The following is a 920,019-nucleotide window of genomic DNA, read 5'->3' on the forward strand; positions in this document are numbered from 1 at the left end:
AAATATAATTTTATTGTGAGAAAAATGTTCATGTCCTGCAACATTTTCAGATCGGTTTTCCCAAGACTTGCCCTCATCACTTGGGTGATTGCTTCCAACTGCCAATTTTGTTGCACTTGAATCACTTTTGATCTACTAACAGTGGGAACTTTATCTTTTAAAGTGTCTTTATTCATCTTCTCAGCTGTCAGAAATTTTTTCTCAATTGGTGCTTTTAGTGAATTTTCTTCAGAAAATACACTATTTGGTTTTAACCTGGGTATCATTCAACATTTTGTGTAAATGTTTTAGTCCATAGAGCTTTTACACCTGGCGACTGACATAATTTTAATCATAGCCAGAGTCATCCATTAGAAATTTCAAAATTTATAGGTGAAAACTAAGTCTGTGAGTGAGGTGAATCAAAAATAGCTCATCTGCTGCTGCAGAACATTAAATATCTTAATTATTGAGGTTATTAGAGAAAAAACAATGTACCTGCAATTTTTGTACCATTGTTTTAACCAATACTTTACATTGTTACGTCATGACCATTCAAACAGCGGCAAATATAAGGTTTGCTTGTAACAGGCATTCTGAATTTAACTAGGTCGAGGTTAGTTTTCTGGGAGAAACAATTGATGATAAGTCTTCCATGCAGGGATAAAATTTTGGCGATTATGTTTTCTCACTAGTAAAATCACCGGAGTTGAAGAACTTAGAATTTTCAATTTCTAGTTTTTCGGATCTTAATATACCTTGCTCTATTCTAACAATGGCCTAGAATTTTGCGAAGGACCTTGTTTACTGTCTACTTCTAAAAAGAAAACGAATGCTAAAGGATGCAAAAGCTCTATTCTGGATGTTATGTGTCGATGGTGAAACTGCAGAATCAGTTATCTCAGTTTCTGACGTTGCAGACTGCCCGTCATACTTTGTTCTCTCGATATAAAACTACCCCACGTCGTTTCTTGAAGACTGAGGTGATTTTTCTACTTTGTATGAAGAATATCCTGTGAAAATTTCAAGTCATGACTCTGGTTTGTTCTCCTTTTAAAAAATGAAATCAAAGCGAAGATTTTGAAACATTGCAACTGATTTTAAGATACATGTTTGTGCAGTCTCACTGTCAGTATTCTTTTACTGGGTGGCCACAGTTAGGGAAAACCTTGGAAAGGCAGGAGAATAAATTGGGCCTAGGAAAATCCGAAAAAGTCAAAGCTCGAAGAAAATTGCGATCACGGCAGTTACAAATTTTTATGCGCTACCTCAGCTTGTAAGTTAGCTGGATCATAAAACCTTAAAATTATTATTTATCGCCTTGCATCAGTGCAATTTCTCCAATTTGGTCAAGGAAAACATGGAAAAGTCAGGAAATTTCAACTCAAAAATTCTGTGGCCACCTAGCCTCTAAAATGGCAGACTTGGTGTGAGTCTGAGTGGGAAAGTGTACTTGTAATCCTTCATCAACTGCTCATGGAAATCATTCAACTCTCCTCGATTGAATTTATTTATGCTGAAAAGAACTATATGCCTAGGATTTTTGTGCAACATAATTCTTTTTAGCATACATGCGTAAAATTATAATTATGTTGTGTCTGTGGAAATGATCTACTTTTCAAAAACTTTAGACTAAAATTTATGTTGTCTGAGTGTGTGATTGAAAAATTATTACCTATCATAATTAATGTGGATACACTCCATCGATATTGCTTTAATGTTTTTTATCCTTCATTTTCTTAAAATATTTAACTTTACTCTGTAAACCTACTGTAAACTTTTCGTCTATATTTTTTGGCCATTATTATTCACAGTTTCTCATCTTAAGATTAACCTGAAATCTGAAGGTTATCTAATGAGTTGCACGAAGAGCAAATATTTTAGACTTTAATTGTTCATTTTTTAGCTCCCAACCGGAACAGCAATGACAGATATCAGGCCAAAATTGTAAGAGGCACATTAAAATTTCCCGAAGAGTCTAGTATTTGCATTAACATCTTCGTTCTGAAGGCAATTTCTAAGTGTCTCCAAGTTAGAGAAATTCAAAGGAAAATCTTAGAATTTCAGAGAATCTCAATTATGTTGTCTCGTCATACATGACTCATCTAAATCATGACATTTTGTCAAAAAGCAGGTTTAGAGTGGTGTCACCTACTGAAAATATCTTAAAAGGCTTTTTGCATTTTGAATGTTACGTTTCTAGTTTCCATTGTATCGTCCATTTATTCATTCACTCATCTCATTGTACGTACAATATTTGCCCTTTTGATCCTGCTTCAGAAAAAAATTTTGAAAACGAGAATTTCCCACAATCAATCCTGCAAAATGATTATGGCAAACTATTGATACTGGCTTGAGTCGAGTGTCTGGATACCCAACAGCTGATGTTACGAAACATCAATTATTTTCGCAGGAAAATTTGACTTTTTTGTTTAAGGCAATCTCAGTGAAATTGATGTGTGATAGTATTGGTTATGATCTGTTACATTATTTTGTTTGGTTCTGGATATCAATTCAGTTCCTCTCATAAAACTTATTCCAATTTGGTGAAGCATCATGTTGACAGCGACATTGCAGGAATGCATATTCTATATCACGGTTTGTTATGCTGCAGACCCAAAAAATAATCAACATCATTCCTTGAAAACTTCCCTGATCTTCCTCTCTGCGTTAAGAATATTACCAAGGTTGTCCCATAATGACCTGGGCTGGCGCTTTACCTCAAAAACTAATCAATGAATTGAGCTGATACTGAGCTTATTCGAAAGATAAAGTCAAAAGAAAGCAATCAAAGATCACTTTATTTGGATGAAAATTGACAAAGTTATGACAGTTTAAAAACAGGTTGAAGAAAACACCCTACCGTTTTTTAAATAAAAAATTATTTTCAACAAATTCAAAGTTCAATCTTCATTTTCGCTTTCCTCTGGGTCTTCAAGTACTTCTCTTTCTTTCTCAAAGTATTTACCTTCAATTTGAATACATTTTTCCATCTGCTACTTCCATTTTGTCAAGATTGTCTTCTAGAAATCTTCTTTGGGGATGCGTTTGAAGAATGCGTAGAGTTCGTTCTTGATCGTGTCCTTTGATTCAAATTGCTTGCTGCGGAGAGCTTTCATTTCTTTAATTACGGGAACAACCCAAAGTTGCATGGAGCAAGATCGGGGCTGTACGGCGGGTGCCTGAGGGTCTCAACTCTATTCTTTAACATAAAATTGCCGTTGGCGCTCGAGGTGTGAGAACGCGCGCTGTCCTGACGGAGCATCCAGGTTGCTTTCAATCGCGGACATATTCGCGAGATGTGCTTTCGAAAATCCGTCAGGACTTTGCCATAATAATCGCTGTCCACCGTGGTTTTATCGGTTACGAAGTGCTGATAAACAATGCCCTCGGAATCAAAAAAAGCAATTAGCATTTGTCGCCAAGTTGTTTTCGTTGGGGAAAGATCACCGGCAAAGTTTGATATGTAAAACGAAAAGAAACAAGTTGAAAAAAACGGTAGGGTATTTTCTCACAACCTGTTTTTAAAGTGTCATAACTTGTTCAATTATCATCCTAACAAAGGGATCTTTAGCGCAATTGCTTCCTTTTGACTTTATCTGTCGAATGAGCCCAAGATCAGCTCAATCCGTTGATTAGTTTTTGAGTTACAGCACCAATAAGAGTCATTGTGGGACAGCCTTTGTACTATGCAAAAATTTCAAGCAATAGCATTCGTTTGTTCTTCATTGATAAAACAAAATGGAGGCAGAGGTGTTAAAACACCGCGAACGAGTCATGCCTTCCTGCAGTTTCGCCGTTGGTATGTGGATTTATTTGGTATTCAATGCTTTTGTTTTTGCTATCTGTATTTTGTTTGTACGTTTCACATTACAAAGGCTACGTATGTAAACGGTATTGATGTCACTTTTGGTTTCATAATTAAGATAATCCACCTAGTGCAAGTTTATAGCACAGAAGTGAATTTTATGTAGAGGTCATTTTCGTTTCGTGCTTCTCATGGTTTTATTTATTGGCTGGTATAAGCATCATCTTCCATGTCTCTCATATTCTCACTTCATCAATGCATCCGGGAGGAATTCACACCATTCAAGCGAGCTTTCCAAGCAATAGGCTCCTAGTGGCACATTCAATTAGGATACAACTTTTTGCGTTTAAATGCACTGTGTTGTGTTTCAGATACGACTTATAGAACTTTCGGTATTCGCACTCCACATCGGCTTGGAACAGAACCTTAGGATGTAAAGAGTTACTTTCTTTGAAGGAAGATCATACCCTGTGATGTTAATACCCTCCAGAATTTTCAAGTCCTGTAAAATGTGATAAAGGCTCTAAGACTGTGAATTGCAAAGAAAGCGGGTGAGCTCAAATTGTTCAGGCTCAATGAATTGAGTTGTTCACCAATTTGCAATAACAAGGTTTTTAGTTGATCAGTTTGCTGGATTGAAGGATCTAATGTATGAAGTTAATAGCAAAACTTTCCTAAGTATGAGAAAAATGGGTTTAATTATAAAAAGACAACGCATGGAATACCAGGAAATTCAGTGCCAGCTAAATTTAGATTTCTACTATATGATTAGATGTTCCTTGCAATCTCCTAAGTAAGATGAGCCTTTACAATAGAACTTCTTTTTGCCTATTTTCGAGAAATACTGGTCTGAAAAGAACGTTCTTGGCAGTTTTACTCGCACTATCAAGTTTAAAATAATTAATCATCATTAAATGTAGGTGATTGAGGGATTCCTTTCTCCTCGCCTTGCACTGGCCACAGAAATTAGTCGGCGCGTCAGTTAAAAACAAAAGGCTTCGCATCTTCGACTTAACCACTTCTCCAAATGAACACACTTTAAACTGCAATCAAATGCACTTTTGAACTTCCTCTAAATCATCACCTGGAAATTTCGATTTTCAAATTTCATCAGACTCAGGAGATTGTAAGGAACATCATATCAAAAAATCTCAAAATTCGGCTGATGCAGAATTTCTTGGTATTCCATGCGCAATCCTCTTATTGTGCCATGGCTTGAATGAGGTTTGAACCGATTTTGACAATTCAATTTGTACAAGCTGTACTTAATTCATTCAACTGGAAATAATCAATGTTGTGACTTTTTCGAATATCTCACTGACAAACTTCATACACTGACAACGAGACCTTTAATTATACAGAAAAACAATTGAACTGATTGGTAATTAATTTTGCCTAGTCTAAATGCAACTTTGTCCAAAAAAGCTTCGATCGAGAATTTTACTCTTTGCAGGGTTCCAATACAAAATACAAGAGAAATTTTGGATGATCTCGAAAAACATAAATTACTAGTCTATTATTTCGGCAGGCTTTAAGTTTTATTGATAGGTAGGCGAAAACAGAAAAATTAAATATTTACATGCGAGGCAAACATAGTGAATAATTTTCATAATTGAGGATGAAACTTTCTGGCTTCATTCACCTCAGGTAAATCTTCTTTTCCTTATACATCGCATTTCGTAGAGTTTTTTTTGTCCCACTAGGGACCTCTCTTGTCTCGTTTGTTGTCGTTTCTCCCATAGATCTATGCATTAACGCATGTCTATTTTTCATGCAGAATTATTGATCAATCCTATGGAATTTGAATGAAACCTTTCTTGTTTTTAGCAGCGGTTGGATATTAATTATGGAATCACCATTCTGTGTGGGGATGGCAAATATGACGTTTTTTTATAAGATAAAAGAAATTCGACTCCTTTCCACTCGACTCATTCCATTAACAGTGCTCTTTTTCTTTGAGCCTCACAGTCATTTTATATATATTAATAGCTTGTTGGTTGTTGATTTCTCTATTGTTACTTTTTATCCTGTACTACAGTCTATCCATAACCTAAAATTTTAAGATTCATTTAGCTGATAAGTTAAATTTTCAGAACCCCCTGCTAATTTTTTAGACATCATGAGGGTTTTTGATGAGAAGCAAGGATGCAAGAGAAATCAGAGCTGCGACAAGTTTGGCTAGGGTCACTCATTTCCAAATGCAGCAGCCTGATCTGAAGGTGTATTTGTCCATGCAGCCCAGGAAAATTAGACTGCTTGTTTAGCATATTGAAACAATTTTGGCCGGAAGAAGAGTTATTTAAATTATCATTATCAACTTAGAGTGTATTATTCCCATCAATCGATTCTTGTTCCGCTTATGTTTCTCATTCTCCCCTCTCTTGCCTTGAGTCTTTACGCTGATTTTAAGTTTTAAGTGCAAATGTTACGAATTACATCGAAGCATTCCAGTTTTTCAATATTACTAACCAGTTTTAGCTTGTGCCTGAATTCCTAGTGACCTAAGTGACTTTCATGTTGTATGGTACTATTTTTATACAATACTCATTCACATTTTTCCTAAAAATTTTAACTGTAAGTCGCTCATCCAACTTCTGGAGAAGATTTTATCCGGTTCAAAATCTCAATTAGTTTAATTAGTTTCGACAATCATCATAGGGTATTTAGGTGAAGCATCTCCAGAATTTTATGAGTAAGTGTTTTAAAAATAATTTGCTCCTCATACTGATATAGAGCCTGGACGTTTTTTTATGCATTCTTCAATAGTTTTAAAGTCATCATACTTTATCTATCACTAAACTAAGACTTTCCATAGACAGCTAATTTTTTTAAACGAGTTACCATTACTATTTGATGCGATTTTTAGTTTAATGAAAGCATCTTTTTGTGGTGCGCTAGTATTCTATCCTCTAATTCAAAAAGTATAGTGAATTTATAGTTATCTAAGCATTCTGAATTTTGACAATAGCTTTTCATTCATTTCAATGCAGCTTTAAATGTATGTAGAAAAATCGAATTCAAAACATTTTTTGTGCAGGGTTCCATTCCAAATAGGTACACATAATAATTATTTTGAGCTCAGAAATGCACGCCTTGAGTTGAAGTCATTTTTTAAGCAACAGCTGTTGAATGGGATGATTTCATTTGCTATAAGCAGACAAGGTCATTCAAGATTGGCAAACTGCTTGGTTTGCCAAATGCCATTATTTTAAATTGTGTTCTAAAAACAGAATCAAATGGATTCGCTCAGGAAGCTCTGTTTCTGGTTCACTGTTCATTCAAGGTCTTTTAATCTAGAATCCATTGAAGTTCCAAATGATTTTTCTGAACTTTTGTCTTGCCTAAAAGGCTGATTTTTTTTTCTCTCTCTCTTCACTTTTTTGGTCCCCTTGTTATTTGTCTCCCCTTCCCTGCCTCCTCTTAGCCTGTTTTCCTAGTTTTATTTGTTGTTCTGTTAGATTTTATATTCGTCATGTTTTGTATGTAAATTTTTCACACATTTTATTTTATTAATTTATTCTAGATCATTGGATGTTCATTCAATCAATTAAATTATATTAACTTTTAAGTTTTTTATATATTTTATTTGTTTCTTTCCATAATTATCAATGAATATGAATAAATTTATCAGTGTTATAACTTTGTACCTATTTCTTTTTCAATCTCAATTTTAATCACCTATTTTATATCCTAAGCCTGACACTGTACTGAGAATATTAAATCTATAAAAATTTTAGATTCCCTGATGTGGATGAAAGGGAACGTTTCAACAAGTCATTATGATGAAGTAAAATTTTATGTATTGGAATTTATATGCACTATTCTAAGAATTATACACCACCAAAAAGAAGGTGTAAGAACCTGTGAAGAAATAGACCTGCAACATCTTCTCAAGAATTATGAAAAGAAGTGAATAAAAGAAGTATTATTACTGATATTTCGAAACATTGTGATGAAGTTTCTTAAATTCTGTTTTTGCGGTTGTAAATCTAAGACCTTTCCTCCTCCTGCCTGTTTTTTTTTTTTTTTTTTTTTTTTGGTTCTTGTATTGCTAGGATAATGACCAAATCTTCCTTTTGTACTTCCAGTCAAGCATCATTCAAAAGTCTACCAACTGTTGGAAAGTAGAGGTTGGGTTCATTAGGAGGTTTCAGAATGGTTGCCCACCTCAATCCGTGTTTGAAAGTGAAGGTTGACTTAGTCATGTTCTAGTGGACTGAGACTCATCTGACTGAAAGGGTGTTTGCATGTACACGCATCAACTGATCCATTCACACAGTCAAAATAAAGAGGGCTATTATTGGTCAGCACTCAGTGCTTTATCCTCAGGACCCATATCCAGCCTTCTCTGTTGTCAAATGGGTTTTGGAGAAGTCTTTTCCCAAACTGGAAGGTCGAAGGTGAAACTTCAATATTCGGTTTCTCCATTACCATGTTTCGAAATGTCTTTTCTCATTTCATTTTTTCAAAGAGAGTTATAATATTTTTGCATGAAATTCCAAGGATATATTCGGTGGGCAAGGGAAAACCTGAGAAAAAACACTAAAAAATGGCCTGAAATGTAAGTAACAAGGTGGTGAAATAGTGCTGGATCCACACCATTTTGCGGGGGAAACAAAGCCAAAAATTTCAAGTGGAGTCAAAATTTTTGAGCTCTAATGAGTATCGGTACAAGGCTGAGGGGGAGATGGTTAGCTCAGGCAGCTTACGTACGAATTACAAGCTGAGGTCATGATGAGAGATTTATAACATCAAGCCCCTCAAATGAGGGGCCTGGAGGACAAAGTGCGAAGGTAAAGTTTTCACTATTTCGAAAAATACATGGGTGTTTGAAGTTTCGAAATTACATGGATCCTTATGGCGGAGAGAAAGTTTAAGCTGACTTTTTGATGCTTCTAGTTGGAATTCGGGAGCGAATTTTTCATAGATAATGCATCAAAACTAGCTTTACTTGAAATTATTAAGATCTCAATCTTTTCAAAAACTGCACTTATGCGCCTTGTCCTCCAAGCCCCTCAAATAAGCAGGCCGGGCAAATACCTGGCCTGCCCCTCTTCAAATGACGCTCCTGGGGTCATGTAGAAATCTCTAAATAAACTAAAAATACCCTAAAATCAACTAAAACGGTCTTAAAACATGGTCAACTCCGAAATAGAAATAACTAATGAAGAATTTACACACAAATATTTTATTGCTTCATCTGAGAGTGCGTTATTAGCTGAGTTCGCAGCATTTTTCGTTATTTTTTTCCGACGTACATGGGAAATTGTCGAAAAATAGATTCAATAAAAGTGAGAAAATTTGCCGCCTTGTGACGTCATCCGGCGGCATTTTCCATTTAAACACATGTATTTTAGCAGCGGACCGATTATTGAAACTGATGGACAAAGCGATAGACAAAGAAGACATAGGTAATATGGAGCGATCCTATTGGTTGACATGGTTGGTTCTTATAGACTAAGGAAGAAAATGATGGACTAACTGTCGGGTCTTCAGTGGGTTTCCGTTAGTTAGTCCATTACCTACCTTCTATTTCCATTGCCACCATCTGCTTCCACCAATAGGATCCCTCCAAATCCCTTTTGTCGCCTTTGTCTATGGTTTTGTCTATAAGTTTCAATAATCGGCCCGCAGATGAGATTATTTAGTCATATTCTCTCCAATATTTGTCCAATTTTGAAACCAAGGATATCCTCGTACTCAGTTTTCCTAGCAGTACCATTTTACAGATGAAATTCACAAAATTTACGAAACCTGCAAATTCTCTATTGTCTTCCTTCCTACCTCCCTCCCCCCCCCCCCCCAACAGCACCCCTGACATTTTGAATTACCCCAGCGGCGTGGCAACGCGGAGAATATCTTGCCGCCGAGATAAGTTCATAATTGAGGTTTAGTTTAGTGTCAGGGCTTAATGGTTTAATTGGAGGGGGAAGCCTTCCTCTAGGATGTTCATAATTGGCTCCCTGCACCCTGCCAAGGGACGGGGCTCGCAGGATGCTTTGGGTGACCCCCATACCCGGCAGATGCACACATCTCCCGGCTTTTGACTTTGACCACCACCAACCAGCCCCCCCCCCCCCCCCCCCCCGGTCGGCGCGATGCGGCCGGCGGCGCCTCGGCCTGCGGTGCGTGGCCCTTTTATCAGTGCTCCAGTGATCCGAAACACGACCTCGCATTACTCACACGTTAAGTGTTGTTTATCTGTCATGCTGACTCCAATTTGCGGGCGGTCGATTTTCTTTCGATCTCGTCTATCAGGTAATTGATATTGAACTGATTCTTGCACCATCCGCGGTCCGTAATCAAGTACATTGTGTCCCAGGGTTCATTAGACCCTGCACCCTGCCCCTTGGGCACCTTATGATCTTTAGGGTGGTGACCGACCCCTTGACCAAATTGAGAGAATGGAAAATCATAGCCTACGATGCATGCAATTTTTTTTATTGCTTCATCTGAAAGTGCTTAAAGAGCTGGTTTCGCATTATTTTTTATAATTTTTTTCTGATATGGGAAATAGTATAAAAATAAATTTAAAAGTGAGAAAATGCACCGCCTAGTGACGTCATCTGGCGGCATTTCCTATTCAAACATTTTGCAATTTAGCAGATTAGATTATTTTGTCATATCTTCTCCAATAATTGTTCAATTCAGGAACCAAGGGTATTCTCGTGTTCAGTTCACTCGGTAGTTTCCATTTAAATACGAAATTCATCAAATTTCAGACACTTGCAAATTCTCTATTGGAGGGGCAGGTAAGACTTACGACCGTTTTCTCGTCCCCTCCTCACTTCACCTTATTTTTCAGTCATTTGTTTCTGTTTCAAAAAAGTGATGTTAGTGGTAAATTTGCTCACAGAAAGCGAACAAGCAGTGAGGGGGCTGAAGCAAATTTCCTACCACAGGCGCAGCATTTATTTTAGCAAAGTATTTATTTTAGTAAAACTTTTTTTTTTTTTCATTTGGGTAAGTAGCTTCTAATGTAATTTTATCTCCAACTCGATGATAATTCCCTGAAATTTAAATTGATAGTGTTTCACAGCATCTCCTTCTCGTATTAGTTATTTTTGAGTGTGATAATTATTGGTTTTCTTTCCGAAGGTGATTAAGAAATCCTTGTTTTTGGTTGAAGGTGTAAAAACACAAAAAGAAGTTGTACAGTTTGAAAGTTCCATTTTCTTTTCTTTTCCTTTTTTTCATACCACCCCCCCCCCCCCCCGCGGTTCCGATCTAGCTTACACAATATATATTCAATTAACTAGTAGAGGTACAAAGATTAAAAATTTTAGTAGATTTTTAAAGAAGAAGTTACCTTGGTAATTTTCCCAATGAACATCAGCACAAAATTATGCACACTTGAAATGATGAATCTCAATGTTTCATTGAAACCATCAATGTTATTTTTCCTCATTTTTTTTTTTATCTCACTGATAGGTATCTAATATCAACTTGCTATTCATAACTCTCTCTTACAATACATTTAATAAAAGCTTTCATGATCAAATTGGTTCAATACTTTTTCCCATTTTTACTATCCACGTTTTATCATTAATTTATTTTTAACCCTATCTGTTCCAGAGTTGAAAGATAGGAAGGAAATCACAAATGTCAATGATGAAAATTGGTGATCCGCCATTGCCTGACCATGGCTTTCGTCATAAAAATTAACAAAGTCAACCTAGCTGCTGACATCTTGTGTATATTTGTGCGTAAGTCTTTACTTTTTTAAAGTAGTTGCAAAGCTTTTTGTATTTTAAAGCCAAAAATATTATTTTTAGATACTTCACTTTTTCTCACCCCCACCCCAAGGTATTTTGCGGGAGTTCAAAACATAAAAAAACGATTATTTTGGTTTCTACTTGTAACAAAGCACAGAAAATTATAGATAACTTTTCTATTATTTTCTTAAATTCTTTGACACAAAGTGTAGATACTCGACATTTTTAAACACCTTAATTTAACAAATTTAAAAATTGATCCGGAAAATCGAGGAACTTCTCCTGGACAATTTCCAAACAAAAAACTTAACAAATTCTCTTTTTCCTACTTTTTTTCAGTGGGGTTCACTGTTTTGTTGATCGGAGTGTTTGCGCAACCACGAAAAATTGGTTTCCACTGTGATAATGAAGACATCCGCTATCCTTACAAACCCTCCACAGTTTCAAATTTTGCCTTAATTTTATCTTCACTCTTCTTGCCAAATGTTGTGGTAAGTCAGTACTTAAAATTTCGGAGATTGAACAGTCTAAAAACTTTTCGGAGATTACTCCTTACAAACTCAAATTAATGAGCTCACATTTTGTCTTTCAATGAAGCTTCAGAATTCTTGGTTGAAAAAAAGAGCTGAATATTTCGGTTTTTAAGGTCTCAGATCAAATGCTTTCCTTAATTTCTTATGTTACTTTCCCTCCTGCGCAAGTTGAGAGATCTGAGACATTGCAGAGTAATAATAGCCACTAAAACTAGCAAAACCAGATTTTGTCATTTTGCTATCTCAAGCTATGTAAATTCTATTCAATCTGATTCTGAATGTGACACATTTTTTATTTCATCTCAAAATTTTTAAAAAAATTAATAAAAAAAGTTTCTGAATAATAGCATCCCTATGAATTCATTTTTAAAATGCAGAATCCTGATATGCAACCTCGATTGAAATCAGACTCTGTTAGAATAGATTGCTGGACTGCTTTCAATAATTTAAAAGCTTAAAATTGATTGAGACACTTTTCTCATTCGTAGATAGTTCTGACAAACTTGACATGGGGCTCAACGATTCAGGAGACGTTCAATAAAAATGCATTCACTATTGCTCTTCTGGAGTCATACGGATCGATAGCTCTTTTTTGGATGGGTATTGGTTTTACACAGATAACAGTTGACACAGCTAAGAACAACATTGGCCGCCTGCGCCCTCATTTCATTGCTGTCTGTAAGCCTAACATTGACTGTTCGCTCAGTGAAAATGCTGGTAGATACATCACAAGATACCAATGTACAGGCGCTGATGGGGAATTGATGAAAAATTCGCGGTAGGTGTACACAAATTACTGGATACATATTTTTCAGAATGAGAAAATAGCAAATTAAATTGTCATGTTACAGTATCCATCAGTACAGTATTTTTCAGAATGAGGAAATAGCAAATTAAATTGTCATGTTACAGTATCTATCAGTGCATCGTCAAAAATAAGAGGATGAATGCAACCGATATTCCAAAAATTAAAAATTAATTAAAATTAAGGATGTAATACTCAAATTTTACGAAAAAATTTGTTGATTTTCAAATCAACAAATTCAGCTTCAAGAAAAATCAGAGCTCATTTAAGTCAAATTGCGCATGTAGAATATATTGGTTTCAATGCAAGACAACTGCAAACCTGTGACAGAATTAGACCACTTATAAATTTGATCATTAGATAAATATATGTAATGTCTAGCCCATGACACTGCCCTACACCATATCCATTTTTCCCTCCTGAAAAATAAACAGATTCGGAACCAGTATTCAGTGAAGTAGACTGTACTCTTAATACTAGCTGATCGGAAGTATATCCAGACATTAACTTCTTGCTGTATAGTTTACTTTAGTCTCAGAACTGTTGTGACACCTGTCATTTTCTAGGACAAGAAATTTAGAATATGAAACCTACATCACAGTACTTTATTTCACCGCTTGTTCATTGGTTCATTCATACTTTGAATTGGGCAAAACTTTCATAATATGCAAAAAAATTTCTTTATTTTTCATTTTTTCAGTGTATCTTTTCCATCTGGACACGCAGCTCTCGCCTTTTATTCGGCCGTGTATGTTGCGGTAAGTTTAATAAGCAATGCTAAGTACCTGCGAGTGTGACCGTCAGCAGGAGAAGAGACCTTAGACCACAGAAATTCTAAATATCTGTATCAGAACTTGAACAATGATGATTTGAAATTTTTTGTTCAGAAAAACAAAGTGTCAAGAAAAGCTATTTAACATTCTAATCTGCCATGTTCAGGGTACAAAATTTCCTGTTAATAATGTAACTTTACGGCCTCCTTCAGCAAGAAATTGACCTGAAGTGCTTGCAATTTGTTTTTAAGGACACCATGACAGATTTGTGAATAAAGCTCAAAATCCTATTTTTTGATCAAGCTCGACAAAAATAGTTTGCATCGAGAGATCAAGTAATTGATGCATTCTGCTCAGCTGAGAGTTGGAAATTTTGTATTTACTTCAACATATAATGAGAAAAATATATTTTGTTCAAGGTGTATCTGAAACAGAAAAGCAGCGAGAATGGCTACAATGTGCCAGTTACGATAGCTTTCATTCAAGTTTGTTTACTGCAAGTTGCATGGTTTACTAGTTTGAGTCGCGTTTCAGACTACATGCATCACTGGAGTGATGTCCTCGTGGGAGCCATTGCCGGAGCACTATTTGCTGTTCTAGTGGTGAGAAAAATTTAACTTAATTAAGCATTTTGAAGGAGCACAAATAATAAATTTGTGGGTTCATCATTCATGTGTTTAAAACGAGTGTCTTTGGAACTTCACGTACCTAATGCAACAAATATAGTTAACTTTAAAATGTTTCATGGCTATTATACATTAAGAAAGGTTCACTTCCAACAACTCCACAGATCATCAGATCAAGTTTTGAGAAAGGATAGGACTTGGCATCACTACTGTTATCAGGGTTGTTACTAACAAAATTTAGAAAATGGAATTCCCGCTCACTTCCTCGATAACGTTTGGCAATTTTTCCTGGAATATGACGATATACTGACGCTTAAAAAACTTTCACTCCCAAACACAGACAAGAAAAATCAGTTGTTCAAAGCGTCAAACAGATTCTAGGAAGCATTAACATTTTCTCCTAACATTCTTTAATTTTCAAAATCCCCTGACATTCTGCAGTTTTTCTTGACTGTGGCGATGGTCTATTCCAAACCATCTCATTGGAACCGTAGTCTGATAATCAGATAATCATTATTATGTTTTCATATTAATCTTTTTGTTTTTTAATTTTAAATCCGAGCAAATCAAATCATTATTTTTTATTATCATGATGAGACTTGCCTCTCGAGCATCTCTCATTTGTTTGTAAAGTCTTCTCATCCGGAGTCTCGGCCCGATGAGACTTCTTAGTTTCTTGCCACTCAGCTCAACTCCCGGCTTGCTCCTTGTCATTTTGGACTTTCTTAATCTCTTCTCTCGCATCTGGTGATGAACCTTTTGATTTCCATTCTCTTTTTTCCGAAATTTCCTTTTCTTTTAGAATAAATTGTAAAACGCATCTCTTTCGACTTTTTCATTTACATTTTCAAAACGTCTAATAGTCAATTAAATTGATTCTTACTTTCAGTTTTCTAATAGCTTGCTCTTCCACAATATTTCGGCAGAAATAATTATCCTGTCCCTCTGATTTTCACTTTGAGGGTGAACTTTGGAGATATTGGTTAATTATAGCTTACCAGCCGCTCCATTAAAGATAAGATTTGCTTTTGTGTAAAATTTTCAGCAAAGATATGTGAAAGCGGGTCTGTCTCTGGGGTAAGTGAAGGCCATCCCTCACAAAGTTTTCTTGATTTTTTTATACATTCTTTGCCTTCACAGTGGTCTATAGACAGTAAACCAAATGGACTACATTTTGCAATTTGGACCTATAAATTCTGATTCATCCGAAAAAACACTTATGTGCATAGGGAAACTAATGGCACATACGTTGTTTTTAAACCGGGCTAGAATTTATAGTTCCTAATTGCAAAATGTAGTTCAAATGAGGTGGTGCTTATCTTGGAGGTATCCTGCCCTCTCCTCAGCAAAATACATATAGCATATGTGTTTTTACTTCTTTCTTCTGCATAAAATTTTGAATTTCAGAGATTCTTTCGCGTTGCCTTCTCTTTCTCACTTAGCGGTGTTCAAACGAATTCTTGCCGGAACACTATCGATATCCTCTTATTGAAACTGGCGGCAGTGCCGACAGTGGCGATGATATCGTTAACAGCCGGCCTTATCGGATTTTTGAGAGCTCACACTCAATGCATTGGAGCCCCTTGCGTCGGTTTATCAGATTGCCTGGCGCAGCGATGCGTGAAATAGATGTACAAATGGCAACAGCTTATTTTCGTCAGCTCCGAAAACTCTGATCGCTATCGGCAAGAGCGCTCTTTTCGTAACTTTTTCTTATAGGAACTGTTTCGGTAGCTTACCGACAACCAATAGAACAGCCCTATTCTCACTTGCATTCCTGATTGAAGTATTTTCCAATATACTTATTTCGTGTTTTCTTTTATTCCAGATTACTTTTGTTCAGATACCAAATGATAGATTAACTCTAGTCGAAAAGCAAGAAGAATCACAAGCGGAGAACGTCTAGCAGCCTGTACGATCAAAATTTTACCTCCATATCTCTGCTGTCTCTTCCTCTTTTTAATGTAAATAATGTTATATAGGTTTATGTTAATTTAATGCTAATGCAATACTGCATTGGTACCTCTGCATAACTTTTATACAGTTTAGTCCAAATAAATTTCTCCAATGAAAGATTACTGTCCTTTCTTTATGAAATAATGATGTGAATGAGAGAATCTATGAAAAAACAACCTTAACCACAATTTTTTTTACATTAAAGCTAGGTGGTCCTACAAACGTCTGTGACCTGCATTTTCCTTAAAATTACCTTGGGTATGGCGATTTCAATGCCCATGACTACTCGTTAACTCTTGAAAGATTACAAGGCAAGGTAGTTTCGAGGTACATCTTAAAGATCCTACCTTAATCCCCTGTTAAATCTATTAGAACAAAAGAGAACATCATAAATGAACCACAAAAAACAGAAAACGGCCAAGTTGCATAGGCCTGCGCCAATTTTTTGAGAGAGGCTGACCAAGGATTGGTGAAGCATCTGTGGTAGTACGAAAATTTGCTGCCATCTAGCAAATGCTTAACCAAACAGCACCTACAGGGTTATTCAAAAGTTACGCACCACTGGCCATAACTTTAGTTCTAATTATGATATCGATTTGCGGTTTGTGGCGTCCTTCCTCATATCGAGGGGGAAACTTTTTGAGGTACTTTTCAGTTCTTCACCCCCCCAGGGGGAGGGGGGGCGGGGGGCAACTCAAAAATTTCAAATGGCAACCCCCATCATGTGATACATCGTTAGAAAGAGCATGAAAAAAGAAAATTTTTGGCGCAAACCGGAAGTCGATCTGACCCCCCTGTCAAAAGTTAGGGGGGTCCAAAGGTTATTTAGGGGGTCCGTACCTTAATTTTTTAGAGTAGCTTCGGCGGCTCTTGGACATGCCGTTTCTCTTTTCAAAGAGTCCTCGAATACTCCAAGTCTGATACCGAAGTCTTCATATTGCCCCCGGGCCACCACAGCCCCCCCCCGTAGGGGGGGATGGGCCTGTTACAATGAAACATTGCATTAAAATGCGAAAAGTCACAGAAGAGCTTCAAACTTAGCATTAAATCCGAGTGGAACTTCTTGCCAATGTTAACGCAAACGCAGCCTGCGACTTTAAAGTGAGTTTCCAAAACTCTTAGCCCCCTGCCCCCCCCCCCTCATTTTTGGTTGCAGAGCGGGTAAAAACCGGGAAATTCACTACAAATAATGCCCGAAACTAATGTCCAACTTGAGGAGGACCCTTGAAACGTTGCGATCAGTCGGAGCTTTGAAATACAAGGACTGCCACCCCCTTAAAGTACGGAAACATCCAAAACACCCCCGCTGCCCCCCTCATTTTTCTTGCGGAGCGGGTAAAAACCGGGAAAATCTCCAGAAATGATGCCCGAAACTACTGTAGAACTTGACGAGAACCCTTGAAACGTTGCGCTCAGTCGGAAAACTGCAACACAGGAACTGCCACCCACTTTAAGGACGGAAACATCCATAAAACCCCCGCTGCCCCCCTCTTTTTTCTTTGCAGAGCTGGTAAGAACGGGGGCATCATTTCTGGCGCATTTCCCGCAATGATGCCCCGGTTCTTACCAGCTCTGCGAAGAAAAAAGAGGGGGGCAGCGGGGGTTTTATGGATGTTTCCGTCCTTAAAGTGGGCGGCAGTTCCTGTGTTGCAGTTCTCCGACTGAGCGCAACGTTTCAAGGGTTCTCGTCAAGTTCTACAGTGGTTTCGGGCATCATTTCTGGCGATTTTCCCGGTTTTTATCCCCTCCGCAACGAAAAATGAGGGGGGCGGCGGGGTTGTTTTGGATGTTTCCGCACTTTAAGGGGGTGGCAGTCCTTGTATTTCAAAGCTCCGACTGATCGCAACGTTTAAAGGGTCCTCCTCAAGTTGGACATTAGTTTCGGGCATTATTTGTAGTGAATTTCCCGGTTTTTACCCGCTCTGCAACCAAAAATGAGGGGGGGGGGCAGGGGGCTAAGAGTTTTGGAAACTCACTTTAAAGTCGCAGGCTGCGTTTGCGTTAACATTGGCAAGAAGTTCCACTCGGATTTGATGCTAAGTTTGAAGCTCTTCTGTGACTTTTCGCATTTTAATGCAATGTTTCATTGTAACAGGCCCATCCCCCCCTACGGGGGGGGCTGTGGTGGCCCGGGGGCAATATGAAGACTTCGGTATCAGACTTGGAGTATTCGAGGACTCTTTGAAAAGAGAAACGGCATGTCCAAGAGCCGCCGAAGCTACTCTAAAAAATTAAGGTACGGACCCCCTAAATAACCTTTGGACCCCCCTAACTTTTGACAGGGGGGTCAGATCGACTTCCGGTTTGCGCCAAAAATTTTCTTTTTTCATGCTCTTTCTAACGATGTATCACATGATGGGGGTTGCCATTTGAAATTTTTGAGTTGCCCCCCGCCCCCCCTCCCCCTGGGGGGGTGAAGAACTGAAAAGTACCTCAAAAAGTTTCCCCCTCGATATGAGGAAGAACGCCACAAACCGCAAATCGATATCATAATTAGAACTAAAGTTATGGCCAGTGGTGCGTAACTTTTGAATAAGGCCCTCGAAGTTCCTGGCGTGCGCGCGGTACGATCTGAAAACGCCAAAAATTCTGCACTTTTTGATTGGAGATGGTAGCTTTCAGGTGTATACTGGACGTATTTCTATCAAACGGAACTAAGCGCCAATTTGAGTTCCTTAGAAGGAATTTAGAATGCCGGATAGCGCGTTCTGTCAAACGGACCTAAGCGCCATGGAAAAAGCATAGCGAGTATAAGACGGAATAAGCCGGACGCCCGATTCCGCCGCCAATCCAAGCCCCCCTCTACCTTCCTCACCCTATGGCGCTTAGGTCCGTTTGATAGAAATACGTCCTACTTATTGTCGTTAAAAGCTGTTTTAATAAGGAGGGAAGCACTCTTACAAATGCCCCCCCCCTTTTTTTGACTCACTCTGGATCCGCCACTGCTTAGAAGGTTAGTAAGGGGTCTCTGAAATATATTGTCTTTAGGAACACAGTGCATCAATGTAGGAACGACTCCATAAAAAAAAGAGCATGGGAAAAAAAGTGTCACAATCCCAACTATTCTGCTGGCTAATTTTGACGCCAGATTTCAGGTATGGTTGATCCAACCAAACTTTTGGCGGACTCAACTGTACCTCTGGTTGGTTCAAAAACTATTATATCTGGCGCCTAAATCAGCCAGGAGGATAGTTGGGATTGTAATACTGTTATTTCCGTGAAAAAGAGGCAATTTTTCTTCACCTGACAACTAGGCCTCCTAGGCCTTTAAAATAATTGAAGGCCACGACGGCTAGTGTAGAAGTCTTGGGCGCTGATTGGGAGAGCCCTGCAATTTCGGGACCGTCACTTCCGTTCTGCGGAAGAGTTTAAGTGGAATTTGATTCGAGCTCAATAGTCACTCGCTTGACCTGCAATCGAAGCCAAGGTCAACCGTGGAAACGTACGCATTGTTACTTCTTCAAACCTCCGACAAGCTACAACGAATGGAAGGTTCCGTTAATTCGTTCAGCCACAAAGTACTTGAAAGAACCTATAGAGCCTAAATAAAACACCGAAAACAAATTCCAGTGCGATTCCTGCGGGGCGATTATTGAAACTGATAGACAAAGCGATAGACAAAGATGACATAGGGGGTATAAAGCAATTCTATTGGTTGAAATGGGTGGTTCTCATCGACTACGGGGAAAAATGATAGACTAACTGTCGGGTTTCTCGTGGGTTGCCGTTACCTAGTCGATTACCTACCTCCTTTGTCCATTGCAACAACCCGTTTCCACCAATAGGATCCCTCCAAATCCTTTTGTCGTCTTTGTCTATCGCTTTATCTATCAGTTTCAATAATCGGTCCGCTGGTGGTTAGTAGTCGCAGAGCGCCCTAGTGCGCTGTAAAAGCGACTAATGCATACATTAAAATTGTTAATAAACAATTTTAGAAAACCACCTGGGCATTCTTAGTCCCAAAAACCTTTTTATAAACGTGGAAAAAAAATTTTAACTGGATTTCAAAGATAAGTAATGGGTAAAACTATTTTACAGCCCTGCACTAAAAATCTGAGCGACGTAATCAAGAGAGATAAAAGATAAGTCCGGAGGCTAACGCTACTTTTCTCCTGATTATAATATTGATGAGCAACTTTTGGAGCAAAAAAGAAAGAAAAAAATTCTCCTATTATTGACGCATAAATATCTAGGTGAGAACTTTGCTCTGCGAATTTTTTCAAATTAATTTAGGGTCGCTATAGCAATCGCTCTATCTTTCATCGGTCATCGGAAAATGAATCGGACCGATTATCTCCAAAGGAGTTAGTTAGTTAGTTTTAGTAACGACGATCAGCATCTAGGCTATTTACGTCGGGGACTAGGCAATTTGAAATTTTTAAATTTAAATTCTTGAAGAGTTTTAAAATTTCTATTAATGTATGGTCTCTAAAATATATAAATTCTATTCGCGTATGTGTAAAATTTCACTGAAAAAACTTGTATTTTGATTCTGTTTCTAACCTCGTCTAGCGCAACCTTGTGTAACTATCAAACTCGACAAGGAAAAGAAGGGAGTAGGAATAGGGGAGCGCTACACTTTCTTCAAACCAGAACTCCCCGGTTGGTTTACCTTTGATGGAATTTACTGGCGGCCTTGAAAGGCATTTCAATACGGTCTGCTGCGATTATTTAAAGCTCCGTTTATTCATGTGCAATACCCGTTGCTTGGATGATTGGATCCACTCCCGAAGGCGGGCGGGGAGGGGGGTGAGGTCCTGACTGCTCCCGCGCTTGCCAGTTTTGATAGTTTTTCATTCAGACGCTTTAAAATTTAAAACCAGTTTCAGAAGCCATCGGAGAAAAAGTTTTACTTCCTAATTCGCTATTCAGTGACTACTGAACATCATGAGGGTGTGGGACTGTTCTTAAAGTTGGGCGTATTCGATTAGAATCAGTCTATATTTAACTGAATTTTAAAGTGTCTAATTTCAATGATGATCTAATCACTATCTAATTTCAGTAATTTAATTTTCAATCGCTACACTGAACAAAAGAACGCCTTGAAAAATTCAAGTTTTTTTTCCAGTGCATAATAAAAACTGACTTTTCGATGTAAAATGTCTTTTGGTTTTCGTGCGAAAGAAAATATAACATGAATGATATTGGGCATAGATTGAAGCAGTTAAAAGGAATACATTTTGCAATGAGGAACTACTATTCCTAGCTCATTAAAGAGACAAGAGACGTGCCGTTAGAGTCCCTATGCAGAAGGGTGCTTTGATAGATAGCCAGATTTCGTAGTTTTTGCACTGGAAAAAAAAAAAAAAAAAACACATTGGATCTAGAGTCCAGACTCTTGAAAACATTGACAAGAATAAGGACTCTTGATTCAATCAGATTTAAGCTTAAATCAAAAGGAAATCCGCTCAAATTAAGAGGCACGGTTCTTGATTTAAGCTTAAATCTGATTGAATCAAGAGGATTTTTTCTTGTCGATGTTTTTAAGAGTCTGGACCCTAGATCCAATGTGGTTTTTTTCCAGTGTGATTGCAAAATGACGTTGAATGGATTCTGCTTAAATCCATCCACATGGACTTCATTTTTCAATTAGGTAGAGCTTTAAAACAGGCGAAAAAGCATGGGCGTAAAGTGTTTTGAGATATATCGATTAATCTACCTTTTGAACCTATGGAAAAGGATCAATAAACAGGGTGCTCGTTGAGAACACCTCATTAATCGATTCTTTACCGAAGTTTCAAATGGGGAAACATCGAAAATCGATCATTCACGCCTGCTTACTGATGGGGAAAATTTTTTTTTTGAGAGGCTCTTAAAGGTTTCGCTGAAGTTTTATTGGCAACACTGCGACGGGTTGAGCGAGTTTTTTCGAGCGCGGTTCGCCGATTAGTGGAGTGGTAGGCGTATTTGTAAATAAATTGAATTTGCTGATCGTTTAACACCCTTTAGAGGCAATTGAAGGTCTTTCAGTTTTCAACTTGGTAGTTTGAAATGCACACGAGTTGATGTGCAGCTTTGTAGTGAATAATTTTTTACAATTTTAACGCGCAGATGACATAGATGAAGGAAATTTTTATCTTTCACGTGAAAATTTTTTCATTCGCAGTCATTGAGGTTGTCTAAACCAAATGTTAAACAGTGTACACTGGGAAAAAAAAAACACATTGGATCTGGAGTCTAGACTCTTAAAAACATTGACAAGAAAAAATACTCTTGATTCAATCGGATTTTTGCTTGAATCAAAACAAAATCCGCTTAAATTAAGAGGCTTGGTCCTTGATATAAGCTAGATTCTGATTAAATCAAGAGTCCTTGTTCTTGTCAATGTTTTCAAGAGTCTGAACTCTAGATCCAATGTGCTTTTTTCTTTTCCAGTGTTAATATCACATGCAGTTCATGGACTTAACAATCAATAATTTCACCTTTTTCGGAGCATTGTCCGATTTCCTAAAAAATTTTTAAACTCATAAACCTGGAACAAAAACCTTAAAGCTCATTTCGAAAAATGAAAATATGCAGCGATTGTGGAACTAGGGAAACTATTATCCGGATTGTGTATACTCAGAATCGTTTATCTATCAAAAATTTGATTTCACAATGTTAAAACCACTTGGTGCGACAAAAAAGGGAAAAATGAAGAAAAAAAAGAGATTACCATTCGCATTTTATTTTCCCCAGGAGAAAAAATTCCCAGTACTTTTGAGTGAAATTCTTAGAGAGTATCCCTTAAAAAGTTAGAAAAAATCACGAGGAATTTTGTGAAAATTCATCAAATGAACGTATTTATGCTAAAAGGAACTATGTTGCACGCAAAACCTATGCACATAGTTCCTTTTAGCATAAAAACGTCCAAATGTATTTCATGTACCCAGAAACTTTGCCGCCGTTGGATCAAATCCCCTTGCTGTGGACGGTAATGACAAAGAGACACAGGCGGACATTTGCAATGCTTCGAGTAAAGATAACGCGATTTTTGGATTTCACCGAGTAGATTATAGGTGCAGTGCGACTGTATATTTAAACCATTTAACCATTAATGTTACATGTTCTCCTCCTATTACCTCTCAGTAATAGGCTAGGTCTAGCATGGGCAGAACTGATTATGAGGCTCCCCCCACCAGATTTCTGCTTACACTATCCTTCGGAAAATATAAGGAATTTGGCGACATATCTGCGCATGACACTCCTGTTATCACAGAACTTTTATTTCAAAACAGTTCTCACTAAATACATCTCAAAATTGCTCATGAACCGTCTCAATTTTCAAAATTTGTATAAAGGGCCCCAGAACCACCCTTAAAGCTGGGGTAGTTCCCCAACCCTCCATAGAGAGTGCTTTACTGTGCCCCTTTGACCTCCCTAGACGAAATTCTCTTCTGTGTCCACCACAAGAAATTCCCAATTCCACCTTCCTAGGCTTGTCCAAACCTTAAGTCGTAAGCAGAAAATTAGCCTTACGCTAACCTCTGCGATATACAGTGATCGTCACACTGGAAAAAAAGTCGCTAGGATCTCTAGTCCAGACTCTTAAAAACATTGACGAGAAAAAATAATCTTGATTCAATCGGACTTTTTGCTCGAATCAAAAGGAAACCCGCCTAAATCAAAAGGCTCGGCTCTTCGATTCAAGGGAAAATCGGATTGAATCAATAGTATTTTTTCTTGTCAATGTTTTTAAGAGTCTGGACTCTCTCTGGACTACTTTTTTCCAGGCAGTATTGCTTGATAGAGCTGGAAAATCAGCAATTTTCTCCACTGAAACCCATGTAAAAAGCCCACATTTCATTCCACAACCTCGCAACCTCACTGGAAAAAAAACACATGGAATCTAGAGTCCAGACTCTTGAAAACATTGAAAAGAAAAAATACTCTTGATTCAGTCAGGATTTTACTTAAATCAAAAGGAAATCCGCTCAAATTAAGAGGCTTGGTTCTTGATTTAAGCAAAAATCCTATTGAATCAAGAGTATTCTCTCTTGTCAATGTTTTTAAGAGTCTAGACTCTAGATCCAATGTTTTTCTTTCCAGTGAATGACAGTCAGACGGATTTTGAGTTTTGATGGTAACAACTCACCAACTCGTGCACGGAGCAGCTAACCAAAGGGACACTATAATCCTTCGAGCTACAACACACACAACACAGACCCGCTGAAACTCGAATTGTCACGCGGGTAGCCTACCCGTCGGGGGCACTTTCTAACCAAACAATCAACAAACAACACGAGCCACGGCCACAGACGAGCGAGAAAGACTGAGTGAGCAAAGAGGCACTCGTGCCGAATGTGTGCACAAGAGCGGTTACGCGGGTGGCCTAAACGACCAGGGGCATCAGACGCTGGAGTTGAAGTGTAGAAAACAGCGGGGGACCCGGAGGACGTAGGGGGGGGGGGGGGGGGGGGGCGGGAGAAATTTGCATGCAAGCACTTGAGCTGTTATCACCGGCTCTTATTCTTTTTATCAGCTCCAATGACACTAAAGCTGCTTCGCTAATCGTTCCCGACTGCCTACCGCGGCGCTAAACCTAGTGTCCCGCTCTCTGCTGACACATCACACTCGTCACACTATATTAGCCACCCGCGCAGCTGAGTCAGCTTTGGCGAGGCAATGGGCCACTGGGCAGGGTCTGAACTAGAAATGGACGTATTTCTATCAAACGGAACTATGTGCATTAAGACATGAGCCCTGAGAACCATAAGAATACACAGGGCTCACGTCATAATGCACATAATTCCGTTTGATAGAAATACGTTCAAATGTGACAGGATCTAGTCACAGATCCTTAGAGACCACTAGAGACCTTATCTTACAGAAGGAGACTTTTCTCAACTTTTTGCAAAACACTTATACACCACGTTTTTCTACAACCTGGGAAGCTCTGTCCTGAGACCTCAGGGCCCATATCTCCTTCAATATCTGAGCTTTCAGGTCAAACCTACACCACTCAGAAGTATATTTTGTGGTCTCATAACGTGTCGAAAATAGCTCTTCTGGAAGGATATTTGTGTTCTTGTGTTACTTTTGGTTGATATAGGAGGTGAAACCCAAACCAACACAAATGTGTTGATATTGGTACAGTTTGCAGTGAATTTAGCGAAGAAAACAATGGAGAGACTGGGAAAATGCATTTCTCAGATTGCGACGTTGGTATTCACCACTCGTTTTTTTATGAAATTTCTTCAAGAAAACTAACAGGCATTTTCTCTTGAAATTGTCGACGAAGAGCTAGGGTTGTTATGTGATTTACTTCCCGTATTGACCAAAATTTTGCCATCGAACTCCCTGAGAAAAGGACTAAGAAGGACCTTTTCTGCCATGCTATGCTTAGAAAGAACGCCGTAAGAACATTCAAGAGTTGCCAAATTTCCCCAGTTAAAACAATAATATTTTTGGGAAACTTTGCATTTAATTTCTTGAAATTTTCAGATATTTTAGATTAAATTGCAAATAAAAATGTCTGAAAAATTTGAGATACATTTTCAAAATTTTTCAGTAAATTCGTTTTTTCATAGACGGAAATATTATGGCGATGTCTGGAGGCGAATACGAACTTCTTTCTTAGCGCAGCAGTATGGTGCTGCACCTAATTGAGGCCACTCTAGGACCCACCCCTTGAGTCGTTTTTCCATGCAGCCTTGCGGGCTGATTATTGAAATTGATAGGCAAAGCGAAAAAAAAAATCAGACGATAAAATAAGATTTTCCAGGTTTTCAAGAGACCTGTCCCACGTAGCATTTCCAGTTAGCTGTTTTGTTGTTCAACAAAATGTACGAGAATGAGGCAAAACTTTGACTGAAGCACCAATGCCGCTTGAATCTGTTGGCATCGATATCAGGATTGTCGACAACAGCAGTGCTTTATCAGTCGAAGATCTCGTTCGGGCGCATTTGGTAATCAGTAATGATAGTGAAGATTATGGGAATAAGGAAAGCCACGCGCCACCCCCAACCCGATAAAACCAATAACGACCGCAGGGACACCAACACCAACAGCCGTCGTCGGCAGCCTTCGAAAGTTTTTCTGCCAACATCATGTCGAAGTGGACGAGAGTGTGGTCACCGGTTTTCAGAATCTAGATGAGCATTTAATTTCAGACATGCTCAAAACCAAAAAAAGCTCAAGGATTGTTTGAAGTTTTTCTTAAAATTTTAAGATTCTTTTTAGCAGTCGAACTTTAGTTATTTAAATCTTCAAAAACACGTTTCACCGAAGGACATTAGAAGTCACGAGAACGCAGGTACGTTATCTTACATTAGTTTGATATTCGTTGTTTAATGGTTTATTTTACGTTCACATGCTCGCCTTCAAAGTGGATAGGTAGGCAATTTCTCGACCTAGGAGCACGTTGATTTGTATCCTGTTTTACATACCACCAAAAAAGCGGCGCGCGGCGTGGTGTCCATACTACGTTCATCTGTTTGCCTTCACTGTGCATGGATAGGCAATTTCTCGACCTACGAGCACGCTAATTTGTATCCTATTTCGCCGTACTTTTTCCCGTCATTTTCATAATCCTTGATCTTCATTATGGCGCGACGCGACGCCTTGCCACCTATCATCCGTGCTCTCCAACTTTTATGCTAGGTTCTATCACCTCTTAACACAACAAATTAAAACTTCAAATGCTGGTTTTGGAGATCTTACAGCTTGGATACTATGGGCCAAAAGACGAAGTGCGAATTTAAGGCATCTGTTTCAAGTGTTCTAATCAAACTTTTACGTAGATATAATAAGATTCGCGCATCAAAAACTACTAAAATGCACTTCTAGGCAAGATATTACTGTTTTTCGATGCATAAAATCATACTTCCCGCTCTTGAAAACAATCGAAATCTATATCCTTGAGTCGAGTCGCCCACTAAACGTTGCCGTAACAGTCTCCGTGAAAAGTAAAAAAAAAAAATCAGGGAGACTGCTGTAAGAACTGCATCAGGCACTACCTCCAAAATGGAAATCCGGAAGGAAACTTCGTCACTAGTTGCATGCGAATTCGATGGTCACGCGGTTTTCCCCTATACTTAAACTGGAGCGATCCTGAGCAAAGTTTGAACTTTCATTTAACTTTTGAGTTAGAGCAACTCGATTTTTCAGCGGACCCGCTATGATCATAGTGGTGGGTTATTATAAGCCTGAAAAGTTCTAGGAAATCGTTTGTAAACTCTGAAGTGTTCACACTTCATCATCACTAAAATGTTTATGAAACCATTCCAAATCTGAATGAATGGAAATAAACTTCGCCGATGAACTCAAGCAAAGATAAATAAAACAAAGGCGTAAATTAATATCCCTAATAAAAAGTAATTTATTTTGTCTCTATTACTTTTATCACTTAGTTATCTATTTTAGTTCGTTGATTTATATTTCGGTTCAGTCCGCGGTTTATATTTTTTTCGTGCGTCTGACCTATAAGAATGTTTATATTTCACACTGGAAGCTAGAGCTTGAGCTGGATTTAAAAGTGTATCAACAACGCTCTCATTTCTTTTGATATTGTGTTTGCGGCTGGGTTGGACTTCATACTTTTTCTTATAAGTCCTCAATATCATTTCCCAAAAATTTTCTTCCACATTTACGTGACAGCGAACTTTTTCATTAAAAAATGCAGCCATTGTAAACTATTGGAATCAAGATGAGACCAACTTAATTTGAAACGAAGATGAAAAATTCGACCGTATCCCGAAAATGCTCAAAAAATTAAAGACAGTGTCTCAGAAAACACACTTAAACTTATGGTACACTGGAAAAAAAACACATTGGATCTAGAGTCCAGACTCTTAAAACATCGACAAGAAAAAGTACTTTTGATTCAATCAGAATCAAGCTTAGAACCAAGCCTCTTAATTTAAGCGGATTTCGTTTTAATTTAAGCAAAAATCCGATCGAATCAAGAGTATTTTTTCTTGTCAATGTTTTCAAGAGTCTGGACTCGAGATCCAATGTGTTTTTTTTCCAGTGCGGGAACGGATTGAGATTTTTCCGCCAGAAAGCTAACAAAAAGCGAACTTTCACTTCCGAAAACTGTCACCCCAATTCCGACTCACTACTTCTTTCTTAGGGTGTCGAGTCGCCCCCTCTCCTTCCTCTGTGACCCTAAAGTCCTTATTGGACGACTATTAAATACAAAAAAAAGTATTAAAACAAGTATCTATAAAAACCGCAACTGACCCATTTTTAGTGCTCTCATCTCTTCTCGAGTTCAGTTCAGCATAATAGACTCGAGTCTAAAAGTTCATGGAGAGACATCGTCAAGCCAAGTGGGCCGAAAAAAACAACCCACTTTCTATTTGTCGTGCCATCGTTTTAGAGGTGCGTTTCGTTTCACGAGTGTTTGACTAGCTGCTAATCCGCCAGTTTACTACGCTCTCAAGTTGTTTTGTGGGGAAAATTCGCGATTGAAAGCTCTGGGTGATAAGCATCGCGTAAGCACATCAATGACCGTTTGCTGAATCGCCGTTCAGATCGGATATTCTGAATATTCGAGGGGCAATTAGACGTATTAATGCTAAAAGGAACTATATTACACGCAAATCCTATGCATATAGTTCCTTTTAGAATAAATACGTCCAATTGAGTGTGACAAGTCAGGTTGAATGCACCTAAGGGCAATATGATGTTCGTAGCGAACTTCTGTACTGTGCTACGTTGCACCTATGTAAACCGGAAAATAATATTTCGTCACCTTTCGGCCGAAGTACCACAAGCGGCATGCGACGTTCAAAAATTTCCGCCGCCATTTTATTTTTTTACGGAGAAATTGTTCAACGAAGCTTTTCGAAAATTTCACTGCATTTTCTTTGAGCTGCCGATAAAATTCAGTGAGATTTTCAAACACATTCAAACAACGATTTCTAAAAAAAAAAAAATGTAAAAATTTGTAATAAAAAAAAAAAATGAAAAGGCGGCGAATATTTTGAAACGCTGTATGGCGCTTGTGCGGCACTTTGGTCGGAAGGTGACGATGTGGAGTTATTTTAGATACGTCAAAAATTGGTTTATCTTACAAAGGCTATCCAAAATATCGGTTGTTAAAGTCGAAAAATATCGGTTGTTAAAGTCGAAAATTGCGTACCTCCATTGCAACATTTTGAAAGTTGTACCTAGACCAAGAAGAATGATGGTCAGCGGAGTTATTTTTAATCGGTCGGAAATTGATTTGAAACGCAGACGTGATAAAAATATCGATGGCCAAAGTCGAATTTTGGGGCCATTTGGCCGAACTTTCACGCAATTTCGCGGGATTTTTCTCTCACTCACATCCGAAAAACTTTGAGCTGGCGCACAGACTTTGCGCGCTCATATCTAATTTGGCAAGCTGTCTTTACAAAACCACCCTTGCACGATGCTTTGAAACTCCAGTATTTTACAAGTTCTTCCTTTTCTTTACAATCCCCATAGAAAGATTTTAAATTTAAAATGTCACAAAATTTCCTACGATTGTATTCAAGTTATACCCTGCAATACAGAGAATCTTGATTTGGTATCCAGTAATTTTCAGTTCATAAATAATTAATTATTTTTCCGAATGAACTAAGCGAATGAAAAATCGAAAATTATATTGCTTTCACTAATCAGAGCCTTCAAATTATGCATCAACCCTAAAATTTATGTCAAAAGGACAATATTCGTTAATTAAAGGCAAGAAGAAAAACACTTGACTACGGCCTACTTCCAGTAAGTAATAGGATGGGTCCACTCTATTCTGCGGGGAAATCAAAGTAAAAAATTAGCAATACAGTCACAAATGCACTCTAATGAGTTTCGGTGCAAAACTGAAGGGGGGGGGGGGTGTTTGGCTTAGGCAAATGTATTGGAATACTAAGCTAGGGTTACGCAAAGAGATCTATACCAGTTTCGGTCTTGTGTCATGTTCATAACTGCTTTTCAATGCAGCCCAGGACTTTGCGGGATGCTAAGCTAGAACTGTCGAGTTTGATCCTTTGATGTTGTCTAGAAAGACCCAAATCGGTGTAGATCTCTAAGCCTGACCCTATCTTAGTATTCCGATGTATCTGCCTGAGTCGAACACTTTCTCTCTTCAGTCTTGCACTGAGAGTTCATTTCGCGACTCAGAAGCTAATTTTTGACATTTTTTGGCTTTGATTTCAATGCAGAATAGTGTAAACTCGACACTATTCTACCATCCTGTTACTTAATAAAGTACTGAACCACGATGGATCTGTTGATCGTATAGTAATGGAATTTGTTTTGACTAGGTAAATTTTAAAACTTTCCATTCATGAATATTGTGGAAACGTCTATAAAGAAAAAAAAAATGATTACATTTACTCTAAATTAGTTTATTTTGTGTAGTAAGTCCAATAATTGAAACGTATTGACAAAAATAGTTACAACTCTTGCAAGGAAAAATCGCAAAAAATTCAGATCCAAAGAGGTATTTTACAAAGAAGAGTATGTAAAAATGCAACATTCCCTTACACTAATTATACAAAAGTACCAAACTTATCCAGTTCGACCATAAAGGAACTGCTGTGCTGAGCAACAAATTTAAAACTACTGTCAAGTTGCACTTTCTGAGTGATCTCCAAAGGCTAATATACAATTTTTGCTTTTTGTTAAGGAAAAATGATGTCAATGATAAGAAGTTACAAATAGTCATCTAAAAAAACAAACAAGCATCGTCAGTGAATATTTCCCGATGGATTTGATAAAAACTTATTTTCAACTTAAACCAAGTAAATATTTACACAAAAAAAAGATAACCACATAAAACTTTACCCAGGTTTTGAGCTGCCGGCCTAGTCTTTTTTGGGAGCTTCGTCCTTCATTTGGTGCGGACTTGGAGACGCTGAATTCTCCGAAGAAGCACCTGGCCCACTTTCAGATGTTTGTTGTTCTTGGGCTAATGACAAAAGAAAAACCCAAAATTTGGTAGAAAAATCAACGAAGCTTTATTTTGGTTATAGCTTGAGGATACTGCAAGGAATCTGCCTGTTCTCTATCCTTTACCAAAAAAGGGGAAAATTCGTTACACTTGTCTTTAGTCCGTGGAAATTCTTTCCTGCTGTCGGGACGAATTATCAAAAAACCGTTTGACCGTTTTAAGCACCAGGATGAAGCCCAGAGGCATCACACAGCTCTGCTGATTTCAAATGTGTAATTGAGACTTCCGCTAATCTCGGCAATTAGCACGAATATGGACGCGAATTACACAAATTTTAACACGAATTTGTGAATTTCGACATATTTTATCGAAATTGGCAAATTACCATTATGATTAGAAATGATCTTTTTCGTGTTGGACGATGTGAAGTTTTCCAACGAGTTTTTATTTTTACAAGTTTTTTTACTTGAATGAAAAAAGCTTCCTCTGTGATCAGAGGATCCTTCCGTTTGGTATTTATGTATTCGAGAAAGAGTTTCCAGACTGTATCTAAAATCCTTCAATTCCTCATATTTTAGTAAGCCAGATTGAGACTTAGCTTGATTGTGTAAATAGCATTGATTTTTTTCAGATTTTAAGTTTTTTCCAAATTTCCTGTTTCTTTCATAAAATTCCCTGATTTCCATGACCTGATGAAATCCCCAGACATTTCACTGTTATTCAGGTTCTCTTGACTCGTAGACTTTCTGTTCATAACTGTGTGGTTCAATATATTTAAAAAAACTTCAGCCAACAATGTTTAACTTGCACTCAATTCATCACGTTTCATCTCCTTTCAAAAGTTTTACATCAGTGATTATTTTTCGAAATCATAACAGCTTTTTATTCTGTACTGTCAATGAATGAAAACAATAACTCACTTTAAAGTACTTACTGTTATTTGTCACCAAAACTTACGAGTCATGCTATTGCGGGGATACTTCAAAAGTCTTAGAAAAAATTCTCTATTGAATAATGAATGATACACAGGTGATCAGTTGCTCAGTAATGCTAGTTCGGATTCCTAGCAAAAAATAAAAATCCGGTAGTAACAGGATTTGAAAATGGTGGGAAAAATATCAAAGTTTTTGATTACCTTGATTATTTTCTTGTGACCTTTCCGGGTGGTCTCCGCTGGAGGTCTGCATTTCTTCACCATGCCTAGATTCTGCTTGAGAGGGCTGTTGCTGTTGTTGCTGCACTTGGGCCTGTTGCTGCTGTTGCTGCGCTTGCGCCTGCTGCTGTTGTTGTTGCTGCGCTTGCTGTTGTTGTGCTTGCTGCTGTTGCTGTGCCTGCTGTTGTTGTTGCTGCTGCTGCTGCTGTTGTTGTTGTTGTTGCTGCTGCTGAGCCTGTTGATGCTGCTGCTGTGCATGTGGAGGAACAGGATATCCACTTTCCATTCCCGACTGCTTTTAAAAACAAAAAAAAAAACATTTGTAAGCAGCTGCCACTTGACCAGCATTTCATATTTTATGGCTGATGACCCTTCTTTCTCTGATTTTGTGTACAGTGTTTGGTTTTGAATTTTTGGCTGCCACTTTTTTAACACTTTATCAGATCCTTTAGGGTTAATTTTTCTTCTTAAGAGTGTTGGTAAAATTCTCTTTTTCATTGATTCATGATTGAATATCCAAAAGCTAATTCTACAGACGATTTATTTTAAATTTTTCAGAATTTCAACTGGAGATGAAAATCCCATGGACAAATCGGTGTAAAAAGAAATAAAAGAACCTCAGAATGGCATGATTGAGTTGATGAAAAAAAGGATAAGTAAATGATTTAACAATCTAGTCTAGACGAGGCAACACAATACAATGACAAAGCAGCAAGAGCTCATCAAAATCAGGATGAACCATGAAAGATTAACGATCAAAGTAAAATAGTTTGAAAGCCTGAAAGATTTCTGACTTCTTCGTAAAAAATATTAAAGAAGGAAACAAGGTCACTTTCGGGCGTAAAAAGGTTGTGTAGATTGTTGAACAGCTAGATTATTTCATTGAAAATCTTTAAACAATCACAATAACTGACCACTGACAAAAACAATGCAAAATATACATAAATAAATTGCTTAGAAGACCAACCTGATGAGGCATCTCTTGATGATGAGGTACTGGATAGTGTGGATGTCTTGGTGGCATTGAGTGGGAAGGATGGAGAGGATACTGCTGGTATGGTGCAGGGGGCTGATGATAGTATGGGTGCGGAGGATACTGGCTGTAAGGAGGTTGCTGTGGATACGGTTGAGGATACTGGTGTGGGGGGCGTGGAGGCAGTGGTTGTGAGGCTCCAGGGTATTGTTGAGGCTGTGGATATGGTGCATAGCTTGCCTGAGGTGGTGGCATTGAGGGTGGAGCATGGATGGATTGCGGACCAGGCTGACTGGGTGGGGCATTGGGGTGAGACTGAGGGCCTGGCGGATGCATGCCAAGAGGAGGAGTAGAAGACTGGATCCCAGGAGCACCAGGAGGAGTTTGCGGGTGCATTGATCCCATCGGAGGAGTCTGTGAGGGAGCAGGGACACCTGGTGGAGTCTGTGACTGGCTTGGACCCATCGGTGAGGAAGCTTGAGGTGGAATTTGTGGCGATTGTCCTGGACCCATTGAAGGTGGATGCATTGTAGGACCTGCGTGGCTTGGTGGTCCACCATGACTTGGCGGTCCACTATGTGAAGGAGGTCCGGAGTGACCGGGAGGTCCACCATGACTGAGAGGTCCGCTATGTCCAGAGGGTACACCATGACCAGGAGGTCCTGAATGACTTTGAGGACCACCATGACCGGGTGGTCCAGCGTGCCCGGGTGGAACGCCATGTCCCGGAGGTCCACCATGACCGAGAGGTCCGCCGTGTCCAGGGGGTCCTCCATGCCCTGAAGGTCCACCATGACCTGGAGGTCCACCAAGACCTGGAGGTCCTCCGTGTCCTGGAGGTCCAACATGGCTAAGAGGTCCGCCGTGTCCAGGAGGTCCGCCGTGCCCAGGGGGTCCACCATGTCCTGAGGGCCCACTATGACCAGGAGGTCCACCATGTCCTGGAGGTCCACCGTGGCCAGGTGGTCCACCGTGTCCAGGAGGTACTCCATGCCCTGGAGGTCCACCATGACCAGGAGGTCCACCATGCCCTGGAGGTCCAGCGTGACCAGGAGGTCCACCATGCCCGGGTGGTCCACTATGTCCTGGAGGTCCGCCATGTCCTGGAGGTCCGCCATGTCCTGGAGGTCCACCATGTCCTGGGGGTCCACCATGTCCTGGGGGTCCACCATGTCCTGGGGGTCCGCCATGTCCTGGAGGTCCACCATGTCCTGGAGGTCCGCCATGTCCTGGGGGTCCACTATGGCTAGGAGGTCCACCATGTCCAGGAGGTCCACTATGTCCTGGAGGTCCTGTATGTCCACCATGCCCAGGGGGTCCGCTATGCCCAGCAAGTCCACCATGACTAGGAGGTCCAGCATGTCCTGGAGGTCCACCATGCCCAGGTGGTCCGGCATGTCCTGGAGGGCCACCATGACCAGGAGGACCACTGTGCGTTGAGAGCCCACTATGACCTGGGGGTCCATTATGACCTGGACCGCCGAGACCTTGAGGTCCGCTATGGGGCGGTCCACCATGACCTGGAGGTCCACTGTGACTCAGGGGCCCACCATGACCAAGAGGCCCACCATGACCAGTAGATGGCTGAGATGCTTGATGGTGAGTTGGCATTGTTGATTGAGAACTGACAGGAGGTTGTCCTGGCAAGCCCGGCCCGGGAGTAGATTGTGCTTGACTTGGAGGAACCATTGGTCCTTGAGTCATGGGAGAGTATTGATGATGCGGAGGGGGCATCTGTCCGTACGCATGGTTTTGGTTTGGGCCATGTGGATGATACCCATGATAAGGATATTGAGAGGATGGTGGAAAATTGGATGGAGGAAGAGGCTGCTGAGTGGGGGTTGGTGCGCCAGGTGGTGGTGTGGGGTTCAGGCCTTGTGCTGGAGGAGTTGGTCCTTGGGAAATGTTCGGTGCTGGAACTGTTGGAGAGGGAGCAGAGATAGGGATCTGACCCGGTCCGGATGGAGCTGGCGAAGGAGTCGTTGGGGCTGATATTGCCGGGGAGGGTGTTTTCGGAGGTACAGCACCAGCAACAGGCACAGGTTCCGGTGTTGTTGTTGAACTCGGAGGTTCTGATCCTGCATCAGTTTCCATTGGAGTTCCTGCTGGTTGCGGGGAGGAAGTTTGTGAGTCTCCAGACTTTTCTTCCATAGGCTGAAACAGACAAAATGACATAACAGCTGAATTGATAAGAGAGAGCCGATCACTTAATGAGGAGAAAGACCGCATTTTGACAGTAAAACTACCAAAATGCGCACCTCAGTTGCTGTGTTTCAAAATCTTCGCTCCTATTTATTTCCTAAAGGTGGACCGAACCTTTATCATGGATTAAAATTTTCTCAGAATATTCTTCACACACAGAAGAAAAGTCATCAAAGTTTTCAAGAAAAAACGTCTGGTAGTTTTCCACGTAGAAAAGGAATTATGACAGGAAGTCTTCAACGCTACAAACTGAGATGCGTTTTTCCTCAGATTCACCATCGATTTGCTCCTTTGTCCAAGGGTAAAAAGCTACGAGCAACCTCACCAAGGTATATTATCCTTCAAATTAGTAATGATTATTTTCACCGCAACTTTTCATTTTGTAATCAGAAAAAAAACAAGTCAGAAAAAAACATGTCTCAGATGTCATTCTATTGTATTTCTTCTCTTGATTGTTCTTCATTTTGATTTGTATGGTCAGAGCGCGACTTAATTACTATGATGCATTATCTAACAGTAAAAAAAAAGGGGGGGGGGAGAGAGAAAATTTGGTTTAAATAAAAAAGAAGATAATAATACAAGATAAAAAAACAGTGATTCTTACGCCAATATTCAAAAATGTTTTTCTGAAAGAGAGGAGACTACAGCTGCATTTTTTCAGAGACTTAAAAATACAAGCAGGGTTACTAATTCTTCAAAGCTATGATAGACTCTTAATCGACCTTATGGTATAGTTAACAGAATACTAAACTAGATTTAAAAAAAAAGATGATTCTATAAGTATGAACAACGAAATTAAGAAACTACCTATCGATTACATTCGCAATAATAAGATTAGTGTTAGGAAATTAAGGAAAATTTTAAAGAAAATTACTTGGAAATTGCTGAACCCAAAAATTCTTGCTCCTTTATAGGCGCAATGAAAAAGATATTTAAAAAATTGCCATTTTCAGAATTAGAACTAATAAAGCTCGACTAGTAATGAAAGTAAAGAACCAGAGATTCAAGAAAATCAATTTTCGACACCTTCTCATGGTTCTTTTGGAGGAATGTTCAGCGTATTGTCTAGGGAAAAAAGAGATTTGCTTAGTCAAAAAGGTTGGCAAAATTCCCTATTTATTCTTATAGAGAACACCGTTGGTGTCAAACAATATTATTAGAATAATTTAGGAATAACCTTTTCTCGTATTTACGAGGGGCGTTCAATAAGTAAGTATCCCCCCTCTCTAAAATCCATAAGAATGGACCAATTTTAAAAAACTTGGGCTCAAAATCTTCCTTAGGATATTTTGAGTTCAACAAAACAAACCGCAACAAAATCGGACTATGTGCGGCCAAACGCGAGCCGTTTGAACGCGCCGAGGTGCTCGACGCTCCCGCCGAAGTGCTCGACGCTCCCGCCGAATCTGCGAGGATTTGAAGTCCGCTACAGGAAAAGAGCTTCTCTGCCAAAGCCTCAGTCGTTCATCACTGACGAAAAATCAAAGACATTTTTGTAGAATAAGGGGCTTACCTCACTTCTCCACATAACCATCTCGATCCAAGCAAGTCTGATACTGAGACTAAGACTAAGAGAACAGCTTTTGGATGCCTCGTGCGTGGAAGTCTTTCAGCTGACCGCGGATGAAAGAGTGGACGGCTTGTTTGACCTCTTCCACTGATTCAAAATTAACTCCTCCAAGTTCAGATTTCAGGAACGGGAATAAATGGTGGTCTGGTTTGCCATTTATTATCGTATCTGAAATCTGAACTCGGAGGAGTTAATTTTGAATCAGTGGAAGAGGTCAAACAAGCCGTCCACTCTTTCATCCGCGGTCAGCTGAAAGACTTCCACGCACGAGACATCCAAAAGCTGTTCTCTTAGTCTTAGTCTCAGTATCAGACTTGCTTGGATCGAGATGGTTATGTGGAGAAGTGAGGTGAGCCCCTTATTCTACAAAAATTTCTTTGATTTTTCGTCAGTGATGAACGACTGAGGCTTTGGCAGAGAAGCTCTTCTCCTGTAGCGGACTTCAAATCCTCGCAGATTCGGCGGGAGCGTCGAGCACCTCGGCGCGTTCAAACGGCTCGCGTTCGGCCGCACATAGTCCGATTTTGTTGCGGTTTGTTTTGTTGAACTCAAAATATCCTAAGGAAGATTTTGAGCCCAAGTTTTTTAAAATTGGTCCATTCTTATGGATTTTAGAGAGGGGGGATACTTACTTATTGAACGCCCCTCGTAGTAGCAAGAAAATTGATATATTTGCTCAATGAATGCTCACTTATTTGGTGGGTATCACAGTGGGCAGCAGTGATCAGTTAAGTCCCATGACTGTATAGATAGTGGAACTCAATTCATTAAAGGGAATTAAAAGGAAATTGATTCACCTTATTTGTTAGCAATTCTGCCAACCAACTGACAAGCAGACCTATTGTTACCTGAAGTGCTAAGTTTCTTTTCAATTCAAGCTGCTCATTTGAGACGGACCATAACTTGTGGCTTTTTTCTAGGGATTGCTCAAATTCTTAAGGAAATAAACATTCATCAGAAAATAAATGCTGCTTAAATTAATTTTTGTTTCCATTTCTCTTTTTGCGTTTAACTTTGTTGCGAGCAAGCGAAAACTAAAATAAAATAATAAATTAAGATTGAAACATTTCGGTCCGATGTCCTAATGCAAGTGACAAACATACATTAAGCTTTGAATGAATTGTCAGAAAAAGCCTCCAACTCTTTCAAAACTGAGAGGACACTTAAACTGATAATTTCCAGAATTCATAATAAAAAAGCAACTGATGAGATTAATTCCTGACAGTACGACAAGGACTGGCATCGGAATCGACAAAGAAGGAAAAAAAAACTGAAAGCCATGCTGCACACTGATACGATATTTTCCTTTACAAATAGCAAACATTTACACATTATGACATCTTTGTCAGTTTCTGTACGGTCGCAAGGAAACAAAAGGGCAGCAAAGAAAACAACGCAACAAGGAAATTTGATACAAATTCAACAGCGCCAGCCTTGACTAAGAATTTGTACAACTGGGGCGCAAAAAAGATAACACGGAAACTGGGTCTACTATTGCACAAGACAAGGAACACATACAACAACACAGACGACAACTGCTGGACAGGGAAAACAAGGGGGATAGTTGATTACCTGGATGTAGTGCAGCACAACCATCTATTAAAAACAAATTTGATGTGAATATAACATGGAGATAAAATTGCGATAGAAGACAGTGTGTTTGTCAATTTAGCAGAACCCCTTGAATTTAAATTTCCTTTTCTGCCAATGCATGTATTAGACAATGCATGTGTTGACAGGACTTTTGAGCAAACAAAAATGCTTTTTACTTAAACTTAATGCATTGAGCTACTAACTTTGTGGATCAATTTTAATATTCAAACTTGGGGAAAAAGTGAGGACATAATTATTGTTTGATTAGCGATTTGTCTAAGACCGATTCCTCCAAATATTTAACTCATTTTCCGATTGCCAAACACTCTGTAACAACTGCTGATGAGAAGCACACGCACACACATAGATTGGGTAATTGAAGGTGTAGTATTCAATAACCAGACATTTTCCTCACACAATTTGGTATGTATGTACTCCGAAAATAAATACATGAACCAAGTAGTAACAAATGCAAAAGTTAATTGAATAATATAGTCTCAGAAAACAGTTCATCCTGCAAAACACAAATTTTAGATGTCGCACAGGTTGAAAGAGGGCGGAAGTATTCGATCAACCCGATTGAGAAGCAATGAGGACAGAAAATATTAAGAAGCAACAGAGAGGTGCTAAAAAATCAGTAGATTGGCGGTTTTGTGCAATGATTGTAGTGGTAACAATATTTCCACCATAAAAAAATTGAATACTGAATGAGAAAAGGTGGAAAAACAGGAGGGAAAACCAAATATTTGTAGCACAGATAAAATGGAGATGTTGAGTGTGTGAGGAATTTGCGATTTGACAATTAATTCCTATGTTAAAGTTCGTGAGAAACACGATGGTGCCACTGGTTTTCCCTGAAATCAACTCCCAAGCTCAAAAAAAGCTCTCAAGTTGAGGCCAAAATGGAGGAGATATTCCACGCTATTCTCGAGTCCACCTCTACATCAAGACAAACTCTCCATGCAAAGATAGGGAGCAAATACATTCACAGGGTTGCCGTGTTTTCAGTTGTGGAGTCCCCAAATAAAGTGGCAGCCCTGTCAATGTATTTGCTCCCCATCTTTGCATGGAGAGTTTCTCGCGAACTTTTACATAAAAATCAGTAGTCAAATCGCAAATTCCTCACACATGCAACATCTCCATTAGGTCATGGAAAATATACTGCAAGGAAAAATAAGAGGATTGCACACTTTTCGGGGGGTACATTTGGACATATTTCTCCCAAAAGGAACTATGTGCATTGAGGTATGAGCTCTGAGACCCATAAGAATATATACTTAACAGGGCTCACGTCATAATGCACAAGGTTCTGTTTGACAAAAATATGTCCATTTCATCTTTGACCTTCTGTCAACAACTCCCCATTTTTTTCTTAACCTAATATCAATTCTATTTTCTTTATGTATAATTGTTTTCTTCCTTCAGTCAGTTTTAACCCCAATTCTGTTCTACAGTCCCCTTTTTGGTTCATTCAACTCTTAATCATACTAATTATCTCATAAATTACGATGACTGGATCTAAAAGATTAGACACAACCAAGAGCCCATCGACTAATGAGAATCAAGCTATTACACTCACAGCATCTGACTCAAGCTTCCCTATAAAAAGGCTAAGGCGCTTGAACTCTTGGTCCTTTTTATTACATCTTTTAGACCCACAGCTCTGTGTTACACTCCTCACACATTTCTAGGTGTTTTCAGTTTAAATCTTTTTCTATCACTCAGGCCCCTAGTGCATAAAAAAGTAATCTCCATCTCCTGCATTCTCTTGGTTGAATTTCGTGCATTTTTTGTGAAATTATACACTTTCTCGCCATTTAAAAAATAAATTAGTGATCATCAATTTGAAACTCGGTGTGGACAACATGATTTTGCTCATAACTGTCAATATAATGATGGGAAAAAAATCATGAATTTGAAATTTTTACATTTTTCTCGGAACTCTTGCCCAGTTACCCAACCTCACCTTACCGAGAGAAGCCACCACTCAACATGTAAAAAATATGAGTCATTGAAAATCAATAAGAAGTAATGGCGTACTCTTGTGAGTGTATAGTGCAGGCTTACGTAATTTTGTTGCCACATCTGGAATGCCCCGCGTCAATTTTTCGGTCCTCACGTATGCACATTTTTAACTAACTCAGGCAACATTACAAGAGCCGTATCACCTCCAATCGCTAGCTACTGTGACAGCAAAACTTGCTCTCCCAGCTTTGATTAGATAAAGGAGCGGTCTGCGTCTTCCAAGCTCCAAATGGGTAAAGGAAACACAAGGCGAAAAACGCGGTTGAAATCACCCAATGTTTTGGTACCTACATCACATTGTGGCGGGACGGCACATGCATACATCATCTCAATGATGCACATGGCGTGCTGACGCGCCTGCTTGGAGAAGTTTCAACTTTGGCCACTGGTTACAGTTCGATCGCTCGGTTCCCTATTGCAAAGTTGTGAAATACCAACCTGGTGGGGAGTCGGCGAAAAATAGAGGCCCGGGCATAGGCCGGGCAACCAGTACTAATGTGAAATTCGAAGAGACAACTTCTATCATTCTCGGCACAGACTCGCACCCCAAACACGGCCTGGGCCCGTACCCCCACCACGGCATATACCCATACACAGAACCTAGATTTAGAACTTTGTATATATACATGAAAACCATACAATTCATACAATTTAAACCTAATATATGTCAGTAGCCCTTGTCATTCAATACTACCCAAAAACCATTACACCACCCCCCTCACAAAATTCCATTGGTTCCAACACAGACCACCGGCTCAATTACTGAGCCCAATCTCATGACAAACTAGACCGTCGATTACTGCGGTTCACGACCAAAAAACTATCGGCTATCAGTGTTCCCAGTATTTCACCAACTGCGAGACCCAAAATTTCAACATCACAAACCAGAAAAACATCACCACATACCCTGTTAATCATGGCAAAGAGTAACACACTGGCTAACAATGAGGCAAAGAAAAAAAGAAGATAAGGCGACAACAACGATTTTGCGGCATGTTAAGTTGGGTTCACTGCCGAGTGAGATCTACTGATGAGGTCTAAAAAGGCCCAAACCGGTATAGATCTCTCGACGTGACTCCAACTTAATATTCCATTGCAAACTGCCTGAGCTGAACACTCTCCCTCCTCAGTTTCGTACTGGTGCGCATTAGAGTTCAAAAAATTATTTTTTAACTCTAATTTTAATTTTTGGAACTTCTTGGCTTTGATTTCCCCACGAAATGGTGTGGACCCAGCACCATTTCTCCACCTTGGCGACAACAACCTCACCTCACCTGTTTCCCTAGGGTTCCTGCAAAAACCCAACTAGGGATAAGCCTCCAACAACTAGTACTATTAGCCAACAAAGTTTCGTACATTCCACGTAGAGTACCTAATTCCGGGCTGGGTCCATTTTTCGCCTATATGAATAACCCTCTTTCACAAGAATTAGTGCGGTGACAACTTTTAAATTTTGATGTTTCTTTTACTAGTGAAAACTTAAGAAAGAACCAAGTAGTAACAAATGCAAAAGTTAATTGAATCATTAGTGTTAGGAAACAATTCATTCTGAGAAACACAAATTTTGGACGTAACACAGGTTGAAAGACGGCAAAAGTATACGACCAACCCGATTGAGAAGAAATGAGGACAAAGAGTATTGAGAAGCAACAGAGAGGTGCTAAAAAATCAGTTTATGGGCGGTTTTGTAGTGACAACATGTTTTTTTTTTTTTTTTGGCTGTTGGTGAGTCAACTGACGATTTCAGCCTGGAAAATCTCCCTCCTGAATGAAGGTGCATCACTTAAAGTTTTTATTTTGATATTGCTATCTATTAAATTAACATGTTTTCTTTTTATGCATATTACAGAGTAAACTCAGGCCCTCTTGGCTAGGAGGCGGTCAGGCTCCTAGTTCAAACTTGTAATTTGCTAGTAAACTTGTTAAAAAAAAAAAAACAACTTTGGTTTTCGCCACTATAATTTACATTCCTGTGGACGATCACAAATAAATATGAATGGAGGACTCCCTCAAAATTAATGATAAATGTATGAAACAACTCATGACAAATGTACATGAGTTGCTTAAATGTTTAACGTGCGTAAAATGATTAAACTGTTATCAAAGTACACAGACAGAACACTTATAAATTACGGCCAAAAATCACAGATTAATTATCTTCAGATAGCCACTCCTAATTACAGTCCTACAAAAAATTATAGTCCTCATCATATTAAAGCAGCATTCTTCAATCTTGGCTGATTTCACAGTGAAACTCATTTCTGGTCTTAATTTGCTGGATAGTCAGAGTTTGTCCTGTCAATAATAATGACATCACAAAAAAAGTTACGATTGGAAATTTTGCTGGACACAATTAGGCACTCATGAAAGAAGAACTAAAACAAGACGAAATGAAAATACAACCTATCAGACCAACAGAAACTGTCTTCCGGATAAACTACGTAGATGAAGATATATCAACTGAACGCATATTTTATCATATATACACCGAGAACATGAAAGGTTTCGTGGGATGGATCGAGGAAAAAGTTAAAGATTCGATTACCGTTTTTGCGGATAGAAAACAATCTTGGAGACTAAATGAAAGAGAAAATGTAACAAGATGGATTTTGATTAGGGCAAAAAACGGACTCGAAAGATTTCTGGCTACTGAATCAAGGATTTTTATACGATTCAGTAATTGCCCCATCTGCCCTACAACGGTAGTTACTCCCTGCAGGAAATGCGGCTCGGTATATCACAGCACCAAATCATGCAAGGAGAAGGAAATTTGCTGGTCGTGCGGCAGTACGGCACATAAAAACAAGGATTGTAAAGATAGGAAAACGAAAAAATGCACAAATTGTGAGAGAGAAGGAAAGAAATCATCACATGTTCGACGAAGGAAAATGGATTTTATATAGGAAGGCAATGGAGAGAGCAAGAAGGCTGGCAGGCATGTTTGAAAGACCCGAGGAAGAAATAAGTACTTCAAAGGTGGGCAGTTTCCAGTATCAACGTTACCAAAAAACCATGGACATGGAAATTGATGATACATCATCTTCATGTTAGGAAATAGTAATACCTTTATAAAAGATAAAATTAACACAAATAATGTTATTAATAATACTAGAAGAAATGACCCCATTTTTTCAACTAATCGTTTTGAAACTTTTTAATATGGACGCTACTGATAGATTAATTTGTCAACACCTGCGGCCCATATCTAAATGCACTATCTGTCTCAATCATAGAACTTATGAAGATTTAAACTGTATATGGTGTAGGCATAATTGTAAAATTAGAAATTGTACAAAATACAAAAACTCATATTTACCGCCTTTAAAAATGCCAGGTTGAAGAATGATTAGACTGTTATTAATACCTCCTATCTGATCAAATAAAAGTAATAACACAGATGATACTGAAAATGTTAATAATAATCGAAACACTACTCTCAAATACCGTGATTGCAACAGTGATTATCAGAATGACAAGGATGACACGTTCTTAACTGCAAGAGATAAAATAATAAGTAAGAATGTGGAAGCAAAGACCAGTTCATAATACATCCGAAATTGTTAAAACTTGTAACCAATTTGCATAATCTAAAGTGATACCCATAGTGTATAAGATTATCTTTTGAACTTTTACTATGTTACTTATGTGCTTTCCTCAAATTTAGAATGTACTTAAATAGGCCTTCGGGCTAGCACCTATCTCTGCTAGTTACAATTTGTGGATATTTAATAAAGAATCTTATTACACTAAAAAAAAAAGAAAAAAAGAAAAAAAGAAAAAACAATTATGCACTGATCGTAGAGTGGGAGCTGGCTACAGAAGAACCAGTGCATTATCCTTCGGTCAAAGTGATAAAAGTCAATCCTTGTTGCAGCAACTGATGCCACCTCAAGAAACATGGTTGTTTCCACGTGAGATCTGAGGAGTAAACTCTGGCAATGAAACTAATAAAAAACAAGTTGGATTTTGCAATCGCTAGCGATAGCAATATTCGTCATGGGAACGTTAGCTTCTGGGATATGAAAATGTTAAGGTACAGTTCGTTTGTAGTATCTTCTGAATTGAAGGGGCTATGTAATTTTGTGTTGACATCTCTTTTTTAACATTTTTAATTATTTTCTTTGCATACAAGAAAGCTGTTATGTACCAATTATTTATTTTCGTTGGATTATATATGGTTTTCGGAAGTTAACGCATTTAAGTTTCAGGTTCGCTTTTTCGGCGTAAAGTATACATAAGGTGTCCCAAAAGCACCGGGACTTGTTCTGTAACTTCGAAAGTAAGATAGATACAGACATGATCTTGATCTCATTTTAAAGATCAACTCAATACCTATCGATTAAAACCAAGATCAGCTCAATCGGATAAAAATTGACCGAGTAATGGCAATTTGAAATCAGTGAGGAAAGTTTACCCCTACGGTTTTTAAGGAAGATTCTTCATCGCCGTGAATCGAAAAATCGGCCTGTAAAGTGATGCTTATTGTGTTTTTTGATTTTCGAGGTGTCATTTATCAACATTTTGTCAGTCTGGGAGGGGGGGGGGGAAATTGGGAGTTTATGCCGATGATACGCTCGTGCTAGCAGCGTCGAAAAGTTACAGGGAGGCTCGTTTTAATGCTCAATCCCACCTAAATAGGATTAATAAATGGACTAACAAAGATAAAACAAAACTAAATGCGTCTAAGTCGGTAGAAATTGTGTTCACCAACAGACCTTTTGTTCACATTCCTCTTCATTTAGGAAATTCTGAAATTCCTCGCGACACAGTCGCCCGTTATTTAGGCCTCCATCTGGATTCCAGGCTCAAATGGGGTGCACACATAAAGAAAAAAGTCGAACAATTAAGACTTAAATTTCACGATATGCAGTGGCTGATAGGCCGCAAATCCAAGTTACCCTTAGAAACCAAAGTGCTCCTCTACAAGTCAATGTTGAGACCGGTTTGGAGTTATGGATGCCAGTTGTGGGGCTGCGCATCCAAATCTAACATTAAAAAGATAGAAATCATCCAAATGAAAATTTTACGAAGCATTTCAAAAGCCAGATGGTATGAGAGAAACGTGGATATTCGCGCTGATCTCAACATTGACTCTGTAGAGTACTACATAACAAAAATGTATAACTCTTATGAAAATAGGTTGCATTGGCACCCCAATCCTGAAGCGCTCGCACTTCTCGAAAAAGACCGATGCATCCGAAGATTAAAACGTCGTAAACCCCACGAGCTTGGAATCCAGGGGTTCTCAAAATTTTCCATCTTTTAAATCAATGAGCCTCCTTGCGCTTTTCGAACGCAATCAGGGGTTCTTGGGTCTTTGACCGATCTCGGTCTCCCACCGTCCAAGTTAAATCAAAAAGACATTTTTACTCTAAAGCAAAATTGTTTTTATTTTTCTCCTCACTACAAAGAGGGTGTATATCATATATTAATTTGTTTTAATATATTCCTAGTTACTTAGCTAAAACAAATATTCGTAACATAGTATAAGTTTATCTTATAAGTTAAATTTAAGTTTTTTACAGATGTATCAACATCTAAAAACCATCCTGTACATATTATATTTTGTGCAAATAAAAAAAAAAAAAAAATCAACATTTTGTACCATCAAACACAACAGTTGACAGTGCGTATTATTGCAAAGTACTAAAGGAGTTGAGAATGCACATTTCCCGGAAACGGTCGGACTTGAAAGCTTCGTGGATACTCCATCAAGACAATGCGCGGCCTCACACATCGAGCTTAACACGTGAATTTATAAGTAAAAATGGAGTTGAAACAATCCCTCATCCCCCTTATAGCCCTGACTTGGCTCCATGTGATTTTTGGATGTTTCCTACGCTTAAAAAGGAGCTTCGCGGACGAAGATTCGTATCGAAGACCGAAATCCAGAATGCAATTCAAAACTTCTTCAACTCCATCCCAGAGGAAGAATTCAGGAAAACAATGTTGGATAAGTGGCAAGAGCGCATGAAAAAGTGCATCCGGTTTGATGGACGGTACTTTGAAAAGCAAAAGGAAGTTATGGAAGATTCGGAGGAAAGTGGATACGAATATTAACTTTTTGAATTCTGGTAAGGGAAAAATCTTCCTAAAAACCGTAGGGGTAAACTTTCCTCACTGATTTCAAATTGCCATAACTCGGTAAATTTTTATCCGATTGAGCTGATCTTGGTTTTAATCGATAGGTATTGAGTTGATCTTTAAAATGAGACCAAAATCATGTCTGTATCTATCATACTTTTGAAGTTACAGAACCAGTCCCGGTACTTTTGGGACACCCTACGTATGATATGTTTACTCTACACATATGCCCGAATACGCATCATAAGGGACCTATGTGCTTCCTAAGTTGCCAAGTATTAATTATTGTTAGATGATTGGTCTAAAACATTCAATACAACCAGTAAAAATTAAGTGTCCCCTACGAGATTCGAACCCCCGCTCGCACAAAAGAAGGCTATTCTACCCGCTTGAGGATGGTGCCGTAGTCATCTGAGCCATCTCGTCGCACGGAGAAACGGGGAAAAAAGAAAACAGTTAAGTGATCTCGGACGCTGAGCGGGGCTTCACAAAAGAAGTCCTTGAGACTTTGTCCACTGATGTGATATGTCAGGACGGAGTAAGCGCCTTTCTCTGTGAGACATTGTTTGCCTATGCCCCCATGTGTCTCAAGGTTCATCTCAACATGCATTTGCTATCGCGGCAGTAAACTGAGGCAATATTTCTGTATTCATGGATTAAATCCATCAATCGAGTTCTGATTTTGGCTCATATATCCGTAACGGGTCCTCCAGAGCAATTTTCCACCTTGTACGATGGTTATTATTTCTTTATATCTATGTTTAAAATTTGAGGTGGGATAATGGCGGCTTCTCAAGAGCAACGAGGTAGGCGATCTTTTGCACCAACGAACAGAAAACTGATGGCGAAAAATAACCAATCGGAACCTCCCAAAAAAAAGAATTTGCCTAAAAACGGAACTTCGTGGTTCTGCGCAGATTTACCAGTCAGACACGACATCTCAAAGTGGAAAAAAACTCGCTGAAAGCGAATTTTAGAAATCAACACAACTTGACGTAGAGACATGATTGGCTAAAAAATACAACGGTTTTTGATACATCGGAAAATCAACCAAAAATCGGAGACTGGGCGAAACGCTCAAGGTCGCAGAGGTATAGGGAATCCCATAGCGAAAGCAACGGAACGATTCTAATATCATGGGGAACTCCGTTCCCATGACAAAAAATCTTAAAAGAGACAAGGGGAGAAAAATTACCTCTTGTTGAGAGGGGTTTAGCGCTTCGTCATTGCTTGAGGGTGTAGCAGTATTCTGAAGGGGCTGGGCACTGGGTTGCGAATTAGCATTGCCTGGTGCTTGGTCTGGATTTGCGCCTCTCGCACGCTCTTTCAATGCGAGCTCATATTGTGTTTGAACCATTTTAGAGAACGTTTCTTCGTCCACAGCTTTTTGACAGTGCTGTAAATTGATTTAAAATGAAGAAATGCCTGTGAGCAAATTACTAATGGACAGTATAAATTATAGCCATGAACAGTTTAGATATAATTTTTTTACTGGAAATTTCCCAAGAGAAGTCAGGCAAAGATAAAAACAAAATTATCACAACCCTATGCAAAATATTCTTCTAAATAATGAATGATATCTATATATCAAGGAGCTTTATAGAATTGGAAGGAACTGATCTAAAAATTGAAAATTTCATGATAATTTTTGACAATGAGTGATCATAATCAACCAAAAATCAATTATAGTTAGAATAGGTAAATTAAGTAATCAAAATGAAATACACTGAATTAAGATATCAAAAGGGTACGTGCAAGACAGGTCGTTTCACGCTTGTGGCGGACAACTTTGAGACTTGTCGTATTCATTTACCTAACAATGTCCCATCTTCTCCTTGAATTTCGAGCCCCCCAAAAACTTTACGGAGATAAGTTGGGGGGGTCAAAGTTGAAAATCGGCAAAATATTCGCAAATTTTTTACTCAAAAACGAAGAAGTTCCGCAAAACTCCGTTTAGATTATTGAGTTCAAGTTGTTCAGCTGCCATCAGCTGTCACTATGAACATAACCATCAGAGACAAAAAAAAAAAACCCAAACTAACAGAAAAATCGAGGTAACATGCTGTGAACTGGATGAAAAAAAAGAGAGGAGAATCGGTAAATTAGTAAAACTTACGTTTACAAAATAAATGAACATAAATGCTGGCACGTTTGAGAATTTCCTTGTTTATCACTTTTCATTCTCATTTTTCAAGATATTTTGACCTAAACCTAGGTCAAGCTTTTTCAAAGAATACACTTTTAGCAGATATCGGCCAGCCTCAAGAAAAACGAAGAGGACCTTCCGTGTCAAATTAGAGCTATCAGAAAGGAATTAGGAGACAGAAAATCTCACTAACCTTTTTCAGTTCTTCTTGGAAAGCTTCACTACTTTCAATGAATTTTCGCTTCTTGGCTTCAAATTTTTCTTCGATCTGCTGCAGTTCAGCTTCCAGTTTTTTCTAAAACAGCACAAAAGAAGATGAAACACTACTAATCAAGTGACATCATCCAGTTTATGTCATTTTTGGCACTTAAGGACGATTTTTTTCGAAAATTTGGCAATGTAGAGAAAAGTGACAACATACAATATGCATGCATTATTTACGTTCTGTCCGAAAATGTACACGGTTTTTAGATTGAATCAAGTTTTAAACATGTAAACTTGAAAAAACCCCTAAACATTGGTAAAAATTGGCAACAATGGAATTGTTTGGTCTGATAAAATTCACAGGAAGCCATTTATATGGCCAGATATAAAAAGAATACATAAATTACCCACCTCTGGAGGGTGACTAAGGACAAAAAACATTCAAAAGAGCTACCTTCAATAAAAAAAGGTCGCTAAAATCGACATCCCAGTCAATTTTCACACCGTGGGAATACAGGTACAACTATTATTTTTTGATATGCTGTATATATGGGTAAGAGCTGTTATGTGCGTCAATATGAAAGTAGTATCCCACTTTCTTGAACCTTGGCGTGGCAATTTATCGAATTTTTGCCATTCTTGGCTTTTTGGAACGATTTTTCTCAAAAATTTGACAACCTAGAAAAACAGTTTCACTGAAATTTGATTATTGATGACTCAGAAGAGGCCAATGGAAGTTTTAGAAGTTTTCAAAGAAAATACTTGACATTATTACAAAGAAAAAAGTCGGAGCGTATTCAAAAAGCAATCAACAATAGTAAAAACCCGTCTAAAACTCTGTGGGATCAAGTGAAGAGAAACTCAAATTTCAAAGAAAAAAGTAAAAATAATTTGATTGAAAATAGGAATAAAATACCACCGCATGAAATAATGAGTGAATACAATACATTTTCAACGACGATAAAAGAAAGGGTTACTCTCATCAAAAGCAATCTAGATCCACTAGCAGTAGTGCCTAGAATAGAAAATACATGTGTACTACATCCGACGGATATCTATGAAGTGGAAACCATTATAAATGAACTGAAAAATAAAAGTTCAGTGGGTGAAGATCAAATCCCCATCCAGGCGTTCTTTTCAAAAACGTACACGGTTCTTGGTTTAAATTGAGTTCTGCGTGTGTAAAATTGAAGAAAACAATGAAAATGGGCCAAAATGGCAACAATGGACTGTAAGGCCCCTTAAAATTCATTGGAGGCCTTTTTAAAAGCCAGAAATGGAAAGTACGCAAAAAAATACATAGAGATCATCTGTTGAATAAGTGAAAACAGTCGAAAAAGTCAACGAAAATAACGATTTTTCAATGCCAGGATTTTGGGTTTGAGGCGCTGCTGCACCTTTGCACGAACTCCGTCCGGTAAAATATTTGACATAGAGTCTATCTAGGACTAGTACTTTGAAAATATGAAACATTCAGCAAAATCCAGGTGGGGCCGGAAAAGGCCCAAAACGATACTCCTCTTTAAAAGACAGCAGCAGATATTCTGGTAGAAATCACTTCGGAGTAAAATTTGCGAAGCACTTTCCGAGAAATCTGTGTTTTTCAATTTCCCTGATGTTTCCCCAACACGAAGATCGCTAGCAAAATTGAATTCCCTGACATGCCAGGTTTTTGCATATTCCCTGATTTCCCTGAAATTTCCCGGTTATCCTGTTCGCTAGACACCCTTCATTTCTAATATGTCTAATGCATTACTCTATATAAAGCTGCTGTTCCCACTCACTCTGCCCCCCCTAGAGAAAAATTGGCCGAAGCGATTTCCTTTAAAATTGGTACACGCTTAGCTATTGTAATGAGGAGTTGATTAAAATTATTCCCATTCAAATCCGCTGCCTCGGATGCCCGCAAGAGCGAAAAGTTATTTCTCCATATAGTATTACATTGGAGATACGCGGTTGTTTACGCGCATCGCGCCGAACAGGTTCAATCCTGTTGCGTGACGTCACTGCCTTATAGACGAAATTTAAGGTTTTAGGAGGTATTTTTCGACGAATGTTTGTGGAAATTGGTAAACGGGGGTATTTTTCTCGGGGGATCTCGAATTTTTGGTCGGATTTTCAAAATCTCAAAATCCAAGATGGCGGCCGTGGCCTAAAATGCTAAGTCGGCTCCTGTTTGATAGATTTTCGTGAAACTCGGTATACATAGGTATTTTTCGACGAGAAACTCGAATTTTTGGTCAGATTTTCAAAATTTCCAAATCCAAGATGGCGGCCGTGGCCTAAAATGCTAAGTCGACTCCTGTTCTATCGATTTTCGTGAAACTCGGTATCCAGGAGTACTTTTCGACGGGGAACTCGAATTTTTGGTTAGATTTTCAAAATTTCAAAATCCAAGATGGCGGCCGTGGCCTAAAATGCTATATCGCTTCCGGATATCGATCGATTTTTGTGAAATTACTCTATATAAAGCTGCTGTTCCCACTCACTCTGCCCCCCCTAGAGAAAAATTGGCCGAAGCGATTTCCTTTAAAATTGGTACACGCTTAGCTATTGTAATGAGGAGTTGATTAAAATTATTCCCATTCAAATCCGCTGCCTCGGATGCCCGCAAGAGCGAAAAGTTATTTCTCCATATAGTATTACATTGGAGATACGCGGTTGTTTACGCGCATCGCGCCGAACAGGTTCAATCCTGTTGCGTGACGTCACTGCCTTATAGACGAAATTTAAGGTTTTAGGAGGTATTTTTCGACGAATGTTTGTGGAAATTGGTAAGCGGGGGTATTTTTCTCGGGGGATCTCGAATTTTTGGTCGGATTTTCAAAATCTCAAAATCCAAGATGGCGGCCGTGGCCTAAAATGCTAAGTCGGCTCCTGTTTGATCGATTTTCGTGAAACTCGGTATACATAGGTATTTTTCGACGAGAAACTCGAATTTTTGGTCAGATTTTCAAAATTTCCAAATCCAAGATGGCGGCCGTGGCCTAAAATGCTAAGTCGACTCCTGTTCTATCGATTTTCGTGAAACTCGGTATCCAGGAGTACTTTTCGACGGGGAACTCGAATTTTTGGTTAGATTTTCAAAATTTCAAAATCCAAGATGGCGGCCGTGGCCTAAAATGCTATATCGCTTCCGGATATCGATCGATTTTTGTGAAATTCGGTATTAGGGGGTATATTTCGGCGGGAAATTAGAATTTAAGGTCCGGTTTTCAAAATTCAAAAATCCAAGATGACGAACGTTGTCTAAATTGCTATCTTGGCTTCCGATCCATCAATTTTTGTGAAATTCGGTATTAGGAGGTGTATTTCGACGGGAAATTAGAATTTTAGGTCCGATTTTCAAAATTCAAAAATCCAAGATGACGAACGTTGTCTAAATTGCTATCTTGGCTTCCGATCCATCAATTTTTGTGAAATTCGGTATTAGGAGGTGTATTTCGAAGGGAAATTAGAATTTTAGGTCCGATTTTCAACATTTCCAAATCCAAGATGGCGGCCCCGCACGAAAACGCGGTCCGGACTCCCAGAACATCAATTTCTGTACAACTTGGTGAAAAAGAAGATTAAGACATAGATGTTGTCTCCTCATCAATGTTAAAAACTGTGCGGGGCGGTGGCGGCTCGCGGAGCGAGTCGCAAGTTCGTCGCGAAGCGTAGAACTGGGGTCCAGGGGCACTCCCCGGCTAGACGTGTCAGCTCGCAAAGCGAGCTAATCACGACTAGTTCTTGTATAAAACTTTTGCCACAAATAGTTACATGTCGACATTACAATCTCTACAATGAGATTCATTTGAAGCGTCACAATGAGATTAATTTGTGTGACGATCCGTATTGATCATTGCCAAAAATACTCTTGGAAACAATCTCGAAGGGTTTGTTCGGAAAAGTTACTAACCATGAGTGATCAAAAGTAGTCTTACCTGATGCATTGTTAGAGACTGTACTTGTCTTTTCAGTACTTGCATCCTCGTTGTTGTGACAACAGAACGAACATCTGGCACTACCGAGTCAGAGAAGATTTCATTTATCAACCGATGATTACGCAGATACCTTCCGTAGGCAATGTGTTTCACGCTGTAGCTTTCATCTTGGTCTGAGGCAAAAAGAGGTATTAGTAGCAGTAAGAAGTTTCATACTTCAAAATTCAAACAAAAACGGTAAAAATGGGTCATATAGACGTCAGGAAATGAATTATTTAACAGGACTAGGGACATAGAATGCATTTTTATACTTTTGCACTTCACTTGGAGAACACAAAGTGTGCAATACAGTGCTAGTTGAAACAATTGGCACTGTAATAAACATTTATCAAATTGAAAGAGCTAAAGGAAGCAATATATTTTAAGGGCCATAAAATACGCAAAAATATCAATATTTCTTGTTTAACTGTTACTGACAAGCTCAAGCACAAGACTGCCAACAGAGGTATGTTCTTCCTAGGATCCACAAATACTCAGTATTATTTAATAGTTTTAAAAATCCTGAATTACAGTCATTTAAATTAATTTTAGATGTCATCATTAATACATACAAAAAAATTTGTGTAGGAACACATTGCATCAGTTGATATTATAAAAATCAGAGCCATTATGGAGAACTGAAGTGAGGAAAGTCAAGATAGTGTAAATCGCTAAAACAAGCTCCTTCGAGAGCCGTTAAAAATCATATCTTTGCGGACGGATATTTTCGGAAAGGCTTGCTCATGAGAAAAATGCTTCAAAGCTCTCTTTGAAAGATGAGCTAATCCTGCTTACCAAATATGTACACAATGGGCCTGTTGAAAACTTTTACTAGGGCAAAAATAAGAGTTGTTCCTTATTAATGATGTCTCAAAAATCACGATGAGTGCATCAACAAATTCTGAAATACAATCTGAACTTCACAATCTGCGTAAGAAATTTGCGTTCTTTTAAGATTCCTGCTTCAAAAAGGATACTACGGCACAAGTGAACATTTCGTAAGAGGAGACGTTTCATTCAATCCCTGCTCAACATGGCCGATGCTTCAGCGTGCAAGTTGAGGAGAGCACGAGGTCAATCACGGCAGATATCTATCAACGCGAGAAAAATGTGTTAATGTAAACTTGCCGACTGTCATCAGGTAGTTAGAAGTAAGAATAGTCGTCCCATCATATATGTTTTGGCAGATTGGCGTCGGCTTTGTTGAATATTGCGTAGTATCCTTGTGAGCAGGGGTTGGATGGAATGACTCATCTAACGAAATGTTCACCTGTGCCGAAGTATCGTTTTTGAAGCGGGAAGCTCGAAAAAACGAAATTTCTTATGCAAATTGTGAAATAAAGAGTGCATTTCAAACTTGGCCAGTGCGCTCATCGTGATTTTTGAACCATTTTCTGTGAGTAACAACTCTTATTTTCGCTCTAGTAAAAGTTTTTAACATGCCCATTGAAACTGGCTGGATGCCGGACATGGCAACTCCTCTGAACAGTGGTGCAAATACCTCAACCTTGAGTTCTTTGACATAGTCCTTTTTTCTCTGCGTAGTAACAAAGATATTTAAGTAATGACAAACTTTCTCACCATCTTCATCTTCTGCAGGCTGTATGTCGATACGTCGGTCTGCTGCAGATTGTTTACCGGATGAAGAGCGAGTGTTTTCTATTGTATCACGGTCCTCCTCTTGTTTTTGATCTGTAACAATGAACTTTTCATTCTAAACACTGCACCAAAAATTGTTTAAAAAATTTCAGCACTTCAGCTACTTTGCAGCAAGGAATACTCGTAAGACTTAGGATAAGAAATCAAGAGTAGAGGTGTAGACACTGAATGAATTAAAAAATGACTCTTCTCGCTGGGTATTATTATAGCTTATTTGTTTTTAGTCACTCCTTGGGGGAGGGGGTACAAATGACAGGTTCAACATCGTTCCATTATCTCACAACTGACAGTATCTAAATGGATGAAAACTAAGGCCATTTTAGAATTTTTGAAGATAAGAGTTCAGGCTCCATTCTATACCCAAAATTTGGCAAGTGTAGTTGCCGTGCATTTAGGTAAATTTAATTATATAATGAAAATCTGTAAAAATGGCCTAATTAGCACATCAGATAGATCTACAAAACTTTCATAAAAGAAGTTTCTATTGAGGCCTGAGATTTACTTGTAAGGAAGTGGCAAACCTTTATACTGTCTTTTGACAGAATTTTAATAGACCTGAATATATCACATCATTATCTTCTAAGGAGAGTTCCCATTGGACGCTCAGAGATATCATATGCCAATTTTGAAAGCACAACAGAATATTGGTGAAAATCAAATAAAACACAAGAAACATTCCTTCAAGGAAACAGTTCTGACCAGTCCATCCTAAAAAATCACTCCTTGCTACCCACCCATTAATCAGAACACAACATCTTTTCAGTATCTGACCCACTAAAAGGACTGATAAGAGTTTTGACTCATCCTATCTTTCGATATTGCTGCACCGCATTCAAGCAGTGATCTGATTCATGCTGAGAATTAGAGGCTGATATTTCCAAAAGGGACACATGGATTTCATTTTGCAAGAAGGAACCAAGAGCATTCCAATGTTGCTAAGATTTAGCAAATTGCTTTACATTGCAAATATAAACTGATCATCTAAACAAGTGAATCAGTATCTCAGTTTTGTATTGGTACGCATTAGAGTTCAAAAAATTTAATTTTGACTCTAATTGTAATTTTTGGAACTTCTTGGCTTTTTTTCCCCTGCGAAATGGTGTGGACCCGGCACCATTTCTCCACCTTGTCATCTAAACAAGTTGTAGCTTCACTTCCAATAAACTATGAATTCAAGATAAATCACCTTTGTAAATTTGATTTTTTGCATGATTTCAGTAATTTTATGCATAAAATATAAGCTGCACATTCCTAGCAACCAGTGTTTGAAACTCACCTTTGAGTTTAAGGAGACATGTGGCGCATCAAGCCTGATTTTTAGGCGCCAAATTGACTTTTTGCCTGTATATTACGGCGCATTTAGTGAAAAGTTAGACGCAAGATGTTTTCGTAACAGAACTAGTAAGTAGCTGAAACTTGGGGAAGACAAAAGCACTGAGAATGAAATCGTGAAGAATAGAAAAAGCAAGCTTTCACTTGTAGTGCTGAAAATTCTGAGTTTTTTAGATTCAAATAGATTTGTTTTTCTTTCCTCGTGTGACTTCCTGTGAAAATCCAGATTTTTAGGGGGCAATTTTTCTGGGCCACGTTGGCGCAGAGCCTTTATTTTTTAGGCGCATTTGGCGCGTTGGCGCCTGTGAGTTTCGAACACTCCTAGCAACACTAGAATGCTCTTGGTTCCTTTGTGCAAAATGCAATCCACATAGTTGGTGAACAACTTTTATTTAGGAGGATGAAGAGTTCAGGTTTCGCATCTATTTAATCCTATTTATCTTCATCTAAATCTTATTTATATCGTCTCTGGTGATAATCTAATCTTATTCAAGTTTCATCAAACTTTCCCCCAAAAACTCCTTCCATCCAACACAGTCTACCCTTGTTTAAAGCCAAAGAGAACCAAAAGATTTCAACAATATAAGATTGACTTACTTTTGCTCGAAGCACTCTGCTTGTTACGATTCTTGGCCGTCATGTAAGCTTGATATGCCGGCGAGTTGTGATAGATCTTGAGAGCCTTCTCATATTCCGTCTTTTCAACCTCATAGTCATCGATGTATTCCGCTTTCTGCTCATCGGGCAGATCTCGCCACATCTGCCCGATGATTTTCCCAATCTCCCATAGCTTCAAGTCTGGGTTTGCTGCCTTGACCTGATCCCATACTTTGCGACTGTATCGCATGTATGGCATCAAGGGCTTTTCCGGAGCCTTTGGAGGTTTCGGTCCGCGGGCATCGTTCTGCGCACAAAAGAAAAGCATGAGAAGCTGCAATGGAGGAGATTCCTTTCGGAATATTTTGTAAGTAGCGGATGTTTGAGTTTTCATAAAAAGAAATTCAGGCTTGAGCTATGGTCATTTACAGAAGATTCGCCTGCAAACTGCAGAGAGATGGTAAAAAGAAAAGCAAAAAGTTCCAAAATGCTGACTTTTAGCAGCATTCCAGCTATTTTACCTCTTAATCACAAATTTCTCACTTGCCTCCTACAAAAACACCCAACTTTAAGGTAAAAAGTGCTAATTGCTTCAATTTCTTCAGTAGGTATTCAGCAAAAAAACAGGTGAAGATTAGGTGATTACTTGATACCACTGAATGAGATAGGTCTGTGAGACTGTTTGAATCCTATGTAAGTGTATAAAAACAGTACAACCAATTGCAATGGGCATAATGTCAAATTACATTGTTTACATTACTTTTTACAAAAGAGATTGACGTTGTAAACAAATTGCCTATTGTTCTTATCAAAGTTATTGACAGCCAAGCAAACACAGACATTCAGGGGTATGGACAAAAGAAATTCAATATTTAATCGATAGTAATAATTATTCAACTAAACTTACGCCAGTTTTCCCGACTTTTTGGGGATGGAAGTTCGGATGTGAATTAGGTGACTGGATGAAAGGGCTTTGATTAGACGAATCTTTCTGCAAATTAAAAAAACAGACAAAAGTTAGTGAGGAATTAATAAGACTGAAGACCGAAGATTGGTTTCCATGATTGGCAAATTTTGTGTTCCTAATCAAATTAACTCATTGCGTGACTGTGAAAGTACAAGCTCCTTACCTATGAATGCGACAGTTGAACTTCGTGTGAACTTTTTTATATTCTTTCCTTTGCTGACTCTTAGAGAAATTTAAAGGACAACTCATCAGCCCGGAACAATTAAAGAAATAGAGTATCATTTTCCAAGATTAAAGCTTCAGGTGATTTACAAAAAAACTAGACACATTCATATACTGGAGAATCACCAAAACCACTGCTCAGTAAACTCTAGGAAGATTGTTTAATGTAGCATATTGCCAAAATATCCCATATTTGTTTCTAATTGAATCACTGACTATTGAGAATTCTTGAATTGTTTTCAATACAAATGCCTCGAACTGTCATTCTATGAACAGTAAACAAAAAAAGAAAAAAAAAATATAAATGAATAAATATACGTTCATACCGAAGCTGATCCTGATGATGACTTCAGCCGCTCTAAAAACAGAGGAAAAAAACCATTCGATTAGAATTTCTTTTCAAAATAAAATATCTGCTTTTGAATAAAAGAAATAAAATGATTTCAACAATGGTAAATCGAAGAAGAAATGCTGGAAAGGCACTGCAACTAAAACGGTGAACCCTAAATTCACTTGTTTGCAGGAGAAATCGGACAAGCACGCATCAAAGACACTTAGTTGGACTCTACAGGTCTTAAACCATTGCGCACAAATTGATCTATATTTAAAGGCTCAGAAACCATTATTTTTTCAGGTCATCTTGAAAACTTAAGAGCCATTTCCAAGTTTTACTTACCCAGATGTCTGCAAAACTGTTGAAAAACCACAATAGTATGACGCAAAAATAATTGATGTAGCTTCAAGAATTTTGGTCACTTTGCCTCTTAAAGAGAGGCACCCCGTAAAACGTACTACCATAATTATATCATCTGCACAAGCTTTTTGGTCAGTGTCCCAATAAGCATTGAGAATAAAGTTGGTCTGAAAATCAGGCTTAAGAGTCTGCAAATACGGGGCACTGGTAAACTACGGCACATAAAAAATAAAGCATTCTAGTTCCGAGCAAAATTTCATCTTGCGTTATTAAAAATCGTTGCAGCTCCTAAAGTTTGGGGTGAAAATAGAAAACTACTTTTGGCTCTTAGAAATCATTATATGTCAAGGTGGAAAAACAGTTCTAGAATTAAAAAAGTAAACAATGCCAATGAATGGCTGTGAAAAGGTGTAAGACTAAGGCGGTTATGTGTCCCAGAGCATCAGAGACCAGCGAAAGCAGATTTTATGTATATACACAGTGCCAAAAGAGTGTAAATTGAAAATATATAAACGAAGGTGAGAAAAGTCACACATAATAATACTACGTGTGAAATATTTGTGTCATTGACCAGGGTGCAATACTTGGGAAGAGCAGTTAGTAATTGAAAAAAAATCATTGTCTGAAATTATTAATGAGGGGAATCATTGGAGTTCACATGGGAGGAATCAACCCTTTCTAGCAAGCCCTCAGTTAAATGTAATTTGTTAATCAAAAAGCAATTGTGAAGCGTTAAATGATACTGGTGTTAAAAAATCGCAGAGAGAAGTAACCAGAGAATTAATAGACCTCTTTAACAAAAATAATTGCTTACAAATACTACAATTAGTGAACTCACAGGGAGGGCGCCCATGCTTTCGGAAGTCGCTACCTGAAAATTTGACCATAGAACATTCTACGGCTATCATGGAGGTAAAGTCCATCGATAAATGGCACAACAAAAGGGATAGAAAAAGAGATAAAAATTGAACATGGGTTACTGGTCAAAAAACTGCAATTAAAAACTCCAATGCAGTATGAGAGAATGACTCCCTCCCGATGGATTTTTTTGAAGATTTGAGTATATTTGAATGAGTAAAAACAATTAAAAGATGCAAAAAAACATACTGGTGAGAGTAAAAAGTAAATTCAAAAAGCCCATTTTTCAAACGATACCCTCACAGCACACAACAACTCACATATGGAGATAAACTAACGACTGACCATGATATGGAAAACACAGGATCAAGAGTTCGGTTGGGAAAACTTGCAGTTTTTCTTCAAAATATCAAGTTTTTTATCAGATTTTAGAGCAGCGTTTTCCAATTTTATCAATATGTTGGATTGGAAAAATATAGAATGGGATCCCATAGTGATAAAGATGGAAACAATTTGCTACATCGAAACAAGAGATTGTGAAAATCGAGAAGATTGAGAATTTGAGAAAAGTTGCACTAGGTGACACAAACCATTTAGGGTGTTGCATACATGCATAATTTTTTGCCAATGAATTAGTACAGGGAGTTGTGGCTACCCTATTAAAACTATGAGATCCAAAAAGAGAAGACATTGCTCCTGTTGTTTCATTCATAATGAGATGTTACTGTGAACGTATACCTGAATCATGCTAATTTTCCTTGCCAATGTACTTTCTGTGATTAATATGGTGTTGTGTTCATACCAACCTCAGATGTAATGAAAAATGTTTTTCGAAATATGTCATGCACAAAAACAACACTGGTGCAGAGAGCAAAATCTTCTGTCATTGGTTAAATTTTGACTCTAAATAAGTTGATCCGTTAAATGTGAAAAAGAAGTATAAAAGAACTTGATGATAAAAAGTTGAGTGCACCTCTATCACATCCTTTTACTTTCTTTATTGTTTTGTTTGAAAAAAAAATCCTTGATTAAATTGTGAGCGCTCATTCCCCAGGTTCCTGATGAGATGAGCAGTTTTTGAAGGTCCCCATTATTAAATAATATTAATTAAGACTTGCTGAAGCGAATCTACTAGCGGAGAAAAAAAGGAGTCTTTAGCTCAAAATATGATGTTTGAGTTAGTATTCAACTATGATGGTGATCACATGGGTGCAAGTAATTGTGCATAATTCAAGTTACTAATTTCTGAGGTGCAGTGGGTGCCTGGCATTATTTTGAAGGCACCTGTAGAGGTGATTATGTTTTCATTTCCAGAGGATCAGTACATCAAAACATTTTACACTGTCTTGTGTAAAAACTTAGTACAAGATGATGCGTGCGGTAATGAGAAAGCATTTGCATGGACGGAAACGCAAATGGAATCGTCACCGGACTCACCTTTAAGGATGTTGGTAGCCATGGGCGCCCCTGGAGACAGCATCTCTGAATATGGAAACACACAATAACGCGCAATCACAAAAAACAACAACTACAACAAACTGAGCTCAAAGCTAAGAGGCAAGACGATTACTAGTTGCTAAAAATACTGATCAATACTCGATCAATGCTACACTCAATAGATACATTCTTGGTAATTGTGACTATCTATATATTCAACTAACAGGGGCTCTTTTCAGAGATTTCAAGAGAGGCAAGACAGAAACTGATCAAATAAAACGCTAGTAATGCTACATGTAAGGATTACGACTCTCAAAATTATGATAATCTTCGAATGCAAATGTCAGGTGCCCCGTATAGTTTTCACCATAATATTTGGGAGGGAAGCAGGTCTGAACACATTGTTGACGCAAAAAAATTGAGTACCTGGTTCCAAAAAAACAAAACAAAGAGGGAATAAAACAAAAATAAAATTTTTTTCTTCTTTTATGTATTTGTGATTCTTTGCAATTAAACGTTTACCTCTTCAATCGTTTTAAAGGTGCATTTAACTAGATGATTAACAAAAGAGTCTATAAAACCATATAAAACATGAGGGCATTGCAATTTTTAAGATGAGAGCTAGAGAAGTTAGAGGATATTAAGGTAATGCATTTATCTCAGTCCCCGTTGAAAAGTTTTTGATTACGGAGGCGAGTTTAAAGAAAAATTTTGCCAGAACACTTCTCCTTTGCAAAGTTTGAGCAAGGTTTATGAGCGAATTATGAGACAAAAGAGCATGTGACGGAGTCTAAGAAAAAAGGAAATTAAGGTGAAATAAGGGACAAAAACAATATGCTCTCTCTGATCATCAAAAATTTGAAAGATTCAGTTGCCAAACTCCACTTTTGTCATAAGCGCAATTTGCTGACATTCCAAGTTAGTTTTATTGTTAGTTGAAAGAGAGGGTGATAAAAAACATAAATTGAGTAAAAAGTAGGAAACCCAGATGTTAACATAGCATTAATAAAATAAGATAAGAGAAGTATTTTAGGAGGCAATAATTTTGATGAAAAATACAAAGCATTAATGGGAAGTAGAAGGTAAAATTTTGAGTAAGGAAGTTTTGATTTACAATTCTATGTGTTAGTAACTAGCCTACACAGCGAATACCAAAGTTAAAAAAAGGTTTGAGCTTTTCAAAATAATGAAAACACTGAAACTGAATTTCATAGCTGAAAACATTAATTGCAGATCTGGAAGAGAGTATAACATTCTTATTCATCCTTTCTCACACGTTTTTGAGACCAGTGATTTTCCTTCTTACTATCTTTCATACTACTTTTGAAAAAATTAAGTACACATCAGAAGGTGAAACGTGCAACATTGTCATTTTTGGAACAACCCCTTTTCAAGAAAACACGTGCGTACAAAAAATTCATAAAATTTAAGTGGAGGACAAATTTGCCACACTAAAGAACATAGAGTCCTCTAAAGTTTAGATACCTTCAAATAATTGCTTTTAGGGGATTTGCAGGGCTTTTTTCAAAATAAATTAGCACGAAATATCGTAGCAACCACTAAAATGAACAAAGAGAAGCTGGGAGGATAAAGATTGAATAAAACTGACATCAGCCAAAGATTGAGTTCATACATGAGTTGCATTTTTCATGCAATGTCTGAATTTTTAAGGATTCATTCAGACAAACAAAACGTATATAATAAATCTCAACAACATTAATCAACATATTTTTGTAAACAAATCATAAGATCTACTCAAGTCAGAAATCTAGTGTTGATGTGTGATTTGCCAACACCAATGGTAGGTATGCACACTCTACATGTTAAAAATATGGAATATGGGAATATTCCGGTAAACAACCTGAAGTAGTTACAATACTTTTAAATCAAGAAAACAGACGGTAAAGAAAGAAAACCAGTAAAAAATCACTAATAGTATTTTCCAACTTTGCAAACAGTGATCTTTCAACTGTCTTGATCTTGAATAATTTTTGGCAACAAAAGTAGGTAAGTAAATAAACTCGTCACATTATGGTAAGCTTTAAGTAAAATCTGGGGAAGTGGATGTTTTCTAGACATGCAAGATGCTAAATAGTCCAAAAAAGAGACAATGTGACAGAGCAATGATCCAAAATAAAACAAGGTTCTACGATTATTGACACACTTACGATTTGAGACCGGGCTGGCTGCAGCTATCTGCTTGTAATTGGCCGGAAGAGACATGATTCTGAAACAGATTAATGAGAGATGATGATGCGTTCACTTAACGTTTACATCAAGGACAGAGGATGACCAGATTGATTTCATATTGATTTATAATGCTCCCCAAGAAATTTCTCTGTACCAAAGACATTGAATCACGTAGACCGTGCGTCCGGCTCGGTTCAGTACAGTCGGAGCGAGACAAGTCTCTCGGAGCCCTGTGATAGGCGGGCGGGGAAGGTAAGAGAGCGTGTGTCCCAAGCACACGAAGAGACTGTAGAGAGGCAATGGAGAATTCATTCCATCGCTCGGTTTTTCTTGAATATCTCATTTATAGAGTCCATTTTCAGACAAAGTTCCTAGGAGGAAAAGTTTTAGAACTTATACATTTTACAAGCAAATAGCAATGTTTCCCTAACTAATTTTTGACTGAGGAAAAAAGCCTCACAATTCAACAGAAATTCACTGGAGCCACTACTGCGCATGCGCAGATGTGCACAACCGGGAAGCACGAACTCACCGATGCGGGTCAGTGCCAACACTCATCGGCATGCGAATCTTTAAAAGTTGTCTCGCCTTCCGTAACACGGGATGCACAGTCTGCGTGATCCAATGTCTTTGCTCTGTACATTGCTCACACAAGTGATCAGTAATTTTTTCTTGGAGGAATGAAGAGGTGGCAAAAATCTTCAAAGGCTGAAAACTGAAGTTTCCAGAGTATCAACTATTCAATTACACTGGAGCCCGCGCCAAATTAGGATATGCACTTGTCTGGTGCTACAGATGCTCCGCCATCTTCCTCCTGGCACATACTTTCAATACTAAAATGAGGGTAGTCTATCTTCCGTCCCACTCCGGGGATGCGTTAACTTGTACAGTACCGGCCCTGTTGCTCTTTAGCCGTTGAATCATATCGCTCTGTTCTAATTGCTTGCTAAATTATGCTAATCATGGAATTTGAGAAAAGACCTATTACAGGAGGAGTCAATAATCTTCCATGCTTTCCGAGAATATTTAGATCGAGGTTGCACACCTTCGAAGGAAAGTGATGACTATTTTCTTTGTTGGGAGATATGGGTGAAGATAGGAATTAATCCAATTAAATCGTTTTGGAGACAAAATTCTAAACGATTTGGCGAATGGGCAGGAGAAAAAAATCCTGATTTCACGAAGGTACTTGGAATGATTTTCTTGTTTTCGCAGCTTCCCAAGTTTCCAAAGTTTTGCGTCATCCAAACTTGAGCAATCTGGAAGATTATCGACCCTTATGCCATTGCTTCATCTCTTGCAATCAAAGCACCTTTTAGTGCACTGTATGAGTATATTAGAAAAATACTGCAGGGGAGTTCCCCCGTCTCCTTTATTAAACTTGTGAGAAGAAGCAATCAGTGAAATGAATGATTTGCTGAAAGGATTTTCACCGAGCTATAGTTTCATATATGGTGCAAACGAAGCAACCTTCGACATTGCACGCGAAATTCAGCAGACGTTGTAAGAGAATACTCGGCTTCTATAATTTTGGAGATATACCGTGCCTCGTTCCAACATCATCGTACTACTTACTACTTACAAGAGATTTAAGAGAGTAAACTGACAATGTACCTGGAATTATTAGAAGTGGAGGGTTTCAGCAGATATATTTCACCATTTGAGTTGCAGCATTCACATTAAATAAATTAAAGAAAGGTGTTCGAAAAAATTAATGGGCTTCGTAAGCTTCGTTTGTTTATCAAACGCCGACAATATGGCGGCGTCTCTGCACCGGTTTCATCAGAAAAGACGCAGAACTGCAACAAAAATCACTGTGACAAAAATTGTTGCAACGTTGCCGCTACAACCATGTTGATAACAAATTTTGTTCCATTTATTCTCCGTAACTGATCAAATTTGAGTATTAATTTTCAATTCAATCATAAAAAATTTTCAAATTATACTTACATCCCACCTGAGTGGAACGAAAGTACTTTTAAAAGTTTAGTTTTGACTTGGCAACCATGTGTTTGTTTGTGGCAGGAGAGCGCGAAAAGGAACTGAACTGATAAGGATGAAAATCAACGAGCGATTCATACAAGTGATCGATTTTGTTCATTTATTCTGAAAAAAGGCGTTGGTCCACGCGTTTTTTAATCGTTTTTTGTCACTGTCAGTTTTAAAATTCAGTTTTTCAATCTTTGTAATCACCTACTAGTCTGCGTATATTCATTTTTCAAGGAAAAGCAAGCTCCAACTTTGTCCTTTCCTCTGAGGTTATTTTTGGAAAATATTTGTATTCTCCGATCTCTTTTTCTGTAGTTCCCTGCAATCTCTTAGTTCTTCAAGTAAATATGGATCCACTGCAATTGCTAAGCGACACTTTGAGTGTTATCACCATCTCTATGTGCTGTGTCCTAAAGGTGCCGCAAATCATGAGTTTGCTGAGAGTCAAATCATCAGCGGGCATTAGTCTGACAAGCTTAGGCTTAGAGCTTTCAAGGTATGTATATTACCTCCCCTCCTAACATTTCTTAATTTGAATATAATCGCAAGTTCGGAGCCAACTTTCCTAGCAAATCAAGAAGTATAGCATTTAACCTAGGCAAAGATTGCGAAGAAAAAATCGATGCGACCTCATCAATCTTTTGGACAATAAAAATAGTTGCAAGTATCTTCAGTCATATCATCAGCAGTTCTTTAAAGACATTTTTGTAAGCAATTTGTTGCCCCACGATTGTCTTTGGATGATGTGGTAGGTTTGAGGAGGAAAGAGTTGGATGGGGGCGGTTGCCCCCTAGTCTGTCCTTTGAAAGTGGTTTACTTAAAATTCATCAGTTAAACAAACGATGTTTCAAAAGCATCGACCATGTGTTGGGCCTACTCATGAACCTCCATTTCTGTGACTGTTATGAGGAAAAATTTTTCAGGAGAGAGATTTTTGACCCTTCTTCCATCGAAAACCGAAAGCTACATCTTTACAGGAAACACCCCCTAGTACCTGGAAAAAAAGCTACGAGTCATGTACTTAAGTTTTGTTCTCTGCTTATTGGCTGCTTCATAATGCAACGATTTCATACCGGGAACATGGCTTTGAAACCGCTTTCAGCTTTTCTCGAATCCCCGTTCCTTCAACTGTAATTTTTCAACCGCCATAATTTTGATTTTGCTCTGTATTTTTATCTTTCATAATACCCCTCTAATCTGGGCTGCCTCCTCATTTATTTTCAGTTTCTCTGCACCAGGGTCTCTTTTCTCTTTTGCGGACTGTTGCAATCTCTGATTACATGAACATAAGGAAACATTGCAAGAACTGAGTCGTCGTATATTGAGACAAAAGTCAAGTATTGTTTATGTCACCACTCGTCAATGGTGCTATCTGACTGCATGTATTAACCTGTGCTGATTCACAGCTAATTAGAGATTGGCACTTGTCTCAACATATGATGACTCTGTTCTATACTGTGAAATCGTTGTAGTTGCGCTTTTTTTTTTCCTTCTTTTTTTTGTTGTTAAAGTCCTTTCCGCTGATGCAATATATTTTGCTAGACTGCTCACAAACATGCCATCTCCTTACAGCAACCTCTCTGCTATTTTCAATCCAGAGTTGCAAAGGAATGGCATGATTCTTTTGTATAAATTTGAAAACTATTTAGCTCATGTGAAGAATTAATTTTCCAAGGTCACACCAATCAAACTTGTGATGCTTCAAAAGCTCATTTCTTCAACTTTACGCTGTCTTTTTAGTTGGGAATTACCGAATAATATTCTGAACACAAATATATTCGATGTACTCGTTTCTGTTTTCAGTTACACAACAACAATGCTTTACAATTATGTCAATGGTTATGCCCTGCTATCTTACCTTGAGTATCCAATAATTCTCCTCCAAGAGATTGTCCTCATTGCGCTGGTTCTCAACTACAGTAATAAGTTGAATAGATCAACCTTCTTTCTAAGTTTGGTCTACTTCTCATACTTGATTGGATTTGCAACTGGGATCTTTCCTCCAAAAATTCTGATGCTCATCATTGTAAGTTAACTCTCCTCAAATCTTGAATGCCCTTAAATCAAGACAATTTCATGGAAAGATTTTTTTGTTTACGGAAACTCACAATACACCACCAAAGAAAGAAACCCACTAAGTTTACTAACAAAAAAAAAAATGATTGCCTATCTAATGGGCCTCCAGACAGGGTATGAAGTAACATTATACAGCAAGTTTTCAATTTGAAATTTCATTAGAAAAACTAATCACACAAGTCATCATCAAGTGGGAAGTCTGAAAATCAATTCCTAAACATGATATAAGTGTTTATAATCAAAATATGTTAAAAGGCAAAAATGAAAATGAGATCATTTATATTATCCAAATTTCGTTTGATCTCTCTTAAAAATATTCACTAACATCTTCTTCAGGAGATGATTTCTGAACATCTCATTGTGTGAATAGCTCTCTACATAAGATAATGTTTCGTCAGATTTGTTTCTTTCTAGTTAAGACTTTGTCCAGTGACCCATTAGCTGCAGAATATTCATGTCAAAGTAAAATTTAATAGTTTGCAGAAATGCTATGGAATCTACAATGATTTAGCCACACGTCATCTCTAATAGCTACTGGGGCAAAGGTTAATCAAAATTTTAATCTGCTGTAAGAAGGGCAATCTGGGGAACTCTAAAAGTCAGTCAACTTATATAGAACCTTTTCCCTAGTTTTTGTCTTTCTGGTTTTCTTGAATGTCTTCTACAATGGACCATGAGACAGGGTACAAAATATAGCACCACAACACAGGTTTCTTCCAACACTATCAAAATTTCAAGTAGAATTCAATGGACGCCTTACATGTTTTGTAATTCAACTCATAAGTGTTAATAGTTCTTGTCAAAGTTAATTCACACTTCCTGCCCACACAAAACCTGAGTCTACTTAAGTGAAATCCAGCATTAAACTAATTTTTGTATTTATCATGATGGAGGAATTTTCCTGTGTCCTAACTTCATTTGGATAAAATTAAATGTACCCTGTGTTAGAAGAGCAAGAAATAAAGTGCGGAACCAGGCTTTAGTCATTTGCACTGTGTACAGGTTGATTTCAATACTGAATTTGGCTTTCCTTGATTTTAGTGTTCGTGAGTGGATAGTTTTAATTTACAGTTTACAACGTAGACGTGTCATTTCTCACTAATGAGTCAATTTTGATGGTTTTCAATGTGCTCTGCGTAAAAATTTAATGAGAAAATAGGCACTGTGCTTTAAAGTATTTGATTTTTTACCCTACCCTGTGGTCTCTTGTGCCTATCATTTATGGAGCTATTGTAATTAATCTTCATAGTTATAGTTATCCCTCACCAAGGGTTTTTCCACCAAGAAATTAAATTTACTCTCGTTTGACTTACAGCCTCTCTGCACCCCAGTATCTCTGTCTAGCAAGAGTATTCAACTGTGGGAAATCTTGCGAACACATGATGTTGAATCTTTAAGTGTCGTATCTTGGCTGATATCTGCTCTGACCAACTTTGGTGAGTTCTCAATCTAAATCTCTTTACTCTGGCATTTTTGTTCAAGCTCATTACACCTTAATTTCTCATGTTTGATGTATTTTTTGAAGTTTTTGATATCTTCAATGTATTCTGCGTAGACAAGGAAAAGTATCTATCAGTGGTCTAATTCTCACCTTGTCTATCAATCCATTACTAGGTATTTACTTTTCAATTAAGCTCCCAATTTTCAGAAAAATGGAGGATCTTGTGTGAATATTAAGGTTTATCTGTCTGGGAGGTATTTCTATTTGATACAGTATTCAAGGTAGTATTTTATGTGGATTTATGCTGTGAGAATTCTTCCTTCTGATTTTTCCATCACTATAAAAGGTCAGTAGTTCGATTATTCAATTATGACCTTCATTAGACGTTAATTTTGTTTGGCCATGCCAGATGGATTTCCCTTGAGCTAAATTTTTCGTGGGGTTTCCTATTAGCTGTCGTTCAATTTTTGGAGATAGTTTTTGTGAGAATACCTAACATTTAAACTGTCAAGTAGTCAACTGATGCTTCAAATTTAATTGCAGTAGCAAGGAACTTAAAGAAAGATTCTAATTGAAATTTTTCTTTTTTGTCGCATGCTGCAGCGAGGGTTTTTACGATTGCCATGGATTCAGCTGATCGGATTCTTCTAGCAAACGTTACGCTTTCGACTGCACTTAGTCTGTGCATCATGTTCTCTGTGATGTATTTCGGAAAGAAAAAGAAAGATTAAGCTGGTGTTGAGATAGTAACCCAAATCATTTTAAGGGTAGCTAGTGAGATTATTTTAAAGTTACCAAAATGATTTTTTTAATTTTAGTCTTCCCAGGATCAAATATTTTTAGTCCAGTATCACGCTGTGCCCCTAGTTGCCATTTGTTTTTTCCTGCACGTCTCGTCCATTTTGAATAAGCCTCTTGAGTAAGGTCAAAGAAATGTTCTTTCTCTCAGTAATGAATCTTCAATTTTTCATTCTCGTTGGTATTGCAGAAAAGCTAATACCTCTGACATAAGTAGCCTTGAACTTTTTTCTTTCTTTCTTTTTTTTTCTGTAAATGCTTTCTCCTCATCAAATTGACCTCCAACACAAATAGGAAATCGTGAAATTTGTTTTTTGAAAGGTACCTTTGCTGAGCGTTATGGCCTCTTTCCTACAGTCTCCAGTATTGAAGCATCAAAGGCTCTGATATTACCCGTCAGTACGGCAAAAAAATGTGAATGAAATTACTGGAACTCAGGCAAATATTTTAATTATTTAGCGTTACACTGTACTTTTGAAACTAACAAGGACACATTGTGTAAAATGGAGGGAGGAGCCCAAAATTGTTCGCCGTAGGTATTTGCTTGTTTTAAGTCTAAGCTTTGCAGCACTGACGAAATGAGGATTTGTTAAATTGAGAGGGAAAAGTTCTTTGATTTGCCCCGATTAAGTGGCATTTGTTTAACTGTTATGTTGTCTATTGCCAATTCTGCTTTGCTTGCGCCAAAAGCCCTTTCTCATTGTTATCAAAGTATTCAAAGTCTTTGCAAAAATAGGGTGATTTTTTTCCGGGTGTACATTTGTATGGTGTACAAGTTTCATAGTGTATACGCTAAAAAGTGTTGTTTCTTATGTTGCAAATTTCCCTTTTGATGGAAGTATTATATCCATCTATTACATGCCTTTTGGCTAACTTAGCATTCCAGTCTATGTTTGAATGTACTGTGATTTTTGATCAAACTTTCCTGTTGGGAGTAACTCGTCAGTGCCATGGGGTCTGTATCATGCAAGCGCCCTTTCAATTCTGTTTTGCTCCCTTATTACATTTTTATTAACATAATCTAGTCAATATGTGTTAAATGTATTATTTAATTGCATGCATTATGAAAGTTTAGGTAAGTTCGAAAATTAAAGGTGTTCGACAATAGCTTTAAAAGAACAAAAACTCCATTGCTTTAGTAACACCTTCTCAGCAAGGATCATAATTGAAACTGGCAAACACTCTGGTTTACACTTGTATTGTTTTAACGGTTGATACTTGTTTTTTATTATTATCATTTTATACAGACTGTTGGCTGAAATCCTAGAATGTTATTGCTAAATGCAGCAATAAATGCAGCCTTTTATTCTTTAGTTGCTGCCTTGAAAGTTTTAAGCTAGTGATTAGATTTTATTGTCGTAGAAAGAACAAGGTTTAGGTATGAACCAATTCTTTTTCTTGCTTTAATTTGATTATTTCTGGTAATTTTTAATATAATTTGACCTATCTCTAGCTCAAAAACCATGACTTTACTTTAGATGAGACATGTTTGTAGATTGGAGAGTTTTATTTTTTTAGCCAATTCTAGTGTAAAATATCTGTCGGAATTAAATCTTGTTTTCTCATTATCGAATAACTCTTCAATTAATTTTTCTACCCAAAAATGTTGGAGAGGAATTTATAAACAAGGAATATTGTTATAATTAAATATAAAGTTGAAAAAATTTTCAAAACTCATCAATTCCTTTATCTTATTCTAAACGGGGCATGTCTCATTAGACTCCTGCCTATGTTCTTCAGCGAGCTGCAAGTTGCGACTCACTGATAAGGATAGACAGGAGTCTATCGAAACATATGCCTGTCTAAAATGGACTGAGTTAAGCAGAAAGGAACCAACCCACATTTTTGAAAAAATTGAGTTATGAGTGGTTTTGAACTCAACCACTACCCTACTATCTATCGCCAAAAATTCAAAGTTTTTGTTGGAGCAAATTTTGCAGAAATTGAACTTGAAGTTTATCTTTTACATTGAGTCTTATGCAGGAGCCAAACTTTAAACCTCCTTTTCTTGGTTCGATCCCGATTTGGCTTGGCTCCTTTCTGTTTAACTCCGTCCAAATAAGGTAACGGCATTCATGAGTTTTTAAAAAAAATTTCAACTTTATATTTAATTTTGTATCCAACTTTTTTCTTCATTTTTTCTCAAGTCGTTCGGTTTATTTTTTGTTTTAGTTTAATGGGTGCTTAACTCATTCATTTGAAGTTGTCCTGTAATCTAAGAATCGTAAAGACAAAACAAGAGCAGTAATTTAAATTACAAGTCAAGTGGAATTCCCCACCTTTAAGGCGATGAGGTGAATTGTCTCTGATTGGCTCACCTTTCCTGTCATTTTCTGATGTTGACTTGTGCCAAAAGTTTTAGTTCATGTGGAAAAGAAATGTGTGTTTTTTTCTGACGTATAATAACGCAAAACTGAAGAATCTGTAGTTTAGAATGAACTTCAAACATCGATTATGAAGTTTTTTCAAAGAGATTCGATTAGATTAGATTCGATTAGATTAGAAAAATACTTAATTTTTGCCTTGATAAGGCTTAATAAAGGGGGAGTTTGACAATATTTACATTCTTTTACATAACGACTAGGGGCTTATGAGGCTGCTTCGCAGCCCCTTATTTTTCATGTACACCATTCCCTTTCACATGTCTTTTTTTTTATTTATTTATTTTCATTTAATTTTCTGGTTTGTCTTTGAATTGGTCCTAATTTTTTATTTGAAGTAATAAGCATACCAAATTTTTTCAAAAAATTGTAAGTTGATTTTGTAAACTTAAAAAAAACGCGGGAAAAGAAAAATGTAAGTTGATGGCAGTTGAGTGTTGGAGGTAACCTCATTTAATGATGATTGTTGAATGAAAACAGCTGATAAAAAGACGGCCAATAGTAAAGTAAGATGCGTAGCAACAAAACTTTTTCCGAAAAACAAAAAAAAAACCCTACTTCCCCTCATCCAATTTATGAGTTTTTAGGGTTTTAAAAATCGGGGACAAACCCCAGAAAATAATTTATAATTTTCCCGAAGCATTGAGTACAACACCTTTCAAATGAACTAACGCCCCTTGCAATTAGTACAGAGGTTAATTCACAATTTCATTCTATTTTTCAATTTATATATTAGGATTACTACTTACATTTGATTAAATACATAATAAGATTCTTTAGCGCATTTTTTAAATGAATAATTTCATAATTTTACAAGGCCTTAGAAAAAAAAAGATTATTCATTTATAATAAAGGACCTTACTCCAAGGATATAGGCAAAAAAGTTAAAAATATCGTTGAGTTGTTGTTCACTAGCGTCTTTTTTTAGAACTTCGCACATGTCATCATGGTATTGACTTAAGAAAACTTTTCTTGAATGCTGGTGAATTGGGCATACAAATAATAGGAGATGCAGGTCCTCTTGATTTTGGGAATTGCACAACAAGCATAATTCCTTAGGGTCCATTTTACAAGTTATTTGGTTGAAAGTAAGGTTCAGTGAATGGGCGTTTCTCATTCGAAGCTGACTAAATAATCTTTTTTTCACAAAACTAACATTTTGATAGAGATAATTCTCATCGGTAACAATTTCCTCAGGGTTGATGTCTACAAAAGTTGAGTTTTGTAGCTAGGAGATCAATAGATAACTAAACAATTTTATCCTTCATTGCATGAGAGATTCTTTGTCGCAAATCCCTAAGTAATTCGATTGTTCTCGTGAAAATTCGATCGCAATCACTTGACGCAGTCTGTTTCGCGATGGTACTGTCACGCCGCACTGTGAAGACGCGCGCCGGCGCGCGGCGCTCCCATGTTGTAGGAGCGTAAATTTAAATTTGGCGCCACTACAGAACCGGAACGTGACCAATGACGATCCGCCCAGACTCTGCGTTGCCATAACTCGGCGAAAACCGGACGTAAGGGGAAAAGCAACAATGTTCCACTACTAACTGTGTAAAACTAACTAAACATTTTCCATCAGTTCCCTATGCACTTTGTGTTTTACCGATGAGCCTTATATTGTAGTTTCTAGTTGCAAAATTTTGTCCATCTGTAATTTGCGGAGGGAAATTTCGGCATGAATAAATTTCATGAAATTTTCCAGTGCGAAAGGAAGAATGTTAAGCAATTAAACTAAAAACTTACATTTCTTAATGTTTCTATAAAAAAAAACGGAATTTTATAATTTCTGTTTTTTAGACAATGGTTTTATTACACAACGTTACTCTGTAAATATAATGAAAGTAGTTTAGTTTTAAATCGTGTAGATAGATACAAAACATGGACCGTGTTCAGCAGAAAGGACCAAGCCACATCAGCTATTGCCAAATGAAACTGGACAGTTTAGTTTTTTACACGAGAAAATTTATGCGAATTCCTTTGAAAATTTCACGGAATTTACTTCGCACTCTGCAGAAAATTCACTGAAATTTGCACAAAAATCCGCACAACCGTTTTTATGTAAATATTTAATTGGCCCAATTAAATTTGGCAATAGCGGATGTGGCTTGGTTTCTTTCTGCCTAACGCGGTCCAAATATTCTTGGAGTTGTTACGTTGTACATGAATAAAATTTTCTTCTTCCAAAAAAAAATAAATAAATTCCATCGGTGTTTCTTTGGAAATTTTAAAACCACCTAGTGCGACTAAAAAAAAAAAAAAAAAAAAACAACACATTACTGCGTGGATGCTTAAATTGATACCGCGAAAATACGACAACAGTGCCCCCCCCCCATTTTTTTGTAAATAATTAATTGGTCCCATTAAATTTGACAGTAGCAGATGTGGCTTGGTTCCTTTCTGCTTAACGCGGTCCAAATATTCTTGTAGTAGTTAGGTTGTGCTTAAATAAAATTTCTTCCAAAACAAAACAAAAATCTCATCTCTGCGTGGAGGCTTAAATCGATACGGCGAAAGTACGACAACAGTGCCCCCCTCCAAATCCGCCTCGACTCGGGGAGGGGAGAGGGGGCCTAGGCGAGCGCGATAGTGAGCGGTAGCTCCAGTTCAATGAGCGTGCGCGATGGGCCATGCGAGGGTCCTAGATTGGGCCGCGGCCCTGGTTCTGGCCGTTTTGGCCCCGGCGTGTGTGATCTGTGTGGTTTTGACGCCCCCCTATTTCAACTTGGCCGCGAACCGGAGGGTGACAGCGTCGGCGACCTGCGGGGTCGGAACCCCCGGCCCGGAACTCTACTGCAAACTCGTCGGAGCCGTACCCCTCGTCGACGTCCAGAAGGACCCCTTCAGCAACAGCCATCTCGTCAATGGCCAAGTACGTACCCCCTTTGAATTTTAGCCCGAAACCTTGAGGCATTTTTTTTCCCGCCCGCAGAGGACCAAAAAGTGCTCGATAGATCGATCGCAGACCTATCGCGGGGCTAATGTGAAGACACCTGAAAAGGGGTAAAAAATTCGAGGACGTCTGAAAAGGGGTAAAAAATTTGAGGGCGTCTGAAAAGGGGTAAAACATTTGAGGACGTCTGAAAAGAGGTAAAGAATATGAGGATGTCTGAAAAGGGGTGATAAATTTGAAGACGTTTGAAAAGGGGTGAAAAATTTGAGGACGTCTGAAAAGGGGTACAAAACTTGAGGGCGTCTGAAAGGGGGTAAAAAATTTGAGGACGTCTGAAAAGGGGTAAAAAATTTGAGGACGTTTGAACCTTCGAAATTTAGCCAGTAACTCCGGGTCCTTTTAATCCATGAGGCAGAGGTGTAGAAAGTGCTCGATAGGGCGATAGCAGACCGATCGCGGGGCAGATGTGGAGGCACCTGAAAAGGGGTGAAAATTTTGAGGACGTCTGAAAAGGGGTGAAAAATTCGAGGACGTCTGAAAAGGGGAAGAAAATGTGGAGGCAGAAGGCATAAGCCTTCGAAAAGCCGGGAACTTCCGATCTTTTTTTGGTCACTGAGAGATGCAGAAAGTGCTCGATCGACCAATCGCAAGACCACTGTGTAGGCACCTGATAAGGGGTTATAAAAATGTGAGGGCGTCTGGAAAATGGAAGAAAATGTGAAGGCTTAAGGCGTAATTTTCGCGAGGAACTTCTGGTTTTTTTGTCGTTTTTTTTGTTTTTTTGTTTTTTTGTTTTTTTTTTGTCACGGAGAAGGGGCATCATTAGCGAGGAGAGAAAAGACAATCATCCCTCCCCCTCCGCGGTGTAGTGGGAGCTCAGGGCATCTTAACCCTTCCCTACGACCAGAAAATTTCCCCCGAAAAACGTCATTTTTCGTTTTTTGCAGACATTTTTTGCCGATGCCCCCCCCCCCCCCCCCCCCCACCTATGACAATTTGTCGACTGATTGTGATTCACTGCCGCTATCCTCCAAACCGTAAGTGAAATCATTCACTGGAAAAAAAAAACATTGGATCTAGAGTCCAGACTGTTAAAAACATCGACAAGAAAAAATACTCTTGATTCAATCAGAATCTAGCTTAAATCAAAGACCAAGCCTCCTAATTTAAGCGGATTTCGTTTTGATTTATGCAAAAATCCGATTGAATCAAGAGTATTTTTTCTTGTCGATGTTTTCAAGAGTCTGGACTCTAGATCCAATGTGTGTTTTTTTTTTTTTTTTTTTTTTTTTTTTTTTCAGTGTTCTACAACTTCTATAGCCACTGGATTAATTATTTGGGCAAGGTTACAAGTTCTTGAAAAGTCAAGCAAAACCTGGAAAAATCAGGAAGGTTTGCTGCGGATCGTTGAATTTTTTTCTTCCTGCCCAAACGTTTCGTTTTTTCAATTTTTATACTGCGCGTAAATTTTCTCGTAAAATGAATTTTTAAGTATAAAGAATAATTCAGGAAAAAGGAAAACCATGCTAACTTGTGTATTATTCTTGATAAAAGAAAAATAAACATTGAAAAGTTAGATCATTTTATATTCCAAATCTCTGAAAGGTTAAGGAAAAGCCAGAGAATTTTAGAAGTTAACCACATCCAAGACGGCACTGTCTTCAATAATAAACTTGGTAATACTACTAAATACAATGAATGCGAGTAAACGCCGTTAACTGTCACAAGCAACTATTGCGGCTCTTGAGCCGCTCAATTTGCCTATTTAGATTTCGAAGGCGCACTGGTTGAGAAAAGGGTGCGTTCCGGCACAGGATAATTTAATAGTTACCACGCTTACAGGTCAGGTAGACTAGCCCTGAGCAACTATTAATACTCTTGAGTCGTTCACTTTGCCTATCTAGATTTCGAAGGCGAACTGGTTGAGAAAAGAGCGCAGTCCGGCCCAGGATAGTTTAATAGTCAACACGCTTACAGGTCACTTTTAGGTGGACCGATTCCGAGCAACTATTAATACTCACGAGTCGCTCACTTTGCCTCTCCCTGGTTTTGAAGGCGAAATGGTTGAGTGCGAACAACATGCGGCAAACTGCCGTAAAATGAATGCTAACCTCGCCGCCGACTTTCCACATTTGTCTCATCTTTCCACAAAATTTCCCACCCATTAAAAAAAAGGATGACCTTTTTGTTCTGTTTTTCGTTGACTTTCGACAAATGACCCTTCAAAATTTTCCCTCCTTCCACATTTTTGGGAGCTGTTCCACATTTTCACGCGCCTTCCCCACAGTGGATCGAGTCAACAGGAGAGGTCGGACAAAATTTGGCAACTTTAAAAGCTTGCTACTCCGTTTACACAAAACTTTTAGATTCTAAAAGTGACTATTCACTGAAAAAAAACCACATTGTATCTAGAGTCCAGACTCTTGAAAACATTGACAAGGAAAAATACTCTTGATTCAATTGGATTTTTGCTTGAATCAAAACGAAATCCGCCTAAATTAAGAGGCTTGGTTCTTGATTTAAGCTAGATTCTGATTGAATCAAGAGTACTTTTTCTTGTCGGTGTTTTTAAGAGTCTCGACTCTAGATCCAATGTGTTTTTTTTCCAGTGTTGGTTTCCTCATGAAATTTTCTTCTGGGAGCTCCTCTTAAAATTTAAAATGTGGCGAATTAGGTACCTATCAAAATTTGCAGTTTTAGTTAAAAATGTCATGTCCGATCTCTCTGATCGTCTCGATCCACTGTGCGCCCGGGCGCGTAATCAAGCATTTTCTGCACCCCTGAGCACCCCTACTTTCAAATTTTAAAACTTCACAATATTCAACGGATTTTTTGTTTAAATTTTCAGGTGTGTGATTATTGTGACCCGAATGTGCCGGAACAGGCTCACCCCCCGGAAAATGCAGTGGACGGACAATCCTCCTGGTGGCAAAGCCCGCCCCTCTCGCGAGGGATGAAGTACAACGAGATCAACCTCACCATCGATCTTGGACAGGTCAGGATCTTCAAATTTTTCGATTTTTCTCAAATTTATGAATCGTATTCGATACATCGAACAGATGAAATTCTATCGATATCGATTGGTTCAACGTGTAAACATAGTCTCACTAGTCAATCGAGGGAATGGGTTTTTTTGTGATGTCAGTGATCATAACTACCCCTTTAATATCCCGTTCTGCGAAGGAAACGTCTATGCGAATTTGTCCCAGGTCTAGCACCAGATTTACTGGACTAATAGAATGATAGCTGGATTGCATTTTGCAGAAAGGAACCACTAGCATTGCAATGATGCTAAGATTGTGCAACTTCATCTTTTGCAATATAATTGCGGAAATCGTGAAAACCTATGAAATTTAGATGGTAATTTTTGTCTTAAATTTACAGTTTTTAGCGAGTAAAATAGAAACTATTAACGGATAATCGGGTTTTTCCTCCAAGACAAAAGAAGTTGCACAATCTTAGCAACATTGCAATGCTAGTGGTTCCTTTTTGCAAAATGCAATCCAGCTACCCTTGAAAACAAAATCTCTGGTTCTCACCCTTAATTTCACGGTCAGGCCGCGCCGCGCCGCGTCGCCAGATCGGGGTGGAAACTAGCCCCTCTAACACGTAAAATTAAAGCACTGTCGCCTCGAGAACGCTGGTCCTCCATGAATACAGCTCATCTCTTGCGTCCCTTCAACGTTTGGAGACCAGATGTTGCCCCTCCTGCCTCTTCGTTGGATATCTTCGCGCGCTTCACTCCGGCTCGGTGATTGATGGAGGGGGTGGTTGTTTAAAAGCCTCTGCTGCAGGTGGATTTATTTTTGACTCTACGCAGAGTAGCTGAATCAATAGCTTATTGATGGTGTAACTGCCAAGACGTTCCCTCCCAACGGAGTTTGGTTTAAGATGAGAGGCGAAGAAACAAAATACGCCGATGGTTTATCCCGGAGGCTCGCTCAGATAACTTCAGCCCTTGTTTTCGAGTGATTTTAAACCGAAGAATGTAGTTTTTTTTAACCTTGTGAGGGAAGGCACGCAAAATACTTGCACAGGGTGTCTAGCATCAGGAAAAACCGGAAAAACTGGAAAATATCAGGAATTTTGGCCGATCGGGAAAATCGGAAAAAGCGGACGTTTTATCAGGAATTTTTCCTACGCGAATCTCCTCAGCGGAGAAGTCTTACTGCTTTTTGCCTACCGTGCCAGGAGTCGTCGCGCCGTCTTAGTTGAAAAATCAGGAATTTTCAAAATTAAAAAATACTAGACACCCTGTTGCAGAAAATTTCGTCGCCCCCCCCCCCCCCCCCAGAAGAACGAACGAAAGAACGTAACTACATTTCAATGTGTTGCCAAATTTTCCCTAGCAAATTGTATTTTTAACTGAAGAATATGGGGCATCTCTAACCGAAAAGTTCATTGATTTTTCACACTCATGCAAAAATGAGAAAAAATTTGGACAAAAATTACACCGGTACATTTTTTTAAAAGATTGATTTGTTTAAGTCAATTTTGCAACCTTTGAATGGAGTTACGTCCCTTCCTCCGGGAAACGTTGATTTGTGACCCAAAAAAAGGATTGAAGTAATGTTGAAAGCTCGGGTTTTATGCCACATACTCCCGAACTTCATCAAAATTTCTTACCGCAGATCTGGTCACGCGAATTACCCGTTAAGAACTACGATTGGACCGCGTTTACCAGAAATGAACCAGGTCACATCAGCCATTGCCTATAACTGTGCAATTTAATTTTTTACAAGAGAACGTTTGTGTGGATTCTTAGGTAAATTTTAAGGAATTTTCTTCATACTATGCAGGGCCGGATTCACCTACTTGCCGCCCATGGGCCGCCTTTATTCTGCCGCCTCCTTCTCATTCGTTTTGAAACTCGATAAAAACCATCAAATGAACGTGCCAGCGGGGGAAGGGGTGCATAAGACGCATTTACTCGTGTTGAACACATTTTTTGGGAAAGCCCTATGTCAACACTACTAGCAAAAGTTCACGAAACTCAGCGCAAAAGTTAAGTTCCGTAAACCTATCTCTGTGTGGACAAGGCCTTCCATTCATAAGAAATGAACGAAAAAATCATGAAAGAACAAACATAAATGTGGTTCAATGATTTTAACTTCCGCCGCCGCGCCACGCAGACCGCACGGTGTTGGACGCAATGCGTGAAGTATTCACGCAGTCTTGTAGGCGCTATGCGTTTCACGCTGACCGCACTGTGTTTGGTGCAATGCGTGAAGTATTCATGCATTCTTGTAGGCGCTATCCGTTTCACGCTGACCGCAATGACCGCACTGTGTTTGATGCAATGCGTGAAGTATTTGTGCAGTCTTGTAGGCGCTAATATGTGTTACATGCCGATCACCGCGCCGAGGGCTTCTCCTTTTCATCTCAAGTCCTCGTTATCATTTCTCTCTAAGTCGCGCCGTTCTAGGCCAAATTGCGTGTTTGGTTTCTCTCGTAACTCGACATATTGAGGGTGCTGTCTCTTGTATCACTAAGAGACGACAAAATTAGAAATTACTATACTCTCAGGAAATGAGAGATTTTGTCGCCTTTTCTCGTTTGTAATTTTGTTTTTATAAATCCGATTTTTTTTTCATACCTACACTTTAAAAAATTGCAAATTTTTGTCGCCCCTTAGATTTGCCGCCATGGGCCGCGGCCCATATGGCCACCCCCTTAATCCGGCCCTGATACTATGCCGGAAATCCACTAAATTTGCGCAGAAATTCGCACTACCGTTTGCATGTAAAAAAAACTGTCGAATTAAATTTGGCAATAGCTGATGTGGCTTGGTTCGCCTTTCTGCTTAACGCCGTCCAATTAATTACCCCATCGTTGCTTATTTCCTTTCCCCAGATCTTCTATTTTACGGAAGCAAAGTTGCCGATTTTTTTCCCGGTGAAAATCTCGGATTTGTCTAAAACAAAAATTTTCTCTATAAAATCTACAAAGATCCCAAGAGTAAGGGGCCGTCGTTCAAGTACTACTTAAGACATTTTGGCCAAGTTTATGACCGCCACTTCCTCCTGTATAAGGCAACCTTTCTCTCGTCTTGAATTACGCAAGACTAGCCTAAACTTCCCCTCCAAGTTTTCAGCAAATGACTGAGAAAGCTTGGAAAATAGCCAAGGAAAATTCGTTTTCCTCGAAAAACATGTTATTTTTTTATTCATTCATTTTTTGAAATTGAAAAGTGAGAGGCTTACGCAAGACTGGGTTTAGCTCCTCTCCACCATAATTTTCTCGATGAAGTTCGGTCCACAGGCAAATCTCAATATTCCGGAAAATTCGGCGGGTGCATTTAAGGAAAACAAGTTATCTTTAGACTCAGCAGTGCTAAAAATTACATACATCAACCACCCTATTCTCAGCGTTTATTCTTTTTAAAAAAGAAAGGCTTGCAACCCGAACGGTATCGATGGTGAAACTCCAGAAATGCGTTTCTCGCTTTGCGGCGTTGCAGACTTCCTGTTACACTTTATTTTCTACATGGAAAACTACTCCACGTCATTTTTTGAAAATTTCAGCAATTTATTTTCTTCCTATGAAAAATATTCAGTGAAAACTTCAAGCCATGGTGTTGGTTTTGTCTCCTTCCAAAAAATAATATAGGACCGCATATCGACGGTGAAACTACCAAACCACGTATCTCGTTTGCGGTGTTTAAAATCTACGCTCACATTTATTTTTGAGTAGACCAATCATATCATTCTTGAAATTTTCACGGAATTTCTCGCACAAGAGGAAAATCACAGAATTTTCAAGACTGGATGTTAAGTAATTTTCATTTAAAAATAAGTATGACAGGAAGTCTGCGACGTCGCAAACCGAGATACGTGGTTTGGTAGTTTCACCGTCGATATTTCGAAACACTGCGACCGAGTTACGCATTTTTGCAGTTTCACCGTCGATATGGAATTTTTCAACAAATAAAAATTTCACATAAAAGGTTATTTGAGAAAAGGGTGAAATTTTGGCGCGCCTACGGTTGCAACCCCTCGGGAGTGCGCCATTTTTTGCGCCCCTCGTAACGACGGGCCTGACTGCTGGGCTGGGGTTTATGAGAGCTTTTATGACTTGTTGCTCCAGCAATGATTGGGGGGGGGGGTGTTCCGGTCGCAAGGATCCCGAACTTGCCATGAGCGATTTGTTCGGAGGAAGAGAGTTATCTTATCGCAAGGGAAATGAAACTTTTATGATTATCTGTGATCTTTGCTCCTCGCGGCCCCGTCCTCTGTTGCCGGATTGTGGTTATTAATCACTCTTTTCCCCATACCGAGCTATATGAAAATGGAAGGATAACCCGAATCGCGATGCGACGGTTGCGCCCTGGCAGGGCGTTTGCCTAGCGGTATCAATGGTCGTTGCTCATTACGTAAAAAAAATGGCCAGTAACTGAAATCGTCTCACGAGAATGACATTTTTCAACGGGTACTATATGCCTTGAAATGAAAAAGTCGATCGTATAGTGAAAGCTTGCCAAGTCGAATAGCGTAGGGACTGACAAAAAATTCGACTTAAGCGGAAATTCATCTTAACCGGTTCTCCATTTCATTTATGAACGTGTCTAGGGACCGAAAAAAAAAATTCGACTTAATCGACATTTCGTCTTAACCGTAGTTGGACTTAGCGAGCTTTTACTGTATTATATAGTCGAACGTTCGGTTCCTACTTACATCGATCGAAATTTTCGGTTTGTCCAAAGCGGAATTTTGGTTCATAGGATCGAACGTTCGATTCGTGTGATCGAGCTTCTTCCAACAGTTCAGTTCAATTTTTAGAGTTCAATCTTACGAACCGAACGGTCCACCCTACGAACCGAAACTCTCAGGTACGAACCGAATAGTTCGATCGATGTGGAACTTGACACATTCAGTATCACACTATCACACGATCGTACTTTTTTTCGGCATTCACGCACAAGCCACTATCGTCCGTGGAGTGTGTGAAAATTTAAATTTTTCCAATTTTTTTTGCGTTGATAAAAGAAAATCGAAAAATGTCCAAAAAAAGTTAGGTACCCAGAACTGACAGCTCAAATTCGTTAGTTCTCACAATTTTATGCCCAGCAATCCCCTCCTCCCCTTTCCTTCTTCGCGACAAAATATTAGAACCAGAGACAGCTTCCCATAGTACATTTCTGGCAATCCCATACCCTTGCTAGTTATTTTTTTACCGGATGCAAAATACTGCATGATCTTATAATATGTAAGGGAAAATTACCCCTATATACCTCGTACGTAAGGTGTTTTTTTCGGTCCGTTGCGGAAGTTTTTCCACGATCGAGCGCTGGACTGATCAACGGCTGTACAGGGTGGTTTCACGATAACTGGAATAGTTTTATCGCCGTAACAGACAACACATTTTTCGGTCATATTTTTGGTAGAATGATAATCACTCGAATTTCATTGCATTAATCTACACAGGATTACGTTTTTTAACGCTTTTCAAAGATATTTCGTTCTACTTTTCAATTTTAATTTATCAATGACCGAAAATGTGATGTCTGTTACGCTGACTTTTTACCGCGTAACAGACAGCACATTTTCGGAATTTACATATTATATAGTAATCGAGAAGTAAGTATAGAGCAACAAATCATAAGAAAGCGTTGTAATACGTAACCCTTTGAAGATCAATGAGAAAAAATTCGAGTGATTAACATTTCTACTAAAAATATGACCGGAAAATGTGTTGTCTGTTACGGCGACAAAACTATCCCAGTTTTCGTGAGATCACGTAAGTTGGTATTTCGGATTTTGCCCCTCTATGTTCTGGCTCTATTTAAATGGGAAGACCCCCTTTGTGATAGCTCGTTCGAAAGAGCATAAAAAAAGAAAACTTTTCGCGCAAACCCGAGGTCAATATCTCAAACCGTTTCAAAATGGCGGCCGGTTAAAGTTCAAAATGGCCGAAAATTCACACCGGTTATTTATCGATGGATTTGCGCGAAAATCGGTATGTTGGGGTATTTTGACACGAGAAAAACGAATTTGACGTTAGCTTTTCAAAAAAACCAAAATTTCCAAAATGGCCGCCAGTTAAAGTTCAAAATGACCAAAAATTGATTTTTTTAGAAATCTAAGTTCAGATTTGTTTATCTTATGCCAAAATACTCTCAAATTCCAAGTTTTAGGCAAATCCATCAGGAAAAAACCGAGGTGACAATTTTCGGCCAATTTAAACCTTAACCGGCGGCCACTTTGGAAATTTTGGTTTTTTTGAAAAGCTAACGTCAAATTCGTTTTTCTCCTGTCAAAATACCCCAACATACCGATTTTCGCGCAAATCCATCGATAAATAACCGGTGTGAATTTTCGGCCATTTTGAACTTTAACCGGCCGCCATTTTGAAACGGTTTGAGATATTGACCTCGGGTTTGCGCGAAAAGTTTTCTTTTTTTACTATTTTTTCTAAATTGTTTATCTGTTTAGTTCTATGTTCTTCTAATTTTTTCAGATGATCTGAAATATCACATTCATGTTGCACTGAATTATTTTGCAGTGCTCGTGCGACCGCGACATGCAAAAGAAAATTAGTAGAAAAACAACTCACCGAATGAAATTGGATGCTTACTTAACATACTGGATGCGAAAAAAGAGTGCGACAGCTCAAAAAATGCTGACTTAACCGCCACAGCAGCAGTGGCGTGGCTTGAATAATCGATTATCGATATCTCGCCATTTGAAGCTATGGTAAAGAATCGATTACTAAGGTGTTCGCTGCGAACACCCTGATAGTCGATCTTTTTTCATAGGTTTAAATGGCATAACAATCGATATATCGCAGTTAGTTATACGTCTCGACGTTGCTATAGTGACTGCTGTGGCGGTTAATGTAGCGTTTTGTGAGTTGTCGCTCACTTTTTTACATACAGAATGTTTAGTCAGCATCCCTTTTTTTCGGTGTACACAGTGACAGGAAAAAGAGTGGTGGAATCGGTCTCTCGACGAGAGAGGCGGATCCAGCAATTTGGCAACACCGGATTTCCTCCATTTAAACCTATGCTAAATAATCGATTCTTTTCGGAGCACCCGGCCCCTCCAAGAATCGATTCATTTCCGTAGGTTCAAATGGAGAAAAGACAATGTTGCCAACTCGCTGGATCCGCCAATGCGACGAGAGAAAACTCGTCCTGATGATTTTCCCCGTGATTTCGCTCTTCCTTCTGTCGCCAGGGTGTCTACAAGTCCGCGATTTCTGGCAAGTCCGAAAATAGTGCTGATTTTTTAAGGACGGTCCAGAAGTACTGACCTTCTACAAGACGGTCCGGAATTTTTTAATTTTTTGTCATTTTTGTAGCAATTCTAGCGAGAAATTCAAATTTTTGAAATTTTTCGAATTTCGTCAAACGGAGGGATTGAAAAAGTACTGAAATTTTCTGTTAAGGAAGTACTGAATTTCTTCGGAATGTACTGTAAAATTACTGATTTTTGGCGAGTCTGTTTTAGTAGACACCCTGGTCACGCCTCTTTTTTCCTTGAGATTTTACTCTTCCTGGGAAAAAAGATGACCTAAACACCTATACCTATCATGCGCGCCTAAATTACAATTGAATTAAGCTTTAGCTTTGAGTTTCCCGCCACTATGATTGCCGTACCCCAAGACGATCACGAATAGTGAATAAAAGAGTCCGTTCAGTCAAGATCTGCCCTCCGTTGCCATGCGTTATACGCAATCGACAAGCATGCAACTATTTTAACTCTTGAGTAGCTAATTTTGCCTATGCGTCGAATTGAAGGCGAATTGCTTTTCATGACTTCATGTGAGTACTGAGTGAGTATAAATGGAAACAATCAACGCGGGATGAAAGGACATCGAAGGTGTTAGTCGTAAATTGCGAGTTGCGATTTGCGACCTACCAAGTCGTCTCCAAAATTGGGTCTGAATGTGTGTGTGTTTTTGCGAGGGTTTGTGTGCGCTCGGTGTCCCTTTGACGAGCCAATGAGAGTTGCATCCTATCAATGAATGCGAAAGAGATACAAAACAGCATATGGACCAGACTTGATTGAGCCTTTCTTCCCATTAACGGTCGTCCTTTTGGGGGCTCATGCTCATGGTCGAGAAGCAGTTAATATGGTTTTCCCGCAATGGATTTGCATTATTACCGCGGATAAAATACCAGCCTGAGCTGGTGAGTGCTGAGTGTGTATGTGTTCTCAATTTTTTACGATTATTTCTTAAAAATTAAGCATATTGGTTGATATCCATTTTACAATAATTGAGCATGAGTGACATTTTTGAAACCCTTCAATTATTAAGATAAGTTTTTTTTTAGAATACTGCCAATGATTGGTCAATATATCATTTGTCCATAGAATTTACTTTTAAATTTTCCAGAGAAAGTATTTGAAAAGACAAAAATATTCCCTAAAATTTATATCTTCCTTTTCCCGTAGATTGTCGTATGATAATATCGAAGAATATTAGTGCACAATTTCGTTTCAATGGCTGAAGAGTGCGCCTCTCCAATTCTGTTTTTAAAAATCTCTGAATATCTTTAATTCTCCTACTACTGAAAATTAACACAAATATCCTCATAAAATTTTGTTTAAACATTTTTTAATGAGTGATAAAAATTCACAGACAGTCTTTTTTAAAAAAATTGATGGTTTGTTTTTTTTTTCAAATAACATTTGTTGTTAAAATTCAAGCAAAAATTCGAAACATCGCAATCATAGACACTTATTTTTTTACTTTACTATTGAATTGCTTCTGTAGCTGGCTTTGTTTATTACCCTGATGCAACCACCAACTCCGACTGATTTGTTGAATACATTCTTTTCCAGGAATTCCATGTTGCATATGTTCTCATTAAGATGGGAAATTCGCCTCGACCTGGAGTATGGGTGCTGGAAAGATCAGCAGATAATGGAAAAACTTACCAACCTTGGCAATACTTTGCTGACACCAAAGCGTAAGTATTTCATTTCAACAGTCTTCCCATAAAATTTGAATAAATTCAATCTATCTTCATGGATCTAAAAATCTTACATCTTTTCTCAAAGAAAGTTCATTTTACTATTGTTTACGTGCTACTTTTGCAATTGTCCAGTCTGGAAGATCAGTTTAGACGGATGAAGTGCAATAATTGCCCTAGTAGCCAAAATATTATTCTTAATACTTATCGAAATAGCAATTTAATATGTATCCAAATAGCTGTAAAATAGGGTATAAAATAGTCTAAAATAGATATAAAATATCCTATCTAAATACCCTATATAGTGTCCTTTTTTTCAACTATAAATACCGTATTTTATAGCTTTCTCTATAGCTATAAAATAGGTATCTGAATAGCTATTTAATAGGTATATGGAAACCTATTAAAAAGGTATTTTACTTTTGAAAGAGAACCCAAATTGAGACCTTGAAAATCATAAGGTGGTAAGTGTATTGATACGTTGCCAAGATTGTGCAACTGTATATGATAAATACAAAAAATCAAAACCATGTAGAGGCGAAAGTTTTTTAGCAACAATTCCCTGGGCTATGCTGTTTTATTTTTTTTACATTGAAGTTTGCGATTCTATATGATTTTGGTTTGCAAAAAATAAAGTTGCTCTATCATAGCAACGTTGCAATGCACTTATCATCTTATGGTTCTCAAGGCTGCAACTAAGAATAGTAAGAAAATTCACTAACATGTTTGAGAAAATACACAATAATTCTTGGGTTTCTTAAATTTGAAGGTTGAATGATGCCATTTATTCCACCCATTTAGTGTTTTAAATTATTCACTTTCCCATAAAGTACATGACTTCCCTTAATTTAATAGTCCAAATAAAGTGTTAAAGTCAATAAAGACTTTTTGTGAAAATATTGTCCGCAATATTCTTAAATGACGTAAAGGTGCTGGATTTTGTACGGATATTTTCGGAAGATTAGATGCTAACTGGGAACTAGGTATGTAACCCTTGCAACAGGATGAGTGGCTTGTAAGAAGAAAAAAACGTATTAAATAGCTATAAAATACATATTCTCAAACGGAAATTTTAAACCAAGATAAATGCGCATGGAATATCTATGAAATAGCTATAAAATATGCTATTTGTACGATATCGTATAAAATAACAAAATAAATAGCTATAAAATAGCCCATCCGGCCGATACCTATTCCATAATCCTATTTTGGCTACTAGGGTGGGACTGCAACCAAAATAAATTCGGATCGAGATTTACTAAGAAAAATTCTTTAAATGTTATGCTTGATTGTAAGATATATTTCTTAGTGTTTTGGCTAATAATATTTAAAATCATTCATTTTCCATCTGAAAATCTGATGACACATGCCTGTTGTGCACTACAAATACTGTGCACCTTGGCGATACCCTGAGTGAGAATTTTTTAGCAGATCCGTGAGGCCTTTAATTTACTGTTTCATAAGAAAGAATTATTTTTCACAAGTATTAATTTTCTAACTTATTACTGTATTTTAAAGTAATTATTATTTTCTTTTTCAGTGACTGTCTGACGTACTTTGGTCCGGAATCATTGAAACCCATTGAGCGAGATGATTCAGTCATATGTGAAACAGCTTACTCAACTGTGCTGCCCTTAGAGGATGGTGAGGTAGGTTTCTTACCTCTTCCAATGCTGGAAGAGGTTTTTTCTGACACTCTACTTAAAGCATAAAAATAAATTGCCATGAGAAAATTTAGTCTCAATGGGTCAGTTGCACTGGTCACTGAGTCGTGTTTCAATGGTTTATGCTTATTTATTAGCAAACAATAATAAGATCTATTCTAATACCAAGTTTCTGCGTCTAATATCAACAGAGGTATCGCTCCTTGAGAAACACAGCATATGACAGTACGCACTGCAATGTTTGACATCATATGCCAAGGTTTTTGAAGGGCGATATCTCCGTTTATATCGGACTTAAAAACTTAAAGTTTGGGCAGACTTTTTTTTTCTCACTAATCTATAAGCTCAGACCATCAAAACCTGATTCTGTGACTAGCAAAACTGACCCACTGTTTGTCCAAAATTAAGGAGGCTCAGGCACAGTATTAACCACTTTTACTGATCTTTTTTTCTGTTCCTTTTTTCTAAAGATTCTCTCTTAAGGAGACATTTCTCCGGCATCAAATAGTTTCCTTGAGATTTTCTAAAATATCTCAGAAGCTGTATTTTGGTCAAAAATGAGATGCCCCATGAAATGTAAATGAATGGCATCTGATTTCTGCTACATTCTGCGCAGTCTTACAATAATTTTAGCAATGTTCAAAGACATTTTCTAAACTCTTTATTACTTAGTGAACTATATACTTTAAAGTACGGATGCTCAAAGATTTTCATTGTGATTTCAAATTCTTTGTTTTTACCCTCCAGATTGTAGTATCTCTCCTCAACAAGCGGCCCTCGGCATCTGAGTTCTTTAATTCGACTGTCCTTCAAGAGTATACGAGAGCAACCAATGTCCGGCTTCGTCTTCTAAGAACTAAAACATTACTGGGGCATTTAATGTCTGTATCTCGGCAAGATCCCACTGTCACCAGAAGAGTAAGTGTTTTATTTTAATCTGTCAAGTATTTTACTCAACCATAATTTTTAAGTTTACCTTGTCAGAGGTATTGATCAATGTCATTGATACCTTAAAATTTTAATTTTTGCTCTACAGTTTTATGTTAATGCTTTCTGAGTTCTGTCGTGTTGTTACTGAAGCACTATAAACAGCAAATTTTTACCAACTCTGATCATTTCAAAGTGGAACAACTTATTAGACAAACCAATGAGCGTCAATTGGACTCCTTGATTAATATGAACAGCGTATGGCAAAATCCAATGCATAACTTTGGATGTTTGTGAACCAGGTCACACCATTTGCTCAAAATGGCAGCCTCCAAGTATCTCCTTTTAAAAAACTTTAAAGTTTGAACCAAAAATCATGACTTTTCACACATCAGTATTAAAAAACATTGAAAAAGGGTTCATGTGTGCATCAAAATACATTGGTGTTACAAGGACTTGCTTACCATCTTTTTTAAAATGATGTCAGATCATTTTCAATTGAAGTTTTTAAAAAGCTATTAATACCTAAGTTTAATGCTATAGATTCCCTGACATATACTGAGACCAAAAATGTGGGAAACTCTCAACATTTGCTTTTTTACCCTAGCTTTTTTTTGTCCAAATTAATATTCTCGAACAAATGAACCCTTTACCATTATACTATGAATGCTATCAAGGTTTAGATAGGTGTACCTGTCAAAACATGTAAATAGGTTTTCAGAATTTTGTGAAACAGTCAATGTATTAAGACGAGCTTACTTTTTAATTTGAAATTTTATGATTCCAGTATTTCTACTCAATCAAAGATATCAGTATTGGAGGACGCTGCCGATGTAATGGACATGCTGATACTTGTGACATCACAGACCCAGAAGACTCTTACAAACTCATTTGTAGGTGTCAGCACAATACATGTGGTCACAATTGCGAGTACTGTTGTCCTGGATTTGAACAGAAAGCGTGGAGTCAGTCAAAAAGCAACATTTCCTATTTCGAATGCGAACGTAAGTTACAGAATGCATTATCATGTTGTGTTATAACTTGTGGAGAAGAAGCTAATTATGCAATTTTCAACAGAATTTTTGGACTCAAGTTTAAATGGAAAGAAGGTTAAGCATGCGACCCTTGGGGGGAGGGGGGGGGGGGGGCTTTTTAAGACAAGAATTCAAGATGTATCAAGTAGCAGGAAATCATGTCTTATCTCAGTCAATGGGCCTGTTGCAAACTTTTGCTAGAGCAAAAATAAGAGTTTTTTCTTATAGACAATGCCTCAAAAATCACGATGAGCGCATCGGCAAAGTCTGAAATGCACTCATAACTTCACAGTCTGCGTAAGAAATTTGCGGTTTTTTGAGCTTCCCGCTTCAAAAACGATACTACGGCACAGGTGAACATTTTGTAAGAGGAGTCGTTCCATCGTCGGCAATAATCATCATGGCCGACGCCAATCAGCCAAAACACGTTTGATGGGACGAGATAACACCTGAACTGGATTAGACTAGATAACAATCGGTGTGTTAACGTTCATATTTTCCACGCCCGAATTGATTGACCTTGAACTCTCCTCGAATTACGCGCGGAACTGCGCGCAAGCGTCGGCCATGATGAATATCGCCGACAATGGAGCGACTCCTCTAACAAAATGTTCACCTGTGCCGTAGTATCGTTTTTGAAGCGGGAAGCTTAAAAAAACGCAAATTTCTTACGCAGATTGTGAAGTTATAAGTGCATTTCAGACTTTGCCGATGCGCTCATCGTGATTTTTGAGGCATTATATACAAGAAACAACTCTTATTTTTGCTCTAGCAAAAGTTTGCAACAGGCCCATTTTTGAAGTGATAAATTTATTTATTTATTTATTTATTTATAATTCGTGTACATAAATGCCACACGTTGTGGCTATAATACTTGTCAACCTGTCATAAAAATTTGATTCGATCAGAGTTTTTGGCAACTGAGCAAGTTGACGCTATTTCTTCTGCCATTAGGCTGAAGAAAAATTGCAGAATTTTGCAAGTTTCAGAGTAATAAAATATACACTTTATTCTGTGTAGAAGTTTATTCTAAGAAAATCGGAAACGGAGATCAATAATCTTGAATGCCTCTAAACAATCACGATTATGGATATTGAGACAAATAAAACAGTCGAGACAATCTATGTATCCACCCTTTTAGCAGGAAAGCATGTCTTATCTCAGTCAATTTTGAAAGTGATAAAAATTTGATTTGATCAGAGTTTTTCCCATTTTGTCTCTTCTATTTGGACTTATTTCTGCTAAACAGAACTAAGCGTCAATTTCAGTTCCTTTTGAGGATTTTAGAATCCTGGATATCACGGTCTGTCAAACAGAACTAAGCGCCATGGAAAAGCATTTAGGGCATAGGACAGAGAGCTCTGCGGCCCGCAGCACTCGCCAATCCAACCTGCATTCCCCTTCTTCCCCCTGTGGCGTTTAGTTCTGTTTAGCAGAAATACGTCCATTTTTCTCTTTTTCTTCTTTCGTCTTCAAATTGTCAATTCTTGTTGACATAGTTCTGTCTATTAAAATAATGGATAAAACTTAGAAACCTTGAACATTTAGTATTCAATATTCGTTATTTCATGAACTTGTCTTTCAGTTTGCACATTTTCATTGTTTGGTTTGTTGGAACAGCTTGCAATTGTTTTGGTCACTCGGAGCAATGTGTTTACAACGCAACAGTAGATGAAATGAAATTATCACTGGACATTCACGGGAAACTAGAAGGAGGAGGAGTTTGTCAAAACTGTCGTGACAATACAGAAGGCATAAACTGTAACAAGTGCAAAGCAGGATTCTATCGCCCATATAACAAGCAATGGAATGAAACGGATGTTTGTCAACGTGAGTTTCCTCATTAAATTGTAATTTCTTTACCTAGGGAAAAGTTTGAATCTTTCGTAAAAATTTTAACATCTGCAACTGCATGAATATTTTAAGATTTGTAAGTGCCCAAAGGCGAATAGACCTTATGGTCTAAAAACTACAAGTTGACGTATTGACATTACCATCCAAAGGGATGTTTTAAGAATACTGTGGTAAAAAAAATGTCCAAGAACGTAAAATCAAACCGATTTTACGATGCTTACATTTATAAGCTTCTACCTAAATACGTAGTTTTGAGAGGAAGTCATTTAAAGTTATTATAATCTAATATGTTGAAGGCCTAAAGTCACCATGTTAAAATGCAAAATTACGTAAATGGCTCTGAAACAAACTCTACCCGTCGCAACTGATGCTGTTGGATGTGAAAACGTATATTTCTTAGAAAATGTTAAATTTCAATTCCTTCTTTCAGCATTTATTTTCCTCCGTCAAATTTCTTGACCCAACTCACAAGAACCATTTTCATAAAAATTTTGCATCAGTGCAGTAGTATAATTTCCTTCCTTAAGGATAGTCACCATTTTTGTCATTATCTTTCCTTTCACTTGAGGATTGAATTTTAAAATGATAGAAGAAATTATTTATATTTTAAACAAATGAATTCTATATGTTTCGAGGCTGTTAAATAATTTATCTCCTTTTTTTCCACAGCTTGCCAGTGTGGCTACTTTTACGCAACGGGGAACTGTGCTGAGGGTTCTGGTCAATGTGAGTGTAGGAAAGAATTTCAACCACCAAATTGTGACAGCTGTAGTTTTGGCCACTATGATTACCCCAATTGCAAGCCATGTGACTGTCATCCCAACGGAACAGTTGATTCTCATTGTGAGGCAACGGGAGGGCAGTGTCCTTGCAAGTCGAACTATGCTGGAAAATTCTGTGACAAGTGTGCTGAAGGATTTTATAATTTCCCCGAATGTCTTCGTGAGTAACAATTTCAGTTTAATAATAATATACATTACATTTTCATGGTAAATAGTTTTATTTGGGTTCAAAAAGTCATTTCTGCTTGAATCCTCTATTGTGGTTTCAATCATTTTATTTTTCTATCAACTTTGTAACGAACCTAAAATTGATATTTTACCCGTTGCAAACAAAATTTTCCAATACTCTGGATAAAATGCAGTAAGAAAAAAGTTCAACGGAATATTCGTCTCAATGAATCTATTTTGCGATGTTCAAAATTGTCAAGTCAGTACCTCTTGTATTTTTAATTTAGGTCAATGAAATATGAAAGCAAGGTTTGAGGAGAAAAACACTTCTTAAAAGGCTCTTAATCCACGAGTGCGGAAAGCCTAAAAACCTATCTTCAATATCTCTCCAACAGGTATTCGGAAAGATCTCAAGGATCAAGAATTTAAAGTTGTCACTGTGAAATGAGTAAAAATAAAACAAAAATGTGAAAATGTGGAGCAGTATTCTTTTGAAAAAACAATGTAGGAGCAGAAATTTTCAAACACTCAATCAAGATCTTTGATTTGGTATTTTCACCATTGATATGCAATTTGCGCATGTGAAATGTGCACCTCTCAAGAAATTTAGTATTTTCAAATACGTCCGTTGTTTTGTTGTATCTAGCCTGCGGATGTAACGTAGCAGGAGCTCAAACAGATATCTGTGATCCAGAAACTGGTAACTGTCCTTGTGTTAGCAGTTTTGGAGGCAGAACTTGTGATCAGTGCAACAATGGTTACTATGGATTTCCTGGCTGTACTTGTGAGTATTCCAGATGTATATATTTTAATTTTCGATTTATGTGTATGGATACAACTATCGTGTTCATACCGTTTCTGTATGATTTGCGACACTCCATCGCCTCTCATAGTGATTTTGCCAGAGTTTCTGCGGTAGATCGCACCTCCTCATTTCTTGTTTGATACCATTAATCCACGAGTTGGCAAAGCATCCTCTAAGTTCTTTGCCAGGGAGATCCAGTCCAGAACCTTCTTAGGTAACCTATTAGCCAGCATCCTTTGCGCACGACCATACCGGACAAGCTGTTTTGTGAAAATATTGTGTACAATGTTCTTTTTGGCACCTATAATTTCGTATCCTCTTTCGTTTGGATTTGGCTCTACTTTGAAAGTCCAGCCAATCCATGCCAGATAGCCGTATTGTTTACCTTAAGAATGTCTTGAAACTGCTTTTGTAAATGCCGTGTTGTTGCCATAGATGATCGTACCCTCAATAATGGAGTTGCATATGTATTCTTTTTTTGTTCTTTTTAAATGTTTTCTACTCTCAAAGAATCCCATTCATCATTCTAACGGCCTTCCTGTGCAGATTCTAATCTTCAATTTCCCTGTTATATGAAAAAGAACGAGGTGTTCTAAGAAGGCTCAATAAAATTGATTGATCTTTTCAATAACAGGCCCTGTCAAAACTGACTCATCAAATCAAAAAGTGACTTTCTATTCATGAACGAGTTCATTTGGGGCTCATCATAGTAGTTTGACATAAATCCATGTAGACAAAGGGAAATTGAGGAAGGAAGATATATTTCTAATGATGATTTTTCTTGAATAATTTTTCAGTTTGCAGCTGTGATCAGAAAGGCACAGTGCCAGAAATTTGCGAGAAAAACTCGGGGAAATGTTTGTGCGCCGAAGGTTATGAAGGAGACCGTTGCGACAGATGCAAGGTTGGATACTATGGATTCCCCAACTGCAAGCCTTGCAACTGCAGTCAAATTGGAAGTGTTTCAATCGGTTGTGATGGGACAGGGAAATGCTCTTGTTTGACCAACTTCGCTGGACAAACTTGTGAGATGTGCACAGCAGGCTACCACAAGTACCCTGAATGTTTACGTAAGTTTTCCTTGTATGAAATTAGGAGTAACAGCTTTTGATTTTTAAAAACAATAAAAAATAGTACTCAACTGGTGAGAAATTATCATAGAAAAAGAAATATTTAGTTTCCCAGCGTTAGGATTTAGTGTTGGGGTATTATAATTCAAGTGGAAAAAAACCGATTCTTTGATGTATTTTTGTTTAGAATCAATTTTATTTCATTGGTAGGGCTACTTGCCTCTTGACAATGATGGAACAAATGAACTATCACCATAGGCCAAGCCAAAATTTTTGTTTTACCAATTTTTTTTTTTCTCACTCAGCTGATTTAACTGCGGCTGTCTTTCTAATTGGGCTTGAAAAGAGAACGATTTGGCATCAATATACTCTTCCCCCAAAAAATTTCAAATTTTTCATCTCCTTCCCCTGAAATTTTCCACCGTGAAAAGACCAAATCTGCCTCCATTTTTAGTGCAAAACTTTTAATTCAAATCGTAATAAAATGAGAGGCAAAACTTATATCAGTTATTATGTAGCAAACTGAAGAGGAAAATAAAAGGGAAGAGAAAGGGAGAAAGAGAAAAAGAGGCCGCATAGTGTCAACTGCTTAGTAAATTATGAACCAAAACCTATTTTTCTCTTAAATAAAACAATTTCTATGAGTAAATGACTGAGTTTTTTTCACCTTTCCCTTTTTTTCAGCATGTAATTGTGATCCAGATGGCTCAAACGGAAACTCATGTGATAACAATGGCCAGTGTTTCTGCAATCCCAACTTTGAAGGCATTCAATGTGGCAAGTGTAAAGAGGGACTCTACAATTTCCCACTCTGTGAAGGTATGCTACAATCTTTGTAGGCAAAGATAAAAATCAGGACAGCAATTGTATTTCATAAAAAACTTTGTCTCTTTTTACAGGAAAAGTTCGTAACAGCTTTTTAAATAGTAGGTTAATGATCCTTTTAAAAGCGCAGAGTCAATGAATATCAATACCTGTATTTCCATTACATTGCACTTATTTTGATTTAGTTTACTTTACTATTTTCAAATAGCTCTCAGGGGCTAATCTAGGGCTTGGTAGGAGTGTTCAAACGAATTCTTGCCGGAACACTATCGATATCGTCTCTTATTGAAACTGGCGGCAGTACTGACAGTGGCGATGATATCGACAACAGCCGGCCTTATCGGATTTTTGAGAGCTCGCACTCAATGCATTGTTGCCCCGTGCGTTGGTTTATCAGATTGCCTGGCGCGGCGGCGCGTGGAATAGATGTTCAAATGGCAACAGCTTATTTTCATCAGCTCCAAATACTCTGATCGCTATCGGCAAGAGCACTCTTATCGTAACTTTTTCTTAATGGAACTGTTTCGGTAGTTTACCGACAACCGATAGAACAGCCCTAGGGCTTGGTTCCCCAGTTCCCATACATCTAGCTCCAGGTGACCCTTGCCTGAGACCATCAAACTTAGATCACCTGGTCTGGAATCAAACCCAGGACCTCTTTATCATTAAGCCAGCGCTACAACCGCTACCACATCATTGCCTTGCCAAAGAAAAACGCCGCATGAACATTCAAGAGTTTCCACTTTTCTCATGATGGAATGTTTATTTTTAGGAAATTCATGAGTATCTTTCCTTAAAATTTTAGATACTTTAGATCAAAGTGCAAATAAAATCCTCTGAAATATAGAAAGAAAAACATTCTCGAATTTCTCAAAAAATTAGTATTTTATGAGGATAAATTTAGTAACACCCGAAATCTCATGCAGTGTTCTTCTTAAGCATGGCAGATCACCAGAGGCTGATAATTTTACTTATATAAGAAGTTCCTCATACTTTACACCTCCTACGTTTTATTTTTTAAAGAATCATTGAATATTTCTAACTATATTTCATTTGGTAAAAGTGTAAATAAGTTCAGCTCTTAATCATGGTCAAATTTTATCAAAGATAGCTGTTAAAATATGTATTATTATCAGCTGTGGAACGATTTTTCAGAGTGTAACTGTAATCCGGCGGGTATCAAAGAATCTTTTGCTGGCTGTGGTACTCTTCCTGCAGGCTCCCTTTGTGAATGTAAGCCACGCGTCCAAGGGCGCATTTGCAATGAGTGTCGCGAACTTTTCTGGAACCTACAACCAGGGAATCCTCTTGGATGTGAAGGTCAGTTTGTATTCTTATTTTATAACAAAATACAGAAAAGCCAATAACTTTGTGTTGATCAACTAAAGTAATTTTTTCATCTCAGTGTAATACATAATAAAGAAAAACTAATGCAATAAAATAAGGTACCAGGGCTAAAAAACATTCAAAATGCCTGGAACGTTTCGGAGTGAACTTAAGAAAAATCAAAAACCCTCAGACCCCATTTGTGATAGCCTGTTCAGAATAATTACCGCAGAACCATTATTGTTAAGAATAAACCAATATTTTAAAAATCGATTAATATGGTTCAAAATTTGAGGATATCAATTTGTAATTTTGAGCAAAATCTAAACACTGTATGTTGTTTTTTTTTTTTTTTTTTTTTTTTTTTTTTTACTAGAAAAAGTCACTTCTACATCAATAATACAAATTATATATTTCATGTAAGTATTTTTAAATCAGAGAACTCTCAATTGAAAATCTTTTTACTTTTATACATCATCATACAACCAGAAAATTGTTTTCCTCGGCTAGAAAATAATTGACCTGAATAAATGAAATTTCACATAAAAATCTGGTATGAATTTTAAAATTATTTTTTTCTACCTTACAGATTGCGACTGTTACATTCCTGGAACTCTGGGAGGAATTGGGTCTTGTGACACAAAAACAGGACAGTGTGTTTGCAAGCCTTCCGTTACCTCACGGCGCTGTGATATTTGTGCTGATGGCCACTACAACCTACAGGAAGACAATTTATTCGGATGCACAGGTTCATAACCGTACCTCTAATTATTCATTTTAATATTTATATTTTCACCGGAGGGTAAGCCTCCTGGCTGCTACACAGCCCAACCTCCAGCCCTCTAAGGCCCTCTCTGCAGGCCTCTGTGAGTTAATCTTAATAGAGCAGGCTCATCCAGGGACTATCTCCTACCAATAACTGCAGAAATGAATGACTTGTACCATAGCCCAATAAGGCTTCTGTTTACGAATTGTAAAATAAATAAATAAAAATCATGAAAATTAGCCTGGGAGATCTTCAGAAGAACAAATTTTGATAAATGGACATACATCTCGTTTAAATGGAAGAAGTCATAACTTTATCACGAAATAAGAAAGATAAATACCTGGGCCATATTTCTAAAATATAAATAGAATGGGCTGACCTAAGGACTATTACTGTTGGTAGCCGCAAAAATCATGGAAATGGGCCTAGTAGAACGGTAAAACAAACTGTGACAGAAAATGAAATTTAGGGGATAGGAGAGTCTCTAATGATGATTAATATTAATTTATTTCTGTCAAATTTTCAGTAATTTTCATTGGAATATCATATCTGTTCAAATTTAAGTAGACTCTACATAAAAAATTATGAAATCTACTTTTTACAGATTGCGGGTGTGATATCGGAGGTTCTGTGAGTACAATCTGTAACAAGCAGACAGGACAATGTCAGTGTCAGCCCCGAGTTACTGGAAGAACGTGCCGTGAGCCACTTCAAGCACATTATTTCCCCTCGCTACACCAATACCAATTTGAAGCTGAAGATGCGCGGACGCCAAACCTTGTTCCCCTACGTTATGATTTCAACTCGACAGTTTTTCCTGGCTTTTCATGGAGGGGTTACGCTATTTTCTCCCCAATTCAGGTTGGTTTTTTAATCAAATTGTTTTATTTTATTGATTTTTTTAATTTATTTTTTGACAGCTAATTCACTTTAATTTCAATCGTTTCCTCAGCTATTACCCGTCATCATAATATTGTTCCATTAATCATTATCCAGTTAAAGAAAAGTATTGAATCCCTGTATTACAATTATATATTTGAAATGAGGTTGCTAACTTTTATGGAGTTGAAGCCTTTTTTACCTTTTTGAAATTAAATTTCAATCCCATCATGAAGAATGTCAAATAAAATACCTAGATTTTCATCGTAATTTACTGCGGGAGATCGTTCATTTCTTTAAAATTATCATAAACTTTTGTCAGATCAAGAAATCAAGAATCTTGTTGTAAAAATGTTTCAAATGATCATAAATTCTACGAAACTTTAAAAACCTCAAAAATTGTTTAATTCTTTATTCTTTTAAGGATGTTTTGTGAGATCAAAAGCTCATGAAACCGTCTTATATCACTCTAAGCTTGGGAGTCTCCTGAAAGCTTCCTCCCGCGAACTTTGTTAAGAAAGAACTTTTTCATTGAAACTTCCATCATCGAAATGATTGTAATAAATCAAATAATTTATCGATTATTAATTCTATGGTCTTTGTCTTTAGGATACAATCATCAGCCAACTGACGATAGAAAAGCCCTCTGTCTACCACATGATTCTGCGATACGTCAATCCTTTGGAGGAAACCGTCACAGCAAACATTGCTATAACACCAGAATTTTTCAGTAATATTGCCACAGAGCAGAATTTTAAGGTAGCTTTGCAATTTATTCAATTCAGCCGTCTTTGAGAGAAACTTTAGGCCTAAGCCATAATGATTTTTAAATATATGATTTTTTATCCTCCTTCTTCAAAGGTAGAAATTACGTTGACCACAGTATCAAATGTAAAAAAAGAGAGACTCTACCATGATCTTTAATGTTAATTCTATTTCCATGGAAGAAATAAATATTTCAATTTGTTTTAATTATGCGTAAGAATAGCCATCTCCGTCCGAGAACCATAAGAGATGAATCCTATGTTTGGAAAAATGAGTTTCTTTATTCTGAATACCCACAGTTTTTGTTTCGCAAACAAAAAAATTTAAATAGTCTTTAAATGCTGTTGAGAAATCAAACTGATAATATTCTTAAGGGCTCAAGCGCCAAAATCCAATGTGCCTCTTGACATGCGTTTTATTTTTTGGACCTATTTTCAATAAGTATTTTTTAAACACATTGAGCATACGCCAAATGGCACCATTTTTCTTGAAATTTGGATTTTGGCCCTTGGGCCCTTAGGAAACACATCGCTTCAACTGAGAAGATATTAAGCTTCATAATTGCATTGTAATGTTAATGGCAACGACTAGTCCAATCATTCCTCCTGCTTGCTAAAAATAACAAAAATTCATGAAAATTATCTGGCTATAAAGACAAATTTAGGAAGTATCTTGTTTTGTCACCAAGTTGCAAGCACTTTGCTCCATTTTGGGCGCTTCTGGGTACCAGATGCGCCCTTTCCAACCGTTCGACTCCCCCGATGTAACATGTACTATACTACATGCCCTTTTGCCTTATGGGTAATGACGCCATTCTGGTACACCCGGGAAAATTTCATTTTTTTCTGCATCTGGTATTCGTAAAAGTTTTCGTGAAATGTTTTGCTTTTAAGCATAACAATCTCGCACGGGCGTATTACCTGGTTAAACTATTTTGGGGCTTCGTTATGCTTAAATGCCTCATATTCGAGGTTGTAGTTTCAGATTGATTCGAAAAAATCACGAACAGTCACGTGATCTCTTCATTTTAGTGACGTATTACTGTGCTATTTTGTGATTGGTTCATTTTCTCGGCGCAGCATCGTCAAGCGTCAGCTGTTTGCGGCTCTGGGTTGAACAACGGGTTGAAGGTTTAAGGTTATGTCAGAGAGAATAGAAAGTTAGAGGCCCGACTCGATGCTAGGTAACTGAAACAGATGCGCTCGCAGCGCGCTCGCTGGCAACGTACGCAACTACTATTTTCTATTGTTTTCCAGAGACTAGCGGCGGGTATGTTGCTGCCGGACCACCTTCACGTAGGCAATTTGTTATACATCGTCCGTCCGCAATACTCTCGCTTGGCCGTATGAAAACGTTCCTCGCATGCGCAGTGTTAAAGGAGCGCCCTCCAACGCGTTCGCGTTGGAACTGCTTGTTTTTTCTTCAACTATTTTCAGGACTCTAAAGGAAGAGTCTCAAAAAGTTACTCTTTCATTCTCAGCTCATCCATTTAAAAAATGTTCCAATGTGTTTTTATTTTTATTTAAAGTATCATTTCCTGAACTATTGTATCTGTGATATTTGTTTTTTTAAAAATTAATTGTTATTTTTTCTTAAATTTGTCAAGGTTTTATTGAAACCTAGCCGAACTCCAACATTTATGACCGTTTCTGGACCCAGTGAGAGTATACCTGCTCCGTTTGTGATGGATCCTGGTTATTGGTCTGTCACCATCAAAAGCCCAAAAATATTTTTCCTCGTAAGTTTTTCATCATTTCATAACAAAGTATTCACCACTCATGTATGTGACACTATAAATAGCTTGTAATGTGTAGTGAAGAATCATCTCTTTCATATGTGGCGCAATGTGTTCACAATATATATTGTATTGCAGTAAATCTCACTGCTTTTCTAGAATTTTTTTCTACATTAGAGTATAGTCATGTTAAGAAGTTACCTCTTGAGCTGTTTTCTGTTCAACAACAGTCTATTGGCAGAGTAGTCTTGCTAAAATTTAAGATAAGCCGATTAGTGTACTTACAAACTTTTCAAAGTTAAGGAGGCTTTTCCGCAGAAACTGCATCAAAGAATGTATGAATAAAAGAATACATCTTGCAAGGATTCGCCAAAACATGAATCACAACTTTGCTCTTTTTGTAAATATTCTCAATTTTTAATATTGATTTACTTTTAATTGCTCAGTATAGCACTTTTTGAACATTTACCCTTCAAAACTTTTTGTTTCGGCATGTGGTACAGTAAAACTAATTTTGGCTTTCAGGACTATTTTGTATTACTTCCGGCAGAATTCTACGAAGCTGATATTTTGGTTGACAAAGTCGTGTACCCTTGTGTTTCTGGAAACGAGACCATTTGCCGTCACTTCCGATACCTCGATGATAACACGTTTGATGTTGTGAAAACTGACAATGGATTTACATCACCAGATGGCCAGTCTCGTGAACCTATCAGATTTTTCTTCACCGAGACTGAGGTAAGGTTTTGAGAAGTATCTTGTGCCAAAAGTAACCAGAGGTTGTGCTGAAATTTATATTGCCACAGTTGTTCAGTTTACAATTTTGACACAGTTAACTCAAAAATTGATCGTCAGTGAATTATCTATAACAGTTAGTGAACTAATATCTTGTGAAATGTCTGTTAGGGATATTTCATATTCCCATAATTGAAGAGGCAGCTGCAAAACTAGACTCTTCGCAACAACTTTTTTTTGTTCAATTACAAATAATTCAATGCAACTCTCCTTTAACGAGGGTTCTAACTATAAGAATGCAAGAAAACTCATTCATTTTCTCAAATTCGCAACGAGTAATGGACAGTTTTAATTTTCAAATGCATTTTTCTTAAAACTTGATTTTTGCGTATGGGTTGTTTTTGCCACCTCTTCAATTGATTTTAGCCTCTGTAATTTTTTTGGGGTTTTTTTTTTTTAACTTTGAATTTCCTCTCGTCTCCGTCGTAAAGATACAGCTGGGAAATTAAGGTTGTCATTTCTGCTTAATGTTGGGAAGGGGTCAAACTATAACTGTTGAAGTGAAGCAAAATTCTTGAAGATCTTTGAAAAACCTTTAAAATTGACCTAAATTGTAAGAAAACAATGTCAAATTTCCAAGTTGTTGGTCCATTGCTTTTACATTTGATGTTACATTTGATTTGAAAATTTAAATGCATGAAGTTTAAGCACTACATTATGAGCAGAACTTATTCGCATCTTGGCAGAAAGTGAGAAAGAAGCAGTCAACATTAATTAACTCTGTGCGTTACAGAAAAAGAGAGTGGAGAACGTGTATTAAAGTAGGCCAAAATCAGGAATTTGCCGGGAACAGAATCTTTCTATTGTATAGGTAACCTAAAATACCAATAAAAATCTCATTTTTTTTATTTTAGGGCGTGGAAAATATGGAAAATAAGCCAATCCCAGCTATAAACAAAGAACAGCCAGAACTTCGTGTGGATTTACGAGTTCAACGTCCTGGTCCACATGTACTTTTGCTCAACTATGGGACGCCACAAAATAACACCGAAAAACCATCCAAAGTCCTTATCGAAGCTTCCTCTCAAAACAAGCAGTACCGTGGCATTGCATTCCTCAACCAGTGCCGCTACTCTACGCTCTGTCGCCAGGTGGTTGTCGACAAGAATCATACTGTCGCAGTTTTTGATTTTGATACCAATTTCATAAACGTTGTGCTGAAAACGGAAGAACCAGAAACCACTGTTGGCGTGGAGTCTGTGACTGCTATTCCGTATGATAAGTGGTCCTTAGATTACATTCTGCCAAAACCTGCGTGCGTTCGTAAAGATGGCAAGTGCATCCCGTCTTCATTCCGAAATCCACCCGAGTCTGTGAAAGTTGAATTCGAAGCTGGTGCACCGGAGCAGGTTGCCAAAGAACTCCCTACAGGTATGTACCTATCTGTCTCTCTATTTTTGCCCGATTCCAAAAGTTTCATGTGAAGGAAAAACCGGTCTCAAAGATAAATAATAACTTAGGGGCTTAAAAACTTTCAGTATTTTTTGACCATGAATCATGTTTATAAGAATCAATTGGATTTTCAAGTTTCATACTATCATATCAAAAATATCCAAAGAAACCTGAATGAAAGTGCAATTTTAGTTAATTGAATGATTAATACCTGAAGGGAAAAAGTTTGCATGCGTCTGTCATTGGTAGTGAACTGAACACTAAAAATATTTCATTTTCAGCTTAATGCACGCAAATTGTCAATGTGAAAAGTTAGGGAATTTTTCTTTTTTTGGTTTGGAAAAACCTAGAGAGGTCAGGGAATTTTTTCCTGCCAAGTGTTTAAACACCTCAAATGCTCTTTGGCTCTAATTTTTTTTTTGTTTTACCTATTTTGATTTTTTTTTGAAGAAGAAGAAGTATTGTTGTTATATGTGATTATATCCAATGAAATAACGAATCGGTCAATTTTCGTAAAATTTGCATTTTTGATACCCTCATTCAAAGTGCATATTTCTTTTTAATCAATCGAGCACCAATCTATTTATAATCTATTTCAATGGTTTCAGGAATCTACGACAACCAGACTGGTCTCATCTTCCTCAACCACGCAGACCCGATGATTGACGTACGAGCTAAAGTCCCAAACCCGAGCTATTACTCATTTGTCGTCCATTATTACCAACCGGATCATCCACAGTTTGACATGGATGTCATCATCCAGAACGGTCAGTTCTACGAGGCAAAACTCCTCGCACCTCATTGTCCAGCCAGTTCAGGCTGTCGATCCGTCGTCAAGCAGGCTAACGGCAACACCCAATTCGCTTTGACGGAAAATGTTGTTTTGACACTGAAGGAGCCCGACCACAAAAGTATCTGGCTGGATTATGTTTTGATTGTCCCAGTGCGCGATTTCACCGACGATATAATTCAGGAAGAACCTGTCGATTTGGCTGGACTTTTCATCTCTCAATGTGGTCAAAATAATTTCTTCATGAGCTCAGATACCTCTGGTGACTATCTCTATTTCATCATTATCACTGTTATCACTTAATTCTTTCCTTTTATAGTTTAAAATTATCCCAGGAGTTATCAGTTGAAATAAGTGAAGCTAATCATCAGTATGATTTATTGGTTATTATCGGGTAATCATCTCTAGATGAGCTGGCTAACTTCAAAGTTTCAAAGTATGACTCAGGGTTTTTATCCCTGTAAAGCTGCCCTCCAAAGATGCCGTTGAACCACATAGCAGCTACGAGAGACCTCTTGGTTTTTATTGTTAGAAATTCGATTCATTTACTGAGGGTAGACAAAATTGAAATGCAGTTGCTTATGAGAGAAAAATTAATAAATTCCAACTGGATGAGACACTTTTATTTTCATATAAGTTGGCCAAAAATTTACTAAAAATAAAAATATTTAATTTTGTGTGGTTGGCATCATTGCAGTCATTTTTTGAATTCCAGAATCTTTCTTTAATTTTGTTCAAAACTCTTGTTTAATTTTTTTGAATTTTAATCATAAAGCATACCGCAGAAAAGTAGATGAAATAGTCAAAAATTTTGCAGCAGAGATCATCGTAAACATCAGAATATTGTTGTAAATAACCTATGTTTTTTGAGAAAAGACAAAATTTCTTCTTTTTGTTAATGATTTCTCTTTCTCCCAACTTCATCAGGTTTCTGTCGAGAAGCTGCATTTTCAGTTGTGACCAATTATAACAGTGCAGCTTTACCTTGCCAATGTAACATCGAAGGTTCCCTAAATTTCGAGTGTAGTCAGTTTGGAGGTCAGTGCAAATGTCGTCCTAATGTTATTGGTAGACGCTGTGAGCTCTGCGAGACAGGATATTATGGTTTCCCCAACTGCAAACCTTGTGATTGTCCTGCCAAACTTTGTGAGCAAAATACTGGTAAGTTTGAGCTTCAACTACATATTCTCTGAAAACAATTTTCTCATAGTAGGATAAGCTACATTGAGACACTATAAAAGTAAACGATGCTTGATAAAACTTAACTCTGTCTTTAATCAACCTACCTGAAAACCTCAATTCTAAAACGGAATCTTTAATTTGTGGGAAAATCTAAACTAATTTGTTGTTTTGACAGATCTTATTATTTTTTGCTTATCTATTTGCTCAAACCATCAAAACGTGGTTCTTCACAGTTGACCCATTTGAACCCTGAGCATAGCAAAAACCTTTAAATAGCCATGCAATACTTCGTTTTTTGACAGCAAACTTGAAATTGTCCTCACTTTTATTTTGTTTTACTTTTTTAAGCACGTCCAAATATTGAATGCAAATATTAGCTACATTTGCATTTTTAAATCCACAAAGAACCCTCTGGTTCTCTCTGACACTTTGTCCTTTGAAATCGCATACATTTTACTTCACTTTGTTATTCATCCTTCCTGACAAATAATATAATTCACTAATCTCTTTTACAGGTGCATGTCTCTGTCCGCAAAATGTTATTGGTGAAAAGTGCACAGAGTGTAAAGAATATACCTACGGATTTGATTTACTGGTTGGATGTACTGATTGTGCGTGTAATGAACAAGGAGTCAAGAATGGAAACCTGCAATGTGATCTGCTAAATGGAACATGCGAGTTAGCACCCACCACTTTAATTTGAATACTAAAATTGGGAAAAATGTAGTCAAGTATAGAAAACTTGAGCAGTAGAGTAACTGATAAGTATAAGAAGTCTTCTTATCGTCAATTTGAATTTGCAAATGAGAGACAATCCTATCATCATCAAACAAGTCTGTAAAAATTTTATGATCTCTAAATTCTACATATCAACCATGAAACTCCCAAACCACATAACTCGTTTGCGGTGTTTTAAAATCTCTGTTTTCATTTTAGTGTTCGAAAGGAGGACAAATCAACATCATTCCTTGAAGTTTTCAGAGCTTTTTTTACACAGAGAAAATGAATCACGGAAGTTTTTTAAGAATTGATGTTTAGTAGTTTTCCATTTAAAAAATATAGTATGAAAGGAGGTCTGCAACGTCGCAAACCAAGTTTTGTGGTTTGGTAGGTTCACTGTCTGATTAATCTTCTAATCATCAAGAGGGGGCCAGTTTTTGTAGGTCAACATTTACAGCGACTGACTGTCAGGTATAGGGTTGCATATTGAAATCTGCACTGTGCAACTTTGTAAAAAAAGAATGATCTTTTGGAAATACTTACAATCAAAATAATCATATTGAACTCGCTGAGAGGATCCCGAACTATGTCTGTTCATCAATGAAAGTTTCAAAATGAATTTTCTTTTTCGTAGCTGCAAGGACCATGTCGTCGGAAGAGCTTGTGACCATTGTATGGATGGAAACTGGGCGTTCCCCCATTGTGTAGCCTGTCAGTGTGACTTGCGTGGTACCATTCCCGAAATCTGTAATCAAGTAAGTTTATCAGGCATTAATGAAAATTGTTATTGAGACTCGGATGTTTTAGAAGAAGATGATCATGTTTTGTTTATTTATTTTATTACATCTTCTTTATTCATTGTGGAATCCAAAGAAGAACCTCTTACATCTGTTGCATTATTTCAAATTTTTGGTTTTTTTTTTATTTGTTTTTTGTAAGGGGACGTGTTTGTGCTCCTGCATATAATATTTTCAAAGATTCCTAACAGAAAAAAGGGGTATCACATGCATTTCTGAAAAATAATAAAAAGAATGATTGTTTGTACTGTACCGTCAAAATATTAGGTGTCATTAAATTTTTGATATTTCAACCCCAAAAATACCAATATTCTGAACTTAATTCTGTTGCCAAAATTTTCTCTGGTTTATTTTTAAGGCGATCAAATAATGAGTAAAATATGTTAGAGAATTTTTCGATAATTTTTTCTTAGCCACTCTTCATCTAAATTTTTATCTGAAATGAACAAGAACAAAAATCGGATCCTATTGAATCATCTAATGTTTGAAAACTTTGGTTCTCTCCTACCGTAGAACAATGCTGAATGTTTCTGTAAACTGAACGTCGAGGGTCCAGCTTGTGACATCTGTAAAGAAGGAACCTTCAATATCCAGGCAAAGAACAATGATGGATGTACCAAGTGTTTCTGTTTTGGAAAAACAACCAGGTGTACCAGCTCCAACCTGTACCGAACAACGGTTAGTATTTTGAAACTCTTGTGCAATAGTTTAAATAAAATACAATTTCATCAATTGAAAGTTAAACCTGGTATAGCTGACTCAATATGGCAGTCTGGTTGATTTGATGATGAAATAGTCGGATAACCCAGAGTCTAGCAGAACCTTGAAAGTTTGGCAGATGCTTTTTGCTGTGAACTTCTTTGATTCACTACCCTTTTTATTTTTTTGTTAATTTAAAATGTGAAGTACAAATTAAAAAATGGAAGAAATACTTTAAAATTTTGTACGGTCACTTGCTTCCTCAAAAGAAACTTTACATTTGCCTCGCAGTAACAATTGTGAAAACAACTTTTATAATGTTAGTTGTAGGAAATCCTTCTTGAGTATTTTCTTGTGCAAAATTTATAAGAGGGTAAATTTAGGGGGGGGGGATGTTTAAAACTCTTAAAATATCAACTGTAGTTTTTCAATGACAAAAATGTTCTAAATTTTTCTTCAAAAGGTCTTTAAAAATTTTCTTTTTTAAAAGCACTGTTAAAGTTAATTTTTCAATTAGTCAAATTTCAAGTTTAAAAAAATAGCCAAAAAGCTTACCTAAAACAACCGTTTTAACAGTTTTTAAAGAGTTCTTGTAAATTGCTTTTTAAAGGTTATTTATTGCTATGAGAGTATGAAATTAAATACATTCTAATGGAACAAACAATACATCATTAATTTTTTTGGGCTAAGCAATATCTCAACAGTTTAATTAAAGTTCAATTGTAATTTTATTTTACTTCCAGATTCAAGGCATGGATGGTTGGAAACTTGTGTCTCTCAATGTATCAAAAACAGTAAATGTAGAATCAATTGGCACCCTGCCGCAGAAAATTGAGTCAGGGCAGGGGCAAGCCATTGGTGTCGATCTAACTGCTCTTGAAGACAAGATCATCTACTTCCAGGCACCAGAGAAATTCCTGGGCAACAAACTCACCTCGCATGGAGGAGATTTGAACTTTACTCTTCTGTACACCAATGGATTATTTGGTAAGAAATAAAAAAATAATGCGGTTACATTTGGCAGAGTCAAATTTGCTCATTTATTTTTATAGAAGTTAGAGTTTAGCTCTAATTTACTTTGCAACAGAGTTTTCAACTCAAAATTCGAGTGCTGTATTTGTATCATGTACCCCTGTTTAACGCTCTGGCGTGTACAAAATGAAAAAAATGAGAAGAAAAGTCAAAATGGAAAACCGTAGTAGCCCACTAGAATTTTGAAATTCCTGAATCATTTCTAAAGTTTCGTCGTACTCCTGTATTGCTGTGATGAGGAAAAACCCTGTATGAACATTTGAAAGTTGCCGAATTCCCTCCAAAAATGTTTCTTTTTAAGGAGAGTTTTGAATAATAACTGTCGAAATTTTCAGATAAAATTGCAGGAAATATTCTCAAATTTTCCTAAAAATTCGTACTTTATGAAAGGAAATGTAGGAACGTCTGGAGACTCATACAGCATTCTCCCTTAGCAAGGCAGTGCAAGCCTATTTAAACTCATCCTTTAAAGGTTAAAATTAGTTTGGAAGAGAAGAACATAGTCTTTGAAGTGCAAATAGTTGTTTCTTTGGTTTTGTAGACTTTTTAAAAATATTTTTCGAACATTCATACCAATACAAACATCTACTTATAATTTTTCATATCCCTTAAATAGCTGTTTTTCTAATCAAGTCGAATTCTTTTCTCGTGGTTCTAATTTATTGTATTTTGTGTTTTATTCTAAGGAAACGCCATCAGTCAAGCTGATATTGTTCTATATGGTGCTGGAATATACTTGCTTCACTTCTCCTTTAGACAACCAGCAGCCTCAATCCCATTCGATGCTTCAGTATCATTGGTCGAAACTAATTTTGTCGTACCATCTGGTATTCAAGCCACACGTGAGCAACTCATGCAGGTCCTTCAAGACTTACAGGCCATCTATATTCGTGCAACTTTCTGGGAGCAAAGTGTTACCACAAGGTGATCATCTTCAGCTCAAACCTACACGAATTTTTTTTCATCAGTATACAATGGACCACTAGACAGGATCTGAACTAGAAATCAACGTCACATGAATGGAGAATTTGCACGCAAAATTTTTATTGCTTCATCTGAAAGTATTTAAAGAGCTAATTTCAAAGTATTTTTGATAGTTTTTTTCTGATATGGGAAATAGTATAGAAATAAATTTAAAAGAGGGAAAGTTCTCCGCCTAGTGACGTCATCTGGCGGAATTTCCCACTTAAACACATGTATTTTAGCAGATCAGATCATTTTGTCATATCTTCTCCAATAATTGTTCAATTCATGAACCAAGGGTGTCCTCTAGTTCAGTTCACTCTGTTGTTTCCACTTAAACACAAAATTCATCAAATTTTAGACACCTGCAAATTCTCTCTTCTCTTCAAAATCTTACACAGAAATCAAATCATACAACGGGAATTTCGGAAATCGACTCCTGAACGAGATATTTGCAAATATTTTTAACACAGATCAAATAGAAATCATACCATACAAATGACGACTTTTGATTTTCGCCATTTAACCTATGTTAATTTTAAACACTTATATCTTATTTAGGAGTTGATTTTCAGACTAGTGGTTGCGTGATTTGTTTTCGTTCAGAAATTTAGAAGAGAAAACATCAAGCATAGTGTTTTATTCGTACCTTGTCTAGAGCCCCATGAAAAGACCAGCTCTGTCTTACCGACAAGCTCAATAATTCTTAAATAATGAGAACCAATGGTCTTTATGTATCAGGCAAAACATGGAAATTCAATCTATTGGACGTGTTTCTGTCAAACGGAACTATGTGCATTACGACGTGAGCCCTGTCATGCATATGTTCTTATGGGTATCAGGGCTCATGTCTTAATGCACAAAGTTCCGTTTGGCAGAAATACGTCCAATTCATCATGAAAAACTAGAAAATTTGACTGAATTCAAGATTCATCAGTCACTGCATGTAAGTTTCACTGATGAAGGTCTGGAAAGATAGAAATCGGGGTACAACAAAAAAAAAATTCTGACTCAAAAAAGTCTGGATTTTTACAGCAAAGAGACACAAAAATATTTGGAAATCGCCAGGATTTTTTAGTGTGCAGAAATAATTGTCACATTGTCACAGTTTTATCATTTTAAGTGTATTTTATGCTGTTGAATAATTGAAAATTCCCCTTGAAGTCGAATTATGTGAATTTAAGGTGTCCAGAACCTTTAAAATGACCTATCAAATTCAAGCAACCTACACTGGCAGTGAAAATTCCAAAATGTTGGCGTTTTTCCGGTCTCGGTGCAGAGTCTTACTTTTTTCACTTGTGCCTACAGAATCATGTTTCCTCTATTAACTTCTTCCAAAAATGACGCGCATTTTCTCAAGTCCTAGCCAATATTTTGACATTTTAGCTTTTTTTGAAATAACGTCCTTCCAGAAGTAACGCTCTACTTTTAATTCCCCTTTGAAAACATTATAATGAAATACAACTGTAGTTTAATAATTCATTCATTTTGTAAAAATCTTCAAAAAAATACTTAAATTAAAAAAAAACAAAAAAACGCAAGGTTAATATCTTATTGTTATTTTCAGACTTCAAGATGTCAGCTTGGACTCCGCAACAGACACATATTTCCCAGACGCAACTTTTGCTCTGGACGTAGAACAGTGCCAGTGTCCATCGAATTACCAAGGTCTCTCATGCGAAGAGTGTGCAGATGGATACTACCGCTCATCCCACTCCTCCTTCAAAGATGTTTGCATCCCATGCCAGTGCAACGGCCACGCGACCACTTGTGACAAGAGCACAGGCATCTGTATCGACTGTCGTCACAATACCGTCGGTGATCACTGTGAGAAGTGCGCAATTGGTTACCATGGCAACGCAACCACTGGAACACCAAATGACTGTCTCATCTGTGCTTGTCCATTACCAATTGAATCAAATAACTTTGCGACAGGCTGTGAGGTGACTGATGATGGAGAACGCATCAGCTGTCAGTGTATTCCTGGCTACTTTGGAGCCCGATGTGAATCTTGCTCTGCCGGGTACAGTTTACACTTTTTATCTAATTTTTTGCCAATTTTTTAACCGACGTTTGTTCTATTTTTGTGCTAGCCCCTCTTATATCCCGAGACTCCATCCCCTGAGCTCTCTTCCTCTTTGTCAAATTTTAGCCAGATTAAGGTGATTCGATGGACACCATATTTTTTGTCAGAGCGGCATGTGATATATCGCATCAATTGGTTCCATTTTTTCAGCTACTCGTCATTTTTCTCCAATTTTGAGATCGCAATTCTGCTATCAGGAGACTAGAGTACTCACTTATCAATTTTAACAAAGAAATTCAACGTAATAAAGGCGTGGTTTTTTTTAGAGAGAAAATATCGCATTCGAGTGCAGTTTCGATATCAGTATCGAATGCGATGTTTTCTCTCTAAAAAACCACGCCTTTATTACGTTGAATTTCTTCGTTAAAATTGGTAAGTGAGTGCTTTAGTCTCCTGACAACAGAATTGCGATCTCAAAATTGGAGAAAAATGATGAGTAGCTGAAAAAATGGAACCAATTGATGTGATATATCGCATGCCGTTCTGACACCAAATATGGCGTCCGTCCATCGAAGCACCTTAAGGTAGCAAAAAAAGGGATAACTTAGAGAAGTGGGGGTCTCTTTGAATTTAAATTGCACCAATTTTTGGTAGTCGTCAGACCCTCATATTCTTGGATTCGTAGCTCTTCAGGAAAAAAAAAGTGAAGAACACCTATAGTTGGAGGTTTCGGTAACTCATGAGGCTCCGTCACACTTATCTGTATTTTAAACTTTTGAGCTCACCTCTGAGCTAGCATACTGACAGTAAAACTGCAATAATGGCTTTCTTGGTTGGGTGCGATGTTTCAAAATCTCCGTTCCTATTTAATTTCAGTAGAGGAGACTGAGCAAACATGGTGGCTTGAAATTTACACCGGTTGTCCTTCACATAAAGAAGGAAAATCGCCTAAGTTTTCAAGAAAAGATGTTCAGTAGTTCTCCACTTAAAAAATAAAGTATGACAGGAAATCTAAAACGCCGCAAACCGAAAAATACATTTCTGCAGTTTCACCATCCATATATCTCCCATCTGTTTAAGAGGAGGTAAAACTATGAACTGTTTTCAGTATAGATTTCATCGTTAATTAAAACTGTGAAAATAAAAACATACCATCTGGAAAACTTATAAATGCCCCAATTTCATTAAAGATACCCAATTTTCATAAAAGCCATGGAAGATGGCGCATCTATGTCAACTTGGGGCTTCAAAGTGTCCCAAAAGAATTTTCCTTTGGCATCTAAAACTTTCTCTTTGACCAACTTCTTCACCTACTGTGCAGTTTTATGCGTCTCTTGGACATTTTCATTTCTCTGAGTTAAAATGTTTTCATTCTCACTGATTCAATTACCTGCCAGAGAATGCAGAATATTTTTCAAAGTTTGTTTAGTTCTATAAGACTTCAAGTTCTGCAGAAAACAAGCTGATTCTATTCAGTACAACGACCTTGATTTCTTTTCCAGATGAAAAACTTAATCTAACGAATTTGCATTGGTTCTGTTTCAGGTATTATGGAAACCCCGAACATGAAGGTGACTTCTGTAAACCTTGTTCCTGTTCAGGCAACATTAATCCCAGTGACCCAAGCTCTTGCGACTCCATCACTGGTGAATGCACGCACTGTCTCAATAACACCTTTGGAACTGCTTGCCAATACTGTGCGCCAGGTTACTTTGGAGATGCTGTAAACCTCAAGGACTGCCAAAGCTGTGCTTGCGATAAGTGCGGAACAGAAAAATGCGACGACAAAACAGGAATCTGTCAATGTATGACAAACGTCATCGGTGAGAAGTGCGATCGTTGTGCTGACAAGCATTACGGATTTTCAACTTGCCATGGCTGTAGGGCCTGCGACTGCCAACTCGCATCCGAAAGCCTGCAATGTGATGACCACACAGGCCAGTGCAAGTGCAAACCTGGGGTCACCGGTCGCACTTGTGATCGTTGCATTTCTGGATATTGGGACTACAGTGCATCTGGGTGCGTCTCCTGTGGCTGCAACTCAGAGTTCAGTGTTGGTGTAGGCTGCAACCCTAAAACTGGTCAATGCGAATGTTTGCACGGTGTTATCGGTGAGAAGTGTGACCACTGTCCTCATCGTTGGGTATTGATTCCTGATGATGGATGTTACGAGTGTGATACTTGCACTTGGGCGCTGTTAGACACAACGGATAGTCTTTCAAACCAGTTGGCTCCTATTTTAGATGAGTTTAAAACAGTAGCTAAAGGATATTTCACAACGCAGAGATTAGTGTACCTCAATGAGACTGTGGAAAAGCTTCGAAGCAATGTCAGCCAAAACTCTATTAAGAGCATTGATATCGCTCCAATGACTAAAAGTATCGAAAATCTTGAATTTGAAACGAGGAATTTGCACAGGAAGTCTGAACTCATTATTGAGAAAGGAATTGAGGAAGTAAACAAAAGTGGTATATTATTGTCAAAAACCAATGATGTGGAAACATTGATGAAGAAAGCCATTGATGATTCTAGAATTATTGTTTTTGATGTTAAGACATTGGCGTCAAACCTTGCGGACAGTACTGGCCCTCAGATTGACATTGCAATGGGAGAAGCCAAAAGCATCTTGGATAGAATACAGCGTAATGAAATGGATGAAGAAACCATTGATAGTGTGAATGAAAGTGACACCAAAGCGAAAGAGATTCATAAGCAAATGATGGAGTTTCGAGAACCTGTTGATGGCAATGCAGAGTTGCTAACTCACTTACGTGAGCGTATTGAGTTCTTTAATGAGAAGTTGGATGATCTTAAAAAACATCGGGATGTGACAAAAAGTAAAATCCAGGAGACGCAAGTTTTGAACGATTTGAACCGAAGCGCCAGACTAAAAGGCAAAACTGATATCTTAAAGAATTTGACGATTGAAGCAAGCTCTACTCTAGAAAACGTCAAAGAATTGATTGAAAATGCAACCAGCTACAACAACCGTGCAAACAAGGCAATCAGCGACCTCAGCATTGGACTACCTGCTCGCAAAACATTAAATGCCCAATTGAATGAAAGTGTAGAAAACCTAAGGAGAGAATTACTAGAAGCTCGTAATAAAGTGAGAGATGCGGATGCTCATGCGCATCAGCTCATGGAACAAGCGGAAAATTTGGACTTACTATTTGTGGACACGCGATCATTGTCTGACAATGCTTATTCAGCTGCAACGGCGTACCAGAAGATCATAAGTAAGGTGAATGATTCGTTCAACATCGCACGAGATGCCAAGATTGCGGCAGAAAAAGCTGAGCAAATGCTAACAGGCCTCAATGACCGCTCCAGTCTTTCTGATAACAGCTCCACTGTGTTATTGGGTGAGGCGAAATCACTTCTGTTCCAAGCGCAGTCAGAACTTGCTCCGCAGTTAAACATGGCCGAGGAAAAATGTAAAAGAGTTGTCCTCTTAAATAAGAACATAACTGCCGGATTTAATGACATCGACCAAGCTATGAGCCGAATTCCATCCACCTCGCCGGAAAATAATCTCGACAGCATCATTCCAAAGGCAAATGTGGGTGAAATTGCTGCTGCAAATGTTCTGGAATCCCTAAACCCCATCTCAGCAGAACTGTCGGAATGGTCAAATGCTACTAAACAACTGGGCAAAGACATCGTTGATACAAACATTTCAGTCTCCCAAGCAAATAATCAGTTGGACAGTTTTGCTGCAGCTCTACTCAACGTTTCTAGTTTGATGGAGAAGTTGAAAGCACGACCGCAGGAACTAGACGGACGGAGCAATCAGTTGAAGATGAGTATGGACCAACTGAAGAGTAAAATTGCTCTCGCGCGTGACCTGGCTAACAAAATTAAGGTTGGAGTGAGTCTCTACGATAACTCAACTCTGGAACTGCGTAATCCTGAAAATCTAGCTCAGCAGGGAATCAGCACAGATATTTCCCTCTACTTCAAAACGGACAAGAGAAATGGACTCATTCTTTTCGTTGGAAATGAAGCTGGCTCAAGAATGAAAAGACAAACCTCGGTACGTTCTAATGAATCCAAAATTTCAGTTAACTAGGTAACAACTTTAGCGAAGTTGAACGGAAGCTAAACATAATTAAATGTCTGAAAATTATTAAATGAATTTCCAAGTTTTACATCTGTGGTATAGAATAAGAAGATCTTAATGTAAAGTAGGAGTAGATTTGTGTGGTTTTTGTAAACACTTAAGATGGATAAAGCCAGATCAAAATCTGTGGGGATAATTGCCAGTATCAAATATGGTTTCTGACCATCAGGAATTTAGTGGTTTGGTTCTGAGGTCGAGTCAATTCCTATTTTAACCCAATATTTTTAAAGAATCTTTCTTTACCTTTGAATATGGAGCCAGAAATCATTGAAAAAATATCAGCTTGGATGTTTCTCCAGGTTTCATTTTTAATTTTTGAACGGTCAGCAAATTTGATTTAAAGTAAAAAAAATGAATCTGTCCCGGCATCTGTTCTGACCAATGTCTACCAAAGCTCATAGATTTTAGAATTCTGCTTTTTCTCTTCTTAAATTCTTCCTTCAAATAAAGTAAAATTCTAAAATCCATGAGCCATACCTGATATCATGAACAATGAATATTGAGGCTCATGTGTTTTTTGCATGTCTTGATTCATTTGATTTTTGATCTTGTAGAGTCAGCAGTCGTATTTACTCATTGGAGTCTTATTTTTTCCTAAATTCTAATACTTTATTCTGTTTTCAGGATGACTATTTGATGCTTCAAGTCGAAAATGGTTATCCGAAGTTGACGGTCAATTTGGGATCGGACGAAGGTCCTGGAGTTTTACAGGTCAATAAATATGTTGCTGATGACACGTGGTACAAAGCTGTTATTGAAAGGTGAGCAGTCTTGTATCTTATGCAATAGTTTATTGAAATGATATCTTCTTTACTATCAAAGGTAGAACCAGAAAATCTTGAATTTCGGTTCGAGATATTGTGGATTTTTTGCCATGTTTACTTTTTTTAAGAAACACCAAACATCTTTACCGCACAAACTTTTGTGTACATTGATATTCTTGCATTTTTTTTAATTTATTTATTAATTACACTTTAATACATAAAATGCACTGCTTTTGCAGCTGAAGGTGCCCGCTTAGTTTATTTTACAACAACTATAATTATTCAATCAGACACTTGATCTACATACAATAATTTACTGCAAATTACAACCGAAATTTTGTATAATATATACAGTATATTTTAAAATTGTGTACAAAATTATTTTTGATCCTCTAAAAATTCATTCTGGATACCGAAAGGCTTTTCTTCGAGATATTCTTTTAATCTCTTCAAAAATTGTGAAGCCGAATTTCCTCCTTTCATGATTACATTCAACTCTTTTGGTAGATTATTAAATAGACAGAATCATTCTCAACTGTAAGTGTATGAAATATACTTTTGCAAGTGTGCTCTAAAAATTGTTTCTGATGTTTCAAAAAGAGTTTCAAAGACTCATCTCGATAACAGCAGGTATGTCTTGTAATTGTGAACAAAATTATCGTTGAGAACTCAGCAGTTTAGTTTAGTTGCCCTCTCACCTTTTTTATCTGTTGAATACAGCTATTTCTAATCAATTTTTTATCTATCACGCACTTCAACGTTTAATATTTAGTATACCCAATTACCCACTGATAAATATTTCGATCAAGTGTTTTTGAATTTTTTCATATGTCTTGATTGTATCTTTTGAACAAATGTACAGGATCTTAAAGAGTTCATTATGTTACTTTTAGCAAGTTTGCTCTCTGCTTTCTTTAATTTTATTAATGACTCACCCCAAAAATATTTTTCAGAACTGGCACAACTGCAAGGCTAAAGATTATTGACGATCAAGGCGACGTGCAGAAAGAGGAAGCTGTCGTGAAAGGCTCAAGGGCAGTGCTAAACTTGGACAAGGACACATCTCACATTTTTGTAGGAAGCCTGCCTGAATCCTTCAAAGGTCCTGAATCAGTACCTGTCATCCCATTCTACGGACAAATCCAAGACTTATCCATAGGCCGCACGCCTATTGGTCTGTGGAATTTCGTTGATGGAGATCACATTGGCGGCTCCCGGGATAGGTGAGGAAGCACTCAACCAATACAGATCCTATGCCTTGTCTACACGCGCAGAGTTCCTGGAACACTGGCAGAATAAGTCGTAGCTAAGTTATATCTTATTTTGTCTGCATACAGAAAAAAGGCGGGAAAAAATGGGCTGCTGAAAGTTCCACAAACCGTTGCTCGCGTGGACAAGGCGAGCCTCAGCTTTTTCATCAAAACCAATGGACTCAGCGCATTCTTCGCTCCCCTGTCAAACGAACCTTGCCAAAAGAAATGCTCTCTTTGAGTTACCTGTGTATCGAACTGTAAGGGCTCAGCTGTTAGATTTTGCTTCTCAATAATTTTTAACTTATTTATCGGGGAGAAGATGATGCAATATGTGCCAACAGGGAAAATTAAAGTTTTGTTCCGCTATCCTGAAAAGTCATCAAAATTAAGGAACAGTTTTTCTTTGAGAGTTGTTGACTATTTTAACAGGGTGTCTAGCATCAGGAAAAACTGGAAAAACCGGAAAATATCAGGAATATTGGCCGATCAGGAAAATATCAGGAAAATCGGAAAAATCGGATGTTTTATCAGGAATTTTTCCTACGTGAATCTCCTCAGCGGAGAAGTCTTACTGCTTTTTGTCTACTGTGCCAAGAGTCGTCGCGCCTTCTTTGTTTCCCATAATTTCTCAAAGAAAAATCAGGAAAATATCAGTAATTTTCAAAATAAAAAAATCAGGAAGTTTTTATAAAATATCTGGAAAAATCAGTCAAATATCAGGATTTTTCAAAATGAAAAAATACAAGACGCCCTGTTCAAACTCTTTACTCTAGTTCAAGAGGCAGGTGTACCAAGAACTGAATTTTTTTTTATTTTTAAGGCCTGTTAAGTATCTTCTAATGCAAGCATGGAAATTACAAGAAAAGTCAATCTTCTTCGAAATTGTTTGTCAATAGAACCACTATGAATAAACGAACGTACTTATGTTAAAAGGAACTATGTGAAAATGAATCTAATCAAAAAAGAACTATGTGCATATGGTTTACAAGCTATATAGTTTCCTTTGATATATGTAATTACTTTGAATATAGTTCCGTTTAGCATAATTTCATCCAAATCACCTTTGTTAGGTGTGGATAATTTCAGCACAGATAGGAAGAGAATTATCGCTAGCCTTAGTGGAATAACGGGTTAGATAGTTAAATGAATTTTTTCTTTTTTGACTAAAATTTTGCGAAGATAAGGGTCACTAGAAAATAAAAATTGATGTCATGCTAAGAAGCATGGATCAAGTAAGCGAGAGGAAATCCATCAAGAGATTTCTAGAAAAGTACAAGGCCAATGATTTAATAGAAGTAATAGTACCAGAAACTACAGAGTTAGAATGTTACTGGTAATGAGTGGTGAAATCTCTGAAGCCAGAGGTAAGGTTTAAGATCTCCTTTGTTCACCAAAATATATTCTTCTTCATTTCAGAGATCAGCTAGTTCACGAGATGGTTTCAACTGGTTATCGACTGAATGGGGACGGTTATGTAACTCTGGATGGTAAAGACTACAAGTTACAGGGTCAATCAGAGATATCATTCAAATTCAAAACGAAACAAAAAGAAGGTCTTCTCTTCTTGGCTGCCAAAGATTATTCATATCTCTCTGTTGAGCTTAGAGATGGCAAAGTCCTGTTCCAGGTAAATTTTCACTTTTTCGAGCAAAGCAGCATTAAAGAAGATATATCGACGATGTAAGTCAGCAATCACATAACTTGTTTGTAGTGTCTGAAAATCTCCGCCTCTATGTTATTTTTTTAAAGGAGAAAAAATTGACATCATTCCTTGAAGTTTTTGCAGAATTTTCTTTGCACAGAGAAGAAAAATCACGGCAGTTTTAAAGAATTGCCGTTGAGTAGTTTTCTGTTTAAAAAATAAAGTATGCCAGGAAGTCTGCGACGTCGCAAACTGAGTTATGTGGTTGCCGACTTACACCGTCGATATGTACCCTCAGACTATGATACTCTCAGTCGTGCAGAATTTGACATGCGATCTGAAGGAATTTCATGGATGCTTAAAGCATTTAGTCAAATCTTTGCATGGAAACATGATGCTAATTCTAATTTTTTCTCTTAGGACAAGAAGCAAATTTTTCCTGTAGATTGTGCAGACTTCCCCTTAACATTGATCATAACAAACCATCAATATTTTCAGGTCCCTACTATTACAGTAAAAGCTCGTTAAGACAAAATACGGTTAAGAGGAAAATCCGCTTAAGACGAAATTTTTTTCAGTCCCTTGACACTTCCATAAGAGTCAATGTAAAAAAAATTCGGATAAGACGAAATTTCGAAATTTTGACCCGTAACCAAAGCCGGTTAAGACGAAGAAAAATTTCCGATTTTTTCCCCTGAAATTGGGTGAAAACAACAAAAAGAGCCAATTCTTAGGGAAAATAGACTTAGTTTTACGTACCTTGACATAAAAAGAGTAGGTTGAGAGTAGATCTTGTGTATCCTCTGTTTTGCTGGATGACTGAGATGCAATCAAAAGTTGACAATAAATCGATTTGCGTATTTTAAAAAAATTCAAAATTTGGATTTCGTATCGTATAAAATTTAAAAATTTAAAAATTTAAAACTGAAAGATAATAATCTAAAATTTACGTCTTAAGCGCAGTTGCCGCTTATGCCGAAAAATTTCGTCTTAAGCGGAGAACGGTTAAGACGAAAAGCCGCTTATGACAAAATTTTTTTCGGTCCTTTCATTTTTCGTCTTAACGAGCTTTTACTGTACCATGGGGTGTATGTTTTGCACATCTTTTCATCTTCAGTAAATGGCCCCAAAGGAATATTTTTTGTTTGGTCTTTCATCTTTTTAATAAAAAATTGCATTTCGCTTCAGTGCTCTGCCAAGTTACCAACGAGAAAAAAAGAATTCAATGCAAGCAACTTATTTTTGACTCGCTCATCTTTCACAAAAATAAGTTCTTCATAATTTCTCATGCGACCACTTTTTAAAACAAGCTTGAACTCTGTAAATTTTGATTATAAAAGAATTGGCAATTAAAAGACTCAAATTTATGGAGGTTAAATTTATCCAAACTATAATTTCACTGGCATTTAATCACCCACATTATGCTTTAAGAAAGAATTTTTCAAATTTTTATGGGTTGATACAGATATCTGTTTTGTTATGGTAATAGTAATCGTTACTTTTAATTCTGTAGCCCAAAATATTAGTATAATACCTGTAGCTTTTTCCATTGGACTTTATTAAACTCAATGGTTTTTTTTCTTTCAATTTACAGTACAACCTTGGTTCTGGCGCAGCACAAATACTCTCACCAAAAACTTACAATGACGATCAATACCATTCCGTGGAAGCTGTCCGTCAGGGAAGAGATGGTGTCCTTAAAGTTGATGGTGTACCCATAGAACAGAAAACTGCGCAAGGTGAACTTCAGGAATTATATGTAAGTGCTCATCTTGGTCTTGTGACATTTCTGTGAGGAGAGGCAAATGAGTGTGCGAGAGGTATTCAGCACCAGTAGGTTCCTCGGGTCAGCTCTCTCGCAATCTGTCCCTCCGAATTTTAGAAAACCTGACACCCGCAAATGTTGAAAGGTTGATGCATGGGTGTGCAGTTTGCTTTTAAAAGCTTCTTCTCTATTTATTATGTGAGCCATTCAATGAGGGCATATTCGATGCGGAAAAATTCTCATATTTTTATTTAGTTGCATTGCAACAAAAGTATTGCTCAAAAATTCTTTGCCATTTATAGTCCATCGTAACTTCTTATGAGTTCAAAACTCAGATTTCCTCCTCTGCTGGTGTGGTGTATGGTATGTAATTGTAAGAATCATCATTTTTTGTAAAGTCCTTTCTCTTTTTTAATAACCCTCTATGTTGTTCTTTGTTTAGGTTTCTGATCGCCTGTATGTAGGCGGTTTTCCAGGTGAACATAAATTACCTGACATCTCCAATACTGGTTTTGATGGGTGTATTGACAATGTGCAGATAAACAGCATAAGTGTAGATCTGAATAAAAACATCAACGCTCATGATGTAGTCCCTGGCTGTCCCGACAAAGTAAGCCTCATCAATTTATCTTTGCTTGCAGCACAGTAACTTGAAAAATTAGAAATGAAAGGAGAAGAGATTGCCAAATGCAAAGTTTTTAAATTTTCTGAAAAAAACTGATTGTTTTGAAATTGTGATGCATTTAAAAATTGAAAAAAATTAAAAAATTAAACACTGTGGCCCGAAACTGTAACTGTTTTTCCTGAACCCGAACTGTTTTTCTCGGGTTTTCCTTGTTTTGTTATGAGAGTTGTTCAGCAGCGACGGTAGATGGCGCGAGGATCACACTTTTGTGTCATGCCTCGGGTCATATCCATGACGGCGTTTTAATGCCGTCTTGGATATTGCGGCATGTTAAGTTGGGTTCACTGCTGAGTGTGATCTTCTGATGAGGTCTAATAAGGCCCAAACCGGTAAAGATCTCTCGGCGTGACTCCAACTTAATATTCCATCGCAAACTGCCTGAGCTGAACACTCTCCCCCCCTCAGTTTCATACTGGTGCGCATTAGAGTTCTAAAAATTTATTTTTGACTCTAATTTTAATTTTTGGTATTTCTTGGCTTTGTTTCCCCGCGAAATGGTGTGGACCCAGCACCATTTCTCCACCTTGTTTAAAAATTGACTTATATATTTTTTTTTTTATCTATTATTTTTAAAATTTTGTACATAATGGTTTGGAGATATTTTTCAATGTATATTTTAGCTCCCATTCCTATCATTGGCTTAAATTTCTGAGAGGCTTCTTATTGTCTCCTAAAATGCAAAGATATTTTTTCTTTATCAGTTGGGAATTGACATTATTGGGACATATTGTCGACTTCTGGCTGAAGTATCACAAGCGTCATACGACATTTGAAGATTTCCACCGCCATTTTATTTTTTTATAGAGAAATTGTTGGTTGAATCTGTTTGAAAATTTCACTGAATTTTATCGGCAGTACAAAGAAAATTCAGTGAACTTTTCGGATAGCTTCGTAGAACAATTTCTCTGTAAAAAAATAATATGGCAGCGGAAAATTATGTTGCATGGCGCTTGTGATACTTCGGCTGGAAGGTGACCATGTCAGAATAGACTTCTACAAAGGGGGAAAATAAAAGCACAGTAACAGGGTCTTTAATCAAAATTTCATCCAGAGCTTGTTTGACATTTTAGAAATTTCTGAAAACTACTCTATAAAGAGATATTAGTGTTACTTACTTACATCATAACTAGTTGGGTAAGACTTTCAATATCAAATCCAATAGAAATCAATTGAAGTCAAATCGTTTGCTGGAAACCTATGTATCTATTGGCAGACAGCTGGATTAAGTTTCGATAGCCTTCTCCTCCCTATTCTGATGCACTGTATGTGTTAATTTTGGAGATAATTTCAGGATGTTAAGAAAAGTATTTCCTAGCAAAGTTCACTAAAATTAGTTCCATGTCCAGTTTGACCTTAGTAGATTTTCGTTTTTTATCACGAGAGAGGAGGTTTGATACATGAACACATAAAATGTAAATTTTTCACCCATGAATTAAAGTTGGAAATGTTGACTCTTTATTTCTAACTTACAATCAGTCCAGTGCCAGCGGTCCTCCACTAAGTAATTCTGTGTAAAATCCATTCAATATTATCAAAGGGCTGTGGAGGATGTGGGCTTTAGTTTCCAGTTATGTAAGACAAAAATGAACTATTGTAATTCTGAAACAATGATGAAGCACTGTCATGTAAACATCTACAGATCCTGCATCAATTCCTCCTAAAAATCATTAGTTGTATCATTATTTGTATTAGTTATTGTATCTTTTAATTAATTGAATTATTCATTGTTTCTTACAGTTCGTAAGCACAGTCTCATTCAACAGTGGGTCCCATGGCTACGTTAAGCTTTCAGGAGTATCAGCAATGGATAACACATTCCAGCTGATCCTGCGTTTGAATACAACTTATCCCAACGGGCTCATTCTCTTTGCAACTGACGGAACAGAGAACTTGATTTCATTGCGCATGGAGAACGGAATCTTAATATTCAAAACAGGCCAATCAGAATTGAAATCCAGTCAACTAAGGCCATATGATGATGGGCAGTGGCACGTTGTTTTTGCTAGCCATAATTCTACCGATAATTCTCTCCAACTAGTTATTGATGATTTTGATGTATTCAATCAAACTGAGTAAGTCACAACCAACAATCAATTTAGAAAGGATCTAGACACAGCATCTGAACAAATACGTTTGTTATGTAACCACAAGAAACTTTATTAAAAATCCAAACTTTGATCAAATTAGGAAAGAGGTGTCCTCAGGCACATTTTATTTACTTCTGGGACGCAGATTTTACGTCCAAATAGTGCAAAGTCAATTATTCTTTCGATTAGCATCAAAGAACAATCACTGGTCGATAATATTGAAGCCTATGTGATTTCACGAATAGGAAGTATTTAACTCTGACCTTTGGGGCAGAAAGTCTTTTTCTGTGTCATGTATGAACTTTTAAGCTCTTTAATAGAAGTTTCTTTAAAGCAATTTTTTATTGCCATCAGATCAGATATCTAGATGAGTTTTTGCCTTTAATAAGTTTTATGATAAACATGTGTCTTATATACTCAGGCGTAAATACACTGAAACTTTCAAAGGTCAAAAAATTTTGTGCGGAGATGCACCAAAGTGTTTTGTACTGGTGCGGTTAATTCCCTTTCAAGCTCCCAAAATTATTATAGTTCTGAGGGTGCTTTGTTTCTTAGCAGCTTTTTACATCTTCCATTCCAGATCAAGTACGTTTCGTACTGTTTGTGTTGTAATGGATTATTTAACATCTAACACATTGCATGCCAACATTTTTTCATGTACGAGAAATGAGTCGCATAAAAAACTCGAACTTTCAAATTACCTTGATATTTACAAAAAAGGGGCAAATTTTTTTGGGGAGCCGAACTACTCCCATCTTCAGCGGGTGACAACTGAGGCGCTCGCAGCGCATCCTCGGTCATATTCCGAAACTAGGACATAGAGTAGTGGATCGTCCAGCCCTTCAAGATCCTCATTCATCAATCTAGCTCTCTTCTTGAAAATGAAAATTTTCTCCTGTAAATCTTCTCGTGTAAAAGTCAAATTTTTTTATGTATCTGTCTCTGTGACGTCAAGAAAACTTGTAAAAAAAGGGCAACCCTATGCAAATAAAGAAACACTCGACAATTCACTTAAAAAAAATTTCACCCAAAGTTGGCTTGCAGTTTGCCCATAATTGCAAATAATTTCCTGATAGTTTTCAGTATCAGTTGACATCGATTCACTGCCAGCCGACATCATTTAAATTCAGATGACAAAAATGTCAGATGTCTGTTGACTTTGGTATCTACCATCAGTTTGTGTTGGCCTCCTGAGCTCAAGAAGACTCGTAGAAGGTAATACCATGACTTCCTTTTCAGCCATGCAGATTTTAACTTCCTCTTTTCTTTTTTCTCATCAGCATCACCCGAAGAGCTGAACCAATCAGGCTTGTGAACGGTAATATATTCTTCGGAGCTGTGCCATCTACGATAGATGCATCAACAATTGGTACAACGTATCCTTTCTCTGGGTGTATTAGTGATGTCACCATCAATGGAGAAATAGTCAACTTTGCTAAAGCAAAAGCCAATAATGTTATTGTTGGAAAGTGCATGCATGGAGAAGGCTCACATCTCAGACCACCTCCAAGTAAGTTCTCCGGTTATTACAGCCACAGAAACAATGCATTTGTTAAGTTGAACGCAATATTTCCAGAACTACCTAACTCTTAATTGAGGACACTGCACCAAGAACAGCCTATAACTGGAAACCGCGTTTTGAGAAAAACGCACTTAAAGTTTTGCTTTTAATGTACTGCGCAGACTTTTCCATGCAGTTTTGGTGTTTTTGGGTGACCTAACCCTTCTATTAAAGGATGCCGGGTAGATTTTGCGATACATTTTGGGTTTACACTCTAATATATTTAATTTAAAAAAGCGGTTTGTAGGCCATTATTTTAGGCCCAACAGTCATTTTGGTGGCAATATGAAGTATAAAAGGCCCTCAAGTTTATAGGCCCGTTTATAGGTCGTTCTTGCACCCATCGATCCAGAGGCCTGACTTAACTCGGAAAAAAAAGGTTTTTCGACCTCAAGCCGTTACTTATCTATATTCTATCGCTACCACAGCATACTCCAGGGTACGTAGAATCCGAATAGCAGATGGGCGTAATAACGACCTATACGCCTATAGGCTATTCTTGGTGCGGTGTCCTCAATTGGTTTCTTACAACTTTACCATGAATATTATTTTTCTTTCAAGGAGCTACCTCAAGAAACATTGAAGTGCGCCACTTTATGAAAGTATGAATCTAGGAAAAATAAATCATAATTCTTTAAAATTTTCTCATGACCCAAGATTTGCTTTAGTTTTGCCACTATCCTAGGAGCGTAAGATCAAGGATTTTCTTCATTCCTGTGCACTTAAACTATCGCACGTTTTTAATGAACTGAATTTTTTTCAGAGCCAGTAAAGTCTGAGGATGAAGAAGATTTCGATTTCAGCCCAACTTCTCCATCAACACCTGCTGTACTCCCATCAGTGGCCCCAACACCAGCTGGTTTATGCGTCCTCCCAATTTCTCCTCTGAATGATCCAAATGTTACCGCTGAAAGTGGTCAACGGTTCGGTACAACAAGAGGTAGTCGAGTGGAATATCTACTGGCCTCAAAACTCAAAAGCAAATTTGATATTTCAATACAATTCAAGACTATCTCACAGTTTGGAACCATCCTGTATGCTGCTAATGAGCTGCATGCTGAGTATGTGGCTGTGTACCTGGTTGATGGGAAGGTAATGCCACTTATGTAAAATTGTTTCCATTACAAACTATTTTATAGCTGCAATAGAAAACGGACAAATTTTTCCCTTGTACCGTATTTGGATCTACTGTTTATTAAGGACTATTTTTTGCAGAAAGGTCATCGGGAGTTTGAAGAATTTTATCCATCATATGGGGTAGGTACTAAAATCAAAGTGATCAGGAACTCTGGAATTTTCCTGTCAATATAAAGACTTACTACTGAGTCCTAAGTATTTTTTTCATCTAAATGGAAAGTGTTTGATGTAATCTGTTTTGTTAATAACCGTACTCCTAGGCGAGTTTACGCTTTTGCAAAAAGTCAATTTAATGTGTATAGTCACATCAAATTTCTCATCCCATATTTTAATGAAAATGATAAAAAAAAAAAAAAAACTAAAAAATGTGGTCTAAAAGTTTTCCACCATATGGATCAAGAATTATATTAATGGTAAAAAATGTGAACCACTAAGACAAACCTTTCCTTCAAAATTTTTGTGAGTCTTACAATTTAAAAAAAAAATCAAAATTTTATCGATCCACGATGAAACTAAGGCCGAAGTTTAGAGACTCACTTCAAAATAGCTCTCATCAAGAATCCTTGCCAACTTTCCTCAAGTTAAGGATTTCAATACTTAAAGTAAATGAGAAAAAAAAACACCAAGAAGTGGCCTGAACTGTACGTAACAAGGTGGAGATACAGTGTTGAGTCCACATCATTTCATGGGAAAAACAAAGCTAAGAAGTTCCAAAATGTATAATTAGAATCAAAAATAATTGTTTTAATTCTAATGAGTACCAGTACAAAACTGAGGGGAGAGAGTGCTCAGCTCAGGCAGTTTGCATTGGAATATTAAGTTGAGGTCACACTGAGAGATCTATACCAATTTGGGTCTTTTTAGACCTCATCAGTAGATCACACTCGTCAGTGAACCCAACTTAGCGTCCCGCAAAATCCAAGATGACATTAAAACGCCATCATGAATATGACCCAAGGCATGACACGAAAGTGTGATCCTTGCGCCATCCACCGTCGCTGCTGAACAACTCTCATAACAAAACAAGAAAAACCTGAAAAAATTTACTATCAAGATTTTATTATTGATTATTATAGTGTAGACCCAGCACCATTTCTCCACCTTGTCTTATAAGTTAAATAATAGTATAATACTTATAATACATCTCATTATAGTGTAAGGGCAAGTTTTTTTTACAGTTTTAAGAAACATCTTAAAATTCCTTTCAAAGTGTGACTCTACCTAAAATGGGGCAGTGGCAAGGAATCTTTGCAGGGTTATAGTATAATTTTTTCCACATAAAATTATGTGATAAAACCAAAGAGTTCATTAAAAGTTCAAAAAATAATTTCTAAGGGGAGAAAAAGTTGATCAAAATTCTTAGAAGCTGGCCCATTCAGAAATCAGAATTGATGATGTGTCTTGTTTTACAGATCTTCTTTCTAAAATATTTTGGAATGTTTGGAAGTGGTAATGTTTTTTCGCAGAGTTTTTCAACAGAGTCTTAGCGCATTTTTATTACGTTTATTAAAAGAATTTTTCTGTGTAATCATAAATGAATCACTATTTGTCACACTTTTTTGTATGTTTGTTACAGGTTCACTTTGGATTCAGTAGCGGTGGCCAGGCAGGTCTCCTTCAGTCGACAGAAGCATATAATGACGGAGAATGGCACGAGCTTTCATTTAAAAGAGTGGGACTTGTTGGTGAACTGCTTATCGATGACAAATCAGTCGCTGCAGGACAAGCAGGTGGCAATAAATCAAGCATTAGTCTAATTGATCCAGTGTACATTGGAGGGCTTAATCCAGAACTGATCGAAAAACTGGATCCAAAACTACAGGAACAAGTCATGAGAAACATCGGCATCAGTCAAGAGAACATTGAGGTAAAATCATCTTTTGGCTCTTTTTTTGTTTATGAAGCAAATTTATTTCTACGGAGTTTCTAACTTTTTTCCTTTTCAAAAAGTTTTTAGACTGCTTGATGCGAGCAAGTTCTATTCCAATTGAATGTCAGGAACAAGATTTATTTGAAGTAGACTTTTACGGATTGTGTGTTGGTGCATCTGAGGAAAAACTTAGGAGGTGATGTTACTGTTCACATAAAAAAATTGTCATAAATTTTAAAGGGATTTCTTCGCTCAAATGTGTACCAGAATGTTCCATCTTTTTTTTTTTTAAACGAAGTAAATATTTTTAAAACTCTTAATAATGGTCTTTGTTTCTTGTTCAAAACCTTTGAGCCTTTAAAGTTAAATGGACAAAGTTGTTTAAAGGTTTTAAATTATTTTCACAGAATGCCCCAATATTCTTCGAAGGATGTCTCAGGAACCTGCGAAAGGATAGCAGGCCCATCAAGAGTGCCAAGAATCCATCAACATCCTTCGGAGTCATCCCTTGCTCTGACAGGGTTGAGAGAGGCACATACTTCTCCATGGAGGGTGGATACGTCAAACTTGGTAAGTAAAAGAATAATCTCTCCATAATGGACATGTGAAATCATCAAACATTTTCACTAATTTCTAACTTGATAGCTCCATTCAAATTTTGTCTGAATGAAAAACTGGTCTTAAATTTATTTGTATTTTCGCTGTTCAAGTGGTCTAAAGGACAAAAAGTTCAGCTCTCTTTATGAACCGTTGGAACCTCTTTATGCTTGTACCATTTTCAAGCTTCTACTTCAAAATTTACCTCTGAAAGCACAACGCCCTCCTTGCATCTTGGTTTTCATCCAATTTTAGGATCCTGTCTGCTTTTTTTCTTCTATGATATTTCCTGCATCAAGCTTAATCCATCTTTAACAACAGTTTATGAAAGAAAATATATTGTGAACAAAGAAGTCTTGTGAAATTTTCAAATTGGTGTTTTTATATCTGGAAAACTCATCCAATTATACACTCTGTGCAGAATTTGAATTTTAAGGTTATCGGTTTCACTTGAATGATACAACTTAAAAGATATTCAAGCAAAATATAAGCTATTCTACTCGTATTCAATCCTTATGGAAAGTATATGAAATTTGAAAGATCTTATTACGTAATTTGTTCTTTTAAAACTTATGAGCGAGTCAAAAGTTCATTTGGGTCATACATCACCCTTTAATTCCCCAACTTTAAGCACAATTTTCTCATGATCACAAAAATGTTGCTCAGTTCTTTCATCCGACGCCTTTCAAATATCAAATGCATGATTATTTTACAATCATGTTTAAATTCCTCTGAAAATCAGTCAGAGGTAAAGTTAAAATACTTCTCATGCACCTTATAATACAAACAGATATTTTGAAGGCCATAAAATGAAGGTTTCAAAATTGAGCACTCTCGCTGCAGTTTTTGAAGTCACCGGAAGAATGAGTTCATTCCTGCCCTCAACCTTTTTTATAGTTTTCTTTTATTTTATCTAACTTTTCTTGTTTCTGCAAAATTGTACATATTTTAGTGCATGCCATAGAGTAAGGAATCCTGCAAGTTGCCTATTTAAATCGATACATCATTTTTTTCCTTTTCATTTCAGCTGATAAGCTCAAAGTTCCGAATGAATTTGATGTGAAACTAGATTTCAAAGCAAGGAACATCTCAGGATTCATGCTTGGAGTGTTCTCTAAACATAAGGACTTCCTATCCCTTCAGATGATAGACGGGAAAATCAAATTTTCAGTGGAGAATGGCAACGGTGTTATATCAGCATCCTTTGAGCCCCCTGAGAAACATTTCTTCTGTAACGGCGAATGGCATTCTCTTCAAGGTAAACATTTCTAATTTCTTTGTTTGATTTGCATTTATTTTATTTTAATCACTTGAAGACTGAATGAAGTGCTGAGATGTTTGTAATGCAGGATTGAAGTAGCCAAAATTAACCACAGGCCAAGTACAGTATGGATCTTTTTTTTTTTGTGCAACAGTATGTTGCTCATTAATTCTCCAATCCTAAGAAAGAGCATACACATCCACGTTTTGGACCGTGTTAAGCAGAAAAGAACCAAGCCACATCAGCTATTGCCAAATTTTATTGGGCAATTTACTTTTTTACACAAAAACAGTTTGGTGGATTTTTGTGCAAATTTCAGTGAATTTTTTGCATAATACACAGCAAATACCTTTACATTTTCAAAGGAGTTTGCACAAATGTTCTCTTTTAAAAAATTAAATTGCTCGGTTACATTTGGCAATGGCTGATGTGGTTTGGTTCCTTTCTGCTAAATGCGAACCTCTTTTAAGATTACTCTGAAAGAGACTGTAACTAGATGAGAATAATTTTTTTTTTTAAATTTTTAAAAGTATCAAAATCACCAAAATTAGAGTGGAGGAGGAATTTTCAATTATCGTATTGACCATCTGTCTCATTTAATTTGCATTATCATCAAGCAATATTTATCCACGCACCAGACACAGATTTTGACTTGTCACATCTCCTGATTCTGCTTACTATTTTGTGTCAGATTTCGTGAGTTTTGGTACCTTTCTGTAAAATTACATCAACCAACCATTCCATCAGCATGTGTGTTTAAATCAAAGAGTGTCCCAAAAGTAGACACCCTGACATAGTCATAAAAAATTAGCCATCTTAGGAATCTAAATCTTGTGATACTTGTGTATATAATCTAAATACTTACATGTTAAATCATTTTATTCTTTTTCAACAAGTTCTCGATAGGAAAGTACACAAGAAATCAAATCATTGCAACAGCATCATCAAAATTATCTATTTATATTTTTCAGCTGTGAAAGCGAAGAATGTCGTGTCACTAAGTGTCAACAAAGTGTTTGTGGAGCCAGGGATTGGCATTGGAGGCGCATGGCGTACTGACGTCAATAACCCACTCTACGTTGGAGGTCATCCTGAAATTGAGAAACTTTATGGCCAACACCGTCTGGACACAGCCCAAAACTTCATTGGGTGCATCAGGGACATTGAAATCAACAGCAATGGCAAGCCAGAAGACTTTCCAATCACTGTCGATAAAGCATACGGAAATGTTACCGTCGGAATCTGTTCGACCATTTAGGAAAGATACAGATCTTGAAACAATTATGACTGAAATTTAAGGAATCTTAATTTATTTTATTTTCACACAAACCATTTTAACACATTACTTTCAATTGGGCCACACTTTGCAATAAGGGACCACTATCTCTGGCTCTCTCATAAAAGCACTTATCTGTATAGGGAAACCAATGGCATGTATGTTGTTTCTAAAATGGACCAGGAATAGTGGTTCCTTATAGCAAAATGTAATCCAATTACCTCATGGATAAATTTAAATCTTCCCTCCCTCCAACTGTGGAGCAGCTTTCGGCCAACAGTTGCATGTTTTATCTGGTTCCTAATTATTTTAAGAGATTTTAAGGTTTAAATTGGACCATAAGAAACTAAATTTTTTGGCTTATCCATAAAAGTAACTGTCAACATGAGAAAACGAACGGCACATCAACTGTGAAACTTCCAAACAACGTATGTCAGTTTATGATGTTGCAAACTTCCTGTCATACTTGATCTTTTAAATGGATAACTACTCAACGGCAATACTTTAAAACTTCCATGATTTTTCTTCTCAATGCAAAGCAAATTTTGATAAAACTTCCAGGAATGATATGATTTTTTCTCCATTGAAAAAAAAAGTAGGAGCAGAAATGAGATGCGTGGTTTGGGAGTTTCACCCTTGAAATATAGTTTTTAAAGATAGCCAGGAATAGTGGTTCACTATTGGAAGATATAGTCTAATTATAAACGTTTTTTGTAAAGCTAACGAACAAAATAAAAAACTAGCATAAAACAGGAATTAGAAAATTGAGAAGAGACAGTCTTGTTTCCTGTCAGTAAACTAAAAGGAACATTGTTTAACATATTCGAACATTTTTAGAAAATTTTGGAAAATGTTAGGTATGGTAATATTCGTAAAAATCTCTATGCATTCAGTACCTATTTTATAGAAGAAAATTTTCTATTGCCTCACTTTGATCTCTCTGATACTCTTTAGAAACATTTTGTTACAATAAATTTTTCTCGTTTTCATCCTTTTTTTCTTCTTTTGAATGATGAAAACTCCTTTGCAAAAATGGCATTTAAGATAGCTACCTAGGCTGTAGTATTGATTTACTCTCATTTTGGACCAAAAAGTGAGATTGACTTTAATTGGAAGGAACTGAGTATGTGGAAGCATCTACCTATGCAAGTAAATTTATAATTTAGTAGCATGGTATCAAAGGGAGTCTCTCAGGAGTGACTGGATGATTTTTTCAAAAGGAAAATTTTGATCTTTTAAAAGTTCCAAATTGAATTTTAAACAATGAAAATGAAGCTTTAATTCAAAGATTGAATATATTATTATTTAACTCACAGGACTGCAGATTACAAAATGCAGAATGTAGGAAAAAAATACGATAAATTTCTTCACTGACTTTTACTTTTCAGAGATTATGTAAATAAATTCGGAACATTCACTGTAAGAGGCACATTGAGTGTGGGGTGCCATAAACAAAATGGAACACAGGGCTATTCGGAAATACCAAAGTACATCCAGAGGTTCAGGAGGGCTGAGAAATATGTTCCATTGCATTCAACAATCAACTAAGAATTATTTCAAATTTTCTGGGCTGAAAATAAATCCATTATTATCTCCTAAAAAAATTATTCCGGTCATCTTTTCATAAAATTTCATCACTGATAGATGACTCTCATAAGACGTTTGCTCCTCCTCCTTGTTTCCTGGAAGATCAATTTCTACAAGGAGTTCTCAAATTACCAATTCCTGGAGTGGGAAATTCCCTCTTTTATTCCTAGTATGTGTATGATTATTTTCAAAATGGATGAAAAGTCGAGTGTATTTTTCCAGTACCTAATTTATTCTTGCTTTAATTCATAAGATAAGAGTTGTACAAAGATATACAAGTAGTCTTAAATGTACATAGAAACAAACATTGCTATTCCTAAATAAATCTTAAAGCAATATATATGGCATCATTACAGGATTTTACTTTCTCGCTCCCCTAGGGTAGAGGAAGTATTGTCTATTATTGTCCTAATCATCATGCCATAGCATTTTGTTTAAATCGATTGGCATAAGAGCACGAAATAGTATCCACTAATTTCTCATACCCATATTACAATTTTCACCAATCTACAAGGTTCAAGAAATTAATTACAAATGCAAATATCTACCTATTTAAAGTTCTTTTTTTTTTCTTTTTCTATTTTTTAAATTTGTTGATCAATGAGAAAACCATTTCAATAACAGAATTTAGAGCCACTTGACGTGAAACAGCAGTTGAACAATGGCAATAAAAATACTGCGCAAAACTTTCAAACAATGACTTTAGAAAACACAGATTGAGGGAGCAATGTAGTTTATCCTACAAAATATCAAATCTCCTCTTCATTATGGAACATGATTACAAACAATACAATAGGTACAAATATGTATTGGCATCGTAGGATTCGACACTAATTTCAATTTAATTTTTTTCCCCCTTTTAATCGAAAATCAAGAAAAATCGATTGAGGTGAAACGTACTACATTTTCGGGGTCAAATTTGAAAAAACTCCGATCAAGATGAAACAAAACAGGTTCCCTGTAAAATTACCCGCTAAGTCCTATTTTTGGGTTTAACGTGGTCCACTAGTTCACCGAAGCCCGCAAATCACGAATGAGGACACGGGACCATACCGGAATTAGATCATCAAAGACGGTCAGAAACACTAGTTTTTGACCATTTCGAGCAAGTTTGAATATCCGCGATTTTTCGCGATTGTCAAGACGGGTCGACTCGTGGAGCAATTTGGACCTTAAATTCGGACTCCTCGACTCATTTTACAGGGGACCCACTTCATTTTGGCCCGATCGGAGAACTTTCGATTTTGACCCTAAAAATTTAGTCCATGTAACCCCTGTCCATTTTTCTAGATTTTGAACGGGGAAAAAAAATTCGAGATTACAGTCTTATTCTATGTAGTTGAAGGCGCTGAATCGATTGCGCATGGTTCCGAGGCGCAGCGAGGCCTCCTGAGCCGAGAAACTGTCAAAAACGAGTGTTTCTGACCCTGCTGCAAAAGTGCGTTTTTCGTCGGTAACGCGGTCCGGCGGACTCGCGGAGCTTTTCCGACCGGAAAATCGGACTCAGCGGATCATTTCCAAGCGGACTAGCTTGGTTTCGGCTCGATCGGAGAAATTTCGATTTTGACCCTAAAAATTTAGTCCATGTAACCCCTGTCGATTTTTCTCGATTTTCCATGGAAAAAAAAATTCCGAGATGAGTGTCGAATCCTGTGTACTTTGAGGCGTAGAATCGATTGCGCGTGGTCCCAAGGCTTCCGGAACCAAGACACAGTCAAAAACGAGTGTTTTTGGCCATCTCGAGCAGGCTCGAATATCCGCGATTTTTCGCGATTGTCAGGACTGGTCGACTCATGGAGCTTTTTCGATGAAAAGAGAATTCCGTGATTCGTGTCGAATCCTACGTAGTTCGAGGCGTAGAATCGATTCCGCGTGGTCCCGAGGCTCACCGGAGCTTCCTGAGTTGAAAAACGGTCGAAAAAGAGCGTTTTTTGGCCATCTCGAGCAAGCTTGAATATCCGCGAATCTTCGCGATTGTCAGGACGGGCCGTTTCGTGGAGCATTTTGGACCGCAAATTCGGACTTCTCGACTCATTTTACAAGAGATCCAATTCATTTCGATCAGATCGTAGAAATTCCGATTTTGACCCTAGAATTTTAGTCCATGTAACCCCTGTCGATTTTTCTCGATTTTGGACGGGGAAAAAATTCCGAGATTAGCGTCGAATCCTATGTACTTTAAGGCGTAGAACCGATAGCGCATGGTCCCGACGTTTCCGGAACCGAGGACACGGTCAAAAACGAGTGTTTTTGACCAATTCGAGCACGCTCGAATATCCGCGATTTTTCGCGATTGTCAGGACTGGTCGACTCGTGGAGCATTTTTGACCGGAAATTCGGACTCCTTGACTGAATATGAGAGAAGTCCTCGAACCATAGACTCCATTTTCGAGGTCAAATCCGAAGACCCTCGGATCAGGCCGAAACGAATCTGATCCCCTTTAAATACCCTCTGAGCCCAATTTTTGGGTCGAGAATGTTCCACAAGTTCATTTGAGCTCACAATCGGCGGATTAGACGGGTCCGGATCGAAAATGGATCCTGGAAAACGGTCAAGAGCATTTTCGATGGAAAAAAAAATCGAGATTAGTATCGAATCCTATGTGCTTGGAGGCGTGAAATTGATGGCGCGTGGTCCCGAGGCTCGGCGAGGCTACCTGAATCGAGATACGGTCAAAAACGAGTGTCTTTGGCCATTTCGAGCATGCTCGAATATCCGCGATTTTTCGCGATTGTTAGAACGGGCTTGACCGTTTTGGACGGAAAATGGAGTCCATTATTCAAGGACTTCTCTCATAATCAGTCGAGGAGTCCGAATTCAGGCCCAAATTGCTTCACGAGTCGGCCCGTCCTGAGAATCGCGGATATTCGAGCATGCTTGAGATGGCTAAAAACACTCGTTTTTTACTGTGTCTCGGTTCTGGATGCCTCGGGACCATGCGCAATTGATTCTACGCCTCAAACTATGTAGGATTCGACACTTATCTCGAAATTTGTTCTCCTGCCCAAAACAGAGAAAAATCGACAGGGGCTACTTGGACTATAATTCTAGGGTCAAAATCGGAAGTTCTACGATCTGACTGAAATGAAGTGAATCCTTTGTTAAATGAGTCGAGAAGTCCGAATTTGCGGTCCAAAATGCTCCACGAATCGGCCCATCCTGACAATCGCGAAAAATCGCGGATATTCGAGCATGCTCGAGATGACCAAAAACACTTGTTTTTGACCGTGTCTCGCTTCAGAAAGCCTCGGGACCATGCGCAATCGATTTTACGCCTCAAAGTACATAGGATTCGACACTCATCTTGGAATTTTTTTTTGCATTGAAAATCGAGAAAAATCGACAGGGGTTACGTGGACTAACATTTTGGGGTCGAAATCGAAAGTTCTCCAATTGGGCTGCAATGAGGTGAGTCCCCTGTAAAATGAGTTGAGGAGTCTGAATTTTTGGTCCCAAATGCTCCACTGGTCGAACCGTCCTGACAATCTCGAAAAATCGCGGATATTCGAGCATGCGTGAAATGGCCAAAAACACTCGTTTTTGACCGTATCTCGGTCCAGGAAGCCTTGCCGAGCCCTGGAAGTGAACTGTGCGCAATCGATTCTATGCCTCGAAGTACATAGGAGTCGACTCTGACCTCGAAATTTTTTTCCAGTCCAAAATGGAGAAAAATCAGCATTGACATATGAACTAAATTTTCGGGGCGAAATTGCAAAATTTTTATCAGGCTGAAACGAAAATGGTCCCCTGCTAAATGACCTACTGAGTCTGACTTTCGGATCTAAAATGCTCCACATTCACTGGAGCTCAGAACTGGCGAATAAGGGACCGGATCCGAGTCTGGGGAGCAACGCTGCCGTGCTAAGGAAGAACGCCGTATGAACCTTTAGGCGTTGCCAAATTTCTCCTAACAAATCATTAGTTTTCAGGAAAATTTTTGAATATTTGCCTACCAATTTTTCAAACAATTTTGTTTGGGATTTGATGTAAAACTTCTGAAAATTTCAAGGAAAGATATTCATAATTTCCTCAAAAATGAACATTTTATCGAAGGAAATTTGGCAACTTTCGAATGTTCATACGGCGTTCTTCCTTAGCATGGCAGAGCGGCAATCAATTCTACGTCTCCAACGTACGATGTACGAGGGTTTAGTGTGTTATCTCGAGATTATTTTTTATCAGAAATCGAGAAAAATTGACCCGGGGTTTAAATGGACCTAATTTTCAGGGTCAAAATTGAAAGTTTTCCAATTGGGCTGAAACGAAGCTAATCGGGGATTAGCTTCGTCAATATTCGTCTATATATTTATATATAACTTCGTCGAATTTACGGGGCGTAAAATCAGTAGCTAGATCCGATTTTCTAGTATAAAATCTCATCATCATCATCATCAGCATCATCATCATCATCATCATCATCATCATCATTATCAAAGGAGCATAAAGAGCGCGAGACTCTTTAACTATACTACAACTTCGGGTTTTCCATTTGGGTAGCTTTCATTTTTTGTCTTGGTTTAATTTAAATAATAAGTCATTTTGAGGGCTCTGAAACCGTTTTCCAGGATCCATTTCCGGTCCAGACCCGTTTAATCCTAAAGTTGTGTGCTCAAGTGAACTCGTGGAATTTTTTAGACCCAAAAATTGGACTCGGCAGGCCACTTTATACGGGATCAGCTTCGTTTCAGCGTGATCGGAAGTTCTTCGAATTTGACCTCGAAAATGGAGTCCATGAACCTAACTCGGGGTGATTATCGAGTTTACCTATGGTTCTTGCCTAAGGTAGTTTCCAGAGATTCAATTTTGCGTTTCTGTATTCAAATTTAATTAAATTTTCAATTTTTCTATATTTTCAATATCACAATTATACAAAAAAGTAGAAGCCATTCCAACCTTTCTGCGCCTTTTCGGTTGGGGCAGATTGGAATAATTTTTTCTTTTTCCTAAAATTAAAAATTGTGATTTTTAAGGCAATGCCACATTCAAATTTAAGGATCAACCGGTAAGGAACATTTTAACTTTTGAACGATAAAATTCACAGAATCATTCATTTTCTGCAATATCTCTCTTAATTTTTCGCATCACTCAATATTCTTTTGATATGCCAATGAAGAGAGACAGATTGTTTTAATTTAAGAAATTTTGCATTAAAGAATTTATATACTTCTGCACGTCTAAAATATTTTCTTGAACCTTGCTTGTCTGCTTGGGGTAAGCAGAAACAATAAAATGGTTGAGTAATTGCGTAAAATGACTATACTCATCATGGTCTGATCACAACATTTGAAACAATGTCTCGGCAAAGTATGGAAAGTACAGCAAAGTATGTGCCTAACTGCATGAAATATTTCTCCTTGAAAGCAATTTTGGTTTTGTCTTGGCAAAAAATGCTTTAAATACTTATTCAGTGAAGGAGCAATAGTCCTGAAGGGTTCACTTCCTTGAAGTATTTAATGTCAAAAAATAAAAACAATGTTTTTTTTTTGCTAGGATGGTTTAATAAAAAAGAGAGAAAAGAACATATTCCGCTTCAATATAGAAAATGACAAAAATAAATTGTAAAGAAACAAAAGCATGAAAAGCAGATTTGAAATATAATGACAGAAAAATATGAGGAGACACATAGAGGAATGCTCAGCATTGACAATTTTCTTTGCTGGGATTTGGTAAATCAAGGACTTTTCATTGACTGATTTTGAGGGCAATATTTTAAATCTGCAAAGAAAAAATGATAAATAAAACGTTTGAAGAATTCATTGACAGATATTTATATAAGGTAATCAAACAGAAAGATCTTAGCTGAGACACAGCACTTTTTAAGTGTAGTTACTCACATGCGTCTTTCATTTCGGCAAGAAAGACAGATTCTAGTTGATGATACAATTTATACACTTCCCTCATTTATAATGACATTCAGAATGAAATTTTCGGTTCTTTACTGTAAATAAAACCTTACATCTAGAGAGGGAGAATACCTATACACTATTTACAGATGATACATAGGAGCCTTTGAAACAGCGTTTAAGGATTTTCTTTTGTGAGAGGCAGAAATTTGGCGGAGAGAACGAACAGTTTGAACAGCGTACAAGAAATAAGAAATAAAGAGAAAGGCTGAGCCTTTTGACACAATCGTCATATTACAAAATAAATATTGAAAATAAATAATATAAAAAGTACGGATACATAGTGTGTTTCCTGCGGAATAGATTATAACTCTTTACTGCATGAATATACAAAACTTACGACAACTGACAGTTGGAATGCAGTAACTTAGCAGCCAGAAAATTAGACATAGAAGTAATTAGGGAAAAAATGGGGGAAAGAAAATAATTAAAAGCATCTCTGCGAGGGGGAAAAATGCTGCTCCGAAAAACATCCAGCACACTGACGGATAAAACTCTAGGTCTCTTTGAAAATAAAAGAAAATGGAGGAAGGTGCTTGGAACGCACTTTTAAAAATTCAGAAAAAAAAATTAATCACTGAATGAAAATTATAATTTACAGGTAAAAATGCATTTTAACAACGATTGAAAGGTGCAATTGTGCAACACTTATTTTGCATTATTATGTTCAGAGAATAGATAGTCGGAGAGGATAACATATATAGAATCTTCGGCTGCAGTTACGCAGATCTTATTTAGGAACAAATTTTTCATGATTTTCACCAAAATCTTGGATAGGCTATGAAGTTTGAATGGCACTCCTTTCATCAAAACTAACTCGTTGAAAATTAAGGCGGAAAATCTTGAAAAGTTGAGGGCATTATCATTTTTTCTCTTACAAGTCTGTTGGAGTGGTTGGGAAAAAGTAGAGAAAAACTATGAACATGAGTTGCGCAACTTACTAGAGAAAAGGTATAGCAGCAAAGATAATCAAAAATTTTTGGACCTTACGTCTAAAGCTGTTTGAATGTTACAAAATTCTAGTGGGTGACTGGCAGCTTCCCACTCCATACAGACTGCTAGTGCCACAACTTTTCTCATCCGAATACTACATGGTTCCTCTGATGTAAAAGCATATCTATATCTTAACGTGAGCCCCGAAAAGCATGAAGTTACATGGACTACAGGGCTTGCATGGAAATTGAGATACGCCCCTACATAGAGGAGCAACGATTAGTGAGGCAGCTTTCATGAAAGAGGAAAACAACTAGAATTTTGGTGCTAATTGTAAAACGTAAATGACACTAGAGGCAATTAACAAGAGATAATACTAACAGTGCAAAAATGCAAACAAGTTGCCATTTTTAGTTTGTTGATCTCGGAGATAAATGCATACTTCCAGTGACATGTGCTACAATTCACCATAGCATAATACCAAAATTCTGAGGGATCACAGGTAAATTCTTTCATGCAAAGTTGGCTCTAATACTTTGGTTCAAATTTACAAACCCAGCTTGAAATTCACCACGATTCTCTAAAAGCGAGCGCTTGCCAAAGAATTCAGACCCTAAAATTTAGGAACCGACTGAGGTTCGGTTGCAACCAAAATTTTGAGAAAGTTTCCAAAATGTTTAAAGAGTTGAGCATGTACCAAAAATGCAATCACAGATGAGGATAAAAATTTACACAAAGGAGGAGATTCCACCGATTGGATTTTCTAATTTTTATTTGTTACATCTTCCGATCTGGGAGGAATGTATTATGCTAATCAACAATGAAAAATTCTCTATCAAAGAGTTTCACCCATTCAAAATTGCGTAGAGACTGTAATTACAAATTTTACTAAAGTTTACAAGTTTCAATAATTGTACTAATGTATCGCTAATTTGTAAGCTCATTGAATGATGAATTTGACCTGGAGGCTGCAGCATATCAGCGCTAAAAAATTTGACCTCATTGGGTTGGACCAGAGAGTGCAGTTTTTTCTCTGTCTGCATTTTAACTTTTTTTTCAAGTGCTGCAGCTCATATCAACGGCTGAACTCTCAGAACACATATTTCAAAATTTACACTCTTGGATTATTTTTTTCCTCATGAAAAAAACCCAATTTTACATTTGAAAATTTGCAACATCAATAGTTGAGACATGTGCTCTCAAAGTTCAGACATCAATTTGCAACACAAATCTTGATGGAATTTAGTGAAGCTATTCACTAGAGAAACTAATAAAAAGAGCCTAGAAAATTTCCTAACTGTGGCAGCACTAGTAAGGACGGTAAAATTCTTGGAAACAACTCAATTAGCAGAAAGGTTTTTTGTCTGTTACACCAAAATTATATGATTAGTCCTAATATCATTAAGACTGCTTGGACTAAAACTATCAAGAGCAGAAAGTTCCGTGCTGTTTTGATGAATAAAATGAATAGTAATGACGACACTAATGCCTTCCAGAGACATTTTTGATGGGTTTCCCACATCCATCGGGTGTACGAATGCAACAGAAAAAACCACCCTGCTGACTCGAGAACAAAAAATAATTACAAAATACACAGATTAGAAACTAGTGGAAACAAAAAGTGATTGCACTTGATACGTATTCGATTCCTAATCACAAAATTCCTTCCTTGATCCTTTCGTATCGTCACAGTGCCAGGAACTGAACCGTTGGGCGATTTCAGCCTTCGATTTTGCGCTGCGGCTACCGTTACGAAGAGGAGGAAGACTTGAGCTCTTTGCGTTTGGTTGCAGTGGAACCTCACGAACTTGCGCTCAACTTCTCGAACCGGCTGCAAAGGTTGGAGTCTGAACTCGAGGTGGTGAGAGCCACAGGTTTAAGGACTAATTGTGAGTCGGATGCTTTTTCTGCCTGCAGGTTACACTTGCCTTCCCACTTGGCGCGCCCACTTGCATGTGACTGTAACAAAAAAAAAATAAACGATGATGAGCATATTACGTTTCAATTGAAACCTCTTTCAGTATGGTCATTATCTCCTTCCTAGACAATATTAAGAAAAAAATAATATGGATTCAGTACTGTAGGAAGAGTGCAATGATGAGGATAGCATTTTGTTTCTTCATCATTTGGATGGCATTTTGCAAAAAGGAATCAAGAGCGTTCCAATGCTGCTAAGATTTTGCAACTTTTTTCACCTTAAAAATATATACTGACCATCGAAACAGGTTTTATCTTCACTCCTAATCAACTATGAATTGGACGTATTTCTATCAAACGGAACTATGTGCATTATGACGTGAGCTCTGTCATGCATGTATCTTTATGGGTCTCAGGGCTCATGTCTGAATGCACATAGTTCCGTTTGATAGAAATACGTCCAATTTAAGACGAAAATTATCTTTGTAAATTTAATTTTTTGCATGATTTCAGTAATGTTTTTGGAAAGAATGTAAGTTGTACAATCCTGGCAACATTGGAATGCTCTGGGTGTCCTTCTTGGAGTGAATTCTTTCAACAGATTGGATTAAAAAAATTGCAAGCTAATCTCGTATTCAGAGGGAATTTTGAGGTCTACAAGTATGCACATCAAAGAATTAAAAAACGTCAGAACGATTCATATTCACTATTGAAAAAGAGATAACAGTAGGAAACAACAATCTTTAATGAAAAAAACTTTTAAGAATTTTTAGTTGTAAAAAATAAACCCTAGAGCGCTGATTGTTTTCTAAATATATTGGACTTCCCAACTATGTTAATTATTATAATATACTTGTGATAGCCTCACTGACGCTCAAATTAATCCCTGAAATTTGAAGCTAACTTATCAAATATTGAGCCTCTTCCAATTGGACGTATTTCTATCAAACGGAACTATGTGCACTATAACGTGAGCCCTGTTATGCACATATTCTTATGGGTCTCAGGGCTCATGTCTTGATGCGCATAGTTCCGTTTGATAGAAATACGTCCAATTGAATTAATCATTCTCAAAAAGACTTAAGCGTCAGAAATGAAAATGCAAGTAAAAACTGTATTAATCGACCCACTTTGAACCTTAGATTAAGTAATAATGTGATTAATTAATAGAATGCTTTCATATTTTTGAGCTACGAGATTTAAAATGGATCGATTTAAAGGATTTTTGTTTTGTTCCTGTTTGTTAACAATGGCACTTACGTCTTTTGAAGAGTGACCGATTCAACTGAAGGCATTTGATACCTAAGTTTATACTAAACCGACCATTTTCATCATGTGTTTTCCTCATTGCTTTAGATATTTAATAATATTTCTAATTTTACTGCTTATAATATCTACGTCTAAATAGAAACTGGCGAGACGTCTTATCATTTTAATTTTAACTAGCTGGCCTAGTTGGATCTTTGATCAATCATTAACCTTCAAATTGACCTTTGAGTCAAACTTGAAGTTACATTAGTGATAGGCGTAGTAGTTTTCAAATCTACGATTCAACAACTTCTCTTCACGCTGGCCAGTAAACCAGCCTGTCCACCTGACAGGGAGTTGATTGCACAAGAAACCAGTTTTCATGATGACAATTAGCGTAAATTAAATGTGCACGCTCTTGCTGAGGAAAGTTGCAAATTTTAAAATCATTTTTAGGGACAAAATAAGAAGAGTTAGGATTAGTACCTTGCGATGTAACTACTTTCATCCCACAAAGAAAAATTTTCAAGTATTAGCGAATGAACTCTTAAACTTTTCTACAATTCAAGAGAAATGATGTTTGCAAAATTTAAATTTTTTCTCTTTTCATTCGTGACAATCAACTAAAAAAGGAAAACTTGTGCTGAATTCGCAAATTAGTGTACTTGAGATTTTAGTGACATACCATGGTAAGATCTCTCTTCCAAACTGATGAGCATCTTCCACTGCACAGAGGGCAAGGTCGCTCCAGCGAGTATCCACCACATTCAGAACAGTCTAGTGATACATGATCATCAACCCAGCTCACTCCACATCTGTGACAAAGAGAAAATTTTGATTAATCTATGATGAAACGAAAAATCGTTTAAAAAAGTGATGTACACCACATTCCGTTACCACACCATTTTGTCCGTCAAAAATGAAAGGTATTTTAAATTAAATTACGAAAAAAATGGTCTGAAAATTCTGGAGGAAAAAGATTTACAACTTTCGAAATAAATCCGCATTTTATCAAAGGAAATTTGTCAACGCCTAGAGGTTTGTACAGCGTTTTTCCTTAGCACGGCAGAATACTGGTTCCTATATTTCCTGGGATCATATGTAATCAGAAATTTCGTAACCTTTGAAATTTTTTTTTCACCCTTGTGAACTGGATACGTATCGTTATTCATCCGTCCTGATTAGACGTGTGGCAATGATTTCAGCAATGGTATGGCATGGTTGTCTCTGTCAAATACCTGATGCTTGCATTTCGGTTCAACGGAATTAATTATTTCCGGCAATCTATGGACAATTACCACGTTTTGTATTCCTTCCAATAATGTCTCCTTCGCGTCTGTTTAACTCCCCTTCAAAATTAGATGATACAATTACTGTGAGTTAGGACCACGGGAAATTGCATACTCTGCGGTTTTAAGGAGTTACTCTCATAAAATGCAAAATGCAGTCAATTGCATGATTCATTCCATGAGAGTAACTCCTAAAAACCGCAGAGTATGCAATTTCCCGTGGTCCTAACTCACAGTAATTGTATCATCCAATTTTGAAGGGGAAATGGCCAGAACCTCTCCTTTCATGATACTTTCAACATTTCTGGTCTCTACTGATGGTAGACACCCTGCAGAAGCTCCGTTCGAAAGTATACCCGTGCTGCCTCGCCAAGGAAGAATGCCGTATGAATATTCGAGAGTTGCCAAATGTCCTTCGATAAAATTTCTATGTTTGAGGAAAGTTATGAATATTTTTTCCTTCAAATTTTCCGGAACTTCAGGTGACATTATGAACAAAATTATCTAAAAAAATTGGAAGGAAAATATTCATAAGTTTACCAGGAGATTCGTGTTTCATCAAAGGGAATTTGGCAACGCCTGAAGGTTTATACGGTGTTTTTCCTTAGCACGGCAGATGGTTACGTGCTGAAGATGGGACTTACGTGAAGCAAGAGTTGAGCTGAAGCCGGAGTTCCTCGATGGAGAGCACATGATCGGCAGGGTTGCAGTAGCCGTTGAGCTCGTCCAGGGAGCAAATACTGTTGTAGCTTTGGCTCCTGTCGGACAGGGAGCTGCTGGGGTGAAGGCTCGTCAAAGACATGGCTGACACTGCAACACACAAAAAAATAACGAAACGTTAGTCAGTCTTTCGGGAGCAACGAAAAAATCCAAAAATTCCTTGCATTTTATAGCCCAACGATTAAGTTACGCTGTCGTGCTGAGGAAAAACGCCGCAAGAACCTCCAGGCGTTGCCAAATTTCCTTCGGTAAACCACGAATTTTCGGGAAAATTTGTGAATATTTTTCATTCAATTTTCCAGATAATTTTTTACACAATTTTGCCTAACGTTCCTGAAAATTTCAAGGAAAAATATCCATAACTTTCCTTAAAAATAAACATTTTATCGAAGGAACTTTGGCAAAACTCAAATTTTCATGCGAAAAATTTGTGAATATTTTTCTTTCAATTTTCCAGATAATTTTTTACACAATTTTGCCTAACGTTCCTGAAAATTTCAAGGAAAAATATTCATAACTTTCCTTAAAAATAAACATTTTATCGAAGGAACTTTGGCAATACTCAAATTTTCATACGGCGTTTTTCCTTAGTATGGCAGAGCGGGTCTCCAGCTTACACTCAGGAATTAAATCTTGAAGGATCTCGTCCAGTGATGAGGCGTGAATTATCGGTTGTCGATATCTCCCCATTTGCAGCTATGGTAAAGAATCGATTATGAAGGTGTTCGTTGCGAACGCCCTGCTTATTGATCCTTTTCCATAGGTTTAAACGTCAGATCAATCGATATATCGCAAAGCACGCCACGCCACAGTGGAAAAAAAAACACATTGGATCTAGAGTCCAGACTCTTGAAAACATTGACAAGAAAAAGGACTCTTGATTCTATCAGATTTAAGCTTAAATCAAAAGGAAATCCGCTCAAATTAAGAGGCTTGGTTCTTGATTTAAGCTTACATCTGATTGAATCAAGAGTCCTTTTTCTTGTCAATATTTTCAAAAGTCTGGACTCTAGATTCAATGTGTTTTTTTCCAGTGCACTGTTTGAAACAAGAAGATTCCCCGTTAAATCAACGAAAATTCTCGTCCTGGACTTAAAAATTGAATTTATATCAATCAAACAAACAGAGGATTTTGTATTGGCGCACGTGTGATGCCGGCCACGTGATCCTGTAAGAAAAAAAAGGAGCGAAGTTAAAAACTTCGGTCCTTCGGGATCGGGCAAACGAGGGAAAATATACGTAGGACACCCACGGTTCGATCCCTGAATGGGGTCGTGGGAGGGTGGTGGCGTAGATCCCTCCCAGGAAGCCCCTCGAGAGGGCACAAGCCGCGGCTCGCGGGTCGACCCTCATTCGCACGAATGAAGCTCAAAAAGTTGTAGTAACTTCCAGGGGCGGATCCAGCAATATGGCAACACCGGAGTCCCTACGTTTAAACCTGTGCTAAATAATCGATTCTCGTCAGAGCACCTGGTCCCTCCCAGAATCGATATATTTCCAAGGGTTTAAATGAAGAAAACCAATTTTCTGGATTCGCCAACCTGGATAACACACAATTTTTTCGTCCCCGACTCAAAAGCCAAACTGGAAACCCGATCACCAATTTGCCACCTCGTTTCCGCTCTCACAGGATCATCCGTGGACGAAAAGATTTCCTGGAATCATTAACCCGAAACCTGATGATTGCACGTTCGTGCTGTAGAAGAACGCCGTATGAACCTTCAGACTTTGCCACATGTCTTTCAGTAAAACCCTAATTTCCTGGGAAAATTGTTAAACAGGGTGTCTAGTACTTTTTAATTTTGAAAAATCCTGATATTCTTTGATATTTTATAGAAAATTCCTAATATTTTCCTGATTTTTCAACAAAGACGGCGCGACGACTCCTGGCACGGTAGGCAAAACGCAGTAAGGCTTCTCCGCTGAGGAGATTCGCGTAGGAAAAATTCCTGATATAACGTCCGATTTTTTCGATTTTCCTGATATTTTCCTGATCGGCCAAAATTCCTAAGATTTTCCAGTTTTTCCGATTTTTCCTGACGCTAGACACCCTGCATACGGTGTTTTTCCTGGGCACGGCAGGGATCCCGGAGCTATTTTCAGGGTCCCGAAGGAACTCGGAAGCGAAAAACTTCCGGAGCCTGGAAATAGAACCCCCTCCCTCGTGACCTCAAACCCAATATCCGACACCGCCGACGGAGATTCCCGGTGACGTTGGCGGCGACCGCGCGATATTGGACGTTGCATCCCCCGGGAGCGTGACAGCCACCCCCGTTTGTTGACGGTAGTAAGGCGTGGGCGTGACGTCGTGCGTGCGGCGCCCTGGCTGCGCACGCACTCCAGACGCCGCCGACGCCGTGTTGCGAAAGGTCAGTGACACGCCGCGCCGCGGGGGGCGCGGAGAGGCGGGGGCACCCCCGCATCGCTGGCCCCCGCGATTCACGGCTCGGGATGCGCTTCGGTGGAGGCGCGCGAAATCGTAGCGTACAGCGTTGCCATAATAGACGCATTTTATAAGTTTAATCGTGTGATATTGCGAATTTTGGGGTGAGATGAGGCAATGATATTGCGAATGTTGGGGTGAAATGAGACAATCATTTTGCGAATGTTGGGATGAAATGAGACAATAATACTGCGAATTTTGGGGTGAAATGAGACAATAATTTTGCGGATGTTGGGGTGAAATGAGGCAATAATATTGCAAATGTTGGGTGAAAAAAAGGCAATAATATTGCAAATGTTGGGGTGGAATGAGACAATAATATTGCAAATGTTGGGTGAAAAAAGGCAATAATATTGCAAATGTTGGGTGAAAAAAGGCAATAATATTGCAAATGTTGGGGTGAAATGAGACGATAAAATTGCGATTGTTGAAGTGAAATGAGGCAATTGGTGCGGTACGAGTGTCGAAAGGAAGGGCGTGCAAAATAAAATAATTCATGAGTATCTATAGCACTTAAGTCTTCGCTGGTTCCGGAAAATTTTCAGGAGGATTAGATGGAATTCGTCGGATACGTTCAGTGATGGAAAAATCTATCTGAATAAGCGTAAGTGTTCCAGATTTCACAATTTCGAAGACCATTACGCTTAGATTTCAGGGTAAGAAATCCAATCGTAGTGTGCCATTATCCAAAGCCAAAATTAACAAACTTCTTGAATATAATTTGAGAATGGGTTCCTTCTTACACATATTTGTAAACGAATGAAAAAAAATCAAATTATTTTATTCTCTATTTAATCAGATTCTATTTCCAAAACCCATATTTTCCTGAAAGGAAGAGGGGGGGGGGACGCTCGATGACCTAAAAAAAAAAAAATTGGACAGCTACAAACTGAAGAACCCATCATAACGAGTTTTTCCCCTCTTCAAAACGTTCTAATCCTGATAGTTTTAGTCTCCTGACAAATACGCCACGGCGCACAGCGGACGAGTCCATGGGAGAGGTCGGACAACATTTGGAAACTTTAAACGCTTAAAACTCCGTTTATACAAAACTTTGAGGTTCTAAAAGGGGTTCCTCGAAAAATATTCTACCAACAGAACCCCTTGATTTTTAAAATGTGACGAAATAAACGTCAAAAGTTGCAGTTTGAGTCACAAATTTCATGTCCAACCTCTCCGATTGACTCGATCCACTGTGCGGCGGGTCGGATAGTCAAAAAATTCAAGCCAGAGTCAACGAAAAAATAGAAAAAATCACGAGATAGAAAAAATAAAGAAAATGCCTGCATCCACGGGAACGACAAAAACCACAACCGAACAAACAGACTCACCGAGAGGCGGTTAAAACTCGTTCCACTTGAAGCCAGCGGGATCGAACTTGACCGAAAGCACAACTTTCGACCGAACTGGGACGCGAGGGACGAGCGGAGATGAGGCGCGCGACTGAGTGGACTGCGGGATCGAACGCCCGCCAGCGGCTCTGCTCCGACTGGGAATGAACCGGCGGCCAGTGCGCAGGGCAGCGGGAAACGGACCATCGTTGCCGCTGTTCCGCCGTCCGAAAGCTCCGCGGTCCTGGTCGCGTCAGTGGCGTGGCGTGCTCTGCGATACATCGATTGTTATTCATTAAAACCTATGGAAAAGGATCGATAATCAGGGTGTTCGCAGCGAACACCTTCGTAATCGATTCTTTATCGTAGGTTTAAATGGCAGAACAATCGATATATCGCAAAGCACGCCACGCCGCGGTCCTGGTCGGAGTGATAAAACGCGAGATCCGGCGTCGCGGGACGATTTTTCGGTCTTAGACTCCGGGCCAGGGTCAAAACCCTCGCGAAAAAAGGGAGGCCTCGTAAATTTGGAAGTTTTCTTCCCGTTTTCCTTATGGCACGAGGGAGCGATCCCTTATTCCGTTGATTGTGATGGGCTCCTCGGGCTTCTGGAAATAAATTTTGAAGGATTTTTTTCAGGGGTTGAAAATGGCGACTTTCCTCGATCGGCGATGTTGTCGAGGACTGACGGACGCTTGCAGGACGAAAAAGGCGAAAATTCGGGAAGGTTTCGACGTTTAATTACGGTCTCCGTTTGAGAAATTATGATGGTTTTTACGCCTAGAAATTTGCGAAGTTCCATCTATTTTCACGGCGACAGTAATTTTGCTACCCTTAAAATCTGCCTACTCTTAATGTAGATCACCCATTTCTAATTTTTCTAGTTGCATCAATGAATATAATAACACCCACGGGTGACACTGCGAGTTTTTTCCTCGATCTTACTTTGCAAAGAAAGTAACAAGGTTTTTTATTTATTTATTTATTTTTTTGAAGAGCTCCAAACTACCCACCCCACGAAACCTACGAGAAAAATTCACCGCTAAAAATAACGGACAAACTTTCTGGGTTTCCTCCTTCAAAAAAATTGCTGAAAGATAAAAACGCGAAACGTTGCTTTTTTCAATATCAATTCAGCTCTGTCAGCTTGAGCCGTTGATCACCTTCATATTATTTCATTTATTTCCTATTTTTGGAGGGTCGTCTGATTGAGGGCCCTCAGTAGGATTAAAATTTTCACCTGTTTATTTACTCAAAATGTCATCTTGCGATTGTCAGTCTTCACAAACATGTTAACCCTCTGTGGCATTCATCAATTTTGGGTCTCAGATGTTGGGAGACATAAATCTATTGTATATCTTTCGTAAACCCAAAAAGTCCCAAAGTTTTTCCTGAAAATTTCAAATTGTGGTAATCATTTTTCCAAAAAAGAAAACACTGATAAAAATTTGCAAAATCTTGCATCGGAAAAAATGGCAATTTTTGAAAACCCGAAAAAACCGCTGTTAAGGCCAAACAATACCATTCCTTAGGGTTAAAATCAGGGGTTAAAATAGGGTTGAAATTTCATGAAGAATAAAATCTTGAAATTTCACGTGAAATATTTCATGAAGTTTAGGAAATTCATGAAAGCTATTGAAAAATACAGATTCCTTTTCATGTTTCGCAACATGTAAACATTGTGACTTTCCTCTTCTATTGCGTGTTTGAGTGCGGGTTGCTTACTCTAGCCCCTAAAAAAATGATATATTTCATAGCCTTGTAAAATTTCATGAAATATTTCACTAAAATTTCCAATCTTTCATTCTTCCTTACGTTTCATGCCACCCTGGTTAAAATCTCTAATCAGGGGAACGTTTTCTTTACCTAAATTGTTTTACTTTCAGCTCTGCAGATTTTCTATCGTGGGGATTGCGTCTGAGGCTTCGGCGGAGAAAAAACTGGCAGAAAGCCACATTTTCCGATGAAAGACCCGTCCACACTCCGGGAAATTTCACCAGGCGATGCAACACGCACCGCCGCGACGCAGACACGCATTGAGCGAAGGGCATCGTCCGCCCTGCATGATGCAATAGTCGTCGACCCCTCCGTCGAACCAAATTTGGCGCCGAAGACGAGCCCCCGCCCCGCCGGACCGGGGCGGGGGTGGGGGATGGGGGCGGGGTCCACCGCCGAGGAAGCCTCCCCGCGCGATGATCGATAGGGATAAGCGTCCCCAGGACTCCCGCGCCGACAGGCCCCGGGAAGCCGCAATTCAGGGCGTTCACCTGCCCGAGAGACCGCTCGGCCGAACTCGGCAAACTTCGGTCGAGATCGGCGGCGCGCTTTTGGCGGGAAATTTGAAAGCTCCGCTCCTCGGACTTCGATGTTCCTAGAGTCCCTTTATACTGAGAGTCATGACAATGTGCATCCATTTCTGATTGGTTGCCGTATTTTAGGCCTCCACTGTGTCACAAACAGGAATAAAGATTACATTTTCACCGATTGCAAAGATTATAATCTAGAATGGACCGAGGAATTACGGGTTCGACAAGGAACAAACGGAATGAGAGAGGGAACGGAGAAAGGAAATTGAGAATGGGCCGATCAAAGATTACAAAAAACGTTCAATTTCTGTAATCTTTATTCCCGTTTGTGACTCCACGAGGGGGTGTTGTCTTGACTCTCAGTATAAAGGGACTCCAGATGTTCCCACCGCTTTGGAAGTAATTTCTTTCGACGGATTTTGTGATCTGCGCGGAAGATTTAGATTTTTGGAGTTGATTCTTTTCTAGGGTCGAATACTGGCAAAGAAGAATTGGGAACTTCCTGAAACTTGGGGGAGGGGGGGGGGGGGGGTTTGCGCCGTTGCGCGGGTCAATACGAGCCGGGTCAAGTTTAGCGCGGGAGAACAAGTGACGTCACTAACCCTCCTGCTGTCGGGTGGGCGCAGAAATTTAAGGAACCCTTCGGAGAAGAAACTTAATTTTAAACTCGTTTTCGCATCCTCATTCTCTCTTAGTTTATGGATGTTTCGATTGTCTACATTTCTTTATTTTTCCGTATTTGTTACTGCCGCACATTTTTCCAGTTCTTTTACATTATTAAATTAAACGAAATCAAATTAAATTAGAAATGCTGAAAAATAAATATGATATAAATGTCATTAAACGAGAAAAGAGCTTTATGCTAAAGGGAAAGATGCGATAAAGTATTAAATCAAGAAAAACTGGATGCAAACGGACTGAGTGCAACGGTTCTTTTCTATTTGATTCATCCGTACATAGTTCCTTTAGCATCAATACGTCCACATGACAAAAATTGAACAGGGCGTCTACTAATATTTCATTTTGGATTTTCCTGATATTTTCTGCTATTCAGGAAAAAAAATCATGATTTTTTGGGCAGATAAAATGACACTTGTCTATTGTCTAATTCAAAAAATCAACACATTTGATTAATTGAACCAAATGCTCGAAAAAAGCTTGGAGCACACCGAATTTCCTCATCAATGACCGATTTTCCTGTTTTATTTCCGATTTTTCCAGATGACATCAAATTTCCTGATAATTTCCGGTTTTCACTGATGGTAGACACCCTGACATATTTCTTTTATATTTAATGCATTTTCACATAGTTCCTTTCAGCATCAATAGTCCAACCGGCAAAAAGTAAAGTGAATACGTTTGGATAAAAAGAGAGGAAAAAATTAATCGCCAAAAAAAATGTAAAAATGTAAAAGTAAACTACTCTGTTCTTTGCAACATCCACTTTATTTTTTAAATTTAGTTACAATGTGTAAAATTCTAATGTGTAGAAGTTCAGAATAAATGCTTATTTAAAAAAAAAAAAAAAAAAAAAAAAAAAAAAAAAAAAAAACCCAAGGTAAATTTTCCCGGGCGGCCCAGACCCCTTTCCGCGTTGCGACCCAGCCCCACAAACCCGCCGAACGCACCCCACCTTCATCTCCGCGCTGATCGGGTCGATACGCTGCCGAGCTGATCAAAAACCACTTATCTGCAGTGACGTTCCCGTTGGGGTTGCGTGGTTACTGCTTGCGCAGCGGATCGTGGGGCGGGGGTGCGCGCCGGGATGCGAGCTGCGTTTCGCGATTCCGGGTCGCCACCCCCGCCAACCCTTCATCCCTCCCTCGTGACCCACTTATGACCTGGCCCACCATGCCGCCCCGGCCGCGACCCCGAAAAGGAAAAGTGAGTCAAGTGAACCCGGGATGCGTGTCAACCTCAACCCGGCGAGGCGTTCCCGGAAAAGAGGATGTTATAAAATTGCCGCCGCGCCATCGAACGAGGAAAATCCGCGGTTAAAAGAAATTGACCGGATCAAGAGTCGAAACTTCTATCGAGAGCTTCTGGTATGGATCGTATTCGATAGTGGTTTGGTGTATCGTTTGCTTCAAAGCAATAGAAAATAACATCAAACAAAAACTATAGGATCTAATTTTGTACGTTAGAAAAGCTGAACAAGAGGAAATTCCTATCAATGGGTCAATTTCGCTAGTCACCGAATCGTGTTTTGATGCTTGCTTCTTGTAGATTAGCTAAAAATAATATAGGGTCTACTGGGTCTACAAATGTCTACTGGGTACCGTATCATTCAAATTCTTTGCTATTCAGTACCAACGTATTTCTTGCTTTTTCCTCACTTTCTCGGCAATTCCTCATTTTGACGATTCTCAAAAATCCTTGCTTTTTCCTTACCTTTCCCTTACCTTTTCCTCACCTTCCTCTTACTTTTTCCTTACCTAACACGCATTCTTAATTATATTTGAATTGGGAAAGTGGAATGATATAATGACAAAGGAATAAACCGAAAAACACGAAGAATAGAATCGGGAATTTGATAAATGGATTATGTTAAGAAATCGCATACCCCCAAGGCTTTCTAAAGTTTATCACAAAAATCTCGAATTTCGGTGCTTTTTCACCGAAAATCCATACCTTTTCAGTACTTCCGTGCCGATCTTCTGAACTCCGTGCTTTTACAGTGTATCCGTACTTTTTCCGTACAATGGTCACCCTGCATGAATATGATCCGTCCAAACAATCCCCGACGGTTCAACCCCCAATTTTATGGGCCGAGTCTATATGCACGAAGCGCCATGGATTTTACTTTCTTGACATTATGAAACGTGTTTAATTCATCTGGAACCCAATTTCGAGCGTTACATTTACATACAGAGCGTTTACCCGAGGATACGATTAGAGGCTAATCGACGGCATTTTAGGAATGAAGCAGAGAATGGTTCTTTAATTACTTGAGCGCAAACTTGAATTGTTACATTTTTCTGGAAGCTGGATGCCATGCTACACGCACTCGCAAACGTGACAGCTTGGACTTGGAATCATGCTTCGATTTATGTTCGAGACAAAAAATGCGCCGAAATGCTCTGTTACATCATTAGTTCTCTTTTCCGAGCGGAAATATGCTAATTAGCTGGAAAAACGAAACCGCGAAATAAAACGTGCCGCTCATTGTCAGATAATACTGAAGTTTGCTTCAGATATTTCAACCGAGCTTCGTTTGCATGCATGAGTTCTGGCCGGCGGGCTGATTATTTAAATTGATAGACAAAACTATCGACAAAGAGGACAAAAATGATGCGGAGGGATCCTATTGGTGGAAGCGAGTGATTGCAATGGACATAGGAGGTAGGTAATAGACCAACTGACGGCAAGTCACGAGAGACCCTTTAGTTAGTCCATCATTTTCTCCCTTAGTCTATGAGAACCACCCAAATTAACCAATAGGATCGCTCCATGATCATTAGGTCCTTTTTATTAATCGCTTTGTTTGTCAATTTCAACAATCAGCCCGCAGGCCGTGCCAGAGTGGAGATAATCGGGATTACTTAAAAAAAGACGAGATGAAAAGATTAGGTTACGCTTAGTGTCGCCCTTCAAAAAACGCCTTCATTTCACCGTGATACCATTTCTCCGCACTGGAGTTCGAATAGTTGCTTGGTACAATCGTGTATCTTAAAAAAGATATCTGAGAGGCTTGGAGGACAAGGCGCATAATGCAGTTTTTGCTATTTTGAGAAATACATTTTTGACGTTTCGAAATCACATGGATCCTTATGACGGAAAGAAAGTTCAAACTGACTTTTTGATGCTTAATAATTGGAAATCGGAGGCAAATTCTTCACAGAATATGCATTAGGACTAGTTTGACTTGAAATCATTAATACCTCAATTTTTTCAAAAACTGCACTAATGCGCCTTGTCCTCCAAGCCCCTCATTTTTACTCTTTGTACTTGCAACCACTAAATACATGTTTAATAATATGCACGCTAACTAATATTTTCGATGCACCGATTACAAGTAATCAGTTAAAACTATAGCCGCAAAATTTTTGAGTCGGAAATTAGTTCGACAAGAAAATTTGCGAACAAAATTGGTTGAAATAGAGAAATAATTCAATAACGCAATACTTTAAAGAAAGCCCTTCTCAAAGATTTGTTCTGCGTTACACGAATTAAGGCATTATTAAGCTCTTGTAGGAAGCTTTGCACGGCGCTGCGCAATAACCCCATCAAAAAGTCTGCGCATGAACAGAGGTCGCTCCACTGCACATGCGCGGAAACACACTATGCACCACTGCGCAATGAGGCCGTTCGAACTCAAACCGATGACGGCACAAATGCGCCAGATAACGAAGAGCTAACTTCGCGTCAATCTCACGCCAATTAATGAACGGTCGATTTTTTTCTTTTTCGGAAGTCTCGAACACCTGGAATAAGAGCTCCATTCTCCGAAGCTTTTTTGCTCCGATCTTGAGGGTTACGTGTGCTTCCACGTGTTTTGTAACGTAGCATTGGAGAGCGCGCCTCTTCTCGGTGTTGCCAACATGTCGGATTATAGTGATGAAACGCGCACGGAAAAATTCGGAGGATCCGTTAATTTGGCAACCCTGTCCCTGCATCTTGCAACCGCTCCGCGCTTCTGTGAGGCTGCTTCAAGGACGCATCGCATCGATGTCGGAATCGCCGAGCTTGGGAGATACATCGAATCGCGATCTATCGAATTTCGATATTCAACGTGTTGAATGGCAGTTGGTCGAACGTGAGTATCGACCGATCGCTCAATCGGTTTAAATCGATCGTCAATCGAAGAGGCGCTGATCTGTCGAATTTCGATATTCTACGAGTTGAACGGCAGTTGGTCGAACGTGTGTATCGACCGATCGCTCAATCGATTTAAATCGATCGATAATCGAAGAGGCGCTGGCTGCTTCCATAGGCAGTATTCATAAGGCACAGAAGACTTACTGAAGCAATTAACATGTATATCATTTTCCGAATTCCGGAATTTCTACCGAACTCTCACAAAGATAGAAAAGGCAGAAAACACGACCAACGACCATCCGGGCAGAAAAAAGGCCGAACTTTCACCTTCATTAATATAATATAGTTTATAAAAGATTATAGGGTAAGATTATAGTAGTATCTCGTATCTATTTCTCTATTAATTTATCTATTAATTAATCTTATATTATTATTATATTTATTTTATATTATTTATCTTTCCTTTGTTTCCTTTGTTCTTTCATTTCCTTTGTTATTTTATTCATCATGTTAATTGTGTTTTAAAATTTAGTAATTGTATTGTTTCAAATTCTTTATTAATTGTATTTAAGATATTTATATTCATGTATTCATTTTTTTTTTTTTTTTTTTTTTTTTTTTTTTTTTTTTTTTTTTTTTTTTTTTTTTTTTCTTTCTTTCTTTTTCTTTTTCTTTCATTCTTTTATTTTTTTTTATATATATATATATAATTGCGTCTTTTTTCGGTTTTCATTTGGGTCTATTTCTGTTTTTAATTTAAGTCGATGTTCATGTTATTTATTTATTTACTTTATTTTTTTTTTTAATTTATTTATTTCTTCTTCCTTTTTTTTTTTCATTGCAATGCAGAGTTAATATTTTGTATGTTATTAGGGATTTTCTAAAATTCCCTGCGCTTTTCATAATTTTCCGAGCTAAAATTCATTTCCTTATAATGTCCAGGTTTCATCGGTTCCCACTGATCCTCAGCTTTTGACTGCTACCACAATGTCACTAATATTTGGACGCATTTCTACCAAACGGAACTATGTGCATTAAGACATGAGCCCTGAAACCCGTAAGAACATATGCACAGCAAGTCTCGCGTTATAATGCGCATAGTTCCGTTTGACGGAAATACGGCTATTCAAAAGAACGTGTTAGCTGGATATATTTCCGATTGTTGCACTTTTCTAAAAGTGGGATCACAATTTGGACCAAAAATTTGTAGAAAATAGGTTATTGTACTAAAGTAATGGCGAAGAGCAAACATGAAAGTGGCTGAAATAGTTGTGATGAAAGAGAGAGCTTGAAAGCAATGAAATCTAATTTTGTATTTCCAGAGATAGATCCGCTTAGTGTCGCCCTTCAAAAAACGCCTTCATTTCACCATGATACCATTTCTTTACTCCAGAGTTCGAATAGTTGCATGGCAGAAACGAGTCCCTATATTCAACGGGTTCCTCAAACTCGTTCCCCGAAAAAACCCCTTCAATCCGCCGTGATGCGACACGGTCACTTCGCAGCACGAGCACGTATAGGTGCATCGGGGAATATAGTCCGATCAGTCAATCGAGGGATGGATGGTTGCAGTTATAATATGAATACTATGTAATTTTGACAGCATTTTGCGATAAGAAACTGCTATTTCTTCTCTCGTGTATAGAAGAGCCAGCATACGAGGGAAAACTAATAGCACATGTTATGCTACTTTGAAGAGGGGTCACAAATAGAAGTTCTTTACTGCAAAATGTGGTCAAATTGTGACTGGCACGATACGAAACAATATTTTGCTTTCGCACCCGATCTACGACACGAATCATCTGAAATTCATGAAATTCACGATCATTGCGCAGAAACTGTGAATTGTGACGCCAAGCATGACCATGGTGAACTCCGGGATTAGCATGACCCCAAAAAACAGGCGTTGTTCTAGAAAATGGCATTTAACCTTTCATTTTTATCCCTTCGCGTAATCAGAATGTTTCGTAGAGTAGAATAATTTGTTGATCAGTCGGACAGTGTTTCTTTCATGGGAAAATTACGGGGAAACTGCACACATCGAAGAGATACTCGTATTTTTGTTGGCGATGAAATGATTACTGATCGAACTGCATTTTGTAATTAGAAACTATTATTTCGGACTCATTTATAAAAGAACCTAACTACATAGGGAAACTAATGGAAGACAAGTTCTTTGTAAAATGAGCCAGAGATAGTAGTTCCCAATAGCAAAATGTAATTCAACCATTAGACTTCTAAAATTGATGGTAGCTTCTCAAACAAGTTGATCTGATATACAACAAAAATGGACGTTTTAAGATACTTTACTAAGGACACACTTGTGATTATTATGATAAATCAGGGTGTATAGTTATTTCATTTTGGCAAATCCTAATTTTTCCTGATTTTTGACTGCTAATTCCCGATTTCATGATTTTTCCAAATCCTGATTTTTCGCAGAGAAAAATTAAGCGAATGTGACACACAAAAATAGCTCGATAAAAAAATCCAATCGGGCGGCCGATTTTCCTCAAATCCTGATTTTACGACCGATTTTCTCCCAAATCCTGATGCAATCGGGATTAAATCCTGATTGATCTCAAATCCTGATAAAATCGGGAAAATCCTGATGCTTGACACCTTGTATAACTGCGCTGCTGTGTAGCTGTGTGTGTGGGTAGAATTGACGAATTATATAATTCATCAATTTTACCCCCCCTTCCCATTTCCCTCTTTTTAATCTCGTTTCTTCTCTTTTTGAGGGAAGGAAAAAACTCACATAAGAATCGACTTGGATGTTGAAACGAGAATATCTTCAAGCCACGACCCCACCCATTCTTCACGAGATATCATTGTGAGTCAACAATATTTCCGGCCATTCTTCCCGTGACTACACAAAGTATACATTCAGTTGGCATTTTCGGGGACGAAATAATCTGGAATCATGATGTTTGCAATCGGTGATTGTGTGTTTGGTCGGAATATCAGCTACGGGCAAAATGGACCGCTGAGCACTCACTGATTTCCCAGAGGTCCTACCCTGACTCCCTGATTCAATAAACTCAATCTTTGTTCGGTTCCAACATGAATTGGGCTAATTTCGGCGGTGATGCCGTTACCGAAAATGTAAATTTCCGGGTTACGTTCTGAGAAAAAAAACCATATTGGTATTAAAAGGGGGGCTTTAATTGAATATTTTCCGAAAAATAATTCCACTCGTCTGAAAAAATTCTTTTGAATGAATTGTTACAGGGTTGCCACAGAATGTAGAAAATGAAATTCCCTGACCTTTCCCTGATTTCTCTGTCACAATCCCTGATAATTGAGGACAAGGCAGATACTTAAGAGGACATAATTTCAAATAGTTTAGAGACAAAATTTGTTGTTCAAGTGGTAAATCTATGAAGGAAATAGAGGTGACTCGGCAATGTGTTCCCTTACATTTTCGTCATTTTCCCTGACTTTCAAAATTCCCTGACATTTCCCCGTTTTCCCGGTATTCCCCGACTGTGGCAATCCTGTTATTATTATTCCCTCTGAAATTACAAGAAATTTCTCAAATTTTTTTTCCTCGAAGAATTGGGAACGCAAGAGAAGGGGGGGGGGTACTTATAAAGTATCTGGAAGTTTTCTGCGGGGAAATATTTCATAAAAGTTCCTTTCGGTTCAAGTAATTTTTTTTTTTCATGTAGGTCCCGCAACGATGGTGGGCTATTACGCGATGTTAGTTCTGAGTGGTAAACAGTCGTATTGCAGAATGGGGTTAGAGCGAGATCAATTTGAATCACAAATTCGAAATTCTTGCAAAAATCCGCGCAGTTTGGCGTGACATTGGTTCGACATTGTTTCTATGGATTTAAGTGCCGATGAACTTCGGCGCCACCAGGAAAAGTAGCCAAAAATTAGGAGATGAAAAAATATGTTTTTTCACCGTGCAAAATTTCATTGAAATTCGATTGAAAATAACAAAACTATATCATCAGAAAAGAGATTTTAATCTGCGATTGGAGAATTTCGAATAGGGCGATATTTGTCGGATTATGACTTGGAAAATCGAATTTTGCGATTTCGACGGAAGACTCTCAGGTGCAACATCAGAATTTGTACTGGTATAGATAATCCACACTCGTGAGGGATTGAAAGCTGAATCTATTCGATCCCAATTTTGCAAATTTTCGGCACAATTATTTCTATATTACTTCCTGAAATCCCGTTGTCCCATAAAATATCAACATTTTTGGGTTTTAAGCTGTTTGTAGCTGATTTTTACAGATTTGACCAAAACTGGAAAGTCTTAAATTTTCGAATACTAGTTACTAAATAATCGGCTCGAAAATTTCTTTTCGAATGATTAATCGCAAATCGAAAAACTCTGATTTGGCTCTGTTAAACGACGTAGCCCATAACGATGCAGGGCGAATAAGCTTCAATGTCTCGGCCACTCCGCCGTGCTAAGAAAGAACGGCGTATGAGCCTTCAGGTTTCGCCAAACTTCCTCCGACAAATCACGAATTTCCCAGAATATTTGAAAATATTTTACTTATTATTTTCAGGGAATTCTGTTCGTAATTTCATCTAAAATTTCTGCAAATTTCGAAGGAAAATATTCATAATTTTTTAAAAAAAAATAAATATTTTTTGAAAGGAAATTTGACAACCTTTGAATGCTTATACGGCGTTTTTGCTTAGCACGGCAGCACTGAGGATGGGGGTCGCGGTTGCGGCGCACGAAAACGAGCCAAAGTTGCCAGGTTGTGAGATAAATTATTTCAATAAATGCTCAAATGATGAGAGCAGCTGATTTTACAGCTTTGGAAACAACGAAACTAGAAATCGCGGTCGAAAAGCGTGCAGTAAAGTTCACCGATTATTATTCGACTGGCGTGCCGCGGTTTGCAGGAGAGGTCAGGGGTCAGAGGCGCCACCGTGTGGACAGAACTGCAGCGGCCAGGAAGTGAGCGGATGGTAATGACAGGAAGGCCCGAGTGCAACTACCATCGACCACGATCATCAAAATTACGATGTGTCGGATTTCATAGAGAATGGTGTGAACAGACCGGCGTCCAGATTATACCCTCTCTCGTGAAAAGGTTGCGGGTTACGTTCAAAAGCTCTGTCATTACGTTGTTTTAAAGTTCAGAGGTGACTCCCGATTTGTGGCTTCTTCTTGGATTGGAGCAAAAAAAATCAGCTTTTATTATTTTGTGTTTTTAACACATTTCACTGATTTTTTTTTTTTTTTTTTTGGGGGGGGGGTGTATTATTTTGACTTGGAGAACCGTTTCTTTTCGATAGTTTTTTTTTTAAATGTTAAATCCGCGCGGCCTTAACTTAAAAGTCAGTTTTTTTGGAGTTAAGGAAACGTTGTTTTGCTATCGTCTTTTTAACTTAAACTTAACGATAGCAAAACGACGATTTTTTGACTAAAAAAACTGACCTAAAGCAGAATTCGCACTGATTTAACTTAAATAAAAACCATATTTTGTCGCCCAGAAACGGCACTTAAAGTCAAAATATTATCTCAGGATTATTTTTTCAGTGCTGAACACGCACTGGAAAAGAAACACATTGGATCTAGAGTCTAGATTCTAGAAAACATTGTCAAGGAAACATACTCTTGATTCAATTGGATTATTGCTTGAATCAAAACGAAATCCGCTTAAATTAAGAGGCTTGGTTCTTGATTTAAGCTAGATTCTGATTGAATCAAGAGTACTTTTTCTTGTCGACGTTTTGCAAAGTCTGGACTCTAGATCCAATGCGTTTTTTTTCCAGTGCGATTCCTTTTGGCGGAAATGCGTTCAGTTGTTTTCCTCTTCTCAGTATACCACCCGAAATTTTTCAACTTACTTCCTGATGTCAAATTCAAAATCCCTCCGCCCAAAAATAGAGAAAAATGCGGGGACCCCGAACACAAGCTCACAAGCTACAACTTTTCGACGACCTTATACTAGACTCGACACTCAAGCGTAAAACTAACTGTAAGAGACAGACCTACCCGTTGCGTTCGTGGACGACAGAAAGCGATCGGCGTGTTCCGGGAGCGAGTCGTGTCGAGCGAATGAGAGTCAAGTCATCGTGACCCGGAGAACCCGAGCCGGCGGCGCCAGTGCCCAGCCGTGACCTAGGCATACCCGCGGGGCCGGAAAAACAAAAGCGGTGCCGCCCCCCGCCCCCCCGGAGAAAGGAAAACAGTCGTGAACGTGGAGTGCGCGTGGCCCCCACCCGCGCAGCGCGCTTGCCAAATGTTTGTTATTGTCCGAATATCGGGAGGAAACCGATCGTCGTGGGGTGGAAATCGAGGGATAAGATCGATTCGGCGACTACGGGGGGTCAGTTCCGATTTCGTAAGGGGACCTACGCACGGTCGTAATGGATTCGATGTTTCCGGACGAAAATCGAAAAATTATATGCACCGAATTTATGAGAAAGGAGCCGACCCATATTTTCAAAAAAGTCGATTTAAGAGTGTTTTTGAGCTCCACTAGCCGTATATTTTCTTCGGCCAAACACGGAAAGTCGAAAAAAAGGAGTTAGTTTTTGCAGAGAATGGTTGAAGTCTATTTTCTGCACTGAACTTTATGCAGGAATAAAACTTCAAACCTCTTTTTCTTAGTTTCAACTTAATGTGGGTTGGTTCCTTCTTGATGAACTCGGTCCAACTTGAAATCGTTCATAAAAAAGTCCTGGTTTTCAAGTAGAAAAACATATTGTCAAAATGCGAAGTTCCTACCAACGCTTGGAAGCAACTATTCGTACTCAATGGATGCCCGTGTTGCATAAGAGAAAGTATGAAGGCGTTTTAAAGTCCCTCGCAATGACGGCGACGCAGCCGATGCCGAGGTGTTTATAAGACGTTTTCTTTTGGCACAGCAGTGCGGGCTGATTATTGAAATTGATAGACAAAGAAAACAAAGAGTAAGGAATGATCCTATTGGTGAAAGCTAGTGGTCGCAATGGACATACAGTGGGTGAGTAATAGACTGACGGCAACCTCCGAGGGACCTTTTAGTTAGTCCATCGCTCTCCACCTTAGTCTATTATAACGTCTCGTTTCAACCAATATGATCGCTTCAGTTTCCCGTCATCTTCTATTTCCATCACTTTGTCTATCAATTTCAATAATCAATCCACCTTGATCTGCTGAGGGAAAACGTCGGACAAGTGCGCCATCGCGCCGACGCGACGCGGCAGCCGCTCCGCTGCGCCGTCATGGCAAGAAAATTAAAAACGCCTTCAACTTTTCGCGTATGCAACACGGACATCCACCAAGTACGAATAGTTGCTTCAAAGTGTTGGTATCAACTTTGCATTAAACCCAAGCTAGATCCTACGCAAAACCCTTCATTTTTTAGGTTTTCAGAGTGACTGTAGTAGGTCATAACTATTGATAACTTTCTTTGGGAGGATTAAACTAAATCATGATATTATTTTGGGAGGTAAACTTTTTTTCCATCCAAGATCCAACAGACCTCAGGCTATCGACAGTGATAAAAACTCCCCGAGCCTCCTAGACGATTCCCGAGACATAGTGCTGTTGATTACTGGAAAAAAAACACATTGGATCCAGAGTCCAGACTCTTGAACACATTGACAAGAAAAAATACTCTTGATTCAATCAGATTTAAGCTTAAATCAAAAGGAAATCCGCTCAAATTAAGAGGCTTGGTTCTTGATTTAAGCTTAAATCTGCGATTGAATCAAGAATATTTTTTCTTGTCAATGTTTTCAAGAGTCTGAACTCTAGATCCAATGTGTTTTTTTTCCAGTGCACTGTGAGGTGAACCCTATACCTGCATGCCCTACTTGGCGGATGCTTCGAGGCGGTAATATTTACGCGGTGCATAATTGATGCGCTTATTTTTCCGGCCCAAGCCGAGAGCCTGCACGCCGCGCGCCGCCAGGTCGAAAGGATGCATATTCGATGCCCAAGTCCCGAACCTTCGTCCCGTTGACCCCGTTTCCGCATTCGCAGGGTTGTCAATCCCGCACGCGGGACCCTTCACGCCTGATTATTGAGAGCGATAGACAGAAGAGACATGGAAAAAAGGGAACGATCCTATTGGTTGAAACGGTTGGCTGTTATGCACTGAAAGAGAAAATAATGGACTAACTGGATTGCATTTTGCAAAAAGGAACCAGGAGCATTGCAATGTTGCAAAGATTGTGCAACTTCTTTTGTCTTGGAAGAAAACCCTGATTATCCATTGACAGTTTCTACCTCACTCGCTAAAAACTGCAAATTTAAGACAAAAATTACCATGTAAATTTCATATTTTTTCATGATTTCAGTAATTTTATTGCAAAGGATGAAAATGCACAATGTTAGCATCATTGCAATGCTTCTGGTTCCTTTTTGCAAAATGCAATCCATATATATTTAAAGAATTTAAAAAAAAAACCAAATTACTCGGACGGTTTGCGGTGATATCAACCCTCTCGTCAACGGTCAACCAGAAAAAACAGTAAAATATAAAATTTACTAAGGTAAAAAACCCGGGTCTCCTGTTCGCGACTTGAGGCGACTTTCTAAAATTGGAGGATTTTCAAGGACTAGGAAATTGGAAAAGCAAGTCAAGTGCATCTAAGGACTTGGAGGAGCATCACGAACCCTGCATGGTAAATCTGTGCCAGGCCTTCCAGCTCCTAGCCCCGAAACTTTGCTCCTCCACCGTCCAGCGTCCACCCCCAAACGCCCCCTTCTCCTTGACACTATTCCGGCCGGGGCGGTCCGCGTTCTGCATCTAAACACTGGCCTCATGACTGTCGCTCGTTGAAGTCGAATCTCAATAACTGACATTTTCATCACTTGCGACATGAATAAGAGATTCCCTCCGACCGGGACGCCAGCCGGCGTGGGAAAATCGAAATTTCCCGGTTTTCCTCGCGGGAAATCCGAGGGTTGTGGCACCCCTGCGACAGGGTCACTAACACCCGGTTACCGGGTCACCCCGGGGACCTTGAGCCACTTCCCTTCGGAGGGTCAACAACTCAGTGCATGGGCGCCGAGGTTGCCAGGTTATGCGAGGAAATGTGGATACATGGGGGGAAGTGCTGATTTTTCGGCACTATCTGGCAGCAATGAAGGGTGCGCGATTGCAACTGGTCAGGAAAGAACAATACACGTTTTCAAATACACGGTTTTTAAGCACAGCAATCGGTGAAAATTAAATTCATAACTGATTGATAAGCCCAAGGTGTAAGAAACCATAGCGATGGATGGCAGAACTATCCGTTTTTCGAAGAGGGATAGTATCGTTAATATTGGAAATGGAAACTTTAGACGTAACGTTTAAAACGCTTAAAAAATATTCTCCTGGGGGCTATTCAAAGAGAAGTTTTACGATGATTGACCAAAGAGATAGGATTATCGAATACAGTATTTAGCTCGGCTGTTAAAGAGACGAACTCGTGTGGCTCACTAAACATTTTCCAGTAATTTTCTAAGTGGTTTATTACAGGCAATTATGACCGTAATAAACTTCAATTAATGAAGGAATCTCACAACAGCCACTATCGATTTTCTTCTCTAAAGTTTGAAAAACTGATCCGACATTGTCCATCTCTTTTCCATTTATATGACACTGGCCTAAAAAAACCCAAACAAGCTTGGAGTATGGACCATACTGCCGTGCTAAGGAAAAATGCCGTATCAGCATTCAGGCGTTGCCATATTTTCTACAATAAAATAAGAATTTTCTAAGAAAATTCTATGTATTTTTCCTCCGCTTTTTCAGACAATTTTGTTCACAATTAAATCTAAAACATCTGAAAATTTCAAGGGTACATATGCACAACTATCTTCAAAAACACATGTTTTATTCGGAGAGATTTGGCAACTCTCGAATGTTCATACGGCGTTCTACCTTTAGCATGACAGCATAGCCCATAATAATAGGTAGATAAAGTAATTTGATCTTTTTTTCTTTCTTTTTTTCTTATTTTTTTTTTTAAAGGAGGAGGGAGGTGTGGAACTAATAATAATAGCAGACCCGGTGGCTACGGGTTACCAAAATCAGGAGGAATGTGAAGTACTAGATCCATAAACAGATGAAATATTCACTTTTTATCGCCTTGCTAGGCGAGCGAACCACGCGCCACGCTCCGCGCGACCTTGCTGCGCACTAACGATCGATAAATATCCTGATTCATGACTGATTGTCTGATTCTGATTACTCGTGGCGAGGGAGTGGCGACCAGCGATGTTGCCTTCAGAGCCCTGATTAATTCAGTGTTCAAATTCAAAAATACGGAGTTACTGGTAAGAATGCCAACGATGGTCGCGTGCTAGCAATGACCGGCAATTACTATGGGACAATCGCTTCCTAGGGCGGGACGGAGGTGAATTTTACCCACCAGGAGTCTCGATTGGGCGATGGTCATTCCTCATTCGAGTCCATGAAAAATATCGATGCCTCACCTAGGATCAAGTGTCATACATGCAAGTTAGTCACGCTGTTTTCCTCATTTGAATCCATGTAAAATATCGATGCCTCGCCTAGGATCGAGTGTTATACATGCAAGTTAGTCTCGCTGTTTCCCTCATTTGAATCCATGTAAAATATCGATGCCTCACCTTGAAACGACTGTTTCAATCAGTTTTACGTTAGTTTGTCTCGGATCACGGCTACCAACATGTAGGTATCGGGTTTTTTCTTCGATATTTATTAATTTTTAATTTATTTTTCGACAGAAAATGACACAGCTTTGACTCGAAACGTCTCGGTTTTTTAGGGTTGTATGTTTAGCCTTGTTTTACTCATTTTACATGCATTTAAATGGAGAGGTCAACAGTCATCGCCCAACGGCTGAAATTTAGCAAGTTCGAGTTATTTTCATCCAGATGTGTATCAAATCTACTCGAATAGTTCAGACGAATCCAACGTTGGTCCGATGGTTGCTGAGAATCGTTGCGCGTCACGCGCAAAATTCAGGCATCGGGCCGATGACTTCCACATTCAAGCCACATTCGGCGTGTGATTGCAGCATTCGACATTTTCTTAATTTTCCCCGACGTTTCCCGGTTTTTCCTGACTATGGCAACCGTGGTTCTGTCCCTGTGAAAGTGCGTGTACTCAAGGCAGGGCTAGGCGATCGCCAATCGTCGTCTCCCGGAGACATTGGAAGCAAGGTTCGGATCGGACCACCTCTGAATCCTCTTACAATCGCCCACTCGCAGTGAGCGGGATAAGTATCATCCGTGGACCCGCACTGGGAAAAAAAACCACATTGGATCTAGAGTCCAGACTCTTGAAAACATCGACAAGAAACAGGACTCTTGATTCAATCAGATTTTTGCTTGAATCAAAAGGAAATCCGCTTAAATTCAGAGGCTTGGTTCTTGATTTAAGCAAAAATCCGATTGAATCAAGAGTACTTTTTCTTGTCGATGTTTTTAAGAGTCTGGACTCTAGATCCAATGTGTTTTTTTTTCCAGTGCGCGGTTCAATCCTGGTCTATGAATCTTCCTCGAAAACCTTTATGTATTTAACTATTCAACTACATGATGTTGATTAAAAACAAGCAATAGATCACTGGAAAAAAACCGCATTGGATCTAGAGTCCAGACTCTTAAAAACATCGACAAGAAAAGTACTCTTGATTCAATCAGAATCTAGTTTAAATCATGAACCAGGCCTCTAAATTCAAGCGGGTTTCGTTTTGATTCAAGCAAAAATCCAATTGAATCAAGAGTATTTTTTCTTGTCAATGTTTTCAAGAGTCTGGACTCTAGATCCAATGTGTTTTTTTTTCCAGTGTGAGCGGGATAGGCATCATCCGTGGACCCGCAGTTCAATCCTGGTCTATGAATCTTCCTCGAAAACGGAGCGTGGATTCGACCCGCCTTGACCCAGGTCGCGGATTCGGACCCGAGCGGTGATAAAATTTCGGTGCCGGAAGCTCGGCTCGTGTCGATGAGCATCCGACGCGAGGTCGTTAAATCGTAAAAAAATTATGAGCGGCAATGAAAAAATAGAAAAAAATAAGTGTGCTGTCACTAGAGGGGTCCGTTCTCATCTTCAGATCTCAGGGTCTTTTCCTTCCGTGTGACTGGACGCCAAAGCCGACGGACATAAATCATTTTCGGCCAGAAGCTCTTCAAAATTTTTCATTGTGAGCTCTGTGACTCTGAATATGTTAATTTTTTCCATTGTATACAATTATTCATCTGAATGATGGAAATTACAAACAAGTGCGGTTTTCGACCGTACACTGATGAAGATCCTCGTCCTGTGGGTCGAAACGTGTGAGTTTGTTTTTTCATCTATTGCTTGGTTGTAATCAACATCATGTAGTTGAATAGTTAAATACATTGAACTTATTGGCTTTTAGCTCGATATTTACATCATCACTATGTCTTTAATAGCTTAGTCAGCCTTTGGTATGAAATAGATTTATTTTAAAATTCTGAGACTATCTGAAGTGACACGGGAAAAAAGGGTCAGGGGTTATCCCCCAAAATTGTGGCACTTCCCAAATTTGTTGGATGATATGGACATTTCCAATTAATAATGGTAGCAATGCAACTCAAATTGCGGTAGTACCGCAACACTTGGGTAAGTAACCTAATTTATCGGGCTACTATCACAATTAATTGGGATACTATCATAACTAATCGAGGTATTACCACAATTAATTGGGAATGTCCATATCATCCAACAGTTGGGGCTTAACCCCTACCTCTTTTTTTTCAGTGGAAGGCTCTTTGAGTTCCCTCTGATACGGGCTCAACTAATTCTGCCCTTGGATCACTGAAAAAAAGTAAGTGACATTCGCTCACGCATTGTCAGAATGTTACGAATCATAACGTTTGAGAGTTTGAAGTTGTGCATATCGTCGAGACTCGAACCTCGGACCTTGGTGACGACGAGTCGGAGCCGACATTCGGAGGCCGTCAAGTTGGGCTCTTGCGAAGTCATCTCGCATTCCTCGTCGCGGTGGGTAAAGGGGCTAATTGCGGGGGAGGAGAGGGGGGCTCATGAGTGGCATAAGGGCAACGGTGCCATTTGCCGGTCCCATTAAAAAATTCCAGTCGATCGCGCGAGTACTATTACGAGAAACAACGAAGAATTCGTTGGACTCGTGATTTGAGAAATATTCGAATTTTAAACGCGTGCTTGTTCCGTGGTGCACTGAGAAAATGGTTAAGTAGAATGTTTTTCTACAAATTTTTCGAGGCAAAGGATTTTTAGCAGCAAAAAGTATCTTTTTAATTTTATTACAGGTAAATCTTTACTGTAAAATTTCTTTCATTCCGAAAAATTCTCCTTATATACCTCCAAAGTGTTAGTGATCAGAGGGAATTTTATTTTAATTTTTGAAAAAAAAAAAAAAAAAAAAAATTTCAATTTTTTTTTTTTTTCTAGTCCGGCGGAAAATGGGTCCGTTGCAAACGAGATACACAGCGAATGAGACAAACTGGATTGCATTTTGCAAAAAGGAACCACTAGCATTGCAATGATGCTAAGATTGTGCAACTTCATCTTTTGCAATAAAATTGCAGAAATCGTGAAAAACTATGTTTAGATGGTAATTTTTGTCTTAAATTTACAGTTTTTAGCGAGTAAAATAGAAACTATGAATGGATAATCGGGTTTTTCCTCCAAGACAAAAGAAGTTGCACAATCTCAGCAACATTGCAATGCTAGTGGTTCCTTTTTGCAAAATGCAATCCAACTGGTCGCACAATTTTTTCCGTGGTAAGCATCCAAAAAGTGAAAAGTATATAGGAAATTAGCATCGCCGGCAATTTCCACGCCTCTAATGAAAAAATAGAAAATAATAATATTCAGAGATGAAGGACCAAGATTAGAGTACTGATTATTGTGCCTTTAGTGTGAGCAGACACTTTTCCCTCTGTAAATAAATGGTGGGAACAGGGTAACACAGACACACTAAGGAGAGCGTGTAGTAAAATCCGTAACCTCCCTTGGGTTCGGTTAGGTCACGCAACTAAACCAACTCCGTGACAAACCGTACGGTATCACAAAAATGAAGGCGCCCCAGGCCGAGTTCATGATTTGGAAGGCCATTCCCCACCAAACCTTCAGTAAGTCGACGTGGACTATTGAGCTTTATCTAAATAACACCTGCGGGCTGATTATTGGAATCTATAGACAAAGCTATATACGAAGGAAACTAAGAGAAAATGGAACGATTTCTCAGAGTCTGCGACATTTACTTCGAGAAAATTACGATCAAAATCTATTTTCACACCGGGTCTCTGGCGGAAACGAAACTTCCTACGTACTTTTCTTGAGTGCAACTTGAAGTGGGCCGGTTTGTTCCCTTTGAACTTGGTCCAAATAAGGGTTGGCTTCGCTGAGTATGTTTTCATCCTGCTTAAGATCTTGTCATTACGATCGCGACCTTTCAACGAAGTTTTCCCCATTCACGGCGTGGGTTCTACGCAGAAAGATACATCGGAGTGAAAAGAGGACCTCAATTCGTCGCTCCTCTGACGTAAGGGCGTAACTTGATTTCTACGTGACCCCTGTGCTCCGTATAACTCGATGCTTTCTAAGGCTCATGCAAAATTCTAGATACGCCCTTACGTCAGAGGAGCGACGAATTACCTTGCTGCCGTGCTAACGAAGAACCCCGTATGAACATTCGAGAGTTGCCAAATTTTCCTTGATAAAACACGTCAGGGTGTCTACTAAAACAGGCTAGTCAAAAATACATACATTTACAGTATTTTTCAGTACATTCTCAAGAAATTCAATACCTCCTCCGACAGAAAAATTCCGTACTTTTCAGTGCCTCCATTTGATGAAATTAGACAAATTTCAAAAATTTGAAATTGTGACAAAAATGACAAAAAATGTAAAAATAATTCCGGACCTGTTAGCTGAATTTCCGCAATTTTTCAGTACTTCCAGACCGCCCTTAAAAAATCAGTATTATTTCCGGACTTTCCGGAGATTCCAGACTTGTAGATACCCTGCATGTATTTTTGTCGACATCCATATATATTTTAGCCTGATAATTTCAGATATTTCACATTAAATCGTTTACAAACTTATCTGAAAATTTTGGAAAATAACATTCACAATTTTCCCAGTAAATTCGGTTTTTATCGAAGGTAACTTGGCATCGTTAGAAGGCTCATACGCCGTTCTTGCACAGCGCGGCAGCTTGCGTAATAACGGGGCTATCCAGATCTGTCCTCCCACCTTCTTCTGGAGGTTTCCAGGAGGGATCCGTCTTTCTCCTCCTGTCCCCCGCTGCGGTCCATTCCGTCACTTTCACGTGGCCGCTAATCACGTTTCAAAAGAGGCGACGGATATTGAAAGCCGCTTTGAAAGGGACCCCGAATCCACCGGACTCTGCGACTGACGGGAATTAAATCACAAGAAAGGATTGGAAAACTGGACCTTCCACCTGCGCTCCTCATCGGAAACACTCGGAAAATGACCTTCTCAATCGACGAAACGCTCTGGATAAAAACGCGGTGTATCTCTCGCGCCTTGCATTCAATATTTTTACGTTTTTTGGATCTATCGTCCGTAGAAGGCAGTTATGTAGCCCCCCCCCCCCCCTTCCTCCCCGAGAACCCGTCATTTTTCATGATTTTCGGTGATTTTTCAACCTTGGCACTCCTTCCCCTCACGATAAGAAAATTTGGAGCGGTGGCACTCCCTCCCCCCCCCCCACAGGTGCAATGAAACTTAATATAACTATTTCAATTTCAGAATGAACGACTTTCGTGGATGTTTCAGCATCAGAAAATTTTACGAAAATTTTGGATTTTGCAATGGACTCAATGTACCGTAAAATTTTAATTTTGAAATTTGAAAAAAAAAAAATATCGTGCGTCTATTTAATTGCGAGGCTTCTTAACAGACGCTCAGATGATTGTTGCGGGTTGCATACGCAGTCCCGGAGAAATCGTTCAAATTTCATGGAGAAAGAAATTCAAAAGCAGTAAAATTAAATCATATTCCGTGAAATTTCATTTTGCATCACTGCCCCCGCTGAAAAATTCCAGGTTATGTTACTAGACGAGGGTGAGTTCCGGTATGTAGGATTGGGAACACCGGGTCGTGAACTCGATAAAAAATTTGCAAATGAAATATCATACCGGATCATGACCACTGAAGACAGACCGGATTTCTATCGGCTAGTCCCAGTTCTTGTTGAAAATTTTCCATACTCTTACTAGCCGGTTCTTCGCGTCAGTGGTGTGGCGCGTTTTACGATGTATCGATTGTTATGCCATTTAAACGTATAGAAAAGGATCGATACACATGGTGTTCGCAACGAACACCTTAATATTCGATTCTTTACCATGGGTTTAAATGGCATAACAATCGATATATCGCAATTCACGCCACGCCACTGCTTCGCGTATCACACTTACTAATCCTCTCATCTCACACCGCCGTTGCGTAGGTTAGGTTAGTTCATAAGCTACAGAATTATTTATATTTTACGAGCGGGGCCCTTTTCCGTTATCCGATCCAACCATCGGGCAGCTTCACGCCTTTCTCACCCATGTGGCGGAAAATCAGGATCAGTAGTGATTAATGGGCCACTTATTGCCAATAATACTGCCATGCTAAGGAAGAACGTCGTATGAACCTTCACGCGTTGCCAAATTTTCTTTGACAAAACATGAATCCCTGGTGAACTTATGGATTCTTCTGATTTCTCAGATTGTTTGGTTTGCAATTTCACCTAAAGTTCTTGAAAATGTCAAGGAAAAATATTCATTAATTTCCTTAAAAATGAACGTTTCATCAAAGGAAATTTGGCAACTCTCGGATGTTCATACGGCGTTCTTCCTAAGCACGACAGAATACATTCCGTAGAGAGTCGTATCATAGCTATGAAAGCTCAATTTCATTGCAATTTATATTTACTTGTGAAATACAAACCCGCTGTTAGTAGCTATTTTAAACTATTAGATCAATTTTATTCCAAAATCCGATCCCTAGTAAAAATTGGCAGTAGAATCTGTGTTCCAAAATACCACAGACCTACGGCCGGCTGTAAGATTTCCAAAAGCTTCCACAGCCGGCTAAACAATTTCGTATGGCCTTTTATAGCCGATGGCGATTAAGAAACTCACAGCCAGGCGATAAAGTGTATGCTAAACGTCACTAATTACGGATGCTAGGACCTAGTGCGTTTATGGACCACTGCTCTCTTTTTGGGCCGTAGTATCTTGATTTATTTTGCGAGGAAAGCTCCCTACTTTTGATGGATGCCTGCCATTCCTAATATATTAGAGAGTAGAATCAAATAAGTTTTGCTCTACCATGTCTCCCGACTTTTTAGCCCTTCAAAATGGAAAAATCTGACCTTTTTTTTTTATTAAATTTGTTCAAAATTTTACGCTTAATCAGATCCCAACATTGTTTTAGGCAGTTTTTGCCATTTAATACCAGAATTTTGGCCCTAAACAGCTAAAATGTCCTGTACCGTAGCCTGTCTGCGACTCAAGTGCGCAACTTTAACGCTTCATAACCATCATCTTGCATCTAAATACTTCCACTTCTGCTGTAAATTCACACTCAACTTGTACCTAACTTATTATTTTCAGTTATATTCATCCAAATAAGTGAAAATATTGACCGTCTTTGCGTCAAGCAGCCTTGTCTGCGGAATTCGCGTCCTGTACCGTAGCCCCCTTTTTTCAGCATTATTTCGTCCGTTAGAGTGCAGCACTTATGAACTTTGTTTACTTTTTTTGCGTTATCGTGACTATCACACGCTGATGTCGAGCAGAGGAAAAAAACCCGCCATGAAACAGTAAATTTTGACCGTTTTTTTTGAGTTTCTAGGTTTAACGACCATCTAGGATGTCCTTACCGTATACCTACCTTTTTAATGCATAAATCACTTCAAACTCTCGAATTTTGGTATTTTTTGATACGCTCTGATATCTCAACCTCAAATCCAGAATTTCAACCACATGCGTGAATATGCCCGAGCACCGTTGCCAATAATCACACGATTTGTCCGCACCGTAGCCGTCCGTACCGTAGCCCGTAGCCGTCCGGTACCGTAGCCCGTAGCTGACGCGCGATGCGGCCGGGTCTACGGTAAGTACGGACAAAATGCGAAAGTCATCCAAAAATCGGTGCGCTGTTTGATAGATCATCCCTTTTTACTTTATTTTATCTATCGCCAAAATTTGGAATTTAAAAAAAAAAAGAGAGACGTATTTTTTTTTAGTACGACACGACTTAGAAGAAGGAGGCTTTTTTTTCAATGATGTGCATAAGGAATGCCATCTTTTTATTTTTTCCTTTTGTCTTTTAGAACTTGGAGTCACTCTTTTTCGTCTAAAGTTCATAGCAATTTATCGATTAATATTTATTCTGTAATATCTAACTTAATTTTATTCTTATTGTCCTTTAAATATTTATTAAGGTGATTTGTGACCACATTTTCGATAATTTCCCTTTTTGTTTTCCTTTCTTCTTTTGTAAAGTGCACCTAAAACGTTCTAACGATTGTAAAGCTTGTTTTCAAGAACTCAGTTTCTTAAGATTTGTCCCTAATCTAATTTAATGGTTTACTTTAAAATAAAAGGCAGTTCATTATTTTTGAAAACTGATTTACTTACTCTTTTTACCTTAATTGCCTGGTAATTATTTGAAAAGTGGCACTTATAAGCTATGCTATAACTTAGCAAGTTTATTTCCCAATGAATTTCAGCAAATTCTTTAAATTCGCCCTTGATACAGTAATATTTACGAAATGCCTCTTCGTCCTTAACCGTAGCCCCGTTAGTCCGTACCGTATACGTTATTGTCCTGTACGTTAGACCAGTAAAAAAATGTACAATTTGTAGCTTTAAAAAGAGCAACCCTGCTAGAAATTCTTTAAAAAAGTTGTCTACCACATCATCTAAGTTAGTTCTAAGAAATTAATTAAAAATAGCGTTTTAATTACATTGCCTGGCTTTTTTAGGAGTAAAAATGATGGCGCAAAATTCTAGAAAATCGGACTTGTAGAGCAATTGGGGGCTAAATTTTGAAAGTAAAAACTTTGAAGGATATTTTGTTTTATTCTTCTACAAGAATATAGCTCTATGATTGCAAAAAAACTTAAAACGGTATTTATTATCGCCACGTATTGATAGGAAAACAAGCCTATTTAGATGGTCTACGGTACGGACAAAAAATTTAACTTCCAATGATAAAGAGGACAAAAAAAAATTTTTGTTGAAAAACGAGATTGACCACTATTAAGTCGACTTTCAAGGTGTATGAGGACTTCAGAAAACTTGCTGGCAAGTTTTTAAAATAACTAACAGTCACTTTTTAAAAACGATGGCTCAAGAGCAAAACTTATTTGTTCTGACTTCTTGAGCGCCTTCCAGTTTCGTATGATACTGTGCAATACCTCTGGTGTGAAATAGTTGCTTCAAGCGCCGTGGCACGCTGCGGTGCGGCAGGCAGGCAGCCAGCGCAAAACGCGCATGGGCGCCTACAAACCTAACAGGGATACTCTACGCGTTGCGCAATGCGTGAAGTATCCCTGTTAGGTTTGTAGGCGCCAGTGCGTCGCCGCTCCGCTTTGTGTTAGGCTCTAATATTTAATCTGGCGGAGTTAGCGTTATTCAACTCATGATTTTGAAATGTTTGCACATCCTGTATGGATTATTCTCGTTTTAATTGATGAAAAAAATATGTATTAAAGGGAAATATAACGTGTATTTTGTAAATATTAAGGTGGTTCCGTATCAAACTTAATGATTTCCAAAGCATACGAATTTCTACACAATTTCTTATAGCCTTTTATAATCGATGGCGAAAAAGCAACAGGCAGGCGATAAAGTGTAAAGCCCGGCGATAGGAACTATAGCCCGGCTGGATAATTTTTTATCGCTTCGTGTAGCCCGGCCGTGTGATTTTCTCCGCATTCTACAGCCAGCTATATGATTTTCTGTAGCCTTCTTTAGCCGGCTATAAGAGTTCCTAAGGTATTTTGAAACGCAGCTCTTATCGCCAATTTTTACCAGGAATATCAGAATATTAGACCGCTCTAGGAGGAGACAGCAATTTAATTGCAATTTATCAGTGCAAAATCATTTTTTATAAATCTCTCCGAATGTTTTTGCACCCAGTTCTTGTTGAGAGCCTCACAGTTATTCTGCCGTCCACACACGGAAAAAAAGTGTCAGGGGTTGTCCCCTAAAATTGTGGTACTACCCCAATTTGTTGGATGATATGGATATTTCTAATTAATTGTGGTAGTACCGCGACATTTGAGTTAGTTACTTACTATACTGGGGTACTACCATTGGACATGTCCATTTCATCCAACGACCTCGTGCTTTTTTTCCCGCGCAGCAAAAACACCGTTTCTCATTCCAGATTTTGCACATTTTTCTCGTAAAAATGTTCCACCGGTATTGAAATGAGATGAGGCGAAACCGTGAGTTCGCGAACTTTCGCTGTGCGAACAGAAACACGCACAAAAGGAGAATTCTGGATCGGTCCCATTGGCCTGTGTCAACGAACCTCATACGCATAATAATTGAACACGTTCTAGGAAAAACCGCGTATCCGCTATTACTATCTTCGAGCAAAATGTCGTTTTACTTCAGTACATCCACATTGTTCACCAACTAAATAGGCCGCAAAATATTCCGTCGTTTTTGCGCATCACACAGTGGGTAAAATTTGGGCTCAATTCTGAGCAGGGTGTCTAGTAAAACAGGCTGGCCAAATATCGGTACTTATACAGTGCTTTTTCAGTGTATTTCTAAGAAATTCGCAGTACTTCCTCGACAGAAAAATTCAGTACTTTTTCTGTACCTCCATTTGACGAAATTCGGAAAATTTCAAAATTTTAAATTTCGCGCTCAAATTGCGACAAAAATGACAAAAATTCCGGACCTTCTTGCGGAATTTCCGCACTTTTTCAGTTCTTCCGGACCGCCCTTGAAAAATCAGTGCCATTTCCGGACTTTCCGGAAATTCCGGACTTGTAGACACCCTGCTAAGAGATCTGTGCTGGTCCAAATATCTTCTGTCCAAAAGAGTCTACTCGTCGACCACCGGCCGGAGATTTCTGCAGAAACAACGTATCTGTTCGTCGCGCAACGGTCGTCCAGCGTCGACGCGAAAAATCACTAAGAAATTCTGCCGACTTCCGAGCAGCGAGCGCACCTGACGGAAAAAAATTGCGTGGTTGTATAATGAAGCCGTCTTCTTCCTGAATGCGCGAAATTGTCGCTCTTGATTCTGTCGTTCTAGTGCTGCGGAGAAACCGCGGATCCGGAATTGGTTTTCCACTGGACTTGCGCGTTTCTTCCGGTTTTCCTTTCGAGCGGCTTCTTTGGCGCGACAACCGTGAACTGAAGTCGAAATTAAGACTATTCAAACACACAGACTCGGACGTGATTAGGAATAATTTAGCCCCTTGTCTCGGGCCGCAAAAAAGTCTTGCGCCAGATGAACTAATGCATTTTCTACCGGTGGGCGAGGGATATTTGGATTTGTGCATTTTTGCGGGAAAGCTCCGCTCAGCATTTGAATTTCAAATGTTCCCCAGCACGTGGCCACGTGCCGGCAACTTTTTTTTTTCTTTTTTTTTTTGTAAAAAAAAGTTTTGTTTAGGTAGATTTATATTTACTTAAGTTCCTTCTGCTTTATTAAACTCTGTCGATAAAAATAGAAGTAGAATTCTACATACCATGCTAAGTAAAAACGCTATATGAGCATTTGAATTTTGCCAAATTTCTTCTCATGAAATATTTATTTTTGAAGGAAGTTAAGGATATTAGTGTATTTTCCGAAGGAAATACACTATTGCGTTTTTTTCCTTGATATTCTCAGACTTTTTAAATCAAATTACGAACGAAATACTCTGGAAATCGGAGGAGAAAAATCCAGGAATTTCCCTGAAAATTCATGATTTGTCAAAGGGAACTTGGCAACGCCTGGTAGCTCTTACGACGTTTTAACTCAGCGCAGCAGCTAACAGCTGGCATCCAGTATAGACACCCATCCCGGCTCCTCTGACGTCTTCTATCACGACCCGTCGTCTTAATACCCTGCACAGCCCGCCCTCGCACGGAATCCGACAGCCCCCGTAGTAGTTGCTAGTTTGACTGATATCGTTTTCCCGATAATAATAGGACAAGCACTGTGTTTACTTTATCATTTTTTTTTACAAATTCCTAGACTTTATCTTCCACTGGAATGTATTGTTCCATTTGATAGTACTCGAGTTTACTGAAGTGTTTTTTTTAGTTACCAACTCAAAACGGAAATGGTACAGAGTTTCAGACACTTACGGAACTTCCAGTAAAGATTAAATTAACTGGTAGCCATTGAAAGATAAACTGGGTTCTTACCTGCAACAGACGGAAACAAATATATGATAAGTTGCAAGATGCAAATAGAACAGCCATGAAAATGTAAAAATTTATTGAAAAATTGTGTAATTTGGCATGCAATTTCATAATCGCAAAGAATTCTCTTTGTCTGCTCTTAGACATGTTTGCTTATGGAAGGTCCCCAAAAAAGAAAATTTCCGCAGTTATCGCCATTTTCACCAACGTCGGAAAATCTGGTCGACTAGAAAGATCCATCGAAAATAGCACCCGAACGCTCGAACGTCAATTAACACCGTAATATGGTATCATAAATGACTTTGAAAGACAGAAGTTGAAATCAATTTCGCGAGGTAGCATTCAGTCGTCGCTGGTTCGGATTACACAACTCTATCAAGATTTGATTCACAGCGCCCCTCCTTCTCCTAGACAAGGTCGCGTGGTTTTACGATTTACGTTCCTGCAGCTATGCGGAAACCGATGTTTTATCAATAAATGTGATGTTAAGTGTGGGATTATGACTGCTTGTCAGCGCTCACGGTCTGGTTTGATGATGAATGCCATTGATTTTTCTACTTTTCTCAGTCGAGGAATTTCGTGCACTGCGTCGATCATTGACACCTGATGACATTTTGACAAATTTGACAAGGAAAAATACTCTCACTGGGAAAAAAAACATTGGATCCATAGTCCAGACTCTTGAAAACATTGACAAGAAAGATACTCTTGATTCAATCAGATTTAAGCTTAAATCAAAAGGAAATCCGCTCAAATTAAGAGGCGTGGTTCTTGATTTAAGCTTAAATCTGATTAAATCAAGAGTATTTTTTCTTGTCGATGTTTTTAAGAGTCTGGACTCTAGATCCAATGTGTTTTTTTTCCAGTGCGGAAATCCGCTTAAATCAAGAGGTTGGCTCTTCGTTTCAAGGGAAAATCCGATTGAATCAAGAGTATTTTTTCTTGTCGATGTTATTAAGAGTCTGAACTCTAGATCCTAGCGACTTTTTTTTTCCAGTGTAGCACGGTAGAGTTGCAGTTGCAGTTAGCGGTTCACCCGGAAACGGAAAGGGGATTTTCCAAACGGTAACGGCTCATCGGTGCCCCTCCGTAAGATCCGGTGGCACCGGTTGCGCGCGCAGTTGCCGGACGGTGCGGCGGCTTTCGATGTTCGGCTCCGATTTAAGCGGCAAAAGAGGTGAATTTCGTTCCACTTGGCAACCGCTCATCGCTGAGTTTCACTCCGACAAGAGCCTGGGAGCAGTCTATCGAGTCGCTATTCATCCGGAGAGAAACTGCACTCCATGATCGACACTTCAAGGAAGCGTATGGATCGCATCGGAGGAAGTTCCTACAAGGAGAGTCAGAAGAAACGACAATGCGACATTACGACATGCTCTGGAAAAAAAGTCTCTAGGATCCAGAGTCCAGACTTCTAAAAAGTTTGACATGAAAAAGTACTCTTGATTCAATCGGATTTTCGCTTGAATCAAAAGGAAAAACTCTCGATTCAAGCGAATATCCGATTGAATCGAGAGTATTTTTTCTTTTCACATTTTTTAAGAGTTTGGACTCGAGAGCCTGACTCTAGATGATTGAGGAAAAATACGAACTGAGAGGGTTTTTTTCATTCCGAGTAATTTTTTCACCGGTTTAACTTAACTCCTTGTTTCGATTTGTATTAAAAAAAGATAACGATAGAAATCGAAAGAGGAAAACTAGAAACGAATGATCTACAAACAAAAAAAAACAAAAACAAAAAAAGCCCACAACTTTCCGCGTCAACCTTTCCGCTTGAATCGAGACTCCCCTCTCATAAATCCAGTTTGATTTCAGTACAAAGAGTCAGACAACAGTGCAACAGGTTTCAATATTGACCTATTGTCTTATTTTTTTCGCGAACCCAAATTATCATTTCGTTCATAAGCTTACAATTGAATCATGTTGAGCGAAAACCGCTAAAGTCCATTTTCCCAACTTTCAGTTCTTTTAAGTTAATTATACTTTTCAAGAGTTGATATAATCGTGGAAGTGGTACAATAACTAATTTCGGGATTAAAATAATCCTAAAACGAGTATCAACATCATTCTCATGGTTGCATCTACTTAACTATGAAAAGTATTATCAACGCAAAAAACTCAAGACTGAAAAAATGGACATAAACGGTTTTCACACACCGAAAAAAAAAACACATTGGATCTAGAGTCCAGACTCTTAAAAACATCGACAAGAAAAAGTACTCTTGATTCAATCAGAATCTAGCTTAAATCAAGAACCGAGCCTCTTAATTTAAGCGGATTTCGTTTCGATTCAAGCAAAAATCCGATTGAATCAAGAGTATTTTTTCTTGTCGATGTTTTCAAGAGTCTGGACTCTAGATCCAATGTGTTTTTTTTTCCGGTGCACGACCCGATTCAATTGGTCTTCAAGATATGGCAACGGTGTATTTGGGTATAAACTTGGACCCCCTCTCCTCCACGATGCCCGTCCATGTATGTCTCCCTCTCTCGACCTGGATAAGGTGGCTGAGAGGTGAGGTGACATCATTAGTCCACTTTCACAAGTTCCCCGCGTTGAAACGCAGTTTCTTCTCCCGGCCGCGGATCCATCAGGGCTTGCACCGGTGTTGTCAGATGGTGCTCGATAAACGAGTTCCGACCTATGATCAAACCGAGAAAAGTTGCGACTTTTCGGTTCGATTCGACAAGCGCGCACTGGAGAAGCTGCCGTTGCGCAAATACTTTCGCTAGCCGCGAAATGCCGGTGGGCACCAGCATCCTGATTGGTTCGCGTTCGATATCCGATGCCCGTATGTTGGGATTGTTGGTGCCGTAAAACCAAACTTCAAAATTAAAACTGGGGAAAACCGAGAAATCTACACGGAGAAAAGAACTTCGTGCGTGGCACCCGAAGTTTAGGTCATATGGATCTCTGAAGTTTTCCGATTGAGCATCTGAACACTTAAAGTCTAGCTGTCGAAGTTCAGGTCCGACATCTGAAACTTCAGTTCTTACATCTGAAGTACTTCAGTTCTTACATCTGAAGTACTTCAGTTCTCACATCTGAAGTACTTCAGATGTGAGCACCGAAGTTTTTCGGATGTGAAAACCGAAGTACTTTCAGATGTAAGAACTGAAGTTACAGATGTGTGATCCGAACCTCGACAGCTAGACCTTAAGTGTTCAGATGCTGAATCTGAAAACTTCAGAGATCCATATGACCTAAACTTCGGGTCCCACGCACGAGGTTTTTTCTCCGTGTACACATTTGATATAATTTCTAACTTTTAAACTAAAATAAAATTTATGCTCAAAGTTTTAGTATTCTACTAAATATTATAAATCGGACATGAAATTTTTGACTAAAACTGCAAATTTTGATTTTTACTTCGTCACATTTTCAACTTTAAGGGGTGCGTCTAAAAGAGAATTTCACGAGGAAATCAATGGAACCACTTTCAGAACCTCAAAGTTTTGTATGGATGGAGTTATAAGCGTTTAAAGTTTCCAAATTTTGTCCGACCTCTCCCATTGACTCGGCCCACTGTGAGTCGGTCCGCGCCTCGACCTGACCTACACACTCAAATCTTGAGCGGGTCCGTGCATCTGCGGTGGCCTCGCTGCGCCGTGCAACCAGCGTGAGTCGGGAGTTTCTAGAGTAAACAAAACGAGCTCAACCGGTCGTAAAGTTCTTTTTTTGTTTACACTTTAATTGCAGACGTCGCGGAGAGGATCCATCAAAAACGACGCGACGAGCCCGTTGTGGAGACCCATGTAAGGCGTGACGTCATTTTTGGTGTTCTTCCGTGGGTGTGCGTCGAACGCGGTCGGTGGAACATAACCTCCAAATCGGTTACGGTGGGCGCGCGAAATGTCAAAGCTAGCGATGATTTAGTTCAGCTATGAAAGCCGTGTCAACAGATAAGGCAAAACGATGGAGTAACTAGATAAACACATAACTCATTGTCAGTTCGGGATTTCCTGTGATATTTGATTTCACAACAGAAAAATCAATCGCCTTTCAGTCAAATTTTTCATGTTTTTTCTTCAATTTTTTGATACATGATCGGTTTTTCTAGGTACATTGTCGAAAAGCATTATGAGGGGAAGGAGCAAATTTTTATGAGCAGCGCCACACTTCTTTTAGCCTGATAATGACTGATAAATACTGCATATTAGAAGTTTTGAGAGGACGCTTGTTGAGATACGTCACAAATAAGGCGGGAAAGAGCACCGAAAAAAGGAATAAAACCACTTAAGAGTCAATATTCTGACAGATGGCCGCCTATTTTTCCAATGATCTTGAGACGAAAGCGCGTAATTGTATCACCCATTGAAAATTTTGAGATGCGGCAACTATTCGAACACGGGTGTTGGTATGTGGTATCACGATTATTTGAAGGCGAATCATGGAGCCGGTACGGGTACAGGGTAGCTTTGAATAGATCCGCAGAGATCGTTTACGCAAAACAATCCAAGAACTCAATAAAAAAACTTCGTAATTTGACAAATAATTTCTTCTCCCGATATTCAAGAATTAAGAGTTTCCTCTTTCTCTACGTTTCACCACATTAAAATTTCGTGAAATTTCACAAAAGTGTCCATTGTTTAAAAAAATCACCACTTGCACTATAAACATGATTTCATAGTGAAAATCTACAGCAAAAATGGTGAGTTTTTTCTAAAAATTAAGTTATCACTTACATACACTTTCACTGTTGATTTTAAAATTTTCATTCATTGAGTGAAGCCCGCGTGAAATTCTGCATATCTGTCTACGAAACCCAAATCGGACTGCGTTTTGCAATTTGTAACTAAAATTTCTGACTCATGCATAAAAACACTCATCAACGAATGGAAACTGACGGCACGTATGCTGTTTCTTAAGACCAGAAATTGTAGTTCCTAATTGCAAAACATACTCCAAACAGATTTCGCTTAGATAAATCTCTCAATTTAGGTCCATAAACGGAGTGATTTTCCGCTTCTGTTCCGACTCTTTGTCCCGACCCACAGCTGTCACGCTTCGATTTACCGAACTTTTTTTTCTTCTTTCTACCACTCCATCGGCGCCGATTCGTTTCGTTGGCGAAGTGCGAGCCCCCGCTGGGTAAACATGTTTTCATCCCAACCTCATCAGCCGTTCCTCTCACCTGGGATCCAGTATAAGCGGTGCGTAAATCCCGGCTTTAGTTCCCCCGAGCGACTGCAGGTGGCAGGTCGGTGCTGGACGTGATCCTGAGTTGAAGCGCCACGTCCGACCTCTCATTCTCCTTGCCAGTCACTCCAAATCCTCAATTTCGTCGCAAAATCGCAGAAATGACGTAGAAATTAACATCAAGCACGCATCCATGCAAACGCATAAGTTTCTGAAGCTACACCGTGCCGCTGAAACTCTGAATTTTACTCTGACTGGAGGCTCTTGGTAATCGCTCACAAGGAAGTTTGACTGCGCAAAATGCACGTTCGAAGGACTACATCAATGTAACTATCCAGAATGTAAAATCAAACTTTCGATTTGTAAATTCCAACGTTCGATTCCTGTAACCAAACTTTTATTCTCAGTTTGGCTCAATTCAAAAGTTTCAATGCGCTGAACGTCCAGTATAACATTTTTTAAATGATTTATTTATTTATCTATTTATCTGTTTGTTTTTTGTATTTTTAGTCTTAATATATTTTTTTGTGTATTTTTTAGTATTTTTTTGTATTTTTTGTTTTTGTTTTTTTATTTATAAGATTTTTTTTTATTTTAAAGAAAAAAATGAAAAATGTAGTTTTTTCGAGTAATAGGGAAAGTCGAATCTTAAAAATGCGTATCTTTTTCCCGTCTTTACCTTGATAACACTTCAAGGCTGGTAGACCCAGATAAACTGCGGGTCTATTTCCATCGTGACCTTTTACTAACGTGAGCCTGTAGGATAGGACTCTTCATCCTACGAAGTGCGACTGTTCTGTCATTTCACCTTCATCCAATGATTAGATGAGCGGTGGCTTGATGGATTCTGGTCGAAAGGAAGATCAGCAACCCATGACACTGTCCGCAATCAGCACCGTGAAGGCGAACGCCGATGCTCTAGATTTCGTGTTTGTGTAATCTGAAGATTCATCATAAAGGCAGGTTCAAGGAGGCTACTTTTGTACCTTTTTGTGTGCGGTACTGCAAACAGCAAATTGTCCTGAGGAATCCAATGGCTTTTCTCGTTCGAGTAAATTGTACCAGGGATCGACAAAAAACTTGGCAGAATGATCTCTTCGGATCGAAGATACCCTATGCCAGTGTGCCCGTACTGGCTCTGTGATTCGCCTTCAAATAATCGTGATACCACAAATTAGCATCCGTGTTCAAATAGTTGCTAGAACCTAAAAGTTTAATTTCGTCTCAAAATCTTTCTTTCTTCTACATAATTTCGTCTCAAAATCATAAGATAAGACAACCGTGCTAGAAGAGCACCGTATGCGCTTTCAGACGTTGACAAATCTCCTTTGATAAAACACGAATTTTCAGGGAAATAAAAAAATATTTTTCAAAATTTCTTCCAAACACTTATCCCACTGTGCGGCATTCGTGTCCTCCGATCGCTCCATCGTCTATCATCGTTTCAGATCACAGCGACATCGATTACGAGCGATTCTCCTCATGGGGCGCGGGTCCGCGGGTCGCGAACAATCAATACGTTGGATCAATGGGCCGATCGGCAAACAAGCGAACAAAACATAGAAACACTTGTAAACACGGCCCGAACACGGATTACACGCGTTGGTGGTGGTGGAGGGGCATGACGAAAAGCGCCGAGAAGAGCGCCAGCGGTGACGTCACAAGTCCACCCGCCGCGCCGCGCCGCACGCCAGACGTGACGTAACAGCCGAAAACACTCTCGCGCATTGTCGCCGGATCGCGTGAAAATTCGGTGAAAATACGCATGAAAATGACCCATTTATGAATACTAATGTTGAAACAACATTCGAAAACACAGGAAAATGCGGAAACAAGGCTAAAATAAAAAATACAAAGGCAGGACGTTTCGGTACCTTACGGCACCATTATCAACTGCTAAAATAGAATTAAAAATAAAAAAGAAATTAAAATAAAAACCAGCAAACGGCGTTACATGGTGAAATTGGTATCGGAAAAAAAAAGAAAAAAAAAGAAAAAAAAAAAATTAAGGTACCGTAAAATAATACCGTAAGGTACCAAAACGTCCTGCCTTTGTATTTTGTATTTTAGCCTTGTTTCCGCATTTTCCTGTGTTTTCGAATGTCGTTTCTGTTTCAGGCTGATCTTACATTCTCTTTCTTTTCCACTATTGAAAGAACTGATAAGCAATGTATATTCAATGAGGCATTTTTAAGAATAAGTTTGGACTTCTTCATTAAAATTTAAATTGAGTAAATTTAATAATAATTTTGAAAATTATTGGTTTGATTTTACTTGAAATTTTAATAGTATATACATAAATTTTTCCATTCCTTTTTTTCACGAAGGTGCAAACCTCACGATACAAATCCCGGGAATAGAATTATGAAGGGGAGAAACTAAAAAAAACACGGGCAAAACAAGGCTAAAAACATTTAAGTTCTGTGTTTTCGGAAATGTTCGGTATATTTTTTATCCGTATTTACAATTGGACGTATTTCTGTCAAACGGAACTACGTGCATTATGACGTGAGCCCTGTTATGCATACATTCTTATGAGTCTCAGGGCTCATGTCTCAATGCACATAGTTCCATTTGACAGAAATACGTCCAGTTGTTCTCTTTCATGTCAGTTTTGGAAATGTAACCGCCCACAAAAAAGCGATCTCAATTGGACTCCATTTCCCAATTAGGTACTACTATTTCTGGTTTACCCACAAAAGCACCAATCTGCATGGAAAAACAATGGCGCAAATGTTGTTTATGAAATGAACCAGGGACAGTATATTATAAGTACACCCAACTGCAAAATGTAATCCAATTCATGGAGCAATAATTTTTGGCCGCTATTTGCTTCAAAATTCTCACGGCAGTTTCCTCCGTGTTCTAGTACCAACAGCTCAACTTGAAGTTATTGTGAACTAGGTCCCCTTTTTTCGCGGATGGCCAGATGTGAGTCTTCATTTTCATCTCGAAGCGCGACAACAAAGCTTTCTTGACGTGTGGCCCTATTTACTATCTTACCAGATGCATAACGCGAGAACATATTTAGCCCAACTCTTTAATAAACCCGCGAACAGATGTTTACTCAACGTCATGCAGGGCGAGATGTACGTGAAACTGCGAATAAATAGCACTTGTTGAGCAGCTGAATTCAGCGGGGGCTGTGTTTACCGTAGTGAGGAAAAAACAAAAACCTCCGAGAATACTAAATACATATCCTCTCGGTAAACACGGGGTCAATGTTTTCAAAAACAATGCGATAATAGTGTGCTTTTATAAAATGAATGATGAGGATATTCACTTCATAAGGGGAGGAGATATTATCGACTGTTCCAAGCTTCATGGGTAGCAATTAGGATTATTTGGATTGAATTATGCAATTACTTGGAACCACAATTTCTAGCTCAGTTTAGAAACGACGTATGCACCATTAGTTTCCTTGTGCACATGAGCCTTTTTTACGTAAGGGCCAGAAACTGCATAGTTCCAAATTGCAAAATGTAGTCCCATGGTCCATTTCATAAAGAGTTTGGATGAAAGAAGGCGAGTTTCATGATCAAACGGAAAATCTATGGGTAATGAAATGTTCATTAACCATAAAACCGTTTCATCCATAAAACCGAAAGGAAATCAGTTAGGGGCTTATATTCACCGATTCTAAGCAAGTAAGCAAAACCAGCACCTGGACTATGGATAAGGACAAAAAATTTGTTCAGATCGTTACAATGCAAATACTATAAATCTGTTTCTTGACGATTTTGCACTAAATTCAACTCTTTTAATCCGAAATCTCGTTTCATTTAGTTCCATTTCGTACCCTTCTTCTGCGAATTGAAAACATCACTTAGTCATCACGAGAGTCACAGAATCAAGCCCAAAATGACCGCTAAACGATAATTGCCCCTGACCTTCCCCCCCCCCCCCTGAATTTCGGTGGGTTTAGTCACTCGCCAGACAAAGTACACAAAAAAAACCAACTCAGCCTTTCTTTTTAATCTTTCGGACGATCTTCCTTCGAACTGACCTTACACTCCGTCCAACCGACTATTTCTCGGATCTCCCCCTCCCCCCCGTTCTCGGTGATAAGATACCCCGGGGGTCACTCCCCCCCCCCCTCTCCTTGTCGAGGAACTCCCACGTAATACTATTTACCAACATCGGAAAATTTCGAACCAATTACCGATATCAGTGCTGTCGATGGATCGGAGGTGCATCGGGTCGCCAATTAACGCAGCCTGGAATCGTTGAACCCTTGACGTCTTGTGGACGTCACGCCGCAGGCCGATACGGACCCCACGTCACAATCGAATCGACCGGTAACGCAATCCGTGCATCGGATGGTGGAGAAAGCCCTGACTGACTCGTTTTGCCGGGAATCGATACCGAAATTTGCCGAGATCAGCTTCCTGAGTTTCCCTTCACTGGAAAAAAAAACACATTGTATCTAGAGTCCAGACTCTTGAAAACGTTGACAAGAAAACGGACTCTTGATTCAATCGGATTTTTGCTTGAATCAAAACGAAATCCGGCTAAATTAAGAGGCTTGGTTCTTGATTTAAGCTAGATTCTGATTGAATCAAGAGTACTTTTTCTTGTCGATGTTTTTAAGAGTCTGGACTCAAGATCCAATGTGTTTTTTTTTCCAATGTTCGGACTCTAACTTAAATAATTATTAGTACTTTCAGAGTGAACGAAGTATTGCTCTTAAATGAAATTTATGGTTTCCTTCAAAAGTTGCAAGCAATTGATGACGAGCGGAAAAAATATTGAGCGATATAATTCATTAACGGAGGTTTCTTGCGTTATTGCTCTAAATCGAACCGTTGCGCTATCTCTGAGGTTTGGATGTGAATGCTACGTAAACGAGTGATTTACGTTCAAGAAAATATTTATGAGAAAAGTTAAGCTATTTGGCGAGCTGAATGGGACGTTACTGCTCACTGCGCAAATATGATGTTCACAAAAGTTACAAGATTGTAGGATTCAACGTGAAGCAGGTTATCCATACGCTAACGAGGGCATACTTCATTAAAAGTTATTCACAGGGTAGCGCGTCATTCGTAAAATACGAAAAAATCTTTAAAGGTATCGACAGGGTCCAAGGTTCCGGGCTCTGACTCTCTTTAATCGGGTAACTCATTCCGAGGCATCCGATTATTGGACGCACTCATACAGAAATACAAGGTCTAACTGCGTAGAATTTTCGATGCAGATACCCTCCTTGCATGAATGACTCCAATAATTATCATTTAAAGCTCTCTGGACCCTCGAATTTCATTCCTGTGTCGAGTTATTCCCAGAGTGTCTAAGTAGGGAGAGAAAACCAGAGGCGGATCCAGCGATTTGGCAACACCGGATTTTCTCCATTTAAAGCTACGTTAAATAATCGATTCTTGTCGGAGCACTTGCCCCCTCTAAGAATCGATACATTTTCATAGGTTTAAATGGAGAAAAGCAACGTAGCCAATTTGCTGGATCCGCCAATGGAGAAAACGGAAAAATCGGTCATTTTGAGGGTAGGCCATGAAGCTGTTGGGGCCCAAAAGGGCAGCCAACCTATGAATTAAAATTATCCGGAGTGATTTATTATCGTTTGTAAAGCACGTATTCGACTTTTTATTTGTATTGATTTACCCATTTCTGCGAAAGAGCGCCATTTCTTGGCCATCTAGGTTTGATATTAGAATCTGGCAGTGACACTTTTTGTGTTAGAGGGTTTTCTGCCCTTATGAGACCTAAGAGCTCCACATTTCAACATCCATACTCTCCTTGTATAGGTACTCAAGTTATTTCTAAAAACCTACGAGATCAATACCAATTATCTATCGAATATCGGCGAGTAAGTAGCTCCTGAGTTTGCTGCTGTCTTCTAATTTTCAAAATATGGCCCAGGTCTTTCTCCTGCCACGAAACGGCTCAATATCTTAGTCAAATAATCTTAGATCGCAAAAATAAATTAGAAACGTCGCGAATTTAAATGCGAATTTTCGCGGGAGTGCAATCAATAAACAGGTGTTCGAGCATGTCCAAGCTTGAATATTTATTGAAAGAGCCAACACTTAGCAAACAACTTTTTTTTCATTAAGTTCGACACAAACAAAAACCCAATTAACTACTTGATCGCGACGAGCAAAGTAGAGTACAGCATGGTTATCTTGAAACTTTAGTTCACCTTCCGCCTCCCTGAGCTCAACTTTATGCTAAGAGCTTTGGGAAAAACTCCACTAAATAGGACACAAAGATGACGGAGAAATTAAATGAAAAACAAAACATTAAGTTTCCATGAAGAGGGTTTTGATTCGGCGTCGTAGAATACAGGGAAATACAGTGCAATACAGGGTTGCCACGGAAGTTGAAGAACTAAATTCCCTGACGTTTCCCTGATTTCCCTGTCACATTTTGGTAAAATTCCCTGATATAATTGAAAATATACTAGATGGTTAAAAACACTGGAAAAAAAACACATTGGATCTAGAGTCCAGACTCTTGATTTATTTTGCGAGGAAAGCTCCGTACTTTTGATGGATGCCTGCCATTCCTAATATGTTGGAGCGCCTTCAGTTTCGTATGATACTGTGCAATACCTCTGGTGTGAAATAGTTGCTTCAAGCGCCGTGGCACGCTGCGGTGCGGCAGGCGGGCAGCCAGCGCGCAACGAGCATTGGCGCCTACAAACCTAACAGGGATACTTCACGCGTTGCGCAATGCGTGAAGTATCCCTGTTAGGTTTGTAGGCGCCAGTGCGTCGCCGCTCCGCTTTGTGTTAGGCTCTAATATTTAATCTGGCGGAGTCAGCGTTATTCAATTCATGATTTTGAAATGTTTGCACATCCTGTATGGATTATTCTCGTTTTAATTGATGAAAAAAAATATGTATTAAAGGAAAATATATCGTGTGTTTTGAAAATATTAAGGTGGTTACGTACCAAACTTAATGATTTCCAAAGCACACGAATTTCTACACAATTTCTTACAGCCTTTTATAATTGATGGCGAAAAAGCAACAGCCAGGCGATAAAGTGTAAAACCCGGCTATAGGAACTACAGCCCGGCTGCATAATTTTTTATTGCTTCGTATAGCCCGGCCGTATGATTTTCTCCGCATTCTACAGCCAGCTATATGATTTTCTGTAGCCTTCTTTAGCCGGCTATAAGAATTCTTTTGGTATTTTGAAACGCAGCTCTTATCGCCAATTTTTACCAGGGCAGCTTTTTTCTTTTAGTCAGGATACATATTAAAGTTAAACTCTAGGACACAGAACGGACAAATTTATAAATTTTGTCTACGTCGATTTCATCAGATAAATAAATAAATGAGTGTCTCTTGGTAGTGATATGAGAAACAATAAATTAAGAATAAATATTCTTAATGCGTATTCTATCCTCTTTCCTGAACTCAAAATCACGCTCAAAGCAATAGAAAAAACAAACTAAGACGAGACTAGGACGAGACACTTAACAAAAAGTCGGAGTAAAGTTTTGATTCAGTGTCATTCCAAATTATTTCCTTGTTTTCATATTTTCCAAGCGGAGAAAAAAACTCAAATAAACGATCCAATTTTTAAAAACAGGATTTTTTTCAATAGATTTTATACGACAAATGCAGCGCAGTGCCATCATGGGGCGCTTCCGTGTGAACTTGCCGCGCTCCAGCGTTGCAAAATCGAGCAAAAAATGTGCTTATTACAATGCGTAAGCGGCGATTAACAGGCGCGATTAGACGTGCGTGTCCCAGTTTATGCCGTTGGCCGAGCATTAATTATAAAACGAGAAGAACGCAATTAAGGGATAGTTGAACGTATTATGCCAAAAGGAACTAAGTCTCGCGCTAACCCCATGCACTTAGTTCCTTTTAGCACGAATACGTCCAGTTGATAGATCAAACGAAGTGCAGTCCGGCGTGGTTATGGTTTGTCCTTACAACGCGACGATGGCCTTCTTCGCTATCGCTGAGATGCCAAATAGTTCAAAAATAGAGCGATTTTTGTCTTATTCTTGAAAAGTTAGAGGTCCGGGTTAGGATGCTCTAATGGAGATGTTGCATGTGTGAGGAATTTGCGATTTGACTATTGATTCTAATGTTAAAATTTGCGAGAAACACGCGATGGTGCCACTGGTTTTCTCTGAAATCGACTCCCAAGCTCAAAAAAAGCTCTCAAGTTGAGGCCAAAACGGAGGGGATATCCCACGCTATCCTGAGAGTCCACCTCTACATCAAGACAGACTCGCCATGCAAAGATAGGGAGCAAATACATTAGCAGTGATGCCGTGTTTTCAGTTTTAGGGTCCCCAAATAAGGTGGCAGCCCTGTCAATGTATTTGCTCCCTATCTTTGCATGGAGAGTTTGTTTTGATGTAGAGGTGGACTCTCAGGATAGCGTGGGATATCCCCTCCATTTTGGCCTTAACTTGAGAGCTTTTTTTTGAGCTTGGGAGTTGATTTCAGAGAAAACCAGTGGCACCATCGTGTTTCTCGCGAACTTTTACATAAGAATCAATAGTCAAATCGCAAATTCCTCACATATGCAACATCTCCATTACGATATCGGAGTCGACTGATAAATCGGCTGCTAAGTAGGTAAAAATGCTTCAGAAAAGTTCATAAACAAAAAAAAAAAAAGAGACGAGGGGCCATACTGCCGTGCTAAGGAAGAACGCCGCATGAGCCTTCAGACGTTGCCAAATTGCCTTCGATAAGAACTGAATTCACTGGGAAGATGGTAAAGATTTTTCCCCAAAATTTTCAGACAATTTTGTTTCGTACTTTACACGATTCCCGAAAACACTTATGTCTGAAATCTTTGTTCAAATAGTCGTGGATGAATTCTCTTCAGAAAGAGAAAAGAAGCAAGAGAGGAAATAAATCCTGCCTTTTCTAGGATATTCCCACGATACATTTCTCCCCGATTTATCTCGGTTTTCCATTTATAAAAGCACTCTGACAATACTGCTTAGTAAGGAAGTTTCATGTGCGCTAACTGCGGTGCAAATAGTGCTTTGTCCTTGCTTCTCACGGTGCACTCACTGCTTAAAATTCAGACCTTTAATCCCTCACTAAAAATAGCGACAGAATTCGTACAAGTATAGCTCTCAGGACCAGAATACTCATCGAGTCGGGTTATTTTTATGACGAAATATATCTCATACAATCTCACACACCTCATCTTAGTAAACAGTTGTCTTCATAGCAGGGCACAAAGGAAAATTTCGCAGTGGTGCATAACTACACCAGCTTGGCTCTATTATGGTTCTCTTAAAATTGAGCGCACGGAGTCTAGTGGAATATTACCGAATTAATAATCCTATAATAAGGTCACTGTAGAGTGTTTTGTTTGAGGCGCTGCGATTTTTATCAAACGGTATCGGGCTATAAATCTGACCGTCAAACTTCAACAAATCGTCCAGTGCATGTTAAATAGCCTAAACGAGTGTACTCAACGCGTGAGAGATAAAATATTTCACAGACCCTGCTCCTGGCTATTCACTCACAAATGAATGGGTGATGCAAAAATTGTTTTGCACAGGTATGGTCATCTATTTATTATTTTACTAGATTGTTTTTGGGACTTTGCATTCTTTGAAGGGTACATCATTCAACCGTAGGAAGAGGGACAATCTTGTAGGTATATATGAAGTGATGAAATTCGGTGACAGATTTTCGGATTACAGAACTATAAAAAAAAAACGCAATAGTGTATTTCCTTCGGAAAATACACTAACACACTACATTTTCCAAACCCACTATTTAAAATCGAGGAGTAAAAGGTGCTCGAGTCAATATAACTCCTAAAAGCCCCGAGTGATATAAATTCGGAGTGAAATTAGCACCACAAAGGCGTATGAAACCTCACAAGAAGGGTGGATTCCGCTCCGTGATAGTAAAAGTCACTCCATGATAGTGAAAGTCACTCCGTGATAGTGAAAGTTACTCCGTGAGAGGTACAGTTTCCGCTCTGCGTTCGTGTCACTCAGGGTTTTAGGGCGCTATATATAGATTCCGGAACAGAATTTCAATCCAAAATTTTTAACAGAGAAGGACTACAACTTATTATAATATAAATAACATATACGCGATGAGCCCTGCAGATTGTCATGATTAGAGTCCCTTTACACTGAGAGTTAAGACAACACCCCCTCATGGAGTCACAAACGGTAATAAAGATTACACAAATTGAACGTTTTTCGTAATCTTTGATCGGCCCATTCTCAAATTCCTCTCTCCGTTCCTTCTCTCATTCCGTTTGTTCCTTGCCGAACCCGTAATTCCCTGGTCCATTCCAGATTATAATCTTTGCAAACGGTGAAAATGTAATCTTCATTCCCGTTTGTGACACTGTGAAGGTGTAAAATACGGGAACCAATCAGAAATGGATTCACACTGTCTTCACTCTCAGTATCAAGGGACTCGAGTCATGATTAAAGTCTTCCACGTTTTGCACACGTGGGCCCTACCTTACGTCATCGATGGGCCCCCACAACATTTTTCCAAAACCTCTTCGGGTCCGAGCACGACTGGAAGTCGTGCCAGGATGCTTCAATGTCCACTTCAATGTCCATCAATGCTCATTTCAATGTTACATTATACCACGGTCACGCGACTCCGTGTCACGCACGTTTGCGTAACCCGCCGAAGCCTCTGGAAATCCGGAGACGCACTCCCACACATGGACGTAGTTCTGTCAAACGGAACTAAGTGCATTGTGGTGTGAGCCCTGTTATGCATATATTCTTATGGGTATCAGGGCTCATGCCTCAGTGCACACAGTTCCGTTGGACAGAAATACGTCCACATGAGCTCGGCGCCAAACCACTCCAGAATTTTCCCAAGGAGCAGTCACGATAGTCTAAAGTAATGGAGGAACGAGAAAACATAAACCGCGATCAAGAGATACATCGATAACTATGTAGAAAATTAGCATCATCAGCATTGGAAGACACGCTGTTATGTCACAGGTGGTGGGAGGCACCGCCGGTCTAGGTCAGAGACAAGTGGGACTCGCTCAGATAGTACTTATTTGGATTGTATTCGATAGAAAGGAGATGACAAGTTTTTGGGAAGGCTTCGAATTTAGGCGTGGAAACGTTTCCCAACACTGGAAAAAAGTCTCTTGGATCCAGAGGCTCTTCAAAAATTTGACGAGAAAACATATTCTTAATTGAATCGGATTTATGCTTGAATCAAGAAGAAATCCGCTTAAATCAAGAGGATTGGCTCTCGATACAAGCAAACATCCGATTTAATCAGGAGTGCTTTTTCTCCTCAAATCTTCTAATAGTCTGGGCTCTGGATCAAAGAGACTCTATTTGTCCGTGGAAGATGAATTTTTAGAATTTTTACCAACAAATAAAACATACCGTCCAATTGAACCGCATTTTTAAGTGAACGTAAATGGCGTAATAACTCAATATCAGTCTTTAGCTCAAGAGGCGAATGACCACTTTTATCGATCTGGGGGAAAAAAGTCTCGAACACCTATCGTTTATTTTCAATCTAAGACCACGAATTCTCAAACTTCAAGCCTTATATAGCTCTAGTGGTAAGTCTAACGAAATGTTATTCGAGTCAAATTTTCCACGGATAAACAAACCGACCGGATGAAATTGGGTGCACAGCCTTCACGGAGATCGGGCGATGACGTCACCCCAGCGCTGACCGCGAAGCCACCGATTCCGGAAAAACCGAAGCGAAATCTAAACATCGTCCGCTAAATAGATGGGTAACTTTCCTCCGAGTAAAATTAGCAAGGTACACTTTTATTAGCCGCACGAGACTCTGATATTCCATTTTCAGCGAAGGGAAGTGGGAGTGCGGTTAATTTTCCACTGCTCTTTGAACGAGCGAAAGTCTGTGATCGCTGATCGCAGTGTTATGCTATTGGCACCGATCGGAAAAATTCATGAAGGGTCATTTGAACCGAAGCATTAATGATTAAACCTATTAATAATTAAAGGATAAGAAAAGAACACAAATAATTTAACAAAATCACGCACAGTAGAATGGGAAACCAAGGCTAGAAAACAAACGAAATTAATGAGACGTTTCGGGATGGTTTCAACCCCTCTTTTGACCAGGACACAAAAATAAAATAAAAGTAAAAAGAATCAAAAACCCCCAGAACCCCATTTGTGATTGAAAAAAGAAAAAAAAGTATTTTATTTCATTTGTGTTTCCTGGTCGAAAGGAGGGTGTGAAGCTCGCAAAATATCCCAAGCATTTTTTTGCTATCCTCGGTTTCAAATTTTATTGTCTTTGTTGTGGTGAGTTAAATGATAATTTACCAATGCCTAACTATTTAAAATGAGACATTTCCAGACCGATCCAAGAATTTTTGAACTAAAAATCTCCGGGCATTTTCATGACTTAATAATGTTTTTTGGCATGGTTTCTCAAAAAAAAAAAAAAAAAAAAAAAAAAAAAAAAAAAAAATCGCAGACGTTTTATTTTAAGCGCGAAATTTTTTGAATTTGACAGTAAGTAAATATTTCAGCCCTTGAAAGGAATTGAAAGTACCTGCGGCAACATTCACTAACTTTCCCCTGACTTTTCACGGCTTCCTTCGAATTTTCAAGAACTTGTCACCCTGTTTGTCAGGGAATCACCGATATAACAACTCCGTTGGGATGAAATTTTTCCCATCGAACTGTGCTCGTTCACGGACCCGGCAGAACTTCCGCGACGATTCGGTATCCCGATTTTTTAGCACGCGATAACGTCGAGAAACGGGACAACAGGCGAGCAGAATTTTCCACCGCTCGGAGATGGGTTGACAAAAAAAGAGGGCAAAGAACCCCGGGTAGGTTTCCACGCCGATCCCAGCATTCTCGCTCCGCGCTATCGCGAAAAGCTTTCGCGGCCAATTTCGCGCCTACACCTGCAAACAACGATAACGCCTCCGCTTACGCTGTTTCAACGTGACTGCTTTTGGCGCCGCACAGTGGATCGAGTCAAATAGAGACGTCGGACATGAAATTGATGACTATAACTGCGAATTTTGATGTTTATTTCGTCACATTTTAGATTTCAAGGGGTGCTTTTTGAAGAAAATTTTACGAGAAAACCAATGAAATCACTTTTAGAACCTCAAAATCGTGTATTAATAAGTTTTTAAAGTTTCCAAATCTTGTCCAACCTCTCCTACTGGCTCGATCCACCGTGCGTCGCACGAAGATGCATGCTCGACTGATAACCGGGATTCACGAGACCCGCACGTTCGCGACTTGTGACTATCGCGTTAAGGAAAAACGCCATATCAGCATTCTGGCCGAGGTGCGAAGCCACGTGTTTCCATTGCTATGTTTCAAAAATGTCCACCTCTGTTTTATTTTTCGGCAAAAAACAAGCCAGTTTTTGAGCTTGAAAATTCTACAATTCTAAAACACTAAACTCAATTAAGAATTTTCTCCAAAAACTCAAGATTTTTTTGTCTTGGAACTTTAGGACGTCGTATCTCCTTTAATTTTAAAGTTTCAGGGCCAAACTTCCGCCAAACTTTCCAGATTTTCTCACTCTGAACAGTGGTAGCAATGGTTCAAATGATGAATTTTTGGAGAAGGTCCCCTTTCACAAATACGGTCTAATATATTTTGAGGAGCTTTTTCTTCCGATTTTTCAGAAAAGTTTTCGTCATCTGAAATCCTTGCAGAAAAATATGCATTATCTTCCTTCAAAATTCGTACTTCATCTGGAGAAATTTGGCAGAATTCGACGTTCATACAGTGTTTCTCCTTAACACGGTGGTGCGCGCTACGCGTCCTCGGGAACTGCACCAAGAATCACGTGCAATGCGCCTTTGTAACTTGTGACGCTCTGGAGCCACCTGTAAAGAGGTCGTTTTGCGTTTTGAAATCGGTTCGCGAGCTGCCAAGTTCACCGGAGCGAGGCCGAATTTTTGGGCCACTTGCACTCGCGCTCTGCAAAACGTCGAAAATTCACTGAAAGGACACAAACCTGCACGATTGTTTTCGTGTAAAAATGTAGATTGTCTAATCAAACTGGACGATAGCTAACATGGCTTGGTTTCTTTCTGCTTAACGTGGTTAAGTCAATCATAAGATTGACTTGACGAGAATAATCTCGTCGCTGCGAGATGCGGAGGCTAAAATGAAGATCAAAATAAAAATCTTTCGCGCGAGCGAATATTCTCCCCCTTTGACTAAAAAAACGATTCCAGAAATACAAACTTTCAACGCGGGATTACCCGTTCGCTCGGCGATGAGCGAATACGTCTCTGTCCGATTTTTTCACATTTTTTCCCCTGGGCGGGTGTTAAGTCTCTCGGATTATCCGGTGGGTTCGAGCACGAACCAAAATAGTCAGTCACCGAGCATATCCATTATTCAGAGACGGAAAATCACCACTCAGCACAGCGAATTCGATTAAAATGATGACGGGTCACACATACATGGAATCCCAGATTAGCCTTGGTTAAAGACAATCGTGAGCATTGTTCAGATGGATTTGTATTCTACCTTACTATGGAAGAACGCCATATGTACCTTCAGGCGTTGCCATTTCCTTCAATAAAACACGAGGTTTCTGGTGAACTGATGAATATTTTCCTTCCAATTTTTCAAATAATTTTGCTCGCAATTCCACCGAAAAATCCTGAAACTTCCAAGGGAAAATATTTATAACTTTTCTCCAAAATAAACATTTTATTGACGGAAATTTGGCAACTCTCGAATGAGCATATGGCGTTCTTTCTTAGCACAGCAGTATTGGAGCACAAGTTTTCCTTATTAGGGGTTCCCCCGAAAGCCTTGTGCTTTGTCAAAGCCTCAAAGTTGATGCGAGAGCTTTTAGAAATTGAGAAATGAGGGGAGACGCTGATATATCTCACCCCCGCTTCCTTCATACAAGGGCGAGGCGTGAATAATCGATTATCGATATTTCCCCGTTTGAAGCTATGGTAAAGAATCGATTATAAAGGTGTTCGTTGCGAACACCCTGTTAATCGATCATTTTCCATAGGTTTAAATGACAGGTCGATCGATATTTCCCCGTTTGAAGCTATGGTAAAGAATTGATTGTGAAGGTGTTCGTTGCGAATACCCTGTTTATCGATACTTTTCCATAGGTTCAAATGGTAGATCAATCGATATATCGCAAAGCAAGCCACGCCACTGACTTCATACCTTAACGAGAATTCTCAGTTGGATTTACAGATTTCTCATCTTGGGAAGTCGGTAAACCTTTAAAAGTTAACGACGAGGAAATGAATATTTTATAACGGTATTTGAAGCTCGAGTTCCAAAGTTCTAAGCACCGATCCGAAGTTTCCCAAAACTTTTCATGTAGGTATCAGGTCTTCTTAATCCTTAAGCGAGTGTGTCCTCAATTTGCTGCGATAGAGACAAGGGAGGGGAATGCTAACCTCGTTCTACGATTCGGAACTTTGATTTTTCCCGATAAATTTTGTCGGTCAGTCAAACTGTTCCAAAAGTTTTGGCCTCTCCAAACATTAGCTATACCTCGTAAGTGTCCCACTTCCAGCTTACATACCAATGTGAGCATTTCTGCCTTAGCTAAACAATGAAAACCAGGGTTGCCACAAAAATAAGAAAATGAAATTCCCTGACATTTCCCTAATTTCCCTGACACATCTGAATAAAATTCTCTGACAATTGAAAATATGCCACAAGGCCAAAAATGCATGATTTGATATAGTTTTCAGGTAAAAGTTGTTATTCTAAACGTCAAATGCATTCTGGAAAGCTTACAAAGGAGAATTAACAATTTTTCCTCGACATTTTTGCCATTTTCCCCGACATTTCCAGGGTTTCCCTGACTTTGTAAACTTCCCTGACATTTCCCGGTACACTGGGAAAAAAACACATTGTATCGAGAGTCCAGATTCTTGAAAACATTGACAAGAAAAAATAATCTTGATTCAAACAGATTTTTGCTTAAATCAAAAGGAAATCCGCTCAAATTAAGAGGCTTGGTTCTTGATTAAAGCAAAAATCCGATTGAATCAAGAGTATTTTTTCTTGTCGATGTTTTTAAGAGTCCAGACTCTAGATCCAATGTGTTTTTAGTGTATTTTCCGAAGGAAATACACTATTTTTCCAGTGTATTCCCTGACTGAGACAACCCTGGAAAACGCAAGGAAATGTTTCCAGTTTTATGGGCTACAGCCGTAAGCTGAATGAGTTATATTTAATCAAATATCCACAAATAGAACGTTTACGTATTAGTTTTGAAGATGCGCATTTGAGAGATTATGTGTTCTCTTTCGGCGAAATCAAAAAGATAACGGTTCAAAATCAGGAGATTGGACGGCATTTTTTGCAGAAAAAAGCTCCGCGCTGGCTTCACCGAGTAATTGAAGCATGAAGGTAATCTGGACTGATTACTTCTCTGACGTACCGGGGCTTGTTCCTTTCACCTGCTCAAGACAATCTCGGTTACGCAAACACAGGTTATCTGCCGCGTGCAAATATTTCTGCCAGATGTTTTCTCTCCCCGCGAATCCAAGCGTGGCCGATTAGACCCGGGAAAAAGTATTGAACTTTAAAAAGTCGGATAAAAGCTATACATGGAGTCATGATTCAGGAAAGTTCACCGAGGAAATTTCTATTTGAATGGAAAGAACCGAGACGAGCTTCTTTCGAAGGCATCATACAAGATAACTCAATTGTTCCCTCAACTCTAAGGAGCGAAAAGAGACAAGAAAACGGAAAAAAAACTGATCGGAATCAATAATTTCCAATAATTCGAAAGCATTTTGATCCAAGTTGTTGGTCTGATCTGGAGACTAATTAGTATTGGACACCAAAGTTTTCGACTTCTTTCTTCGGGATTTCTGCCAATGAAAGCTTTGGGTGGTTAAAAAAGTTTCTTTTTTTTTTTTTTGAAAAAAATTAGATAAACATATAAATAAAATAAATAAAGCAACATTTTTTTTGGTCTGATTCAACTTTTATTCGTTGATTTTATTTATTCACTAATACATTTTCCAACGAAAGCAACTTTAAGAACCGTCCAAGGCTTTAAACGGCGGATTTTGGACAGTAAAAGGAACTTTATCTTTCCAGTTTTCAAGGGATTCGCCTTATTCTAGGGGGAAGTATGTTTTTACGGATTTATGTTTTTTCTCTCTGACACTGAATCGCCAAGACTGCTGCTTAAATTGAGCTCAAATTCTAATGTAAACAACTGTTTTTACTGCTAAAGTAAACTCTTCCAGTCCAATCCAAGGGTTCAATGCATGAAGGTATCAAGTAACATTTTTTAGAAAAACCGGTTTCAAAGTTAAAAATGACAGGGAGCTTTCTGACTCGAAAGAAGTTTAAACTGGTATTCTAAAACTGAATTTTGAATTCTGATAGCATTCTTTTAGCTCAAAGTTTTAAATTATTGGAGCTGTTTTGACACCTGTTTTACTCAAAATGGAAATCTCCTCAATATTTCCAAAAATGGTCCCAAAAGCCTTATGCACTAGACCCTACAATTACCTTGCTGATACTTAGACAATTTTAAATTTAAATAAAAAAGAACCTATATTGAAAGAATTCCTTTGTACAGTTATGTATGAGTTCTCCCTACTTTTCTAAACAATTTATTGAGATTGTATTGTTCATTTCTCAAACGACCCAAATTCGAATATTTTAGAATTTGTTTCATAACAGGAAAATTGTTGGTTTGAACAAAAGCAGGAAGTTTGAACTGACGAGTTTAGAAATCTCTAGTTTCTCATGTAGGAATCTAATTTGGAATATTTACATGTTTCCATCGTCGCGTCGTGAAATTTTGATGCGGACACATCAGCTAAGATACTACGTTTCTGAAATTTTCAAGTTATCCATTCACTACTCGATTTACTTTCACAACAGTCGAACATTCAATCATGCACTTTGTACTTAGGATGCTTCAAAAATAAAATAACAAACAAAAAAACTCACCAATAAATTCCAAAAACGAAAACGAGAAAAACGAAAGATCGCAAACGATCAAAAACCAACGAGATAATCCAAGGAAAACTCGCCGAGTAAAAAAACGGTTCCTAAAAGGCGACTCGTACAGACGAATTCACACCGAAAAACCGTCGACGAAAACCGCGAGCTAATGGAGCAAAAACACGCGGAAAAACTCTGGGAAAAACGCGAGAAATCGAAGTCAATTCGAAAACTGAAATTTACTTCAATTCCGTCACGTTGCAAGCTAGAGAACCAACTGATCGACCGCTATCGGCACGACAGGAGCTCAGCCGCCGGGGCCCCCCGACCCCCCCTCCTCTCGCTAACCCCCCCCCCCCCTCCTGGCGGAGCGGGGGAGCCTGTGAAAGCTGCACCGCGACATGAAAACACCGAGCTCTGATTCGCCGACGCGAAACCCCCTCCGCCCATGCGAATCTACCGTGCTAGTAAAAAAACTTGCGGGTATAAACTGAAAAAAAATTCTCGGCGTTTTTACCACGGTCCGTTGGTACCTTTACCATCTCACTTTTTTCACCAATTATTGGTAATTTTACCGAGACAGACTGATAAGCTTACCTAAAAACCGGTATTTTTACTGTCTTTTTCAGGTAAGAATACCACTTTTATTGGTAATCAATTCCCGGTAACTTTGCCATTTTATCTCGGTAATTCTACCACAGTCTATAAAAAATATTGGCGTTTTTACCAAGATCCAGTGAAATTACCGAGAAAGCTCAATAATTTTACCGAGATTTCACGGTAAAATTACCAATTCCATGAATGGGAATTTTACCAAGAAAAAACTGGGATCAAATAGAACCCTGAATTCTTGGTAATTTTACCCTTTTCTTAGTAAATACACAGAGATTTTTTTTTTTCAGTGTATCGTTGCTCTTCTCACGAAAGAACGTAACTACATTTCAATGTTGCCAAATTTCTCCTCGTAAATTGCATTTCAACCAGGAGAATCGATGGCATTTCTAGCTGAAAATTTTATTGGTTTATCTTCTGATCTCATGCAAAGATCAGAAAAAATTTTGACGAAAATTTCATTTGTATATTCTTGGAAAAAATCGAATTGTTAGAGTCAACTTTGCAACTATGGAATGGAGTTCTACGTCTGGGAAACGACGATATGTATGTCCCTGGCAATTAATCAAATCAGATATTTTGTCAAATGCCTAGGAAGATAGTCAAATTTCGACCGTTAACGAAATTTTGTAGATTTATGAAGAAGAGCTCACAAGATTCCAATGTTTTGCATGTGAGAATTGACCAAACCTACAACCACTTCTTGTCTATTCCTCTTCAAATGCTTTATATATACTTGACTGTTAAAATTTTAAAAAAATTGTATATACACGGGCATGCTGCAAATTTCAAGATCAATGCTCGTTCAGGAGTTAAAAATCGTATAAAGTACCATTGTAAGATGCAAATTTTTACAAATAATTCTTTCTTACAAGAGTTATGAATTATTCTGCCTTAAATTAGGAAAATAATTAGAAATTCAACCTAAGTAAGAATGTTTGTCTCTTTGGCTAGGCATTTGACAAAGTGCCTGATTTTACTATTTGCCTGTGACATGTGCATGAAGTTTTAATTAAAGTAGAGCCGTTTCTGCTACTCAAGAGCGTTTCCTTTCCGTTCTGAATGAAACCACGCAACTACCGCGAAATCCCTTTGGAAACTGAGCGGTTTTGCGGTTGAACTGGCGGTTTAAGTCTTCCTGCAGCCTCCCTCAGGGTTGTGGCTTTCTCCTCCTGCTACCTACTTTCCGAGAGGAATTGAATGTTGTCGAGATTCTCCTGATAAAACAGGGTATCTTCTTAAATTTCTTTTGGGATTCTCCTGATTTTTTATGGTACCTTGAAAAAATTTTTTTTGAGAAAGCCGGAATTCTTTTGGGAGAAATATTCAATAGAAGTTCCTCAGACTCAAATTGAAATTTTCTCAGCGCAAGAAGGAAAGTCACAAATTTTCCACAAAATGTATACGCTAGTGGAAGAAATTTAACAGTAGATGGAAAAAATATTTATACGACGCATTTCTTCAGCAAAGTGGTGCTTTCCCATTATCAAACGAATCACAGCAGTATTTTCCTATGGTCAAACAAACTGGTCGATTAAAATACCTGATATGTCCATTAGTTACTACGTGCTCGTACATAAATGATCTTAGAACGTTCAAGGCTCATAAAAACTGGTATAAGAATCGAGAGATTTAAAAATCCCCGCAATACGAGAAAGTAAATAAACTGGCCTCCCGGCTGGGTATTTTTGATGATATCATTTATGAGAATTCGGAGCCAGGGATTAACCGCCTTTCTTCACTCGCCAGTTGGTGTATTTTAAGTTATGGATGTAGTATTTTAATTTAGCGCACACAGTGGTAAAAAAACCGGGGTTTCCCAAGGAAAATGGTGCTAGTGGCACGGCATATTAATGGTAATTTCAATGGCCGGAGACTCTAATTGACGTATTTATTTATATTCAAATGCATCTACTTGAGGTAGACACTCTCCCCCTTCAGTCTTGTGCCGACACCCATTGATGCTTAAAATTTGTTTTGACCCTAATTGAAAGTTTTAGCCTTTTTTCCTTGCAAAATAGTGTGAACCCAGCACTATTTTACCACCTCAGGGTGTCTACAAGATTTTCAGAATGAAATTCCCTGGACAATTCCAGGTTTTCCATGACAAAAAATGACAAAAATTCCCTGACTTTTTGGGTTTAGCCATACGATGAGCTGGTTAAAAAATATTTAATAAAAACTATCCTTAGGAATTGACCCCGTAAAGTCATATTCTGAATTACCATGGCGTTGGAAGGAGTTGAGTAATACTTTTGAAAGGAACGAGATCCTAAATACTCAAAATAAAGCTAATTCCAAAATGGTATACTCAGAGCAAAATTCAACTCCAAAATTTAATTTTTAAGCTCTACTACGCTCTCTTTTGTGACATATCGCCCCGTATACTTTGGAAAATTCAAACTATAGTTTATCCTGGAGGTTTCATAAATATTGGCATATTACTTAGTGCCCTGAAAAATACAAGTCTCTTTTTTTCAAAATATAAAACAAGGGTTGTAAATGTGCCTAACTCAGGCAGATTTTGCTATAATCAAGAGGAAATACGAGTCTCTTCTCGATTTTAGGTTTTGCTTGATTCGGGATTTTTTTTTTTTTTTTTTTTTAAAAAAAAAAAAAGTCAATTAATTCAATAGATTCCATTCCTTATATGAACCTATTGTTGGTATTGAATTTGTCTTAGACTCAACAACCAATAGTATTCTACAGGGTGGATGCACCAGTTGTGAACATTGTTTATTTAAGAACCAGAAAAATTTCATGCAAAATGCAGTTGACATTAATTAAATATTTCTTTACTCAGTTTAAAGAAAAACTAAAATTCCAGCACTTTCATTAAATTTCCTAACTTACTGAAAAAATTGATTAACCGTCATGAGCGGAACTAGGAATTTTTTGTGGGGGGTGGGGGACACAGAAGGATATAAGGCTTGGGCTAAGGGGGGTCTGGAGGGACTCCCCCACCTGCAGAGGGGGGTCCAGGGGGTCTCCCCCGGAAAATTTTTGAAAATTAGAACGTCTTGGGAGCAATTTAAAGCCATTCTCATAATGAAAAATTAAATGGAATTAAATATTAAAGATGACAGAAATTTTGCTGACTTGTTTTAAATCTTACTGAGGGTTTTAATTGAATATATTTTAATTTAACTCTCGTGAAAACAATTATTGCGCTAAAATGCGCGAAAAAACTACAACCGGATACAGTCAAACTGCATTCCATGTTCCTTACTCGGAGGAAGCTGCTCTCTTTGCAAGTAATTTTCATTTTTCTGACATCTTTGATCGATTACATTGGGATTAACCCCATATTTATTACATTCCATATGCCTTTTACCTCAAAGTTAATTATTAGCTTGGGTCCTTGACATTTTTGGAAGGGGCCAATCAGCATTGTGGGGGGGAGGGGGGCCCTATTTCCGCCCATGTTAACCATCTGCTCAAAACTGGGGCACTCACCTTAGAAAATTTAAATAAAAATGCGAAGTCACTCAAAACACACATTAGCGAACCTAGCGGCCGTGTTGCAAACTGGTTGAACAAAGCAGTTTACATTATCAGCCACGCGAGCGCGCTACTCGGCCAATTCGGCTATGACGAGCAAAAATAGCCGCGGAATGTTCGAATTGCGAAAATTCCCTGACTTTCACCAGTTTTTCAATCGAATTCCCTGACTTTTCCCGGTTTTCCAGACAGTGATCAAATTCCCTGATTTTTCCCGGTTTTCCCGGTTTTCCAGACCTGCAGACACCCTGCACCTTGAAAAATATAGTTCAGGCCACATTTCCTGGAGTTCTTTCTTGTTATTTGAGATCTAAAATAAATGTTTTTTTCTAGTTTATGTGAGTGATTCATGGATTGTGCCTTTTCATGGCCGGCTGGTTAGTGAAATTTCCGGTCCTTGTAAGAAAACAAAGATTATTGCTTAAACGGAACACTGGTCTATAAAAATGAGAGAGGAATAAAAATTCAGAAAAGTCTCGAGAAATACATAGAAACTTGTTCAAAACCTGTGTGAGATAAATTTTCAGGGAGATTGCACACATCGCATCAGTTGCGTGAGTGTGTGAAGGGTCTCTGATGAGGCTGAAAGTTCTTTGGGTGATAAAAAATTTCATGAAATTTCCACTTATCTCACACTACCTCCGAAAAAAATTCAAAATTCAAAATGACACGGAGACTGGAATTTTCCAGCCTAGATGAGAGGTAAAAAAACTTGGCCTGTGGGAAATTGTGTACGCTTAATGAAGTACTTACGGCCGTGAAATACTATCAGTAATGGACTATATATTAATTTATTCTAGGCACAGCATCATTATGAACAAAATTATTAAAAATTATAACCTGCAATACTGCAGAAAAAATTTAGTAATCTACTGCTGTCAAGGATTAAGTCGTGGAGGAGCAATTGAATGATTTCTGCCGATAGAAACTGATATTTTTCGATAGCTTACGTATATTTTGCTGGGAATTTTTCAAATTATTATGTTCAAAATTTAAATATTCCGCACCTAGAAATTTCAAAGTAGAACAAATAGAAAATACTGAGAACTTTTCTTAAAAAGAAAGATTTTGTCGGAATTAGAAGCATTAGAATGTTGTCACAGTTTCATCAGATGTAAGATATAAATTTCCTAGATAATTAATTGATTCTTTCTTTAAAGTTTTCAAAAAATTGAATTCACAACATTTTCTAATGTATCTAGAAAATTCAAGAGAAAATTTCTATGATATTGAGGTCGGTATTCGGATGTCATTCGACAGGATAGGTTTCATTAATGCAAAACTTCAAACGCACCAACTCGGCTAGGAACGCCTTCAAAGCCCGGTGATACTCTCAGCTTTGCCAGGCAGCTAGTTTAGTGGCCTACCCTAATCAAACCCAACTAAGGTCACTGATTCCACCACACACACTCGCGAGTGTGTAGACTGGAGCACACTGCCGTGCTAAGGAAGAACGCCGTATGAGCCTTCAGACGTTGCCATCTCCTTCGATGAAAACCGAACTTACAGGGAAAATTGTGAATATTTTTCCCCTAAAATTTCAGACAATTTCGTACACAATTTAATCAAAAATATCTGAAAATTTCAAAGGAAAATGTGCATGAATGTCGTCAAAAATACATGTTTTATCAAGAGAAATTTGGCAACTCTCGAATGTTCATACGCCGTTTTTCCTTCGCACGGCAGCACAGTGACGAGGCGTTAATGATCGATTTTCGATTTTTCCTCATTTGAAGCTGTGGTAAAGAATCGACTATTGAAGTGATCGTTTTGAACTGAACTGAATTGTTACATTTTCTCATTCAACACAAACAGATAGCAATTTGTAGGCGATTGCCGATTCCCTGCGACAGATCGATATCGACTATTTCACACATTTAAGTCAAAGGAGCCTGGTGTTGCCAAATTTTAGAAATCTCTACTGATAGACAAAACTCAGTTGATCTGAATACAGATCCTTTCCGCGAAGAGATGTGTTTTTATACATTATACAAAACTAATAACTCGCAATCCTCAATATTACGAGATCCCTCGGAAAGCGCTCGAAACAAGGATTTATTGCTAACCTATTCACGATTATACAACTAAAGCCCGCCAAATCGGAATAATATCATCGCAGATTACGGACGACATCGCTGCAAGTTCCGAATCGTGAGGGAAAATTACATCACAAGACCGGCCGGTTGCTGACACGATGCTGGGAAAAATTACGTAAATACTTGGGAAAAATTGTTGGCATTTTGTGAATAAGAAGGCATTCCAGAAGGCGTATGACACTGTGCCGTTGGTGAAACTCTGGGAGGCCTTGGAAAAATCGAATTTTAACGGGGGGTTGATTGACGCTGTTAAGCGATTTTATAAAGGGAGTTTTACCAAAGTTAAGTGCCATGGGGGGTTGTCAGCGGGATTTTATGTGACTAAGGGTTTAAAACAGGGATGTTGTGTTTGTCGCCAACATTATTTAAAATTTATCTCGAGTGCGTGCTGAAAGAATGGAAAAAGAAATGCTCCGGTATGGGTGTCCCCTTGGTTGCTCTCGAAACTCTGTTTACTCTGTGCTTTGCTGATGACCAGGTGGTAGTTGCTCAAGATCAAGATGACGCGGAATACATGATGCGCAAGTTAGTAGAAGTGTATCGGAAGTGGGGTCTGGAAGTCAGCATATCCAAATCTGAGAAGATGACTTTTGGCGGTGATCAGCAAAGCATTGAGTTGGAGGATGGGCAGCAGATCAAAGGCTGCGAGCACTTTAAGTACTTGGGAGTACGGTTGACCCAGGATGGAAGGACGGATCAAGCTATCAGGGAAAGGAACACCTTAGCAAGGAAGGCTATAGCGATGTTAAATGGAATCCTCTGGGATCAGCGGATTTCCAAAGATAACAAGAGGAGGATATACAACGCTGTAGTCAAAAGTATATTAACATACGGATGTGAAGTTTGGCAGCTGAAGAAACGGACACAGGATATGCTAAGAGCAACGGAGATGGATTTTTGGAGACGGTCGGCAGGAATTTCTAGGAGAGATCGGGTCCGTAATGATAGAGTGCGTCAGATAATGGAAGTCGAAAATGACATCGTGTTCGACGTCATGACCAAACAACTTGTTTGGTATGGTCATGTCAATAGGATGACTGAAGAGAGGCTGCCAAAAAAGATGCTTCATTGGGTTCCTCCTGGTAGGAAACGTAGGGGACGCCCAGTGAGAGGTTGGCGACAGGGGGTGTTAAATGAGATAAGAGATTGTCAACTCCCTGATGACCTGTGGGAAGATAGAGCTTTGTGGCGATTAGGCGTCGTAAAGCGCCAAAGAGCGCTGTAAAAGCGACTCATATATATATATTTTGTGAATAAAACGCTTTCTAGATTTTCAGTAGAATACGACACGCATGTTGCGTATGACTTTATTAGATTCGTACCCGGATTTGAAGACGTATTCTGCCGTGCTAAGGAAGAACGCCGTAGGAGCCTTCAGACGTTGCCAAATTTCCTCCGAAATTAAACTAAAAACCGAATTTACTAGGAAATTTGCGACTCTTATTTTCCAAAATTTCGGAGAATTTTGTACGCAATTTAATCTAAAATATCTGAAAACTCCACGGAAAAATATGCACCCTGGTAAAAATTGGCAGTAGAATCTGTGTTCCAAAATACCATAGACCTACGGCCGGTTGTAAGATTTCCGATAGCTTCTATAGCCGGCTACACAATTTCTTGTGGCATTTTATAGCCGACGGCGATTAAGCAACTCACAGCCAGGCGATAAAGTGTATGCTAAAACGTCACTAATTTACGGATGCTACGACTTAGTGAGTTATTGGATTACAGCTCTCTTTTAGGGCCGTAGTACCTTGATTTATTTTGCGAGGAAAGCTCCGTACTTTTGATGGATGCCTGCCATTCCTAGTATATTAGAGCGCCTTCAGTTTCGTATGATACTGTGCAATACCTCTGGTGTGAAATAGTTGCTTCAAGCGCCGTGGCACGCTGCGGTGCGGCAGGCGGAACGCGCCTTGGCGCCTACAAACCTAACAGGGATACATCACGCGTTGCGCAATGCGTGAAGTATCCCTGTTAGGTTTGTAGGCGCCAGTGCGTCGCCGCTCCGCTTTGTGTTAGGCTCTAATATTTAATCTCGCGGAGTCAGCGTTTTTCAACTCATGATTTTGAAATGTTTGCACACTCTGTATGGATTATTGATGAAAAAAAAATAAATATTAAAGGAAAATATAACGTGTGTTTTGTGAATATTAAGGTGGTTCCGTATCAAACTTAATGATTTTCAAAGCGCACGAATTTCTACACAATTTCTTATAGCCTTTTATAATCGATGGGGGAAAAAGCAACAGCCAGGCGATAAAGTGTAAGCCCGGCGATAGGAACTAAAGCCCGGCTGCATAATTTTTTATCGCTTCGTATAGCCCGGCCGTATAATTTTCTCCCCATTCTACAGCCAGCTATATGATTTTCTGTAGCCTTCTTCAGCCGGCTATAAAAATTCCTATGGTTTTTTCAAACGCAGCTCTTATCGTCAATTTTTACCAGGGCATGAATGCTGTCAAAAATACATATTTTATCAAGGGAAAGGCAACTCTCGAATGTTTATACGGCGTTCTTCCTTAGCACGACAGTAGTGCATAGTTGAATGTTCATTTTCTTCCTTCTAATATTCAGGGTTGAATTACTTTCAGCGGTCCGATCGTTGAATCCATATAGAATAATCTTGATCGATAGAAATCATTGCTAATTGTGACACACACATTTCTCGATCAGCATTTGATAACAATTCGACAATCGACCAGCAGCTGCAGGAGAATTTGAGAGGGGTTTTAGAAAGAAAGAAAGAAGAAAAAAAAAAGTCGATACACTTACTCATTGCGATATGACTCAAAGAAGAAAAGTCTTACCTGAAACAAAAGAGAGAAACGATAGTACATTAGTGTAACAAAACGATAATAATAAGTTAAAGATAATAATATAAGATATAATGAGGATAGGTTAACAATAGTAATAAGGAGAATAGTCTTTCAAGTTGTAATACATCCAATAGAATCATTCGATTCAAAAATGGTCGAACTATCAGGATGATAAACAGGGGGCCAAAATAAACGAAAAACAAGATGGGAGCCGAAAGTTTTGGATGCTATGAAACTATTTTCGGTCAATGTTGTTGAGCTTCCGCCGAGAGACTAGGAGGCGGACCATTAGTTTTAGCTTTATAAATATTGAAAATACCAGCAATTAAACCTCAAAGATTCAACTTTTCGCCGTACATCTCTTTAAAATTTGAATAATCTACTAATTTTGCGGGTCGATTATGGAATCGTTATCGAATGATCCTGACCGAAAAAATTCCTATCTCAGCCATGTTTTTTATCGATCATGGTCATTCGATATCGATTCAAAAATCGAGCCGCTGCTCATTCTGCCGTGCTAAGGAAAAACACCGTATGAGCCTTTAGGCGTTGCCAAGTTTCCCTTCGGAAATCACAAATTTTCAGGAAAATGTTTGAGTTTGTTTCTGCCATTTTCTCAGATAATTTTGTTTGTAATTTAATCTAAAGCGTCTGAAAATTTCAAGGAAAAATATTCATAATTTTCCTAAAAAATAAGCATTTCATCCACGGAAATTTGGCAACTCTCGAATGTTCATACGAGGTTCTTCTATAGCACGGCAGCATTGTGCTTGTGTCCCGGTTAAATTAGGGGAGATTCCTGTTTATTGATAACACTGGGCCTTTTCGATTTAAACGTATGTAAAATAATCGATAGTAATCGATGTCAGGCGATGCAAACCGCCTCACAGAAGATCGATTATTCATAATGGCGTTAAATGTAGGGAAAAACAGTGTTGCCAAGTTCGGCGAGCCGCCGCTGTGGTGAAAAAAAGCTTCGTGGGAAAAAGATACATTTCCCAAGGCTCTACGATTGAACTCCTCCATAATCGAGGCTTGAAGTGAGCCTTGTAAGAATTTGGCATCGAAACTTCGCACTCGGCCAATAATAATAAGAGAGAGTGTATTTGCAGTTAGGATCAGTGGCGTGGCGTGAATTGCGATATATCGATTGTTATACCATTTAAACCCATGGAAAAGGATCGATAGGCAGGGTGTTCGCTGCGAACATCCTATTTATCGATCCTTTTCCATAGGTTTAAATGGCTTAACAATCGATATATCGCAATTCACGCCACGCCACTGGTTAGGATGGCGGCATCGTTGGGGACAGGGGACCGCTATTCAGACAAGTGTGAGCTGACATTGACCTTGAGTCGGATTGGCTCCAGTTTGAATAATTTCAAACCACTACACTAGGCGCACAGATAAAAAGTGCGATTTTCCTCGACTGCGCTCTACGCAATCTCGTGCACTTGTACAAACAGTCCCGAAGCTGAATCCGATCCAAACCAAACAGTGTTCAGATTTTTGCTCCGAACTGGAAGTTATAAGTCCGAATACGGAAGGATCCTCCTCATCGAACGGGAAATCCTTTTGAGGAAATGCGAGGTGAACTAATTTTTTCGTTCTCGGAATGAGGATTTTACCAACGGCGCACAGTGAATCGAGTCAATACACTGATTGTGAGTCCAGACTCTTGAAAACATTGACAAGAAAAAGGACGCTCGATTCAATCAGATTTAAGCTTAAATCAAAAGGAAATCCGCTCAAATTAAGAGGCTTGGTTCTTGATTTAAGCTTAAATCTGATTGAATCAAGAGTATTTTTTCTTGTCGATGTTTTTAAGAGTCTGGACTCTAGAGCCAATGTGTTTTTTTTTCCAGTGTAGGAGAGGTCGGAAAAAATTTGAAAACTTTAAAGCTTATAACTCCGCTTATACACAACTTTGAGGTTTTATGAGGGGTCCTGTCGGTTTTCCCGTGAGATTTTCTTCGAAGGGCACCCCTCAAAATTTAAAATGTGACAAAATAAACATCAAAATTTGCAGTTTTAGGAAAGAATTTCAGGTTCAACCTCCCTGATTGACTCGATCCACTGTGTGGCGTGGCGTGCTTTGCGATATATCGATTGATCTGCCATTTGAACCTATGGATAAGGATCGATGAACAGGGTGTTCTCAACGGACGCTTTGATAATCGATTCTTTCCCTCGGCTTCAAATTGGGAAACATCGATGATCGATCATTCACGCCTCGCCACTGGATTTTATGGCCTGGTTACACGCTCAAATTTCCATCAAATTCCGATCAAAATGATGATTAAGATGGCGGTCGAGAGTTATCTAGATTGATGAGTAAAATTAATCAAAACAGCGTGTTGATTGAAATAAGCACGGTTGTGTGGAAATCAGATGAAGGATGAGCCCCACAGTTCCATCATCTACCATCAAATTTTTACAGGCCGCAGAAATTTGGTGGTAGATGGTGCGCACCAGTCACCATTTGATCGGAAATTGATGGGAATTTGAGCGTGTAACCAGCACACAACACTAGTTCTGCTGGAAACTTAAGCCGAGGCAGATCATTGAGGGAGTGAGGTAACTCCAAGCGCTATACAAGAAAAATTGGTGTGTTGGTTGCATGCCAAGGATTTTGAAGGCGCAGACTTCGCGATCAAAAGTTTCAATTTTCGAATGCAAGCACGTACTCTCTCATAAAATCCGTCTATACGTGACGCGGGTACTTGGGAAGGGAGAGGTCTAGGACTGTCTAAGAACTAGACTAAAGAGGGCGGGAAGCGGGGGGAGAGGAACTCTCACACGAGGGGGGAGAGGGGTCAGCGAATTGGAAAAACTGCCTGAGGTCAATGATGGGCTACCAAGAGACAATAGACTGCCATGAAGAGAGATGGCAACCATTGCGATGGATCGCTTACGCTAGTCACAGAATCGCGTATGGATGCTTCAAGCTCAAAGATCAGCAAAAGCTGGAAAGAGCTGTTCAAACGCCAGGGTCCGCCACTGAACAGCACCAATTCCTCGACGAATCCCTTGATTCCCTCGGATTTTGCCCGATCCCTAGAAGATTTCGGTTTTAGGGTTGCCATACTTTCCTGATCTTCAATTTCCCTGACTATATTTTGGCTTTTCCGTGAGTCAAAAATTGTCTAATTCCCTGTCTCTTCCCGACTTTCGTAAAACATTTCCACCTCTTTAAAAAAAGGCGCTGGCTTTTGCTATACATCGGACAAAATTTCATTGTTTAGAGATCAAACTGTGGAAAAAGGCATTCAAAAGCTGGTTACAAGACGACAAGCCTTAAACATTACCAGAGAGGGAGAACAGTCAGACGATCGGTGATATGTTCTGGTGATTGGTAGATTAGTTAGAAATTCCCTGACCTCTCCCACGAATTCCCTGACTTCTCCCACGAATTCTCTGACTTTTCTCGGTCGTCACAAATTCCCTGACTTTTCCCACGTAATCCCTGACCTTTCCAACAAATTCCCTGACTTTTCTCACAAATTCTCTGACTTTTCCCACCAATTCCCTGACTTTTCTAGATCGTCACGAATTCCCTTTTTTCGGTTTTAGCCCTCCCTTAGCTTAGCTGATGGTTCATTTTAGAGCCCGAAGTGGCAACTCTGCCAAGTGCGCTGCACTGACATTGATTCAATGCTCGGATGCAAGGCGGAATAAAGAGGGCGGAGCAGGGCCTAAAATAACTAGCAATGAGTTGTCATGAGCGAGGTGAGGACTCGGAACCGCATCGCCGCCATCCACGCGGCAAGTACAGATCTTACTTCGGAGGCTTGAGATAGACAAAAAGCTCCACATGGATGCCGATACGGACACATACAAATCCGAGTAATACCGATTATTTAGAAAATAAAGCTTAATTAGACACTCCAGATTTTATTACTCAATCTCGGACGTCGAGTAAAAGGTTGGCAGGAGGGACTGGAGGGGGAGATCAGACGGTGTAATCTGCCCGGTGATTTGTGGGAGGATCGATTCCGATGGCGATTTGGAGTCGCAGAGCGCTCTTGTGCGCTGAGGTAGCGGCTTGATATGTATGTATGTAAGCTTAATTAGAGGGTAGCCTGCAAAAATAGAGTGCCTATACAGGTTGATCCAGGGTTGAACGGCCAAACTGCAGGAGCGTGTTCTATGGGTCAAAATAAGACTTTTTTGTAGTATAAAGTTTTTTTCCGAAAATGCCCCCAGTCGAAGCTACGGCCCCCCAAAATTTCGGAAACGTAACAGTTTTTCCTGAATTTCGGCAACGATTGTGAACCAAATCTCACGAAAATTTGTACTTTTATGCTCTGAATTCATAAAGGATCTAAAAAAATTGAAATCTCAATTTACAACAGAAAAGTCTTTTTTTGACACATAGAACACGCTCCTGCAGTCTGGCTATTTAACCCTGAGTCGCCCTGTATATGGGGTGAGTATCGACAAGTCGGTAATTTTGGGGGTTAGGTCATGAAGCTTTTAGGGCCCAAAAGGGCAGCCAACCTATGAATTTAAATCATTCAGAGTGATTTATTATTACAGTGGTTACGACCCGCCGTTTCAAAGCACGTAATTGACTAAGTTTTTGCATACATTTACTCATTTTTGCGGAAAAACGCTCATTCATAACCCCCATGTTGCAGAAGACACTCATTTATGATCAGTTTTGGTAACCTTAGTTTGATGAAGAGTGAAAGCGGAATTTTTCTAATGTTTGTCGTGTTAGAAGGTTGCCCACCTTTTTCGGCCTTAACAGCTCCACATTTCTACGTGTCCGTACTTTCCCCATCTAGGTACTCTGCGCGAAAACGGATACAAAATTTCTGTGAGTGAAAAAAAAAATTGGAAAAATATTCGTGGCAACAGTGGCTGAAACTGAAGCTGGGCGCGGGAAGCTGAAGCCGCCTTGAAAAATCATTTTTCTCCTCGCATCTGGGCAAAGTCGCTTCGACTGCCCTGCCCCCCGTTCAAGACGCCAAATGGTCACGCCGTAAGAAGTTTCGCACCTGAGCGGAAGACAAACCTCAGTACTTCCTGGCGGGAATATTTCTATTTTTCACGTCAAATAATTCCCTTCTGTTCGAAATAGAGCAGGAGTGATGGGACAAATACCGAAAATGTTTATTAATAGCGCTCAAAATGGAAAACCTGAGAATCCTTATTCTAAGTTGAAAAATAACGAAATTTTAAGAGAAGAGGGAGGTGAAGGGATCTAAAAGCATAGGCAGTTCGAAAAAGTCCAGGCGGAGTGATGGAAAAAATAGCGGAAATCTTTACTAATAGCGCTCAAAATGGAAAACCTGAAAATCCCGATTTTTAGGTAAAATATAACGTAATTTTAAGGAGTGAGGGGGGCGAAGAGGTCTAAAGACTTAGGAACACTCATTGTTCGGAATTTCACGATGCATCAAATTGTATTGTCATTTTTTCCATTCAATCCAAGATTTAAAGCGCTACAGAAACTACATTTGTATGAACACTTGTAAATAAGTCGAATAAATCCTATCCAATTAATTTATTAGCGCGCCAAACGACTGATTGGCAGGTTTATTCGCTTGGAGGACATTACAATATGATAAATTACACACTCGTAATATTGTTTCTAGTGTGCCCTTCACCTGGTATGGAAAAAGAGCAAGGGAAAGGACGCGCGTTGAAGACAGGCGCAGAGATACAACTATTCGTACTTGATGGATGTCCATGTTGCATCTTCAGCAATTGAAGGCGCGATGGCGCGAGGCGTTAACTTTCAATGTTCCTCCCTATACTTCCAGTGAGCTGTCACTCAGATTCGAAAAGTCAATAAAAAAAGCCCCGATTACGCCTCCCCTTTTTTGGGCTTTGGTCTCGATTAGCCTTGAAGCACCACTTCAAAGAAAACAAACAAAAACGAACACAATGTATGTGGAAATAAAGCAAGAAAGAGCGCGCGTTGGTGACGGCGCAGAGATACAACTATTCGTACTTGATGGACGCCCGTGTTGTATTCGCAAAATTGAAGGCGCGATGGCGCGAGGCGTGAACTTGCAATGCTCTGCTTCCCGTTCGTTTTTTTGACTAATTGCTGGTTTTTGCGTAAATTTACTAATTTTTGCGGAAGGACGCTCATTCATATACATTTTTGGACATGATGGATGCATACCAGTGCCGAGGCGTGATAATAGACTACCGAAATTTTCCCCGTTCAAAGCTATGGTAAAAAATCGATTGTTTTGGTGTTCGTTGCGAGCTCCCTGATAATCGATCCTTTCCCATATATTTGAAGAGCAGGCTAATTCGATCGCATTTAGCAAAAAGGAACCAGCGAGATTACAGTGTTGTAAAATGTTGTCTCTTTTGAATTATCTGCAAAATATTCCAGAACAGCAAATGGTTTTTTTATTCCCAACAAAAAAAATGTGTGATTTTAAAGAAAATTAATTGTGTAAATTTGAATACTGTACATATATTGAGTATTTTTAAAAGAAAAGAAGAAGTTGCATAGTTTTGAAAACACCGTAATCGCGCTGGTTCCTTTTTGCTAAATGGGATCCAATTGATTCACCACTGGTGGATACAGGAATCCGAAAATTGACCGCGGCATTTTTCTAATATTTTCGTGTTAGAGGGTTGACCGCCTTTTGGGCCTTGAGAGCTCCGTCTTTCGACACTTCCGTACTATCCCTATATAAGTACACCCCAACGGCCGCCTTTACTTCATTCTCGCGTGCAATTAGACTTAATTTTGCTGCAAAAAATGTTCTTGGCACGGACAGCGCTGCGAAACGAGGAAACGTAAGGTAGCCTCGATCCACAATCAAGCAACTGCAATCAGCGAGCTCACAGTTGCCACAGTGCCGCTCACTCGCTCAAACAAACGTTCTAAGGAAAAACGCCGTAACAGCCTTTAACCGTTGCCAAAGTTCCTTCGATAAAATGTGAATTTTCACGGAAATCGGTGAATATTCTTCCTCGAATTTTTCGGCAAATTTTATTAGCGAGCGGATCTAAATCATCCGAAAATTTCGAGAGGAAATATTAACAACTTCCCTCGAAAATCAACATTTTATCGGTGAAAATCTAGCAACTCTCGAATTTTCACACGGCGTTCATCCTTGACACAGCGGAAAAGCGCACGATCTCCACACGATTACTGCCGTGCTAAGGAAAAACGCCGCATGAACCTTCAGGGGTTGCCAAATTTCCATTGATAAAGTATAAATTTACTAGGAAAGTTGTGAATAGTTATCTTCCAATTTTTGAGACAATATTGTACACTGGAAAAAAAAACACATTGGATCTAGAGTCCAGACTCTTGAAAACATTGACAAGAAAAAATACTCTTGATTCAAACGGATTTTTGCTTGAATCAAAACGAAATCCGCTTAACTTAAGAGGCTTGGTTCTTGATTTACGCTGGATTCTGATTGAATCAACAGTACTTTATCTTGTCGATGTTTTTAAGAGTCTCGACTCTAGATCCAGTGTGTTTTTTTCCAGTGCAACTAGATAATTTAATTTTTTACACTTTTTAATCTAGAATATCTGAAAATTTCAAAGAATATTATACTTAACTTTCTTTCAGAAAAATCATATTATCGAAAGAAATTCGGCAACTCTCGAATGTTCATTCGGCGTTTTTCCTTAGCACGGCAGATTACACTACAAAGCCATCGCGATTCGGCAACTATGCACGCTGCACACTTGAGCGCTTATCAATGAATCTGCAGTCGCCGTCCGAGTGCCAAATTTTCCGGGGGGGGGGGGGGGCCTGTGTCCCCCGCGGGGAACGGTGGGCTGGGGGGGAGGGTCCAGGGATCCGATTCATGCGTGGCGGATGGATTTCGTCTGTTCCCTGCCGCGGTACCCGCGCTGCAAGATGCACGCTGCACGCTGCAATGCACCCGATGCGATAAATTCAGCGTGCAGTCGTTTAGTTTGTCGCCAACTGAAATTGTCACAGCATCCGTTGCCGCCACCGGACGGATGAAAATCGCGCCGCCTTGCACGCCAGCCGGCTGATTATTGATAGAATGATAGACAAAGCTGTAGACAAGAGAGCAACTACAGTACCTATTTAGGGAGAAGGCGGAGAGGTCGGTAATTTTGGACGTTAGATCATGGAGCTTTTAAGGCCAAAAAGGAAAGCCAACCTAAGAACTCGAATTATTTAGAATAATTCATTATTATAACACATATTTGACTTGGTATTTGCATAAGTTTACTCTTTTTTGCGAAGGACGCTCATTTTTGATCAGTCTCGGTCATCTTTGTCCGAAACTGGTAGAGTGCGGACATGTCGGTAATTTTGAAGTTAGATGATGGAGCTTTCAGGGCCCAAAAGGGTAGCCAACCTATGAATTCAAAATATCCACAGTGATTTATTATTACAATAGATACGATCCGAAGTTGGTAAATCAAGTATTAGACTTAGTTTTTGCATAAATTCATTCATCTTTGCGGAAGATTGGCAGTGACATTTTCCGTTTTCAAAGGTCGGCTGTTCTTTTGGGCTCTATGTGCTCCATATTCCGACATGTCCGTACTCTCCCTACATAGATACTCTTTGGGCAATGACAGTTTTCGTGTTGGAAGGCTGGCTGCCTTTTTGGCCCCTAGGAGCTCCACATTTCGACACGTCCGTTCCCTCTTTATATCGGTACCCAAGGGGAGGCGGACATTCAGATACGTGGGTCGAAAGCGTGCAAATGAAGGAGGAAGGAAAGCAAGAGCTTTCTACATGGCGAGGTTATTGACAGGCACTGATTCGCAATTGAATAATGAAAGATGGCGGTTACGATGGCGTGTCCCCGGCCACGCCCCCGCCGGCGAACCCCGACCCCCCCCCCTTCTTCCGCCCCGGGGACCTTGACGAGATGATGGCTCAAGCTCCGTTCCCTCCGGACTCGCAATCAGGATCCGAATTAGCTGATTGGGCCCGAGTCATCCTACAACTAGACACGGAACGGTTGCTTGACAGTACCATGTCGCACACGGGCCCAACTAGCGGGCCGTTTGTTGAAATTGATAGACAAAGCTGTAGACAAAGAAGACACAGGGAGTATGAAGGGATTCTATTTGTTGAAATGGATGCTTCCTCTATAGGAAGCATCCATGAGGGAGAAACTGAGGGAGAAAATGATGGGCTGACTATGGGTTCTCTCGTGGGTTGCTGTTCTACTACCTACCTCCTGTGTCCGTTACAACCACCTGCTTATTCCAGCGATAGGATCCCTTCACATCCCTTTCGTCTTCTTGGTCTATAGATTTGTCTATCAAGTTCAACGATCACCCTGCAGAGCGAGGCAGAATACGGTTCATGGCGACCAAGCACGGACTAATTACTGAAATTGATAGACACAACTATAGAAATATAATGACGGAGGAAAAATTGAGTGATCTTATTGGTCGAAAAGGGTGGTTCCGATGGACTACGGAGGTGAAATTAATGCCGCTATCACACGCTGAATTTGGAAGCTGAATGTGGAAGTCAAGTCATCGCCCAACGGCTGAAATTTCGCAAATTCGAGTTATTTTCATCCAGATGTGTATCAAATCTACTCAAATAGTTCAGACAAATCCAACATTAGTCCGATGGTTGCTGAGAATCGTTGCTAAATTTTGCGCGTGACGCGCAAAATGCAGGCATCGGGCCGATGACTTCCACATTCAGCTTCCACATTCAGCGTGTGATTGCGGCATAATAGACTTGCATCTACGCGTTCAGGTCTGACTGTGAGTGTTTAACATCACTCAGAACTTTCTGGACTCAATATAGAATAAATACGAATCACAGGTAAACATAGATCCCATTTCGAGTTCCACGGAGTCACCACTTGAGTGGCGGTATCCGCCGGTGAAAAAGTAAACACAAACTCTTATCACCCACTCACGTTTAGACCTGACATAACGCGAATACATAATACATCAAAAACGTTTCCAGAAATCCAGACTACTCTAGCGATGTACCTATTCCTTTGCCTGTATGAGAGGAATTGAAGTACGTGTCTATTAATTCAAATTGATAAGTGGAAAACGGAGAGTATATTTAATTGCACTGATAAGGGCATCAGTTAGCGCGGAAAGTAGCATGAGAGGGCCTCACGTGTTTGTTTTGAGATTATCCGAGAGCATATAATAAGGACCGGACGAAAAAAAGTCCAGCGAAAGTGGGTCACCGTACTGGAATAAAAGGAGAATCACAAATGGACGGAGTTAAACAGAAAGGAACCAAGCCACATCGGGATCGAACGGAGAAAAAGAGGTTTAAAGTTTGGCTCCTGCATAAGACTCAATGTAAAAAATAAACTTCAAGTTCAATTTCTGCAAAATTTGCTCCAACGAAAACTTTGAATTTTTGGCGATAGATAGTAGAGCAGTGGTTGAGTTCAAAACCACTTATAACTCAATTTTTTCCAAAATGTGGGTTGGTTCCTTTCTGCTTAACTCAGTCCAAATTTCCTTCTTGGATGATGAAATCTACCGGCCAGCATTACAAGATGGTCACGATCAGTGCAATCATTTTTTCTATTTCTTTTAAAAAAAAAGTAAAGAAGGTTGAAGGATTGGATATTTTTTTTCCAGTAGAGATGGACTGATAAACGATGGCCTTCCAATGCTGGAGATGTAGTTTCATGGTTCAGGAGTGTCTTTGCCGGATTCCAGTGGCGTGGCGGGAATTGCGATGTATCGATTGTTCTGTCATTTAAACCTATGGTAAAGAATCGATTATTAAGGTGTTCGCTGCGAACACCCTGTTTATCGATCTTTTACCATAGGTTTAAACGGCATAACAATCGATATATCGCAAAGCACGCAACGCCACGCCACTGACCGGATTCCATAGAGCAGCAAGCCAGGGGCGAGGCATGAATGATCAATGATTGACATTTCCTCATTTGAAGCTATGTTAAAGAATCGATTATTAAGGTGCTCGTTGCGAACACCCAGCCTATCGATCCTTTCCATAGCTTTCAGTGGAAGATCAATCGACACATCGCAAAGCACGTCATGCCACTGCAGCATCCGTCACCGCGGACAATGTTCAGCAAAGCGTAATATAATAACCCAGAGATGAATAATTTTTCGTTCTTTCACTGAGATATGATTCCATTTTTCAATATTTATAGTATCCTGCTCTGTTGGGAATTTTTCAAAGAGCTATCTTAGCGGAATGCATTATTTTCAGGCGCTACGTACAATTTTTAAGGGCTGTAATGATTTTTCATGACGAAAAAGGATTTCACAAAGAAGAAGGTTTCAGTAGAAATCGCTGCCCCACTTGATCAAGTGTCAAATTTAGCGTAGTGTCCTTTATATTTAGGCGCAAGGCATATGGTAAAGTTAGAACACAGCTACTGAACTAACGAGAAAAAAACACTAGGAAATGGCCCGAACTGTATGTAACAAACACGCCAACACGGTTTTGCACCTAGCACCATTCCTCCACCTTGCTACTAAACTAACTAACAAGATTTTGATGACAAATACAGGAGATAGTCTGAGTTAGTGTTACACATTTTCCAACTGGTGCATTCGGTGTAGTGCTATTGGGCGTTTTAATGGGCGACAGGGTAGATATTAAAATACCATGGTGTAAGCGTTACTAAATCTAAATACGGTCCCCCGCTGATTTTCCTCATTTCTATTCTTAATCAATGGTGAGGCGTAAATGATCGATTCAATCGATATTTCTCCATTAGAAGCTAAGGTAAAGAGTCGATTATTAAGGAGTTCTGTTTTCTTGGAGGAAAAAAAAAAACATTATTCTATGTTGTGTTCAAAGAAAGAAAGTTAAGGCTGCGTCGAGAGTTGGGCGTGTAATTCACGGTCTTGAAATGTTTCGGCCAAACTTCGAAACTACTCGAGCTACGATGAACATGCACAAAACAAGTCATAATAGATCATGCACTCACCTCTATCGGGCATGTTTGAGCTTCGTTAAGAATGAAAACCTCCTCTAAGAATGGAGACGACGAAAAACGCAAATTTTACGAATCGAAAGAGAGAAACAGATCGTGGAGCGAAAGGCTCTCCAAGTCAAAATCTCGAAAGTTTACGAAAACTGAACAGTTCGAATGAACCACTATCCAAAACGGAACTCAGTAATTCGAGCGAGAGAGCACTGCACTTACCGAATTCACGATTCAGTATTCGAGAATTCGGGAAAAATCGAACTGAGTCACAAGATTACTCAATAAAGCGAGCGTATCGATCGATGGAAATTACTGAATTCACGATTCAGTATCCGAGAATTCGGGAAAAATCGAACTGAGTGACAAGATTACTCAATATAAGCGAGCGTATCGATCGACGGAAAACAAACGACTGATTTGTGAAAGGCGTCGGAGAAATGGGCGAAAGGCCTCGTCAAATGCTCCGTTGGACTTTGCATCCCCGCGAGAGGCAGCAGAGAGGGGGCAATTATCAGTCATCCATAGTTAAAACAGCATAACTGTAACGGAGATACTATATGGACATGCTTGTTTCTTGCTAAGGTAACGGGAAAGCATTCACTAACACAAACACATCGATTAACACAAACATACAACGATTTATACAAACACACGATCCGCTTACAGACACCAAAGTGCAGTCTGATGGCCTAGGTCGGGAAAAAACCGTTGGATGTTGCGTTGTTGATTTTGAGGAATGAAAAAAAAATCGGAAAAGTTAGCATTTTATTTTGTAGCCTCGGTGGGTCTCCGTCCGAGGGAAAGATTCCGTCGAACTTTTGCAGAGCTGGGATAAACAGCGTAGGTCGTACCTTAAATGACGAATGACAAAGCAGAGGGCAGTGCCTATCAGGGTCGGAAAAACATTATAATGTTGCGTATTATTGGGTAAATATGAATGTGACATTCGGAAAAATCAAAGTTCTTATCAGAGGCTTCCTTGGCATATTCTCGTTGTGCTGAGAAAAATGGTTGTAGGAAAGAAGAAAATCATTGCGCGACGGAAAATTTCAGTCGTGACAGAAGTCAACTTGTGGTGATAGACTTTTTTGGTTCTTTAACACAATTCCTCGGTTGAATTTATAGTTTCCCTCCCAATATCGTGTAAGCATCTCGGAGTAACATTTGCAAATGCTCTTTCAAATTTACTGTATCTTGGTGAATCGTGAACCTTCATTCTTCTTAAAAAAATGACGGAGGATGCGGGTTCATGCCATCCGTATACGAGGCAATGAGGCATGGTACGCTCTGTTGTGACTTCACAACTTGTAAGCAACGTCAAACTGTTGTCACCAGACGAAAACGCCTTCAGTTTCGCGCGATACTTCACCGGTCACACCAGAGTTCAAATATTTGTATCATAAACGCCGTGCAGAATCCTCCGCTTTTCGCACAACTGATTTGCTAATCGATATCCAAATATACCCTATTTTGAGAGCTCAGCCGATAGGGAGTGGTTTCGATTTCAACCTGCCTCTTGAACTCTGGTATACTAGTGGCGATGCGTTCAAATGCCCCACCAGCTCAACAACAAGATGGCGGAGAGGGGCCTTACATATTCAGAATAAAATGATCTGCAATACCTTTATTTAATGCTTCTGATGTCGAAGCACGGAGGACAATATCGTTTTTCCAGAATTAATTTTTTAAGCCATAGTGTATTTGTTTCAAAATTGATGGTTGAAATTTTGGTGAGTGAGTTCTTTCATCTCAACGGTGCTAAATTTAACCTTTCCCCTCAACCCTTTTGTATTTTTACTGATATTTCCATGTAAATTTATTATTGTTACTGCCCTCTTTAGAGGTGTAAATGGCCTTAGATGCTAAAGCACCGCTTTAAAATAAAATTATTTTACTACTACTACTACTATCCTCTTCGGTGGACTTAAAAACGCGCCTACATAGAAAGCAGCTGAGCGCTTCTCTAATACGGACGCATTAGAGCTATTCCGCTTGTTTCAGATTAAGCTTTCACATTAGATGGAAAAGCGTTGAAAGTGTTTCAAACTACTATGGATAAACTGCGGTATTTAGCGGTGAATCTTGGTCCCTTTTCCTGTAAACATCAAACACACTATTTTCAGCAGAAAAGAGCAAAGTTTTTGGCTTACAACAAAAACGAAAAATCTGCCGGTGACTTACCTATGAACGACCGGATGTATAATTATGTCCACGTTTCTGCGAAACACTATCAATATATTTACACGAGCCCTCTATTAATTATCCGAACTAACCTCCACGTGAAACCGGCCAACTTTCGGTTCATCCCCTCATGCCCACGAGAGGACCTCTCAAACTTCTTGATAAAGCTCCTTTGTCATAAATTTCTGTTTAAACGACCTACATGCAGCGTTGACCGTGAGCTTTCTCGTAACGTCGCCCCCTGACGTAAGGGCGTATCTCTATTTTGGGACGAGCCCTATTCTCCATTTAATTCCATGCTTTCGAGGGCTCATACGAGAATCGAGATACGCCTACGCTAGAGGAGCGACGATTTCTAGGCTCAGGAAGAACGCCGTATGAGCATCCGAGAGCTGCCAAATTGCCTTCGATAAAACATGTATTTTTGACAACATTCATGCGTGTTTTTCCATGAAATTTTTAGATGTGCTTGCTTAAATTGCAAAGGTGTCTAGTATTTTTTAATTTTGAAAAATCCTGATAATTTCCTGATTTTTCCTGATATTTTATAAAAAAATCCTGATTTTTTCATTTTGAAAATTCCTGATATTTTCCTGATTTTTCTCGACTCCTGGCACGGTAGGCAAAAAGCAGTAAGACTTTCTCCGCTGAGGAGATTCGCGTAAGAAAACTTCCTGATAAAACGTCCGATTTTTCCGATTTTCCTGAGTTTTTCCTGATCAGCCAAAATTCCTGATATTTTCCGGTTTCTCCGGTTTTTCCTGATGCTAGACACCCTGATTGCGTGCAAAATTATCTGAAATTTTCGGAAAATAATATTCACATTTTCTCAGAAGTTCCGATTTTTATCGGAGGAAACTCGGCAGCGTCTAAAGGCTCATACGGCGTTTTTCCTTAGCATGACAGATAACGGCTGTGGCGAAATCCACATGACTTCAGCGAAATTTCCACCGGGCTATCAACAATCGCGAAAATCGGAAAATCGATTCGCTTCGATGCACGATTCGAGGCCGCGTTGAGCCTATCACAAAGGGATTCCTGATGCCCATCGTAATGATAACGAGTTTTTAAGGGCTGAGGGGGGGGGGGGGGCGCCTCCATCCTCATTCAAGTCTACCGTCGAGCAGTGGCTAAAACCCACGCAATAATCATCGGACGCAAAAATTAACTTAATCTAGCGGGTTACCACGGCAACCGGAAATTCGACGGGCTGTAACGCGCGCTGCCGTGCTGAGAAAAAAACACCGTAAGAGCATTTAGATGCTGCCGAATTTCAACAAAAAGAAAATATGTTTTCGTTAATTTAGAGACGTTTAGAGTATTTGGGCGCAATAGAGAATTTGCAGGTGTCTAAAATTTTGTGAATTTCATCTTTAAAATGATACTTTACTAAGAAAACTGAGTAAGAGGATATGTTCCGTTTCTAAATAGAACAATTTTTGGAGAAAATATGACAAAATAACCCAATCTGCTAGAATACATGTGTTTAAATGGAAAATGCCGCCAGATGACGTCATAGGGCGGCACATTTTCTCACTTTTAAATGGACTGCATTTTGCAATTTGGACCTGAAAATTCTGGCTTATCTGAAAAAACACTTATGCGCAAAGGGAAACTAATGGCACATACGCTGTTTTTAAACCGGGCCGGAATTTATAATTCCTAATTGCAAAATGTAGTCCTAATATATTTCTCGCCAATTTCCCATGTCATAAAAAAATTATGAAAAATACTGCGACTCAGCTCATTAGGGACTCTCAGACGAAACGACACAATTTTTGTGTGCAAATCCTCCATTACCAACTTGTCCGTACTTTTCTCGTGTAGGCATTCTACTCAAAAATTTGTGACCCTGTCTCCGAAATTCGGCAACACTCCGATGTTCATACTCCATTTATCCGCAGCAGCAGCAAGGCAAGAGTCCACTTGACCCGGGCCAAATTAAATTCAGCGCACGGGCCCACGGGATCAACTCCGGGAAATAACCCACACCGAACATGGCGGGGGGGGGGGGGGTGTTAGAGTAGTGAATCACACCGTATCCGAAACCGGCGCGTAATTTCCCATCTCCGCGGGAGGGGGGCGGGGCGGCTGAGGGAGAGACGTGCCCGGGTCAGGGGTCGCGGAGCGAGGGTCACCCCGCTCGCAATTTCGGCGATTGGCTTTTTTCACAAACTTTCCTCGGCCGTTTTTTGCGCGCCAGTCTTTCTCGAGAGGCCTCCCTCTTAATTTTTCGGAGTATTGCTGCTACACTGTGCTGAAAAATCAACAGTGTTCCCCATCCGAATCCATTTAAAATACCCAGGTTTTATTGCACAAACTGGCGACCTTGTTTCGCAAAGGCTCGAAGTGATGAGAAGGAGAATCGGTGGCGAGGCATGCTTTGCGATGAATCGATTATTTCGCCATTCAAACCCATGAAAAAAGATCGATCATCGGGGCATTCGCAACGAAGACCGTACTAATCGATTCTTTGCCATGGCTTTAAATGGGAAAATATCGACGGTCGATTATTACTCCTCGCCACTGCGAAGAATGGTGGAGCCAATGAAGCTCTTGCGTCTTGCGTGATGTTGCCTCAGATAAGAAGAGGCGTCAATAGGAGGGGGGGGGGGGCAGCGTAGGGGGCTGATTAATGAAACTGATAGACAAAGCTATAGAAAAAGAAGGCCTATCATGGGGTTGCCGTTAGTTCGTGTGTTGCCTCCTTTGTCAATCGCAACCACCCACTTCCACCAATGGATCGCTCTATATTTCCTTCGTCTATCGTTTTGTCGATCAATTTCGATGATCAACCCGCAAGGGAGGAGAGGGGCTATTAAATCGACTCCTTCATTTCAAATTTGATTTCTGTCCTGAAAATTGTTTGTCGATAGGTCTGACGCAAACTTTTAACAGAAAACTAAACTACAATGAGACTTAAGAAGGTTAAACTATGTTCTCCACAACCTGGAAAAATTCATCAAAATGTCAAAGGCGTTATGTAGTGTAGTTCTTGGTTTCAAAAATATAATCTGAGGGAAAATCAAGCAATGCAGTTGGGCTATTCTCGTTAAATACGATCAAATGCATTCCTGATTACACAATGCATCAGGAGGTTTTGATGTTTGCTGAGCTTTTTTGTGTTTAATGCATTTATGCATATGAATTGTGATGCAATTCCAAATAACCCTGAACAAAGGTCCCACAGAATCGGAACTTATGCGCAAACATTCGATTCCATGTGAAGCTCCTTACCATACACATCAGTGCGGAACATGTGAAAAGATGCATGAGCAAATTATTTGGGTGGGTAGATTATTTTCAGCGAAATGTGTGCAAAGGTTCTTCGTACTAACTTCATTTGAGCCGCGTTCAGCAGAAAGGAACCAAGCCACATCAGCTATTGCCAAGTTTACACTGGAAAAAAAAAACACATTGGATCTAGAATCCAGACTCTTGAAAACAATGACAAGAAAAAATACTCTTGATTCAATCGGATTTTTGCTTGAATCAAAACGAAATCCGCTTAAATTAAGAGGCTTGGTTCTTGATTTACGCTAGATTCTTATTGAACCAAGAGTACTTTTTCTTGTCGATGTTTTTAAGAGTCTGGATTCTAGATCCAATGTGTTTTTTTTCCAGTGCAACTAGATAATTTAATTTTTTACAAGAGAAAGTTTGTACGGATTCCTTTGAAAACTGTAGGGAATCTGCTTCGTACTATGCAGAAAATTTACTGAAATTTGCACAAAAATCCGCACAACCTTTTTCGAGTAAAAAACTAAATTGTCCAGTTAATGTTGGCAAGAACTGATGTGGTTCGGTTCCTTCCTGCTTAACGCGGTTCAATTGTGCATACGTAGCTTGCACTTCCGATTAACCCCGAACGAAGGTCCCATGGGCTCGGAAAATAGGCACAAACATTCCGTTCCATGTGCGGCTCCGTAAGGCCCTTTTTCACGAGCAGAGGAGAGCTCTCAATTTGGCACTAATTCTTACATTTCTCAGCCAATTTTGGACAAACTTCTTTGAAAATTTCAAGATTTGATCGCACTGGAAAAAGAAACACATTGGATCTAGAGTCCAGACTCTTGAAAACATTGATAAGAAAAAATACTCTTGATTCAATCAGATTTAAGCTTAAATCAAGAACCAAGCTTCTTAATTTGAGCGGATTTCCTTTTGATTTAAGCTTAAATCTGATTGAATTAAGAGCCCTTCTCTTCTTCTAAGAGTCTGGACTCTAGATCCAATGTGGTTTTTTTTCCAGTGCGATAATGTGTCCCAAATACACCGGTTCCCTTCAAAGATTGTCAGACCAACGAAGTTTAAACAGTCAACAATTACACCGATGAGCCTCTCAAAAGCCTCCAGTTTGCCCATGAAAAAGAGCCTTCAGCATGCACATCAGTGCGGAACATGTGAAAAGCTGGCCGTAAGACCTACATACTCCGCTCCGGCGCACAGTAGATCGAGTCAATTGGAGAGTTCGGACACGAAATTTTCGACTATAACCGCAAATTTTAATGTTTACTTCGTAATATTTTGAATTTCAGGAGGTGTTTCCGAAAGAAAATTTCACGAGGAAACCAATGAAACCACTTTTGGAACCTCAAAGTTTCGTATAAACGGAGTTACGAGCGTTCAAAGTTTCGAAATTCTGTCCGAGCTCTCTGATCGACTCGATCCAGCGTCCGGGCGATCGGGGGATCCGCTATTATTACGTGGCGCCGAAGCCCGATAAGTGAGGCATCGGTTGTCGCCGATGTTACATCACATCCGAGTTCGCGGATGCCCAGCCTCAACGTTGCGAACACTGAACAGGTGGCCGTAAATCAAACACCCGAGTGCTGAGCATCACGCGAGATGACAAGAGCAGAAGCACTCTCCGCTCCCGTGACCGCCAATCTTATGCACACTACTTAATACAGGGTGATCAAAAAGTATCGCACCATCTTCATACCAGGGTGTCTAGTTTTTTTTTTTTTTTTTTTTTTTTTTTTTTTTTTTTTTCTTTTTTTTTTCATTTTGGGAAATCTTGATGAAATCCTGATTTTTTTCTGATATTGACTGCCAAATCCTGATTTCATAATTTATCCAAATCCTGATCTAACTCTGACTTCACGCAAGGCGAATGTAACTTCACAAAAATAGCTCGATTAAAAAATCCGATCGAACGGCTGACTTTTCTCAAATCCTGATGAAATCGGGATTAAATCCTGATTGACGTCAAATCCTGATAGATTCGGGAAAATCCTGATTGACCTCAATCCTTCATGATTGGGATAAATCGGGAAAACCTGATCTATGTAACACCTTGCATACTGTAATTGTCTTCTGTGCTGCGGAAAAAACGCCGTATGACCACCCGAACAATGCCGAATTTATCCACAGAAAAAAACCAATTTTTGGACCGCCTTTATCAGAAAGGAACCAAGCCACATTAGCTATTGCCAAATTTCACTGGGCAATTTAGTTTTTTACAAGAGAACGTTAGTGCGGATCCCTTTGAAATTTGAGGGAATTTGCTTTGCACTGTTAGAAAAATTCACTGGAATTTGCACAAAAATCTGCAGTACCGTTTTCATGTAAAAATTGAAATTGCCCGACTAAATTTGGCAACAGCTGATGTGGCTCGGTTCCTTTCTGCTTAACGCAGTCCCTTTAAGATAAGTCCGTTTGTTCTCTCCCAATAAAGGTACTCTAGTCTCTGTCTCATTGCTACAAAGTTATAGGGGCAATGGCCAATGGCACTGTTCTGTTAGTGTGGGAATTTTGAATCATCCTATATTTAACAACAGTCAAAACCTATGTCTCTGCTTGGCGGCCGGCGGGATGATTAAGTGACTGCGTCGTTGAATGAGTCCACTACGAAATAATGTAGAGACGCAATGGCGAATCATTGCGTTGTGTCTGAGCTTTTTCTCTGGAATTCCCCTACCAATAGAATGATTTAGTAGCTACGTCATTTTTGCGATATTCAACGTATCGAGATTCGATGGTTCCAAACAAAACACTAGATCTGGTCGGATCCAGAGGCGAGGCATGAATGAGCGATTATCGATATTTTCCCATTTGAAGCTACGGTAAAGAATCGATTATTAAGGTGTTCGTTGCGAACATCCTGCCTATCGATCTTTTCCATAGGTTTAAGTGGCAGATCAATCAACACCAATCAAAGCACGTCATGCCCACGGTGCATGCGTTACCGCGGACCATGTTCAGCAAAGCGTAATAGCAGTTCTGACCCAAAGATGTATAATTTTCTTCGCCTCTTCATCGATCCTTTATTGTAGGTTTAAATGACAGATCAATCGATACATTGCAAAGAGCACCACACCACTGGTCGGATCCGTGCCGATGCTAGGCGCGTGAAAGTTTGGACCCAGCATTCCCAGCAGATAGAACAAATCATATGTCTAGTGGTCCATCACTTAGTATCCAAGGGTTAAGATTTCCAAAAGCACCTTTCAATTGGACTACATTTTGCAATTATTAGGAACTACTATTTTTGGCGAATCGACGCTTATGTGCGTAGGGAAACAAAAAGTACATACGTTGTTTCTAAACTGAGCCTGATATAGTAGTTACTAATTGCAAAACGCACCCTGGTAAAAATTGGCAGTAGAATGTGTGTTCCAAAATACTATAGACCTAAAGACGGCTGTAAGATTTCCAATAGCTTCTGTAGCCGGCTGTACAATTTCTTGTAGCCTTTTATAGCCGATGGCGACTAAGCAACAGCCAGACGATAAAGTTTATGCTAAACGTTACTAATTACGATACTAGGACTTAGTTAGTTTTTGGACTACCGCTCCCTTTTTGTGCCGTAGTATCTTGATTTATTAATTATGCGAGGAAAGCTCCGTACTTTTGAAAGATGCCTGTCATTCTTAATATGTTGGAGCGCCTTCAATTTCTAATGATACTGTGCAGTACCTCTGGTGTGAAATAGTTGCTTCAGACGCCGCGCCGTGGCACGCTGCGGCGCGGCGGGTGGGCACTTGGGCAGCCGGCTCGAAACGCGCATTGGCGCCTACAAACCTAACAGGGATACTTCACGCATTGCGCAATGCGTGAAGTATCTCTGTTAGGTTTGTAGGCGCCAGTGCGTCGCCGCTCCGCTTTGTGTTAGGTTCTAATATTCAATCTCGCGGAGTCAGCGTTTTTCAACTCATGATTTTGAAATGTTTGCACACCCTGTATGGACTTTTCTCATTTTATTTGATGAAAAGAAAATATATTTTAAAGGAAAATATAACGTGTGTTTTGTAAATATTAAGGTAGTTCCGTATCAAACTTAATGATTTCCAAAGCACACGAATTTCTACACAATTTTTTTTAGCCTTTTATAGCCAATGACGATAAAGTGTAAAGCCCGGCGCTAGGAACTATAGCCCGACTGTATACTTTTTTATAGCTCCGTATAGTCCGGCTATATGATTTGCTCCGCTTTCTACAGTCAGCTATATGATTTTTAATAGCCTTCTTTAGTCGGCTGTAAGAACTCCTATGGTATTTTGAAACGCAGCTCCTATCGCCAATTTTTACCAGGGAAGTCAGATTTGAGTTTTGTTTTGTCGGTAAGAACATCGCGCCGCGATGGGGATCAAGGATTATGATAATGATGAAAAAAGTAAGGCGACTGGATACAAATAAACGTGTTCTTAGGTCGAGAGATTGCCTACCTATTCACAGTGAAGGCGAACACGGGAACATGCTGTGGACACCACGTAATGCTACAATTTTTATTTTCAGTTCCGCAGTACCATTAAGAGGGTTCCAAAAGTCTATTACCGTAAACACATATAAACAAGCATGTTGGACAAGCCGCTAATAATATCATCTGAATTTACGCACGCGTGCAGTACACTCGAACGTAACATGAAGAAACTCTGGCCAACATTTAAGATTCAAACTTGAATTCATTCCGCAACATACCTGAAACAAAAATAACAACATAAAAATTAGTACCAAACAAAACGACAGCTTCAATTTTATGAATGTTCAACGAGAGGTCGGTGCGCTTGACCATTAGGTCACCGCACCGCTCACAAATTCCCGGTCACAAATAAAGCAAATTAAGGAGCAATTAACTGTAAATCACTCTCGAATTTTAAGGCTCTCGAGACGAATAACGCAGCAATAAAATAATAAAGTTTTGCGTCATTATGAGTACGCGGTGCGCTGTAAATATGTCTTGTTGATGGTGCACGCATTTTTAAATCTGAATCTTGTGATTCAGACGTCAAGTATTTCCTGCTCTAATAAAACATCGTTCGTTCGTCACAATTCTCTATTATTGCGGGGAGTGGTGTGATGTTGTTGCGCGCACTGACCTCAGATTAAAAAACGTAAAAATTAAGGAGCGGGACGTCAGACGTTCCGAGATGGCGACAATATTTTCCTCGATCATTCGCAAAACTGGACGTCATGACTTGGCGATGAGGTGTGTGCATTAGGAGTTTGTAAAAAAAAAAACCACATCGTCACCTTGTGGACAAAGTATCACAAGTGTCATGCTACGTTTCAAAATTTCCGCCGCCATTTAATTTTTACAGCGAAATTGTTGGTTGAATCTGTTTGAAAATTTCACTGAATTTTCTTCGTGCTGACGATAAAATTCAGTAAAATTTGAAATAGATTCAACCAACAATTTTGTTGTAAAAAAATAAAATGGCAGCGGAAATTTTGAAACGTCGCATGGCGCTTGTGATACTTTGGCCGGAAAATGACAATATGCAGGGTTGCTATAATTTCGTCATGTTCGGATCCCCTGACTTATCCCTGATTATTTTCGCTTTTCCCTAACTTCAAAATTACCTAATTCCCTGACTTTTTCTGGCCTTCGACAAAATTTCCACGTTTTTAATTTTTTAAATACGCTGATTTTCACTAAACTTTGGACACGATTTCCTGGTTTTGAGTTTAAATTAAGGAAAAAGGCATTTAGTAACTGGTTAAAAGATTACAAGCCCTAAAAATGACCAGAGAGGGTTAACAGTTGGGAGATCATAGTGATGTTTCTAGTGCTTACTAAGTAGATGTGTCAGAAATTCCCTGACTTTTCCTACAAATTCCTCGACTTTCCCGGTCGTTGCAAAGTTCCGAACTTTCCCTAATTTTCCCGGTTTTCGAAACCGCTGGCAACCCTGTAAATGTGACGGTGCACAAGAGGAGGAGGCCTCAGCCTATGGATGGAGGCAAAATTCGGCAAAGCAATTTTTCTTCAGTTCGGTCGTAAAGTAGGATTTTGAGATTTCGACGGAAAACACTCTCCTACTTCTTAGAGAAAAATTTGCAAGAGGTTTTGTTCATTTTTGGACATCATTGAGGATGCAAAGTTCCATTTGAATCGGCAATTTCATGTGCCTTCAATGGAAAAAAAGTCTACTGAATCCAGAGTTCAGACTCTTTAAAAATTAGACAAGACAAAATACTCTTGATTCAAACAGATTTTGGCTTCACTCGAGCGCCAAACCTCTTAATTTAAGCGGATTTCCTTTTGATTCAAGCCAAAATTCGATCGAATCAAGAGTAATTTCTTTATGCAAACTTTTTAGGAGTCTGGACTTCACATCCAAGAGACTTTTTTTCCAGGGTCGGACATTGCAAATTAGAATTTCGAATCGCTCTTTCCCGTGACTACGTTTTCTGAAACGTTAAAATTGCGACAGCATTTGCCCCAATCACTCGAAAAACAGTACTCGACGCGCTATAAATACGCAAACTGCATTATTTGTCTTTTTAGCGAAGAAGCGCGTAACTCCAATCAAAAGTCAATGGAGTCCGGCTCTTTTTTTCATCAGTGTTTAAGGGCAAGAATCTTGAAGCGTCGGACGAGAAAAACGTCGTTTGATAAGAGCTTTATTTTTATCACGTCGCTGACGCAAGGACGTAACATCATTTTCAAACGAGCCTTTGGAAGCATAGAGTCATACGGAGGCAAAACTCGTCCTAAAACGCACTTACGCCCTTTTGTCAGCGGAGCGAGTGCTCTGCGCAAAGTTGACGTTAGTTTGACGTTGTTAACACGAAAAGCCGGAGTAAAATGACGTCGAGCCGGGACGTCCGAACGAACGTCACAACTTTCGAGCGGGAATGGAGAAAAAGTTTCAAGAGGTTGACTGAAAGAGTTATTTCTAAACGCGGTTCCATTTTTTCAGATGAGCCTCGAAATGCTGGTACTTTTATAAGACCCAGGGCTTGTTTGAAAGATGGGCATGTCCGTTTTTAGAGGCAACTTTTTCAAGTGATTGTGAGATTGGAGTAAATTCCCCGAGTAACGTTTCACGAATCAGATAATGTCACCGGTCATGCCGAAAGCTCGGTATCGGAGCCTGGAATTCATCGAGTTTTACCGCTTTCGTTGCAGGAAAAGAATGTCCGATCCAGAGACAGAGAAACTTCCCATTTCCTTGGCTTTATCGGGGTCGTTAATAAGAAAACAGTAAAATAATGCCATACATTTCATCTTTTCCAAGACGAAAAACCCGTGCAGAAAGATCATATTTCAGAGAACCTGAACTACCTGACTTCATATTTTTTTATTTGGACCGCGTTTCACAGAAAAGAACCAAGCCACATCAGCTGTTGCCTTTAACTGGACAATTTAATTTTTTACGAGAGGACATTTGTATGAATTCCTTTGAATATTTTAAGGAAATTGGTTTGTAGTATGAAGAAAATCCCCTGAAATTTGCACGAAAATCCGCACAACCGTTTTCATGTAAAAAATTAAATTGCCCAAATAAATTTGGCAATACCAAATGTGGCTTGGTTCCTTTCTGTTTAACGCGGTTCATTTAGTGTTTAGCACTATATCACTTATGTGAATTGGAGCTAATCAAGTAGAATATCCTTTTCATTTTGTGGGACAGTTATTGATTTTTTTAATGTTTATAAATGTATTCATCTTGAAACTTTTTGAGATTCTCTGCTTTGTTAAAATCAATTAAATTAATATTTTGAAAATATTATTTAGACAAATAATGTAAGATTTTGTTTTAAATTTTCTGGTCTAATAAATTTTTATGATCTGCGGTAGGGACAAAATTAATTGTTTTTGTCCTTACCGTGGACCATAAAATAAGTGCTAAATCTATAAGGGAAAATCAACTTGTGAAAGGCGATTTCTTTAAATTTCTCATAAAATTAAAGTCGTCTAGTGAGAGCTGACAGCAAAAAATGGTTATCAACATTTTAAACTTTTTTCCCTTCACTGGAAAAAAACACATTAGATCTAGAGTCCAGACTCTTAAAAACATCGACAAGAAAAAATACTCCTGATACAATCGGATTTTTGCTTAAATCAAGAACCAAGCCTCTTATTTTGAGCGGATTTTCTTTTGATTTAAGCAAAAATCTTATTGAATCAAGAGTATTTTTTTTCGTCAATGTTTTCAAGAGTCTGGACTCTAGATCCAATGTGTTTTTTTTTCCAGTGTTCAATTAAAGTTCTCGTTCAGGGTGTAAGGTAAGGGCGAAAAGTCTAAAAAACGTTAAACTTTTGACCAACCCCGCTACAAAATAACCTTCTGAGGGGGCAGAGCCCGATAGGAGGTTGGACCGCACAGCGGCTAGGTGGTAGCCCCCACGTGAATAATTGAAGAGACTGAAGAGAAACCGGGCGATTTGATCTTGTCAATTTTGATTGATTGTTCAAGTTGGAGCTTTGTTGATTTTTGCTAATTTCTTTTTAATTTCACGTGGGTTATTTTTCGAAACAGGAGTCGATCACGCGGCTGAAAGAGCAACAGAGGCATTGAACTTCGCGGTCTAAAAAAAGGTCCCGATCTTTCAGCCGTTTCCGATTGATAGTCTCCTCGAGATTTTCTCGTTGAGGAATAATTATCAGAGCTAAAAATATTTTTATCGAGGCGTTAATTATTCGCTGAAAAAACGTCTTCAGTCAGGCTGAATGTTTACACTTGACTTTTTCCCAAAGTCACTGTCATTGCAAATAAATCGCAGTTTAATTCCGTCGTATTCTCTCTAAACGTGGGATGTTGATACTTCAGTTCAATGAGTGAAAGCATTAATGCTACACCACCATTTAGAGGCAAAGATGCCGATTTTAAAAAATTTGACGAAGAAGTCTGCCGATTCAATGAGAGGGAAAACAAGGATAAAAAATAAAAAAATGGGGGTTTTCGGGGGTGGGGGGGGGGGTGTCAAGCTCAATTGTCCGACATTAATTCTCACACGCTCACACAATTAGTGACGTATTTACCCTTGTGCTTTTTGAAATTATTTTTTCTGGCGAAATTTTTTTGAAAAACCGACTGATGGGTCTGCTAAAATAGATTTCTCTCATTGTCAGCCGAAACTCCTAAAAATTTGAAAACCTTATATGCGCTCCTCATCGCGAGAAACAAACATATTTTAAATACAATGCAAGGTCCTACTTCAAAATTTTCTTTAAAAACACGGACTGAATGAAATTGACAATCATTTAAGGGTTTTAAAGGAATCTTGTAAGATTTAACAAGGAGCGTCTTTGAAACATCGGCGAGAAAATTTTAAAATTATGTTTATAATAATACCCTCGTGCAAAATAATTTTTAAAAATTATTATGAAAAAATTTCGTAATTTTTTTCATAACTTCATTTCATTTTCAACTGTTCGTTACATCAATTTTGCCGTGAATTTTGCAGATATAGACTTCACGTCAAAAGTTGCGCACGCATTCTTCTTATCACGTGGTCTTCATCAACGATCATTTGCACCTCGACTCTCTACACACGTGTTCAACTTACCTATCATCATTCATGCTGGAAAGTCGTTATTTCTTCTGCGAAGTGGGATACATTTTAGCATCCGGCGTACTTAATGCGAATGTAATATTTTTATTTTTACGTATAGAAACTACGATAAGAAGGTCATCGCACAGGCCTAGATGATGAAAACTATTGAACGAAAAACTGGCTAAGGCCTTTTTTTTCGAAAACATTGATGTACTGAAAAGGAAACGTAAGACGCAATAGAAATGCTAGGGTATTTTTTCGTCCACCAAACGGGTTAAGACATGAGGATCCCATTTCTGATTGGTTTCTTTATTTTAGGGCTCTACAATGTCACCAACGGTATATGAGACTACAATTGCGCAGCTAAACATTATAAACTGGAATGAATCGGAGAATTGGGGGTACGCCAGGGAAAAAACGGAATAAAGAGAGTACGGAGGAAAAAAGAATAGAAAGATAGATAGTTGAGAATTAGTTGATCAAAGATTACGAAAAACGTTCAAACCGTGTGATCTTTTATACCGTTTCGGACATCCATGACCCTACTTATAAACTCTGTATATCATAGGCGGATCCGGGGGGGGGGGGGGGGTTGCGCTACCCCTCGTTCGCCCATAAAAAGGAGGAAGAAAAAGGGAGCAAAGAAAGGCGGAAGGTTAAGAGGGAAGAAGGAAGAGACAGAGGAAAGGAGGATGGACACTTATATTTGGCAATGGTTCATGACGAAATTGACTCAAACTGCATATTAGATGTTTTAATATCTCGAAAATTTTCTGGGGGAGCCCCCCGAACTTCCCCAACGTGTAATGTTACCCCCCTTCTCCCTCCGTTCGAAGTGTGTGGATTCGCCAATGCTCCCCATTAATGAACTCAAACTTATTTAATACAGTTCCTTTGGTCCGTTCTTCGGATCAAGGCACATTTCAATTTTCCCTACGCAAAACTAAGTGAAAACTTTACGCATCAAGATTCTTCCCCCTTTTTCTTTTCTTTATATTCTTACCTTCGAATGTAAAACTCGACTCGCTGCTGAGATTATCAGCTTTCGCGGGTCGGGTTAAAATCTGACCTTTTGACGGGAGCTTTTTTAAAAGTTGCAGACGCACGGGACTCCCGACGTCATCGTTACCTGCCCTTAAAAAGTTCGGATAAGTCACGTCCGGCTTTTGCACGCGTGGGACTTTTCTGCGCTGAACCCGTGCCGCGGGGTGCAAAAATAAGAATAACGTCATAAGGAAATTCAGAGAGCTTACTCGACGTCAGGAATTGTGATTTACGACCACCTGTCTCTTGACCACTCCGGCGCAGGTATATAGAGAACTTTGAAAATTTTTGACCCCCCCCCCCCTCCCCCCACGGGGGGTTTGACGAAAAATCGTGGACCAAACTAGGTAAACGTTCCACACGTCCAAGACCTACGAATCCGTTTTTTCCTTCTGGGGAAAACGATGACGTAGAAAGAAACTGCGATGCATAATTTATAAAAAAGAACGCCAGACGTGCGGTTACCCTTTTTCATCGAGTGGATGACGTAATAAATTATGGTTATAAAAAACGCGACTGTACGATTAATATTGACCTTTTATTTTAATGTTAAATCATAATACCGAGCTCTCTGACCCCCTTTACTTTCGTTTTTCGTCGCAGTTTGTTCTACCGTTCTAACTGGGCAGATTTTCATGCGTGATTTTTGCGGCTATTGACAGTTCCTGAATGAGCCCGCTCTATTGAAATTTTGGAAGTGCGATCCAGGTTTTGGTTGATTACACGATAAAGTTGAGAGTATTTAAACGATGTAAATTTTAATTTTTTAAAACAAAATCAGCGAACATTGTAATACAATGCCTGAAAGGTGGTAGCACTGAATATATTGGTATTTGGAGTGTAGCCGAGTGCTAGAAATAACGTAAAATTTCTTCAAAAAACTTACATTTTATTAACAAACTTGAGCGAAGCTTTTCGAGGCAAACGCTTCATCGTCAGGGTCACAAAATCGATATCACAAGGGCCATAATTTAATTTTAAACACAGTAATAGATTACATTGATGGTAACAATATTGACAACAAGCTATTAGATCGAATTTATTTTAATTTTTTAAAATCACATTTCATTTTACAGATCTACCACCGCAAAGTGGATCGAGTCAATCAGGGAGGTCGGGCATGAAATTTTTAAAACTGCGAGTTTTTTCGTCATATTTTAAAAGGGGTGCTTCTAGAAGAAACTTTCACAAGGAAACCGATGGAACCACTTTCAGGTCCTCAAAGTTTTGTATACACGGAGTGATAAGCTCTTAAAGTTTCCAAATTTGTCCGAGCTCTCCTATTGACACGATCCACCGAGCGCTGCTTTAAATGATTTTGCGACGAGAAATATGCAACATCGCAAATCAAGAATCGGTGTTTCCTCACTTTTCACTATAGAAATGATGCTATTGCATTTCGAGGCACATTTCGTCGTTTTCTGAACGAAGGAAGGAACGTAGGAACGCGTGTAGCTTTATTCCAAGGTGGCAAAATCTTGTCTAATTTTTGCATGGGACTAGAGGAAAAACCAGTGAAATTTTCAGTTCAAAAGGCCCAAGATTAGCCCAATAAAAATGCAATTTGCAAGGGAAAATTTGGCAACATTGGAATTTAGTTACGTTCTTTCGTGGGAGCAACGACGAACTGGCACATGCTGATGTTAACATGAAAATCCTGACGGTGGCTTTTGAAATACGATTTTCGCGCTGAAGTATTTTCAGGGTAACCTGATTTTTGTCCGGTCATTCGCTTCGCACCTAGACCTAGAGCGAATGATTTACGCCGTTCTTGTCACCTACGACTGAATTCCAAGTGTCAAGCGTTAACACGCGCGGTGTCCGGCATGCAGGAATAAGGAAGGGTCTTCAAGAGAGCTTTTTCCGCCTAGACGTAAATCATATCGAAGATAACTCTAGCATCTAGCAAGTGGCTCGCTAAGTGAGGAAACTAGGTGATTACATCACAAAACGACATATTGTAGAATGAGACACTTGACTAGGGAAGAATTTGAATACAAGAGAACAAGTTTTGCTTTTAAAATTCTGCGCGGTATTGATGTCGGTCAAAATCGCTACTTCGATGAATATTTAAAAATGGATATCTCTGACAAACTGGATATATAATGAAGCAATTTTGCTTGTCTAAGTATAGGGAGATGTCAGGGGCGTGGTGTGCTTTGCGATTTATCGATTGCTCGATTGATCTGTTGGGGTTTTTGGGTTAAAATTTCGCTCTGTGTGAGAATTCATAAAATCATGAAAAGCAGCCCGTGACAATAGTGATATCAAAAACCTAGGAGAAAAAACGGGAAACAAGGCTAAAAAGTGCACATAAAAATCTAAGACGTTTCGGCTCAAAACTGAACCATTTTCAGTCGGAAGAATAAAAATAAAATATAAAAATTCCAAATAGAAATCTGCAGACTACATGATGGCCGAGAAAATCAAAACAAAGACTGGAACGATTTGGAATTTTTTTATTTTATTTTTATTCTTCCGACTGAAAACGGTTCAGTTTTGAGCTGAAACCTCTTGGATTTTTATGTGTACTTTTTAGCCTTGTTTCGCGTTTTTTCTCCTAGGTTTTTTATAAAATCATGAAGGTAGGAACCGTGTTTGTATTGCCGGGAAGTCGACAGCGGCATTAAACGTCAGTGGCGTGGCGTGAATTGCGATATATCGATTGTTATGCCATTCAAGCCTATGGTACAGAATCGATTATTCAGGTGTTCGCTTGCGAACACCCTGTTTATCGATCCTTTTTCCATAGGTTTGAATGGCATAACAATCGATATATCGCAAATCACGCCACGCCACTGCGTAAACTTGAATTGATGAGCGGAGATGCACGGATCAAAATTAGCGGCTGCGAAAGGATTTGAGGCCGATGGTGCGTAATCTCTGGTTGTAGTGGTTAGACTCCACCTGGGAGCGGAAACTCATCCGGGTAATTAGACGGAATAATTAGATAGGAAATATTATTATTGCAGAAGCACCTCGATCCCAAGGTACCGGATTCTCCTCCCGACGCGAGGCGCTAAGACATTGAGAACGGTGTTTTCACTTATAAAATAACGTTTCCTGGCAGGGCCTGAAAAATCATCTCTATACAAGACAGTAGAGTACCTATATTGAGAGAGTATGGCCACTGGGCCCCATGGAGAGGCTTAGGACCCCAAAATGGCGGTGCTTTGTTTTGGTTTTTGTGGATGGGAGGGGGGTCATTGCCAACTTTTGACGGTTATCACCAACCGCGCTTGCTGCCAACCTTACTACATCTAAGATAATTTTTCTCAAAATTGAACACGATTAGCCTTAAAAATATGTAAAGAAGTCCTGATAGTGCATTTGAGTTTTCTCGTTACGACAAGCAAAGAAAACTACATTTTGAGTCATTTTGCACTATATTAATTCATGGCGTCCGCCATTTTTGGTCCTAAGGGCTCCATTCAGCCTAAGATGGCTGAGCCAATCAGAGGTGGTAACGCCAGTGGCCATACTCTCTCAATATGGGTACTCTACAAGACAGGGTGTCTAGTAAAACAGGCTGGCCAAAGTCAGTACTTTTACAGTACATTTCCTAGGAAATTCAGTACTTCTTTAACAGAAAATTCATTACTTTTTCAGTGCCTCCATTTGCCGAAATCCGGAAAAATTCAATTTGTATTTCTCGCTCAAATTGCGACAAAATGACAAAAACATGAAAAAAATTCCGCATTCGAGTGCAGTTTCGATATCAGTATTGAATGCGATATTTTCTCTCTAAAAAAACCACACCTTTATTACGTTGAATTTCTTTGTTAAAATTGGTAAGTAAGAGCTTTAGGCTCCTGACAACAGAATTGCGATCTCAAAATTGGAGAAAAATGACGAGTAGCTGAAAAAATGGAACCAATTGATGCGATATATCGCATGCCGTTCTGACACAAAATATGGCGTCCATCGAATCACCTTAATTTGTGGCCTCCCCTCCTGAGGAAAGGTGCTGTTCGAGGAAGGACTATCAATACTGCTGCGCTAAGGAAGAACGACAAATGAACATTCGAGAGTTGCCAAGCCCACGGTAAAACATGCATTTTCGAGATGCCAAGCCCACGGTAAAACGTGCATTTTCGAGAGAACTCGCGCATATTTTCCGGTGAAATTTTCAGATTTTTTAGATTAATTTGCGAACAAAATTTTCCGAGAAATCGAAAGATTAATGATAAAACATTCCCCGGTTAACGCGTTGATTATCAAACAAAATATGGCAACGCCTGAAGACGTTTTTCCTTAGAACGGATAAAATATGCATTTTCGAGGGAATTCATGCAAATTTTTCCGTGAAATTTTCACATATTTCAGATTCAACTAAATTTTCTGAGAACTCGAAAGAAATACATTAAAAATTTTCCCAGTAAACACGTTGATTATCGAACATTATATGGATTACATTTTGCAATAAGGAACCACTATCTCTGGCTCTTCCATAAAAGCACCTTTCTGCATAGGGAAACCAGTGGCATACATGTTGTTTCTAAAATGAGCCAGAAATAGTGGTTCCTTATTGCAAAATGTAGTCCATATGGCAACGCCTGAAGGCTCATACGGCGTTTTTCCTTAGAACGGAAGTTTTAGGACCCTTAGTCGCTTCATGAAATTCCATGCAGATGGATCCCTTCCGTTTGATGACGCCCAATTTCGGCGGGTTCCTGGAATAACGTCGGTTTCCGCGGATCGGCATTGTCGGTCGGTCGGTCGTCGCGATTAATATCAAGGAAACGAGACCGTAGAGGGGCGGGGGTGAGGGGGTGGGGGGGGGGGTGGCGAGGTATAATAATTACACCAAGGTTGGAATAGCAGCATGACGCCTCTCCTCGCGCCTGATTGAAATTCGCCAACCGGGAACGACGATTTCAGATTGCATTACGTGGCGTGCATTGCGATATATCGATTGATCTACCATTTCAACCTATGGAAAAGGATCGATAAACAGGGTGTTCGCAACGAACACCTAAATAATCGATTCTTTACCCCAGCTTCAAGTGGGATAATATCGATAGTTGATCATTCACGCCTCGTCACTTTTACTACCGCGCTGAAAGGAAGAGCGCCGTTGGATGTTCGTCAAATGGACTACATTTTGCACTTAGGACTAACAGTTTCTAGCATATCCATGAAACACTTATGTGCATGAGGAACTTAATGGTACATTCGATGTTTCTACACTGCGCTAGAAATTGTGGTACTAAATGTGTCAAATGGACTACATTTGGCAATCAGGACTTGCAGTTTCTGGCTCATCGGTAAAAACACTTATGTGCATAGGGAAACTAATGGTGCATACGACGTTTCTAAACTGAGCTAGAAATTTGTGTTCCCAGTTGCAAAATGTGGTCCAAATTTCCTTTGATACAACAATTTTCAAGGGAACATATGAATATCAATTCTTGAAGATTCACGAAATTCTATTCGTGATTTTAACTAGGATATTTGAACATTTTAAAGAATTCTACCTGTAGAATCTGACAACACCGAAGAGACACGTTCACAACTTTCCTAAAAAATAAAAAATTTATCGGGGAGAAGTATCGCGCCTGTCGTAAAAGTGCCCCTTTTTGGAGAGAAACTCGGGGGATTTTGTTCAAATGTAACCTGAACGAATCTTATGACACGACAATGCCACAGAAAGTTTCAACTTGCATTCAAAGTTTGTTTTTAAAAAACTACAGCGGAGCAAAGCTTACATGTTTTACCATCGAAAAATGCTAACAATTCGAAGTTTTTCGATTAAAAAAATATTCAAATCCATAATCCATAGTGAAAAACACTCGAAAAAAAGATCAGTCGGGAGTATAATTTTTATTCCACCTTCATTTACTGAGCTCTTTCCCCATTCCTCCTCGATCTGCACCAAAAAAATATGCGAAGCATTTCAAAGGATCTTTCCAGGAAAATCTCATTACAAGGCAAGTCAAGAATGAATGCACAGTCGGGGGTATAATTTTTATTTTCCACCTTTATTTACTGACTTATTTCCCCATTCTCTTCTCGATCTGCACTGAAATAATACGCGTTACATCTCAAAGGATCTTTCCAGGAAAATTTCCGCTCCAGGCAAGACAAGAATGAATACATGTCTCCCTTTTAGAATGATCGACAAAGTCAAATTTTTCTTCAAAGAAACAATTTACGACTCCCACCGGATTATTAATAAAATGTATCTTCGGTAATTTTTTCTGAAATTGAAAATCCTGCAGAAGTTGTTAATATTTATATTCTTATTCAGAAGTCTTCTTGGAAAAGAGGATATGTGTTTAAAAATAGAAAATAATCAAGTTTCTCCTTTCTTTGTCTTGTTTCTTTCCAAACGCAGCCTTTTTGCAATACACATGGAAGTATAATTTAACTATCAGATAATCTCTAAATAACACTAACACAAGAAAAGAGGGGTAGAGGGGGAGGACACGCCTCTTTGAAGACATTAAAGAAAGGGGAGAAATACAAAGATGCACGACCTTGTGGTCCAGCGATTGCAGGTTTTAACTGAAAACCAGATTTTCCCTCTCTACAGCTCTCTCGCAACTTCTGAGGAACAGATGCATACTAATGAAGAAAGGATACTATCTCGTGACATGGTCGCGTGAATAATAATAAATGTGTCCTTGAGAAACTTGTCGGCTGCGAGGGGAGACAAGAGAAAATTTTAATTTTTTTAGACCTTCCACTGGAAACTTGGTCGAGTCACACCTTCTCGCAAACCAACCTTCTTTCCAAGGTGAATCATTTGCAATCAAAGTTTGTGCCCTGATTCTTATCATTAGGAAGCACCCTCCGAAAGAAGTGGCCCGGGAATAGAGAATTTGTAGGTGTTTGAAATTTGAAGAATTTCGTGTTTAAGTGGAAGCTACGCTACGGAGTGAACTGAACACGAGGATACCCTTGGTTCATGAATTGAACAATTATTGGAGAAGATATGACAAAATGAGCTAATTTGCTAAAATACGTGTGTTTAAATTGAAAATGCCGCTAGATTACGTCACTAGGCGGTGCATTTTCTCACTTTTAAATCTTTTTTTAACATATTTTCCATATCAGAAAAAAATTATGAAAAATACCGTGAAATCAGCTCTTTAAGCACTTTCAGAAGAAGCAATGAAAAATTTGCATGCAAATTCTCCATTACGCCCTATTTCCCTTTATATGTTCAAAAAATAATTTTAAAAAGCAATTTTGGTGGAATCGCTTGATACTAAGAAGTTTCCACCCTTTAAGAAAAGTATTCTGTCAAAAACTCACTTCCTCAAAATTCAGCGGTTGCGTTTTACTTCAAAAGGACCGTGTTCGGCAGAGAGGAGCCTAGTCACATCAGCTATTGCCTCGTTTAATTGGGCAATTCAATTTTCCAAATGTAAAGGGTTGTGCGGATTTGTGTGCAAATTTCAGTGAATTTTCTGCGGAGGGCAAAACAAGTTCCTTGAAATTTTCAAAGAAATCCGCACACACATTATTTTGTAAAAAATTAAATTGTTCAGTTAAAGTCGGAAATATCTGACGTGGCTTGGTTCCTTTCTGCTTAGCGCGGTCCAAATGACCCGTTCAATTCAGTACCTTTCCGCTAAAGGCTTGACCCTTCGATTTGCAGAAGCTCGATGAAACTACTTGAAAAGCTGATTCACCCATTGAAACTGAGTGGGTCAGGGCGCCTGACGCGGAAGCCAGATAAAACAGCTTGAACTTCAGAGTTCCCGTTCCGGATTGGATCCTAAAGTGAGATCAAAGAGATAATAACAGCCAAATTAAGTTGAATTCGGACAAACAGCGTTTTCGGAGCATGATCCGTCTCGTTACAGGGAATTATTTAAATTCGCGGGCTGATAATCAGTTGGCGGACGCGGCGCCGGTTAACATGTGTAATAATTGCGGAACTCGTGTAATCCTGTTCACGCGAAAAACACGCAATTACGCTCTTGTTGGAAATAGAATCACGAGATTTTATGGCGCCTTGGTGCATCCATCGTCTTATCGAATGTCCATTGTTGACGATTAGCTCGGGAATACTGAGAATTATTCCTGCTGATTCTGCACTTTCGGAGAATCTATGAATGGGTTGCAGTATGCAGAGAGGATCCAAGAACATTCCAATGTTGCTAGAATTGTATACATTACATTCTTTGCAAAAAATTTTTTGAGGTCATGCAAAAAATTAAATTTATGAAGGTAATTTACGTCTGCAATTTAAAGTTTATTGGGAGTAAAGATTAAACTTCACTGGAAAAAAAACACATTGGATCTAGAGTCCAGACTCTTGAAAACATTGACAAAAAAATACTCTTGATTCTATCAGATTTAAGCTCAAATCAAAAGGAAACCCGCTCAAATTAAGAGGCTTGGTTCTTGATTTAAGCTTAAATCTGATAGAATCAAGAGTATTTTTTCTTGTAGATGTTTTTAAGAGTCTGGACTCTAGACCCAAGGTGTTTTTTTTTTCCAGTGTTGTTTAGATGATCGGTTTATTTTGGAAGGTAAAAAAAGTCGCACCTTCTTAGCGACATTGGATTGTTCTTGGTTATTTTTGCAAAATGCAAAAGAAACATATCATCAGAGTCTTAAGGGTAACATGGATCCCATGTAGCAAAAAGGAGCAAGCGCGATTTCAGTGTTTTCAAAGCCATGCAACTTTTTCTTTTCTTTTGAAAATACTCAATATGTGTACAGTATTTAAATTTACACAATTATTTTTCTTTAAAATTAACAATTATTTGGTGGGAAGCAAAAATTATTCGCTATTCAAGGAGATATTTCTGATCATCATGAAGAAGCAACATTTTTACTACACTGTAATTGCGCTGTCCTTTTTGCGCAATGCGATCCACATGGAAGGGCGGTACATCGATTGAACAAATTACTTTTCAAAGGGCATAAACTGCAAAATTTCAAAAATGGAACTTTAATGGACTATTATTGCCTTAATTTTTCTAGCAGGGATTCTCCCAATCTTCGCTATATTTATTTTTGAATGCAGCAGCGAACGTCGAGACACTGTTTAAAATTAAATTTTTATCTTACAATTATTGCTCGATATTATCCAGTGAATGTGCGCTATGTGCAGTCTGATTTGAAAACTTTAGGATTACATACCTGAAACAGACAAAAATAAAAAATAATTATTAAAAATATAAAATCAAAGTCTAAAACTTATGGTTTAATAACATAAGTTTGAAGTGAATCTACGGGTGTTACATCCGTCGAGAGTCCAACACATAAATTAAAATTATAAAAATAATTTCAAGAAATTTTACCACTTTCATCGCGAGGCATATCCAGAGATGCAAAATTTCAAGACATTTTAAATGATTCTTTTAATACAAACTCACGACTTATTGACTCAATATACCATGAAACACATGAAAATAGCAAAATCTTGATTTTGATTATTCCTTTTTTTTTCTGAAAAATAGGAGAATCAAAATTTCGAAGTTTTATTTACTGAATCCTACGCAGCCCCAGAAAAATAATTGAAAATTGAAAGAAAATGAAAATTCACATTCTAGTAAAATGAAATTTCAGTCCGTGTTCATTTTGCAACTCCTAGCAAATCAGAATGAGGAGGCGTCACGTTCGCATTTTACCGTCCGTCCGGCAACACTGTAGAAGATATGAATAGTGATGTTCACGAAAAAATCCGTATTTATCGAATCCATTGCGTGTTAAAATAACAGTTTTCAATGCGCCTTCCGCCCTCACTCTTAATGACCCCTCGATTGATAACCTGAATCCCAGGTGCCATATCCTCTTTCGTGATCTGCGTCAAGCGTGTTGAGGTTCTTCATGTCAGTGGTGCCGTGCTAAGGAAGAACGCCGTATGAACATTCGAGAGTTGCCAAATCTCCCCGAATAAAACATGTGTTTTTGAAGAAAGTTGTGTATATTTTTCCTTGAAATTTTCAGATATTTTAGATTAAATTGCGACAAAATTAGTCGGAAATTTTTTAAAAAAAATATGTACACTTTCCACGATAAATTCGTATTTAATCAGAGGGAATGTGGCAACGTCTGAAGGCTCATACGACGTTCTTCTTCAGCACGGCAAAGTATAGTGGTCTGCGTCCGTCTGACGCTCGAATCTGTGTCCATCGTATCATTAGCGTGTTTATTAGCACCCGATTTTATTCGCCACGATTCCGTGAAAACAGGACGTCGCGTGGCGTCATTTTGACGTCACGGGTAATCGCTCCGAATTCGAGTGGAGTTGTAAATTTTCTCGACAAACAATTACCGCCCATTCATGAAATTCATTGAGAGATCTGAGAAACGCTCTGCTCATGCTTTATGTCATGATGTTGAAATCTTTAAGTTAGAGTAGTGGAAAACATTTCACGCCGTTGATGGACACGTCTTCGGCATTTTCGAGGGAAAATGAAGTTTAAAATCATGGTGTCTAGTTTTCTTGGCAAGGCTCATTCCCTGATTTCTCCCTGATTTTCAGGAGCTCACTCCTGGATGAGAAACCGAAGTTTTCTCCCACTTTCCCGGGGTTTTCTCGGGGAAAGGAAAATAATTTTCCAGAGTTTCAAACATGAATATAGATTTTAATTAATCTTACGGTCATTTCTTTGGCGCACATTCAAACTTTTAATTCAAAAAATGTTAATGATGTTGATATTATCTGGTCAATAAAAGTTTCTACATTATTCCCGGTTTCTGGAACAAATTCCCTGATTTTCCCGGTTTCTGGAACAAATCCCTTGATTTCCCCTGATTTTTTCGGTAAATTTTCATTCCCTGATGAATCCCGATTTTTCCCGGTTTTTAAAGAACTAGACACCATATTTAAAATGTTTCGTTTTAGTTTTAATGACTAGAGCATCACTGGACTGAGAATGTTACTCAGTAGGTAGGGCTAGAGAACATTCGATGGTTAAACTGCTAAAATGCGTAACTCGGAAAACACGATTTTTCTAAAGAAAAAAAAAATCACTTTGATCGACGATTAAAATCTCGTATGAAATAAAACGTCTAGAAGACATGCAAACTCTGCAGAGAGACACCCTACGACAAAGTAAGCAGGGGCGAGGAGTGAATCATTGATTATCGATATTCGAATGATGTGATGATGATATGATTATGAAGATGATATGAAAATGAATGATATGTGAATGAAATGATTGGAATGATGATGATTCGATAAATGAATCGAATATTCGGGTGTTCGTTATCGATCCTTTTCCCTTGGTCTTAGCAATAAATCCATGTATCGCAAAGCACGCCACGCCACTGAAAGTAATTTCCAATATAATGCCTTGCTAAGGAAGAACGCCGTAAGAACATTCGAGAGTTCCCAAATTTCCCATGATAAAACATGTGTTTTTGACACCATTATGCATATTTAGCCTTGAAATTTTCAGATATTTTAGATTAAGTTGCGTAGAAAAATTGTCTGAATTTTTTTGAAAATAATATTCGCAATATTCAAAGTGAATCCGGTTTTTATCGGAGGAAACTTGGCAACGTCTGAAGGCTCATACGGTGTTCTTCCTAAGCACGGCGGTTTAGTCCTGCGATTAACTTCTATAGAAACCGAAATAAATCGAGAGATAATGCGTAAAGTCTATTGACTTTGCCAGGCTCCGATACCAAACGCGTTCAGATAATAATGTTAAAAGAGGATTAATCCATACACAAGGAATATCGTAAAGACTAATTATAATTTCGCGCGATTTTGGAAACCTCGTAAACTTCTTAATCTCATTGTTCATCGATTAACATTAAGGTAGTTCCCGAGAATCTCGCGACTTCATATTCAATCGTTCGAATAATCCGCTGCTGTCTGCTCGGTTGCTATGAACGCCTTTCAAGATGATCGGAGCATTATCAGCTCATCAAAGATTGCTTTACGATGAATATTGAGTGGTGAAGAAGACTCGGCTTTTAATGGCTGATATGTAATTTTAATCGACAAATACGTCAAAGAGCCAAACTCGGAGAAAAATTCCATAAATAATTCTCACGGTAGAATTACTTAATTCACAAAGAGAGAAACTTATTTTTGTACTTCTATCGGGCGAATTTTATGATTCTATCTACACCAATTTACAGTAAGGGTGGGACCATTAGAGAGCTAACAGTGCGAACTCACCGAACAGTTTCATTCAAAAAAGATTGGAAGGAGACTGTTGACGGTTGAGCGAATATAGTGGCTTAATCCACACAAAATATGAACCGTGACAAACGTGCAGTTTTTTTTTTTTTTTTTTTCTTTCTTTCTTTTCTCTCCCAGTGTATGCTCGATACGGAAAACATGAAGATCAAATTTTCCGGAGAAAAACAAGACATTCCCCGTCGATGCGGAAAACGCCATGTGGATAAAAAATGAAGGCGTTCGGCTTTTTACGCGGCGATGCATGGATGCAACTATTCAAGCTTAATGGATGTGCGCGTTGCCTACGCCAAAATTGAAGGCGTTTCGGTTTCCTTAAGGTGGATCCTCGGCAGTTGCACGATACCAATGAAAACGGTGCTATTAAGTAAAGTGCCACCCTCTTCTGCTAATTTCAAACTTGAAAATGTGTTAGTTGTGTGTCCGAAACGCAGCCACAAAAGCATGCAGAAGATAGCACTTACGGCTGTCTAACCTAACACTGGCATAACATGAAAATGAAAAATACCCTGTGAATGAAATAAAATCGGTCGATTTTTTATGAGCTAAAGGATTTTGAAGAGTCTCTCGGATGTTCAATGGCAACTTTAAAAAGAACGGAGGGCTCTCTCAATACTTTCCGGTCAGACGCTTCTGAGCCCGTTTTCTCAAAATTTTATTTTTGCACTTATTGCTCTCTTCGCTATGACAGCAGTACGGTGAAAGGGCCAACGAAATTCGGCCCCTGCCATCTCCAAATTCAGTGGCGTGGCTTGAATTGCGATATATCGATTGATACGTATTTTAAACCTATGGTAAGGAATCGATTATTCAGGTGTTCGCTGCGAAAGCCCTGTTTATCGATCCTTTTCTCTAGGTTTAAATGGCACAACAATCGATATATCGCAAAGCACGCCACGCCACTGTCCAAATTTAGAGTACCTACATTGAGAGAGTATGGCCACTGGCGTTACCACCTCTGATTGGCTCAGCCACCTTTGACCCAAAAATGGCGGACGCCATAAATTAATGTAATGCAAAATGACTCAAAAAGTAGATTTCTTTGCTTATCGTAACGAGAAATTTACTCAAATGCACTCTTGCGACTTCTTTACATATGTTTAAGACTAATCGTGTGCAATTTTTGAGGAAAATTATCTTGAATGTAGTAAGGTTGGCAGCAAGTACGGTTGGTGGTAACCGTCAAAAGTTGGCAATGACCCCCCTCCCATCCACAAAAACCAAAATTTGCCGCCATTTTTGGGTCCTAAGCCTCTCCATGGGGCCCAGTGGCCATACTCTCTCAATACAGGTACTCTATCCAAATTCATCAGTCAACGGGACGGGAAACATTCAAGTAAGTCAAGGGGAACTGTCAGAAACGGAACTTATTCGCTCCGTTTGTTTACCTCTCCCGAAATTTTCGCGGTCATGCCGATGTCGGCGGATTCGTTCTGCACTATCACCGTCTGATTGATACCTGGCGCTTTTCCTCTGCGGAGCGGATCGGCGCGGGCGGAGCAGCGTTGCCGCGCCGTCGCTTCGGCGCGGAAAAGCGCGGAAAATCGGCGGGAAATCCGCCTTCAACCGACAACGCGAGTGGGCCACGCTTCGAGGCGGAAAACGGGGCGCATAGAGTCGCGACCTTGAGTGCAAGCCAGTGCAAGTTCGAATTGCAACTTTGTTGCACTCGGCCACGGAGTTGTCAAATGATGTGCATTCCATTTTGCAATAATGGCTTATCCATAGAAGCACTTATCTGCATGGGGAAACTTGTGGCATATACGTTGTGTCTAAAACACGGAGAAGAAAACTTCGTGCATGGGACACGAAGTTGAGGTCATGTGGATCTCTGAAGTTTTCGGATCACGCATCCGAAAATTTGAGGTCCAACTGCCAAAGTTCGGGTCAGACATCTGAAGTACTTCGATACATACCGAAGGGTTCGGGTCACACATCTGAAGTATCCGGTGCATGCCTAAGTTCTTCAGATGTCTGACCCAAACTTTGGCAGTTGGACCTCAAGTTTTTGGATGCGTGATCCGAAAACTTCAGAGATCCATATGAACTCAACTTCGGGTCCCATGCACAAGGTTATTTTCTCCGTAAAAGAGCCAGAAATAGTAGTTACACTCATAAAAATATTGAAATTGCATATAGGAAGTAAAACACAAACCAACACACATTTTGTGTTGATTTTCGTACAGTTTGCGGTGAATTTAGCGCAGAAAACAATGGAGAGACTAAGAAAATGGATTCCTCCGATTGCGACGTTAGTATCAACCACTCATATTTCTTCCAGAAAACTGGCTGGTATTTTCTCTTGAAATCATCAACCGCAGGTTAGCGTTACTTTATGTTTTAGACGGTTCAGAGACAACGTTAGTGCCGTTAGTTTACTTAGTCGAAAAGGTGCTCTCGTGGGCGAGTCAGAAATATAGTACAGGGTTGCCACAGAATTTAGAAAATGAAATTCCCTGACATTTCCCTGATTTTCTGACAAATTTTGGTGAAATTATCTGGCAATTGAAGATCTAACGGATGGTTAAGAAGGCATAATTGAAAATAGTTTTCAGGCAAAATTTCTTCTTCAAAATCTCAAACCCATTCTAGAAAGCAAATGAAGGTAATTTAACAATACCTGACATTTCCCGGTTTTCCCTTACTCATTAAAATTCCCTGACATTTTCCGGTTTTCCCTGACTGTGGCAACCCTGTACAATCCGACAATGCTGGGTCTCGTCAGTAAGTCAAAAGGAGCGGGAGTTGTTACCAGTTGCATCGGTTAACGAGATATGAAGTTCGCGTTGGGTACAGCAAAACTAACAGCTTCCACCTGTCGAGTAGACCCGGCTATTTTTAGCCATCCCTCTACGTGGATAACGAGAAAAAAATGATTGATAGACGAGGACAGAGCGTTCTCTAATGGCACGATTGAGTGACTGCGCGTGTAGGTGAAATAGACGGTGGAAATACAAATGGGGAACAACAGCCGGAATACGGAAGTGACGCTACGGTTTGAGGAGAACATTTTTCATGGACGTCATTTCGATGGCAGGCGGAAAGAGTGGACGAATTTAAATGTGTTAGAAAAATGAATGAGATCCTGTGAAAAGTTTCCAGAAAAAAATTTACAAGCTTTCCGGTTAATTTGCATTTTGTCGGGGATATTTGGCAACGTTCGAGTGTCGGTGCGGAATTTCCCCTTAGCATGACAGAACGGACACAAAGTAATAAAATACATCAAAAGAGGGAATACTTTCGATTTTTACATTATAATAGTCTCTATACCATAAACTCCGAGACCTCCTAAAATCTGGTAACGCTTAGTTCCAGAATTCTGCCGGGCCGATTTCCATGATTTTTGCGGTTATCGACAGGCAATTGTCTCCAGATGAGCCCTCTAAACTCAGATTTTAAAAATATGGCCCAGATTTTTTTATATTACGTGATGAAGTTGCAAATTGTCCCATTTAAACAACGTAAATTTTCATTTTTTGTCATAGTTCGTTTGAGCGATTCATTGGAACTATAAATTATTGCTACGAAGAGAATTATTTTCTCTCTGGAGAAATTAGTTAGTGTTCCGGAGAAAAATATTCTCTCTTCGGAACGCTAAGTTATTGTTACGAAGAGAACTATTTTCTCTCCGGAGAAAGTAATTAATGTTCCGGAGAAAAATATTTTCTCTTCGGAGCGATAAGTTATTGATACGAAGATAATTATTTTCTCTCCGGAGAAATCAGTTAGTGTTCCGGATTCCGGGAAATATTTTCTCTTCGGAACGACAGTTATTGCTGGGAAAAGAAAATATTTTTCTCAGGAATACTAACTGATTTCTTCGGAGAGCGGGTCTAAGTTAGCGCGAAGCGCTCTCTGGGGGTTGGGCCGCGTAGCGGCCAGGGAGCACAGCCCCCGAGTACTCTCTATCGTGCGGCCTACGAATACATGCAAAGGAAGTTCAGTATCAGAATCAAGCGAGAAACAACCGTTGAATTATTTAAAGCTACGACTTCCATAGATATTTTTTTGATTATTCTCTCTTTCAATTCAACTTGACAACCACCGATTGAAAGGTTAAAGCATATTTTCAAAGAGGTGGCGATTAAAATATGTTCAAAATTCTGGCATGATGTCGCTTCTCTGACGTAAGGGCGTACCTCGCTTTCCACGTGAGCCCTGTGCTCCGTACATCTCTATGCACAAAGTGGCTCATGTAGAAACAGAGATAGACACTACAAAATATAGAGATACAAGACTTGAACAATCGACATTTTTTGCTCATAAACTTAAATAATTCATTTACCACTCGCAATTTGAAAAAAAGAGCTTTAATGCACAGCTGTGCGAAGGAAAAACAAAGTATGAATATACGAGAGTTGCCAAATTTCCTCGGATAAAGAATGTATTCTTAACGAGAGTTATTCATGTCCTTCCTTAAAATTTTCAGATTATTTAGATTAAATTGCGTACAAAATTGTTCGAAAATTTGGAGGAAAAATATTCACAGATTTTCTTGAAAATTCGTATTTAATTTAAAGAAATTTGGCAACACCTGAAGGTTTATACGGCGTTTTCCCTTCGCGCGGCAGTACAGCCGGGAAGCTGATTGCAAGCCGTGGAACAATGGTTCAACAAGCCGAAATATAAGCTCCTCTCATCTCAAGGCCAGGACGATTTTCGGCGGTAATCAGACAGTGACAGATTGTAGCGCGTGTAAGTGAATCATCCAGGCTACTGTAAAATTTAATAAAATTCAGTCTGATAGAGGTTAATTTTAAAAATGTTGTTTTTGTACTGATATCTGGCAGCATCGATGATGAGGCGGTGAACGGGATACAAGCGAGAGTACAAATATTTGAATGAAAAACATAAACAATTTCATCGATCCTATCTTTTTGCACTCGCTCCTGTTTTCCTTTTATTTTTGTTAAAAAAAAGCGGAACGCGAAAAATCAAGAGTATTGATCGGGTGACTCTCAAACTAGGGGGAAACGAAAAATTGAGGCCGAAAGAGATACTTTAAATTAAAAAATCAACCCCTCGAAATAGAGCCAAATATACAGGGGCATCCAAAAGTCCCGCACCACTGCTCTAATTTGAGTCAAACACATTGAAATATGGTCAAATTTAGAGCTCGCAAGTAAAGTCAGTTTGGCTAAATCTAATCTTCAATGTTGTCCAGTTCATCTGGTTCTGATAAAAAGCAGAATTTATGGTGACTTCGATAAGATAAAGCTTTTTTAAGGCCTGCGCGCCTTCAATTTTCCACATATGCAACACGGACATCCCTAGAGTACGAATAGTTCTATGCAGGCGCCGTGTCTGGACCGTTGACTTAAACACCTTTTGAGGGTGTTTTGAATGGTCGGACCTGAAAGGCACATTTTTCATATTTTTCGCGAAACTTTCAAAAAGTACCCAGTTCATCTGGTTCTGATAAACAGCAGAGTTTATGGCGACTTCAATAAGATAAAGCTATATTTTAAGGCCTGCGCGCCTTCAATTTTCCACGTATGCAACACGGACATCCCTGGAGTACGAATAGTTGTATGCAGGCGCCGTGTCCACACCGTTGACCAAAACACCTTTTGAGAGTGTTTTGAATGGTCGGAACCAGATAGGCACATTATTCATATTTTTCGCAATACTTTCAAAAAGTACCCAAGTCATCTGGTTCCGATAAAAAGCAGAACAGGAGAACAGCATATGTTGGCGGCTGGCGCTTGGGATGTTTCGCGAATTCCCACTCTTCATGATTTGTTGTCCTGAGGCAAAAACCGCTTCCACTCCAGCGAGTTTTGCGGATCCGAGTGTCACACCCTCCAATCTCCTCGGATCCACTCTAGCCAATTAGTCGCAATAAAAATAGTCGTTCACACTCGGATTAGCCACTCAAACAGTATATAGTTCAACAACCCGTTCAGGGTCAACTATTCAGGGGCCTCGAAGAGGTTACATAATTACACATTACACTCCGCTAGTATGCAAGCGATCGTCGATAGGGAGATAAAGAATCCATCACTTGGAAAAAAATCGGGTGGACGGCTTCGATTCCTTCCAAGTCACCCAGCAGACCGATTATTGAGAGTTGAAAGCAGCACGGCGAGACATCCAAATGCGGTACATTGCATGGTTAAATGTATGTGGCTACACTGGAAAAAAAAACCACATTGGATCTAGAGTCCAAGCTCTTAAAAACATCGACAAGAAAAAGTACTCTTGACTCAATCAGAATCTAGCTTAAATCAAGAACCAAGCCTCTTAATTTAAGCGGATTTCGTTTTGATTCGAGCAAAAATCTGATTGAATCAAGAGTATTTTTTCTTGTCAATGTTTTCAAGAGTCTGGACTCTAGATCCAATGTGTTTTTTTTTTTCCCAGTGTATGTGGCTATGTCTTTTCGTAGGTATCGATATTTTCAATAAGCGGGCCGCAGAGTGACTTGATGGGAAGAGAAATGGACAGGAACGGCACTGGAGGATAAATTTTTGATTTTATACATCGTAGGCATTAAGAAGGCGTCTAGGATGAAAAAAATTGCAGAAGTTGTGTGCAGGTGTTCCAGAGCAGGGTTGCAAAAAGTTCTTCATCTACAAGTCTATGGGAGCCATTCATTGGAACCATTTATATTGCTCTGTACTGTATATGTATTCTTTGTCCATTGCTTTGTCCATCAATTTCAATTATCAGCCCGCAGGCCGTTATGTGCTGGTTACACGCTCAAATTTCAATCAATTTACGATCAAATGGTGACTGGTGCGCACCATCTACCATCAAATTTCTGCGGCATGCAAAAATTTGATGGTAGATGATGGAGCTGTGGGGCTCATCCTTCATCTGATTTCTACACGACCGTGCTTATTTCAATCAACACGCTATTTTATTTAATTTTACTCATCACTCTAGATAACTCTCGACCGCCATATTGGTCATCATTTTGATCGGAATTTGACGGAAATTTGAGCGTGTAACCAGGCCATTAAGACATGGGTGTCAGTGTGAGTGGTTATAACGCGGTTGAAAGTTATTGCAACAAGATAGGAACCTTCTCACGCTACACACACTGCAACGCGTTTACATAATTCCAGGTTTCAAGTTGGAAGGAGACAATTTTCTGATCCAAGTCGAAAATTCGAGAAAAACTAAAAATAAATAAAGCCTTGCAGACAAAAGAAAAAGACTAATTGCAAGTCTCGACGCGCCGAGAAAGACAGGTGGAACCGACTTTCCAAGATTTATCTAATTGAGACATCGCGGTAGAATTTCATAAATTTTTGGCGCGAGGTCACGACGGATGTGCCCACATTTTTTCGCGGAAAATTCCACCCTTCATAGTCGACACCAGGTCCTGCACAGTCGTTCTAGGGACAAACGCCGTATGAACCTTCAGACGCTGCCAAGACTCCTTCGATAAAAATCGAAATTACTGGGAAATTTGAGAATATTTTTCTCCAACTTTGTCAGACAATTTTGTGCGCAATTAAATCTATAATATCTGAAAATTTCAAGGAAAAATGTGCATGAATGTCATGGAAAATACGTATTTTATCGAGGGGAATTTGGCAACTCTCGAATGTTCATACGGCTTTCTTCCTTGGCACGGCCCGGAGTACATACAAGGAAAAACGAGTGGTCGAGACGGATAAAAAAAACCCAAAACAAACAAACGACTTCCAGGTTATGGAACTTGTCACACTTTCGCGAGCTAGGCGTGGAGAGAACTCATTCTCGATATTGCAGATTTGGTGCTGATTTCCTCCAGAGAGGCAAAGGAGAGTCTAATAAAATTCAAACTGCGCATACAAGAGGCATGAAGAGCAAAAATTTCTTGAAAGCAAATTTCAAACTGAGAATAAAAAGGAAGCTTGGATCGTTATGCGACAATATCGGATACGGATTTCAGCGGGCTGAGTATTTGAAATGATAGACAAAGCAATCCGCAAAGAAGAAAAAGGAAGACTGGGGTGATCTTATTGGTTGGTTATCGTGAATTAAGGGGGAAAATGACGGACTAAAAGTTAATCATAGATTCTCTCGTGGGTTGTCTTAAGTGTACCGTACAGAACCAAGAAATTATTAAAAATTGCCATTAATTGAAAGTTTCGCCAACCTTTTATTGGTGGAATCAGATTTCTTAGGATTTTCCGTTTGAAAATAAATTTTAACTCAATTCGATGATCCTTTCAAAAGTTATAACCGATTCATGATTTTGTTTTTTATTCCCCACTACCCTTCTATAGGTACGGCATTGAGGGGGTACACTAGGAATTCCGCCCTATTTGGACTCCTTCAACCCTGAAAAAGGGGCTCGTGTCTGAGCAGTGGTGATTCTTGAAATTGGGCAACACCGTTTTTCTCCATTTAAATGTATGTAAAACAATCGATTCTTGATGAGGAAAGCTGCCTCACTTGAAATCGATATTTTTAATGGAATTCAATGGGGGAAATACAGTGGTGCAAACTTGCGAAATCGCCAACCGCGAGAATTTTGTAACACCAAAATTCAGATACCTGTTTTTCTAGTTTCTCTACGGATAATTGCTACCTTTCACTTACGTTCCTCGAAACCAACCTCAACCAATATGGCCGTTTGGACGTCTTGTCCGTTTAGTTAAGAATGCGCCCTGATGAAGGCGCCGGTCTGGTCCAATCGGCTTGATCCAGTTCTCTCAAGAAAAATGTCGTAAAACCGCGCGAACGTTAGCGAATTTCTGCTAATAAAGACCAGATTCTTTTTCGGATAACTTGTATACGGTTCTTCTCCGACTTTTCACAAAATTTTGGTCACGGTTGGATCGACTTTGACAGCAACACACCAAGTCGCACTAATTTGGAGGAGAGACGGGGAAATTTCAAGTTTCTTCCCCTATGAAACTCAGCGGCTGATTGTTTAAAATGATAGACAAAGCTATAGAAAAGGGAAACAAGGAGAGATTGAAGCTATTTCATTGGTGGGACTGGAGGTTGCGATGGACAAAGGAGGCAATTAATAGAGTGACCACCGGCAACTCACGAGATACCCCTAGTTAGTCCATCATATTCCCCTTAGCCTCCGACCACCACCCGTTTTAACCGACACGTTTCTCGTTGTCTACAGCTTTGTCTATAAATGTTAATAACCAGCCCGTACTACTGTGCTAAAGAATAACGTCATACGAGCAACATCGTGCTGCCGGCCGCCGTCATAGCAAAAAAATTCAAAGCGCCTTCATTTTTTCGCTTATGCAACAAGTGCACCCATTGAGTGCGAATAGTTGCTTCCAAGCCATGGTATCAATTTCGCATTTTAATGAAATATTTTCCTACACGAAAATCGATTCAACAATAAGATCGCTTCGTTTTTCCCTAGTCTTCTTTATCTATCGCTTTATCTATCAAATTCAATGATCAGCCTGCACTGCTGCGGAAGAAAATTAACGACTATTTTCGCTTTCAAGATATTTTTCTTGACTTTAGATTTTGGACAAGAAAAAACGTAGGTAAGACGAATTGAACACAAAACTCCTTCAAACTGATTTCTTTCCAAAAAACGGCTTGGCACGTTCCTGTAACAAACTCATTCTTATTTCATCTCAAGTTTCCAAAAATTTCGGAGAAAAATATTCAAAACACTTCTCTCGAAAATAAATATTTAATCGGGGGCAATTCGGCAAAGCTCGAGTGTTCATACAGCATTTTTCCTAGGCAGAGCCTTTTAATCCCGAGTCGCAAACTCGTTATTCTCATTAACTTCTTTCGTTGTATACCTCGAGATTTTGAAATATAAACTTAGCTGCTTCTCAACGGCGCCGTTCGAATCCGTCGCTCGGCCGGCAAAAGGACGTAACTGCACATTTAAATGGGCCCAAAATTGTATTTAAGATATACGGAAAACAGGGTTCATTACAAAGAGCAGTTACGTGCTTTTGCCTAGAGGGCGACGAATCGTTGGAGGTGACGAGAGGGAAACGAACTCTAGGACCCCTTCATCCAAATCCCACATTCATTTGGACGTATTTCTCCCAAACGGAACTATGTGCATTAAGACGTGAGCCCTGAGACCCATAAGAATATATGCATAACAGGGCTCACGTCATAATGCACATAGTTCCGTTTGACAGAAATACGTCCATTTTTCATAGCACGCGAGCGACAGCAGCGGAGGCATCGGAAAATCGTGACCGGAATGACGAGGGAAGGAATGCGAAAATTTCGCCGGCTCGAAAACTTGAATTTTGACATCAGATGTCGCCGGAACCGGTTGCCGATATTTCTGAGCGCCATAAGTTACGAGTGCCTGACTTTGTCATGCTGCAGGAAAAGTTCTGAAAGCACATTTGAACGTTATCAAATTTCTCCCTGTAAAATACGAATTTATACGGAAATTTATTGATGTATAAATATGTACATTACTGAGAATTTTATTTGAGAATTTATCTTGGGAATCTGGAAATTTGAAAGATACATACACTGGAGGAAAAGCTCTGTAAGCACATTTGGACGTTATCAAACTTCCTGTAAAATACGAATGTAAACGGAAATTTGTTGATGTATAAATATGTGCATTACTGAGAAATTCATTTGGGGATATATCTTGGGTAACAGGTCGAAATTTAAAAGATATATATGACCGGATATTTGACGAAGAGACTTAGCTTCCAAAAATTCAACTTTGATTTATTGGTACTTTTCCAAATCGTAAAAAAATTGGAAAAGACGATAATTTCACATTGAAAGCTCAAAAATTCAGTGAGATATTATAACGTCTTGACACTTTTTGAAGTTTTATGTTAAATATTTAGATTACATATAGATTTTTTTTTACTACTTACGGAGGGAGGGGGCTTTTATTCATTCCTTATATCTTAGAAGTCTGCGGCCTCCTACAGACATACGTGGATAGTGTAGCAAAGGTGGGTTAGATAAGTATTATATAGGATTAATTAAGTTGCAGGTGGGAATAAGCAACCGTGCGAAGCTTGTTCGAAAAGGCTTCTAGAGCGTTTTCTGTCGAGAACTTGAAATCATCAGTTTCAAACTTTTTCACTATATTGGGCTCTACTGGAACGTTTTCTCCTGGAAAATAAGATCCCTCTACACAGATCCGGACACAAAAATTCATTTTTTCCCAAAATATATATTTGAATCGGGAAGAAATGTGGCAATGTTTGACTCTTCATACGGTTTTCTGACTTAGCGACCTCCGTGCGTCTTTAATTTTTGACAGGACAAGAGATTAATGTAATTACACTGTTTATTTTTCCAAAGTTAGTGCTTGCAAGATTCTGGGAATCGCGATCGAACCAGAACAATTAATTTCAGCAAAAAAGTAACATTTTTTCATATAAATAGACTCGTACCCATCTAAATTTAGAATAATTGATATGGAAAATATTAAATTCCTCAAAAAATAAGACCACGGAATCATTATTTTAAGACACACGAAGGCGCCACTGGTTTTGTTCACATCAACTTTCCAGTTCATCGACATAAAAGCCTGATCCGCACGTTGTTACATTGTGCCGAAAAAATTGCAGCTGTAATTAATCGCAATACCCATGCACGGATCAAGCCACTGTAAATGTTTCAATTTATTCTATAAAAAATTACCAAGAAAATCCTCAGCGGTAAATGACGAATTTTCAGGACGAGAAGATGAGAAGGTATCTGCATGAGAAGATAAATTATCCGCCTGGTATCAACCCTCCAGTAATTTTTCTTGATAATACGGCTTTCGTTGTGCTTAGGCGTGGACTGTTGATGAAGTCCCCCGAAAGAATTTTGTAAGGAAAAATTTGCAATTTGATTGCGAGAAAATTGCACTTCATTGCATCTTCATTGCATTTTTCACTGCAACTATCACGCAAATCCTCTTACTCACATTATAAAAAAAAAAAATTTAATTTCCCACTGACAAAAATTCAAATAAAAATTAGTGATAAAATAAATGAATTTTTTTTAAATAAAAAGTTAATGGTAAAAGTTTATAAACGCTCTATAAACCATAGATGTTTTTTATTCAAAAGTCTATCATCAATATTTTCACAAAAATTAAGTAATTCGCAAATTCCGCCCTAAGAGGCGGATGATTAGGAAACGGGCCTAATCGCACAACTCTGTTAAATTTTATTGCAATTACTCATAAAATTTAATTGCAATTTTTGTCGTACGAATCGACTTTCAAATTTTCTGCAAATACGTACTTGCGCAATTAGATTGCAACATTTGTGACATAATACAGTTGATTTTTTCTACGATCTTATTGCAGGGTTCTTGCAAGGCATGGAACCAATGGTATCATTATTTTCTTTCACCTTCCTGATTTCGATATAGATGGAAAAGAAAGTCGTCATGATGGGGGAGGGGGTCAAGAAGGGGCAACTACCCCCATCCCTTCGTGAAACACAGAAAAAACTGGCACTTGTATGTCGAAGTATATTAGAATTTTTATTTCAACACTGACAATGAGTCCCCTCTAAAACCCTCCGAATTCAGATGCGTATGCTTTTACGTGGCAGGAAGGGCAGAACTCCAAGGGACCTGTCTAGTATAATTTTACAAAGTTGCATTTCTCATGGATGTTATTAATTTATGTAACTCGGGCCATCGATGCAAATGAATAAAATCAGAGGCCAATACCTAAATGAGGGTTAAGAATGTCAAGGTCATTTCTCTGATTGCATAATAATTGGCTCGTGTATCGTGTGACCGCACAGCCGGATTTTAGTGAAATTATAAATATCTCATTATAATTGCGTTTCCGCTCATTTGCAACTTTCTTCCGCGGGATTCGCGTTAGTTGCATGTATTTACAGCCGGTTTTTTCCGAAGAAATGTGCCGACGACCATACCATCCAAAGGCACAACAACACACACAAAAAAGGTAAATATATAAGGTGAAGATGACTCTACATCCGATATTTTGAAAGACTTGACGTTAAAAGGGGAGGAAAAACCTAAGTAAGTAACGAAAAAAATAGGTATTGCAAGTTTCAAGAATTTTCAAGCACATTGGTGGAATGGAGAATTTGCATGCTATTTTTAAATTGCTTCATCTGAAAGTGCTTAAAGAGCTGATTTCACAGTATTTTCTATAATTTTTTTCTGATATGGGAAATAGTATAGAGTTGGTTTTCAAAGTGAGAAAATGCACCGCCTAGTGACGTCATCTGGCAGCATTTCCCATTTAAACACACGTTTTTTAGCAGATTCCATCATTTTGTCATACCTTCTCCAACAGTTGTTCAATTCATGAACCAAGGGTATCATCGTGTTCAGTTCACTCAGTAGTTTCCGCTTAAACACAAAATTCATCAAATTTCAGGCACTTGCAAATTCTCTATTCCATACAATTTTAGGATATTCAAGGACTTGAAAATTTGAAAAACAATCTTCAAGTATTCCAAGGACTCTTCATGGCATCACGAGCCCTGTAAATCTCTACCCATCGAAAACACACAAACGGAGATTTCAATTTATAACATGCTGTAAGATTTTGACAAGGAGATCTCCGTGCTGGTTATTGAATACCCCTGACATAAATGAGCTGGTTATTGAATACCCCTGACATAAATGAATAATGAGAAATTTCAACAACATTTCAGAGACGGCTCATTTTTCACGCCTAAACCCGGAAGGCGCGTTGCGCGTTGCGATGGCACAGAGTAAATGAGCAATTGAGCATGAGCAATAAATCCGAAATAAACAGCCCCGACCAACGATGAACGCAATGGCGGTATAAAAATCCCCCGCCTGGGGACAGTATTTTTAGACAGGTGTAATAAAGACACTCGCCTCGAATCAACGGCCTCTCGAAGCTTATCAGAAGATCGACAGAATGGAGTTACTCAGGGTTGCCACAGAATTTAGAAGATGAACTTCCCTGGCATTTCTCAGATTTCCCTGACACATTTTGGTGAAATTCCCAGACAATTGAAGACATGCCAGCACTGGAAAAAAAACCACATTGGATCTAGAGTCCAGACTCTTAAAAACATCGACAAGAAAAAATAATCTTGATTCAATCAGATTTAAGCTTAAATCAAGAACCCAGCCTCTTAATTTGAGCGGATTTCATTTTGATTTAAGCTTAAATCTGATTGAATCAAGAGTCCTTTTTCTTGTCAATGTTTTCAAGAGTCTGGACTCTAGATCCAATGTTTTTTTTTTTTTTTTTTTTTTTTTTTTTTTTTTTTTTTACAGTGAAATGTTTGATAAGACATTATTAGAAATAGTTTTCAGGCAAAATATGTTGTTTGAAACGTTGAACCCATTCTAGACAGCAACTAAAAGGCGACCCAACAAATTTTCCCTGACATTCTTAGGGTTTCCCTGACTTTTCCCCGTATTTTCTGACCGTGGCAACCCTATTTCCTGTAGAAAAGGAGTCGCAGTTTGCTGTTTTCAGTGTCACTTCATGGAAACATCACGCAAAATGCGCCGAAATTTGGAAAGTCAGAGAATGGGGAGGAAAAACCTAAGTTAAGTTTTCAAACTAATTGAAATAACCGGGTAAATGCTTTTAAGGACTTTTAGTACATCGATGGAATTTCGTCTGCTTTTGCTTTTGCGCAGAGCATTCTGAGGGCAATCGATATATTTCAAATTTTAACTATTTTGGTGGATTGTTTCGGGAAAATCGAAATATTTGTCTGTAGATCGATTATAAAAGAACTAGGGGGCCCTGCCCCCTGACCGCTACGCGGTCCAACCCCCGGGAGGGCGCCTTGCGCCCTATGGCCCGCTTCGCGGGCCCTATACGCATACGTATAGGCAAAAATGTTCTTCCATTTTAATACACCATTTTTTGTTCGAGCTGCATGGATTTCAAAATTTTTGACGTAACACTCAGATTTGTAAATGATGAGGAATAGCTGGATGTACATATACCTTGGACCTTGAACCTTGAACCCTGAGCGATGCACCTTTCCTCAACGCTTCGAATGAGGAGCCCTTCACGAGCTTTTCCATTGTTTTATTGTTTATTCGAGTCACTCAGGTAGAATCCCACATCTTGACGTTTCTAGCGGAAACGACATATCTCTCACGCTAATAACATTGGACTTGGAGTGACATGAGCTTAAAAAGTTCTACAACATTAAAAGTTCGGGGTTTCATAATTTTTTGCACATCTACATCTACTACCGATGACATACATGTAAAGATCATCCTTATCGGTCCGGCAGTTCGTCAGAAATAGTGCTTCCAAGATTTTGCTTGTACCTGTATAATATAGATACTCGTGCCGAAAATCATCTTCCAAACTCACTTTATTTTTAAAAGGTACTTCCGGGGAAATGCATCCTAATCATCTTGATTGAGACGCATCGGATGCTCGGGTCCGAGAGGATTTCACGAAGCTCAATCCAGGCAACATGACAATAGCACATTAAATCCAAGTCCTAGTGTCTAATTCTGTCGTGCTAAGGAAGAACGCCTTATGAGTCGAGCTACGGAAGAACGCCGTATGGGCCTTCAGACGTTGCCAAGCTTCCTTTGACAAAAACCGAATGGGTCAGTTGCGATGGTCACAGAATCATGTTTTAATGCTCGATTCTTAATGAGTAGCTAAAAATTATAAGATCCGTCCAAACAGGAACTTTCTAAGTTCAATATTAGTATTTTGAAAATCCGCGAGTTTTTAACGTCATCCACCGCGGTATAGTGACACCCTTGGTTTCTTCCACCTTGCTTTCATCAGTCAGTGATGCACTGAGGGTGTCACCTCCGGGATGAATGACAAAAAAACCTGACTTTTCAAATGGCGATATTTCGGTTAATATTGAGCGTAGAAAGCTCATGTTGGGGCAGATCTTATTATTCTTAGCTAATCCACAAGAATCAAGCATCAAAACACGATCCTGTGACCAGCGCAACTGGCCCATTTACTGGGGAAAATGTGAATATTTTCCCCCAAAATTTTCAGACGATTTTGCACGCAGTTTAATGTAAATATCTGAAATTTTAAAGGAAAAATGTGCATGGATGTCGTAAAAAATACATGCTTTATCAAGGGAAACTTGGCAACCTAGAATTTTCGTGCAGCGTTCTTCCTTAGCACGGCAGAATTCAAGCCGAGTCGATTACAATCAGGAAATGCCTTGAAGGAGGAGTGGATTCTAGATTTTTCCTATGTGATTTATGCTGTTTTTGAGTAATTTAAACACTTGAATACATATGTGATGCAGCCGTGGCAAGGGTTCGTGACCCACACCTACGCAAAAGAGGGAGGCACGCTTGTAATGAAACAATTTTACGGGGGGGGGGGGTGGATGTAAGTGACATCTAGGACAAAGGGAGAAGGAGAGGTCGAAGGTCGGGAAAAATGGGTTCCGTAATTCATGGACGAACCCTCACTACTTTTCAGCAAAAAAAGGAAAATTGTGAAAAGTGAGAGATGAATTAATCCGGGAAATCCAGGTACCCTCATTAATTATTGTAATAATTGGACGTATTTCTATCAAACGGAGCTATGTGCATTATGACGTGAGCCCTGTTATGGACATATTCGTATGGGTCTCAGGGCTAATGTCTTAACGCACATAGTTCCGTTTGATAGAAATACATACAATTAGTTTTCAGTTCAATGAAGACATTTTCTTTTGTGAGCTTGCATTGACCTTTCACCTGGGAAATCCGAAATGTAGGGATATTTTGGAAATCGAAGCCACTCTTTTGTTTTCGAGAAGAACAAGGAAAAAGTTGGAGACCTCGAGGGCTCGGAACTTTCGGTACTTTGGTCAGTCGAAGTCGCGCAGCCGTAGGGGTTGCTTGAGCTCAACCCATAGGAGGATAATTAAATCGGAAGTTCATTTCATCGGAAATAAATTCATCTCGGGACCGCGAGTGGTATTTGTGTGTTTCAAGTGTATTACCATCAGTGTAGTTTCGTGTTCGGTACTTTAGTTTCGTGTTCGGTACTTTAGTTTCGTGTTCGGTACTATATTTTCGTGTTCGGTACTATATTTCCGTGTTCGGTACTTAACTATTAAAATTTTTCTCTGTGAATTATTTCGTAAATATAGAAGGTGCAGTGAATAGTTGAAAAACCTTACTATCCGAAAGTTTTCTATCCGCCGAAAGTTTTAGTCTGCAAGCCTCTACGTTTTCCGTCCAGTGCGATAGTTTGCCGTGTTTTAAAATAAGTGGAAGTAGTGTTTGTCACTCTTGTCGGTTGTCATCGTGCGAATTTTCGGTAGTGTCTTTTCAGTGATATTTCTGTGAAATTTGATTTGAGGATATAGTTTCGGAAGTCAATTTGCTCAAGTGTATTCTTCAGCGTTGATTCGGTAAGTCGCTTGATGTCATCAAAAAAAATTTTTTTTTTTCTTTTCTTTTTTCTTACGAGAGAAGTGAGGTTACATTTAATATCGGTGACTTAAGTGTGAAACCACGTATTTCCAGTAAATTTTATGCTACCATTTTATTTTTCGAGGAAAAGTAGGTCGACTGTTTGGCTTGATATCTTTACAGAACACTGAAAAAAAAACACATTGAATCTACAGTCGAGACTCTTGAAAACATTGACAAGAAAAAATACTCTTGATTCAATCGGATTTTTGCTTGAATCATAAGGAAATCCGCTGAAATTAGGAGGCTTGGTTCTTGATCTAAGCTAGATTTGATTGAATCAAGAGTACTTTTTCTTGTCGATGTTTTTAAGAGTCTCGTCTCTAGATCCAATGTGTTTTCTTTCCAGTGAATATTTTGCTAAAAGAGAGGAAAAATCGAGGTAGTTTTCAAGGAATAAGTTGACTAGTTTTACCAAGAAAAAATAAAATGTAACAGGAGGTCCGGGACGTCGCAGACGGAGATAGGTGGTTTCGCACTTCGGTCATCGATATTTAATTTGTGAATCCCTGTGGGCGATAATCTTTTGATTTTCTCGAGATTTTTTTCACAATCAGTGGAGTTATCAAGGTATTCTGCGAATTGAAATATGTTGCAATTTTTTGCATTTGCGAATTACCTAACTTCTTCATAAATCGATGGCCAAAGTGGAAAATCATGCATTTCTATTGTGGTGTCATAAAATTTCCACCTTTATTTTATTTTTTCGAAAAGAAACAAGCAAACTTCATAGCTTGAAATTTATACAAAGTATTCTGCAAAAGTTGAAAAAAAATCACGCAAGTTTTAAAGAAATTAGGTAGACCAGTTCCCCCGAGAAAAAATGAAGTATGACAGAAAATCTATTGAGTAGCAGACGGAAACGCGTGTTTGTACACTTAAGGTGATTCGATGGACGCGATATTTTGTGTCAGAACGGCATGCGATATATCGCATCAATTGGTTCCATTTTTTCAGTGTTCGTCATTTTTCTCCAATTTTGAGATCGCGATTCTATTGTCAGGAGACTAAAGCACTCACTTACCAATTTTAACAAAGAAATTCAACGTACTAAAGGCGTGGTTTTTTTAGAGAGAAAACATCGCATTCGATACTGATATCGAAACTGCACTCGAATGCGATATTTTCTCTCTAAAAAAAAACCACGCCTTTATTACGTTGAATTTCTTTGTTAAAATTGGTAAGCGAGTGCTTTAGTCTCCTGACAACAGAATTGCGATCTCAAAATTGGAGGGGAATGACGAGTAGCTGAAAAAATGGAACCAATGAATGCGATATATCGCATGCCTTTCTGACACTAAATATGGCGTCCATCAAATCTCCTTAAGTCGTCGATATGAAAATGTTTAATCGTTGAAAATTGATTATTATTGATTACAGTATGTGAGAATATTGTAATTTTGTGGTAAAAAAGCAGTTTTGTTCCATTATTTTTCAACATTATTTCAATTTATTTGTTAAGCTGTTCCATATACTAGACAATTAATTAAATTAATTTTTTTCTTTGCAGCCAACATTTGAGAAGGCGATGAACGAGGATGGAAATCTTCACCCTACGCATCAGAGCTGTTCCTGACCTTGCAGATCATCGCTTCTTCACGGTAAGATCTCTCAAGCTTCCTCCTATTTCGAAAATTAAGGTGATTCGATGAACGCCATATTTTGTGACAGAGCGGCATGCGATATATAGCATCGATAAGTTCCATTTTTCCGGCGACTCGTCATTTTTCTCGAATTTTGAGATCGCAATTCCATTGTCAGGAGACTAAATAATTCACTTATCAATTTTGATGAACAAATTCAAAGTATTAAAGGTGTGAGGAAAATAGAGGAAAAATACTGCATTCGAATGCGATATTTTGTCTCATAAAAAAAACCCACGACTTCATTACGATGAATTTGTTTGTCATTTGGTAGGTGAATTCTTTAGTCTCCTGACAACAGAATTGCGATCTCAAAATTCGAGAAAAATTACGAGTAGCTGAAAAAATGAAACCAATCGACGCGATATTTCGCATGTCGTTCTGGCACAAAATATGGCGTTCATTGAATCACCTCAATTTCTAATGAATCGGTTACTGTCAATAATTTCAATTTTTGAAATGGGCTGCTAAAAAATTTGAGGGGCTTGGAGGACAAGGCGCATAAGTGCAGTTTTTGAAAAAGTTGAGATTTTAATGATTTCAAGTAAAACTAGTCTAAGTGCTTATTTTGTGAAAAATTCCCTCTCAAATTTCAATTTTTAAGCTTCAAAAAGTCAGTTTGAACTTTCTTTCCGCCATAAGGATCCGTGTAATTTTGAGACTTCAAATACATATTTCTCGATAATGATTTCAAGTAAAACTAGTCTTAGTGCATATTTTGTGAAAAATTCCCTCTCAAATTTCAATTTTTAAGCTTCGAAAAGTCAGTTTGAACTTTCTTTCCGCCATTAGGATCCGTGTAATTTTGAGACTTCAAACACATAATTCTCCAGGTAGCAAAAACTGCACTTACGCGCTTTGTCCTACAAGCCTCTCATTCTTCCTCAACGCTGATCATCGCCGCTGTCATCATTCAGGCGATCTTGGGTAAAATCAACTTAAGGTGATTCGATGGACGCCATATTTTGAGTCAGAATGGCATGCGATATATCGCATCAGATTTTTTCAGCTACTCGTCATTTTACTCCAATTTTGAGATCGCAATTCTGTTGTCAGGAGACTAAAGCACTTACTTACCAATTTTAACAATGAAATTCAACGTAACAAAGGCGTGGTTTTTTTAGAGAGAAAACATCGCATTCGATACTGATATCGAAAGTGCACTCGAATGCAATATTTTCTCTCTAAAAAAACCACGCCTTTATTACGTTGAATTTCATTGTTAAAATTGGTAAGCGAGTGCTCTAGTCTCCTGACAACAGAATTGAGATCTCAAAATTCGAGAAAAATGACGAGTAGCTGAAAAAATGAAACTAATCGACGCGATATTTCGCATGTCGTTCTGGCTCAAAATATGGCGTTCATCGAATCACCTCAACTTCTAATGAATCGGTTACCGTCGATAATTTAAATTTTTGAAATGGGCTGCTAAAATATTTGAGGGGCTTGGAGGACAAGGCGCATAAGTGCAGTTTTGGAAAAAGTTCAGATTTTAATGATTTCAAGTAAAACTAGTCTTAGTGCATATTTTGTGAAAAATTCCGTCTCAAAATTTCAATTTTTAAGCTTCAAAAAGTCAGTTTGAACTTTCTTTCCGCCATAAGGATCCATGTAATTTCAAAACTTCAAACACATATTTCTCGAGGTAGCAAAAACTGCACTTACGCGCTTTGTCCTACAAGCCCCTCATTCTTCCTCAACGTTGATCATCGCCGCTGTCATCATTCGAGCGATTTTAGGTAGAATCAACTGAACTACATTTCGTCGCTCCTCTGACGTAAGGGCGTAACTTGATTTCTACGTGACCCCTGTGCTCCGTATAACTCTATGCTTTCTAAGGCTCATGCAAAAATCTAGAAATGCCCTTACGTCAGAGGAGCGAAGATTTGACGGTGCTTAGTTTTTCCTGATGTTCTGTTTCTGTAATACTGCAGAACTACGGAACATAATGCCTTGAAACTGTCTTATTTTTCCAAGATTCTGCAGAATAAATTATTCACTGAATTCGCTACGACAGGATTCAGCTTCATTTTTTGTCATTTCCCGGACGAAGAAACGTAACTCCATTCCAAGGTTGTCAAATTGATTCAAAGAATTCAATTTTTCACAAACACGAGAAAGCGAAACCTTTATCCAAATTTATTTTCGTTTTTCATGAGATCAGCGGAAAAATCAGTGAAATGTACTATTAATACCTAACATTTTCGTTTACAAATTCAAATTTACGAGGCGAAATCTGGCAACAATGAAATGGACCACATTTTGCAAAGAAGAACCACTATTTCTGGCTCATTTTAGAAACAACGTATATGCCATTGGTTTCCCTGTGCAGAACGGTGGTTTTATGGAAGAGTCAGAAATAGTGGTTCCTTATTGCAAAATGTAATCCAATTGTAGTTATGTTCTTTCGTGGGAGGTAACGACGAATTGGACTGCATTTTGCAATTTGGAACTATAAATTCTGGCTTATCTGAAAAAAACACTTATGTACATAGGGAGACTAATGGCACATGCGTTTTTTTTTAAACCGGGCCAGAATTTATAGTTCCAAATTGCAAAATGCAGTCCAATTGAGGGAGGAAAATAGATTAAAAAGCCTCCCAATGAGTGGCCCCGTTTCGTCGCTCCTCTGACGAAAGGGCGAATCGCAATTTCCTCGTGAGCCCTGGGTCACATTCAAATCCATGCTTTCTGGGGTTCATGTGAAAAGTGAGATACGTCCTTATGTCAGAGGAGCAACCTTTTTTGAAACCCGGGGATTTCATTCGTATGTGACCGAAATGAAACCTTATGATGAGAGAAGCCTCCGGTAAAAATTTTAGCTTGAGGATACGTTTGGTTTCGGAGCTACAGCGTTGCAAAGTTTCCATGTTTAAGTCTTAAAAATCTTCATATTTTTGAAGAATTTCTTCCAAAAGCCAACTTCAAAGTAGACTTTACAATACTTACATGACGCGTAACTGAAAAATTATAAAAAAATCTCTAGTAAAAATTTCAAATTGTGGATGAGCCGTTAATAGCAGTACAACGTTGCAAAAATTACATTTTGCCCTATAAAAATACCCATTTTTTATAGTTCTGTATTGTAGCAGTATTTGAGGCATAAAATATACAATTAGCGATACTCGCAGACTCATAGTAAAATTTATATCAGAATACGATAATTTTAGGCAATGCAGCATTGCAAAGTTTAGACGTAATAGCATAGATTCTATCAGTATACGATAATTTTGGGCTATACAGCGTTGCAAAGTTTACATCTTTCATCTATGAAAATGTCTACTTTTCCTTGTTATTTTATTGGAGACAATATGTGTCAATGGTTAATAGTGTGAGGCAAAATGTGGAGGATTTATGTTGATCCTGGGTGACAATTGCATTAAAATAGCATCGTTGCAAATTTTATCTGCTTTTCTTTTAAAATTCGATTGTATAAAATTAGTTAAAAATAAGGATACTTCCAATAGTTATTTTACTTTAAAATGTAATTCCAGAGGATTTTTGGAATACAATGGATGATTCAGCATCAGCGTTGCTTTCAAGATCTGAAATATTCTGCCTAGACTTAGTTGCAAATTCAACCTTTTTTAGGTGTAATGAAGAAACTAACATAGGATATGGAGGCGTTTGGGTTTTTTTTAAGTAGAAATAAATCTTGATACAGACGATACATTCATTATGCCTTAAAAAACTGAGTATGTTGAACGTAAGAATGGAAGATTATGAAAATATTAAAGAAAAAGAAAAAAAAGAAAAAAAAATGCAAAGTAAATTAAATGAACGAAAAATAATAAATACACCAACAAAACAATAAAATATAATTTAAAACCTAAATAGAATATTTAAATCACTGTTGCGTTAATGTATAAAAAACCCAGACGCCTCCTTAAGAGAGAATTTTAAAATTATTTAAATATGACTTTTGGAGGGTGAAAGTTTAAAATTGGCATCATGTTGAGGCGTTATCTATAGATTTGAAGGCAAGACAGGACTGATACTGAAGCATCACATGAATAAAATATTTTGAAGGAAGAAGATAAAAAACTATAAAAAATACAAAAATCAAAAAAAAAAAAAAAAATGAAAAATAATGTACGGTAGAAAGTCATATAAAAATGAAAGGAAAAAATGTCAATGTAAATAAAAAAATAAGCAAAATCAAATAACTACTGGAAGCATCTTTATTTTAAAATCGTCTATTATTTATTGCTTGGAGAGAATTGTGAATAAACTTGGCGAAAGTATTATTGCAAAAACCAATTGTCACTTGGAACAGACATCAGACCTTGATATTTGGATTGATATGAGGGATGATACCCATTGATTTTATCTTAAACTGGAAAAAAATTTAAAAAAAATCATATTTCGTTGAGTTCAAAATTGTAAGCTTAGCAACGCTGTATCACTACAAATCAATCTTACATCTGCAGATAACGTTAATGGTTTATTTCATAAAAAAAAACAAAAGAAAACCAAACAAACACTGAACTTAAAAATAAAAACATTTTTAAAGCTTATATACATAAACTTTGCAACGCTGTATCGTTAAATCTATACTTACACTCGCGGTAAAACTTTTACACAAGACTAATCTTATCATAGAATTTCAGCTAAACCACATTATCATACCTTTAGGTGGTCAATAAGTTCGTTTTTTAATTCAAAAACGGAACAAAATGAGCATTTTTATAGGTCTGTGATGTCAAGTTTGCAACGTTGTATCAACAGAATTAACAGCATTAACGTAGAAAAATTATTTATTATTAACGTATTTTTTTGGAAAAATGTACACTGACTGTTGATAAAATGTCTTAAAATATCATGAAACATCCAATGACAGTTGTTTACAGAAAGTAAGATACTTGATAATACGATAATCTTTATAGATTGAATATGGAAACTTGTCAACGCTGTATTTCTAAAACCAGACGTATCCTCAAGCTAAGATTTTTACTGGAGACATAGGTCATCATAGAGCAAAGTAACAATACGTAACAATTTTGGATGATTATTCATGAATTTCCAGAGTGCCTCGTGTCTTTGGAAGAATTTTTGACGAGCCGGGGTCTAAAAGCGCGTGGTGGTGGAAATTAACTGTTAAACCTTGTTAGGTTATCGACTGCTTTACTTCCTTCTTGCCTTCAATCTGGTGAAGATTGAGCAGAGAGCGCCGAGAGCGGTCTGAGTCAACGTTACTTAATTTGAACTAAATTTTGCAATTCGGAGCTACAATTTCTGGCTCATCTATAAAAACACTTATGTGCATTTGATACTATGGGTACTTACGTTGTTTCTAAACTTGAGACACAAATTTTAGCGCTCAATTGCAAAATGCAGTCCATTTGTGTGTGGATCTGTGTAAAAAGAGCTTCTCCTCCGGAAGAAAATTGTTCTTAACTTTTTGCGAACACATTAACAACATTTTTCTACAACCTAGGAATTTTTGTCTTCAAGCTTCACGACAGTTTTTGAGATTTAGGATCAAATTTCCTGAGTAAAGAAATTTTTTCCCCAGAAAGATAGGTCTCCTCTTACAGATCTGGTCACTAGTAAAAAGGGCCCTGCATATTGTTATGAAAGGTAGCTTCCACATGAATAATAAGTTTTCCTCCGCTCCAATAGCCTCCAGACTCATTTGGACCACATTTTGCAATTGGGAACTATAATTTCTGACTCGGTTTAGAAATAACTTATGAGCCATTAGTTTCCCGATGCACAAAAGTGTTTTTAAGGATGAGCCAGAAATTTTAGTTCCTAATTGCAAAATGTAGTCCATTTAACCCTCGTCTGTGTCATATAAGTAGAACTGACCAGACGTTTAAATGTAAAACTTGTCTCCCGTACGAAGGAATGTAACTCCATTTCAAGGTCACCAAATTGACTCAAACAATTAATTTATTTTACAAAGTTATGCCTGTGCAATTTTCAGGCACAACTTTGTTAAACAAATTAATGAAAATGTGCCTGTATAATTTTCATTTTAATTTTGCATGAAATCTCGGGGAAAATTATCAATGAAATTTCCAGTTAGGAAAATTCAAGATCCTCCTACTTAATATGCAATTTGCGAGGGGACATTTGGCAACATTGAAATGAAGTTACGTTCTTTCATGCGGGAAACGATGAGCTCTCTTAAGTTTAGTTTTACTGTGCCGAGGCAAGTGAACCGCCAAAACTTTCATTATTGCTATACTAGAGGTTGTTTTGCAAAACGAAAATAATTCCGCCTGAGGTTACTGTTTTACGACTAATATTTATAATCCGTCTTGGTCAATTTTGCTCTTTCAATGACAATTTGTATTGAAAGTGTTGATTTACAACATTATGGTAGTAGTTTTTGTGTAATTTTTGGATTGTTGGGTAGCCAGTGCTATGGGTTAAAATAAACTGTTAACTCACGTTAACTTGAAATTCAGGCACTTAATAGTCGAAGCTTTTCGGCCTCAGCCGTCGTCAGGACTTAGCAAAAAACACAGTTTGAGACAATAAATGATTAATTTTGATTAATATCAGTTCATACATATGATGAACGAGTGTGTTTCGGTGTAGTTGTGTTTCATTGAGTTCCTTATTGATTCAACGTTATTTCTACCGGAATAAATGATGAAAAATGGACGGCTCGTGCAGTGGCGTGGCGCGCTTTGCGATATATCGATTTATCGGCCATTTAAACCTATGGAAAAGGATCGATAAACAGGGTGTTCGTAGCGAACACCTTAATAATTGATTTTTTACCATGGATTTAAATGGCATAACAATCGATATATCGCAATTCACGCCACGCCACTGGGATCGCAAGTTCTTCTGTCCTCAGGACTTTTGTCTAGGAATGAGATTCTTGATTATAAGTAAGCTGTTCAACATTTTTCTATTGCTCACCATTTTGAGACTTTTCCTAACTTCGAATGAAGTGACCGAATCACTTCCTTCGTCAATTCTCTGTCTCGGTGACGGAGTGTGCGTTTGTCTTCTGAAGCACTGTCAGAAGTCTATTACTGGCTACTAGATTCCCTGGGGATCAAATAGACTATATTCTACGATAAAAAAAAACTACTATTTACGGCTCATTCGTGAAAGTACCTCTTCGTATAAGGTAAAATCAAAGTTTGAGGAGAGGGAGAAGAATAGAAAGAGGAGGAAGAAGAAGATAAGAGAAAGAACAGGAAGAAAAGAGAGAAGAGAGGAGAGAAAAGAAGAGACATGGGAGATGAAGAAGAGAAGAATAGAGAGAACATAAAAGAGAATAAAACAGTGAAAGCACACAGTAAAACAGTGAGAGGGAAATTGAGAAGGAAAGCGCGAGAAGGAAAGCGAGAAGGAAATTGAGAGGGAAAGCGAGAAGGAAAGCGAGAAGGAAAGCGAGAAGGAAAGCGAGAAGGAAAGCAAGAGGAAAAGCGAGAAGAAAAGTGAGAAGAAAATCGAGAGGAAAAGCGAGAGGAAACGTGAGAAGAGAGAGAAAAGGGTCTGGTGCCGGAGCCTCCTCGTGGTGGACCTGGGGCGGGTCTCTGACCCGTGCCAAACGCCGGCAAACCTGTTGTGATTCTGCACCCTCCCTCGCCTCTGGTTGTTAGCCCATATCTCTTCACACATCGTAACGAGCAATTTAGGATCAAGCGCATCCTTGGTACGTTATTACCTTGGTTGTTAGCCCATATCCCTAATACGCTCGGGCATGGATCAACCACTTCCTCGGTGCCCTGCTTCGCGCGCAGCAGGGCTGTTTACACCTTGGATGTTAGGCCATATCCATTGCAGCCTTGGATCAAGCGGAACCTTGGTACGTTATTACCCTGGTTGTTAGCCCATATCCCTGGCTTACGGAAGAGATCAAGCGGAACCTGAGGAACATGAGGGGAACGATGATCTTCAGAGGACCACTGATAGTAGTTAGGCCATATCCTTGAACCGCGAGGTGCAAGGATCAACCGGTACACAGTGGTCTGAAAATCCCGATCTGTGACCGACTTTGCGCGATTCGTCAGTGACCAATTGCAGGGGTGACCGATCGAAGCCTGGCAATCCTGTACTGGTCAACCTCCGCTATCTGCCGATGCTTGCGCATTAAGTCTAAAGCCGTCATCCCCCCCGGGACACTTTAGACCAGGCAAAGTCGGAACCGGAGGGTCGGACACCTCTCAAACGGGCTGGTGGTTGAGGCGATGTTGCAGATTGAAGTAGGTTTTGATGCAGGACGAGCCGAATACTTCACGAGAGTCCCGGGGTCTCGTGGCTCAGGGTATTCTGTTTGTCCTGGGCCGAACAAGCCGGACAAAGTTTCAGCAATCTCTATCTCTGTAGAGAGTATCCAGCTACGAGTTTGTTGTCTCACTGCTGGATCGCACGGTGGTAGAGGAGTTCCCTGCATTCGGTCATTGGCGAATTGTTCACTGTTGTGAGTGAGGGTGCGCCCATCACGCCAACCCAACTCTTCATGGCATGAGATCTTTAATAATTATTAAATTTAAAAACAAATTTAAAAATAAGGTTATCCTTAATAAATCTCACTAACAACAAAGGCATGAGCCCCATGCCTTTGTCTTTTAAATTTCTTCTCCATTTTTTCAAAATTTCTTCTCTATTTTTTCAAAATTTCTTCTCAATTTTTTCAAAATTTCTTCCAAATTTTGAATTTCAAATTAACGTATGCCATGGGAGTTGTAAGTTGGACGGTGGACGCGTGCCGTCTGATGTCGGTTCCTCCTCGTGGTGGACGGTGGAAACGAGGGTTTCACCCTCGGCTAAACGCCGACAAAATTGGTGCTAGTTTTGGCAGTAATACACAGGGGTCGATACTTTAGTCTATTTGATGTTTCATGACCCCTGGTAGCACCTTTTTCAGATGAATACATCTTTGACTTATAGTTTTTGACCATTCTCACGATAACTATAACTTATTCATTCATCTCATTGATTTCTATAATATATTTCAGGAGACAAATAATTATATGCCTAGAAAAAACACAGATGATTAACAAATAAAATATCAGAACAGATGAATTAGAGCATCTTAGCTTTTTCATCAATACGATTTTGATTTTGGGGCTAAAATGCTCCTTTCTCAAATATAAATTCAGAAGTTTTGTAGTGACGAGCTTCCAAAGATTTGCCATTGATTTTGCGTAAAAATAATTTATCAATTGATCGAGATTTAATCTGTTGGAGAAGAGGAGGAAGAGAAAGATAAAGTAGTAGAGAGAGAGGAGCAGAAAAAAAAGAGAGAAGAAAAGAAGGTAAGGAAAATAAAGGAGGAGAGAGAGGAAAAAAATGAGGAGAAAGGTGAGGAGCAAATAAGGAGAAAGTTTTGGTAGTACACTGGGACACTGGGCACACAATAATACTGTTTCCATTTTGTAACCGACGTCAATGTATCTATGTCGATGGTTGATTGGTAACAGTCCTTTGACTTCGTTATCAGACTTGGGAAGATGATTTTGGCCACAAACATTCCTTAATGGCTTATCCACTAACTGAAATTTTTATTTACCCAATATAATTGTCCTAAGTTAAAATTTGAAATAAGCGTGGAAGCTGCAGATCTACCTTAAACAAATTGGAGATCAACTTGTGAGTGAGAAATTTTTGTTCGTCAGTTCACACTAGAATCAAGAAATTCAAAATTCCTTTTCACGACAAAAACCGAAATATTAGATTTGATGATTTGAAAAAGGAATGAATCCCTATAGAACGAAGGAAAGTTCCCTAGTTCACGGAGAGCTCTAAAACTTGCTGAACCACCAGCCTATCCTTCCTGAGTTGAGTGAAATTCCAGTGTGATTAGTGGTCTGGTTCGTGACACCATTCCTAGTTTGTTTATCTTGGCCATTTATGGACAGGAATCAGTACCATTGAAAATTTGAATAAAATTTGCAAATCCGACCAGGTAAAACGGATAAAACGCCAGGTCCCCCTACTTTTACGAGTCGCCTCTGTTTGGCTGATCCGTCATGTGCCCACTTGCTGGGGCTGTCGTGGAAAATAACACGGGGTTCAATTTTCATCGAAATTGGGGAAAATCCACTCGTTGGAGAATGCAAGAATCAATTGGAAGTATTTCTATCAAACGGAACTATGCGCATTGAGACATGAGCCACGAGACCCATAAGAAATCATGCATAACAGGGCTCACGCCATGCACATAGTTCCATTTGATAGAAATACATCCAATTCTCCAGTTGTTCCTGAGGAGATTTTTAGATATACACCTACCTGACACTTTTTCTCAATCACACGGAACAGCTCGATCCGGATTTTTTTCCATTTGAGATATGACCCTTGGTAACGTGAAAAAAATTCCATAGGTCAGGCTATTCGTTGTGTTCGAGAGAAAAAAGTGCCATGCATTACCTATCAAACTCGTCAGAAAAATCTGGATAGTTGATTTTTACAATCTCCAACGTGTTACAAATGTTGCTTTATTTCCGAGATATTTCCAATGAAAATTGAACCCCGTGTTATTTTCATACAGGTACCAGCAAGTTGGCCAATCAGAGACGACTCATTACAGTAGGGGGTACGACTCGGCCCCAGTTTTTATTATGACTCTTTGTTTTCTCTTTGGGTTGGACAAAGTTCCTTGCTTTTCCCAAGTCTTGAATGACTTTCCAAGAGCTTTTCACCCTGTCCATGAAAAATAAAATCTTGAAATTTCACGTGAAATATTTCATGAAATTTTAAAATCGTTAAGTTAGCACCATATTAGCATCTATAGTTGGATACATGAGGTAACATCGATATAGTATCTATATAGTTATGAAAGATATTGAAAAATACCGGTTCCTTTCCATGTTTCGGAAAATGTAAAAATTGTGACTTTCTTCTATTCTTGTGTGTTTGAGTGCGGGTTGCATACTCTAGCTCCTGAAAAATATGAGGAATTTCACAGCCACGTGTTTCAGAAAATATTTCACTGAAATTTCGAATCTTTCCAATCTTTATTTTCCTTCGAGCTAGTGCTCCCATCAAATGTCCATCAGAAGTTCCGGAATTCGGAACTTTTATGTTCCAACTTCTCCAACTCCGTGACCGTCAAAAGTTCTGGGATTCTTTTAAGATTTTTTCAAACGTTCGGAGAAAGATACGGAAAATGCAAAAGATCCGGAAATCGGTACTAGTTCCGGGAAACGGGAGTACTGCTTCGAGCCTCCCTGAGTAGTCTCCACCAGTGGCGTGGCGTACTTTGCGATGTATCGATTGTTATGTCATTTGAATTTATCGTAAAGAATCGATTATTAAGGTGTTCGTTGCGAACACCCTGTTTATCGATCCTTTTCCATAGGTTTAAATGGCATAACAATCAATATATCGCAAAGCACGCCACGCCACTGGTCTCCACACGGAGAAAAAAACTTCGTGCGTGGGACCGGAAGTTTACGTCCCGAAGTTACACCAGAAGTTCCGGAATTCGGAACTTTTATGTTCCAACTTCTCCAACTCCGTGACCGTCAAAAGTTCTGGGATTCTTTTAAGATTTTTTCAAACGTTCGGAGAAAGATACGGAAAATGCAAAAGATCCGGAAATCGGTACTAGTTCCGGGAAACGGGAGTACTGTTTCGAGCCTCCCTGAGTAGTCTCCACCAGTGGCGTGGCGTACTTTGCGATGTATCGATTGTTCTGCCATTTAAACCTACGGTAAAGAATCGATTATTAAGGTGTTCGCTGCGAACACCCTGTTTATCGATAATTTTCCATAGGTTTAAATGGCCTAACAATCGATATATCGCAAAGCACGCCACACCACTGGTCTCCACACGGAGAAAAAAACTTCGTGCGTGGGACCCAAAGTTTAGGTAATATGGATCTCTGAAGTTTTCGGATTGAGCATCTGAACACTTAAGGTCTAGCTGCCGTAGTTCAGGTCAGACATCTGAAACTTCAGTTCTTACATCTGAAGTACTGCAGATGTGAGAACCCAAATTTTTCGGATGTGAAAACCGACGTACTTCAGATGTAAGAACTGAAGTTTCAGATGTGTGATCCGAACCTCGACAACTAGACCTTAATAGAGTCCCTTTATACTGAGAGTCAAGACAATTTGAATCCATTTCTGATTGGTTCCCGTATTTTAGGCCTCCTCAGTGTCACAAACGGGAATAAAGATTACATTTTCACCGATTGCAAAGATTATAATCTGGAATGGACCGGGGAATTACGGGTTCGGCAAGGAACAAACGGAATGAGAGGAGGAACGGAGAAAGGCATTTGAGAATGAGCCGATCAAAGATTACGAAAAACGTTCAATTTCTGTAATCTTTATTCCCGTTTGTGACATCCATGAGCCGAATTGTCTTGACTCTCAGTATAAAGGGACTCTAGACCTTAAGTGTTCAGATGCTCAATCTGAAAACTTCAGAGATCCATAATCCATATGACGTAAACTTCGGGTCCCACGCACGAGGTTTTTTTCTCCGTGTACTTCCACTGTTCGTATTTTCTCTGTCGAAAAGGCAGGGATTTCCCGAGAGAGGCGGCAACAGGGGCAAGGTCGAGTTGCCGACCTTCGACGGTGGCGAGTCCGTGACTTTTGCGCCGAGATCGTTACCGTCGCGCGCGTAACTGCGTCCGTGCACCGCGATCCAGTGCAGGATGCCAGAGGCCGCAGCGGCAACGGAGAGCGGACCACTGTCAATATCCTACCACCTGTTGAGAGGTGTCGCGGCGCCTGCCGCGAGGGTGTGCGACGCCACGCCACACCGTGGAACGCCCCGCCAAGGACGACGGCATCGGAACCGCCGCCGGTCACTCCCAAAAACCGAAAACCGCTCTATTGCACGCGAATGATTCAGAAAAGTGACTCGACGACCACCGACCAGCAGGCTGATTATTGAAAGTCATAGACAAAGCGATAGACAAAGAAAACAGAAGGGATCCTATTGGTGGGTGCGGGAGGTTGCAATGGACAAAGGAAGTAGGTGATGGACTAACTGAATCAGTGAGTTCGAAAGCACACCAACTCGGAAAAAAAAATTGTTCAGAAAACACCTAAAATTGCGCAGTGGGCGAAGAAGTTAGTTTGAGAAAAACCTTTTTGGTGCCAAAGGACAAGTACTTAGAGACTTAGTAAATCACCAGGTTGAAATCGATGCACCATGTTAGATGACAAGAGAATTAAGCGTTTAAAAATTTCCGAGTTGGTGTGTTTTCGTTCTCATCGACTTTCAGATACTGATTTTTCATAGTCTGCCTTGAAAAATGTATATTTTTCGACCTGAATAACGCTTGAATATTTATATAACTTGTCAAAGTAGGGAGGTGATAGAATGACTGATGACAATGATCAGATGCAATCAAGCACCAAAGCACTTAGAGAAAAAGTAACAATAATTGGGTTCGCACGGGGAGTTAAACACGAAATAACCAAATCATTCGGCGATTCTGGATTTTCCCAGTTAGTAGTGTATTTTCCGAAGGGAAAACACAATTTTTTAGCCTACTCTCTGCCAGAATAAACAAAATCTGTGCTGACATTGACTCAAATGTTTGATTCCTATCTGTCCCGCTACGCATAATAATCGGGTACAACAAGAAGACATCGAGTTTTATCCAAAAACGGTGAAAACGTCACAGTTTGTTTTCTAAGTTCAACCAAACGATGAAAAATTAGATTTTTTTGTGATCGCAAGAGGTGAGACTTTTTTGTCTTCACACTGGAAAAAAAACACATTGGATCTAGAGTCCAGACTCTTAAAAACATCGACAGGAAAAGTACTCTTGATTCAATCAGAATCTAGCTTAAATTAGGAACCAAGCCTATTAATTTAAGCGGATTTCGTTTTGATTCAAGCAAAAATCCGATTGAATCAAGAGTATTTTTTCTTGTCAATGTTTTCAAGAGTCTGGACTCCACATCCAATGTGTTTTTTTTCCAGTGTAGGAAACAAAGGTTAAGTTGCTCTCAAACCGCAGCCTGCAAAAGTCATATACAGCACTTCCACGTCTAAAAATGTCCTGCAAATGATGATCTGCAGAGCTATGCGGCCAACTTTGATTCGATGCATGCGAAGGCTTTGTTTTCGCCCGCAACTCTAACGGAATATTTACCCGAGCAATGTATGAGTTGCACCGTCGAAGGTCAGCACTTGAAACTTTCCAAGGGAATCCCCGCACCGAGCAAAAATCGTCGGTACGCATCGGTGAAACATCTTGGGGAAAAAATTCCTTCGGGGCTACGGGCCCGTCCAAGTTTCTTCAAAAAGGAACAAGTCGATTTTCAACCGAGTCTTAAAAAACTTGCTTTCTTACGAAGCTCAGGGCTCACTTGAGTATCAAACATGTGCCTTTTTAGATACAACTCGTCTATTCATGAAATGTTAATTCCGAGAGACGGGTTCACCTCTCCTAAGTTCAACGGGGCTATAAACATACTAAATTGCATCGTTACTTTGTGTTGGGACGCTTTACCGTAATGAGGTTGCTGCATGGCGTTTATGTTCGTGGATTATTTTGGTTCACAAAATGAGGACTGCATTGAGCGAAGGAGGAAAAAAACAAAGAAACGAATATAAATTTTATCGAATTGAAAATTCAAATAGAGTATTTTTTCAAAGCGGTCGTTCGTCCCGAGGTTCGGTATTGCTCGAATCGGTCTTTGAAATTTCGATTAGTTACCTAAACTTTAGTTTAAAAAACGCAGATTTTTGCTTTGTAATTTGTTGTCGCGGGACTAACTTATCATCTTGCGAAAATCTGGGCTTCAACAGCGTATAGATTTCTCTCCCCTTCTTCGATACACGATTTTTATGAATGGGTAACAAAAAATTAGCACGGTGAAAAAATGCCCTATCACTGAAAAAAAACGGTTAGATCTCGAGTCCACACTATTAAAAAGGTTGACAAGAAAAAATATTTTCGATTCAATCAGATTTTTACTTGAATCGAGAGCTAAGCCTCGTAATTCAAGCGGATTTCCTTTTGAATGAAGCAAAAACCCGCTTGAGTCAAAAGTATGAGTTGTTGCCAAATTTTTTAAGAGTCTGGACTCTGGAATAAGGCGACTTTTTTCTAATACATAGCTAAGCAATTTTAGGCGAGCCGAACATTTAAATTGATGATTAAAAAAACAAAAAACTAACTAATATTTCACTTTTAATTGAACTTTGATGTGCCTTCATAGTGATAAAAATACCAATTTCCTCATTATACAATGTTTCTTTTCTGGTAACGATTATTAAATGGGTTTCAGTAAAACAACATTGCAGTCGAGTAACATCGTAAGCGGGGCCGGAATACGACGAGGAAAGTAAATAGGGCCAGGAATTTTCCTAATATCTGTCAGAGCGACGATTTTTTTTCTTGGTGGATCAAAAAGCCGTTCACGACTCTCAATAATGGACCACTAGACAAAGTACGAATTTTAGCATTCTGATACATGTTTCGTAACTAAAATTTCACGTAGAACACGTTGCGCACAACAAAAATTACCGCAATTAACTCCTTACGAAGATATTTAATGATTTTTGATGCGTAAATTCAAACCACCCGCTCATGAAAACTCAATGCTCTACGTGATTCACATCGCGCGCTAAACGTTATCATGTCAGTCTTTGCGATATAAAAATCTGGCAACCTATAGTCTTGACGCTTTGGCTCAGCTAAAGCAAATTGCCTATAGTTTGAACAACACATGGTGAGAAATGAACATTGCTCGATTGAGAAGATTGCGGAAACCGTTGTAGTGCGCGATTTGACTCACGTATAGGTTTGAGTTTCTTGTCAGCGGGCAGTTCAAATTCCTCGTAACCAATGTGAAATAAAAACGTTAATATCTTCGGTAGGAGTTAGTTTCAGTAATTTTCGTTGTGTGAATCGTGTTCTACGTGAAATTTTGGTTAAGAAACATGTATCAGATTGCATAACTTCGTACCTTGTCTAGTGGTCCATTCTAAAAATTTCTACCGATAAACCGAACGGAATAAAGTGCACAGCTAAGAGAATCCAAAACGGCGATGAAGTTAAAAGTGATTAGAATTACGCAATCGCAACAAACAAAAAACCCGAGTAATTAGAACGAGTGACCTATAAATTTTAAGGACACGCGTGGCAAAAATTTCATCCGTCACGATCACACCGCGTGGTAATGTTTACGTTGCGAGGACAGAAAAACTTGGCTCGGCGCTTTCGCCGCTCCGCTGACGGGACAAAAGAGCGTATCTGCACTTTGAGATGAGCCCCGACGTCCATAAAACTCCATGATCTCATAGATTCACGAATAGTGGAGTTACGCTCTTTTGTCGGTGGCGAATTTTGTCTTGGACTTTTTGTCGAATCGGCGATTTAGGGTTCAAGCGCGGAGGCTCGTGTCCACTTTTTTTTTACTTGAATGGGCCTGTTCAAAGACATAAAGACGGAGCGCTCGTATCTAAAAGCACGGGGAAAAAGTGAAGCTAGGTTCGGCGCTGCGCGCTTGTGTGAGTGTGTAAATGAGCGCGGGAATCCATGGCGGCAAACGGAAATTTGATTTGAACTTGTCCTCTTGATTTTTCCTTATTTCTTCTTCGAAACGTGTTTTAAATGCTTAAAACGATTATATTAAGAAAGTTCGGTCTGCGTCCTAATATATTACACCTACTTTTGCTCGGCAACAGGCAGTAATCTCAGATAAAGTTAGTTTTTCTTCTGCTTATGGTGGTTCTGCAGGTTCAAACAGGCCGTTACAGTTCTAGATCTACGTTACTCCCAAATGAAATCAGTCGGTCGACGACGGACCGAAACTAACCTAAAGTTAATAAAATATGAGTGTGTACCTGAATTTTGGCAAAAATCAACCTAAAATACTTTGTTTCCGCAATTTTATTTATTAGTTCCCGCCCTACATTTGAATTCAAACTTGTCCCGATTTCGCCGCCAATCCTCTAGCCAATAGTAGAGGTGATTGAAAAGAAGCTCTAGAAGCTTCATTTTTTGCTTTTAGTGCTCCGTCTTTATGTCTTTGGGCCTGTTGCATGCAAGAGATACAGCCGCGCGAATAGACTTTTTAGAGGTTAAATGACAAGAAAATTACGATGGTCACATTAAAAAAGTCTGAAATACACTCCTTACTGCGCAATTTGCGTTGTTAGGAACGCGCTTTTTCAAATTTCCCGCGTCCGGGGGCAGTTTTCTAATCACCGGAAACGAGCAAACGGCGGGCTCGGTGATTTCCGGAAGATGTCGAGTCGTTGTTGTTGTTGTTATTTTTTCCTTCAGTTGTTTACAAACCCAACGTGATCTCTTATAGTGGTCCATATACGCTTTATGCAGTAACCAAATCGATCAACTTTTAAATATCCAACGCAATCCTTCTACATTTCATTTCACGATATCACGAGCTCCGATTTTTAGGTTATGTTGTCAGTTTTAGTTGACCGGAAATAGCCGCGAGTTGCCGTTAATTGTTTCCGTTAGAAAACTGCCCCCAGACGCGGGAAATTTGAAAAAGCGCGTTCCTGACAACGCAAATTGCGCAATAAGGAGTGTATTTCAGACTTTTTTAATGTGATCATCGTAATTTTCGTGTCATTTAACCACTAAAAAGTCTATTCGCCTTGGCTGTATCTCTTGCATGCAACAGGCTCATTATCATTCATCTGACTGGACGGTCCACTTCTCACTATGCTCCCCTCTAGGGAGGAAATTTGAAGAGTCATGCAAGAAGCCCGATTTATTCACGCTATTGAAGGGCCTGATTGCGTTGTTGAGGTGCGGCATGAATTTATGTCGAGATTTTCTTCGTTGTGCAGAGAATGGATAGGATTGGTTGCGTCTCGAGGACAGAGGCTGATTTGGATAGCATTTTGCAATTTGGAACTATAAATTATGGCTTTTCTTGAAAAACACTTAAGCTCTTAGGGAAACTAATGGCACATACGTTGTTTTTAAACCGATATAGAATTTATAGTTCCAAATTGCAAAATGTTGTCCATTTGGACCGTGTTTAACAGAGAGGAACCAAGCCGCATCAGCTATTGCCAAGTTTAACTGGGCAATTCAATTTTTCACAAGAGAAACGTGCGGATTCTTTTGAAAATTTTAAGGAACCTGCTTCGTACTAAGCAGAAAATTCTCTGAAATTTTCACAAAAATCCGCACAACCGTTTTTTTGTAAAAAGTTAAATTGCCCGATTGAATTTGGGAATAGCTGACGTGGTTTGGTTCCTTTCTTCTTGACGCGGTCCATTTTAAGTTTGAAACCTTGCCCATGAGATGGTATATCCTCTGATTCTAGAGTCTGACATGACGGTGAGTGACACATTTGAGCTGCAGCAACTATTCGAACACGGATGCTGTTTTGCAGTATCACGATTCTTTTAAGGCGAATCGACGTTCCTGTAACACGGGTCCTCCCACGTGCTTTTTTACGGGACATTGTGAAAGACTGGCCTTTTTAGGCAGTTGGACGAACGGTCATTTTGGCAATTTTTATTTTGGGACTTTCAATCTTTGGACATTTTTGTTAGGACTTATCGTCCGTTTTGGTACTGTCATCTCGTGACGTCATCTACTCTGTCCTCCGGAAAGCGGTTATTTTTGTCTTTGATAATCATAGACACAGAAAATTTTGACCGTCTATGGGAGGAATCCCAACTCACGAGGGCAAACTTTAAAAATTCAAGAAATAATTTGATAGGAGGTGACAATTTGATGATGATTTGATAGAGAAAACGAGGATGAGATAATTGACCTACTCTGACTACAACTTTGATGATATCAAATAACCATTAGCGGTGAGAGAGCCGCGGATTTTATGATGTTATCTCCACCGGCTAAATTTAGACGATGACACTGACAGAGCGCCGGCAGGGCATCAAGTGACTTACGAAAGCAACAGCCGGCTGTCAAACACGAAAGCTACAGCTGAAACAGCGGGGCCGTTTTGAGAAATATACGCAGCTGACGTTGCCCGGACCGTAATGCGGGAAAAAGCGGGATTAAATAAACCATGCGGGAGCTTGATGTTATCTCCACCGGCTAAATTTAGACGACTGGACCACTGGACCAAAGCCGCCGGCTAGGGCCATCAATAATTCACGGAAAAAGTTAAAATCGAAAGCTACCTCGAAACAGCGGGGCCGTTTTGGAGAAATATACGCGCTGACGTTGCCCGTGACCGTAATGCGGGAAAAAGGCGGATTAAAATAAACCTCCATGCCGGGAGCTGGAAGTTCTCGTCGATTTGAGTTCAGGCGCCGCGCAACACATTGCAACGCAACGGTTCCATGAAATGTAATAAGATGGAACGGGATCCATAAACCTGTCGACTTTCACACTTTCTTCCGTCCTAAATTCGTTGCGTTCGCGTCACGTCGCTATTCGTGGTTTTCGCCGAATAGGGCACTAAACAAGGTATACTCGACATGATCTCTCCGTTAAACGTTTCCTCCTCAATTGTTTATTATGCTGATGTAAAATATAGAGAAAAATTTCCATTTTAACACTGCGCCTTTTTCCTCCGTCATTAGAACCTCTCAGGGCAAAAAAGGCCTTCTAGATTCCATCGAATCTGAGCCCGTTGAAAAACCATTAAAAAGGTGCGCAACTCATGTATGGCATTTGACGGTGATTTCAAATTATTTTTACTCGAAGGGAGTGTTTTTTACCGTCTGTCCTTCCTATTGAGACTTCTTTTTCATAACTACATCCAGACAAATTTGAACAGTAAGGGCGAAAAGGGAGTCCGGGAGGCTTCCCTTAGAAAATTTTCGAAACTTTAAAGCATCTAATATGTAGGTTAAGTCAATTTTGGCATGAACAATTACCAAATATAAACGCTTTTCCGTCCTCTTTCCTCCTCCTTCCTCAGAGGTGTAAATTGTCTTAGATGCTAAAGCGCCGCTTTAAAATAAACTTATATTACTACTACCACTACTTTCTTTCTTTCTTAAATTAGGTGTAAATGACCTCAGATGCTAAAGCACGGCTTCATATAAACTTATATTACTACTACTACTACTTCCCTTTATCTTCTTCTTTTTTGCGAGCGAACAGAAGAAGGGGTGAGGGGTACGCGGGGTACGCCACCTACGCCCCCCTTGGATCCGCCTATGCCTTTTTTTAGACTAAAAATGAGTTATTTCTTCTTAAAATATATTTGCTTCCTAACGGTATCGACGGCATATTGAATGAAAAAAATTGATCGTCGTTTTGTTTAACTTCAATATATTTAGCTTGATTTGGCATCGACTTGCCAAGGTCGTGCGGATTCAAATTCCTCTGAATATGCACCTCCGTTGAGACAAAATCGTCGTCTTCTTGAAATAAGGACGTAACGTACACTTCGCCATGAACTCTGTAGTCCATAAAACTCAATGCTTTTCAGGGCTCATATTTTTGGGTGTTGCTGCGCCCATGTGTCAGTCAAGCGAAAAAATCCTGTCACATCGGGAAGGGAATCAGTCACCTTTGTTTCAATTCATTATTCATAAACTGACCACGGTGGATCATCCGATATTGTCACCGTCCGGAAGTATAAAAAACACCATGCAACGTTTTAAACTTTCCACCGCCATTTTATTTTTTTACAGAGACATTTTTCAACGAAACTGTCCGAAAATTTCACTGAATTTTCTTTGTACCGTCGATAAAATTCGGTGAAATTTTCAAACAGATTCAACTAACAATGGGCCTGTTGCAAACTTTTGCTAGAGCAAAAATAAGAGTTGTTTCTTATAGATAATGCCTCGAAAATCACGATGAGCGCATCAGCAAAGTCTGAAATGCACTCATAACTTCACAGTCTGCGTGAGAAATTTGCGGTTTTTTGAGCTTCCCGCTTCAAAAACGATACTACGGCACAGGTGAACATTTTGTAAGAGGAGTCGTTCCATCGTCGGCAATAATCATCATGGCCGACGCCAATCCGCCAAAACACGTTTGATGGGACGAGATAACACCTGAACTGGATTAGACCAGATAACAATCGGTGTGTTAACGTTCATATTTTCCACGCCCGAATTGATTGACCTTGAACTCTCCTCGAATTACGCGCGGAACTGCGCGCAAGCGTCGGCCATGATGAATATCGCCGACGATGGAGCGACTCCTCTAACAAAATGTTCACCTGTGCCGTAGTATCGTTTTTGAAGCGGGAAACTTAAAAAAACGCAAATTTCTTACGCAGATTGTGAAGTTATGAGTGCATTTCAGACTTTGCCGATGCGCTCATCGTGATTTTTGAGGCATTATCTACAAGAAACAACTCTTATTTTTGCTCTAGCAAAAGTTTGCAACAGGCCCATTTCTCTGTATAAAAATGAAATGACGGCGGAAATTTTGAAATGTCGCATTGCGCTTGTGATGCTTTGGCCGGAAGGTAACGATATGGGTTTCAGTGTAGTTTTGAACGAGGATCATCGTCCAAAAATTTTTATTGTTGGTAGGTTTTATTGTTTTATTGAATGGTAAGGTCCCTTATAAGGTCTTAAATTCGGTAATTCGATGATTATTTTGGGCGGATCAGGATGATGTCATCGGCTCGATGACGTACCGCGTCACACATTTTTGCACGGAGACCGAAAGCATAAGTTCGGTAGAATCGTGTCCTAAGAGTGCCTTTATGGGGAAAGTACGGATAAAAAACTCCATGATGGCTGTTCACGGCACGAAAATGGTCGCTAGGTTCCTTCAACGCTTTAACGCGTTTCAAAGGTCACGCGCATCTGTTACTCTTTTCCATTTATTTATTTTATTTCATAATTTATTTATTTTTCTTCTTCGTTTGACATTAAGGAAGAAGGCAAGGATTTCGTTTGTTTAGGAAATTATCCAATTGCAAAATTTAGAAACGTTCATAATGCACCATTATCGTATCGAAAAAATGAATATGTACTTGGCTGCGGAGCTCTTTTTAGGAACCGAAAAAAATGTGCAAAAAACATTCTCTAATTCATCACAAACATTTTGGCCGAATTTAGTTTTTCTCGTTCCTGTTTTTTTTATATGAACTAGATGAACTGGGCACTTTTTAAAAGTAGCGCGAAAAATATGAATAACGCACTTTCAGGTTCCGACCATTCAAAACACTTGAAATAAAAGGTAGCTTGGTCAACGATCCGGACACGGCGCCTGCATACAACTATTCGAACTCTTGCGATGTCCATGTTGCATACGTGGAAAATTGAAGGGGTGCAGTCTGTTCGCCAGACCTGGGCGATTCGAATATTTTGGAAACGTGTCTTGCTCAACAGACAGAATACGGCGCCTGCATACAACTATTCGTGCGCCGGGGACGACCATTCTGCATAAGTGGAAAATTGAAGGCGCGCATTCCTTAGAACAGCGTTAAATTCCCTGGCTGTTGCTTCATACTTCCTGACTTTCCCTAAAAATTCCCTGATTTTTCAGGTTTCTTGACCGCCAGAAACCCTCTTTTCACCATGGACGGTTACATGCGGCGAATGGTCCAAAGTAAACGTTTGGCATGATGGAAGCCATCAAAAGCTGACATTCCCAACTCCGAACCACTTGAAACGAAGAAAATATCCCGCGGAATGAGTATCTCTACGCTCTAGATAGGCCAAGTTTTCCACTTGGGCAGCCATCGCTTACAGAATAGTCACTGTCATCCGATATCGTGGAGACAATGCAAACAAGTTCTTCGCCGATATTTCTCGATAAAAAAAAAAAACGGACGAATTAGTGACCTTTCTCGAATTTTCTCTCGCGAGAGAGCAGGGAGAGAGGTTTGTACTGGACTAACAAAATCGACAATTGGACGTGTTTCTGTCAAACGGAACTATGTGCATTGTGACATGAGCCCTGTTATGCAGGTATTCTTATGGGTCTCAGGGCTCATGTTCTGAAGCACATAGTTCCGTTTGGCAGAAATGCGTCCAATTGTGGACTCGGCGCTCGGAGTCTCGGAACTTTTTGTACGGTGGATACACTTTTACGACCTACTATTTGCATAAATGATGGAGCCCAATCTGAAAGTCGCGGAGACGGCGAGCGCATTAATTTATTGTGTGCTGTAAAAATTGTAGTAGTCTGCTTCTTGAAAACAGTAGATTACGGCATGACTTACGCTTACTGGTTAGCAACGGTCAAACATTGGACTCACCTGAAACAGAGAGAGAATAAAAGAAGGTTAGAAAACTCCAACAGAATATAATTTGATAAAGTGTCTGTGGATTGGAAGTGTCTGTGGCTAATTTCAGGGTTGCCACACAATTTGGAAAATTAAATTCCCTGACAATTGTAGAAATGCCAGATGTTTAAAAGACATAGCGGTAGTTTTCAGGCATTTGTTGTTCGAGACGTCAAAATCACTCGGAAAAGCAAATGAAGGTAATTTGATGATTTTCACCGGACATTTTCGTCATTTTCCCTGACATTTCCATGTATTTCCTGACATTTCCCGGTTTTCCCTGACTGTGGCAACCCTGTAATTTTCAGGATGAGGCATGAACTAGCTGTCTTTTAGAAAAAAAAATATTGTGAGAGGGTTGTTCGAAGAGGGGCGAAACCGCCAAATTTTGAGAAATTGAGTTTTCGACGGAATACTTTTCTTCGAGGGTGAACGCATATTAGCGGATCCAGCAAATTCGCAACATGGTTTTTCCCTATTCGAACCTACAAAAATGTATCGATTCTTGTGTGTAGGGGCCAGGTACTCCGACAAAAATCGATTATTTAACATAGATTGAAATGGAGGATATCCTGTGTTGTCAAATTGCTGGATCCGCCTCTGGACGCATCTTTCTACCGAGGGATTCAACCGAAATTGCTCGTTAAATGTATTTTAACAACAGTTAAAGATCTACTTCAGTGAAAGAAGGGGATAAGTTCGGTATACCTCCTTTCCTGGCGGCGCAGGGTACTCCTAGATTATATAAACCATGAAACAAGGGCACAAACTAAGATTTTTCAAATTTTCATCGAAAAACTACTACTGCTAAAAATAGCAGGGCTTAGCAGGTTTGTGGTAAAAAGGCGTATCCGCCAAATTGTTTGTTTTCCCCTAAAAAATGTACTTTCATTACTTCCCAATTTCTCCGACCTGCTCGTGAGACCATTACGGATGGTATATGTATAAAATTGGTTAATTATTTCGAACATAAATAGAAAGAATTATCGGAGAGATCAAGTTGTTTCATGGTTTCTCTAAACTTGATGTTCTTTAAATAACCCGTTGAATTATCTCAATGAACAACTCAAAATAAATGCATCAATGAATCGTTCATAAATTTTCATGGTAGTCCCGACCTGGCGAATTAACTACTATCGCTTTTCTTTCTTTTCTGTATTCTGCCTTAAAAGAGGGGGAGGTAGGCTGCGCAAATGTGAGTTTTTTTTTTAAATCATGAAAAGATTAAGACTTATACAGAGGTATACTTGAGGTCATTTCTGGGTCAATAAAACTGGGTTGAACAAAATTAACAGGAAAATAGATAGAACGATTTTTCGCGAATGCAGAGAACCTATTTGTTTATTTATTTTTATTTATTTATTTATTATCAGTAATCATAGAGATGAGCGATTCGCAACCTGCAACACGTGAGGATTAAAGAGGCAACTGCACGTGAAATTGACACGAGATACTTGTGTTGCTTCACGTGAAAGTGCTGTATGAGCTCGATTCAAACCTTACTTTACTTCGTTTCATTTGGTTTCCATTTTTAACGAAGGAGATGGATGGACCGGTTTCTTAGGAGAGTAAGTCGCGAGCGTTGTGGTTTAATTTTTTGCCAATACAGGGGGTGCAGTTGCATTATGATCCGGCGATACTCTGTGTGCTCTAAACATGTCAGATTATAATAATTTGTTTCTAGGAAGTCCGTGTTTTATGCTGCAAATGAAAATTGTCGCGGGTACTTAGCAAGCCACTGGTGAAAAAATTGAAAATATGAAATTAAAAAATAAAGGAATAATATTCCAGTACTGATGATTATGCCTTCAATGTGTACAGCTAATATTTACTTCGTAAGACCGTGTAGTAATAGAAGCACCCAGGAGGGTGTAGAGAAATCAATGCCTTAAGCTGGTTTCAGATCGGGTACGCAACTAAACTAACTCCGTGACCAAGCGTAAAGTATTGCAAAAATTGAAGGCGCTCCAAGCCGAGATTGAAGTTAGGTTTCTGAGGAATGAGGTTACTTTTGCTGTCGTCCGCTTTATATAATTTCCATCGCGCTGATTTTCGCTAAACTTTGGAACGAACTTCAACTTCAAAGGATTAAAATTCTAGAGAAAGGCACTTGGAAGTTCTTTGCGCTCCCTCCAGCGGCATCGGCTCAAGTTACTCGTACCGAGTCGATGCGCTACTCGAAAAATGCTCTAACTTTCCTTGCGAGCTGATTATTGGAATTCATAGAAAAAGCCATAGACAAATATGCAAACAGAAAATTAAATAATCCTAATGGTAAAACTAATTTGTAAAATTTAAAGGTATAGGCAATGGAGAAAGGGGGTAAGTACATAATGGATTAACTAAGTTAGTCCATCATTTTCCCCTTAGTCTACAGCAGCCATCCGTTTCAACCAATAGAATCGCTCCATTTCCCCTTCGTCCCTTCGTCTTCTTTGTACTTTGCTTTGTCTGTCAATTTCAATAATCAGCGCATAGGTCACCGAAAATTCCCTAACTTTACATGTTTATCAGCGGGCTGATTATTGAAACTGATAGAGAAAACTAAATACAAAGAAGATAACAGGGACGTGGAGGGATCCTATTGGTGGAAGCGGGTGGTTGGAATGGACAAAGGATTTAGATAATAGACTAACTAACGGCAACCCACAAGAGACCCCATAGTTAGTCCATGTCTTCATTGTCCATCATTTTGTCTATCAATTTCAATGATCAGCCCATAGCTCATCGAAAAGTCTCTGACTTTCCAAGTTTATTATATCGCCAGAGACCCCGCCTGCATGCCGTCGTCAATTTTTTCTTTCAGAACACGTCGCGACATCTCCGGTACCAGCACACCTCGTCGACTCCAAGGTGATTCGCGGCCGGTTATTAATATCATAATCGCGGAGTTTCAGGAATACGGTGAACGCCGAACAATGCGCGTTTACACGCTGCACGCGCGAGTGAGGCGGCGAGTGCGAGTGCCTTGGCCGTCTATTAGCGAGTACTCGCGAGTCGGGGGTTCTAGGAATGGTGCGACTGTCATCGGTGTCCTGCGTCTGCGCGATGATTGATTGGTCGGCTGACATGCTTTACGACACTTAACATGTGTACTGAATAATTAGATCGACGCTCCGTTTCCGGCCCTTCTTCCGTACCTGCCCGTCGTCAGATCGCGTTACGTTTACTCTGCAACTCTGAAATGAACCTCAACAGGGTTAATGTTTGGATTCACCCCTCTGGACAGTGGTACAGCTATGGTACATACCAATGAAGGGAGAGTACAGAGTGTCCTTTCCCTGTAACACACCTGTAACGCAGGATCATGCCTAGATTCCCTCTGGAGCGTTACGTATTTTACTGGAGGCTCTTGAAAAATACTTCAGTATTTGTAAGAGTCAATATTCCAGCGTAAAACGACAACTGATTGCACAGGATGTCTACTTTAACAAACTGGGCAAAAATCAGTGCTTTTACAGTACTTTTTCAGTGCATTTTCAAAAAAATTCAGTATTTTCTCGACAAAAGATGTCAGTACATTAACAGCACTACCATTCGACGAAATTCGAAAAATTTCAATTTGAAATTCTCGCTTGAATGGCGACGAAAATGCCGCAGACACAAAATTTCATAGGCGACTTGAAGATTAACCGACTGCACAATTGCGATCTTGCAGGAAAATACTGCTCTAAGAATGAACGCGCAAGGCACACTTGCATACTTTCCAGGCTTCATTAAAAACTCGCGTGTTATAAGGGAAAAAATTCCAGACCTTCCTGCGGAATTTATGCACTTTTTCAGTTCTTCCGAACTGCCCTTAAGAAATGAGTACTATTTCCGGACTTTTCGGAAATTCAGGACTGGTAGACACCCTGTTGTGAGATGATAATCTAGTGCGGCACTAGATTATCATCTCACAACAGAGTATCCAGTGCGTCCGAATAGAAAGAGTTGAAGAGGAAGTTCGGGAAAAGGAGATGCATTACCAGGTTCAATTAGATTCTTCTTTCCATAACCGACCGTAATCGATTTCTTTGACGTAAGACGCAAGTAATGAGAATTTGGCAGCATCGAGCGTGTTTCCGAGCTGTCATTGCGTTTGATCGTGGCGCGGAATCGAGATCATTTTTCTTCCGTTTATGATATTTTCAATCACGTCCAGTAGCGAGGCGTCAATGATCGATTATCGATATTTCCCCATTTGAAGCTATGGTAAAGAATCGATTATCCAGGTGCTCATTACGAACACCCTGTTTATCGATCCTTTTCCATAGGTTTAAACGGCATATCGATCGATATACCGCAATGCACTGATCGTGTCCCCGCGGCGGACAGCTTTGGCGCAGAGCGCGCGGTCCCTTGTCCTAGCAATTAGTACCCTCCAGCGACAACAGCCCTTGATCGACGAGGATAGTCCAGTGGCGTGGCGTGCTTTGCGATGTATCGGTTTATCTGCCATTTAAACATATGGAAAAGGATCTATAAATAGAGGTTCGCATCGAACACCTTAATAATCGATAGTTTGCCATAGTTTCCGATGGGGAATATGGATATAATCGATCATTCACGCCTCGCCCGACTTGATTTAAGACAAGTAAAAACAGAAGACAGGGTTGCGATCTTTCAGTAAAACGAGGGTTAGGGTCAGAATTCCCTGCAATTAATTTGACTAGGAAAATCATTTTTACTTTTTTTTCTGGGGAAAAAAATTATCGCAAAAAAATGAGAAGAACACAGATTATTTTCCTAATAAAGCGCAACGAGCGACTACCAAATGAACGAGTTTACTTGATTGCAAAGAATTCGATTTTCCAAGAAGTGCCAATATAAATAAAAAATATAAAAATATATAAATTCTTTGAGTTATAATTGTAAAATTTTGGAAATAGAAGGGCAAATTTGATCATTTATCATCATGACTGAACGATAAAAATACTTCGATTCCCGCTGTGGCATTCGGTATCAGTAAGATCCTAACTTAGTAGAAAGATAGGTATTCAAAAGATCTGAAAATTTGGACTTGAAATGAAAATTTTTGAACTTTCTTGGCCTTATTTTCCCCGCAAAATAGTGAGTTCATCACTATGTTACCACCTAATTGCATTCGATATCCACTGACTCCATTTAAACGGTGGAAAATATGACTTTCATGGTTTCCCCTAACTCATGCAACTGAGACAAAAAAGGTAAAATATTCGCGATAGAGGTACTGCGTGCGGTTGAATTTTAAAGTTAGATCGTCGACCAAAAGTGCAAAAAATGTTCACATTGGTGAATTTTTTATCATTAAAGTGAGGAATTTTCCGTCGGGAACAGCGCTAGAAGTAATTTGAAAACTGATTGTAATAAACCTTTACACTTCAACCGACGCAAAAAAAAAATTGCAAGTTGGAAGTGAAAAAAATTGTCATTACTCCGACGACGAAGAGTCTGAGAAAACGAGGATCATGTTTTTTTTCTCTCTTTTCATTTTTTTTTCTTTCTGAATGCGTGAAATTTTCCGACCCATATTGATGGTGAAACCCGGAGAGAAATATATACATCGACTATCAATGCCGCAGATTTTTTACTAATTATTTTTTTTTTCAAGGGAAAAAGAATGAGCATTATATCTCAAAAAAATTGAAGATTTTTTTTTCAACCAGTACAGAAAAGCCTGTAAAAATTTGAACAATATAAATTCATTTTAATTTTTTGGAGAAAAAAATAATAACTCCGAGAATGCTAAAACGTCGCAAAGACTTCTTTAAACGGGATAGAAATTTCGGCAACCTTTCTATCAACGTCGATAATGGGGTGGGAGAAAACGACGATCTGACCGAGAAACAGACTCTCTGAAAATAAAGTTCAGTATTAAATACTTCATTCAGATTCACATCAAGATGGGGACACTTGCAAGTTAATTCGAAATGGAGTCATTTCTTGCGTCAGAACCGTTTCCTATTGTAAAGTCTAATTCAGTTAGAACACAATCCCAGGCTGGATCCACTCGGAGTTTATTTCGGTGCACTTCCACGGGAGAAAGTATTACTTATTCACCGTTCTCTCAGCTTGCAACGTAAGAAGCGTGAAATGAAAACATGAAAACTTACAATTCGAGAAACAAGGAGTTTTGACGCACAGCTAGTCATTTTAGCGTTGTTTTAATTTTTAACGACTCTCCGGGTTCAAGAGTACAGTTCCGAGTGAGAGTTTTTCACTGGATGCTTCGTCTTATTTATTAATTACACCATTACTAACATTACAATCGTCTGCGATGAAAAAGAACTCGCAAAATCACCACTTAGTTCGAGAGAGAAACCTGAGGCCAAGCGGTAAAACATTCTCCAATGATTGCAATCAGAAGGGAAAGGATGCGCGTTGATGACGGCGCAGAGATACAACTATTCGTACTTGATGGATGTCTGTGTTGCATCTCCAAAATTGAAGGCGCGATGGCACCAGGCGTAAATGCTCCGATATATGTATATTGCCAGTGAGGAGACGATCAGATTTGGGAGAAAAGTTAAAAAACGAGGTCGATACATCTTTATTATCCTCGGCAATGCTGACACTCGATTTTTGTCCCCTTTCCGATTTGATGTCTGAATAATGTCTGATTCTTTTGTTAGAATATAATAGTAGAAATATATCTAATGCTTGTGTGTGCCGGAGACATAACTCCCCCAGAAGAGATTGGTCGGGTCAATTAGACCCGGGTTGGGATTTTTAGGGGTAGTTGTCAAATAAATTCCCTGGCACTCGATTTTTTCTTCCTTTTTTTTCAATTTGATGTCTAATTCTTTCTGATGGAGAATTAGTAAACCTATATCTGAAGCCCATATGTATGTATGCCGACCGCACACAACCCGCAGGCCAAGCGTTTTTAGCGAGCCTCGGGTGAATAATTTGACCCACTTGGGCTTCTAAGGGTTAATGCAAGTATCTGATCTTACGTAATGCAGCATTATTAATGAGCAATAGCAGTAGTTTGACATCCCTGTGAAGATTCATTTAAAAAACATCAAAAATTACGAGAACGGACTTCGGCCATTGACTCGTGTCATTCTACTTAGTATTAATGCTGCGAAACGTTAAAGATCAGTTTCTTACATTGACATGAACATTGCGATAATTGAACGTATTTATGCTGAAAGGCAAACCCTATGCACACAATTCATTTTAGCATAAACACGTCAAATTATTGCTTCCCAAAGACACAAACTGTATAGCAAATAAATATAGTGGCGGATCTCTTCTCTAGATCACTTACCTCAATTGTTCACCTGAACTTTACAGTTTTACCGATTTTATATCCTTCCTTCCAAGACGCCTCCGCAAGGGAGCACCCTGATCACCTGCACATTATTCAATTTTCTCAGCAGTATATTTGGATTTAACTGAGAGTGATTTTCACCCTCACGTTGCGCTTGCGTCGGGTCGAACGTTGAAATCGAGTGGAAATTCTTTCTCGGGCACATTCCTCCAGCCAAGACGTGTACCCGTCAGTCTTGTTCGCGTCGATAATTACTCGTACTTCACGGGGGTTTCAGCCGGTCGTGAAACTCTCTGGCTCCAGTTCGCGGACAGAAATGCCGCCATAGTAGTGAGGACACCGACCCCTGGTTTTGGCGACGACTTTGAGCTTGCAGAATGAACGCTTTTCAAAGTGAGGAAGCCCTACACGCCACTCACACTGACAATAAGTCGGCAAATCCTCGAGTTCTGAGGGTTGCCTCATGGTAACACTCCTTCGGGTGATAATACTGCCATCCTAAGGAAAAACGCCGTGTAAGCCTTCAGACGTTGCCAAATATCCTTTGACAAAACACTAATTTTCAAGAAAATTTGTGAATATTTTTCTTCCAATTCATCAGGTAATTTTGCTTGAAAGTTTCTCTAAAAATTCTCCTCAAAAATAAACATTTTATCGGTAAAAATTTGGCAACTCTCGAATGTCTTTCTAAGCACGGCAGAATAAGGGTGCTCAGTGGAAATATTCAGTAGAAAATGTCAAATTAAAAGATGTCCAAAAAAATGTCCATAGTTGAAGAAGTTCGAAAGAAAATAATGTCCTGACTGAAAAAGCCCCGCAATAAAAATGTTTTAAGAAAAGACGTGTCCGTTTCGTTGCAAGGAAATGTAATTCGGAACTTCCAACTACCCAGTTTTCAAATTTATTCGGTCATAAATTCTTACATATTATTTGACATTTTTTTTTACTTTTTTGGATAATTTGTGTCAAACAAATTTTTTAAGTCAAACGGATAAGAAATTGATTTTTTTTTAAAATTGGAAACTGCAGTTTATGGACAATTTGTGCTTGACAGTGTTTCGGCATTTCATTGTGGTCGTTTTTGGTGATTGGACATTTTGTATTGATCACTTCCACCTGTCACTGTAAAAAGAACGCCGAAAAAGTCAGAAATTCAGTCTTAAACGCACAATTTACGTATCCCGTTCCACGCGGTTTAAAATTTCTGCTTATTTTTTCCATCGTGATTCTCGCAAAATGTATAAAAAAAATTGACTTAAAAGAAAAATCCTGAGGAGTATGCGTGTGGGAGCTCCATTCCTTGATAAATCACCTGATTTTCCCGGATGAATACCGGTATTTCCCGGTTTTCCAGGTTCTTGACGGATACGCAACCTCGAGGATGCTCAGCTGGAAATCCGATGAGCTGGTTTTAAGCTCGGCCATCGGCGGATGGTAATGAGCGGGGAACAGGGTTGCCATGTTTTATAATCAAATATAGATATTTTACATGGGTTTAAATGGAGAAAATTGCTGGCTTTTCAGCACTATCCGGCAACAATGGCGGGGAATCCGCTCTAGTCGCGAGCAGGCGCGAGGTGTTAGAATGAATTGTGGGAGCCCCGAGTGGTTGGTTATTGGTGGGCGACGCATTCCGCGTGACACCCAACCATTGCATTCCGCGCGGTCTTCCCGCCGTTAATTTGACGATTACCAATTTACCACCTCCGCTTCCGATCATCGACTCCGTCCGATTGCAGTGGCGAGGCGCGAATTATCGATACATCCTCATTTAAATCTATGGTAAAGGATCGATTATTAAGGTGTTCGCTGCGGACACCCTGTTTATCGATCCTTTTCCGCAGGTTTAAATGAGAGATGAATCGATATATCGCAAAGCACCACTGTCCGATTCCCATCGTATCCATCGATGCTTCGTCACACGTTCACTTGACCGTGAGGTCCTGAGCTTGGCCCAGCACAACCGTGCTAGGGAAAAACGCCGTAAGAACCTTCAGGCGTTGCCAATTCCTTTGATAAAACACGAATTTTCTGCCAAACGTAAGAATGTTTTTCTTCTGATTTTTCAGCTGACTGGACTGCATTTTGCAATTTGGAACTATAAATTCTGGCTCATCTGAAAAAACACTTATAAGCATAGGGAAACTATAATGGCACATACGTTGTTTTTAAACCGGGCCGGAATTTATAGTTCCTAATCGCAAAATGTAGTTCAATTCCGTTCGCGATGTCACCTGCAGTTCCTAAAAATTTCAAGGAAACATATTCGTAACTTACCTTTAAAATGAACGTTTTATTGAAGGAAATCAGGCAACACCTGAAAGTTCTTACGGCGCGGCAGCGTAACCACGCAGCGTGTTACCTTAAAGTTATAAGTTGCGGTGGATAAACGATTCGTATTTCCCACGTGAAGACTTTTCTATACAGAGATAATAACAGTGTTATTACTTCCTTCAAAAAATACCATAAAATATAATATCTCAAAATTTTCCGGGAGGAGCACCTCAGAAAAAAAGAATTATGGGGTTCCTTGTGATTGTCAGCGCATCAGAATCGGAGCTTTCCTCGTCAGAACTGAATTCTAAAGCTCTACGATAGCGCCTTCAACTCGTGCGCTGGGCAATTGGCGCTACACTGCACAACGCTACCTCACGTCTAGTCTGTTTGACTTGAGTGCCGCGGCCGTTGCGCCCGTTGCCGAGTATAAACCGTGCGATTCCTACACTGGATTTGCAACTTCAGCGCGCCTTCATTTAGCTGCTGAGCAATACGCGTGTTTGCTCACTTCTCAAGTATTACACCGTTTTGCAGTAACATCGAGAAGTAAGTGAATTGAATGAGCAGTTGGTGGGTTTCCTAACGGATGGAGACAATTCCTACAGCGCTGTTCCTTCGGCGTTTTCTAGTACAGGGACAAAATTTTCCTAAGATTCCAAAATGTCTTAACTTTCTCCTGACTTTCAAGAGATTTTGTGTGTAAAATTCTCTGACTTCTCAATGTTTTTTGGGCATAATTTCTTTTAAAAATTAATATTTCCACGACAAATTTTAAGCAAAAAGTATCTTGAAACTGAAAAAATGCAATATTTAAACTGAAAATGAAAATTTAAAGTTTCTGGACATATCTTTCCTAAAATTTTAATATCGGGCTGAATTCCCAGACTATGCAAAAACTTGCCACCCTGTATCAACTCTATTAGCTTCTCTCTTCATTGGAATTCTTTGTATGTGGAGTCTGAAGAAAAATCGCCTCCTACTGTTACAGAGCGAACTATTTTTGTAGGTTACGAAACATCAAAAACTATAGCATAAGGTGTAAAAAACCAAATTGACTGAGAAAGCCGCAATACAAAATTATATACTGCGGAATAAAACTAATGCCGCAAAAGTTAGAAATATTAGGGCAGTAGACGAATTCACCGTGAAAAACTAGTGAAGGCAAAACACAATTCATCCTGCTATCAATACCATTAAAAACTTATACAATTGAGCGTATTTATGCTGTAGAGAGAAGAACACAAATGAATCAAATCAAAAGGAACCACTTTACAAGAAAATCCTCGATTTCCTTTTACCTGTGTTTCACATTATGCCTTCCGGCATACGCTCAACTGTTCTCTACTTTCGATCAAAATTGAAGCCAAAAATATCTCAACGCTCCTACTCGAATACCTGTTTTAGCATGCGTCCCCCAGAAAAAAATTTTAAAAAAAAAACTCTTGCCCCCCTCTAAAAAAAGATGCGTGTTTTCCGTAGAAGCGCAAAGCTCCAATTATTTTTTGTGCTCGATAATTTTTGGTTTTTTTCCTGAGTTAAAGTCCAATTTTTAACTACTTGCCAAGAGGACGAAAAATACACCAGAATTCGGAAACCGGACGTTCAAGTATACAAATCGTGCGACGATTATTTTACCGTTGTTTTCAAATATTAGGCAACAACATGGAAAGGTGAAGCGCATGTGTCATCTGCTGCTTTCACGATCACCCACCATTTAAAATTCGATTACACATTTTACGTCGGACTTACTTTTACAACTCAGCCGGATCGATTTCACTGGAGAAAAAAGTCGCTTGGCTCCAGAGTGCAGACTCTTAAACACATTGACAAGGAAAAATACTCTTGATCCAATCGGGTTTTTCCTTGAGTCAAATGGTAATACCCTTAAATCAAGAGGCTTGGCTCTTCGATTGAAGGAAAACTCCGATTGGATCAAGAGTATTTTTTCTTGTCAATGTTCTTAAGAGTCTGGACTCTAGATCCAAGCAACTTTTTTCCCAGTGTTGTGTAATTCTTTGATAAGGTAATCACCTTAAATGCTGCAACTATGACCCAGATTTTCAATTGCCAAATTCATTTCAGGTTTTCGTCGTCATCCTTTGTCTGCGCCGCACTGGCGATTCAAGCATGTCGGCAACGCTGGAAATACTCCATTTCAATCCATTGAATAAATCGATTCTGGGTAAGACAGGCTGTCTCATTTAAAATCGATTGTTTAACATACATTTGAATGGAGAATAAACACATTGCCAATTGCAAAATTGCCACTGACTAAGCCGGTATAGAGGATCCTTCCTGTGGTATTCCTAGCGACGAGATTCAGCAAAAAACTTCAGCCTGGACGTCTGACTGTTTGACGAATACTACCAGTTAAAAATGTTATTTAGAATGTTGTAACTTTGTTGGTGACTTTTTCACCTCTCATTTCCACAACGGTTCCAGGTAACGGTTGGTTTGCGTTCATCCGAACCGAGGTATATCAATGGAAAAACTTCATGTCATTAAAAAGAACTTGCTATGCAATTAAACGCTTCATCCAGTACCGAAGCCACGTAATACTCGATCGAATATTTTCCGGGCAAGATGCAGTGCGCACGTGTGTAGTTTTTATCTCAGGTTAGGTACACGCAGATACGATCTCATGATGTAAACCGTCATTAATACGACTAAAAAAATGGTTCTAATTTGGTCGGCCGTAATCTATTGGTTACTGAAATCCGACGTAGTTCGATCTGAGTGCCGTTGTGGTGAGAGTATGGCCTGGGAAAGATATAATTCTGATCGGTTCAACCATCTTTGCTTAGTTAAGATCGAACCAAGGAATGGATACAGTTGCAAAAAAGTTATTCAAAATGACAGAAAATAAGGTTTAAGATGTGTTATCACCGTGAACTTGACTAAAATTACACAGAAAGGAACAGTTTATTTCGATGGGACATTTTTGTTGCGAACGGACTATTTTTTTCCACGGACGAGCCAATTTTCTGTTCCCCAGACTCCCTTCCTAGGTTGCAAAATCGACTAAAAAAAGTCAATTTTGTAAAAAAAATATAATCACGCAAAGTCTTGCTGATTTTTTCGTGTGCTCGGAAAAAACACCGATGAAATTTTCAGATAAAAATTAGCAACAGTTTTCCCGAAAAGAACAATTTGCGAAATGAAATTCAGCAGCGTTGAAATTTAGTTACGTTCCTTCGTTCGGGACACGGCGGTTTTAAGTATGATCTTAGATAGGTAAGATTTTATCGGGAATTCATTCTTACAAACCTACATATAACTAAATCTTGCAATGAGGAACACTATTCCGGACTCATTTTCGAAACAACATACGCACCGTTTATTCCCCCACGCAGATAGTTGCTATCGTTTACGGATGAGCTAGAAATAAGAGTTCGTAATTACAAAATATTGTCCTACTGTGCGTGACAATTTCAAAACATTCCGATGAACTTAAGCCCTTATGTAAAAAATCTATTCGATTGATGATAAAGCTTAACACACTAAAATTGTAAACAAAAAACAAACTGAACGACGAGTACAGCGAACCTTACACCTTGCAATGAACGCCACTGATAACAGAGACATAGTTCTTGGTGGCAGTGACCTAAATGACGTATCGCTGTCAGCACTGCAATCCCCGCCCGCCCGCCCCCAATCGGGGGACGACAAGGGTCACTGATTGTAAAGTTATCGTGAAGGCGCACATAAAATCTGTAGATTAAAAAGAAACTTCAATGAGTGATAAGAGCTTTTAACGATGCCAACGCACTTATCATTGCGGCTGATGTGGGAGGTATGACCATGCGATACTGAGTCTGAAAGTCCGATGACGCAATAATGCGCTATGCTAGTCAAGTGTGGCTTTTGAAGTGATCGAGTGGTGTAACATAACTCGTCACCTTCCGGGCAAAGTATCACAAGCGCCATGCGACGTTTCAAAAATTCCGCCGCCGTTTTATTTTTTTACAGAGAAATTGTTCAAGGAAGCTGTCCGAAAATTTCACTGAATTTTCTTTGCGATGCCGATAAAATTCAGTGAAATTTTCAAACAGATTCAACCAACAATTTCTCTGTAATAAAATAAAATGGCGGCGGAAATTTTGAAGCGTCGCATGGCGCTTGTGATACTTTGGCTGGAAGGTGACGAACTATAGAGGCAGAAAATGATCGTCGGAGAAAAATCCAAACATTGCAATAAGGTTGCGATGTCTGAATAGTATCAACATTGACATTCCAGGGGCGGAAGCAACTATTTAAACGTAACGGAGCGCTAATTGCATACAAAATAAATTGAAGGCACTGTTGCAGATCGACCGATCAGTTACAGTTTCAAAGTGTGCAAAACGAGAGAAGAGTATGAAAACTGCCAAGATTATACACAGAAAGCATACACATTTCATCTTACACACAGGAAACCTACACATTGCATCTGACAGTGTCTATCATTTAAATTCGTGTTATCGACAGCTTTTTAAAACCAAAATAATGGAATTTCAAGGGGTTAAGTGAGTAAAATTAATGAGTTTCGACGTTCTCCGACGACTTTCGAAAAAACGGTTAAATAATGTTATCGAGGACATACAAAACAGTTTGAATGCTCCAGAGAATGCTTTGAAAATGAAAAGTTCCTTTTCTAGCGTTTGTGTTTTCTGCCATCTGGATGTGAGAAAATGAATGTAAGAGAAAAAGAATGACGCGATGGCAACACTGTTTGACATTTTGGAAGTTTCCGTAGCAGAGAAAAAAAACCAACCCTCCGAGCTGTGGCAAACGAAACAACAGATGATGTAACATTCCAGGAATTTCAAGCGCATTTTCACCAAAATTCAAAGATTTGAGATTTTCAAACAGAAACTTCTAAAATATTAAAAAAAAAAACACTAAAAATTAATGGTGTCACGACACGGCCTCTGTGAATGAGGATATCAGTTACAATGGGTAGAGGAACAGAAACTTTTGTGTGGCGATGAGTCGCGTGTGGTTCTGCCGAAAAATGAGAGGACTACGAAAAGGGTATTATAAACACCGCGCGCGTAAAGCAGGAAAAAGGAACCAAGCCACATCAGCTAACAATTTTTTTACATGAAAATGGTAGTGCGGATTTTTGCGCAAATTTCGGTGAATTTTCTGCATAGAACGATACATTTTCCTTCACATTTTCAAAGGAATCTGCGCAAACGTTCTCTTGTAAAACATTGAATTGCCCAGTTAAATCGTCGACCGGCTGACATAGGGCACACATTGAGATGAGCCCGAAAAGTCATTCAATTGTATGGACAACAGGGTTCATTGCTGATTGTAGTTACGCCCCAACGTCAGGCAGGCGACGAAAATTGGCAGTATAGCTGATGTGACTTGGTTCCTTTCTACTAAGCGCGGTCCTAACGGAAAAACTAGATCGTGGAAGCGTGAAAATCGCTTAATGGAAAGCCCTGGATAGACGATTCAGTCAGTGCGCATTGCGCAATGCTTGAAGTATCCCTTTAGGTTTGTAGGCGTCAGCGCGCAGAGCGAAATGCTTTAAGTATCCCTTTAGGTTTGCAGGCGTCAGTGATCGTTTCGAGCTGATAGCGGCGGCACGCAGCACGCCGCGTAGCGTGCCATAAACTTGCCCACAATTAATAGGTCAGATTGTTAAAATGTAAGCAATTTGACATCAAATTCGAAACTGGCAACTCAAAAAAACATCAGTTACGAAACTTTCGTGATCCTTCAGTCATTATCCGACTTATTTCTTCCTATTCTTGAATTATGGACCATAGTGCGCCGCGGGCGGCGGCGCTCATAAAATTCTCCCCTGTGCTCAATCGATGAATAGGACCCAAAAGCCCTGGACAGACGATCAAATTCCGAACCAATTCCGATCGAAGTACACATGCCGATGACTGATGGTCACCATCTACCATCAAATTTTGACGGGCCGCACTATTTTGTTCAAAGTAAGATCAGAATGGAGTGCCACCATTCGTCATTTCCTGCCATGGAGAATATTTCTGCCAAGTTTTCATTTTAAAATTAAGCAAATTAATGAGTTTGAGACTGATGACTCCCGACACTTTGATGGTGATTGGTTCGGGAATTTGATCGTGTATCGAGGCCTGCAATGCGATTTCTGATCATTTCAAGAAAAAAAGAAAAAAATAGGAGTGCAGGTGATTTAATGAGTGGAAATGCCCTCGGATGGATTCGACGAATTCTCTGATCTAGTTTCTGCCTTTCCGGCCGTCGGGCAATGGCATTCTGCATTGATTAGGCATATGCCTCACCTCGACCATTGTTTTCCTGGGTTCAAGGCTGTAATAGTCGCCTGAACGAGCACCGTTCCACGCCACAACGCGCACCGCCACCGCGGAACTGCTTAAAGGAACTAGCTCTTCAGTCGATGGAAATTTCGAATGGAAAAAGACAAACTTTATCGAATTTATGTACTTGGGATTTTTTTCAACTTCCATCAATGGGTTAGTTGCGCAAGACACACCGTATTTTTCTTCATATCACAAGAACGGAGCCCTTAAATGATGCTTCCCACTGCAATGCACAGCGTTGATAACGACTCAAAGACAATGAAATACGAGCGATCTGTAATGTTCCCATCGGTTTCACCCTCTCTGAAAAATCTTGAGATGTTATTATGACTTAAAGAGTCCTCTCTTGTCGACAAAATAATATCTCAAGAATTTTTTTTTTTTTTTTTCAGTGCTCCAAATACATCTCTCCTCTCAGCTTGAAAACAGTAGGTTGAGACAGAAAAAGGTGCGCTTTGACGCAAATGAAATAATGGAAAAAACTGTGTAGAGAAGAGACCTTGAAAGGCAAAAAGGGGGAAAAAATGCTTTAATTGCTGTGCGTTGAAATTGCTTGCAATGAGGGCTCTGATTATATATGGTTTTGTTGATTGAATAAAAGTAACGGTAAAAAATCCTTCTATCATGGTTTACAAAAAAATGTGCGGCTGAAAAAATGAGCGAAAAAGGGTGAAAAAGGGGTGAAAAAAAGGGTAAAAAAGAGTAAACAGGGGCTTACGATAGGCACTCTAGTATCCCTTTTTGCCAGGAAATAATTTCGTCACAACTCGTTGCTCTAATTGAGTTGCAATGGAGCACTAATTGAGTTCATTGACTGACAGCATTTTCTAACTTTCAAACGTGGATAAAATTTACTGACTCAAGTTTCCTTGAATTTCCAAGATTTCGTTACCCCGCTAAGAAAAACAGAAAGGACGCGCGCAAATCGTGAGGAAGCACCATGGTCTTTATCAACGCCAGGAAAATGTAAATACGCTGACCCTCGACCTTTAAAATGACGTATTTGGAGGTCCGAAACCCCCCTTAAAATTAGTTTGAAGTAATTTCTGTGATTTTTACTTGAAAGTCCTTACAATTTGGTAAATTTTCCCGTTTTATTTTTTTCTTTACGATAATTTGAACCGGAGATATGAATTTTTGAAAATAGGTCAAATTTGACCTTTGACCTATCATAACTCGGTCAAAAATTGAGATATTGATTTGCGGTTTGCGCCAAAATTCTTAGTTTTTTATGCTCTTTTTAATGATGTATCACAAGATAGGGGTTACCATTCGAAAAAAAAAAGTTGGGGGCCCCCTGGCCCCCCCTGAGGGGGGGACAAAAATGTTGACCCCCCTAGAAGATGGACCCCTTTAAGATAGAAACGTTCTCAAAGTTTCGTTTTTCTATCTCTAACCGTTCAAAAGTTACGAGGGGGGGTACGGACTTTTGGGACACCCTGTATAAACACGCTGGACGATGAAGTCCCGTATCGTCACGTGTGTTTTAGCAGGTTGGCGTTTGTCATGTTGAATATTTCGTAGCAGCCTGGTGCGCAATGGTTAGATAGAAGGGCTGAATGAAACTACTCTTGATTGGAGAAGTTCACCTTATTTGTGCCGGAGTATCATTTTTGAAGCGGTAGGCTTAAAAAACGAATAGTTCTCACGAAAATTGTGACGTTAGGAGTGTATTACAGACTTTCCCGATGCGCTTGTCGTTATCTGTGAGCCATTCCCTACGAAAAATAACTCTTCCTTTTGCTCTACTTGAAGTTTGCAATGGGCCCACGGTAGGTGATTTATGGTGCTGTCCGCCGGGTAAGTCCTTCATTGTGCCCAGCGGGCTGATTGTTGAAACTGATAGACAAATCGATAGACAAAGAAGATAAAGGGAGTATGGGGCGATCCTATTGGCTGAAATGGGTGGTTCCGATAGACTTAGTGAGAAAATGATGGACTAAGTATAGTAGTTAGTTAGTTATTATAATTTTAAGACATTCAGCGACTCAGGCTATTAACGTCTTTACAGGTAATTTTGAAAATATATAGGAGTATAAACGAAAATTTAGATTTTTAAATTAAGAGAGGTGAAGAGTTTCAGAGGGTCTCTAGCGAGTTGCCGTTAGTTAATTTATTGACTACCTCTTTTGTCCATCGCAACCACCCGCCTCCACCAATAAGATCCTTCCACGTCCTAATCGGACGTATTTCTGCCAAACGGAACTATGCGTATCATAACGTGAGCCATGTTATGCATATATTCTAATGGGTCTCAGGGCTCATGTCTTAATGCGTCGTCCAAAATTTTCAGTCAAAATTCCAGATACATGTAATGTAAATTCTCATTTACGCAATGATAGAAACTACAAAACGTCAGTGCAGCTCCTGGACTTCTGGGAGTCTCAATTTCCTAAAAATTTCTCGGCGTTCAGACTTAACTACGATCGTAAAACTTGCACCTAGTCACACGCGTCGCAATCGATGGAACAAGTGCAAATGGTCCGGAGCACAGCAGCTCGTGCCAGCATTGCCAAATTTGTCTGAAAATGTTCGTTCCTCAATTGTTCCGCCAGTCGCCGAGGGCGTTTAATTACGGTCGTTTACCAGCGGTGCCCGGCGCTGACCGAAAAATTTACGATCCAGGAAGCGGACTGCGCGATGCCATACCCGTCGCATTGGTCACCGCGCGACCTTGCACCTCAATCTTGTCCCATATTCCCGGGACACGCGTCGCGCGGCTAGTCGTCCGACGCTTGTCCCAAGAGCGAAACAGTCAGCCTTTTTTTGGTGGGTTTATGACGCATGATTGTTATTATAGGCGACGTCGTAATGACCCTGTTGCCAAGTTTTGCTCAACTTCTCGTTTAAACACATGTATTTTAGCAGATTAGATTATTTTGTCATATCTCCCGATAATCGTTCGATTTATGAACTGAGAGTATCCTCGTGTTCAGCTCACTCAATAGTTTCCACTGAAACACGAAATTCATCACATTTCAGACACCTGCAAATTCTCCATTATGGAGAGTTGGGCGACCAGACTAAGGGAAAAAGTTGACGAGAATTCCTTACAGTTAAAATCGTTTTTTCTTTTACTTTTTTGTCCCCGCGATGCAAATTGAACAAAATGAATAGATCCTGGCTTCATATTGAAGCAGAAGCATACGAAATTGTAAATATGATTCTACCCATCAGAAAAAAATTGACCTAATTAAGAATATAATTTGACAACCGTTCTCTCGGAAAAGTATGTGAATATATATGCAAATATTACTCTTCTCTCGTAATCAAACATTTCTACAAAAGTGAAAAGATATCCTGTGAGGACAATGACTCACTGATAAAATAAAGCAGCAAAAATGAATGGCAGTCTGGAGCAACGTACCTAGAACAGAAAAAGAAACCACATCAAATTAATGAGCTGCCATCAAAAAGATAAAAAAGAAAAGAGAAAAAAATTTCTTTGGAACACACGAAGTTGTTTGGGGCGTTGACGTCATTTTTGTCTTTTGTTAGGTGAATTTAATTTTCCTACTAGAGAACCATTAAATTTTCACTGTAGAAATTTTAGGTGCGAGCAAAACTTTGTGACTTACGGCAGGAGAAAAAACCCCACAGTTACCTTGTAAAATTTACAAATACATGAAAATTTACAAATACGTGAAAATTCAAATACGAATACTAATTAATACCGTCGAAAGGACGAGGTCCTAGAGACAGAATCTTCTGCTAATACCATTAACCAGAGGCAACAGCGAGTTGGAAACACTGTTAATACTCATTTAAATCCATTAAATATATCGATTCTAGGTGAGACAGGCTGCCTCACCGAGAATCGATTATTTAACATACATTTAAATGGAGAAAAAAAAGCGTTGTCAACTTACAGAATCGCCACTGTCATTGCCGACTACTGACGGTAAAAGTTGAAAACTAGATTTCTTTTCTTCAAAGGAAAACTTTTCTAGGTAGGAAATTTATAGGAATTTAAACTTATTTCTCCTCATACATACGTCATAGGCGATAAACAATCGCCAGAAATTAGCAATCAGTATGCATGCTGCCTCATCAGATTGCAATGATTTGCATCGGCAAGATAAGGGTTTCATCGGTAAAGATTTTCAGGACCACGACCTCGACATAGAGCGCCTTCGGTTACCCGTGATACTCTACGCTTTGCCATGCAGTTAGTTTAGTTGCCGATCCGAATCAAACCTAACTAATTCTGCAGATTTCTTTTTTCGTGAGTATGCTAGCTGGCAACTCGGATTCAAGAAGTAGACGAAGTCTTCTTGAATTTCCAGCATAATAGTCAGTGCTTTCTGTATTGTTTCTTTCTTTCTTTCTAAATTCTAACAATTTTCTATTCATCACCAACGGACTGCGAATTGCCAGCGGTTGCTGGTTACCGCATATTCCGTAAAAAGTTAAACAGATAACGTGCATTAACTTCGTTGAAAAATAGATGAAGGAGAGATTTCAAACCCGTAAAACGTCGTCATCGAGATATGTGTGTGTTTCAACTTTAACCACCCTTTTTGTGGCTGCGGTTCGTGTGTATGTACCACCTTTTAATGATAAACTGCTGCACTTTAATAGCTTGGCACGATAGTACACGTAAAAGAAAGTAAGTAACACTAAGCATTTTACGTCAGCAGTATTTGCAAAAAGCGCCTTTTTTCTACAAATGAATCAGGAAAAGTGCATTTTATACATAATGGCAGATTTATGCATTAGCGCACATTTGCAGGAGTGAAATGCACAAGCCATGAAATAAGATCTGATGAATTTACGGTCATGAAATGTTAGTCACAAAATGCGAACAGCGCGGACGGTTGTGTTATCCGTCGGTCTGCTGGTGCTGATTTCCCAACTGGGTACAATTTGTGAGTAAAATTTTGGATTAGCATCGTTCGAAACTGTTAACACAGTAAATAAACAAAAATACAAAATTCGTCGCTCCTCTGGCGCACTGGAAAAAAAAACATATTGAATCTAGAGTCCAGACTCTTGAAAACATTGACAAGAATAAGGACTCTTGATTCAATCAGATTTAAGCTTAAAAAAGGAAATCCGCTCAAATTAAGAGGCTTAGTTCTTGATTTAAGCTTAAATCTGATTAAATCAAGAGTATTTTTTTCTTGTCGATGTTTTAAAGAGTCTGGACTCTAGGTCCAATATGTTTTTTCTTCCAGTGCGTAAGAGCGTATTTTAATTCTCACATGAGCCCCGGAAAGCACGGATTTATACGTAAAGCAAGACTCTCATGGAAATTGAGGTACGCCGTTAAGCCAGAGGAGCGACGAATTGGAGGCGGGCACGGATTTGGCTCACAGTCAGTCGGACTAAACTGAGGAACATGTCCAAACTACTCAAGACTGAATTAAATGTTAGAGGCTGTAACGAGGTTTTAACACTCCGCCAAGATGGACTTCTTACGCTTAATATAGAGCCCACGCCAATTGGACCTCGCTCAGCAACAAGGAACCAAGCCACGCCGGCTAATGACAAATTTAACTAGGATATTTAATATTTTACTAGGGAACGTTTATGCGGACTCCTTTGAAAATTTTAGGGAACTTGCTTCGTACTTTGCAGGAAATTCACTAAAATTTGTACAAAAATCCGCCTAACCAATTTCATGTAAAACATTAAATCTCTGAAATTGCCCAATTAAATTCGGCAATGGCTGATGTTGCTTGATTCCTTCCTGCTTAACGCGCTTTTTAGTTCTCGGACTTACAGAGTGCGAAAGATGATCATCCGTTTCCAGTCTGGAATTGATGGTAAACGCAAAAATCATGATAGCGAATTTTCTATCGCACTCCAAGACTCATCTTCTTTCTTGAAGTGAACGTATTTCTGCCAAACGGAACTGTGTGCAAGACAAGAGCATCGAGAGCCGTAAGAATATATGCATAAAGGGGCTCACGTCATAATGCACATAGTTCAATTTTGTAGAAATACGTCGATCAAAGACATTAATTGAATGCTTTCTTTTTCTCCTTCTTTGTTTTGGGATATTCAGTCGCGTGGAAATATAAGTATTACAAAGGGATACTCTTGCTTTCGAAGGACCTGTGCGCTAACAGGTGCAAGCTGAAACATGGGTTCTTCAAAGACGGCAACGGCGTCTATCAACCGGCTTCTGTAGCGAAGAGATACATCATCAAATGCCAGTGCATGGTTTCTCGCCAGCTCAAGACATACATCAAGAAAAGATGGGGTAGAACGGTATGATTCAATTCCTGAGCGTCCTGCGTCAAGCAGTGACGATTCTAGTTTTGAATGTGTTTGCGATTTGACTATTTTTCAAGCACTCTCAGAAGAAGCATTAACACATTCGCTTGCAAATAGAGAATTTTTAGGTGTCTTAAATTTTGTGAATTTCACCTATAAAATGGTACTACTAGGAAAACTGAGCACGAGGGTATCCTTGGTTTCTAAGTAGAACAATGGACCACTAGACAAGGCACGAATTCAAGCATTCTGATACATGTTTCGTAATCAGAAGTTCACGTAGAACACGATTCGCGCAACGAAAATTACTGAGACCAACCCCTAACGAAGATAATTACCTTTTAAGCGCTCAGCCGATAGGCGGCGCTTTTTGATTTCGATTTGCCACTAGAGCTCTAGTATAGTAGGGCGCTCAAGCGATCAAATGGCGCACCAACTCATCGATGCACGAAACGCCATTTTTACTTTTTTTTTTTTTGATTACCTCATTATGCCTCTGTGAATACGATTAAATGCAAATTAGCGTAAGAAATAAATAACAGTCCTAAAACTCTCTTTGCTATGCGGTTTATAGTTATCCTATAATTACTTCTGAAAGTTCAAGATTCGCGTTCTGTTTTCCGAAAACTTTTCCACCGGTGATAACCTTATTCGGAGACCTTAGTAGAATTCGCCTACATCTAGGTTATGTGTCTTTGACCTAGGTACTGGAGAGTATTGCCATCCTTTTGCCCTTCTCTAATTGGTTCATGAGTTTTGGCGTCTTTGGCCCTCTTCTGGCTTAATAAGATCAATGTTCATTTTCTGTAGGTACATAGCCGCGATTCAGATTCAGATCAGATGACACTACTCTCCCGTATTTGCTTCTCGCGTCTCGCTTACTCCTTTGTGTTTTCATATTTCGTCCATCTCCCTCCATCCATAATTAATTCCATAATCCATCCGCCTCGTTTAAGATTGTGTTGTGAAATTTAAGATTGTGAAATTGTCTGAAATTTGAAGCATAATATTTTGGAATTATTCAAAGTATGTCGTGTCTTGTCTTCAGACTCGTTCTGCCCACCTCGTGAAGTTTGTGAAAGTTTCTGAAGTATAATGCTGTGAAATTATTTGACCAATTATCATGCTACCTCAGAGACTGTTTTAGTGTTTTTGGGTTAATTAAAGTATGTCAGGTAGGAGATCTGCCATTTGCGATACATGCAAAATGCTTCATTATACTAGTGTACCACAGTTGTTCTCAAGCACCAATTACAACACGGTTTGCATTTTTATGCTGAATAGCATAGATAAACGACTGGAGCATTTTGCGCAGCTCAAGCGCAGGGATTTGTACCTTCGTAATTGTCACCACCTCATCGCTGCAAATTATGAAAAGGACCGCTCGAGTGTATCCTTGATCATAGAATATCTGTTATTCTCAAAGCGATGTCGTCATCACATCCCTGTCAGTTCACAACTTCTAATTATTGAGTTTAACTAGGTGTCAAAAAATCTGAGATATCTGAAGTAGCAGAAAATTGTGTACTTTCAAAGTCTAAGATTTTTTGCGGCACCGACAGTTTCATAAATCTTCCTTATAACACTCTACTCTGAAACCGCTACATTCTACCTCTCACATTGCTCCATAACAAAGGTATGTGTTAGCCTCTTATTTGTACTAAAAATTCTAGGTTTCATGACTCATTTACTCATTCACTCTCTGGTGAATTTGGTTCCGTCAGATTCATTGCAAGACACCTTATGTGTTATCTCCGCAGACCTAACACAGACATTTGAACGCTCAATGAGAGCAAAATTTCAACTGGCCTGTTGTCTACTTTTCAGTAAAGAGGGTAAATAACCTTCCTTAAGGACTCGCTTTGAGACGATAAAACAAGGTTTCTCCATTACTTACCGTAAGACGATAATAAGTGTTCCACCAGACTATGTAGGAGATGAGGTTGAAAGTTACATCACCTCCATGTGTGAGGAAGTTTTCTTACCTACAACCTGATTTTATGACTTACAATAACAAAAGATACTGCTTTCGCCTGGCATTTTTTCATGCGTCGCATCGTCTAATAAACGGGGACCTACATTTACTTGATTCCATGAATAGGTAAAATGGCAGAGAGAATTTCGTCGAATGATCACTACGGCCATCTCTCATCCAGTTGGAGAACTTTTACTTACCTTTGATTAAAAAATTCATGAACCATAGAGTTTTTGGAAATTGAGTACACAATATTATTGTGAAAGATTTTTGAGGTTGAGTCTTTGTTTACATTCTCAAAGTATCAAAAGTTCTACAGTTTCATCGTGTTTCCTCCTAACTTTGTCAGCTTATGAGCAATGGCTCCTAATTTACTCAACTCCTCAGCAGGCCAAAACTCTATACCTCTACAGATACATATGAGAATCATGCGTTTCAACGAAACCTACGAGTCCTCTTATCATCACTCAGGAACCACCGATCTTTTCTGCAGGTGTCATGGACCATTCATGACAAATACTGTTGCAACCACCCTTATCCTAGGTACATATCTATGCATAGTAATTCTAGTGATCAGCTCCATACTCACAATGTAATTTCTGTAAAATACAGTTGGACGGTGGAATTACCAGACCCCGTATCTCGGTTTGCGACGTTGTAGACTTCCTTTCATACTTTCTTCTTTACACGGAAAACCAACCAACATCAATTTATAAAAACTTCTGCAATTTTTCTTCTCTGTGCAAAGAAAACTCTGTGAAAACCAAGGAGGAAAAATGATTTGTTCTCTGTCAAAAGAATAAAATGGGAGCGGAGATTTTTAAGCACCGCAAACGAGATACATGGTCTGCTAGTTTCACTGTTGACTTGTTACGATATACCTATACCTACAATATCCCTATAGATTACATTGAAGATATTACTGTCCCTGTAACAGTGACTGATTCGAATGTTATCACAGTAGAGGGTTTCAGATATTTGGGCCAGCATGGTTTATTAATTACACAGAACGTAAGTTACCTTTATAAATTAAGGCGTAGAGGCAACTTCTGCCTTTGGTTGGCCAGAAATTTCTGTAAACGCATTTAAATTCCTAAAATTTATGAGAAATTCCGAATCTACTAAATGAAAGCAAGGATTTCAGGAGAACATGATTAACAATTTGCTGTCAGAAGGAAAACTGCGGAAGGAAAGTGGGAAAGATTTTTCACTAAGGCTCAACATAATATGAGGAGGAAAAAATGAATGTAATTTCCGTTTACCCTGGTTATAATTCTGGTATTGCAAGAATTCTCTTTCTCTATTTACGTAATTACGTATTAGATTATTGTATTGTATGAAATCCTGTTATCACGAAGACAGAGTATCATAGAGCATAAACAATAAACATAGGAAAGGTTGTGTCTGATCATGAGTCATTAGAAGGTTTTAGCGTAGTGTGCTGCAACCTAGCGGACACATGGTGCCTTCGATTCGCGAAAAGTTACCTTCAGTACTCACAATCAGTTGCAGTTGATTGATTTCGTTTATTGTCTCATCATTTACCTATTAATATTTATATTTCGTTCATTTATTTACCTATAATATTTTTTACGTGTCCAATTAGGGCATCATTAAAACAATTAATTTGGCCTCGTTAAGTGATACGTTCATCTTTGATACATTTTCTTCAAATGATCTAGAAAAGTTATTTTTTTGGAGCCGTAATAGTTTTCTCTGTTTTTATGAGAAATCGAGGATTTTTTATGTATTAATATTTCGGTACTTAAGTAATGGATCATTATTTTTCTTATGGATCTTGGATTTTTTTCGGGGGGGGGGGGGGAGGAAGCACAATTTTAGATGTTTTAATTATTGCAAATTTTAACATACTCAGTTAATAGGTAGTAAATTAAATCTGGGACTCATTAAAATTGCGCTCACCGCTGAGCGCTTCTCTAATACCCACGTATTAGAACTTTCCCGCTTGTTTATTTTACATTGGTTACGCGGATTTTGAACTGCCCGCTCACAAGAAACTCAAGGCTCTACGTGAGTCCAATCGCGGACTACAACAGTTTCAGCAAGCCTCTCAATCGAGCAATGTTCATTTCCCACCATGTGTTGTTCAAACTATAAGCAATTTGCTATAGCTGAGCCAAAGCGTCAAGACTGAGGTTGCCAGATTTTTATATCGCAAGAAACTGTCATGATAACGTTTAGTGCACGATGTGAATCACGCAGAGCATTGAGTTTTCATGAGCGGGTGGTTTGCATTTACGCATCAAGAATCATTAAATATCTTCAGAAGGAGTTGATTTCGGTAATTTTCGTTGTGGGTATCGTGTTCTAAGTGAAATTTTGGTTAAGAAACATGTATCAGAATGCTGAAATTCGTACTTTGCCTAGTGGTTCATTATTGGAGAAAATATGACAAAATAACCAAATCTGCGAAAATACGTGTGTTAAAATGAAAAATGCCGCCAGATGACGGCATGAGGCGGCACATTTACTCACTTTTAAATTTATTTTTCTCCGATTTCTCGAATCATAAAAAAATTATGAAAAATGCTGCGAACTCAGCTCATTAAGCACTCTTAGATAAAACAATCCAATTTGTGTCGGCAAATTCTTTATTCTCCATTCCAGGCATCAACATGGTACAGTTTCTACAACTTCTTCGGGATGAAGAAGCGGTCGCGGAAGTACCTGGAGAAGCAAATCGTGAAAGAAAAGAAAAAGAAAACAACATTCGTCGAAGAAATCGAGTTCATAACGTACGAAAAGCTGCAGGGAATGATGGAGAAAACCGAGGAGATCAAGCGGAGTTGGAGTTCCGGTTCAAGCTCTTCCTCCCAGACAGGGTCGGGGGCAAGGAGACTGCCCTCCAACGAAGTAATCAAGAACACGAAGCTAGAGGTTGAGATTCAGACTTTTGGGGAGGACGGAAAGCCAATACCGGGTAAAAAGCGAAAAGTGGCTCTCAACTCCGGGGAGACTAAGGAACTCCAAGACCTGCTCGAGGATGTGGTGGGGAGGGTCAAGAGAGAAGATGGTAGTGAGGCATCGATGGCAAGTGTGGCGATGACTCGAACCACGTCGTCGACGATAACTTGCGGCCACCATTGATCTGACCATCTGACTCACAGGCTCTGCCGTGATAGCGAAGGCAGCAGTGAGTGCAAAAATGGCTTCTTTCGTTAAAAGTTTCCTGTCAGATTTCTCAAAACTCTTTTTTGCGCTTACTGCTCTCTCCGCTAACACGGCAGAATGAAAGAGCGGTGACCAATCTTCGTGATTTTATGGATTCCCAAAAGACCACAACTACCGTGATAGCGAGGAGAGCAGTGAGTGCAAAAATAGCTTCTTCCAATAAAATTTTTCGGTCAGACACTTCTGAACCCGTTTTCTCAAAACTTAATTTTTTTGCACTTAATGCTCTTTTCGCCATCACGGCAGTGTAGTGGTCTACTGGGAATCCATTAAATCATGAAGATTGGAAACCGCTCTTTTTTGCTGCCGTGCTAGCGAAGAGAACAGTGAGTGCAAAAATGGCTTCTTTCAATGAAATTTTCCCGTCAGACGCTTCTCAGCCCGTTTTCTCAAAAATCTATTTTTGCACTTACTGCTCTCTTCGCTATCACGGCAGAATGAAAGAGCGGTTTCCAATTTTCATGATTTTATGGCTTCCCAAAAGACCACAACTGCCGTGATAGCGAGGAGAGCCATAAAAGCAAAAATGAAGTTTTGAGAAAACGGGCTCAGGAGCGTCTGGCCGGAAAATTTTATTGAAAAAAAAACTCCGCTCTTTTTTAAATTGCCACTAATCGCCTGAAAGACTCTTAGAAATAGCTTAGCAGATTGAAAATAGACCGATTTTATTTCGATTACATAAAAAGGGTGTTTTGCATTTTCATGTTAGGCTAGAGTTAGGCAAGACAGCCGTAAGTGATATCGTCTGTATGCTTTCGTGGTTGCGTTATGGATACACAACCAATCCTAAAACATGTAACTAAACAAACTGTCATGTAAAGCGTAATTACTTCTGGTCTTATCTCATGAATTGTACGTCTCCTTCGCAATAAAGACAATTTTCCTATGCTTCTGTCTGAAATTAGATTATTCTTATTGAAAAAATACATTGCGAAAACCCAAAGAAAAAAGTATGCCGTTTTTCCAAAGGACTACTTCGCGCATGGTATGCCCGCGTATTCCAACGGGAAATTTCATAACCATTCATTACTTTTCCTGTGAGATGTGGGATTATTTCCGAAGAAAGGTACCCTTCCTGTAACAACAGCAAGAACTAAGAACTTGGAACGTAATTTGCTCAAAAAGTCGTTTTGCCTCTCATGCCGTTCTTCCACCCACATTGAATTTATTTCCACGTACCGCATAAACGTATTGAATCACACTGTGAAGATTCTCCTAATGTTGAAAATTTTAAAATTGCTAAAATTTTGAGTTTCGCCGCATTATTGGCTAAAAAAAGTTAATGCACTACCTGCGTCAGTGAAAATTATCATCCTAATTCTGACTACCCTCCTGTTGTCTTTGAATCAACACAAAAAACACATCAAAACCGTTTGCCGACGCTGACAAATCGTTGACGTTGGCGGTGTCAATGTTTTACCCTTGACAGTCTCCATTTTTTACTGTTGACGAAAACGCAGAGCTGTGCATTTGCAAACGACGTGCGATCCTGGCGTGATAGTTCCAACAAAAATTCATTTCGTCGCGCAAAAAAAAAAGATTAAAAAATAAAAATTCAAGTGAATTGCAGAAACCATATGTCTAGTTTTCATTCAATACGGGTTGACTTCAACGCAAATTTCTAGAAAAAGAAGCTGCACCCGTACATATTGGCTTGAGAATGTGACAAAAGAGACGAGACCTTGGTAACTATACGCAATGACGAGAGAATGGCTTTTCAAAACTATACAGGGTGTCCCAAAATTAGATGCGAATAGTTTCCGCGTCGACTCCGGGATCAGAATACAACTTTCTTGCACTTTAAGTTTTCTAAAAAAAACCCCTTTCCCAAGACAGGGTGTAATTACATTTTTTTTTTTTTTTTGGAGGTCAGAAATGTGTTCAGCGTGTAAAAAAACGCAACCAAGACAAGCCAATTTTCATGAATTTTCGCACATGATTGTCGCCACAATAGAAAAAAAAACTGTTTTCGACCTAAACTTCGAAAGGCTGTGATTCTTAGGAGGGTGGGATTTTTTAGGAAAACGAAATAAAACAAAAATGTCTTATTTCGATCACAAATTTCGACCACAAAAATGCATATCTGTTGGCAGCCCTGCTGACATCCTGTCTTTAATATCTTTTTTCGGTATGAAGGAATACTTAACGTGATTCCTTGTAAAACATTCATTGAACATTTCAAGCAACTGTGTTCGTTTGTTCTCCTTTGATAAAATAAAACAGAGACGAAGGTTTTGAAACACCGCAAACGAGATACAGATTTAGGCAATTCTGCGGGCTGATTACTGAAAGTGATAGAGAAAAAAGACTTAGTGTACATCGAGCGGTCCTAGTGGTTGAAACGGGTGGCTGTTATAGACTAAGGAGGAAAATGCGATGGACTAACTATAGGGTCTCTCGTGGGATGCCGTTAGTTTGTCTATTCATTACCTCCTTTGTCTATTGCAACCACCCGCTTCTACTGAGAGGACTGCTTGATTTCCCTTGTGTCTTCTTTGTCTACGACTTTGTCTACGACTTTGTCTATCGATTTCAATAATCAGCCCGCTACCGTCGATATATTGGTCTGAAATCAACCAATAGATATAGGCTGGTAGTAGTGGTGGTATATATTAGATTTAAAGCGCCACTTCATAACTTAAATAAAAACTGAGTGCACTTCAGAAAAATCCCTTGTCATCTCTTCATCAAGCGTTTTTTTATATAAGGAAGTAAAACATGAAAATTCAATTAACCGCTTAAAGGAAACCCATGACACAGATATCTGCGTGTATTGGGTTGCGTGCCGAGCGTCAAAGGTAGGTACATTAGCTATATTGCAGCGGATGATTAAACCATAAGCGCATTTCTCACCCTGGGGCAACACATTTGCGAGTGACAAGCTTAACACATATGAGTAACGATGTTGTGGAAGTACTCGTTGAGATATGAAGAACAGCCTCCTATTCCTGATATCCGTCTGTTTGACGATACTCCTCTTTCAGCCATGTTCTACAGGTGAGAATTATTTTCTCCTCAGGGTGGCCAGCAAAATTTCATTTTATCATTCCCTGACTTTTCCTTGACTTATTTACGATAACGTAAAGGGCACTTGATTAATGTGGTCAAAACGTTGGCACAACAACGTAACTACATTGAGCAAATTTTTGGTTTAGAATGATTCTTTACGTTCATGCGCAATTGCGCAGGGGTTATTATCATTTTTGTGCTAAAAATTCAAAATCTGTCGAGATTTTTTACCTAATCGACGCGATATATCGCATGCCGGTTCAATCACCTCACCTTAGCTTGACGAATCACCTTAATAGCACACTTCGGCTTGAAGTGCCATCAAATTCAGGTGATACTCTCCGCTTTGCCAGGAAGTTAGTTTAGTTGCCTAACCCAACTAGCATCAGTGATTTCACTCCATGCAGTTTTCTTTAACGAATGAAACCGAGTATCAATCGATGCGTATTCTTGCAATTTTACGAAATATCCCACAAGCGCTTTTTAAATAGAGATGTTGCATGTGTTAGGAATTTGGGATTTGACTGTTGATTCTTATGTAAAAGTTCAAGAGAAACACGATGGTGCCACTGGTTTTCTCGGAAATCAACTCCCAAGCTCAAAAGAAGCTCTCAAGTTGAGGATAAAATGGAGGGGATATCCCACCCTACTCTGAGAGTCCACGTCTACACCAAGAAAGACTCTCCATACAAAGATAGGGAGCAAATACATCAGCAATGATGCCGTGTTTTCAGTTTTAGAGTCCTCAAATAAAGCGGCAGCCCTGCTAATGTATTTGCTCCCTATCTTTGCATGGAGATTTTGTTTTGATGTAGAGGTAGACTCTCAGGGTAGGGTGGGATATCCCCTCCATTTTGGCCTCACTTTGAGATTTTTTTTTAGCTTGGGAGTTGATTTCAGAGAAAACCAGGGGCACCATCTTGTTTCTCGCAAACTTTTACATAAGAATCAACAGTCAAATCGCAAATTCCTCACACATGCAACATCTTCATTGCCGGTGCTGACTGCCTGCAACCTGCAGCACATACATCGATCCGACTACCATTTCGGATGTTGCAGCTTCCTGGAAGATACGCTACTGGAAGGGACTACTCCTGCTCTCGAAGGACGGATGCGCCAACAGATGCAAATTTAAACACGGGTATTTCACAGACGCCGCCGGCGAGACCCAGCTTGCTGCCAAGGCCAAGCGTGGGATTATCCCCGGAAAATGTCAGTGCATGGTATCACCGGAGCTTAGGAAGTATATCACACAAAAAATCAGCCTCAAGGTATAATCCTCAAAGTTTTTACTCAGCATCGAATTCAGGACAGTGCACACTGGAAAAAAAAAACACATTAGATCTAGAGTCCAGACTCTTGAAAACATTAACAAGAAAAAATACTCTTTATTCAATTGATTCATTAAACAATTGATCACAATAAACTCACTGAGGTTTCCGTGCTTCAGACTATGTCTCCTAAGTGTCATGTCTATCAACAGGGTGTCTACAAAAACAGGCTGCCCAAAAATTAGTACTCTACAGTACTTTTTCAGTGCATTCCCAAGATTTTCAGTACCTCCTCAACGGTAAAAATTCAGTACTTTTTCAGTACCTCCCATTAACGAAATCCGAAAAAGTTAAAAAATTGAATTCCTCGCTCAAATTACGACAAAAATGACAACCAATTTAAAAAAAATCCGGACCTTCTTGCGGAATATACGCACTTTTTCAGGACTTCCGGACCGTCCTTAAAAAATAAGCACTATTTCCGGACTTTCCGGAAATTCCGGACTTGTAGACACCTTGATCAATATCTAACGAGTTATTCTGTATGCCTTTCCTCAGGAGGCCAACACCTACGGACGCCTGAATTTCTTCGGGATGACGAAGAGGGCGCGCAATCGGCTGGGCGGGAAGGTCGAGTTTATCACTTACGAACAACTGCAACAGCGGCTCGAAGCCAAGAAGAGGACGGCGGCCGAGTTCGATAGGATCGTCGCGGCGAACCGGGCTGCAGCGGCATCAAATTCAAATCCCGGCAGCGGATCTACCACCCCCGGACTGAGCGGTGCTTCCACCCCCGGGTCCCTGGGAACGAGCGCGATTTCCACCCCTGCGATAGGAACGAGCGGATCTCCCACACCCAAGGCGGGACAGAGCGGGGCTTCCTCCCCCAAGAAGAGGGACGGTGGGGGCTCTGCTCAGCAAGGGGTTTCGTCGGCGGATTTCACGGAGCAGGCCATAAGGGGCGTCAAAGCTAATGAAATGTGGGATGCTTTGGATAAGTCGAAGACTAAACCATGAACGGCCAAGGCGAAGAATTGAGGACTGTTTGGACGGACTGTTCAGACTTCTAGAAACGAGATCAGTATTGGTTGGGATGGGGATTGGTGATTCAGTGGTAAAAATGAAAAAAAAAAAGCGAAGTGCCTAGTGTCGTCTCTATTCAGTGTTGCAATTTTTCATGAAAAATAGAATCTTGAAATTTGACGTGAAATATCTCATGAAATTTCAGAAATTTATGAAATCTATTGAAAGACACCGGTTCCTTTCCAGGTTTCGCAAAATCTAAAAATTGTGACTTCCTACTACTTTTGTGTGTTTTAGTGCGGGTTACAATGGTTGCATACTCTAGCCCCTGAAAAAATGGGAATATTTCACAGCCTCGACGTGAAATTTCATGAAATATTTCACGGAAATTTCCAATTTTTCATATTTTTCATTCAATCCGTGCAACCCTGTCTCTATTTGCATTTGGACAATTATTGGGCAGGTACATTTTGCATCGAAGGAACTACTATTTCTGGCTCATTTTAGAATCGAGGTAAACAGACAGAAATTTCTACACAAAAGTTTGATTAATACACGAACAGAAGCTCAAAATGACCCTAGCCTTCGGTTGACTATTTCAAGCGAAAATGCCGGCTAGTTTTCTTGAAAACATTTTATAAAAAGCGAGTGAAAAATATCAGCGTTGCAATCAGAGGAATGCAATTCCTTAGTCTCTGCATTGTTCGTGCTTGTCACCGCAAACTGTACCAAAATCAACACAAAATTTGTGATAGTTTGTGACACCAAAGTGACACAAGAACACAAATATTTTTATCAGTGTATGTTCAAATTTTTTCCCAATATGGATATGTGTTTATATGGATTAGCCAGAAATAGTGGTTCCTCTATGCAAGATTAAATACAACTTTCCTACCTTCGCGTTAAAGTCTCCAGTGTTAGCCAAAATTTCAGTTGCATCTGGGTTATGGTCATTCATCTTACCATGAGTTAATAAACTATGTATCACTTTAAGCAGGATGTTTCAAAATGCTTTAAAATAACTTACTAATGGACAATCACAATTATAAGAAAGTTTTTTAAAAAAAAATACGAACGAGGTGTTTTACTTGATGTTTCAATTTCAAACAAAGCCAGGTAATGTGAAAAAATCGTTTTTCCTTTCTCTGTTTTTGGTAATCAAAACCTTTAAAAATGGATACAGGAACTGTCTAAGTGTTAATTTATTTATTTATTTATTTCTTGATCAGAGGAAAATTTTGCTTTGAGTGTCACCCAACAGGAGGGGTGCCGAAAAGCCACCTCATGAAAAGCGTCACATCAGATAGCGCGCGGTAAGCCAGCGTCCTTTAGCCGGTCTAAGTCTAAGTTATACAGGGAAAAAAATCTAGCCATTGTCAACGTCGTCATTCAAAATATTGAACAAAACTGTGAAAGTTTCTGAGCACTCAAGACTCGTATGGGAAACTAAATCCTTTAAAAACTTCAAGTGTACACTGTACACCGAAATTTCTCGTCAATCGCCATGTTGCAAAGACTAAAAAATTAGCTCTCATTTCCAGACGTTGGTTTCGTATGAAAATGTATTTCGATATTGAAATGTACGTATAGCTTCTTTGAACGATACGAGCCCTCTTTCGCTCAGAGAGAACGAAGTTGAAACCATTCTTAAAGTGAAACCAAGGAGGATAATTGGACTGCATTTTGCAATCCGGATCTACAACTTCTGGCTCACAGGTAAAAGCACCTATCTGCATACCGACACTAATGGCACATATGTTGTTTTTTAATCTAAGGAAGTTATTTTAATTCCTAATTTCAAAATATGGACCAATTGATTTTAGGACATTTTAGCTATGTCTATGCATAGGGTGCGAGAGCGTTTGAAATTTCGACAGAGATACGAGAAGCTTGAAACACTCGGTATCTTTCACTTGCCACACAAAAAAGTCATACATACGTCAACATTTTAAGATGAGCCGATTCGGCGAGTATACTCAATAGCTCAGCTACAAGTAGCTCAGGAGCTACTTGCGGAAGGTTTGACTTTCTCAGCGATAAGAAAAAAAGCAGCAACGAGGCGTGAATGATCGATTATCGATATATCCCATTTGAAGCTGTGATAAAGAATCGATTATTAATGTTAGTCGGAACACCCTCTTTATCGATCCTTTCCATTTTTTTAGACGGCAGATCAATCGATAACTCGCAAAGCATGCCACGCCACTAAAAAAAAGGAACATTTCAGATGGCCGTGAAAAAAAAGCAGGAGAAAAAAAACCCTTGGCATATTGAACTTGCGTGACAGAAGTCCAGGAAAGTAGAAAGAGCGACGTCAACATTTTGAGATGTGTCAATTTGATGAGAATACGCCGAAAAGAAAAAAGCGACAATTCTGATGGTCATTCAAAAAAACGGGGGGAGGGGGAATCCCACCATGTCAATCGTCGTTTTCCCCACGAAAGAACGCAACTGGATATCCAAGTTGCAAAATTTCCACTCGCTTTGTAATTAAACTAGAGCACCCCGCCTCGTTATAATTCAAGCGTTTGAGTCAATTTTGCAACCTTGGAGTGGAGTTACGTTCTTTCGTCCGAGAAACGACAAAATCAGCAACGGACGTCTGTCGCGTGACGTTGCGTGACAAACGTCCGGGATAGAAAAAACGTACACGCGTCAGCGATTTTGAACCGCATGTCTGGATCATATGTGCAATTTATCCTCCCCCTAAGAAAGAGAAAAGCTGACATATCTGCAGAGGATAAGTACAATTTGAGCGTGCCCGTGTTGAAGACGAACCGACGAAAATGAGAGGACGCATATTCATCCTGATCTTCATCTCTTTAGCAGCACTGTATTTTCATCCATGTTCTACACGTAAGGATAAGTTCCCTTCTTTATGTAATAAGTATAATCTAAAATAAGTTCTGTTTCCTTCTTTACAAGAGGAAAATAGATACCCTCCACTGGTACCGATGCAAGCAATGGCGAAGATTGCTCTGTTCGACATTTCCTCATGACCAACAGCTCTATTTTAACCTTTTGTCAGATTTTAAGTCGAAAGTGTTGAATGCGCAGTTCGCCCAACAATTTGATCAAACAAATGGAGAATTTGCACACAAAAATTTCATTGCTTCATCTGAGAGTACCTCATGAGCTGAGTTCGCAGTATTTTTCATAATTTTTTTCTGACATGGTAAATCGGAGAAAATTTGATTTAAAAGTGAGAAAATGTGCCTCATGACGTCATTTGGCGGCATTTTCCGTTAAAACACATGTACTTTAGCAGCTTCGGTTACTTTGTCATATTTTCTCTAGTAATCGTTCAATTTAGAAACCAAGAATACCCTCGTGCTCAATTTTATTAACAGTATCATTTAAAGATGAAATTCACAAAATTTCAGACACCTACAAATTCTCTATTGTCTGTCCATCGCTTTGCTCAACCGGTGCTATATGCAGCCAGCGAGACGATAATTTTAAAGTTCACGTGGAGGAATGTCGAAAGTAGAACTTTCCCTTATCGCTGAGGGACTGCCGAAGGGCGTACGGTATAGCTATGCCGACGTCAAAGGATCTATTATTTATCTGTGTATTGTTTCGGATGTTTTTAGTCTCATGGAAGTTACGGCACTGGAAGGGACTGCTCATGTTCTCCAAGAACAAATGTGAAGACAGGTGCAAATTTAAGCACGGGTATTTCAGGGACGACCTTCGCCAGTTTCAAATCGCTTCAAGGGCCTCGCGAAAGATCATCCCCGGAAAGTGTCAGTGCATGGTGTCAAAGGAGCTTAAAGATTACATTACCAAACACCACAGCAAGAAGGTAAATCAGGAAGAAAAATGTTTTATTTTAGTTCTCACCGAGACGACAAATCACATTCACCACTGTTAAAAATCCCGGCGCGAAATTCACGCTTACTCAGTTGCTATTTTGTGTTACTCTAAGTGCATGGATCCGGCGCGAAACAAGTTAGGCGTGAATTTCGCGCTCTGGCTGGAGTGAAAATCTGACAGGCAAATGTAAAACGGAATTGCTGCAGCATGGACTTGAACTAGGGTTGCGGCGATGGTAGACGAACGCGTTACCACTTTGCCATTCGACGTTCACAGAAAATATTACTAAATTCACGCTACTTGAGGGGGCTCAACTAATTTGTCCGTCGTTGGTGACATTCACGCTCTGATCTATTCACTCAAAGTGCGGCGCGAAATTCGCGCTGGATTTTTTTCTCACGCCGGCTATTCACTCAGAGTAAATCATTGATTTTTAACAGTGCAAATTATCTTCCAAGAAAACCCCATCTTGTTATACCTGAACTGGATAAACCTTCTTTTGATTTGCTTCAGCTACAGGCTCTTAGATTTTTCCTATGTAAGATAACTTCGCGACGGCGCGGCGCTTCGAGCCACTATTTCGCCATGGAGGTGTCGCACAGTATCATACGAGATTGAGGGCGCCCAACGTATCATGATCGATGGCATCTTTCAAAAGCACGAAGTTCCCTCGCAAATTAAATCGAGTGAAGACGATAAAAAGAGAGCAATGGTCGAAAAACTTACTAAGTCCTGATATTTGTATTCAATAACGTTTAGCATGATTTTTGAACTTCATTGGAGGAAAAGGTGACTTGATTCAAGCAGAAATATGCTCAAAACTGCCGAGAAGATATCCATATGAATCATTAAAAAAAATAATGCTTGTTTAAAGAAAAAAAAGATATTTACGTAAAAAGAAACATCACTTACGTCAAGCAAAACCCGCTTTAATTCAGTTACTTTATTCTTGATTCAAAATAAAATCTTTTTGACGGCATACTCAAGAATGTTTCGGCCTAAGTCTAATCACTTTTTTCTAATGATTTACAAAAATTATGCTAAAAGTTATTAAAAACGGATGTAAATAATTATATATTAAGTAAGGATTTCGTGAGTTTTTGGAGTGCCGCTCGCTTTCGGTGCCGTGGTATCTTGATTTATTTTGCGAGGAAAGCTTCGCACTCTTAAAGGATGCCTGTCATTCATAATATGTTGGAGCGCCTTCAATTTCGTATGATGCTATGCAATACCTCTGATGTGAAATAGTTGCTTGAAGCGCCGTGGCACTCCGCAGCACGGCGGCGGGCAACCAGGCGCATAGGTGCCTACAAACCTAACAGGGATACTTCACGCATTGCGCAATGCTTGAAGTATCCCATTAGGTTTGTAGGCGCTAGAGCGCGTTCCGCGCTGACAGCACGCCTCTCCGCTCTGTGTAAAGCTCTAACTTGCGAGGTCAGCGTTTTTCAACTCATGATATTGAAATGTTTGCACACTCTGCATGGATTATTCTCATTTAAATTGATGAATAGAATACGTACTAAAGGAAAATATGAAGTCTGTTTTGTAAATATTAAGGTGGTTCCGGGTCAAATTTAATGATTTCCAAACCACTTTAATTTTATTTATTTCTTTGATATTTTGTGCTTTTAATGTGCTGCAGTGTGGTGTACGCGCAACCAAACGCTCAATATTGAACGTATTTGACTCTAAATGATCGATGTGCAAATGGGTTAAAGCCAAAGATTGCGTGCTTCTTAAGTTTTCCCTCTTTTATTCATTTTTGTTTGGTTTTTTTCAACACAGTTACGGCTCATTGAGATTAATGTGGATACTATCTTTTGGAAAAGTGTTTAAGAATATTTGCCACGTTTTAAAAACGTAAATTTTTTTAAAATGAAGTAATATTTTCATTAAAAAAATGGGTATAAATAAGGTATATTTTATATAGAAAATTTGAAGGATAGAAATAAATCTAAATATTCACCAATGACAATTTGAAGAGACGAAATGTCACTACCAAACTTCTGAAACTCTTTGCCTCCCTTAATTGAAAAATCAAAATTTTTGTATATACACCCATCTTCCCAATTCTTTGTAAAGACGTTTAAGATGCTGAATGTCTTTAAATAAATTAACTAACTAACTCAAAAGAAGAAAGTAACATTTCATGGAAAAAATGAGTTACCATAACAACACCCTTCTCTTATGATTTCGATATTGCCGATATAATTTTACATACGGACTAAAATATAACGCTAAACTAAATATAACTTGGATCAAGTAAGTGTCGGTTATTTTACGCGTGGACGTAAACTACTGGACAAAACAGGTGCGCGGACAAAAAATCGTTCCTGAAACCGGTGTATCCGAACTTTTTCCGTATTGTAGACACCCTGAATTAAGTTTAACTGTCTGTATCTCATTCTCAGGTGGCCAAGAGATACGCGCTCCTCAACTTCTTCGGGAGAACGCAGAAAGGCCGGGACGAGCTGCAGAATCTAGGGATGGTCTTCATCACTTACGAACAACTGAATGATATCGTGAAGAAGAGGGCTGCCGAGGAGAGACTGCAAGCGGCTCAGAAAGCCGCCGACCAAGAGAAGCTGCTCGCGGCTAAAAAAGCCGCTTTAACCAAAACAACCAGCGGGGCCAGCGGGACTCCCTCCCAGAAGGACGGTGCATCCGGCTTCGGGGATGTTCTGACTAATCTGCAGTACGCGGAAGGGGTGGTCTTCAAATCGCCAGCGGAAATAGAGCGGGAGCTACAGGAGCAAATTCGCAAATTCAAGGAAAGCGAGGAAGCCAAGAAGAGACAACTCTAGCCCCATGAGGCAATGTTGAAACTTATATCTTTATTGTTAAGATTATTTAAATTTTAAAAATTTTACTTATTTACAATTTGGTTTATTTATCTTTTTAATCAATATAATATCTCTAAATACATATGAAGTTAGTTAACTTTAGGTCTAACCGCAACTGCTGGCACCTAATTAGTTGGAATTTAAATAAATTCTTTCATCAGATTGCTCTAAATTAACTATTATAATTGAATGAAAAATAATATCACTAAGAAGGAGAGACATAAATATATTTTTCTATTTTATTTATTCTTATTAGACGAGAAATCTTCAGTATTTACACTTATAGTAATAATGGTAACAACTAGAATTATAATTTATAGCCAGTTCTACATCCAAAAAAAAGGTAAAAGCTATCACTGCCGTGATAGCGAGGAGAGAAGTACTGCCGTGCAAAAACTCCGTGTGAACCTTCAGCCGTTGCCAAATTTCCTTTGGTCAAACACAAATTTCCTGGTAAAATTATGGATATTTTCCTGCCAATTTTTCAGATAATTTTGTTCGCAATTCCACCTAAAGTTGCTGAAAATGTCAACGATTAATATTCAAATTTTTCTATAACATAAATATTCTATCGAAGGAAATTTGGCAGATCCTAAATGTTTATGCGGCGTTCTTCCTTAGCACGGCAGAGTAAGTGTCAACTTTTCGCGATCGAGTTTCCTTCAAAATTCGTCTAATTTCTTTTAGACGAAATTACTGAAATAGCGAGAACAGCAAAATTCATCTTGATGGTATCAAAATGAGACATTTGAGAAAGCCGTAAGTGCGCAAAAAATGACATAGTTTCAGACGAAACAGTGGTAAGTGACGTTTTTCATCCAGAAAAGCCAAGGAAATCGGTACTTTCAAGTAAAATACCGCCCTCCTCTGCCGATTCCTAACCTGAAAATGTGTTTGCTGTGTGTCCAAAACGCAACCACGAGATCATGCGAAAGATAGCACTTGCGGCTGACTTGCCTAGTACTAGCCTAATATGAAAATGAAAAATACCCTTTTTAAGTGATTGAAATAAAGTCAGTTGATTTTTAGTCATCCAAACGATTTCTAGGAGTCTATCGGACGACTAGTGGCAATTTGACAAAGAAAGGAGGCTGCTTTCAATAAAACTTTCCGGTCAGATGCTTCTGAGACCGTTTTCTCAAAACTTAATTTTGGCACTTACTGCTCTCTTCCCTATCAAGGCAGTGATAGCGAAACACCTGAGTACCTATTCGCTGATAAAAATATTTATGTTCTTTCGTTATTTTTGGTTAATAAAGGAAGTGAAACATAATCTAACACACATGTTGTGTTGATTTTGGTACAGTTTGCGGTTAATTTGGCGCTGAAAACAATGAAGAGACTGGGAAAATGCATTCCTCCGACTGCGCCGTTGGTATTAACTAAATGCTTTTTTAATAAACTTCAAGAAAACTAGCTGGCATTTTCTATTGAAATTTTCATCCAATGGCTAGGGTGATTTTGTGTTCAACTTCCCGTATTAACCAAACTTTTGTGTTGAAATTTCTCTCTATGTATATGAGGAAAGTATGAACATGTCGGTAATTTCGAAAGTTAAGTCATGGAGCTCTTAGGGGCAAAAAAGGCAGCTAACCTATATCGACGGTGAAACTACCAAACCACGTATCTCGGTTTGCGACGTCGCAGACTTCCTGTCATACTTTATTTTTTAAATGAAAAACTATTTAACGTCCAGTCTTGAAAATTTCTGTGATTTTTCCTCTTCGCGCGGAGAAAATTCTGTGAAAATTTCAAGGAATGATATTGAGTCGGTCTACTTCCAAAAAATAAAATGTGAGCGTAGATTTTTAAACACCGCAAACGAGATACGTGGTTTGGGAGTTTCACCGTCGATATCCTAAAATTGACCAGCATAATCAATTTATCATTACGATTATTACGACCCGTTGTTTGTGAAGCACGTATTGGACTAAGTCTTTGCTTGAAACTCATTTTTGCGGAGGAACGCTCATGTATCCACATTTTTGACCATTTTGCTTTGATATTGAAATCTGAAGATTGTCAGTGGCATTTTCCTCGTGTTCATGGGTTAGAGGGTCGCCTGCCTTTTTGAGTTCTCAAGGGTTCATATTTCGATATGTCCATACTTTCCCCGCACCGATACAAAGTTGGACGAGCTATTCATTGTTATCATAACCTATGTGTCACGTTTGTTAATATACTTTCCTTTACAAACATTTCGTTTATTTTACTACATACGAACAATACTGCGTAAAATTACATAAGTTTCTAGGGAATACCAATCGGTTTTATGGGGACAAAAACGAGGACTTAAAGTCGATTAGATTGCACTTTGAAGATTGATAGCAATAGGTTGATTGGTGATCAAGTATTTAGCGCATTATCACACAAAAAAAAAAAAAAAAAAAACTCCGGCCGTGGAAGCCGTACTTACGGGCTATATAGACATACCGTCCGCGTTCCGGGCATAGTACCTGGAGCAGTAGAAGCTACGGCTCCAGCACCCGGAACTTTCAGCCTCAGAGCCCGAACGGACGGTATGTCTAAGTAGCCCCTAACTTTTTTTTCAGTGCACTCAATGTAAATACACACTGAGTACACTTTAAGAGTTCCGCGATATTCAAACAATTTAAATTTATTTTTGACAAGTAAGGGCTTGTTCACATGCGTAGAGCTCCCAAAACTTTGGCAAAATAAGTTGTAGGTGAGTATAACTTGTTCCTTCTGCGCACTAAAAAGGGCGAACTGAAAGCTCCGCGAACTGATTCAGGGTTGCCACAGGATGTAGAAAATGAAATTCCCTAATATCTCTGTCATATTTTGGTAAAATTTCCTGACGATTGAGGATATGCCAGCTACTTAAAAAACATAATTTGAAATAGTTTTTAGGCAAAATTTGTAGTTCAAAACGTTAAACCCATTCTAGAAAGGAAATGAAGGTAACTTGACAATTTTCCCCAGACATTTTTGTCAGTTTCCCTGACATTTCCAGGTTTTCCCTGACTTTTTAAAATCCCCTGATGTTCCCCGGGTTTCCCTGACTGTGGCAACCCTGCTTATTCCGGTGACGTTTCGTGGATCGTTGCTTGACTATAGATAAGGGTGCCTTTAATAAGGGTACCTTTAGATAAGAGTACCTTTATAGGGAGAGTATGGACAACTCGACTTATGCAGCTCTTAGGGCCCAAAAGGGCGACAACATGAAAAATAAAAATTACTAGAAAAAAGCCGCTGCCAACCTATGCCGTTGAAAGATTAATCAATAGGGCCGACAGCGCGTTGTATTTAAGCGTTCTTCAGGATTAAGACTTTGAAACCGAGAACATTTATGCAAAATCAAAGTTTTATACATACATAAAGCCGCTTTTATAGCGCCGCCTCGCGCTCTGCGACGCCCAAACGCCATTGCCCCCTATCCTCCCAGAGATCATCAGGCAATTGGCACCTTCTGATCTCCTCCTCCACCCCTTGTCGCCAACCTTTCTCAGGACGTCCACGCCGTCGCCTTCCGGGAGGAACCCAATCGAAGACCTGCTTGGGCAACCGATCATCTGCCATCCTTCGCACATGTCCATACCAGACCAACTGCTTGGACCTGATATCGTGCACGATGTCCTTCTCCACACCCATTATCTCGCGTACCTTTTCATTGCGGATACGATCAAAGTTTTATACGTGCTTTTACAATATATAATTTTTGATCAGTGTACCTACTCTTGGAGTTTAAATAAGTGCCGCTAGATAATTCGAGTTTATAGGTTGGCTGTCTTTTTGGGGTCCAATAGCTACATGACCTGATCAAACCTAACCTCCAAATTTTCGATACATACTCCAACATACTCTCCCTAAAAAGGTACTCTAGATAAGGCCGAAGTTGAGGACTACGGATTGAAAAGGCAATTAGAAGACGAATTTGACAGGGCATTCAGTTGCGTGACTATTAACCGGGCAAGAAAAAAAGAGGAGTGCGCCAGTAATTTGGTGCCAGATGATAATCACAATGACTGTTACAAAAGAAAAGCAAGTTTTTCCCGTCAGGAAACAGGAAAACTGTCAAATTCGCGGAGAAGACAAGTTCAATTAACAGGTGACAATTTTGCCGAGGGCTCATGGCATAAAAATGCGGAGAGGTTTCCTCTTCCTACTTTCCATCTTCTCGACAGCACTGTTCTTCCAACGATGTTCTGCGGGTGAGGAATAGTTCTCATGAATTGATTTCAAATGGGGAATTTGCACACACAAATTTTACTGCTTCATCTGAGAGTGCCTAGTGAGCTGAGTTGGCATTTTTTTCATAATATTTTTCTGACATGGGAAATTGGAGAAAAATATATTTTAAAATGTGAGAACTTTTGTGAGATTAGGTTATTTTGTCATATATCCTCCAATAATTGTTCAATTTTGAGACCAAGGATATCCTCGTGTTCAGTTTTCCTGGCAGTATCATTTTAAAGATGAAATTCACAAAATTTCAGACACCTGCAAGTTCTCTGTTAGTTACCGCTACATTGAATCTATAAAAGAAGGACAAAACTTTAAAATATCGACTTATTTCGCTAAGATATCGACTTCATTTATGACGTTGAGAAAAAAATAATTAGCCTAAGCTATAAAGGCCCATCTTAGCTGCTTAGTCATGTAACGTTTTTACTTGGCATCGGTTGCAAGAAGCGTGAGTTTTACGCTTACAAGAAAAACAATTGATTTTACTTGAATCAATCCGCACACCCATACAGTTTTTGCAGACTTCTCAATTAGCAGTATCTCATCCCTTTCCTGCGTTTTTCGAAGAATAAACAACGTGGTATGGCTGAGCCAAAGCGCTGATATTGAGGTAGTCATACTTTTTTACCGCAAAGACTGTTACGGTAACGTTTAATGCGCAAATGACTCAAATAGATTATTGTTTTTTATAAGCGGAAAATTTGAATTGATGCATCGAAAAATGTCAATCTCCTTGTTGGGAGTTATTTTCAAGATTTCCGTTGTACACACCGTGTTCTATACGTGAAATTTTGATGAGAAGAAATACATCACAAAACTTGAATTCCCACTTTGTCTGGTGTTTCATTCTACATACAATAAGTAGGCATCTTGTTCTCTGGAAAATTTGGTTTCTTATTGCTAAACTCATTCAAGTTGGGTTTGGATCACATAGGCCACCAAACTAGCTGCAAGACAATGCGTGAAGTATCATTATCAAGTGAAGGCGCTCTGAGCCGAGCTTGTGGTTCTGAAGTTCTTCATCATGCGAATGTGATTTGCTGACGCACGCATTTTCAGGACAGGCGTCAGCGAGTTATGACTCCTGATTTCTTGAGACGCACATACAAATTATCGATTAATTTACTTCGACTGCGATTTTGCATGTTTTCAGCCTCTGGAAGGTCGCGTCATTGGAAAGGACTCCTGATGTTTTCAGGAGATGGGTGCGAAAACAGATGCAAAATGAAACATGGATTTTTCAAAGACTCCACTGGCGAGTACCAACTTGCTGCCGTTCCAAAGCGAAACCTTGTTTTAAAGTGCCAGTGTTACGTTTCCCGGGACCTTCGGAATTTAATCCGTTCCAAGTACGGATTGAAAGTAAAATGGAAAAAAAAAATATCAGAATAATTTCTCTTTGAAAAATCCTCAGAATAATTTCTCTTTGAAAAATCGTCGGAATAATTTCTCTTTGAAAAATCCTCAGAATAATTTCTCTTTGAAAAATGAGAGTACAAACAAATTAAAACTCACGTTCATTTCCTTTCGGTGAAGTAAGCGTGTGATTTCAATTTAATTGCTTTTTCTCTGAGGGGCAATAGAGTAGTGCACCATTCATTCAATTAAATTTTGAAAATAAAATGGAAATTATCATTCTAGCCGAAATTGGGGAACGTTAGCCCTCATTTCTTACGCCAATTTTCAAAACTGAGTGATTCTTCACATCTCTCATTCTCAAAGTACGGTTTCAAATGTACAATTTTGCGAGAAACACGATGGTGCTTATGTTTTTACTAAAACGAACTCCAAATACCCCCCAAGGCGGATCCGGCAAATTGGCAACACCGGATTTGCTCCATTTAAACCTATGCTATATAATCGATTCCTGTCGGAGCACTCGCCCCTACATGAATCGATACATTTCCATAGGTTAAAATGGAGAAAAACAACGTTGCCAATTTAAAACCGGGGGCGGGGGCGTTGCCCCGCTAAAATATATGGATAAAATAATCGATATCTATCGATGGAGGTGTTGCATGTGTTAGGAATTTGCAATTTGACTATCGATTCATATGTAAAAGTTCGCGAGAAACACGATGGTGCCACCGGTTTTCTCTAAAATTAACTCCCAAGCTCAAAAAAAGCTCTCAAGTTGAGGCCATAATGGAATGGATATCCCACGCTATCCTGAGAGTCCACCTCTACATCAAGACAAATTCTCCATGCAAAGATAGGGAGCAAATACATTGACAAGGCTGCTACTTTATTTGAGGACTCTAAAACTGAAATCACGGCAACCCTGTCAATGTATTTGCTCCCTATCTTTGCATGGAGAGTATGTTTTGATGTAGAGGTGGACTCTCAGAATAGCGTGGGATATCCCCTCCATTTTGGCCTCAACTTGAGAGCTTTTTTTGAACTTGGGAGTTAATTTCAGAGAAAACCAGTGGCCACATCTTGTTTCTCGCAAATTTTTACAAAAGAATCAACAGTCAATTCGCCAATTCCTCACACATGCAACATCTCCATTTGCTGGATCCGCCAATGGCCCTAACACACGTAAAAACTCCACTCTAGAATTTCGTGAGTAACAACCGTGATACGTCCATCCTCAGGAAGCCAATCGTTACGGACGCCTGAATTTCTTCGGCAAGACGCAGAAAGGACGTAAGCGACTCAAGGCGATTGAATTCGTCACTTACGACCAGTTACAAGAGATAACGGCGAAGAGGAAGGTCGCCGAACAAGAGAGGTTCGCCGCGATCAAACGAGCTGCTGCTACGACTGTGAACGAAGTTGCCAGCAGGAGCAAAAACTCGTCCACAGGAGAAAACAGAACTTCCTTCGGCGGGATGAAGGAGAAAGAGACTAACGCGGTGGGAAAGGGCGGGACTACCGAGGTGGGACAGAGTGGGACTACCAAGGTGGGACAGAATGGGACTACCGGGGTGGGACAAGGCAAGACTTCTTCCCAGAAAAACATAGGCGCTATCCACCAGGCAGCTATCGAAAATCAATCGCTGGCGGCATTGATGGGGAAGATCTTAACGGAAGAGGAGACCGAAGAGTTGCTTAATACCATTGGTACAAATGGACCGCGTTAAGCAGAGAGGAACCAATCCATATCAGCTATTGCCGAGTTTAATTGGGCAATTCAATTTTGTACAAGAAGACGGTTGGACAGATTTACGTGAAATTTTTGGTGCAAATTTTCAGTGAATTTTCTGCTCAGTACGAGGAAAATTCCTTGAAATTTTAAAGAAATCCGCACCAAAGTTCTCTTGTAAAGCATTAAATTGCCCAGTTAAATTTAGCAAAGGCTGATGTGGCTTGGTTTCTTTCTGTTAAACGCTGCCCAAATCATCCAGCTCTTAAAAAGGTAATGAAGACTTTGCACGAAAAAATGTTATTGCTTTATCCGAAAGTGCTCAATGCGCTGAGTTCGCAGTATTTTTCATAATTTTTTCTGATTTTGGGATATTGGAGAAAAATAGATTACAGAGTGAAAAAATGTACCGCCTTGTGGCGTCATCTGGAGGCATTTCTCATTTAGACACATGTATTTTAGAGGATTAGTTCATGTGGTTATGACTCCTTCAGCAATGGTTCAATTTAGAAAGCAAGGATATTTTCGTCTCAGTTCACTTGGTAGTTGCCAATTAAACATAGAATGTATAAAAATTCAGACTTTTATGCAAATTTTCTATCATAGCATTTTAGTGACACTGCAAAAAAGAGGAGGCGCGGCGTTGTAGATTGAAAGATTTACAGGTGTCAGACATTTTGTGAATTTCAGGTTCAGGGCCGAGCTACTGAGTGAGCTGGGCATGAGAATATCTTTGGTTTCTGAAAATACCAATTAATAAAGGAGGTATGACTAAATGACTTTTTCTACGAAAATGCACGTAAGCAAGTAGGAAATACCGCTCGATGAGGTCACAAGGCGGTAGATATTCTCACTTTTTAATTTAATTTTTTACGATTCCCCGTACCGGAAAAATATTGTGAAACATATACTGCGAACGCGAAGCACTTAGCAATAAAAAAAAAACAAGCAGAAAAATCCAACATGAATATGTTGGAAAAGCGTGCCGAATAACTAAAATGTTGGACACATACCTACTATTTTCACGTCTTTGTTATTTGCATCAATTGGTACTTTTTGCTAAATTTGGGAGAAAATATTGATTCATGAACGTTGAATGTAAATTGATTTTAAAGATTCCGTCCAATTATCTTGATTTTAAGCTGATATGCGGCATTTCGCACGACCGTGATTTGGGCGAACTGCCGTGCATCGAAATCGCGTTGAGTTAATCTCTTTGGATTTCGAACTGTAACTTCTCTCCTATTCGGCCGATTTTTACAAATGAGGTCTCTTTTTATTTGTACTTTAACGGAAAGTAAGGAAAAACTCGCTAAATAGACGGAAAACAATTTTTGTGAAAATTTGGTGGATCCTGGCGTCACGGTGAATGGTTAATCGGGCGTGGAAGATAATAGGTTCGACGAGGCGACCCTCTCCTCGCCGTCTTTTATTGCCTTGCTCGAAACCTGACACCCAAAGCTATATCGGGAGATAACTGCAGTGGTTTGAGTGGATTTCTGCAGGGGCCACGGTTAGTACATGGTATAAAGAGTCACGAGGCTCATCACAGATTGCACTTGCAGTGCAAGACGCTCATTGGCTAAACAGTTTTGGCGGGAAAGAAGGTTCTAGAGTTGAGTCCTCCGAGCGTAAGAAAGCTTCTATGAGGTTTTTGTCAAATGAAATAATACGGTTTTGACAGGAAAATGTTCTCAAGGGTTCCCAATTAGCAGTTCAGTCGGTTTTTTGGTAAGAGACCATCAGGGCTTGACAGTATAATGGTTCAAAGACAAGAAAACGGGTCCGAGGAAAAAAATATTTGGACGGCCCGTTGAATAGCATTGGTTGATCGGTGTGCTGTACTATGGTACATCCGAGTGATTTCAAAAAGCGAGCCCTACTGGCACGCTTAAAAAAAAATTGTGCGAATTTCCAATTATTCCTGTCATACTATAATTTTTTTTAGAAACTACTAAACGGCAGTTCTTAAAAATCTCAGTAATTTCGCTTTTCAATAAAAAAATACGCTGAGAATTTCAATCCATGATGCGAGTTTCCAATTATTCCTGTCATACTATAAGTTTTTTTTGAGAAACTATACTAAACGTCAGTTCTTGAAAATCTCAGTAATTTCGCTTCTCAATAAAAAAATATGCTGTGAGAATTTCAATCCATGATGCTGGTTTGGTCTCCGATTGAAAAATAAAATAAAAGGGGAGATTTTGGGACACCGGAACCGAAATACGCAAATTCAGTCTCACCGTCGAACAAGATTCGTGGTTGCACAGGATTGCTTATTGATTATTATTTTTATTTAAAAATTGCTATTAAAATTAATGATAATTTGATTTAACAGTGCGGATAGTAACGAATTCACATTAAGATCGAAACCAGAAAAACATATTTGAAATCTTATTCCTCTTTAAGACGACACGTTTGACCATTGATTCTTTTTAATTTATAATTGTTATTATGATTCTTGATTAATTTGATTTAGCAGTAAGGATAATATCTGGACCGAATTCACATCAAGATCGAACCGAGAAAAAAATATTCGAAATCTTATTCCTCTTTAAGACTGTGTGATAGATACGTTGAATCCTTGTTTTCATATTCAAAATATTTGATCTCTGGTTTGTAGTTTTGACAGGAGATGCTGTGCGGCTAGTTAAACTCAAAACTACTCCTAAGAAATTTTTGTCCAAAATGCATCTTAGTTCCTTCCTGCGCTGGTAGTTTATTCAGCTTGTTCTTCATTTAAAATCATACTGAGTCTTTCAATTACGATTTGCTTTCAGTTGTGCTTTTTTGTGATTATCTTTAGTTTCTTTAGTTGAAGTTTGTTATGCCTCTGAAAATGGCACTATGTGCTTTCAGGCGTTGTAAATAAAATTTTGCAGCATAATGGTACAAAATCAGTATTCCTTCATTTTTTTAATTAAATTTCCTTTCTTTAAAATTCAGTCCAATTACAGAGTCAATGAAATCGATCCTTGATCATTACTTGTCATTGGACGATGGAATTTGCTTGATTCGTCTAGACAGTTGTGGAAAGAATGACGGATTCCCTTCAATTTTTGTGAGACGCTTAGACGTTGTTTGGACTCAACTTTAAGTGAAATATTAAACCTGTCTCATAAATACTCAAAAATTTCGCTTTGCTGCTTAATGACAAAAACGTCATCTCCTGAGTTGTAAAAAACACTTTGTAACATACAATGTAACTTTTCTTTACTTCTGTTTAAACCGATGAAAACATATTGAGAGTTAAAAAAATGTTGCTTCAAAGAGAAGACGTTATAAGAGGCATGAGTCAATTTTGTAATCTTCCGTCGCATTTCTAAGGCGCAATGATACAACTATTTGAACTCTCCGGAATGCGTGAGGTATTACGTCGCATTTGAAGGCGTTTTCAAAACAGCAAAGTTCCGATATCCGGATAATCGTCCTTCATAGTTAATATTTTTTTTTTTTTCATTTCTAACCACTTGTTTATTTATAATCCACCTATAAAAATTACCCACTTGCTATGTACAATTCTAGCTGAAGCGCACAAAAGCCATGCATTCACGACTGCAAAAATGTTACAGGAAATCGAAAAGGCCAGCGTGCATGAAGGCAATTTCAAATGTAATCTTCCGTCGCATTTCTAAGGCGCAATGATACAACTATTTGAACTCTCTGGAATGCGTGAGGTATCACGCCGCATTTGAAGGCGTTTTCAAAACAGCCAAGTTCCGATACCCGGATAATCGTTTTGCATACTTCAAATTCTTTTGTTATATTCCGTGCCACTTGTTTATTTTTAATCCTCGTATAAAAACCACCCATTTGCTAGATACAATTCTAGCTGGAGTGCACTTCAGCTATGCATCCACGACTGCAAAAATGTTACCGGAAATCGACAAGCCTGCATGGAGGCAATTTCAATTGTAATCTTCCGTTACATTCTTACGGCGCAATGATACAACTATTTGAACTCTCCGGAATGCGTGAGGTATCACGCCGCATTTGAAGGCGTTTTCAAAACAGCCAAGTTCCGATACCCGGATATTCGTTTTGCATACTTCATATTCTTTTGTTATATTCCGTACCACTTGTTTATTTTTAATCCTCGTATAAAAACCACCCATTTGCTAAATACAATTCTAGCTGGAGCGCACTTCAGCTATGCATTCACGACTGCAAAATTGTCAAAGGAAATCGACAAGGCCAGCGTGTATGAAGGCTATTTCAATTATTGGAGGTTCCAGTTTTATAACTGCTTTTAAAATCGTCCGTGCCATGAATTTTAATGATATGCGTGCACTGAAAAAAAAGTTACGGGCTGTATAGACATACCGTCCGTTCCGGGCACAGAGGCCGAAAGGTCCGGTTGCTGCAGCCGTAGTTTGGATTGCTTACGATAATACGCTCGTAACTTTCGGTCTCTGAGCTCGGAACACGGACGGTATGGCTATATAGCGACGGAGTCGTCATTTCCCCTGACATTTCCAGGTTTTTTCTGACATTATAAATTTCCCTGACACTACCCGGTTTTCCCTGATTGTGGCAACCTTGCTTCCCTCACTTCGCTCGAAAACGGTTATTTTTAAGAAAAACGGTTAAGTTCAGTGAAAGCTCATAAAATTTCGATGTATAAAAGTATGGTTTTACTAGGTGACCCCTGGAAGCCTCAAAATGGGGGGTCAAAATATTACCAATTCCAGACCGTGGTTTCTCCGAGGATTCGATGGGTGGTCTGGAACATTTGTAAAAGGCATATTCGTACCGGCAAATGCTTCCGCAATAAGTCAGTGATTAATAGGTCGAATAAAAACCGTCGCATGCGGCAGTTTGCGTCAGATATTTGCGAGTGCCATCGTTTTCCGCGGGGAAAAAAACCCCCGCGAAAATGGCAAATCTGCAGACGGGAAATATGAAACGTAGTGAGTGAAGGAATGACGTTAAGATTACCTCGGGACGCTATTTCCGGTAAAAATGCGCTTGGCTTCTTTGATTTTACCGCTGGTCGGTTTACTGGTTCTTGCCTTTATACAGCCCGGCACATCACGTAAGTGATCAGTGTTCACCTAAACCCTACACTTACTGAAAGATGCAATGGATTACATTTAGCAATAAGAAACCACTACATCTGGCTTTGGCATAAAGCACAGATCTGCATAGGAAACCATGACATATGTGTTCTAAAATGGGCCAGAAATAGTGGGTCCTTATTGCAGAATGTAATCCAAATACGAGAAAGACAGATTTTTGTGATTTGACAAACTTCACTAAAGTTTGAAAGGCTCCTTGCAAAAGGATTCGGCCAGCTTTTCTCGAAAAAAAAAACAAATTAAGACATCGTTCTTTGAAGCACAGAGGTGGTCTCACAAAAAGACAGGAAAAAAAGCACATAATACGGTAATAAACTGATGGATTACCAACAAGATAAAAGTTTCTCATCTTTGAGAATAATAGGCCATGGATTAAGTTAAATGGTTGTCTTTTCCTAAGACCGGATTGATTAAATTGCATCACAAATAGAACTCGATTTGATTTTCAGTCAAAATCGAGCTCTGGTATGCGTCAGGATTTGCGATTAAGTACTTATTCTTAGAAAAAACAAGTTAATCGGCCCGAAACACTGACAAAGAAAACAACTCAAATCGGGACTAAGGCCGGAAATAATAAAAAGAACACATATCATATCTAGACAATTAATTTTACCATCAATTTCTTCCTCCAAAGTGAACTGTACGGCTGGATTTTTGGAGTTGAAAACATGTAGGATTTGATTTGTACATTTGATTTTGTTTTACAAATCAAATCTTACAGGTTTTTAACTTCAAAAATCCAGCCGTTCAGTTTCACTTTGGAGGAAGAATTTGATGTTAAAATTATTTTCTGGATATGATATGTGTTCTTTTTATTATTTGCGGCCTTAGTCCCGATTTGAGTTGTTTTAGTTGTACTTATTCTTGTGGAAAATTTTGCGAGAGTCACGATGATGCGACTTGTATTCTCTGAAACGAACTCTCTAATTTAAAAAAAAGCTCTTAAAATTGAGGCTGTGACAGGGGGGATACATTCCTTGCGCTACGTTGAAAGTCAACCTCTATATCCATTCAAACTTCTACGTACAGGGAGCAAATACTTCGACAACGTTGCCGTAATTCTAGCCTAGTTTTTAAACATGGTGGCAACCCTGCTAATGTATGTGCTCCCTATCTGTACTTAGCTTGGACACAGAGGTTGACTTTCGGCGTAGCGTGGGGGATTTCCTCCATTACGGCCGCAAATTTTAAGCGGTTTTTTTTACCCCCGAGTTCGATGCAAAAGCTCCGTTATTGAAACAAAAACTGAACTACTAATTAATTACAAAAAAGGCATCCGCATGCGTTGCGCAAATAAAATGGAAATTCATTTCCAACTCACTCCTGTGTGGGGCCCTAATGCGTAGAGCGCTCAAATGAACTTGGGCGGCTTACCTGTGAACAGACAAAAGGAACATAGGAATTACTGACGTGTTCATGTCGAAGGCTTTCGGTCAATGGATGTTACGACACACTGCAAAAAAACACATTGGATCTAGAGTCCAAGACTCTTAAAAACATCGACAAGAAAAAGTACTCTTGTATCAATCAGAATCTAGCTTAAATCAAGAACCAAGCCTCTTAATTTAAGCGGATTTCGTTTTGATTCAAGCAAGAATCCGATTGAATCAAGAGTATTTTTTCTTGTCAATGTTTTCAAGAGTCTGGACTCTAGATCCAATGTGTTTTTTTTCCAGTGCATGGTGTCTATGTTTTCGAGTTACCTGGCCCGAGGCACTTACGATAGTGCTAGTCCACAGGAAAACCGCTTAACTGCATCTGACAGCATTTTTCTGTTTCTTAGCCTCCATTCCAACATTGGCGGATCCGGCAAATTGGTAACATTGTTTTTCTCTATTTTAACCTATGGAAATGTATCGATTCTTGGATGGGCCGGGTGCTCCGACAAGAATAGATTATTTAACATAGGTTTGAGGCTGGGAACCCGGTGTTGCCAAATTGCTGGATCCGCTTCTGCATTAAAATTACCGCGAGGGTTCACATTTCATCCTGGAGTTTTTATTGTATGCGAAAGCCGAAAAAATGAAGTTGATCTTTTTCGTTGGTTTTCTTGTATAAAACAGTATTTTGTCAGAAAAAACATTTAAAATGTTAAGTAGAGGGAAGGGCATTAGCGGTCAGAGACGTACACGAAGAAAAAAACTTCGTGCGTGGGACCCGAAGTTGAGGTCATATGGATCTCTGAAGTTTTCGGGTCACGTATCTAAAAACTTGAGGTCCAGCTGCCGAAGTTCGGGTCAGACATCTGAAGTACTTCGATACATACCGAAGGGTTCGGGTCACACATCTGAAGTGCTCCGGTACATACCGAAGTGCCTCGATGTCTGACCCGAACTTCGACAGCTCGACCTCAAGTTTTAGATACGTGATCCGAAAACTTCAGAGATCCATATGACCTCAACTTTGGGTCCACATGCACGAAGTTATTTTCTCCGTGTAGCCCCCTAGTACATAAATAAAATGGGTTAACGAATAAAAATCATGTTCTTTCGTTATTTTTGTTTGATACTTTCGTTCAGTGGGATATCTATCGAAGCTGCGTTTCTACAAAGGCATTCTCATGCTCGGGAAGGACCGGTGCGTCAATAGATGCAAGTGCAAACATGGTTACTTCCAAGACTCAGCGGGTGACTATCAACTTGCCTCCGTCGCCAAAAGAGGCATCGTTCCCGGAAAGTGCATGTGCATGGTATCACGGAGCCTGAGAATGTACATTACTCAAAAGTTTGGCGCAGAGGTAAAATCTGAATTTACGATGCTCGCAGTACCGTTGTATTCGTCTGTGTGGTTAACTAGGTGGCCGCGCCCCCTGACCGCTACTCGACCCAACCCCCAGGGGGCGCTTCCCGCTCTCTTAGGTCCACTTCGAAAAGAGAACGACCAAAAAAATTAAAAGACGTTCTGCCGTACTAAGGAAGGACGCCGTATGAACATTCGAGATTTGCCAAATTTCCTTCGATAAAATGTTTATTTTTGAGGCAAGTTATGAATATTATCCTTTGAAATTTAAAGGAACTTTGGGTGATATTGCAAAAAAATTATTTGAAAAATTGGAAGAAAAATATTCATAAGTTCAGCAGAAAAGTTGTGTTTTATAAAAACAGTCTCAAAAAGTAACTTCATCGGTGCTCCAGTACATTGCGACTCTCTTGTACTCTACGATGCAATTGTTTTGCGTGTGTATGAGCATTCCTAGCGTGCGAGGAAGAGAAGGTTTCACTGCGACATCAATATCCGTAGCTTTCTTTTTTGTCCAAACGTGATTCGTTCTACCATGAAAAACGCATTCGTTTTCCGAACCTAAATACTCATGTTGGGAATTTCAACTACGGTGAAATTTCCGCTTAAGGTGATTCGATGGACGCCATATTTTGTGTCAGAACGGCATGCGATATATCGCATCAATTGGTCCCATTTTTTCAGCTATTCGTCATTTTTCTCCAATTTTGAGATCGCAATTCTGTTGTCAGGAGACTAAAGCACTCACCAATTTTAACAAAGAAATTAAACGTAATGAAGGCGTGGTTTTTTTAGAGAGAAAATATCGCATTCGAGTGCAGTTTCGATATCAGTATCGAATGCGATGTTTTCTCTCTAAAAAAAACCACGCCTTTATTACGTCGAATTTTTTTGTTAAAATTGGTGAGTGCTTTAGTCTCCTGACAACAGAATTGCGAAATGGGCCTGTTGCAAATTTCAGCTAGAGCGAAAACAAGAGTTTTTGTTTAAAAAAAAAGGATAAAAAATCATGATGAGCGCAGCGGGAAAGTCTGAAACACACTGCTAATTCACAATCGTCGAAAGGAATATGCGTTTTTTCAAAAGCTTACCGCTTCAAAAACGAAACTACGACACAGGTGAGCATTTCCTAAGAGGAGTCGTTCCATCCAACCCATGCGCACTGGAATATTACGCGATATTCAACATGGCTGACGCTTCCGCGTGAAATTCGTCAGGACAACACCACGGATTTACCGTGGCAAAATGTCTAACAATAAGCATGCAGCTTATAGCCCTTCCATCACCATTACGAGTCGATATTCTCATCGCAGCAAAATGAGATTTCGCGCGATGAAAAGTCATTAAATTTCTCAAAACTTAATTTTGCTGAAAATTCAAATGAACTATCAATGATTCCTGAGAGCTGCATAAATGACTCGCAACAATGGGCCTGTTGCAAACTTTTGCTAGAGCAAAAATAAGAGTTGTTTCTTGTAGATAATGCCTCAAAAATCACGATGAGCGCATCGGCAAAGTCTGAAATGCACTCATAACTTCACAATCTGCGTAAGAAATTTGCGTTTTTTTAAGCTTCCCGCTTCAAAAACGATACTACGGCGTAGGTGAACATTTTGTTAGAGGAGTCGCTCCATCGTCGGCGATATTCATCATGGCCGACGCTTGCACGCAGTTCCGCGCGTGATTCAAGGAGAGTTCAAGGTCAATCCATTCGGGCGTGGAAAATATGAACGTTAACACACCGATTGTTATCTGGTCTAATCCAATTCAGGTGTTATCTCGTCCCATCAAACGTGTTTTGGCGGATTGGCGTCGGCTATGATGATTATTGCCGACGATGGAACGACTCCTCTTACAAAATGTTCACCTGTGCCGTAGTATCGTTTTTGAAGCGGGAAGCTCAAAAAACCGCAAATTTCTTACGCAGATTGTGAAGTTATGAGTGCATTTCAGAGTTTGCCGATGCGCTCATCGTGATTTTTGAGGCATTATCTATAAGAAACAACTCTTAGTTTTGCTCTAGCAAAAGTTTGCAACAGGCCCATTACTCAAGTATTCAATGATAAATCCTTCGAAATTCGACTTGCACGATATTTTTTCCTAAATTGCAGAGTTGAGATCTTGCTTTTGCGTTTCATGGTATACTTAGTTCACTACTTTTATAACGTCTCTAGCATTTTGCATCTTAGTGCCTTTGTACCCTGAAGAAAAAACTCCAACCAAACTTACAGGCTATGTACATAGATAAACCCTCCGTTCCAGGCTAACTTTTGATCGACATTCAAAGCCAATTTCAATGCAATAAAAATATTGGAAATCGATCGTGGTATATATTTCCGTATAAGGAGAGTGTGGTTTAGCAACCGTTCATGGTTTAGCAACCGATTATGGCTTTCATGGCCGGAGTTTCTTTTTCGTGTAATAGAGAATTAGCAGGTGTCTGAAATTTGATGAATTTCGTGTATATAGTGGAAACTACTGTGTGGACTAAACACGAGGATACCCTTGGTTCATGAATTGAATTATCATTGGAGAGGATATGACAAAATGATCTGATCTGCCGAAATACGTGTGTTTCAATGGGAATTGCCGCCAGATGACGTCATTAGGCGGTGCATGTTCTCACTTTTAAATCTATTTTTATACTATTTCCCTTATCATACATTTTTTTAACAAATACCGTGGAATCCGCTCTTCAAGCACTTTCACACTGGGAAAAAAATTCTCGGCGTTTTTACCAAGGTCCGTTGGTACCTTCACCATCTCACTTTTTTTACCAATTATTGGTAATTTTACTAAGACAGACAGGTAAGCTTACCTAAAAACCGGTATTTTTACAGTTTTTTTCAGGTAAGAATACCACTTTTATTGGTAATCGATTCCTGGTAACTTTGCCATTTTATCTCGGTAATTTTACCACAGTCGATAAAAAATATTGGCGTTTTTACCAAGGTTCAGTAAAATTACCGAGAAAGTTCAATAATTTTACCGAGATTTCTCAGTAAAATTACCAAATCCATAAATGGTAATTAGAAGAAACTGGGATCAAATAGAACCCTGAATTCTTGGTAATTTTACCCTTTTCTTAGTAAATACACCGAGAATTTTTTTCAGTGCAGATGAAGCAATAACAAATCAATAACTGGAAAAACTGGAAAAACGCATCTCGCGTGCTGTTATGATAAAGATAATAAAGATGAAAAAATGTACCGAAACACGCATATTGTTGAATAAAGTTTAATGGCTTGGATGCATTTCGGGCTTAGCCCATCTTCAGCAAGCACTTAAAACAAAACACAGCGTGTTTCGGTATACTTTTTCATCTTTATTATCCTTAACAAATCAATAACCTATCAATTTTTTAGGCCGCGAAGAGATACGGACGCCTGAACTTCTTCGGGAGAACTCGGCAAGGTCGGGAGGAGCTGAAGAGGCTGGCTGGTGAAGGCAAGGGGATCACCTTCCTTACGTACGAGCAGTTCAACCAGATGGTGGCGAATCAGAACCAGCAGAAGACCAACGCCCAGCAGAGACAGCAGACCGGCGGAACCGCCCAAAACATAATGCCCCAAATTACGGTGGACGAGGTGCAAGCGGATGGCTCGACGAAGCAGGTGGAAGTCGAGCTAACGCCCGAAGAAATCCAGAGGGTACAAGGTTTCTGGGGGGATGTCATGGAGAGGAAAAGGAAGGAAAAGGCGGCGCAGACCGCAAAAGCCGCCTGAAGCATTTGGCGAACAACTGAAAATTATTGAAGGAGCAGCAATATAATACAAAACTAGGGTAGAGAGAAAATACAAAAGGTGGTGGCAAAGCAGAGAAATGTACTGTTCCACGTCACAGCTAAAACTTAAGCCACCCTTCTTCTTCTTCGTTAATGGTATGAAAAACTGAAAATTGAAATATTGAAAATCACTCACGTGGCGTTAGAATGCTTCGGTATTAAAGCCACTTAATTTTCGTATTTAATCCTGTAACTTTTCACTTTTGCTTCGAGCTATTTTTTTCCAGTGTAGGCTGTGCTGATTTAACACAACTAATTACTTTGACTTGCCCCAACTTAGGGTGTTAAGTGGTGACAACCTGTTTACTTGATCTGACACAGCTTTTTTCTTGATTCAACACTACGTTGTGTTCTGTAAAAATGGCCAATCCAAGAGTTGTGTCAAACCAACACAACACTGCGTTGATTTGACACCCTACTTTTTTCAGTGTAGTATCTTGATTTATTTTGCGAGGAATGCTCCGTACTTTCGAAGGATGCCTGCCATTCTTAATATGTTGGAGCGCATTCAATTTCTTATGATACTGTGCAATACCTCTGGTGTGAAATAGTTGCTTCAGACGCCGTGGCACACTGCGGCGCGGCGGGCGGGCAGAGAGCGCGAAACGCACATTAGCGCCTACAAACCTAACAGGGATACTTCACGCATTGCGCAATGCGTGAAGTATCCCTGTTAGGTTTGTAGGCGCCAGTGCGTCGCCGCTCCGCTTTGTGTTAGGCTCTAATATTTAATCTTGCAGAGTCAGCGTTTTTCAACTCATGATTTTGAAATGTTTGCACACTCTGTATGGATAATTCTCATTTTAATTGATGAAAAAAATATGTTTTAAAGGAAAATATAATGTGTGTTTTGTAAATATTATGGTAGTTCCGTATCAAACTAAAGTATAAGTTCCGTATAAGTGGTGCTTCAAGAAGCAAATTTCACCAGAAAGCCAATGGAACCATTTTTAGAATCTCAAAGTTTTAATTAACGGCGTTATACATAAGCTTTTAAAGTTTCCGAATTTTGTTCGACCTCTCCCATTGGCTCGATCCACTGTGCGTCACTGCTCAGTTATAAATTTCCGTGTTTCCTGTCACTTTAGGTGAACTCACTTCTGGTTGGGTTGACTCAACGAATTTTTGGTCCAGCCTATGGAAACCTTTAATTACTCCGCGACATTAGCAAAGTGCCACGCGGGCTGAGTGACACTGAGAGACAAAGCTATGGACAAAGAAGACAGAGGGAAAATGAGGCGATCCTATTGGTTGAACAGGGGGTTGTTATAGACTAAGGGGGAAAAGTATGAACTGTTGCCGTTAGTTAGTCTATTACTTACCTCCTTCGTCTATTGAAACGTCACCCGCTTCCCGCGACAGGACTTTCTCTTTGTATTGTTTGTCTATCGATTTCGATAATCGGGTTATCAACCAGATTCGGCTTCGATCCGTGCTAAGTTTTTTCTCGTTCGGAGTTTTCAACCAGAAAATTCCGTCAATGAACCTGTTGCAAACTTTCGCTCTAGCAAAAATAAGAGTTGTAACTCATGATAAGCGTCTCAAAAATCACGATAAGCGCATCGGCAAAGTCTAAAATGCACTACTTACTTCACAATTTGCACAAGAAATTTGCGTTTTTCCGGGCTTCCCGCTTCAAGAACGATACCACGGCACAGATGAACAGATCGTTAGAGGAGTCGTTCCATCCAACCCCTGCTCACAAGGATACCACGCAATATTCAACATAGCCGCCGCCAATCCACCAGGACACATTTGACGGGACGATGATTCTAACCACCTGATAACAGTCGGCGAGTTTACATTCACATTTTTCTCGCGTTGATGGATATCCGCCTTGATTGACCTCGTGCTCTCCTCAACTTGCGCGCGGAAGCGTCGGCGATGTCGAGCAGGGATGGAATGGAACGACTCCTCTAACGAAATGTTCACCTGTACTGAAGTCTCCTTTTTAAAGCCGGAAGTTCAAAAAAACGCAAATTTCTTCTGCAGACTGTGAAGTTGGGAGTGTATTTCAGAGTTTGTCGGTACGCTCATCGTGATTTTTGAGACATTTTCTGTGACGAACAACTCTTATTTTTGCTCTAGCGAAAGTTTGCAACAGGCCCATTGAACCGAAAGAAAAACTAAGCGAGAGAAATTTACCGTAAGTTTATGTTAGTGCGTGTTCTGTTTCCCCACGTTGACAAAAACTATTGGTAACGTTTTTTCACTGCTTACGCCACTGCGATGATGAAACACTAGCGCAAATGCTCCACGAACAGCGCAGTGAAGTTTCAAGGGCGGGAGCACTCTGATTTTTTTTTTGCGAGTTGAGGAGCAAAAAAATGTGCGACGCTACGTGGAATGACATGAAAGCAGCTTTGATCCGATGGCTGCGAAATGCCGGCAAATGACGAATTTTTCTATTCAACGTTTTGCGACCTCGAACCGATAGGTATTGGCGAGACCGAATTCTCGGAATTCGGAGTGGCTCAATGGAGAACTTCAGCACGCAGAGGGTAATTTTGATTTAGTCCGTAAGTCCGGAATCACACCTCAGAGAGAAATACGATGGTGGATATACGTAATTTCCTTAAAGATAAATTCCAAAGCCCCCGAAAAGCTTTCAAAGTTGAGACCATAATCAAAAACTAGTCCCATGAAAAAGTTCCCCTCTTAACGAGGGAAAAAAGTTCGGTTAATTTTGAACACCATAGTTTCCCGGTTCAATGACCGAAGTTTTTGGCCCTCGGGGCCGAATTTCGGCCGAGGTTCGAACTGCGTATGCGACTATCTGACATCATCAGAGGCTCCCTAGAATATTCTGACTGAGTTGGCGAATCGGGCCGCGTTTAGCAGAAAGGAACCGAGCCACATCAGCTATTGCCAATAACGGAGCAATTTAATTTTTCACGCGAGAACGTTTGTCTGGATTTCTTGAGAAATTTCAAGGAATTTGCTTCACATTCCGCAGAAAATTCACTGAACTTGGCATAAAAATCCAAGAATCATCTTCATATTAACCATAAAATTTGACAGTAGCTGATGTGGCTTGGTTCCTTTCTGATAAACGCGGCCCAATTATAAGGCTGCAGCACTAATGACAAGGTATCTTTTCAAAAATAAAATTCCCTGACATTTCCCTGACAAAGACGGCCAAAACGGGGGAAAATTCAAAATTCCCTGACAGACAGAAAACATAATTCCCTGACAAAAAGGAAAAATATTCCCAATTTTGCTTGCGGTTGAACTGCTTAAATGTAAGTAAGAATTTGTTCATGTTTTAGGGATATGATGTAATAAACAGGGCAAAATAAATGGTGCCTAAACTTATAAGAGATATGTTTGCTTTATTTTTAAAATTTAAAAGATATCAGAAGAAATTCTGGGAGAAATTTTAGTATCGATTCTACATTTCTGAAACTTACTGATTTATCATCAATTAAAAAAATAAAAAATCCGTGTTTCTCGATTTCTCTGACAAGAAAATCGCTTGCAAAATACAAGCCCCTGACATGCCGATTTTTTGTGGATTCCCTGATGTTTTCCCTGACACAAACAAAATTTCCTGACATTTCCCGCTTTTCCAGGTAGCTAGACACCGGACACCCTCCGCCGTGCTAAGGAAGGACGCCGCATGAGCATTCAAGAGTTGCCAAATTACCCTTGATAAAAAATGTATTTCTGACGACATTCATGCACATTTTTCTTTGAAATTTTCAGATATTTTAGATTGAAGTGCGTGCGAAATCATCTGAAAATTTTGGGGGAAAATATTCACAATTTTCCCTGTAAATTTTGATTTTATCGATGGAAATTTTGCAACGTCTAAAGACTCATTCGGCGCTCTTCCTCAGCAGAGATGGAAAATTTCATGAAATTTATTCGAGTGAAATTTCACGCCTGAAATTTCACGAAATTTCATGAAATCTATTGAAACTTTTGGGGATACATTCGGGAGGCTAAGAAACGCCTAGAAACAGTGATTCTAAATTTTGAGATTTGTTTACCCCAAGCCTAGAACATTCGCGCGTTGCAAATGTTTCCGTTTAGTTTAGAGGTTAGGTTGGGGTTCTTCTCTCTTAACTCCTCTTTTTGCCCCCTCTTTGTGTCTGGCACCTTCAGTAGAGTAGCATAGTACCGCAGTATCAACAGAAAGACCAACTGAAACGCTTTCAGACCTCCAAAGGTTTAATCAATAATTCTAAAAAAAAATTAATACATTTCAACTTTGGTGAAATTTATTCGAACCTTGTGAAATTTCAAAACGTGAAATTTCACTTTCCATCTCTGTTCCTCAGAACGGCAGCCTGTAATGCTCGTACCGAACGAATCTCACTGGAAGGCCTCTGACACGTAGGTTCTATTTAACTCCGCGAGTGCGTGGCGCGTCGGGAACACTCCACGAACATAGGAGATTTTTTGCCGGTGATGAGAAACGAACGCAAAGTATTTTTTTGCGTGAGTGAAAGCCACGAACTTTTACACACTCGATCGTGGAAGTTCAAAAACCCGTCGACATCAGTTCGGCAAGATCCGAGCCTACAAGGGATGGAATCCGATCTTCTCGCATCGACTGCACTCGTGATAACACGTTTTGTGACTTGCCAAGGCAATTTACCTTCGCATTTTACCTCCAGTGTCTTTCTAAAATGTTTCGCTCAAAACCCCTGCGGCAGTGATATTTTACCGGTGAAACCGAAATTTTTAATCCGAATTGAATGTTAAATTTTACGATCTCTTTCTTTCGAGGGCAAGAGGGTTGGATGGATACGAACTTGAACCTTAAAGACATTTGTTGCTTCATGGTACGTAGTTTTATAAACTGAGATCTCGCATTGGGAATTTCATAAAGAAAATCTGGGAGGAAGTTTTCGAACGGTGGAAATTAGCACTGCTCACAGCCATTCCTTGTTCCTCGTGTTAAGTCTTAATCTCTATTTACTAGCTATTAAGGCATAATTAGATTAAAATTGTTACTTCATGGTACGTGGTTTTATAAACTGAGATCTCGCATTGGGAATTTTATGAAGAAAATCTGGGAGGAAGTTTTCGAACGGTGGAAATTAGCACTGCACACAGCCATTCCTTGTTCCTCGTGTTAAGTCTTAATCTCTATTTACTAGCTATTAAGGCACAATTACATTAAAATTTCTCGCTACGCATTGTGTTAAAATTTTAGACTTAATGAGAAGGTGCTGTCATTTTTACATCTTCACCATTTGCGGTTTTATCTTACCATGTGCATTTTTCTCATTTCGTCCTACGGTTTGAACTCAGATTCCCAAAATCTTTACCCGAGATCTTTTTGAAACATGCTGCACGTGATATTAAAAGTGAGTTAACAACAAGCCCCGCTTTTGACAGAAGTTGAACTGATGAACACGGAGATGCTTTTACGACTTTTGCTTTTCTTTATGATCATTGTTCGGACCCTCTCAATGGAACGCCAACCATCATCACCACGTGAAACATCATCACCACGTAAAACATCATCACCACGTCAATCGCCATCACCACGTCAAACATCATTACCACGTCAAACATCATCATTCAATAAAAAAGGTAAGAAAAAGCTAAAAATGTATGCAATTTCTTCGTTTTACGGCCACAAAAATCGACGGAGTACAAAGATATAGTGGAAAATTCTTTTCTCAGATGGTACTTTCCCTCATAAGTTTTTGTTGCGTGCATGTTAATAATACCAACTCATCGTGGATCCATATGCCTCCGACTTAAAGAGGGCAGTGGCGTGGCGTGAATTGCGATGTATCGATTGTTCTGTCATTTAAACCTGTGGTAAAGAATCGATTATCAAGGTGCACGTTGCCGGCACCCTGTTTATCGATACTTTTCCATAGGTTTAAATGGCAAATCAATCGATATATCGCAAAGCGCGCCACGCCACTGTTAAAGAGGGAGAGTCGCAAATCGAGAAGGGACCGTTCAAGTATTACGTAACGCACCTAGGGAGGGAGGGAGAGGGGGATTGGAGCCAGCGTTATGGTGCGTTATAGCGGGGGAGGGGGGTCAAACTTAGCGTTACGTAACAAATCCGAGTCGAGGGGGGGGGGGAGACTTCGAAAAAAAACGTACAACAAATTGAAAAACCCGCAAATGCCGCCCCCAATTTTTTTTTATAATTATGGAGGGATCAGGCTGGAGTTACGTAGTTCAGGAGGGGGGGGGGGTCACGTTAGAGGAGGGTGTAGCGTTGCGTTACGGGTGCGTTACAAGGGGGGAGGGGGAGGTTCAAAAAATCGGGAGAAAGCGTTACGTGGCAAAATTTTTCTACGGGCCTGGGTGTTCCCATGGAAAAAACCACCTAGTGCGACACGCACACACACGCAAAGAAAAAACTTGAACGGCCCCGAGGTCTATCGAAATGAAAATTTTGAAGGGATTTCGTTTCCTTTCGTGGTAACATTGTACGCAGCATTATTCACGCAAAAGCAGGTGCTAATCTATCAAAAGCTTGAGGACTCCCGGTTATTTTGTCCGAAACTGTGCTTTTTGTTCAAGATTATTTTCGTTCAAATAAGCGATGCACCAAAGTAAGATGGCCTCCACGCTGATAATTTTTAAGGTATACAACTGGAGGTTTTCTCCGGCACCCGTCCCCGATATAAATGGACTGCATTTTGCAAGGTGGAGCTATAAATTCTGGTCCGACTTAAAAACAACGTATGTGCCACTGGTTTCCTAATGCCCATAAGTGTGTTTTCAGATGAGCCAGAATTTATAGTTTCAAATTGCAAAATACAGTCCAAATCATCCGCGGAGCTTTTGTTGCTATAATCCGACAAAATTGTATGCCAATAATATGTGGTGACGGTTAAAAATTTTACGTCACGTGCTTACAGACATACGGGGATGAATGCAATATAGGTATATGCATTGTTTGAACAATATCACATTTAGATTAATTAAAGAACAAGCGCTCTATGAAGCGGAGGGTCGAAACGATAAAAGTTCACGATAGAAATAATCACGTCTCGATGCCGTAATTACAATTACAGCCAGATTAAGTATTGCAGACTTTCTCATCGTGATTTTTGAGCCATTTTCTATAAGAAACAACTCTTTTCTTTGCTGAAGTTGAAGTTTGCAAACAGGTCCATTAGTGATACACATATTTGAACTGATTGCCCGACTATATACACAAACGCGGTGAATGACGTCATACCGTGTGCTTTGAAAGGTGATTTCTCTGTTACTACAATATCTCCGTAATATTGGACGTGAAAAATTCGTACTTGGACGGATAATATAGTTTTACTAGGGGGCTACGCCCCCTGGCCGCTACGCGGCCCAACCCCCTGAAGGCGCTCCGCGCCATCAATGGGCCGCTTCGTGGCCCAGTTTTTACCCTCCTATCAGTGTTAGTTTTATTTTTCCCCTAAAAAATTACGATATGAGATATACTTTAATTTTAAACTTTATACTTGAAATTACTTTAAAATTAAAAGGACGCGTTTTGGAATGACTGCTTGATGAAATATTGCAGTAAAACAATGAACAATGATAGTCAGATTAAAATTAAGATTTAATGAGTCGGGGGTCGAACCCACACCGAGGTCGAGAGGACGCGTTCGACGTCTTAGACGACTCGGCCACCGCTCGACGTGTGATTTTCAGCGCGAATCTTGTGTAGATAAGTGTAGAGCTGATGCGCAGGCTACACAGCTACTGCGCTACCTCCTCCACCACTGCGCATCCTCCCGCGCATAGCGGTAGCAGTACCGGAGCATTCTGTAAACTCACTCACATTTATAACTCCTCTTACAATATCTCCGTAATATTGGGCGTGAAAAATTCGTACTCGGACGGATAATATAGTTTTATGCTGATAATGCGAGTAGAATCTAAAATCATCGAAACGCGTTTCTGTCACTAGCGCAACCAGAGATGAGAGGCCCTCCACTATCTTGGCAATGGTGGAAGCTTTTTTCGGGACTTCATCGTTCAATGGACCACTAGACAAGGTACGAATTTAAGCGATCTGATACATGTTTCTTAACCAGAATTTCATGTAGAACACGATTCACACAACGAAAATTACTGAAACCAACTCCTAACGAAGATATTAACGTTTTTATTTCACATTGGTTACGAGGAATTTGAACTGCCCGCTCACAAGAAACTCAAAGCTCTACGTTAGTCAAATCGCGCACTACAACGGTTTCAGCAAGCTTCTCAATCGAGCAATGTTCATTTCCCACCATGTATTGTTCAAACTATCAGCAATGTGCTATAGCTGAGCCAAAGCGTCAAGATTGAGGTTGCCAGATTTTTATATCGCAGAGACTGTCATGATATAACGTTTAGCGCACGATGTGAATTACGTAGAGCATTGAGTTTTCATGAGCGGGTGGTTTGAATTCACGCATCAAGAATCATTAAATATCTTCGTAAGGAGTTGAATTCGGTAATTTTCGTTGTGCGCATCGTGTTCTACGTTAAATTTTGGTGAAGAAACGTGTATCAGAATGCTGAAATTCGTACCTTGTCTAGTGGTCCATTGTTGACCTATACCTACATGGATGATGGTTAAGAGCGTGTTGGCAGTTTCGTTTCGCAAACAAGCCGAAGTTTGGGGAACTTGTTCGGCTCATGACGTCACCCGAGGCTCATCATCCACCATATACGTAGGTCAACAGCCGAAATTAGGGTGATGACTGCTGCTCCCTTATAATTTTACAAGAGGAATTGTTGAATCCCAGAAAGTAAAAGCTTCCACCTGTCGCCAAGAGGCCAGTGGAGGGTATCTTGTCTCTGCGAAAGATGGAAGCTATAACTTTCGAGGACTCAACACTTATATTCTTTATGGACAACTATAAGAGAGCAACAAACATCTTACCTGCTAGGTGGATGATGAGCTTAGAGTGACGTCATGAGCCAGACGAGTTTCCCAAACATCGGATCGGTTTCTATGCAAAACGAAACTTCCAACACGTTGTTAACCATCCACCTAGGTGGTAGGTCAACAGTTGAATGTTGAATCCCCGAATGTTAAAGCTTCCACCATTGCCAAGATAACAGTGGAGGGTCTCCTGTCTGTTTCCTGGACAGCCAGCAACCCAGTGGCGTGGCGTGAATGATCGATTATCGACATTTTCCCATTTGAGACTGTGGTATAGAATCGATTATTGAGGTGTTCGTTGCGAACAACCTGTTTATCGATCCTTATCCTATGTTTAAATGGCAGACCAATCGATACATCGCAAAGCACGCCTCCAGGAGTAGATTCATTTCCATGGATTCAAATGTAGAGGAAATAATGTTGCCGATTTGCTAATGCAGGTGTCGCAGGCAAATAGTGAAATCAGGCACTTTGTCAAATGCCTACGCAGATAGTCAAATTTTGACGGTCTACAAAATTTTGTGAATTTATGGCGAAGAGCTCACGATTTTTCACCAGTTTTGGATAAATATCTCATCAAACCTAATAACTCTTTTTGTCTCTCCCTCTTCAATTGCTTCTCATATCATTAAATGTTGAAATTCCGAAAATTCTGTATTTTACGACCTGCTGAAAATTTCAAGATCAGTGTCTCTTCGGGAGCTAAAAATTATTTAAAATACTATTGTGTGAGCAAATTTTTACTGAGAATTTTTTCTTGCAGGAGCAATGAATTATTTCGTCTGAAATTAGGAAAAGAATCAGAATTTCAATCGAAGTTAGAATATTTGACTATTCGCCTAGACATTTGACAAAATGCCTAATTTTACTATTCACCTGCGACATGGGCACTCTCTACAAAGCTGCTCTACGAGCATGTTCTACGGAGTTTTGCGCCTCATGTTTGCGCTCACGCTGGGCGGAAAAAAAACACGAGCGCCAGGTTTTTACAGCATGTTTCGACTGTCATGCACTGAGAAAAAAAGTTCGGTAAATCCGAACTAGTTTGGATCATATGGAACCACGATTTTGTTCGGTACACACAACCGAATTATTCGGTCTGTTCAACCGAATTGTTCGGTTTGTGCAACCGAACCATAATAAATTCTTACAGTTCGGTTCAGTGGACCGAAAAAATCGGCTGAGCAGACCAAATAATTCGGTCGTGTGTACCGAACAAAATCTTGGTTCCATATGAACCAAACTAGTTCGGATTTACCGAACTTTTTTTCTCAGTGTGTGAGCAAAGTACATCTAAGCTCTGAGTTTCACGTACTATGAGGAACACAAAACGAGGTATACTGCCGTGATAGCGAAGAGAGCCGTAACTGCAAAAATGAAGTTCTGGGAAAACGGGCTCAGAAGCTTGTGACCGGAACATTTTATTGAAAGGAGCCTCCGTTCGTTGTCAAATTGCCACTATTCGTCCGGAAGACTCCTAGAAATCATTTGGGGGATTAAAACTCGACCGATTTTATTTTAAAGTACATGAAAAAGGTAAAATTCAGTTTCGTGTTAGGTTTCGTGTTAGGCAAGACAGCCGTAAGTGCTATCTTCTGCATGCTTTCGTGGTTGCGTTTCGGACGCACAACAAACACATTTTCAGGTTAGAAATTGGCAGAGGAGGGCGGCACTTTATTGGAAAGCACTGTTTTCATTGGCTCTCATGCACCTACGGCTGTCTTGAAAAAAACTATAGTCATTTTTTGTGCACTTACGGCTTTCTCATACGTCTCGTTTTCATTAAATTAGGATGAATTTTGCTGTTTTCGCTGTCTCAGTAATTTCATCTAAAAGAGTTTAGACGAATTTTGAAGAAAACTCGATTTCGAAAATTTTGCACTTACGGCTCTCTTCGCTATCACGGCAGTATAGCTCCCTCTTTCCGACGCTCTTTTTTTCTCAAGGTTCAGGGACGTCGATTTGGAGCAGCGGTCTTAAATATGCAAGGGCGGTGAAGGGTAAGATAAAGGAAAGGACATATTCGGATGCCCTGTGCGTGGAATATTGTAAGGAACAGAATGGATACTTCCTCAATACCAGCAAGGATACATACGAGCTCGTCAGCACCTTCGGCAGAGCCTACGCCTACGGAGTAACATGTTCTTGCAACGTATCGAACAATTTCAAACAGTTCATCATAAAACACTTCAACGACGAAACGGTGAGAAAACTTACTATTTTAATGGACTCTTTTATAAGCGAGTCGCCCCGATACCAACCCCGATACTACACTGAAAAAAAAAAAAAAAAAAAAACTTAGGCCGTGGAAGCCGTACTTACGGGCTATATAACCATGCATGCATACCGTCCGCGTTCCGGGCTCAGAGGCCGAAAGTTACGAGCGTAGCACCCGCAGAAATCGAAACTACGGCTCAAGCACCCGAATTTTACGGCCTCGGAGCCCGGAAAGGACGGTATATCTATGTAGCCCAACTTTTTTTTTCAGTGTGTCTTAACATACCACATTCACCGATGAAAAAAATTCTTGAATGTTAGAATAACAACGGTACTTCTGTGTAACCCGAATCAACAACAACACAACACACAACAATCTACAATGGCCCCTAAAAATCGAGTTTGTTGCGCCATACGGCTCCTGAAACTCAAAGGTGAGTTTCGAACACTGGCCATAGCCGCTTTTGTAGGCGCATTTGGCGCGTTGGCGCCTGTGAGTTTCGAACACTGGCGGCAGACATGCCCACCTATCAAGTTAATTGAGTACTAGTACCAGTATGTTACAAATTAACGAATGTTTTCTGTCCGTAGGTTGAGGAGAAGTTCGTAAGTTGGTGGGGTAGGGGTTTCCCCGGAAAAAAAGCAAAGATCAGGCTGAACGCATTGGCCGAGAATCACAGACTCACGACCATCGAGTTCCTTACATCCGGGGAGTTAAGAGAGAAGACCGTAGAAGAAACGTCCAAGTTGAGAAGGCAAAGGTCGGACGAAAAGAAAGTCGAACTTAAGAGACAAGCGTCGTTAACGAGACGTTTAGAAAATCTCACGACGGACCTCGAAAAGTCGCGCGCAGAGGTCGCATTACTCCAGGATCAGCTGAAAAAAAAGGACCAAGAGATCGCGAGAACCGAACAGGAAGGAAGGGCCAAAATTGGGGAGATCAAAAGACTGGAGGTCGAAATTAAGGTAAGAATATGGGTAATGGGTAAACCACGGAATGGATAACTTGATAAGGTGCCAATTTGAGCATTCTGCTAAGTGATTCCTCATCAAAATTTCACGTAAAATACGATTTGAACATGGGAAATCACTGAGCGTAACTCCAGTAAAGCAAAGGCGCCACTTTACCCCCCTCCCCCTCCCAGGATGCCCCACTTATTAATTTACTTATTTATTTATTTACATTAGTATATATAAATGCCACATTCGTGTGGTGATTAGCACCCTGTGGTCGGGGTGCATTACATGCCGAGTTCAGGAGTGTTGTTCCCTCCGCGCCGTCGGTCACTCGTTCGCATTTTCACTCGATTTTTCTATGGGCAAAATAGAGGCAAAGTAAGAGTGATTCTCACTCCTGAATCTTCTAAAATTTCTTACAGTGTAGCCACATGGCAACACTGGCGAGTTTGGAGCAGCCTACATCCGGACGAAACCTAGAAATTTGTCGAGCACGTTTCATCTGCGTACAGATGTATAATTCTCTTCCTAATGATTTTAAGTATCTACCTCGTGAGGGTAACTTAGTAGCAATTTTCTATCAATTGAAAACGTTCTGTTTAGTATAGATAATGCATACTAAGATTCGAAAGAGTACTTATAGGTGATTGTTCTTCTTAATCCTTTAACACAGCCTGCTTTTTGACATGCATCATAGCCGTCATTTGGCGGCATCTATGTATGCACTGTTGAATAAATAAATCTCAAGATTAATTTCTTTATGGTGAATATATTTATTAATTTGCTTCCTGAACACTTGAATAGTCGATAGATATAGAACGCCTTTCCTATTGCAGTGCTATCTTCTATCCAAAGATTTGTCTCTATGGTCTATTTGTTTGATTGTTTTGTGAGAATGATACGAATGTGTGATGTTTGAAATTCTTTGATAACTGTTAAGGGGACACTAACTTCTTCCATTGTGCTCAGTGGAATTTGCACAACGATGTGAAAAAAAACTAAAGTTCAAGTTTATATGGGAACTGGGTCAAATATTTACACAAGCCTTGCATATTTCGGGAAAAATAAACTCGCTTCAATTTACACAAATGATCAGCGTTCATACTCAAATTTTGTATTTTTTTTCTCTTGAGTTTAGGAATAAATCGACAACTCCCGAGTTAATTTAAACTCAATGACTATTTTAAAAAACACAATATTAGGAATAACATTCGGTGTTATTGTGGGTTTATTCACAAGGTTGGGTTTTTTTTCTGGAACACGAGTAAAAATTGTGGGAAAAATTGTTTAAAAAACATTAACAAAAATGTGTATTAATAACAAAGTTTGCACTATTTTAACACAAATCTGTTCAAGTGTACTCGGGGATTTGTGCGAGTTTTTACGCTGACACAAGGCTTGTGGAATCATTTGACCCAGTTCCCGTATAAACTTAAGCTTGTGTATTAGTTTTTTAACTGTGTGGTGTGGCTAGAAAATACTTGTCCAAAAAAATAAAAAATAAAAAACCCTTAAATATAACCCTTAAACCCTTTAAGAACCCTGAAACCCAAACCCTTGAAATGGTCATCAAATGAGACAGGTATGCCGGTTTTATTTCGCAATCGCAGTACTTAACAGAGAAAAGCAGCCCCGATTATTTTCCAAGAAGAGTTTGAACTCAAAAATCTTACACATTACACATTAACATACATTACAGAGCATAAAAAAGCATTTGAGAATTTACAAATTAAAAGGCACAGAAAATTACAGGTCAACTCTCATGAAAAAAACATCTATTCTCTAATCTTGCATTAGGGGATTGTCATGTTTGCGGTGCTTAAAAATCTGCACTCTCTTTGTATTTTTTTGATGGAAAGCAAATCGGTATTATTCCTTACAGCGTTCACAGTTTTCTTCGGACATAGAAAACATTGAACAGAAAGATTCTGAGATATAGCTGTGCACAGATTTGGGGGACGCCTGACGGAAGGACACACATTTTTTCAAGTATGGTTATTTTGACTCCAGAGACCTTAAAACGCCTAGAAATGATGAAATTTCAACTTTCCCCCCTTTTCTTTCTTGGACGATGACAATACTTCCTCTTCCCACGAGGGGGGCGAGAAAGTAATTATTTATTTATTTATTTTTTTTTTTTGGAAAGAATTTTATTTAAATATAACGTAACTACTACAAGTATTTTCTTGTATCTATCTACATGATTTAAAACTAAAACCAAACGAATTGCATTAATTTTACCGGGTAACGTTAGATAATACGTTGATTAAAAGTATGACAATCAGGCAGGTTTTCGTGAATTGACGTTGAGCAGCTGTCCATTTAGAAAATAAATTACGCCAGTGAGTCGACAACGCCGCAAAACGAGATACGTGGTCTCGTAGTTTCACCCTTCAATATATTCTACGGTGCTAAGGAAAAACGTCGTATGACCAAGTACATTCAAGTTGCCAAATTTTCTCCAGTAAAATGTTCATTTTTAAGGAAAGTCATGAATCTTTCCTCTTGAAATTTTAAGATACCTTGGATAGCATGCTATTTCTACCACGCCACTTGAGCTCGACGAATCAACTTAAGGGGCGTCGTGTGCCAGGAGCTATGCAAAGTTTTGTGGTACAGGATAATGCAATCCGGCACCCCCATACCGCCATTCCTATTTGTATCCAAGACTTTAAGCAGGCTTTCCTTAAAACGACATCTTTTTAATTTAAGGTGCACTTTTCTCAGAATCTACAAATTGGGTTTTCAAGAACTTCTTTTCCTCTCTCTTATTCTCTATTTACAGACTAGAGTGATTTCTCTCATTACTCTTCAGAAAAAAGTTTTTTTATATTTTGTCAAAAATTTGAGTAAATTTTGTTCCTCGAATTTTCAAAAGTCCTCTAAGCTAAAGCCAGAAAAAAGTTTTAAGAAGAGTTTTTTACAAATCCATCCAGTAGAACTTGATAAAAGTGTATCAATAAATCTTATATTGTGAATATAGGGACTCAGGACTCCCTTTGTGAGAGAGTTTGATGTTGATTTCAGAGCAAAACGGACTCATTGAAGAAGAATGAAGAAGGTATGGCAAAATTGAAGGAGGACTTAAGTAAAATCGAGAGACTTTACGACCAGAAATGCAAGGAATTTGATAATCTCTCTGAACAACTATTAACGTCTCAGACAGATCTACAAGGAGTCAAGGACGAGTTGAGAAAGACCGATGCAGCGTTGAGGACGTCCAGAGAAGAGGCTGATAAATTGAAAGCGGAAGTTGAAAGAATGAGGGCTGAGGCGAACAAACCGTTTTTGAAACGTATGTGCGGATTGTGCTTCGGTGGAGGAGCTACAAAGAGTCCGGCCAGAAAACAAAAAAAACCTGGTACCAACGGCAAGAGATAGGAGAGAAAACGGTAAAATAAAGAAAATAGATAAACACTGTAAATCATTCCACGCGCCATCGTCCAGAGATGGTCGCTGGACTAATCCCTGGACCCCGGAGGTTGTTCCAAAAAACTGTCGTGCGCCCCCCCCCCCCCCCCCCCCCCCCGCGCGCGTATTTCCGCGAGAGGATTTGGTTCAGATTTGGTCGAATTTCCCAACCAGATCGGTAGGGTTGCAACTAGAGTGCCTGTATCGAGAGAGTACACCAATACGGGCTAGCTAGTAATTTTGAGTTTAGGTCATGGAGTTTTTAGGGCCCAAAAAGGCAGCCAACCAGTGAATTCAAATCATTCAAAGTGACTGATCATTGCTAGAGTACCTATATTGAGAGAGTATGGCCATACTGGGCCCCATGGAGAGGCTTAGGACCCAAAAATGGCGGTGCTTTGTTTTGGTTTTTGTGGATTGGAGGGGGGTCATTGCCAACTTTTGACGGTTATCACCAACCGCACTTGCTGCCAACCTTACTACATCTTAGATAATTTTTCTCAAAAATTGCACACGATTAGCCTTAAAAATGTGTAAAGATGTCGCAATAGTGCGTTTGAGTAAATTTCTCGTTACGATAAGCAAAGAAAACTACATTTTGAGTCATTTTGCATTAGATTAATTTATGGCGTCCGCCATTTTTGGGTCCTAAGGGCTCCATTTAGCCTAAGATGGCTGAGCCAATCAGAGATGGTAACCCCAGTGGCCATACTCTCTCAATATACGTACTCTAATTATTGCGGTTGTTATGACCCGTCATTTACAAAGCACGTGTTTGACTAAGTTTTTCCATAAATTCACACTGAAAAAAAAAAACTCCGGCCGTGGGAGTAGTATTCACGGGCTACATGGACATACCGTCCGCGTTCCGGGCGCAGCACATGGAGCAATCGAAACTACGGCTCCAGCACCCGGAGAGCAATCGAAACTACGGCTCCAGCACCCGGAGAGCAATCGAAACTACGGCTCCAGCACCCGGAGAGCAATCGAAATTACGGCTCCAGCACCCGGAGAGCAATCGAAACTACGGCTCCAGCACCCGGAGAGCAATCGAAACTACGGCTCCAGCACCCGGGGAGCAATCGAAACTACGGCTCCAGCACCCGGAGAGCAATCGAAACTACGGCTCCAGCACCCGGAGAGCAATCGAAACTACGGCTCCAGCACCCGGAGAGCAATCGAAACTACGGCTCCAGTACCCGGAACTTTCGGTCTGTGTGCCCGGAACGGACGGTATGTCTAAATAGCCCGTACCTTTTTTTCAGAGCTCTCATTTTTGCGGGAGAACGCTAATGAAAGAACATTCCTGGCCATTCTGGTTTGATATTTGAATCTAAAGATTGGCGATGACATTTTTGCGTTCTAAGGTTGGCTGCCCTCTTAACATTGGCGGATCCCGCGATTTGGCAACACCGGATTTCCTCCATTTAAACCTATGAGAATGTATCGATTCTTGGAGGGGCCAGGTGCTCTGACAAGAATCGATTATTTAGCACAGGTTTAAATAGAGGAAATTCGGTGTTGCCAAATTGCTGGATCCGCCTCTGCCTCTTGAGCGCTAAGAGCTCCATATTTCGACGTGTCCATACTCTTATTATATGGCCTTGTCCCAGGGAAAAATCTCACTGGAGAAGTTGAGAAAAATATTGAGTCCGTCAATACAAATGACAGTCCCAAGCAGAGTCCTTGTGGAGTTTTAAGAGACACTCGGAGCGAAGGAGAAGAAATTTTGTTGTTTTGTTGAACGGGAAAAAAGCCCAGAAGTTGCATCCCTGCGATTGAGATATGATAGATGCTCCGCAGCCCGTGACAAGATATACATTACAAAAAAAATAGAGCGGGTAACAAGGCTAAAAGTTCACACACAAGACAAAAGCGTTTCGGCTGAAAGTTCAGCCATCCTCAGTTGGATAAATAAAAATAAAAAATGTTAAAAAAAACGAAAATACCACCTGACTGCATAGAGAAAATACAGGAGGTGGTGGCAAGCGGGGAAATGTACTTTTCTACGTCACAGCTAAAAATGAAGCCGCCATTATGATTGGTCAATAGGATCGCGGGAAGACCGAGACCTCTTTGAAATATTTAAAGGAGCGGAAAAGGTTGTGAGGTTCCCACTTATTTTTGCTCTAAACTCTCGTAACTATGACTTTTTATGTTTCTCTATCAATGTTCGACTGTAACTGAAAATAATTTGTAAGTTAAAAATGTACACCCATTTCATATAATAACAACTTTGATCTCGACTCGTCCCGTTTTGAAGGTATAACCATGTTAAATTACGTATTGTGCGTCAAAAAAGCAGAAATTGGAGAGTCATGGTAACTAATGTTCAATTATATGACTTTCAATGTTAGTTTGAATGGTGATGTAGGTCTTTATACAGGTTCCATTATTGAATGTACTTTCTTTTTTAACAGCGCGCCAGTCCGCGTACTTTTCTACGTCACAGAAAATCTTCAAGATGGCTGCCTTGCCACCACCTTCTGTATTTTCTCTATGACCTGACTGCACCTTTCAAATAGAGAATGTTGATATGACCGACATAACAACAACAGGTCATAACAACATTCTCTATTTGAAAGGTACTATTTTATTTTTTTAACCATTTTTATTTTTGACCATCCAACTGAAGATGGCTGAATTTTCAGCCGAAACGTTTTGGTCTTGTGTGTAAACTTCTAGCCTTGTTACCCGCTCTATTTTAAATTGTTTTATTATTGTATTCCTGCGATTCGAACTTGGGATAAACCCCGTGAAATGTCCCGTGGAAAAAAGGCATTTCGGTGCTCTAGTTGCAACGCAAAGGGAGGAGAACTCTGTGCTAAAGTCAAAAACGGAACTCACAATCAGTCCCATGATACATTTTGGCCGACGCACAAAGGATCGAGTCGAGCAGAGAGGTTGGACATGAAATTTTTGACTACAACTGCCGATTTCGATGTTTAAAACGTCAAATGTTAAATTTTGAGGGGGGCTTGCGGAAGAAAATTTCACAAGGAAACCAATGGAACCAGATTTAAAAACCTCCAAGTTTTGAATGGACTGAGTTATGAGCTTTTAAAGTTTCCAGATTTTGTCCGACCTCTCTTACAGACTCGATCCTTTGTGCGACGCTTGCATCCGCCCACTCTTCGATCCACCTCGGGTGGTGGGATTTTGGATGTGGCCAGTGGCGTGGCGTGAATTGCGATATATCGATCTTTATGCCATTTAAACCTATGGTAAAGAATCGATTATTAAGGTGTTCGCTGCGAACACCCTCTTTATCGATCTTTTTCCATAGGTTTAAATGGCATAAAGATCGATGTATCGCAATTCACGCCACGCCACTGGATGTGGCCATTATTGCTGCCAGTCGAATGTTGGAGGCGCAACACACTGTCGTCCGGAGAGAATTTTTGTTTTGTTGTGAAGAAGGTTGGCAGTAAGTTAAAAACTTCAACCAAATCCAAGCGGAAATTCGACTTTGATTTTAGACGAAACTTTGTTCAGATGTTGTACTAAGCGTTTCCTATACTGGGTCCCTAGTACCGGGGCTCGGGCTCTGGAGGGGCCCGTGCCGCCGGTGACAAACCATTACGAATTCACATATAACCCTTGTCTCGTGAGGAAAATTGAAAAATTTACCCTAAAAATTTCGCAAAATGTGAACAAATTTTCAAAAACACACTGGGACACTTCAGAATTCTTCTTGCATCTTTAAAGATTTCTGTCTGTTTTCAAGATGTTTGGTGTAGAATGATATTTTTAGTAAGTGCGTTTCATTTTCTTCCGTCGTCGGATGCTAAGAGTCTCCAGTCTGGGCATCCTAGACTTCAATGGCTCAACTCCCTTACCATAGACGTGCGAAAGGGGAGACCTGGCCCCTCTAGAATTGAAAATAGTATAATCTACCCCCCACCCAAAACAAAAACAAAAAAAAACCAGCAGATGTTACGCATGCAAAAATTTGAAAGTATTTTGTGCTGAAAGTAAAAGTAATAAAAAAGAAAAAAAGGCGTAATTATTATTCTGTAGACATTTATAGAAAATCTCTGTCATGGGAGCTCCAAAATACGTCCAAATAGATTTAAAATTTCAAAAATTTCTCTGGGGAAGCCCTTCGGACCCCTCTCTGTGCTGGGGGCCCGGGCTTTAAAACTGGTGCCAGGGCCCGAGACGAGATGTGGCGGGCCTGCCTATACGCCTGGGCAAGATTAGAGTCCTTACATAAGCCCGTGTCCCACGATCGAATGAATTCATCAAATGCAAGATGGACATTTGACGGCCGCTAACTTTTGATAGCAGACTTGCGCGGAATCCAGTCGCCATCTTGCATTTGATGACTATTTGATGAGTTCATTTGATCGTGGGACAAGGGCTATGGGGAGAGTCGGAACACGGCGAATCACGAATGTAACAAGCGGGAATAAAGATTACACAGTTTGAACGTTTTTTGTAATCTTTGATCAATTCATACCTGAATTTCTACTCTACGTTCCTCCTCTCATTCCGTTTGTTCGCCGACGTGCTCTCAATTTCCCAGTCAATTCCAGTTCATAAACTTCGCAATCGGTAAAAAGTAATCTTTGTTCCCGATTGATGTGATACTGTGCAGGCCTAAAATACTAGAGCCAATCGGAGATCGATTTCTTACGTCTTAACCCTCAATATGAACGGACTGTAGGCAACCCTCTCGTAACATTAGGAGGAGGGGGCAAAGTTCTCATTTTTGCAAAACTTAAAACATCTATATCTCAGTAAGGGTTGGGGGTGGGGATTGCAATTTACGTTACAAAACATCGAAAAACATTTTAACGAAAAAAAAAGAAAAAAAATCCAGGCGAGCAAAGTTTGCGGATGCATGGTGTACATACAATTTTTGACTTTTGAAATTTTCCACTGCCAGCTTTCTCTAACTTCGGAATTAGCTAATTTTAAATGGCATCCTCATATTAGGCTTAACTAAACTGACGCACAGTGGAGAATGTCAATAGAAGAGTTCGACATGCATTTCTGGACTAAAACTGAAAACTTTAATGTTTATTCCGTAAAATTTAGAATTTTAAGAGGCGTTTCCAGTAGGGAATTTCACGAAAAAACCAATGGCACCACTTTTAAAACATCAACATTTCGTATTGAAGAAGACATACGCTTTTCAAGTTTTTAAATGGACTAATTGTAAATTTCGCAATTTCGACTTTTGGCTCACTGTAGAAACAACTTATGTACCATTAGTTTCCCTATGCACATAAATGTTTTTACAGATGCTCCAGAAATTATACTTCCGAATTGCAGAATGTGGTCCATATAATTTCGGACGTTTCTTGTTGACTCGATCCACGTTGAATGTGTTCATTCATCATGATATTCCACTCTAATAGTTAGAAGACTCTGTCAGTTTATACACAGGGTGAGCCAGAAGTCCCAAACCACCCCTTTAACCATTAGGCTTCTTGCTCCTTTGTAGGGTTGTTCCTTGAACATTTTACGCGTTCCCAGAATGCTTTCCCTTTAACCCAAGAGCACTCACTATATTTTTTTTTTTTTTTTTTTTTTTTTTTTTTTTTTTTTTTAGATTTATTTTATTGTAAGCTTCCAATACAGGAAATATATACAATTAGCTAGAATTATAAGTAATGTATGTAGAAGTAACAACAGATTAATTACTTAATATTATAGGAGTTAAGAAAGAAAGTGGTAAAATAATTGACAAGCTACAGGTAGTCTATTACATAATTTTAAATATTTAGAGTTTAGGACTCGGAATCAGTAAAGACATTCATAAAGATTCAATGGATTAATGAGTGAGTTGACGTAAATGATTTGATCCTAAAAATAGTTCACTAAATTACGAGTATTTATCTCAATCTGTTCAAAAGTAACAAGGGTGCTGCCTAGTGCTGTTGTCTGGTACTTTTAGATCACCCTGTATGTATTTGAATACTAGCGCGATGAATTTAGCATTGAATAAAATTTGAAAGAACTCATGCACTGAGAAAAGTAGTTTTGTGTTCAATCCTCGTTTGTCCTCGACCGATTGTGAATAATAGCTTAGAGCCATGCCGATTTCAGACTTAAATAAAATATTTTTTAAAATAAAAACATAATTTGGGGAAAGGCTGCAAAAGAGGGACAAATCAAAAGGGAACCCCGGGACGTTTCGAAATAGTCACAATTTCATTATCAGCCGGAAAACAAACATTAAATAAAAATGAGTCGGTCTTGGTCTCGCAATAACAGCAATTCGACGACTCATTTTTATTTAATTTCTGATTTCCGGTTGATAATAATGCAATTGTGACTATTTCGAAACGTCCCGGGTTTCTCTTTTGATTTGTTTCCCTTCTGCAGCCTTTCCCCAAATTAAGTTGCAATTTTATTATGTGTTTTTGGCTAATTAAGTTGTTCTTCATTCGAAAACATTGTTTTTTTCGTATGCCACGTCGCGGACATCCAGGCAGCATTTTTCAGTGAAAAAATCGCGATATTTTGAAATTAAGTTGCGATTTTTTTTTTTTACGATTTTTTGGCTATAAAATCGCTAGGATCATAAATATCTAAGCAATCCTGTCGCAATTTTATTTCCATAAAATCGCGTTGGATAAAATCAAAATTTTGCCGCAATTTATCACGCTTTTCTGTTCGAAAATATTGTGAAAAATCGCCGTCGATAAAATACCAACACATTCTTCGATCAAATCGCAACTTACTGCGATCATTGCCACATGGGAATGGACGCAGGGAGAGCTCGATCGGCCGATGGCGGGAAGCAACAGTGGCGTAGCGCCCTTTGCGAGATATCGATTGATCTGCCATTGACAGCTATGGAAAAGGATCGATAAACAGGGTGTTAGCAACGAACACCTTAATAATCGATTCTATACCGTAGCTTCAAATGAGGGAAAATCGATAATCGATCATTGACGCCTCGATACTGGGGAGCAAATGGATGTATTTATCCAAAAGGAACTATGAGGCACGCAAACCCTATGTACGTAGTTCCTTTTAGCATAAATCGTCACCTTCCAGGCAAAGTATCACAAGCGCCATGCAACGTTTAAAAATTTCCGCCGCCATTTTATTTTTTTTACAGAGAAATTGTTCAACGAAGCTGTCCGAAAATTTCACTGAATTTTCTTTGTGCTGCCGATAAAATTTAGTGAAATTTCCAAACAGATTCAACCAACAATTTCTCAGTAAAGAAATAAAATGGCGGCGGAAATTTGTAAACGTCGCATGGCGCTTGTGATACTTTGCCTGGAAGGTGACGAAATATGTCCAAATATGATGGCACCTGAAAAGGGGAGGGATGTGGTGGCAAAAGACTTAAACTCACTAAGCGCACAGCTTTTTGCGAAGAAGATAGTTAAGCGCGTTCTTTTATGCGAAAAAAAAAAACTGTGAAGCGCGCAAGTCTCGTGGACGTTCAAAGCTGCCGTGCTAAGGACAAATGTCGTATGAACCTCCGAAGGTTGCCAAATTTCCTTCGATAAAATGTTCATTTTGGAGGAAAGTCATGAACTTTTTTTTCCCCGAGAAATTTTCAAGAACTTTATCAGATTGCGAACAAAAGTATCTGAAAAATTGGAAGAAAAAAATTTACCAGAATTTCCCGAAAATTCGTGATTTACCACCGGGAAGTTGGCAACGCCTGAAGGTCCATACGGCGTTCTTCCTCAGCGCGGCAGAATGCGAAGGCAACCTTAACAAACGCAAAGGCTGCCTCCAAAAATGTGAAGGCGAAGAACTTCCTGCACCCCTGCGAAAATGGAGAATTTGCAGGTGTCTGAAAGTTGATGAATTTCATATTGCAGTGGAAACTTCTGAGTAAACTGAACACTCGGATAACCTTGCTTCGGAAATTGAAATTTTCTGGAGGAGATATGCCAAAATCGCCTCTGGTGGTAGAGTGGTTGTAGCGCTTATCCTATGATCGGAAGGTTCCGGGTTCGATTCCACGTCAGGTGGTCAGGTTTTGATGGTCTCGAACAATGTCTATCTGGGGTTGGCTTGATTAGGGACGGAGGGGGGATTGGGCTCTAGGGATGGTAAAGCGCAAGAAAAAAAAATTAAAAAAAAAAAAAAAAAAATTATCTTATCTGCTAAAGTACATGCGTTTAAATGGGAAATGCCACCGGATGACGTCTTTTGGCGGTGCATTTTCTCACTTTAAAATCTATTTTTTTACTGTTCCCCCCCTTCAGAGAAAAATTATAAAAAATACTGCGAAATCAGCGCAGCTCCTTAAGCACTCTCAAATGAAGCAATAAAAAATTCGCGTGCAAATTCTCCAATCCCTGACTATCCAGGTTTCCTAGGCCACCGGCAACTCTGCCGTGCTAAGGAAGAACGCCGTATGAACATTCAAGAGTTGCCAAATTTCCCCGGATAAAACAGGTATTCATGACGAAATTTATGCATTCATTTCCTTGAAATGTTCAGATATTTTAGCTTAAAGTGCGAGCAAAAAAGTCAGAAATTTTGAAGAAAAATGTTTACAACTTCTCCATTAGATTATTATTTTACTGGAGAAAATTTGGCAACAATATTGAAGGTTCATACGGCGTTTTTACTTGGCACGGCAGGTCTCTGCTGGCTCTTCCAAGAATCGATTCATTTCCATAGGTTTACATGTAGAGGGAACGACGTTGCCAACATGCTATGTAGGCGCTCTAAAGAAAGGTTCTGTGCTAAAATGTTCTACGGAATTTCGAACCTCGCGTTCCTTAGCTGCTCTCTCGCTGGTTGTGAAAAACACGTGTATCAATTTTTTTACACCCTGTGTCGGACTATTACGTGGGCAGAGTACGCCTAAGGTCATAGTTTCACGAACTTTAAATACAAAAAATTGAGGTATGGCTCCATTTTACCAACGTTTTTATGAGCGTTCACCGCACGCTATGCGTAGCGGACAATCTGTCCGGAGTTTTTTTCGACTCTGGATTTTACATTGTAACATGCTGTAATGGAAAGACCCCACTTTGCTTTCTGGGTAGGTGATCTACCGTAGATCCACCATTTTATGCGGCGAAAAGCGATTTTATTTTCCTCAATTTTCTGTTTGTTAATATTGCTTATTTTTTTTTTTTTTTTTTTTTTTTTTTTTTTTTTTTTTTTTTTTTTTGTTATGGTGCACTGTATAATTCATCGTACGCTTTTATTTGACATAATTTATTCTTCTTTCGTGAAACTGCTAAACTTAATCACAATGAGAGGAAAAGCACTAAAGAGTGCCCCAAATACTGTATGTAACAAGGTGGAGAAATGGTGCTGGGTCCACACCATTTCAACATCAATGGTGTGTACCCAGCACCATTTCTCCACCTTGTCACATCTTAACCACGATTTTATGTTAAATTCCAGTTCACATTAAAAAAAATTTCTCAAAACTATTTGGGCACGAAGTACCCCTTTACTTTATAACACGAATGGAACCACCGCACCGTTAGCGCTATCTGCTGGAGAATTTAGAAACTTAAGTTTCTCTCCACTCGTTTTACATGCCAGTGATCAATGTTGTGTGGCGCCTTGTCCAAAGTCAACTGAATAACTTTTGTAGATGGTTGCTAATATGCTGATGGCAAATAAAAAAATAATAAAAAAATCTGTCTTTACGTTAACAGGTAATGATGTTACCATATCTTAATTAATAATTCAATCCTTTTCTAGTAAAAATGAAAAGGTCCGTAACGCTCTCCAACGTCCGTGAGTTGGAACCAAACCCTTGTTTTTAACCCTGTGTCCACCCCTTGTGTCGGGGTGGACGAGTGAAATTACGAGGGTAGTAAAGACTAGCACGTATACGGATGCCCAAAGCCTGTTTATTTGCAAGGAGAAGCATGGATACATCGATGCCGTAGAATCAAATAAGTTTTGCTCTACCATGTCTGCCAACTTTTTAGCCCTTCAAAATGGAAAAATCTGACCTTTTTTTTTTTTAAATTTGTTCAAAATTTTACGCTTAATCAGGTCCCAACATCGCTTTAGGCAGTTTTTGCCATTTAATATCAGAATTTTGGCCCTAAACAGCTGAAATGTCCTGTACCGTAGCCTGTCTGCGACTCAAGTGCGCAACTTTAACGCTTCATAACCATCATCTTGCATCTAAATACTTCCACTTCTGCTGTAAATTCACACTCAATTTGTACCTAACTTATTATTTTCAGTTATATTCATCCAAATAAGTGAAAATATTGACCGTCTTTGCGTCATGCAGCCTTGTCTGCGGAATTCGCGTCCTGTACCGTAGCCCCCTTTTTTCAGCATCATTTCGTCCGTTACAGTGCAGCACTTATGAACTTTGTTTACTTTTTTTGTGTTATCGTGACTATCACACGCTGATGTCGAGCAGAGGAAAAAAAACCGCAATGAAACAGTAAATTTTGACCGTTTTTTATGAGTTTCTAGGTTTAACGACCATCTAGGATGTCCTTACCGTATACCTACCTTTTTAATGCATAAATCACTTCAAACTCTCGAATTTTGGTATTTTTTGATACGCTCTGATATCTTAACCTCAAATCCAGAATTTCAACCACATGCGTGAATATGCCCGAGCACCGTTGCCAATAATCACACGATTTGTCCGCACCGTAGCCGTCCGTACCGTAGCCCGTAGCCGTCCGGTACCGTAGCCCGTAGCTGACGCGCGATGCGGCCGGGTCTACGGTAAGTACGGACAAAATGCGAAAGTCATCCAAAAATCGGTGCGCTGTTTGATAGATCATCCCACTTTACTTTATTTTATCTATCACCAAAATTTGGAATTTAAAAAAAAAAGAGAGACGTATTTTTTTTTAGTACGACGCGACTTAGAAGAAGGAGGCTTTTTTTTCGATGATTGCATAAGGATCGCCATCTTTTTATTTTTTTCATTTTTTCTTTTAGAACTTTGAGTCCTCTTTTTCGTCTGAAGTTCATAGCAATTTATTCGTTTAATATTTATTCGTTAATATCTAACTTATTTTTTTCTTATTGTCCTTTAAATATTTATTTAAGGTGATTTGTGACCACATTTTCGATAAATTTACCTTTTTGTTTTCTTTCTTATTTTGTAAAAGTGCACCTGAAACGTTCTAACGTTGTCAAGCTTGTTTTAAGAACTCAGCTTCTAAGATTTGTCCCTAATTATTTAATGCGTTTACTTTAAAATAAAAGCAGTTCATTATTTTTGAAAAACTGATTTACTTACTCTTTTTACCTTTATTGCCTGTAATTATTTATAAAAGTGGCACTTATAAGCTATGCTATAACTTAGCAGTTTATTCCCCAATGAATTTCAGTTCTTTATAATTCGGCCCTTGCATACAGTAATATTTACGAATGCCTCTTCGTCCTTACCGCAGCCCGTTTGTCCGTACCGTAACGTTATTGTCCTGTACCGTAGACCAGTAAAAAATTGTACAATTTGTAGCTTTAAAAAGAGCAAACCTGTAGAAATTCTTTAAAAAAGTTGTCTACCACATCTTCTAAGTTAGTTCTAAAGAAATTAATTAAAATTAATCGTATAATTACATTTCCCGGTTTTTATGGGAGAAAAATGATGGCGCAAAATTCTATAAATCGGACTTTAGAGCAATTTGGGTGCTAAATTTTGGAAGTAAAAACTTTGAAGGAAATTTTTTTTTATTCTTCTACAAGAATATATCTCATTGAGTGCAAAAAAACTTAAAACGGTATTATTATCGCACGTATTGATAGAAAAACAAGCCTGTTTAATTGGTCTACGGTACGGACAAAAAAACTTAACTTCCAGCGATAAAAGAGGCCAAAAAATTTTTTCTGTTGAAAAAGAAGATTGACCACTATTAAAATCGACTTTCCAAGAGTATGAGGACTTCAGAAAACATCCTGAAGTCTTGAAATAACCACCGGCAACTACATGAGGAATCCTATATATTAAAATGCAAAGTTCCGAATCTTGGGGCATTAACTTTGAGAGAACCACCGGACCGATTTGCGTGATCTTTTTTTTAAATGAAAGCCCCTGAGCTGTAGATTTGCAGGCTGTGATCGTTTTTTTCGATTTTCTCAAATTTTCTCCCATAATTTTCTCAAATTTTCTTCGATGCATTAAAACGGAGGTCCGAATCTTTGGACGTTAACTTTGAGAGAACCACCGGACCGATTTGCATGATTTTTGTTTTAAATGAAAGCCTGTGATCTGTAGATTTGCAGGCTGTGATCGTTTTTTTCGATTTTCTCAAATTGTCTTACTTTTATCGACGAGTGAAGTTTAGCTGGGCTCAAATTTTCTCCCATTTATTCAGACTAAAGTCCGCATTTTGGGACATTAACTTTGAGAGAACCACCGGACCGATTTGCATGGGTTTTTTTTTAAATGAAAGCTTCTGATCTGTAGATTTGCAGGCTGTAATTGTTTTTTAGATTTTCTCAAATGTTCTTACTTTTATCGACGAGTAAAGTTCAGCTGTTTCGAGCGGTCATCTGACCGCTACCTGCTTGCCCGTCCCTAGATACCCCCTCTAGGGTCTCAGCCACCCCTCCCACCACGTTCTTTCGGCTATCTCCGTTTTCTTTCGTATAGCTTTCCTCCCACCAACCTCAAAGAAGGTTTGGGTCGCATTGTCGTTCGTCACTCACCACCCACATTCCGTCGCAATCTCTCGGCTACTCCGCTTCACCACTTCTTGATAGGCATCCTGGCGGTTTGACTGACCCTGACTTATTAACTGCAGCGGTGCGCACACGTATTGCTAACAACATGTATTGTTATGGACATTTCATTCTTATTTGTTCTTTTCTCTTTCCAACTTTGTTTCAAATTTGCTGTCTTCGTTTCTTCCTCTCTCTTTATTTTGTTGGTCGGTCGACTACGTTGATCGGCTTTTTGCTATTGAAAGCACATTAAGACTTCATGGATTTTCAATATCATCATTTGATCTTCCGGAATTGCTTCCAATTAACCTGAATCTTCAAGGGTCAGAGCCTGACTCTCCTCCCCCTAAAACTATGATTCCATGATTTCTGCCGCTAACCCAGAGCAACATCAAATTATTTCTGAAATAATTAGTCTCATCCAAAATCCATCTTACACGTGTAATGCGATTTTCATTGATGGTCCAGGAGGATCGGGAAAAACTTTCGTTTAAGAATGTCTTACTGCGTATTGTACAAAGGAAAACTTAGACGTCATCTCCGTTGCTTGGACAGGTATCGCCGCATCGTTGCTACCTAACGGTCGGCCGGTTCATAGCAAATTCAAAATTCCTTCGGTTCTGAATGAGAATTCTGTGTCGAGTCTCACGGTTAGCTCAAGAGAGGCTGAGACTATTCGGAAAACAACGATCATTTTTTGGGGCGAAGCTCCCATGGTTATCACGCATGCTCTGGCATGCATCGACCGACTTCTTATTTAGAGAATGGGTAATGATATCCCTTTTCGAGGAAAAATTGTCGTCTAGGGTGGTGATTTTAGACAGGTTTTAGGTACCCGTTGTTCCGCATGCTTCTCGCCAAACATTGGTGCAAAATGCAATCAAATTCTCACCACTTTGACCTCTTTTCAAAATCAGAAAACTTACTCATGAGAGCTTTGCAAGACGAAGCGGAGTTTGCAAAATTTTAACTCGAAATAGGTGATGGTGTTTACCTTTCTGCTAAAAAAGGCCATGCCGGAATTCATTGATTTACCGACAAGCAGTATTACTGAAACTGATATTATTACTGAAATTTATGGAAAAGATAGCTTCCTCATGTTCGAACGTAGATTTCACAAACTGCGCAATTCTGGCCCCTAAAAATAAGCATTGCAATGAAATTAACGACAAGGTTGTTGAAGTTCTTTCAGGTGTCTCTAAAACGTACTTCAGTGTTAACAGGCTCATTGTAGAGGAAGAGGGAGAGGCTCTCAATTTTCCCCTCGAATTCTTGGACAGTCTTAATCTTAGTGGCTTACCACCGCATAAACTCACACTTTTGGAGGGGGTTTTTGTCATGCTTTTAAGAAACCTCAACGTTTCTAAAGGTTTATCGAATGGTACCCGATCGATCGTCTGGAAACGTTATGAAAATTGTCTTGATTTGCAGGTCATTTCCGGCGAGAAGGCCGGTGAAAGAATTTCACTGCCAAGAATTGATTTGTCACCTGCAGACTCCTCTCTCCCTTTCTCTTTTAAGAGGCGACAATTTCCAATTCGCATTGCGTTCTGCATGACCATCATCAAAGCTAAGGGTCAAACACTGAAGCGAGTCGGCATTTATTTACCCCAAACAGTTTTTGGCCATGGTAAACTATATGTTGCACTCTCACGAGCTACATCGTACAAAAATTTTGAAGTCCAAATTCTTCCCATGAAAAATGATGAAGTCATCCCATGATGAAGTCAGAGATGCTGCAAGGTCTAAGAAGGAAGCATTTTTACAGTATAAATCTAATCCCACTCCAGAAGAATATGAAAAGTACAAAAGGGTCCGCAATTCGATGAACCAGAGAATTAGGAAAATTAAAGAAGGCTATTGGGAAAGTTACACCAAAGGAATGGAGCATGACTTTTATGGTGCGCAACGGAAAATGTGGAATGCTCTTCGAAATCAGCGGAAAGAAATCTGTGAATTTAGGCAGGCCCATCACATTCGGAAAGAAGAATGGCACACTTATTTTACTGAACTGTACAAAGATGCAGATGACGACATCCAAGAGAGGATTGATTACCAGAACGAAGATAATGTGACCGTGTCATTGGAGATGGTGACCAAAGCCATTCACAGATTAAAGCTCAGAAAATCCCCTGGACCAGATGGCATCGGAAATGAATTCGTTAAATATGGTGGAAAAGTCCTAGCTGTGTGGATGCATCGTCTGTTCCAAAAAATTTTGGAAGAAAAGAAAATGCCGGAAGACTGGAAGGATAGTTTCACAATTCCCATCTTCAAGAAAGGTGACAAATTTGTACCTGAAAATTATCGCGGTATTACGCTCCTAAACACGTGCTCCAAGCTATTTACATCCGTTCTCAAAGATATTTTGGAGCAGATTGTGCATATGGCCGAGGAACAGCAAGGGTTTAGGAAAAACAGAGGCACCAACGATGCCATATTCATGGTACGACAATTGGCAGAGAAATCCATCGAGTTCAACAAGCCTTTATTTTTATGTTTTGTGGATTTGGAGAAGGCATTCGACCGCGTACGGAGAACAGATGTCTTGAGGATACTTAACGAGCGGAATGTTCCCAGGTGTCTCATCGAGATAGTTGCCGACTTGAACTCGAACACCAAGACACGGATAGTCACCAGGGAGGGAACCTCTGATGTAGTCATTGTAAACAGAGGAGTAAGACAAGGGGACTCCCTCAGCTCTTTTCTATTCAATTTGTTAATGAATAAGCTAATCGATGCAGTTAGATTTAAGAGAGGCTATCGGCTAGGCAATTCGAATATCAATATAATCTGTTATGCAGACGATGCTGTTTTAGTAGCAAGCTCCGAGGATGATCTGCAAAGAATGCTCCATTCCTTCAACCTGGCTGCAGAGGTATTCAACATGAAAGTGTCGGCTAAAAAAACAAAAAGTATGGTCATCAGCAAAAATCCAATACGATGTAAGCTAGTCGTGGACGGTACCGTAGTTGAACAAGTAATGCAGTTTAAGTACTTGGGCGCTTTAATAACGAGTGTGAAGGATTTAGGGACCGAGGTGCGGAGTCAGACAATCAAGGCAACTAGAGTAGCCGGATGCCTAAATGAAATGGTTTGGAGGAATAAGTACATGGCTAAAGAGAGCAAAGTTCGAGTTTATAAAACGGTTGTAAGACCTGTGCTGACTTACGCTGCGGAGACCCGAGCGGACACGAAGCGCACTAAACAACAGTTGCGGACCGTAGAAATGAAAGTCCTGAGGAAAATAGCAGGCTTTACGCTCCGAGATAGGCAGACCAACGAGTCAATTCGCGAAGAGTGCCAAATTCAAGATATTGCCAAATGGACCAAGATGCGCCGGAAAATGTGGTCGGAACATGTTGAGAGGATGGACGGGGAAAGGCTTGCCAAGATTTGTATGGTAGGACGACCTCATAGCCAAAGGCAACCCGGACGACCGCCCAAGAGATGGGCACAGAGCTGCCTTTCATCCCCGGAGAATTAAGTGATCTCTCTCATCGGCATCATATTACTGTTTTAGAGGCTAGACAAACAGGGTCACGGCCCTAGTCAGAAGGCAGAAGAAGAAGAAGAAGAAATTCTTCCCAAAGGCAACCGTACAAAAAACATCGTGCACAAAGAGGTGCTTCGATCTTTTATAAATCCCAAAAGCCTCATAGTCATTAGAAAATTATCAAAAAATAAAAATAAAAAAAATTTAAACAGTAACACAAAAAAAAAGAAAAATTAATAATGCGAGCTTTTTATAACATTTTTCGGTAGAATGGCAGTCTCCACCCTGTAACGCAGAGAGGCAGTTAAATTCCTTGATCTTCTGCCGCAGAATCATCATCATTATTAAATAGATTCAACTAATCGCTCCGATTCCAAATAAGCTACTGCACCACCATTGCTAGCTGTGGAGGGCGCCCGTAGGGCGCCCGGAGCAGCTAGTACATTTTGAAATGAGGAACCTTTATCCCTGCCTCTCCCATAAAAGCACATATCTGCACAGGGAAACCAATGGCATGTATGTTGTTTCTAAAATGAGCCAGAAATAGTGGTTCCTTACTAAAAAATGTAATTAATATGATTACGAGCTCGTCAGCAACTAACGCAAAAGCCAAATGCTATCGCTCAGATGTCATAGCCACGTGTCGCGGAAGCTCACACAGCATATTATTAAAGAATTCAGAGAAGACAAGGAACAAGTGAGGAAACATAATATTTCAATGGACTTTTTTTTAGAAGAGAGTCGCCCTGATACTATCTAAACATACCATTCACAGATCAGAAAAACTCTTGAAAATTAGGATATCTTCGTCAATGAAAATAGTGTTTTCGTGGAAACCATGGTAAATTTCCTCGGTATATTGAATAATCAACGTTACATTCTTGGGTGTTGCAAGGAGGGCCAGGAGGGGTTCGCCCTTGTGAATGGAAAATGAAGAGAATTAAAAAAGTAAAAATACAGGGTGTCCCAGGATTAAGTACAAATATTGAGGGAGTTGATTCTTTGAGTCGAAAAAAGACTTATAGAGGTATAACTTTTTTTCCAGAAACGCTTTCCCTGGGAGCCACGGCCCCCTAAAGTTTGAGAAGAAAAATCGTCTTTCTAACACTGTGACAATGTTTATCAACCAATACTAATATAGATCGGTAAATAAGGGTGATTCTTAGCGCTTTTTTAATTTTTGACCTCCTAAAAAGGGAAAACGCATTTTGAGGGGGGGTTTAGGGGGGGGGGGGGGGGTTAGGGGGGGGGGAGATCGGACCTAAAAGTGGCCAAAATTAATGTTTGCAGCGACAAAAATTGGTTTTTGACGGCATCACTAGATTTAGCGTTGAAAAATATTGAGCAAATGTGTCATGCGTTTTTTCGCTGTGACTCATCGTTTCCGAGATAATAGGGACTGTATGGAGCGCGGGTGGGCGCAAAGGGGGTGGGGGGCGGCCCCCAGGGAAAGCGTTTTTGGAAGAAAAAAGTTACACCACAAAAACGTCTTTTTTTGACAGAAAGAATCGACTCCTAATGTGCAGAGAATGGCTGATACCAGGTTGCCGAAGAAGGTGTTGGAGTGGGTCCCCCCAGGTAGGCGACGGAGAGGGCGTCCAGCCAAACGGTGGGTAGAGGGCATCCGTGAAGAGATGGAGAGATGCCAGCTTCCGGAGGATCTCTACCATGACAGATTCCTGTGGAGAGTAGGCGTCGCAGAGCGCCCTAGCGCGCCGTAAAAGCGGCTCACACATACATAAGAATCGACTCCTTCAATATTCGTACTTAATCCTGGGACACCCTGTGGAAACACGGCCTCGCTGCGTGCAGAGACAAGAGACCCTCCACTGGCCTCCTAGCGACAGGTGGAAGCTTTTACTTTCGGGGTTTCAACAATTCTTTATGGACAATTATTAGCGAGCAACAGTCATCACCCTATTTTCGGCTGTTGACTTACCTACATGGTCGATGATGAGCTTCGGATGACGTCATGAGCCAAACAACTTTCCCAAACGTCGGCCATTTTCGGCTTGTTTGCAAAACGAAACTGCCAACACGTTGTTGAACATCAACCATGTAGGTAAGTCAACAGTAGAATGCTGAAGTCCCGAAAGTAAAAGCTTCCACCATGGCCAAGATACTAGAGGAGGGTCTCTTGTCTCTGGCTGCGTGCTTGACATGTATTCAGGAAAACATTGCCATGCGGGAAAATATTGCGCGTCACGCACCGTTCGCGGTACATAGAAAACGATTTTTTGCCAACTACACCATAGAACTACAAAAACATTTTTCACTCCCCTTTTTGGAAAGTTTCAAGTCGCGATGGGCTGTACAATGATGATGTAAATTTTGACGCAATAGCGAGATGACGACTGAAAATCACAAGTGGTCTGACGGTCGAAATGGTTTTTTAGCTGCGTGAACTCTCAGTGCGATACGTTACGATATAAAACGAAAGATTTTGCGATGGTGTCGTGACAGCCTCCCAACTACAGTTTCCGCATTTACATATTCGGTTGAAGTTTTCCCGTTTATAAATGACATCGCCTAGAACGATCAGCCTTCATTTTCTCGTGGGTTAGTTGACATTTGATAGATTTCCTCGATGGCATTTTTTCTACGCGATACAGTACATTTTGAATTTTCCTCTCGTGTCAATGTGTTCAGAGACCCTCTATACGTTTTTTGAGTCGATCCTCCCGACCGCAGTATTCGTGGTCCTATACTCGGTTGAAATTTTCCCGCGCATAAGTGATATCGCCTTAAAACGACCAGCCTTTATTTATCGTGTATTAGATAATGTAATTTGATGGAGTTCCTTGTTGGAGTTTTTTCCACGCCTTACAGTTTTATTTTGATTATTATTTCTCTTGTTTCAATGTGTTCAAAGAACCTCTATACAATTTTGAGCCGTTCTAGATTACAGCAGCTCGTTTCATCTACTGGTATATGTGGAAAATTACCAAGAGAAATAGAAAATGCACGGTTCGGGGACGTCTAGGTCTCAAAGGGTTTAAAGCGAATGACGTAGAAAATGCGCCTACACCTTGTGATGTTTATAGTGATCAACGTACGAGCTCTCGCCATCCGACCAAAATTTGAGAGTAAGTAAGAACAAGTATCCATCTATGGGCCGATTATTGAAACCGGAGGACTGATGGGAAATGAAATGGAGCGATACCGTTGATGAAGGCATTTGGTTGCAATGGAAAAAAGAGTCAGTAGTGAATAATTAACTAACTAACGACAACCTTCGAAAGACTCTGTGGTTAACTCTCATTAAATAACCTTTGGTTAGTCCATCATTTTCTCCCTTAGCCGACAACAACCACCCATTTCAACCAACAGGATCGCTCCATTTTCCATGTGCCTCCTTTGTCTATCGCTTTGTCGATCAATTCCAATAGATCGTATTCGATACATCAAACAGGTGAGATTGCATCGATATCGTTGGTTCAATATGTAATCATAGCCTCAAAAGTCAATTGAGCAATTTGAAGGAACGGTTTTTTTGCGATCGAATTTTTATTCTTTCGAGTATCCAATGGCAATGAAAGGTGAAATTGTTAGGAATTTTCTCAATTTCAACTTTTCTAAATTAAATCCCAAAATTTTTGTTTGAGGGTATCAGGGTGTCTAGCAAATTTTTCTTTTCATTCTCCCTGACTTTCAAGGTTTTCCCTGACCTATTGAATTTTCTTTCTCCCTGACTTTTCATGACCTTTTACCAAGATTTGCTTTCAGTCTGTACGATGTTTTCCACCCTTCAAAGCGATGGATTACAATTCAAGAATAAAACCTTTCTGCGGTCTTTGGGTGTCATGGTGTCAACGGAGACTCTCGTAAAAAAGATTCTTTTCTTTCTTCCACTATTGCATCAACTTGATCTTTGCTTACTTCAAAAAACTTTATAGACATTTGCAACTTCGGGAATTAAATAAATAGAGGAAGAAATAGTTCACTTCCGGAGGTGTCGCGGACGCTAAAGGAGGCGTCGCGGACGCTAAAGGAGGCGTCGTGGACACTTCAAAAGGCGTCGCGGACACTTCAAGCGGTGTCGCGGACACTCCCACAGGCGTCGCGGACGCCTAAAACTTGTCGCGGACGCTTCCACAGGCGTCGCGGACACATCCAGAGGTGTCGTGGACGCTTAAGAAGGCGTCGCGGACGCCTTAAAGTTGTCGTGGACGCTTCCACAGGTGTCGCGAACACTTCCAGAGGTGTCGCGGATGCTTTAAGCTACGCAACTTAAGGCGCGTCTGTCCGCGGCGTCCTGGACGCCGCGGAGAGACGCCGATAAATCTGTCTAATGATTTTGCGCGGGGACGGCACCTTAGCGGCGGAGAGACGCTGCGGAAAACGCCGATGGAGGACGCTCCGATCTGTCGCCAACAGATCGGAGCGGAGACACCGACAAATTCCGCTCAGTCCGCTGCTTTTCCTACATATTTTCGAATGTGTTCAGTTCGACAAACCCGCGAATCGAACACAAAAGCCGTGAATTGATCGACAAAATCCGTGAATCGTTCGACGAAAGCCGTGAATCGATCGACAAAAGCCGTGAATCGATCGACAAACCTGTGAGTCTATCGACAAACCTGTGAATCGATCGACAAACCTATGAGTCGATCGACAAACCTGTGAGTCGATCGAATTACGTCGATCGGTTCACGTTTTGGTTTTTCGATCGATTCATGTCGATTGACTTGATACCGGTTTTTTTTTTTTTAATTAATTGTCAATCATTTCTCGTCGATCGATTCACGTTTTTTTCCGATCGATTCACGTTTTTTTCCGATCGATTCACGTTTTTTTCTGATCGATTCACGTTTTTTTCTGATCGATTCACGGTTTTTTCCGATCGATTCATGTCGATCGAATCGACACCGCTTTTTTAATAATTTGTCCATCGAATCGGTGTCGATCGATTCACGTTTTTATTTTTCGGTCGATTCTTGTCGATCGAATCCACACCCTCCTAAAAAAAAAGCGCCTCCAGCCATTTTCGCGGCTCAAAGCATACTGTCCGATCAACGAAAATTCGAGAAATTGACAGCGGACAGAGCGGAAAAAATCCACAAATTCCGCTCCTAAGGTGCCGTGCTCCGAAATGTGAGCGTCTTCTCGCCCTCGACTCGGTAGCAGCATTTTCCGCCGGCGTCCAGGACGCCGCGGACAGACGCGCCTTAAGTTGCGTAAGGCGTCATGGACGCTTCAAAAGTCGTCGCGGACACTACCAGAGGCGTCCTGGACGCTTGGAAGGCGTCGTGAACGCTTTAAAAAGGCGTCGCGGACACTTTCAGAGGTGTCGTGGACGCTTAAGGAGGCGTCACGGACGCCTTAAAGTTGTCGCGGACGCTTGCACAGGCGTCGCTGACACTCCCAAAGGTGTCGCAGACGCTGAAGGAGGCGTCGCGGACGCTTTAAAGGCGTCGTGGACGCTTCAAAAGGCGTCGGGGGCACTTCCAGAGGTGTCGCGGACGCTAAAGGAGGCGTCGCGGACGCAACACAGCGATAGAGAGAGGGAGCACCACTAGTCAGCACCATAGAATAAAGAGACTACGCTATGTAGTCTCTTTATTTACGTCAGCACTAACGGTTCAGATGGCACCTCAGACCAGGAGAGAGCGCTGCACGGCTAAGTATCGAAGCGCCGTGAAGTTATTCAAAAAATCGCGATCTTCGACGGGAGTTCGCTTCTCTCCCGGTTCTGCGTTTTTCTTCCCTGACTTCCCCTGACTTCTCCCGGACCAATTTCATCTCCCTGACTTTCCCTGACTTTCCCGGTTTTCCCGGTCGCTAGACACCCTGGTATGATCCATTGTTTTGAAACCAAACGATACATCGAATTATTATCGAGTACGATCTATGAAAAAGTAGAAAAATTCGGATTCGAAAAGTTGAATGTGATAATTCTAGAGGAACGACCCGAAAAAATGCAGAACCTAAGAATTCGCGAAACGTAATACGATAAAATACGTAAAGACTGCATTCTTTCGAGGCATTTCCTGTGAGCGTATTGCAAAATATCAAATTCTTGTGCCTTTGCTTGAAAAATCTGTAGCCTTTCGCTGTGCTTTAGTACTAACCCTTCAAAATTCGTGACTTTTTTTGAAAGTGAACACCCTATTCATACCTAAATTTTACAGCACCAGAACCGGCAAGCTTTTGTGAATACAATCCTCGTAATTTAGGAGAAATTCACAGAAAGCTCTCGTTATTTGAATGTTTCTTTAAAAAATAACATACGTATGGGATGAAAAGCCAATTTGAAATGCCTTAAATACACTCCCGTTTATTATGGTGCCTTTTGTTCGGATGTAAGAGGCTAAAAATGTAGTAATTATATTTTGCTGACTCATTTTGTTTTGGTGCATTCATCCAGTAAAACAGCGGTTGAGGGACTTGAGGGGTTACGTAGACGAGATGAAGATTTCCAAGGAAGACTGTCAGCATTATTGTACAACCCTTCATGGCTATTTCGAAGATCTGGATGGTAAAACCCAGCCTGCCTCCGTTGGAGAAGGATACTGGGTCAGATGCCAATGCATGGTGTCCCAGGAACTCAGAGATCTCATCGAAAAAACATTAGGACCCCAGGTAAAACAAATATTACATATCTCTGGCGGTGGCCATATCTACGGTGCCTATATGTATAGGGACAGTGCGGGCATATCGGTAATTTAGAGGCTAGGTCATGAAGCTTTTAAGGCTCGAAAGGGCAGCCAATTACCTATGAACTCAAATCATCCAGAGTGGTTTATTATTGCAATGGACCACTAGACAAGGTACGAATTTCAGCATTCTGATACATGTTTCTTCATCAAAATTTCACGTAGAATACGACGCGCATGACGAAAATTCCCAAAATCAACTCCTTCCAAAGATATATAATGATTCTTGATGGTGAATTCAAACCACCCGCTCATGAAAACTCAATGCTCTGCGTGATTCACATCGTGCGCTAAACGCTATCATGAAAGTCTATGCGATATAAAAATCTGGCAACCTCGATCTTGACGCTTTGGCTCAGCTGTAGCAAATTGCTTATAGTTTGAACAACACAGGGTGGGAAATGAACATTACTCGATTAAGAAGCTTGTTGAAACCGTTGTAATGCGCGATTTGACTCACGTAGAGCTTTGAGTTTCATGTCAGCGGGCAGTTCAAATTCCTCGTAACCAATGTGAGATAAAAATGTTAATATCTCCGTTAGGAGTTGGTTTCAGTCATTTTCGTTGCGCGAATCGTGTCCTACGTGAAATTCTGGTTAAGAAACATGTATCAGAATGCTCAAATTCGTACCTTGTCTAGTGGTCCATTTGCGCACTTCATATCACACGAACGAGGTTGGGTCATACCACTATTCGAGCTTCGGTGTATTGCGGAGTATCGCCGTTATTTGAAGGCGCTTAGAGAAACTGTAGAAAGAAACCTTCGAAGACTTACACGGCGTTCTTTCTCATCAGCACCGCTACGGAACTGCGTTTGCGTCACGGTTGCGTGAAAGGACACGGCGATCTCGAACCGGAATATTCCGTCACATAAAGTTCAACTTAATTTTTAATGCGACAGAAAGCATTCAACTTTATGTGTCACAATATTTCGGGTGAAGATCGCCACGGCCTTCGCAACGCAACTATTTCGCGCAAATTCCTAACGCGATTTCTTACCGGCAACTTGCTGTTTGGCCGGCGTGTGTTACAAACATTGTACATGAAATATGATAGATGCTCTGCAGCCCGTGACATGATATACAATAATATAACAATTTAAAAGCCGATAACAAGGATATAATTTCGCATACACAAAACCAAAACGTTTCCCTGGTAAAAATTGGCAGTAGAATCTGTGTTCCAAAATACCATAGACCTACAGCCGGCTGTAAGATTTCCAATAGCTTCTATAGCCAGCTACACAATTTCTTAGAGCCTTTTATAGCCGATGACGATTAAGCAACTCACAGCCAGGCGATAAAGTGTATGCTAAACGTCACTAATTACGGATGCTAGGGCTTAGTGAGTTTTTGGACCACTGCTCTCTTTTTGGGCCGTAGTATCTTGATTAATTTTGCAAGGAAAGCTCCGTACTTTTGATGGATGCCTGTCATTCCTATTATATTAGAGCGCCTTCAGTTTCGTATGATACTGTGCAATACCTCTGTTGTGAAAAAGTTGCTTCAAGCGCCGTGGCACGCTGCGGTGCGGCAGGCGGGCAGCCAGCGCGAAACGCGCATTGGCGCCTACAAACCTAACAGGGATACTTCACGCGTTGCGCAATGCGTGAAGTATCCCTGTTAGGTTTGTAGGCGCCAGTGCGTCGCCGCTCCGCTTTGTGTTTGTGTTAGGCTCTAATATTTCATCTGGCGATCTCAGCGTTATTCAACTCATGATTTTGAAATGTTTGCACATCCTGTATGGATTATTCTCGTTTTAACTGATGAAAAAAATATTTATTAAAGGAAAATATAACGTGTGTTTTGTAAATATTAAGGTGGTTCCGTGTCAAACTTAATGCTTTCCAAAGCACACGAATTTCTACACGATTTCTTATAGCCTTTTATAATCGATAGCGAAAAAGCAACAGCCAGGCGATACAGTGTAAAGCCCGGCTATAGGAGCTATAGCCCGGCTGCATAATTTTTTATCGTTCGCATAGCCCGGCCGTATGATTTTCTCCGCATTCTACAGCCAGCTATATGATTTTCTGTAGCCTTCTTCAGCCGGCTATAAGAATTCCTATGGTATTTTGAAACGCAGCTCTTATCGCCAATTTTTACCAGGGTTCGGCTGAAAATTCAGCCATCCTCAGTTGGATAAATCAAAATAAAAATGGTTAAAAGTCTAAAATAGTACCTGATAAGTACCTTTCAATTGGGAATGTTGTTATTACGACAGAAATTTTGATGGCAGAAATTTTTTTTGCCGATGCCCGTTTTCGGTGTTTTTCTTGACTATGTTATCAAAATTTCTGTCAAAACAACATTCCCAATTGAAAGGCAGTTATCCGGTACTATTTTAGATTTTTAACCATTTTTATTTTGATTTATCCGACTATTAGGATGGCTGAATTTTCCGCAGAAACGTTTTGGTTTTGTGTATGTGAAATTTTAGCCTTGTTACCCGCTTTTTAAATTGTTTTTTTTTTTATTGTAAAAACTGTACATGAGAATGCTCAAACTTGCATCTTGTCTAAGGGTCATGGTTTCGTGAAAATTCGCCATGCCCTTCTTGAGGTTTCTTTGATTTTTGTAGGAGGCTCGGCAGTACGGATTTTTAAACTTCATCGGACAAACGCAAAAAGGGCGCGCACGGGTGGTGCGGTTGGCCAGGGATAAGAGTATCACTATCAAATTTCTCGCTTACAACGAACCGGAACTTTTGGCCCAGGCGGAGAGAGCCAAGGACCTCAGCCGTCAGCTATCAGAAGCGAAAAGAGCCACGCTGGAAAGACAGATGTCTGGAGCGAATAAAATCGCCGAGCTCCAAGGGCAAGTACAAGCATTGCAGAGGGACGCCTATCAACTCAGAATGAAAGTGGCGCACCCTAGCGGGAAAGAGGGTACACTCAGCAGGCAGAATTTGGGGGCGCAAATGGAGGCAGAGGAACACGCGAGACAATTGTCAGATGCAAGACGAGAAATTGACGCGCTTAAGAAGCAATTGTTAGCCTCGAGGAAGGAGGCGGCAGACCTCAGGAGGGAACTGAAAGATTCTCGGAGTGAGGTCAAACAGCTAAGAGATCAGCTGTCGCAGAAGCAAAAAGAGGCTGAGGACACCCAGCGACACCTAGCGGTGTCCAGGGAAGAAGCCGCACGACTAAGAGCTCGGTTGTCGGAGATGGAAAAAGAAGCGCTGAAATTAAAAAAGGTGTTGAGCACGACAAAAAGGGTATTCAGTGACTTGAAGAATAAGTTGTTGAAGAAGGGGAGCACGGTAAAAGTGACCGAGGCCCAGCTGAAAGAAGTTCAACAGCGAGCCGACAACTTTCACAAGCAGTTGATAAAGTCGAATAACCGATCCGCCGAACTTGAAAGGGAGTTATCGGACTTGACGATGGAGCTTGCTGATATCAAGGAACAACTGAAGCAGGAGACGAATAAAACGAGACAACTGAGGTGGGAACTCGAGGAATCAAGAAAAGAAACTGAATCAATCAGGGAAGAATGGTGGAAGGCGGCAAATCAAGTGGCAAGCCTCCAAGTGATCCAGAACGATGCGATAAGAACGACTGCTCGACCCGACAAAAAAGTTCGAAGCGCGGAAGACATTTCGAAGTTCCTGGAGAGTCTTTAATTGACAAAATCTAATGATGACCATCCGCGACTCAGGTGTAAGCTTTCGGAGGGACGGCAAGAACTGAACTTTACTAGATCGGTTACTACACGGAGCAAAAAACTTCGTGCGTGGGACCCGAAGTTTAGGTCATATGGATCTCTGAAGTTTTCGGATTGAGCATCCGAACACTTTAGGTCCAGCTGCTGAGGTTTTGATCACACATCTGAAACTTCAGTTCTTACATCTGAAGTACTCCGGTTCTCACATCCGAAAAACTTCGGTTCTCACATCTGAAGTGCTTCAGATGTAAGAACTGAAGTTTCAGATGTGTGATCCAAACCTCAGCAGCTGGACCTAAAGTGTTCAGATGCTCAATCTGAAAACTTCAGAGATCCATATGACCTAAACTTCGGGTCCCACGAACGAGGTTTTTTTCTCCGTGTAGATGCGGAGCTCTACTAGATCGGTTACTAAATTCGGAGCTCTACTAGATCAGTTACTACATCCGGAGGTCTACTAGATCAGTTACTAGATCCGGAGGTCTACTAGATCAGTTACTAGATCCGGAGGTCTACTAGATCAGTTGTTGCTGGATCCGGAGCTCTACTACATCGGTTACTAGATCCGGAGCTCTTATGTGTGCCAGGAATTTGCGATTTAGACACTGGTTCCTACTGTAAAATTTCGCTAGAAACACGATGGTGCCCCTGGTTTTCTCTGAAATCAACTCCAAAGCTAAGAAAAATCTCTCAAAGTTGAGGCCGTAATAGAGGGGATATTCCACGCTACCCTGAGCCTGAGAGCCCACCTCTATATCAAGACGAACTCTCTCCGCAAAAATAGGGAGCAAGTACATTGACAGGGTTGTCGTGTTTTCAGTCTTGGAGTCCTCAAACAAAGTGGCAACCCTGCTAACGTATCTTTGCATGCAGGGTTTTTCTTGATATAGGGGTGGACTCTCAGGGTAGCGTGAGGTATCCCCTCTATTACGGCCTCGACTTTTGAGAGCTTTTTTTGAGCTTAGGAGTTGATTTCAGAGAAAACAAGTGGCACCATCGTGTTTCTCGCGAAATTTTACATAAGAGCCAGTCCTTAAATCGCAAGTCCCGCACGCATGCAAGAGCTTCATTCCTACAGCGTATGCGATTCGGAACATACAACTATATAAACTTCCCGGATATGCGTGAAGTATCCTAAAAAATGAAGGCATTCGAAAGATCGGATTGACACTGCGAAAGGCGCGTGACTAGTGGTCTGTTGCATTCGTAACTATCCCAGCTATAACATTTTCCACTAGACTTCGAAGATTTTAGACCTTCCAACCCAACTTCTGAAACGAGTTCTTTCTAAATTTAAATGGATATTTAGGCCGAAAATTACACTTCTGTAAATATCGTTAATTTCTTCCTCGACAATAGAAATTTTTTTCATCGGATTTGTTTTTATATTGATCCTTAAGAGCCCTATTAGAAGCCTGGAAAAGATAGTTGATTAACCAAACTGTTTTGGTTGATCTAACTGACAAAAAGTAAGTACCTGAACGAGCTAAATCTGAAACTTGGTACCAACACTCATGAAGGTTAGCCGTTTCTAAACAAAGCGTGACCCCTAAAAATGGCGGAGGTCCTATATCCGCTGTTTTCACAGATCAGACGGACAGGAAGGCTTAATGTAGGAGACCAAATGAAAGTCAATATCGCCAGGTTTATAATCGGCCGAGGTGCACAGACATTTTTATGACGGACAGAGGGGTGGGGGGAAGGGCGATTGAGAACTATTTTATTTTCCGCGAGGTGATAAGAAAACCAGGTCAACTGCAGTTGAAGTCAATGACGATAATACTGCCTTGCTAAGGAAAAACGCCGCATGAGAATTCGAATGTTGCCAAATTTCCACTCGACGAATATTTATTTTCGAAGAATGTTATGAATATTTTTCCTTAAAATTTTCAGACTCATTAGATACAATTGTGAGCAAAAATCTCTGAAAAATCTGGAGAAAAATATTTCTAAATTTTCCAGAAAAATTGTGATTTTCCAAGAGGAATTTGGCAACATCTGGAGGCTCATACGGTGTTTTTCCTTGGCATGGCAGAGTAATGATCGGAGTAATCATGACTGAGCACGATGAAACGAAGCTAAAAAGAAATAGAGCTACTGTTTTTCCTTGCCTCAAAAATGACTCAGGGTCGTATTTATAGTCGCTTTTGGAACAGCTCCTTTCTCAAGGAGGCACTATTTGGGTTACATTGTGGTTAAGAAAGAAGCTCTCAAAATGGCATCATTAAAATGACAATTTTTGCCAACTTCAAGTAAAATGCAGTCGTTTAACGTCGGAGATAGATTTTCGGAAGGGATTTGCCACTGCAAAAAAAACTTTCTGTTTAACGCGGTCCAATTATAAGGGAGATACAGTCATCACCCTAGTTTCGGCTGTTGACCTACCTACATGGTGGATGATGAGCTTCGGGTGACGTCATGAGCCAAACAAGTTTCACAAACTTCGGCCATTTTCGGATTATTTGCAAAACGAAACTGCCAACACGTTGTTAAACATCAACCATGTAGGTAAGTCACCGGTGGAATGCTGACGTCCTGAAAGTAAAAGCTTCCATCATGGCAAAGATACAAGTGGGGGGTCTCTTGCATGGTGTCTAGTTTTCTTGGCAAAGCTCATTTTTTGATTTTTCCTTGATTTTCCCTGATTCTCAGGAGCTCATTCCCTGAAAAGAAACCGAAGTTTCCGCCCACTTTCCCGGATTTTCTTGGGGCCCGATTGAAGATGCAATTTCGCGGGTCATTGATGCGTAGTTTCGATGCGACTGCGCATGCGCGATAATTGCCAAATGCCGACGGAGGTAGCCGAATAGCGCTCGGTCAGATTAGATCGCCAAATTTGAAAACGAAATGATCCCTGGGTGGTTGAAGAAAAGATTCCCGGTTTCCGACACAGATTCCCTGATTTCCCCCGATTTTCCCGGTTAATTTTCATTCCCCGATGCATCCCGGTTTCTCCCGGTTTTTAAAAAACCAGACACCATGGTCTCTTGTCTCTAGGAGAACCGTTTTAAGAGCAAGCTGAGAAATCGTCGTTTCCCGCACGAAGGAACGTAACTGCATTTCAATGTTGCCAAATTTCCTTGCGCAGATTGCATTTTTACCGGGAGAGTTTCGGGCGTTTCTGACCGAAAAATTCGCTGATTTTTCTTCTGATTTCACGCGAAAATCAGACCAATTTTCGACAAAAATTGCCCAGGTCTATTCTTGTTAAATATTGAACTGTTTGAGTCAATTTAGCAACCTTGGAATGGAGTTACGTTCTTTTGTCCGGGAGACGACGAAATGAAAGGGACGAAACTCACCTCCTCCGACGGTGAACGAGAAGACTTTGTTGAGGTTGGTGGTGAGGGTGTGCGAGTGGGGGAGGGGGTGGGTGGCCGACGTCACGCCCACGTTCCCGTTCTCGAAGTCCGGGTCGTCGATGTCGAAGACGATGCTCTCCTCGAAATCGGTGAAGGCTAACGAACGCGCCGTCGTCATCGTGTCGAATATCCTCCGCTCAGAAGCACTCCAACTCGCGAAATTCTCACTCCGGTTCAGAGCTCAGAGGTCACGTTCGTCCTGGCCGTGGGTGACGGTGTCTCTAATAAACTATATCTGTCGACAGAATAAACAAAAACAGATTTATTAGTCAAGGAATTAGAGCAAAAAAACATACTAGAACTAGGAAGTTCAGACAAAAAATATGGAAACATGCAGAGCTAAACAGCGTTATCAGGGTGTCCAAAGAGAAACAAGCTGCTGGTTCCAACACTACTGTGTTGGAGAGCTCGCCTTTGGGAAACTATTAACAACTATTAATGATTTTTTCTGAAATTGTATATGTATTAAATGAATCTTTACCCAATTATCAGAGGTTACATGCCGATGCAAAATGTTATGACGTAATTTCATATGACAAATTTTTCACATTACAATAAATAAAGAGAAATAAAGAGAGAGAAATGGAATTATCTTTTATGAATGTGATTTTGCGGCAAATGTTGCAATGGCTATTTTTGCCATCGCATTTTTGTTTCTGGCTTTCATCGTTGATAAGCTTTTTCTTAACTTGTCAACAATGTAATGAAACCATATGATTTAATTTTAATTTTTTTTTTTAAATCAAGTCGCCAACTTGAATTAAGGTTATACTTTGTTAAGCTGGCAGTCTGAAATTCTGAATTTTTATCGGCACAGAGTTCAAAGAAACTATAATTTAGCACGGTTTGGAGGAACGTTTCTGCCATAATTCTTACACAATACTTATGGTATACACTAAGAGCTGAAAAGGAATTCACTTGAATTTTAGCGTGGAGCTCGAGAGACCACTTCAAGCCTTTGTATGCGAGTGGCTCAATGGAGCACATCACGCCTTTGTAGGTATGGGGTGGCTCAATGGAGCACCTCGCGCACTATAAATAGCACGGAGCTCGAAAGAGCACTTCATGCATCTGTATTTTAAGGTTAAAACGAACTCTAAAGAAACTCAATGCGAGGCTCAAACGAATTCTCAAGCATTCTAAATGCGAGGCTCAAACGAATTCCCAAGCATTCTTGATGCGAGGGGCTCAAACGAATCCTAAAGCATTCTTAATATGAGGTTTAAACAAACTCTGAAAGGATCCCAATGCGAGTCTCAACCGAGCTCTCAAGCATGCAATTATTTTGAGGTTAATTAACCTTCTATGGTACCAATAACGGCAATCTTAAGGATTATCCATTAATTATGCGCAAATCTCAATCTTAGTCTTAGTAACTTAAAATTAATTGAACAAATTATTAAATCACGTCGAGGTCACCATGTTTTTTATTTTAAGAAATAATAACAATTGCAAGTACAACTGCACACAAAAACTGCATTGAAAAGATAAGAGGATGATAACATACAATTAGGTTATTTGATATAAAACCATAGCAACATGCTATGATATGCTCGGCCACTGGAAAGTGCTGCTCTCTAGTGTAGCAAACGAGGAACAATTAATCCTCAGTTGAATGAGGGAACGGAAATGTTCGACGGAGGAAAACTGTAACCCGCGAAAATTCAACTTTTAGACCTTGAAATCAATGGGATTTTGGCCGTTCCTCCGACGGCAACGAGAACCATCCATTCGTCGCCACGGACACTACCAATGCTAAAAGAAATCGATCGCAAAGAGCTCTCCCGAGTGGGCGAGCTCAAAAAGGAGGTGTTTGCATTTCGGGCATCTTGGAATTTTTTGATGACTTGATGACGTACGTGGGTACAGCTGGGTACAGCTACGTCCCCTTCACGCTGTACCGACCTACGTCATCAAGTCATCAAAAAATTCCAAGATGCCCGAAATGCAAACACCTCCTTTTTTTTCTCTATGCAGGGTGTCTACTAAAACAGGTTGGCCAAAAATCACGACTTTTACAGTACTTTTTCAGTACATTCCCAAGAAATTCAGTACCTCCTTCACATTAAATATTCAGTACTTTTTCAGTGCCTCCAATTGACGAAATTCGAAAGATTTCAAAAATTTGAATTTCTTGCTCAAATGGCGACAAAAAAGCCAAAAAAATGAAAAAATTCCGGACCTTTTTGCGGAATTTCCGTGCTTTTTCCGTACGTCCGGACCGCCCTAAAAAATCAGCACTTTTTCCGTACTTTCCGGACCGTGGTTATATATTGAAAATATTTGGATGAGAGCCGATACGCTGCGCTGAAAAAAAAATTACGGGGTATAAAGACATACCGTCCGTTCCGGGCTCAGATGCCGAGAGTTACGGGTGCCAGAACCGTAGCTTCGATTGCTCCGGTGCTGAGCCCGGAACGCGGACGGTATGTCTATATAACGGAGGTTTCAGCTGTTAAGCCGCAGCCTTGAGAATTTCCTGACTCTTCAAATTGTTTTCCAATTCCCTGACTTTTATAGGTGATTCAAGTTTTCCCTGATCTCCACGAGTACTCCCTCTTATAAATATGCATATTTTGGATACTAAATTTCTCTCCAAAGATCATTTTCCTTCATCATTGGAAAGAGCAGAGCTGCGAGTATTCAAAAACTCTTTAATGAATTTGGGCACCCCTGCTCTGACTAGTAAAAATTCGTTTTTCTGAACTTGGGGGAAAATTTTTTTTCGAGTGAAAATTGATAATGTATGGATCATAAACTACACTTAGTATAATTGAAAAAAAAAATTTAAGTCACTTTGACAGCGTCGTAAACTGTGTAAGTACTCTAATAGGTATTTTCTGACCTATAAAATGCTGATTTCAATAGCGTTTTGAACCTCTCCTGTATCATAAAATTGGCACTCAGAGTTCTTGCCTGTGCCACTTTTTAGAAAACTCCATGAGCACTGTAGCCCTCAAATTACAATTTTTTTTCCGAGCCATCCTGATTCATTCTACACAAGGTAGCAGCTGGATATCTATTTTTCATAAAAATAGATCGGTTTCTCCTAAAAACCTTCATTTTAAAAAAATCGCACCAGTTAGCACAAGTGGAGACAACTTTAGGTTACCTCTCTACATATTCTAGAGAAGTTACTTAAATATGCCGTGCTTTGGTTCGCGCTTTTCTTCAAGAATTAAAACTAATAAAGTCCTAGTAGTTGTTTAAAATGACGGCATTTGACAATTCTAGCTATTCATCAGGCTGCAATCGTCTCAAAATTTTTTGAGGCACCACTGAAAACCTGCTCAAGGAGTTTCTATGGATCTTTAAGAAGGCAACAATAGCAACATGTTTGGTTCTTCCTGCCTTTTAGAATCTTTTTCGTTTGTACGTGTTTTCTTTAAAAATACTATATGTATTTTAGCCGTGGAAAGTCCCTCAAGATGCAGCCAAAAATGTTCTGAGGCATTTGGCACCTCCAGAGACCCTTTTAATTGGCGTGCGGTAGGTTTAGAGATAGGACAAGCTGTATCGTTTGTAATCGAGAAGGGCAGTATTACGCAAATTATCCTCCCCTACTCAAGGAGGCTCCTCGGAGAATAGTTAAGATTTCGATCTTATACAACCCTTTTTTTACAGTATTTTACGGATGAAATCTGGTGAAAGGTCTTGATTAAGTGTGGTCTTACTTTAGGTCTCTTCTCTCTACTATTTTTGAGCATTGGATGACGGCTCCTTGCGCTTACCTCCTGATTTTGCAACTCTTTATTAAAACTACAGAGAAAAGTCAGGGAACAGAGAGGGGATTTTGAAATTGATTAAACTTGCAACCCTGCGAATGCATTCCGACCGGTTCGGGAGTTGAAATTGTCGTATCCTGCATTTTAGTGTAGCTAGAGTCTGAAAATCAAGTCATTTCAATTTTTAACTTTTAGTTTTTTACTGACCTCCTCAGTGAAACGTTCGGTAACCTTTACTCGATTCTCCCCGGAGAAAAAAATTCTGATATTGGCATTTAGATAAATGCAAAAGAAAGAATGTAGCCCCCCCCCCCTCCCTCATCTTGCCATCAGATCTGATTAATTGAAAACGGGAGTGAAGAATTAAGTTCGCCTTCAACTCTGAAGATACAAGCGGCTCAGAAGTTGAAACAGTGTATCCCGTATATTCGCACATTCTATATACATTCTCCGCCTCTGTTTAAGTATTGTTGAAAGAAGGGCAAAAGCATACGTTTAAACAAGACCAAAGATTCTGATTGTTCTAGTATAACTGTTGAGAGCGCATGATGCTGGGACATGTGATGAGGGGGGGGGGGAGATGATTATATAGATGTATTTTTCGGAGTCTAATAATCTTTTCAAAAATACCGTCAGGAAGGAGGAGAAGTTTCCGTCAGGTAGTACAGAGCCACATGTATACAGGGTGTTCCAAAAGTCCTGCTCCCCCCCTTCTAACTTTTGACTTTAATAATCAGAGCAGAGATGTCCCGAACTTTGTAAGGAGTTTTTAATACATGGTGTTTCAAAAGTCCGGCTCCCCCCCCCCCCTCTAACTTTTGAACGGTCACAGATAGAAAAACGAAACTTTGGGAATGTCTCTATCTCAAAGAGGACGATATTTTAGGGGGGGGGGGGGTCAACATTTTTGCCTCTCTCTCAGGAAGGGCGGGGGGCCCCCAACTCTCTTTTTTTCAAATGGTAACTCCTATCTGGTGATACATCATTGAAAAGCGCATTAAAAATTAAGAATTTTGGCGCAAACCGCAGATCAATATCTTGATTTCTATCCGAGTTGTGATAGGTCAATGGTCAAATTTGACCTATTTTCAAAAAATCATAACTCCGGCTCAAATTATCGTAAAGAAAAAAATAAAACGGGAAAATTTACCAAATTGTGTTCGCTTTTAAGAAAAAATCACAGAAATCACTTCGAACTAATTTTAAAGGGGGGGGGGGAGGTCGGACCCCCAAATACGTCAATTCATAGGTCATTCGATTTCCCACGGAATGAGCCAATTTCCCCTAACTTTGCCTCAACATTATCTCAGTAAGGTCAAAATCAGTTCAACATTAAGTTTGCAAGTCCCCAAATTTCGGGATAAGTTCAAATAAACGAAATTTAAACGGTCCAATTTAATCACCTTAAATTTCGTTTATTTGAACTCATCCCAAAATTTGGGGAAATTGGCTCATTCCGTGGGAAAATCGAATGACCTATAAATTGACGTATTTGGGGGTCCGACCTCCCCCCCCCCCTTTAAAATTAGTTCGAAGTGATTTCTGTGATTTTTTCTTAAAAGCGAACACAATTTGGTAAATTTTCCCGTTTTATTTTTTTCTTTACGATAATTTGAGCCGGAGTTATGATTTTTTGAAAATAGGTCAAATTTGACCATTGACCTATCACAACTCGGATAGAAATCAAGATATTGATCTGCGGTTTGCGCCAAAATTCTTAATTTTTAATGCGCTTTTCAATGATGTATCACAAGATAGGGATTACTTACTTACTTACTAATGGCGCTACAGCCCGGGGTGGGCTTTGGCCTCCAAGGTGACGCGTCTCCATCCTATTCTGTCCATGACAAGATAGGGGTTACCATTTGAAAAAAAAAAGTTGGGGCCCCCCGCCCTTCCTGAGGGAGGGGCAAAAATGTTAACCCCCCATCCTAAAATATCACCCTCTTGGAGATAGAGACATTCCCAAAGTTTCGTTTTTCTATCTGTGACCGTTCAAAAGTTAGAGGGGGGGGGGGGAGCGGGACTTGTGGAACACCATGTTCCTTAAAAAGTTCGGGGCACGTCTGCTTTAATTATTAGAGTCCTTTCTACAAAAAGATTTATCCAAAGACACCGTAAAATGGGGAGGGGGGGGGGGTTCACGGAGCCGAAGATGCCGCGCAAGAAACGGTTACCTCTCCTGTTTTAGAGAAAACAATTTTAAAATTAAAACTGAAGCGGTCGAAAATATTGTAAGGCAAAATCCGGCATTATCAGACAAGATTCTAAAAGTGAGGGTGGCAATCAAGAATGCAAAACTCATGCGTGAGAAGTAACTGCGGCGAGTTCATTAGTATGAGGATGAGGGAGTCAGAGAGAAACGGAATGGGCAGGGAGCGAACGGAAATCTGAGGGGCGCGAGCGATGCGATCGACGGACGAAGGTGACAGAGTTGACACTCGATCGAAAAGGTATCCGTGATCGAGGGAAAACAAAATCAATATAAGGAAAACAAAGTGAATGAGGATAAGAGAAGCCGGCAAGCGTGGACCAGGAGGGGGGACCGGGTGTGAGTGAGCCGACTTGCCCGGAACTCCGGATAATAAGGTGCCGTTTCACCTAGGTTTCGGTTCACGCGACGGCACTGTTACTCTTCTCACAACAAAACCAGTCCAACGCAATCAGTCAAAAAGGTGTAAAATGTACGCCCGACTGAAAGAGAATGTGAGACAGACTTCAGGAAGGGAAGCTATGAAGGGAGATAACAGACGCGGCAAGGAAGGCCGGCCGGCGCGGGCGGGCGGCGGCGCGAAGCAGGTACGCAAGTACGCAACGCAGTATGGCCGATGGCGGTATTGATGTCCGAATCATCTAGCTGACATCCATCGATATTATTTTCACCCGAAGCGGGATCAATGATTCCCGGATAAGGTTGATAAGCTACGTAATGGAAACGAGGGTTCCCGGGAAAATTTTTCGGGAAAGTCTCTCATCCCGTCCCCGCCGTCATCCGCCTCTTTGGTTTCGTTCCACGCGAGGAGGCACTGTAACTCTTCTCACAACAAAACGATTCCAAACGGTCAAAAAGGTATAAAATGATCCCACGATTGAAGGCTGAATGAGAATGTGAGGCGGACTCCAGGAAAGGACGCTTTGAGGGGAGATAAGAAACGCGGTCGGTCGGTGGCCGGCCGGCGTGCCATGGTGCCCATGGCGCAAGCATGCCATGGAGTATGGCGGTATTGAAATCAGAATCATCTCACATCCATCAATATTATTCTCATGCATCCGATACAAAGACATAAAGACGGAGCGCTCGTATCTAAAAGCACGGGGAAAAAGTGAAGCTAGGTTCGACGCTGCGCGCTTGTGTGAGTGTGTAAATGAGCGCGGGAATCCATGGCGGCAAACGGAAATTTGATTTGAACTTGTCCTCTTGATTTTTGCATATTTCTTCTTCGAAACGTATTTTAAATTCCTAAAACGAATATACTAAGAAAGTTCGGTCTGCGTCCTAACATAATACACCTACTTTTGCTCGGTAACAGGCAGTAATCTCAGATAAAGTTAGTTTTTCTTCTGCTTATGGTGGTTCTGCAGGTTCAAACAGGCCGTTACAGTTCTAGATCAACGTTACTCCCAAATGAAATTAATCGGTCGACGACGGACGGAAACTAACCTAGAGTTAAAAAAATATGAGTTTGTACCTGGATTTGGGCAAAAATCAACCTAAAATACTTTGTTTCCGCAATTATTTTATTCAGTTCCCGCCCTACATTTGAATTCAAACTTGTCCCAATTTCGCCGCCAATCCTCTAGCCAATAGTAGAGGTGATTGAAAAGAAGCTCTAGAAGCTTCATTTTTTGCTTTTAGCCCTCCGTCTTTATGTCTTTGATCCGATACGAGACGGGATCGAAGATTCCCGAGTAAGTTACGTAACGGGAACGACGGTTCCCGAGAAAATTTCCCGTTCCCGAAAAATTCCCGAAAACTCCCACGGGAATCCTCATAAGGTTGCTTCAATCGTAGGAGACGATTGACAATTATTTAAATTCGAATTATTCGTCAATTGTCATGGCACGATTGACGATTAATTTGCTGCTAGGTTAGTTGCCGGTTTAAAAACCCCGATTTATTCGTCAATCGTCATGCGGCGATTGATCAACTTATTTCCTTTCACATTAGTTGCCAAATTTAAGAATTCGAATTATTCGTCAATTGTCTTGGGACAATTGACGATTTATTTTTTTCGAATTAGTTGCCGATTTTCTCACTCGATTTATTCGTCAATTGCCGGGGGGCGATTGATTAAATTATTTGTCTCCGGATTAGTTGCCAACTTTAATACCCAAATTATTCGGTCAATCGAAATGTTAGTCGATTTAATTGCGTCAATTTTTCGCCCAACTCTGCCTCCGTTGCACGCCGGCACCACACGTCAGCCTTGCCGAGTTTTCCAGAATTTTTTCCTGTAAAGCGAGTGTCTAGGGTTCTGAATACGAGATTTGTGCGCTAGTTCAACATGAGGGGATCTAAATATTAACACCTTATCTGCTCTTAGTGGCGGATTCAGGGGGAGGGGGGGCATAATGGCACCCCCCCCCCCCCTGGTCGAAAAAGGTAAAAAAAAAGGAGGATAGAGGATTGCTTGGGAGGTAGGGGAAGAAAAATTGCTCCTAGAAATTTACTGAAATGGTTTGTTTCCAAGAAACATTGTTTACTCTAATGATCCTATGCATTTTTGTCCATTTTTTATTAATACTGGACACCAAAGAAATGAGGGGCTTGGAAGACAAGTGTGGTGATATGGGATAAATGGCAACGTTGCGGCTTGGAGGGCAACAAGGCAGGAGCCACAACACCACCTAGCCTTATTTTCAGCGGAGAAGAGAGATAGCGGCGGCCTGATCGTGCGCGAGGGAGGGAGACATGCAGTCACTGGCGCAAGTCAAACTACCCCTGTCTTCCCTCCCCCACCGACAGGCGCAGCCAGGCAACCCGGCCGAGCTCCACACAAAGGCCGGGGCCTGAATCTCGACCGGTGACTTTTTTTTATGGAGCCATTATCACCGCCCGCTTTACCGAAGGTTCACGCTCCAGAACCACAGGGGGCTTTAGGCTCTCGGCAAAATGCGGGGGCCACAAGAGTCAGCCAAGAGTGTCCAACCAGGAACAGCGCTCTCGCGGGGCCCCCAAATCAGCCAAACTGACCAGGGGCTACCTTGCTTGACCAGCGACAAAGCCGCAACAAGTTGCAACACCCTATCGCAGCATCCCCTTCTCTGACCCAGATCCACCAATGGGCCAACTTTGGGGGTTGGCCGACGAAAAGTGGAAAAGGAACCAAGGATGGGTCCGGGAGCTCCTAGAGGAACGAGAGGAGAGGCACTCAGATTTTAGCCTTCGAGAGGCATCGAGCTCTTTTTCCCCATTTTTCCATTTTTGGACTTCATTTTTTTTCATCGAGCCACTTTCCGGTTTGTGAGATTTTCGGACATTTTTTTTTGCTCTCCATATATTTTTCTGTTCGTGTTCACTGTTATTGCCATTTTTTTTTGCCCTTCATATATTTTTCTGCTCGTGTTCGCTGTTATTGACATTTTTGCCTTCATATATTTTTCTGTTCGTGGTTGCTGCTATTGACATTTTTTTGCCGTCATATATTTTCTGTTCGTGTTTATTGTTATTGACATTTTTTTTCTCGCTCTTACGTTATATTATACATTCCATTCCGAGTCCAGCTCCGATTTTTTTCTTTCTTTCCTCTCATCTCACATACCGGGACTCGCTTTCCACAATTTGGTGTCAGGTGTGGGGTGACTAAATTAGAAAGTCACCCAGAGGCGAGCCCCGTGCCTCCCTGCGCCCGTGCAACCGCGCCGCGATTTCGCGAACCGCACGGAAACGCTCCAGTTTATTTCTTCGTGAGAGGATAGGACGGAACCAGCCAGCCAGACCATCCAGCCAACCAGCCAACCAGACCATCCAGCCAACCGATCAACCGGAATAACCAGGGAAGGAAGCCAAGCCGCTCTGGCGATCTCCCAACCTCAGCAACGCCGACCTCCACCCCAGGCGACCGTCAGGATGGGGCTACAACTTTGGTGGCAACTCATCGTAAGATAAAATTTTAAAGAGATAAATTTTCTCCCCTCTGTCACCTCAGAAATTCTTCTTTTTTTTGTTGTTTGGTCTGTAGACGGAATCTCTGATTTTTTTTTTCTCTTTTCTCAACTGTTCCTAAGTGCTGAGTTTTTTTTCTCTTTTCTTTTTTTTTCTTCTCGTTGCGTCTCACAGGTCTCTCTTACATTTTCTTGTTTCTTTTCTCTTTTCCTTTTTCTTTTCTTCCCTTTTAAGTCAATGTGTCGATCCTGCGGGAAGATTAGAGCCGAAAAGCGCGAACACAAGCTCCGGGCTTTAGAGCTAGCCGCGCAAATAGCTCGCTCACTCTTTGAGCTAGGGAAGGAAGCCGAAGCGAGTGGTAGTTTTCTCCTACAACAGTCTGCGGAGAGAAGCGGAGAGAGAATTCTCAGGCGGCTACAGAGCGCGCTGAAAATCGAGAATTAGTTGCATATGTGTGAATTAAAAATTTTGTCTGAAATCGAGAATTAGTTGCATATGTGTGAATTAAAAATTTTGTCTGAAAATCGAGAATTAGTTGCATATGTGTGAATTAAAAATTTTGTCTGAAATCGAGAATTAGTTGCATATGTGAATAAAATTTTGTCGAAAATCGAGATTAGTTGCATATGTGTGAATTAAAAATTTTGTCTGAAAATCGAGAATTAGTTGCATATGTGTGAATTAAAATTTTGTCTGAAAATCGAGAATTAGTCAAGGAAGTAACTCTTTCAAAGCTCTCTGAGCCGCGAGAATTAAGTTTCCGCCTGGCACACTTGAAGCTGCGATCGAGCACTTCCTCCTCCAAGGGTCCCTGCATAAAATTTAAAGCTCTCTGAGCCGCAAGAATCCGAGATTCTCGCCTGGCACACTTGAAGCTGCAAATTTAGCACACCTAATCGGATAGTCAGGAGTAACTCTTTCAAAGCTCTCTGAGCCGCGAGAATTAAGTTTCCGCCTGGCACACTTGAAGCTGCGATCGAGCACTTCCTCCTCCAAGGGTCCCTGCATAAAATTTAAAGCTCTCTGAGCCGCAAGAATCCGAGATTCTTGCCTGGCACACTTGAAGCTGCAAATTTAGCACACCTGGGTTACTGTCCCCCTTCGGAGCTCTCTGAGCCGTAAGAATTAAATTTCTTGCCTGGCACACTTGAAGCTACGATTGGGACATTACTCGGAGCAGAGGGGTTTCTCCCAACCTCAAAGTAGCGTGGAATCCCAGGGGAAACTGGACTGAGCCCTGTCAACTCGAACCTTTCGAATTTTTTTTTTCTCTCCTCTCTTTTTCCTGTATATTTTTTTTTTCTCTTTTTCTGTTCTTTTCCCTCGTCACGCGAAACCTTCCAAGACGGCGCTGACGATCGACCAATACCCCCCAAATTGGGGTATAACCCCAAGAGAAAACTTCGCTAATCCCCTGTGGGACGCCTTGCAAATAGCCGAGGAGCTCGCGGAGCTAAAAGAGTCAATAGAGAAAACCTTAAGAGCCATCGGGTGGAAACCGAAGAAGAGAGCAAGAGCGAATAAGCGTATCCGAAAGAACAGAAAATTAAAACGATTACGTGAGCTCCTAGAAGTAAAGTCAGAATAGGCCCTTGTTTTTTTTGTGTGTGTGTGTGTGTGTGTTACATTTTTTTTTTCTCTCTCCTTCCGGAGCCCAGAACACGATCTCGAAAGTACCAACAAAGGGCCACCTCCGACGTCGCCAAATCACCGCTCTTTAGCCTTACGGGGTTTTCTCTCTCCGTTAGATTTAGATCGAACTGCCTATAGCAATTTTGTGTTTATTTACTGCCTATAGAAATTTTGTGTTTATTTCCTTTTTTTTTTCTCTCTTATCACACCGAAAAAAAAAAAAATTTTTTTTTTTCCTCGACTTGATCGCTGTTGCGATAGTGATTTTTTTTTTCTCTTTTCTCTCTCTTTCTCGCAAATGGAGTCTGAGTCAGAAAGGCAAGACGAATCACACGATAATTTTGAACGGAAAAACCCATCAGCTCCCGAAATGTCATCGTCAGACAGTGAGTCTGAAGGGTCAGGAGAACAAGCGGGATCCCTATCCCTAAGTCTAGCCATTAAGGCCCTAACTAAGTTCGATGGGAAAGAGTCTGTCCAGGAGTGGATCTACGGAATAGACGATTTGAGAAAATGCCTCCGGGCGAAGGACAAGGCCGCTTTCTTTAAAATAGTGAGAACATTTGTAAGGGGAGAAGCGAGCGAAGTAATCCGGGGAAGCGACGAAGATTGGGCTTCTACAAGGAAGACACTCTTCGAAATTTACGGAGAAAAGCGAACGCTAACCGAGATAGAGCGTTGTCTGGCAGAGTCGCGCCAGGACAACGGGGAGTCGGTTGACGCATACGCCACACGCGTTCGCCAGTTAGGAATCAAATATTTGGCATTGCTAAAGAAAACATACACCTCGGTCGACAGGAAAATGATAATGGACAGAGTAAAGGACAACTTCGTCCGCGGCTTAAATGTTAGAATCTATCAGGCGGTGGTAAATTCAAAGTTCACGGATTTGTCGGAGGCACAGGCCACCGCATCGCGGATAGAACGCGATTTCATGGCCCGAGCCGATCTCTACGGCCATAACTCGATGAGTAGAAGGATGGGCGAACTGAGACTTAGAGAGACATATTCCGCCCCTGCGGATAATTTTTCTTCCAGACAAAGACGCCTTACAAATAAAGACCACGAAGGGTTAGACGCCGGGAGAGCTTCGGGCGACGTCCGTCCCCTCCCGGGTAGGGGTCGCGTAAAGCCGGGGATCACTCGGGATCCCGATGACATGAGGTGCTATGCTTGCAATGAGTATGGACATATAGCCACTTTTTGCAGGAACAGAGGGCGCAATCAGCCGCCTAGAGACGCCCGGGTGAGCAACCAGGTGGTTAGGCAAACCGCCGAACAGGGTCCGCCCGACGGTAGGCCGCATGGGAGCGGGCAGGGACCACTTAACGGGACTCGTTCCCGAAACAACTCAGAGGTTCCTTGCTCGTACTGCGGGAAGCTATACCACGGAATCGAAACGTGTTATACGAGGCGGAATGCACTTAATCGCGCAGCGAGAGAAGGAAGAGAGCCACACAGAGGGTTCGAAAACCCCGAGCAAAAAAATTGGAGAGGTGAAAGAAACAATGACCCACCCGCGGGCCAAAGGTCGGGAAACGCCAGAGCTCCGCCCGGAACCGCGCCGGCTGGGGGAGCAATGTTTACTCGGCAGTAAAAACCGGCGAGAAAGAATGTGGAAAAGAATGTGAAAAACAGGAATCAGTTGTGCTGACCCTGGGGGGATTGATGGAGGACACCACGGTCACACTCCTCGATACAGGGAGTCAAATATCCGCAGTGAAAGAATCCCATGTAGCGCCCGACACCCCGGTTGATCTGTTAGACATAAAGCGCATAACTGGCATAAATGAACATCCGATCCACACACTCGGGAAGGTTAAATTGCCCTTGAGTATAAATGGGTTAGAAGTGAAAGTAGATTTTGAGATAGTGCCCAATGCATTTAGGATACGGGAAGGGTGCAACGCGATTTTAGGAGCAGATTTATTGAGGGCTCTCCAAGCAAAGATCGATTACGAGAACAACACATGTATATTAATGGGCGAGCCCTTTCCCATTGTGAGCCCCGAGGATTGGGGACAAGAGGTGACATTGCCTCCCTTTTCAGAAAACCGGGTTTTTGTGGAGACCAAGTCCGACCGGGAAGGGATCATAGAGGCCATGAATTTAAATGAGTTCGTAGCGACCGCGCATTGTTTTGTTCAACCCCGGCACGGGCGAGCTGAGATTTTAGTCGCCAATGTGAGTGACGAACCTCAAAAGATAAGGTTACCATCCCTGCCAGTGGTGGAAGGTGAGATTCTCCCTTCCCCCGCTCCCGTGGAGGTGTCACAATGCGGACGAACGCCCGAGTGCGGTACGGACTCAGGAGAGAGAACAGAGAGGGAGAGAGAGGCCCAATTAGTGAATTCTCTCCGTTTAGACCACCTAAACCCCGAAGAACGCAACGCTGCCGAAACAGCGTGTCTAGAGTATAAGGATATCTTCCTTTTGCCGGGAGATAAATTGACGTACACAGATACCTTAAAACACAGCATACCACTGAAAGAGGGCACGGGAATAATATTTGTTCGTCCTTATAAGATACCCGTTCAACACGAAGAACAAGTCCACGAAGAAATTAGTAAAATGTTAGACAATAAGCTAATCGAGCCCACGACCAGTCCGTATAATTTTCCTTTAGTGATTGTGAAAAAGCGTCCGGACGCATCAGGGAAGCAGAAAATTAGGATTTGCATTGACACCCGAAAGTTGAATGAAGCCACGGTGGAGAGCTTCTTCGCGTTACCCTCCATTCAAGACCTCTTAATGCGCATAGGTGGAGACGTCACGTATTTTTCCGTAATAGACTTGGCATCATCGTTTAATCAGATTTTGTTAGACGAGGACGCCGCGGAAAAGTGCTCTTTCACGGTTTCACGTAACGGGCTACAGCACAGGTACAAGTTCACGCGTATGCCGTTTGGCCTAACCAGCGCGCCCTTTACGTTCCAGAGATTGATGAGCATCGTACTTTTAGGTTTAGACCCTCAGTTACGAATTTTTTCGTATTTAGATGATTTGATAGTTGCAAACCCATGTATAAAGTCCCATACAGCGGCGCTGGGAGCCCTGTTCGGGCGACTGAGAGAACATAACCTAAAAATTCAACCTGATAAGTTAGATCTGTTCAAGAAAAGTGTGGCATTCTTGGGTCACGTGGTTAGTCGAGAGGGTATACAGGTCTGTCCCAACAAAGTTGCCGCCTTGGAGCAGACGAACCCACCGCGAGACGTCCCAGAACTCCGTCGGTTCCTAGGAGCCGCGTCGTACCTCAGAAAATTTATTGAAAACTTCAGTATAATAGCCAAACCTATGTTTGACCTCGTGAAGAAGGATAAAGCCTTCATTTGGAGTGAAAAGTGTCAGGAGAGCTTTCAGAGTATAAAAGGGGCTCTAACCTCAGCACCGGTTCTGAGACACCCGGACTTCGGAGAAAATGCAGATCCGATGATCTTGACAATTGATGGGAGTCGCCAGGGCTTGGGAAATGTGCTGTCCCAGGGACCGGCTGTGGGAAAGGACCGACCAATTTGCTATAACTCTCGCACCCTGTCCCCACCCGAGGCAAATTATCCCAGTATCCATCGCGAATTGTTGAGCTTAGTGTGGGCCGTTACCTCCCTGAGACCATATTTATACGCGCGGTCTTTCATATTGGTGACCGACTGTAAACCCCTCATATATTTGAATAGCGTTCCGATGAACAACGCGTCAAACCGCCTCGTCAAGTGGAAACTACAACTTTTAGAGTTTAAATTCACATTAGTCCACAGGCCGGGCACGGCTCGCTGCCTCGCCATGGCAGATTTCCTATCCCGCGTGAACACCAACCCACAAACGATGAAAAACGTGGGGGACCAATCCGCGGAAATAGGCGTAGAGGAAGAAGAAGAACCAAAAAGCGATCTAACAAAAATACTACTAGACAGCCATGACCCCGACGTAGGGGAAGTACGGGTAAGCTGTTGCGTCAGCGCGGTAGAAACGAGAGCTCAGCGAAAGAAAAGAGGAGACGTAAAGAAGCCAGTCGAAGCAGCCCCGCGAAGGGACACCCCCCCCGTGACCGCGGAAAACGAGCAGGTCTCGGGGAAGGAGCAGAGGACGCGAGCCGCGAGCGCGCCGAAGAAGGGAGCGGGGGCAGAGGGTACCGACCCTCAGTTAGGTTCACAAAATTCAGGTGCATCAGAGAAAAGAAAGGGAGAGAGAACACAAAACAAGCAAGACAACCCCCCCTCCAACGCGCCACTGAACCATAATCAGACCGAAAACCTTTCGGCCGTCACACCTCAATCGCCAGAGCCGCCGAGACAAAGTGGAGAAATGAGCGATAAAGAAAAGAAGGCCATCATGTACACCTTTCATGATAGCCCACTCAGTGGTCACGCCGGTATCGAGCGAACGTACGCTCACCTGAAAAATAACGGATATAATTGGGCAGGGATGAAATCGGACGTCACACGGTACGTTAAGAGTTGCGAATCGTGTCAGCTGAATAAGCACCATTATTCGCAATTCACTAACGCACCCATGATGTTAACAGAAACACCAAGTGCACCCCTTGAATTGGTATCGATTGACATTGTAGGCCCTTTACCGGCAACAAACATTAATAAGTACACCGTTATTCTCTCTCTCGTTGATCACTTTACCGGATATATAGAATTCTACCCGTTGGTGGACCAAAAAGCACCCACGGTGGCAAAAGTCCTGATAAACGAGTTTGTTTCCCGGTTCGGCATTATGAAGAGGCTCCTCACGGACGGGGGAAGCAACTTCACCTCTGACGTAATCAAAGAGATGTGTAAACTGTTGGGCGTTAAAAAGGTCTGCACTACACCTTATCGGCCGCAGACAAACGGGCTTTTAGAACGCAGACATAAAGTTCTGGCCGAGTACCTGCGACACTACGTAAATTCAGACCAGGCCGACTGGGACGAATGGCTCCCGTTGGCGAGAGCCTGTCTGAATATATTGCCTAACACCAGTTCAAGTTATTCTCCGTTTGAACTGATGTTCGGGAGGTCCTTTGAAATGCCGAGAACATTGATGCAACCCCCAACTCTGCATTATGCAGAAGAGGATTACATCCAAGAGTTGAAAACGCGCATGAGAACGACGTGGCAACTGGCTCGGAGCAATGTATTGAAAAAGAAAATAAAGCGCGTGGATAAAGCCAATGAGACAAAAAAATTTCCAAAGTTTAAAGTAGGGGATTTGGTCTTACTTCATGATCCCACGGTCAAGCGCGGGAGGTCCAAGAAACTCGATAGCCAGTATGTTGGACCCTATAAAATCATTAATCGTACCGGTCCTGTAAACTTTGAAATAAAGAAAGGGCGGAAATCGCAGAACGTGCACGCGGACCGCTTGAAACCGTTTTGCGAACGATAAGACTGAACAAATGTGTTGAAAAATAAATGTAGATTGAGTACATATTGAATGTAAATTCAATGTAAATTAAATGTAAAAACATAATTAGGCAATTGCTACCATTTCGGAAGTTGGTAGATAATTAGTGGAGCAGTAAGTGTAAATAATAATTTTAAGAATAACATAGTAATAGGAGTGTATAATCATTTAGATCCTGGAAAATAATATGAAGTCCCAGACGCCAAGAGCAGGCGCACTGCGGCTGGTAGCAACATAATTAATAAAACAGATATCATCAGATGGGTATCAATTGTGTATCAAATGGTTGTTAAATGGGTATCAAATGAATATCAAATGGGTATCAAATGCGTATCAAACGTGACATGTATCAAATGAGCATCAAACGGGTATCATGTATCATATATGCGTCAAACGGATATCAGATAGGAACCAGATAGTATAAAAGGAGTGCCGTTTTCTAACGAAATTGTTGATAAAGTCTCTCGCGAATTTTTTTTTTGGTGTGAAACTCTCTTACGAAGTTTTTTTTTGTGAAATTTTGTTGTGAAAAGTTATGAAAAGGTTTCGTGGGGCCTAGAATTCCCAGTTTTATGAAGTTTTTTTTTGTGAAATTTTGTTGTGAAAGGTTATGAAAAGGTTTCGTGGGGCCTAGAATTCCCAGTTTTATGAAGTTTTTTTTTGTGAAATTTTGTTGTGAAAGGTTATGAAAAGGTTTCGTGGGGCCTAGAATTCCCAGTTTTATGAAGTTTTTTTGTGAAATTTTGTTTGAAAAATTCCCGGCCGGGACACAAAGAATTCACGTGAAGTTCGTCCAACACAACCTTACGGAAAGCCCGTCATCGAGAAATTCTGAGTGCACCAAGGGAAGGACTCGTTAGCGGAAAAGCTCAGTAGAGCGTTGCCAGAAATAAGGTTGGAAAGTTGAGGCACAAAGAAGAAGAGAAGGTTAGAGATTTTTAATGGAGACTTTAACGCAAGGTTAAAGATTTTAACGGAGACTTTAACGCAAGGTTAGAGGTTTTAAAGGAGACTTTAACGCAAGGTTAGAGGTTTTAAAGGAGACTTTAACGCAAGGTTAGAGATTTTAATGGAGACTTAAACGACTTAACGGAGACCTTAACGCAAGACGAAAGAGTTCAGCAGAGACTTGAACGCAAGGTGAATGATTTTAGCGGAAAATTTAACAAAATTTAACGCGCGGTTACAGAGTTTAGCGGAAGGTTGACGAATTGAATCCTTTTTTTTTCTCATTGCGGAAATTTTAACAGGCCTAAAGGTCAATAACCGTAGAGGGGTGAAGAGGTGGAAGCCTCCACCACAAGGGAACAACAGCGACCTTGCGGACCTCAGCTAAAAACCCATTCGAAGAGAAGCCACGCGCAGTTGCCGAATGCGGGAAAATAGGATCCTTCGCGGTCCAACACCAATGTACAAATAGAAATAGAAAAATTATCATTAAGCGTAGAAAATAGCATGATTTATACTTACTAGGATTAATATACATAACAGTAGGACGATAAGAAATCCAAAGCTCGGGTACGCGGAATGGCACAAATGGAAAATGTCACAAAAAGCAATGCTTCCTTGGAAAACAGCTAAACGCCCAAGAAATTGCAATTCTCGGCAAAAGCCGCGAAGTATTGATACGAATTATGTAACGACAAGAGCTGTGCTTGTCGGCAAAGTAAACTATTGATTTTTTTTTCTTCCCTCCTCTTCAGGATTTAATTAAAGTAGTGATTTTTTTCCTCTCTTCAGGAATTCATGATTAAGTACCTCGATTAGAATAAAAATTATGTGCTTTGAGTTAGATAAAATACGCTATGAATTAAGAATATATACTTCGAATTTAGAAAATAATATAAAATTTGAGTTAGAAATAATATATACTTTACGTTAGAGGATAATGGTATATACTTTGAGTAGCGAGTAGTATTTTAATTAGAAAATAATGTATACTTTAGAAGCTAGATAAGAATCTAGATTTCCTTTTTCCTTTTGGATAAGTGTGAGAATAATCTCGTTTCTGTAGTAGTAGTTGAGCTGACTTTATACTATTCGAGAAAAGTTCCTTAGGAACTAAGATACTAAAAATAATTTCTTTTTTTTTCGTGTAAATAAAATTGTCTCTTAAATATGAAACAAAGTCGAAGATTTGGAATTTCCTCTAGGGAAGAATAGGGAGTCGAGCAAGGAAAATAAATTTTCAGAATTTTCAGTTTTCCTTTTTCTTGTTTATTGAAAAAAAAAAAATCCTTTAAAAATAGATAACAAACATTCAGCCGGGTAGCAAATAAAGCATTTCTTCCGAAAACCATTCTGCCGGTAGTTGTGAAAAATCCACTGCAACACAGAAAAAAAAAAAAAAACCCCTTAGTTTCGGAAGAAGGAATAGGGGAAGAGAGTCAAAAAGAAAATCATTTTTTTTCAAAAAAAAAAAAAAAAAAAAAAGGGGAAACTACGAAAATTAAACGAACCTCTCTCAATTTGGACAAACGGACGCCGCAGAATTTGGAACAGGGAGGAGCATCCCTCGGGCCAAGGCCCCTCATGGAGGTGATAACAAAATCCATTTATTGTCACGCGTCCGATAAAAACCTCGATAGAAGCGCACAAATCAACTTCAAAGAACACTAGGACCCCGGACGGGACATCGGTGTCCGGGTCCTGCTTGGGGCCGTAATAGGAGCACAGGGCCACGTCCCGGATCCTGATAAGGCCTTGGTCATAATGACCAACAAGAGTTTGCGGCTCAAAGTCGCCTAGAACGCAGAACTGCGTTATAAACTTTTTAATATAAGAAACGTTCCACTTGCGCACAAAGAAAACGTCCAAATGACCAAAGTCGATGTGAGTCGCCCGGGCAAAAAGTGAAAAATCGCCAAACAGACGGTGTTGGCCTGAAAAGTATCGTGGAGGAGACATTCTGAGAGCACGAGAGTCAGGAGAGAACTAACGAGGTTACCAAAAACTAACAACGGAAAAAAATTATACACCTGCACAGGTAAGTTGTGAAACAGAAACGTCGAAATATATCAACATTGAAAAAAGGGTGAGAGCCCACTTATTCGAAGAAGGACGGGTAAACCTTCGAATTACTTCAAAGGTCCCTAAAACTTCATGCCTTCGAACATCGATTCGACCTTCTTGCTTTGAATCGTTCTTTTCTCACTCTACTTTTCCTTTTATCTCTCCACTGCTTAGCATTTTCACTCTCCTGAATGAAATTGGTTTATTCTCTCTTTCTTCAATTATTGCCTCTCACATACGTTGTTACTACATATCTTGTCCTTTGTTGTTCGCATCCTACCTCTCTATCACATAGGGAGACGCAACGAAGGAAATTATCCTAACTTTAACCGCCACGGAAGCGGGAGAGAAACGGGAAGGGATCAAAGATTCGTCTGTAACGAATAATAAGTGTATTATGTGTCCATTAATGTAAATAAAAAGATTTATCTGAAAAAAAAAAAAAAAAAAAAAAAAAAAAAAATTTTTTTTCATAATGTCTAGTAATTACAGCTTTTAGAAACGAATAACGGTCCAGGGAGAGTGGGAACTCCTGGAAAATATCCTTGACAGAAAATGAGGAGAAGTAAGACAAATTGCATAACCTGATTTAAAAGGGGAACCGAGGGATAACAAAATTAGGTACCGAGTTCTGACTCTTGAAACGACGAAAATTGTGTTACAGATACTAACTGTAGGGTGTTTGGACCCAGCGACGCCAGTAGTACTGGACAAACAATCCGTCTTCAACGTTACAGAAGGACGGACAAACCCGGGGCTTCTCTTCAAAGAGGCCTTCCAGTTCAAACTAGTACAGGACCATTGGACGCTAATCTCCGAGGTTTCCACAGAGCACCTCTACGACCAAGCGGACAAAGCGAAAAGTCTGTTTCAATCCTTGGCTGGAATAAGGAACAAGTACGAGTCTTCCAGTGTCTCAGACACAGACTTAAGTAATGTAGGAACTGAAATATTGAAGCTGCACGTTGGATTAAAAACACTTAAGGCATTACTGTCAGGCGATGGTAAGGCCGAACTGAGAGAAAAAAGGAATGCTGTCGTAGAGGGGGGAAGGTGGTTGCAAAGATTAATGTCACTGGTAACAAGCCCTGAAATACAGATAGGTGGGAAGAAACGAGAAAGTGACTGGGTAGAATACTCCATGGAAACAAATTACACGGGGAAGAAAGAGGTGGCAACAAAAAGGGTAAAAAGGGTAAGAAAAGGGATCTTCAACTCATTAGGGACGGCTGTAAAACTTATTTCCGGAAACTTAGACGCGGCCGACGGGGAATACTTCGAGCAAAAGCTACGAGAAATTAGCGAAGGAACCCACGATATTTATAGTCTGGCAGCACAGCAAACGACACTGATGTCTGCTACAGTACATACCTTAAACGGTACATTAGTAAATTGGGAGGAAAACAGAGTAAGATTAGAAGAAACCATAGGCAACATCACCGCAGTAGAAAGGGGACTAAACCATGACGTCGCGAACGTTGTCGATCAGCTGCACGTTATTCGCACAGAAACAGAGGCACGCAACATTCTTACTGAATTAATAACCTCGGCAAAGGATAACATGCAGTTGATATTGAAAACGTTCGAGGACGCACGGCAAGGAAGGATAAACCCCCTAGTTTTGTCACCCGAAAAATTGATACCAGAACTCCGGAAAATAAAACTTCCGGCTGGATTGGCTTTTCCGATCGAACCTACATATTCAGGCTTCCATTATTTCTACGACATCGTGGACGTATCGGCATTCACAGTCGGAGGAAACCTAACTTTAATAATCAAAATTCCACTAGTGGACTCCGAAACGTACACGATGAACGAAGTAACGCCGTTCCCGTACTCTTCGCCTTATAACAATGGTACATACATTTTCATAAAACCGGATAGCGACTTCGTAGGTCTCTCCAATCAGGATTTACATTATGTTCTCTTTTCTAGACAACAACAAAATTTATGCAAAAGAGTCGGCACAGGACGCGTATGCCCAGCAGGTTCGATAATCCACGATTTCCACAGCCACACAGAAAGTTGTACGATAGGAATTTTTAAAAACAGAATGTCAATCGGATCAGAGTGCGACTTAAGAGTCATCGAGTTAAAAAGGCCCCTCTGGATAAAAACTCCAACAACAAACCTCTGGCTATTCGTAATCCCTGACTCCGAGTCAGGAATAATAACGTGCAGGGACGGGACACTCACAACAGGCAACGCCGTAAAAGTCCCATTGAGCGGAAGGGGATTTCTTAGCCTGAAAGGAGGATGTATGTACATATCGGACAGTGCGCAGCTTAGGGGGGTGGGAAATTATAAGTCGTTTATCGACAGCCAAGCGCCAGTTATCCCGATGAACTCAATATCATTACCCATACTTGTTGAAGAGACAATGGCAAAGGTAAAACCAGCAGAAATAAATATTACCCCCCATCTGCTGCCGATGAATATGCACCTACACGAACTGGTCGAGACGGGAAGGAAAATCAGCGAAATCAAAAATTTGTTAGACGCGGCGGAAATCGACAGACTCCAAACAAGCCAGGACAATCGCCACGTAGCATACATATCATTATTTTCGCTTCTATTGTTTGCACTTGTTACGTACTTTAGCCGAAAAGCAATAATAAAGGGAACGAAGGAAGTTATTGGTAAGTGCATGATAAAAGGAGTACCAAAACCAGAGGTAATTTACCAACAAGTGCCGTTGGGAAAATTAAGAGTTAGGAGCCCGGAAAGTCAAACAAGCACAGAGGTAAATAGCACGAGCGGGGGGGAAAATGACGAAGGGAACGCGGAAGGTGAGATGGAGACAGAAACCACCGAATTCCGTAACTCGCCATACCCCCGGCGAATGAGGAAGAACAAAGACCGCGATCTAGTCTAGGGTCTCAAATCCCTCGGTTGCCAAATGCACATCCCACTCGAAAGAAAGTGCCTAGAAAGGGGATTATTTTCCAGGAAATTCCTCCTCCATTTAACCTGCATGTAAAGTTATTCAACGAATGCAATTTTGAAGGCGCGTGAAGATACGCGGTCGAATACGATTTTAAGCATGATTCCGATTAATATAAGTGTAATGTAAAAATATGGATTCTTAAGTTAAGATTATATATATGTATATATTAAGACTTGCATTCAGTTACTCGAATTATTAAATTCAAGATAATTATTTTCCAGGAAATTCCTCCATTTTTTTTTTAGGATATGATGGTTATTATTATTGCAAATATGGATTCTTAAGTTAAGATTATATTGATGGTTATTACTATTGCAAAATATGGATTCTTAAGTTAAGATTATATTGATGGTTATTATTATTGCAAATATGGATTCTTAAGTTAAGATTATATTGATGATTATTACTATTGCAAATATGTTAAGTTAAGATTATATTAAGAATACAAAATTTCTCAACTACACTCAATTCAAAGGCTGGGTACATTCAAAAATTAATAAATTTAAACAATTTAAGGACATTATGATTTTTTTATTGTCGTAAATATAATTTCGGATAGGATGGGTGTCGGTTAAGGTTATATTAAGAATTGCGTTCAATTACTCAAGTTAAGATAAATTTAAGGGATTATTTTAGAATTTTAATACAACTTAGAAAAGGGCAGCATTTAAAAGGGAGACCTTATCCAAACTTGGAATTTACTAAATAAAAATTTAAGGATTGCGTTAATTTACTGAAAATATTAAACTAAGAAGATTTAAGAATTTACAGTTAAGTTTAAATGCAAATAGCTTCAGCTACCCGGTCCATTACGGGATTTTAGAAAGAATCGATATATCTTATAATGTTAGACTTCTTCAAATAAGTGTATTTTAAGAATTATAAAAGTTCTTAATAAGTATGATAACCAGTTAACAAAAGGTAATTTTGGATTCGGAATGTATTGTCAATGTAGCTTTCACAATTTCAAATCATTCTCGATGAAATTCAGAATTTAACTTGTTGTATTTTAATGTCATGTATTATGTATTTCCATGTAAGCCGAACTTGAACTTTCAATTTAAATTTTATTATGAATAGTCTCTTAACTTTCAATTTAAAATTATTCTCGATGAAAATCAAAATTTAATTTGTTTGTTGTATTTTAACTTTTAACTTTCAATTTAAAATTCATTCTCAATGTGAGCTTCAAAACTTGGAACCTTCAATTTAAACTTATTCCCAATACAATTCAAAATTCAACAAAGTATTCAATTGTCAAAGCTCAAAGCTTCAATATTCCCACTAGAGGAAGCAACCCGCCATCACACTTCTCTTCGGCCTGCGCCGAAAGTTGGGGGGGAGGGGTGTGGTGATATGGGATAAATGGCAACGTTGCGGCTTGGAGGGCAACAAGGCAGGAGCCACAACACCACCTAGCCTTATTTTCAGCGGAGAAGAGAGATAGCGGCGGCCTGATCGTGCGCGAGGGAGGGAGACATGCAGTCACTGGCGCAAGTCAAACTACCCCTGTCTTCCCTCCCCCACCGACAGGCGCAGCCAGGCAACCCGGCCGAGCTCCACACAAAGGCCGGGGCCTGAATCTCGACCGGTGACTTTTTTTTTATGGAGCCATTATCACCGCCCGCTTTACCGAAGGTTCACGCTCCAGAACCACAGGGGGCTTTAGGCTCTCGGCAAAATGCGGGGGCCACAAGAGTCAGCCAAGAGTGTCCAACCAGGAACAGCGCTCTCGCGGGGCCCCCAAATCAGCCAAACTGACCAGGGGCTACCTTGCTTGACCAGCGACAAAGCCGCAACAAGTTGCAACACCCTATCGCAGCATCCCCTTCTCTGACCCAGATCCACCAATGGGCCAACTTTGGGGGTTGGCCGACGAAAAGTGGAAAAGGAACCAAGGATGGGTCCGGGAGCTCCTAGAGGAACGAGAGGAGAGGCACTCAGATTTTAGCCTTCGAGAGGCATCGAGCTCTTTTTCCCCATTTTTCCATTTTTTGGACTTCATTTTTTTTCATCGAGCCACTTTCCGGTTTGTGAGATTTTCGGACATTTTTTTTTGCTCTCCACATATTTTTCTGTTCGTGTTCACTGTTATTGCCATTTTTTTTGCCCTTCATATATTTTTCTGCTCGTGTTCGCTGTTATTGACATTTTTGCCTTCATATATTTTTCTGTTCGTGGTTGCTGCTATTGACATTTTTTTGCCGTCATATATTTTCTGTTCGTGTTTATTGTTATTGACATTTTTTTTCTCGCTCTTACGTTATATTATACATTCCATTCCGAGTCCAGCTCCGATTTTTTTCTTTCTTTCCTCTCATCTCACATACCGGGACTCGCTTTCCACACAAGGCAAATAAGAGCAATTTTTGAAAAATGTGAGATGTTAATGATGTCAAGTAATACTAGTTTTCATGCATATTTTGTGAAAAATTCCTTCCCAAATTCAAATTTTTAAGCATCAAAAAGTCTATTTACACTTTCTTTCCGCCATAAGGATCTATAATATTTTGACATTTCAAACACGTTTACCGAGATAGTAAAAACTACACTGATACGCCCTGTCGTCCAAGCCCCACAATAAGCAATATGGTACAATAAAATTATGCTAAAAGAGGTATTATTCGTAAATCTTCAACTTTCAAACAATGCACCAAGTACATGTTAAAACTGCTTGAAATTCACTCTGGCTGAGTCTATTTTGATAAAATTTCCAGGGGAGGCCTCCCGGTATCCCTTGCTTTGAGGAACGTCCCCTCGGACCCCCCCCCCCTCCTCCCCTCGACAATAGCAAATCCCCCCCCCCTTCCAAATAACTCTGGATCTGCTATGGTCTGCTCTTGATTATTGTTATCCACCCTCTCTTCTAATTTTTCTTATTCACGCATAGAATCATTTACAATATTTCTAGGCATGACAATTTTCCTGTTTGGGTTATTTGCAAGTATCAACCCCATGCATAAATTTGCAGTGCTTCAAAGTTTTCATCATTATTTTTAAAGTAACCTTTTCCTTTTTTTCTGTAAAAATTCAAGGAAATGTCAAAGAATTTCAGCGCCAGATTTTTTAATGGGACAGTCCCATTTCTGTCGCTGAGAATTTTTTGAATCGTATAAGTTTGCTGAAAAACCATGTTTCTGCGTTTAAAACAGGATAGGATAGAGATTGTCAAACTGCGCAGTTTCGCAGTCACAGATATATCTTATAATTTTTAAAGAGACGCCCCCCCCCCCCCACTTCTTGTGTAGGCAGTAATACATTCGAGGCATCAGTCAGTTTTTTTTTATTTTTTATGTAACACGGGAGGTGGGAACGGGGGCAGTAATAGATGGCAAAGATCGGGATGGTCGCAACTCATGAGGCGCTAGGACGATGCGCGGCAACAGCCGAGACCATTCGTTTTTACAAAGAAAATTTTATAGTGAGCTTCAGTTGAACAGTGGCGTGGGATCTTGGATGAGGAAGGAGACGTGGCCGGCAAGAGTGAGAATAAAGAACTAAAGATAGTCGGCAGTACCGTCACCGAGAGTCCGAGAAGAGCTTCGGTCGAACGGTGGAGTGAATGAAGATTTCGAATGAGGAAGGGGATGGAGGCAGCAAGGATGAGGAAGGGACTAGATATAGTCGGCAATTGCAGTACCGTCACTGAGATAAAAGGCTCATGAAACAATAGCGAGGCACTGGAACATGGCAGGGGTCAAATCAAATACCGGACTGAAGAAAACTCTAAATTCTGTGATATGAGGAGAACTGAACGGGGGCGAGATAAGGACGGCTCGACGTGCGAGGGTGTGCGTGAATGCATGCAATACGGGGGCCGACCATAGATGTGGATTCGATCGACATGAATCAATAGAAAAATAAAAACGTGAACCGATCGACGTGATTAATCGACAAAATGCGATCGATTCACGGGTTTGTCGTAGATTCACGTTTTTATTCTTCGATCAATTTATGTCGATCGAATCGACACTGGTTTTTTAAAAATTTGTCGATCGAGTCGACACTGGTTTTTTGATAATTTGTCGATCGAATCGATGTAGATAGATTCACGTCGATCGATTCACGTTTTTAATTTTTGATCGATTCATGTCGATCGAATCCATACCTACTCCGTATTGAGATTGGGAGGTAGAGCAGCTTGTCTGGTATGGTCATGTTCAACGAATGGCGGATGATAGGTTGCCTAAAAGGTACTAGATTGGGTTCCTCCTGGGAGAAGACGTAGGGGACGCCCAGCAAAATCGTGGATTGGTGGCATTCAAGATGAAATCACAAGATGCCATTTACCAGATGACCTCTGGATCGATAGGCAAGGATGGCGATTAGGTGTCGCAGAGCGCCCGGGCGCGCTGTAAAGCGACTGGAATTTATGTATGTAGGTAAAGCAGCGGGCATCTGATACTTACGTCAAAAATAATTAGTTACTAAATAATGGACTGAATGCGATAACCGCATGTTAAATCAAAATTGATCGATCGCTCTGATAAAGAAACTGAAATAAATAGACGAGAATCGAGACATGGTCTTTTCATGGTTTGCATGGTTAAATTATTTTTTTGTTGTGGGAGGGGGGGGGGGAGCGAGTGCATGGAATGATTTTCGGTGATTCTAAGTAAACAAAACACATGGTAATAATATAATTTAGAGACAGAGCTGCAACACTACGATACTTAAGGTGATTCGATCGACGCCATATTTTGTGTCAGAACGGCATGCGATATATCGCATCAATTGGTTCCATTTTTTCAGCTACTCGTTATTTTTCTCCAATTTTGAGATCGCAATTCTGTTGTCAGGAGACTAAAGTACTCACTTACCAATTTTAACAAACAAATTCAACGTAATAAAGGCGTGGTTTTTTTAAAGAGAAAACATCGCATTCGATACTGATATAGAAACTGCACTCGAATGCGATGTTTTCTCTCTAAAAAAACCACGCCTTTATTACGTTGAATTTCTTTGTTAAAATTGGTAACTGAGTGCTTTAGTCTCCTGACAACAGAATTGCGATCTCAAAATTGGAGAAGAATGACGAGCAGCTGAAAAAATGGAACCGATTGATGCGATATATCGCATGCCGTTCTGACACAAAATATGGCGTCCATCGAATCTCCTTAATGCCGGTGCTTTTATTTCGATCGAAACGGGGGAAAATTATTGTGATCTCTATGAAAATCCATCTGCAATTATTTGCTAAATATGGCAAATCTTGTTTCAACATTACAAATTAACATCCTAATCGTAGCGGCATTCGGAGCGAAACGGCGTTTCGATCGAAACGATGTTTCAAAGCGAAACAGGTCTTTGAACGATGATCGAAAAAATCGATCGATCGTTTCGGGGACAGGCCTACTTGCATGAGAATGAGAGTTTGTAATTTTTCTGAAAACACGGTGACAACTTTTACATATGATTTTTTAGAGAAAATCTGACGTCAAATTCGGATTCAGCGCATCAAAATCGCAAGGGCTGATAGTTTTGAGTGTATTAATATCTAAATGGGAAGCCGTAATGATATTAGATCACCGAAAAGTGATCTGGAATCATAATGCGGCTAAGGTGACGGTGAAAAGACGGTTGACTCCACACTCGGACAAAAGGAAAAGGCAACCGTGATCGAAGGCAAAGCAACGATGAGGAAAGCAAGGTGAATAAAGAGAGACCGGGATCCGGCGAGCGGGACCGGCCGGCCGGCCGGCCGGGTACAGGGTACAGGTGAGCGAGCGCCGAGCGGGTCGTAGCGCATAGTGAATACCGTGCCCGAAAAGATAAGACCTGACGCGATTGAGGCGCAGGGGTGCCAATGTGGTCGTGGTTGACAGGAGGAGGCCACTGTCACTTAAAACATGCTAAAAACACAACCAGTTCAATGCAAACAGTCAAAAAGGTCTAAAAACGGGCGTACGACTGAACGTCTGGCGGACTCCGTGGAGGGAAACATGGAAGCTAAAGGGAGATAAGAGACGCGGTCGGCGGCTGATGGCGCCGCCGCGCCGGCGCGAAGCAGATGCTTAACGCAGTGAGGGTTTGATAGCCGAGGAATTTTAAATTCATCTATTTTATTATCACCAGACTCTGAATCCACCAAGGTCCCCAGAAAATTTAGGTGCCGGGAATTCCCGAGAAAATATTTCGGAACGTCCCCCTCTGTAAGCAAGTAATCTAATCACTGCGAGAGTAGATCAATCGCCAGTAATCGGAATGCATTTGAGAGTGGATATTATTTCAACTGTAAATTTTTTTCCAGGAAAGGAAAGAAAAAAAAGAAAAAAAAAAAAAAAAAAAAAAAAAAAAAAAAAAAAAAAAAAATACATTACTTAATTGCTCGCTAAAACTAACGAATTATTTGGTCCCGATTATTTTTTTAAACTAACGACTCACTGCTGACAACTAACGAATTATTCGGTTCCAATTAGTTGTCGAATTGACAAATTATTCGGCCCGATTAAATTGTAGATTTGACAACCACGAATCAATCGTTAGTTGTTTCCGACGATTGACGAATAATTCGGCCCCTATTAGTTGTCGGATTGACGACCTACGAATAATTTGGTCAGTTGTCAGTTGAGAACTAACGAATTATTCGGTCCCGATTAGTTTACCAAATAATTAGTAGACAAATTATTTTTCAATCGGCGCGCACAATTAGACAATTTATTTGGTCTCGATTATTTCACCAAATAATCAGGAGACGAATTATTTGTCAATCGGCATTCACGATTGAACAAATTATTCGTTTTTGGACGAATAATTTTAAAATAATTTTTTCCCAACACTGCTATATAGCCCGTAAGTACGGCTTCCAGAGATTTTTTCAGTGTGTAATAACACCTAATTGATAAATTTATTACTCTTATTGGGTTTTAATAAATACCGAGGCCTTACGGTTACACAGAACGGTCATCAATGCGAATAGAAAATAACAGCAAACAGAAAATAATCTAAAAGACACAGCTTTATTGGTGGCTATGCATAAAGCTAGGGGCAGTATTCTACTATACACTGGAAAAAAACACATTTTATCTAGAGTCCAGACTCTTGAAAACATTGACAAGAAAAAGGACTCTTGATTCAATAAGATTTAAGCTTAAATCAAAAGGAAATCCGCTCAAATTAAGAGGATTGGTTCTTGATTTAAGCTTAAATCTGATTGAATCAAGAGTATTTTTTCTTGTCGATGTTTTTAAGAGTCTGGACTCTAGATCCGATGTGTTTTTTTTCCAGTGAAGTAGGGTACCACCTTGAATAATGGATGAGATCAAATGTGTTGGGTTTTGATAAAAAGGCGCTCCATTTTTGCGCACACATTCCCAAGTTGTGTATGCGTGCTGCCCTACGTAAAACGCATTTCCAAATGAACGTATTTCTGCCAAACAGAACTATGTGCATTGAGACATGAACCCTGAGATTGATAACGGTATGTGCATAACAGGGCTCACGTCATAATGCACACAGTTCCGTTCGTCCAAATAGACCTCGGAACTTGGCGCGATTCACGAGTCAAGAGCCGCGGTGAGACTAGAGACCGGTCTTCGCTGCGGGTTCGGGGAAACGGCGCAATGCTTGAAGTATTCCTGCAGTTTTCCAGGGGCTTCCCGCGATCGTTCTTCGTGCACAGTTCAATAATGCCGAAATCCTCTTCCGGCAAATAAGATCCTTTTTCACAGATCCGGTCGCAGTATTTGTGACCGATTGAGGCATTGATTACTATGAGCCAACAAAACTTTCTAGCATATCTACAACGATGAAAGAGAGCTTGGTTTCTTTTCCGGTGACCCAGAGATTTTAACGCATACTAGAAAAGTTGCATGGGGCGAAGCGCGTGATACAACTATTTCGACTTCCAAGTAGGTATAACAGTGCATATCCAAAAACGGAATGAGAACGTGATACTCGAGAGAATTTAACGCAGAGTAGAAAATTCGGATATGCCGAAACACGTAATGCAATTGTTTTGCCTTCCAAGAGGAAAATCAAATAAAATTGTATATCCACAAAACGAAGGAGAGCATGGTGCTTTGCATCATCCCAAATATTCGGTTCGTAAAACTCAACTTTCAGTTTGCATAGTTTGCATGACTGAACTTATAAGGTTAAAAGAAGTGATGAAAGAAGTTCGGTTACATGAATGAGAAATCGGTGTAATTTTAAAGAATGAACGCTCACCGCACTGATTTTCACGAAAACTTGTGACAAGAATGTTGATGTTTTGTAAAACTTGGTGAGAACGCGCTGATATAATACCTCACTATAATAATTATGATATAATACACTGAAAATGAACCTTAAGGGGCTTTTTGAAGAAGAGAGTCATTTAAAGATCGACAATGAATACGACTCTAATGCGAACTTCTGCAAAATTTAGCTGGAACGAAAAGCGGCATCGTTTCTCAACGGAAATGGGTGAAAACGTAAAATGGAAACATTAGGAAAGTCTAAAATTTACCTATAACTACACAATCTGCGTACGCGCCACTTTGTTATGGTACACAAGACCGGTTTCTCATGCACAATGTTCCATTAGGAATTGAAAACTAATCATTTACGATTGTGCATCAAAATTTTACGTGCAACGATATGGACACCTTGGGAATTTCTAAATTCAACCAATACGTAAAAAACCAGATATGTAATATTTGACGACTCTAATTTTAACTTCAGAAAAATTTATGATAGGTAAGTCAGATTTTGTTTCAGAGAGAATGTTCTTAAAACAAGATCGTAAATTCCCTAGCGATTTTCAGAGTGACCAGTATTTCAGATTAAGTCGAACAACCGCTGGTTCCTTACGAAGGAAAGAAAGAACAAGATAAAAATACACGGGGCAGAGAGCCAGTTTTTCCTTTTTCACCCTCCTTAATCTTCTTGTCTCCTTGTTCTCGCAAACCGGCCAAGTCTACAAGAGGATAAGGAGGAGCATACTGAAGGAACAGACAGGTTTTTCAGGACCATTTGTCACAGCCGTAATTAAAGAAAGGCTGACCAGAGCGCATTTCAAAAGGGGACCTGTTACCAAGGGTACTTATGCGTTTTTGCCGCGTTGCAACTGTTACACTGAAGACTGACAAAGAAACATCCCAGCGAACTTATTATGGCAGTGTAAAAATGATGGAATTATAATTAGTTTTTAAGTCGGCGTTTACAGCTTCTCAGCGCATCACTCTAATCAAATCTGCAAGTACAAGTTAAGTAAAACTTCAAGGAAAAAGGAACTTTCAAGAAAAGGAAAGGAAGGAGTGCAAGTTCAAGGAAAAAGGAACTTTCGTACCATTTGTTCTTATGAATAGCCGGCACGGCGACTGTCCTCAGGAAATTCTTCCTCCACAAGGCGAAAATATTTCTGTACTTCACGACAGTCATGTGGACTATTGAGACAAAGCTAGCTAATTTTATGTTCCTCGCTGTAGTTCACTAAACGATTCTTGGAAAACAAACCAAATTTTGCCCACAGAAATAATTTAGACATTTTCCTAGAATACACACTTGAGACTACCTTCTTACTTGTAGAGTGTTCGCAAATATGCAGGACGTACGACTAAAGGTATTCTCAGTTAAAGCGAAAATAATCGAAGCTTTCATTGATGCCGCACAGTGGATGGAGTCAATTAGAGAGGTCGGACATGAAATGTTTTACTAAAACTGCAAATTTTGATGTTTATTTCCTCACATTTTAAACTTTAAGAGATGCTCCTGCGGAAAACCAATGGAACCACTTTTAGGGCCTAAAAATTGTGTAAAAACGGAGTTATAAGCGTTTAAAGTTTTCCAGTTGTGTCCGACCTCTACTATATTGACTCAATCCATTGTGTGCCGTAAAAATTATTTCGAGGTTCGGCTTGCTAATCACCGTGATCAAATCCAACGTTTAATTTGAAAATAAGGGCAGAGTTTGACAGAATTAGCAGAGATCACACGATAATTACAACGTTTCTATTTATGTTGTCGGTCAGATAAAGACTCAACACGAGACTGTGAGTGATTTATAATTGTCCAGCAACATTGTAACAGACAAACACCTCGATGACTAAACAATTGTGAATCTTTTTAAAAAGAAAAGGAGGGTAAATTGCTTTCAATTCTGAAAATGACTCGGCTCATATAGTAAGATTTATAGGTTAGATTAGCAAGATGATGGACCACGAGCGCTCGGGCAGTTGTCAGCTTTTTACAGCATCACACATGCATGACATTACATCGAAATGCAAAAAGCCATCGATACTTTAAAAAAAGTAAAGGAAAAGGAAAAGAAAAAACAACAAGGAAAAGGAAAAGGAAAGGAAAGGGAAAGTTAAGGAAATAATTCAGGGGATTATTTTGCCACGAATTATGTAATCATCTAAACCGAGCAGATTTTTGGAAGAGGGGGGTAAAACTGCGCCAAATTTCATACCAAAAATTCTATTCTCTGAGAGTGGATGTATTTTACCACCAGGGGATTGCACCAAAATTGATTTTTAAACGTCTTTTTTTCAACATTCGAATATAGTGAAGCTGAAGTGTAATGTATAGTATATCTGTAGCTTTCAGTTATAGAAATTTCCAAGATTTTCCTGGTAAAAATGCAGTTTACAGGGGGGAAATGTAGTTACGGTTCTTTTCGTGGGGGAAATGGCGATGTGTATAGGGAAACCAACGATACATACGTCGTTTCTATACTGACAATGAGCCAGATATTATAGTTCTAAATTGCAAAATGCAGTGCAATTCTTATAGGGCAAGTTCACCTGTAGAAATTGTGAGGCGCCGCTATTTAGCTTGTGATTAGCTTTTAAGAATGGAATGACGCAATAACTATGCATATTACACGAGCATCAGGAAAGAGAAAGACTTTACTTTTTATCACTATTAGTTTAGATCGCACGTCGATATCCAACTTAAAAACTCCGCAAATCATACATTCCGTGTTTAATCAAATTCCAATGGTAGCCAGTGCCTCCTGTCACTTGTTGATTACTTAAACACGATAATCTGGCAACCACGGATTAAACCGAGAAAAAAATCGCTGAGGAATTTAACGATATCACGTGATACGGCAGAACCTGGTACAGACTTTGTTCCCCTATATTTTGCTTTGCAGGTAATAATGAGAGAGCCGAGATGAAGCAAAATATATTCACACATAAATGTTAAACGCACAAAAATATACACACACAACTCACAGTACCAACAGAGCGAGGGGGAGGGAGAGGGAGGGGGGGAGGGAGAGGGAGAGAGAAACAAACGAAAAGAACCATGGGACCGGTTAGGGCTCTAAAAAGAAAAGGAGGGAGAAGAAACTGGTTGCGACTAGGAATGTCGGTATAGGGAAATTCTAAATTGAGATGGAAAAACCACTTGAGACTGAAGAAATTTTTTTTGAAAATATTTTAAGTTGAATCGTTTGCCATGGAGGGCGTGGGGCAACGGCATGGAAACACATGATCCTCATTTGACTCATAAATAAATACAGGAAAGAACATTCAGGATGTGGTGCAAGAAAAATTTATAACGGGACATTTTCTCGGGATTTCTCGTCGGGAAAAATCCCGCTCACTAAGTCGAGAAAAATATTCAGTGGAAAAATCTTTTCTTGAGATATTATTTCGCCTCAAAGCGTCGTTTCTTGTCGACAAAATTTGGTTTTTCTGAGTAGAATCCGTGCGGATTTAACTAAAAGGCAGTTTTTTTTGGGTTACACGTTCATTTTCAAAAAAAAAAAAAAAACTGGGAACGATCGAGTCAGAAATAAATTGACAATCCTTTGGCATAATTCGACTCGCGTCAGGCCTTGAACCTACACTAACCTTTTTTGACATCACAAAAAGTGCATTAGCAAACCTCCCTCCCCTTTTAATTATGATAGAATATATAAAAGGCATTGCTACGAGCAGACGAGCACTCTCATCCTAAAAGTTTTCATTTTTTGTCCGTGTTATTTTTGGATTTTATCCGGTAGATTTCCATAATTTTTTCGCCGAAAGCAAATAATAATCTCCAAAAAAGTTACACGCGCGTAACCAATGAGTTCATAAGTGAAAGTGCGATGAATTTGTTCATTTGGAGAGAGGACCGCAGACAAATAGTTAGCAAATATGTTTGAAAATTATAAATTTCCGTGAGTTTTAAATTTCAATGAGATAATCGGATTCCAGTCCAGTATGAATGCAACAGCGCGAATTTTATCTTTATAGAAAAATTTGAGGGAAACAACCCTCTTTTGAGTTAGGGAAAACGGAAAAATCAGAGAATGCTTCCAAGATTTTCGATAAACGATTTTTCTAGAAAAAGTTATTTTTTTTAGTCCATGCCCAATTTCTACGAAATTCTTCGTTTGACCGAAATCTTGTTACAGACGGTACGTAAAAACTTAATTGAATTTTTCGATTCGGAGAATTCAATTTTTTTTATGTTTTCAGGAAACTTGACTATGGCCGATTACGCCTTTCTTGAAACAAGCCTTTCAATTCGTTGTTTCCCGAACGACAGAACGTATTTCCATCCCAAGGTTGCAAAATCTATACGCATAGTTCTTGTTTTTACACAAGAGTGAGAGCGAGATTTCTTATCAAAATTTCACTCATTTCTGACAGTGATTCATGGAAAACCCTGCGAAATTTTCAAGAGGTAAGAATATCCAATAATGTCCAAGTAAAATTAAAAATTTTGAAAGGAAATTTGCCGAAGTTGAAATGTACTTAACGCTCGTCCGTCCGGAAAACGAAGAACGACGAAGTATGGTCCAGGAATGGGATGAGGCCAAGCAAGGACCGGGATGGGGCCAAGCAACAACCATTAAGGGCCCTCTTTTCTAGTATTACGTCACATCGATGACGTAGCATGTCATATCAAGTTATCGTGTTACGATTATTATCCAATCATTTTTAAAGACCTATATTTGGAAATGGAAAAGCGCGCTGTCGCGAATTCTTGAATTATGACCCAGGTTTTAAAAATGTCGCTAAATGGTCCTCTCGTTAGAGGTGGGGCCACACGGATCGTATTCGATGCGTCAACCAGGTGAGATTGTATCGATATCGATAGTTCAACATGGAATCATAGCCTCGAAAGTCAATTGAGCGATTTGAAGGAACGGGTTTTAAGTGATAGGTTTTTATTCTCATGAGTACAAAATGGCAATGAAAAGCGAAAAAATGGAGATGTTGCATGTGTGAGGAATTTTCGATTTGACTAGTGATTCTCACGTAGACGTTTGCCAGAAACACGATAGTGCCACTGGTTTTCTCTGAAATCAACTCCCAAGCTCAAAAAAAGCTCTCAAGCTGAGGCCAAAATGGAGGGGATATCCCACGCTATCCTGCGAGTCCACCTCTACATCAAGACAAACTCTCCATGCAAAGATAGGTAGCAAATACATTAGCAAGATTGCCGTGTTTTCAGTTTTGGAGTCCCCAATTAGAGTGGCAGCCCTGTCAATGTATTTGCTCCCTATATCTTTGCATGGAGAGTTTGTCTTGATGTAGAGGTGGACTCTCAGGATAGCGTGGGATATCCCCTCCATTTTGGCATCAACTTGAGAGCTTTTTTTGAGCTTGAGAGTTGATTTCAGAGAAAACCAGTGGCACCATCGTGTTTCTCGCGAACTTTTACGTAAGAATCACTAGTCAAATCGCAAATTCCTCACACATGCAACATCTCCATTAGGAATTTTCTCATTTTCAGCATTTCCAACTTAAGTCCTAAAATTATTGTTTGAAGGTTTGTTCTATTGTCTTGAGCCAAACGATACATCGAACCACTATCGAATAGCGGCTGCTAATGCTTTGTCACACAAATCCTCAGCACTGTAAGTCGCATGAACGACTCGAGTGGCCTTTACGTTTAGGATCTCCCCAGTTCGATGCTCCTATCGCATCGTGGCGTGGTCTTAGTGAACTGCTTTTCAACTGTCGACTCGAAACAACGATAAATAAACACTGGCTATACAAGTATGCAGACGAGGCGATGTGCCCCGATGCTGTCCTGGGAAACCAGTCTTCGATTGCAGATTTTCGCCGACGTGTTTTGCGGGTCGCACGCACCGACTTTGCGACTTTTGCGGGGAACGCTACATCGTCTCGGAGGGAAAAATGTATTATCTCAAAATGTCAGTCTGAGGACTGATTATTGAAATGGACCACTAGACAAAATACGAATTTCAGCATTTTGACACATGTATCTTATCCAAAATTTCACGTAAAATACGATGCACACAACGAAAATTACCGAAATTAACTCCTTACGAAGATATTTGGTGATTCTTGATGCGTGAATTCAAACCACCCGCTCATGAAAACTCAATGCTCTACGTGATTCACATCGCGCGCTAAACGTTATCATGACTGTCCTACGATATACAAATTTGGCAACCTCAATCTTGACGCTTTGGCTCAGCTGTAGCAAATTGCTTATAGTTTGAACACATGGTGGGACATGAACATTGCTCGACTGAGAAGCTTGTTGAAACCGTTGTAGTGCGCGATTTGATTCACGTAGAGCTTTGAGTTTCTGGTGAGCGGTCAGTTCAAATTCCCCGTAACCAATGTGAAATAAAAACGTGAATATCTTCGTTAGGAGTTGGTTTAAGTGATTTTCGTTGTGCGAATCGTGCTATACGTGAAATTCTGACTGGGAAACATGGATCAGAATGCTGAAATTCGTACCTTTTCTAGTGGTCCATTGACAGACAAAGCTATAGACAAAGAAGGCAAAAGGGATATGGAAGGATTCTGTTGGTGGAAGTGATTGGTTGGAATGGACAAAGGAGGTAAGAAGTAGACTAACTAACGGCAAGTCACGAAAGACCCGATAGTTAGTCAATCATTTTCTCCTTTAGTCTATACGAACCACCCAAATTAACCAATAGGATTGCTCCATACTCCTTAAGTCTTCTTTGTCTATCGCTTTGTCTATTAATTTCGACAATCAGCCCGCTGGTGACTGTTATTCTGGTGAAGTCACTAGAATGACTATTTCTCGAATTCTAGATATCTAGGTAGGCTTCTGCGTAATTTTGTAGGCTACTTGTTACGAGAATCTCAAGCCCGTACCGGACGATCAAAGTAGGAGCTTTGAAGAGACTCATCGATTGCCCCGACTAAAACCGCTGGCCAATGAGAGGGCCAGCAGCCTGATTATTGAAATGTTTTGTTTGTCGGATCGACATAGATGACATAGGTTAAAAGGCGGAGCGTGATTGGTCGGCTATGTCTTAACGCTGCTTTGTCGTGCCTTTGTCAGGTGGAATGATCGACATACTGTCGGAAACTTAAGAGGTGCCGTTAGCTTGTCGATCATTCCACCTGACAAAGGCACGACAAAGCAGCGATAAGACATAGCCGACCAATCACGCTCCGCCTTTTAACCTATGTCATCTATGTCGATCCGACAAACAAGAAATTTCAATAATCGCCCCGCAGAAAAGGCATCGATGAGCCTCTTTGAAGCCTCTAGTTTGATCGTCTGATACGGACTATATACACAGGCTCTCAAAGTTTTTGGAATGGGTTCATGATGAGCTTTAATCACAAAGTTGGATAGAAAGTGAGCATTTTACATGACTGTCAGTCATGTGACGTCACCGGAATGACACCTCACGTCACCAGAATGACATGCTTTTAATATTTTATTGTTGGAAAGTTCCTGATTGGATAAAATGTGTTCCTGAATATTTAAAAGTTTAAATTATGAAAACTCATACCCAGAGACTCGTGTTTACGACTGCATGTCACTCTGGTGACGCGATGTTAGTCTGGTGACGCTCACTCTTCAATCAACTTTTCTTTCACAACAAATAATAGTTTCAGAGCAGCATTCATCTGATTTCATGATAGATAGGGAGAGATAATGTGACTTAAGTAAGTTAATGGAATGAAACTTAGTAATAAATTCGGTTTTCTGACTTTTAAATTTGTATTTTATCGAACGGCGCTTCAATTTTTTTTTTGCTTTTGTTTTTTCAAGTAACTACATTCTACCGCTTTCAATCAGTACATTGGAGGATAAACTTTCAGCTGAACTAATGATTTTAACGTTAAAACAGTAAGCGTCACCAGAATAACATTAATGTTGGTTTTTCTAACTTTGAAGTCTAATTTCTATCCATAATCGTAAAGATATTGCAACGCACGATTTTATGTTCCATAAAATGTGGAGCTCCAAGATGATAGAAAAGTAGTACTTAGCTTGATAAGACCAAATCACGTTTCAACTTTTTTCTAGAACCATATTCTCCCATTATATTAGCTGAAATCCACTCATACCTCTTTGTCCACATTAATTTCGCCAGGTTTTCGTCATTTCTGCGAGTTACTTTGGCCAATTCGATCGGAGGTCGCGCAAAAAGCATAAAAACATCGGCCGTTTACTGTGAATTCCATTTTATTTTTCCTCACGAGAGGGGAAAAATTCATCACTTTTGAAAAATTTCCCCGTAAACATTGGTTTTATGTTGGCCACGACCTGTGAATCGCGTGATCAGGGTCGTTTTTTTCACTGTAAACCACCTAACCGGCTCACAGTGGAGCGAGTCAATGGGACAGGTCTGCCTAAATTAAGAAACTTTAAAAGCTAATAACTCTGTTTATACGAAGCTTTGAGGTTTTAAAAGTGGTTCCATTGGTTTCCTCGTGAAATTTACCTTCGGATACACCCCTTGAATTTCAAAATTTGACGAATTAAACATAAAAATTTGAAGTTTCAGATACAAATTCAAAGTGCGACCTCTGTCATTGATTCGATCCACTGTGCGGCGGTGGGTTTTTTCTCACAAATAGCTTTGGTGATCTCGTGTCACTGATACTGGGAGATGATTAAACCTGCAGCCACGACAAAAACTCTAAATTCTACATTCCTGGAAATGAAGCGATACTCATTTCATGGCTCTATCCAATTTTGACTATACAACGGCGCAAAAAGATCCCGATAATAATTGCGACCGTTTCTAGTTTAGTTTTTTGCCCCACGAAAAACTTCCAAGCCGTCTGGATTTTTCAATTTCACGAGCCGCAGAAAAACGAGAAGTTCCAATGCTTCCGCATATGGAAATTATATTTTTCTAACATCCACACGGAACTTCCACTCAATTATGCTTCTATACTGATTTCGCTGACCACAATTTCCCAGACCAGGGTTGCCACAGACTTTAGAAAATGAAATTCTCTGATTTCTCTGTCACGTTTAGGTAAAATTCCCTGAAACTTGAGGATATGCCAGGACACAGTGGTCTTGAAGCAAAGAAAAATGCGACATCTACCCATAAACTTTTTGCAGGGGGTGAGTCTATGGTACGGGTGGACTCAAAATCGCGGAAAATCAAAATTATGGCTGATCCTGCTTTCGACTTATCGCAATTTTATATTTTCGTGGCAAATGCAAGTTTTCCACGGATTCTGATCCGCTTTTATAATTATTTGTCCAATGAATCGGTGTTGATCGGTTCACATTTTTTTTTTTCGTTCGATTAATGTCGATCAAATACATACCCTCTCATCGTCACATGCAGACTACCTATCATACTCTTTTTTTTAGCTGAACAGTTCGCCTTCTGCCGCGTCTGCAGCAACTGTTGTTACGAATATGTTATGCGTGCTGATTTTCGCCCATTACATACCCGACTCTTTGAAGGCGTTTTATGTGCGCAAGTAGCGCAATCTGTCGGAGATCGAACGAAGTAGGGATTGAGCTATTCATTCAATCTCTTTTCTGCGGTTTTCCGACAGGGTGCTCTACTTTCGCTCATTAAACGCCTTCAAAGAGTCGAGTATGTAATGAGCGAAAATCAGCACGCATAACATATTCGCATCAACATTTGCTGCAGACGCAGCTGAAGGCGAATTGCTTTCGTTCATAAAACGTCTTCAGAAAGTCAGGTATGCACTGAGTTGAAATCAGCACGCACAACATATTCGTAACAACAGTTGCTGCAGACGCGGCAGGAGGCGAATTGTTCAGTTACAAAAAAGAGTATGAGGTAGTCTGCATGTGATGAGAGGGTATGTATTAATCGACATTAATCGAACACACTCCCCTGACATTTTCGTCATTTTCCCTCACATTTCCAAATTTCCCCTGACATATTCCGATTTTCTTGGTATTCACGGACCGCGGTAACCCTGATTCATGTAGATTAGCTACATATCATTTGATTTGTCAATTGAAAAAATGCAAGATTTTTAAAAAGACACGGTTAGAAAAAGTTTAAAATTTGTTGTTCGAAACGTCAAACCCACTCGAAAGCAAATAAAGTGATTTGACAATTTTTCCCTGACATTTTCGTCATTTTTCGCTCACAATTCCAGGTCTCCCCTGACTTTTTAAATTCCCAGGCAATTTCCGGTATTCCCTGACATTGGCAACCCTGATTTTCACTTCATCTCCTTTATCTATAGCTTTGTCTATCAATTTCAACAATCAGCCCGCTGTTGCTGTTCTACTGACCCATTCATTCCACCGCTGCAAACGCGTGATCGATCGCGATTGCGTCGCGCGGCGCGGCGGCAGCGGTTTTTTTTAAGTTTCGGCGATGCCATGACACGCACGGTCGCCGAGATCGTTGAACTTGAACTCCGGAGCTACTTTTGAGCCGAGATAATCCGCAATCAGCCCGCCCGCCTGCCGCGCGCGCCACGCTCGCTATGTCGATCGGTGATGTAATAAACCGCGGCCGGTTATCAAGCTCGTAAACGTAAGCTCCCGATCGACGAGTTTCGTCGCTTTTTCGGCCACGGATCTGCCGAGTTTCCCGCTTTCCAACGACTTAAGAACCGACCGAGGTAGCATTGTAATTATTGTAAATGAGCTTATAATTTTATGAGAGGTGCGTCTTCTGGCCGCTGCCTCAATTGTTGAAATTGATAGACAAAGCTATAGACAAATAAGACAAAAGGGATCCTACTGCGGCGGAAGCGGGTGGTTGCGGTGGAAAAAGAGGGTAGATAATAGACTAACTAACGGCAACCCACGAGAGACCCTATAGTTAGTCCATCATTTTCTTTCAAAGCCTATAGGAACCAACAAATTCAACCAATAGGATCGCTCCATATTCCCTGTTTTCTTTGTCTACAGCTTTGTCTATCAATTTCAACAATAAACCCGCATTGGGCTCATTGTTAAGATTGATAGACAAAGAAATAGGTAATGAAGAACTGATTTCAGCAATTGGTTGGACAATTTACTAGATCAGGATCAAGAAAGTAGTGTCCTGGGGGCTGATTGTTGACACTGAGAGACAAAACGATGGACAAAGGGAAAACGGAGACTACGGGTTGAAACGGGTAGTTGTTACAGACCCAAGAGAAAAATAATGGACTAACAGTGGCGTGGTGTGCTTTGCGATGCATCGATTGATCTGCCATATATGAACCTATGAAAGAGGTTCGACAATCCAGGTATTCGCAACAAAAACCTTAATAATCGCTTCTTTACCATGGTGTCAAATGGGGAAACATTAATAAGCGATTATTCACGCCTCGCCACTGCTACTGGGTCAAATATCCTCTCTATTCTAATAAAATCATTTTTAAGACGCTCGATGTACGGGGTGAGGAAGGGGAGTAAGACGATCGATGAGCTGGAGTTCTAAGTCCGTAAGTGGAAATCCTCTCAATTCTAATAAAATCATTTTTACGACGCTCGATGAGCGGGGTGAGGAAGGGGAGTAAGAAGAGTAAGAAGCGGCCTTAGGGGACGCGCAGCGCCCCGAGGGTTGGACCGCGTGGCGGCCAGCCCCCCCCCCCCCCCAGTTATTGATTATTGTCATTAATTCCGAAAAAAGCGTTAAGTAATTCATGAACGCTCCCTCATCGCCCGATTCTACATCTGCAAAATACATAGCAACGGCCTGGGTTTCCAGGTTCCCTTGTCGACGGCAATTCCGAGGAAGGTCACGGACCTTGGGGCTGCCGGGGGGACGGGGGAAAGGGGTCCTGTTGGAACAGTTGGAAGAAGGATGACGCTGGATGCAAATATTCCCGGTGCGGAGCGAGTAGGGCGGGTCAGGGAGGCGAGAAAGAGAGAGATAGAGCGGACCCGCGGCGAGATCCGCGGGAGCGAGAGAGAGGAGAAGAAAACAACCCATGGCGGTCGGCCGACCAGCAAGGTCACCGGGTTGATTGAACTGCTCGACTCATGTCATCTCGCTGTGCCGGCTGCTCGCTCTTGGTTTTAACATTTAACTCGCGCGGGAAGGTTCCGCCGTTCTTCGTCGGTCTAACGAAAAGTTGGGAGCCGTTCAAGTGTTACGTAACGCACTTAGGGGGGGGGGGGGTTAAGCCAGCGTTACGGTGCGTTACGAGAGGGGAGGGAGGTCAGGCCCCGCGTTGCGTAACAAATCCGGGTCGGGGGGAAAAGAAAAACTTTGAAAAATACATGCAAAAAAATGGAAAACACCGTCCTTTCCGAATGAGAGTATCTAACAGGATGAGGGGCAATAAAGGTAACTAGAGGTCAAAGCCACGACAACGCTCATCTGGATTGCTTTTTGCAAAAAGGAACCACTAGCATTGCAATGTTGCTAGGATTGTGCAACTTCTTTTGTCTTGGAGGAAATACCCGATTATTATTATTATTACTCTATATAAAGCTGCTGTTCCCACTCACTCTGCCCCCCCTAGATAAAAATTGGCCGAAGCGATTTCCTTTAAAATTGGCACACGCTTAGCTATTGTAATGAGGAGTTGATTAAAATTATTCCCACTCAAATCCGCTGCTTAGGACGCCCGCAAGAGCGAAAAGTTGTTTCTCCATATAGTATTACATTGGAGATACGCGGTTGTTTACGCGCATCGCGCCGAACAGGTTCAATCCTGTTGCGTGACGTCACTGCCTTATAGACGAAATATAAGGTTTTAGGCGGTATTTTTCAACGGATTTTTGAGGAAATTGGTAAGCGGGGGTATTTTTCAACGGGGATCTCGAATTTTTGGTCGGATTTTCAAAATCTCAAAATCCAAGATGGCGGCCGTGGCCTTAAATGCTAAGTCGGCTCCTGTTCGATCGATTTTCGTGAAACTCGGTATCCGGGGGTTTTTTTCGACGGGAAACTCGAATTTTTGGTCAGATTTTCAAAATTTCAAAATCCAAGATGGCGGCCGTGGCCTAAAATGCTAAGTCGGCTCCTGTTCGATCGATTTTCGTGAAACTCGGCATCCGGGGGTACTTTTCGACGGGAAACTCGAATTTTTGGTCGGATTTTCAAAATTTCAAAATCCAAGATGACGGCCGTGGCCTAAAATGCTAAGTCGGCTCCTGTTCGATCGATTTTCGTGAAACTCGGTATCCGGGGGTACTTTTCGACGGGGATCTCGAATTTTTGGTCGGATTTTCAAAATCTCAAAATCCAAGATGGCGGTCGTGGCCTAAAATGCTAAGTCGGCTCCTGTTCGATCGATTTTCGTGAAACTCGGTATCCGGGGGTATATTTCGACGGGAAACTAGAATTTTAGGTCCGATTTTCAAAATTCAATAATCAAAAATGGCGATCGTGGTCTAAAATGTTACATCGCTTCCTGATATCGATAGATTTTTGTGCAACTACCGATTAGGAGGTGTATTTCGACGGGAAATTAGAATTTTAGGTCCGATTTTCAAAATTCAAAAATCAAAAATGGCGATCGTGGTCTAAGTTGTTATCTTGGCTTCCGATCCATCGATTTTTGTGAAATTCGGTATTAGGAGGTGTATTTTGACGGAAAACTCGCATTTTTGGTCAGATTTTCAACATTTCCTAATCCAAGATGGCGGCCCCGCACGAAAACGCGGTCCGGACTCCTAGAACATCAATTTCTGTAAAACTTGGTGAAAAAGAAGATTAAGACATAGATGTTGTCTCCTCATCAATGTTAAAAACTGTGCGGGGCGGTGGCGGCTCGCGGAGCGAGTCGCAAGTTCGTCGCGAAGCGTAGAACTGGGGTCCAGGGGCACTCCCCGGCTAGACGTGTCAGCTCGCAAAGCGAGCTAATCACGACTAGTTCATTAATAGTTTCCATTTTGCTCGCTAAAAACTGTAAATTTAAGACAAAAATTACTATCTACATTTCATAGTTTTTCACGATTTCCGAAATTTTATTGCAAAATATGAAGTTGCACAAACTTAGCATCGTTGCAATGCTAGTGGTTCCTTTTTGCAAAATGCAATCCATCTATTCCCAAAGCTTTCAAGTCGTGACTTCACAGAAAAATCCGCGCCGTAATAGTGTAAGTCACACCGTAATGAGATCGATTCCGCTCCGCAAACATATCACACGGGGTTTTCGGGTGCTATATAGACTCCGGCAAGGAATTTCACTCCAAAATTTTTAACTGTGTAGGAGCTGAAAATGGGGGGGGGGGGGGTGTCATCGGTATGTTGTTAAACGGTGCAATCGATGAAGATCGGGAATGCAATAATTGAGGGGCTTGGAGGACAGGGCGCGCATGAGTACAGTTTTTGTAAAAAAAATTGAGGAATAAATTATTTCAATGAAAATTATAGTGCAAATGCATATTCTGAGAAAAATTCGCTCCCAAATTCCAATTTTTAAGCACCTAAAAGTCAGTTTAAACTTTCTTTCCGCCATTAGGATACATGTATAATTTCGAACCTTCGAACACGTATTTCTCGAAGTAGTAAAAACTGCACTTATGCACCTTGTCCTCCAAGCCCCTCATCAATATATCTGAACTCATTCGAATGACTTAGTTGCTGATTTCGAATTTTTTGGGGGAAAAAACTTAAAATACGTCTGATGTTTTCCAATTACACCATCCATTTTAGGCGAAAGGACCTCGCAAAGATGACTACTGGACAGTGGCGTGGCAAGCTTTCCGATATATCGATTTATCAGTCATTTAATCCTATGGAGAAGGATCGATAAACGGGGTTTTCGCAACGAACACCTCAATAATCGATTCTTCACTACAGCTTCAAATGAGGAAAACTCGATAACGGATCATTCACTCCTCGCCACCGTTACTGGGTCAAACATTGTTGATTATTGTTGACTTGTTGTTCAAGAGCCAGGAAGAGAGTGATTTCAAGGGTCGAGGAGGTGAGCAAATTTTCCACCTGTCCAATCAAGTCACCCGAGAGCTAGAGATTACCTTCAAGATAGATCCTTCCTTACGCTTGCGGGTATACCAATCAATTCGGCAGCATGATGGGCTTAATTTCGGGCAAATGACAGCTTCAGGGATACTATCTCTCCCAAAAACAAGGAAAACTAAGCCGCTTTAAGTATTTTTAGCTTGGGAGGCCTCATTACATGCTTAATATGAAGCGTAATGCGAGGTTGTTAAAGGTCACCAGTGTTAATATTCGCCAGTCTGCCGATTATTAAACATCATGGCTCACCGATAAGAAATCATGAGGTGTGTCCCATCTTCACATGCACGATCAAAACGAGGTCTTAAAGGTGAAAAATCGATGCAAGTTTTGACCGCTGATTGGTTTAAAAAGAAAAGTATTTTAACGGGCATTGTTATCGATGGATCAGTTGCGCTGGTCACGGAATCGTCTTTTTATGATTGATTCTTTTGGATTAGCTAAAATTAATAAGATCTGTCAAAACAGCAACTTTCTATTATATTGATATTAACAGAGATATCGCGCTTTGAAAAATTCGGTTTATACGTCATCCAATGCGGTACTCTGACACCCTTGGTTTCTTCCACCTTGCTTTCATCCGAGTTTCATGTGGAGTAACCAGAGCAATTGCGTGCATCATTGACTCATGACAGCAAGGTGGAAGAAACCAAGGGTGTCACTACCGCGGTAGGTGACGTCGTAATCCTAACTTTTCAAAGCACGATATCTCAGTTAATATTGAATGTAGAAAATTGCTGTTTGGACAGCTCTTATTATGTTTAGCTAATCTACAAGAATCAAGCATCATAACACGATTTTGTGACCAGCACAACTGACCCATTCAAGCATTACTTCGAACTTACGGGAATTTTTCAGATTTTTTGTGATTTTGGCCGCAATGCCAAGTTGGAAAGTTTATACACGGAGAAAAAAACCTCGTGCGTGGGACCCGAAGTTTAGGTCATTTGGATCTCTGAAGTTTTCGGATTGAGCGTCTGAAACTTTGGGTCTAGCAGTCGAAGTTGGGATCACACGACTGAAACTTCAGTTCTTACATCTGAAGTACTTCAGGTGTGAGAGCCGAAGTTTTTCGGATGTAAAATCCGAAGTACTTCAGATCTAAGAACTGAAGTTTCAGATGCTCAATCCGAAAACTTCAGAGCTCCATATGTCCTAAACTTCGGGTCCCACGCACGAAGTTTTTTTCTCCGTGTATGAGGAGTTTATTTTATTAATACTACTACAATACACTCTATAACGTGTCTAAATCCTCTTGATTCGTTTGCACGACTGGATCGTCTTCAGAGCAACTGCTCAGCGTGCCTATGCTAGATTCTTGAGCTTAAAAAACCGGATTCGATCTCACCTTTTAAACCCTCCAAGTATAAAGTTCACGACCCCCGCGATGAAACACGGGTCAGGATCGACTGATACGGTAGCGAAAATAGCAGAACAACCGCGAAAGCTCAACTTTCCGCTCGTGATTAAACTTCATCACAATTGATTATACAATTCGCGGGTTTTTTGCTCGATGCGCGCTCGTTTCATAACTGCATCGCTTCGGGAAAAAAAGAGGAAGGGAAAAAATTGATGACCGCGCTCTGAATCCAAAATATCTAAAAGTAGCTCGGGTCATTCATTGTGGCTTGCATTTCTAGGTGCGTGAAAAGTACTTGCGCGATAGACAGAAGTGCAAGCTGAGCTGATCGAGTGTTATCCCTGGTAAAAATTGGCGATAAGAGCTGCGTTTCAAAATACCATAGAAATTCTTATAGCCGGCTAAGGAAGGCTACAGAAAATCATATAGCTGGCTGTAGAATGCGGAGAAAATCATACGGCCGGGCTATACGAAGCGATAAAACATTATGCAGCCGGGCTACAGTTCCTATAGCTGGGCTTTACACTTTATCGCCTGGCTGTTGCTTTTCCGCCATCGATTATAAAAGGCTATAAGAAATTGTGTAGAAATTCGTGTGATTTGGAAATCATTAAGTTTGATACGGAACCACCTTAATATTTACAAAACACACGTTATATTTTCCTTTAATACATATTTTTTTTCATCAATTAAAACGAAAATAATTCATACAGGATGTGCAAACATTTCAAAATCATGAGTTGAATAACGCTGACTCCGCCAGATTAAATATTAGAGCCTAACACAAAGCGGAGCGGCGACGCACTGGCGCCTACAAACCTAACAGGGATACTTCACGCATTGCGCAACGCGTGAAGTATCCCTGTTAGGTTTGTAGGCGCCAATGCGCGTTTCGAGCTGGCTGCCCGCCTGCCGCACCGCAGCGTGCCACGGCGCTTGAAGTAACTATTTCACACCAGAGGTATTGCATAGTACCATACGAAACTGAAGGCGCTCTAATATATTAGGAATGGCAGGCATCCATCAAAAGTACGGAGCTTTCCTCGCAAAATAAATCAAGATACTACGGCCCAAAAAGAGAGCAGTGGTCCAAAAACTCACGAAGTCTTAGCATCCGTAATTAGTGACGTTTAGCATACACTTCATCGCCTGACTGTGAGTTACTTAACTCGGCTATAAAAGGCTATGAGAAATTGTGTGGCCGGCTAAAGAAGCTATTGGAAATCTTACAGCCGGCCGTAGGTCTATGGTATTTAGGAACACAGATTCTACTGCCAATTTTTACCAGGGATTGCTCCCCAGAAGTCGTTTCGTGGGGAGATTATAATGACTTTTTGAATTTGAAACATGATAAACACTGGTAAAAATATTAGTGCTCTTGTGTTTCTTTTGGTTAGTATAGGAAGTGAAACACAAACCAACACAAATTTCGTCAGTAAGCTGTAATTTTTTAGCCGATGTGCGTTGAACATCCAAAGAACTGGAAATCTCAATGTCTGGCGCAAAAGCTGCCAGGAGTATAGTTGGGATTGTGATGCATTTTTTTCGTGTAGCTTTGCCTTTCAATTTCAACGATCAGCCCGCAGATAGTTTTTCTTGAAAATCTGGGTCTCGGTTGCGAAAAAGTCGGCTCAAGAAGGCGCTTCTCGACCACCGTTCACCGAAAATTGTGCCGATCCCCGAGAGTATGTATCACATAATCGGAGGCTGCTCGACGCGGCGCGGGGACTGTAAAATATTTTGTCTGTCCACCAGAGACCTGCATGTGCTTTCGACACGCAGTGCAACAGTGGTCTCACCTGCGGACCAGCAGACACGGTTGCCGAGTCGTTGAATGATCAGTATTTATCATCGGTACAGAGCGAAAGGTGAGGATACAGTTACTCCATGAGTTGCGGAAAATACAGAAAATCAATGAAAATCTGTAGATACACGGAGAAAAAAACTTCGTGCGTGGGACCCGAACTTTAGGTCATATGGACCTCTAAAGTTTTCGGATTGAGCATCTCAACACTTTAAGTACAGCTGCTGAGGTTTGGATCACACATCTGAAACTTCAGTTCTTACATCTGAAGTACTTCGGGTTTCACATCCGAAAAACCTCGGTTCTCACATCCGAAAAACTTCGGTTCCCACATCTGAAGTACTTCAGATGTAAGAACTGAAGTTCCAGATGTGTGATCCGAACCTCGACAGCTAGACCTAAAGTGTTCAGATGCTCAATCCGAAAACTTCAGAGATCCATATGACCTAAACTTCGGGTCCCAAGCACGAGGTTTTTTTCTCCGTGTACAGTCAAACTTCAAGCAAGCATTTTCAGCTCTGTTCGTCTTCCGGAAAGCTTACGTCATCCTCGACTTGGCACCCCTCCCTCCCCGTCACCCATTGTCATCCACCGCTAGACAACCCCTCCCCCCTACTTAGGTAACGTAATTTACGGACGGCCCCTAAGCACCTGCTACTTCCTAAATATTAAATACGAAACACAATATTTGGTGACCCATTTCACGTAGAATACAATTTCCTCAAGGAAAACTACCATGTTCTACTTATATACTGACGTGATGATCCCATACTGCGACCTCACATGTATGACTTTATCCGGAATTAAAAGCTCACTTCAGTAAAAGCAGAATCATGGCAGAGCTCGCAAAACTTTCAGGAAAATAACCGAACTTCATTTTGCAATAAGGCACCACTATTTCTGGCTGATTGTAGAAACAACAAACATGCCATTGGTTTTCCTATGGAGAAAGGTGCTTTTCTGAATGAGCGCGAAATGGTAATTCCTTTTTGCAAAATGTAATTCAACTGCTTCAATAAAAAATCCATGCACTTTAGCGCTAAATCTGACAGTTCAGCGCAGACTGCAGGCGCTAATGACCGGACACTTGCTGACGTAGGCTGCGAAGAAGGCTGCCGCTTGCTACGATAAAAGAATAAAAATGCCCGACGCAAATCGTGGGGGAATTGTGAATTTCTGCCAGGAGCGGCATCACTGTAAATCGATGACCGGAGCCGTCATTTTTGCGAATGGTTTCGACCTACTAGGAAGGAGCTCCTCATCCACGGTGCCAATACTTCGCGAAAAGTCATGTAGCAAAGAATTCAATTGACTTGGTGTCATTTTGTCTCCGCTTTTTTCCCCATGCTTTTTCCCGCCAACTTCGATCAATCCTCTCGTGGGTACTGGATAACTGGATTACATTTTGCAATAAGGAACCACTATGTCTAACTCTTATGTAAAAGCACCTTTCTGCATAGGGAAACCAATGGCATAAATGTTTAAAAAAAAAAAAAAAAAAAAAAAAAAAAAAAAAAAAAATCAGCGAACATTGTAATGCAATGTCTTAGTTGCAATGTAGTATGTTCTAGCACTCGGCTACACTCCAAATCCCGCATATATGTTGTTTCTAAAATGAGCCAGAAATAGTGGTTCCTCATTGCAAAATGTGGTCCAACTAGGCTAGGGTACGTACGTTCCAAGCGGTGGCGGGACGTATTTCGCGATGTATCGATTGATCTCCCAGTAAACCAATAGTAAAGGATCGATAAACAGGGTGTTCCCACCTTAATATTTCATTCTTTACCACAGCTTCGAATGGGGAAATATCGATAGTCGATCGTTCACGTCTCGCCACTGGTTCCAAACACAAGTGCTAAGTTTCCACCAAAATTACTGCTACAATTTTCGCAGCCCAGAGGCGGCATTTAATGTATTTTTTATTAGAATACCCCCCCCCCCTCTTTTTCTTCAAAATGAACCATAATTTATACTTCGGCCAACATATAAAGTTCACATCAATTTATCAGTGTCCACGCAGATTGAATAGATCGATAGATGCGGATTACGTAATTATTTCAAATGGTGCAGAATTTGAACTTAAATTAACCGAAACGAGAAACAAACCTTTGAAAGCTACGAAAACGCCTTCTTTGCTAGAATTCAAAATGTTGTAGATACAAGGTGGGAACATGTTGTACATTCGTCTGTTAAAAAATTGTCGATTTATTTACGATTTTATGAATACTAACAAGAACTAGCATGATCACTAAGGAAAACCCCAACGAGTAAAAAATAGCGTCGCCACAGATTTCACTTCTGGAGCTAACTGTTTATACTAGTTCCAATTTTTATTACCTCATTAGTTTTGTAACGGTTTTATTGTCAATGTACATAGAGAATATGGTCCGGAACTATGAAAATTGTCGTATTTTTGAACCAATATTCATTATTAACAAGCGCCAAAACCACTTCACCGCCAGATTGTTAAAACTAGCGATACAGGGAGGGGGAAGAGAGGATTTTCGACGATGGGAAAAGTTAGAAAAAAGTCGAGGTCGTAGATCACGACCGGTTTCGATCTACTAAACAGCCGAGTCATTACCGCTTCAAAATGGCAACGTAGCTTAGCGTTATCCGCGCGAAAAAGTAAGCAACGTGGAAGTAAACAAAGTGCCTTTCTTGAAATTTATTTTTCACTGACACTAGGCTCGCCCAATCTTCATGTTAAGGTGATTTCGCCCAGATTCTGGCATGGTCGAACTGATGTGCATCAATCGCGGCGATTAACAATTTTGGCAGATTTTGAATTTTTAGCTAGAAAAAGGATGACAGCCCCAACACGAGCTCGAAGAACCATTTCCAAACCCAAAAAAATGGTAAAATAGAGCACTGGAAAAAAACAAAAAAAAAACACATTGGATCTCGAGTCCAGACTTTTAAAAACATCGACAAGAAAAAGTACCCTTGATTCAATCAGAATCTAGCTTAAATCAAGAACCGAGCCTCTTAATTTAAGCGGATTTCGTTTTGATTCAAGCAAAAATCCGATTGAATCAAGAGTATTTTTTCTTGTCGATGTTTTCAAGAGTCTGGACTCTAGATCCAATGTGTTTTTTCTTCGATTGAGAGAAATAAAAGCAGGAGTCTTTTTAGAGAAATATCTCGCATTCAATACAGTAACTGACCGCTATATCGAATGCGCGAATTTTTCTTAAAAAATCCTGCCTTTATTTTTCTAAATTTTGTACATTTTTTGGTCGAGAATTCAGTGGCGACGCGTGAATGATCGTTTACATATTTCTCTATTTGAAGCTGTAGTAAAGAATCGATTATTAAGGTTTTCCCTGTAAACACTCTATTTAATCGATCCTTTTTCATAGGTTTGCATGATAGATCAATCGATACATCGCAAAGCACGCCACGCCACTGTCGAGAATGAGTCCTTCAGCCCATGCGTAGGGACTGCCGTTCTTTTTCTAGGCTAAAAATTCAAAATCTTTAAAAATCTGTAAATTGATCGATGCGATACATCGCACGCCAATTCGACAACGCCAAAATTCTGGACGAATCGCCTAACAAATTCTTTTTGCCCCGTAAATTTTCATAGAAAAATTTCGTGGAATTCAGCGAGGAACCGCGGAGAAAATCTAAAGAAAATTGACGAGAGACAAAACGCAGGTCGCCGGTACCTAGAAAAAATTATGATGTTTTTAATTATTATGAGACAAGTTATTGCACTCATACCGGTTACTTGGGGCTCCAATTCCTGTTTTAATTAATTATGAGGTAACTCATTACGCTGGAGAAATGTGAAGCAATGAAGCATGCTAAAAATGTGACCGATGGGAGAAAAGACCTGCATAGCTTCACTTTTCTTCAATTTTCTCCCCGCAACTAATCTGCAAGCTCCTGCAAGTCGTAACTTTAATCAGGTGCAGTGACGTAGCGTACTTTGCGATATCGATTGATCTGTCATTTAAACCTATGGAAAAGGAATGATAATCAGGGTGTTCGCAACGAACGCATTAATAATCGATTCTTTTCCATAGCTTCAAATGGGGAAATATCGATATATCTCGAAGCATGCCACGCCACTGCTTTTTCCCTTACTTGAAATGCATTTTGAACTTTAAAAAGGACGAAAAAAGTGGGGAGGATTCGTAAGATGGTTATTTACACGTACCCAAGAATCTGTTTTGATGGTTGATGTGTTGGACGTTAATAAAAAATAAAATAGTTAATAGAGACGCCAAATCCGTACTTCCTGGAGAATGTTTTTTTACAGGCTGGGTGCATGAAACGACATAAATGACTAGGAAATTTCTGTGAAATATTTTCCGCAATCGCAGGAGCCTGAGCAGTGGCGAGACGTAAATAATCGATTATCGATATTTTCCCATTTGAAGCCTTGGTAAAGAATCGATTATTAAAGTGTTAGTTGCGGGCACCCTGATTATCGATCCTTCTCATAGGCTCAAATGGCAGATCAATCGACATACCGCAAAGCTCGCGGACTAACAATATGAAACACTTGATTCAGGGGCAGCGGGCCGATCATTGAAATCGATAGACAAGGCTTTAGACATAGGAGACGGAGGTGAAAAGATAAGATAAAGAACAAATAGTCTTACTCGCATATTACGGGAATCGTCCGTGAAATGATAGTTAATAGCGGAAAAAGTTGATCAAATGGCTTACCTGAAACAAAGTGAAAAGTTCATTAGTAAAATGCAAAAAATACACACATTTTAAGATCTTGAGAATTTGGACGATGTGATTATTTAGAAAAATTCCTCTCAGGTCGATATTTTTAGACGCTCCTTAGAATTTCTTGGACTCAAAATTCCTTCGAAATCTCCCTCGTCTGCGGGCTGATTATAGAAATTGATAGACAAAGCTATAGATGAGGAAGACTCGCGGAAAATGGAGCGATCCTATTCGTGGAAGCAGGTGGTCGCGATGAACAAAAAAGGTACTAAGTAAAAGGCTAACTAACGGCAATCGACGAGGGAACCTAGAATTAGTCAATCTTTTTTTGATTAATTCAATGACAATCACCCGTCTGAACCAATAGAGTTACTCCATTTCGATTTGGCTTCTTAGTCTATTTCTTTGTCTATTAATTTCAATAATCAGCTCGCACACCCTTCGTTTCCGAACAAACTTAGTTCTTCGCCAGTGATTACAATTCAATTTGCGCACTTCATATCATACAAACGAAGTTGGGTCATACCACTATTCGAGCTTCGGTGTATTGCGGAGTATCGCCGTTATTTGAAGGCGCTTCGAGAAACTGTAGAAAGAAACCTTCGAGGACTTACACGGCGTTCTTCCTCATCAGCACCGTTACGGAACGGACCACTAGACAAGGTACGAATTTCAGCATTCTGGTACATGTTTCTTCACCAAAATTTCACGTAAAACACGATGCACACAACAAAAATTACCGAAATCACCTCCTTCCGAAGATATTTAATGATTCTTGGTGCGTGAATTGAAACCACCTGCTCATGAAAACTCAATGCTCTACGTGATTCACATCGCGCGCTAAACGTTATCATGAACGTCTCTGCGTTAAAAAAAATCTGGCAACCTCAATCTTAACACTTTGGCTCAGCTATAGAAAATTCCTTATAGTTTGAGAAACACAAGGTGGGAAATGAACATTGCTCGATTGAGAAACCTGCTGAAACCGTTGTAGTCCGCGATTTGACTCACGTAGAGCTTTGAGTTTCTTGTGAGCGGGCAGTTCAAATTCCTCGTAACCAATGTGAAATAAAAATGTTAATATCTCCGTTAGGAGTTGGTTTCAGTAATTTTCGTTGCGCGAATCGTGTTCTACGTGAAATTCTGGTTAAGAAACATGTATCAGAATGCTTAAATTCGTACCTTGTCTAGTGGTCCATTCGCGCACTTCATATCACACAAACGAGGTTGGGTCATACCACTATTCGAGCTTCGGTGTATTGCGGAGTATCGCCGTCATTTGAAGGCGTTTTGAGAAACTGTAGAAAGAAACCATCGAAGACTTACACGGCGTTCTTCCTCATCAGCAGCGTTACGGAATTGTATCTAGGTTGCGTTAGGAAGGACACGGAGATCTCGAACCGGAATATTCCGTCACATAAAGTTCAACTTAATTTTTTATGCGACAGAAAGCATTCGACTTTATGTGTCACAATATTTCAGGTGAAGATCGCCACGGTCTTCGTAACGCAAGTATGACAGGAAGAAGCGTCTTCAAATAAAGATGATACTCCTCCATACATCGAAGCTTGAATAGTGGTATCACGGAAACTTGCTGGTGTGATATGGATGGAGTGCCCAAACTGAATTGCGAAGATTAGCAAAGAACCGACTTTTGGGGAAACGAAGGTTTTTTTTATCAAAATGTTTTAGACAATGAGTGAATCCGTAGGTTTACGAATAAATGACAAGTATGGATTGAAGTGGGGAGTGGGAAACTTATCGTTGATCAAAAGGAAGATTATCTCCGTTGTCATACTTTAATTTGCATTTGGCGAGGGTCAGTTGCAAACTTTAGTATTCAACTATGATGTTGAATTCCAGACTTTTCAATGTGGACATCGTTGCGCATTTTCTTCTTGCATGGAATTCGGGATTTCGCGATGAGGGGAATCGGGAATACTACGATTCAAAAATGTGAATTTTATAGCTTAGCTACTCGCCTACTAGTTATTTCACCTGAATGTGTTTGCAAACAATCGAAGCCAAACATGCTATGCTAAGGAGAAATGCCGTATGAGCATTCAAGCGTTGCCAAATTTCCGCGAAAGAAACATGTATTTTTCAGGAAACCGCAAATATTCCCTCGAAATTTTCAGATATTTTCGATTAGATTGCGAACGAAATATTCAGAAAAATTCGAAGAAAAATATTCAAAGTTTTCTTAGTAGATTCGGTTTTTGTCGATAGAAGACGGCAACGTCTGAGGGGTCATACGGCGTTCTTTCTTGCCGCGGTAGAAATTTAATGCGTATAATCGATGGATCTGACGCTGAAGGCCCCCAATTAGCATGCGTACTTCCGTTCAGTTAAAACACAAAGAGAATCTATGACACGGAAAGCTTTGAATAATCCGAGAGTAGCTTCATTCATGCGACTCAATTTTTGACGGTGCGTGCGCGTGATTTTCAACTGAACACATTTCTCTCCTAATTTCTCTTTCATCCAAATCAATCCACGCATTCGTTTTGAGTGAGTGAGTTCACTGTTGGAGAAAACCCCCGACCAATTGCTCATTATACTCGCGTGTGACATCCAATTTTTAACTCGGTGTACGAGATGAAAGCAGACTCCGAACTTCTTTAAACGGTATACACTTGGGAGTTACGAGAGCTTGTTGAAAAAGGAACACCAATGGGAAACCAGAAGCGATCGAAATCCTCCTTGTGAGCTTTTAACTACCCACGCCTATCTGAAGTAAAATGCTGTAAAATTGGAAAAGTAAATTCTTCGGCCCTCGAAGTTCCTGGCGTGCGCGCGGTACGATCTGAAAACGCCAAAAATTCTGCACTTTTTGATTGGAGATGGTAGCTTTCAGGGTGTATACTGGACGTATTTCTATCAAACGGAACTAAGCGCCAATTTGAGTTCCTTAGAAGGAATTTAGAATGCCGGATAGCGCGTTCTGTCAAACGGACCTAAGCGCCATGGAAAAAGCATAGCGAGTATAAGACGGAATAAGCCGGACGCCCGATTCCGCCGCCAATCCAAGCCCCCCTCTACCTTCCTCACCCTATGGCGCTTAGGTCCGTTTGATAGAAATACGTCCTACTTATTGTCGTTAAAAGCTGTTTTAATAAGGAGGGAAGCACTCTTACAAATGCCCCCCCCCTTTTTTTGACTCACTCTGGATCCGCCACTGCTTAGAAGGTTAGTAAGGGGTCTCTGAAATATATTGTCTTTAGGAACACAGTGCATCAATGTAGGAACGACTCCATAAAAAAAAGAGCATGGGAAAAAAAGTGTCACAATCCCAACTATTCTGCTGGCTAATTTTGACGCCAGATGATGTTACCAGGTATGGTTGATCTAACCAAACTTTTGGCAGACTCAACCGGGCCTCTGCTGGCTGGTGTAAAAACTCTTATATCTGACGCCTAAATCAGCCAGGAGGATAGTTGGGATTGTAATACTGTTATTTCCGTGAAAAAGAGGCAATTTTTCTTCACCTGACAACTAGGCCTCCTAGGCCTTTAAAATAATTGAAGGCCACGACGGGCTAGGTGTAGAAGTCTTGGGCGCTGATTGGGAGAGCCCTGCAATTTCGGGACCGTCACTTCCGTTCTGCGGAAGAGTTTAAGTGGAATTTGATTCGAGCTCAATAGTCACTCGCTTGACCTGCAATCGAAGCCAAGGTCAACCGTGGAAATGTACGCATTGTTACTTCTTCAAACTTCCGACAAGCTACAACGAATGGAAGGTTCCGTTAATTCGTTCAGCCACAAAGTACTTGAAAGAACCTATAGAGCCTAAATAAAACACCGAAAACAAATTCCAGTGCCGATTCCTGGTGGTTAGGAGTCGCAGAGCGCCCTAGTGCGCTGTAAAAGCGACTAATGCATACATTAAAATTGTTAATAAACAATTTTAGAAAACCACCTGGGCATTCTTAGTCCCAAAAACCTTTTTATAAACGTGGAAAAAAATTTTTAACTGGATTTCAAAGATAAGTAATGGGTAAAACTATTTTACAGCCCTGCACTAAAAATCTGAGCGACGTAATCAAGTGAGATAAAAGATAAGTCCGGAGGCTAACGCTACTTTTCTCCTGATTATAATTGATGAGCAACTTTTGGAGCAAAAAAGAAAGAAAAAAATTCTCCTATTATTGACGCATAAATATCTAGGTGAGAACTTTGCTTTGCGAATTTTTTCAAATTAATTTAGGGTCGCTAAAGCAATCGCTCTATCTTTCATCGGTCATCGGAAAATGAATCGGACCGTTTATCTCCAAAGGAGGTATTAATGTATGGTCTCTAAAATATATAAATTCTATTCGCGTATGTGTAAAATTTCACTGAAAAAACTTGTATTTTGATTCTGTTTCTAACCTCGTCCAGCGAAACCTTGTGTAACTAACAAACTCAACGAGGAAAAGGAGGGAGTAGGAATAGGGGAGCGCTACACTTTCTTCAAACCAGAACTCCCCGGTTGGTTTACCTTTGACGGAATTTACTGGCGGCCTTGAGAGGCATTTCAATACGGTCTGCTGCGATTATTTAAAGCTCCGTTTATTCATGTGCAATACCCGTTGCTTGGATGATTGGATCCACTCCCGAAGTCGGGCGGGGAGGGGGGAGAGGTCCTGACTGCTCCCGCAGTCCCGCTCTTGCCAGTTTTGATAGTTTTTCATTCAGACGCTTTAAAATTTAAAACCAGTTTCAGGCGCTATCGGAAAAAAATTGTACTCACTATTCAGTGACTACTGAACATCATGAGGGTGTGGGACTGTTCTTAAACTTGGGCGTATTCGATCAGAATCAGTCTATATTTAACTGAATTTTAAAGTGTCTAATTTCAATGATGATCTAATCACTATCTGATTTCAGTGATTTAATTTTTAATCAGAGCACTAAACAAAAGAACGCCTTGAAAAATTCAAGTTTTTATTCCAGTGCATAATAAAAACCGACTAAATTTCGATGTAAAATCTCGTTTGGTTTTCGTGCGAAAGAAAATACAATATGAAAGATACTGGGCATAGACTGAAGTAGTTAAAAAGGAATACATTTTGCAATGAGGAACTACTATTCCTAGCTCATTAAAGAGACAAGAGACGTGCCGTTAGAGTCCCTATGCAGAAGGGTGCTTTGATAGATAGCCAGATTTCGTAGTTTTTGCACTGGAAAAAAGAAAACATTGGATCTAGAGTCCAGACTCTTGAAAACATTGACAAGAAAAAGGACTCTTTATTCAATCAGATTTGAGCTTAAATCAAAAGGAAATACGCTCAAATTAAGAGGCAGGGTTCTTGATTTAAGCTCAAATCTGATTAAATCAAGAGTATTTTTTCTTGTTGATGTTTTTAAGAGTCTGGACTCTAGAGCCAATGTGTTTTTTTTTCCAGTGTGATTGCAAAATGAGGTTGAATGGATTCTGCTTAAATCCACACACTTGGACTTCATTCTGCAATTGGGTAGATCCTTAAAACAGGCGAAAAAGCATGGGCGTAACGTGCTTTGCGATACATCGATTGATCCACCATTTAAACCTATAGAAAAGGATCGATAAACAGGATGCTCGTTGCGAACACCTCAATAATCGATTCTTTACCAAAGCTTCAAATGGGAAAACATCGAAAATCGATCATTCACGCCTAGTTACTGATGCGGAAAAAACAATTTTGAGAGGCTCTTAAAGGTTTCGTTGAAGTTTTACTGGCAACACTGCAACGGGTTGAGCGAGTTTTTTCGAGCGCGGTTCGCCGATTAGTGGAGTGGTAGGCGTATTTGTAAATAAATTGAATTTGCTGATCGTTTAACACCCTTTAGAGGCAATTGAAGGTCTTTCAGTTTTCAACTTGGTAGTTTGAAATGCACACGAGTTGATGTGCAGCTTTGTTGTGAACAATTTCTTACAATGCATTAAAATTACATGCACACTGAGAAAAAACTATGGCTTATAAACCTATTAGAGGTACATATGGAAACACTATGAGTAGACTCTTAAAACATGACAAGAAAAATACTCTTGATTCAATCGGATTTTTGCTTGAATCAAAACAAATCCGCTTAAATTAAGAGGCTTGGTCCTTGATATAAGCTAGATTCTGATTAAATCAAGAGTCCTTGTTCTTGTCAATGTTTTCAAGAGTCTGAACTCTAGATCCAATGTGCTTTTTCTTTCCAGTGTTAATATCACATGCAGTTCATGGACTTAACAATCAATAATTTCACCTTTTTCGGAACATTACTTTCTCCAATTTCCTAAACTTTTTTGAAACTAATTAACCTGGAACCAAAACCTAAAAGATCATTTCGAAATATGAAAATAAGCAGCGATTGTAGAACTATGGAAACTGTTATTCGGATTCTGTTTATTTAGAATCATTTATCTAACAAAAACTTGAGTTCATGATTTTAAAACCATCTAGTGCGACACAAAAAATAAAAATAAAAATAAAATAAATAAAATAAAATAAAAAAATAGATTACCTAACTTTCGCATTTTATTTTCCCCAGGAGAAAAATTTCCTAGTAGTTTTGAGTGAAATTCTTAGAGGATATCCGTTAAAAAGTTAGAAAAAATCACGAGGAATTCTGTGAAAATTCATCAAAATAAACGTATTTATGCTAAAAGGAACTATGTTGCACACAAAACCTACGCACACAGTTCCTTTTAGCATAGAAACGTCCAAATGTATTCTATGTACCCAGAAACTTTGCCTCCGTTGGATCGAATTCCCCTTGCTGTGGACGGTAACAAAGAGACACAGACGGAAATTTTCAAGTAAGGATAACGCGTTTTTTTGGATTTCACCGAGTAGATTATAGGTGCAGCGCGACTGCAATTAAACCATTTAACCATTAATGTTACACGTCTTTCTCCTATTAATAGGCTAGGTCTAGCATGGGCAGAATTGGTTATGAGGCTCCCCCCACCGGAGTTCTGCTTGACCTATCCTTCGGAAAATATAAGGAATTTTGCGACATATCTGCGCATGACATTCCTGTTATCACTGAACTTTTATTTCAAAACAGTTCTCACTAAATACATCTCAAAATTGCTCTTGAACCGTCTCAATTTTCAAAATGTTTATGGAGGGCTCCAGAACCACCCTTAAAGCTGGGGTAGTCCCCCAACCCTCCATAGAGAGTGCTTTACTGTGCCCCTTTGACCTCCCTAGACGAAATGCTCTTCTGTGTCTACCACAAGAAATTCCCAATTCCGCCTTCCTGAGCTTGTCCAAACCTTAAGTCGTAAGCAGAAAATTAGCCTTACGCTAACCTCTGCGATATACAGTGATCGTCACACAGGAAAAAAAGTCGCTAGGATCTAGAGTCCAGACTCTTAAAAACATTGACGAGAAAAAATATTCTTGATTCAATCGGACTTTTTGCTTGAATCAAAAGGAAACCCGCCTAAATCAAGAGGCTCGGCTCTTCGATTCAAGGAAAAATCGGATTGAATCAAGAGTATTTTTTTTGTCAATGTTTTTAAGAGTCTGGACTCTAGATCCAAGCTACTTTTTTTCCAGTGCAGTTTTGCCTGATAGAGCTGGAAAATCAGCAATTTTCTCCACTGAAACCCATGTAAAAAGCCCACATTTCATTCCACAACCTGGCAACCTCACTGGGGAAAAAAACACATTGGATCTAGAGTCCAGACTCTTGAAAACATCGACAAGAAAACATACTCTTGATTCAATCAGATTTTTGCTTAAATCAAAAGGAAATCCGCTCAAATTAAGAGGCTTGGTTCTTGATTTAAGCAAAAATCCTGATTGAATCAAGAGTGTTTTATCTTGTCGATGTTTTTAAGAGTCTAGACTCTAGATCCAATGTTTTTCTTTCCAGTGAATGACAGTCAGACGGATTTTGAGTTTTGAAGGCAACAACTCACCAACTCGTGCATGGAGCAGCTAACCAAAGGGACACTATAATCCTTCGAGCCACAACACACACAACACAGACCCGCTGAAACTCGAATTAGACAGCGTCGCGCGGGTAGCCTACTCGTCGGGGGCACTTTCTAGCCAAACAATCAACAAACAACACGAGCCACGGCCACAGACGAGCGAGAAAGACTGAGCAAGACAAAGAGGCACTCGTGCCGAATGTGTGCACAAGAGAAGTTACGCGGGTGACCTAAACGGCCAGGGGCATGAGACGCCAGAGTTGAAGTGCAGAAAACAGCGGGGGACCCTGAGGTAGGGGGGCGGGAGAAATTTGCATGCAAGCACTTGAGCTGTTATCACCGGCTCTTATTCTTTTTATCAGCTCCGATGACACTAGAGCTGCTTCGCTAATCGTTCCCGACTGCCTACCGCGGCGCTAAACCTAGTGTCCCGCTCTTCGCTGACACATCACTCTCGTCGCACTATATTAGCCACCCGCGCAGCTGAGTCAGCTTTTGGCGAGGCAATGGGCCACTGGGCAGGGTCTGAACTAGAAATGGACGTATTTCTATCAAACGGAACTATGTGCATTAAGACATGAGCCCTGAGAACCATAAGAATACACAGGGCTCACGTCATAATGCACATAATTCCGTTTGATAGAAATACGTTCAAATGTGACAGGATCTAGTCACAGATCCTTAGAGACCACTAGAGACCTTATCTTACAGAAGGAGACTTTTCTCAACTTTTTGCAAACACTTATACACCACGTTTTTCTACAACCTGGGAAGCTCTGTCCTGAGACCTCAGGGCCATATCTCCTTCAATATCTGAGCTTTCAGGCCGAACCTACACCACTCAGAAGTATATTTTGTGGTCTCATAACGTGTTAAAAATAGCTCTCCTGGAAGGCTATTTGTGTTCTTGTGTTACTTTTGGGTAATATAGGAAGTGAAACCCAAACCAACAGAAATGTGTTGATATTGGTACAGTTTGGAGTGAATTTAGCGGAGAAAACAATGGAGAGACTGGGAGAATGCATTTCTCCGATTGCGACGTTGGTATTCACCACTCGTTTTTTTAAAGAAATTTCTTCAAGAAAACTAACTGGCATTTTCTCTTGAAATTGTCGACAGAGAGCTAGGGTTGTTATGTGATTTACTTCCCGTGTTAACCAAAATTTTGACATCGAACCCCCTGAGAAAAGGACTAGGACCTATTCTGCCATGCTATGCTTAGAAAGAACGCCGTAAGAACATTCAAGAGTTGCCAAATTTCCCCAGTTAAAACAATAATTTTTTTGGGAAACTTTGCGTTTAATTTCTTGATATTTTCAGATATTTTAGATTTAATTGCAAATAAAAATGTCTGAAAAATTTGAGATGAATTTTCACAATTTTTCAGTAAATTCGTTTTTTTTACAGAAGGAAATATGGCGATGTCTGGAGGCTTATACGGCCCTCTTTCTTAGCGCAGCAGTATGCTGCCATGCTATGGAAGAGCGCCGTATGAACACTCGAGAGTTGCCAAATTTCCTTCGATAAAATGTTCATTTTTTAGGAAAACTATGATTATTTTTCCTTGAAATTTTCAGAAGTTTTAGATCAAATTACAAACAAAGTTATCTGAGAAATGGGTAGGCAAATATTCCAAAATTTTCCTGAAAATTAGTGATTTGCCAGGAGAAATTTGACAACGCCTAAAGCCTCAAACGGCGTTCTTCCTTAGCACGGCAGTAATGATGCTGCACCTAAGTGAGACCACTTTAAAACCCACCCCTTAGTCGTTTTTCCATGCAGCCTTGCGGGCTGATTATTGAAATTAATAGGCATAAAGCAAAAAAAAATCAGACGATAAAATCAGATTTTCCAGGTTTTCAAGAGACCTGTCCCGCGTAGCATTTCCGGTTAGCTGTTTTGTTGTTCAACAAAATATACGAGAATGAGGCAAAACTTTGACTGAAGCACCAATGCCGCTTGAATCTGTTGGCATCGATATCAGGATTGTCGACAACAGCAGTGCTTTATCGGTCAAAGATCTCGTTAGGGCGCATTTGGTAATCAGTAATTATAGTGAAGATTATGGAAATAAGGAAAGCCACGCGCCACCCCCAACCCGATAAAACCAATAACGACCGCAGAGACAACAACACCAACAGCCGTCGTTCGAAAAGTTCGAAAGTTTTTCTGCCAACATCATGTCGAAGTGGACGAGAGTTGCGGTCACCGGTTTTCAGAATCTAGATCAGCATTAAATTTCAGACATGCTCAAAACCAAAAAATGATCAAGGATTGTTTGAAGTTTTTCTTGAAATTTTAGGATTCTTTTTAGCAGTCGAACTTTTAGTTATTAAAATCTTCAAAAACACGTTTCACCGAAGGACATCAGAAGTCACGAGAATGCAGGTAAGTTATCTAAGATTAGTTTGGTATCCATTGTTTATTGGTTTATTTTACGTTCACGTGTTCGCCTTCGATGTGGATAAGTAGGCAATTTCTCGACCTAGGAGCACGTTGATTTGTATCCTGTTTTACATACCCCCAAAAAAGCGGCGTGCGGCGTGGTGTCTATAGTACGTTCATATGTTTCCCTTCACTGTGCATGGATAGGCAATTTCTCGACTTCCGAGCACGTTAATTTGTATCCTATTTCGCCGTACTTTTTTCCGTCATTTTCATAATCCTTGATCTTCATTATGGCGCGACGCGACGCCTTGCCACCTATCATCCGTGCTCTCCAACTTTCATGCTAGGTTCTATCACCTCTTAACACGACAAATTAAAACTTAAAATGCTCTATTTGGAGATCTTACAGCTTGGATACCATGGGTCAAAAGACCATCGAAAACTATAACAGTCTCCGTGAAAAGTAAAAACAAAATCAGTGAGACTGCAGTGTCTGTAAGAACTGCATCAGGCACTACCTCCAAAATGGAAATCCGGAAAGAAACTTCGTCACTAGTTGCATGCGAATTCGATGGTCACGCGGTTTTCCCCTATACTTAAACTGGAGCGACCCTGAGCAAAGTTTAAACTTTCATTTAACTTTTGAGTTAGAGCAACTCGATTTTTCAGCGGACCCGCTATGATCATAGTGGTGGGTTATTATAAGCCTGAAAAATTGTGGGAAATAATCGTTTATAAACTCTGAAATGTTCACACTTTATCATCACTAAAATGTTTATGAAACCATTCCAAATCTGAATGAATGGAAATAAACTTTGCCGATGAACTCAAGCAAAGATAAATAAAACAAAGGCGTAAATTACTATCCCTAATAAAAAGTAATTTATTTTGTCTCTATTACGTTTAACACTTAGTTATCTATTTTAGATCGTTGATTTATATTTCGGTTAGGTCCGCGGTCTATATTTTTTTCGTGCGTCTGACCTATAAGAATGTTAATGTTTATATTTCACACTGGAAGCTAGAGCTTGAGCGGGGCTTAAAGGTGTATCAACAACGCTCTCATTTCTTTTGATATTGTGTTTGCGGCTGGGTTGGTCTTCGTACTTTTTTCTTATAAGTCCTCAATATCATTTCCCAAAAATGTTCTTTTACATTTACTTGACAGCGAACTTTTTCATTGAAAAATGCAGCCAGTGTAAGCTATTGGAATCAAGATGAGACCAACTCAATTTGAAACGAAGATGAAAAATTCGACTGTATCCCGAGAATTCTCAAAAAATTAAAGACAAGTGTCTCAGAAAAGCACTTGAACTTATGGTACGAGTATAAAAAAGAGTAGCTGAGAAAACTGGTTTGTATGTAAAGCTTCACAATCCTAAGACTTTGTTAGCCAAATTTGCCCACTTTCTTCCACCCAAGAAATCTTAAAATATAGTAATTCGCGCATTCGTGAACCAACATCTAACTTCTAGCGCGGGAACGGATTGAGATTTTTTCGCCAGAAAGCTAACAAAAAGCGAACTTTCACTTCCGAAAACTGTCGCCCCAATTCCGACTCACTACTTCTTTCTTAGGGTGTCGTGTGACCCCCTTTCTTTCCTCTATGACCCTTCTTTCCTCTATGACCCTAAAGTCCTTATTGGATGACTATTAAATACAAAAAAAGTATTTAAACAAGTACACTGGAAAAAAAACACATTGGATCTAGAGTCCAGACTCTTGAAAACATTGACAAGGAAAAATACTCTTGATTCAATCGGATTTTCGCTTGAATCAAAACGAAATCCGCTTAAATTAGGAGATTCTGATTGAATCAAGAGTACTTTTTCTTGTCGATGTTTTTAAGAGTCTGGACTCTAGATCCAATGTGTGTTTTTTTTCCAGTGTATCTATAAAAACAGCAACTGACCCATTTTCAGTACTCTCATCTCTTCTCGAGTTCAGTTCAGCATAATAGACTCGAGTCTAAAAGTTCATGGAGAGACATCGTCAAGCCAAGTGGGCCAAAAAAGCAACCCACTTTCTATTTGTCGTGCCATCGTTTTAGAGGTACGTTTCGTTTCACGAGTGTTTGACTAGCTGCTAATCCGCCAGTTTACTACGCTCTCAAGTTGTTTGTTGGGGAAAATTCGCGATGAAAGCTCTCGGGTGATAAGCATCGCGTAAGCACAATGACCGTTTGCTGAATTGCCGTTCAGATCGGATATTCTGGATATTCGAGGGGCAATTAGACGTGTTTATGCTAAAAGGAACTATATTGCACGCAAATCCTATGCATATAGTGTCTTTTAGAATAAATACGTCCAATTGAGTGTGACAAGTCAGGTTGAATGCACTTAGGGGCAATATCGATGGTGAAACTACCAAACCACGTATCTCGGTTTGCGACGTCGCAGACTTCCTGTCATACTTTATTTTTTAAATGAAAAACTACGTAATGTCCAGTTTTGAGAATTTCTGTGATTTTTCCTCTTCGTGCGAAGAAAATTCTGTGAAAATTTCAAGGAATGATATTGATTTGGTCTATTTCAAAAAAATAAAATGTGAGCGTAGATTTTTAAACACCGCAAACGAGATACGTGGTTTGGTAATTTCACCGTCGATATGGTGTTCGTAGCGAACTTCCATACTGTGCTGCGTTGCACCTATGTAAACCGGAAAATAATATTTCATCACCTTTCGGCCAAAGTACCACAAGCGGCATGCGACGTTCAAAAATTTCCGCCGCCATTTTATTTTTTTACAGAGAAATTGTTCAACAAATCTTTTCGAAAATTTCACTGCATTTTCTTTGAGCTGCCGATAAAATTCAGTGAGATTTTCAAACATATTCAAACAACGATTTCTTAAAAAAAAATGTAAAAATTTGTAAAGAGAGAAAAAAAAAATGAAAAGGCGGCGAATATTTTGAAACGCTGTATGGCGCTTGTGCGGCACTTTGGTCGGTAGGTGACGATGAAAATTGGTTTATCTCACAAAGGCTATCCAAAATATCGGTAGTTAAAGTCGAAAACTGCGTGCCTCCATTGCAACATTTTGAAAGTTGTTCCTAGACCAAGAAGAATGATGGTCAGCGGAGTTATTTTTAATCGGTCGGAAATTGATTTGAGACGCAGACGTGATAAAAAATATCAATGGCCAAAGTCGAATTTTGGGGCCATTTGGCCGAACGTTTCACGCGATTTCGCGGGATTTTTCTCTCACTCACATCCGAAAAACTTTGAGCTGGCGCACAGACTTTGCGCGCTCTCAGTAATTTTCTATAAATTCAACGCTTTCGCAGTAAATTTAATTCTTGACAATTTAACGCTTCCGCAGTGATTTTTTTCAAGAAATTGGGATTTGAGCAGTAATCTTCTTAAAACATTCAACACTTACGCAGTAATTTTACGGGAAAAATGTCAACGCTTTCCCCCTAGATTTGTAAAAATTAGTGAGTTCACACTAATTTTAACAAATTATCAGCATCCTAGTCATGAGTTCTCCTAAAAATAAGTGAGTTCAGCGTCCAACTCTTAAAAATAAAACCAAGTTTCTAATTCGTGAAACCGAACGTTCGATTACACAAACTGAAGGTTGGGTTTGACGATACCATGTTCTCCTTCATTTTGTGGATATGCAATTTTACTTTCTTGGAAGTTAAAATATTTGTATCGTTTGTTCCGCAACATCAAACTTTCCTACTTCGCGTTCAAGTTTCTGAGTCGGCCAAGAAGAGTTTAAGTTCTCCTTCATTTTGTGGATATGCAATTTTATCTTCTTGGCAGTCAAAATAGTTGCATCAAGTGTTTCGCCGTGAAATGTGGGTTGCGTCTACTTTTCGATAAAAATGATACGCACAAATGTCATTTCTTGCAAACGCTGCGAACTTTGCCGGTGGAATTTGTAATAAATGAGAAGCAAAAAAAGGAGTGGAATAAAAAATGGTAATCACTTCAAAAAATTTGGAAACGTGTGGAAGTTTTTTGGACGTGAGTGAGGGAAAAATCCCGGACTGCATGAAAATTTCGGCCGAACGGCATTTTGTGTACTCCGGGTCCCTTTTTGCTTGAAATGCGGTCAAAGTAAAGGACCAGACATTTTCTTATTTTTGGCCATGGAGAAGATTTTTTTTGGGAACTGAATCACACATGCCAAAAAAAAACCTCTTCTGCTAAGCAAACAATCAAATTTTTTCCATTATCTGAATTGTTTTCGCCGTTCGGCCTTCTTAGAAACAGTCGAAAATGTGCACGCGAATTTTTTTTATTGCTTCATCGGAAGTGTTTAAAGAGTTGATTTCACTGTATTTTTTATACAGTAGATAAGTTTTTCTGATATAGAAAATTGTAGGAAAATAGATTTAAAAGCGAAAAAAAACTGCCTAATGACGTCATCTGGCGGCATTTCCAATTTGAATACATCAACGGTGGAACTCCCAAACCATACGTATCTCGGTTTGCAACGTCGCAGATTTTTTATTAGTACTTTATTTCTAAAATTGAAAGCGACTCAACGTCAACTCTTAAAAACTTTCGTGATTTTTTCTTCTCTGACCGAAGAAAATTCTGTAAAAACTTCAAGAAATGCTGCCGATTTATCCCTCCTTCAAAGAATAAAATGGGAGCGAATATGTTAAAATACCGCAAACGAGATACGTGGTTTGGTAGTTACACCGTCGACATGCATTACAGCAGATTAGATCATTTTGTCATATGGATTGCATTTTGCAATAAGGAGCCACTATCTCTGGCTCTTTCATAAAAGCACCTTTGTGCACAGGGAAACCAATGACATATATGTTGTTTCTAAAATGAACCAAAGATAGTGGTTCCTTATTGCAAAATGTGGTCCATATCTCCTCCAATAATTGGATTGCATTTTGCAAAAAGGAACCACGAGCAATCCAATGTTGCTAAGATTGTGCTGCTTACATTCTTGGCAATTATGTTGCTGAAATCACGTAAAATTTTTTTACAAAGGTAATTATCGTCTTAAAATTTAATTATAGTTTATCGTTAGTAAGGATAAAACTCATTTAGATGAACAGTTTTTATTTGCAAGGTAAAAAAATTTGCACAATCTTAGCGTCATCGGAATACTCTGGGCTCCTTTTTGCAAAATGCAAATTGTTCAATTTATGAACCAAGGATATCCTCGTGTTCAATTCACTCAGTAGTTTCCTTGAACGCGAAATCCATCAAATTTTAACACCCGCAATTTCTCCATCGATTCGTAGAATTTTTGCGGCTGAAAGATAAAAATAAAAATTCTCACCAGTCACCGTACCGCTTGAAACCGCAAGCGAGGGACTCTACAAACCGTCGCGTCCGCCCGTCATGTGCTAAGGAAGAACGCCGTATGAACATTTGGGCGTTGCCAAATTTTTCCGCATAATGCAAGTATTTTTGAGGAAAATTATGCATGATTTTCCTTGAAATTTTCAGATATCTTGAACATAATTGCGAACAAAATCATCTGAAAAATTTTGAGAGAAATATTCACAATTTTTCAAGTAAATTCGTTTGTTTTTAAAGGAAATATGGCAACACCTAAAGGCTCATACTGCGTTTTTCCTTAACGCGGTAGTATTGGGCTCGGATATGATATAAAATTTCAGGTTCTGCGCTGGCTCGTTTTCGGCCTGCAACGACTACAGTAAACAAATACCAACATCGCTCCGACCTTGGACCGCCGAAAACGCCGACAATTTTAATTATTTAACGACGGGTGATTCACACAGCTCGAATTCAAAACGTCTGACGACTTTCTCCTCTGCGCTTCCGCACGTAGAGACGGAATTCCTGCGAATTAAAATCGAAAGGAGGTAACGGCGTTGGTGATTAACGCGGGTCGGCGAAATATTCAAATTTTTCGTGCGAAGTTGAGATCGGCCTTGCTGTTTTCCCGGGAACGACAGATATGATCGCAGATAACACAGGAAAAAAAAAACACATTGGATCTAGAGTCCAGACTCTTGAAAACATTGACAAGAAAAAATACTCTTGATTCAATCAGATTTTTGCTAAAATCAAAAGGAAATCCGCTCAAATTAAGAGGCTTGGTTCTTGATTTAAGCAAATATCCGACTGAATCAAGAGTATTTTTTCTTGTCGATGTTTTTAAGAGTCTGGACTCTAGATCCAATGTGTTTTTTTCCCAGTGAACGCTGGTGCGATGGGAAATTCCTTTTAAAAAAATCGTTTACAGCGTTACCACAGGATGAAGAAATTGGAATTCCCTGACATTTCCCTGATTTCCCTGTCACATTTTGGTAAAATTCCCTGAAAATTGAAGATACGCTTGATGGTCAAAAAGACATAATTTCAAATAGTTTTCACTCAAAATCTGTTGTTTGAAACGTCAAACCTGGTCTAGAAAGCAAATAAAGGTGATTTGAAAATTTTTTCCAGACATTTCGAAATTTTCGTCATTTTCCCTGACTTTTTAAAATTTCCCAACATTTCCCGGTATTCCCTGACTGTGGAAATCCTGTCGTTAGGAGCCTATTCAAAAGGATTTTCAATTTTATAATTCCATATCGAGGGCCAACAAACAATACCGCCTAACAGACGATTGGACCGCGGTAAGCCGAAAGGAACCAAGTCACTTATAGCTATTGTCAAATTTACTAGGGAAATTTAATTTTTTCCATGAAAACGGTTGCGCTGATTTTTGTGCAAATTGCAGTGAATTATCTGCAAAGTACGAGGCAAATTCCTTAAAAATTAAAAAAAAAACAGCACAAACGTTCTCTTGTAAAAAATGAAATTGCCCAGTTAAATTTGGCAATACCTGATATGACTTGGTTCCTCTCTGCTCAACGCGGTCCAATTTGGCCAAAAATGAGTTGGCGACTTTGCCGCATTCTACAGTATAAAATTAGCAAGCTGGTGATTTTAGTTTTTTCCAATTCTAAAGGGGAACACCTCAATGATGTAAGAAAAAATTGCGAATCTATCCTTAAAATTAAAAAGATGGTGAAGTTTTCTCTTGGTTCTGGAAAATTGTCAATTTGCAGATAAGCAATATTTTTCATTAGCCATTGATATCTAGACCGCAGTGAATGAAAATATCTACATAGTGGACAACTCAACAGCTACATTTTTCAAAATCTAGGGATGATTCCAACTTACTGCGGAACTGCCATCATTGGACAGTAGAAAATTTACTACTTAGCATCCACAGTCTTTAAGGGTTTTGTTCAGTTTTCAAATTTTGTGAAAAAGATCACGAGTCAATGCCCCTTTCAAAAATTAATTAATCATGCTGATTGTGCAAAATTGATTACACCAGCAGCTTCACAAGATTTTGTAGTTAAACAACTTGACTCTAGAGTGAATTGTGGCAACTCGACCATTTTGATACACAAATCTCGAACATTACACTCCCAGAGAGACTGCATAGCCTTCTCCTTTAACGTACAAATAATAATCCCAACTTTGAAACAGAAAGTACCAATGATCATGAAGTGATCACCAATCCAAAACATTGCAGAGGCCTGTTATTAAAGTACCGATCAAATCATTAACTTTAGGAGAATGACAGCTTCTGAAGTCATTACTAAGTAAATAAGTCTTGTGGAACAGTCTGAAGTGCAAGCCAGCCAGGAGTTAGGTACCAAACCCTAGCGTAGCTAGAGGTATCTGTAGGGACTTGACTATGTTCCATGTTCGAGGAGCCACAGCTCTACAAACTATAACCACTCCGGAACCAAGATACCAGTTAGAAACTCAATTGCATTTAGTATTGAATGTGACGAAGATATATGAGTACGAAAATTCCATTGATGCGAATGAAAACATATTTCAGCAGCAATCTGTGCGTAGCAAAGTATGCTTCGAGCTGATTGTTGACTAAATTTCACATCAGTAAGGATATACTCTGGACTCATTAGACTCTTAAATAACGTATCGGGAGGTAAGCGAAATCAAATCAGGCTTCAACTGTCATACTGATTTAAGTTAATTGTGCAGTGGCTCAAATTCTAAGAACCAAAACAGGGCATCAATTAACCTACTTTGAGCATGGAGTATTGCATGATCAAAGTGACGGTTACGGCAGGGATTTAAGTTTCAGAGGGAACTTACTTTAGAAATGACGGTGATTCTTGACGGTTGTCCGAAATTCACTAGTCACAAACTTTAATTTTCCACTGGAAAAATAAAATTTACAAAAACACAGTCACCACACGAGAGGAAAGAACATAACCTCAAGTAACTCGCAGAAGAGGCGAAAGAAGAAGAAGGGAGGAGAGAGGCCGTCGCCCGACAAGCCGCTAGGCGGGAGGGAGGGAGGTAAAGTCGGCTGACATGGAGGGAGGGGGGGGATGAAAGAAAGGGCGGGAAAGGAATTCGCGAATTTTCGCGTTCGAATTCAAACGGCGCCGATCACCCCTTCCTTCTTTTTTCATAATTATCGTAGGACTGATATTCGCGAATTATGAGCATAATTAATTAATAATTCACTCACGCGAGGTGATTGATCTCTGACCACTGGTTAATTAATTGCTTTTATGAGGGTACACAGCTACAGACTTTGAGATGTACCTAATAAGAGGCGCACTTTTCAAGAAGTTTATTTTTCATGGAAAAACAAGTGAACATGATATTCTTAAACTGTTTTGAAATTTATTCATTCAGCACTTGAGAGATTATGCTGTGCTGGTAGTTGGCTGTGCTATACTTAAGAGGGATTCTTCTCTTTTGAAGAAAATAAACTCAATGTGTAACTGCGGGAAAAATAATGAGTAAAACTAAAAATTTCAAGAGTTGAGCAAAAAAAAAAAAAAAGAATAAAACTACTTACTGCAGAGGTCTAGGTTACCCAAAAATATCAAGGGGGAAATAAAATGCTTCCCTTTTTCATTGAACTTATTGTGGGAGGATCGAGTTCTCAAAAGTAGAAATTTGATATGTAGTGATAAAATATTTTGATAGGATATGGCTCCCTCAGGTATTAAAAAATTGCAAGAATGAAAATGGGCAAAATTATTTTTCAGAAATGACTACTTTGCATCAATACACTGCACTGAAATATGGATCTACCCAAAATAATATCCAAGATTGGGCTATGAAAGAGTTTGCCATTAAAATTGTAAAAATAAGGAAGTACTTGGATTCAGGAGTTCAAAAATCGTCCTATTTATTCTACTTATATTTTCAAGAAAATCTTGCTTGTTATTTTTGCTCAAATTTTTTAGAGAATGTCGTTGAGGAGGAGGAAAAACTCACACAAAATTTATCCACTTAAAATGAGTTTTTAAACTTCAAAGAGAAACGGAAAATCTAAAACATCTTGTACCTACTGAAATACTAGTGGTTTAACCAATTACTTACATTTTTGATGATAGAAAATCAAAGATTGATTACCTACCTCTCCCACTAATGATTCTTCTGAATGAAGCATCATTGGCCAAAATAGAAAGAAAAAAGTGATAAAAATGGCTACCGATCAAAATCAACACAAATCAAAAATTGCTTTTTATGGCAGTTTAAAATTCTCAGGTAAAAGAGAATGTCAACTAAAGCATGTACTACTGACACACACCAATCACTAAAATGATTCTCTCAGAGCAAAATTAGTTTCAGTTGTATGGGGAAACCCTACATATGTATCTACCTCCTTGATTTAATTCTTTTTAAATAAAATAAAAAAAAATAATTGTAGCAAAAGGAATTCTGTAAAAATCAATTTATTGAAAATAGTTTATCATACAATCAACACAGAAAGTATGATCCTTCCATGGATAGATGAGTTATAAATTGTGTTTTACATTAACCTGATCTGATAGAGAATGCATGTTGGCAACAATGGGCACAAAAATTACCAAAAATATAAACTTCAGCTGATTTTAAAAAGAAAAAGAGTGAATGCGAAACAGTCATTTAAATTTAGGACAGATTTTTGTTCGGCTTCAAACCACAGGATAAGGACTATATGAGCGATAGAAGTGTTTAGTTTCTTCAGCTAAGAACTAGTGCTCAATAATACACACAAAAATTTAAGCAACATAGAGGTAAAAATATTTTGAATTCATAATTTGTCATTTCTCCCACAGAGGAATGTATCTTTTCTGCGCTATGCTGGTATGTCTATGAGCATTTAATTTTTTAATGGGAGAACCATCGCACAAATTAATCTAAGAATTTCAGTCAATTTTAACAGGGGTAAAGAAAAGTTACTGAGAAATTCGGAAAATTCATTTGATGGTTTTTCTATGAACAAATAAATTGAAAGTAAGAAATACTGAAACAGCTCAATTAAGATATATTTCTTTGTGATGGATACGACAAATTATTGGGTAATATAATAGTTTTGAATACTTCAATTACTTATGCAAATGAGAATAATTATTTTCTTAAATATTCTTCCCACATAAACATTCAATTGCTCTATTTCCTCTATCAATTATAGATTGTCATTTTTTCTTTCTTTGATAATTTAGATTTGGTTTTTAAGTGACGACTTACATTTCAATGAAACCTTTCAATTATGCATCAATTTCAACAAGAGACATTTAAGATCTTCTTTTATTACTGCACGGTAAAAAATTTCAGACAATAATTAGCTACTTAACAAATATATGTACATTGTGATACAAAATCGTTTTGCTTTACTTGATACAATTTGATTAAAAATAGCATTGATGTAAAAAATAAAAAAAAAAATTGATCAAAAAGGTGCTATCTGAAAAGATAAAATGAAAGCTGATCAGGAATTATTTAAAAATTGGTTTTATTCCCTCATTTCAACACTTCTCCATGCTGTCTATGAAAGTATTTACAGTCTTACGACTAAACTTTAAGTTATAAAAAATGTATTTTACTCTGTACATTATAATACACAAGATTACTTTGAGTACTCAATTAACAATTGGTCGGACTAGCATCCATACAAGGCTTTCGTATCGGCTGTGGCTTTCATGGCAGTGGTAATGTATGTTTCCAATACTGATTCTAGATCCTTAGCTTCATCCTTCTGAAAAACAAAAAATAAGACAAAAAATCAGGTATCAGGCGAAGGAGAAGGTAAGAGACAAGACAAACCTGCTAGGAATTCCATTTTTGTGAGTTGTAACTTAAAGGATTTCAGACTTGAAAATGAATCGCAATTAGCAGAAGGCAATAAACGCAATTAGTGTTGTAAAAAACGTTGGTCTTCATTTTTATCTAAAAAAATAACATATAGTTTGTATTATGCTAATAGTTTACAAAAAGTTCTTTGTTTTTCTGACAAAAAATTGGTAATTTCAAAGGATCACAATTGTGAAAATTTCATTACTGTACACATATTTTGTTTTTTTAAAAGATAAGAAGAAGTTGCACAGTTTTGAAAACACTGTTTTGACGTTGGTTCCCTTCTGCTAAATACAATCCAAATAATGCACATAAAATAAAAAAGCTTCCTCTATGATATATATGATGTGATATATGAAGCTATTAGATACTGCGACAGTATTGTCTACGATCATAAGTGAGGTGTTGATTTTAAAGATGGAAAACACAAATTAATGTTTCAGAAAATGCCCGTTTTGATGCTAAAAAGCCTTGAAAATTGAAAGCATGATATTTTTATCCAGTCTCATGATATCTAACCTCATGACCTTCAAGTATGAAAAATTTTATCTTAAAAAAGATCCAACAAAAAAGATTTGACAAGTATGAGGGTGGCTCAAAAAGTTACCAATTTTTGTTCTAGTTAGAAAAATGCTTAATCATTTTCTGGAAAATCACTTAGGTAGCACTGATACATCGATGGGCAAAGTTCAGAACAACATATCGCTGTTTGAGACGTTCCAGACTGCCTGCCATACTTTCTTTTTGTTTTGAAAACTAGTCGATGTAATTTCTAGGCAATTCCTTCATTTTTTCCCTCTATTCGCGAGGTATTCAGTATCAATTTCAAGCTATGATGTTAGCTTGTTTCTCTTCAAAAAAATAAAATAGGAACGGAAATTCTGAAACATTGCAATGGAGAAACATTGTTTGCACTTTGGCCATCTATAAAGAGCATAAAAAACTAAGAATTTTGGCGCAAACCGCAGATCAATATCTTAATTTTTGACCGAGTTATGATAGGTCAAAGGTCAAATTTGACCTATTTTCAAAAAATCATAACTCCGGTTCTAATTATCGTAGAGAAAAAAATAAAACGGGAAAATTTACCAAATTGTGTCCGCTTTTAAGTAAAAATTGCAGAAATCACTTCGCTGTAATTTTAAGGGAGGGCTCGGACCCCCAAATACGTCAATTCAAAGGTCATTCAATTTTCCCGCGAAAAAAGGCAATTTCCCCTCGATTTGCCTCCACATTATCTCAGTAAGGTCAAAATTAGTTCAACATTACGTTGGCAAGTCCCCAAATTTCGGGAAAAGTTAAAAAAAAAAACGAAATTTAAACGGTCAAATTTAATCACCTTAAATTTCGTTTTTTTTTAACTTTTCCCGAAATTTGGGGACTTGCCAACGTAATGTTGAACTAATTTCGACCTTACTGAGATAATGTGGAGGCAAATGAATTCTGATGAACACTTCAAGTTGCTTTTCAATACAACCAAAATCAACACTCTATCTTCAACGCTTGAAAAAAAAAATTGTTAGTTTTTCAATCACTCCTATACTCTCAATTTGGGATAAAGCAGTGGCAGATGGCTATTTTAACTGAGGATATGAAGAGGTAAAACAGATACTCACATTATGGTGTGACAGCTCCAATAAAAGCAAGTCAATTGTTTCTATTGGTAGACATAAGGACGGAGAAGCAACAACAAGAGGTCCTGCCAATGAGAAATGCTCCGTTCCACAACCAAGTGCCGCAAGGAGAAGGTCACGTGCTAAAGTGCTGGCCTGTTTCAAGTCTCCATAGTTTAGATAGAGTCTCAGGAGTTCACTGGCATTACGTTTCTAAAATGAATATAGGGAAAGATGTTTGTTATGATGGAGAGAATAAAGGAAAACGTTGGACTATGTTCAGTTACGATTATCTTGATTGAAAATGTGATCTAAGAAAAAACTGATGCAGTAAGACCTTGATTTATTGGATTTCACGGGACTGATGAATCGATCCGATAAATTGTGGTATCCGTTAATGTAAATTGTGTAGCTAGAAGCCCTTAAAAGGACAGAAGGATCGATGCGTTGAAACGTGATCTGATAAATTGAGGTCTTACTATAGTTATATAGAAAACATACAACAAGTGATTGGAAACTTTAAAATTTTTAAATATATATATATATATCCACTCTTGTGCGTTAAATAAAAAATTAAAAACTTCAAAAACTGGACGCTTTTCGGTCGTTCACCCATCAGCAAATAATTGCCCACTCCCTTGACTCCGTCCACATATATTTTATAAATAATTGGAAGGAATTATGAAAAAAAAGTTTACGTGCGATAGAATTTCTATACATTCTTGAGAGTGAAATGAAAGAGTAGAAGAGAAAGGAAGTAAAAGATATTCAAGACATTGAAAAGAAAAGTTGAAAATTATTATACTCACCTTGTAAGAAGTTTCTAGCCAATGAGGCAAAAAGACGTTACAAGACATCAATTTATCAGCTACAGCTTTATGCAACACCGTTTGATTATCCTTCTCATACTTCTGAAGAAGACACTCAAGGAGTCTCCACGCCACAGTGCAAGCATTTGAGTCACCAGCGACCAGTTCTGTACCATGGAGAAAAATTTTCATGTGAGCATTAGACTATATACAAAATTAAAACTAAAACTTTGTAAGCGACCATTTTAGTTGCGGCAGAAAAAGTTCGGAGAAAAAGTTCAACGCAGCTTAAATACAGCAATATGCTCTTTCAACTGTCATGCAACATTCATTAGGATTACGTTTGCAAGGGAGGAAAATTTTGCGCTACCAACTAGAATCTACAAGACACTAACAATGAAACTAATGACTTGAAATTTGCAGATACTGCTAGTGATAACTGATCATTTAGGACTTCGACGGTGTAAGTCGGCAATCACATAACTCGTTTGCGGTGTCTGAAAACCTCCGCCTCTATATTATTTTTTTAAAAGAGAACAAATTCACATCATTCTTTGAAATTTATGCAGAATTTTCTTCATACAGAGAAGAAAAATCGTGGCAGTTTTAAAGATTTGCCGTTGAGTAGTTTTCCGTTCAAAAAATAAAGTATGGCAGGAAGTCTGCGACGTCGCAAACCGAGTTATGTGATTGCCGACTTACACCGTCGACTTGTTTAAAAGAATAGTAATCATTGTCATTGCAAGAAATTTTGCTAAATTTTCCTTTGCCCTCTCAGCAAAATTCTCTGTTACAGCTTAATGAAATGACATTGACTACCCTCTTCAGGAGAAAAATATGAGTGTAAACGGGCCAGTTGTGCTGGAAACAGACTCAAGTTTTGATGGTCTCAACTTACAGATTAGCAAAAAAAAAATCTGATCACACGCCTTGTATCTGCATTATCTTGTAATTGGGTCAGTTTCCAATTAGGAAAGGCGCTGGAAAAAAGCAATTGCATAACTCAATTTCCCCTACAGTTCAACTTAAATGGGTTGTTTGAGCCTTGGATCTCAGATATCATCGTAATGTTGCTAGAGGAGGATAGTTCAGGACACGAGGAACTCGAAACGCTGGTTGGGGCAAAAACAACAATTATATGCATATAGATTGTTTTTTCGTCGTATGCCTCAATTTTGAAGTAGGAAAATACAGCATCGGAGATAGAATAGAGAATATTAGTGCTTTCCAAATGAGTTTTGGAATCAATCATACTTTGAGAAAATTTTTATCCATGACAAATTTTTCTATTTAATCCATCCTGGCTATGAAATGTTAAGAGTGATAAAACAGACCTGAAATTTCATTCCGGACAAGCCAACTCCATGGATCAACTTGATGTGGTAATGCAACACAAGCTGCCGCTAACGAAACTAAAACAGGGCTGTAACTCAAGTTGCATAAGTGACAAATTCGAAGAGCATTTTTGTAGAATCCATTGTGGATAAGCATCGATACCAGTTCTTGTGGGTATGTTCCAGTATTTGCCATTGATAGCTTGATTTTTGCCGTTGCTAGCTCATATTCTTGCCTTATGTCCTTCAATTCAAGAACTTCAATTATCTCCTGTAACAATATGATTTGACAAGATTATATAAGTGCAATCCTAGTGCAAAGGTAAATATAGTCTGCAGAGGATATGACAATTAAGGAACAAAAATTTCCCAAAATAAGAGGTCACAGAAAAAATAACATCTGGAGAGATAAAACTGCTGAAGAGAAATATCTCAAAAAACTTCAATTTCATGGTACGACAAATTAATTTGGTTCACTCTTTTTTCTATGGTTTCTTTGCACATCACAGAAAGTAAAAGGAACTCTTATTTCCTAAATGTATCCTGACATTTACATTCCGAAGGGATCTTATAACTATTGTAGAGTGGTTTTTGAGTTTAAAAAACGAGCATTACACATAAATTGCTGACTAATATGGTAAAGGAATCAATTCCTTTTAAATTATTAACTAAAAGTACATAGAGAACTAGATTTCTGGGAATTTTTCCAGATTTTTTTAAACTTTAGATTGCAAAGAAGCCCTGTTTTGAAAATGCCAAAAATGGGACCCATTTGAAACGACATTTTCGGCAAACTCTGATGATGTAGCCAGGCTCAAGAAACACTGTTTGCTGATTGACTAAACTCTGCTTCAAGCATTGCCTTGTCATGTCAACTTGACTCTCAGCTTTAAATTCGTTTTCAATCAGCTTTTTCTCCCCGTAGAAATGGTTTTTGAACTTTTCAATAAACTCGTCGGTTTTTCTACAAAATACAACAACCCTGCAAAAATTCCTTGCCGCCGTTCCTTCTAGAATTAATATTCTTGAAAAATTTACAACTGTTGTTTTTTACTTTTATTTTTATTTTCATTTTTTCTACTCAATTGAGTTATAGTCCGCGCCACTTTTCGTGGCGGGTGAGGAGCGGAGCCAGTCGGCCGGTTCAGTCTATCGTTGAAGGGTTGAAGCGCAGGTATTGGCCCGTAGTTGAGATGCGGTAACGAATGAGCCAATATCTGCGCGTCAACCCTTCAAAAATAGACTGGACCGGTCGACTGGCTCCGCCCCTCACCCGCCACTTTTCGTGGCGCAGACTATAGTTCCAGTTTTTATAGTACATTCTTAAGTGTACATTCAAAATTAGAAGGGCTTCGAAGCAATGTTGTAAGATTATTTGTGTTATCTGCACTCTTCCCTTGAATATTTAATAGCTTACAAAGAAAATATTATACATTGAAACTATCAAGCTTACCTCGACCTCATCTTCTTTGGGTTTCAAAATCCAAGCATTATTGGGGTTGACTAGATACAGACAATTAAGACAAATTGCGTAGCATTGACGCTGAATTTCAGGATCCTCTGCTCGTAAACCTTGTTCAAACATAACTGTTGCAGCTGAAAATAAAATTGTGAAAAATAAAAAAAAACTGAGATTATGTAAGATCTACTTGATTAAAGATAAGGAGTGAAGAGATTTGAGAGAGAAATAGGATTTAGTTACGTTTGAAAGAGCAATAGCTTGTTTTAAATTTTTTTGCTCTGTTCGTGTACACTCTGGTTGTATATCCTCAATATACTTTATTCATTTTGCAGTAATATCATTTTTTATGTAAATTAAGTTGCTAATAATTGTAAGACAGACGATTATCTTTAGCTTGCAAAAGCAGTGCTTGGTATGGACGAAAGTAAAATAAATAAATTATAGCGGTCAGGAGTCCATACCTTTCTTGAGGTTATCAAACTTGATATGCAGAGAATATAAAAACGAGTAATACAGCGCTGCTTGCTCAGTGGGTAGTGAGCGGGCTCTTGAGATCATAATCGATTCCAGCTGAGGTAACAGACTGCCGAACGGTAGCGAGAGCAAAATGTCCAACCGAGCATTTTGAATGAGCGCAACAACCAGCTGCCGCAAACAGTCGGACAGCCGCTCAGGGTCAGGATTGCTCCTCAGACTGGTGAAAGCAGCAGTATAGTGACACAGCTTTAGATGGTGCAAAAACAGAAGCGAGTGAAGAGTAGGGAGTTCTGGGTCATCGAGTTCTGCTTGACTGATGGCAGTGTCTGCAAGTTCAATTACTATGTCCGAGTAATTGTGCTTCTCAAACAACTGGATCATCCTCAAGAATGTTGCTGAGGTGTTCGCTTCGGCCGTGATTTTGTCGTAGGCTTTGAATGCGTCTCCCATTTGCAAGTAAGCTTGGGCTAGGATTATTCTCCCTGGAAAAAATTAAAATTCAACGATAAAAGAAATAAGATTGCTAGTTTGGTCATTTGAATAGTCTTTCTTATTTGATCACTCCCTCACCCCCAAAATGATTAAAGGTATATTCTACTCATTTGACGATACACTTTGGACTGAAACTCTTTCTTCAGGCAGAAATTGTCAATTTGATGTTGTAAACTACATTGTTGTTAGAAAAGATGCCATAAAAGGCGTAAACTTCAGCCTCAAAAAAATGCTCAAAATTACCAAGAGGAAATAATACGGAGGAATAAGACGGAATAAGAAAACTAATTTATGACTCTTGATAAACTCAGGAACTTGAATGCCAACTGCTTTTCTAGAGGCCAAGCAGTTAAAATTAATTGTTTTTTCCCCCTAGGTCTAGTAGATATTGCACTATGTCTAATTGAAATATGGCAATAATTGAAAAATCCTCCACTAGATCAGCATACAATCGAACATATTAGGCTGAATCAAACTTCTAATCGTCAAACATGAAGAAAGAGGAGTTAACAACCACAAATACTAATATATTCTGTTGGATCTTATCAAAGTTAAATGGCGGAATGGAAAGCTCCAACTTTTAGGAACCTTCCTAATTTTTGGATCTGATTAATCTGTATTCTTTTCACTGGATTTTCAAAAAGGGTAGAGAAAATGAAAATAACTTACAGGATTTGGAATCAGTAAGGCGAGCGAGTTCTTGTACTAAAACAGGCTTGTTCAAACCCAAAAGGAACTCGGCTATATTTGCACTCTTCTTTGCTGGCCAAAGGTGATGTGCAAGTGAAGATACTGTATCCATCAGTGAAGGCTGCGCAATGCCTGACGTAGATGCTAAATATTCAGCTGTTATTGATTGCCGTCCAAACCACTGCAGCAACCAGTAAGATTGACAAATGGGGATTAAATCCTCAAGAAGTGAGGTAGCAAGTTCTGGAGATCCCATGAGCTGGAGAAACACGAGCACATTACGGCTCAACAGAAGCCGTAATGAGACGACTTGGTTTAAACATGCAGCGACCGTTGTCACACCTAGCGAACTCCTTAAGGTGTTTTGAATGCATGGAACAGGTTCAAATGTTTCAGGCTCCTTTAAAAGACTGACTAATTTTACGAGTGAAACGGACAACTGATCATTGTTAGACAGCCACTCCGCTTCCGAAAGAAACTTGTCATCTCGTGAGATCTGCCCAGCAATTAGAGCAATTGTAGAATCTAATGGTAGAAGTCCGTGAAGGGCTTGATCGAATTTGACATTCAACTCATAATCTAACTCCAGTGACGCTAGAGCATTGACGAGTCGCTCAAAACAAGTTGCATAGAATTGCTTGTTGGCAATGATAGATTCCAAGTATTCTTTGTTGCGCAAGATAGAAAATCCATTCTTTTTTATTAAGACCACACAGGACATGGAGTGGAGCCAAATGATTCCTAAGGGGACGCTAGATGTCTGATGATACTGAACGCAGCAAGAATAAAATTTGTTCCAGCATTTTTCGGCGATGTCGATGTAATCTTCATCAGTTAATTCATAGTCGGAGACGTCCATTTGGATTTCATTTTCAATTGCGACTTCTACTTGTTGTTTCAGGGACAAACTGTTGTCTCTGTCCTCTGGTTTACACAGCATTCCAAGAGCCTGAAGTAAAAAAAAATAAAAAATAATGTTTATTAAGATAAAATCGAAACTAAAATTTGAATAAATTTGCAAGCCCTATCAGATCCTTAACAAGATACGAGGAAAGAAATATCCAGAAAAAGGTCTAAATTTTCTTTATGCTAAAAACTAGTTAAAACCCTACTTTAAAAAAGGCAGAAGGCAAACTACACACATTCACACACAAAATAGTCTTTGTATATTTTTACTAGCTTATTTCATTTTAAAACGTTAGAAATTATGGAACAAAATTTATAGCGCTAATGCAGCTTTTTAGCACATAGTCCACAAAACACTGGCATAACAAGATCCTAAGTCAACTTTAATGAGCATTCTGCGATAAATTATAAACTTTTTAAACAGCCCAAAAAATGATTAAACTTAGACAAATGAATCCGAGAAGGGTTAAATTAAAATACTTTTCGGCCTATGATAAGTTAAATCTTATCATTTTCCTGTGCTAAATATGACTGAAAAGTTATAAAGGGCGCCTAAAAGTTGAGGCCTGGAGCTAAAGTTGATGGACGAAACAATTTTAAGGACCGAGAAAATGTTTTTATGAAATGTTTCCTTTGACCTTCCTAACTTCATATGGGTTCCATTTGTGTTAATAAACTCAAGTACTTGGTTCAAAAGCGGGGCTGAATGGGTCATGTTAAGCTTCGAAAACTCTGTTTGCCCCCAGTCCTCTGAAGCTACGACCCTTCATTAGCAGCATCATTTTAGTCAAATGAGGGAGTGGTAAAAGTTGTTTGGGGGAGGCAAACTTTACTTGGGGGCTAACTTCTAAGAATGTGCCAAAATGCCCTTGAAAATTAGTCTAAAAAAAGGGTTACTTTTAAAATATGGTAAAACAGGTGATAGTCCCCTCTCCCTCTGCTCCAAAGATGCCCAGCATCGTTTCCCTATTCTAGGTGTAGAAAGTCTATGATGACTTTCATTGAATACATTGCGACGTTGAAACTCCCAAATCACGTATCTTGTTTGCGGTGTTTAAAAATCTTTGCTTCCATTTTATTTTTTTTAGAGGAAAACAAATCAATATCATTCCTTGAAGTTTTCACAGTTTTCTTTGCAGAAAGAAAAAAAACGCGGAAGTTTCCAAGAATTGACATTGAGTGGTTTTCCATTTAAAAAATAAAATATGATAGGAAGTCTGCAACGTCGCAAACCGAGATACATGGTCTGGTAGTTTCATCGTCAATTGATAAATAAAATATTTTGGGAGGGAGGAGGGGAGGGGAATTGTACCATAATGTAACTCTAATAAAACTAAAATGCTGGTCCTAAATATTTTCACAAGATCAGAGTTTTGAAGTCTATAAATTAATCTTGTGATTCAATTTGAATACTAAACTTTTAACTGCATATAAAATAAAATCTTTAAGTTATCTTTCACCTTGCGAATAACATACCTTGGAAATATCATTGACAGAGAAGTGACTATGATCAAAGATGTATTGAAGGTAGACCAGTCGAGGATCAAGATTTGCTGTGCTTAAAAATGAGTTCAGAGGTTTTGGATTGGTCTCCAAATCCGTCTTCTGCCACTGACCAGTTAGTAGGTTGATGCTGTGAACGACAGTCTCTCCTTCACTTGTTCGACACAAACACCAAACTGTGTTTGAATCGAAGGTCAAGTCCATCAAATCCAGATTCTATAAAAAAATGGATTATAATTAGACGATTATTGAGAACAAGTCAACACAAAATTGTAAAAATATTTTTACAACGAGGATAAAATTACGAGTCTTTTATAACTATACAAAGCATTCCAAAAACTCTTCTTGAAGAAGTCTCCTCTTTAAACAAATTATTGAATTAAAGAGAAATATTGATTCACCAGTTGTTACAAACTGTTCACAAAACATAAAATATACCAGTGAATTGTGATTAAAAATTTTCGATTTAAAATTACCTCAGGGATTAGAAAATTACACGAGATGGGTAGCTGAACAAATCCATGCTCCACTATGGGTTCGACGATGAACAACCGAGACTTAGTGTTCAGGCAGAGGTAAATACCTAAAATGAGGTTATTCGTATTCACTGCTTTCCGCATGATATGACTATAAGCTGAAATCCAAAAAAGTGAAACGGTTATTAACAATAAACATGGAAGCGAATTTCTTTAATTTCATTAATATAAGATGCACACTATTGAGAAACTAATAATTTGACGTTAACTTGGTCAACCCTACCAGACAAATGTGCAATTTGTTCCTTGAGCTTTAATTTTTAGTGAATGTAAATGTATTCAAGATGCATTAATTTTCTTTTTCAAAAATTGCACTTGATCTTTGTTGTTGTACATATCAAATTTTTCATAAAGAGCCCTACAAACTCCAATCTCCATTAAGAAATCTATCTCTAATCTAGATAAGTACTTCTTCCATGATTCCGATAAAAGAGGGCAGAGCTCTATTGCTGTCTGAGAGGAACCTTTTTTCCCTAAAGAGTGCATACCTCGATAAGCAGATAGATGAATGCCCATCAGACATGATAGGCAGCTAAGCTTTTACCCCCGGACCGAACAGGATTCATAGCTGTAGTGAAAGCAGCTAATCTAGGTGTTGGCACTGCAAAATCAAATGCTGGTCCTCTAGTTTGGGGGTTGAGCCATTGGACTAACCTTCCATTACTCGGAAAAAATTACTGTTAAAAAACCCAATAAGAGCCTCAGAACTGATGGCAAAAACTGGATTCTTCAACACAAACTACGCTCGGTACGCTCCATCCGCTCACAGACAGGACCATTTTGAATGTGAAATGTACGAGAAGTTCAAAAAAATGTAAGAGAACAGGAATAGGGGATAGGAAATTGCAGTGTTGATTTGGCTTGACAGAGACAAAGAAGAAAGAGCGATAATTTTTTTCAAACTTTTTAAGACATCCAGTGAAAGTCTGACACCAGGCAGTGGAGGAAAATATCGGAGAAGGTCATTTCCTCATGATCTGTGAAAGGATAGGTTTTATTGTCAAATGGGAGTCACAAAGCGATAATTTATCAGCTATATTATATGATAATCTATGGCTTCATTCTTTCCCTAAAAAACTGTTTTCCCTCCCTTCATGTCGGAAAAAATGAAAGGTGGGCTTACCTCCTTGAACTAAAGGCGTGGTAGATTTAGTGATATTGTCTGGTATTTTGAGGCTCACACCACGATCGCAAGACCATACTCTAACCTGTCCATCTCCGGTTAGTGCAAAAAGAAACACATCTGAAGCTGATGGATGGACGATCAAACTGACATAATCATCCACTGTTTTGCCCCTGCAGAACATGGAATTAAAAAAAAAAGAGTGATCAAAATTATAAGGGGGCATTCGGACAATTTAATATAAAGACATTCAATTAGCATTTGAACAATTTAAAAGTTTCACAAAAAGGTGTGACCTTTTATAAGAGAATCAACTTACTGATGGTTGAAATATTTTGAATTCAATCTTAATGGGTTCAAAACAGGAAATTAATTTAAATTTTCAGTAACTAAGGATGTTAATTCTTAGATGCAGAAATTAGACCGAGGAAATATTCAATTTTGGGTAACTAAAAAGATTATCATAAAGTATCGCATGGCTTGTACTGAAATGAATATCGACATTGTATACGTCAAGTGCTAATGGTGGGCATTCAGTCATGACACAACAGTAAATCAGGTTTGAACTTGGGTCATTGTTGCAGGTTTTTTTTTCTTCCTCCGCCTGATCTTCTTGGTAATAACTATGAAAATGAACATTAACTATTATGATTTTTTCGTTATGATGAAAAGAAATGCTTGCATGAAGTTGAATAAACATCTGGGATGGAATGCTAAATCAAGCTTACTTAGGTTATTGTTGCCAGGCTTTTTCTTCCCCCTACGGTTTCAAAATGACTTTTAATTACGAGCATTATTCTAATTACTTAGTCATGACTAAAAGAAATACTTACATGAAGTTTGATAAAAATCTAGGAACTGCAGAATCTTGACGCAATTCAGAACAAGTGCCTATACCAGATAGAGGATCTAAACGAACCAACATGATGGTACCAGAACTTAAAGCTAAAGCAAACAGCGCATCTTTGTTTGCTGTCAGACATGATGTTGCCGCATGTGGAAGATCTGAAAAAAGAAGAGAGACAGTAACTTTAATTAGAGAGGTGAAAGAAGTCGATCCAATAATGGGAAGGGAAAACTATATTTCCATTGGTTCATTTGGCCCATATTGGTTCCATTGGTACATTTTGGCCCTGCAAATCGAAACCAGAGAGAGAGAAGTTGTAGAAAAAGTTTTTGGCCCTCTCAATCATTGGACTGCTTTTTCTATTTTTAAAATAAACCCTTTTTCCTCAACATTTTTGAAGTGATGACCTCTTGTTAACTTTCTGTATACAAAACAACGTAGATTTCACTGCGGTTTTGCCAGAACTTGCGATTTTTATCTCAATTTTGTGGTAAATATGCAATTTATCCATGAATACACACATGGTCTACCCTTTTTAAAACATGCTTTCGGGACTTTCTCATTTTTGCACACAATATATCTCAATCCTTCAATTGTGTGGTCAAGAAGATTCTGCGCCCCTAATCGAGACTGGTCGAAGACAAGATAGAAAAATTTGAAATATTTATTTTTTTACTTCCGTGTTATACGAGTATCCAACACCATTAACTATAAACCTTTCGATATGCTTTTTTTATTGGCTTAATCTACTTACTCGGGGCAGTGTTTATCACATGGAATGTAGTAGAGTCACGAGCTGAGTTTGCGGTCGCATCAGCAAAAATTGACAATGACTGAATGTCAGAAAGTTCCTGAAATAACAGTAACAAAGAAAAATAAGATGAAAATAAAAAATCTAATCTTTAGCAGGACAAAAAGGTTCCTAAAATTTTCTGTGCGATTAACTCAAGAAATGAACTTTTTATGAGTCGTTGATATTTTTCTAAAACTAATAATGGGTATAGTTTTTATTTTGCCCCAGATAAGTTTGCTTAAAATACTGAGTCCTTAATAGATTGCAAAGAAGCTAGAGGGGTATTAAAAGGAATTGAACTTTGAAAGGTTAATTTCCTTCCGATAAGTTTGCAAATAACTGGAGACACATTTTTCACTGATGATTTAAATCATTTGTTCAATCCTTTCTACAAATTGCTGTTTGCCTCAGGATTCTTTATCGATGACTAAAACTCAGGAAACAAAACTAAACTATGAAAAAAGAATAATTTCTCTTTTTGATCAATTGAAAGCCTGCAATACTACATTTGTGACAAGCATACTCTCTATGTCAAGAAAAAAAAAATTGGATAAGACCTATGTAGGTAAGGTTTAAAGCTAGCATTTCTTACTTCTTCGGGAGGAGGATGAGAGAACGTAAGTCGATGGACACTGGATATAGTAGGAACCAAAATAACTACTCGATTGAAAGTCTCGTGAATAGTGACGCCCTCCAGAATAGGCGAGTCTTGAAACCTATAACGAACTTGATTACCGGACAAGTTCAGGTTTAGACTCTGCTCTACTAACTCCAAAACATCGTCATTTGTCCGCCTGCAAAATAAAAAAAAAAGGATGTCAAAAATGGAATACTTTAAAAATGTTACCTACATGGAAAAAAAGCTTTCTTGAACTAACATACCGGGATGTTAAAAATGTGTGTAAAAACTCTAGATTATTGGTATGAACCTGCTCCCGCTGTTAATATGCCATCCTCGAGACGTCAAAGTAATAACCAAAACATTTAAATTGATATTCCAGAGTTGTTGCTCAGATGTTTAACATCTCAGTATGTTAGTTCAGGAAACCTTTCTTCTGTACCTTTTTTGAATGTTAATCCAGCAAAAATTGTTTTTTGGTGTACCATGAGCAGTTGGGGTGCACCAGTCATAAAGAGAGTTAATTTTTTGGCCGATAGACAAATATTTTATAGAAAATCAGAAAATGTTCGAAGAGATCTGGTCAAAAAGTAAATAAGAGATTTGCTCCAGGAGAGCTCCCACATCTTTTTTCATTGAAAGATGTTCTTCAGAAATATTTCCTGAGGACATTCACGAAACCTCATCCTTAAACCCAGGACTATGATGGGTGGCTGAATCTTCTGTTTTCTTCACATTCATATTTGGTGCCTTATAGACATATTGAGCGGTATCCTGTAAAAATGGTGAATAATGCCATCAGAGTTACTTTTCTATGATTCCTAACAAAAAGGAAGAAAATGAGAAACACGAAGATAGAACTAACAATAGATTTGAGATGGATAATTACCAGTAAATGAAACGATTTGGGCATTGTTTATAGCAATATCCTCCAGATCTTTGCTGAACTTTGATATCTTGTAGCGTACTTGGTGTTCCACCTAAAAATTTATAAATTAGTATTAATGACTTTTCATAAGAATTTTTGATCATATGACAAGAAAAATTTTGGGTGTGAAGCATTCAAATATAAGATATATGAAATTAAATAAAGCACTTGACTGAGGGATTACAATTTCTCTGAGGGATGCAAAAACTTCTCAGCTGCTTGCAAAAAATGGGAGGCCTTAAAAAGTAGGTTTTAGAAATGAGAATCCTGCAAAAGAGGGACATAAACCAGGATAATCGGCTTACGTCAGAAAGGGTCACTAATCATCCAGATCGCACGAAAACTGGGGAAGCCTGGAAACTCTTGGAAAGCTGATAAAAAAAATCATTGTATTTCCGCTGTATTATGCTTTCGTCCTCCGCCCATTTTGCAGAATCTTACAGAATGGACCACTAGATAAGGTACGAATTTCAGCATTCTGATACATGTTTCTTAACCAAAATTTTACATAAAACACGATGCACACAACGAAAATTACCGAAATTAACTCCTTACGAAGATATTTAATGATTCTTGATGCGTGAATTCAAACCACCCGCTCATGAAAACTCAATACTCTACATGATTCACATCGCGCGCTAAACGTGATCATGACAGTCTCTGCGATATAAAAATCTGGCAACCTCAATTTTGACACTTTGGCTCAGCTATAACAAATTGCTAATAGTTTGAACAACACATGGTGGGAAATGAACATTGCTCGACTGAGAAGCTTGCTGAAACCGTTGTAGTGGGCGATTTGACTCACACAGAGCTTTGAGTTTCTTGTGAGCGGGCAGTTCAAATTCCTCGTAACGAATTTGAAATAAAAACGTTAATATCTTCGTTAGGAGTTGGTCTCAGTAATTTTCGTTGTGTGAATCGTTTTCTACGTAAAATTCTGGTTAAGAAACATGTATCAGATCGCTTAAATTCGTACCTTGTCTAGTGGTTCATTTCGTCCAGAAAACTATTCAAGTGATTTGTCATGCTTTCTGACATGGTCAAACTGGCATGCGATATAATACATCGATTAGGTCAACTATCTATAGATTTTGAAAATTCAGCCCAAAAAAGGATGATAACCTCTGCGCATGAGCTTAAAGAATCATTTTAAACCAAAAACTGTGCAAAATTCAAAGAAATGAAAGCAGAATCCTGTTTGAGAAAAACCTGACGTGCAATGCAATTCAATTTCTGTATAAAATGCGAGGTGTTTTCCCAAACAAGATTCTGCTTTCAATTCTCTGAATTTTGCAAATTTTTGGGTTTAGAATGATTCTTTAGGCTCATGCGCAGGGGCTATCGCCCTTACCTGAAAATTCAAAATCTACCTGGACAGTTGACCTGATTGATGCGATATATCACATGCCAGTTTGACCACGTCAGAGAGCTTCACAAATCACCTTAAATTGGATCGATTTGAAAAATCAGCATTCCTATTTCACTCATACTTAAAAAAAAAATCACTTCTTCTGGAGGGTACTTACTCAACCTCGATCCGGCAATTCTTGGAAGCTTTTCAACCGGTGTACACCAGCATTGATAAATGCGTCTTTTTTGCAAATGGAGAACAAAAAGAGAAATGGATAGAATTAACTTTTGTAAAGCTCACCACTTTCACTTTTAATATTTGACTGTCAACGCGTTTCGAGACCAAGCCAGGGGACCTTGACTCCATCTCCAAACGTCTGGACAATAAAATATAAAAAGTGAAAGTGGTGAGTTTTACAACAGTTAATTTTAACCATTTTACCAAGTGCTTTCACTGTAAGTTTAAAAAGAATTGGTTGTCTATTTGAAAATTGTGAGCAGTGATCCCAGGCGTACGGATTTATCCCTGCCGCGCAGACAGTCCCAATACCGACACGGACCGCGTACAGACAAAAACCTTATGGGAAAACGCTTCCCTATCTTAAAATATCCGTACACAAGACGTCACAGAATGACGCAGCAGCCAATAGCAGCACGATGAGCGGAAGAGCGTACGGATCTCGCACACGGGAGCACTGATTGTAAGGGAAAAAGACAGTCATACAATGGGAGGGCTGAGAAGTTTAAGCTTTCCTGCAGTCCCAATAAAAAGTGGAACACTATCCTCCGAAAAATTTTGAAACATAGGACATCGGCATTTCTTATTGTTCTCACATTTACTCTGGACATATGATACATATGGTGCTCCATAACCAGAGGAGTTCCAGGCTTAAAAGTTTGACCTCCGATAAATTCCTATTGATAGAAAGTAGTTTAAAAATTATTGTTCCTCTGTGGCTGATGGAGTTTACAATGATGTGCTTTGAGTGCACGGGTTTACCGACAAGTGTATCAGACATTTTGGCGCCCTTTGTACCTCCAGCGGCTGGAAAAATTTCAGCAAACAGATTGGACGCTGTCGAATATTTGAGCAGTAAGTACAAAGTGAATAGTAGGACTCCATGAGCCTTAGGTGAACTTTGGAGCGGGCTACAAAGTTCGCATGAAGTTTGCTAATCGGCAAAGCAATAGAATTTGACGATTTATCAAACATTGAAGCTACATGTAATACAGTTAGATTTTAGAGTCATAGGCAATGAATAGACTTTTGAGATAAAATAAAATGTGACCAAAGGAAAAAGAGACGCTCAGTTTTCAGTTGATGAAAGTCTCACCTGTATTCAGAGATATTTCACGCCATTTGTCAAGCTGACTGTAGCCAGAGACAATTTCTTTAAAACTATAGTGCATCATGGATCAAATAGGTTGATATTGTAGATTAGAGGACTGGGGAAAAACTTTAAATTTACTTTGAAAAGCTTTCTAAATGAAATTTTGATATTGCTGTAAATGCTGTAAACAACACATGCGGACATAACCTCAAAATGCCGACAACAGCTCAACGGTCTGCAATTCCTCTATTCGAACAAAAGGAATCTTAACCGCAAATTCTGAACCAGACGCTTTGATTGGTCCAGAGCGGTTCATTCCATTTATTCCGAATTGAACCAAAATAAGCGGGAATTTCAAATAAAGCAGTGTTGTCAGTTTTACAAATTCCGGATATCCTGTTTGCCAAATCGTTTCCGTTTCCGGTAAAACAGTGTTGTCAATTTTACCCAACGAATTTTCGTAAATTTGTCATCATTGTTTTACCGGAAACGGAAACGATTAAATAAACAGGATATCCGGAATTATTTGAAACTCCCGCTTATTTTGATTCAACTCGGAATAAATGGAATGAACCGCTCTGGACCAATCAAAACGTCTGGTTCAGAATTTGCGGTTAAGATTCCTTCTGTTCGAAAAGTGGAATAACTGGGAAAATGCAACGATTTGAACCAATTTGCCAGGTGAGAGATTGGCGGCACTTTCAAATTAAGGTGATTCGATGGACGCCATTGTTTGTGTCAGAACGGCATGCGATATATCGCATCAATTGGTTCCATATTTTCAGCTACTCGTCATTTTTCTCCTATTTTGAGATCGCAATTCTGTTGTCAGGAGTCTAAAGCACTCACTAACCAATTTTAACAAAGAAATTCAACGTAATAAAGGCGTTGTTTTTTCAGAGAGAAAATATCGCATTCGAGTGCAGTTTCGATATCAGTATCTAATGCGATGTTTTCTCTCTAAAAAAACCACGCCTTTATTAAGTTGAATTTCTTTGTTAAAATTGGTAAGTGAGTGCTTTAGACTCCTGACAACAGAGGTGCGATCTCAAAATAGGAGAAAAATGACGAGTAGCTGAAAATATGGAACCAATTGATGCGATATATCGCATGCCGTTCTGACACAAAATATGGCGTCCATCGAATCACCTTAATCCGCTTTGTCAATCGAAGTGAACAATTGAACATGCTCCATAATTCTGTTGTCCTGACACGGATACAAACTAGATAGTTCAAATAAATTAGATTTTTTATTTTTTCAGATTATTATTACCTTGCTATTATTTTTTGCCCTCCTCACAACGATACAGAAGAAAATGAGGCTTGCAAAAAAAAAATTACGTAATATCATTTCGATGCCAATAAGACTGTGCAACTTATTTTACTTTAATGAAACAAAACAAATGCAATAAAATTGAAGACCGAGGCTAAAAAACAGAAAAAAAATGTCTGAAAAATTTCAGAGTGGTTACAATCCCTCTCAGAGCAGAGGAAAAAAATACAAAAAAATTAATACAAATCAAAAACCTTCAGATTCCTGTTCGTCACAAATGGATGTCAAACGGTTTTTTATTGTTATTGATTTCATTTTATTTTAGTCCTCTGATCGAAGAGGGAATTTCTTTTGATGATAGAGAGATATCTTTTTATTTTTCCTCTGACGAAAGCCTCTGAATTCCAGAAGTTTTGAATGCAGCGTTGTGACTGTCCCATTCTCTGCGATGTAATATAACTTACATTTTTTGAAACTCCCTAGTTTATACCTGGCATCAGAGATTACAACTATTTTCTTACGAGTATAAAATACCTCTAATGAGGTGATTCTTCCATGAGATTCAGTTAAGATTGAAATGGCATTTGACGTCACATTGTTTAAATAAAACATCTGGTCAAGTGATAGAGAGCATTAAATCAACTAAATCCACAAAAAGGGAGGAAAAGGAACTGCTCTCATAGTTACAGAGAGGGAAGAATTTGGATTTTTACAAAAAATGGAAAAAAGAGAAGAAAATTTTGATTTTCATGATTTATTTTTCAAAAACATCAGAGGAACAAAAATTCAGTGTATTGTTCTTCATTAAAAAATAATACACGATTAAACCAAAGACAGTAATAAATGAGGTAACAACAGTAAACAGCACAAAAAAACTAAAAAAGCTAGAGGACAGACAGTAGAAAACTAAACAACCCAATGATTTAAAAAAAAAATAAAAGAAACAGAGAAAGAGAAATAAACCTTAATAGGCTAAATTAACAAAAATCAATTGACTAACGACTTAATATTACTAAATTTACTTTAAGCGCACTTGAGATAATTTACAAACATGAAAGAAGCACAAGAAACAAAATACAGATCACAATGAGTAAAACTACTAGCAGAAAAACAGTCTCTGACGACCCCTCACATTAAGCTAGCCAAAAACCGTTCTATCAGTTATCAACCGATTAATCTACAATTAGATGATTTGATCACATATTCAATTTTTCATAGGTTCATAATATTATAGGTATGGATTTAAAGCTTTTAGGTGAGTCAGGGTCCAATTCAAGAGATAACATGAGCTTTCCACTTACAAATATGGAGGTAAAAAGCTTTTACTTAGAGTAGACAGTTCTCTGATCATGCCACTTGGCACTGACAGTCTGAGCCATTCTTCAAACCACTTTGAGGTTTAAGCATTGTAGCTTTTTACTTTATTTTATTCTTTATGTATTATCTCAATTTAGTACATAATCAGTCGAAACAATTTAACTATGGTCCAGGTCAAGTTACTTTACTATGCAATGCATTATAGCTTACGGCATTTGTAGCTAAGAATCCAACATATTGCATTATTATAAATGATGCTGATAAGCACAAATTTCTTCAACAACTTTGAAATCACTGATGTCTTTTCAAGTTACTTAGATGCTGTAGGATTCAAAGATAATGAGATGTTCGTTTTTATCGTCAAAATATTCAGAGGGTTGCAAACTGCATGAATGCACATTGCCAAAGTGTTTTTTCTCCTAGAATTTTCCGAATCTGAGTTGGTTGTGCGGTTGCATATGTTAATAAAACATTTCAGAGTCAAATTGTTACTTATTGCACACATTGACGCGATATCATACAAAAAATGTACACTAAAATAAGGATGACTTTTAAAACATCCAAAAAGGAGGAATTTTGCTTACTTGACAAGATAATGGCCATAAAAATATTTTTTTTTATTTCTGTCTTTGGTGAATTAAAAATATTTAAACCAAATTTTTAAACAATCTATTTGGTTAACACTCAACTCACTTTTTCACTGCTTAAGTAATGAAGACAAGCAAGAAATTTCAGGTTTCAAAAGTTTGGAAGATGACACACATGGGTCATTCCACATAGAACCTACCAGCCATGCAACCGCCCGACTCGGATTTTGATGATACATTTTTTTCTTGATCAGACCACCAAATAATGAACTTCTGCAAAATATTAGGTCTCAAATCGAAAAACTCACTGAGATATGAATTTTGGAAGTTTTAAGAATTTTCAAGAAAGAGACGTTTCGAACTTCCGAGAAAGAGAGGGTCATTTTCCCCAAAAAAATTCACCCCGGGCCCATTTTTCGTCGGATTGAAGTGAAAATTTGACACAATGTCCATGAAAGTGTGTAAATTTGAGAATAAAATGCATAAAATGTTTGACTTCACTCATTGATGTGCTGCGGTTGATAGTTCGTTGTGATTTTGTCTGATTTTAGCGACAAAACCTTCCCCTCTTCAAATGCTCATAACTTTTGAGCTGCAAGTTATTTTTTGCTCCAATTTTTTTTAAAATGCTCCTAAGAGTATTAGAAAGACGCCTAAAGAACAATTCTGATGGCGTTTTGGGCTTTAGTATCTTTTTTTTCACTTTTGTCCGAAAAAGGCCTAAAAAACTGGAAATAACACCAAAATTGTTCCGATAATCGACCATTACCCTGAAAAGTCAACTCAAAAATCGCTCAATTTTTGCCTGAATGGTCCTTACTGTGTGTACAATATGTTTGAAAAATAAAATCAATGGTATTTCGGGTTTATATATCTTTAACTTCGAGTTTTTTCCGAAAAAAGGCCAGCAAAACTGAAAAACACTGAAATTACACCAATTATCGGCTCTAACGTTGGAGTAGCAACTCAAAAATTGCTCACATTTATACTGAATGGTTCTCACTGCATGTGAAATGCGTCTGGGGAATAAAAGTGATGGTATGTTGGGTTTCCATAACCCTTTTCCCAACATTTTTACTCAAGAGAGGCTCGCTCAACTGAAAAAAGCGCTAGGAAAATCTCATTAACCGACCATTACATTGAAAAAACAATTGATTGGGGGCCCAGATTTTTCACCAAAGGACTCTTGTTGTATGGGAAGCACACTAACTTGAGGAGTGAATATAGCAAGGGATTCACTCTTAAAGGGAGGGAAAAAATATGTACAAAAATCATGTATTTAGATATTTTGCGATAAAAAAATAGAATGTTATCAATAAAGTAACTGTAAGGTTTGCCCTTGATTTACTCAATTCAGAACTTAGTTGCTTTTTCAACTCGAAGCATTAAATTTACTCCAAAAAACTTTTAATTCACGGACGCGGATGGATACATAAATGAAATCTCAAAGTCGTTTTCTTCCTCTGATTTGGATAGAACAAGCCCAAAGAACCAATGCCTATCACGCACACACGCAACAACGAATTTGTTGAGATTTCTAGCATAACTTTAACTTACTCTGGGTTAGAGTAATTATTCAGGGCAATCAAGATCGTGATCTATATCAGCAACAGTCTAATTTATAGATCTGAAAATTCAAAAGTTTTTTGAAGTAAATTTAATGCTTTGAGTTGAAAAAGCAACTAAGTTCTGAATTGAGTGAATCAAGGGCAAACCTTACAGTTAGGTACTTCATTGATAACATTCTATTTTTTTAACGCAAAATATCCAAATACATGATTTTTGTACATATTTTTTCCCACCCTTTAAGAGTGAAACCCTTGCTTGAGATGTTGAGGAAATAAATAGGTAACTCAATTTTTCAAAACTATAATTACAATACTTCAACTCTAGTCAGCATGAATAACCTCCCTCAATTTTTAACAATTTAATGTTCTGATAATTCCTATTAGAACTTTTTATCTTTTCCATTAATTTTTATTTCAGAATACATTTGAAAGTTATTAACCTCATTATGATGCCATCCAGGAGTCAGTAAATCACATTTAATGTGAATAGGGATGCTGTCAACACCTTCTCATCTTTTTGCCTTACATTTTCGAATATTTCTTATTAATTTTAGAACACTCATTAGTGATGGCTGGATTTCGTCCACTTTTGTCTTCTTCACCCCTATCTCCCAGCCATCACCAAGAATCACCCATAAATTTAATTACTAAACTTGCAGCTGATAACTACATAGATTATAGCCAGCCAATCTTGTGTAGGCTTGTTGTCTCACCACCCGTGACCTCAGCAAGTCTATATAAGCGTGCGCTGCCCTAAAACTAGGTCTGTCTGTCTTTTCTCATCTCTTAGACCCCAGGTTCTTTACCATCTAGACCCGTACAAGTACATTTGTGCCCACTCTCGCCTTCTTGCACATTTTCTGAGTGACTATTTTCTTTACTGTTTAACTCTTGTGATTCTGTGCTCATCTCTTTTGACTCAGTACAACTCTAAATTTCATCTCCAAAAATTCAGTGTCTATAATTCTCAATCCATTCTAGTAGTTTGTTGATTCTACCTTTTATTAAAAATCAACTGGTGCCGAACGGTCTCACAAACTTTCAACCCGAATTTGAGTCTATCACCCGTGACATACTCATATTCCATAACAGATGCCTATCAGTTAAGAGATACCTACAGTTTTATTTCCTTACTTTAAAGCCGATCGTAAAGATTGGAGTGAAGGGGAAAACTACTACAACCAAGAATACACTATATTCACTCCTCAAGTTAGTGTGCTTCCCATACAACAAGAGTCCTTTGGTGAAAAATCTGGGCCCCCAATCAATTGTTTTTTCAATGTAATGGTCGGTTAATGAGATTTTCCTAGCGCTTTTTTCAGTTGAGCGAGCCTCTCTTGAGTAAAAATGTTGGGAAAAGGGTTATGGAAACCCAACATACCATCACTTTTATTCCACAGACGCATTTCACATGCAGTGAGAACCATTCAGTATAAATGTGAGCAATTTTTGAGTTGCTACTCCAACGTTAGAGCCGATAATTGGTGTAATTTCAGTGTTTTTCAGTTTTGCTGGCCTTTTTTCGGAAGAAACTCGAAGTTAAAGATATATAAACCCGAAATACCATTGATTTTATTTTTCAAACATATTGTACACACAGTAAGGACCATTCAGGCAAAAATTGAGCGATTTTTGAGTTGACTTTTCAGGGTAATGGTCGATTATCGGAACAATGTTGGTGTTATTTCCAGTTTTTTAGGCCTTTTTCGGACAAAAGTGAAAAAAAAAGATACTAAAGCCCAAAACGCCATCAGAATTGTTCTTTAGGCGTCTTTCTAATACTCTTAGGAGCATTTTAAAAAAAATTGGAGCAAAAAATAACTTGCAGCTCAAAAGTTATGAGCATTTGAAGAGGGGAAGGTTTTGTCGCTAAAATCAGACAAAATCACAACGAACAATCAACCGCAGCACATCAATGAGTGAAGTCGAACATTTTATGCATTTTATTCTCAAATTTACATACTTTCATGGACATTGTGTCAAATTTTCACTTCAATCCGACGAAAAATGGGCCCGGGGTGAATTTTTTTGGGGAAAATGACCCTCTCTTTCTCGGAAGTTCGAAACGTCTCTTTCTTGAAAATTCTTAAAACTTCCAAAATTCATATCTCAGTGAGTTTTTCGATTTGAGACCTAATATTTTGCAAAAGTTCATTATTTGGTGGTCTGATCAAGAAAAAAATGTATCATCAAAATCCGAGTCGGGCGGTTGCATGGTTGGTAGGTTCTATATGGAATGACCCACATGCTTTTTTTTATAGATTTAGGGATTGTAAGAATAAAAGTGAAAATATTATAATTTCCGTGGTTAAAATTGACCTGAAATGACAGGTCAAAACAAAGATTTAATCAAAATGTTAGAATCTATTGCCAATATAAAAAACAAGAAAACCGAAATTTTTCGTGCAATAAAACCTAGCCATCTGAAATATTTTTTGGCATGTAAAATAGCTAAACGTAAGCTATGAGAAGTGAATTTGTTAGGGTAAACTAAAAATTATGTTTAACAACATCCAGCATGGCAAAATTTGAGACAGTTCTCCGTTTTTGGTCTTTACAGCAAATGGTCCTTACTAAAAATGCGCTCTCTTTTATCACAAAGAGTGTCTTCCAGTAAAAAAATTAAATACATTATTTTCTAGCATTCTATTGCACTTCAAAAACAGCAATATAACACACTAGAGTGACATTTTGATAAAAACTCAGGAACAAAACAATTCGTGATAAATGCCTCCTATTCTCAGTATCCCTCAGTAAGTATGATTGAAGCTGTGCGTTGGCTAGTTGTTTTCGTAAATTCTTCCTTTTCGAGGTATCAATCATGAGTCTTATAAAAGAAACAAAAATACAAAGAGGTATGGTATGAATTTAAAGACTATGTTACATCTGGTCTCACCAAAAGGTTAAAGATTGACAAATGCGCAACTCTTAAATGACCGGAGTTTCCTACCAAGCAATCAGCAAAAAAAGATTGTCTCATGCCAGTTTTGGCATTTTGTTTGCGATCAATATGGATCAGTAATTTCAAGATCAATGTTAAAGCCACTTGTGATGTTAATTGACTTTAAGGCAAACATTTGAGGAGAAAATATTTTGTGTGATGTAGAGATTCATACCTACCTCATCTATGACCGACATTTTTTTTAAAGGTTGATTTTTAAAAATAACCTCCTCACATTTAACAGCTTTTCTGATTCGGAAAAAAAAGCATCAACAGCTTCAATCTACTCACTCCTAACAAGTTTAAAATAAATTATAAAAAAAAAAAATTTAGGTCTACATGAGACAAGGACAAAACATCAATATGAAAGGCTGTTTTCTTTGGTTTCGTCTCTTTTAGGCTAATTACAAGTGAACAAACTTGGACTGATAAATATTTAATCCCTTCTCTCTCTCAAAAGAGGGTTTTTAAAAAATACTTTGTTCTTTTTCCAGCGAATAAAAACGTCCCTCAAGGACAAATTATCTTAACAGTTTAGTGACAAGTTTAATGAATGATGGATGAAAACAGCCTTATGGTTAGCTTTGACCAAACTGACTGTAAAAAAAAAAAAAAAAAAAAAAAAAAAAAAAAAAAAAATAAGAGCTGTTTTACTTAACAAAGAACAAAATGATATACATATAGGAAATCAGAGTGCAGTCTTACAACTGAGAGGACTTAAGTCAAGATCTGATTCAATCAGTTTCCTCATGAAGACCTTCATGCTAATACAAAGTCTATTCAAGGGACTTCTCAGGCCTGACAAGGATGAAATGTTGAACAAAGGAATGTTTAAACTTAAAACATAAACATAGGACTAAGGGGGAAAAAATATAAATAACATGAAAAGTATGAGGCGAATTTTTTGTACAAAAGAAATGGTACATGTCATTTGTCATTTTCCTTTCAAAATTAATGAAAAGCTGTCTAAAGGACGCAAGAAAACAAGATGACAGCATCAGAACATTCTTGGCCGGAATTAAAGAGATTTTTGTACAAAAAATACGCTTAGAAATGGAATGAATGAAATCACAGTTCACAGCACGCAGGTACAAAGTACGAGACCGCAAGATTTGGGCACTTAAAAACCTGCCCAACCTCCGACTCTTCGAAAATCAAAGGAAGTAGTTATTAGACCGTCTTTTTTGGCTAATGCTGTCACTGCAGTTCCGAAATGCGATCCGTCTGTTAATCGATCAAGCTTGTGACCTGCCTTCTTCATTGCTTCTACAATGCTCTGAAAAATCAATATAAATTTTTAAAATCACTGCTAATGATACAAAAAAAGATGTGTTACTTCACTGAAAATATGTATCTATGTTGGTTTAAAAGAAAAATCCATATACATTCCTGATTTTGTCATAACCTCAAATATAATTTGGATTATTTTTTCTAAATAGTGATAGACCGCTTATAAGCTAAATTTTTTTTTAAAAAAAAGGCATAATTTGTCTGTCTTAAGGATTCTGTTAACTAAATGGTGACTCAAATTACTGCTAAAAGTATGGCTCATTCAGGAATAAAATTGGATTTTTTGAGCTTCCTTGATATATTTTTGCCACAAAAAGCCTGTAGGTTCTTTCTTAGGCCTGTATGGTTAGCCTCTGGATAACCTGTTGAGATTTTTTACTCCGATCAAACTCGCTACAGCCTTTATTTGTAAAATGTTTAAGTGCATGGTCATTTTGCTTGTTTTTAAGTCTGTTCAAAATTTTTCTTTTCTAATGCGGAGTCTGCTTATCAACGCGGTCGAGTGAGGACGTGGGCTCCGTGAGCCGTGCTACATCGACGCGCTGTCAAGTCTCTTTCATGCCGTGTTTCTGAGTTTTTTCCTTGTGTGAAATGGATCCCAATTCTCCGGGAATAAACTTTGTGAAGTGTGCTCATGAGCAAATTGCTCATCTTTGCAATCTTTGTGACATTAAAAGATCTAACTTTTTCACCAAAAAATTCTGGTGCTCGCACAGAATTTTATTTCAGCAGTGCGGTACTTGCACTAACCTTCCAGTGTTCCCTCCCCCTTCAAGTGCTTTTCCACCCTTAGGAGATAGCAAAAAGGGTAAACAAACTATCAATGTTCGCGCTGCAGGACCTCTTCCCTCTCAGAAAAGTGTGAAAAAAGTGGCCTCCCAAAAAAGTGTCACACTATTACAGTGTGAGCACAAACAGTCGGCTCATCTCTGCAAAAAATGCAGTGTTAAGGCAGCTATTGACTGCAAGTGTATACACAAAAAATACCCCTTCAAGTGCTCTATGTGCAAAGGCTTGCCCTATAGCCCTGATGACCTCGATGCACCCGAAGCTTTCACTGATTCTGACTCTGACGAAGGGTCAACTGATCCAGAAGTAGAATCCATGGATTTACAACCCATCATTTCAGATACCCAGTCTTCGGAGTTTCAAGGTGTTAAAACAGATAACGACAGCTTCCAGGTTGTCACCCACCACAAGAGAAGGAAATCTATCCCTGCAAATAGGCCACCAGTACCTGCGCTTAATTTAAGTTCTAAATTTAATATTCTTCAATCAGATAAGTCAGTAGAACCATTGTTAACCCCCCCTCCCATTTTCATTTCTCAAATTCCAAACCCCTTCACCTTTAAAGCAGAAGTAGTAGATAAAATATCTAAAAATTCAAAACTCAAAATCATTAATAGAACCCAGTTTAAAATAATTTTAGAAAAAATCGATGAATATCGCTCTCTCACTAAGGTCCTCAAGGACAAAAAAATAGCATACTTCACCTACCAAATTAAAGAAGAAAAAGTTACTAGAGTTGTATGCAGGGGTATCCCTACGGATTTTCCTCAAGCTGAGGAAACGATACGTTCCTGTCTTGAGGAGAAATACAAGATACCCGTCAAAAATGTGACTCGCATGCTCAAATTTACAGATAAATCTCCTCTTCCATTGCATTATGTAGACTTACTTCCTTTTCCAGGCTCTAACGAAATGATTTGGCAGGTTAAGGAAATCTCCAATTTAATTGTAAAGTTCGAAAAACCTCATCAAAGAAAATCTGTCATACAGTGTAAAAACTGCCTCTCATTAGGACATTCTAAATCTTACTGTTTTCGTCAACCCAGGTGTGCTATCTGTTCTGAATTTCATCAAACAGGGGAATGTAAAACCCCTGATGTACCTACGTGTATCTTCCCCGTTTGCGCCCTTTGCAAAGGTAACCACTTGGCAACCTATCAAGGGTGCAAAGTCAAAAAGGAAGTGAGTAAAAAGAGATTTCCAGTCAAGAGCGAGCCTAATCAAGGAAATCTTAATTCTAACATTAGATCATCAGATAAGAGCTACAGTTCTGCCCTGAAAGGACCGAGCTCTTCCGAAAACAAAACTCCTCAGCCAGCTGTATCACTCACGACAACTGATAACAGCGTTGATTATGTCACAGTAATCAACGAGCTTAAACACCTAGTAACTAAACAAGCAGAGCAGATTGACAAACTGATGTCTGTTATCCTCAAGCTCTTACCTCAACAAGAGGTACAGATCCCACAATCAGTCCAACCTTCCCTACAATCTGATTCACTATCTGTGAACTGATTTATAATAGAATTAATTCTTTCTTCACAGGCACAGGCGTGAGTACGCCCAGCCTCGCCTCTCCATACTTAAAATGGAGAGCTGGGCGCTCACGTACTGAAGTCTTCAACCTTTCCCTTGTTATCTAGTTGTAAATTTTTAATATTTACTTATTTTTATATTTATTTTTATTTTCTTAATATTCTTGTTATTTTGCTCTTTCAGCAGTCTGGGTTTTGTTTTATCCCACCTCCTTCATCTAAACCAGGTTTTTTCCCATTGGATTTTTTCCCTAGTTATTTTCATGTGCAATTTATTAAATTGTACAGCCTAAAATTCCTCCCTATCTAAAACTTTCTGTAGAAAATCTTAATCTACAAATTCAAATTGATACCTTTTAAACAGAGGTAGTTGTTGTAATAATTCTTAAGTGTATTCTGAAAAGTCATGTTCTTTCTTTGTACTGATTTCTTTCTTGACAATAAATTCGATATATATATCTAATGCATCTATCTTTGAAAGACTGGCTGATGATACCTCATGACCAGAATAGCCCTAGCGGAATAATGCACTACTAACAATGAGCTATTGTTTTTTGTTTTTTTGTTTCAAGAGGGATAGACATCGCCTTGGCATCGAGGGAAATGAATACCTGAAACACCATGGTAGGCTACATGTTATTATAAATCTTGCGATCAACTGAAAGAGGTTTACGAAAGAAGAAAAGGAACTTACTCGCATGAGTCCGAATTCATAACTGACATGCATGGGATACAGCTGGTGATGAATACGCCGGTAATCAACGGCTTCTTTGATGGTTTTATTGTACCACAGATTCAAGATTGTGACCTGAAAACATACATTAAATAATGAAATAATTTGTGTAGAGAGATAATCTTAACGTAACCATTGAGAACTGAATATTTTCAGGCAAAATGTATGAATGACGCATAGAAAACAGAGACACTTAGCAGTCCAGACTCTTTCATGATTCTTTTTCAAAAATAGCTTCAACATATAGGTGGCATTACACACAAAGGATTTAGAGTTTGTTGAGAGAAAGGAGGTCTGTTTACTTTGAAAGGAGACAGTGAATAAAGTATACAAGAGCTTAGTATACATATCAACAACTCTCGTGTTTTTCCTCAACACTTATCCATCATCAGTTTGTTGGTTAAACTATAAAATCAACTGGTGCCGAAAGAACTTTAGTAAAAACTCTTTTATTCCGATATAGTGCTTTCATCCAATTTGGTAAGCACACTTTTATTCCGACATAATAGCAAAACACGCTTCTATCCCAACACTAATGAACATATTTCTTGACAAAAATTTAGATTGCCAGTTAATTGACAGTTGCGATTTAATTACATTAAATTCAACAAATACAATCATTGGTGATAGTATTAATACTGGATTACAGATTCTAAAATTTAGATTTTGGGATGTAGCAACTCCAAATATACCATAAAATTTATTGCCAAAGTGATTGCTTAAACAAATGTGCCAATACGCACCAGAGAGGTAGCAGTTGTGATTTTTGAGCCTCCCGCAGAACCAGCAGCAAGTCGCACATCACGATTCTTGTCCAAAACAATCAGCGGACTCATGGAAGACATGGGTCGTTTGTAGGGTCTTATGAAGTTTGCTGGCGATGGAGGCAGAGTAAAATAGTTGATGATGGATGGTGAAGAAAAATCATCCATTTCATCATTCAAGACGATTCCAGTACAAGGCGACACAACAAAACTTCCGAAACTGAAATGGTCAAGAATAAAATGAAAGTACAATGAAAAAGGAGGGATTTTTCAATTGATTAAATAATTGTACAGGTCCGGCTAAACTGTACTATAGAATAAAGATAATAGGAACTAGTCAGGATGACGAACAACAAATAATGAACACAGAGGATATGTTGAGCAGGCCATGCCGTGGGCCTAAGCGAACACAGGACGAAACACTGAAGAATGACTAACTCAAAAAAAGGAGGACTCGCACCCGCAAAACAACCGGAGCGGAGCTCATGAAAATAAATCTAGTTGGCCCCAAAAGGGGACCAACTCACAGAGAAAATGTACTCACATTTTGATGGGATATACGAGAAATTCCGGGAACGGAAAAAGAAAAGCTCACTGACTCTTCGCACGTCTGCAACTCGAATGCGGGAATGGGGTCTGTGCAGGAACAGACAAGAATCTGTCTGCTCACGCGCAGACGCCCAGAACCCAACGGCGGGAAAAATTTGAATTGTAGGAGTGAGTGGGGAGAAGGAGGGGGGACCGACTGTATATAATGAAATAAATATCATTACCTTTGGGCACCCCACACACTCCTTACAGGCATGTGCACCACGATTGATTTCTAATTTTTTTATTGCATTAAATTCGTTTTTGGGTGCTAATCAAAAGTCATTACTGCATCAACTTTCTACAATGCACCGTTTTCGCAGTGTTTCGCACAATCCGTGATGGAAGTTTCAACTGTTCCTTGAATAAGAGAGGCCAGCAAGGCGATATCTATCTTTCAGCACTTGCTGAAAACAAAGAGAACATGGCAGTCTTATCTTGGATTCTGTGGGCCTTTTTGTTTCACCGTCCTAATCAGATTCTTTCTCTCTCCCACTTTTTTCCTTATCTATCACCGGCTTGGATTTTCCTTGTTAATCGCTGCGCTGGCCTCACTCATTCAAGTAAAAATTGAAACTTCCACCTCGGATTGTGCAAAATACTGCAAAACGGTGCCTTGTAGAAAGTTGGCGCAATGATGACTTTTGATCAGCATCCAAAAACAAATTTAATGCAATAAAAAAATTGGAAATTGATTGTGGTGCACATCCCCATAAGGAGTGTGCGGAGTCCTTTTACTTTGTAAAATTGGTTGGGTCTTGAACGTTTGAGCTGCAAGACTCTCTTTCAGCTAAATGATACATCATTTGACAACAAACCCCAGGGATTTTGTTCCAGCAGCTGATTTGATGAATATAAATTTTTTTTGTGATTGGAATTTAAGTAACCGAGACTTACATTAAATTGACAGTGCTAGTCATAACAACAGCATCTCCATTGGGATCAAGTACAACCATGTTTCCTGTTCCGTGATCTTCTACAAAAGAGAAATTGCCACCGTAGAAAACTGGGTCTTGAGAGGTCTCCATTTTTAAAATGTGCTTCCGTACTTCTTCGATATGTTTTGGATCATTCATTCGAGAGAGAATCTGGATGAAATTAACGAGAAGAGAATAAAATACAAATTCAATCAAAGAAGGGGCAAATAAGTGCACGCTTCATAGTGGGTCTGTAAAATTCCTAGAACTTAACTTCTACAGACGCTAGAGTGCGTTCGAACTTGTTTAACGTATTACGTTTGGAAATTAAAGATCAAATCTTGTCTATACAACTTGAGAAAGGTGTCTACAGAACCAGCAGGGGAAAAATTCTTGACTTTTCCAAGTTTTTTTTCGCCAAATAGATAAAAAATTCTTAGCTGTCCACAACAATTTGCACATCTAGGACTGAAAATGAAAAATTTATGGCTCTAACTTTGCAGCAAACTACAGAAACATGTGAAACTTTTTCCCTCAGCTATTAGTAATTCAAGTAACTAAAATGCGATTCCTCATTAAAAATTATTTCTCTATCCACTATTTAGAGTGTATGTGATTGTCAGTTTGATTGTGTGGATATCGCTGATGTTTTTTTTTTTTTTTTTCAACTTCAATTTTCAAATTTTTCAATATTTCAGTCTTTTTCATAAAATTCCCTAATTTTCCGACCTGATGAAATTCACTGAAAATTGCCGATTTTGTGGACCTGTAAATACGTGTTGATGGTTGCAATTCAACCGGACAAAACTTTATTTTGACGGAAGAGCTGAAGCTAATCCCTTTCTCCGTCCACTTGTTTTTTTTTTAGGTGAATATATTCTTCATTTTTTTTTGTGTCTTGCTTTAAGCTATTTTTTTCAGCTAAAAACTATTCAAATAAGTAGGAAACAATGAAACTCACGTTTTTAACATCAACAAACTCAGGATCACCGAATTCTGATCGCCGACCGTAACCAAATTTGAATGCTTCAGCAATTTTTGTAAAGTCTGTGGGGAGATCTTCACCAGGAAGCAGAGCGTCTAGTATGGAGAGGATATATGTTGCGATGGGCCCAGAGGCAGGTAGAGGAACTCCATACACTGTCATATTGTCTTTTAGAGAAGCATACGTTGGAGTTTCTTGAATGTGAACCCTAAGAAGAAGGAAAAAATGTTAAAAATTAAGATTTGTCAGTGAAGAAAAAATAAAATTGAGAAATTACTTAATTTAGTATTTCCTCCATCAGATGACCAACCACACAACTCCATTTCACCCCAGTTTTGTCTAGTCTATTCAACAAACTCAAAATTTCAACAATCAGCCTGCAGGGATATATGTACTAGAGCACAATGAGTTCACAACTGATTAATGGAAAAAAACTTTATAGTGGTGTCAAAGTTGTTGCTCTGACCGTTTGTCTGTATTCTCCGTTTCTGTGAACACATTTTTTTCTCTGTCTTCTGGGTCTTGCTGCTCGATTTTCTGACTTTTCCCGGTCTTCTGTGACTCATTTCTTTCCCTTGATTCTTCAAGGGTATTCTTGCCTACCTCATTTAATACAGAAACAGCAGTTTCCTGCCTTTGAAAGGGGGCCTGCCAGAACAAAAGACTGATTGTAATACAAGGTGCGGGATTGGGGAAAAGGCTAATTGACGAATGATGCAAATAAACTGATCGATGTTCATCTGATTTGGAGACATAGTCTAGTTAAGTCACCAGGGTTTTTATCGAAACAAAAAATAAAAATAATTCTTTAAACGTCATTGAGGGGTTTTAACCTTTTAAACCAGTCATCTCCCTGCAATCTGTGTAAGGACACAGAGGCTTGTACTTGTGATACAACTGCTCGTGCGTTAGGGAATAGAATTGCATAGTCGAATGAATGAAGGCATTTGAGGACTACACATCACTCCTCCTACAATGTGACTCCATTGAAAGTGGTTCGGAAGTGGAAGAGGAAAAATTCCAAATAAAGTCTGAGTTTGGATGACAACAATAAACAACAAAATTAGAAATGATTCCGAGATTAACTTTACTCTGACCACTCTCATGTTTGGAAAACTTACGTGTACTTGGCTAAATCATCTGCGGTGATAATGCTGCCTGCATTTTTCAAATCTTGTAGAAAACATTGTGACAATGATCCTGTGTACAGTGCATCACCACCTTCCTTCTGGAAAATTTCCAAAGTATCTGCTAGTTTTGAGCGCCGCATTAACTCCCCTTCTTCATAGAGCTTCCCTGTTTCGGGATTTGTCAGCATTTCTCTGGAAAAAGAAAAAAAAATTACATGATTACCTATTTGATTTCACAGAGCTTTGAATCGACGGTGCACACTGGAGAAAATGTACCTCGATTTACAATGTTAAAGATTTTGGGTGACGTTTTACTTTTTTAAGGAAAACAAATGAGCTTAATTTTATGGAAATTTTCCTGACTTTCCTTCCTGAACAGAAATGGACGAACAGGGAAAGGTGAATTTTACAAGTCGGCAACATTGTTTTCCCTCCATTTAAGGTGATTTGTGAAGCTCAAAAGAAGTGGTTGAACTGGCATGCGATATATTGCATCTTTTAGGTCAAAAATCTCAGCAGATTTTGAATTTTCAGCAAAAAAAAGGACGATAGCCCCTGTGCATGAGCCTAAAGAATCATTCTAAACCCAAAAATCGGAAAAATGTAGAGAAATGAAAGCAGAATAGTGTTTGGAAAAAAACCTCGCATTCGATACAGAAATGCTCCCATTTCTCTGAATTTTTCCGACTTTTGGGTTTAGAATGATTCTGTAAGCTCATGCGCAGGGGTTATCGTCCTTTTTTTTGCTGAAAATTCAAAATCTGCCAAGATTTTTGACCTAAAAGATGCGATACATCGCATGCCAGTTTGACCACGTCACTTGAGCTTGACGAATCACCTTAAGTCCACTAAAAATATCGATTTTAGGTGAGGCAAGCTGCTTCATCACGAATCCAAGATGAATGAATGAATCCATCTCATGCATGAAACCAAGTTCTATTTAATTGTCTAATGTATCAGTTGGTATCGAACTTGATTTGGCCTACGTTGATGATGGTTTTTTTGCAAGCAGGAAGTTGAAATTTACTTTTTATATAACGTAAACTATAAAGGTTCATCTCTTATGTATTAGTTAATTTTCAAAGTCTCTGACATGTTGAACGTCCTGTGCATGAAATTTAAGTGAAAAAACATTTGTTGTAGTGATTTATGTTTTACCCAATCTGCTGGTCCATTTTTTGAGAATTTGATGTAATAGCACACATTGATTTTCCTATTTTATTTTTAAAAGAAAAGGAAAGTAGAACAGTGTCACAGGTTTAGAAACGATACAACTAGGATACGAGTGTTTTTCCTTGTATTTTATGCATTACTTACAGGATTTTTAGATTCTCCTGGTTATAATCCTTCAGGTACAATATCAATAATTTTAAAAATACTTTTATGAAAACTAACTTTTGAAACTTTTTTACTCACTAGCCTGATTGAATTTGTTACCGACATGTTTTGGCCATGTACATGGCCATCATCTGGGACGCAACACCTAGGAAAGATATGATCTGAGTCTTTATACATAAGAAAAATCTATTAAAAGAGTGTAATAAGATGCTTAAACCTCAACGTCTCTCTGTCACTGAATCATATTGGTTGTCAAGAAAAAGTGTTTCAAATGGAGCTACAAAAAGTAGAGATGAGGTAGAAGGCTTAATAAAAATTTTAAGAAGGATAGTGCGACATATGAAAAATTTGTTTCAAGGGCTGTCCAAAAATCATTTGATTTGAGAGGGAGGGGGGGCAGAGCGAGATTGACAGCTTTGCTTTCCATCACAACCCAACAAAAATTTGTTGGGACTGAGGAACGGCATGAAAAAAATGTTTAGCAATTTATGGACAGCCCTTTGCAGATTAAAGACAGTACTCACTTCAAAAGCGTAAATTTTTCATATTTAGGAGCATAATTTTTAGCATGTTCCGCTAGATATTTTGTGACAGGGAATCCATTCCGGCAGTATTTGATCGTTTCGTTGAAAAGTTCACTCCACTGTAATTTTCCGAACTTCTTGTGAATTTCCCAAAAGCCTTTTAACTCTCCCGGAACTGCAATTGATAGACCACCTGTTGGAAATAAAAATGAATCAGACGATTTCGATGAGAATGAGATTATATTCTTGACACTGGACAATTATTCCGATGATAAGAAGCAGAATTTAGAGTTGGCAACATTATAGTTGATAATCAACAAAAAGCAAAAATGCAGAGATCTTAGCTGTTTGGAGTCTTTTTTGCCTCAATAGGTACCTAGGGCAAACTTTGTTTTCCCGAAATATATACAACTTCAAATGAGTTCATACTTTTAAAATATATCACCTAAAAAGAGAGGCTTAAAACAGGTTTAAAATTACTATTATGCACCCCTGTAGTTTTCACACGGCTGGGTACTCATTATAATTTTTTCCCCTAGATTTTTTAAGGAATTCTCCTTCTGGTTAAGAGGGAGCGAAAAAGTAACTACCAGAGAACTAGATCCTTTATTACTTATTGGAGAATTAACCCTGAGAAAAGAGCAATTTTTTTTTTGAAATTCAGGCAAAACTATATTTTAAAGCAAGTTTTAAATTTTACTTTCTCCAATTTTACATTTTTAAAACATTTTATTTTCTGTTTACTTTAGCTTACAGTTTGACTTCTCAATTTTCAGTTGAGTCAATAATTCTGATGTGATCAGCTTTTTAAAGCTCTTTCAAGTGATTACCTCTCTGAGAAATTTCCTTGTCTCCGTGGAACATGTCTTCTGTTGCTGCACCAGGGGCCATTTCTCGGGCATTGACTGAATAGACTTTATTTTCAGCCTTGTTGTAGTAAACCATTACAAAACCGCCACCTAGCCCTGTATTTTGTGGGAAAACTACACCATCGCACACAGCTGCTGCAATTATCCCGTCGATTGCATTTCCACCTCTTTTCAGAATATTTCTGAAACGAAAAAAGAAGTATCATTAGAAACAAGACCAGACGATGTATAATCATGGGGAAACTTTCTCATAATTTGTGAGTATCATGAAATAAAGATAAAAGTGCCATAAAATTATTGTTATTGGATAAGAGAGAAACGAAAAACAATTTTCAACTGAAATACCTAAAAAGAAAAAAAATACAGTGAAAAAACTATCCAAACGGAACTTCTATATCAGAATAGTTTTTACAGAGCATTCATTTTTTCAAAATGATCCATTTGTCTTCTAAGACTTGACTAAAATGCTTCAAAAGTTTTACATTCCTTGTAAAGCATTGAAAATTGGACAGAATTTACCATAATCAGTCTAATTGCACTTTACAGATTGTGCCTATTAAAATAATTTTCCTCTCAAACTTAACTTCTATAATAGAAAAGTAAGAATTGTAATTCCTTGGGAATTTTTGAAAATTTTCCTTAGGTTATAAAAAATATAATCACAAAATTTCAAGCCAGAATATACACGCTTTGCTGTTAAAGAGGTAAAACATGAGAGATGAGAGAAATTTAGTGAGTATCTGATGTGGTTCGTCTGACTCTAGCTAGATCCGTCCAATTAGGACACAAAATTTAAAGCAGAGATACAAAGTATCTTTTTGCAATTTTAGTACACTTCACTTCTTGTCTATCTAAATATTCAATGCCCTCCAATGGGAGATTGAAATACTCTTTCTAGTATGTTCCTGAACAACCTCTGTACGTTCTATTCTTTCTACAGCTTTTTACTCGATTCATGAGCTGTTGGATGAATAGGTAAAACAGTGTCTTCTCTGGGACTTCATAGCTATCTCCCAGCCTCCTATATTTTATTTTCTCTTCTTTCTTTACTTATTATCAACAGTTCTCATGGCATTTTGTACTTTTTAATTTTTTTGTTTCTTTCTTGTGCTGAATTTTACCACAGCTCTACAAGGCTTTTATACACGAATAAAAACTTATTTATTATTTTCTTTATTTCATTGCATAAAGCATTAACGAATACTAAATTTTTCATCTTTTCAGAAGCATACTACAAAATTTTTACCTTGCAACAGGAGCACATACTGCTGCGTTGGTGACGACGGCAGCTTCCTTAAAAGTGCCCATGGGGGTAGGAGAAGGGCTTTGCTCATGATCGGGGTCTGGAAGAATTGTAGCTTCGTCTTCCGAACTACTTCTGTAGTACAACACCCCGACAAATAAGGAGAAAATCACCAGCACCAGAATGACTGTCCACACCAAACCAGGGCTCCTCATCTTTCTTCTAAAACACACAAAAAAAAACAACAATGAAAAAATCTGGAGAGCTGCGTAGATTTTGGGGATAGCTTAAAGGGTGTAAGTAGAGGGAGCGCACACAATTTTCACTTGGCAAAACTTTCACAGAAACGCCATTTGTGTTCAGTTAGATTATAATTAAAACACTGTATGAAAATTTGGCCATTCTTGATATTTCCATACTGAGAAAAATTAGATCATCATATTTGACAAAAAAAAAAAAAAAGAGAAGGGGGCGCCGAAGAAGTAAATCTGGCCCTGCTTACAATAAAAAATTTTCTGATGTGACGACTAAGAAATTTCATTTTAACAGGGAAACATTGTGCTACCGTCACCATTAAATTTTTACTTGACATAATACGTCGCGTTCCTGACGCAAATTATAATATTTTCTACATCGCAACTAGAGAATTGCCGTGAAAACTTTTTTTTTTTATTGTCATGGATCCTTATTTGGGATCTCATTTAAGAAGCTGTAAGCCACGTTCAGCGCTAAAAATGTAAATCCGGCCCTGTCCGAAAAAACCCTTAAGCTCGCGCATCGGAAAAGGACACTGGAAAACATGAAAGTTTCACCTCACCTTGACGAGGATTCCTTTCCGGTCAAAATTCGCGAGTACTTACGACGCCGAGACATTACTTTTGGCACAGGCAAAGATGCGATGCAGCCCATACTGCCAATATTTTATCAACGACAGAGGTAATGCAAGTTGGGAAAAACGCTTAAAAAATTGAAAGAAAATTAAGATATTGAACCGAGACAGGCGCAGAGCTCACTATACCTGAACCGCACTGATAAGGCAACGAGATACTGCGAAACAAGGTTTATTTTAGTGCAAATTTGTGATTATTTTTCAACTCATTCAACAAAAAAGTTGACTCGCGAGCTGTGCAGAACTTCAAATAAGGATTTGAAGCAGAGTTGAAGCAACTGAACTCCAGTCAAAAAATTCATATTGCGGCCGGTTTTATCGGGAAATTTGTCATTCTATTCAAGAAGCAACCGAAGTGTAGGTTGCATGAACGTTAAAATTGAATTTTGCAACCTCGGAAGGCCTACTACTGTTATCAGACGAGAGACTAATCTTCTCTCATAGATGATAGAACGTCAAAAAAGGCCAAAGATCGTCAATATTCTGGGCATGCGTGCGGCGCTTCGATTTTGGCCGAATACAGAATTTATTGATTATGTCAAGAAAAATTCTTTACGGCCCATTAAAAATTTCATGAAACTTTACCCTGGTAAAAATTGGCGATAAGAGCTGCGTTTCAAAATACCATAGGAATTCTTACAGCCGGCTAAAGAAGGCTACAGAAAATCATATAGCTAGCTGTAGAATGCGGAGAAAATCACACGGCCGGGCTATACGAAGCGATAAAAAATTATGCGGCCGGGCCTATCGCCGGGCTTCACACTTTATCGTCTGACTGTTGCTTTTTCGCTATCGATTATAAAAGGCTATAAGAAATTGTGTAGAAATTCGTGTGCTTTGGAAATCATTAAGTTTGATACGGAACCACCTTAATATTTACTAAACACACATTATATTTTCCATTAATACATATTATTTTTTCATCAATTATAAAAATGAGAATAATCCATACAGGATGCGCAAACATTTCAAAATCATGTGTTGAATAACGCTGACTCCGCCAGATTAAATATTAGAGCGTAACACAAAGCGGAGCGGCGACGCACTGGCGCCTACAAACCTAACAGGGATACTTCACGCATTGCGCAACGCGTGAAGTATCCCCGTTAGGTTTGTAGGCGCCAATGCGCATTTCGCGCTGGCTGCCCGCCTGGCGCGCCGCAGCGTTCCACGGCACTTGAAGCAACTATTACACATCAGAGGTATTGCACAGCATCATACGAAACTGAAGGCGCTCTAATATATTAGTTATGACGGGCATCCATCAAAAGTACGGAGCTCTCCTTGCAAAATAAATCAAGATACTACGGCCCAAAAAGAGAGCAGTATTCCATAAACTCACTAAGTCCTAGCATCCGTAATTAGTAACGTTTAGCATACACTTTATCGTCTGGCTGTTGCTTAATCGCCATCGGCTATAAAAGGCTATAAGAAATTGTGTAGCCGGCTATAGGAGCTATTGGAAATCTTACAGCCGGCCGCAGGTCTATGGTATTTTGGAACACAGCCAATTTTTACCGGGGTATCGATTGAAATTAATGCAAATTCGTGAAATTTTTTACAACTTCTGCTTAAGACTCAGAATTCTATGACTTGCATAGAATTCTGAGTATAATGCAGAAGTTGTAAAAAATTTCACGAATTTTCATTAATTTCAATTGATTTTTTTTTTACGAATTCGCGGATAATTGTAGCGGGTTGCATTCGCAGCCCCTGAAAAATCGTTGGAATTTCATGATCAATGAAATTCCACTGCCCAGGGGGAGTATATTTGACGACTTCCTTGGAAAATGGGAAGAAAGGAGTATTTCAACCCTCTCGCCGTTAAAGTCTCCACAACGCTGAATGTTGGATAGACTTTCAAGCGCGACTGAAAAAAATTTAAGTGCGAAGACGCGTAGCTATCGATTTGAGTGGCGGCGGCCGTGGATGTTTCTATGCCCCTTGTGAACGCTTCTGCTTGGCCGAGCCTGGCATTGTGTTCGAAAGTTCATTGGTCCGTAAAGTGCGAGGCCTTCCTGTTCCGATGCTGCGACAGACTTCCAAGGCCGTGCTCAGCCGGAAAAAATTGCATAGCCTGACGAATGGCCAAGCAGATTGCATTTTGCGAAGAGGAGCCACTGTGTCTAACTCATCCACAATAAAAACCTATTTGCGTAGGAAAAAAAATGAAAACACGTGGATCTCGGCCCTTCGGGAGCGTCCCTACATTGGACTGCATTTTGCAAATTGGAACTATAAAGTCTGGTTCTTCTGGAAAAACACTTATGAGCATAGGGAAACTAATGGCACATACGTTGTTTTTAAACCGGGCTAGAATTTATAGTTCCAAATTGCAAAATTTAGTCCAATTACGTAACGCACTTTTTCGGCATTTTTACACGCCCCCCCCCCCCCCCCACTCTTGTAACGATTTTGTGACGTAGATCCCTATCCTTTAACACGTAAGAACAAAATGGCGTAACGCGTTCCTCGAGTCCCCCTCCTCCCTAGAGCGTTATGTACACTGAAAAGAAAAAATATGGTGGATTTTACCATACTCTGACACAGTGATATGAGAATGTGAATTAACACCAAACTCTAGGGTAGCATTTACCATATTATGGTATGTATCACCAGAGTTCTGGTGAATATTACTATTATAATTCTGGTTATTTTTACTAAATAGTATCACTGTGTCAAAAATCAGGGAGGTTTTCAGTGGATGTTACCATACTTTTTTTACAGTGTAATTTAGGGATGGCCCCTCCAGGGGATTTTTCATGAATTTTCCGGGAATTGCATTTTTCCTTTAGGTACTTGTTACCCCTAGGGCTAGCGAGTGCTAAGCGTTGTAACCATGGTCGTTTCTTAAAGGCCTCCCTTCCTAAGGAGGTATTATATGGTTCAAAATCGGACTCAAGAAGGTTTAAGGGGATCTTTAACGTAGTAACATAGAAAGGACAATTTTAGTCAACCTTGAGTAAAATTCAGCGGTAAAACTTTGAAAGTGGGGTCTTGAAAGGGATTCTACTGACTTACCCCTCTACAGAAAAATACAAAATACAAAAGAAAAAATATTGCGATTTTGTAAATTTTAAAGCTGGCTTGCACCTACATTAAAGTTTGTCAAAATCGTATAATTTTTTCTACCGTATTTTGCAATTTCGTGGGGGAAAATTATTGTAATCTCAATTTCCACATTTATTTTGCTGAATTTCACTCGAAGTTAGCAAAAAATGCCCTTTAAATTATACTATTTCGAGGGTTTCCTACCCTTGAACCTACTTTAATCACAATGTAAACTATAAGTACTACCGAATGGGGTTCTCTATGAGATGCGGAGAGAATTGACACAAAGCACGAAGAAACATTTTGTAAAAAGTGGAGAAAGTAGATTTCACAACTGACCGTTAGCTCATTTGCACACCTTAATGCTTCCATTAGTATCCGTGAAATAGTGTTTTAGTCACGATTTTCCTAAAAGCACCGAGTTAAACTTCATATTTTGGGTGCGCCGGTGAAATATCTCGGCTTCCGTGAAGCTAGTACCTATACATATATTCATCAGTTCACTTGATGGTTTCGCAGAAAAGAAGAAACCTTGACAACTCTTTACGAAACACAGAACGAGTCGACCTGCCGGAACTTTGCGAAACATGCTCTTTATTTCTGAGTGCTTAGCTCGGATTTTAAAATCAATCCACTTAAAGTTGACTTGCGGTCCAATTTTGGATTGGTAAGCTCTAAGCTCTTGAGCAAGATTTGAAAGCTCTTCAAAAATTAAGATCTTATCCGCTTTGTTTTGTCACCGTGCTGACATGAAAATAAGTCAAAACCGCAGTCAAAGCAGGCAACAAATATTCGGTGCAGTATGGGGGAATTCATCGCTCGACTAGTAGTCGAAAAACTGAAAACTTGACACGGTATTCAAAATTTTTTAAATAATCAGAAAACGCACGACTAAGAGACATGATTGTATCTTTAAATTTTAAAAATTCCTGACTTTTCAAGGGTTTTAAACAATATATCGACGGTGAAAATCCCAAACCACGTATCTCGTTGACAGTGTTTAAGAATCTCCAATGATATTTTAATTGTTTAAAGGAGAACAAAATCGACATGATTCCTTGGCCGAAATCCCCCTTGGTTGTTGTTTTTGTGTGTCGGTAAACGTATCTGGTCAGCAATATTTCCTGTCCTTTCCATATGTCTTTTCGCGGTTGAAAAGAATTGATCGATTTTTCCACGATTTCTCAGACTTTAGAAGAACTTTTCACCCGCACTGAAAAAAAATTCTCGGCGTTTTTACCAAGGTCCGTTGGTACCTTTACCATCTCACTTTTTTTTACCAATTATAGGTACTTTTACCAAGACAGACTGGTAAGCTTACCTAAAAACCGGTATTTTTACTGTTTTTCAGGTAAGAATACCACTTTTATTGGTAATCAATTCCCGGTAACTTTGCCATTTTACCTCGGTAATTCTACCACAGTCGATAAAAAATATTGGCGTTTTTTCCAGTAAAATTACCGAGAAAGTTCAATAATTTTACCGAGATTTCTCGGAACCAAGAAAAAACTGGGATCAAATAGAACCCTGAATTCTTGGTAATTTTACCCTTTTCATAGTGAATACACCGAGATTTTTTTTCAGTGCGATAAGAAAGACTCTGAAACTATGTAATGAAATCGCCGCAGCACTCGAATCCAGGATAAAAGGCTTCCTGAAATTTTCGCGACGTCAGACAACTAATTTGACGTGTTTCATTCGACGAGATAACTCGTCAAGTTTGCAGCGAGTCTCCCGTCTCAAGTCGAGCTTTCCAACTGTATTCTTAATTATCCGAAGAAGTCCTCAAAAATAGTGGGACTGAGATGCAATCAATATCCTAAGTTAAAACTTCGGATGACGTTCACGTTTATGACACGGTCTTGAGTGGGTGGTTGATTGACATATAACGTCAGGACGATAACATTTTAACGCGCAGATGACATAGATGAAGGCAATTTTTATCTTTCACGTGAAAATCTTTTCATTCGCAGTCATTGAGGTTGTCTAAACCAAAAGTTAAACAGTGTACACTGGGGGGGGGGGGGGGGGGAACACATTGGATCTGGGGTCTAGACTCTTAAAAACATTGACAAGAAAAAATACTCTAGATTCAATCAGATTTAAGCTTAAATCAAAAGGAAATCCGCTCAAATTAAGAGGCTTGGTTCTTGATTTAAGCAAAAATCCGATTGAATCAAGAGTATTTTTTCTTGTCGATGTTTTTAAGAGTTCGGACTCTAGATCCGATGTGTTTTTTTTTCCAGTGTACTGCAACGTCACTGAAATTATGTTGTTCTCATTCCTACAAGAAGAAACAAAAGAGGAGCCCAAACGCTAGGAATTTCCTCCAAAACACTGGAATTATTCCAACATCAAAGCGCACGAAAGAGTAGTCCCGCAGTCTGAATATTGAAATTGATAGAAAAAGCGATAGACATGAAAGATAGAGGGAAAGTGGGGCAATCCTATCGGTGGAGCCAGGTGATTGCAATGGATAAAGAGGGTAAGTAATAGACTAACTAACTAACGGCAATCGACGAGAGACCCTACGGCCTACAGTTAGTCTATCATTCCCCTTCGAGACTATAAGAACCACCCACCTCGACCAAAAGGATAGCTCCGTACTCCCTGTGTCTTTTTTATCTATCGCTTTGTCGATCAAATTCAAAAATCAGCCAGCTGGCTGCTATGTGGCCCTCGCTGAATAAAATGTTCCTATCAAAAATGTCAGGACAGGAGTTCTCGTTGAATCAATAATTTTTCCTGTTGTTTGAACGAGAAATTCGCATAGTGGCACATTTATCGAGAATTCCTCTTGATCCAATATGAAAATTTTCTAAGTACAACTTTCTACAAGCTTCTCGCGCTCTTACAGAGCTGCTCCACGCAATGAAGGATCTGATCAATAATTTGAATTTTAGCAGACAATGGACCATAGAGATATAATTTACGCCCCCCCCCCCCAAAAAAAAAAAAAAATTAAAAAAAATTGAAGTAAATTAGATAAAGTTTAAATGATGTACTCTCTTCAGTATACCACGCAGAGCACAATACACAAAGCGAGATCACAAACTTTCTAGCTTTGCGACATTGAATGAAATTACTTACAATTAGATAATTAAACGCGGAGGAGACGCAATTACTCAGCGGCCGGAAAACTGCTACTTTAGGATTTTTTTTCGAGTCACGTAAAAAAATTTACCGAGAGAGAATTAGATAGAGGTGCCACATGCCACGTTAGGAGTGATAAGAAAATATCATTGTCCAGTTCTAAAAAGAGGAGGAAAATTTTAGAAGATAAAACATTCGGGCCATCAAATTTTTTTGCACATCATTGCTAAATGTTGACGTCATTGAGTGAACATCATTTTACTATGAATTATAAATCTCATGTAAAAGTAGGATATCACATCCTGTCAAAATTGTCTCCGGTTTTATCAAATTTAAAGTGCTTTTTGTGGAGATGGAAAGAATTCTGCACTGTTTTCTGAAGCCCGAATGACTTTTCTGGATTTAATGAAACGTTTTGTGACTTAATGATTTGACCCCCTGATGAATCATAAAAAGACGCAATAAGAGGCATGCCATCCGAAAAAGGGGGATATGCCAGGAAGGAAGACCAATTCTCCCCCTATGACCTGCCATTTTTCCACCAAAAGGGAAATTTTTGACAAAAATTGGGTAATTTTAGCACAGTAATTTTTGACTTTGCCAAAGAGGCGATGAAACCTGTCCTAAAACGAGTCCTGAAAGTTTAACAGTGCTCCAACCTACGCACAAATATGGTGTCTTCGAGGGGGCCATCAACCAATTACAAGGTTAACAAAATTGCAAGGTTGGCACTTTACACTTTCACAGAATGCCGGTAATTGTGCGTTAGTATGTATGTTCGCGGAAAACGTAAATTTTCGACACAGAGTCGATTTCCTAGAGGAATAAGTCAGCGGTTGAGTGGATTTCTTAGCTCAGGATTAACCGACACGGATTCCGAGATAAAATATGTCAGTGCGTGAGTGAAGTTACCAGTTTTCACGGCAAACCACCCCAGGAACAAGACAGCGCGTGAATGAAGTTACCAGTTTTCGTGGCAAATCATCCCGGTCCCAAAATTATGTTAGCTCAGAATAATGTTCAATATCGACGATGAGGCTACCAAACCACGTATCTCGGTTTGCGACGCCGCAGACTTCCCGTCATGCCATATTTTTAAATGGAAAACTATTATTTAACGTCAATTCTGGTGAACTTCCGTGATTTTTCTTCTCGGTGCGGGGAAAACTCTGCGAAAACTGGAGGGAATGACGTTGATTTGTTCTCCTTCAAAAGAATGAAATGGGAGCGGAGATATTTACACACCGCAAACGCGATGATACGTGGTTTGGGATTTTCACCGTCGATATGGGACATTAAAAAAGTCGCTTGGATCCGGAGTCCAGACTCTTAAAAACATTGACAAGAAAAAAAAAACTCTTGATTCAATCGGAATTTTTCCTTGAATCAAAATGGAATCCGCCTAGATCAAGAGGCTCGGCTCTTCGATTCAAGGAAAAATCGGATTGATTCAAGAGTACTTTTTCTTGTCAATGTCATTGAGAGCCTGGACTCCAGATCCAAGAGACTTTTTTGTCAGTGTTCAAAGTTACTTAAAGCCAAAATCATTCTCAACAGTGAGTGCCCCAAAATACATTCCTTTCCTGAGTGCAAAGTCAAATTTTCACAAATAAAATTTAAAGTACCTGTAAAGTTGTCGACAAAACCTTCCCTAGAGTCGCGAATACAATCACTCAAAAGCGTTTCCGCGAGCGAACACACGCGTTTGCGAGTAAATTTCGCGAGTGAATCCGGACAGAGACGAGTATCACGCAGCGGAACCGCGACGAAACTGCGGGCACGAGCTTGCTCAGGTGCGCGAAAAGCTCTGCCGCTCGTCCGTCAGGTGAGAAGAGTCGAACTTGGGGGGGAGGGGGGCTGCAGGGGGGACCGGCGGCGCGAAGAACCGGGGTCGAGGGGGACACGCCACACACTGGATGTGGGGGGCCGCGGGGACTCATTTGGGTACGGGATCGGATCCTCGAGGTCCAGGATTGATTCGACTCATCCGCCATGTTGCAGCGCTTCGCGCGGCCGCCGCGAAAAAGCTCTGCGTGGATGGACATGGACCGATATCAACGAGAGAAGTCTACATATGTGTATGAGGAGTTTGAAAAAAGACGTATGTGGAATATTATAGCAATGTTAGCATGATTGGTTTGTTACAAACTTCAGTTAGAGTAAAAACAAAAGTTAGTTCTTGTAGAAAATGGCTCAAAAATCACGATGAGCACAACAGGAGAGTCAGAAATACACCCCTAACTTCACAATCCACGAGAAATATGTGGTTTTTGCCCTTCCTGCTTCAAAAACAATGGAGATGTTGCATGTGTGAGGGATTTGCGATTTGACCATGGATTCTTACGTTAAAGTTCGCGAAAAACACGATGGTGCCACTGGTTTTCTCTGAAATCATCTCCCAAGCTCAAAAAAGCTCTGAAGTTGAGGCCAAAATGGAGGGGATATCCCACGCTATCCTGAGAGTCCACCTCTACATCAAGACAAACTCTCCATGCAAAGATAGGGAGCAAATACATTAGCAGTGATGCCGAGTTTTCAGTTTTAGAGTCCTCAAATAAAGTGGCAGCCCTGTCAATGTATTTACTCCCTATCTTTGCATGGAGAGTTCGTCTTGATGTAGAGGTGGACTCTCAGGGTAGGGTGGGATATCCCCTCCATTTTGGCCTCAACTTGAGAGCAACTTTTGCGCTTGGGAGTTGATTTCAGAGAAAACCAGTGGCACCATCGTGTTTCTCGCAAACTTTTACATGAGAATCAACAGTCAAATCGCAAATTCCTCACACATGCAACATCTCCATTGCGAACTTCAGCTAGAGCAAAGAGAAGAGTTATAAATCATACAAAATGGCTCAAAAATCACGATGAGCGCATCAGGAAAATCTGAACTACACCCCTTAACTTCAGAATCTGCGTCAGAAATATGCTTAAAAATGCTAAACATAAGCTTCCCGCTTAAAAAAAACGATTCTACGGCACGAGTGAACATTTCGTAAGAGGAGTCGTTCTATCCAACCCTTGCGCACTAGGATGCTACGCAATATTCAACACGGCTGCCGCTTCCATCACGCTTGCCGCATCGTGATTTTTTGCCATTTTCTATAAAAAATATCTCTTCTTTTTGCTCTGTCTGAAGTTTGCAACAGGCCCATTACATTGGATACGGACGCAAACGAACATGGAAAACGGCAAGGTCTGAACCGAAAGAAGGGGACGAAAGGCGAAGAAAGGGAAGAACGCGAAGATGTAAAATATGATTTATGCTCTAGCGAGCGAGACTATGGAATACAGATGGGAACTTTCCTGCTCCTGAAAAAACTTCGCAGGAAAAACACACTCATGCACACCCTCAAAGCTACAAATGTCCGCGTTTACGTCTACTTTGGGATAGTTTTCTTTCAGTCGGGTCTGCCAAACCAATTGGTTGCTCAACACAAAGTCTGGTTAAATTAACCGACATTTTAGGTTACTCCAGCAATATTTAGGGATGAAGAATGCATGTGTCCTGCTGAACTAATGCAACCTTGTACTCTAAAAAACTGTTTTTTATGTGCTCTTGTCTCTCACAATAAAACATCATTGCATCCGTCTGCTGAGCGTATCACAGTGAGTATCTCCGTGAACAAATGACCCGAGAAAACAAGGAAACCTGAAACGCCCTCATTTTTGTGATATGCAACGCGCACATTCGGAGAGCGCGAATAGTTGCATCCTCAAGAAGAATCTTTGTTGCATCTGTTTGCTGAAGGGACGTTCGGCATACAGAAGGTGCAACTTGCGAGCAGCTAAAACACTGGACTATCCCCAATGTGATACATACTGTCTAATTTTCAATGAGGTTCCAATTTTTTCAACTTCAACTGATACAATTTGAAAAATAAACTTTGATAGGAAGTCTGCAGCATCGCAAACCAAGATACGCGTTTTTAGTTCCACCGTCGATAGAGTCTGCGCCAAATAAGTTTGCGCACCTCAGGACTGCGACAGGAAGATCCACCGCTTAGTTTCTTGCATTAACAGTGACGTCAGACGATCTTCTTCTGCGATCTAGAGGCGAGTAAACTTATTTGGCGTGGATTCTATCGACGGTGCAATTGCAAAATGAAAAATAAGCTAGATTGAACAGTGATCAAATGAAACAGTAAAAAGGAGCTAAATAAAGACGAAACCTTCAGCATCAGAAACTCATAAAGGCAAAAAAGACGAGAAAATGCAAAAAAGACCGGTGGTAATTTAGTGTTGAATAACATCGACTCAACGACTTACAATTACTCCACTACGATAATTAGCGATTAAAGTAAACTGATAAGAAAGAAAACGTTCCCGGAGCTGAAAGTGCAGTGTGAGGACAGTATTACAAAATGGCAAGGCGACAAGGAATTTTTTTCCTGAAAAAAAAAAAAAAAAATGCTAAAAAATCTACGACTCCAATTCACGGTTACTTCTAAACGAGAAACAGTCCAGATGGTGCTCTTACAAAAAACAGGTCCAAGAATTTTCAAAATTGGCTGAGATGTGAGCCTACAATTCTGGTAAAATTTTCAAAGGTTGTGAAAAAATATGCAAATTGTAAAAACATGGATTCGTATACATTGTGAGGAGAGGAATCTAAAGGTGACAGTTTGGTAGCAATATTTTCTGGTGTTCCCGCCAAAACCAAGTTTCAGTTTATGTTTGCAGTTGTCAAGAAACTGATTCAATGTGCTCCTGCAAAGTTTCAATTTTTAAAAGTAATTACTGTGTATTATATGTAACTTTTAAAACTTAGTGTACTGACTGTCACACCCGTTACGCAAAACATGGGTTTTTTAATGTAACTATTTTAATTCATGTTATTTTGAGATGCTAATTTTTTCCGTACGTCTTCAAGTCAAGTACAGCTTTGGAGTATTTTTTCCAAATTTTTATTTCAACAATTGATAGGCAAAACTGCGTAACGGGTGTGACACGTTACGGGTGTGACCAATGAGAAGAGGCTTCAATTATGCAGATGTTGCCTCACTTCTCACCATTTTTTCTATGGTTATCACAAGAAATACACTCATATGCACAATTAGAGGTATGTATACATCTAATAAGAGAGAGATAGCCAACTTTTTTGCCATATTTCAGTATTTAAAGTGAATACACCTATCTCAAAAGGACTTCAAATAGAACTCGTTGAACTCTCTCCGATTGGATTGAAATATTTTCACTTTACTATAGGCCTAGACCTACCGTACCAGGATTTTTTTTTGGTTAATTTGGATCATGCGAGGTCCAGGACCGCGGGGACGAAAGGGGAATCCTGGGCTACCCGAAGAAAAGCCCTGGGACGGTAGGTCTGGGCCACCCTGTAGAAAAATGTAGTTTTGGCATGTTCTACATTAAAATGCGTCAAATTGCTGATTGATTTACTGCTTAGGATTGCCTACAATAAGAGTATGAAAAGAAAAGTAAGTTTTTTAACTTTTAATTTCTCTCAGAAATGATGGACCTCAGAGAGACAATCTGTCACACCCGTTACGTCACACCCGTAACGCAAACGGTAGGTCTGGGCCACCTTGTAGAAAAATGTAGTTTTGGCATGTTCTACATTAAAATGCGTCAAATTGCTGATTGATTTACTGCTTAGGATTGCCTCACTATTATCTTCGTAATCTACGGCTTGCATCGGTATTCTCTTGAGGACCCCCAGTCATTGGCGGATCCAGAAAATCGGCGACGTTGTTTTTCTCCATTAAAACCTATGAAAATATATCGATTCATTTGACATAGGTTTAAATGGAGGACATCCGGTGTTGCCAAATTGCTGGATCCGCCTCTGCTAAAACCTAGTATAATAAGGAGAACTCGCAACAGAGTACGTGGTGTCGCAAAATACACGAGAAAATGTAATTGTGTACTCTAGTAACCCGAGAGTTACTACGTAGGGATATTGTACAGCTATGATTCAGGTGCGGTGCTCTTCTTTTTAAACTATTTTTAGGGAGTGCATGCTGATAAATACAGGGTCCAACCCCCCCCCCCCCCCCCCCGAGCGCTCTGAGTCCTCAGAGAGCTGCTCTGCATCAGTAAAAAAAAACCTATGTCATAATTGGACAGCATTTAGCAACGCGGAACTACAATTTCTGGCTTAGTTCAGAAACAACGTACATACCATTAGTTTCCCTATAGAAATATGTGTTTGAACGAATGGGCCACAAATTGTAGTTCCAAACTGAAAAATGCAATTCAATTCAAAATACGATGACGCCTAGCTCATTTACGGATTACTACCTGCAGGTAGCCATAAAATTCATTGAAATCGACCCGATAGATATCTAGGATTTTAGCAACTACGACACGTAGGTAATACACATTAAGGCAATATGAACGGTGGGTAATAGCTATTAATTATAATATAAAATGAAAATAATTCAGAGCCGTTTTCACTTGTATAACATTGGCTCCTGGATATTTCCATTACGCTTCAATAGTTTCTCTCTAGCTCAAGTCAATGAGCAACTCAACCGATTGGTGCAAAATCGGACACAAACCATGCTCGTTACAGAAGACAAAATTCATCCCTTACCTCACGAAGCTTGCGGAAGTTCGTTCCCATCTCCGTATGCTTTTGCTTTTTTTAAAGTGAACTCTATTTAAACTTCCCGAAACACTTTCCATTTTTCGTCACTTTCAATTCATGAAATATTTTTAAAACAGAGCGGAACTTGTTGTCAGATGACACATGACAGTGGCTTCAACGAAACTGAATCTCTGAAGCTACGGTTACACGGAAAGCGAGCGACGTGAAGTCAACCACGCGGCAAAGCCGCGCTCCCATCCCATTTGCAGTGATTTTGAATCTAGACATGTTACCAATGATAGGGAGCTTTCGCGTCGCGCGGTTTCTGTGTAACCGCGGCCTGATTCTCGCAATCAGATTTAGATGCCGATTAAATCAGTTGTTTGCGTTGACCTGCGCTTGATACGTGGACGGAATTTTATTCACGTTATAATCTCAGGACGAAAACAGGAAAACCACCTGTATTACATCCAGCGCAGAAAAACGAGGCAGAAACAGGTAGGGAGAACTCTTGAATCTGATTGTCAGCCCTGATTTCGTCGAGAGGGTCACGACTAAACTTGGATTTGTACCCTTTAACGTTACTGATTGACCGGGGGAACGGTTTTGTTAGAATTTTTATGTTTTGAAGTAACGCAAGTTCGAAAGAAGCAAGGTTCTAGGGGGAAAATGTCGAACTTAAGGAAGTATTCCCATAGAGGAACCTACGAATTTCAAGACAAATGAAGAATGGAAATCCACAATCTGGTGAGCGCGCGCCATCAAGTTTTGTTGAGTTCTTGTAATATTGTTTCTCACCTTTAAGGGGGACCCAATGCCTTGAGAATAACTATCCTTGCCATTAAAATAAGACCCAAATTGAAATGAAAAGTCACAAGGCAAAGACATTTAGGGGTTCTTTTTTTTCAGTGAGGAAAACCATGCAAAATCTTTGCAACACCTGATGGCGCTTACCAGACTTGAGCTTCCACCCTTCAGATACTGTTATTTATGTGAGAAATTGAAATTTAATAGTTCTTCAATGGATTGAAACATCCACAAATCCGAAAAAAAAATTGGCTTCAAAAATGCACATTCCTTCTGGAAATTGAAAGAGTGGTATGTACTTTTCGTTAGTAAAATGGTAGGTACACAAAAATCACTACAGAGGGTACATAGGTAAGCACGCGACACTGTTTTCTAATTGACTGTAGGACTTATTCATGGATGAAATCGGACTTGTTCACTTGGTAGGTACGACATTTTCGACTCATTGTCAGATTGCGTACATCCGTACTGCGGTTATGTACCAGACGCAATCAGTCAACTTCGAATAACAGGAGGAATGAACAGTCTTACTTATATTTCGCATTATATTAAAAGAATGTTAAAAGTATTTCACTAATACGTAAACAGATTTTCAAGAAATCGGACCTTTCATTCCTTCGGTAGAGACTTTTTGTGATTGGTGATTGACATTACTGAGAGATGACGATGGTGGCTCACCGGTAGAAGAACATCACTCCTCGACAAAATTCACACCTTAGGTAGAATGCAGCCCAAATTTTCCATAAATTTTCGGATTTTAATGTAGAATTCAAACCGTGGCACTCTAGACGAAAAAATCAGATTGCAAACTTCATGAAACATACGCGACTACTCTTCGGAGAGCCGCTATGAGACGTTCATAAAAAATGTTAATACACGATTAAATTCTTTTTCTTTACTTTTTCTTGACTTTTTTTTTTGCGACCAAGTTTTTCACAAGGTGGTTCCCGAATAGATCAGTTATGTCTAGAATTCTATTATTATCACCCAACACGTTGTCGTCAAAAAATTAATGGGCTTTCATACGTTGACAGTTCGCATATGGATAGGAACGGAAAGCGACTGAATGTTTGCTTGTCAGAATCGACTAAATATTGACGCGCGCGTGTTTAAAATTTAATTCAACCAATGAAATTCAACTTGCCTGCATGTTTCATTTATCTACAGGAATGTTAAAATCTGTTTTTGCGTACGACTTTAGTGTGTTCATTGAAATACCATGTTGTTTTCAACATGCAGCTTTAAGATACAAAACTTAGAATCCCCTCGGTGTTGACAACTTTTAGACACTGTAAGATGGAAATAGATGGGTTTGAATGAAAATATTTCGGGTTGGTTACCCAATTTTCAAGATGGATTCCTATTCGTGATGCAGTGTCAACATTTTTAAAAACCAGACAGAAATTCGCAATTTCAGTAATTGCCGAATTATTCGCGCCCAACTCTGATTCTGTCAGCATTGATCACGTCTCTGTTTGGCTTTTGGATTTACATAAACTTTGGGAGGGTTTTCGGCGGGGGCTTAAAATGGCTCCAGAAAAATAAGTTAAAAACCTTACCTTCAAAATTTTCAAAACGTAGATTATACCAAATCTTTGTTAAGCCCCCGATGAACATGGAACACAATCTCGAGCGGCACAAAAGCTCATAAGATACAGCTGAATTTGCACCTTTGGCACACTTTATCAACTTCAACAATGGGTTCAGAAGAAAGTCCAAGTTGTTAATTTTTGAAACATTTAAATTATTTGTCCACGTTGCCAGATTTGCACCTTTGGTACACTTTAATTACCAACTTCAAAAATGGGTTCAGAGGTAAGTTCAAGTTATAAATTTTTGAAAATTTTAAATTATTTGTCCACGTTGCCGTTTCATTGAGACACAAATTGAGTTTCTGCAAACGTGCGACACGACCCACAATTTGTTTCAAAAAAATTGATACTACTCCGAGGGAGGTTTTCAAAGTTGATTTCAAATTTTGCATGCATACATTTCCGATTTAATCTTAATCCGTGACGCTTGAGAGCCAATATCAACACAGCGACCGACGACGCGGCGGTGAATTGGACGTATTTCTGCCAAACAGAACTATGTGCATTAAGACATGAGCCCTGAGACCCATAAGGATACATGCATAACAGGGCTCACGCCATAATGCACATAGTTCCGTTTGGCAGAAATACGTCCAATTATTCGCAGATAATGGCTGTATTGCGTGTTACGTCAAGCCCACTCGAGTTGGAGTGGCTGTCTCCATGACATGTGAGCTCGTGTAAAAAGAAATAAAATTTCATAAATCTGGCTCTTACATTATTAAACCCTCTTCGAGGGCCTTAGTCTGCACCTTACATTTGAAGCATGATGCTGATTGCAGGCGAAAACAAACAAAACGACTGACATATGGACGTATTTCCATCAAACGGAACTATGTGCATTAAGGCATGAGCCCTGAGACCCACAAGAATATGTGCATAACAGGGCTCACGCCATAATGCACATAGTTCTGTTCGGCAGAAATACGTCCATATATACATATGCTGAACGAGAAAAAACACTAAAAAAATGGCCCGAACTGCACGTAAGAAGGTGGACAAATGGTGCTGGGGCCACACAATTTCGTGGGGAAAACAAAGCTAAGAAATTTCAAAAAAATTTCACTTAAAGTCAATTTCTTTAAAACAATTTTTGACTCTAATTGAAATTTTTTTGGAATTTCTTGGCTTTGTTTTCCCCGCAAAATGGTGTGGTCCCAGCACCATTTCTCCACCTTGTTACATATACTGAACATGCATCCTCATAGTCATACATAAATAAGTATTCTCTTTAATGGAACTTATAATCCACTCCTCCTTCTTTCCAAAAATATAGAAAAACAACGATCAAATTGCACCAGAGACCGTTTTGTGCATGCAAAAGGTTAAATTCACTATGCGCAGACTTCGAACGCGATTTTATAGAGATAAAATTGCAATAAATTGCAATTTTTCATTAACGCATGAATGACGCATATGAAAGATGTTTCTATTCCGCCGCCGCCGTTTTTACCGAGATCCGTTGGTAACTTAACCATCTCATTTTTTTTTATCAATTATTAGTATAATGTTACAAAGACAGACTGGTAAGCTTACCTGAAAACCGGTATTTTTACTGATTTTTTCAGGTAAGAATACCACTTTTATTGGTAATCAATCCCCGGTAACTTTACCATTTTATCTCGGTAATTCTACCACAGTCGATAAAAACTATTGGCGTTTTTCCCAAGGTCCATCGGTAACTTTGCCATCTCACTATTATTGGTAATTTTACAGAGACAGAATGATGAGATTACCAATAGAACCTTATTTTACCAACCGTATTTCAAGGTATGAAATAAAATACAGAGGAGGGAAAATTAAAAAAAAAAAAAAAAAAAAAAAAAAAAAAAAAAAAAAAAAAAAAAAAAGTGACGGAGCCATACTCGATGTACGTAGCGCCTGAATACAACTATTCGTACTCTGTGGATGTCCGTGTTGCATACCAAAAAATGAAGGCGCTTCACTTTCCCTTGCTTTCATACTCCTTCATAGTGAAGGTCTCCGAAATAATTCTTACAAACTGTCAATGCAACGAAACAACTTACACTGTTGGTAGGGCCGGATTTAGAAAGTGGCCTCATGGGCTGCGGCCCATGGCGGCAAATTTAGGGGACGGCAAATGTTGTAATTTTTTCAAATGTAGGTATCAAGAAATTTGATTTAGAAAAAAAATTACAAACGAGAAAAGGCGAAAAACTCTCTCATTTCCTGAGAGTTAAAGTATGGCAATTTCTAATTTGTTCGTCTGTCGGTAATACAAGAGACAGCGCCTTTCACTAGTCTACTTGAGAGAGAAACCAAACACGCAATTTGGCCTGGAGCGGCGCGGCGCAAAGACGACGGACGAGGACTTGAGATGGAAAGGAGAAGCCCTCGGCGTGCGCGCGCCGTCAGCATAAAACATATATTAACACCTACAAGACTCCATGAATACCTCACGCATTGCGTCAAACGTAGTGCGGTCAGCAGCGGTTGGCGTGAAACGCATAGCGCCTACAAGACTACATGAATACTTCACGCATTGCGTCAAAAACAGTACGGTCAGCAGCGGTCGGTGTGAGTGTTTCACGAGCGGCTATTCGAGGATTACGAATGGAGAGGGAGACAGATAGAAGTGCAAAGGTTCGTAATGAGTTGGTTCAATAGCCAACCTGCTAAGTTTCTTGGCGACACTTTTGCCGCGCTGTCATAGGTCTAGTCAACGTGTAAAAGAGACGAATCTACGGTATTACCAGAATTCCGATATGACGTCATACCCATGCTGCACCTTGATGACGCCATCTAGATGCGGAGCATCGCGAGTTTCTATCGGCACGGCCGCACCTTGTCTTCATCAAGTTATCAGTGAGGTGTGAATGATAAGGAATATCATACCTTCACTAGAATGACGTCACAAGATGAAGACGTAAAGTTCGTGGCAACACTGATCGAGTGACCTAAGTGCGCTGATCTCGAATGTGCGTTTTTATTATCAAGATCAAGGGCCAATGCAATGTTCTCTAAACATGCTTTCAAGGCACTTCGAGTTAGCACTATAAGTTGTCACCCACACGGATCGTGAATTTTGCATCCATTTCAAAGATATATCGACGGTGAAACTACCAAACCACGTATCTCGGTTTGCGACGTCGCAGACTTCCTGTCATACTTTATTTTTTAAATGAAAAAGTACTTAACATCCAGTCTTGAAAATTTCTGTGATTTTTTCTCTTTGTGCGGAGAAAATTCCGTGAAAATTTCAAGGAATGATATTGATTTGGTCTACTTCAAAAAAATAAAATGTGAGCGTAGATTTTTAAACACCGCAAACGAGATACGTGGTTTGGTAGTTTCACCGTCGATATATTCATTAGCCTTGAAACTCCGATCGATTTTTAAGCTTGCCAAAAGCTGCTAGAGATGCCAAGATAACATGTTAGCCATAAAATTGGGATCGATTCTTACACAGCTGGCTGTAATGCTAAGTACTGGTTTTTAGTCTAATTGAATCGACATATGCGAAAACGTCCGTTGTCCAATACAGAGATTCATAATGGAGATGTTGCATGTGTCAGGAATTTGCAATTTGACTATTGATTCTTATGTAAACGTTTGCGAGAAACACGATGGTGCCACTGGTTTTCGCTGAGATCAACTCCCAAACTCAAAAAAAGCTCTTAAATTGAGGCCAAAATGGAGGGGATATCCCACGCTATCCTGAGAGTCCACCTTTACATCAAGAAAAACTCTCCATGCAAAGATAGGGAGCAAGTACTTAGCAGGGTTGTCGTGTTTTCAGTTTTAGAGTACCCAAATAAAGTGGTAACCCTGTCAATGTATTTGCACCCTATCTTTGTATGGATAGTTGGTCTTGATGTAGAGGTGGACTCTCAGGATAACGTGCGATATCCCCTCCATTTTGGCCTCAACTTGAGAGCTTTTTTTGAGCTTGGGAGTTGATTTCAGAGAAAACCAGTGGCACCATCGTGTTTCTTGCGAACTTTTACATGAGAATCAACAGTCAAAACGCGAATTCCTCACACATGCAACATCTCCATTGCGGTGGGTTTCTTTTCCCTGGTAAAAATTGGCAGTAGAATCTGTGTTCCAAAATACCATAAACCTACGGCCGGCTGTAAGATTTCCAATAGCTTCTATAGCCGGCTACACAATTTCTTAGAGCCTTTTATAGCTGATGGTGACTAAGCAACAGCCAGGCGATAAAGTGTATGCTAAACGTTACTAATTACGGATGCTAGGACTTAGTGAGTTTTTGGACTACTGCTCTTTTTTTGGGCCGTAGTATCTTGATTTATTTTGCGAGGAAAGCTCCGTACTTTTGATGGATGCCTGCCATTCCTAATATATTAGAGCGCCTTCAGTCTCGTATGATACTGTGCATTACCTCAGGTCTGGTGTGAAATCGTTGCCTCAAGCGCCGTGGCACACTGCGGCGCGGCGGGCGGGCAGAGAGCGCGAAACGCGCATTGGCGCCTACAAACCTAACAGGGATACTTCACTCGTTGCGCAATGCGTGAAGTATCCCTGTTAGGTTTGTAGGCGCCAGTGCGTCGCCGCTCCGCTTTGTGTTAGGCTCTAATATTTAATCTGGCGTAGTCCGCGTTATTCAACTCATGATTTTGAAATGTTTGCACATCCTGTATGGATTATTCTCGTTTTAATTGATGAAAAAAATACGCATTGAAGGAAAATATAACATACGTTTTGTAAATATTAAGGTGGCTCCGTATCAAACTATAGATTTCCAAAGCACGCGAATTTCTACACAATTTCTTATAGCCTTTTATAATCGATGGCGAAAAAGCAACAGCCAGCGGCGATAAAGTGTAAAGCCCGGCGATAGGAACTATAGCCCGGCTGCGTAATTTTTTATCGCCTCGAATAGCCCGGCCGTATGATTTTCTCCGCATTCTACAGCCAGCTATATGATTTTCTGTAGCCTTCTTTAGCCGGCTATAAGAATTCCTGTGGTATTTTGAAACGCAGCTCTTATCGCCAATTTTTACCAGGGTTGTCCCGCGGTACTGATGAATAGGATCGATCTCTTTTGCAAACGTTTAATTACACTTAGGGGATCATTCATAAAATTGTTCTACATTCCTAACGGCTTGAACCATCTTGTGTCGTTAAGTTACAACGACTTTGTCCACTCAAATTCTGAAACACTGTCTTGGACATCGGACGTTTTCGCATACGTCGACTCAATTGCGAATTGGGTAGCTTCCCTTTAATCGCGTTTCAAAACAAATATCCCGATTTTGAATGCCATGGAAATCCTTTTCTTTGCGGCATATTAGCATTCCATTTTACAAGAGAAACCGGCAGCTGGGTCATTCCATGTCAACTCAACCAGTAAATTTTCATGACCATCTTCGATTTTGATGAAACTTGGTGAGCATAATGATCCGTATGATGGTATGAAAATGCCAAAATTTCAGCTCTCTACGACCAATAGAACCGGAGTTACGGGGGCTCAAAGATGGCAAAAAAAACCCGGGGCTGTGAACCCCTTGAATTTCAAAAAATCATAACTCGGGTTCTAATTAAGCTACAGGGCTGAACTTGAGCTTGTTTTGAAGCTGTTTATCTGCTCTTTTGACAAATGAATGAATTATGTCATTTTTGAAAAAAGGGGTGCTTCATGACTTTATGACAGCCTACTACTTTATTATTTGACCACGATTTGCCAGTAGCGACCTGCCTTTTATGAGCGTGCAGAAGTACGAGATCGAATCGACCGAAATTTAATTTTTCTCGACCGATCACCTCCAGGAGGTAGACGACTCGTCTGGAGCCATCCTCGATCGCTCACCTCCCCGGAGCATGATCGCCTGACAGAAACTAAACAAACCTAAACTAACGTCGATTTGCATACGTGAACCACGCTACCGAGTACTTGAACCGCAGATCGGCGTGAGGGTGACGCACTGACGCAGCGTGAATTGGGAGATTGTGGGTGGGTCAGAGAGAGACGAACCCATGCGTGGCGCCTGCAGACGAAGAGAGAAAAAGGAAGTGTCGATCTACTAACGCAAGGACACACTCGTCGTCGGCGTGATAACGCTGCATGCGCCGCGACAAAAGGCATGCTAATTAGCCGTAGATAGCGCTCGAGAGTGTGGAGATACTTTGTCACAGTGTGGGAGGATGACAGGGTGACAATTTGGAGTACTCACAACTTTATCGGGTATAAAAATAATGTTTCGTGATGGGTGTGAGCCCTTTGACTGTTCCGCGGCGCGAAGAAGGAGCAGAAGGAGAAGGAGAAAAGAGAGAAAGAAAGGTAGAGCAAGGTGCGGGGTTGGTTCAATGGTCGCACTGGACTACACTGAAAAAATGAAACTCCGCCCGTGGAAGCCGGAGGTACGGGCTACGGCTACCGTCCGTGTTCCGGGCTCGGGGGCTAATAATTCCGGGCGTAGCATCCGGAGCAGTTGAAGCTACGGCTCCAGCACCCGGGACTTTCGGTCTCTGAACCCGGAATGGATGTTACGTCTAAATAGCTCGTAACTTTTTTTTTTTCAGTGTGATACTTGTTTTGACGCAGGAATGGACTTTTTGGGATAACTTTTTGATTTTGACAAAAATATCCTCCATCTCATATGCAGCTCCTCCAACATGGGTATGTAATCATCATGATCTGTGTCAGTTCAAAGATAGCTTCGACGCGACGTTTCCACGCTGATCCTCTGTTTTACAACCACTCGAGATGTGGAGATGATCTCTTCGCGGACATACCCGTACCCGAGCGCCCGTGCCGTCAAGGGCCTGGGCCCGATTTTTTGCAACCTGCCGTTTGTATTTCACCATGCTCGTTACATCTCGAGAGCTTGGCTAAGCTCACAGGATCAAAACTCAGTAATCTCAACTCAGTGTTGCGAACTGGTTCTCTAAACCTACACTGAAAAAAAGTGTGATCGTATAGGGTCGACATGTATGACGGAGATACCTCCGTTCGGGCCATCTTCCAAGACGCAAAACGTCCTTTCGTTTCTTCTAAAATGACAACATCGACAAAGGTGCTCAATACCCCAAGATTTGTGGTCTGAAAGAGAGCAGAGGAGGTTAGGAGTCGTAGAGCGCGAGGGAGTGCTGTAAAGCGACTTATATGTATGTGCACAAAATCGATGATTCATCCAAAGCACATGTAATGGCATTTTCTCGCTAACAATTTTGAGAGAGAAGAATTGAAAGGAGAAAATCGGAGGTCTTGCACATTGTTGTTTTGCCTTCAATTTTAGAGGTAGGCCAGAATACATACTTTATACTCCTGCAGCAATTTTTGTTATTTATTCGAATATTTGAGTCTCAGTTTGTATAAAAATCTTGCTTTGTAGAAATGTTTGTCCAACTCCGACTCATGGACAATTTTCATGCTACCTACTCTGATTATCAATTCGAGTCTCTTTGATTGACGATAAACAAATAATACGCAAATGACGATTGAATTCACTGTCACATTTCTTTGCGAAAACCGCGCTTTCCAAACGTGTACAAAGAATTCACCACCAAGAAATATATATAAATAGTGTGGTAGTTTGTTATAGTTATCAAGAGAATAAGTGTGTGCAAAAAATGGCAGCGTTGATGACACCAGCAGAGGCGCGAGGCTATTCAGTTTGTGTTTACATGTTTCTTTACAAAACTGAGCTGTCTCAAGTGGCTCCTGTGGAAGCTGATGAAACCGCCCCTAGACTTGGAGTAAGCAGAGATCTCCCACTTCCCACGATAAGTCTAGTGTTTTCAGAAGGCACTTCATCCATTTATCATTACGGGGTTATCTAAAAGTCGCGGGTCACCGACGTAACTTTAGAAAAAATTAACAAGACGAAGACTAGACCTTTTTGGGATATCCTCCTAGATTTATTTCTAAAAAACTGGTTCGGATGGAAACGATCAGGTTGGCGAGCAAAACATTGTACCATATTGATGCCAACATGGTATCAACACGGAACAATGTTGAGACAAAGTTGGTATCATGTAAGAAAGAAAGACGATAATCGAGCTACAAGCCAAAAAAAATAAATAAATGTAATGTATTCAATTACATGGTGTAACTACAAGCAAGCAATTCACAAAGAAAAGATGACAGGAGAAAGAAACTTACAATACACCATGTTGTTCTACACCGCAATTGTTTTTTTAATTGGTTTTTAGCTGGATCATTATCTTCCTATCCTATTTGATAGCTTAGCTAGCCAATTGGCATTCAAGCGTGGTAGGTACCTGGTACCATGTTCATAGGCATGGCATGATTGAGTCAACAATACACCATGCATGTTTCACTCACCAAAAATGAGGCTTTGGGTGCAGAAATAAAATTGCCTGGTTGCAGTGTTTTAGAACCCTAGTAAAAATTGGCGATAGGAGCTGCGTTTCAAAATACCATAGAAGTTCTTTTAGCCGACTGAAGAAGGCTATAGAAAATCATATAGCTGGCTGTAGAAAGTGGAAAAAATCATACAGCCGGGCTACACGAAGCGATAAAAAATTATACAACCGGGCTATAGTTTCTATCACCGGGCTTTACACTTTATCGCCTGGCTGCTGCTTTTTCGCCATTGGCGATAAAAAGCTATAAGAAATTGTGTAGAAAGAATAATCCATACAGAGTGTGCAAACATTTCAAAGTCATGAGTTGAAAAATGCTGACTCCACGAGATTAAATATTAGAGCCTAACAAAAAGCGCAGCGGCGGGCGCGGCGACGCACTGGCGCCTACAAACCTAACAGGGATACTTCACGCGTTGCGCGATGCGTGAAGTATCCCTGTTAGGTTTGTAGGCGCCAATGCGTCTTTCGCGCTGGCTGCCCGCCCGCCGCGCCGCAGCGTACCACGGCGCTTGAAGCAACTATTTTACACCAGAGGTATTTCACAGTATCATACGAAATAAAAGGCGCTCCAACATATTAGGAATGGCAGGCATCCTTCAAAAGTACGGAGCTTTCCTCTAAAAATAAATCAAGATACTACGGCCGAAAAAGAGAGCGATAGTCCAAAAATTCACGAAGTCCTAGATTCCGTAATTCGTAACGTTTAGCATAAACTATATCGCCAGGCTATTGCTTAATCGCCATAGGCTATAAAAGGCTATAAGAAATTGCGTTGCCGGCTATAGAAGCTATTGGGAATCTTACAGCCGACTGTAGGTCTATGGTATTTTGGAACACAGATTCTACTGCCTATTTTTACCGGGGTGATGCGAACTTTATTTGATAGAGGAAACTTTTTCGTGAGATTTCTAAAAAAGTACGTTTTCAGCACTGTAAAATATAATGAGTATTCAATAAAAGTTACGACAAATTACATACATTTGCTTTAATTATAATGGATGAAACGTTAGCGGAGATTTTGAGACACCCCGACCAAGAAATGCCCTTTCTGCACCCAGCGCTTCAAATATGAAACGAGAAGGACCATGTTGACAACAACATGATATCGACCAGTATGATCATTTTTAGCAGGGACGAGTCGCCCAAAATAATTTCCAAGGCCTCTCTCCAAAGAGTGCAGACTTTCCTGAAGCCCTGGCGTGTAACTGGTTTTGAACCTCCTCTGCGTTCTTAACTCTGGCGATTTATTAAACGCCCACGTGCCTTAACGAGGATAATCGAAATATTCTGAGCTGAATAAGGCGTAGTCGAATAATTTTCTTAGGACAGAACGTCGCCCCTCCGACGTAAAGGCGTATCTCGATTTTCACTTGGACCCTGTCGTCCATATAACACCATGTTTTCCAGGGCTCATGTCAGAATCGAGATACGCCCTTACGCCAGAGGAGCGACGAGAAGAGGGGGAACAATCGCGCCGCGCCGCACAGAGGATCTAGTCAATGGAAAAGGTCGGACGTAAAATTTGCAGACTAAAAACTGTAAATGTTAGCGTTTATTCGTGGTGTCTAGTTTTCTTGGTAAAGCTCATTCCCTGATTTTTCCCTGAGTTTCCCTGATTTTCAGGAGCTCATTCCCTGACGAGAAACCGAAGTTTTCTCCCACTTTCCCGGGATATTCTCGGGGAAGAGAATATTATTTTCCAGAGTTTCAGATATGAATATCGATTTTAATTCATCTTTCAGCCGTTTCTTTGGCGAACATTCAAAATTTTAATTTAAAAAATGTTCCTGGGTGTCCCGAAATGATCCCTGGGTGGTTGAAGAAGCTTCCCTGATTTCCCCGGTAAATTTTCATTCTCTGATGAATCCCAGTTTTCCCCGATTTTTAAAAAAACTAGACACCATGCGTTATTTCGCCACATTTTAAATTCATAGGGGTGCTCCTGAAAAAATTTCGCGGAAAAACCAATGAAACCACTTTTAAAATCTCGACGTTTTGTAAAAACGAAGTTACTTAAGCTTTGGAAATGTCTAAATTTCGTCCGATCTCTTCAGTTGGCTCGATTGACTGTGCGCTGGTATCAAAACACCTTCCTTAATGGCTTGCAGACACTTGCTTCGAGGCAAGAGCCAAAGTTAGGATTTCAATTCTTCGTTGAGGACGGGAAGCAAAAGAGGGTCTTTGGCTTCCGCTTTTACTTTTTGAGATCAGCGTCTTTAGAAAACGTGGTGAGACAATGGAAAATTATTCACCGCAATCGAACTACGCTCTATCTTTCAAACATTATTTGCACTATATTTTGCAATTCGGAACTACAATTTCTGGCTCATCTGTAAAAAGACTTACATGCATGGGGAAACTAATGGTGCAGACGATGTTCCTATGCCCAGCCAGAAATTGTAGTTCCTAATTGCAAAATTGAGTGCATTTATCGACTAGTGGCGCTATCATCGCTATGGATGGAGAGTGGCGGACCCTCCAAAACGACCCTCGATCAAAAAAATAATTGTGAGAAGTTCGAGTTTTTTTTTTTAAAAAAAAAAAAAAAAAAACATTTTAGCGATTCCCATTTTATTTGATGGAACATGTTGGTAAAATGTTTTTGACGGAATCGATTTTCGTCCTTAACCACACCACTCCAGAGACAGACTTGCTCGGGGAGTTGGAGGGCAACCGTCTCCTAAATTTTGGGCGAAATGGCTAGGGGTTACTTTCGGCAGATTTTTGGAACATCGTTTAGTTTTGCATGAAGAAATTTCGCTGAGTCTCTCTCTTTCTCTCTCTCTCTCAGGACCTCTTTTGAACATTCCCTCCTTCCTTCGATCAGGATGGGCAAAGACGCACAATTTCACGATTTTTTTTTTTTTTTTTTCAACTCCTGCAATGGGCTTATTGTCAGCATAAATATCTTAATTTTAAAATTTGAAAAAAAAGGGGAAAAAATGATATAATGAGTCAAATTTTGAATTTTTTGACAAAGTCTAGGACAATTTTATTGCGGTGGCATACGCAGCCTCTAATTCATTTATGAAATTTTATGGAGAATGAAATTTCACTTTTCAGAAAAATGAAATTTCACATCTCAGCAAAATGAAATTTCACATCTAAGCAAAATGAAATTTCACCTTTCAGCAAAATGAAATGTCACCTTTCAGCAAAATGAAATTCCATTTTTCAGCGAATGAAATTTCGTTCTGTGAAATTTCATGTTGCATCTCTGACGATTGGTCTCTAAATCTCTATCTGGGGAGGCTCGTCCCCCAGGAAATTCGTAAGCAGTCTGTGACAGCACCATTGCACCCCTCCATTCAAAATGTAACCATATTGCAGAGGAGGCCTAAATTGTGAGCAAACCTAAAACTATCAGAGGACAAGTGAATAGTGCAAAAGTACCCACTTCATACGAATGGAAGAAATATCTGATGAACTATTACAAATACACTTGAGGTACTCAAATCAGAGCTCATTCAGTAGTCAGTGTGTACAGTCAAAAAAGATACAAAAAATGTTTGATTTAATATCAACGCCTGAAAGATAAGGTCTATAATGTTCTACTTGATACAACACTGGGTTCTTCTTCTGATCTTCGTCGTCTTTTTCCTTGGTTCTCATTCTCTATCTTCAAGCGTGAAGTGTGCTGAGATTTGAAAATGTCTCATGCCACAGATAGAGAGCGTGATTGGCTAATACAGTTAGTAAACCTAAGTCATGTGGGAGATTTCGTCCTAATTCACCCACAAGGATGTGGCGGCAAATAAGCAAGTGGAACAGTCGCACTGGGCGCTGACAAAATGGGGCGCAAACAACACGAAAAGAAAAGACGATGAAAACCCGATAAAGAGCGGATAAAAAGAGAAAAGCGAATGATAGAGAATGCAAAAAAGAGAGGATGGAAAAAAGAGGAGACGGTAAATGGAGGAGAGAATAAAAGAAAATGGGAACACAGAGAGCATGGACGGAACTAAGAACTTTTTGTGGGCAGAGGGCAGGGTTGCAAGTGATAATGAAAAATAAAAACTTGAAATTTCATGCGAAATATTTCAAGAAATTTCAGAACAATACGAAAAATATGTTTCGAAATTAAATGCAAAATTGAGTGAAAGGCGATCGATTTGTGCCTTTTGGTGTTTTTTTAAATAGTGCGTGTTGCATTACTAGCCCCTGAAAATTTGTCGCATATTTTTCAAAACTTACTGAAATTTCATGAAATATTTCGCGGAAATTTTTAATATTTCATAATTTTCATTTCACCCATGCAACCCTGGCAGATATGCACCTCCTTCATCTAGGGATATCCGTGATACTGTATCATAGTTCATATGTCCATGTACGTATCATAGTTCAAGGAATTCGGATTCCCCTAGTTCCAAAGAGAAGTCAGGGTGTAAGAGCCTCCCCGGGAAAATTTTGGAAAATGGAGTCGTCTCAGAAGCAATTTTGAGCCGTCCTCACAAAAAAATTGCCCTAATTACAATTTCAAAGATGAAATGGACTGCATTTTGCAATTTGGAATTATAAAATCTGGCTCTTCTGGAAAAACACTTACGTGCATAGGGACACGAATGGCACATACGTTGTTTTTAAACCCGGCTAGAATTTATAGTTCCAAATTGCAAAATGTAGTCCATATATTACGTCACGTAGGTACTCGTTTAGGAAAATTCCTTGCGTTTCTTAGGAGGGGCCAAGTGGATTTCTGGGGTGCAGGCGGATAGTGGGGGCCGCGAGACCCCTCAGACCCTCATAGTTCCGCCAATGACAAGAGGAGAATTCTAGGCGGAAACCAAAATAGAGGAAGATGAACGGCTTCATCACTGTATCAGGTCGTGTTATGTCGAAATTAATTTCCTTTTATGTGTTCCTACTTAATTATTTTTTTTTCAGATTTCAGCTACGATCATTTCAGAACTTTTTCAGTCTACCATCCGGTCTCATCTAAATGCGATCACTGAGCATGGACTTTTAAAAAATAAAACATAAGTTGAGCAGTGAATCACTGCGAACCGGATGTTAGTAAAGTTGACTTTTTTATGTTATCGCGCATCTTGGGAGCTGAAGGGCTCTGGAGCCCCCGGCGAGATATTTTGAGAGGCGGCAGATTTAAGGTGACTTCGAAGGCGTATTTCATCTTTACGCCCCCCCCCCCCTTTCTATTCTCGTTCCACAAGATTGAAAAACGAAGAAGTAAAAAAGCAATGAAAAAATGAAAAAAGGTAACCGCACTTTCGAAATCTAAATAAATACGACAAATTTTTGTTAGCCCCGGGCGGCGAAATCGCGAATCAGACCCTATCGAGATGTATGAGGGGAAGGGGGTAGGGGGTTTACCTAGGATATGGAACAAATTAAACGCTTTTGGGGGGTAAAAAATGAAGAATTTGTCGACGTATAGGAGAAAGATTTGGAAATCCTCGCGGGTAAATCGCGAACTTGTGATCGTATCCGCGAGATCGCGGTTAATCGAGTTTGCACTGGCGAGACTCTCATCTTATTGATGAATAATTCACAGTAATTCTGCCGTACATTGGAAAAACGCCGTATGAGCCTTCAGGCGGTGCCAAATTTCCTTTGATAAAACACGAATTTCCCAGTAAACTTATGAGTATTTTCTTTCCAATTTTATAGAAAATTTTGTTTGCAATTCCATCTGATGTTTCTAAGAATTTCGAGGAAAAATATCCATAACTTTCCTTAAAAATAAACATTTTATTGAGGGAAATTTGGCAACTCTCGAATGTTCATACGGCGTTCTTCCTTAGCACGTCAGAATTGCATTGACGCAATTCACTCAAGGGATAGCATTTGGGTTCGCGAAATTGCAATCGAGTCATTTAAAAAAAAAATAATAATACCCTGGGGGAAAAAATCGAGGATTTTTTAACGTGCTGAATAATCAGCCCGGGCGCCTTTTGAATATAAATGGTCTATTAAGTGAAAAGAACGCGCAGATCTCGAAATCGCAAAGCCGGTTGTCGCGTCATCTGACCACGTGACTACGGCAAAATCTCAACGGCCGGCGGCGATCCGACAGCTGTTCAGCAAGTGATAACAGGTAGGCCAAAACTGCGGCTTAATTTGAAGCTGGTGTAAGGCGTCTTTAATTACCTATCACAAGAAAACCATATCTACGTTTATTGGGTATGATTACTATTTAAGTGAATTAGACTATTTTCCAAAGATCGGTCCAGTTGTGAGATCAGTTTTTTTTTTTTCAACCTGATTTAAAATTTCAGTTTACTGCTGTACATCTCAGCTTCGGTCCAGTTCAAATCTCTCCCTTGCACAAATACATAGGTAAGTTAGCAGCCCGTTGCATTTTAAATGATTAATCTCAGAGTCCAGTTCATTGACCTGGCATTCAGTACAGGTACCCAAGTTGTCAGGTCAAAACGCTGGGAAAGTTGATATTTTTTAGCCCCCCCCCCCCCCCCCCCGGAAGCTAAACAGAAAAAAAAGATGGCTCTTGTCCATAGTGGAGATCTTTGTGCAAGGAATGCACGATTTTTTTTTTTTTTTTTTTAAATAAATATACTTAAAAAGGCTAGCAAAGAAAGATTGCGGTAAAGGAAGAAAGAAAAAAATAAACTTTCAAAAGATTGAAAATAAACATTTTCTTTCACTCAAATTAACACTGGTCCAAACTTATGTCTTCAACTTCTATTCATTCAAAACTTAAATCAACTTTTTCACCAGTGTTCTGACTTCACCCCAAACTTTTCAGTAATATTTGCACAGGTAGCCTAATTTTCAAGTGAAACAAACAACTCTTTACGAGCCATGGAGCTGTTTGAGAATGAAAGTTGTATCAGAGGCAAGGTTTCGACAGAAATGAAGACTACATACATTTTTTGGGAGCCCTATTTAGCGTTGCACTTCTCTTTATCAGGAGCCGAAGCTTGAGATTCATGCATTTTGCGCATGGCACTAAGTAAAATTAGAAACTGATTATCCTCATACTCTTAAATTTTTCATATACCTATCATTGTTTAAATTTTTCATATATTGTTAGAGAGCCATTAATGTCTTTAGAAGAGGCTGTTTCTTCAGGAGAAAGAAAAATAATAATAAAAAAAAAACCAAGAATTTACACCTCTGCATCTTCATACCTTCTTAAAACCAAAATGAGTAGCCATTTTTGAGGCACATTCAGAATCTCTGGAATGATCTGGTGACGAAAAATAGTGTATAGCGTGTAGGTGTAGTTGTAGTGATTAACTCTTGTGTTTTTCTCTTTGTTTCTCTCTGATGATGGCGTGTAAGCCGAAAGGCCTCAGGGTAATGTAAACAAAGCACAAACTGATTGCGGGTAGACACACAGTCGTATAGACAGTAAGTGGGATAAGCCAACAGTAAGCCTCTGTATTGAGATTTCCAGTTTTTTGGATTTTAACGCACATTGGCTACATCTCCAACTTACTGACTAAATAAAGCAACAAAAAATGGCAGCATAATGGTTGTAAGAAATCTTCTTTTTATTATTATATTTGCTGCTTCTCCGAGCATATTTAGATATGCTAAAACTTTAATAGGGTTTAATAATTTTGAGCATTTTTTATTGTCGCTCTATGTTTTTAGAACTCAATTCTCATAATTCATTTAATGATATTTTTGTGTTTCAGAATTATTTCTATTCAGGATGTCGGAAGAAGGTGTTGGATGTTTGCTTTTTATTGCTACAAAAAAACCTTGCGATATCAGGGAATCGAATAGAGGCCATGTCCAACCTTCAATTAAAGGCTACTCAGTGCTACCACAAGCTTTCAAAGACGCAAATCCACAGATTTTAGACAGTTTTTTGAGTAATGGGATCCAAGTTTTAGGGAACAATCCAGAAGATGCCACCTTTCAATTTGACCATGAAAACTTGAAGTTTGAAATGTTTGAAACAATGATTTTATTGGACGAGTCAGAAAATGAACCTGCAAATTTTGTTACATTGAGACCACACAGTATTGCTGTGCATCCACTCAATAAGGAAGCCATTGAATTCCTTCTGAATGGAGACTTTGAAGTTCTCGCACTTGACGAGGAAGATGACGCAGATTACGCAGAAGTGGTGGAGGATAACTTAAAGGCTTTGGAATGCTTTTTCACTGCAGATGCGGAAATAGCATACAACCATCATAAAGGGGGAACTATTCTGCATTTTGCGGTCAAAAGATCCATTGATGGTCTTGTGAAATCGCTTTTGGAAAGTGGAGCAAACATTAAAGCTGAACGAAATGATGGCATGACACCCCTTCACCTAGCAGCAAAACATGGGGACTTAGGAATCACGAGAATACTTGTAGAAAACGGAGCAGATGTAGATTCCGGTGTAAGAAATGCTTCTTTCGAAGGGTGGACACCCCTAGTATTTTCGTTTTTCAGCAAAGACAATGACACACTGAGGTTTCTTTTAGAATCTGGAGCGAATGTTGATACTGAATTCGACTACCACTCTTGCTTTGTGAGCTATGACTATTTAGATCATGTTACCAGAACTACCCTTCTTTACATAGCAGTCTTGGAATACTCGGAAGAGAAGTACCATCTTATTGATACTATCTTACACCACCATCCAAACATTCACAATGAATTCAACAAGAAAGCTTTCCACTACATTCTTTTTTCTTTAGACGATGAGTTTATTGATGTGTTCAATAAAATGAAACATGCTGGATTCAAAATAAATCATGAAGACATTGAAGGCTTTTCCAAAAAGCCCTCCCTTCCGAAGTGTGAAATTCATACTGCTGTAATCAATGTTCTGGAGGAAACATGGATTTATGGGTGTGATCTGCGCTCTGCTAGATTCTTGTGTGGCGCTATCCACAAGAACTACTTTCAGCTAGTAAAATCAATTATTGAGAAGGGTACAAGCGTAAGTGAGGGATATGATCATGATCGCTGGAAAAAATGTACACCGTTGCATATGGCTGCAGGTTACGCTAATGAAGAGATCATTAATTACCTCTACCTTCAGGGAGCTGACGTAAATGCAAAATTGACGGCACTGGGTGTGGGGAAACCAGAAACTCCATTACTATGGGCTGTTCGGAATTGTAATAAAAGTGCGATTCAATTTCTCATAGAACACGGTGCTAATTTTTCGGATGATGTAGCTGAGCTCACACAGGTGGCAGCACAAAATGGCCTCCTCGACATTGTTGAATTTTTTTTGCTGCACGGAATCACCTCCAACTCACAAGATGGATACTTTCCAGCAATTTGCGGGGCTGCGTCTGGAGGTCATCTCAATGTGATGAAAACTTTATTTGAATACACGGCAGAGCTTGGCCCAGAGCGCTACTCATGCAATGCTCTTCTGAGCGCTTACTTTAGCGGACATATCGAGGTATTTCAAAAGCTTTTAGATAATAATTTCAATAATACGGCTATTATTTTAGAATTTACGAAACTGTCATATTTGCTACCTATTGAAGGTGCTGATAAGTACTTAAAGAAATCAAATTGTTTAACAGTCTTAGCTAGACACATGATCAAAATGGAAGTAGCAAATATTGTTGTTCTTTGACATGGATCTGAGAACTTTTTGGTTTGCTGAGGAGAGTCTCAGTGATTTTCAAAGTCATTGCAAATTGGAAATAGTCAGTCTAAAAAAAGAAGCTGTGAATGATTCTGGTCTTACATTATACGATATTCTGATCGGGGATTTAGATCAGCTTGTCGGCTACGCGAAAAATGAGGTCACTATGAAAAACATGAGACATGCTCATTATAAGACGGCGTTTCCAATTTATGCTACTGTGCTTGATCATCAAATTAAGAAAGGATACCAGCGAGTAAACCTTATGAAACAAGGCATTAAAATTTTTGAGAAACTGCTTCCGGCACTTGATGAATTACCTTATGAGCTGAGGGAAAAAATTATCAGCTTCATGGACAATCGCGATTTGATATGTCTGGCCATTGCGTGGTCACGAAAGAGAGGTTTCCAAAACATAGAAGGCAGTCCTATTTAAGTCTCCTCTAATGGTATAGCGCTCTAATCATATTGAAAGGCTAGCGCAAATATACATAGGACTACAAACAGGATAAAAAAAAAAATCAAAACTTCTTGATTATAGCACCTCACAGAATAAAAATAATTTAAATAACTTTGAAGGAAAACCAATTATTGTAAGTATTAACCATTATTGCTAGACACAGCCCTACACCTTACAAATATGACGCCAATCCTCTGCTCCTTGATCCAAAATAAATCCTCTCTTTTTCTCTCTTGTCTCTCTTTCACCATGCCATACTGCCATGCTAAGGAAGCGGTCATATGAACATTCCGCAGTTGCCAAGTTTTCCCGGATAAAACATGTATTTTTGAGGAAAGTTTTGCTTAATTTCCCTTGAAGTTTTCAGACATGTTAGATTAAATTGAGAACTAAATTGTGTGAAAAATTTAAAGAAAAGTGTTCACAATTTTCCCAGTAAATTCGTTTTGTGTTGGAGGAAATGTGGCAACACCTGAAGGCTCATACGGCGTTCTTCCTTAGCACGGCAGCATACTACACCAATAGGAAAGAGTTGAAAAGAACGACAAAGAGTGAAAGAAGAAGAGTGTAGCGTTACTCACAACTTACTTAAAAGAAGGTTTTTTCAATGTCTATTTTTTTTGTAAATATTTGTAATAATTTTCTTGTATAATAGTATCAGTAATCAATTTGGTGATCAAAAATGTGATCTCATTCCTTTTTATTCTCTTTTTTATGATTATTGTGTATTGTGATAAACATACAAATAAAAGAGTCAACAAAAATTGTTTATTCTCATCATTTCTGCAAAGGAGATAGAATAGCTCCAATTCCTATGGGAAGAATGTCTGACCACTTTTGATGAGGGAAACCTGCTTTCCAGCCCATAAAATGTTCCCGATAAATTTAAACGTATGATTGCGCAGCGCAATTATGGTTGCGAAAATTTTGTGCAATCAGACTAGCATGCTCGCAAAAAGTTGGAAGAAAAGAGAAAAAAAGTTGTGACTTTTGTGACTACCCCTACTTTTCCTGATATGGCGAGGGATCTACATATGTTTACAAGGGCATCATAGCATCCCGGTTTCTTCTTCTTTTGCCAAAATGCACAGTTTAATTACGAGTAAAGTTAGAACTATTGTACATTGCACTTAAGGAAAATTTTTCATCTTATACTCATTTTATAAAACTTATACTTGGCCAAGTTCCTTCGTAAAAGAACAATTTAAAGGAAAAAATACAAGAGCAAAGAATGAGGAAGCTGGAATGATGTTCTGCCCTTCTGGAGTCTTCATTAGAAACAGTTCAAATAGGAACATTAATCGCTGAGACAATATACAACAGTCAAACCGACGAATCTTCTTTCGAATGCTACAAAACTTTAAAATTGTTCGAAAAGGACTCTCACGCAGTGAAATGAGACATAAACTGACCAGTTTTTTTTAACGTTGACACTTTGCAGGCAGTGATGAATAGCATGACATGCAAAGAAAAAATCATGAAGAGGCATCTGATATGTTTGAGGGCAGATAAATTGACAGGTTAAATTCAGAGTAAAATGCAAGAATTTTCTTTTCACGCCCATCAACCCCCAACTTTGCATTTAGTCGTAAATTCAGATTCAGTGTAAAATTTTGATGGGATGGCACCAAAATTCTACACCGGCAAGTAATTTTGAAGCTCACTACAGGAGAACAGAAGTGGGTATGAGAATTTTTCCCTGTGTTCATGTAACCAGCTTCATAATTATGACTCACCTACATAGAATTTTGGAGCAATAGGTAGGCATCTGGCACCAGGTTCTAGTGCTCCGCTGTAATCTACTTGTAAGTACATAAATTCGTGCATTTTATTTCAGATATGACTCATCAATTCGACTGTCATTGAGTTCAATGTAGTAACTTCTGGCTGATGCGAAATATGATAGGTACTTACTTGATTTACGATGAGGGATAGACTCAAAATTTGAAATGAGATCATTGTTGTAGTCAGCTTATGGTAGATGGCATATAATACATAGTAAAGTCTACAGTTGCTGGGTGGTAACAATGAGGCGTTTTAGCAAACTTGGTCATGGTGCTAAAAAAATGAAACAAAGAAAGGAAATGAATTATCAGGAATTTAGACATGGTTAGTTTTGCGGAGCATTTTAGTACTGCGATATTTTGACGTATGATAAATAATTAGCAACTGGCCAACATGGTTAATTTTATAAAAAATGAACTTGAGGTAAATTCGCCAGCTCTTCATTATTTCTCATAATTATTTAGAGTTCAATTTTTGATCAATTTTGGTGTTGTAATGTTTTGATTTCTGTCAAAAAAATAAAGTATAACAGAAAATTTGCAACATGAAATACAGTTAGGCTCATTTTGATTTAATCCCTTCAAATAGTATTGGGGATGAACTGATTTTTAAAATGATTCTTCTTCACAAGCAGATAATGAAATTTGTAGAAATTTAGTGAATTACGCTTGTTACCGTGACAAATTTTTGCTATCCATTAATGATTAAATAGACATGGCATAGCCTTTTGCAACACTTGCATGTAAGTAATTTAAATTTCGTTTATTATTAACATTTTGTTAAATATGCCCAGAACTCGATCTGCAAATCTGTTATTAATCATGAGGTTGTGTCGACAGTCTTGAAAAAATTCATTGAGTTTTGACTAAAAGGTCAAAACACCTACTTTGACAATGGGTATGACAAACCACAATGGCTGTCTCATAAGTGATGCAACGGTTGCGAAAGTAAGGGGAAAGGATGAACCCTTACAACATGGCAGAAAATGCTTTAAAAATAAAGAAAATCTTGGCGAGTCATTTGATGAGGAACAATCCATGTTGCAGACCTTACTGCCATGCTACAGAAAATTGCTTTATGAGCATTCGAAAATTGCCAGATTTTTTGAGATAAAATATTTATTTTTGAGGATATTTATGAGTATCTTTCCTTGAAATTTTCAAATACTTCATATTAAAGTGCACAGAAAATTTTCTGAAAAATTGGACGATAAATATATTTTGTCAGAGGAAATTTGGCAAAGCCTGAAGGCTCATACAGCATTCTTCCTAAGCATGGTAGTTCAGCAAATAAACCTTTCTGGGTAAAGTTACACAAATAAATGGACTTTATTTTTAAACTCCTTTTTTTTCTTTCAAAATGTACCCTGAAATCGTGGCAGGTTCTGAAGAACATATCGCAGGGAAACCTTTGTATGCTGGTGAATTTTAAAGGAAAAGATCTGAACAAGGTTTATTTCCAAGCTGTGGATCTGATGTATACGACTTTCAAAATTGCATTTTAATATCTACTTTAGTTTTCTTGAAAAATGAACTGTACCATTGTACTTGGAACAGCCCATTTTTTCACAAGATTCATGGACGGTTAACAAACAAAAATTTGCTTATTTTACTTCCTCCTTCAAAGAATTAATTCAAACAATACCTGACGTCATCGGTGGCATTTCTCCATAGCAATGTTTTGCTTTTGGATCTCGATACGAATTCTCGTGCTGTACACTTGATGAGCTGGTTCTGCATTTTGCGAGACACAACTCAAAATGGTCGCTTATTGATGAGAGGAGAACATGAAATGTTTGCTCAGCCTTTCCAATAACTTTTTGTAATAGTTCTTTCTGTGAAAACGAAAAATGAAAACTAAGCAAGGAGCAGAGGTTGAAACTAAGAATTTCTAAAAACAGCATTCAGGGCACATTCAGAGACACTCTGAGAAAAGACCTGTCGTAGTTTAGTATTAATTTGTTAGTCAGGAAGTGGTCAGACAAATTTCCCCGCCTTGTATGTAAATGTAAGGGGATCATGGTTTTTTCCATATTTTCTAAACTTATTTTGAATTTTTTTTTTTTTTAGTTTAGTACTTCAGCATTTTTTGCTTTTATGGTGCCCCTATCTAGAATATCAATGGCTAAAGTTGAAAACTGCACGACTGCATTGCAACGTTTGAAACTTTCCGCTCATGATATTATATTTTCAAAAGAAAACTAACTGCAATACCTCATTGAGATTCTCCGGCAATATTTTTGGGTAAGTGAAGAAGATTTGCAGAAAATTGCAAGGAAGCCTGGTAGTTAATTTTCTTTCAAAAGAGTAAACAGGTGCAGAGACATGCAAAGTTGCAAGTGGAGATTCACATTTTGCAAATTTGCCTCCTTAAATGTCATTGGTGCGGATCTGTTTCACATTTATCTTTTCTGAAAACTTCCTATAAAGTTAATTCCGTACTGCTTTAAGACATCCCATTATCAGTACAGCACAAAGGCTATGAAAAACTTTCAGCTTCCAGCTCGGTTGCTGGTTGGTAATCAGTTGTATACCCATCAGTATACTTGCCTATTTTTATTCTAATCCCTGAAATCACACATATGTGTATCAAAAAACCAAAACAGGGGATAAGAGCATGAAATTCATGAAAGCTGAAAATCAAACTAATGACGTTTTATGACTTACTTTATCTGGATGAAGGCAGCAAGAGATACAGTATTCGTAGATACTACAACAGTTATTATCCTTACAAGTCTCACACCAATAGTGTTTCGTTGATTCACTATTCACATTGCAGCAGCCAGTGAATAGCAGGTCTCCTCGATTACAGACATACCCTGAAAAAAAATCATGCAAAATAACTATCCAAAATGGGCTGCTATCCACTTGGTTTTACACATAAAACATTATCAAAAAAGGAAAGCTTAATTTATTACAACCAACTTCTCACTCAAATTTGATTGCTGTTCCATGTTCTTGGAAACTATTAATCAAATAATTTCATTAAGGCCATAAAATGGACAGCATTCAGCAGGAATGAACAAAAACCTTCTAGGGGTTTTGAGGGGTTTCAAAAATCAAGTGATTTCTAGTCTCAGAGGACAAACATATGAGGATCTATCCAACCAAACAGCATATACCCATGTCAGAGTCGCTAAGATTATGTAACAAATTTGTTTTTTTTAAAGGCATCCAAAAGCAATTACACAAACTGATTGCGGTAAACGCACAGGTTTGTAAGACGAGATGTTGGAGTTTTTTAGCCAACGTGCGTAAAGCTGATATCTCATTACAGAGGGAAAAAGCTCAAACACAAGCACAATTTTCCCTCAAAGAGATACGCTGTTTGGAGCAACACTAGTTACGTCCATTCAGGAAGGCAACTGCAGACGCGTTTCGGCCTTGTTGGACCAATCCTCGGTGCAGTAAAACCTCCTGAACTTTCTGCTACCAAGCTCAAGAGGTCATGAAAACCAGCCCAAGACTTGGGCAAGGGGACGCTGGTGGCAAGTAAACTTGCGCCGTCTAGTGAGCAATTAAAAGCAATTACATTGCACATTTCTCTCCCAAAAAATTAAGTTTAATACAGAAAAAATTTAAGACAAGTTGTAGAAGAGAGCCTGTAGTTCTCCATCTGCTATGCTGTTAAAAGTAAGCACGATCATGGCTACATTGATATGCGCAAATCGACGGCCCAAGTGCAAAACCTTGTATGTCCATAGCAGTGGTACAAAATTTCTGCTACTACACAATTTTTTCAAAGGAAAACAAGCCAAATTTATAGCTTGAATATATCTGTACAGAATATTCTTGTTACAGAGAAGAAAAATTACAGAAATTATCAAGAAATTACATTGACTAGTTTTCTAAAGCAAAAAAAAGTAAACAGGAAGTCTACAATGTCGCAAACAGAGATGCGTTGTTTCGCACTTTGGCCATCAGTACTCTGTTTCGTTGGAAAGGTCTTCATGTCTGCCTTTCTTCTTGTTTATCTTCAAATACATATGCTTTGGATTCATTAACATTTAGGTGTTTCTGAAGTAGTACGTTCAATTTCCTCTTCCCTGTAACTGACTGGAACTAGTAAGCTTTCCTGGAAATTTGTGTATTGCCAGATTAGTGGTGGTACGTAAGCAAATAAATATTAGAACGTAGCGGTTGCCATCCTAACGAAAGTGTATGATGTAAATAAAATGGAAATTATACCTCGATCATCAGCTATGAGAACTTTCCCTTGAACAGAATTCCGACAAGTCATTTGTGAGTCAGCTGTGGCATTATCATCGCTTTCTGATCGCCATTGAAATTTGGTCAATTTCCGAACAGGGAATGGATTAACTTCTGCATATTCTTCCGTTGGTACCTAAATTAAGAATCAAATTTAGAGACATTGAGGAGGGTCATGATTGATGAATGCTAGTAACTCGACCCTTTCCACACTGAGTTGAGAATTGCTCTGTGCACCTCATAGATCAGGTCAGGAACAATAATATTGGGATTTGAGCATTTTCAGCCTTCTCCAGCATGACTAGCTGTACGCAGACATATACCAGAATGGAGATGTTGCATGTGTGAGGGATTAGCAATTTGACTGTTGTTTCTAATGTAAAAGTTCGCGAGAAACACGATGGTGCTACTGGTTTTCTCTGAAATCAACTCCCAAGCTCAAAAAAAGCTCTCAAAGTGAGGCCAAAATGGAGGGGATATCCCGCCCTACCCTGAGAGTCCACCTCTACATCAAGACAAACTCTCCATGCAAAGATAGGGAGCAAATACATTAGCAGGGTTGCCGAGTTTTCAATTTTGGAGTCTCCAAATGAAGTGGCAGCCCTGTCAATGTATTTGCTCCCTATAGGGCTTTTTTTTTATCGCGGATCAGGGTGGATCGCAGTGGAACGCGCTGGATCGGAATCCTGAGCGATCCGGACCGATCCAAGTGTTCCAAGTGATAAAAAAATCCAGACTTGGAATTTGGTTCGATTTGTTATTGTTTTGATTTTTGGGGACGGCAACTTCCTCTTATTAGGTTAGGATCACAGTGGATCGCGAGCTCGCCCCACCTCGGAAGAGCGATCCAGCATTCCACTCTGATCCACCTGGAACGCTTGGATCACGCTGAGGAACGGAATAAAAAAATACCGATGTTCCTCGCGACCCACTGCGATGCGCATAAAAAAAAAGCCCTTATCTTTGCATGGAGAGTTTGTTTTGATGTAGAGGTGGACTCTCAGGGTAGGGCGGGATATCCCCTCCATTTTGGCCTCACTTTGAGAGCTTTTTTTGAGCTTGGGAGTTGATTTCAGAGAAAACCAGTGGCACCATCGTGCTTCTTGCAAACTTTCACATAAGAAACAACAGTCAAATCGCAAATCCCTCACACATGCAACATCTCCGTTGAAGTTCATACTGCGCTAATTAATAGCTTACATAAAAAGTCTCATTTCATCAAAATACAGGGGCCCGAGAGAGGGCATGACCAAATGATCAGCGAATTTCTCCGTGCTCAATGGTGCATACAACATGGCAGGAGAGACTACTATCTCATGATAATGAAAGGCTTGGACCCATTTCAGATGAACATACGGTTAGAAATTTGATCCAGTTGTCATTTTGTTCAGTAAACAATTCAGAATCTTTCGGTGATCCGAAAAAACTCTCTGTGAAATGCAATTAAAACGATTTCCTCTGCAACTCGACGGTAAAAGTACCAGACCACAAACCTCTGTTTGCAACGCTTTGGATTCCCCGTAATACTTCATTTTTAAAATGGAAAACTACTACAAGTTAATTCTTGTAAACTGTCCTGTTTTTTCTTTATACTGCATAGAGAAAACTCTGTGAAAATTCCAAGATGTTATATTGTTTTTTTCTCCTTCAAAAAAATTTAATGAGAGCAAAGATTTTTAAACACCGCAAACAAGATACGTGGGCTGGTAATTTCACAGTCGAACTGCTTACCAATCTGGGAATTTCAGATATCACAGATTTAGTGCCGAAGACTTAGGATGTCTCCGTATCAAGCAACTCCTCATGCTCTTAGAGTAGTTTCTTAAATTGTTCATACTTAACTAGGTAAAATAAGAACAAAAACATGCAACTTACCTCTTGGACAAAGCTCACGATGCAATAAATGAGCGAGAGGGTGAATATGATGCCCAGAACGCACTTCCTCCGAATGAATCTCACAACACACAGGGTCCACATTTTTCCTTTTTCGAACAGCTGCAGGTGAAATATTATTGTGCTTCAATTTTTGAGTACTAGAAAAAGCTGAGCTAAATAGATAGTTGCCCAATGTTTTCAAAAACCGCCTTGATGATAGTGGAATGAGATGGATTTTGTGCTGACGGCATTCTTGAAAACACTTGAGAATCACTGCGTTGGCCGGTAATCATGGTTGATAAGTACCTTCTTGAGATACTTGGAGATAAGAGATTCGAAATTACTTCGGTCTGTTCATAGATGATGCAGTTGTCAGACAGATAGGAGGAAAAAAAAAAGAAGAAAGAGGTCAATATGGAGTTCAGTGTCTAAAGATTTTTAAAAAGGATGAACTATGTAAAAATCTTGAACGTTATGCTCTGTAATTACTGAATCTTAATGCACAGAGGAGATATCCAGAGACTTGAATCTATGAGAACCGCAAAAATGGAACACTAAAAGCTGTCGAAATTGTAAAAGTTTCGCGAAAAGGAAGACCTTTGAAACCTTGAAAACGAAAAAAACAAATCAAAGATCAACTTGAGAACTTTGAGGTTATGTAAATCAGAAACCGTTGCCATCATGTGATGACCAACGACAAACCGTGCATGTAAATTTTGCAACCCCCCAAATTTGAAGATTTCAAATCTGTTTCAAATTTAAATTTCTCCACAAATTACTGTGCTTTCACTTTGCTTTAATACAATGCTCGACTTATTCTGAAAGTGCTGGAAAGATAAATTGCAATAGTTGTGCATTTTACTCTCAAAATTAGGACATCCTCCGGAGCGTAAGTTAGTGTGTAACTTTTCGTCTTGTTTCAAGCGCTCTGGAGAAAACGCTTGAATCGTTCAACACACCGTTGTTTTCAGCTATTTTTACTCATTTTAAGCTTTAGTTGTTGCTTATTTTTTGGACAATCATATGGATTCTAAAAGGTCAATCCTTTTTCTTTTCCATCTCTAAATTTTTGAGAGATTTATTTTAACGATCACCTAATCCTAAGCTTCGATTTTTCTCCCACTCTTCCTATCATGTATTCAGAAAAGAAAAATAATGTACTCCACCAAACTACAGAGAAGAAGACAACATGCGCTCTGCCATCCTAACTTAGTGGAAACCTATCTGAAGATTCGATTTCAGTGATGCCTGAACTGTCATCCACCTTCGCTTCTAAATTAACACCATTGTATGATTCTGCATGCTTTCACAATCTGTGGGCTAATAATTGTTGAAATGCTGTTTTGAAATTCTGAGTGATCTAATTTTTTCATTCTTTCACCAGGCATTGAACTTGTCGGAGGAAAAATCTGGACTTGGAGTGTGACTCTCGATTGACGTTTTTGAAGTTTTAACGCGTTAACATGGCTGTAAGTAATTAATTTTCATCCTTTTTTATCTTGAGTTTACTTTCAAGGACAGAATGCAACTTATACTGAACAACATAATATCAGTTGGTTTTGGTGCGTTCACGATAGACAACAGGCCTTAACGGAAATTACCCGGGTCAGGGCGTTGCGAGTTTGATGATCATTCTTGAACCTCCAATGTACAACGCTTTTTACCCGGTGAAGTGTCATGGCAGTTCAGTGTTCACCACAACAGCTCAGCACTTTTTATGATCGATGAATGGAGCCAAGGCGGATAAAGAATGGTGGTTGCATTTCGATTTTGGCTGCCATTTTGAAGCGTTGTGACGTCAGGAGGGTACGGGTTTTGCCATCCAATTCGAGGTTGAGCTGGCTCCCCCGGCCTCGGCCGGCCCATGTACCCGATACCATGTGACGTCCAGAGGGTACAAAATGCGACCACCATTCCTTATCTGCCTTGGAATGGAGCATTGAGCGTTGAAGGAGGTAAACAATGTCATGTTACAGTAGTAAGGCCTCAGTCGGACAACAGGTAACTCCGCGGGTAATTCACCGAAATAATCTCTGTTGTCTATCATGAACTCATCTTAAATGTTGTATCTGTGGATGCTCAGAGCCTAGTGTGCTCTGTGTGGCGCTGAGGCAAGCACTGAAATGGTAGCCAGTAACCGATTACACTGCTATTTATTTCCCAAATGCTGGATACTTATGGGCGAGCAATCCAGTCGTCTCTTATTGGGCATTTCTGAATTTCGTGGATGGCCTCTGAAAGATCAAAACATCAAGCAAATCAGCGGGACGATTAATGAAATGACATTATTACCAATTGCCAATGGTTATTACCAGTTTAATTGTGATTATTTTTGTAATACTAAATAAATAAATAAAACATCTACTCTATGTTGCCGCTTGAGAAAGCGGCAACATAGAGTCGGTATCATTTCAATAATCGCCTCGTAGTACTTTTACAAAGGGCAGCAGTCCAATTTTCAATCTTGTTTTTTTGCATTTTTGACCCTCTTGACAAGTGAAATTTGCACATCAGTTTGCATCATGCAGTTATTGCGTTTCTAGAAGCCAATTACCACTGTGGTGCTGCTTTTAAGGACAAGCGGAGAGTTCAAAATCGCCCTAAAAAATGATTTTGCTAAATGAACTTCTGCCCTTTTTAAAAATACTGATTCAAGTGCCAGGGTGACTAGCGACCTGGAAAATCGAGGAATCTGGGAAAAGTCAGGGAATGCATCTCGACTGAGAAAAATTAGGGAATTTTCTGTAGGGTCGGGTCTCACAAAAAAATTGGATCCACGACAAGTCAGCTATTTGCATTGTTGTGCCAACGTTTTAACCATATTAATTAACTGCACTTATGTACGTAAAAAAGTCAGGGAATTCATTCGAAAAGTCAGGAATGATAAAATAAAATTTTGCTTGCCACCCTGAAGTGTTCCATCAATGAAATTAGATTTTAAGATCTACAGATTTTTCTCTTCTTTTCTGAAAAAAGGAAAAACAGTTTTTTGAAAGAGGATTATTTCTCCAACCAGTCCGGAAGCACTTTGTCTATTATTTCCTCCATTTCTCACAGTTTTCCTGTTCGATTTGACTTATGAATTTTCTTCTATCATTGCTTACACATTCTATCCATATCACGCATTAGAATGAAAAATATTTACAGAATACTTTAATAAATCTTCAAATATTTATCTTAGTTGTCACATATGTCTCTTGAGAAACTTTTTCATAGTTTAACTTTTTTCTTTCCCTTAGAACGCGCTAAATTCATCTGGGCGAGGTAAAACAACATGTTTTACGTGTGACACGGAAATACTAGGAGTTAAAATCAGTCTTTCCAACAGTGTTACAACACACTCTAATACATCCATCCCAGTCAAAATCAGCGAATTAATGGGAGAAGATTTCCTTGTTATCTTGACGGGTGAAGACTATATTTGCAAGCGATGTAATGTTCTTTTCAACCTGATGGATCGACTTCAAAGTGAACTGAGCATTGTTCAAAATGCACTTCTGGGTCACATCAGTAGCAAGTACAATCTACCTGGAATGTCAAACCCAAGTACTATGGGAGAGGTAACTCCACTTCTAGTAGTTATTCATACTTAAATTTAAAGATCTCTCATTTTCTGAACATTTTCTAACTGTTAAAACCCACAAACAGACACAGTTAGGGTCAGTCCATTGTAACGGGCCGGACAACCGCACGCCTTTGAGTAATAAAGAAATGAATTTAAAATCACATAAATTTAAAATAAATTGTACCAGTAGATAGAGCTCAGTGTGTTATTTCCAAAAGTGTACGAACTTACTTTTTTGTTTTAATTTTTAAGGGAGTTATACCAAAAATAGAGCCGTAACGGGACGGACAGTTTTTGGAAGTGAGTTTTGACTCCCTTGAGAAAATTGAATAACTCAGCGAATTTTACCATGTAAAAAATCCACAAAAAATGTATATAGTCCTCAAGGGTTCAAGGTACTATGCTATTTAAACTAATTTTCATAAGTATTGAATTAAGCATAAAAAAAATTGAAAAATCTGCGTAACGGGACGGACAGCATTTGTAACGGGCCGGACAGAGTACGACTGACACATGGTTTTACGGCTGAAAGTCATCTGTATATGATCATACATTGGTCCAATTTTTTCTATGCATTAATTTAAGGTTCTGACTGATTAATTTAGATAGATAAAATGCAATTTTTTGTTGATTTTTATTTTTTGCAGCTTGTAGAAGTAGTAGCAAATTCTACATACCTATTGATTTTTTACTCTTTTCCCGAAATTTCAATTATTTTGATTAATTTTCAACCCACAACACTCAATCCTTTAGTTATTAATACGATTTTGTTAACTTGGAAACAAAATTATGAGCATAATAGTCAAAATAACACTCGTAACGGGTCGGACACTTTTCTCTTAAATCAATAACTTGAACTGTTACTCGCTTAAGAGCGACAGTTCATTAATGCAGTTACTTAAATTTTGAACGCTATCATTATAGGAGTCAGAACCTACTTTTTTCCTTTACTTAGTAGTTATTCTTTTTTTGTTTTTAAATATATAAAGCAAAATAAAATGAACTCTTTATCCCCTGGAAGCCGAACGCTTTCTTTTCTCCGAGTTTCTTTGATAACAGTTCCAGCTCCCCATCCACCTGCACATAAATTTTATTACTTATTAGGATATGAAAATGATTTTAAAACAGTTAAGATTTCTTTTAAATCAAAATTTGAACTTTATTAATGTTTTACTGGCAGAAACATCAAAGAAAATAATAATAAAGAAACAAAAGCTCGAGGAAAAATAAATAGTAACTAGTACCAAAAATAATAATAATAATAGTAATACTTCAATGGCACGGTGTGAGTATCAAATAAATGAGAAGTTATACTATGTCTAAACAAATATAGGAATAAATGGAGTGGGCGGAACAGAAAAACTTGAGTGTTTTTAAATTTTGTTTCGAAACGTAAACGGTGGATTCAAAAGTTTTAAAACTTTTTAGTGGTTGTCGCTTGAATAAAATTGTCAATATAAATAGTGAAAATTGTGAACAGAGGTTGAAATTTTATCTTAAACGTAGTAGACAAATAACTAAAAAAAAGAATTGCATTTAAGGCAATAAAAAACAAAAAAAAAATGAAAAAAAAATTTCTGTTCTGCTCTTTTGCGGCGCTTCCGTTCTGCATCTTTCTTCTTAACAGCCTCCGCATCTGATGGATGATTTTTTAAATATTCTCTTCTTCGCTGTTTCCTAATCTTGTCTCTCAGCCTTTCTTTAGCCAGGTGGGCTTTATAGGCAGCTGGGTCCTCTTTCAATTTTCTGCGGTGCTTCTGCATCCGGTTTGCAAAAATGTCCATTTTTTAAAACCTGAAACAACAAAATTGCTTTAAAATCCAAGAAAGTGAACATTTTGAGGTTTTTAAGTACCTCCTAGGTCTAATAAGGTTCTTCTGATGTTTCTAATACAGCCCTTTCACAATCCTGAAAATTAGAACCCACTGTGCCCATAAATAGCGAAGTTCAATACTTGTCCGGCCCGTTACGTAACGGGACGGACACATTTTAAGTATGTTGTTTTCAACATCTCACAAGGTATAAAAATTGAAAAAAAAATTGAGGAGAACCTGAGTTATCAGAACAAAGTGAATCCAAAAATTCGCATTTAAATATGCAAAAATAAGCAAACAAATAAAAGAAAACCATCTTTTTGCGTAACGGGCCGGACATTTGATGAACCCAACTTCAAAGTAGTAAAACTCGTAAGTACTTACTTTTAGAAATCCAACTTTTGCGAGCACGTATTTGTTGTCATGTTTTTTGTGAGATCAAAACATAACTTCAAATAGTTGTGAGCCAGGAACAGTAAAAAAGTGCTGCCAACTTACACCTTTTCCAGACCTAAAATACACTGTACAGCACCAAGTCATAAAACAAACAAAAACACACAAAATAAACAAGAAAAATCGCGAAACCCGTATATTTTCGGAAACTAGAAGTTATTTGCCGTTCAAAAATGTATTCAAAAAGAAGTTTCACTGTATTTCAATTTTAGACCCTCAGGTTGACCTTACCATGGACCGACCCGTTACAGATCTCCTGTAGCTTAGGTAATTTTTTTTTTTTTTTTTTTTTTTTTTTTTTATTAGTGACCTTTTAACATAGAAATATACACTTTGTTTCTAAACTAAATAAAGAGAATGTACAAGCAACAGAGAAACTTGTAACTTATTTACATGTATCAAAATTGAGAAACAGTATTAATGGTTCAGATCGAGGGGCTGGCCAGTTTTACAGCTTGACCTTTTTGAGGCGTCTGTATTCGCTCGAGTTGTCTAATAATTTAATAGCCTCAATACTCGAGCTTTTTGAGGAAGAAAGATGTTATAATGTGCTTTAACTTCTAACTTGTGGAGCAGCCCATTTTTGTGGATTTTATGAAGTAAGCAAACTTTTTCATTGGTCGCCTCTCTTAGTTCTTATGAAAGTTCTCATGATCAGGCAGAGCAAAATACCTCAACATAATTAATTTTTTTCATTTATTTTTCAGATCCAGTTCAGTGTGAATGGCGTCCCGTATAATGAATTTGCCAAGCTGAATAACATAGAAAGTTCACAACTAAAGCTTCAAGTGAATCCACCTTTGACTACCAAGTTGCAGTCGCCTCCTAAACCCAAACCCAAACCGAATAATAGTGCAAGTAATACAACTAGTAAAACAACAAAAATGTACAAGTGTGGTTTCTGTGACTTCCAATCCAAAGAACTAATGACAGTCAAAGAGCATATGAGAGGACACATGAACATTGACCAGAAAAAGGCTGAAAAGCGCCTTGGATCCCCAATACCGCCACGACCAATTAAGCGAAAACTCTTTAGATGTCAGGTTTGTATCTTCTAATTCACACTCTCCCTGTTTTCGTTTTTGACCCTCTGCTAGGGCTTTTCTATCGGTTGTCGGTAAGCTACGGAAACAGTTCTGTTAAGAAAAAGTTACGATAAGAGCACTCTTGCCGATAGCGATCAGAGTTTTCGAAGCTGACGAAAATAAGCTGTTGCCATTTGTACATCTATTTTACGCGCCGCCGCGCTAGGCAATCGGATAAACCGACACACGGGGCTACAATGCATTGAATGCGAGCTCTCAAAAATCCGATAAGGCCGGCTGTTAACGATATCATCGCCACTGTCGGTACTGCCGCCAGTTTCGGTAAGAGACGATATCGATAGTGTTCCGGCAATAATTCGTTTGAACACCCCTACCCTCTGCATGTGAAGAGATTTTAGTTTACATGGGCAGACGGTCCAGTATAACACCGCTTGTCTTAAAAGTTAAAAAAATATGGCTTTAGAACTCTCTAAGGTATCCGAGGGAGTAAGTTGCCAGTGGTTAAGTTCATGGTTATGCCAATAGAGAGTGCAAAACTGAATTAATTTGGTCGATTTTGAGATCTATCCATTGCAGATCAATACCTGAATCAGGTTTTTTCTAGAAAAGAAAGACGAAAGAAAAAGTTTTATGAACTTTAAACAGTCTCAGCTCAAGTTCGGGCTTTCTTTTGTGCCAAAATTCTTCCTGAACATACCACTAAGCAGTGGTACCAATATCTCGATTTTGTATTTTTCAGCACATAAGTTCCTAGATGGTCACTTTCACATTTTATTATTTAATATTGGCTAAAGTTGAAAAATGTGAATCTCGGTTGCAGTGTTTAAAAATCTCCGATAATGTTTTATTTATTGTTTTGAAAAAAGAAACCAACCGAAGTATTTCCTTCAAATTATTTGTGAATTTTGTAGAAAAACTTAGTGAAGGAAATCTGTTGATCAATACTTATTTAAATGAGTAGGTACAGCATGAGCAATCAAGCGCAGTTTTGCAATCAGTAATGCGCATTTACAAATAGCAAAATAGTAAACGATATTATTAAATTAGAATTAAGGAACCACTAAGGAGATATTCAACAGCCTCTTTCAATGACCTCCTCCAACAGTCATGAAATTTTTAAAGAAAGAATCCGTCAGTGAACAGAATCTATTTTGATGCGTGGACTCAAACTTCATACTACTCAAATTTTTATCAGCATCGTAGATTTTATCCATTTTTATTCCTTTCAAACATCCCTCACACAATAATAGATGAACAAACAAGGTTGCATCCTAATCAATGGAAGAAAAAGAAGAAGGACTTATGCCTAGGTCTGGAAAAAATGAATGGAAGAATTAATAAATAAGTAAAAAACAGGACGATTAAATCGCATTTTGCTTGAGATTCAAACATAAAAGAATAAGGCAAATTGACACACCGTATCATAGTATTGTTTGGAATGCATAATTCTAATTTGTAGTCATTGGATGAATTTCAGACTCGATCCACTCATCTTCAGCAAACGAAGTAAAGTTGCAAAGTTTTTAACATAATGGAATCGAAATTTTTAGGAAATACCACCATGCATAGTTAGAAGATTTCAAAAGACAAAAAACAGGAAACAAAAAACCAAAAATCATGTTACATAATAAACAGCCAGTAACTGACAAATAGTAAAATTTGTATTAAAGTCATAACAACATTCCTGCGAAGTGCCTCAGTGAAGTAGAAAAAAGTGTTAGTTTTGCTTTTCTGGAATAGCACCTCAACAAATGCTCTCTATTTTTCGATTGTTTATTGATTTCTATCGTCCTTCTTTTTCATAGGTCTGCTCTGAATCCTACTTCGATCGAAAGTCTTGCCTCTCTCACATAAAAGCAACTCACACAGGAGAAAACAGTCTAGCACAGAAGACATCTGTCTCCCTCAACAATTCCAGTAACAACCGAGTGCCTGGTAGCTTCAGCGCAGTAGCAGTGAATGGAAACCGAGTCACTACGGAGAAAACAAGCGATCTGAGTCAAGACACACAAGTAACCCAAGAGGCCATACCCACCGCAGAAATAGAATCGCAGAACACCTCACAAGGAACCCAAGAGGCCATACCCACCGCAGAAACAGAGTCGCAGAACACCTCGCAAGAAACCCAAGAGGCTACATCTACTACGGAAGTAGCGTCACAGGACACTTCACCCGAAGTAGAAAATCCTATCCCTGAATTATCCTCGCAGAGCACAGCAGAACAAGAGGCAGTTGTAAATAGCAATGATATCCAGGAAAATGGTACTAGTTTAGAGGGTGTGTTGAGGTTGGAAGAAACAGGGGAGAAACATACTGCTAAAATAGTTGTTGATGGAGAGAGTGGGCTTGATATTGATGCAATGTTAGCAGCCTTGCATTCGGATGGTAACAATACTGATGCAGTGCCAGTCAAAATAGAGCCCGAGTCTTAGATAATGGCCGTTGCCTGCCAATTTCTCTCTGGTTGCCATCTACGAGATGGTGTTGGAAAGTAGATACCTTTAAAAATCCGTTCTCTCTTTTTCTCTCGATCAGTGTGATGTCAAGAGTTAAGTCTTTTTACAATGATCCAAGGTACACTCTACTACAGGTATGGACAAATGGAATTTTAGAAAGTCGTCAAAACAAGTGAAGTTGACAGCGAACAATGGTGCGACTGAGACGCCATATTGAAAACTCATTTACTTTCTGTTCTGAGAGTGAGTCTCGTAGATTTTGTGTTATTTTTTCGTGTTCCTAGTTAAGTTTTTCGTCATTTTGAGTTATATCAATTTTTTAAATTCATCTGATAGCTTATTGAAGCTACCAGATCTGTCAGAACCTCATTTCGAACTGCGCGGCAAAGACGGTACGACTTGCGACGTCACTTGATGGCCTACATTCTCAGCGCTGCCACTTCGGCATCCCGTTTGTCCATACCTGAAGTAGAGTGTACCTAGACAATGATCATCATATAAGTCTAATCCAGCCCTTTTTGGCTATGCCTTGAATAATACATCAATGGTGAATGAAACTTTCAAACCTTGTATCTTGGTTTGTGATGTTGCAGACTTCTTGCCATGCTTCATCTTTAAATGGAGAAGTACTCAACGTCATTTCTTGAAAATTTCCATGATTTTTCCTCTCTGTGCAAAGCAAATTGTGAGAAAAACTCCAAGGAATGATGTTGATTAGTTCTCCTCTGAAAAAATGGAACAGGAGGGGAGATTTTTAAACACGGCAAACGAGACCTGTGAATTGGAGGTTTTATCATTGGTATTTAGGAGTGTGAAGCATTACATGGGCACTGTAGTTATATGCACTAGAGTCAAGGAAAAGGGGACTCTGGGTAAAGGCATTATGCTTGACCTGACCATAATCCTCCCACCATAGAAACTGGCGCGGCACAGTGGCTGTATAGATCACTTAAAAAATAAAGAATGTCTCCAAATTTTAGAGTTCTCTAACGGTTCTCTCCTGCTAAGGATGCAAACTCAATCTCTATATTAGATAGTGAAGAATGGAATTGGTCAAATTCAACACTTCTCCTTTAAGTTTGCTTTTAATAGACTGCATCACATTTCGAACAATGTTTCTCAAAAAGAGACCAGCAGCCTGATTGTTGAAATTTTGTATTTGTCGGGTAGACATAGATGATACAGGTTAAGAGGCGGAACATGATTGATCGGCTATGTCTTATCGCTGATTTATCGTGCCTTTGTCAGTTGGAATGGACGACATACTGTCGAAAACTTAAGAGATGCCGTTAGCTTGCAGTGAGTTGCACCTGCCATAGGCACGACAAAGCAGCGATAACACATAGCCGACCAATCACGCTCCGCCTTTTAACCTATGTCATCTACGTCTATCCGACAAACACAAAATTTCAACAATCAGGCTGCAGGTAACATCCACTCTGCTGTGCCAAGGAAGAACGCCGTATGAGCCTTCCCTTCAATAGAAACCTAATTTACTAGGAAAATTGTGAATATTTTTCCTCAATTTTTTTGGACAATTTTGTTCGCAATTTTATCTAAAACGTCAGAAAATTTCAAGGAAAAATACGCATAATTATCTTCAAAAATACATGTTTTATCCGGGGCAATTTGGCAACTTGCGATTGTTCATACGGCGTTTTTCCTAGGCACGGCAGCACTGAACTGTTGCCAAATTTCATTTGACAGTTTTTGTCTCGACTGAGGAACAGTAGTACCAATTTTCTCGGAGGTTTCAGGAAATTTACTTTATTCCCTAGGGGAAAGTCCCTGAAACTTTCAAACAGATCGGTGCAACTGTCCTATAGTGAGAGAGGACATTTTTCTATGAAATTTAGCAACAATTGATGTCTCTTTGTTTCCTTTGGGGAAACAGCCACATCATCTCTACCCACCAAATTCAAATAGCCCTTAGTTCAGTATTTGATTTATCAAGACGTAGCCAAAATGTAGCTCCGATGCTAGCTTAGTCCTTCAAATCCTTCAAAGAAACGTTAGTAGATTTCCTCTGTTACCATTTGAGGACGGATGATGTTTTTTGATAACTTTTTTTTCACTATTTCTCTGTTTAAATTAACGCATATCCTAGGCAAATACCCAATTTATAATGCTTTGCAGCATTATAGCATGAAACATACGCAACAAAATGGACACGTGATAGTATATAAGTAGTTCTCTTTCCACTTTCTCTTCTTTGTTGGTAACTGATCACACTCCTGAAGTGCAATCTCACTGTCCTAGTATGATTGAAAATCTACGATGATTGACATTTTTAAAGTTGTGGCATTTTTTAGTGTCTGTATGATTTAATACAATAAGTTTTCTCAGTAATGAATGATTTGAAATTTTTTTCATTTTGCCTCTCTTTAGCTGTAATTGGTAGGGACCACAGAGGAAAAACTGAAGGTGGTGAGAGGTATGATTTTGGTGACCATCTCCATGACGCACACTGGAACGAGTCATCGGGAGAAATGGGACAAAATCTTGAAACTTTGGAAGCTTATATTTTCGAAAATATTGAACAAAAAAGTTCAAGAATGGTTCTGATGGGTTTTTTGTGAAATTTCCTTTCAGTAACACTCCTTGAAATTGTATTTGTGACTATGTAAACATCAAAATTTGAAATTTTAGCCAACAAATTCATGTCCGACCTCTTCTATTTGTTCGATCCACTGTGTGACACGGAAATAAACGATCAGTAGGTGGTATTATTGCTGAATCTCAGATATCAATTTATTTTGTCGGACAACATTGTGAGGGGCGATATAAGGAGTTTGAGCTACTTTGATTTTATCTAATGTGATACACTGCAGCTGTGTCAGATCTTAGACAAGTGAAGTACCTATCACTTGGTAGATATTTGGTTCTTTTGGAGAAAATAGCAGAAATGTGAAATCTTGTGTGTATCTTATCTTCTTTGATAAGTGAGGAAGGAAGATTTCTCCTTGATAAACAAGCTGATGTTGCGAGATCTCTCTTAGAAAGAGCTGAAAGCCACCTTCCAGAACTGCTTTTCGCGAAATCAGCCAAGTGAATGTTCTATTTGTAAACTTTAATACACCTAGGAGATTGTGAAGGATATCTGTTGTATCCAAGAACAACCCAATTACGCCCAGGCAAAATATCTTGGTGTTATGAATGTAGTCCTCTCTGTGCAAAAACCCAAGGAAGTTAGGAGATTTGCGAGTCCACAAAGCGAGTTTTGGTTCAATAAAAATGTCAAAACAGCCACCACCTATTCATATCTTTGGTCGCGAACACTCACACTAAACCAAGCCAATTTTATCAGCGCTCCTATTTATGCTGGTTTGAAAGCTGGCTACTAGTTCCTGCACTCAAATCATTTTAACTGGAGTGTGGATTTTGGTGTTAGTTAAGTTACAGGATAGTTGTACGAGAAATTTTGCTCCACTTTATATTTTAAGGTTTTTCTGTGTTTCATTCACTTTCTTTCTTATTCGAAGAGGAAATCTCAAATAATGAAAAATATTATTTTCTGATGAACATATCCACCACTTTCACAAATGAGAAAAAAGAGGTAAATTTTACTATCTGGGCCTAATTTCATTTATTGTTATTTTTTATGTGATCATGACCATGACCATCGCCGACGGTGAAACCATCCATCATTATCACACCTTACTTATTAATTTGTGAAATACAAATATTGTAGAGTCAATTCTGTAAATTTGATACGTACAATGTGTAAAATAAAGCGGTGAATTCATCTAAAATATACAAATTATTTTCTCGCTTTCTCCTACGGCGCCCGAGTGAAAATCTTTCGAATGAGCTGTTGTACTGTAGACAAAGTCAATAAGTTCAAAAAAATTAAGGGTACTATACAGTCCCTTTTTTGCATTAACTAAACAAAAATTAGATAATGTATTGAACCCCACTGAAATTGAACTCTTCAATTCCAAAATCTATTCTCTTATCGATTACCAAAGAGTGAAACCGCGTATCTTCCTTGGTGATGTTGTAGATTTCCTGTCTTACTTGATTTTTCCTTTGGAAAACCAGTCAATGTTATTTCTTGAAAACTTCTTGGTAGTTTCTCTTTGAGAAAATGAAATAAGAGCAGTAATTTTGAAACATTGCAAGGGATATGCATAATTTTGCACTTCGGCCATCGACATGCTGATTCAGAAATGGATAATACAGGAGAAGGAAATGGAAAATGTAAAGATCAAAAATACGGGTAGATAAAAAACGAGAGATGATATAATTATACACTGAGAATTCTTCCACCATCCTTCACAAAACTGATAACAATATTATCCAACAACAGAGTAGTAATAAATTAAAAGCCTAAGGATAAAGATCAACTTAAAGATAAGTTCTAAGATACAGATGAGAAATTTTACCCTGGAATATGAATGTACATACAATAAGTATCAATCCTTGACGTAAATCACAGATTACCAAGAATTGGTTTTATTTTTCTTTACTGTTTTCCTGCCGATCAGCGACGGATAGAAGACAAGAGCAAAAAGCTGCAGAGGGCAGGTTTTACCAAGTTGTAACACCACCTAGACTAGCTTACACTCACTGATCATCAGGTATTAGGAATATATTCAATTCTTTAATTTTTATTACAATGATTTTCAAACATAATACTAAAGAATATGAAAAAAAATATATATGCTTTTTTGGGATATTCCCTATCAGAGTGTTCTTGCATGCCAACAGTGGAACTGCAAAAACATGTAACTCGGTTCAAGACACTGCAAGTTGCCTGTCATAATTGGTTTTTTAAATTTTTCCATTTTTTTTTTGGAAAAATATTCAACGTTATTCCTTAAGAACTTCTCCTGATTTTTGTTCTCTGTGTGAAGTATATTCTGAGAAAGTTTTAGGCAATATCGCTGGTTTGTTGTCCTCTGGTAAAATACATTGGGAGCGGAGATTTTGAAATATCGAAATCGAGATACATGTTTCTGCAGTTCCACCATCGATGCGTCGTTACATGCAAGAAATCCCACAAAAAAGCGGAAAAATGTGATGGTTTTGAACTATGTATTCTTACAGAAGATTTCTAGCGCTACCTCTTGATTGTTCCCATGAATCATAATTTACAATTAATTCCATGGTAGACTCGTAGAAAAAGTTCTTACCATTTGCTAGATTTTGCTAGACTTAACCTGCAGCAGAAAAGAGTGATCCCGCGATTATTATATATTTATAAGCCTGGTTCTGACGACTGATTTATGTGGATATGATAGAGACAACATAGGAAACTAAAATTTTGCAGGAAACATTATACAACTTTGGATGGGATGAGTCATGGAATTAATTGGAAAAAATAAGTTCACCATAATTGAAAAATCATTTGGCCACATATTACAATTAACCACGATTTTGCCATGGAGCCAAAGTCTCCCATTCTCGTCACCATTGTTTGCGACTGATGCAGTGGCTATTTTCACCATGTTCTCAACTTTATTTCCTTTCCAAATTTCTTTCCACATAATCCCTGAAGTTCAACAGTCTTTGCTCTGTTCCATGTCATATAACTTCTTATTTGACAATTTCTGATCTCTCTGAAAAAGGAACAAATTCGTAGTTTTCAAAACTATGAAAGCCTTTCTCATGGGTCAATTTTACTGAAGAAGGAATATATCCTTAATTTTCGAAACGGTGAAAGACTTTCATACAGAAAAAAGCGAAATGACTTTAGCTGCTGATAGAGACACTTACTCACTTGGCAAGGGTGCAGCAAGACTATAAAAGGTTTTCAGTGACCCGTGAAACCGGGCACATTGGGGATTTTTGTGCGGGAGCTTTTTGGCTCAACAAGTCAGTGTATTAAAAAATCGTGTTAGATGAATGTTTCCTTCAAAACTCAACAGAAAAGCAGAGAAATTCAGGAAATTTGAACAATTTCTGAGATTACAGGGTTGCCACAGAATGTAGAACATAAAATTCCCTGATTTCCCAGACACATTTGAATAAAATTCCCCAACATTTGAAGAAATGCCGTATGGCCAAAAGTACATAATTTAAAATAGTTTTCAGGCAAAATTTGTAGTTCTAAAGGTCAAATCCATTATAGGGGGCTAATAAAGGTAAATTAGCAGTTTTTCCCAGACTTTTCAAAATTCCTTGGGTTTCCCCAGTATTCTCTGACTGTGGCAACCCTGCGGACAATTGAGGATGTGCCAGATGCTTAAAAAGACATGATTTGAAAAAGTTGTCGGGCAAAAGTTGTTGTTTGAAACGTAAAACCCATTTTAGAGGGGAAATTGAGGTTACTTGACAAATTTTCCTTAACATTTTCGTCATTTTCCCTGACATTTCCAAGCTTTCCCTGAGTGTGGTAACCCTGGAGGTAAATATTTTGTTTTACAGACAATGAAAAGCAGATAAAGTTAAAGGAGAAAAGTTAGGGAATTGGAATTTAGAAAATATGAGTGGCTACTCTGGAATGTTTTGGGAGTTTTCGACTGAAAACATAATACAAATATAATTATATTGCTGCAAAGACAACGAAATTAACAGCAAAAAACGAAGATTAAGTAAATGATAAAAGTTAGGACATATAAATAAGCATTAAGTACTGGTAAAATTTTGCAAATTTAAAATTGAGGTCAGAAACAAGTAGAGAAAAAAAGCTCGGAGGTTCGTTCCCTGATTCGATATGAGACAGAATTTGAAGTATCTACTGTTCTAAGTTTGTTGTTTCAAATTTTTTACATTGCTGAGACTTGGACCAGCTATACAAAGGATAAATACTTTGGGAAGGACCAGAAATCAAACCTGCAGATCAAAACCTCAAAATTAAAAAAAAAAACCTGCCAAAATTGGATTCCTGGAGAGGCAAAATATGTTAAAACAGCATTCAACGATTGAATAGAATTACAGGCCTGTCATCACCTAAAATCTCAAAATTTAAAGGAATTTTCACTCCTGCCTTTGCACTGAGTATTCCAGCCAAGTGTTGGTGACTAAACAGTTAGAAAAAATACACTAAGTGTGGGAAAAAATTAGTAAGGAGTAGTTTCGATTTCGACTAGTCGTAAATTTTCCCCTGTTAAAGTTTCAAAGCCCAGTTTCTTTTCAGTAACAGAATATTCGTTGAATTTTGTCCTTAAAATTGACTCTTGAAGAGGAATAATTGAAATCTCTTTCTCTAGATTCAGACTAGATACGACTTAGTGCAATTCTGTCGACTCTAGTCAATTTGAATATACATACAACCGAGAGATATTTAGCTTTTAATATAGGATGAAGCTAGCTGAAATGGCAATATGTAATTCGTAAAAAAAAAAATTCATTGAAATCAATAGAGAAGTTACTGAAAATTCAATGAATTTATCATCCGACTCATTAAAGTGGGCACATTAAAAATAAATAAAGATACAAAAATCAAAAATGGAATGTAGGAACACACTTAGAAGTGATGTTAAGCAACATAAATTTTAAGATTTCATTGAGAATAAATTTAGATGCATTAAACATTTAGTCTTGTTGAAATAAATTTATAGAGGTTGCATTTACAATTTCAACCGCCTTCTGATTGTATGGCATGACACACACACTGAATATCAAAACTTTCTCCATGCACAATCATTTCTCATTTTCAAGTTCTTTGATGTAGACTTAGTTTTCATCACACAGACATCCATGTTCTCATGTCTGGAGTCGATGCATGATTAGGAAGCCATCTAAAAATTTAATCATACTCAAAAAAAGGGGGAGGAGTTGGGGCAGACTTCCGTCAAACCTGCCATGGGTGCGTGACAGAAGGAAAGACGCATACTATCGCTTGTAGTATTTTTTCTGCTTTCATCACCTGTATTTTTTATTTTTCATAACTTTGAACTGAATATCTAAATAGGCATTTATTTTTAAAAAATGACTAATATTTTTTCCCCAACCTTCTTTTTCACCAATTAAATATCAAAACGTAACCTAACTGCAAGGCATGTTAGAATGAGTAATCTCCTTTCTTAGGTGAATTTATATTGACATGGGTCCCTCAAAGACTTAAAAACAAGAAACGAATGAACTTCATTTAGACTCTTTAAACAATGTAAACATTGCAACTCCAGAGGTCATTTTTGACTTCACACTTCAACAATAAAATTCCACGACTGCCGAGAAGACAACGTTCATCACAAAATACAGAAATCTAGTTAATAAATATCACAAAAATTGGAAACGCAACTGAAGAGAATTATAAAGAAGGACCCATTTCACCGAGGTCTGTGTGCTTCTCGTCGAAAAACAGAAACTGACACAGAGAAGTGTAAAATACAGCCCAATATTCAAGAAATTCGAAGGTACACATTAAAATCTAGTTGAGGTACCAGGAAAAAGGCACCAAGCAATGCCTGCTTTTAAGCTTATTGTCGCAGCGTAGTTCCTTCAAAGGGATAGTTCAGCCATGTAAAAACTCAATCTAATTATAAATATTATACAACAAAAAGTGGGAGGATATTTTCCCAATGGATTTAAAATTTCAGAAATTGTCTTACAATTTTCCTACCAAGATAGTGACCGCTTCAATATAAATTAAGCAATAAAATTTTACATCGAGAGAATAAAAAAGTATGCTGAAGACCTAAGCACTTATTAAAAGATTAAATTGAGGGTTCGTTGTTAAATAGCAAAGACAAAAAATAATGACGAGATGTGCTCCAAAAAAATTTCAATCTGAACTAACTTTTGTGCATGCCTGCACAAAGCTTGATAAACCCATCCCTCACACCTTGTCAACGATTCGACATGTATTGATACTCCCCAGAGAGGAACTTTAAGTTAGGCTGCTTGTTACTAAAATTAAAAAGTAAGCGAAATTGGAATGTAGTAAAAATTATACAAAGTGCATTAAGTATTTACAATTTGCGATTAACATTAATTGCAATAGGTTATAAGTCTTTCGAACGCCGAGAAAACCGAAACTTCTCAAACTAAGATCCAAAAAAGGCTCCCTCCTGACTCCTATCAGCTGCAGCAATATCACAAAATTTACCACAATGAAATTGAGATCAAAATAATCACGAGAAGAGAGGGCGAAATATTAGTTTAATCACACAAATAGGAGGTGCAGCTGATTTTCGATTCATTGTTCGAAATCTCGGTTTGTTTTCCTCAACGAAGTGAAAAAAGAACAAGTTAAAATTAAAAATATAAAAAGTATCACAAAATAAAACTGGGAGGTGGTCTGAGTTACAGTCGCTATTGTACTTAGCAAAAACAAAAATCGGGTCCACTGTTTATCATTCCTAATTGATACGTTTCTGACTACAACATTAGGACCACTTATTAATCAAATTATTTCTTGGTTTAAAAATTTTGCTTCTTGCAATTCATGGAAAGATGAAGCAACCTAATGTCATCATAATAGTGTAGCGATGCCAACAGATTTAACATGATGATAGAGTGCTTTCTAAGTCAGCCTTTCCAAATCAAATCAGCTTTGGACAGGGATTCTGTAAGTTTCCCATAATGTAAGAGTCATGTTACGCTGATAAATTTGTTAAAAACTGAAAAAACTTTTGGCTTCTCAGTTCATAAAACTTGGATGCCTCTTTAACACAGTATTACCCATTGCAGAGTTTGGAGCTTCTTTTTTCTCTTTAGCAAATGATGAGATTTAGGTTTAGGAAGCTTCAAATTTTTCCTGGTTCGTTAAAAGCAGTAACAAAGAAGAGGCAACGCAAAAATTATTTCACCTTTATATTGCTTTTTACAGACCAGTTGCCAGAAAATCAAGTCCATAATGTAAACGTGCTTAATTTAAAGGATGCAAAATTGGTTTTGAAGTAAAATCTCAGTGAATTGTTGGAATGCTGCATGATGCTATCATTTGTTGTATGTTCAAGTAACTTATATTTTCAAGCTGTCACCGCAATTTATTCAAGAAAGTGGTGTAAACTTTTCGGCATTAACAATTCGGAAAAATCAAAATTCACTTTTGCAACCTGATTCATCTAACGGTAGAAAGGAAAGCTTCATTTTCATATTTTTTTAGCTCACCGCATTAAGGACGCCTTAGAGAAAAAGTACTGAGTTAACACCAGAAATTGATAAACAGAAAATCTAGATACACACCAGGTGGTTTTCAGTACTCAAAACGATTCTAATCACAATGAAATAACTCTCTGGAAACTAAGCGAGATGCGTTTCCTGAATTAATTGTTCCAGAGTAATCCAAAAAGAAGGAGAAATAATGAGCCGGCCTCTTATACTTTTATCGCACTTATTTTGTTGCCAATTCGTTTCCAAATTTTTGAGACCTGATGCATAGTTCAAGAATAAAATCTGTTGGCAATCTGCTACTAGAAACAAAATAAAATCGCTATCCTCGTAGAATATATCCCTTAACAACTAAGTTACTAAATAGGTGTCTAAAAGTTTAAAATATAAAATTATGTTTAAAAACCTGGGGTACCTGAGTGGTGACGCTCCTGGTATTTTGTACAGGTATCATGGTCAAACAAAGGGTACATTCCTGATACCAGAGGTCTAGAGGGCAAGGCAAAGAGAGAGCAAAAGCTCTCTAGCAAGTGCTTGTGCTCAAGACATAGAGGAGTAAAGTTACTTTGAAAAGAGAATAACTGCTGTAGAGACAGCTTTCGGCCGAACAAAACTTGATCACATAGATACAACTCTATCGATAAAAAAATGTGAACAACTTCAAAAGTTGGCAATTTCCAGCACCTGTAGATTCCCTGGTTGAACAGAATTTCATGTTGGGCCAACTAAATCTCCTTCGGATCCATTAAATAATGAAAGGAGATTCACTGATGATTCAACTGAAGGTGCTGCGTATTCAAGCACATCCATATTTTAAGTATCCTTGATTAAAAGTACTTAGACAGTCCGGGGATAGCTAAACGCGCATAACATTTCGCGACAGAATAGCAAATTAAACCTTAATTCTGAGTATGAGAGACTAATAAATGGTGATGATTAATAAAATCTTTTCAACAGTGGTTACATTCATTGAGTTTAAAGGCGGTACAGAGGGTTGAAATTTGTTCTCAAAAGCTGAGTATCACTTTAAAATGTGTATGTTTACGGTAAAAGGATCCCAACTACAGGTGAGATAAATTGAAAAGAGGGGGAAAAATAACTTGAATTCGCACAGCCTTAGAGCAACCTTTTGGACACTAAGAGAGGCCAGAAATTAAATTTTAATTCAATAAAAATTAACTAATAAATTTTTTTCAGCTACACAGCAGTATGTACTTCACAACGTTTTTCTCTTTGTTTATATTACTAATGAAGCCTACAAACGTAAGTGTAATCGTTTTTAGTTTGAGATCTCGCATGTTTCAAGGAATACGATGTTTTCTAACTTCTTTGCAAGGCTAAAATGTGTTGCTAATGCTTAACAGTTCTGAACAATTTAGAAAATCAGCTAGTTATACTGATTTTTATTTTCCATTTTTATTTTTTTTATTTTTTTTTTTTAAATCAATTACTATTAAGTAGTGAGGCTGAAACATTTTGAAATATTTTAATTTTACCTTATGGACAAGAAAAAGTCTTAGTGTCACAAAAGTTAAAGAGATAATGGTAATCAGTCAGTGATTTGCGATGAAAAATCAATCTGAAACCGAAATCACTGACATTTCTGAGGTATACCTAGACTACAATTAGGTATGTTGCAAATGGTTAAGCGATGATGCGATTTCAAACGCATCTGTGCTCTAATGAAAAGAACACAAAGGAACCACATAAATACACCAACAGATAATTGTAAAAAGGGAAAATTTTCACAAAATAAAATCGTTGTAGAGAAGCTTCTTCTTGCAAGGAGCTCTGTCAGATTCTGAAGGAGGAAAGACCGGTCTGGAAAAACTGAAAAAGAGGGGAAAAAATATTAAATATTTCTATTCTTCTGCACTAAATCTAGTTATCTACATAATTTTTCATTCAATCTAACCATTTAATTTGAGAAAATATAGAAAATGGGAATAGGTGCACAATTCCACAATGATTAGCCAAGTAAGAGGTGCAAATTTCCACAACCAGATGACCGATTTGATCGCCATCGTTCATAATAAAAAAGTAAAGACCGCCAAAAAAGGGATATTTGAAATAAAAAGAAACCTTTAAAGGGGGATAAATCGGTAGGCAGCGCTACTTTTTGTGACTGAAACTGTTAAATGAGTTATTCGTTCAGCAAACTGCAAATTGCATTTCTTTTGGCAAAGGAAACTGTAATTAGTGTTTTATGCAAAGAAAATAGTTAGGCGCCCTGTCTCATGTGGACAGCAATGTGAAGGCTGACTTAAAAACGTGAGGGGAAGGAACTATTATGTGGACAGCCTTACAATATGTCTGGGCTGCTTCAATAAATATGCAGCTAAAAAACTTTCTGCACCCCTGCATATGAATGACTTGTTGAGAATATAATGAGTAAAACTTTGGATCAGAGTAATGATAGCATTCAGTAGCAAAACAATAATTTTTCAGGGACCAAAAAGTACAAGTTAACTAGAAATAATGATTTAAAAAATTCACCACTTTTGTTATACAGGGTGTCTCACGAAAAACGAGCCACTTTGAATATCTGCCGAACGCGTCGGAATTTCGAAAAACGGTAAAAGACGTGTTCGTTTATATCGAGGGGGACACCTTTTGGCGTATTCGACATTTTCCCAAACCGCGGGAGGGGCGCGAGACGGGGGGTGCCCCACCCGTAAGTCGAACTTTTCAAATGGTACCCCTACTTTTTTATTTCAGAAATCAATTCTACGCAAAAAAACAAGCTACCCTGTCCAAACCGAATGTAAATCGGACAATTTTTCAGTGATTGAGAGAGTTTGAAACATTTTTTTCATGCTCTTTCCAAAAATTTCCCACGCCCAATGGAATTGCTGTATCAAACCAAACTCTCCGCCAAAAAAATTCTTAAACATTGCACTTTCGATAAGAAAAATCAAAAAAATCTGCTGCACCCGAAATCTGAAGCACGCGGAGCCCTTCTTTGCGACATTAAAATTCGATATACCGAACATTTCCGAGGGGCGCTCATAGGGAGGGAGTAGTAAGTTTTAGACAAGAATTATTAATCTTTTTTCTGAAGCATAAGAAACCGTGTCCATGAAGAAGCAGTTAAGTAGAAAAACAACGCACCGCGGAAAAATAGCGTCCTCAGAAGTATCAAGGTCCGGCTCAAGTCATTGACCCCCCCCCCCCCCCAAAAAAAAGCTAATCCATTTGTTTTTCTACTTAACTGCTTCTTCATGGACACGGTTTCTTATGCTTCAGAAAAAAGATTAATAATTCTTGTCTAAAACTTACTACTTCCTCCCGATGAGCGCTCCTCGGAAATGTTCGGTATTACGAATTTTAATGTCGCAAAGAAGGGCTCCGCGTGCTCTAGATTTCGGGTGCAGCAGATTTTTTTTATTTTTTTATCGAAAGTGCAATGTTTAAGAATTTTTTTGGCGGAAAGTTTGGTTTGATACAGCAATTCCATTGGGCGTGGGAAATTTTTGGAAAGAGCATGAAAAAAATGTTTCAAACTCTCTCAATCACTGAAAAATTGTCCGATTTACATTCGGTTTGGACAGGGTAGCTTGTTTTTTTGCGAAAAATTGATTTCTGACCCCTACTTTTTTATTTGAAATAAAAAAGTAGGGGTGCCATTTGAAAAGTTCGACTTACGGGTGGGGCACCCCCCGTCCCGCGCCCCTCCCGCGGTTTGGGAAAATGTCGAATACGCCAAATGGTGTCCCCCTCGATATAAACGAACACGTCTTTTACCGTTTTTCGAAATTCCGACGCGTTCGGCAGATATTCAAGGTGGCTCGTTTTTCGTGAGACACCCTGTATTTGAGAAAAAAGCAAAGTTCGTCAAATTTAGATTTTTAGTTACATTAGTAGGATTTATCTGCACAGACAGGTAATGCACGTTTTGGTTCAGAAAGAGAACTAAAAAACTTTTGACTATTTACCTGATACAAGCTTCAACATTTCTGCTCAGCAACTTCTGTCTCAAGGTCTTTCTTACGATGCTGTTTGTAGACATGGACTCGGAGACAACTCCTATTTTTCACTGTACGGAAACAGACTGGGCAACTGAAAGGTCCTCTTTCATGGTGGACATCACGTAAATGGATTCGTAAGTTGTACTTGCTTACAAACTCTCGATAGCAGATGGAGCAGTAAACAGGTGTCTGTGGAAACTTCAAACGACCTGAAAAGTTATAAATACCAGGATTAAATCTGGAGATTTTTGTTGTACATAAACCAGAGAATAAAGGGCTTTAAAAGTAAATTATAATATGTCAATGAGAGCAAAGTTTCTAAGCACTCAAAAATCTTACAACCTTGATAGGCTATTTAAAAATTACGGAACATTTCCAAAGTAAAATAGATTCATCCCTAGTTTTAAAGTTTTCATTTTTAAAAACAGAGAGGTCAAAATATTTCATTTAGCAACAGTAAAATTATTCTGATCTTGTGAGCCGACACAGGTGCTTCAGAGAATTGCCAATAGTTTTGAAATGTTTGGATTACTCGGCAAATGGTAACTAACAGAACAGAAATCTGTATAAAAGAATAAATTTTGAGAACCATAGAAATTAATTCGTAAAATAAAAATGCAAGAATTATCTAGAAAGTAAGATTCCCTATTTTGCATCTTCTGAACTGAAAAAGATGAATCAAATCGATAAAGAGACTTACCAAACATACTCTCAGTTTAGTGTCAAGTCCAAAATTTTGAAAATCTATCCTGGAATTAGCGAGAAAACTCAAATTGACTAAAACCCTTGCGTTTCCAACTCCCGTTACTTTAACAAATTGAACTAAAATTTGTCAATTTTTCCCTTGAGAGTAAAGACAGCCGAACTCAAAAAAGTTGAGTTTATTTTGATTATTTTACTCTCAGCTTTGATTTGATAGGTTGGTTCATCAGTTCCATTATCGGTCAGGGAATTATCAGTTTTCTTACGTACGTTTGCAAACATCAGTGCTAGTTTCCTCTCCATCCATCTTGAGTCAAGTATCTAATTCTGATGGACAAATTTCTCATTACATCACATTCTCATCAAATATCAAAACTTCACCAATCAATGTGTTTTCAATTGATTGTGATGCAACGACAGTAAATGATCTTGGGGAATCAGTCTCCTTGAGAATCCCAGGTTGAATTTTCAAAATCTTGTGCTTGTTTCAAAACTAAGAGTATGCCTGATGCATAACTTTTTACTGCTTTGATTTACCTACTATAGTTAGACAGATATGACAAAGGGAAAACTTATTTTTGGATCACCCTTGTAAAAGAAAATTAAAATTTAGTCATCATTCAGAATACAAGATCACCTCACCCAAAACCCTCATGCAATTTGGTTTTAAAAGAGATGAAAGTCCTTTCCGGGACGAAATTTAAAATTGTAGTAATATTGCGATCAGAATTGAAGAAAACTTACCAAAAATTATAAGCAGTGCACCTCCCGCAAAAGATTTCTCCAGAAGTTCACAGAATTAGTTGAAAGGAGCCGATCAAAAGTTTAAAGCAGAGAGAAGTCTCATTATGTAATAATGCAGACAGAGGAAAAAGAAAAGGTAGGTTATTTTTTTATTAGTTACAGGGGGATTTTTAATAGAACTGGCAAAAGGTTTCCGCGCCAAATCTGCATTATCTGCCACCAATGTCATGCGTAGAGACTCCGTTTTTGAACTTCCAACACCGTGAAACTGAAACCTTTGAGCACCTTTTTCTCAGAAGTATGTTTTCTAAATTTTTCTGTTTTCAATCATCACATATAAAAGTAGAGAGGTCTCACTTGGATGACAGAGTTTGTTTGAGCCTACATGCTATTTTCCGAAAGTCGCACAAATTGCTGAGATAATTTCTTTGTACTTTGATGTCTATATACACAAAGTTTTAGCCATAAATTTCCATAATCAGAGATCCAAAAGCAATTTCCCGATCATTGAGCCATGCAAGAAGAAAATCGCTAAATAAAAAGCTTTTAGGTACAAATGCTCTTTCACCAGAGAATCTGGGATTTATCTGATAACCATCATGAATTGTTCCTATAAGGGCTCCCACTTCAACAAATTAGACCGTCGACTTCGTTCCCCTTGAGACCTTCATAGTGTGCAGAATAGCACATTATGAGCACACACAAATATAATATGAGAATATGTTATTGTCCATGTTATTAGTGTTTCGAGAGCCCGCGTATAGCCCCAGAAGTCGTTGATCAATTTCAAAAAAAGGGCAGATACCAAACATTTTTGAGAATTCCAGTGCAAACTGCAACGAGGTGTAAGTTTTGTGTAGGACAAGTTTCAAGTTTGGGTACGTGAATCTTCTCCTGACTCTTGAATACACCGATAGCCAAATTTATAAACGGAATTGTCCAGGAGCAGAAATAGCAGAAAAAATTCTCGGTTTTCAACTCCGATTTCACCGAATTCATTGTAAATTCCCGAGAAATTTTTCATTTCTTGATACACCCAGGTGAATTCTAGATTTTTCAGGTCTTACACACCATGCATCTGACTAAGATACTCTTCTTAGTCGACTGTTTCTCTTGGAAAATTTTTGGAGGCAACATTTGAGGTGTAGGAGACCAGATCTTAGTACACACGTGTCCATTCCAAAATTTTAAGCAGAAAAAGAGGCATGTGACAAAGTTCAAAATTCAACACATAGGTTAATTGGACTACATTTTGCAATTTGGACCTATAGATTCTAGCCCGGTTTAAGAACAACGTATGTGCCATTAGTTTCCCTATGCGCATAAGTGTTTTTCTAGAAGAGCCACAATTTATAGTTCCAAATTGCAAAATGCAGTCCAATTATTAGTTGTTTCCAAAGTGATAAGGGGAGGGACAAAATCGACCATTATAATGGGATAAAGAATGGAATTATTAAATTTCTAACTATTAAACTCCGTGAAATTCACTTAGTACAACGATGAGAAGATCCAAAAATGCAGCATGAGTTCAATAATATTGACTACAGGAGCAAAGTTTGATATACATGGTGTACCTATTACCTATTTTGGAATTTGGTTACTGATACTCCACTTTGAAGAGATTTGGACTATACATATTAAATTAAACCTAACTGAAGGCTAAGAATGGATATTCTGGAGCTAAGAATTTAAGCTGAGAATTGATTTTCAAACTTTGCACAAAGAGTGTTGTTTCTACATAAAATTTTGAAAAAACTTTAGACATGGTGCACCATTCATTTTTAGTCAGTTTTTGGCCAAAGTGATGTAAAATGTGATCTGTGACTGAATATCAAATGTTAACAATCAAAGCAATGCTTAAGACATTGCATTTCATGAATTTTAAGCGTACCAGTAACGCTCTACAAACTGTGCCCTTCCTTTGATGAAAAAACATCGAGTGATGTTTTCTCAGCTCAGCTTCACGATTGATCGAACAAAGTTGACCCAAAAGAGTAGAAAAAAGATGAAAACACCCGAACTTTTAGAATTTTCATGTTGAGTTATTTTATGTATATTAAATGTTAGAAAATATAAAATAGATACAGGTGTAAAACCGATACAATGAGGAGAAACAAAATTACGCCAAGAGAATTAAAATTAGGAAAATAAGTGATGCACAATATGAGATGTATCCATAATAGATAGGGAGGACAGACGGTAAACCATCAGAACTAAATGGTCCTGATAAAATACAAAATAATAGGGACCAAGCTGAGATAAAATTATAATTAAAAAAAGGGTCATGATATTGACAGAAAATATACTTGAGAAATATTATACTTGCAAAAGATAGGAGAGGAAAAAATCCAAGTCTACAGATAAAATAGAATCTCCGGGAATTTTCTTTTCAGGATTTTCTCTTCAGAAGAGAAACATGAAAATTGTTTAAGTACATACAGGGTGTTTCAAAAGAGAGTATCTATCTTAAATATTTTTGAACGAATTCGCAGATCCAAAAACGCCGAAACAAATGTTTAATTTTGAGGGGAATGCCCGTATCAAAAATATTCAACACTTTTTCGATCTTGGAATTCGTTCAGAAGATATTTAGGATGGATATTTTTTTCTGAAACACCCTGTACAGTGCCAACAGGAGAACTTGGGGGCAAATTAATTATTTTTAAGAGCTTTTCAGTATCATAACAAAAGTAAGGCATGTACCAATATCTTACAGAAATCGAGTGAGAAAAAACTACCGATGATTTTTACAAAAATGTATCTTCATGCAACCTAGAGCAAACAATGCGCCACTGAGTGCCTTACGAGCAGATTTCCTGCGCTGAAGCCATGCTAGCGCGTTGATCCATTACTAGATGACACCTTACTATTTTCCAAGCAGTATTCCTATAAAAATTGACGATTTCTGATACTAAGTTAAGCAAGGAAAATTGCCACCTATGCAGCAAAGAATCTGAACTTTCCCACAAAATACTCAAAGATTTTGATTATACCTATTATTTTTAAAAAGTACACGAAGGCTAACGTTCCTAATCAACATCGTAAAATACATGAAAAAATAAAAAACAAGGATCAGATGTTGTTGATAACATCTTACCACCGGAGCTATCTGACAAAAGAGAGGTCAAGTTTTCAAAACATTACAAAGTAAGTTCATCTGTTCATTTTATGGGTAATTAGCATTGACACCAGAATCATGTTACAAATGTTAAAAACAGAGAAGTATCTTTACAAAGACGAATTTAAACTCAAAGTTTCTGCATCCAATATTAACTGAGAAGACACTTTGAAAACATGGCGGACGATGTTATTCATCATTTCAAAGCATACCATGGTTCTTCCATTGCAGTTTCAGTTCATTATCTTTTAGTAGAATGAGCCAGACTACATTTCACATCACCTAATTTCCTGCGATGTATTTTTTAAACCAATGACTAAGAAACAGGATGACTCAAAACTTCCTATGATTTTCCCTACATTACAGGGGATGTACTCATGAAATTGAAAAGGGCAAATTGCCTAGTTTTTTGTTGAAAAAACAACACATGAGAGGAAATAAAGCAAGGTATGGTTCAGTAAAGCCGATTTTTCTTAAAACCATCTAAATAATGCAAGGTAACAAGGTGGATAAGTTGATCAATCATGGTATGGTATTCAAAGGGCAGAATATCTTCTCCAATTCCGGATGTAGAAACTTGATGTTCAGACAGATATTATTCTTCTTTTTTTCTGATTTAGAACTTTAAACTATAGACCATGATTCTTTTCTGATGTGAAGCTGATCCATTCAGATGATATTTACTTAAAAATATACAACAAAAGCTAAAATCCCCATGTTAAATGCTTGAAAATATGACAAATAAATAGTGGGAAGAATTGGATGTTATCGATGATACCCTTGGAATGGTGTATCCTGGTAGAGAACGGAAAGTTTTCAAGACATTAAATCCTCAGTGTAGTATCCACGCTCGATCCTGCTGCCTAGCGTACAAGGTTGCCAGGCTGTACGATGAAAAGTAGGTATTTTACAAAGTCTTAAATGGGGGACCCGTTCTACTTTTTCAACACGATCTGGGCAACAATGCTAGCGTGTTATATTCTGTTTTCGGGATCCCAAATGTGGGATGCGTTCGGAGCCGAAAGCGTGCTCCGGGTTACACTGAAAAATCGCCAATTGTTCCCATTTAAACCCATATAAAATGCTTCCTTTTCATCGTGCGACCTGGCAATCTTGCACGCTAGGTAGCAGTGTCAAGCGTGAATACTTTATCAGTTCACAGGTTAATTTTAATTTGTGTTGGAACTGTTTATCCATTAGGGTCGGAGTTAGTGGGAGTACTTTTTATTTTGCATTGTGACAATGCCACCAACGCACATCGAACAAATCGGTTGGCCACTAATTCTTACAAACAGAATACTATCAAGCTATTGAGAGCATTACTTCGAATTTAAATAAACAAGAGTTTAAGAGGAAAATAGGTACAATAGTATACTAAAGAAAAAATACAAAAAATATTAATGCGACAAGTGCCTAAATTTACGCACCTATTTCATAGAATTTCTTCTGCAAAAATTAAATTTTAACATAGCAACTGTATATATTTACAAATAAAAACAATAGGCTGAAAGAGCTCATCACTGAAACTGACACATCCAACGCTGAAACAAGAGAGCTTACAAAACTCATAAAATAATCAACGGCGAATGCCTAGATGATACTGCCATAAAATATAATTTAAAGTTGTTGACATTTTAGTCATTGGTATAATCTATTCTCTAACCGGTGGATGAATTGACCCGAATAATGAACATAACAATCGATTTAAAGATGTTTTAGCCTACACAACACAACAGAAACACACGAAACATGAGAGGTTAATACAATTCCAGCGGATAAAATTAAAAACAAAATAATAAATTAACTAAACTAAATTAAATTAGAAAGAAAGTATGTACAGCTTTTCTCCTTTGGATACGCCCTAAACGATAAATTAATCATGGAGAAAAACAGGGAGCTGCCTGTTTAAAGGAAAATCCACCAAAAATAGTCCACCTGTAAAACTGTATGCATTATCAAAGGCGCATTATTCAAACTGCCCAGTAGGCCATGATGTTCTCGAAGTTTGACGTGAATAGATAAAAATTTGAGAGGTAATCTGCAGATGAAGTTTAAACGAAATTTACTTGATACTAGCTTGATCCTTAAAACAATGGGCCACTTTTTTGACCTAAATCTCTCAAACAGTTACCTTCAGTTAAGAAATGTTTTTCTTTTTTGCTAGATTATGCGGTAAAAGTTACGAAAATAAACTTTCAAAATTGTCACAACTGGAGTCTGCTTTCAAAAATACAAAATCACCGGTTTTATGAGCAAACTTGAGGTCCTGAGATCAATCTATGAATCATGAAGTGTCATAAAAGTGTCAATAAATAATAGCGGGTGAAAGGCAACCAAAAAACTCGACTTAAAGACTAGAAACAAACGCGACGCGCCACAGTGAAAAGTTCATGATGAGATCTTGTATTTGTGAAAAGGCCTAACTTCAAGAGAGATACTTTATCGTTGTAATGAAATTTTGATGCCTATATGCAATAATTTTCACTTCGAAGCTGAGCCTATGATCGGAGATGATAAAAAAAGTGTTGAAGGAACCAGAATTGGTGAACTCACATAAAAATCTGTGACGTAATAACAATGATGCTTGGTGGTGTTGGCGAAAGAAAGTAATCATCTTAAATCTTGTTACCATCAAAGTTATCTCTTACTAATTGTAAGCAAAAATGAAAAATTTTGGCAGGTAACTCTCATAAAGTGCTTTTTAGCCCTTACCAAATGCAAAATAAACAATAAACGAGAGTAAGTACTTATTTTCAAGAATGACTGAGAAAAGTGACTAGTAGAAAACCTGAACACACACGAAATAACGCAAACCATGAGAAGAGAAGAGAGAAAAAGCGTTCTCGTTTCACAGTTATGACTTGAAATTTTGTACAAAAACTTCCGAAAGGTGACACTTTTAGTGATGTAGTTATTTAAGAGAGATGGACAATTAGAAATAAACAAACAAATAAATGAATAAATAATAAATAAACGAGTAAAAAAATAAATTAATACGAGGGCCTAAATTTTTATGACAGCAGCGGAGACCAGTTAAGAATCAAGAGAACACAACAACCTAAAAATCAACGAAAAGAGCAGAGGAGAGAAGAATTTGGGCAAAGAAGAGCCACGATTGAAGCAAGTTAAGAATTTTGTGGAACGAACAATTGAAAAATGTTTGATAAATTACCAGGAACTTTCAGAACAGCTGCAAAACATTTAATTTAGAAGCAAAAAGTTCAAATAGATCAATAATTTAGAAAACAGGCCACCTCTTTGCAAACGGGCCTGTGGTTAAACCATTAACCCAGCCATTCTGCAAGGATCTTAGAAGCACCTATTTTATTTGTAACCAAAAACGAGTGCAAGATCAATTCTACTTTACTACAATTACCATTTAATCCCAATCACAAGCTTTTTCCAGTTGTACAACCTATTCAGAGTTACAAAGGAGAAGCGTGCTTTCGGAATTATTGACTAAAAAGAAAAAAGATGGGTACTGGATTAATTCCCTTTTGTCCTCTAGGTTCAACAGTCAAGCGAAGAGTTGTCCTACAAAAATCCTGTTTAAAAATTATTGAAATGAATAGTTGATTCATGAAAATGCTAAAAATGTTTTCAAGGCAAATAACTGAATTACGGCGTCAATTCATAAGAGAGGACGAATTTAAGGAGCAGCCTGCGGAAAAATCGAAGGTAAGTAAAAAAACAAATTACCATTCATTACGAAACAACTGTTTCACAGGGGAGGACTTCCAACAGACCTTCATTTCAATAAAAAACACTCGCCAAACATCAAAGAGAGATTTCTAATGACGAACAGTATATTGCACATAAAACGCACTAACACTTAGGAAGAGGTTCCTAACTATATACAAATCAATTTGGATAACCTATTAAGAAATACCGAAACTCTGCTAAAATAAATTTTCCGAATTAGTCACTGAGAGTAACTAAAGACTCTAAGGAGATTACAAGCATACTCCGAGAATAGTATTACAAATATTTAGGGGGACGAGAGGAGCAAAGCAAAAAGAATAGAAATCATTTGTGCGATTCAGTGATAAGTTGTTCTCCAACGAAGGGAGTAAAGTCACACTGCCCCTTAAAAGTAAAATTTTTCATATCTCGCTGCATCAGATGGAAAATCCAAAACTGAAATTCTGTTTTGAACAGAGACCTAATCAGTTAATTATAAAAGACATCAAATCGATCGCTAATCTAGAAAATTACGAAGCGCAAATAAGTGTTTCAAAATTTCTGAACTTACTTTATTTATTAGAAAGAAAAAAAGCAAACATCATGGTTTGATATTCTCTGAACTAAGCAAATAAGTCGCAGGTATTTTCAAGAAATTTCCCTGGTTAGTATTCCAACTAAAAAATAAAATAAGAAAGAGATCCTACGACATTGCAAATTGAGCTACGTCATTTCCAAGTTTAGCTATCAATATTTTTAAGTGTAAACCTAGATGCAGGGATCACATTTAAAGAATCAATATTAGCAGGATCTGATCTTTCTTTATGCATGTCCTCCCAGGCTTGAGAATCATTAAAGTGATTTCATGAGAAAAATAGAAGCCATCAAGTCAGTCATCACTTTTGCAATCGAATTAAGAAAGAAGGAAATGAAATTTTAGGGTGAATATGGCAATCCAGTCGCTAAAAAATCGCACTTGATACTTAAGTTTCCTTGCTTACTCCTGATACAAAATCCAAGCTGTTCTTTGAAAGAGAAAAAAAATGTTTTGGCTTAAGCATTGGAAAAACAGCACTCTGGATAAACATTTTTAAAAACTGTACCTTGACTGATGAGAGGGGTTCCTCCAAAAGACAAAGAAAAGTACGTCCTTCGGTAAATGCCCCAAAAAGACTCTTTTCTTTTGATCTTTCTCAAAGGGCATGAAAACAAAACTCAAAATGCTGCCAGACCAAAAAGCTTCCATAAAAAAGTGACTCAGCAAGGCCACTGCATCAAGCTGGTTTGAGGTCATCCGCGCGGAATCACCATGAGAGGGCCATCATTCCGTTACGTTGCTTCACAATGTGCCAGGAAAATACAATGCTGACATACACCTCAAGATACCCAACTTAAAAATTTACAGATGATGTGAGTATACCAACTTGAGGATATGGAAGATTTTTGTGCCTTGCATTATGAAATGCCATTCTAACCCCCCCCACACTAGAAAACGGTAAATAGAAAAGATGTACAGTGAGCATGAATTCAGATGGCACGCAATATTCAGAAATCATTGTACCGGCAAGCTTAAAAACTTGCCTTCGCAGAGGCCACAAAAAAGTATAAGAAGCAGAATTAAAGCTGACGTTTAGCCGAGTGCTCATTCTCCGTCTCGAATGATCAACGAAACTTGCTGATTGTTCTCTGCATTCTCGACACAGTTGTTACGTTGGTATTTCAGCCGCTTTCCACCGCTTGTCTGCCTGTGATAATCGTACATGTGAGTGTTGAGACTCCGCTTATTCTTGGCCAGCTTTCCACAGATCTTGCACGGGAACGGACCACGCAATTTGCCATGTATGTTTGCAACGTGGATGCCAAGGCTATCCCGCCGCGAGAATTTCTTATGACAGAACCGACATGAGAACTTCAGTCCTGAAAGCAGGCAAGCTGCATGAAACACGTGGAATAGAACGCTGAGTTTATTTTGCAACCCAAACTACGACAAACGGCACACCAAAAACACAAATCCGCAAACGGCAAATGCAGCACATCGCAAAGAAACCAGCACTCGAATAAAAAATGCAAAACGGACTCGTGAGCATGTTACATTACAAAGTTGTGATACATTAAAGAGGTGAGTTTAAGGGCCAATTGAGCTTCTAACAATAACCCAACAGACTTTTAGAGATTCCTTGATCCAGAATGAAGCATTACTAATCAGCTATTCTATAATTTGACGGGGTGTCTAGTGGTACCTCATCATCTCAAATCGGAAGTCTTTGTTTTTTTTATTGACTTAGCCTTACTTTCCAAAAATTTCCTTCTTTCAGGACACTAGGAAGGATTTCAACACAAACATTTCGACTAAGAACATCATTGGATCTCTTAGATTCAAGTGCTCTTGAGCATAGTTGAGCACTGTCTAAAAATTTACTGTTAAACGGAATGAAGAAATTCACACTACTACTGATGATCTACAGCAGTAACAACATCATGACAGTATTCAAAGTACGGTTGAAATTCTTTAAGTAAAGAGGATTCGTCTACAAAACTCAATACTTTCAAAATTAACTAAATAGGCCACTGTCGCTTGGAACAAACTCAAGAGATCTCAGAAAATGATATCCAGAGCAGCAATAGAACTGAGCTTGAACTCACACATTTTTCAGAGTAAAGCTTAAGGTACAGATGCGATAAATGTACTTAAAAAACAATATACTGAATTGACGAAGGCTTCACTTCAATGACTACTTCAGTAAAAACTGTAAAACGGTCACAATGTTTGAGTCCTATTTGTGGATCCAAGTTTGAGATATGAACTTGACTTTCTTCAACTTATACATTTTTTCCATTCCTTCATTTTCAGAAACTAAATCTGAGAGTAAAACAATAAAAGAGGACAATGACAAGTAGAACTTAGGAAGTATTGATGAGCAAAACTCACAACTGAAAGCTTAATTAAACTCGCTACATTTTCCTACATATCATTCAGAATTCATAAAATTTAAAAAGAAAAAATACAAAACAACTAATCTATGAAAATACTACAGCAAAAAGGATAAGGTAGTATAAGAAAAAAAAGAAAAAAAACATTGATAAATGCAATTTCCAAAAACAAAAGACAACGGCTAGTTAGAACAAAACAAAACCAAACAACTGACAAAAAGAAGCAAACAAAAAAACGACAAATTCATAAACAAATAACAACGATGAGAAGCAAAGACACACAAATGGAAATAAACTGATCATCTTGTCTTTTTGTAGAGAGGCTTCTTTTGGAATTTTCCTTTAGAGGGCCATTCTATAAAAAGTTTCCTGTCATGTATGACAAACTCTGATAACTGTTCTGCAATAACGCATGTCAGTCAACAGATAAAATAATTAACTGGAGATTAGTGTAAAAATCAGTCTCACTGGAAGAACTTAAAGCATCAGCTAAAATTTATAAAAATGTAATCATGAATGTACCTTTTCACGATGGTCACCTTTTTTAAATTTTTTTATGGGGGAGAGTTTTTTATCTTCGCAGATTAATCTTCGCCGGTAGCGTAGATTAGTATTCCGATTGGAAAATAAAGTATAATAAGAACTTTGCATTATTAAAGGTTAAGAAACTTGTTTTCTAAGTTTTATACATAAAAATTCATTATGATCAGAAAAGCCAGAGGCTAAATACTGTGATTTCAGCTTCACTGCAACATCTTTGCATCATAAAAAAATTGAAGAATTATGAAGTTGCTAGGACTTTTTTTCTCTCATTCCTATCTGAATTTCGATTTGTCATTGTGGGCTCTTGTTGCCAAAGCTAGGCCTTTGTGAGTTTTAACTTCCCTTCAAAAAAAAAAAAACTTGTGTGGAAATAATGCTGATGAGTTTCCTGAGCATTGTCTTGTAGATGCGTTGCACAACCATGCATCCAAAGTACTTAAAATACAGCATTCTTAAAAATAATTTATGATTCTACGTTCTAATAATAAATTACCAACCCACTGACTTAAGTGAAAGATTTGAGCTGTCCGCACTGCGCTCGGTCAGATCTGAACCAGCGGCTTAGGGCTGTTGGTCCACTTTGCAATCAATTTTTCAGATACATCCAGGATTCTACAATAGACTGCATTCTTGCCAATGTTGCTTTGAGTGGTGTGACCAACTTAAAATTTATTCTGTGCGGCAATTCATTACTCTGTTGTTGTATTTTTGATTATGTACTGTACAGTTATAAATATAATAACCTCACAATTTTCTTGATTTGTGATTTTGACATTAATTAATCAAAGTATAAAATGATCATAACTAATTATCTCCCTGATAAAAATGCTTAGAATACAGATTTTCTAGCTCAGGAAATGAGTTTAGGAATATTTGTACGCGTTCAGCAATACTGGTTTTTACACATTTGAATATTAATTATACGTGGGGCACGGTCAAATTAAATTGTAAGTCAATGGGCTAAGTGTAAAATAACAAACTGACGAAAAGGGAAAAAACAATGCCCTTAATTCATGATAAAAGGTACATCATCTGCAATGGAGTAATGAATTATTCATTACAAGAGCAAAAATACAACAACATTTTTTACAGAGGATGAAAGAACATCACAAAAACTTGAATTCTTGAGAATGTAAATGATAATAGAAAGTTCAACTACAAAAACTACATTAGAACTGAGTTTGTTGAAAAAATTCACCCCAAAGACAAATATTTTGAAGGCGCAGAGAAAATGTTTTCAAGCTGAAACTTAATGAGGATTCCAGATTCACATCTTAAACACATATTAGAGCACGAATATATAAAGTAAAAATAAATGAAAATGTATGCGACCAATGAGGAGATTTAAACTCACAAACTGGGAAGTTTCGATAAACTATCCTCAAAAATAAATATGACAGTAAAGTGTAACAAAACTCGATTTCACAAATAACTATCAGCAACTAAAAAAAAGAGAAGAAATGGCTTTGAACCACAATCTCAGTATTGCTGGGGAAAGCTGTAATGCAGATTTTTTTTTTATTCAATTTAATTTCTTGTCTACCGCCAATAAAATTTGATTTAACCTATAACTTTTTACAGCAGTTTAAAAAAGGTCACATTTAAAAATACTCATAGAACCACAGGAATTTGATATTATATTCCAGTTAAATAAATAAATAAATAAATAAATAAAAAAACAACCCAGAACTTTGCTTCTAAGATATATTATCAGACTTATTCATTGCTTCCAGTTTTTCTGGAATGAACCACTATGAATTTTCAGGAAAGGAAATCCAATTTTAGATTAACAAATACAAAATGACTGCAGAAGGAAATACCTAACAAGAAAGAGACATGAAAAGATGAAAACATTAAAAAGCAAGGCAGGCAAGCATGCAAAAGCGCAGAATTCAGGCAAGACACAAAAGAATCCACATGAGCAGCGAGTGACTCTAATCTGTTTATGGATTTTAAACAAACAAAAGAATTATTGGTTGGTTAATCCTACCTTGAGCCGTTGTTTTTCCCCGAGCTTCTAAATCTGACAGACTTCCTGATGCTTCGATTTCCATGCAATTAGCTGCAATGAAAAAAGGGGGAAAGTAGTAAAAATTAGACACAAGAGGAATGTTTCACTCTAAAAATTTCATTGATGTACACACACTCATCATTGCCTAACAACATTTTTTGGCTTCAAGTCCCCGCAAGGTCAAGAAATTTCACAAAAAAAGTGAATAATAACAGCTGTAAACTACTGTTACAGATTTTCTGGCAATACTACTGCTACTTCTTCGTTATGTCTGAAAATACTTCATGAGTAGGGCTAAGATAGGCGACAAAAATTGTTTTTACAGCAGCATGATTAAAAAATGCTGCAAAATAGCTCTGTCAATAAAACCATCTCCGCAGGAGACGTATTTAGTACCAAAAACCATACGTGGGGAGCTTTGATCAATACCTTGAGGTGATTCTAAGAGATCTAGGGACAAGATCGGCCAATACATTCCCCTACTAAACGATCTGTAAAGTGCATGTGAAGAAGCAATAATTATTGTATTGTACAAGTTGATGCAGGAAACTGATCCATGACATGTAGCAGCGTTAATACTGCGTAATATAAAATCAAATCTATGAGAATTCATTGAAAAATTATAACAGGAACTACATACCATAACTGACTTTACTTATAGATTCAATGTGCAAGAGAGAGAGAGAGCTATTGTAATAATATTTCTCTTTTTCTCTTACACATCAAGGGAATGCAACAGCCAATCCCTGACCAGCACCAAATTCATTGACTTTTTGAGTTTTCGAGGTAACTAAAAAACTCTACCTTTCTTCTTGAGAGTTGTCTGCTGTATTTGTCTATGACATGATGATCTTTGAAAAATTGGTATTACATCAATAACCAGGGTGTTAAGTTTTTCCTATGCATCAATTATGCAAATAATGAATGAAATTCTTTATTTATACCAACTACTTGACAGTATTAAGGTATTTTACACTATAATGGATTCGCATAAATTTATACACGGGCAAAAAATACACCACAAACACCCTGTTTTTGTTCTAAAATAGATGGCGGCCCTCCAGAGCCCCGGAGCGATAGCCCTCATACGCGGGTTTGGATACAAACCCCAAACCAAGCAAGAGAGGCTCCCTCCCCCCCTCAAGGCCGGACGTCAACCGGCCGCTCTCTATGAACTACTTTTGCTTGGCAGGTGCTGATATTGGGATAATATACTTTTTTACTATTGTATCAGCCAGCACTCAGATGTTTGCAATTAAAGGATTTGCAGAAGGTTAGAAAGTATCATCATGGAAGGAATTAATAGTTACAGTACCTATAACACTGAAATTTTTGAAAAATGTTACACTTACATTTATCCTGATATGAATCATCAATGACCAATGCAGAATCTAAACCATTACTTGTGTCCTCAATAACATCATTTTCGTAATCTATAGGTTCCTCCTTCAGTCTGACGCTTGTCGATGTGGGTGAGAGAGTACTGATAGAGGCATCGTTTCCGCTCACCGGGCTCGCCTGACAGTTCTTTTGCACTACTTTCTGCCTCCTGTCCGAATCTGGCGTGGGCTTGCTACGGGAGAGTATTTGAGAGATAATGCTACCTTTTTCAGTGTTGAAATACGGCTGATTGTGAGACGGGTTTAAGTACTTCTCGAAGCGCTGACGTGACTGTTCCAAGAAATTAAGCGTGGAATTGACTTCTGGGTCATACTCATCGCTGGCATTGTTCTTGCAGGTTCGTGAATCGCTGTCTGATACATGTGATTCACCTGATGCTGCTGACTGAATAGTCTGGAAAATACATCAGGAGAGAAACATCAGAATCAGGCATGATACAACTGAACTTATATATTACTCACAGCTCTATTGTGCCACAATTTGATACTCAAGAAAAACGATTGACAACTTCATTGCTTTAGACTTTTAAATCCCAGTTGCTGCTACTATAAAGTAACAAAGTTGCCTAAAACTACAGAATTATCTAGTTTCTGCTAAATTTTGAAAGGTTTATGACAAAAAATTTACTGACTTTTCAAAAAAGGTTTGCATGAAAATTCTTTTATGAATTGGGTTTCTGTTAAAGCTAAAAAATGCATTTTTGCTTATCAGCTTAATATACTCAAATTTCGACCAATGTCTATTTTTTTTATATTTATTTTGATCAAATAGAGGGTTATTAAAATTGCTCAAAATAGGCTCAAATTTGAGATAACTTATAATTTTCATGGACAAAACCAACTGCCACCTTGTGCGGTTCGATTTTCGAACATGATAAGTCATGGCCTACTTCTCTAGATACAGATTTATGTTCAAAAAATTAAATCAACCTGTCATCAAAGATGAATTAACAACAAAATTCGTTTGACATTATGGAGCACTAATTGCCAATTGAGGCAACTATTGATTTCAAAATTCATTTAGAAGGGTTTCATTGTAAGAAGTAGTATTTATTGGGGGTGCAGAAAGTTCTTCGCCTTCAGATTTTTGGAGGCAGATTTCCCAAATTTTGAGATTGCCCTCACATTGCTGTCCACATAAGACTTGCGTGCTTCACTGCTTTCTTCGCATAAGAGAGCGCATTACATAGTTTCTAGCGCAAAAAGCTATGTGCTTAGCTGCTTTATGCTTTCTACCATTTCATTTTTTCCTTTTCTTCTAAGTGCCTTGACATTTGCTCCGCGATGGGCCAATCGAGCACTTTCTGAACCCCTGGCATTTATAATGAACAGAAATAATAAGTCACAATGTCTGATTCAACAATTAATAACAACTCTCAGACCATATGATCAACATAAATGGAACTCATCAAGACACCTGCGGTTGATTTTTATAAGCCTGCCTAGATTATTAATATTGCAGGCCCTCCAAGCCATAGAAGCCTGAACAACCGATTTTTCTCAAATCAGGGTTGCCACAGAATTTAGAAAATGACATTTCCTGACATTTCCCTGACAATTGAAGATAAGACGGATGCTTAAGAAGGCATAATTGAAAATAGTTTTCAGGCAAAATGTGTTGTTCGAAACCTAAAACCCATATTGGAAAGCGATTGAATGTGATTTAACAAATTTTCCCTGACATTTTCGTCATTTCCGTCATTTTCCCTGACGTTCCCCGATTTTCCCTGACTGTGGCAACCCTATCAAATGAGACTGAATTGGAATTCATTCAACCAAAAAAAAACCACTATTCTTTTTGTTATTTTCTGCTTAGTGCTGTCCAATTGGAAAGTGAGAGAAATAGGTGAACTTACCTCTTTTGAGTCATCACTGGTGAGTCCTTTAATCTGAAGAAGTTCAGCTGTCTTCAAGAATGCTGTTAGGTCTTCTTGCCTGACATTAACTTCCCCACGATACATGAACTGGAGAAGAGATGCAAGTTCAATATGACCCACATCCTTCAAAATGACAATAGGATGTTTGCATGGATTTACCTGGAAATCAATTAGCAGTTAGTGAGGAGAGGAATAGAACACAGGAAACATTGCTGGGAATTGTTCATTTTTGCAATGCGCCTCAAATCGTGAAAAATGACACACAGGAGCTTGTATTGACTGGATTTTTTTGCTACAAATTAGATTTTATAGGCTTATCCTGGTTCCTGGATTACCTGGGATATGTACCTTAGGGTTGCCACAGAATTTAGAAAATAAAATTCCTTGACATTTCCCTGATTACCCTGACACATTTTGGTGGAATTCCCTGACAATTGAAGATGTGACGGATGGTTAAGAAGGCATAATTGAAAATAGTTTTCAGGCAAAATTTATTTTTCGAAACCTCAAACCCACTCTAGAAAGCAAATGAAGGTGATTTAACAAATTTTCCCCGACATTTTCGTCATTTTCCCTGACTTTTAAAAATTCGAACGGATGAAATTGTGAATAATAGAAAAATCTGCTACTTATAGTACCTACTAAACGTTCTGAGTTTTTTCCATTCAAACAGATTGTTTGTATTTATTCATTTGACTTCCCGTAAATTTCTGCAAATGCGCACGATCTCTCCCCTCCTCTCCCCTCGTCCTGTTTAACACTGATCCTCATTCTGCTGTGCTGCAGCAAAGTTGCGCGCGCAACTGTTTGCTTTTTGGAAGTTCAATCTGGCGACTGCATAGATTGGGCAATGCAGCATTTGCACTTCGCTGTATACTGATGTTACTTTCCCCCCCCCCCAATCACTGCTTATTTTTGGAGTATTTTCACAGCAAGTTATTGGTGATGCATTTTGAAAACTGCTGCTTTTTCTTTCTCGAGTATGCACTTGTGTTTAATTTATTTACTTCATTTCTTAATTTGTTACAATGAGTTGCCCTGGCTTGGCAAAGCATGGTTGTAGTCGCCACCCACACTTGTCACCAACCTTTTGGACTGATGAATATTTGATCAATCAGTTAGCAAAGAAAATTCCTTTAGGTGGATCTTGCATTAGTATTGGTTGCTGAACATTTGGGCCATCAGCAATCTCTTTATGAATCTGAGGGTTTGACTTTTAAAATTAACTTTTGGATTCAAGGAAAGATAGCAGAAAATCTCTAAAATAACTTGTCTCTGCCATGAAAATAATACACATTTTACATACGTCTAGAGTTTAGATACATTTTCTTTTACACTTTCTCTTTTTAGGTAAATTTGGACCGCGTTAAGCAGAAAGGAACCAAGCCATATCAGGTATTGCAAGATTTAATCGGGCAATCTAATTTTTTGCATGGAAACGGTTGTGCAGATTTTTGTGCAAATTTTAGAGAGATTTCTGCTTGTTAGGAAGAAAATTCCTTGAAATTTCCAGAGGGATCTGCACCCACATTCTCCTGTAAAAAATTGAATTGCCCGATTAAATTTGGCAGTAGCTGATGTGGCTTGGTTCCTTTTCTGCTAAACGCGGTTCATTCAGTTCTTATCTACTACGTATATGGAAGATCTGTTATGTTTGTTTAATTTCATATTTTAAGTTTCTTAGTGCACTTGTACAGATTTTTACTCTTGAGTCCAATTCAACTCTTTATTTACAGTCAGCTGTTGTTTTTATATTCAATAAAATATTCAGAGGAACAAAAATTGTGACAATTTGGTAGGTAAGTTCATTAATGACAATGTTACTTCCTTGCACTTAATGATGAGAATACATAGTAATACACTGAGAATACATAGTAATAATGGTTTGAAAGTACCTTGAATAACTGTTTGAAGTATGGGCTGCACACAGACAGGACAATTTTATGAGCTTGAACAAAGGTACCATCACAAGCTAAGGTGACATCAACGAGGTCTTCTCCTTCTAATAAGTCATGAAAACCTGAGGATAAGTTGCTATGAAAATTGTTCCACCGCAGGGAGAACTGTTCAGTTTCTGGTAAACTCATTTTCGAATTTATGATCTGTGTAGAGAAAAAATGTTGGTTACAAACATGTTCTATTCGGCACATGGAGAAGATTACTGCAAGAACTGAACCGGTTAAAACCGAGACATCACTTTAAGAAACTAAAAAAGTTAAAGAAGCTAACATAAGAGTGGAGACATTTGAAAACATTTGGTTCAGCAGAAACAGGTTATCCTGGTAACTGATGAAATTTTTCATGACTTGGTTGCCCATAGTGCACATAAGTATAGGTCAGACTTTTTCAGCCCTGTGGCAATGATTTCATAGTCTAACTCATGACAAAACATAACTCACCTGCGCTGTACAGTAATTCTCTCAACATTCAATTTATACATGAGGAAACTATCACAAGGATTAGTCTGAAAATTTCAGTCTTTTCTCATAAGGATAAAGAAAACTCCGAACATTAATAGATTTAAAAGATCAAGTTTTAAGATTTTTCAAAGTTGTAGTCCTTTTCATGAAATTTCCTGACTTTTTCTGATTTCCTTAACCTGATGAAATTCCTTGACAGTTCCAGACCTGTGGGCACCTTGCTTGGTAATTAGCAGATTGACAGATAATTTTGGAGAGGACCGTTTCTAAGTCGGTATTGACTTCAAAATTCTTTCAAGATTTCTGAATGTTTAATTCAGAACATTCACAGGACGGCTTGGACCGTTCGTATAGGTGTCAACACCATAAAAATCTCCTAAAAATCTTACAGGCAGTTCGCAACAAGTCATTTTTGAAACGCTGTATTTCTGCTAATCATGAAAAAAATACAGGAAGTGGTAGCAGGATGGCTAACTTAAGATTAGGTCTTGATATGGGAACGTATGGAGGTCTAGCGGTTATCAGAGGAAAACCTACGAGGCGAAGATACTGCTTTTAGCCTAACATGACCTAACTCTGCGACAACCGTAATTGAACCTTGTTTAGCAGAAAGGAACCAAGCAACATCAGCTATTGCCAAATTTAACTGACCAATTTAATTTTTCAAGAAAGAATGTTTGTGTGGATTCCTTAGAAAATTTTGAGGAATTTGCTTTGTACCACGTAGAAAATTCACTAAATTTGCAGAAAAACCAGCACAACCATTTTTATGTAAAAAATTAAAACGTCCGCAAAAATTTGGCAGTAGCTGATGTGGTTTGGTTCCTTTCTGCTTGATTACTTAGCCTATGGCAATTCCTATTTAGCATTCCTGGCCATTTTAAAAATTGTGTGAGAGTGTGTTTGTAATAACTACGGAAAACAAAGGGAAGCTGCCGGGTTACGTTAGGCGGGTTGCATCCGTTTTCACCCTTACCTGCCCTTAATCCATGTATTGTAGCAGAGACACACTCTAGCTAGGAGTACGCCTCTGTTAGGAGCACCTCGGACATACGTGAGAGATCGCGTATTTCCGAGATAAACGCAGGCAGGTGTTTTGGTTGGCGCGTGCTGAATCAGGGCCAGAGCTTTTTGGGCGCCAGAATATAACGGCGACCAAACGGCCACGGCAGGGTCAGTTTCGCGGGTGATTGTCAGCTGTGTCACGGGTCATCCTTTGCGTACTTAACGGTGATCGTCACCTCAGGGCATTCAAGATATCAACGCGAGTTGGACTATTTCCCCATCCCCGAGACCATTACAGTATTGACATACATTTCATAATTTTTTCCTTCATTTAAAATGTGATTCTGCCGAACAAATTTGTTTCTTTCGATAAAACTTGCCAAAGTTTTAAACTGAAAATTCCGGGCCGGGAATAAATTCACTTTCTCAAATAAAACAATCAACTTTTTTAAGCCCTCCATAAACGATCCCGTGTGTTCTTTGCTGCTACAAACATTTAACCTCAAACCCATGACCAGGAATGCTAAGTAGGAATTGCCTATGATTGCTGGCTATGACATAGAAATGCACACGGTTCAGCTTGCCACTACCTACTAAGCGTCAGTGAATACTTGAATCAATATGCTCAAAAAAGTCCGGTTAAAAGTGTTGAACTGAAACATGAATATTTTCTTATTGAGTCTAGTCTTTCTGAATGAATATGTTTTCGCGGAAAGATGTGCGAGTTCTTGCAACGTTCAGGGCTATAGGAGGAGAACTTTGGGATGGGGATAATCTGGCACAAGATCAGAACAGTTAAGAACTAATTTCATATCCTGTCAACTCCAATCTCTGTTCTATGCACAGAAAGAAGATAGGCCCATGTGAAAAAACATCAAATTGTTGGAGTCCTATCGGTGGTAGGAGGTTCTCCTATGTTCTCTGCATCTTGGACAAATGTGAATCAGTACTGGCCATCCTAAAATCCTCTGGAGGATTTTCATGATCAGGTAAGTATAGCTTTCAGTTTAACTGCTTTTCAAAGGTAGCAATTAATCCGAATCATGTCGGAACTGCTCGCAACTTTCAGGTGACTCGGCAGATCATTTTCTGGCTCTTTCACAACTAAATTACATAATAACATACAAGAACAGAAATATAAGAGACATGTGTAGCTACGTGGAAATCTGATGACTAGCTATTAGCATTTCTTGATCTGTGTGGTGATTAGCACATACAAATGGAACAGGGTAATGATGCGGTGGAGCCAACTGATCATGGAAGACCAGCTGGGTTCTAGAAGCATGCTGAAGACTATAAAATATGCATCAAAACTAAAGCGAAAAGTTAACTAATTACTGATCTTAAACAGAGTCCACGCAGTGTGAGACCCACACTCTATGCTGAAGAAAGTCAATTTTTACTCCTCATGGTGCAAGCCAGGGCTGTGTGAAAGAATCAGATCAGAATGTAGAAATTCTGACAGACTGATGTTGAAGCATGCTTACCTCACTCAACAGACCCAAAAAGTCATTCTTAAAATACTGAGAAATAAGCGGCTAGAATCCCAAACTGACTAAGTATTCAATCACAGAAACAATTCAAAATAGCGACATTGCACACTAGAACCTGAAACACTGAGGTAAGATCGGACCAACGGAATCAGCGGAAAGAACTCGTCCGAAAGTTTAAGTTCACTGATCAATCGGCTGGTTTGGCGCAAGTAGTAAAACACAGAACTTCGCGGTGGGAAACAGAAATTAAATTCTTCAAAAAGAACCAAACTAGATAGAGAAAATTAATATGTGCCGAACTAGACTTCAGACGCCATGTTTACAATTTTGACAATTTTAGGCTTCGGCTTTTCAATCAGCTGATTGTTTTTCATCAAGTTCGCCTTTTTGAAAAACATGATTTTTTTTTTAGGAGAAGCTTAGCGTCGATCGCGGAAATGACCAAAGCCACACTAAATCGAGAAAATATTTAGGTATTTCTCGCTTAATGTGAATGATAATTTTTAAAGATGCATTTTTCCCCATGTACAATTCAAATTTACAAAAAGAAATAGAGAATAAATTTGGTCTGGCCTCTGAGTAGGTTGGTACCCGCGTGTTTTGATTTTGACATAACCTCAAACTATCGACCTGCGAAATCCTGTGACCGAAAATGGATCGTAACTAAATTTCTGTCTCTAATTTTGATTAATTTTTATTTATTTCTAAAACTGTAAGTACTCTTTGTTGGAGACAATCCACCATGGCGTATTCTTTGATGAGACAAATGGCCAGAAACTTCAAGCAGCTTCCCAACTGTGCTAGAGGTTCGTAATTTTCATTTTCAGGATTTGATCTTTTCTCAAGAATCTTCCAGTTTTTGATCAAACTATTCATGTAATCACTGTACAGTACCATCATTTTGCTTTGATATTTCATGTCTCAAAATACATTGAATCGAATTCTGCCACAAAATCCATCGAAAGACTCCGTACAAAATTTCGGTAGGGATTCACACATCCACTGAAAATATAGATGTTACTCCGCACGTCTACCTGCGTTCATGTCCTCCAATCAAAATTAATTTAGTTACTGGCGATTAGAAGCTACAATTTAACAAGTGTCAAAATGTCATTGTATCAATCATCTAATGGTTTTGAATTCCATGCAACGAGTATAACTTTTTGTATCGAAGTCTGATGCCTTGTCCATGCCACTCCTCTGGTAAGTACAGTGGCCGATAGTACAACAACTGTAATAAACTCAAACTTGAGTGCTGCAAGCTCCCAAAGAAACAAATACTAGTAAAGTCTGGAAAATTTTATCTTCGAAGTTTGTCTCATTCTGTTTCTTTCCCTGGTTCTAGCTCTTGAGAAGAATTGTTCTAAACCGCTGGTGAATGCATTTAATGTACGGTTTGAAACCACAACAGTTGCATCAGGAGTCACTGAAAACAAGACACGTAAGTTTAGTTTTTCATCACTGTTGGGTTTTCAGACCCAAAGGATAGTTTTATTTGTCATTTTTAGTGGATATATTTACAGTTCATTCCTCCCGTTATTTCTACCGCGCTGCCCACCTTCTCCTCTCTCCCCGCGTTGTCACCCGCGCCGCCTTAGCTTTTCGCAGTGTGCGCGCCGACATCGGCGCAGCTTTTCTGCGCAACCATGCCTCGCGGTGGCCGGACCGCAGCCCGTGGACGAGTGGGCCAGCACTCAGCTTCCAGCCGGCGCAGCAGATCTCGTCTCTCCCGCGGTACGCTCGACGTCACTTCTCATTGTAGGTATCTTTTCGCCACGACGTTTTTCCGTGGTATGATTTCCATTTTCCTCAGGAAGCACATACCCTGAGAAGACCCTAGGGACGCACATTCCCCTATTTGCCCCAGGACGGTTTTCCCTGGGAAGCTCATTTCCCCAGGACGGTTTTCCCTGGGAAGTTTATTTTCCTCTTTGCCCTTTAGTTATTATTATTCGTTGTTTGCTCTCCTGTCTATATCATCGTCTCGGTAGTTTCCTTTCTTCTTCTCGTGGTGGGATGCCTAGGTACGCGGTACGCCTAGTTGCCTTGGGTTCTGTCCCCGAGATGATCCTCTTTCTTTCTTTTTAGTTATTTTTTCTCGTTTTCTCCTTCTCTTTTTCACGGTCCTCCGAACCCTCTTTTTCACTCCGTCTACAGACGCGACAATCACAATCTTCAGTTAGGATTTTTGGACTATTAAATTAATGGCTTGGGTACTATCGGCAATCCCATGATGTCAATTATTTCTATCATGTTTCAGCAACTTTACAAAAATAAACTTTGCTCTTAAAATCTATTTATATGCTCTGACGATTGGTCTGGAATTTTTCAAATCCTTTCAAATCTGCTTTCGTTTTTAAAATTCAACTTCTTCAAAACACTGTTCAAGAATTAATTTTTCATCAGTAGATAAAATTTTTTAATTTTCTATATGTACAATTTTAAGCATAACATGATTTGCAACCCTAGTACTCTAAATTACCACTGTTTGAGATTTTCTTCACTTTTTGAAAATCTTTCATAACATTTACTTCAATCAAAATTGGTCAAAAAGTATTAGGATAAACTAGTATCAACATTTTCTTTTTATTGAAAAATTTAAAAATACCTTTCAACCAAATATCCAACTTCAAGGATTAATAATGGTTAGTCTAAATTCTTTGGGTTCACCAATAAAAAATTTTGTACATTGCAAATAGTCAGCTGAGTCCGAATCTAATGACTGTTTAATTTCTGTTATGTTTAGCAACAATACGCAAGGTGAATACAGAGGTCCGTGAACAACTGGCTGGATTTGGAAAGTATGTCGCAGAATGTCTTCCTAAGTATGTTCAGAAAGTGCAATTGGCAGCAGGAGATGAGTTAGAAGTACTAATTGCACCGGAAGGTGTGATCCCTGTCCTACAATTTTTGAAGGATCATCACACCGCCCAGTTCGTCAATTTAGTTGACATTGCTGGAATGGATGTGCCAAGCAGGCTTTTCAGATTTGAGGTAAGCTCACTCATTGCTTGAACATATAGTTTTATGAAACTTGTACTTGAATTTTGCGAAGCATATTTGGTCACCTTCGGGAGAGATCATGGTAAGCGCCAATTTGATCAAGATTAAATCGTAAAAGATTTTGAATATCATGAAAAATTTACAACACTAGTTCATCTTCATGTAAAAAAGTATCACTGTGCAAAATTTTATAAATGTAATAATATCTTACTCCAATTAGTTCTTCTGAAACTCTCATTGTACTCCTGGTAGAGGTGTTGAGATAAGTTGACCGTTGCTTACTTTTGGTTTGCAAGCGCAGACGACGAATTTAGGCCTCTGCACAAAGCGGCGTTCACTACTATCCACCTTGAAAACATCCGTCTCTAGATTGTATCGTGAAAAAACTACTTATCAGTTATGCGACTGAACAGGATTCATGACTTTTATGTGATTGTGATTTCTGTGTGGCTAAATATTACAGTGTTACAAAGTTTGAAAGTATTAGAAAACTTATCTCAGCTTGTGTTCTTGCTTCTGCGAGAGTCGGATGTTTTCATGTGGATAGTAGTGACGCGAAAACGCTTGCAAACCGAAAGTAAAGAATGGTTAACTAATGTGTCGACACTTTTATTCAGTGCCCAAGGGCCCAAATGTAAGTAAAAATTTGAAGTTTTTTTTCCACACATTTTGTGATAAAATTTTGTAAATCAATACCTTAATAGTAAAAATAAAGATGATGCTATGAGAGGTGTTCCTGAGGAGGGCCATGCGGATTGTGATCATTGGCAGCAATGGTTGGCTGGTGGTGATAGTTAGGAAGTAAGCAAGGGCCACACTGACCGGCGAGGCGCCCCCAAGGGGCCAAGGCAACCGGCAGGAACCCTGCCCTCGTGCACCCCGAAGTTGGACTGTCCTCCTTAACTTCCTACTATTGACACATTCTGTATACTCTGTATTCCTGCAAGGCTCCGCGGCCGTCTGATAGCCAACGGTAGGTCTTATCCAAGAGTGGCAGACGCTGCAGAGCTCGACCATGCCTTCACCGAGTTGGACTGTGTTGTTTCAATCTCCACTGATAGGCAACACAGGCAGTTAAGCACACTACGTGGTGGTGGTGGCGTCACACCTGAATCACTACAGTATGATGTAACTTTCTGGTTTTAAATGTCTCAAAATCTAGATTTTATCAATGGATGAACTGACCAACAAATATTTTGCGCAAGTGTTGTAGGTTCACTTTCATTAACTTCAAAATTCTGGAAATCTAGTGTTCAACTGGCTGAATTATTTTATTTGTTTCCAGGTCATTTACAACCTTCTCTCTTTGAGGTACAACTCCAGGATCCGAGTAAAAACTTACACAGACGAACTGACTCCAATTGAGTCAGCCAACAGTGTTTTCAAGGCAGCAAACTGGTACGAACGAGAAATCTGGGATATGTATGGTGTATATTTTGTTAATCACCCTGATCTGCGCCGTATTCTGACTGACTACGGGTTTGAAGGACATCCTTTCCGAAAAGACTTTCCTCTGACTGGATATGTAGAAGTAAGTGTTTTAGTATTGCCCCTTTAAGAGAAACGTCCTTCTCAGCTCAAATTTTGCTGCAGTTCCTCCAACAAAGTAGTGGATGACCGGTGGTCAAGCAAACGGTCCAGTCTATCGTTTAAGGGCCGATTGCCTTAAAAAATCCGACCGGATTAAACCAGTTAATGCTCCTGCAGTTTAAAACGGGAACAGTACCTCAAATTAGTCACTATTTCTGCTTCTCACTCACCACTCTTTTCAAAGTGAAATTAGCGACACTTTGTCTTTTGAATAGCTCAATGATAATAAAAAAATTTAAGAACTGTGTCTTGAGATAAACCTTCCATTATAAAATCATGGAAATTTGCTGGTTAGACTTCTGTTGATCAGTATGACCAAAAATAACTTGTTTAAGAGTCGATGCTAATTTGAATTTTCTTAATTTTTCAGGTAAGATATGATGATGAGAAAAAGCGTGTTGTAGTTGAGCCATTGGAGTTGGCGCAGGAATTCAGAAAATTCGAGCTCGAGGCCCCTTGGGAGCAGTTCCCTAACTTCCGTACCGACAAATATCCTGTCGTTGAAGAAGTTCCAATCGACAAAAAGAGTTAAGTTTTTTTCCTCTTTTTTTTACAGCCACTAGTCTTTTCCAAGCAGGACTATTGGGTTCTGTAATTATATTCTTGGTTCGCTACAGGCTTGTATCAGACAGCTCACATAAATTAGTTCACCCAAATTTAAAATAAGGTATAGCACCAGGCCCTTCTTTGTATATTTATTTGTTAATAAATTTCATTGTTAATTTAAATTTGATTTCGGTAAATTTTTTTTCTGAATCCTCTTTTGAAAATACAAAAAAAAATATCCTTGAAAGATTATGTAAAAAATTTTCAGTCCAAATAGTGAGTCTGCGGCAGAAAATCTCAACAACTAACATTTCTTTCAAAGATTAGCTATTAGAATCTTAGATTTTTAAAAATTTGTAACTTGAACTGACACCAACGAAAAAATATAAAACTCCAATAGTTGCTAACTAAAATAAGGAAATATGTAATAATGTCCTTCCATTTCCTAAGACGTGGGAAACGTTTTAGTTGGTTTGAGCTCCTGATGCAGTGATTTATCCATGCAGAGGCAAAAACTTTTTCTTAAGCTTTCTTTTCCGGAACAGAAAAAATTCTGAGGTTCAAGAAAGTTGTTAAAAATTGTCAAAGTGTAATAATTTAATACTGCCAAGATTAGGATGTGTAAATAATTCCGTTTATCACCACTTCGATTTGTTACTAATTAAAAGCCGTTTTGCTTTGCTTCAGAAGAGTAGCAAATTGTCAGATAAACCTCATACTTCTAAAAGAATCTCCAAAGAAATCCTCTATTTTGAGGTAAATCTACTCAAATAAAAACATTATCAAGGAGAAAAGTTTTTGCAGTGAGGTGCAGATGCAGTACAGTAAGAAACACATGATTCTGATAAAAAATTATAACTTTATTTTTTTTTTCAAGTTCTTTGCCCTTCTAATTAAACAAATTAATGACGCCAGAGGAAAAAGATAAAGTCTTCTGGGCCTGCATAGTGATAAAAGCTTTTTTACATGCATTTGTAGGTCATCCCAACTTAATGGCTTGGATTCTTTTCTGAGGGTAAGAGAGGTAAATTTACACATAAATTTACAAAATCAAAAAATATACAAATGAAATAACGAAATCGTTGTAAAAAAACACCTCTAGGTCAAATTTACAAAGCAAAATATAACAGAGACCAATCTGAAACGAAAATATATAAATTCTATTCTGTACACTTGAACAAAGATCTTTGAGATCCACACTGAAAAGATACATTGTGTTTCATTTAAGATGTGTAAGTATACAAATTCATGGCTGTACCTAACAACGGCAATAAAACAGTAAATTTTTAGCAGTATTTGCTAATTTTTGCTGAGACCAAAACTTATTACTTGCTATACTCTCGTAAAAAAAAGAAAAAAAGGAAATACAAGAAAAATTCCCTCCACTGTTATACTTCTCATGGAAAACAGACTGACTTTATTGCTTGAAATTATCACAAAATATGCATGGTAATAAGAGGGAAGAGCAAGAAAATAATTCAAATTTTCCTTCACTGTTTGAAAATCAAAGAATAATGAGGAATTTTTCATCATGCTAAATTGAGATACAAGATCCAGGAGTCTGATGGTTATTACATCACGTTTCTAGATCACAGTAAAACACACACTGATTCTGTGTTTCTATGATGTTGCCTGGTTACAGAAAGCATCAATTGATAATGTGAAACCTTCCACGATCACAGCTTTAGCTAAACTCTAAGACAGACTTTTTTATGCTAAAAAGAACTTTTACCAACTGAACAAAATCAAAAGAAGCATACAAAACGTAGGAGTATGAATTCTTTTATTTTAATTCATTTATCATACTTCCATTTAGCATAAACACATTCCAATTTCAAACTTGTGAACGGGATGTATTTTTGGGGTTTATTTTTTTCTCACGACAGATATTGAAATAACTGCCACATTGTTTTTATCAACAGAAACGTCCATGTCAAACATCAGGGTGGTGATTTTATTTCACCCTTGTAACTCTATTCTTATTGGAACTATCACTTTAGATGTCAACAAAATCCGATAGAGCCTTTGACATATAAAAAAAAACAGCATTAGCTGTCCCTATTTATATTTCTCATACTCGAAGGAAGTCAGAGAGGGGAGAAAATATTGACATATTTTCCGAAATATTTGCAGAGGGGTTAAAAAATCAAGTTAGTACTTTCGAACTCTTAGACACTCAAATAATCTATCACATTAATCTACAATACTTAAGTAAATGATTCGATGTCCAATCATCCTCTTGTGCAACTTTTGGCATGCTCTTTGCGCATCAGCTTGCGTCTTCAGACAAACCCTGGCGTCGCCGGTAGGTTTGCCATCATCGTCGAACCTCCGAATTATATTCTGACGAACCACATCAAAGCCATGGAAAAAGTGCAGAATATCCTCCACGCCAGCACTGAATGGGACATTCTCCATGGAAACAACACACCCTGGCTTCCCAAACCCATCCACATTGATACTGTCATTAATATAATCGTTCTCCATTCGATGACCTCTAAAATTGGGTCCCCCTGGAATAAAGTCCGGTCTGGTGGGTCGATGATGCATGGGCATTCGCATGTCTCCTGGGTGTCCCATAGGTGGTCCCATCATTCCTGGTGGCATTCGAGGAGCTGGCATACCAGGTCCTGCCATATGGGGAGGCATCATCGGTCCGGGAGGAAGAATTCCGAGGGCACACATCATTTCGTGCCTGGGAATAGGGACTACCGTCACTATATTCCTATCCATGGGGGCGTTTTGTTTCACCAACCCGCGGTTGGCCTCTTCCGGCGTATTAAATTCACAAAACGCATCGCCGGCTGGTTTCCCTTGCTTGTCGAACATGATGTGAATTTTCAACGGTACAATACCGACATCTGAGAAAAAGTCTAGAATATCACGATCGTTTGCTTTAAATGGCAATCCTTTAAGTAATAAACAGTCGGACACAGGAACAGTATTTTCTATTGATGGCTCAGGAACATGTCTAGGTGGAACAGGGCTGATGGTTTCCTTCTCGTTCAAGCTCTTTCTGCGAGGATCTTGCCTTGGGGGTGGAATCTCTGGTCCAGATTGATTGGCCAGGAACATGTTGTTTCCGACAGCACTTAAGTGAAGATTAGGATCCTTGTCAAATACAGGCTCAGTAACTACATGATGCCTGCCCATCATCAAAGGAAGGGATGCAGCTAGCTCTGCCTCCTGTGGACTCTCGAACTCAACAAACGCATCACAAAGATGTTTATTAGGATAGATGATGACATTACGTGGTCTTACATTAGTGAATAGAGCCATTACTTCTTTCTCTTTGGTGTATCGTGGTAGTTGAGAGAGTTTAAGTGTGTCAAATACTGGCCCAACGGGTCTCAGCTTCTTTTCGGGTGGGTGGAAATCATCGATTGCTTCATTGTAAATATAGTCATCCAGATGAGTTACTTTGACTCTGGTTTCTCTCCATTGCCCTTTCATTGGGCGTCCATTAAGCTTCAGTGCTTGATTCTTAAAGCCATCATGCACAAAACGAACATACGCAAGGCCAGACCTATTCCCGTCATCATCGTTGATCATTTTAATACCTTTGGGTACAATTTCCAAACCCTGGAAGAACTTTTCAATGTCAGCATAACCAACACTCTTCGCCATATTTTGAATTTGAACACAACAGTTCTTCTGTGTGTTCAATTCCTGTTTTTTTCGAGTCATTGCGCTCTCCTACATGGTTTGACGGCTCTCCCTGTGCCGGTACATTAGGTATATTAGGCGGGAGGTTCATACTATTTACAAAAAAATCGGGTGGCATGAACATAGGCGGTGGAGGCAGAGTGCCTGCTTGAGCGGGCAAGGTGCCGGGCTGAGGGGGTAAGCCAGCTGGCGGCATCATCTCGCCGGGGAAACCGGGCCACACGACAGGCATTTTTGGAGGCTCCGGGATAGGTGGGAAGGCATTCCCGGCTGCGAGACCAGGATGTAGCATCACGGGGGGCTGCGGCAGGCCTGCAACTTGACTTGCCACTTGAGGTGTGGCCGCTAGTGGATTTTCACTGGTAACTGAAGTGCCGTTGTTAGTCGGCGTTTCTCCTTGAGGGTCCATACCTTTCAAATCTCCGTTGGTCGTAACAGCTGAGTTCGCTTCTTTGCTAGAGCTCCTCTTGCGATCGCGGTCTCTATCTCTCCCATGTCGATCCCGATCTCTATCCCTCGAGGTTTCACTTCTACGACTCCTGTCTCTGCTCCTGGATCTGTGGCGCCTGTCCCGGTGTCTATCTCTGCTTTTACTGCGCCTCCTCCTGTCCCTATCCCTGTCTCGATCCCTATCTCTGTCCCTGTCACGATCACGGTCTCTGTGGCGATCTCGATCTCTACCGTGGTCTCGATCGCGGTCCCTGCGATCTCTGTAACGGGAGTCCCTTCGATCTCGTTTTTCTTTCGATCGAGACCGGGATCTCGAGTGAGAGCTGTCGCGGTCACGATGGCTTCCTTTCTTGCTTTCGTCCTCTGAATCAGACTTCACCTTCTCTCCCTCTACGATCAATTCTGACGTTACAGGAGGCGACGGGTCTCTCTCTGCTCCTTGGTTTTGATTGGGAGTAGTGGCCTGGCTGGGCATTGGGGCTACCATCCCGATAGGGCCCATTTTCACGGACCCAGGAACTTGTCCTGGCCACTGATTGACGAGGGGGACTTGCTGCTGCGGGATCCCCATTGGCATCATCTGTTGCGCCATTTGTTGCATCATCTGCATGCTCTGGAGATTCTGCATGTTCGGCATTGTGGGCATCACGGGGGGTTGGGCAGGCATTTGCATGTAGTTTTGGAGGTTCAAAGCTTGCTGTCTCGCGGTTTCGATTACTTTCTGCATCTCGGATCGTGAGCTCAGCAATAGCTTGATTTTCACTTCGTTTATCCTACCACCATCGATCAACATGGCTTGGCGAGCATCTTCATCCGTGCTGTAACAAAAGAAAAGACCGATGAAATTATGATGGAATATTGAAATAATTTTGCGATTTAATGAAATGAGATTTGTGATTTGTCCCCTTTTATAAATTTCAATATTTTTACATCATATGGTGAATGAAAGCCGATTTTAGATGACAAATGAAGTATGATCCATGTGTGAGAAAACTGAATGTAATTTTCTGTGCAAAATAAAATTGCAATTTTTTCCAATTTTATTGTATAGTTCGACAAAAAAATTCAGGACTTTCTTTCCGCCTTAGTAGTGTGAATACAAGACAAAAATATCACAAAATTGCTTTTAATGAGAACCCCAGGAAGTACGGCGGCGGCAAGGAGTGAAATTTAAGGACCTTTCGTGACTTTGGGATAGGTCATAAAAATTACGGACTTATCAGAGACTTACAAGACCTGTAGGCACTTTATGTGATTAATTTCAATACGGAAAGCCCTTCCAATCGATGAAAAGGCAACCATACTCAAATCTGCGGAACGCAATTAGGATAATTTTATCATGAAGGTAGTAGCAATTAATTGCAATCTGTGCTCCTTGGGTGATGGAAACAGAATTACTTGTGCAAATTTGATCATGTGATAGCAATTAAATGCGATATGTGTTATACTTGGGCGATGAAAACATCCTTGCTTGTGCTCTCTGACCTAAAAGCCTTCAATTTTACACAGTCAACGCCTTAGTTTTCAAGCTTACCATTTGTTTTGAAATATCGATAGTGAAATTACCAAATCAAGTATCTCGGTTTGCGACGTTGGAGACTTCCTCTTTTACTTTATTCTTTAAAAAGAGAACCACTCAACTTCCATTTCTTAAAAATGTCCTTGATTTTTCTTCTTTGTGAGAGGCAAATTCTGAGAAAACTTCAAGAAGTGACGTTGATTTTTCTCTTTTTAAAAAAAATAAAACAGGGGTAGAGGTTTTTAAACACCGCAAATGAAATGCGTGGTTCGGTAGTTTCACCGTCGATATGAATTCCCAATTTGACTAAGTAGACGGCCCCAAAGCTACTTATGGAAGGTGATTTTTAAGTTTTACATGAAAGGCACATACTGCTAATACACTGAAACTGTCAATGATCCAAACTTTATACCAAAAGCACAACTTCACAAAGTCAAAAGTCAAAGAGCTGTTTATAAGTACAGCACTTAAATATTATTAACTATATTCTTTTCTTAAGATATATATATTATTCTACCTCTTCTTCTCTATGCTAATGATTTTATTATAAATTTTCTACCTCTTCTTCTTTATTGCTAATGATTATTAAATATCTTCTTTACGTGTATTAATTTAATATATTTAAAGGCTGTTTATAAGTACAGTTATAAGTATCAATTTCCTCCGGAGATGAGGCAATAGATACTCGATTCATACCTGAAAGCGATGAATGCATCACCCTGCTCGCCACCGACAATGTGAACTCCACCTTCCGGAATTGAGAGCCCATGGAAAAACTTTCGGATGTCCGCAGCGTTGGCCGACCAGGGCAAATTCTGCAAACGAATAATCACACTCATCTTTCTTCCTCTGCTTCACGCCACTGTTAACAAAAAAATTAAAAGGCAAAATGAGTAAACTAATATATGGAGACCTAAGTAACCAAACCCCATTTTGGTTCATGCATATTCGTGCCGCAGGAAAAATGGGCATACAAGTCAAGCGTACGATGAGCAGGTAAAGTTGAAGAAAATGTGATCACTTTCCTCACTGCCCAACAATTTTTAGTTTTTTTTTAAAAAGTATGGTAAGTTTTCTGTTTGATTACATCATTATAAAGAGAGGGTAAAGAGAATTTTGGTGAAATTCTCCCGTTTATACCCCGAACACGTTACCGATTACCGGTAATTTTGTCATAAATGCTGCCTTGCAATATTCGCAGGAAGCATCACCTTCCATAATTATCACGAGGTAGGTTTTCAGTCTAAAAAATTACCAAAAATACAGTCCCTAGACAAATAAGATATCGATCATGAATAAACCGAAACTTCCTTACTATCCAAATTAAAGGTTTTATCAGTTTAGGTCATATGTAGCCCAACAGCATCACTCGCCGAATTCCCCTAAAAAGTCTCTGAATATGATATCTCAACGGTGACTAACACTTTTACCCGTAAAAAATGGCAAAACAATAACAATTTTCAAAACAATATTTTTGGTTTTCGGCCGAAAATACGATGGAATGCTGCTGGACGTTATTATAATACTGCCCGACAAAATTCGTAGTTTCCCAGACGAAGGATACTGTATCTCCATTCCAAGGTTGCAAAATCCAATAACTCGATCTTTGTTTTGCATCAAAATACAAATCAATTCAAAATTTCGTTGAATAATCCATGGAAAAATCTGTAAAATTTTCAAAGAAAAAATTTCAAAAGTTTCCGAGTAAAAATAAAAATTGCGAAAAGAAATTTCGCAACGTTGACATAACACTGTTGAAGTGACGTTGCTTCAACATTATTTAGCCGGTCGGTTTTGATCGCGCGGACCAAGCTTCGTATGGAGGCTCCAGGAGACCCGGTGGATGGGAGGGGGGTGGTGAGGCACTAGTGCATCATGCACGCGACATTTTGAATTTCGCGCTCCGCTACGATTCAGCGCTCGTCATCCAATAGCCGCGCAACACCCCCTCTAATGTTCGCTGATTGGGCTATCAAGTTGAACTTGATAAGAGCATACCTCGAGACCTCGACAGGATGATAAAAGGGCGGGATTTTACCAGAATTAATCGAAATGCATTTTTTCACGTTGTTAAGTTTCTTCTCGAGTTTCGTGGTGTTATTGTATTGAGGACCAAATTATCGACATAGCGCCTTAAAACTTTATGTGAATTTTCCGTAGATAATATCACACAGGGATGAAAAATTTAATAAATATCACTGAAAATTCATGTTCCGTGAAATTTTACGATATGATTTCATGTTCCGTGAAATTAAAAATGAAATTTCATTTTTCGAGAAATGTTGCAATGGACTCGCAGTATGGCATGACACGCATAGACACAGTAATACGAGTAAAATCCTACTTTTGTAATTTTAAAAAAGAAAATATCACGAGTCAAATTTTGCAGTTCCTTATTGAATTCTTGGTTATTCTTGGCTTATTGCTTACGCAAACCTCGAAAAATCGTTGAAATTCCACAGGAAATGAATACTCACTCTACAGCAAGAAGTTTAATGCGAAACATCATTTTGCAGCTCTGATCGTAAATCAAGAGTGAAAATGCCGAACAACGTGTCTTGGTTGTCAATTTGATATTTTCCTTTAGTGGGTATTATATTTTTCAAGAGAATGCTGCTCAGAATTTATGCCCAAAATTTTCAGAGAATATTGCTGAAAGAACGAAAAAGCAGACGCAATTTTGGGCGAAAACGATGATCATTTTGCAAAAGAAATAATAGAGACGCAAGATTTGCAACGTAGTCAACTGAAATCCGTGGCTTAGTGATTTTGCCATTGATGCAGAGAGCTGTGGCACAAACCCTTGGGCCCCCCCCCCCCCATCGCACTGCCCCCCAGCGGCCCGGCCGGAATGCGATCGAATAAACGACCAGAAAGTCTATAACTTTATTGGAATTTCATTCTTCCCAACGCCTAGAAAAATGTTCAATTAAACCTGTAACTGAAAAGTTTTAGAAATATTTCGGCTTCAGCGGATAGGATTACTTTCCACTTGAAAATACATAATCCATTCACCTTCCAAAAATTATGCACATGGTCGATAAAATAAAGGACTCCCTAAAATCCTCGGTCCAGAGAGTAATCAACACGTGTCCTTCGTCGGGCCACAGCGAAAGTGGTGAAACTATTGCGCGCAACTGTTCGTGCCCCTGAGTCGCGCATAATGCCATCGCGGATATTGGAGGCGGAATCGACAGAATGAGAGACACGCAGAAAAGTAAAGTAATATAGTGTAAAACCGACGAGTGTCTCCAGGCGAGATAATTGAACGAAAGTGATAAAACTTTTGCAGGCAACTGTTGGTGCTCCTGAGTCGCGCATATTGCGATCGCGGATATTGGAGGCGGAATCGACGGACTGAGAGACACGCAGTAAAGTAAACTATAAGCAAGGAATGTCTCCAGGCGAGATAATTGAACGAAAGGGATAAAACTTTTGCAGGCAACTGTTGGTGCTCCTGAGTCGCGCATATTGCGATCGCGGATATTGGAGGCGGAATCGACGGACTGAGAGACACGCAGTAAAGTAAACTATAAGCAAGGAATGTCTCCAGGCGAGATAATTGAACCAAAGGGATAAAACTTTTGCAGGCAACTGTTGGTGCTCTTGAGTCGCGCATATTGCCATCGCGGATATTGGAGGCGAGATCGACGAAATGTGAGAAACGCAGTAAGTAGAGTACAGCAACGAGTGTCTCTTGGCGAGACTATTAAACGAAAGTATTGGAACAACTAAACACAATTGTTCATGCTCCTGAGTCGCGGATATTGCCATCGCGGATATTGAAGGCGGAACCTTGACGGAGGAGCGACACGCGATAAGGGGTAAGAAACGAGAGTTTCGGAGGTAAAATCAGGCCACAGAATAAGAATGAACATTGTTTTTCCGGACCAACGTTTCACCGGAGATCACTATCTATTTTTTCCGTTCATTGACTTAATTTCCATTTTTATGTAACTGCTTTGCCCCGATTTTCTATTACGAAAAAGAAGCGTAGATGTTCATGCTGTATTTCGGTAAAGTCGCACAGCACCTAAAAATTCCCTGAGAAAGTAGGTGCACGAGACAAATATCTACCATGGTGACAGTGTATTGCAGTATTGTGAAACTTCTCTTTTTTTAATTCATTTAATTTATTATTGGTTATCTTTTAAAATTTTCCTATTTTTCTCGCTTTTATGCCTACCCCTAAAATTCCAAACTGATAGAGTTCCCACAGCAAAAATTTTACTTCATGGATACTCGACTCACGTTCTCTACAGCCCACCGCATTAAGAATATAAAACTCGAAACGCAATGGACCCGATTGCGACGTTTCAAAATCTCCATTTTATTTCTTTAGGTACAACAAATCGTCACCTTCCGGCTGAAGTATCACAAGCGCCATGTGACGTTTAAAAATTTCCGCTGCCATTTTATTTTTTTTACAGAGAAATTGTAGGTTGAATCTGTTTGAAAATTTCACAGAATTTCGTCGGCAGCACGAAGAAAATTCAGTGAAATTTTCGGACAGCTTCGCTGCAGAATGAAATGGCGGCGGAAAATATTTTTAAACGTCGCATGGCGCTTGTGGTCGCTTGTGGCTGGAAGGTGACAAAATGATTGAACGTGAGGGGTCGGTCAAGTGAGCATTGTGTGAGCTATTTCGGCCCGAATTTTTTATTGTCCCTACCCTCCTTGTAAGGCACCCCGTGAGAAACCCCCTTCCCCCTTATGAATTATTTTAGACTGGCATGCCCCCTTCCCATGTTTTAACAACAACAAAAAAATCTGAAAAGTGGTTATCTAAAATGTCTGTTTTCCTCCCATTATCAGTATTTTTTATGGAATGCTTACGTGAAACTGGGCTTGACCCCCCCCCCCCCCCTTTATTCTTGGTAAAGGATTTTTATGAGATCCAGTAAGGCAAGATCAGGCTGACTTTCCTCCCCCACCAGAGACTTATAAGACTTTCTGACTTTAACGGCCCCTTACAGTATAAACCGTTCAAAGAATAATCTCAGTATGGCACGAGGAAAATCAGTAAAATTCTAAATAAATGTTCATCGATTTCCCTTCGAAAATATAAAATGTGTCGAAAAATCTGTAATGTCGCAAATTGACGCAACGGTTTTCCGCCTTTCTACGAGAATTGGTGTTGGTGCTTTCTTACACTGCTGAGTTCTCTATTGAGGTTTCATCGGTGTTAAGCGTACATCAATTAGAGCAAGTTCCATCAATTGCTAATTAATAAGGACTAGAGTTGAAAGGTTCCTCCATGGCATGCACTGACGTATTTTCGTAAGGCGTCATTTCCAAAAGGTGCATTTTCGTCACTATTGGACCTGAAAAATTGGCGTTGAGCCTCTCTGCCAGCGAATCATGTTGCTACAATGTTGCAGCAACATTGCAAAGGTGGTTGTAATGTCGCTATGTAACGTTGTGACCTCGGAATGTAATGAATAGGAAATTTTTTTGCTTATAAGTCTTACAAAACCATCAACATTTTTTTAAAAAAATCGGTGCTTCGCATCGATAAAAGCGTGTGACGTGACAATGAACCAGACTCCTCTTCCTTCCCCTAACGCTTGCGTATTATGGAATATTTTTTTTAGCTTTCCATGTACATTATAACTCCTATGAAACATATCAGTAAATACTGCCTTTTGTTAATGTACATGGCAACAGTGTACGCCTAGCCGTCCGACAATACCATTCACACATTTCACTTCACTTCGCCTGGTATTTCTCATGTTTGATGCCGCCCCCCCCCCCTTTTCAATCTTTCTTTTTTTTCTTTTATATACATAAAAAATCAGGCAAAAAAAAAACCTTGAAACTTCTGAGGAATTTCGCGTAGATCATGTAAAATAATTCGCAAGAAAAAGCTGATAACAATCGCAAAAGTTGATAAACGCGTATTTTCATCACAGCGTTTCAAAATTTCCAATCAAGTTCTATTTATTTAAGAGATAATCAACCATAACGTCTCCTTGAAACTTTCTGCAGACGTATTTGAGGGATAATGAAAAAAATTCACAGAAAATGCAAGAAACCGTTCATAGGATTCCTGTTTTCAAAAATAAACCATGCGCAGAGATTTGAAACGTTTTGAAAAAGAAGAAACGTCGCAAAAACGGACTTTTTTTTTTATTTAAACCAAGAAGAAAGGACTAGAGCGCCGGGGATAGAGTTATGCAGTTTTTGTGGCAGCCATCCTGTTTACGGACAGTTTGTAGGTAATCTAAGATATGATCATGACTTTCCAATTTTGCGGTTGACACATACCTACTAGTTTTTATGCTCAGCCATCCGATTTACGGACGGTCTTTAAATCTAAAATTCGATCACGAATTCACGATTGTTTCATAATAATGACGCGACCACGCGCAGGTGGAGTGTGTTTATTAGCAAAATTTGAAGAGTCCCGTTTTCTCAGTTCTGAAACCATTTAAGAATTTTTTTTTAAAAAAATCATTTGACCAGATTGTTTCAAAGTTTTGAAAATTTCAAGCTTGTCACAGAAGTGATCGAAGAGAGGTCCGACCGTAATCTGAAAAAATAGTATAGCATTGGCGAATCCAGCAAATTGGCAACGTTGTTTTTCTCCGTTTAAACCTATGGAAACGTATCGATTCTTAGAGGGGGCAAGTGCTCCGACAAGAATCGATTATTTAGCATAGCTTTAAATGGAGAAAATCCGGTGTTGCCAAATTGCTGGATCCGCCTCTGAATAGAAGTCAGCCGCCGCGCCGCCCCCCCCCCCCCCCCCGGATCCTCATTTGAAGGACTGATATAGATAAGAAAATTATTTTACAGTTGATATTTGGAAAGAAAAAATAATCCATAAAAGACTCGGATAACATTTTATCAATGTAAACGGTGGCCCTGACTTCCGTCTTGTGTATTTCGAAGATTTTTTCGTTTGATAAAATAGACGATTAGGAATGAACATAAAAATAGTATCGGGACGTTACTCAGGCTTGAGATAGCTCTATAAGAAAGCTCAAGACCTCTTTTTAACACTCAAGACCTCTTATTATCATCCCAAGAGAACTGGAACTGCATCTCGTCTTTTGTAGAACAAGTTATTAGGTGCAAAAACAACCATATGTCCCAAACCCCCCCCCCCCCCCGCCGATGGTATACATAGATGTAATTCCGGCGCGACCTTGACTCAAGGAGTCACATAATCCATTAATACTTTTCTATTACCTTGTTATATATTGCATTGTTAATTTCTTTCTTTCTCTGAACCTATCTATTATTATCACACTTACATATACTGCATTTGTTGCAGGTCATTTACATTTCCTTGTATTTTCTAATAAAGGTCGTTAAAATAAAAAAAAAAAAAAAAAATAAGAAAGCTCAGATGCTCAGAAAATTGAGAGCCATACTGCCATGGCAAGGAAAAACGCCGTATGAACATTCGGGAGTTGCCAAATTTCCTTCACAGTCATGTTTTATTTTTGAGGAAATTCATGAATATTTTTCCTAGAAATTTTCAGAAACTTTGAATGGAATTGCGAACAAAATTATCTGAAAAATTGGAAAAAAATATTCGTGAGTTTACCGGGGAAGTCAGAGGAAAAGTGAATTCGTCAGAGGAAAGTTGGCGTCTCCTGAAAGTTCATAAGGCGTTTTCCTTTGGCACGGCAGCATACATGCTTGAATGAAAAGAGACCCTACTAATTGGACGTATTTCCGTCAAACGGAACTATGTGCATTAAGACATGAGCCCTGAGACCCATAAGAATATATGCATTACAGGGCTCACGTCACAACGCACATAGTTCCGTTTGGTAGAAATACGTCCGATTGTAAGTTGCGAGGTGGATCGTGAGCTTCGGCATAATGCATTCTTGGCACGATCGATGCACTTCAGATTTTGACCACACAAGTAGCATTTTCAACAGAAAAATCGCGATATATTGCAATTTTATCGCCGATAAAATCGCTAGGATCATCAACATGCAAACAGGGGGGGGGGGGGGGGGGGGGCGTGTCCGGCGGATCCCCCAGGATTGTTTCGAAATTTTAAGGTATCCAATATACACTTTGAGTCGATTTCGTCTGAATAATTACCAAAACATGAGCGGAATTTATTCTTCTTCTTTTCTTTCTTCTTTCTAGGTTTCCTATTCTTTCCTCCTTTTTTCGGGCGAACGGGGGTGCACGGCCCCCGCGTCCCCCCCTCGGATCCGCGTCTATGACGGTGGCGTGGCGTACTTTGATATATATCGATATTTCCCCACTTGAAGCTGTGGTATTAAGGTATAGGTATTACCTTGAGGTCAAATGTCTTTTTGGGGAGCTACAGTTATCACTAATCTGATTTCCTCTATCCCCAAATTGGGCGAAACTATTGTTTTCTGAGTTTGGGTTGGGTTTCCTGTTAGTAATGCTACTCTCAGCCGATTTTTTTCATTTATTAAGGTATTCGTTGCGAACACCCTGATAATCGACCCTTTTCCACAGGTTTAAATGGCAAATCAATCGATACATCGCAAAGCACGCCACGCCACTGGTCTATGAGGCCTGATTTACGTAGAGGGGGACCACAGGGCAATCGCCGCAGGGCCCCCAACACAGGGTTTTTTTTATTACGGTAAAAACAGATAAAAAGATGCTTTCATAAAAAATAATTTTTCTTTCATACAATCATAAACTTGACAACTCTATGAATGCTCCGTATAACTGCCTCAGCGCCACTGCGTGTCATGCTTTGCGATACATCGATTAATCTACCATTTAAACCTATGGAAAAGTATCGATAAACAGAGTGTTCGTAGCGAAAGCCTCAATAATCGATTTCATACCACAGTTTCAAGTGGGGAAACATCGATAATCGATCATTCACGCCTCGCAACTGCTTAGCGCCTATCCTAAGCGTTAATCGATGTCTTCAAAGCGTGATTTAGAGGGGGCATTTTGGAAGCCCCCACAACCCTAATTTTGCGGTGTTGAAAATCTCCGATTCTGTTTTATTTTTTTAAAGGAGAAAAATTTGACAAAACACTTCGAAGTTTTCTCAGCATTTGCCTCGCACAGAGACGAACAATCACAGTAGTTATGAAGAATGGACTCTGAGTGGTTCTCCGTTTAAAAAATGACGTATAACAGGAAGTCTCCAACGTCGCAAACCGAGATACGTGGTTTGGTAGTTTCACTATCGAATTAAAAAATGGAGTCCAAATCAAATTAGTGGTGGTACTCGAAGAGGCGGACTGCAGTGGCGCGGCGTGAACGATCGATTATTATCGATCTGAAGCATTTGAAGCTATGGTAAAGAATCGATTATTAAGGTGTTCGTTAACACTCTACATCGATCATTTTCCATAGGTTTAAATGACAGATCAATCGATACATCGCAAAGCACGCCGTGCCACTGAAACGCGCACGGCAACAAAAACTGAGGTTGATGTCGCGCTCCCGAAAAACGCCGTATGAACATTTATTAAATGTTACCAAGTTTTCCCTGATAAAAAATTTACTTTGGAAGAATGTAAAGCATAATTTTTCTAAGCATTTTCAGAAAATTTAGATTAAGTTGTTGTCCATATAACTCCATGCTTTTTAAGGGTCACGTTGAAATTAAGATACGCACGGAAAAAAAAAAATATTGCTGATTCAACAATTCAATTGCTAAAAACAGAGTGCAATGTTTCAACGCAGATTTTACAACAAAAAAATGCTACTTTAACCACATTGTAAACTAATTTAACCACGGGGGGGGGGGGGGGGGGGTAAAGTAGCATTTTTTTGTTGTAAAATCTGCGTTGAAACATTGCACTCTGTCTGGACGTGTCTGTTCAGTTGCGATCTCAACGAGGTCGCGGGTGATCAGACCCGCCGTCACAACTGAAAGATCACGAAAGTTGCTATACTTCTGATTTTTGAGTAGTTAATTTCGAATTTGATGTCAAATTGCCAAGATTTGAACACCTATTAATTGTGTGCAAGTTTATGGTACGCTGCGGCGCGGCGGCGTGCTGCCAGCTCGAAACGCGCACGGACGCCTACAAACCTAAAGGGATACTTCAAGCATTTCGCAATGCGTTAGGTAGCCCCTTGGGTTTGTAGGCGTCGGTGCGCGTCTCGCGCTGGCAGCACGCCGCGGCTGGTGGGTGGTGAAGAATTTCTTGCGGGGAGAGCTCCCTGGCGGAGAAACTCGTGTATAGTTTATTTATTTTTTTTTTTAAATTTTCGATTTTTGAAATTACACACTGGTCGTGTGAAGTAATTAGTGAACTCTCAAAGTTAGATGAAGTGTAATAATAAAAGGCGGGTTGTAGGCCAAGCGCAGAGCGGCTCATGAAATTCTCCCCCCGTGCTATGTCGGAGCCGCGGTGCGATGAACGTCAATTCGAATTTCGCGCGCTTTCAGTTTAATGGTTGAGACTTCCCGCTCGCGTACAGGGTTGCACAAGTGAAATGAAAAATTGGAAATTCTCGTGATATGTTCCGTGACATTTCACAAAGCTGCGAAAATGGTGAAACATATTTGAAAAATATCAAAACGCAAGAACCAACATTTTTTTTTAAATTTCATTTCGAATAACCGTTTTTTAAATTTTACCAAAGACCAAATTTGCCAATAAGACATGATTAGAAATAGCATTTGCGCAAAATTTGTTGTTCGAAACGTCAAACCCATTCTAGAAAATAAATAAAAGTCCTCGTCAATATTTCCCTGACATTTTCAGGTTTCCCTTGACTGTATAGCAACCCTGCAGTGCCCATCTCTTGCTCAATCTGCAGCACAATTTAAAAAAGTCGAGGAAAGAATAATCTTTTTCGTTTGGTCTCATTGGAGATCGACTTGATTTGTCTACATACTGAAAATAAGGAAATATTAGTTTCCTTCGGAAAATGTCAGCGTGGTGCTCGACTGAAAACAAAAGAAGAGGCATATAAAATGTCTCGTTCAATAACTATCGGAAATGGAGCGATCCTTTGCTGGTGGGTCTGCAAGTATCGGCCGACAGACGCGTAGGTAGTAGCTGCCAAAACCTGGATGCAACTATTCGGGCACGGTGGTTGTCCGTGTTGCATACGAAAAGATTGAAGGCGCACTAATATGCAACAATTTCACATTACGGTTGTCCGCGCTGCATACTCAAAAGATTGAAGGCGCGCTAATGTGCAACTAGTGTGACAGTTAAATTCGGATTCCTTTGGGTGAACTACCAAGGAAAATAGTTTTTTTCTACTTCTCGGCATCCAGGTATTTTTTGAAGAGGGGCTCTGTCCCCCACTTTTACGAGTCAGTATTCCGAACAAGGGTAGGCCGCTTTTTGACTCGCAATCAGTACTAACGCTTTCGGTTGAAATGTTTTCGTTCATTCTCATTTTGATAGAATTTCTTCAAAATTATGCAGGAAACCTCGACTTTTGGAATCAGCTCCTCAAAGAAGGCCAAGTCAGCGGGCTTGAAAAGATGAAATTCAGATTCCTTGGAGTCAATTCCCTATTCGATCTCAAGGTCCTCAACCTTGTCACACTTGAAAAAACGGAGGAAAAATCCCAATACAGGTAATCTGGGTTACCCTGTGTATCGACTGTCCTTTTTCCTGCTGACTTTTTTATTCTGTGTTCTGACAACGCCGAAGCCCTCCTTTGAGGCAGACTGTTCATCGCTCCTCTGGCGTAAGGGCATATCTTAATTTCAACGTGAGCCTTACATAGCATGGAGTTATATGGACAACAGGGCGCACGAGGAAATTGGAATACACCCTTACTTTAGAAGAGAGATGTGTTGAAAAGAACTATTTCAAAACTTTGGAGATAAACAGTTAAAATCCATGCACAAGGGAACCTTTCTTCAGTATCTCTTCATAGTAAATTTGCGTGGAAGGTGCTTATTTCCTTCAACGCTTTATAAGGTAAAATTTTCGTAATAAGGTCTTTAAAAAGCTACCGTACTTGGCCATTTCAATTTTTTTTTTTTTTTTTAATTGTCTACTTTAGTTTTACCTTGCGAAAATTTTACCCAAAAAAAGACTGGAAAAGGGTTTCTTTTCACGAAAATTACGACAGTTTCATTGTTCAGTTGTTATTTATATGATATTTTTAAGTTTTTTGAGAATCCCCCGGGTCAAAGTACCGACAACTATCCACAGGTATTCTGCCATGCTAGGTAAGAACGCCGTATGAGCCTTGAGACGTTGCCAAGTTTCCTGCGATATAAACCGAATTTTCTTGAAAAATTGCGAGTATTATTTTCCAAAATTTTCAGACGATTTTGTACGCAATTTAATCCAAACTATCTGAAAATTTCAAGGGGAAAATATGCATTCCTTTCCTTAAAAATACATGTTTTATCAAGGGAAATTTGGCAACTCTCGAATGTTCAAACGACGTTTTTCCTTAGCACGGCAGTATCCGGCTACATTCCGAGTGGGAATCGCCACACTATTGAACAGTGGCGAGACGTGAATGGTCGATTATCGATATTTCCCCATTTGAAGCCATGTTAGAGAATCGATTATTAAGGTGGCTGTTGCAAACACCCTGCTTATCGATACTTTTCCATTGGTTTAAATGGCAGATCAATCGATGTATCGCAAAATACGCCACGCCAATGACATGGGTAAGGTGATTCGTCAAGCTAAAGTGACGTGGTCGAACTGGCATGCGATATATCGCATCGATTAGGTAAAAAATCTCGGCAGATTTTGAATTTTCAGCAAAAAAAAGGACGATAGCCCCTGTGCATGAGCCTAAAGAATCATTCTAATCCCAAAAATCAGCAAAATTCCGAGAAATGAAAGCAGAATAGTGTTTGGAAAAAAACCTCGCATTCGATACAGAAATCGATGGCTGAATCGAATGCGAGGTTTTTTTTCAAACACTATTATGCTTTCATTTCTCGGAATTTTGTTAATTTTTGGGTTTAGAATGATTCTTTAGGCTCATGCGCAGGGGCCATCGTCCTTTTTTCGCTAAAAATTCAAGATCGACCGAGATTTTTTACCTAAAAGATGCGATATATCGCATGCCAGTTCGACCACGTCACTTGAGCTTGACGAATCACCTTAAGTCTTTTGAGATTTCAGTGCGACCATTTGGTGCAACTGAATGATTCGACTCCATATTTATTTTTTAGCAAGAACAACGCGACCACTGTCGAAATGACGGTTGTGAAGAGATAATGCTAGCTCTGTCTCTTGCATTATTATCAATTATTTAGGACGAATGGTAGTCTATAACTGTCCGATGTCGATCGATAATTCTGGCGGCGATAGGGTAACGTCGCGGGAAGGGCGGGGGTCAATTGACCGCTCGCTCCAGAACGAAGTTCTTGTCTCTAATGTCTAATCTAATAAACTACGTTTCTAAATTTCTGCGCATTTCTTCTTCTGCAGGAGGGAAGAAAATAAACTTCAAGGCTTAAAATGTTCCTGTTTTTTTCTCCTTCTTCTTTTTTAATACCACATTATACGCATTCTGCAAAAAAAATTTAATTACTACTTGTGCTGGTTAGTTTTCACTTATAGAAATAACACATACTCGAAAATTTAGAGAAATTTTGAAATGTTTTAGTTGAGAAACGGAGACATTTGGAGGTACGCAAAATGCTGAGGGACGGATTTCTCCCTAACCCCTCTGACGACAAAGGTACAAGACCTAAGTCCTTTTAACCTCCTTATGCACAAACTAAAAAAATATCTTGCCTTTTAATTAAAAAATACTTCAAAGATGAACTTACGTATTTTTTTCGTGAAAAAACCCTCGGGGGCGTCAACCTACGAGTAAAGTTTACAGCTTTTTTCACCTAATGTTTTTACTTCTTGAGTGAAAAATAAGTAAAATTTACCTATTGACTACGTAACGAGAAAAACCCTACTAGAGAGGCCAGAAACTTGTTCTACTTCTACGTACTCTGAATCCTCTCACTAAGCGCGAGGTTTCAGGATGGAAAAAAGTGGTTTTTAATCTGTGAGAATTAAGGAAGCGTTATGGCTGAAAAACTGATGGAATGACTGTATGGATTTGTAGGATAACAGGAAAAACTGTTGATAAAACAGGCGGATGAAGATTCACAAAATATGCCACGACATTTGAAACATTAATCACCGCAACTCACTCTAATCTTAATGTTTCCAAAGTTAAAATGATCTTGCATACAAAATGCAGGAAATGTATTCTTCAGCATCAAGACAGCAACCAACGCAGCCTTGATAAAAATGGCGAGTAAAAGTTTTAGTCGCAACAAAAAGATATTTTTGGAAGGGCTGGATTTACCTACTGGCCGCCCATGGGCCGCCTGTATTTTGCCGCCCCCTTCTTATTCGTTTTGAAACATCCATAAAAACCATCAAGTGAACGTGCCGGAGGGGGAGGGGTGCATAACACGCGTTTACTCGTGTAGGACACATTTTTTGCGAAAGCCCTATCAACACTACTAGCAAAAGTTCTCGGAACTTTGCGAGAAAGTTAAATTCTGTAAACCCATCTCTGTGTGAACAAGGCCTTCCATTTGTAAGAGATGAACGTAAAAATTATGCAAGAACAAACATAAATGTGGCTTAGTAATTGTAACTTCCGCCTCGCCGCCGCGAACGCACTGTTTGACGCAATGCGTGAAGTATTCATGAAGTCTTGTAGGCGCTCTGCGTTTCACGCTGACTGCACTGTTCTAGACGTAATGCGTGAAGTATTCATGTAGTATTGTAGGCGCTATGCGTTTCACGTCGACTGAGTGCTGCTGACCAATACAATATTCATACTTTAAATTTATGACTAATACTTGACAAGATTTTTAATAGTGTCTTTTAAAACACAGTCTCCTCGATCACTTTACACGGCCAAATAGCTGGGTTTCGAGTTATCCGCGATTGTTCTGGTCCCAATCACCGCGTATAATCGAGACTCTACAATATTCACACTTTAAATTCATGACTAATACTTGACAAGATGTTTAATAGTGTCTTTTAAAACACAGTCTTCTTGATCACTTTACACGGCCAAATAGCTGTGTTTTCAAGTTATCCGCGATTGTTCTGGTCCCAGTCACCGCGTATAATCGACACTCTACAGTATTCACGTCGTAGTGTGGCAAATTTATAGCTGCCAATGAAAAGTCAGACTCTCGTTCATCAATGTAAAAATAAATTGTTAGTGAATTATTAGATGCGGTCATAGACCAAGCGCGTCGCGCAAAAAAATAAATTGAAAAAAGAGAGAGAAAAAAAAAGTCGAAAATTGGAACAGGTTTGTACTTGGACTAAAAATTCCAGTTGGATCAACCGGAGACCCGAGTCAGACCAACTAAAAATGTTGTCATTGCACATGCTTTCATATACCTCTTGTTAGTTGATTTTTATTAATCAGGGAGGGCCAAATAACCGCATCAAATGTTTATTTAATAATAATGGCCCCCCCTCAACATTCTGAAAGTATTTAAGTTAGAGCAGGGTGTCCACTAAATCAGGCTGGCCAAAAATCGATACTTCTACAGTGCTTTCTCAGTACATCCCTAAGAAATTAACTACCTCCTCAACAGAAAAATTCAGTACTTTCTTGGTACCTCCATTTGACGAAATCGAAAAATTTGGCACACTTTAAAATCTCTCTGGAATTGCAACAAGAAAAGACGTAGACACAGAATTTCATTGGTGGCAAGAATGTTAACGGATTTCACAATCGCAATCTTGCAGGCGAATACTACTCTAAGAATCAACGCGCAGGGGATAGCATACTTTCCATGCCTCATTAGAAAACATGCGTGGTATGAAGGGAAATATTCCGGACCTTCTTGCGGAATTTCCGCACTCTTTCGCTACTTCCGGACCGCCCTTAAAAAATCAGGACTGTTTCCGGTAGTAGACTAGTAGACCCTGTGCCTAGTAGGCACCCTGTGGAGCGTTCAGTGGCAGCTTCATTGTGACATTGACATGTAGCAACATGTGCCTGAGGATAGTATCATCATGTCGAATATTGGTTGATAACCGATCATTCTCTGAGCAGCGCAGGTTCTGGAAGTTGATTCTGCAGGATTCATCGTGAAAATGCACAATCTTGCAGGGCCGGTTTTACCTACTTGCCGCCCATAGGCCGCCTGTATTTTTCCGCCCCCTTCTCATTCGTTTTGAAACATCAATAGATCGTATTCGACAGTGGTTCGATGTATCGTTTGGTTCAAAACAATAGAACATAATCTCAAATAAAAATTTTAGGATTTAATTCGGAAAAGCTGAAAATGATAAAATTCCTGACAATTTCACATTTCATTGCCATTTAGTACTCGAGAGAATAACAATTCGATCACATAAGACCCGTTACCTCAGATTTCTAAATTGACTTTAGAGGCTGTGGTTACATATTGAACCAATCGATATCAATATAATTTCACCTGTGTGATCTGTCAAATACGATCTATAAAAACCATCAAGTGAACGTGCTGGTGGAGGAGGGGTGTATGAGAAGCGTTTACTCGTGTTGGCCACATTCTTTGAGAAAGCCCTGTCAACACTAACAAAAGTTCAGTTTCGTAAATCCATCCCTGTTTGGACAAGGCCTTCCATTCATAAAAAAACGAACGAAAAAATTATGAAAGAACAAACATAAACGTGGTCAATAATTTTAACTTCCACCATTGCCCGACCGCACTGTGTTGGCGCAATGCGTGAGGTATTCGTGCAGTCTTGTAGGCGCTATGCGTTTCACGCCGACCGCTGCTGACCACACTGTTTGGCGCAATGCGTGAAGTATTCATGCAGTCTTGTAGGCGCTATGCCTTTCATGCCGACCGCCGCACCGCTCCGTTCCAGGTCGAATTGCGTGTTTGGTTTCTCTCTTAACTCGACTAATTTAAGATGTTGTCTCTTGTATCACCGAAAGACGACAAAAATTAGAAATTACTATACTTTCACTCTCAAGAAACGAGAGATTTTGTCGCCTTTTCTCGTTTGTAATTTATTTTCTGAATCCGATTTCTCTCTCTCTCTTTTTTTGATACCTACATCCAAAAAGATTGCGAAATTTGCCGCCCCCTACATTTTGCCGCCATGGGCCGCGGCCCATGTGGCTACCCCCTTAATCCGGCCCTGCAATCTTGGCGATATTGGTTTATAAATTTAAGGCGGCTGATTGTGAGAAACATGTACCTAGATTTCAACCTTTGTTGCAACATTTGGTCCAGAAGTTTGCTTATAAAAAAAAAGGATTTCTTTAACAGGACTCTTAGATCTTTCGTTGGAGAATTTTAAGTTTTCAGGAGGAGCTCTCAAAAAATGGTTTAGATTTTTCAGCTGCTACTTCATTAATTCTTCGATTTTTAGCAACAATATATACTACTACCTTTAATTAATTTTGTGTTTAAAAAATATTTTCGTGCATATCGACCCGGCCACTCGAGCGGTAGTTTAAGACTTTACACCCATCCATTTATGCAGATTTTGCTTCTCGCAGCTGAGCACATACCTAACTTAGAATCAAAGGCGTGGCGTGCTTGCCATAAATCGATTGATCTACATTTACACCTATGGAAAAGGATCGATAAACAGTGTTCGCAATAACGAACACCTTAATGAACGATTCTTTATCATAGCTTCAAAATAGATAATCGATCATTCAAGCCTTGCTTAGAATGTGTGTCAGAAATAATTTTTGACATTAAATGAGCTATTTTGAGTTTTTTTTTTTCGAAATTAGGAAAAATGAACATTAGCGGTTTTTGTCCGAGCCGACCCTATTGAACTGACCATGCCTACCTAATATTGGAAGAAATATAAATTCTGTCAGCAATACTCCGTTTGTGTTCTCTAAAAATAGTCAGTACTTACCGATTTTTTTTCAACTGCCTTCTGTTGCTTGAAAAGTTTCTAGTGATTTTAAAGCGAGATTTCTATGTGAAGAGCGAGTCGCCACATGTATGGCGCTTCCTGGATAAACCACTTTTCATTTGCCCCATCGGACGTGGATCCAATGGATAAAATGGACTACATTTTGCAATTTGGAACTATTAATTCCGGCCTCGTTTAAAAACAACGTATGTGCCATTAGTATCCCTATGCACATAAGTGTTTTTTCAGATGAGCCAGAATTTATAGCTCCAAATTGCAAAATGCAGTCTATATCGCAATCTCATAACTTTTAGATTTAGATAAGATCATTTGGTAATAAATCGACGGTGAAATTGTAATATAAGCTTCTCGGTTGCGGAGTTTCGAAATTTCCACTTTTTTTCAATTTTGTAGAGGAAGACCAAATCGACATTATCGCTCGAAATTTACAGGGATTATTCTTCAACGGGAGAAGAAAAATCAGTAGAATTGTCAAGAAATGACGATATTAGTCTTCGATGAAGGAAATTAAGTACCACGGATAGTCTGCAACGCCGCTCAGTGGATCCAGTCAATGGAGGAGGTCGGACAAAAATTGGAAACTTTAAAAGTTTATAACTCCGTTCATACAAAACTTGAGGGTTTTTAAAATAGTTCCATTGGTTTCCTTGTGAAATTTTCTTTCCGAGACACCCTTTAAATTTCATAGTCTGACAAATTTAACACCGAAATTTGCAATTTTAGCCAAAAATTTATTGGTCGACATTTTCTAGTAGTTCGTTCTATTGTGCGCCGCAAACCAAGAAACGCATTTCTGCAATTTCACCATCGAAAAGCAGCGCAGGATGAATGCGTCCAAATTATCTCAAAGTTTCATCTTGAAATAGTTTAAAAATACGTTTCTGGACTTCAGGATAACGATATGTAGCTTCTGCGACGTACGATTTTATGGTTTCACATTTTGCTACTTTCTTAAAAAATTGAGCATTCTCAACTTTAACGGTCTAAATTTTTTTTTTTTTTTTTTTTTTTTTTTACAGCACTCCCTCGTTATCCGCGAGGGCTCGCTTCCACGAATACCTAGCGAATAGCAAAACCCTACGCTTCACTGGAGAAAAAAACACATTGGATCCAGAGTCTAGACTCAACATCGACAAGAAAAAAAACGCTTGATTCGATCGGATTTTTGCCTAAGTCAAGAACCAAGCCTCTATATTTGAGCGAATTTGTTTTTGATTTAAGCAAAAATCTGATTAAATCAAGAGTATTTTTTCTTGTCAATGTTTTCAAGAGTCTGCACTCTAGATCCAATGTGTTTTTTTTTCCAGTGTTACGAAAAAATGGAAATTCAGTACAGATACTGAGGAAAATTCGTCTGATTATGCAGAATTACGTCATCTAGTTTTTCTTTGAGAACACGTATGCTGCCGTGCTAAGGAAGAACGCCGTATGAACCTTCAGACGTTGCCATGTTTCCTTCAATAAAACCTTAATTTACTGAGAAAATCGTGAATTTTTTTCTTCAATTTTTCAGACAATTTGGTCCGCAATTTCGTCTAATATGCCTGAAAATTTCAAGGAAAAATACGCATAACCGTTCTCAAAAATACAAGTTTTATCCGGGGTAATTTGGTAACTCTTGAATGTTCGTAAGGCGTTCTTCCTTAGCACGGCAGTGTAAAGAGTAGACTGTTCCATGTGTTTCCGTAGGTCTGCCTGCAATTTAAAATACGGCGCCGATACACAAGATAGGTAGGTCATTCTCAAATTTTAGACTGCGCTCTATAAAAGTACCTTTCCTAATTTCCGAAGTGAAGAAAATTCGCGCATCTGAAGCTCGTGAATGACGAAGAAAGATCTTCGTTCTCATCTCGCGGATAATGGGTTCGCGAATAACGAGAGACTACTGAACTTTCATTGGTGGAAAATGAAAATGGAAATGGATAGAATGAATAAATTGACGAAGTATTGGCAAAAACTCAAATTATTCATTGGGGAATTTTAAAAGCGGCTTCTCCAGGACACGGCACAATGCATTTGCATGTTGAGTTCGGTAGGTGCATAATTTTTTTTTTAAAAAAATTCATTTCCGAAGATCGGATGAGATTTACATCTCCACGATGAAAAAAGGTTACTCGTTTATAGGCTGAAGACTTAATAAACTTGAAGCAAGTGAATGGCTGATTCAAGGAAAACATGTCTAATCAAGTGCACAGAATTGATCGTAGATTCGCGCTATTGTTCACTAGAGATTGCCCTATTTCTGCGAAAAAAATTGCTAACTTCACTGTTGTGCAGCCTTGCAAATTAGATACTATTTGCCTCCTACACAAACACTAAAGCAATCCGGTCAAAAACAATTTTATGCTGTTTTGGTGAATATTCAAAATAATATCGTCCTGGCAAAACAAAAAAATCAAAATTCTAAAAACATCAATACCTGAGACAAAAAAAAAAAAATCATAATTTTCAGTTCTTTCAAGACTTCAGAACTATTAATTAAAATGCATTAATTTGGAGTCGAACTCAAAAGTTTACCGATTCTAATTGGTTTAAAAGTAGGAGGTGATTATGTGTAAACTTCTCGAAATCAAAGTTTTTCAAAATCCTAGACCTACCTAAGATTCTAAGAGTCTACTTGGAGTTTATGTGATAAGCGGCACAACATTTACTCAGACCTGTGTTGGCAGGAGACTGCAGTTTGAAAGCAACGGAAGAATATCTGGCCAAAGATTTTAAGTATGGAGGACAATAATGAAGGGTTACAATGAAGATTTTGACTCCATCCTTCGTAAGAGCACTAAACAGGCTCTTGTTCATTAGAGATGATCGGTTAATATATATGAGTTTTCATTTGGCTTTAGCTTATAATTCATTTGTCGAGGTTGTATTTGTTCATTTAGTCTACATTTATCAACTAGATACCATTGATATAATTGAGAACTCAGCCCTAGTCAAAAGCGGCGAAAGAAGACCCTGCCTTGCCAATGTTTTAAGAATTATATGCATTACTTATTTTCTTTGAATCCAACAATGGTTCAGTGGAAGTAGAAGAATTGCAATTAACAGACATCTTATTCATACAAATGACGGTTTTTGATGATAATATCGAAGTGTTCGTAAAAATTAATGCCCAAGTGTTTAAACTATTTCTTGATAATTATTCATTCATTTTCCACGATTAATACAACATCAGTTTCAGGGAATTTTGCCCGAAGTTGGATGCTAAAAATGAGTTGAAACGTACAATATTTTTACTTGCATTTTTTATTTTTTCCTTCCTTTTCTTAAACTGACAACAAAAAATCCTTAAATAATTAGTAAGACTCAATTAATCAATAACACAACGCAGGAGCAAATTCAAGACAAAACTAATATGAGTACGAGTTCAAAACATTTTCCTTTTAATCCTCGGACTGCTGTAGGAAATTTGAAAGCTCTTGGTACTCTTGTTCTTTGTCTAATTGTTCAGTGACCAAGTTATCCAAAATTTCCTGGAACCTTTGCTGAAGAGCCTGATTTTCAATGTGGGCAATTTCCAATTCTTGCTGCTGTCGTTTCGTTTTCAGGTCAGCCAATTCCTGCTCTAATACATTCAACCTATTTCGAACAGTTTCAGTTGAAAGTTGATTACTGGGACTATCCTCGTCTGCAGACTGCGATAAGTCACCTTTGAAAACATCATAGTCATAATTCGTTGGCTCGGATTTATATCCGGGATTAAATTCAGAGGGTGCGTAGCCTCTACTACTTTCAGCTTTGAAGCCAGGATTTGAGTCAGCATCGAACATTTCATTTTTAGGGGGGAACATCTCCTTGAAAAATTGTGTGACAAGGCCGGGTTGATTAGAAGTTTCTGATTGACCCTGAAATGAAGCAGTGTCTGATAATCGACTCCGACTATCATCAGCAGATAGTCTGCTAGTGTCTTCCATGTCTAGCATGTTCATGTTGGTATCTTCTTCCTCAGAATCACTGACTTCCTCTCCGAAGATATCATGTTCAGCGACTGTGTCAATATTACTTTGAGACATTGAATTGGTATTATGTGCGGTTCCTTGTAGAAGTGGCTCTTCTTTCACTGTTGCTCCGAGTGCTTTAGCTTTTTCGTCTTCTTCCGTTATCACCTCCCATTTGACGTTAACAGCATCACCATCTCCTCTCAACAGTCGCTTTACCTCTTTCTCAATTTCTGGAGCTTCAACAAACTTTTTCTTCAATGTTTTCCGGAATCTTCTCCGACGCACGTTCTTCATGGGAGGGGTGATACCATGAGGCCATAAATATTTCTTTTCGACTTTGTACGGGTCCTTCTTCTTTGCTTTTGATGGGGACTCTTCGTCTGTAGGTTCATCCTCCTCTTCCTTGCAGATCATCATCTGGCATATGTCTGCGGTCTTGTAAAAACTCTTGTTGTCTATAGTTTTTAGCGATTCAACAATAGTTGGTAAATCTACAACCTTTGCGTGCATGACCCAGTGATCCATCCGTACTTCTCCATAACGCACATCATTCTCTAACTTAATGCTAAGTCGGTCTTTTAGACTAACACCTGCTTGTAGGGCTTCTCTCAAGGCTTTGGCAGGTTCTTCCGGTAACCGCAGGATGAACTGACTTTCCAGCTCAGCAGGAGCATCATCTTTGCGGTCCACATTTTTTGCCATCATGCTTGAGATCTTTATCGCTTAAAATGATTCGTCTGCGGTGGGGAGAGACGCTTCTTAGGCTCCAATATTTATACTTGGATTAATTACAGGTATTCGATTCTGATATTTTAGCGCCTGATGATGGGCAAAAATACCTGAAACAATCATTGTGTGGAATCATGGAAAATGAAAGAATAATTGGTGAAGAAAAGTTGGATAAAACACTATCTTAAATGTGCACAATTGGATGAGAGAAAACAAGTGTGAAAGTAAGTCTCCTTATTCTTGGCCAATCCCAAATTTGGAATGGAAAAATATTCCTTGAGGAACTATTGAGGGCAAGACAGGGTGAATTCTCGAACACCTTAGTTAAAAATCTCTGGTTTCCACAATAAATTGAAATCGAAAACATGATTGTGATACCCAACCTCTAGTGAAAGCCATAGCACCCGGCTCAAAGTTCTTTCGGCAAATCTACAACATTAAATTTACGAATTCCCTGACAATCTTTGACCTCTGAAAAAGACCTCCACAGTTATAATTTTATTTCCTCTTTAGACACGCTGACTTTGGCTAAACTTTGGATAAACTTTCCACAAATAGTGATTCAAATTATAAGGATAAAAATCACTTTGAAGATGTTCACGCTATTTAGAATGACACCAGCTGAAGTTGCTCAGCCAAAGCGGGTGGGCTCGCTGAACATGCTCACGTTCTATAGGCCCTGTCCAGAATCCTCATACCTTATTTAGTGATGTTGAGTGAAATTCAAATGCACTCCTCCAGTTTCACTGATTTCAGAGAAGCTTGGCTAAGAGTACAATGGTATCAAAGAAAGAAGAAAAAAGTTACACTGGAATTGAAATTTATTTGTCAATCCTTCACTTGGGATCACATAATTGTTGAAGTAATGAAGCGGCCAGCTACTACTTATGGATCGAGTCTCAGATTTAGGCAAAATCAAATCATCTGGTCCCTGAAAAAAAAAATTACCACAGCTGAACTATTCAGAGCCCTTGACCCTTGTATTAGGCCCTGGGGAGGGTTCAATGCAATTTAAGGGGAAATCATCAGACCCCCGATAAAGACAGTCGAGTCCGTTTGACAGCAAATTTCTCAAAAGGAATATGAATTTCGCACTGCTGAAGTGTCCTTAAGCAACTTCTTATCGCACTTAATGGCTCTTGAGTAACTCCATCGTTTCAAAAAGTGTTCACACATCCAAAGAGAAGGAAAAATAAACCACATGAACAATAGGTGCTAACAGTCGACATAATAGCTGGGTGTCGAAAAAAACAAGCTGGCCAAAAATCAGTACTTTTACAGTACATTCCTAAGCAATTCAGTACCTCCATTTGACGAAATTCAAAACCTTACGGAAAATTTGAAATTCTCGCTTTAATTGCGACAAAAATGACGTAGACACAAAATTTCACTGGAGGCTGAAGATTAACTTACTGCACAATCTTGCACTCTTGCGGGCAAATACTACTCTAAGAATCAATGCGTAGAGGATTGAATACTTTTCAGGCTTTACTAAAACACACGTCGAGTATGAGGGGAAACATTCCAGACCTCCTCGCAGAATTTCCGCACTTTTTCAGTACTTCCGGACCGCCCTTAAAAAATCAGTACTACTTCCGGACTAGTAAACAACCTGAATAGAGACCAGAGTTTACAGTTCAGTTCTATGATTAACTGAGCTCAAGTCATTGACTTAGAACTTTAATCTTAGTCAGGCACAATGCGCTCATAATTATGTGTCGCATTGTTCACGTTGGAAATGTTAATCAGCTAACACCCTCGACTTTGAGTGTGTTGGCTGATGAATGTTAGATTTTGCAAAATGGAAGCAAAGTTACACATCTACTGGCAAATTCGGAGATCACATGTGCCAACTTTCCTTCATCCTCAATTTTATTTTAAGACAACTAATAACTTAATACGTGCTTAATTGCTTCTGCATTTTGAAAGGGTTGCCAATCCCGGTATTAGCAGGCTCAAGAGTTCACAGACTAGACCTTCCGAATTCATAGGGTTCACTTGATTTTCGTCACTGAAAACTCAGTGTATAAGAGGCAACGTGTAGGGTGAATTCAATGAGTTGGCATATTAGGTTCTCTAAAAGATGCAACGAATAAATAAGAATTGAGTTCCACTCAATTTTCTGTCAGGCATTTTGATCATTCTTAGTTAAAATATAGAGCAGGGCTTAAACTCAATCTCAAGTGTCCAACTCCCTTTTCCATGATTTGTCCCTGGGTGGGAAGAGAAAATACTTGAGAAAGTTGCCATGAAGTTACAATTTTTGCACAGGTCCAAGTAAACTAAATGAGAAGATTCTGAGGAGGTAAAGTGTGTAACTGCCAATAGAGTCAGCCGAGAAATTGCCGCACATATAGTCTCAGTTTTTTTTTATATATTTATAATTAATTTACTTATTTGTTTTCAATTAGATAAAATATCTGTTATCAGAAGCAGAAAAAATTGAAGGCGCTCTGGCTCTTTTAATGGCTAGGTTTGGATCCAACTATTCCTATTCTCGGGGTGTCTGGGTTGCATACCTACAAAATTGAAGGCGCTTTGGTTTTCACAGGTACAACAAGTGGCTGCGCTTTTCAGTTCTCATCTCAATGGTTTTCCTCTGCTGCATTGACAATCGTGTTTACCATGGCCATGGAATCATCGAAATTCGTTCGCACCATGGCAGCGTTGCCAAACGGTGCACACTGCAGAAATGTTACCAGTAGTAATAATTTGCAGGATTGACATCCATGATGCCTCCGTGGACATGATTTTGGTGGGAAATTAGCACCAATTGGCAACGCTGTCGAGATGTAACATGACTCATTCGAATTTCACGGATTTCATAGTAAACACGATTGTAAATACAATATAGAGAACCCTTGATAACTAACAACCGTAGCCATACGTTGAGCCTGTGAAAACCAAAGCGCCTTCAATCTTTAGTGTATGCAACAAGGGCAACCCAAGAGCTCGAATAGTTGCATCCAAACCTAGCCAGTAAAAAAGCCGGAGCATCTTCAACTGATTCTGCTTGTGATAACAACATAGGTCACTTAATACATTCACACGTCGTAGTTGCACAAAGACAGGGCGGTTTGAGTATTTGATCAAAATGAAAAAATAAATGAGTAAATTAATAATTTATGTATGAAAAAACGGAGACTGTTCAGGCGGCCATTACTCGCCCCATTGTATCGGCAGTTTCACATTTTACCTTCTTTTGAACCTTCTAACTTAATGGACGTGGAGATACAAAGACATCATATCCTAGTCATTTACTTGCTATCTTCCGTACGAGACAGGGTTGCCAAATAGTGCAATTTGCAGGACCGTTATCGGCCAAAACGAGCAGAGCTACGACCTGTCGCGATCAGCACTGTTAGCAGGATGACAAGTTTCCTAGGTTTAAAAATGCCCTGACTTTTCTGACATTTTGAACAAAAAAAATCTCTGACTTTTCCGTGATTTTTGGCATAGTTTCTTATAAACATTCTGTTCACTGGGCAGCAATTCTGCACGCTAAGTATCTTGAAAGTGAAAAAATGCTTTGTATTCCCTGGAAGAGAAAATTTTCAGACCAAACTTTTCCCAACTTGTCTGAGTTAGGCAAAATTTATTCAGTAGGTCAATAAAAAGCTCCATCATTTGGTGTTGACTATGTTCAGAAGCTAAAAGCAATTTTCTTTCCTTTCGTTGGATTATTAGGTTTTGTTCTCGTTTTCTGTAATGTTAAATGTTTTTTGACTAATGTATTTATCCTTTATGAGGATTTAACGTTTTAAGAATCAGTTAATGAGGAATCATTATTCTTCTTGCGGTAGGTAGAGCCGGTACTTTCCAAAACAGGATGAGGACCAGCATAGTAGGCAGATCCATCTTCATGAAGAAAGCGAGCTAGGCGCTCCATATCAACCTTTCACAGAGAAGTGTGGCAAGGAGAGAGAATTCACCAACTTTAAGGGTGTTTATCACCTTGACATTTCGAAAGGCAGAAAAAAAGTGGGAGACAAGAATTTTGAAAATATATCAGATGTCCGCTGATGAAAAAAGTACTGGGTATCATTTACTGATAATACCCAGAAGTAAATCGTGCGTTTTTTTCTTTTCAGGCTTTACACGAGCCGCTGCCTGAATAATTTAATTTCTTTGATTATGGACGCAGGGTTGCCACAGAATTTAGAAAGTGAAATTTCCTGACGCATTTTGGTGAAATTCCCTGACAATTGAACAAATGCCAGATGGTTAAAAAGACATGATGAAAAATAGTTTTCAGACAAAATTTGTTGTTCGAAACTTCAAACTTATTCTAAAAGGCAAATATGTAAAGGTAAGCAAACCCTTTTTCCCCGACATATATGTCCTTTTCCCTGACACTTCCTGGTATTGCCTGACTGTGGCAACCCTGTTACGTGGCTACGTAATAACAGAATGAAATTACTTCTAAGTAAACTTAGCTAAGTATACGAATAACCCTCTCTTTTCATTTGAACCTGAAAATTTCTTCTAAAATTTTTCTCACTCTGCAAGACTGACAGATTCGAAGGAAGAATGGCACTGCAGATTGCAATGTCTTTCATAAAAATTAAACGTCAAACCGTGCTTGTGAAATAACGAAAAAAAAAATATGGGTAAAATTTAACTAATTCACCTCATTAGACTAGTATACTTGTCAGCGCGCGCTCGCAGGACATACCTCGGTTGACGAGTTTATTCTCGGCATCTATTGGCTTTGCTACACAATTGTTTTGGTCATGTATATTCGGTTTTCCGATAGATGGCATCTCAAGCGTCGCAATGCCAACAGAAAGTGCCAGTCAACTCTTCAGCTGAGATATATCTTAGGTGCGCGCACTGACGAGTAAACTCGTCATATGAGGCGAATGGGTTAACTGAGTATTTACTCCGAGTGCTCAGATCATGTACGCTGATTTCTGAATCTACATGGCATGTTCCATGTTATGACGGTCATGTTGATTACATGGACAGATTTAATTAGAATCAGCCCAATTACATCAGATGAAGATCAAATTCTTCTTGCGTTTGATTATGTTAAAAGAAAAAATTGAACCCAATTTCGCATGAAATGTTGAGAGAGGGAATATTTAATAGAATCAATTTGGGGCAATATATCAAAATGCTGCTATAGGCCAGTGTTGGAAAGGGGCAAGCATCCAAGTACTCCCGAGAGCACATGCAAATAATAAAACGCTAAGTAATATAGAAAGATGTGCTGAAATGGTGTTGGCTTGACCCTGCATAGGTGGTGCACTGTCAAAGTAAACCTATACCATACCACCTAAATATTCAGCTAAATAGATGTATTTTGACAGTCCAATCAACCTCCCATGATCGTTGAGCATTTTGTAAAAACGTTCAGCATTCATGTGTAGACGCGCAAGTCATCAGGTAATTTAACCAGAGTATACAGGTGTCGTGAGCTAAGTTGGAACTTGTTTACATTTCCTCTGTAAGCAACCACACTGTAGTTGTCCAATGGCGATTGAAGATTGTCTACGCTCGCGCTCAGGCTGCAGTCAACCCTCAGATACTATTAAACAATTGCATCGCAATCGCTGGCAAGTGAAAAGCAAACAAATGCCCACTTAGCTGACAACACTTTTAACTTCACCAACTATTGAGCATCAGGTATTTCTGTGCAAAAACCGTTTACTTCAACAAAGCACCAAGGCAGAGTGACTAGCTGAAAAAATTGCAGCAGTACGCGGAGCTGCCGATTCAGGTTAAACATTAGGCGGAGGTGACCACACTCTGACTGTGGGAGGATAAGCAAATTCAGAAAAAGACTGATCAGAATAGCCATCTGACCTAGAAAAAATACCTTAGATGTTACATGGGCACCATTCCCAGTCAGCGGCAGCTTCTATAGGAGACGAGCCGACGTTGGGGTCCAGAGGTTTCAACAAGGGCACTGATCAGTGCTTCAGCATCAATCACGAAGGTATCAGTTGGAACAGGCTACTCCTGTGAGGGTACCGCAGATGTTGAGAATGATAGATGTGAATAATGTAGACTCGGAACAATTGAAAAGCCGAAGGCCTGATGAAATGGCCTTGAATAACTACCCTTCGAGCTTGATGTTGTGTAACTTTTAGTATCCTAATGATGTGATAAATAGAGGATAAGGAGGGCAGTTGGTCCTGTTGGACAAAATTGTTGAACAAGGTGAGACGTTCTTCTCATGTGATGAGAAATGAGATCAATTACATATTATTGTCGCGGATGGAGAGCCTAAAAGGAGAGCATAAAGACAATTTATTACACCTCACAAAATGAACTTGAGAGTTACTTACATTAAAGTTATTTAACTAGATATGATAAGCTTCGGGGAATAGATCAGTTTTTCGGGTCACATGAGATCTGAGGATGGTAAAACAATAAAAAACTAATATTTGAGAACAACGAAAACATTGTGACGGTAGCAAGAAGGACGACGTTATCAAACAATATGGCGGCGGATGTAGATTCATTCGCTCTTCCGAAAGATCGATTCTTCGACCAATAGATCGATAGGCTCGAATCGATTCTTTCACGTTGATCTTACGCGCTTTCGATATATCGCTTGAGTTGCACAAAAAACCGTCGCGAGGAGCCGATCTTGTGTTAGCCGATCGCGACTGCTCGGCGCACAATGGTCTTCGCAAATGCAATGCACCGTTTTAAAAGGTTTATGGAACTGATGATTTTTGGGTGTTTGAGTATGGATATGAAGGGCCGTTTGTAACTAAAGATACATACATTGGCAATATATAAGAAATTATGTAATATAGGAAATATTCAAGATAATATAAAGGAAATGTTGAAATATACATACGGGACTGTCGCAATATATGAGAAATGTGTCAATATTTAGGAAATCGACTTCAAAATATATACGGCGAAAATCGTGCAATATATAAGAAATGTGTCAATATATAGAAAATCGACTTCACAATATATATGGCGATATTCGTGCGAAATACAGGGTGATCCATAAGTCCTTTTCATCCCCTCTAAATTTTTACGTAATTGAGGCAAAGATTTGAAACTTGGGGGTTGTACCTAGGTCATAAGGAGCTATACTTTCTGGCCCTCTATTTTCCAATTCTCCGGGAGACCCCTTGGGGAGGAGGGGGGACATAAACCAATTATTTTTTTCAATTGGGAAGACCCCCTTTGTTATACCTCGTTCAAAAGAGCACACCCAAGTAGCATGGATTGCAATTTCATTGCAATGGATTGTGAGTTGATTGTAATTTTTGCTTGTTGCCTATACGTTCATTTGAAGGCGCTTAAAAAGTTGCAATTTTATTGCAATAAGTTTGCAAGAAATGTAGATTATGCTTGTTGCCTAACCTTCTTTTTCAAGGCACTATAAAGACTGCAATTTCGGTGCAATCATGTTGTAACAAATTCACGCCATGTGCCTGGCATCCAATTCTCTAGTTGTTTTAAAGTTTTTTCGACTTAAATGTCTCACCTAACCCATATAGCCCAACATATTTTGAAAATATTGTCACCTTTATCAAAATATTTTCATGGCAATATTGTAATTAAGATATTTTCAAAATATTTTTAAAACATTTTAAAGGAATATTTTGAAAATGTTTACGAAAAATATTTTTAAAATAATTCAAAAATATTGCCTGTAAACATGCATGTTAAAAATATTCCTTAAGAAAGTTTTGAAAATATTTTAAAAATATTTTTTGAAAATATTTTTAAGTTCTCAAGTTAGTATGTGGTGTAATTTACACCGGTGTAAATTTAGTGTGAGTAGGTACCTATTACGTGATATCGAAAAAAAAAATCAGACAAAAAAAATATGAAAAAAATAAATAACACGAAAAAAAATAAATAATAGGCAAAAGAAAGAAGCCTGAGAAAAACGGCGTTAATCAAATCTATGATGAATGTTGAGCCACGCACTGACGCAATGCATGCGATAACAGCCTTAACAGGCGTGATTTCAACCCTGCTCATCATCAGCTCCCTGTAGCTCAGTGGAAGAGTGCTCCGCTATGACATTCGCGGGTCGGGTTCAAGCCCACTCAAGGGCGGCCGGTATTTTATGCTGCTAAACGTCGTAGGACATTAGGTAAGCATGGGTTCGAATTATTATAATTTCCCCGGAAAATTTAGGGGTTGAAATTTAAAGGTCGTCAATATTGAAATTTCTTTGCAAAAAAAAAAAAATTGCAACTTTTTTACAATGAGGGGGTCAGATGTTGTAAAATAATTGCAATTTTCTTGCAAGAAAGTTGAAATCATCTGGAAATTTTATTTCATTTAAATTGCAATTTTTTCGTTGCAAAATGCTACTTGGGCAGAAAAGGGAAACTTTTCGAGTAAACCCGAAGTCAATATCTATCAAACCGACACCGGTTGTTTGTCAATGGATTTACGCGAAAATCGATATCTAGGGGTATTTTGATAGGAGAAAAACGAATTTATAGTTGGATTTTCTAAAATAAACAACAAATTTCCAAAATGGCCGAAATGAGCAAATTTGATGTATTTTTGTCATGCATTGACAAAAATACGTCAAATTTGCTCATTTTGGGAAAAAGTCACTTTTTCGGAAAAGTGAAGGATGATGGGGAAAAACGAAGGTCATTTTCGAACTCAGCGGCTCAAAACACATCAGAACAGAACAGTTTAAATTTGTACCTGAGAAAAATTTTACTTACATGCTGCGGAGGGTCAACAGTCGCAAAAACACCAACAATGCCCATTATCCGAAAAATTGAAGGGTGATTGACAAAAACGGAGGTCAAATTCGGATTCAGCACCTGAATATACGATTTTGAGTATGTATCACCTGATCACGACCGGATCCCAGTTAGCAAGATTGAGCTCCGTCACTTGAATTAGCGGCAGATTGGAATTTGGAAGTTGAGTTGATACGCGCTTTTCGCGGGGATTTGATCATCCTTTGTCTGTAGCGGCTGAACGGAAACGGAAATGAGTCGGGGAACGAGTCCAAGCGAGACCTGTAGCCGCAAGTGTAGCGCGTTTGGAGCTGCGGAGAAATGCAGGAGTTCAGATACGCGCCCGTCTTTCAACCAAGTTATTTTTTTGAATTATTGTGGTGTGGCGTGTTCGTTGAGATATGAGTTGTGAGCGCTTATGGAATTGATTGTAATGTCCACATGTTGAGGTAAGTTTTCTCCTTATTTTTTTCTTGCGTTTTCATTTTTTTACCGGTGTTTAATTCTGCCGCTCGTGCAAGAAACGAAACCGAGGTATTTATCGCTTTAGTTATTTCGCTGAGGGACGAAAGTAAAAATCCCCTTTTCAAAGAATTTTGGGATGTTTGTTTGAGTGTTCCGTTATTGCATATGAATTTCGATTAGTGACACAATCATGCTTTTAAGCACCGAGAATGTCAAAACTGAAAATCCTGCCCGTCTACATTGTATTTATTGTATTCTTTTTCAAGTCATTTGTCACAATTTTTTTTCAGTGTAAAATCTACATCTAAAATTTAGAAACGATTCTATTTAAAATGATATTAATGATAGTAAAATATCTTTGTCGGTATTATGGTAGGCAATTATTTATCTCCTAGAAAAATAGATTTTCAAGGTACACGTTAAAATATTTATACTTTCAGTTTTGTTGGGGTTAGGTACTTTTAAAAAAATCGGATCCACAGGAAGTATATCTACATCTCAAGAGTGCTTGATTTATTATATTTTGAAGCTAAAAAACTGAGGAATAAAGTAAAAAATATACGAGAAAAAAATTCATGGACTATAAAATTTTTTCAGAAGGTAATTTCGATATTTTATTTTTGAGCTTTTTAGCCTCAAAATGTAATTATATTCACTTGAGATACTGATCTACTTCCTGAAGATCCCATGTTTTATAAGAAAAATAAAAACCTCGAATAAATATCATTATTATATTAGTCAGATGACAGCCTTGCGGCAATGCTACAATGCCGCGAGGCTGAGCAGTCGCGATCGGCTCCTCGCCGCGGAAAAATGGTTCTTCACCTAGAAACGTTTTTTCTGCCACTCAATCGATACATCGAAAGCAGCGGAGCCACGCGAAAGATCAGCGTGAAAGAATCGGTTCTTCGATCCTATCGATCTCTCGGAGAATCGATCTTTTGGAAGATCGATCCAAGAATCGCCATCACTACGGATGGAAAGCAGCGAGGGAAAAGGGGAAAGATTCAGGGAAAAAAACCTTCCCCTTTCAAAATGCTCTTGGGGAAGCTCCAGTGCTATAAATTCTAGAAAATTGCATGTAAAAATACGGCATCATTTATTTGATTCGCTTACATGTAGATTTGTGAGGTCAAATGGTCCCTTCATCTCTTTTTTTTCCATTGACTTACCATTCGACGGGGGAATTTTTCGTAGTTACCGACGTGGCCAACCTGTGCTTGCGTTCCTCGGGGACAAAAAAAAGTGAAAAAAAAAACATTGAATTCTCCCTATCAAAGTCGGAGAATCGCAGCAATTTCAATTTGTGACAAGTAATATGATTCCCAATTCAAACTGTAAACTAAAAAAATGTTCATCCTCCTGTATTAGTTCTGATAATAATCTCGGTGAAAGTGAGTGTAAATGCAGTACCTCGGAAACTGTCTCGGGATCGGACCTCAAAAGCTGTGCTGACCGTTTGAGTGGTGAAACCAGTGAAACCTCTGGCGAAATCGAGGAGAAAAGCGATCAGGTTCAAGGAATAACGCAAGATATTAGTACCAGCACCGTGAATTCCGATTTTGACGATTGTCCATGCTCCATTAATTTAGAATCAGCTCACAACAATGAATTGGATGCCGACATGGAAGCGGACAATGTGAGCGCTCAGCTGGACCTCGACGCCTCTGGGAGTGATTCTGAACTCTCTGACAGTTCCTCTGAGTGCAACGGCGATCTACAAGATAGCTTAAATTCATCATTACCAAATAGTCCTCTCTCTGAGTCTCAGGTAAGCAATCGGAACTTCAAACGCTCATTGATTAACACCACCGCCCATGCGGGTGTTTCCCCACTCATTCAACCTCAAGAACACTAGTTTTCAGCACACCTAAAGTAACTTCTGTTTCCTCTCCAAGAATTCCGTTAAGTGGTCTAGTAGGTAGGAAGTCGTAGAAAAACCCTTGATTCATGTCACATTAAAATATTCCACACGGTAAGAAGGTAAAAATTGAGGTTATGGATGGTTTTTTTCCAACTCTCCATGACCTATTAATCTCTAATTTTTTCTTTGTGTAATATGTGAAACTTTGTTTTCATCTCATTGTACTAATGTTCTCTCAGCATTTGCCATTGATCGGAGGAGAATAATTTCTCAATTTTTCAATTTCGCACATCGTATGCTGACACAGAATAGATCAGCATAAATTTGCAATGACCCCTGAACATCCCCCCCGAGATGAATTACTCTCATGTTCGCTTGAAATATTTGAAATTATTTTCTAGCTCTCTCTCTCTATTTCTGGCTCTGATTTACAAGAAATTTTTGTCCTTTTTACGGAGTTAGAAAAATAGGGCATGCATAGCAATGCGGTTTATTACGCAGCCTGATCATGGCCCAACTATCGCCCTCCATTTCCCTCTCATTACTCTGAAGAAGCAATGCAGTCTGTTGCAACTTCTTTCATATAACAAACATGCACAGATTAATATTGTCTGTTCAAATATATCTAAATTAGCCGTCAGTATAATGGGACATGTGATAATACCAGTAAAGTAAGAGGTCAGCACAAAGAATGTTTTCCTGAATGGATCCTCAGGTCTGACCTTCCAGTTCAAAGCCGCAAAAACTCTCACCATCAGGAAAATGGAAAAGGGCATTAGCCTCAATATTCATTCGCTGGCTTCTTAAGCTGACAACTTTGGATAATCTAGTTTCCCTGCAAGGGTAAGAAAGAGTGGAAGGGTTCACTTCTTCCTTCTCCGTGGAAAATAACCTAGCCGGTTTATCACATCCAAGTTGAGAATGTATATTAAAAAGAAATGGCTCCATGACAATTTATATTCTTCAATTAGAACTGGGGAAAGAAACGAAGAGACCAATGTTCCATCAAAATATCGCACCATTCATCAGATATTTAGCATAGAGAAAAAAAAGGAGGTGTTTGCATTTCGGGCATCTTGGAATTTTTTGATGACTTGATGACGTAGGTGGGTACAGCGACGTCCCCTCTTCACGCTGTACCCAAGCTGTACCCACCTACGTCATCAAGTCATCAAAAAATTCCAAGATGCCTGAAATGCTAACACCTCCTTTTTTTTCTCTATGGATATTTAGATGCTAACCAAGGGGCCAACTGATGATTGATGCATCCAGACTGTTGTGACTTTTGTCCCTTCTTTTCTTTCCCCAGTTCTAACACTATGTTTTTATTATTCATTTCAGAAAAAGCGTAAAGGTGATGCTCACGATGAGGATGGGCCCTGTAAAAAGATGAACGTAGATGCTTGCGCAAGGTGAGTCTTTCAACCACTTTCACAGTTACTGCTGAGTTAATGTGAGGTCCGAACACATTAAACGATCACTTTACCTAACAATTCAATATATTGATGGCTAAGGTGGAAATATGCATATCCTCATTGCTACGTTTCCAAATCTCGAATTGTGTTCTATCTCTTCAGAAGAAAAACCAACCCAAATATTTATTTGAAATTTTCTTTGAATACTTTCAAATGAATGAAGTAAATTCACGGAAAATTTCAAGAAAACTTTTGTTCAGTTTTCTGTCGTATGATGGAAAATAAGCCAAGATTTGCTCTCGGCAATTGAAGATATTATTTTTTTTCTTTAGCTGTTTATATATCTCAAGAGTTAACTATATGCTGATGTTGAAATAGATGTTGTGTGAAGTAAAAAAGGGAACTTTAATGTCAAGTTTAAAACATGGAAATTCAGGTACTTACCGAGTATGCTTTTACTAGAAAGGCTGGCACGAACACACTAATTTAAAAAAATCAATTTTATTTTCTTCTTTCTAGCTGTTGCCTCACCTAATCACATCGCTCAGATTGTAAATTGTTTGTAATGTTAGATTTTGGTGTCTCAGAAATTATCCTCTTCGGGTGCAACAGTATGAAATACGATACATTTCAAAAATTTGAAATCTGGCTGTGAATGTTTAGGTGCCAACTTAGACCACAGCCTCAATTCGACCACATTTTTCAATTCGGAACTATAATAACTAGCTCAGTTTCGAAACAATATATGTATCATTAGTTTGCCTGTTTTTATTAAAGTTTCTACAGATGAGCAAAAAATGGTACTTCTTGGTTGCCAAATATAGTCCAAGTATTTCAGTGCATTTTGTACATGGCATATGTCAAACTCAATCACAGTTTTGAAACTTCCAATAATGATCTACGCCTATGGCATTTTATCAGCATAATAATGGTCTAATGTTTTTGTTCACAGTCATGTAGAGAAAAGTAAATTACCAAGAAATATTATTCCATCTAAAGATAACCCTCCGCCTGAAATGGTCGAATGGCTTTCCACATTTCAGGTAAGATAACTTTTGTTTCTCCTCTTAGTGATGTTGTATCCTCACCAATTTATATGAAAAGGCACAGATTTTAGAATAGATTCTCTAAAAAATGGCAGGTTTTGATTTTCAGTGATTTGATGAAAACTGAAAATTGTTCTGTTTAATACCATATCATTAGAAACATGGACATTAAGTTGACCAGTGAGAATGGGCCTGTTGCAAACTTTTGCTAGAACAAAAATAGAAGTTGTTCCTTACAGATAATGTCTCAAAAATCTCAATGAGCGCATCGGCAAACTCTGAAATGCACTCCTAACTTCACAATCTGCGCAAGAAATTTCCGATTTTTTAAGCTTCCCGCTTTCTAAAGGATACTATGGCATAGGTGAACATTTCATTAGAGGAGTCATTCCACCCAACCCCTGCTTATCATGGCCGTCGCTTCCGAGCGCAAGTTGAGGAGAGCACGCGGTCAATCAAGGCGGATCTCTAACAATGGGAGAAAAATGTGAATGTAAACACGCTGTTTGTTATCGGGTGGTCAGAATCATCGTCCCACCACATGTGTTTTGGCGGATTGGCGTCGGCTATGTTGAATATTGCGCAGTATCCTTGTGAGCAGGGGGTAGATGGAATGATTCCTCTAAGGAAATGTTCACCTGTGCTGTGGTATCGTTTTTGAAGTGGGAAGCTCCAGAAAATGCAAATTGTGAAGTAAGGAATGCATTTCAGACTTTGCCGATGCGCTCATCGTGATTTTTGAGGCACTTCCTATTAGTAAAAATTCTTATTTTTGCTCTAGCAAAAGTTTGCAACGGGCCCATTGAAAGGAAAGAGCTCTAGCTCAAATGCATCGATAAACCTATCATTGTGTCACGGAAATTACCTGCTTGTTGTTGAGTGGCAAAATGAGTGTTTTGAAACTCTAATGATTTTACACGATTTTAAAGATAGCCCTCCAACGGATCACCCATTGTTCAATTGAGGTTCAGGAATGTTGACCTGGCTGAAGCTGAGCCTTTGGTCTCTCATTTTTTACAATGGACCACTAGACAAGGTACGAATTTAAGCAATCTGTTACATGTTTCTTAACCAGAATTCCACATAAAACACGATTCACACAATGAGAATTACTGAAACCAGCTCTTAACGAAGATATTAACGTTTTTATTACACATTGGTTACGAGGAATTTGAACTGCCACACAAAAAACTCAAAGCTCTACGCGAGTCAAATTGCGCACTACAATGGTTTCAGCAAGCTTCTCAATCGAGCAATCTTCATTTCCCTCCATGTGCTGTTCAAACTATAAGCAATTTGCTATAGCTGAGACAAAGCGGCGAGATCGAGGTTGCCAGATTTTTATATCGCAGAGACTGTCATGATAACTTTTAGAGCGTGATGTGAATCATGTAGAGCATTGAGTTTTCATGAGCGGATGGTTTGAATTCACGCATCAAGAATCATAAAATATCATCGTAATATGTTGATTCTGGTAATTTTTGTTGTACGCATCGTGTTCCTCGTGGAATTTTGGTAAGGAAACGTAAATCAGAATGCTGAAATTCGTACCTTGTCTAGTGGTCCATTGCTTTCCACTTTATGTCGATGTATTCATCAGCATTATCCAGAGGACATCAATCTCAATTTTTTAGTGTAACAATGCATCTCTTATCATTTTGTCTGTTGTCAACCATTCGGTATAGATGATTCAAACTTTTGACAAGACAGCAATAGGTCAGTGCGCTGGTCACAGAATCGTGTTTTGATGCTCGATTCTTGTAGATCAGCAAAAAATAATAAGATCTGTCCAAACTGCAACTTTCTACCTTCAATATCAACCGAGATATCGCCCTTTGAAAAGTTAGGTTTTTGACGTCATCCACCATGGCAGTGACACCCTTGGTCTCGACCTCTTTTGTTCGATCAGTGATGCAGAGGCTGCAACGCTAAACTTCAGTGACTTTAAATGTAAACAAACTCAAGAAACAGACGGATTCACACTTAAAAGATCTTCTTATCAGGAGATAACTCACTCGCCGTGAAGAGATAGGCGGTCAGTCAGTTCACCTCAGTTTGTTTACGTTTAACATCGTTGAATTTTCGCGTTGCACCCTCTGCATCACTGATCGAACAAAAGAGGAAGAAACCAAGGGTGTCACTGGTGCGGTGTAAGACGTCAAAAACCTGACTTTTCAAAGGGAGATATCTCGGTTGATATTGAAGGTAGAAAGTTGCAGTTTGGACAGATCTTATTATTTCCAACTAATCAACAAGAACCAAGCATCAAAACACGATTCTGTAACCAGTGCAACTAATCCATTATAAGTTCAAGGCAGGCAGCTGAATTCAACTCCTTTCCGCTGTAGAGAAGATGGAATTAATTTGGACAGAGCAATTCAAAGTAAATACATGGATTGATTTAGGTATCTTCCACAAATATTTATATTCTGAAAGTAACCAATATGGGATGGCGCTCTTCAAAAAAATCATTGCTCAGAATTTAAATCTTCAAAGCTTGAGCCAAGGAAATTATGTTGAAATTCCAGAGTAGCTGCAATGAACTCACAAGAAGGGCTTTGTTAGATATTCATTGGACTCCCTGATCTTAATACAACTATCTTTAATGATTTTTGCTGGGCTGATTCCAAGGACTTTTAGTTCTGTCCTGTAAATAAATGCCAAAGAGATTGGACTATCTCATTAAAATTATCTGGTTTCTATCCATCCATTTGTGCCAAAGAATAATAGAGTCATGCTCGTTGACTATTAATTAACTCCATAAATTTTTTTCTGTTACAGAAATGGTCAAATGCTGAACGTATGCTTGCAATTGATCAGTTAGTAACTTCTTGCGAACCAACCCAAGTCCGATACATGATGCAATTAATAGAACCGCAACTTCAACGGGATTTCATCTCCCTTCTGCCCAAAGAAGTAAGTTGATCATATTTATTCAATTTTATAATGGCATTTGCTCACTATATTAAGTCATTTTCACAGTTTTGAGGTGATACAAACTGCATATACTTCTTGCAGCGAGGAAGTAAGATCATCTTTGTAATAAGTGGATATCTATATGCTGGAAGGAAGTTTATAAAAATTAATGAAATCAATAGAAACGGTATGCAAGGATTTGTGCTCCTCTAAGTTTCTTTTGTTTTAATTCATTTTTAATTTTGTTAATATTTTATCAATTTTAAGGTCCTTAAGCGTCACTAATCTAACCTGTCAGCCAGAATGATCTTGAAACTATGACAAAAAAGACACCAAAATAAAATGGTACCAATTTTAGATCTTTCTGGTTGAAATTTTTCGAGTGAGTTCTCAGTGTATTACAAATGAGGGGCTTGGAGGATAAGGCGTATAAGTACAGTTTTTGAAAAAATTGAGATATCAACGATTCCAAGTAAAACTAGTCTCGATGAATAGTCTGTGAAAAATTCGCTACCAAATTAAAAATTTTAAGCATCAAACAGTCTGTTTGATCTTTCTTTCCGCCATGAGGACCCTTGTAATTTGGAAACTTCAAAGATATTTCTAGAAACAGCAAACCGGCACTATGTGCCTTGTCCTGCAAGCCCCTCAAATTCAATGTGTCGAGAAAGAGAGAAAGTTTTGTTAGAGAGAACTTCAACTTGAACCAATGTGTAAGTATTTAAATAACTTGTTTGATCAATGTTGTTAGCGGTTTTTCCCCAAAGCAGGTAGTTTGAACTGACTGATTCTGATGTCAATCATAAATGTCATTCTCGCTTTGATGAATTGATTGTAAAAATGTCCTTTATTTATAATGTGTTATGCGTTAAATTTCATGACATAAGTCGTTTTGTAACTTAAATTCTTCCCTCTTAAGTGATCTGTCTACCTTCAAATTGTTCTGCGATATTTAAGATTATATTCAATGTGTCGATTTCTGTGTTAATTTATTCTTGGCTCCATTTTTTCAGTTGGCGCTGTACGTTTTGTCATTTTTGGAGCCCAGGGATTTACTTCGCGCTGCTCAAACATGTCGCAACTGGCGATTCCTAGCAGAAGACAATCTTCTATGGCGAGAAAAGTGTCTTGAAGCTGGGATTGAACCAGAACCTGCACAGATCATGTCAAAAAGAAGTAGACATAGAATTGGAAATAATTCTAACTCACCTTGGAAGGTAATTGATCAAACCTGCCTCTGGCATCTTTGCAGCGGTGAAAAACTACAGAAACCCTATGCAAATTGTTGCGTGTTGAAAACAAATGAAGTTTTAAAATTTCAAAAATTGACTTTTACACACTTTTAAATGTCTTCCAAAATTCATCCCTCTGGGTGTTTATTTATATTTTTGTGCTATTTTAATTGTACTCAAATATTTATCTGGACAAAGATTATTTAACTTCAAAAGAAAACAGACGAGTGATAAAAAAGAAGAAAAAAGAAAAAAAAGAGTCAATTCAACTCATTTGAGATGTTCATAAGTCAATCTAATCTGCATGTCTCCATGAACTTCAAATTGATAAACATTTATTCATTATTTTTCTTAATCTTTTCAATCCCATTGAATAATTTTGAGGGTTACCTTTTCTTAATTATTTTAATCAATAAATTCTGTATGTATTAACGAGTTAATAACATTATGAATATCCATGCTTCTTTTGTTTTACAGACTGCTTTTATTAAACAACACACTGTAGAAATGAACTGGAGACTGCGACCAATCAGGGAGCCTCGTGTGCTCAAAGGACATGATGATCATGTGATCACGTGTTTACAGTTCTCTGAAAGTAGGATCGTCAGTGGCTCTGATGATAATACGCTTAAAGTTTGGTCTGTGACCTCTGGCAAAGTTAGTAATCTCATTTTCATTTTTTATTTATTTGCACACAGGATTGTAGTAAATGTGTTCTACTGAGGAGAAGCTTATAATTTTTTTTTTATTTATTATTATTAAAAAAGATGACTACAATAAAGTATTAATACTAATTATTTTAACTTATATCTATTTACAATAGTTTAGTGGGTGGGCCGGAAGACCGACCCTACCTGTATTTACATAATATACAGGTGCTGCATATTGTGATTAATTTATGGTTGTAAATTTACCCACTATAACTTCTAGAATAAATTGCGAAGCATAAAAGGCAGAGTCTAGAAAATGATTGAAATTTTAAGAATTAGGCTGGGGCTTTTCAAATTTTTTCCTGGCTTTTAGAACCCTCCACTTCCGTTTTCTACTATCTTGCATAAATAATCTTTAATTTTAAATTGTTTAATTTATCTGTTTTCTGATAGTGATGAATAAATTTTCCAGCATTCAGTGAAGTGACCTGCAAAATAATTTTCCTTACCTACCGGAGGCGCCTGTAGGTAGCCAGCAGCCCAATTGTGTTTACTACACAATAAAATCATGCAAACTATGCACAGGAGAAAAATACTAGCACCTAACATGCACTGCAATTTTTCCTTTTGTAACATCAGAAAATTAGTGAGAGATATTTGCAGACGCCCATAGTATGCATTAAATACATTTTAATGTGACAAAACTGTTAACTTTTCATGAGCCTAATTTATATTTTAATTGAAACCAACGAAAAACTACCAATCATCTTCAGGGAGAAAAGGTCTTGTTTTAAAAATCAAATTTCGCACCAATTTTTGCTTCATTCATAGAAAGTTTTAGTTTCATTGAATGTAGAAAGATTTGATGTTCATTTCCTAGTAATCCTAATTAATTGTTTTTGTTTTCAGTGTTTGCGAACATTAATTGGTCATACGGGAGGAGTATGGTCTTCCCAAATGTCAGGAACAACCATTATTAGTGGATCCACGGACAGAACATTGAAAGTGTGGAACGCAGAGTCAGGTCATTGCCTTCACACTCTTTACGGACATACCTCAACAGTGCGTTGCATGCATCTTCATGGCAACATGTAAGTCGCGTTTCTTCCAGTTTTCCACCTTTCAAGAGATTGCGGAAGAGAGAGCCTTATCTAAAACTTGTCTTTGTTCACAATAATTTCTTTAAAATGACTTTTGGTTTTTTTAGCTGTCCGTTTGGAAGTCTGATCCAAAAAAACATTGGGAATATACCCTGAGATTGAAGTATGAATCGAGAGATTCTAGAAAGTGTAGTTAGGGGGGTAAAAACTTCCTGCCCACCTGACCAGCAGGACAATATAGGTTGCATGGAGGAATGCCGGGAAAGTTTTAAAAATGGGATGGCTGGCTCGTATCAGCATGAAAAAGAAGAAGAAAGAAATTCATCATCTTGAAAATTTTTGGATAGACAATGATTTTAAAAGGAAGGCTAAAAACTAACTGCATTTATGAACATAACTGCAACAAAATACATTGAATTCAAGACACACTCTAAGGGCTGGTTATTGAAATTGATAGATGAAACAGTAGACAAAGAAGACAGAGAGAAAATAGAGTGATCCTTCCGGTGGAAGCAGGAATTGCAATGGATGAAGGTGGTAAGTAGCAGACTAAGTAACGGCAACCGACAATAGGTCTGATATTTAGTACATAATTTATGAAAACTACTCTTTCAACTGATGGGATCGCTCCATTTCTTTGTCTTCTTTGTCTATTGCTTTGTCTACCCACCGATTTGAATAATCAGTCTGCAGTTGACCAATTTGGCCATGATTATCAACTGGTATATATTTTGTACGTAGTTAAATTCTGTAAATGGTAAAAACAGATTTTTCAAACTCACCACTTTCACTTTTAATTTATTTCATCAGAGATGGAAACCGTTTTTCATTTTGTTATTTCCTTCAAGTCTGAAATCAGTTAATTATTAGTTTTAATGTTAATCCTCTAAATATTGAAGTTTTACATAAAAAATGAAGCAGAGCAACCATTTTATGTTCCAAAGAGAGTGTTCTCTATGAAGTAAACCTATGGCAAACTCAATGAAGCTGATTGAGCCTGTGTGGTAAGATTCCCGGATCCCGGTGTCCCCTCTCTCCCTGAGGTATTTGTCAGAATAAATGAAAGCTGAGACTTTTCCTCAGTGCACAATGGTCGCAAGAATTTTTATCCAAAAACCAATTTTTGCCTCAAGACTAAGATTCGCCAATCTTTGCAATTTAAGAGTCTTATCAAATTTTTGTTCCCTTTGTGTGGAGCGTAAAATCAGTTTAATTGTTTCAATTTTTAGTACTACAAAGTTGCAGGCATGTGTCTAACAATTTTGCTTTTCAGCCAACTAGAAGATAATTTAGACACTCGTCTATCATCGCTTTGCTGTAATTTCACCTGCAATTGGATGTATTTATGCTAAAAGGAACTATGTTGCATTTGAATCCTTCACTTATAGTTCCTTTTAGCATGATTACGTCCAATTCTGTATACTTATGCGCTCCGCTCATGAATGTATTAAGATGGGCACAGTCAGGAAAAACTCGGAAAGTGGGAAAAGTCAGGGAAAAATTGCAACCATAGAAGGGACAAATTGTGCCATGTAGCATTAGTTTGTCCCCCTGCCATTTCCAAAAATTTAAATTATTATTCATAATCCTGTAATGTCTTGCAGGTTCGGGCATTTTCTCTAAATTGGTCGGGGAATTTCAATTTAAAATTTTTGCGGCCTCACTAATGTATTAGTCAATGCAACTTTTGATATGTTTTTAGTCTAATCAATGTCAATTATTCACCGTTTCCAGAGTTGTTAGTGGATCCAGAGATGCAACTTTGCGCGTTTGGCAAGTAGATACGGGTGAATGCCTTCATGTACTAGTCGGACACCTGGCGGCAGTGCGGTGTGTCCAGTATGATGGCAAATTAGTTGTTAGTGGCGCGTATGATCACATGGTCAAAGTCTGGAACCCAGAACGAGAGGAATGTCTGCATACTCTTCAAGGACATACTAATCGAGTCTACTCCCTTCAGGTAGGATAGAAGCATAAAAATAATCAGTGCTCCTTTCGTGGTTTTTATCAGTTTTCTCTAATCCCTATGAACGCAGCATCACTGCAGGTAATTGTCAGTATGCTTTAAAGAGTTGAGAACTTTTGAAAAGTTCTTGAATATCCTTCATTTCTCTGATTTTTGAAACCTTGAAAGCCTTCTCAGTATTTTTTGAAAGATTTTTTATCCTTAACATTCATGAATGACCATGTGAAGAATATCTAAAAATCTAAAGCAATTTTTTAAATTCCTCGAATTTTATGTTGGACGTTTGTTAAAAACTAATAACAAACAATTTAATTAACCTAAAAACACCGTAACAGTACAACTTAATATAGGGAAAGGCTGTTGTAAAGTATAAAAGATCGAAAACAAAAAATTTAAATTAAAAAAACACCGGGAAGTTTTGAAATACTTAAAAACTCACTTTATACGGGGAAAAAGAAAGAAAAAAGATGTTCTTGATTTGTTGTTACTGTGGAACTGAGACTGATTACAAAATAAACAAATTGTACCCAGTGCAGCAAAATCAAAGCATGTAATGACAAAAATTATCTAAAAGTTGAAAATTTTTCACCAGTTCCCTCCAAAATCTGGAATCGTAAGAATTGGTCAAAAGTTCTTGGAGAGTTCCTTAAGTTTTTTTTGTTTTAGTTGAATTAACTCTGGCTTCTCTAAAGCTGTGAAATACTGAAGAACGTTAAACCACGTTAACAGCTTGGAATAAAATCTGAGAGTCTGTTCTAAAAGGCAAACCTGTTTTCAATTTTAGGACTTTCAATTTTAAGTGGAGGATCAAGCATTGTTTTGACACTTTTATTTAACCAGGAGCCTGGCATCAATTTTATGAACTCATTATTCTCAAAAATACCACAATTTCCTGCAAAGGTTTTTGATGTCTAAAATAATGAACCTCCAGGTATAAAAAGTGTCATGGTTTTATTGAGTCATCCTTGTCTGAGGACTTCTGGGTTCCTTTAAAAATGAACGTTTACCTTTCAGAAATGGCGTAATCACCCATTCATTTGCATTTTGTTCACCACTTTAACTGTGCAGTTTAACATAGTTCGTAATATTCATTACAGTTTGATGGAAAGCATGTCGTGAGTGGTTCTTTGGATACAAGCATACGAGTTTGGGAAGTGGAAAGTGGTGCTTGCAGACACACGCTAATGGGTCATCAGTCTCTCACGAGTGGAATGGAGCTTCGCAATAACATTTTAGTCAGCGGGAACGCCGATTCAACTGTCAAAGTCTGGGATATTTTAACGGGTCATTGTCTTCAAACTCTTTCAGGTAAATTTATTTGAAGTTGCAGTACATTTCCCGTACGAGTATTACAATTTAATTTGAAGTTTAAGACTGGTGTGGCACCAATGATAGGCTGTTTGCCCAAACTCCGTCTACTATGGAACTTTTTAAAAGTCCTCACAATTGAGTTTTTTACCTTCGTTAAATTTTAAATGAAATTCCATTATGTTAACTATGGTAAACTTAAAGGTGTCAAACCAAAGGTGTAAAGGTGGTAAACTTAAATTCTGAAAAGAATAAAGCAACCCTGGCTGAAAGTCGACCAATAGTTTTCCTTTTAGTGAGTCCTTCAAACATGTAGTTCCCATCTTAGAAAAGATAATAAATATTCTGAATTTTTTGCCCACCAGGTCCAAATAAACATCAATCAGCAGTCACGTGTTTGCAGTTCAACTGTCGATTTGTCATCACATCATCAGATGATGGTACTGTCAAACTTTGGGATGTTCGAACAGGTGAGCCTTACTTTTGCTATTTTTGGAGTGGACTGTCTACTTTTTGCATTTATCTTCAGATTGTATGAATGAAAAACTATTCCTGTCATTTATTCTATTATAGCGAACACTCGCATAAGTGATAGAAATCAGTGTAGCCTGCACCAAACGATAAAACTCGCCTTTTCCAAAATAGACTGTGGCTTATTTCAGTCTGTTTGAAACTGTGAATATTTGTTTGGGATATACTGGATCTCAATCAAGATTTCTACGTATCGACAATGAAACGGAAAAATACGTATCTTGGTCGCAGTGTCTCAGGATCACCACTTTTAATTCATTCTGTGAAAGGAGACCAAACCGACATCATGGCTTGAAGTTGTCATGGAATATTTTTCACATAAAAAGAAAAATCACTGAAGTTTTCAAGAAATGATGTTCAGTAGTTTTTCGTGTAGAAAATGAAGAATGATAGGACGTCTGCAAGGCCCCAAACGGAGACATGACGTTCTGCCGTTTCACCTTTGATATCTTGCTCTTTTTCCATAGTTTATCGATCCTGGTAACATCTTCGTGCCTTATTTTGGATTTTCTAATGTTTAACTTTTATGTAACCATCTGTTCTCAGTACATTTTTTTAAATAACTCAAAATGATATCCCTATCGATGTTACTGATAGATTTTGCTTACCCATGGAACAGATATGGTTGTTATCCTTAAATTGCCATTCCGAGCTTAGAGGTTATTGACAGTAAGATGTACAAAAAATTTGTAGCTCAACAGCATGGTATTAAGTATGAGGGGCTGTAACATGAAAATAATATACGCGTAATCAGGGTGTCTAGCATCAGGAAAAACCGGAAAACCCGGCAAATATCAGGAAAATCGGAAAAATCGGATCAGGAATTTTTCTTACGCGAATCTCCTCAGCAGAGAAGTCTCACTGCTTTTTGCCTACCGTGCCAGGAGTCATCGCGCCGTCTTGGTTTCCGATAATTTCTCACCCGTAGCGCTATAATAAGTATAGTTTTTACGAAAAAAATCAGGAAAATATCAGGAATTTTCAAAATTAAAAAATACTAGACACCCTGATAATGTACATAAAATACTGGGAAACAAAGAAGGAAAGAAACTAATGTAAAGAAATAAAATTAATGAACATATAAAGTATTGTAAAACGACCAGTAAATAATAATTTTGTTCAATATTTCTTTTCCAGGTGAATTTATCAGGAACTTAGTCGCTCTAGAAAGTGGAGGCAGCGGAGGTGTAGTGTGGAGAATAAGGGCTAACAATACTAAATTAGTCTGTGCAGTAGGAAGTCGTAACGGCACCGAGGAAACAAAATTACTCGTTTTGGATTTTGACTTTGAGTCTACGTAGTAAGACCTTTACTTTTTAGTTCTAAGGAAAAATATTTGTTAAGACAATGCGCGTTATTTAATTATTTATCGTTTGTATTACTATCTTGATTATTATGTTTTACTCTTCATTTCCCCCTTCTTACGGTCTTGTCGTTCGGATTGAATTCATTGGAGTACAATGAAACTTGAAGCTTTCTCAATTAACTCTTCGAAAATTTGTCGAATGGATCTTGATCTAATTATTTTTACACAGATGATCACAACTACCACGGGTAAAATTTGGTGGTCGCAGAGTTATTTAGTTTTATAACTGTTTTTTTTTTTCTTGTCTTTTTTTTGTTTTTATCGTAATTTATTTTATTCGGTTTTTTGAGCTCTATCAAGTATTAAGCGTTCCCTTTTCCTCTCTTTCTCTTTTAACTTTTATTGTTTCTTGTTTTTTGTTTTGTATGTGAATAGGCGTTAGAGTTATCGCTGCCTTAATCGTTGCCTTTCTGATGTAAGAGTGGATCTCAATTTCCACTCGAGCCTTGTGCTCTGTGTAACTCTATGCTTTCCTCGGCTCATGTGGAAATAGAGATAAGCCTGTGTCACACTATCAAAGCCAGCCATCAAAATATCAAAGTCAAGTGTTGTGATTGGCTTATTTGATGACTTGGACCAATCACAGCACTTGACCTTGACATTTTGATGGAGTATTTTAATAGTGTGACACAGGCTATGTGCTCTTACATCAGAGGAGTGACAAATTGTGGCAGTCTTTCAAACCAACCTTTTTCTGCTCATTGCAGTTCTGTAATCTTTTTTCCCCCTTTGTTGGTTAACCCTTTCCCCTGTAACACTCAGCGATTTGTTGACTTTGGCAAATCAATTATCTCTCAGTCAGGTAAAATTTTCTAAAAATCTAAGGACTGTCACCCATTCTCTCCGTAAAGAGAACAGAAATTAATAGAACTTGCTTAAAAGCTCAAAATCTCTAATTTTTACTGAACTATCTGCGGTTAGCAGTGTTTTGTCTTAGCTTATTTGGTGAAAATTCAAATGAATGTTTCATGGGTTGCAAATCTATGTGTTATCGGAACATTAATATTAGTTGTTGAAAAATATCTAGCAATGACTCGGCCAATACGGTCTTTGTTGTTTTGCAACAATTATCCGAAGGTTAGAAAATTTTAATTTCTATCCACTTTCTTTGGAAATTTTTCCTGTCTTAGTTCAGCTTTTTACATTTAGCCTCATAAAGTTATGATTCTTCTTTCCCATTTCTACATTTTTGTCTGAAGTTATTTTACCTACCTCTAATCGTCAGCGTTTAGCTTGAGGTCAAGTTTTTTATTTCAGTGGACCACTAGATACAATAAGAATTGGAGCACCCTGAGATATGTTTTCCTCATTAACTTTTCATGAAACATGAGTTGACCCCATTTTAAAAGGTCATTATCAGCTTGCTAGTAAGAAATTCAGGGTCATAATTTTAAATTAAAATACTTAATTAATTTTCAGCTTGCAAAGAAACTCTGATCAATGCTGAACAAATCAACTGTTAAAAACTGAATAACAAATCGGGCAAATACCTAGACTTTTGCTCATCAAAAATCTCCTCCTCCGTCAATGTTCAGAAATCCAAAATTGTCAAGACTTTTCAGCTCATTGAAAAGATTAATTACTTGCGAAGCATACTGAAATTAATTTTGTGATTGACTTAAGTCAATTAGATCTAAGTTTTCTGGTGAAAGGGAAGTTGAAAGTAACGATTTCAGAAAACCTGTTATTTCGCTCTACTAGTTAAATCCACACATTTTTAATTTTTTCTTCGTGCCCTTGAAATTTTGATGAGAAAAAATATACTTTGGTGCCGAGTTTCTGACATTGTCTAGTAGTCCATTTGTGTGCCTACCTGTTGGTTACTTGCTCCTCATTTTGTGAATCATTCTTTTTGTGCATGAGTATTTTTAAACCCTGTATAATCATTTCGGGGGTCTTGTAAGGGATTTCAGGGCACTGCGGTTCTCATCTGGAAATAATCGTTTTCAGACAAATTTGATCAGACCTGCTGCCAGCCACAGATAAAAGGCCTGTAACACGTTCAGATTAAATATTTGAAGATAGGGTTTAATTTTGTCATTTTACTCGACGTTCTGAAATTTTCTAAAAGTTTCTATTCTCTATCATGGAGAAATATGATTTAGAAGAAAATGAACAGTTAAAGATTTAAAAAGCAATTCTTGTCGTTTTACAGCTCTTAATTTAAAGGCTCATAATGCCATCTGTTCAGAAAATGTAGGCTCAGAATTCTGTTAATATTTTTGAGTTGTTTCTTTCTGTCGAAAATAGGAATGAAATATTTTCGATCAGAGCTCAATTTTCTCTCTGACTTGAAAATTCCTTGCAAAGAAATTCAGGGTATTTATTCCTGTGGCTGGTCACAGATATTTTATTTTATAATGATTAAATCTTAAATTAGAATTATTCCTTCCAAGGAATTTGACTTGACTGTAAGAGATCCTGTAAATCCAGCAGAATCATATTCTATTTTGTAGTAAAAATAAGTTGACCTTCCAACACTTGGAATACATCTAACAGTGTTAAAAGTTTTACGTTAATAGATTTTTTTTCCCTGTAAAATGAAAGACCTTTTGTGAAGGACCAGTTTGAGAACTGTTTACTTTCTGTTTAAGTTACATATTTTCAGATCTATTTTAGAGCTTTTTCTCTGTTCAGTTTTTTACTCGCGCTCCTTTAAATTGTTGACTCATCAGCTTACTTTATGTCAATGTCGACTATTTATAATGTACATACTTCTTTTTTTTCTTTCTTTTTTTTTGTACAAGACTGATATTTGATAATTGTTTTTATTATTTAAGATTTGTTTAGTTGTTTAGCTGTGAGCTGAAATCAGTTCAGCCCCTTAAAATTTCCAATTCATGCCTCCCTTCAGGTCTTTGCGCTCTCGAGTTGCGCAAAACTTTGTGGTGTTTTTGGTGTGAAACACTCGCGCCACATAATAATTGCTCAAGTTAATTTTTTTTTTCCTCTGCCTGGCTGTGTTTCCTATTTCTGGTGGCTGCGACTTTGGCCATGGCTGCAAAGTATGAAAAAGGTTTGATCGAATCAAGTAAAACATAGCTATGGAATTGCCTGTACAGGCTCAATTTGTTTTTAGTGGCTGTATGTATGAAAACAAGACCAAATAAGCCCTCCTAATTGCAGCCAGATCATGAGTAACTTGACAAAGAGGGAGACCACAATGCCTAAATTGAAGCATTTCTTTGTTTAAACATAAAAAGTAGCGTTTAAACATAAATAAAAATCATAAAAAAAAGCATTAATAAAAATAGCAGGGTCAAAGCTGACTTGGTCCTGAAAAAAACTGCAGAATTTTTCGCCAGCATTATCAATCACTAAGAACAAGAGAAAAGAAATAACTCAAACGAAATGGACGCAACCATTTGTCAACTAATTTACACGCGTTCTGTGCATTCTGTCCATTTCGTTCAAGTTTTTTCATTTCCTATACTTTTAGCAGTTAAAAACACCAGCATCGATAGGTGAAACGGTTTTTGTTTTTTTTTGTTCACATCAGCTTTGTCCCTGCTACTTTTATTTGTATTTTGTTTGTCAAGTTAATTCACACAAGTTAAATCAATGATCTTGTAAAGAATTTTCTAGGATAATTATTCCTTCTCCATTTGCCTTTTGTAAGTAGTGAAAAACCTAGAAATGTCCCTGTGTCTGTCTGTAGAACCTGCGCTCCATGAGTGCGAATATACCTCTCTTTTGGTGTAAATTTCACAGGACACAAACAAAGATTAATCTAAGATTTTTCTTGGTTGAAAATATCAAACTCAAGAGGCAGTTGCACTAATTGGACTGCATTTTTGAATATGAAACTACAATTTATGGCCCATATATAAAATACCTATCTGCATGGCGAAACTAATGGCACACATGTTGTTTCTGAACAGAGCCAGGAATTGTAGTTCCAAATTACAAAATGTTGTTCAATTTTCAGTTCAGAATCATTAGTCATCTAATCTCTGAAAAATATACGTTGCTTTGTGATCCATATCAAAGCTATTTTGGTGGTTCTTGTGCAAAGAATTTTTTTACTTTTGTCATGAAGTCTCCGTTTAAAACTGAAATCCATAGCGGCGATGCTTTTTTAATATGTTGTTAATCAGTGAAATTACTCAATTTTTCAAAAGATTACACGTTGATTGCGTCTACATTTCTTTTTGTCAACTGTAGACCTTTCGTTTTTTATTAATTTTGTAGTTAAGAAGATAATATTGTATAATGACTCATGAAAATGAAACAACAAAAATGTCAAATTCCATCCTAAAATTTTTAAATTTAGATATTGTCCAACCTTTAGCGCGTTTGCATTCTAGCTTATTGTGCAAAGTGACTTCAATAAAAAGGACAAAACAAAAAAACAAAACTTGGACTACAATTGCAATTAGAAACTACAATTTCTGGATCAGTTTAAAAATGATGCATGCACCTTTCGTTTCCCTACGCACATAAGTATTTTTACAGATGAGACAGAAATTTTACTTCCTAATTGCAAAATGTAGTCCAATCGACTTCAAAAGTTTCATCCCTTACAACAATAAGTAGATTGATTTAGTGAAAAATGCATTACATTTTAAAATAAAGACATTAATGAACCAGCCATTAATGATATAGCTTTACAATAGGCAAATAGATCAAGTCTGAATTAAAGCATTTCCCAACTAATTTCCGTTTCAAAATTTTAGATAGAAAAGAATGGGTTACGATGAAACGATGGAGAGTTTGACACGTAACTCTTAAGTAAAGCAATGATTTCAACTACTAAATGAAAGGGAGAAATGAATGACTTTATTCCTTTTGAAGTTATAGATCAGATTTGCCGTTGAGTCTCTTCTCGTTTGGAAATTGACTTTCAGACTTTTGGTTGTTTGCACCTAATTGAATGCAAAATTCTGAAGAAACAAAGTGCTTTGAAACATATTCATCGAACCTCATCTTCAAGCCCATTCTCATACTTGCATACCGGCAATGAGTGTTAATCAATTCTATTGTAAATCTTTCCTTCTGGAAACCCAGGTACAGCCTCTAAATTTTATTTGTACATTTTTTGTGATGTAAATATACAGCTACCAGGGTAAGCAAGAGTAATTTCCTTGCTCTTGTATTTTCTTCGAATTTTAAGCAGGAACTTTCTGGTTTTTACCATCAGGTAATAGATTGAATGTGCATGTTGTAGAGTATTCTATGCTTAAAAAATTAACGTAATTAGTCAGATGTGTGTAAATGACAAATTTTCACTGCTTCGTATCATTGTGAAAGGTATCTTATCCCTTCTAAAAACATGTTATCTGTCGTTATCTACCATAATAGCATGTAGAGTAGTTTCTTCCACCTAACTCTCATCAGTGTTGCACGTACATAGAGTGAACTTTGCAAATATGTGCTCAGCTAATTGCACTGCATTTTGCAATTAAGAATCATAATTTCTGGCTTCTAAAAACACTTATGTGCTTGGGGAAACTAATGGTGCATACGTTGTTTGTAAACTGAGCGAGAATTCGTAGTTCTTAATTGAAAAATGTAGTCCAACTGATGAACCTAAGGGGGAAAAAACTGTGATATGCGTTTTTACTGAGAATAACGTAATGCATCATCTTTTTCAGAGGGGGTACCTCTGTCATTACATGACGTGAAAACTTGATGTTGGGACAGTTCTCATTATTTTACTGTACTCTGCAATCAGAGCAAGATTTATCAGTATGCTCAACTGATCTGTTCATAACTAAAAATAAAATCGTCAAGTTCAAAACAGCCAGAAACTCGAACAGTGAAACTTTTACAATGAAAAATCTGCATGGGCAAGGAATCTCCTTTTGCTTATCATGGTATGTGTACTTCTAGTTTATAGGGACCTTAAAATTTTTGTCAATAAATTCTTTGTAACAAAAACAAAGGATTGAATAAAATAATTTCTATTGATGAAAATGTTGTTGAATTTTATTGCGTCTCCAAATTTATTTTCAGTGCCATATCAATCTGTCAGATGAATGTTTTAGAATTTCACAAATTTTAGGAAGTATTAAAATTAAAGCTGGGCCTCTGGCGAGTAAGTTGTACAATGTATCGGCTGTTTTTTACATTAAGTCGAAATTCACCTGATCAAATAATTCATCCAATATTATTCGATTCGGTGAGATTGAACGTGCCATCACATTTCAGTCTTCATCTAATGTTTTGAATGATGGTAATTCTCTTGTTACTAAGTGACACTATCGAATTAATTTGATTCAATGTTGTATAGAAAATCTAATGGAAAGCCTGACTGTGCAACCTTGATAATGATCAATAAAAATTTTTACTGAGGTTGCAGATAGCCCTCTAGCCTCCTCTTTAAAAAATCAACAAATAGTTCTTCCTAGAAAACATGTTTTTTGACTCATACGGTATACATGTTTTATAAATCCACAAGTCCCGTGATTAATTTTAATTTCTACGTCTAGAACTTTGTACACAAGCAAAATGCTTTAACACAAGAATACCTACTGCCATCTTTTATTTTATTTTATTTTTTTGGGTTCTCCATGTAAAATGATACCTTTAGCAATCCTGGAAATTGAAAGAAAGAATGTCCACTGGTTCGCCTATAATGGGACATTCTTCAGAAAAATAATTGAAAAATTTACTACGGAACCGGAGGTTTCCGTTGTGGACAAAGACTTTGAGATCTTTTTTTGTTCAACACTGAGCGCAAACAAAGAACTATCCAAAATGATGTGAAAAATAATTTGTTTCGATCTGAGTCAAAGTTTACAAATACCTCGCAAAAATATATGAAAAATAACGTGTCAACTCTTTAAGCCCTCAAGTTTCTGGTTGAAAATTCAAATTTCCGCTTTTGTATCTTCAGCTCCATAATTTGACCTCGGTTGCAGGTAAGTGTACCGCGCTGAATCATAGAATAATATCTGGTAACTGGTAAGTGTTGTGTTGAGTGGTTTCTTTAGCGCCTTGCCACGTTTTATTGAACGTCACACTGAGCGAACAACAGCACTGAGTGAACATTTGCAGCGTTTCAAATTGAAGGCGCTTTGATGCCATTTCCTATACATATTTCATGTTATCCTTCAATGTCGTTCGTATCATGAGTCACGGGGAAAGGGATCAGCTGCTCGTGCAAGGTTGAGGCATTGAGGTTTCAATGCAAAATTTGAACACGACGAGGTTGCAGAAGTAATTTTTTTTCCAATCAACGCTTGAAGAAAGTGAATTTTGTGCAACATTCCAACTCAAACAAGGACGCTTAACTACGATCTCCAAATTCGAAGCAGCACAGTTTTATTGAAAACCCATTAATTTATTCACGGCGTGAATTCTTCCATCATTCCTACTCTCACCTAGTGGCTTTTTGCTCCAGTTGTCAGGTAAGTTTTTATATCTAACAATATTTTTCTACATTCTCATCAGCTCGGGGATCATGTTTAGGTCGCAAGCTTCAGCCTCTTCTCATTTACCTGATAACTAACCTTTCTTAACCATATAACATGTTGGGTTCAATTCACTATCATTTGGGGTTTGCTTGAGAACATGTTTCTCCTTTATGTTAGGAAACTCCTCAAGTGGTTGCAGCTTGGTCATCATCTTATTTTTTATCTTTCCATCAATTGAAAGTGAGACTGACTTTACCATTTCACTTGAAGGTTTTCAGCACTTGAAACACTATCAGTCAGAAACGCAGTCCTTTTCCGCATGGGACCGTCACTCCCCAAGGTAGAATATGACTGCTTTCACATCCATGTTTGTCGCTTGTCCCTTATCTTTCCTACTCTCGACCCAACTTTTGCTTTTCAATTGAAAGTATGACTCATTCTTTTTGAATCCCGTCAAATTTTCATTGGACGAATTGCAGTGGAAACAGAGCTGCTCGGGGCATGTCTTAATTCCTTTTTCATAAGCGATAATAATTAGTAGATTTCTTTCAGGTTTCTCAAATAATTCTGCTACTATCTGATATCTATAAGCCAGATTTCAAAACTGAGACTTGGAAGTCACCACAGCCATTTGCTCTGCTATTCTTTTCGACAAGATTAAGGTGGTTCGACGGTTGCCATTTCATGTGTCAGAGCGACGTCTGATATATTGCATCAATTCGTTCCATAATTTCAGCTACTTCTCATTTTTTTTCGAATTTTGAGATTGCACTATTGTTGTCATGAGACTAAAGAATTTATGTACCAAATTTGACAAAGAAATTCAACGTAATAAAGGCAGGGTTTTTTCAGAGGTATAATATCGCATTCGAGTGCAGTTTCAATATCAATATCGAATGATATATTTTTATGCTAAAAAAACCCTTCCTTTATTACGTTGAATTTCTTTGTCAATTTGGTACATGACTTCTCCAGTCTCATGACAACAGAAGTACAATCTCAAAATTCGAAAAAAAATTGACAAGTAGCTGAAATTATGGAACAAATTGATGCGATATATCGCTTGTCGCTCTGACACAAGAAATGGCAACTGTCGAGTCACCTTAAACTTCTGCAAATGATTTCACACTAGTATTACCAATTCTATCCAGCTCAACTCTCAATGTGGAAATGGTGATTTGAATAAAGCATTCTGTGTTGTACTTGACCTTACTTCATGTACAATATACATCTATTGCAATAAAATTATCAAATTTAACTGATCAGCACAGGGATTGAAGGACGCCAATCACATGGGGCACTGTGCGAGCTTTTAATTTTTCTTGATCAAAGAACTAAGGTCCAAATTATTGGTGTCACTGTAGACGAAGTCTGACGTGACTTCAGACTTAGGCACCACTCTCTCCCTCAGTACTTTAATTTGGACGTATTTCTGCCAAACGGAATTATGTGCATTTTGACGTGAACCCTGTTATTCATACATGCCTATGGGTCTCAGGGCTCATGTGTTAATGTACATGGTTCCGTTAGGCAGATACATCTATTTGATCCAGTAGCATAGGTGAAGCTAGGAAGAAAGAAGCAAACAATTAAGGCTTGAACGTGACTCGGTCATTTGCTAATGTACACTCGCCTTTTTCCAGATTTCGATAAAACATGGCTGATCAAAGTGAGCCGATGATAGCTGAGGACAGCTGCACTTCTTCAAACGCCATGCCAGCCAGCTGCCAACGGCCAAACGTAGAAGTATCGCCGAAAGATGTTGAAAAAGCTGAAGAAGAAAAATTGAAAGCCAAGTACAAAGTGGGCTTTCCTATCAGTGGACATTCGGTATTTTTGCAGAAAAAATTGGCCAAAGGAGTAAGTGAAAACTATTTTCCGCTTTTTTTTATTGTTATGAGAATCTAGGATGATGGAGAAAAAGATGAGGGCGCATCAAAAGACATTAGGGTGCACATCAGAGCACTCGGTAGTTGCAAACATTACATCATCAAGTCCTCAAGTATCTCTGCTAATAGCAGAATTAAGTAAAGTGCTGACCTAAAACCCAAGCTCATACCTAGTTTTAATTAAACGAAGAAGATTTTTTTTAAAATGTTCTCCCCCTCCCCCCATCCTTCATTTCTCTGAATTCAAAGAAATGAAGCAAGGTTTGTCAAGTTGCATGCTATCTAAATATGAAGATAAAATCTCATTAAGTTGCAGTCAGGCCTATCTCTAAGAAGGAAGCAACTGCCACCACAAGAGTCAAACGAAGTATGGAGGTGGTAGCATCGTTAGCCTACTTTCTGGTAGTATTGCAGTACATTGCTGCTATTTTATTTTGCTGAAAAATCATGATTTTTTTTGGCACTCAGCAGAAGTATTAAGTAAGCTATTTAAAAAGAAGGAGAGGGTCAGAGCTTGACTTAGCCCAAACTTATGGAAGCCTCCCTCTCTGAAAAAAATATCTTCCGTTAAAAATAATTTTTCCTGTCATTTTTACTCATGGGTTTCTCCGTTATTTTTTTAAATAATTGGGAGCGTCGTACATTATTCAAAAAAGAAAATGAGAGGGTGTCTTCCGGGGGGAAGGATTAAAAAGTCCATCAAGTTGGCTCATTTAATATTTAAGCAGCTCCCATGTATTTCTTACGGATTAAGAATTTAAGCTTTGAAATTTGAGCCTGAGCCTTGGAATTTAACCGAGTGTCGAGTGATATTTGCGCTTGTTTCCTATTTCAAAGCTCCTCCTCTAGCCCATGTCAGCCGTTCCAAAACTGTTATACTAAAGCCTTTTTTCCAAAACTCAATTAAGGGGCTTGGAGGACAAGGCGCATAAGTGCAGTTTTTGCTATTTTGAAAAATACGCGTCAGAAGTTTCGTAATTATATGGATCCTTCTGGTGGAGAGAATGTTCAAACTCACTTTCGATGCTTTAAAATTGGAATTTGGAAGCAAATTTTCCTCAGAGTTTGCATGAAAACTAGTTTTACTTGAAATCATTAATGTCTCAATTTTTTCAAAAACTGCACCTACGCATCTTGTCCTCTAAGCCCCTCAATTTAGGTATGTCTTTATGGCCCAATTTTACTACTTTTTAAAAAAATCTAACATTTTTTTCCACTGTTTCAGCAAAAATTCTTTGACTCTGGCGACTATAACATGGCAAGACAAACTGTAACAGCCAAGAAAAATCCTCAAGTTACTTTACCGGAAGAAAAATTCTCCCTCGGAACCGGGGAAGCAATCCCAACTCCAGAGACAGTTCCTATCCGCAAAACATCAATCATTCAGCCAAAATTCATGCCTCCAAGTTCCACTACATCATGAAATCGCTCTGGTTTCAAATCACTGCTGTATTAATTTTGTAAATAATTTCCTAGGTAATTGAAATTAAGTATTAATCAGTTGCTCTGTTAAACGTACATTTGCTCATCAAGATGCTAGACTCTCGTAAATGTCTTCAATCCAAAAGCATCATTATTTTTCTCTATCTCTTGATGAAAAACTATTATTTTTATAACGTTGATTTAGTCATAATCTAATTTAAATGAAAGCATTGTCATTGAACCAACTAAGGAAATCAAATTATTTTTAAAGCTTAGGTTAAAAGAAAAACACTAGCAGTATTCGCAGTTAATTTTCGTAAATTATTTTGATAGACATGCCGAATTTGGGCTGACTGATGATTTTTATTTTTAGCCCAGGTTTTGCTAAAGGTTGTAAATATCATAATTCTCCATTTAGGCTTGTTTTAATGCTGATATTAACTTAAAATTGTAAAGACTAATGACAAATGAAATGATAGCATGGAAAGAATTACTTTTAAATTGACCTCTGTTTTATTTAATTTTATTTTTTTTCTCCCTTTCTCTCTTCAAAGAAGAGTCGTCAAGAGTAGGAACTAGCTCTTCTATCAAACTAGCACATTTTTTTTGCCCATGACACACTTGAACATACTTTCTGTTAATAAATATTTTCCTTTCAAATTTTAAACCAAGAATTTTTTTTAAAAAAATTGATGGCCAAATTTTACTTTCTTTCTTCTTTATTTGAACGTTGAAGAAATCAGTCGATGAATGGCTATGAAAATTCGTTAAACTAGGTTTTTAAATTAGCAGCAACTTCAAATTTTGATTAAAATTCCGAACTTTGATGACTACTGACCTTCATCTGTTACAAAATACTTCCGGGCATGTTAGAAAGCTAACTTGGTGAATTAATTAGTAAGTAAAGGAATAATTGCTGAAGTGTTTTTGTATTATTTGAAAGCTGCTGAAGTATTTAATTTTGTAAGTCACTTGGTTAGTAGTAACGCTCAATAGTAAACAGTGCCACAGAGAGAGTTGAAATTTTACGTAATTGAAAAAACATCTTTCTCATTTGTATTTTGTCGTAAGCAAAAAAATACCTAGGCAAGAGTGGAATTTTTACTACGAATCCTCAAATTACTCATGATGAGTCAAAATCTATCTTCCTGCAAAATTTCAAATGCGGATGTCTTATTTCAACTGAGATCTCTTAAGCTCCACATTCTTCCCAATTGCTTCAAATTAAATCTTTTTTATGAGTCTCCCATCAAAAACTCTGCTCGTTGATAGAACAAGTTTGTTTTTCCAGTGAACAAATTTTTTCTTTTGGCATTGCCATTCTTTATTGTAAAATCGCCACATCAAAGAGATCGAATGATTGTTCTTTTAATATTAATGTAAATTCAAATATTTCAGATTAAGATTATCACTAGATGTAGATTTAGCAACCTGAGATTGCATTTTCTAAACCTAAGAGTGAAAGAGTCGTCGCCTAAATACCCATTAGTCTGCAATGTCATGAGTTATTCAGAATAAGTTCTGCCTTCAAATTTCAGGACTTCGTTTAAATTCAAGTGTATTGAAATTATCATTCAGAGTATTTGTGACTCAATAGTTATCTAATTTAGATTAAGATGCCCAAGTAAATTCCATCTCAGAAGTAAAAATATCGGATGTCGGGCGCAGTGTATCACTGGATGGTCTGCCCTCGTTTTTGTGGACTTTTTTAGATTAATTGTTCCTTAAACTTTGTTTCTCTGTATGTTTGCATTTGCACGACTTAATGTGGAAATATTTATGTGCTACTTTTCTTCTTGTTGCCATTTTAGTTTTTTTTTTTTTTAAATTTTTAATTCTCTTAATTTTTTTGAGATTATATTTTAACTGTCAAGGATCAATGGATGACCATTAAATTTTTTTAATTTTGTGCTGATTTCAAATTGCAAAATAACTTATTTATTAACAAAATATCTGGACCTGTGTCTTTTGAAATTTGCTTCTAGAGAAAAATTCAAACTCTCGATAAAATTTTCTAACAACTACTGTGCATGATGAAAAAGAAGAAAGAGAAACAATTAATCAAGAATTTTCTGGCTTTATGAAAAATATAAATCTTATTTATCGATCACTTTAAATAAAGAACGCAGAACTTTTCGACTATTCCAACTGCTTACTATCATAAAATCCAAGAACTAGAACAAGCAAGTAATGGAAAGAAAAAGGTACAATGGTTACAGCAAAAATTGCGTTTTTCCTCAGAATTTTTCAAACTTTGTACAGATGTGTCTTATAATTTATCATTCAACTAACACTAGCCTAGACATTCATCTCATGTGTATCAAAACTACCAAAGTAAATCCAGGATTAAAATTTTCTCTTCATAGTTTGAGGCTTATCATTTCTTCTCCAGAATAGCCATTCCGAAGATAAAATATTCTAGTCTTATTCATTAGAGAATGTTGTTGATCAACCAAAGATTAGCCAGGGGTATGTAACCGCACATGGTGGAGTTGGTTCTCTGTCTTAGATTTGCCCACTACAATTTTCATACGCTTATGAACTGTTGCAAGGCACTGTGCCTTTAAGCCCTAGCAAGAATATTCCTCAGCAGGCCGATTAGTTGAATACCGATATACCGATACCGAATATTAGCTGAATACCAAATTTTGAAACTGCAGGCATGCATATCTTGGTTTGCAAATTTCCCATCATATTTTGTTTTCTACATTGAAAACTACTAACCGCCATTTCTTGAAAACTCTGGTGATATTCCTCCTCCATGTGAAGGCATTTTGTGCAAATTTCAAGGCATGATTTGCGTTTGGTTTCCTTTTAAAGAATAAAATAGAAGTGGAGATTTTGAAACACTGCAACCGAGATATGCATTTTTACAGTTTCGCCGTCAATGTGTGTTCTGTGTGGTGGATAAAACTAGACCAAAATGGAATTTCTTACACTGTGTGATTGGACGACTGTGTTGAATAGACAACCAGCAAGAAATCATCGGTTTCTCTGCGTAAAAATATTGATACCTCAAGTTGAAGAATGCATATTTCAGTATGCTGCATTGTAAGTCTGGGCTCATGCTTTATTTCTTTTGAAGAAAACAAACCACCCTGTTTCCAGCTGAAGTTTTTTGTCAACTTTCTTCACCCATTAATACAAATCTTTCTGAAGTGCAAGGAAACTTAAATGATGATTCTAAACATTGCAATTGATTCAAATGCATTTTGATGGTGTAAGTCAGCAATCATGTAATTTGGTTTGCGACATTCCAGACTTCCTGTCTATTCTATTTTTTAAACGGAAAACTACTCAACGGCAATCCTTTAAAACTGCAAGTTTTCTTCTCAGTGCAAAGAAAATTCTGCATAAACTTCAAGGAATGATGTCAATATTTGTTCTCCTTTGAAAAAATAACATAGAGGCAGAGATTTTCAGACACCGCGAACGAGACATGTGATTGTGAACTTACGCTGTTGATTTTTCATATTTAACCATTGATACCAATGTGACTTGGCACTATTAACAAGTTTCTCAATGCATATCTAAAGTACTAAATTATCACTCTAATTTGGGTACTTTTCTAAAAATATAACGTGCCTTTGTAGTCTCACAAAAATTTCATTTCAGAAACTTGGCACGTACCTCACACCATCACAAGTAATTTCTTACAATTTAGTGGAATGTGTGTGCTAACTTTTTCCGACTTCTTTTTATGATCGGAATTTTTCTATCTAAAAGGAAGTGATCCTACTATAATAGGAAGGGATCCCAAAAGAGTTTCTCCATGAACAGTTTTTTCTTGTGAATCCAAATGTAACAATACTATTGCCGATTGAGAATAATATACTTTTATGTAACTGCTGATTGGAGGGGAAGAGACAGCAGCCTCCAAAATTCGACACACATCTCGTCCTGTTGGGGGGGGGGGGGGGGGGGGGGGTTTACCTAAATATGCAGGACCATAGTGAGCGATTTACGTTATCCGTTTGACCTTTTTCATTCTCTCTACATGTCTGGCACTCCGAACTAAAAAAAAAAAAAAATTCCAATTTTAAGACTTCAAGTTTTTGAAAATGAATAAACCTGTTGCCGCAGCAGAAAATGAAAAATGAAAAGGGCGGGAAAAAACGTTCACGAACGTTATTTAAGAAGCACGTAAGATACGGCTCAAGATATTGTCTCGTTGTCTCGGAACGTTCGTAAGAAGTTTCTCTCAACATCTGGCGCGAGAGGAGGGAGCGCTTTTTTAAACGCTTGGCATGAGGGCGATGGTCTCTAACGAGGCAAAAACGCGCGGTGGGCTCATACCATGGCCAAATGATAAAAGAACATGCTCTCGAGATGCCGCAAAAAAGCGGAAATCGCTCATCCTCTGATTTTACCGCTCCGAATTGAGTCTTTGCGGCTGAAAATCGTAGCGGAGCCAACCATCAGCGAAATGACCAGGAGTATAAGAGCATTTGAGCGAATATGAATGAATTTTAATTCAGAAAACGGCTACGCAGTTTACTCACGGCCTCCACATCACGTTCTTACGACGAGGCGATATGCGGCATTTCTCGTGTGCTTGATGGCGGAAATTAGTGGAAGTTCACTTGAGAAGTCGAGGATTTAGCCCGCCTGCTGTTCTTTTCTGTGCACGCCCTCCCTAATCACCGTCATTACTAGGTCCATTGTTTTGAGTATAACAAAAAAGTTAATAATTTTTTGTTGAATTAAATACATTTTAATACTTATTAATTCTATTCATGTTGCTGTTTTTATTATTTTAAACATAATAAAGATGCCAGTCCAATTCCTAACGACATATCTGCAGGGAGTACGTGTCACAAAAGAAACAGCCATCTTCCCGAGGTTTCAATTGTAATTGCAACTTGAACGCCATTAGTCAAAATCGTGTCTATGTGTTAAATTCACGTTATTTTGAGTTTTACTAGTTCTCCTCCGACTTTAGTGATTAATGATTGTTACTATTTTCAGTTAAATCAATAACAATCTTTTCGATTTCACCTTTTTCTCCGCTTTAATCTATTTTGAGTTTATCAACTACAGCCTGAGTTTTGACTAATGGGCCAGGCTTTGTCATCGAATAACGCGACGGTAATAGCTTCAACGAGACGAAGTGTAGCGGCTTGTGTAATATCGCGAAAATTAACCGAGTACGTGTTTATTGTCGCGTTTAAGCTACAGTTCGAAATCTATATCGAGTGATCTTCCAAACGAAGGTACAGTTCGCAAGGTTTATCGACCAGTGTTTGTCGCTCAAAACGCGAATGGTGATGCAATGGATTTTCCCCCCGAGTGAGCGGGTTTTGTCAGCTCATGCAACGCAATGACCACCCTCCGTCACGTGGGAGTGAATCTCTAATCCAATTAATTTCATCGCGAAATATTGCGCCCGATGCCCTACTTCAAAATTCATGTTTCAGCTTTTAATGTCATACAATATTGTACCGCCAAAAGGTAACAAGATCCGGCAATTTGTAATGTGATCAATTGTGACCGCGAGTCCGTGTCGGATCTGGAGCACGCTCCGACTTTCGGCTGCGTGTTGTTTCCAGTAATCCTTTGTATTGAGCCTGGTTTTCGTCGATAGTTGTTCGCACCGAAATTTCGCGTGTTTAATGCGTTTGTGCGCTTGTTTCGTCTTGTTTTTGACTAATATACCGGCAACGATATTGATTTAACGTGTTTCGGTTCGTGTGATAACCTTTTTATTTTGTCTAGATCAAAACATGTTTCATCAGAAATGCACATCGAGTGTCTTCAGACCATCGTGTAATTGTTTACCAATACGAACCAGTATTCTTTGTCTTCTCCAGTAACTATGACTTGATTTTAATTCTTTTTATGAAAGTGTAGAACCTGAAATTCGTGAATGTAGACTGTGTTCAGTGCGGAATCCCATGTATGAATGGGAACTCAGGTTGCCTTTTTGAGGCGTAATCAATGTTGTCATGGCCCCTGTCCCATCAGAAAATGCTCGGTTTGATTCTCTAAAGCAGCATCCTATCGACGCAGTGTTGTCTTTGATAAAACTCAAATCAAAGCAGAAACCAAGGAGCCAAAGTGATCCAACCAAGGATTCATCCTGCGAGGAAACAGTTGAATCTCTCTTGCCTGTTAACTGTGAGTATGACGTACAGTTGATGAAATTGTTACAGTCTCAAAGCATTTACAAGTCTGATATTGACTCTCTCTACAAATCCAATGATAATTTCTCCCGAGTTCTGTGTGCGAAAAATCAGCTAAATACTAAGTCGCCTACGAAGGCCTCGGGAATCAAGTCGCTTCATAACAGTGCTGTGAAGCCGATAATGAACAATAGTGACATGCCTATGGGTGATTTGAATAACATGGGGCTGCAAAAATCTAATTCAGAAATTCTCGGTCAGGAAACAAGCCTGTTCATAAAGGAGAAGAGCTATCCGAACGACATGGAACAGTTACTGAAGCAACTTGGACCCGACATGCTCCCTGATTGCAATAGTGCTGATGGTGCTGGTGATATTGAAAATGTTGAAGAGATATTTCAGGCTATTAAGAACTTTGAATCTAACAACACCTCCGAACCAATGGTTTGCGGTGACCCTGGCGAGATGGACAATATGGTCTCCGAGGCGAATGATGACAATGAAGTCATTTTTCCTATGGCTGATTCAGCTGACATTGCTGGCAGCCTTTCCAACTTTTTCAATGATGTTGACATGATGGGCATCTGTGTTGATGACAACGTCGCAGATGTCCAGTCTGGGAAAGATGCCAAATTGAAAGACACATTGAATGAAATGCAGAAGAGACAGTTTCACCTGCAGCGGAAAGAAGAGTGGCTGAAGCGCAGAATGCACAAAATGCAAGCGAGGCAGATGACGAAACAAGCAAGTGAAGATGTTGTCAGTTTTTTAGAGTTCGCTAGTAACTCGTCCGGTGAGACTGCATCTTTGAGACCTTTGCTGAACTGTCAAAATGCCCTAACCAGCGACTTGAAAGCGTTGAGGAAGAAGATGCCGTATGCCAATACTTCTATATTTTTCCGTCGCCTGGAGCAGTCTTTGAAACAGAGGCACACAGTGCCCACCCTCAAATCATCGGTCAAATATTTCGGGTCTGGTCGATCGAGCAGTGTGTCGAAAGGTGTGACAGTTGTTACACCCAAGTTGAGTGCGGAAGTGCGATCAGAATTAGAACGGGTAGCTGGAACTTCACTGGCACATCTGGAAGCGGTTCAACGCGCCCTTGACTCGGATGCCACTGCCAGTAGTTCTGGTGCGGAGAGCTGTGATGAAATGCAAAATTTCAACAACCAACATCAGCAGCATCTTCCCATGTGAGTATTACATTATAACTTACTCTCGAAGTGCTCATAAATCTGCTTCTTAGAAGAGTTTGAAACTTGCATGGCAAGAGATGATACTTTTGCAAGCTTCTTATATTTTGGACAATTTATAGCGGAAATACTGCCATGATTTTAGCGTACCCTGCAATATCTTTCTGAGCATTGCTAAATGGCGAATTAAGTATTCAATCACTACCTTGTAATTTTGTTCAAGTTAGTATCTTTCTACAATGTCAGCTTGTTGACCAATTTTAACAATTCATTCATGGCTGAAAAAATTGAGGATTTCACAGGGATGTGCTACGAGCAAATAAATAGGTTCCTGGGAAAACATCCATTGTCGAATTCAAGGTTTCATAATTGCAATGGTTTCTTTTGCCCTGCAACACTGATTAGATCGATCTCTTTAGTAAACGTCAAAGTAACTATGTGGTTCGGATTAAAAAAAAGCCCTACACATTCCTAAGGTCTTCAACCTTCTTGTGTCTGTACTTAAGTACATATCATCTACAAGTTCTGAAACTTTGTATCGGACATCGGACGTCCTCTCATGAGCCGATTTAAATACTTTTTTTATAATTTTTGTAATTATGTACTTATTCAGACATGTAGAAGAAATACATAGCTTATCTCAGCTGGATGTAATTTTTAAAATTGTCTGTGGTGACCAAAAAAAAATGACAAACTCATATATATTCAGGCGCTGTCTTTAATCGACGCTTTGTCTAATTTTGATCAACTGAGGTATGGCGTCAGAACAAAACTCACCAAAATGCGTAGCAATCGAGTAACTTATGGACCTCAGTGAATCGCTAGGTAACTGGGATTCACTCATGGCAGTCTGTGAGTCGCCCTATAGTAGTTCATCAACAGTCCACTGGGCAACCTGTTAGGCAGTTAACTGAGATGAACAGCGCTTCTAAAATTATTAACTTCTGGTAGAATTAGGACAAAGGCGAGAATGGTCAATCACCAACCTATATGCATCAATCAAAAGAGGTCCATTGGTTAGCATATAATGACAGCGTAAGTCCACAATCACATATCTTGTTTGCGGTATCTGAAAATCTCTGCCTCTATATTATTTTTTTAGAGGAGGGCAAATTGAAATCATTCCTTGAAGTTTCTACAAAATTTTCTTTGCACTGAGTTGAAAAATCATAGCAGTTTTAAAGAATCGCAGTTGAGAAGTTTTCAGTTTAAAAAATGAAGTATGACAGAAAGTCTGCAACGTCGCAAACCAAGTTATGTGATTGCCGACTTAGAGCGGACTCATCGTATGTTGAGAAAAAAGTCAAGTAGTGTTTAGGTCACCACTCGTCAGTGGTGCCATCCGACTGCATGTATTAACCTGTTGAGTGGTGCTAATTCGGAGGTAATCAGAGATTGACATTTTTCTCAACATACGATGAGTCCGCTCTACACCATCAATTTCTGTTGAATATTGACATTTCCTATTGTAACTTTTGTCCAATCTTCTCCATTCTCAATTCTACAATTACTTAATTCTATCTCAAGGTTCAGAACTACTTTTGTGCCTGAACCTCACAACTGCTATTTTATTTGGGTTTGGAATTTCCGTTCTGGTGATTGCCTTATTGCACTGGTGGTGCATGATTTGGTACTGCCTTGCAAGGTAATCCTGATGCCGGAATCACATGCCAAATTCGGGATCTGAATGTGGAAGTAATCGGATTGATGCCAGACTTTTGCGCTGATCGCGCATAATTCAGCAACAGTTGTCGGCGACCATCGGACAATGTCCGATTTGTCTGAACTATTCGAATAGATTTAGTACAAATCTGGATGAAAATAACTGGAATTTGCACTATTTTAGCCGTTGAGCGATGACTGTTGACCTCCTTATTCAGCTACCAAATTCAGCATGTGATTCCGGCATGAAAAGGTTACTTATTGAAAACCAGAGGTCCTGATCCGTCAAAACTGTTGGCAGCCATGTTCATTAGTGTTCAGGAATGATTTAACAGGATGGAGCAAATTTTTTCAAGGATATTCAGCATTTTAATCAAAATTTGCTTTGCGATGATGTTGCCTCAGATTTAATTAAATGTTTTAACTAGAAAAATGAAAGAAAGAAAACAAAGTCCTCACTTTTAGAATTTTACTGGAGTGGACTTCATTTTACAAAAATGGATCATGGGCATTCAGAATCGGCAAGGTTGTAGAAAATTGTTGCTTCTAATGCTACAGTCTAATGTAGATGAGAAAATGACAAAATTTACTGGACATTTTTGTATGTCATTACTTAAATCTCTTTTCAGGTCTACTTACAGATAGGAATCGATCAAATTTTTATGTTTTATTGGAAGACAAAAGAAGTTGTATAAAATCTTAGTGGGTTTGCAGTGTCCTTGGTTCTATTTGGAGAATCCAGTCCAAGTAACAATTAAAAATTAGAATTTTTAGTTCATCTCTTACATCAAAGGGTGATACTCATAATTTTTCCCTGTAAACTTGATTCAATTTTATTTTCCATCTAGTGAAAGTAAAATGATAAAATGCGAAGGTTTTTTGCTGAAGTGTTGTAAAACTGATCTCTGTCTCAATCCAGTTAGGATCATATAATGACACAAAAAAGGGAAAGCAAAAATTAAATGCTAATTAGGAATTTGAAAGTTATCTTATTTCTATTACATCACCAGTTGCTTCATCTGATCATTCATATGAATGAGTAGCTGCAATTAAATCCTTTTATCTCTCAAAATACGCTCAAATGTAAATACAATTCCTTGTTCTTTGGAGGATGGTATTACCATGTTGACAATATAATCAGAGTGGCTCTATTCAGAGCTGCCCCAATTGCATTCTGGTCTTATAGCTTTGTTTGTATCACTAATATCTCTATGATTAGTTGGAAAAGCTCTAACTTTCATATTTTATTTTATCAATAATTAAATAATAACACTAAAATGCAATTTTAGAATTGTGCCCTCATATGAATACCTAGAAATTTATTTGAATGGTTTCAAAAAAAGTTTGCTCCATTGAATTTTGGTTACTAAATGGTAGAATTGACAGTTTAATAGGTAAGTTCAATGTAATAGTGCACCTCAATACGATCCTTCTCACATTTTCTTCCAGAAGAGAGTGCGACAAACTAATTCTTTTGTTTTCTCTGTTTCAGAGCCAAAAGAAGCCTGTGGAAGTACGTCAAAGAAAGGGCCTTGATTGGAAGCAAGTGGGTATGGCTGCAAGCTCAAATTGCTGACCTACAATACAAAATTCGGGAATACGATGAGTTTCTTAGCAAAGTCAAAGCAACGAAAAAGTGCGTTGAGCTGAAGCCAGAAAGTGTGGCGAGTAGTAGTAGTGTGGTTATCAATGGTTATCATGGCAGTTTGCCTGGTGCTGTTCCCGGTTCGAATAAAGATGATGATGAGAGTGCGAGTCATTGTGCTCGGACGCAGCCATTTTGTCGGAGTTCATTTTCAAATCGTAAGCTCGGTCGTGTCTCGGATATTTTTAAAGTTAGTAAGAAGCCAATCAAGCGATCAACAGTCATGTGTAGGTGCACTTCTTCGTTGTCGTGTATTCTGTGTGCGGGATCGGTTGATAAACCAACGCTGGCGCCGAAACAGTTGCCTGATAGTTCCCTCCCAGAAAGGATTGCTGCTCTAGACCCGGCTTTCATCCCATCTTGTCGTTTAGTAGTGGTGAGTCTCCAATTTTTTCTTCTCCTTTATTTGTTTGTGGTGATAACATTTTGTTGGTTCTAGTACCTTCAGTAGTTCTTAATTCTTATTCTTTATTGTCATGAATGCTCATTATGAAAATACATAGGACTGCCCAACAGTCAGGATGGTTGCAGTAAGGGAAATCCGGAAATGTCGAGGAAATTGTCTGAAAAAGCCAGGAACCAAAAGCAAAATGACGTAGAAATTGAGGAACTGCTCTAGAAAAGGCATGTGTCAAATCACCTGTCGGTCAAGAAAAACTCTAAAATACAGGAACCTAATCGTTTGTAGCCACCCTGAAAAACTCAAGGCTTCAAGCGGGTGGCTGACAATGAGTGAAAAAGTTGAAATCAAACTTTCAGAACTTATGTTATTCTAGAACCAACAAAAAGTTATCATATATGTATATTCAAAGGGTGGGGGGAGTGGAGGGGTCGTTAATAAGTCAAATAATATCACTGATGTTAGCTCAGCACGCTCCGCCTTTTTATTGAAAACATCGGATGGTCTATAAGTTTTACGGAAGCTGGCTGCGCTATGCGGGGTTTCTGACCATCTGGAAAGTCAGAAAATTCTCAGTGTGAAAATTGTGAAATTTAGCAAGCAGCGACTAGTAAATGTCAGTGCACTTGAAAGGAAAAGAACCAAATGAAAGTTTGGTTCAAATATCGTGGAATTGGAAACTTTTGTGTCAGGAAATCAGTAAATGATGAAATTGAAACCCAATCAATGTCCTAGAACGGAATGGAATGAAAAATGACTGCTTTAAAAGTTTATCACTAGCCCTTGCTGGCAACAAGGCGGAAAGACTTACCAGCGTATTGACCTTTTTCTTTAAGATTCTTATGTCTGGAAATACTCATAAAACTTCTTTTTACAACAATATCCACTCTCTCACACAAAAAGTTCCAAGAAGTCCGCCAAGCAAAGCATCCTTACAATTCTTCTGTTATTCATTTACTTGTCTTAAATTTCAGAGAGCCACTTTTCAAGTTAAAACGTTCTATCAAACACCATCTGCATTATTAGAGTAATTAATTAATTGACAATTCAGATATTTGGCAACATAGTATGAAATCTGAGTGTCTCTCAGTGTGTCATATCTGTATCTATGAACAGGATCATTGATGTCAGCTTACTATGATTCTTCACCCAAGTAAAGCAGAAAAATCGAGTTAATCGCAATTAACAGTCACAGCTAGACAACCCTGTTACAGTTCAGTCTCTGCTTGAAAAATCACAAACATTGATGTATATTCTAAGGCCTTATCTCTCAACTGGAGGAAGACTCGGGAGGAGTACATACCAGATTATTTTGCAACTGCTCCGTACTAATTGATTAATATTATCTCTCCTTTCTGACATACTGCTTTTTTACTGTTGGGGAAAGTCATTAGCCCATTTGTCAGAGCCTTGATTGCAACTGAAAAATTGAATGTAACTAGTTGAACATCTATGAACTTCTTTACATCTATTAATTTAATATATTTAAGTGATGTTTTGTATGTACAGCACTTAAATATTATCAACCATATTATTTTCTCATACATATACTATTCTACCTCTCCTTCTCTATCGCTACTTATTGTAAAATATCTTCATGAATAAAGTGAAAGTGTAATAATTAGCAATAGAGAAGGAGAGGTAGAATAATATATGTATAGAGAAAAGAATGTATTTAATAATATTTAAGAAAACAACTATTATCATACAGAAATCCCATTTTGCCTGAATCAGAGAGTTAATCCCTGTGAAAACCTAGTTTTCGGATAATGTTTTATTTTCTGATGGGTGTAAAATCATGAGAAAGTAATGTAGCATTAGGATTTTTTTCGAAAGAAGGGGGGGGGGGGGGGGGTCCTAATGCTTCTGCAATGAACCAGTACACAAGATATGAATCAAAGCGGCAACTTATCGATAATGAAAGCACCAGACCACTCTCGCGGTTTGCAATGTCGCAGATTTCCTGTCATACTTTCTTTTTAAACGAAAAACTACTCAATGTCAATTCTTGAAAACTTCTGTGATTTTTCTTCTCTGTGCATGAAGAACAGAAAACTTCAAAGAATTTTATCGATTTTTTTCTCCTTCAAAAAAAGAACAAAGCGGATCTTTTTAAACTCCGCAATTGAGATACATGGTTTAGTTGTATCACTGTTGTAATTCATGTTTCCTTTTTAAATTCGATGAAGAAAGGGATCTATGCAGTGGGAAGTTTGTTGAAGTTGTCATTTATCGAATTTCAGTATATACACTTCTACATTTACTAGTTCGAACACAAATGACATCATTTGTATTTTTGCCTTTTAATCATTAGGAATTACAAGTACCTCTATTTTTTGTAAAACATAATTTTTAAACTTTTCAATGTGTGTCAGATCATTTTCTGCATGATAATCATCTGCAGAAATGCTTTAGTTTGTACCTGAACCTAGTGTCCCATTAATCTTGCTTAAAGACCTTCCAGGATTGTACCAAAAAATACTGATAGGTACCACAAGATTTTTTTTTGGGGGGAGGGGGGAGGGAGAAGTTTCCTCAGTATGTATTTCAGTACTAGTCATGACTGCGTTGCCAAAAGTGACAATTGTGGGTTTAAATTTGTTCCAGATGTATCATTATCTACTCATCTAAATTCATTAATGCGGGTACCAGAATGGCAGCAAGGCGTTTCTCGAATGAGCATAAAATCGTACTCGTCGAGAAGTGTGGATTCAAGCAGCGACTCGGTGAACCCGGAGAAGAGACTGAAATTGGCGCCCTCTGTAGAGATGTTCCAACATAGGAAGAAACTTAATACGCTTAAAAATTCCTCAATTCATGGTAATCAATCGCCCTCTTATTTTTTTGATTAATTATGTTTCTTGTTCACATTTTTCTGTAGATGATAGTGGCCGTTGAACTTTGTTCAACAGGTGTAACTAAAACTTCAGTGGTGATTTTCGTGAGTTTCCTCAGGTATTCAAGAATTCTTTTACTCCAGTTAGATATTTTTCCAGGAGAAATTACAACGGTTTTCTCTTCAGTTTCTGTCTGCTAGGAAGTTTATCAGAAAAAGAAACTTGTCAATTGTCTCTCTGAACAGTAGACAAAATGAAAAAAAGATACAAGGCCTTCTTCACGAAAATTTTTTAGGATTGGGCTACTAAATGGCTTTTAAATTAATATTTTACAATTAACTTTTTACCTTCTAAAATTCAGGGTTGTCACAGCCAGGGAATTTTTAAAAGTCAGGGAAAATGACGAAATTGTTGAGGAAAAATTAGACTACATTTTGCAATTTGGAGCTATAAATTCTAACTCATCTGAAGAAACACTTATGTGCATAGGGAAACTAATGGCACATAAGTACATTGTTTTTCAACTGGACGAAAATTTATAGTTCCTAATTGCAAAATGTAGTCAATTGTCTTACCGAACAGTAGACAAAACGAAAAACTGATATAAGGCCTTCTTTACCAAATTTATTTTATGTGGGCCAATTGTTGTCACCTTAATTTGCTTTCTAGAATGAGTTTGACATTTCAAGCGGCAAATGCCTGAAAAATATTCCATATTGCGTTTTTAACCATCTGGCATATTCTCAATTGTAAGGGAATTTTACCAAAATGTACCTGAAAATTGTCAGGGCTATTAGTTTTCTAAATTCTGTAGCAACCCTGAAAATTGATGTAGATAATGGTGCACCATTCAAAACGTACAAAAATTCGTATCTTTTCATGGTATCATGCTCAGCATGGGATTTCAGAGACAAAGCATGCATGCATCATAGTGCCTTCATTCTTAACTGTTCTTTTGGGTCGTTCGTCTCCCTGATATTGATTTATCTTCTGTTACTCAGAAATACATAGGCTGTGTTGTAATGTCTTAAGATTGTGTACTGCCAAGATGCCACAAAATGTTGTCATAAAATTGTTTGAGTCAGCACACAAATGTTTTGAAGAAAGCTCTGAATGGTAGAAGATTGTAGGGAAGTCACGCAAGGATAAATTATCTATAAGGGAAAAATCAGAAATTTCCAAAATTGCAGGATTGCAGATCTTTTTTGGAAAGCAGGCAAAATTTGGTTACCCGTAGCCTTCTCTGTACAGTTCTGAGTGTACCGCAAATTTTCGAGCATTTTCTAGAATGTCAGGTTTTTGTGAAGAACATTTTCTCCAATTCCGTTTCATTTTTTGAAATTTTCATACAGGATTAATTTGGTAGCTATTTCCAAGAATTAAGCCCATTCAAGGTGTGTATGAATAGAGAAATGAAAAAAGTGTAGAATTTTCTCCGGCTTGTCAGAAAGTAGAGTGAAAGTTTAGAAATTTAAATCCAGGCGTGGAAAAGAGTTAAAATCTTGTGATTCTTCAACATTTTGCTGCGCAGTGTGGAACCCGCGCAGCGTATCGAAAAGTGTTCCAGTGACTTTCTGCCAGTGACTGTTTCCTGTTTTCACCACTAGACCCTTCTAAGCCACCTTCCATAAAATAATTGTTTCATTTGGTAAATTACAAGTTCGTTCTTGGAGCCTATCCTCAATGAGCACAATTTTCTTATTCTGGGCTCATTTTAAACTAGAAAAGATGCGAAGATAATTGGCGATCATCAGCAAAGTTGTAAGAAATCAATGAGTATCAGTTTTTCTGCCAATATTTGACTCTCTCATGGTGGAAATGATTGTTCATTCTAATGTGAGCTCATTTGCTTTTTCTCCACTTTAAAATTGTGTAAGTCTTGGAAATAAAAAGTCTAGACTCATTTATTTTTAAACAGCTGCCACCTAAGCTCCTTCTCAAATCAGGCAGTTTTTAAAATAATAGTTAGGTTGATTATCAAAAAGTTGACGGACGGTTGGTATAGGCAAGGTTTGATGTAGTGAAAAAGCAGAAAAAAATTTGTCATCCCCTCCCCCCCGTTTTGGTAGACACCCTGCCGAAAGAAAGAAAGAAGTTTCAGTCCCTATTAATGATATCTCTCTCTGAATTGAAGTAATGGAAGATTTTACAATCTCTATAAAAACTGTAAGTTCAGCCCACTTGTCTGAACTGGTGCAGCCCAGTTCTTTGCGAAAACTTTCATCGTTTCATAAACCTTCTTGTATGAATTTTATCAAAAATTGATGATGTCGGAAAATTCATGATTGAAATTTTTCAGTCTTGTCACCTAAAAGAAAGTTAGGTAGAAGTTTGAAATGTTCTGATTCTCGAGGTAAAAATGTATGATAAAATAAGTTCTTCAATTTTCTCTCGGAAAGTGTAAGTAAGCACTGGTTTGATGTCATTGTTGCCTAGCGTCTGGAAGTGTTGTAAAATCAGATGAGCAAGATGTCAATTGAAATTTTCATTTTTAGTAGGATTCCAGGCGTGGCTTTTAGTTCCGTCGTAGCCTCAGGATTTGTTTTCTAGACATTGTATGTCAGTTAGCAGGCGTATCCTTCTCAATTTTAGAATTTTAGTTTTTTTTCGTCATTGCATTTAAACTTGGGTCCCTGTCTTTTGCATTGCTCTGTTCAGGATGGTTTTCATCTCCTCTACCCGTAATTCTTCCCCCTTAATTTAAAGTTAGTAGCCCTTCTAACTAAGAACTCTTGAATTTTTTATTTCTGTGCTACCTCAACCAGACGGCGTTAGCACTCAGTTTTGTTTTTAGCACGACTAAGTATTCCTCTTTCTCTGTTGGCAAACAGGTCAGAGAACTAACTGTCGTATTTGAATTGTTAACTGATATTTCACCAATTCAAAGTTATCTTTGGTCATGTTTTTTTGTGGAGAGCCATGTACGTATATGACTTTTTTGGAACGCATTTGGCTCTGTTCTGTGCTGATTCAACAAGGTTGTGTTATTTTTTTAACCAAACTTTACATTTTTTAAAGTGGAAGAGTCAGCATGATAGTCTGGGTGCACTATGTCAGAGGAACCCCTTGTGTGCACTTTTTCTTGGCTCTCTTCCCAGGGACTCATGTCAATGACTTCAGAGGCATTTCAGTTGTATTTCGTTCATTCTGTGCCAGTAAATCTCCATTACCCTTCATCTCACAGCCGAAGAGCCTTGCTTTTCTTTTCAGACCACTCAGTTTTTATCCCCCTTTTATCTATTTTAGGTTGCCCAACTGAATTTTTCACCTATTCTCGGGTTGTTAAATATACAATCCCCTTGCACTTGTTCTTTTTTCCTCTGATGATATTGTCTTATTAACCCACAGTGTTGTCTCAGTGTGGCCAAATGAAAGAATGAATCGAATTTCTCTGAAATGATTCTTAGAGATTTCACTTGTCCATGCAGATTTTACATTTATTCCAAATCTAATCAGTACTTTTGAACGAAATGTTAGGAAAATCCTCGGAAGTAATGAGCAATGACTGCAAAATATTGATTATCTGTAGTCCTATTTTTTCAAGTGTGATCAGTATGCCTCCAAATGTTGAATTTTAAAGGGAGATGGATGTTTTTCTAATTTCACAATTATGCGGAACAATTGAGAAGAACCAAGTCTGTTTAGAAGGAGAGACGAGCAGTGGTTCAAATCTATTCATGGTCTGCCCACTGAAGATGCATCTCTGTAGGAAGGTTTGAATTGCAAAACTTGCTGATAACTGTTATTTACATAGTGGCACTTCAGATACTGCTCTGCTAGGCAGCCAGTCAGACAAATTTAACCACAATCAGCGAAACTGTATCGGACTTTGCTTTGTTTTCTCTTACGTTTTATTTTTAACATAAAACTACCAATAAATAACACTAAAACTTGGAATTTTGTGAGTGTATTCTTCATAATCAAGGGTAAATTCCCAAAGATTTTGACCCAATAAATTAAAACCTGAGAAAACTTGGCAATGTGAAATGCAATTATGCTGATTTTGGTAAAACCCAACCAGTTGTGATGCAAATTCCTCTGCAAATTCTCCATGGTCCTTCCCTGCAGAAATGTATTCCATGTGTGACAGCAGCTAGCTCTCTCTTTTTTACTTTCTAAGCCTTTGGTGACTCCAGATTGAATACGGTGTCTGTCAGCAAAAAACATTCATCAAGAAATGGATTTCTAGCAGACCAAAGACAGAGAGCTAATAAGTGCCAAACACATGGCAAATGATTTTAGATTTTATATACCATAGTATTGGAATGCAATTTTTGATTTAGGAACTTTTCATGAATGATATCTTTCAATGTTCACTCAGTGGTATGGTAGATGCATGCGAACTCTCAGCATTTTTGGTCTGTCCAAGTCTTAGGGTGTCAATTTTTTTTATTGTTTTTTTTTAAACTCATTTATTTTTGTTTTTCATCATGATCATGCATAGTGGTGGAACTTATGAGAGATTGAACACAGAATTTAAATATTTCCTGTTACAGCAGAAGGAAGAAGCTGCTTGACTCTCTCTGAATTACAGGAATCATCCATAACCCAAATATACCTCTCTAACAGACAGATGTAAAGGATCTCCACGTTGACTTTTTTTGGTTAATTTTAAAAGCAGAAAATGTCCAAGAAATTATTTTTTGCTTTCCCTTCTTTTTCTGAAACCCCACTTATGTAGATTAGTTACAAAGTAAAAGTGTGCCCTTATTTTTTGAGGGTCATGAAATCTTAGCATGAAGAAATCTTTTGAATGATCATTGCTACCCTAATTAAATGTTCAGTTACATTGCTGGCCAGCTGGCATAATGATTTTGTATCGGAACTAGACAAAAACAATTGACAAAGAGTTCAAGTTTCATGTGCTCTTATAGGCAGATGTGGCTCCAAATTTTGGAAGTAAGAAAAGTTATTGTTCTCTCAAAAAACTAGAATTTCAAAGCATGAAGAACAATCAGTTCAATTCATTGTGTATTGCATAGGGTTTTCCCCTATTTTTGCTGGCATAATTTTCAATGTAACTGCTGTTTATTCTGACATTTAAAGCTCATTGAAAGTACTTGACAAACTCAATGTAAACTATATCCTATTAACCTCACTTCAAAGACGTTGAACTTCCATATGCTACGCTGTCGGAGCTTTGATCATCAAGATGTATCTCGCAAGCATTATCTGGCCGAAACTAAGAAAGAAAAAAGTATTTCAAAGAATGACAAATCACCCTAATCCAGCAGGACCCTGATCATTCTTTATGATCAGGAGGCCACTGATATAGTTATTTTTAAGGTTGTTGGCATGATCTGCTAGAAGCACTAATGGCCTTTGCAAGCCTGTTAAATCACTTTCATGCTGAAACTTAGGTATCTCAAAGCCATGGTATTCCTGTATGTCAGATGATTGTCTCGCATGCTCGTAAATTCACCCGCATCCTGTGCTATGTCTCTCATTATGTTCTGTCTGCGTTTATTTTTATGACGATATTTATGTTTGGCGTCTTTTGATTCAGGCCCTGGCATGAAGAAAAAACCTGGTATTAGGGGTAGGAAGCCCAAGATTTTAAAGGAGAATCTGGGTTGTCATTCTGTCGAAAAAGTCAAAGCGAAACGAGTGGCGGTGAGATCGATGGACGACGAGCAGATACTTGTTTCAGAGACTGGCTCAGACATCCACGTTTCACCCCTGCATCGCCCGGGCACAACCAAAGCGCGTCTGTCGCGAAAGCACCTGACAGGAACGAATTCACCAGGTTTGTTGTCAATCTCAACTCTCTCAGGTTGTACGGCCGCAACGAAAACGAGAAGACGGCCTGCTCAGTCTTGTTTTCGCACTACCATGAGCAGCTGGACAGAGGTTGATAGAATAATCGTCATACATTTCCTGGCCAAGATGGTCACCACCCCCTCCTTAAGTGTAGATTTCACAATTGACTCCAGAAACACTAAAATTCAGTTCAAGTGCTGTCAGAATCACCTCACATACATCCTATTGCATGTTTCTCCTTTTCCTGGACCAAGACTTACGTCAGGAAATGAAAGGCTCCCAATTGCAAACTTCTTAATGGATTGAGAATAATTTTGATCTCCAAGTGCCCCTTTTCCAATAAATTTACAAAGAATTTTACTCTCCTCAGAAGTAAAATTCATTCCCACATCTGCAGCACTCTTTAGTCCAGTCAAATTAGATAAAAAATCTCGGATTAGGGGAAAAAATTCCCATACAAGCGATTTTTGGCTAAAGTTGCTTGTTAGGGTCTGGAGAGGCACAGGCCAAAAGTCCCCATCGATACCCCTTGTGCTTAGCCCCCCAGCCCCCCCAAAGCCCCCCAAAAAGGCTAAAAAATCGGTTTTTCGGCTATATCTCGAGAACAGTTGGAGATAGCGAGTTGCGTATCATTGAGAAAATGTTCCTCATCAAATTCTGCAAAAAAAAAGTTTCTTATGCTTTTTCTTCCCCAGGCACTCCTTGACCCTCAAAATGGCCGCCGAGTATGGGCGTCATAGCGCGCTTCCTCACTGTACGGTAAACATAGGTCCGCCTCTAGACCGCGCGGTCGCGCCGCCGAGTGTCTCAACCTTCTCACCCCGTCACCCTCTATATATAGTTGAAATTTACATGATATGCAATAATTATGTACTCTTACCTTGTTTGCTATGCAAAATTCTGTTTTCAGTCAGTAAACTTTGATGCTTCAGCAATAGCCTGAGGGCGATTAACAGCCAGAAAGGAAGAACACGTATTTTGATGAAACTGTGATCCTAATTATTGCCCGACATATTTGCGTGGCAATTTTTTTTTTTTTTTAATTATTCGCAGGTCAATTCATTGTTTTTAAAAAGAACGTAAATCAAGGTCGTAGGAGGGGGGGGGGAGGAGAGGACAAAAAAAGGGAGGAAAGGGCGGTCTGTTAAGGAATGAAAGAACACTTTATTTATGAGTTACAATTTTAGTAGCGGTTAAATAATAAAATGGAAATGAAGTTAATAAAATTTGAGTGAATTTTTTTTCATTAAATAGACACGAAGTTTGTCTAATGAATCATTTAGTTTCTTTGCACTACATAGACTTAAGAGAATTTTGCTACCGGACTCAGACATGGAATTGAATGTTAAGCCTTTATCCTTAAATGACCCGCAAAATCTTGAATGTCTTCCTTTTTTTCCTTAAAGTGCAGAGTGCCATCTTGCCCTTTCCAAAAATTGCCGAGTTAGTATCACACCCGAAAAATGCATGTAAAAATAGCATGTAATCTTTTAGTTTCGGACAGGCGTTTAGGCTTTTAAAAGAGTAAATTTTTGCTTCAAAGTTTTGTCAACCAGGTTTTAGAAAAAATATTTCCTTATTTTCTAGAGACAACGTACTTAAAATTATTAAAAAATCGACGTCTTCTCCAACAATCACACAATTTTTGGTTGACTCCAAAGATAAGATCAAGGCCGTTTAAACAATCAGTATGGGTGTGCATCTCCATCTGGAATTTCATTTTGAAGACCGATGTTCCTGAATTTTTTTTTGTGGAATTTCTATCAGTCTTGTTTTGTTTTCGTCATTAGATGAAAACTTTTCCTGGATTAAAGTTACTTTTGTTTCTTCATTAAAAGCAATTTCCATGACCATTGATTTACCGTACCTTTAGGATCTCTCTCCATTTTTTGTTGACGGTATGTCACTCGAATAACCGTCTAAAATAATGAGGCAATTTCTACCAAAATTCCGAAGGACATAGGTTACGTATTTTTCTGTAATCTCCAAACTTTTCTGCTCCCTGGGGCCAGACTGCGCGGTGTAATAGAAATCCACCATCAAGGATATAATTGCTGTTACTTGGGGCCTTTTTTTCTAGTTTCGGCTCAAAAATGGCGCATAAAGAGGCTTCTTTCGTTTTCATCGTTCTATTGGTATTAAACTAGGACTGAGGGTACGGAGATAATTCATACTTAGAACAATTCTCAAGGCCTTCTTGCAACGTCATAAAAATAGAGATGCGTTGAAATAATCGCAATGGATCACATGTAATGTCATTTTCGTGGAGTAAGTGTTACCTGTGTCTGTGTATAAATTCCAGACTATCATTTAAGGTGATAATTTGATTTTGCCAAATTTTCTCTAGAAATTGTTTCTAAGATTCTAAGTCCGGCAAGTTCTGAGGTAGATTTATTTTTTAAAATTCTTGATCTATTCGAAATCCGTGAATCGACCACACACAAATACGTCGGGCAATAATTAGGAACAGTGTCATCAAAATACGTGTTCTTCCTTTCTGGCTGTTAATCGCCCTCAGGCTATTGCTGAAGCATCAAAGTTTACTGACTGAAAACAGAATTTTGCATAGCAAACAAGGTAAGAGTACATAATTATTGCATATCATGTAAATTTCAACTATATATAGAGGGTGACGGGGTGAGAAGGTTGAGACACTCGGCGGCGCGACCGCGCGGTCTAGAGGCGGACCTATGTTTACCGTACAGTGAGGAAGCACGCTATGACGCCCATACTCGGCGGCCATTTTGAGGGTCAAGGAGTGCCTGGGGAAGAAAAAGCATAAGAAACTTTTTTTTGCAGAATTTGATGAGGAACATTTTCTCAATGATACGCAACTCGCTATCTCCAACTGTTCTCGAGATATAGCCGAAAAACCGATTTTTTAGCCTTTTTGGGGGGCTTTGGGGGGGGCTGGGGGGCTAAGCACAAGGGGTATCGATGGGGACTTTTGGCCTGTGCCTCTCCAGACCCTAACAAGCAACTTTAGCCAAAAATCGCTTGTATGGGAATTTTTTCCTCTAATTTTTCTAATTTGACTGGACTACTTGATCTCTAGGTGTTTCTGAGGTCTGATCTGTTTTTTCATCCAGGAGAATGTCTTGCAAGTATGGTGCCTGGATCTTAAAATTTTCACCTTACTTAGGATATCCATCTACAGTGACCTTCAGTTAAACCTCATTAGCCTCCCAACCAGCTGTCTTGAATGAAGTTATCAAATTTCACCGATTAAAGCACCATAAACAAACATGCGAATTTTGCAGTGGGTACTGCGTTCTTTCAATTTGGCAGCAGTTGGAAAGGAACTAACATATTGCTCTACTGAGAAACAATTTCTGTTTTGTGTTTCTCTGCTGTCGAATGGCAGTTTAACTTGCGCAGCGTTGAGAATGAATCACTGCCTACACATCAACAGGGTGTCTACAAGTCCAGAAAGTACGGAAAAAGTACTACTTTTTTAAAGGCGGTCTGGTAGTACTGATAAAATGCGGGAATTCCGCAAGTAGGTCTGGAATTTTTTCATTTTTTGGTATTTTTGTCGAAATTTGAGCAAGGAGGAGGTACTGAATTTCTTGGGAATGTACCGAAAAAGTACTGTAAAAGTACTGATTTTTTGCCCGCCTGTTTTAGTAGACACCCTGATCAAAAAAGCACTAATTGAGTGTTGATCTTTAGCATTCATTTTAATACCAATGCCCTCTAAGCCATCTCACATCATCTTCCTTCCGATCAGAAAGGCTGAAAGTAGTTGTTCCTGTTGACCAACATACTAGCTTACATAAAAATCGATTTCTATTTTTAAAATCTCTCAGTAGCTCAGTTTCTCACATGATCAATGAAACTGCAAGAAGGCATTACCTTTAAAGCTTAACTTGTTGCCAATTTCTGTTTTTCTAAGTTAATATTCTGAAGTTGCCACAACTTTCTCAGCCAATTCTATTTTGTGGTCGATAGAAAGAAATATTCTTGGTGGGAGAAAACATGTGAATATCATGTTTATCACTGCTTACTCATACTTTTTCACTTTAATTGACATGTACCCGCATTAAATCTATTGGATACCACAATTTAGTATGTCCATTGTTGCTTCATCTCTGACAGATATTTTCCCTTTTAATCAGATAAGGAGGTTGTTTTCTTTTTCTGATTGGCAATATGAATAGGAATATCAGTGAGGACTTAACAGTTCCTCCAAGGTAGATCTGTGTCGTTTAAATATCTCATATTTCACAAGTGAATCTGAGTAAGTTTGTCAGAACTTCATTCTCCTACTCACTGAATAATCTAGGTATTTGTGTCTAAGATATTACTGTGGGTATGGAGGGCATAACACCTCACCACCTAACACGTTATAATCTCGTAGGTTTGAAAAGGTAAATATTGTCACTCAATGGGGTCTGTTGCACGCTAGAGACACAGCCAAGTTAGGAGCCTTTCTTAAGGGTAAACTCACAAAAAGATTCTGATTTGCACATCAAAAAAATCTGAAGTCCTCTCTTAAGTGCGCTGTCTGCATAATTTGTAACATACTTTTTTTGTGGTCAGCAGGTTTGTTCAGAGAAGATGATAGAAAACCTAACCCAAGTATATAAGTAATCTAGATAGGTGTTACAAACTTTCTTTGCGTATCATTTCAAATGACCTGTAGCTTTTATTCTTGCGGAACAAAGAAATAAGTTGGAAGCGAGTGCTTGAAAAGAATGAAATCATATGCATTAAAAAGTTTGTAAAATAGTGAGTTCATTCGGGTCAGGTTTTCTTATGTCTCTTTTTAGGCAAACCTGGCTGTTGGTAACCAAGGAAAACTGCTCATGGATACACGAAATTTGATGAAAAAAACATGTTACAAACTGCGCCCAAAAGAGTGGAATTTCGAGTCTCTAGAATTGCCCCTCGTGATTTTTCTTGTTTTTAGGACGGAATTTCGATTTTCTCCGTTGTTTTTTGTGTATGCAACAGACCTATTATGAGCTTGATACATCCTGTACTTGAATTTCAACTTTGTTTACTTGTTGGCTTCAATGTTCGCAAGTTCCTAATTTGATGTTTTTTCTGTTTGATTCAGGCGAAAACGGGAAAATTCGTATGACATTGACAACATTGTCATTCCTTACAGTGTGGCTGCGATGACAAGGGTAGAGAAATTACCTTATAAAGAAATTTTGACACCCAAGTGAGTATTCTCTCGATTTTTTTCTTTCTCACGCGTATGAGGGCTGTCCCAATTAAATGAGTGTTGGCCTGTTCTGAGGGTGTCCAGTTACTGGGAAAATCAAGAAAATTAAATTGGTTAGGAATGCGTAAGCAAGAGATTCGCAAACTCATACGCCAGATTGTGATATATGGCATCACTTCATTGCTCTCTAATACTAAACCCTGTAGAGCTTTCTCCTAATCTGTAGTGAATTTTTCTCTTGGAAATTTATGGCCCTACTGATCTTTATGAATACGTTGTGCTGAGCAATGTTCATTTTTTGCATCTTTTTATATGGAAAAAAAACCGTTAAAGAGATCAATGTCATTTGGAAAAATTTAGAAAATATCAGGAAAATTGGTCATGGATTAAGAAATTTCGAACGCTCGGAGCATTTTTCAATTATAAATGAAGCTCAGCACGTGCGAAGGTGAAACATATGATTCAATTCATTGTATATGTTTAGAAGTGCTAGTTTGTATGTATTCAAAATTAAGAAATTTTATTTGTAATAAAAGGAGAAATCAGGTAAATATCTGACAAATCCAAAATGAAATTTTAGTTGGCATCCTTGAAAACAAAAAGGTCAAGGAAAACATGGAATTACAGAAAGGAGGGAAAGAAAATTTTGGTAGACACCCTGCCGTAACTTTTTCTCACAAGCAAATCTGAGCCTCTTGTAAAATTGTTTCCACCAGTTTTAAGGCTGTAATTGAACAAGCAAAATTGCAATTTTATGGGACTCGACCGCTGGAATGAATATTCAAATGAAAAGATACTAATATCCAAGGAATTTAACAGTTGGCAGTCTAAAAATCACATCAGCTCTCAGAAACGCAGAGTCCTCATGTTAGCTTGCATTAATATGGTTTTTGTTCATTGACCAAAGCTCTATTGATAGATTTTTAATGAAGGCTGGCAACAGTCAATCAGGTAGGAATGATTAGTAAGCGTACATGAAACGACTTCTTTGGTCGTCCTGACCGATTTTCCAGCAGGAATTAACTGTAACTGATCAGCTGTTGCAAAATCCATAATTTCCGGAAAATATCCACAAGCAGAGCTCTGCTTGCTGTATAATAATGCGATTCATGAAGACGTGAAGCGGGAGGGTAACCTAGCCTTGCTAATTTGCAAGCTGAACAGCCATTTTTATGTTAACGCATGGCTGTAGAGGCTCCATGGAAAGTCTAGTAACGCAAAGACTGTCCCAAGAATATTTCGCCCCGAGAACTGTGGCCATTGTTGGTTGAATCTTTACTGGGAAGTTCAGAAATTATAGAGAGCGTTCTACCAAAATGCTGATAAGAAAGTTAAGGATATGGTAATCTGAATAATTTCTGACTGATAAGTGGATAATTCGTAGTTTTGGTGAAGTTCCATGTTCTTTCTAATTTTTACTTCCTTTTGTCACAGGTGGCGAGTCATTGAGGAGGACTACCTCACAGACGCTAAAAACAATGATGTTAAAACACCTAGTCAAGATAGTGATGTAAGTGCCCTATTTTCTCCCAAAAATTCATTTTGGTTTCACCAAAAAGCCAAGGAATGCCTTCCTATCTGTTCCAGTCATCCAGTTAAAGTTAATTCACGGCAAGATTAAGTTTGAAATTTTCATTAAACTGAAGTAAACTGTATGGAACTTATCCTTTGGAATATTAAAAAGAGTTTCATGTCTAAAACTTAAATGCTAACTTTTCATTGTACTTTTAGAAAAGTTACTCTCTGGAAAAATGTGCCCCTGTGTACTGAGGCTCCTTTTCTCAAGGACTTTGATTAATTTAGTCTTTTGGTTCTTGCACCAAATGAGACAGGAGCAAGGAATTTAGAAGGTTATAGTATGGTTTTTCTTACTTAAAATTTTGAGCTAAAACAAAATGTTGTAAAAAGCGTTTCCAAGGGGGGGAAAAAGTTAATTGAAATCCAGCCAACCAAAAGCTGACGGTTAAGTTGACATAGCAAGGCAATGCCTGAAGCTAAGTTCAGCCAATTAGCAAACGTTGTTTCCCCTGCATGGCTACTTCATTAGAAACCGCCAATTATATATTTTCAAATGGGCCCCATTTATGGCATCTCCAAAACAGGTACCCTTTTGCCATTCAGGGTCAACAAAGTCCGAAAAAATCCTCCAAAAGTTTCCTCCCTACTTCCAGAAAAAAAAGTGTCTGTGGCCCAAAAAAAATCTCCTCCTGTCTAGTAGAGTGACAGTTTTTTACTGAACGGCAATTTTTCGTACTGAATGTTATTTAATTTCATTCTTCTTTCTGTTCCCCAGTGTGAAGATATTAGCGATGATGCTGTCGCATTGAGGCACGAGCGCTGTGAAAAAGAAGAGCGTGCCAAATTTAGATCCTACCTCATTAAGCCTTCCGGCATGTCAAGACCCAGGCACAGGAGACTTGATAATCCTGGTAAGTTCTTGTTCTACAGTGTTAGATTCCAATTCTATTCCTCCGGGTACATATAATTTGAATCACACCAAACAGAGAGAGAAACCAAGTCTCTTTTTGGGGAAAGAATGAGCTAGCTATGTAGCTGTAAATTTTCTCCTGTCACAATTTCTAAGTTCAGAAAAATTTTGTTTTGAAAATCTGTGTTTTACAATTTGTTTAGCAGAGAATCGTTTAAAGAAACAAAACTTAACGCCTCTTTTCTTCAGTTTCTCCAATAGCGACATCTGTCGTTAAAACTTCCAAAAATCTGGTACATTTTACGAAGACAGCTCTTTAACAGTCTTATAAAATTTTCATTTCAGGAAACCTTCCTTGGATATATTTAAGTAAAATTTACGAGAGGCCAAATGTACGAAAAGTAAATTTTCAGTAAAATTTAAGCTAGAAAAAGTTTCACAACATTCTGAAAATAGCAGTAAAACTTTTCAATGCTGAAGTTTTATAAATATGTAAGTTTCAGACAGAGTTAAATTTTACCTAATAAATTAGTCGAATAAAGTTTCCTGTATCAAACATTTCAAGAGTTTGAAATTTTCTTTTTATACTCCATTGCCTCTAAAGTTACGCTTGGTTGTAACTTAGTTCCTTTCTATTAATCTCGGTCCAATTTTTTGCTTGCCTACTCTCTGTTTGTATTCCTTTCCCATACACTGATGTTTACAAGTGTAAAACAAAAGGGACCAATAAAACCTCTGCTATCAGATTCCATATCCATCATTTATATCTTACTTAAAATGTTAGAGATCTACATTAATGTTCCTAGTAAGTGAACCTTCCTTTTAGCATTGGAAGTGCCAGGAATATAAATGAGACGTTAATATTTGACTCTCCTTTTTTCAGACTCAATGGATTTCGAGAGCAGTTCACCGATGACGACACCTCCTGCTACTCCTCAGCCTGTGATTGATAACTTCTGTGATCAAGTTACGTTGCGAAAGCGTGCTCCCTCTGTAACGAAAAAGGAAAAAGAAGATGTAAATAGCCCTATTGACTGTGATGAAGTAAGTAAAACTCTGCGAAACTGACTTGTAACCACTGCCACCTCTTTTCTACTAAACGCAAGCCGATGAATATGCGTCAGCAGGGTGTTAAAGTCCGGTAATTCCAGAAATAGTACTGATTTTTTAAGGGCAGTCTGGAAGTACTGAAAAAGTGCGGAAATTCCGCAAGAAGGTCTAGAATTTTTGTCATTTTTGTTGCACTTTAAGCGAGAAATTCAAATCTTAGAAATTCTTTGAATTTTGTCAATTGAAGGTACTGAAAAAGTACTGAATTTCGAAAGAATGCACTAAAAAAGTACTGCCAAAGTACTGATTTTTGGCCTGCCTATTTTAGTAGACACTCTGGTCAGTGGTGGGTGCCAATATTTGAAAGTGAGATGTATTTGTTGATCGTTTATGGACAAAGCTGGAAGGCACACCTAGTATCATCTTAATTATCATTGATGGTACCACTTACTGCCATTTTTGGTAGCCCCAAATTCAGCACGTTCTTGAATTGTAGAAACTTAACTTATCCGCAACTGAAAATTCAACTAAAACAAAAGTCCAAAGGGTATTCTCCCGTTGAAGTAAGGTAACATGCTCTCACAAAGTCATTGAAAACCTGGAGCAGTTGAAGAATTTAGCCCAACCCTGAAAAGTCTGAGATGTTTGCCTAAGACTGTGAAACCCTTGCCTCTGGTGGTGTTAATAATTTATAGAAGTAGGAAAACGATCATATTTTAGGCATAATACCTTAATTTTTGTTTATTTCCAAAGTACTTTGCGGCATGAAATAGAAATAAACAAAACTTAAGTGCCATGGCTACAATATTATCATACTCCTGCTTCCAGCAAAAACATTTGCTACCGCATCCCCTTGTTCTATCAAAGAGAATAGGTCAGTGGCACTTATTTTTTTAAATTCTTTTTTTGACAGTACAAAGTGAACTGAGCTTTCAAAAATCATCGGGATTGTTTTTAAATTGCAAAGAAACCTTGTTTTGAAAATGCGAAAAACAGGATCAGTTGGAAACAATGTTTTTGGTGGGCTTTAATGATTTAGCCAGGCACGAGAAACATCGTTTAATGATTAACTGTACTGAGCGGAAGGCTTTTTCTTGTTATTTCAGCTCAACTGTCAGCTTTTGATTACCTTTAATTCCTCTGAAAATCGCTTTTCTGAACTCATTCCTGAACCTTTTTGGTTTTCTTGAAATTTTATGTAGAAAAAACTGTTTTGCGGCCCTGCAAAATTGCCTCGCCACTGCCCCAATATAACCTTCAGCAATCTAAAATAAATTAACAACTGGGAACCTAATTTTGCTCTTCTTTTTTGTAGCAGGTGGCACCCTATGAACCTCGAGAGTTTCCCCTAACGGAGGAAACATACAAGAAAATGTTAGAGGACAATATTGAAATAGCCAGAAGTATTCGGTATACGCCTCAATATTTCCCAATAACAAATCCTGTAAGTATCAATTCTAATTCTGTTCTCTGATATGCCATTATAAGAATTATTCTTATGTTAAGGTCAGTCTTTTAGAAATCTACACAGCACACAATTGTGGCTCTAAAAGTGACTTAGTGCACCATGATTTTATGCAAGGTGGTGTTGCCGCAGCCTCTTAAATGGGCCTTCTTTTCATATTTCATCGTGATCTCCAAAAGAGGTGTAATATTAGGTTAGATCAACGATCTAGAAACTATAGATAGGGGATCCTATGTTACGCAAACAGTGAAATTCGTAACACACCTGGAGTAACAATTAGGTTAGGACAATGATAGTCAGTTTCTAAGGCTGCTATGGAACTGTTGCTGAATACAAACTTATTTCAAATTTAGAATCAACTATTTGAAAATCTGTGTCCAGATACGGAACTTAGCCATTCATCGAGTGCGTTAACGATGAAAATTTCAACGCTGAATCATCTATTCTGAAAACTCCCGTAATATTCCATGTATTTGAGGTTATGATGAGATAGCAATTGGGCATTTCCACTTCCCCGCCCGCCTATCGAACGACCGCTCTATGTGTGTTACGTTTTTTCGTAGGCTACCACCAATCTATAGTTTCAATATCGTTGGGTTAGATGCTTTAAAAGCTCCTGGAATACCCTTGAATTTTGGAAATTGCCCCAATTGTATATGAAAGCACTTGAATTTTGTATTTCAAGGTTCTCTATTCTATATTTGTGGGAAAAAAAAGTTTTTTTTTTACCCCTTGCTGTTATGAGTTCTGGAATGTTTAATAATTTGACTGTATGTCACTCACCTCATAATATTAACCATTCAACATTTTTAGTTCAAGAAAAGTCAACTACCATTATTTTTTGTGCATTTTTGAAAGCTTTAAATGTTTTCGCAAGTTCTCAAAAGATCCTTGAAAGTTGTTGATTTTACTGATTTGAACTCCTTGAGAGTCCTTGATTTTGGTTTTGCAAAGCTGTTTCGAAACCTTATTCAAAAGACTCCCTAAATACAAAAAAGAAAAGAATGTCCTTTTAGCATGTTATTAAAGAGTAGAGTTAAAAATTTAAAATTGGGCGCTGTGTCTGTGGTGTTGCTGCAGAGATAAGAGAGAGTATTCCACTATGAACTGGTGTTCCAATGTACATCGGCACTTGCACCTGAATGTTCCTATTGCCTGCTTTTGTTTCACAGCAAGTTTTCTCCATCTAGTTACAATGCCTTCTTGAACTTGCTTAAGCTCTAAAATCCCCCACAAATTTGATGAGTGACGTAACATTTAAGTTTTGTATTTGAAGATACTTTATCCTTCAATTTTTAAACTGTATTTTGACTTGTTAAATTGAGTGATCATCATGATACAACAGAAAGGCAAATAGTTTCCAACCGTAGACTTCCATTATGCTTTGAATGACTTGTTTTAAAGGTAGATTTCTGGCTCATCTGACAAAGTATTAGTGTTACTTGAATTTGACAGGATTTTTGCCGTGAGTAAGGCTCACAATTTTTGGATCATCCCTCTCATACAAAGGTGTGTTGTTTTTCAGGACGATGGATCAGAGCCAAGTCGCAATGCTTCGTCTGCTTCTTCGTCATCAGGGAGTGGTGACTCCCTGAACATGATTCCTGAAGATATGAATGACCCCGACTGGACATCCGGCCTCAGCGCACGTCGAAAGGACAAACTGTGAACTCGCTCGGAGCGAGTTTTTCTCTGTAAAGTTGCCTTTTCATTCCTGTGTAAATCTCCCCAATTTGTTTGTTTATTGTTGGCATTGTTATTTACTCACTGACCGAGCGTCAGTGAACATGATACGAAACTTTCACCCCCTCCCTTCCCTCCCGTACCCCCCATTTGCACTGTTACCATTCAGTCGTGCTCTGAAGGAATAAAAGAAAGAAAAATTCCGTATCAAATTTTATCTGTCCTACAACTTTGAATTTAAGCTATTTATTTTTATAGTTCCCATATCTTGTAAAATGTTATGTAAATATTGTTTGTACAAAGTTGTAACCTTTCTTTTTCCTTTTTTTACTCTTCCTCTATTGTAAATTGTGATTCCATTATATGATTAGTTTTGTAACTATCCACTGTTTTAACAATAAGGTCTTAATTTATCTGAAGGATGCTTCAAAAAAATGAAAAAAGAAGAAAAAAAAGAAATAAATAGACTTAAAAATCAACAAAAAAAGGTTCTTTTTTTCCTTCCCCTCTTCGCTCTGATGTAAGCTCTCCTTCCCCTTGTTGTTCATTTGTTCCTTTTTAATTTTTTCTAAGTGTAGCTATTACAAATTATTTTACAGTTAATATTGGAATGGTATTGTTAAAATGCTAACTATTAAGTGTCGTTTATTGATACACTTTGAAATGCTCTTACCGGTTATTCTTTTTCTTTGATTCTGTACCATCAGTGAGAACAGAAATTGCAGTAGTCTGAGTCGTAGATCTTATCAAAGTCAGCGCTTCAACATTTTGACATCCTCCAACAAATCGCCACATTTGCTAAAGCATAGTATTGAGACTAGCAATCCTAGCATCTTCTTGCGATACACGTTTTCATGTGCGAGAACTCTTTGTTGTGCCAAAATTTCGAAAATTAGTATGTGGTTTTACTGCTGTACAGATGTAGTGTAACGCCAGTTTTTTATTGTTAATGCTTGTTAACGTTTTAATCGTCAAATTTGAAACAGTCTCCCTAAAGGGCTTATTCCCTACCGTTACATTGTATGCATATCACGATTTTGCTGCTTGAAGCTTAAATTCGCCAAGCAAAATTTAGCCCTTCTAAAATTGACCCACTTAAATTTTTAAGTAGTTATGCAATCGAATGCTGACCGATAAGTTCCCTCTTTGACTCCAGCTACAGTAATTTCAGCCTGTTACAATTTTTTGTTTCTAATGGAGATCGAAGCGATTTTTTGCAATCCGTAGGATGCTTTTAGCTTTTATCTATTATGTTTTATTTATAGTTGGTAGTATTTTTTAAAATTTCTAAGAGTCTGTTAGTGTTTTCCTTTTTCATAAGCATCTGTATCAGAAAGGAAAGAGGAGGATTTTGAATTTAGATAGAAGTTAAAACCATTAACCAAGCTCATATGAATCGTTAATTAAATGAGTGCAAGGTAATGCTCCTGCTTTAAGATTGTTAACACCTGTGTCTTTGGTGTCAAATAAATTGAATAAATCTTATGCCATCTTAACCCTTTCTCTTTATTTTAAAGTTCTCATTCCAATTGATTTCTCAATAAAGGTGATGGATAAGGCTTGAATCAAATCCTTATATCACTTGTTTCGTCTCAAAATGGACCACTAGACAAGGTACGAATTTAAGCATTCTGATACATATTTTTTAACCAAAATCTCACGTAAAACACGATGCGCACAACAAAAATTACCGAAATTAACTCCTTACAATGATATTAAATGATTCCTGATGCGTGAATTCAAACCACCCGCTCATTAAAACTCAATGCTCTACGTGATTCACATCGCGGGCTGAACATTATCATGACAGTCTTTGCGATATAAAAATCTGGCAACCTCAATTTTGACGCTTGCGGGCTCAGCTATAGCAAATTGCTTATAATTTGAACAACACATGGTGGGTTATGAACAGTGATCGATTGAGAGGCTAGCTGAAACTGTTGTGGTACGCGATTTGACTGACGTAGAGCTTTGAGTTTCTTGTGAGCGGGCAGTTCAAAATCCGTGTAACCAATGTGAAATAAAAAGGTTAATATCTTCATCAGGAGCTGGTTTCAGTAATTTTCGTTGCGCGAATCGTGTTCTACGCGAAATTCTGGTTAAGGAACATGTATCAGATTGCTTGAATTCGTACCTTGTCTAGTGGTCCATTTTGCATTGAAAACAATACTTAAAACTGGAGTCAACCCACAAGTTCGACATTCTTATACCCCTTATTGACATCAATTTGGTGAATGAAACCAACTTTTTTTTTATTTTGCCTTTGATGATGTGAAACGTCAGTGAAAGCAACTTGGTTGAATCAATTAATAATTTTTTTGTCTATTGTGGAACAATGAAAAAAATTTTACATTGGGAATTTCACTGAAATTTTGCTTTTATTCAATCTTTGTTTCCATGTGTACTTGCCGTTAATGTAGGCTAAATTAATCTTTGGTGTGCACACTAATTTTGAGCAGTTTAAAGTAGGTATTTCATTAATTTGCAGACAGAAGACTTAAAATTAGTAAAGCCTTGTTTCAGCATTTCATGAACATTCAAACAATCAATACTTACTTAGTTCTTGAGTTAAAACTCTGCTGGCAGTTTTCTTAGTGGCGCCAAGTTTTGCAAGCATAATGGTACCCTCAATTAAGTTGACACAATTAAACCAAAAAGGCTTTTTCAAAAGAAGGCAATCGTGCAACAGTTCAAAAGTGGTAAGGAGACTAGAGAAAATGGATCAAAAGAAAAATGATGGTATCGGAAAAAGAGGTCCTGTTCAGAATGACCCAAAACACCATGGAATGGCAGAACCAATTGAGGGCCTCAGGTACACTTTTTTCGGAACATATTTCTCTATTTAAAGACACCACATAAAAAAGCTAGTTAATATGGATGAAACTTAAAGGGAAACAATTTTTCCGAGCAATAACATAGGTAAAAATGATAGTGAAAACAAGGCTAAAAAACAAGAAAAGTACACCTAAATTAAGAATAAAATCGGTTAAATTTAAAAACTCAATCTTTTCTCACGTGATCATTAAGGAAGGAAAGATTGAGTTTTCACATTTTAGAGATTTCACTCTTTAATAAGATAGGTTTTTTTTTGCCAAAGCAAGGTTTAACTACCTCGGCACTAGCTCCTAAGGAAACAAAACCTTTGATGCCAGGTTGGGAAATTAAAAGGTTTGAATTCTCAACTTCTGAGTCCAAATTACATTTCTAACCAGTGTGGGACATCTCGGAACTGGAAATCTTTATCTCTGGTCAAAATTTGACAGGGTTTTAAAATACTCAGTAAATTTTATCAAAAGTGTAAATAATATTAAAACATTAGGTTTTGCCTGATGCAGCGACTAAACTCTAATCCTTAAATCAAATCTACCCTACTATGTTCTTTCTTACAAGTTGTGATGCAGGTAGTCTAAAATCTGGCCACTTGTCTCTTTCTAGATCAAAACTTTTTTAAAGCCTCCCGAATGACAAACTCATTTTCCTCCTGTTCCTCTTAGCTGAATTCTCTTTGAACTATGGTGGGAACTTCCAAGTTAAAAAAAATCGTCTGTCACCACTATAAAGAAAAAGTGTGGTGGTTATTTTAACAGCCCCATTCATGTCAGCCAGCAAGTCAAGAATACTAAACTATGCAAATGAGGGAAGGAAATGAATTGTGCTTCTTTTATTAAAAGTTTTCATCTGAAGGAGAGGATAGTATTGCCACGTAGAAAAATCTTAACTTCATCACTTACTCCTGTTGTTGTCTTATTTCAAAGAACATTGGAAAAAACAACATGCCTCCAACCAACCATGCTCTTTACCAAACAAAAATCAGAATTTTCTCATGTGATTCATTTGGTCGTATCTTGTACTTTTGCAGCTCTTAATAAATTAATTTTTCTTCTTCGCATCTTTTTGCAAAAGTTCATCAGGCAAAATTGGACCGAGTTCATCAGAAAGGAACCAACCCACATTAAGTTGAAACTGAGAAAAATAAGTTTGAAGTTTTACACCGAAAAAAATTAAGTGTTGATTTAGCATTTAAATTGTTAAAAAAAGGCCCGTCAAGTTTCCAATGCTGATTTTACAATACAAAAATGCTAACACGATATTGAAATTTGTTCGTTTTACAGTGGGCGTAGTTAAGTTAGCATTTCTTAAAATGTAAAATCAGCATTTGAAACTTGTCGAACATGCTTTTAACAATATAAATGCTAAATCAACATCCAATTTTTTCCGTGTATGCCTGCATAAGGCTCAATGTAAAAAATAAACTAAAATCCTTCTTTTTTTTAAAACAAAACAATTTGGTTTTAGACTACTTTTTGGCAGGAGAAAATATGTATACGGCTCTGGTGACTCTCAAAAACATTCTTAACTCAATTTTTTCAAAAATGTGGGTTGGTTTCCTCTCTGAAAAACTCTGTCGAATTTGGGAAGTGGTAAACTACAGGAGTCTTTGAAAATTCCCCAAAATCGATCAAAATTGGACGTATTTATGCTAAAAAGAACTATGATGCACACGAACCCTATGCAATATAGTTCCTTTTAGCATAAATACGTCCAATTATTGCTCCACGTTACCCCCCAACAGAGGGTCAATTTAAAATACAGGAGGGCGAGGGGGGAGGTAAGAGAGCGTCGATTCGAATTTGGCGGTTTCAAGATGCCAGTCTAATCGCAGCTAATAGTCGCAATTTCCCGGTCATCTTTATTGACTCAATTAACTTTTTTCATTGCTTCAGATTGGATCGAAATGTTCAATATGTATTGTAATTTTTCAAACAAAAATTGAAATTTTAAAATTACAAAAGAACATTTCGGCCCAAATTATTATGATTTGAATAATATTTGAATCATTTACAAAGAAAGTAATATTCAGTGGTACTGGTAAGTTTTTAGTTTTAGACTCCGGCCAACTTGTCTGTCCAATGGCGTCAAAGTTCCTAACCTCAAACAGCCCATTTTCTTGAAACGTTGATAATCTCATCGAGGAAGGTACGTCTTCGAAGTTTATCCATTAAATTTTATTTCATCCTTACATTTTATTTCCATTATGCTCTTTGTTTATACGTAGCCTGTGCCAATTTTTATTTTTAAGCCAATTTAGCCCTAACGAATGTGTTTGTTTCTTGGTTTACAGGGCGTGTTGAAATACCATAATGGGTCGTCGGCCAGCGAGATGGTGAGTCAGTGCAAATTATTTCTACTCTAAATTTTCCCCTGCATGTTCTTTTAATTACATCAAGAATACGTTATTGGCTTACTCATTGAATCCTTTAGAAAATCTATTCGTCACTTTGCGACTTGTTGTTAGTGGAAACCTTGCAACTGCCAGCCAGTGCGTCCGGACGGAGCTCTGCGAGTATCTGTCCAATCCAATGCAGATCGAAGGTGCCCATAGTTCCCACATTTTACTACAGGACAACCTTTTGTAATTTGCCGTTTGTCTCATGAGAGTAGAGTTGTTCGTATAATTCATGAAGATAAGTTACAAAGCAATATGCCACCTATTCGTTTGTCAGAAGAGTTCATGAATCACTGTTTTCTCAACCGGGTGTGCATCAAGTGCCTGACAACCAGAAATAGTACATATTGCCCAGTAGCATCTGTTTCTCAACCTAACCATACCCATCAACTCCTCAAGTACTTCATTGGCAATTAGAAATATGATGTTTTTGTATCCGGCGTCAATGCTGTCACAGTGCCGGATAAGGTCATTAGCAGCCTTGTCATTGACACACAATACACTTAAGAATGTACTCTAGGCTTGAGCGAAGGCAGGACGAGTAAGAAGCCCAAGAAAATATGTCATCAAGAATGTACTCTAGGCTTGAGCGAAGGCAGGACGAGTAAGAAGCCCAAGAAAATATGTCATCAAGCAAAATTTCTATGACCTGATATTCATACAACACCATGTGCCACCTGTGATCTGCTACTTGTATGCATGCTTTGCTCCTATTTAGTTTCTTAGTGTGATTGATTTCCCAAATTTTTTGGCACTACATGTATCATTCACACATGATCATTCCACCTAATATCTTTGGTTTTGATTTCAGTTATCGGTACTGTAAGAACAAGCCGTACCCAAAATCACGGTTTTGTCGTGGTGTGCCAGACCCAAAAATTAGGATCTTCGACTTGGGAAAGAAAAAGGCCTTTGTTGATGAATTTCCTCTCTGTGTACATTTAGTAAGTATATAACCCTTTATAAATTAACTTTGCCCGGGTAGAAATGGGCGTCAGGTGCCAAAGTTCGTTTTCATAGTGATATGATGTTTGATAAAAAGAATTAAGGACTTTCTGTATGAAGGTCTGAGAATTCCGAAACTTCAGAGTTGGGAAGTAGGCTAATTATTCTTTAGAGACCTTGCTCATCAATAACAACAACTTACATTTGAGCGAATTGAACTTATACCTACGAAGAGAGCTCTAAATTTTTATCCTCTAACTTCCAAGAGCTTACTTTCCAGGCACTTTTTTCATGGTTACCCATTAGTTAAGATATGGCATACTTGTTTCTGTCTACCTTTGGACAATTCTCAAGCAGGACGAATGAAAATTATTGTAAATAAGTTTTGGTAGATTTCTTATTCAAGGGTGCCAAAACTTGGCCACTACGAAAATACAAGGTATTATTCCATAGTAAGAAGGCTGGTGCATGTTAGCGCAAAAATAGTGCAGCTTCCACTATTCCAATCCTTTCTATTAAGGCTGACCATTAGTATGAAGAGATTAAGGGAGGGGTATTCTCATCTAAATGTACGGAGGAAACTGGTCGTTTAAATGGGAGGGCCAATTTGGGAAATAGGAAAGCAACTCTTTTAGTATGTATTTATGAATTTTTGGAGAAACTGTGGTCATTAGCAACCCTAATGAATAGAGTCTATCCTTGCGTAAAATATGTTTTATCATGAATTGTATTTCTCTACAGGTTTCTTTTGAACATGAGCAGCTTTCATCGGAAGCTTTAGAAGCAGCTCGTATCTGCTGCAACAAATACCTGGTCAAGAACTGCGGTAAAGATCAGTTCCACATCCGAGTCCGATTGCATCCTTTCCATGTTATCAGAATCAATAAAATGTTATCGTGTGCTGGAGCTGATAGGTAAGAAATTTTTTTATTATCCCTCTTTAGTTCACATGCTCTGAAGACTTTGGAAATCCTTTTGTTGGATTTAAGTTTCCCGATGGAAGTTGAGCTTTTGATACCCTAGGGTCATCCCCCATTCAACCTAATTGAGTGCCACTTGTCATCATCAGGAAAGAAGGTAAAGAGAATTATTAAGCAGTGAAATTGACAATTTTATATCAGTATTTTTACCTTTTTTCTCACAGAACAGGTGTCAAGGCCTAATTAGTAGAGTCCCTTTATACCCAGAGTTAAGACAACTCGATTATCAGCTGACTGGCAGCCGGCCTTGGTTGGCCATGGAGGCACAAACGAGTGCACCCAAACGAACGATATTGAGGGATGAGGATGAGGAATCCTGCGATTTCTGTCACACAAAAACAACAACATCAACAAATTGATCAATTAACTAGAAAATGAGATTGGGTTGTGAAGAATTTCTAATTCTATTTTCATTCTGGACCAATGAAAATAACAATTTTCTCTTGATAAACCACAATTAGGTAATATTTTCATTATTTTTGTTCACATTCGAGTCACCGCCATCTTGGCGCACTCGTTTGTGACTCCATGAGCAAGAACCTATCAGAATTGGATTTTTTCAGGCCACTTTCAGCCCAACCAAAAGTGAGGTGTCGTAACTCTGGGTATAAAGGGACTCTACTAATTAGCAAACAGGGCCTCACCCTTTTATTCCTGTTTAAAATAGGAGACTTTTGGGGGCTTGTTGGGACTTCTCAGAGGCTCATTAGCTCGGTTGTCAATCCAAGTTTCACTTGAACTTTAATTTGAGGATGAAGTAATTTTTTTCAATCGAAGTTGAACCCATCTATACCCTTCTTGTGGTTTTATAAATTCTAATGATAGCCCGAAAGTAAATAATTTTTGCATCACGAGATCTTCGAGACTATGTAGAATTGGTTTTGCAATGATAAAAATTCCTGTCCTTCTGATTGGGCAGCGAATGAATGCACGTTGCTAGATAATTAGTAAAATTTTTCCAAATGTCTCTCTGTTTATTGATTGTCATTTATGGTAATTTTACGACAAGGTCATCATATGGTAAATCTGGAGCCTGACTATGATCGATTTGATTCAATTTTGATGAGCAGGATCAGTTTACTATTACAAAGAGTCAATCTTACGCATTTTTTCCAGCGACAATCCAGTTTCCACTACTTCATTGGCCTGTAAAAATATGATTGTAGCAATTCTCGCATAAGCTTATCTTGGCGATTTTTATTTCCTTGGCATCCTTTTTTAAGCTCTACTTTCACCAATTAATGCCACAGTTTTTCTGGACCAATTTCTCAGATCCATTTTGAAAATTATATAGATGAAAAGCAAAAACTAATCTTGGTGGCTGTATATTAAGTTTTTGGTCATTTCTCAATCAAACAATATTATCTCAAACACAGTCCATTCGGTTTTCAATCTGTGTCCTTTAGTACTAGCCTACAATGTATTCTTTCTAATCATTACTATTTCATGATGTATGATGTCATGGATTTTCATTGGATGGCTATAGACTGAACCAAATAGACCAAAGTTGATATTGATCGGGCTAGGAGCCTGGTCGTTTTGACAATGAATGTATATTTTTCAATAATGTTGATATGGAGTCTCCTCATCAAGACTTTTCTTTGTGTTTGATTATCTTTATCTCTATAAGCTGACTAATTCTGTTTATTATAGGCTCCAAACTGGAATGAGAGGTGCTTTTGGTAAGCCCCAAGGAACCGTTGCCCGTGTTCGCATCGGACAAGTCATCATGAGTGTCCGCTCGATCGACCGGTACAAGCCACAGTTAGTTGAAGCTCTGCGCCGATCCAAGTACAAGTTCCCTGGTCGTCAGAAGGTATGCAACGCTTATTTTAACTCATTTCCTTCATTTAGCTAGTATTCAATTCAAAAGTAACTATTTCTAGAATCAGGCAAACCTGGAGGGTGGTTATATTTGCTGCAGCGACAAACACTCATGAATCAATATGATTCTTGAGTGAATGCACGTTGCTAAATTAACTGTGAAATTTTTCCAAATGCTGCTCTTGTTTGGAGTGTCATTTATGGTAATTTTACGACAGTTGGTCTGGAAATGTTTTGTAAGTCAAGATTGCTCTGACCGATATAAGTATTTCGCTTCCGTTTTTTTTTATGAGCATCATGGGTTTACCTTTGTATAGGGTAAATTTTCCTCTCTACTTCAAAATTAATTGTCTGTTTCGTTACTTCACCGCAACTCTTTCCCATTATGTACCCAATATCAGATACGCAAATGAAATTGCAATTTTTCAGAGGCTGTGTTAGCAACTTTTCACAATTTTTCATAAATTTTATCAGAGACCTTGAAATTTGACTCCTGATGTTTCTTTTCCAAAATTGAGATTTTACAGTTTCTATTCCTTTCAAAACGTACTGAGTTTATTGCAGGAGTTATTCATTCTATTAGGTTTCATGAAATTTTGTATCTCTGCCCATTGACTTGTTTTAAACAAAAATTTAAAAAATTCCTATCTGACTTGGTATTATGTTTCTAGAGGAGTTAGCTGATTACATATGAGGACTTATCAGTAACAATAGCGGATGTGAAAAATTACCTTTTCGAATAACATTCAAAAAACTGTTTTGGCATCGAGGAAATTTTGAGGAAATACTTGAGATGTGATCTTCGAGATCTGTACATTATGCCAGAGTCAAACATATTAAATTTTTGTGTGAACAAAACAGTTTTTTAAGCGTGTTTCGGAAAGGTAATTTTTCACATCCGCTATAATTACAGATCAGTCCTCATGTATCAATCAACGTAAGAATGCATAATGAAACAAACTGTGTGCAATTACTGGAGTTACATCCATAGTAAAGTAAGAGATCGAACATCTAAGTAGTTTGGGAAAATCCGTTGCCTCCTTTAACTATGTAAATTATACCAGTGATTCTTAAAGCCAAGATACAATTTTCACTTTATTTACTGCATTTCCACCCTAAAGTTGCTATTCCCTTCTGGAAAATCAGGGAAAGTTTCTTTTTATGGTCTTCTTCCAGCTGTTTTTCTTTTTCAATGTTAAGTGTCTCATGCACTAAAGACGTTGGTTTCTTTTTCTCCTTTGCAGGTCTACATCAGTAAGAAGCATGGATTCACCAAGTACGATCGCCCAGAGTATGACGAGCTAAAAACAACAACAAGCTGGAACCAGATGGCGTGACAGTCAAATTCCGCCGTGATCATGGACCGCTAGCCAAGTGGAAGAAACTCCAAACTGAGCTCCACAACATCGCTAATTCTTAAGTTGTTTGACTGTGTTTTATTTTTTATATTTCAATAAAATGTGGACAAAAGTTCCTTTTCTAGTTTTTTTTTTGGGTGCTCCATTCCTAGAAAAACTGCTAGTTAGTACTTCGAATGATTTATTTGAACAAACCGTTATATTCTAAACAATCTTAGAAGTGTTAAATCGAACTTATCAATCATAGATAGATTTATGCGTTTTATTTTATTTTATTTTTGTTGGTTAGAATAGAAAATTTGAAAAAATGGACCACCAAACAGGGTCAGAATGAAGCACCTCAGCAACTGTTTTCATCTTAAGTTCACGCATAACTTGTTGAAAGTATCAGTGGCGTGGCGTGAATTGCGATGTATCGATTGTCATGCCATTTAAACCTATGGTAAAGAATCGATTATTTAGGTGTTCGCTGTGAACACCCTGTTAATCGATCCTTTTTCATAGGTTTAAATGGCAGATCAATCGATATATCGCAAATTACGCCACGCCACTGGAAAGTAGCAGGAACTTCCAAAATTAATTTCTAAGTGAGAAGCATTTTTAGTTTACATTATAACCAGTAAATTCAAACTTCCTCCTTGTGTGAAAAACCCTTTCAACATAGGTCAAAATTAGGCATTGAATTCAACCTGTATACAGGCAAGTAATAACAGCTTTCCACTGACTTCCTTCTTATTCTGATAAAGTACCTTTGATCTTGTCAAAACAGAGTTGATGCACTGGAAAATTCTTCCATTGTGAAGCATACCGATTGCAATCTAATGCTCGTTGTGACTCGAAGAGTCTCAGGTTTTTCTTCTGAGCGGGAGGTGTAAATCAATGATGACAAAAACTGTTATTTCCGAAGAAAATAGTAGTGTACAGGCACTTTGACCCCTAGTTTCATCCCGCACAATTGAGGACACTGCACCAAGAACAGCCTATAGGTGTTTAGGTCTTCATTACGCCTATCTGCTTTTCGGATTCTACGTACCCTGAAATATGCTGTGTGGTAGCGATAGAATATAGATAGGTAACGGCTCGAGGTCGAAAAACCTTTTTTTTCGAGTTAAGTTACACCTCTGGATCAATGGGTGCAAGAACGACCTATGAACGGGCCTATAAGGTGCTAGTTACTTTCTTTACTCACTATCGATATTCTTTCATTTTGGTTAATCATGCGTGATTAAAATGATTTTATACTTCATATTGCCACCAAAATGACTGTTGGCGTAATAATGGCCTATAAACCACTTTTTAAATTAAATATATTAGAGTGTAAACAAAATGTATCGCAAAATCTACCTGGTATCCTTCAATAGAAGGGTAAGGTCGACAAAAACACCAAAACAGGGTACCTGCATAGAAAAGTCTCGCGAGTACATCAAAAACAAAATTTAAATGCGTTTTTCTCATAACGCTGTTTCCAGTTATAGGCTGTTCTTGGTGCGGTGTCCTCAATTTGTCAATGCAGTCCAATTAGCATTCTTCTTTGGCCTGGCAGTATGATTCTTGAGAGGAGAGGAAGGGAAAACAATTTCAACAATCCAGGAAACGTTTATAAAAAATATTTAATGTACATACAAGAATACAAAAAAAAAAAAAGGATACTTACAAGTCAGACTAAAATCAAAGTCAAATGGGTACTGCCTACAATCTAACAGCCTTAATTACAAATAAATAGGAGCATGTCTGTACACAAACTTAAACTGAGTTATGAGATAACAAGATTTCCTAGAATCATCATGATCCTAATTCTAATTAAAATAGGTGATGCCTGAGCTCCAACTCAGCGCAAATCCGTTGCAACGTTTCAAAATTTCTGTGCATATTTAATTCCTAGAGGGAAAATAAATCAAGAGAGGCTTGAAAGTTTCTCGTTGTTTTTTCACAATTACAGGATTGAATTGTAGAAAGTTGAGTCGTTATGATAAAAATTTTCTGTTCTAAAATCTACCGAAACTGATTCACAATTGAAATTATTTTCTGACTTGAGCAGCAATTTCAGAGACTCCTGATTGGCAGAGAGTGCATTCTTTGCTGCTACATGCACATTATTGTGTCCTCAGATTTTGATAAGGCCCTGCAATTTTGAAAAGTTGCAACTGAAATACTTACAATGATCTGGAGCTCAGGCATTGTAATGCTACATTCGTACTACACTGCTTTCAGATAAAGATTTTCACAGTCAAAACAGTACTTAACCAGCAGACCAATCGTCAAAATTTAGAACGTCTAGACATAAGAAATTCCTAAAAATTCCTGAAACTAAGTCTGATGGTGAAGATTTGAAGATCTAAATTTCGTTGATACAACGTTATCTAAAATCAAAAAGTTAAAATGATTTTACCAACCTGCATGTGGTAATTATTGGATTACATTTTGCAGTAAGGAACCACCATCTCTGGCTCTTCCATAAAAGCACCTTTCTGCACAGGGAAACCAATAGTATATGTGTTGTTTCTAAAATAAGCCACAAATAGTAGTTTCTTTTTGCAAAATGTGGTCCAATTCTCAGTGGAAATTTTCCATTTCAAGTTGTGTTTGATTCTCTGAAAAAAACTTCGTGAAGGCAAGATGTAGCAAGAACGGAGCAAGAGATATTTTCCTCACTGAATAAGATCTAAGATTATTGGGATTTGCTACAATGTATTTGGAAGAAACTTTATTGGAATAATACTTTCAACATAAGCCAGAGGAGAGCTTGGGAGAATGATAACAAAACAATTATTGATGAGGGCACTGAACTGGGGTAATGTGATAACATAGGAAGAAAAAGAATATTCAAAACCATTTTAAATAATTTCCTACCGTAGCTCCCGCTGAGGACCGGTGAGGAGTCAAAATGTTAAATTCATCAAATCTTCTAATAAGAATATCGATCCATTTCTACGATGAACTACACCCAAAAATATTCTAATCCGTATTACGCAGAAAGCAGCTGCTTGAATGATTTTTTTAAAGATCTTCAATGATTGCAATTTAGCTATATTTTTTGTAGAAACGAGACATCAATGGTCAAAATACGAAAACACATACCACTTGCGATATTGCAGACTTCCTGTTATACTTTCTTAGGTCTTTGGAAAAAAGATCAATGTAATTTCTTGACAACTTCCTTAATTTTTCTTCTTTATTGATAGAATATATTCCACAGAAATTTCAAGCTATATACTGGACTTGTTTCTCTTTTGAAAATATAAAAGGAGCAGAGATATTGAAACACCAAAATGGCGAATCATGGTTTCGCATTTTAGTCATCGATATGAGTTTTGCAATTCCGCTCAGATTGAGCAAGTAAATGCTTCATACGTGGATAACAATCCAAAGGTCCAAATGAAACTTTTACCTTAAAAATGTGCTGTATTTTTACAAATTTTTCTTAAAAATTATTACCATTCAAGTTCATTGGTTTGCTGCGAGTTACACAGTCTGTGCAAGACTACACAGCTTAAACGTCGTTTTTGCGAAGAATATCTCTATCGTAATTCGAGTTTAGTTGCAGTTGTTCTATTTCATCCACACAGCAAAGCACGAAATATAAACCTATAAAACCATTACTAAATGAGCGTCCTCACTGTTTGAACATTGCAAATCTGAGAAAAAGAGGGGCTTTCGGAGCGTTAAGGATGATCATGGAAATTTGGGCCTATCAATCCCTCAGGTCATAAACTTCTTATTTGTCCATCCATTCAGTAGCCAACAGTGGTCACGGAAAAAATACAGAAGGTTTTGCTGAGCCAATTACACAACATTCCTGAATCACAATTAATTGATTCTTCATGACTCAAGTATGAGTAAGCATATTAAAAACTCATTCATATGCGAAAATTTAAGGGAAACCTTGATGCTATCGCATTCATGGGTCGGGATATTTTTGTGAAATAGTTTTCACTGAAAGTTAAAGTTTTTAATACATCCCTTGAACTTTTCAAAGTTTGAACTAGTTTCGAAAAGGAAACTATGAATACGCACGAACGTTCACTGTCCATGGTTTCTCTCTATTGTGACTATTTGTCCAGATAGCTAACTTGTTGCTGACATGATTCTCTCTGGAGTGCGATGTAATCATTACAGTTCTGATCTCTCGACATGGAGTAGCTTAATACAAGCTTTATCCGCCGCAAGCAAATTAGCGTGAGCGGCGGTTTCGTGGTAGACGTCAGTTAGTTATTTTAGTTGTTGCAGCGGTGGGAGCTTCCGCAGCTGACGTTAGGAGGAGCTTGCTAGAGCAGTTAGAGCTGTAGCTGTCTCCGCTGGACCTGTGACTCGAGGAGCTGAGCGGAGTGCCTGGCAAAGAGACACCGCCGGGCCAAGCGCGGCTCACCATTACACAACTTATACCATTACTATGACTCCGGTTCTGCAACACAAGTTTCGCTGAGTGTTAAAAGTGTTGCCACCAGAATACTATCTACTTTCCATGATGAAGAGAGGAAGGATATCACATGGATTATACAGGATTTTGACACCGACTAGGTTTTGATATTTTTTAATATGATTTTTTCGTGACCTTCCAAGTATGACCGGCTATGTCAGTTTTTCAAGTTTGAGGAGCTTTAAAACTGCAACTTTTTCCAGGTTTGATTCCCAAAAATCAAGGTTGAAAAGCAAATCACTCAACATTAAAAAACTGCTTGTTGATGGATAATTGGCACTGATGCTGTGTGATTTTTGAACAAGCCTTTATTAGCAATACATTCTATTATTTTTTTTTATTTTTATTTAGCCTTTGGCTGGCTAGGCTGTATAGGACATGGTAATTGATTAAACAATCAAGTCAGGAATTCCATTTGCCTTGCGGTTGTTCTAAGAATTTGCGAGTTACCTTAAATGCTTTGCTTTTTTGTAGCTTTTTTATTTTTTATTTTGTAAAATGTTTCCACTGGTTGTTCTTTATGCACTGAGGAAGATTGCAGTTTGTAAGCGGTCGAAACGTTATTGCTTTGTTTCTTGTGAGTTTTAGACATATATTATTTCACATCTATGTACATGTAATTTGAAATAATTTTGTTTATTCTGGCTTGTAGCTCGATTTTTTAAACAATTACCATGTCCTTTATTAGCAATTTAACGAGATGTTGCAGACTGTTACTCTGGGGAATTTTACCTCTCTATGATTGCAATTCATTTTGTTGCTTTAGTCTTGCCAGCTTCCAGGGAAACTGAGGAATTGAGGGATTTTGAGAACTACCATATCCCTCCAGTAAGAAAAAGAGAGTCTCTTGGATCATGGGTCCAGCAATACTGCCATATTTTACTAAAAAATACATGTTGAAGTGCTAAAAAAATTCACTGAATAACTAACACCCATCTCTCAAAGTCGGCGAATAGAAAATTCTAATCTTTTATCTGATCATGATCAGAAGATTGCAAAAACATAATATAAAAAATCCCATAATTTAATAAGAGCCGATTCCTTCATAATCCGTGGGATACCTTCCGTGAGAATTAAAATAGACTAAAATAGAAGAGGAAACTAACAAACGATAAGTTAAGAAATATTCAAGTGATACCAAATGCATTTGGAAGAACTTCAATTTGTCAACTCTGCTATCAGGTCACAGGAAAAAGCATCGATCATCTATAAGTGATTACAACTTGAGAAAATAACGGTGTGCTTATTTCTGCATAAGACGCAAACAGAAGCAACTAAAATAGTTGAATCAGGATACAGGGAAGGATAGGTATGATAATGTATCTTTTTACACAGATTTACATACTCTTACAGTGATGGACATTTGTCTCGATTGCTCCGATTCAAAAATAATTTAGAAGAGAAGATACAAAACAAATAAAAAATGCCGCCACTTAAATGTCAAAAATATTGCTGCCGCAAAAGGCTATAGGGCTCGTTTTCTATAGGTTAAGGCCTACACCACTGTCATGACTGTGCACATAAAAATTTTCAGGGGAGCAATTTTTAAGTGAAAAAAAATTAAAAAAATAAACCTTTGGTTTTCAACAGAGATCATTAGAGACTCCTACTATGCTAAAAATTAATTTATGAGCAGTTTAATTCATTTTTTAGCACAAAGGGGATAGAAAGTTGCATTTGGATTAAAAATTTTAAGCCCCTAAAATGGCAGAATGAACCTCTGAACGGTTTTTTCTCAAAACTATATTTTTCCAATAACAAGCAATCAAACTCCAGTTTGGTTTGAAATTTTAGACGTTTTCATACAAAAATATTCGAAAAACGAATCTCTTGGCAAAAATACAAAAATCTTAACTTCGAGATTTTGGTGCCGAGAACTCTTTTACGAAGATGGTCAATCGACATGAAACTTTTGCACCACATATCTTGGAGTGCGACGTTGCAGACTTCCTGTCATTCTTTCATTGTTAATTGGAAAACTACTCAATGTCAATTCTAAAAACTTCCATGATTTTTCATCTCTGTGCAGAGCCAGTTCTAAGAAAACTTCAAGGAATAATGACTATTTTTTTCCCCTTTAAAAAAATAAAATAGGAGAGGAAATTCCTAGACAGCCCACACAAGATACGTGGTTTGGGAGTTTTGACGTCAATATGAATTAAACCTCCTAATCTAGATACCTACGAACATAGTACGGAGTGCAAGTTTGTAGCTATGATAATTTATCCAATAAAATATGAGGAAAAAACCAATACTTTGAGCATCTTTTGGGTTGTCAAGTTGCAAAAAAGGGAAAGTTATTTAAAAGTTTAAGGTAACTCCTTTTACTTAAACTGTGACTCAAGTATTTCTCTGGATAAAGGAAACCTGACAGTTTCTTTGGGACAGCCTTTGTTGAACTTGTTTTTATATTCTCCACAAGAATCCATCCTCTATACACAGAATTTAGGACAGAACTGTTTGAGGGTGATTTTAAAATAAATGTCAAAGAAGCTTATATCCTGCTCCTGACGGGTATATCTGAAGGGTATACAGTTATGATTGAATTTTTTCTCATAATTTCATTTTCACATTTTTAAAAAATAAATTGTGTAAGATAAACAAACAAAAAATGTCAAATATGTAACATAAAACGAAGTGAAGAATAAACTAGAAAAACAACTAAAGTGAGCATGCACTTTTCTGTTAGTTAGGAAATAAAATAGTCTGACAATTTTACCAACCTTGCTGAGGGAGTAGTCATTTTTAAAATTAGTTGATTCACGGAAGGAAAACGGAAATCTACTGTCATATTATAGACAAGGGTGATGGACTCAAATTAAACCACCATCAAAGCACTTTTTAAAATTCCTAATCTAATCAAGCATGAAATTTATACCTTTCCGATCATTCATTTTGTTCCTCAATATTTCCTAGTTTTGGTTGGTCTGTTTGCAAAGTTCTTTCTTTGAGTCAAAAGAAAAGGAGGAAGAAAGGAGCATTAAGAGCTGAATGACAAATAAGAAAAACTTCTGATAGCTAAGCCTGACTCACAACCATTTTTACGGTGACAACATATTTCTGTTTGTCTGTAAATTTGAGTTTGTTTCCAATAAAATTTGGATCTAGTTTATTGGATTGCATTTGAGTATTTCGTTTTCAGCATTTTTATAATTAAAAAAAGTCACTAACAGAGAGGATTTAATCCTGTATGTAAAGCCTGTCTAAAATGCTGTTTATACTAACTTCGGTAATGAGTATTTTAACAAAAATAATAAATTCAAATTTTCCTGTTCTAGAGACTGCACAAAGGAACAAGGTGATCTGTCAGGTTTCGTTTCAGACTCTTGACACTTGAACTTTGGACCTTGACTTGTTACAAAAAAAAAGTGATTCAAGACTTGTTTTCAGTGCAGCAACACATCTTGACCCTTGATTCTTTTGCATTGAATAAACCGGCAAAACACACATTAAAAGGTTTTGTTTTTCAACTCCTGTATCTAAGATACCGCTTAATGGAATAAAAGAACAGTTTAGTATGTCTCAGTTGTAAATTAGAGATGATTTAAGAATATTTTAAAGAGGAAAAAACCTCACACAAAGAAAATATAAGTCAAAAATGTAAAAATATTATAAAAAGTATTAAGAAGGATGAAAATTATATTCGAGCCTATCGAACGTCACTTCACACTGCTTTGCACCATGCAAAAAGTAAGCATCCAGTATAGTTTCTTCATGATTTTTTCCTAAACTTTAAGGAGTAAAAATATACTATGGAGTTCTCGACTCAAATAATTATTAGTTTGGAGGGGTTTAAATGCAAATTTTTCATAAATACTTGACTGAAGAGAACACTTTAGCCCTAAACGTCACTTTTATACGTAAACTTTCTACTTAAGGGGTCCATTGCTTTTCCCTTCAATAAATGTCTACGAAACTCAGGCAAAGTGCAGCACTTGCTTACAACGAAAGTGCAAGAACTATCACAAAAGCTTGTATTGTAAGTCTGTGACTCTACTGATGTGTAATTATCGGCTTACTTTTTCAGGGACCGATGTGAGTACTGTGACAGATGTGTCGTCTGGTGTGTAGAACTCTTCATCCTTATCAGGAGATTTCTTCTCCTGCGAGTGGTTACTGTCTTGGGGGCTGCAATCCAAACTTGGAACGGACGGTGCATTGTCAGTGCTTGTTGCTGCGTCTAGTAGAGGTGAGAGTTTTTCTGCTTCACTGTCCTCATCACCAGTCTAAAAAAGGGAATTAAATTTTGCAGGACACCAAAACAAATGTTACTGTTGATGGGCGAAAAAGACCTCAATGAACATTGATAATTTTTTTTGGAGATTTGCTTTGGTATATGGTATTTTGCTTTATGGTCGATATAAATTAGAATTATTGAAGGTAAACTCTCTAGATTACCATAGAATCAGCTGCAACTGGTTTAGTCCATTTTTGTACCAAAAGAGGCCATTCGATTGCATTATAACCCAACGATTTTTATCCCTGAACGAGGCATATTATAACTTCAAAAAAGATTTCCTCATGATTGCATGTTTTAGCTGCAAAATACAGGATACCATATTTCCGGTTTAGTTCATCATTTTTTGGGCAAATTTGTAGCAATGTGTTTTATAAATTAAATAATAATTGAATATTACTAATTTCAATAATTGATAGTTGATTGGCTAATGAGTCAGTTGTGCTGGTCACAGAATAGTGTTTTGATGCTTGATTCTTGTAGATTAGGTAAAAATATTAGAATCTGTCCAAACCGCAACTTTCTACGTTCAATATCAAGCGACATATGGCCCTTTGAAAAGTCGGGCTTTTGACTTCATCCACCGTGGTAGTGACACCCTTCGTTTCTTCCACCTTGTTTTCGTCCAAGTTTCATGTTGAGTAACCAATGCCTCACTGACTGATGAAAGCAAGGTGGAAGAAACCAAGGGTGTCACTGCCGCAGTGGATGAAGTAAAAAAAACCCGACTTTTCAAAGAGCCATATCTCAGTTAACATTAAACGTAGAAAGTTGCGGTTTGGACAGATCTTAATATTCTTAGCTAATCTACAAGAATCAAGCATCAAAACACAATTCTGTGCCCAGCGCAACTGACCCATTATAGGTAAATATTTGGTTTTTTTTCGTCTTTTCCCTAAAGAAAAATTACTACACTGCATACTATGAACTTACAATAAATCAATTTTGGAGTTTTCAGCACTGAGAAAATTGCTGGTTGTGAGAGTAAAAATTAAGGGAAAGCTGAGAATAGTAATACTTATAAATTTACAGCTACTAAAACACAGCCAAAAAATTGATTCAAACTGATTAGAAATAGTTAAGCCATGATTTTTATCAAACAAATTATAAATAATTTACCTCATCTTGCTGCTTTTCATTGATAAAGCTAACAGAATCCCTAGGGTGCCTTAATATGGCACTTTTATCTCTCGGTAGTGAACTCCTTCCACTCGACTTTTCCTCTTCTCTTGCCAAAAGAACTGACATTCGTAACTGCGGATTAACGAAGAAGAAAAAAATTAGGTATAATATGTTTTTCTGCATCATCAAATATTACTTGAACTTTGAAGAAGATTACGAGGTCTTATAGATTATATGGTTTATTCATTTTACCGGTTTGGATATTATTACCTGTAAGTTATCTTTTCGTCCCAGTTTTTTTTCAGTAATTCCTTGTCTTGGGCAATGTACATTTCAGAAAAGGTACATCGGAAAGGTACAGGTAATTACGAGGTCTGTTAGGTGAGAAACCGGATTTTGGTGATAACTAGCCCATCATGCTTCCGAATTAAGTTTCCTTGGACTTTCTTGATAGCTGAAAATATACTTAAGAGTGCTACATTCACAAATTTAAAAAATCTCAAATAGCTTTGTTGGTACGTGGTTTGAAGTAAGGCAACCTCATGGGTGTTCTGCAATTTTTACGTTTGACCAAACTTGTCGCTGTTTTTTCGGTCTTGCACTACCTTTTTCAACCCACACGGATGGTTGGAGTTTTGTCTCCATATAGAGTCTGTACACCCAAGTTCTATCAACGGAAATGTATCCAATGTATCCAAAAATGTAGGATCAGAGTTAGAACGTTCAAGAAACTCAAGGAAAATTTATTCTTGGTTGGATTTTTGTTCAACAGACAACAGTCTCGGGACAAGTTTAGCTGAAACTCGATGCATGTTTAAATATTCTATCAAAATTGTATATACAGAGCCTTCAGAAGTATCACACTGTTCAGCAAGCTCGAAACGACCATTTTCGAGCACTTTTGCCCCCATTTTTTCCACGTGGCAGATGTCAGGTGCCGTTGGTCGATTCCCGTGCTCCTTATCTTCGACGGACTCCTGACCAGTTTTGAACCGTTTAAACCACTCAAAACACTGAGAACAACTCATAAAATGATCTTGGTACATTATACTTAGCTAACAAATGTTTTGATACAAGGTATACCGAGTTCAAAATAAAATTTAATGATAAATCTTTGCTCTATCAGTGATTGCTTGATGAAAATCGTAGAACGCACCTGACTTCCTCGTATTCAAGATGACACAGAATGAACACTGATCAAAATAAACAAAATCTGTGAGTCTAGCGTTCTTTAGTATGTTATTAGCTATCAGAAAAGTCGAAGGAAACCTAATTTGGACACAAAATGCGCTAGTTATCACCAAAATCCGATTTCTTATCTAACATACCTAATACATGTTTTTATGTTAAAATCATCCTTTTTTCCAGCTCTTAAAATTGATCCTGAAACAATTTTTCCTCCACTCACACTTGGATGGAAAATTGTATTCTGGTCTGTTGAAGACTAATGGACTTGTTAAAAGCTGCAACAGTTCTGTATGTAGAGAACACCGATTAATCTAGGTGCTACAGTGTATAATTGGCGTAGCAACTACCAATTACTTAATTACAAGTAATTATGCAGCAGGAATTTTAAAACATAGTAAAAATGTAAAAACAAATAAGCACTAACCTTAGAATTTGAGAAGGAACGTTCAGTAATTGACCTCACTTCAGAGGCATCGGAAGAATTCAGTTTGGATTTATTCGATTTTAGAGTAGAGCAATCTATATTTGATCTGTTCAAGATTTGAGCAGCCTGGCCGTTTGTTTCTGAGTCGGGAGTTTCAGCCATGGAATCTAGTGGTGGATTTGGGCGGGTAGCATGTGGACCGTTCAGAGCTTCTATCAATGAGACAGCCTCATATCCAGGGGGAATGTTGTCATTCTAAAAAGAGATAAGAGCATATCATAGAACATAAGAGATGAAACTAGACACAATAAGTTTAAAATCTTTTCAAGTCCTTCAATTTTTAAAAAATGGCAGCTTGATTATAACCTACATCTGCGAAGAAAAGATAACAGTTTTCAGAGCCGGATTCATGGGGGGGGGGGGGGGGGGGGGCATGGCACCGGGCGGCAAATTTTGGAATATTTTTTTTTTTTTTTAATATACCTAGAAAAAGAGGAGTTTATGTTTCATGTTCCCCTTTCACGTGTCACGAATCCTTGTTCCTTGAAGAATGATTTCCTGCTCTTTAAATATTTGTTTTCAACACTTTTCTGCACAAATGCGCATCTTTCTCACTATTGCAGAATCAGATTGCGCTCTTGATGTGTTTCCAAAACTTATATTTTGTGCGTATCGGCATTGCATGAATCTATAAGACATTAAATTGATCAAGATTAGGATATTATATTATTGATCCAATACATATAAAATCCCCAGCTAAAAAGCCCCAGAAAAAATCCCTAGATTTCGTTTAAAGTCCCTAAATCCCCAGATTTGCTCAAATATCTCGAAAAAATCCTTAGATATTGCAAAAACCGCCATTTTCAACGTAGAATTATGACATCATTCGATGTGCCGATTTGCAATATTTAAATCTGATTGGCTTGTTTGAATTTTGCCGCCCTATGAAAACATTGAACAGACCAATAAAATGAAAGAATATTACTTTAGGTTTTTTTTTTTTATTCTATTGAACTATCAAGTATAGTGAGTGACACAATCGTTTTATGTTCCGGCTTATTATCGATGAAAAATAGTGTTGTTAATAAGGCCTACAAAATATAGATGAAAAAATATTTTCTATTGAGTCAGTCGAAGGTAAAATTGAGAGTAAAAGAGTCGATTTTTACTTACTTTTGTCTCATCAAAAAAATCCTTAGATATCGGATCACAGTCTGTCACGGTATATCGAGGGGGGGGGGGGGGGGGGGCGGCAAAAACCTAAATCCCGCTCTGACAGTTTTTGAATTGGTGCAACTTTGAATCATTTTCTGGGTAACTTATTCAGCCCATGGTATACATGTTTGACTATAGTGGGAGAGGACTTAGGTTTGTAGAGAAACATTTCTTGGAAAATCTTTTTTTTTTTTTTGAAGTTAAGACGAAAAAACAAAATTTTAAATTTTGAAGAAAGCGCTTCCCGGTAATCCAAAGAATAAGTGGCAAGAAATCTAGATCACTTTTAATAGCGGTATCATTAGCAGTTGTAAAGCTGATGTTACTCAAAATTAGATGTCAAGACCCAGCACCGATAGATGTTACTCAAAATTACAATTTCTTGACTACAACCCTGAAACCATCATAACTCGAGTTTGGTTTGACAATTTTAGAATAAGTGTCTTAAGATACTTTTCTCAGCTGTAGTGACATGTGTGTTCAAGTTCAATTTTTTTGGTGCTGAGGTCCCTTTTTCTGAGGATGATAATAAATGAATAGCTTGTTTCGACAACCGTCTGACTCGGAAGAAGAAAAAAAAAATATATCCAGAAAACAGAATGAACTGAATTCAGCCGAAATGTTTTCAGTGAATGAAAAATGTTTTAAAAGCAAGATATTCAGTTCTCGACAAGAGCTGTGTAGCTAAAAATATGAAACCTTTCAATCCTTGAATTGCACAACATTGACGTTTGAAACCTTGAAGTTGGGAGCTTTCTGGGAAAAAAATTAAAGAATGCATATGACACTAGAAACAACTTTTCTTTGACGAAATAGAATTTTCATTCTTTCCACGTTTGACAGTTTTCAAAGCAAGACTTTTTAATAAAAGCATTTGTCAATGTTTGCTATTCACATCCAAAGTCAAGCAAGAATCTTCCATTGTATCCAGAGAATGGTATACTTCCATACATGGTCTACGTTTTATAAAGAAAGACAGAGCTCTTTATTTGAATTAATCAATATAAAATAATTGTGGAATTAAAATATTAGCTTGATAGGAGTACTTTCCCATTGCTAACTATTTCTATACCTTTCTTGATTTCTCTTACAGTGGCACTCCCAATCGGTCGTATTTCTATCAAACGGACCTAAGCGCCATAGGGCGAGGAAGGTAGACGGGGGCTTGGATTGGCGGCGGAATCGGGCGTCCGGCTTATTCCGTCCTATACTCGCAAAGCTTTTCCATGGCGCTTAGGTCCGTTTGACAGAACGCGCTATCCGGGATTCTAAATTCCTCAAAAGGAACTCAAATCGGCGCTTAGTTCCGTTTGATAGAAATACGTCCAATTTTGAAGAATGCTCTTACATTTTCTTTGAGATGAAAGATAAATTACCTCTGTTGATGAGTGTGAGGATGACTTCTGAAGGGCTCTGATCTGGAGCAGAGCTCGGAATGGGGAACGACAGATTGGACAATTATTCGCTTGATAACGCAAAGAATCAGCGCAGGCATTGCACAAACACAAATGACGACAAGGGAGAATGAGAGTATCTCGGACATCGCACATGCATATGACACATTCACAACCGCCATCCTCCGGCTCGTCTTGCGAGCTCATCTGAAAATTCGAAAAGAGTAGATTAGGCACATTTTCAAAATAAAAATTTCAAAATGTCTATTCATTCTCTTTCCTTTCCCTCTACATAATCTTCTGAGCAAACTATGGCCTACTCTATGCTTTGCATGTAGGGCATCTCCTTGAAAGTTCTGAACAGTGCCATGGTGGCATAAACATGATACTTAATCATTAAATGCCTACTCAAACCATCTCAAATACCATAGAGAAAAAAAAGGAGGTGTTTGCATTTCGGGCATCTTGGAATTTTTTTGATGATTTGATGACGTAGGTCGGTACAGCGACGTTTATCCTGTCGATTTTCTTGGAAACGGTGTAATTTAAGGAAAAAAGTCATTCTATAAAAAGTGCTTGAAATTATATAATGAGTTGATTTAAGTAAGAAAATCGGACATAATGGTCCGTTTTTCATATTTCGAATTCTGGATTTCGCTGGCCAGGTTGTGACGACCTACGTCACAGGGTAAACAAACCTCAAGATGCAAACACCTCCTTTTTTTTCTCTATGCTCAAATACTACAAAAAATCTGATTATTGAACATAATTTCAAAGTTGCCACAGACTTTGAAAAATGAAATTTCCTGATTTCCCTGACACATTTCGGTAAAAGTCCCTGACAATTAAAGATATGCCAGATGGTTAAAAACACAAGCTTTGAATTGCAAACTTTGTTGTTTGAAACCTCAAACTCATCCTTGAGAGCAAATGAGGTGATTTGACAACTTTTCCCAAACTTTCCAAGTTTCCCTTACATTTCTCGGCTATCCCTGACTGCTGCAACCCTGTAGTCTGCACGGTGCAGGAGTGAAAAAACTGCGCGATCCTGCAATCCTCGGATTGCAGCAAGCGTGAAGCAAATCTTGAGTTATGGAGTAAATAAGTAATTGAATAAATGAGTAAAATTGTAAATGTGTAATGAGCAATTTTAAAAATGATGGTTTTTTTTAATTATTCATCACTTACTTTGAAAAGTGAAGGCAAATCACATATTCTGTCATGAAATGAAGCGTTTTGTCTTAAAATCAACAAACAATCATGAATACACTGATAAAGTTATATCCTCAGACTCTGGGCAGAATCTTAGAATCTGGGCTGCTGTCCAGAGATTTGAATGAAGTAGTGTCATTGCTGAACCAGTATATCGACGATGTAAGTCGGCAATCACATAACTTGGTTTGCTTTACTGCACACTTTATTTTTTAAGTGAAAAACTACTCAACAATTTACAACTGCCGTAATTTCTCTCTTCCATGCTTAGAAAATTCTGCATAAACTTCAAGGCATGATGTCAATTTGTTCTCCTTTAAAAAAATAACATAGCGGCGGAGATTTTCAGACACCGCAAACAAGATATGTGATTGCGGACTTACGCCGTCAATATACCACTTTCTCATCCTCACCCCCCATGGAACTTTCAAAAGATGTTGAGGTTATGCTCCCTTTCTAACTTTCATCTTGTTCTTGTCTCCTGTGTGTTTCAACAAGATCTTCAATAGGATCTAGAGGGTTTAAAACGCAAACTCCGATAGCTCCTAAATTTTTTTTATTGGAATCCAGGATCGTGTGAGAAACCAAGAGATAATAAATATTATGATTAAAACTTTATTGAAGAGGGGCTTCCTTACTTACTTTAGCCAACTCATTGTTCTTATTCTCAATGCCATAAATTTCTTGTAACAAATAACACAGTCCATCTACAAAAAGTTTCTGCTTCAAGGCCTTCAAAACATACGTTCCATCTGAGTGATGTTCAACAACAGCTATAGTGGTATGGGATTGGCGTACTTCTGAAACATACAAAAATAGAATGATTTTCACCTGATGATACAAGGTACGAATAGTCAAAAATAGTTTTTTTAAATCATGTAGAAAATGTAGCAACCAAATTTTTTGGAGGCTACAAGAACTGAAATGAGATTGGAAAATGGTGCAAATACCATTGTTGATAATCCTCTCTATCAGGGTGTCTACTATAACAGGCTGACCAAAAATTAGTACTTTCACAGTACTTTTTCAGTACATTCCCACGAAATTCAGTACCACCTCAAAAGAAAAATTTGGTACTTTTTCAGTACCTCTAATTGACGAAATTCAATAAATTTCAAAAATTTTAATTTCTCTCTCAAAATGCTACAAAAATGACAAAAAATGTAATTCCCGACCATTTTACAGAATTTCTGCACTTTTTCAGTACTTCCGGACCGCTCTTAAAAAATCAGTAATATTTCTAGACTTTCCGGAAATTCCGGACTCGTAGACACCCTGCGCTATCCTCCTTCAGAGCTTATGGAAAAGCGGTTCTTAATCATCATTTATAATTGACTGGCTCTGAAAGCATCACACAGGTCGTTTCAACCAAAATGTGGTCACTTTCGTTGCCAGGCCAGTAATAATTGGAGCCATGTACATGCTTACGGCTCACAACCAGCATGGTTCTAGCAGGAGAACTTTTGTTTTATGAGAGGGAAAATAAATTCTGCAGCACTGAGGGAAACATATCGACGGTGAAACTACCAAACCACGTATCTCGTTTGCGGTGTTTAAAAATCTACGCTCGCATTTTATTTTTTTGAAGTCGACCAAATCAATATCATTCCTTGAAATTTTCACAGAATTTTCTCCGCACAAAGAAGAAAAATCACAGAAATTTTCAAGACTAGACGTTAAGTAGTTTTTCATTTAAAAAATAAAGTATGACAGGAAGTCTGCGACGTCGCAAACCGAGATACGTGGTTTGGTAGTTTCACCGTCGATATGCTCAAAACACCATGGAAGGCAGAAGTAATTGGAGTAACAAGTAAAAAGTAATATTAAAACTTGTGAATTAGAATTAGATGGTAAAAATTGTAAGACTTGTATACTTAGTGATGTAAAAATGTTGAGCCTCCAGGGGGTTTATTAAGGCGCAAAAACTGCCCAAAAAGTCGAATCAAAGCGGAGGTGAACATGGCAGCTGGAGGTGAGCATGATAGCTGGAGTGTTATGGAAATAGCATGGTTTTGAGAGAAAGCAGTTTCATAAATGAACTATTATTTATAGTATCTGCCGTGTTCAGGGCTGAGAGCCATTGCATTTAAATTCAGCTTACCTCTGTTTCCCGCCATAAACATAAATTCAATCATGTAATAGGGACCATTTTTTTATGGACCCTTACTATGAATTGAAAGTATTATATGGACTTCCAATATCTTTTTGCCTTTATCCATTTTCCAGAATTTTGATGCATGATACCTTCAGAATTTCAAAGCTGAAAGATGATAAAAAAAGTAGAAAGAGGCGAAAAAATTACCTTCAGGACCTTCGTCAACTATACAATGGATCGCAACAGGAATGACCTCTTTTTCGGGTGAGTAGAGAAGTTCCTCATTTGAGAATTTGCTCGGATCAAAGACGTGCTGTGTGTTGACGTATGTTTGCCCAGCACCTCTTTTGAACTGAATTGGCTCTGAGCTTAAATTAGGATCTCGAGGAACATATCTGAAAATACAGCATGAAGTGAATACACTATCTGTATTTACTAAAAAAAATTCATTTGCGCTAGTCGCAGAATTTTTTTCTGATGGTTTAAGCTTATAGATAAACAATCATACATGTCCTATATTAGTGGATATATTGCTTATCAAAAAACATGGCGTATGATGTCAGTCAATGCAATGGTTTATAGAATCATCAACTGATGATACACACACTTGCGCCGATTCCTTGACATAAAACACAGATCAAACTATGGTGGAAGAAATGATGGTATTCCACTATCACGGTGGATTATGTTATATGCAATATCTCTATAGAAATTGGATGTAGAAATTTCATTATTTTTTGTTAATCTTTAAGTTCAGACCATTTAAAATGATTCTACGACTGGCAGTATTGACACATTGCAGGATTGTCACATGTTTGGAACAGGAAGTCATATAGGAAATGCAGAATAGCATCATCTTGTTACTATTTTTACACATATTTTGAGTAGAAGTGAATTTTCGAATTTCTAGGGTCATTTGTTGAACTTAAGAGGGATTTTTGAGGCTTTACAGTACTTTTTTCAGTTTGTAAATTAAGCCATTTCAATGCATGGGAGCCAAGTCAAAAGTGTAAAACACAGGTCAAGGTTTGACATCGCAGTTTTTGCCATATATCTTTATTGGGGTCTTCCTAGTTCTTATACTTCGGTTCTATGACAATTTTTTAAAATCAAAATTGAAGATTTTCCCAGAATTCTAGTTGATGAAATCAAGGACTTGCGAGGTGTCTTGCAAGGATTCCAAGAAAATTTTTAGGTTCCTTCAATACACAAAAAAAGTCTATAAACCCTCGTATATACATTAAAAATGGAATTTTACTTTTCTTACTGATAAATTCAGAAGCAAAAGTAAGTATGCCACAGTGGTATTTCAAAAGTCTCATAGTAAAATAAAAAAGATCTATCTTCCAGATACTTGTAAAAAAAAAATAACCATACGACATAAAGTTAGAAAAAAATCAGGTACACAGAGAGACTTCAAAAGGCGTTACAAACCTTGATGGATCAAAAGACATCGATGGCTTCGGTGAAATAAGATATACAAATATTATTATAAATTTTCCTACTTACAAAGCTCTTAAATAAAGCTAATGAAAAATTAAAATAATGATACTCAAAGGCCCAGTACTTCTTTTTCGACTCACAGCTCTGATATCACGAGCAAAATCATTGTTTTTTATGGATTTTTTTAAAAAGTTTGAACTTACGCCATTCCAGAGGTCAAGTACTCCTCCGTTGCGAAGTAGTGGATTGTGATTGAACAGCGTGCATCGCAATCAAATGTAAATTCAATATTATAACCATTGGATCCATTTTTTTCATCAGGGGGCCTTACAAATTTAAGAGATTCTTTGCGAATGTTGACTAAGCTTTTGAGAGTTTTAGTTGGCTCAGAAGCTTGCGGGGGTGGATAAGGAAACTGAAACAAAATTGAAAGTTACTTTAATATTTACTATAATTGGAAGACATTCTTAATTTTTCAATCATGAGTAATAGTAAATGAGGCCCTCTATGATTCTGTACAGACAAATTCTGGAAAGCTGATTAAATTTAGTTTATTGTCACTAATGCCATTGATTTAGTCTTGAAAGGTGTGTTACTTGTTTGTTCTTTATAATTCTTCAGCTTCAGTTATGTATAGTTCTCATTACTTTTTGGAGGAAAAGAATGGAGCTACAGCTTTCCTACCAACAGTAGGTACTTGTAAAAAAATCATGAAAAATTCATGAAATTGAAGATTTGAGACTTGTAAAAAAAAAATACAGAGATATAAAAATAAATTAGGAAGCCCCTTTTCCATTTTTTGACAAAAAGATTTCACATTGCATTTTCACAAGTTGTCTCATGGTTAAATTCTGTAAGTAAAATGTTAAACAATTTCCGCATGTAGCTTCAGTTCATGATGTTACACACTGACAGTGAAACTGCAAAAAAGGGTATCTCGGTTGCAGTGTTTCAAAATCTTCACTCTTGTATTATTTTTTAGAATGAGACAAAACGGACATCACCGCTTGAAATCTACACAGAGTATTCTTCAAATCGATGAAGGAAAATAACCGGAGTTTTCAAGAAATACTGCCCATTTGGTTTGATGTAGAAAATTGAGTCTGATCGGAAGTCTGCAACGATGCAAACTGAGGTGCATATTTCTGCATTATCACCATCGATATTTTGCTTTCATATTTCACATACCATGTCCATGTAGACAATTCTTTTAACTGAACAATACATGGGGGCACACTTGTTTTGAAATCATTCATACGTCAAAAGGTGAGGCTGAGTTTCAAGTTCAATTGCTCTCTCCCTATAGACGCTAATGGTGGCGACAACATCATAGGGATTCTCTATTATACCAAATTGGATCCAAACAATAACATTCACGTAACCTCTTTCAATGCTACTGATGCGAGTTAATCGATATATATAGCTTTTTTGGGCTGTGCCACTAATAGCGTCTATCAATGCCCTAGTGGAAAAATTATCAATGGCATCAAATGAAAAATGATGCAAAAAACTTACTGGTGTGGGTCTACTGCCAAGAAAATTCAGATCAGCATTTTCACCGAACAGATAGGCCTCAGGTTCAGGTGTGTCAAACCGCTCTCCTCCCATGATGAAGTGGCTACCAAAATAGTTCCCTGTACAATGAGTAAAAACGAGTTGATTAATGAAGATGTGAGGTAAGGTGTGTAACTGGTTCCAATTTTGAGGATGGATTTTCAGATTTCAAAAGCTGATTCACTTAAATTAGCTAAAGAGAGCTTGAAGAGACCAGACGGTAAGAGGTTAGCAGTAGTCAAAGCTGCTGCGAGTATGCAGCTGACAATATACATGAAAAGAGCAATTGCAGAGTCTTGCGAACAGCGGAAGTCATTATAATAAAGAAAGAAAAGGATGAGAATACGAGGAAGGTGAAAACGTTGCTGTTGTTTACTCCTTTGCCATATTAACGCTTGGGGATCCAGAATCCCCAAGATCATGACCCACACTGTTATTTTCAATTACAGTCACATAAGGTAGAAAAATAAATGATCTGAGAAGGATAGAGCAAATGAAAGGCTGAAATGATCAGTGAATTCACCTGATTTGGGAGGATATTTGTATGCAAGATTGGAGACAGTGTCCACCTCCTCAATACCAGCATTCTGTCGACTTGCAAGTCCTCCCATTCTGCCTCAAATGACACTAGTAAAGCTCTTCACCATAAAATATCATCACACCTACTGATAAAACGGAATAAAACACATTTTTTGCATTGTTTAGAAGTGAAAACAATAATTCTTGTCAAAACAGAACACAAGCTTTAGGCTGAACAGCTGATTAGAGACTTTCTTGTTGTTTACTGACACCTACGATGCCAGCCAATCAAAAACTCCGATTTCTAGACACTCTGCAAAGTCGCCTTCAAAAATGCTTTAGGCAATTAGCTGTACTCCATTCAATAAATTGCATATCCAATCAAAGTGAAGGCGTTTTTGAATAAGCGGAACCCAAGAATTGAGATTGAGAACGAGATGAAATCAGCTTTCAGCCTCAACTTATAAGATGTTATTATTTTCTCAAATGTAAAAAAACTTCACGAAATTGTCAGTGACGTCTGTAGTGGAATATTAATATTCCCCATTTATTGTAATTATTTCTTGTTCCTCGTCTGATTTGGAGCTTTTCTATCAGCAAATGGAAACCCAAGTGTACCCCCCATTTCAAATGCGTGAGTAGGAGTTTAGTAAATTACATCCCCAGTCTTCATCGAAATAGAGTACATAATCATTCAAAATTTTCGAAAGATTTAATAAATGGTCGTGTCCTTGACACGGAAAGTGCACAGTGATGGAAAGTGAAAGTTCACGATTTGGAATTTCAAAAGGCTCGAATAAATTTCACAAAATTTGAAATTTATTCATTTTTTAATTGGAATGGAGCTCTTGCATGTGTCGCTAATTTGCGGCCCAAGCACTTTGTAAATTTTCGCGAGAAACACTATGCTGACTCTGGTTTTCTCTGAAATCAACTCCAAAGCTAAAAAAAAGCTCTCAAAGTTGAGGTCGTAATGTAGGGGATATCATTATCCCACAATACCCTGAGAGTCCACCTGTATATCAAGGTAGCGAGGGATATCTCCTATATTATGGCGTTGATTAGGGCCTCATTTGAGATCGTCACCCTACGGCCAAAATATTTCAAGCGCCATGCGACGTTTCAAAATTTCCGGCGCCATTTTATTTTTTTACAATGAAATTTTTTGTTGAATCTGTTTGAAAATTTCACTGAATTTTATCGGCCGCACAAAGAAAATTCAGTGAAATTTTCGGACAGCTTCGCTGCGAAATTTCCCTGTAACAAAAGTGGCACCGGAAATTTTGAAACGTCGCATACTGTGGCCAGAAGGTGACGGTGATCTTTTTTTGAGCTTTAGAGATCGCTTCAGAGAAAACCAGTGGCACCATCGAGGTTCTCGCGAATTATTACAAAGGAAACTGTAGTAACCAGCAAATTCCTGACACAAAAATTATGTGATGGACTCCTTCGGCATTTTTAACACCCCCCCCCCCCCCCCCCCCCGCCGCCGGTTCAAAAACAGTTTCTGCTCTCGACTGAAGATTGGACAGTTAAATATTCTTAATGGAGCTGCTCCTTAATTGAATAAAAATTTTAATCTTTATTTCCCTGTCGGTGTTACTTAGGAAGTTTGTCATCATCTGACGGTCTGAATCAGACTCCTCTCAGAATGCTGAGTTTCCGGTTTGTACCGGAACTCCGGAACTGAGGACAAACTTTAAAAATAAGACACGATTTCCGGTGCAATTTGCAACACTGGAAAGAAATGGCGCCTAATCCTCCCGCACAATCCGTTACGTTTAGGAACTGATAATTCTTATCTTAAGTTGAAGTTTTAGGATTACATCAAGCTGAAGTTGATTCTTACGTTGAATATTTAAATAATTTAACTTACTGAATCAAAATTTTCTCGGTTTTTCGGTGTTCTCCTGACATTATGACCAAGTTAGAGCACGAATTTGAAATCATAACCTCACTTTCCGTCCATTGATTGTTTTTGTTCTGATGGCGGGCAAATCGCGATGTTTAATCGTTTCCTAATAATTTTGTTGTGTTTGTGATATTGTAAGTTTAATTTCCACCAAAAATGTATATCAAATCCATGATAATCGAGGGATTCAAATCCTATGGGTCCAGAACTGAAATCCACGGTTTTGACAAAGAATTCAATGCTATCACTGGTTTGAACGGGAGTGGAAAGTCAAACATTCTGGATGCAATTTGTTTTGTTCTTGGAATCTCAAATTTGTCACAGGTAAATTTGTTCTTCACTAGATAATTTAAATTCTGCAGTCATTCATTAGTTAATTTTATCCTTGTCCCCTCTGCAGTCTGTAAGTCTTAATTGAACATCATGTTTCTTAGTACGTTTACTACGCACGTTTCATGCTGGGTTTTATGACAGTTTCTTACTTTCATCTCCGCTATTCATCAAAATCGGAGCTGTCTCACATGTGTATTCCACATTCCTTATGGGTATTTTTAGTTTGCGCAAGTAATCGTAAGATTAGCCAAGGAAAGTCCGTCATACTCTTCAGTTGTATATGAGTTTGTGATGTGGATGGTAAACAAAGTGGCATTCCGAACTCAGGTTGTTGTGTATGCTGGAATCACATGCTGAATGTGGAAGTCAACAGTAACAGCTCAACATCCAAAATGTCGTAAATTTGAGTTATTTCCATTCAGATTTGTATCAAATCTACTTGAATAATTGAGTAAAACTGATAACTGCTGAGCTCCGATCCTTACTGGTGTCCTTGCATTAAAGAAGTTGTTTACTTTAGACTGTCATGAATAAAAGACCGTTTCTGTTGTAGGTTCGAGCTGGATCTCTTCAGGAGCTTGTCTACAAAAGCGGACAAGCTGGTATCACCAAAGCAAGCGTGACAATAGTGTTCGATAATCGTGATGAAAAGAAAAGTCCGCTTGGATATGAAAGATATGAAGAAATCACCGTCACCCGTCAGGTATTTTTAAATGACTTGATTTCTGTACTAGTTGAACCAAGGAAGTTGTTCTCCTAAAGGTGCGCCAAGAAACAAGACCCGTGTTCTTTTTTTCCCTCATTAAACTCAGGATCATCACAGGCAGGAAATGCAGGGAAAATCTGGAAATGTCAAGGAATTTTCAAGTCAAGGAGAACCTGGAATTAAATGTCAGGGAAAAATTGTTCAATCATCTTCATTTGTTTTCCAGACTAGGTTTGACTTTTCAAACAACATATTTTGCAAGAAAACTGTTTCAAATTATGCCTTTTTTACCCTCCGACGCGACCTCACTTGCCATGGAATTCGACCAAAATATTCCATGGCAATCTGCAGAATGTCAGGGAATTTCATTACCTATATCTGTGGCAACTCCATGAACCACAGTAGTTAAGACATACAAATCTTAGTTCATAATCTTGATAGCGGAAATAGAAGATGTTCTAACTCTGACAACTGTGGCTTTGTCATGTTATCACAAAATGTTTTGTTCTTATAACATTGTCACGTCAAAAATTATAGAAGAACAAAGAGTTTTGGTAGTTATACCTTATCTGTTTTAGAAGTAAGAATAACCATAAGCACACCCAGGATGACAAGTGTCAGAATAAAACCATATTTCATGAGATAGTTAGGGATTTTTATCAGGTAGAAAACTTGAAATTGAGATGCCGTGCAAAGAATGTGAAGTCATTTATTTACACCTATACTAACAGAATTTTTCATTTTTCGGCGTGTTGGAATGGAAGGATGTTTTCTATTCCAGAAAATATTGGCTTTCTTTAGTAATTAGAATTAAAAGTGTATGAATCAATTTTTTTTAAAATTTTATTTAATATTTTTATGAATTTCTTTTGAAATATATCATACAATTTCTTAAATTAAGGAAATGGCGAGCAATTGTAATGTTAATATAAATGATGTTCAAGGAGTTTTATTTTAGAGACTTATTTTGCCCTATAGGACCATACTTACATAGCGATGGCTCAAGTGGGAAACCTTGTACTTAGGTATCTCCATTGTGATGTTTCGAAATTTCTTCTCTTAATTTTTTTTTTAAGAGGTTAAGCCAACTTTTAAAAAAAAAAAAATTTACAGAATATTCTGCTAAAATAGAACAAAAATCAAGGAAGTTTTAAAAAAATTAAATGGAGCAGTTTTCGAAGAAAAAATAAAATATGACAGGATGTCTGCAACATGGCAAATGGAGATATGTGGATTTGCTCTTTTGCCATCAATATTTTTTTAAATCTGTGCTGATTCCAACATTCCCAGAGCACAAACTTTGTCATTGATCTTTATGAAGTGCAGTTAAAATTGATGAATTTTATCTTCCAGACGGTCATCGCTGGTAAAAACAGGTACCTGATCAATGGGTCCACAGTGCAAAACAAACGAGTGACAGATCTTTTCAACTCAGTGCAACTCAATGTCAACAACCCCCACTTCCTTATCATGCAGGGGCGTATTACCAAAGTCCTCAACATGAAACCACCAGAGATCTTGTCCATGATCGAAGAAGCTGCAGGAACGCGTATGTATGAAACGAAGAAACAGGCAGCGCAAAAAACCATAGAGAAGAAGGATGCTAAGTTGCAGGAACTAAATGCTGTAAGTTATGGAAAAGTATCTAACCACCACCTAAATTTTGATATTATGTATTTGATATAATTTTACTCACCACTTCTTGACCATGATGAGCTAAAAACTGGAGCAAATAACTTGTTTTACCATGAAATCGGGTAAAAGGTTTTCTAAGAGGCTAAAATGCTGAATGCCAGCAACTGTAAATGGCTGACGCTTTAAAATATTTTGCACCCCTAATTCCAATGTTTCCGATTGCTCCAAAATACAACTAGATTTTTATCAGAAACAGCCGGCTCCATCAAAACTGTGTGAGCTCAGAGTCCAAATTTTGTTGCCCCGTTTGTCTGTTCATTACATTGCTTGGCCCATACAGCAATTGCTTATGGCAAGAGCTCATCTCATTTTTACCAGTTCAGGAATCTCCGATAGCTCCTGGTAAGGGTCTTCTCATCATTATTGCTTTTTAATAAAACCTTTTAAGAGCTCACCGGAAACCAAAAGGTCACCCTTATTCTTGGATCAGCCAGAGCTACAGAGGTTGAAGCGCTTTGTAAATGACTATATTTTGTTTTAAGTTCTTCTCGGTAATCCAACTTTCAATTTTTCAATTTGACAGCTCGTAAATGAAGAAATAGCACCAAAATTGGACAGGTTGAAACATGAAAGAGGACAATATCTGGAACTTCAAAAAGTCCAACGAGAACTGGAGCATGTGACCAAAATTTGTATAGCGTATAAGTATTTATGTCTAGAGGTGAGTTTGATATTTTATGAAGCCTTCTTTTGTGTGTTTTATCGGTCTATGACCCTTTCTTTACTACTTTCAGGTCAAAAATAGGGCCTTTTTAATTTATAACAGCAGTAGTAAAATCCCTCGAGGCAAGCCTTAAACAGCTGGCAAAGGGTGCTTTTGAGCTCATGTTTAAGGAGTGGCAAAAGCGTTGAAAAAATGTATTGCACTGTAAGGCGAATAAATTGAGAGTTCAAAAGTGAAAATTGACTAAATTTTGTAAAATGATAGATAAATTTTTTTTGCCCAATTTTTTTAAATTTCCAACATTACATGAATCAGTACTTTTAAAAAGGGCAGAAGTCCTATTTTTCAAAATCCTTTTCTTGTATTTTTGATGCTCTTTTTATGTGACATTTGCGTTCCAAAAAGCGGACTACCTATGCTTTCTCGGATAATATGGTAAAGACAACCTGAGAGTTCCAAAATGCAAAAAAAAGAAAAATGGTTTTAAATAATCAACTTCCGATCCTTATAAAAGTACTGACTCACTTATTAAAGACCCCTTGTATTAAGGTATTGATTTATATTTTTGAAGGGAAATACTTCGTTTTAGCCTTATTTTAGGCTTTGATTGTTTTGTTAAAAGTGAGGATTTCCAAGTATTGAAAGCTAGTTTTTAAGCTAGACTATGATTTGATATTACAGTCGTATTTCGTATTATCACGGTGACAGGTGTTGGTATTTTTCTCAAAGGAAAAATTATCCTGCAGTCCTCAGTAAAAATGTCCAGTTGCCTCTAAATTCCTATCTTCAGAATACTTGCCTGTTACACAAGCACCAACTGAATGAGCTCTCATGAATTTTTCCAATTTTTTCATGGTACTTCACTAAAAATGTTCCATGGCGAAGTGTTTAAATCTCAGTAAGAATTTTCCATTGCTAAAACAATCAAACAACCAATTGGCTTGCTTAATCAAATATTTTATGAATTCCAAGCAGGGAAATTTTTGTTTTAGACTTTGAGATTGCGCAGTCTGATTCCAAAATACGTATGAGCAATTGTGACTTGGAAGATTATGTTTTGGTCCCAATGGTTCGATTCACTCTGTAATTGATTATGTTGTTCTTAGTTTTGAGAGTTATTCTGAGTTTTCAAAGAATTCTCTATTGTATTTTTCAGGATACCAGTTCAAAAGCACAGGAACGCTTAGAAGAAGTAGTGACAAAAATACAAAGCAATAAAGAACAGAAGGAGTCTGGTAATGCTCAAATCAAAGAGTTAGAAAATCAAATTGAAGAAATGCAGAGGCGGAAGTCTGCGGTAATCAACTCAGTCTCAATCTCTATCAATACTCAATCTTTCTGCTTATCCATGTACTGCTGTGTCTTATCCTCTTGATTTAAAATGTTCATACTCAAAACAGCCTTCATGAAGTAATTCTAGGTCTAAATTCAGAAGAATTTTCAAAGTAACTAGGAGTTCTATTGAATCCAAGTAATTTAAAGAAAAAAATGGAATTGAAAAAAAATTTAAACAAAAAATATCTCATCAAAATTTCATGTAGAATACATTTTGTTCAACGGAAATCACTGGAAATAACTCCCAACCAAGAAAGTAACGTTTTTCGATGCATCAATCCAAACTTTCTTCCCATAGAAAAAACAATAATCCATTTGATTTAATTAGATTGTTTACTCTGGTCAGGTTTGCTCACGTTATTTCAGGGCAAACATGATTATCAACATGTAAGTAGAACTGCTTGCTGCTGCGAGAACTTTGAAAAAACATGTCCTATGATATTCCCATTTGAATTTCCACTTTTTATCCCATGATGCCACAACATCTCGGAAAACAAACGTACTTATGATGTAAAATCTTGTCATCGTTGACCAATTTTACCACAACACCTTGGTTAAATACTAGTATGTTTATGAGTATGCGTGAGTATGTGTATGTTTATGTCAAGTCACAAGTGCTAACAAATTGAGTTGGAATGTTTAACTTACTTTTTCAGGAAAGTGATGGTCAACTAGAAGAAAGAGAGAAAGAACTGAAAGATGCTGAGAAAATCGAGGCCACTGCTGCTGTAAAACTAAAAAGTGCCAAAGACAACATCTCTGCTGAAGAGAAGCGTTGTAAACAAATTGAAAAAAGTATTCATGAGGTATTGAAGTAACACAATTTTCATTTCATTGATCCAAATATACGGACTCCTTATAACAACTCTGAATATTAAAAATATCTCATCTCTTTCTATGTTCTGCAAAATTTTTCATTCTTAGAAAAAACAGATAGAATAATATAATGTGCCGAGTGAAATTAGAAAAAATTGGGAAGTTCTGTCAGGGGACAGGGAGAAAATAACCTTTTTTGCGCTTGTATTCAGGTATGTTGGCGCATCTCTTTCAGGTAACCAAATTTTTTGGTCCACCGTCTTTCTGATGCATTTGGTTCCTGACCTTCCATTTATATTTGCTGGACGAATCCACTATAACTACAAAGTTTCCGTCAAAAAAATTAATTGGATTATGAATAAACTTTTACCATGGAACTAATCTTTGGTTCATATCCTAATTTATCGTATTTTGTAAATGGTCATAGGCCTGTTGAATTCTTGAATATATGACGATGCCCTATTAAAAAATGTTTTTCCCAATTGCAACGTCTAAAATTCTCTGATGATGTTAGCTCATTAAGAGAGATCCAACCAAAATTCCTCTCTGAAATTTTTCATGAAAATATAAATTTTAATAAGTGAAGAAAATACAAATAGTACTAAAAATTGTAAAAAACTATTAGTTTTCGTCGTAAAAAAATGGGATATGAGCGGAGGTTTGCAAAATCGCGATCAAAGAGGCACATGCTTTACTTGTGCAATTCATAAGCAATTAGCGTAAATGTAAATTTTTTTTCCGAGTAACTTATCAGTATCAAATTTTGTCAATTAGAAGCAAACTTAAAGTGAAGTTCGGCAAGTTCAGCAAGACTACTGTCTGACAGATTATCAAGCAAGCGGTATACGTAACCTAAGTTTCTTAGATTTTTTGTTTCTGTTTGATTCCTTTTTTGTCGATTCATCCTACGATTGAATTAAGGACGCCTCAGTCTTGAAAATTTTGCTGATGTGTTTACATTTCAGGATGAGAAAGCGCTGGGGGTTAAGGAGGGAGAGCTGGGGAAAATCCAAGACAATTACAACACCATGAAGACGGAGGAAGAGGAAGATAATGCGGCGCTCGCTGCTGCACAGAAAAAATTCCAAGCGGTCAGCTCGGGTCTCATGGCTTCAGATTCAGGAGGGGATGCTACTCTTCAAGATCAACTGATGGGTGCGTACCCTCATTTCTTATCAGGGATGCCAGTATTTGATTAAAAATAATGTCCGCATTTTATTTTAATTTTTTTTTAAATAAAAGCAATATAAGCAGTTTAGCTGATATCTTTTTTTAGGGCCCAAGTGCTAAAATCCAAGTTTCCAGGAAAATGGGCGCAACCATGCCGTACGGGGTGTGCTCAGTCTTTCTAGCCCAACAAATGATGAGTATTGTCGAAACTAGGCTCTGAAGATTGAATGCACGCCAAATGGCATACATTTTGCTGCTTGCTTTGAGACTTGGATTCTGGCGTTTAGGCCGATAAGAAAAATATCCTTTCAATTTTGTTTCTGGCAGAAATATATCAATTTTCTAAGCAGATCTTTCTAAATCATTCAAACTCAGTGGCTAACAATGTATGAAATTAACGGCATTGCTGGCATCATCTTTTCGGTTTCACATACTTGCTTGATTTTTTTCTATGGATTTCAACTCATGAAATGAAAAATTAGTCAAATTTCAGTTGACATGAAGGAATCAATTTGACTTTTCAAATGATAAGAATACAGTGAAAGCTCGCTCAGTTGAACTACGGCTGAGAAGAAATGCCGTTCAAGTCGAATTTTTTTTAGGCCCCTAGATATGTCCATGAGGCGCTATGTTAAAAACTTCAAGTGACACAAATTCGCAGTATTTCTTTCCGAAAGGAAAGCCACTTAAGTCAAAGAAAAGTTTTCGAATAACCTGTCAAATTATAGAACTTTTTATCGCTCCCTACACAATTCGAGTTAATGAGCTTTCACTGTAGCCTCAAAAAGTTTAGAACAAAAAGCCTACTAGTTTTTGATTTCGTATGGACTCTACATAATTAATTTGATTTCCCTGAAGTCTTTAAGTTCCAGTTTGACAAATTGTATAGTTCCCTTATCGGATTTTGGATTTTTGACTAACAAAGTGATTAACTTTTGATCTATGCCATGGAATCAATTTGGTCTCTCAGATTATTTATTTATCCATCAAACAATACATTGGTAAAACTCAAAATAGAAGAACAAAAAAATTAAATGCAGTTATGCCACAGTGCAATACAACAAGGCAACGAATTAATCGATTATTTGAACAAAGTAGAATATGTTGAACTGTAAGTCCGTCACCGTGAAACTTTTGCATGATGAAACAATTCTTTTTTAGAATTGATTCTAATGATTCTTTTATATTCGTTGATTATCAATGCCCAAAAATCAATACTTGGTAGCCATCACTTTGGCTCTGTATATAATGTCCATCTCCCCTAGTAGGCTTTAATTTTTTTTCCTTATACTTTTACAGGTAATTTTTGTGGTAGAAAATTTGTTTAAGAATTTCTAGGGGGTGAAATCCTTTCTGGATTCAAACTTTAATGGTAGTCATTGTTCACTCGCTGTAATTTTTTTAATGTCTAATTTTTTTTGTGGGGAATTTTTACAGCTGCAAAACAAGAAATAACGCAAGCAGACACAGAAAGCAAGCAATGTAGTATGCAGCTAGAGCACAGCAAGAAGCAGCTGGCGGCTAGAGAAAAAGAAATCAAGAAAACGGAGAAAGACTACGCAGAAGACACAAAGCAATTGTCAGCCATGGAGAAAGAGTTAACGGCTCTTGAGGTGAAGAAGATTTCCTCATTCAAACCTGACTAAACTTAGTAGTAATTTTATTTATTTACTTATACACTCACAGAGATTTCCCAAGAAAAATTCAATTACTCATTAGAAGTGCGTATTTACTTAACACTGGGGTAACCTACAATAAAAGCAGATACTTATACTCCTAACTTCACAGTGAAACATTTGACTAATCGAAAAATTAACTATCCGCCAAAGTCATTCTGAGATTGCTACACAAGAAACCATTGGAGCTGGATACTCCATTCTCTGACCAATCACACGATTTGAAGTGCGCAAAAACGCATTTTTAAGCAAAGCATTGGAGCCATTTCTGAGGTAAATTTCTCAAAAACTTATCAATATAATCTCACTGAAACTTTGCAAATCCGACGATCAAAGCATTGAATTGCTAATCAAATCAATCAAACCTTTAAAAAAATGATAGAAGGTTTCTAATAGGTCTGGTGTCAGCAGAGATCGCAATAGTGTAGTTGCTCTTGGAAAATGCACCAAAAGTCCATGAAAGACCAGATGATGAGAGACAACATTATCTCAAAAGACATACATTTAATTTTCGATTAGATGTTTAATATGGTTTCAATTCAACGTTTTCTAATTTCTCAGGGGGAATTGAGTAAGTTTAACTATGAAGAAGGACTGATCGAGAATCTTGGAGAAAGGCAAGGCACTCTGAAGTCATCTATCCGCAAGTTGAGGCAGCAAGTTGAATCTTTCGAAAGCAAGTAAGTTGTTTTCTCTCGCAAAATTCATCTTTTGATCAGAACAAATCAACTTTTCTCTTCTAATTTGTTTGATCTCTTGGCTACAAAATATTTCTTATTCGGTTCAAAAACAGATGCAATCTTTTGTTTATTTTGGGCTGAATAATTTTGTAAGAAACTTTTTAACGGAATGATCGCCTGACCCAATGTAGTGAGGAAGGACAGTTTTTAAATGAAGTTCATTTTCTAATACCTTCTAATTTTAAATGACTGGTTTTCTTTTTTTTTCATGTTTGCCTTCTGATTTGTCTCCATTTTGGATCCCCTATTGTATTTTAGGAGGAAAACGCCACAAAATCTTCTTCAATAACCACAGCGTAAACTAATGTAACTAAATAAGTATCTAAGTAACTAATGTAATGTATTTCATAATGTAATGTAACTAAAATAAGGAAACTTCTTTCTTCATAGATTTTTGCCGTGCCAACTGATCCAAAGTTTGTGATGATCCCACTCTTTCTCTCTAAAATCAGCGAATATTACTACAGTTTCAATGTTAGTTTAATTTTCTTTAGTATTACATATTAATTTCTTATACTGCATCTTCTTTCAGAAATAGCAATATCATTTTCCGGTATCAGAAACCAGAGCCCAATTTCAATGATGCAGCAGTTCGAGGATATGTGTGTAAATTATTTAAAGTCAAAGATAAGAAATTCACAACAGCTTTGGAAACAGCTGCTGGTGGAAGAGTAAGTTTTTACAAATTTCATCCACACCTTCTTAAAAACTGCATTAACAGAAAGCTATTTTGGGAAGTAGTACCTTATCAGAGTTTTATATTCTTACATTCCAGGTAATTATTCATGTGGGGGGGGGGATGTGGATTTTTGGCATGAAAAAGTTTGTGATGTCAATAGTTTCAAAATCAAAGCAGGATCAGGAAAAACTGGAAAATATCAGGAATTTTGGCCGATCAGGAAAATCGGACGTTTTATCAGGAATTTTTTTTACGCGAATCTCCTCACTGGAGAAGTCTTACTGCTTTTTGCCTACTGTGCGAGAAGTTGTCGAAAAATCAGGAAAATATCAGGATTTTTCAAAATTAAAAAATACTAAACACCCTGCAAAGCTATTTTGGAAAGTGTGTTTCTCATATTTTGAGGTTTCTTTATTGTATTCTACAAGACTTAGCCTTTACGATTGAAAAAAGAACTCGGAGGAATTGTTATTCAGTATAAGAGATTGTACAGAATTTTTTTTTTTTCGAAGTTTGTTTCCAGTCTCAAAGTAGGCAGAGCTTTCTATGCAATCTTTAATTTTAATTTTTTAAATTTATTTAATATTTGGGATTCTCCAAGAACTGTCAGGCTAATAGCACTATCAAGCAGCATATATCTACATTTTATTTTACTGCCTCAGGCTTGCAAAATTTTTCTCCGGCTAAAGAAACCACAGTCATAAATTTAGGACCAATAGCTCCTTTTTTCATGTATACTTGCAATTATGATTGCAAATGATAAAAAAAAAAGTCAGGGTTTTGTGTCATTCTCATCAAGAAAAACGCCAGGAAATTTTTCCTCCTGAAGTTTATAGACATCCTTAAGGGACAGAATGTTTATTCCAATACTAATTTTTGGGAATATGCTCCCAAACTTAGCATTTTCTACTTTTAATTTTTATTTTTTCTTCACAGTTATTCAATGTGATAGTAGATAACGAAAAAATTAGTAACCTATTAATTCAAAAAGGCAGACTTCAGAAAAGGATAACATTTGTGCCACTAAATCGGATACAAGGAAATGCAATGGATAATAGGACCATTGCGTCTGCAGAACAAATCGTAAGTTGCCCAGTCTCATATGTTTATTCTAAGATAATTAGCTCATCATTCATATAGGGTTCAGATTAACAAACTGAACAAACCTTACAGAAAGAAATAACCTTTCTTTCTCGAGACAATCAGGTTTTGGTTGCTTTTTTTTTTTTTTTTTTTTTTTGTACGCAGCTTACCACATTTTTGAACAAAAGAAGCCCGTTTGAACTGTTCTAAATGAAGATAGAAGATTAAAATTTTGATCGATACTATTTGAGTTTTGCGGAGATATTTCTGTAAGATGGAGAGGTATGGCTCTATCTCAGTGCTGAAAGTAAACAGCATATGTACGCTGTATGCATCTCCAGTTAATCGGCTGAAATCCAGTTAATATTTTGTTATATGTTTCAGGATACAAAAAATTTATTAAGTTGGAGATCAAAGTAGATAGACTCTTTTTTGCAAAAACAATTCGAATCGTTTAATATTACTGAATCGCACTATGTCTTTTGCTGTGTGATTACAGGCAGGCAAAGGTCGCGTGTTTCCAGCGCTTTCGCTCATTGATTACGAGCCTCAATACAAAGCGGCTATGCAGTGGCTGTTCGGTCAAGTGTTTGTCTGTGCAGATAACAAAGCTGCAAATATCGTCTGTTACGACAATAGGATTAAGAAAAAGTGTGTTACGCTTGATGGTGATGTCTACAATCCATCTGGTGTTATCTCTGGAGGTAAGGTAGTTTCTTTTGGTTTGACATCAGTGCATATCATTTTATTTTAGCCAATTCCTATAACAAGTTACACTCATCATAGTTGCTTCAAAAAAATCCGAGATTAAATGATGAATGAATCTAAGACCTTAATTCATGCGATTTACCATTACTTTTTGATCAGCACCAGGCAACAACATTACATATAACAGATATGACCAACCTAAAACGTTTTCCCACAGTAGTTTTTTTGGTTTTTAAGATAATTTGGTTCTATATGCTTATTGACAGGAAGTGCTTCTACCTACTACTAAAAATGTCATACATTAACAACTCCACTAATTTGGTTCTGTTGCAACTGATATCTAAGCTGAAATATTTGAAGTTTTGAAGCAAGATAATCGAATGGTTTTTTATGTACCTTTTAGATGAACTTTTAAAAATGCTGAGATTTTCTTGATCTGAAACATTTGCCGCCCCTAGCATTGAATTTTTCCTCAAAATTTGGAGTAGAGTTGCTTGTAGTTTAAACAAATTAGAAAGTTTCTCCTTCTGCAGAAATGTTAATAAAAAAAATTTGAATCTTCGATCTCTAAATCACATTTTGTACCTCCTCTTCTATTATACCAGCATGATTTTTAATTCTTGAGAATTCATACTTTAAAAAATAGGGAAATTCCTGAGGTGGAACAGAAAAGTACTTAATTTTGTAAAGATTTTTGACGGATAAGCTGCTGCTTATATCTATATTTTTATCAAAAGTAATTAATTGATTCCCACGGGTTGGGGGCGTTACCTAGTGGGCGCGTCAGCAGGTGGCGGATAGCTGGATTCCCTATGTAGGTAGTGCCGTCGTGTAATACTTGTGTAGGGTAGCCTTGAATATATTGAATAAAAGGTCGCGGACCAAACGCTCCAAGCCCCAAATACCCAGCGTGTTAAGCGACCCGTGCGTTGGGAGTATGGCACCAGGGGCAAATGGTGCCTTAACGGAGCCCTGGGATACCGGGCGACCTCCCAGCGTATGTAGCCTTACCCTGGTAAGAGGCTCTGCTAGGGTGGACCACACCACTTCCTCACATCTCGTGGGACTCATATGGATAAAATTCACTCTGAAACACCACAAAACCAGAACATCTCAGGGGAGAGTCGACCAGACTCAGACCTAGAGATGGTACTTCAGGGGAAGGAGGAGAAGCAACACACTGCTACATCCTCAGAACTCCGCACAGGCGGGGGGCATGAAAATGCCGCACTGCAAGAATCCGAGGTGATGGAAGTCTCCTCTGAGACGGAGGAGAGGCTTTTGGGAGAACCGAAAGACTCAGCAACCTCAGAGGAAACTACCGGGGTGGCGGAAGCCAGAACCGGAGAGACCGAGCCAAAGGACAAAACGAAGAAGAGGAAACTTTCTGGAGCCCAAATTAAAAAGCGAAGAAGGGAAAGAAAACTGAGGGAGGAGCAGGAGAAGGCAGCGGAGGGGAAGTCAGCAATGACAACCAACCCGCAGACTTCAGCCGGCACCCCCACAGCTACCACCGGGGAGCAGGAAAAGGGAAAACCCCCCTCTAAACCTGCAAACTCGAATAAGAAATCTGGAGCGGCAAAGCGGAAACAGAAAAAAGCTGGTTCCTCGCAGCCGCAAACAGATAGGTTAAGGGAGCTGCAGCTGAAAGGCCAAACCTCCAAGAGAGGGAGATCGGACAGCAGCACACCGGACTCCGCCAAGAACACTGTGCCAAACAAACGCTGGAAAGACCAACCAGGACCTTCGTTCTCTGGCGTAGTCACCAGCATTAAAATGGCAGTGGTACCGAAGGACTATCCAAAGAGCAGGCTCAGCGAAAAAGAAATGGAGCTGGTACAGCAGGCTCTTCTAGCAAGGATAGAACCAGACTCAGAAAGTAAGCCACAATTTCAGGGAACCAAATTCGAGCAGGGAGCACTGATGCTGTACTGCAGAAACTTGGTTACCAAAATTTGGCTGCAGGATAAGACGGCTACTCTGGTACCCTGGGAAGGGGCAGAGCTGAAGGCGGTCCTTGCAAAGGACCTCATCGTAAGCTGCAGGGTCATCTTCGAAGCACCAGCAGAGTTGAAGAAGGCAAAGCCGTCCGAGATCTTGGAAAAGATCGAGGGACAGAACGGTGGACTTCTTACCAAAGACTGGAAAGTTATACACTCAAAGGAGACCACGAAAGGTCAAACTTTGGTGTGCGTAGTGGACATGGCTTCGTTGGCAGTCCTGGAGGCGAGGAAGATGGTTATCTACATCGGATTCAACTCAGTGAGGCTAACGAACTTGGACAAAAAGAAAGCAGGGCATGAAGATCGTGCAGATCAATCTGCATAAAAGCAAGGCTGCGACAGCAAACCTTGTGAAAAACTTCCTCACTAAGAAACTGGACATTGCACTCATCCAGGAACCCTGGACCATCAAAGGGAAACCTGCAGGATTCGGTGGGGCTGGCGCTGACTTAGTCTATGACTTGTCAGGGGAAAACAGACCCAGAACCTGCATATTAGTGAGGAAGGGAATAAACTCTATGCCGCTAAGAAACCTCATAACTGCAGATCTAACAGCGGTGAAGGTGAATGTAAAAAGAGAAGGGGAGGACAGGGCGAGGGAGTTTATACTTGCATCGTCCTACCTCCCCTACGAATTAGAACCACCAACAGCGGAACTTCAGAGGCTGGTAGACTATGCAACGAGAGGGAGGAGCAGACTGATCGTAGGAACAGACGCAAACTCCCACCACGTCGCATGGGGCAGCACAGACACAAATGGTAGAGGTAACCAACTACTTGAATTTATAAGCAGTTTTAATTTAAACGTTTTGAATTTAGGTAACGAACCAACCTTTGTGACTAGAAACAGGAGTGAGGTCATAGACATCACAATTGCATCTAGCAACGCAGAGGATTGGGTAAAAGACTGGAGGGTGGCTAAGGAGCTGGTCTCCTTGTCAGACCACCGGTATATCACCTTCAAGCTGAATGTAGAGGCCAAAAGCACATACTTCTACAGGAATCCTAGACGTACTAACTGGGACCTTTATCGAAAAGAGCTCGTCAGGAGACTAGGAGAAGTAGAATTGAGGTACGGCAACATTCAGGAGCTAAATGCAGCAGCCCTCGCCTTAGAGGGGGTCATCACATCAGCATATCACAACAGCTGTCCAGAGATCAAGAGAAGGGAACCAACACTGGAATGGTGGAGCCCTAAATTGGGCGAACTAAGACAGGAAACGAGGAAACTCTGGAATAAAGCGAGAAGAGATGGAAGTTGGGACGAATACTACACATCACTAAACGCTTACAACAGAGAGTTAAGAAGGGCGAAAAAAGAGTCCTGGCGGAAGTTCTGCGAAGAGATAGATACATACTCAGACGGAGCTAAACTCATGAGACTCTTAGCAAAAGACCCAGCGTTTAAAGGAGGCAACCTTATGAAACCAGATGGATCGCTAACGGAGACGGAGGCGGAAACACTGGAGGTGCTCCTGCAAACACACTTCCCCGAATGCGAACCGTTACAGGACGAAAACTCGAATGAGGCCAGGGAGACGCAGACCTTCGTAAGGAGGACGGGCAGACTGGACTGGCACGAGGCGAGGGAAACTGTCACGGTCAACAGACTAAAGTGGGCGGTGAAATCTTTCAAACCATACAAGGCACCTGGACCTGACGGAATACTGCCAGCACTATTACAACAGGGAGCTGAAATATTGCAACCTGCGCTTATCAGGATCCTAAGAGCCAGCCTTGCATTTGGTTACATACCTCAAGGGTGGAGGGAGGTCAGAGTGGTCTTTCTGCCCAAGCATGGCCGGAAGAACTTCGACCAGGCCAAGGCATATAGGCCTATCTGTCTTTCTTCATTCATAACTAAAACACTGGAAAGGCTAGTTGACAGAAGGATGTGTGAGGGGCTACTGAGGGTAGCACCATTGCACAGCCACCAACATGCCTACCAGATTGGGAAGTCCACGGAGACAGCACTGAATTCCCTTGTTGAGCAAATCGAACGAGCTATGAAGAGCAAGGAAGTAGCATTAGCTGTTTTTCTCGACATCGAAGGAGCGTTCGACAACACATCCATTGATGCGATATTAAACTCTGCCAGGACAAAAGGGCTGAACAACACCACATACAGATGGGTAGAGGCCCTCCTTAGAGGTCGTCATGTAAATGCAGACTTGTTTGGAGAATCGAGAAGGGTTCGCGCAACCAGGGGCTGCCCCCAAGGGGGAGTCATCTCTCCCAAATTGTGGAACCTGGTAGCAGATGAACTTCTGGTTCGTCTAAATGAGGCTGGATACTATGCGCAAGCATATGCAGATGACTTCGTTATACTGATAAGAGGAAAACACTGCAACGACCTCTCAGACCTAATGAGCGGAGCTCTCAGGATCGTGGAGGAGTGGTGCAGAGATAAGAACCTCAGGGTGAATCCTACGAAGACGACATTGGTCCCATTCACAAGGAAATACAACCTAGGTAACATCCAAGCTCCAAGCATTTTTGGAAGTGAAATTAAGGTGGCTGACACAGTCAAATATCTAGGTGTCTACCTAGATAAAAGAATGAACTGGAACCAGCACCTAGAGCACATCATAAACCGAGCAAAAAGGGCCATGAATTTGGCCAGAAGGTCGGTTGGCAAGAGGTGGGGGCTGAAACCGGCGATAACCAAATGGGTCTATACGTCGATAGTAAGACCCATCATAACATATGCAGCATGCATATGGTGGGAAAAAACGGAGCAAAAGGGAGCTCGGAACAAGCTGGACTCGCTGCAAAGACTGGCATGCTTGTACACGACAGGAGCAGTGAGAACAACTCCAACAGCGGCAATGGAGGTGATGCTAGGCCTGCCACCCCTGCACCTAGCAGTGAAGGGGGAGGCAGTAGCAGGAGCCTTTAGGCTGAAAACCAACAGCTTAGATGGCAAACTGCGGCCAAGACACCAGTCACTCTGTGAGAGTCCAAGCTTCCCTCCGGCTTTACACATGGTCTCTGATCAAATGAAAACAACGTACAACTTCGACATTCCATACAGGCTCCGCATCAGCGAAGGCGAGGGGAACCAGAAAATGGTAGACGATGCCCTGGCTGCCTCGGAAGTTAGCTACTTCACTGACGGATCTAAGTCAGGAGATAAGACAGGAGCAGCGGTGTACGGAAACAAAAACTGCAAACTGAAGGCGAGTCTCGGCAGGAGCACCACGGTGAACCAGGCGGAGCTATACGCCATAATGATGGCAGCGAATAACGCTATAGACAAAGGCTGGAGAGACAAAAGGATCACCTTTTTCTCGGACAGCCAAGCAACTCTAAAAGCGGTATCAAACTTCAAGGTCAATTCAAAATTGACCATGGAGGGCATACAGAGGCTCACAAGACTGGCCAACGACAACCACGTCACATTGGTGTGGGTTCGTGGGCACACAGGTGTGAGGGGGAACGAAACTGCTGACCGCTTAGCTAAGGAGGCATCAGAGGAAAATTACATCGGACCAGAACCAGTGTTTGGACTGACCAAAAAAGGATTCAGAACAACAGTGAGGGACTGGGTGATGGAAGAGGCGAACAAAGAGTGGCAGAATGCCGAAGGCATGAGACATTCCAAGCAAATGCTGGAAGGCTACTCAAGGAAAATGACTGCAAACCTGTTGCATCGTAGCAGGGAGCAGCTAGGTATACTGTCGGGATTACTGACAGGACACAATCTCCTGCGGAAACACATGCACAGGATGGGTATCTTCAAGGATGAACCAAAGTGTAGGCTGTGTGAGGTAGAAGAGGAAACTGCAGAGCATATCATCTTCGACTGTGAAGCTCTGGAAAAGAAAAGACAGGACATCCGAGGAGATAACTCCTGGGATGACTGTCTAGCACCTGAGTTAGTTGCGGGCACTCTCCTCCAACTTGTTGAAGGGGAGGGCTTCTGGGACTAACCAGGAACCAACAACTGGGCACAATAGATCGAGAGGTCGCAGTGCATGGGGCAACCCACCAGAAAAAGGAAAAAAAAAAAAAAAAAAAATTAATTGATTTCTACAATAGTTTTTTGAAAGATGTTTATTTCTTGGCAACAAAAAATCATTCACAGTTTGTAGGGCAATGACCAATCTTTTAAATTTTTCGAGTCAACTGTTAAAATGCAAAATTTAATTTGAAATGTAACTTACAATTTGTAAGATGTGCCATAGTTTTATCACATGCCTAAATCCCTGTCATCATCTAGGCATCCAATAATGATTATTGGTGCAGATGAATTTTTAATTTATGAGAAAATGTAATGGTTCTAGAAGCTGGAAGTCCGAAAATGTTAAACATCAAAAGCGTTGAGGTTTTAGAAAATTTAGGTTGTGGAGGCATTTTTAGAAGAATGCTAGAATAAGAAACCTCTGATCAGGTCAAATCTCTATTTCAAAATTCTCTGTCAAAACTCCTGGAACCCTTCAATTTTAAGAAAATTTGGGAAACATTTTTCAACAGATATTTTACTTTAATTTTACTTTTTCATTATGTTTTTAGGTGCTGCGGTAAAATCTGCTTCTGTTTTGTCACTTATCGAAGAAATGGGTGATGTAGAGAAACAACTCGCTGCTCAAGAGGCAGAGTTAGCAGAGGTTGAAAGGGAAATAGCACGCACCAGCAAAGTTGCTGCAAGCTATGCTGCCACGAAGCAAAAGTTTGAAAAGAGGACCCATGAGGTGGCATTGGTGAAGCAGCGATTTGCCCAGACGTCGCATCATCAGAATCGCGAAGAGGTGGACGCTCTCAAGAAGACTATCGAAGAGCTCGCTGAAAAGATGGAGGTGTGCAAGCAGCGGCAGAAGGAGGGCTCGGCCAAGGTTAAGGAGCTCACGGACAAACTCAAAAACATCAACGCCATTCGTGAGAAAGAGCTCAAAGAGGCTGAGAAAGAAATGAATCGGTTTGTTTTCTCTCGATTTTTTTACTTTCTGCCAGTAGTTATGTATACAAGGAGGCCAGTGGAAAAGCAACATTGGCTCATCTTTTAGCGGAACTGCTTTTTGCATCTAGCGTCCTTGCAAGTGATACCACTCACAATTTCAAATCTGCATCTTAATTTTTTTTTTCTTTTAACCCATTGACTTATGATTTAATTTGACCACACCGGGCCAGGAATAACGATTTAATTTGGCGAAAATCAGTAACTTTGAACACTTCAAAATAATCCAGAAATTCTTTCTCTAAGGGTGAAAATTGACGCAATAAACATTCACAATACAACGTTTGAGAAAAATGGTGAAAACTTCGAACACAATGATATTTTTATTGTGGTTTATAGCTGTCAAAGTCGCAAAAATCGCAAAATTAGCAAAAATCAGAAAATTTTGAGGTTATTTTATGTGCAAACGCACAGTAATATGAAAATACCGTAACAAAACAAGAAATTACCGTACACAATAAGTCATATGGTGGCCACACTACTCATATAAACATTGATGAGAACGCCATCTACCGGAGAATCCCCGAAATAGTGAAAACAATGGACGAACGGCTCTGAGCCGTCTTTTCAGATCTGGCCCAGAGCAGTGCAAACGGCTGGGAGCCGTCAGTTTAAGTCAATGGGTTAATCTGAAAACTAATGATTTTGCAGAAAGAAAAAAAAACTATGTCTTTTTTTGTAATTTTGAGGTCAGATTTGTATTTTGCTTTATACATTACAGCATCATTACATCGCTTTCACATGGAATTGGAAACAAGCTAAAAACAGCAGCTTACATATTTAATACTGTAGAATACGGCAAAGTGGCTAACTCATTTTCGCTGAAATTGTCAGTTGGGCGGTGTTATCCCTTAGCCCTTAACATGGGATTTTTCTAATGGAAGGTGGCTCGCCTTGATGGGTTATCACTATTTTTCACAGAAAATGTTACAAAAAAGGATCACAAATTATTGATTTTTTAATAATTGAGCTAAATAAAATCAATGTGTAGGTCTGAAAAAACCATAATGATGCATTATTTGCACGTACAAAAGATGCTGAAGAGTTTTTCGAGAAAAATCAAACTTATTGAAGTCCAAATAATAGGGAGCTGAAAAATTCCTGTAAAAAAAAAAATTATCTCAATTATAATTTTTTAACTTCAAGTAAGTTTTTTTGAGTACAATTGAAATACCTTGTAACTTCTCTATTTTGAGCATCATTAATTTCATTGATCATTTTTAATTCTGGATAGTTTTAAGGCTAGAGTCTTGCATTGAATTTTTTGTCTTGCAGCTGCACTGGTGAAGTTACTTCATCTGAATTTTTCCTTCAGAATAAATATTCTTTTTTTTCTGAAGCTTCCCAATAGGTAAACAGACCTGAATTCTTAAGTTTTTTGAAGTCTAAAACCAACCAAGTAAAAGTTTTTATCAAGGTTAAATTTCTTATGATTCATTTTCTTGCAGGCTCAAGAAAAAATGCGACGACAGTCGAAAGAAATGGAAACAAAAAGAACAAGCGTTCGATACCCTCAAGTTGGAAATTGAGGAGCTGAAAAAGAGTATCGAATCTGGGCGTGAGCAGCTGGCCACAACGCAAGCCAGCATTGCCACGATGAAAGAGGAGGTGGCAAAACTATCAGAAGTGGTTTCGGAGAAAAAGGATGCTGTCAAGGAACTCCAGGGTGTGGTTAAAGCGCTCAAGGAGTCCATCAGCAAACAAAACAAAGAGATTCAAGCCACCATTCATAAGAAAGAAAAACTTATCAAGGACATAGCCAACTGTGATCTAGAGGTGAGATTGTCGAATTATATTCCATAGATGGGAGCCAGGCTTCTTTTGTTGTAATGGTCTGAGAATTTACTTAATTTTTTTTTATTAGCTGTTTTGCAACTTGCTTTGTAATTCATTGTTTCTTGGCTAGAAATTAGAACTTCAGTAAAGGAAAGGAAGGTGAAAAAAAGAAGGGGAAAAAAAACTGAACTAATCGTACAGAGAGCATTGAAGGTCCAATTTATGAGGTCCTCTTAAAGTTGACACTTGACAGGAAAAAATAATTTGTGTCAATCCTCTTGAATTTCTTGATGTATTAAAGAATGTCTTTGACGTAAAAGTAAACATGCAAATGATAAGATGAGAAAAAAGGGGGGAAAAATAGGGAAAGATGAACAAGTTGGGGCAAAATAATTTATTCGGTCCATGAAAGAGAAGAAAGTAGAGTAGAAACTGAGATGAAGTTAAAAGAATTGAAGGAAGAAGCATTCAGTGGTAAGTGGAAGTAAGCGACGGCTCTAAGAAGTTGAAAATGCTGCTACATTGCAGCATAACTGAAATTTTCCATGTGTTTTTGTTGAGAGAAAGAGCATTTCGGCAGAAGAAATAATAGAGCCTTCAATGGTCCTCACTCTCATGGCAGCAGCTTCGATTCCTCACTTCAGTGCCTATGTTCTTCACAAGGGTGAAAGCTCTAGTTTTTCTAGAAGTTTATTCCCTTTTTAAATTCTTGTTGATGAACAGCTTCGCAGCCATCAAGACTCCAAATTGCTTCGGTACTTGCTTTCGCCAGCTTCAGGGGCAACTTTTTCGAATTAATATCAACTTTAGTGACTCAAATTCATCTCAGCCTTGCTCTCACCTAGTTTGAGGAAATCGCTTCTAGGGATTTTTTTTTTCAAAGTCGATTCCATTAGCCACAATGACTGCTTTGATTCTGGACGGCTGATCGTCAGTGACCTTTTGTTGTCACAAAAGATCTCGAAGCCCCTTAATTTTTTCGTAAGATGTTTAAATGTTTTGAAGCTTTTGAAAAACTATTGATATTGGTTTTGAGAAGCTGTCCATAGTAAAAGGAATGATTTCTTTAAATTTTTTCCAGGTGATATCACTTCAACATCAAATGGAAAAACTGAAAGCAGAAGCTAAAGATGCTGAATCGAAGCTCAAAGAAATGATAAGAAGATATGATTGGATTGAGGGTGACCGACAATACTTTGGCAAACCAAACGGTGCGCATATTTCTTTGTGGTTTTCAAATTTTTCATTTCATCTAGAACTATCAAATTGGTTTCTAGATGCTAAGCAAAAGCAAAATTATTGTAATTTTTTTATGTTTTTTCGGCAAATTTGACGCAACTGGATAAAATGTGAGAGGAATGGGATCTTAATGTCGCTTATTGGAAGACGTTGGAGGAGGAAGTTAGACAAAATTTGGAAACTTTGAAAACTGATATCTTTGTAAATTTGAAAAAAAAGTTTAAAAGTGGTTTAATTGGTTTTTTCGTAAAATTTCCTCTCAGGAACATCCCCTGGAATTGCAATTGTGACAAAGTACCCATCAAAATCTGAAATTTCAGTAAAAAAATTTATATATAACCTCCTCTAATAGCTCGCTCCGCTCTGCTTCAGCTCAGTAACAACCCAACCGGAGGGTAAAAATTGGAGTATTTTGAATTAAGTTCTTTTAAGGAAATCAGGGGTCCAGAAAGTTCATTGCTGTCCTTTTTTTTGTGGCAGTCCTCACAATTTTTGCCACTGCCTTCTTATTACTGTCAAGATGAGCTTACCTTCCTTACACATTTTCTAATACAGCTCTCACACCGCTGTCCATGTAAGACTACACCCTTCTCTATTTTCTTCGTGCTAAAGAGTGGGTTACACAGTTCCCTTGGCACAAAGTTATGTGCTCAGTAGTTTTCTTTGTAGAAAATAATGCGTTTAATGGTTCCCTTGGAAAATGCCTTCACATTTTTTTCCCTTTTCAACCGTACATCAATCCATTGTTTGTTGTTCTAACTAATCTTATTTTCTGTTTGATGTAGGTATTTACGATTTCGAGGAAAACGACCCAAAGGAAGCGAGCAAACGCGTGGCAAAACTGCAAGAGACCAAAGAAAAGCTAAGCAGGACTGTGAACACGCGTGCGATGAACCTCCTCGGCAAAGAAGAGGAGCAATACAATGAGATGATGCGGAAAAAGCGGATCGTTGAAAATGATAAAAGGAAAATCGAGGATGTGATCAAGGAGCTTGATGAAAAGAAGAGAGCCGCGCTCAAGGTTGCCTGGGAGCAGGTCAACAAAGATTTTGGCTCGATATTTAGCACTCTGTTGCCCGGAACACAAGCCATGCTCAAACCGCCCGATGGAAAAACGCTTCTGGATGGTTTGGAGGTTAGTCACTGCGGCTTTTAACTTAATTAATTTTACTCATCTATTCAATAAAATATCAAAAACCAAAGTGCAAATTCATGTATCTCCATTTGCGATGTTGCAGACTTCCTGTCATCCTTTATTTTTTCTGTGGAAAAATTGTCAATGTAATTTCTTGATTTTTCCCCTTTGATAGCAAAATATTCTGTTTAATTTTAAGTTATCAATCTGGCTTGTTTCCCCTCAAAAAAATATAATAGGAGTGGGAATTTTGAGACACTGCAATGGCGATACGTGACTCCGCACTTCGACTGTCGATATGATGTATACTTAAACACAAACAAGCATAAAGGAATATGTCCCAAAACTGTTGGCATCTGTTATTTTTTACCAGGAAAATAAGCCAGTACTTCGCTGGTCAAGCTTTGAAACCCAACATAAGGAACAGAATAGTGACAGGAAGTAAAAAGATCACAATTTAACTGAGGCTGTTAAACTTTTGATAACATGACCAACACTGAATCAGGGAAAGATTTGCTTGCGGCTTATGCCATGGCATTTGTAAATTAAAAATATAGAAACACAAGGGTTGTTACTAAATTGCCTGTAAATTTTTGTCATCTTAGAGCAAAATTCCCTCAAAATTTCAAGAAGTAACAATGACTAACTTTCATCAGGGGAAGGAGAGGGGAGAAAAGACTACATATTAAAATCAGGAATGGCATGCTTATAATTTTGCAATTTAATCAGTTCTGTTTTTCTGAAAGACATTCATTTTCAGGAGATCAGGAATAGGTGAGTGAGGAAAAATTAAGAGAGGATAAAATGATCTGTCGTGTAATAAGAATTTTTTGAAAACTCTTTCCTCCTTTTAGAGGTGTGCAATCATAGTCTGCAAAGTCTTACCGTAGTTTTTGATTTTCTAAGTCTTGTAGGTTTTGCCTGACAGATTCAATAGGCATCGAACAAAAGCCCTACAGGAGATACAAACGAAATCTTATAAATTCTGATAGAGCACCTTTTATTCCCTCTAGTCTTTTATTTATAAATAGAACATAAAATATAAAAGGAACAGGGTTGTTTAGTTAAAAATCAATCTTCGGAATGTTGAGGTGATAGCTGCTAGCATTTTCCTTCTCGAAAAGGGTAAAAACGTAGAAAAACCCAGAAAAAAATGAACTGGACAGAACGATGTCAACAAAATAACTTAAATAAAACAAAAAGCAAATAGTTTAGATGGTAAAACTCCTCTGTCATCAACCAAAGAAAGAACATCCCTTTTGTTTTTTGTGCGTTTGCTGCTACGAGTTATTTTTATTAATTCATTGTATCGAAGTTGGTGGGAAAATTAAACAAAGCATACCGAGTTGGCATCTTGCCGAAAATGTGCAAATTTCCTACAAGTGATGTAAATTTCCCTGTCGCTTGTATGAGAAATCCTCTGTCTTGGTAAATATCAGCCCTCAAAATGGACATTTCTTATTGGACTTTTATTTCTGTATCAGGTGAAAATTGGGTTCGGTGGCATTTGGAAGGAAAGTTTAGGAGAGCTGTCAGGAGGTCAAAGATCTTTGGTTGCTCTGTCACTTATTCTCGCTATGCTGCTGTTCCGACCGGCACCAATTTACATTCTCGATGAAGTTGATGCCGCTCTTGATCTCTCTCACACGCAGAACATCGGACAGATGTTGAAAGCTCATTTCAAACATTCTCAAGTAAGTTTGCTCAATTTTATAAACTTTTATATCTTAACTTGAAGTCTTTCTGATTCAATCAGTTGGGGGCAAAAATCTTAACTTTGAACTGGATAGCTAGAAAGTTGGAAAACTCTTTTTTTCCATCTCTAAAATAAAACATTTATAATTTCAAGTTAGAATTAAGTTTAGGTTTTGAGTGGAAAACTTATACTTTTACGGTAAAAATAAGGCATCCAACACAGAAGCTCCTCGAACTAAATTTTCTCCAGACAATGCGATAAATTTGGCACCCCAGTGTACATTTCCCAATTGAAATTCCAAGCAGAACATGGTAAATACATCATGCATTTTCAAATTCAAACCACAAGTAAAAAATTAGTATTTTTGTGGTCATAAATGAATCCACCATCTTTAAAAAGGCAGAAGTCCAAAAACCGACTTTTTCGGGATACAGAAGAAACTGCTCAAAAGTTCCAGAAGAGGAAATAAGTCAGGTCGGGCAGGCTTTTCTATCCTTTGGACTTTTTACGTAATAGATGTTTGTAAATGCAAAAAAGTCCAAATATGCAATAGAAGTGGTTTAAAAAAAATTTGACTTCCGCACCTTTTAAAAATCTTGGATTCAAATTAGAATTCTCTGCGTATTGAAAAACCATATTAGTCAATTGGAAACTAACTTGATGGACTCTTTTGGAACCCCAAAAGATCATTCTACATTCCAATTGTCAACAACGGCATTTGTAATACTCAGGCTGAGAGGTGGTAAACCAGGAGTTCAGCCTGTCTGAAGTCTAGTGGTCTTTTTGTTCAAGTAATTACGGATCTTCAATGTTTTACTATTAATCAAATGATCAGAATTTAAAGAACCTGAGAACTGGGTCCTTTTTGCTGTTTTTGTGTGTTGCAAATGAGAGCTGTAATGCAAAAAAATTGCATGACCTGCAGCCCGATTGTTGAAATTGATAGATAAAGCTATAGACAAAGAAGACATAAAAAGTATGGAGCGATCCTTTTGATTGAAATGTGTGGTTCTTATAGACAGAGGGAAAAAATGATGGACTAACTAAAGGGTCTCTCATGGGTTGCTGTTAGTTAGTCTGTTACCTACCTCCTTTGTCCATTGCAATCCATCACTTCCACTAATAGGATCCCTTCATATCCTTTTTGTCTTCTTTGTCTAACGCTTTGTCTACCAATTTCAACAATCAGCCCGCTGAGCAATTTATGAAGGACATTTCTATGCAGTTGGGGCTCCTTATTTTAGCATAGTCTCCGATGGTCGAAAATCAGAAAATATATGTTGACCTTGCAAAAGTCGGGGAATTCTTAGGAAAAAGCTGAAAATTTTGTGAGTAGTTGGCTCAGCAACTTCAGCTAGTGCAATCCGAGTGATTGTGAACAACTTTTGTGTGTCTTTTACTTTAGTTTGAATCTCAAGAAGTGGCAATTCCATTCAAAGTTTATAAAACAGAGAGCGTAAGGAAAAGAAAAAAATCAATGTAATTGTTTTGTTCTAAGGTTAGGAAAAGTTAGGGAAAAGCAAAACAAAGTCAGGGAATCGGAAAATGAAAACAATCCAGAAATTTTCAGCTTTCATTTGCAACAGTACAAATTTTAATGTAAAAACAGCACAGAAAACAAAGATAAAAAGTTCTAATGCTTCCTTACTGACATTAGTTTTAACGAATTTCTTTTCTTCTCTTTTCCAGTTTGTTATCGTCTCATTAAAAGATGGCATGTTCAATAATGCCAATGTATTGTTCCGTACGAAATTTGTTGAGGGCATGTCAACAGTCACTCGCACAACTGCCAAGGACAATGCCCGGTAATCTTAAATGAGTTTCGCGTGTTTCCTATATTTTCTTTTTAAGTCCTTGTACAGTGATTTTTCTTTTTGTTTTCTACTGTTAAGAACCATTTTGAAAGATGATATTATTTTTTCACCTCCATGTCTGTTCTTTCTGATTTTGTAATAAATTTCTATTTTGTGAAATCCTCTCTTCTCCAATTCTTTTTCCACAATTTATTTACGGAATTCAAATCCTTTTCAATTTCATATATAGTTGCTGGAATTTCGTCTAAAAGTGGAAAAAATAAAGCATATATATGTTTGCATATGATGTTTATTTCTTTAATAAAAAACTTGAACATAACAACAAATTGAACAAAAGAGCTTGAATGAAAATGAAATTAATCAATTTCTTGACAATTCTGTGACATTTCAAAGTATTTGAACACAGAGGATTTTCTTACTTTAGATGAAGTGAAGCATGCTGTGATTTGCTCCGCAAGAGAGATAGAGCGAAATTCTTCGAAATGAAAAGAGATAGAGATATGAGGAGTCACAAGACTCCTTCCGGCCGGACAAAAAAAGTTGACATTGTGCAGCTTTGTTAAAGCTCCCTTGTGCTGTGCATTACTGACATTGAATGTTAAAAAAAGTTGGGTTCTGGCTGGAGCATCATTAAAGTAATAATAAAAGTATTATCACACAACTGCTACTTTCATTTTTTGACATAAACTACAAAGACTGGCAGCTTGAAAAGATTTACAGCTTGATCATTTTCTTTTGGTATGTAATGACATTGATAGATGCGCGCTGCGCTTCTATCAGATACATTACATAACGTCCATTGACTAAGCCCGGTAGATACAGCACCAGATTTGTAACTCCCACACCCGAGGTGGTGGAGAACTACCGTATCTACCGTAATTTGAGGTTGGGTGATTGTTAAAATTGCAGCTTGCAGCAGAATTAGCTGTGAAGCTCATTCGTGTAGTTGAGGTTAATCGTGTACCTCTGAGTTTTATTTGAGTTGGTTTTGGGCTTCCTGACAATGGCTATTGCTCCAGGTTTTCTGCAAAATGTAACCAATTTGGAAGCAGAATCAACAAAGAAACAGGCTGTCCACAATTTTCAGCTTCATTTGAAGAGGATGAAGGATCTATGTGACCCATTCGATGCTCCACAGAAGTTTTTTGAAACGAACTTCAGGCTTAGTAAAAACCTGGTCCTTAGTCTCACTCAAAGGCTAGTACCCCATGGTCCAGATTCTCACTCAAAGGCTAGTGCCCCATGGTCCACAGTCCCATTTCGTACCCTCTTGACGTCACAAGGCATTGGATACGTTTCGGGTACATCATTATTGCATGGTAAAACATGTACCCTCTTCGCGTCACAGTCTTTAAAATGGCAGCTCAATTCGAAAGTGCATGATGCGTGGTTATTGTGTCAAGACCCCTTTCACTATTCACTGTCACTCACGCTGTACGCTGTTGAACTGAACCGGAACGTAGAACGCATCATATATCATTACCATGTGCTGTGCTTGTTACTTCAATAGTTCAATTCAATTAGACATTAACATTATGAGTAGCAGGTCATACCAAAACCAAAGGAAGCGAGTAGCACTAGAGGCCGCTCAGCCATTGAAATTCCAGGATTTTCGAAAGAAACTCGAATCTTGCAGCCGATGGATGACAGTATAGATAATGAAACAAGAAAGTGTTTGAAAAAGAAGCGTGATCAAGTTCAAAGTTACCTTTCTCAAGCACATAAAGATAAACGAAAAATTTCTCATGATTTTCTTTAGAGCATTCAGTGCAATGCAGCTGAATACTTGGAAATCATTCTGAGAGGTCTCAAAAGACCCACTGTTTTAATGAAACTCAATGTTCACAAACAATGATCAACCCCTACAACGAGGAGACCCTCAGCCTTCATAGAGCGAACATTCGGTTTATTCTTGATGCACACTCTTGCGCAAATTATGTTTTGAACTATGTTAACAAATCTAGACGAGGATTGTCTAAATAACTATTCGATGCCATGGAAGAGGTTAAACAAGGAAATCTATCCTTAAAGAAAAAATTCAGATCTCTTGGAAATCATTTCTTAGATGTAGAAGAGAGCCTTCTCTGAAATAGAGGATGAAGCAAAGCCTCAGCTAATAAAAGCGATACAGAGACAATTGTACATGGCTACAACCCAGCTAAAGACTGCGCGCAATCAAACTAGCGCTTTGTTGATTATTAGGGAGGAAGTTCTTGAAAAGACTCCTCCAACTCACTGATCTGGGGTACAATTTAGCAGAATTCTCTGAGCAGCTGTGTGTAAAGAGACAAGTCATCTTTATACCTAAACCTAATACTCAAGCTGCAACTACTTATCGAGAAATGATATTCCAGGCTTCTCATTTCGATAGCCATCAAGAAGCAAACACTTCTTCAGCAGGACCATCGATTATGTCTTCCGTCATGGCCTCTCCACCCGAAGAAAGTGTGCCGCACAAACGCAAGAAAAGTAGCCGATTCGGCCCGGCCAATAAGACTAAGTGTATCAAATTAAAATCGATCACTGACAGCACAGTAATTCCCACTCAGCATGAAACATTACATCAACATTGATGCATATCGACAAATCTGATGAAATGTTACGCCATATGGATGTTATATTGCATCCAGGTTGGCTGAAACGAGGTGGACGCTGTCAATCTTAATATAATGTGTATCCTATATCGACATCACGCTATTGACGACGTCAACATCTATCTAGCTTACATAAACATTGACATTAGTTGAGTAGATACAGCACATTGATTTTCATTGACGGCGTCAACATTTCGATCGACAGTTTATTAAATTTGCGCGCGCTCGGTCGAATTTAGCGCGCAAACAGCGTTACACAACATCAACAACAGACCGCGAAACGGCTTTCTAGAAGGTTCACTAACCTCAAAATTCATAAGTGCGCGGCGTGTGCGTGATTGCCCAGACGTATATTTTGTTCGACGGAACATGTTTTGTTTCTTGTGTTATTTGCTCTGTTTGCTTTCGTGTCAAGTCAATTAATAATAAGTTGCAAAGTTCAGCATCCTGGCATTCCTGGCCGCAATTCTCAAGTGATCTGTGATCATCATATTACTTACTACTTCCTAGTTACTACCGCCTGCCAACACCAGAGACCGTAAGTCTAAATATCATGTTTTGAAGTCCTAAAAATCAATCAGAATGTCTGACGGTGACAATAAGTTGTTCGTCAGTTTTCGTTCGAAATCTAAATATAGGAAAGTGGCTCGATCCATTCAAAATGCCCCATCAGAAATCTTGCCCTCCACCTCCACTACTCCTCAGGTTCCTCAATTTTCTCCCACTCAAGCTGTCAATCCTGATCCTGAAATCTTTGATAACACCTTTTTTGTTTCCTCCCCTCCTAGCATATCGCCTTCTCCCCTCGACCATATTCCTTCAGCCCCTAGAGTTTCGCCATCTGATGGTGATATAAATCAGGAAATTTTGCCTGGGCATCTCGACACAGGGTTGCCAGAGTCAGAGCCGTCATTTTCTACTGAGGAGCTACTTGAGCTTGTAAATGCCCCCCCTGAAGCTGATTATTCTGAGGAAGAAGATGAGTTTATCGACATCTGTGATCCTGTTGAGTCGTTACAAGATGAGCTCAGAAAGTGGGTGGCTGAATTCAACATTACATTAGTGGCTCTTTCAGCTCTCTTATGTATTTTGCGTTCCCATGGCTGCTTTTCGAGGTTACCTAAAGATGCTCGAACTGTTTTGAAGACACCCAAATCAGTAATTCCAAAAAGTGTTCCCCCTGGGCAGTATTATCATCTTGGTTTGCGAGAAATTCTATTAAAATTGCTTGAAAGTGTTGTTGTCAGAGGTCTAGTGTGTATCAAGTTGATTATTGGAATCGATGGTCTACCGCTGTTTAAGAGTGCTGCACGTGAAGTTTGGCCAATTTTGGCTTGTATTAGCAACGTGCCCTCTCTTGCTTCCACTGTATTTCCGATAGGTTTGTATGTTGGTGCCAAAAAACCACTTGACTGCGGTACTTTTTTGGCAGATTTCGTAGAAGAAGCAAAAGATCTGATAGTCAATGGTTTGTGGGTGAAAGGTGTTCATTTAGCAGTTCAAATCAAGGGATTTTCACTTGATGCTCCTGCAAAAGCCTTTGTTTTAAACATTAAAGGGCATGCTGGATACTGGTCCTGCACAAGGTGCCATCAAGAAGGCGAACATTTTGCAAATAGAGTGACATTTCCTAATCTTTCAAGTACCCCAAGAACGAGTGCCGAGTTCTTGAGAGGTGAAGATACTGACTTTCATCATGGTCCAACACCACTATCTACTCTTGGAGTTCTTGGTTTTGATTTGGTTCGAGGAGTGGCTCTTGATTATTTACATCTTGTGTGCTTAGGAGTTGTGCGGACTCTACTCTTTATTTGGTTGTATGGTAAAGTCCCTCTCAAATTGTCTGCTCAGTGTGTCCAAAAACTCTCAGATAAACTTGTCCTTTATGGCTCCTTCAAACCGTACGAGTTTGCTCGCAGGCATCGAAGTTTAGACTACGCAAAACGGTTTAAAGGAACAGAATTTCGCCAGTTGCTTTTATACAGTGGTCCCGTTCTGTTTGAGGAGCACCTGAGCAAGGAACACTACAACCATTTCTTGTGTCTTCATGTCGCAATGACTATATTATTACACCCCACACTAAAAAATAAGTATCGTGACTATGCCAAGGATTTACTGAAACATTTTGTTCAGTGTACTATAATACTTTACGGGCAAGAGTTTCTAACCCATAATTTTCACGGGCTTCTCCACATTGCAGATGATTTAGATTATTTCAATTCTCTTGATGAGTGTAGTGCTTTCAAGTTTGAAAATTATTTAGGGTGGTTAAAAAAACTTGTTCGAAAAGGACAATCAGTCTTGCAGCAGTTAATAAAGAGATTGAAAGAACGATGCTTTGTAACTGGCGAAGAATCCCAAACAACTTCTTCAAAACTTCTTCATCAGCATGACTATGGTCCTCTTCCAGCAACGTGCTGTGACCCCCAATATAGGTTTTTTTCTCTGCCTTCCTTTAAGTTATCCACTGAGAAACCAAATAATTGCTGTGGTCTGAAATCTGGAAATATTCTTCTTATAGAGAATTTTGCGCACTCTTCTGAGACTAATGAACCAGTTTTGATTGGTAGAGAGTTTACAAAGAAAGAAAACCTTTATATGGATCCGTGTGAAAGTTCTTGTCTTGGTATTTTTGAAGTTAGTGAACTTTCTGCTTTGAAAGTGTATCCTGTTTCAGAAATTGCCGTTAAATACTACCTTCTTCCATCTAGAAAGAACCATGCTGTGTTTCCTATCCTGCATACCCAACAATAATTTTTTTGTTTTGTTAGAAATACCTGGTAGAGGTGTCGTCAGCTAAGTTGATGGTTGTTTACTTTCGGTTTGCAGGCGTTTTCGTGTCACTACTATCCACATGAAAACATCCGACTCTCTCAGAAGCAAGAACACAAGCTAAGATAACTTTTTTAATACTTTCAAACCTTGTAATACTTTAATTTTTAGCCACACAGAAATCACAACCACAAAAAAGTCACTAATCATAACTGATAAGTAGTTTTTTTACGATACGATCATGAGACTGATGTTTTCAGTGTGGATTGTAGCGAACGCCGCTTTGTTCAGAGGCCCAAATTCGTCGTTGGCGCTTGCAAACCGAAAGTAAACAACCGTCAACTTAGCTGACGACACCTCTAAGTGAAGGGTGAAAATTAAAAGAAAAAATTCAAATCGTAACCTGCAATGTTCCAGATTTCTTGTCTCTTTTGATTTTTTCTAAGTTGAATAAACCATTTCATATTTTCAAAATTATTTTCACACTACAATGAATAAGTAATCTGTACAAATTTCAAACTTGAACGTTCATCCCTTGCCAGCATGGTAAAACCTTCATACTGTTCCAAATCCGACCTATAAATGGGTCTCAACCAAAATATTTACTTCTAGCCTCTATACATTTGTAAGTAGTCTATATTCAAAAGTTTTTGCATACGGGGCTTGAAAATGGATACAGGCGGATACAGTTAAGTTATGAGTTCCTTTATGCGCCATCTGATCCACTGCAACTTGCAAGAAGAAGCTTTACACTCTGTGGATAGAGGTAATAATGTTGATCATATTGTTGAAACTTGCAGAAAGTGGCCAGGTAAAACGTACTTTGCAACAGGTGTAACTGAGCAAAAGTTGTAATGGTAAGTTTCAGAACTTTCTTGTTTTTTTATTTTCTAATTTCTTTTTCCCTATTATTTTTTCCTCATTAAGAAAAGTTTCCATCAATTCTTTTGAATTAAAATCTGAGTTTCCTTAAAGTCTCAAAATGCTTGTAATGAATCCCTTAATATTTTATGTCTTTAATATTTCAGGACATCATGATAACATTTGCTATCGTTTTGTTTACGGAGGAAGAGGATTCTCCTGCAGTGGTGAGGGATGACTGGCTGCGTGTCAATGACACCAAAAGTTTCTGGCCATCGTTCGCAAGGTCCAAATGTCAAATTGAAAAGCTTCTTACTGATGTGAACATTTTCCCAAGAGAAGAGGACGGGTGGGAGTTGTGTCCTGTCCGAGTTCTTTGCAAGGGAATTGGTATGTTTTTTTATTAATCGTTTACTTAAGTACTAAGTTTTCTTAAAGTGTGAGAGTGTAGAAGAATGGATATAATTCATATTAATTCCCCTATGGTTTGAAGCACTTTCCATTAGTAAAATCAATTATTTTTCAAAAGCCCCTATCTTCCCAATAGTAATTATTGACATACAATTTTGGACGCAAATACATCCATAGCAAATGACAGGATACAAATTGCTGGTATTGATCGAATTTGAATCTGAGAGCAGATCATGCTGAATACTTTTTGTGGGAAAATCGCCTTTTTAGGTGGGCTCCCAATTATTTTTGGAGTTACGCGGCCTTAAAACTGGGGATCAGCGGTGGCATCAAAGATAGGTAAATTGGATTCCTCAAAAACAAGACATTGTACTGTTGGGCTTTCTTTTTTTCTTACCTTCTCTGTTTACTATTGAAACACCCCCCGTTTTTAATCATCATAATAACCTTTTGCAGGGAAAGAGGAAATAAAATGTGAGCAGGGTTGGGAAAAATTAACTTAAACTTAATGGGGGGGAGGGAGGCAGGTATCATTGATGATGAAAATTAAGTACTTTTGTATGAAATTCAAGAACAGTTTAGTTAAGTTCAGTAGGGAGGATCTAGGTCACATTTTCCGAAGATTAGTAGACAACGATTGTTTCTATGACCAGTTTTTTCCATTCTCCTGCTCAAAAATGAAAACCCATGTAAAATTCTAGTATCAATCTAAAACATGAACTTGGAAGCTTTCTTCTTATATTGAGCCAAAATAACTCAGTTTTGTTCTGCTGAACTCATTCACATTTACAAATCCACATTTTTGCGTCCAATAGTGCATAAGGAGTACCTAGACTCATTCTGAGCGTACCACCGTTTCAAACTCCTTGAGTAGATTAAAAAGCCCAACTGGCAGCAAATACTGCAGAGTTGCATGATAATCTTTAATTTATTTGTAACTGACACCAAAAGCAAACATACCTGAAAGCCTTATCATTGAATTAAACTTAAGACTTTCATGATATTTCCGTTTTGAAGAAAATCATGTTGCCAAGAAAGTGCCAATAAGAGTATTTCTTGAACATTTTTCCTGTAAAATTTAGGATCTGCTTTCTTACCCTAAAGATTGTCCAGCAGGAGTCATTCAAGCTCAGTGCTCTTATTCTCACTTTTACATCTTGTCCTTGCTTTTATAGTAACATTTCTCATAGCTTTTTCTGATCATGCTTTATTTTTACAGATGATCTCATAACAGCTAAAGCTTCTGCCAAAACAGCTGAGTTTACTTCGGACATTGAACTTTCAGGCAGGTCCAAGAGAATTATCAAACCTGTCCAAAGGTACAACTTCGACGGAAGTTCTGAAGATGATGAGGCTTCAAACTCCATCAATAATCGAAAAAGACAAAAGAAACAAGAGAAGCCGGCTCTACCATTTCATCCCCTTCCTCAAGCTCCGGCAATATATGCTTCTTCTAGGGTACCTGTTGATCTCGTAAAGCAGTCTCCATCAGATTTTATATCTCCCTCAAAGGCATCACCAACTTTGAACACTAACGAGAACAATAATTTCAATTCCACCCATGACCAACGTACCTCTGGTAACTTCCTATGCTTTATTTCTTACTGCGAATCATTTATATTTCTCCAGTCGTGCAGTACTTATGCTTCTTACTTATTCCCCACTAAGCTAATTAAAATGTTACTGACCCTCCGCAGTGAAGTCAGCAAGAACTTTTCATTATTTCCAAGGATGGAAAATTTTAAGAGAGGCAGTGAAGTTTGCCTCTGACCACTGATAGCTGAGATTTAAATTCTTCTCATGGAAGGCTTCATCTCCTCTCCAAAAATTTATTGAGTAACATCAAGAACTTCAAGAGACCCATCTCTTTGGCTAAAGTTTTACTTTAATATCTTTCAGCTGAATTTTTACGTTTTGTTCCATAAAACCTCTTCACGCACCGGAAATTTATTGACATCAGTGGGCTCAGAACAATTTTTTTGTGATATCATGCCAAAGTTATGAAGCATGTAGATAAATGAAAATCTTTCTAACTACAAGCCTGAATATATGATTGCTTAAAATCGAATCTCTCTGAAATGTTGGATACTTGCTAATTAAAATCTGGCAGATCATTCAGCATAAATTTTCCTTGAAGTTGCAACAACCACAATTGAAGAGTTTGCCCGTAAAAGGGCATATTATAAAATCGTTCCTTGTTTTGAAAATCTATTGTACAGCATCAGCGCATCTCTGGAATCATACAGTCATGTTGTTATGTTGATTCGTCGCTCATGTGCAGAATTAAAAGCCGAACTTTGCAAAGCCACACTCTCAAAGCTTCAAATGAACTTTTTCTATAACACACATTTTTAAAAGATGCCCTTCTACAGGCAAACTCTTCAATTGCATTAAAATTTGATAAACGCTTCATTTTTTTGTCAATATTTTGCGATGTAATTCTTAATTTCAGTTTCTCTTTTAGTGAATTTTATTTGTCTCCCCTTCCAAAAGTACCTAAGAATGCTGAAAAAAATTAATTTAAAGTCTGTTCCAATTCAGTAATCACTGTGTCACTGAGTCTGTTCCTTGTCCTATTTGTTCATAGATGATGCCATCCTTAGAAAATTGCATTATATCCAGACTTCCGTCGATTCACTAGCCAGAATGGTAGAAGTACTGTCTAAAAAAGTGGACTCAATCAGTGGATTTATAATCTCAGTAGCTGAAGCTCCTAAAGATCTCTCTGCAGGTGTCAGCAGTAACCCATTGGCCTTAGAAGAACTTTTGCCATGTCGTGACAATGATTCTTTGGTGAAGGTGAACGATCAGCTAATTGATTCAAATGAAGCAAGAGTGAAATTAGTAAGTACAACAGCATGTGGATACAAAATTAATAAATAGCAGGCAACTTAACCATGAGGAAAACTGAAGCTTTGATTAGGCTAACATTTGCATGGTAAAACCCCGCAAATCCCAGGCAAGACTCAAAACCTGGATATCACATGGAATTCTGGCAATTTGCTGTAATTATGAAAAATAATTTGAAATTTTGGCCCTTGGATGATTTCAATGCTGAATTTTGCTTCCTATGTGACTTGGATAAGCAGTGGTGGTTTTGGACAAAGTAAAAATCGAAGCATTTGGAATTTAGGAAATTTTATGAACCCTGAAAGTGGATGCGAAGGATAGTTGTCCAAGGGCTGTTATCATTTTGTGCATCTTCATTTTAACTCCTGCTCATTCACTTCGCCAGATGCGTACCTATTGCCTAAGCAAACGAAGTAATTTCAGATTATAAAGGGATAAAAATTATCATTTTTTTTATTTAATTAATTTTTTTCCATGCTACTTTCTCTCAGAAGCTACCAATCTCCACATTTCCTTCGCTTTCTTTACTTGGTATAAGTAGCAATGTGCCTCTTTTATTGTTTGTTGAGAAGCTGTGAAGCATATTTGTAACATTTTGAACATCATTCAGTGAGAAAGTCACTGAATTGGTAATCGCAGAATTTTCATCTCTTTTCTTCATGACAGTATATTTGGTTTGAATTTGATTAATGAAGTCAGATACTCATTTTTTATTGCTTTTTTTTAGGTGAGAATCCTATCAAATGTGGGAGGCAAAACCACCAAAGATAAACTGTTTGGAATGATGAAGAGGATAATGAATGATGACGTTGCAATCCTCTATAGTTTTAAAGGGCAGTCGCACAGCAAAAAATCATTCGAGGATTTAAAATTTCTCAAACTTATGACAAGTAAGTTTTTATTAATTAGATTTAGATTAGGTGTAAAAGTCAGGAAACTTCACGTAACCAAACTTAATTTTCCATTATTACGATTATCATGCCAGTCAGGGCAAATCCACGAAATAAAATAAATAAAAAAGTAATGAAAGGGTCAAGTAATTAAGGCAACTCACAAGGCTAGTGCAATAACAACTACAAAGATGGAAGTAAGCTTAGGCAAATGGTAGTAGCAATTAGGTTGAAGTATTCAAGCAAAGTAAAGTAAATCACAGCTGCTGTCATAGCATTGTCTGGAACCTTTGTGAAGGTACCCCATTGAAGTCATCCAGGTGACCGGCAATGCCTGCCCAAAAAAAATTTAAAAAAAAGAAGGAAATCGATGGATAGAGCCGTAAAGGAAAGATAATAGGGCTCATGGTGAAATATACGTCTGTATGGAAAGAAGCGATGATTAGTACTTCAGGTGAACTCTATTATCCTTTACGTAAATATCACAGCCACTGCAGTGACGGTTACTCTTCCAAAGGGACCACCTTTAGTTATCAGCCTTATAAAATCAATTACAATTTCACCAAAATCTGATTTGTTGAAATGCCTGTACTTGGGTGTTTATAAAACCTCATACCTCACTGATTTTTCGTTTCATTTAATGGTTTCTTATATCTCTTGCAGAAGTTCTTCAAGATCAGAAAGCACCGGATGCGACAGATGTTTACATAAAAGATGTAGTTGCAGATTGGCTCATTCAAGCTAAGACCAGGAGAAGCCGGAAGTAAGTAAGATATTTTTATTCTACATATTATCCACTAAAGGAGTCAAGTAAAGTTTCCCCTCCATTTTTTGACTCAAGTTCCATGTTTGGACGTATTAAAACAAAATTATGAATTTTCAAAATTTAGAAGTCTTGTGTTAAATATTACAAATCCCTCGCTGAAGAGATGGCCCCGTCTTTTTCATTTTTCATTAAACCAAATAAAAAAATCCCAAAAAAAGGGGAAAAAACCTTGTACTTTCTCCTCCAACTATCTGTTTTTCCGTGTGCCTTTGTTGTCCAACCAACCTTGTCGAGGCTCATCCCGCTTTTTTAGTTTTCTTTTTTAACTGTCCTCTATGCCTACTTAAAACACATAATGTGACGAGACATAATTGAAGAAACTAATAAGGAAGTCAAATGCACATGTAATGGAGATTTCAGTGGATACGGTTTTTTTTTTTTTTTTAGTATCCCCCAGTGACTAGGGGTTATATACTGAGAAATTTGCATGATGCTTAGAGATGGCTCAATGGAAACAAATGGGCAATGACAGACAGTTCCTGTCTCCTCGTAAAACGTCTCTTTTTTCCCTCTGACTATTCCTGGTGGATTATTTGAACCTTTTGAATTTTCTTATAAATGCCGTGCCTTGGTTGGGAGCTACAGGGAGCCATAGGACATTAGGATTTTTTTTTCTTCATAAAATATTTTAAAAATGAGTGTTAAAAGTTCAGTAATTTCCTTTTACAGACTTTCACGAGCATTGAAGAAGACTGAGAATGTCATTCAAGGAGATGAGAATGCTCATAGCCAGAATCCTGTAGACTGTAATCCTGGAATCCAAAATCCACAAAATGAAGAAATCCTGTCAGCTGTTCACTCAGGCCTCGACATAGCATCTGTCATGCTGACTAGCTTATAGATTATTGCTTATGCAATTTCACCGTCCCAGAAGATGGACACTTTCTCCAATCGTTCTTTTCTTTATTTCCGTTTTTGTTATATTATTTTTTTTCGTTATTATTTTTGATTTTTATTTTCGTGTTATCAGATGAGGTACTATTCTGAGATACTAGATGTAATTTTCAATTTATTCCTTGGTTTCTCTCAGAAACTGAAAATATCAGGGATAAGTAATTGTGTTAATTGAGCAAAACATAGCTTTATAATCATTACTTACATTATTATGCCACTTTTTCTATGGATACTCATACAGAAACTTTAAGTTCCTTTTTTTTTCATTAACTACCATTTCCTTCATTTCCATTCTTGTGAGATTCTTTAAATGTTTTTCTTGGTTTCTTTCAGAAACTGAAATTATGAGGGATACATAATTTTGTTTTTTGTGTACAACTTTGCCTTCAACAATGGCATTACCGTGCCTTTTTTCCTATCGATATTCATACAGAAACTTTAAGTTCCTTTTTTTCTTTAACTGCCATTTCCATTCTTTTGAGATAAATTAAACTTTAAGTTCCTTTTTTTTCTTTAACTGCCATTTCCATTCTTTTGAGATAAATTAAACTTTAAGTTCCTTTTTTTTCTTTAACTGCCATTTCCATTCTTTTGAGATAAATTAGACTTTTTCAATATTTACGAAAGTTTTCATCGCATACCTGTAAATTGGAGAAAAACACTAAAATTTTGACCCGAATATTAAACAAGTTGTTCGAATAGTGCTGGGTCCACATTATTTTGCGGGGAAACAAAGTCAAAAGAAGTACTAAAATTAAATTAGAATTTATAAGTATCAGAATTTACTTTTAAATTGTAATTTAATTTTTTTACTTCCTTTGGCTTTGTATTCCTGCAGAACAGTGTGGACCCAGCAATATTCTAACAACTTGTAACTTAGGTAATGCTTGTTTCACACTGTGTTGACCTCAGTTTCCTTTGAGTTTTTTCTCCTTATTCTCATTCGTTGCTGGCTTAGGTAAAATTAGCCAGCTAATCATTGCGAAGACGCTTTTAAATATTCTGACAATTTTAAGCTACAACTTAATTTGTTACTAGACAGGTTTGAATGTGAAAAAATGTGTTACAATCATTGTGTTACAACAATTGTGTTAATTTGTTACAATCTTTGTGCATTTGTTCGTGCCTTTCCTGGAGTCTGATATTTATTTATTTATTTAATAAAGTACATGTCTCTTATAATTTTAAAGATATTCTCACTTACAAATATTTTATGAATTTCATGTTAGCTGTAGACGTCTTTATTTCCTGTAAAAGTTTTCGAGGTAAATTATTGTAGTCAGTTCAGGAAGTTACAGGACAACCAAATGTAGTTTTTTCATGAATGCAGATGTTTGTTATTCTGCATCATATTATTTCTAAACACTTGCTTAACAATTTATAGCCAAAATTGATTTTTTGAATGTAAGGAAGCCAGTAGAGGTTTCATTGGCCAGTAAACTCCGTGAAACTTTGATATTTTTTAACTCGGTTTTCTTCAGATAAGTAGGCAGTTGAACTGGCAGTTACCCTCTTACCCTTTCAATTGATGTCTCGCAAGGTATTTGTAAGATCTCAATGGCAACTTTCAAAAAGGCATAGCACCTGTTTTGAAATTGGAAAGAGGGCCCGTTTCCCAAGCCACAAAAATGCTTTGAAAGCATTTTTGCACTAAGACTGATCCCTTGATATTTTTCAAGACAGGTGACATACCTTAAAAATTGTCTTAGAAGATGATGCAATTACAGTTCATTGTTTAATTAATATAATTGAATGAACAGTTAGCATAAAGGAACCAATTGGCATCAGCTGTTGTCAAATTTCACCGGGCAAGTTTTTTCCTTTTTCACAGGAGAATTTTTGAACAGATTCTTATAAAAATTTCAGGGAATTTGGCTCACACCACACCAAAAATTCTCAGAAATTTCTGAAAAAATCTGTAAAACTGTTCTCCTGTGAGAGGATGAAGGGCCCGATGAAATTTGGCAATAGCTAATGCCAGTTGCTTCCTTTCTGCTGAACGCAGCTCAGGTGTCAAGGTTATATCAACCTAACATTAACCCAGATATCAACATGAAATCAACCTGTTAGCAATATAGCATCCATACCACTGCAGCTCTTTTGCAGTAACCGTCAATCTCTTTGTTACCTTGATTCCACATTGATGCATCTTCTTGCAAGGTTTCATCAAGGCTGACGATTTTGACACGTCAATATCAATACAAGGTTATATCCACATATTATGCTGAGTGGGGTAAGGAGTCCTGTGTTAACACATTCGAAGCAGTCTCTATATGCTCTTGACCCTGGCTTCCAGGATGCTCTTGATGCGCATAATAGTGACCAAGAGGATGTCCTTTCCCTCGAAGCGCACTCAATTGAATAGGATCAATTCCTTTGTAAAAAACATCTTGCTAAACATCTGAACTTATGCTCCCTAGTCTCTATGTGGCGTTATTATGACCTCATGTTTTTTTTTTAAACTTGTTAATAATTTTATTGATTCTCCTACTCTTCTTAGCTACATTCATTTTCATGTTCCTCCCAGATCTTTGCAAAATTTAAATCGTCTATTTGTTATCCCCTCACATATTGTGGAAGCATAGATCTGTTATTCCCAGAATTAATACTGAAGCTTAATAGATACTTAAGAAGGGGACTGATTCTTCCCGATTTTACACAGGAGCACACCTGTGCCAAATTTCAGAACGATCGGACGAAAACTGATAAGAATAGATGCTTGGAACCTTTGAACGGCAAAGGCGAGTCAAAATTCAAGGATTTGTCGAAAACATTATCCCTCAGCTAATGGACGACGGATTCCAGGGACACTTTCGCCTAACAAGGGAACTGATCTTGATCGTGACTCTGAGCGTAGGCACCGAGAAGTAGAGGCCCCCACATAGCCTAATTTCGCGATTTCGTGCTGCACAGAGTAGTGCATGCTATTCGGTCCGGTTACCAAGGCTGTCCTAGCGGGTCGACTTGAGGATTTCAGCCAGTTACATCGGATTTATCCAATTAATTTCGCGTTTATAGCGTTTATTTTGCAGTGTACTCGCGGTAACATCGTTTCTTAGTTTCTTCTTCAAAAAACATGGTCTGGAAAACGAGATTTACTAGTGTGTTTACGGAGTGTTTACATGATGGGTCACGTGGATTCAGCTTGACGTGAGGTTTAAGTTTTTTCTTAAGTCATCGATGATTTCTTAATGTTTAGTAATATTTTGACAAACAACGTATAAACTCAACTGCTGTGAATATGTGCATAATATTTGTGACTTCTTTCGATTTGAAATCATCACATGAAATGTCTCCTAACCTCGAAGGTTCCTCTCGAAGGAATGTGGGCTTGCTCACTATTCTTTGCTTTTCCATCTGGGTACACCATGATGCGCAATTCGAAGGTTCTTACGCTTCCTCACCCCATGCACCTGAAAAGGCTGTCTGGAGATGTCAAAAGTGAAACAGGGATCAGTAAAGAACAAGTCGCTTATTTAACAGCCAAGTATAAGAATATGGAGGGTAATGAAAAGGTGGTTAATTTAATGTTTGATGAAATCTATACAATCCCCAATGTCAAGGCGGATAAAGAATGGTGGTCGCATTTCGTACCCTCTGGACGTCACACGGTATCGGGTACATCGGGTACATGGGCTGGCCGAGGCCGGGGGGGCCGACTCAACCTCGGATTGCACGGCAAAACCCGTACCCTCTTGACGTCACAACGCTTCAAGATGGCAGTCAAAATCGAAATGCGACCACCATTCTTTATCCGCCTTGCCCCAATGTGGAGAGCAAAGGAGGAAAAATCATAGGTTTGGTCCCTGATAAAGGAGGCTCCACCAAAGTCCAAGCTTTCATGTTATCTTCCATTTTTGGGAAAAAAGAGGATGTCGTAGCTCTGTTTCCGGTAAATTTCACTGATGCAGCGAAGTTGAAGCAAATGGTGCTGCAAGTTCTACAGGTGTTGACTCTCATCGGATATACCGTATTGTCTTTAAGTTGCGACAACAACAAGATGAACAGGTCTATGTACCAACTACTGAGTGGTGGAGAAAAAATTAAGCAAAGTATTACCAACCCTTTCAATAAGAATGAAAAGATATTTCTCTTATTTGATACTGTGCACCTTGCAAAATGTGTTCGAAACAATTGGCTAAATCAAAAAAATGCATTTCAGACTTTCTTCTTCCCACTGATGGATAATCCATCTTTGATCATGAGTGCAAGTGTTCAAGATTTAAAAAATATTTACTTCAAAGAGAGAAATGAAATTCTGAAGTTAGCACCAGCACTTTCACAAAAAGTTTTGTTCCCATCTTCTCTTGAAAGGCAGAACGTTAACATTGCACTGCGCTTGTTTGATGAGAAGAACATAACTGCTCTTGAAAAATTAGCAAAAGATGGCATCAGTGGAACTGCAGAATTTATCAAAATTTTCCTTCTGATGCACCTCCCAAACCCAAATCCTAACGTTTGCAACAAACTCAGAATAAAATACAGCGGACCGTTTAGAATAGTCGAACAGATCTCCCCAAGCAGGTACAGGATCGATACGGGAAAACGAGGAAAAGATAAATTTGCCATAGTGCAGGCCGACCGGCTCAAAAAATACACGCCAAGATAGAAACATAACAAACAACATGCAGCGTCAGCAAGTCTACTACGAAATGACGGCAGTAACCGATGTCATTTTTGCAAAAACGTCAACAGCATGCACTTTCAGACGAATCCAGGTTCGCCGACACCGGTAATCCAGTCAGCATTTTGGTGGGTTCAGCGGAGTTCAAAAGCGATTTTCTTCTTCTGGTTATTTCGCAAGTCAAAATCGAAACTAGTACACACGCGCCTTGCGATTAGTCGGGTCAGTTACATGTTCTCTCTGAAGTGACAAGTGCATCATGGATACAGAAAGCTGGGAAAATGCTGTATTGCGCAAGATGAGGGGCGACGACGACGTCGATTGGTCAAGTTTCGGTACCCAAAACCCCCCAAAGATCGTGGAAATAACAAAGAAAAAGCTTACCATCCAGGAGTACGCCGCTCGACGGAAGGCCTACGAGAACTCCATTATTTTCGAAGAAGACATCATGGATATGATGAGTGCATGGACGGATATTCAGGAAAATCCAGAGACAACGATACGGTCACATCACGATACAAATTACAAATCTACAACTTCAGAAAATCCCCAACACCTACAGTGGAAGCTACACTTACTCGAAAGCGCCAGCTCAGAAAAGGCAAGTTATCGCCCACTCTTAGCCAATCACAGAAAAAGAAAAACAACCAACAACTTTGAAGATTTCATTCCGGCAAAGCGCGACTTGACAGAATGTTTCATTGAATTAAAGATCCCTGAAAAGTTCCTGCCGCCAGAACTCCGACAAAAAACCAACGAACAAGCCGAAAAGGAAATTCCTACAGAAGAAATACAGGAAGACCCAATAACACCGAAGTGCACAAAATCAGGGGATCCATCTTCCAATGCCGACACATCTTTGATAACCCCATCCCAAAATATCACGCGTCATCACCCGGTGATCTACGATATCATATGGGCAGGGAGTGAGGGCACAGCATCCACGTCACAGGAGGACAAAGCGGTCACTGTTGAAAACCCGGAAGGAGAAGTGAGGAAGCGCAGACAGCGGAGGAAGAAGACAGGCCGAGGACAGAAAGCGAAACAACGGAAGAGGCAAAGGCAACGGAAGAGGCTGGAACAACATAAACAAAACGGAGAGTACCTGTGACACTCCCGAAAGGTCAGGTATCAACAAATAATGTGCTGAATTTTTTTTTTATATCTCTCAACTTCTTTCTGTCAACCCCCCCCCCCCCCTCCTCACCTACTTTATCCACCTAAACAATGAAATTTTTTGGCTGAACATTTAAATATTTTCCCCGAAATGGTCCTTGAATCTGCCACGGCAAAGACCTCAAAAATGTATGTTATCTGCAGAAAAATGGAAAATCATACCGTCAAAATAGATTGTTTGTATTGAAAAACCTTCCCCGATATTAAAGTGTGAATTATCATTTATGTTTATTCCTTTAATAATTAAATTTACTGCATATGCGATAGGTTCAGCGATTCCTAGGATTAACAGTTTATTTGGTAAAATAATGTAAATAAATAAATTCAGTAATACCCTATAAAAAACCTCCCCCTAAATTTTTCGTTCGAAAATCGCCCTCATAGAACGTACCATACGATATTAAAGTTTGAATTTTCATTTATGTTTATTCCCTTAGTATTTAATTTTACTGCATCTGCGATAGGTTGAGTAATTCCTATAATTAAAAGTTTATTTGTGCCTTCGCGCGATTATGAGTAACCAATTATTTTCCGTTCCACTAGTGTAAAAATAGCAAAATATCAAAATAAAAATATTAAGTTCTAAGTTTAGCGCATTAAAATCAAAATCATTGGGATAGTGTGTAGTATCGAAATAGTTTGTTCTTTGAATTAAAAATTCAAATTTTTATTAATTGATGTTTTGAAAGTTCCGTGAGTCACAAGTTCTACAAAATACAGTTACAGTTTTACAATGTTCTAAGTTAAGTTTTAAAACCAAAAAAGCTTCAAGTTAATTTTCATTCCTTTCGCAAAAATACTTTCCATGTACAATTAATGTTAAAACATAGCATGTAAGTTAAAAAGTAAAAATGTGTACTTTCATTTTAGTTTAAGAAAACTGCTCGACAAGATCTCTATTACATCTCCTTTTTCTTTTCTTTTCTCTTCTTTTTCCGTTCTCTCTCTCTCTTTCTTTCCTCTTCCAAAATATCTTACTTAATTTTTGCTCCTTAATTCTTCCTAATTTCTCTACAGCTCTACAGTCATTGAATTGTGACATCTAACATGCATCTTCTACTCTTTGTTTTTCTTTTCTCGCGGTGAAATATCAGGAGCGATTCGGACGAGTCTACACATACGATTTTTTCCATTCATAGAAGCAGAGCGCGGTTGCCTGACATCGGCACGCGGATTTTGCACTGGAACCAGACATTTTTCTCTTTAGTAGCGCACCCAAATCCTCTCATTTTTTTCTTTCGGTGAAAATATAATCTTTGCAAGATTATATTTTGCCCGGGAGGGGGGAATGTGAGGAGACGCCCAATTTTCCCAGACATTACAGGGGGAAATTGGCAACGTCAGGAGGAGCACCGACTTTAGGAAAAATGCTGATGTCCGCTGGGAAATGCGCATGCGCGCCGCCGGCCGACCCGAGCGTAGGGAGCTGGGCGACTTGCTCGGACGCTCGAGGAAGGCCAGTCTTCGCAACACGGTCGTCTTGTGCATGTGCTCAGGGCTCCGGTCTGCACATACACGTCATTGACGAACCGACACGTCAGCCGAACGACTCCGGTTCGTTCTCAACACCGTCCATATTTTTTGAGTCTTTTTCCCCCCCTTTTTGCTATTCCTTTCCGTGTCTTGTCGAGCCCTCTCATCAGATAGTCACTGTTGAAAACCCGGAAGGAGAAGTGAGGAAGCGCAGACAGCGGAGGAAGAAGACAGGCCGAGGACAGAAAGCGAAACAACGGAAGAGGCAAAGGCAATACTCTTATTACAAACAATAGAAACTTTGAATGCTCAGCTCAGAGTTCTCACCGAGAAAGTGAGTAAACTTGAAGCTAGCCAGAAAAGATAAATAAAGCAATGAATGACTTTTTTTTTTTTTTTTAAATTGAATTGTGATTCATTGACTAATCAGAATTTCTTAATGTCTCAACAGGAAATTTATCCAGAAATCAATTTCGATGATGTTAAAGAGCTACGAGCAAGGACTAATTGCAAGTCATTAAACATTATGGCATGGAATTGCGGAGGACTGACCAGGGTGAAGGCCGAGGAATTCAACGTCACGCTAAGGGATTTCAATGTGGATATAGCCCTTCTGTCTGAGACCTGGTTCACCAGGTCAGATTATAAAAGGTATTTTTTGGGTTATAAAATGTATAACTCTTTTCATCCATCAAACAAACGCAGAGGTGGCTCTTCCATCTTAATTAAAGAATCAATTAAACATAATCTGATTAAAATCATAGAATCCAACGCCTTTCAAACCGTAGTGATAAATGTTCAATCGGAAATTGACTCATTCAACGTTGCTTCTCTCTACACCCCTCCTCGTAACATTCTCACAAAGGATGATTACTCTGGTTTCCTGGATGAACTGGGTCCCAAGTATCTGGTGGGTGGGGATTGGAATGCTAAAAACCCCAGATGGGGATCGAGGATAGTTAATCCTAAAGGCGAATCTCTTTTAGAAGCCGTAAATTTTGCAGGTGGAAATTTTATCTCACGGGAAAACCGACAAATTTTCCGTCGGTCCCTGGCCACCAACCGGACTTAATAGACTTTTTTGTTTTTAAAAATATTAATTTAATTGATCAAACCTCATGTGATACCTTAATGTCAAAAGATAAAGGACACGCTAAGGTTATTTTAGAAATTTTTACTAACCCAATTCTGGAAAACCGCCCTCCAGCGTTATGTTCAAAAAGAACAAATTGGGAAAAATTTAGACTAGATCTCGAAAAAGTCATAGATAATAGTGTTCCAATCCTCTCTCCGGCAGATATCGATAGAGAGACAGAGTTATTGGTGGAAAACATCAGAGTGTGTGCCACAGCTAACACCCCAGTGGCCTCAACCAACATTAAACCTACGCAATACCTAAAGATCTCCTTAAACTTATACGTCTTAAACGGAAAGCAAAAAGGACTTCATCAAAATCCCATTTCCCTGAAGACAACTCTAATTACAATAGACTAAACTCAATAGTTAAAAAAAGGATGCAAGAATATCTTAACTTCAAATTTGAAAAATTCATTAATTCTCTCTCCCCAACTGCCGATAAAAATTATTCTCTATGGGCAGCCACTAAATACCTTAAAAAACCAAAGCAATTAAAATTTCCGATCAGCAAGCCTGATAAAACTTGGGCAAACACAGATGCTGAAAAGGCAGAAATCCTTGCGGATCATTTTGAGGCAGCCTTCCAGCCTCATGATGATCTGGAGTTTCAAACAGATTCTGATACACCCGCCAGTAACTCTGACTCGGAGTCGGAACAGGGGGAAATGTCCACATTGAAACCCCGGAAGGTCAGAAAGATTCCACCGGTAAAAATTAAATCTATCTCCCCCTCAGAAATCCTAAAGGAAATCAAAGGGAAAATCAAAGCAAAAAAAGCACCGGGATTTGATAAGATCTCTGGTCTCATTCTTAAAAACTTGCCTAAAAAGGCAATAATGAAATTAACAGTGTTGTTTAAACGCAGTAATTCGTTTCAAATACATCCCATCACAATGGAAAATGGCTGAAATTTTCGTTCTTTTAAAGCCAGATAAGCCCCCCACTGAAGCATCATCTTATAGACCTATCTCCTTGCTGCCAGTAATAGGCAAATTATTTGAGAAGCTCTATATAAAAAGATTAAACGAAATTGTCTCTAAACAAAATTTGATTATAGATGCACAATTTGGCTTCCGTGCTAAACACAGCACGGTGGACCAACTACACCGTGTTACTAAATTTATAGAGGATTCTCTTGAGAGGGGAGAATACTGCGTGGCAGTTTTTCTGGACGTAGCGCAGGCGTTTGATCGCGTCTGGCACGAGCGTCTTATCGAAAAGCTTTATAAAATGCTCCCTTGTAACCACGTGGAGCTCTTGTCATCCTTTCTCAAAGGTAGACATTTCCGGGTAAGGTATGAAAATACTACCTCGGGTTTCAGACCTATTAGGGCAGGAGTTCCACAGGGTTCCTGCCTTTCCCCCCTTCTCTATTCCCTTTTCACCACAGACATCCCACAGTCTGGGAGAGGGGGAAAATTGGGAGTATACGCCGATGACACGCTCGTGTTAACAGCGTCCAAGAGTTATAGGGAGGCACGACATAACGCACAGTGCCACCTAAATAAAATTCACCGCTGGACAAGCAAAGATAAGACTAAACTAAATGCTTCAAAATCAATTGAGGTGGTCTTCACCAACAGACCCTTTACTCATATTCCACTTCTCCTAGGAGAAAATGAAATTCCTCGCGACACCGTCGCTCGATATCTTGGCCTTCACCTGGATTCCAGGCTCAAGTGGGGGGCACATATAAAGAAAAAAGTTGCACAATTGAAACTTAAATTTAATGATATGCAATGGCTATTAGGCCGTAAATCGAAGTTATCCTTACACATCAAATTGCTCCTCTACAAGTCAATGTTGAGGCCAGTTTGGAGTTATGGCTGCCAATTGTGGGGTTGCGCAGCCAAATCAAACTTAGAAAAGATAGAAATTATGCAAATGAAAATTCTTAGAAGCATTGTTAAAGCTCATTGGTACGAGAGGAACGCTGATATTCGCGCTGACCTCAATATTGATTCTGTAGAGGAGTACATAACTAAATTGTACAACTCTTATGAGACTCGTCTGCATAGGCATCCCAATCCAGAAGCGCTCGCGCTCTTGGAAAGGGACCAATGTATTCGAAGACTCAAACGACGTAAACCCCCATGAGCTTGGAATTCAGGGGTTCACAAAATTCCCTTTCGTTTAAAATATTGGCCTCCCTGTGCTCTTAGGACACAATCAGGAGGACTGGGACTTTGACTGGTAATGGTTGTCCGCAATTTCAAATTAACGAAAAAAGACATTTTTATTGCAGAAATAATCATGTTTTTATTACTCTCCTCATTTGTTAGAGGTAGTATTATTTTAACAGTTAAAAGGTGTTTAATTTTAAGTTAATTTTCAGTTAACAATTAAGTTTAGCTTTTAAAGATATTTTATATATCTAAAGTGTATTTTATGTACTATTATTTAAAGTACTAATAAAAAAAAAAAAAAAAAAAAAAAAAAAAATTTGATACTGTGCACCTTGCAAAATGTGTTCGAAACAATTGGCTAAATCAAAAAAATGCATTTCAGACTTTCTTCTTCCCACTGATGGATAATCCATCTTTGATCATGAGTGCAAGTGTTCAAGATTTAAAAAATATTTACTTCAAAGAGAGAAATGAAATTCTGAAGTTAGCACCAGCACTTTCACAAAAAGTTTTGTTCCCATCTTCTCTTGAAAGGCAGAACGTTAACATTGCACTGCGCTTGTTTGATGAGAAGAACATAACTGCTCTTGAAAAATTAGCAAAAGATGGCATCAGTGGAACTGCAGAATTTATCAAAATTTTCCTTCTGATGCACCTCCCAAACCCAAATCCTAACGTTTGCAACAAACTCAGAATAAAATACAGCGGACCGTTTAGAATAGTCGAACAGATCTCCCCAAGCAGGTACAGGATCGATACGGGAAAACGAGGAAAAGATAAATTTGCCATAGTGCAGGCCGACCGGCTCAAAAAATACACGCCAAGATAGAAACATAACAAACAACATGCAGCGTCAGCAAGTCTACTACGAAATGACGGCAGTAACCGATGTCATTTTTGCAAAAACGTCAACAGCATGCACTTTCAGACGAATCCAGGTTCGCCGACACCGGTAATCCAGTCAGCATTTTGGTGGGTTCAGCGGAGTTCAAAAGCGATTTTCTTCTTCTGGTTATTTCGCAAGTCAAAATCGAAACTAGTACACACGCGCCTTGCGATTAGTCGGGTCAGTTACATGTTCTCTCTGAAGTGACAAGTGCATCATGGATACAGAAAGCTGGGAAAATGCTGTATTGCGCAAGATGAGGGGCGACGACGACGTCGATTGGTCAAGTTTCGGTACCCAAAACCCCCCAAAGATCGTGGAAATAACAAAGAAAAAGCTTACCATCCAGGAGTAACGCCGCTCGACGGAAGGCCTACGAGAACTCCATTATTTTCGAAGAAGACATCATGGATATGATGAGTGCATGGACGGATATTCAGGAAAATCCAGAGACAACGATACGGTCACATCACGATACAAATTACAAATCTACAACTTCAGAAAATCCCCAACACCTACAGTGGAAGCTACACTTACTCGAAAGCGCCAGCTCAGAAAAGGCAAGTTATCGCCCACTCTTAGCCAATCACAGAAAAAGAAAAACAACCAACAACTTTGAAGATTTCATTCCGGCAAAGCGCGACTTGACAGAATGTTTCATTGAATTAAAGATCCCTGAAAAGTTCCTGCCGCCAGAACTCCGACAAAAAACCAACGAACAAGCCGAAAAGGAAATTCCTACAGAAGAAATACAGGAAGACCCAATAACACCGAAGTGCACAAAATCAGGGGATCCATCTTCCAATGCCGACACATCTTTGATAACCCCATCCCAAAATATCACGCGTCATCACCCGGTGATCTACGATATCATATGGGCAGGGAGTGAGGGCACAGCATCCACGTCACAGGAGGACAAAGCGGTCACTGTTGAAAACCCGGAAGGAGAAGTGAGGAAGCGCAGACAGCGGAGGAAGAAGACAGGCCGAGGACAGAAAGCGAAACAACGGAAGAGGCAAAGGCAACGGAAGAGGCTGGAACAACATAAACAAAACGGAGAGTACCTGTGACACTCCCGAAAGGTCAGGTATCAACAAATAATGTGCTGAATTTTTTTTTTATATCTCTCAACTTCTTTCTGTCAACCCCCCCCCCCCCCCCTCCTCACCTACTTTATCCACCTAAACAATGAAATTTTTTGGCTGAACATTTAAATATTTTCCCCGAAATGGTCCTTGAATCTGCCACGGCAAAGACCTCAAAAATGTATGTTATCTGCAGAAAAATGGAAAATCATACCGTCAAAATAGATTGTTTGTATTGAAAAACCTTCCCCGATATTAAAGTGTGAATTATCATTTATGTTTATTCCTTTAATAATTAAATTTACTGCATATGCGATAGGTTCAGCGATTCCTAGGATTAACAGTTTATTTGGTAAAATAATGTAAATAAATAAATTCAGTAATACCCTATAAAAAACCTCCCCCTAAATTTTTCGTTCGAAAATCGCCCTCATAGAACGTACCATACGATATTAAAGTTTGAATTTTCATTTATGTTTATTCCCTTAGTATTTAATTTTACTGCATCTGCGATAGGTTGAGTAATTCCTATAATTAAAAGTTTATTTGTGCCTTCGCGCGATTATGAGTAACCAATTATTTTCCGTTCCACTAGTGTAAAAATAGCAAAATATCAAAATAAAAATATTAAGTTCTAAGTTTAGCGCATTAAAATCAAAATCATTGGGATAGTGTGTAGTATCGAAATAGTTTGTTCTTTGAATTAAAAATTCAAATTTTTATTAATTGATGTTTTGAAAGTTCCGTGAGTCACAAGTTCTACAAAATACAGTTACAGTTTTACAATGTTCTAAGTTAAGTTTTAAAACCAAAAAAGCTTCAAGTTAATTTTCATTCCTTTCGCAAAAATACTTTCCATGTACAATTAATGTTAAAACATAGCATGTAAGTTAAAAAGTAAAAATGTGTACTTTCATTTTAGTTTAAGAAAACTGCTCGACAAGATCTCTATTACATCTCCTTTTTCTTTTCTTTTCTCTTCTTTTTCCGTTCTCTCTCTCTCTTTCTTTCCTCTTCCAAAATATCTTACTTAATTTTTGCTCCTTAATTCTTCCTAATTTCTCTACAGCTCTACAGTCATTGAATTGTGACATCTAACATGCATCTTCTACTCTTTGTTTTTCTTTTCTCGCGGTGAAATATCAGGAGCGATTCGGACGAGTCTACACATACGATTTTTTCCATTCATAGAAGCAGAGCGCGGTTGCCTGACATCGGCACGCGGATTTTGCACTGGAACCAGACATTTTTCTCTTTAGTAGCGCACCCAAATCCTCTCATTTTTTTCTTTCGGTGAAAATATAATCTTTGCAAGATTATATTTTGCCCGGAGGGGGGAATGTGAGGAGACGCCCAATTTTCCCAGACATTACAGGGGGAAATTGGCAACGTCAGGAGGAGCACCGACTTTAGGAAAAATGCTGATGTCCGCTGGAAATGCGCATGCGCGCCGCCGGCCGACCCGAGCGTAGGGAGCTGGGCGACTTGCTCGGACGCTCGAGGAAGGCCAGTCTTCGCAACACGGTCGTCTTGTGCATGTGCTCAGGGCTCCGGTCTGCACATACACGTCATTGACGAACCGACACGTCAGCCGAACGACTCCGGTTCGTTCTCAACACCGTCCATATTTTTTGAGTCTTTTTCCCCCCCCTTTTTGCTATTCCTTTCCGTGTCTTGTCGAGCCCTCTCATCTGATAGAATAGCCAACTCAAACAATATACCGAAATTCAGTCAAAGACAGACCTTCTCTCTCTTTTATTGACTACGTCTTTCGTTTCTTGGGAGGTCAACGACTGTCCCCCCAAAGAGCACCCACTGTTGTGTTGTGTACGTGGTCTGCACGAGATCTCTCTCCATAGAGAGACCACGGGCGACCACTGTCCGACGCAACAGTCCCCCTGGAGTTTGGTGACGTCAGCTCGAGATATCTCTCTTTAGAGACGTCCCGTCCGCTGACGTCACGACGCTCCCGCTACGTCCCCTATCGACCCCTAATCGGGGTCATCACACATGGTGGCGCATCGTGAATGTCAGGGCACCCAACACAGGGGTTCACAAACGAGACCCCTTCAGAGACCCCATTCGCTCGACTGACAACAAAAATCTGGGATATCTTGAAAAATTTGCAAATTTTCTGAAAAAATGGAGAGAATGTGAAATTCCTTCATCCCTAAATAAGGATAAAAAGACAGGAAGACTTACATTCGACACGCACTTTGCCTTACTTCACAAAACAGAAACTTTTCGGTCTATGTGCAAATACATTTTTGAACAGTTCAATCCACATTACATTCTCCTCGGAAAATTCCAGACTGATGGAACTATTAACTATTTAGACTCTCTGAATATTCTACAATTTTTGATGCCGAAGCTATAGCCATAGAAGAAGCCGTGAAATACATTATTAAAAATAATATAAAAAATCTCCTTATACGCTCCGATTCTAAAAGCGTTTTAACTACCCTTCTAAATCGTAAAAACGATCTAACTCCTACTTTATTGAACACTAAAAGGCTCCTTTTGAATAATCAAAACAAAAATATCCATATGTTATGGATACCTGGTCATGTTGGCATTCCTGGCAATGAAAAAGCAGATGCCCTAACAAAAATCCTCCCAGGACCCAAAGGAGAGCCGCTCATGAGGCTGCATTGCGGAGGGGCCGATGACGAGGACCCTGCGAATAGACGCAATCCGAAGGAGGATGAAAATCGGAAGGAAGCCCAAATAGAGCTGGCAGAGGACGTGACACCCCGCACTCCCCTGGGAGATGACTCTGCGTTCATTCAGAAGGGTGCATTGATACCTTCATTAGTCAGATATTCAATCCTGTACTTTACCAGTAAAACGCATATTGAAACAATTTTCATCATCCAAAAAAAACTACTCAGAACAATATTTAATCTTTCAAAAGATGCCTCTTGTAAGAATTTATTTGTAAATAGAAAACTTCTTACAATCCCCTCACTGTATATCTTTCATACCTGTCTATATGTATTTACTCATCAATCTGACTACCAGAAACAATCCGATGTACATGATTATCCCACAAGAAATAGGAATAAGCTAAGTGTATTGAAAAATGAGAATGCCTTTACTCAAAAATCCTTTTTAAATACAGGTATTAAACTCTTTAACAAATTAAAAAAACCATTATTCACCAATGAATTTCTTACCCTTGTGTATTTACAAATTTCCATGAATCCCCATCTTCGAAATTGTTGTTCCACATCGCCAATATGGCAATTGGAGATTCTATATGCATTATAGATTTGGGACTTAGTCATCCCCTTCACGCTGACACCTGTAGACAGCTTGACGAGATGAGTGATAATAAAACCATTTGTAGGATGGTCGATGATTCACTATCGAGTAGGAATGTTAGAAAAATGAGTAAAAGGATATCGTTGAGGCTGCAAACGCCTCTAACCTCTCTTCTGCAGGGTGTTTCCTCACGAAGGGGTGGGGTTGAAGCCTGATGCGTTTCCACCTGGTGCTGCATCCCCATTTGTCCCGACTTGGCGTCCGGTGTTTTCCACCGTGATTCTCGCTTACCCGCTGGTAACGTTTTGTCGTTAACGCCTACAGGGGGCGCTGCTTCCCTAACGGAAAGGTGCCACGACGCGGAGTGCAAACGGAAGTTGAAGGCAGGGGAGGCAATTCTTGCGAATTTCCGGTACGCCGATCCTGTGTTACCCCCCCTTCCATAGGTATGCCGATTATCCAAGGCAATTAAAGCCGTTTGATTTATTAAGCCGTTTTTTTTTGGTGCTTATTTTTAAGCCGTCTACGATCATATCAATCCTGTCATAAATAACAATTATCTATATACTTTCGATGATTGTCCCCTGATGTTGACTGAGCCGTCATAAACCTCTTCCAGTGTCTTATTCCGGTGGCCCCCTCCTCTCCCCCCATCCAAACAGACACCACACCCCCCTCCTAATGCCTGATGGTGGCTCTAATGTGTTCACTACCATATTCTGAACGTGAGTCTATTGATGTCATATTTCCGTCAGAATATGTTGTTTTATAAGGCAATCATAATTTGATTATGGACCCCCTTCCCAGAAGGAACCACTACAAGAGATTTATAACTTATCAACGGACGCTGAAGATTCCACTGACACGTCACAAACTTCAGTCACTTCTACCAGTACCGTTTGGGAGAATAAGGAAGCGGAAGAAGAAATCGTAGATGATCTACATCGTACATGTGAGTCGTTGTTTCAGCCGAGTCAGAAAATTGCAACCAAAGACGATGTGGTGAAGGACACAGGAGAAGAGAACAGAGCGGCGGAGGCCCTAATCAATCTTGGTGGTATGAAGCGTTTGCCAACAGAGGAGGAAGGACAGGTCCAAAGAGGGCCCACTCCCTTCGAGCCAACCCAAGCTGAGACCGTCTCACTTATGCAAACCGTTGAGACCTGGGCAAAATGCATTAAAGATCCCCACAACTTGACTACAAAGGATAAGTTAGCCGCAATGTCAGTGATCAAGACTACCATGGCGGACATACGCAAACAACGACGAGCAATGAAAAGACAATCCCCCACACCCCCTTGCCTTCCAGAAGATGAATGCGAGGCGTTATACCCGACCGCGTCGCTAATATTGAAGCAGGTGATCCCTGAAGGTTTGGCCGATGATGCCCCAGGAACCCAAGTCGAAACAATGCCGGAGCCGGAAACGGCATCCTCGCAAAAAGAATACGTACCAGTGATGATTGGATCCATTACAAGGCCCTTATCAGGGACGGGCCACGCAATTCGAGAGTCACCACATGGCGGAGCGTTTAATACAAGGAGCCAGGTACGTACCAAAAAATTTATGTCATAGTCGCCAGTCTGTAATTTCAACCACACTCATCGACGAATATTATAGGTGGCTGTGAACAATTTACTGTAGTCTCTCATCAACGATTTTTGGCATAAAATGTTGATGACCACGTGGACATGAATGTGTACCACCAACACCAGCAGTTTCGAACTGTTTACAGTTCCAAGTGGGAGGTGAACGAAAATGGAGAAAGGGTGAGCGTCCCATTTCTTCCTACCGTGGGAGAAATAACAAAGGACAATTTCCACACAAGTCTTGTTTCGGTAATAGCCTCCCGCGCAAATGAAAACCCAACCGTCTGGACGGATAAGCAGAGGAATACGGTCCTGTACCCGACTCCACGAAAACGAACTCCTTACACCCCCTCCAACCTGACAATCGGCTCCCTGGAGGAGATGATTCCAGATGAAGGTGTCCTGCCAGAATAGCAATCACAGTAGGGCCGAGAGGAACCACATAATCAGTAAAATTAGACAATAGACGCTGGTCTACGTTAACGCATAGAGTCCTTCCTGTTCGGCACTTCGTAAGCCGCCGGTACAATCGGGACTCTACGTGTTTCCGCACTTGTACGATTATGATTTAAAGCAATACACACATGGATAAACGGATAATCATCTACAAGAATCCAGCGACTACTTTATAATGGCAGAGAGATTTTGAGTAATACTTCATGGCGATGTACATAATATCTACCTGAGAAAGTGTCGGATTCTTTACTGATAGTTGAGGCGTATGTACAGAGCTCGTCGGAGAATACGAAGGCGAGATCGAATCTTCCTGGATTGATGCGACGAAGGTGAATGAAACAATTAGCAGTTTCAAGCATTACCTATTAGACTTCCTTGTACCAAAGTGCATCTATGATATTGATGATTTTTAACACTAAGTTTATGCTTTTGTGACTATTTATACTTTTAATCTTAAAACATTGTAATTGTATCGCAACATTCTATATGTTTTATTCGGTGCAATAAATATCTTGAATCTTGAAACCTCTACCAGCAGGACTACCAGCAGGACTACCAGCAGGATGACTTTCAGCTTTCGCCAGCTACTTGTTAGTAGTACGGTTCGTACCCGGTAATGGGTGGCTCGACTGCTTTAAGAAAAGGTATAATCTGAAGTGCAAGAAAGTGTGTAAAGAAGAAGCAAGTGTTCATGAACAGACGATCAAAGACTGGCTGGCAGCAAATGCAGAATTGCTGAAAAAGTATGATAAGAAAGATCCTTATAATGCGGATGAAACTGCTTCATTCTGGCAATTAATGCCCAATAAAACAATCACCTTTAAAAATGAGAAGTGTTCCGGTGGTAAATTCAGTAAGAAGAGAATCACAGTCCTGGTATGCACTAATCGAGATGGGTCGGATAAAAGGAAATTGTTAGTGATCGGGAAATCCAAGAAACCACGTTGTTTTAAACGTGGTTGCTTACCACCCACAATCACCTATGCGAACAATAAAAAAGCCTGGATGACCGGGGAACTTTTTTCCAAATGGTTGGTTGATTTTGACAAGGAAATGACCAAAGAAAAAAGAAAGATATTGCTTATTATTGATAATTGTACGGCGCATAATGTTGATCCCACTTTGAATTCGATTGAACTTCTGTATTTACCACCAAACACTACCTCCAAACTGCAACCAGCCAATCAAGGCATAATTCAGAATATGAAAGTGAAGTACCGCGCGCGTTTGGTGGAAAGGCTGCTCGTTCGTTGCGAAAACAACCTGCCGATGGAAGTAGATTTGCTGTCTGGAATTCAGATGTTCAGTGGCGCTTGGTCAGACGTTCGCCGAGAAACCGTTGAGAACTGCTGGAAGCATGCTTTCGGCAAAAAAGTTATTAGAAAAAAGAAGGGCCAAAAAGCAGCCGAAAATGAAGTGCAGGAAAATGACGACCCAGAAACCGAAAAAGAAGCCGAAGATGAACCAAGAGTGGACAGAAAAATTTAATTTCCTACTTGCCTCAAGTCCAATTTTTCTCCATTCAACGATTGCCACATTTCATTATCAATTAAAATATTTTTCAATTGCAAAAATTTGTTGACAGAACAAACTCATTTCCTCTATCGTTTCTCCATTTTATCCTTCAAATATTTATCATACTAGAAAACCTCTGTAACCAATTCATTTGTAAAACTTCATAATTGTAACTTTAAATAATTTTGTAATAATTGTAATACATAAATTCTGTCATTTCCTCAATATACATAGCCAAAAGACTTCAAACATACTGAGTCTGACTCTTCATTTAATTTCCTTGTTATCCTTGCCCAGAATAAAGTAGGTAAGAAGGTGAAAGTTATTTAGGTTGCAGAACAACTATAACCATCATATTTTTCCTTCAGAAGAAATAATCAAATTACATCACTAACTTAAAAAGCACGGAATAACTTCTCACCTTGGTGCAAAAATCTCTAATAACTTCTCACATTAGAAAAAGCAACCTAAACATCTTCTCACACATAAATCACTGGGCCAAGGAGGCTGCAATTTCACAGGTGTTCCTTTTCAAGAGATACTATCATGCAGAAAAAAACTCATCCAAATCTGAGACAGGTGGTGTCTCTGCTAAATCAGTCGGCATGGAATGACCCTCTTGTCATGAGCAACTTGATAAAATGCACCGCATTTAATTCTCTCACTGCCCTTACGGACAAAGAGAGTATTTTGTCTCATTGTTGATTTAGCTAGATGTTACTGCATTCACCAGCTGTTATGAACTATGCTTCGGTTTTTACAAGTCGGAAGAAAATTTGCAAAAATTTCTTCTTCGAAATTTAAGCTTCTACCTTCTGCTCGCCATGAAGATTGCAAGTTTGGGAACGTTCATCCCGCAGCTTCTGGTCAGGAATTTACTTCCTCAAGGTTCCTGTTCTGGCATTTACTTCCTGACTGCACCTGTTACTCAATTCACTTTGCCAGTTTTTCTGCACGTATAGAAATATCCTGTCGATAAGAAAATATAAGAAAAATCAGGCAAAAAACAAGTAATTATTTGGTAAACATACCAGCCCAGTTACCCATTTACCTGGCTTATTATTAATATTTTAATTTGAGACTGTTAACTAACTATGAAATCGTTCATTAATAATTTTTTTGGTCTACAGAAAAGGAAATGAAAAATAATTGCATTTTTTATGAATCTTTCTTCAAAAGAGAACTTCAGAGGAAACAATTTAAATAAGTATGAGGTAAGGCAAGCAGTGAATTCCAACACAAGGTGTTGATAAGGTGCCTTGTTGATTCATATATAAATTTTATAAGTTTGAATTTACATAAATTTTGAGGTAGGGAAAAATCATGCAGAAAAAGGCGCAGCCACACAGTTAAACATTTTGTAGTGAAATGTGAGGCCAGAGTTCAAATAGCTATGAATAGGCACAAAAGAAATCAACTTTTAGTAAAGCCCAAAACGGTGTGCAGCGAAATGAACCAGTAACATAAAGATAGTTCGTGAACATTTAAACCCTGATTAAACATCTCAGGTAAAATCGTATATTGATGATTGGTCAAAAATGAAAATGAATGGCATTAAAAATGTATCAATTACACAAGGCCTAGAGCCCTGAACCTCAGGGCCCAGGTTCAAAAGCCAACCTGAATGTGAACCGCCCTGCATATCATTGGCTGCGACAACACATAAATATAAACTCAATTTTATCTGAATGAAGCCTGCACCATATTGTTTGAAACTGCAGGACAAAAGGATATAGCGATAGGTGACTCCTGATATGGCCTTGAACAGCAATAGACCTCTCATACTTTGCCACTTTTGTTGATTAGAACAATCAACTGTCTAAAATATAGAACTGATTTTGGCTTCTGTGGGCCTAATTATTCCTCGAGAGCAATTTTTCAAGTGTAATGCTTGTCATTTTTTATTTCCAATCTGGAATGTTAGGTGACACAATAATAGATACTGTTGAACTACAAGAATCCCTTGGAAAATTCAATATATTGTTTTCATTTTACTGCTGCTTACCTAGCAAAATGCAAAATGTGACTGAATAACACTTCAAATATCATGCAAATGTAGGAGTTTTATATTTTTTTTATCGTCATTTTTATGACAGTCATCAGATAAGCACCTTATTGAGTACTCAAAGGCAGTGTTCTAAACACTCTGGAACACCTGATAATCATATTTGACAGGTCCATTAGACTGCTAGATGGTTTAATTTTTGGCACATGATATTTTAGGTATTAAAAAGAAATAAAATAACATCTTAAATACATATTTAAAATAAAGAACCACATGCAATTGCAAAAACCTATCGACCTGAAAGACTGAAAAATTAGTAACTTTTTGATGAGCTTAGCAAAATTTGGAGCCAGTCAGTCACTCAATTTCCCAATAGCAACTGGGGGCTTGATACTTTGTATCAGAAGTGAATCGATCGTTTCAACTCACTTTATGTGCACGCTCTGATTAAAGTAATTAGGTATTCACAAGCTCTATCAGAACATGAAATGTAGCCAAGTTTCTGCAAAACTCAAACTATGCCTGCATTTTCAAGATAACTAAATAATCTAAAATAAAAACAAAAGTTTTCACACACCATTAGAGATTCACGGCATTTTCATCAATGCTTCGGTGGTAAAATGCAGGAGCAGACCAGTTCAGGTTGTTAAACTCTTTAGCAACTTTATCATTGATGAAGTCATCCATTAATGAGGGCCTCCTAGTACTTAGTTCTTCCTGATGAGGTTTGTTCATCCTTCAATAAGAGACTAAGAGCCAGCATTCCTCTATCAAGCGGTATCAAAGGGGGAAGAACTACCTGGAAAAATTATTTTACTCCATCAGTGAACAATTTTCATGGGGTAAATCGGTATGATCAAGATTTTGACCATTAATAAATAAGACTTTCGAATGAATGAAAGAAGGAGGTAGGTGATGTATATGACTTGGCAAAAGTGATTTGCTTGTTTACTTTGCAGGTACCTATTGGTAGGTAGTTTTATTTCTCTCATCTAATGTGACTGGTTATCAGAACAATCAACCAACCAAATGCAAAATGTCAACAGTTCTTTTCAAACATGTAGACTATACTTTGGTGTAAACTTTGAGAGGCTCAATGCCTTCATGTTTTTGAACTTTACAAATACAGAATTCTTAAGAATCATAACATTGCAATCATTATTCTAACGAAAAACAGCTCTGTCATTTCATTAAAATATAATTGAGTTCACTTTGAAAAAAGTATTAGACGATTAATATTTGTCTATTTCGCTCCAGTTAACTCCTCTTGTTTACATTTATACTCCCTATTACTCCCTAGAAATCACAATAAACTGAAATCCATGTAACTGTGCAGAAGAGGAAGCCACAAGTCTCGGCAGCGAATTCTCCTTGATGTTTGTCTAGTTTAGACAAATTTGATACTTGAGTTTCAGAAACTGCTCTCAAGTATAGCGACAACTAAGTTGCAAGCAATTTGGTTATTTTTGTGCTAAGGGGAAAGTAAAGTTGCATTATTATCAGTCAGATTTGAATCCTTAACAAGGCAGATTCAAACTTAGGATTGATTTTTTGCATAATTACTACTCATATCCAATTAAAGTTAACTTCCTCTTAGCCATCCTTCTTTGAGTAAAATTTTCCTCCAAATCCAAATTCGTTGAGGTCCCATCGAATTTTCCAAAGGAACAAAGAGCCCTCTAGAAGGAATTAACAATCCGGTCCCTGTGCAGTTTGACTTAGAGGAAGTTAACAGTAATAGGTTAAAAAATTGTTGGTGTTTATTGTGTCAAAATGATTGTAAGACACTCATCCTCTCAATGGTTTACATAGCTCTATTCTGAGTTTGTTAGCATGAACGTTCCTCTTCCTGTGGACACTCACAATGAAATAAAAGAAGAATGAACACAAAAAATGAAATGTCTCCTTGACAAACCATTCAATTACCCATGTAAAAACCTACTTATTAAGCACCAATTTATTACACTTCCTTCTCTCTTTATTTGAGATTCTTTTAAATTTTCCATTGACAACAGCTTCATCTCTATTGACATGATCACACATCAGGGTTTCAAGTTTTTTTCAATATTCCTGCATTGTTTGCAGAAAATAACTCTCTTCTAAAATGCATCTATCGCAGAGGTGTAATTTAACCGTTCTGCTGAGACTATAGTTGCTGACGTCTAAAAAAACAGCTACTTTAGGTTTGTAAAAATCACATCACTTCACTACCACGCAATACTATTTTACAAACTATTGGTCTTGCCTACCACTCTTACAATGGATACACTTTTCAAAAACATACTTCACGGTCACTTCATAAAAATTTTTGACTGCTATATGTAATCAGATAAATAGCAATGGGCCTGTTGCAAACTTTTGCTACATCAAAAATAAAAGTTGTTTCTATCAGTAATTGTCTCGAAAATCACGATGAGTGCATTGGCAATGTTTGAAATGTACTCCTAACTTCACAATCTGCGTAAGAAATTTTGCGTTGTTTTGAGCTTCCCACTTCAAAAACGATTCTATGGCACAGGTGAACATTTCGTTAGAGGAGCTGTTCCATTCAACCTTTCGCAATAGCAATACTCAAAATAGCCAATGCTTCCGCACGCAAATCGGAATCAGGAGCACAAGACCAAAACGGATCTTTATCAACACGAAGAATGTAAGCACTCTGGGTTGTTAAAAAATGGTTAGAATCTCGTGCAGGTATAATGTGTTTTGGCGGATTGGTGTCAGCCATGTTGGATATTGTATAGTATCCTAGTGCACAGGGGTTGGATAGAACGACACCTCTAACGAAATGTTCACCTGTGCCGTAGTATCGTTTTTGAAGCGGGAAGCTCAAAACAGCGCAAATTTCTTCCACAGATTGTGAAGTTAACAGTGCAAATCAAACTTTGCCAATGCGCTCATCGTGATTTTTGAGACAATTACTGATAAAAACAACTCTTATTTTTGCTCTAGCAAAAGTTTGCAACAGGCCCATTCTTTGATGTCTGAGCGACTGTCATAAAAAATTTTCCATCAAGTTTTATACCTAAAAAATCAGCATAAGCTATTAGTTGTGGATACCGATTGAAACTTGAAACAGGTAAATGAGCAAATTTTCTACTTCACTCTTTACATGATTCTTTTAATGATTCTCATCGTATCAATTTGAAGGGTGGGGGGGGGGGGGCGGCTTATTGACAAGTAGAATTTGTGTACTTAGATGGAAATGAATAATAAGGTTCACAAACCGGCTTGCTGTGAAACTTGCACCCCAACGTCGATTCCCCTTGGTTTCGTTCGGCAGCAGCAGCCACAATATGCGCAGCCATTCCCAGGAGGAACCTGTGAGAGTGTCGTCACCCTAGGTTTTTCTTCTCTTGCAGGATCACTGACATTCTCTAGATCTGCTAAATAAGTCAGGTCCGGTTCCACCTTAATTTTCAGGACTTCTCCGTTCAGTAGGGGTTCATCTCTCTCTAAATAAGTCAGGTCCGGTTCCACCTTAATTTTCAGGGCTTCTCCGTTCTGTAGGGGTTCATCTCTCTCTAAATAAGTCAGGTCCGGTTCCACCTTAATTTTCAGGACTTCTCCGTTCTGTAGGGGTTCATCTCTCTCTAAATATGTCAGGTCAGGTTCCACCTCAATTTTCAGGACTATTCCGTTCGTAAGGGTTTATCTCTCTCAACAGGAGTGTTTCGTTTTTCTGAATGATGCCCCTGCAAAAGAGGAAATAATAAACTCTTAGAGAAAAGAGGCGGAAAGTAAGAAAAATACCATCAGTGCAGCCATTTGTGAAAAAAAAGGAGGTACAATATCAAAATAGGACACACGAGGTGTCCAAAAAGTTACGAGGTTGATGCTTAAATTCAGGAACCAAGTTAAAAATCAAATGAAAGAGAGAAGCATCCGACAATTTTTTTTTAAATATTCTGACAATTTTTCTCACTGCTTTGAAGAAGCTTCCAGAGAGTTTCTAGGAGATATTTTGGTTGGTTTTTTTCTTATAAAAAGAGGAAACATGCAATTTTTAAGTGTTGCAACAGAGGTGCAAAATTTGATTACTTTAGCCACAGTGTTTGAAACTCACCTTTGAGTTTCGGGAGATTCACTAGATTCCTCTCTTTCCTGGAGAGGACATGTTAATATGGTAGTTAGAGAATTATGTGAGATTACTCATTCCATAACAGAACTTAAATATTACCTTAAAATTGAAAACCTTCGTCTGGTGTACATTTCTCTTTTTCAATCTGTTCTCTCATATGGACTGAGTGTTTTTGGCGGTGCAGGCTCCACCATCCTGACACTACTGGTTAGAGCTCAGAGGAGAATCATTAAATCCATCCTTAATTTACCCCAGCTTTACCCATCAAATGAAATAAATGAGCTTCTAAATGTCCCCACACTCAAACAACTGTATAACTATGAGCTTCTAAAAACTTTGCCAACTTTCACAGACCAACTACTCCACAAAATTTCTAAAAACAATTACCAAACAAGGGGAGCAAAAGTCTATAAATATACTGTTAAGAAACCTTTATTTTTACTGGAAGCCTCCAAGCGCTGAGATTTTGTTAATATATTAGATTTATTTAATGAGTTAGGATAACTGGCATAAAGGTTACATTTATATTAAAGATATTCTAGAAATAAAAAATAAATACTTTAAAGAACTAACAAATAATATACATGTAAATAATTCACCAATCCCCGATGCAATATCAGCAGACGGTCCCGGGGTCTATCCTCCCGGACCTTCCTAAACGAAATTAGATTGTAGTTTTCCTGTACTCTCTTACTTTAGAAATTATATCATTATATTTGACCTATCATAATATTAATTTTTTTCTAACCAGGGCGATAGTTTTATCACCAGATACTTCCGTCCCTTTCGATATCAATGTAAATAATTTTATTAACTTCAAGTAAACCTTACAATATGTACACAAACTCATTATGTCCTTGTATTTACAAATATCTGAATAAAGTTAGAAGGGGAATGTCCCGGATAAACAAAAAAAAAAAAAAAAAAAAAAAATTTAATGAGTTACCAGAAGAGTATAGTTTTTCTTTTTAAGTGGGGGGTCAATGGGAGACCTCAGCCCTCACTGTCTCTTTAATTTGAAAGATTTCGTTTTTAATGTAGGGCTTCTTTAATATTGTAGTTGAATTGTTATAGTGAAATGTTGTTATTGTACACTGGTTACCAAATGTTTTCCCCTATAGCTTCACCTTGGCACACATCACCTGTGCATTTTTTTCTCTTAAATTTCTTTTGCATCTAGCAGATTCAATTTTATTTTTCTTCGTTTATTGTACTAATACTTTATAGACTGTTTAGTTTCCCACCAGACAGGGCTACCTCATTTTAATATTTTGTCAGTTCCTCTGTGTTGTTATTTTTTGTATGCAGCCCTCCACACAAGCAGGATTGCTTACTAGAGGATCTTGCTAGTTTAAGTGTGATTATTACTGTAATTTTGTTTGGTAATAATAAAATAAATAAACACCAAAATCTTACATACTGTTTAAGAGCTGCTCTTGTTCTAGGTTACTTACAGTTGTGTTTGAAGGTGTAAAGTAGTGAGTTTCTGTTGATGTATGGCTTGAAGGAGTCGCCTCATTTGTAGGATAAATCTCGTTGCAGGATTCAAAAGATAACCCACTCATTACATTGTTGCTGGATGTAAGTTGAAAAGGCGAAATATTCATTAGGGAAGAGGGTGACTCAATCTCCGGATTTAAGCGATGATCTAATGCGTCAGCCAGGGGTGAGGGGAATGCATCGTTGTAGGGAGAAGGGTCCTGAAAATTCGAAGGAGACGTTTCAGTTTTGATACTTGAGGCTGTTAGTGAGATAGTGTTTGATGACAAATTTGCCTCATCTTGACCGAATTTTGTTGGGAGAATGCCTTTCTTAAGTTTAGATTTGCATGGAGGTGGGCAGCCCAATCTTACAGCAGTGACGAAGCTGTGATAGCCTGTCACGTCATCTTCTAACTGGAACAGACAGGAAAGGATTGTGGAAATTAGGAAATTAAGAGAAATGTAAAATTTATTCACCTAGTTAATCAATGAGTAAATTTACAGAATGACACCAGATGCATGACACATTTCAAATTATGTTCCTTTGCCTCCATTAAGTCAATGAAACAATGTTAATGTCTCAGGTCAATACATATTCAGATTTGAGCTCATGGCTTTTAGTTCTTTAAACTTTTGAATCAAAATGCAATACAAATTTATGTAGGATATGAAACATTCCATAGGCAAATGGAGTAAAATTTGACTTCATTCATTCGTAAGGGAATAGGAACTGTGCTCAACAGCAGCAACAAAACACTCACAACGCTTGCTGGAATGAAACCTACATGCATTTTTCAATGGACTAAACAGACTGGAGTATCCTCACAAAAAGTACGACAAGTGATCAGCTGTGAGCACAAAAAGAAACAGGCAGTATGTCAGAGACAACTATGTAGACAAGTCCTGTTGCAACCATTAACATATTAATTTATTCGCTGTCCGAGCACTAACTTCTGAATTTGCAGTGTTTAGTGGCAAATAGGCTAGCATTGACAGTGACCATGCTTGCCTAATTGGCCCTGAACCCAGAGAATGCCTCGGTATCGTGAATTACTTCCAGACGATAATCTTTCAACATGGTGCCTAATGAACAAGCAGACTGTGGTTATATCAGAAACAATTCTTGTAAATTAAAGAATGAAGACTATGTTAGATTTACTTACTGTGAAATGGTCCTCGCATATGATGTGAGTTGTAACTAGAGAAGTGGATTTACGTCCACAGCTTCTGATCCACTCATTTCGCTCTTCACCCTTTGGCACAGGAAAGAATAACTTGCTTTTCCCAGCAGCTGATGGTCTATTTTTACAGCTGGGCACAAAACAACGACTAAGCTTGTATTTCACTTTTTCATGCATCGTGAAGAGAGCATGTCCTTGCACAGCGTAATTTCCACTCACGTTTTGTTGAGCTCTCCTTGAGTTCACAGTTCAAGTTCAAGGTAGATTTACACAGGTATGGAAAAGTTGAAAATTTCCCATGAGCCTCAGTACGTGTCACATGACCTCGTGACGTAGGTTAAGGGGCCCGTTGTTTAATTAAATTACAATCAAATTAACATTCAAACGTTTGTGCGTTTTAAACGCTAAAATTAATATCGTATAACCAAAATTGTGCAAAAAATCCCAAAAAATTTTGACAAACGATAAACCGAACATAATAAATCAAGATAATCAAAACATACAAAATGGCTGACGTTAAGGGGCCGCTGGAGAGCCAATCAGAGGCCAGTTGTTTAGTTCTGTCCATACCTGTGTAAATCTACCTTGGTTCAAGTTATTGTTGAAACCGATATTTTGAGGTTAGTGTATCTAGAGTCCCTTTATACTGAGAGTCAAGACAATTTGAATCCATTTCTGATTGGTTCCCGTATTTTAGGCCTCCACAGTGTCACAAACGGGAATAAAGATTACATTTTCACCAATTGCAAAGATTACAGTCTGGAATGGACCAGGGAATTACGGGTTCGGCAAGGAACAAACGGAATGAGAGGAGGAACGGAGAAAGGCATTTGAGAATGGGCCGATCAAAGATTACGAAAAACGTTCAATTTCTGTAATCTTTATTCCCGTTTGTGACATCCATGAGCGAATTGTCTTGACTCTCAGCATAAAGGGACTCTAAGTGTATCTCCCGCCATTAATGTTTTCCAACCTGCATCAAGGACGGTGATTGGTTGAGAACTATGTCCAACATCGCACGCCTTCCGCGCCGGCGCGCCGCGCTGACCGCACTGCATTTGGCGCAATGCGTGATGTATTCATGCAGTCTTGTAGGCGCCATGCGTTTCACGCCGACCGCTGCTAAACGCTGCTGACCGCACAGTGTTTGATGCAATGCGTGAAGTATTCATGCAGTCTTGTAGGCGCTAATATGTGTCACACACTGACCGCCGCGCCGAGGGCTTCTCCTTTTCATCTCAAGTCCTCATCATCATTGCTCTCTACGCCGCGCCGTTCCGGGCCAAATTGCGTGTTTGCTTTCTCTCTTAACTCGACTAATTAAAGGTGCTGCCTTATATATCACCGAAAGACGTCAAAATTAGAAATTACTTTACTCTCAGGAAATGAAAAATTTTGTCGCGTTTTCTCGTTTGTAATTTTTTTTTTTTTTTAATCCGATTTTTTTTATACCTGCTTTTAAAAAAATTCAAAAGCCGCCCCCCTAAATTTGCCTTCATGGGCCGCGGCCCATGTGGCCCCTAATCCGGCCCTGCGTTTTTACATTTAAAAAGTCAAATTTAGGTGTTTCAGGGCTAAACCGCCAATCCGCAGAGGCGTGAGCTATGAATCAAAATAAGACGTTCCTTCCATGTCTTCGTTCCAAGTCTTTAGATAGCGCACGCTCTCTTTGCCATGCAATTTTAGTCATAGAGCACATAGAGTCGTAATGTAAATGGGAAAGCTGGCGCCATGTTCTGGTCGACGAATTCCGAGCCCGTTGTGCGCCGAGCATTTCGGTCACTTTTTCGATACATATCGACGGTGAAACTACCAAACCACGTATCTCGTTTGCGGTGTTTAAAAATCTACGCTCACATTTTATTTTTTTGAAGTAGACCAAATCAATATCATTCTTTGAAATTTTCACGAAATTTTCTCTGCACGAAGAGGAAAAATCACAGAAATTTTTAAGACTGGATGTTGAGTAGTTTTTCATTTAAAAAATAAAGTATGACAGGAAGTCTGCGACGTCGCAAACCGAGATACGTGGTTTGGTAGTTTCACCGTCGATATTCGATCCAAAATGGCGATGTAGAATACGTAATTCCTATCCTCTTTGCTTTTTTTTTTTTTTTTTTTTTTTTTTTTTTTTTTTTTTTTTTTTTAAACTTTTTGCCCGGAGATGAGACTTTGCATCGGCACTAACAGCCACTATCCTCTTTGTTTACATCAGACAGCCGCAGTAATTCGGCGAACAGCCACCAGATACGAAGAACGACTTTTGGCCCATCCTAATGAGGAAGCCATCAGATTACTAGATAACAGTGAGGAACTACGGAGGCTCAGAAGGCGCAAACCCTTTGAGCTGGCAACCGTAGTACCCGATTAACCCCCATATATCATCGTAAAATCCCTTGATTAAGGGTGGCTTTAAACTATAGTGATATGTTTGGTATTATTCTTAGTATGTCTTAATTTCTTTTTCTTTTTTCTTTTTTTCTTTCTTTTCTTTTTCCTGTACAAAGTATATGGTATCAAAATTTCACTGTTAAATGTTAGGTTAATACTCATCACTGTGTGGTTAGTATAATGCTGTTCCGGTTGTTCGGGGTCGGACACCGCAGATACCGGGAACTATACCGTTCTCTATGGGCTCTGCGATGCTCGTCCCAGGGCATCCAAGTTAGGAAAAAGTCTGTATAATTGTATATATTTTCAGTCGAAAACCGTTATTTATTTTTAAGTTACATCTAAATATCTTATTTCTGTACAGAAGTTGATATGTTTAATTAAAAAAAAAAAAAAAAAAAAAAAAAAAAAAAAAAAAAAAAAAAAAAAAAACATCAGACAGCCAGGTCCCCATGTATCGCAAACAATCGATTATTTATCGAAAAAGTGACCCGTCGTGACACAGGAGTCTCGGAATTTGGTGGCTCAGCAGTTTAATATTGGGAGTGGCCAGCGTCGATGCGCGCCGTTTGATCTTACCACTCGCAACTATTTTAACTCCACCAAGATCAAATTGCATACCCGATAAAATGAAGGAACTTTTAGTCCAAGGATTTTTTCGGCTAAGCAATCTGATGTTGCAAATAACGCTCGCCGCACGGTGGATCGAGTCAATTGGAGAGGTCGGACATGAGATTTTCGACTAAAACTGCAAATTTTGATATTAATTTCGTCACATTTTCGATAGTGTGGGGCGTTCTAAATGAAAATTTCACGAGAAAACCAGTGGAGCTAATGTTAAAACCTCAAAGTTTTGCACAAACGTAGTTTGAGCTTGTAAAGTTTCCAAATTTTGTCCGACCTCCTCATGGACTTGATCCACCGTGCGCCAGAGCGGATGCGCGCCTTTCGCTTTCACCAATAGCAACTTCGTATTTGGACCGCGTTAAGCAGGAAGGAACCAGGCCACTTCAGTTACTGCCAAATTTAATTGGGAAATTTAATTTTTTACACGAGAATGGCTGTCCGAATTTTTGTGCAAATTCACTTATTCACATGTCATAAATGTTAAGGTGCTCAATGCCCGAAGGGTTATGGTTCGACAGAGGGCAGTACTGCCGTGCTAAGGAAAAACGCCGTATGAACCCTCAGGCGTGGCCAAATTTCCTTTAGTAAATTACGAATTTTCGGGAAAATTTGTAAATATTTTTCTTCCAATTTTTCAGATAACTCTGTTTCCAATTTTACCTAAAAGCCAGGAAAATGTCAAGGATAAACATTTATAACTTCTCTTAAAAATAAACATTTTACCGAAGGAAATTTGGCAAAGCTCGAATGTTCATACGGCGTTCTTCCTTAGCACGGCAGAGTAAAGGTTATGTGTCGTAGAGCGCCAGTGAGTGCTATAAAGCGACTTATATGCATGTTTGTATCTACTTTTCTTACTAAGCGTTTAAGTCTCCAAACGTATCGTCGCTCTTTTGCCTTGAGGGCGTACCTAAACCCCGTGAGCCCCAGGCAGAGAGGATTTATATGTCAAACAGGAATCATGTGGAAATTGAGAGAGGTACGTCAGAGGAGCGATGATATGCACGTTCGAAAAAGCGTTAGTGAACGATTATGCCGATACTTACTTATTTACCTACGAAAATATCATAGAGTACACAGAGTCGTAATGTAAGTAGGAGAGCTGGCGCCATGTTCTGCTCGACGAGTTCCGAGCCCGGTGTGCGGGGTCACTTTTTCGATACATATTCGATCCAAAATGGTGATGTGGAATATGGCCGGATCCCCTTGTATCGCGAACAATCGATTATGTATCGAAAAAGGGACCCGGCGCACAGTGCAGTGTCCCATGGACAAAAATCGAAAATTCGACTTTGTCGGATAATAAAAATGACCGATGGATTGAAGAAATGGATGGATGGGAAGAAAAAATTCGTAGTTTCGTGACATGAAAATGCTATTTAAGGGGAGGGAGGGGGAGGGGAAATCACGGAACCTGCGCGGATGCACAATTAGTAGAGATCACGCAGCTAGCATCATGTGTTATGACGGGTGATAACTGATATTACCCTATTCAGAACGGAGCAAGGTAGAATGTTTAGGTATAAGGTATGTTTGTCTATACAAAAACTATGTTGATAATTTTAAATTCTTAAATTAAGGGCCTCTCAGTGCGGTCTTCCGTTGATGATGCCAAAAATTCGATTTATTCCATGTACGCATCTTCAAATGTAGATTAAAAAAATATATCAAAATATATCAACGCAATTTTTTGATATGTTGTTCAGAATACCCTCCAGATTCAGAATATGTTTAGTTTTTAGCCCCAAAGTGCCCCAAATCGACGGAATCGTCATTTTTGTGACCTCAAGTCAGGGCTCAGGCGCGCACTGAGCGGCGTATTGGCTTGTTTTTACAACAGCCATACGTGAGACCAAAGAGAGCCAGTGTGCATACATGAGTTGGGCCGTGTTTTTTGATAAGTTGTTAGAATGATGTTTCAAATTCATAATCTATTTGATTTCTACTCAATTGGACCTCAAATTCAACGACAAGTATGGCGTCCGTCCTTTCATGTCAGAAATCAACCACGTGATCGATAAATGAGATGTGATGATATATATTTAAACAGAAATTAAAAGAATATATCAAAATATATCAACGCAATTTTTTGACATGTTGTTCAGAATACCCTCCAGATTCAGAATATGTTTAGTTTTTAGCCCCAAAGTGCCCCAAATCGACGGAATCGTCATTTTTGTGACCTCAAGTCAGGGCTCAGGCGCGCACTGAGCGGCATATTGGCTTATGGTCGTGTCTTTAAACATAGATTAAACAAATATATCAAAATATATCAACGCAATTTTTTGATATGTTGTTTAGAATACCCTCCAGATTCAGAATATGTTTAGTTTCAAGCCACAAACTGCCCCAAATTGACGGAATCGTCATTTTTTGTGACCTCAAGTCAAGGCTCAGGCGCGCACTGAGCGGCATATTGGCTTATGGTCGTGTCTTTAAACATAGTTTAAAATAATATATCAAAATATATCAACGCAATTTTTTGATATGTTGTTCAGAATACCCTCCAAATTCAGAATATGTTTAGTTTCAAGCCACAAACTGCCCCAAATCGACGGAATCGTCGGTTTTGTGACCTCAAGTCGGGAATCGGGTATACTCGGTGAACTGCATATTGGCCCCCTGTTTAAGGCGATCTTCATGATTTCTTTCCGATAAAGAAAAAAAAAGTTACAAACACATGTGGTTATTAGACATGATGTTCATTCTATACAATACTCTAATACATACCCCCCCCCCTCCCTCAGAAAATTCTATCCGCCTTTCCGCATCGTCCTCCAATTTTTCGGAATAGCCGATTTTCCCTCGGATAATCACAGTTTTTGAGCATTTTGTTTTGCCACTTTTTTCTCACACAAAAATTTTAAAAAAAATTATATAATACGTGTTAAAAACGTTTACTTTGGGTAAAGGTAACAGGGCCTGTTGTTAACCAGTATTTTCAGATCAAATCATGGGGAATGTGCCATGACCGTCTTTCCGACCAAATCGATCTCACTATAATTGTTACAGCCCTCCCCCCCCCCTCCAGGTGCTGCTTTAAGAATTTAATCCCATCTAACGATAGACTATATGAATAGGAGGCCTCTGGTCTCATGTCAAATTTTCCATTTCTATGTCCATCCGTTTTTGAGCTACGAGTTCGGTTCCTACCGCCCGAACGCTCACTATTTAGTAACTTTGCGACCGCTCCACCCCTCCCCGCCGTAAGTGTCATTCAAAAAATTTGACCTCATCTAACAATGGCCTATCGGTAGAAGAGGTCGTACCCAAATTTCACTTCTGTATGTGCTACCGACTTCGGACTAAAATGTTTGTCCCTACCGCCCAAACGCAGGTCTTCAAGTGTCACTGCTTCCACCCCTCTCACCCCGCCACAAGGGTCATTATGAAATTTTGACCCCATCCGACAATAGCAAATATGTATAGGAGGTCTCATATCAAATTTCACTTTTCTATGTCTTTCTGTCTTTGAGCTATGAGTTCGGTCTCTACCGCCCAAACACTCGCCCTCAAGTATCAGTACTCCCGCCCCCCTCCTCCCGCCCCAAAGTGTCATTAACAAAATTTGACCTCATCTAACGATAGTCTATATGTTCAAGACCTCTCATACCAAATTTCACTTCTCTATGTGCTTTTGTCTGCGAGCTATGATTTTTGTCCTTACGCGCCATAAGGACACTGCACTGTGCGGCGCCGCGCAGGAATCTCGGAATTCGGGCCCTGTAAATTGCTTAAAAGTGGCGGCAGCTCTCCCAGCTCCCACTTACATTACGACTCTATGAACTCTATGGAAAATATAAGTTGCGCATAGTTGCGTGCTTCAAGATCCACGAATGTTGGCACCCAAATGTTCGTAGCTTCTAAAAAAATTAAGCATACGCCTGAAAATTAGGCTTGCGTGTAGGGTGTACGGGCCTTACAATAAATTTAGCATCACTCACTTTGACTCACTTCAATGTGACTTTAGTGCTTGTAAAAGGAGGGTCTGGCCTTTCATATATTTTTAGTGGGCCATGAAGGCCCACTGTCATCAAGACCATAAATAAACGAACGTTCCTGGTGCTTGAAAGGCTTTTGGAAATGTATGCCAACGATCTCACAAAGAATGCTCCGAATGCATCCTTGCGAACCCTCCCTCCGTGAAATTTCTGGCGTTTCTTTGAACCATCGTGTTATGAAAAACTAAAGTTAGCTCTGAATTTTGATATTTTTTTTTTTTCTCAAAAAATTTACTTTATTCAGATATTTTGTGATCACTCGTTTAACTCTAACATGAGAGGGAATCTGACGATTGTGAGAAGTCACCATCTGGTTTGTTTACCTTATACGGTCGGAAGATCACCATATTCGCCTATTTTTTGAGAGCACTCTAACCGCTAATCCACAAATTCCGCAGCACACAAATGCCTATACTCCTCCATGTTTGGGTATACTAGGCTGATCAGCTGCAGATCACCACAATCTCTAAAAGTTCCTTCAACATGTCGGGAATGCAAGCCCGTCGTCGTCCCAACGTCACCTTGGCTTACCATCAATGGGCATCGTACTTTTCTACTTTTCTACTCCTGCGTTAAAGTCCCCTTGTGATAGACTCGGAACGGTGCGGTGCTGTGTAACACAATGGTTACAAACCGTACACCCTACACTGCCGTGCTATAGAGAAACGCCGTATGAACCTTCAAGCGTTGCCACATTTCCTTTGATAAAACACGAATTTCCTAGTAGAAGTATGGATATTTTTTCAAATAATTTTGTTCCCAATTTAACCTAAAGCTCCAGAAAATCTCAAAGAAAAATGTCCATAACTTTCCTCTAAAATAAACTTTATATCGAAGGAAATTTGGCAACTCTCGGATGTTCATGCGGCGTTCTTCTTTTGCAGGCAGTATACCACACAGACTTATGACATCACCTTGGCCTATCATACATGACAAGTAGAAATTCAAAACCTGGCGAGCGTCATCAGGTTATTGCTAAAATATGCATGTTGCTCCTCAGCGTAAAGTGTCCCGTTTTCATTGGATTTCCATCAGGAAATTTTCTCTAAATTTGGTCTATTGGAAACTAATGCCCCATTATAGGCACCTGATGGCAGTTACCAGATATTTAATTTCTGCTCTCCGTGTAAAAAAGAAAATTCACACTTCTTCAGCTTCGTGTTGCTCTCACCTGAAAATTTCAGTTTCGTATGGTTCAATAAAAAGATTCTCAGGTTTTGACGTCAGTCAGAAGCTATACTGCCGTGCTAAGGAAGAACGCCGTATAAACCCTCAGGCGTTGCCAAATTTCCTCCGCGATATCACGTATTTTTGGGAAAATGTTTAAATATTTTTCTCCCAAATTTTCAGAAAATTTTGTTCGCAATTTCACCTTAAGTTCCTGAAAATGTCAAGGAAAAATATTCATAACTTTCTTCTTTACTAAACGTTTTATCGGAGGATATTTGGCACCTCTCGAATATTCATACGGCGTTTTCCTCAGCACGGCAGTATAAAGCACAAGTCGTAAAAGGAACGGGGAAACAATTTTTGAAAAGCTCGTTTCCACACCACCTTAGGATAGTCCGATCAGGTAAATGATACGGTACTGCTCTTGGAGGTAGAGCTTTAGGCGCGCTTTTTTAACGTGGTATCGCCATGAGCCCTAATCCACGGGGGGGGGGGGGGGGAGATAAAGTACTAACCACTGCTGACGCAGCTCCATGCCATTTTTGAAAGCAGCTCTGCTCGGAAGACGGAAGTAGTGCCCGCTAAAACTGCTTAACGATTATAACCCTTATTTACAAATGAGGAGAAATTAAACGGTATCTTACCTTCGGTTGCGGGAATGGCAGCTGCACCTGAAACAGAAGAAGAAGAAGAAGAAGAAAGAAAAAAAAAAAAAAAAAAAAAAAAAATTCGACGATCCCGGTACGATGATCCTGGTACGATGAGCCCGGTACGATGATCCCGGTACGACGATCCCGTTACGATGACGGCCTCCCCCAACCCCGGCTTCAGGCCCCTCCGGCCCCAGGTTCCTATCCCACCTCCTCCCTTTTTTTTTTTTTTTTCCACTCGTGGCTTGCTGAGATCCTCCGGGGCGTAACGCCCCGGAGCCGCCGTCGCCGGCAGGGGCGCCCGCCGGACCCCATAAGGGTCCGCTGGGCGCCCCCACCCCCGACCCCCGCGAGGGGGGAAAAAAGCCCCCCCTTGCGGGGGGGCAAAGACCCCCCTCGCGGGGGGTCGGGGGCAGGGACGCCCAACGGACCCACGGGGTCCCGGCGGGCGCCCCTGCCGGCGACGGCGGACCCCGGGACGTAACGCCCCGGAGGATCTCAGCAAGCCAGTCGCGGAAAAAAAAAAAAAAAAAAAATCCTACTCCACCCCCCGTGATTCTACTCCGCGGCCCCTCCCCCCTTGGAAAACCCTACTCCGCGATCCTACTTAAACCCCACGGACATCCCTCCCTCTCCCCGGGAACCCCCTTAGGAAACCCTACCCCGCGATGCCGCACCCAACCTACGGACCCCCCTCTCCCCGGGACTCTCCCCCCTGGAATCCTAGTTCCGCGATACCTCCCAACCCTACGAACCCCCCTTCCCTGCCCCCTCTCCCCCGGGAACCCCTTAGGAAACCCTACCCCGCGATGCCGCACCCAACCCGCGGACCCCTCTCTCCCCGGGACTCTCCCCCCCTGGGAATCCTAGTTCCGCGATACTTCCCAACCCTACGAACCCCCCTTCCCTGGGAACCTCCCCCTCAGCGATCCCTCCCCCCAAGCCCGAATCTTCAGCCGCATCTGAAACAAACAAGGCAAATCATGAATTATTAGTATGATTAGCAACAGGTGACAAAACTGGCTTCTGCATTTCTATCTAATCCCTCATCCACGTAGTTAAAAGTTCTGCTCTATGATCATTAGTGGCATGGCGTGAATTGCGATTTATCGATTTTTATGCCATTTAAACCTATGGAAAATGGTCGATAAATAGGGTGTTCCCAGCGGACATCTTAATAATAGATTCTTTACCATAGGTTTAAATGGCATAACAATCGATATATCGCAATTCACGCCACGCCACTGATTATTACGCTGGACTTATAAATGCTAAAGGGTACTATTTGCATGCAACATACTTCCTTTTAGCGTGCATAGGTCCATGACCCATTTGTCCATTTATCTCTTGTCAAAATTTTAGTCAAGGCACCATGCCAAAATTCCGATATCAAAGTTTAGGTATTACTTTTTTAAATTTAAAATGCAGTTCCGTGATGCTTTTGGACTATATCATGCAGCGTTAATTGCAGAAAGGTGGGAAAATAGTGCTGGGTCCACACTATTTTGTGAGGGAAACGCGGCCAAATAGAACTTTTGATTTCTATTTTTTCGAACTTTTTGGCCTTGTTTTCCCAGCAAAATTGTGTGGACGCAGCACTATTGTACCATTTGGCTTATCTACTACCTATTTTATTATTAATCACTATTGTACCACCTTGTTACATACCGTCCCCTTCTGATGTAAGGGCACATCTCAATTTCCATGTGAGCTCTATTTCGCATATAAAACCATGCTTTCTGAGGCTCATACGGAAATTGCGGTACTCCCTTACGTCAGATAAGCGACAATGCGTCCGGGCTACGTGGGTTTATGGTTTTGTTTCTCTCGTTAATTTCAAGTTTGCATTCAGCTGTAGAGTAACTGAACTGTATTACGCAAAAAGAAACTAATATTTCTGGCTCATTTAGAAAAATTCATGGCATTTATGTCTATGCTACAATAAACCGAAAATGATAATTCCTTTCTACATGATTCAGTCCAATTACTTTCAGTTGAATGCGGTATTGTTCGATAGTAGGTATCACTAGGGTGCGTCAAAAAAAATGAAAGTCTGAAATGTTCCGCTCCCCAGGCGGCAATCGATGACGTTTGGTAAAAAAACATGTTTGCCAAAATTTGGGCCAATTTCAACCATTTTAAATGGTGCCAAAGGTTAATTTTGTGATGAAATTATGATATTTTGGTTTAGACCTCGATTTCGTACAAAAAACTCGATTTTACGCTGAAATCGTGCGTTTACGAGAAAAATGCCATAGAACTCGACTTGTAGAGGATGAAATTTTACACTAGGGGGACGTCTTTGTAACCGATAAAAATCAAATTGAACTAGAAAAACTCAACTCGGTATTTATTTTTTTGGTCCTCAGAATTTCCGAGGTCTTACAAAGTAGAGGTTTAAAAGACTAATTTTTCACGAAAATTAGTCGAAAGAGGGTATAAATGAACTGTAGGCAAGTGTTGAGGATGCAAATGTCATCAGAACTTCCTCAGTTTCAAAAAAAGTTCCAACAATTTTGCACAATCCTCCAAAAAGTGTACGGCTCGAGAAGCGGATCGTGCTATAATAGTGAGGGGAAAGTGCGGTTTGACCGGGAGAAATTGCGTAACAAACTTTCCCTATGTAATCGTCATCAGTAGGTCCCCCTGAACAACTTCCTGAAAGTTAAAAATGGCCCGACCCCGGAACACCCCTCAAAAAAGTTAAAACTGAAAATGGCGCGTCCGTACTAAGAGGGTCCGGGAAATCGGTATTTTAAAATGCTCATTCTGTCTCATCATGTTAGGTATCATTTCCTATGTAATTTTGGTCGTAAATTTCATTAAGGAATTCCACAAGGTTCTCCGGCCAAAGAAGGCGCTCCAAATCAAAGATGGCGGCCAAATGTGAAAGGCAGGAGGTTGCATTTTTTTAAATATTCACCGAAGGAACAAGAAATGTGAAGTGTCATTATTTTCATGTATTTATGGCCAAGAAACTTAAATTTGATGTTATAAACGTATTTAATAAAGGAAATTAAAGGAAACATACGACTACCGAGAGAAACGTAAGCTCAGAAGGGGCCTTGCGGAATTCATTTATGAAATCTACGACCAAAATTACATAGGAAATGATACCTAACATGATGAGACAGAATGAGAATTTTAAAATACCGATTTCCCGAACCCTCTTATTACGGACGCCATTTTCAATTTTAACTTTTTTGAGGGGTGTTCCGGGGTCGGGCCATTTTTAACTTTCAGGAAGTTGTTCAGGGGGACCTACTGATGACGATTACATAGGGAAAGTTTGTTACGCAATTTTTCCCGGTCAAACCGCACGTTCCCTTACTATTATAGCACGATCCTGCTTCTCGAGCCGTACACTTTTTGGAGGATTGTGCAAAATTGTTGGAACTTTTTTTGAAACTGAGGAAGTTCTGATGACATTTGCATCCTCAGCACTTGCCTACAGTTCATTTATACCCTCTTTCGACTAATTTTCGTGAAAAATTAGTCTTTTAAACCTCTACTTTGTAAGACCTCGGAAATTCTGAGGACCAAAAAAATAAATACCGAGTTGAGTTTTTCTAGTTCAATTTGATTTTTATCGGTTACAAAGACGTCCCCCTAGTGTAAAATTTCATCCTCTACAAGTCGAGTTCTATGCATTTTTCTCGTAAACGCACGATTTCAGCGTAAAATCGAGTTTTTTGTATGAAATCGAGGTCTAAACCAAAATATCATAATTTCATCACAAAATTAACCTTTGGCACCATTTAAAATGGTTGAAATTGGCCCAAATTTTGGCAAACATGTTTTTTTACCAAACGTCATCGATTGCCGCCTGGGGAGCGGAACATTTCAGACTTTCATTTTTTTTGACGCACCCTAAGGTATCACACGAGAACTATGCATAACTTATAGGAATTGCAAATACTTTCTATCTCTTTCAGCAACTGAGGGCATTTAAGTTATGGATACGATAGAACAAATAGGTACACATTTTGGAGGGCACTACTTCCGTCTTCAATGGCTCATCATGCAGAGCATTTTCTTCGTTTTTTGCAGACCTGAAACAAACTAAGAATAAAAAAAAGAAAGATTAGTTGGAGCTTAACCTAACTTGAAAATAAAAAGTTTAGTGGAAGATTTATTTTAAATAGAAGTTTGTGTTTTTATATAAAGAAATTTGATAAATATTTTTGTTTGTTTGAATACTATCCCTTTTCTGTTGTTTTTAATATGATGATCCTTCGGGCTTTTTGTTCATGTAAAATCAATTTGATAAAGCTGATACCCATCTCTTATTCTAATACAAAATTAATTATTTATTTGGAATGTAATGTAGCTAATTTCTACTTTTGTCTTTTCTTTCGCTATTTGTTATGTCGTCGCTTGGCTGCGGGCCGATTGTTGAAATTGAAAGATAAGGCGATAGACAAAGAAGACATAGGGAGTATGGAGCTATCCTATTGGTTGAAACCGGTGGTTCCTTTAGACGAAGGGAGAAAATAATGGACTAATTATCGGGTCCCTCGTAGGTTGCTGTTACTTAGTCTATTACCTACCTCTTTTGTCCAATGCAACCGCCCGCTATCACCAATAGGATCCCTCTATATTTTTTTTGTCTTCTTTGGCTATAGCTTTGTCTATCAATTTCAATAATCGGCCCGCTGACAGAAGGGCGTAACTACAGATTGAGATGATCCCGGAAAAGCATTGAATTGTGTGGAAGATAGGGTTCATTGCAAAGTGTAGCTACGCCCTTATGTCAGGTAGGCGACGATGTGAGCTACTAATAAAAGTCATTTTAAAGTGATTATAAATGATAAAAAAGTGATAAGTAATTAGAAACGACTCAGTGTTTCCTGCTTAATCATGCGAAAATCTATGTTAATATTTGCAACACTAAATATTATTAATGTGAAATTCAATGATCAAATGCGAGTAAAACAGCTTCCGCTGTGAGCGCTTCGTTTCTTGCCGATCTGAAAAAAAAAGATAAACAAAAGAAAACTAGGTAGTTTGAGGTTTACGGAATATAAAACGGGAACCAAGCTGAACAGTTCGAAAGACTGTTTTTCCTACTGGTCTGAAACTATGCAAATAGAGGAAAAATAGTTTAAAGTATACAAGAAAAAACACTATATAAAACAAGGTGAAACAATTTTGGAGGGTATGGATTCGATCGACATGAATCGATCGAAAAATTAAAACGTGAATCGATCGACGTGAATCGATCGACAAATTATTAAAAAACCGGTGTCGACTCGATCGAAAAATGAAAACGTGAATCGATCGACCTGAATCAATCGACACCGATTCGATCGACAGTTAATTAAAAAACACCCGTGTCGATTCGATCGACATGAATGGATCGAAAAATAAAAACGTGAATCGATCTACTCACGGGTTTGTCGATCGACTCACGGCTTTTGTCGCTCGATTCACGGGTTTGTCGATCGATTCAAGGGTTTTTCGATCGATTCACGGTTGTCGATTGAATCGGTGTCGATCGATTCACGTTTTTATTTTTCGATCCATTCATGTCGATCGAATCGATACGGGTGTTTTTAAATTAACTGTCGATCGAATCGGTGTCGATTGATTCATATCGATCGATTCACGTTTTCATTTTTCGATTGATTCATGTCGATCGAGTCGACACTGGTTTTTTAATAATTTGTCGATCGATTCACGTTTTCATTTTTCGATCATACCCTCCAACAATTTTTACTGTGTTCGTTTCATATTCATCTGATAAAAAAATAAATGAAAGTAAAACACAGAGAGCAAAACTAGTGTCTTATTCGAGAGAGTAATAAAAACGCAGTCAATCAATTTTCCTCGTGATTAAAATGCTGAAAATTATCTAACCGCATCTCTCATCAATTCAGAAAAGACACATACAAATGAGAAAGAAAAGCTGACGTGAAGCTTTTGAGGAGGGAAAAAAATCTGGCTTAAGAAAAAAGTGTCACAGTTAACAGTCTTTACAGTTTAAGAACTTTATTTTAGATTTTTAAAATTAAAAGTTTTTGATTTCAAAAATTTTAAATTTTACATTTTAGAATTAAAATTTTTACTTTTTGAATTTTATAATTTTTATTTTTCAATTTGATTTTTATATTAATGTTTTACATCATTTCTTCTATTTTTTCAGACTCAATAGATCAATAGTGTATATATACTATAAATATTGTAGTAGTAGGCATATAGTGAGTAGTATGGTAGGTAAATAAGTATAGTAAGTACAGTAAGTAAGTAAGTATAGTATAAGTAGTAGTAAGTATATAGTTGCGGTAGTAATAATATATATATGTATTATTGACCTATTGAGTATGAATAAATTGGAAAAATGATATGTAGCATTAAGATAAAAATAAAATTGAAAACTAAAAATTTTAAAGTTTATAAAGTAAAAATTGAAATCTAAAATTTACAATATAAAAAATTTGAAATTAAAAAATTAAAAAATGAATTTTTGAATTGTAGAGCATATAAATTTTAAACTATAAATTTTCTTGCAGTAGAAGTTAAGAATAAGCTATTATACACAGTGTACTCACGGATTAGAACCTGTAGTGTAAGCGACCACTACAACACAACACCACACAACACTACCGACTGACCGACTGAACGACTGACTGACCCACTGACCTGCTCACCCATGAAATTACTACGCTTGCTGAAACCAAACTGACTAAAATTTAGGGTTGGGTTTGCCCTTTTATAATCTCGTAAACTGCTGGCCTGAAGCCACCACAAACAATCCCATCCCCCCCCCCCCCTGGCTGACCCCTCTCGCAATTAGGATGTATTCCAGAAACTTCTTCCTTGTTTTCCAAAGGCGGAAAATCCGAGCTTTGCGGTATTTCAGGAAGGGGTGCATTCCATCACTTTCGGATGCGGCCAGGCGGGGTCCTTTGTTTCACTGAGATGAATGATGGACCTTACGCGTCACTGTAATCAGGACATGGAAATCCCTTGTTTTGTTTCTTTGGCGGTCCGGTCAAGAAACCTCCGGGCTGCAAAACAATGGAAGAGGAGGGGATCGTAAACAGGAAAAAGAACACGGAAATAAATTACTTTGGAAACACATCCGTTACAGTGAAAAAGCAAAAAAATACTGAACTACAAAGAGAGAGAGGGGGGGGCGGGTGGCAAAGTCCAGAGAAAGTCTCTAAGTGGGTCGAATTTTGGAAAAAGGAACCATCGCAATTACAGTGTTGTAAAAAGATTGCTTCTTCATAATTATCAAAGAAATCTCCCAGAATAACAAATGGACTACATTTTGCAATTTGGAACTATAAATTCTAGCTCAGTTTAAAAACAATGTATGTGCCATTAGTTTCCCAATGCATATGAGTGTTTTTTCATATGAGCCAAAATTTATAGTTCCAAATTGCAAAATGCAGTCCAAATAGTTCTGGCTTCTCACGAAACAATTGTTAGTTTTGAAGGAAAATACTGAAGGTAAGTTCTAACACTGTACATAGATTATAAGTAATTTTAAACGTACAGAAGAAGGTGCACGATCTTGAAAACACTGTAATCGCGCTGGTTCCTTTTTGCTAAATGCCATCCAAGTGAATTGCGTAGTTCCACGAACAAAAGCGGTGCGTATCACGATAATATTAATATTATGTCTTGGTGAGGTATGGTATGAATATAGTTTCCTTGAAATATTTACAAAGTTTTGATGAAATCGCGATTAAAATTCATAGAAAAAATTTTTTTAGGGGGGGGGGGGGGCACAAATTCCCCACGAAATTCCCGTTTTATCTCACAAATTTTGGCAACGTCCGAGGGCTCATAGGACGTTCTTTCTTAATACAGAGTTCGGACTGACGGGATTTGAGTGTTGACTTCAAACATTTTTTCTGGCGATTGATTTTTCTGGCTATCGATGAGAGGTATTCTACAGCTGGGCTGCTCTCCCTAGATCAGGGTGTCTACAGGTCCGGAAAACCCGGAGATTACTCTTTTTTTAGGGTGGCTCCAGTGGCGTGGCGTGCTTTGCGATATATCGATTGTTATGCCATTTAAACCTATGGAAAATGATCGATGAACAGGGTGTTCGCTACGAACACCTTAATAATCGATTCTTTACCATACGTTTAAATTGCAAAACAATCGATACATCGCAATTCACGCCACGCCACTGCGTGGCTCGGAAGCAATCGTAATGCGTGTTTTTTAAAGACAGCCTGGAAAGTATGCAATCTCTTGCGCACTAATTCTTTGTCTTGCATCAACGCACGCTTTGCTTTCCTTCTCAATCGTTAAAGTCTCCCAGTAATTCTGTCGCGCTAAGGAAGAACGCCGTATGAGCATTCGAAACTTGCCAAATTTCCTTCAGTAAAATGTTCATTTTTGAGAAAAGTTATGAACATTTTTTCTTGAAATTTTCAGGAGCTTTAGGTGAAATTGCTAACAACATTATCTGAAAAATTGGGAGAACAATATTCATACATTTACTAGGAAATTCGTGTTTCATCAAAGGAAATATGGGATCGCCTGAAGGTTCATACGGCGTTTTTCCATAGTACGCATCGCATCGTTAGCAGTATAGGATCTATGGTTTGTAACCATTGTGTTACACTGCACCGTTCCGAGTCTATCACAAGGGGACTTTAACGCAGGAAAAGAAAAGCAGGAAACTTTTGGTGAAATTGCAAACAACATAATCTGAAAAATTGGGAGAAAAATATATAAGTTTACCAGGAAATTCGTGTTTTATAAATGAAAATTTGGCAACGCCTGAAGGTTCATACGGTGTTTCTCCTTTGCACGGCAGAATTTGCCATGGAAGATTCGGATGAACACCGGCTAAAAATAGGCGGATTTTCATCAAGTTCGACACAATTTTATTTCTGTCGATCGTATTAAAAAATTTCCATCGGAAGTTCCAATCTTATTATACTTTTAATTTTAAATCATCATAATTTGTTCAGCTTGAACTAAAACTCAACTTAAAACAGTGCCCAAAAATAGGGCAAAAATTCCAAATCTGTGGTGAGCGCCATCAGGCATTCCTAGGATCGGGCAACCGATCTTCTCGTTTATCAGGAATCTAGTGGTTGAATTGAAATTAATTTTTTTTTATTCAAAATATAGAGAACTACAAAGTATTAACTCTATTTGCTATAACTAAAAATTAAAATAAGACCAAAATTTAGTTCGGATCTTTCGATAAGAATTCCTTGCAGGAGTCTGAACTTTGATAAATATTTTGTATTTAAGTAGAAACTACCGAGAGAACTGAGCACGAGGATACTTTTGGTTCATAGATTGATTACCTAATTACTGAGATACAAAAAAATGATTTAAACCGCTGAATTACATGTGTTGAAATAGGAAATCAAGTTCAGCGAATATTGTATAACACAATGTCTAAAAGGTAGTAGCACTGAATATATTGGCATGTAGGGTGTAGCCAAGTGCTAGAGATAATATTACAATTTTATAAAAAAAACACTTACATGAACTTTGACCGAGGTTTTTCGAAGGGCGAGCGCTTCATCGTCAGGGTCACAAAGTATATGTCTCAGGCAAATAGTAAAATCAGGCATTTTGTCAAATGCCTAGGCAAATAATCAAATAAATTAACTTAGATTGAAAGGAGGGGAATCGTTAAGGGCCTTTTTTGGGCCCACCCTGAAATTTCTCAACTCCGCGATTTTTTGGTCATTGAAGGTCTATATTTTACGGAATGCATAATGGTTTGGTCATTTTCGATCTATCTCGGGGTCTACCACTGGCATGATCCGAAAAAAATGGCGCAAAACCACCTAAACGCGAATTGTTCTCGATTTTCCCGAATAACATGTGGCAACGCTGAGCCACAGCGGGAGATAAATACATAAATAGATAAAACATGCATAAAATCCCTACTAATGTGGCCACTGCGTGTGAAAAATAAAGGTTTCTGAACTTGCGGAATGTTCTTGACGAGGAACAGCCTCCGAATTCTGAAATACTAGGTTTTCCGTTAATTCAGGCAATAAAATATGGCAACATCGGCTTTTTTTGGGGGGGGGGCTTTGAATCCAGAAAAGTTTTTTGAGGAAGGTTTTGACCACCCACGTCCATTTATTGTCAAAAAAATTAAACTCTGGCGTAAGATGAGTTGCTTTTTTAAGCCATTTTAAATAACGATGAAAAACAGGAAAATTCTAAAAAAGTTTTTTTTAACAATGAGCGCAAAGTTTGACATCAACGAAAATTGGCCAAAGTGACTCTCTTACATCCCTAATGAACATACTTGAAGGACTTTTTTGTCCTCTGAAGGGATCGGTATGAAACAGCGCGTTGAATGCCGAAAAACCCGCATTTTCCGCCAAAATTGGCCTTCAGACCCATGTTTAGGCCAGTGATAGACCCGAAAGAGATCGAAAATGACCAAACCATTATGCATTCCGTAAAATATAGACCTTCAATGACCAAAAAATCGCGGAGTTGAGGAATTTCAGGGTGGGCCCTAAAAAGGCCCTTAACGATACCCCTCCTTTAAGGCGCGATGGCGCGAGCTGTGAATTTGCGATGTTCCGCAGCTCCTCTTTGTGCTGGCCGATGAGGTGTCGTGAGAAAACTTAAGAAACGAGGCTCGATTATTGGAGGCTGTGTTGCTCATACATCCTTCAAAGCACCGCTACAAATACAAATGAGACAAACTGAAACAAACACAGTATGGAAGTAGAACAAAGTAACAAGAGGCGCGTTGATGACGGCGCAGAGATACAACTATTCGCACATGATGGATGTCCGAGTTGCATCTGCAAAATTGAAGGCGCGATGGCGCTAGGCGTGAACTCGTAATGCTCCGTTCTATATGCTGTCAGTGAGGTGCCGCTCAGATTCGAGAGAAAAGTTTAAAAAACCAGGCTCGATTACGTCTCGCCTCTGTCGCTCGTTAATTTTTTCTTCTATTTTCAATTTGAAGTTTGATTTTTTTTTAAATGTATTTACAAACCTACATCTACGGCTCGTATACGTACCGCGGTCCCTTACAACTCGCGTGGCACGTTTTTTGACACAAGTCTCTTGTTAATTTGACTGGGCTTCAGTATCGAAGGTTAATGAAAATATCAAAAAAACATAATTGTACCTTGTTCGCTAAAAACTCAGGAATTAAGAGGGGAGCCAAAAGAAACCACTCACAATCACTCAGTGAATTTCAATAAAATTTAGTTATGTTCGATCTTGCAAAATTAGGCCCCGATTATTCGGAGGCATCCAAAACATTGCCATTGCCGACAAAATGGTTGTTGAATGGGACCTCTTGCAGCCTGCTTTCATATCTGGTGCATTTAATATACATATATTCCTACCTCTTCATTTCTGCATTTCTTACTTAACACTTTGTACCTTCTAGATTGGATGTTTCATTTTTCAATTAGGTTAAAAAAATCTTTTTGGCGCACATATTTTCGGGTTCATGAATCCGAAAACCCGAAAATGATGCATCATTTTCCGGCTTTTAGTTTTTAAAAGCAGTATTATAGGTTGCAAACTTTGGCTCGATTCTTGTGGAAATAATGATGCATGGATGCGTTCTGGTACCCAGCTTTGATTTTATATTTTTTTTCATTTCCCAAGTCTCCCGGTTACTTAAAAGTGTTCAATTCCGCAATTTTTGTTCTGTGCGATTACCTAATAAATTTCGATCCTATAGCGTAAAATAGCGGTGATTTACCAGAAATATCTGGACCGCCCCTGGACCTCGGGGTGTCTCCCCCCCCCCCCCGGGACAAAATATCGCTTTACGACCCTTTAGCCGGCTAAGGGTCTACGCCATGAGATGTGAGCCAGTCCGACCCTGCATTGTGCAGTAGTATCGTTTTTGAAGCCAGAAGCTTAAATAAACGCATAATTCTTACGGAGATTGTGAAATTAAGAGCATATTCCAAACTCTCAAGATTCATTCATCGTGAACTTTGAACCACTATCAAAAACAAATAACTCACCTTTTTGCTCTGGCTGAAGTTTTCAACAGGCCCATTACTTTAGCTTAAAGAAAAATACAAACCATACCAACACGTCTGTTTTTCGAAACTCGTATTTGGCATCCAGCGCCTTTACAACTTGACGTATTTATGCTGGAAGGAACTATGTGCATTGGGTTTGTGTGAGACATAGTTCTTTTTAGTATAAATACGTCCAACTCTGACAACGTAGGAAGAGAAGCGGCTTTAAAGTCGCAAGTTCCAATTTTGTGTTGACCGGCCGTCCGTCGCGTCGCACAGTGGATCGAGACAATCCGAGAGGTCGAACATCAACTTTTTGACTAAAACTGCAAATTTTGATGTTGAATTCGTCACATTTTAAAGTTTAAGGGGATGTTTCTAGCAGGGCCGGATTAAGGGGGTGGCCACATGGACAGCGGCCCATGCTGGCAAATTTTGCAATTTTTTTTTAAATGTAGGTATACAAATAAAATTGCAAACGGGAAAAGGCGACAAAATCTTGCATTTCCTGTGAGTATCGTAATTTCTAATTTTGTCGTTTTGCGGTGATACAAAAGACAGCACCTTTAATTGGTCGAGTTATGAGAGAAACCAAACACGCAATTTGGCCAGAACGCTCATTTATGAACAGCAGCGTTCAGCAGCGGTCGGCGTGAAAGGCATAGCGCCTACAAGAGTGTAGGAATACTTCACGCATTGCGCTAAACAAAGTGCATTCAGCACGGCGCGGCGGTGGAAGTTAAAATTATTGAACCACATTTATGATTGTTCTTTTATAATTTTTTCGTTCATTTCTTATTAATGGAAGGCATTGTCTACACAGAGACAGGCTTACGGAACTTAACTTTCGCTCTAAGCTCCGTGAATTTTTGCTATTAGTGTTAACGGGGCTCCCGCAAAAAATTTATTCAACACGAGTGAACGCGTCTTATGCATCCCTCTCCCCCCGGCACGTTCACTTATCGGTTTTTATTGATGTTTCAAAACGAATGAAATGGGGGCGGCAAAATACAGGCGGCCCATGGGCGGCAAGTAGGTAAATCCGACCCTGGTTTGTAGAGGAAAATTTAAAGAGGAAAGCAATAGGACCACTTTTAAAATCTCAACATTTTGTATAAACGGAATTATAAGCTATTTAAGTTTCCCAATTTTGTCCGACCCCTCTCAACGACTCGAACCACTGTGCGACGCCGGACCGTGATGGAGCCCTGAAAATTGGACGGAACGAAAAATGCGCTCCGACAGGAAATTAAATATCGGCCGGAGTCCTTTTTGTCGCTGCTTTGGCATGGTCACGGGGCTGTCTTTTGAGCTTTGATTGATTCTCCCTTCTCTCTCCTATTCCCAAATCCTCCACTCTCACTCTCACGGTTTGGCCCATGAGCAGAACCAGTAGCGTGGCGTGAATTGCGATGTATCGATTGTTATGTCATTTAAAGCTATGGTAAAGAATCGATTATTAAGGCGTTCGCTGCGAACACCCTGTTTATCGATCCTTTTCCATATGTTTAAATGGCATACCAATCGATATATCGCAAAGCACGCCACGCCACTGAGCAGAACTCAAAGACCTTGTGACCCTGAAACCTGTCTCCATTCGAATGCTTACTGGGCCGAGGATCACAGACTCCACGGAGCCCATTCTGCCGTGATAGCGAGAAGAGCAGTAAGTGCAAAAATTAGGTCTTGAGATAACGGGCTCAGAAGCTTCTGACCGGTTTTCATAGAGAGAAACCTCCGTTCTTTGTCAAATTGCCACTAATCACCCAAAAGACTCTCAAAAATCATCTGGATACTTAAAAATCGACAAATCCTGTTTCAATTATATAAAACGGGCGTTATTCTTTTTCATGTTAGGCCAATGTTAGGCAAGACAGCCGTAAGTGTCATCCTCTGCATGCTCTCGTGGTTGCGTTTTGAAAACACAACAAACACATTTTCAGGTTAGCAATTGGCAGAAGAGGGCGGCACTTTACTTGAAAGCACTGTTTCCATTGGCTCTCTGGAGGAATACACGTAATGTCACTTACTGCTGACTTGTCTGTACACTGAAAAAAACAAACTCCGGCCGTGGGAGCCGCAATTACGGGCTATATAGACGTACCGTCCATTCCGGGCTCAAAGGCCGAAAATTCCGGCTGCCGGAGCCGTAGCTTCGATTGCTCCGGGTTCAGAGGCCGAAGCTACGGCTCCAGCAGCCGGAATTTTTGGCCTTTGAGCCCGGAACGGACGGTACGTCTATATAGCCCGTAATTACGGCTCCCACGGCCGGAGTTTTTTTTTCGTGTAACTACATTATTTTTTGCGCTCTTAATGCTTTCTCATATGTCTCATTGGTATACAATTAAGATGAATTTTGCTGTTTTAGCCAATTCAATGATTGCATCTGAAGGGGATAGGTAAGACGAATTTTGAAGGAAATTCGATTTCGAAAATTTGACACTTACTGCTTTCTTCGCTATCACGACATAACGGTGATTGTACAAAGGCCCACCACATCCCATCTCGAGCCCTGGTACCAGTTTTAAGGTCCGGGCCCCAAGCACGGAGGGGGGGGGGTCCGAGGGGCATCCCCCGAGAAATTTTAGAATTTATACGACTAATCGGACGCATTTTGAAGCTTCCATAAAGAATTATTCCATCAATTTCTGCGAAATAATTATGGTTTTTTTTTTTTTTTTTTTTTTTTTTTTTTTTTCATACTTTCAGCACAAAATACTTGCGAATTGTTGCATTTAAAACATCTGGAAAATTTTTATTTATTTTTTTTGGGGGGGTCATATGATACTATTTTCAGTTCTATGAGGGCCAGGCCCCCCTGGACTCCCCCTTCGTTTGTCTATGGCAAGGGAGTTGAGCCATGAGCCATTGAAGTCGAGGATGCCCAGGCTGGAGACTCTTAGCATCTGACGACGGAAGAAAATGAAACGCAGTTACTAAAAATATCCCTCTGTATACTGAAAATCTTGAAAATAGATAGAAATTTTCCAAGAAGTATACTTGTTTGAAAATTTAAGAAGAATTCTATAGTGTCCCAGCGTATGTCTCTGAAAATCTATTCACCTTTTGCGAAATTTTTAGGGTAAATTTTTCACTTATTCTTACGAAGCAAGGGTTGCATGTGAATTCGTAGTGGTTTTTCACGGGTAACACGGGCCCCGTCCGGGGCCAAGTATCCCCCCTTGTGGCGCGCCTGCCTTCATGCACGCTGGGCTTGTCGATTTCCTTTGACATTTTTGCAGTGGTGAATGCATAGCTGAAGCGCGCTCCAGCTAGAATTGTATTTAGCAAATGGGTAGTTTTTCTACGAGGATTAAAAATAAACAAGTGGTTAGAAATGAAAACAAAATAATATGAACCATGCAAAACGATTATTCCGATAACGGAACTTGCCTGTTTCGAAAACGCCTTCAAATGCGGCGTGATACCTCACACATTCCGGAGAGTTCAAATAGTTGTATCATTACACCTCAGAAATGCGGCGGAAGATTACAATTGAAATTGCCTTTATGCACGCTGGCCTTCTTGATTTCCGGTAACATTTTTGCAGTCGTGAATGCATAGCTGAAGTGCGCTCCAGGTAGAATTTTATTTAGCAAATGGGTGGCCTCACGCATTCCGAAGAGTTCAAATAGTCGTATCATTGCGCTGTAAGAATGTGACGGAAGATTTAAATGGAGATAGCCTCCATACACGTTGGCCTTTTCGATTTCCGTTAACATTTTTGCATTCATGAATGCGCTTAAGTGCGCTCCAGCTAGAGTTGTATATAGCAAATGGGTGGTTTTTATAGGAGGATTATAATTAAACAAGTGGTTAGAAATGGAAAATAATATAATATGAACTATGCAAAACGGTTATTCCGATAACGGAACTTGCCGATTTCGGAAACGCCTTCAAATGCGGCGTGATACCTCACGCATTCCGGAGAGTTCAAATAGTTGTATCATTGCGCCTTAGAAATGCGACGGAAGATTTAAATGGAGATAGCCTCCATGCACGCTGGGCTTGTCGATTTCCTCTGAAATTTTTGCAGTGGTGAATGCATAGCTGTAGGGTGCTCCAGCTAGAATTGTATTTAGCAAATGGGTGGTTTTTCTACGAGGATTAAAAATAAACGAGTGGTACGGAATATAACAAAGCCATGATGCAACAAGCCATGATGTTGATTCGGTCGCTTTATGCAAAATTAAATTGTAGCAGAGATTTCGTAACATCGCAACCAATCTACGCATTTTTGCAGTTTCACCGTCGTATACGCTCTTAATTTTGTGGAATTATGTAGAAAATTTTCCTCTGAGAGTTGATTTTTCCTTGCTAGCTCCATAAAAGAGGAGACCATTGGCGGATCCAACAATATGGTAACATTGTTTTCCTCCATTTAAACCCATAGAAATGTATCGATCCTTGAAGGGGCCGGATGCTCCGACAAGAATCGATTATTTAATATAGATTTAAATGGAGGAAATCCGAAGTTGCCAAATTGCTGGATCTGCCTCTGGAAGAGACTTAGACAAGAAATTACAGAAAGGCCAATTCAACGTGAGCCAAAGTGGCCTCCGTGTACTTTTGCAGTGTAACTCCCGTGTGAGTTTTTGTCTTTGGGATGAAAAGGAATACTCACGTCTTAGAATGGAACCGCATGAAGGAAAGACCAATCTCGAAATTTTTTTACTGCATTAAAATTATTCATTTTTCCGGGAGAAATTACGGTGATGGAGAGGAGTGTGAGAGACCTCGCAGAGGGACAGTTTAAATAGGGAAGCATGTCAAGGCGGACAGCGTGCTTTGCGATACATCGATACATCTGCCATTTAAACCTATGGGAAAGGATCGATAAACAGGGTGTTTGCAACGAACACCCTATTAATCGATTCTTTACCATAGCTTCAAATGGAGAGATATCGATAATCTTAATTCGTGCCTCGCTGCTGCAAAAGTATGATGCAAGCAAGCGTTCCATCGCACTTTCAGAGAGTTATCGAGCTCCTCGCACATAAAGACGCGACAAATGGATGTGTTTCTACCAAACGGAACTATGTGCATTATGACGTGAGCCATGTTATGCATATATTCTTATGGGTCTCAGGGCTCATGTCTTAAAGCACATAGTTCTGTTTGATAGAAATACGTCCAAATAGGACGAACTTAGTGGAGAAAGACAATAAATTTTAGTAAAACCAAAAATAGCGGGACTTTTGCGCGACCTAAAACTTAAATATGCAAGGGGGCTTTTAGTAGGATTGCTGGAGGGAAACCATACGTCAGAGCAGTTTGCATTTTTGGCTTGCTCCGAGAAGTGAAGTGAAAAATACTTGATTTTTGTTTCCAACTGCGGCATTTGTTTTCATTGCACTTGCTCAATACTGCTAAGGAAGAACGCCGTAAGAACATTCGAGAGTTGCCTAATTTCCCTCGATATAACATGTATTTTTGAAAACATTCATGCATATTAAATTGCACACAGAATTGTCTGAAAATTTTGGAAAATAATATTCGCAAATTTTCCAGTAAATTCGGTTTTTATCGGAGAAACTTGGCGATGTCTGAAGTGTCACACGGCGTTCTTCCTTAGCTCGGCAGACTAGCATACGTGGTTGCGCACGCCATATCGAGGAAATTTTTGGAGGACAATTATTTAACCGAATATAAGCTGAGCAAGTGTAGGATAAAATGGATTGCATTTTGCAAAAAGGAACCACTAGCATTGCAATGATGCTAAGATTGTGCAACTTTTACCTTCGCAATAAAATTGCGGAAATCGTGGAAAACTATGAAATTTAGATGGTAAGTTTTGTCTTAAATTCACGGTTTTTAGCGAGTAAAATAGAAACTATCAATGGATAATCGGGGTTTTCCTCCAAGACAAAAGAAGTTGCACAATCTTCGCAACATTGCAATGCTAGTGGTTCCTTTTTGCAAAATGCAATCCAAATTATGTTTTTTTTTTTTTTATTTTTTTTTTTTTTTAATTTCCTCTTTATCATTGTTTACAGACTAATTCTTCGACTTTTCATACGTCGTCACCTTCCGGCCAAAGTATCACAAGCGCCATGCAACGTTTAAAATTTTCCGCCGCCATTTTATTTTTTTACAGAGAGATCGTTCAACAAAGCTGTCCGAAAATTTCAATGAATTTTCTTTGTGCTGTCGATAAATTCAGTGAAATAGTCAAACAGATTCAACCAACAATTTCTCTGTAAAAAAATAAAATGGCGTCAGACATGTATAGAGGCGCTTGTGATGCTTTGCCCGGAAGGTGACGGTGTGACGCAGTCTGGAATAGGGAACTTTTCGTCATATTAATGGAGTATTTGCAGTATTTGGCGTATTTGGAGTGTTTAAAATTTTGTAAAATGAAACTACTGGGAGAATTGAACAAGAAGATAATCTTGGTTTCTCAACTGAACAATCATTGGATCAGATGACAGAATAACTAATCTGCTAAAGTGCATGTGCTTGCCGTCAGAAGACGGCACATTTTCTCACTTTTAAATCCATTTTTATACAATTTCCCTTTTCAGAAAAAAATTATGAAACATACTGCGAACCCGGTTCATAAAACACTCTCAGATGAAGTAATTTTTTTTGGGTGCAAATTCTCCATCACGAGAATTGAATTTTTGGCATATTTATTTCGTAGGAGAATAATTAAAACGTGTCTTTTATCAAACGTCTAATTGCTCAGGTACACGGTCAAATTTTGAAGATTTAAAAACTTCGCTTCTCCTTTTATGCAGTCCACCTCTAACATTGCATTGGAGCAATTGGACTGCATTTTTAAATTTGGAACTATAAATTCTAGCCCGGTTTAAAGACAGCGTATGTGCCATTAGTTTCCGCATGCACATAAGTTTTTTTTTTTCAGATGAGCCAGATGCCATGCTATTACGCGATAACGTGAGCTACGATAGTGACTAATCAGCGTTCGATTAGATTGGCCTCCTTTGCCGCACTGGGCCAAAATTGTGTTGGCTGGTTACAGCACGGTTGAAAGTTGCGACAAGAATGTCGACTTTGTTATTAGGTTGCTGATCAATGGTTTACACCCTTGAGGTACCAAGAATGACTAGAGCCTGCTCAAAGCAAAGAGAAATATACTTGTTCTAACGCGCGGGCTAACATATTCCATATAACAACGGAGAAATCACGGTTTACAGGACTCCGAATGTAACGCTTCGAAATAAAAGAAAAGACATCATTTTCGGTCGTTTGAACTTGAGAATTTTGTTTCATTCCTGGCCAATTCTTCTACGGGATTTCTTTTTTTGTAAGTCAGAGCCTAATTTTGGAAAAAAAAAATGAAAAATATGTGTGTCAAAATTTTTTGAATAATGCGACTGGACAAACTTTTCAAGTTACTTAGGTAACATATTCTGCAAATTGTCATTTATTCTATAGAAATATAAAAAAATGTGTATTATTTTGTTTGACTCTAAAAAAAAAAAACTTTCCTGGACATTTTTTTAACATGATGACCTGAACCATTTTGTCCGAATTATTTCAAAGAAATTTTTGATAAGGTAAACTGCCTTTCCCATTGTAACGCATGCTATGCAGGTGCTCTTCTTCTTTTCTTTTTCTTTTTCATTTTTTTTATTTTTTATTTTTTTTTTTTACTTTAACAGCAGTTCAATTTTGAGACGTTTTTAAGGATTTCATAAATTGGTTATGTATGGATAATCCAATTTTGCTGGATCCTGAGGTACGCGTCAATTCAGCATGAAGGAACTTCTGCAGCTTAAAATAAGCGAATTCTTCGATGTAGAGACCAATGATGTATCTTTTTTTAAATTCAGGCGCATGAATTTTTTTAAACGGGGCTCTTTGACTTTTTGAGAGACTAAAATAATCAATTAATCCTGTAAAATTATTTCCATCATGAAGACACTTGGCAACACTGCGTTTAGGAAAGCACTCGATTCTGCGACTCCGTTGACCTAATCTGATATTCAATTAAATCAGTCATCTTTACATACGTTAATCACTTATCTGATTCATTGTCAGTTTGATCCAGATCCGGTAGATAGAGCTTGCAGTAGCAATTTCCTGATTATTATACTCTCTTTTTTAAGGTACTTAAAAATATTACGGTATATTTTTTACAGCTGGACTTGCAGTGAAGGTCCCTGGACTGAGCATCCTAAAAACTACGACCTGTTCTATGCACTTGTACTAGAAATGGTGGAATTGTCATAATTTTATGTTTCGATTGTAAAAATTCCACTTCCAGAAGATGGTTTAGATCCGGCTGGACCGCCCTGAGCGGAAAATTAAGTTGAGGTTCTGACCCATCCTCAGCTGTTTATCGAGCAGCAGCTCTTTTTTATTTATTTAATGTTTTCTCTTAATTTCCTGTCCATTTTTATTCTAAATTTCATTTGTCGCTGGTGCAATCGAAAACTGTCTGTGGTTCTGATTGCATCGTCGAGCATTGCTGCTGGATGGGAATATGGATCTCCATAAACAATCTACACTTTGTCCCACCAAAATCGTGTCGCTGAGCAAAATACCTCACTATGACATGAACATAAAATTTATGATAAACAATTCTTCAAAAACTGAGAAAAAATGATAAATTATGAATATGATACTTTTCAAGTATAACACATCGAAAGTTGTGAACTTTGAGAGGATATTTTATATAAGTACATAACGAGATCGCTAAGGAGGCGTGAAATTGTTTCTTATTACGTGCAACAAATGTATTATTCTTACTCATCCAGTGTTATTAGTAGTCATGCTTTCAAAATTAGCAGGTTTTCGGCTCATAACTGAGGGGCTTGGAGGACAAGGCGCATAAGTGCAGTTTTTGACATTTCGAGAAATGCGTGTTCGAAGTTTCGAAACTACATGGATTTTTATGACAGAAAGAAAGTTCAAACTGACATATTGATGCTTAAAAAATAGAGTTTGAAAATTTTTTCAGAGTATATGCATTCAGACTGGTTTCATTTGAAATAATTAGTACCTCAATTTCTTCAAAAACTACACTTGTGCGCTTTGTCCTCAAAGCCCCTAAATTAAAAGAAAACAAATTATTGAGCTTTTAGCCAATTCAATGGAAGCGAAACTACGTAATTTCAGGCCATGCTTGGACAATAATACAGAATACAGAATGCGGTGTGTAAATAAGCATGTAATTTTCTCTCATTCTGTTTTATTGTCAAGCATGACCTGAATTTACATAGTTCCGCTCCTACTAAATCGGCTAGGAGCTTAATACTTTGTTTTTTAGCGGCTCTGGTGCTTGCACTAGAGCTGCTATTCCGGACGGTCCCAGCTGGGGAGTATCAATGCAGCATGTTACATTGTAGAGACCGCGCGTTGGTTGATGGGAATCGGCGCCATTTTCGGCTATGTTCCTTGTCATGACTTTATTTTATTGCATACTGTTTTATTGTTAGTCAATGCTATGTTGTGTATTGTATTTTTGGAATCATGGTGATACAGTCAACAATTCAAAACTTGTTTGTGCTTTTATCTCGTGATGGAAAAAATGTACTTTACGTTCAAAATTTGAAAATTTGAATTTTAAAGTTTTCGCGGTTAAGGAAGCTTTAACCACTGGGTTGGAGCTTCCTAGTCATTTACTCGATATCAGCTGATAGCAAACAAAGGTTACCAGGGAAACCGTAAACGTCCAACAACTATCGTGGCCATTGGGGCGATTATTAAAATGATATCGACTGTATGTCGCCGCTTACGACAGGACATAGCCCTATCTTAACTGTGTAATATATCGCAATTCGATATTGTTTTGATTTTTAAAAGGAGCAATTCATTCATACAGTTCCGATTAGTTTTGGCGAACGGGCCCTTAACCTACGGCACTCGGCTCATGGGAATTTTTTAACTCTAAATTTTTTAACCTAACTCTTCCATTCCGGGAACATATTTATTGAAAACGGCGACTTTTTCAACAGTCCTATTTTTATCTACAACATCTAAGTGGCCCTTCATAATCATTTAATTTTGGCCCCTGGCCAGAAAAAGGTTCGGAAATTGCAGTGATTTTGCCGAAAATGCTGAAGTAAGTAAATTTGGGCATTTTTTTTCCTTCTTCAAACTCTGTGGAGAAGCACTTCTCCTCCAGTACATCTATTTTTTTACTTATCTCTCGCAAGGTACATTTACAGAAGGTGTGTTCCAGTATTAACAGTTCAGATTCGTGGTTTTTTTATTATAACGCTTATTTCGGAAAGCAATTATTACATTGTTCAATTCTACTGACTTTCAACACTCGATTATACTCCCGGCAAATTCTGCAGCAGCGTTTCAAATGTTGACTCTAATGCTTCCAACAGCCATCCGATGTCTAAGGGTTTATCCCTAGATTTAGGGATTTTCCGGAATTTCCAGGGATTTAGGGATTTTTCAGGAAATCTAGGGATTTTTTTTTGATGAGGTAAAGTTACCAAAAATCAACTTTTTAACCTCAATTCTAGCTTCGACAATCGAAAACATTTTTTCATCTATATTTTGTAGGCCTTTTTGGCAACACTATTTTCCCCGCAAATAAGCCGGAAATTAAAACGATTGCGTCCTTCGATGTACTTGACATTCAACTGCATTCAACCTGTTAATAATAAGAAATCAACTAATATTCTTTCATTTTATTGGTCTGGATTAGCACTGCTTTCAGAGAGCGCCAAAATTCAAACGAGCCAATCAGATTTAAATATTGCAAATCGCTACATCGAATGACATCATGATTCTTCGTTAAAAATGGCGCTTTTTGCAAAATCTAGGGATTTTTTAAGTATATTTGAGCAAATCTGGGGATTTAGGGATTTTTAGCGAAATCTAGGCATTTTTTTTCTTCCCCGCTAGGGATTTAATATCGGAAGACTGGCTTCCAGTATCGTAGCGTTGATCGTCGCTGATGTCGAAATGGAACCTAATGCCGGACTTACTGTAACACCTCCATTCCTCAATTCCGGTGAGGAATACGTCTCTACCCTTAACTCAATATAAATATACAAATTGATAAGTGAGTGCTTTAGTCTCCTGAAAACAGAATTGCGAAACTTAAAATTGGAGAAAAATGATGAGTAAATGAAAAAATGGAACCAATTGATGGGATATGTCGCATGCCATTCTGACACAAAATATGGCGTCTATCGAATCACCTTAACTAAATAAAATAACCAAATTTTCAACTCTCAAACTATCAACTATCAACTATCAAATTTCAAACTATCAAAATTTCCAACAATGACAAAAATGATTGTAATATACCTATAATGTAATGAAATATACACGCTCTAATCATTTAATTTGTATTACCTTTATGTTATGTACCTACATGTTATACTATTTTTCTAATAAATTTTGCCAACATGCTTTTCAATTCAGTCTACAACATTTCATTCCGACGTGGCAATAATGATTTATAATGCCCCTAATCCATCAAAATGAATAACAATAGTAATGCCGCATTATAATGTCGTATTATACATCGCAACGATTCATGTCCTACTGATTATTGATTATTGTAAGATGAATTCTGTTTTCTCTGATTATATGTTTCATACGTGCGAAGCAAGTACGGGTCACTAGAAACGTGGTTCGTACGGGTGGCTGATGAAATTGATCTTCGAATACCTTTTGATGAGCTAGGGAAATGGAACCATCTGCATCTCATGGACAATAAATAGTTGCCGTAATTAAGGTCATCCCGTGATTAAGGTGCCGTGATTTAAGTCATAAATTCTTCATCTAATTCTTGATTCATCTCCAAAATGTCTGCTAAAGCTTTCATGCGCTTCTCCTTGTATGCATGAATGAGCAAATTGGGTATCGAACAAGCGGACACTTTTTGAAAATTTAGATGATTCTGGACAATATCGTACAGAAGTCCACGAGCTGCAGATAGAACCATTACCTCTAGCTCATCAAAAGTTATTCGAAGATCATTCAACAACCTCTTTGACAAGTTGCAAAAACTTTTCGTTAACAATAGTGTCACACGGTACTAGGAATATTTACTATTTAACGAACCTTATATTTCCCTGACTTAGTCCTAAATTATAGAAGTATGCGTTACTTTTCCAGCAATCCAAAAAAACAATTATACAAAAAACCAATTCCTACACTTTCAGATATAAAAATGCAAATTTTTTGCAGCCTCGCTAAACGACTTATCAACCAGAGATTTTTTAGGAAGCGGACCTCCAAAGAGCTTTCAAAATTAAAAGTATACAACAAGTGATAATGCCATGTATTCGCCATATCAAAGCCCAATACACATTTATACACCGGCTACGTAAATCTGCTAAGTTACAAAACATGAATCGACAGTTGTCGGATTGTACATCAATGACAAAATGTGTCTAGGCCCTCATTCTTGACTACAACTACTGCCCCCAGAGCCGCTCTCCGACGCCAATGCGTTGGAGCTTCCTGCTTGTTTTCTTTTAATCATGGTTGTACATAGAAAAAAAACGAAGAGGAAGAAGGAAAATTATCTAGTGACGAAGCGAGATTTATATATTTTTACAATATGTACCAGACCGTCTCCGAAGGGAGCTATGGTATACCTTAAAAATATACATTAAACTTAATGAGATCATCTAATCCTCTGATCAGCATGTAACATTATCAGATCGATTAAATTTGCATTGTTTTGAAATGACTGAAGTCAAGAAATTGAACATTGTTGAGCAAAACTTAGAAATAAAAAATTAAGAAAATTATTAGAATCAATCAGCATTATTTTTAAAGAGGAGGGTATACTAAGGACACAGAAAGTCCCTTAGCAACTATAACCGGCCAATTCCCCAGTAAAAGTGAGTCAGCCTGACGTTAGATTATGTTTCATCAACTACCCTGAGTCAGACTGATTCAGTCTGAAAATTTTGGAATCACTCAAGTGATTTCAAAATGTACAGTTATCACAAATTTGAGGGTGTTAAAACACTGGTTTTCTTTGAAAATTTAAAAAGGAATAGGGAGTATGCACAGATTTATATTCACGATACATTATTCTAAATGATTTTCCCTTTAGTTCCAGAGAATGTGACAAAAACAGAACTGTATCACAAAGTTGAGGGTCCCGTTCCATTGGTTGGATCTGTAAATTTTGCTTAGGTCTACGCATATCATAGAGTACATAGAGTCGTGATGTAAATGGGAGAGCTGGCGTCATGTTCTGCTCGACGACGTCGGTCAACGTCATGTTCTCGGTGTGGAATACGTGGTAATTCCTATCTCCTTTGTTGTTGTTGTTGTTGTTGTCATCGGATGGCCGGGTACCCGTGTATCGCAAACAATCGATTATGTATCGAAAAAGTGACCCGGCGTCACACAGGAGACTCGGAATTCGGGACATGGAAAATGCTTAAAAGTGGCGCCAGCTCTCCCACTTACATTACGACTCCGTGTACTCTATGACGCATATGTCGTCACCTTCCAGGCAAAGTATCACAAGCGCCATGCGACGTTTAAAAATTTCCGCCGCCATTTTATTTCTTTACTGAGAAATTGTTGGTTGAATCTGTTTGGAAATTTCACTAAATTTTATCGGCAGCACAAAGAAAATTCAGTGAAATTTTCGGACAGCTTCGTTGAACAATTTCTCTGTAAAAAAATAAAATGGCGGCGGAAATTTTTAAACGTCGCATGGCGCTTGTGATACTTTGCCTGGAAGGTGACGATGTGTAGATGCGGAAGCAAATGCAGGTGTGCACTCACCCGGATAAACGAGAGAGGAAACCATGTCACATCGTTATTTTTTGAAGTAACGTTGAGAGAACTTTTTTTCACGCTTTTCCCGCTTGGGAACATTTTAGAAAAATAACATGAAACATACATACAAGAGTCGCTTTCATAGCGCTCTCTGGCGCCCTGCGACGCCTTATCGCCACAAAACTCGGTCCTCCCACAATCCATCAGGGAGTCCACAATCCACATGAAACATAACACGTTGAAAACATGTTGCTTTATGAAAGAAAACAGGTTTGTTTATTCGTATCTCATGAATAGACAGTGATAACTCAAACTCAAGCTACCCAAGCCACCTCGGGAATTTAATTTTTGACCATTCCATTCGGTACCTAATAATGACCAATCGCGAGCCAATCCTCCATTCCCACTTGACCTCCGCACGCAGGCCAACTGGACGTTTCTCTCCATCCATCAAGAAGCTTTAATATTCTGGTGTGCATATATTAAGAACCCTTTATAGGATGAGGCAAATTAAAATGATTTTAGTTCATTCGACGTGCCAGAAGCATAAATCAATATTAATTTTTTCCGTGGTGAAAATAGAGATCCACGTTTTCTTGGTAATGGACCACTAGACAAGGTACGAATTTAAGGATTCTGATTCATGTTTCTTCACCAGAATTTCACGTAGAACATGATTCGCTCAACGAAAAGTACTTAAACCAACTCCTAGCGGAGATATTAAAATACTTATTTTACATTGGTTACGAGGAATTTGAACTGCCCGCTCACAAGAAACTCAAAGCTCTACGTGAGTCAAATCGCGCACTAAAACGGTTTCAGCAAGCTTCTCAATCAAGCACTGTTCATTTTCCACCATGTGTTGATCAAATTATAAGCAATTTGCTATAGCTGAGCCAAAGCGTCAAAATTGAGCTTGTCAGATTTTTTATATCGCAGAGACTGTCATGATAATGTTCAGCGCGCGATGTGAATCACGTAGAGCATTGAGTTTTAATGAGCGGGTGGTTTGAATTCACGCATCAGGAATCCTTAAATATCTTTGCAAGGAGTTGATTTCGGTAATTTTCGTTGTGCGAATCGTGTTCTACTTGAAATTTTGGTTAAACAACATCTATCAGAATGCTTAAATTCGTACTTTGTCTAGTGGTCCATTATAAAAACTTATCTCCAATGTTTAATGGACCAATAGACAAGGTATGAATTTAAGCATTCCGACCTATGTTTCCTCTTAAAAATTTCCCGTGCAAAGTACCATGTCTAGTGGTCCATTTTCTGATACCACTTGCGGTGGCGAGGTGCGAACAATCGATTATCATAATCTCCCCATTTGAAACTATGGTAAAGAATCGATTATCAAGGTGTTCGTTGCGAACACCCTCTCTATCGATCAAATTCCATAGGTTTTAATGGCGGATCAATCGATATATCGCAAAACACGCGACGCCACCGACCACTTACCGACTTTAGAGTGTACTTATTTGACATTAACTTTCCAAACGTAATTAGAAAGTGAGCAAATGTTGGCACCTTTCTTGATTCTCATGTAACCTTTCTCGCCCCAAGACGTGCCCCAGCTATTTTTGATAATCCAGTAATCTCCATCCTTATCATCCGTGCCATAGCCAACGATAGCTACGGCGTGGTTAACTTCCCCTCTGCACCTGCACCTGTGAAAAGAGATGTAAAGGGGATGGGTGAGATCGCGGATGGAGGAATTGTATTTAGGTACTTTACACTTGGAAATTTAAAAACATTGCAATTGGCACTCCAGTAGGGGTGGTTGTACATTTTTTACGAATTAATAAAAAAAAAATTGAAATATCATTTTACAATGATTCGATAGACGTTATATTTTGTGTCAGAACGGCATGCGATGTATCGCATCGATTAGTTCCATTTTTTCAGCTACTTGTAATTTTTCTCGAATTTTAAGATCGCAATTCTGTCGCCAGGAGACTAAAAAATTCACTTACCAATTTTGACAAACAAATTCTACGTAATAAAGGCGTGTTATTGTTTGAGCAAAAATATCGCATTCGATACTGATATCGAAACTGCACTCGAATGCTATATTTTCTCTCTAAAAAAACCACGCCTATATAACGTTGAATTTGTTTGTCAAAATTGGTGTGTGAATTCTTTTGTCTCCTGACGACAGAATTGCGATCTCAAAACTCGAGAAAAATGACGAGTGGCTGAAAAAAAGGAACCAATCGATGAGATAATACCGAGGCCATCGAGCCATACCTCAGCGTGAAATCTGCGTTACTTGTAACACGTTTTTGGAAGAAAATCTTTTCCGCACAAGGTACATTTGTGGTAATTCTTCCGATTATCATCGCCGCACAAAATCATTTTTGCACAAATCAGATCTCAAACATCTGGCAACATTGCAATCTTTGATCACTCATTTTTCTTAAATATGCCTCATATTTTTCTCGACGTTGCCACATACTACAGAATATTATTTATGCGAAAATGATTTTGTGCGGCAACGATAATCGGAAAAATTACCACAGATGTACTTTGTGCGGAAAAGATATAGTTAGCCACGTTTTTCCCAATACAGGCTAGTTTTTCTCAGGAAGCGGCGATCTAGCTTCCCCAGAGAGGGTCGCAAGCCCTAGTCACCGTTCTTACACTGGAAAAAAAAACACATTGGATCTAGAGTCCAGACTCTCGAAAACATTGACAAGATAAAATACTCTTGATTCAATCGAATTTCTGCTTAAATCAAGAACCAAGCCTTTTAATTCGAGCGGATTTCCTTCTGATTTAAGCAAAAATCTGATTTAATCAAGAGTACTTTTTCTTGTCGATGTTTTTAAGAGTCTGGACTCTAGATCCAATGTGTTATTTTCCAGTGTAGATTAGTAAGTTCATAGGAACCACAACCCATACTTTAAGAGAGCAACGTTGTAACACGTTTAACATTGAAAACGGTTTTCGGAAAACTGAAAATATAGCGATGGAAAATCAGTAAAAGTTCACTTCATCGTCGCAACTCGTGCCGAAGAAAAGCGCCGCACATTGGACCGAGCCAGTATAGGAGAGGTTGGACAATATTTGGAAACTTTAAATGATTATAACTTCATTCAAACAAAATTTTGAGGTTTTAAAAGTTGTTTCATTGGTTTCCTCGTGAAATTTTCCTCCAGCAGCACCCCTTAAAATTTTAGATGTGATAAATTAAACATAAAAATTTTCGGTTTTAGTCAAAAATTGCATGTCCGACCTTTCCGATTGACTTGATCCATTGTGCGGCGTAAGATCATTCAAATCGTCGCTCCTCTGACATAAGGGCGTATCTCAATTTTTGCATGAGCCGCGGATAGCATATAGATACACAGGGAACAGGGCTCACGCAAAAATCGAGGTACACCCTTACGTCAGAGAAGCGACGAAATGTTCGACAGCGCCAATACGGAGCTCCAATCCGAAGCCTTGGTTGCGCGAGGTCACTGATGAACGGCCCTCGTCAAGTACAACAATGACCTCACAGAGGGCGCTGTATTCACATATTGCCTTTTCCGCCAATGGAGATGTTGCATGTGTGAGGAATTTGCGATTTAACTGTTGATTCTTATGTAAAAGTTCGCGAGAAACACGATGGTCCCACTGGTTTTCTCTGAAATCAACTCCCAAGCTCAAAAAAAGCTCTCAAATTGAGGCCAAAATGGAGGGGATATCCCACGCTATCCTGAGAGTCCACCTCTCCATCAAGACGAACTCTCCATGCAAAGATAGGGAGCAAAGACTTTAGCAGGGTTGCCGTGTTTTCAGTTTTGGAGTCCCCAAAGAAAGTGGTAGCCCTGCTAATGTATTTGCTCCCTATCTTTGCATGGAAAGTTTGTCTTGATGTACCTTGGTAAAAATTGGCAATAGCATCTGTGTCCCAAAAGACCATAGACCTACGGCCGGCTGTAAGATTTCCAATAGCTTCTATAGCCGGCTACACAACTTTTTATAGCCCTTTATAGCCGATGGCGATTAAGCAACTCACAGCCAGACGATAAAGTGTATGCTAAACGTCACTAATTACGGATGCTAGGACATAGTGAGTTTTTGGACCACTGGTCTCTTTTTGGGCCGTAGTATCTTGATTTATTTTGCGAGGAAAGCTCCCTACTTTTGATGGATGCCTGCCATTCCTAATATATTAGAGGGCCTTCAGTTTCGTATGATACTGTGCAATACCTCTGGTGTGAAATAGTTACTACAAGCACCGTGGCATGCTGCGGTGCGGCAGGCGGGCAGCCAGCTCGAAACGCGCATTGGCGCCTACAAACCTAACAGGGATACCTCACGCGTTGCGCAATGCGTGAAGTATCCCTGTTAGGTTTGTACGCGCCAGTTCGTCGCCGCTCCGCTTTGTGTTAGGCTCTAATATTTAATCTGGCGGAGTCAGCGTTACTCAACTCATGATTTTGAAATGCTTACACGTCCTGTATGGAATATTCTCGTTTTAATTGATGAAAAAAAATATGTATTAAAGGAAAATATAACGCGTGTTTTGTAAATATTAAGGTGGTTCCGTATCAAACTTAATGATTTCCAAAGCACACGAATTTCTACACAATTTCTTATAGCCTTTTATAATCGATGGCGAAAAAGCAACAGCCAGGCGATAAAGTGTAAAGCCCGGCTGTAGGAACTATAGGCCGGCTGCATAATTTTTTATCGCTCCGTATAGCCCGGCCGTATGATTTTTACCGCATTCTACAGCCAGGTATATGATTTTCTGTAGCCTTCTTTAGCCGGCTATAAGAATTCCTATGGTATTTTGAAACGCAGCTCTTATCGTCAATTTTTATCAGGGATGGACTCTCAGGATAGCGTGGGATATCCCCTCCATTTTTGCCTAAACTTGAGAGCTTTTTTGGAGCTTGAGAGTTGATTTCAGGGAAAACCAGTGGCACCATCGTGTTACTTGAACTTTGACTTAAGAATCAAGGGTCAAATCGCAAATTCCTCACGCATGCAACATCTCCATTGAAGATCGTGAAATTCGTTCATTTTCTGACCGATTTTGACGGCAGAACTATACTGCCGTGCTAAGGAAGAACGCCGTATGAGCCTTTAGACGTTTCCGAATTTCCTTCAATAAAACCCGAATTCACTGGAAAAATTGTGAATATTTTTTTTTCAAATTTTTCGGACGATTTTGTTCGCAACTTACGCCAAAATATCTGAAAATTTCCGGGAAAAATATGCATAACTTTTCACGAAAAAACACATTTTATCCGGGGAAATTTGGCTACTCTCGAATGTTCATGCGGCGTTCTTCGTCAGCACGGCAGTATAGAAAACTCGCTCACTTAAAGGTCTATGATTATTGCCGATATGGGGTTATATTTTGGTGTTGCCAGTAACAACCGGATGAAGGTCCTAAAGTTAAAGAATATTAAGCCTCTTTATATATCGACGGCTAAACTTCCAAACCACTTATCCCAATGCTAAGTAAAATTTCTTATGTTCTGCGTGAAAATTTGTAGCGGAACACGCAACACTTTTTGTATCTTGTCTAGTGATCTACTGGTGAAAGATAAAATGCAGTCAACGTACGCAGTGTTTTTGTAGATGCCGCTTTTATAGTACTGGAAGTCTCTAGTAGCACAGATGGCATTGATTACGGGACCAGATGCTAACACTGAGTCGGCAATGGCATTCTCAGCTTTGCTAGTAAACTGCTGGTAGTCGCTGACTTGTGCCACCCCAGATCCGGATTTAAATCTACATGAGCGCTGTTTCCCCTCATATGGGTATGCGCTCGAACTCATGAGACCACCTTTCGCCTTGATTGAATCAAGACTATTCGGCATCCAGCCTACAAAAAGAGAAAGAAACGAAATGATAAACAAGTTGGTTTTTGCAATCGCTAGCGATAGCAATATTCGTCATGGGAATTTTTGCTTCTGGGATATGAAAATTTTAAGGTACAGTTCGTTTGTAGTATCTTCAGAATTGAAGGGGCTATGTAATTTTGTGTCGACATCTCTTTTTTAACATTTTTAATTTTTTTTCTTTGCATACAAGAAAGCTGTTATTTACCAATTATTTATTTTCGTTGGATTATGTATGGTTTTTGGAAGTTAACGCATTTAACTTTCAGTTTCGTTTTTTCGGCGTAAAGTATGATATTTTTACTCTACGCATATGCCCGAATACGCATCATAACGACGGTGAAACTACCAAACCACGTATCTCGTTTGCGGTGTTTAAAAATCTCCGCTCACATTTTATTTTTTTGAAGTAGACCAAATCAATATCATTCTTTGAAATTTTCACAGAATTTTCTCCGCACGAAGAGGAAAAATCACGGAAATTTTCAAGACTGGACGTTAAGTAGCTTTTCATTTAAAAAATAAAGTATGACAGAAAGTCTGCGACGTCGCAAACCGAGATACGTGGTTTGGTAGTTTCACCGTCGATAAGTGACCTATGTGCTTCCTAAGTTGCCATTTTTTTCATTCAAATAGATGTAACCGAAGACGTGTACTTCCTATACTACTTTCATGTCATTGCTTTATTTATTTATTTACTTTTTGCGTAGGTATAAATTGTTATTTTTTGCTGAATTTTGGAGAAAATATTGTTTAAGAACGTGGAATGTAAATTAATTTTATTGAAAAAAGAAAATACCATCATTAATTTGGGCGAACAGAGAAAATATACATCAATATTTGGGTCAACATCTCCCTGATTATATAAAGGATGAATATATTAGTATTTCTGTATAAAAAAACTTAGCTTTTGTCTTCAGAGATACGATGATTCTAGCCCCAGTCAATTTGTTTTATTGAAAAAACAAAAAAACAAAAAATAAATAAAAAAAAAAAACAACTGAAATGTTAGACATACTATTTTCATGTCTTTCTATTTGTATCAATAGGTACTATTTGCTTAACTTACGAACGTTGAATGCAAATTAACTTTATTGAAAAAAGAAAATAACGTCATTAATTTGGGGGAACATGTAGCTGATTATATGAAGGAGGTATGTTCCAGTATTTTTGTTTAACATATTAACTCACGAGAAAATGTTCGTACATTTATCATCTACTATTAATTATTTTTTGATGATTAGTCTAAAACATTCAATACAACCATTAAAAAGTAGTTCACATCGTCGGGTATCGAACTCCCGATCGCCGGGTGCCCGCACCTAATCAAAAAGACGAGGCGGTTTAGTCAACTAGGCTATAACGGATCCACGGGAGCGAGAGTAAAAATAGCATTTAAAAGACTCGGGCAATGTGCGGGACTTATCACAAGAGACCTTGACTGCTTTTGAAATATGAAGCGCATTGCTGTAGGAGCCATGGTTCGCACTGTTTTAATGCGTCTCGAGGTTCATCCCAGGATGCATTCCGATCGCGGCAGTTGAGGTAAGGCAATATTTGCGTATCCATGAATTAAATCAATCAATCGAGCTCTGATTTTGACTTCTTTATCCGTAACGAGTCCTGCAGAACAATTTTCCACCTTGTACGATGGTTATTATTTCTTTACTTCTATTTTTCAAATTTGAGGTGGGATAATGGCGGCATCTCAAGAACACCGAGGTAGGCGATCTTTTGCACCAACGAACAGAAAACTGATGGCGAAAAATAACCAATCAGAACCTCCCAAAAAAAAGAATTTGCCTAAAAACGGAACTTCGTGGTTCTGCGCAGATTTACCAGTCAGACACGACATCTCAAGGTGGAAAAAAACTCGCTGAAAGCGAATTTTAGCAATCAACACAACTTGACGTAGAGACATGATTGGCTAAAAAGTACAACGGTTTTTGATACATCGGAAAATCAACCAAAAATCGGAGACTGGGCGAAACGCTCAAGGTCGCAGAGATATAGGGAATCCCATAGCGAAAGCAACGGAACGATTCTAATATCATGGGGAACTCCGTTCCCATGACAAAAGGAAAGAAGAAACCAACGCAGAAATGAATATTAGCTGAGGCAATTTCAGTTGTATCCAGGGGCGGACTGGTAGTCGAAAAGTTAGGAGGCGACCTAGATGTGGGGGCCCCTCTTGTCGTTCGAGGGCCCCTCTAAGAAGATCAGAGGGCCCTCCCCCGGAAAATTTTGAAAATTACACACTTTTTAATCGCAATTTTAAGCATTATCTGAGTTAAATTCTACAGTACTTGAACTTCAAAATAACCCATTCTCAGGATTCTTCGGGGGTTCCTTCATCACATAAGCTTTAGGTGGCCTTTCATGTTTCTTAGAGACAAATTTTCAAGGATTTCGGGGCCTTTTAGTGACTGAAAAGGATAAAAAATTACAACATTACGGGGGAAAAAACGATGACATGAAAAACATTCGCCGCGGGGGCCCCTTCGGGACTTCCGCGGCAATTTGTTAGGAGGGGATCGCCTCCCCGCCCCCATTGCCAGTCGGCCCCTAGTTGTGTCATTGCGGCAAATTGTTAGGAGGGGATCGCCTCCCCGCCCCCATTGCCAGTCCGCCCCTAGTTGTATCATTAAAATACACTATCTAATCTTATCTTACTCTATATTTAAAAAATCATGAGCTTAATGAGCGTAAAGCTTGAGAAACCTAACGCTGGGGTTGGAACTACCTTACTCCCAGTGGCGTGGTGTGCTTTGCGATACATCGATTGATCTGTCGTTTAAACCTATGGAAAAAAATCGATTAACAGGGTGTTCGCAACGAACACCTGAATAATCGATTCTTTACCACAGCTTTATATGGGGAAATATCGATACCCGATCATTCACGCCACGCCACTGCTTACTCCAACCCCACTTTTCCTTTCGGTTTTAATTCGCCACCAAGTCTATGGATCATTTACAATTTTCCGACCAACGACTTTGTGACACATTTCTCGTGATTTGTAAGGCTTAGCTAGGTTTTTTTCATTTTGTTATTTCTACATTATTTCTCTTCATCGTGATATTCCAGTGATATTTTCAAAGATTCGTGAAGTACTTTCTAAAAAAATTGTTTGTTTCTCTCTTAGGGTAAAGTATAGGGTATAGTAGGGTAGTATTAGTTAGGGGTTTTGACTCCCTCAATGATCCTGAGCATATTATTCTCAGTGAATCATTCTTTATAAAAATGTTTTCTTTTTCATCGTAAAGTATTCTTATTATTATTGACTTCATCATTAATTCTACAAGTATATATGATTAATTTCTTTATATTTCATCCCTTCTCGAATTTTGGAAAATCGCTTTTCTCTGTTGATAGGATATAGCCGCTAAATGAGTTCACTCTATTTAAATTAACCCACCAAGCGTCCGCGGAGCATCTTCGGGGGTTGGGCAGTGTAGCGGACAGGAGGGTGGTCCTCTAGTTTCTTTGAATTACAAGTGACAGGGGTGCAGAAAATTTCCGATCTGGCAACCGTAGGATCGTCCTAAACCTGAAGCAAATCTTTGGCCTTGAGGCAAGTTTTAAAAGCCCTTTTAAGCGCTCAACCGGTAGGCAGCGCTTTTTGATTTCGACTTGCCTCTAGAGTACTAGTATACTAGTGCTAATTCGTTTAAATGGCGCACCAGCTCATCGATGTGTAGGCTTTTTTTTTGGGGGGGGGGGGTCCATTTTTAAAATAAATAAAGCTGTGAAAACTGTATTTTATGCTTTTAACGTAATGCGCAGGTAGTTTCGATCGTTTGTCTATAAGAAAATTTCTTAGCGGTAGAGTAATTCTTATCGAAATTGATCGTTGAACTAAATGAAGCCTAAAAAAACGCGCCTGATGAGCTCAACGGTGACTATCATTTTCGGGGAACGAAAAAACGCGTTTACGGTTTCCTTGGTAACCTTTGTTTGCTATCAGCTGATGTTTTATTTCCATTTCCCAGCCAAGTCGACGGAGTTTATACTTCCTTTCTTCACTAAATACATTGACTAACACCTGAGCGCTTTTCTAATACGACAGTATTAGAACTTTCCCGCTTGTTTTCTTTTTCGCTCCATGTTTAAAAAATAGTGGGACGGATCGCAAATTTTACCGCGAGGCTGAGAGGCAAATTGAGAATGTGCCTTGAGGCATACAGGCCGAACCGCAGCTAACGATTGGCGTTTTGGAACTTTCTGCACCCCTGGCAAGTGAGTCTCATTAAACAGAAAATAGGCAATTTGCATATTTTAAATTTTGATTAGCTTCAGATTTATATAAAGTGGATCATTCTCCATCTCTGATAATAGGCACCAATTTTCAAAGCGGCCAAAAGCTCAATTAAATTTAATTAAATTTCAATTAAATTTAATATAACTTTTGTGGCCCTATCTACATTTGGAAGGTAAATTATACACATAGGTACGTACAATGGTCCAGTTTCGCTGGTATCAGGCTTGAGTTTTGTTGCCTGAGTCTTGTAGATCAGCTAAAAATAAGAAGATCTGTCTAAACAGCAACTTTCTACGCTCAATATTAATCGAGATATCGTCCTTTGAAGATTCGGGTTTTTGACGTCATCCACCGCTGTGGATGAGGTCATAAATCAAATTTTTCAAGGAGCGAAATCTCGGTTAATATTCAACGTAGAAAGTTGCTGTTTGGACAGGTCTTATTATTTTTGGTTGATCTGCAAGAATAAAGCATCAAAACACGATTCTATGATTAGCGCAACTGACTAGTTGGCAAAGCCGATCATTTTCTAATTCTACTTACAGAGTTCCCAATTACAAACTGATTGCGGTGGACGCACGAGTCGTAAGACAGTATGTTGGAGGTTTTTGCCAACGTCCTCAAAAATGCAGCATAAAGCTGAAAATCTCAATACAGAGGGAAAAAGCTCATATGAGCACAGATTTCCCTCAAAGAGATATGCTGTTTGGTGCTCTCGAGCTTGGTAGCAGAAAATTCAGGAGGCTGCACTGCACTGAGGATTGGCCCAACAAGGCCGAAACGCATCTGCAGTGCCTTCCTGAATGGACGTAACTAATGTTGCATCAAACAGAATATCTCTTCGAGGGAAAAACCGTGCTCATATGAGCTTTTTCCCTCTGTATTGAGATTTTCAGCTTTATGCTGAATTTTTAACGCACGTTGGCTAAAACCTCCATCATATGTCTTAGTTCCCAATTACTTTAACTCTCCATGCTATTTGCAGCGGAAGCGTTAAAAGAGCGACGCCAAGAATGGCACAATTTGGGTCAGCAGGGATTTTTTTGAAACCGGGCCCAAACGATACCTTATATGGTACCTAAAAACTATGGTAAAAATTTTAGCTTGAGTATACGCACGGTTTTTTGAGAAATGAGGTGGCAAAGTTGCCAAATCGCCATCATTCTGGACAGCATTTTGACAGCAAAAAGACGGGGAAAATGGACAAAAAAGTTACACCTTTGATGGTTTTTGGCTGTAAATGTTCTTATTGGGCCCCCGAGCATATAACTGTGTTCAGTTTCAAAAATTTCGGTCGCACAGTGGTCCGAAATGGGGAGAAATCGTGGACTCAAGCGTATACTCAAGCTAAAATTTTTACCAGAGTTTTAGGGTATCATGAGGTATCGTTTGGGTCCGGTTTCAGAAAAATCCCCGCTGACCCAAATGGAGATGTTGCATGTGTGAGGGATTTGCGATTTGACTGTTGATTCTCATGTAAAAGTTCACGAGAAACAAGATGGTGCCGCTGGTTTTCACTGAAATCAACTCCCAAGCTCAAAAAAAGCTCTCAAGTTGAAGCCAAAATGGAGGGGATATCCCACCCTACCCTGAGAGTCCACCTCTACATGAAGACGAACTCTCCATGCAAAGATAGGGAGCAAATACATTGATAGGGCTGCCACTTTATTTGGGGACTCCAAAACTGAAAACACGGCAACCCTGCTATATACATTTTGTATTTGCTCTGTATTTGCTCCCAATCTTTGCATGGAGAGTTTGTCTTGATGTAGAGGTGGACTCTTAGGGTAGGGTGGGATATCCCCTCCATTTTGGCCTCACTTTGAGAGCTTTTTTTGAGCTTGGGAGTTGATTTCAGAGAAATCCAGTGGCACCATTGTGTTTCTCGCAAACTTTTATACTAGAATGAACAGTCAAATCGCAAATCCCTCACACACGCAACATCTCCATTGTGCTAAAAAACGGTCGTTTTTGGCGTCGCTCTTTACGGAGTTAATTTTAAAAATAGGGCTATGAGAAACTATGCACACCTCCATTACACCCAGAAGATTGACGGTCACAGTCTAGAAGTTGCTGCTCGGAGAGACTCGTCAGGTCGCCGTGTTTAATGGCGTGACCGCTCTCAACCCCAACACAGGTCGAGAACGTATAGCAAGAGCCGCAGCTTCCTTGATTTTTAATCGGCGTCACCTTGTTCTCTGAGCGCCAGTCTTTTGAAGAAGCCTGTGGGACAAATTTTCAAAAATAAATTTATCATAAAACCAGTAAAACACTCTCAGTGAAGTCTGGTCGTGAGATTACGTATATTGCATTTTGCAACTGGAACCACCAGTATTGCAATGATGCTAAAATTGTGCAACTTCATCCTTTGCAATAAAATTTCGGAAATCGTGAAAAACTATGAAATTTAGATGGTAATTTTTGTCTTAAATTTACAGTTTTTAGCTACAAACTATTAATGGATAATCGGGTTTTTCCTTCAAGACAAAAAAAGTTGCACAATCTTAGAAATATTGCAATGCTAGTGGTTCCTTTTTGCAAAATGCAATCCACGTGTCATTGCGGAAGACCGACATCAAGTCCTCTAAAATGGATTTCGTGCGGATTTCAATCCCATCAGAAACAAATCTCCGTCCTCAGAGATTTATTGGACTGTTGGCGATTACATTTTGAATGGTTTACGCGGTTTCAAGCTTTGAAGAAGTCGTATGATGACAAGAGACACGTATTTCTCTGGATTGAATGAGCAAGTTTTTCTGAATGCTTCAGTTTTCAAAATTAAGACAGTATTAGAAGGGTTTGGAGGGCAAGGCGCATAAGTGCAGTTTTTGACAAATTCAGTATTAATAATTTTAAGTAAAACTAGTCTTGCATATTCTGCGAAAAGTTCGCTTCCAAATTCCAATTTTTAAGCATCAAAAAGTCAGTTTAAACTTTCTTTCCGCCATAAGGACCCGCATGTAATTTCGAAACTTCAAACGTTTTTCCCGAGATTGCAAAAACTGCACTTATGCGCCTTATCCTCCAAGCCCCTCATTTTTTAAATTTAAATCTTTTTTTTCAAAATTAAACTATTTTGAATGGGCCTGTTGCAAACTTTTGCTAGAGCAAAAATAAGAGTTGTTAATCATAGAAAGTGCTTCAGAAATGACGATGAGCGCATCGTAAAAGTCTGAAATGCACTCCTTACTTCACAATTTGCGCAAGAGATTTGCGTTTTTTCGAGCTTCCCGCTTCAAAAACGATACCACGGGACAGGTGAACTTTTCGTTAGAGGCGAGTCATTCCATTATTCTCCTGCTCACAGGGGAGCTCACAAGGATACTACGCAATATTCAACATAGCCGGCGCCAAAACACATGTGACAGGACGAGGATTCTAGCCACTTGATAACAATCGGCGTGTTTACATTCACATTTTTCTCGCGTTAATAGATATCTGCCTTGATTGACCTCGTGCTCTCCTCAACCTACGCGCAAAAGCTTCGATGTTTACCTGTGCTGTAGTGTCCTTTATGAAGTGGGTAGCTTAAAAAAGCCGCACATTTCTTACGTAGACTGTGAAGTTAGGAGTGCATTCAGAGTTTGCCGATGCGCTCATCGTGATTTTTGAGACATATTCCTCAAAGAACAACTCTTTTTTTTTGCTCTAGCTAAAGTTTGCAACAGGTCGCTATCAGGACAGGACGCCTATCAGTTGCGCTGCCTGCACTGGAAGTACTCCGCATTCTTAGGTCTATTAAAAAAAAGTAATTTGTGTAAATAATGATAATCGCACATTTGCAGGTGGTAGTAAATAATATATTGACGGTGTAAGTCTGCAACCACGTGTCTCGGTTTGCGACGTCGCAGACTTCCTGCCATACTTTATTTCTTAAACGGAAAACTACTCAACGGCACTTCTTAAAAACTGGCATGATTCGTCTTCTCTTTGCGAAGAAAATTCTGCAAAAACTGCAAGGAATGATGCCAATTTGTTCTCCTTTAAAAACATAATATAGAGGCGGAGATTTTCAAACACCGCAAAGGAGATACGTAGTTGCGAACTTACGCCGTCGATATGTGGTATAATCGTAAATATGACTTAAAATATAGGTAACGTCATTTTGGAAAAACCCAATATATGCAGTGAGAAATGAAAACTACAGTGTATGAGTTTAAGGGTCCCTCGTGAAATTCAGGAATGCTCATATTTGTACCGGTGTGGATTTTAGGGAACGGGAGAAAAATCACAGTCATTGCCTACACTATCCAGATTGAAAATTTCCTGGACTGATGAGAAAAAAAATGATTGAAATATTATTTTCGACTCAAAAACGGCAAGATGCCATATGGCAGCAACATACCGGCTAACTTCTGGCCCAAAATTTTTCCTGTTGCCATGCTGTTCGAAAATAGAGATTACGATTCATCATCAGACGCTTTTTGAATTTAGCATTGTTATAAGAATAAAAAAAAACTTTTTTTCATAGCTTTTTTTTCAAAAGTCCCTCGCAAGAGTTATGCCCTGCCGTCACTATTCCACTCCTGTACTGAATGTTGTTGCCATATGGAAACAAGTGGATACTCCGGCAAAAAATTACTGTACGTTGTTGCCGTATGGCAACGAGCTTTTTCAAGCTTCAAAAGTTAAAGAAAAAATTAAAATTTCCAAAAAAGCTCGAAGACGTGTCTTTTTAATTTCATTTTACCATAACATATATTTTTTTCATCAAAATCGGCGTCGCAAAAAAATTCCATGCATCAGAGGGTTAAATGTTTCATGGACGATCCCAAGTGAGGAATTAAATCATTTAGATCTCTTACCTGCACTGTGGCAAATGCCGGCTCAACTACAGGCAAGGAACGCACGAAAGCCAGCGCCTCTGGCTTTAAGTTTGCCCTGGTTGCCATGAATTCCGGATAGGTTAAATCAGTCATTTCGTTCATCCCATACTCAACGTTATTTTCCTTGTTAGCATTGAGTTGTGCGATTTTTAAAAGGTTTTCCGAGAAAATTGCTTTCCTTCTCAAAGCTTCCACTAGGTCATATGTTTTATTATACTTAATACAATACAATTCGAAATCTATAGCCACATCACTATTTGAAAGCTCCTCCGCGGCAGGAACCTGAGATTGACTCCTTCGATCCCGTGGAACACCGAAAACTCCAGAGCTGAAGAGCGTTAATAAAAGTAATTGAGGCACGGCTAACAGAGCCATCTGTAATAAAAAAAAAGCCCGGAATATATTGATGGAATAAGGTGGTATGGAAAGATCATCTCATTGAAAGGTTCATTTTGTAAACATTCAGAGTATAACGTTTTTGTGATATGTGACGTCAAAAGGGGCCGCGGCCGTCCCTTACAGACACATATAGAGTACATAGAGTCGTAATGTAATTGGGAGAGCTGGCGCCACTTTTAAGCATTTTCCATGTCCCGAATTCCGAGACTCCTGTGTGACGCCGGGTCACTTTTTCGAGATACATAATCGATTGTTTGCGATACACGGGTACCCGGCCATCCGATGACAACAACAACAACAACGGAGATAGGAATTACCAAGTATTCCACACCGCCATTTTGGATCGAAAATGTATCGAAAAAGCGACCCGAACTCGGCGCACACCGGGCTCGGAATTCGTCGAGCAGAACATGGCGCCAGCTCTCCCATTTACATTACGACTCTATGTACTCTATGTCCCTAAATTACGTAACTATCCGGGGGGGGGGGTCGAGGCGATCGTTACGCTATTTTGTTTTTACGTGTTACAGGATACACACATACGTCACAAAAACGTTGTAAGGGGGCAGAGAGGGGGGGGGGGTCAAACATGCCGAAAAAGGGCGTTACGTTTTTTGAATCAGTGAGAACTAAAACACACCAAATCGGTAACTCAAAAATGCTCAATTTTCATTTAAGACAGTCAATTTTCAAAAAGGTCATTGAAGTTAACGCATCTGTTCCAACTCGGACCTTTAAAGTGTCCTTATGTACTTGTCTTTCGACACCTAAAATCTTTTTCTTCTATCAATTTTTTCACCTACTGTGCAGTTTTGTGTGTGTCTTGATTATTTTTATTTTTTAAATTCGAGTTGGTGTGTTTTCGTTCTCACTGATTCATTTAGAGACCGTCGTAATTAAAGGGGTAAAAGATCTTAATTGGACGTAATTCTGTCAAACGGAACTATGTGCATTATGACGTGAGCTCTGCTATGCATATATCCTTATGGGTCTCAGGGCTCATGTCTTAATGCACATAGTTCCGTTTGGCAGAAATACGTCCAATTTATGGACACAAAATTTTCAGTATAGCAATTTTTGAGGATTTTGGTTGAAAACTTGGATATAAGTTTTGAAAAATGTCACCGTACATGTTTGTGCCCTGGTCCTCTTCTAATGTTCGACTGGAAGATCGTATACCGGCTTAAATTGACCGCTATCACAAAAGACTGAAAGTTCAGGACCGAACGAAAACAAATTTTCCGAAAAAATATTATCGCGGGCGCCATTGGTACTGATGTAAATTGGTGGATTCAGGAATTTGGCAACATTGTCTTTCCTCCATTTAAACATATGGAAATGTATCGATTCTTGGAGGGGCCAGGTGCTCCGACAAGAATCGATTATTTAGCATAGGTTTAAATGGAGAAAATCCGGTGTTGCTAAATTGCTGAATCCGCCTCTGCTGATGTATGGGTTTCCGTTGCGTTTGAGATCAGTGCTATTGAAATCAGCTCAATGAATGGAGATGAATACAATCATTGAGCCAATAATTGAAACTTGATAACGGTCAGTTGAATCAAAGGAACAGAAATAAGCACATTTCAAAAAAGGTCAATGTAATATCTACGAGCCCTGCTAGTCCCTTGTGAACACCTATCAAAAGTGGAAAGTTTGCGCGTGGACTGCAGACCGGAATTGCCATGTCGACGGTGAAACTACCAAACCACGTATCTCGTTTGCGGTGTTTAAAAATTTACGCTCACATTTTATTTTTTTGGAGTAGACCAAATCAATATCATTCCTTGAAATTTTCACAGAATTTTCTCCGCACAAAGAGGAAAAATCACAGAAATTTTCAAGACTGGACGTTAAGTAGTTTTCCATTTAAAAAATAAAGTATGGTAGGAAGTCTGCGACGTCGCAAACCGAGATACGTGGTTTGGTAGTTTCACCGTCGATGTGCCCAATTTCAGCTTAATTTGAACCGGTTCTTTTATTGAACCTCCCTTCATGGAATATTTTACTAATTTTTTTGTATAAGCCGTTTATTTGGGGACTCTGCCCTGGGTTCTTGGGGTTGTCCTTTTGGAGTGCGAGATATGTCGCCTCGATTACGTCGAAAATTTGGGCAGATTTTGACTTACAGCCAAGAAAGAAGAACGCTAGCCCAATGCACGAGTCTAAAGAATTATCCTCAACAACGACAACATTTTCAAAATTTGAGAAATGTAAGCAGGATTTAACTACCGAAAACACATTGCATTCAACGTAGATCTTTCACTCATTTCTCCGAATTTAGCAAGTTTTATTGTTGAGAATGATTCTTCAGGCTCGTGCACAAGCTATCGTTCTATTTTGGGCTGAAATGCCATAATCTGCAGAGATCTTTTGTTCGATTGGTGTCATAAATCGCGCACCACCTTGTATTGCACCGAAGAACCTAGGACGAATAACATATAAGTTAGTTTTGATGGAAAATTATCTAACCTTCAGAGCGAGACTTCGAGATTTTCTTAGCGAAACGTCCACCGAATAAACCGCACACTTCGAATGGTAGTTCAAAGATGATTTTTTTGCCGCGCACTCACGACCTTATGTAGTCAAATTGAAGTGCCATGTTGCGAACATAGCATAGTAATTTCATCCACTTGAGGGTAAATATCAGCACTTCCTGGCGACGGCAACAGCAGTGGCGTGGCGTGTTTTGCGATATGTCGATTGATTCGCCATTCAAACCTATGAAAAAAGATCGATTATCAGGGCGTTCGCAGCGAACACCTTAGTAATCGATTCTTTACTATAGCTTCAAATGACGATATATCGATAATCGATCCTTCTTGCCACGCCTGGGCAACAGTGATTTGAAGGGGGCTTACTTTCCTCATAGATACTAGATTAGTTCAGTTCCCGGTAAAGGGTGCTGCTGGAGGTGTCGAAGAAACGTGAGCTAGTTCGTGGCAATCGAAAATTCACGTTGGAAGGAATAATACTGATGAACGGGATTGCCGTCCCATCCGTCGTTATGACGTCATTGAGGCATCGATATAATTTGTGCTACTTGTCAGCCACTTGTGTAAAAAGTCACAGGCAAACAAATCGTGCAAATTTATAATATCAGAAGGAGAGGGAGAAAAAGAAAGAGGAGGGGGAAGTGGTGGAAGGGGAGGGGAGAGGGGGAGGACTAGGGGAAGGACGGGGGAAGGACGGGGGGAAGGTGGAGGAAAAAGAAGGATCTGAGGAAAATGAAGTAGAGGAATAAGAATCAGAAGATGATGAAGAAGAATTGTACACTGAAAAAAAAATCTCGGTGTATTTACTAAGAAAAAGGTAAAATTACCAAGAATTCAGGGTTCTATTTGATCCCAGTTTTTTCTTGGTAAAATTACCATTTATGGAATTGGTAATTTTACCGAGAAATCTCGGTAAAATTATTGAACTTTCTCGGTAATTTTACTTGGACCTTGGTAAAAACGCCAATATTTACTATCGACTGTGGTAGAATTCCCGAGATAAAATGACAAAGTTACCGGGAATTTATTACCAATAAAAGTGGTATTCTTACCTGAAAAAACAGTAAAAATACCGGTTTTTAGGTAAGCTTACCAGTCTGTCCTGATAAAATTACCAATAATTGGTAAAAAAAGTGAGATGGTAAAGGTACCAACGGACCGTGGTATAAACGCCGAGAATTTTTTTTTCAGTGTACCACCGTGTTTTCCCCAAAATGTTTGTGAAATCTCTCTGTTTTGTATATCCCGAAATTCTCGCGGGAAACATGGTTTAACCATATATATTTGACTATTGGAGGATCTCTTAAGTGAGAGGGGGAGGGGGCTGTAAGGGACGTATGCCCTCTCCCCGTTTCTGGTCGAAGAAGGGGTTGAAACAACCCTGGAATGTCCCAGGCTTTTTGTTTGTCATTTTTTAGCCTTAGTTACCCATTTTCTTCTGCCTTTTGGTTACTTTCGATGAACTTATGAGCAAAAGTGTCTGAGGAATAAATTGGAGAACATGCATGTATTTCCCGGAAAATTCTCATTCTATGAGAGGAACTTGGGATACTCTGAATGCTCATTCTGTGTTCTTCTTTGGCATAGTAGCATTGCCCCACCCACATGCATTCTGGTACCCACATCCTCATGTGATGTAGCTGATTGTGAGCTCTTTAACATAGTTCATGCTATTGCTACTCTGTCGTGCTGGGGAAAAACACCGTATGAACACTCCAGAGCTGCCAATTTGCCTCCCATAAAATGTTTATATTTGAGGGAAAATATGAATATTTTTACTTGTTACTTTCAGGAGCTTTAGAAAGGATCCCGAAAATAAAAATCCGAAAAATCAGAATAAAAATATTCTCAGCTTCACCAGCAAATCCGTGTTTTTTTTCAAAGAAAATTTGGCAACCCCTGAGGGCTCATGCGGTGTTTTTCTGCAAGGCAGTATTGTGCTACATTCACAGCTTGGTTTAGTTTAAAAGTAGGTCATATGAACCAAAGCACAGTTCCATGAACTGAGAAGTGCGTATGAAGGACCGAATAATCTGACCGACTTTGAACAACTCTCCACGGTTCATCTAACCCGACTTTTTTGTCTCAGTATCCCTCATGAAATCCTTCGGAGGGAACCAGTGGTGAGGGATGAATGATCGATTTTCGATTAATCCCCCATTTGGAGCTATGGTAAAGAATCGATTATTAAGGTTTTCGTTGCGAACACCCTGTTTCTCGATCCTTTTCCATAGGTTTAAATGGCGTATTAATCGATACATCGCAAAGCACGCTACGCCACTGGATGGAGCCGCTTTGCATTAAGATAGCTCTCTTTCATAAAATGAATACTGCAAGAACCAGAGTACCTTCTTAACGTATTTCTGAGCTTGCTCTTGTAAGTATAAAAATCCAACGAGTTTGAGCGTAAATGCGGCAACCGACATGATGACCCTCCAAATCTGCGTATATTGGTTTCACGTACTTGACTCCTAGCGCAACTTCTTCAAATTCTTTCTTCCGGACGTAAACGAGTTGTTGTAGCACGTGTGTCGTAGTTAAAATTGTCGAAATGCGTCAAACAGAAGATCGCACTTAACATTCCGGGCAATTTAGAGGAACTGTCATCTGAAGAGCACTTAATAGTGATCGCTCTTTTCCCTTTCTTCGGACAGGAGAAAGTTTTTCCCGTAGTAACGTAAATCGCAAGCCTAGGAATAATGCACTTACATGCATTGGCGGATCCAGCAAAATGGTCAAATTGTCTATTCTCCATTTGAAAAAATAGAAATGTATCGATTCTTGGAGGGGCCAGGTGGTTCGACAAGAATTGATTATTTAGCATGGGTTTGAATGGTGGAAATGTGGTGTTGCCAAATCGCTGGATCTGCCTCTGCTTACATGGGGCTCTGACTGGACTGTATTTTGCAATTGGGATTTCTGGTTTCTCTGTGATGTGCTTATCAGCTCTAATCTATGGAAACCAATGGCTTATGTGGACCGCGTTTAGAGGAAAGGAACCAATCCACCTCAGCTTTTGCCAAATTCAACCGAGCAATTTGATTTTTTATAAGAGAACGTTGGTGCACATTCCTTTGAAAGTTTTAAGGGATTTGTTTCGTACTATGCAGAAAATTCCCTGAAATTTGCACGAAAATTCGAAAAATCGTTTACATGTAAAAAATTTTATTGCTTGACTTTTGGCAATGGCTGATGTGGCTCGGTTCCTTTCTGCTTAGTATGTAACCATGTATCTTGGAGCCTCGATTTTTCAAGAAAGCGAGAAAACTGTTTCCATCTATCACCTTTGAACGTAGAGGGGAAATAATTCTTGAAGATAGCATGGAAAAGATGCTTTTTAGGACATTGTCAGCATTTTGAATGATATTCTTATTCGTCAGGAGAAATGATTGAAGTTCAGAGATACGTGCTCTAGGAACTAATAAGGGTCATAACACTACATTTGAGAATTATTGTTTCGCGGCGGCAGTGTCATTGGAATTAACTTCCTGCAGATACATGTTTTCCCTGGTACAAATTGGCAGTAGAATCTGTGTTCCAAAATACTATAGGCCTACGGCCGGCTGTAAGATTTCCAATAGCTTCAATAGCCGGCTACACAATTTCTTATATCCTTTTATAGCCGATGGCGATTATGCAACTCACAGCCAGGCGATAAAGTGTATGCTAAACGTCACTAATTACGGATGCTAGGACTTAGTGAGTTTTTGGACCACTGCTCTCTTTTTGGGCCGTAGTATCTTGATTTATTTTGCGAGGAAAGCTCCCTACTTTTGATGGATGCCTGCCATTCCTAATATATTAGAGCGCATTCAGTTTCGTATGATGCTGTGCAATACCCCTGGGTTGAAATAGTTGCTTCAAGCGCCGTGGCACGCTGCGGTGCGGCAGGCGGGCAGCCAGCGCGAAACGAGCATTGGCGCCTACAAACCTAACAGGGATACTTCACGAGTTGCGCAATGCGTGAAGTATCCCTGTTAGGTTTGTAGGCGCCAGTGCGTCGCCGCTTCGCTTTGTGTTAGACTCTAATATTTAATCTGGCGGAGTCAGCGTTATTCAACTCATGATTTTGAAATGTTTGCACATCCTGTATGGATTATTCTCGTTTTAATTGATGAAAAAAAATATGTATTAAAGGAAAATATAACGTGTGTTTTGTAAATATTAAGGTGGTTCCGTATCAAACTTAATGATTTCCAAAGCACACGAATTTCTACACAATTTCTTATAGCCTTTATAATCGATGGCGAAAAAGCAACAGCCAGGCGATAAAGTGTAAAGCCCGGCGATAGGAACTATAGCCTGGCTGCATAATTTTTTATCGCTTCGTATAGCCCGGCCGTACGATTTTCTCCGCAGTCTACAGCCAGCTTTATGATTTTCTGTATCCTTCTTTAGCCGGCTTTAAGAATTTCTATGGTATTTTGAAACGCAGCTCTTATCGCCAATTTTTACCAGGGTTAAACACTACATTTTTAGGTGACCCCCTTAGGAATATGGTATTTGCAGTTCCTTATCGCAAAATGAAGTCCGTTGATATGAATTTCCTAGTAGTATACATATGTCCAATTAAAGGGCATACTTGTGCATAAATGAGATTCTCTGCACCTGCTGGTGAATGTGACTACAATTTGAAGGTGTTTTCTCGTGAATTAATAAATCCCAATGAGTAAATTCCGGCCCCATTAGAGACGTGCTCGTCAGTGGCGTGGCGTGAATAGCGATGTATCGATTGTTATGCCATTTAAACCTATGGTAAAGAATCGATCATTAAGGTGTCCGGTGCGAACACCCTGTTCATCGATCCTTTACCACAGGTTTAAAAGGCAGAATAATCGATACATCGCAATTCACACCACGCCACTGGTGCTTGTGCTCGTGCTCGCCCACTCTTGAAAATCCATGAATATGACTCTGAATCGGATCATAAAAGAGCTCTCTCGTAACTAGAGGTATTTAGGATTTACCATGTAATAATCCTGAAAGTAATGGGACCACATTTTGCTATATGGTACTACTATTTCTGGCTCATTCATCAAAGGAACTGTATGCTCAGAAAAAATAATGACAATTGTATAGTTTCACTGAAATGAGTGAGAAATAATGTACTACGTCTTTATTGCAAAATCTACACCGGAAAAAAACACATTGGATCTAGAGTCCAGACTCTTAAAAACATCGACAAGAAAAAGTATTCTTGATTCAATCAGAATCTAGCTTAAATCAAGAACCAATAAGCCTCTTAATTTAAGCGGATTTCGTTTTGATTCAAGCAAAAATCCGATTGAATCAAGAGTATTTTTTCTTGTCAATGCTTTCAAGAGTCCAGACTCTAGATCCAATGTGTTTTTTTTTCCAGTGTAGTCCAATGAATATAAAATTAACTCGTAGGAGTAAAATTCAAACCTGTCCTACGATTTTTGCAGTATAATGCTTTGATTTTTGCGTTCAATGCTGCTGTGCTAAGAAATTGCACCGTATTAACATGCGAGAGTTGCCAGCTTTCCTCAGATAAAACATTTATTTTTGAGAAAAGGTTCAATTTTTCACGGGATCCAGCTCATACTTCCTTATCATGGAAGCGTTTGAATTTTACCGAAGTATTCCCGAGAAACTACTTCAATTAAAAGAAAATTAAGTTTATATTGCCTTGAAATTTGTAAAAAATAAATTGGATGTATTTTCTATCAAACGGAACTATATGCATTAAGACATGAGCCCCGAGACCCATAAGAATATGTGCGTAACAGGGCTCACGTCATAATGCACATAGCTCCGTTTGATAGAAAAACGTCCAATTGTGAATAAAATTTGCTACAAGAAGTAATATGTCCATGAAAAATAATTATAAAATGGGATATACTCATAAACAAGATTTTAAACTAGGTTTCTCCTCAAAGCCAATTCAAAAATTTGTATTTGGAACCTGAACTGAAGAATTTCAGTTAGTGGAATTCAAATTTGCCTTAATCATAATGAGGCCTCTGTGCATTTTCCATGTTTTTTCAAGTTTTAGAATTTGATTTATGACCCTTCAGTATTAGGTCAATGTCTCATAGTTCACGAACGTACTTTCACGAAAGAACAACTCAATAGCTGAGTCCTGAAATGATATCTCCGAGTTTTGGATAGGCACTAGCTACGGGTGCCAGTGCTGGACTTGACACTCATCTTGGCAGGGCTGGTACCTACCCAAAATTTGCAATTGATGTAATTTTTTATCCTCCTTTTCAGGCATGAGTGCTAAACATTTTGTCCCTTCTTATGAGCACGACGGATCTCAATTCCAGTTTGCAAGGTGAGATAATGATCATGTCCAAGGCACCAAAGTATGTAAATAAAGTAAAATTATTTATTCATTTATTTATTTATTTATGTAACGAAAAAGTATTTTGAGTTTTCGTGAAAGAAGCTTTGCTTTGAGTGTAAATAAGTGAGTGTCATTATCTTCGTGATATCCTTCAAACCTCGAGGGATAACTTATCGAGCGTGAGAGTCGTGAAATTGCCTACTTGTGTAAATGAAGGAGCGCCAATGGTTGGTCAGATGGAATCTTTATCGTCGATCACCGTATCTGAGCAAGAGTTGTCAAACCCTGCACTCGTTAAATGAGGATATCTTCCCTTTTCTATTTTCCACCTTTTCTTCTTCCTATCTTTCTCCTTATTACAAGCGTTAATTTTCCGATATTCTATTTTGTTAATTTCTCGTTCTTTGAATGATCAAGTTAGCCATTCCTCATCGTTAACATTGAGATTATTTTCGTATCGAATGTTAAAATGTTATAACACTTTTGCAATTGGACCGCGTTAAACAGAAAGGAACCAAGCCACTTCAGCTATTGCCAAATTTAACTGGGCAATTTAATTTTTTACTAGAAAACGTTTATACGGATTCATTTAAAAATGTTGAGGAATTCGCTTCGTGCCATGCAGAAAATTCACTGTTTGCACAAAAATCCGCACAACCGTTTGAATGTAGAAAATTGAATTGCCCTGTTCAATTTGGCAACAGCTGATGTGGCTTGGTTCCTTTCTGCTTAACGTGGTCCAATTATGAATGACACTTAGGAGGTACAGTATTATATTGAATTCATTGAACAGAATGGATTCATCCATAAAATCTGTTTTGACAAAATACGTATGTCTCACAGCACTATAATGAGCTGCATATTATTTTTAAGGCCTCCGTTTGTAGTAAAAAATTGAAACAAAAAAATTGATTTTGTAATTGGTCTTTTATTTCACATTACATTCATTTTCCCGGTATGTTGTATTAACGATGGTGTACATTTGTTACTAACAAGAATGAACAAAAGTGTAAGAAATGATACTGTATGATTATACATTATGTTATAAAGTGACTCGTCTTTCATCCGTATATATCTTATGCATTGAAGATTTTCGCATTGGTCCATTTTCATATATCCCAGAATGTTCTGAAAATAAAAGATTTAATCATATCTCTCAAGTATTGTCACTGATTTAAAAACCTTGAAGCTGCTTCGCGATCATAATAAAATTAAATTTTAATTTGAGTCTTAATCCATGGATCGATGAAGATTGCAGCACTGAATGTCGACCTTTCTGTCAAAAGAGTTGTGCCAGTAGCCATGAATATTGCACACGTAACATCGAAGTATGACGATGATCCTCTCCTTTTTGTGTGAAACTATCTATGGTTCAGGTGGTATGGTATCAGTCTATGGTTTTAGGCGTCCAGCATCGCGGAACTATATCCACACACCAAATTTAACAATGATATGAAAAATCAAAGGTAGACTCTTAAGTGAGGTTGTTTGCTCTCAAGTATGTCTACATGTGGGACCAAAAGGGCGAAAAGTAACTTTCTCCAGGGCTCCGAGAGCTGCAAAACACTGTACCGACCTTTATTATAGAGTGATACATTTTTGGGTTGAGTCTTAAATTACAGCTTTGGACCAGTGTGATTAGACCTGAAAATTTCAAAAGCCAGATTCAATATTATGGTGTAAATTTCTTCAGGGGACATGTGGATTAGTGCCTCGTTAATCTTATCTAATAATAATAAAATTAAATTTAAAAAAAAAAAAATCGATAGGATTAGATGATTGGTAGCGAGAAATCAGTTATTTCTTAGATAAGTTTCTCCGATTTTTGAGATTAAAATGATAATGCGTCCCCATAACGACGCCCTTATACCGCCGACGTTTTCAACATTTCGACAACATTTGATAAAAATGTTGTTATGTGTTAATAGAGTGCCAATCGGACTGCATTTTGCAATTTGAAACTATGATTTCTAGCTTAAAAACTAGCCTCAGTTTAAAAACAACGTATGCACCATCAGTTTCCCTGTGCACATAAGTGTTTTTACAGATGAACCAGAGATTATAGTTCCGTATTGCAAAACGAAGTCCAATTTTAATCCTTCGCTGATTCGAAAAATCAATTTCGACTTCATATAGCCCCAACTATCGGTCACGATTTTTCTGATTATTTGCGCAGAAAGATCGGTGCCTCGAAATAACCTATCTGAAGTCGCAATTTTAAGAGGGACCAACTTAAAAGTAAAATAAATTTTTCAATCCGGCGACGAAGAGCTTTTCGATTTGTTCTTCTTGGAGCAAGCTGTGATTATTAAATGGCTCTTTACCGTAGTTCGTTCTATAAACTAAGAAGTTGGAGGTAAGAATTGTATAAAAACTTACAAATTTCCTATCCTCACATGATAGTGGCACCCCAGGAGTACTGTTCTATGCTACAAGCGTTCACCCCTCTTGCGATTCTAAAGTAACCATCTTCACCCCATTTCTTGCCCCAGCTATTCCTGACGATCCAGAAATCTTGACCGTTTTCCGTGCCGTATCCTACGAGAACCACGGCGTGATTTACTCGACCCCTGCACCTGCCGATACAAAAATTTAGTTCAAGTTGAACGGACTGAAAAAAAACTGAATGCATTATAATAAAAAAGACCCTTTCCTTGGTGGTGACTCTGTAAGCTGAGGTAAGTACTCGAAGCATTGAGGAAGTGGTTTGAACTGATATAGATTATTAGAAAATAATAAGATCTATTGAAACGCCTAGTTTCTACATCCAATATTAACGAAGACATCGCCCTTCGAAAAACATGGTGTATGACGTCCACCCATCGTGATGGCGTTTACCATGGTTTCTTCCAAGTTGGATTCATCAATGGGACTACGTTTTGAAATTTTAAACTACAATTTCCAGCTCACTGTAGAAATGACGTATGTTCCATAAGTTGCCGTACACAGATAAGTGTTTTTACAAATGAGTCAGATATTGTAGTTCCTAATGATTACAAAATGAAGTTTAATTGAGAAGTTGCAAGTGTCTGAATCGTGATGAATTTCGTGTTTAAGTTAAAACTACTGAGTAATCTGAACACGAGGATATCCTCGTTGTTATCCTCCTAAATTGAGCATTGGAGGAGTTATAATAACCAAACACCAATACAGAAATTGCAAGTGCCTGAAATTTGATTAATCTCGTGTTTAAGTGGAAACTACTGAGTGAACTGAACACCAGGATACCCTTGGTTCATGGTTAAAACAATTACCGGAGAAGATATGACAAAATAACCGAATCTTCTAAAATACGTATGTTTTAATGGGAGATACCGTCAGATGACATCACTAAGCGGTGCATTTCCTCACTTTTAAATTTATTTTAAAATTATTTCCCTTATCAGGAAAACAGTATAAAGAATATTGCAAAATCCGTTCTTTAAGCACTCTCAGATGAAGCAATAAAAAAATGTGAAATTCTCCATCCCGTAAATCACAGGTGAAGCCAAGGTGGAATAAAAGCATGGTATGCACCATCGCGATGGATGACGTCATTCGCCGAGGAGCGTCATACAAGGGGCGATTCCTCCGTTAATGTTGGGCATTAAAACTTGGTGTTTGGAAGTACACTGGGAAAAAGAACATATTGGATAACATTGACAAGAAAAAGGACTCTTGATTCAATCAGATTTAAGCTTAAATCAAAAGAAAATCCGCTCAAATTAAGAGGCTTCGTTCTTGATTTAAGCTTAAATCTGATTGAATCAAGAATATTTTTTCTTGTCGATGTTTTTAAGAGTCTGGACTCTAGATCCAATGTGTTTTTTTTTTCCAGTGTAACTCGTTATTTTTTCTGAGCTATAGTTTGAAATCGTCAAAATACAATCGCATACGTACCCTGCGTTACGAATTATGCCATTTTTATAAAACTGGAGCGATTCAGAATTCATGGCGTTGGAACAGGTGCCTGAGGTAGCGATCCAGTATGTCATCTCACTTGTGTCTCCGTCCGCGAATCTCATGACTTCCGCCAACTTGGCCACCACTTTTTTAGGTTTTACTCTGCAGCGATACTGCCTGCCCTCGTATGGGTACTTTTCGTCACTCATCAAACCGCCTTTGTCTTTGATCGACTGAAATGCGAACTCCATCCAACCTAAAGGAATGTCAGAGTACATAAATTATTCGACTTCAGAGCAATGGCCACTTTCCCAACTCTGCCGTGCCATGGAAAAATGTCGTATGAGCCACCAGACGTTGCTATTTTTCCTCTAGCACAAAATCTTTTCTGTAAAAATTGTAAATGGTTTTTTCCGAAATTTTTAGACAATTGTCTTTGCAATTTAATCTAAAATATCTGAAAATTTCAAGGAAGAATATGCACAACTTTCTCCCAAAATAAACGTTTTATCAGAGGAAATCCGACAACTCTCGAATGTGCATGCGGTGTTTTTCCATAGCAGGGCAGGATAGCACGATGGCGCTTAAAAGTTGTTATAAGAAAATCTTTTGAGACACTGAAGAGTTTCAAAGTTCGACGGTAAAATTGCAAAAATTCGTGCCTCATCAGTTACGGGGTTTCAAAATCTGCGCGACTATTTAATTTTTAAAAGAAACCTAACTAGCGCATTATGGCTTGAAATTTTCGGACAACATTCTTCACATTTAGAAAACGAATCACCAGAGTTTTTCAAGAAACACCGATAAGTAGTTTTCCTCTAAGAAAATAAAGTATGACAGGAAGTCTGCAAAAAACAGGATTTTCTGCAGTTCTACCATTGGAATGCGTTTCAATATGCTTTATAAATTACTCTGAAAACGACCGATTAAATGGAGGTATTTTTGAAATTTGTTCCTGCAAATAAAAATAATTTTTTTACAGTTTAAACGTGTTTTCGAAAATGAGTTCTCTACAAACATTTTTTTTTTCATTTCATAAAAAACTAAACACGAGAAACATTTGTTCATCAGATCCAGCAATGGTTTACCGGAACTAAGAATGCCCGAGATATTTTCTAGAATAACTAAAACTAATTGTCGATTATTTTCCATACATGTGTTTTTTTTTAATAATTAATAAAATACGTTTTCAAAACAAACTTGTGCGGTGTGCTATTACGGTTATCGCCATGTTTGTCCCGCTCATTATGTGTATAGTTTGTCTATTTAAAGCACCGAAGGAATGAGCCCTAATTCATCAATCATATTTTATTGTTCGTGGCTCATCGTTTTATGGGAATTTTTTGCTTATCCGAGCCAGTCCGGTACCGCACATTTCACCTGATTTGAAGAACATCCATACACAGTATATTGCATCATATTCTGTGTCATCTGCATTATCGCCTTCTTTTAGAGGTAAGATGGTGTGAAAATTCTACGAGGAAAAATTAACATTTTATCCGGGTGTATCAAGTTGATAAGTACCTCCTCTGCAGCCTTTAGATTTTTTGTCACAATCCAGAAGTTGTTGCTCGGACATGTTCTGGAGGACATCGTATTTGATCGCCTTAGCCGTTTCCATGACGGACACGGTTGCAAAAGCCCAACAAGATCCACAGATTCCCTGGTCTTTGACAGGGGAAACCTTGCCCAGTGAACGCCAGTCGAAGCTAACCGGGATCTAAGAACGAGTCGTTGAAATAAGATACAAAATTGTGTCATCATAAGGTTCAACATATAGAAAAAAATACAATAAAACAGGAGAAAACTTACAGTTATAGATACAATATGAATATTGTATCTATAACTGAAAGTTTTCTCCTGTTCAATTCAATTCACGCCGACCGCTGCTGACCATACTGTTTAGCGCAATGCGTGAAGTATTCATGCAGTCTTGTAGGCGCTATGCGTTTCAAGCCGACCGCAGTGTGTTTGACGCAATGCGTGAAGTATTCATGCAGTCTTGTAGGCGCTATGCGTTTCAAGCCGACCGCAGTGTGTTTGACGCAATGCGTGAAGTATTCATGCAGTCTTGTAGGCGCTATGCGTTTCATGCCGACCGCCGGGCCACTCCTCCCAGGTCAAATTGCGTGTTTGGTTTCCCTCTTATCTCGACTAAGTAAAGGTGTTGTCTCTTGTATCACCGAAAGACGACATATTTAGAAATTACTATACTTTTACTCTCAAGAAATGAGAGATTTTGCCGCCTCTTCTCGTTTGTTACGTATGTTCTGAATCCGATTTTTTCCCTCTTCTTTTGATACCTACATTAAAAAGATTGTAAAATTTGCCGCCCCCTACATTTTGCCGCCATGGGCCGGGGCCCATGTGGCCACCCCCTTAATCCGGCCCTGACGTCTATGGGCCAAAGAAATATTCCTAAACTGACATTCACATTTGAATGTGGTATTTCAGTTATTTTGCTTCAATGAGAAATGGACGTATTTCTGCCAAAGGGAACGATGTGCATTAAGACATGAGCCCTGAGGCCCAAAAGAATATATGCATCACAGGGCTCACGTCACAATGTACATAGTCCTGTTTGATAGAAATACGTCTAAATATCCCAACACGTCCCCATCGATCACTCGACTTTTACGGAAATTTTTTTCTGGAGTTCCACGATAACGAGGTAAGATCTTCATAAGTCTACAGAATCATAAATAAGGAAGGGGCTTGAAGGACTAGGCGTGTCAGTGCAATTTTTGAAAAAAATGAGGTATTAACAATTACAACCAAAAATTAGCTTGTCTTAAAATATATTCTAATTTTTAAGCATCAAAAATTGAGTTTGAACTTTCTTATCGCCATGAAACGTCAAGTAATTTTGAAACATCAAACACTTGTTTCTTTAACAAGCAAAAACTCCTCTCATGTGCCTTGTCCTCGAAGCCCATCAAATGAACTGGTATATCGTCACCTTCCGGCCAAAGTATCACAAGCGCCATGCGACGTTTCAAAATTTCCGCCGCCATTTCATTTTTTTACAGAGAAATAGTTCAACAAAGCTGTCCAAAAATTTCACTGAATTTTCTTCGGGCTGCCGATAAAATTCACTGAAGTTTTCAAACAGATTCAACCAACAAGTTTTGTGTTATTAAATATAATGGCGGCGGAAATTTTGAAGCGTCGCACGGAGCTTGTCATCGAGAAAAAAAAGGAGGTGTTTGTATCTCGGGCATCTTGGAATTGTTTTGATGACGTAGGTCGGCACAGCGACTTTTATCATCGATTTTCTTGGAAATGGTGTAATTTATGGAACAAAGTCATTCTATAAAAAGTGCTTGAAATTATATCATGAGTTGATTTAAGCAAAAAAATGGGACATTATGGTCCGTTTTTCATACTTCGAATGGAGATGTTGCATGTGTGAGAGATTTGCGATTTGACCATTGATTCTTATGTAAAAGTTCGCGAGAATAACGATGGTGCCACTGGTTTTCTCTGAAATCATCTCCCAAGCTCAAAAAAAGCTCTCGAGTTGAGGCCAAAATGGAGGGGATATTCCCCCCTACCCTGAGAGTCCACCTCTACGTCAAAACAAACTCTCCATGCAAAGATAGGGAGCAAATACATTAGCAGTGATGCCGTGTTTTCAATTTTAGAGTCCCCAAATTAAGTGGCAACCCTGCTATTGTATTTGCTCTCTATCTTTGCATGGAGAGTTTGTTTTGATGTAGAGGTGGACTCTCAGGGTAGGGTGGGATATCCCCTCCATTTTGGCCTCAACTTGAGAGCTTTAATTGAGCTTGGGAGATGATTTTAGAGAAAACCAGTGGCACCATCGTGTTTCTCACGAACTTTTACATAAGAATCAATGGTCAAATCGCAAATCCCTCACACATGCAACATCTCCATTCCGAATTTCGCTGGTCAGGTTGTACCGACCTACGTCACAGCTGGTAAACAAACCTCAAGATCCAAACACCTCCTCTTTTTTCTCTATGGGCGCTTGTGATACTTTGGCCGGAAGATGACGATATTATATTGTACCTGTGCTAACTGAGATTTTGTAACATTGGCCACAGGCAGAGTCTCAATCCCAAAAAACGTTTCCGGTCTCGCGTTGGCCCGTTTTGCGAGGAACTCTTCATGAGCCCAATCGGCCATTTCATTGATTCCGTAAGTGGCAGTTCCTGTCTCCTCAGCGTTGAGTTTTTGAATTTTCCGGATGTTTTTCGCAAATTGAGAGTACCTCGCGGACTTTTCGATCGGGTCATACTTTTTGCCGTACTCAAGAGTGAACTCTCCGAATACTTTTTCGAGGAAGCTTTCCGACAGCGGCATTTTGGAGCTCAGCCAAGTTTCAAGGTTCGTCTTGTGTTTTCCAAAAACTCCCGAAACCACGAGCGTGGCCACAATCAAGATCGCCGCTAAACGAGTCATCTGAAATAAATCATCAAATTATGTGTGGGTGTAAAATCAGGCATCTTGTCAAACACAATAGCAAATAGCCAACTATTCTTTTTTAGATTGAACTCGTGAAATTTTGGTAGGCATTGATTGGAAAAATTTGGTAGTTTTGGTCCATAGGGCCGATCACATATGCGAGAAAAATTAAGAATTCTTGCTTAAATAAAAATTTTAACTTACCTTACTTGAAAAATGAAACTTATTTTTTCAAAACCGCTCCAGAATATAAATATAACACCCGCACGCTTCGTATGGTTTCTGCAGATGATTCAAATGAACTTTTCTCACGGTTTTATGTAGCTCCAGTGAAGTGCTGTGTTCCAAATAATCATGAGCAATTTCACCCACTTGAGACTGCATATCGACATGTTTCCGAGGATAGGAACAGTGATTCAAACACGACTTAATCCTCATAGATACTAGAATAATTTTACAAATCTTACTACATTCACAATTCTGAGTAAGAAAGTGCTTCTTGAAGTATTGAAGAAACGTGAGCCAGTACTTGAAACGGTGGTGATTTGTACAAGCTGGCAACACAGAGAATGGTTTTTAGGAGGCTCAAAATGGTTTCACGGAAAAAAAATTGCTGATTCAACAATTCAATTGCTAAAAACAGTGAGTGCAATGTTTCAATGTAGATTTTACGACAAAAAAATGCTACTTTAACCACCCCCGTGGTTAAATTAGTTTACAATGTAGTTAAAGTAGCATTTTTTTTGTTGTAAAATCTGCGTTGAAACATTGCACTCACTGTTTTTAGCAATTGAATTGTTGAATCGGCACTTTTTTTTCCGTGAGAAGTTCAACGATCCTAAACATAGCATCATGAAAAGGCAATTTTTGCGAACCGTGAGTGAAATTCAGCAGTATGACCTGAAAAAGAGTCATTGAACGGGATTACAATCATTTGCCACTGCAAAAAGTACAAAATACAGAACTAAAAAGTCCTTGATTTTGACTGACTTTACAGCCTAGGCCTTTGAGAACCTACCTTATAATTTACAAAACTCAGAATACTTTTCCTTTCGTATTTTGTACTTTTTCCAAGTTACAAATGATAAAGAATCTTTTCACGCACCCATTCCTAAAGTTATTCTGCTGAATTGGACTGCTAAAATTGCCCTTTTTATGATGTCCTATCACGTAGAGATCTTCAACCATTCCTTCAGCGACCTTATTTGGTTTATATTGCCCTGGTAAAAATTGGCGATAAGAGCTGTGTTTCAAAATGCCATAGGAATTCTTATAGCCCGCTAGAGAAGGCTACAGAAAATCATATAGCTGACTGTAGAATGCGGAGAAAATCATACGGCCGGGCTATACGAAGCGATAAAAAAGTATACAGCCGGGCTGTAGTTCCTATGGTCGGGCTTTACACTTTATCGCCTGGCTGTTGCTTTTTCGCCATCGATCATAAAAGGCTATGAGAAATTGTGTAGAAATTCGTGTGCTTTAATTGGAAATCATTAAGTTTGATACGGAACCACCTTAATATTTACAAAACACACGTTATATTTTCCTCTAATACATATTTTTTTTCATCGATTAAAACGAGAATAATCCATACAGGATGTGCAAACATTTCAAAATCATGAGTTGAATAACGCTGACTCCGCCAGATTAAATATTAGAGTCTAACACAAAGCGAAGCGGCGACGCACTGGCGCCTACAAACCTAACAGGGATACTTCACGCATTGCGCAACTCGTGAAGTATCCCTGTTAGGTTTGTAGGCGCCAATGCTCGTTTCGCGCTGGCTGCCCGCCTGCCGCACCGCAGCGTGCCACGGCGGTTGAAGCAACTATTTCACACCAGAGGTATTGCACAGTATCATACGAAACTGAAGGCCCTCTAATATATTAGGAATGGCAGGCATCCATCAAAAGTAGGGAGCTTTCCTCGCAAAATAAATCAAGATACTACGGCCCAAAAAGAGAGCAGTGGTCCAAAAACTCACTATGTCCTAGCATCCGTAATTAGTGACGTTTCGCATACACTTTATCGCCTGGCTGAGAGTTGGTTAATCGCCATCGGCTATAAAAGGGTATAAAAAATTGTGCAGCCGGCTATAGAAGCTATTGGAAATCTTACAGCCGGCCGTAGGCCTATAGTATTTTGGAACACAGATTCTACTGCCAATTTTTACCAGGGTGTGATTAAGAGAAGTTGAAGGATGAGATCCTAATTCTTGGAAATCTTTAGTCAAATAATTCAGCAGTTAAACTTTGGAAATGGGTCTTTCCAAGGGATTACGAAGATTTACCACCACACAAATTACAACATTTAAAGGAAAATAAATTGAGTGTTTTGTAAATTTCAAGGCAGGTTTACACTTCCCTTCGAGTTCGTCAGAATTAGAAAAATTATTTCTTCCGTTTTTAATTTCATTTTCTGTAGTAGCAAATCATTGGGATGTCTTGCAAGAATTGGATTGCATTTTGTAAAAAGGAACCACGAGCATTAAAATGATGCTAAGATTGGGCAAATTCATCCTTTTGCCGTAAATTAACTGAAATCATGAAAAAAGATGAAGTTTACATGGTCATTTTGGGCGCTTCTGGGTACCAGATGCGCCCTTTCCAACCGTTCGACTCCCCCGATGTAACATGTACTATACTACATGCCCTTTTGCCTTATGGGTAATGACGCCATTCTGGTACACCCGGGAAAATTTGATTTTTTTCTGCATCTGGTATTCGTAAAAGTTTTCGTGAAATGTTTTGCTTTTAAGCATAACAATCTCGCACGGGCGTATTACCTGGTTAAACTATTTTGGGGCTTCGTTATGCTTAAATGCCTCATATTCGAGGTTGTAGTATCAGATTGATTCGAAAAAATCACGAACAGTCACGTGATCTCTTCATTTTAGTGACGTATTACTGTGCTATTTTGTGATTGGTTCATTTTCTCGGCGCAGCATCGTCAAGCGTCAGCTGTTTGCGGCTCTGGGTTGAAGGTTTAAGGTTATGTCAGAGAGAATAGAAAGTTAGAGGCCCGACTCGATGCTAGGTAATTGAAACAGATGCGCTCGCAGCGCGCTCGCTGGCAACGTACGCAACTACTATTTTCTATTGTTTTCCAGAGACTAGCGGCGGGTATGTTGCTGCCGGACCACCTTCACGTAGGCAATTTGTTGTTGGAACTGCTTGTTTGTCTTCGATTCACAGTTTTCAGCAAGTAAAATAGATACTGTCAAAGGATAATCAGGTTTTCTTCCAAGACAAAAGAAGTAGCACCATCTTAGCAACATTGTAACGCTCGTGGTTCCTTTTTGCAAAATGCAATCCAATTAATTCCCAAAGTTATACTGATAAATTTTACGCATTTTTTAATAATATTATTCTTCAAAACATCAACCCTCTTTTTCGCCGTTTAACCAGCGCCATTGCCACCTATGACTTGCTTTCTATGTATCAAACGCAGTCCATTATTGGACAAGATTAAGTATACTCGTTACATACAGCAAAACCATGCGTCATGCATTCTGCAGGAAGAGAAGCTACGTGAAATGCGTCACAATTTTCTGGACCTAGCCATGCGTGTGACTATGTTGTGTAAGACTTCTCTCGAATACATTGCATCCCGTGAAGCTGATTATCCGACTCTTTCGGAACAGTGCTCATCCACTCTCCAAATTCTATGAATACTCATCCACTCTTGAAATTCAACGAATATAAATATAGATCGGATTTCAAGAGCTCCCTCTCAGAAAAATACAGGGTGATCCAAAAGTCCCTTCCACCCCCTCTAACTTTTTACCTAATTGAGGTAAAGATTTGAAACTTGGGGGATATTCTTAGGTCAAATGGAGCTACTTTTTGGCCCCCCTAAAATTTTCAGGGGGGCCCTCCTTGGGGGGGCAATGGACCCCAACTTTTAATTTTCAAATGGGAAGATCCCCTTTGTGATAGCTCGTTCGAAAGAGCATAAAAAAAGAAAACTTTTCGCGCAAACCCGAAGTCAATATCTCAAACCGTTTCAAAATGGCGGCCGGTTAAAGTTCAAAATGGCCGAAAATTCACACCGGTTATTTGTCGATGGATTTGTGCGAAAATCAGTATGTAGGGGTATTTTGACACGAGAAAAACGAATTTGACGTTAGATTTTCAAACAAACCGAAATTTCCAAAATGGCCGCCGGTTAAAGTTCAAAGTGACCAAAAATTGATTTTTTTAGAAATCTAAGTTCAAATTTGTTTGTCTTATGTCATAATACTCTCAAATTTCAAGTTTTAGGCAAATTCATCAGCAAAAAACCGAGGTGACAATTTTCGGCCATTTAAAACTTTAACCGGCGGCCATTTTGGAAATTTCCGTTTTTTTGAAAATCTAACGTCAAATTCGTTTTTCTCGTGTCAAAATACCCCTATGAACCGATTTTCGCGCAAATCCATCGACAAATAACCGGTGTGAATTTTCGGCCATTTTGAACTTTAACCGGCCGCCATTTTGAAACGGTTTGAGATATTGACTTCGGGTTTGCGCGAAAAGTTTTCTTTTTTTATGCTCTTTCGAACGAGCTATCACAAAGGGGGTCTTCCCATTTGAAAATAAAAAGGTTGGGGGTCGTTGCCCCCCAAGGGGGACCCCCCTGAAAATTTTAGGGGGGCCAAAAAGTAGCTCCCTTTGACCTAGGAATGTCCCTCAAGTTTCAAATCTTTACCTCAATTAGGTAAAAAGTTAGAGGGGGTGGAAGGGACTTTTGGATCACCCTGTATGTGCAGGGCTCACCACTCAATAGTTACAAAGTGTCATTGATTGAAAATCACTTTAAAGATAGTAGAGAATACGACCCAAGTAGCAGTGGTCGCGATAAGTTGCGATTTGAACGGAGAATGCACCGCGATTTTTTTTTAAGCCGAATTATGTCAATAAACCTCAAAATATATAGAATTGGATTTATATTGCGATAAATTGCAATTTCATCGCATAAATTTGCTGTAAAATCACAAGTTTATCGACAACGATTTATTGCAATATTATCGAACAAAAATTCGAAATAAATTGAGATAAAATTCCGATTTTATCGACTGAAATTTTACAAAGATAAAATTGCGACAAGATTGAGGATACGCGCTCAGATGTTGATGATCCTCGCGACTTTATCGCCGGAAATCGTAAAAAAATTGCATCTTAATTTCAAAAAATCGCGATTTTTCCGTTGAAATATTCCACCTGGGGATGCGGATGCACGTGTGAATTAAAACTTTTGCGGCAAAATAATCTCAAATTCAAATTAAAATTCACTTTATTTCAACTTATTAGCCTCAGTTCAGGCTTAATGCAGGTCAATAACAATAATTTATGTAATACATTTTCAATAATATACAACTAAATGCAACGGTTACTTACAAATTAGTTAGTTTTAACAAATTAGAGATCAAATTCGTGGGGTAATGGGTTCTGCATAACTTCTCTTAAGGAATATTGCGATCAGTTCAATAGAGACTTTTCCAGAATTTTATCAAATATTCTGGGGCTTTCATTTTTAAAGACAAGTCGGAAAGACCCGGGGAGATTGTCCAGCAGAAGCAGGAATATTAAAGTATATTTAGGATAATCCGAAGTTCCTCACATACGGCTTTTTTCTCAGTTATTTTAAGCAGAGGCGGATCCATCAATTTGGCAACCAAGGATTTCCTCCATTTAAAGGTATGCTAAATAATCGATTCTTTTCTGAGCACCTGGCCCCTCCAAGAATCGATACATTTCCATACGTTTATTTGGATACAGAACAATGTTGCCACTTTGCTGAACCCACCTATGATAAGTCGAACCAAGTTTGTGACCGGAGAACATAATGGAAATTAATATCGACGAATCCGAATTGCAGCATCCCAAAGCCTCCTCGGCGCCCCCTCCCCCCCCCCCCCGTCTTCGGCTACTTATGGTTCAGGGGGCTCGCCCCCGGCCTTGCCTCCTTAGGGTTCAGGGGGCTCGCCCCCGTCTTCGGCTACTTAGGGTTCAGGGGGCTCGCCCCCGTCTTCGGCTTCTTAGGGTTCAGGGGGCTCGCCCCGGCTTCGGCTCCGTAGGTTCAGAGGGCTCGCCCCCGGCCTTGCCTCCTTAGGGTTCAGGGGGCTCGCCCCCGTCTTCGGCTACTTAGGGTTCAGGGGGCTCGCCCCCGTCTTCGGCTAATTAGGGTTAAGGGGGCTCGGCCCCGTCTTCAGCTCCTTATGGCTCAGGGGGCTCGCCCCCGGCATTGGCTCCTTGGGGTTCAGGGGGCTCGCCCCCGACCTTGGCTCCTTAGGGTTCAGGGGGCTCCCCTCCGTCTTCGGCTACTTAGGGTTCAGGGGATTCGCCCCCCCCTTTGCCTCCTTAGGGTTCAGGGGGCTTGCCCCCGTTTTCGGCTCCTTAGGGTTCAGGGGGCTCGCCCCCGTCTTCGGCTCCTTAGGGTTCAGAGGACTCGCCCCCGTCTTCGGCTCCTTAGGGTTCAGGGGGCTCGCCCCCGTGTTCGGCTCCGTAGGGTTCAGGGGGCTCGCCCCCGGCCTTGTCTCCTTAGGGTTCAGGGGGCTCGCCCCCGTCTTCGGCTACTTAGGGTTCAGGGGGCTCGCCCCCGTCTTCGGCTAATTAGGGTTTAGGGGGCTCGCCCCTGTGTTCGGCTCCGTAGGGTTCAGGGGGCTCGCCCCCGTCCTCGGCTCCTTAGGGTTCAGGGGGCTCGCCCCCGTCTTCGGCTCCTTAGGGTTCAGGGGGCTCGCCCCCGGCCTTGTCTCCTTAGGGTTCAGGGGGCTCGCCCCCGTCTTTGGCTCCTTAGGGTTCAGGGGGCTCGCCCCCCCTTTGCCACCTCAGGGTTCAGGGGGCTAGCCCCCGTCTTCGGCTACTTAGGGTTCAGGGGGCTCGCCCCCGTCTTCGGCTCCTTAGGGTTCAGGGGACTCGCCCCCCCTTTGCCTCCCTAGGGTTCAGGGGGCTCGCCCCCGTCTTCGGCTCCTTAGGGTTCAGGGGGCTCGCCCCCGTCTTCGGCTCCTTAGGGTTCAGGAGGCTCGCCCCGTCTTCGGCTCCTTAGGGTTCAGGGGGCTCGCCCCCGTGTTCGGCTCCGTAGGGTTCAGGGGGCTCGCCCCCGGCTTGCCTCCTTAGGGTTCAGGGGGCTCGCCCCCGTCTTCGGCTACTTAGGGTTCAGGGGGCTCGCCCCCGTCTTCGGCTACTTAGGGTTCAGGGGGCTCGCCCCTGTGTTCGGCTCCTTAGGGTTCAGGGGGCTCGCCCCGTCCTCGGCTCCTTAGAGTTCAGGGGGCTCGCCCCCGTCTTCGGCTCCTTAGGGTTCAGGGGGCTCGCCCCCGTGTTCGGCTCTGTAGGGTTCAGGGGGCTCGCCCCCGGCTTTGGCTCCTTTGGTTGCAGGTGGGAGACCCCCGGAGTGTTGGGCTTTTGGATGGCTCTGATGTGTTTCATACCCCGTATCCTGTAGTCAATGATTCGCCTTCAAATGGCCGGGTATGCAAAAAGACTGTCATGAAGCACGAATAGTGGTATCAGAATTTCGCATTAAGTTTATGGATAGATTTGAAGGCGCTCTTCTGTATCCATTGTGAGTGGCCTTTACAATGATGTTGACCAAAAATTTCATTATTTTGGGTATTAAATCGAGCCGCATTTTCGGAAATTGCGGAGGAATAATAATTCGAAAAAATAATGAGATTGTTTTTGGTCTCTCCGTCTTATTTCAAAGAAGAGAGCGCCTGGAGGCGGCTGGATCAGATTGTATATTTTAAGTCCCTTGGTTCGGTCATCGTATTCTGAAGCGAAACTGAAAGAGTTGCCGTTTACAAGATCGCAACTCACTCAAAAGCGGTTTTGAATTTAAGAAGTTTCGCACGGATAAAATGAGCTTTCGTTGATTAACTGTGAATAATCGAATTTGAAGAAATGGTACTGTGTCCACTATTCCATTAGGCAAGCGTAAAGCATGGATGGATGGAGCATCAATGACCAAGTAAATCTTATCTGATAAGGAATTTTAAGTGTGAGATCCATTTTTCAGTCTTTAAATGATCCAAATTCACCAACAAGTTTAAAACACTAATTGCAAGAATGCGTATCTCCTAATGAAGTGTTGATTTCCAAAAACGCAAATCTCGGCATTTCAGCCGTTCATATATTTTCTAACAGTTCGAGAAAGTATTAAAACCGCTGATGGAGTTTTAAGAAACATCTTTTTCTTGCTTAAACTTAAACCTTCGTTCGATGGTCGAATCGAATACCGAAAAAGGGGCGAAATTTTGGGAGGCTCTTTCCTCTCGGCAAACCCCTTTAAAATTGAATTTGTGACAAAATAAACATAAGAATTTGAAATTTAGCCAAAAGATTCATGCCCGACCTCTTACCTCTTCTATTGGTCCGTTCCACTGAGCGGCGACAGGTTGCTTAAGAAGAGGTATAAGGAAACCTAACCACAAGAAAGAAAAAATCTAGCAAGCTTGAATCTCGGGTATGATTTCAATCGTTTTCAAACGCGTTTTTCCTCCTTATTTCTTTGTTTTACAAAAAAGAAACATTAAAAAAAATTCATCAATCGAAATAATACGCATGGCAATGTGTAAGAGTATGCAAGATGGTTCGTTTACTTACGTCAGGTTTTTTACACCTCTCTTCGGAGAAAATTGATCTCCAGCTCCTGGGAAAACTTCCACCGGATATGAAAGACTTGAAAGGGCGTGTTACGAACTACAGTGATTCCTCGGTAAATACGTAGTGAATATCAACCTTTTTGACATTATTAACGTAATAATTCACTGGGAAAAAGTCTTTTGTACCCAGATTCCAAACTGCTAAAAAGTTTGACGGTAAAACATATTCTTGATTCCATCGGAATTTTGCTTGAATCAAGAGCCAAAACTCCTAATTAAAGTGGATTTCTTTTTGATTCCGATGGAATGAAGCTAATTTTTTCTTGCCTTTTCCAAGAGTCTGGACTCAGGATTCAAGAAACTTTTTTTCCTGTGCATAACAAGGGTCTTACATATAATCGGTTCCCAAATGACTCCTTTCTTGAGGAAGGTCCAGCATGGTAAACATTGTGATAAAGGAAGTTCATGAGGACTTTCAACGTTCATTGGAAAAAAGTCTCTTGGATCCAGAATCTACACTTCTTAGAACGTGACACGGAAAAATATTCTTGATTCAATCGGATTTTTTCTTGTATCAAAAGAGAATCCGCTGAAATGAAGAGGCTTGGCTCTCGATTAAAGCAAAAGTCCGATTGAATGAGGAGTATTTTTTCTCGCCAAATTTTTCAAAAGTCTGAACTTTGGATCCAAGAGACTTTTTTTTCCAGTGTATGCGATTTTACTCACAATAGGTCTATTCTCATTGACTGTATCTCTTGCGTGCCATCAAATTCCTCTCAATTTCATCTTCCTACATTTGGATGTATTTCTGTCAAACGGAACTATGTGCATAATGACGTGAGCCCTGTTATGCATATATTCTTACTGGTCTCAAGGCTCATGTCTTAATTCACCGTTCCGTTTGACATAAATACGTTACACAAGTAAAAACGCAGTATAGGCATTCGAATGTTGCAAATTGCTTCTTTGAAGAAAGATTTTTGAAATGTTTGAAGAAAGTTAGGAATAATGGACCACTAGACAAGATACGTCTTAAAGGATTCTGATACATGTTTCTTAACAAAAATTCCACGCAAACCACGATTCGCGCAACGAAAATGACTGAAACCAACTCCTAACGAAGATATTAACGTTTTTATTTCACATTGGTTACGAGGAATTTGAACTGCCCGCTCACAAGAAACTCATTGCTCTACGTGAGTCAAATCGCGCACTACAACGGTTTCAGCGTGCTTCTCAATCGAGCAATGTTCATTTTCCACCATGTGTTGCTCAAACTATAAGCAATTTGCTGTAGCTGAGCCAAAGCGTCAAGATTGAGGTTGCCGGATTTTCATATCGCAGAGACTGTCATGATAAACGTTTAGTGCGCGATGTGAATCACGTAGAGCATAGAGTTTTCATGAGCGGGTGGTTTGAATTCACGCACCAAGAATGGGCCTGTTGCATGCAAGAGATACAGCCGTGCGAATACAAGGTAAGTGAAACGAAGGTATGCTCTTCCCCTATTCAACCATCCAAAACCGATGAAACGCTCGGTTTTGTTCGCGCTATTTCGGTCTTGGCGCGAAAATTTGAAAAATGCCGATTTTCGATTCTCCCATAAGAACCAATGTAATCTGGGGGAAAACAAACTCAGGCTCAAAATAGGATAGGCCTTCTAAGTTCTAAAGCGTGATTGCGTGACTTTCATCAAGTGTTGATAAGCGAAAATGATCCAACTGAATGTTTTGAATTAATTTGAATAAGTTTTTAAAATTTAATTTTGTTTTAAATATCTTTCTGGTTTTAATAATGTCTTTAGTATTTCAGTTTTAATTATGTAAGTGAGCTGTGCTTTTTTATTTGTTTGATTGTTGTGCGGCGTGCGCATCATCTGATTTTCCTCAAAGGTGAGAATCTTCGTTTGATCATTTTTCTCTAGTTTTAGTGAAACCCTCAACGTGGTGAAGATTGTATTTTTTCTGAAAAAACATTATGGAGTTAACAAGTCAGTATGATGAATCAGTTCATCATTCCTAATCATTGAATCAGTGTTAAGACTTGAGCCGACAGATGGATTTGAGATTGACGATTGACACCTCTGTTGATGACTCACAGAGTAGAACTATCGTCTGTTGAGAGAAAAGCTAAATCTTGTCAACATGAACAGTCATGAAAAGTTCTGCAAGGTGCATTTATTCACCTGATGACCGGTGTTAATTCAGAACTAATCCAAGTTAGACATTTCTGTTAGCATACGATGAGTCTGCTCAAACATGAATACTAATGGCAGAATTAGGTGCATTGTCAAACAAAATCGTTTGTGGCTGTATAGAAAAAAAGTAACCAATGCTGAACAGACTGCGATGTTCACTTCCATCCGAATTTGCTGATGAGTTGCATATTTCCATGGCAGGAGTAAATTGTTTGACTGAACACTCAATGTTCACCAAAGGACAATAAGACTGCTTGGTTGCATTTAGTAGGTAACCACAAGCACCAAATGTATATGGGTAGTTATTAAGGTTCATTTTTATCAAGATGACTTGATTCATCAGACTTACGCAGTATCCTTCCTGAATAAGTTGGCTGTAGATGAAGCGATGCGCATTTCGGAGATGAATCAATCTTCAGGCTTCGCACTCCCTCATGTTAACTTGCACGTCATTAGCCAAAACTTACGCAAGTGTTGGTTCATGACATGCATGTCAATGCGAGAAAGTACGAAGCCTGAAAATGAATTAATCTCCAAATGTGCATTGCATAATTTACAGCTAATGTAGTGAGGAAAGAATACGTAAGTGTACTGTATTTGGGTAGGTTTACTTTAGCCTTGTAGCTATCGGAAGATTCTTTTTATTTTGAATCTGTCTATTGGTAGATCAATCATGGATTATAAAGAATCATGGTATTTTTTACTAAATTTTGAATGGATATACCATGAATGCATTTTCGGAAAAAATTGCCAGAATGATGGCTCTAAAAAATCAAAGTTATGTGAATAATTATTCAGTAGTCATTCAGATTACAAATTCATTAAGCCTTATAGCAATGAAATTGCTTACTGAACCAATTGTTAACCAATCTGATGGCCAATTTTACCGTCCCCTTTTTTTTAAAAGCTGTCGATTAAGGTATTAAACTTGATTAAATCTATTGGAAGTGTGCTAAGTAACAGAATACTAAGTACCAACGTTTCAGTATGAGCCCTATAAATGTTTTTTCTTCAATGTTTAAAGGCTCATGCCAAATTGTAAATATTTTTCCTGTGTTTGGAACTGTTTATTGACGTTGCAATTTCAAAAATGCGTTTTCACTAGGGTATTTGTACATTACGACCGTATCCTCTGCTCTCTCCCAGCAAAATTAAACAAATGCACCTGAAATTCTCAAATATTTACTTATCGTTTGTAGAATGTATCATCATAAACTGAAGAACTCTAAGCACAATTTTTAGACCTTTTCTTCAATTAAATGACCTTGCCTCAGATATCAGAGAATTCTTATAAAACATTCTTATTTTGTTTGACAGATGCCTAAGCAGTGCAGTTTTAAGAACTGCAAAAACGTTCAAATTTCCGGCTGTGAAAAATCGTTTTTTCGATTTCCCAAGGATCCTGCCATACAGAAAATTTGGCTCAGCCAGTGCAACGTAACCGCCTGTCGAGACAACGGAAGGATCTGCAGTGATCATTTTTCGACTGATGACTTCGAAGAGCCTGTAATCTTCAAGACAAGCAGAGGTCGGCGCTTAAAGATTAATGGTAACATATTTTTTCTTCTTTACTGATCCATTATTTTAAATGTCTAAGCAGACATCCATGTTCAAATAACGACATGATAGCCTCATCTAAAGGGACTTTCATTACTGACTGCTGTCAGATTATGCGTTCTTTGCCAAAACTCCTCATGATGTCATTTAAAGATGTTACAAAAAACTTCAATTCTCACTTAATACTTTTTTTTATCTGAATTTTTTGGCTATCGTCTACGAGAGATTCTAGAAGAAAATTAGAGTCGCCTACTTTCTGTTTGTTACTGCTTCCTTGGCGACAATTGCCCTTTCAAAAGCATCAGACCATCTTGTGGCAAAAATACTGACTGGAATTAACTTATTGGTTGAAATTTTGCCCTTATGCGAAGAGATTAATTCTCAAGGAAAAAGTGTATTGTAGGACCAGGACAAAAGCAGACAGCAAGTTGAATTCAATACTATAATGTCCCTCTCTGTAGGATCTGCGTTTGTATCAATCTGTGCAGCTGATAACAGACAAGGGCAAAGATGCTTGTTAGCGCAGAAGGTGTGAACAAATCGACTGAGCAGACTGGTCTGCAATGAAATAATGCTCTGACTGCCCTGCCCTCATGCTTCCAAGTCCTCATGAAAAGCTTCATCAGCATTCCACTTGATATGATCAGTAGATCTGGGCTCATCACTTTCTTCATTTATAATTTTGTGTTTTTATTCCTGCTTTGAAAGTTATACTAAATTCACTAATTATTTTTTGGGTTTTTTTTTGCAGCTATTCCCAACCTACTTTTAACTGCATCTGTTGACATTCCTGAATCCCACAAAAGTACCAAGGTAATTTCTTATTACTGAATTAGCCTTGCATTCACTCATTGAATCTCCACTTTACTGAATCAAAATAATTCCAGCTTTCTCTGACCAAAAAGCAGGTTTCTTCAGAATATCAGTAAATTTATCTCTCCTATCTCTGAATAAATCTGATATCAAACAAAAAAGAAAAGAAAATAAAATAAAAATTGAAAAAAAAAAAGCATAGAGGAAACAGCGGAAAGAAATTAGTAGGCTAAAAAACTTAATGCAATATAAAGCATGTAATGAAAAAAGAAAAGTTTAGGACAGGAAGTATAATTAGGGACAAAGATATGAAATATTTCATGCTGAAGAATACTGAACTGACGACATTTTATTCTCCTGATTGGTATAAAGTGAAGTCCTTTTTTAAGATTTCAAGTGCCATTCTAGATTTTTGTGAAGAGTACCCACAAAAATCCAATCGTGATCAAGCCTCGGTTAAGTGAAATTGTTGATCATTTAAAGCCAAATTGGAGGCTCCTGTCTCTCTGACACACCATTATGAACAACACTAAAGCTTTGCTCATTGCATGGCTTGTGGACTTATTGAATGCATGTGTTCAATGGTCTATTTTGTGCACTACATTTCTGATGGTAACATTGATCTGATAATACGTTTGTATGTGTTGCCGCTTTTAAGTTCTCCAAAATTTTTCTCAAGTTTCAGAGACTTAGCACTAACTCATAATTTCTGCCTCCCTATAGTGTTTAATAAAAAAAACCGCAAAAATTCAAAATTACCTCATTGCAGCAACATTTTATCAAGAAGGGCACACCTAATGAACTGAAATTTGAGGCAAGTGCTACAGCAATGTAGAACCTATCAAAATAGATGGATCAATTTTCAGTCCAGCGAAGTGGCTATTTAAAACAAATTATCCAGGTATTCCTAAATAATAATTTGGCAATTGACTGAGGGCATTTTAGCAACAGTGGGGATAGTTTAAGATAGGAAATATCAGAATAGAGCTTATGACAAATTAGTCAAATGACTTTTGAAATCCAACCAAAGAAATGCTAGCTTCATTTTCTCATTAAAGGTAAATGCAAGTTGAATCAAGATGGCTATTAGTCTGTGGGATTTTAAAAGTCAGCTGACTAATTTGGAGTGAGCTCCATTCAAATTTTCTCTTGCAACTTGAAAAGGGTATTAAGCTTCACGATAAAACATCTGTCAAAGCGACGAGAGGATTTAAGCAGTAGCCTCTTCCTGAACTGAATTATTCTGCTTTTTCCAAGGGGAAGTCAGCTTACCCAGGTGAGATTCTATTTTTGAATTGATGTGAATGGCAGTAATTAATTATCTGTTATCATTTTTCAGAAATGCATTGAGTTATGCGCTGTAAATGGGTGCCGACAAAGCAAGCTTACTACAGAACAATGCCAGCTCCTTTTCTTCCATTTTCCAAAAGAGAAAAATTTGAAAAGAACATGGATTCAATTTTGCAACCGGCCCTCTAAATTTAATGCGGACAGATCAAAGATCTGTCAAAACCACTTCAGTTCAAAGCAATTTAGAAGCAATGCTAGATTAAAGAAAGATGGTAAATATTAATGCATGTTTTACATTTAATGTATCCTCTCGAATATGAATGAAAATCCTCCTTCTTAAATTTTCATTTATGGAAACAATTGTCTGTCCTAAACCTCAGAAGTCTTTTATTCAGTGCGCCAATTATTTTGTAATTTCCATCGTTCAAGAGGCTGCCAAGAAAAGAGACTCTAAAATTTTTATCCCTAATATTTGCCTAATATTAGGTAGTAATCTTGTTGTCCAAAATTTGACGAAATGTTTTGCACAATCTCACTTTAGTGATCTCAAATTTGTATTTTTGTGCAATGGACAATTAGATAGGGTCTAAATGGGTCTGTTATACATGTCAGATAAAGCCAGATGAAAAGTCATCCTAAAGGTAATATCCCACGAAAAAGACATTGAGGACATACAGAAAGTGTAAAATCCACTCTTTAACGCACAATTTGCGTAATCCAAACCACGCATCTTCGAATTTACCGCGTCGACGGGCTTTTTTTCCAGTGGCCGACAACCAGTTTTGCCATGTAGAGGATGTGAGAAAATCTACCCTAAATCAACAAATAATTTTGCTAACTGTCATCAATGTTCCTTACGTATGCTTCAATAATTTTAAAATTTATTTATTCAGAGAAAAAGGTAAAAACAATCGCTTTAAAACTCTTGGAATTGTTTTAAAGCAAGATTGTTTGTTTATTTACGTTAGATTCTTTAACGTATCCTTCTTGGCAAATCTGGTTGCTGGCAACTGAATAAAGTGCCCGCGGATGCGGTAAATTCGAAAAGCATGGTTTGGATTACGCAAGTTGTGCATTAGGGAGCAGATTTTAGACTTTTCTGATGTGCTCCTCATGTTTTTCGTAGGATACTACTTACCTTTGAAATGACTTTTCATCTGGCTGTATCTGAAGTGTGCAAAAGACCCATTTAAGCATAATAATACATGTTTCTTCATCAAAATTTTGCTTAAAAAAAGGAAGCAATGAATATTCCATAAATTAACTCTTTTACGAGGCATTAATGTTATGTGTGTCTGTAAATTCAAATGCACCGCTCATCAAAAAACCGAACTACTTTAGTTCAATCACACATTAAACGTTGATTTTGGCATTAAAAATTCACCAAACGTATATTTAGTAGATACTGCATTTTTCACTTGTAAATGTACCAAAGCACCTCCTCATTATAAAATAATGCTTCTCTCCCTACTGTGTCCTTATTGAAGCAATCCAAACTGATTTTGTGAAATTTGTTTCATGATGGAGAATCTAAATTTTGAATATTTTTCCATTATGTTGTTTTTAGGAATTGAATATTAGTGGCACAAAAACTTCAATGTTGAGGTATACACTACTGCTTTTTTAATCTTAACGAGGATGCAGAACTTTTCGAATGCAAGAAAAGGGAGGGTTTTAAGGGTATCTCCCCTTGTGCTCATATCTAACAGAGAACATTTTGTTTTTCACAGCTGTTCCAGATTTACCCGAAGATGTTCCTCAGAGTTCACCATTTCAAGGAAGCTCAGAAGTTGAAGAAAGGGTTACAGGAGCAATTACGTTTCCTGAACAGTGCAGTGTGTTATCGGAGGTTAATGAGGCGGAACATAGTAGATTACGAGAACCCAAACTTTCTACTTGCAGTTCATTGCAATCTTATCAAATCACAAGGGTTCATCATCTTGAATCCACTCCTGCTTTAAATCAATCTAGACCTTTTCATGAACCTAGTAATTTAACAAGTAGTCAATCTAGTCATTATGGGCCTAAACAGATATGTACCGAGTACACACAAGTCACTGTAATTTCTGAGAGATTTGAAAGAGACGAGCAGTTGCTTCAGAAGCAATTTTCAGAAATGGAAGATCTGAAAATTGCCTTAAACGAAGCCAACTCCAGACTGGAGAAATTGTCCGTAGATGTAACTTTTTTAAAATCAAAAGAAGAAGAGCTTCTAATGGAAAATAAACGTTTAAACAAAACATTAAATGTGAAAGAGAAAAAAATCAGTAGTTTGTCAAACCAATTAGGAATCAAGTGTAGGCAACTGAAGGCAGCTCTTCAACAGCACCAGATGACTCGAGAAAGACAGTCAATAACTAACAGACGGCGGCAGCTGAAAATCTTGAAGGCTCAGCAAAAAGATAAACACTCTAAATTATTGAAGAAAGAATATCTTCAAAAGTGTGCAGAACTTAAGATTAAATTAAATAAAATGAGTAAAAATTTGAAAGCTGCAAAAAATCCCAATCAAACAAAATTTCATAACAAAGTCAAAAATGTTCTTGCAAGTGTCTTGACGCCTAACCAGTTAGATATCATTTTTAAGAAAAAAAATCGAGCAAAATGGACTCCGGAAGAATATTCCACTGCCTTAACCATTAGATACTTAAGTCGAAGGTGCTATCTTTTTTTAAAGAATAAATTAAATTATCCACTTCCTGGGCTCAGTACATTAAGAAGATGGGCTTCTAAGATAAATTTACGGCACGGCATCCTCTGGGATGTTTTAAATGTTATGAAAATTTCTGGTGAAACAAAGTCAGCTTTTGATAAAATTGCAGTCTTAACATTTGATGAAATGAAAGTGGCTCGTTTCTATGAATATTCTAAAATAGATGATGAAATCATTGGGCCTCACAATTATGCTCAAGTGGTTATGGTTAGGGGCCTTTTTGATAACTGGAAGCAGCCTGTTTTTCTAGATTTTGATCTTAAAATGACCAAAGATTTACTTCTTAAAACAATCACGGAATTGCATAATATTGGGTACAGTATTGTCGCGGTTGCCAGTGACTGTGGTGGTGGAAACCAAGGAGTCTGGAAAGAGTTCAGTATCAGTTCTGACAAGCCTTATTTCCTTCATCCTGTAACACAAGAGAAAGTTTATCTTTTTGCCGATGCCCCCCATCTTTTAAAACTTCTGAGAAATTGGTTCCTCGACACTGGGTTTAAGATAGATGGTAAGGATATTTGTAAGAGTCCTCTCGAAACGATGATCAAAAAGAATGAAACCGAAGTTAGTTCCATGTTTAAGCTGTCTGAATTACATGTGAAGTGTAGTAAAACCAAAAGACAGAATGTGAGATTAGCTGCAGAACTTTTTTCACGTTCTGTAGGAACAGCATTAAAGCAGTACCTTCCTGGGGATGATAAAGAGCTTGCAAGACTAGTTGGTGAATTCATAACATTAGTCAACAGGTGGTTTGATTTGTTCAACTCTTATTCTCTCACTGCTAAAGTTCCCTCTAAGAAACCTTTTGGTGTTTTGCTAGAGTCGCAGTTACAGACTCTTGATGAAATGGTTCGCACAGTTCAAAATATGTTATGTATTGGCAAAACCTGTCTTCAGGTCTTTCAAAAAATGATAATACTTTCTGCTAATTCACTCAAAGGCCTTTATGAAGACTTGAAAAAAAAATTTCAAACTGTTTTCATCCTCACCCACCGCTTGAATCAAGACCTATTAGAAAATCTTTTTTCCCAACTGAGAAATGATGGTGGACTAAACGATCATCCCTCACCCATGACACTTATTTACAGACTGAGGAGACTTCTTCTGTGCAAGAACCCAGGTATGATTCAAGAAAGTGCCAATGTTATCATCCCCGAGGAGGTACAGTGTGACTTTCTTGTTAGAGAAACTTTTCATCAGGCACGCTTGACATTGCCAGAAGATACAATTGGTGAGAGACCTGAGGAAGAGCTCATCATATCCGAAGACATCGAAAGTCTCAACGGTTCAGCTACGACTGTATCAATATCTGAGAACATGACTTTTGTAGAGAGGGACGGTCTCATTTATCTTGCAGGTGCTGTAGCAAGGAAACACAAAGTGCTTTTTCCTTATCTTGGAAAATATACGAAAGATTTAGAGGTTCCGTTCCAAGAGCACAGTTATTGTTTACCTTCATGGATTAGCCATTTATCCTTTGGAGGCTTAATTGAGCCCTCTGATCAGTGGTACTCAGAGGTATTATCCATGGAGAAATATTTTCGTAAATTACATAATGAAACTTTCAAGTTCAAGAAAAATATCACAGAAAAAACCACAGCTTATGTAACATCCAAAATAAGGAATAAAAATATTGACATTGACCCTGTGCTCATAAAAGCTTTTTGTTCGACTAGAATTTTCATTAGAATAAGGTTTCTTAACTTCCGAAGAGTGCAGATACTTTTGAGAAAGAAAGAGGAAAAAGCAGCATTAGCAGAGAAAGAGCGAAAAGAGAAAGAGCTAAAAGAAAAAGAGCTAAAAGAAAAAACTGATCTGTCTTCCACAACTCAACAAAATTCTGAGAAGGGAAATGAAGCCAAAACAGCTAGTGACAAATCTTCAGAGAAAAAAGTTGTTGACCGGAAAGGAAGGAAAAGAAAATCCACAGTCGATAGGAAAACTGCCAAAAAAATGCGGAGGATAGTGAAATGAGACCATCATGTAGGGGCAGCAGTGTTAGCATAGGTAGTCTCATAACGGATGACAGCCACTAAAAGTAGTGATTTACATAATCTAATCTTAATCTTTACCAATTTCTACCGTACTGAAGTTCCTATCCATTATGGTTAAATTTGATGAGTTCCTATCTATTATGATTAATGCAGCTCTTAGGGTGTGTTCATTCATTTGCTCAGTACATACATGCAAGTCCCAGTCCAAGACCATGAAAAATGTCCTTACATGACCTCTTATCTGTAAAATTAAACGTTGCCTTAAGAATTTTTTTGTAACATGAACACTCGTCGTGGTGTCTTCTTATTGCATTTGCTCCTTTTTTCAATGCAATAGCAAACATTGAACATAAATAGTAAATGATACACCATGAGAAGTTTTTTCAGCTTGATGGTCGGCTTCCGCAAGGTTATTGTACTGTCTGGTGAAATGATTTTTTATTTAAGTAGGTACTTATTTATTGAATGGTAAATTATAACGCAAGAGAAAGTATATTTTGGTTATTTTTCTGCCAAGTGTTTGAGAAATTTTTTTTAAAAAGTTAAATGTAATGAAAATGAAATGACTTATGTTTGGGATGCATAAGGCTTTAAAAAAATATTCTTCATGAGACATCATTTGTGAGATTACTGTTTACTGACAGAGGCTGAAATTTTTCCAAGATATATTTTTTAAATAAAATGTATGAATGAAAAATAAGTCCAAAAACAAAAGGGATTTTGAGCTCAGACGGCAAGTCATTGTACATAATTGTAATTTTATGTTTGATATTTCTGTATGTGGACTCCAATTTAAATTAGAATCTAGCGTCGTTATCCCTAGATATTTTGCTTCTCAGACATCTACAGTGACCACCCTCACAGTCCGTCTGATGTACCTGTAAGTAAAATAAAGTTTTCTGGCAACGTGTCGCCTTGTAAGACAAAAGGAAGGCATATTGACTTGCTTGTGTTGACTAAAAGCAAACCAAGGGACAACAGTGGTTTTCAAGGTGCTATCTTTTTCTTATTTTTTGTCATCTAAATTGATTTTTTGTTTTCAATGTTCTGAAGTGATTTCAATTTTAAATTTATTGATTAAATACATGAATAAAATCTAAAAGCTCTCCAGTTTTTCATTGAGTTCTTTTGTCACCTTCACCTTTTTTAGGAAGGGCTGAGAATCTTGAGACACTTGGACAATTCAGCTACAATCGTTTCTCTGTTTCTGAATCGCAAATCGCACAGAACCGCACCAAAAACTGTGCTAAAAATTTGTTACAAATATTTGCCGCATTGCTGAACTTTCGAAGTTCAGGTGGCCAAAATAACAGAAAAGGCTAATACTAGCTCAATCTTAGCAATGAAGCATCATATCTCTATTTAAATTTGTAGCCCCACTTTTATAATAACTTTTAATATTATGTTCATTTATTCGTCATCCTTTTGTGTATGAACAAAGTTTTTTTAAATCAAAGCGAAGGATGAAGCAACTCTAAGCTAATTTTGGAACTGTCCGGTGAAAGTTTCCTTGTATTGTTTTGCAAATAATTGTTTAAAATTAACAAAATGAAAATGACGGAACTGCAACTAAACGTCACACACACTGGTTTCCTCAAATGAATCTCGAAAAAGTAGTCAAGAAGAATTACACCTACATCTCCTGATGATTAGACGAAAATTATTTATCTAATTAAAATATGTTTAGCATTTCTAGGAGCATTCTCTCACTCTTTGGCTTCTTAATTAAAGGCTACTCAAATGGAAAATTTTGCGTGAACCTCTACTGTCCATCTATTATTTCAGGAACATTTAAATCACCAGTCTTCTTCCAACACAGCATAAATTAATGTCTCCTTATTGAATTGTGGTACTTCATCTCAATCAAGGGTAAATCATTAAAGGAGAAAAAGAAACTAAAAGAATATTTGTACATCACCAATTAATGAGACACCTGTTTATTGTTTTTACCGCCACTGGGAGGCATCGTCGAGAATTTTAAAGGTCCTTTGGTGATGGGTGGTATATCAAACAATTCTGGAATTTCGTATTCGCTTGTTTCATAGGAGCTGTACAACATTAAGACTGTCAGCAGATCTTTCCCGAGTCAGGCTCTTGGCTGCTACAAAGTCTCATAGCTTTAAATCATCTTGAACTGAGGAAAGATCTGAAAACGTCCGTAAACCTGCTGTCCATACTGAGCACAAGTATTACACAATTGGTGGGTGTAAGTGCTGATTATGCAACTGACATGATGATTCAGCAAGAAAGCACAGACTCAATAACTGATAAGAGAACTGCGAGACTCCTTGGGTAGACGATATCTTCAGATATGAAACTCAATAATTTAAATTGATAGCGTCACTCCAATTGAGCTGCACTGAAGAGTAACATGGGTGCACAGTCTTTAGGCAAAATATGAGAAATTTTCGTTCCTTTAAGCAGAATCACACATGGTTTGTTTCAAATGAAAAGTACCAGAAAAGGAAACAATCAAAACAGTGAGGGATGCAAGAGGCCTCATCAGTTGAGGTTCATTTCCAATTGGGTCTCCGGTGAAGACTCATTGAGATATGGCAAGTTGAGAAAGAAACACGTATTGATCCAAAGTTTTTTTAGGTCCATGTTAAATTTGATGATAAAAGCACGAAAAGAAAACAGACAGAAACACATTGTAGAAGTGTAGAACCGAGGATATTAACACACCAGGATCCAGAAACAACGTCCAGGAACATCCCGAAATTAGAGATCAGAGGTTATGTTTAGTAAATAAATGATAATGACGAGACGAACTTGAAATAAACTATTATTTAAATCAATTTAATTACTTGAAGCACCAGCATAAGTTTTGAGTAAAGCAAAGGAGAAACTGCGATAACTGGATGCAAATATTGCAAATTACCGCAGTGCAGAGGTCGGAAGTTTGTTTTCCCCCAGATTACATTGGCTCATATGGAGGAATCGAAAATCGGCATTTTTCAAATGTTCGCGCCAACGCCGAAGTGGCGCGGAGAAGACCGAGCGTTTTGTCGATTTTGACTGTGCTGTGTTAAAGGAGCATACCTTCGTTTCACTTACCTTGGTGCGAATAGACTTTTTAGTGGTTAAATGACACGAAAATTACGATGCTCACATTAAAAAAGTCTGAAATACACTCCTTACTGCGCAATTTGCGTTGTCAGAAACGCGCTTTTTCAAATTGCCCGCGTCTGGGGGCAGTTTTCTAACGGAAACAATTATTAACGGCAACTCGCGGCTATTTCCGGTCAACTAAAACTGACAACATAACCTAAAAATCGGAGCTCGTGGTATCGTGAAATGAAATGTAGAAGGATTGCGTTGGATATTTAAAAGTTGATCGATTTGGTTACTGCATAAAGCGTATATGGACCACTATAAGAGATCACGTTGGGTTTGTAAACAAACTGAAGGAAAAAATAACAACAACAACAACAACGACTCGACATCTTCCGGAAATCACCGAGCCCGCCGTTTGCTCGTTTCCGGTGATTAGAAAACTGCCCCCAGACGCGGGAAATTTGAAAAAGCGCGTTCCTAACAACGCAAATTGCGCAATAAGGAGTGTATTTCAGACTTTTTTAATGTGACCATCGTAATTTTCGTGTCATTTAACCTCTTAAAAAGTCTATTCGCGCGGCTGTATCTCTTGCATGCAACAGGCCCATTATTGAATATCTTCGTAAGTGGTTGATTTCGGTAATTTTTGTTGTGCGCATCGTGTTCTGCGTGAAATTTCAATTACGAAACAAGTATCATAATGCTGAAATTCGTACCGTGTCTAGTGGTCCATTATTATCCTTGAAATTTTCAGACTTTTTAGATCAAATTACGGACGAAATCCCGTGAAAGATCAGAGGAGAATCATTCACAAATTTTCCTGAAAATTCGTGATTTGTCGGAGAAAATTTGGTAACGCCTGATGGCTTATACGGCGTTATTCCTCAGCACGGCAGCAATGCAGCATAGGTGTGCAGTTCAAGGCCTCGAATGATCGATTATCGATATTTCCCCACTTGAAACTGTGGCAAAGAATCGATCAATAAGATGTCCGCTGCGAACACCTTGTTCATCGATCCTTTGCCATTTGTTTAAATGGCAGATCTATCGATACATCGCAAAGCACGCCCGCCGCTGCTATTTATTCATGCAGTCCTTGAATAGATAAACCCAACCTGACCGAGGATGCACTAAATAACTTCAGTCGTAGCTGCATCAAAGCGAGGGTACATTTCCTCCTCTCTTCTTAAGGCCTTGTCTCCACGAGCCGTTTCGCGAGATTTGTCCCAGGGAAAAATCCCACTTACGAAGTTGGGAAAAATAGGTATTGAGTTAATCAATATTTTTCCCAGTACCAAGTATGGTACTTGTACCCCTAGGACCCACCGAGAGAAGAAGAAGAAGTGAAAACGAATTGTGCGATATTTTATTCATTACTACATTGTTCATGTTTGTTTAGTTAAAAAATGTGTCTAATTGTCAATTGAGTGCAATTATTATTTTAATCCCGGTCAAATACCCGACTTTAACTAATTTATCTTCCCGCGCAAATTAGTCGCAGGACTGCAAAGAGCCCCGTCCCGTGGAGACGGTAACTGGGAAAAATCCCAGAAGTTTCATTCCTGCGATTCGAACTTGGGAAAAATCCCATGAAAACGTCCCGTGGAGACAAGGCCTAAGGTTCCCTCCAGTGGCGTGGCGTGCTTTGCGATATATCGATTGATCTGCCATTTAAACCTACGGAAAAGGATCGATAAACAGGGTGTTCGTAATAATCGATTCTTTTTCATACATTCTAATGGGGAAATATCGATATCACGCCTCGCCACTGGTTCCCCCACTCCAACTCTCACAGCATGTTTCGCCGTGCGCTTCGCGGGGATGCTATGGGGTGGTTCGTTTTCATTTCCGCTCGCCAATCGAAAACCGCGCAACGTGCACACGAACTTCGCTCAAATACGTTGTTTTTGCGGCTCGTCTCAAAGCGTCCCGGGATAAAGGCCCGGTAAATGAGCAAAAAGCATCGACTGCTAGCGCCTTTGTCGCCACGGTTCCAAGTTCCTTATTAACGCACCGTTTTTTGCTCGATTTCCTACGCCCCAGACGCTTTTAAGCGACTCCGCGACGGTGCCAAACTCCAAGGGACTCCCGCGACGTATGCGGGATATTTTGACCGATACGGCAACCTGCAGCTCATCTCGTAAAATGTCACCAAATTATTCAAAAGCGAGACGATTCGCGAAGGTTGAGGTGAGGTCACCCTCAAAGGTCTTCAAAAGGAGACGCCAGTGAAACATAGCGACGTAATTTCGAGATGGCGAAAAGCCGAGCCGTATTTTATCCCCTTTCATGGTGGGCCTTAATCCGTCTGGAAGTAACGCAAGACCATTCGGATGATTCTTAACTCGCGCAGAGCCTTTAGAGCACGGAAGCATGCAGTAGCGATGCCAACAAGTTAACAACACTGTTAATACTCCATTTAAATCCGTTGAATATATCGATTCAAGGTGAGGCAAGCTGTCAGGCTGTCTTACCTAGAATCGATTGTTTAGCATAGATTTAAATGGAAAAAAACTGTGTTGCCAACTTGCAAGGATCAACAATCGAAAACACAGGAAAATGCGGAAACAAGGCTAAAATACAAAATACAAAGGCAGTACGTTTCGGTATCTTACGGTACCATTTTCAACTGCTAAAATAGAATTAAAAATAAAAAAGAAATTAAAATAAAAACCAGCAAACGGCGTTACATGGTGAAATTGGTATTGAAGTAAGGTTATTATGATAAGGTCTTATTTCAATACCAATTTCACCATGTAACGCCGTTTGCTGGTTTTTATTTTAATTTCTTTTTTATTTCTAATTCTATTTTAGCATTTGATAATGGTACCGTAAGGTACCGAAACGTCCTGCCTTTGTATTTTGTATTTTAGCCTTGTTTCCGAATTTTCCGTTGTTTTCAATTGTCGTTTCCGTTTCGGGCTGCTTTTACATCCCTGGTAAAAAATTGGCAGTAGAATCTGTGTTCCAAAATACCATAGACCTACGGCCGCGCCGGCTGTAAGATTTCCAATAGCTTCCATAGCCGGCTGAACAATTTCTTATAGCCTTTTATAGCCGAAGGCTACTAAGCAACTCGCAGCCAGACGATAAAATGTATGCTAAACTAACTAATTACGGATGCTAGGACTTGGTGAGTTTTTGGACCACTGCTCTCTTTATGGGCCGTAGTATCTTGATTTATTTTGCAAGGAAAGCTCCGTACTTGTGATGGATTCCTGCCATTCCTAATATATTAGAGCGCCTTCAGTTTCGTATGATACTGGGCAATACCTCTGGTGTGAAATAGTTGCTTCAGGCGCAGTAGCACGCTGCGGTGCGGCAGCCAGCGTGGAACGCGGCGCCTACAAACCTAACAGGGATACTTCACGCGTTGCGCAATGCGTGAAGTATCCTTGTTAGGTTTGTAGGCGCCAGTTCGTCGCCGCTCCGCTTTGTGTTAGGCTCTAATATTTAATCTGGCGGAGTCAGCGTTATTCAACTCATGATTTTGAAATATTTGCACATCCTGTATGGATTATTCTCGTTTTAATTGATGAAAAAAAATATGTATTAGAGGAAAATATAACGTGTGTTTTGTAAATATTAAGGTGGTTCCGTATCAAACTTAATGATTTCCAAAGCACACGAATTTCTACACAATTTCTTACAGCCGTTTATAATCGATGGCGAAAAAGCAACAGCCAGGCGATAAAGTGTAAAGCCCGGCGATAGGAACTACAGCCCGGCTGCATAATTTTTTATCGCTCCGTATAGCCCGGCCTTATGATTTTCTCCGCATTCTACAGCCAGCTATATGATTTTCTGTAGCCTTCTCTAGCGGGCAATAAGAATTCCTATGGCATTTTGAAACGCAGCTCTTATCGCCAATTTTTACGGGAGATTCTCTTTGTTTTCCACTTGCAAGGATCGCTCCTGGAAACATCCCAAGTCAGCTTCCAAGAAACTGGACGTAATTAAATCAAATGGGCCTATATCTACTCTGACATGAGCTCTGAGATATAAGAGTATATGCATGAGTGGGCTCATGTCACAATGTATATAGTTCCTTTTAATTTAAATTATTCCAATTATCAGAAGGAAAATGCTGGTGTGCTGAGGAAAAACGCAGGATGAGCCTTTTGGCGTTGCCATATTTCATTCGCTGGTTAATGAATCTACTGGGAAAATTGTTAATATTACTTCCTATTTTCCAAAGAATTTTCTTCACGACTGAGCTTATCCTATTACTCTTAATGTGAGCTCAGTTATATGAACATTTTAAGGAGAAAATTCAAAGAGTTTCTCAAAAATTAATGTATTAAGAGGGGAAATTTGGCAGCGACTGTCCACACGGCGTTCTTTTTTAATGGCAGGTGGAGCACTATCGAATCGGCGATCCACACTCTACATGCTTTCATTTTGAGAGTATTTTCGAATGTGAAAAATTCCATGCGTATCACAAACTCGATTCATTTTCAATCCTCTGGAATTTTCACGATCCTGAATGTTCGATCAGTATTGGAAGAGGAATCTTTTTAAATGACGTTAGCGGTAGTTAGTGTGATTGAAAACCCGTTCAAATATTTCGGAGTAAGGAGGTCAAATGAAATTGAACTAAATTAATGTTGCAATAGGGTGTTTCAAAAAAGAGTTTTTTTTTTTAAACGCACTAATGTTGCGAATACCCTGTGAAGAGTGACGGCTCAAAAAATGATGAAAAAACAACAATAGACCTAAAGGTTGAAAGTGAATTTTACCGAGGGACCAATTGTAGAAATGATAGGAAAGACAGAAAAGATGGAATAGGATATGAGGTTGTGAAGTGAGACAAGTGAAGAGCCGTAGCGACCCCCCAATTTGCCTTGGCTCGGAAAATGAGAGTGAGAAGAGAAAGATTTGAGGTGACTGCAAAATTGATTTAATGATCTGAAAGAGATCCTGCTTGGAGTTTTTATTTTTACCAGACTCAGAGTGAATCGGCTACTATCCTTGGATAGGAAACCTGAAGGGTTACCAGGCGTATAGTACACCGGCTTCTGCAATGAGCAGGAAAACCAGAAGGGTTTGAATATTGAGAGCTATGTGCTATTGCACTTATTATTAATTCCAGATTCCGAAGAATTGGCTTCTCCAAATTGGAGGTGGTATACAAACTGTATGAGTCCGAAATAGAGATGACTTGAATGTGAATAATTTTGAATGCTTGAAAAGATGAATTTGCTTCGTTCTGTGTAATGATGACCGCTAATGCTTGACCTTGGTGCCAATATAACGGGAAACTGAACTTCGGTCTTGATCCAAAAAACGCCAATTTCTTGCTGAGCTCCTTAGGATGTTTCTTCAGCTGCTTGCTTGGCTTGATTTGACTTGATCCTTGTTGAGAGCTTGAGAGTGAGGTGCTTCTTGGTCGACTGCTGCATTCAGAGTGAATTGATTAGCGACTTGCGGGTATATTTATATGCAGATTTCCTTTGTGTGCGAATGCGGGAAACCAACTTGCTTGTGATTGGTCGGTTGGCGAAGCAAGAGTGAATTGGGCGGGAAAGCTGCCGCTGGCCACTGAATTTGTATTGCGCGGGCTCTGTTGTAGCGAAGTTCAAATCTCGTGCGCCGCGGTGACTTGTGATTGGCTGCGGTGGATACTGCGCTTGCGCGCTGACTCGTCATTGGCGGCGGCGCTTGCGTGCTGCTGAACAAAGGATCTCATTACTTCGCGGTTGAAAGTTGACGTCTAGTGCAGAGTTGTTCGCCCGATCACCAAGGTTAAGCTACATTAATCGTAATGCTTGAAATGGAGACCGTTTGGGAACATCGCAATTTTACATCATTTTACACGTTTTAATTTTGTGAATTGGTCTGATATGAGTTGAGAATGCTGAGAAATTGATTTTAAGAACTTATTATAATTATTATTATTTTTTATAAAGTGGAAATCAGACACCCTGAAAATGAGATGTTACGGCTTGATTTCGTGACGGCTCAGAGGTTAGAGGAACGGAAAGGGGGAGATCGGCCGTGCTAAGGAAAAACGCCGCATGAACACTCGAGAGTTGCCAAATTCCTCCGCATAAAACATGTATTTGTGAGGAAAGTTATTCAAATTTTCTTCTTGAAATTTTCAGATATTTTAGATAAAATTGCAGACAAAATCGTCTGAAAAATTCGACAAAATATATTCCCAATTACCCCAGTAAATTGAGTCGCTCTTGCAGAAAATCAGGCAACGTCTAAAAGCTCATACAGCGTTTTTCCTCAGCACCGCAGAGATACAAGAGTAGGGGAATATGCCAAGAGTAATTAACGTAATCTGTAAAAGCTCGTAATTAAACTAGCAAATACGAGGCCGACAAATGAAGTTTGCGTCTGGCGGCCGGGGGGGGGGGGGGGAGAGGTTGTGGGGTGAGGGGAGATGAGAGAGGGTGAAAGGGCGCAGGGATGTACAAATGAAGTGCAATTAAAGAATATAAAAATTTTAAATTTGGAGTGAGACGATGAATGGAGGCGGTGCTGAAAGCTCGTTACACCCTTAACTAGTCCCAAGCTCATTCGTGAGACGCACATGGGGCGAGTCGATCAAAATAAGAGAAAAATGTCATCGAAATATCAATATGGGTCAATTTTGCCGGTCAGCGAATCGTATTTTGATGCTTGATTCTTGTAGATTAGCCAAAAATAATAAGATCTGCCCAAGCACCAACTTTCTACGTTCAATGCTAACCGAGACTTTCGCGCCCTTTGAAAAGTCAGGTTTTGACGTCATCCATTGCGGTAGTGACACCTTTGGTTTCTTCCACCTTGTTTTCATCAGTCGCACAGTGGATCGAGTCAGTAGGAGAGTTGGGGGAAAATGTGTCAACTTTTAACGCTTCTTCTAACAACGTTTATACAAACTTTAAGGTTCCAAAATTGGTTTCATTGGTTGTCTCGTGTATTCTCCCTTTTGAAACACCCCTTAAAATTTAAAATTTCACGAAAAAAGCATCAAATTTTGCAGTTCTAGTCAAAAATTTCATTTCCGACCTCTCTGATTGACTCGGCCTTCTGTGAGTCGGTGTGACGCACATTTGCACTGATTATTTAACGCGAAATTCGGATGAAAGTAAGAGAAGAAACCAAGGGTGTCACTATTGCGGTACATGACGTCAAAACCCGACTTTTCAAAGAGCGATGTCTCACTTAATAATGGACGCAGAAAGTTGCTGTTTGGACGGATTTTATTAATTTTAGCTGATCTACAAGAATCAAGCATCAAAACACGATTTTCTGATTAGCGAAATTGACCAATTGTTTCAAAAATCTCTGAAAGGATCATCTTTCATTCGCTCACGAAAAATCGACTCAAAAAGCGAGCTGAAGACCGAAAAGCAAGGGGCTGATATTATTTCTCGATCACTGAAGATAGTCGACCTTTCCTGTTAGTTTTGCCTCCCTCAGAAAAATTGTCTGTTGTACTTGCCCAATGAACTGTATACGCGATTCTGTTTAACATTAAAGGATTACGATGGTGTAAATGCAAAAGCGCGTACCTCGATTTTTGACAGTTTTGAGTCAGCTGCATGAACGGGTTGTTGAAGATGTCGTCTAGCTGCCAGCAAGAGATCGACGAACAAAATCGGTAAGTCGTCTAAAACCGCAGGACATTTTTCGGGTGAGTTGGGTTCAGTGGATGACAGGTGGGGCAGCCTCGAGGGTTGGGTTCCTTGAATGCCAAGGGGGGCAGCCCCCGGGGGTTGGACTTCTTCGATGCCAGGTGGGTCAGCCCCGGAGGCTGGGCTTATTGGATGCCAGGTTTGTCACTCCTTGAGGTTTTACACCCGAAAAAACACGTATAACGTTGTTGAAATTCGTACCCTGTAGTTTAGGGCAATGATTTGCCTTCAATTAGCTAGCTAAGCAAAATGACTGCTATGACGCACGAATAGTGGTATCAGAATTTTGCATAAAGATTACTCACTGGGTTGAAGGCGCTCTTTTGTATTCTTTGTGAGTGGTATTGCATAATGACGTTCCCCAAAAATGTTCATCATTTTGGAGTCTTCAATCGAGCCGTAATTTTGAAAAATGCCGATGAACATTATTTTACGTTCAATGATTTTTTTTGTCGGCGAGTCTTATCTGAGAAAGGGGAGTCCAAACGAACGGTTCTGATTGTGATTTTTAAGTCGTCTTGATTTGGTTATCATGCGATGCAAAATTGAGAGAGTCGTCGTTTACAGGATCGCAACTTGCTCAAAAGCGGTTGCGAATTCAATAAGTATCGCACGGATAAAATGAGGTTTCGACGATGAACTGTGAACTGTGTAAGCGTGAGACTCATTTTTCAGTCTTTTAATGATCCAAATCCGCCAACAACAGGTTTAAAATACCAATTGCAAAAATGCGTATCTCGTTCTTAATGATGCCGAAAACGCGAATCTCGGCAATTTCTGCTGTATTTTCTAACAATCCGAGAAATTATTCAAAATGCGGATAAAGTCTGGAAAATCACATTATTCTCGCTATCCTCAAGAATTATAACCCTTCTACTAACAATAAAGAGGAATGTAGACAGTTTTTTACTCTCCTAGGAAATCGTGTATTCCGAGATACGCACTTCTGCAGTCTGCACTTTCACCATTGCATTGATTAGGTCGGTACATAAGAATGAATGGCACCTTCAATTCACTGATAAATGCGGCTCAAGGATGCTTTGCTTTATGAAATAAAGCGTTCACTGGAAAAAAAAAAAACACATTGGATCTAGAGTCCAGACTCTTGAAAACATTAAAAAGAAAACATACTCTTGATTCAATCAGATTTTTGCTTAAATCAAAAGGAAATCCGCTCAAATTAAGGGGCTTGGTTCTTGATTTAAGCAAAAATCCGATTGAATCAATAGTATTTCTTCTTGTCGATGTTTTTAAGAGTCTGGACTCTAGATCCAATGTGTTTTTTTTCCAGTGTTAGTCAGGGTTGGACTCTTAGTCGTTCCTTAAAAAGCTTCTGTCCTGAGGATAGCCCATACAGACTTCTTTTACGTATCATCAGAAAAAGAACACTTCGTGTAAAAAAAGGCTGAACTTAAAAGAAGAATTGGCTACATGAAGCACTGAAAAAGGATCTGAATTATGTTTTGTAAAAAAAAAAAAAATTGTCTCTGCGGTTAATAGAGGCTTCTTCACCAAACGCGCTGATCACTGAAACTGAAATATGCTCAATTTTTAACAAGCAGCGTCCAGTGTGCGACGCGTGAGTACTGAGGGACAGTATCATCTGTCAATGAAGGCGCTCCCACTTGCCTTAGGAATCATCGTTTTCGGGTGCTGCCTGGTGTGTCCATTCGCACTTTGCGTGAATGAGAGTCTGTTGTGGTTCCCCGGATTTTAATTATTTGCTCCTTTACAGTCGTCAACGCGAATCAGGAGTGACAAGATGAAGATTCTGATCGATCTGGCCTGGTAAAAGCTGAGACGTTGGCTCTTCGATGGATTCTGCTACAAAGATTATGAGCGAAAGAATAACCCGAATACCAAGCATGGCGGTTTACAATTGGGGGGCTTGGAGGAAAAGGCGCGTAAGTGCAGTTTCTGCAATCTCGAGAAATACGTGATTGAAGTTTCGAAATTATTGCATGGATCCTTATAGCGGAAAAAAAGTTCAAACTGATTTTTTGATGCTTAAAAATTGGAATTTTGGAGCGAAGTTTTCACCGAGTATGCGTTAACACCAGTGATACTTGTGAAATTATTAATATCTCAATTTCTTCAAAAATTGTACCTATGCGCCTTTTCCTCCAAGCACCTCAATTTTTACGGGGTAGTTAATAATTTACACTGCCATTAGTCGTCATCATTTTTTCATATTTTGAAAATACATCTTTGCTTTTAACCTATTGTAGTTTCATCGATAAGTATTCGTAGTGTTAGTAGTTTATAGAATCTCTGCGAAAATGGGTATAAAATCCGTGAGGCCTAGTGCAAAAAGAAAACACTTATGCTCTACTTACATTGGGTTATACACAACACTACCATGCAGACTGCACAGAATTCATGTCATTCTTATGTTCATAGTCTTAAATTATATAGCTACCAACATGTACTTTTAGAGAGGTGCCAATTTTGCGACCGGAAATCACAATTTAAGGAGATTCATTTTTCAAATTAGTTAATTTTTGTTTTCTTCTTTTCCTTACGCTCCTTCTTTTTCCTCTTTTGATTATTTTGTTCTTCATCTTTTCTACCTCCTATCCTTCTGGCCCCTCTTCGGTTACTTCTTCTATCTCATCTCCTTTTTTTCCACTTCTATTTCTCTTCATTTCAATGTCTATCACGCCTATGATGTCTCTAATGACCCATCCAAGGTAGTTTGTATCAGCAAAATGTTACAGGATTGTTATAAGAATAATACAGCATTTTATTAGTCAAGTATTTTTTTTCTTTACTCATATTAATTGTTTTTAAATTATTTCACCATTGGGAGTACTAGCACCCATTCCTACATGACGAGTTAACGGACGGGCTCGGGTTAAACCTTTAAATCCTTCTTAATAATTCGTCACCTTTCGGTTAAATTATCGCAAGCGCCATGCAAAGTTTCAAAATTTCCGCCGCTATTTTATTTTTTTAAAGACAATTTCTTGGTTGAAACTGTTTGAAAACACTGAATTATTTCGGCAGCACAAAGAAAGTTCAGCGAAATTTTCCGATACCTTTATTGAACAATATATCTGTAAAAGAATAGAATGGCGGCGGAAATTTTTGAATGTCGCATGGCGCTTGTCATTCTATAGCCGGAAGGTGACAATATCAATATTGCCAAAAGTAAACGCGCTTTAAAATATCCCTTAAAAGCAACGCCTTTTCAATGCTTCTCTCGAAGGCAGTTTATAAACATGTAAATGAAGAGAAAAAAACCAGTTGAACTTAATTTAATGTTTTATCACTTTCAATGACAAGAAATATGGCATACAGATTGCGAACACTCCAAAATTTTGCGTTGAAAAAACACAACTCCGCAAGTTTGAATAATCGCGCCAAACTTTGTGGCCGACGTTGCGCCTTCAAACCTAGAGAGATACTACAAGCATCGCGCGTCAGGTGCAATGCGCGGAAAATGCTCGGAAATTTTGAAACGTCGCATGGCGCTCGTGATGCTTTGACTGGAGGATGACGAATTAACGAGCAATTCGCTTAGGACAAATCACTGCCTGCTAAAAATTCCGGGACCATTAAAACTTTAAAACTCTCGTGGCGGTCGCGTGTCCTACACGCTCGGAGGGGGGAATAAAAAAACAAAAAATATAATGGGAAGAGTAACTCCTTTATAATGCGTTAAGAGACAGGGAATGGGCCTATACCCGCGAATGGGTGACGATTACCGCGGTCTTGAGCCCCGTCTTCGTTGGGCCCTAATCCGCACTTCGTCGTCTTCCTAGCATAAGGGCGTAACTACACTTCGAGATGAACCCTGTTGTCCATATAACTTAATGCTTTCCCTGGCTCATCTTTGAATGTAGTTATGCCCTTATGTCAGCCAAGTGACGACTTAAGTGCCGAGCCGACGTCTCCTCGTTGGAATGAGAATGAATCGCCCCTATGCGCCGACTCTATTGCTTTTATCACTCGTTTCAATTAGATAAATTACCATTTAATTTTTTGTGCAGTTTTTTCATCCCCCTCGAGACCGCTACACTTCAACCACCTGGCGACTGACTTACCGCACTCTGCTTTTCGTCAACTAGAGCGGTCGTCTGCTGCGCGGTGGTGTCACCTTGTCCTTTATTTTATCTTGAAGGGAGGAAAGGGAGCTCCAGATTTTTCCCTCGTCTTCTTCCCTTTTTCCTTCCTTTTCTCTCTCTCTTCTCTTCTCCTTCCTTTCCTATTTTCTATCCTTTCCCTTTCGATTTCCTCCCTCCTCCTCTATTTACGCTTTCTATTTCCTTCTTCCAAACTTTGTTCCTAATTTTCTTCTCATCTCACTTATCCTCCCTCCTCTTTTTTCACTTCACCTTCCTCCACTCTTTTCTCCTCTCCTTCTACTCTTTCCGCTTCTGATTCCTCTCCTATTCTCCCCCCCCTCCTAAAAATTCCTTAAAACTTGGATTTTTCCGGAAAATGCGGGGATCTAGGGATTTTTTTGACGACGGGTTGTTTCTGGAGGGAAATTTTACAAGAAAATCAGTGAAACCACTTTTAAAATCTCAAATTGCTGTATGAATGGAGTTATGAGCTTTTAAAGTTTCGATCTCTCGTATTGACTCGATCCACTGCAGTGTTCGAAACTCACAGGCGCCAACGCGCTAAATGCGCCTAAAAAAATCGGCCATGGCACCTAAAAAATGAAGGCTCTGCGCCAACGTGACCCCTAAAAACTGCCCCCTAAAAATCTGGATTTTCACAGGAAGTCACATAAAGAAAGAAAAACAAATCTATTTGAATTGAAAAAACTCAGAATTTTCAGGACAACAAGTGTAAGCTTTTTCTATTCTTCACGATTTCGTTCTTAGTGCTTTTGTCTTCCCCATGTTACAGCTACTTACTAGTTCTGTTACGAAAACATCTTGCGTCTAACTTTTCACTAAATGCGCCGTAATATATAGGCAAAAAGTCAATTTGGCCTCTAAAAATCTTCAATGGCGCCTAAAAATCGGGCTTGATGCGCCACATGGCTCCTAAAACTCAAAGGTGAGTTTCGAACACTGGACACAAAATACCTCCTTTGAGGTCAAAATTGTCCGCGGAAGAACGAAATCCTCCTCAGGACAATTTATTTTGACTAGGGTTCAGTTTACCTCTGTATTGCTTTGTGTTTTCACATATTGATGGTTTGACAACATCGGAAATACCACAGACGACTCATTTTGACGAGGAGTTGAGCGATAATTGAGGGGGCCAGCCGACAACACTGTTGGTATGCATTCTCCCCCATTGCTGATGCCCATTCCGATGCAATGTTGAATACTCACCGTGTTGCCGCTTTTTCACCAAAATATACGATTTTTTCATGAGGCTCAATTGGCACAGGGATAGGGGTCCAGGGCATCGCTCGGCAAGTATACATCTGGCCTCTCAAATAAACTCGTCAGTTTTAGTTTTATGAAAGCAACAGTTTACGTTCCTCGAGCAGTGTTCCCAGATGCCGGAGATCTCCGGCATTTTCGAAAAATCTCCGGCAGTCTCCGACATCTTCGGCTTTTTCGAAAAAACTCCGGCAAAATTTTTTCTTCAGAATCTCCGGCATTTTCATGAAGTTTCCGGCATTTTGATAAAAAAAACTCCGGCTACTTCTTCAATTGGAGCTAGAAATTTATCTGCAGATTGCTTACCCCGTGACGTAGGTCGATACAACATGGCGTCGATATTCCAGCAAAATCCGGAATTCGTAATATTAAAAACGGACCATAACGTGCGATTTTTTTTTTGCTTAAATGAACACTTGAAATAATTTCAAAAACTCTAAATGGACAGAATTTTTCCATAAATTACACCATTTCCAAGAAAATCAATGATAAAAATCGTCCGTAACGACCTACGTCATCAAAGAAATTAAAGATGTCCGAAGTACAAACACCACCTTTTTTTATCTCTATGATCGATACCAACATTTGATCCGTTACACTATCGATAGGTTTCTACTATTGGAGGCGATGCAGTCAGCAAAAACATCTATTTTCACTGGTATTTCTCCAAAAAAAAAAATGTGTTTTTTAGAATCTCCGGAATTTTTTTTTTGGAAATCTCCGGCATATCGGTAAAAAACTCCGGCTTTTTTTCAAAGGGTCTCCGGCATTTCATCTGGGAACACTGCCCTCGAGTTACTGGACTCGCGTATATTGTTCGTCTCTCAATTTAGTGGAGACTCTAGCGAAATAGGTTCCGAATTTATCTTCACACGATTATATTGACGTTGTTAGTTTAAAAAAGCACTGCATCCACCAGTCCCTTCACTGACCACCCGTACAAGCTCGGGTCACCAATTTTGAAAGCCTTAATTCCAGTGGCGTGGCGTGAATTGCGATATATCGATTGTTATGCCATTTAAACCTATGGAAAAGGATCGATATATAGGATGTTCGCAGCGAACACCTAAATAATCGATCCTTTACCATAGATTTAAATGGCTTAACAATCGATACATCGCAATTCACGCCGCGCCACCGCTTAAATTGTCGTGGAGATGGCTTAGAGTTTCGTTTCCACGTTCAAAATGGAAGCTGTGAGGATATCGTCACCCTCCGGCTAAAATATCACAAGGGGCATGCAACGTTTCAAAATTTCCGCAGCTATTTTATTTTTTACGGAAAAATTGTTCAACGAAGCTGTCCGAAAATTTCACTGGATTTCCTTTGGCTGCCGAAATAATTCAGTGAAATTTTGAAACAGATTCAACCAACAAAACATCGCATGGCGCTTGTGATTGACTAAATGAGAAAACGTGTGAAAAGTGGAAATTCAAAATCAGTGGGTAAGCGCCTGGTAAAACGCCGTCAGTCGGTGTTGCTAAAATTTTGAATTGTATCCCTCTCAATGTACATGCATACAGCTTTCACAAAGCTCTCTGGCGCTCTGCGACACCCAACCGACAAAATACGCTGTCCTCCCACAGACTCTCAGGGAGTTGGCACCCCCTCATTTTTTGCAAAAGCACCTGTAGTCATCCTTTTACTAGGCGTCCCTTTCATCTCCCTCTAAGAAGAACCCAATCAAGCATCCTCTTTTGCAGCCTTTCTCCTGTGATCCTGTTAACATGTCCATACCACAGACAAGCCGTTTGGCCATGACGTCGCGACGTCATGGCCAAACGGCTAAATTTCGGCTAAATCGTATTCGCGAATACGATGTCATTTTAGATTTCCATCATCTGACGCACTGTATCATCATAGATCCGATTTCCTCTTAAAAATTTCTGTCGAGCCCCTCCAGAAATCTACCTCCGTTGCACTTAGAACCAAGTATCCTCAATATAAAAGAATCCGGCTGGGGATCGGGCTCGCACACTGGGAAAAAAAACACCAAAGATAGGGAACCAAAGACAGGGAACAAATACATTGACAGGAGGGCTGCCACCTAATTCGGGACTCTAAAACTGAAATCACGGCAACCCTGTCAATGTATTTGCTCCCCGTATTTGCATGGAGAGTTTGTCTTGATGTAGAAGTGGACTCTCAGGATAGCGTGGGATATCCCCTCCATTTCGGCCTCAACTTGAGAGCTTTTTTTTGAGCTTGGGAGTTAATTTGAGAGGAAACCAGTAGCACCATCGTGTTTCTCGCGAACTTTCACATAAAAATCAACAGTCAAATCGCAAATTCCTCACACATGCAACATCTCCATTGAATGTCGATAGGGCAGTGACGAACCTCTGCAAATTTCGTGATTTCCTCCAGAAGTGCACGATTCTTACGGTATTTTCCTGTTATCGGCCCCACTAATATTGGCACTTTCCTTTGACGCAGGCATTTCTCTACAAGCTGCAAATCTCAGTCCGGGGATTTGACAACAGCGCGACGAGGGGCGGTGCGCGGCGCGCGGAGGGCAGATGGGCAGATGTTCTATAAAAACCATCTATAAAAATAGTCCTGGCGGAGAAGGTGGCCGAGGGTCCGGGTGGGGGGGGGGGGGGGGGGGGGGGGGGGAGCGGCTCGGCACAAAAGGAGCAGAACCAGGACTTGGGACTCGCGGCCGGAGGCAGGACGCAGGAGAGAAGGATAGCGAGAGGAGGACCCTCTGAAAAGTGTAGCACCACCAGGCGGCGCGCGGCGCGGCCGGCGTGGCGCTCCTGGCTTCGCGCATTGTTGCCGAGCTCGTGTCGTACTCATTCATTATTCATGGGCGTCGCCGGCGCGCGGCGCCCTCTGCCCAACTTCATTGACCTAGTGACGCGGGTCGCCGAATGATCATACCCGGTTTTCGCGGGTGATGTCATCAGTTCCGCCCAGAGACAAATCGGTATGTTACGCACGAGATATACAGACAACCGAGAGGACTACATGGACAGAATTAGAGTCCCTTTATACTGAGAGTTAGGACACCCCCCCCCCCCTTATGGAATCACACACGGAGAAAAAAACTTCGTGCGTGGGACCCGAAGTTTAGGTCACATGGATCTCTGAAGTTTTCGGATTGAGCATCTGAACACTGAAGGTCTAGCTGCCGAAGTTCAGGTCTGACATCTGAAGTACTTCAGTTCTTACATCTGGGAGAACCGAAGTTTTTCGGATGTGAAAACCGAAGTACTTCAGACGTAAAATCCGAACCTGAACAGCTATATAGACCTTAAGTGTTCGGATGCTCAATCTGAAAACTTCAGAGATCCAAATGACCAAAACTTCGGGTCCCACGCACGAGGTTTTTTTCTCCGTGCAAACGGGAATAAAGATTACACAAATTGATAATTTTTCAAAACCTTTGATCGGCTCATTCTCAAATTCCTTTCTTTGTTCCTTCTCTCATTCCGTTCGTTTCTTGCCGAACCCGTAATTCCCCGGTCCATTGCAGATTATAATCTTTGCAAAATCATCTTGCATATCTATATATCAGGTATTATCTTTGCATCATTGGTGAAAATATAATCTTTATTCCCGTTTGTGACACTGTAAAGGCCTGAAATACGGGCAGGGTCGGACTGGCTCGCATCTGAGGGCGTAGACCCTTAGCTGGTTAAAGGGGCATAATGTAATATTTCCTAGTAGGGCATCTACCCTACGTGGAGAGGGGTTCAGAAAATTTTGGCAGAGCAGCACAAGTTTACGCTATTTTCAGACTCAAAGTTTATTAATCGTACAGAGCAAAAATTGCAAAATTGAACGTATTGAAGTAACCGACAGACTTCTGAAATTAAGAAAACATAAAAAAATTAAAGCCACTAGACGCATCCAAGCACCGTTATTTCTAAAAAAACCGAGCCAGTGATGTGGTTTACACGAGCTTACGACGTGGGTCTGCAAATCTATCCTGAAAAAGAATCAGACAAGAAACTGAAAAAAGAAGAAAGATAACGGGTATCAACACAGCCGAAGATAGGACAGACGTATTCTGGCCTCTTTTTTAACTTTTCTTCCGAAACACCTCGTCGGCAGCATATAACAGAGCATTGAGAACTCACCCCAGATAAGACAGGAATATTTAGCCAATATTTAAACAATATTGTTTTGGTATTTATGCAAACATTGGGCCAATATTGGTTAAATATTGAGCCAATGTTAAAATCGTACACCATCTTTCCTTTTGGCGTAAATACTGTGTCAATACTTTGGCTGAGAATACTGTGCCAGTACTTCAAAGGGAAAGTATTTGGATATCAATATTGAGACAATACTACACCAATATTGAATCAATTTAAGGGTTCGCAGCTAGGGGATGGTGGAAAAGGGTTAATTGTGGAAATAATTTTAGAAACCATGAAAAATAAAAATAATGAAACCACTGGGAGGTTATTGAATCGATTTTGCAGATTAGAAATTTTTCGTCCACCTTGGGGATTGAACCCGGGACCTACCTAACACTAACCGACGACCCTACCGATTGAGCTTCACTAGACGATGCATTTAGGTGACTTAAAACCGCTATTTAACGTCGAGTTGGACGGGCAACTAGGATATTTTCCATCTGCCTGGATTTGTCCGTGTATTTATTTTACTTTTTACTTTACTATATTTTTTAAATTTATTTTTTTACTTTGTTTTATTTCCTTGCTGACTCTATTTTTTTCTTCACTCTATTTTTTTTTTTTTTCAAGCACTTCATTTTTTTTCTTTAATTATTTACTTCTTATTCCTTTACTTTGTTTTGTTTTACTGTAATTTATTTTAATACTTCATCATAATTTTTTTGACTTCAGTTAATTCTTTAAATTCATTCTATTCTTTAACCTCATTTAGTTTTTTCCCTTATACTTATTTTTTTCTTCATCTCAGTTTTTTTACTTCATCTCCTTGCTCCCTCTAATGTTTTACTTCAGTTTAGTCTTTGACTTCATTTTATCATTAATTTGATTTACTTCATTTTATTTCTCTTCTTTTGTCTCTGTTATTCTATTATTTCCACCATTCTATTATTTTATTTATTTTTTTCTCTTTAAATTTTTCATCGACATTCTGAGATGCATTTTGCATTTGATTGCAGTTTGATGTCTTCCTCATAAAGACTATGCAGGTGCGATTGCCATAATCTCACAGCTGCACAGCTACTAAGTGCAAGTTCTACAGGAGACCAATAAGCACACGAGATCAAGAATTTCTTCTTCAGTTGAATTTAAATGTTTCATTTGAAATTTGAAAAATAAAAAATAAACAACCAGATGTGAATGAATGATAACATTCTCATTCAATGATAATATTCACAACAGTACATGAACTACAAACGAAACAAAAAAAGAAATAAACTGAGATCACGCGCAAATACATTGAAAATGACCTCAAGGAGGTGGAAATTCAACAATTTCTTGGGAGGCAAAAAAATATATATTATATTATATTATATTAAATTTGACCACAACTGCAATAACCTTTATGAATAATAAGGTTGAAAATAATGGATAATTGTTCAGAAAGAACACATTTGAGCTACGTCTTAAATCTAAGCCTTATTATGTTTAATACTTTTCGTTATGGGCAGGCATTTAGTATGATGACTTATACCGATTAGGATATCGAAAATATTTTAAAAATATTTTGAATAGCAGTATTATTGTTTAAAATATTTTCAAAATATTTGAAAATACTTACCAATGCATTACTGTCTTTTACAATGTTTTTAAAAGATATAATAAATATTTTGAATATAAATATTATATGTACTGATATTTTAAAAATACTCTCACGATATAAATTTTTACAGTATTGAAATACAAATATTTTGAAAATATTTTTATGATGTTTTGGGTAAACATATTATTTTTAAAAATACTAAATGATGATTCTTTAAATATTTTCTAAAAAAATAATTTTGATTATAATATTATCAAAATATTGTCAGTATTGAGTAAATATTGCGACAGTACTGACAATATTTGCCCAATATTGTAAAAATATTATGTCTTATCTGGGACGCTTCGCGCCATCGCGCCTTCAATTTTTCAGATGCAGCATGGACGTCCATCAAGTACGAATAGTTGTATCTCTGCGCCGTCGTTAACGTGCATCCTTTCCCTCGCTTTAGCTCCACGTTGTGTTTGTTTTGTTTGTATTTGTCTTATTCGTAATATGATTCTTCAAACTATTAGCAGAGAGCAGAGCATTGCGAGTTCACGACTCTTCACGACTTTTTTTTTTTTTTTTTTTTTTTTTTTTTTAAGAATAGAGTTAGCAGAGAGGAACCGAGCCACATAAGATATTCCCAAATTTAACTGGGCAAATTAATTTTTTACATGAGATCGTTTGTGCGGATTCCTCTGAAAATTTTAAGGAATTTGCATTGTACTACTCAGAAAATTTACTGCAATTTGCATAAAATTCTGCCCGACTGTTTTCATGTTCAAAATTAAATTTCTCCATTAAATCTGGCAATATCTGATGTGGCTTGGTTCCTTTCTGCTTAACGCGGTCCATGTGTAGTTCAAACTTAAGTGAAACGCAGTCTCTCTCTTTCGCTCTCATGAGTCAATCAACTACCTGTTTCTTTCTTTCTCATCTCCCAGTGATGGTTCACCGATTCATCTCCGTCACTGTCCCGTAAATCCTCTCATCCAAAAAATCAGCCCCCTCCCCCCTTTGTCTCTTTCCATTCGCAGTGTTTCTACCACTCTCTCTTACTATCTTGGTCGGTGCATCCAATTCTCTTCCTCTTGCAGCCTTTGGATCATGCGGCAGCGCTTTGTTCAGTTAATAGAACAATCCTGTCTTGAGTGTTCTGTCGGAAGATACGAACTCCATCCTACTTTTGTTTTCCTTGTTTTAACACTATTTCAACGTCCTTTTCTCCCGAATTCCTCTATATTTCTCTTTTTTTGCAAACTCGCCTCAAAACGGTTGCCGGTTTGTTTTTAGTTTTTCATTATTTTTATAAATTTATTTTTGTTTAATTTTTATTCAGTTATTTTTTCAATGCACACCTATCGTAAACACTGATTCGACAAAATCAGAAGTAACGTAACTGCAATTTATGTTGTTTAATTCCCTCCTTTTTTTTAGAAGATCCGAGTAACCTAACACCTTTTAACTTTCCAAGAATTTCCTATGGAGTATTTAGAATGCATTCAAAAAATTTTATATTGAGGGTACTGTTTAGTTGTCTCGTAATGAACTTATGTAAAAAGTTAGGAAACTTTGACTGTAGTTTGACGGACTCTGATTAAAACCATTTAATCACAAGAGTGTCTTAGTTATCTTACCGATTTTTCTATTTCAGTTTTTTTCTTCTTCAATGATTGGAAGTTCTTAAAAAAAAATTATGATGAAGAAAAAGAGGGTCCACTCGAATTCACTTGGTCTCTCCTTCAATGATGATATTTTTACTAATTGTCTTGATGACAATCATCCTCATTAATCTTAATTTATTCCTAGATTGCGCTCAGCTTAGTTTAACTCTCCATCCTTTAACATAATTTTAAAAGCATCATCTAAAAATCCAAGATTACCAAAGCTGAAACATACCGCTGTACCGAACCGCGGAAACAAACTCGCGAGAACTGGGTCATTTTTGATACATGGATAACTGTTCCTTCAAGATATAAATCTATTAATATTCCACTTCTCACACACGAAACCCGATTCGTTTATTCGTACTTCGGAGGCAAGACAAATCTCGCGACAATCAGTTGGCAGCCCGTTAATGTTTCATATAAACTGTAAAGATGTTGAATTCAAGTGTGAGGATGAATTCTGAATGAGTTACGCTCCGACCTGGAGCGAACGACGCATTTCCTCTGTCGTCGGAGTGACAGTTTTACAACCTGCAGACAACACTTTAGCCAAGGAACGTTGGGTTGTTGTCACGGCATCGTCGACGCTGGGAACTAAACATAAATCAAACGAGAAATTGGGAGCGGAAATAAATGTATCATTCCTTGCTATTCGTTTAAAAAATGGCATAGTATGGAGCCAGAGAGAAATGTTATGTATTTGCGGGTTTTTAAAGGAAAAATAATAGGGAAAGAATAGGGAGGGTGCAGACATGTCGGTAATTTTGAGGTTTGGAGCTTTGAGAGCCCTAAAGGGCACCAAATCTATCAATTCAAATTATCCTGCGTGATGTGATATTGGATTGCATTTTGCAAAAAGGAATCAAGATCATTCCAATGTTGCAACATTCTTGGCCATCTTGGTTTGATTTTAGAATCTGAAGATTGGCAGTGATATTTTTTGTGTTGGAGGGTTGGCTGCCCTTTTGCGCCTTAAGAGCTCCATATTCCGACATGTCCGTACTCTCCCTACATAAGTTCTTTAGAAAAAAAAAGAATTTGCGCGAAATTTTTTTACTGCTGCATCTGACAGCTTAATGAGCTGCTTTCTTCGTATTTTTTATAATTTTTGCCTCAGTTGATATGGGAAATTGTAGAAAAATACTTTTAAATGTGAGAAAATTTGCCGCTTTGTGACGTCATCTAGCAGAATTTTCCGTTTAAACACATGTATTTCAGCCTACTGGAAAAAAAAAAAAACACATTGGATCTTGAGTCCAGACTCTTAAAAACATCGACAAGAAAAAATACTCTTGATTCAATCAGATTTAAACTTAAATCAAGAACTAAGCCTCTTAATTTGAGCGGATTTCCTTTTGATTTGAGCTTAAATCCGATTGAATCAAGAGTATTTTTTCTTGTCAATGTTTGCAAGAGTCTGGACTCTAGATCAAATGTGTTTTTTTTTTCCAGTGCAGATTATAGGTAATTTGGTAATATATCTTGTTATAATTCTACATTTTACAAACGAAGGATATTTTCATTCTCAGTGTACTCAGCAGTTTCTTTTTAAGCATGAAATTCATACCATTTCAGATACTTACAAACTCTGCATCGAAGAAATAAGCATTTTACATGGCACCGAAACACGTGCATAGCTTTGGTGCCACATGTAAAAGGAGATGGCGACTGAAGTATATTTTTTCCACAGCAACCTCGCAAACAACACTATGAATAGGGTGGTCAAGTGTGAATCTATTGTCAGGAAGTATATTGACAGTCTGGTTCAGGCTGGAAACCGCTGGGCAACAAATCAGGACGATCCTTTGGTGCCAAGTCTCCTGGAACAGTAATGATCGATTAAGAAAGACGGCACCCACGAGTCATAATTTCACATTGAAATTCCACGTTGAACACGTAGAAAACTTTGTAAATGTCTAAAAAAACTACTGGGTAAGAAATTAGCGTTATTTTTCCATTCGAATCAGTAAATTTCAACTTCTCGCTACCAGAAAAAAATAGGAAAAAAAAAACCAAAATCGACGATAGTCAAATTGGACATTGGGAACAAACTTATTTTAATGCATATTGACGAAATTGGACCTCAAACATTTTCTCTCCCTTCTGGCGCATGGCACTAATGAGGTTGTCAAAAATAGAATAAATTAAAGTTGAGTACTCCAAGAAAATCACTACATTGAAACATACACTGAAATTACCGATTTCCTGTGCGAGTCAATGTAATCTTGCGCTCCGATCTATTCTATTCTTAATCCTTAATTCTTGATCCTTGATCCTTAATCCTTATTATTCTTAATCCTTAATCCAACGACTAGGTAGGGTCACAGGGGCCAGGCGCCAGGTGAGGATTCAATACCTCGAGGAGGTATAGAAATCACCATATAGAGACACATTTTCATTATAATGAAGGGGAAAAAAAATTCTGAGGTTCTTATGGAACAGCGAAATGTTCAATTCACGTAATGAACATTTTGATCTGCACAATCAAAAAATAACTGTTACACAGACCTAAACGCCCAATAATTGTGCGAACCGGGCAGAAAACAAGCCACCAAAATGAGGGCCTCAAAGGATACCTGAAAATTTTCACCATTTGGCAACAGAGCAGGGGGCAGCGAGCGCCTCCCCCCCCCCCCCGGTGGGGAGGGGCAGGGGGCACTGCGCCAAGCTGCACTTGTCGCGAACTAATCTTCGCATTCGGATTGAGGGTCACGTCCTGGCTACCAGCGTCTCGTCAACATCGCGTTTCGACCCTTCGCCAACCCCCACCCTCCCCTCAACACTCGATTCGTCGAATTAGAAAGCACTTGTCCCTCAGGATCGTGTGTGCCTCGTTTTTTTATAACGGAGGATCCAGAATCCAGGGTGCAGGGATCAAAACATCGAACCAGACCGCCGTCTCGAGTGCCTACGTATCTTGGGTCGTGCCTCCATTCGCGTGCCAAGAAAAAACAACGTATGTCGATCAACAGTGTCCTCCTGAGGAAATACGAATTTTCACGACATTTTTTCTTCGTATTTTTCTGGCGATAATCTATGTGTAAAAATTTAACTGAAAAAATATTCATTAATATTCTCAAATAACTAGGCAAGGTCGTAAAGTAGTGCTGCGGGATGATTGTTCAAATTGGTAGACAAAGCTATAGACAAAGAGGACAAAAAGGATGTGAAGGGATCCTATTGGTGGGAGCGGGAGGTAAATGGACAAAGGATATAAACAGGGGACAAGGTAATAGACTTACTGACGGCAACCCACGAAAGACCCGATAGAAAGTCCATCATTTTTTCCTTTAGTCTATAGGGACCTAGGGCCGGATTAAGGGGGTGGCCACATGGGCCGTGGCCCATGGCGGCAAATCTAAGGGAAGGCAAAAATTTGCAATTTTTTAAAGTGTAGGTATTAAAAAAAATCGGATTTACACAAAAAAAATTACAAACGAGAAAAAGCGACAAAATCGCTCATTTACTGAGAGTATAGTAATTTCTAATTTTGTCGTCTCTTAGTGATGCAAGAGACAGTGCCTTCAATTAGTCGAGTTAAGAGAGAAACCAAACACGCAATTTGGCCTGGAACGGCGCGACTTAGAGAGAAATGATAACGAGGACTTGAGATCAAAAGGAGAAGCCCTCGGCGCGGCGATCGGCATGTAACACATATTAGCGCCTACAAGACTGCACGAATACTTCTCGCTTTGCATCAATCACAGTGCGGTCATTGCGGTCAGCGAGAAATGGATAGCGCCTACAAGAAAGCATGAATACTTCACGCATTGCGCCAAACACAGTGCGGTCAGCGTGAAACGCATAGCGCCTACAAGACTACGTGAATACTTCACGCATTGCGTCCAACACGGTGCGTTCAGCAGCGGTCGGCGTGAAACACATAGCGCCTACAAACCTGTCTGAATTCTTCACGCTTTGCGCCAAACATGGAAGGCCTTGTCCACACAGAGATAGGTTTACGAAATTGAACTATCGCGCAAAATTCCGTGAACTTTTGCTAGTAGTGTTGACAGGGCTCTGCCAAAAAATGTGTTCAACACGAGTAAATGTATCTTATGCACACCTCCCCCGCTGGTACGTTCACTTGATGGTTTTTATCGAGTTTCAAAACGAATCAGAAGGGGGCGGCAAAATACAGGCCGCCCATGGGCGGCAAGTAGGTGAATCCGGCCCTGTAGGGACCACCCATTTCATCCAATAGGATCGTTCCATACTCCTTGTGTCTTCCCTGTCTATCGCTTTGTCTATAAGTTCCAACAATCAGCACGCTGTGTCCATACTATTTTGCGGGGAAATCAAGGGCTAAAAATTCAAACATTTCAATTTAAGTAAAAAATTTTGAATTCCTATGAGTATCAGTTCGAGATGGGGGGGGGGGAGTTTTTAGCTCAGGCAGATGCTTTGGAAAATACCTTGTTGCATACAGTTCGGGCCACGGTTCTTGGGGTTTTTTTCTAGTTTTTTCAAAATATTAATATCTCATCGGAGAGAATTTTGCGATTCAAATGTTCATAAGCCGCTCTTCCTCAGCACGGCATCGGCAGTGAAACATTGGGAAAAAAACCACATTGGATCTAGAGTCCAGACTCTTGAAAACATTGACAAAGTTGGCTGAAGGTGCGAGACACGAAACCACAAAACCAGCAGAAAAAAAGAAGAAAGTTTCGAGTCTCGGAGAATCATTGGAAAAAAACACCTTGGAGCTAGAATTCAGACTCTTAAAAACATTGACAAGAAAAAATACTCTCGATTCAATCAGTTTTTTGCTTAAATCAAAAGGAAATCCGCTCAAATTAAGAGGCTTGGTTCTTGATTTAAGCAAAAATCCGATTGAATCAAGAGTATTTTTTCTTGTCGATGTTTTTAAGGGTCTGGACTCTAGATCCAATGTGTTTTTTTTCCGGTGTAATAATAAGCTAGGAAAAAAATGCATTACGTAAAACCTGAAGGCCTCCTGTTGCATTATGGAGCATGGCAAATCAGAATACGAAACGACTGCATTTTTTCCCAACAGCCCGTTTATCTTGGCTGACAAAACGTGTGGACAGCGTTGTCAAAAGCCTCCAACATCTCCATGAGGGTCTCTCCCTCTTTCTTGGTTTAACCTCAAGGAACCTTGTGCAATTCGACGGAGGCAACACCGCGCGAGGCGCCGCGGTTACATTATTACGGGAATGGTGCACGGTGCTGTCGTCGGTAAAAATCGCGTATCTACGTACGGTATCCTCGGAGCTGAAGGTGGTTCTTACTCAGCGCGTCGGAACGGTGCTCTAGCTTGGAGACGGGTGCATGAATGAACTCTTGCACTCTCCCCCTTCGCCATCCCGCGGCCTCATTGGCGGATGCTAAAGCACCTGGCAGTGTCTCAAGGTCACTGGCGACTGCAAAATCCGCGACTGGTCGCGACTGCAGCCGTCCCGGGGCCCGAGTCCCGAGGTTGGCAATGCAACGAAGCAGCGCTGCGGGCTGCGACAAGCCACCGCCACGATTCGCGGGAAGAAATAAGGAATAACCAGAGTCCCACTGGAAAAAAAGCATATTGGATCTGGAGTCCAGACTCTTAAAAACATCGACAAGAAAAAATACTCCTGATTCAATCATATTTAAGCTTAAATCAAGAGCCAAGCCTCTTAATTTGAGCGGATTTCCTTTTGATTTAAGCTTAAATCTGATTGAATAATGTTTTCAAGAGTTTGGACTCTAGATCCAATGTGTTTTTTTTCTCTTTTTTTTTTTTTTTTTTTTTTTTCCCAGTGCCCTTTATACTTAGAGTTAAGACGATGTGAATCCATTTCTGATTGGTTCCCGTATTTCAGGCCTCCACAGTGTCACAAACGGGAATAAAGATTACATTTCACCAATTGCAAAGATTATAATCTGGAATGGACCGGGGAATTACGAGCTCGGCAAGGATCAAGCGGAATGAGAGAAAGAACGGAGATAGGAGTTTGAGAATGGGGCGATCAAAGATTACGAAAAACTGCCAATTTGTGTAATCTTTATTCCCGTTTGTGATTCCATGAGGGACGGGGGGGGGGGGGTGTCTTAACTCTCAGTATAAAGGAACTCTAGGAATAACCACGGAAGGGAAGAGGGAATATCCGCGGAGAGTTCCACCGTCCGGAATAAAGGGTCGCGGGTCGCCCTCATGGTCGCTCTCTAAGATGATTCGTCAAGTTCTTTTACGTGGTCGAACTGGTGGTATGCGATTTATCGCATCGATAGTGTCAAGCATCTTGGCAGATTCTGTTTTTTAGACGAAAGAAGGACATTAGCCCCCGCGCAGGAGCCTCAAGAATCATTTTAAACCAAAAAATTGCAAAATTCAAAGAAAGAAAGCAGAATCCTGTTTGAAAAAAAAACCTCGCATTCGATACAGGAATCGATAACCGTACTCGATGTTGGCAAATATCGTTCTATGCTATTTTTGAGGGCTTCCTTGAACCCACCTGAATCACAATGTATGGAGCCTTTTAAGGAAAGGAACTGTTGAAGGAACGACTGTAAATGCAAGCCAGAGTAGATACACAGCCATCTTTGTTCAAAGCTTACATCAGAAGTTGGTAATCGAAAAACGTATTACGTTCAGAGCTCTGTTGCCAGTTTACGTGTTTATGGATCCCAAATTAGGAGGAAAGAGGGTACTTTAGGAAAAAAGTCTCTTGGGTCTAGAGTTCAGAGAGCTTTAATCTGATTTTTGTCCTATAAAAAGAAAATCCACTTAAATTACGAGTTTTGGCTCTCGATTCGCGCCAAAATCCAATTGAATCGATAGTATTTCATGTATTATCAAATTTTTCACGAGTCTGAACTCTAGATCCAAGCGAATTTTCCACCAGTGACTATGAAAACTCTGAAGCTCGCCGACCAATCGGAAAGCGCCAAACTTTTCCCGCGGAGGAAAGAGTGAGACGGTGATTATTCTAAAGCTCGGAGACAAACTTAACATATTCCCATTCTTTCCAGCGCCCGATTTCCGGGAGCTCTCGCGTCCCGGTTCGAAAGTTCAACTTCGGGAGAACAAAAGAAGACGGAAGGATCGCGGGCCTCATTGGAAAAGCCGGTCCACGTTACGGTGTCGAACGTAAATTGGACGTATTTCTATCAAACGGAACTATGTGTATTATGACGTGAGCCGTGTTACACACATATTCTTATGGGCTCCAGGGCTCATGTCTTAATGCACATAGTTCCGTTTGAGAGAAATACGCCCAATTCAACTGCGGAGTCCCTCGTGTAATTATTGAAATTCAAAATCCGGCGGATCCAGTGCGGAAGTTGCGATAATTTCCACTCTCGACGCTACAAAAAGCCGAGGCTTGTTAAGGTCTCCATTGCTCAGCTCGCGAGCGTAATATGTTTCATTTTAATGGGCGCCCGGAACAAGAGAGCTAGGGCGGCGCACAGTGATACGAGCCAATATAGGAGATCGGACATGGAATTTTTGGCTAAAATCTCAAATTTCGATGTTTATTTCGTCACAAATTCAATTTCAAGGGGTGTTTCTGAAAGGAAATTTCACGAAAATACCATTGAAACCATTTTTAAACCTTTTTGCTTCATAATTTGAAAAATATGAGCTTTCGAAGTTTTGAGATTTGGTCCGATTTCGCCTGTTGGTTCGGCCCGGTGTGCGGCGAATGCAGAAAACAGTGCAGGTACGTCGAGTGCCGCCCGTGGACCCGGATCCCGAATATCGGACGAAGAAAAGGCAAATTTACGGCCGTAATGCAACAGAATGAACTCTCAATGATAGTGCGACATAAACAGGAGTTCAAGTTATTCATTGTAAATTACAGCTGCGCCCTCTGTGCCTCGATGCCAAAGCTTCTGAGCCGCAATGGTTCCTACAAAAGCTTCGAGTGTGCATGGGAATGTTTGCCGTCCACAGCACACTGAGAAAAATTGTCCATTTCCCGAACGAGATTTTAGGGACTTGGAGACAAGTGAGAGGCACTGGAAAAAAAACACATTGTATCTAGAGTCCAGACTCTTGAAAACATTGACAAGAAAAAGGACTTTTGATTCAATCAGATTTAAGCTTAAATCAAAAGGAAGTCCGCTCAAATTAAGAGGCTTGGTTCTTGATTTAAGCTTTAATCTGATTGAATCAAGAGTAATTTATTAGTGTATTTTCCGAAGGAAAAATACACTATTGCGGATTCTGAGGTTTCTTGCGGTGGAGATCCAGTGCTTCCACTTTCCGGAAGTAGTTCCGAATTTCGGAGCTTTCGAGATTTTCCTGAATTATTCCTGGAAATTTTCAAATTCCCGAAATGTTCCAGATCTTTTGCATTTTCCGGAACTTTTTGAAAAATCTGGAAAGAATCTCGGAGCTTTTGACGGTCATGGAATTGGAAAAATTGGAACAAAACAGTTCCGAATGCCGGCCAAGTTGGCCTAGTGGCCAGCGCGTCTGACTCTAGGTCAATAGGTCCCGGGTTCGAGTCCCGGTGGTGGCGTCTAATTTTCATGGCATTGACGAGTAGATCTGCTGAAACAGATTCTACTCGACCCTAAGCCCTGAAAATTTGAAAAGCCTGCGGAGCATGGATTTGCCTTAATCCGTCGATAACTACGGACAATAAACATAGTCTAAAGTTGGCTGAAGGTGCTAGACACGAAACCACAAAACCAGCAGAAAAAAAGAAGAAAGTTCCGAGTCCCGAAGAATCATTGGAAAAAAAACACCTTGGATCTAGAGTCCAGACTCTTAAAAACATCGACGAGAAAAAACACTCTTGATTCAATCAAATTTAAGCTTAAATCAAGAACCAAGCCTCTTAATTTGAGCGGAGTTCCTTTTGATTTAAGCTTAAATCTGCTTGAATCAAGAGTCCTTTTTCTTGTCAATGTTTTCAAGAGTCTGGACTCTAGATCCAATGTGTTTTTTTTTTCCAGTGAAGAGCACTTGCATGATGCCCGTACTACTCTTTTCATACAGGCACTCTAACCGCAAGTAACGAAAATTGGGATGAGGCGTCAAGATTCGACAACCCTGCCGCGGTTCTATTGCGATTGTGTTCTGGGGATTCAAATTAATTGCGGGGGATTAATGACATTTGTCTGGGCGCGGCGGGCGGGGGGCGGGTCGCGCGTATTCTCCGGGGGGTTATGCCAACCGCGAGACATATTTGCTCGGGCGGCGGTATCTTGGGCCGGGGCAGGCGCATTTATCGGACGAGGCGGCTGTAAATCGAACGGATTTTAATCGATGGCCCCTCGCGCGAGGAGCCGGTTTTAATCCGCCCGGGCGGCCCCGACGATGCCCGATAAAAATAAGCCACAGCAGGAGACCCTCTTGACTCCTCCGTCTGCGGTTATGTTTGGTGTTTACACAGTCTAGGACGAGGACTGAGGAGGCGGATCTGCAGTTTGCGCTTTGGAATGCTTTTTCCATAGACGCGCAGATTTACATCGGCGCTGCTTATTTTTAGCCAGACTCGGAATGCAGGAATGATTCTGTTTTGAGTCATCTCCAAAGTTCCAAGTTGACTCGTATCGATCGTCTCTGATCGACGCACAGTGGATCGAGGCGATGGGAAAAGCCAGGACAAAATTTGGAAACTTTGAACGCTTATAACGCCGTTTCTACGGACAAAAAAAGTTGTCCCACTGGTTTCCTCGTGAAATTTTATTTAGAATCACCCCTTTTTGAAATGTGAAGAATTAAACATCATTTGCAATTTTAGTAAAAAATTTCAGATCCGACCTCTCCGATTGACTCAACCCACTGTGCGACGCACAGTGCGGCCCTCTGTGGACAAAAATAAAAAATTCACAACTCGACATCTGAATATTTTTTGTGGAGTTTGTCATCTTCAAGACATCTGACTCACAATGATGGTTCATTTTCGAATTTTTCATGCAAAATGCAGCATGCGAATTGACATAAACCTCTTAACTGCCGTGATAAGGAAAAGCACCGTATGAGCCCTCAGACGTCGCCGCATTTCCTACGATAAAATCCGAATTCACAGGGAAATTCTAAATATTTTCTCTCTGCTTTCTCAAACGATTCTGTTCGCAAGTTAATATATAATATCTGAAAATTTCGAGGATTGATAAACATAACTTTCTCCAACAATAAATATTTCATCACGGGAGACTTGGCAACGTCTAGCGACTCATACGGCGTTTTTCCTGAGGATAGCGGTTTGGTAATCGATATTGGTGTCCCGATGTTCGAGTCGCCAAGCAATCGATAATCTATCCATAGTCCGGTGTGCTTTACGCTCGTCGAAAAGGAACCTTTTCAGCTTCAGCGGAATTTCGCTCATCAGTGGGCTTCAGTGGCCGCGACCTTCCGCGCCCCGCCCCAAGACAGGACGGAGGCCGCGCCGTGACGGTCATAAGATGACTGATGAGACGTGTCAGGAAGGTCAAAGTGATTATCCTGACTTTCGCCGGAATTTCGTCTGTCCTGTCGCAAAGGATACCCCCCGTTGCCACCCTTACTAATCGCCATGATTGCAAATCATATTATCACGCCCTCTAAAACCTTCCGCATATCGATGACCAGAGTGCAAAACCACACATTTCCCCTTGCGACGTTGTAAACTTCCTGCACTGGAAAAAAAAACACATTGGATCTAGAGTCCAGACTCTTGAAAACATTGACAAGAAAAAATACTCTTGATTCAATCGGATTTTTGCTTGAATCAAAACGAAATCCGCTTAAATTAAGAGGCTTGGTTCTTGATTTAAGCTAGATTCTGATAGAGTCAAGAGTACTTTTTCTTGTCGATGTTTTCAAGAGTCTGGACTCTAGATCCAATGTGTTTTTTTTTTTCCAGTGTGTCATTCGCAAGTTTTTCTTTTGAAGACTAGTCATCGTAATTTCTTGAAAACTCCTTTAATTTTCCTTCTGGTCTACCAGAATATCCTGTAAAAATTAAGCAATAAAATTAGCCTTTTTATCATCGAAAAATAAAATAGAAGCAGAAATGTTGAAACGTCGCAATGGCTATACGTGGTTTCGCACTGCGATCATCGATATTTTTTTATATTTTTGATACTAGATTTATCGAACCTCCGCCCTTTCCGCAAGTCTCAGCTCAAATATAGCCAACCTCTTAAACAGAAAACTTTCACCTTAATCCTCTCTCTATTTCCGCTTCCTCTCGTGCATTGACGGACCCAGCAAATTGACAACATTGTCTTTTCTCCATTTAATCCTATTGAAATGTATCGATTCTTGCAGGAGCCAAGTTCCTCGACAAGGATCGATTATTTAGCATAAGTTTAAATGGTGTAAATCCGGTGTTGCCAAATCGCTGGATCCGCCTCTTCTCTCGTGCCTCGCTGTGGGAAGGGTTTCAGAGTTCCTCCACCCCTAAAAAAATTGCTTCACACCTAAAAAAGTTTCTTCACACCTGAAAAAGTTTCGCCGCCCCAGGGCCGGATTTACCTTCTTGCCACCCCATCTCATTCGTTTTGAAACATCCATAGAAACCATCAGGTTAACGTGCCGGAGGAGGAGGGGTACATAAGACGCGTTTACTCGCGTTTGGCACATTTTTTGTGAAAGCCCTGTCAGCACTAGCAAAAGTTCACGGAACTTTACTCAAAAATTAAGTTCCGTAGACCTACCTCTGTGTGAACGATGCCTTTCATTTATAAGAAAAGAACGAAAAAATTATGAATAAGAATAAACATAAATGTGGTCTAATGATCTTAATTTCCGCCACCGCGCCAACCGCACTGTGTTTGGCGCAATGCGTGAAGTATCCCTACAGTCATGTAGGCGCTATGCGTTTCACGCTAACTGCTGCTGACCAAGTGACCACACTGTTTTTGACGCAATGCGTGAAGTATTCATGCAGTCTTGAAGGCACTGTGAGTTTCACGCCAACCGCTGCTGACCGCATTACGTTTGACGCAATGCGTAATGTATTCATGGAGTCTTGTAGGCGCTAATATGTGTTTCATGCTGACCGGTGCGCCGATAGGGCTTTTCCTTTCCATCTCAAGTTCTCGCCATCATTGCTCTCTGCGCCGTGCCGCTCCAGGCCAAATTGCGTGTTTGGTTCCTCTCTCAACTAGACTAATAGACGGCTCTGTCTCTTGTATCACCGAAAGACGAACAGATTAGAAATTACTATACTTCAACTCTCAGGAAATGAGATATTTCGCCCCCTTTCTCGTTTGTAATTTTTCTTCTGAATCAGATTTTTTCTTGATACCTACGTTTGAAAAAATTACAACATTTGCCGCCCCCTAAATTTGCCGCCATGGGCCGCGGCCCATTTGGCCACCCCCTTAATCCGGCCCTGCGCCGCCCCTCGGGAATTTGTTTCTCTCCCAACTAAAGTCGCTCTCACTGGAGAGAAATCCCTTTTTAGCCCCCTGAAGATAGACGGCGTTCCATAGTTCCAGACCCCGGTGGACTGAGGTATGAGCGTATTCATTTTTGAAACGACCATGGACATGACGCAACCCCCCTCCCCCCCCAAAAAAAAAAACCCCTTTTTCTAAAGGAGAACAGGCACTGTTCGCGTCGGTGCGTCAGTTTGGCAGCAAAGCTCAAGAAACCACGAGGGCAAAGGGAGACATTTGGCGGGCCACTGTCGCGGGACCGGGGGGGGGGGGGGGCGTAAAGGAATCCCACTTATGACTGTAATGACGTTAAGTAATGAATGGGACGGTGTGCCGGCAATTTCTTCGTCCCACGAGCAATGAGCCCCCCCCTCCCGCCTCCCTCACGGGGGGGGGGGGGGGGGGGCGTCGCGACATCTGAAATCCGGGCTAATCACGGGATTGAGTCTGGAGATGACGACGCTAACCATTAAAGCGCGATAAATGTCTGCCCACGACTGTGTTCCTCCGTGCTGAGGAAAAACGCCGCATGAACATCCGAGAGTTGCCCAATTTCCCTCGATGAAATTTTATTTTTAAGGAAACCTATGGAGGTTTTCCCCTGACATTTTCGGGATCTTTAGGTCAAACTGCGAACAAAATTATCCGAAACATTGGAAGGGAAATACTTACAAATTCTCCCGAATATTCGTGATTTACAGAAGGAAATTTGGCAGCGCCAAGAGGCTTATGCAGCGGTTTTCCTTAGCACGGCAGTGTTGGTGACGAACATCGTGTTCGTTGTACTCACGACGCGACTATATCCGCGCTTGAATTGGACGTATTTCTGTCAAACGGAACTATGTGCATTATGACGAGAGACTTGTTATGAGTGTATTCTTATGGGTCGCAGGGCTCATGTCTTAATGCACATAGTTCTGTTTGACAGGAACGTCCAATTGAGTATCGTTATCGAATGACGTTGATCGATATATAGCATTGCGAAGATAGGGATCTATCGATCGAGTTCATTCGATATAGATTCGATAATCGACCCGCCACAGGTGGATCCAGCCGGATTCGCGCGCAACTGCCAAAAAAACTAAAGCCCGGATTATCGGGATTGCAGGGCTCTCTTTCGCGATGCCTGCCGTCCTAGGCAAGGACAACGTAACTCCACGCTACATTTTTCACCAATATCCCTTACCGAAATCGAGAAACGCCCTTACGCCAGAGGAGCGACGATTTGATCATGAAAGAAAACCCATCCTCCCGAAGGAAGTCTCTCTAAGCTTTGCGAGAAAATTTGACAAAACTTAAGTTTGACGAAAAATTGTTGGAAGTTTAAGGCCATGGTCCCACTCGTGGACACTGCGTCGCCCTCGCTGGAAAAAAAAACACATTGGATCTAGAGTACAGACTCTTGAAAACATTGACAAAAAAAAATACTCTTGATTCAATCAGATTTAAGCTAAAATCAAAAGGAAATCCGCTCAAATTAAGAGGCTTGGATCTTGATTTAAGCAAAAATCCGATTGAATCAAGAGTATTTTTTCTTGACGATGTTTTTAAGAGTCTAGACTCTAGATCCAATGTGTTTTTTTTCCAGTGCTCCTGACATAAAGGCGTAACTGCAGTTTTCGATGAGCCCTGTCGTCCACTTAACTCAATGGTTTCCCTGGTTCATCTCCATGTGTAGTTAAGCCCCTTCGTCAACCAAGCGACGACTGGACGCACGCGAAGCTTAATTCCTGAGAAAGGCCGACAGCACAGCATCATGCTCAGTACTCAGACTGCTCCATTACAATGTCTTTTGAGTTTACGCTAAGTAAGTGGCTCATTTTTAGGTTAAGTGAATTCCACTTTTAAAAGCACACTCGCAAGGCAAGTCACAATGGAAAAGTTCCAAGTTGGGAGGTTAACCGGCACCGGCATCCCTCGCCGCCGCACAGTGGGACCGGAAAGTTCGGTTATGATTTGAAAATTTATAATCTCATATCTTATGGTTAGTACAAAGCGTAGACTTGTAAAACGGTTTATTGGTGTTTATTCTTTGTAAAATTTTCTTCAGGAACAGGTTATAAAATGTACAATGTGACAAAATGAACATTAAAATTTGCGACTTAATTAAAAAAAAATCGCGTCCCACCTCCCCCAATGGACTGCACTATAATACATATCGACGGTGAAACTACCAAACCACGTATCTCGGTTTGCGACGTCGCAGACTTCCTGTCATACTCTATTTTTTAAATGAAAAACTACTTAACGTCCACTCTTGAAAATTTCTGTGATTTTTCCTCTTCGTGCGGAGAAAATTCGGTGAAAATTTCAAGGAATGATATTGATTTGGTCTACTTCAAAAAAATAAAATGTGAGTAAAACGAGATACGTGGTTTGGTAGTTTCACCGTCGATATGTAGAATACACACATTTCAAATTTTAAGGGGTGCTCCTCGAAAAAAACCTCACGAGGAAGCCAATGGAGCCACTTTTAGAACCTCAAAATTTTGTATAAACGGAGTTACGAGTATAAGCTTTTAAAGTTTCCAGATTTCGTCCGACTTCTCATATTCACTCGATCCACTTTGCGACATTTAAACATTTCCGCCACTATTTTAACTTTTACGGAGCAATTGGATTGCATTTTGCAAAAAGGAACCACTAGCATTGCAATGATGCTAAGATTGTGAAACTTCATCTTTTGAAATAAAATTGCGGAAATCGTGAAAAACTATGAAATTTAGATGGTAATTTTTGTCCTAAATTTACAGTTTTTAGCGAGTAAATAGAAACTATTAATGGATAATCGGGTTTTTCCTCCAAGACAAAAGAAGTTGCACAATCTTAGCAACATTGCAATGCTAGTGGTTCCTTTTTGCAAAATGCTATCCAATTGTTCAACGAAGCTATCCGAAAATGTCACTAAATTTTCTTTGGAATGTCGATTAAATTTAATGAATTTTCTAAAAAATTCAACCAAAAATTTCTCTGCAAAAATATAAATTGGCGGCGGAAATTTTGAAACGTCGCATGCCGCTTGTGATACTGTGGCCGGAAGGTGGCGATGCCCGCACTCTCTTTATATGGGTACTCTAGATTGCAAGATTGTGCGAGAATGCCAATGGAACCACTTTTAGAACCTCAAATTTTTTTATAAACGGAGTTATAAGCTTTTAAAGTTTCCAAATTTCATCCGATCTCTCATATTGACTCGATCCACTTTGCGACGTTTAAAAATTTCCGCCACCATTTTATTTTTTACTGAGCAATTTTTCAACGAAGCTGTCCGAAAATTTCACTAAAGTTTCTTTGTGCTGTCGATTAAATTCAGCGAAATTTTCTAACAAATTCAACCAAAATATGTGACACTTTGGCCGGAAAGTGGCGATATCCCGGATATCCGCACTCCCCCTATATGAGCACTCTAGATTGCACCACTGCACAGTGGATTGAGTCAATTAGGGAGATCGGACATGGACTTTTGACTAAAACTACAAATATATACATATAAAGTCGCTTTATAACGCACTCTGGCATTCTACGACACCCAAACGCCACATATGCCTGTCTTCCCAGAGGTTATCGGGCAACTGACACCGCAACATCTCTTCGTCACTAAAACTACAAATTCTGGAGTTAATTCGTCACAATTTAAACTTTAAGTAGTACTTACAACAGAAAATTTCACGAGGAATCCAATGGAACCACTTTTAGAACCTCAAAATTTTTATAAACTGAGTTATCAGCGTTTAAAGTTTCCAAATTTTGTCCGATCTCTCCTATTGACTTGATCCACAGTGCGACGTTGGGACCAGTGACTGAGC

The 920,019-nt window shown here is 38.8% G+C and overlaps 33 protein-coding genes and 1 long non-coding RNA gene across 54 annotated transcripts in view; 21 read left to right on the forward strand and 13 right to left on the reverse strand.

Annotated features, from left to right (window-relative positions):
• LOC109029851 (uncharacterized) overlaps positions 1–16,312 on the forward strand; it is a 27,283-nt gene extending 10,971 nt beyond the window's left edge. The window contains exons 7-13 of the mRNA XM_019040519.2: positions 4,159–4,168; positions 11,409–11,493; positions 11,842–11,993; positions 12,524–12,813; positions 13,541–13,598; positions 14,033–14,215; positions 16,068–16,312. Of these exons, the coding sequence (XP_018896064.2) occupies positions 4,159–4,168; positions 11,409–11,493; positions 11,842–11,993; positions 12,524–12,813; positions 13,541–13,598; positions 14,033–14,215; positions 16,068–16,145 (856 nt within the window). The 3' untranslated portion in view covers positions 16,146–16,312. The remainder of the gene's footprint in view (positions 1–4,158; positions 4,169–11,408; positions 11,494–11,841; positions 11,994–12,523; positions 12,814–13,540; positions 13,599–14,032; positions 14,216–16,067) is intronic.
• A 14,156-nt stretch (positions 16,313–30,468) lies between these two features.
• Positions 30,469–66,893, reverse strand: Bap111 (Brahma associated protein 111kD). Of its 4 annotated transcripts, none has more exons than XM_019040543.2 (15): positions 66,753–66,893; positions 64,520–64,704; positions 62,884–62,942; positions 60,716–60,760; positions 58,053–58,084; positions 57,445–57,528; positions 56,538–56,844; positions 54,531–54,641; positions 52,911–53,083; positions 48,974–49,075; positions 47,830–48,030; positions 38,505–38,528; positions 33,155–35,314; positions 32,170–32,479; positions 30,469–31,052 (listed from the first exon to the last, which is right to left on the reverse strand). In XM_019040543.2, the coding sequence occupies exons 3-15, from the start codon at positions 62,936–62,938 to the stop codon at positions 30,949–30,951; spliced, it is 3,708 nt and encodes a 1,235-aa protein (XP_018896088.2). In that variant the 5' UTR covers positions 62,939–62,942; positions 64,520–64,704; positions 66,753–66,893; the 3' UTR covers positions 30,469–30,948. The 4 variants fall into 4 exon arrangements, with proteins under 4 accessions (XP_018896088.2, XP_018896086.2, XP_018896090.2 ...); XM_019040541.2 differs by having other exon boundaries at positions 32,170–32,482; XM_019040545.2 differs by lacking the exon at positions 60,716–60,760 and having other exon boundaries at positions 32,170–32,482.
• LOC109029865 (solute carrier family 66 member 3) lies at positions 64,914–70,785 on the forward strand. The gene is made up of 4 exons (XM_019040546.2): positions 64,914–65,390; positions 66,698–66,920; positions 68,286–68,406; positions 69,015–70,785. Exons 1-4 carry the CDS (start codon positions 65,242–65,244, stop codon positions 69,140–69,142), a joined length of 621 nt encoding a protein of 206 aa, XP_018896091.1. The 5' UTR covers positions 64,914–65,241; the 3' UTR covers positions 69,143–70,785.
• A 3,396-nt stretch (positions 70,786–74,181) lies between these two features.
• Positions 74,182–133,354, forward strand: LanA (laminin subunit alpha). Its single transcript, XM_019040498.2, has 39 exons — positions 74,182–74,462; positions 77,332–77,478; positions 86,270–86,397; positions 87,941–88,049; positions 88,812–88,982; positions 89,779–89,995; positions 91,646–91,855; positions 92,549–92,821; positions 93,476–93,613; positions 94,432–94,704; positions 95,389–95,523; positions 96,685–96,849; positions 97,445–97,603; positions 98,226–98,482; positions 99,110–99,259; positions 100,872–101,003; positions 101,526–101,738; positions 102,650–103,166; positions 103,796–104,239; positions 104,905–105,138; positions 105,675–105,837; positions 106,514–106,634; positions 107,190–107,354; positions 108,119–108,362; positions 109,094–109,331; positions 110,938–111,393; positions 112,942–115,432; positions 116,144–116,280; positions 117,237–117,506; positions 118,953–119,163; positions 120,773–120,937; positions 121,386–121,553; positions 123,366–123,700; positions 124,996–125,225; positions 126,040–126,368; positions 127,990–128,280; positions 128,691–128,853; positions 129,908–130,138; positions 131,113–133,354. Exons 1-39 carry the CDS (start codon positions 74,214–74,216, stop codon positions 131,397–131,399), a joined length of 11,016 nt encoding a protein of 3,671 aa, XP_018896043.2. The 5' UTR covers positions 74,182–74,213; the 3' UTR covers positions 131,400–133,354.
• A 5,126-nt stretch (positions 133,355–138,480) lies between these two features.
• On the reverse strand, positions 138,481–467,686 carry Pino (protein pinocchio). Of its 2 annotated transcripts, none has more exons than XM_019040487.2 (5): positions 467,536–467,686; positions 395,392–395,686; positions 144,940–145,105; positions 143,692–143,821; positions 138,481–141,800 (listed from the first exon to the last, which is right to left on the reverse strand). In XM_019040487.2, exons 2-5 carry the CDS (start codon positions 395,567–395,569, stop codon positions 141,642–141,644), a joined length of 633 nt encoding a protein of 210 aa, XP_018896032.2. In that variant the 5' UTR covers positions 395,570–395,686; positions 467,536–467,686; the 3' UTR covers positions 138,481–141,641. The 2 variants fall into 2 exon arrangements, with proteins under 2 accessions (XP_018896032.2, XP_018896033.2); XM_019040488.2 differs by lacking the exon at positions 467,536–467,686 and adding an exon at positions 457,061–457,235.
• Positions 312,703–320,283, forward strand: LOC109029829 (uncharacterized). Its single transcript, XM_019040481.2, has 3 exons — positions 312,703–312,861; positions 314,004–314,209; positions 318,819–320,283. The coding sequence occupies exons 1-3, from the start codon at positions 312,792–312,794 to the stop codon at positions 319,296–319,298; spliced, it is 756 nt and encodes a 251-aa protein (XP_018896026.2). The 5' UTR covers positions 312,703–312,791; the 3' UTR covers positions 319,299–320,283.
• On the forward strand, positions 322,220–325,678 carry LOC109029830 (uncharacterized). The gene is made up of 3 exons (XM_019040483.2): positions 322,220–322,379; positions 323,451–323,662; positions 324,221–325,678. The coding sequence occupies exons 1-3, from the start codon at positions 322,310–322,312 to the stop codon at positions 324,677–324,679; spliced, it is 741 nt and encodes a 246-aa protein (XP_018896028.2). The 5' UTR covers positions 322,220–322,309; the 3' UTR covers positions 324,680–325,678.
• LOC109029832 (uncharacterized) lies at positions 326,950–331,431 on the forward strand. Its single transcript, XM_019040485.2, has 3 exons — positions 326,950–327,541; positions 328,279–328,490; positions 330,916–331,431. Exons 1-3 carry the CDS (start codon positions 327,472–327,474, stop codon positions 331,306–331,308), a joined length of 675 nt encoding a protein of 224 aa, XP_018896030.2. The 5' UTR covers positions 326,950–327,471; the 3' UTR covers positions 331,309–331,431.
• Positions 342,570–351,101, forward strand: LOC109029833 (uncharacterized). Of its 2 annotated transcripts, none has more exons than XM_072304938.1 (3): positions 342,570–343,597; positions 346,239–346,456; positions 349,824–351,101. In XM_072304938.1, the coding sequence occupies exons 1-3, from the start codon at positions 343,564–343,566 to the stop codon at positions 350,181–350,183; spliced, it is 612 nt and encodes a 203-aa protein (XP_072161039.1). In that variant the 5' UTR covers positions 342,570–343,563; the 3' UTR covers positions 350,184–351,101. The 2 variants fall into 2 exon arrangements, with proteins under 2 accessions (XP_072161039.1, XP_072161038.1); XM_072304937.1 differs by having other exon boundaries at positions 342,575–343,676; positions 349,824–351,098.
• On the forward strand, positions 351,918–365,773 carry LOC109029828 (uncharacterized). Its single transcript, XM_019040480.2, has 4 exons — positions 351,918–355,789; positions 361,034–361,290; positions 361,896–362,270; positions 365,289–365,773. The coding sequence occupies exons 1-4, from the start codon at positions 355,603–355,605 to the stop codon at positions 365,640–365,642; spliced, it is 1,173 nt and encodes a 390-aa protein (XP_018896025.2). The 5' UTR covers positions 351,918–355,602; the 3' UTR covers positions 365,643–365,773.
• Positions 467,687–469,123: 1,437 nt separating the features above from the next.
• Positions 469,124–487,561, reverse strand: Nup160 (nuclear pore complex protein Nup160). The gene is made up of 15 exons (XM_019040580.2): positions 487,343–487,561; positions 484,617–484,707; positions 483,701–483,902; positions 483,070–483,166; positions 482,302–482,473; positions 481,469–481,641; positions 480,286–480,443; positions 479,783–480,025; positions 477,380–478,349; positions 476,203–476,700; positions 475,733–475,875; positions 474,280–474,550; positions 472,946–473,112; positions 472,140–472,349; positions 469,124–470,425 (listed from the first exon to the last, which is right to left on the reverse strand). The coding sequence occupies exons 1-15, from the start codon at positions 487,419–487,421 to the stop codon at positions 470,330–470,332; spliced, it is 3,570 nt and encodes a 1,189-aa protein (XP_018896125.2). The 5' UTR covers positions 487,422–487,561; the 3' UTR covers positions 469,124–470,329.
• Positions 487,562–494,383: 6,822 nt separating this feature from the next.
• LOC109029857 (scoloptoxin SSD14) lies at positions 494,384–544,065 on the reverse strand. 6 transcript variants are annotated; one of them, XM_019040532.2, is made up of 10 exons: positions 543,926–544,065; positions 507,734–507,952; positions 506,449–506,669; positions 505,619–505,811; positions 503,748–503,948; positions 502,603–502,834; positions 501,622–501,812; positions 500,116–500,356; positions 499,334–499,447; positions 494,384–496,301 (listed from the first exon to the last, which is right to left on the reverse strand). In XM_019040532.2, the coding sequence occupies exons 2-10, from the start codon at positions 507,943–507,945 to the stop codon at positions 496,146–496,148; spliced, it is 1,761 nt and encodes a 586-aa protein (XP_018896077.2). In that variant the 5' UTR covers positions 507,946–507,952; positions 543,926–544,065; the 3' UTR covers positions 494,384–496,145. The 6 variants fall into 6 exon arrangements, with proteins under 6 accessions (XP_018896077.2, XP_018896078.2, XP_072161034.1 ...); XM_019040533.2 differs by lacking the exon at positions 543,926–544,065 and adding an exon at positions 523,674–523,999; XM_072304933.1 differs by lacking the exon at positions 543,926–544,065 and adding an exon at positions 521,314–521,483 and having other exon boundaries at positions 507,734–507,949.
• LOC109029856 (uncharacterized) lies at positions 532,482–543,919 on the forward strand. Of its 2 annotated transcripts, none has more exons than XM_072304932.1 (2): positions 532,482–538,160; positions 539,642–543,919. In XM_072304932.1, the coding sequence occupies exon 2, from the start codon at positions 539,659–539,661 to the stop codon at positions 541,537–541,539; it is 1,881 nt and encodes a 626-aa protein (XP_072161033.1). In that variant the 5' UTR covers positions 532,482–538,160; positions 539,642–539,658; the 3' UTR covers positions 541,540–543,919. The 2 variants fall into 2 exon arrangements, with proteins under 2 accessions (XP_072161033.1, XP_018896070.2); XM_019040525.2 differs by having other exon boundaries at positions 532,483–538,316.
• Positions 543,926–550,493, reverse strand: LOC109029858 (SREBP regulating gene protein). The gene is made up of 5 exons (XM_019040534.2): positions 549,880–550,493; positions 547,984–548,140; positions 546,463–546,614; positions 545,441–545,630; positions 543,926–544,069 (listed from the first exon to the last, which is right to left on the reverse strand). Exons 1-5 carry the CDS (start codon positions 549,979–549,981, stop codon positions 544,062–544,064), a joined length of 609 nt encoding a protein of 202 aa, XP_018896079.2. The 5' UTR covers positions 549,982–550,493; the 3' UTR covers positions 543,926–544,061.
• A 127-nt stretch (positions 550,494–550,620) lies between these two features.
• LOC109029859 (uncharacterized) lies at positions 550,621–562,097 on the forward strand. 2 transcript variants are annotated; one of them, XM_019040535.2, is made up of 5 exons: positions 550,621–550,768; positions 551,264–551,348; positions 553,119–553,439; positions 556,419–556,754; positions 558,563–562,097. In XM_019040535.2, the coding sequence occupies exons 2-5, from the start codon at positions 551,343–551,345 to the stop codon at positions 559,187–559,189; spliced, it is 1,290 nt and encodes a 429-aa protein (XP_018896080.2). In that variant the 5' UTR covers positions 550,621–550,768; positions 551,264–551,342; the 3' UTR covers positions 559,190–562,097. The 2 variants fall into 2 exon arrangements, with proteins under 2 accessions (XP_018896080.2, XP_072161036.1); XM_072304935.1 differs by lacking the exon at positions 550,621–550,768 and adding an exon at positions 550,795–550,916.
• Positions 554,503–556,412, reverse strand: LOC140225589 (uncharacterized). Its single transcript, XR_011900622.1, has 2 exons — positions 555,643–556,412; positions 554,503–555,238 (listed from the first exon to the last, which is right to left on the reverse strand). It is a non-coding gene; the product is annotated as an uncharacterized lncRNA (long non-coding RNA).
• Positions 562,098–563,991: 1,894 nt separating the features above from the next.
• Positions 563,992–595,453, reverse strand: LOC109029854 (uncharacterized). Of its 2 annotated transcripts, XM_019040524.2 has the most exons (7): positions 595,103–595,451; positions 592,086–592,292; positions 590,170–590,349; positions 588,266–588,707; positions 586,893–586,964; positions 573,151–573,392; positions 563,992–571,045 (listed from the first exon to the last, which is right to left on the reverse strand). In XM_019040524.2, exons 2-6 carry the CDS (start codon positions 592,275–592,277, stop codon positions 573,163–573,165), a joined length of 1,116 nt encoding a protein of 371 aa, XP_018896069.1. In that variant the 5' UTR covers positions 592,278–592,292; positions 595,103–595,451; the 3' UTR covers positions 563,992–571,045; positions 573,151–573,162. The 2 variants fall into 2 exon arrangements, with proteins under 2 accessions (XP_018896069.1, XP_018896068.1); XM_019040523.2 differs by lacking the exons at positions 563,992–571,045; positions 573,151–573,392 and adding an exon at positions 576,648–583,345 and having other exon boundaries at positions 595,103–595,453.
• Positions 595,454–595,722: 269 nt separating this feature from the next.
• On the forward strand, positions 595,723–600,429 carry ND-30 (NADH:ubiquinone oxidoreductase core subunit S3). The gene is made up of 5 exons (XM_019040594.2): positions 595,723–595,914; positions 596,454–596,549; positions 597,855–598,102; positions 599,397–599,642; positions 600,072–600,429. Exons 1-5 carry the CDS (start codon positions 595,851–595,853, stop codon positions 600,231–600,233), a joined length of 816 nt encoding a protein of 271 aa, XP_018896139.2. The 5' UTR covers positions 595,723–595,850; the 3' UTR covers positions 600,234–600,429.
• A 657-nt stretch (positions 600,430–601,086) lies between these two features.
• Positions 601,087–634,631, reverse strand: LOC109029852 (uncharacterized). The gene is given in 4 exon segments (XM_072304939.1): positions 601,087–603,922; positions 603,924–605,181; positions 606,579–606,744; positions 634,166–634,631. Coding segments are annotated over 3 exon segments (2,883 nt in total). The 5' UTR covers positions 606,722–606,744; positions 634,166–634,631; the 3' UTR covers positions 601,087–602,440.
• On the reverse strand, positions 626,903–634,813 carry Taf7 (TATA-box binding protein associated factor 7). Its single transcript, XM_072304936.1, has 2 exons — positions 634,638–634,813; positions 626,903–628,454 (listed from the first exon to the last, which is right to left on the reverse strand). The coding sequence occupies exon 2, from the start codon at positions 628,318–628,320 to the stop codon at positions 627,058–627,060; it is 1,263 nt and encodes a 420-aa protein (XP_072161037.1). The 5' UTR covers positions 628,321–628,454; positions 634,638–634,813; the 3' UTR covers positions 626,903–627,057.
• A 3,907-nt stretch (positions 634,814–638,720) lies between these two features.
• On the forward strand, positions 638,721–658,809 carry LOC109029825 (F-box and WD-40 domain protein 7). Its single transcript, XM_019040477.2, has 11 exons — positions 638,721–639,270; positions 640,705–640,775; positions 641,731–641,821; positions 644,606–644,740; positions 645,754–645,957; positions 646,450–646,629; positions 647,532–647,713; positions 649,457–649,682; positions 650,786–650,996; positions 651,362–651,466; positions 652,665–658,809. Exons 1-11 carry the CDS (start codon positions 638,818–638,820, stop codon positions 652,826–652,828), a joined length of 2,022 nt encoding a protein of 673 aa, XP_018896022.2. The 5' UTR covers positions 638,721–638,817; the 3' UTR covers positions 652,829–658,809.
• Positions 658,810–659,981: 1,172 nt separating this feature from the next.
• Positions 659,982–665,927, forward strand: endos (endosulfine alpha). Of its 2 annotated transcripts, none has more exons than XM_019040478.2 (3): positions 659,982–660,245; positions 661,895–662,111; positions 663,366–665,927. In XM_019040478.2, exons 2-3 carry the CDS (start codon positions 661,908–661,910, stop codon positions 663,561–663,563), a joined length of 402 nt encoding a protein of 133 aa, XP_018896023.1. In that variant the 5' UTR covers positions 659,982–660,245; positions 661,895–661,907; the 3' UTR covers positions 663,564–665,927. The 2 variants fall into 2 exon arrangements, with proteins under 2 accessions (XP_018896023.1, XP_072161281.1); XM_072305180.1 differs by lacking the exon at positions 659,982–660,245 and adding an exon at positions 660,568–660,591.
• Positions 665,928–668,430: 2,503 nt separating this feature from the next.
• Positions 668,431–696,476, forward strand: nsl1 (non-specific lethal 1). Its single transcript, XM_019040479.2, is given in 12 exon segments — positions 668,431–670,877; positions 674,032–674,522; positions 674,525–674,560; positions 677,192–677,404; positions 682,928–683,121; positions 683,124–683,167; positions 688,244–688,351; positions 689,789–689,864; positions 690,648–690,783; positions 691,666–691,826; positions 693,148–693,276; positions 694,823–696,476. Coding segments are annotated over 12 exon segments (3,102 nt in total). The 5' UTR covers positions 668,431–669,507; the 3' UTR covers positions 694,967–696,476.
• A 3,367-nt stretch (positions 696,477–699,843) lies between these two features.
• RpL10 (ribosomal protein L10) lies at positions 699,844–705,430 on the forward strand. The gene is made up of 6 exons (XM_019040593.2): positions 699,844–699,957; positions 700,103–700,144; positions 701,019–701,151; positions 701,894–702,066; positions 703,786–703,948; positions 705,201–705,430. Exons 2-6 carry the CDS (start codon positions 700,122–700,124, stop codon positions 705,291–705,293), a joined length of 585 nt encoding a protein of 194 aa, XP_018896138.2. The 5' UTR covers positions 699,844–699,957; positions 700,103–700,121; the 3' UTR covers positions 705,294–705,430.
• Positions 705,431–706,906: 1,476 nt separating this feature from the next.
• On the reverse strand, positions 706,907–726,410 carry Mrgn1 (Mahogunin ring finger 1). 2 transcript variants are annotated; one of them, XM_019040573.2, is made up of 10 exons: positions 726,139–726,410; positions 725,577–725,695; positions 724,265–724,476; positions 722,826–723,013; positions 721,166–721,320; positions 719,294–719,518; positions 716,703–716,957; positions 715,088–715,222; positions 713,751–713,957; positions 706,907–709,716 (listed from the first exon to the last, which is right to left on the reverse strand). In XM_019040573.2, exons 1-10 carry the CDS (start codon positions 726,224–726,226, stop codon positions 709,516–709,518), a joined length of 1,785 nt encoding a protein of 594 aa, XP_018896118.2. In that variant the 5' UTR covers positions 726,227–726,410; the 3' UTR covers positions 706,907–709,515. The 2 variants fall into 2 exon arrangements, with proteins under 2 accessions (XP_018896118.2, XP_018896117.2); XM_019040572.2 differs by having other exon boundaries at positions 721,166–721,323.
• Positions 726,411–727,881: 1,471 nt separating this feature from the next.
• On the forward strand, positions 727,882–754,430 carry SMC2 (structural maintenance of chromosomes 2). Its single transcript, XM_019040547.2, has 18 exons — positions 727,882–728,370; positions 728,933–729,082; positions 730,439–730,711; positions 731,304–731,441; positions 732,601–732,741; positions 733,436–733,585; positions 734,561–734,750; positions 736,203–736,378; positions 737,003–737,121; positions 737,714–737,852; positions 738,797–738,943; positions 739,443–739,647; positions 746,170–746,572; positions 748,060–748,387; positions 749,469–749,598; positions 750,412–750,761; positions 752,246–752,455; positions 754,147–754,430. The coding sequence occupies exons 1-18, from the start codon at positions 728,203–728,205 to the stop codon at positions 754,264–754,266; spliced, it is 3,537 nt and encodes a 1,178-aa protein (XP_018896092.2). The 5' UTR covers positions 727,882–728,202; the 3' UTR covers positions 754,267–754,430.
• On the forward strand, positions 742,173–745,675 carry LOC109037791 (retrovirus-related Pol polyprotein from type-1 retrotransposable element R1). The gene has a single exon (XM_072305271.1). The coding sequence runs from the start codon at positions 742,173–742,175 to the stop codon at positions 745,584–745,586; it is 3,414 nt and encodes a 1,137-aa protein (XP_072161372.1). The 3' UTR covers positions 745,587–745,675.
• A 2,377-nt stretch (positions 754,431–756,807) lies between the features above and the next one.
• On the forward strand, positions 756,808–766,817 carry LOC109030981 (uncharacterized). 4 transcript variants are annotated; one of them, XM_072305426.1, is made up of 8 exons: positions 756,808–757,403; positions 760,438–760,494; positions 760,666–760,888; positions 762,129–762,488; positions 763,497–763,753; positions 764,487–764,649; positions 765,313–765,412; positions 766,145–766,817. In XM_072305426.1, the coding sequence occupies exons 2-8, from the start codon at positions 760,492–760,494 to the stop codon at positions 766,314–766,316; spliced, it is 1,278 nt and encodes a 425-aa protein (XP_072161527.1). In that variant the 5' UTR covers positions 756,808–757,403; positions 760,438–760,491; the 3' UTR covers positions 766,317–766,817. The 4 variants fall into 4 exon arrangements, with proteins under 4 accessions (XP_072161527.1, XP_018897801.1, XP_018897793.1 ...); XM_019042256.2 differs by lacking the exon at positions 760,438–760,494; XM_019042248.2 differs by lacking the exon at positions 756,808–757,403 and having other exon boundaries at positions 759,808–760,494.
• On the forward strand, positions 757,400–759,792 carry LOC140225709 (uncharacterized). The gene has a single exon (XM_072305425.1). It carries the CDS (start codon positions 757,448–757,450, stop codon positions 759,617–759,619), a length of 2,172 nt encoding a protein of 723 aa, XP_072161526.1. The 5' UTR covers positions 757,400–757,447; the 3' UTR covers positions 759,620–759,792.
• Positions 766,818–784,752: 17,935 nt separating the features above from the next.
• On the forward strand, positions 784,753–786,067 carry LOC140225614 (tigger transposable element-derived protein 6-like). The gene has a single exon (XM_072305118.1). The coding sequence runs from the start codon at positions 784,984–784,986 to the stop codon at positions 785,671–785,673; it is 690 nt and encodes a 229-aa protein (XP_072161219.1). The 5' UTR covers positions 784,753–784,983; the 3' UTR covers positions 785,674–786,067.
• A 5,109-nt stretch (positions 786,068–791,176) lies between these two features.
• LOC109042809 (uncharacterized) lies at positions 791,177–794,687 on the reverse strand. Its single transcript, XM_072305117.1, has 3 exons — positions 794,431–794,687; positions 793,241–793,681; positions 791,177–791,400 (listed from the first exon to the last, which is right to left on the reverse strand). Exons 1-3 carry the CDS (start codon positions 794,623–794,625, stop codon positions 791,338–791,340), a joined length of 699 nt encoding a protein of 232 aa, XP_072161218.1. The 5' UTR covers positions 794,626–794,687; the 3' UTR covers positions 791,177–791,337.
• Positions 794,688–829,180: 34,493 nt separating this feature from the next.
• On the reverse strand, positions 829,181–846,887 carry LOC109029889 (digestive cysteine proteinase 2). The gene is made up of 5 exons (XM_019040592.2): positions 846,729–846,887; positions 843,840–844,235; positions 841,065–841,257; positions 834,496–834,757; positions 829,181–830,597 (listed from the first exon to the last, which is right to left on the reverse strand). Exons 2-5 carry the CDS (start codon positions 844,233–844,235, stop codon positions 830,405–830,407), a joined length of 1,044 nt encoding a protein of 347 aa, XP_018896137.2. The 5' UTR covers positions 846,729–846,887; the 3' UTR covers positions 829,181–830,404.
• A 7,082-nt stretch (positions 846,888–853,969) lies between these two features.
• On the reverse strand, positions 853,970–861,735 carry LOC109029804 (cathepsin L). Of its 3 annotated transcripts, none has more exons than XM_019040453.2 (6): positions 861,576–861,734; positions 860,976–861,368; positions 858,468–858,663; positions 856,941–857,199; positions 855,441–855,637; positions 853,970–854,189 (listed from the first exon to the last, which is right to left on the reverse strand). In XM_019040453.2, the coding sequence occupies exons 2-5, from the start codon at positions 861,366–861,368 to the stop codon at positions 855,454–855,456; spliced, it is 1,032 nt and encodes a 343-aa protein (XP_018895998.2). In that variant the 5' UTR covers positions 861,576–861,734; the 3' UTR covers positions 853,970–854,189; positions 855,441–855,453. The 3 variants fall into 3 exon arrangements, with proteins under 3 accessions (XP_018895998.2, XP_018895997.2, XP_072161198.1); XM_019040452.2 differs by having other exon boundaries at positions 853,970–854,705; XM_072305097.1 differs by lacking the exon at positions 855,441–855,637 and having other exon boundaries at positions 853,970–854,705; positions 861,576–861,735.
• Positions 861,736–871,431: 9,696 nt separating this feature from the next.
• LOC109029694 (uncharacterized) lies at positions 871,432–881,618 on the forward strand. The gene is made up of 5 exons (XM_019040277.2): positions 871,432–871,844; positions 873,467–873,698; positions 874,458–874,519; positions 875,859–876,081; positions 877,540–881,618. Exons 2-5 carry the CDS (start codon positions 873,467–873,469, stop codon positions 880,494–880,496), a joined length of 3,474 nt encoding a protein of 1,157 aa, XP_018895822.1. The 5' UTR covers positions 871,432–871,844; the 3' UTR covers positions 880,497–881,618.
• Positions 881,619–920,019: the final 38,401 nt, after the last annotated feature.

Source organism: Bemisia tabaci, chromosome 10 (genome assembly GCF_918797505.1).
Source record: "Bemisia tabaci chromosome 10, PGI_BMITA_v3".
Lineage (NCBI taxonomy): Eukaryota > Metazoa > Arthropoda > Insecta > Hemiptera > Aleyrodidae > Bemisia > Bemisia tabaci.

Bases quoted from the DNA above. Each gene is read 5' to 3' on its own strand.
- Bap111 (XM_019040541.2), bottom strand. From the start codon at position 62,938: ATGTCTCTTCCGGCCAATTACAAGCAGATAGCTGCAGCCAGCCCGGTC. The intron at 53,084-54,530 runs GTGAGAAAGTTT...TTTTTGCCTCAG, and splicing joins GCCTGCAGAAGATGAAGATG to ACCAAGATGAAAGCTACAGC. The intron at 38,529-47,829 runs GTAATTTTTCTC...TGTTTTTAATAG, and splicing joins TAAACCCCTCTCAACAAGAG to ATGGTTGTGCTGCACTACAT.
- LOC109029865 (XM_019040546.2), top strand. From the start codon at position 65,242: ATGGATCCACTGCAATTGCTAAGCGACACTTTGAGTGTTATCACCATC. The intron at 65,391-66,697 runs GTATGTATATTA...TTCTGTTTTCAG, and splicing joins TTAGGCTTAGAGCTTTCAAG to TTACACAACAACAATGCTTT. The intron at 68,407-69,014 runs GTGAGTTCTCAA...CGCATGCTGCAG, and splicing joins ATCTGCTCTGACCAACTTTG to CGAGGGTTTTTACGATTGCC.
- LanA (XM_019040498.2), top strand. From the start codon at position 74,214: ATGGGCCATGCGAGGGTCCTAGATTGGGCCGCGGCCCTGGTTCTGGCC. The intron at 101,739-102,649 runs GTAAGGTTTTGA...TTTTTATTTTAG, and splicing joins TTTTCTTCACCGAGACTGAG to GGCGTGGAAAATATGGAAAA. The intron at 107,355-108,118 runs GTTAGTATTTTG...TTTTACTTCCAG, and splicing joins CCAACCTGTACCGAACAACG to ATTCAAGGCATGGATGGTTG.
- LOC109029829 (XM_019040481.2), top strand. From the start codon at position 312,792: ATGCGAACAGCGCGGACGGTTGTGTTATCCGTCGGTCTGCTGGTGCTG. The intron at 312,862-314,003 runs GTGAGTAAAATT...TGGGATATTCAG, and splicing joins TTCCCAACTGGGTACAATTT to TCGCGTGGAAATATAAGTAT. The intron at 314,210-318,818 runs GTATGATTCAAT...TCTCCATTCCAG, and splicing joins AGAAAAGATGGGGTAGAACG to GCATCAACATGGTACAGTTT.
- LOC109029830 (XM_019040483.2), top strand. From the start codon at position 322,310: ATGAAGAACAGCCTCCTATTCCTGATATCCGTCTGTTTGACGATACTC. The intron at 322,380-323,450 runs GTGAGAATTATT...CGGATGTTGCAG, and splicing joins CTTTCAGCCATGTTCTACAG to CTTCCTGGAAGATACGCTAC. The intron at 323,663-324,220 runs GTATAATCCTCA...GCCTTTCCTCAG, and splicing joins CACAAAAAATCAGCCTCAAG to GAGGCCAACACCTACGGACG.
- LOC109029832 (XM_019040485.2), top strand. From the start codon at position 327,472: ATGAGAGGACGCATATTCATCCTGATCTTCATCTCTTTAGCAGCACTG. The intron at 327,542-328,278 runs GTAAGGATAAGT...GGATGTTTTTAG, and splicing joins TTTTCATCCATGTTCTACAC to TCTCATGGAAGTTACGGCAC. The intron at 328,491-330,915 runs GTAAATCAGGAA...TCTCATTCTCAG, and splicing joins CCAAACACCACAGCAAGAAG to GTGGCCAAGAGATACGCGCT.
- LOC109029833 (XM_072304937.1), top strand. From the start codon at position 343,604: ATGCGCTTGGCTTCTTTGATTTTACCGCTGGTCGGTTTACTGGTTCTT. The intron at 343,677-346,238 runs GTAAGTGATCAG...ACTTTCGTTCAG, and splicing joins TATACAGCCCGGCACATCAC to TGGGATATCTATCGAAGCTG. The intron at 346,457-349,823 runs GTAAAATCTGAA...TCAATTTTTTAG, and splicing joins CTCAAAAGTTTGGCGCAGAG to GCCGCGAAGAGATACGGACG.
- LOC109029828 (XM_019040480.2), top strand. From the start codon at position 355,603: ATGAACACGGAGATGCTTTTACGACTTTTGCTTTTCTTTATGATCATT. The intron at 355,790-361,033 runs GTAAGAAAAAGC...TTTTTTCTCAAG, and splicing joins ATCATCATTCAATAAAAAAG to GTTCAGGGACGTCGATTTGG. The intron at 361,291-361,895 runs GTGAGAAAACTT...TTCTGTCCGTAG, and splicing joins AACACTTCAACGACGAAACG to GTTGAGGAGAAGTTCGTAAG.
- Pino (XM_019040487.2), bottom strand. From the start codon at position 395,569: ATGACGACGGCGCGTTCGTTAGCCTTCACCGATTTCGAGGAGAGCATC. The intron at 143,822-144,939 runs GTAAGTCCCATC...TCTTTGTCACAG, and splicing joins CAGCTCAACTCTTGCTTCAC to ATGTGGAGTGAGCTGGGTTG. The intron at 141,801-143,691 runs GTATGTCACTAA...TTTTTGTTACAG, and splicing joins GGAAGAGAGATCTTACCATG to TCACATGCAAGTGGGCGCGC.
- Nup160 (XM_019040580.2), bottom strand. From the start codon at position 487,421: ATGATGCACTATAGTTTTAAAGAAATTGTCTCTGGCTACAGTCAGCTT. The intron at 473,113-474,279 runs GTCTGTTTTATC...TCCATGGTACAG, and splicing joins TGTCCGGAATGAAATTTCAG to AACTGGTCGCTGGTGACTCA. The intron at 472,350-472,945 runs GTGAGTATAATA...TATTCATTTTAG, and splicing joins GGCTAGAAACTTCTTACAAG to AAACGTAATGCCAGTGAACT.
- LOC109029857 (XM_019040527.2), bottom strand. From the start codon at position 521,405: ATGGAAAGTGTTTCGGGAAGTTTAAATAGAGTTCACTTTAAAAAAAGC. The intron at 502,835-503,747 runs GTAAGTTTTCCA...CCTTCTTCTTAG, and splicing joins GATGATTTAGCCAAGTACAC to GGTTCACATTCAAGAAACTC. The intron at 501,813-502,602 runs GTGAGTTTCATT...AATTTCATCCAG, and splicing joins AGTTTGTTGATGTTAAAAAC to ATTCTCTCTCGAATGAATGA.
- LOC109029856 (XM_072304932.1), top strand. From the start codon at position 539,659: ATGTCGGAAGAAGGTGTTGGATGTTTGCTTTTTATTGCTACAAAAAAA.
- LOC109029858 (XM_019040534.2), bottom strand. From the start codon at position 549,981: ATGTGGACCCTGTGTGTTGTGAGATTCATTCGGAGGAAGTGCGTTCTG. The intron at 548,141-549,879 runs GTAAGTTGCATG...TTCTTAATTTAG, and splicing joins TCGTGAGCTTTGTCCAAGAG to GTACCAACGGAAGAATATGC. The intron at 545,631-546,462 runs GTAAGTCATAAA...TCGTTTTCACAG, and splicing joins GCTGCCTTCATCCAGATAAA to AAAGAACTATTACAAAAAGT.
- LOC109029859 (XM_019040535.2), top strand. The intron at 553,440-556,418 runs GTAACTCCACTT...TTTATTTTTCAG, and splicing joins ACCCAAGTACTATGGGAGAG to ATCCAGTTCAGTGTGAATGG. The intron at 556,755-558,562 runs GTTTGTATCTTC...TCTTTTTCATAG, and splicing joins GAAAACTCTTTAGATGTCAG to GTCTGCTCTGAATCCTACTT.
- LOC109029854 (XM_019040523.2), bottom strand. From the start codon at position 592,277: ATGAGTTTACCAGAAACTGAACAGTTCTCCCTGCGGTGGAACAATTTT. The intron at 590,350-592,085 runs GTACTTTCAAAC...ATTGATTTCCAG, and splicing joins ACTTCAAACAGTTATTCAAG to GTAAATCCATGCAAACATCC. The intron at 586,965-588,265 runs GTAAGTGTAACA...TTTTCATTGCAG, and splicing joins TGATTCATATCAGGATAAAT to CTAATTGCATGGAAATCGAA.
- ND-30 (XM_019040594.2), top strand. From the start codon at position 595,851: ATGGCGTATTCTTTGATGAGACAAATGGCCAGAAACTTCAAGCAGCTT. The intron at 595,915-596,453 runs GTTCGTAATTTT...CCCTGGTTCTAG, and splicing joins GCTTCCCAACTGTGCTAGAG to CTCTTGAGAAGAATTGTTCT. The intron at 596,550-597,854 runs GTAAGTTTAGTT...TGTTATGTTTAG, and splicing joins AGTCACTGAAAACAAGACAC to CAACAATACGCAAGGTGAAT.
- Taf7 (XM_072304936.1), bottom strand. From the start codon at position 628,320: ATGATGGCAAAAAATGTGGACCGCAAAGATGATGCTCCTGCTGAGCTG.
- LOC109029825 (XM_019040477.2), top strand. From the start codon at position 638,818: ATGATTCCCAATTCAAACTGTAAACTAAAAAAATGTTCATCCTCCTGT. The intron at 644,741-645,753 runs GTAAGTTGATCA...CCATTTTTTCAG, and splicing joins TCTCCCTTCTGCCCAAAGAA to TTGGCGCTGTACGTTTTGTC. The intron at 650,997-651,361 runs GTAAATTTATTT...TTTGCCCACCAG, and splicing joins TTGTCTTCAAACTCTTTCAG to GTCCAAATAAACATCAATCA.
- endos (XM_019040478.2), top strand. From the start codon at position 661,908: ATGGCTGATCAAAGTGAGCCGATGATAGCTGAGGACAGCTGCACTTCT. The intron at 662,112-663,365 runs GTAAGTGAAAAC...CCACTGTTTCAG, and splicing joins AGAAAAAATTGGCCAAAGGA to CAAAAATTCTTTGACTCTGG.
- RpL10 (XM_019040593.2), top strand. From the start codon at position 700,122: ATGGGTCGTCGGCCAGCGAGATG. The intron at 700,145-701,018 runs GTGAGTCAGTGC...TTTTGATTTCAG, and splicing joins GGTCGTCGGCCAGCGAGATG to TTATCGGTACTGTAAGAACA. The intron at 701,152-701,893 runs GTAAGTATATAA...ATTTCTCTACAG, and splicing joins TTCCTCTCTGTGTACATTTA to GTTTCTTTTGAACATGAGCA.
- Mrgn1 (XM_019040572.2), bottom strand. From the start codon at position 726,226: ATGGGAGGACTTGCAAGTCGACAGAATGCTGGTATTGAGGAGGTGGAC. The intron at 721,324-722,825 runs GTAATTTTTTCG...TGTATGTTTCAG, and splicing joins AGTTGACGAAGGTCCTGAAG to AAGTACGCCAATCCCATACC. The intron at 713,958-715,087 runs GTAAATTATTTA...TCCCTTTTTTAG, and splicing joins ATGAAAAGCAGCAAGATGAG to ACTGGTGATGAGGACAGTGA.
- SMC2 (XM_019040547.2), top strand. From the start codon at position 728,203: ATGTATATCAAATCCATGATAATCGAGGGATTCAAATCCTATGGGTCC. The intron at 733,586-734,560 runs GTATTGAAGTAA...TTTACATTTCAG, and splicing joins TTGAAAAAAGTATTCATGAG to GATGAGAAAGCGCTGGGGGT. The intron at 749,599-750,411 runs GTGCGCATATTT...TGTTTGATGTAG, and splicing joins ATACTTTGGCAAACCAAACG to GTATTTACGATTTCGAGGAA.
- LOC109037791 (XM_072305271.1), top strand. From the start codon at position 742,173: ATGCCGCTAAGAAACCTCATAACTGCAGATCTAACAGCGGTGAAGGTG.
- LOC140225709 (XM_072305425.1), top strand. From the start codon at position 757,448: ATGTCTGACGGTGACAATAAGTTGTTCGTCAGTTTTCGTTCGAAATCT.
- LOC109030981 (XM_019042239.2), top strand. From the start codon at position 760,648: ATGTCTTTAATATTTCAGGACATCATGATAACATTTGCTATCGTTTTG. The intron at 760,889-762,128 runs GTATGTTTTTTT...TTATTTTTACAG, and splicing joins AGTTCTTTGCAAGGGAATTG to ATGATCTCATAACAGCTAAA. The intron at 762,489-763,496 runs GTAACTTCCTAT...ATTTGTTCATAG, and splicing joins CCATGACCAACGTACCTCTG to ATGATGCCATCCTTAGAAAA.
- LOC140225614 (XM_072305118.1), top strand. From the start codon at position 784,984: ATGCCCAATAAAACAATCACCTTTAAAAATGAGAAGTGTTCCGGTGGT.
- LOC109042809 (XM_072305117.1), bottom strand. From the start codon at position 794,625: ATGCATGAAAAAGTGAAATACAAGCTTAGTCGTTGTTTTGTGCCCAGC. The intron at 793,682-794,430 runs GTAAGTAAATCT...TGTCTGTTCCAG, and splicing joins TATGCGAGGACCATTTCACA to TTAGAAGATGACGTGACAGG. The intron at 791,401-793,240 runs GTAAGTAACCTA...CCTCTTTTGCAG, and splicing joins TTACACCTTCAAACACAACT to GGGCATCATTCAGAAAAACG.
- LOC109029889 (XM_019040592.2), bottom strand. From the start codon at position 844,235: ATGGCTCTGTTAGCCGTGCCTCAATTACTTTTATTAACGCTCTTCAGC. The intron at 834,758-841,064 runs GTGTGCATAGTT...CTCTTTTTGTAG, and splicing joins ATCTTCTGGGTGTAATGGAG to GCTGGATGCCGAATAGTCTT. The intron at 830,598-834,495 runs GTACGTTGACTG...CTCTTTTCACAG, and splicing joins GGCATCTACAAAAACACTGC to GTGCAGGTGCAGAGGGGAAG.
- LOC109029804 (XM_019040453.2), bottom strand. From the start codon at position 861,368: ATGACTCGTTTAGCGGCGATCTTGATTGTGGCCACGCTCGTGGTTTCG. The intron at 858,664-860,975 runs GTACAATATAAT...ACTCGTTCTTAG, and splicing joins CAAAATCTCAGTTAGCACAG to ATCCCGGTTAGCTTCGACTG. The intron at 855,638-856,940 runs GTACGTATGCGA...TTGTATCGGCAG, and splicing joins GGCATAATTCGTAACGCAGG to GTGCAGGGGTCGAGTAAATC.
- LOC109029694 (XM_019040277.2), top strand. From the start codon at position 873,467: ATGCCTAAGCAGTGCAGTTTTAAGAACTGCAAAAACGTTCAAATTTCC. The intron at 874,520-875,858 runs GTAATTTCTTAT...ATCATTTTTCAG, and splicing joins AATCCCACAAAAGTACCAAG to AAATGCATTGAGTTATGCGC. The intron at 876,082-877,539 runs GTAAATATTAAT...TGTTTTTCACAG, and splicing joins TGCTAGATTAAAGAAAGATG to CTGTTCCAGATTTACCCGAA.